Here is a 1,152,494-nt window from a genome sequence, read left to right on the forward strand (position 1 = left end):
CCTTAAAATTATGGTTTTGGTTGTATAGTAGAAGTAAATTTCCAAGGTTCATAGAATGTTTTGGCTCTCATCAGTAAAGACAATGATATCTGTCACATGAACTAGGACACTAATTTCTACTCCAGCCCAGCCATAACCAAGGGGTTCACGGCAAACCCAAGCAAATACATCGCCTTTCTATTCCTTGATAATTTATTCTGGAATAGCTTTATCCTTTTTTATATTTTTATTAATTTCTTGAGAACGACACACAACGTATTTTGATCATATCCACCTTTGACTCTTCCCCTTAACCCCTCCTGCTTTTAGCAGTCATTGCGAGCAACTGAGCATGGCCACTAATGTCCAAAAAAGAAGAGGAAAGGCAGAAAAAAAGCAAGCGATTCAGTTCAAGCCTGATGCCAGCTGTGAGGGGGGGGAAGCCCTTTCTGACGCGAGCTAGCAGGCACAAAAGCACATTATTCCCACAGGAGCTCTGACTTGAAATGTTTGAATGGGCTGGCCACCAGTCTCAGCCGGCAGCCTACTATGCATGCATGCATAGGCATGGGAACTTTTCAAATATTCTATTTCTTCCCAGAACTGAAACCGTTACTTGTCTTTCCACATTAATGGAAACCGAGGTTATTTTTTCATATTTGTTCTCTCCCACTGAACTTATCCTTCTAGCCACCAGAGTATAAAATTATATTCCATTCTCTCCAGACAAGAACTTTCCTTTCTCAAATATAATATGTCATGTAAATGTTTGGCTTCTGTGATTGCCAACACATGAGAAATGGGACTAATGAGTTAAGGTAATTAATGGCCGTCTACATGGAGACAGGAAAGCCAGCATCCCAGCCGTTTTTACACCGGGATGTGTGGATGGACAAGGGCCATTAGCATAGAAGATAGCCTTCCAGGAAGAGACTGCCTCACTGAGAGTGAGATTATCTCACATGACATCAGGCACAGAGGCTTCTAAGGAAAGTCAGTTATTTTATGGCCTTGAATTGAAAAGAATAAAAATAAATGCTAATAAAACGCATTGTTGCTATGTCCTATAATTAAACGTTGCTCGTACATTCAACAGGGCTAGGAAGGGCATGCGAAGCACATAAGAAATCTCCCACAGCGAACAGGAGTGCTGACCCTTACAAGGGGACAAGGGGGAAGTGAAAAAATTAAAATATGCTTTCCCATGTATTTGCTCCCTTTACAAGAGGAAAAGAAGAATTTCTGCAGCGAGTGCTTTGGCGGCATTGTTGAGAAACAGTTCCTCCTTGCATGAAGGTTACCTCTGTGAGGCTGCCAAGGTCAGTGCCCAGGCAGTTATGGGCCAAATAAATGCCAGTCGCGGTTCTCAGCTGAGGCAGCGTGGATGCGAGCCGCACTCTCCCACCCTCCTTCTGGAGCACCCTTCTTTGCTCCTTTGTGCCAGAGCTGTCACTTTCCCCATGCTGGGCCCTCCCTCCTCATTGGTGAGATTCTCCCCTTACATAGGAGCTGAATGTTCTGTTGTTTGCCAGGAAGCTGGACGTGCTGAATGCTGATTTCGTGGAAGTCGCACAAGGAAGGCAACAACAACCTCCAGTTAGTCTACTTAAAAATGACCATACAAAGCACCAGGTAATCAACCTGACCCATGGTATACATATGTCTTTTTGACATGGGTAATGGTGCATAGCATCTACATGATATATGTGATATAGATACATGTATGTAAACACATGCTGTATAGATATGTATATGCATATATTAATACCCACGCTTGTATTGATATACATGTATGATATACATGCATGTATTGATATACATGTATTGATGAACATGCGTGGACATATATCAATACATGTATAGGATATATTAGGTATTCCAAGAGTATATATGTGTATATATACACACATATTAAGACACACACATCACACACAGATTTTACCTTAATATATAAATGTGCACATATATGAATATGTTTTAGCTTCCATTGCTGTTGATATTTCAAAAGTCCTTATCTCAGGACTTATTTTCTCTCATTTTGAAAGAATAACATGAAAACCAAGCACAGATGAACTGCTCCATTTCCGTGATCTCTTCTGTAGTGTGGTCACATCCCTGACAACCTCTCTAGGACCTGGTATAGAGAACATGTGTACTCAATTTCTACTTTGACATACAAGATGATAGGAACCGTTGGAAAGCATATTAAGTGTTCATCAAGACCTTTGCTTTGTACACAAGATAGCTCTATAGTCAGATATTGTAATATCCCCCTCAGTTTTCCTTCAGAAGTCAAATTTCAAGAAGTCAAATTGACCTTGTTTGCATTAATACATGATGAAATTCAAAATTTAGGTAATAACTTGTAGCAAAAATGACCCTTTATTATTCTTAATAAAAATTCTCCATCTAGCATTGTGCTAATATATAAACTATGTCTTAATTCTTTTCCCGCTGATGGCACAGACCTTCTTAGTGGTTCACCAACAAAATAATCACTAAAGTTGTTTTATTTATTATGTGCTTTTACACTTTGACAGTTCCAAAAAGTTCAAAGTTGGTTTCATAAAAATGTATTTGTTGAAAAAGTAAAACAAAACAAACAAGCAAAAAACAAGCTGATAATAAACTGAAAATTGAAACTTGGACAAGTTTTGAGAGCTAAAACCACCACATAAGTAATATGATCCCTCAGTTAACATTGTTCATATGTTCTTATTTATTTTTTTCAACCGATTTCACTAATGAAATCATTTAGAGGTCATGAACATTTTCAATCTGGTATGAAGTTGTAGAACTCAGAATCTGCACTGGAAATACAGACTCCGTGTAAGTCTGTTCACTTCAGCCCAGAGAGCCAAACAACTCAGCGCCACTTGGCACTTGCCTAGCAACTTTGGCAGAGATTTTTTTAAGATTGAATGGAGATGATTTCCCAATGTTTAGGTGGGAGCTTTTTCCAGAAAGGGAATGGAATGCAAGAAATATAACCACTGCATAAGGAAATTGAGTACTATAAACTTCTCCCTGTCAGGAGGAAACTACAGGAAATTGGTTCTTAGCAGTCATGTGATTATATCCTTTGACTTAACTGAAAGCCAAGGAGGGGTGTCAATCTAAATACCTCAATGTAAACTTAGCAGATGACTTTTCTATGAACAAAGATTATTTGTGTTGGCTACCTTATGAGTTCTGCAAATGTTTCAAGACAGCTAAGTTCATTTCCTAAATTTTCTTTGGTCTAGATATAAATGTCCATTTTTAATGGATCTAAGTTGAAAATTACATTGATATTTGGTGGTATTTGATTCTTATGTCGTGAACTGTGACTGTTATTGAGTGATAAAATATCCCTGGGTGTGGTGGCACACACCTTTAATCACACACTGGTAAGTCAGAAGTAAGCGGATCCCTGAGTTTAAGGTCAGCCTGGTCTACTAAAGACTGAGTAGATGAATGTTTATCCTTGCCTTATATGCAAGTAAAACATAGCCAATGATCAGTTTAGCTCAATTCTGAAAGATGTACGCAGTGCTTTTTCCACTTACCAGTTGCAGGCCTAGACTGTAGCATAGCTTTATAGTAGGTGTTACTGTAGTCATCCTACAGATAAGAACACTGGGGCCAGAGCTGTCAATAATCTGCCTGGATCCATAGAGCTTGCAAGAGAGAAGGCCTGTCTCTACCTCTCAAGGACCTCCTAATTTTATCATGTAGCTGCACACCCTCTCAGTGCATGAATTATGTACAGCAGAGCCAGATGGCACATATGGTCTAAATTTGCAAAACATTTCATCGATGTGGGGAAAAGTGTGAACAGGAAGAGGAGGACATGATTCACCTTTCGCTATAAACATGTTGATTGCAGTAAATGTGCCCTTTCCCCCAAATATAGAACAAGAGCTTTGATGGAAATATGTCGTTCAGATAAACATGGCTTTTTAACAGACTAGCAAGCTTAAGAATGAAAGGAACATAGCAAAGTTCCAAAGGACGGATTTACCAGTAAGAGATTCACTTTTAAAAATTCCTCACTATTATAAAAGATTTGGAAAATATGCACTTTTGTCTAAAATACTTCTAAAATATTTACATTTCAGCTACAAAGTCTAATGAGGTAATTTCATGTAAATGTGCTTTTGTTTTTCCTCTGACAGTTCCCACCAAAATTGACTGTAAAATGCAAGAAATTTTCCATTCAGTGATGGAGTCTCCTCCCCCCCCCCGCCCCGTGTGGCTGGGGCTAACAAAGAGAAGTAGTTTTAGGCAGACACTCCATTGGAAATGTTTCAGTAGTTTTTTAAAAAAAAATATTTGCTCTTTTGTGAGCAAATATACCTATATAATAAAGTAACAGCTGGTCAGGGCATGACACAATAAAATCACACATTCTGCCCCAAGCTAACAGATTGTAAAATAGGTACTAAACTAAGATACTGAACATTTACTAATTTTTCAATGCCAGGAGAAAAAAAAATCTCATTTTTTTGGTAAAGATTATAGCAAATGTTCTTTCAAATCAAATAAGATTAAGATTGACATATGGTTTAATATAGCCACATGATAGCCAAATTAAATCTCAAGTTCCTTCTGAATTCCAAATTGCGTTCAGTAGTTCCATGGAGGTTGCCACCATCCTCCACCCACTCCTCCGATCACAAAATTACAAGTGTCTGTAATATACAAACCAAGTCTTTGCATAATGTTAATTGCCTATACTCTGGAAGAATTAATACAAGAACCACTATAAGACATCCAGCACAAATAAATACAAATTCAATATAGACTAAAGCAAATAAGGAAAAGCAGTATAAACCCAACTCAAGGGAAAAGACTTAAATTGGGTTAAATATATTAAGCAGAATATCAACTCATACAACCTATAACATTAAACACTTAGTTTCTTAACCAAGAGGCCTGTTGATTTCTAAGGCCTTCTACAAATACATTTTTATAATCTAGCATCTAAAATACATCAAGCCACTGTGCATTAAAATTTATCCTACTCTGTCATTCTCTGACTTTGGCTTTGGATTTATTTCTTTTTCCCCTTATTTTAGGGTGTTTGCTCCAGAAACCTGACCAAACCTGACTAAGCGTTGGATGAAGTGTCCTGGCTGTCCAGATCTGTGGAAATAGGAAAGCAAGCTTGGTATTCAGTACTGCTCATTACCTTCTCTGTTATGTCTCTACCCTTTATAGATAATAGTGACTTATTAAAGACCCGTGTTTGTTTGAAGATTGGACTTTAGATATGCCTACCTTAGAATTCAGGGCAATTGTGGGTAGAGTGTGTGTGCCCATTGGTAATGGAAGGCACATGGAGGCTCCTTTCACACGAGTAGCACAGGTGAGGATAATGTATCACAGGGAAGACTCCCATCCTGTCTGTGACTGCCCTAGAAGTTGAAAATGGACTTGGAGGACTGGTACTTTGCATTTGTGTTTCCTGTTCTGCAGTCTGTCTTTCTGTGTGTTCACCGTTTTTAATCAAGTTACGTCATCTAGTCATTGAAGTAAATTAACCTAGAGGTGGAAAGTTGTTCTTTGGCTTTCTGCACTAGACGTTCCAGACCGTGCTCTAGAAAGTTCAGTTGCTTTTGGCTTGGGGTGCAATAGCATACCACAGTAGTGAGCAAAATCTCTTACTTGACAGCAGCCAGGAAGCAAAGGCTGGGGAGGAAGAGATGAAGCGGCAGATATTTCTTCTAAGGCACTTGGTCTAACTTCCTTCCACAAGCCGCCACCTCCTTGAGACTCAGCATTCCTATCGCATGGTGCGTTCAGAACCAAGCCTTCGTTACTGGGTCTCTAAGGAACATTTCTCTAAACCATAGAACAAACCTTTGGTCTCAAGGGTTACAGGTTCATTTCTCTGTAGCAGGAAAGAAATTTAGGAAGAATGCTTTAATCTGTGGTGTGAATTGCAGCTATTGCTTGCTATTTGTCTGTTCACACTTTTACTATGATAATGGTCTTCTTTTACATGAAAAAATATGCTTTCAGTTAGTTCCAAAATGTGTGTGCTGGGGGCCTAATATTCATGGGAAACCCTTAAGTTTTCAATTATTAAAACATTTCCTATAGATGTTAGGCAATGCTGATGGTTACATTTAAAAAAATGTTTAAATATCAAATTGACTTACATTTTGTCAAATGTAAATTATGGATTAAAACTTTCAGTTAGTTTAAATGATCCTCCAGCTGTCCCAACATCTTTTAAACATTAAATCATCTTTTAAATAAAACGTTTGATATTTTATATTTATTGTATAGCAAGTTTTTATTGAAGTTAGGTTATCCCTAGACCTTTCCAGTTGTTCCTGCAATTGCTAATGAATTGCTAATGAGTTATTCATTAGTACCAAATTTATAAGTTATTTTAGTTTTTGAGGATTTATTTCTGGTTTTATTTTTATTGGTATTAGTGTTTTACCTGCATGTACATTTGTGTACCATATGCATGCCTAGTCCCACAGAGGAGAGAAGGCATCAGATCCTCTGTTCCAGACTCAGGGGCCACCATGTATGTGTACGGGGAAGGAAAGAACCCTGGTTTTCTGTAAGAGCAATAAGTGTTCTTAAATCTTAAACCATTATACCTCCTGCCCCAATTCATTTTTATTTGTAAGTATGTATATAGATAAATTCTCCTAATGAATAACTCTTAAAAGTTATTTGATGTAACATGAGGGGCTGTTTGTTTGTTGGGGTTTCTGTTCCGCCCCCCCCCCCAGCTGTTTAGTCCCAAAGTAAAATCACATAAGAGATCTTTATAAGTTATAATGCTGATTGGCCTGTTAGGTCAGGCTTTTTACTGGCTAACTCTCATATCTTGATTAACCCATTTTTCTGATCTATGTTAGCCATGTGGCTCAGTACCTTTTTCAGTGGGGCAGCTCACATCCTGCTGCTTTGGTGATCTGGGCAGGAGTGGGAGGAATCAACTTCTTTCTCCCCAGAATTTTCCTACTCTCCTTGTATCATTTTCACTTCCTGTCTTACAGCCCCTCATCATAAAATTGGAATTGTTCATTAAGCCATTCAAGTTTATTTTGAATATCATACTCATTTATGGAAATACCTTGACTAAGTTCAAATTCCTGCTTTATTTTATAATGCCCTGATCTTTCTACCTCTTTCTTTTGTTTCTGTCATTTTTTACCCCTTTATTTCATTTTAAGAAAATGTTATTGAGCATTTGTTTTTATATATAAATCCACAAAGATTAAGATTCTCCTGAGATGTTCCTGCATTTTCAGTATAGCAAATTTTACCTTTCAATTATTTCAGAAAGCAAGGGAGGAGTGAATTCAATATTAACTGAGGAATTGTCACTCCTCCTAGAGGAATAAAAGCTATTATTATTTAGAGTTGTAATAAGATTAATATTAGAAAACTGAACTGCTTTATAATGATGCTTTATTTATTCATCAGTCCAATAATACCAAAAATAAATTTCACCTGTATTTCTTGGCCTATTTTTCATGGTAGGACCATTAGTGGGCTGGCTGGTCTTGTGCCAACTTGACACAGCTAAAGTCATCTGATGAGAGGGAACCTGAACTGAGAAACTACTTCCATAAGAACTTGATATAGGCACACTTGTAAGACATGTTCTTAATTGGTGATATGGAAGTATGCAGCCCATTGTGGGCAGTGCAACTCACAGGCTGTTGTGAGAAAGCAGGCTAAGCAAACCATACGGAGAAAGCCAGTAAGTAGCATTACTTCAGGGCCTCTGCATCATCTCCTGCCTCCAGGTTGCTACCCTGTGGTGTGGGATGTCCTTCTGTACACGGCAAATATGTGTTGCTTTTATTGGTTGATGAATAAAGTTGCTTTGGCCTATGGCAGGATAGAATGTAGCCACGTGGGAAAGCTAAACTGAATATAGGGAGAAATAAGGCAGAGAGGACAGGAATGCCAGCGGACACGGGAGAAGCAAGATGTGAAATAACAAGCCACGAGCCTCGTGGTAAAATACAGAATAATAGAAATAGGTTAATTTAAGTTGTAAGAGTTAGATAATAATAAGCCTGAGCAAAAAGGTCAAACAGTTTATAATTAATACTAAACCTCAGAGTGATTATTAGGGACTGATGGGCGGGAGAGAAACCTCCAGATACAACCCTTTTTGAGTTCCTGCCCTGACTGCCACTGATGACAAACTGTCATATAGAAGAGCAATTGAAAATAAGCCATTTCCTCCCCAACCTGCTTTTGTTCATGGTGTCTCATCATAAAATAACTAAGAATAAGAAAGACTGACTAAGACCTTGAGTTACTGAATTTTCATTGACCACATTGGAAGCTGTGCCATTGTGATTTAGTTCCTGTTACAACTTTATCTTTACTCTAATGCTTCTGATACTCATTTTCCCAGAATGCACTGCTTCAGATGTTAAGTGCAGCCCAAAATACCTTACGAGACAGGAAGTCTTTTGCTTTATCCATGTTTTCAAATGATAATATAGAAAGTTTTCCTCCATTCAGATCATAAATAGTTACTTATTTCACCTTAAATTTTTTAAAAAATTAAGTGTCCATGGCCCATGAAAGTAAGATTTTGTTCCTATAATACCTTTTAGTTTCTAAATCCTTGAGGTTTCAAATTGTTTGTTCATTCAAGCTTCAGCTTCTGCTCCACTTCCAAGACTTGTTGAACGACGTCCATTACATTTCTATTGGTGCCCCTGGTAATTAAATATGGGGTTGTGTTACACTTCATCCTTTATTGATGTTAGCTGCTTAAAATCCACATCATCCTTTTAATTTGCCTTACCATTAGTTCTCTTGAGGAACAGCAATCTTTTATTTTACCCTGCCCAGGATTATCTTTTTTGTAAACAATGACATCGCCTTCCTACAAGAACAGTTAAGTTCAAATTCCTGTGTCCATCAACTCTATTTCATGAGAGATCAGTGCTGCATCTGTGTTGCCCTGTAATGTAACCGTCAGTCATATGTGGTCCTGTAAAACCAAAGCTAAACACCAATGAATTCAACACAAGTTTTGTTGTTCAGATATGCTGACGTCATTATAAGCGTTGCTGGTGGCTACCATGTGGGACATGCAGATGTTTCCAACAGCTTTGGAATTTTACTGGAAAGGGCTGCTGTGGACAAGAGTTAACTTAGTGTACTGGAGACCTCCAGCATAACTCTCACAGGGCAACAAACTTTTTGCAAAGACCCCTACACAAAGCTTCTCTGCCTGAGTATCACAATCAGGTTGACTTCTATTTATATAAATGACCTCATCACTTTCATTAACTCTAAGTAGAAAAGTCAGCGTGCAGCATAGAACTTGTGCCTCTCATCCTACTGCATTTCTGTAATAAAATCAGATCCAACAGTGCACAGAATCAAATGGAACCACACAGAATTTTAGCAGTGGTCCTTTATAAATTAACACTGAGCTACGGAGAATGTGGAAGTGCCTGTCTTTCTGCCTGTTGGAAGTCCCATTACAGTCATCAGATGTTTGGTAGTCATTGAAATATAAAACTTTGGAAAACCTTTTCCAAAACTGTACTCATGATTTTATTCATATTCTAGGATCTCTGGAACATTGCTCTTTGGTTGTTCTTCAGTACTGCATAATTTCTGGCTAGCAATTCTGTCTCTATAAACAAGTTCAAAATAAAAAATCAATGTCTTTGCAAGGTCAAGGGACAAATGTATCTCAAAATCTTTCAAATCTGGAATATCATTCTTAAGTTCTCTGCTTGGTGTCATCAATTTTAATCATTTCTGTTCGGCCTGGATCTTTTTTGGGTGTAGACAACACCTGCTTTACTGGTGTGTGGGAAGGATCCAGCCACAGCATAAGTTTTATATCTACTTCCAATGTTCTAACCCATCATTTTCAAGTATGAAAATGCTTTCTTTCTGCATGTGTGTTGCATTAGCACATTCTTTATGAGCCATTTCACACTATGCTACCCTAATAGTGCTGATTCCAAATAGGAAAACAGGACTTTCATGATCTCAGTAGTACTTGCCTCATTCTCAACACACACGCACACACACATGCACACACACATACATGCACACACACACCATTTCTTCTTATCTATCTACAGACTCACAAGCTACATTGTTTTTCTGTACTCTATATTACAGTGAAAACTTTAAGAGTCTTATATTTATACAATGATAACAAAATATTTTGAATACAAATTTTGTGTTCTGAAGCATAAAACTTGTCAAATTGGGCTAAAGTGCAGCGTAATAACTTAATTTCTGATTTGATGGTATGCTTTGCATAATGACATAGAAGGTATAAAAAAATTTTAAATTACACCCAATCCACACAGAAGAATTGTCACATTCGGGGTGTTCTCCTGTTTCTCTCACAATCAAAGCTAATCAATATGATGCCATAACTGTCAGAAACCTTAGAGTGTGCTTCCAGCAACGAATGCCTCATTTTGTTCATCTCACTTTTAATTCTACATAATTAAAACTGAGATAATAACAAGTCCAAAAATAAATGAGTAACTTAACTTTGGGAACAGTTGGCATGGAAATAATACAATTTCTCTTGACATCAATTATTACATTAGTTCATCACATAGTTTAAAAATAAAGCATGACATGATAAACCCTTTATATTAACTGATATTTAAAATCTCATTATAGTTTTTCAAATGGGGAATTAAATAAATTGAAAGGATACTGCCTGCTATTTTAAAACAAAACAGCCAATTTTCAAGAGACACATTATGAAAAAGCAATGCACATGTTAATGATTTAATCAAGGCATATAGTGCATTGCACTGAGAATGTCCCAAATAAATATTTAAAAAAAAGCTACTCTATAAAAATATAATTTTACCATACGGGGTGTCTCACTATTATTTGTGTTAACTATAGTGACCTAGAGCAGCTGTCCTTGTTAGGGTTTCTATTGTTGTGAAGAGACACCATGTCCACAGCAACTCTTATAAAGAAAAGCATTTAACTAAGGCTGGCTTACAGCTCAGAGGTTTAGTTCATTATCATCATGGAGGGAAGCAAGGCAGAGAGCAAGCAGACATGGTGCTGGAGAAGATCCATGAATTCTACACCTGTATTGACAAGTATCAGAAAGAGAGAGTAACCCAGACCTGGCCTAAGCATTTGAAACCTCAAAGTCCATTCCCAGTGGTATACTTTCTCCAATAAGGCCACACCTACTCCAAAAATGCCACACCTTCTAATAGTGCCACTCCCTATGAAAATGACCTGTTGGGATCATTTTCATTCAAACCACCACAGCAACCAAAATTTTTACCTGTATTACTATTTTTCTCTGTATATGTACAAACCACACACATTTCTTGTTTTGTAAGGATAACATATGTTAAAATATGGATTTATATTAGTTTATGATACTGCTGAGGATATATCAGTATGATTACATAATTTTTGTCACATATCCAAAAACATGTATCTTTTGGGAGAGGGGATAAGTTCTATGTCTTTTCATACTTGTACATATAATACTTGTATTGTATAGTGTTATTTTATGTTACAGTAAAATTAAGCTTAAATATAAGCTGATTTCAATTTATTTAGAATTGGCTGAAGACATTACTTTGAAACACAATTAGTATTGTGAAATTTAGGTTAAAATTATTTTAACAATTATGCCACCTTGCTCACCAACAATGTAGATCTCTGTCATTGTACTTTGGCACTCACTTGTCCTGAAGAGCAGTTTGGAAAAGGTCAGTATGTTAGCTAGAATATGAAAGAGTCAATGATTCACAAAAATGACAAGTAGGGCATGATATCACTAAAGGTATAATAAACAGTAGCGTTTAATTGGACTTAATGCCCACTTTAGATGAAAAGAATCAAGCCTGGTACTGGAGATGTAGTCAACCCTTGTCCTGTGAGGTCATGGATTTTAAAGAAGAATCTACAACTGCCACTAAACCACAGCAATTCCTAACTGCTTATCCTTATACCCACAGAAGGAAGTATCTCACCCCTCACCTCTCATCAAAGTAGTTCTTTGTTGTTGTTGTTGTTGTTTGTTTGTTTGTTTGTTTTTTGCCCCAGAGACAATTATAAAAAAAAACAAAACAACAAGTGGTCAAAAATACTAAAAATAACTGATTTTGGGGAGCATAGTCCCAGCTGATACAACTACAACACAAGCCCTATACCTAAGGCTCAGAGAACATCACAGAAGAGGAGGTAGAAAGATTGTACAAGCCAGAGAAACAGGAACTTTGTTGTGAAATTGTGTCTTCTAGGTATGACAGGGAAACTATTCCCATCAAATCTCAACGATATGAAAGACTAAATAAGACCTAATCAATGTCAACACTACTTGACATCCAGTGTGAGTGGGCGAAATCTCACAGGACTCTACTCCTAAATGAAGAACTTTTGGCAATTGCTGGGAAGAAACCAACTGCTGAGAGGAGAAATAGTCCTCTCCAGAAATAAGTCCCCTAATTGGATTATCCAGTACTAAATGGCAATTCCTAACAAATAGACATACAGACTAGACAGGTTGTATTTGTATATTTATTTATATAAATATGCGACAATAATAGTTAAAGAAAAACAGGTCATGACTGAGAGAGAGAGGGTGGGAAAGGGTTGGGGGATGTGGGTAAGGAGAGAAAGAATGGTGTAATTATATTTTAATCAAAAGTAAAATAAAAATTAAAAATTAGATAATAAAAACTAGGTGGTATTGCCTGTGGGGAACACTTGCCTCATAAAACATGTGAAAGTGTTAGCCTTGCTCCACAGCATTGCCTGGGAATTGAGTTTGCTTTCAGAGAGAGAAAGGAGTTCGTATGTTTTTTAAACGCCTGTGCATTTTTAAATGGATAGTATGTTTTATTAGATTTGTATTATTATTTGAAATCCTGAAATATTTATTTCCCCTTTTTACTCTTTATTCAGATTTCTATTTATAATAAAGTAAAATCTAATGTTATATCTGAATTATAATCTGGTTTTTTTTTCTTAAAAAGTAAAAGACTATGGATCTTAGTAAAAAAAAAAAAAACTCTAAGAGGGGGCCAGGGTGAAACATGATCAAAATATATTGTATGAAGAAATTTTTAATTAAAAAACCCTCAGTTTCATAACAAATAGACAGTGAAATTTAGCTGCTTCCAACAACCACGCAGTTCTTTTAAAAAATATATATTGAACAAAAACTTATGAACATCACCATACTATGTTTGCAAAGAACAAAAATGTGAAAGATACATCTGTCCATCTAGTGTTTCATCTATAGCTCGGCAGGCTAGTATTGATCAGTAGTCATGAAATGAATGGTATTAGGGAAGGACAGACATCACTCACAATTCTTGCTTCCTATTTCTCCCACTCCCATGGTGTCCAGTACAATGCTCAGAACACACGGGTGATGAGTCCTTTCGCCTGAGCTGACAGAGACTGTATGAACACTTCTGAAATTAACAGGCCTTGCCTTCTTGTTTGCTTTTGGTTCTACATCTTCCTTCCAATGGTTAAACTGGGCTGGAGATTATGCAAATTAGTTTATAATTGTCCCTACGTGCGTTTCCAGTCTTAACTATTACCTTAGCTATTTGTCATGCTAAGTAATTTTATGAAAAAAGACTTAAAATGACTCAACAAGAGCGTTTATATGAATAAAGAAAAAGAATAATTTTGGGGGATTTAAAACCCATTGAAATACAGAAGTGCTCTTTAGGTGGATTCTGATATTTGTCTTTTCCAGTGAGAGCGCTCCTAGTCTCAGACACTTTTGAGTAAGGCACTGGATCTTAGGCACACACACAGCCAACCCCACCCTTAAGCTGTGCTCCCAAAGGTTGGGTAGGAGGCACAGCACAATCCTCGGCTTTGTCTTCCTTGCTGGATGGGCCGACAGGTGTTTTGTCACCTTGACATAAGTCTGTGGCTCATTTGGGAAAAGGGAACCTCACTCAAGCCCCACCACATTGGCTTATGGATGTTTTCTTGACTGAGGAATGAAACGGGAGGTCCAGCTCCACTATGAGCGGTACCAACCCTGAGTTGGTCATCCTACGTGCTATAACAAAGCAAGCTTTGCAAACCATAAGAAGCAAATAGTAGGCATAATTTCCTCATGGCTTCTGCTTCAGTACCTGTGTCCAGCCTCCTGCCTTGACCTCCCTTAGTAATGGACTATTGCCTGGAACCATAAGCTGAAAGAAGCTCATTCTCCCCACGTTGCTTTTGGTCGTGCTGTTTTATGACAGCAGTAGCACCCAAAGACGATGGCCTATTGTTTTAAATTACTGTGCCGGAATCTACTGAGAAACTTTTGACATTTAATGGCTAAACATAAGTTTTGTTTTTATTTTTTTTATTTTACATTAAAAGCTTATATTTTTAGTGACAGTGTCTTTCCTTCTTAGGATTTATATATAAGCCAGGTTGAAGTTCCATTCTCTAACTCCAATCAGAGGGAGGAGAGTTCCCCAAATCTCCACCTCCTTCGTTAATATCATCCCACAGGAAGATATCTTAATTTAGAAACCTTTGGAGGAAATTAGAACAGAAACAATTGTTCCTTATTTCAAAAGAAAATTGAAATTTCTACAGTTTATATCTACACCCAGTTGTCTTCCCTCCACACACAAATGGCATTTTTTAGACATCTTCGCACAGCAAAACCCTAAAACCCAGCATAAAATATTTTTTAAAGCACAGCATGGCCTTCAGCTTATAATCGTCTTTCGACTCATTTACCACAAGGAGAAAAATACTTTTAAAGATATCTTTATGCATGTGGATCTCTACTGGAATGTTATTTATAGTATAGTATAATTTAGAAACCTGATTATAATTCTGAAAATGTGTATATATTCTAGAAAAGGCTGGAAAGAAAGGATAGTAAAATATATCACAATGTTTCATTTTTTTGTTAATCAATGCTCTGCTGGTTTTATCACTATCTTCTTGGCAATTTTAGAATAAACTGTTTTTATAATGAAGAGAAATGGATGGAATGAAAGCATACACCTTGTCTTTCTTTTGTTTAAAAGGGAATTAGCCACAATAAATACAGTGATGACTGAACAGAGAGCAGCCTTGCAAGGGTAGCAGAGCTGTCCTGTAATCTACTGGGATGTATAGAAAAAAATCAAGACATACATTTTTGGGGAGGTTTGGGGGAACAAATCTTTAAACATCACTGTGAGGATACAAAAGAATTTAGTCTCTACCAAAAAGACAATGAAAAGTTCTGAAAAATGCTTTGAACTCTAAACACTACCTGATTCAGAAATCACACTTCTGTATATTTATTCCAGAGAATTTAAATGAGATATATGTATTCCCGTGTTTACTCTGTTGTTATTCACAATAAAGGAGGAAACACCATAAATATCCATTAACTATTGTTCTCTAAAAATTTGGGGGCTGGGTGGGGGGCCAGCTCAGGATGTGGATACATGCCTAACATGCACAAGACTGTGGGTTTAATCACCAGCACCAAAAAAATAATAGTATACAAAGAAGAAAATGCAATTAGGCATTCACCCAATGTAGCATAGGTGAAACTTGAAAAATTATACTAAGTGACATAAGTTGGTCACTGACAAATACTACTCAATTCCATCAAAATGAAGTGTCTTTAACAATTAAATAAAACTGTGGTTGTCAGGGAATAAAATTCATTATTTTGCCATAATGGAAAGAAAACAAGTAAGTTCCCGTATCTGTAATTCACAGTATGGCTAAAATCTACCATAACTTTTTTGTAAAACTACAGTAGGAGAGAGCTCATGTTAAGTGTTCTAACCATGTGGAATAAAATTAAAATTAAAGACACATCAGATGGGTTCGAGCCTATTTTAAAAGAAGCTAGACCCCTAGATTTCCCCCAGTTCTGCCAGATGACTACTTATTCCCCAACCCAACTGAGAGGAAAAGTCTCACTCCTTTAGAATAGTAATATATACACATCACTCGTGCATGTAGAATAGGACACTATTTTTAAAGTCCATGGAGAACAGAGGAGCTCTTAAGAGTTAGAATTGTGGTAAGAAGACCCTGATAGAAGTGTGGCAACACAGTTGAGAAAAGCTGTCTTGGGTTTTACTGCTGGGAAGAGACACCATGACCATGGCAACTCTTGTAAAGGAAAACATTTAATTGGGGCTGGCTTATAGCTTCAGAGAATTAGTCCATTATGGTCATGACAGGAGGCTTGCAAGCAGACATGGTGCTGGAGAAGGAGCTGAGAGTTCTACATCTTGATCCTTAAGCAGCAGAAAGAAAATTAAGGGACACTTCCTTCAACAGTGCCACAACTATTCCAACAAAAGCTACACCTTCCAATAGTGCAGCTGCCTATGGACCTATGGGGATCATTTTTATCCACACCATAATAAAAGTCTTCCAGAAAGCAAGAGAAAAAAATGGATAAGAAAAAAAGAAACCAAATCAGAAGATCACAGAAGCCCACTATTCAGAGACTCAGAATACAGTGGAAATGGAAATGAAAAGCAAGAAACTATCAAAGAAATGTTTAAAAGTATTTTACAGACTAAGAATGTACATATGGGAAGATCTCAGTGAAGAAAGAAGGAAAAGAGAGAAGAAGGAGAGAGGGGTATTAGGAACTTCGCTGGCTTTTTCAAGTCTCATTAACAGACTTGACAACCACTTGTGATCGAAAGGTATTTTCAAATTCTAAAATCAATCCCAACCCAAACCAATCCAACACCAAGGTAGTGACACTTTGTATTCTGGTTTTGGTTTGATGCATTGAAACAGGCTCTCGTGATAAAAGCTTTACATCCTCCCATCATAGTCCCCCAGCTCCAAGGCTGTACCACGGTTCAGGCTTAGATATGTTGGTAATAGAGAAAGTAATCAAACATTGAAATGGGAAGAGGAGATGCTTTCCCTTGTAGTGGCTTTAGGAGACAATTCGCATCTTTGACTTTTCTAGCTGTGGGCACCCTTACTTTACATTATATCACCAATCTGACTCATTCTTCTGAATCCTGGTGCGGGAGAATTATCTGTATTCTGTCAATCATGTTTTAAATAAACCTCCTGACCAGGCAGGAGGTGTAGGCGGGGAAACCAGACAGGAAGTGGAAATGATGCAGGGAGAGCAGGAGAATTCTGGGAAGGAGGAAGATGATTTCTCCCACTCCTGCCCAGATCACTGAAGCAGCAGGATGTGATTTGCCAGCTGGAAAAGGTACTGAGTCACATGGCTAACTTAGATCAGAAAAATGGGTTAATCTAGATGAGAGAGTTAGCCAGTAAGAGGCTAGAGATAATGGGCCAATCAGCTTTATAACTTACAGAGCTCTCAGTGTGATTTTTCTCTGGGACTAAATGGCTGGGGAGCCGGGCGGGACAGAGAAACACAAACAGGCTCCCTTCTTATTACAGAATCCCTCCATTACCTTTAAGATACTTATAATTACATGAGCCCACTCAAATAATCAGGACAATTTATGTAATTTCAGGACAGCTGGTCAGCAAACGTTAATTCCTCTTCAACTTTAACCTTTGCCAACATTAACAGGCTAGAAATATGGGAGTGTGGAAATCTTTGATGGGGTCACTTTTATTTGCTCTCAAGAATATGTGACTTGTTCACAAGTGATGAACAAGCCGAAGGTGGTAAGGCCCTGGCCATCTTGCTAGGACTTTACCCAAGTGGGATTCCCATGTGTCAGCTGGAAGGTAGTGTACGACTGTGTCTCTGTGCAGACCAAGTGGTGCTCCATGTGCCTCAGACTATGGAATCTGCACCTTCGCCCATCACTGAAGAGTTAGGCTTGAGTACCACAAAGGTGCAGCCAGCCAGAGAAGTGGCAAGAATGAAGATGACATCATCTCAGACCTCTGTGGTCTACTCCCACCACAGAGGAGTTGGAGTTCTTAATAGACTAGGAAATTCAATTAAGATTAATGGCTCATACCCAAGGTATTTGTTTCTACTGTAAGGATTAGAGAGGGCAGTGTTGGTATAGGGGAACAATCTGTATCATACTGTAGGAGTAAATTGAATTAAATTAAATTCTACTGAATACTAATACCTGGAAAATTTGCCTGCTGACCAAGATGCAATACAGAATAAGAATAGGCATGCACAGTCAAAAATTCATAGCAGAAAAGCTTTTTTCCCTTGAATTTTTACCACTGTGTGCACATATTCTTCAATACCTGTCACGAGCACATAAAAAATTAGGAATTCCAATTCAGTTCAGTTTTATTTCTTTTTCTTCTTTATTGAAAATAGATTTTCTTCATATGATAAACTTGGATTATGGTTCCCCCTCTCCCAACTCCCCAGAGATCTTCCCCATCTCTCCACACATTCAAATGCACATCCTTTCTTGCTCTCTCATTAGGAAACTAAAGGAAATATTTTTAAAAGAATAAAATAAGATAAAATAAAGACAAATCAGAACAGGACAAAACAAACAGAAAAACAAAGAGCCAAAGAAAAACCACAAGAAACACGTATAGACATAGAGACACATACCTTGGTACACAGAGAAATCACCTATAAGTGCAAAATCAGAAACCATGATATATATGAAAAATACCTGTGAGGTAAGGAAGAAACAGAGACAGAGGGAGAGGGGGGTAGGATGAAGGAAGGAGGAAGGAAAGAAGGAGGGAGAAAGGAAGGAAGAAGGGAAGAAAGGAGAAGGAAGAAAATAAATGCCTAGACAAATCATTATGTGACAAAAAAACAAACACAAAATATCACTGAGTTCATCTTATTATGCTGGCCATCTACCGCTGGGCATGAGGCCTGGCCTTAAGAGTGGTTTGTATACCAAGTGAGACCCCATTAGAGAAAACTATTTTTTCTTTTGTGAGTGATTATCAAGCAAGCATAGTTTCTGGGTTGGAGGTGTGGGCTCGTGTTCATTTCCCCTCTCAACACTGGGACCCCGTCAGGTCCAGTCCTGTGTAGAAGACCTTGTGTATACTGCCACAGTCTCTGTGAGTTCATACGCGCATTGGTCTTGCTGTGATTCAAACACCTTGTTTGCTTGGTGCTCGCCACCCCCTCTAGCTCTGACAATCTATTTGCTTCCTCTTCCAAAGGGTTCTGTGAGCTATGATGGGAGAGAATTAATGGAGATATCCCATTTAGGATGGAGTGTTACAAAGTCTTTCTCTCTGCACATTGTCCAGCTGTGAGTCTGTATTCATTCCCATCTGCTGCAGGACGAAGCTTTTCTGATGATGTCTGAGCAAGACGCTGGTCTGTGAGTATAGTAGAATAGGGTGAGTAGTCTTTTTGTTTCTATATTCCTTTAGCAGAACGGTAGTATTTGGCTTTCCTCTGGGTCCTTGGCCTATCTGCTCTCAGGGTTTTGGCCACCGAAGCCGTGTCAGGCCTGGGTTCCATCTCCTGGAGTGGACCTTAGTTCCAATCAGACAGTGCTGGCCTGTGCCCACAAGCTTCACCCTGCCATTGCCTTTGTGTGTCTTGCATGCAGGTCACCATTATAAATGGAAGGGTTCGTAGCTGGGTTGTTGTTTACCTCTCTCCCTTGGGAGCATGTAGAATACCATCTGGTATCAATTCAATTGTAACTCTAGTCTGGATTACATGTAATCTAGTTACAACAAAGAAAAGCATGCCTGTGAGCAGAGTTGAAGAACCGTATTGTTTCTCAGGCTTTTCCACCACTATTTCTTTTTACATCTATCCTCTGTCAGGGGAAAGAAGAAAACGCGGCCCAAATTTAAAATGGTAAAGTTGTTTCATATTAGAAGCACTGGCTGTTGTGAATACAAGCAGAAGAAAGTTCACAACATCACAACTTTAAAGCACATACACCCGTTCGACATTTTTCTTTCCACAGACAGTTGAAGGAAGAAAGACTCAGAAGAGACTTACTCTTGCAATCTGTGATATTGCTGCCCTCTCCCACCACTGGGCTCTTACTTATTCTCTCGCCTCAGCCTCCTGCAGACACGCTCAGAAAGGGAGCAACAGCTCTGAGACCAGTGGCAGACAGAGGTAAATCTTTCCTGTACTGTTGCATCGCTGGCATGAAAATCTTAGAATAACTTGTAGCATGAAAACCCCGAGGTAAGACGGTAGAATAACCAAATCATTACACAACCATAGTACAGTATCCATTGGTGATTCCAGGTTTGTTCGTGTTCTTTCATTTTCTTTTCTCATTCCCCTGTTCCATCCCTTTCTCCTTCCATTTACCCACCCCAAGTGTGGATTACTTTACCACCATTCATATTTGTTTTTCTTCTCCTTATAGACATGCTGAGAAGGGGAAGGTTGAATATATAGATATCTCTTGTCTGTGTGGAGAAAATTAAGTTGTCAGTGCGAGGCTGGGCAGCTCTCTCTTTCCCAGAAACTGTGAAAACGTATGCTGAAAAGAAGCTATCCCTATACTCATATCTCAGCAGACTGCTGACTAACCACCTGCAAGGCAGTTGCTACCCTAGAGACTCAGTCAATTAAATCCACGACAGGCATCGAGTGAAGAAGAAATTGACGTAAATCCAATTTTCCCGATCATTGCAATAGAACCTAGCCCACCCTGATTGACGGGTGCATTATTTCATATTGCCTTTTGTCATTTTAATTTGCTTTATTTGGAGGCATCCCTTCATGCTGTTAAAGAAGCTTGGTTAAGCTTCCAATTATAATTTTCAGGTTGGCCTGTCTGTAAGCTACCTAGGCAGACGTGCTAGGAAGAACCAGTTTCACTGGAAGACAAACTAGCATGAAATGTTAAACCAGCTTGTGTGGCGGGTACTCCTTAGATGATGTTGGCAGACTGAGTACTGGGTAGGAAAGGTGAGTCCCAGTGCTGGCTACCTATGACAAGATGACTTCCTATGGCTGACCAGCTATAACAAGATGATACTATGCAGTCATAGGAATTGAGGGTTGAGTACTAATGTGACCATCACATCTTTGTGTCTAGCAATGCTCAACTCTTGAGTATTGGGGAACTCCTGTAAAATGGGGAAGTGATGCCCCATGTGTAGCATTTGGAAGATACTAGAGTTAGTATGTGAAATGCAGTGAGAGGAGCTAGTAGACATTAAAGAAGAAATGCCACTGTTGCTGTGAGCTGCTTCCCTGCAAGGGTTCAGAAATGTTCAGAAGGGGTTTAGTGACCTTGCACACCTGGGAGGTGAAAGCAAGCTGGGAACACACAGAGTTGACTGGTTCTGCTATCACCATCAGATTCTTTAAAACCTTATCTTAGCATGGGACACTTTATAGGTTTTGTTTCATACGGGTTTTTCAAGTTGTTCTTCCTATTTTTTGCCATTTCTGTGTCTTGTGGATATCATATTTATGCATCTTATTTCTCTTATTGGTTTTTTACTTATTCTTTTAACGTAGTCATATTGTTCAACTTGTTCTTTATAGTTTATTTATAGCATCAATAATATTTTAATGTATTGCTTATCTTTTCAAAAGATTTAATACTATTTTATGTGTACAAGTGTTTTTGCTCCCCATGTATGACTATGTACCTTGTCCAAGTGGCGGTTAGAAGAAAATGTCAAATCCCCTAGAATTTACAGATAGTCATAAGCTGCTATGTGAATGTTGGGAATTGAACACTAGTCCTTTTTGAAAACAAGTGCTCTTAACCACTGAGCCATTTCTTTGCCCTATTTTTCCTATCTTAAAGTGAAAATCCTAAAAGCCCTTTCCTTACAGTTTTTTTTTGTACACTGATGGTGTCACACTTTAATTTTTTATATACCTTTGTTTGTAGCCCTTGTTATTTATCAAGACATGACTCTCTCTGGAGTAATTTTGATTTCATAGTGGGAGACTTCCCAAGACTTGTTCGACTAATCTGACAGAGAGAGTTGATCATGTAGAGGCTGGTCCTTAGTTTTAATACCTATAGGGACTGGAAAGATGCCTCGGTCGTTGACACACCTGATGCTCTTGCAAACAGTCAAGATTTGGTTCCTAGCATCCACGAAAGGTGATTTACAATCACCTCTAACTCCAGTCCCAGGGATCTGATGCCCTTTCCTGTCTTCTGTGGGCAGTCACATACACATGGGCATACAACCCACACACAACATAAATTTTAAAATTTTTGAAGAGAGAACTTTAGGGTCTTTTGGTTTGAAAGGTTAAGGGCATTGTCTTCATTGGAAAAGTAGATTCTGAAACCAAACCCTAACTAGTAATCAGTAGTCCTATTTAGTGCTAAATTGTAGTATAATTAAAACATTCTCTGATTTTTAAGCTCCTCCCAGACAGAAATACATTTTTCTTCCATTGTGAATAGAATCTCTACTACTAGCTAGTACTGAAAAAAATCAATAGAACAAATTGTAAGGCAGGATAATGTTTGACTAGACACTAAGGAGGCAGGCATCAAATTGAATACTCTCCTTGTAAAGCTACAAAAGGCATACCGAAACTGAACATCATGTTCCCGCTTCCTGTCTGCAGTGTGATTCGCTCACAGCCATCCTGAGGTTTGGGTAAACTTTAGAGTCACACAGTCTGATATGCAGTGAAGGCATACAGAAAGAACACTCACTCTTAACTGACTCTGAAGAGGAATAGTCCTCCAAAGCTCTTTAAAGTCACTTGGGTTTCAATGTTTGCTTCCAGCCCAGTGTCAGCCATGAAGCAGAAATTTGATCAATGCCTGTACCATCCCATAATTCCAGGGGGCAGTGGTGCCTCGGCCCTATTCCCTTATATTTTGGATTCTTTCAGGGATTATGCTACAAAATACCTCCAGTTGAATAACCAAATAGAAACACAAGCTGGAAATTCCTCTCGGGGCAATAATCTTCTTATTTGGGCAGAAAGCATATCTGAATGTTTTGAACAATGTTTATTTCTCATATCACACACCATTTATATTACTCATATTTGACTCTGGGCCAACTTTTTTAAGTGCACTATGCACTGGGGAGCAAAGGAGGGAAAATTTCAAGCATAATAGGCACCTGGTTAAAGTTTTAGATGGAATTTGTTAGTGCTGAATCTCACAGATGTCTGCAAATAAGAAATATAGACAAGAAATTATAGTATATGGCTTATGATATACCATTTGCCTCTATTTTCTACTGACATTGGGAAGGTGGCAATGGTACCCACTTCAAAGGTCTCCTGTGAGGATTACACACTCATCGACTCAGTGCTCATCAAATATTTCTCTTGTGATTGAAGGATATAAACTAGAAGGTTTGTAGTGCTTGGGCGCCTTGCTTTATGACAGCATCTCAATAGGACATTTCCTGTTTCTTATGGGAGTGATAAGCGAGTTCCCCAGAGCAGTAGACTTTCTCAGCTTCTCTTCCTATTTTTAGGAACAGGAGAAGCTAGCTAGAAATAATGTAGTAGCAGTTGATACTTAAGGAAAATGGCTAGAGGCAAATGTTAGGGTTTTACAGAGTCCCAGAAATAGAAATGCTTCTGAATGTTAAAAAAAAGTGAGTTTTTAAACAAAAAAGTTTATAAACCTCCTGAAAAATATAAATAAATATGTCCTGATACTTGTACTTGGATCTTCAAAGAAAGTAAGAAAGCTCCAGATTTGATTGGGCCCCTGTGTGCAAAGAGGAGACATATCATCTTACCTTAAAGGTGGATTAGGCCCGCTCATGCAAGTTATGATTTAAGGAACTGTAAACTTGAAACTAAGTTACAAGCCAAGACAAATATATTATGAACAGTTTGTCTACTATCTGCACCAAGGAAAGCAAGTAAACCAAGAGAAGAGAAACGCTCACAGTCTAGGGGTTCAATTAGTGTGCTGAAAGTAACAGAAACATCTAAAATACTGACTTGAATACTGAATAGAAAGTTTCTCTTCTTGGGTAGATGAGTGTAGAGGACCGCAGCCACATGCTCCATTACAAGATGGCGCTGACATCCTGTTTCGCCGCCAGGTGAACGCACATGTGCTCAGTAACTTCCCACTGCTGTCCCCGCCTACTCCCAAGGCATCACCTGGGATTATGGACAGCGGGCCAATCCAAGGGTGACACGTCCGAAGCAGGGACTGTTTCCTTTATAAGGGCTGGGTTCACCTTGTCCTGGGTCTCCGCCATGTTGGCTGATGCTCTCTCTCCCAAGGGGCATTAAAGCTTTTCTGCAGAAGGATCCTGTGTCCCGCATGGTTCTTGCTGGTGAGAGGAAGCGTGGGACAGATGAGTGTATGTATGTGAATATTTACTGAACACTGAGCATAAGTCAGGCCAACTGATTATATAAAAATGATGTTAACGGCAGAATAAAGTTGAGGAGTGATCTGTCAACCTGGCAACTGATGAGCTAGAGGTAATGGGGAAGAGGGCCGATGACTTTCAGGGTTCTGTATCCTTAGAAAATGAGATATATTAGCACAGCACATTCAAACACATTAGGAAGTCATCTTTGTACATTTTGTGGTGGTTTGAATAAGAGTGCACCCCATAGGCTCATACATTTAAACACTTGGTCACCAAAAAGTGGTATATTTGAGAGGATTAGAAGGATTAAGAGGTGTGGCCTTCTTAGAGAAAATGTGTCACTGGGGGTGGGCTTTGATGTTTCAAAATTCCATCCCAGACCTAGGCTCTCTCCCTGCTCACAGATCAGAATGTAACTCTCAGCTACAGAACCAGCACCTGCTTATACATTGCTATCCTTCCTACCATGATAATGGATTAAACCTCTGATTAAATGCTTTCTTCTGTAAGAGTTGCTTTGGCCACGGTGTCTCTTAACAGCAACAGAACAGGGACCAAGACACCTTTTCAAGGTAACTGTAAATAACACGAAGGCAGAGACCCAATTTCAGGGGTTTGAGGAGCATCAGAAACTAAAAAAGTAGACAAAATAATTGCGCTCCAGTATTATAAAAAAAAAACAAACTGTGAAAGCGGGTCCTTCTGTAACCCTAATTATAATGAGACATGATGAAATATAATTATAAGAGAAAAAAATTGAAGTGGTAAAATATTTTAATAATTTGTTGAGAAAAATAAATCGACACAGGAGTGAAAAGGATTGAAAGACTCCTGACGCTACCATAGATGGTTCGGATAAAGAGGAATCAGAATTTAGTGGAAGCAGGAGGACCTCACTGCAGAGCTGAAGGAAAACACAAGTTCTTTCCGAAAATGTATGGAAACTATTTGCCTTGAATCTCTAAGTCAAATAAGTGGGTGGCAGTTGTAAAGTGATAATATTTTGGTTAATATACCAGCTAAGTAATGGTTTAAGTGCAATGAAAAGCATTGTGGATAGCCAGACAAGGCTGTCACACGTTTGTAAGCGCAGAACTTGAGAAGCTAAAGTGGGATGGCAGCCAAGCTGGACTATCTCAAGAACAAAAACCACAAACTCACATATGGACATCTATAGTCATATATAGTGGGGCTATTTATAGTACTTGTAAATTATGTTTAATTAAAATTTGGTTATGTTTTTGGATAGCTATTTGTGAAAAGTTCTTAAATAAGAATACTTTTTCCCAATCTTATGATTATTTGCTGATTCCCAAAACTTATTTTATACTTTCTTTCTATTTTCAGATACCTTGGCCATTTTTCTCAGGCTTATATAGCAAGCAATGTTTAAGTTAAGCTGGTGAGGAGAATATGGTTGCTTCATTATCTCCACATGTCAGATGGAATGAGCAGAAGAGAGCAAGATGTAAAGATGGTCACTAGCTTACAGCCAACACAATATAGAGGAACTGGTCCTCCTCTCTAAATATACAATTATAAAATAATCACCTCGTTACAACCAATGGTTAATACAGCACACTGGAGACTAACCCGAACTTTGCAAAAAAAAAATTCTACTATAAGTAAAATAATTGATATATTTTTGATAATATATCATCTTTGGAAACACTGACTGGTATAGATTCCTATCTACTCATGTGTAGTTGGCACTCGATGCTGACTTTAAGAATTTGCCCTGACACTGAGCATGGGATAAAGTATACAAAAAGAGTAACGGCAGAGCACTGAAAACAGTCAGCAAGAAACAAGGTGAGCGGGGAGTGGGGGTAGAGAGTTAGAGCCGAGAATAAATATGTCACAAAGACAGCATGGCTTATTATTCTTAGAAAGCACAAGATGGCTCTTGGTGACCACCAATTCTTCTCTTAAGTGATCATAAGTTAGGCTTTCAGGTCAATGTTCTACAATGAACAAGAAGTGGCAAAAGCAAAATTTCTCGAAGAGGAGTTGATGTCACAGTTTACACGACTTGTGGGATTTTTACACGGAGATTTTACCTATAAATGTAGAAGAAAAAAGGCAGGAAGAATAAAAAATGTAAAATTACTTGGAAAACCAGGACACTGTGTACACAGGACCTCATTTCACTTTTTCTATTATTTCAGTTTCACGTGCCATTACAAAATTTCAATTGAAACGATGACTAACAACTACTAGCTACCTATTAACATAAGTCCACATCTGGAACGCTGGCACCACCAAGTTCCGGTAAGCATACAGAATAACCAGAACTGTAATTCATTGCTAATGACACCAGAAGGCCATTTTTAGAAGACAATTTGGCAGATTCTTATAAAACTAAACACACTATTAGGTGATCCAGCAACTAATCATTCTCCATGGCATTTTCTCAGATGGGTTGAAAGTTTATATCCACACACAAGCCTGTATCCGGATGCTTACTTGGCTGATAACTGCAAGAAGAGAAACCACAATGCTCTTCGGTGGATAAATGGACAAGCGAACTTTAGCACATACAGACAATATATTATTCAGTACTAGAAGGAAATGGGCTGTCAAGCTATGAAGACTGGAAGTAAACTTAAGAAAAACTGTTAATGGAAAGAAGACAACCTGATACTGTATTATCAATATCTGCATCTCCCCACATATGTATGTGTCCATATATATGTATATGTATACACACACACATACACACACACACACACACACACACACAGTGTCTTTCCACCTACCTATGAATTAATCCATTGCACATAGTTAAAGTTTTGACGAAATCTATAGCAAGTATAAGTCTGAGAGTAAGCCTAATACAAGCTACATATTTGAAATAATGATACGCTTGCGCAAATCCATTACCTGTGCCCCATGAACCACTGTGATGGTGATAATGGGAGGTTGTGCAGCTCTGGGTGTAAGAAATGTGTGTGAACTCTGAACTTTATATTCAGTCACTCAATCTGAACTTAAACTGTTGCCCCCCCAAAAATCTAGTGAAAATAAAAATAAAATAGTTTTCTACGGAAGATTGGTCAAATAAACAAAACTTTAGTTTGTGATAAAGAAAGGCTTTGAAAGAATCTTAATACCTTTAATTTTAAAAACATGCAAAGAATGGGCATATCCATCAGTGATGAATGAGCATCATAACAGATCAAATACTTGAGAGGCCTGTTGTTCCCCGTAAATTTATGTGCTGAGACCCAATTCTCAAGTGGGGATTTTGAAAGTGGGGTCTTTGGGAGGTGATTACATCCTGAGGATGGATCCTTCTCAAATGGGATTAATGACCTTATTGATGAGGTTCTGGAGAGTGCCCCTGCCCCTTGGTATGCAAGGTTTCAGCAAGAAGTCGGATATTAATTGGGCCTCACCTGTCCCTGATCCTGGACCACAGCTTCCAAAAGTGTGGGAAATAGATTTCTGTTGATGACATGTCAGGTTATAGTTCTTTGCTATAGCAGTCAACCCTAACAGATAAAATATAGGATCTATGCTATAACGACTTTTAATATAAGAGAAAAACTGGAAATAAAGTAACTTTCAACCATAAATACATTTGAAAATTTGTGATTATTTTTCTGTAACTCTTTTTGTTTGTTTGTTTTATCTGGACAGGATTTCTCTTTGTAACTGCTCTGGCTGTCCAGGGACTTACTCTGTAGTCAGGCTGGCCTCGAACTCACAGAGATCTGCCTGCCTCTGCCTCCCAAGTACTGGAATTAAAGAGGTACACCAGCATCACCTGACATATTTGCCTGCTACATCCACGGCTGTCTCGCCAGTGTAGCAGAAATGCTGACTGGATGGGCAAGTGTTGCCAGAGGATAGGGATCCGAGCTCCTCGGAGTTGAGTCCCTGGCTGCCCCGTGGCAATCAGTTGTGGTGTAATGCCACCTGAGTCGCAATTAGTACTGACTCGACCTGGCTGTCCTTGGAGTCATACGTCTGTCTTTTCCCTTGTCTGTGTGTTCTTTGTGATTCTTGCATATTGCTAACAGATCAGACTATTCCAGGCAGTTGTGGATACAAACAAGACTGCTGAGGACATTTTTGAATTCTACTCCACTATTAATTAAAACCTTAAAAAAGTAGCCAGTTCTGGGAATTGGCAGAATCATCATTAGGACAATTCCTTGATTATGTGGAACAAAAGGAGTTAATTTTACTAAGAAAAACCTTAGAAGCCTTAGGCATCTGCCTGAGAAATATGTACACTTGTAAATAGAAGGCCTATGAAACCTTTCTTATGGGAAAAAAAAGACCTAACCTAAGCTGACAATATCTGAGCCTGAGAATTGAGAAGGGAGGAGAGTTGAGGTTAGTGATATAAAGTAAACTTCAGAGAAATTCAAGACTATGTATTAGAATTTTCCTAGCAGAAAGCTTTCCCAGGGAGATAGTAGCCTTTTTCTTTCTCACCCAGGCACACAAGGTCACTTAACTCAAACCAACCAGCCACCTGCAAGCTGATAAAGATGGTCTAGCTCAAGGGCAGTGATCTCCATGAAGGCAAGAGGAGAGAGTTTGTTTTGCAAAGTGTGAGAGAGCAGAAGTCCTTGTACCCAAGTCAAAGCATCTTCAAAGATTCTTTTTGTAAACTGTTTTATGCTGTTCTTTTCTGTTCTATGATTTGATGATGTATGCCTTTGCCAAGTTCTTTGATTGTAAAAAAAAATATAATCCTGCACTGAAGTAAGTAAATCACAGCAGCATTTTCAAAAATACATTGAGAGTGACTGTCTGTCAATTTCCTCCGCCGTATCCTGATTTCTCCTGTGCCTTCACCCTGATTCCCTTATGGTCTGAGTGGCACCCCTGAGCCGGTCCGTAGCATTTGCCATGCAACTTTTTTTTGCAAGTTCAAACTATAAAATTGAGTTATCTGAATCCCCTAGAATGTCAAATGTCCCTGACAAGGAAGGAAGGATTTGTGCCATTCTGTGTTCATTGATGCAATGTTATCACTGAATTATATACTTGGAATCTCATAAGTTTAAACTGAATTATTTATTCTGAACCATGACATGATACTAAAATAGCAAGTATGTAACATGTTAGGTCTTCCTCTCAAGCATGATTCTGTCTTCTTCAGATGAACCCAGGGCTAATTACCTCTCACCTTAGAGCTCTCAGGGAGACCCGGAAAGGACTTGGGCTACCTCCTACATTCCCAAGGCCCATGAGAAGTAAAGACACAAAGACCAGGTGGGTCAGAGGGAAAAGAAAGCAATTATTAGGACAAATTCAAACAAAATATCTGACTACCCTGCAGGAAGTAAAATGAGTCTGCATCTGGGAACAAAATTTGTAAAGTGAAAAACTTAAGACAAATCTATTCTCACAATGTAAAATTCTTATTTCCTATAAAATGAGAATTGCTTCTGGAAGTCATCTTAAGTGCAAACACATTCTTCTAAAGAAATGACTGTTACCTTATTAGGTTACCGTCAATACTTGATTCAATTTCCTGGCTTTTCTGGAGTTCAGTTTTCAATGGAAATAATTTGCAGAGTAAAGAAACTTACGAAAACATGGCTATTTCATAATTGCAAATGACCAACCTGCACATCCAACAACTGTAAGATATATCAAGGCAGAGTTTTTGAAATCTAGTAGACAAAAGGCGAAGTGTTACCTTAAATTTGAATTTCAGATGACTGATCTCTAAAAACTATAATTATATGACAAGTATTCAATGAGAGTATTCTAATGATTATTTTGAGGTGAAAGATACTTCATCATACTAAAACACCTCATTAAGTTTAGTACATTGTAGTGCACTAAAATTGTTTTGCATTGTAAAATTATTCATTATTTCATATTTGAATTTAACTATGTCTCATCTACTTTATCTGCTGATTGTGTACAAGGATGTTTTCTAGTGGTGATTGTTTTCTTCTTTTAGACTCTCAGTCTGTGATAGGGATGGTGATATTCCCTCTTAAATAGTACCTGATATGGAATGGACAAAAAGCTGTGGTGTCCAGGGACCAAGTGATTCACTAAGAAGTCTTTTTCCCCTTTGAAAAATTCCAAGTTCTAAAATATTTGGTAGTCTTCAATTGAGCAGTCATTATCTCCCTCCAGAAATATTTCTTAATTGGGTATAATCAGATAGCCAGATCCCTTCTTTTGTCTCAACATTCAGTGGTGGATAATACATACTGAGGGTGATGGTGACGATGCTACCAAGCTTTGGTTTGTACAACTTCCTTGAGGATCATATATATATATGATCATCAAATGGATGGAATTTACTAAGGCTTTGCACAAAGGTATTCTGTCTCTATTTCTGATCAAAGGTATGTATGCTTGTGCATATAGATTACATATAGTTATACATGCATATACCAGCACATATTCAGATTCTAAATGAAGGCATGTGATTTGTGATTTTTTTGTACATGTGTGTATGTGTGTGTGTTTCTAATAAGAGTACTTTTATGTGGCCCTGGCTTCATAGAGCAGACTGTGTAGAGCAGTGTGGGAGAATTGTCTGTATTCTGTCAATCATGTATTTTAATAAAACGCTGATTGGCCAGGCAGGAAGTATAGGCGGGTCAACCAGACAGGAAGTAGAGGCGGGGCAATGAGAATAGGATAAGGCTAGGGAGGAAGAAACTCCCTCGGCCACTCCTGCGCAGATCACTGAAGAGGCAGCATGTAACTTGCCCAGCTGAGAAAGGTACGGAGCCACTATGGCTAACATAGATGAGAATAATGGGTTAATATAAGTTATAAGAGTTAACAAGAAGCCTGACCTAATGAGCCAATCAGTTTATAACCTGATGTAGACTCCGTGTGATTTTCCTTGGGACTTGCTGGCTTGTTGGGGTACTGGGCGGGACAGAAACCCCAACAAGCTGGCCCTCATGTTACAGAGCAGACTGGCCTCAAACTCACAGAGATCTGCCTGCCTCTGCCTTCTGGGCGCTGGTAGTAAAGGCATGCACCATCCTGTTCAGCCTGATGGCATGCGATCGTATCGGTTTAGGATCAACTCACAGAGGCCGATGCACATTCTTGAGGTGATACTTGTCAGAACCTGTGAAAAGTTCGACAGCAGACTCCTGCTGCGCTTGCTTACTTGATGTCTCCTATTCTCCTACGGTTTGACTCTCCCAATGGCTTATTTTCTAAGAACTCCCTCCATAGAACTCTCAAAACCACTTCTGCTGCTTCTCCAGGTCAACTTTTCATTGCTGTTACACTGGACAATTAGTTGATACCCTGTTTCCCTGCAAACCTCAGGACTGAATGATCCCTCTTTATGGTCGCTTTTGTGCCTTCCCAGGTGATTGGCAATATTCTGAACTATGAGAATGGAGTTATCAGGGGTCTTAGATTCACCTATTAGCTCTTTTAGAGAAACTTTGGTTTCTATCTTGGTTATGTTTGGTGAATCAACTCTAATAATGACTACTAAAGTATCTTTCTGATAGGGCCAACTAACGAGGAGCTAACATAATCATTGTTATTGATGGACCGTTCTTCCACGCTAGTGGAAAAGCCTTGATAATCGGGACCTCCTGTATCGCCACACGTTCCCCTGTGTAAACTCAGCTGTTGCTTCTCCTCCTCCCTTCTTCTCCCTCTTTTTCCCTCCTCCTCTATCCTTCTCCTCCTTCTCCTCCTCTTCTTCTTCACCTGTTTATTTACAGAGGTGGTGCATGCCACAGCCTTCGAGCAGAAGACAGAGGACAGTCTATGGAACTCAGTTCTCTCCATCCAGTGTGGGACTAGAGGATCAAACGTGGCTCATCGGGCTTGGTGGCTAGAGCCTTTATCCACTGAGCCATCTGGCTGGTCCAGCTTCTTCTAGGCAACCGAATTTCCTTTGGTTGTTCCCTAAGTGTTTAGATCCAATGAGATGGCTTAGCATTTCAGGTACAGGCTTCTTCACAAGGAAATCTACGCTTGTCATAGTACGAGCATTCTCAGGCTCCAGGAAATCAAAGTGCTTTCGCAGGAACCTGTGGCTTCAGTGTCTTTCAGTTTGGTCTCCACCCCGCCCGCCTTGATAATCAGATTTTCCAGTTCTCCTTTCTGCATAAATACACATCTTTAGGTAAATGTCCCTGTCTACTCCAGTCCATATTCCATAAACATTCTCCCCACCGAACTCTGGGTTTATTGCTAATGAATACACACACCTGTTGTTATGGCAGCAAAACGGCTTGAAATTTTTGTCCCCTATGGAAACTCTCAGTCTTCATTAGAATCTCTGTGGCATTCTTGTTTCTATGCATGGGAAGAATAGGGTCAAGGATCAAATTCTTATACTGATATGTGCTCCTAAACAAACACGCTAGCATGAAGATCGGCTCTTTTGTGACTACAGTGCATTCTCCATTCACAAATTGATAGCAAGATGCATCATTAGCTCTGTACATTGAGCCTGTGTTCAGAGGCGGTGGGAATTCTGTGAGAACTGGTAGTGGCAGCTGAAACAGACCTCGGAACTCCAATTTGTATGCATTAAGCGTCCGTTGAATTTTATAAAGCTACAGCGCTGGCTTTGAGACAATAACAGAACACAAGAGTACATGCTGTACAGATCCCTACATCAAACTGAGTACCAGGGATAATTCCAGAACTTGGTTTTCTGTGCCTTTGGATGTGACTCCTGAAAGGTTCCAAATGGATTCTCTTATCAGGGCAAAATGTACCAATCATATATATTAAGCACATCATATATATGAAAATCTCACGAATACTCAGGACGGCGTATTTAGACGGTTGGCTGACATCACCACCAGCTAACTCATTTCATGTGGACTTCAACTTGAGTCAACAAACATTTCAGGAATATCTATTAAAATCCCCACTCCACCCCCAAGCTGGGAGTTCAGGTTATAGCACTCACGCTCTTACACAAAAAACAAACACTTCCATAGAAACAAGCTCGTATGGGGAGAATGAGATGCCCATCTCCGAGGAAGCACAGGGTGTGTATTAGATATCTATTGTGTACCCTTCAATCATGCAATTAAAAAAAATCTTCCTGCCAGAGGACCCTGTGCAAAGAGACACTTAGGAAGTTAGATCCACCGAGACCACAGTAGTGTTGCGAGTTCCACCACAGCTGTGCACAGCTCGGCAGAGTAAATTGGGGTCTAGGGAAGGGTCAGCCCGGACCAAATGGTCACAACAGTACTGGAGATGATTGGAGTTAACTGCCCTAGTGGTAATGGGGGCTGGAACTACTTTACTTACTTGGAAAATGCAAAGGAAGGGGGAGGAGAACGCAGTTTACCCAGGCTCCCTCACCCCTTCCTGATAGGACCTACTTGGCAACGGCCGAGACAACCAAAACCAAACGAAAGACTTTCCCAAGGGTGAAGCCCAAAGGTCAGTCCCAAGCTGTGCCGGACAATGGGGACCCAGCCTCCTCTTGTATCTTCCTCAGGAGATGAAAGAGTCTTAATGAAGCGAGCTTCCCCCGCCCCTCCGCGAAGATTCTAAGCCCCAGCGGGTTCCACTCCACCTCCATCCGCGGGCGGAGGAGGGGCGCCGGGCTGGGACAGGCAGGGATCGGCCACGCCCCTCTCCTGCCGCTGCGCGACCCCGGCCCCCGCCCGCGCTCCTGCGCCCCCGCCCCTGCTCCCGCGCGCCGCGCGTGCTCAGCCCCGAGCGCGTTCCCGCACTCTCGCGCCGCTGGCTGCGAGCGCTCAGATCCTGGCCGCCGCCGCAGCCCTTTCAGGCAGGGGATAGCGTCCGGCCCTAAGCCCCGCGCCTGGTCCGGGCTCGGTTCCCGCGCCCACGCGCGTCTAGCCCTGCATTCGCCTCTTTATCTTCTCTCTCTCTCTCTCTCTCTCTGTCTCTCTCTCTCTCTGTCTCTCTCTCTCTCTCTGTCCTCTTTCCTCTCTCTCCTCTCTCTCTCTCATCACATGTCCACCTAGACCCTGGTCAGTCATCGGCGCCCCCTGCTTCAGTGTCCCCACCCTCCCCTCCGCATCCTAAGTTGCACCCTGGCGGCCGGCGAGGGGTCGCGGACCAGGCTGGAGATGCGAATCCTGCAGCGCTTCCTCGTGTGTATCCAGCTACTGTGCGTGTGTCGCCTGGGTAAGTGATAGGACCTCCGCGGGGCGGCCGAGCGGGGCTCAGTCCCTGGGACACGGCTGGGGGAGGTTTTCAGAACAGTCGGCAGCACCCTGGAAGTCACCCTGGCCTGGCCTCCTAGATGTCACTCGCGCGGACTGCGCCCCCACCCCCTCAGCCGCGAGGCCGCCACCTGCCGAGTCCCCTTACTGAGGCTCGCGTGGTCAGGACACCTGGACCCCCGAGTCGGCCGAGTCAGGGTCCCCTCTTGCGCACCCTCTCTTCTCCGCGTTGCAAACTGTGGAAACAACCCGGTGGACCTATATACGAGGATGAGTCTGTGACTGGAAATACAATCCAGCGGTGGCCAGGGGCTGCGCCCGGAACGTTCATTTTTATGCTCCTAGTACTGTGGACCTGAACGGAAAGTACACGTGTCTATCTTGAATTACACGCACTCCGCCTGAAAGATACTGAGCTGAACAAGCACCGACCTGACTTCTCGGTGGTTCTAGTACTTTCAATTTAGTCACGTTCAAGTCTAGGCAGCCATTTACAAAAAAAGTTTCAGTCAAATCCCTAGGAGCATTCTGCTCCAGCTTCCAGAGCTGCTGGTAATGGGCTTACCGGAGACCCAACAGCTCTTTCCTGAAGCCCTCCATACCATGAACGTGTTAAATGGACGACGTTGTGCTCTGCGACCAACTGTTTGAATTACCAGTGGTGTGTGTGTGTGTGTGTGTGTGTGTGTGCTGTGTGTTCTAATTTTCTTACTGAAAGCAGCCTTCATGGTGATTAAAGGACTATTTGGAGCCATTAACCTAAAATTTAGGATATATGCCTCGATTTGTGATTTTAACTGTTTAGCGCCCATCAATCCTATAACCCTACTTTTAACTTTTTAGATTGTTTATAATAAATGATATATGCGGCGTGCATTTCCAGCCAGTGGGAGGTGCTGCGTTTGGAGTCCTGGCCTTTGTAAACAGAAGTCGTTTCTGGTTCTGATGAGAATTGTGTCGCCACTAGAGTGATGATTGCCTGTACCTCACTCTGTTTTTTCACCTCCCTTCAGTCCCTAAGGCTTGATGAAGGTGTTCAGAACTGGTGTGCTGGACACCTTGCACACTGCTCGCTCACGTGTAAGACAGCAGGACCCCCCTCCCAGTCCCCTGCCTCCTTCTGACTGCAGGCTTGCAGTTGAATGCCAGTCTGGAAGATTCCCCCAGCATTGGAAAAACTCTTCTAATCCACACCTGTTGAATTTACATTCCCGCCTTCCACTCATAGGCATTTTAGCAACAAAGCCAGGTCCCCAGGTCCTTAAACTATTGTTTAAGGAGATCTCCCAGTATTAGGGAAGCAAATTACAGTGTTGCTCTGCGCTTCAGCAAAACACATGCCCAAGACTACATTAAGAATGGTTTTAGTTAAGAAAAACAACATCAGTTGCCACACAGTTCATCTGTTTGAAGTGTAAGGTTTGGGGGTATTTTGCAGAGTCAGAGTTGTGTGTCATTATTGGCATCTGACCCCAGAGCATGTCATGAGTCCTCCTTGCTCATTAACTGACATTCCCATCCCACCCATCAGCATTCTGTGTCTATTGACCAGCTTGCTCTGCACATTTAATCTGAACAGAATCATGAAACATGCAGCCTTTCGTGCCTGACCACATTCACTCAGCAGAAGGTTTTCAAGGTTTACCTATGTCCTAGGGAGTATCAGCACTCACTGTTTTTTATAACTGAGCTGGATCCCATTATATGCAAATCACACATTTACAAAGTTGATTTTTAGTTTTTTCCTCCATAAGGCATTACCTGTAGCCTGCTTAGGGTTGTATAGACTTTGGTTTTATTGGCCACATGCATCTGAAGACATAAAGCATCAGGGGAAGAACTGAATGCATTGTTCAAGACAGTTACAGGCTCATGTCAAGGCATCAAATCTAAGCCTATCCATTGTAATTGAAATATGAGTTTTCTTTCTTTCTTTCTTTCTTTCTTTCTTTCTTCTTTCCTTCCTTCCTTCCTTTTTTCTTTCTTTTCTCTTTCTCTCTCTTTTCCTTCCTTCCTTCCTCCCTTCCTTCTCCCTCCCTTCCTTTTTCTCTTCTTTCTAATGACTATTACTGTGAGAAGACTATGTTTTTATCCCTCGCCATTTTAAAGTAGCCTTTTGCATTGCTACGAATAATTACTAGTCACCATTCAGGAAATTTATTACTTTTGATTAGCATAATAACACTTTCTTGTATTTGGGATCCCCCCCCCCCTGCTGCTGCCACCTTCAGAGCAGGGCTGCTCTCAAGAGAGAAGTTTGCGGAAGACATTACCTTATCAGTGAATTATTTCTACACTAGAAATGAAGGGTCTCACTTAACATTGTATATTGTGAGAATTTTGCTTCTGGGAAACAGTTTTCTTCTGGAGGCATGATCTGTTTCCCCCGCTCCTCACACTTCAGGGAGGTCTGAGTGGGTCTGTCCTGGGAGCTCAATTTGAAGACCTGTTTGCTAATGTCTGTCTCAGATTGTGTCTGGAAATGGCTCCGTCAGCCAAGACCACAGCACCTAAAAGAAGTAGTTGGTGCTTTAGATCCACTTGCCACCAACTTGAGCGTCCTTCTGGTACCATTCCTGTGAATGTCTATCCATCTTCTCATTTCCTTCTCCTTCTGATATAAATTACAGATGAGACAACATAGACACAGAGAAGTCAAATGACTTTCCTGGCATCACACAGCCTAGTTACTCTTTATTTCTTCCAAACCAGACACTTCCTTTTCTGTGGTTTGTTTTTTGTCTCTTTTGTTTATTTGTTTTGCTTTAGACAGGGTCTCCTGTAGCAGGCTGGCCCGAAAAACTCTGTGTAGCCAAGGATGGCCTTGAACTCCTGATCGTCCTGCCTCCACATTCTAAGAGCTGATGTAGGAGGTGTGTACCACCATGCCTTGATGATGCCTTTTGTGTTCACTCTGAGAATGTGTTTTCCCATTGAGAATTTACAGACTCGAGTCCGGGATAGGATATGGCATTTCAGTCCTGTTTGCTTTCCTGCAAATGCCCTTGGTGACTTTCCTTGTATAGTCCCATGTTGCATTTATTTCCCTTTTAAAAATTGAAGCACAGTCTGTCATATTTAGGCGACCTCAATGTAATCTTGAACACTGTGGCAAATCCATACTGTCTCGTGATGAAGGTAGCCCCACCTAGACACTGTTTCCCTTCCTTTGCTGTTGTCTGCTGCACATAAAGAAACCAGCAGGGCTGAAGAGGTCTTGACACCTGTGCCCTCCACCCACACGTTCTGATTCAACCCCACACCGAAGACCTTTAAATTTCATTTTTAAGCCATTCATGATGGTTTATGCCTATAATCCTAGCACTTGAGAGGCTGAGGTTGGAGGTTCCTGTGAGTTAATGACCAACCTGGGCTACATAGTAAGCTTCAGACCAACAACCTCTTCTACAGAGTAAAATCTGTCTCAAAAACAACAAGAGCCAATAAATAAATCAATACCATCCCCCCAAGAACTGCATCCTAACCTTTCAGATTCTTACTCCATTGACAGCCAGTTGAGAGTAACTGTCTTTTCCAGCAATCTGTGAATGTGTTAAATGTGTTAGTTCTCAAATATTTTAAAATGCTTCCACTCACTCTGTTATGTTAATGGCGAGAGCCAATTTAAGTAAGATACGTATATGCATGTATCTGAAGTCATTAGAATTATCTGGAGTGCTAATACATGGCTTGTGTAATAGGAACCAATTTTTATCTATATCTGCAATTCTTCTGATATATGTATTCCACTCATTAGGCATTAAAGGGAAATATTTTATGCTATTGCACATTCTTAAAAAATAATTCAGTTTTTAAATTATGCTGCTTAGTACCATGGCCACTAGACATATGTGATTGATTCATAGTCTATCAAAATGACATCACTCACTTCCTTTGCTCACACTAGACGTAACAACTGAAGTACATCATAGCCTAGACATCTGTGTGTGTGACTACAATCAAGGGCAATTTTGGCACATTTCCATCACTCAGGAAGTCTACTGACTGGGAGATGCTGATGCACATGGCAAAAGTGCATACCTTGTAAACATGAGGACCAGAATTCAGAGCCCACAGTGAAGCCATGCGGGAGGGTTTCTGGTTGAAGTTCCAGTGATGACAAGCGAACAACACAGGCTTGTCTGTGGAGCCTACTGTTCAAACAGTCCCGCCTACTAGACAAAGCTCTGGGCCAATGGGAGACCCTGTCTCAAACAAAACTGGGTCGCTCCTGAGGAACGACACCTGAGGTTATCCTGTGACTTCTGCATATGTGCACACACATGTGCATGTGTGTCCCTGTGCACACATATAAAGAAAATTCACCATACACTGTTTTATGACAATAATACAAAGTCATAGAGAGCAATAATTAAAATAAAAAAGCAATCGTTAAAATAGTTTGAACTGCTGATGCATGGTGGTTATTTCTAGACTGTGTTCTGTCACCTTACAAAGATCCTGAGACATGTTGGTGGTTATGGGTAATGGGTAAAGATCTTTGTGGCCTTTATAAGCTCAAGTCTACAGGTGGTGATTTATGTGTGAGTGATCTGTCTCATACTATGTTTTCCTAATCTGTTTTTACCATATACCATATTTTCTGGCAGCACATCTGTCTTCCCCACTAGACCAGCTCTTCAAGGGCAAAGACTGTATTGTATTCTTCATTAGTTTCTTAGACCTGGCATCTTGAGGACATGCCTATTAAGTCCTTAAATGTTCAAGGCCTTAGGGTTAGCTTTCTATTATTGAGATCTGCCATTTTCTGTTGATCTCTCTTTGCTTCTGTTTCTCAGTCAAGACTTTGGTCAGCCTTGGCCTGTTCACCATTAATGCCTGTTCAGGCACCAGACCCTCATTTTCAGGGATTCTCTCAGATATACTTCTGAGGATCATCTAGATCCACAGACTATATTATCTATGCATAAATAGTAAAGTGCCCATGCTTAATATTGCAAGGACAGTTGCCATGGTAGTCATAAGTGAGCATTTAGCTGTTGATGAGTTGACGTGCGTGAACATGGTTATGTCCCAGAGTTCAGGGTGAATGTGCTTCTCTGTGTGTATGCTGTTCATGTGTTAGAGATGAGAGGATGGGGGATGTGGTCAGTAATAAGAAACAAAAGATCTTCTCCACAAACACTTTGCTTCCCATCAGCCCAAAGCCATGGGATTGGATAAATTTCATCAGAATGACCATGAGAGGTTGGTGGCCCAAGACAGTTCTGAAAATAAAACAACAGCCAGAGTGAAGAAGATGGGAAGAAAGTACTGTGGCACCTCACGATGTGCATTTCTTAGAGTTCTTCTATCATTTGATTCATCATAGAGATGAAGTACAGGGCATAGTTTATTCCTACACATAGCATGTCTGCAGTATTTTTTTTTAATGGAACTGAATTCAGATGGGTGGGGATTGGGACAGGTGAGATATTGCCAGCTGTGAAGAGGTGAAAAGCAGAAGTTCAGAGATTTGCTCTTTTATTATGATTACCTTCCAGGTGTTCCTCTCGATATTCTCCTCCCTCCCTTTTTACTGTTTTTGATGTTATTTCCTCTTTTATCATTACTTCCTTTGAGCACTGAGTTAAGTAATCAAGTAAACTTGGCACATTTCCTCCCCATCTTGATGATGAGTTGGACAGGGATGAAATTGATGGTATTTGATGCTATTAGTCAACGTATTTTTACTTTGTTAATATAATTTGGAAAACGTGGCGATTAGCATAATTTTAAAAGGATGGGTTAACAGATGCTTCTGCGGAAAATTCCCATGGTTAAAATAGGTTCGATTGTCTTTTATTTCTTCTGATATTTGCTCACAGATATTAAAGTAAACTCAATTATTCAGGGTCTTGGTTGATGTGAACTTGCAGGTCTGATTCATTAAGTGTGAGTCTTTTTGTGTGTTTGCTCATAAGGCATAAATTTTATAAATTTCTTTGGAAATACATTCTTCATATTTTTGGAAAGGATAATTTATTCATGAGTTGGAAAGAAGGAGGTTGGATTAAAGTATTTATGAGTAACGAGGCTACAGGTAGCTTCTCACTCACAGCGAATCATCCCATCTGTCTCTATCTGCCTTTCTTTAAGCATGGGTCTTACTACTAGACCTTTCTCAAACTGACTAACTCAGTATCTTGAATAGGAATACATGGGAAAAAAATGACACCTTTAAAAAGTGACCTTTTAAAGCAGATAGCATGGCTCCTACCCAAATCCTGACCACATCCTTTGAAATGCTGCACAGATATAAATAACCTCCCTGAGGTGCTCATGGTTTTCAATCACACCATCAGCCGATTAAAACTGATTTCTATAACTAAATTGCCATCCACGTTCATCTACAAGTTTTCTTGAAGAGAACATGTAAAGGTGTCCCTTGTGACACAGAGTTGTACAAAGTCAAGAGCTGTTCACGGGAGCCAAGGGCATGGCCTTGAGGAACACATATGCTATCACCCTCAGGTGTGTTTTTCTGCAAAAGTGATCATTGACTTTGACTGAGGTCATGAGCTTCCGATCCTGGCCACACTTTAGACATGGCAGGTGTTATTGTGTGCTTCCCCCACAAATTCCATGTCGAACCCCTGTCAGGATGCTAGTACTTGGAAATGAGACTTCTAAAGGGTAAATAGGTCATGAGGTTCAAGCTGGCATAAAATAAATTAATGCCTTAGAGAAAAAGGACAAGAGCTGTGTCTTTTCCCATCCCATAAAAACCCAGCAAGACGCCAGCCATTTGAAAGCCTCAGAGAATTTTCATCAGAATCAAATCTCTTGACCCCTTGGATATTGGACTTTCTAGCCTCAAAACCTGTAAGAAACAAATGCCTGTTGTTTTAGCCACTTGGTCTAAAGATTTTGCTGTGGTTCTCGGGGCTAGCCAATGCACACACAAATAACGTCTAGCTAAGCATGGTATAGTGTCTGAGTGCTGTGACCAAGACCCTCAGGTGACTGGAGGACACAGCCAGGGTCTGAAAACCGCCGATCTAGGCCAACCTCATGATACTACTAATCTTAGTTCATTTTCCTTCAGGTGGCGACACTGGCAGGCTGTGTGCCTTACTAAAACAAAGCCAGTTCCAGGGGACAAAGGCCTTGGAAAATGGCCCATCCTCTTTTCCTTTTCTTAAGGTAGCTTCAGTTTCAGAGTAATCCTAGAAGAGGAGCGTAGACTACAGCTGCTGACCTCAGAGTCTGCGTGCATGTCAGACTTCAGGAGGGCAAGAGCCTTGGGGCTGTTCCAAAGAGTCAAGTCTATCAGCAGCTGGGAAGACAAATGAACCAGCTTCAGAGATAAGAGTCTCAAGTACCGTTTGTCCAGACCCAAGCATTTATTATCTTTCCATTTGCCACTGATGCATATTCTTGGTGGTACCTAATCATGTTTTCTTATGAAAATTTCAGTAGAACTAGTTAGTGTTTTCTACTAGTTAAGTTAATAAAAGATTTTGCTATGTTTACCATCTATTTTATGCTATCCCTAAGCTAAAAATTTATCAATGTATAAATTATGGATGGTAAAATTTATAGAGAAAATATCAATTATTTATTATGTCCTGGCTCTTTGGATTTTTACTGTGTTTGAAAAGCCTTAATAACACATGCTTAAAAGCCAGTGATGGTCTTCCCTGGGTTGTCAGCTTACCTCTTCAGTACACTAATGCTCAGTAATGATAACATAAACACAAATGGATGCTGCAGATCTTGATTGAGGATCTTCTTTGAGATAAATATTCCTTTAGAAAGGATCTATACCTACTGGTTAATTAAAACCTCCCAATATATATATAAGTAGCTCCATAGCACTGACAACTTTGCAGATGGATTGGGTGGGGATATATGTAGCTTTAACTCATTATCTGGGAAGACAGCTGTTTTAAAACCATTCAGGGAGAATGGATAGGAAGACTTGAATGGTCAATATAGAAGCAAAAGGCATAAGAGCCAGCAAAGACATCCGCAGAAGCATGGAGGAGAGTCAGAGTTTGGTATTTGGAGAGGGGGAACGAGTAGGGTGGATGTATAGTAGTAAAACATTGTCAAATAGTAGGGAAGGTTCCATCAGCTGCTTGAACTAATGGAAACTTTGTAACTGACAGAGGATGACTATGAGGTTTTGAGTAGCAAAATAGAATAAAAAAATCTGTAGTTCTAAAATTTGGACTCTAATTTTTTTAACAATAACTGCTGTATTTGCATGTGCATATAATAGGGAGATAGATTATAGACGATAGATAATAGAGAGAGAAAGAGAGAGAGAGAGAGAGAGAGAGATGATAGATGTGTGTGTGAGAGAGATAGCAAGAGTGAGAGAAAGAGGGGGTTTGTTTGTATCTGGGTCTGCTTGCCTTTGTGGACATGTGTGGAAGGTAGAGGTGGGTGCGAGCATGTTTTCTCCAATTACTTTTCCGTCTTGTGTTTTGAGACCAGGTTTCTCACTGAATCTAGAGCTTACCAGTTTGGTTAGACTGGTTGATCATCAAATCCCAGAGACCCCCCACCTGCCTCTATCTCTCGGTGCTGGGGTTATATGCATACACCCCACACACCTGGCTTTGATGTAGATGTTGGGGTTCTAAAATCAGATCCTGATGCTCCTGCTGCAGGCACCGTATTGACCCATTTCCCCAGCCCAGGTATATAGGTTATGGGACAACACAGGTATCAGAGGAAGGTAACGGGAGCGAAGTAAGACAGGGCATCAGGCTCCTTCAGTGCTGTTGCTGTGGAAATTTGCTGGATACTTGAAGTGTGAGGAGTGTGAAAGCACCACACTATCCTCATGCACGACTTTAAATCCTAGCAAGCACTTTCAGATACATCACTTCAGGTGATTTAAGTCGAATCGGAGTATTTGATAGGATGTGATGGCATTATACGAGAACAAGATATTGATCATCCTCAAGGGAGTGTCCAACCTGGAAAGGTGAAGATGTAGCAAAGAACTTAAGAGCGTCCGAGAAATATCCAAGCAGGGAAAGAATAGGCAGCAAACATGTCCAGTTCTAAAAGGGCTGATGACTTAGAAACAAAGGGAAAGAAAGTGCGGGTGGCAGCGTGAGCTTTCTTATTGATTGAAGAATAAGACTAAGCCTGTTAAAATGAGCCCCAGGCATTGAAGGGAGCCATTCCTCCAAACTGATTAACTCGGTGAGTTGGGCAGCAAGCAGAGCAAGTGGTGCTGCTTATGGAGAAACTTGACGAAAACAAATGTCTTTTTAAGGGTGAAAGGACCTGAGCAGATTCGTAGCATCGGGTTCACCTGCAGCGCCCACATCGACACTGTTCACTTCATTGACTTGGGAACGCCCACATGGTGTGTGTCCTTTTCCCAGTGAGCGCACACACTCCTGTAGCTGCAGCCAGCAGACTATGGGTACCAAAGCTTTCTTAATTATCCGTGAGTTCATATGAACCGAAATATATCATAGTCATCTCTCATAAACTAGTATCTCTGGAGAGCGCTCACAATGGAGGCTTCTCATTAAAAACATTGTGACAGGAAATCATTGAAGCATTAGTCTTCCCTGATTTTGCTTAGAAGTTTATTTTTAATAGGGAGATGAGAGGAAAGAGGAGAGAGAGAGAGGAAGGGAGAGAGGGAAGGAGAGAGGGAGGAAGAAGGAGAGAGAAAGAGAGAGAGCATGAACACCACACCAACTCCTTACTGTGTGTATGGGTTTTTACTTGCCATGGCATGTGTGAGGACAGAGGGAAACCTAGGGTAGCATTCTTTGCCAACCACTTTCTTTAAGATTTAGTTTTCTTTCTTTTTTTTTTTTTTTGGTTATTTGCTGCTGGGTGATCCAGTCTGACTGGTTCACAAGCTTCTAGGAAGTTTCTTGTTCTTATCTTACTGTAAGAGCTCTAGGAATATAGATCTGTTGTTTGTGTTATCATGTATTAACATGCCTAGCCTTTTCATAGACCCTGGGAATTCAAACTCGAGTCTTCATACTTGCACATCAAGGTTGATGTGTTGGGAATTAATGAACAAAAGATTTTGTTACTTACTATTTGTCTCTTTAAGATAAATTTATGATACACAAAGTAGTAAACTGAGAAATCATGTAGCTTAGGAAAGGAAGAAAGTAGCAACAAAGCCAAAATGTAAGTCTATTTTTCCATATGTAATGGAAATATAAGCACAATTTTCCATATATGATTAAAAATACAGTATATTGTACTATGTAGAATTTGATAGCAAGGTTAAAGTATGTTAAAAATGGTTGACTGAATATAAGATATGTTTGGTTGTGGTCAATTTTTGTTTGATGACTTCCGTAATAGGAAAGTAGTACATAATATTAGTATTTACACAGTTATGCTAGTATATTATAAATTTATAGTTACATAGACATATATACTCATGCATAAATTAATGAGGATTTATAAATACATTTATATGAATAGGCATAGACATACATATGTATGTTTCTTGTTTCTAAAAATGGAAATACCTTTTTTAAAGTATTAAAACAGTATCTCTTTTGTGAGAACTATTCAGATTAATTCTAGCACACTTGTTGATTTTTAAAAAGATTTATCTTTATTATTTTTATTTATATGTTTGCATGTTATTATTTTTATTTGTTTGTTTGCATGTGTATCTGTGTGAAATTATGCCTCTTATATTGTGAACTATATTTCATGCCAATGGAAACCAGAGAGTAGTGTTCAGTTTTTTGGACCTAGGTTGAGTTATAGGCAGTTGTGAGCTGCCTGAGGTGGGCCCTCAGAAAGAGCAGCACACATTCTCAACTGCGGAACCGTCTCTCCAGCCCTAGTGTTGACATTTCTGAGTCTGGCTTTCTTTCTGGACCCAAGAAGAAGAAAGACAAGAAAGATGCCCACTGCTCCCTGTGACCCGAGTCAGTGCCATGCTCTCTGCAGGACCTGGGCCCAGTTCGATAAGTGACACTCTGTTTAGGAGGTGCTTCCCGGAGTTACTGTGTGCTCAGCACTACACTTGGGCTTGAATCAACATTTTCCATTCTTGAAGGGGTAAATCTCTTTATAGATACAAAATACAACCTGGTGCAGTAAGGTCATCAAAAGGAGAGAAAATAAAACGTGGAAAACACTTTTGAAAAGTCACACGCGTGGGAGCAGCCCTTCTCTCTTCCTTTCGAACGAGACAATTCGTTTTTTCCTTTCATAAACATAAGCCTCTATGTGTCCAGTGTTTTTTCTGTGGCAGACCGATCTTTATGGATTTGAGACCAGGTTGGTCTACATAGCAAGTTCCAACCAACGCTGTATGTAGATCAAGACCTTGCCTCTTAAATTTTTTTTTCAGACTGTAGATTGTTTGCTCAAATTCTCTGAAATGCGTTTAGCTCTCAGTATTCCTCCCATCGCACTCAAGATAATCACGTAGCTAGGGAAGCATTCAAACAAAGTGAATAAGTTAACACCCTCTTCGTGTACATTCAGTTCACTATCCCGTGCTGGGGACATATCACATGCTTTGTCCAATTAGACCTGTTCTATCATGTAGACAGAGGGAGCTGCCTTTCTATCACAAAGGCCAGCTCTGTGTGCTATAATGTTAAAGAGTCAGTCAGGAAGCCTCTAATTTTAGGCTTTTCTAGACAATTCTGAACGTAGATAGTAATGTCTGCTGAATGGATTTCTTGAAGAGTGAAAACACATTTAATTGGACACGAGTGGCTAGGGCAAGCTGCCCTGAAATCCTATAAGACAGCACAATCCGGACTCCGTCTATCCTACCAGAAAGTGCCCAGAGATGCCTGACTTGACAGTGATCCCAGCATATTTTCTTGCTAATCTCTCCGCACTTTCTGACTGTTCAGTATTCTTGGCAGAATTAATCAAAACACAAAACGCTTGCATGCTCTTCAGTAAATTCTAGATTTTATACGAACCTCTCTCCCACTGGCAAGATGCCTGTAAGACAGCCTTCTGGTTTAGTTTTCGGAAGGAGCTTGTTGCAATATTTAAAAGTTAAAATCCTGCAGAGCAGTGGTGGTGCATGCCTTTAACGCTAGCACTCAGGAAGCAAAGGCAGGTTATCTCTGTGGGTTCGAGACCCGACTGATCTACAGAGTGAGTTCCAGGACAGCCAGAGCTCCACAGAGAAACGCTGTCTCAAAAAAAAAAAAAAATCATCAAACTAACAACAACAGTAACAACAAAAATCCTGCAGCACCTGTAAATTGAAGGGTGGGGGTCTTTTGCTTTTATGAATTTTGAAATTTATTGCAATTTAGGCTAGTAAAGATGAATAATCAAATAGCCTTTCTATTATAGTCATTGCTGTTAAGTCATCTTTCCATGAGGCAGGTCTTCTGCTGCCAAATGTGCCTCTGTGCGGTAAGTTATCACTTATAAATACATGGGGATTGTTGGATTTTGGATGGGAGTCTTTTGGATGAAAGCGCTCTGACTGCTGGAGATCTGCTTGGGTGATTGCACAGCTTGAGAAAACGAATGGAAAACAGGTTATCAAGGAAAGACTGGCCCAGACATTTTGTGAGGAAGTTATTGTGCTTGACTGTTGCCCCCTAAGAGGCGGGACTATGCACTTTCAATACGAAAATATTAGCATGCACATGTAAACTTAGAATTTGTGGACTGGAGTTGAAATCTCCATTAATTATTCCTCACAGGGTTCTGTATGAACTCAATAACTAGAAATGATATGGTTTTGCACGTATTTTGTATGTCTTTCTTCATCCACCCGAAAATCCTAGAAATACACAATAATTAACCAAAACACAGAAGCAAAGGTTCTCTGCCTAGGAACTGCACACCATCCAGTGAACATCATTAGGTTCTGGACATAAATAACTGTTTTTCCAAGGCCGACATTAAAGACTTTTTTTTTTTTTTTTTTTTTGGAAGTGTGTAGCAATGGATGTGGGGGATCCTTGCCGGGGACTCGGGTCCTAAGGGGACTTTGTACTTTCACAGTATTGTTGCTGTAACTCTAAGAGGGAAATCTTTTGCAACTGGCCTCAGAAGTGAAGCATAGTGAGTGAGGTTTGCCAGAGTTTCCGACCGCAGAAACCTTTGAGGAAACAGTGGGTAAGATTCTTGTGTTTACACTTGCCGTCGCTGGGAAGAACACATAGGCTCGTGTGTCTTCCCATGTCCTGTGATGTACTTCTGGGGCATCCAAAGTGCTTTAAAAGCTGAACTCAGATTACTTATCTGATTTTTCTTCAATCCTCATATACTGCTCTTTCCCCTTGACTCTAGACTTTTTGTCATTCAGTGGTGGCTTTTGGCCTCTTTAATCTATAATTGTGTCCTCTCTGTAACCTTCAACATCACGGTGTCCTCAGGCCACTGCCTCCCTCAGGACCCAGCATTCACCCTGCTTTCCAGCTGCCCCACAGTTTGTTTTTTCTTGAGGAAACAAATCTCAAGATTTACATCCACAGGGCTATAAGGCCATCTTGCATATGTAGTAGATACTCAGTACATTCTGCAGTCTTTATGAGTGCAGTTCCTTCCAATCCATTTGTATGGAAGATGGAAAAACTAGTATGATCTAGCTAATGATGGGCCCTCTGCATCAACTCATTCAGGGCACTCTTCGGCAGTCTAAAAAACTTGCAATCCCAGTTCCAGTGTTGGGAATTAGAATTCATGTCACCCTCAAATTCACTCAATTCCTCTCATTTTTCAAAAGGTAAACTCAAACTGGGTCAATCCAATCACATACTAATTTTCACAGGCCCAAGTGTCTATATAGATTTTGAACCGAATTGGCACACAATCACGAACAACTTCCTAAGGGCTTTTGCTCTCGGCATTCAGACTTTTAAGAAAATTAAGCGACTAGAATAGAGTACAATAGTGAATGCAGAAGAAGGGAAGAAAGATGTCTGTGGCCAGAAACATGAAAGAAAGAACACTATAAGTTTCTTTATTCTGCGCAGCGGTGGGAGAATCTACTTTTTGGCCTGCACAGCGGATACACCATTTCTTTGGGTAAGTTTCCCCTACGTTTCCTGTCAAGCCGGGGTTTTAATGAAACAAAACGATACCGGATCCCTCTCACTAACACTTCTTCATCCCCCCAACACCCTAGTCAGCGCCAGCCAAGAGCGTTTCTCTCAGCCTCTTTTATCCCCCTTTTTCCCAAGAACAAGATCAGATATGTGAGATCCTGTTTGATTCAAGCTTGGAGAAAGTGCTGTGTATCTCACCCCCATGGGTTACCTGCAGCTGCCAATAGCAGTATTGTCCTGGGTCCTGGGTCTATACTTTAAATCCTTCAAGCAATAGAAAAGACTTATAGAGCAAAAATTATTTTCCATGGAAGAGAGGGCTGGGCTGTTGACATTTCAAAGTCCTTAAGAAGTGAGGATAGCAAAGCTGTGCCCAACTCCGTTTGGAGGCCCTCAGAGACATTTTAAAACCACACACTTTGTGTCGACTCCGTTCCTTCTCTCGGAGCTGTTGGCATCGTTTCTCTGGTCTAGAGAGGTCTCTATGACTGCAAATAGAAGTCCACCACTAATGCTGCATTAGTTCAAAAGAGTGACGTAGTAGTCATGACGCTAATAGACAAGTGGAAAATATTCTAACACAAATAATCACACTGAGGGGGAAAAAAACCATTATTTTTAACTAGACGTGAATTGAACTGACAATGAATTGCAAGAGATTTAAGAACTTTAGATGTAGGTTTTAATGTGTTTAAATGCAACCAGGACGATCTTTAGGAATATAAATGAAGAGAAAGCAACACATCTGAGGGAAATAATTGCTTTTCTCAGATGTAAACCCCCAAATTGGATTGCCTGATAGAACAGTGATGTTTGATAGAATGTTAAGTAGGCAATTAAAAGTGTAAAAGCCCTCATTTCATTAAATACTAAAATCAGCAGTATTCATGCTAATAAAGAATTGTCAGATATCTATAAGCAATGATTAAGGCTCTTGTGGAACTCCAAGTGGGGAAAACTAGGCTTTAAGACACAGTTACATAGGGAATCAATTAAATTACTCAAGTTTTGAAATCATGAGCACAGGGATGAAATTGGTAGGTTTGACACTACTTTTTAAGGAATACATGTTTCATTCAGCTCTTGGAAGAGTTTAGCTTTTGACTTAAGTAAAATAAAGTCCCACTTAAATATTCAGTATAAGGATGCTCATAGAAAATTTGCCATTTTAGCCACAGCCCTTGAGAGGCCATAAGAATATTAGTTATAAAAGTGCAAACAGTCTGTTTCGAGAAATATTTGAGAGTGAATGATGTTCTCATCAAAAGGAGAAGTAGATATTCAGTGGGAGAGAATATGGCAAGGTTGTCTTGAATTACTGTGAGGGGACCCTGGTATCCTGGAGCAAAATGAACTGAATGCTCTCAGAGGAGAAGCAACTCTCTAGGTACAGGATTCTTTTGTCTGTGCATCATGTCCATTTGTAATCAAAGCATAGATGCTTCCTCTCAGGTTTCTCTCTTAGTATTTGATAATGCTAACGATTGTTTTTTTAAACATGCTGACCTATTCTCATTAAAGCACGTATTTCCTTTTTGGCTGGGGAGATGTTTCTGTAGATAAAGCGTGCACCATGCAAGCAAGAGGACCGGAGTGTGGATTCTAAAATGCCATGTAGAGCCTGATGTGATGGTATGCATCCGCAATTACTGCATTCCTACAGAGCGATGGGAGGGTATAAAAATGAGAACCCCTAGAAGCTCCAGGTCAGCTAGTCCAGTGTTTGCAACAACTAGCAGGCAACACCTGTCTGACACAGGGGAGCAGGTGAGAACTAACATCCAAGGCTGTCCTCCAATCTTCACTCACATGTCATGAAGTGCGCATACCGTAGTGCACGCATGTCCACACATGTGAATATGCACACACACACACACACACACACACACACACACACGAATAAAAATGAAGCCTCTGCCACTTTTCTGGCCTTTCATATATTGCGAACCTCTTAGAATTTTTCACAGTTAGCATTCGTATTTTCTCTCCTGCCCCTTGTTTGAGTCTGCAATAAACAAGAATATTCTCCCATCACTGCAAAAACTTCCCTTGACCTATCTCAGCAGTGCCCTTGAATTTGTTATTTGTAATGGGCAGAGTTCTCTGTCATCACTTATCTGAGCCATGGTTTGTAGTTTGTAATTGTGATTCTGGAGATGCTTGTTGCCTCGACGTCCAGAATGTCTCACGGGCCCACTTTCCTACTTCCTCATCGCCATCTTTCAACCCCTTGATTCCTTCTTATAGCTTCAGTTCTAGCATTAGAGCCCCCCCCCCAAACACTCATGCCTTGAGCTGTACTAATGTTAGGACCCTAACTGACCCCCCACGACTTATATGTTGAAGTCTTGATCCCCAGTATATGCACTGTTGGGAGAGGATAGAACATTGATGGAGTGAGGTGTAATGGAAGGAAATAAGGTCACTGGTGACATTTAGACTATCACCCCTTGTTCTTCCTCTCTTTTCTTTCCCTTTGTCATGGGAAAAGCAATGTGGTCTGCCATGTTTTTCTGTTCATGATCACTGCCTGGCTACAGGACCAGTACAATGGAGCCAGTCACCATGTTCTGAAACCTTTCTAACTATCGGTCAAAATATACCTCCCTCTTTTTTAGGGTGATCGCCTCCGTTACAGTATTGAAAAGGTGCTAATATAGGCCGCTTCTGTCCACACACTCACCTGACTGCCCGACAGTCTCTTTTATACATTTTGTGCATTGGTGTCTCCAGGATTTGTATCTGTAGGCCAGAACTCTTACTTGAACACCAGACGAACAAATCTAACCACCCATTTCACTATTCAGTGGACTTCAGTGGGATCTGCTGACCATTCTGGCTCAAGCTAAGATCCTTGGGGCCATCAGCAAATCTTTCACTGTCCGTATTAACCTGCCTACAAATGTGGGTGCATCTTCTGAACAGTCTTCCCCCCGTCATTCCTCACTTGCTTTCTCAGACTAGCTTCCCAGCTGGTTTTCTTGCCTTGCTTCACCCATCATCCAGGGTGAGCCTGTTGAGCTACATGTCCCTCTCGATTTCCCATTTCCCTCAGACTAGCCATTGTCTCTACAGCTCTCACCAAGCTCGCAGTGGTCCAACCTCTCATTCCTTCTTCAGTTGCTCTTATGCAAAGGATTGGTGATCTGCTGCTTAGATTTAAAGTCAAGTGGAAAATTGTATCATGCCAGTAAACATCATTTTTATTTGTTTTATTAATGAGGTTTAGAATACAGTTTGATTGCATTTGAGGAAATCTCAACTGCATCGTTCAGACACGAAAATTCCCTTTCTTTCTGGTTATTCTGCAAATCCATGCTGATTGGTCATACATATGTTCCTGTAGTCAGTGGAACCCACCCTGAGGAATGTGAAAGCAGGAGAACGGGCCACGCCCCTTGCTTGTTGCTGCAAGGGCTGGACTGGTCAGGGTAGTGCTGAAAAGCCCATCCTGGTGGCAAAGACAAGTGAGAGCAACACGAAGGGCTGCAGGGTCTCCACGGCACAGGGTAGCAACAGGCTGGAGACCCCTGGTCTCTGCTACACGATCAATGCTGGGCCCTCAGTGGAACTCTTTCTGAACATCCTGTTGGTGCCCTGTGTTGTGGAGATCTTTCAGTCCTGGGTGCAGGGTGCACCTTCAGGGCTAGCACTAGTGTGCTGTCCAGGCATGGCGTAGGGGACACTCTCCATAGTCCACAGCTGACAAGGGGACAGGGACTGTTCTCCCTCTATTATGATCTTCAGGCCCAGCTCCTCCACCTGCCTTGGGTGTTGGTAGAGTGAGTGTGGGGGTGTGGGGGTGAGGGAAGATATAATTCTGTAGATTGCTTTCCTGCCAAACAAGACAGGGTATTTTTATGTTCATTGAGAAAAATGCAAAGGGGTAGTATTTTACAGCAATTGGGAATGCTGAGAGAGCAGGTATTTTAGTACTTCGTATGTTGTGGGAGCTTAACATAGACATAGTTTTATTGTATTCTGGTGCTTTTTTACATATCGTCTAGTATTCCATACTCCTGATCTCAAAAATAAAGATTTCTTTGTCTTAAAGGTTAATTCAAAAGCGTTTGAGATAACTTATATTGATCTAGGACTCTTGGGTCCTCAACCTTGCTCATGCTATGACCCTTTAATATAGCTCCTCATGTTGTGGTGACCCTCAACCATAGAGTTATTTTCATTGCTACATCAAAAATGTAATTATGCTACTGTCTTGAATCAAAATGTAAATATCTGTGTTTTCCAGAGGTCTTAGGTGATTGCTCTGAAAGGGTCATTCTATCCCTCCCAAAGAGGTCACGACCCACAGGTTGAGAGCCGCTGCCTGACATGCTAATATATAAAGTTGATGGCAGCCTACAGTCTTTGCACCAGACTAGGAAAACAATTTTTAAAGAATTCAAAATGCCAGATTCTTCCTATAGCCAGGTAAATCACAAAGAAAGCTTGTCTTAGCATCTTTCTGCCCTCCCTGATGTGTTCCTTCCCATCTTCCCTGACACACACTGCTCCAGGTGCCCTTAGAAGGGCAGCATCACCATGGCCTGCACTTTGGGGCCTAGTCACTAGACGATCTCGGCTCTCTAACAGAAGTTCACTGTTCCGCCTTTTTTCTTAATCAAACCTGTCTTTTCCTTTGACTACTTAGTTGTAGATTTCTTTAATGAGTATCAGATCAATATAATTTATAATAGATTTTTGAATAGCCACAATTAATGACACATACATTTGAAGAGTGTTTTAAATCAATAATTATTTGATTGTTATAAAATAGGTTTTTAAAAATGTATTATGTCAAAAACATACAATATAAGGTGTACCTTCTTATAATTCTGATTCTACAGTATAATATAGTTCACTACAAGCATGCTGTACAGATGATGTTTGCGAAGTTTTTTCACCTCGAATTTCAGGAAACTCTCAGTAAATATCAACTCACATGACTTCCTACCCAAAGCCCCAGAAACCACCATGCTGTTCTCTACATCTGAGAGTTTGAGTATGATACTGAGCCATTTTCGCAACAGCCAAGAGATGGAAACAGTCTAAGTGTTCACAGATGATGAATGAACAGAGAAACTACCACACTACCACACGCGCATGCAGTGGAATTTCACTCAACTTTAGAATAGGACAGTTTAACATATGTTGCAGCACTGATAAGTCTTAAGAACATTATATGCAGTCAAATGAGGCCAGTTACAGAAAGATAAGTACTTCCTAATTCTGCTAGTATAGAGTAGATATTTCTTCTGAGCATAGGGAAACAGGTTTTGTGGCATGAGACATTTTTTACTTCTTATGACCTCTGTGCATTTTCTTTCCATTAGCAATATGCTTGAATCTTTAAGTTGACAGGGATTCATTTCGTAATGATGGCTATTTTCTATATGAACAGAGAAACCAGCTTGGTTCATATTATCACATTAGCAATGATCCCTTGAGATATTCAGTTAATATTGTATTTTCATGTGATATTGATAATACTGTATGGACATTATTGTTTTTTTATATTATTCATGCTTTAGTTTCTGTTAATTCGCAACTGAGAAGTAGAAGAATTTAAATTTGTTCTTCATTTGTTCCTTCCCAAGTCCTTTGCTTTTAGTCCCTATCACCTTCAGTGATGATGAGATCTACAGAAAATCGTGGGAGGAATTAGGATTTGAAATTGGTTTGACATAGTTCATTTTAGCATATACATTTCTAAGAACTGATCTCTATAGTAGAATATGTATTTTTTTTCCTGAAAAACCAGAATCTTGAGTTTTTCAAGTTGACATTTGGTCCTTGGGCTGTGCTGTATGGTGTTCTCAGACGTGAGTGAGTGTGTGTGTGTGTGCGCACACGCGCGCGCGCGCGTGTGTGTGTGTGTGTGTGTGTGTGTGTGTGTGTGTGCACGCATGCGCACACGCACACAAGAGCTTCTGTTTGTCCATGGTGAGCTCAGGAGTGTGAGTGTTCAGGAGTGTGGGTGTCCAGGACTGTGGGTGTCCATGATGAACTCAGGAGTGCAGATGTCCCCAGTGAGCTCAGAGGTGTGGGTGTTCACAATTGTGAGTGCCTGTTCTTGTGCATCCCTCTGTACATCCTTTTTTCATGCAGTTTTGGCTTGTGTGTAGCCTTTTGGCCACTATTTGTCTTAACCATCATCACTCACTAAGATGGCGTGGTCTTAGATGTTCTGCTCATCACAGGTCTATGCTCGGCAGCTTCCTCTGGCTCTTTCCCATGGCAACATAAAATCAATGTCCACTGCTTCCTGGGAAAAAGTGTTAGTGATCAAGAATTGCTAAGTGATTGTCTGGTCAGAAGAGAGAGGGACAAGGCCAGTTTTTCTACTCACAACTTTATTACTCTTGCAGTCATTAAACTAGAGATTTTAAGCACCTGCTATTCCCCCTGAAAGCTTATATATTAAAACAGTCCCATTAAATCTGTTTTTTAATATTAAGGAAAAAAACCTCTTCCTAGGAAAGTAACATCTTGTTAGATGTAGCATATACCACTTTGGCGGCACATTTAAGTGCTATAGTACCAGAAAATGATACTGCCAGTATCTACAGAAGTATGAACTTCAACAGAATATAAACCACAGAAGCATGTGGCATGTCAAAGAATATATATAGCTCTTATAAATCTCATTCTGTTGTTGTTTTTTTTTTTTTTTTTTACTTTTTTGGGAGGCCTGCCTCCCAGCTCCTCAATAAATCATACACGAGGCTTATTCGTTGTTATGAATGCCCAGCCTCAGCTTGACTTGTTTCTTGCCATCTCTTCTTAGCTTAAATTACCTCACCTACTTTTGGTCTCTGGGCTTTTTCCTTTTTTTACTTCTGTATATCTTACTCTTTCTCTGGCTGGCTGGCTGGCCCTTGACGTCCCCTTCTTCTCTCATTGTTTGCTCCCTTTCTACACAAATGTCTCCTCCTGGTTAGTCTCTTTGCCTGCTAGCCTCGCCATTCTTTCTCCTGCCTTGCTATTGGCCATTCAGCACTTTATTAGACCTTCAGGTGTTTTAGACAGGCAAAGAATCACAGCTTCACAGACTTAAACAAAGGCAGCATAAATAAAAAAAAAACCCACACTTTTACATCGTTAAACAAGTGTTCCAAAGCATAAACAAAAGTAACACATCTTAAAATTACTTTTCACAGCAAAATCCCCTTCAGGGAGACTTCCTTTAACCATGGAGAAGGGGTTGCTGGGTTTCTCACAGTTTATTCAACTGACCTCTAGAACTCAACAGAAGTGAGATGTGTTTTTACTCAGCCTCAAAGTTCTGTCTCACTATTTTGAGAAGGTAGTTCTCTTGTTTAAAGAATTTCTGGGAAATTTTTTTATCTGCTGTTCTTGGTAGCTGTGATAGAAATAAGTAAGTATTATCTCTGCTGTAATCAAACCATATTTTCTAGAACAGAAGAGGATGAAGTTTGCTTTCAACCCTAACTTTAAAAAATCCTGTTGTCTTTCCTACTAGCATACTGCTAAATTCACTTATAAGGCTGCAATTGCTTCAGGTTGGTAAGGGAATGAATTTGAATATGTTATTTTGAAGAAACTGAGAGATCTGCCCAAGTAATGCTGCTGGGTGCTTTGCTAATCTATGGTAGAACAGGATGGAAACATCTCTGAGAACAAATAATGTCTGTTACAAAGAGAAATTTTCCTACTCACAATCTATTGCAAAGTCCAGGGGAAATTTTAGCAAGTGTTTGATGCTAATTATCCTTAGGCAAAAGAACAATAGAAAGCATATAAGGAAGAAGTGAGTTAGGGGAGCTGGGGAGATGACTCAGATTGGAAAGTGCTTGCCCTGAAAGCATGAGGACCTGGGTGCAGATTCTCTGCCATTATGTAAGAAGCCAGGTCCATCACCTTGCCCTGCAATCCCATTAGCAGAGAGAGGGGGATTTCTGAGGTTCACTAATCAGAGACCACATTTGGAGCCAAGAGAAGTTAAAATATAAGCTAAGTCTGGCAATATCATCTGTTTTGGGGAATTAGTTCTTCAATCATTTAACCATTATGATTTCAGTGGCTGAATAGCGGGAACTGCATTGCTTTGAAGCAAATCGCTGGTCATTTTCTGAAGCATATTCCAGCCCAGTCAGTAACTCCTCTCACGACTAAAGTCTGAGCAGAGGTGCGATGGTCAGTTAGCAGAGCAGAACAGGATACACTGAAACCTGAGAGACAGGTGTCAAGCTCATATTGATTCTCAGGGTGGAGAGGTCAAGTTTGAAAGTTAGAAGAAAATATGGAACATGATTGGGGTAAAAGATAGAATGAGTTGAAACCAAATGCCAAAGATGCAGGGTTACCAGTGTGTACAGGGTCACATTCCTGGTGAAGCAGAATCCAACACCACTCAGGCAAGGCCCGGCACTTGGAACAGGGACAGACTGTTTGTGTGTGACCCTTTTCTCTTTGTCTGAAGACAGCTGCTTCTTTGCTGTGCGATCACATTGTTTCAACGTATCTCTTGATTGGATCAGATAGTGTTGGTGGCTTCCTTTTTACTTGATAGCCATTGCTTGTGCCTGTCTCCTCTTGCTCCATGTGGAGTTCTCCGTGGCACACAGTAGTTCACTACATAGGAACCATGTAGAATTGTGGAACTTGAGAGCTCCCGTAGATCATTTGGATGCCTCTCCGTGCCTGAGTTTGACCTGGCGTTGGCTAAGATGGGCAGAGGGGGATAAGAACTTGCCTGGGGCTAGAGCATGTTCTTTTATAGGAATTGTTAGGAGTGTTTGGGATACAACAAAGAAATGAAATCTCTGCATTTGAGAGTCACCTGAAAGGTATAATGTGTGCTGTTTCTTGTACATGCTGTACTTACCAGTCCCTGCTAAGCATTTGCACTTATCTAGTAATTTAGCTCTGAAAGCTTTGCAAGATGTGTTACATCCATTTGATAAAAGAGATAGAAGCATAGGGAAGTTACACAACTTGCTCAAAATGATGGTAGTAGTTGTAGTTACCTCACAAGAAGCAACTCAAGGGAGGAAGAGTTGATTATGATTTATGGATAAGGGGCGGCATAGTCCAACATGGTGGAGGAGGACTAGAGCTTGGAGCCAGATACAGCTGGTTCTATCTAAGGGAAACAGGAAACAGAGAGGTCCAGTCCAGATTCAGTACTGGCTTACTTCCTATAGTGAGGGCCTCTACCTCCTAAAAGTTCCACAACCTCTAATATAGGGTCATCACTTTGGAAACTAAGAATTTAAACAAGCCTGAGGAAGGTGGTTCTCGTTCAAGCTGTGATAGTGGTATGGGTGGTAACTACAAGCACTGGATTTAAAGGTCCAGACTAAGAAGCAGGGAAGATTTTGCCAGTATTTATCTGCATGTATGTACCTTAACCTGTTTCTCATATTCACTACCAGGAATACCATTACATTAGGAACATCTTTCCCGAGAATGAAAGAAGAGAAATCAGATAAGCAAGAGAAATACTATAGCTTCAGTAATTCAGGGCAAACATTTTTGCCAGAAATCTTAATTTTTTGTATTCACAACATACTTAAAGGGAAAAAAAATTAGAGTTGAAGTAATGTTTTGTAATGCTCACAGAAGTCATAGACCCTATAAAACAACCAACTGCTATCTCTCTACTAAATGAACTTAATATTAAACTGATTTCTAGTTAAATTTTATACCATTAGATTAGTGCATCTTTTAGCCCTCATCAGAGAAGCTTCTATTTGCCATAGATGGTAATTAATGCAGAGACCCACAATTGACCAAGGTATAGACAATAGTGGTATTAGACAATTCTGTATTCTGTCAATTATGTTTTAAATAAATGCTGATTGGCCAGTAGCTAGGCAGGAAGTATAGGCGGGACAACCAGACAGGAAGTAGAGGCAAGGCAATGAGAACAGGAGAATTCTGGGAAGGAAGAAGCCCATTCCTCCCCAGTCCTGTCCAGACATTAATGAAGGAAGATGTGACCTGCCCCACTGAAAAAGGTACCAAGCCATGTGGCTAATATATACTAGAATAATGGGCTAATATAAGTTATAAGAGTTAATAAGAAGCCTGAGCTAATGGGCCAATCAATTTATAGCTTATGTAGACCTCTGTGTGAGTTTCTTTGGGGCAAAATGGCTGTGTAAACTGATGGGAGGAAAGAAACCAGGCAGGACAGAAACCCCAGACAACACAATAGTTAACTGTGGAATGCTCAGAGCTAAATGGAACATGTATACAAATCTCTTCCTCACAACAATTAAGGAGTTACTGCAGAAGAGGAGACATAAAGGGTGTAAGAACCATAGGCAGTGAAGGGATAGAAGGAAACAGTGGAGAATAGCTCCACATAGGATCTCAGAGGTTACGTCTCCATCACAAGCCCCAAGGAAGTTCAAGCCAGGCCAAACAACGTCATGAGAAGGAAGGTGGACATGAAGTCCCACCCCTGGTCAAGGAACTTCTGACAGTTGATAGCTTCTGGGAGAGGAATAGCCGGTTGTTTTTGAGAGTGTTTGTTGTAAATGGCGAGCAGGCTGCTTTTCGTCCCACCTGGCTCCCAGCCACCCAAAATAATTATACAGAAACTGTATTCATTTAAACACTTCCTGGCCCATTAGTTCTAACCTCTTATTGGCTAACTCTCACCTATTAGTTTAACCCATCTCCATTAATGTGTATTGCCACTTGACTGTGGCTTACCGGCATGAGTCTAACCAGCGTCCAATTCGGAGAGGAGAACCGTGGTGTCTGCCACACTGCCTTCTTCCTCCCAGCATTCTGTCTGTCTACTCCACCTGTCTAAACTGCTGTGCTATCAAAAGGCAAAGGCAGTCTCTTTATTTAACCAATGAAAGCAACACATAGAAAGAAGACCCTCCTACACGAAGTGTTGCCATTTTCAGGTCCTCCGTTCCCCAATGGAATACCATATATCCATGACTATATAGGCAATACAAACTGAACTTGATAGGTTAAAAGAAAAAAAAAAGACACAAAATTGAGTGAGTAGGGAATATGGGTGGATCTGGGAGGACTTGGGGGAAGGGGTGAATGTGGTTGAAACTCATGCTACAAAATCCTCAAAGAACCAATAAAAATCTTTATGAGAAAGTTAAATTGAAGTATTATTGTAGAAAAGGTATATTTCATTGAAAATGGTTAATACCAGAAGAAAACATACAGTAACAGGTTGCTTATTATATGTTTGCCTCATAATATAGAATACAGATCACTTTTAAGATAAATGATGCTGCAATACTTAAAGAATTCTCTGGTTGCCAGGCGGTGGTTGTGCACGCCTTTAATCCCAGCACCTGGGAAGCAGAGACAGGCAGGTCTCTGTGAGTTCAAAGCCAGTCTGATCTACCAAGCGAGTTCCAGAATGACAAGGAATGTTTCACAGAGAAACTCTGTCTTAAACAACAACAACAACAACAACAACAAAAAGCAAAAACAAGAACAAGAACAAAAACAAAAAGAATTCTCTGGTTACCAAAAATATCTAGACTAGTTAAAATGTTCTAAAATTTGATGGTGAAAACATTGTATGTCAAGAGAAAATTTAATCAATTAGTTACTTGATAATTTCAAATAATGTGTGCTTAAGTTTTAAGAAAATATCAATTATTTGACTTCTTGATACAATTTGCTGAAATTATTTCCCTAAGAGTTATTTCAGATTGCCCATCAGGTCATTAAAATTCATGTTAATTTGTATCCTTAGTTTTCTTTCACCTATTTTAATCCAGTGTCATAGGAAAGGATTAATTTCTTTTCCCCATCACCAGTCTGACCAACATGATACCTCCTCCACATTGTCTTCCCTCTGTAATACCCACCTGCACCCAGCTAGTTGAGTGGGCTACCCCCAAGTGAGTCTTTCTTCACACGTCTCTTTTCTACCACCCAGAAGGGAGTGGAGCATCAGCATGCCCTCTACCAACAAGCTCATCGACACTCAGAAAGTAATATTATTTGGAAATAAGTGCGAAGGCTTCAAGGTATACCCCATTAGCGTAATGAGCTACTAAAGGTAATTTATATCCAAAGGAGACCATAATCTGTAATTCCTCCCCCCTGCCTCTTTTTGTTAGACTTTTTTTTTAAGTTCAGAGACCTGCAGTGTGACGTGTGTATGTGTGCACACGCGTGCGTGAGTGTGTGATTTGAATACTAGAAGAAAATCATGCAAGCCTTTCAGGTTGACAATTTAAAAGTCTTGAATTTACTTTCTTCTTTTGTATTAATTTAGTCCTTTTCAGCCAGGACTTAGAGAATACCACACCATATCTTATCTTTCTCCATGTGCTCCTTTCATCTTCAATAGGTCACAATCTTACCATAAAATTATTTGGTGTTTGAGAGTTGCATTCTCCTTTCTGGCACCGGGCAGCTCAGCCTTTTGTTCCCCTTTTCGTGAAGCAACAAATGCCCTTTAATTCCCTAATAAAATTTTCAGACTCCTGCAATCAACATATTCAGTTGATTTCATCCAGTGAGAATTGGAATAATAGTCTTTATTGTTTCTTAAAATTTAATGATAGCTTTAGCAATTTCTAGAATTTTTATTTAATTTCTGAAAATAAGGAGAATGTAGCCTTGGGTAGGAACCATGGTATTGCCCGTTACTACTACGTTACCAAATATAAATACTGCTTAGTTGTGTGTCTATAAAGATGATGAGCAAGCAATCTATCATGTTTTACTGTTTATGTAGTCCTAAGAATTATAGATACCGTTTTAGCTTTACTTTGGTAGACTAAAAATAATTCCATTTTTGCTACCCTTGCAAGTTGTTCAAGTTAAAAATATTTTACGTGAGCTATAATTATGTAGATTTATGTCTGTGTAATCACCTTTAAAGCTCGCTGACTGATCTGAGCCTTAGGATGTCTTCTTTATGTTGATTACCCAGAGGAACTATAGGTAATTTCTCCAAGCAAAGAAATATTGAGAAAGACTCTTTCTCTCTTTTTTTTTTTTGGCATTTCTTCTCTCAGTCCTGGGGTGAGGAGGACAGTGCCTCAGTGTTGCATGTTTCAAAGAGTGGCCCAACAATATTTAGAGCAATAGTGTGGAGCGTTAACCAAGAGAACAGTTCAGGCACCAACCAATTTTTACCAATTAACCCTTACTCCACTCTTCAGCATTTGTGGGGAGAGTTCTGGACAGGCAGTCACCAGGGCCAGATTCCTTCAACATGTTACAAGGATGGATGCTGTACCTCATGTCCAAACTAAAGCCTACACCAAAGTCAAATAGATAATGGGATTAAAGCAGGAGACTCATTTAGAAAGACTGGGGAATTCTGCAAGAAATAGTAAATGACATCTTTGATCTAAAATCATTGTGCACAGTGATTCATGTGTTTATATCTTCACACACACACATAGGCACACACACACACAAACAGAAATGGAAATATCTGGGCTTTCATTACGAGAGGGAAAAGAAAAACGGTCAGTGATATGAATTCAAATAATTCAAGGCTGTTTTGCAAATCCACATCTGCTCACCGTGAAAAAGCTACAAGTAAACCTAAACACATATTTGAGATGATACACCTAATCATATCATCACCTTGTTGGACACCTTTCCTAGACAATTGACATGATTTATAAGAGATAATTGTCTATAGTCTTAATATTTCTATCATTTATTTCCACTATACAAAAGGCTAAAGACTTTGCTAACTTCAACTGAGGCTTTTTGTATATGTGGTGGTTTCTAAAATCCCTGTGTAATGTTTCAAGGTAGATTTTTCCTAGACAACCAGTAAACTTACATCTGTTAATGGGTTGATGAAAATAGGGTTTAAAGAACCCTTTCCCCATTTTAAGGGAACAATCATCCCAATAGTTCAAAGTCTATGGTTGACTAAAGATTGTTTCAGAGATGAAAGATCCTGCCAGTAATATTTCCTGCCCGATAAACCTCTCATATTTAGAATGTGAATTTCACATTTGAAGAAGCATATACTAGCCACTTTCCAATGTCCAAAATGGTTGTTTTATTTTTTCATATTATATAACAGGATCTCACAATAAAATTATATAGATTGTTCTAGAGGAAAAATGAAAACTATTAAATTTTGCCCATTTTGTTCAGCTATAGAAATCTGATATGATTCAATAACCAATGTCATCATAGTTCAAATTCAGATTCATGGTTTATGAAGAATGAAAACTAAATTGAAGACTGTTTGCTTGGTACTGAGGCATTTTTTTTTCAAGTAATGTTCGAAGGGATTTCAGGTAATTGAGGTCAGTTTCAGGGAGGCAGTCTGATTTAGACAGGAAAGGACAGAGGTTTCTGACCACACCTATCATGCATGTTAATAGCGTACCCTGACTTGACATCTCTGTTCAGTGGCTTGCTGTGTCTATATTTTTTTGCTTATATTAATGAAAAGATCCTATTTTCAAGTCATTTACAATATTTTGAAAGTGACTTTAATGATTTTGGAAGATAAACTTGGGTTCCATTTAGTATTTTTATGAAATAGTAAACTATTAGATCTTTAAGACCATTGCTCGATAAGGCAAACTCTATCCTTTGTTTGCAGGGAGATGTCTCAGTATGTATTGTATAATGTAGATAGTGAAATTGAAAACATGAAAGTCTCTGTGTGAATATTTTTTGTAACTAAATATCTCATTATCTAAGTAAATGCTATTTACAGAGTTCAGTTCCATCAAGAATTATACCACTAATACATGCTAAAAAATAACCTTTTATAATCTAAATTATACTTTTACTTATAATTATCAAATTAACAAAAGGCCAGAGTTGTATCAGTGGCTATTATTATGAATGGTAACGATTTTAAACTAACTGGAATATTCATGAAAATTCATCTTAGTTTTACTGAACTATGCATTATAACAAACAACTTGAATAAGTTAAAAACAAATTAATTATGGAAGCTAATTTGAAGACAATTAACTTACTTTGTCATGTCTGGATGAACATTAGGTGCAGGGATTTTGTCAACAGAAGCACAGTCTCAGGTTGCTTTATGCCTTTGTATCCATGTGCTGAAATCTTTTTCTGATTTCTTAGTGATATCTAAGACCATGCATTAAAGAGTTATCTAAGCATCTAAACTTTTACATAGATTATTTAATTATAGTAATAGAAGAATATTTTAAATGATTAGAAAATGTCATAATATATTGTAGACTATTTCTTTGTATGTCTGTGGAAAGATTCAAGGTTAAAAATCTTAAGATATAATTTAGCATATTTTAGCAATCTAATTTATTTCAGATATATGTCTACTTATGCATTTCACAAATCATTGTGATTTTTTAAAATAAAATTAACAAAGGTTATTTGAATGTCATGTTTTCCAAATCCCAAAAGTAAATATTAATAAATATGATAAATAAAATTTGTAAACACTAATAAAATGTTGTGATTATTTCCTTTCCGATGTGTTATTTAATGTGATTCTTAATTCTTCCAATCACTTTTTAAGTACTCTTTTTCAAATGAATATAAACTCAACTACCATTTGGAGGCTCTGTGTTCTTTATTGAAGCTGATTTATCTGCAAATATAGCCATTCAATTGTTAAGTGACCACCATAGTTAGACATTCTGTCTTTGTGTTCCGGTCAGGAAGAAGTTCTTTAGCAGTAGTGCTTCTCATCTTTTGAAATAAATATGAGGTCCTCATGGGTAAGGATTAGGAAAGTGCAATTCTAAAACAAATAGAATATTAAAAACAAAAATTAAAATAGCCATGGGTATCTGAAGAATCATTATGAACCTGCACTCCATGTATAGAGGGCATGAAGGTGGCACATGGAGGTTCTGGTTCTGAGATGTTGCTCTCTGTTCTGTGCATTCGGTAATTTTGCTCACGCCATCTTTCAGCTCACTCACTTGCTCTTCTTCTGCCTTTCAGATCCGTGTATATAACAGCTTTAGAATGAGTGATGGGACTACATAAGCACACAGGAATATACTGGAGGTCTGAGGATAATCTGGGGGCCCTTACTCTGCACTTCTGCACCCTAGTCCCAGAATAGCAAACCCCCCACACTCAATAGATGGAGACTGGCAACCCACTATGAACAATTCATCTTAGGTTGCAATTATCCCAAGGCGAGTTGACAAATACCATTCAATTACACCCAAACTGTGTTCATTTGGTGTTTTACTATTAAATAACAGTCAGATGGCTAAATCTAACTAACCTGCATATTATTTTGAATAGTTTTCATTTTGTGTGATGTATATAGTTTTGAACTGAATGGAACTAAACTTTGGGCTAATTAAAAGGTCCATGCTGTCACACAGTTTAACACTGACAACCTAACAACCTATTAATTTGTGCTATAATCAGACAAAAAAACCAAACATTTTACTCTATGATTTGTAATGATGAATAAATAGATGCTGTGGTTTTGCTTCATGTCAACAGCAAATGTTTCTACATTGAGTACATTTAAAATATCTCTTCAAACCTAAATGTTGATAAACATCTTAAGCAGATATGGACAGTGGCCAGCTCAGTGTCTGACACACTTTTCTTTCCTTGTCCTTTTTATTGTCCTTCCCTTTGCCTAGATGGATGGCAAAGGATTGTAGAAAGGTACGATTCTAAGTGTCCAAACTTTCTAGGACATTTTCTAGAGTACCAAGGGTAAGTTTCAAAATGAAAGGAAAAAGTTGCCAAGGAGCAAATTCCTTTAACTAGTTCTTTGTAAGTATATTCAACTTTTCCCCTCTTGTAACTGTTTTTATCTCTTCCTCACGGCTGTAAATTTCAAGGCACAGGATTGCTCATATAAATCACAGAGAAAAGATTATTAGGAGTCCTTTTATATTATATGCTTATATGAAATGCTTTGTGTTTAAATAAGGTACTTGGTACTTCAGTAAGATTTTCAGTACTGTAAGCACTATATAAGGTCAGTCATTACATTTATCTAAATGGCTAACCTGCACAGGAAGAACACAAGGGAGAATTAATTGAAGTCGATTCATGACCTGCGAATCAGAAAGTAAAGCTGTTTCTGAGAAGGGAGATGCGAATTATATTTGAAATGGAAACTTATGGGGAGGGATTTTCTACTGGTCTGAATATTGAGATTTTTCTTTCATCCTAAGAGCTTAATGTATAATTGAAAGTTTCAATAATTGAACAGAAGGAAGTACTGGCTAAGTTCAAGAGAACTTGGTAAATCCCAAGGGAGGTTTGAAGTAATTTTCATATTTTTATGGCTAACGGCAACCATTTCCTATGAAAATGACAGTAAGACAAGGTTTACTTTTTGAAACCAATAAAGGAGCTTTGCACGCTGCTCTCTTTAACGGCAGCTGATATTGGGGACATAAACTACGAGATGCTTATTAAGTTGGAAGTGCATTTTCATCCCTTGCCATTCATTCTGTATTCAATAACCCCTCTTATTGATTTTTGTATTAGCCATTAGACACATTCTTTGCCTGTTACGGTTGATAAATTTGCTGGCTTCCACTGGTAAAGTCATTCCCCAGACCCCCCTCCCCCCCCCAAAAAGGATAGATGTCACAGGAAGATGACAGGTGACATTAGCAGAGTCTTTGGAAGTGCACATGTCTAGTGCATTTGATAAAGAGGGGGACAATGGAAATGAATTTTTAGGGTAATTGGGCTTGATTGTGTTATAGGGTCCAAGGAGATTGGTGAAGAGAGAGATTGAGGCTCAAGTAATCCTAGATTGAGAGGATGGAAACGGTGTGGATATTGTCTCCATGAAATATAGAGGGAAAGTAGTCCCTGAGTGAGGAGCGAAATTAGTTGAGAGATCTCAAAGAGGCGGGAGCTTGCAAATGCCTGAACAATGGCTACACTCTTCTCTGTGATAACACCAGAATGAACGGTCTGGCGCCATCAACAGAATGAAAGACTTAGCACCATCACTCTTCTCTCTAGGAACAGAGAGGATGGACTTGTATGTGGCAGAAAACATTTCTCTGAGATAATCAACCCTCAATCCATGTTTAGTCATTGAATTGGTGGTTTGTAAACACCTTTCAAGCACATAGTTAAATGCCTGGTTAGGTACAGGGAGCAGACAGACACATTTTGAATTCTTAAGGAATTCAGAACTAAGCACACTAAATAAATAATAAAAAATGTGTTAGACAAGTTATGGTTCAGTTCATGAGTCAAAGACTTGTCACTGAAGGGCCACAGGAAGATGAGGGCTGGGGTGTATGGGGTGAGGCTTAGAAGGAAGAAAGGCAAGATAGCCAGCCAAAGAATGGTTGAGCCAGGGCCCTGAGGCAGAAGAGAGTTTGAGAGCAGCAAAGTGTTCTACTCAGTGTTTCCTGGTACCCTGTTGAGTTATCACTTTACCAGCACTTGCTCAGCCATGATAGACTGCCTCAGGGCGCTAGATAATTAGAATTTTCTGACTAGACTGAGATCTGAAATAGTTAAGGAACCCTGAAAACTGACCCAGGGAAGTTTTTCTATGTAAGATCAATAAGGCACATGGAGTAGATGTTTGGAAGGTTTTTTTTTTAAATTACGATTTCTCTGAATATATTTATTTATTTAGCAAATATGAACTTGGTATGATTGTGCTATATTTAACCTGCACTAATTTAATGAGTATTTTCAGTGGTCACACAGATGATTGAACGACCAAAGACCTTGGGATGGGTTTGCTTCCCCAGATGTTGCCATAGTTACCTCTCCTCAGCAAGGACGGTGGAAATGTTCTGTTTTTGTTTATTAATGCCAGTACAATTGGATAACATTGAGTGAAATTTCAAGAATTCAACCCAAAGACCCTAGGCTCGTTTACAATAATTAAAGCATTCCAGAAATCATTTATAATGTTCAGGCTTGCTGGGAAAAACTAGGATCAAGCCTTGGAATTATTCATCCACACTGTCAGACTGATGTTTTAATTGCATCCTTACCCTCTTTCCTTCGGTACATGGTATCCCTTTAAGAGAAGCACAGACCTAGAGTTTCCCCTTGGGCTGCTCCAACTCAAGAGTTCTTACGCCTTTACCACTGCTTTAAATCCCACCATGTGTTTCTGGTCGCTTGGTGCTTTCTGGAGTTTTTCGTGGTCCTCTTTGGTCTGCGTGCATGACAATTGTTTCTTCCATTCTCTGACTTTCCCGTGGTAATTTATAATACAAAGGTGGATATTGTCCAAGGGCCCGGGAATGCTTTAAACGCAGAGAGCGCCACTGCCTTTTCTTCTCGTCCCCAAATATAACCCTGTGGAGATGCAGAGAGTGAAAGGCATCCGAGTGTGTCCATGGCAATCGCTGGCTGTGTGCAGGAAGTTACTGTGGCATTAAACCCTGAAAAGGATTGATTGTTTCTGTGAAAAATCCTCAAGACATGCCTTGAATTCAAAGAGTCAAGTTCATTAAAATCATAAATCATCTGCTGAGTCAGTCCCTCTCTTCCCCTCCCTCTCTCCTTCCGTTCCTCCTTCCCCTCCTCCTCTGAAATACCTTTAGCAGTCAGTGTTGTTTTAAAGAACAAAACTTCTAAATTTTTATGAAAAGAAGAAATTGGTGGAGTAATTTGAGTCACTAGAACTAAACCCCTTCATGTTCTTCTGCCCTGAAAAGCTTCTATTGGACACTTGCTACTTCTCTCCGTTCATGGAACCCGAATGGTAACTTCATTTACTTCCTAGTGCACCGTGCTGGTTATACATATGAAAACATTCCCCAGGGTTTGCTTATTATTTCACAAAGCACTGCCAGTTGGACTTGGGGTGATAGGCAGTGTCTGTGAAAATCTGACAAAATGGCATTAATCCTTGTTGTATATCCATGAAAAAAGGGAATGCCTGTCTCCCAGATTAGCAAAGCCCACCAGTACCCCTGATTACACCACACTGCTTTCCTTCTGGATTACAGCCATTATAAGAGATGAGAAAGCTGTTCATGTGATAACATTACCAGTGATTTCCCCTGGCATGGACCGCCAGCCCCAGTCACTAGCCAGCCTTGTCACTTTATCACCAAGGAATGTCCAAAGTCACAATGTAACCAAAAAGGGTCTCCTAATAAATACCAAATGACTTCTGTTCCTTGCTCGTAGACCAGAGAGGCTTCTGGGAATTCAACCTTACTAGGAAGCAAGTACTTAAGTATAAGACATAAGGCATTTCAGTCAGTTGAAGATGTATAGTATTGTTTAAAATGGAAAAAGCCAGCAGTGTCTGTGTGAACTGTTTCTGAGGATGTAAAGGTGGCTTAAAATACACCATGGTCAAGCCTGTCTTCAAGAAGGAGACTGTGGCAGGAGCACCCATGTTTTAGGGCAAGTAGACAACACAGTGAGATCCCATTGCATGCTGCTAGTTCACGATCTCAAGTACCAAATATTTACTGTGAGACTTCATTTCCAAAGTTGAATCAGTGTGTATTGTGCCTGACGTGGTATATCCTCAACCAAATGCTTTCCATCAAAGCAATTTTGCCTTAGTGAGATTAATGCCAGAAGTATAAACTGCTGGAAAGTATGCTTTTTTAGTCATTTAAAACTATATGAGGGCCAGAGAGAGGTCTCGGAGGGTAAGGGTGGTTGCCACTAAGTCCAGTCCCCTGCATTTGACCTCCAGAACCCACCTGTAGAAGGAGAGAAGAGAGTCCTGAAAGTTATCTTCTGACTTCCTCTCATGTGCTTTGGCACAGGCACCCCCCCCACACACACACACACACTCGCACACAAACAAATGAGTGCTAAAGATATTTTTAAAGCCCTGGACAGAATCATCATTCCGTTTCAATGTCTTGTGTGTTCATGGTATATCATATACAAGATTTAAGGCCTACGTCCTTTCAGGAAACACTTTTTTTTTCTTTACTCTGTCCTGAGCCGCACTTCTTCATTGTCACCCTGCAGGAATATGTTAATTACCTTGAGGTGTCCCAGTGGCCTAATAACTTCAGGGCTAGGTGCCAGCAGAGTCCTGGTTGCAATCCAGGTCCCAAACACTGCGTTAGCTTGTTCCGTCTCTTGACATGCTCACAAATGAAATGGTAAACCTGGAGAGAAAACATGCTTGCGCCAACTAAGTTAGCTAGGCCAAGAAAAATAATACCGAACCCCTAGCCAGCCATTTGTGATTGTGTGCAAATGTAACTAGCGAGATGTATCCTCCTAGGCTGTTAATTACACGCGGAACGGGAGTGCTTTATGCATATTGTTCCTATAAGTGCAATAATCCTGTGTTATCTAGGCCACCTAGTGAGCATTTCTGAGCATCTGCCACTGCAGGGAGCGTCCGTGTTTCAGCCAAAGTTTATGAACAGCCGTTGCAATAGTGAGCCAATAAGAGCCAGTGCTGCTGTTAGTCAAGGCCACCGACCACAAGCTTTGAAGAAGAATGCCACAATTGGAGGTCGAAATGAATAATTCTTCCTAAGGCCAACTTTGCTGGACTCAGGGAATGAGGACTGTAAAGACACCAAGATCCAGAAAGAAGGTACCTATCTATTGGAGGAAGTAGTGTGCCTGGCTGGTATAGAGTAGTGGGGTGGAAAAAGTCTAAATACCAAGCAGAGAAATAGGACACAACTAACACCAGCCCGATGGCCCAGAAGGCCATCAGTAGGATTTGCTCAGTTTCTGGTGCCTTGTGCTTTACAGTGGGCAGAAATAAAGGATGAGTAAGAACTGGCAGCGAAACACCTGACCGTACTAAAAAAGCAGTCTTTTTTTTTTTTTTTATCAGAAACACCAGTGACTAACGTGGATTGGCACTCGACAGCAATTGAAAGCAACTGACTAAGGATGTAATTAAAACATCTTTACATTTAAACTAACAATGTTATTAATCACATAATTTTAAAAAGATTACCCTTGGGGAAAGTCACTGTAAACTGTAAAACGTGTGAAATTTTAACAAACAGTGGCCCTGAGCTATCTTTAACCTCTTCTAATACAAGACAAAGGTCAGTGTTCTAAAAGTCTTACTGTTAAAGTTGTGTTTATTTTGAAAACTGGGTGTGGGATAGTATATTGCTCACCCCAACCCATGAAAGGCTGAGGCAGGAGAGTCAGTACTGGGGACTGCCTTGTGCTACAAGACACTGGCTCAAAAGAGAAAAGAAATCACTTACTTTGAGACACAATGGAACACCTAGATAAGAGTGGTCCCTCTGAGTCTAACTAAAAGTCAGTATTGACCTTCCCAGTGTCCATACTGCTCTTCAGAGGAAGCTGTCTGACATTCACATGTAAGCGTGTCCTCTGTATATGCATCATATGTCTAGTTATAGTAATCCAGAGCTCTCTGGGCTGAGAATCCGGGAACAATAATCAAGCGAATGGTTCTGCGGCTGAGCCAGTGTGGACCATGTGTATTTTATCAGTATCAGAGCTCCTTATGTTACTTTATTATTGAGAAAAATCTAAAAACATTAAACAAAATTTAGAAAATGATATATGTGATATGAGCATTTTTTTTAAACAAAGAGCTCAAGATGACATGTTCTGTCCCTTCACTCCGCCAGTAAAGGCGTGCTGTGTGTTCCTCTCCTGCATTTGTGGAAATAGAAACAAGGGATATGACTTGTCAAGGACATCTCTCAAAGTCCTCCTAAGAATGGAGTGATGAGGCACACAAATATTTCCATATGTATATAATCAAAACTAGGCAAGTCTGCCATGTTGGCCTTGATCTCTTTTTGAAATATATTGACTTGTTTAAGTAGGTTTAATGAGCAATAACATGTACCCTACTCCGTTGGTACAGGACACTGGCAAATAAAAAAGTCAAATCATTAAAAACCCATTGAAAAGGCAACAAGAAGTTAATTATTTTGAAATGCTCCCTATGAATAATTTATTTTTCTGCAAGACCAGTGAAAACAATCTAAATGGCATTAATGACAACAATGGATTTCCAGTCCATACCTTGGAAAGAAGTCAAGAAAACCTCTCTGTTTTGCCCAGATTTAACTGTGATGAATCTTTCAACATACTGGAAGCAGTTTTAAAGGATAATCCACACCTATTTCAGAATAGGTTAGCACATAAAGCTGCCAGGTTCTCCTACTCACAGGGTAGACTTTGGGGTTTTAATTTTTTCTGTTAAGAAATTTACGAGAACTAAGATATAGATGCGGGTGCGGCAGCTTCAAGGGTTTCAAGGGTCCCACACAGTGGACGACACTCACAGTCTGACCAGAGTGTCACGGGGACAGTCTGCCAATTAGCTGTGGCTCTTGGTAGTCTAAGTGCCAAAGCTGCCTATTGAGACTCGGGTGTGTTTCCTTAGTTTAACTTTAACCTGCTCTTCATGTTGCATCTGTGCATACCATTGCCTGTGAATAAAGATAAACTTTTATTGTTAAACCCCAAACGAGAAGTTAAAATGATTTTCAATGCTCTTTAAGCAGTCTTTAGAATATATATTCATTTTTCATTTCTCTGGTTGTAGGTTCCGACATTGCTTCAAAGTATAAATGCACTAAATTAAAAAGAAATTGATACAGTCTCATCAAACATATGCAAGTCATAAGACCATATGAAGTGAAAATCCTAATTGCTGATAATCATTTCTGACCACTACAGTTGCCACAGTATGAGAATTTTGAAAACATAATCTTAATGGCTTCATATTCTTACATAGTATGAACACTACATAATTTAAATGCCCCCATTTTGCACATCAGCATATTTTCCAGTGGCTATCTCTTAATTGCAGTACCGTCAATATCTTGGCATATAATGCTGCATTCTCTCTCCAGTTAGTTTTCTAAAATCTATGATCATAGTGTCTAAAGAACAGAATACCAAAGGTTAAAGGTTTATTATCATGTGTCTGCTTACTAAATGCACACTCTCTCAGTTGTATTTCTTTGTATGTGCACCTGTGCACTTGTAGACAGATGCACAGGTGCACTTCTGTGTACATGCTTGCAGAGTCCAGAGGACAGTGTTGGGCGCTGCCCTTTGGGTATTCTCCAGCATCTTTTTAGGCTGGACCTCACACCAGTCCAGGACTCTCCAGGTAGGCTAGGCCTACCTGTCTTCACCCTCTCAGGACTGGGATTGCAAGTTCACTGTCCCAACTGATGCTGTTTAAAGACGTGAGCTCTGGAGAAGAAACGTGGGTCCATGTACTTACCAACTGAGGTCACATCCCAGCGGCATTTCTTAGTAGAGCTACTGTAGCTTCATGTTCTTTCCTCTGTTCATATTTTATTCTTATTAGAGTGTAGAAAATTACACTTTGAATATGAGTTATAAAAATTAACATCTATATTCCTCAAACTGCCCTCTAAATATGCATTTTTGTGACGCTGCTCATAAGCGTTCATAGCATTAGTCAGAAAAGCTTCTTTTTTGCAGGGGATGATGCTTATTGTGGAGACTGATAACGCACTGAGAGTGAGTGACTAATGAATGCTAAGTCCTAAGTAGACCACCTCTATCATTCTTATTAAGACTCAGGGACCATCAGTTTTGAAGGCATGGAAATAATGTAAGAACCAGTGGGAGAAATGGCAGGAGTCTATGGATGCTGTCCTCCAAGCATGGCATTGTTGCTGCACTCAGGAACGCATCATCACTCTGCTAACTTGTTCAAGACTGAGCCTGTCAAAGTGATACATATCTGTCCCCTTAGCAAAACGGTAGGAGCTTCATTCACTACGGCTTATGACCTTCTTAGCAATGAGCTTTTGATTCAGCTTATACTACTGGGTATATATTCCCTTCTGGGCAGTGTGCCTCGAATCTAGTCAGAGAGCAATTGGCTACCTTAAAGACAGTCATGCCACTATTGCACTACTGGGACACCTTGACCGGTAGGTTAGTGTCCACAGCTTAGGAAGATTCCTGATGACCTTTCTCCTTCATCAGCCTCCACAGAGCCTTCTAGCACCATGGAAATGAACAAGCAATCAGTCCTAGCTTGATTTCCCTAGGCGTTTTATTGGTATTTTGTGCTTTTTATAAGTGCCATTATATTCTGTAGCTGTTCATATTAGTGCGCAAGTTCTTTGGGAAAATCTAAGCAATCCATCATAGAAGGCTCAGCAGATGTTCTTCTACTGTGGGTTTCAGTGCAAACAGGAGAGCAACAGAGTTCCTGGCAGCAGTCTCATTTGTATTACTAAGTAGTGTTGCACTATTACTGTAGAGATGATTTAATGGTACACAACAGCACAGTGATAGATGATACAAATAGCACATTTAATAGTTTATAGTCTGTTTCCTAACCACTTTCATGAATGTTTCCTTACATGTAGGTCTCTCCCTACTTTTCATACTTTCAGCTCACTCTACTTGTCCATTTACACATGTGGTTATTTCTATCTCTAGTCTCGTTATTACCGTGTCATCAAAAATTAGATTTTTCTTTTATGGCAGAACAAATTCACTGTTAATTATGGGTGTAAAATAGATAGCTATGACTGTGTGATAACAATGAGTTGTCCATCTCATTATTTTTTTGTGAAAAGTGATATTAAGCTACAAACTTTATTTTATACATTAACTTATTCTAGGCTGTCATAATAGAATTTATCGTCTCTCATTTAAGTTCATGAAGTATGACTTCCAAACTTAAATAAACTTTTAAAGCATTTTACTATTATTATTTATTATTAATCACTTTAAATTATGTGTATATGTGTAGGTTTGTTCATGTAAATATGGTGTCACAGAGGTCAGATGATGGAGTCAGATCCCCTGGAGCTGCAGGTAGATCTGAGCCATCTCTCCAACCCCAGACTCAATATCCAAAGGTACAGAGAATGCTTTAAATATACTCCTGGGATGCTGTAGATACATATTCATTACCTTGAGATTAGATCAGCGATTTCTTAGTTTGTGAAAAACACCTCTTATCAACTAAATAAAGGATTTAATTCAGTTTATGTAAAATTCAAATTAAATATATATGAATATATAACACTTTTTAAACATATGCATACCCTCATTCCAAGACTCAATGATCATCATGGAAGATGTAGACCGATTGTAAAAGCCAGAGGTAGTGGTTGATTGCAACAAAATGGTGTCCTTTGGACATGGTGGGGCCATTGCACACATCAGCTCACAGCGATGGGACTGCATGCACAAGATAAGCCAGATAAGATCCTGGCATGCATGGGGGTGGGTGGTCATGCAGTTCCAACACCAGCTGAGGAGTGATTGGGAACTGATTGCTGGTGGGGGAGGAAGAGTCAGGTCTCTTCATGGTTGCAGCCCTTCAGCAGCCCATGATCCAGAAGATGAGTCTATACCCATGCACGTACAGGCAGGAATAGGTGGATTCAGTGGGCTTAACATAAAGAGCACATGAACTTGGGAGGGAAAGTGTGTATTGGGGGATGGAGAAGAATTAGAAGGGATGAAATAGGGGATGGACTTGATCATAATATGCATATATGAAATTTTCAAACAATAAATAAATAAAATGAATGCATACGATCATAAACTATAATTGCCTATAAAAAGATTTTAAAAACTATTTTGCATGTCTATATTTTTATAACATATCTAAAACAAGCATGCATGAGTACTTATGTGATAAAGATTATTATGAGCATGTCTTTAAATTTTAAAAATCTTCAGCTTTAGAAATATAGATGTGCCACTGAAGGTGAAAACTGCATGTTTAAGAATATGAAAATACACTACATACTCTCTAAGGAACGTCTGTGACCATTCTGAGCTGATGTTGGAAACTCTGAATAGAGTGGGTAAACACCCTGACTGGGGAAGCACTGTTTGTCCTCGGTGTGTACTGAACAATAACATTTCATTGCTCACCTCTGTCTCTTCCTCAGTCCTAGGAGACACATATACTTCATTGGATGTATCACTACTGAAATTAACATTTGAAAAAATGACTCTCTTTGTTCCTTCACAGTATTCTAAATGTCTCATCTTTCCATATCTTTCGTTAATTTTATCATTTGAGTTTTTCCCCAGAGTTCTTCAAGCATGTACTTATTTTTTTATCTCTTTAATCTTACCATCTAGAAACAGGTTACTTGAACTTAAAACTTAATTTTAATCTAGCATTCCTCATCATTAATAATATAAACTAATGTGCCCTCCTGTTTGGAACTGTATTCTTTCTTAACTTTTGAGACTATCATTACTAATGTTGCTTTGAAGCCCCTGCAGAAGGGAGGAAACCCAGTGACATGCTCCCTCTAACACTGGAAGCCAGCTGAAATGGAACAGCTGGCGTCATGCCTAGTAATGTACACACTTTACAAAGAGTCATGGTTCTAGAGACTTGGGTTACATTAACAGTAAGAAAATGTTTCGGTGATTATTAGATCCTAAGGAAGCTATATTATCTGGCTGACTATAATCAGTCGGGTCACACCCACAAATGTTGTTTGTGTCTACCCTTCATAAAAGCGAGAAAGACAGGCTACATAGCCATTAGAAATGAGTGACAAGAAAATGAACAGAGAAAATCCACCATTGATCGGTTGCCCTTAAGCAGAGAATTGTGTTGGCGTGACTTGCATTGAAATGATGCTGAAAATTCTTTACTCAGAGGCGAATTTAATTTTACATGTAAAGTTTGCATTAGTTGGCTGTTGACATTTGATCACTTGGATAATGAATTGAAGTTTCTTATTAGAAAGAGAAAGACAATCCCAACAGGGAAATCTGAGTACACATTTTGGCCTGAAGATGAACTGATCTCTGTGTCCTGGCTGTTGGTGGGTTCAGTTGGTGGCACTATTTTGGGAGGTTTTGGAAACATTAGAAGGTGAGACCTGACTGGAAAAAAATATGTCACCATCATGACTCTTAGGTGTATAGTCTCCCTGACTCTGCCGGTCTCTCTGTTTCCTGTCTGTCAGGAGGGGAGCTCACTTCCCTCCACAGTCTCCCTCAGTTACAATGTTCTTCCCAAGTCACGGGGCTAAGAAACTGTACACTGAATGTTTTGACGCAGAAAGTAATCTTCTCCCTCTTACGGCGTCTCTGCCAGGTATTTGGACACAGCTCTGTAAACGCGCTGCCTATCACACAGAGAGGCTTTACTCTTGTGTGGTGTCCTCGTAGACGTTCTTTCTTAACAAGTGGAATCTCTGCTGAAACTCTCATTTCAGATTTTACGTTATTGTATTTTCCTCAAAGAGGGATTTGTTTTATTTTCATAACAGGTCGTCATGACATCTGTCACTGTCTGTCCTTTTAAAAATTATTGCTGCATAGTATCTGTACATCAAAACATTCAGTGGATAATTGCTCTGACGATACTAGACTGTCTCCAGGTTTCTGGCCCCTTGTTCAAGCTGTTACAAGTCACCTAACTTTCTTTATGGACTACTCCCAAACCTGTTCACTTCAGATAAAATATTTATCCTGTTGCTCCATAATCTTTTTTGATATACTCCAAAGCGTACTCAGACAGGTAGCAGAGCCACCAGGCTTCCGTCAGCTCAGGAGACTACACCCTTTCCATCAAAACCAGAAGCCCTAGGAAGAAAAGGAAGGAAGCTGAAAATTAAAGGTGGGGAGATTGATTTGACCTTTTATCGTAATGAATGTCCCCAAGTCTCTAATGCTCTGCAGGCTGATGTGAGAGTTTGGCTAATCCTACAAGTTTTGGAAAGCTCCATCTTTTGCCACTCCTGACTGTCAGCCCCTTTCTTCTCTTGGAACACACACTTCCTCTCTTCATGACTTTTCTTGTGAGTCTTTCCCAAGAGCTTCCAAAATTGATCCTATTCTTTGGCTCCTTCCCCACCCTTCTGGGTTCTCATCACCAACCGACTTCTTTCCTCCCTCTGCTGAAGAGTGTGGGGATGTCTTTAAAGGTTTCCAGTGTAGAAGAAGTAGTATCTACTTTGGCAAATTCATCTTCAGAAATTCTGCGGTTGTGTTTTCCCTGGTTTCTTTTTCTGAGAATAACTATTTCTCCCTTCCCTCTTTCATATTCTGGACATTATATGACATTAAATATGTACATATCTTTGTATGCAAAGTCAAAACACTGTTCCTACAGTCTGTAGCAGGAGGCAGATGACAACATATTGATCAGGATGTAACAGAGAGGTTAGTTAGGGTAAACTCTCAATCCAAAGTGATTTTATAAATAAAATATTTATGATTTTTTAGTTGAAAATAAGCACCTCCTTTTTATTTGAAAAAGAATTTAAAACGTGAGAAAAATAGTAATGGTGGTTATCAAAGAAAGTAAAACTCTCCTTTACGTGAGTATAAAGAGAAATAAATATATAATTGTGAGTATGCTTATATGTATATTCCTATTTATTTTTATACAGGTTGTTTGAAAAAAATTTTTTTTTTTTACAATTTTTTTTGGCCTGGAGGGAGTACTTGCTTTTCTTGACCCACGTTCAGAAGTCAGAGGAAAGCGTGTAGGGATTTCTTTCCTTCCACTGTGTGAGTTTCCAGGACTAAATTGAGATTATCATTCTCGGCAGGAAGTGCCTTTATCCCTTGAGCCCCTTATATTGATTCTTAAGGCAAGAGCAAGATGAAATGGGTTGAAAAATGAATGTTTAAAGTTATCTGAGAGAAAAAAAAAAACCCAAAATGAAATAAAAATGGGGCTGGGGATTTAGCTCAGTGGTAGAGCCCTTGCCTAGCAAGCTCAAGGCCCTGGGTCCGGTTCTCACCTGGGGGGCTTTGGGGGGGCAGATAACAAGTTATCTGAAAGAATAAAAGCTGAATCGCTCTCAAGTTTTAAGCAGTTTCAAACATCACTTTATAGAAGAAAATATTTTTTTTGTAACAAATTTCAGAGTAGCCTTTGAAAAGACTCACTCAGATGATGTTCATTTCCATATACTCTCGTGTACAATTCCTTAGAATCTCTCTCCTCCTGTATCATTACAAAACAGACCTGAACAGACTCAGTTAGGGTTGAACCATTTTGACACAAGTCTGAACACAGACTTAGCATGGGTTTTAAATGTAAAGAAATAAAAATCTAAATGCTACAGAAACTAAGATCTACAAAAATGGAACACCACTCTACAGTTTATAATTTCAGTGAATGGCGAATGTTTAAGCACTTTGATGAATCGGACTTTATGTGGGATTTCCTGGCCTTCGGGGCATACAATGCTAGGAAAAAAACTGAGCCTAGTCCTTTTCTCCTTGCTCACTGGAGCTATCACATCCCATCCATCCGACCTCTGAGTGCAGTTCTCAAAGTCGGGTACTCTCTCACGCCCAAGGTCTGTGTGATTAGCATGTGAATGTGTAAGGGGATTGTTTGAAGTAACAATTAAGGGAACAATACATAAAGGCGCTGTAGAGAGCTACCAACACCTGGGAATCTTGTCTTGAAAAGGCTTTCCTAATGTATGTAATTAGAAACCAAGGACAAAATGCTCATTGTGTGGTAATAAAGCCCTATAAGGAAAACCAAAAAGTGGCTCGTGTTTTTCTGTCATTCCCTGTGATGAATCGTTAGTTAAAGCAAGGGTTTATTGTTACACTTACTTCAAAGGAAGCCTGGCTAAGTACAGTTTTTGCATGGTATCTGATCTTGGAAAATCATCCAAAGACTTCTATATGATAAAAAATACCTAACAGCTAAGAATGATACATTTCAGATGCATAAAGGATTAGAGAATGATTCTTGCAAGGTGGGTGCAGAGTTTGAGGAGAAACATCCTGCTGATTGCTGGGGCAAACCACACGTCCAGTTAATCCTCTGTAAAGGATTTCTTTTCAGTTGTGCCAACAGACCTCCGGCCTGCTACATGGTTTTGCTTTGTTTTACTTCTCTTTAAGGTATACAAGGTTCCTGCTCAGGGAACAGCACCTTACCAAAGTCATCAAGAGCTTTTTAATCCTGGAGCAGGATCAGTGATTGGGGAAGCAGGGAATGGGGGTACTAGTGCTTCCATTTTTATTAATGACTGCATGTACAAATTAGTCCTCTGGTATAACTGCCTCATAGTGAAATAGGACATTTTCCCGTAAATTGTTAAAGTTCAAGTTGTATATGTTCCTTTATCCTCAGCATTTAAATTAATCTACATAGCTATCCTTTTAAGAGAACTGGATTTGAACAATTAACAGTGAGCCTCATCTCACCATCAAACAGTGAGACAAATGCAGGCAAAACTGTTCACAGCGCTGTTATTCCATAATATGCCCCAAGGGGAAACTACTGGAGTGTCCATTGGACAATGAATGGGTAAATTAAATAGGGCATGTCTGCTTTCAAAACAGAATTTTCAGGAGACAAATTGTAACAGTCTAGAAACACTGTTTCTAAGGCTGTTGCCAGTAGAAGAGAAAAGCCAGAGCCAATTGGACCTCAGCTCCTGTGAAGTACGGTTTTCTAAGGGCAGCCATGAGCTGGTGGGAAGGAACTGAATGACATCTGGGAAACACAGTAGTCACGTGTGCTTGTTAAGAGATGTTATCCAAAAGAAAAATGAACTCAGGCTCTCAGCCACGTGCAGCAAGTTCTCACTGAGCTTGTGAGACAAGGATGCTGTTTCCCCTTGATGCCTGCATTCTTCCGGTCTGGTGCTCAGTACCTAAGAAGCAAATTGCCGGATTGGCTGTTACAGATTTCTGCATCTTATCGGAAGAAAAACATATTAGAGTTCCAGCATTTCTGCAGGAAAATGGAAGTCTAGGAAAAGAGAAATGAACACCAGGAAATAACGGATCAGCATTTAGTCAACCCCAGGGGAAGTTGATCCTGACTCGGTAACCATATAGTGCAGTACTCTTTGGCGGTTAAAAAGAAAATGGATGATGTTTTGGTGAGTGCGTACCATAAAGGAGCCTTGAAAACATTACATAAAATGAATGAGGTCGATCACAAAGTTATTCATTGTACAATTGTGCTTATGCAAAACATGAGCCATATTCAAATATGTAAAGATAGATAATAAGAGTAAGAAATAATTTTCCCATTAGTGAGAAAAAAGATCAACATATAACCTGTACATATGTGTGAATACTCACAGTAGAGTGGTGGGAAATCCATTTTTGAATGAACATTGTTCCTCAAGGTCATTAGTAAACTGTCTACAGTCTTTTCTGAATAAATAGTTCTGTCAGCTGCACTGGTTGGGTCCCAGACACAGCTTGCAAAAGTTTCCTGAACCCATCCTGAAGCCGAAATAGAGCAGTGGCAATCCTGTAGTTAGGGAGAAAGGGTTTGGGGCACAGGTATTAGTACCGTGAAGCCTGATCCCTGAGTGTTACGATGGATCTAGGCACATTTTGAATTACACAGAATGAAACTCAGGGCTTCCCCCCACCTTCTTCCTGTATGAATTGTCCCACATTCTCCCTAGAACCTCTCTCCTTGGGCCACAAGGCATCTGCCACGTTCATAATAGTGGAAGCTTTCCATGGTCTCACGGTCTTACCTGCCCCAGGTACTTTTATTCCTCCAGGGATGAGTTTCACTTAGAATGAAGGGAGGTGATGTGGGATGTCCTCCTGTATATATGTTGTTTTTATTGGCTAATGAATAAAGCTGTTTTGGCCAATGACTTAGCAGAATATAGCCAGGCTGGGAGAAATAAAGAGAGAGAGTATGTGGAGTCAGGGAGATGCCACGTAGCTGCTGAAGGAGAAGGATATGCCAGAACCTTACCCAGTAGGCCACAATCTTGTGGCAAAACAGATGAATAAAAATTGGTTAATTTAAGATATAAGATTTAGTCAGAAATATGCCTAAGCTATTGGCCAAACAGTATTGTAATTAATATAGTTTCTGTGTTATTATTCGAGTCTGGGTGCTGAGAAATGAACGAGCAGTCTCCTCCTACATTTTCCCCAGTCACAGTCACACATTAAAGATCAATTTCACTCTGTCCTTCTGCAGAGGCAGCTTCTGCCTCTGTCTCTCTTCTCCCCTCTCCTCTTTCCCCTTTCTCTCCTTCCTCCCCCCTCCATCACCCACTAAATAAACTCTATACTGCCCCAAAAAATTTCAATTTCAAGACATCTAATTTCATTTTGTATTAAAAGAAAAACAAGTTTTAAACATAAGATAGCCACTGGGTTCTTTTAAGCGTTTGTAGATGTGTGTTGGATTGTAAACCACAAATATTTTCAAGCAACAGGATTTCAGATATTGAACTCAGAGACAAGCTGTCCTTTCTGGCCATGCCCTTCTTTGTGATGATGCCTCTAATTTGCTGAGAACTCTGCTCCGTCTCTGTTTGAGCTCAGCATTTACTAACTACTCCAGAACAGGGCCATTGATATTGATAATGGTAGAGGTGTAATCGAGTAGAGATGTTGGGAGGGTGACAGAGAAAAGAATATTGAACTAAGCACTCATGGTGTGAAGAATTTGGGCAATTTATAATTCTTAATGCTTTTCTGGAAGTTAATCACTTAATTTTCCTTGGTTCTAGATTGGGCTTATGGATACTACAGACAACAGAGAAAACTTGTTGAAGAGATTGGCTGGTCCTATACAGGTAAGCATATTGCTGACACTGTGAGAATTAACAAAACCTTTTTTTTTTTGTATCTGTTACTGTACATAAAAGGAATTATTGTAACCTAGTGCATTATTTTAGTTTTCCTCCAGGCTGTCCTATTAGTTGGTAGAAAAATGATTTTTAGTGGGCTTTTCATAAGTTTGGTAGTATAGCATATTGAATAGAACTGGGCTTAAATCTCAGGACTTTACTTTTATTCCTTGGGACAATGCATAACCTCCCTGAAGGCAGGCTGGGCATAAAGTGAGTTAATGAAGTGAGAAGCACTTGCTTAGACCTTTCTTTGAATGGAAACGTCCAGTAAGCACTAGTGGCCATTGTTATAATTGTGTTAGTGATTATTTTTCACTCATTTGGCCATCTTTGATAATGTACGTTTTTTGAAAAGGGTCTTCCTTCTGAGTGACTGACTGAGTTTACTGGAATCAAACTCTAAAATTATTCTGTCTGATTACCATACTTGGCTTGGATCATCATAAATATTTGAAGTAGGTTAGAAAGAATCCTGAGCAGAAGTCATGATCAAAGCCCTGGGTAGAAGAGAAGCTGTAGTGTTGATTGGAAGAACAGGAGCGGGATTTGGATAGATCGCACAGTTGGCAACCACTTGAGATATCGCGAGAAGCGCTGCAGTCAGGCACTGATTTTACAGGAGTGGGTTGGTGAGATGAACTCACAACAGAAGGTACAGACCATGTGCCTGGCCAGTCTGGGCTTGATTTTACTGGAAAAGCCCAGCAAAGTGTTAATTTTTTTGTATAGAAGGACATGCATTTCCCTTTTTGCTAATTTATTGTGAATATACAAAATGATGGGTTTCACTACGCTCTTCCCGTGTGTTCATAAACATCGCTTGCTCATACTTGCCCAGGTACATCCTTCTCCAGTTCCTGTTTCACCCTCACTGGTTCACGTCCTCTGCCTAAGTAGTCCCTGTTTTCCTGTGTCCTTTATTTTTGGTCTTACTTTAGAAATCGTTCATATTCATTGTAGAGAATTTAGAGACTAGGTTCAAGTGCACAGAGGAAAATACAAACCACTCTTTAACTTGTTTAATATTATCCACTAATAATAACAACCTGTCCACTAATAATAATAAACATATCCACTAATAATAATAAACACGTTGTGGGCCTTTTTTGGAAGCTTTTATTATCTTAGGTTTGGATGGTTTGTGTATTTCGTCCATCTTAGTTTGGGGAGTATTTTTTGTGCCTTTACAAATTTCAGGAATGACTCCTGCCCATCAGGGGCCTTAATACCTGACTGATACTGTCCTGATTAGAAGTTTGACTATTTAACTACTCCCCTTGTGTTCATACAGCTGTCTTATAAGTAATGTTGTGTGTAGGCAGTTACGTCTTCATCTTCATTTTGTCATGCTTTTATATGCAGCTTCTCACTAGGAGAAAGTATTTTTGAGTGTCCTGGTGTGTGTTCTGAAGTTTGTTCTGGAGAGGTCACAGGAATCATTACTAGGAATAAGTGACCGCTCACTAGGTGTTGCTCAGCATTTGGCTCTACTATATAGTGAGCTCCAGGATGGTCAGGGCTGTGTGGAAGAAACTATATCTCAAAAAAAGAGGAAAGAACAAAGACAAAAGGGGACGAAAGGAAGGAGAAAAGAAAAGAAGCTAAGTTGGAATATGGAAAAAAATTAATGAACAGGAAAAATCAACAAATTAAAATTGATCTCTCTGTCCTATGGGAAACAGGCAGATAGCAATCAAATAGATCCCAATACATGACTGGAAAAGACCTGTCCTTAATGTTCTCATTTATAGTCATGATCTAAAAACCTATGGAAAATAACTGTATATTTTATAAACCTTATAAAACATATAAGAAATAATGTATCTATAATTCTCTCTCATTTCAAATTTGTTTGCTTTTCTTTCTTTCTTTAGTTGCCTCTTCCACCACTGTATAGTGATTTACATTTACACATATTCACTTGAACTTCTTCAAAATGGACTTTGATAAAAATAATTGCTTGATCAAAGGGCCTTTATGGTTTATTATATCACATTTTTATATTCATCACATTAGAGATATTGCCAAACTGTAAAAAAGTTCTTATTTGTTTTCATTCCTACATTTTCAAACTTAAATGAAACAAAATTGTAATTTTAAAACTACAATGAAATTTTTAGTAAAAAGATCTTAATTTTTATATTCATTTGATTTTTTTTATTATTTTAAATTATTTGATTTGTGCAGAAATTTACACAACAAAAGTTAGGTAATGTTGTGGGATATATGATAATGTGAGGTGATAGTCAATTAATAATGAATAACGCCAAGTCTTAAAATCAAAAGTAAAAGACCCTTAGGATAGATCTATGTAATTTTACTTGTGTTTTATGCATATTCATGTGATACTCATCTGAATAAATTTGGGTTTGCATTTGAGTCTAGAACATGGGCAAGTTTTTCTCTACCATGTACATAACTCATACAATGTAAAAATTTTAAAGTAAGCTGACATAAAAGATAAAGGCATCTCATATTTTACAACTGTATTGCAAGCAGTATCTTCAAGTATTTTAACTTAATTTGACTTTTCTAAAATAATATTGAGTTTAAAATAATATAAATAATAAAAGAATCATCACAATAAAAATTTTAAGTTGTGAAAAATAATTGCTTACCTACTTATCAATTTCTGAAACCTTAGAGGTCTTGAGTGTCCAAAAGTCACTTCTGATTAGATGATCTGAATATTTTGATTCTATTAATGGGTTATCTAGGAAATTTTGCAAAATTACACTCTTTTATTGTGACTAACACTATATAATTTCCTGATTTCTACTACTATCATATTATCTGTTTAAAGATGAATATTATTAGAAGCTGATTTTAGGTAGGCGGTATATTTGTATTGCTATAAAATATTTTTCATGTATGATTAATGCTAGTGATTGAGTTATAAGTTTATTAATGAATACAACAAAGTACTATTTTCTCAAAATCTCAATAATTTTGTATATTTTATAACTTTATATCTGATGCCTGTAATCATTTTGGATTTATTTTCATCCAAAAGACAGATCTTGTGTTTTTTATAGAATTGCAACTATTTGTATTCTAATAACTGGGAAAGATTAATGCCCGAGAAATCATTCACCATGGCAAAATCATGACATCTCAATGCACTGTTCTGCACATGTCTGCTGACATCAGAGGCTGGACAATGTCGAGGCAAACTGTCTTCCCAGGGCTTCTAAACTTGACTCTGAGTAGGTTACAAGTGTTGCCTCTGAGATGAACTTTTCTCCAAGAAATTTTCATGAGGCTTAAATTAATAGTTCTGCATGCTTTCACTTTTATAGTTGTATTCTTCTTTTCATTTTCTAGCAAACTTACAAATCATCTTTCAAAAATTTAACCACTTAACTGTTTTAAAAATTTATAAACAAATACTAATATATTGTAGAAGACCCTGCAACACGGAGTTATACCGAGTAACACTCAACCTGGTTTAGTCTGCTTAACAACAAACTTTGTAGTTTCAGAGGTCACAAGAACAGGTTCTTTTGCTCCAGTGAATCTTTAAGCGAAGAAGCCAGGTGATTACCAGGACTGTTAGCCGGCAGCGCAAAGTAAGCTTTTATACAGCCTCCCTTACCCCAAATGTAGAACTAGAAAATGGAGGCTCTCAAGTTTGGGGAGAGTTATCATTCTCAACGTTCCAAGAAACGGCAGCAGATATAAATGGACTGATGGGAAGACAGTGAAGGTGTTGTCCAGCTTCCCCAGGTCCCAGAAAAGCTAGGTGTACCTGGTTATCTAAGAGGAAAGCAGTTCTATCATGAGTTTCAGTAGATAAACTAGAAGCAATGCAATGCCACGCTGCAATATACGATTATCTGGGGAGCTAGCCGCAGAACTACTCCCTTGAATGTCCTAATTGAGCAGTGCTCCATTGACCAGGCGTGGAGTTAATAGGTTTGTGCATACATAATGAGCAGTTCTTTCCTCTCTAATCAGGTTTTATGACCCTGCCCATAACCAAAAGCCTGTTGGTTTTACCTCCCATCAGAAGCAGTCTTGTGATCGAAAGAGCAAAGTTATTAAAATGTGGCATTGCTGTGGAAGAGTAACACGTTTTCAAAGGGATATTCAACAGTCAGGTGATGGTGGAAGATGAATTCTGTTGTTTGTATTAATGCCTTCTATTGGTTTGGGAAATTCTTTCTAGAATAGTTTAAGAGTCTAAGGAAATTTTATAATTGTTTACAGTTCCTGCAGAGTCGGACTTTATTCTTTTGTAGCTGTAATATCAAATAAAATAGCTAAGTATTTTATCCAAATGAATTATCTCTCCTAAGAAAATCCTTATTCACCATAGCATTTACCTCATTTTAAAATTTGAACATTTAAGGCTGACTGGTGCTTCCAATGCTATGCTTACTATTCTTCCTCAAAAATAAAAGTTATGGTTACATATAAAATTTGAAATTAAGTTCATGGTGTGATTCTTAAATGTAACTCACTTTGTAGACAGCAGAAATGAATTAGGTCTGGTTCCATCTACCTGCTTTGTTTTGTGGCGTTTGAATTTGTTGAAGTAGCTTAACTCTTAGAAGATTTCTAAAAGTGTTTGCCCATAGACTATTCTCCTCATAAAAACTGCAAGCTTGGCATTTTTCCGTGAGGGTGATGTCAGGCCACCAGAAGTCATTTTCGACATGGGACACACCAACATGATTCCGGTGGAATCACTTAAGCTGAGATGGTTTATTAAAGATTATGTGCTTGAAGTAGATGAAGTAACCGTACAAATCCCTACTGGCTACCAGATGGGTGGAGAAGCAGAGTGCAGGCAAGAATTACTCTCTTAATTGTGCCTTTTATGTAGATTAAGAACAAACAACTTTTCTCTTCAGGACAGCTGTCATTGTGCTGAGAAATGACAAGGCTGCTCCTTAAAGGCCACAGTCCCAACGTGAAAGTTTTCTGAGGGAGATAAGCAAGGTGTGGTGGGAGGGCGGACTGAAAACTTGGGGATGTCAGCGCTAAGAGCCTGACTCCACCGCTTAACTCTCTGTAAGCTCTTAGAAGACGAGGTTCACGCCGTAGTAGTATAACATTAGGTTTTCTGTGACCGTGTTCAAATCAAGATAACTCAGTGAGGAAAAATGCCTCTCATTTTTGTCTTTCATTTTTAATATTACAAATGCATAGCTCAAGATTATCCTAAGAGATGCTGGCGTCTTCTTTTCACTTGATTACTTAGGTTTTACCTAACAGGCTTGAGCAATGATAAGGTTACTGGAAATACATTTTGACTGTTCCATTCTTAAAAGTTGTCACTACTGAAATATCTTTACCTCCTAGGCTTACGAAGATTTATATTATTTCCCTTGTAGCCTTCTTTAAAGAAACTTGGAATTGCCTTTTTCATAGTGATATGTTCTCAAGTTTTCTTGCCTCCAAGCACCTTTTTAAAGATAGGGTTGCTGTGGGCACAAGGCAGAAAGACCACTGTTGGACTTGCCTGGGTACTGGATGAAGAATATTTTAAATACTAAATGAATCTGTTTCCTGAAGAAGAATATCTTTTCTTGCTTGATAAATATATAGAGCAGAGATGTTACTTAGAGAAAACATAGCATCACATGGGCCGTGCGGTGTTTGACAAGGCATACCCTTACCATACCCAGCACGAAGACTGTCTGAATCTATGCAGAGTAATGACTGGAGTCTGGCTTGTCTGGGTCGTTTCCTGCTTCTGGGATGTCTTTTCAATCTGCTATTTATTCTTCTTTGATCCCTTATATTCGAATTCCTTATAGTAAAGAGATTGTTCATTCTCATTTCAAGTGTAGGAGTGAAAAAAATCAAGTAACAGAATTGCCCCATTTCTGTCTAAAATTGCGCATTCATGTGGGCAGAGAGAAGAGGCCTGGGAAAACACAGCCCAGACCCCTGGTATCATCATCCTGGAGAATGAGTCAATGGGAACAGATGAGAACATAGCAACAGGATTGTCACTTCCTACTGCGCACAGATCACCGAGCTCTCTTTATATTGATAAAGAAAGATTTTGGAAAAAAAATCATTGTTATAAGTTATTTTCAATGCATCTGTCTTGTTTAGCTAAAAAGGAGAAGGTCACTAGGTAAGATCCACAGCTCTGTCTTTACTCACTGTGATATGGGATCTGTGCTTGGCTGAGTCTCAGTTAGTGGATGGTAGATCAAGCACACAGAGCACACAGGGCACTCTGCATCCAATTCCCAGCCTGTGGCTGACCTGTAGGCAGAAGAAGCTGCTAATTGCTCTTCATTTCAGGTTTTTCATCTGTAAAAAGTTCTTAATAACACCCTATTTAATTGAGTATGGATTAGATAAATGCTTCCCATTGTTGCAAAAAAAATAGCTCTTTGAGCAAGGACTATATGCTGCAAATCCAAGTGATTATTATCTGGCAGTGTCTTAGCTTGAGCCTGAACAGACTGAACCAGCCTGGGCACATCTGATAATCTCACAGGAGGATTTAGAAAGAGTAGATCAGCTAAAATGCATCTTATAGACATATATTTCCTATGTTCTGTGTATTATCTGAAGCTTACTTAAGATTTATATTCTTGGTAGATATTTTGCCTGTGGTAAATGCAATGATTCATCATGCTTTATTGTGGAGGCTGAATAAGCTTTGGTGAATGGTATCAGACTCGGAGTTTTCTTGTATTGTATTCTCAAAAATCACAGAAATAGTGTAGGTTACATGTTCTCATTGCCACAAAGTGATAAGGATGTGGGGTAATACGAATGTTAATAAGTTCAATTTCACTATTATACTACACACACACACACACACACACACACACACACACACACACACACACACCATATGTATAGATAACATAAAAGTCCCTGAGGCTAGGTAGAACTACTAGGGTATGGGAAGGGTAAGAAGATGATAATAGGAAGGGATGATGGAATATGTTCAAGATAAATTACATACATGTATAACAGTGCCTTTATATACCCCAGTGTAATCACATGTGTGTGTATGTATGTGTTATATGTATGTCTGTATGATGGTTTATCCCTTTGTCTCTAAATACCATGTTACAGCTTTAATCATGTAGACTATTTTCTTGAGGTCCGAGACCCCCTAGACTAAAGCAGAAGTAGGGTTTGTTCTGGCTGGAATACAAGAGGTATTCTGTTGTGTCCTTTGAACACTAGCATCCAAGTTGCAATTCTTTGTTTAGGAAGCATTCTAATTATCATCGAACAGTCTGATATACCTAGTTGCCATAGGTCATGATCCGTGGCTTCCATAAAAAGAGGAGGAAACTTGAACCCTAGTCAAAGGTAGGCGTTGCAGCTGGGTGTAGCATCTGATGAACTTGACAGTGGTCCTGATGGAAACCAGGATTCAGAGAAAGACGGTAAGTCTAGTAAGTCACCCTAGGGAGACTGCTGTACAGGAAGAAGACTGGCAGTAGAGACTGAGAGCAGAATTATCAATAAGAGCGGGGCTGATCGCCTTATGGCGATCCTAGATGCCTTTCCAACGCCCCCTTTCTCAGAGACTCCCTCCTCTTAAAATGCCTGCCCATTCTGCCCTGCTAATGACATAACCCAAGTGACTCCTACCTGGGGCTCTTTCTGACAGAGGCAGAAGGAACACAGAAACACAGAAAAGCTGAAACACTCAAGGTTCCAAGGTAGACACCAGGGTCAGTCAGAAGAGGCATAGACGGTATTGTGACAGCCAGTAGAACATGCCCACGTAACAACCAATAGTCTCCAGTAAGGAGCAGCAACACATTAAAATCGGACTCTTGTACTCGCAGGCTGCACTTTTTTGCCTAGGGTGTCTTAGTTGGGGTTTCTGCTGCTGTGATGAAACATCATACCAACAATCAGGTTGGGAGGAATGGGTTTATTTGGCTTACCCTTCAGCACTGCTGTTCGTCACTGAAGGAAGTCAAAGGCTGAAACTCAAACAGGGCAGGATCCCAGAGGAAGGAGTTGATGCAGAGGCCATGGAGGGGAGCTGCTTACAGACTTGCTTACCATGACTTGCTCAGCCAACTCCTTTGTAGGACCCAGGACCAGCAAGCCAGGGATAGCATCCACCATAGACTAGGCCCTTCCCCCATTAATCACTAATTGAAAAAAATGCCTTATAGTGGGATCTCATCGAGGCATTTTTTTTTTTGTTCAACTGAGATTCCTTCCTCTGATGACTCCCAGCTTGTATCAAGTTGACACACACAACCAGACAGTACACTAGGGGATGTTCTACAGCTTTCTAATTTAGTAGAGTAAGTTCTGATGATAAATTGAACAACCGATCACACCCAGGTGTCAGAGACCTAGCAGGGATTAAACTGTGTATGCCTTTCTAGTCATCTACCCTCAATGCTGAGGTCTATGAAGTATAAGCATCCAGGTTATTTTCCCTGGTGTGCACTGTAAGTGTCAGTTTGGCATGTATTTGTCCATGAAGAAACATGTTCATTTAAGATAAGAAATTATACATATATGTGTGTATGTATGTGAGCACATTAGTTGGAATTATTCTAACCTCCAGAAGTAACTGCTATTAATGTCTTCTGTTGGAGAAAATACAGCTAAAAATAAAAATTTGTCTTAACTCAGAACTTCTTTCATGAGGATGGAGAGAAGATAGTGGTTTGGTTATGGGGTGATGATGAAGAATATGTGGTAGGCATCAAAGGGAGTCTCCCCAAGAGATTGCGAAGGACTCTGCAGTTCATAATCAATCAAACATAACTTACTAGATCCATGTTTTCAAGATAAACTGTAATTAACCTTCATATAGGAGGACTTGACAGTAATTTTGGTCATTTGCTATTCATCCAGTAGTTAGCTAGCAATTGGAATGACTCCCTGTGTTGACAGATTGGCTTTATCTAGAGAAAAAAACATTACAGGTTGGCATAAATGGCTTATAGAAATTGGGTCCTTGTCTTTCTATGTACATTGAGAGAGTGGTGTTAGACCTGGTACTCTAACTAGGTGTCTGCATATCAGAAAGATGGCTCCAGAGTCCTAAAGGAAGACACACTGGGCCTTAAGCTGACAAAAGGCTAGCCTATCTGATATCTATAAGGTCTTGCATTCATTACAAAGCGCATCCTTATGAAGGACTTACACTGATCCATTTAGGGAGCATTCTCTCTTTGTTTTCTTTTTTCTCTTCCCTATTTTCATCAGCGGTAATTGCGCCTCTTCTTATTGTTTGTGTGGACTTTAGATTGCCCTCCCGGCAGTCCGGGAGCATCTCCCTCTCTGGACCGCTGCTCTCCGTAACTGCTTTGATTTCGCTACCAGTCTGTGGCTGTTGTTCCAGGCAAATGTATTATAATCACGTGTGTGGAGCAACAGAAAGCATGCATGTCTATGGGGCCATTTTCTTCATTGTTTTTCTCTGTCTAAAACAGGACCTCACCTATCACAGGTACCCAAAACATAGTTAGTAATTAGTAGTCTGTTTCTTCTGTGTCACTGGGGACATGGAATTAATTACATCGTGGAAGAACTGTGACTAATAATGTACTGATTTTAGAGGATTATTCCAGATCCTCCTAAAAACAAAAGGTATATGCAATAAATAAATAAGTAAGTAAGTAAATAAAGAAGTAAATAAATAAATATATGTTGTTGAGTGACTGTTGGACTATATACAATTTGCAGAGAAACTGAAAACAAAAAAGTCTGTATTTTGTAGACCTTTGCAACCTGGAAACAGAAAGAGTGACACACACCCCTGAATTAGTTCCAAAGGGAAATCTAAGCGTGGTGTGTGCCGTACTAGACAGCTTATAGCTTGCAGGTTGATGGCTTATGTAGCTTTTAACATGCATGGTCCCATCTTTACATATTTCATGAGTGTCTCTATGATGTATGATCTGCTTGCATCACCTCCTTCTAATAAATTTTGCACGGTTTTCATGTTCAAAGCTCCTGAGTATTTCTTTTTTTTTTTTAATCAACTACATTTTGTGCCTATAACCCACTCAGCTCTCTGTTCCTGACATGTTTAGCTTAATCACCCAGTAGTAGAATGTAAAGGAGTCAGCGTCTTATCCGTTCCCCAGGCTTGTCCCCTACTTTAATGGCATTCCCACTTCATTGACAGGGGAAATGTAAAGTGGTGAGATCCTGAGTTTGATTAGTACGTACCAGGAGCGAGAAACTGCAGGACATCTGGGAGGCAGCCGTGGGCGGGAGCTGTAAGCGGTGTGCAAACAGGGTAACAGTGAGATTTCTACAAGTGTGGTCTGTGCCCCAGTGGTAGACCGTGGCAGCCCTGGGTCCCCATGCTCCAAAATAACCTCAGGAGTTCAGGTGAGACGGCTGGAGAAAGGGAACTTAAATTGAACCGGAGGACAGACCGCAGTCATGTTAGTACCGTAAAGAATGCTCTGGGTAAAGGGAGTAGCTGTCCTGCCCTACAGGGGAGGGAGGAATCTCCTCTCTAGCCCTATGGTGACCTCCCTGCCTTTTGACCCAAACTAGGCACATGAGAGCCAATCTTCTTGAGATATGAATTCTTCCTATAATCCTTATTCTATTTAGAATTCTAGGTAACATTATATTTTTATTGTCAATGACCTAAACTTTTAGTCACTGGCATTTGTGTCTAACAAATGTGCGGATTGATTTTATACCAGCATTTCAGCTGGAAAACTAATGGAGGAAGCAAGTGAGAGCCCTCAGAGGACAGAAGGGAAGACTTCCATGCTCCCAAAGCGGGAGGTTTGCAAGTAGACAGCTCTGATGGGCATCTCCCATATCTCTGCAGGGAGTTCACTCTGAGATGCTCATGACTAGCTTGGGTGTGTTCTAACAGCAGGATTAGTGGACGTCCTTCTACTGGTTCGCCTGGTAGGCAGAGTATGTACTGTGTTGTTGATCTAGTTGTTCAACTTCAAATCTGGTTTCCCCCTTTATCTCTTTTAAATTGGGTTCCACAGTCATCATAAATACCTACTTCAAAGGGACTGACGGGGTTAAGTGAGTCTGTACTCACCAAGTACTTACAAATCGTGCCTGGCATGCATGAAGTGCCCAATAAAGTTAGCAAAATCACATACATCTCTAATACTCAGTAATTGTCTTGGACCAGGTTGTTATTTAAAGTATAGATATTTTTTAAATATTCTGTGAGTTTTCAGGTCCCTTGATGGCTCAGTGGGTAAACTGCTTGTTGTAGAAGAATGAGGACCTGAGTTGGTAATGACAAATAAAAAATAAAGGCGAAGTGGGTACCGTCCGGGAGGCCCTGCCAAGGTATTCCACTGGATAGGGGAGTGTGCTCATGTAACACACTGAGTAAGGGAGTGTGTTCATGTAACACACACTCACATACACATTGGATAGGGGAGTGTGCTCATGTAACACACACTGGGTAAGGGATTGTGCTCACATAACACACACACGCACACTCCCTTTCTTTTTCCCCAGTACTCACAAAATGATAAAAATGGATTCCTCAGTAAAGTGTGTCACATAGTGGTTGTAATAATCTAGTTTGAATGCACCTATATTTCTTCCAGTCCTCACAATTCCTTTTCCCTTTGTCTGCGGTGGTGTCAGCACCTTTGAAAGCAAGATTCCAACTCTAGTTGTTCCCGGATGTCTTGCCTGAGGGCTAGACCTCTCCGGCTCTTCAAGGGCAGATTTCCTGCCTCTCATCCCCTGTCCTGAGAAGATCCTTTCTTTGCTATAACGTACCATAGTTGTGCCCTCTTTGTTGTAACAGTGGCATGGGCTAGAGGTACACTTCATGCCTGTGCCCTCTTCCGAGAGTCGGAAATACAGTGCTCAGCCTAGATGAATACATGCCTTGGCCAGGAGTTACAAAGTAACCAGAGAATCTGACTGGGATCTGGGTCCCGACAACTGGGGGTGGTTGTTGAGCATCCTTGAGCATCCTGTAGCCACAGGGGCTCCTTCTGCTTCCGTGGTTGGGCAGTAAATGGAAGCCATGAAGCTGTGAAGCTCTGAATTCCTGTGTAAATATTGATTATACTGGCTTCTGAGTCACTGCATGCAAAAGCTTTCTGTCTTCCCGGTGCACTGTTTTAAGGAAGGAGTGAAAAGTAGCCACTTCTGGAAAGTGGGATTGTAGCTGCTTCTCATTTTCATCCTTTTATTCCTCTTTCTTCTAGTTTTTTTTTCCAGACATGTATTCATTTTATAACTCAATTGGGAATTAAATTTCTATCTTGTACAATATAAGTGTAATTAATTTCACTCTTAGGATGGCTTAAGAAGACGGAAGGAAAGTCTTCCACGTCTGCGTGGCTCTCCACTCTGACTCTAATTCTCTTGTGTCTCAGTGGCCTGTGCCACTGTGAACTACTTTACTGACCAGTCAAGGCAGAACGGCCATGAATCATGTATGTCTTTAAGAAGTAGGGGAAACTTCCCAAGAGAATATTCTTTTAGACAAACGGCCTTGCTGTGTATTAGCATTTTGCTAAGACTCCGTCTAGCCAGGATTCTACCTTGGGCACTTCCCGTATCTCATGACTTGATTTTCCTCTCTGGTGAGAGGCAGCAACCTCGCTCTGAATTCGTTTCACAATCTGGAATCATTATTCCTGCTCAGCGAGAGCCAATCTCTCATAGTGATTGTCTGAATGGCTGCCAGCTCAGCCACGCTCTGTACATCATCTACCACAGGGGAGAGTCTTTTAAGAAGTGAGAACAATGATGCAGGAAGCCCACAATCAGGATATGCCCTCCAATGTGTCTCAGAGCCATCCCTACCCACCGGGCAACTTAAGGTTCTCTGCAAATTAATGACAGTATTGCTGGGCCATAGATCAGAATACCTATCCCACCCCAGCATTGTTTTTTATTTTTTATTCTGTGGCATTTATTGCCAATGCAAATATTGCCAGATTGCCTAAATCTTCCATAGCAGGTGCAAAACTAATGTAGGAGAAAGCTTGATTCGTGTGTTTAGTTTTGTTTTATGAGACAGATCTCTGCTATGTTTCAGGCTGGCTTTGAGTTCATGGTGATTTTTCTGCCCTGGTCTCTCAAGTGCTAGGATTATAGGCATGTACTCCATGCCCAGCTTGGGAAAGCATTTAAAAAATCCTTTGATAGTTTCATACATGTATGCAGAGTGTTTTGCTCATTTTCACACACACACACACACACACACACACATACACACACACACATACACTCACACACATGCACACATGCACATGCTCCCTGATCTCACTGATTCCCTCCCATTTCCACCGAACCCTATAAGTTCTAACAAATCTTCCTCCCATTTTTATGTCTTCTTTTGTTTGTTTGGGTTTGGTGTGCATGCGACCCACAGAATTTAGTATTGTTTACATGGGTGCTTGCATTCATGGCGTGGGAAACTTAACAGTGGCTATACCGCTGAAGAAAATGACAGCCTCTTCCTCAGCCAACATTCCTGGCTCACTTTTCTCTGCCTCCACCAGGCTCAAAGAGTCTGTTTTCTTTTTCTGGGAAGATTCATGTTGACAGGATAGTCTCTATCGTTTATTGCTTCCCAGAAAAATCACATCTTTAATTTCTACGACTACAAGGAAGAAAAGCAGCTTAGCAAATGCTTATGAGGTTTCAGAGCACAGTTAGGGAGAGAGTCCTATGACTTAGTAAAGATTCCATCCCTGGCCCCTCAGGATGTACATTAGTAGGTAAATTATAATAACCCTTCTATTACTTTCATTCTGATGATTGCCTATTCATGCTTGAGCACAAGAGAGAAGCACTGATTTAAAATCTAAGTCCCACTGATGTGTTTTTATACCACCAACATTTTAAAACGTAAATTGAGTAGAAAATTGAGTTCTGGCATATGATGCAGAGTCCTCTAATGTATCTGGCCTGCCTTTAATCATTTATGAGTTCTCACTGCAAGATGCTGATATAGATTAGATGCCATGGAGATCTAAGGAACTATATTTATTTGATCCTAATTAATACTTGGCCTTAGGTGGATAATCACATTTCTTTCCAATTTTCTAATGTTAAGCAATTAAGCAGACAGCAGCTGTTGGCTTGATAGGTATTAAACTTTGCCAACTATATATATATGTAATTTTCCCATATTTGGAATATATTATAAGATGCAGCAAAATCTATATATGCTAGTATTATATATGTTATCAATGGGCAGTTGTTTATTATGTCTAAAGTGTTAAAATTATGCAAAAGTATTGCAGACAGTTGTACAACAAACACTTGTGCATAGCAAGTAGACACACCAAGTAAAAACTTGGGGCCTGTCTTAGGAAAGTGTTTTGTGTGCACGTGACACACATAGGCCTTAGTGTAAAGTATGGGGTTTCTGAAGGTTTCATTTTCCTAGCAGAAATAGCCGGAAACTTTCATAGCTCGTTCCTTCTCTTCAAAGTGGAGTTTCCCCCAAAGCAATTACAATAGTAAAGGATGAAGGGAAGACTAAATGTAGATACTGCATAATCTAAATCAGGTTTCTGAATTTCAGAATCTATCAGAATTACCTGAAGGGATTACTGAAAAGAAAAGATCGCCAGGCCTGATCTCCATCGTTTCCCATTCAGGAAGAGGAGATAGCAGTCGCCCTTTAACACCTAACAAATTCTCAGGTCTCCCGGTGCTGCTGAAAAGAGATGCCTCACTTTCAGTGTCTAGAAACGGAATCCGTCCTAGCTTATGTTATTTTAATTTGCAAAGTGAAGAAGCGGGAGAGCGAAAAAGAGGAAGAGAATACGCTGTTTATGCGGCGCTGGAAGTGCTTTGGCTCCGCGGATGAGGAGACATAAAAGACAGCGTGGTTGCTTCTGCGCCGTGTGTAGGCATCATCTAACGTCCAGACCTTAATCTGTGTCAGGAAGAGATAGACACTTGGTACTGCAGCTTGCAGTGTGCTCCCAGTATTTTCTGGGTGGGGCCCGTTACCTGGAGAAGTTCCTGGCCTCGCTGGTCTTATAGGCTTCACTCATTTGTGGGTCTGTTAGGAGCCCTTCCGTTGCGCATTCCCTCTGGCCGATTTATGCCCAGTGATTTCAAAGGAAAGCTCCTGTTAGAAGAAGAGTCCTTGGGGCTGGAGAGGTAACTCAGCAGCAGAGAGCACTTGCTACTCTTTAGAGGACTTGAGTTCAGTTCCTAGCACTGACATCTTGGGGTTCACAACTTCCTGTAACTCTAGCTTCAGGGTGTGTGACACCCTTTTCTGTCCTCAGCAGCCAAACACATGTGGGCAGACACATAGGCAGAAGTCTAAACGACAATAAATTCTTGAAAAGATTCTGTAAAGAAAATTGGTACTACCGTCACCAGCAGATATCAACAGGCGGTAGCTTCTCGGCTAGGAGTGGGGGCTTATCAGCTCCTCTCCCTCGGCTGGAATGCTCACTGGCTTGATCTTGGGCCAGCAGCCATAGCTGGTGAGTTCCTGGGTGCTGCTGTCCTGCCAACTCTGCCAGGTGTCCTTTTGCCCCAGTCCTTCTCAGCCTCTGGCTCTTAATGATCTTTTCACTCTATTCAGAGACGGTCCCTGAGCCTTGGACAGAGGGAGTGGATACCAATGTCTCACTTATGACGCAGCAATCTACGGTCACTTATTCTCTGCCAGGTTTGAGCCACTGTCCACTGGACAAAGAAACTTATCTGATGACGTCTGAGAGGGGCACTCGTCTATGGCACAGAGAAACAAATTTAGAAAATAGTTGTAAAGTGTGTTGGCCCTGGTAGGTCAGCCAGGCTCCCTCGGATGGTTCCACACCTGTGAGGATATGGACAGCACAAATTGGAGTCAGTTAAAAAAAAAATCTGACAACTTGGAAAGGGGTGTAGGGGTGCAAGGCAGATCTGGGAGGAGTTCAGGGAAGGAGTGGGGGATGAATATGAATAAATGCATTATATACACTAAGAGTTCTGAAAAGAATGAGAACTATTATATATTGATTTTTTTTAAAAAAAATTTCTCTGACTTCAAGAGATTCTGTGTCTTGTTCATATCAAGATGATATTTTCTGTCTGGGGAGATCATAAATGAAGCGTTTGATATGGAAGCATTAGGACCCAAGTGTGCATTCCAGAACCCATGCAAAGATGGACGCCATCCGAGGTGTATCTGTCATCACAGTACGCCTATCTATGCAGAGGAGACAAGAGCATCCTCTGTTAGTGCCCAGGTCAGCTAGCTAGCGTGTACAGAAGAAATCAAGAGAATCTGGAGATTCCTGACCCTGCTCCCCCCATGTTCCATATGCCAGAGAGAGAGAGAGAGAGACAGAGAGAGACAGAGACACTATTCGTTCCTGTGGGATTTTTTTTGGTTGTTTGTAAATCCCAGTAGTATATGTCTCCTACATTATATTTTTGTTAATACCGACCTTCTAAGAGTTTGCTCTGTGGGTGGCATAATGTAGTGGTGCCTTTAAAGCTCACAATGCATTTCTTGATTTTGTTTTGTGTGGGTGCTTATTCATCCTTTGCTGCCTTAGCAGTTTGGAGTTGAGTAAATCATTTCATCATCGCTTTTCAAGTCAGTGTTGTCAGCGACACAAGACAAATGGCTGACTGCTACACCAACTAATTACACTTTCCATCACTGGCTTGATTTTAGTCTCCAGGCCTTTGGGGTGTATTTGAAATTTTGTAATAATTATCCATTAAAAAAAGCTATGTCACTTCCCAATCCTGTAATAGAGAACGTTTTAGAACGTCTTTGTGAGGTTGGTTTTGGTTCGTTGCTTTGGTTTTGGACACAACATCATACACTGTGAGCCATGTTGGTCTGCGACCCACTATGTTGCCCAACTTGGAATTTATGCAATCCTTCTGCATCAGCTCACAACGTCTCAAGTGTTGGGGTTACAAAGAAGAGCCACCACACCCAGCACAACTGTCTTGTCATGGATATTGGAGCCTGGATTTGATGCATACTAATTTTATTCATTTATTCACTTAATACTTCTTAATTGCGCATGCCTATCTGCCAGCACAGCGACATAGCAACACAAAGGAAAGGAAGAAAAATACTAAGTGTCCCTCATGGTACTCGAATTCTAAAATACCTGTTGGGAAAGAAGTGACTCATGGTGACTGTCTGCCATTCTTGAGTGTCAACGAAAGTCATTTTGGATAATTAGCCTCTGGGGATTTTCCAGAATTATAGAGATTAAAGCCACTGCTCTAAGTAAATAAATAACGGAGGATTTCTAAGACGAAACCAGTTTGTTTCAATTAAATCGTAATTATCTATATACTTTCAAAGTAGAAAGTTTCATAATACTTCCCCACCCTTACCCAATTTGCTCGAAATCAGGTTTTCCCTGGCTTAAAAAGATTCATTGTGTACCACCAGGGAGTTTGCAAAGCTCTGCAGTGCTGAACCTTGTAATGACTTAGGTCATGTAGGAGCACCTCCAAAATCATTGGAGTCAGCCTTCTCTCATTACTCTTCGCAGCCATCCATGATTCCTCATTTGCATTCTGAACTTCCTCCCTTCAGCACCTTGGAGGCAGCATGCTTTGCATCTCAACCCCTGCCCAGTGCAGGGAGGAGTTATTTATTCCTTATAAGCCAGGCAGTAGCCCTTGTAGCCTAAAAGCTGCCTCATCTCCACCACCCCTGAAAGCGTGTTAGACTTACTGACAGGATCATTTTCTTAAGGATGTGTAATAAGCAACTTGTCGGTTTGTTCAGCGGATTGTCATGAAGTGCAGGTAAGCATAGGTGAAGATTCTGAAGGCATCCTGCCCTGATTATGACATCTCCCTTACTCACGGAGAACCCAGCACTCCACCCACCATGTAAATACTATTTGATTTGGGCCAAATTGATGATGACAGAGAAGTCTGACAAACACCTCTTAAAGGAGTAGGCAGAGGTGATTGAAATTTCTGGAGCTAAAACAAAAACTTTCATTCTAAACAAAGAAGTCAGAGGGGGTGAGCCTAGATATTAGTTATACATCTGAGAAAAGCTGTTCAGCTACACGGATGCACTCTTTGCCTGTGTGGCTTATTTTAGCACCTTCTCATGTGTATTTAGTGTTAACTCCAGCCGTGAGGACCTTTTCTGGGCCCTAACACAAAACTACAGTGGTCTTGATGAGGGTGAATATCATTCTGAGAAGGATTTCAAAGTCTCATTAGGAACTATTGATTTCCTATGTTAACCCTAAGAACAGGCATGCGGCTCTTATTCCGTTTTTTGAAAAGAATCAGTCAGGATTAGAAAGAAAGGGGGAAACAAAGATCCTGATTCTGTAGGACTCCAATCAATAACTGTAGCAACTGCGTGTACCTAGTGAATCAAAGAAGAAATGGGCTTTAGCCAATATACACCAAGAACCAAAAAAAGTGAGCTGATGGAGAATTCTCAGGTATCGATGTAGTTTCAAATTATCCGTCCCGCCCCCCACACACATACAAGATACCTTCTAATTAAAAGAGAAGGAGTGTGACATTGTAGTGGAAGAATGCATGCCTCTTTGACATGCCACTTTTATCAGGTGATCAAAGAAAACACCAGCAAAGACGAGCCCCATAGACTCCCCGGGACTAAAGCACAATGATTAAAGGGCACTCCTTCTTGGTGACATTCCTAATAAAAACGCAGTACCTGAGTCTCTCAAGAGGAACCATCAGATACATTCAAATTGAGGGAGACCATAAGAAGCAGCTACAGATGGCCAGAGTGCTGAGATCGTGAGAGTCAGGAAAGAATGCAGGAAATGTTATCCATTGATAGGACAACCAAAAGCGCTGTCACCAAACTCAGTCTTGCCATAAAGGACCTTGTGGGAAAGTCTTGTTCATAACCCCAATCATGATTGGAGAGGACCAATATTTTTATGATGGTTTTGTGATTATATATATATATGTATATATATATATGAATAATACATAATATATATATATATTATATAATAACATATATGGGGAAATCCATGCACTTAGGAAGTGTAACATAAGTATCAACAACAGATTATCAATATTCTCTCAGGTGGCTAAGTTTTTCTTCTCTGCTTGAACTTTAACTGTGAGTTTAAAATTGTTTCAAAAGAGAGGGCTATACAGTCATCCAGTAAATAGGACTTTCATTTTAAATTAGAGGGAAGATGGAGAAGATAAAAAATTGAGGCTTTCAGTATTTCACTCTGGTGATGCTATGTTGCGGAGACTATGCATGAGAATTTTAATTGATTACTAAACAAAGAAAGGGAGGGCTGAGGAGATGGCCCCGGGGGTAAAGCACGTGCCACCAAAGTGTGAGGACATGAGTTCAGGCCGCTGAAGCCATGTAAAGCCAAGTATGCTAGTACACATGGTCTCAGCCCTGATAGGATGAGTGGCAGAGATAGGAACCCCCCCTGGAAGTTCACTGCCCAGCTAGCTTGGAATATGCAGACGTGAGCAAGCGGCACCTGCTTCCAACACGATGGAAGCTAGGGACTGACTCTCGAGGCTGCCCTCTAGCCTCCGCAGGCACGCCATGGCACAGTGGACCTTTGAGAGGGTGCATGCAGTTTATAAAAAGAAAGGCAAGATAACATCGCTGAATTCAGCAACATATGCTGGCCGAAACAGAAACTGGATTGCAGAAATTGAATCACACAAGTTTCCACTATACATAACTCTATAGTTTAATTGACAGCAGATAAATCAATTAGTAATTCCACATTAGGTTACCAAAATTATTTCACCTGAAAGACATCCAAAGGTCTCAGACCTTCATGTGAGCTTTCTTTTATGTCCGCCATATGTATAAAACAAAAGGAAATCAGATGTTACGGTAAGAATACGCTTTGTGGAAACAGCAACAACACATAAATGTGCTTGTAATGTAAGCCAAACAATCAGCATCCAATCCCCATAACCCACCTAAAGATGGAAGAAGTGAGCCAGCTCTACACAGTTGTCCTGTGACCATGACATTCACACCATGGCACAGAAACTCAAACATATACACGTACTCACACACAGTAACATAAATAAATAAAATGTGAAGAGAATATGTTTTGTGTCTCCTGAAGATTTTGTTACTTATCCTATCCGCAGGTCTGTTTCTAAGGCAACATCCAATCCAAGTTGTATCGTTCTTTCGTAGTGCTATTGTATTGATTTCTGACTGTGTTTCTTTTTACTGTGCATGCTGAACTTTTCTGGTATGATAAACTGGCACACCTGGGACACAATTCCGTGTTATAATAGACTAATAGACTGAACTCTCTTCAGTCATTGGGAAATGGCGGGAGAGTTTTAGTGGGCTTGTCCACTTTGGTGGCCATCTGCCCTTGTGAAATGTATCTCTGCATGTTTTTGTTTTTCTGAAGATGCAAGGTTTTTTTTTTTTTTTTTTTTGTCATCTTCAAGTACCACTCCGAGTACTAGGTGCTGACCTCGGGTGCTGGAAGGAGTACTAGGAGCTTCTCAGCTTGTTTCACAGCCCAGAAGACTGCGAAGGCACCTGTTTTAATTAAGCTCAGATTCTGTTATGGAAGAAAGGTGAAAACAAATGTGTAGAGAAGAAACTTGCAGCGGGATGGGTGCTGAGAGAATGGACACGGAAGAGGGAGACAGCAGCGCTAAGACTACATAATAGGAAAAACCGAGTCAGGGAAGAAAGGGAAGGGGTGATGTTCAGCGCACGCGCATGCTCAAGGAAGGAGCAAAGGTGCCAAGACGAGGAAGATTTATAGTTGTATTTTCAGGTCTGGAAGTGATAAGCGTGTCAAAAACTAAAAATCTGTAACTAAGGCAAGTAGCGGACCCCTGCCAGTCTAGAGAACAGGATAAGAAGGCCAAATAAAGTTAAACATAGAAATACGAATATGAATGTGTTGACACATTCAGAGCCAACTTTCGTTTCCCAGAAAAGCATCAAGGTTCTAAATATGAAAATGTTCTCCAAAAAATAACTCATGGAATACAGTTTTGATTGGACGATTGTAAGAGCCAAATGATTCTTTATAAGGCATTATGGGTTATCGCTGAATTGAGTTTTAAAACTAGAGGATTTTTCCATGTTCTGTTCAAGAGTTTTTTCAAAGCAATTGAATCAGAGTAAATTCATATAAAATAAATGTTATTTGCTAAGGCAACTAATTAACTTTTTCAGACCTGCATCAGGGTTGTGGTTTTGGTCAGATGTCTTTTGTGGTGTGGAGTGGGACGATGTCATCTAAGAGTTGAGGTGGCGGTAATCATGTGTCAACTTTAGCCTCTCTACCGTCACTGGAGACGTCCTGTGTGCAATACATTGGCATGTTACTAGTCGAATTTCTATGTTTTACATTGGAGAAGTGAGGATTGACTTCTTGGGAGTTTTTCTGGACCAACTGTCATGAACACCTTTTAGCCATGTGGTGCTGATTGTTTGATAGTGCCAGTCTGAAAGCGTAGGTAGGTCACTGGCCATTCAACGTTTCACAGGTCTGGTTTCTTTTGGTCAGCCTGCCTCTCTCCCTGTTTCAGTTACACTATCGCAGAGGTCCTAATCTTTCCCTAGGGTTTCTGTGATTCCGCACCTTCACTGCTCAGTACCTGCTCTGTACCTTGGCCTGGTTTCCTGACAGTGCATTTGTATGCAATTATGTGGAGGTGAGGTGAGGAAGCTACTTTTTAATTAGATGTAAAAATCTGCTTCATTCTACTGTACTAAATAGAGGAATAGTTAACCAGGCTGAATAATGTATATGTAATTTAAAATACATTTCAGTTTGTGCAAGTGTATCCCTTTGATAGTGATTTTAATACTTTAGGTCTTGTATCTCATGTCTCAACATAATCATTTCTGACATTCTTTCCAAACGACCACAATATCTCTTTTGTGTGGATGCTGTACTCCCTCCTTGGATAGTGTCAACCCAGAGTTCTTTCCTTGTCTCCAGTTGGATATTCGTCCACCTCGTAAGACTTATCCCAAGCATCTTGTCTTATAGGAAGCCCTATTTGTCTTTTGAACCCATCTTGGTTATGTCCTCTTAGTGTCTTTGAAGTTCTCTGCACATATTTCCATTATACTTAGTATATAGCACTGTAACAGTTTGTGATGTTTGCCTGCTCTAGTGTGAGTTCCTTGATAGCACATGCTTTATTCATCTTTGAAACTTCAGTATTAAGCCTCGTTTTCTAGCTAAGGCTAACCTCTCCTAAGTACTTACTGAATGAGTAAACAGAGGAACAATAAAAACAGCATTTAGGAGGCACTTCAATTTGACAGGATCTGAGGATAATCCGATAGGATTCTAAACCATGAATTTGATTGCTGCCACAAGAGAGAGTCACGGATTCTTTTCTGACCTTCACATGTGATCAGTAACCTGCATCGAGGGGCTCTGATACAAGAGAATGTTTCATGATTAATATTTAGCAATTGAATTCAGTTTCTCTACATAGGACTTAAAGAAAGTGCTGACCCTTTAAGCACCATGCTCTTTAAACAATGATGCAGTACTATATAATAAATAGGTCCTGTCATGAATGGAAGATTCTGGGATAGAGCTGTGTCTCAGATTTCAAACTTGAATCTCAAACCATCATGCTAAACTTAGGGATTAGAGCCACGGTTGAGCATTGGATGTATAAACCTATGTGCAATAAGCATGGGAGACAGGCATGATGCTGATGTCATGTCAGAGACCTGTGTTGTTATGTGGCTACATTTTTGTTTTAAGTACCTGGCTACCTATGTGTAATAAGCATGGGAGACTTACAGGATGCTGATGTCATGTCAGAGACCTGTGTTGTTATGTGACTACATTTTTGTTTTAAATTATCTGGCTGATCAATTATGGAAGAAAGAGGAAAGTTGGTGGCCATAGGAGAATTTTCAGTGGCTATCAGGAATCATCATCATCATCATCATCATCATCATCATCATCACCATCATCATCATCATCACCATCATCACCCTCATCAACACCACCACCATCATCATCATCATCATCATCATCACCATCACCATCATCATCACCATCATCATCATCGTCATCATCATCATCACCATCACCATCATCATCATCATTGTTCTTTTAAAAATACCATGGACGAATGTCCCCGGCAGCTCGCGGAGCAGCTGCAAGTGGCAGCGCCATGCGGCGGGGGGAGTCAGGGTCCCCGGGCGAGTGGCAGAGTCAAACGGCTGGATACGGTGGACGACAGAGTAAATAGACATAAGACTATACATAAAGCTAGACATCTATTACTTAAAGAAAGAAAAACATAGACAAACATAGGAAAAAGACACATATACACATATACACACATACACACACACACACACACACACACACACACACGAGAGAGAAGATGGCAGCGGGAGGAGGGTCAAAAGTGGCTGGGATGGGCGTGGTTAGTTCTTAAAGTGTCCCAATGGAATAACATTCCTGGGTCCTTTTTATAATAAAAAGTAGAAGGTTAGACATTACAGGTTGAAGGAATTGGGGTGGTGAATTCTCAAGACTGCTTCCGGCTGATTTGTGGGCATCGTCTTTGGGGGGGTGTGGAGGTGAGGGAGATTCGAGAGAAGCTGGGTGCTGGTCACGTCTTGGCATAGCTGGTCTCTGTTTCTGACAGGACAGGTGTCTGTGGCATGGAAATGTCTGGTGTCTCTTGTACCTGGTTAGGGTGTTGGCAGAACAGAGGACAAAGTTAAATTGAGGAAAAATTTTTAGGACCAGGGAATTGAGAGGTTTGTATCTGACCTGTTTATGATGGGTTTTTTTAATTTGGCTCCCTGGAACTCATAAGAAAAACAGAAGTTTTAGACATATACATTGTATTAAGAACTCCTTGGGTTTATAAAAAAAGAAATTATAATGAAAAGTATTTTTATTTGGTGAGACAACCTGGCAAAACCTCTCAGCTATCAGACTGTCAGAGATCTTTGAGAAGGATAAGATTTTACTTGAGTTACTGATTAAAAAATGACAGAGAACTTACTTGGTTGGCACCCAGAGCTACTCTTTGGTCCTCCCTGGTCGCTGAAGGTTGCATTTGACCTTTGTTGTTTAATGTAGAGCCTGCCAGACTTTTGAAGACTCTGTGGACTAAGAAATCTTTAGGAAGACAGGCCTACCTTGACCCTAGGCAGCTAGGCTATCGATTCCAGTGATTCTGTCCACGTTTGGAGGTCTCCAGTTTAGGTGATAGGCAGTTTTTGCCCAATGGTCAGCGCTTGGCAGTCGAAGCAAACTGCAGATGGACGTTGGTCAGTGACAGTTTGTCTTATGTCTTCTCGGAGGAAAAAGAGTGCTTGCTAGGAGCCAACCTGTCTCTTTTTGTTATGAAAAGTTTTTTAAATAATTAAACAATTAATATCGCATTCCCCAGATCTCTGAGCAGTTGAGGGCTGATTATTAGGTATAGCTGCAGTATAGAATCTGTCTGGAAGATTGGGTTTGAGTTTGACTGTATTGACTCTTAATAGGTAAGATCCACATTTGTAAAAAGACAGACAGAAAGAAAAAAAACTGTTTGTAACATTAAGATTAGTGGCAGAACTGACAATGGTAGAAAATAGCTTAAAAGTACATACCAGTTTATGATTTTGTAGTCTGAAACGAGATGAAATGAACAATCATTATAAACAGAGAACAGGAATGAGGCAAAATGTATGTTTCTGATGGGCCCTATCAGAAAGCATGTCACTATGCAAAACACCTGTAATCACAGCTAAGGAGAGGATTTTAATGAACACTGAGGAGGGAGAGGGGAAAGGCAGGACATACATAAGAATGAGAAAGCTTGGTTGCGTGATCTGGCTCTCAGTGAATCTAGCGATAAAGTCACCTGACCCCAATGAACATGGCGGCGGCCACGTGTTGTGGCTTGAATGGAAAGACCGCGGGAATTTTAAAAGCAGGGGGCCGCCTGGTTGTTATCCAGAGTCTGAATCGTGAAAAACCCATATAAACAGACAATTTAAGGCATATTTAGGCTGGTACGACTTCTTTCCCAGATCAAGACCGTGAAAAACCCACAAAAAACCGTGGCATCTCGAGCCTATGGGGAACGGCTCCCCATTTAGGTGAGATGCAAACGGCCATCCGAGGCGTCCTAGTGCCCATGTGGGATGGTATCGGCTGAACCGGATCAGCCAATTACGTCCGTGAGAAAGGTTGGAAGGAAGAAAAGACTGAAATAAAGAAGAAGAAGCCTGGGAACCCCAGGTCCCCAGGTGTGGGAATGCACGGGCTTAACAGAGGACACAAGCCATAATGGATGCCAGCGACAGGGCGGAGAAGTACCCCCCTGAGCCCAGGGGCTCAGATAAGCTGGCTGGAGTGAGGAAACTTACAATTAGAAGCCGGTGTTGTTTGTAGCAAGGAGTCCAGGCAGTTGGCGGGGTTGAGAAGTCCTCGGTTCCGATTCAGTCCCGGAAGTTGGTGGTCAGGGTCCCAGACGAAAGGTGAAGCTGGAACTCTGGCCTTTGGCGGGTGAATCTCTCGAGTCCGTGGCACCCATTTTGTTCTTTTTTAAAAATAATGATGATGGGATGTCCCGGGCGGCTCGCGGAGTCCGACAAGGATGGCCGTGAGTCCCTGCAGCACTATGTGGCCTGGGGGAGTCAGGCGGGCGGTTACGGCGGATAAAAGGCTCATAGGACATAGTATTATTTAAAGAAGAGGGAGACATTTATTGCTTAAAGAAGAGAAAAATAGAGAGATAGAACAAAGACACACGTACACACGAGACGAGACAAACACACACACGCACCAGAGAGAGAGAGAGAGAGATGGTGGCGAGAGAGGGCCGAAGTGGCTGGGGTGGGTGTGGTTAGTTCTTAAAGTGTCCCAAAGTAATAACAATCATCATCACCCCTTCCCAAACCAGAATAATTTCCAAAGTTGAATCTTCTGCATTTGTTTATTTCATTGACATTAGCCAGACATCAACATCAAAAGTCTTCCTCTCTTTCTTTCAATCTTTCTTCACGTAGTTCACTTGCCTTTCATTGAGAGAAAATAGTTAATTGCAACTGCTACTAGGGAAAAATGGCTACAATGCTCGTCTTTCATTGTCTTCAGTCTAAGCCTGAATATGAAAATGAACTCATGTGGACAATATAGGTAAATATAGAATCTATAACACTAATCAATAGTACTATCTTTGAGTCTCATTTTCCTTTTAAAAATGGTAATTTATCAGAAAGGCCAGAGAAACAAGAACTATATGGAATTTCTTGAGCTGGTTAAATTTACCCTGATTTTTTTTTTCATTCCTGATTTAATGTTTCAAACCAGACTGGTGCAATGGGCTCATTTAAAGATTTGGGTTCAGCACTCTCAGTTTTATATTTAGGGGGATGGGTTGCAGAGGAAGTCTGAGCTGTAATTGTTCAATAGCTCTTTAAAAATTTTGTCTTTTTTTTCTGTTGCAGATTAGAGACCAGAGTAAGGGAGCTTATTGGTTCCTCTTTGGTTTCTGCCATAAAAATACACAGCGAAAAGCAACTTGGGGTGAAGGGGTTGGTATTGGCTCACGGTTCCAGACATGCACAGTCCTTCCTGGAAGGGAAAAATATGGCAATACCACAAAAGTGTGGCAGGAGTCAGAATCTGGCTGAACCCAGTGCACGCTCACACAGAAACCGTAGAGAGAAAACAGGAAACAGGGCCAGGCTATTGGACTTCACCCCCAAGTGACAAACTACTTCCGGGATTTGGAGACACTGAGCTCCATTCAGCACAGGAGCTGACGGGAGACATTTCCCATTCAAACCACAGCAGAGAGCTTCAACACAAAATCGCCAGGACCTCCCATTCTCAAGTCCTCTCTCCTCTCACTGCCCAGTTCTACTGATAGCTGTTTACTCCTGCAACCACATGCCCTCTGGTTGTCCATCAAGACTGTTGGCCTTGCCCCCAAATAAAAAACTTAATAAAGCCAAACACACACTCATGAGGACTAGCTCTATCTCTATGCTTGTCCCTGTCTCTGAGTACCACGGTCTGTCAGTCTGGTCTTCATGGCTAGGTGCTGAATACCCTTTTTGTTCTACATTGCCATCTCTGATTCACTCTGAACATGCAATCTATGGTTGTAAAATTGCTTATTGTAAAAATATTCATTTTGGAGTTAGGAAATAACATCCAAAGACCATTCTTCAGTGTGACACCAAGAGCTCTGTCATCTGTGTATAATATTTAGTTCAGGATAGTCTCTCACTGTTGAATCCATCCTTTTGTAACAATCTTAATACTATTTTCTCTTAGATTTACAGTTCAGGTTTAAGTTCCCTTGGCTTTATCTTTTCTCCTCGTGTTTTCTGTGTCTCTTGTCTTAGATATCCGGTCATAATTGACTTCCCACTCATTTACCAAGTTGTTACACATCTATTAAATGTGTCTTAAATATTTAAGACACATCTATGGTTTTCACCATGTTGATAATCCACCGTATCTACCAATGGCCCAACCCTCACAAGAGCATCAAGAACCATAATTCTAATTTTTAGTGAAGGTCTACAGGCTGCTCAATGACAAGAGATCAGATTCAACCTCTTTCTGTCCACCCACTTCCTTCCCTGTGGCTTCCATCATGCACCTAGGTTTGCAGCATTTAAGGAGAATCCTTTGCCCCTTTCCCCTCCTTACTTCCCTATGAGAATCTTTTCCGTTCACCCCCCCCAAAAGATGACTTTCTGTTTTAGTTCACAATTCTGATTCAAAATTCCTGTTCTTATTATTTCTTATTATTAGTTATCAACGTTTTTTAAATGAAGTTTGTTTATTTTTCTTATTAACCTAATAGAATAATTGTAACCAGCAATCAGATATATAAATCTTGAACCACCAGGAGATCTGGAAAACAGTACACTGATGGTAGCTTAAAAACCATATTTGTTCTCTATCCTGATTTCATTATACCAAAATTATCAGGTTCTGATTACTAATAGCTAAAATAATAATATTTTACTACCTCAATATCATTAGATTCTGTTATGTTGTCTTTCCTCCATGAATCTGTAATAAATTTAAATTTACTGAATTACAAAGCAGAATTTTTAAATTTTTCATATTAATTAATTAATTTTGCCCCTCCCATCTCTCATTCCCATCCCCTCCTCTTCCTTTCTCTTCAGAAGAGGGCAGGCCTCCCATGTATATGAGTCCACCATGGCAGATCAAGTAAGATTAGACACCTCCTCTTTTATTAAAGCTGACCCGTAGGAGCAAAGGGTCCCAGAAGCAGGTAACAGAGTCAGAGACAGACCCTACTTCTTCTTTTAGGAGTCCCACAAGAAGACCAAGCTACACAACTGTCACATATGTGCAGAGTGCCTAGGTCAGTCCCATGCAGGCTCCCTGGTTATTGGTTCAATCTCTGTGAGTCCCTACAAGCCCAGGTTAGTTGATTCTGTGTGCTTTCTTGTGGTGTCCTTGACCCCTCTGGCCCCCATATTCCTTTTCCACCTAATGTTTGGCTGTAGGTCTCTCTCCATCTGATAAAACCGTATTTTTATCACCAAATTTTTAAAGGATTTTGTTGGAGATATTTTCCAAATTGAAAAAATGTATATAATTTTAAGCAGGAAGTTTGAAGAAAGTTTCAGCTGATGATTTCCTGAAGCTTCACCGTGGTGCTGGGACATTTGGCTAGAACTTCTCAGAGAACATAGATAAATACCACTGCTGACACAGCAGTCCCTGTCAGTTAGAAATTTCAACCAACCTTGTAAAGGTTTTCTGCTGGGCTGATGGGAGTGTCCACTGGGGAAGGCACGGAGGGCAAATGTAGCCCTGACTTCAGGCTTTCCTACGGAGCTAGCTCGCGGCTGGTCTGGGTTCAGCTGCTGGGCTTTTCTCTCTCCAAAAGCCTCTCTGGCCAGGACAAGAGCAGAATGCCTGCCACTCTGTGCATGCTTATTATGGAGTGGGGGTGTTGCCTCAGACATCTTCTGCTTAAGTCAGTATATGTGATGCATTTACTAGTGTGACATATATCACTTAATGATCTTTAGGCCGATGATTCTTTTAAGAGATCCCCTTGCTCCTGGGCTAAGGGTTACATCTGGAAGCAAAATGTCTTCTTATATAAATTAGCTTTTTGTTGGAGTTCTAAATTCTATCTTATATTTTTATAGAAACCGTTCTATTCCATTTGTATATGGGAATAATTTAAAATGTGAACCTAAGTCATTTTACTGCCAGCATCTTGATGCTATTCACAGATGTAAATAGCATATGTTGCCTCTTTGCCCACGAGTACAACGGTGGTATGAATGTTAGAGGATTAGCCAGTCACGTCTTGTTGGGATGTAGGGAGCACTCCCTGAGATGGAACCCATACAAGGCATCATCAGCAGGGTCAGAAACCTGTGTCTAGGTAGGTCACAGGCCTTAGAGAGAACCATTTATTCTTCTGCTAAATGGACATAGCATCCAGACATTCATTAATGACATTGCTATGACCATAGACCAGTGCATCTCTCAACCTGCCTCTGAGAAGCTGCTTTTCACAGATGGTAATTAACATAGAGACCCACCACTGGTCGACACATAGAAAAGAAGGGATTGAAGAGTGCTCAGCCCTAAGTCGGGTGTCTGTGTCATACCCCTCCTCTCAAGGTTCAGGGATCGTCTAGAAGAGGGAATGGAAGGATTGTAAGACCCAGAGACAGTGCAGGACAAAGAAACAGTGTTTTCTAGACATAACAGGGTATTACACATGTGAACTCAGAGCAATGTGATCACAGACACGAGACCGAGGCAAGCTCAAGCCGGACAAAAGTCTCAGCATGGAGGGTGGGTGAGCAGGGCATGAAGCCCACCCCTGGCCGAAGCACTATTGACATTCAAGAGCTCCTGGGAGAGGAGAGGAAGAATCAGATATTTTTTACTTTGTTTTTGTTTTTAATGGTGTGATTCTGGTAGACCAACCATGTCCTGGGTCAGGTACCACATCCAAGAGTATTTGGGCAACACAAATTCTATTCTATTGTTTCTATCTTAAAAATTTCTTTTAAAACAGAGAACACAAAAGTTGGGAGGGCAGAGAGATGAAGGTGGAGCTGGAAGAAGTTGTGGGAGGGTGATAAATAAGATCAAAATATATTGCCTAAAATTCTCAAAGAATCAATAAAATATTTTTAAATTTTTATGTTTAGGATACTTGTTAGCATATGAAAAGCTATCCCATGTTCACTTATAAGGCTGTGGCTTAAGTGTATGAATTCTTGAGTGAAGTTTTTTTTTGTGTGTGTGTGTGTGTAGACTAGATTCTGCGAACATTCCTATAATGTTCACCTCAATATCACTTAAATTTTATATATATTGTTATATATTAATATGGAGAGAGACACAAACTTTTTGTGTGACAAAACCTGGGATGCGTGAGAAAAATTTAAGAATAAGAACATCCTGAGTGTTATTCCAGAACATCTCAGCCTTTAATGACCAGTTAGGTATAAGTTGTAAAATTCAGATCTTATTAAGTAATAGCAATTTGAGATTTTTGTCAGATCAATGTTCACCCGATAGTCTGGTAATTTTTGTGCATTATTTGATGTTTCAAGGCAAGATCCAATAAAATAAATAAATCCAATAAAAAAATGAGGAGGATATGTGGTACAGGAGAGGGGAGTCAAAGAGAGAATGTATTTAGGGGATATCCAGGGGAAATGACTTTTCTTGCATTCTTTGGTTTGAATCATTCTCTTACTTTTTTTCTCTGTGTATATTTTCTCCAAACATCCAGAAATTTGCATAGGAATGCTATTTTACTTCTTTCCTCTTTATTTTACATTTATTTTTCTTCATCATTTTAGTGCTAGTGGGTACTGAAGTAGCTCCTGACGTTTTGCATGCTGAGTGCTTTGTAAAATGTATTACACTCTAGAACGGCAGCGGTCCTTCTGCGTCATCGTCACAAATGAACACTAGTGGCGAGGTCACACTGACTTGTGCTTTCATTCTGCAAACAGCTGTTTAATCCTCTGCGTCAGAGTCTAAGAGCGGTGCTACGTAAGAGGCAGATACATGGTCACTCAAATAAGTCCAGGACACTGTCAACTCTTTCCACATGGTGGTAGGAGATGCCTATGAAAATAGCCATTCATTTGTGTAGCCTTTTCCTTCCTGCTGTGCCTGGATTCCTCTGCCACCTGAGTTTGCTCAGGCTTCTCACTCAGGGGAGCAGGATGTGGGTTCCCTCGGTCAGAATCATGTCTATCCATTAACGCCCACACCAGTATACTTTTACCATTCTTGTTCACTTCTCTTCACCGAATCCACTCCTTTCAGACCTATGTGGATTTATTTAACATTCTGCCCACACTTCCCCCTCCAAAAAGTAACAAACAAGCAAGCAAACAACCTTGAACTCCTGCATGTCCCCTACCGAGTTCGGAATTGCTTTCCTTTCCACTTGGAATGGAGAGTACATAGTATACAAATAGTCTCAGGCCCAAAGACTATTTTCCAAATTCCTAATTTGCTTTTTCTGTATGCTAGACTTGGTTTGGCAATAATGTGTACATGAAGTGGACAAGTTAGCGGCAAAAATTACAGCCTGTTAAATCCTCTAGTGACAAGCACAAGAACTCGACGGGAGTGGCACTAACTCAAGTGAGGCAATGAATGGGTGAAAGATTTGATAAAGGAAGAATCTGCCTCCATTGCCTAGAGCTCCCCTTCAGTATTCTGAAGTGCTTGCTACAGGTAAATCATCTAATGGTCTTCTACAACTTGCCCGAACACAACTCAGAGCGACTCGGTTTGATGAATGACACGACCCACCTGCCTTCTCAGATGCGTAAGCCTAGGCTTTAACCACTGCATACTAAAGTCTCCAACCATGCTAATGATGAACTTGAGAACTTACATAATAATGCTTAAGTATAAGAGGAATTTAACCTGTCAATATTAAGACAGGTAAAATGCATTTAACACTTGTTACCTTTTAGTGTGCATATGTGTGTGTGTGTGTAGAACTTTGACATTTATTAGCTAACTTCTTGATTTTTGTACTCCCGGTCATTGAAACAGCCTGTCTTTTAGAGCCCTCTCTATGAGGAGCCTCCTCAGTTGTTACCTTTCTTCTGTGCTTTGTCTTTTTTCTTTATTTTTATTTATTTACTTTTGCTAAAAATAAAATCCTTAACTTTACCCTGGCCTCTTTTCTTTTGCCTTTCCATCATAAAAATTCAGGAGTTATTTGGATCATGTTCTGCTCCAAAAATCCTCACATAGCAAATATTACAGACTAATGCACACTCTGTAATTTGTGTTTATTTAAAACGCAATTTAGCTGCTCAGCCCCCTTGTGCTATAACATAAGAAAACATAGAGTTCAGACTTTGGTTCTTTCCTGGTATCTTTCAGCAGAACTGAGCACAGAGAGTCAGGTGGATATCTGTGAGTTCAAGGCCACCCTGATCTGTATAGTTCCAGGACAGCCTGAGTTAAATATATAGAGAGGCCCTATCTCAAAAAACAAAAACAAAAACAAACAAACAAACAAAAAAGCCATAACAAAAAACAAGTTCCATCTTGGATATGATAAGATCCAAGTCAGAGTGTTGATGAAATGCAATGGACCAGAGTCGGCTTCTATGTTACATGCAATGTTACCAGAGATATAAAATTTCATGCTCTGTGAAGTGTGGCTATGCGACTCTTATTTTTAAATTAAGTCATGAGAAGGATCTTATTGATTCATGCTGCAGCTCTGTATGATTCCTTTACACTGACATTAGTAAAATTAGCAGCATTTACTTGTCCCCATGCCAAAGTTTCTACATACCAAAGTGAAAGCAACATATCATTACCGAAATCAATAAAACTATTTCTAGAAACCAAAATGGGCGTCACTGTACATATTCAAAGCACGTTGTGCTCAACAACTCTCGAGGAATATAGCCAATGTCAGGAGTATGTTTTCATCACCTATTGATTTTGGTGAAATCCTCACTGTGAGGTATTATCTGCTTTCTCCAGGACTTCAGAGGTGGTCTCATGGTGTGACTAATGATTCTTTCTTTCCAGGGATGTTTTGCAAATTAGCTTTGTCAGACTGTTGAGACATGGTCTTTCAATTCAGTTTACACGGACGTTAGCCTGCATCTTCTCTCACATCCTGAGGGGAGTATGGTGTAGGCTGGGGCTGCACCAAACAGAAGTCTTTACTGGGGTTTTCCCAAAATTCTAGTGATATCAGCTAGGCTTCAACCATACTCATTTTTAGAAAGAAAAGCTTTCAAAATTATATCTGCAAAAACTATGTTGCCATTTTCCCTTCCTTGTAATAACTGTAGAAAAGTGAGAAAAGACTGTAATGGCGAATCAATCCCACACCAATTATGTTTTAAGGGGGTATTTATTTTGGGGGGTAAAACTTACATACACCATAAACCGTCAGGAAGGGAGCCTAGTCGCTGGAGCAGGAGCCGGAACCAAGCGCCGGAACCCGATCCGAGAGTTCCGATCCAAGTTCGGATCCAAGAGGCCCGATCAGAGACTTGCGGCTATTTTTAAAAGAGAAATATACCACGCCCCAGTGGGCTGGTATTTCAGCGGCTATTGGCTGAAGGAGCGGAAGGCGATCCGGCAGCAAGATTGAGCCTTGGACTTACACTATCATAAGCATTTGAATGAAACTTTCACTAAAAGTTGCCCATTCTTAGCCCTGCTCTGATTCTGTGAATGCAGGGGATGATGGATGACTCCAGTGGGCGTGAAATAAAGGCAATGTGTGCACTTGGATTCTGAGGGCAGTTTGTTTTGTGGGAGAGATGGAAGTTCTCTCACTGGACACTGAAATACTGATAAGGTGTTTTGGTTTAATGTGGTTATATAATAAGACTTGATTGTATGACCAAGTAGTACAAGGGGAGCCTGAGGGTTGTTTTCAGAAATAAGACTTAAATAGATGGAAATTAAATCAAATCTTTGGGTGGCAGGAGCAACGGAGGGTCTGAAGGAGGCTACCTCATGTGAATTGGTAAAGATGCCAGAACCACTCCTAGTGTCTGACCTTCCCATCTGGATGCTGGTCGGGACTGCCTACCTTACATTACTGCACCTTGATTTTCTGAAGACTCAGAAAAAACTTCAGCCAAAACAAGCTATTGATGAATACTAAATTTGGCAAGTTTATGGGTGGGCCAATAGTTTGCATAATTGGGATTTTAGGAAATTCTAAGTAAACACATCTTTTCGTGCAACCCCAGTCTGTACCATACTCTCTTGTGACGTGGGAGATGATGAAGTATTTAAAAATCTAGCTTCTAATTGAGGCATAATTATTAGATGATTTATTTTAAAGATATGCCATTTTCTATCATTCTAATATATTTTTATGAAATATATTATTTGATAATGTCAAAAATTAGCTTTTACTTGGTAATTTAAGAAATTAATTCTCTTGTTCTTTCTTTTCCCTAGGAGCACTAAATCAAAAAAACTGGGGTAAGAAATATCCAACATGTAATAGCCCAAAGCAGTCTCCTATTAATATTGATGAAGATCTTACACAAGTCAATGTGAATCTTAAGAAACTGAAATTTCAGGGGTGGGAAAAAGCATCATTGGAAAACACGTTTATTCACAACACTGGGAAAACAGGTAACGGACTTGTCTTTTTCCTGTGGCAGATTTTTCAGACAAAGAATACTTTTAGATGAGATGAATTTCCTTTGAATAATATGCTAAGAACTGAAAAGATGCTGATAGTCGAATAAGTGAAATGGAAAACAGACAATTAGACATTTTGCCAAAAAGAAAAGGTTTTGAAAATTTGTACAAAAATGTAGCTAACAATATCATCATGTCGTGTTTTCCATTTGTGTAATGAGAGTGATCTTGCCATTTGATGTGAAAAGGATAATAAAATTGGAACTAGTAAAATTTTGTAGTTCAGTGCACAATCAGACACTTGGTCAGTATTTCTGTATCTTATTGCATTAGAATTTGATCTTGGGTGTTCAGCTGCATGCTATAATAAATATTTGAATATGGTGAGATAATGAATTACATTTAAATTTAAGAAAACAAATTAATACCTTTTTGTTTGAGAAATAAATTTAAAATTATAGTCCATCCTTAAGGAGTTACTGATCAAGCACCTTTTGTAAGATTACTTTTTTTCTCAGAACATGGAAAATGTAATTCTTTAAATTATTATTAATTAAATTAATATTAATATAATAAAATAAATTATTATTACGAAATGTAATTTCTTAAATTAAGAAAATTCTGGTAAGCCATGAGTAGATATAATAGTTTACAAATGTGAAATATTTCCCTTTTGGCAATTTTCTTCATGACACAAAGCAGTTTGTTGGTGAAGTGTATTAATGTGTAAAATTTTGCAAATGTATGTTTTTGCAAAATTAGTAAAATATTCAAAATTATAATAACAGATCTATTAAACTTGTTTTATAATGAATACATTTATTTTTCATTTTATATTTATATAATGTAATTAATAAATGTAATAATTTAACTTCACATTCTTTGAGAATAAGGATTTTTCTCAATCAGTGTCTAACATGTAATAGGCCTTTAATATTATTTAAATGAATAGTTAAGAAAATGTTGGCGGGGCTGGAGAGATGGCTCAGAGGTTAAGAGCACTGGCTGCTCTTCCAGAGTTCCTGTGTTCAATTCCCAGCAACCACATGATGGTTCACAACCATCTGTAATGAGATCTGGTGTCCTCCTCTGGAGTGCAGTATATGCCTCCAGAACACTGTATACATGATAAATGAGGGAAAAAAACGCAAAATTTTGGCATGTTATATTATGTCAAATAATAAAAGTAAGTTGCTTAAAATCTTGAAAATACGATACAATTTTTGCAAATGTTAAAAGCTGTACTTTTAACATGGAATTGCTGCTTCTATCTTTTAGGGTGTAATGGTTAAGTATTGTTCCTTACAGTCACTGTGAGTTTATCAGTGGCCATTGAAATTATAGTGTAAACTTACCTTGTCTATGACTCGGTTACCTTATTTGTAATAGAGATTACAATGGTCTTTGCTTCCTAAGGTTATGTGAGGATCAAGTAGATAGATAAGAGGTATAAAGAATCCATATCATACTAGGTACTTCATAAATGGTAGCTGTTGACTGCCATTGTTTTCATTATTGTCATTGTGCTTGACTTTCTTATTATCGTAATCAATGGAAGCATGTATCACTAGCTGGCTAGCCAGTGTGTGTGATTTAATCAATGATGCCCATACCAACTGATTTCTGCTTAGCTGAACAAGGACAACTTTAATCAGACTTAGGTCTTCTTGAATCTGAATAAGAGACATAATCTTGCACTAGGATCGCCAGAGAGTCATTATCCTTCAGATTAATGGTAAAACTATAGCCAGTAAAATCTGTGGGACTTGGGGGAGTTTGGGGTTCTATTGATGGACACTCCAAATTCAAATGTGGAATGGCAAAATCCTCTCATTTGAATGGGTTTCCAAAATGGCTTGCCTAAGACAATTTGTGGAGCCAGATGAGGTCTGAACTGAAAGTAGGAATTAGATGGAACAAGAAGAGGTAGGAAGGGTAAGAGCTCTCCCAGGGAAGACTTCCTTCTGCCTTTACTAAGTTCATCCCGTCATTGTTATCAAGCCCCTTGAGGCAGCAGAGCTTTGAAGAAAGAGCAGTTTCAGTAGACCAAACAGGCTGTCCTGCGGTGAGAGCCAGACAGGGCTCATGTCTTCAGTGTTCTTGATTTGTGGCAATAAGATGCACTAAGTATGTTAGTATAAGGGCAAAACTGAAATTCAAAAAGCTTTAAAACTCTTAAATTTGTCAAGTGTGTTTTATCATGTATCTTAAGTAGAAGGAAATTCAAGAAAAATTCATAAATTTGATTTTCAGAAACTTAGATGAATTTTTTGTATTTTAGATTTTTTTGGTTTGTTTTGTTTTGTTTTAGTGGAAATAAATCTCACTAATGACTACTATCTCAGTGGAGGACTTTCAGAAAAGGTATTCAAGGCAAGCAAAATAACTTTTCACTGGGGAAAATGCAATGTGTCATCAGAAGGCTCAGAGCACAGTTTGGAAGGGCAGAAGTTCCCTCTTGAGGTAAGGTAGCAGCCTGCTGATTTCTGGCTTACTGTCTACAATCTTTGAGATTTTCTCTAGCATAGAATTTGACTTATTGTTTAGTTTAGGATTTCTAACATACAGTTGTGTTTTGATGATTTGATCAATACATGCTTTCCTTCCAGAAGACTGTAAAGTCAATGAGCATCTTTAGCCTTCTGCTTAGATTGTCTACTTAGATACCTAGATTATTTCTGACTAGCTTAACAATAAATGCAGATGAGAAATTGAATGAATAAAATAATAAAATCGGTGATAGAATCAAAGTACAGCAGAATGCTTGCACTTAAGTTCGTTAATTAAAATGAGAAAAATCTTATGTTTAAAACTAGAAAAGAGTTACAAGTATGATAAATGATGTTTATATTAAAAACCTTCATATGTCTCTAAAGTACTAAGCTTTCTGCAAAATAGTTTGATTTGTATTGAAACTTTAATTGTTTATTTTCAGTATTTTATGATGTGGATTGTAGCAACAATAACTATAAATATACTCAATTTATGTGTAAAGATTTATATATAATATTAAATATTGAAACAAATCGCATGATGAAGAACATGATGATGGAATTTCAGACCTTGTAAAAGTCATGCTTTGAGTGATATACTTACCTGGAAAGTTTCATTCGGAGGGTGGGGAGATGGCTCAGCAGGTGATTCCAGTGCTCCTATAGCAAGGGGAGGGGGAGAGAGCAGACACCCCAGAAGCTCTTGGGCCAGCTATCTTGGAGCAAATACTGGAAAGCAACAGAGACCCAGCTTCAAACAGGTAGATAGCAAGACTCAATATCCAAGACTCTCCTCTCACCTCTATACCCATGCCATGGCATGCCATCACCTCCCCCACCCGGTCTCTGACACACACACACACACACACACACACACACACACACACACACAAAGAGAGAGAGAGAGAGTCCCATCACAAAATATTTTATATTAGTAATACATTGGGAAAAAAAGGATATAAAATGGCCTTACCAGCAAACTTTGCAAAACATGAAAACTAATTACACAGAGACTGGACCAAATGGACCAGACTCTACCCTTAGTGACATGGTGTTGTACAAATCATTCGATTTGCATATTCTTCTATTTCTGTCCTTTGAAACAGACCTACTAGTACCAGCTGTATGGAGTTAATTAAGGGAGGGAATACATTTAATACTCTTTAAAAATCTTTCAGAGAAACCATGTAAAGGTGAACAGTGGGTTTCTTGAAATGATACTATTATAAATGCCTCTTATATTTGCTTCTTTAAAAATTCTCCATTACCTACAATGAAACTACTACTTTTTATAATTCAAAATAGTTATTAGTAATAAAAACAATGCTAGAGTGAATTTTGTCAAAGAACCAAAAGGTCTTTTTTAATGTAAATAAGTACATTTGTGGTTGTATATTAACTATCCAGGAATAAATTTATATGTATTAAATGTTGTCAAAGAAATAAACACCAACAATTTAAATACATAGCATCTCACTTCTATGACTTATGCTTTCGTATAGTTATCTACTTTTTTAAAAAGTCATGAGCAATCAAAATAAATGCAAAAGAATGTTTGATGTTGGGCGGTGGTGGTGCACACCTTTAATCCTAGCACTCAGGAGGTAGAGGCAGGTGGATCTCTGAGTTCAAGGCCAGCTGGTCTACAGAGTGAGTTCCAAAATAGCCAGGACTCTTATATAGAGAAACTCTTTAAAGACTCTTTTAGCAGGGTTGTTTGTTGGCTTGCTTGCTTTTCCTTTTCTGTGCTGCTTTATAAAAATATTTTTCAGGCTAGAGAGATAGCTCAGGGATTAAGAATTGTGTACTTCTCTTGCAAAGTGCCCCAGTTAAGTTCCCAGCACCTATAAGATGACTCACAAATGCCTGCAGCTCCAGCTCCAGGAACCCAACTCCCCATTATGACCTCTGTCAGCAACTATGCCCATATGCACCTACTTCCACATAGACATAAACATAAGGACATCATTAAAAATAAAAATAAATAAAGTTCAAAGAGTTGACTTAGTGGTTAAAAACATTTGCTGTAGTTGCAGAAAATTGAAATTCAGTTCCCAACACCCACATGGTGGCTCAGAACCATCTCTAAGTCTTGTTCCAGAGAACCTGATGTCCTCTTCTGGCCTTCCTGGACACTGGATATACGCATGGTAAACTGAAAAACTTGTAGGCAAAACAATCATAGACACAAAACAAAATTAAATAAATCTTTAAAATAAGTGAATCTTTGGAAGTAGTTTCCATGCTGTTGGGCATGGAAAGGAAGATCTTAGAAACTTTTCTTCTATTCTTTCTTCTTTACTTTGCTCCTTTGTCTCCCACATCCCACAACCAAGTCTTTTGAATTCTTTCTATAAATTGTATGTGTTTTAGAAAGCAAATTCAAACCATGATTATTTCTTCATAGCTTATTGAATGTCAATATATTAGTTTTTCTTTCATCTTAGCCTCCTTCAGTTCTTCCCCATTCTTATCCCTTACCATTTGTAGACAGAAGGTTCTGTCCTGCCTGGTTCCACAGCCATTCTGTCCCAAATAAACACACAGAGGCTTATATTAATTATTAACCAGTTGGCCTGGTGCTCAGGCTTATTACTAACTAGCTCTTACAACTTAAATTAATCCATAATTCTTACCTATGTCTACCCATGTGGCTTTGTACCTTCGCTCAGTAAGGTATACTCATCTTGCTTCCTCTGAGTCTTGGTGGCTACTGACTCTCTGCCTTTCCTCTTCCCAGAATTCTTCTAGTCTGGCTGTCCCACCTAGACTTCCTGTCTGACTAGTGGCCAATCATTGTTTTATTAAACCAATATGAGTGACAAATCTTTACAGTGTGCATGAACATTATCCCACAGCACCCATCCTTATGTCTGTTTCTTCAATGACATTGGTGACTTCCCATAGCTTCATGGTGTGACCACCGCCTGCTTCTCCAGCCTCCTCCCTCACAATGATCCGTTGGTATCACAGAAAATGACTTTCAGTTTTCCAGGCTTGTATTTTTTTGGTGTACACCTTTCTGGGGGCACTTACTTAGAACAATAGAGCATCCACCAATTCCTTCCGATCTTAAAGCTCTTGTCCTTAGTTGGCTTAGATGCCCTCCCTGAAAAGGCGTTGTTGGCGCATCATAGCCACTGCTGTCCTGCTGGACATGGTGCTTCTCCACTCACAGTTCTTGAGAGTTCTCACAGGCTTTCTACTCTTGCCTGAGTTCTACCTTTATATGAGGGGGTCCCTGCAGTTGTCATATGGTGAAGTGAACCACGTGAAGAGATAGCAATGAAAATTCAGTGCAGATTGACTTCACCAACCTGGATCTGTCTGTGGAAAGTCTATGATCAGGCAATTTATTCCCATCGTATTTAAGTTTCATACAATTTTTTAAAAAGGTTTCCAGGTGTAATACAGTCCCTGTTGTACAAAGAAGCATAATTATATTGAAACTCAACTCAGGGTCCATGTCATTTCTTCCATGTTGTGGGTTCTAGAAATAGGCTACCTGTGCTAGCTGAATCCTAAGAATCTGGCTTAGTCATGCACATTGCTTAGACATCATTTGGGCTATTAGCCACCTCTGGTCCTGGGTGAGGGAGCTTTGGGGGAACCTCTGGCTAATAAGGGTCATTTAGATTCCTAACCCCTTCCAGTCCTCAGTGTAGGAGCTTGCTATGGTTTGGCTCAACTGATAATACAGATCACCAGGCCATTAAACATTTCTAATTCTTAGCTTTCTAGATGGAAGAACAGGGTTTTCATTTTCATCTTTGGAGAGACAATTCGAGTGCTTAACATTCCTGGTGTCTTTAGAAATCTGTGAGCACAAGATGTTCTGGCTATGTGCCCAACATTTATATAGCTCAGTTACCTGGGTTTAAGTCCATAAGCAGAGAATACATTAAAAGCTTGAATACAGCCTATCGTGGCTGAGCATCTAGAGAAGACACTCAAGGGGCTAGCTGCACAGCAGAAGTTACAATAGGAAGCTGGAAACACTTAGCGCTTTCTAAATACAAGTAGAATCCTTTAGAATTTCAGTGTAAGATCCGTAAATACCCTGAGATAATACCCAAAATTGTAATAATGGGCCATCAAGAAAGGAATGCTTACTTAAGGAACAGCAAGTTCCAGGTTTGTAGATTCAAGTAAAACAGTTAAAAGAACCTTTGTTAATTTGTTTAGGTTCAATGATTACTTAGTGTATTTTTACTGTCATGTTTTGCTATTCCCTTGGTAATACATGCTGTCCTAGAAAGATTCTGTATTTCCTTCTATTTTAAAAGATATGAATGATAGAAAACTTACTTAAGTATATGTGTAACATAGAAATTATTTGGTGAATGCAGATACTATAGAACTATGTAGTCTGAAAAAATTTTCCAGTAGAATTTGCTGACTTAGTCAGCTTCTCGGTTATGTCTCTGTTGACTTTCGTGCAGTGTTTCTAACAAAACTATCATCGTTACATTTGCAGATGCAAGTCTACTGCTTTGACGCGGATCGATTTTCAAGTTTTGAGGAAGCAGTTAAAGGAAAGGGGAGGCTAAGGGCTTTATCTGTTTTATTTGAGGTAATTATTACACTCAGGTTTACAACTAATCTTTTCAATCGTAGAACTGTCAGGGGTAAATGTTAATATAAATACAAACTGGAGACATCACCACCCTAATGATCATTGGTGGTCATTTCCAGGAAGGGTGACCCCTGGCTGGTATGTTTAATAGAGGATTCATACTCATTGACTGAATAGACTTCTTCTAGCTGAAGTGGACAGGTTAAGTGCACAGATTTGCCCATCTGTCCATGAAGAGTATCCCAACTCAATAGCAAGTAACTAAATCACAACATTTTCCATTTTACTCTTCATAGTGTAAAATAAAAAGTTACCTGATTTTTGTGTTTTGTTTTTGCCTTGCTCTTGAAAACAATGGCTGAGGTGGGTGTGTTCGGAACATACTCTTCTTTATCCTTAAACTGGAATGCTTTGTGGAACAGTCAGTTAATTGCTGGATCCTGCTCCTATAATGTCATTCTTCTTTCACAGGTTGGAATGGAAGAAAATTTGGATTTTAAAGCCATTATTGATGGAATTGAAGGTGTCAGTCGTTTTGGTAAGCTGTTACGATTAAGATATGAGTTTTTCTGAATATCTGCAGTGTGACAAACCACTTGTGAAGGATGGAGAGGAAGATGTCTGAAAAGATGAGCGTATGGCCCTTCCCATACTTGACTGCTTTTTTCTTTCTCCTAAGTAAAGAACCATTTATCAGGGAATATTGTACCTTAAAGACTATGAGTACTTGGCTCTGATGGCGCATGCATTTAATCCAGCACTTAGAAGGCAAAGGCAGGGGACTCTCTCTGAGTCTGAAGCGGTCTTGGTCTATACAACAAGTTCCAGGACAGCCAGCCAGGGCCACACTGTAGGAACTGTCTCAAGTAAATGAATAATTAATTGACTAATTAAAACTTTAAATTATATGTTATCAATGTAAAAAGAAGTCTGACATTGTCTAAATTCTTTCTTAAAAATAATATGATTATACTATGCTTTTAAAACATTCACCTCTTAGACTTTGGTATTATACATCCCCTTAAAAACTATTTGAAACTAATTAATTAAGCAATTATTTTATTATTAATTAATTTTGTTGATTATTTTAAAAAATTAATTAGTAATTAAGCTAATTAATTTTTAAAATATCAAATTGTGAAGTAAGAAGGGAATTTTACTCAAGTGAACATCTATTCCCTGGTGGTTTTCTTGGTAGAAGGGTATTTTAAAGAAGTAAAATACTTACAAAATGTTGCAGGTTTACATAGAACAGGATGGAATGTGCTTTATATTATTCTGTCTGATAGATACCTTGTGAATCTTGTCATACATTGCAGCAAATGTTTTTGACAACCTTGGTGACAGGCTCAAAACCTGTGCCCACACAAACAATATTAATGCACCCTTGGTTATTGATAAAAATGAAAATTATTCCTCCCTGGTAAGCCTAGGAATCTGAAGTCAGAAACAAGGCTCACATGGTCCCCTTCTCTGAAAGCAGAAACCCAGCCTAGGATTCATCCATCTTTGTCACTTACATTTGAAGATCAGAATTGACTGGACTTTTCATGAGTCAGGAATGTGTGGACTCCTGCAGAGGAGACCTCTGCTTCTCCTCTTCATCTATAAGGAAAGGCAAGATCCAGCTGACTGTCCCTCAGTCTACCTAGAAACAAAATTCTAGACTGAATACCATAAGCCGCACTTAACTTTCTCTCAGTAAGTCAGTAAGTAAATTCTCCTTGACTGAAGGAAGGGAACCAGGTTGGCTTTCAACCCTTCTTTAAAAGCATAAGAACCTGATTGTTTCTGTGTTTTACATCAGCTGAAAGGACAAGAGAACCAGACTATTCACCCTAATGTGTGAAGTTATGCAACCTTCTTCATTTTCTTTTGCTCTCTGGAACATCCCCTAGAGTCCACGAAACTGGGGGCTTCTCAGTTTGGTTTGCTGAGCCATTATAGGGAATCTTAAAGACCGACAGTAGTTGTGACCCTTAGAGAAAGAGGACCATGGACTGCATCCAGACTTCCATGTCCTGATTCATGTTCTCCATGTGAGGAGAGTTGCAAACAACTCAGTCCCAGAAACGTCGTTCAGAATATAAAATCGGCTCTCTATGATGTGGGCTGGCTGCTCAGCTTCTGCATTTCTCTCCAAAAGGCTCATTTCGCTTTGAGAACCTACTCTCTCTCCTTTTCCTCTCCCCATAACTATTTGATGTTAGGCATTGTATCTGTAGACTGAGGAGAAGGGTGGTGACTGTGCAGTGATACAGAGATAAAATATTAATAATCTTCAAGCAGAACAGACAGAAGAGAGAGGTATTAGTGAATCTTTTCAGCTGCAAAGATGAAAAACGTGCAGATAATGTTATCAGGGGTTCTCAAACGGACAGTGTCGTGGGGCTACTTAGCTGCTTGCTCAATTGCAGAGTAGGCCCAGCCTTCTGCATACTGAAAAATCCTTGCAAGCAGTTTTGAGGTGGCCCCTTAAATGCAACTGTTGTTAGTAATGGTTGATTTTATGTCTCTGGCAGGATTCCTCTAGTGCTGGGCTGTATTATGGCTCTCAGTCACCTGTCTCCTCCTCCCATTGTCAACCTTTCCAGGAAAGGATTTGGCACATTGGTTGGTTAATCCTCTGTGTTTGAGAGACTGGTGATGGAGTGGAAGGCCTGAGCCCTAGTGGAGAGCTGCTGACCAGGCATGATTCTCTTATGTAGTTATTCAGATGCAAGTCACAATTATTTCACAAGTCACAAAAATATCACCATAGTCCAGTTTTCTCAGTGTATGGTGGCAGGACTGAAAAACAGAGCCAGAGCTGAAAAGTCTAATGTGGTATTTAGGACAGAATTTTAGGCCAAACATAAAAATACCAGCTGTAACAAACAGCATGAACTTTTATCCCCTCAGCAAGAAAATATGCCTCCTAAGATCCAGAAAAGGCAGAATGGATTACATATTAAGGAGAAAAAACAATAAGACCTCCCTTTCTTTTTAACCTCCCTTATCTTTAATTATCTCCATGTCCCAGGAAATTCTGTGCCCCACATCCCCCACAGAGGGCTCAAACCTCTGTCCTCTCTGCCCCGCTTCTAGATCTTGAATTGACCTGGAATCAATTCAGTTTCTTCCGGGTAGCAGGGCATCAATTTCCACCTCTTTATTTAATTAGTATATTTCAAGATCATATTTTCATAAGACACATGTAAAAGAAATTTTATTTTTAGTAGAAAATAAAAACTGTTTTAGTTCATTTATGATTCAAGAGATTATTTAATCACCAAAAAATTCAAGACTTAGAAACAGAAGTCTGAAGCTGGAAAATACCCACCCATTAACAGGAAATACGCCAATCATTTCCTGAGAACTTTAGTTGGAATCTGTACTCTGATAATCATTTTTGAGATTATAATTTAATTGCATTTCTCTCTCCTATTTTCTCCCTCCAAGCTCCCCCAAATACCCATCAACTCTTTGTTAAATACATGGCCTCTTTCCCCACTAATTACTATTGCATGCATATATGTATATGTGTGTATATATTCCAATATATAACTATTCAATACATATAATGCTACATATATGTATGTTTTCAGAGATATTTGGCACAGGAAAACCAATTGGTATGCTTGTCCCCACTTCTCCTGCTCATTGATTTCCTCAGTTACCCATAGTTCTTTGTGTAGGGTTGAGGTCTCATGGGCTTTTCCTTGTCCTAGGAAAACTGAACTCTAGCAACATCATCTTGCTACTGGACATTTCTAAACATCAATAATCCATTAAGCCAAACAACATGTGAACTTCCTAATGAATTAACCAAAGATTTTCATTGATCCAGGAGAAATGTAATTAAGTCAAATAGTATTCCATTTGTAAGATTTAGCCTTTAACTCAAACTGTAGTCAATGAGTTTTTTTTTGAAAGTAATTTTATTAAATTATGAAAGTTTCCATTTATGCCCCTCTTCCCAACACCCTCCCACTCCCCCCCTCCCTCTCCTCCTCCCTCTTTGTCCCTAAGGGCAGTCAGGGCTTCCTGCCCTGTGGGAAGTTCAAGTTCCTTCCCCCTCCCTCCAGGTCCAGGAAGGTGAGCATCCAAACTGACTAGAGTCCCAAAAATCCAGTATATGCAGAGGAAACTAGTCCCAGTGTCATTGTCAATGGCTTCTCAGAAAGACTCCAGGCCAGCCACATTCAGAAAATCCGGCCACATTCAGAGAATCTGGTTGGATCACATGCTTGTTCAGTCACGGTCCATCTGGCCTTGGTAAACTCTCATTAGATCCGACCCCTTGTATCAGTGGGTGATAGCATCCCTCGCAGTCCTTCGTCATTTTCTTCGTCCTTCTGCTCCTCATTTGGATCTTGGGGGGCTCAGTCCGGTGCTCCAATGTGGGTCTCCGTCTGTATCGCCATCCAACGCCAGATGAAGGATCTATGGTGATAAGCAAAATATTCATCAGTATGGTTATGGGCCAAGGCCGGTTCAGGCACCCTCTCCTCTGTCCAGAGAACAATCTAGGGATCTCTCCTTGGACCTGGGATCCCATATATAATCAAGTTTCCTGTAAACCCTAAAATGACTCCCTTAGTTGAAATATATTCCTCCCTGATCCCATATTCATCCTTCCTCCCTTCCCCCCATCCCGGTCAACCGAGCTTTCTCCATTCCTCCCCTACTCCCTTCTCTCTAACCCTCTCCCCTTCCAACAACCCTCCCACCACCCCCCCCATGCACCCGAGGTTACCTGGGACTCTTGTCTATTTCCTACCTCCTGGCGGATAGCTAAATAATCTTCATCAGGTTCGTCTTCTTATTTAGCTTCTCTAGGATCACGAATAATAGGCTCAAAGACCTTTAATTATGGTTAGAATCCACTTATGAGTGAATACATATCGTGTTCCTCTTTTTGGGTCTGGCTTACCTCACTCAGTAAAGCGTTTTCTATGTCCATCCATTTGCATGCAAAATTCAAGATGTCATTATTTTTTACCGCTGAGTAAAACTCTAATGTGTTTATGTTCCACACCTTTTTTTAACCATTCTTCTATTGAGGGGCACCTAGGCTGTTTCCAGGTTCTAGCTATTACAAATAGTGCTGCTATGAACATAGTTGAACAAACGCTTTTGTAGTATGTTCGGGAATCTCTAGGGTATATTCCCAAGAGAGGAATTGCTGGGTCCTGAGGGAGGTTGACTCCCAGTTTCCTGAGAAATCGCCACACTGATTTCCACAGTGGCTGCACAAGTTTGCATTCCCACCAACAATGGATGAGTGTTCCCCTCATTCCACATCCTCTCCAGCATAGGCTATCATTGGTGTTTTTGAGTTTAGCTATTCTGACAGGTGTAAGATGGTATCTCAAAGTGGTTTTGATTTGCATTTCCCTGATCGCTAAGGAGGTTGAGCATGACCTTAAGTGTCTTCTGGCCATTCGAAGTTCATCTGTTGTGAATTCTCTGTTCAGATCAGTACCCCATTTTTTAATTGGGTTAATTAGAGTTTTAGTGTCTAGTTTCTTGAGTTCTTTGTATATTCTGGAGATCAGACCTTTGTCTGATGAGGGGTTGGTGAAGATCTTCTCCCAGTCAGAAGGCAGCTTCAATGAGTTTAAAAAAAAATTTTTTTTTTAAACAGAGCTTCATAAAGTCCAGTCTGACTTCAAACTCATTGTGCCATTTTGGATGACCTTGGCCTTTTGATTCTCTTAACTCTACTTCCCCGGTGCTAGCATTACAAGCATGCTCTGCCACACTTCTTTATTTGGTGCCTGGGATAAAATCTAGGGCCTAGTGTGCTCTAGGCAAGCACTCTAACAAGTGAACTACATCCTCACCCCTAAACAGAAGCTTTCTAATGTTCTCTATCATGGCTTGTTTAAATTTTGTTACATTTCTCCTTGCACTGGTAACTGATGTCAGAAATTTCAAGCTACCTCTGTGAGGATACTTTCGCATGTTTTCTTTTATAAGTGAAGATGATTTTAAATCTCTGATCCGTCTAGAATGGGTTAGCATTTGTACTCTAGAGCAGAGAGCTCAAGGTGTGGGTGTAGCGCAGGGAGAGAGCATAGCTGGTGCGCTGGGAGTGCTGTGTTCAGTTAATACCCAGTGAATGAATGAATAAAACAGTAGGTGGTGGAAATTCACTTGTGTCCTCAAATTCACTTCGTAATGAAAAGCCCATTAATTCTCCACTACTTAATACTATTTCAGCCATAAATCAAGGAATCATGCATGTCTGCAAAATATGTCACTATATGGTTTCCACAGCAGTATATGATCAGCAAGCCTTCCTATCTGCAACTGACCTTTCTGCCGCTTGCTATTGTTCAAGATTATTGGGTTTATAGACGGTGTTTCCTTTAAACTTTACAATCAGCATCCTGGTTAACAGATAAACAACATAGGTAGTGGAGCTGTCTCACTGTCGGTCTCAGCACTGGTCTGTATAGTGAGTTTGGGGATAATCAGAGGTACTGGTAACCATGTTGCTTTTGCAATAGTGGCTTCTGGGAAAGGGATATCAGTTTTCTTCAGTGGATTGGCACTGGGTATATAACCACATTCCAGGGCAGGCCCCATACTCAGGAGGAGTTGGGCAACACAAAACAGATCCCAGTTTTGTTTGTTTGTTGCTTTATGCTTTTTGTTGGTTTTGTTCAGTTTGAGGGTTTTATTTGTTTTTTAAAGAGAATGGACAGAAAGTTGAGTGTACAGGTAAGCGGGAGGAAGGTTCTGGGAGGTATCAGAAGAAAGGAGTGAAAGAAAATGATCAAAATATATTGTTTAAAAAAATCTAAAGAAAGGGAATAGAGGGAAAAACTCATGTTACAGAAAAATTAATTTTCGTTGTTTGAAACTGATGTAGAAATACAGTTATTTTTATTGTATTGGTATTGTGCACAGTGAGTTTGCCAGATTCGTTTACTAAACAGAATAGTCTTTTGAAAATACTTCTCAATATGCATGCTTGATTCAATTTTATTTTGAAGCTTCCAAATGTGATATATAGTTAAATTAATACAGAATTTAAATGAGAAAAGAAATAAACCTCTTCAAACACATTCAGTCAGTTCTCCATTGTCTGTTAACATGACAAGAGCTCTTCACCTCTTTGCTTGCATATGAGCTTGCTTAATTCCCTGCCTTATGAATTCTTCTTTGTATAATTGTGTTTGTGCCTTTAATTTTTCCTTTTTTCCTCTTTTTACCCTTTAAAGCATTTCTTAAAAGACAAGTGTTTATTCCGAATACAACACATACTTATTCCATAATAGTAATGTTTCTATTATTTATCCATTTTCAGAATACTTGAGATCTTTCTCTACTACAACTCAATTTTCCTTATCCATAATTAATAGTATCTTGTTGTGCTTCTGTACACACCAGAATTTTTAAAACATGGAAATTTCCAAATACATGAGGGCAGTGGATCCAAGAAAAAAAGGAGCATCAGTTGGAATTCATTTTAAAATGACAGAGTCCAGAATCCAAAGAATGCTGGCTAGAATACATTTTAACTCTCTTATTCTCCATTTTGCCCCAAATAATCACCCAATTGCTTTTCCAAAAGTTTTCTCAATCTCCTGATTTCTTTTTTTTGTTATTTTATTTTATTATTTAAAAAAATACCAATCCAAATTCCCACTCCCACTCCTCTCCCACTCCCTCCACACAACTTTCCACCCCCCTCTCCAATCCTAAGAGAGGGCAAGTCACCCTGTCCTGTGGAAAGTTCAAGGCCCTGCCTACTATATCTAGATTGAGCAAGGTATACATCCAAAGAGAATAGGATCCCCCAAAACCAGTACATGCATTAGAGACAAATCCCAGTGCCACTGTCAGTGGCCCCTCAGTCTGTCCCAACTGTCAACCACATTCAGAGGGACTAGTTTGATCCCATGCTCTTTCACTCCCAGTTCAGTTGGAGTTGGTGAGCTCCCATTAGCTCAGGCAAATTCTCAGTGTGTGAACCTCTCATGGTCTTGACTTCCTTGATCATTGTTGCAAGGAGATCGCTTGTTTGTCCAGGCAGACCTGCCCCGAAATAATCGCACAGAAACTGTATTCATTAAATCACTTTTTGGCCCATTAGCTCTAGCTTCCTATTGGCTAACTCTTACGTCTTAATTTAACCCATTTCTATTAATCTGTATATCACCACGAGGTCGTGTCAGCACATCTACATCTGGCTGTGGATCCAGGCATCTCTCTCACTCTTTCTTTCTCCCAGCATTCAGTTCTGTCTTCCCCTCCTACCTAAGTTCTGCCCTATCAGCAGGCCAAGGCAGTTTCTTTATTCATTAACCAAGAAAAGAAACACACAGACAGAAGGACCTCCTACATTAGCTTATACTCTCACTCCTTCCACTCTTCAGTCGACCTTGGGAACTCAGTCCAGTGCTCTGATGTGGATCTCTGCCTCTGTTTCTATCTGTTGTTGGACAAAGGTTCTATGGTGATATTTAAGATAATCATCAATCTGACTACAGGGCAAGGCCAGTTCAGGCACCCTCTCCTTAGGGACTTAGCTGAGGTCATCCTTGTGGATTCCTGGGAATTTTTCCAGAGCCAACTTTCTTGCTAACCCCATAATGGCTCCCTCAATCAAAATATCTTTTTCCTTGCTCTCATCTCTGTCCTTCCTCCATCTCAACTATCCCATTCCCTGAAGTTCTCCTCAACCTTCCCCCTTTCCCCTTCCTTCTACCCCACCATGCTCCCAAATTTTTTCAGACAATTTGTCTGTTTCCAATTTCCAGGTGGGTCTACATATGTTTTCCTTTGGGGTCACCTTATTACTTAGCTTCTCTAAAATCATGAACTATAGGCTCAATGTTCTTTGTTTATAGCTAGTATCCACTTCTGAGTGAGTACATACCATATTCGTTTTGGGGGGTCTGGGTTACCTCACTCAGGATAGTGTTTTCTAATTCCATCCATTTGCATGCAAAATTCAAGATGTCAATTTCTTTTTAATCGTTGAGTAGTACTCTAATGTGTAAATGTGCCACACTCTCTTTATCTATTCTTCAGTTGAGGGGCATCTAGGTTGTTTCCAGGTTCTGGCTATTACAAATAATGCTGCTATGAACATAGTTGAACTATTTAGATGATATCCATTGACATAATCATAGATTTCTTTATCTTTTTATATAAAATGATCTTTTTTCAGCATCATGTTACAAAAGACATCGAACAGCCTATAATGATATATTTAAGGTCATTTGTGGTATGCTCAATATATTATATTATCATATCTAACATTCTTAAAATTTTTATTGTAAGTATATAAGTTATGAGTGTGCTCTTGTTTCATAGTAGATTTGATAAGTAAGCTCCTGTGTTGGGACGCCAGCTGAGATGTGTGTTATTACTTCCTAGGGAAACAGACTGCCTTAGATCCGTTCATCTTGCAGAACCTTCTGCCAAACTCCACTGACAAGTATTACATATACAACGGCTCACTGACATCTCCTCCCTGCACGGACACCGTGGAATGGATTGTTTTTAAGGATACAGTTAGCATTTCCGAAAGCCAGGTAATCTCGGAGGTCCACATAATGAAGCCATTTGACGCTATTGTAAAAGCATGGCTTTGTACCTATGCTGCAGACTGTCCCGTTAAAGCATTTGCTGAGGCTCTTGAAGCAGGTGTGTTAAATGATTTGGTCTTCTTTCCAGCTGGCTGTATTTTGTGAAGTTCTCACAATGCAACAGTCTGGCTATGTCATGTTGATGGATTACTTACAAAACAACTTCCGAGAACAACAGTACAAGTTTTCCAGGCAGGTGTTTTCCTCCTACACTGGCAAAGAAGAGATTCATGAAGCAGGTATGTATTGAAATATCCTTTTTCTGTGCCCTTCACAGACTCAGCGTCAATGGTTATTTTGGTGTAGTGAAAAGCACACAAGGCTTATAGTTTTTTGAAAGCCTAAATTAACTTCTCTAGCTTTAGGCAAGCAATTTAGCTTCCTCAAATTGTGGTTCCCACATCAGCAGAGTTTGAAAAATCCATTCTTCCTCTATGAGTTTTTTTTACAGGTGAGAAAAATAAGATCGGATAAATGGAGGCCACTTTCCAAATTACAACAAGCAGAAAAAAAAAAACACATAGACGTTCCAGCTTCCCTTTCCAGCATTTGCTGGCCTGGAAGCTGTAGGAAGGAAAGGCTGTGGTAGTCAGATCTTGGGGTGTCATGTCTGGTTGGTATCATCAGGGACTTGAGCTGGAGATGGTAACATTAACTGAACCTCAACATGAGATTATGGTGCATACACTTGTGTTGCCAGTTCCAAGAAAAAAATAAAGCACCTAATAGTTATTGAAAATATTATAATGAATAGCTAAAATGTCCTCGATTTCTTTCTTGGGGGGAAAATAAGTTTGCCTTAGTCATAACCAACCAGCAGGGGAGAATATGTGGGTGTGTGGGTTCCCTGAATATGTTCTGTGTTTTTTGTGACTGACATGGGAGTCCAAGCCATTACAGATGTCCCAAGGACAGAACCAGAAGCATCTCTGTCTTGTTCCTTTCTGTTTATTCAAGAGAGTAGTCATTCATGAAGAAATCTTTGAAGTAGCCTTCATTTTGGGAAATTAAGACCTTCCAAACTAGATTCTCTTTTATCTCAGGCCTGCACTTAATGTTTTGACATGAATAATATTAATTTAATTTAATACTATTTTTTAAATTAATAGTTAATATTCATACTTTTATTGTTCTAATGGGATATTTAGAAGTGTTTCTATCCAACAATAAAAACCAATAACAACAGTATTAAATAACTCTATCTAGTTTGACATTAGCACTCAAATTAATATTGCCTAAAGTGATATAATTAGTCATATTTCTGCTAGCCATCCCAGTTACTTTAATAGTTTTATAGTGAATAATATGTAATTGATCAGAAAGACAAAATGAACCTGAACCAACTCCTTTTCCAAAATACAGTAGACTACATATCAAAGTTAAAATATGATGGCTTTTTCCATTATACTTTAAATCACGTTTTATTAAAACTCTGGATGGTTCCTTGACTCTTTAACATTAAGGTCAGAGTCTGTGACTAGACGTAGGACATGTTTTGTGCTCACTCGTCTTCAGCAAGGCTTCGTTCCTTGCTCCAAACCTCCCCCGAACCAGGGAAACACAGCCTCACAAGTCCACTGAAGACTTTGTCTCTGTGCAGCGCGCTTCCCCCGCCACTGTTGTCGTCACACTTTTGCCTGTTCCTTGTTCTCTCAAACTCAAGCATGACATTTCTCCTCTCAGAGATCATGTCTTGTGGGACCCTTATTCCCACACTGTCTGAAACTAGTCCACGAACAGGACTACACTCAGGTGGCATCACAGCCCTGGAGTTCAAGGTTAACAATGTTCATCTGAACTCCATACAGTGTATCCAACTAGAAGTTCCTATTGATGACCAGACTATAGCAATTGCCTATGTTCATAGCTCTCTCCTTGCCCTCTAAGCCCAGGATGGCAGTAACTACATCTTTTATCTCTATGCCTTTCTGAGGTAAGCCAAAGCTTCAATTCACGGAATAGTCACTGCACATCCAAAAGCCTAAGCTTCCATATAATAAAATCATGGTGATGCTTGATAGATAAACTCTGCCCTGTTTATGTGTAACCCACCTGGAGCTCTGAATTAGCATGGGACAATATAGTTTCCATAATTAAGTTAAAGGCTTAACTTCATAATAATGCCAATAAGCAATGATAGTTACCAACTTTGCATAACACTACCTTACCTTGCACCAGAGAGCGTTATACTCAAGCCTCATATCACCCAGTTTCTGATGCTGGCCAACATTTTTGTGGTTTGCATTGTGGGAAGCTGATATTGAATGATTTGTTTAGGTTTACATGGCCAGTCAGGGGTAATGTCAGTATTTGAACTCAGATGTCTCTGACTTTAAAGTCATCCAAAGTTCTTTCTACTCTACAGAATACCTTAAAAGAAATATAACTTTAAATTTTTTTTAAATTAATGCCCTTAAAAACATGAAACTTTAAAAAGTATTGACTTTTGAGGGTTTTGTTTATTCTAAGGTCGAACAATGTCACTACACTCTCTGCACTGCTTGGTGTTCTGAGTTACAGTAAGCGTGTTAACAGACTATCAAGGAAGGCAGGCAGTTCTCAGATGGCACATATGGGCATTGATCTTACTCCTCTCAGCTGTGCGTGTAGATTGTTACACTACCCCACAGCTCTTTGGCAGCATCGCTATGACTGTCAGAGTAATAATTATCACAAAATTGCAACTTTGTTCCAAAATAATTAAAATAGCAGAACTCATTACGAAAGGGGGCTGTTGGAGATCCATGTGTTTATTTAATTGGAGGGAGTTACAAATGCAAACTTTAAAATAAATTCTACCACAAAAGCGTTCACCCACAGGCTCTTTGGGCTTCTTTGTAGGCGCCCTTCTCCCAGGAATCCTCCAGAACAGCCAATTAGTGTTTCACACAAACATCTATGTGCAGTTGAGACAATTGCTTAGACACAGTTATTGCTTGACAGTTATTGCTTGACAGTGAGCCAATTCTAATTTTTACTATAGGTTTTTTTTTTTGTCTTTGAGATCCAGGCTTTGGCCCTCTGGTCATTTGACCTTCCCCTTGTCCTGTCTTCCTGGCAGAGTCTCAGCTGCTTCCTTCATCCTCCTGTAGTTCTTGGGTCCTTCTCAATGAACGAATTAACTTGGTCCACATCCTGGAAATCATCCTACCCACTCCCATACCCACCCCTTGGAGTGCTACCTGCTCTAAGGGTCTTTACTTACCAAGATGCCATAGGAATGAGAGAACATCCTTTTTTTTTTTCTTTTTTGGTTACATAGAATTTAATTTTGAAGTTTCGGTTTATATAAGATAGATGCGATTTTGAGGCTGCAAGGAAATCTGCCTATTAGCAAATTCCAGTTCTGCACAGTTGTACCAGTTTCCTCTATAGCTGATATCAGACAAGTATTATTTATTTAATATGAGACATTATCAATAATTAATAATTCATCTGTCTTGCTCAACATGCCTTTTCTCCATCCCTGAAAGTAGTCATTCCTGCTGAACTGCCCTGGTCCTTTGCCTGCAGTGAGCTATGTTTTATTGTCTTGCTTCAGGGCTATTCATGCACCTGCTTCACTTTCTTGGTAGGTTTCCGCCTTATGCATCTCACTGTCACCTGTAGCTCGGGAGAAAGGACAGTCTCTGTCTGCTAGGGGCAAGCTTTCTCCTCGCTTGATAAGTGAGGAAGACAAGAATGAATTAAAGAATATGCTCAGGGGGGCTGGAGAAATGGCTCAATGGTTAAGAGCATTGCCTGCTCTTCCAAAGGTCCTGAGTTCAATTCCCAGCAACCACATGGTGGCTCACAGTCATCTGTAATGAGGTGTGGTGCCCTCTTCTGGCCTGCAGGCATATACACAGACAGAATATTGTATACATAATAAATAAATATTTTTTTTAAAAAAGAATATGCTCCATTCACTTGTTCCCTAGCCTTTGGGGCTACAAAGAACATGTGTTATTGGCACCAGGCCCCAAAGAAATGAGTAACTTTAGATTTCCAAGCAGATCAAAGCCAAGTTCTTCTTTATGTAATGTCATTTAAAATTTTTTAAATGCTCAAAGTCTTCAAAAGAATGTATATCGTACTCTTCAGATTCTCAGTTAAAGGTGGCTTCAAGGAAAGATTCTAATTTTAAAAACAATATCTGTGTCATAATAAAATTAAGAAATCATTTCCTCATGACTGAAAAAAAGATACAGTGAACCAAAAAGATCCAGCCCTTATTTGAACTCTGTCACTATTCAGGTAAAACTATTATTATATTTGACAATGATGTATATTTAGCAGAGAAAGATAATTATATAGTAATCTTTCCGATTCCTACTGTATAATATTTTGCATCTGCTGAACTTATAATAAAAGCTGAGGGGCTCTCTGTTTGCGATTGAGAAGGGGGATTTGTGTTTAGAACTGGAGCATTTGCTTATGAGCTGAAACAACTCTTCTGTTATGACTGACTGTTTGCATATCAGTATTATTATTATTATTTCATTTGTTGTGCATATCCCTGTGGTTTTTTTTTTTTGATAATAAAGCTTTATCTCCCTTCTTTTTGAAACTGAATTTGACAACAATTTAGGGTAGAATTCAGGTTTTAGTTTTTGTTAAATTTAGTCTGACATAAGGTCCTACATTGTTTCTATTGTTAAAGTAGAAAATATGAGCTGGGTGTGGTGGCGCATGCCTTTAATTCCAGCTCTCAGGGAGGAAGAAGAAGGTGGATCTCTGTGAGTTCTAGGCCTGCCTGGGCTACAGAGTGAGTTCCAGGACAGGCATAGATGCACAGAGAAACTCTGTCTCAAAAACATAAAACAAAAAAGAAAATATGTGTAAGCTCACAGAAGACACCAGAAATTCCTTATGATGTCACCACTCAGAGATGACCACTGAGAACTCTGTTGGATATCCTTTCTGACTTTCTTTTTTATACTTTCTCTATTTATAAATATCCAACACCTTAATTTTGACTAAAACAGAAATAAAATGTAAGATAAAATTGTCAGAATCTTGCTATTAATAAATGTATCGCAGGAAATACATATTTTTAACATATGTAGCAAATCGTGACAAACATGTGACTCCCTGTTTCCAAGTGCACTTTGAGATTAAATCCCAGACAATATTCATTTTTACAGTCACAACAGTGTCTAAGTATTCATCTCTCCAGAACATCGATGCTCTACTTTTCCGCTTCCCAGTAAGGCTATCATTTCTTAGCATGGCCCTCCATTTGGGCATCATAAAGGGGACATCATAGATTCTACGAATTGTTGAATTTGATAGACCCACCTGATCTGGAGGGGTTTAATAGAGGTTGCCTTTTAAAAAAAAGCACTATGAACAGCAGTTTAAACATGTAAAAGTATAAAGTAGGCAAAGTTGATATTTATTCCCTGCCTCCCAAGCACAGATCGTACTATGCTGTGCTGTTAGCACCCTAGCAAGTCTCTCTCATTGGAGAGCAGGAGCTATTGAAGCATGCAGGTAAAAGAACTTGGATTTCAAAGACCAGAGAACATTTACTTCCAAACCCAGTACCAGTACTTGGTTATGTAAAAGCCGTGACATTGTGGATATTATAAAACACCATGTCTTCACCTATAAAAAAGAGAAGAATAAAAGTGATCCCTGCAATCCCACATCAGGCAAAGGACTGATCTTCAAAATATACTCAAGAAATGGGACATCAAAATTCCAAATAATCCAATTAAAAATGGGGTACAGAACTAAACAGAGAATTCTCAACAGAAGAATCTCAAATGGTCGAAAGACACTTAAGGAAATGTTCAACATCCTTAGTCATCAGGGAAATGCAAATCAAAACAACTCTGAGGTACTGTCTTACACCAGTCAGAATGGCTAAGATCAAAAACACCAATGATAGCTTATGCTGGAGAGGATGTGGAGTAAGGAGAATATTCCTCCATTCCTGGTGGGAATGCAAGCTTGTAAAATCACTCTGGAAATCAGTATTGTGATTTCTTAGAAAACTGGGAATCAACCTATCTCAGAACCCAGCAATACCACTCTTGGGCATATACTCTAAAGATGCTCAATCATACTACAAGGACATTTGTTCAGCTATGCTCATAGCAGCATTATTTGTAATACCTGGAAACTGATAACAACCTAGATGCCTGAAAAATGGATAAAGAAAATGTGGTACAATTACATGATGGAGTACTACTCGGAAGTTAAAAAAAAAAAATGACATCTTGAAATTTGCATGCAAATGGATGAAACTAGAAAAAATCATCTTGAGTGAGGTGACCCAGACCCAGAAAGATGAACATTGTTCATATGTACTCACTCACAAGTGGATACTAACTGTAAAACAAAGGATAACGAGCCTATAGTACATTACCCTAGAGAAGCTAAGTAACAAGGTGAACTCTAAGAAACATATATAGATCCACCTGAAAAAAAAATAGACAAGATCGCCTGACAAAATTGGGAACATGGGTGTGGGAGGAGAAGGGAGAGTGGAAGGGGAAGAAGAGGGAAGAAGGGGAAGGGGGAGGAGAACTTGAGGGAACGGGATAGTTGAGATGGAAGATGGGCAGAGATGAGAGCAAGGAAAGAGATATTTTGACTGAGGGAACCATTATGAGGCTAGCGAAAAACCTGGCACTGGAGAAATTCCCAGGGATCCACAAGGATGACCCTAGTTAAGACCCTAAGAAATAGAGGAGAGGGTGCCTTAATTGGCTTTGCCCTGTAGTCAGATTGATAAACATCTTAAGTGTCACCATAGAACCTTCATCCAGCAACTGATGGAAACAGAGGCAGAGAGTCAAGTCACAGCAGAGCACTGGGCTGAGCTCCCAAAGTCCAGTGGAAGAGTGGGAGGAGTGAGAATATAAGCAAAGAGGTCAAGACTATGATGGATACACCCACTGAAACAGTCTACCTGAGCTACTGGGAGCTCACTCACTCCAGCCGGACAGGAAAGGAACCAGCATAAGACCAAACTAGTCTTGCTGACAGTGTATGGGTGGGTGACAGTTGTATGGCTGGGGCAGACTGAGGGGCCACTAACAGTGGTACCAGGATTTATCCCTACTGCTTGTACTGGCTTTTTGGAACCCATTCTTTTTGGATGGATACCTTGCTCAGCCTAGATATAGTAGGGAGGGCCTTGGACCTTCCCCACAGCAGTGTGTCTTCACGACTCTGAGGAGTGGATGGGGTGGGGTGAGGGAGAAGGTAGAAGGAATGGGAGGAGGAGAAGGAGTGGGAACTAGGAATATTATGTAAAGTGAAAATAGATAGTTTGTTTTACTTATAAAGAAAATAAAAGAAAACGAAAGGGAAGGAAGGAAGGAAGGAAGGAAGGAAGGAAGGAAGGAAGGAAGGAAGGAAGGAAGAAAGGAAGGAAGGAAGGAAGGAAGGGAAAAAGAAAGGTGGTCCCTGCAGAGGGCTGCTGTGAGACTCATAAAGAGGTAAATTTTGCAATGTACTACAGTGCCTTAGATGAGTAAGCTGCAGACTCCGTGACAATTGTTGCCATTTGTCAGGTGCATAGAGAAATAAGCAATCACAGTGAAGAAGTATAGCTTTGCAAAATTAGCATGGCGTGCATGTAGAATACTTTGTTATAGAGTGTACTTTATACATGAATGGACCTCAAAGGTTAGCTAGCACTGTAAAAAAAAATCAATGTACAAATTTAAAGCAATACAATATAGTGTGCTTTTCAAGAAATACAGCATGTTGGGGGTGTCTTTGTAACATAATGTATTTCAACTCTGTAGCCTAAGGCAATAAACTGCAAGATATTTTCTACTATTTCCTAGAAAATGTCATGAATTATACATTAGCAAATCTACTTTTATAATTAACAGTGATTTCTCATAACCAAAGAATTTTCTTGTATTTCACCTCCATTTCTTTTCTGCTGTCTTTTTCATTTTTTTTTTCCTGATCTTTTTTCTTTTGTTCTCAAAATACTCAGCACTTTGCTTAGTAATCTTCCGATTCTTTCTCTGGGTGGTAATGTTCTTCCATATAATAACTACTGCCCTTTATGTCAGCCAAATGTGAGCGACACACTTTACAACCTTGAATGTTTACGTGGGACTTTTGATGAGCACAACCCCATCTGGTCTAAGTAACAGACTGTTTTGTTTTGCTTTGTTTGGGTTCTTGTTTGTTGTGCATTTCTCTGCAAAGAAAGTCGAGAGGTTAGAAACTAAAGACACCTGCAACTTTGTGACTCTCAGCATTAGAAAGCTATGTAAGGGATGAACTTTCAATGGACAGGAAGAACAGATACCCCAACATGCCATGAGTAACCAGAATTAACCTGAGTGGAAGACTGCAGTTGTTTTTAATCCTGGACACATATGGCTGTTTGATCAAGGAGATCTTTTAGGGAGCCCCTTCGCCCGTGTTTCACACTTAGGCTCAGTTGTCATTGCTTAAGAATGAGTGGCTAGGATCCAGATTGAATGTAACTCGTAGAAATGACTTGAAAGGTAGCATGCTCTCCCAGTAACATTGATGAACCTATATAAGAAAATTGTAACTTTTATTGTTTACATTTTTGTTAACATGTGTTTGATATCAAAAATATATATTGATATCGAAAAGACTTCTTGATTTTTAGTCCAGATAGTTGTTCCTAGTAGAGTTTACATCTTTCTAATAAGATAATTGCGCTAATTTTAGGGAATGAAGAAGGCTCAACAGTTAAGAGCACCTACAGCTAAGAGTGCCTAATAGGCTGGCAGAGGCCTTGGGTTCAGTTCCCAGCCCCAATATACATCTGCTTACAGCCACCTATGTGTAATTCCAGCTCCAGACAAGCAACACTCCTTTCTACACCTCACCCATTCCTGCAATCAGTGTGTACAACCTCACACAGAGACATACCCTACATATTCATGTAATCTAAAATAAAAATAATAACTGATGTCAATAAAACAATAGTAAGGAAAGTAATATTAGGTCATGTTAAATATCTACTCCATGGTCATGGCCTAATTTGATGTCAAAATACCAAACTATATTTACGGAACCAATTAGTTTGCTCCTTAAAAGGTGTAGTCAATGCTTTGGCAAGATCGCAGTGTTCAGACGTAAGTTAGACTTTTCTCTTGAACACATCTAAAGTACATTTATTTTTATCACCTCGTGTCCTTTGTTTCAACAATTAAAGAATAAGACTTACCTAAAGGTTCATATTACTAAACTACTCACTATCAGATGACAAAAGGATGTTTTTTAAAATAGTGTTCTGATTAAAATAAAGCTGAAGATATATGTGTTTCACTTAGAATATCTACAGCAGTGAGTTAGTCAGTAAGGCATGGGGTGGGGGAGATTTTCCAGGGAAGGAAAGATTTTATTTTTAAATAGCTGTATGAAAATCTACTACTATAGAAGTTTACTAATATATATATTATGTATATATAATATATACACATATTATTAAAAAGTTTAAATGGAGTTACCATATTATGGGGGTGGCAATACCCCAATTAGACATTGTATGCTACCAAAGAAAAGTCCATAGAATTAAGAATTGGCTACATATTTTTGAGTTGTTCATTAATAAGGTCTGATAGAAATCCCAACCATTATGGGTAATTGCCATTGTGATTGATTACCCTCCTGCATTTTGACAGTGAGATTCTATTGCTGAAGACACCAGGTGCTTATGTCATAGAACATGGAGAAATCTAGCAGCTCCTCAACTGGAAGCTTCATCCCTTCTGGCTTGCATTCATGTACTTGCAGGTACTCTACATGCTACACGAAGAGAAAAGTGATCATCAATCTCACCCAGCTATGAACCCCAAGAGTTACAATAATGACATACCTGCAAGATGTGCCTGCTGATAGACTAGTAACACAAATGTTATAGGAATTACCATGATTTTTTTAAAAATTTGGAATTAAGGTCCACTGCGCAAGATGGAATCCATATCCTATACCGTCAATGAGACTAAAAACTTGAGGCTAATAGGTCATTGGCCCACTATTATTACTCTGCTAAATGAAATTGCAATAAAATGACTCCTAATGACCTTTCATCATATCCATAGACTAGTGAACGATTCGCCCTGTGTTGGAGAAACATTTTTTTGAAGTATTTGGTAGTTAACACAGAAACACGCACATGGTCAGCATATAGAGCCCAAGAGATGGGATGTCTCTGTCACACTCTCCCCTCAAGGCTCAAAGATCGATGCAGAAAAGGGAAAGGAATGTTTATAAGAGCCCGAGATGGTACATGACCTTAAGGAAACAGTGTCTTCCAGACAGCAGAGCAGACACACTTAGGAACCCACAGAGACGATGACAGTGAACATAGGACTTGTGCAAGCTCACGTCAGGCAAATCCCAGGACAAAGGAGTGAGAGCAGGCATGAAGTCCCACCTCTGGCCAATGAGCTATTGCCAAGAGATAGCTGCTAGGAAAAAGAGAGTCAGTTTTCTTCAGCAGAGCGACACTGGGCATATCAGCTGCACTCCAAGGCAGGTCCTGTGCTCATGAGGAGTCAACACAAGCTGGACTCCACAATTTTTAGAAAGAGAAAACATGAAGTTGGGTTGAGCGGAAGGTAGAGAGGATCTGCCAAGAGTTGAGAAAGGGGAATGAAGAAATAAAGGGGAAATCCATAAGCCCCATCTCTTAAACTAACTAATAGAGTCATATAGAATTATAACTAAGACAGTTAAGAAATGATAACCTGCTAGCAAAGAAATACAACTTTCTTTGGAAAGTCTCACTTCAGATTAACATAGAAGGTTACCATTTGAAATGTCTCAGACAGATATAGACAAGCCAGGGAAGCTGGGTAAGAATGCTTTGGGCAGATCTCAATGCACACTTTTCTGCTTTTCTCAGGCCATTTTTGAAATATAACTTTATATATCTAGAAAATCTAACTAACATGACTCCAAGCTTGACTATTATTGATGATTATCCGTTAACAACCTATATTTCCTAACTATACATTACATTTTTAAATGAACTACACAATCACAATACCTTAATCAAGATCAGAAATAAATTTTACAGAGTACATCTTAAAAAGCATAAAACTTCTATCACTTTAAAGCATTCCCTTTCTCCAAAAAGAGGGGTTTATTTTAGAAGGAAAAAAAAAGTCTACAGATTACTCTGTCAGAAACCCACCTTTGACAGGTCCACTCCCCTAGAAGGAAGAAGGAGGTCGTTTTGGTTTTTCAGTGATAGCTTCTGTGATGCTCTGGGGTTGAGATGGCTTGATGGTCTTCTGCCATCTGCTGGAAAAGTCACAGAAGAGTCACAGGTGTATGGTGTTGTCTAAACATAACCAGGAAACATATTTAAAGTCTGAATTCACATTTTTAACAATGAAAGAATTTCCCTCTTATTCTTGGAGGAACACCTCACTCTAAGCTGTCCTTAAACAAAATAAAACATTACCAGTTTGCAGGAAGGAAGGAAGGAAGGAAGGAAGGAAGGAAGGAAGGAAGGAAGGAAGGAAGGAAGGAAGGAAGGAAGGAAAGGAGAAAAGTCCTATCTCTGACTCGTGTAGACTTACCCAGGTATTTATTCAAAGCATTTGCTTCTATTTTGTGAGTAGCTAATGTACTGTTGCAGCTCCAGAGTTGCTTGCTAATGAGCAATACTGTATGGAAGTCAGGCTGCCTGTGAGGGAATTGTTAGTCGCGGGCGCCCTCATGTGTTTATGAGACAAACTACGAACTAGAAGAGGGAGGAAAAAGAAAGGGAAAGGAAAGGAGAGAAAAGAAAGGGCAAAACCCTTCGGGTCACACTCTGACACGCCTGCTAGCAGTTTCAGAATCACTACAGGTGTCTTACCCACGATGAGTGGCTCATTGAAGACACCCACATGCTTCCATGCCACAGCTTTGTAGCTGGAAATGTCCCTGGAAGAGTGTCCCAGCAGTGAATTTCTTATCTTTGTCCTGAGAGATTTTTCTCTTCCTCTGCTTTGCAAATGTCTGTGGCATCTAACCTTTTCCATGTAAGTTACTCCGAATTTACCCCGTGTACAAACGCTCTCCAGAGCATCAGGACTGTTCCTGATGGGACTGATTTTTTTGGCTTAGTTCCTACGTGGTGTGATCTTTAAGTTACATTAAGAAATTTTGAAAGTTTTTCTTCACAATTTTATTTTCATATGAGACAAATATTCTAATTCTCTGTCTTTACTTATTTAATCTATTAATGATGCCAAAGTGGAATTTCATTGCCAGTTCTCAAAAAGACTGAATTAATGTTTTTAGTTGTGATATGATTTTCATGGGTTTCATGATATTTCAGGGCTTCTCTAATAGCGAAAATGTCCAACTATAGACCATGTTTTATAATTGAAATTTTTCTAGTCCCAATCTAAATCAATTCATCAGGTATCAGACAAGCCATATACAGACACCATGAGTTTGAAAATATCCTATGTTCATTTTTTCTAACAATGATTGTCCATGCCAAATACTCTTAAAACCATGTTCTAGGCAACAGCAAAAGAAAAGGGAGAAAGAAGCTATAGTTCTTATATTTCAGTGGTACTGAGAGGGCAGAAACTAATCAGAACATGGTGGTTTCAAATAGGAACTTTGGTTATAGTTTGGGTTTGTGGAGGGAACCCCTGTGACTGAATGCTGTCAGTGTTTAAGGACAGAGGAACGGAACCTTTAAAGACAGTGAGATTACACATACTCCCATCAAGATGTATCATAGTCAAAGCGCCTACAGCTGGACCTCCACCCTCCAGAGCTGCCAGCCAGAGTAGCCCTCTTTTCTTCTGAAAAGATCCTACCAAATCCAATTTTAGGTACAAAAATTGGAACAAGAGATAATATTTTACTTCATATTGAACTAAGATATAATAATAAAAAAAACCTTTAGGGTATGTTTTATTTAATACAAATTTTTGTGCAAATGACTTCCGTTTTTTTTTTCTCCTGAAGTGTGCAGTTCAGAACCAGAAAATGTGCAGGCTGACCCTGAAAACTACACCAGCCTTCTGGTCACGTGGGAAAGACCTCGAGTTGTTTATGACACCATGATTGAGAAGTTTGCTGTTCTGTACCAGCCACTTGAGGGCAGCGACCAAACCAAGCATGAGTTTTTAACAGATGGCTATCAGGACTTGGTAACTATAAGATGAATTACTTTCTGTCTGATAACATTATAGTTTGGCGTCCAAGGTAAGAATTTACAAATGACTATGTATTTTTGCCTCTGGTCACTGTAGTCATTGAGTGAAGGTGTTCCCAGGGAATATAAGGCATAGTAAATTATGTTAGTAGTTAGAATTAAATACAAGATCAGACACTGTCAGCAACATTTTAAGAGATGCATTCATATGTAAAATGTAAGCACAGAACATTATTAGTGTATTCCTCCTTTATAAATAAGGTAATGTAAGGAATAAGTAAGTATTTCAATTAAAATCTCACAACTGACCTGAGAATCTCACCTTGTACATGTTATGTGTTCTCTATCACAGGAAAAACAAGGTAGGGGACTTAAAAGTCCTTTGCTTTGCTTCAGATTTCTAGGGACAAATATCAAGTGGTAACTATGTCAGAATTTTGAGGACAGAATAACATAAAAGATCCTCCGAGCCATGCACATGAATTATATGAATGAGAGAAAGTACAGCTTGGATTCCTCCTGTGATTTGATAGGAAGGGTTGGCCCAATGGTGGTGAGTTGATAGTCCCTCATCTGGATGCAGGTACAAGAAGTCACCACTGCATCAGAAAGTCTCTGGGCTGTGCATTCAAGCAGCAAAACGGCATGTCCTGGGACCCTACTTAAATAAACCTGCCATTATTAGTTTGTTTGATAGCATATGGGCACAACAGTTAAGTTTTCACTACTTTTACATTCATTTGTCTGGAATGTAGAGAGGAGGATATAGAAGAGGATAAGGATTTTCCGTTTCAAAAAGAAGGGAGATAAAGCTTTATTATCAAAAATCACAATTCATAAAGAAGACGGCACCACTGTGTGAGATGGAAATACACATACATGTGCGCGCACACACAAGCATTTTCATGCAGAACACACATAGTCACGATAAATAGTTGTCCATTTGTCACTGTTAATAATGTCTTAAGAGAATGTTTTGCATAATTTCTAATGTCTTTCTCCTAGGGTGCTATTCTCAATAACTTACTACCCAATATGAGTTACGTTCTCCAAATAGTGGCCATATGCACTAATGGCTTATATGGAAAGTACAGTGACCAGCTGATAGTTGACATGCCTACTGAGGACACTGGTGAGTGCTTTCCTAAATTGCTCCTCTGATTTCTGAGCAAATGAGGCTGTTTTGATTACAGGGGACACATGTGCTTTCTTCTGTCTTTGTTGTTTGCTGGGTGTTTTTATAAAGTTTCTTTTTTATTAGCATTCAAAGTAGTGGGCTTCATTATAACCTTTTCATACATACATACTTGTTTTGGTCTTCCCACGCCTCCCCTTTGCTCCCCTCCCACGGTCCCGCTCCTACCCCCAGAAACCACCCTTCTGCTTTCATGCCATGTTTATTCTATTTTCCCCACACACTTAAGATCTCTATTTTCGCTCTCATGGCCTCCTTTTTAGTTTGATGACCTGTGCCCACCTACCTCTTCACATATATGAATTTACGTATAGAATTCCATGTAAATGATAAAATACAGTATTTGTCTTTCAGGGTCTGACTGTTACTTAGTTCAGTGCAGTACTTTACAGTATCACCAATCTCTACAACAATGCCATGATTTTTTTTGTAGTGACCGATTTTAGTTCTATTGTGTGATATGGGCATTTATTCATCTGCTGATGGACATCTAGGCTGGTCCCATTCGCTGCTGTCACGAATAGTGCCACAGTAAATACGAACGTGTTGCATAGGACAGTCAACTAAAGGAATGGCTCTCAAAGGGAAGGAAGGGAGAAAGGAAGGAGAAAAGAAAGAAATGCAAATGACCAATAACTATTTTAGTAAATGTTCAACATTTTTAGCCATCATGGAAATGCAAATTGAAACCACTTTGAGATTTTTATCTTACCCTAGTCAAAATGGTTCTCTTTAAGACACACACACACACACACACACACACACACACACACACACACGACAATCAATGCTGATGAGAATGTAGGGAAAGAGCTTGTCAGAACTTGTCTTAGGGCTTCTATTTCTGTGAAGAGACACCATGACCACAACAACTCTTATACAGAAAAAAATTTAATTGGGGCTGGCTTACAGTTTCTGAGGTTTAATCCATTATCTTCATGGCAGCAGACAGGCAGATATGGGGCTGGAGGAGCTTGAGAGCTCTATATCTTAATTGATAAACAATAGAAGTGTGTCACACTGAGCATAGCTTGAACAAAAGGAGACCTCAAATCCAACCCCCACAGTGACACACTTCCTCCAACAAGGCCACACCTCCTAATAGGGCCACTCCCTAAGGGGGCCATTTCCCTTCCAACCACAACAGAGTTCTAATCCACTATTGTTGGGAATGAAGACTAGTACAGCCATTATGGAAATCAGTGTGCAGTGTTATCAAAAACATAAGTATAAAACTGATTTCACATCCTTCCGAACACAGGAAAAATTTCCTTTTTTTGTTAGAGGGCAGAACAACAAATCATTTTTCTAATATGAGGTAATCTGTACTTTTGTTATTAATGCCAACATTTTGTACTCATACAACAAGAAAAACAAGATCTATTCAGTTTGTAAAAATCATCAAATAGAAATTGACAAGTAAATATGGAGACTTATTTTAGACTTACTAAAGATGTGGTTTCATTTATATTTACTTCCTTTTCAGCCCCCAAAGCATGTAGTAAGTATATTCCACCCTAGGATCATGCCAGGTATTTTGAAATGTCTGTGTGAAGCATCTCAAAGTATACATTAAATATTTTTCCATTTGTTATAATTGTATTGGGGCATGTTTTTTGCTTCCTTAATACACCAATCTTATTTCACGGAAACAAAAGTGTTTCTCATTGTGTTTATCTGCATGTATCCTTTCTAAACATTAAGGGAAATTCTTTTGATCTTGTACATATGCAATAGACAAATCAAGATATAGGCATAATTTAACAATTTCAGATTTACATAGTTTTCCTTTTATCACTAAAAGTAGTTTTCAAGTGTTGGAATTGAAGTGTGTGCGTGTACATATATGCATGGGTGTACTTCACAATATGCATATTCACATAAATACATATCTACATACATAAACGTGAGTATTCCTTAGCCAACCCTAGCATGATTCTAGTCATTACAGTCTTTTGAAGTTTTTCATGTCAATGAATAGTTGTTGCATAACCATGTTTTATGTACAGAGTGGAAAACACTTTGCTTTAATTGTCTACAGGCTGTTGCAGTTTAAGCCAATGTCAGCCCATATAACAAGCATGCTTCATCACATTGTACGGTCATTCTCACTAGTTGACATTTAACTTTAAGGAATTTGTGCACTCCCTTCTCAATCAAATAATACAAAGCCCTTGCCCATTGATAGTTGACGACTTGTTCATGGGATGTGCTTGTTTTTTAAATGTTAAATGACCTCATGACCGCTATATAACCATTTTTCCTACTACCTTTATTTAGTTTTGTTTTAAAAATCGTGTTGTTGTTTTTTCTTTTTCTTTTAATATTTTTTTTTTCATTTATTTTATATCCTAACCATGGGACCTCAGTTGCCCTTTCTTTTCTCCTGCCATTCCCTCCCTGCCCCTGCCCCCTATACCCCACCTCCTCTCTACTTCCCCACTATCCCCTCCTTCTCCATCTGTGTTCAGATAGGGGCAGGCCTCCCATGGGTGTCAGCAAAGCATGGCATATCAAGTTGATGCAGGACCAAGCTCCTCCCCTGCATCAAGGTTGGGCTAGGCAAACCGGCATGGGAAATAGTTTCCTAAAAGTCAGCTCGAGCACCAGGGATTGGCCCTGATCCCACTGCTAGGAGCCCCAGAAACAGACCAAGCTACACAACTGTGCAGAGGGCCTAGGTCGGTCTCTTGCAGGCTCCCTAGCTGTTGGTCCAAAGACCATGAGCTCCCACAAGCCCAGATCAGCTGTCTCTGTGGGTTGGAAAATTGGTTTGTTTTTAAATGGAGAGTCAATGCTAAATTTTATTTAAAGGTGAGACATGCAAGAATTGACCACAGTTATAGTCTGTGCCATGATATTCCAGGGAACACCTTTCTCTTAAGTTTCCCACATGTGTCTGTCCAAAGAGCGACATTGTCCAGGTTAGCCAGGCACATATAAATAGACCAAAAGAATTATATAATTGATGCATTTAGTATGAATTATATTGGGTATATTCACTTAATTATCTTGTTTTAGTTATATATAGCACTCCCATCTCTGTACATAAAACAGATTCCAAGGCATTTATAAGAAACGAGCTGCTTACTATAACCTGCCCTACACTGCTTGCTATGCCAAATTTTCCAGCTTTTTGAAAATTTTTGTTTTTTCATTTTGAGATGCTTGTTGCATATGAGAACGATCAAATGGATGTCTTCTGTATGAGTTATCTCTGGGTGCTTTGTTTTTAGAGTGAGTCTATCTTGACACCTTGCTAATTGTTCTAGTATTTTCTCATTTGTACAGAATAATAAAGATTATGACTTAATTTCTATTTATTCAAAGGGTCGGGGCACTGTTGAACATTTCTATGACGGGACGCTATGTTGGACCTACCATGTAATCTCCACGGATGTCTTAGATCCCGAAAACACTTTGTATAGTAACGGTGCTTTAGTATACAGTGATATTTGACTGGATAAGAACACAAGATAATGAACATAGCGGATAGATTGTCCCCTAACTATGCCCATCAAAAGTCTCTGTCAAGAATCAGTTTATTTCAAGCTTGGAGGTTTCTTATTAATTATGAAGAAAATATTAATTCTCTTAAACCTTCCCACCTGATTTTAAAGGCTGCTTCTTTATTTGCTTACTTACAATTCTCACTAGCTTAAATATTAATTCTGTGGTAAAGATGGCACATTCTGGACAGTGATGCCCCCTTGTAGTGTAGCAAAGGAGGTCACTTTCTAATTAGTGGATTTTGTTATTTCTGTGGCTAATATTGGAATGTGTTAGCCTGGCGAGTGTCTTGTAGCTCTGATCAGTGCCTTTCCGTGCTGTTCTCTGTGCAGCTCCTTTGCCTTAGTGATGTTATGATACAGACGATTGAATGCATCTGCTATTATTTAAAATAAGCTATTTTCTAAATGCTGTATAGCTTATTGATCTTGTTCAAATGGGAAATGAATAAGGGAATTTATAATCACCCTCATGTGTTCATAGATCTCCAGTACTCACTCAATATCTTAGGAAAATTCCATCTTCTATATTGTTTCTTTAACTTCCTCATTTGACTAAATTCTGCATTTAAATTGATTGTTTTACAACCTTATCGCTTGTGCATCCTAATTTTACTGGTCACTATATACAACAATATTAACATAAACTAACGTCTATTAATTATTATTTCAAGCACTGTTTTAAAATACATGCATAAATTCATGTTAAGTAAATAATTTAAAAGTCTCAAGATTTCCTTCTTAATGTGGAAAAGAAATATTTTAAGATACATTTTCGGAAATTGTATTTACAAATGTAAATTATTCCTAAATTAATAATTCATAAATATATTCATTTCATTGTAAGTAACATAAGCATGTTTAATTCTCTTCTCTGATAAAGATTATGCAGTATAAAAGACACTTTCGCATAAAGATTTTAGGATTTTGGTAACTATATATGTTAAACTTAAACACATGGCGAAACAAATCCACAGATTTTACTACCCACCCACCGTGTGCTTTGCAGTTGGTCTCTGACGTCATTGTTACATCGCCGGAGCTGTCATTACTCCTCATGCATCATGCCATGCTACTAATGCTGTGATTTACTTCTGTTTTAAATTACAGTCTGAAGCGATTGGATTTTTACATTATTTTTACATCCGGCACTGTGAAACTTGCTTTACCTTAAAACAATTAAATAACTTTGCTGTCAAACATTACCAGTGTTGCGTCCTTGTATGATGAAATATTAAGGTTCTCATGTCTGCTAATGTATTCCTTTGAAATACATCTAACATTGTATGTGTCTCTGAGTCTGTCACCCGTGTTGGATCAGCTATTACACTAATGTGAATTTTAAGTAGTCACTCTAAAAAAAAAGAAAGAAAGAGAGAGAGAAAGGAAGAAGGAAAGAAAAAAAGAAAGAATGAGTGAAAGAAAGAAAGAAAGAAAGAAGGAAAGAAAGAAAGAAAGAAAGAAAGAAAGAAAGAAAGAAAGAAAGAAAGAAAGAAAGAAAAGAGACAGACACAGACATTTGCTATCAGATTTTCCCTGGGTCACTTGCAGCCTATTTAACTGAAGTGAGGATATTCAATAAACCAGTATAATTTGTAACTTTTTTTATCAGTAATACCCAAGTCATTCCTAGAATATCATTTACCAGTTTTGAGGAACCATCACAGGGAGACCAATGTGAGACCCTCTGCTGTCCAGCTCTACCTTGGATACTGGTCTTGAACCTTCACACTCAGAAGTATGGCTTCAGGATCTTGCAGGGAAACACAAACGGTTCCTAAAATCGCCCTACTTATGAAACCCCAGAATTTCTATTCAAATGGTCTGAGTCCATTTGGAAACTAGAGTGAAGATCTTTCAAAGAGAGTTTGTGTTTAGCGTTGGAGATGGGGACCTGCTCCTAAGGGTTCAATGGGATCAGGGCTCAGTGGGATCGAGAGAGCCACACAGGCTGCTCAGAACCTCAGGAGGCGCAGAGAAGGGTTGTTCTTCCTGCAATGAGCAGCGAACTCAAGTCCAATCGCAGTAACTCATAGTCTGGGGTGACATGGTTTAGATGGATAAGTATACACATATCATTTGTGAGGGGAACCATGATCCATATAGTTAACTAATGCTGACTAGTGAAAGGTAAAATAAATCAAACGCAATACATACTGAGAATACTGGAATGTAAGGAAGTCAACCTTCACCCCAACCCTGTCAAATAAATAAGAAAATTAGGGGTTTTTTTTTTCATTAAAAATATGTAGTCAGATGAAGTTAAACAGTCTTACAAATCTAAACCGTATCCTGGTGCATGTTGGAAAGAGCACAAAACTGTTGAATTTTTTCATAAAGGTGAAAAATATATAGTATAATATATTCATCATTGAGAAATATTTTATTACGATTTGCTTTTATTATAATTAAAATGGTTGAAAGAGATGAAAAGGCCTGGTTCCTGGGAAGCCCCAGACAGTGTTCCGTGGACAGCGTTTGGAGATGCCCCACCTGGACCTTTCCACTCCAGCCGCAGCTTGCAGAAAAGCAAGTCTCAGCCGCAGTGCATTGTGTCAGTTATGTCCCACATGTCGGTTTTCTTGAAGGTTCCACGGACTCAGGTGTTTGAGAGAATTGATATTACTATAACGTGGAACCATTATGAGCAAAGAACATGAAAACCAGATGTGAGGAAATGATTACATAGGAACAAGAACAGAACAATTGGTCCATAGTAAAATTTCCAAACTCTTTCGTAGTTGATATTCACAAGGAAAAAAGCTTGAGGAGAATTTAATGTAATCCTGGGAATTTTCAGTTTGATAGTACAGAAAATTGGTAAGTGTACATAACTCTGAAATAGCTAAGCTTTTAAGAGTATTAACTTTAAATCATAGGAATTGAGTACATTTATAGAAATCATGTACCCAACTATGGTTTTGCTTTTACATATATTAATACCTTAGCAAGTTTCTGATGATAAAAACAAACTTGTGACAGTTGATACTGAAGGGAAAATCAAAATATGATGAATCTTAAATGTCAGTTCAGCTATGCCATGGAATTGTTTTTAAAATATGCATTTACTGTATGAAGACTTAAACACCGAGCGTTTTTAAAATATGCATTTACTGTATGAAGTCTTAAACACCGAGCGTAAGCTACATCAAGGTGGAGCACAAACTGCCGAAGCAGTGAAGTTTCCTAACAGCCTGGATATTATCAAGACTTCATTGAAACAATGCCTCAAACTCTCTCTGCTGCCATGTTTATCCTCATGTTAATAAGCCCAACAGTTGGCTGAAGACTGAGAAATAGCTATCAACTCCCAGTAATTGGTTTGTGTGCGAGATCCCTTTCTGTACACCAAGAAGCAGGTTTTAATCTTTTCCAGGCAAGCACTCAACCACTGAGCTACATCACTGGACTCGTAGCCTATTCTAGCACTTGCTAACGGGTCATTTTTAGCAACAGTAAAACTGTGTTGATTCTAATTGTTCGGGAAGATAAAAAGCAGACTTGAATGAATCGCTTACTGATTCTCTACAATAGCGTAAATAGTATTAGATGAATTTCCCTGGAGAACGTACGAAGAAATCTTTCTGCCCGGCTCTCCGTCGTACCAGCCTATGCTGAGGCTTGCTCATAAAGAGTTCTCCCTCTTACCTGGTGCAGGAGTCTGCATTCAGTAAGTACAAGTGCAAATAAAAGGAGTAATAAGGAATTATTTGGCCCTTAATCAGAAGAACTACAGGAAATGAATCTCGCCAGAGTCTCTTTCACCCCTCAGTTCTCCTCCTGGAAGCTCCAAAGATGCCCTGGTGACTTGTTTTTACATCAGTTTTGTCACTGTCATGTCCTCTTTCTCCTTCTCAGCATTGGACAGGGCTTCGGGAAGACAAATTGAGGAGAAGATAGAAATCAATGTCATATATCAGTGTTTAGTGCTATGTTATGGGTTGATAACTAGTGTTGGAAACTAAAATTTGGCATTTTTATTTTGAGATATTTTCAAACCTAGTGATTTTTCCCTTTTTTAAAAAACTTTCTCTCTTTCCACCCAAAGATAAGCTTATAAGGTTGCAAGATTTAAATGAACACTGTTAATAATATTGTTTTTAATTTTGTAGAACTTGATCTATTTCCTGAGCTAATTGGATCGGAAGAAATCATCAAGGTATCATAGCCATTTTTATATTCAATTTTTAACGTTTATAAACCTATCTAGAATTATTACTTGGATTTTAGATACTGTTGTATGATTCACTTTTAGAGTAGTTGCTCTGTGCTAATGCCACACACTCAGTATATGTAATTTATGAAAAACCTGGAAGATGTTTTGATTAGTTTAACACCCAAAAATGGTTAAAATGAAAAACTAATCAGCTTTACAAATAATTTTAGCTATAGGTTTCAGCTAGATTGGATCTTTGTAGCTACCTATTTTTTCTTGTAATATTTTTATAGTTTTTAAAATTGCTACAGTTTATAAATAACTAATGACAAACTCATAATAAATGTGGACCAGGTTATAAATAGAATATTTCTTGTATTTGAGCTATTCATATAAAAAGTATATGTTTCTAGCACAATGTCCTCTGAATAAATAATCATTCGAGAATATCAACAAACTTTAACTTTATCTTTTTGACATGAGAGAAAACAATGGTTGCATAAATGTATATTTCAACCTAACCACAAATGTATTGTTCATCATAACTGAAACTATATTTTCAAACCAGGTACTCTGAATGATATAAACATGTGCATATGTACAAATTGTGTAGGAACAGAGAAAATTGTAATTATTACCATTACCTAGTAATGAATTGAAATCAGGTTTTCATTTTACAGAAGTAATTACTTCAATGATTTATACATCTATCATTAACCTTTCTTACAATGGATTGTTTTACCCAAATACTTACTCTACTTTGTAACAAGAATTCACAAAATTCATCTAGGAATAGCTTTTTGTGTGTGACTATATACTCATTTTCACATAATATACAAATAATGGCTAAAATTAACAAAATTAAGTCAAAAGAATGAAAATCCTTTTTTTACTATGCTGCCAAGTTAACTCTTTTTATCTGAGAAACTGAAAAAAAAGACCTTGTTCTAGTAATTTAGCAAATATTATTTGTGTTCCATTTTGTATGAAATGTAGTATACAATTATTTTTCATTATAGTAGCCATGATTACAATTCCCTATTTGTTTTTTATTAGTAATTAATATTGACACAACAGAGGCCTCAGGAGATGCATATGAAGTTGTTTGAAACCTTCCAATGTTAATTACTAGCAAGTTTCTATATAAAACTACTGTGTTTTGTTTATTATAGCATCTAGTTGTGTGACTAGGCTATAAATTCTAGCAGTGTAAGGTTAGAGATGCTAAAGAAGATTGTATATAATGTATATTTCATATGTAGCATGTTATTTAAGTCTCACCAGCTACATGTACTACAAAGAAGCAGATCTCATTAGAGAAGTAAGCTGCAGTGTTTGCAAACTATACCTCCACGGTCTATCATGTTATAGTTAAAGGTTTTTTCTACAGGAAGAAGGAAAATAACCCAGAATATCTGTTCAGGTTTCAACAAGAAACAGATATCACAGACAAGTGTATTCAGTGAGGCTGATTTAATAAAAAAAAAAAAGAAATCCCTATTCATTGGTGTTTGAGAATGTCAATGGATGTCAAGAGGTAGGTTTGTACACTTGGACCTACAGCTACCAGAGACTGTTTGCTATATACCTACACCTGAAGGTCAGGGAGAAGATGTAGAGACTGTCTCCCAGCAGATGCTGGGACCCCTGTGGAAGAACAGGGCCATCCCATCATGGAAACATAATCTACAAAGCTCCTGGATAATATACTCACTCTCCTACTTCCCACTTCCTAGCACAACAGAGTGGAGAATTGTGGGAATCAGGAAATAAAGGGAGAGAATACATAGCTCATAGAGAAACATCTGTGAGAAGGCTCAATAGAACTTTAAAAAAGTCGTCGTTTCCTTGTCAGGAAGGTTTGTGTTCTGTCAGAGAAACAAAGGACATTACAGTATTTCTAGGATTTTCCATGGCAATAGCATCCAAAGTTTGCACTGCTGTGGAAAAGGCTCCACCACATACATGGGACTTTAAGCATTTGGTCCAGGTACCGTGATTAGCCAATTTAACTTTACAAATCAGTATATTTCGGCCTATAGAAATTAACTATCAAAGTATATGGTCAGGTCTGAACAGCTACATTTAATAGTGTGTTTTCCTACAGTACGACTTTGAGATGGGTTGAAAATACTGCTCACCTCACCCACTGTTTGTTTCCCAATACCTTCTAGTCTTGCATTTCATGCAGGAGTGAATGAGAGAGGCTGAGAAGGGTGTGGGTTGTATCCATGATGGTTTTTAAGTCCTGAGTATTGAAATGAGAAGTAGATCCTCTCCAGGTAGAAAAACATCACTGTGAAGAAGACACCTCTGCATGATCAGAGCTTTAAAGCTTCAAATTCAAAAGGGAAAAGTTGAGAGAACAGGTGTGATAACACAGAAGAAAGGGTAGAAACTGTAGTTCTACGAGAACTTACAAGAAGAGCATTGATTAAAAGATTTGCAATTGTATTATATATATACATGTTTATATACAGTATATATACTGTATATAAACATGTATATATATATATGTATGTATATATGCCTCACAGAATCTACAGAATCTAGCAAAGCTTGGAGAATGATCGATCATTTCCCTCAGATTCTAAGAGGTGTTTTATTTGAGAGTCATAAAATTTTTAAATCTGCTAGAAAAGAAATCATGTAAAGTGTGTGTGCATGGTGGGTGTAAAGGTTTCTTCCCAAAATATGCTTTGGGAAAAAATAGGTGAGTCCCACCAGGCTCCATTACATTGTTCTGGAAATCCTCATGGTTTATGTTAGGTTATGATATGATGGATTAATGGAGAGCTTAAGCAAAGATAAATATTAGTGTGGGGCCCATAGAAATTATTAAGCCATGTATAGCAATACATGATTTATCTTTTGGGAGATTCGGTTCAGAAGGGGAAAGAAAGGTAAAATGATAATTGAGGTCAGATTTGAGATTTTCTTTTATGTTCCTTTTCAACAGAAGAAACCTGAATTCACTTAAACTGGTTAGACTAATCTGAGGATTTGAAAAAAATGAAGAAAGCTCAACTGTGTTCAGTTTGTAAGGAGACAATAGAAAGTCCACTGCTACACAGACGTAGGAATGAGCCTTTGGAGGAAAGGCTAGCAATTACCTAGAGACAATAGAACAGTAGGGGTAGGGGTCACTGAGTTGCGGGGTGTTTTCAGCGTTGGTAACATATGTGATTTTTGTCTCCTGGCTTCCTTTTTTCCTGGAAAGTGAACAAGAGTATCATCTGCTAAGAATGAGAGAAAGAGCAGGAAGAGGAAGGCTTCACCAGTGCCCAGTATTGGGCTTAGTCTGAAGTGACATCAGAGTGCTAGGCACATTCTTGGACTTTGAATAGTGAGGGAGAGGGTAGAAATTCGATCCCACTAAGATGAACACTGGTGCTCAGCAAAACTGGCCAAGATTAGAAAGCAAATATTTTTACGATATTATATTGTTCCCTTATTATGCAGCATTAAGATGAAGGCAGTCATAACTAAAGTGGCTTCATTTAGTTTAATTGCTTTCCCTGGTGAATATAAAATAAAAGGAATACAATAAATGTGTGTTAAATAAATCCAAAAGATGAATAGAATAGAAGGATAGGATAGGATAGGATAGGATAGGATAGGATAGAATAGAATAGAATAGAATAGAATAGAATAGAATAGAATAGAATAGAATAGAATAGAATAGAATAGAATAGAATAGAATAGAATAAGAATGGTGTCCTGTGAGGATCAGAAGGTCCTACAAGTGTAGAATCATAGTAGAATGTTGTGTAGGCTATTTAGCTTTCTTCTCTAATGTCTTAATGCTCCTTTAAAATTTGTTCTCCTTTCACAGGAGGGAGAATATGGAAAAGATAATGAAGAAAACACTGGCTTGAATCCTAGTAGAGACAGTGCCACAAATCAAATAAGGAAAAAGGAACCCCAGGTTACTACCACAACTCACTACAATCACATAGGGACTAAATATAATGAAGCGAAGACTAACAGATCTCCAACAAGAGGAAGTGAATTCTCTGCAAAGAGTGATGTTCTCCACACATCTCTGAATTCTACTTCCCAACAAGTTGCTGAATCCGATCCAGAAGAAGAAATGTCCTTGCCTTCTCAGACTGGAACTAAGCTGCCACCGCATAGTGCGGAAGGGACTTCAGCCTCCTTAAATGATGGATCTAAAACTCTCTTTGTCTTCCCGCAGATGAACTTGTCTGGGACTGCAGAATCTTTAAACATGGTTTCCATAACAGAGTACCAAGAGTTATCCACTGACATCGGTGAGGAAGAAAACTTACTGACTGATTTCAGGCTTGATAGGGGAGACGATTCTTCAGGCTCCAGCCCTGCCACCTCCACTGCCCCTTTTTTCTCAGATAACATATCCCATGGATATATATCTTCTTCAGAAATGCCTGATGCAATCACCTACCATGTCCTGAAGCCAGGATCCACGAGAAGTGCTTCAGAGGATTCAGCTTCGTCAGGCTCAGAAGAGTCCCTGAAGGGTCCTTCTCCTGACGGGAGTGTGTGGTTTCCTGGCTCCACAGATCTAACCACTCAGCCTGAGACTGGATCTGGCAGGGAGAGCTTCCTCCAGGGTAACTCCACGGACCTACATATTGATGAATCTGGGGAGACAACTGAATCGTTTTCTCCGGGTGCCGCGGTGTCACAGGGCCTTTCAGTCACAGATACGGAAATGCCGCATTATTCTACCCTTGCCTACCTCCCAACGGAAGTCACACCTCATGCTTTCACGCCGTCCTCCAGACCCCTTGATTTGGTTCCCACTCTCAACGTACTCCACTCACAGACAACTCAGCCCGTGTACAATGGTGAGACACCTCTTCAACCTCCCCACAGTAGTGAAGTCTTTCCTCTAGTCACCCCTTTGTTGCTTGACAATCAGACCCTCAACACTACCCCCGCTGCTTCGAGTAGTGATTCGGCCTTGCATGCTACGCCTGTATTTCCCAGTGTCGGTGTGTCGTTTGAATCCATCCTGTCTTCCTATGGCGGTGCACCTTTGCCCCCATTTTCCTCTGCTTCCTTCAGTAGTGAACTGTTTCGCCATCTGCATATGGTTTCTCACACCCTTCCACAAGTTCCTTCAGCGGCTGAGAGGGCTACGCTGTCCTTGCATGCTTCTCTGCTGGTGGCTGGGGGTGATGTGTTGCTCGAGCCCAGTCTTGTGGTGTCACATCAGGCCACCTCTCACGCGGCTGCTTCAGAGACGCTGGAATTTGGTAGTGAATCCGCTGTCCTTTATAAAGCATCTATGGTTTCTCAAATCGAGTCACTCAGCAGCGATGTCATTATGCATGCATATTCGTCAGGGCCTGAAGCGTCCCATGCCTTTGAGGGCTCCCACCACGTGCTCACTCTTTCTTCCAGTTCTGCAATACCTGTGCATGAGTCTGTCGGTGTAGCCGATCAGGGGCCCTTACTTATCAGTCCTAGCCAGACCCTAATGCCTGGGTCCTCGCTTGTTACTCCAACTGCCACACTACTGCAGTCTCCTACTGCCTTCTCTGGTGATGAGGAGTGGTCTGGAGCATCCTCTGATAGTGAATTGCTTTTACCTGACACAGATGGGCCGAGAACTCTTAACATTTCTTCACCTGTTTCTGTAGCTGAATTTTCACATGCGACATCTGTGTTTGGTGCTGATGTTAAGCCGCTGTCTAGAAGTGAAGTGATGTATGGGAATGAGACTGAACTGAAAATGTCTTCTGTCAGTGAGATGGGGTACCATTCTGAAAGCACAGGCATGTCAAAGATGTCTGCTGTTGTAGTTAAGTGGGATACATCTTTCCAAGACACCTCCGTTCCTACTTCTAGCATAAATGGCGTGCTTCCAGAGTCTCTTGCGTATCCCGTCACTAAGGTTTTTGATCATGAGATTAGTCACGTTCCAGAAAATAGCTTCCCAGTTCCCCCTGCACACACTGCATCTCAAGCACTTGGTGACTCTTGGCTTAAACCGGCGCTTAGCGCAAACTCAGAGCCAGCCTTCTCTGCCCCTGCTCCTAGTGAAGTATTACATCCTTCAACACAGCCCTTGCTCCCTGAGGCCGCGTCTCCTTTTAATACTGAAGCATTGCTGCAACCTTCCTTTCAGGCTTCTGATGTTGACACCTTGCTTAAAACTGCTCTCCCATCTGTGCCTAGTGCTCCGGTGTTGGCTGAAACCCCCAAGGTTGAACAAAGTAGCTCTTCCATGTTGCATCCCATGGCATCAGAGTCTGCTTCGAGCGGAAGCAAGCTGCACCTTGCCTCCGCACCCGTCCTTGATGTGTCGCCTTTTAATAAGCACTCCACTTCACTTCAAGGTTTAACAGTTCCCTACACAAGTGAGAAATATTCTGAGCAAGGTTTGCGTAAGAGCACAAGTCCCCAGCAAGTGCTGCCGTCCTTGTACAGTAACGATGAGCTGTTCCATACTGCACATCCGGACAGTAGCCAGGCCTTTGCTCCGCAAGAGGGGCATGCATTTGCTACTCCTGTTATTTCGATTGATGGGCCACAAAATACACTTCTAAACGAGCTTGTGTATTCTGAGGAAGTGTCCATGATCACTGAAAGTTCTATTACTTATAAGGTACTTGCTGGTCTTCCAACGCTTGTTTCTGACGGACTTGTTTCTACTGACCATTCTGTTCCATTAGAAAGTGGGTCCATTTCCATTTCAGCGGTTTCCCCCAGCAGAGATGTTGCTGTGACCACAGCCAGGTTACATCTTCCTTCTGAATCCAGTTCTAAACTGACTCATAGTCCCAGCTCTGATGCTGATTTAGTGGGAGGTGAAGATGGCCATGACTATGATGATGACTATGACATAGATAGTGATCGCTTTCCCATAAATAAGTGTATGTCATGCTCACCCTATAGAGAATCACAAGAAAAGGTAACGAATGACTCAGACACCCAGGAAAATAGTCCTGTGGATCAGAGTGACCCAATTTCCCATTTGCTATTTGAGAATCCTGAAGAAGAAAATGGAGGTGCAGGTGTAACTAGTGTGGACAAAAGTCCTGATAAATCACCAGCAACAACTATGCTCCCCCAGAAGAACAATGGGGGGAAAGAGGACAGTAACATTTCAATGGGCAGTGCTGTCCTTCCTGTCACCCCAGAATCTAAAGCCTGGAGAGTTTTGACAAGCAATGAAGAGAGTGGGTCAGGGCAAGGCACCTCAGATAGCCTCAGTGATAATGAGACTCCCGCAGATTTCAGTTTTCCAGATGTTAACGAAAAGGATGCTGATGGTGTCCTGGAAGCAGACGACACAGGCGTAGCTCCTGGATCTCCACGGTCCTCCACAGCATCTGTTAATAGTGGGCACTCAGAAGTATCCAACAGTTCAGAGGCAGGTTAGTTATGAGCAGAGGGTTAGAACGAGATGTGCTAATTTTCTTGCTATGAAAGTAAAATAGAAGAATCATGGAAGAAAAGATCACCATCCGATCTTCACTTTTAATCAAAACACTCGACAAATCAATTTAAAGCTCTTAAGGACATCATTATGCTTATATGAATATTCAACATATTTTGGCCCTTGATTTAATTATCTTCAACAATACAATTTTTATGTTTTGTTACTAATTCTTATCCTACAGGATTCGTATTGTGTGTAGCATCAATTATGTATTCATAATACACCATTGGTACATTACAATGCAGTGTGCTGTGTTTAGACAATTTAAATGTTCACATTTGTATCTGAAAATAACTTGTAAACTAATCCTTCTGGATTTAAAAATCTCAGTAATATGCTATAAGCACATGTGCACCAATGGAAAGCAAGGAGACACTTCACATGTCCTCAGTGGCTGGGAGAGCTTCTAAAAAGAATCAAAGGTTTAATAGTTAAGCAAGATCTTTATAAACATATTGTTTTAAAAGTATCTTTCTTTGAGTTTCTTTATGTTGCCTAAAGAGGGCAGTATAAACCAGTGAAATACATTCCACTTTGTGTTTGTTAAAATATTTGTCATTCCTACTTAAATAATAGACATGAATTTGCATAGTACATATAGGTATTATGTGACAAGATGTGAAAAAAAACCTGGAGCATTTTCTGTAGAGATGCATTTCGTTGTTAATATATTTTATGCAAATTGGTTTGTTAGCCAGATGTTTCTTGGAACAGATTGCAATATACAATACAGATGTGTGCTTTAAATGTCAATGGTAACAAAACTCAAGTTTAATTTCATTAAGCATATGAATAACTAGGTGGTTCCATACACTTCATGATAAAAATATAATTTGCTTTGATTAATTGATAAGGTATTTTTTTTTAATTTTCAGTAAAAGCATTTAAATTTTAGCAGGTCAAAAGATAATCTAATGTCATATTGGGTCATAAGTGAACAGAATTTAATGTTCAAAATTTAGAGTATAGAACCAATGTCATTAAAATATGTTTTCTTTTGGTTATTTTCACCATTCAAATTAGTTGTTTATTCTTTAGTGTGGAAGCAATTAAGAATTTGTATATTTACATAGGGAAGTTCCTTTTTCCTGTATTCTGACTCGATGTCCATTTAATATGGCCTTCAACCTCAATCTATGAACTGATGTGTGAAGGGAATGATGAGTCCATGGGTCATTGTAGTCAGTAGTATTGTTATCTAAAGGAAATTGTTATCTTCCCCCCTTATAGTGCTTGTTTTTATTTTTACATCTCTAGGTTTATTTTAACGGGAAAGATCATGAGTCAATCTATTTTTCTTCCTTGCAAGATTATACTGTTATGGACAGGCCACTTAAACACATATATAATAAAGCACTACATCTAGCATTATTGAAGGAAAGCATTTCTCTCGGATGCACTAATAAGATTTATTTAGCTGTTAAGAAGAAGCTTCCCAAATAACAAAGACAAAGCAATATGAATATAACATCCATCTTTATGAAATATCATTAATGAGGAGCTAAGATCAAATAAGACTAGGGGGAAATTGGCGTTTTTAGAACTGTATCTGTAAAACTAATGGAGAGTTTGTCATATCCAATTATTGAATATTCCCTAGTCTGAAACTTATCATTTATGGTACTTAAGATGTAGAAAAATTTATGTAATATTTCTTAATATAAATAGGGCATGTGTATGTGTGTGTTGTATGCAAACACGAACTAAAAGATACTTGATCTAGGTCACATAAAGAGTTGATACAAAACTAACCCTGAAAATGTATTATTAGTGTCTCTCTTAGAAAATGCTTATATGAAAGAGAACAATAAAATATATATTATGCTTAAATTTTCACACGAAAGTTATATTGTTTTATTCTCAGCCCTTTAAAATGTCAATCTTATCTTTATTGTTTAACTGAATTACTGTTATTTAAGTAAGCTATCTAATAAGTTCTATCAAAGCACATATTTTAGTCTCAAATAAATGAAAATAAGACAACTAATTGTTACTCTCAGTAACATACAAAGCTGCTAGCAGACTGTCTGTATTTTTATAACATATGCCATCCTGTACAAAATGCTTAGGTTTCAATAATATGTAAAAACTATAAAATCATTCTAAATCCTCAACTACCGACTTGAATATCAGATCTCCCCAAGAATTTAAGAGGAATGTTTATGGAGAAGATAGATAGATAGATAAATAGATAGATAGACAGACAGACAGACAGACAGATAGATGGTAGATAGTGTGTGTTTATAATGCAAGCATATAAATGTAATTGCATTTGTATTATGTATTTTCAAGATACATATTTTCCATATACATCACACATAAGACCTGACATATTTCATGTGTGTATGTATATATGCTTAGCTATATGATTATCTATATACACATATGCGTATACACACATATATTTATATGTATGTATATGTGTGTGTTTGCAGTATATATTGCAGTGAATCTGTGTGGTCATAGAATTTATGTAAACTTCATTAACTCGCACTTTTTGTTCTTAAACTTGAATATGCATTCTATCCAGACAATATAGTGGGGTTTCAGGGGGACCCCAAATTTACATTCTTAAAACTTTGCAGGTGATGTTGTCGCTTTTATTCTAAGGAGTTACAATTTGGAGATGATGGTGTAAATGAGAATATAACCACCCTTTAGAATCACTGGATACCAAAGATTACAAACAGCTCATTTCATTTATTCCCCACAATCTCTTTCCATTCAGGTAATACTTATAATAGGAAACATGTAAAGATAGCCATGGAAAAAGCAAAATGCTATTTTAAATGTTATAAGGACATTTCAGTACATTGATCATCAGATTACTTATGAGTCTACATGAGTCTCCACAGAGAACATAATGGCCAGTGCATACGGATGACCTAATTAAAATATTCAAAACTTTGGCTTTCTTACAGAAATATTAACCACAATACAAATATTGGTTGATTTATGATATTTTATCATTTATTTATATGGTTTTATAAATTTTTAGGTACATCTTTGAATTTCACATTTTTTTCTAAGATAGTTAATCTAAATGGTTATCAGATCCTGGGAAATGTGGGTATCATTTGTATTCTTTGGTACATTTTCCATAGGAATGGATCCAAGTTCTTAAGCCTATGTTCTCAACTCTAGTTACACAGGAAGCTGTTGTGTTAAGCCAGTTCTCTACAGTTAGACATGTAGTGATGTCATATATGTGCATTTATAGGAGCTTTGATCTTCCCAAAGTTTAAAGGGTATCACATATTTGAAATTAACTCTTCATATGTGTGGCCAGTGAAACATTTGGTATGCACCACGAATTGTATCAAATGCTGGAAGTATGAAGACTTCGATGCGACATTCAAGTTAGCTTTCTCAGCACCCGTTCATGACAGCAACCCGGGTCAGGTAGAGTTGGAGCAGCGCTCATGAATAATTGTCTTGGCTTTCCACTGAATACCCTTCAAACCAGAGACTCGAAGCTCTTTATCAACATCCACGGTTATAGAGTTTATTTATTTATTTATTTTGGTAGCCTAGAAAAAGTAACTTAGAACTTAGTATCAGTAATTTTTTTTTTTCAAAAATTTTGTACCATAGAGTACCAGATTGGACATGAATGTAGTGACTCACTAATTTTTATATTAACTCAAGTTCTGTCTTCAGATGTTTTCAGTCCACAAGCATATTTGAAAACAATTTCTTAAATCCATGTTTTTTAAGTTCACATTAAATAGAAAATTTTCAGTTTTTGATAGAAAAACAGCAGACAAGAATTCAAAAACAAACCCAATCAAAACATATAATATGGATGCATGAAACTCTCAAATAATGAAACATATTTAAAAGAATTTTGAAAATAACACAAAATCAACCTATGTTTAAAATTGAATTTTTGCCTGATTGAAAAGTAATTATATATTTTTCTTAATGGTTTACCAAATTACAAGGTTACTACATACATAAAATTAGTTTTAGAACATCAAGGTCACATACAGTGATTTAGTAACACTGGGATTCCCTAACAATAATTTTCGAATGTTGATACTTCAGATACACATTGAGAAATTTTTTCCAACCAGTATTGGTTCTGGGCCCTCCTGCTATAACTCCTTTACCTCTGATGACTTATTTTTTAATAGCTCTAATATTTTGCCTTAATGTTTAAGCTTTATTTTACATAAACTGATGTCTAAACAACCTTTGCATCATAGAGTCAGAGCTTTAAAGGTAAGTAGAAACAATTCAGGCTGCACATAACCAGCTGGAAAATACCATTATTTTTCCATCTTAAATCTCAACTCTCTCAATTTTCTCCGACTACAGAGGCCAGTAATAGTAGCCATGAGTCTCGTATTGGTCTAGCTGAGGGGTTGGAGTCTGAGAAGAAGGCCGTTATCCCCCTTGTGATCGTGTCAGCACTGACTTTTATCTGTCTAGTGGTTCTTGTTGGTATTCTCATCTACTGGAGGTAAGTTGAGTGTTTTTGGAAATTTACATTATTAGAGCTCATATTTCTGCCTATATTTAATCTGAAAGATCTCCAGATCAATTCAGAATTCCCTTTACATTAAAGCTGTTATTAATGTATTCACTTGTAAAGAAGGCAAACTTATAAATCTAAAGGTTGATGTTTTCTGTGCTGAAAGAATTGAAGGCAAATGGAAGACCCATGACCTTAGTTGATGTCTATTAAGGTGTCTTGAGAGCTGTACTTTTTATATTAACCAATTTAACATTCTAACATCTAACATTTACTATTGAGAATCAGCTTTTTATCAACTGTTATAAATACAAGAGTTATTACTTAGGAAAACAATTTTATAATGAATAAATATTTTATGGGTTTTTATAAAATATATATCACTGTGTATAGTAATGGAAATGACAGCCTATACACAAAAGCAAAACTGAGCAACTAAAATATAAAAATACGACAAATGGCTATGTTAAGAAGCAAAAGCATTTAAAACTTTTTATAATTGGCTTTGAATTTGAAATATGCCTTCGTACTCTTCACTAATCCCTCAAAACCTTTACAGGACTGGGATAGTTACCTGTTAATAAGCTCCTCTCTTGTACCAAGCAGAGCAGACAGCTAATTCATGAATTTACTAAAGACACAACACAAGTCAGTAAAACTCTTTCTCGGAAAAGAAGAACTTGATGATGATGATAGGAGATTTCCTGTCTATAAGCCAAGAAAGGGCTTCACTTAGTAATTTATGCTCTTCTCATATAAGAGAATTGTGTTCAGGAGGCCTTTAATTGACTTCTTTCTGTTAAATAGCAGCACTTCATACATTCAAATCCCTGTTCTTTAATTGCTACTCCAAGATGCTTTTTTCAGTCTATTTATTAACCATTTCCCATGTATCCGGTAAGTAATTGTGTCAACTGTTGTTGGCAAATATAACAACAGTAAATTTTGAATAAGAATCTTTGCTTTTAAGGAACTTATGCTTACTGAGGAAAAAACACTTTTCTATGAAAGACTTTTTTAAATATTACTCAAATGTATATGCATAGAGACCAAAGTCTAATGTAGAGTGATCACAGGACACGAGACCTCAAGAAGCTAGGATGAGCAGAGTTAAGTGTAAAACAAAATACTAAGCTGGACTTGCGTGTGATTCAGAAGGTTGGGATGAAGGCAGAGGCATTCCAGGCAGGGGGTCCAGGAAGGGGCGGGAACTGAGCCGAATGTGCCCACATCAGTGAGGATTCAAGTATGTCATTGTATGGAGCTTGATTGTTGGGCTACAACACAACACTTCTAAGACCAATTGTTTCTCATATCTGCCTTCCTTTATGCAACAGAATAGGGTAGTGTATGCCAACGGCTCACCTTATTAGGAGCCCATTTAGTCAGTATTAAGATGCAGAAGCGCCTTCTTTCTCCCTGTGCCCATGTGGTGACGGTCTCCTTCCATAGATTCTGTAGTATAGAAGATGCTGTGGTTGACTGTCTCTGAGCATCACATGCAGTCCATACATGTTCTTCAACCAGCATTGGTTGGGTTTTTCTGACTTGTTGCTCAAAGTTTTGGACACCTTTTATATTCAATTTGTTTACTTTATTTATTTCTGTCTACTCTAATTTTCCCTCAAAATGAAATATTTGAATGAGTGAGAATTTGTTTTAAATAAATTTAACAAGTATGGAAGACATGACAAGTTATGTTTCTTATTAAATAGTGCTAATGTTAAACTCTAATAAAAGGGTAGGTGATTTATACTTAAATAAAATAATTAGAATAAGTTTCATAATTTCTATTATTTGTTCTAAGATATGTTGTGCAAATTTAAAATTCAGTGTGTTTAATATGGTCTGATATTTCATGAGAAACTAAACTCCAAATGTTTTGAACTTTTGTTAGTATGGATTATCCCATATCCATTGTCAGGAAAATCAGATTAAATTGTTAAAACCAGTTGACCCTCAGCAGTAAGATGTTTCTCTTTTTCTCACAAACACTATTTCATGTACCTTGAATACAGGATGCAGTTGAAAAGATCAACACTTGGATGGTTTTATGCATGAATTTTGTCTAATAAATACATTGACAAAAATTGCCACTCCTTGCTAACCCCCTTCAAAATTTGTTAAACATTGTTAGATATCTGTCTTACATGTGTCTGTATGAAATTAACTCACTAGAAAAAATAACTTGTAGATTGATTTAAAACACTAGGGTTGTAGGTAACTGTGCCTAATCACAATAGTCTCTTGTTCAAAGTTTGTGTGTATTATTCAAATTCCAACGTGAACATATTTATTAATAACGCACTTCATCATCCAAGATGGGTGCATAGTAGGTGTTTGTGACAGCCACAGCCTATGGGAAGGGAGAAAACACTAATGCAGAGGAAGCAGTTCAGGTCGAGGAGAGCATTATAGACGTTCTAACGAAAACTCGGTGCAGTGAAGCAGGAGAGCTCGGGCAGGTGCAGTGCAGACCACATTCACCCGCCTGCTTCTCGACAGTATCCCAGGGCCTTCCTTTTAAGGAAAAGAAGAGCCTTCTAGAGTTGATTTCAAGCTAAATTTCAAGTAATTTGCTTACTAGAATAGAAAGAAAATCTAAGACAACAAAATTATAATATGTGTAGTACTCAGAGTCCTTGTGAGTTTTTCCAAGAGTTTATGTTTAAACTTAAAAAATAATAGCTGCACTTTCATGAGATAAAGCTAATGGATCATAAAAGCCATCTGTTTGACGTGGGCAGTGCAATGCATTTCGCGCTTTGCAGACTTTCCCTGGTGACTAATAGTGCTGATTAGTTATTTTCCTGTGCTTACTCAGCGGTTTCCTATCGTTAGAGAACTGTGTGCTCAAATCCTATTCAGTCTATTTTTAATTAGGTTATTTGCTTTTTGTTTTATTTTACTGAGTGTGTGTGTGTGTGTGTGTGTGTGTGTGCACGCACATGCACACACATGTGTGCATGCGTGCATGCATACATGTGTGTTATACAGGCATGTGTACATGCATATTTGCATGTGTGGGGTGCATTATGTGTCTGGGTATACATACAGGTATCTATGCATGTGTGGGGATATCCAAGATTCATCTTAGGTGTCTTCCTCAATCTCCCTCCATCAAATGTAGAGTCAGAATTGAACCCAGATCTCTCTGAAGCCAGATCTTCCCCTTTCTGCTGGTATAACCTGTCAATTTGCTTTGTGGATTTCCAAGTCTCTGCCTTCCAGTATTCTAGAATGACATACAGTCTGGCATGCCTAAGTGGCTTTTATATGTATTGTAAATGTATAAATTCCAGTCCTCATACTAGTTTGGATGTGCTTTATCAACTAAACCATCTCCACAGTCCACGGTTCTTATATCTGAATTGCAAGCATTTTTTATATGTACTATATACATGTCATTCACCATTATCCAATTTACAATGTTTTCTACTTTGTGTATAGACTTCTTATTTGCAAAGTACTAGCTTTTAACATATTATCGTTTGTATTTTTATGAAGTCCACTTCATTACTTCTTTTTCCTGTCATTGCTTATGAGTTGTTGTTACATCTAAAAAGGCAGCTCCTAACCTGGAGTCATAAGGACTTATCATGCAAATTTTCTTCTAAGAATTTTGCAAAGATGAATGGCTCACACTCCCTGACCTCAAGTTTGTTCCAGAGCTAGAGTAATCAAGAGTCTGGTTCTGGCATTAAAAATAACCACACCGTTCAATGAAGTAGAACTCAGAGCCCAGAAATAATTTCTTATGTTTGTGATCAACAAATAGTAGACAAGAGTTCCAAGTTCTTCTCGTGAACAGAGAATATCATTTCAACAAATGTTATGAGGGTATAAGATTCCACAAGTTGGACCTTTTCCTCATAACACACACACACAACTCAAAAGAAGATCATAGAGGCCAGCAAGATGGCTCACTGAATTCAATCCCTGGGATTCACGTTGGTGGAAAGAACTGACTCCCATAATTTGTCATCTACCCTCTACAAATGTGTGCCCCCTGCATACACACACAAAATAAGGAAATAATGACTGAAAAAAAATGGAAAGGATTATAGACCTAAATGTAGGAGGTAAAGCAATAGAGTTCTTAAAAATATTTAAGTGTTTTACTAATATAGTTTTTAGTAGAAAAATTAACCTGAATGACTCATGAGCCCTGTTCTGTGTCTAATTTACCCAAGTGCTTCCCTGTGCTTTTGTAGAGACACCGAGAGAAAACAGTTTAGCAGAAAGACAGAGCAAACGGTAGATGACAAAAACAGAGTCCCTTCCTCAGGCTCACCTCTAATTTATTAGCTGGCCTTGGTTATGCCACTTCTGACCTATGAATGTGTTTCTTTTGTTTTCCATTGGCGGTACCTGTAAGATCATCTTTAAGTGTACAATGAGGCTTTCTCTAGGTGTCCTGTGAATGAACGAACTTTCTGAATGTTGTTTCATATTTGTATGAGGACTCTATAAAGGGATATAATTACACATTTCCAGCTTTTAATTCTAAATACTGTGAAAGAAAGGTGTAAATTAAATAATCAGATTACCATTGATTGATGGGACCTATCTCTACAAGTTTAAAACAGTCATCACTTTTTTCAGCATGGTGGAGTGATAATTAGCAGGAGACACAGTTATCAACGCTTAGCACATAGACGTGAAGACATTCGCTACTTATTCGGAACAGATGGGATATAGAGACTTAGGCTTGTCATACATTAAGTAATATGTCTTGAAATTGTTTTCCAGATGTTTTAAGGTATAATTTACATGAGCCACACCATAGGTTTTTAAGATGCAAAACTACTTCCACAGGGAAGATTTGTAAATAATCTTTTTTTTTCTTTTTCTTTTTTTTTTTTTGAGAAAGAAAAACTACAAATTTTTTTTAGAGCATTTAAAAGGAGTTAGACCATGAAAAATGCCAACATTATGTGTGGCAGAACAACTCATCACCAAAAGTAGAGTAGAACAGAAAATTCCATAGATACAATTGTTCTCCTTTGGGAATATGGAGCTAGGAAATATAAATTCTCTCTTGATTTTAAATCCATATTTGTGAATTCTTGGAAAGAACTAACAATGCTGAATGTCGGCTTCCCAGTACCATACTACCTTCAAGTAGAATGTCACTCTCCCTGGAGACTACACTGGAAAACATACCTACTGACTAAACAATGTCAATTCTTCCTCATACAAAAGTTTTGATACGACTTATAAGAGTCTTGGGAAAGTGAGTGCCAAGTATCATTATTGGGCCACCTGTCTTCAACATTTCATTATGTATTTGAAACTAGCAGAATTGATATTAACCCAATTGCTCTAACACACATTAGCAATATGGCAAATTACAAAGTCAGTGTTTTCACGTCCATTTTTATATTCTATTATATATTTTATATCATATATTCTATTATATATTTTATTATATTTATTATTTTATATTATATATTCTTCCCATTCTCTCGTAGTTTCCAGCTTATCTTCTATCCATCTATTTAACTATCCATTCAAATTGTTTTTTTATTGCTATTTTTGTTTAGCACTACATTTTTCTCTGCTCCCCTCCCTCCCTCTCTCCTCCCCTTCAACCCTCTCCCAAGGTCCCCATGCTCCTAATTTACTCAGGAGATCTTGTCTTTTTCTACTTTCCATGTAGGTTAGATCTATGTATGTCTCTCTTAGGGTCCTCATTGTTCAAATCGTTTACACATATGTATTCTGCCTGTCCCTTTCAAACATTTTGAAACAGCACGTTGTCTTACTTGAGGCTCAATATGCATCTGAATGACATACAGTCGTTAGGGTCTATTTACTACTACCTATCCATCCAATTCAACCAACGCCAAATACCATTATAGTCTTGTCACTATAGTAAGAGTTGAGTTTCTGTGAATAAAAAGGCATAGCCCTATCTTTTAAAAATGTAATAAGGATATAGTAAAGGACAATTGTATTATAAAACAACTATCATAAAAAACAATTATTTAAAGTAATTAAGATAACATATTTTGATGCCCAGACACTGAAGACCACTTTTGGACTCAATTACGTTTTTTTTTTTTTCCAAAGCAGTCTTTTATAGATTCACAAAAATGAAAATTTGTGGCAAGTGCAGTGGATAGAGAGAAATTGGGGTCTAGAATCTGCTTAGGAGATAAAAGCTATTTCACAGAGCAAATGCTTTGAGCTGTCATGAAGGGAGACAATGCTTGCCTGGCCTATTGACGAGTAAGACATTTGGGTCCCAAAGCAGGTAGGAGAAACACTAATTGGCAAGAACAAGGCAGACTCAATTGCCTGCTATGTAAACAGATTATTAAACTATAAATGTCATATAAAAAGTCAGAAAAAGAAAGGACCACAGATAAGTATGTTTAGGTATTAAAACATTGTGGATTGCATAATCTAAAAACTATATAAAATATGAAGTAGGTCCAGAAGATAAATCTAGCAAGGAGTCGATACCAATAGAAAGGTGTGCACACCATTACTGCAAATAGACCTACTCCCCGTTCCATTTGGCAATACTTATGGGAGAATGGGCTTTAAGTTAGTAGAAGAAAGAAATGTTTAGCAACTAAATGTGAGCTCCTTGTTACTAAAAATCCCAAACTGAACCTTCACTAAGTACCAGGGCTACTACTAAATGATTCGTGTACCAGCTGTGAATTGCAGGAAGTCCCAGGAAGCATGTTCTAAGTCCATCACCTCCGTGTCAGTGACAGAACATGCTTCCCATGGTTGCACAGGCAACAAAGTTGACCTATCGTGTCTGCTCCAGTGTGTGCACTCGTGTGCACTATCATCAGCACAGTTTCTTTATCATGGCCTGGTTGTCTCCAACTTTCCCATTCCTCATCTGACTGCAGACTCTGCTTTTCAAGATGAAATTGGTGTCAGGCCCCTTTGGTACTTGAATCTTTATCACCTTGTCTTCTTATACTACTGCTGTCTCTGGAAGATACTCTACTGTTCTTTCAGGTGTGACTGTCAAGGTCTTAAACTCTTAAGAGTCAAGTGCCATGTCTTGCTATGAACATTGTTGCTTTATATATATTATATTACATATAATATATATTATATATTTATATATTTCTCTTGATGGTAAAGTTACAAAATAAGTTATAAATACACAATTTTATATTACATTCATTGAAAATGTATCGGGGTGCATATAACATGAGGGCAATTATGATTAACATTGTAGTAATTATTTTGCATGATTGGATTATATTTTGGTGGAGAAAACTAGCTATAAATGTAAAAACATAAATGAATGTATAAGTAATAGAAGGTTTCTAGCTTAAGATGGTTCCACTCCTTTTTGTCTTTACCGTACTACCTAAAGGAGTTCACATTCCGTAGAATCTGTACTTTAAGTTTTGAATTTGAGGTATCCTGCTGGACTTGCTAGATAAAGTTCACTATTCTCTGAAGTTGCTGGGCAGTGAAATAACTAAAAATTTCCAGTCACATTATCACAGAAGCAAATAACCAACGCTCTACCTTGTACTATGTTATTTTATGGCATGTGGTATGTTGGGTGTGTATTTAATGCATTTTAAGTTCAAGTTCATTCAGATGTCGTCCCATCCGAAGTAGAAGAGGATTTGGATTTTTCAGAGTGACATGTGCCACAGACTAAGCAAAGGGAGGAGAATAGTGACAGAGATATCCAGGGCCCTCAGAGGATATAGCGTTTGGGATGATGCAAAAGTAACGGGAAGAAGGCATGTGGCCAGAGGAAGGGCCACACCCAAGATGCTAAAGTGGTACAAGTGGGTTTCTCAGAGAGAAAAAGAGCAGGAAAAGCTGAAGCCTGCAGGGTGAAGGGGTCGTTGGCTGTGAGATGACAAAAGATTGGTGGAAGCTAGAGCCTTACCGACCTTGCTAAAATAACAATATGATTCTAATCACAGTCGGAGGCCATGCACAAACTGTATCCAGAGAACTGATTTACTGGGAACATCCTGAGATTTAGGAGGTTACTGAACAAGAACAAATGTCATGTTCAAGCTCATTAGGATACATAACATGTAGACTGAAGCTATCAAATGGAAAGTAAAATTAACATTTTCTTTAGAGAGATATTTCTGTCGAAAATCAACCATTAGTAAATACGTTAAGTAAAATAACGCACATCAGAAAAGAGTCGTTAGCAGTTTTAATTACCTAAATTTCTTAAATGAAGGGAAGGCTTGCTTGATTGTAGTGCAGCAGTTGCATCTCTGCTCTGATCAGTGCTTCGTCATGTGCTCTCACCAGATGTTCCTCTTATTATCTGAATGAATATAGATGCTGGTGACATTGTAGGTCACAATTGTCATTGGTTCTAAATATATTCATTCTCCAAATGCTCATCAGCAAGACGAGCATCTGTCAGGAATAAAACCACCCCTGGTTTTGCTTCTGTGCTCATTATCCACACTTAAGTCTCATCACTGCTGCATTATTGTATAGCAAAGGCTGCCTTCCTTTTTGCTCAAAATGATGCCTCTGTGGAATCTCATTTCTGTATAGACATCGGTTTTTCTACCAGTTGAATATGCTCCAGAGGACAGGGTTTAAAGAATGTTCTGTGGGGACTTTCTTTACATTCAACCCATGTCCTGCCAAGTTGGCAAGACCCCTCAGTATATGCCAATGTAGGAGAGAGTACCTAAGATGCTGATGTTTCCTGCATCTGCAGACTGTCATTTGGTACCCACTGCCCCTTCAAACGCTATTTCTGCTCTTGCCTCATCTGGTATCTGCTCACTCTTTTGCAGCTGGTGAGGGTAAAAGTGAAATAAACTCAGATTACATGAAAATGTTTTAGTATCTCTGCTTTATGAAAACAGATGTAGATCCAGTAGTTATTTTTCTGGTCATGTATCCATGTCGTTGTAGTCTAGAAACTTCCATCATAACTTTCAAGAAGCTTAGATGTCATTCTCTTATGTGTTCTTTCTGTCTTTCCAGAAAATGCTTCCAGACTGCACACTTTTATTTAGAAGACAATACATCCCCTCGAGTAATATCTACGCCACCAACTCCCATCTTTCCAATTTCAGGTAATGACTTAGAGCATGATGGTGAGTAACTGGATTATACTGAAAGAAAAGAATAATGTGGGAAATTTTACCTTTGTTAGAAAAGTTTGGAAGTGTTTAAGTGTTACTAAAATATATGTTATATCATGTGCCAGGTCCCCAGTCTTACATAGTGATATCTTTTATTTCAAATAGATTATATGTCAAAATAATTTATAATTATTCTGGTAAAATATGTAGAAAACATTATTAGTCATTATTATTAGTTGAAAATAATGATCCTAGTTGGATTTCCATTGTTGGGATTAAAAACCATGACAGAATACAGCTTGAGGTGGTATTTTAGCTTGCAGTTTATAGTTCATTGTGGAGGGAAGTCAGTACATTACCCAACTCAGTAACCTGGAGGCAGGAACTAAAACAAAGAACATGAAAGAATGCCAATTACTGACTTGCTCTCCATGGCTTGCTCATTTTGCTTTTTCTTATAACCCAGGACCTTCTCCCTAGGGGTTGTACTGCCCATAGTGGGGTGGGTTCTCTCAGATAAATAGATAGCTTAGAAAATGCGCCATAGACACGCCCAGAGGAGAGTCTGATGGAGGCAATCATCAGTTGAAATTCTCTTCTCCCAGGTGACGCTTCTGTGCCAAGTAGTCAAAAAAACTATCCAGCACAATGATGCTTTCACCCATTTCCATTACTGTAGAGGAAACCTAAGCAACAATGGTCAGGTTAACTCAAAGCAATAAATGTGGACAGGAGAAAAAGAACAAAAGTAAGGCCAAAATTTAGTTCCTATAGTAGTTAGGGAGTCTATTGCTATGACAAAATACCATAACCAAAAGCAACCTGGGAAGGAGAGGGTTTATTTCATTTTACAATGCTCAGGTCATATTCCATCACTGAGGGAAGTCAGGGCAATACCTCATGGCAAGATGTGAAGGCAGGACCTGAACCAGAGGTCACGGAACAGCATCACTCACAGGCTTGCTCCTCATGTCTAACTCAGTCTGCTTTCTTACACAACTCAGACCCACTACGCAAGGTTGGCCCCACCCACAGTAGGCTGGACCTGCCCACATCAGTCATTAATCAAGAAAATAACCAACAGACTTGGCCAATCTTCATAGAGGAATTTTTCTTAGTCTAGAGTCCCATTCCCAAGTCATGCTAGTTTGAATCAAAATACCATAAAACTAACCAAGTCAACTGCCCACTTTTCAACTTGACATACAAACACGTTACTATCAAACCATAACATTTCTTTTCTTGTCATCTCTAAGATGTCATGTTCATATTAATATATGTACATGTATATATGTGCATGTAATATATAATTTATATATATGATAATATTAAAAAGTTCAACTTTTAAAAGTTCCGAGATCTTTAAAAACTCAGAAAACACTTTAAAAATTCAGTCACTCTTTTGTAAGCAAAGTGTTTTATCCTGCCGAATAATTCCCCAATAAGTCTCTGTGTGGACAGCAACTTAATATTAATTGTAAGTGCTCAGAAGATAGCTTGGGCTTATCCTTAGCAAATTAATTTAACTTAATGGGTTAAATTAACCTATTTCTATTAATCTATGTACTACCCCGAGGCTCATTTACCTTATTATGTACTTCCCATCCTGCTCAGTCCGCGTCTCACAGTGTCTGGCTCCTCAGATTCTGTCCTCCTTCCTAGCATCCTCCTAGTCTGGCTTTCCTGCCCAATCTCTTCCTGCCCAGCTATAGGCCAGTCAGCTCTTTATTAACCGATGAGAGTAATACATATTTACAAACATACAGATTATTCCACACCACTCTTTGAAATTGAAAAGTTCAAAACATCTGTAAAATATCTAAAATTCCAAAGTCTTTTAACTGTGAACTCCTGGAAAATGGAAAGTAAGAGTTACATTCTTATTTAAGAAAGGAAAAGTCAGGACACAGAATCAGATCGAGGGAAGACCCGTCTAACAGTATAAAGCTCAGCATCAGATTTCTGAGACTCACGTTCTGGGCTCTGAAGGATCTAGGCAGCTTCATTTCTCTGGCTCTGCTGTTCACAGCACATGCAACTTGTGTTGAAAGCTCAGGCTGGCTCTGCTCCGCACCAAGCGCTGTCCTTAGAGGTTGTCTCATGGTAACGGCGTCTTCAAAGTATTAACCAACATAATTAAAGTAAATTAAATAACATGATTGGCATGCTGTCTAAAATGATTACTATAAGCTGCCAGGAAAGAACATCTTAAGGTTATTCTGACCTCAGGTAACCTTGATGTAAATTTTTTGTGTGTGACTTTTGCCTTAAAAAATTCCCTACATTTGATCTTGACCATTAAGAAACTTTACAGAGTCATGAACCCACTCTTGGTCTGGCCATCAAAATGAATAAATAAATAAATAAGTAAACTGAAAATCTTTTCACTGGCTTCATCAGCATGTTAGTAGCCATCTAACATGGATCATTTTAATATTCCCAATGTTCAAGAGAGCTCTACACCATCAAGCATGAGAATAATGAAGCCTTTGGTCTTAGGGTCACTTAGGTGCATCAAGGTCAAACAGGTAAACAGTGTTAAAGAAAAGAAAATTCGGGTGCCAAAACCCGAGCCATAGGTGAGGTTTCAGTCAGCCCGCTGGTTCTGAGACCTTCCTCCTATGTCAGCTCTCAGGAGCTGATCATCTGTAGACCTTAGCCACCACAACTCATCCTGACGTAGTGCACTTTCTGCACCAAGAAGCCAACAGTGTCTGCTTTTATAATCCAGAGAAATAAATACCACTTATGTGTTTACTTTTGAAAAGTTGGATGAAACATTTTTAAAGATTAAATCTCGTAGGATACAGGAGCCTAGAAACTCCCCTTATCTAGATTCTCTTTTTAAATAGATATGGGCTGTGGGAAGCTCATTAACATAACTGCTTCAATTTAGGAAAAAGCTGAAGTCCTATGACTTCAGGAAGTGTTGTTTTAGAGACAATTTTGACTTCCTTACTGATACTCTGGACTCTTGCAGGCTTCTGTTACCTTCTGGGAAACCTGAATTGACTTTTGTATTGTTTGTCAAATTCATTCCAAACCTTCAGGTTGCCAGAGCCAGGATCTACCAAGGATGCATACAAGTAGAATCCTAAACTAGTAATTCTCTCTAGTACTATTTTCATAATTGTGTTTCTTTAGTTCACAGGACTTTAATTTTAGAAAGAAGAAGAACCTGACGGGCTTTACTGTCAGGGTTTTGAATTTTTTTAGATGTCTGCGCATTTTTTATTTACTCACATTATACTTAGAATTAAACATTCTTTAAGGGACTCTCAAATTTCCCTCTGAACCATCGCAGGCTAGGCCTCCATTCCCACGATACTTCATTAAACTCTGAACACTCAATAGCTTTTCTGGTCCAAAGCCTCCACAAAACATGGTCACATCTGTCACAGCAACCTCATGAAACTGGGACCAATTTCTTTTTTAGTTGGGGTTTCTCTTGTAGTGATGAAACACCATGGCAAAAAGGAAAGGGTTTATTTCATTCTACATTTCCAGGTCAGACAGCAGTGGTACATGCCTTTAATCCTAGCACTCAGTAGGCGGAGCCAGGTGGAACTCCGAGTTATCTAGAATACGCATTATTATAATTTGTTCTTTCTATACATAGGATTGCCTTCTGTTCTCTAGCTGATGGGAAGACCAAATTTACCTCAGTACAGCACTGAGGTAATTCTTTAACACTTCTAGCATCTTGATACTGAAAGATCACAGGTGTTTATGGAATTATGATTTCCTCCACTTCCAAACATCTCATCTGCATACTCCATTATCATGGGCATTCAGATTAGCTCTAGTGTTAACCACAGTTCCAAACAGTATGTTATCATCAATACGAATCAGTAAGTCAAAATCTAGCACTTGTCAAAGAGTCCCCAAGCCACGCCTTGTGAATGTCAGAAGAGCTGTAACCAGAGGAAACTCCTCCCATTTAGGTTCAAAACATTCAGTCTTGATCACCGGAGCATTTACTCTTCACGTGAAATCAGAAAATGAAAATATGCTAGTCTCACTTGCAGACCAAAATACTTGGGTGTGCCTGCAGTGTTGGGCTGGCTGGGCGTGGAGGACCTGGGCATTTGGGTCTGAAGAACATTTATAGGAACTAATGATTTAGGTGTGACAAATCATTTGTTTTCTTACCTAATTATACATGCTACTTGCAAGATCTTTCTATAGGTGTGAAGGAGAAATGGCACCTAGGTGCTTCTCGAGCTTCACTGGCTAATTCAATGTTAGTATTCAGGTCCACTCATCTAAGAGGAAGAACAGATGGATTCTCATTTTTTTTTAATCAAGAAATTCCTAGTAACTGAAGCTTAAAATTTTTAGAAGGCCTAAATATTGAACATCTGTTAATGTAAATAACTATTTCTAGTGAAATATGTTTAATGTTTCCTTGTTAGAGAAAAAAAATGTATACTGTGAACTACTATGTTTAATCTCAGAAAATCTTTCCCAGAAAAAAAAAAATACTGGGCTACTTAAAATAATTTGACTTCTTCACAAATACATTAACAGATCCATGACTTTGTTTACCTGGCATATTTTTAAGTTAAAGTTTCTGAAACTTTACAGATTAAATTTCCAAATATTTTTTAATTATCTGTCACATTATCATTAACGAATACTCCTCAAATAGAAGCTTTCTGTTACATCTAGAGGGAAGAAATATTTTCAAGTGTAAACATATAATTGTTGATTTTAAAGTACTGAACTATGTAACTTTATACAGCTGTAATTGATAATAGATTTAATGTGTAGCTGAGGGTTGTGTTACAATCCTTCAACCCCACACTGGGGACACAGACAGAACAATGGCAAATTCAGATACAACCAGTACAATATAACAAACTTAAAGCCAACTTTTTATTTTTAATATGTTTTTATATATTTTAATATGTTTTTATATTTTTTCCTGAGACCATAAATAAAAATAAATAAGTATAATAATATATTATTTCTACATATCTTTTTTTGCCAGGATTTAATGCCATCTTTACTCATATAAAACGAATTTTCCAAAACAAGATGAATACATTGATAAGAAATATGGTTTTAGTGTTATTTGTGAATTAACATTGAAAAGAAATTAGTTTCTATTTAGAGTGTATAAGGAAAAGAAATGTATAATCAAATCCAATTCTATAATAAATATATCTAAAGTTGGTCATTGCACCTTGCATTTTACTTAGGATTCTCGTGGTTGAATTGTGAAGTTGTTTTAGATGACACCTTATAAACAGAAGAAACCGTAAGTTCTGCTGTTATCCTTTCTAATGTGTTTAGTTTTTTTTTTCTTTTTATTCACTTAGATGATATTGGAGCGATTCCAATAAAGCACTTTCCAAAGCACGTTGCAGACTTACATGCAAGTAATGGGTTCACTGAGGAATTTGAGGTATGATTTAAATATGTCTCTTTTAATAATATCAAATGTAGCAAATTTCAAAGTTTCACTAGGAAGCTACTTCATGATGTAAAGACATTGAAATCATTTTTAGTTCTAGGAAGAATATGAGGAATTGTGTATGTGCTTAGGAAGTGTGTTTTAGTTACTAAAACTTAGAAAATCAACTTTCTGTTTTAAAAGCAAGTGTAGGCTAGGAGAAAAAGCAAACCTAAGTGTGACCCCTTTACCACTAAGTACAGATCGCTAACATTCTTTTCTTAATACCTAAATTAGTATTCACTTAAATGATTCATTTTCATTTTCAAAATTACATAAATAATACTAAACCACTAAACTTGATGGTTCTTAGCAAAACTGAATACCAATCCTCAACTGTACATATGACACCTACACTACACCAACACAAACTCAGAAGTGTTTAAAATAGTGAATTATGCAAAGGAAAATCGCAACCACTTTCCAAGAACATATGTAATCCTAAAATCATTTGCACTTTGAATCCTTGAGAAACTTTCTCAGAACCCTGTTAAATACTCTTAGAGGAGGTGGAGAAACTTACTGCAAGTGTATTGTGCCCGCCGACCTATCTCTTAAGCATACTTCTCAAAATAAGGAGGCTCAAGTCCCAGGTTAAACAATAAGGACTGCACACGGAAGAGGTTACTAACCAGGGGCTTCGTAGTCAACGTTCGTTCAGCTCCAGAAGTCGTGTTTTATTATATGGGATCATATAATCGATGCAATCAAACTTCATAGGAATTAATTAACAACTGATAAACAGCAAAGCTATGATTCAAACCCAGGTTTGTGATTTGAAATCTCATATCCTTGCCATTAACCTTAACATCAAGTAAGCAGCTGTCAGTCTCCCCTCCCCGCCGTCGCCCCGTCAACCCAGCTAGGAAGCAACATACTCTTTATTGCCTCTGTATCTCTTCCTCACACCCCACCTCCTCAGCACCCCCTAGAACTCTATGTCTCTTTAAAGGTATGTCGTCTGGCCCTGATCATAGTTTTCCTTATCCTTTGATCTACTCTGTGCATACCCAACAACTTCTTGCACCCAACAAGAGTTCCCTGAAGTGCTGTCAATCAAGACACAGCTATGGAAGGGAAAGGCAGCATATTAGAAAGTTTTCAAAGGAATAGAAGTAAAATGCGGTGTAGTAGAGCAGCTCATGTTCGCAGCACCAAATTGCTTTCTTACTATAAGCTAGAGGTTAGTGGAGTACAGGATTGCTTTCATATTAACTGTCCTGTTAAAGTCACCTGCTCCATTAACTGGTGGAAACCATCAGGCTACCATGAAATAGAGCTATAATCCATCATGGGAAATGGACGAAAGATGACTCTGACTTTTCAGATAGACAAAAGCAAATCCTAAGCAAAAAAAAATAAATGATTTCCAGTTAAAATTGGTGACAGCGTTTGTCTCAAGGCTAGCCATTGATTGACACTAGTCAAGCTACCCTGAAATTATTTAAACAGTCTGTAATAATTAAATGAATATAATAACCATATTTCTACCCAAATATTTCTCTTAATTCCATTGCTTTTTCACTCGGTCTGATTTAAGAAAATGTGTAACAAACTTAATAATTAACTGAATAACTAGTAATGCTACACCTTTTAAGTGGTTCTTATATCATATTGCTTTCAGTCTTCAGAGAGTCTTGCCAAAGAGGGTGTAAGTGCTTTTATAGAGGGGTTGAAGCATTTGCTGGGGCTAGATTCATATTTGGTCTATATTTTCTCAGAAATTAGAAGACTTTCATTTTATTATCCCGGCTCTATATATTCATAAATTTGAAACTGATATGTTTAGATAGGAAACAATTCTGGAAAGATCTTTAATCCATTTTAATAGAAAGTTACTGAAGCTTTTTCTGTATCCATAGAAATTGTTTTTAATTGATCTACTAATTAAGTCTATAAAAAGTAATGATTTTTAAATTTTATTTAATTATGATAATGTCTATGAGTATTTAATGCTTTAACAAGCCTAAATCTGCTCTAAACCACCTAACAAGAAGCTATTTATTCCATAAAATAACTCAAAAAATATATCATTAATTCAGAGTTTCAAATAGTGCTATTGAGGTCAATTCAAATTTTATTTGTACATTAGCAAATTCAATCACTATGACAGAATGGGTCATGGAATATGTGGTTCTTATTTGCATTTTAAATATTCATCATATTACACCCACATCCCCATTTAAACATGCTGTTTTTTCATTTACATAATCAAGGTTCCAAAATATTAGATGTTTTGATTTGCATGCAACTGTTTGAAACATTCTGTTGTGTTAGTATGTGACAAATGTATTTATTGCATGATCATAGTTTTCCATTGAAACCTAATATGAACACTTTCTTTTCTCATTTGTCGTGTGCTGTGGAATTTGGTTTCTTTACTTTTTTGGCATTCATTTCCTCATTAGACACTGAAAGAGTTTTACCAGGTAAGGCATTATTTCACTGCATTTTCTTTTAGCCAAGCAGTAGTTGTAACATATAAATATGTATATGTATATATATATATATGTATACATTTTTTTGCTAGCCTATTTTCTTTTGTCTTGTCTCCCATATATTTAAAGGCACTTGTTCTAAAAGAGTTTATGTTACAATGCTATGCATGCCATTTTTTTCCAGGAAGTGCAGAGCTGTACTGTTGACTTAGGTATTACAGCAGACAGCTCCAATCATCCAGACAACAAGCACAAGAACAGATACGTCAATATTGTAGCCTGTAAGTATGTTCTTTACTCAGCTGACGCAAGCATCATCCGTGCTGTCCTGTTGACTGATGATTGATGTCCTCACATCGTCTGTCAGTGGACCTCAGTGGGGTTGTTTCAAGGCCGGCATGATCAGGGAGGGAAGTTTCTGCAGCATGCTAATATTAGCGTTAAACTAAGGTCACACATGGTGCCATAAGTGGCTTGGGTTTACTTTTTATCTAGTCCCTTCCTCACCCCTATAGACTGAATCTCTCTCACTAAGGTTTCAGCCATTGTTTATAGTTCACAGTCCTACTTCTTCTTAGGATCCACTTGCTCTTAGTGACATTGCTAGCCTACTGAGCTTCTCTCGACTTCCTTTTTCTGCTCCTACCTGCACTTGCTTTCCTCCTTTCTTAGAATTCTTCCTGGGTTCTGTAGTGGATCTGCTAGAGATCCTCCTTTCATTCCTCCCTCCCTCCCATCTTTTCTTAGCGGCCTTTTTCCTCATCCTGCAGCAGCTTTGGTGCTTCCATCCTTGATGTGGTTTTATTTCTGTCTTCCTCCTAGCTGTATCTTTCTTCACTCTTGTTATCAGTCTTGTTCCTCACACATTTCCTCCCATCTGGATCCTCTCTGTGTCTCATTAGGAAAGAACAGGCTTCTAAAAGGTAACAACAAGACATGACCAAATAAGTTAGCGTAAGATAAAGCAAAATCCATCACCTTGAAGTTAGACAAGGAAAACCAACAGAAGGAAAAGAGCCCTAGAGAAGGCACAAGAGTAAAAACGCACTCACTCATACTTGGGAATCCCGTAAAAACACTAAACTGAATGCTATACTTATATACTCAGAGGACCTGATGCCAATCTGTAAAAGCTCTGTGCTTACTCCTTCAGTTGTGAGTTCAGATGAGCTTTGTTTAGTTGATTCAGAAAGACTGCTTCTCCTGGTGTCCTCCATCCCCTCTGGCTCTTAGACTCTTTCTGTCTCTTCTTCCATGGGATTCCGGGAGCTCTGAAGGGAGACATCCCATTTAGAGCTGAATGTTCCAAGGTCTGTCTCATTTTCCTGTGAATGCAATGTCTAACCCCTAGGCGGGGTGGGCGCTCTCTGTATTTGTTTCCATCTGCTGCAGGAGGAAGTTTCTCTGCAGATAGTTGTGTAGATCTTTAGTCCATCAGTATAGCAGTCATTTTCTCACTACTTTTATTTTTTTTTTAAAGACCAGTAGTATTTGGTTTATCCAGTAGTATCTGGGCTATCTCGCCTCTGATTTTTGATCATCAAAGCAGTGTCTGGTATGGGTGCCATCTCACTGAGTGGGCCTTAGGTCAACTCAGACATTGATTCATTACTTCTGCAAGCTTTGTGCCACCATTACTGTAGCATATTTTGAAAGGGAGGACAGCATTGTAGATCAAAGGCTTTATGACTGGGTTGGTGTATGTGTTTCTCCTTTGGTAGTCTGTAGAATATTTCCTCTACATCTTGAAATCTGGTTTCCTGTTCATTCTTCCCTCTAAGAGGAAAAATGTAAAAACTTCAATCTTTTCACCTGTGATGGTTGGATGGCTTCCTAACCACATGTATTACTACAAGGTCACTTAAATTCTGGATCCAGTCCAGCCTGTAAGACTTCATGTTCCTCCATTTAATTATCATGTTCTCTTCAGCAGTTTGCATAGATACTTCCTTCCTTTCAAACAAGTATTTACTGTTTAGCAGAAGGTTCTACTATGGGTTTGTTTCTTCCCCTGAGACAGTTATCCTGGTTACATTAAGAAGGAACAGAGATTGACATTTGTTAAACACCTGCTATTTCCTTAACACTGAAAATAGTACTATCTTATTTCCCACCTAAATAACCCTGCAAAAACAGGGACTAACAGCTCTATTTTAGAAATGAAGAAAAACAACCCCAATTTTAATAAAATGTGTTAGACTCAGAATCTGGAAACAGGTCAGCCTGGTGTCCAGACCCATTTTTCAGGAGCCACAACTCTCTGTACACATATAGTCTGCTATTGTCGGGGAAGCCTCGGTGTCAGGCATTTTCATAGAACTGCTACAGTTTGATCAGTGTTTACTTACTTGTCCTTGTTTCAAGCCCTTCCCAGAAACTCCAAAGGGTCCCTCTGCTTCCCTCCCTGCTGTTTCTCCCTCTTCCAACTTTCTGTTCAGTATTCACTGCCCGTCTTTACTCTTTGAGATACTCCCATCCCTCTTCTCTCAAGTGGCACACCACTATCCCCTGTTGTGACGTTTCATTTGTATTTTAATAAATAGAGCCTGCCTGAAGATCAGAGAGTAAAACAGCCACCCTGGTCAGCCTTACAGACCAGGCGGTGGTGGCACACACCTTTAATCCCAGCACTACAGAGGAATATAAGATGAGAGGAGACAGTTCTCAGGCTCAATCTCATTCTTAGGATTTCTCGAAATAGGGTCACCATATTCGGACTGAGGTAGAGAAAAGAACCCGTGGCTGGCTGCTTTGCTTTTCTGGTCTTCAGGTTAAACCCCGATATCTGTCTCTGGAGGTTTTTATTAATTATACCATAATTCTGAATCCCTGGACCATTTTTAAAATCCATCTAAGACACCAACGCCAGATTCCAGGTTCTCTGAAAACTTTGGTTATTGCCTTATGCCAGTAGTTCTCAACCTTCCTAATGCTGTGATCCTTCAATAAGGTTTCTCTTGTGGTGGTGACCCTCCCACGATAAAATTATTTGATTGCTACTTCATAACTGTAATTTTGCTACCGTTATGAATCATAATGTAAATACATGCTATGTGACCCAATGGGGACCATGACCCACAGGTTGAGAACCACTTCTTTACACCACTATAGTGTCTACTTCACATTTCTCTTGGTACTACTACCTCCTTCTTGGCACCTGCATGTCACTTTCTGGGTATTCTAGCCTCACTGCATGAAAAACTCTTAAATCTGAGATCTTTGTCCATTTGTCTTGGTTACATTTGTCAAATGACCCAGAATTATGATCATATATTATTTTCTGTTGAATTTAATTTTACAATAAAATTATGTGCAAATATAGAAGATCTTTATTATGGAGAGAAGTCTGTGCTTTAGTGAAATATATTCTTTATTGTTATTGTTGTTCCAGATGATCATAGCAGGGTTAAGCTTGCACAACTAGCTGAAAAAGATGGAAAGCTGACTGACTACATAAATGCCAATTATGTTGATGTAAGTATATTTGACTTACAATTTTATGGAAATTTTGTAAAGCCCTGAATTTTCTTATGCCATATATATGTGTGTGTGTGTGTGTGTGTGTGTGTGTATGTGTGTATGTGTGTATACATATATATTATAATATATATTATATAATAAATGTTATCTGATATAATGAAATTACAAAAGACTGAATAAATTTTAAGAACCTATGGCTATAGGTCTTTGAGTTAACTAATACTATTCTTCTGTTATTTTCTAAGAGAGGGAATGTTGGCAGAGGCTGCTCATTTGTTCCTGCTGCTCAGACCCGAAATAGTCACCCAGAAACTATATTATTTGCAATACTGTTTGGCCAATATCTTAAGCATCTTTCTAGCTAGCTCTTATATCATAAATTAGCTTATTTCTATTAATCTGTGTATTGCCACGTGACTGTGGCTTATCAGGCAAAGTTCTGGCATCTGTCTCCTCTGGCAGTTACATGGCTTCTCCCTGACTCCATCTTCTTTCTCCCAGCATTCAATTTAGGTTTCCCGCCTAGCTCTATTCTGCTAAGCCACTGGCCAAAACAGCTTTATTCATTAACCAATAAAAGCAACACATATACAGAAGGACTTCCCACACCAAGGGAAGAATTCAGGCTGAAAATACACTCCAGATAGAATATGGATATTCAGATAGACTGATAACTCCATAATGAGGGTATAGGCCTTATACTTAGTTTGAATTTTCTCATAGTTCCTGAAACAGGAACTATGTGATATACTGTTACGTATATCACAGATGATCAATAAATCTAAATGAAAAATCTTAATGGTAGTACTAAACAATAGGCAAATGATATTATGAAGCCAGTATTCAGTCTCTGTGGTTTTGGGCAACCTCATGGCATCAGCTTTGTGGCATTCTTCGGAACAGTAGATAATGCCAGAACTTAATTACCCAACGGGATCAACTGGATGTTAGCAGAACTCTGTTATGTTGCTGGCTCTGTTCTCACAGGCCAGCATCTTTATGTTAAGGCTACATTCAACACTGAGTTCAGAGAAGTGAGTTTCTACCTATTCATAATAAGCATCCATTTCTTCCTTCCAGGGGAAGCCATTTGTGTGTCAAAACAATGTAGGCTTGGAAGGTATAAGTGCTTATAATTCCAACTCTGTCACTGACTAGCAATGATACTGGACAGTCATTTAATTTCTCTGAGATTCGGTTTCCACATCACCAAGTCAGGGCTGATGCTTCCGTTTTGTACAATGTTTGCAAAGCTTCAGTACAACACTGCCTGCTTCTTAAGAGACATCTGTTAATGATTAGCTAGGCTCAGTGTCCCCAAGGAGAAGAAAGAGGTCATAATTCTAACACTTTCTTAACTGAGTCTTATTGCCTGAAAAACATCTCAAAATAACACAATTAAGGACCAGACTTTAAGCACAGCAAAAGTTTTGAACCAAATGCCTCTGGAGCAGAGATGTCAGTCTGTAGCTGTCTAAAGAGAACTCATTAACTTTTCCAAAAAGTTAAAGTTGAAGGCAAGTTACTATCTTTATTAGTATCATCAATGTTCTACAGCTTTGCAAGTTATTTATGTAGTTTCCTGATGTTGAAAAGGGGTATTGACCTTAGATTCCACAGTTTAAAACAAGTGTGTAATTTACATAACAAGGCATACTTGCGATTTGTTTCTCCAGGGCTACAACAGGCCAAAGGCCTACATTGCTGCCCAGGGTCCACTGAAGTCCACAGCAGAAGACTTCTGGAGAATGATATGGGAGCACAATGTGGAAGTCATTGTTATGATAACAAACCTTGTGGAGAAAGGAAGAGTATGTAGTCATCTGTCAGTTAGCAGTGCTTTTAAGTAGATAGCTTTATTTTGTTTTATTTTCTAAGACATGGTTTCATGTAACCCAGGCTAACTGCAAACTCTCTACAAAGTTGATCTTGATTTCCTAATCCCCTCTACCTCTACCTCCCTGGAATGGCAGGGCTATGAAATCATTCCCAGCTGCTTCTAATATCTGATATAGTCAATATTAGAAACCAGAAAGAATTATGAAAGATAATTGTATTCTTCCTAATTATTTTTATCTTATATGTATGGGTGTTTTGCCTATGTGTACATCTGCGCACACATGCCCTGTGTTTGTGAAGACCAGAAGAGGGCATTGGATCACCAGGTACTGGAATTGCAGTTTGTGAGTTGCTATGTGGTTGCTAGAAATTGAACCCCAGGTCCTCTGGAAGAGCAACAATTGCTCTTAACTGCTAACCAGTTCTCTAGGCCCACAGTATTCATTCTAGTATCATGACAACTCAAAGGAAATAGTTGCCATTATCAATGAAAATGTTTTCTCATCAGGTCAAGTAATCTACTTCTTCAATGCATTATTCATAATATAAAGAAAAGTAAATTGAACTCACGAAAACCAATGAAGAACAAAGTAGGTTTCAATTCGTGGAACCTAGATTTGAGTGCTGAGCCTATAGTAACCCAGTGCTCCTGTTTTACTTCCCTTGTCTGAAAGGTGGAACATGGTATTAGATCATAGGAGATGTCTTTCAGACCTGAGATTATGTCTCTGAATCATCTAAAACTGATTTGTCATTGCTTAGGAAAAAAGAGAAAATAGTCAAGAAGTGTCGGAGCTCAGTGATAGGGTTGGAGAAATGAATGGACTGGCTCTTCTTCCAGAGGACCCAGGTTGAGTCCCAGCACCCACATGGCAGTTCACAGCCATCTGTAACTTCAGTTCTAGAGCACCCAGTGTCATTTTCTGGCCTCTGTGGGCACAAGACACACGAGTGGTGCATAGCTGTGCATGTATGAAACGTGTATGAAAGCACCCATAGACATAAGAGAATATACAGAAATAATAATGAAGAGTCCATTCATGTCACTGTCCCAGACCTTTACTGTTTTCAAGAGTGATATGCCCAGTGGATGTTTGAAACATGAAAATTACATACTTATGTTTTTCTTTTACAGAGAAAATGTGACCAGTACTGGCCTACTGATGGTAGTGAAGAATATGGAAGCTTCCTAGTCAACCAGAAGAATGTTCAGGTGCTTGCTTACTATACTGTGAGGAATTTCACTCTACGAAACACAAAGATAAAAAAGGTAATTGTTTTAGGGTTTCTGTTGCTGTGATGAAAGCACCATGACCAAAAGCTTGGTGAAGAAAGGGTTCATTTCAGTTTATGACTCCAGGCAACAGTCCATCACTGAGGGAAGTCTGATAAGGAACGAAAGGCAGGGGCCTGATGCAGAGGCCATAGAGGAAAGCTGTATATTATCTTGCTCCTCATGGCTTCCTCAACCTGTTTTCTTATAGTACCCGGGACCACCAGCCCAGGGGTGGTACTGCCCACAGGGAGCTGGGTCCTCCCACATCAATCATCAATAAGGAAAATGCACCATAGGCCATGCCCATAGACCATTGTGGTGAGGCATTTTCTCAATTGATGTTCTCTCTTCCAAAGTGGCTCTGGCTGGTATATACTGTATATCATAAATACACATAATTCTTATTGCTGCTCTCAGCTGTCTGAACTCTTCCAGGGCTCCCAGAAAGGAAGATCCAGTGGGCGCCTAGTCACGCAGTACCATTACACTCAGTGGCCTGACATGGGCGTTCCAGAGTACTCCTTGCCAGTGCTGACCTTTGTGAGAAAGGCTGCCCAGGCCAAGCGCCATGCGGTGGGGCCCGTTGTCGTCCACTGCAGGTGAGCCCCGAAGATGTGCTTCTAAGTGCACAGGATTGCTTATGCTGACACGGGGGGGCTGAATGAGCCACTTTCCCAAACCAGAAGTGATTTCATGCAGTAGGGGAAGTTAAATTATTTTCCCAGCCTCATAAGCACTGACCAGTAAGACCGAGCAGGCTAGACTCACAACTGGAAGGCTGGAAATGTCACAGCAGCAGGTGTTACTCTATCTGAATTGGATTGCAGCTTATTAACTGCGTGAGTTAGGGACAGTGCTGTTTTCCTCCTAAACATCTGTTAGCAGCACACAACACCATAGGATGAAAATGCTTAAAATATCATCCCTGTCCTGACTTAATCTGCTGTAGAATTTATCATGCCAGGTTTCTATATTAGAGAAAGCAAGGCACTCAAACGAGGAGAAATTTAGCAAGATAAACCTGATATTTTTTAAATACTTTGCCCCCCCCCAAATCCCTTTCTTGTTTTCCCAGCTTCTTGAAAGTCACGCTGACTCTATCAGCAATTCATTGTTGCCCGAGAACTAGACTTTCCAAGAGGAGGCTGATAATAGAAATAACACAACTGGGCGGGGGAGAAAAGGAGAACAGTTTGTACTAGAGATGTCACTTTAATGTTTTGCAGTTAAAATAATCAAAGCTAATACTAAACAAGTATGACAAGCTTCATCACTGCCAAAATCACTTTCACTTCTCCATGCAATATTTGTGGAGAAGCAGGGGCTGTGTTTTCACAGAAGCGACTTTGATACACAGCTCATCTGACACATTTTAATCACCTACTTGGTCTTATTCTCAGATGAAGTTGGAGAGGTTGATCCTGGCGGTTTTTAATCTGGTAGCCTGACAATAAACTGAAGAAAACCAGAGAATGCAAGGAAGTGGGCTTCTGAAGGTCAGGGATTGTCTCTCAGCAAAGGGACAAGGGCCTGACTATTGTGCAGAACAGGTGCTAATTCGAACTGTAGTACTTGTGGGGACTTTTGAAAAGAAGCCCTGCCTGGATTCTGTCCCTCAGACAGAAGCTCTGAAGAAGGGGGGGCGATAATGGTTCTTTAGAAATGGCAGGAGCTGAGCTTTATTCTTTGTAGCCTCTCGGAGATGAAATTTTCAGCTGAAAGCCCCATCGAATTCTCTTTTCTCATTAGTGTCAAAACCTTTGCAAACATGTCTGCTTGGCAGCACAGACCCTGGGACCTTTGCCTTTCAGATCTGCTGAAGCTGACGTTTTCACTTCTCTCAAACTTAATGTCTGCTTTACTCCCGTACCCCAATGCATAATATTTCCTTGTAGAGTAGACAGACAACAATAACTCTTGGAACTATTTTTGAAACATCCCACAGGAACAGCCAGGTAGCCTTGCAATGTGACCCACAGCAGAAACAACCAAAAAGTAAACTTATTTATTTTAAAGCATTAGCCCAAACTATCAAACTCTCCAATTTTAGATCACTAAGTTTACATGTGACTTATTTTCTTGGGGAATGGAGCTGTTTTTCTCAACATGACAGCTAATAGTGACCTGCTTTCAGACTCCTGTACTTGCCACTGAAATGTTCCTTTCTTTCCCTCTGATCAGTGCTGGCGTGGGGAGAACGGGCACATATATTGTGCTTGACAGCATGTTGCAACAGATCCAACATGAAGGAACCGTCAACATATTTGGCTTCTTGAAACACATTCGTTCACAAAGAAATTATTTGGTGCAAACAGAGGTATGACTTTTTAAATATACTTTAGTAATCTAAAGTGTGGAGGTGTCACTGAAGTCTAGGTGTGTTAGTCTCTGAGAGTGGCTAGAAGGACGGACTACTTAGAGTAAAGGTGACACTGATAGAAATGTAATTGCTACAGTCTGAATTCAGAAAAAAAAACCTGTCAGTGAAGTTTTCGCAGGGCTTCGGTCCTTCAGAAGCTTGGAGAGGTGTGTGCTTTCTGACCTTGTTTTGGATTCTGGGGGCTGCGTGTATCTTTGATTATAGGAACATTATTCTGATTTCTCCCTCTGTCTCTTCATGGCTTTCTTCCTTCTGTGCCTAAACTTCCCTCCTCTACTATGAATGCCCGTCACCACTCTAAGTTAATTATACCTGTGGTACTGCTATCTGTGAGACTATATGCAGGGGTATTCCTGCACTGAGCTTCTCTTTAGCTTTCAAGGAAATACAATTTGACCTCTAACAGTAAGTTACAAATCAGTCATGACGAGGCCAGCTAAATTCTGCCCATTTTGTGAGAAACTGAGGACTTTCAGATGGCACGAGCTATGGTAAAGCCTCAGAATTAGCAGAACGGTCAACATCCACCCATGTGGGCAAACACCGAAAGCTGCTCAACACGGGCAATTGATGGAGTCGCTTGCTTTTATTTAAAATACATGATCAAATATAAGACAGGGCAGAGTTGAAAGATCTGTGTGTTGTTCTTTCCTATTTTCAAACGAAAATGAGTGTAGATTGAAAGTTATGATTCCTTAAGAATAAGGAGACATGTGGCTAGAAACAAAAATAAAATAAAATAAAATAAAATAAAATAAAACCAAATTCCATCATTGCCATGACTTTCTGCTAGACAGGACCAGAGAGAAGTCTAACTAATGAAATATAGGAGAGTCTTTGAATACGAACTAGACAAACTTGAACCCAATTGCTCCACTTTGTTCCCTGTTCCTGTGACAAAACACTGTGACCAGAACCACTTGGGAGGAAAAGTTTGGTTTGGCTTACAGGTTACAGTCCACCGTCCACAGAAGACAGGGAAGGAACTGAAGTATATTCCCCTAACTCCCATAGCTGCCTTTTTATACCGCCAACACCTACCTGCCCTGGGATAGCATCACCCACAGTGGCGTGGGGTGGACCCTCTTACATCCATTCACAATCAAGAAAATACCCCCACAGACACACCCACAGGCTAATCTGAGGAAAACAATTCCTCGATTGAGAGTTCCTCCTCCCAGGAATGTCTGGATTTGTGTTGCAATGACAGCATACCTAACCCCAGGAGCCTACTTTGCTAGTATGTGACAGGCTACCTGGAGAGCAAAGTGCTTCCCATGAGAAGCACTCCCCCGCCCCCAGAGCTTCTGGTGAGGTTCGAGACTGCAGGAGGGCGAGGGCTTTGCTTTACCCTTGCAAGTTTTCTGTCCTTGTCTCCACAATCGACGTGGGACAAGCAGAGAGGGATGTTGTTTCTCTCTGGAACCCCTCTTCTCCCGTCTGCTTTTTAGCCATTAGCAATCTTCAGCAAGACCTCTCACGGCCATTTTGTTGAACGCTAGCAACTTTCTGCTTTTATACCTAGAAAATCTAAAGCAATGTTCCTGTCACCATTGTTTTCTCAGGAGCAGTATGTCTTCATTCACGATACACTGGTTGAGGCCATACTCAGCAAAGAAACAGAGGTGCCGGACAGCCACATTCATTCCTATGTCAATACACTCCTCATACCTGGACCAACAGGGAAGACAAAATTAGAAAAACAATTCCAGGTGAGTTTGCTTGCTTCAATGCCTCTCTGCTGTTACTACAGAACTGAATGTCTCTGTAGCTCCTCATTTGACTAGACACGGCCCACGTGGAGGAGTTGGGAGTGTTGCTGGAACAATGGCTTTGCGTTTGAATCACCCTTGTTCCTTACAATAGGTTAAGGGGCCTCGAGGTAGATTTTAAAGAGACGCTTAATTCTAGTAGCAAGAAGAAAAGTTGTCAGAAACCGTGGACTAACTTTGATACATGCAGATGTGACCCAGGAAAGAAGGACGCAGAATTACAGAATGAACAGACAGGACTCAGAATACAAACTAGAGAAGTACTCTTTCTGCTTTCAAAAGAACCAGACCACTTCAGCACAAGAGCAGTGGCTCAGGCGTTTCCTGCTACTCTTGGAGACAACCTGTGTCTCACTTGAAACCCTCGGGCTAGAGCAGGTCACCTACCCACAATAGCTGCCTCAACCCCGGTTTCTCTCACTCACCAGTCTCGCAGCGGAAAACCATGAGGGAGGGGGGCGTGCTTTGTTTGTTCCCGTATTTCCAAAATGCTAGTGCTCTGACTTTTGGAAATAACTTTGCAAAGATTTCAGAAAGTGTGTGCTAGCCGACCTGCATCTCGTACCAGAGAAGGTGCTGGCTCAGACTGGGAATGAGGGCTGTACTTTCCCTGCACACAACCCACGCTATCCTTAAGCTTCTCAGGGTTTTAGGAGAAACAGGGTTACTTTCTAAGGAGAGACTATCTGGGGAGAATTGAGAAGACCCTGGGAAAGGCTCAGAAGCCTTAGATTGAGATCTGTTCTGCTTACTCTTTGCCTAGCCCACAACATAGTGTGCCAACCATCAGCCCCTACCTCTACCTTCCTGGAGCTTCACTTTTGTGCTCTGGGAACGGAAGAGAAAGATTGGGATGACTGCTGACCTCAGACTTTGTTTTCAGAATGATGCCGTGTCTTGCTCAGCAGGCCTATGTGGGTCACAAAGGGATGTGTTGGAGAAAGTACACAGTCTGGTTTTTAGAAATAATAAAGAAACATAAAGCATGAAAATTAGCTGGCAAGCATAACCTTTACAGAGATAAAAGGAAATCTCACATCCTAATTTTAAAGTTATACCTGTTGTCAATATAATTTCACTTAAATATGATTAACCCACTGCACAGTCACATAAGAGAATTGATACGACTTAAGATGAATTAGTCAGGGTTGAAACAGAAATAAAACTTAAACATTCTTCAGAAAAGAGATTTGGCTTTTTTGTTCCTGTTCACAATATAAGCATGGAAACGCAGGTGTAAAGGTATACTGTCTTATTAAAAACAGTATTCATTCAAGTTCATACAAAGAAAATGTTCTTTGAAACAAATTGCATGTCTGGTCTATAAATATTTATCAGATAACTATTAGATGGCAGGCTTCAGTGGTTAGTACTGAACTATGAACTTGTGGGCTGAGGCAATGGCTCAGTTGGTTAAGTGCTTGCTGCATGAACATGAGAGTGTGTATTTGCATCCCCAGCCCCATGGGAGAAGCTTCACATAAGTGGTGTGGGCCCTGTAATCCAGGCTGTGGAAGCAGGTTCCTGTGCATCTCTAGGCTCGCTGTCTCATCAGTCTAACTTGATCAGTGAGGTCCAGGTTCAGTTAGAGATCACACAGGAAAGATGAACTTCTGACAAAGATATCTGGTGTCAACCTCCAGCCTCTATATAAACACATACACACACACATACACACACTCACACAGTAAAGAAGCAGCTGGAGAGAAGGCTCAACAGTTGGGAGATCTGAGCTGCTCTAGCTAAGGACCCACATTCGTTCACAGCACAAACCATGGGCAACTTATAAACTGCCTGTGGCTTCAGCTTTAGGGAATCCAGCACCCTCTTTTGGACTCCTCAGATACCTGAACTCACATATGCATGTAACCACACATACACATACACATAATTTAAATTAAAATACATTTTTAAAAATTAAAAGAGCACATTCAACTCTCGCTCTCATGGTGCTTGCATCCTGATGAGAGAGAAAGAGAAGAAAGTAGACAAACCCAGAACTCTGGGAAGTCCCGTTGTGGAAGGAAAGGATTCTGTAGGTGCATAGATGAGGGTGCAACTTAGGGACTGACTGTGTGCATCCAGAAGAGAACTCGTTTGACTTGTAAGACAAGTCAAACATTTACAAAGGAGAAAAGTCAACTATAATAGCTCAGACTCTGTTACGTGGGAGGGGGCGATGGTCTCTGTGACTGAGAATTCAAGAGAGAAGGCATGCAAACACAGGGTGTGGTGGAGGACAAGATGCTCAGATCACCTGTGTGTCTATGTAACTGTGAATTACTAGAGGCACATTAGCAAGATGTGCATTGTTAAATCAAATGACTGAGGTACAGGACTCTACAAACAAAAAGTTTCCTTGGGCTTGTGATTCTATGGACACATGGTACAAGGAGTCACATTTAGTAATGGCTTTTTTGCTAAACGACAAAGTCTCAAGTTCCTCAGAACATCACCTGGCAACATGAAAAGCGCACGCACGTCCGTGTCTCTCTCTCTCTCTCTCTCTCTCTCTCTCTGTGTGTGTGTGTGTGTGTGTGTGTGTGTGTGTGTGTGTGTAAAACTCTCCACATTTTATAAAATAAAGCTACTAGGATTCACTCATGGGAGCTGTAACCTAAAGACTTAATGTAATCCTAGTCACCTCCCCAAATCTCCACCTCTATACACCATAGCTGACCTCAGTTTTCACGCTCTCAATACCTCCCAGCAGGGATTAAATTGAAACACATGAAGCCTTTAGGAGCACATTCAAACCATAACCAAACAATAGTAGAGCATGCTTCAGTTAACATGTGTAGCATATAACTTAATACTGCATTTAAATGGTAAGAGATCAAGCCTGAAGAAAAAGCCTGGACCAACTTGGAGATGCTTATTTGAAGTCTTGGATCTGGGTAAGATGATTACTAAAAATGAGGCATTTAAGAAGGTTTGGGAGAAGGTGTAGAGATACAGCTCAATGAGAGAGCTCTTACCTTGCATGCACCATGCCCTAGGCTCAAACCCCAGTACTTCAAAAAAGCAGGGATGAAAGGTGTTAAGAGGGGTAAATGGAAGGCAAGAGAGAATAAGAAGTAGTGAGAGATAAAAGAATCTAAAGAAAGTAGGATTTCAAGCAGAGAGATATATGAAGAGGTAGCAAATGCTGATAACAAAGGAATTCTTGTGCAGAAGGCAATGGGGCTTAACTTTTGCAAGAGCTATGTCAGAGAAGTGGGGCATTGAAACCAGATAACACAGTTACAAACCAAATGGAGAGGACACAGCAAGAGGCAGGCGAGAGGAAGGAGAAGGCATTAGGGGGGACAATTAGAACAAAATATATTGGCATATGTATATGAAAATGTTCTGATGATGCCGTCTCTTTGTGCACCAAGCTTTAAAAAATCAGCTTTATAAACTAACTATATCGAGGAAGCAGAGAACAGTCACATAACTCTTTTTAAAATGTGGGTTTCTGAAGTCCGTAGAGATGTCTCAGCAGTTAAGATTGATTGTTGCTCTTCCAGAGTACCTAAGTTTGGGTCTCAACTACTACAACTACAGCTCCAACGAATATAATATCGTTTTCTGTTTTTTTTATGGGCTCCTGAACACATTTGGCATGCACACAGAGAAATGCGCACACATGCACATACATATACACATACATGAATAAAAATATCACCTTTTAAAAACTTGGCTCTGAAAGGAATAATAAAGATAGATAGTTATCAGGAAACACAATCTTAGAGGGTAGGACAGATTTTATGTTATTTATTCTTGTGAAGGAAGAAAATTGGAATTTGCAAAGAACCTTAGTAAGTGCAGAGGTAGGATTGAGAACACAGGGGAAGGGCTGGGTAATGAAGTAGAAAGACCTCAGTGGTTTACATAACAGATGTGCTTGTAAAGGAATGTACAGCCTCCCAGGCTGGCAACAGAGAGAAAACACAAGAGCAGGGACAAGTCTGCCCTTGAGGCAGGAAGGGGAAATATTCACAAGCTAAGTAGAAACATGCTGGATGTGATGATCCACACCCGGAATCCTAGCACTCAAGATTCTGAGGCATAAGGATTGTCACAGATTCAACATCAGCCTGGGCTACGGAGTGAAACCCTATTTTAAAAAATGGAAGGGGGTGATAGAACATGATTAAGACTTTAGAAATATTTTTCCCTTTTTAAAATAATTTATCTATTTTTATTTTATGCGCATTGACATTTTGTCTGCATGTATGACCATGTGAGAGTGTCACATCTTGGAGTTACAGAAACTTGTAAGCTGCCATGTGGGTGCTGGGAATTGAACTGTGGTCTTCTGGAAGAGCAGTCAGTGCTCTTTGCCACTGAGCCATCTCTCTAGCCCCCTAGAAGTATTTTCTAACCTTAAGTAAAAACATACTGTAAAGATGGGAGTAGGAAATAAGGCATTGCCAGATTTTTAAGAAACACTGATTTCCAAATATTGGTGGGGGAAAAAAAATCTAGGTGGAGAATCAGCCCATCTACTTTATAGAACACATAATTATTGGTACCAAGAAGGTGTGTGTATAAAGCATTTATAGGGCAGTGTCAATAAAATGGTATTTAAGGTTTCAGTCACCGAAAACCAACAGTATACCCTTTAGCATCCTGATGAAGTAGTTTATAGGATTCATTCCAGAAATTAAGTAACTGGTTAACACCAGTGAAAGTAATTAGTGTAAATGGAGGACACAGGGCCACCATGGATGCCATCCAGAGGACTCTCTCATAATGAAAGTTCTTGAAGTACAGCCTAGATACTTCTGGACTTGACTAGAAAGAGGCTTAATGCAAGCCCTAGGAAACAAGTCAGCCATGTTTGCAGTGTCCTTCTTCTGTCGAGGGGTTGTTGGTGTGTTGTTCGGGCATCTGGTGCCGTGTGTAAAATGACCTGCACTCTTCCTTGCCTCCTATGTCAGCTTCTGAGTCAGTCCAATATTCTTCAGAGCGATTACTCGGCAGCTCTGAAGCAGTGCAACCGGGAGAAGAACAGAGCGTCCTCCATCATTCCGGGTACGTCACACGGAATCCTGAGAAATCCACTCGGGTTTTTATTTCCGTAACAAAAGGCCCGCACGTCTATTGTAATAGACATGTGTACTAATCATAATGATGTGTCTGTTGTTATATTGTTTTAATTATACTCAGTATGTGATTATTTGGCGTCTTATCAAGAATGTAAAACTTGACTTTAACTAGTTGACTTTAACAACTAGTTAGCCAATTAGTTTAACCGTCAAAGACTCTCGTTGAGAAGTGCAACTTTGGTTAACATTTGGGAGTTGTTGGGGGAAAGTGGCTAATCACAGTGAGCATGTTTGTTTACTTGGGAATGTTCTGTGTTCCAGTGGAGAGATCAAGGGTGGGCATTTCATCCCTGAGTGGGGAAGGCACGGACTACATCAATGCATCCTATATCATGGTAAGTCAGAGACATCATGGGAGAGCTTACCAGCAGCCTGCGTGTTACCAGAATTAACAGCAGAGCAGGCTGGCTCCCTTATGCAACAACAGCGCCTATAGGATATCAGTCCAATATAATAATTATGGCACACAGTTTTTAGTGACCAGAGGAATACCAGCATACCTTGAGGTTTTCATGTGTGCTGGGACTGAAGAAATCTCAACCAAAATTAATAAGGAAGCACAGGGTCTCAAATTCACCATTCAAAGCTAATGAACAAATATAAATCATATATGTTCATTCTTCTGCACAAATCTGTGGCAGAGACAGGACACATTAGCAGGACACACGAAGCTCAAATTCACTATAGTTAGCACCTCAGGTTTTCACCATGTCTCTTCCCTATATACTGGATTCACTTGAGCTATTGGATTTCTAATGGTCTTCTACAATGAGGTTGTCTGCTGGGTGCTTTGATGATTTTATGATCCTTTATTAACATCGCAGGATGGTCAGTCACACAGCTTGGTTTCAAATGAAAGAGTCCTAATCTTAATGCCCAAGCCATTGTTCTAGTTAGCCAGCAGAGACATGACTAAAGAATATGCATGTGGGGAACAAGGAGATGTGCAGATACCACTGTCGAACACACCCCACTTCAGATGAGTCCGTGGAAGTAGTGAAAGACCACACAGTACACAGCATGGAAGTCATTTGATCCAGTTACTCCACTTTCCAGGCTTCATAAGTATAATCAGAAAGAAGCCTTTCTGATTCTTCTCATAGGGGAGGCAGCCATGAGGCCAGGACATGGAAGGTAACCTAGGGTGAAGAGGTGTGAGATTTAGTATTCTGATGCCAGGGGCTTGTGGACAATAAAGATTATAAACTCCGTCATGGATTTCCACTCTACCTAGTGCAAGACGCATGTGCACAAGCCATTGGTACTTCTGCTTCTTCTGATCATAGCATTTCTTAAAATAAACTTGTACACAACACTTAATTTTATCCCAGTTTGGTCACTTTTAAAATGGAAATTATGGTTTCTATCTCCATCTCATCAATTCTTTAATATGAAGGAAACTATACCTAGCAAATAGACCAGTACCCAGCAAATGCTAGTTGTAACACAGTATTATTTTAACACTCTATCTACAATTAAATACACGACTTTAACACAAAACATGCTTCTCTGCCTAGTCCTATCAGAGTTCTTTTATCTTGTCTTTGGTTTTGTAGGGTTATTACCAGAGCAATGAATTTATCATCACCCAGCATCCCCTTCTGCACACCATTAAGGACTTCTGGAGAATGATATGGGATCATAATGCCCAGCTGGTGGTGATGATTCCAGATGGTCAAAACATGGTAGGTCACTTTTGGTTCATTTCTTACAAGGAAAACATAATATTGCAATAGCCAGAAGCCCACCATGCACACACACACACACACACACACACACACACACAAAAGGTAATCTTATTTCTACCTAATAGACTAATCTCACTGGAATCATGCTTTGCTGGGCTGGATTGGTTATATAGACCCACTGGACTGAAGTAATGAATGAGAGATCTAATGAAGCAGATTAAAATTGCTAAAGATGCATTGGTGACACTACGTAAGCACATCAGGATTGCAACCACAAATGACACAAGTCTTTACTCTTCTATTTGCATTTTTAAGATAAAATACATAACATTGTGTTGAAAATCCCATTTAAGTTTCTGGTTTTATTTTATTATTTTGTTTAAAATCCCATGAAGACATAGTTGAAGAAGTAGTTGCATTCTCTTAATAATGTCAACCAAGGCTTTTCCATGTCAATTTGGTAGTGTGAGTCTATTTATGAAGAAGAGGGAGATTTAGGAAACTTTCAAATTTATTCTTTGAGAATTTCATACAGTATAAAGTGAAATAGGCTCACCCCCAACTCCTGGATTTTCCCAACATGCACCTCTCCCAACTTGAAGTGTTTTTTTTTAAAGAATTCACTACAAATATTGCTGACCATATATGCATGGATCCATCACTGTCCAATGGAAGATGGGCACCCTACAAGTGCCATAGCCCCAAAGAAGAATAAACCCTCCTCCGCGAGCTGCTCTCACCTCAGCTTCTCAGCTAGAACGGTGCCCCGTGAGCTCCTCTCATGTCCTTACTGGAAAGCTTCATTTTTTTTTAAAAAAAAATGTAAACTTGTAAAGGAAGAGCGTTTTCAGAATCAGAATATCAGTGGCACATTCACTCTTCTCTCTCTGTTTTTCAAACCTAAAGACTTAGTCAACATTAATGTTTGACTCGGCTTTGCATATATACTTAATTAACCATCATACCCAGTTCGCGTATCTAAAGTCACAGAGATTCCAAATCATGCTAGAAACTGATGAGCTCTTGCTTTGCCGGTCCTGCTCAGTTGTCAGTTAGAGAAGCAACAGGCTCACTGATGCTACTGTTGAGTCAAGAGCACAAAACACCTTGGCAATAGTTTGGGTGGTGTGAGGTTTTATTTTACACATAAATCCAAGCTGGATTAATATATCAAGGTCATTTTGATGGTAAATTTTATTATTTAAAGAAAATTTTGATTTGAAACTCATATGCCAACTAAGGATCTTATTTCGCAATCAGACCAATGCGCCAGTCTGAAAGTCTGTGCCCTTCCTTGGTCTCCTTCAGGCAGAAGATGAATTTGTTTACTGGCCAAATAAAGATGAGCCCATCAACTGTGAAAGCTTCAAAGTCACGCTTATGTCTGAGGAACACAAATGCCTGTCGAATGAGGAAAAACTGATAGTTCAAGACTTCATCTTAGAAGCAACACAGGTACGGAGACAGGTTAATGGATGAACACATATCCTGCGAATGTGTGAGACATGTGCTAACTTGGGAATCTTTCTTTTTTGTTTTTAGAATTCTTTTTTAATGGTTTTTATTGAACTGTTTATTTTTCTCTTTTCCCCTCCCTTCCTCCCACTTCCCTTCTACCCTCTCCCATGATCCCCATGTTCCCAATCACTCAGGAAATCTTGTCTTTTTTAGAAGTGGAAAGGATTCCGATTTCTTACAAACTCACAAAATTCCAGAACTAGCCAATGTTCCTTTACTTATCGTTTTAACTTCCAAAATCTTACAGAATCATCAAACCATTAATCTTAGCTAAACTAGACAATTCTTAACTCTGTGTACCCAGAAAAGCAAAGATTTCTCTTTTATTCCAGATTGGTTGCTGACAGAACTTAAGTTGAATTTTTTTTAAAAATGTAATTTTAATTATCTTTACTTTGAGATTTATTTTTTATTTTCTGCAAATGGGTGCCTTATCTACTTATATGTCTATACACCACATGCATGCAGTTCCCATGGAGGCCAAAAGAAGGCATCAAATCCCCTAGAATAGGAGCTGCAGGTGGCTGTGAGTCATCATGTGGGTGCTAGGAATTGTCCTCTGAAGAGCTGCTAGTTTTCTTAACTGCAAACCCCTCTTTCCAGGTCCTTATTCTAATTCTTTTGTTTTAAAATGAGCACACTGTCATACTTTCTTCCTATAGGTCTCCACAGTTAGTAACAAGGCTAGTTTCAAGAAAATATTCATTAGAGATCCATTATCTTGTTCTACTGATTATCCGATCCTTCTCGTTGCCTAGCTCAGCCTTAGGAAATACAGCTTTTTCCTAGTATTACACAGAAAACACACTAAATATAAGCATTCCCGACTGATTCCAGTTCACTGCATCTCAAATATGTAAATCAAATGCCGTTAGTGACCTAATCCCCAGAAAGCCAGTTCAGAAATGACAGGTAGTTCTAAAGCAATGATTGGGAAGACAAGATAAAATAGGCATTTCCATTCACTTCATTCATGGCTACTGTCGCCTAAAAGTCATAGCATTTGAGGTTGGTAAAGAGGTGAAAGATGATGCTGTCTGGATCAGACTCACTTCAACATCCATTAAGTTTGTTAAATGACAAAAGTCAAGATCTGGGTAGCTGTTTATTTTTTAAAAAGACTATTTTTAACATAGTATATATAATATAGTACAGTGATACAGTAAGTGACTACTGGCTACTGAGTTCAGTAAAGGAACCTAACCTTGACCTTGAAGATCCTTCATGTCCCTACTCATCCATGCTGTCTTCCCTTCAGATATAGTAACCTCTTCCCGAATTCTCTTGACTTACTTCGTAATTTCTCCTTTTATCTCTGTTTTCTTTAAGATTCTGTTGTTTCAACTTTATATCTTGACCTTTACATAAATGATGTATATTTTTCCACTATTTGCTTTTTTGCCTCATTATAACATTGATGACATTTATTCCCATAATTGGGTAGGAGTCAATTCTGTTTGCTTCTGCTGTCAACATATCCAGTATGGTTTCTCTTTCTTATATTTAGGCCACTACTTGTTTGAAGTTGGTTTTTTGGTCTTTTTGCTTCATTTTGTTTTGTTCAGATTTTTGTTATTTCAAGTGGTACCTCACCGAATGTGTTTACTCATATGCAAATTTTTCATGGATCCACCCAGGGATCCCTTAGGGTCATGGAGAATCAGCACTTTCAACTTTTCAATGTTGTGATTGTTGGAAAAGTGGGCCTATTGGCCTCCCATTTAGAGCCCACAGGAAACCTGGACTCTTCTCCCCACTGCTTGTGTTGGGGTTGAAATAACATTTTTTGCTCCATTAGTTTGAATTTTCCTTGTTGAAAATGAAGATGAATATCTTTCCAAAAATGTATTGGCCATCACATTGGTAATTAATTTCTAGTGGTAAGTCCTCAGGGATTTTGCCCAAGTTTCCATTAGAGCCTTAACAATTGACTTATTGACTTATGTGGTGTCTTTTTTAGAGTCTAGCTATTAATCTCTTTCCAGCTACATATGTTGCAAATATTCTTTTGTGTAATTTTAAATTTTTATTTCTTTTTTTGTAAATGAAGATTTACAAGCCTAATTCATGTGGATTTTATTACCTCACGCATTTTATTATAAAGAATCTATCACTTAACATTTACTGTTAAGAAAAATCCTATTGGGGGTCGAAGATGCGGTTCAGTGGCAGAATGAAGGTTTAGCATGCAGGCATCCCTGGATTCTATTCTTTGCACCTAAAACAGACTGAAAACCACCACAAGATATGTCTGAAATCAAGACACTCTTTCTTATGTGGCATCGTTTGCTACATGCTTTGTATCTTACCTTTATTTTTTATATTCCTTTTTTCAAGTCAAGAGCACACTTATATTTTCCATACAATATCACTGTCCTAGTGTCCCAGCACTTACAAACCAGTAGGACTAGCTCAGCCACACGTCTAGTATGTATGGACTTGTTCCTACTGTCACCACCTCTTTCCATTGGGCTCCTCATTGCCCCCTCTGTTAACATGGAAATCCCTTCATTTTTTAGTTTATAATAATTATTGATATTTGATGAGTCAATACATGACTTTATTTTCTTCGTTAATAGTATTTTGGTTGTCAGGGAAGTTTACATTTACTGCATAAAACTGATTTTGAGACATTTGTTTTCAAATCTAGCATTTCGTCAAGTTCCCTTTGGGAAACTGGAGGCTGGAGGTTTATTTCATGTGACATAGTCTGGTTAGTCATATAAAATGAAAATGGGACTGGGGTTCAGAGGGGACCTCCACCCCCTTCCCAGATGTTTTACCATTGTGGTGTCTCATCTCATTCTGACGAGTACTGCTGGAGTTTCAAAATCCCTGTGCTGATTCCAAATAAACTTTAACACTGAAGATTTACCTCTCTAACTTAAAATTTAGCAAAGCAGACTTAGCTTTGTGGCATGCCTTCATGGTTTATTAGCATTTTATGATTCACCTACAAGTAAGATTTCTTTTTAGAACAAGGAGGGGTTGGGAAGATAGTCCAATGGTAAAGAGCTCCCCAGGGAAGCATAAGAACCTAAGTTCAATTCCAAGCCAGGCACAGTAGTGAATGCTTGAATTCGCAGCACTGGGGAGGCAGAGATAGGAAGATACCAAGGGTTTGCTGTCCAACCAGTTTAGTCCAAATCAGTAAGCTCCAGATGAAAGATGCTGTTTCAAAGAATAAGGTAGAGAAAAACTGTAGACACTTAATATCAATCTTTTACCTCCATGTGAGCCCACACAAATGTATGCATGCACACTCCCACACACACAAAGGACTAAAATGGAGATAATGATTTTTTTTTTAATTCTGCTGAATAGATAGATCTACTCATGGTTAATGTTCCATTGCAATGATTTTCTCCTTCCACAATGAGAGATGATATTTGCTTTCACCATCTATCTTTAATTCTAATTTTTTTCCAATTGTTCCACTCATGATAAACTCTCACTAGCCAGCATTACTCCTTTAAAAACACTAATTTTCTCTTTCTTCTTGTAGGATGATTATGTTCTGGAAGTAAGGCATTTTCAGTGCCCCAAATGGCCAAACCCAGATGGTCCCATTAGTAAAACATTTGAGCTTATAAGTATTATCAAAGAAGAAGCTGCCAACAGGGATGGGCCCATGATTGTTCACGATGAGTAAGTTTCACAGTCTCTGGGTATATGCATGCTTCTCTTGTCCTCGGACCAGCCTGGTGCTTTGTGCCCATGTGCTGATTCAGCCAGGGTGGATTCGTTTATCATCAAAGGTGACACAGAATATTTTCCCTTTTGTAACTTCTGGTAAAGGCAAAAGACTTAGATATGAACATAGAATCTGCTCTTACACTTTATAGCGGGGGCATTTTTTGAGATGAGACACATTTTCAGCACTGGAAGCTAACCCAGGATATGTCTCAATGTTTACTTCTTGAGAAAGGAGTAAAAATGACTATTGTTTGATGTTTCTTGTTGGTTTTGTTTCTGTTTTTTCTGAAAGAGAACTCTTTATCTAATGATTTTTTTGTTTATGTAACAATGAAAAATGCTATAATTGTATTATATAGCTATTCTATAAGGTATATAGTATATATATTATAACTTCAGTCAAACATGTTTTATATGCCCCTTTAATAGAATAAAAATAACAATGCTTATGCAAACAGTAAAGCTTCTATAAAGGACTTTGCTATTAACTGCATGAGCACTTGGCACTCTGTCCAGTTCAACCTTAATTCTTGCACAATAAAAAGAAGGAAAGACATGCCATTTCATGACTGTGCTCTCTGTCACAAAGGCATTTGATGCATCTGAATGGAGTCTTTGCCTTTTTTCTTTCCTGCAAGGCATGGAGGGGTAACAGCAGGAACTTTCTGTGCTCTGACAACACTTATGCACCAACTAGAAAAAGAAAATTCCATGGATGTTTATCAAGTAGCCAAGATGATCAATTTAATGAGACCAGGAGTCTTCACTGACATCGTAAGTGATGAACCTCATCTTTCATTTTTGAAATATCACTTCCTAGATGGTACTAAAGCCTTTTTATCCTATATAAGGAAAATCACAGTGGTTGGTAACATTCAAGCTAAATTACAAATCTGCACCTTGTAGAAGACTGGCAGATTAAAAAAAAAAAATCTAAGTCACACCATCCCTTTTTACAGGATTCATTGTGAACAGTAATATCTTTAGTAGAATTACCCACAAATTGATTTCTTCAGCCAACTATGGACTTTTATTCCTGGGGCTCAAGTAGGGCCTTCACAGAACATCTCAAAGGCTTAAAGGGTAGAACTATTAACTCTTCTCTAGCCAAATCCAGTTCTTTTTTTGTTTGTTTTATTTTTTTATTGATTTTTTGGGTTTCTTTTGCTTTTTTAATTAATTAACTTTTAAAGTTTCATTTTACATTCTAACCACAGTTCTTGCTCCTGCTCCCCCTTCCCCCAGCCCACCTCCAGTCCAGTCCTTCCAATGGGTAAGGGCTCAACAAAGTCTGGCACGTTAAGTTGGGGCAGGACCAACCCCCTACTCCCTGCATTAAGGCTAAGCATGGCATCCCACTATAGGGAATGGGCTGCATCAAGCTAGGTCATGCACCAGGGATAGATCCTGAACCGGATGCCAGGGACTCCTCAAATAGTCCAAGCTTCACCACTGTCTCCCACATATGGAGGGCTTAGTTTGTGCCATGGAGGCTGCACAGCTGCCAGTTCAGAGTTTTTGTTCTGCTGTCTGTGTGGAGTTCCCCTGCATGATCTTGACCTCCCTTGCTCATATATTCCCTCCTCCCTCTCTTCATTTGGATTCCCAAAACTCGACCTGGTGCTTGGTTGTAGATCTCTGCGTCTGGTTTCATCAGTTACTGAATGAAGACTCTATGATGATAGTTGGGCTGGCTATTCACCAATGTGACTACAGGGGCAGGACAGTTCAGGCACCCTCTCTACTATATGTACTCACTCATAAGTGGATACTAATTAGATGTAAAACAAAGGATAACCAGACTACAGCCCACAGCTCCAGAAAAGCTTAGCCAGGAGGACTTTAAGAGGGATACATGGATTGCCCTGAAATGGAGAATTAAATAAAATCTCTTGGGTAAACTGGGGGCAGGGAAGGACCATGAAGGGGAATGAGAACATGAGGGAACAGGATGGTGGCAGGGGAGGGATGCAGTGGGAGAGCAATGAAAGAGAGAACTTGATAGAGAGAGCCACTGTAGGGTTGGGGAGAATCCTGGTGCTATGGAATTCCCCAAGAATCCACAAGGATGACCCCAGCTAAAACTCCTAGTAAACCCAGGATCTTAAATTGACCAATAACTAATTCCTGGGTGTTTTTAAGAGGAAGGAGCCATGACAATCAAGAAAGAGACACACCACCTCCGGTTCCACTGTTTAGCTTAGAAATAACCTGAAAGTTGTTATTATTGTGGCAAAGTAATGAGAAGCTTGGTGAGAGTCTCAGGAAGATTTCGAAGTACTGGTGTCACTGTCATCTTCTTAGCTGATTACAGATAAGGGACTCATCGAAGGATCATTTGGTAGCATGAAATTCCTTTTCTCAGGGCAGTCCATCACACCAGGCAAAATGATAGAGTGTGAAGCCCATTTGCTGAGCAGTGTGTCCGGTCACGGTGCTACGCTCTGGTGATATACTACAGTCATTGTTGAGCCCTTTCTGTGGACGCACAGAAACATCTGGTTACACAGTGATTAAAGGAATGTAAGATGCGTATCTTTGAGGGTTGGGGTGTATGACTCAGTTAGTAGAATGCTTCCTTAAAGAGCACAAGGAACAAGTTTTGATCCCCACAAAACTTGGATGAATAGTTCTATGACTTGGGAGGCAGGGACAAGAGTCTCAGATCATCCTCAGCTACATGGTGTGTTCAATACCAGTTTCAGGTTTATGAGACTAGGAAAGAAAGATGTTGCTTTTGAAAAGACTATAAATGCTGAGCACCGATGAACTGCATTTGCATCATCTTCCGACCGCAGAAATCAAAGGAATAAGAACTGAGTGCTTATGACTGTCTGATGTGCAGGGGCTTCTCCTCCAAGTACAATGTCCACTTGCTCATTCATTACAAAACTTTTTTAAAAAAATTTTGACATAGCCAAATAGGTAAAAACGAAATGTAAATTGTGCACCTCCATTGAGCACAAACCCTTAATACAGCCCTGTGATCTTCTATGAACAGTGCCAAAATGTATCTGAAATCATTCCTGGCTTAAGCAAATTCATGTCTCTGTGGGGCTTTTTCCTGTCTGTGATTTCCCTCTCTGTGTTTTCTAGGAACATTATCAGTTTCTCTACAAAGTGGTCCTCAGCCTCGTCAGCACAAGGCAGGAAGAAAATCCATCTGCCTCTCTGGATAGTAATGGTGCAGCTTTGCCTGATGGAAATATAGCTGAAAGCCTGGAGTCTTTGGTTTAACACCGAAAGGGTGAAGGACAATCCAGTCTAAGCTTTGTTCTCATCTTTCTAAAGTTAGAAAACATGAGTCAGTTCTGTTGTCTGTTTACTTCCCGTGACGTGATGGTAACTCATTCTGCTGCCAAATTGACACCATTAACAATGTGTGCCTTTTTGAAAGACTTCTTGTAATTCACTTATTATGTTGAAACTAAAATGATTGAATTTTACAGGATTTCTAAGAATTGAATTATGGTATTTTTTTCCATATTGATTTTAACAGAAAAAAAATTCAATTTATAGATGATAGGAATCACCATCCTTGGAAAACGTTTGTTTCTAAGTGTCAAATTTTTAGCTGTATTTGTAGCAATCATCAGGTTTGCTAGAAATATAACTTTTAATATAGTAGATTGTAAGTCAATCACTTCATCCCCGATATCATCCAACATTTTACAACTGCAGTATTCACCTGAAGGAGGAGTGATCTAGAAACTTATGTAAATACTGCTATGATGTCTTCATGGACCAAATTTATATTTATAATTGTAGATTTTTATATTTTACTACTGTGTGAGTTTTCTAGTGGTGTACTTGAGGTTGATGACGTAGTTAATTCTCTGGTCTTACTTACTCCATATGTCTTCTAAAGTTGTACTGTGCTAGCCAAGGCACTAACCTTGTTTCCGCATGTCATTTTAACTCTTGTGAGAAATAGAAACCCACTTGTTTTAAAAGATGTTTTTATGGGAATAACACCTTACCAAACGTTCCTTGAATGGTTTTTATCCAAGGAGTTGCAAAAATAAATATATTGCCATTAACTCGTGTTCACTGGTGGACTGTTGTGCTGACCGATGTGTGGGAGAAAATTGCAAACATGGGTTCCACTGAGGAAAAGTGCAAAGCTCAAAGAAATGAGACAGAGTATCAACGTGTGGTTCCTATCAAAGTCTGAATGTAATTGAACCCACAGTCTCGTAGGGAGTGGCACTAATTGGAGACATGGCTGCAATGGGTGGATATGGCCTTGTTGGAGGAAATATGTCACTGTTGGGGCAGGATTTGAGGTTTCCTGTGTGCAGGATATTGCCCAGTCAGTCAGTCAACTTCCTACTGCCTTCTGGTCAACATGCAGCCAGCAATCCCTCTGCCTACATGCCTCCATCCTCTCCAGCATGATAAGAATAGGCTGAACCTCTGACACTCTAAGTGAACCATCCCAATTAAATGTCTTACCTTATAGAGTTGCCATGGTCCTGGTATCTCTTCACAGCAATAAAAACCCTAACTAAGACAGTTCCCAAACTGTGCTCCCAGTGATACTCAGGGATCTCACAAAATGTTATGATTTTGAGTTCAAGACTGTTGCAGGAGGGCCTGTTTGTTCGTCCCGGCCACCCAGCTAGCTTAGCCCTGAAATAACCACACAGAAACTGTATTAGTTAAATCACTGCTTGGCCCATTAGCTCTTACTTCTTATTGGCTAACTCTTACATATTAGGTTAACCCATTTCTATTAATCTGTATATCACCACGAGGCTGTGGTCTACCAGCAAAGTCTCACAGCATGTCTATCTCCGGCAGTAGGTCCATGGCGTTTCTCTGACTCTGCTTTCTTCCTCACAGAATTCAGTTCTGTCTTCTCCACCTACCTAAGTTCTGCCCTATCAGGCCAAGGCAGTTTCTTTATCCATTAATGCTAATCACAGCACACAAAGGGAAATCCCACATCATAACACACCATTAATTCATTGGAACCTGCTTGCTTAAGCAGAACCATTAGGTATTACTTTTCCCTTATGGGATTTTCATGATACAGATATGCATGACTCCCCTAAACCCATGGGTTAATATTTGCACCCCTAGGCACAATGTCCTTCAACAAAATGGGCCTGAGAATGATCCCTGGAAACTTCTCACAGTGAGAAGATCATAACTGGGGGATGGGGGGAAGAAAGCTCTTGCCAGACCTTGAATCTGCCAGCATTTTGGCCTTGGACTTTCTGACTTCTCAGTTTCAAGAACTGTGTATATACAGACACCCAGAGACTGGTGCTCTGTTCTTTTAGCCCAAGCTGGCTATGAAGAATGTTGCCAAGAAAGTAAGAGCGCCATGTGCCAGGAAATGATGGAGATTTTGATTTAGAGACAAGCTGTGTTTTAGAAGCTGCTAGACTTGCTGCAGACTTCAGTTTAAGCAAAGACCCACCTAGTCAAGAGGGTGGCAACCAGAAAGACAGAAGGCCACATATTCCAGAATAGAAAAAGTAGATAGTGCCTATGTTATCATTAGGATACAAGAGCTGTGTAGATCTGGGAAGCAGGAAAACTGAATCATAAATAAGCCAACTTTGATGCTTGAAGCCATCTCCTGCATTAGCCAAAAGTGTTTAGAGTACTAATACAGAGGACACTGGGCTGGGTGGTGATGGCCCAAGGATTTAATTCCAGCACTCAGGAGGTAGAGACAGAAGAGCTCTGTGAGTTCAAGGCCAGTCTGGTTACAGAGTGAGTTCCAGGATAGGCAGAGCTACACAGAAAAACCAAAAAAATGTCTTGAAAAACCAAAAAAATAAAAGGATACTAGGTGAAAATATTTCCCCTGGGATAGCAATATGTTGAATGTATGATATTCTGATACATTACAAATCTCCCTCCTAAGTAAAATGTTGAAATGTTACAGTAGGCAGCTTTAAATAGTGAGGTAAATAAATGAGCACTACACCAGTGTTAGGAATCGAGACATTATTGGCCTTAAATTGTAATTCACAAGTTTTGTTTTTCTCCCTCTTAACATAATTGTCTTCAAAATGAAAACAGGATTTGGTAGAGTAAGTAAAACATTGCATGAAATAGATATGTTTAATTACATCCATAACAAGAAATTCTAACTAGTCCATCACCAGTGGTAGTTTGTAAACAATTCTCAAGGCACAACCTGGCCTTAGAGAGAAGCTTTTCAGGTAGGCTAATATTAAATACCTCCCTCCGCAATTTTATATAGCCACTCACAATATCTCAGTTTACTGTTATTTTATTTCAGTCCCATAGTTGTTACAATAGTACTGAATTATTCACAAAGAGATGGGTTGATGCAAAGAATTTATTATATTTCTTGCTAACTTAATGATTTTGTATTAAAAAAATTACTAGCATCGAGGATCTAAAAACTAAAGTGCTAAAATAGCAAATGCTGTTATTAACCTTGTCATGTAATTGCTTTTAAGCAACATAGAAAGTTGAAATTATGCATTTCCAGTTTTGTTTTGTTTTGTTTTACGTGTGTGTTGTTGTTTGTTTTTAGGCAATGTTAAATGAGAAACCTTCCCTTGTTTTCCTATGTGGTACTCAAGTTTGAAGTCCAAGAGAACACACAAAAAGGCTCAGGGAACTATCTAGGAAATAAACAAATAATATTGAAGCCAAGAAGAAAGGCTGAACCCCGGGGTTCTCAGTGTTGTTCACGGAATGCACCAACCCGCCGCTGTCATTAGGACTCCAACCTGTGGCAGATTGGTTTTTAAAAGACGATCTTTGTCCCGTATCCCTTGACACTCATGCAGTTTATCAATGGAACAGATGACCCGTGTCATCTAGACAGGTTACAACTACCAAGGTTTGTACCACCTGCCTGTACCATGTGACGGTACGGTACTACTCCTGTACTGTGGCACCTGCACTACAGAACCATTCACGAGCTGGGCAAACGTCTGGAGATTTAAACACACAAAGACACACACAGAGAGACACGGGTCATCCTTGAAACAGGAATGCCCCCTTTATTGTGTCCAGGGCCAGCTTATGTAGGGACCATTAACTGATAGCCACAGCCCAGCCAAACCGACCAGAAACCACTCCCCTGCCATCAGGAACTCCTGAGGGTCTTGTGCTCAGAGCAACTGCAAGCATAACACATTGTTTACAAGAAATTCAGGGTCTGGGGGTTCACAGCTCCCAACAAAGGTTGAGTAACAAAATGCTTGCATCTGATTCCCTTGGGATGTTGTCTTGAACAGTGCCACCAGGCCGTGACACAGAGCCACACAACAGTGGAAAGAATCCAAGGTCCAGCTTCGAGCTGATAACCAGATGGAGGCACTGACTGTCGATGAAGTGAGACACCCTAATAGGTTGCCACCAACATAGCCCAAGTAACACTTTCTGGGACAGATAAGCTGCTCACATTGAGCCAGGCCCTAACTGCATAGCAATGAGCCAGAAAAGCGACTGATGCTTTAAGCCATTGTGGGGGACTGATAAAAAACAGAAGCGCTTCGGCCACTAAGTGATCTTTTTAAAACATTTTTTAGGTTGTCTCCGTGACACATGCCGCTGGAGTAGCTGTTCTCACCCCTTCGTCTTGCTCTCCTCCTGTGTGTTACAACATCGCTTCTGCTTTCTTCCCTGCATGAACTCAATTCCATTCAGCTTCTATCCCTTTTAAGTATTTCTCTCAATCTGAAGAGAATAAATCATTTTTGCAGACAATCTGCTAAACCAACAAGATGTAATTTTCTTTCTTGATTGGGACTGTCCTGTTTCTCTAGGGATTTGTTTTTTAGCCTATGCGAACCTCACCATGAGTCAGGCTCAGAAGAAATGAAATTATCTTACTAGAGTCAAATGCCTGAATAACTGTTCTTGACAGCAGCCTAAAATTCCTGTCACTCAAATCTGACAGCTGTATCCATGCCACCTCACCAAGCTCTTCTAGGCCCTAAGGTTTATGTGTGATCTGTTCCTTTCATATGCATTGCCAATCGACAAAACTGGAAGGTTATCTTACTATCGCAACAACCTAAAGGTAGAAGACAAAGCCTCTTAATTACCTAACAAGTTAGGACTCACTGCTGCATTTTATCATTTGCCTAGCTAATAAAAATTGGGAAAGAGTGCTAAGGCAAATAAATTACGAGGAGGATGAGGGGAAAGGAGGAAACATTTGATAAGTTCTCAGCTATTAGCATTTATTGCTGCAAAACAGTCAGCATTTCCCTGTGAGCCTTTGAAGTCACATTCTGGGCAGAGGTGGCCCATGTGTAATCCCAGCACATGGGAGGCAGAGACAGGAGATCTCAGAGCAAGCTATCTGTCTGGAGTAGAAGAATGAGCGAGCACAGGATTCAAGTAAGAGATGCTGCCTTAGTATCTAAGAAGAGTAATCATGGAAGACATTCAACATCACCCTCAGGCCCCTATGTGCACACACAAGCATCAGCAACATGTCTACATACCCATGAATGTACATGCATATTACACATACATGTGCAAAAAGAAACTGAATTACAAAGACACCCTTAGAGTGTCTTCAGATAGTGATTTTTTTCAGTATAAAGTCTTACCACCCTAAGCAAGTCATTTCACTCAGTGACACACATTTTCTCATTTGGAAAATTAGAAGGCTGAACAGTAACTGTGGTGCCCTCACCCCTACAACCATTTTAAATTCCTCCCTATAAAATATGGAACATATCTTTTTGAACAGCATGAATCTTTGAAGACTCTTCCAAGCTTAGATGATCATTTTTTTTCCACATGACTGAACAAAGTTTCAAAGTTAAAGTTTTAAATTTCAGAAAAATGCTACTGCAGGAAAAGCAGGCGAATACCAATGTTTCGAGCATCTACTGTGTGATCTTCTTTAGCCTGTATAACCTCTCTGAGTATTGCCTATACAGAAGGAAGCAGTGCTATTTACAAAACCAAGTAACAGTGTCATGAGTTTTGAACAAGGAAAACTTGATAATGGTGATACTTTGTTGTATTACCTGGAAGCGACTAAAAGATGGAAATATTAGCCAGGCAATAGTGGCACATACCTTTAATCCCAGCACTCGGGAGGCAGAGGCAGGTGGGTCTCTGTGAGTTCAGGGCCAGCCTGTTCTACAAGAGCTAGTTCCAGGACAGGCTCTAAAGCTACAGAGAAACCCAATCTTAAAGAAAAAACAATGAAAATATGAAAGATATGAGCCTTAAGTTTACCAGAATAATTAGATCAAGAGTCCATATTTGGCTTGCGATCAAGTGTGCCAATCATGCTTTTCTAATAAAGTTTTATTGGGACAGTCACATTCATTGTCTATGGTTCTCTTCACATAACAAAGCAGGGATGGGCAGGTGTTTGTTATCTTGTCCTTTACAGAAAAAAAAAAAAGAAAGACCTTACTGGTCTTAGAAGATCCATATGCTCAGAATGTTTTCATTTATACCTATCCTTCCAACCTCAACCTTTATTGTCAAAAGCTCTGAAGGGAAACTTCATGTTGAGTCGGTTGAGTCTGACTCCTTGTACTCAAGCTCAATGCTTCCTTTCCTATCACCTCCAGCAGACATTAGTCGCTATACAGTAGCTGTGGCAAGTGGGAGCAGGCTTTTCACACTCTTACCCTTTCCAAACAGCACCAGATATTTTCTTGTCATATACCCCATGCATAATAGTAGACTATCTCAGAGGAGGATTCCACTCACATTCCAGAAGGAAAACACATAAGAAAAGTCAGATGGGCACTCAACAGGGTTTTAAAGCCAAAGCTAATTCGACAAAGAAGCAAATAAATTTTACTTGAAATGCAGTCTTTTTATAAGTTGGAGATCATGTCCATATATATATGTATATGCATATAGATGTATACATATACACATCAAAGTGTACAAGACCTTGATTTTTGTATATTCAGAATTATGCCATTGTTAAATGGTTTATTAGCAGTCATTCCATGGTATCCAATCCATTTTATCTCAATTCTCCCAGCACTGGTTAACTATGTATCTTTCTCTATAAAGAGAGGTATTTTATTCTGGATGTGTCACAGAATACTTTCAATATTCATCCATATCATACAGAATGCATACCTTATTTCCTGCTATTGAGCAATAGTCCATGTGTATTTCACATTTAATGTGTTCATTTCTTAACTGATGGGATATTACAAATAATATTGCCATTAATATCCAGTACAGGTTTTTATAATTATTTGCATCCATCACTCTCAGTTATCCTTCAATAATCCTTTAAACATCTTTGCATCTACATTAACATTCCTGCCATTCTCATGGGTAAAAGGCAGTATCTGTAGAATTAATTCTCACTTTCCATACTATTAGACTTTTGTATATCTGTAGGGAACTCCAAACTTCTGAACACTATTAAAATTGGGTTATCATTTTCATGCTGAGTTATCACAGTTCTTTATGTATTTATTCTAGCTACATATTCCTCTCTGAATAAATGACTATAAAATATTCTGATTCTATGGGTTATTTGGAAGTGAGGTGTGTTTTTATTTCTTAGCAGTTTCCTTGGAAACTCAAAAGTTCTGACCTTTTATTACATCAGTTAGTCCATTTTTTTCTTCTGATGCTTGTGATTTTTGTTTCAATTACTTAATAAACCATTGCCTAATTCAAACACATGAAGATTTATGCCTATATTTTATTCTAAGATTTTTACAATGTTAACTCCTTTTTAGATTTTTGTTTTAGATCCATCATTAGTCAGTTCTTATATATGCTGTAAGATAGTTATCCAGCTTCATTGCTTCTGATATCCATGTTTTCAATCATTTGATGAGAAAGCATTTTTCGACACTGAGTTGTCTCAGCACGCTTTTAAAAAGGTGATGGAGCCTAAAAATGCGTTTCACTCTTAACCTCTCAATCTTGTTACCCTTTTTTCTTTTGACGCTATTGATGTTTTTCTAAAACCACTTTTGGTTCATATTATACAGAAAGGCAATTGCTGCAAGTAGTTCCTGAGTCTGAAGTTTTTCTGTATTCATAAATTCAAATGTCTTCTTTTGGATTATTTTTACTATGTCTTTGGATTTCCTATGCAATTCTCGGAGAGTCTATGCAAATAGAGTTTATTTTGTTTCTTTCTGGTACAGATGTTTCATGTTTCTTTTCTATTTATTTATTTATTTATTGCCTCATTGGCATGCCCTAACCCCTCGGTACAGGTTGAATCCGTGTGGCAAGTGACAACATTCCTGTCTTACTTGTATTAGGTAATAATTATTCAACCTTCTGCCATTAAATATGATACAAGTTGTGGGTTTTCCATGGCTATCTTTTATAAGGGCGTCCCTTTCTACTCTTGCTTTGTATGTGTTTTGTGGTGGATTTTTCTGTTTTGTTTTTATCATGGGAGGGTGATAGAGATTTTCAAGCATGTTCTCTGCTTCCAATAAAAGGATAACGAGGACTGGGAATTTATTGTATCAATTCTCTTTTCCAACAATTTCTGAAAAATGATTTTCGAAAAAATTTACTGAATAGATCACAACTTTACAAAAGACATGAAACAATACTTTTGCAATTGTTTGTAGATAAGCCAGTTTAAAGGCATCGAGCAGAATCAATTTGAAAAGTACAAAAATATAACTACATGAAATTTTTCTGGCAAAAGGAATAGTACACAATTGCTGATGACATGTTCTTAAAAGAAAAAAGAAGCACAATAAATTAACAAACTATGATTATCAACCACTTTTCCATACACACAAAATATACAGTAGACTTATTAAAAGTCTCTGTAATGACTGGCATCTTCTGCCTCAAAAGTTTTACTAAAATAGAGATTTGAGTTTCAAAAATACCATTCCATTAACTTACTCAAAGCATACGGTTCAAGTTTTGAGTAAGTTAAGCTCAAAACGTAAAGCTGTATGCTTCAGCCCATCAGCAAGCATGTTCGTCATAAACAAGTTGATCTCTGTGATGCCTAGAAAAATAAAGGCCCATTTATAGTTTGATTGTGCTCTGTGTATGAAATACAATGCCTTCTGCTTTAATCCGCTCCAATATTGGCCCATAGATCTCCTTTGTAAATGGCCCCAGTAGGCCTTTGGCTTCGATTTCACCTAAAAGAAAGCAGATTTTTCATTTTTCAATTATAAGGTAATGTTAAAGGTACATTTCCATGTCAAGAATCCAACACCAGGGCCAAATGGTATTGTATTCCGAAGAAAAGGTGTTCAATCTATACGTGACCATGAAGGGAGAACACGGAAAATTAAAATTTGAAATTATTTACAGAAAGTCCCAGCTTAGTCCCAGAGAAGACAAGTAACATGAAGGGCGCAAGTGGCAGACATGGTCTCCCTGGGAAGGGAAAGTGGAATAGATTTTTTAGGTTGACTGCTGCAGGTGGAGATGGGAACAGGCGGCATAAAGTGGGGAGGGGTGTGGAGGGAGAGATGACTGGGGTGGGGGTGGGCATTTGGAAGACTAAACTCCCTGGAAGGAAATCTATGGCAGTGACCATATCAAGGACTCCTAGTAATGAGGGATGGGGACCCTGAACTAGCCACCTTCTGTAACCAGGCAAGGCTTCCAGTGGTGGCACTGGGACACCAGCCTGGCCACAAAACCTTTGACCTGCCTGAAAGATGTACTGGGGTAAAGGCAGCAGAGAACTTGTGAGAGTAGTCAACCTAAAACTGGTCTAACTTGAGGCCCACACTATGAGAGGGAGCCCATGCCAGCCCTGCCGGGGTGACCAGGGACCAGAGGTTGGGTAACACAGAGACCTAGGATAGAACCAAATACAATTGGCAAGGAAAAGACAATGGAATGATTCCTAATGCTATTCGGCTATACTCATAAATTAGTGCCTAGTTCAGTTGTATCAGAGAAGCTTCATCTAGCAACTGGTGGGGACAGTTGGAAAAATCCACAGCCAAACATTAGGCAGAGCTGTGTAAACCCTGCAGAAGAGAGGAAGGAAGGATCTTAGGAGCCAGAGGAGTTGAGGATACCATAAGAACACAAAATCAACTAGGCAGGACTCATCAGGGCTCACAGAGACTGACAATCAGAGAGCCTGCATGGGTCTGTTCTAGGACCTCTACATGTATGTCATGGTTGTATAGCTTTCTGTTCTTGTGGAACTCCTAACATTAGAAGTAGGGTTGTTCCTGACTGTTTTGCCTGCTCCTGAGACACTTTTCCTCTTCCTTGGTTGCCTTGTCCAGCCTTGATATGAGGGTTTGTGTCTAGTCTTACTGTGTCTTGTTATTCTATGTTCATTTGATATCCTTAGAAGGGCTGCTCCTTTCTGGAAGGAAAAGGAGGATTGGATCTAGGGAAGAGAGGGTGTATGGGGGGAGTGGACCGGAAGGAGTGGAGGTAAGGAAAACTGCAGTCGGGATGTATTGTTTGAGAGAATAAAGAAAGAAAGGATTGGCCTCATAGTTTGTAAATGGTGCAAAAACATAAGTAGAATAAATTCTACTTAATATTTGAGTTCTGTCCAAGCTAGTGATAGGCTTTATGACAGTGTGCCACGGTGCTGGGAAGTAACAAGGAGTCACAGATGCCAATCAACCAGAAGGTCACTAGAGGAGGCAGCTGATACTCTCCAGGGGCCTGTCTTGCTGAACTATGCTTGTCAGTCCTCCAGCTCTATTGAATGTATCTTCCCTTGTCTTTCAACTTCTAATAACTATTCACAATAAAAAAAAAACTCCACTGTAAGTCAAGGAACACACCAGAAATACTTGTTCAGTATGGATAATATGCTAAGATATGAGAATTAATAAACCACAGTCTATAGCCCCAGTGGTCTACAAATGAACACCCTCTGCTAATTCAGAGCAACCAGTCACTAAAAGCACAAATGAAAAGGGAGGATTTTAGGAGCTAGAGGGGTTGAGGACACCAACAGAACAAGCTGACTTTCGACGTTCAATAGGAGGAGACCTTGGCCCACAGGTGTTGAGCTATATCTATTCCATCATTCTGAGGTCCTGTGACTGAGCTGGGTGAAAATTTGTTCTCATGACAGGGCTAAGTTTGTTCCTCACTAGAGTGTGGCCCCCATCCAGGTTCCTCTAAGACTGTTCATTTTCAATAAAGCAAAACATTCACTCTCCAGACACGGGTTGACTTGAAGGTAGAGGAAACAGATTCAGCCCTGATGAAAAAAGGAACTTACCATCAAGCAACATTTTGGCCGCCATGGCCGTTGGCAACCCCACAGTTTTAGCCATTGCTGAAAAGCCATTGAAGTCTCCATAAACCACAAGACTGATGACCTTATTTTCTAAATGTCCAGAAGGATGTCTGATGCCAAAGCTGTCTCTCATCACAATCATATCCTTTTCTTCAGGACCTTGAGATAAATGCAAGCATTCTAAATCTTCATCGCCACTTAACCATTGTTATAGTGTACCTTTCTGCCCTTCTTAGATGTTTCCCATCCAATTACTTATGATCACTCGATGACTACCTATGATGTTTTTACCCAAAAATCAGTAAAAACCTCAAAGAAGTGGAAACTTGGACCATGTTCCTTTCTCAACATCAAGTAGCATGGTTGATGAGACAAGTGAGAGACACTCGCTCCCCAAAATACCGCTTCTGTATTTACCTAATACATTAAATACAAAATTCTTTCACCTTCTTGTAGTTTCTGAATTCATTATTTCCTGATTTTTTTTTTCTCCTATTGCTTCTACCCAGTGCTGTTTCACTCCTCTCAAATCTCTCCCTTTGTATTGCATGGATGCTGCTCTCAAAACCAGTCCTTTGGCCAAACCATTTTGGGGCTCTTCTTCAGCAACATTTAGTGTAAGCCCGTGACCTACCATAGGAGAGCTTTGAGACCAAGTGCTTGGAGAATGCATCCATAATGGACTCTGCCTGAGGGACTTGCTCGTCGCCCAGTAAGCCCAACCTGAAAAACACAAGTGCCGCTGTCAGTTCACAGTCTCCGCATGCTCTTCTCTGGGGAGTAGGAAAGAGAAGTCAGCTCACAACTTCTAAGATTCACCTGAACCAAAACCTGATAACAAAGGGAGCGCCTTAGCATCAGAATCTCCCCGGGTCCCTGAGACACTGTTTCATAGACCAGAGCAGAGAGGATATATTGCAAACTCAATTTTTATGAAATTTTAAGAGTTAATTTACAGATGAGTGGTCTTACAGTAATGAATAATGTACCATAGTCACACGAATGAATATTCTGCCGTCAATGGGGAAATACTCAGAGAAATCTCATGTTATCCACGAATGGAATGAGAAAATACTTCCAAATCAACATTTTCCATTTCATGATTGCTATCAGGTTTCTTCACTTATCTAGTTTTTGTCCCAATATACACAATACGTTATAATCTCTCTAAGGCCAACTAATGAGCATCAGTTAGCTAATAAATAGTTAATTAATCAAAGACAAATACAAAGCGTGTGGTGTGCCATAGCTTTCCTTTGGCCAGAAAGAACTAAGTCATTTATCATTGGTTCAATGTGTTTTGAGCTAAATGAAAAGACGGGTCCATACCATTCAGCAGCCTCAAGCTGGGTGCTATCCCCTCCCAGCTTTGTAAAGACAGCTTCCTTAAGCTTCTCACATGAAGAGGAGCGGGAAATCCCAACCAGATCACACAGGAGCTGTTTCTGATTGGGAAAAGAAACATGGAAGTCTAAGTCCCTGAGAAGTAAGACAACAGTTACCTGAGAAATCAGTCTCTCAAGACATCAGACATCGAGTGTACCCCAAAAAGTTTGTTAGAAATAATTGACGTAGAAAATTCAAACATAAATTATATATGTGTACAAATATATAAATATGCATGTATGCATAGCTATGTATTACAAATGCGTGGAATGCCAGAACCATGTTTAACAATAATTTTTTTAAAAATTCAATGCTAAAAAGGGGAAGCACACAAATACTTCCTGGTCATGTGTCTTCCTCATCACTTTTTCACCCATACCACCCCCCAGACACGCACACCCCTCACACACCCTGTAACAATCAATCTGGAGCAGGTTAAAGTACAAGGGACTGACTGCCGTGGTTGCCAGTGGCAACCAGAGTTCTTTCGTAGCTTCAATAGATGAGAAAGACCTCGCAGGGAATCAAATTTCAAAGGAACACTTAAAAGAGTGGTCATAGAATTTTCTTCTTTCTAAACAAAACCTTTTTCAGGGTCCTTGGAGAAAGCTGCTAGGCTATGTTCACAAGTCAGCCAATTGGTTCCCAGGCCCAGTGTGGCTCACTGCCCGGTTTCTGAAATAGAAGTTGATTGGAAAGGTGTACCCACCCGTGTGCTTGTGCATTGTCTACCGCAGCACTAGATTGTTCTGCAGATACTGCTTGGCTCACAAAGTCTAAAATGTTTCTAATCTGTTGCTGTGCAACAGGTTTGTCATTTGTCACCTGTGCTCTGCATCCTGGGGGAGCTAGGACAACCCCCCCCATCAGCTGGTAATTCAATAACCAGCCACTAGTGGGAGTTCTACTTGACATTCAATGACAAGTCCTAAACTCCAACCCAACTCTGAGAGGCCAGGATGAGGGTGACACAGAAATGCCTAAAACTCAGTAATAAACTTATGACCCACGACCATAAATGGCCCAGTGAGAGGACTGGCAAGACTCACACCAACATCTTCCCAAAAGCACATCAATGGGGCCAAATGACCTAAACAGCTGGGAAAATCCAGACTACAAAAACAAAGTGAGTGCATCTCCTTACAGTGCTGCAGGGGTGATAGGGGTGGTCCTGTGAGTGAGTGAGTGAGTGAGTGCAGGGCATCTCTTTATAGGGCTGCTGGGTTGGTGGGGGATGGGGGTAGGGGTGGATATCCTGGGAGTGAGTGAATGAGTGCAGGAGCAGCCAGGCATTTTAGCCTATCAACTTTTCCATCCTCCCCAAGGGTAAAATGGAGAAGAGATGTTCGCAAGGACTCATCAGTGGACATCAGTTGCAGAAGGGATGCTCTGGAATCCTCTTGAGTTCTGTGTAAAGCAGAGCTCACTGGGCCATCTCAGAAGGCTTGTATACAGCAGACAGCACAATTCAAGCACGATTCTGAAGTTACTCACCCAGGTGAGAGGGCTGGCCTCAGGTAGGAGGGCAGGATATGCTTCTCTGTTGATGAGGCCTAACTTTACAAATCCGTTCAGAGCTTTGGAATATCCCTGAAGCAAGAGATAATAAGCAGCAAATGAATATCTTCCTTTAGATACAAATGAATTTTTAGCTATCTTTTTTAAAGAATGAACTCCCTTTACAATTAATTAAGCTTTTTTAAAAAGAGGGTTTTATGTTTATAACTTCTTTGGAAATAATCTTCATTGCTAATCTGAGGTCAATATTAACAATGTCATAATTCAACTGGTTTACATAAAAGACTTTGTAAATGGGTCACTTTTTATTTTCTCAGTGCTATGTTGGATGGTATTTTCTGGAATCATAATGGCTAATTTCCTAGTGAATCATATAATGCAGGTTAACAGAATATTATTTAATAGGATAGTCACATTTTAATCTTTATTACACTGCTTTGTTTTCTTTTTAAGTGCTAATGATCACAACCAGGGCCTTGGGCATTCCAAGAAAGCGCTCTAATGGCTTAACTTCTATCTATTTTGCTTTCTTGTGATGGAAGGAACAATAATCCATACCCCCTAAAAGAGGGAACTCATCCTATAGTGAAGATCTGGGTACGTATAGAGTATGGAGAAGGATGCCACGCCATTCTGTTACCTGTTTTTTTCATTTTGAACATACTCATAACATTTCAAATGGGATAAATTCAAGCCCGATTTTGTGATTAAGAAAGCATTTCAGATTTGTGTTAAGAAAGTCCATCTAACCCTGTCAATTCTCCCAGCCTCAGTCCATGTGTTTCAAATGTTGCTAACTCATCATAAGCTCTAAAGACATAAAGATACATGAATCACAATCAACAAGAATATCTTTGTGTGTTTAGTTATCAGCAAAAGGGGCAGATTTGTCACTCACAAGGGATTTGAACCTAATAAGCCTTAAATGAAAACTGGAACCAGCTTGGCACTGTGGGGAACCTGAGACCATTGTAATCTTACAAGACCAGGATACAAATCACTCATATCCAGCTATACCTAACGTTGGCCTCCTATGTGTTCCTAATCCCTAAAGAATCAATAAATTCATGCTTTTGAGTTGGGTCTCCTAACACTTTAACAAAAAAGCTTTGTTAGCCCCCCAGTGAACTGAGCTGGAAACAGAATAGTATAGCTGTTTGGGGAGCCGGAAAATTAGCGGGAGTTGAGTGTTCCATCCCAAACAAGACATTTATATTATCCCATGGAACACTGCAGAAGGAAGCAGAAAGACTGTAAAAGCAGAAGGACAGGGAGAGGGGAGAGAAATGCTGTAGTCTAGACTATATACAGGAATTGCAATTATGAATCCTCAACAAATGAATGAGTCTGCAGCATGTAAACATCCGGCAGCCAGGCAAGGGTGAAGAAGAAACGCAGGCGGCTCAGGTGCTCGTTGCTTAACGATTTCCTATGGGTAGAGTCAAGAAAAGGGGAGTCTTTACCTTCAGTTTATACCCAATGGCAAGCCTGCCAGAGTCCCTAAGGGATGGTACCAATTCAATGATCAGACAAATAGCCCTGTTGTATGATTAAACGTCATACAGCAAAGCTAAGTCGTAAACCTTGGAAAGGGACAGGTATAGAAAGGGGTGGAGAGACTGGGGGATCAAGAGGTTACAGGAGAGGTTACAGGAGAAAGTGTAACCAGAATGTGTTATATAAAAGTATGAAACTGTCAAGTAACTAACTTAATAATAACTAACTTATTATCTTAAAAAATAAACCCCAACTTGGTTTCTCATTTTAACTATTAGAAGGAAAATAAGCACATATATTACATCAAAACTAGCAATGTGTTTGGTCAGGATATACACAAATGTGAACCTGTTCCACCTTGTCTGAAGGTCACAGAGTTTGAGCTTATTTTTGCCTTTTTGATGTTGTGGACAGCAGGTGTGACTACAAAACAAGATATCCTGACCTAGGGTGTGGGGCTTGGTGTTTTGGACATTAAAGTGGCCCATAGAGGTGCCTGGGCTCTATCCTGACCAAAGGTCAGAAAATTCAAGCATATTCCTGTGCTCCTTCATTTAAAATAGGAAATTTGACACAAGGAGTGACTGCCTAGGATACTTGGTCAAGGCAAGGGTGTGTTCACCACACATTCCTGCCCAAGACATTAAAGACTTTACTCAGGAAATAATGGCTTGATGTCTCAAGTATTGAAGCCAGTAACTGTACTGCTTATCCTTTGTGTTATGTTAAAGCAGTCTTTTACCTTCTTCCCCCCTTTTGTGTTGGGGTATAAAAGCATGTGAAAAATAAATGCAGGTGAATTTAGCATTTAATATTCACCGACTGTCCCTCCTGATGCCGATCTGTGTTTCTATCTCTTATTTCTCTTATAGTTCTGTTCTTTTTGTTTAATAATTCTAATCCTCACTCATGCTCCTACCCTGGAATGCCTGAGTTATAAAAGCTGGTCTTTGACAGAGTTTGAAATCTAGCACTCACCTTATATCTCAGTGTTCCCCTCAGCAATGTGTGGGCAGATGGAATCCCATAAATTTCCGCATATCTTGTACTGTCTCTGTTAGGATACCCTTCCAAGTTCAGGCCTGGGAAGTAATCCATGGATGTGACAGAGTCAAGAAAAGAGTCTCCCCCTGACACATTCACAACCTGAGGAAGAGTGAAAAAATAGCTGGGGTTAACAACAGTTTGTTCCTTCTGGGTTTATCTGAATTACTTATACAAATAAAACTAACAGAGCTTTGAAAAATGTTATTGAAACCACAATCAATATTTAGCATGCAATTAGCCAAGCTGTTCCTCCTGAAATAACTTGCCAGGCTTTCGCTAAAACTTTCAAACCCTAATCTGTAAGCAGAGACTGCTCTTTTATTTCTCAGCCTCCCAGACCCAAATAATAACACAGAACCTATATTAATTACAGCGCTGTTTGGCCAACAGCATAGACATATTTCTAGCTAACTCTTACATCTAAGTTAACCCATTTCTATTAATCTGTGTATCACCATAAGGTTGTGGCCTACCGGTAAGGTTCTGGCTGGCAGTTGGCATCTTTCTCCTTTGGCAGCTAAATGACCTCTCTGACCTCATGTACTTTCTCTCTGTATTTCTGTTTAGATTTCCCACTGACTTTACTCTACTAAGCCATTGGCTGAAACAGTTTTTTTAATAACCAATGGAAATAAAACATATTCATAGCATACAGAGGGGAATCCCACATCTCTAATACACTTTATTTTCTAAACAAATGTCTTGCTTTCAATTGACTCCTGCCTCTGGTTAAAATAGAATTATGCTGCATTAGGGATTTTTTTTATCTGTTTTGCTTTGCTTTGCTTTTGTGTAAGCTAATAGCATCAAGTAAACATTCAACGGCTTGTATGCTCTGATAGCAATGGCAATATTCCTTTCTTAATTTCATGTCTCTTCTGGTACTAGTCTTGCACTTTTCACTCACCCAACTATCATTTACTGAATACCCATTAAGTATGTGCCACAGATGATATAAATTGTAGAAAGAATAAGAAAAATAATGAATAGAACTCAATTTGTGTCTTCTGTTCACTCTGTGTTTACTATAAAAACATTTGCTGAATGTTCAGCAATCCCCAGCAACTGTGTAGAGGCAGCAGAAGGAAGACCTCCCTTCACAACAGAGACAATGCCAAGACTACACAATGAAGCTCAAATACAACTTCCTTTTACTGAGAAGCAAAGTCCTGGTTCCCTAGAGCCATGTATTTCCAAAAAACACATATTCAAAGTGCAAGGAGGTGTTGCTTTGTGTAACTTTAAGTAAAGTATTACATTTCGCCTTACACAGAGCTTGAAGTCTGTGGTTGTCCTTGAGATAAAGAAAAACATTCTGGAATGATAAAATTAGGGCTGAGGCTGCTGTCAAGTGGGACTTTGTCCTGCTGGAAACAATTTCATCCTGTTTCTAAAGCTGCACAAACCAAAACTGCAGGAGGCAGTTGCCAGAGTTCACAGGGATTTTCCCAAAGAAAATGGGCTAAATGCAATGGTGCTCAGAATACATTTGTGAACAAGCTCACCTGTATTGAGGTGTAAGAGAGAAAATATAAACTAATTTATACACAACCGAGGGTCCCGAAGAAAAGGGCTGCCTTGTACACAGATGGGTGGAGAGAGAGCTTTTCAGTTGAAAAAACAGATCGCTTGCAATATGCCTTCTAGAATCTCTCAGAAAGAATCCAAAGACTGTGAAGGATACTTCCCATTTAATGTGTTGGGAGCCCCTTCTTTAGACAGTACTGAACTTCTTCTAATAGAATTTTAGTTTTCAAAACAACCTAGTATAGACACATGCTAGGTGTCTATACCCATTTCTCTTCTGTAACCTGCAGCAATTCTAAAGTTCTGCTTCTTCAATTGAAGATCAAGACAAGTTTCAAAGAAAAATTCTTGCCAAGCATTATAGTAAAAACCTATAATCCCAGAGTTTAGGGGCCTGAGACCGGAGTATTACTAAACATTGGAGGCTATTCTAGACTACGAACTAAAGCCCTATATAATAAGAAAAATGAAACGAAAATATCAAATTAAAATAGATCAGCAAGTTTCATAAAATCAGATGGTTTAAATCAGTGATTCACTTAGAGAAATTAACAGTCAATGAACCTGATCCAAAGTAGCAGTATGGGTATGGGGAACTAAGAGTTAGATTCTCTAATAGGAAGACAGATAGGGAGAGAGACCACAACCAGGTAATAGCAATTTGAACTTTCAAGACGGCTTCTTTTTTTTCTTATCCGGGATGCTGGCTTCTTTATCACCCTCCTGATCTGAGACAAAATCCTGGAAGCTTAAAACCTGGTAAACTTTTTTCCACTCCTAGGCCCTCTCCTTAAGAAGAGATTGAATTAGAAACTGCTGGGGTCACCCCTCCCCACCACACACACTTTGCAGAAGGCTTTTCTCTGTGCCTTGCTGTGTGTATAGTTCCTTACCAGCAATAAAAGCCTTTATTCACCAGCTGACTTGTCTGGTGTGTTTCAGATTTTCCCTGATGTTATCTATTGCTCCTGAAATTTTGCCTGCCTTTTAATTATCTAACTGGCAAAGAAGATGAACCAACCAAGATCCCTCCAGAGTAACACTTCTCACCATTTGATAAGTAACTGGCAATCCCAGCTACTTTAGGTTTAAAAATAAGCCCCATTTCGTTCTGTGTTCTATTAAGAACTTTAAGGAAGACATTAAAATTCATCTATCCATTTTGCAGAGGAAATGTGCTTCTTTCTGCTCAGACGATGCTTGTGCCCCAGACCAACTCCCAGCAGAAGCACAGCTCATTACATGCTGTGGCTGCAGGATTCTCTGAGGCCAGTTCTTTTTCACACACAGATAATACCCAATCAATGAGAGAATCACAGACATAGATCTTAAAATAAATACTCAAATAGTCAAAATAAGTAATGAACCAGCCTGCCTCCATCTTGGGCTTGAAAGTCATCTAATCATAAAAGCATACTAAGTTCATTCCTGTTTAGGATTAAACCTCTGTTTCTCAAGGATTAGGCTATGCCCCCATCTTTAACCTTAACTACAAATGGCTCTGTACTGCCTGTTCCAAAAAATGACTACCATGCTTTTGGTTCTAAAAATTATAACTATCTTGCAATTCTTTGTTTCAAAAGGTTGTTATGACTTCCTGTTGTTATGATCTCCTTGCAATCATGTCTTTGTTTCATAAGGTTGTTATATCTAACTTGTTATGCTCTGTTCCTGTAACTCTGTCCATTTTACCTGACAAATCCATTTAGAGACCCACTATCCCTGAGCTATAAAAACATTGTCTATCTTATGCCTGTTAGAAATATTCTTAGAAAAGAGGGACCTCTGTGCTGATGCAAATAATTCCAATTAGACCAGATTAGACCAAATCAAAGATGCCCAAGCTTAATAAATGCAGTGCTCCCAGGTGGCTGGGAGATCATGGCAAGGAGAAGGGAGAGAGAGAATGAAAGGAAACATGCAAAATCCAAGACCATGTGTTCCTTTATCTGGCATGAGCCTAAATAGCCAGTGGGAGTGGTTCTGACCCTCCCTGGGGAGGGGTCAGCACTTGGTGGGCATCCCGGAGGTGGAGTCTGGAACAAGGCAACTCCCAGGGAGATGGGGGGCCTAAGATGGATGTCAGGGACTGGGGTGATGCTTCCAATCATCCCAGACTCCTTGGATATAGGGGTATTAGAAGCCTGGGATCTCACTTTCAATCAAACAATGTCCAATGTTGACCTCTTCAGCCTGAACTTAAAGAGAGGTAGCCTATGTACATGAATAAAAAAAAAATCTTACTTTATTTAATTTAACCATGATCATTTCTCCTTAAATCTTTGGGATTAATCAATCAACTAATTAGAAATTTAGCACAGTAAATGTACAGGCTGCCATCTACTAGGAACCCTCAGCCTTTTAATGTTTTATGTGCTTACTTTTAATCCACGTAATTGTACTTTTTTTTCAGAAATATAAACAGGCTGTCTGTCTATCTGACCAATTGCTGATGGACTTTCTACTGTATCATATGAACATCTTTGCTTGACTTATTTCTAGATCACTATTTTCAAAAGGATATTGACCCACTACAGCATCAAGGATCCTGATACAAGAACATCCTACCAAAGCCATGCTATGGTGATTATGGGCACAGGGAGCAATGAGTAACTAAAAGGGATTTTCTGAAAAGGAAAGGCTTGTTTCACACATGCATGGATTTCCCACTTTCCATGTACTTTCCATGGGAAGTGTACCACCACCTATGAAGGATGGAACTAAGAGAAGACTAGTCACTGCCTTCAGACATTTGGGAGGAAGTCAGATTTGCTAGGAGTCAGAACAATACCAATGAACTGACAAGAACACAGAACAATGTGCTGTGTTCTAATTCATTGGCTCCTTTCTAATTACTAGAAGCATTTCAGGCTTCAAATTTAAGCCCAAAGCAGGGAGGTCTTCGTCATTATGGTTCTGTAAATTCTTTAAGGCTGGCTCTGTGGCTGAGGTGACAGTGGCAGAGAGGGTGGTGGCAGAGGGGACAGAAGGGCAAGAATATGAGAGACTTTTTAAAAGAAGCTTAACAATCAAGACTGGAGAAAAGAGTTATAGACTTGAATCACGGAAAATTCTTAGACACAGACAATCCAAGTACCTAAGTGTCAGACACTCTGATTGAGTTCAGACAAAAGAACAGTGCACAAAGCCTGGAGTGGCTAGGAAACTCTACAAGAGGAAATCTGAACAAGACCTTGAAAAAGTATCTTTTTAGCAGAGAAAATAGAAGCATCGTGTTTTTCTCTTCAAATCCCCCAGTGTCAGAAAAATGTAAGAAATACCTCCATTTTAGAAAACAATCTCAGGATGAAAGGGGTAGGGAGGAACTTCACACTCAACAAATACAACTTCTGCTGCCAGAAATGACTTGCTGCTTTTCCTGAGCTCTCAGGAGCACTGAGTTCTTTCCTAAACTAGTATTCGCTAGTAAGTTGGCTGTTAGGCAGATGACAATCTACCTGGCTTCACTAATTCACATAACAAGAAGGCTACAAAGTGTCATACGTTAGTGGTGCACGTCTTTAATCCCAGCACTCGGGAGGCAGAGGCAGGCAGATCTCTGTGAACTTGAGGCCAGCCTGATCTAAACAGTTAGCTCCAGGACAGCCAGAGATATTGCACAGACAAATACATAGATAAACCCAGTATTTGAAAAAAGAAAAAAAAAGAGAGAACAAAAGCTGCAAAGTAGCTATTATCATCCCTTTTTTCCAACAAGGAGCCCGTGATAGCAGGACTAGAGCACAAAGCCAGGCTTCTGATGCCAATACCTTGCTTGTCCCTGAAGATATGTACCACTGACTGACTCCAATTCTCAATTCTTGTCTTCCTCATAGTTTCTATGGCCTCCTGAACACAAACACGTCAAGATCAATGGGAGAAGGCATTTTTCCAGTCTTTGCATATTACTCTATACTAAACAAGAGCCAGAGAGATTGCAAAGGTGAAAGGGGGCTATTGACATACAAAGGGAGACAGGCTGAGGCATGTCAAAGGAAGTGTGATTGGTAGGACTTCAGGCATGGAATGCCTGTGCTCCATCACACAGCAGTGCCTGGTGTCTGGCCTCTGTAGACACTGAAGGATTTCAGCATGGGCACCAGAACTTTCTCATTCTAAAGCAACCCTCTAAAATACCCTGCTAGCTTAGTAGTGTTTGACATAGCTGTGATTCTCTGGTTAGTAAGCCTTTTGTTCTGAAGTTCAGTTGCTCACTGAAATTCTTGGTGAGCTTTGAAAATTCTCTGAAGTCTAGCAAATGAAAATCTTCAGGAATGAGGTTTAGGCATCCATTCTTTTCAAACTCTCATTATGATGCATCCAATGTGCAGCCACATCTGAGTCTCACTGATGTCACAGACATCAGTGACCAAGGCTGATAGAATCATTCACCTTGAATCATAGGAAATCCTGTCAAATACAAATTATGTGATTGCTAACTATCTCACCCTATGTAAATGAACTCCTTCCTTTGCTAGAGGTAATTTTTATATCTCCTAACAAATCTTTTCTCATTCCTCTCTCCCTAAATATTATCTGGAAAAGGAATTTTTAAATGGTCTTACCACAAAAAAAGAAGAATGTTTGAAGTGATCAGTATGCTAATTGTACTGACATAATTCTTGCATAAATAAGTGTGTTACATTGTATGCTATTCTTGCATATATCATTATAAAATTCAAAACTTTAAGAAAAAAACTTTAGTATTAGAAAATATTTAGATTCACAAACAAACTGAAAATATGAATATTAGAAAAAAATCTTTTTCATAATATAACTCTGAATGCATTCCTTATCCTGAAGGACAAGGTAAAAGAGATGCCTAGGATACCTGATTCACAAAGAACTCTCAATCTTAATACATTTTTTTTCCCAAATGTGAGTTTTCCTTATAGTTAGAAGCACATATACACAGATGGTCAGCTGTAATGTTGATACCTCCTCTACCCCTTGCATTCTCTAGCTGCAGGTGTGGCTCACTCCACTTGTCTTCTTCCTTGTAACAATGTTCTTCCCCAGCTGATTCCTTCCAGAGCGCCTCTCCTGCTACACTCTGCTTCTTAGTCTCAATCTCTCCACACAGGGTAGGCAACTGAACTCTGGTCTGCAGTTCTATGATAAATTATATTTTGGAGGAATTCTTCCTTGGTTTACAGTTATTTAATCCAGTTTCTCACTCCCCTAACAACAAAAATGGAATCTGATAAAAGAAATGGCTTTGGAGGAGGTAAGGACATGACTTGGCTAATCAGGACACTTGCTACCAAACTTGAGGATCTGGGTTTGAACCTCCATAGTAGGAGAGAATCAGCTCCTGGAACACTCTCTGTAGACCAGGTTGGCCTTGAACTCACAGAGCTCTATCTGCTTCTGCCTTCTGAATGCTGGGATTGAAGGTGTGCACCATCACCTCTAAATGTGTACCCATGACTCACACAGTTATGGATGTTTGTGCACACATATACATACAATAATAAATTAACATAAAAACAATTTTAATAGCTTTGTAGTTAGTAGAAACCAGGGTTGAGTCTCAGGGGATGGCCTAAGTCATCCTTTCCATGTGTTAATCTTATTATTACAAAATAGTGAAAGTAATACAAGTAACGGTGTTAGATAGCAAATGGGGGAAGAACTATTAGTTTTATTCTCTGAGGTACCAAACCTCCCATGCAAAGGGGCACTCTGTAGCCAAGGATTCTCTGAAATCAGGAAAGTCAGCCAGTCAGTATGACAATCCCTGGTGCCAGTTTCAAAGTCTAACTCAGTTTGTGTCAGACTGAAATTACTTGAACAAATAGCCAGCATTTACATAGGCCAAGAAGATAAGAAACTCATTTGCAGAAGCAGCCAAGAAGGAAGAATGAACACTGGATGGGTTGGAAACAATCAAGGTGACCTCATTAAATGGAACAGAATAGTGAACACTGGGAGACAGCAGAGGAGGCAAGGGAGAGCAGCTGGCATAGCTGCCGTCAGACAGCATTGCTATGGTGTGGAGGGGGGGATGCTCAGAGTCGCCCAGCCACCGCCGCAGGCTTCTCTCTCTAAGGCGTCCCTGATGCTCCTTTACCTTCCCATTGAGCAGATAGCTAGCAGGCTGCATGCTGCTCATCAAGACTCCCACTGGACTCCAGCTGAATTTGTATCTCAATGGATTGTCTGAATATTCAGGGGCCGGAAGGCCGCCGCAGTAGGAAACATAAGACTCAACCTACAAATAAGGAAGAATCAATAATATTAAGAAGAATTACTATTTTTCAGTTAGGGTTAATGATATCAATTATTATGCTTTTATCATGGTTTATGCTTTGAAGTTATTGAGGCTTTTAAATATATATCCTCAAAGACAAATACTTAACAAGAACTACACACACATATATATAAGTGTATATATATATAAAATATATGCAAAAATATGGATTATATATAATATATATAAAGCTCCACTAGAGATAATGGCTAAAATTATGATCATTTAAAAATTCCACTATGAGAACTGGAGAGATGGGTTAGGGGTTAAGAGTGACTGCTGCTCTTGCAGAGGACCAAATTTGGTTTCCAGCACTCATACTGGGCAACTTACAACTTCCTGTAACTCCAGCCAGCCTCAGAGACTCTAACACCCTCTTCTAACCTCTGAGGGCATCCACATATATGTGTATACATACATGCAAACATATGTGTGTGTGTATGTGCATAAATGAAACTAAGACAAAGCTTTAAAATAAATAAAATTCAACCATTAACTCACTTTTTCTTGGTTTGTTCCTATAACTTCTGTATTAAAAACATACATACATATGTGTATATATACATATATATGTATATATGTGTGTGTGCCAAAAAAGTAAAGCACTTAATTTGAGTGACTATATCTACATATATAGTAATTCTGTCATATATAAATGTTTCATTAATCAACAGACTGATATTCCAATTTTTTCCTCACTTTTAAATGTAAAAAAGCATCAAAAATCTATCTTAAGGACAAAAATCTTTATTAAACAAGGATGTTACAATAACATCTATCTCTCTAACAGTCAGTTACAAAAAGGGCTCAAGTTGTTTACTCTACAAATGTTTCTGTAGATGCTGCAGTTTTTGCAGTTCTTAACGACCACTAATGAGAAGCACAGGAAGATCCCATCTCTGCTGAGGAAGCTTGATTTCAATGCTTTCCTAAGTGGAATTCTGCATCAGAATTGGGCTCACCGTGGCTCCCTGCTCTTTGGCTTTATCAATTGTTTCCATAGCCAGCATGTGGTCAAGACCAGGATCTAATCCCAATTCACCAATGACTGTGATGCCAGCGTCATTCACACTGCCACAGGCGGAAAAGAGGAAAATAAAGTCAGACATAAAGAGGAACACGGCCACTAGAGGCACCTTCCTGGAAGTGGAGACTCACCTCTTTTCCAGTTCTTTCATGGCTGGTGTGATGTAGCTTGCGGTGATCATGTTGACTCTTTTTGAGATGCATGCCTTGGCCACAACAGGATGCAACACATAAGGCAACAAGCTTAAAGCAGAGGGAGAAGGGAATCAGAAGCTTTGGATCCCAACCCTCCCTCCCTTCCAGGATGTTTGAACTGTACTATAGCTCAGTCCTGAGAAACTGCCCAAATTTAGCAATTCTCTCAGCAATGACCAAGGTTTTCTGAACTGTAGAACACATTCATCCTGCTATCTACCACATAACAGTCTTTAGTAACCCTTTCTATACTTTTTAATTTTTCTAGTCATTTATTATGGGCATGTATGTATACAGGGACCACATGAACATCACAAATATCTCATGATCCAGATATTTTATTTCTAGCTTTCTAACACAGAGTATGCATACACCTGCCAAAAGACAAACCCTAAGTACACAGCATAATAGCCAAAACCAAGAGCAACTAAATTACAACAAAGTCACAACAGTGTTAATGGTACACTCACACAGTAGGGCATACACAGTCAGTTCTCATACACAGTCAGTTATCAAATAAATGAAGGCTGTCACAAAGAAGGGCATAATGAATGAATCAACTATACAAACTTTGAAAACACGCAAAAACTAATCTAGTTGTTAGAAGAACGGTGATTACTCTAAGGGATAGAGACAATAACAACAAAAGGTTAATAAGAGGTCTTGTGAGATATTATCAATTTTGGGTTTTTTGTGACATGAATAGTGGTTATAAATTTTGTTAACTTTGTAGGCATTCGTTGAGCAAGATAATTATTTTTATTCATGTGTGTGTGTGCGTGTGTGTGTGTGTGAGAGAGAGAGAGAGAGAGGGAGAGAGAGAGAGATTATTAATTAGCCCAAGCTGTCCTCAAATTTTCAATCTTTAGCTTCAAGCAAGTAAACAAGCGCTAGGAATATGGGAATATACCATCATACCCACACACAGATGTACTTTTTATATTTTCATACATATGTTCTTCAGTTAAATGTTTATGAGAAAAGAAAAGACATAAGAGGGAAGGGAAAGGGGGAAAGAAAGTCAGAGAGAATTTATAGAAGGTAAATGCAATAAAGCATACTCGGGACTTTCTTTGGCCAAATACCTGATAACAAGGTCATGCGACGCTACCAAGGATTGCAGCTTCTCTTCTTGCTTACCAATGGTCAAACTAACAGGGTTAATATTGTATTTCTTGCTTAGCTGTTGCATTTGGTTTGTCATGTCAGAGCCTATTTTAAGAACACAAAAGTCCATTTTTTTTTTAGATTTCCTCCCTTTAGACACATTTTCCTATCTTTACAAAATAGCTTTTCAAAACTTAGAGATAAAAGCCAGTTAAAGTTCAAATTCAACATGCAATGAAGTTAGTTATCCTCTTTTTTAAAAAAGGAATTAAAACCTATTTACCTACTGTTATTTCTATATTGTTGTCTCTTGACAGATATTCTAAAACAGGCCCAGACACATAGCCAGACCCAAGCACCAACACCTTCTTCTTGGTATTCATTGAAAGGGATTGAATGCGTTCTCTGTTTAAAAAGACAAAGGATGGGAGTAATTAAAATTTCTTTTAAATAACAGAAGTTTTCTATCCCCAAATTATACACAAACCTAGATGACGAGGCAACGGGATTTCCTTGCATCACTTACAGTAAAATCTCCAACAGGAAGGCCTTCGGCCGATGCTTTTTATTATTTGTTTTAGATCTTGTATGATAGACCCTGACATCTGAGATGCCCAGTGCCTACCAACTTCCATGAATTCCGAGGGCCAGAATGAGAACTGGACTGTTTTCTCCTTCACTACTTATAACTGAGAGGCTGAGTGACTCATTTCATTTTTTATCCTCCCAGACTTGCTTATTCAATACTATGCTGAGTCTGGGTGCTGGAAACCTTATTTCCTCCTCATAGCAGTCCAAGGAAAAACAGCTTCATCGATCAATCTATTAACTACATCATAAACTGTCTTGTCAAGTATCTTTCAACTAATGTAAGAAATTAAGACTAGAAAGGATTTGAATTCTTGAACCATTGATTCTGTTAAAAGTAAACAAGTATGAATATAAGATGCCCCCACTACTCTTGACGCAAGCATATGACTGATAAGATTTCTGTTATGCACTACCACCATCCCATTTAACCTCTGAGAGAACCACTATCTGCTTATTAGACAGTCTTTCCAGTAGTACCTAATATGATTTATATAAATGAGTCATTTTGATGCATAAATATGAAATGTTCAAAGCTTATTTTTTTAGAAATTCACTCAGATTCTACATCAACAATGTCCCTAAATCCCAAATTCCAAGCTACTAATCACTGCACTAAGCAATGAAAAGTATCCAAGAATAAGTTAACAATCAAAATAAAGTAAATTCCCTTCCATAATCTCCATTATCAGATTCCTGGCATAAGAATTCATTAGGGAATGGAAATAGAAAGTTCCAGCAACTGCAGCCAATCAGACCAGGTACCCAGGAAATATGGTGCATAGACTAAAGAAATGGCTGACTGGCTGACACATCATTACTATCACAGTAAGACATCATCAGTAATAATCAAAACAACTTTGAGACACCATCTTACACCTGTCAGAATAGCTAAAATCAAAAACATCAATGATAACCTATGCTGGAGAGGATGTGGAGTAAGGGGAACACTCATCCATTGTTGGTGGGAATGCAAACATGTGCAGCCACTTTGGAAATCAGTGTGGCGGTTTCTCAGGAAACTGGGAGTCAACCTCCCTCAGGACCCAGCAATTCCACTCTTGGGAATATACCCAAGAGATGCTCTATCATACTACAAAAGCATTTGTTCAACTATGTTCATAGCAGCACTATTTGTAATAGTCAGATCCTGGAAACAACCTAGGTAATAAGAATAAACAGAATTGGGAATAACAAGCAAATAAGAAGACTTCTCTATAAGAAACTCTCCTACAGAACTATAGTGGTAATTTGATTTTAGGAAGAAAAATACTCAGGGTTTGATTCCAGAAGATACCGCTGCCACATTAAATTCAGCAGTTCTAAGCAAACCAACACATGCAAGAGAAGCACATGGATGGGGAAATCTGATCCTGGCAATCTCTTTCTCTCTTGTGGTAAGAACCACTGAAAAGAAGGAAAGGCAGCTGCACTATTGTGTTTGTGTCTTCCTTCTGTGGTGTCTCCCAGTTTGTGTGTTACTTTGTAAAATGTGAAGAGACCAGCAAAGTAGATGAGATCAAGTGCAATCTGTGGGAGAAACAAGAATATTTCAAAGAAACATCAGTGTTTTTTGACTCTGGACAGAAATGTCAGCTAAGGAAGTAGAGCGCTGGGTGAGCCATTAGTAGATTCCTGGGCTATTTTAGGCAACTTTCTCCTCTCAGCATTTGCCAACTGCACTGTCTCTATTAATGTCTATTCATGGTCTCACTTTACCAAACATTATATTGAACAAAAGGAAGTCCAAACCTTCAACGGAACCCAAGCAGAAAGTACCACAGGAAGGGTTAATACGCTCATTTCCTTTGAAAAAAAATAATTTAGAAATCACAATGTGTGAACTGAAGAGAAAACACAAAGCAATGCAATAGCACATGGGTCTGCTTCTCCTCAGTTACAGGCCAGACCCCCTCAGATGTTAATGTCTGTGAGGATGTCTACTGTTCTTCAAAGAAAAAGAACTCACATTGGCTTGAGATAGTTGCTTACTTTGGATTTCTAACACTGTCAACCTTCACAGGCTATATAAATCTAGCATTAATAACTATCACTGAATCCTTTACACACAGTCATCAAACCCAAGGTAAGAATAAATTACTTACCTGCTTTCTCGGAGTTTCTGGATATATTTGTATTTGTCAGTCAATATACCATTGGATGTAATCACTGCCTAGACATGTATACATAAGACATTTCTTTAGTATTCAACATTCTAGTCCTAAAAACATGGCTGACAGAAGAGAGAAAACAACAGAAATACGAAAGAGGGAGCAGAAGAGAATGGGAAGGAGGTAGACATAAGAGAGAGGGGTGGGGAAGGGAGGAGCTTTGTGAAACAATCTTTTCGTACACTATGACAATATATTACTCTCATTGGCTAATAAAGAGATGACTTCCTATAGCTGGGTAGAAAGAGGTTAGGCAGAAAAATCAGACCAAGAGGATCCTGGGAGGAAGAAGGGCCGAGTCAGAAGAGTTACCTGTCAGCCAGACACACAAAATGGGATAGAGGTAAATGCCACAAGCCTCAGGACAGCACATAGGTGAATAGAAATGGGTAAAGTTAAAGAAAATTCAATCATACCACAGGGATACTTGTTCAACAATGCTCATAGCAGTATTATTCAGAATAGCCAGAACCTGGAAACAACCTAGATGCCCCTCAACTGAATAATGGATAAAGAAAATGTGGTACGTTTACACAATGGAGGATTACTTAGCTGTGAAAAACAATGACATCATAAAATTTGTAGGCAAATGGATGGAACTAGAAAAAAATTATCCTGAACGAGGTAACCCAGACTCAGAAAGACCAACATGGTATGGACTCACTCCTAAGTGGATATGAGGTGCAAAGCAACGAATAACCAGACTATGGTCCACAGATCCAGACAAGCTAGGGAACAAGGAAACACATGGATAGCTCAGGGAAGGGGAATTAGATGAGATCTCCTGGGTAAATTGGGAGCAAGGAGGGATGGTAAAGGGGAGGGAATGGGAGATGAGAACATGAGGAAATGGGATGACTGAGGGGGAGAAAGGACACAGTAGAAGAGCAACAAAAGAGAGATCTTGATAAAGAGAGCCACTATAGGATTAGGGAGAAAACCGGTGCTAGGAAAATTCCCAAGAATCCACAAGGATGACCCTAGTTAAGACTCCTAGCCATAGTGGAGAGGGAGCCTGATCTGGCTTCCCCCTATAATCAGATTGGTGAATATCCCAACTATCATGATACAGTCTTTATCCAGCAACTGATGGAATCAGATGCAGAGATGCACAACCAAGCACCAGGAGGAAATTCAGGAATCCAAAGAGAGGGAGGAGGAAATTCATGAGCAGGGGAGGTCAAGATCATGCTGGAGAAATCTACAGACAGTTGAACCACACTCTGGGAAACTCAGAACTCTAGACTGACAGCTGTGGAGCCTCCATAGGACTGAACTAGACCCTCCATATACGGGAGACAGTGGTGGAGCTTGGATTATCTGTGAGGCACCTGGCAGTAGGACCAGATCTATCCCTGATGCATGAGCTACCTTGTTGGAGCCCGTTCCCTATGGTAGGATGCCACACTCAGGCTTAATGCAGCAGGAAGGGGCTTGGTTCTGCTCCAACTTAAGGTGCCAGACTTTGTTGACTCCATATGGAAGTCATTACCTGTTGGGAAAAGTGGGTGAGGAGATGGGTTTGGCAGGGAGGCAAGGAGAACGGTGGGAGGAGGGGTAAGGGAGAGGACTGTGGATGGAATGTAAAATGAAATTTAAAAATACATTAAAATAAAAAGGAAATGGGTTAAGTTTTAAGAACCGGTCAGTAATAAGCCTGAGCTATGGCCGAGAATTTATAATTCATATTAAATCTCTGAGTGATTATTTTGGAGCAGGCAGTTGGGACAGGAAAACTCTGCCCACAGAGGAAAAGCGGAGAATGAAAGATGGCAGAAAAGGTTACATTCACAGGAAGTTCTTGTAACTTACATCTCGGACCACTGGAGAGAAGTTCTGGCTTTCGAGGGGCTGCGACGCATCTGATAGTAACTGCAACGACAGAAAATGGGGAGCGATGAACGCAGCTCAGGGACAGATTGGTGGCATTCTATAAACACAGCAAAGTTTTGCTTAAAGAAAAAATTGTCTGAATACTACTAAATATAAATAATTCGTCATAGAAATCTGTAGATACTTCTGTATCCAGGAATAGAGCACTTCAAGGCAAGGTCCAATTTTAAAACTCAGATTTGATTCCAATCATCTCCACTTGTTGAGAACACACAAAATCTCTTTCACAAACAATCAGAGGTATTATATTGAATGCGTTTCAAATTCCTCAAGTATTAAAGCCATAATCTGCTTTCTGAGTACCTCTGTCCTACCCCTAAGTTTAAACTGCTTCATGAGAATAGTCAAGCTCACCAACCTCATAGTAGAAGTCACCCTTTGGTCAAATTTAGCTCTGCGGGACCACACATTTCAAACTCTTCAGGATAACGGCTTGAACAAATACATCTTAAAATAGCACCTGCAAACTCTGTGCATTTTCTTGAAGATTGAGTCAGACAGACGTTGACAGAAATACTTTCTCTCCCTCCCCCTCTCTCTCTGATGCAGGGTCTCCCTGCATAGCCCAGGCTGGCCTTGAACTCCCAGAGATCTGCCTGCCTCTGCCTCGCACATGCTGGAATTAAAGCTGTCATCAGCCTGGGCCACATCTCCCATATTAAAACCTGAGAAGCCTTCTCCTTTTCCCAAGACCCAGAACTCTTATTCCCAAGTAACAGAGTATCAGTCAGGACTGTTACCTTGGATATTCAAAGACAAAACAGTAACTGTCTTTCTCTACCATTACTAGGCTGAGGTCTAGAACAGTTACACAAATAAACAAAACTTTACAGAGGAGATGCTAGAAACAGAATATAAACTTGTTTTCATGTGTCTGAAGCAGATAATCAACAAATATCTATTGAATACCAGGGGGCAAAACTTTCTTATAATTCTAAAGCATTTGCCCTGTAATACCACAGAATCTGTACAGACTTTAAGTAAACAGTGAAAATTAAACAATAGTATAACAATAAAATGAGCCCTAATGACATTCTGCTACACTCATAGATTAGTGCCTTACTTAGTCATCATCAGAGAAGCTTCCTCTTGCAACAAATAGAAACAAATACAGAGAGCCACAACTAGATATTATGCAGAGTGAGAGACCTTGGAGCTTTCAACCCTAACTGGGATGTTTCCATCAAATCCTCCCCCACAAGGTTCAGGGAGTCCTGTAGAAGAGGATGCAGAAAGAGTATAAGAACCAGAAGGGATGAAGGATATCAAGAAAACAAGGCCCTCTACACCAACATGACCAATGCACATATGAACTGGCACAGGGCCTGCATAAGTCTGCACCAGATCCACTGTGTATATATTATGGCTTCCAGTTTAATATTTTTATGGAATTCTTGAGTGTGCAAATGAGTAGGTCTCTCTTCCTTGTGCCTTCTTTTAGGCCCTTTGCTCTATGTTTTTTCATCAAATTCTGATATGTTATTTTATTTTCTCTTATTTCACTATTTTTTTTAATCCCATAGAAGTCTGTTTTCTGATGAGAGACAATGAGGCAATGGAGTCAGATGGAAGGGAGGTGGAGAGGAACTGGAAGGAGTAGAGGGAAGGAAACCATAATTAGAATATATTATGAGAGGGGGAAAAGTCATATATTATGAGAGGGGGAAAAAGTCTACTTTCAAGGAAAAATGATTTTAAAAAGTCAAAATGAGAAGGAAATAGAGTATTATATAAACTTTAAAATAGTTCTTGCTACAGTTTGTAAGTAAAAGTTCCCCATGGCTCATGTGTCTGAGCACTTGGTCCTCAGGTGGGAGTGCTGTTTTGGAAGAGTGTGGAGCTTTGGGGACTGAAGAAAAGCAGGTTACTGAGGGTCGATCTTGAAGTCTGAAGTTCATCTTTGTTTCTTGTCCTCTCTCCACTTCCTGTTCTTCCCAAATATGATCAAGCAGTCCCATGCTCACACCACCACAGCTGAGGGTCGTTATTTCTGCCTTGTTCTGAAATAAACCTTTCTTCTCTTAGTTGCTTCTTGTCAGGTATCTAATCACAGCAATGAGAAAAAGTATCCAGAAAATTGGTACAAAGAAGCGGGGCAATTGCTATAATAAACTGGACCATATGAGCCACAGTCCTTTGAAACAAGTTTATTAGAAAAGCATGGAAGAGTATGGAAAACTGTTAGCTAAAGGAGCCCTCAAATATCCACTAGCAAACATTGTTTTGAGTGAGGTAACCCAGAAACAGAAAGACAATTATCACAGGTACTCACTCATAAGTGGATTTTAAACATAAAACAAAGAAAATCAGCCTACAAATCACAATCGCAGAGAACTTAGACAACAATGAGGACTCTAAGAGAGACATACATAGCTCTATTCTACATGGGAAGTAGAAAAAGACAAGATCTCCTGAGTAATTTGGGAGCAAAGGGATATTGGAGGAGGGTTGAAGGGGAGGGGACAGGCAGGGAGGGGAGCAGAGAAAAATGTAGAGCTCAATAAAAATCGATAAAAAATAAAAAGAATACAATTTTAAAAATATCCACTAGGAAAGCTTAACAGACCATTCTGATGAGAACTGGAAAGACCAAAATGTCAATGGGGAGGCTTTTTGTAATGACTGGGACCAAGGGTATTCAGACAGAAACAGGGCTCTATCAGGAACTAGACTAGAATCCATTTGTGTTACATTTTGGGAAAGAATCCATCTGCTCATGCTCATGTCAAGAAAACTTAACTGAGGCCAGATCCAAACATGGTGGAGTAGGGACTGGAAAGATGGCTCAGCAGTTCAGAGCACTTGTTTCTCTTGCAGAAGACAAAGCTTGGTCCTTAGACCTCACATGAGGGCTCACAATGATCTATAACTCTAGTTCCAGGGGATATGGCATCCTACAGGCACCAGCCAGACATATGATACACATGGACACCTGCTGACACTTATGCACATAAAGTTAAACAAATATTTTTAAAAATTAGTAGACTAATTGGTTGGGTGGAAAAATTTGAAGATGGTGTAACACTCAGAATATGGTAATGGTTATTACTCACCATGTTTGCCATAGTTGTGAGAGGGAACAAATGTGGACAATGGGTTCAAGCGCTAGGACCCACTCAAAAATGAGAGAATGGATTACACACACAGGCAATACCACATGCACATCCACATACCTCCTCTCTCTCTCTCTCTCTCTCTCTCTCTCTCTCTCTCTCTCTCTCTATCTATCTATCTCATATGCACACACACAAACACATCCATAATAAAAATTTAAAATCAATCTATAAAATATACCAATTAAACAGAATAAAAACAAATGTAGTAGCAAGACATGATAAAGTACTAGATTAAGCTCATTCATAAACACAGAATTAAAAATCCCAAATAAGAAAAAGTAATGCATGAACTCAGTAGCAGTTAATGGGTAATATGAACACATGCATGTATGAATGCATACACACATACACACAACACAAAGATATGTCAGAATAACTCTTTTAATATAATTGTTAGGAATATCTACAAACAGAAAACTAAACGTCAACTAACAGTTAAATAAACAGATGTTGACATAGCCACTAGCAACCTAATTTGGTCATAAATAAAAGATTATTGTAGCCAGTTGAGTTTATTCTACGAATGTAAATATGGTTTGATTTGACAGAATTATCACAGTAGCAAAACAAAAATATAATCTTGATGAATGCAAAATATGTAAAATATAACCATTATAATAGTTCAAAATCTTTAATATAAAAAATTCATGAAAACTTCACAGTCAAGTCAGACTTCTTGGTGAAACCATTCTCTGAAGAGGGGTGAAAAGAACGTAAGATTAGAGGGGGAGAGTAAGGCTATAAAATACCATCTTCTATAAAATACAGATAGGACAACCATGAACTCACATTAGCTGACTGTGTCTACTGCCCCCTCTTGACAGTCAGCTACATAGGGGGAGGACTCACAAGACTACAGGATTTACTGTGCTGACAGCCAACCCCTTCTGGCCATTAGGGGAGGCATGGTATCCACGTGTTTCCAACTGGTCAGCAGGCCAAATTCTAATTGTTAGTTCCACCTTATGATCACACAGACAGCTCTGATTAAACTCTGAAGAACACTAAACAAAACCAATGTGAATGAATAGGGAGAAGAGATGGGATGGACTAGTACAGGTAGGAGAGACACGGGAGAAGGCAAGAGGGAGAGTAACCAGAAAGCAGTGGATAAAACTTAAAAAGAACAAAATTTATGCCAGGCGGTGGCGGCACGCCTTTAATCCCAGGCAGAGGCAGGCAGATCTCTGTGAGTTCAAGGCCAGCCTGGTCTACAGGAGCTAGTTCCAGGACAGACTCCAAAGCTACAGAGAAACCCTTTTATTTATGTGTTGCTTTCATTGTTGAATAAAGAAACTGCCTTGGCCTTTTGATAGGGCAGAATTTAGGTAGGCAGTATAGACAGAACTGAAGGCTGGGAAGAAGGTCAGAGTCAGAGAGCTGCCATGGATCTCCTGCCTGAGATGGACGCTGGTTAGAATCTTGCAGGTAAGCTACAGTCATGTGGCAATGCACAAATTAATGGAGATGGGTTAAATTAATATATAAGAGTTAGCCAATAAGAAGTTAGAACTAATGGGCCAGGCTGTGTTTAAATGAATATAGTTTATTCCTGGTGTAAGCTAGCCGGGCGGTCGGGACGACAATCAGCCCACTCCTCCTGTTACAAAACCTTGTCTCAAAAAACCAAATAAATAAATAAAAAGAACAAAATTTACTAACAAAAAAAGAGATTTAAAGATAGAAAGGCACAAAGTTGCTTATTGTTAATTTTCACCAAAAAAAAAAGCAACAATAACTTTCAAAAGATAGCACTGGTATCTTTCAAAAGGGGCTACTGGTAAGGTATCCATGCTTTAGTAGATGGCTCCTTACTCAGTACATATGGAATTACTAAGAGGCTTGAGGATTTTTTTTTAAGGTATTAATTAGGAGGAGAGATATAATGCCGACTTCAGGGCAGTGTTGGAGGTGAGGTAGATAAGATCAAAACGTGTTGTATATATTTTTAAAAGAAATTTAATAGTCACATCTATCCACATAATTAATCAATATTCAACAAGGTAAAAATTGGGCTAAAGTACATATTTTGCATTGAAAAAAATGACAAAGCCAGGGATCTGCCAATACTTCCAGCTATCCCAATGTTCTGCTGGAGCCAAGGTGATTCAATCTACTTGTTAGTACCAGACAGTTTCATGCTAGACAGAGGAATCTTACAAACAATTTCTCCTTTAAATACTAGGTGTGAAACCTAGACAAAGCTTAGGCAATGACAATAACTACCATAACAATAACTGCATGGGGGTTTAGAAAGGGAGGGATAGCAGCTCTGGGGAAGCATCACAATGGAAGAGCATCTACAGGAAGAGCTGTCTCCCATTTTTGCAATTGCTTTAAGGAAAAGCCATGGGTGATGCTCTAATTTCATTCTGCCAATGTCATAAACTACACTGACCAAGGCAACTTACTGGATCTTGCTTACCAGTTATAGTCTGTCATTGAAAGAAGTGCAGATAGGAAATCTAAGAAGAAACCATGGAGGAATGCTACGTGCTGTCTTTCTTACTCATGCTTAACTAGCTTTTACCTATGGCCCAGGACCACCTGACCAAGCAATGATGCTGACAACTGTGTGCTGGGTCCTTTCACATCAAGTAATAATCAAGATGACCTCCCACAGAATCCACAGAAGAGTTTGAGCTATACAATTCAATTAAGGTTGTTCCACTCAGATGCCTCCAGGCTGTATCAAATTGTAGAAAGATAAAGAGGTATTGGCAGCAAAGAAGTGTTGGAAATGTAGCAAGCCTAGAACAACCAAACTCCAGTGTGCTAGGGGTTTAAAAATGGCAGATTCAGAGAAAGTGGGGTCAGCCTTTGTGCAAGTCTCTTTTGTCTCATGACCCCCCAAACTGAGCATGTTCAGGCCAGAGTACATTAAACATTCAAGTAGAGATAAAAGATCAAATTTCCTGTGTAAGCTAACTTGTTTCACAGATGAGATGTAATTTTTAATAAGAATCTAAACAAGTTGAGTCTAAATCTGCTTCGAAAAAGGTTCACCATTTCTCACAGTAACATCACAATCCAGAATCCCTATATGTTATATACAAGATAGCATTCATATCATCAAAACACAGTGAAATCTACAACCTATTCTCAGAGGTAAAGACAATTCCCAAACTTTAATCTTAAATTTTCCCAGAGTGTTGGGAGGAAAAGAGATAGCAGTGTTCCCTTGTTTGCAGTTTTGCTTCCCAAGGTTTTGGTTACTCAGTCAATTATGGTATGAAAACAGTCAATAGAAATTCCTGAAATAAACTGTTCATGAGTTTCAAGTTACATGTCCTTCTGAGTAGCAGCTGCAACTCAGTATTGTCCGCTGTATATTGCTTGACCAGTGTATCCATACTGTATATGCTACCCAATCACATCGCTTAGAAGCCATCTTGGTTCTCAAATTAGCTGTGGTGGTATTTCAGTCCTAGACCCTACATCTTTCACCTCACTTTCTTTCATCACAAAGACTTTTTTTTAATTAAATTATGAAGACAAGAACAAGAAGCGTACGCAATGCACAGAACATTTTGAGGGTGAGAGACTTCATTAACATAAATTTTACAGGATTTTTGACATAAATTTTATAATTTTTCTATTTCATAATCTTGCACCTTGTTTATAAATTAAACTTTGTCATAAATATGCTGGTATAGAGAAGATATACATGTAGGCTCTAATACTACCCATAGTTTCAGACATTAATTGAAGGGGTCTCAAAATGTGTTCCCTGCAGATAAGAGAAACAAACAAACATTACAATACGGCTTTTACAGCTGTTATCCTTGTGATAGAAAAGTACACTCATAATAATGCAAGCATGGGGCTTGGAGGTAGTGGTGGTGTACACCCCCAAATCCCAGCATTTGGGGGACAGAGGTGGGTGAATCCTTGAGTTTAAGTCCAGCATGTACTACAAAGCAACTTCCAAGACAACCAGGGCTACACAGAGAAACTCTGTCTCTAAAAACCAATGAGGGTGGTGATGATGATGATGATGATGATGGTGAAAACATGGAAATTCTCAGCAGGAAAAGAGAAAACTACCAAAAAGGCAAATAACAACAACTCTACCCCCAAAAGTCAACTCTAGGAACATTAAATTAATCTGAAATTAAGAAGTGCAGAGACAGACTTGCTACTAGGACAGAAACTACAAAGACATTTGCAGATCTGAAGCATTCTTCTGAATTCTGCAGGTCATCTGCATTCACACACACGCATATACCCAGGCATGCATAAATACATACAATTGATTATAATGATAATTAATATTGCTTTAAAAAGAAATCTAGAAAAATGACAAGCCAGCAGAGAAAAATGGCAAGGGAAAATGAACACAGAATACAGCTGGAGATATTTACTAACCTTTTTTTTTCCCTAGACACATGCTATGCAGGCACTGAGAGACATTTACATCTCTAGAACGCTTGGGAAACCATTAAAATTAAATACTACAACCACTCAGTTTTACAAACAAGATATCTGAGTCTCCAATCTAGCTGATGCCTAGTCCCGCCTGCCATTAGTACTCTCCTAATGTTACTTCCTCCCCTCAGAGCCAACTTCAAACCCACTGCGGACTCAGAACTGCATTGGCACATGATAGAAAGTGAGAACCATCTCCCCTAAGCTGTCCTCTGACCTCCACAGGCGCATCATGGCATAAGCATCCTGCTGGATGCACATATACACATGCAAACACATCAACAATTAAATAATAACTTTCCACAGTATTTTCTAATGTGCTCATCTTCTTAAAAGTCCTTGTTAACCCATTGGTTACACATAGAAGACAACTTCAGATTAGACGCTTTGTTTCCATTTCACAGTGGGAGAGAGGTGGGGAATGAAGGCACAGAGCTGCTGTTCAGGAGTTTGGAATCTATGCCAGAGGTCAACTGCTGTTAGCAATAAAAAACAAATAGCAGGGCAAGTCTAAACCCAAGATAAATACTGACAGAAGGAAGAGTTTCTTTGGTTAAGGGAAGGGGATCTAGATTGCACCGAACTTCAGAATCAATTGTAGGAGAAAAACACTATCTTACCATAAGCTGTCACTGGACAAAACCCTAGTGGCTTGCATCCAGTAATATTATCTGGAATTCTGATTGTTCAGATCTATTAATTGCAGCACTCTAAAAATTTCCCCAGCATAAGTTAGTCTAGATAGCAAGGAACTGGATGATAAAGTAACTTTACCTTCCCTCCTCTAAATCACAAACATCCTTAATAAAATGATATAATGCGATGAACGTATAATTGTGACCCTGAGCATGAAGTCAGTGATATCACAATCCCCACGAGACAAGTAACAGATTTTGTAGAACAAAATGGACCTGTAAGTATATTTGGGGAAGGGCTGCCATCTCATTTGACAACAGATTTCTTAGACACAGGAGACCAGAACATTTTTAAACTCACTCTACATTTCTACTTAGAGTCACAGAGCTGCCGTGGAAGCTACCAGTCCCCTTACCATTTCTTCAACATAAGGGTAAAGCATGTCTCCAAAATATTCCGTCGCCTCAATTGGAAGCTGTGCTGGCAAATTGTCGATGGAACACATCAGAATCCCGGAGCCTTCAACACTAGGAGAAGCAACAGCTTTACTCAGATGCACAAAAGCTTACTAGAATCTTGTACATTTGCCCAGGCTTTATCTCATCACAACATTGGTTTCCTTGTTATTTGAATATTTGTAGTCTTGAAAAATAAAGCATGTCACTATAAATAAGACTGCTTTCCAAACAAAGTCTTTTTTTACTTGGCTACTCATCTCCCATTTAAATATGGCTATATGTATTTAAGCATTCAAATTTTAATGTTTTTTCACTTTTTTACTGTGTTTGAGTATATACCTGCAAATTTTCACATCTTCATAAAGAAGTGAAATGCTGAGTACTTTAAACTAGCTCATCAAGATAAGGAAGTTCTGGCAAACTCACCTGTCGTGAATAATATGCTGGTCTGCATCATACATGCAAAAGGGTCGCTCTATTGTAGTGCACTCAGTCATAAAGTCTATGGAGCCTCCTGTGTCTGCAGAAATGTCACATATTGCCACAAGTCTGAAAAAACACCAACATTCAGATGAGAGGGTGGATTTCTCAGGCCTTCAGGAAGACTAACAATGAATAAAAATAAAATGTGCTTGAAACAAATTGCACTACGGATGCCAAATATTTTCTGGGAACTTAGAATCTTTGTTCTACAATTCGGTCTTTGGAACATTGGGTTGTCCTAAGACACAGGGTTCTTTATTTTCTAGGAGAATAATGAAAAACAGAAGGGAAGGAAGCAGAAAAGAAAGGTGGGGGAGAATCCCTTCCCTACAGAAACAAACATTTGACAGCAGACAGAATAATGAGGCCTGGTACACCGTCTGCAAATCACTGTTCTAGACAGTACAATTGCCTCTTCATGTTCAGGTTCCATACCCTTGGATTCTCCTGAGAGCTGAAAGCACTTGAAAAAGAATGTTGCATCAATATTCTACACACACAAAAATTTTCTTCTCATTATTATTATCTAAATAATATAGTACAATCATTTGTCCAGGACTCCTGAGAAGCAATTTTATTAGCATATGTCCACTGTACAAATAGGTTTTACTTTAACTTTTCCATACATGTATATGACTTAACTAGTAATACACATGTATTTCTCTTTTCTTTCTAATCTCTTTTCCATTGGTGGGCACTGAACCTAGAACTTTAAGCTCTTTAGCCTATCATTTTCTCCTTTTTTTTGAAATCAAGGTACCACTAAGTTGCACAGTTTGGCCATGAAGTCGCTCTATCCAAGACAGACCTTACACTTACAATCTTCCTTCTTCACACTCATGCATATCTATCGATTTCACAGACCAGCACCAACAGAGCCAACTGACTGTACTGATGTGCTAGGCATCATAAGCACCACAGAACTGACAGAAAATATACAGTATATGAGGAAATTGAATTTCTGTAGATATAGATATTTTCAGTAGATATAATATTATTTAATCCACATATATATTATCTATAGATATTACTCTCTACCAGGGCTTAGAAACCATTCCTCACAGACAGGAAGAGTTGAAAGTGCTACATAATTCTCCATGGAATTATTATTTATGTGGAAATCTCTAGAATTATGAATGACAGTCAGTCTTTTAAAAAAAGACTAGTCACAATGCCCGTGACTTGTCTCCAATCAAAGCATGCCCACTTAGGGTTGCATAATAGAGCTAGCCTTGCCCACTATTGTGTTTTAGTGGTTCTGAACTTACCAAGTAACAGTCCTGCACTGAAACACTCATCCTCCCCCTCCTTTTATGAAGGGTTTTGTGGAGCCCAGAGTTAACCACTTATCAGATACTTTAAGAACAATTACTAAGCTTGGGGCAAGGGTACTGCTTTATCTTTAAAAATCCATTAACTGGCCTTTGAGTTGTTTTGTGTCTAACAGACCCTTTAAAGAAACTCACAGAGACAAACACAGTAGGACACTCTGTCCCATCTTTTTAAGGGAGATGAAGTTTGCTGTGTCAATAGCAAATGCTCCGCCAAGAGGGGTGCATATTCCTCATTTTCTAAGTACGCAATGCATAGAAAATCATTACTTTGAACTGAGTGTATCCAGGAGTGTGTCCACCTCCACATGTCACAAGCAGTGATCTATATATGAAAATGTAGAGGAGTTTCTCCAACAAAAGACCCTCGCTTTCTTTGCAGTTGGGTCAGGTCAGACTATTGCTATGTCTCTGGCATGCAGGAACACTATATTCTTTGGTCCCCTGATAATGGTGATGCAGCAAAAACCAACAAACAAAACCACCACCACCGAAACTTAATTTTAATGGCATATAGTCCTTACTTGTGTGGTAATTCAGGGCATCCTTCTACAGGAGCAGCTGAAGACTTCACAGGGGCCAGGAGACTTTTAGCATCCTGGCGAGTTAGCAGACGAGGGGTGTTTTGCTCCCAGTAGATCCCATTAATTAAACAAGTTGTATACGGTGCAATCTGTGAAGTAAGTACCATGTTCAAGAACACAGGATGGAGCCCATTTTAATATTATGCACTGAAAGAAAACTACATTAGAGCAAAGCCCAGGGCAGATCATCAGTGGCGCCTTCGTGGAACATTTTGTTGCCCAGGTCACCTGACATCTCCTGAGCAAAAAGATAATATCCACCCACCATTCGCTGTAGAATTACTCCATGATAAAAATGAATTAATTAATACATTTATATTTTATTCTATAATATGTTGCATAGCTAGGGAAAATAAAATAGCAAAGAACCAAGTGAACCAGAACTCTCTTTCCATTTCAAATCCCATAGAGCATAACGCCAATCACACCCAACTTCTCTGAACGCTATTGCTCTTACCTGCCAGATGGGGATAACAGTCCTCCAAAGAATGCACTGGGGATTAATCAGAGAGCCTCTCTAGGGAACTGCTTACACAAACACATGTACACGCACATGTGGCAAGTGGGTCATGGTCAGTTTCAGTACATATCTGCATCTAGTCACTAATACTTATGGTTCAGGATAAAACTAGAGGCAGAAAATCAACTAGGGGGCTCATTATTAGGAAGACTATCTCCCACTGTTAATATAGTATTCCTTATTGTCTAGCAGAGTGATCAGCCCAGAATCATATACATACAAGTAACACTACATGGACTGAGCAGTTTATATTTACATATTTAGGCCCATACACACTTTTATATATGAATATATATATATATACATATATAAATACATAAACAGAATGAGAGAGACAGATACATAAAGAGACAGACATGGAAAAGAGGCTAGGAATTTAATCAAATCACAGTACATGGCGGGGAGTGAGAGAAAAGGGGGCACTAAACAAATATGTGTGAATCTAAAAAGAATGGATGGCTCTTTCCCGTCAATACCAAGAGATAAGCATCTCTTGGGACAACCCAAGCGCCATAAGACAATGAGTAAGAGAAAATCCTACCCCAAGAAGAAGTATTAGCTGGGACATCCTGCTGCCAATACTAAGGTTGGCCCTCATAGTATACACACAGTCTGAGTGCAAGGAGGCAGTTAGAAGTGCCGTGCCCTACGATTGGCTGTAGAGAACTTTTCCTGGGGCTCTGAGTGAGTCATTGATGTTGTCTACAGTGAATGCAATCACTGTAGGGTCAACAAGACCCTAGTGAAGAACTGCATTGTGATTGTTGACAGCACACCATACTGACATTGTATGAGTCCCCCTACCACAAGAAAAAGGGTGAGCTGAATCCCGAGGATAAAAAATTATTTTTAAAAAAAATCACAGAAAATTCAAAAGAAATATGATAAAAGGAAAAGGAGCACCAAAATCAGCCATCCTCTAGAGGACCTGCTCCAGCAGGGCAAGCATCTTGCCTGGCGTTTGACCTCAAGACCAGGCCGGTGTGGCAGAGCAGATGGCTATGTGCTAAAAGGCAAGACTCTGGAGTTCTATCTAAGGGAGATCAAATCACAGAAAGGCAAGTAAACCATCATTCATAGCTCATGGAATAAAGGTGTTTATTGTTCTATTAAATAAATAAATAAATTTTTTAAAAGAAGGGATGAAATGTACTTCAACCTAACTTGTTTTTATATACTTTTTGTGCCTTAAGAATCACAAGGCATTCCCACGTGAAAGGGAAGAAGTTCCTCTGTAACACACGATCTATACATGCTAAAATAGCAAAATTTCATACCATAACCTAAAGGGGCTACATTTGCAAACACATTTAAAATTATTCAAAGCATTTCTTTTCATAATATGTATATTCATTTTGAGTTGAGCTTGGTTTCTAGCTTGTCAGCTTATTTTGAGGAGAGCTGCTACCTGACAGACTGTGTGTCTTAGCAGATGAAGCTTCTGCTTCCCTACCATGGGAATTTGGTGTATATGTCATGTTTTGGACAATTAAGACAGGCCTGGTACTTATAGAGCTGTTCCATTTCTCCTTTCCCGCTGAAAACAACCACAAACATTTGGACATAGCTGTCTGCTGCGGTTGAGATATTGAGTGTCCTTGGCACTACTTAAATGAAGTGGAACTTTAGAACATTAGCCCCTGGTGCAGTCTTCAAATCATTGGGGACATATACCTTTAAGGGAATATTAGAATGCCAGCCTGTCCACTATCTCTCTTTTCTCTCTGATCTGAGAGACTTACTCCAAACAGCTGACACTACTACTGCCATCCCCAAACCTCAAGCAGACACCAAAGCAGTGTAGTTGCCTGATCTTTGACTTAAACCTTTTCCAAAACTGTGCACTTGATTAAAAGTTTTCTTTTTAAAAAACTTGCTTTGGGTATTTTGCTGTAAACATGCAAAGCTAGCTAATTAGAAAAAATTATTGGTGCTAAGAGAAGGAATTGTTACTGTTACTATGTTGGAAAATGTTTAGGCACTTTGGAGATGGCTGGCTGGCGGAAGTTGAAACTGGAAGAACAGGCAAAAACAAAATCCTAGGACAGACTGGGGGTGTCACTTAGTGGACAAGTACTTGCCTAGCATACACAAAGTCCTAGCTTCCATCCCTGGCACCATAAATAAACTTACAAGGAGTCTGTGGCCGGACATAGTGGTGGTTTGTGCCTATGTGTCCAGGACTCAGAAGACAGAGACAGAAAGATTGAGAGTTTGAGGACAGTGTGAAATGCGAGTGAGTTTTGAACAAATGTAGGCCACAGACAAGGGCCCTATCTCAAAAAAAAAAAAAAAAAAAGACAAATGAAGAGAACAAAAGAAAGGAGGGATCGATGAAGTGGGGGATAAAAGAAGGAAGAAGAGAGATACAGAAAAGGAAAGCAAAGAGGAAAAAGAAAAAGAACATAGACTGAATGAAAATATTTCAAAAGAAAGCCTGAGGAGCCAGGCAAGCATTTCCTATACAGAGTCTGTCTGTCTACAATGCAGTCCAAATGAGGCAATGCACAGTGGAGCCATGAGAATGGAGACAAAAGAAAGAACTCAGAAAGCTTAAGGCAACCAGAAACATAAAACACATACTGGGAGGAACATCAGGCAGCATGCTTCCAGGGTAAGAAAAACTTTAGACGCCAATGTCTGGCCTGTTATCGCAGCCACAGGATAGACAGGTAGAACTTCCCACATCTGCAGTTGGTCTGGCGCACCGAGCACAAGATGTAACATGGAGTTTTAGGAAATAATGTCTGTCCATATGGGCTTGGGTCTTGCCTTAGGCTGATGACTCCTTTCTTCTAGTCTGGTCCTGACTTTTAGAATGGAATGGATCCCGTGTGGCAAACCTGCTACTGTATCTTAGAAACACCCAGCTTGGCTTTTGTTTTATATGATTTTGCATCCAATGATGTTAGACTTGAGTTCCAAGTGAGACTCTGGAGTTTGAAGTTTACTTGACTTAAGACTTTGGAACTACTAGAAGTGAAATGTACATATATTAAATGTGAGGGCATAAGTTTTATAGGTCCAGTGACATAATACCATGATTGAAATACAGTTGGCCCTTGAACTCATGCGAAGACTAACCAGCAACTCCTAGTGTTCATGGTATTTAGAGTAGAAGTTGAATACAACCATAGTTTTTAAAGTGATTAAATTATAATTATTAAATTTAATCACTTTCTAAAGTGATTAAATTATATTAGAGAGGAGAAGAGCATCCATGATGATCCTTCATGGTTTAATTGGGAAAAGGAAGAGGTTACATGGATAGATACACATGACCTCCCACCATAATGTGATGCAGCCAATAAGAATCTATGAAAGAACCTGAACCATGCTTTGTTCAGGCCTACAAAATAATAAACTAATAACCTCTTTTCTTTCAAGTCTTAGGCCTTTAAAACCAGCTACGATGCTCAATGGGATTATGGTTATAATTTTTGGCAACAGAAAGAATAAACCTCTGAGGATACTGTTCAGTGGTAGAGCACTTGTTGAAATGTGAGAAACACTAGTTTAACTCCCTAGTACTGAAAAAAATTAAAAGATAGGACACATATTAAGATCAAGTCTCAAAGATGCATTTTTGGCAATTGTGCTAACTAGTATTGGCTAACACAGAAACAGAGCTCTCCAGAAACTGGCTTAGAACTAATGAGCACATGCATTGTGAAATCGAGAAAGACTGTGAAGCAATGAACATCTCCACAGAAACAACCAAGACTAAGCAGAGACCACCAGAGATCCCAGGTATCAGCGGGAGCCAACTACTAAGTCCAATGCATTAGAACCAAAGGACTCACAGTCAGTCTACACAAGGAGTCAACAGATTAAGCTATACATTCACAATTTTTCCCTCGGAAAACTGCTTAACTACCATGTGGCAAAGCAACCAACTCAAAGCCAGATACTCACATCTGTATTAAAACGACTGATGTAGCGCTCGGGGTATTTCTCATATTCTACAGGATCATACACACCATCTGTTTTCCTGACAAGATGATGATGGCGACTTAACACCGTCCCATACACTTTCCTGTGGTCTTACAAAGAAAGAAGGCGTTAGTAACGGGACAAATGATAGTGATGTGTGGTGGTAAAATATTAACACAAAGACTCTTACAAAACAGTAAAAGATAAGGTCCTCCCTCACCCCTTACCTCCAGTTTTGGAAACTTCTTTTAATTCATGGGGCTCCACATACTCACAAGGCAGCTCGTTAAAGACTGCCTGGGCTCCCTGTAATTAGTGCATGAGCAAAAGAATCAAACCTCAGTAGGGACGTGGCCAACAGCCTTCTTGCAAGGATTCACAGCTGCAGAGTTCCCCTTGCCCTCTCCTCTAACCAGAATCACAACACAGAAGCACAGAGTGTGTACGCTGGAAGTTTACAAACTGGCTTTGGTTTCAGTTGCATGAGAAGGAATCAGCATTTTAACTGCTTCTTTAGAATAGCAGCAAGAGTTTAGAAACATGGGTGTAATGCAATGTGCCTATTTACTTTTTGATTCACTATGGAAATTATATTAAGTGGGCAAACAGTCTACCACAGAAGGAAAGGATCAGATGCATGCTTTACAATTTAGCACTCAGAGAGTTTCTATTCATAAAACTTCTGCACTGCCGACCTATTTTTTTCAATTACAAGTTTCTCCAGGGGATTACAAATGCAGCCTCAACACCCCTCCAGAAGGAAGCGTTCATTCCAGTCTTAATCTTCCTTAGTGTGCTGGCTGGTCTTATGGCAACCTGACACACAACTGGAGTTATCTGAAAGGAGGGAACCTCAGTTGAGAAGATGCCCCCTTAAAATCTGGCTATAAAGAAATTTTCATAATTAGTGCTTAATGGAGGAGCGCCCAGCCCATGGTGGTATTATAGTCCTAGGTTCTATAAGAAAGCCGGCTGAGCAAGGCAGGGAAAGTCAGGCAGTAAGTCGCTCCCCTCCATGGATGGTTACTGCATCAGTTCCTGTTGCCAGGTTCCTGCCCTGTTTGATTTCATGTCTTGATTTTCTCTGATGATGAGCAGTGATGTGGAAGTGTAAGTCAAACAAATCCTTCTCTCGCCAACTTGCTTTGGCCCATGGGGAGGAAAGGGTTTGTTTATTCTGTACTTCCACAGCACTGTTCATCACTGAAGAAAGTAAGCCTGCTTTTATAAAGAATTCAGGACTGCTAGCCCAGGAATGTAAACACACACACAATGGACCACCCCCCTTTAACAATAATTAAGAAAATGCCTTACTTTCACAGCAACAGAAACCCTAACCGAGATACTTAGTTACTAGCAAGATTCCAAGCAGTTAATGAAGGAACAACTCATCTCTTGAAGGGTGGTGCTTTATTTCATTAACAAGGAGTTAACAAGGGAAGGGAACAGAGAAGCAAGGAGGGAAGGAAGGAAGATAGAAGGGTGAAGGGACACTTCAAGCCTCTAAGACAGTGGTTCTTAACCTTCCTAATGTTGTGATCATTTACTATAGTTCTTCAGCATGTGGTGGCCCCCAATCTTAAAACTATATTTTTGGTACTATCATAAATTGCAATGTAAATATCTGAAATGCAGGATGCCTGATATATGAACTCTGTGAAAAGGTTGTTTAACTCCCAAAGGAATCAAACCCCACAGGCTGAGAACCACTGCTCTAGTAGATGATATCAGCTAAAAGCAAAGAAAGTGCTTGGGCTACTACTGTTCTTTGTTATAGTAAAAACATAAGAAATATTCCAAGTTGAATGGCCAGTCATTTGGTTTGAAACGCCCACAAAATATTGAGCATTTCAGATTGCTTGACTTGACAGAGAGGAGGGGTGAGGCTACCTTTGACACGTTGCCAGTCCCCGTGAACACAAAGGTTAAGGGTCCTATTGACCTTGGCATTAAACCCAGAGATATTTCATAACCTGCATCGCGGACAGCTTGCACAGCCTGGCTGCTGTTCCTGTAGTTGTGAGCCATGCCAAGGTGCTGGAAGCAAGCACACACACAATCCACGTCAGTGCACTATCTCAAAGGCGTTTCTATGCTGAAAATGTGACACATTTCCAATAAAAAAATAAAATCTCTCACCATAAAAGGTGTATGATGTCCCAACGCAAGCAGCCTTAAACCCATTCCATGTAAAATATTGATCATTCCTGTCACAGAACCAGACCGACAAAAGGACCATTAATTGAGTGGAGTTGAATAATAGTCTTACTTATCTTCACTAATAGTAACTCTCACCCCTCATCAAAGAAGCTCCTTTTTTTTTTTTTAGCAGATAGAGATGACTATGGAGATTCACAGTTGGTCAAACTTCAGAAAATAAGTGAGCCAGCTTTGAATGATACATCTGTAGTGTAAACCCTACACCTACAAGGCTCAAGGAAAACTGTGGAAGAATGACAGAAAACTTCTAAGTACAGACAGTAAGGACAGGTTGTCTGCTGCTAAATAGTGTCTTCTAGACCCGTGACAGGAAAGCTGTACTCATGAAGTATCAATCATATAGTTGCTGAGACACGGCCTGTACAGTGACATGCACCAGGTGACATGCCAGTACGTATGAGAAAAGTTTCATAAGGCCCCGCTCCTAGATGAAGAAGTACAGGGAACCAATGAATTCTGAGAGAAGTAGAATGAGTTTTCTCCAGGAATAAGCTCCCAGATGGTTACCCAATTCCAGTGTGTGTGTGTGTGTGGGGGGGGAAGGTCAGCCCTAAATGCATGTACATACACGCCATGCTAAATTGACTCAGCAAGGTGTGTGCACATGTGTAGTAATAATAATAATTTAAGAAGAGGTCATGAAATTGAGAGGGAGGGTGGGGAAAATAAAAAGGGGTAGGTGAAAGAGGGAGAGGTAGAAATTATGTAAATATAGCACTCATGAATGAAATTCACAAAAAAATTTAAAAAGTAATTTTTTTTTTACTTTTGCTATGTAGTCCACATTGGCCTCATATTCATGACAATCCTCCTACCTCAAGCTTCTAAATGCCAGTCTGTCACAAGAACTATTGCAGTAAAAATAAAATTCCTTTTATAAAATGTTTTCCTTTTCTTATGAGTTGAATTTACTTAATACTGTAAAGCCAATCTTTTCTTGCAGTGGTTTCAGCCATTTGTGTCTTCTACAGGTTTGTCTAATTCATAAGTTTGTCAAGCTCACTAGCCTTAGTACAGCTTTTGCTGTTCTTTCAATGCTTGCAGAGGAGATTGCTGTGTTCTCTCTTATGTTTCTTCCCTCTGCATTGTGCCATCTCCTTTTTCTACTTTGTCTACCTAGATTTTTTTTAACTTTATTGTATAGCAGGTCTTTATATGTGCCTAACATTCCTTCCTCCTTACTTACTCTAAAACATTAAAATAGGTTTTATTTGGCCATCAAGTCCCAGCTTCAGATGCACTGTCTCAAGGCCAACCCTCCCAACAGCTATTTCCAGCTCAGTATTCTTCCTCTAACAAGCAGTACTGACACTATACTTGTGTATTACCTTGCCTTCATGATTTTTTAAGTCTACTTTTTTAAAAAGACTTTTATACACACACACACACACACACACACACACACACACACACACACACATACACACAGAGTTTTCTACTTGCATGTATGCCTGCAGGCCAGAAGGCACCAGATCTCATTACAGATGGTTGTGAGCCATCATGTGGTTGCTGGGAATTGAACTCAGGACCTTTGGAAGAACAGTCAATGCTCTTAACCAAGTCACACCCTATTCACAGACATGGTGTTACTCCTGAATCAATTAGCATATTTCTGGTGTGTTCATTTTCTCTAGAGGAAAAGAACAGTCACCTGGGTGAGTCCAAAATAACCTGGAAGAGTACTTCCATGGCTCACCCCTCACTTGGTAAAGAAGATCATTCCCCCAGATTTTCTACTTATGGTGTCCCATTATCAAACATAACTTTGTTTCTTCACAGGATCATCTAGAAAACTGAAACCTATTCATGGGTATTAACCATTTGCCTGCTTCCTTTTTTTTTCTTTGTGTTTTTGTTTTAGCAGTAAACATAGAAAAGAGAAAACACACTTGTACTGCTAAGACACACTTAGGAGGTTACATGAGCCCTGACATACCTACCTGCCACACCTGCCCACTGTCCAAATGCAACTATCCGCGACCCTCTGTGATCCACCATTTTCTCATAATCAATTAGTCGAATTTCCTGAAGAAAAGAAAAAAAGAAACTGTTGTAAGCAGATAAATTCAGCTCAAATTCAATATATTAGTAAGCCACATATAAAGAAATAAAAATTTTATATTTTCCCTCTTAGGAAATGCATGTTGACTAGCCCATTACCAGGAGGTGCACCATTAAATGTTTTGAAAGTGCTTGATCTCAGATCAGCTGTCATTAGAATTAAAAAGAATGAACTTGGTGTTAAACATATCCTTTAAAGTGAGCCAAGGAAATAACTGAGGCAAAGGTCCCCCAACCTGCCCAAAATTATTTGAAATATGCCTATGTCCCTACTTATCATCAATCATCTGGTACCAAAGAAAACATATCCTTCCTAAGATGAATCCCTGTGTGCAAGCAAATCCTGCTTCATTCCAAATCCTTTCTGGTCAGTTCCTGAACTAATACCTCTTTTTTGGCATATTCTTCCTGTTCCTCAGTCATTTAAAACACCTTTTTTTACCTAACAATATATCCCAACATTCTCTCTTTCCCTCTCTCTCCCTCTTCCTTCCCTTTCTCTTCCTCTTTTCTTTATCTTTGACAAATATAAATTATTTCTTTTTCTTCAAAGACCTTCCCTCTCTCAAGAAAGCCCCTTTAATGTAGGATGTGGGATGTCCTTCTGAATATGCATTGCTTTTATTGGTTAATGAATAAAATTTATTTGGCCTATGTCAGGGCAAAAAATAGCCAGGCTGGAAGGAATATAGAGAGAGAGTAGGCACAGTGAAGGAGACACCACATAGCTGCTGAAGGACACAGATGCTGGATCCTTACCAGTAAGCCACAGACTCATGTTGATTGACAGATTAATAGAAAAGGGTTAATTTAAGATGTAAGAGTTAATTAATAAGAAGCCTGAGCTAATTAATAGGTCAAGTATTGTTGTAATTAATATAGTTTCTGTGTAATTATTCAGGTCTGGGTGGCCAGGAAATGAAAGAGCAGCCTCCGCTTACACATTGGTGCCCAATGTGGGACAATCACATCCACATAAAACCCTCCTCATCTCCCTCTCTACCGACATCATGCTCCAGTTCCTGCTTGGATTTGCTTTGAGCAGTGTGGTTGGAATGTATCTGGCTCACAATTATGATATGCCAAACCTGGCCAAAAAACTTGAAGAGATTAAAAAGGACCTGGAAGCCAAGAAGAAACCCCCTAGTTCCTGATGCCTGCCCAGCACTGTGCTCTGAACCCAAGTTCCCTCCCGAGGGGCCTGACTCCTTCATAGCCGCACCCCAAAGCTGTGTTCCTCCTCAGCCTCAGACCTTGCCTGTTGCCTTAGAACCAACTTGGGGCCAGAAGTCAAGGTTACCAGCAGCTTCCCTTCAGCTTAGTTTCCATCCAGCTGCCTCTGAGTCCTAAGACTGGAACATGGTGCTAGGTTAGCAAACACAATTTTTATTAGTGATCGCTCACCTGTCATCTGGGAGCTACAACCTGTTGTCAAGAGAAGACTGAATGGATTTAGATAGCTGATTTCACTAGCAGTTATAATAGCAGCGTGTTAAATGTTTGTTACTAAATTTTGTTGTGAAAGTAATTAAAATCAATACGTTCAAGCCAAAAAAAAATAATCTTGGGAAGTAATTCAAGACACAAAAGAACACACAAAAAAAAATGTTAAGCACAGTTTCCCAAGTGGGCTCTGTTTACTAAGGGCAAACACATTTCATTTAAGAGAGGTTTCCTGACTCAGTTAGCTACAAAACCTTTCAGATCTTTGAACAGGTTCCTCCACCAAACACTTAAATGGTGTTTATGAATCACCAACAGCATGCTTCTTGTTGGTGGCAGGGACCTTGAAACGCCATAGAGTTGTAGCAATAAACATGGCTCCCACCAATACCTCTGCCATGAAGTTGAATCTCAGAAAGCTAAGGAATGGGGTGCATTCAGTCATCAAAGCCACAGCTTTAATCCCAGCCACATCACTTAGCAACTTAAAGATTCATGAGGTCAGAAAAAGAGATATACAGTAAAGATAGATTCAAACCAAAAAAAACCCTCTCTAAATGGTTTACAGTGTGTTAAAAAAAATATATGTAGGCTTGGGAGAAAAAAGAAAAAGGATAAAGTCATTAAAAAAAGAGAGTAGTTGGGTGTCGTGGCATGTACCTTTAATCCCAGCACTTGGAAGGCAGAGGCAGGTGGATCTCTATGAGTTCAAGGACAGCCTGGTCTACAGAGTGAATTCAAGGACAGCCAAAGATAAACAGAGAAACCCTGTCTCAAAAAAACCAAAAATTAAAAAGAAAAAGAAAAACTAGAGTTTAAAATAAAGGCACATATAGACGGAAATACACAGAGAATCTGGATACTGTATGTTGTTGTGTTGTATTTGAATTGTTTGGTGGCTGAGGAAGGAGCAACAGCTGCTAAAAGACATTTGATTATACATGCTGCTAGATTAACGCAACAAAAATATTTTGAAAATGCCTTGACTTTAAAATTTAAATCAAAAGATACGTTACTTTGGAGACTTTGGTTTTGTTTCCACAGGAAATGAGAGGCTGTAGATTCATTCTTAGCTAAGAAAATAAGTTTTGGTCAAGGAAGACTCTCTGAAAAATCTCTGACAGGATGAATGGCCCAGATGATCCAACATTTCAGAGAACCTCTCTTGGAGTTTCCTCTGAGTTCTACATCCAGAACAGCCTCAGAACTGCTGGCAGAGATGATCAAGCCTCACAGAATACTCCAGTCAGGACTTGACCATAATCCTAAATTTTCTTTAGGTCCCCATAAGATTATCAGTGCCCCCCAAAACTGGATTATGTATGTTGGGCTTTGTTTAGAGTATTGGTTACAAGTTGTTATGAATAATGGTCAGGAAGAAAGCTAAACAAAGGAGATTAGATTTAGAGTTTTTGCTTTGAAAATAAAGGGGGAGACGCACTGTGGGACAATGGTCTTGTACTACCCTGTAAAGATTTGTCACTTGTATTGGTTTAATAAAAACACTGATTGGCCAGTAGCCAGGCAGGAAATATAGGTGGGGCAACCAGAGAAGGAGAATTCTGGGAAGAGGAAAGGCTCAGTCTGCAGTTGTTATCCAGACACAGAGGACACAAACTGAGAATGTCTCACTGATATAAGGTACCAAGCCATATGGTAATGGCAGACAAAAATTATGGGTTAATTTAAGATGTAAAGGTTAGTTAATAAGAAGCCTGAGATAATAAGCCAACCAGTTGATAATTAATGTAGACCTCTATGTGTTTCTTTGGGACTGAATGACTATGGGACTGGGTGGGACAGCAACCTCTATCAACAATTGGGTTCTTAAAAGCTATGTTAAAATTACACAATACTTTTATCTCTTCAAAGAATGTAAAAGTTAAAGGTCTTGAGTACATTACTAAGTATAATATAGTACTTTCTTTGCATGTGCAAGGTCATGGGTTGCAAACCCAGTACTGGGGGGGGGACTGTACAATTTAAAATTAAGTTTACAAATTTAATTATCTTTAATGTATAACCAACTCTGAATGTGGACTTGTTAGAGGACTGCCCAAGAGCCATCCTGCTAGGTCTGTTTTTATTAATTTTTCTGATGAGGACCAAAAATTCATATAACAAAATATCTCTGAAGTTCTTCATAAAAGAGTTTATTTGCTTCAAAGTGGTTTTGAAATTAAAAGGAACATATCCTATTGCCCTAAATAAAATCCATTTTTTCCACTGCTTGTATTGTTGGTAAACGTAACCCTCTGTTCTATTCTCAGATTCCATATCAAGTGCTCTATCATCCTTACTGTAGGCCATGGGCCAAGGCTCTGGTCTGTATCTCCACTCACAACCCACACTCATCTAGCCCCCCAAGTATACACACCACCTGGTCTCTCACAGTGCTGGACAGGCGAAGCTGCTCTCCTAGGCTACAAACTCATATCCAACACACTATCAGCTTTTTTGACTACTGTCAAAATGTCGATATCTGACAAGCTAAACTCCTCTGTTCCTAATAGGGCTAACTCTGCACATACACAACGTGGCCACCCTAGCTTACTCTCCTCATAGACAACATTGGCCATCCTCAAATTCTACCTTCCTGTCATCAAGGAATTTTGTAGAATTCACCTCTAAAATGCAATTAAGGTTCCACAAATATCACAGTATCTACTCTACCACCCAGGACCTAGCCACATTCATCAGTTGCCTGTAGTCTAGACTGGCCATAGACTACGTCGTCTGATTAGTGCTGCTTTCTTCCTTACACCTCCAACCACTACCATATAACAGGAAGATTAAGCACATTAGTACACGGCCCATTCTACCCACCCAGTCACAGAAACATTTTGGATCTTTACATGCCTACCTGTTTAGAAGGCTCAACATCATCAGACAAGACTTGGTTCTTTGTCTCCTTCAAATATCTACTCAAATGCCACCTTTGCGATGAGGCCCTATTGACAGTTGCATTGTCCCCTCTTGGTGTTCATGTTCCTTTCTCCTTCAGTACTGTATCTCTTTTACTGATTATTTTCTGGTGACATAGGCTGCCTTCTTTGCTTATCTCTGTCTCCTCCCACTGAATGTGGCATCAAAACCACAAGGATAGCAGCTATTTTGCATTTTCACCGAGGTGAATTGTGTACGACACATTGTAGGCACTCAATACTGATTTCATTCGGTGGGCATTCCCATTTTAAGTAGCTATTAATATTTTCACAGTATTTAAAACTTCAAAATAGACTTCATATCTTATGAATAGTAATGAATATAAAAGCATTTCTAGTTCTGTTACTGTGCCATAGAGCTGTGTAACCTCAGTTAAGTTACTGTACCCCTCTGAGTCTCCTGTGAAAAACAAGTCAGTAGATTACATGATCTTTGAGGTTCTTTTTAGCTTTTGAATTCTACATGGTGGGATATACCCACTTAACTTGATAAATTAGTAACTGCTTGAGGGGGAAAACAACTTTATCCTCTTATTTCAGAATACATAAAATAATGTGATGCATATTCCAAACCTGTGTAGCCGAGGATAGCTCTTCATTGGGCACCCTGCCATGGATCACATCTCCTACTAACATGAGTGACAGATCTACTGTCCAATGCTGCATTACTGCTCATGAATACTGATCACAATTACCTGTTTCAGGACCTCATCCAGCAAGCTCATATTGGCTTCCTGGGCCTTTATTGTGTGGGAAAAGAAGGCGTAAGTCTTCTTGGACATCAGTTTTTCCTCTGGAGGTCTTTTCACTCCCAAAATTAGACAAGCTTCTGTGATGTCCTCCTGAAGAATGCCACCAGCCCTGGCATACTCCTGGAGATTGCAATTTGGACCAAAGGTTACTCTCCCAGATTGTAATACTCGTGCTATGCTAATAAAAAATACAAAGGTAAAGCAGCCTTGAGAAGGATGGGGTTTGGTGAATTAGCACAAATAACAGTGTAGCTTCTTCAATTAAGATGTATCTATCCTGTCTGACTTTTATGGGAGAAAATTTGGAAAATCCAGTATTCACTCATAGTTAAGAGCAGATTATACTTTGATTACAAATGAAGATAAGAGGAACACATGTTCAAGGTCATCATTGGCTATCTAGTAAGTTCCAGGTTAGATGTGAGCTACAGGAGACCTTTGTCACATGTACTGATAGCATGCTGAAACACTCCACGTCAAGTGGTGATTTGCAACCCTTTTGTATTAAGAGATAGGATATATGTCCACCAGTGTTTTGTTTTGCTTTGTTGTTTTGGTTCCGTTAACATCTATTACTTCTCTAATGTGAAGATTCGTGGGATAAATAGCAGAGTGAAAGACAGGAAAGGTGTCTCCACGAAGGAGCTCTTGCAATATGCCAGGAGCACAGCATAAAGTCATACTCAAGAACATTACAATCAGGAGGATATGTGAAACGTTCTAGGCTAGTGGATATTAGGATAAGAAATACAGAAAGTCAAGTTCATCAAAAAGGCTGGGTGGGCTGTGAGAGGAGGAGATGAGGCCTGCAGCAGTAGCAGCAAGACACCTGAAGACAGGTGCACACATACAGACATGAAAGTGATAGGACGTGTTGATGATGCCGTGTGAAAGATGCCATCATGGCTAATATGAGATCTAACAGATAACAACAACACCAGTTGACTTTTATTAATGTATTATTGTATTTTTGATGGGCTTTTTGCATGAGTTGCCTCATTTAATTCTCATGTAATTCCCATGAGGTAGAACTACCCCAGTTTTATCATTAGGATCTGAAAATTACCCATGTAACCAAGATAATCTAGCTAGCACATAGAAGTAAGAGATAGTCATTAAGATTTTTTTAAGTAAAGGAGTGATATGAACTGAGGAAATTTTAAGAACATCTACAGAAGCAGTTAAACGAAATCAAGACACAGTAATGTAATTCATACAAAGTGTAGATGGCTAGGAGAGAAAGATAAAAAACATTTTTTATCTGGTTTCTTTAAAAACAGCACATTTATAGTAAATTGATTACATATACCATGGTAAAATCATGCAATGCAATAGCACACAGCAATCAATGGAATAAGACATGGTACAATGCCAAAGATATGCTGTTGACTAAATAAAACAAAATGTGAGTATTTACATATAGATACTATATAATATATTTATACACTCATATATATGCACTATATATAGGCACAAAATAATATGTATGACATATGACCTTTTATAAATGAACAAGCATAAAATAAGAACACAAAAACACAGATGCTAATGGAAGAAACAACAGAAACTGAAGGGTGTTTTGAGGTAAGTAGGAATGGGCAGTAGATCAGGATGAGGGCTAGACTGCATCTCTAAAATCTATAAATATCACACGTATTTGAAAAATTAAATTCAAAGAAATTTAAAAGCAAATATTACAGTTGAGTAAAAATTATAATATGTGTATATATATAAATAACCACACATAAAACATATGAAAATTAAAACAGCATTCAGAATAAGCTTTGTGGGTGTAAAGGCCATAAAAACACTTGGAAGTAAGTAACATCAGGTTTTGTTTAATGAGCTGTAAATTGAAATATTAGTATTATGGTCCCAAAATCACTTTTTAAACTTTAAAAATACCTTCCAAGATCAATTTTTAATGTAGAATATTATTAGCTCATGACAAAAACAGTGTGTGTTTGTGTTTGTGTGTCTGTGTGTGTGCGCGCACGCGAGAGAGAGAGAGAGAGAGAGAGAGAGAGAGCAGTCTTGTATAGGCACGTGCATTTAGGCTTCTAAACTCTGTCTCCTTAAAGAACCTAAGGGCAACAATACCTTAGTAAAAATGTCAGACACCAAATCTTAATTTCTATATACTAAAAATAATCAAAGTTTCTTAATAAAATAGTAAATCCCAGGTGCAAGTAGAGGAAGTGCATGGCAAGGGTGGGATAATACGCTATTCTAGGAAAAGAGACCATTCAAAGAAGGGAATTAGCTATGCCAGAAACACTTGAACCTCCTTGAATGAACTCCCATGACCAAATTTGGGATAGTTACAATACTCAAAAAAATGAGTTGAATAAAAAGGTTCATAATTCCAAATAATAATTGAAAAGCAAAAGAGAACAAAGAGAAACAAGCGAACTAGCAAGAGTGCTAACGTCAGAAACAAACAGTTTTGTAAGCTTTTGTGCAAACCGTCATTCAGGGGAAGAGTCCCAAAGAGTGCTGATACAGCCGGCTGAGGAGCCAAAGAACAAGAATTTCACAGATCCCAAAATACACAGTACTTACTGATTACACAGTAAGGACAAAGGAGGAGATACATTTCCACACTGGAGAGATTATCTGGGAACCACCTCACCCAAGTGGTCAAACATAGCTGATGGTGGGCCATCTTGGTCTCTTGGGACTTTGGTGCAGCGCTATGGGAAGATGGTATATGACTGACATTTATGCCCTAGTTGTCTAGCCTAAATCTAATCCTGAGGGTGCAATCATACCATTCTTCTCAGAAGCAGAACATGCAACAGTTCAGCTCATTGGAGTCTTCAAAAAAGAAATCAATGATACTAAAATAAAATCGGTAAAGGAGGAGATGCCCCAGATCATAACTAAAGGTACAGAACAATAGTCTGTAGGAATCTTAGGTAAGCTTTAATTGAGCCAGCGAAGAGCTGGAACACAGACTAGATGAGAAGCAGGGTAGGCTGCCTAATGTCTGTCACCCCAGTACTTGCGAGGTAGAGGAAAAAGGGGTCAGAAGGCCAAGATCATTCTTGGCTACACAGAAAATTCAAAGACAGTCTTGGCTACATGAGAACCTGTCTAAAACACAACGAAAGCATAGACTATGGGGTGCTATTTCTCGTGTGGAAATAATACAGTGGTTATGTAAGAAAGCCCTGTCTATGAAATGCACAGCAAAGCATTAAGTGCTAGTGTGTTAGAATGTCTGCAACTACTTTCAAATGATCCAGCAAAAAAGAAATGTGCATATATATTTCTAAAATTGGAAGAAGACTATGACTTCTGTAATGATTATTTCAAAAAAGGAAACAGAAAGATGAATGCAAAGGGCTATCACAATGGCTGTTGAGGAACACCCTCACGAAGAATAAACTCTACCTGAAGGAGCATTCCCTGGGTGCCAGAATGGCAACTTAGTCTTTGTCTTTCTAGTCCCGGAAGTGGAGCTGCACCTGAAGGAGAAGGGGTTGTGCCTAATGGAGAGAAAGACTGAGACTCCGAAACATCTAAAAACAGACCCTCATACACCCAGCGGGAAAGCATGTGGAATGGGGTAAAAATAATACTTTTAGCAAAATAATGAAATCAAAGTGAAATGAACATATTTTGTTTTCCTTAAAATGCTTCTGAATTACCACTGTTGTGTTCACAGATATTTCTAGAGTTAAACGTAGTCACCTTGTCATGAATGGCCCGTCGATTGGAAGGCTGTATCAAGACCTTGTATCCCAGTTTGGTGAGGCCCTTGATGTGCTTGGGAGCCAGAGGTGCCCTGCGCTCCCAGGCATTCACATCCTCTCTCCGGAGTGCCATCACTGGCTTGTGGTGGAGACCTCTGAAGAGGCAAGCTCTCAGCCTGGCCACTCCTGGCCTCTGCACTCGCAGCATCTTCAAGTCTGGTAGCTGTAAAGGCAAGTTTCAACAGTAGCACAGAAAAGGACGGAGGGCTCACAGATGAGTTCTGGTCTCCTTAGAAATCTGTTGCAAAAGAGAACCAACCCACTGGATAGACATGAATAATATAAATCTCTGGTAGTAAATGTGCCTTTAACGAACCAAACTAAAGGCTTCAAAAATTGGTTAATTTAACTTCTTAAAAGTTGTATTAAATATGTTTTTTAGCACAAAAGCTTAAAAGTGCTAGTCTATTACACAAAGGTAAGAAAACAACAGATACCAGTCTTTACAAACTCATCCCCATTTTGATGGTTTAAAACTTAAGATTCTTTTAAGGATATACAGGCGTCTTCAAGGTTCTTCCTGAGATTTCTCCATACAAGCTTCCTGAATAGGAGTCACCAGTGTGCTCTGACCCCTAGTGGCCTCAAGTGAGGTTTTTTTTAAAGTCCACAATAAGAAGTGTCAGCAGAAAGAATAATAAAAAATAAAAACATGTATAAGCTTGCTACCACACGATCAGCTGACTTTAGTGTTGCATGCCTATAATCCCAGTACTCAGGAGGCTGAAGCAAGAGGGTCGCCATAAGTTCAAAGTGATGTCTCAAAAACGAGAAAACTAAACAGAACACCTCATGATCATTTTTTTAGACCACTCAATCACATGGATTTCTTTACCACAGATTCTGATTTCCCTCACACAGACCTATAAGGCTGCCTCTCCATACTCAGCCCTCTGCCCATTGCATAGAAGTCCTGCTGGTCTCAGCCAGTTCTCTCCCTACTATTCACGCATACACAATTCCACCCATTTAGTTAGTCAGGACAAACATATTTACGAAATAAATATTCTGTATCCTATACAAATAAGCTTTATATAGGTTTTCTATATAAATATTCATATCTAAAAGTATTTTCTTTACCCTTTTCAAATGTTTGTATACACCTTGAAGTCAAATATTGCTAATAATTTTCTAGATCGTTCAGATGCTATTATTTTTCTATGGAAGGTTGCCAGCAAATTATGGGAATTATATATTCTCAAAAATATAAAACTACCCATGACTTTATAGTTCTAGAAATTTCCTGCTCCTTACAGACAGCACATAGTAAAACTTATGTTTAGAAGTAACCCATTTTGTTTACTGGAGAATTTAAGCTCTAAGGAACACCTTTCTCATAGATGGGGACGGTGGCCAAACACTCACAAGTACTTCTATAAATGTAGAGAGCACTTCACGACAGAACCGGAGGAGAAAGCAAGAAGGAAGGCATCCAGAAAGACACAGCTGCACACAGCTGAAATCACACAGCAGGAGACCAGTGCAGGCTTTGGTGGGGACAAACTGTATGATGAGAACAAGAGAGAGAAACTGGTTGGGTAGGTAGGGACCCCAAGATAGTAGTTCTGAGAATGCTTTTGCTGAAGATCAGGAATTTCAGGAGAGACACTACAGAATAAGAGGAGTTGAGACAAGTACCTGAACTGTCTGTGGGTAACCCAACTGGATTGACCAGCCCTTCCCCCTCCCCATGCCTCACCCTAGTCTCTAACATAAGTCCTTTTAAAGTTCCCAGAGTAGCAGCTAGGAGTATGCTATTTCCTGGGCCCGTTCTTGCTGTGGAGAAACAAGCCCTCTCCATGACTCGTAAGCTCCCACCTATGAACTGTAATAAACTTTCTGTCTAAAGCTCATTCAGAACACAAGAGCCTGAAATTCAATGGCTCAGGGCAGCTTTCATGGCCAATACATTTTGTAGGATTTTTTTTCTCCACACATTAAGCTCATAAAAACCCAAGAAAGGTACAGCTGAACAACATTTAACTTATCATACAGGTGAGCAAATGGGTGTTTAACATTTCAGTACAGGATTGTTAACATTACATGTATTTGGGGGCTTATTTATATAATTTTGTTACTCAAAAAAATGCATTAAACTCGAGCCTACGTCCATACACTTACTATTCCCCAACCAAAGGATCACATGCAATGTCTCATGCACGTGAACCTCTTTGTTCCTAAATACCAACTCCAAAGACAGCGTTTCCTTTGAACATGAACACAAACGCACACACGCATGCACACACACACAAGCATTCACGCACACACTGCACTTCTTGAATTCACAGGTGAACACATTATGAGTTTCCCTTTGGGACCCTAAATGAAGGCATGTGCACACATTCCCATTAGTTAGTGTCCCTTCTTCCAAGCTTGATTATTAACCAGAGTCACCTTCCCAATCTTAATGACATCCTCTCCACTTCTGGGGTGGGTGTGGGCTTGCAGAAGCAGGGGACACAAATATCTTGCCAAATCATACAATATAAGGGAACTGGAAGACAAAATCATCAGAAACTAGGATTTTCTTAAGAAGCCACATTCACTTTTTGTAAGGAATCCCAAAATTATCAAATTGCTGTAATTTACATTTAAAATAAATGAAATAGTTACCATTGATTAAATATTATAAACCCGACACTGTGGTGTACCCTTTACAGATACTAACTCATATCCTTCTTGCAAAAAAGTATTAAGTAGATGATAGTATTGTTGTCCCTTTCTCACAGATAAAGAATTAGGACACTCTAGTTTTACTAGGTGGTTCACGTTTGAACAGAGGCAGAATTCCTAGAATGAAGCTTAAAACCTGCAATTTTCTCTGCTTTGCCGAAGGCCAGGGATTTCACCAGACAATGAGGTGTGACCCACTGCTACTCTCACCAGCTCTGGCTTCAAAAAGAAATCTGGCATCCAACTTCAGTCAATTATCAAAGCTCCCCTCTTGACCCCTATTCCTCTGTCGACTGAAACATCTTTCCTGAGTCCCTGCCAAGGTAAATTCTAGACCTCTCGGTGTTTGGGGAACAAAAGGAACTGAGATTATAGGAGCTATTACCGGTCACTTGTAACTGGGTGAACTTTGAAATCTGGTCTCAGCACAGAGCTTCACGGTCACCTAAGGTCATCAAGAAATAGGAAATGGACAGAGGATGAAGCTCAAAGAAAGAGCATGTGCCTTGCATGAAAGCAGGTTCCACTTCCCAGCACTGTGAAAATAGGGAGGAGAAAGTAAAGCAACAATGGAGACTTCAGAATTGTACGGAGAGAAGGAAGCATTTACCAGCAATGACTACGAGAGCCACTCTGAATTTCCTGGCCCAGGATTTTGTGACTTTTGCAAAAATATTAGGAAGTGAGTGTGAATGCCATGTTTATTTTTTAGACAAGGTGCAATGATTCTGGCTTACCACTGACTCTAGCAAAATCAGTTGACATTACTGAGTGCCCATAAGAGGGGACAGCATAATGTAGAGGATGTAAGAGCAGGAGGGGAAAGAGCTAGGGAAACACAAGGAAGAGTGAAAAGAGAGAAAGGAGTTATAGGGGGAGAACTTCATCCTGTAATTCTAATAATTTTTCCTCCAAAACATTGAAGGTCAACATTTCAAATACAAAAATGTAAGATTAAAAGTATTCTCCTCTGTGTCTTTGTGGAAAAAAAAAACAAGAAAAATAAATAGCTCTATGGTACATTCCTACTAACATAGGATTCACTGGGAGCTTAAAGTGCCTCTAACAATCTCCAGAGTATAACCGTGAGTTGCACAGAGATACACCGATAGCAATAAAACACTCCAGAACTCTAGAACTTGCTATATAACAGCATCTCCAGATGCTCTTTTTCAGGCCCTCACAGTTGCATAGCAAGTAAATTACCACGTGATGGTAAACATAATCCTAAAAGACAATGTCCCCTTTCCCAACAAAGTTTGTACTCAGGGTTAGGGACATCTATTAGGGGTTGGTTATAAATGGTTCAGGGATCTCTTTTGAAAAATAAAAGGGGGATTGGATTGGCAAATATATAGATTAGTGTGAGCTTACTCCCATTAATAATAATAGTAAGTAATAGTGAGAATATTTGTCAGCTATTATTTATAAACAGTTTATATTGGTATAGATTCTGGTATATTGATACAAATTCAAATTGTATTTGTTATACTGAATATGCTATTTTGTGTACAATATTTGTGTACCCACACAAAGTTATTTTGTCTTATTGTATGCATGCATGTTTCTACCTCTGCTTAAGATATGTTGTATATTGATGCACTTTTAGGATATATTTATTGTATTGCACTATACATTCCTACCTCTGATCAAGATACTTATACATTGTTTAAATTTTAAGGTAATTGTCCTCACTTGCTACACAGTTGTTTAAAGATTGTTTAATATTTTAATATGAAGCCTTAGTCTTGAAGCTATATAGGTATTAAAAATTATAAGTTAATAGTCATCCATGTTTGTCATACCTATAGTTAGTCTAATCAAGTTCTTTAGATGCATAGAGATTATATTCTATATAGATAGGTAACCTATAACTACTTCAAAGAATTGTAAGGATATGGCATTTAAATAACTTAGGATTCTATTTATGTGAGACATGATAGTTACTGGCAGCACAAATCTATTCCTGAGAGAATGTTGGGCACTAAAGATTGTTTTCTTCTCGGCAAAACTGGCCTTTGGGCAAAGAACTGTTCCTGCCTCAACCACTTGCAAAATACAGGGTGTCCATACTGGACAAGCAGTATACAAGCAAAAAGACTGTCAAACCTTGCCACGACAGGGTAAGATGGTTTTGAAAATTTTCCTGTCTCAAAATATGGTCTGTCAGATGCCCTGGACCTTAGCCAAAGTTGGTTGCCCCAATATTGCAAATGAGACTTTGGATGATTGCCCAGGTAGCCAGTTTTCTCTGTCATTTCTTGCACTTTCTGGAAGTTGCTTGATTTCACTTCCTATTTACTCAAGTAATATTATTTCCCATCTCATATCTTTGATGGGGTTAAAGACTAGGTAGTCATAGTTACTTTACTTTTCTCTCATGACTTTGCCAAGCCATTTCTAATATGAGACTTAGACTCCTTAGGGTAGGATAATTATTAAAACATGTAGCGTATGTTTTTTGCTTGATGTTGTTTATGCTGGTTGCAATTCTAATTCTTATACTTGATATTTGTTCTTATTGTGTATCGTTTTGTATTGGACTTGAAACTCTCTTATTTAGAATAAAGAGGGAAGTGCTATGGGAACTCCTTCAGCCAATGGCCTTTAGGATGCTTGCCCAGTTTGGGCGTGGTCTTCTGTACTATAAATACAGATGTAGGGGCATGTGCGAGCCCCTTGACCACTGTATTCAGTTCCAGCTCCCCACACACTTAGAAGACTGAGGATCTCTATTCTTTCTGTGAGTTTTCCCAAATAAATCAACCTTTGTTATACTCTATTCTGGACTAGTGTTGAAGCATTTTATATTGCAATATCCCCAGACATTTCATGGATATTTTAATTATTCTATCAAATATCAAAAATCCCTTTAAATTCTCCCAATCCTTTGCATAACATCTACTCATGAGAAAACACTCTGAAAAGTTAGGAATCACTAGACCAACAGTTCTCAACCTGTGGGTCATGACTCCTTTGGCATAATATATCAGATAGCCTCCATACCAGATATTTACATTATGATTCAGAAAAATAGCAAAATTACAGTGATGATGTTGCAACAAATGTATTTTATGGTTGTTATCATCACATGAGGAACTGTATTAAAGGGCTGAAGCATTAAAAAGGTTGAGAATCACTACACTAGGTCAACATACAATCACAAAATATAAAGACCTAAGCAAGCCTTCTCTTAACTTCTACCACTTCCACTGATACATGAATAAGCTTAGGAATGCAAATTCATTATTGAAGAAATTAAGAACAAATGTTCTATCTCTGGTCTCGAAACAGGCTTGTCTTAGGGACCACTTATTTTAAATCATTAGAACAATCCACTCCCCATCACTCAGTGACTGAACTATTAAATCACATGGAGAGGTTTTTCGATGCCAACTTATTTGCAGCAAATGAATACACACCTGAATTAAATATAAAGAGACTATGAGAGAGTTAACATAGATCTCAGATGAAGAAATAAGATAATATGTAAGACATGCAAGTTGTTTTTGTCTTTTTATTTCATTCAAAACCTACAGATGCCTTTTAAAATACACTTGGTTTTTTTTAAGGTTTATTTTAGCGTGTGTGTGTGTGTGTGTGTGTGTGTGTGTGTGTGTGTGTGTGTGTGGTGTTAGTACAGCCACTGAATCTAGAAGAGGAAATCCAAGCCCTCAGAGTACAGTTCCAGGTATTTATGGGCTGCCTGACATAGGAGAGAGATACCAAACTCCATTTCTCTGCAAGAACAGCCCAGTGTTTTTATTCACTGGGCCATTTCCCCAGCTACACACATTAGTATTTTAAAACAAAATGCATACTGGTTTATTTCCATATACCATATCTTCCTAGCATATGTAAGCTACCATAGTGGCTCCATACCTATCCTTCTTACCCATTTCCCAGACCATAGTGTTCCTGGGAACTTCAAGAGTTCCAGTGCCAACAGAGCATCTGACAATGGCTTAGTTGTAACTAAGCCAAATCCCTCCCAACTCCAAGGCTTGTTGGAACCAAGCCTGGAACTGCAAAGGCACGGGCACCAGATATTCACTTCCTCTTCCCCAGTCAAATGCTTCCGTGTTGAACCTTGCATAAACACGCTAGCCAAACGGTTAAAATATAAAATAAAATAAAAATAAAATTTAAAACCACCTGGACTATGTTGGTTAACCTTTCCTGTCAACTTGATAGATTTAGAATGCCCTAGAAGACACGGCATCTCCAGAGAGGTTTAAGGGAGGAAGGAAGACCTTTCCCCGATGTCAGTGGTGCCATCCCACAGACTGGGATCCCGTGATGAATAAAGGAATAGGGGGATAACATGAGCTCCAGTGTTTATCTCTTTCTACATCTTGACCATAGACCACATGTGGTCAGCAACCTCACACTCACACTCATGGCTTTCCTCCATGATGAACCTCATCCCTTCTTCAAATGTGAGCCAAGAAATCTTTTCCCCCTCAAATTGCTTCTATCAGGTGTGTGTGTGTGTGTGTGTGTGTGTGTGTGTGTGTTGTATGTGTGTGCGCGCGCACAGCAACAGTAATACAGACAATAAAACTACAGAGAGACTCTGTTGACAGGTCTCTTACTGTTAATTTACCTGGTCTGAAAATATTCATATTGTCTCAATCCTCCAGCTGCTATCATTCAATGATAGAAAAATCTGATTCTCAAAGTCAAGTGTGATGGCGGTGCATGCCTCTAATCCCAGCACTTGGAGGCAGAGGTAGGTGGACTTCTGTGAACTGGAGGCTAGCCTGGTCCTTAGTGAGTTCCAGGACAGCCAGGACTACATAGTGGGAGCCTGTCTCAAAAATAAAACAAAACAAACAAATAATCAAAAACTTGACTCCCCTAGCTCACAGATTTAGACTCGGTGAAATATAAAACAGTGTTCTGAACTAAATGGTTTTCTACTGCATTCATGTTTCCTTGATAAATTTTCTAGTCCAGTAAAAAAAGAATAAATTTATTGAACAATTAGATAGCTGTAATACTAATGTACTATGTGTTTTGAAAAGCTAGAAGGGAATTTTACAGAATTCTTAGTAAAGAAATTGCAATTGTTTGAGATGATGATACATTTTTCCTGATTCAAACAAACAGTACATCATATATATATACACACACATATATATACATATACATATATTGTGAGGCAGGTAAAAATTTTAAATTATTTATCTTAAAATAAATAATGAGAAATTTTAAGTATACATTGCAAAAACCTATGCAATAGAGGATGCATGATAGATAAATAAGAACTAAATTGTCAACGCATCTTCCGCACCCCATTACAAACATGTGGGGTCAGGGGGACACAAAAGTTTAAACATAGTTTTTTTAAAAATAAAAGAAAAGGTCCCATTTGCAATATTATTTTGATGCATTAAGCTGAGTAGAGAGTGGACAATGTGTACTACTTATGTATTGACGTTTAGAATATAAATCAGCCTGTACACATCCCGCTGAAGTGCACTAAACAGAGAAACAAAGCATTAAGACAACAAAGAGGAAGGCTGGGCACCTACCTCAGCCTCTAGCAGTGTATCATTAACTACCCTAACCAGAAGCCAGAGTTTTTAGCAGGAGACGGATGCCAAGGAGTTCAGGTTCACCTTCTTGAAATGGTCCTGACACCTGAACTTACTCTGTAAACCTGAGCACACCTTTCTTCTCTGTGAATCATCTACAAAATCCAACTAACGCTCAAGGCTGTTGTGAATGAACCTTCACTAGCGACCTGAACCAGTCTCATATGCTATAAACAATAAATGTGAAGAAAGGCAAATGGTTCAAGCCTCCCGATTCCTCCAATGTGAGCATAGTCAAGTCCCTAGTCGAAGACACTGCTTGCCCTTACTCTTTGTCACACTATCGTAAATTATGCTTCCCAAGAAGAGAAAGAGAACCCAAACTGAAAGAATCTGTCCTGAACGCCCACTCTTCAGACACAGTGAACACATAAGATCCGTTACCATTCTAGCTCTGCCTCGACCAGCTTGAGACACGTTTTCACATTTTAGCATTTTAACATAGGGATGCGCCTTAAGTTGACGACACTTTAGATTCAATGAAAACAGCGACTGTGGTAAGAATAGGATTTTCTAGAAGATTGGGGACATACCTCCAATAAGCAAACTCAACTTTTGTCTTCCTAAGGCATTTCGCAGAATGACAATCAGATTACGTATCCAACAAGTTTATGCAGCCCACCTTCATGGAGCAGAGGAGTGGGGTGGCAAAATACACACGCGCGCGTGCACACACACATGCATACGCACACACACCATGCCATGCCATGCCATTTGTGTTTTGTACAAAGAACTGGAAGAACTCTGTGTACATCATAGACCATTCAATGTGGTGTACCGAGCCTCATAACTCTGGTCATAGCTACACATTGCCCACATTCTCACAATTCGTGACCCACAATATCCAAGAAACATCAATCTCCCCTGATTTAGAAACTAATTCATTTATTCAGCTTCTTTTTCTCCATTCCTCCCTCTTTCTTCATTCAACCAGGCAGTGTTAACAAAGTGTGTGTGTTCACAGAGTCATCTTCTTGTGCATCGGCCTGGCTGGCACAGTCCCCCAGGATATCGAGGGTTTTGAAGACCAGAAACGCAACTTGCCCAACTTTCTCTCTCATGCCTATCTCAATTAGAGTACAGACTGACCCCGCCATGCCTCTATCTCAGACACAGTGGCCAGCCCTAAAACTGCAGCAGGGCGTGGGAAATTCCATGTCACAGTTCACAGTTCCGCGGAGCCAAGGGGGGAACGCGGCTCAGGAAGACTCTTGCTTCTCTCCATCTGCCACCACCGGCAAAGAAGCTTACAGTCCAAGAATACATAAGTTATCCACTCTGCAACTTTAATTTCAGCATCAACCCAAAATCCCCAGCAGCAGCACCACAGTCGCCAGCGCCCACCCTCGAAAAAGTGTATCGCCCTCCTCCCCTTCCTATTCAGACGCGGAGGAGCTGAGCCCACCGCCCTCCCTCCCTTCAGGAAAGCTGGGCGGTGAGGCCTAAAGTTTGTCCCCCTCCCTAGCTCTGTCACCGTGGGGCCCTAGGCTGCGGGCCGGAGGCGGACCTCCAGGCCAACAGCTGGAGTCCGGCGGTTGAGCCGGGAGCTGCAAGTGCATCCTGCAGGCAGGGATCACGCCTGCATCAGCGTTGCCCTCCCGGCCCTCTTCTCACCTTGTGGCTTCTGAATAGTCCTTCGCCGCCAAGAGCTCCTGAATCTGGACCCTGAGTCTCAGATTTCCGTGGGGGAAAAAAAATTGGCTTGGGGGGCGGGGGGGCGAGAAGGAGGAGGAGGTGTTTGCTCAACTTTTAAGTACGTCACGAGTCTTCCCTCCTGCAGCCAATCAGCAGCAGCCTCGAAGGAACAGCCTTCTCTTCCGCCAATCGGAGGCGCTGCCAGGTACTAGGTCATGCCCTGCCCCGATCTACTCCAAGGTTCATCTGCCTGAAAGATCTCTGACCCTAGAGCTTAGCTCGGGACCTCCCTAGATGGTTATTGACCAGGTTTGTAACGGCCTGTGGCAGAAAGCAGGCGAAGACGGAAAAAGAACGAAAGAAACGTCTGGGCAGTAACTACGTAGATGAGCGTACCACCTGGAAAAGTCGCAAGCGCAGGTGTCATGTTTGTTTTATGAAACGCACCTTTTCACACCCTGTAACAGGAGGAGGAAGCCCCGTCCGACGAGAATTCCAGCGGGTTTTTAGAATCCCGATAGCTGAGAACGGAGGTACACCACATCGAAGGAACAGAAGTTTGTGGATGACGAATGCATCACAGAGTTCAGGGTTGTGAAAAACGTGTTGCATAAAGACCAGCCTCAGCAACCCTGGATTCTCGGGGTAACAGCCAGAAGGGCATCATCCCTCCTGTTTTCACAAATTTCTCCTCCCTTTAGACTTGTGAGGCAAGTTTCTGGGAAAAAAGCCTAAAGTGCTGGATAGTTTGTGTCAAGTTCTCCATATGATCTGACTGCAGGCAAGCCCGTGGGACATTTTCTTAATTAGTGATTCACTGGGAAAGCCCATTGTGGTCGGTGCCATCTCTTGGCTGGTGATCCTGGGTTCTGTAAAACAGCAGTCTGAGCCAGACATGGAAAGCAAGCCAGGAAGCACCATTTCTCCATGGTTTCTGCATCAGCGCCTGCCTCTAGGTTCCTGCCCTCACTGCTTTTGATGACAAACTGTTGTATGGAAATAGGAGTGAAATAAGCCCTTTCCTCCTCATATTGTTTTTGTTTGTTTGTTTGCCATGGTGTTTCATCACAACAATAGAAGCTCTAAGACAAGCTGGAACCAGGATAGTGGGGTATTGCTGTGAGAGACCTGACCATGTGTTTTCAAGAGGATTGTGGAGGGCTTTGTAACTTTGGAATAGAAAAACCATTGAGTCTTGACATCTCAGTGAGCTTCTCTATAGGAGTTTGGAAGATAGAAACGTTGAGGGCAATGCAGACAATGGAGGCCTGGATTGTGAAGTTTCAGAGAGAAGTTTAGAGTCTCTAGTTGGGTCATTTGGTATTTTGAATTAAGATCCTGTGATACTTACTGGTTAACTGGGACTGAAGTGTCAGCCGTGATTAACGAGATCTCACAAGTGCTAAAGTGAAACCTTGCGTTGCTGGGATAATCAGTGTTGTCAGCTGGAACTGAGAAATTAGCAGTGACGAAGAAGGGACCAACATCATTGTGTGTTTCCTGGAAGTCGGCACACAGAAGTTGTGTTCCAGTCATGGCCTAACTTGTCCCTTGTGCTGGCAGTGAGGGCATCACCCAGGGAGTGCTGGTTTTGAAGGTGTGAAGGGATCGTGGAAAGAAGCTGAGGCTTGGTACTGTGTGACAGGGCTGGAGCTCCCGAGGAGAGCCCAGGAGAGGTTACCTGTGAAAGGGATGTCCAGTCAGAGCAAAAGTCCCTAGGCTTTTGGGGATGCCACCACCATGGGGTGACCCCCAAGAAAAGCAGCAGCAGTGGGGTGGCAGGCACAGCCTAGAAGAAGAGCTGCGTGTACTGAAGCGGACAAAGCTGGAGAAGTGACCTTTGGAGGAGTCCAGAATCTAGTGACTGAATCCCAGATAACTGGACATTGAGTTATTTACACCATTGGGAATTCGGGATCACTTTGATCATATTGTGACTGTGCCCTGGTTCTTCCCTCTTGAAGACAGTATTTAAAGTAATTTTGATTTTTACAGGAGCTCATAGATGAAATATTTAGAAATTTTAAAAAAAGATTTTCGACTTTTAGAGAGACTGGCTATTCTGAAGAGATTGAACTTTCGACGTGTTTGAATTAGTAAAGACTGGATTTTTAAGTTATTTCTGTTTTCAATGTGAGATCTTTGGGAAGAGTGAGAAAGGAAGGATTATGGCTTAACGGTGATGTGTGTGTCAGGTTGACAAGGGGTCAATTGTGCTGCACAATTTATATCAACTTGACACAAGGTAAAATCACAAGAGAGGAGGGCGCCCCAATCAAAGAACTATCTCCTTAAGATTGGGCTATAGGCAAGTTTGTAGGGCAGTTTCTCAATTAGTGATTCATGGGGGAGGGCCCCTGGGTTGGTAGGTCCTGGATTCTATAAGAAAACAGGCTAAGCAAGCCAGTAAGAAGCACTCTTCCTTGGTCTCTGCATCAGTTCCTGCTGTTAGGTTCTTGCTCTGCTTGAGTTTCTATCCTCACAGCTTTTGATGATCAACTGCTCTGGGGAACTCTGAACAAAATAACCCTTTTCACCCTTTTGGTCGTTGTGTCTCATCAGTTGGAAAAGCATATGGATGCATGCTTTTTGTTATTGCCCTTGTTCTGCTAATATAACACTGTAAGAAACTGCTGCCCTGCTGGAGCCTGGAATTTGTGATAAGCTGAATCTGTGTTCTTGGGTCATGGTCACACATCTGGTTCTAACAGAAACTTGCCCTTGCTCCCATTGAGGTGAGAGCTGTTTCTTGTTTTTCTCACATCTGCGGGTCTGTGTGGCTATTGAATTTTCCTGTCAACACTTTAATGTAGTGGTTTTTATTCTCAATCTTCCTAATGCCATGACCCATTAATACAGTTCCTCATGTTGTGGTGGCCCCCCAACCATAAAGTAGTTTTGTTGCTACTTCATAACTGTAATTTTGCTGCTGTTATGGGTTGTAATGTAAACGTTTGATATGCAAGATATCTGATATGCAACCTCCTGAAAGAGTCTCAGCCCACAGATTGAGAACTGCTGCTTTAGAGCAGAGAACATTTGAAATTCCATCCATATCTTGAGAAAATGTGAATTGTATTCTCTCTTTATCTTTATCTGCCATCTAGGTTAAGAGACAGTAATATGTGCTGTTCTAATATTTGGAAGACATCAGAATGGTATGTCTCTACCCAAGGCCACAGGTAGACATCATTCTTTTGACAAGGAGAAAAATAGCTTACTATTGATGACCTTCAACAAAGCCACGGCAATTCAAGTCTTAAGGAGTGGCAAAGATGATGTTTACCTATCTAGTATTATCAGAGAAACAGGAGGTTGGGTTGATACAAAGCAGACTATGAGGAAAGGGTCCATCCAAGCTTGCTATTCTATGTAAAGTACTCCCCTTAGTAGTTAAGACCCATTTAGGATATGGGCTGAAATTCAGACATGGAACTCTTGTTTATATCTTAAGACTTGGAGGGCAACTAATGGGTCTCATAGCTTGAACTGGAGTGCACAGGACTATCTGAGTGCTGATCAACTATAAATAAGAGGAGACATAATGAAGACAAGACAGGCCTTAAATACGCAAGAGCCAAAAATTGATAACATCACTCTTAAGAATATAGTGGATATGCCCCCATTTCTACTTTTAAAAATGCAGAGATCTCCTCACCAGAAGGAATGGGTGTCTGATCTGGAGTCTCAGTTGTCACACTGCCACAGACAGCTTAAAATCAGAAGTGCTCATTGAGAAGAGAGAGAAATCTAGAATCAAGAGATCTATTCTGACATTCCTGACCAGGGGCCAAAAGCAAAGGCTAGTTTCTGGCCAAGAACAAGAATTTAAAAAACTGTTCCTTCACCAGCTAGGTCCTTGGGCAGCAGAGAAGAGGGTGCCTGAACTGGCCTTATCCCGTAGCCATACTGATGAATATCTTGCATATCACCATAGATCCTTCATCCAGTGATGGATGGAGATAGAGACAGAGACCCACACTGGAGCACTGGACTGAGCTCCCAAGGTCCAGATGAAGAGCAGAAGGAGGGAGAGCATGAGAAAGGAAGTCAGGATCGCGACGGGTGCTTCCACCCACTGAAACAGTGAAACTGATCTAATGGAAGCTCACCAAGGCCAGTTGGACTGGGACTGAACGAGCATGTGATCAGACCAGACTCTCTGAATGTGGTTGACAATGAGGGCTGACTGAGAAGCCAATGATAATGGCACTGGATGTTGATTCTACTGCATGTACTGGCTTTTTGGGAGCCTAGTCTGCTTGGATGCATAGCTTCCTAGACCTGGATGGAGGGGGGAGGGCCTTGGACTTCCCACAGGGCAGGGTACTCTGACTTCTCTTAGGACTGGATAGGGAGGGGGGAGGGGGAGAGTGAAAGGGAAATGGGAGGAGGGGAGGAGATGGAAATTTTTAATAAATAAATGAATTTAAAAATAAAAATAAAAAACTGTTCCTTTTCAGGGTTCCTGTCCATAAAACTTCATGACCAGTTTTCCTCCCCTGTTCTTATCAATTTGCCTGAATATTTTAAAAGGAAAAAATGTACTAATGTTTTAAAAAGTCTTACCAGAAGCCTTGATAGCTGTTGACGGTCAGCTGTGCAAAGAAAGCCACTCACAACATTTCAGATCACGTCCATCTGCTTAGGAAGTGCACTCACACGAACAAGGTACATATCGATTTCAATTTTAAATGTCTACCGGCGTATTAAATGAGCTGTGTGAAAATCATGTATTATCAGACAAAACATGGCGAAACTAGTTTTGCATATAATCTCACCAATATATAATGGATCTAGTATATTCAAATCAATGAAGAAAAACCAGTGTTTCTCCCCTAAGCCACGCATGAGGACCAAGGTCACGGAAAGGAAAATACCTTGAAGTCGTGGGCAAAGTGTAAAGTGGAAGGAGGGTTAACACGTGTGATTTTTTTCAGAGCTTAAACTAGGAAGAGTCAACAAAACAGATTTTGGAGGAAAGAGTCAAGCTTTCTCCCTCAAACGTCATAAAGTTTGCAAGAGGGGATTAAAATATACCGTTTACTGTTAGTGGTGTTTTCCTGTGAGATTCATATAAAAGTGCAGTTTTACAGCTGCTATAGTAAGATGATCATACCAAAGGTCATATATCCTTAGATCTTAAGGATAATTCACTGGTATTTTTACATACTTACTTGAAATAATCTCTATCTAAGACAAATACCTTCTCCGTGTAAGCAACTTGTAGAGCAAATATGGCTAGTTATGCTGGAATCCCTGACTTATCAAAAACTTCATCCAGACTCAGGCTCAGCTAAGGAGAGCCTTCGCTTCCTGTGCCTCCTTCACTTTCTATGTCTTTCTATTCTAGTTGGTGTCTCCTTCTGAGACTTCAAACCCTTGTGTTTAAGGGTTGATGAACCTTACAAGCAAAGACCCATTGAGTTCCTTCTGTCTTCGTAGGCATTGCACCCTGCCTAGCCAGAGATCTAACATATCAGCCTTCCTGATATAAGGGAAATGTGAGAGGGCCCAAGGGGGCAGAAAACCAGAGGATCACCAAATAATATTTGATCTCATGCATGGACAAGATGTGATGCTTGGCCAACCAGAGGAACAGTGAACAAAAGTTCATGGAGAGACTCTGAGACTGCAAATGCTTACTGACTGATCAGAGCTTCAGTGGAGTGGAGAGGCTGCACTATTGAGAGTCCGGATCCACATTATCTAAGGTCATATTTAACCCCCTTAGCAGCCACTTATTGTCCACTTCTGAATGTGCCATAATGCTCTTGTGAGTGTTAGGTAAATCCTTTGGAATATACAAATAGACCCTAGCTTCCACCAATCCAAAAATTCAGAGTGACATCATCCGAAAGTATCTGAGGCCTTGATCTGAGGTTATCCCATTTTGCTGAAACTCACCTACCTAATGTATATACTCATGTATTTGAAAACTGTGGTGACTTATGAACTTCTTTGTAACTGTAAAAACTTTATAAAATTGATACCATATTGAAATATGAAATTTGAGGTTAACTTCAATCTCCCTGGGCCATGATCACAAATATTTGAGCCCTGAAAAAAACAACACAACCCCTTTGATCTGTATTTTGCATCAACGGCTTGTCTTCTCTACTTTTCCCAGTGAGTGAGATGCTAATAGTAAGTGTGAGGTGTTGCAATGGTAGGCTATGTTTAATGTTTGTGTAATATCTTAGGTTAGTTTAGAAATAAAGGAAGGCCTATTGTCACCTTGGAGATATCCTGGGAGACCAATTAGGAATGACTTCATGTATTAGAGTCTTGAGTAACTTCTGAGCCTTTTCAATCTTGGCATCCTAGGTTTCTATTCAATCCATGAACATTGGAAAGCATTTTTCCTCAGGAAGGAGGCACGTGGGTAAATGCTAACTTCCTAGCTTCTCCTACACATGTCCCTCTCCTGGGTATGGGGTAGTGACTTGACTCCACCTCCTGGGTTACCATAGAGACAGAGGACACAAGCCCTGGTTGTACTACTCTTTTACTCTCGGAGCACAAGTGGGTAGAGTAGCTTGTGTTTCTCTTTCCAAGTTGCACAAGTGATAAAGTCTCTTAATAATTGTCCACTTTTGTGTTTGAGACAGCAGAATCTTATCAATCATTTCTAGATAGTCTGTCTCTTTGTTGGGAGGCCCATTCCTTCCTTGCTTCTGTGTAAGATCAACTTAAGTTTAACTTTGGTGCAAGAATTATCAGAGCCACCTCTGTTGCCCCCTGGAATGCTGCTGTTTGGCCCATGCACTATTGGTTTGCTTCTCTGTGTAAGAGTGGAATTGCATTTCCGACATCCTTTATACTGCATAATTGCTACCTGTCTGCATTATCAGACAACTTTGGAAAAGATACAGTTTCCAAGATCATATTTAATCAGAGAATTTGCTCCTATTAAAAGTCCTCCACTTGTGTGAGCATGGAAAACTATTCAAGCATATGGACAGTCAGGCACTGATTTATCTTTTCCCATTTGTAAAGCTCAACTTTCTGAGATGAGATATTAGAAGAAGTTTAGCCACTATTGTCTTGTGAAGGCTGAGAAGCACATATCCTGCCCTTCAAACCCTTTGTCCAAGTAACAATTTCCATCTGTAAACTAATATACATGAGGATTCGCTAAGGACTTATCCTCAAGGCAAGCTTGCTAGAACAGACTTTCTCTATGGCCCACACAGAAATGAGTTAATTTGTTTGCCTCAGACACAAGAGCACAGTTGCTGCATTTAGTGTGTGGCAACTTAAGTACAATTTTGGTGATTCCAGGAAGAGGACATAGAATCACGATAGGTGTCCCCTAGTTAACCATTGGTGCCCTTTGATTGCAAGGACACTTTGAACTTAGTGAGGGGTTAGGACCTCGAACCAGTGTCCCAGAGTGAGTTTAGTTGCCTCATCCACTAGCATTGCTATAATTGTGACAGCTTATAAACAGTCTGGTCAACCACATAGTACAGAGTCCAGCAGTTTGGAAAAATAGGCTATAAGTCTGGGGATGCCCCCACAGTTTTGAATGAGGATCCTCAATGACATGCCTTCTCTTCCTGCAACTTAGCAAAAAGGTTATTCTAAAACAGGAATTATCAAGGCTGACACTTGGAAAGCAAAGGCATCTCTGTGACTTAAGGCCAGCCTGATAGTGATACCCAGTCTCTAAAAAACAAAACTAAATTAAACTAAAATTTCATTGGATTTGAGTAAATGCCAAGTCCACTGAAAATGTCCTTATAAAGACATTGAAAGAAAGGAATTGGGAGAGGTAATGAAGGATTCTGCCATGGTGTCTTTGGAAGGAATGTAGGCCTATCTATACTTTGACTTTAGATTTCTGGTGTTTGGAACCTTGAGACACAAATGTTTATTGTTTCAAGTCACCTAGTCATGTGGGTTTTCCCTCTTCATGCTGTGGATACGATTGGTTCATAAAGAAAGCTGGCTTGAGCCTATAGCAGAGCAAAACAGAAGTATGTGGGGAAAACTAAACTGAATGCTGGGAGAAAGAAGGTGGCATCAAGAGAAGCCATGTAGCCCCGCAGGAGACAGGTGCTGGAACTTTACCCAGTAAGCCACAGCTTTGTGGCAATACACAGATGAATGGAAATGTGTTAAATTAATATGTAAGAGCTGACCAAAAAGAAGCTAGAGCTAATAGGCCAATCAATGATTTAAATAATATAGTTTCTGTGTGATTGTTTCGGGTCTGAGTTGCCAGACAGCCAGGAAACAAACAAGTGATCTCCCTACAACAACCTAGTTATTGCAACATTGTCGAGAAACTAATACCACCTTTCAGCACCCAGTAACCAGGAGCTGTAATTCATGTTTTATTATCTGAATACCAAATAAAAACCTTCAGTAAATAAAGGAGAGGAGCACATACATAGACAGACAGGAATTCAAAGTCAAGAGCACTGTGCTAGATTGATCTTCAAAACCTGCTTGCTTTCAACAACCAGAAAAAACAAAACTGAAATACAGCTTCGCTGTGAGCTCCAAATATCAATTGGAAATTAAGGCAAACATCGGCTGTCAGAGTCTACTTTTCAGGACCTTTATACTGACCTGTGACTTCTCATAACTATGTCTATAGTTTTCGAGAAATAGCCTGTAATGTCTGAAGATCTACTTAGCAAGAATAGCTCACTGACAAAAACTTATGAGGGAAACTTAACACGTTTAAGTTACCCTGATCCCTAAAGAGCCGGCAATTCCTGGCTGTCATTACGTAGAATGACAAAAACTATAGAGAGTTGAAGTATTCTGCCTTGGAAAAGACATCATTGTTTCTATTATGCAGAGCACACAGGGCATAGTGACTAATAAGAGGTAAGGAAAAGTCAGGAAAATGCCATGGTCAAATGACATATGGTCAACCATATGTAGTAAGGAATAAACAATTTGAGAAGCACTTTTTAAAGTAATTTTATTAAATTATAAAAGTTTCCATTTCCGCCCCTCCTCCCACCACCCTCCCACTCCCCCCACTCCCTCTCCTCCTCCCTCTCCATCCCTAAGAGCAGTCAGGGTTTCCTGCCCAGTGGGAAGTTCAAGTTCCTCCCCCCTCCCTCCAGGTCCAGGAAGGTGAGTGTCCAGATGGACTGGATGAACTATGGAAGATACTAAGGAATTTCTCTGTTCTCTGAGAGACCACAGTTGTCTTCCCAAAGAGTGACCTAAGGGATTTATTAACATAAAGAACTGCAATTTCTTTTCCTATTGTTTTTATTGAGTTATATATTTTCTCCACTCCCTTCCATTCCTCTTGCCTCCTCTTCTGCCCTCTCCCATGGTCCCCATGTTCCGAATTTACTCAGGAGATCTTGTCTTTTTTCACTTCCCATGTACATTAGATCCATGTATGTCTCTCATAGTGTCCTCATTGTTGTCTAGATTCTCTGGGATTGTGAATTGTCAGCTGGTTTTCTTTGGTTTATGTCTAAAAGCCACTTATGAGTGAGTATATATTATATTTGTCTTTCAGTGTCCATGTTACCTCATTCATTCAATATGATATTTTTCTAGATCCATCCATTTGCCCGCAAATTTCAAGATACCATTTTTTTCTGCTGTGTAGTATTCCACTGTGTAAATGCACCACATCTTCCTTATTCATTCTTTGGTCGAGGGGCATTTAGGTTGTTTCCAGGTTCTGGATATGACAAACAATGTTGCTGTGAACATAGATGATCATATGTCCTTGTGGTACAATTGAGTATCCATAGGGTATATACCCAAAAGTGGTATTGTTGGGTCTTGAGGTAGGTTGTTTCCTAATTTTCTGAGGAATCATGATACTGATATCCAAAGGGGCTGTACCAATTTGCATTCCCACCAACAATGGAGGAGTGTTCCTTTTACCCCACATCCTTTCCAGTATAAGTTGTCATCACTGTTTTTGGTCTTGGCCATTTTGACAGGTGTAAGAAGGAATCTCAGAGTTGTTTTGATTTACATTTCTCTGATGACTAAGGATGTTGAGCATTTCTTTAAGTGTTTTTCAGCCATTTTAGATTTCTCTGTTGAGAGTTCTCTGTTTAGGTCTGTATCCCATTATTTTATTGGATTATTTGTTCTTTTAATGACCAATTTTTGAGGTCTTTGTATATTTTGGAGATCGGCCCTCTGTCTGATGTGGGGTTGGTGAATATCTTTTCCCAACCTGTAGTCTGCTGTTTTGTCTTGTTGACTGCATCCTTTGTATAATAAACGTCTCAGAGAGAACAGGAATACAAGGAACATACTTAAACATAATAAAGGCAATATACAACAAACCAATAGCCAACATCAAAATAAATAGAGAGAAACTCAAAGCAATCCCATTGAACTCAGTAACAAGTTAAAGTTTTACACTCTCTCCATATCTATTAAATATAGTTTAAGGCTCTAGCTAGAGCAATAAGACAACAAAAGGAGATCAAGAGAATACTAATCAGAAAAGAACTCAAACTCTCACTATTTGCTGATGACATGATAGCTTACATAAGCAACCAAAAAAAATTCTATCAAAAAACTTCTACAACTCATAAACACCTTCAGTAATGTAGCAAGATAGAAGATTAACTCAAAAAAATCATTAACCCTCCTGTACACAGATAATAAGTGGGCTGAGAAAGAAATCAGAGAAACATCACCCTTCACAATAGCCACAAATAGCATAAAATATCTTGGAATAACTCTAATAAAACAAGTGGAAGACCTGAATGAAAAGAACTTTAAATCTTTGAAGAAAGAAATTGAGGAAGACACCAGAAAATGGAAAGATCTCACATGCTCTTGGGTAGGTAGAATTAGCATAGTTAAAATGGCAAACTTACCAAAACCAATCAACAGATTCAATTCAATGCCCAGCAAAATCCTAGAAAAATTCTTTACAGACCTTGAAAGAACAATACTCAACATCTATGGAAAAGCAAAAAATCCAGCATAGCCGAAACAACCCTATACAATAAAGGAACTTCTGGAGGAATCACAATTCCTGACATCAAACTCTGCTACAGAGTTACAGTACTGAAAACAGCCTGGTATTGGCCTAAAAACAGACAGGAGGACCAATGGAACCAAATCAAAGACCAGATATCTATCCACACATCTACAAACACCTGATTTTTTTTACAAAGAAGTAAAAAATTTTTAAAAAATGGAAAAATGAAAGTATATTCAACAAATGGTTCTGGCGTAACTGGATATCAACCTGTAGCAAAATGAAAATAGATCCATATCTATCACCATGCATAAAACTCAAGTCCAAATGGATCAAAGACCTCAACATAAAGCCAGACACACTGAACCTCATAGAAGAGAAAGTGGAAAGTACACTTGAATGCATTGGCACAGGAGACCACTTTCTAAATATAACCCCAGTAGCACAGATGCTGAGAGAAATAATTAATAAATGGGACCGCTTGAAACTGAGAAGCTTCTGTAAAGAACTACAATTACATTGCTTGTTTTCTGTCTGAAACAATGATATGGTAAGGAAATAATAGTGAGGTGCATGTTGTCTTTCAAAAGATATAAAAGGACCCTTCCCAGAAAATGAAGTCCTTGGCCAGGTCAGTAGAGTTTTCATTTCCTCACATAGAAATACAGGCTTAGATCCAGATCTGAAGGGCCTGAAATATTCTCTCAACTCTGGGCAATTATCTTTAGTAAAATAGTCAAAACTTAATTTCAAATTAACTACAAAAGTAAATAAAAATTACTTGTTACAGATTTTAAATTTTATACCCCTTCCCCCCATATTTTTAGACAATTAACTTGAAATTCTTACATAGAAATGCTTCTTGGTTGTAATTCTGACTTTATTTAACTATCTAGACTATTCCATGCGTTCTAATTATGCTAAGGACTTACAGGGCTCGTGCAAAATATATGTAATGATAGTAATTAAAAAGTCACAGGAGAAGATGGGGAAGAGGGTTGAAAATGGTGCAAAAGGAGTGCTAATGTACCAACTCCTCAAATAATTTAAATTTAAAGAAGTAGGGCTAAAGTTGAAGCTTTTTTCTTCATTTCTGTGTATAGAGAAGAGGGTTGATATGCTACAACAGAGACATCTGCACAGGATGCACTGTACGCAGTACTGTGTAGCGCTTATTACAAGGTAATAGGCTGACATTTAATACGGTCAGTCTCTCTGTGTCTTTCTCTCTTCTCTCTGTCTATCTCCATTTCTATCTACGTCTGAACAATTTGTTTTGAGCTGATGCTACATGAAATCAAATTATCAGCTCTTAAGTTTTTTAGAGACTGACCATGTAACACTCCAAGAACCCTGAGTTATTCAGCCAGTCATGTTGTGCCTTTGACATGTCCAATAAGAAGCACCTGGCTCCAAATCCATACATGTGTATGTTTGTGAGGAAATGCTTGATTCTCCTTTCTTTCCATACACACAGATCACCATCACCAGCAGAGATAAGTCACTGTTATATACAAATCAATTATGACCTGAAATTAGGAGGAATTTATACTGAATACAGTACACCCTAGTCTACACTATAAAGAAGTTCAATAAACATGATGAAGTAAATGTATGGAAGATATAAATTTGTATTTGGTGTCCATGTATACTTAACCACATGAACTGATGCTTATCCTTCTACATTTCAAATCTCAACGAGGAACAAGAGTTGTGATACCTGAAGTTCTGGCAGCTGGAAAACCCTTTATCTTGTCACGTACCTGGCTGCCAGGATCTTTCAAACATGGAGCTCTGGCTCCCTAACTCAATAGGCAGTGTTGCCCCTTCCTATTACCCTGCAATGCTCATCTAGAATCATAAATTGCTTTCTGTGCCTATATTTGATGAATTTTATGTTTGTCCTACCTACATGACTCTTTGTTAATTTTTAAAAAGATTGCTTTTATGTGTGTGAGTGTTTTGTCTAAATCAAGTATACCATGTGAGAGCAGGGTCATCAGAGGTCAGAAGATTGTCAGATTGCCTAAACGTGAAGTTGCAGGCAGTTGTAAGCCACCGTGTGCTTCTTCAACCAAACCCAGATTCTTTTCAAGAATAGCTGATTCTTTTGCACCACTTCAACTATGGTCACTGTTAATGGCTGCCCTAACCTGGTCCCACCTAATTTCTTTCTACATAGTGTACCAATTAATGAAATAGCAAGAAACAGCAAACACAGAGTCTCTTTCCATGTTTAAAGAAGCATTATCCAAAAAGTTATAGGCAAGATTAAGGGAACAAAAATGACTTGCTGATATACCCAGTTACAATGGAAATCCTTGCCATCCTAGAACTGAAGGGAGAAACAATGAACAACGGTTTCTCCGAACCTTGAAAGATATTTGGATCTATGAATGCATAATTGTTGAGCAGAAACTGTAAATATACAATGTCGCCCTTGCCAATATCGTCCCCAGTCAAAGAGAAGAAAGAAGGGAAATGGCCAAAAATCCTTCTTCCCCCAACTTACTAGGCTTGTAGCTGATTCTCTTTCAACCCACCTGGAAGGCAAAGGACAAGAGAAGTAAAGTCGTTGGAAGCATAGAGGTGACAGGGTAAAGGGCATGGTATGGATCAAAGCAAGGGAACTGGGCAGCAAACAGACTCAACAGTACAGTCACCTCTTTGGCCAATCCGCATCCCTTTAACCTTTGCCTGGATAAACTTTCAGCCTCAATACAGAATTGCAGTCTCTGCAGTCACTGTATCATAACTGAGCCGTGACTGTTCTGTCGTACAGCCCACTGAAGCACAAATTATTCTACCCACCGTTACTCGATGCAAAGTGGGGACAGTTAGGTACCTTAAAACTATCTGTTCTGTAACTTCTCACAAAGGCTGAATTAGTTAACAGTAATTCCTTTTCAACTTCACTTTTATTACTATCTACCAGCACTTTGGCTGGACAGAAATCTGTGGACAAGTTTCTTTTCTTTGAAATATTGATCCTTGGGGTCTTCAACTTTCTAAAACCTTAGTCTTTTCCGTTCAGTAGTGCTTTGAGCTTACAGTTCAGGACTTTGAATTTGCTCTATTCTTTAGGTATCTTCCTCACAATAACCTGAACTGTCCAGTCAATCTCACAGTCTCTCTCATTGTTGCCATCACCGCAAAGCGCCCCAGCTGATTCAGCTCAGCACTTCAATCTCTCCATGCACATAACTGCATGTTACCCTCCATAGTAACCTAATCAGTGTGAAGCCATTTCCAAACATGTGGGATCCTATTTCCTCCTCCCAGGGAGGTTAACCATATATTCAAGTATGCAAGCATCACAATCTCATAATCTCATTTTGAGGAGTGGCCTTCCAAAGCCTCTTCAAGGACCATTATGAGTCAGAGTCTCAGTGGACCAAAGATGAGTCATTCACTGGGTCCTGTAACAATTTTTCTTCTCCTAATCCAAACTTTAACCAGATTATCTCACTGATACCCAGCAGGAAATCCTACTGATCCATTGATTTCTCAATTCAGAATTTTTATTGATCCATTGACATCTCAACTCAAGAAAAACTTCTAAAGATATGATTCATGGAGGTCAGCCATGGGAACATAAAACCAAAAACAAAGGTAGATATTAATCAGTACACGTGGTCATACTTCCATTTTTAACTTTTTTTAAACTTGTGACTTTAAAATTACATAATATAAAGTTGAGAAAACTTAAATGTTCTTTACAGAGTAAATATATCGACATCTAACTCTTAAAACAAATTAAAAGACTATATGAACACGTATGTTCTCTCTGATGTAGAGTTATGAGACCTCACTAACGAAAATTCTCCTCCAAATGGAAAAATTACTCGGTCAATATTAATATGCTTTTCAGTTTTTCCTTTGGTTTTTTTTCTTGTTGGGATTTAATGAGTTCAAATAGTTTGTGAAAACAGCTCTGTTAAAGTTGAATTTATCAGCTTTCAAATATAATTTATTAGAACTTATGTTTTATAAAAATAATGTTCGACAATACTATATTTTTTGCTAATGTCTTTTGGAAAGAGCAAAATTACTGGATTGCATGTGGACTTAGAAATTTCCTGACTTTAATAAGTACTTACATCTTAGTCCTACACTGAATAATTTATCTTGTTCTTTTAAAAATTTGCTACTCATTATGCTTTTTATTTCTCTCTGTGTGTTACATATGTGTGTGCATGTGTGTGCGGGTACACTCACCCATGTGTGCAAATGTAACAATCAGAGGTCCATTCTATGTATCTTCTTTTACTGCTGGAAGCCTGCATCAGCCTGGGTTCAGGTGCTGAAACAGGGAAGAGGCATAGACACAAAGAACCGAACTGTCTGACTACCAGATGAGTTTCACACAAGTGACTGGCCTCAGAAGCTCTAGCTGTCTTTCTTTTTACCTCAAAAACAAGCATATTTTGCTATACTAACAAGCAAGTATTTTCCATCCTTCAACATTAACCTCTGGCAAAAAGAAGCACGTCAAATATGTTTTCGCCCCTACTTTGACATCAAAACATCTTTAAACAAAAACAAGACATCATTTGCTAGCTTGGCCAAATATAGAGTCAGGTGCATCCTGTCTTTACACAGCTAAATAGTAATTGACATAGGCAGACATTTTCAAAAGCAACAATCTCATTCAAAACATATTTACAGAAATAGGGGTGATCTGTTTCCAGTCCTGTCAGAACTGAATCAGAACAGCCTCCAGTGTCCTAAGTGCAGCTGGTATCTAAGACAAGAAACCTAAGAAGCATCAGCTCCCAAGAATTTTAGGGGAAAATATTTGAGAAAAATGGGGTTCCCAAGAATGATAGTATTCGTCCCATGTGTGATTGACAGCTTGACACTAAAATTTTTCAAAACAAATCATTGGTATCATCAGAGAAAAGAGAGTGTGCAAGTCTTGCAGTCCCAGCAATATTCTGTACTATCCTGTAATATGCGATGTCCTTCTGTACACTGTGACTACATGTTGCTTTTATTGGTAGATGAGTAAAGTTGCTTTGGCTTATGGCAAAGCTTTAAAAAGGGTTCTAATGCCCCAAAATGGAGCCACACTTGGTTTCCTAGTCTCACAGTCTCATTCCAGCAGCAGGACAGAGACAGGTCTCCCAACAGCTGCCTGAAAGATGGAGCAAGATCATCAGTCCCCAGGAGCTAAGCAGCATGGTGGGTTTCCACAATCTCACACAGGCCTTGGTACAGAGAGGCTAATCAGCCTGTGCTGTGTGGCTTTTAGCTTTCGCTTAAACAGACAAAAAAGTCTGTGGGCCAGCTGCATGCTACCTGATGTCAGCAGTGGCGGGGGTGGGGGAAGAGTAAGAGTGACCCTTATTGCCATACCCACCATGTTCAAAAGCTGAGAGGAGACTGCGACCACAGAGAGTAGACCAAAAGGTGAGTGCTCAGCCTCCCAGATAGATAGCCCAGTCTCTAGGCCCTAGGCCCTGGGGGCAAAACCCAAGGTCCCTTCCCCATCTACATCAGCCACAAGTTCAAGCCTCCTATAGGCACACTGTTCCAGCACCCCTCCAGCAGACCCTGTAATCTACAAGATCCTCTCCACCCCCAAACCTACCCAACCAAAGACTTCAGTGGCTCCTAAAAACATAAAGAGTGACTGCATAGAGTAGGCCAAGAGTGGCTCCCTGAGACACAGACAGTGACTGCACCAATCAGTCCTGGAAAGCAATCCTGACTCACAGACACAGACTACAATAATTGAAGCAAGAGGCAAAGATACTGCCTACAGCAGTTGGAAGAAGACATGGTAGACACTAATGCAAGAATACATTCAACAACCCAAAGAGCAGTATGGCACAACCAGGACCTACTAGTGCTACAACAGGAAGACCTGAAAGCCCCAACCCAGAAGAAGCAGAAGAAAACAACCTTAAATATAACTTCATGAAGATGATAGACATCTTAAAGAGGAAATAAAAAATTCTCTTAAGGAAATGGAGGAAAAGATAAATAAAAAGTAAAGGAAATCAATAAGTCTCTTAAAGAAAGCCAAGAAAAAAATGATGGATCAGTGAAGGAAACAGTCCAAAACTTAGAAATTCAAACAGAGGCAATAAAGAAAACACAAACCACGGACATCCGAAAAACAAAAAGTTTGGATAAATGAACAGGAACTACAGATACAAGTATAACCAACAGAATGCAAGAGATGGAAGAGAGAATCTCAGGCACTGAAAATACAATAGAAGAAATAAATTCATTGGTCAAAACATTAGAGCCAACAAATTCAGAATACAAAATGTCCAGAAAATCTGGGACACCATGAAAAAAAAAACAAAGCTAAGAAAAATAGTGATAGAAGAAGGAGAAGAATACCAGTTCAAAGACACAGAAAATATATTCAACAAAATCATAGAATAGTTTCTTAATCTAAGAAGGAAATGCCTATGAAGATACAAAAAGCTTACAGAACAAAAATAGATGAGATGCCCAAAACAGTCCCCTCACTCCATAATAATTAAAACATAAAATATACAGAATAAAGAAAGAATTTTAAGCACTGCAAATGAAAAAGGTCAAGTAACATATAAAGGCAGACCCATCACAATAACACCCAACTTCTCAATGGAGACTCTGAAAACTAAAACGTCCTGGACAGACATTATTCAGACATGAAAAGACCATGGATACCAACCCAGGCTACTATACCCAGAAAAACTTTCAGTTACTGTAGAAGGATAAAACAAGCTATTCCATGACAAAACCAGATTCAAACAATACCTATCTAAAAATCCACACCTAATGAAAGCACTAGAAAGAAAACTCCAACCTAAAGAGGTTAACTGTACCAACTAAAGTACAGGCAATAGATAATCCTAGACAAAAAAAAATCCTAAAGAAGGGAAACACACAACCTACAAAAAAAAAAAGGAATTAACAATCACTGGTCATTAATAGCCCTTGATATCAATGGACTCAATTTACCTATAAGAAGACACAGGCTAACAGAATAGATACAAAAACAAATACAAGAAGCACATCTAAACTTCAAAGACAGGCATTTCCTTAGAGTAAAAGACTGGGAAAAGACATTCCAATCAAATGGACATAAGAAGCAAGCTGGTGTAGCTATCCTAATATCTAACAAAATAGATTTCAAACTAAAGGTAATCAAGAGAGATGAAGATGGGTATTTCATATTCATCACAGGAAAATATCCATCAAGATGAAGTCTCAATCCTGAACATTTATGCCCCAAATATAAGGACTCCCACATTTATAAAAGAAATATTACTAAAGCTTAAATTATATATCACACCCTACACACTAATAGTGGGATATTTCAACACCTCACTCTCACCACTGGACAGGTCTACCAGAGAGAAAATTAGCAGAAAAAAAAGGGAACTATCACATGTTATGACTTAAATAGACTTAATAGACATCTATAGAACATTTCATCTAAATATAAATGAATATGCCTTCTTCTCAGGACCTCATGGAAACTTCTCTGAAATTGATGGCATACTTAGTCACAAATAAATCTCAACAGATAAAAAATAATTGGAATAAACCACTGTATCTTACTCTATCACCATGACTTAAAGTTAGAATTCAACAACACAATTTCAAGAAAGCTTACAAACTCATGGAAACTGAATAATATGCTATTGAATCACCCCTGGGTCAAGGAATAAATGAAAAAAAGAATTTAAAGACTTCCTAGAATTCAATGAAAATGAAAGTACAACATATCCACACTTATGGGACACTATGAAAGCAGAGCTAAGAGGAAAGTTTATGGCACTAAATGCCTACATAAAGAAGTTGGAGAACTCCCACATTAGTGGATTAACAGAATACCTGAAAGCTCTAGAACAAAAAGAAGCAAACTCACCCAGGAGGAAAAGATGTCAGGAAATAAAAAAATTGAGGGTTGAAATCAATAAAACAGAAACAAAGAAAACAAAACAACTTTCTGAAACAAAGAGTTGGTTCTCTGAGAAAAATCAAGATAGACAAACCCTTATTTAAACTCACCAAAAGGCAGAGAGAATATCCAAATTGACTAAATCAGAAAAGAAAAAAGGAACATAACAACAGACACTGAGGAAAACCAGATAATCATCAGATCATACTTTTAAAAACCTGTCTTTCACAAAATTGGAAAATGTAAAAGAAATGGGCAACTTTCTTGGTAGGTTCCATATACCAAAATTAAATCAAGACTAGAAAAACAATTTAAATAGACCTAAAACCCCTAAGGAAATAGAAGCAGTCATTAACAGTCTCCCAACCAAAAAATGCCCTGAACCAGATGACATCAGTACAGAATTCTTCCAGAATTTCAAAGAGGAGCTAATTCCAATACTTCTCAAATTGTTCCACACAATAGAAACAAAAGGAACATTGTCAAACTCCGTTTACAAGGCTACAGTTACCCTGTTGCCCAAACTACATAAAGCTACAACAAAGAAAGAGAATTGCAGGGCAATCTCCCTCACTAACACTGATGCAAAAATACTCAATAAAATACTGGCAAACCATCATGGGGCTAGCAAAAAAAAAAAAGAAAAAAAAAGTGACATTAGAAAAAAAATCCCAGGAAATCACAAGGATAACCCCACCTAAGACCCTTCATCCAGCAACTGATGGAAACAGAGACAGAGACCCACAAAGGAGCACTGGGCTGAACTCCCAAAGTGCAATTGAAGAGTGGGAGGATGAGAATATGAACAAAGATGTCAAGATCATGATGGGGACACCCACTGAAACAATTTACCTGGGATTTAATTTAATGAGAGTTTACCAACTCCAGCCAGACAGGGAAATAACCAGTATAGGACCAAACTAGTCCCTTTGAATGTGGGTTACAGGTGTATGGCTGGGGCAGATTGCTCGGCCACTGGTATTGTGACCAGGATTTATCCCCACTGCTTCTACTGGGTTTTTGGAAACCTATTCTCTTTGGATGTATAACTTGCTCAGCCTAGGTATAGTAGGGAGGGCCTTGGACCTTTCCCAAAGCAATATGCCTTACCCTGTTTGAGGAGTGGATGGGGGAGGGAAGGTGGAAGAAATGGAAAGAGGGGAGGGAGTGGGAACTGGGATTGGTATGTAAAATGAAAAAAGGTATTTTTTTTTCTTTTAAAAAATAAAATAAAAACATGAAAAAGAGAAAAAAATGCTGGCAAGCTTGTCAGGTAGTGGTGACACATGTCTTATTCCCAGCACTCGGGAGGCAGAAACAAGTGGGTCTCTGTTGAGTTTGAGACCAGTCTGGCCTACAGAACAAGTTCCAGGACAGGCTTCAAAGCTACAGAGAAACACTGTCTCAAAAAAAACAAAAACAAAAACAAAAACAAAAATACCTGGCCAAAACAAAATCTTGCACTGTGACAAGTAGGCATCATCCCAGCGACGCAGGGTTGGGTCAATATATGGAAATCTGTCAATGTAATCCATCATACATACAACCTGAAAGAAAAAAAAAAACACACATGATCATATCATTAGAAGCTGACAAGTCTGTGACAAAAGTCCAACACCCCTTCATGATAAAGGTCTTTCTTGGAGAGATCAGGGATATAAGGAACATATCTAGACATAATAAAAGCAATTTACAGCAGACTGACCGCAACATCAAATTAAATGGAGAAAAACTCAAATTGATTCTACTAAAATCAGGAACAAGGCAAGACTGTCTAATCTCTCCATCTATTCACTATAGTACTTGGAGTTTATATAAGCTTAATACTTATAGCTAGAGAAATAAGACAACAAAAGGAGAAAGGAAGAAGTCAGACTATTGCTATTTGCAGATGCTATGATAGTATACATAAGTGAACCCAAAAACTCTATCCCAGAACTCCTATAGCTAATAAACATCTTCAATTATATGGCAGCATACAAAATTAACTAAAAAAAGAATCAGTAGCCCTCCTACATACAAATGGTAACAGCCCAAGAAAGAAATCAGAGAAACCCCACCATTTACAATAGCTACAAATATAAAATATCTTGGACTAACTCTAACTAAACAAGTGAAAGACCTGTATGACAAGAACTTTAAGTCTATGAAGAAAGGAACTGAAGAAGATATCAGAAAATAGAAAGATCTCCCACACTCTTGGATAGGTAGGATCAGCATAACAAACAAGACAATCCTACCAAAAGCAATCTAGAGATTTAATGCAATTCCCATTATAATCCCAACACAATTCTTCACAGGCCTTAAAGGAACAATACTCAACTTCATATGGAAAAACAAAACAAAGCAGAACAGCTAAAACAATCCTGTGCAATAAAGGAACTTCCAAAGGCATCACCCTTCCTGACTTTAAACTCTACAACAAAGCTATAGCAACTTAAAAAAGAAAAACAGCTTATTACTGGCATGAAAACAGACGCAAGGACCAATGGAATCAAATCAAAGACCCTGACATTAATCCACACACCTATGAACATCTGATTTTTGGCAAAGAAGCCAAAATGGTACAAAGGAAAAAGGAAAGCATTGTAGTGGCGTTTCATTTGTATTTTAATAAATAAAGCTTACCTGAAGATCAGAGAGTAAAACAGCCCCCTCTGGCCAGCCTTACAGACCAGGCAGTGGTAACACATACCTTTAATCCCAGTAGCCACACTAGTTGCCATAGAAACAGAGTGGTGCATGTCTTTAATCCCAGCCCTAGAGAGGATTATAAAACAGGAGGAGACAGCTCTCAGTCTCAGTCTCATTCTGATATTCCTGGAGGTAGGATCACCATTTGGAGTGAGGTTGAGGTAAGAGCCAGTGGCTGACTGATTTGCTTTTCAGATATTCAGGTTGAACCCCAATATCTATCCCATCCCGAGTTTGCATTAACCGTGCTCTAAAGCACCTTTAACAAATGGTGCTGGCATAACCAGATGTCAACATGTAGGAGATTGCAAATAGATCCATATTTATTGCCATGCACAAAACTCAAGTCCAAATGGATAAAGAATAGCAACATAAATACAGTTACATTGAATCCATTAGTAGAGAAAGTGGGAAGTAGCCTTGAACGCATTGACAAAGACCATTTCCTAAATATAATGCCAGTAGCACAGACACTGAGAGCGACAATCAATAAATGGGACTTCTAAAACTGAAAAGCCTTCTGTAAGGCAAAGGACATGGTACATGAGACTGAACAACAGCATACAGAATGGGGAAAGATCTGCACCAACCCCACATCCGCAAAAATGTGACTTTCCAGCTGTAACAAGTGATCAACAAACTCAGAATAAGGTTTTGAAGGTCCTTGAAGGAGCTTAGACAGTTGTTTCCCTGCTCCTTTATTAGGTAAAGCTTTTCACGCTTTACAGTAGCTGAGCATAAACAGCAGGGTCATAAGTAATCTGTTCTGCTAAGCCCAGGCACCTTCTCGTGCCAGCCAACATGCCAAGGTCATGCTGCATAGGCGCAATCCTCCTGTATTTTATCTCTTCACAACAAATAATCCCCTCCCAAAAAACAGGTTCTGTAAAACTGTCTTTTTTTAAACTTTTTTTATTAGTGTAATCTCTATTTTTAATTTTTTTCCCTTTTATATATTTTTTAGTACTCTTAACTTTTCGCTCCTTAAAACTCTTAATAGAACTCACAGATTTTACATCCTGAATCTTTTCAAAAGTTTTGGTCAAATACTCTAATTTTTCTTCTACTTTTACTTGCTCCCAATCAGAAATATTAAAGTCCCCTGCTTGTAGAAACCAGGGACTAAATTCTCTCAAAAAATTAGGCAATAAACTACCTTACACAAAAGAAAACTGTCTTAAAGAACTCTTGTGCTGTCTAGTTTTAATGCAGGTGCCTTTCTTGCCTTGCTTCTCTAAAAGAACTATTAATTGACCATTAATTAGTTGGCCTGTCATTACTGAATTACTAGCACCTCTTTTTAATTTACCCTCACCAATTAAGTTTTAACTGCCCAGCATCCGAGGGCTATCTCTCAGGGGTCCCCTACTTTCTGATCTTGCTGATGGTCCTCCAACTGTAATGGCTGACATCCCAGCAGGGGCCTTCAACTGTAATGCCTGTGACTGCCATATAGCTAATCACCAGGTGGGGCAGAGAGAGCACAGAAACAAACAGAAAATGCTGACTGGCCAGAAACTGTCCTCAAAATGAACGCTAGCAGCAGGGATAGACCCATGGGCCTTACACATAACTATGGTGTATAGAACAACAGTAGCGGAAGACATATTGTGGACCTCTGAAATAAAGGGAAAGACAAAGAGGCACTAGGTTGGGGAAGTTTGTGCACACAAAGACAGGACTTCAGAGAACTCAGCATTCTGTCTATTGGTAACTGTTTCAAATAGAGGGCTTTAATATTTATGTTTTTTCCTGTGTGTTTATCTATATACATGGTTTGTACCTGGTACCCATTGAGGGTGCATCAGATACATGGGTGGAGACCCCTTAAGAAATTGCATATCCAATATACTACTTATTAGATATTTACATTATGATTTATAACAGTAGAAAATTGTAGCTATGAAGTGTCAAAGAGCTAATTTCATTGTTGAGGATCACAACAACTTGTGGAACCATATTAAAGGGTCTCAGTATTTGGAAGGTTACGAACCACTAATCTAGTTACAGATAGTTGGTTGGAAAAACATTTCCAATCAAATGTACCTAAGAATCAAGTGGGGTAGCTATTCTAATATCTAACTAAATAGGCTTCCAACCAAAATTAATCAAAAGAGATGGAGAAGGGCATTTCATATTCATCAAAAAAAAATCCACCAAGATCTAAATATCTATGCCTCAAATGTAAGGGCATCCACATTTGTAAAAGAAACATTACTGGGGCTGGAGAGATGGTTCAGAGATTAAGAGCATTGCCTGCTCTTCCAAAGGTCCTGAGTTCAATTCCCAGCAACCACATGGTGGCTCACAACCATCTGTAATGGAGTCTGGTGCCCTCTTCTGGCCTGTAGGCATACACACAGACAGAATATTATATACATAATAAAATAAATAAATATTTTTAAAAAGAGCATTTATTAAAAACAGAAACGTTACTAAAGCTTAAAACACACAAATAATAATAATAATAATAATAATAGATTTTAACACCCTACTCTCAGCAATGAACAGGTCATACAGACAGAAACTAAATGGAGAAATAACAGAACAAACAGATATTATGACTCTAAAGGACATAACAGGTGTCTACAGAACATTTCACCCAAACACAAAAGAATAAAGCTTCTTCTCAGCATTGCATGAAACATTCTCCAAAATTGACCATTTACTCAGCCAAAAAGCAAGTCTCAATGGATACAAAAAAAATGGAAACAACCCCTGCTGTGGGAACTCCTTCAGCCAATACCCTTTAACATACCAGCCCACATTGGGCATGGTCTCATGTACTATAAATGCAAACAAAAACCTTGAGTGGACCTCTTGGCTGCTGGATTCAATTCCAGATCCCAGTGCTCACAGAGGACTACTCTTTCTGTGTGCTTATCCCCAGATAAACAAACCTTTGTTATACTCCATTCATGGTTATTGTGGAACTCTTTTGTATGCCAACAAATTGGCACCAACATGGTCTGAATCTATACTACTGCTGGTCTCTGACCAGGCCCCCAAAGCCTTCTCCCACCCACGCAGCTGAACTATCCCTCCACAGCTGAACTACTCCTCTGGGCAAATGTGCAAGGTTTGGCTAGCTGGCCCCAATGTCTCACCTGTCCATGCCCACATGGCTTGGTCCTGCTTAATGCCACCTGCAGCACATGCCCATACAGCTTGGTATGGCCTGCTATTTTCACCCCACTACTGCCACAACTCCTCTGTGACTTCTCTGGCTTCTACCAAGCCTGCTCTGATCAGGCCAAGCTGTGACTCCAGGAGCAGGGGCTCTAATCTGCACCTGAAACACAGACTTTCATTCGGTTTTTGGATCTGTAAATTCCTGTCCCAAGCTCTGGTCAGTAACCTCGAGGCTCGCAACTGCCTACAAGCTCTGGGATCCATGATATTCTGCCCAACTCAAACCTCCATATGTGGATGCTGCTCTTAAGTAATTAATTTGTTAGTATTTCTATATCTCAGGTAGTTCAGGTACTGATCTAGGACCTGCCTTACTGCCCCAACTGTGATACCTGCTGACCAATCAAGATTATTACACCTATGATAACTTTTGAAAATTACAATGGAGGTAAGATAATTTGGTTAATAAATAAATACAAAAATTTGTAAACCAACCCCAAGGTAATTGTAGACAATATCACCATCCAGAAATTTAACAACCTTTTTTTTTTGTTTCTACTATGGATGGAATTCTACAAGAGCTATATGATTTACCCTGTACATATATTTTTATGATTATGGTGGCTATTAGATTTGTTCTTTATATTATATTCTTAAAGAAATGGTTTGGTAACAGAGTCAAGGATGAGAAACTTTTAAGAGGGATATAGTCTTTAGCTAAAAGGATTTATACTATTGTAAATGATAACCTTAATTTGACAGGTAAAATTCAATCCATGTCAATGGTTTCTGAAACCTTACAAAAGGATACTGAGAGCTTATCTGAAAGTATTTATATTGTTGAAATTAACAATAAAAATATGCTTAAAAGTTATGATAAGATAGCAGATAGATTATCTCTCCAGGAAGGTAATCTACATGCCATCCAAATAATATCTAAGGATGAGACATTATCATTATTGTAAAACTTAAAACCTTGGAATCACATGTGCAGAATGAGAACCAGAAATTAACTAATTTGATGAAATCATTAGAAATATTCACAGGTCAAGAGATTTGGGCTTTAAAAAAGACAGTGATAAAAAAGATTTGAATCTATTGAGGAACTTGTCAGAACTGATAAGCAAGGACAAGAGGTACAGGAAAGGATTTAGCATCACCAATACCTCTCAGAGTCAAAGATGACATACCAAGAGTTTTAGCTACTTATTCTGGTATTACCTTTGAAAAACCACCAAATGTTCAATACCCAAATAAATACAAAGAATGTAAATGGAAACCTTTAAGTATGAAAGACCTCAAAGAAATTAAGCAAGCAGTAGTATCTTACAACATGCATTCACCATTTGTAAGGGAGATGATAAAGATATGGGCTTCAAGCAATGGGGTTACTGCACATGATTGGGTTCAATTACTCTCCTTGGTGCTAGAAGATGGGCTTCAGTTACAGTAGAAGTGCTATTGGAGACAGGAGGCTAAAGCCTTAGAACAGCAAGGTAGCATCAAAGGATTTGAGGCTTCTCAAGATTAAATTCTTGGCAAGGGCCATTATGCTGATCCACAGACTTAAGTTATTTACATCTTGTCCCTAAACCACAGCAGCCTTGAATGCTTGGAACAGGATTCAAGAATCAGAAAGAAGAATTGAATCAATAAACTGACTGAGGTCATACAAGGCCCAAGAGAACCCTTTAGTGACTTTTTACAAAGATTAACTAAAGCTGTACAAATGGAGTAACAGATCTAGAAACTAGACGAGTACTTATGGAATTTCTGGCTTTTGAAACACCAACTTAGAATGTTAAAAGATACTTGGGCCTTTAAAGGTCAGAGCAGCACTAATGGATGAGTGGATCCTACACACAATTAATTTTGAGTCATTTGACTACTGAGACTTGTGTAGGAGAAAAAAATGAATGATATACGAGTCAACACCCCAGAATAACTACAGTACCAAGCATTGCTAAAGATGTGGAACTGTTGTTACTCTTACTTTTGGACATTCCTGGCCAGAATCCATGGGGTAACACTTTAGAAAACAGTACTGTGATCTCTGATAAAAATGAAACACTTGTTCTCATACATGTTAGAAATCCCACGCCCAAGTACCCAAGAAAAATAATGACCTGTGTTCATCAGAAAACTCGGAAGTAAACGTCCCTATGAAACTCCTAAGAGCCAAAACTTAGACACAACCTGTATATACTTATCAGTGAATTAGTTGACAGACTGTGGCGTATGATCTAAAAATGCAAACAGAGGAAATACAAGGGTGAGGGATGCTGGAACATAAAGCACTGCAAATCCCAAAAGCACTATACAAAGTGAAAGAAGAGACACCTAAAAAGCCACATATGATAAAATTCTACTAATATGAGTTCTATGGAAGGAAAATCTACAGAGACAGTAAGCCAATTGGTGTGTTCTGGGGCCCTGGGTGAAGGGTGATTGACTAGTCACAGCATCAGAAAGCACTATGAGGTGATGGAACTAGTTTATATTTTGATTTGGGTTGTGGTTCCATAACCACAAACTTTGAAGGAAATTTTACTAAGATTCAGCCTTATAATCTATTTTTTTCTTGTGTGCATGTGTGTGCACGCACGCACGTGCTTGTGTGTTGTTTGTTTGAGAATTGACTATGAGTATACATGTGCCACAGCCCACATGTAGTGGTTAAAGGGTAACCTCAGGTGTCAACACTTGCCTTTCACCTTGTTTGAGATCAAGTGTCTTGTTTGACAGCTTAGATGGCAGGCAAGCCTTGGGGGATTGCTGGCTTTGTCTCTCATCTAGTGATGGGAATGCTGAGTTTATCGCAGTCAGTTCTATGTGGGTCCTGGGATCCAAACAGGTTCTCATACTTAGACCCTGAACCATTCTCCTAGCTTCTTATAATCATTTTTAAATTACATTGCAATTAACAATAACTTCCAAACAAAAGATCAGAAGCTCTTTCTTAGTTGTGGTCTGATGTTGGGGTGTCATAGACCACAAGTTTATGTTTCCTTAAGAGTCATACCCTGAGTAAATTGGAAGCATGTTGAGGGAGAGAGTTGAAGGGGAGGGGAGAGGCAGGAAGGGGAGCAAAGAAAAATGTATAACTCAATAAAATCAATTTTAAAAAAAAGAGTTCTCACGATGTATTTGGAAATACAGTCTGAGGTGTGATTGGCTTTATTTGACGTTGGTGCCCTTACGAAAGAGAGTGAGTCTGTGAACCACAAGCTCATGGAGAAGAGGCCCTGCAGACAAATAGAAAACAGAGACCGCTAGCTCAGAAGAGACTTCAGCATGCCAGTACCTTGACCATGCCTTCAGAACCCTTAAGAAATGAACTTTTGCTGTTTACTCGGTCTGTAGCATTTTGTATAACTGCCTGACTGATGAATACTGGTTCCGTCACAGAAGCTTGGTAGTGCTGTACAAGAGTTCTCTCTCAGGAAGCCCCACAGTGAGCAGACATGTGAACGAAGATGGATGGTAGCTGGTTAAAGGGATTGATTGACACAGGGAGAGGGGCTGGGTCCTGCCTCAACTTGGTATACCGGATGTGGTTGACTCCCTAAAGGAGTAGATGGAGAGTGTGATGGGGGAATGTGGGGGGTTGCAGGAGAAGGGGACGGAGGGGCAACTGGGACTAGTATGTAAAATTTTTAAAAATTCTTAAATTAAAAGAGAAAGAGAAAGAAACCCGATTGAGCTGATCTGGGATTTTTTTTTTCCTCATTAAAACCATTAACTCCTCTTGTAACAGACTTTCTGGATAAACCAATTTGGGAACTTTTGGTGTCCAGTATTTATTTGAGAAGCTTGACGTCAAGGGGAAGGAGATCAATGTATCTGACCTGTCAGCTGAGTTAATTTTTTCCCATAATTTTATTCTTAAAATCACATTCAATACATTTTCACTTCTCTTATTTCAGCTCTATGAATTATAAGACATGCATAGTTTGTGTCATCTACACAATAATTTTAAAAAATGTGAAATAGTTATGTGTCTCCCAAAACTTTCCCCTGAATAATATCCTATTCACGTTCCTAACCCCCCACAACTGATGATTTGTTGTCAGTCACTTCAGTCATTTCTATTTTTGTGAAAAAAGTCACTGATACTCAACTTAAAAATAGGGAAGGAGTTTTAATTTTTAAAAGCTATATTTTTTAAATTTATTTTTATGAGTGTTTTGCCTGCATGTATTACTGTGCACCATATGCATGCCTGGTTTCTGTGGGAGTCAGAAGTGCCGGGTCCCCTAGTTTCCCTGGAACTGGAGTTAAGGGTAGCTGTGAGCCATGTGGGAATCGAACGAAGGTCCTCAGTGTAAGAGCAGCAAATACTTTTAGCTATTGATTGGTCTCTCTAGCCTTGTAATGTTGCTGTTGTTGTTTTTAATAAGAATTTTTCAACTGTTCTTGTATGTTTTGCCTATGTGTCTTGGTCAAAAATAAATTAACAACACTTAGATAGACTTGTTTTTGTTTTAATTGCTTCTAGCGATCCATAGATCTATTTATCAATACTTGTTTTTATTGGTATAGTTTTATAATGTCTTTAAGTCAAGTTTTGAAATTTTCCCAACCATATTGTTCCTTTTCAAAATGTTTTTCACTGTTCTAATCCTCTAACCTTGGCCACAAATGTTAACATCTAGAAAAATTCTGCCCTTCTTATGACTGGAATTGTATCAAGGACACAATAATTGTATCCATCGTAGATCAAGGTTTGGGATTATTGATATATCTATCATTATGTGTCCTACTTTATGAACATATCTCTTTACATTTAGTTCTTTTTTAAAATTTCTTTTTATTTGCATCCTTCTACATGCAGACATCCAGTTTGGCCAGTACCATTTGTTAAAGATGCTGTCTTTTTTCCAGTATGTATTTCTGTCTTTTTAGAGGTGCATCGGTGTGTAGATTTGTGTTTGGGTCTTCAATTCAATTCCATTGATTAACATGTCTGTTTTTATGCCAATACCATGCTGGTTTTACTACTGTAGCTTTGTAGTACAGCTTAAAATGAGGAATGGTGAGACCTCCAGCCGTTCTCCTATTGTTCAGGACTCTATTTTCAAGAACCAGAGACTAGATAACCTAGAGACCTATGATAAAACAAAATAATACCAAAAAAGTAACAATAAAATGGCTCCTAATGATACTCTGCTACACTCATAGATCAGTGCCTTATTCAACCATCAATAGAGAAGGTTTCTCCTGCAGTAGATGGGCATAAATACAGAGACCCATAGCCAGACATTACTCAGAGTGAGAGAACTTGGAACACAGCTCTAAATGTAATAGCTCCATCAAATTCCACCCCCTCAGAGCTAAAGGAACACAAACCAAAGAGGAGGCAGAAAGAGTCAGAGAACCAGAGAAGATGGAGTACATGAGGAGAACAAGGCCCTATACGCAGCAAACACAGGGCCTGCCCAGACCTGCAGCAGGTCCTCTGCTTATATATCACAGTTTTCAGTTAAATATTTTTATGGGACTCATGGGTGTGTAAATTCATGGACCTTTTATTTTTTTTTAATGTCTTTCCTTGGGGCTCTTTTCCTTCTGTTGATTTGTCTTTTCCAACTTTGATGTCATAATTTTGTTTTATCTTACTCTATTTCATTGAATTGTTTTGTTCTTACCTCTAAGAAGCCTGTTATTTTTTAAAGAGAGACATAAAGGAAGTGGATCTGAATGGGAAATGATGTGGGGAGGAACTGGGAAGAGTAGAAGGAGGGGAAACTGTAATCAGGATATATTGTATGAGAAAAAAATCTATTCTTAAAAAGTAAATTTTAAGAAATATTTAAGAGTTTTAAATATAACAAAAAATAAGTTTCATTTTTCAGCATTTATAGATTTTGGTGATCTTATAAATAATTTGTTACCTTTAGAATTAAGAAAAATTAGAAAGCTACTAAAGAGTTTTTTTTTTCAATTTTATTGATAGTAACAAAAAAGAAGTAAAAATGCCTGTCAGTAAGCAGACATTGGCATTATAAGGCTCTAGAAATGTTGAATGCAGTTCCTGGTCACACACCTCTGACTGAACAGGAAGCTTTAAGCGTAGCTTTCACAACAGACCCGAGAGTGGGCAGACCAGCTGCTCGTTGGAGGAGACTGAGCTGAAATAATCACACAGGAACTGTATTAATTAAATCACTGCTTGGCCCATTAGCCCCAGCTTCTCATTGGCTAAATATAACATATGAATTTAACCCGTTTCTATTAATCTGTGTATTGCCATATAGCTGTGGCTTACTGGCTAAAGTTCTAGTGTCTGTCTCCATCAGGGTTACATGGACTCAGCCACCTTGCTCCCAGCATTCAGCTTAATTTTCCCTGCCTAGTTAAGTTCTGCCTTACTATAGGCTCAAGCCAGCTTTCTTTATTCATTAATGGTAATCATAGAACATACAAAGGGGAAATCCCACAACACCTGCTAGAGAACACAGGGGATCCAGGTGTAGCTAAATAGTCTAAAGTTTGCTTGTGCAGTCAAAACAAATACTAAATATACACAGTAAAAGAGGTCAAGACAGAAAAAAACAAACAAATTCTTATATTTTGTTACAAAGTGTATAGGCTTAAGAAAGAAAGCAAAAAGGTATGGAAACAGTATTAGAAAGAAAGAAATACTTTAAAAATAATAAAGTCTTTAAAGAGAGATATAAAATAGTAAAATAGAATAGCCACATAAAGATGGGAAATACACAGTGAGTCTGGATCCTATATAGCATTGTGGTGATTTTGAATTTTTTAAATGTTGATGATCAAACAGTAGCTGTAAGAAGACCTGGAGTTGAAAGAGGGACTGTTGAAATGAGCTAGCATATATACATAGGAATACCTTAACTTTTAAAAAAAGTCAAAAAATGAGTCGGGCGGTGGTGGCGCACACCTTTAATCCCAGCACTTGGGAGGCAGAGGCAGGTGGATCTCTGTGAGTTCGAGACCAGCCTGGTTTACAAAAGCTACAGAGAAACCCTGTCTCGAAAAACAAACAAACAAACAAAAAGTCAAAAAATGTATTGGTAAAATGGAAATTAAAAATGCTTTGTAGAAGTGGTTTTGCTTTGGTTTCCACAGGAACCAAGAGGCTATGAATCCATTCCAGGTTGATATTGATCTGGTTTGGTCAATGAAGACCTCCTAAAACTTGACAGGTGATATCTATCAACAAAGGTTATAACTGATCTTCCCAGAACTTGGTCATTACTTCAATTTTTTTCGGGGACTTTAAAAATGTTTCACCCACAGACAGCAGGAAGAAGTTTTTAGGGAACAGCATTCACATTCTCAAGAGTTGGGGTGTGTGGATGGTCTTTGGTTATTTTGATGTTTGTTGTATTTAGTGGAATATAGGCAAATGATTAAAAGGCAACTATTAACCTCAGATATTTTGCACTGGAATGGATTTTGGATGATACAAATTTAAAGTGAATTTTGTTATTCTTTATATATGTTTCTACTATTGTTTGGGGCTTTGTGCTTATGTAGCTCATTTAAAAATGCAAGGTATAATTAAGAAATGAGATTAGTAATCAATCACATTAGGTATGTTTTCAAGATTAAGTAAGTATAGTTTAGTTAGATAGATGGTTTTCAAACACTTCAAAGACCTACAGAATATGGCATTTAAAATGTTTTGCTAAGATAAGGTTTTTCATGATAATGAGACAATGATAGCATCAATTTACTTCAGAGATGATGGGTGTTTGAAGAAATTCCTTATGGATTTTTATTTCACTGTGGCAATATTAGCCACTATGCAAAAAACAAAACAAAACAAAACAAAAACTACTCAATGTGCTCTGCAGACTAGACATACACCACATACAGGACACACAGGAAAAAGACTGTTGAACTTTGCCAAAACAAGGCAGGAAGTCCTTCAAAATTCTTGTTTCAGAGAAGAGTCTATCAGACATTTTGCAGGACACAGAAAAGTGACTGATGAACTTTGCCAATACAAGACAGGACAGTTCTTGCTTCACAGTAAAGTCTGCCAGATACTCTAGGCCTGGATGCTGAGAATGGATGCCCCAAAGTTGTAGAGGAACTTTGGGTGACTGTCCAGACAGTCAGATGTCTCTGTCATTTCTAGCGTTTTTGAAAGTTGTTTTGTAATGCGCTTCTTGTTTACTTAAATAATATTTATCCTTCTGGTGCCTTTGATAGAGTTGAAGACTAGATAGTTACAGTTCAGTTTTCCTTAGATATGATAGAAAGTAGGTTAGGTATGAAATTTTGGATTTACTCAGGTAGAAAAGATTATGGAGTCTTTTCTTTAAATTTACCCAACACTAATGAATTGGAATGCAGTACATTGTGTATGTAATCTTTATTTGATAATGATTCTTATTGTATATAATCTTACTGTATTAATGTTAAAACTTTTTATTTTCATTTAGAAAACAGGGGGGATGTTGAGGAATATTATTTTAAAGTGTGTTGCATTTTTTCATACTTCTTTTATTAACACCTCAAAGATGCATTTGATTAAATAAAATTAACCTGTGAACAGGAGGTTAAGTCAGCAAGTAGCTGCCAGAAAATGGTAAGGAGAAATCACATGTAACAAGGATTTTTAAGAGGGAGTGGAGAAAAGGATGCTGAGGGTTTTTTTTTTTTGGAAGACACTAGCAAAGGGAGAAGATTAGCGACTTAATATTCAGCCTCTCTGAGAGAGCTGAATTCCATTTTAAACCTTGAGTTGTAAGTTCTTTAGATTTAGATAGTTAGTTTCCCTCAGTAGCTTTGAAAGAGTTGGTGCCTGAAGGAAAGAGTCCTCTCAGGTTGTGGTCCTTGAAGCCAAAGCTGTTGCTTAAGGGGCAGCTATGGTAGATAATAAAAGACTTCTAACCACAAGGCAGTAACACTATTTGAAAGGATTAAAAGGATTAGGAGGTATTTAGGTGTGGCCTTATTAGAGTAAGTGTGTGGGCTTTGAGATTTCAAAAGCCCACACAAGGTCTAGAGTTTCTCTCTCTGTCTATCTGTGTCTCTCTGTCTCTCTGTCTCTCTGTCTCTCTGTCTCTCTGTCTCTCTCTCTCTCTCTCCCTCTCTTCCTCCCTCTCTCTCTTGCTCTGCTCTCAACTACTTCTATGACTCTTGTACACCATACTCACTGCAGATAATGGACTGACCTCTGAAACTGTGAGCAAGCTCCCAGTTATATACTTTCTTTGAAAATAGTTGGCCTGGTCATGGTGTCTCTTCACAGCAGTAGAGCGATGACCAAGACACTGGGCTATGAGTTTCTTTGAGCTTTTCTGTTTGGGTTCATTCAGTTTCTGTCTTGATTCCGGATGTTTATCCATCCTCTCAAGTTGAGAATGTTGTGGACATTATTTCCTCAAGTCTTCTTCTGTACCTCACACTTTCCCTTTTTCCCTCTACAACAGTGACCGTGCAACATGAGACATTTGGCGTTGTTCCACAGACTCCATCAGCTTTGTTATCGTGATGGACTTCTTAGCTGCTGTCCAGAAATGATTAGTCTAATGAACCTTGTATCTGGAGTATTCATTCCTTCAACTGTACTGGATTCTTTTTTCTATGTTGTTTCTTTTGAGTTCATCTTTGCAGCACCTGTCATTTTGTAGACATTCCACCATCTCACTCTGTTTTAAGACACGTTGCCTACCTCCTCTTAAAACATTTTTATAATAGCTATTTAACAGTCTTGTCAGGTGATTTCAATATCTGGATCGTCTTAGCATTAACATTAGTTGATTGTGTTTGTTGTGTTTTATTCTATAATTTGACACTTTCCTAGTTCTTTGTATGACAAATATTTTCATATTATAACACAAAGATTTAAGTACTAACCCATGACAACCTGGGTCTAGTCTAACTCCTAGGAGAGTGTGTTTTCTTTTCTCTGTCAAATGAACCCTACGGTTTAAACTGCCAGTTTAGACTTGTGTTTGTATTGTGGTTTCAGTGGTGATTCTGCTTTCAAAGTCACATGTGTGCCACCCAGTGGACGTCTTGATGTGGATTTAGCCCAACTGACAAGGTCTGGCATGCTACTTCAAATCAGATTTACTCGTGTGCACGTCAGATCTGAGCCCAGTAATTCATAATCCCTTCTCTGTGACTCTGTTATCAAAATTCCTCTTTCAATGACATACTTTGTATTTTTCACCTCCCTGGGGCCATACTTTTCATTCAAGTGAGAAAGTATGGGTTGTAGTCAGCCCTCTCTGACACACATTTCCTGCAACTGTGCAGGACTAAGTCATGACAGAATGGATGGAGAAAGGAAAAGAGGCCTCCCCCACCTCCTACCAGTATCTTTCTTTTATCTCTTGTTGATTCAGTTGAGTTTCTACACAACTGACTGGAGATGTCTTTACATAAAATCTGTGCTCAATCACTCTGTTCCAATCCCAGACAAGATTATTATGATGAATAGTAAACCATGCTCAGGTTAAAACAAACAAACAAACGAACAAATATGTTTTACCTTATTCATGTGACTTATATGTAGAAAAGTTAGTTTGATTTTTAAATTTTTTTGTCTTAATTATATTTTTCTTTATATGTAGCATACTCAGTTCCTTCAAAAGTCACCTTATGATTACATTTATTTAATAAAAATCTTTTAATACTGAAATGAATATACCAGAATATTTTTGCTCTCCTTCCTCAACATTAGCTATAAATTGAAGACTTCCTTTAAACATTTTAACTCTAAAAACCCACCACCATTTACATAGCCAGTTCCTTCCTAACACACCCTTGGTTATCCTCACATGCCTCTGTCCTCTCCTCTGAGGAAAATCCTTTGCTTCAAAGTGACTCTTGCCATAATTTCCTTTTGCCGCTATGTCAGGAACCTCAGCTCCTGCTATATAGATAACAGTCAGAAACTGTAAACAGCCTAGATGTTCACCAACTAATAGGTGGATGATGAGAATGTGGTACATTTATGCAATCGAATACTACTCAGCTGCTAAGAAATGAAATTACAAAATTTGCAAGCAAGTGAATGGAGCTGAAAATAATTATCCAGAGTGGGATAACACAGACCAGGTTTTTTTTTGTTTTGTTTTGTTTTCCCTTTTTTTTCAAAGTTTATTAAATTATGAAAGTTTCCATTTCCGCCCCTCCTCCCAACACCCTCCCACTTCCCCCCTCCCCCTCCTCCTCCCTCTCCATCCCTAAGAGCAGTCAGGGTTTCCAGCCCTGTGGGAAGTTCAAGTTCCTCCCCCCTCCCTCCAGGTCCAGGATTTGTGTATCTGTTATAAATAATTTAAATTAAATTTAACTAGTAGCCACTGGATCATTAGAAAAGGGAAATGACACACACTGGTTTATACATTAAAAATAGTCATTCTGGACAATTACAGGTATGAGTTGAAGCAGGGGATTAAGTATGGCTATAATCTGAGTCAGACCAGGCGGCAAGAATGGATTTGGTTAGAAGGGAATACATGAGGGCCCGTGCTTGCTTTTCTACTTACCCCTCCCCGCAAGCTAATCTTCATTCAGTCTGTGTGTCAGGGAACCCAGGTGGCTGTTCTGCGAGTGGCTGAATGATCTTGAGAATTGGGCTGTAGTCATTAGTCTATTTGACTAGGCTGAACTACATGTTCCACAATTCTACTTCACATAAGTTTCGACATGAATGGCTCAGAAAAGAGTCTTGTAAAAGATTAGGAAGGTAAAATATATATTTATACATCTGTCTGTAAATAGAAGCAACAAATAGATGATACATATTAGAAGGATTGATCTCTGAGTGTGTGTATGTGGTGTGTGTGTGTGTGTGGTGTGTGTGTGTGTGTGTGTGTGTGCGTATGTGGTGTGTGTGGTGTGGAGTGTGTGGTGTGGTGTGTGTGTGGTGTGGTGTGTGTGTGTGTGTGTGGTGTGGTATGTGTGGTGTGGTGTGGTGTGGTGTGTGTGTGTGTGTGTGTGTGTGGTGTGGTGTGTGTGGTATGGTGTGTGTGTGTGTGTGTGTGTGTGGTGTGGTGTGTGTGGTGTGGTGTGGTGTGGTGTGTGTGTGTGTGTGTGTGTGTGTGTGTGTGGTGTGGTGTGTGTGGTGTGTGTGTGTGTGTGTGCGTATGTGGTGTGTGTGGTGTGGTGTGTGTGTGTGTGTATGTATTCTTTGCCTAACCACCTGGTCATTGGACTTTATGATCCGGCACCAACCGGCTCATAAACACTGCTTTAGCTAGTTCCCACAATCATTGTGTCAGGCCCAATCATGACAACAAACCCTTCAAATGCTAGTAGATTTCCTAGAGATTCTCTTCTTCAGTGAATATTGATAAAATGTATTTCCATACGAAAACAACCCATTTTTTTTAACATGTTAAATGTAGGGTGCAAGGAAAAGGGAAGGTAGTGGGTACAACATGAGAACCAGTTTGGAAAGGTAGGAAATGAGTCTACCCGGAGAAAAAGAGCATCAGAGAGCAGAAAATGAGAAAAGTAAGCCAAATTGGAAAAACAGCAGGACTCACCAAGAGGTTGAAAGGGAGCATTCAGTGACGCACAGAACAGGGTATCCAACTGTGCTAAGGGCTTCTAAGGAGGAGTTAGAAAAGGGGAACAAACTAGTTAAGTGGTAAATGTTTTATTTAAACTGAAGGAACATAAGGGACTAGAGAGGTGTCTCAGCACGTAAGAACCTTTGCTGCTCTTGTCCCCAGCACCCTAATGGCAGCTCACAACCATTTGTAACTCAAGCTTCAGAGGATTCAATGTCCTCCTCTGACCTCCTCTGGAACCAAACACACATGTGGTGTGCATATATGCTTGCAAGCAAAACGCTCATACACATAAGATAAAAATGAATGGTTGTTTTAAAAGATAAACTGGAGGAGTAAGCTTTAGTGGCCTGTTGCACGTCTCTTGATTGATTGATGATTGATATGGGACGGCCTAGCTCACTGTGGGCACCTCAAATGGTGATCCTGAATGCTAAAAGAAGGTAGTTTGAGTAAGCCATAAGTAACCCAGTAAAACGTCATTCTTCCATAGTCTCTGCTTTGGTCCCTGCATCCAGGTTCTTGCTCTGACCTCCCTTCTTGCTGAACTATAACAGTAAATTGAAATAAACCCTTTCCTGTCCAAGTTGCTTTTGGTCATGGTGTTTTATCACAGCAATAGAAATACAAACTAAGACAACTAGTTTGACAGAGTCTTTGGATAATATCTGGATAAATCAAAATATCCCATTAAATTGGGCATGTTGGCACACACCTACAATACAGGAGCATCGTGAGTTTTGCCATACAGCAAGATATTACCATCAATCACTTAATTTACCAATTAATGAAAAATATTTCTTAAAACAGAGGTTAATGTTTGGAACATAGCATTTGATTTAAGAGTAGAGATGCTGTTTTGAGGGCAATTTTGACTTTGATGAGGGAGATAAAAGCCTGGCAAAGCAGATTGATGAAAACATAGGAATAAATAAGCAGAAACTCATACCACCATCAATTTTTTTATATAGAAATCTTATTGTCAAAAAGAGAAGAACAGAAAAGTGGGAGACCTGGGATAAATAGTGTTTTCGTAAGATGGGAGTAGTACAGCACATATTTGGATATGTATACAAATCTACATATTCGTGTGAATGATCAAATAGATCAATAAGAATGGAGGATTTACAGAAAAATGCCCTTGGGGAAGAGAAAAAGAAAGCAGACCCTGGCTATAAGGAGCAAGGTTGACTTGTATTAAATATAAGCTTTTAAATTAGTCTTTAAGCAAAAGGAAGGTGGCATGTAGGCTGTGACATGGGTGTGCTTGTAGATGAGCTAATACCCGCCTATAGATGTTCTTTGTGTGCACTTCTATTTTCTCAGTAACATTAGAATCAAGATTGTAAGTCAATAATGTAGTTCTGGGAAGAAGAGTTAGAAATTTGATGGGAGAAGAGAAGGTAAACAAAGTATTTATCTAGGAGAAGAGAAGTTTAAGTGAACTAGGAGAAATGCAATGCCATCCTGGAAAGGCCTTGAGCTTGGTAAACATTGAAGGACAATCTGCAGTTAATATATTAGAGGTGTTCTGTGTGAAAGAGGACCAGGGCAGAGCTCTCACAGTCATAGTCAGACATGGAAATAAGAGAACATGAAGGGCTGGAGCTGAGCATATTCAATTCAATACTCCAAATTGGAGCAATTCAATACTCCAAAACACACCAGTTAGACAATCCAGGGCTCCTCTACGTAGAGAGGCAGGGAGATGCTGGTAGCACCCCATTTCTTCTTGAGAGAAAGAGAAATTTCCTTCCTTCTAAGACAGTATGAAGCATGAAGAGCTGCCACAAGGGAGGGGGGACAGTGTCTGAGTAACACACACAAACCACACAGTGTAACACAGGACCTCACACATACAACCCACACAACATAACACGGGATAATGCACACATACAAGCCACAGAATGTAACATAGGACCTCACACACACACACAAGCCACACAATGTAACACAGGACCTCACACATACAACCCACACAACATAACACGGGATAATGTACACATACAAGCCACACAATGTAACATAGGACCTCACACACACACAAGCCACACAATGTAACACAGGACCCCACACACAAGTCACACAATGTAAACATGACCCCACACATACACAAATACAAGCCACACAATGTAACACAGGACCCACACACACACAAGCCACACAATGTAAGACAGTACTCCCCTCCACAAGTCACACAATGTAATACAGGACCCCACACCCACACAAGCCACACAATGTAACACAGGACCACACACACAGAAGCCACACAATGTAACACAAGACCCCACAAACACAAGCCATACAATGTAACACAGGACCCCACAAACACAAGCCATACAATGTAACACAGGACCCCACACACCCATTTTTCTTAATCTTTAGAGAAACTGTTCAATTCTGTACACACATCCAACAATGTCTAATGGGACGTATTTTATTTACTGTAAAGGAAAAAAATGACACCTTCCCACATAAATCTACAACACAAAGAAATTTTGGGCTCTTAAGGACCAAATACATTTATAATACAAATATAAATATAAATATATTTATAAATTTCAGGAGTTTTTTTATAAATCATTCATTAGAACAGTTACTAAAAATCAAAATCAGTTGAGTTCTCCTACAGAAATTTCATAAGTGTGATTTATGTTATACTATATGTGATTATAACATATACTATATGTGATTACTGTTATAATATAACAGTAAAATTTTCAAATCAGAATTTCATTTTTAAATGTAGCTATGTGATCAAGAATGTACTGCTAAGAGAAGAATTGCAGATCAAAGGTCCAGAAAATATATTCATCAAAATTATAGAAGAAAACTTTCCCAACCTAAAGAACGATGTTCCTATGAAAGTTCAAGAAGCATACAGAACACCGAATAGACTGGATCAAAAAAAAAAATCCCCTCGCCATATAATAATCAAAAAACAAAGCATTCAGATTAAAGAAAGAGTATTAAGAGCTGCAAAGGAAAAAGGTCAAGTAACTTATAAAGGTAAACCTATCAGACTTACACCGGACTTCTCTATGGAAACCATGAAAGCCAGAAGATCCTGGATAGAGGTACTGCAGAAACTAAGAGACAATGGATGCAAGCCCAGACTACTCTACCCAGCCAAGCTATCGTTCACTATCAACGGAGAAAACAAAATAATCCAGGATAAAAACAAATTTAAACAATATGTAGCTACAAATCCAGCCTTACAGAAAGTATTAGAAGGAAAATCACAACCCAAGGAATCCAACATTCCCAACACTGCCTACAATAACTCAGACAGCTAGGGACAAACACAACTCAAAGAAGGGAAACAAATACACTCTACTACCCCCCCCCCAAATAACTGGAGTCAACAACCACTGGACATTAATATCACTTAATATCAATGGACTCAATTCACCTATTAAAAAGGCACAGACTTAGAGATTGGATACGAAAACAGGATCCAACATTCTGCTGTTTACAAGAAACACACCTCAACTACAAAGACAGACACCTACTCAGGGTGAAGGGCTGGGAAAAGGTTTTCCAAGCAAACGGACCTAAGAAACAAGCGGGTGTGGCCATTCTAATATCTAACAAAATCGACTTCAAACTAAAATCAATCAGAAGAGACGGAGATGGACATTTCATACTCATAACAGGAACAATCCATCAGGAAGAAGTCTCAATCCTGAATATCTATTCCCCTAATATAAAGCCACCCACTTATGTAAAAGAAACACTTCTAGAACTCAAGGCAATCATCAAACCACACACACTAATGGTAGGAGACTTCAACATACCTCTCTCACCAATGGACAGGTCAATCAGACAGAAACCTAACAGAGAAATAAGAGAATTATTGGAGGTATTGAATCAAATGAACTTAACAGACATCTATAGAACATTCCACCCAAATAGGAAAGAATATACCTTCTTCTCTGCAGCTCATGGAACCTTCTCGAAAATTGACCACATACTCGGTAAAGAAGTAAACTTCCACAGATACAAAAAAATATTAGTAACCACCTGTGTCTTGTCAGATCGCCATGGATTAAACTTAGAATTCAACAACAATGCTACCCCCAGAAAGTCAACAAATTCATGGAAGTTGAACAGTCAACTACTAAATCACCCCTGGGTCAAGGAAGAAATAAAGAAAGAAATTAAAGTCTTCCTTGAATTTGATGAAAATGAAGACACAACATACTCAAACCTATGGGACACTATGAAAGCAGTGCTAAGAGGAAAGTTCATAGCACTAAGTGCCCAATTAAAGAAAATGGAGAAAGCACATGTTGGAGACTTAACAGCACACTTGAAAGCTCTAGAAAAAAAAGAAACTGATTCACTCAGGAGAAGTAGAAGACTGGAAATAATCAAACGGAGGGCTGAAATCAACAAAATAGAAATACAGAAAACAATCCAAAGAATCAATGAAACAAGAAGCTGGTTCTTGGAGAAAATCAACAAGATTGACAAACCCCTCTCCAAACTAATCAAACGACAGAGAGAGAACATGCAAATTAATAAGATCAGAAATGAAAAGGGGGACATAACCACAGACACAGAGGAAATTCAGAGAATCATTAGATCTTACTACAAAAGCCTGTATGCCACAAAATTGGAAAATGTAAAAGAAATGGACATTTTTTTAGATAAGTACCATATACCAAAGTTTAACCAAGACCAGGTGAACAATCTAAATAGACCTGTCAGTCGTGAATAATTAGAAGCTGTTATCAAAAACCTCCCTACCAAAAAAAGCCCAGGACCAGATGGTTTCAATGCAGAATTCTACCAGAACTTCCAGGAAGAGCTAATACCTACACTCCTTAATGTATTCCACAATATAGAAACAGAAGAGTCATTGCCAAACTCTTTTTATGAAGCTACAGTTACATTGATACCAAAACCACACAAAGACGCAACCAAGAAAGAGAATTACAGGCCAATCTCACTCATGAACATTGACGCAAAAATTCTCAATAAAATACTGGCAAACCGAATCCAAGAACACATTAGAAAAATTATCCATTATGATCAAGTGGGCTTCATCCCAGAGATGCAGGGTTGGTTCAACATATGCAAGTCTATCAATGTAATCCATCATATAAATAAACTGAAAGAAAAAAACCATATGATCATTTCATTGGATGTTGAAAAAGCATTTGACAAAATTCAACACCCCTTTATGATAAAGGTGTTGGAGAGATTGGGGATACGAGGATCATACATAAATATAATAAAAGCAATATATAGCAAGCCGACAACTAACATCAAATTGAATGGAGAGAAACTCAAAGCCATTCCACTAAAATCAGGAACAGGACAAGGCTATCCACTCTCTCCATACCTCTTCAATATAGTGCTTGAAGTTCTAGCAATAGCAATAAGACAACATAAGGGGATCAAAGGGATTCGAATTGGAAAGGATGAAGTTAAACTTTTGTTATTTGCTGACGATATGATAGTGTACATAAGCGACCCCAAAAACTCTCCCAAAGAACTCCTACAGCTGATAAACACCTTTAGTAATGTGGCAGGATACAAGATCAACTCCAAAAAATAGGTTGCCCTCCTATACACAAAGGATAAAGAAACGGAGAGGGAAATCAGAGAAACATCACCTTTCACGGTAGCCACAAATAGCATAAAATATCTTGGGGTAACTCTAACCAAGGAAGTGAAAGACCTATTTGACAAGAACTTTAAGTCTTTGAAGAAAGAAATTGAGGAGGATACCAGAAAATGGAAAGACCTCCCCTGCTCTTGGATTGGGAGAGTCAACATAGTAAAAATGGCAATTCTACCAAAAGCAATCTATAGATTCAATGCAATCCCCATCAAAATCCCATCAAACTTCTTCACAGACCTTGAGAGAAAAATAATCAAGTTTATATGGCAAAATACAAGACCCAGGATGGCCAAAATAATCTTATACAATAAAGGAACTTCTGGAGGCATTATCATCTCTGACTTCAAACTCTATTATAGAGCGACAGAATTGAAAACAGCTTAGTATTGGCATAACAACAGAGAAGTCGACCTGTGGAATCGAATAGAAGACCCGGGTATTAACCCACAAACTTATGAACACCTGATTTTCGACAAGGGAGCTAAAGGTATACAATGGAAGAAGGAAAGCGTCTTTAACAAATGGTGCTGGCATAACTGGATGTCAACCTGTAGAAGAATGAAAGTAGATCCATATCTACCACCATGCACAAAACTCAAGTCCAAATGGATTAAAGACATCAACATTAATCCGACCACTTTGAACCTGATAGAAGAGAAAGTGGGAAGTAGTCTACAAGATATAGGCACAGGAGACCACTTCCTAAGTAGAATCTCAGTACACAGACAATAAGAGAATCAATGAATAAATGGGACCTCCTGAAACTGAGAAGCTTCTGTAAAGCAAAGGACACTGTCAGTAAGACAAAAAGGCTACCTTCTGACTGGGAGAAGATCTTCACCAACCCCTCATCAGACAAAGGTCTGATCTCCATAATATACAAACAACTCAAGAAACTAGACACTAAAACTCTAATTAACCCAATTAAAAATGGGGTACTGAACTGAACAGAGAATTCACAACAGATGACGGCCAAAAGACACTTAAGGTCAGGCTCAACCTCCTTAGCGATCAGGGAAATGCAAATCAATACCACTTTGAGATACCATCTTACACCTGTCAGAATAGCCAAACTCAAAAACACCAATGATAGCCTATGCTGGAGAGGATGTGGAGTGAGGGGAACACTCATCCATTGTTGGTGGGAATGCAAACTTGTGCAGCCACTGTGGAAATCAGTGTGGCGGTTTCTCAGGAAACTGGGAGTCGACCACCCTCAGGACTCAGCAATTCCACTCTTGGGAATATACCCAAGAGATGCCCTACCATACTACAAAAGCATTTGTTCAACTATGTTCATAGCAGCACTATTTGTAACAGCCAGAACATGGAAACAACCTAGGTGCCTCTCAATAGAAGAACGGTTTAAAAAGGTGTGGAACATATACACATTAGAGTTTTACTCAGCGGTAAAAAACAATGGCATCTTGAATTTTGCATGCAAATGGATGGAAATAGAAAATGCTTTACTGAGTGAGGTAACCCAGACCCAAAAAGAGGAATATGGTATGTACTCACTCATAAGTGGATTCTAGCCATAGTTAAAGGTCTTTGAGCCTATAATTTGTGATCCTAGAGAAGCTAAATAAGAAGGTGAACTTGAAGAAAATGATATAGTTATCCTCCTGGATATTGGAAGTAGACAAGATTGCCAGGCAAACTTGGGTGCACGGGGGGTGGGGGGTGGAAGTAAGGGGAGATGGTTAGAGAGAAGGGAGGGGGGAGGATTGGGGATGGCTTCGGGGAATGGGAAGATGGGGGAGGGAGAAAGGATGGATATGGGAGCAGGGAAGTTTATATCTCAACTAAGGGAGCCATTTTAGGGTTTTCAAGAGACTTGATTCTGGAGGGGTTCCCAGGCCCAAGGAGAGGTCCCCAGATTATTCCCCTGGGCAGCAGAGAAGAGGGTGCCTGAACTGGCCTTGGCCCATAACCATACTGATGAATATTTTGCATATCACCATAGAACCTTCATCTGGTGATGGATGGAGATAGAGACAGAGACCCACATTGGAACACTGGACTTAACTCCCTAGGTCCAAATGAGAAGCAGAAGGAGGGAGAACGTGATCAAGAAAGGCAGGACCAGAGGGAACCTTCATCTGACGATAGATGGAGATAGAGACGGAAACCCATATTGGAGCACTGGACTGAGCCCCCAAGGTCCAAATGAGGAGCAGAAGGAGGGAGAACATGAAAAAGAAATCAAGACCATGATGGGTGCGTTCACCCTCTGATAGAAGGGGACTGATCGAATGAGAGCTCACCAAGGCCAGCTGGACTGGGACTGAACGAGCATGTGATCAAACCGGATTCTCTGAATGTGGCTGACATGGGGGCTGACTGAGAAGCCATGGACAATGGCACTGGGTCTTGTTTTGTCTGCATGTACTGGCTTTTTGGGATCCTAGTCTGTTTGGATGCTCACCTTCCTAGACCTGGAGGGAGAGGGGAGGAACTTGAACTTCCCACAGGGCGTCAAACCCTGACTGCTCTTAGGACTGGAAAGGGAGGAGGAGAGGGAGTCGGGGGGGGGGGGGAGGAAGAGAGGGAATGGTGGAAATGGGAGGGTATGGGGAGGAGGGGAGGAAGTGGAAATTTTTATAAAGAAATAAATTAATTAATTTTTTAAAAAAAAGAATGTACTGCTAAGAGAGCCTCTCCTGGGGGCTCGGTCTTGACTTGCCCTGTAGTCAGACTGTTGGGTATCTTAAATATCACCATAAAACCACCGTCCAGCAACTGATGGAAACAGAGGCAGAGACCCGCATCGGAGCACTGGACTGAGCTCCCAAAGTCCAGTTGAAGAGTGGGAGGAATGAGAATATTAGCAAAGAGGTCAAGACCATGATATGTTCACCCACTGAAACAGTTTACCTGAGCTAATGGGCACTCACAAACTCCAGCTGGACTGGGAAGGAACAAGTTTAGAACCAAACTAGTCCCTTTGAATGTGGGTTACAGTTGGACAGCTTGGGCAGTGGGCCAAGATTTATTCCTATTGTTTGTACTGACTTTTGGGGATCCTATTCTCTTTGGATGAATACCTTGCCCAGTCTAAATACAGTAGGGAGGGCTGTGAACCTTCCAAAAAGCAATGTGCCTTAACCACTCTGAGGATCAGATGGGGTGGAGTGGGAGGGTATGTGGAGCTAATGGAAGGAGGGGAGAGAGTTGGAACTTGTGTAGTAAAAGGAGTGGGCCTGCTTTTGGTCCTGGCTGCCCGACTAGCTTAACCCCTGAAATAATCACACAGAAATTATATTAATTAAATTACTGCCTGGCCCATTATCTCTAGTCTCTTATTGAATAACTCTTACATCTTGATTTAACCCATTTCTAATAATCTGTATGTCACCACGGGGTCATGGCTTAAGGGAAATATTCAGCATGTCTGACCTGGCATCTTTATGATGGCTCTCTCTGGCTCTGCTATCTTCCTCCCAGAATTCAGTTCTGTCTTCCCGCCTAGCTAAGTACTATCCTATCAAAAGACCAAGGCAGTTTCTTTATTTAACCAATGACAGCAACACAAATACAGAAGGACCTCCTGCACCAAACTTGGATTGGTATTTTTTTAAAAATCTACTAAATTAAAAGAAATAAAAATAAATAAAGAAAGAGCCATTCCAATAGCACTTCATTTCACTTATGCCAGGCTTCCACTAAAATTTTATCTGACCTTGGAAATTCCCATCACACCTTGAAAATTACCTGCAACTTTTTAAAGCAAGTTAAAACTCTTGTTGGAAAGTCTAAAGCCAAAAATAAAGCAAAAAAACATACAAATGAATTACAAATATCAATTTTTCTTATTGTAGTCATCCAAATGAAAAACAATTCATTGCGAAGGTGTCAGTGAAAATACTCCAAAATTACTGAAAATTTCTTTGCTGTCATACTGGTGTGGAGAAAAGGCAGAGCAGAGCAGAATCTTATGATGAGATCAGCAGGACTTGCTGGGATTTAAGTCAAATGTCTGTTACCCACTATGCAGTTACTAACCATCTTGATACCCAGCTACATAGGACATTTCCAGAATCATTTCTTTCCTTTACTTATTCCTGGACTACTTGGTTTGGAAAGACACAATTTTATTTCCCATATGGACTTTATGATAGGAATCTTTACAGTGAAATATGAAAAAGATCAACTGAAAGACTTCACACCAATGATGATTTTTCTAAACTCCTTGCTCAAGCCATCAACAGTGGGCTTATCCCTGTGGCCCCGTCAGTTCCCCGATTTCTGTCCTCATGTAATCTGTCACCCTCCCTCCTCCATACGATGTTGCCACCTACAGCTGGAACTGGGGTGAATCTGTGATTAAATGTCTCTAAATCAAAAGTGTCCCAACTGGGCTGGAGAGATGGTTCAATCATTAATGGCTAGATTCACAACAAAAAATATAAAAATATCCTGAATAATCCGTGAAACAACATGCTTATATGATTGAAAAGTACAACCCTGTTGGGGAAAAATCCCATATTAACTACAAAAAGGACACTGATGACTTCATAGATAAACTCCTGTTGGGTCAAATCATGAAGTTTCCAGTGGCTTTGTAATAGTCAAATAACACTAGGCTGTCAGGGACACATCACTGTATGTAGAAGGGGATGAGAGGTTTAAAAAGAAAATAGAATAAAGTCCCAGATTAGCTCAGAATCTGTAAGTATGGAGATAGCCTTGGCTTCTAAGAGCCTGTCCTCTGATAAAATTGTCTCTAAGACCTTCAAATAACAAAATGACAAATATTTACCAATCAAAGGTAAACAAGTTGTTCAAACATACTTAACAATTGAAAACATTGGGAAACTACATCCAAACATGATATGCAATATGATAATTTTTAAAGAATTAATGGTAATTTTAGCTTTGAAGCTATCATTGCCTCTCAAGTTGGAGGAAATTTAAGATATTAAAAGAGATGCCCATGTGGGCAGGGTTAAACTTTGATATATATGCAATAGAATTGCCAATTCCTATGTCAGAATTTTCATTTATACATCAGAATAGTTGTATATATTCAAGTATGACTCAATACATGTACAATGACCAGAAAAATCACAGAAAAAAATCTTTTTTAAAATATAGCTGTTCTCAATCACAATTAGAATCATTCAAGGTGTGTGTGTGTGTGTGTGTGTGTGTGTGTGTGTGTGTGTGTGTGTAGCACGGGTGGAATGAGAACAAGAGAGTCACACTTCACTGCAGGGTTCCTGTGTTATAATGAAACGGTGAAGAGTGAGCTCTGCTGTACTTTTAAAAGTTTCCTGGGTGGTGCTGATATCTAAAAAAAAACCTAAGATGATGATTCCAAATCTTGCTGCATCTAGAATCACTTGAGAAGGAACTAAAGTCTAAACTACAGCTTAGATCAAATAAGGCAGAGTGTTGTATTGTGGGATTCTCTTCCCGCTCCTTGGTAAATCTTTAGTTTGCAACCACCACTTTCTAGACCACTGCTTATATGAGAGAGATCGTCTTAGCTTTTTTCATCAACATATTAGTATAAATAAATTAGACAATATAAATATACTGTCTGTGATGTATATGAGTGGTGTTTTTATGCCATTGGAAGCAGCAGCTTTTATAGAAAGAGGCAAAAACGTGGGGCAGAGTAAGGCATAAGAATTAATAGTCACATCTGGCCCCCTCTTTACCCATTTGACTCACACAGTATGAGGAGTGAATGTGTTAAAGGTGGCCACGGTGGCACATTTAATCCAGCACTTGGTAGCCAGAGGCAGATCTCCAAGTTTAAAGCCAACCTGGTCTACAGATTGTTCCAGCATAGCCAAGGTTATACAAACAAACCATGTCACAGAAAAACAAAATTGGATATGTATGGAGAAATCTGGATGATGAGGAACTGGGCAGCCACAATGCACCGTAAGGGACAGCTTCATGTTTACGCCACCAAGTCACAGACAGAGGATCCCAGATGCCAGATGCAGACCTGGATGGCTTGCCCAGACTTCAACGTAAGATAGACCATCTCTCCACTGTACTGAAACCATAGCTATTCCATATATATATAGTGTATACAAGAGGGTGCCAGATCTCATTACAGATGGTTGTGAGCCACCATGTGGTTGCTGGGAATTGAACTCAAGACCTCTGGAGGAACAGTCAGTGTTAATCTCTGAGCCATCTCTCCAGCCCAACCATAGCTATTCTTTATCTGTCTCTCTCAACAACCAAGCATCATTCTCAAAAACTTCAAGTCCTGAGTGGGAAATCTTAATAAAGGAATACTTGTTCAAAAAGGGGTGTTCCCTAATACATATGGTCATTGCTTTCCCTGGGAGATAAATACTTTCTGGTATTAGATAGAATGTTCCTGTGGGGAGGATACATTTCAATGTACATGCACACCAATATCTTCACTCTATTTACCAGAGATTTTCACTTCTATCTTGGGAACCTAGGGATATGCTCCATACTTAGCCCTCGAAGTGACTAAACATTCACCACGTTCTGTACATGGAGACAAATATTTAATTTAGTGTGAAAATATTACTTGTCTACTGTAGAAGTTTCCAAATTATTGTATTTGGTGTTTCGATCTTAAAATAATAAAAATTCTCCCTCTTTCTGCTCAGCATGTGGACAGCATCATCGTTCTTTTGTGATTTATTTTACTTAAATGTGTGTGTGTGTGTTTGCCTACATGCACAACCTGGCAGAAGCTAGCAGAAGACTTGAAATCTTTTGGAGTTCTGGAGTCAAAGTTGTGAGTTGTCTGATGCCGGTGCTGGATCAGAACCCAGGTTCTCTGCAAGAGCAGCAAGCATTCTCAGCTTCCGAGCCGTCTCTCTGGCCTCTCCGTCTCTTACTTCCATCTTTTAATTAATTTTATAATTCCTCATTTCGGTTAAGTATGATTCCAAATTACTTATTGTGTCTGTGGATTGTAATTCGTCTCTATTTGAAATTCTTTTTCCCTCGCACTGTGCCTATTCTGCAATTTACAAATTTGCCACAAGGTGGCACCAAATTTTACCTTTTTGTTTTTCCTTTGAACTTTGTACGCAGTTGTAAAGTAAATATTTAAGTTGAAGTTGGTAAAGAATTAAATACCTTAATCGGGTAAAGCTGTACCCTAATCCCTATGTCAATGCCAAAAACCAATACTTGCACCATGTTTTGTAACTGAAGAAACAGCTGACGTGTATAAGTGATTATTACAGTTCAAAAGGGCTCACTTAAGTTGTGTGCGACATTGATGAATACTTAGACCTGAAATTCGACTAATCCAAAGAAAACTGTTTAAATATATTAAGTCACAACAAACACTAAGAAGCTCATGGCGCAGATACAAAACGTAATGCGGCTGGGTTCGGATTACACGCATTCCGCTTGGAGAATATCTAAAGCTTTTGAAAACCACCTGCTTTCTTGGATGGTCTGCGCAGGGTGTTCACACTGACGATCTGAGCTCTTGATGGTTTTTGCAGGCTTTCCCAGGTCTATGAAGCTATCTTTTGATCTTCATATCAAAGGTAAGAAACATCTAAGATGCAGTTGTTTTGGGCTCAGACTTCCTCTTTTCTCTTCCCTCTGATGGCAATTTACGCATTCAATCCAAAATTGTATTTTATAAACTGGCTGTTTGTGAATCACTCATACACTAGACAAGTAAGTGCATAGGAGACAGAGGAACGTGAGAAACATATGGGCAAGAGAAGAGAGCTTGTTAGACAGCTACCCTGCCTATTGCACGGACCGAAGATATTTGGGATTATCTTTGTTACTTCTGCTTTACTAACACTGAAAATTTGTCAGACATCATTGACTTTACCTTGAGCAGAAAAGAAGTCTCAGGTCCCTTGCTTTCCATTTCCTGCTGCGACTCTGCATAAGCCTCCATCATTTCTTCAATGGCCTAGTAACTGCCATCTTGTTGCCTTCAATCTACTCTCCGCAGAGTTGAACAGCAATCTTATTAAGTGCGGTACATCACTGCTATTAGAAGGCCTCCATTACTGGGAAAACTTGGAACATTTTAACTTAAATCTATATTGTTCCTTATTGCAAAGTGTATCCTTGCCGATAATAATGAATTCTTTTCCAGTCTAAAATGGGTACATTGGTAGGATTCCTAACCAACTTCTTCTTTACAGTGACAACTGTACTGAGAGCTATGTTGTGAACATGCCGTTTCCATGATGCCCTCACAGTATCACAGTCTTCTGCAACTTATTTGATGTAGGAGAGTCTTCTTTTTATCTGTTGCTTTCATTGATTAATTAATAAAGAAAACTGCCTGGCCTGATAGGTCAGAACATAGGTAGGTGGGGAAGACAGAACTGAATGCTGGGAGGAAGAAGGCAGTGAGGCAGTCACCATGACTCTCCTCTTTGAGACAGATGCAGGTTAGGATCTTTCTTGATAAGCCACCACCTCACGGTGCTACACAGATTACTAAATATGGGTTAAAGCAAGATATAAGAATTAGCCAATAAGAGGCTGAAACTAACGGGCCAGGCAGTGTTTAAAAGAATACAGTTTCCGTGTAATTATTTCGGGTAAAGCTAGCCCGGGATCTGGGCGGTGGAACACAGCCCGCCGCTCCCTTTTACTACACTTATTTACTGGCTAAACCTCTACTTTTTAGCATTTCTCTGTGTCACTATACATGGGCTTTATCTCCCTTTCAAAATGAGCCTCAACTCAGAGGTCCTCGGGACAATTCTATAAATACCCAAGATAAGCTCCTAGGATTTGCGATAGAAAATTTAAAAATAAAGCTGCAGTGATCATCACTATATGTTTGCCTGCATGTGGGTATACACAGGTAGCTGACGTTCTTGAGGTAGAATTCCTAGACACTACAGGATGTATGAGGCATGCATTGGTTGTCTGCCTTGGGTTTTCTAGTGGTCTTGTCTGGGCTCTGCTATCATGTGAGAAACACCATTGTGCCCCAGTTCTCCTTCGATGTCACAGCTAAGTGCTTTGACCTCATCTAAGTGTCCCCTGGTCACAGCAGAGATAATCACCATTTTATAGATCAGGCAAGTTTATCTCCAAAGCTGTGGCAACCTGACAGATTTCACATACTTAGTAAGCACACGACCGTCAAACTGAAGCCCATGTGACTCCAAATGCTGCAGTAATTATCCTGCACTCTCGGTTCTCATGTCTGTAAATTATGTAAATATAAATTGCTTCTGTTGAGGACTGTGTGACAATGCAAGCTAATGGACTTCTGTGTGACTCTGGATCTCGATTCTGGTTGGTCAGCTGATTTAGTCACAACTGACGTTATTATGGACCTTCCTAAGGAGAATGCTGAGCTCCTAGCAACTTGGAAGGTAAACATAGGGTCGTGATTAATTCTAAGTGCCTTCCTGTCGTCACGGAGAAGCCAGAGTCCACCATGGCTTGCCCTTCTGTATACATTTCATGTCTTATTCCCTTCCATTGCACCTCAGCCAGCCTGACAACATCATCTCTCTAGACTTGGAAGTTTTATTGGCTGGTCTCTTGGATATATATATATATATGTGCATTATTTTCTTTTACTCTTGAGGATAACTTTATTAGAGTTTCAGAAAAAAAAATAGACCCGAGGGCAGGCAATCTGTAAGTCTCCGCAAGCACCCAGGAAAGGTGAATGGAGGAGAAAAGGAAAAGAGCCGTGCCATTTGAGTTGCCAGCGTGGAGGTCCACCACATATTGACGGGCAGCCACGTGATAAGGAGGCAAGCTTCAGAAAAAGGTTAAGGAAGCCCATGCTATCAGGAAAATGTTTAGGTTCTGGCCACCATCTGAAAAAAGGGAGACAGAAAGGAGCTGTGTTCAGGCAGGTGGGCCCACCTAGCTGAAGCTCAGAGTGGCTCGTCTTCTTTTCCCAATGCATGCTCATGTTTATCTTAAGCACAGTTTTAAGTGCTTAATATTATCCTATTAGTGTAAAGATGTAATGACTCAAAGGAAATGCGGCCCTGAGCTGACTTTCAGCTGTATGGGGGAGCTATGCTGGGCAGGCAGAGATTCTCAGTGCTTCGTGGCTTTCTGAGGGACAAGATGGGAAACACTGGATAGAAGAAGGACGTCTTTGTAAGAAAACCAGCTCTCTTGCTCAGTCCCTGCTTCAGTCTCATCTCTGCATGTTCCTCAAGGAATGGATTTAAAGTATTCAGGAAAGAAGCTGAAACAGCTCAGATGCAGGCAGATCCCACTGCCGCATGGAATCTTAGGGCTGAAGAGAAATGTAACTTCCGTCTTTCAGGGAGTTCTTTATTCTTTTCCCAGGGCATAATGGAAGAATGGTTTCATCATGGCATCACCATGCAGATATGCTGTCGGACTTTGTTTCCACTTGTTCCCTTCCTCTTTCCCTCCCCATCTGGATTTCTCTTTGCACAGTTAGTCCCCCTTTCTGCTTAATTGGTATATGTATTCCATTAGCCTCTATTTCCTACCTCTCTGAGGATTCCTTCCCCCCCCCATCGTGGTCTCTTTTATAGTTTCATGGCCCAAATTTGTACAAATGAACACACATGCACATACACACACACATGCATATTCCAGATTCATGACATAAATGCCTGCCTCTGGGTGAACTCCAATCCTACAGAAGAACTGAGAACGGAGAGCTTAAATATTCAAAAACAAGAAGAGAAGGATATCTTATATTCTATAATATCTATTTTTATCAGATCACACAATTATCAGAAATCAGAACATCTAATAATTAGTTGCATTTTCCAAATATACCTCATATATAGCAGTGCTATACATGAATGTTTATAAACAAATTTGTATTTACAAGTTTTCTAACTACTTGTGCTGTGGGACAATGATCTTGCACCCTGTAAAGATTCATCAGTTGTATTGATTTAATAAAATGCTGATTGGCCAGTAGCCAGGCAGGAAGAATGGGCAGGGTAACCTGGCAGGAAGTAGAGGCAGAGCAATGAGAACAGGAGAATTCTGGGAAGAGGAAAGACTCAGTCTACAATGGTAACCCAGACACAGAGAAAGCTAGCCATAGATGAGAATGCCTAGCTGATAAAAGGTACCAAGCCACATGGCTAACGTAGACAAGAATAATGGGTTAATTTAAGATGTAAATTAATAAGAAAGCCTGAGCTACTAGCCAACTAGTTTATAATTAATGTGGACTTCTGTGTGTTTCTTTGGGACTGAATGGCTGCGGAACCAGGCAGGACAGAAATCTCTGTCAACATACTTGGAAGTAGTGTGTTCTGTAAGTGATCATTATCTAGATCAAAAGATATGCTTCTCTCCCTTATTAAATCACTTCTTTAAAATTCACTAGCAAGGCCCAGAATTGTGGCATATGCTTTTAATCCTAGCACACACATATCTATGTGAGTTTGAAGCAAGCCTGTGGTCTACATACTGAGTTCCAGAACAGTCAGGGCTATGAAGAAAGACCCTGCCCTCCCCCCAAAACATAATAACTAACATCCAACAAGTAAAAGGTACAAATAAGATACATGTGTAGTATTTTATGTGGATTATTTCATGTAATAATTAGTTCAACTTAGCAGGTAAATGCCATGTCTTTCTTAGAATACAGAAACCAATTGAAGAAACTTAAGTAATTTCTCAAAGCCTCATAGTACATGATGACGCATGTAGAAGTTCTTGAAAAATCCTTTTTACTTGACAACATTTGATGGCATAGATGTTTTGGGGCAGAAAGGTGTGTTGAAACCCCAAAGAAAACACCTTCCGGAAAGGCGTGTACTCACCTCTTCGTGGGACAATCCACCAACTTACAACATATTTCTAATACCTTCCCAATAGTCAGAGGCTCTTCCATGAGGGTCTTACACAGGAGCATGCCGAACTTTGGGAGAGGGGATGCTATTTATGCTTAGCGAGATTAAACCAATGTTTTCTCAATGTTACAATATTTACGTAGTTTTAAAATTTACATCTAAATTCCATAATCTTGGCCATATGGTCAGAAAGAAACTAAAAGGAAGACAGAATAAAATATAGTGAACAACCAAATGAAAGTACATGACAACATGGCATTCTGATCAATAGGGAAGGGCTACCTGTTCATGAGTAGTTAGTTACCTCAGTAACTGAACGTTTAGAAGGCAGGGGAAATAGTACATTAGAATCTGTCTCACCAGATAAAGAAACTTATATTCCAAAAGAAACAGATACTAGGAGAAAATATCAAAAGATTTTAATGACTTAAGTATGGGAAAATCTTTGCACGTATATCATGAAGGTCGTATATATTTATATTTTACATATATAAATATATACATATATAGGCAAACTGAAACACTTGGCTAGATAAAATTAGTAGCTTCCATTTGCAGGAATGATTATGAACCTTTCACAGGCTACGGGACACAGAGTGCTTGTAAAAGTGGCTTAATCAAATAAGCATGGATGTACTGCTGCCCATTTCCTGGTTTCCACTGTGTGCTACAACTGCACTTGGTGGTATTATTGATAGGATCCAGGTCAAGGACAGGTCCTTTACTGCAGCGCCTCATTATCTACTTTAGATGGGACAACTTTTTGCTTATCTATAATTACTTCCCCCCAAAGATTAAACAATAAAATAAATGTATACATGAATAAAGCAATAAAACATGTGCGTTTAATTGTGGGAAGCAATACATTTGTGGATATATATAAATAAATAACAAAAGGTAAGAAATTAGCCAACATCACCAACAGCCCAGGCTCTGTGATCTAAAGAACTGGGTCAAAGATGTGGTTCCTCATCTTGTTTCTCATCTGCAAAATGGAGTTCAGGATACCTACCTGTGCCATAATGAGGATGGGATGAACTAATCCCAGTAAAGCCCTAAACTTTTTTTTTAATTTATTTATTCATTTATTAAAAATTTCCACCCCCTCCCTGCCTCCCTTTTCCCTCCCCTTCCCCATCTTTCCCTCCCTCTCTAGTCCTAAGAGCAGTCAGGTTTCCATGCCCCATGGGAAGTCCAAGGTCTTCCCCCCTCTATCCAGGTCTATAAAGGTGAGCATCTAAACAAACCAGGTTCCCACAAAGTCAGTCCATGCAGTACAATCGAAACCCAGTGCCATTGTCCTTGGCTTCTCAGTCAGCCTTCATTGCCAGCCACATTCAGAGTGTCCAATTTGATCACATGCTTCATCACTCCCAGTCCAGCCGGCCTAGGTGAGCTCCCATTAGATACGTCCCACTGTCTCAGTGGGTGGACCCCTTGTGGTCCTGACTTCCTTGCTCACGTTTTCCCTCCTTCTGCTCCTCATTTGGACCTTGGGAGCTCAGTCCTGTGTTCCAATGTGGGTCTCTGTCTCTTTCTCCATCCATCGCCAGATGAAGGTTCTATGGTGATATACAAGATATTCATCAGTGTGGCTATGGGACAAGGCCAGTTCAGGCATCCGACTCTGCTGTCCAAGGAACAATCTGGGGACCTCTCCTTGAACCTGGGAACCCCTCTAGAATCAAGTCTCTTGAAAACCCTAAAATGGCTCCTTAATTAAGATATTTACTTCCCTGCTCCCATATGCACCCTTCCTCCATCCCACCCATCCCATTCCCCCAAGCTTTCCCCAATCCTCCCCTTCTCCCCTCTCTCTACCCATCTACCCTTACATCCACCCCCCACCCTCCCACCCCCGTGCACCCAAGTTTTGCCTGGAAATCTTGTCTACTTCCAATATCCAGGAGGATAACTATATTGTTTTCTTTAGGTTCACCTTCTTATTTAGCTTCTCTAGGATCAAAAATTATAGGCTCGAAGTTCTTTAACTATGGCTAGAATCACTTATGAGTGAGTACATACCATATTCCTCTTTTTGGGTCTGGGTTACCTCAGTCAGTAAAGCGTTTTCTATTTCCATCCATTTCCATGCAAAATTCAAGATGTCATTGTTTTTTTACCACTGAGTAAAACTCCAATGTGTATATGTTCCACACCTTCTTTAACCATTCTTCTATTGAGGGGCACCTAGGCTGTTTCCATGTTCTGGCTATTACAAATAGTGCTGCTATGAACATAGTAGAACAAATGCTTTTGTAGTATGATAGAAGCACTAAACTTTGTGCCTAGAGAAGAGTCACTACTGTTTCCAAGGGGGAACATCGTGGCGCATGCCTATAAATTACAGTGCTTGAGAAGCTGAGCCAGGGGAATCATGAATTCAAGAATAGCCTGGGTTACATAGTGAGTATCAGGGTCAAAAAACAAACTATGCTATATACACATATACATATATCTTCAGGCACACTGAGGCTATACCGTCAGTGTAAAGAACTTAGCTTTGGATGTTTGTCCTGGTCTAAATGTGGTAAAGGAATTTTTTAAAGTCATAACAGCTGCTTTCAACTTCAGTTTTGTTCCAAGAAATAATTTATTAAATATTTCGTAGGAAACCATCAGTGCTTTAATTTGCTTCGCTCGCTAGTTCTCAGCATGCTGGAAAGTGTATTATAGCACTGACTACTTAGTCTTGGAATTTTGTTCACACTGTTCTCAGGAAGGGTTGCCAAGGAGAACAGGTGAAAAATCAGAAGCGCAGGTCTTTTCCATTCAGATCTCACCGCCAGCTCCATCTTCGATGGCTGGTCGCATTAAAGACTAAACTGAGTCGTTATAATGTGACCTTTAAATCGCCCAACCTTTTTATTTTTGAAAAAGCATTATTTACTCAAATGGCAGCAGGTAGCACAGAACCCACTGCTCCTTGTAGCATTTTTTTAATATAGGCAGTTTTCTATCACGGAGAGAGGAAAAACCATGAATGGACCCGATATTCGAATGACCAATGACCCTGCACGGGTGTGACTGCAGCAGAAAACTCGTTAAAGAACAAAATCACAACTACTAAATGTCACCCTCCAGGTTTATCACGGGGAGAGGGTTTTCTGGAAGTGCAGTTCTCAGAATCAAGACCTGAGCACTGAGATTAGATGGTGGTGATCCATCCAGGAAAAAAAAATGTAAGAAAATGTGTGAAGACTCAAAATTCTTCAAGTACGTCAGTCGGTCAAACTGTGTTACCACTGCCTCAGCAGCCTGTCATTAGAATTTACAGTTTTAACCCTTAAACTTGGAAATAAAAAGATAACATGAAAATGAAATAAAATCCAAATAATGACCCTAGTTCATTGTGAAGCAGAATTGTAAAGGCTTTTTTGAGGAACGCTGGGCAACTCCAAATAAAACGATGATTCTGTGATGGATAAGAAGCCACTTTCTGTAACCCTGTGCCTGGCAGCAAGAGCAGAGTGGGAAGAGCAGCTTTCTTCCAATGAAACAAAAAAATAGTGCTGTCCACCCTCTGTAAGCAATCAGCTTCACCTCCTCACTTTTGAGATTTGCTACATCAGAAAATTTAATTTAAAAATTGGGAAACCCCTAAAGAAAATGCGGTTGGTTCTGATCTGAACCACACACACTCATCAGCATGTCATGGGTTTTATTCAAGTTCCACATCTAGATGGGAGTCGTAGACCATGCCTATGAGCTAAGGCCTGCCTGAGTTCTTATATAGTGGGACTTCGTCTCAAAAAAAACAGTCAGAATGGAGAGGGCTTACCTAGAGTTGGCCACCTCAGTCACTTGCTCAACCAAAATGGGAATGGACATGATTTATGCAGAAAAGGAAACAAAATAACATTCAGATGCCCAAGAAAAACTAGATCCTTCTTGCTTAACCAGAGAGCAGTGCGGAACTCAGAGAACAGAAGGGGAGTAAGATAGGAGGAGACCTCTGAGCAACACTTTCAGCGGGGGTGGAAAGTCAATGGCAGGTTCAGAGTACATCTCCTTTTCTGATTGGATTGTCTGTTGAGAGCATCCGTTTGAGAGCTGAGCGTATTTATCCCCACACACACCGTTGCCCATGCAACATCAGCGATACTGCTCACGTTCCGCAAGGCTAATCGGCTCTTGTCTTCTTCTTAAGTTCTCTGAGCTCCCCCCAATGCATGGCTGCTGGAAGTGGAGCCTACAGACTGAAAACAGCACGCATTTGAGGAATCAAAGAGAAGCTGGGGACATCATAAATAATACAAGGAGAGGAGAAAAAGTGTTGGAAAATTGCTTGTTCTCAAATATTGATCATAACCCTGAAAAATAATCTCTGAGATGATATGTGATGACTTTCCACAAAATCATCGAATTTTTCCTTTGGTTATTTCTTATATTAACTCATTCTAAATTATTATTCCAGAGAAAGTAGCATATTTTATTAAAACTTATATGGAAGCATAAATATTATCCAAGGTATATGCATAGTAAGGTGATGAACGAGTTCTTCAGAAGTCCATGCAAATTAAATTAACATTGAGAGTGAAGTCTTTCTTTGACAAAAGAGTCCCCACAATCTGTGGCTGTCCCCCTGCTGAGAGTGCTAATTTATTTTTTCTTAACTAGAAAACGGCCTAAGAGTGAGTTTTCTGTTTATTAATTCTTTCCATTGATTTGAAGATACTTTAATAACAACTATGCATCAATGGTTACAGTATTTTCAAGCTACTTAATATAATGTCAGACAATATGTTTCATAGTAGAAAGAGAACGGGTTTGGAGTGTTAGGCAGTTTGCCTCTCTGCATAAGGCATCAAAAGACACAGTGGCAACAATTTATCACAGCCTCAGTGGCCCAGTTAGCAGATGGAATTCTTTGGTCAACAATAGATATAGAGAGAACAATTAATTTCCAAAGCATTTTATTCAAAAAGCAAATCAAGTAGATTCATTTGTATAAAATATTTGGTGCTGGCAATGGTTTATGATTTTCTTCATCATAGACCAAAGCGCAAAAAATGGAGGGGGAGACGACACTTCACTCTGCTCACCAAGGTAATTTTTGATATAGTTAGTAAGCCCCCAACAAAAGGAACTCATCTCGGACTTGGCGCCCATCAGCTTGATTTGTGACCAGCGTTTTTCTCTTTTATTTCATCCTAAATGGCACAAGCAAAGCTCGAGAATCCTGGTTGGTTCAGTTCTAAAAATTAATTGGGAACTTTAAATATTGTCAGGGCAGAATACCATAATTATGTGTGACCCAGAAAAAGTAACTTCCTTCCTCTACCCTTAATCTGTGATGTGCACAACTGACCCAACTTCTGCCTTCCCTGAAAATTTTAAATGTGAGACAGTAAACACAACACAGTGTTTTACTTGGTAAGCATGTTAGATGAACATAACACATAAACCAACTTGGACCCTATTAAAATTGGAAATGAATTTCAAGTATCTTAATTTTAAGCTTTGTATTGAAGTGCATATGTGCATAGCACACAAACAATATAGCTAACAGCTCAATAAATTTCACACATGCAAAAATATATACCTATGCAGAAAAATCAAGAAATAGAACATTACCAGTGTTCCAGAAAGTACAGTCACTCCTTCTCAAAGGTAATCTATATTCTAATTTCTAGTATTATGGAATATTTGTGTTCATTTTAAACTTAATACAAATGGAATTCCTAGTATTTCGTATTTCGTTGGGGTTCTATCCCTTAAACATTATATCCTGTGGATTGTGTCCTTTGCTTTACAGAAGTTTTTCAGTTTCGGGAGGTTCCATTTATTATTTGTTTCTCTCAGTGTCTGTGCTACTGGGGTTATATTTAGGAAGTGGTCTCCTGTGCCAATGTGTTCAAGGCTACTTCCCACTTTCTCTTCTGTAAGGTTCAGAGTGTTTGGCTTTATGTTGAGATCTTTGATCCATTTGGACTTTGAGTTGTGTGCATGGTGATAGACATGGATCTCTTTTCCTTCTTCTACATGTTGATATCCAGTTATGCCAGCACCATTTGTTAAATATGCATTATTTTTTCCATTTTATATTCTTTGCTTCTTTGTTAAAAATCAGATATTCGTAGGTGTGTGGATTAATATCTGGGTCTTTGGCTTGGTTTCATTGGTCCTCTTATCTGTTTTTATGCCAATACCAGGCCATTTTCGGAACTATAGCTCTGTAGTAGAGTTTGAAGTCAGGGATTGTGATGCCTCCAGAAGTTCTTTTATTGTATAGGATTGTTTTTTTGGCTATCCTGGTGTTTTGCTTTTTCATATGAAGTTGAGTACTGTTCTTCAAGGTCTGTGAAGAATTTTGGTGGGATTTTGATGAGCACTGCATTGATTCTATAGATTGCTTCTAGTAAGATTGCAGATTTTACTCTGTTAATTCTACCTACCCAAAAGCATTGGAGATCTTTCCATTTTCTGGTGTCTTCTTCAATTTCTTTCCAACCCCACAACAGACAGAGGACTTATTTCCAAAATACACAAAGAACTCAAGAATTTGGTCATCAAAAGTACAAATAATCCAATTATAAAAAATGGAGTACAGACCTAAACAGAGAACTCTCAACAGAGAAATATAAAATGGCTGAAGGACACTTAAGTAGATGTTCAACATCCTTAGCCATCAGAGAAGTGCAAATAAAAACAACTCTTAGATTCCATCTTGCATCTGTAAGAATGGCCATGATCAAAAACGCTGATGACAACTTATGCTGGAAAGGATGTGGGGGAAAAGTGAACATTCCTCCATTGTTGATGGGAGTGTAAATTGGTACAGCACCTTTGAATATCAGTATGGCAATTTCTTAGAAAATTAGGAAACAACCTGCCTCAGGATCCAGCAATACCACTTTTGGGTATATATCCAAAGGATGCTCAATAGTACCATAAGGGCATATGCTCAACTATGTTCATAGCAGCATTGTTTGTCATAGCCATAACTTGGAAACAACCTAACTGTCCCTTAACCGAAGAATGAATAAGGAAAATGTGGTATATTTACACAGTGGAGTACTACACAGCAGAAAAAAATGACATCTTGAAATTTGCAGGCAGATGGATGGAGCTAGAAAATATCATATTGAGTGAGGTAACCAAGAACCAGAAAGGCAAATACTATATGTACTCACTCATGAGTGACTTTTAAACATAAAGCAAAGAAAAACCAGTCTACAATTTATAATCCCAGAGAACCTAGACAACAATGAGAACCCTAAAAGAGACATATATGAATCTAATCTACATGGGAAGTAGAAAAGACAAGATCTCCTGAGTAAACTTGGAGCATGGGAAGCATGGGAGAGGGTTGAAGGAGATGGGGGGAGGAGGGAGGAAGGGGAACAGAGAAAATATATAGCTCAATAAAATCAATTTATAAAGCATTATATTCTGAGATTAATATGAATCATTTTTCTCATTGCTCTTGCTTTTCTTACTTCACTGTGTGACTAAACCATGACTAATTTTTTCTGTTTTTAATGTTGATGGGTTATTGGAGCTATCACATGGTAATTGTACTGTAAAAAGTGGTAACATAACAGTAATGTGGAATAATGGTACCATGATGAATCTTTATACATGTTTAGTGTATGTGCATGCATGTATGTTGGGGTGGGATTGCAGGGTCATAAGGTAAGCATAAGTTTGTTTCAGTTAATGTGACCAATGTTTTCACAGGCGTGATGCCATCTTACATTCTTGAAAGAACCCTAATACTTACAATTAAATGATACATCTTTGGATCCATTTATTACTTCTATTATTATTGTTGTTGTTATTGTTATTATTATTATTATTTAGTTTTGCAAGACAGGATTTCTTGGTAGTTTTGGAGCCTGTCTTGATACTCACTCTGTAGACCAAGCTGGCCTTGAACTCACAGAGATCCACTTGCTCTGCCTCCTGAGTTCTGGGATTAAAGGTGTGTGCCCCCACCACCCAACAAAGATTCATTTATTTTAGTAAACATATTTGACAAGGATTATAAAACAAAGGGGAAATATAGAAAATTACCAAAATATAATACAAAAAGACATGGATATGAAAAACACAAAAATAACTTTAATAAATAAGGAAGTTCAAGCAATAGTGTACTGAGCCTTCATATGTGTGTGTGTACGTACATATATGTATACATGATTTACAAATAAGTGTGAGAAATATGATCACAGAGGAGGAAGACTGAACACTGGCTCAATTAAGAACCAAACATCAAAGCAAATTTTCAGAAAGAAAATGAAACAAATATTGCTTCTACAGTTTCAATAGCTTTCCCAGCAAACAACACAATAGTTGTTGTGATAACCAGGATTTATGTATGGGAAAAATAACAAAGGAGCTATAGAGAGAGATTGAAGATAAGAATGTAATTAACACAGGGTGAGGAGGGGTGGGGAATGGCTCATTTGGTAAAGTGTCTGCTGCACAAGCATAAGAAGCTGAATTTTAATCTCTAGACTCCATGTGAAAGTTGGACCTGATGGCACACCTCAGCATTGGGGATCCCTGTAGTTCATTAGCCAGTTAATCTAGTCAAATTGGTGGGCTCTGGGTTCAGTGAGAGACCTTGCCTCAAAGAGAGAGAGAGAGAGAAATAAAAAATGTCAAAGGAGATACTTGACATCTGGTCACCATACACAGGTACCTGCACACATGCATTCACACATGAGCATATACATACAGCATACAGATTCATTCACACACCACACATAAAAATAATGTAGCTAACATTAGGAAGGTGAAAGATAAGGAAAGTACAAGACAAGGTATGAATTGCTGATTATCTTCTTTTCTTCTAAAGGAAATAGCTTTGGGAAAGTTCCAAATTTAAAATTAGAAAAGTAAGAAATTAGAAATATAACTTATAACAATAAATATAAATGGCATAAATTCATCTGCTAAAGAAAAAACTCTCATATTGGGTAATTTTTTTAATTTTTCTAGTTCTGTGTAAGATGCATAAAACAAAGTTGATTCAGAAGGAGTTTAAAAATTAAACTAGAGACTGAGTAGATGGCTCAAGAGCTAAGAACTTTTGTTGCTCTTGCAGAGGACTTAAGTCCAGTTCTCAGCACCTACATGAAGTAACTAACAGCTGCCTATAGCTCCAACTCCTGGGAGCCTGAAACCCTCTTCTGGTCTGTACAGGTTCCCACACATACATGTGCATATATACACAAATGCACATTCATTCACATAAATAAAAATTTATTTATTTATTTATTAAAAATTTCCACCTCCTCCCCACCTCCCATTTCCCTCCCATTCTCCCCCTCCCCCTCCCTCTCCAGTTCTAAGAGCAGTCAGGGTTCCCTGCCCCATGGGAAGTCCAAGGTCCTTCTCCCTCCATCCAGGTCTATGAAGGTGAGCATCCAAACAAACCAGGCTCCCACAAAGTCAGTTCATGCAGTAGAATCAAAACCCAGTGCCATTGTCCTTGGCTTCTCAGTCAGCCCTCATTGACAGCCACATTCAGAGAGTCTGGTTTGATCACTTGCTCCATCAGTCCCAGTCCAGCTGGCCTTGGTGAGCTCCCATTAGATCAGTCCCACCATCTCAGTGGGTGGACACACTACTCGTGGTCCTAACTTCCTTGCTCATGTTCTCTCTCCTTCTGCTCCTCATTTGGACCTTGGGAGCTCAATCCAGTGCTCCAATGTGGGTCTCTGTCTCTATCTTTATCCATCGCCGGATGAAGTATCTATGGTGATATGCAAGATATTCATCAGTGTGGCTATAGGATAGGGCCAGTTCAGGCACTCTCTCTTCTGCTGCCCAAGGAACAAGCTGGGGACATCTCCTTGGACCTAGAGAAGCTAAATAAGAAGGTGAACCCAAAGAAAATCATATAGTTATCCTTCTGGATATTAGAAGTAGACAAGATTGCCAGGCAAAAGTTGGATGCACGGGTGTGGGGGTGGGGTGGGTGTAAGGGAAGATGGTTAGGGAGAGGGGAGAGGGGGAGGATTGGGGAAAGCTTGGGGGAATGGGATGGGTGGGATGGAGGAAGTGTAGATATGGGAGCAGGGAAGTAGATATCTTAATTAAGGGAGCCATTTTAGGGTTGGCAAGAGACTTGACTCTAGAGGGGTTCCCAGGTCCAATGAGATGTCCCCAGCTTGTTCCTCAAAAATATATTTTTTAAAAACGAAACTATGTAAGACTATAATACAAAACTAACTGAAATGGGAACAATAAAGCTTATTTTCATAAATAATAATTATAGTTCGTATTTACTGAGTGATACAGGCCTTTTGCATAAAAGACAATCATATAAATAACATCCTGTGACTGATTATAGATAAAGCAATGGAGGATCAGATAGATTTTTCAATTAATCTGAAATTGTATAAGTAGCCATCTGAGGAAAATAAATTCCAACCAGGTTTCTAGGTAGTGCTTGACTGATAACAGCCTTATGCTTTCCTTATAGTTTAGACAGGAATATAGATGATTATAGAATTAATATAAATTTAAAATATATACTTGTATCATAGAACATTTTCCATGAAGGATAGATTAGAAGCTATTAAATATCAGTGACCTTTGGGAGAGTATACATAAATGAGAAAAAGGCCTTTGCCTTCTATTTCCATATTTCTTTTAATTTCTAGTTATTTATTTGGTATGGGAGAATCTAATAATAGCTGCTCATGTGATGTTAGATCCACACAAAGAATTTATGCAATACCAAGTGTATTTTAACAACAAAACAAGACAATAAACCCTATAGGTCACTTAGCTTGGTGACATGTCCATTTCAAAGACAGCAACAGTTTTTCTAAACTAAAATTTTCATTTAACTGTTACAACTTGTGGTAGTTTGAATAAAAATGGCCCCCAATGTCCCAGAGGGAATGGCACTATTAGGAGATGTGACCTTGGAGGAAGTGTGTCACTGGGCATGGGCTATAAGGTCACAGATGCTCAAATTAGGCCCAATGTGACAGATTTTTTCGGCTGCCTTCAGATCCAGATGTGTGACTCTCAGTTACCTCCTCAGTGCCATATCTGCCTGAATGCCAGCATGCTTTCCACCATGATGATAATGGACTAAACATCTGAACTGTAAGCCAGCCCCAACTAGGTGTTTTCCTTTATTAGAGTTGCCATGGTTAAGGTGCCTCATCACAGCAATAGAAACCCTTACTAAGACACAATTGTACCATTTTTGTCTTTTTGCATTTCTAATAAAAGAATTAAAAATAAGGCGTGGCATGGTGGCACATGTCTTTAACACTAGAGAAGCAGAGGCAGGCCTCTGAGTTCGAAACTCCTCTACATAGTAAACTTCAGTTCAACTAGAACTTCATAAAAGAGAGACCCTGTCTCAAAAATCAAAATGTTTGAAAAGAAGTAAGGAATAGACTGAAATATTACTTTCTGAAAACAATAATGATCCTGCAAAAAACATGACAACATATTAGGTGAAGTGATGTCCTTGATTAAACCCACAGCCACCTCAGGAAGCGTGAGATGCTATTGAAATGTTCATTGTAAGTCTATATAACAGGCTGTTTCAAAGCTTCAAGAGAGTACATTCATTCTAAAAGGATAAGAGGAACTTTGTGCAAATGTTCTGCTTAAGAATGAAGAATATAAAAAAAAATTGCCACGGCTAGAGGCTCCTCTAGCTGCTCGCTAACAGAGGAACTCGCAGGTACCATCTGTGTTATCGCTCTACCTTTGTCCTTGCCCACATCATTTTCAGTTTAAGAACAAGAAAGGCACCCGAAAGCCTTGACACACAACAATCTTTCCTATTCGATTCTGAGATGCACAAAAAAGTATTGTTCGACTGCTCCACAAAAAGGTTAAGGACCTTTAATAACGAAGTCAGCACATTCGCAATGTCCTCCAAAGCTGTATTCTAATTGAACACAAAGGTGGAGTGGGCCCTGTTCACCAACACTTTTAGGTATCCTTTCAAAGCCCATTTTTCAATAATCCGGTACCATGCAGAATCTTTCAGCACTTAACAGAGAAGTTTTCATCCAGAGACAGCTATTTACTTGAAATAATGTTTTGTTGGCTTATTTTAACAGAATTTTTAAAATAAACTCATGTTCTTTAGAAATGCAATTTTGTATAATAGATTCTCTTCAAGTGATAGTTTACTTCCTTTACTGCAAACAGTTTAAATGACAATTCAGAAGATTGGGTGTGAAGATGTTGTTGGAAACACTACAGAAACAAAGAATAAAAAATAAAATGAAATACTTCAGTCCTTTAGCATGATCTTGGCACTGCCTGTATAGACGTGGCTTCGGCTGAAGGACCTCAAAAGCCAGAGCCATGACACACGTGAGTTCTGGAGTTATTCATATATTCTTCCTTCAGAATTGGGAGACTTCTTAAATGTGCATGGGAACTGTAGGAAATAACTTATCATTATATTTCCAGATAGTGTAAATACTGCTGATTATGTTGCCATTGTATAAATAGGCAGACTATGTGAGTCAAACATACTAAGTGCCTTCTACATTAGTCTTATCCACACAAAGACCTATTATTGTTCGGTGAGAAAATGGAAAGTCAGAACTGTGGAACCTTCCTGAGGCCACAAAATAGCTGCACTGGCTTCTGAACCTGACCCTGGCTGCCACCATCTTGACTTTTTAAATAACCCCTACATCTGTTCTTGCGTAAATCTTGTCTTACATCTGGGTTGTAAGTCAACCTAAAACTTCGTTTTATATCATTTAAAGAGAAATTATTATTTCGTGCCACCAATTATATTTGTTAAGACATGAGTTTTTGTTTCTATTTCTGTGCATGCTTCTGGAACTCTGTGCATGGGATCCTGCAGACCAGAAGAGCACATTGGATCTTCTGGAGCAAGAGGCCCAGGTGGCTGTGAGCTGCACAGATGTGGGCACTGGAAGTGAAATTCCTACAAGCACAGCAGATGCTCTAACCACTGAGCGGCCTCGCCAGCACCACCAGCAGCATTTCTGTAGCTGAGGCACCTGATGTAGGTTTAGCAAAGGGGAATTTTTCATCCTGTTCAGCGTATTATCCAGGACCCGTTTCCTCTCTTTTCTCCTCTTCTCATGCGGCATCTCGAAGCCGTTTCCTCTCTTTTCTCCTCTTCTCATGCGGCATCTCGAAGCCTTGATGATACAGTTAAGTACAGTTAATTTGATTCAAGATAATGTAGATAGCAAGATCTGGGACCAATACTGTCAGCAATTTACAATGGAAAATAATCAGAAAAGTAACAGCAAAAAAAAAGTGCCCATGACCCAAACTGGCTGTGTTTCGATAATTGTTCATAACAAGATAGGATTCCTCATAAAAGCTATGGTTTACAGATTGGAAGCTGACTCTGGGACAGAATGGACTCACTAAAACTTTCCTGGGGGAATGCTCGTAGAAACAATACCTGTGGGAAGAAGGCTGCTTAGGCAAGGGCAGGAAGAGAGGGGCTGTGCTGATCCAGTACCAATAAAAGCTCGCTTCCCTACACAGGAAGCCTTGTTCCTTGGGTGGTCCTTCCAAGTTAACTCAAGCTGGGACAAAAGGGCCAGGAACTTGTGCTCACCGGTTGGCTTAACTACGGAAGGACTTCAGAGTTTGAGGGAGGCTATTTTCTCCAGCTGAGGCAATCCCAAAGAGGCGACTGTTGCAATGTCCACTCAGCACTATTCATGGGATCTCAAGGAGCCTAGACAGCATGTCAGTGCTCCTCACATGTTATGCATTTGGTTATGTCCCCCACAAATTAGTACATTAAGGTCTCAATTCTCAGTCCCTCAGAATATGATTCATTTAGGAATAGAGTCAATGCAGATGTGAATTAGAATTACGTATTCTCGTGTTGAAATAAGATGATCATTAAATTCTAGATATTTTGCATCCTTATTAAAATAGGAACCTTTAAAAATTATAATAGAACTGTTGAGTTAATATTTCTTGAGGTAGTGTGTGTGTTGTATGTGTTTGAGTGTGTATCCCTGTGTGCACATAGGTACATGTGCATCTATATAAGCATGTGTGTGATGGGTGTTTTCTTCTATAGCGCCTCACCTTATTTTTGAGGCAAGATTTCTCCCTGAACCTGGAGCTTGAAGTTTTGGTTAGACTGGCTGGCTATCAACCCTTGGAATTGACGTTTTTCTGTCCCACTGACCCTGGGGTTTTAAGCACTGTGCCATCATGCCTGACTTTATCTTCTTGTTTGCTCAGCAACCGCTTTACCCACCACACCATCTCCTCAGCCCTGAGCTGGATGTTTGGCTTGTTGACAGCAATGAAAGAATCCACACTGTTTTTAAAAGACCTCAGAGTGGAAAAGGCAAGGTATGATAATGGCCATGAAAAAAAACATAATTGCATACACAGTCTGGGATTAAAGGTGGGGTTCTGAAAATTAGGACAGTATGGGCTGAGGTATAGGAGACAAGAAAAAAATATAGCATTGTATGAGAATTTTACAGAATATCGTTCCATAATTTAGTTTATATAGAGTATAGGTGTAGACCAAATTATACATAGTATTTAAGCTAGTAGGTTTTAGACACTGGTAGCTTCTTGAGACTTGATATCGGGCTAGCTATTCAGATTTAGATCTGTGATAGAAATACAATGTACTCTAAACCTGATGACTTAATATTAAAATGGTCATGCAAGCTATCTCAATAATATTTACAGTAGTTATATATGGAACTGATCATATTTTTATGTGGAGTAACTAGTATAATATTAAAGTTAGTTTCTCACCCTATATCCTGACTGGCCTCAGATTCATGGCAATTCTCTGGTTTCAACCTCACAAGTGTTGAAATTACAGTAGCCATGCTTGGTTTACATATTCTTTTAAAAGTGTCAACTAGAAATTTTCAAATTATCAACAGAGCTTACATCTATGGAAAGTACTTCTGATGAATGAAAGTACCTCAGGGTCAAGGATTAGGCCCTGCCCTGTCTTTTCAGCATTTGCTCTATGAATGTAGGAGAAGGCGTAGATGTCAGGTTGACTAGTATTTGACTGAAGTCCAGGTTGGAGGAATGTGACAAGATCAGTATTCAAACCAGATTGAAGAATGGTCTAACCCCTGAAGGTTGAAATACTCAACACAGAATGTAATGTCATGCATGCCCTTGATTTAAAAGAAGATCAAGTATAGTTGAGAAAGGCATGGATAAATGTGACCCATGGATTTTCAGTGACTTCACGCTCACTCTGAGACCACTGCACAGACAGAGCTGCTCTGGAAGTGATGCATTCTCAGGCTCCATTTATACAGTTTAAATGAGAAGAGGTGATGGTCTTGCTCTGTCCTGCCTGAGTTGAACCACATCTAATAAACCAAGTGCAATTTAGGGGTTGCATTTCTAAGGTTCCTGAAAGCTAGAAGTTACTGAGAAGAAAATTGTCACCATATCAAAGACCTTACACAGTTTACATGGGGAGGAAGGCTGATGAAGCTGGCAAGACTTTACCAGAAGAAACAGGAGAAGCTGAAAATTCTGGTGTGGAAAGGTGATGTGGGATCCCCCTCTGTATGCTGTGAATATCGTTAGTTAATAAAAGAACTGCTTTGGGCCTATAGCAGAGCTATAGGGGAACAGAGCTAGGTGGAGAAAACTAAACGGAATGCTGGGAGAAAGGAGGTGGAGCCAGAGAGAAGCCATGTAGCCCCACCTAAACTGGACAGAACTTTAGCTTGTAAGCCACAGCCACATGGCAATACACAGATTAATAGAAATGAATTAAATTAAGATGTAAGAGAGAGTCAATAAGAAGCTAGAGCTAATGGACCAAGCAGTGTTTTAAATAATATAGTTTCTGTGTGATTATTTTGGTTCTGGGTGGCTGGGACAAGCAAGCAGCCTCATATAACAGAAAACTGATTTTACTTGTTCTGAATAAACTTAGGCAACACAATCCAATGCTGAAAGGCTTCAGAGACAGCATAAGGAATCTGAGTAACCCAAAAGCTATGAGCATCCTCTGAAGTTGTTGATTTCTGAGTGTGTGTGTGTGTGTGTGTGTGTGTGTGTGTGTCTGTCTGTCTGTGTATGAATTTGTCTGCCTATGTGTGTGTTATATGTATCTGGTGTGGGAGGTCCTTCTGTCTGTGTGTTGTTTTTCTTGGTTAATGAATAAAGAAACTACCTTGGCCTGTTGATAGGGTAGAACTTACGTAGGCAGAGAAGATGGAACAAAATGCTGGGAGAAATAAGGGTGGAGTCAGGGAGACACCATGGATCCATGACTGAAGTCATGCTGGAAGTTTGCTGGTAGCCTACAACCTTGTGGTGATACACAGATTAATACAAATGGGTTAAATTAAGATGTAAGAGATAGCCAATAAGAAGCTAGATCTAATGGGCCAAGCAGTGTTTTAATTAATACAGTTCCTTATTTTGGTTTTGGGTGGCCGGGACCAACAAGCAGTTCCTTGAAACATATATCCATGTATATTGGTGTAGGAGGTTCTTCTGTCTATGTGTTGCTTTCATTGGTTGAATAAAGAGACTTCCTTGGCCTTTTGATAGGGTGGAACTTAGACAGGTGGAGTAGACCAAACTAGATGCTGGGAAGAAAGGCAGAATGGCAGGCGTCATGGTTCTTCTGTGCGAGAGGGACACTGATTAAACTCATGTCAGTAAGCCACAGTCAAGTGGCGATACACATTAACGGAGATGTGTTACACTAATATGTGAGAGTTAGTCAATAAGAAGCTAGAGATAATGGGCCAGGTAGTGTTTAAATGAATACAGTTTCTGTGTGGTTATTTCGGGTGTAAGCTAGCCAGGTGGGATGAACAAAGGGCCGGCTCTCCTTGTAACAGCCAGGTGGCTGAAACAAACAAGAGGCCCTGCTAACTACTACAGCATATGACAGATATGTAGACCTGTATGCATACACAGAGCATGGAGGAAGATGCAGGGTGTCCTGCTTTATCCCTCTCCACCTTGTTCCCTTGAAACAGAGTCTCTCATTGACCCTGGAGTTAAGCTGGTGGCAGGAAATCCCAGTCATCACCCTATCTCCACTTCCCTGTAGTGCTAGAATTACAGGCTCCTATATAGTTATACCCAACATTCATGTGGATGTTGCAAACCTAAAGGCAGGTGCTTATAGTTACACAGCAAGTACACACACAGCAATCTTCCCAGCCCTTCAGTGTGGTCTCTTAACCCCTTATCTGGGGTGGTTATTCAATGTCAGGAGATCCTCTTATGGACATAAACCCTGACTCATTTACTCCTGGTGAAAATATATTGATGTGTCCTATGCATGCTTCCCACCAACCCCTCTTCACTTTTTATTTCTATCCACTTTCATTTGCCTGTGTTCCATTTCTCCTTCCCTGATCCAAAATTAGGTCAAAGAACTTTACACTCAGAAGGAGTCTAGATGCCCTTGATGCAGTTTCTCTATGATACCCTTGAGAAATGACACCTATCCCTCTCTATGGGTTCCTTTCTGATGACACATCCTCATTGCTTCCTGCCAGGATAGGGTCGCTTCCCCCCACATCTGTACCTTGCTGCTGCATTGCAGAGTGATGGAATGACCATGAAAATGGCTGGGGAACCTAGTTCCCTGCATCCTAATCCTCACTCCTCATCACTATGGGTTGTGAGATCTTTGACAGTTATTGACTTTCTCTGCACCCATTTTGGTGTTCAGGCAATGACAATCACCTATGTCTAACCTACTGTATTTTACAGGGAATTGTTACTTTTTAAGATGTCAGTAAGTAGCTTGTTACTACTTAGTGAACATTAGGAATTATTATTCAGTGTTCACACTCCCTTCTCTAACTTATGTCTCTAATCTTTTCGGTAATGCCTGTCTACTTTTACTTTCTTCTCTTTTTCCAACAATACACCTACACAGTCTTATCTGAGGCATCACTGAGGGTGGATACATGACAGGGAGACTCACAATGTGTTCAAGATTGTCTACTCTCATTTGAATCACAGGCCCTGCACCACCACCGTATTTACTAGTTCTTCCAATATATACCATATTCACCAAGGGAACCTTGCAATAACTGAACTTGCCTGATCACTATTTTTAAATTGCTACTCAAACCACACCCTAATTCTACATCTAACTAGTGCCTGTATGGGTAACCAAGCTTTCTCTCTCTCTCTCTCTCTCTCTCTCTCTCTCTCTCTCTCTCTCTCTCTCTCTCTCAGCAATTCCAGGAAAGAAAAGGTCTTTTAGTACAATGATTCCAATTCACCATGTTTCATTAAGACAATGAAGAGTGGTAGAATTTTTTTTTAACTCCTTACAAATTCTAAACACCTACTTCTAAAATAAAATGATGTGGGATTGAGAAGATGACTTAGTAGATGATGTGTTTGCCACATAAGCATGAGGATCTGCTCTGATTTTCAGTACTCACAGGAGGAACTGTAGACAGAAGTTTCTGTCTCGCCATGTCCCATAGCCATTCAGTCCCACATAAACACACAGAGGCTTATATTAAATATAAACTGGCTGGCCTATTGCTCAGGCTTATTACTAACTAGCTCTTACAACTTAAATTAACCCATGATTTCCTTTCTGTTTTGCCATGTGGTTTGATACCTTTTCTCAGTCAGGCATTTTCATCTTGCTTTCTCTGTGTCTGGGTGGTGACTGTGTCTCTGTCTTTCCTCTTCCCAGAATTCTCTTAGTCTGGTTTCCCAGCCTATACTTCTTGCCTGGCTACTGGCTAATCAGTGTTTTATTAAACCACTATGAGTGACAAATCTTTACAGTGTACAAAAGCATTATTTCACAGCAAAGAGTCTACAAGTGGTAGAGAACAGTGGTAATTCCAGCACTCAGGGGATGGTCGCAGGCAGATTACTGAGACTTACTGGCCAGGGGATCTAGCTAAATCAGTGAGCCCTAGGCTCAGTGAGATACTCTGCCTCAAAAAAATAAGGTAGAGAGGAATGGAGAAAGATGCCCAATGTGGATCTCTGGTTTCCACACATGTGTACACACATGTGCACCTGTACCAGTACACATACTTGCATATTCATGCTCATGAATATGTACATGTGTTCATATTTTACACATAATTACACACAGAGAGAAGCAATGACTGGGGATGTAGCTCACTGGTAGAGAATTTGCCAAGCATGTGAAAAATTCCGGAACTGCAAAAAAAGTAAACAATTAAATAAAAATAAAGAGATTGGAGAGATAGCTCAGTGGTTAAGAGTACCTGCTATTCCTGTAGAGGACCTGAATTCATTTTCCAGCACCCACATCACTCAGGCAGTTCACAACTGCTTTTAACTCCAGGGGATCTAATGTTCCCTGCTGGCCTTTGAAGGCATCTATGGTCATGTGTACATGCCTACTCACAGACACAGACACACACACACACACACTCACACTTATACATAATTAAAAAAAAGTCCTTAAAAAAACCAAAACTAAGACTTCTTAAATAACAAATATCCCAAACTATGAAATGTAGGAAATTAACAATTTAATAATAGGAAAAACCTTGTAAATCCTCAACATCTTACAATAATATATGCAAGATCATTTGTATGTGTACATAAAATTATATATAAGTTACAAGTAGGACTCCATATAGTATTTGCTTTATGTTTATTGAAAAAAATAATAAGACACCAGAGAGACCTGGGCAGGGTGGGTGCCCCTGGGACAAACAAGTATGTGGTGGAGAGACTGGAAGAAAGGAAAGCAGAAGGTATGGGCACTATGAAGAAAAAACTGGAGACGAGAGGACAGTGAGTAGCTTGCACTGCCTTATGAAGCCACCGTGATATCCCAGTCCATGTTTCTACCAAGGACCATGTCTGGGTCCATGGTCCTATAGTAGCAGGGGTCTGGGTTATGTCCACATAGCTAATGTGACCACCAAAGGTCATTCAGCCTTCCCAGGTCTCAGCTTCTGCCTGAGGCCATGTAAAAGTTCAAGGACTGCATAGAGCTGGTGCTGCTGTTTCTCCTGAGCAAAGTGGATAAGCCAACCCAGGGTGTCACCTCGGGAGAGCTGGCCCTGACTCTCATTGGCCTTGTGATGGTGTGGGTGCTGGAGAGATGTGGTCCTGTCACTTGTTGCCCAAGTCAGGCAGAGAGCTGACCCTGAAAGACGAGAGCAGGAGAGCTGCCCCTGAACCTTGCCTACCCAAGGGGGTGAGTGTGAGATTGCTTGTCCTGCCCCTTGCCAGCTACCACAGGCGGGAGAACTGGCCCCATCCCTAGCCTAGGCAAAGCAGGAGAGTTGACCCTGGTGATGCAGGTGCAGGAGAGTGGATGGCTTGACAAACTCAGCTACCACCCAGGTCGAGATCCAGGGCTTTGAGATTGCCCACCCCAACATCTACTCCATCTATGAACTGCTGGAGCACAGTGATGTGGCTGGTCCTGAAGACCCAAAGCTGCGGGATCTCCATGACACAGACAAAACAGGAGGTTCCTGAGGTGAAATTCATGAAGACTCAATACAAAGTTTAAAACAAAATAAGAATGAGAAAAACACACAATTAGGGATACAATTAAACTAAAATTCCAAATACTAGATGCTTATTACATCTCAGCAAACGCCTGGTATGACTAGAACACAGTCAGCAAACCTGCTTTTCATAACGCCTATTAAACAGGAAATATGCTGAAGAGAGAAAGTTAAATTCCAATACAACCTTATACTCTTGTAAATATGTAATTTTTTAAATGACAGGGAAGCCAGAAGCCCTAACAGCAGACAAAATGCTAGATAGTTTTAAAACTCAGACTGATTCCTTTTAAAGTGTGAAAGATGAAAGCAGGACATCTTAATTCTAGATTCTTATGACAAAATACAAGGACAAAGAGTTGACCGACTGAATATTTTCTTAATGGGTTTCTTTGATCAAATGAACAACCCAGTCTTCCACAAAACGGAGATAGCCAAGGCGTTCTATTTTTTTTTTTTCTCTTGTGAACCGAAGTTACCTTTTAACACCTTTTGAGTTGTTTTTTTGTTCCTTCTAGCACCATAGTAAACAACACTGGCAGACCAAACAATGCCATGATGCTTTTTCTGCAGAGTTCAAACTGGCATTTGAAACAAACACTGCCTTCCTTACAGAAGAAGCCATTCCCAACCGCAGCAGAGCTCTGATCTAAAGTCCAATTAGGTAAGCCACAGTGCCTGATACACTGTCCCCCTCGGCTAAATCTAATTGCTAACAATTAAATTCCACCAGTATGTCCGTTCCATATTGTTTTAGACGTATCATCCCAACTTATTCGCAGGTAATAGCCGCGGTTCTGCAAAGGACTCTCAGAGGCAAGGCCACTTTGCAATTACAGGACAGCATGAGATTTCCATCTGTCTGCCTTTCTGTGTTCAACAGCACAGCCCTTGGGTTTCCGCCAGCTGACAAAAGACAATGCATTGCCATCTCTCTTATTAGATTATGCTGTTGACGGTATGATAATCCATGTGCGCCGGCAAAGCTGGAAGGAAGGTGAGCAAGCAGACTTCTCTGCCGCTCAGCAAGCCTGTGGAGAATGTCATTTGGGTTTTGGCAAAAGGCGCTACCCTGCCAGCGTCCCTGGTTGTACCCCCGCCTCAGCACTGCTCGGAAGTCCTCCTCCAGACAGCTGCCCTCCTCGTCTGTGCGTTCCTCCTGGCCCCATCTCGCGTTGTCAGCTTCTGAGAGGAAGGAAATCCAGTGTGTATTTGCCTGGTCCCTGGGGGGCTAGTGATCTTCTCTGAGTAGTAGGTAATCAATAAGGACGTGTTAGGCTAATTTGTTTGCCACTCCTGTTTGCCAACAGTTCACAGCAATGCTGCATTGCTTGAGCTGGTGCTTCGGGAATCCTGTATAAGTCCTTGTAATGGTGTCACATGAAGGAAAATCATGGGACAAAAAGTTCTGATGTGTCTGGATTTTGGTCTCTGTTTGCTGCTTGGATGTTAAAGGAGATGCTCACTGTTACCTTGTTGATGTTAGCTTCTTTGCTCCATTATATAAAATAACCACTCTATCTCTAATTCAGATCTCCCCATCCTCAATTCCATAGAACTTACCATTGGCTGTCTTACAGGTGTGTTTGCCTATTGACTGTCTCCCTTTACCAGCATGCAGACCTCCATGACAGCCTAGACCAAATTAATTTGAACAAAACTATCTCAGCTCTTAGAGTTATACCTGGGTGACTAGACTCTCAATGGATGTTTGTTCATCAGTAAATGCCTTCTGAAAAGCACATAGCTATGATGCCTCTTGTTTGGAGAGGGAATTGATAGTTTGGATCAGTACAAAGATCAATTGCTCTGAGATTTGTCGGCTCTTTGCCCAGAAGACACGCTAAGTGTTGCTACAAAAGAAGAAACATATAACCATGGTGAAATTCTTATTACGGGGCCTTTGTACGTAGAGCTTTTTGCAAACCTAATCTTTTGGCTTCTTCTGCGAAATATTGATAAGCTCACTCCATCATCATGATTAACAGGTATTATCTGTAGTCATTGTTACAGAAATCATTTGTTGAAAAAAAGAAGTCAACGAACAGGACCATAAGTATTCTCCACATTAAGTGATAGCACTTCAATTCATCAGAGACCGAGATGGCGAATTCAAGAATCTCAGGTGTGTGTGTGTAGTCATTCCCAGAACCTGAGAAAGGAACACCACCTTATAACCCAATACCTAAGGAGTCCTACCTCAGGAGAGAGTTGCAATCAATGTGGCCTATTGTTCTATTTGATGAGGAGATGCATTGATTTACCGCCTCGTTAGCATATTCTGTTCCTGGGTTTGCTTCCTGTTTCCATTCCTCACAACTGAAGGGTCAAAGAACAAGGCAGACTGAAAAAAGTCGTTCCGATTCTGTAAATGAAGAACATAGCAATGATACTGACCTGAAGGAGACAGTCACTGGCCACTTATGCCTTGGCAAACAGATACGCCATTTTATTTTGTTGTTGTTCATGGTTTTATGACATCTCGGGCCCTTCGTGAAAATGGACACATACAAAAATGAAATCACAAGTGTTCTTTCCTGGTGTTGACTCATCATGAGTTCGCTTTGTTCAGGGACCTACCCCTGTTTACTTTTCTAATCCCTGAATGCATACATTCAGCACATAACATAACCACTGCCCCCATTACTTGGAAGAAAATAAGTGTTGTTGGGCTAAGGAAGCCCAAGTGGAAACGTCCAGGCCTTACTTCCCTAGCCTGAGAAGGTGAATAAAGGTAGGATTCCTTCTTCCATTCACGTCATAAAGAGTGGCAACAGCCCACCACTGCCATCCTAATTTCAAGACAAGCTAAAGAACACTTTCTTCAATTTATGGTTTTACTAGGCCCAATTACATCCTTATAATCCCAGCCCTAGAGAGGTAGAGTCAGGAGGCTCCTAGGTACAAGGCCCGCCTGGGTTGCAAATCTGCCTGGGCTTCTTGACAAGACTCTTTCACAAAACATGAAAATAAATAAAAAGAAAAGAAAACATGGCTTTGACGAAGTCATCAGAAAGCCTATAGAAGGCTTTAAGCAGCTTCCAACACTGATGAGCTCTGAATATTGCCCTTGCCTGTGGCAGGGGATCATCAGTGCTTTAGCGTAAGTTTGGCAGTACATGTGGACTGGAGTCCTGAGGAGTTGAGAGCAAGTACAGGCTCTGGAGAGATGGCTCGGGGGTTAAGAGCACTGACTGCCCCTGAAGAGGACCTCAGTTCATTAGGTTCACTCCCCAGCATCTACCTGGCAGCTTACAGCCCCCTGCAACTCCAGGGGGATCTGTGACTCTCTTCTGACCTCTGAAGACACCAGGCACAGGCACAGACTTGCTGCATTTAAATACATACAGATACAACACTCACATGCGTAAAATAAAAATATATAATGCTGTGGAATAACCCTTCTGTACACTAGGAATATGTATTACTCTCATTGGTTAATAAAAAGCTGACAAGCCAATAGCCAGGCAGGAAGTATAGGAGGGACAGCCAGACACAGACAACTCTGGAAGGAGGGCTGAGTCAGGAGATGCCAGTCAGAGGCAGAAGGAGCAGGATATGAATGTGCCATGCTAATGAAGGCAATTAAGGTACTCCCACATGGCACAGCATAAACAAGAAACATGGGTTAACCTAAAATGTCTAAGACCTAGTTAATAATAAGCCTGAACTATTGGCTGAGAATTTTTAAGTCTCTGTGTGATAATTTGGAAGGGGCTCCCAGGACAGAAAACACTTAAAATGAAACTCATAAAAAGAGAGAGTATGGATTCCCAGACCTAACATTTTCCCACACACTTCTACCAAATTTATGGAGGAGGTACACCAAAGAAACGGCAGCAATAGTACCGGATAACAGGAAATGTTCCCCATTCTGCAACGATCGCTGTCCACGTCCCCCAAACTGGCAACTGGGATAAAAAGCACAGACACACCAAAAGTCTTGGTCCAGCTCCGTACCAAGGGCTGCTCAAAGCCTGATGTTGATATAAAACTGCCAGAAGCCGGAGATGAGTTGAATTTAACCAATGCTGCAAAAAGTCCAAGTAGTGGTGGTGGCTCAAACCTTTGATCCCAGTACTCAGGAGGCAGAGGCAGGCAGATCTCTGTGAGTTCGAGGTCAGCCTGGTCTATAGAATTTGCTCCAGGAGAGCCAGAGCTACACACAAAAGAAACAAACAAACAAAAGCCCAAGTAGAGTTCAATTAATATTAGAGTACCTAGTGCTGGTGTTAGTCTGATAGAAGCACATTGTCTGCTATAGTAAACACTAGTTATCCTTAATGCTTAGTAATCTCCGACATGTAATGTCTGGGCATACAACCATTGTAAGACATAGGAGAAACACAGGGATATGTGGTGCCTGGCTGCGGAGAACAGTAAAGATTATAAAATACCTCACAACAGAGTCTAGTATGGGAGGTGGAGGCAGGAGGGTCAGGAGTTCCAGGTCATCCTCGGTTACATATGGAGTTCTATCTCCAGACTGAGCTACAGAAGACTCTGTTTCCACTCCCCTTACCTAGCCCTAAAGATCTCATAGCTAAAAGATAGAAATTTTGAAGTAAGTATGATAAATATGTTAAAAAGGGATAGTAAGAAAGAGACATGGACAGATATATGAAGGATTTTAGAAGAGATATGAAAAGTATATATAAGTAAAATGAAAAATACGTCAAAATTAAGAAGGAAATCAGTAAGCTTGACAAAGAAATGTATGTTACAGAGGGAAAAAAGTCAATACAGTGAAAGGCATGACCACAAGCCAATCTGATCAAAAAATTAAAAAAAAAATCTTTCAGTTGAGAACTGCTCCTCCCAGGCACCTCTAGGTTTGTGTCATGTTCATGGCTGAAGCTGCTTGTGACAGCTGGAGTCCACATGTTTAACACTCAAGTCCTTCAAGAACATTCTATATCTACAACTAGTAGGTTACCATACCAGTGAGAATGTGATAATTAGGACAGAGGAGCAAAAGTGTCTAGTATGTTGGAAGCTTTTCTGGAAAAACATGTTCTAGAGGACTTGAGATCAATACAAAGATTCAAAGGTTGACAGTATTAGCAAGGTTTTGGGGTTTTGGTTTTGACTGGGGAGAGAGAGCTGTTATTTTGTTGTTTTTCATTTTGTCTTTTGGATTTCAGTGGTCTGGAATATTCCAGAATTATTAATATAATGTTCTGGCAGCAGGATATGATTTCCAGTTATAAGAAGAAACCCATTCACTACATGACGTGGATTCCAGGAGACGAGAGAAAGGAAAGGACTGCAACAGGCTTAGGCGGTAATGCAGGCAGCCCTGATACTCGGGCCCCTTAATCCAAACAGATCTATGGAATATTTAAGGAACCTACACTGAGAGGTGATGGCTATGTTAATATCACAAGAGGAGAAGCAAAGCATTAGAAGCTTAGAGATCCAGAACAAGGTCATGCACTAGCATTAAAGAATTATCTCTAAGATGGAAGTGGTACAGCCGGTGCAATATGCAAGGAAAGGGCAGACGCAGGTGAGCGGAATGAGAAGATGATACAGTCAAAGCTTCAGAGACAACCCTTTCCCGTTTCCACCCATGGTCAGTGGTACTTTATGCCCAGGTCACAAAGGTGAAGAGAGGTCAGGCTGACTTCATATATGAACTCTCTCAGGATCTGAGACATCATACCCTCACTCTTGAGGACAACAGGGGAATGGAACAAAAATGAGTACAGAAAATCATCTGCAAAAGCCCTGTGGATAAAAAGCCCAGCCCCCTTGCTTCAGTTCAAGACACCACTGAAGAAATATCTGTTATGTCTCCCTGTCACATACTGGGAAGTGGGCAGAGGCCTCTGTTGGTGCTGCATGGCAGTTGGACATCTCTTCTGTCCAGGACTGTTTCTCTCCCATCCTGGTAGACAATATTATCCTGTGCATATCTTAGGATCCTAACTGGACAGAGCTCTCTACTTCACTGTTCCTTGGGAAATACAATCTGCAATGATTAATAAAAAAAATAGAAATTTTAAGAAAGCAATGAATTGAGTCAAGATTTAGAATTCTGCAGTTTATGGGCTGGAGAGATGGTTCATGCGTTAAGAGGACTAGCTGCTCTTCTAGAGGACCTACATGGCAGCTGACAACCTTTCACAACTCCAGTTACAGGGGACTCAGTGCCCTCCCCTGGCACTAGACACACACATAGTTCACAGACTTACATACAGGCTAAACACCCATACACATAAAAGAAAATAAAAACAAAATCTATTTGCAGAAAAGGTCCTGAATTTTCTAAAGTTTGTGAGGGAAGTATGTAGTCTTTCTTGGAAATACAAGCTACAACACACCTTTAATCCCATCACTCAAGAGACAGAGGCAGGCAGATATCTGTGAGTTTGAGGCCAGCCTGATCCACACTGATCTACAGAGCTACAGAGTGAGTTCCAGGACAGCAGGGGAGTTACACAAAGAAGCCCTGTCTGAAAAAAATCAAACAAACAAACCAACAAACAACAGACAAAAATAGAAATGCAAGCTAACCATCTTAGCATATTTACTCCCTGAAAATGGAGAGACATTCAACTTAAGTTCTAGATGGGGCCGTTTTATTGGGACAGCCACTCCACTGTCTGAAAGCAGAGGGCCAGAGGACACTTCCACCTGGAACATGGGAGAACAAATGACTTTCCAAGGTTCCCCACACACACACATATACACACTTCCCGTAGGCAGGCATAGCTCCCAAAAGGCTAATGCTTGCTGGAGCAACTGTGAGTTCCCAAGAGATCTACTTAGCATACATATATCTATACTTAAGGCAAGGAGGGTAATTAGCATTGAATGCTGAAGGAAAGAGCCACACACAATATAGGAACAGTCTTTCTACAAGGCAGTTCTCAAAGGGCCAGTATTTCTTTCTCTTTTCTTTATCAGAAATTTTATTCGACCCCAGGTACACGGGAGAGCAGTAACTGTAACCCTAAATTCAGGTCAGAACTTTCATCAGTTATGAGAAAAGGCTCCTTTTTAAAATTGTTCCCTGTGTACGTTCTGATTTTTTTGTGTTTTTTTAAACCGTTTTATTCTTTTTTATTAATTTTATTGAGTTATACATTTTTCTCTGCTCCCTTCCCTCCCTTTCTCATCCCCTTCAATCCTCTCCCATGCTCCCCCTGCTCCCAGTTTACTCAGGAGATCTTGTCTTTTTCTACTTCCCATGCAGATTAGATCCATGTATGTCTCTCTTAGGGCCTCCTTGTTGTCTAGGTTCTCTGGGATTGTGACTTGTAGGCTGGTTTTCTTTGCTTTATGTTTAAAAACCACTATGAGTGAGTACATGTGATAATGGTCTTTCTGGGTCCGGGTTAACTCACTCAATATGACATTTTCTAGCTCCATCCATTTGCCTGCAAATTTCAAGATGTCATTATTTTTTTCTCCATTGCGTAAATGAACCACATTTTCCTTATCCATTCTTTGGTCGAGGGGCTTTCAGGTTGTTTCCAGATTCTGGCTATGACAAACAAAGCTGCTATCAACATAGTTGAGCACATGTCAGCCCCTTTGGATGTGAGTGCGGCGGTTTCACAGAAAATTAGGAAACAACGTTCCTCAAGACCCAGCAAGACCACTGTTGGATATATATCCAAAGGAATCTCAACTGTACTTTCTGACTTTAATGTTAAAATAAATCACTTCCCAATTTGCAATTAAAACAATGACTAGCTTTCGTCATCGAGAAAGACAGAAAAGGCTTTATTTTATTGCTTGCTATGCACTCATTTGTTGGTTTAGTGTGCTAGTGCCCCACAGTGTTCTCTCCATGGCCTGGAACTTGCACTGCAGGCCTTTGAACTTACAGATTCGTCTGTGTCTGCCTCTGCATCTCGAGTGCCGGGATTTTAGGTGTGCGCCATCATAACTGGCTGCTTGTTGGTTTTAGTACTAAAATAAACAATTGTGAAATCACATTGTTTCATTGTTGCCTTGATTTCATTTAGATACAATTCTCTTCTACTTGTGTATATTTATTAACAGTTGCTTTTACGTTTATAGGTTTTTTTTTTTTTCTTTCCCTGTATTGCATTTTCTACTAAAATGGATTATGGGTAGAGTTCATGCAGGATGTAATCTCTAGGGACTTTTAAACTTAAAATCCTAAGACTTACTGATTTTGTCCTATGCTGCCGTGTTCACTTCATTTGCTTATTTATTTTTCATATTTTAAAGATAATGTATTAACTCTAAGCAATACAAAAATTCAATGCACTTCTGGAAATGTATGTACAGACACCATTTTCTTATCTGTTCCTCAATTTAAAATTCATCTTTCCTCCCTCTGTAATTCCACAACGTCTTTATGTACTTTCCTCAGTCTTGTGAATGTACATGCCTTGCCTTTTCTTTTCCCAGCAGTTTCAGGGAACCATGGAATCATGTGTTTAATCACAGGAGGAGGAGTACTTGTTTTTCTAGAAAACCAGAAGAGGGAAATCAAAATGCTTTTGATACAATGCCACATTTGAATAACCCCTGTGCCTACACATAAACCTTGTTCTTGTATCTTCCCTTCAGCCCACCTGAGGCCTTACACCAGTTGAGCTGTTTGTAAAGATTCATTCGGTCGGGCATAAAGAACTCTCCTGTGGTATTGAAAACACATCCCTCAGAGAATAAAGGACCAAGCTGTCGGGCATAATGAAAAGCAGGAGTTAAACCTTAGCCGCACAGGCACTTCACACACCTGGAACAACAGCCTGATGCTTCCGAAAGACAATGGCAGAAAATGAATCTCATGTGTATTCCAGATGGTTCTGAAGGATCATAGACAAAAAAGCATCCCCTTCTCAAAGCAACTCTGATTAAAATTTCCTATGACTTCCCACTAAATACTGAAAGTTAAGCAGGGAATGTCCCTGCCATATGTCATGGTGTTCTTATCACCAAAGTTGCATGTGAACATGAATGCATCTTTGGGGAGGAGATAAAACCACTCTGAAAGATTACAATTGCACTGACACCCAGGTGAAGGTAACGACTGCTAGGATTCTCAGGCTGCACACTGAGATTAGTGACGATGGAAGTGTGAAACAAATGAGCCGAAGCCCATGGTACTGGGGAGTCTGAGGGACAGGAACCCCAGCTCTGGGGAGCAGAAACAAGTGGGTGGTACAGCCACATCTCCACAGAGACAGAGAGAACACAGTTCATCATTCACAGCAGCTTTTAAAAGAGCAAATATTTTCTATTCACTCTACAGAAAATTATGTTTGTGAGACTAGGAAATTGTGTGGATGCAAATTCTCCAACCTAGTAATTATCTCTGATCCATTTCAATAAGCAAAGGTTTGGGGGAATTATTCATGGATGAATCATTTTCACTGCTTTTTATTTGCAGACTAGATTGGAACTGAATGAATAAAAGACCTTCAACTCCTATTAACATTTTGCATGCAATAGAGGCGCTCTAGAAATTAAAAGACAAACAGTGGTAAATCAATAAAGGAAAACATTATTTTACTTCACCTTGAGCTCAACCACCCACTGCCTCTCTTTCCTTCATCCTTGGAAGTTTTTCTGTTGAGCTGACCCAGCCAGAATGAAGACAGTTGAAAAAGATGTGGGGGTGGGCAATGCCACTGGAGGATGTTGCTTCGGTAAAGGTTAGATTTGTATGGAAAGTGGAAAGACAAAAGGGGTTTTCTTGTCTAGATTTAGAGATCCATGTAGGGAAATGGTTATAGAGGAAGAGGTAGATTATGGAAGCATTTGAATGTCTGGAAAAGGGAAAGATGTACAAGCCACATCGTGTGTGTGTGTGTGTGTGTGCGTGTGTGCGTGTGTGGGCGAGTGTGTGTGTGTATGTGTGTGTGTGTGTGTGTGTGTGCGTGCACACAGGATGGGTGCTGTTCAAGGATTTAAGATAACCAAGCATTACCAGAAAGAGGCAATAACTGAAGATCTGGTTTCAAGAAACTGGCTCTGCTACCACCAGGAAATCTTGTATAAAACAACACTATTTCTCTCTAAAACGAGAATACTAACAATTTCTACGACTGTGTATATCGGCACTTTCCTATAATTCTCAGGAGACAGAGGCAGGAGAATTTCCAAGAGTTCAAGTCCAAGATCAGTCTGGTTTACATAGATTGCTCTAGAGTCATTCTCTGTATTTCTTTCATCCATCTTGGATTTCATGGTCTAAAGTTGATGGGGACATTCTCTGAATTAGATTAATAAAAATATCCATTACTCTTGCACGAGGCTGTAATAGAAGAACCTAGTCATAGGGTGAGGTTGAAGCTCAGTGACAAAGTACTTACCAAACACAAAAGGTCCTGGGCTTGATCCTTAGCACTACAGAAAAAATGTATATCAGTAATAACACAACAGAGCAGAACACATGCACTGTTTTAATTTTAAACAGCATTCAAAGTTGTGCCCTTCCTGGAGTAAGCCTTACAGTTTAGACGATCCCTGGGGCAAAGTGAACTTTATCTGCTGAAATTGCCAAGAACAAACACAGGTGAACTTCAACTTCAGTTTCTCTGCAAAATTTCTGTGGGAGGCAAAAAGATTGGCTCAGGTCTAGAGACAAAGGTTTAGCTTACATGTGAAAGGCAAGTCTGCACAGAGAACACAGAGTAATGGCTGTATCAGCCGGGAATTGCCTCCCCCAGGGAGGAGCAGGGCAGCTACAGACTGTAGCAGATGGGGATTAAGTTTTCTTTGTTTGCCTTTACAGACCCCAAGCAGGAGAACAGGATGGAGTTACTCAGCTGCAGAATTAGGCAACCCCATACCCACCTTGTGCAGCACTTTTGTCTCTCTATTGAAGGAATGAGGAAATCCAATGAAAAGGGCGTGCTCCTTTTCTAAATAAGAAACTTAAAAGTCAGGTAAGGCAAACGTGTGTTACCTAGCTGAGCCGGTGACGGTGTGAAGTGGGAGTTAAGCATACGACAAGACGGTGATAATGTAGTGAAGAACAAACCCTAGCTCTTTGTTTATAGAAAGGAAAAGAATAAACTTAAAATATTATTTTAAAAATAAAGAGGGGAAAGATGTAATTAGATGTTTCAGTTGCTTTCAAGATCTCGAAGTCTTACCCACATATTTTGTCTATATATTTTAGCTCTTCTCAGCAACATATGATCTTCTCTTTCATTGGAAAACCAGTGGATGCCGTCCTACTTTACAACAACTGCTATGCTCTCATTTAAAGTTATGTATAAGGGTCCTTTGAGGTATTTTTGTTTATATATGTTTATATTTCTATCTCTAAAAACATTTAATAATTCATTGTGATGCAAAAAATATATAAAAACAATAGCAAGTCATATCCAATTGGGATTCATCCTAAGTATTCAAAGATGGATGAATAATCAAAAATAATCAAGATGGTCACCATTTTTATAAATTACAAAGGAATTTCATTTGATTCTATCAAGTGATTCAGTAAAGCATTCAACAATATCTAACATCCATTCATGAGAAGATCTCAGCAAACAGAAGAAAGAACTTCTTCACCCTGATAAGTGTCATCTACAAAAAAAATAAATATTGCACCCAACATCAAACTTCACGTTGAGATTTCTGAAGATCAGGAACAAAACTGAAATGTTCTTTTTATCACTCCTATTCAACATGATAGTATTAGCTTAGCTAGTTTGATAAGACAAAAAAGCAATTTTAAAAAAGATGGAAAAGAAGAAATAAAATCATCACTCAGGGTTCCCTGCCCTGTGGGAAGTTCAAGGTCCTCCTCCTCCATCCAGGTCTATGAAGGTAAGCTTCCAAACAGACTAGGCTCCCACAAAGTCAGTCCATGCAGTAGAATCAAAACCCAATGCCATTGTCCTTGACTTCTCAGTCAGCTCTCATTATCAACCATGTTCAGAGAGTCCGGTTTGATCACATGCTCCATCAGTCCCAGTCCAGCTGGCCTTGGTGATCTCCCATTAGATCAGCCCCACCATCAGAGTGGGTGGGTGCATCCCTAGCATCCTGACTTCCTTGCTCACGTTCTCCCTCCTTCTGCTCTTCATTTGGACCTTTGGAACTCAGTCCAGTGCTCCAATGTGGGTCTCTGTCACTATCTCCATCCATCACCAGATGAAGACTCTATGGTGATATGCAAGATATTAATCAGTGTAGCTATAGGATCGGGCCAGTTCAGGTGTCCTTTCCTCAGCAGCCCAAGAAACAATCTGGGGACATCTCCTTGGACACCTGGGAACCCCTCTAGAGTCAAGTCTCTTGCCAACCCTAAAAGAGCTCCCTTAATTATGATATCTACTTCCCTGCTCCCATATCCACCCTTCCTCCATCCCAACTGTTCCATTCCCCCAAGCTCTTCCCATCCTCCCCTTCTCACTTCTCTCTCCCCCCTCCTCTTACCCCCACCCCACCCCCACCCCCAATCTCCCAATTTTTGCCTGGCAATCTTATCTATTTCCAGTATCTAGGAGGATAACTAGATGTTTTTCGTTGAGTTCACCTTCTTATTTAGCTTCTCTAGGATGGAGAGGGGGGGTGGGGAGGGGAAATGGAAGGAGGTGGAAATTTTTAATTAAAAATAAAAATTTGCTGAGCAGACGCCATCATCATTCACAGATGACATGAGATACCTACTGAGAAAACTCTAAAGGATCAACTGGAACTGAAGAAAAATCAAAACCAGAAAGCTTTCTGGCAAAATCCCAGATACAAGATCCGTTTACTAAAGCGAAATTACTTTTAACAGAACAACAACATGGCAGAACGACCTGAAAGATTTAAAAAAGTATATAGCATACAACTTACAGTGTCCCCAGGATTTAAATTTTTGATTAAAAACACACCATAATACATATAGGACAGTGTTTCTCAACCTTCCTCATGCTTTAACAGTTTAATACAGGCCTCAGGCTGTGGCAGCCCCCAACCAGGAAATTATTTTCCTTGCTACTTCATAACTGTAAGTTTGCCATAGTTAAAAACTGTAAGGTAAATATTTGTAGAGATAAAGGTTTGTTAAAGGGTTTGTGATCCTCAGATTGAAGGCTACTGATATAGAGTCGCATGTGTAAAATTTTAAAGCATTAATGAATAAAATTAAGGAAGCCTAACATTATTAAAGGAGAAATTGAGTTCATTGGTTAGGAACTGACCCATGGCTTCTATATGTCAGTGAACAGACACATTTGTATATTTTGTCTCTCTAGGTTTCAAGGATTAGAAGCAGGCCCAAGCCACTAACAACATTACTTAAAAAGGAATAGATAAGTGCTTCTAGAAAAATAGTGGCTGAATCTAGGAATGTTCTAGTTACATTTCCATAGCTGTGAGAAACAACATGACCCCAAAGCCACCTGAGAGGGAAGAATTTATTTCATCTTACAGCTTACATTCATCGTGAATGGAAGTCAGGAACTGAAGCAGAGTCGTGGAGTATCAATGCTTACTGGCTTGATCAGTTTGTTTTGACTTTTTAAATACAAAGCAGGACCACATGCCCAGAGTTGGCACTGCCCACAGTGGGTTGGGCTCTCCCATATCAATCATTAATCAAGAGAATGGACGTAGGGGCTGGAGAGATTGCTCAGAGGTTAAGAGCACTGACTGCTCTTCCAGAGGTCCTGAGTTCAATTCCCAGCAACCACATGGTGGCTCACAGCCATCTATAATGAGATCTGGTGCCCTCTTCTGGCATGCAAACATCCACGGAAGGAATGCTGAATACATAATAAATAAATCTTAAAAAGAAAAAAAGAAATAGAAAATGGACCCAATCTGTGGACAGGCAATCTGATGAAGGTATTTTCTCAGTTGAGGTTCCCTCTTTCCAGATGAATCTAGCTTGTGTAAAGCTGACAGGACCTAGCCAGCACAAAAAGTAAGGAAGAAAATATGCAAAATATACTTGGGACAGCTGACAGTGTTGGTATGTAAGGAATCACTCAAATGTATGCACATATGCAAACCCATGTACAGACAGCACACAGCCATGAGCATGTGCCAAAGAGATACCGAAAGAATTGAAACAGTACCCAGTGGCTAAAGCTACAATCATCTAAAAAAAAGTTAATATTTTGATAAATCCAAGAAAATTATCAGATGATAACTCAAGCTATAAAAATTTGCACGTCTATAGTGTCATAAATAATGATTGAATAAAGAAAGGAATGATGGCAGTGAGGTAAAGTTCTCAGGCAGAAGAATTACAAGTAATTTATGTAGATACTCTTTCTTTGTAAAGGTGGAATTACTTAGCTAAGGTTGGAAAGTAGGCACCAATATTCTATTCTGTGGTTCCTTAACATCGCTTTAACAATCGGTGTATAGAAAGAAAGCAAGAGAATACATTAGTCCAAGATCGAAGTTTGAGCTGACGATACAGTTGAACTAGGAAGGGCTTAAGATGCTGAACCTGCAAAACTGTGGCTGACAAATACTCTAGGCTAACTAGGGAATCTGGATACCAGGCAAAGCACAGAAACTTAGATAAAGAAAAGTTGGGTTGTTCCCAAAGAAGGGAATTCAAAAGAAGCTGAAAAGGAAACTCAAAAGCAGAGAGGGTGACTTGGTGAAGGAGTAAAATGACCAGGGGACACTGACATTTTCACTGCATTGGGGATAGAGAGGTAAGACTGCACAACTGTGTGGTTTTTGAGTCTCCGATTTCCAGAAAGTTTACTGGAGTCTGTTAAGACCATCAGGCACTGTGCCTTCCTCAGCCTGGATCCCAAGCAGATGGCCTCTGACGTTTGGTGGTGAGGGAGAATTGCCTGTATTCTGTCAATCATGTTTTAAATAAACGCTGATTGGCTAGGCAGGAGGCATAGGCGGGAAACCCAGACAGGAAGTGGAAATGATGCAAGGAGAGCAGGAGAATTCTGGGGAGGAGGAAGCTGATTCCTCCTACTCCTGCCCAGAGCACCGAAGCAGAAGGATGTGAGTTGCCCCACTGAAAAAGGTACTGAGCCACATGGCTAAAATAGATCAGAAAAATGGGTTAATCAAGATGTGAGAGTTAGCCAGTAAGAAGCCTGACCTAATGAGCCAATCCGCTTTATAACTTACAGAGTTCTTTGTGTGATTTTTCTCTGGGACTAAACAGCTGGGGGGCCAGGCAGGACAGAAAAACACCCAACAAACAGGCCCACCCATGTTACAGTTTAGGATGGCAAATTAAATGATGGCAAAGAACAACATGTCTGTTCTTGAGGCTAAAGTTGGAGGTGCTCAAGTTGGATGTGCTCCTCACCTCATTCATTCATTCATTCATTAATTCATTCACTTGTTGAGGTAGGGTCTCACTAAATTGTCCTGGCTGCTGTTGATATACAGACTGCCCTACAGTCTGTATTTCACAGCTGTGTTTCACAAATACTGGAGTGACAGATGGGCGCTACCACATCTGCCGAGGCTGCCCACAGTCATCTCACTATGAAAAACTGTTCTGTTGTCATTTGTTTGTTTGTGTTGTTTATTTCTCAGACACACCAGCACCACTGAGCACTCCTTGTGGGTCTGAGGTTTCATTTTAAGAGGGTCCTCTTTTCAGTGGTTCCTCCTTGAAGTCTTCACCTTGGACGACAACTTGCCATGACCAGCTAAGTACAGTTCAGTCTACAGATTCAACAGCATTCTACTTGTTCTATGATAGCATCCCTTCCTTTGCTACATTATGGTCTGAATTTCATCAATGGGAACCTCACTTCAGGTGGGTGATAGAGGGATAGAAAGGTCGATGGAAAATAAGGCTTCTGTATCTTATTCCTATTCTATCTCTTATATTTTCCTCATCCTCCATCTTCTAGTCTCTAAACTTGAATCCAATTGAAAATCAGATTTTTTTTGCTTCTTTCATGTGTGTGTGTGTGTGTTTATGTGTGTGTGTGAACATTCTCATCCTGTTCAGTTCTATGCTTGCTTTTAGTTCCCTTTCCTGAAATGATGTCATGACTGTGTAAACACATCTAACGTTATCTTTAATAGACCCTTGAATTCACCTCTTCAGGAACAGTTCTTCTGAAAATGCATGTCTCCTCCCCCTTGCTCTTATTTATGGACAAAACATTTTTTCATTTAAATTTTTTAATTTTTGAGGATTTGGTATATGAGTATTGTTGGGGAGGCAGAAGTTTCAAATTGTTTATTCGCAATACGATCGATACCCTGTGGTAAGGAACCAATAATATTAGTTGAGTTAATGAATGGAACCTCTAACTTCGATCAGACAACAGCTCAGAGTCTACATTCTTCTTCCCTTTTTCCCTCTGTGATTCTGAGGACTAAATCCAAGGCCTTGAACATACTGGCCAACGGCTGCTTCAATGATCTGCTTTACTAACCCTTGACTTCTTGGAACACATTTTCCTTATGCAGGTTAGGCCAGCCTTGCACTCACAGTCTCCTGTCTTTGGGTCCCACATGCTGGGATTGCAAGTGTGACCCACCATTCCCGACTGTGAAGGATTTTGTAGCTGCTGCTTTGCTATTGCTTGGGGGTGTATGCAGTGTGTGCAGGTGTTTATGCATACGTCCTCATGTGTTTGCTGAGTGCATTGCTTAGGCACACTCACACAGATGCAAGAGAATGCCATGCTATTTCTTCATCTGACACTGTCCAATTGATTTTTTTTTAACAAGTATCTCTCATTGAATGTGAAGTTTGCCATTTGGCTGTGCCTGCTGGCCAGTGAGCTCCTGAAATCCTTGGCTCTCTGCCCTCCACTGTTGGAGTTCCAGGCATGTGCGGCCAGGTCCAGGTTTTCTGTGAGTGATGGAGATTTTCTTTCTTTCATAGCTCTCGCCTTCATGGCAATCATTCTTACCCACTAAGTCATCTCCTTGGCCCTCAAGACCAGGCAGGAAGTATAGGTGGGTCAACCAGACAGGAAGTAGAGGTGGGTCATTGAGAACAGGAATATTCTGGGAAGCAGGAAGCTCCCTCCGCAGTTCTGCCCAGACCACCAAAGAGGCAAGATGTAAGCTGCCCCGCTGTGAAAAGTACTGAGCCATGTGGCTAACATAGATAAAAATAATGGGTTAATATATGCTACAAGAGCTAGTAAGTAGCCTGAGCTAATGGGCCAATCAGTTTATAATCTTATGGAGTCCTCTGTGTGATTTTCTTTGGGACTTGCCAGCTGGGGGTATCGAGCAGCACAGATACCCCAACAAGTTGGCCCTCATGTTACACAAGGATACTGGTTAGCCATGTTCATTGTAACTTTATTCATGAGGGCCAGTAACTGGAAACAATCAGGATGTCCCTTAACAGAATATTGGATAAAGAAAATATGGTACATATGGAGCATTATGGAGCATTACTCAGCTTTTAAAGCAATGATATCATGAAATTTGTAGGCAAATGGATGGAACTAGAAAGAATCACCTTGACTGAGGTAATCCAGACTCAGAAAGACAAACATAGTATGGACTCACTTAGAAGTGGACATTAGCTGTAAACAAAAGGATAACCAGGCTACAACTCATAGACACAGAGAGGCTAAGTAACAAGAAGGACTTAAGAGGGAGACACATGGATCTCCCTGGGAAGGGGAAACAGAAAACATTTTGTGGATGGACTGCGGGCAGGTGGAAATGGGAACAGGACAAAATAGGTGAGGAGTGAGAGAAAGGAAGGAAGAGAGTACTAGGAGAAATGACTGGAATTGGGAGGGGACATTTAGTGGGCAATGTAGAAATCTAGTTCAGTAGAAACTCCCTAGAATCTACAAGAGTGACCCTAGTGAAGAATCTTAGTAATTGGGGATATGGAGTCTGAACTGGCCATCTCCTATACCAGGTAAGGTTCCTAGCAGTGGGGTTGAGACATCAACCCAGCCACAAAACCTTCGACCTGCGGTCTGTCCTGCCTGAAAGGCTAGGGCAATAGTGGTAAAGAGCAACCAACCCATAACTGGTCCAACTTGAAGCCCATGACATGAGAAGGAATCTATGCCTGACATTGCCTGGATAGCCAGGAACTAGCGGTTAGGTAGCTCAGAGACCCAGAATAGAACGAAACTAGAAAAAAGAAAAAGTAAACGAAATGATCCCTAATGATATTCTGTTATGTTCAAAGGATCAGTGCCTAGCCCAGTTGTCATCAGAGGGGCATCATCCAGCAACTGATGGGAGCAGATACAGAGACCCACAAACAAACATGATGTAGAACTCTAGGAACCCCTCAGAAGAAGGAGAGGAAGGATTATAGAAGCCAGAGGGGTCAAAGACAACATGAAAACACACCCCACAAAATCAACTCAGCAGGGCTCATAGGGGCTTACAGAGACTGAAGTGGCAATCATTGAGCTTGTATGGTTCTGAGTTAGGTCCTGTGCATATATACCTTATGTTTGTATAACTTGATATTCTTGTGGGACTCCTAACAATGGGAGTATGAGGGGAGGGGTCCCTCTGACTCTTTTGCCTTTTCCTTCTACTAGTTGCCTCATCTGGCCTTAATATAGGGGTTTGTGACTAGCCTTATTGTATCTTGTTAGGCCATGTCTGGCAGATAATCCTGGGAGGCCTCCTGTTTCTTTCTTTCTTTCTTCCTTCCTTCCTTCCTTCCTTCCTTCTTTCCGTCCATCCGTCCGTCCGCCCTTCCTTCCTTTCTTTCTTTCTGAAAGAAAACCGAAGAGTAGTTGATCTGGGGAGAGAGAAGGGACTGAGGGGAGTAAGCGGAGAGGAAACGGTTGTCAAAATATCAAAAAAAGAAAGACTTGAGATCATTACTAGTCATAATAAAAACTAGTTAAGGATCATAGTTCAAAGAGAAATCAGGATAACCTAATCCAATGTAGCAAAGTTTCAACTTGTTGATTGCAGTCTTATCTACCATTTTAATTATCTGTAGATAATTAAATTTCTACTGAAAATTAAAAGAAATTAAAAAAAAAGAGCCTGCAGGCTGGGAGAGAGTAAAATCAGTAAAGTGCTTGCCATGCAAGTACGAGGGCCTGAGCTAAACTCCCCAGAATGCACATAAAAAGATTTGGTGTGGTGAAAGGAGCTCTTGATGCAGCAGTGGAGAGATAGACAGGAGAGTCCCTGGGATTTGCTGGCCAATGATGAGTTCCAGGTTCAGCGCAGACCATGTCTCAAATAATAAGGTAGGGAACATTTGAAGAAGACACCCAGGCCTCTGGTCTCTATACATGCATAACTACATGTGCAGTTCCAACTCACCCCGCACAAATGCACACTTGAAAGTGGGCCTGACAGGGGCTGAAGAGATGGCTTAGCAGTTAAGAGCACTAGGTTCTCTTCCAGAAGACCCAGGCTCAATTCTCAATTCTCAACACCCTCATCACAATTTACAATGTTTTTCACTCAGTTCCAAAGGTATCAGACACCCTCTTCTGGACACCATGGGCATCAGGCATGCAAATGACGAGCAAACATTCATGCAGGCAAAACACCCACATACATAAAATATTATTAAAACTAAAATAAAAAAATAAAAGTGCCAGACAGTCACAAACAATCCAAAATATCCTTTTAACTCATTAGTAATTTTTGCCCTGAGCCTATGTGAGACCATTCTAATAGGATTGATATTGATTGGCATTAATCAGATAGTCAGATTAATGTTAAGCAAACCAAATAAAACTTTTTATTTATTTCTCTTAGTTTTGAGATCAAGTGCATCATTTCACCCTTTCCTTTTCTCCCTTCAAGCACTCCCATAAACCCATCCTTTCTCTCTTTCAAATTCATGTTTTTCTTTTTTTAGTTACACGCATATGTGTGTGTATGTATAGGCACACACACACACACACACACACACACAAACGATTACTCTTGGCTCTGATACACCAAGAATTCTATATTTGGCTCTTCCTTTCTTGTGGAATTCACTATGGAACTCCATTATGATGTAGTGTTATTTCCTCTGGTATGGACTTGGAAATCCCTTTCCTTTGGAAAGGGATTGAGAAGTTGTGGAGAAGAACAGACCATGAGCAACCAGTTTAATAAAGACACAGAAGTTAGAGATACCAACAGCCACCAAGAAATTAGCAAACTCCAGAATTCTGCAAATATCCAGAAAGCAATAAACACAAGATTTGAAGCTTGCAGAAAACCATATAAAGGTTAGTATTTAGGAGGCAGAGGCAGGAGGATCTGGTCTACAGATGGAGTTCTAAGACAACCAGGAATTCAGAGCAATTCTGACTAGAAAGAGAGAGGGGTGGTTAAAAAGAAAAAGCAAAAAGCAATAACAAAAACACAATCACAAAGCCAGAACAAGATAATAAAGCAAAAAAAAAAGTCCTAACCCTTGATTGATGTCAACAGACTGCCCTTTCTTGACTTCTTGCTTATCTATGGAAGCATCTCATCTAAATACACTGCCTGGATGGCTGTGGCTATCACAGCTAGTTGGAGAGGGAGGTCAGCAGCAAATGCCCCACTCTCTGGAAGAGGCAGTTTCTCAGATATTCAACGGAACAAATGCAAAAATGACAAAGAACAGACAAAATAGAGAGGAAAAGACAATGCAAATGAGCATGAAATAGCACTCAAGTTCCTTCTCAATCAGAGAAAAGTACGTCAAACATTTTTAAGCATTGGTGCCAATCTATATAAGGATGATGCTTCATGTAAGACAAAATGCAGATGTGCACACTATCATAGGACTCTGGTCAGAGTACAAAGGGAAATCTTCTCGAAAAGTTGTGAGTGTGTGCGTGTGTGTTTGTGTGTGTGTGTGTGTGTGTGTGTGTGTGTGTGTACACCACATAAAACGCTCTCCAGTCATTTATTCCATGGGGGTTTATTGGAGTTTCGGTGGTATTAGCATCGGCACTGTCCTTACCATCCGTCACTTAAACGGTAGCAGGATTGAGGGGAGCAGCTAAAATCCCACCGGATTTGCTTTACTTTGTGATAGTATGTGCTATGAAGTGAAATCATAAGGGGTTATGAAACCATAAAGAAGTAGCTGTTACAGTGTTAATAAGCCAAAACATTCCATTCATTGAGGTATTGATATTTATTCAGAGGTTCAAAAGATAAAACTCAAGAAGTAGTTTGAAAGTGCTTAAAGGTGATTATTTCAGTCTGAACAGACAGCACAGGCAGAGTTTGATAAGAGGGAGGGGTTTGGTATGGATTGTGTGTGTCTTCATGGTCAAGGGGCCAAGAGGATGCCACAAAAGGATTGTGAAGAAAGATTTTTCCATCTTAAACCTGGTGTAGGATAGCTAAAGTGATAATAAGCAAAACTGGGGGAAGTGGGCTTCACAGTAATAGTAAGGTCAGCAGCATCAGGTCCTCAGAAATCCAACGATTTAACTGGTAAAAACTGGATGGTTGCAAGTTATAGAAAATTGTATGTGTAAAGGCATATTAAACTAATATATATCCTTTTGAAAGTTTCTAGAAGTTGTCCTTAAAGTCTTAGGAAGGAAAACTTGCTATAGAAAGCTATGCAGTTCCTACTGGCAACAGAGAATCTGGGGCATGAGAGCTATGACTAGCAAACTAGCTACCACTATTACATAATCTGGGCTTTTACAGATCTATCCTCATATTTTAAATTCATGAATGCCGTCAAGTTTAGGACAAACTACACACACACTCACATTCACCTCATTCAGATCTAAACCCCAGGATCAGCCCGATGACAGCAGATACCAACTGCAAGATCAAAGGTGTTGTGGAAAGAATATTTCTCTCGCCCTTACACTGTAATGATTTGTTTCATAATTTGAGAAAAAAAAGTTATCTACAGAAAAATAATGACAAAAAAATACAAAATCAAAAGCCGGACATGGTAGCTCATGCCTGTAAGCCTATCACTTGGGAAGTTAATACAGAAGGATTTTCACTAGTTCAAAGCCAGCCTGATCTACAGAGTGAGTCCCAGACTAGTCTGGGCTCCAATGTAAGACTATTTCAGACAAAACACAACACAACACAACTATTGTGCATTCGAGTCACGTTTCTATCAAAGTCAGTTGTCTACTTACAGGCTTATTATGGAAATACTCGATATTGCGCCTAGGTCTTTTCTCGTCTAGTTGGTCTAAAGATTTGTTACAAGCCCCATCATAATTCTAGAGGGATTTTGATTATGAATTAACAGGCTAAATAAGTATAGAAATCTAACAGTGCTAGAGTGTTCCTAGTGATTTCCAGGAAGGAAGAAGCAAAGGTTTACTGTAATGCTACCACAATCAGAACAGTTCACCGTTAGAATGAAGGCAGCCAATAGCAGCAACAGAGCAGCACCCTGGGCCTGGAACACTGTACAGGCTCTTTCTTTTGGGCCACTAACCAGTTCCCAAATCATGACATGAAGACTTATTAGTTATGAATGCTCTGCTTGGCTTAGGTTCATTTCTCGCTAGCTCTTTTAGCTTAACTTAACCTGTTTCTGTTCATCTACCTTTTGCCCTTTATTTTTCTTTTCTTCTGTGTATGTTACTATCACTGCTTCTTGTGTCTGGCTGATGGATGCCTGGCTTCTGGCCCCAGGTGTGTCCTTCTCTTTCTCCCTGGTTCTCTCTTCCTCCTTCTTTTCTCATTCCTAGATTTCTCCTGCTGTTTATTCTCTCTGCCTGCCAGTTCCGGCTAGTTATTGGCCATTCGGCTTTTTATAAGACCAATCAGGAGTGTTAGACAGGCAAAGTAAAACAGACGTGATACATCTTCACAAAACTGAGCAAACACAGTATAAACAAAAGCAACACACCTTTACACAAAGTAATATTATGCTGGAAAATAAACAAATGTAACATGCCGTTGCCAATTAAAATAATATTCCGCAACAGAACACTCCCACAATTATTTGTTATTTGATTCTCAACAGAAGTACCAAAGCAATCTGCTGAAGACAAAGAAGATTTTCATAGAGAGATGGGGGGAAAACTAGATATCCGTATGAGAAAAAAATTAGTCTCAGCCCCTACCTCACATCATATTCCAGAATTAAGCAAGATGAATTATAGACACAATTATGAAGTCAAAGTATATTCCTTTTGAAGCAATAAAAACAGAGTACTCAGAAAGGAGAATAAAAGAGCAAATATTAACAAACAATAAGTATTGAGAGCTGCTTATCAAACTGTAGCAAGAAGAAAATGAATTGGAGAAGTATAGAGAGAAGATAATATCAAAAGTAAAACAACAGATTTGTAACACGAGACTGGATATATATATATAATAATATATATATAATATATATATATATTATTTCTTTGGTAGTTATATATATTCTCTCTTGGGTAATATATTATATGGATGATAGATGGCTAGTATTATACCTAAATATAAAGATGAGCAATGTAACATGAATAATAAAAACCCAAAGACAGAAATTGGGGTTCAACCCAAAAACCAGTAAAGCAAAGCAGTCAAACCACTAGAAAAGTCTCACCTCTACCAAGGTTGGGTGACTGTAAACTAGAGCCAACTAAACCTCTCTCTCCTCTCATTTTATGTTCCCTTTAGTGCTGAGATTAAAGGTGTGAGCCACACCACCAGGATTTGTTTCTGCACTGATCTTGTGTAGCCCAGGGTGATCTTGAACTCATAGAGATCCAACTGACTCTGTCTCCGAAATCCTGGGATTAAAAGTGTGGGTCACCATGACCTGACCTCTAGTGATTTTAACTTTGCCTCTGGTCTTCAGGCAAGATTCATTTATTAAAATACAAGTAATATACCACTTATTTATTAAAATACAAATAACATGTTCCTATAGTGCAATCCAGCAAAAATAGGTTAAATATTTGAACAAACACTTCATTTAAAATAACACATGAATGAGCAATAGTCAAGAAAAACGGCCCGTCATTGCGAGTCATCATTTCCATCACAGAGCTAAGGTCAAAATCACTAGAAGCACAAATCCTAACCAACTGGAGTGTGTGTGTGTGTGTGTGTGTGTGTGTGTGTGTGTGTGTCTACAAAAAGTCTCACTATATGCTTCAGGCTAACCTTGAGTTTGAAATTTGTCTCAGTCTCTTGAGAACTAGGATTACAGCATGCCTGGCTTTAGGACTTGATTAACTTTTTAGTGGATGGTAAAATGTTTTAGTCATATTGTAATTCTTTTTTATAAAATTAATTATATATCTTTCTTATGTCCTGGGAGTTCCAGTTCTAGGTGGAAGAGAAATTTGTATGCAAAAAAGATGTAATAAATTCTTATATTAGCTTTATTCAAAATAGTTGAAACTGGTGGAGAAAACCCAGGTGTCTACTGACAGAAGAAGGTAAACAGGCACTGCACGCCAGGCAGTTGTAGCACATGTCATTAATCCTTGCACTCAGAAGACAGAGGCAGGCAGATCTCTGTGAGTTTGAAAACAAACAGCAAACAAAGGAACAAAAACCCAAGTGCAGGATATTTACGCAATGCAATGCTACTTTGTGCAATCAAATGCTTTTTTGTGAAATCAAAAAGTGATTATAGATACATGCACTAAGGCAGGTAAATCTCAAAAATGCATGCTGATAAAAAGGGGGTTTTATATAACAGTAAATAATTTATGATTCCATATTTCTGTTGCAAGAAAAGTTAAATCTATATTGTATAAGTAGAACCACTGGTGTTTCTTGGGTAATAATATGATTTAATTTAGAAGGTAAATGAGGAAATTTTTGTGGTAAGTGCAATGTTCTATTCTTGGAGGTTGTCAACATGGCACACCTAGCTTCATCTGGAAAGTGGGAACCCCAATTGAGAAAAAATGCCTCCATCAGATTGGCCTGTGGGAAGTCCTGTGGGGCATTTTTTTGGTTAATAATTGATGTGGGAGGACCCAGCTTACCTGGAGCAGTGCCAACCCTGGATTGTAAGACATTGGACTAAGCCAGTCATGGGGGGGCAAACCAGTAAGCAGTTTTCCCCCATGGTCTTTACTTAAGTTCCTACCTCCAGGTTTTTGCTTTAAATTCCTTAGTGACTTGGGAATTGGAAAATGATTAAGCCCTCTATTCCTTCAAAATGTTTTTGGTCATGGCATTTATCAAAGCAATCGAAAGCAAATAAAGACAATGGGAATTTGGGCATATGGCTGTTAAAACTTTTATGGTTGATTTACAAATTTTAGTTCAAAGGGTTCTAAACATTGAGTGAATCCTACCTAATGCTACACATGGCGTATTCTACCTAACAGAAAGAATACTGACGTCTGAAATTTACTTTGTAGTACATTGTGGAATAAGATGGATTATTAGCTGAATGAATTGATTGTTATGTATTCTGCTACTATGCAGAATTGAACAATAATAGTTAAGTGTGGGTGATGAGTGTATGCATTTACCATAAAATACTTTCAAATAGGTTTAATATTTTGTAATAAAATGTTGAAGAGGACAGAAGATTTGGTTCACTGTTCTGGGTTTCTGTTGATGAGTAATGAATCTTTTCTCCAAGAACACTGGCCTCATTTCACAGTCGCAGGGACTCCAACAGATGTCCACTCTCAAACTGGCTAGCAAAAGCCAATTATAAAATTTCAAGGAATTCTGTGAGCCAGTTGGTGTCATATTGGTAGCTTGAATTGGCCACAGTGGGATTATTTACACCAGGGTATTGCTAAATGCTGCCCATCAGGGCTCCTTGGTTTTTGTTTTTTGAGAGCCTGTTGTTAAACATTTATCAACACACACACACACACACACACACACACACACACACACACACACACCACTGCCCACTCTCTATCGCCCTCTGGCAAGGAAAATGAAACACAATAATATTAATTAAGTAAGATACATCTGAGTTAAAGTGGAATATGAACACCTTGTCCACATCAAGCCTTTCTAAACATAAAAGAAAAAGCAAATGACTAAGGACTGGCAAACAACTTTGTCACACATATATTTTGAAAGTAAGTTGTATGTGTTGGTTAAGGCACTTAATTCTTATAACCAAGTATAATTATATATTTATAAATATCATGAAACATGAAGCAAAAGTTTTGATGAGTTATTTAAAATGTTTAATTTAACATTTGCAATTACTTGTATTTGTGAAAACATAATTTGCAATAACTATTAACTTTCACAGTGAATTAAAGGTCTAATTTTTAAACCTGTTTGTAAAGTTAAGTGGCAACACATTTTACCTCTCCACATGTTGCCTTTGCAATAAAGACAAAGATAGGAGCTGTTGTCTAAAACATGGAAACAATTGGTTTAAATGGGCTGGAGGAGAGAAAGCCTCATTTCCTCACTAGCAGTGAACTCCTTTTTCTTTTACTGTGATGAGATCAGAGGCTGAGGCAGGGCCTCCCTGTTTCCTATGACTGACCTAAGTATTCAGAAGGATAGAGAAGAAAGGATTGGTCAGTCCTAGCAGTACCATAAAATCACCTGGGAAGCTTTCTTTGTAAGAAAGGAGAAAGACTTTTTCTTCAAGCAATTATGAACAAACTTGATACAGAAATACTCTACCACAAATCAGAGAAATTAGAAAAAAATATGTTTCAAGTCCGTTTGGATCCAAAAACTCAAGGCAGTGAGAATCTTCAGAATCAAGATTGAGAAATTAAAAAAAAAGAAAGAAAGCTCAAAGGGTAAACAAAGAATGAACCCCTATTCATCCCTTGCCCAAGATATTCGAACTATGAGAAGTTTCTCCCAGTCTTACGTCATCTCTGATACAGGCGTGCCAACAAATCTTGCCTTGGAAGAACATAGCTTTCATAGCCAGTTTTTGCACAGTTTTTGTTGGAAGACACAAAGATCATTTCAAAGCCCCAAGTGTCAAAGGCTGTTTTAGATGTGAGGGTTCATAGATTGGTTGGCCATACAATATTCTAAAATGCTTAGGAAACTTCTGGAATGTTTGAAAATTCCCAGGGCATTTAGCCATAACTCAAGCTTTGTATTTGATTAAATGATTGGACCCATGCGTCTCACTATACCTTGATTCAATGATGAATAACATAGATATTGATGCCTATACGCTTGTTCTTTAGGGTTTATGTGTCCTTACCACATTGGCATTAATCCAAAGGATTTCTGGATTCCTCTTAGCTTATATAAACTCTTAGAATACATTCGTAGAGCAAGAAGAAAAAAAACAACATCTATTATCTTCTGAGTCTATAAGCAAGTGGGTTGCCTGTCATCTAATGTGCTACAGAGGCAGTTCTACTGAATGTTTTTCCAATTGCGAAAGAAAATATTTCTAACTCTATGGCCATAGATGTTGGTTTTTTACCATCCATTGTTTAATCTAAATCACCTGTGCACATTTCACAGTTGTGTCATAGCAATATCTACTCCTATGTTTGTTGGCAGAGGCTGCTTATTCGCTCCTGGCCACCCAGACCTGAAATAACCACACAGAAACTGCATTGTTACCACACTGCTTGGCCTATTAGCCCACACTTCCTATTGGATAGCTCTTATTTCTTAAATCAACCCATTTTGATTAAACTGTGTCTTGCCGTGTGTCCGTGGCCCACCTGGTAAGGTGGCATCTGTCTTCTGCAGCAGCTACTTGGCCTCTCTTTGACCCCACCTTCTTTCTCCCAGCATTCAGTTTAGTTTTCCCTGCCTAGCTCTATTCTGCCCTGCCTCAGGCCAAATGTTAGTTTCAATTTCTTTACTAGTTGAAGTAGACAAATATGATTAATAAATGTTACCCCTAAATCTGTAATAACTCCAATGTAACAAGCTCATTTGAAACATAAAACATAAACAAATCAAAAGTCCCAGCAAAGGTTCCTCATAAGGTTGGTAGCTTAAACCCACATGGTGAATGAAGGAGTTCTCTCTGCATGGCAAAGGTCCCACTGCCATCTGCTCAAATAAGCACATGGCTGTTTGATGAAATAATTGCTTATCAAAACTACTGGGTAGGAATCCAACACAGAGTTTCACTTTAGCTTTTGCTGGTCTTCTTCTTCTATTGCTGAAGACAGCACCTACACATCTTATTGAATACAGAGAGGTTAGCGGGTGCCTGATAGAGCCTTCAGCTCTACTGAATGGTTTTCTCAGTACTGGAATGTTTGCTGCATGCTGCAAGAGGAGAAAGGGGATATCAGTCCAGCTATAACCCTTACCTCTATAATGGTGAGCTGCCTACATGACATACTGGTGCAATAGTGGTACAAAACTTGTGGAAATAGCCATCTACTATGTGCTTGGATTTAAGGTCAACTCTATGAGATGGAAATCACATCTGACACTGCTTGCATGGCCAATATCCTGGGACTAGGTAGACAGGGATCCAGAGGAAAATCAAGTACTATTGTTCTACTAAAGAAATGGGACAAAGTAATGACTCCAAATGATATTTTGCTAAACTCAGAGATCAGTATCTTCCTCAGCTGTCAAAGAAGAGTCCTCATGCAATAGATGGGAACAAATAAAGAGACCCACAACTGACCATGTGCAGAGAGTGAGGGACCTTGGAGCATTTGGTTCTAATAGAATTTATCCATAAAATTCCTCACCTCAGTGTCCAGGGCATTTTGAGGAAGTGGGACAGAAGATTGTAAGAGCCAGCGGAGATGGAGGACACCAAGGAAACAATGCCTTCCAGATATACATATGAGCTCACATAGACTACAGTAGCATCACATGGTCTTCACAGGTCTGCATTGGTCTCAACCGGATGTGGGGTCCTAGCTCCCAGCACTGAGGGGGGAAGTGGATATGATCTCTCTCTTGTCTCCTAGTAACCAGTTCTCACAAAGGAAAAATTAGTTTTCTCCAATGAAGTCTCACTCAGGTATACAAACCATACTTATGTGCATGCCCCATGCACAGCAGTACATGACCAACCCAACAAACAAACAAACAAAAACTCAATGATATTTGGGGAGGTTTTTCGCATAATGTCTTATCTGTTTTTAATTATTTAACATTACTTGTCGTTTGTTTATATATTTGCTTTCTGGGTGAGCATGTGTTTCTGACTGTCGACGTGCTTCTTATACTTTCTTTTTCTTTTTCTCTTTTTGCTTTATTCTATTCTGGCTAGTTTCTTTTTAAATTTGACTTTTTTTTTGAGTTAAGTGTTTGGAAACCTCTTCCTAAGGAAGTGATTTTTAAGAGAGGTATTTTAATTTACCCTCTTTATCTTCCTTGTCGGCAAACTATTTTCTCCATCCAAAATGAAATGTAATATTACAAAGAGAGGAATATAAAATTCTTGACCAAGAGGACTATCACTGAGTCTCAGGGTTGGCTCCAGAGTGATGTCTTAAAATCTAGGCTTACATTATTGTCTATCAAAAAGCAAATAACTCTTTCCTGAATTCATAAGGTATTTTGTCTTTCTAGAAATCTTTTTTAAAAATTATATATAACTATAAAACATTTAAGTAAAAAAAAGTAAAAATCTAATTATTTTGTGAATTTATTAACTGAGTTTAGAGAATAACACTTAAGTCATGAAACTTAGTCAAGGGATTAATTTAATTATAACTATTACCATAGTAAGGATTTTTAAAATATAGTCCTTGGGCTGAACATGCTATACTATCTTGGAAATGTTATTTTCTCCTGTGATGATGAGCAAAGACAGCCTGAAGCCATTTGCCTTCACTTGGCAAGGTCAACAGAACACTTCCTCTTCTTCTTTCCAAGCTGAGTGAGTTCTCATGTTCCCTTACTGATCTAAATCACGGGAAGTCATGTAGACCTACTAAACTGGTTACTATCTACTTGAAATATCTAAAAAGTACTTCACTTGGAAACAGTACAATGCTAGAATGAGAATAGACAAAAATGGAACAGAAAATTATTCCATTAGCAAAACATTTTTTAAAAAGTGTAATAGCATTAATTAAGCCAAGGAATAAAGAGCAAAATTTTATTTTTGGTTGTTTTAATTGAAAAAATGTATTTTTGATACAATATATTCTTATCAGGGTTTCTTCATCTCCTTCCAGATCCTCCTTACCTCTCCATCCGTCAAACTCCACACATTCGTTCTCTCTTTCTCTTTAAAAAAAAAAATATGTACCAGGTGGTGGTGGCTCATACCATTAATCCCAGCACTTGGAGGCAAAGGCAGGTGGATCTCTGTAAGTCTGAGGCCAGCCTGGTCTACAGAGCAAGTTCCTGGACAGCCAGATCTGTTACACAAAGAAACCTTGTCTCAAAAAACCAAAACTAAGCAAACAAACAACAAAAGAAGACAAAGATAAAACTAACAACCCAGAATAAAATAAAAGACACAGAGATTTTTTTTTCTACTGAAGAAAAAGGTACAAGAAAAACACGCTCACCCAGAAACAAACACACGTTCACCCAGAAAACCCACAAAAAGACAAACTCCGGAAACAAATGTGTAAACAAGCGATGAGTAAAGTTAAAATATTAAAAATAGATCAGACATTATGAGAAAAAAAACTTCCCCAAATACCACTGAGTTGTTTGTTTGTTTGCTTGGTTGGTTTTGGTTTTGGTTTTCTTCCTTCTTTTCCTTTTAGAGTTGGCCATCTAAGTTGTGCATGGAGCTTGCCATTAGTGTAAAGTGAGACTTTGTTACACTTCCTGCCAGAGGCTTGATTCCCTTTAACAATGGTTTTGTACTTACAATTATTAAATATTTATGAGTACACATATCACAACTCACATCTACCAAAGCTTGGGCAATGTCCCCCTTTCCTCACCATTGCCACTGCAGATCTGTGCTAAATTAAGCATACAAAAAATATTTTGTTGATCAACTAATTCAGTACACATAGTATTTCCTCTCTTTTCTAATCTAGAAGTTATATCAGATTTAGGAAGAAATCTGAAAGAACCCTTGACTGCTCTAAATTTATTTAATTTGTTATATTTTATTTTTTGTTTGGTTGGTTTTTGTTTTGTTTTGTTTTTCCTGGGTAAATTTATAAGCAATTTCTTATATTTTAAACTCTCTCTCTGAACAAAGTATTTGTGCTTAGTTGAATAGCAATAAATGTGTCTATGTTACAGACATATGCATCAAGATGGACCATGAATTGTCTAGCAGGATGTAGCATTTTGATATTAGCATGCCAAATTTCTGATCTCCTTATTTTTACTCATAACACATTTCTGACTTTTTGTACCATATTAAATCTATTTATTAAGGTAGCCCTCTCTTCATGTTTCAAGGTCCTCCTCTGGGATCCTGAAACAGGAGGCAGTGCCAAACTCTACATACGCCATAAGTTTTCTTCTCAACATGACCATGCATTTCTATTTCTCTTTTATACATCTTTAAATAAACTCCATTTATATATGCTTCTTTCTCTTTTAAAATAGCCTAGACAATTTAAATTGTCTCTCATCATTGATTCTTAACTTTCTCTTCTCAGGAGAGTGTCGAATCCACCGGTTCTCTCCCGTTTTATCATTCATTGACAGCTACTGAAAGCCCTCCAAAAGACCACCGGACAGAAAAAGAGTGAACACAGGTGTCCTGCATGGTTTACTCAGAAAACACGGACTATCAAGTTCAAATATCAGTGCCAAGTGAGCGATACCCCTACAAGTTATTGGTCGGGGCAGGGGGCAAAAGTACCCCTCCCCATGCCAAACAGCATACACTATTGCCATTCTTCTTGATTGCTCATCATAAGTAGGTGGTACGGTTCTATTTCTAAAGACATAACACCCTTCTATTATAGGACATAGAAAAATAGAACTGGGCTAAAAACGTCATCTGTGTTGGCTAGTTTTCATAGTGCCAGATCGGGTAGGGGGAAAGTCCTCAATGGTACTTCTCAGCAATGGACCCTGAATGCTATAATACTGACCTGCCAGGCAACATGTATTCATTGGTACAATACAGTTTGAAGGTTATGGGGGTAACCAGCCACTTTCTGACTGCATTTGAGGCCTGGTCCACCAGAGGGAATTCATACCATAAACCTGGTCAGCACATGGCTCAGAGGCTCTGGCCCTGAGGGTTGAGGGGGGTGGGGGAATCACTACAGTTGTTTACTAAATAGACATGTTACCAAACTCCCTTCTAAATGTTTATGCTTCTATCCATGGCTTAGTACTGCTTTCATCTTTGGCCTGAGATGCTTCTTTGGCCCCGAGCTGCACTTACTACAGAGACTCATAATTCTAGTAAGTGACTTCTGAGGGCTGCACCCCAAATGAGCCGCCTGTATCACCCCCTCAAGACTCAGAGCAGGTTGAGGAAGAGGGGGAGGGGAAGAACGTAAGAAGCAAGTGCTGTGAAATGCTGTCCTTTAGACATGTTGTGATTATTGCACTCATGAATTCTCTGAACGTATGGTTGGTCACCTATGCAAGGTCTGTATAAGATCAAACTAGCAGTGTAAGGTCAGTCAACATTACAACAGGCAACATTAATTGGATTCAATCAGTTACAAAATAAAATAAGAACCATGAAGTGGGGGAGGGAGTGTTAAGAATGTCTCACATATTAGGGGAGGGAATTTGGGATGGATACAATCAAGATACTTTGTACACAAGTACGAATCCTCAAAAAGTAACTAAATATTATTCTTTCTTCTACTGAAGTCTATCTACAATCTTCATTACCATCGAATGCAGTATTAGTTTCTTATGGCTGCTGTGACAATTTACTGTCACATCTCCAAACAATGCAAACAAAAATATTCTTTTTTTAAAAAAAGACTCTTTCTCTTTCCATATCAAGTCCTTTTACATCACTTATTTTACTGACATTTGTGTGAATGTTTAAATGTCTAGATTGGAATGACAGCAATTCTTGAATCATGTTTGTAAGGTAATGTAAAATTGCAAGGAAAGTTTCAAGGTGATAGACTTACAAGTATTTAGGGCAAACTTTTTGTGACACACTTGCTTACTGTATGGTCATTTAAAAATCTTGCTATGTGAAATTTCAAATGAAAGCAATTTAGTGTGTATAATATGATTTTGTTTACTGTTACCCAACTTATTACCCACTCATGGCCAGTCTTATGTGTCTTGTACTGATATTCATGTTCCTTTTCTAATATAATTTTTAAGTAAATTCTAGACATATCACCTTTAAGTACTAAATTCAGATCTCTAAGTGATATATACTTCTGGGAGGGCCATGACACTTTCCTCACACTTGAAATGGTAAAAACAACTCTTTGGTTTTATTAAATATTCAGTTAGAACTCAGTCCCATGTAGTCTCCAATACCACAAATTACTTCTACTGTACAGTGTATTGATGGAATTAGAAGTGAGAGAAGAGTCACACATCACAATTATCCTGTTTTTTTAAAACCCCTTAACTGTTAGGGCCTCTCTTTCCACCAGTTTTCACCCCCATCTTTCTCCCTCTCTTGATCCTCCTCCCTCCTTCTCTCTCTTTCTACCTCCTTACAGTTTACTTGTTGAATAAACTGGGTTGCTGTATTGTTTATATTATTCTCTAAATTCTATTTTGCAAGTTTTTTTAATTGTTCATGTTTCCTGAAAGCATAGTTTTGAATGTTTCATCCACTTATATGGACACAGAGATTGTGTCCCCTCAAAACCTATGTTGAAGTCCTAATCTATGAAGGTACTTGGAGATGGGGCCTTTGGAGACTAAGTACTAATGGATAAGGTCATGAGAAGAGAACTCTGTTCTGATGCGATTCATATTCCCATGATAAGAAACCTAGCAGCACTTGCTCTTTTTCTCCTGACTCTGACCTTACTCCTGAGAGGCTCAAAGAGGGGCTTGTGATCATATTCGTTATTGTCAAAATGTATTGTATGAAAAACATTTAGAAATAAATAAAATAAGAAGACACAGAGTTGAAAGGGGTGGAGAGGTAGGAGGTGGCTCTGAAAGGAGTAGGATGTGAACATGATTAAAACACCGTGTATAAAATCCTCAGAATTTCAGGATGATAAATTTTAAAAGAAAGTTTTAAGTTAAAAGTTAAAAGCAAGTAAAGAGTCAGTTCTAGGCCCACCAGAGAGAAAGCCTTTGAGCTGTAGAGTTGGCTTAGATGCTAAAGTGTTGACTCCCGAGCACAAGGACCTAAGTTAAATCCTCAAAATCCCTTGTGCTGGAAAGACAGTTCAGTGGTTAAGAACACTTAGCGTTTGTGCAGAGGACCCAGATTCGGTTCATATGTTGGCTCACCATCATTCCCAACTCCAGTTCTAGGAGATTCGATACTCTCCTCATCCACTTTTCTGTTCAAATCATTTTTTATCCTTTCCTGCGACAAAAAATGTGGGTTCAACACCACCACCATGTGTAGCATGAGGGCTGGCTTGTTGGGGTTTCTGTCCCGCCCGGTACCCCACAACCTGCAAGACCCAAAGAAAATCACACATGGGACTTCATAAGATTATAAACTGATTGGCCCATTAGGTTAGGCTACTTATTAGCTCTTATAACTTATGTAACCCCATTATCCTTATCGACGTTAGCCATATGGCTTGGTATCTTTCTCAGCGTGGCAGCTCACGTGTTGCCTCTTCGGTGATCTGGGCAGGAATGGTGGAGGGAGCTTTCTGCGTCCCAGAATTCTCCTGTTCTCATTGCATCACCCCTACTTCCTGTCTGGTTTTCCCGCTTATACTTCCTGCCTGGCCAATCAGCATTTATTTAAAACATGATTGACAGAATACAGACAATTCTCCCACACCAACCAAGCTCTCTGGAAAAAAAGAAACGTCTCACTTCTTTGGCTCTGCTGGAGGGTGGGAGTGTCAGTCAGCCATAGAATTCTAGCAGTTTTCCTTTCTCTGTATATTGGATTCAGACATCACATGGAGTTTCTGTGTGAATCGACAGTTAGCATTTGCAACCATAACCACCAAAACAAACAATCAAACAAATAAGCACATACATAAAATCCCAGAACTGGGGAGGTAGAAGCAGGAAGTCCTTGATGTTCATTTGATAGTCAACCAATTTCACTTGGTAAACTCCAGGATAATGAGGGACACTAGAGAGAGAGGGAGAGAGAGAAGAGAGAGACAGAGAGAGGGTCTCCAAAAAGTGTGATGACATACTTACCAAAGACTTTAGTCTCCAGAACGATGAGAAAATAAATTTCAGGTGTCTAAGCCACACACACTGTTTTTCTTTTTTTTTAATTCTTTGACAGTTTTAAACATGTGTATAATGAATTTTTGTAATTCTAACCATTCCACTTCCTTCTGCCCCCACTCCCCTGGCAAGTCCTCCTCCTCTTTTCATGTCCTGTGTCTATATGTGACCAGCTGAGTTTAATTAGGGTTGCTTGAATGGTAGCAACCTATTCAAGAGAGGTAGTAAGAGCTTATTTACTGAAATATAGGAAACTAACCAGCGGCTACTGTAGCATTGAAGACAATGATACCCTCTACATCAGCAAATATTAACTGACAGTTGGCCCTAAAAGACGGTTGGGAGCTCATGGGCCCCTCCTCTGTCCATGATGTAATAGTGATGAGCCCAGTCACCTACTTTTCTTCCACAGATAACCATAGCTATCCTGAGTTCATGACTATAACAGCCATCACGTCTAGAAGACATATTTTTGCTACACATTTTCCCATCTTCTGGCTCTTATATTCTGTCGGCTTCCTCTTCTAGGGTGCTCCCTAAGCCTGAGTTGGGTTGATAGAAATGTCCCATTGTCCTGCTGCACTTTGTGTTGCTGTGATAAACCCATGACCAAAGGCACCTTGCAGAGGAAATGCTTCATTTTATCTAATACCTTCACATCACAGCCTATCATTGAAGAAAGTCAAGGCAGAAATTCAAGGCAGGAAGCAGAACACTTGAAGGAGTGCTGCCTACTGGCTTGCTTCCTGGTTTCATGTTGTGCTACCTTGCTGATACCTCCTGGGACCACTTGTTCAGGGGTGGCACCATCCCCAATAATCCCTAATCCAGAAAACGCCACATGCTTACCTGTAAGCCAATCTGATGGAAGGATTTTATCAGTTGAGGTTCTCTCTTCCCAGACAAACTTAGTTTCTGTGAAGTGGACAGTCATCATCATTAGCATCATTCGCTGCAGCGGCACAACTCATTTAGTGGCAAATACTCCTCCTTCTGTTTGTTTGTTTTATGGTAGCTCAGGCTGACTACTGCATACACTCTTTATTTGGTTCCCATTTGACTAAGAAACGTCATTTCAATTTTGAGCTATCAAAAGATGTCACTTTGCTTGTTATTATGACTAGAGGGCCATACGTTGGACTGAACCTTCAAATTTCTAGGAGAAAACAGCCTATTATTCCTATGAAGAACAGACGTAGACCACATGGCTCCTCCTCACTCTGGGACAGAAGTCCAGCTCCTGTCAGGAGCTTGCTGTGCACCCTTCCTGCTCCCACAGTGTAGCACCCACCCGTGAACAACATTTGTTTATAGGACAGCAAAGTATTAAGCCAGGAGACGTGTATCAGAAGAATCTTGTTCCATTTACTTAGTAATTTAGCCTCACTAAGATAAAAATAATTGAGTTTCTATTTAATGCAAATGCTACCTCAGTCTTAAACAGAGACTGTACCCGGTCATTTGAGATTACTTTTTTTCCTGTGCTGTGGCATGGTGAATTTTGACTTTTCCTCAGATCCCATTATAACATGTCATAAAAGTGCAGACAAAGATAACAATAGAGGGATTTTTTTCCAGCAACATCATATAGATATTGGGCTTTTTCCTCTTCTTCGCTATTGAAAGGAGTGAGATACCCTACACTGGCTAAAACTGGCAATTTTGGAGTAATCACAAGTTCATTTGACAGGTGTGTCATTAGCGTGCTATTATTGGTTTCTGCTTTGCTCTGGAGCTGCATTAATTCCTAAAAGATGTGAAATTTATAGCAATATATCCTCTACTTACAAATAGCTTGCTCTTCAGTTTTTAATTAATCTAATAAGATCAAATAACTTCTTATGGCACAGTGATTTAGTTAGGGTTTCTATTGCTGTAACAAAACACTAGAACCAAAAAGCAAGTTGGAGGGTGGATGAGTTTATTTGGCTTACACTTCCACATTGTAGACCATTATTTGAAGTCAGAATAGAAACTCAAATAGGGCAGGAACCTGGAACCAGGAGCTGATGCAGAAACCACGGAAGGGTGCTCCTTACTGGCTTGCTCCCCATGATTTGCTCAGCCTGCTTTCTTATAGAACCCAGGACCACCAGCCTAGGGATGCCACCACCCATAATGGGCTGGGTCCTCCATCCCCATCAATCACTAATTAGGAAAATGCCCTGCAGACTTGCCTGTATCTTCTTATGGAAGCATTTTCTTAATTGAGGATCCCTCCTCTCAGATGACTTCAGCTTGTGTCAAGTTGACATAAACTATCCAGCATAAAAAGTAATTTCATTTCAGCAAAGCACAGCAAAAAAGAAAAAATGATATTTTATCAGGTTCAACAATTACTTCTTTTGAGATTCAGCAGCTTCACACTCTTACCCGATTAGGATTCAGGTTGAGTTCCAAGCTCTTTACAATGCTCTCTGGTAACAGAACAGGCAATTGTGCCTTAAAGCAAACCTCACAAACAAAAATAAGGAAATAAAGATTATCCAATAGAAGAGCTTATAAAGTGAGAAAGAAAACTGTATTTTTTTTTTTTTTTTGCTGTCTGCCTCAGTTTTGGATTTGAGATAATTTATAACTTGTAATTGTATGTTTTGTAGTACTTTTACAAGCACAAAACAGGCCCATTACAGTTATATATAAGTCAGGTCTTTAAGCTGTTGCCAGTCTTAGCGAAATTATATAACTTACATAAAGGTGAACTCTATCAAGCAAGATGCACAGATTCTAGAAATGAAGACTTTGCTGTATGGTCGGTTAGGTTTGGTTTTTTTTTTTTACCTTTTTGTTGTTTGTTTGTTTGCTTATTTGCTTGAGACAGGGTCGTCATCTGTATCCCTGACCAACCTTGAACTCTTTACGTAGACCAAGCTAGACAAGAACTCAGGCAGAAAAGCCCTACCTACTTCTGCCTGCCTAGTGCTGGAATTAAGGGTGTGCATCATCGTGTCTGTGTTCTGTAAGAAGTGAAACTTCAGACATCACTAACAAGCAGCAAGCAATGGCTTCACCAGTATTCAATCCCAGTTTTGCAGAGAAACTTGTTCATAAGTTATACTTTTGGAAATCTGGAGAAATTATTATATTTAATAAGACATTGTTAGAAATCTCAGTTTGGGTTCTACATTAAGCAGGTAGGGTTTAATTACTTACATTGTTAATTCTGTTTTCTAATATCTTGATTTTCAAAAACTAAGCAAAAACATATAATCTCAGTGGATCCCAAATTTCAAAAGTTCATCCCAGCATCTGCCTAAAGTATCTTTCTCTGGACCAAGTTGAAGAGAAGCCATTTTTCTACTTTAAAGTCTGAACACTGTCCTTACCCTGCAGGAACTATGAAAGAATTTACTGGCTAATATGAAACCTAACGAAGATGGGTTTTGAAAAGGTCACATTCTGCGGCATATATGTTTTAGGGTTTGTGTTCCATAAGCAAGCAGTAAAATCTATGTAAGTTCAAATGAATAGAGGTTAGATAGTCAAGCGAGGGCATCACTTTTCAGTATTTACCAGAAAGAAGAACTGTGAGGTCTTCCATTGATGATCTGTTAAGTGTCCCACTTTACCCTTCACCCCCAGAAACTGAATCCCCGAGCTCATATTATCTTTAAGGGGTACTCCTTGATGATAGCACTCCTGGAGAGCTTTGTCAAAAATCAAAGTTCACTGATCTCTTGACAAGTGCTTCTCTTGAGTGCTTAGTTTTACAGAATTTCCTTTGGACCTCCTCTGTGTAATCACCAACACTCCAGGCTGCTGTTAGCAAATGACCACCATTTCCCCTGTCAACCTCACTGGAAATACGGCAGCATCCACACCCAACCTTAGACAAAGTCATTTCATGCTATGGACCCGCTATAGCACCTGTACTCTATTTGCTCTCCTTCGGTCCCTACCTCCCCCTCCCCTCTCCTTTCCCCATGCCTTCTCCCCTCCCCTATCTCTCTCCCTCCCCCATCTTTCTCGCTTTTCTTCTTTCAACATCACAAACCAATTCATTTCTTTGGTGAGGCACGTCTTTATTTAGTATATCAAAGCATTCTGGCATGGGTTAAGAGATGGGAATGCCCATATAAATGCCTCCTAACAAGTATTCTGTGGTGTCGGTACTTCCCTCAACAATGTTCATTTGCTTTTCCACCTCACGACAATGGCATCGCCTTGCATGTCTAAAGGACATTTCACCCTAAGTTTGGAGACTAAGTCTGAATGCTAATTGAGGATAAGTTCAAGAAGCAAAGGCTCCTTTCTGCCCTTGAACTTAAGATATATACATTGCAAGTTATAACGACCTCTGAACTCATTCTTCATCCTCAAAGGAACAAATGATTTCAGGAGTCAAGGAAGTCACTTTGTAAAGGCGGTTGCCTGTCACCTAGGAGACATTTCTCAACACACTCTCTACCGTTGCACTGGCAACTGTAAGGGAATGTGGTCAGCGTTGGGAACGAGGAGAACAATGTCAGATTCATAAAGACACGGAATCTAACTGGAGTTCTCATGCTTTCCGAAGTCAAATCTAACATGGGTCGAAAGTCTGTTGACAAGGAACAAAGTGGGGGTGTGAAGAAATGGGGCAGATAAAAGTGCGGATTTGATCTCATGATGTTAACTTGTTCACACTTGCATTTGGATGTGCCCACTGGCTCAAGCCCCATGAACGCGAACCAAACCTTAAATCCGTGCTGCCCTTCTCTGGAACCCTGCGGCTGCAGCTCGCTCCAGCACTTCCCCCTCCCATCTCTCTTCCAGGACAAGCAACGTTAGGGAGTCCCGGTGGGATTCTCACACCCCCTTCCGCTAAGAAGACCCGCAGGCGCCTTTGTCATCTTCCAGCTCCTTCCTAGATCATTCTGGGCACCCAGAACAGTGTACCCTTCACGGCCTTGATTGAAGTAAGAATTCTCGTAACCTAGAAAGTTGATGCTGTGCCTTGCAGTGGGCCTCTGCTCATCTTCCACCCGCTCGTGGCCTGTTGCCCCACCGACCCATCCTTTTCTAGTGGGCTACGTGATGATCAAAAGTGAAGACGAATGCTACCCAGCAGCTGTCGGATGATTCCGGACTGGCAAGGTCATCCTGCTCCAGGCAGGAGAAGAAAGTCCTTGGCTCTCAGGAGACTGAGTCTGCCGTGTGGAAACTGGGTGGATTTTCTGGACACACAGCCTGGGCCGCAACTCCGGGGTGGGGGAGATACTCGGTACAAGGCGGCAGGGGCTGTGTTTGGGGAGGGGGAGACTAATGCCCGGCGGGAATCCTGCAGTTATCCTACCTTCCCGCCCCCAGCAGCCTCACCCCCAGGACGTGGCTTGCTACCGCAGGACTTCTATGCAGGGCTGTGAGTTTGTCTGGCAGCTTCTACTGAGCAGCTAATAGTATAACAACCCGGCTTTGATAAATCTGAACTAATTACCCCTCTTAATTAAAGTCTTTAGCAGTTGTTTCACTGTTTTGGCAAGAAAACAGGAGAGACTTGCAGTTAGAAAACACCAGAGCTCCAGCGCACAGCAGAGCTGCCGATTAACACTTGAAGCGTTTCAAGGACCTGGCACCCGCCACGGTTTGGTTTCCGTCCATGTCTTCTCTTTGAATGGAAGGATACTCGGCTATAAACATGTGCACACATCTAAAAACACGGAGGCTCTCTTTGCCAGCTGTGTACCAGTCAGTATGAGTCTTCAGAATGCTGGAGATGCACACAACACTTCCTCTAGATGCAAGGTCCCCACCTTTTGTACCACAAATCTATCAGGCACACATCTTCGGTCTCAGAGTTTAACCATATTTCATAACCTTGCCCAAAACATAGAGGCAGACTGCCTGCATATGGTAAATATTCAGATCAAATTAGTAGGCATTATTAATCATAAAAAACAGTATGGGCGAGAAAGTCGGAGCCTTGAAGTTTGTTGATTAAATAAGCATGTTCCAAGTATTTATTTCCAACAGTCAATGAATCAACTTTGACGTGCAAGAATCAAAATCAAAATTCCAATTCATTCATAATGAACCACTCTTATCTAATGTGTATGTGTGTGTGTATGTGTATGTGCTCACAAACATTGGACGTGCCTTCACGGGCACACACATCTGTGCGTATATAGAACATACACACTGTGTTTCGTTGCTTCAGGGAAGGAGAAAATTATGAACAACCAGCAGGCATTTTGAGACAGCAGAATCGACACAATGGAAATATATACAATAATAAAATTAAAAGGGTGCAGCATTCCCGGGTAGAATAATACAGATCTCAATAAATACAGCAGGTATTTGTTTAAAAACAAAACAAAACAAACATCATCTCTCCACCCGAGATGAAAAGTCATTTCAACTTAAAAAAAATTGAAATAAGCCCCTCCAAATGTATCGTAATTGTTAGTGCCTATATCGAATATAATACACAAAACCATTTAGCAGGTGCATGCAAGAGGCGAAAGGCCAAGGAATGTAGAGGCTTCTGGTCTGCCCGAAAGTGAGGGGCTCAATGTACCCCGATTTTTGCACGAGTGCCTAGACCAAGCAGTCCGCCCTGGTCTGCCGACCTCCGCAGTGGGGGCCTTGCCGCTGGGGTTGTGAAGGATCTTTGGCCTCCATCACTGGTGGCCTTGGTGAAGCCCGGGTTGCAGGGGCCCGGGAGGCGGCAACGTCGGCTGCAGGGGCGGCAGAGGTGCAGAAGGCGGCTGTTGCATCTGGGACGGCGGCGGTTCGCTGCCTGGCTCCCCAGTAGGAGTGCGGGTCAGCCCCAGGCTGCTGTCGTGCAGCTTGCGAACGTGCTTCTTGAGGTCAAAGTTCCTGCAGAAGCCCTTGCCGCACGTGGGGCAGGTGAAAGGCTTCTTGTCGTTGTGAGTGTGCATATGGAAGGTGAGGTTATACACCTGGTGGAAAGCCTTGTTGCAGATATTGCATTTGAACTGCTTCTCCCCGCTGTGGGTCAACTTGTGGTTTTTGTAGTTCCCTGAAAGAGAAAAACAGCCGGGATAAGGTTCAGGACAGGTCTTGACAAGAAGACAGAAGATGTATACAAGGTAAGGAGACAGGTTGAAGAGCTAACACAGCTCTGACCCAGGGTGCAGGGCGCTTATTTTTGAGCACACTGAGTTTATTTCTTCTAATACACATTCATTTATCCAATTATACTAAACGAAAACTGGAGGTTACAAAGTGTCAAATGTGCATTTTCTAACTCTGGTCAGACCCGAGGGTAGGGAGCCAGAACGCGGCCTTCCTCAGGTAAGCACTTACAGGTCATTTTCTAAAATATCCTGAGAAGATTCAATCCCGCTTTCCGAAGACCCAATATGAGAAGACATCTCCTGGGTTCAATACCTTTTTGATGAAATCCTTTGCCACAGAATTCACACACGAAGGGTTTGTAGCCCGCGTGGATCCGGGTATGCGTGTTTAACGTGGAACTTCTATTAAATGCTTTACCGCACTGGTTGCATTTGTGAGGTTTTTCCTAAGCAGCAGAGAGAAAGGAAAGAATAGAGCATTTAATTTGAGGTACTTTGTTATTTTGATGCGGAGTCCTACCAGCATGGTACACTAACATCCCGAAGCTTTTAAACAGAACAAAGGCAACAATACAAAACATCTCCCCAGTCCAGCCAACATGGTTCAACAGATCTTCTGCTAAAGAGCAGGCTCTACCAACTGCTTTTTTTTTTGGGGGGGGGAGTAAACAGTTCCGAACTCTACCGGGTAAAATTATACAGAGGAACATACTTGCGTGTGAATGATCTTATGCCTGCAAAGGGTGCTGGCTTGCCGGAAACCTTTGCCACACACTTTGCAAACGAAGGGTCTGGCTCCTGTGTGCACCGGCATGTGACGGGTTAAATTATAGTGCGCGTTAAAGACCTTAAAAATAAACACATGGAAACAGGTTAGAAGACCAAGAGCTCTGAATTCGAAGTATACAGAGGAAGAAAGGGGAGCAAAAAGAGTTTTACCCCCATTCTCAAAATATTAAAATGGGATCGAGAGAGGAAGAAAGGAAAGGGAAAAGGGAAAAGGGAAAAGGGAAAAGGGAAAAGGGAAGGGAAGGGAAGGGAAGGGAAGGGAAGGGAAGGGAAAGGAAGGGAAGGAACTCGTTTTTGCATAATACCTTTCCACAGACTTCACAAGTGAAAACTTTGGGTTTGGCATTAGGAGAGCCGCGACTGAAATCCGAGGTTTTGAATGCGATTTTTTCAGACAAAAGTTGGGCGCTTTCTTTCATGTAATGCTGCAGCTGAGCCTGGGACAGGTCTTTGAAAGCTACACCCGAAGGGAGCTTCTCCACCGCCGGGACAACCAGTTTATTTCTTTCGGCTAAATATGTTTTTGGCTGTGGGTGCAATGGGGAACTGAGAAAGTAGGAGGCCACCGGGTGGATGTTCACGCCCGCAGCCGGGTGGCACGGGCCATCACCTCGATTCAGGTAGCACAGGGCGCCCATGGCGTGGAAGGACGAGTGGTTGACCACACGCGGCCTTACCAGCTTGTACTGCTGCAGTGGCAGCGCGTCGCGGGCCAGGTCGCCCTTGAGACTTAACGCGCAGTTGAGCAGGTCGCTGCAGCTGAACGCGGGTGCGGAGGGCGCCACCGCGGGCGGCGCCGGAGCCTCCAGACTCGCCTTGCGAGGTTCGGAGCCAGTCACTCCGGCTTTGGAGCTCGTGTCGTACGCCACGGGGACGAAAGGGATCATGCAGGGGATCGTCGAGCTGAGATGCAGGGAGTGCTTGGGGTCTCCTTTGGGCACGGCCCCGTGCAGGAAGTGGGGTACCGGCAGGGCCTTAGGCTCGGGGGTGCGCGCCATGATTCGTTCGATGGAGAAAGCCAAGGGTTTGGATGTGTTCATCACGTTGCCCCGAGCTGGAGCAGTCGCTAGCATTTTGGTGGTCGCGTTGAGGCAGCTACTGTCCATGACTGAGTCGCCAGCTTCCGTCCTCCGAGGTTGGGTTGCACGGTCGTTGCCTTGTCCCCTGCTTGTCACAGACCTGCGGAGAGGACAGGCACCGTCACCACCAGCAGCCTCCTCCTCCTCCTCCCCAGCATCACCAGTCGAACCTGCCTGCCCAGCCCAATGGACTCCTGCCAGCCCATCGCAGAGTTCTTGGCGCACCAATGACTCGGGGACAATCACTACTTATTGCTATCAATAGAAAGTGTTGTGTCAATAACGCAGCCAAGATCTCGCCAATCGTTAACTTCCAAGAGGAGAAGGTAAACTAGATAATTGCTCAATTCGCTTCCAACAGTCAACAGGAAAACTTTTTTTTCTCTGCAGTCGGCGACTACTTTTCATTGGTGAGAGAGGTTCCCCCGCCCAGAAGAGGCGGGGGCGCTCTCCGCAATGCGCAGTGCCCTCCCCCTACACGCAAGCTCTAGCCCGCACACACTTCTCAATCCCTTCAGTTACCCCTCCCCCTTGCTTCCTCTGTCTTTTTAATTCTCAATCTGCTTAACCAGGCTTTAGAGGCCAAGCAAATCTGAGATCAATTTTCTCGTTTAGCTCTAAGTGACATCATCTAAAATCATTGTGCTAGGGCTAAATAAGGAAACAGCGTCTAATTCAGGGGCAAAAGCCAGGCTATATTTATCAAACGTCAGGCTCTAGAAAGCCATGACCAGGAAGCCTCTGCCGGCAAAAGCCGAGTTTTCTTTGCTTGGTTCGGCTGAGCCCAGATCCGCCACGCTACCTCCTACGCAACCCACTTTCGCCCTCCGGGACCCAGGGGTGGGGGCTGCTCGTTCCCTGAATTCTGGAGTCTCTACGGCTCGGACTGCGTTTGGACCCTTTGGAAGACACCAGCAGGTAACTGGCCTCCCAAAATGCCCCTGAGATTTAAAGGCCTTGGGAGGCTTGTTATGTGTTTGTGGTTTTGTAAAAGCTACGCCCATGGCAATAGTCCTGGCAAAGACGCACTAGCACCACAAAGTTGAGTTGCATGGAATGAGCGGGTATCACACCACAAGAAACCTAGACGCAGATCGGACTCACACACAAACACACGCGAGAACGCCCTTCCTTGAGTTTCCAGAGAGAACCCCGAAAAAGCATTTCTTCAAAGAACTTGCGCCCACAGCTCTTTCGGAGTAGAGCTTTCTAAATGTTGAGTCAAGAGGGGAAATAGAATCTAAGGATCCCCACGAGGGCTACCAGTGTCTGCACGCCTCAATAGCAGTCGGTGTCCGCCACACCTAGTGTGTCTGGGCGTAAAGACGAACTAAGAGAACCGTCCGCCCCAAGTGGTGACCACAGCCACATTTGTGGCCCCCAAAGAGGGCTCGGCGACCCTGAGCGCACCCCACCCCCATCCCCGGGGCGTCTGGCTCCCTTCTGTTTGTTACGCTTGGGCCCGAATTCCTGGGGTTGAGCTTCGGGAGCTGAGCGAGGCTTCCGTGAAGATGCCAGAGGCTGAAGCTCCCAGCGAGCGGGTTCCCGGGGCTCCAGTCCGAGTAGAGAGCAGAGCAGCGCGTGCCTTCCCCTGCGCTGTCGGAGCGGAGACTGCTGTCGCGAGGGGCAGAGTCCCGGGGCTAGGCGTGCAGGTTGCAGGAAAACCCCGCGCTTCTCAAGCTAGTGTCCCCAGGAGCGCTGACCTGTGAGCCCGGAGCCTCGCCACTTGGAGGCAAACCCCAAGCACCACCCGCCTGGTGAGTTACTCTAATGTGTGTGGGTTGGGTGCCCAGGTATCTGACCAAGAGTGTGACGTGCTGTCCTCCCGGTGAGAGCCCTGGAAAGGACCAGAGATTGGAGGTGGATGTGGGAGCCTTGGACGGTTGAGCCCCAGGGCAATTTACTTAAAGGCGCCAAGTTGGGGTTCAAATGGAGGCAACTGGCTTTCAAGTATTTCTCCTGCTACACCCCTTTTCTAGCCCATGCCAATCCAGGGACCTAGGCTCCTCCGCCCCACCTGACCTTGCGTGAGCCCGTTTATCCACTGCCAGGAAAAACCAAAGGGCTGGAAACCAAGAGAGCGAGTCGTTGAGACCTGACAGCGAGGCGGGACCGCGGAGTGGAAGCTGGAGAAATAATCGGTGAAAAAAATAAGGGCCGGCAGAAGTCTTTTTGAATGTTGCGGCGGCTAAGAAGCCAGATGGTGGGAAAATCTGGCTGTTGGAGGCCCGCCTCAGTGGCTAGGCCAGGCAGTGTCTCATTTCAGGTATCCAGGCAGCTACTGGAAGACTAGTGAAGCAGAGAGGAGAAGGAGTCCAGGGCAAGACACCCGGGACAGAGAGAAAGAGGCTACACAAACCCCGGGAGGTGTTGTGGAGGCCTTTTTGGCCTCAGTTTCCCTCAACCGGAAATGTTCGTTCGATCTGTTTTTGGGGCCTCAGAACCTCGGTCCTTCACCCTGATCAGACAAAGGGTGCGAAACCCAAATTGCTTAAGGAAAGGCCTCAGGGCGGAGGTGTCCCTGTCCCACGACAGATGGGTAGAGGTTAAGACTTTAACTGTTGCCTTTGGGGGCAGATCAGATTCCCTTTCCTACCTGCCTTTCTCAACAGCGAAAACTCTCCCTCCTGCCGCGCTCCTCGCTCGCCGGCACAAGTTTAAGGAAGAAAGGAAAGAGGCAAGAAACCGCTCCCACGCGGAAAGCTTTGGAGCGCCCACCGGCCTCTGCAGCGTTACCTGCCTTCTGGACGGAATGCCACCAGTTTCTTTTACGTTTGTCGCGTGTCCCTCCCTCTTCTCTTCCCCCCCTCCCCCTCCCTTCTCCTCAACGGGGGCAAAAAGCCTTCGATAAATTTCCTCTTCGGTGGATATTAGCTTTTAAAAGAGGAAAAGGGTTCTATATAGTTAACATTTCAATAGTTCGCTTTTCGTTGGTCTTTCGGGATTTGCCTTTTATGCCAAGTGTTTGAAAATGTCATTTGAGTAAATAAAGTCAGGCACAAGTTATTTCCTTTCTTTTGAGATAGCCCTGATCTTGCTAACCCCAAAGACCGAAGATGTGTTTTACAAATCCAAGTCTTAATATGTCGATATTTGTTAATATTTTCCACTCAGTAAATAACCAAGACATGCATTAACGTTAAATATGTGTTCCATAAGGTAAAAGATTCTCTTAAAATACAAAATTAATTTAGGGACAGTTTTTTTAATGTCAGAAATGAATACTTTGTTTTATTTACAAACACTTGAAATTACAGAAAAAGTAACAGGTGCAGAGCATAAATTTGGAAGATTTAGAAGCTTCTCTGAGATTCCACCAGTTTAAATTGTTTGATTTACTTAAAGGAACATAAAGGAGCTTTGTTCATTCAGTTACTAGCAACATAGAAACTTATGGATCTTTAGAATTTCTTGGAGAATCCTATAGTCACCCTGTTTGTTTAGAGCTGATTTTATGTGCCCTACCCATCAACTTTAAACGCAGATGCAAATTGGGTTTAAATATTTTGGTTGGCAAACATGAGACATCTCAAGAAAACGGAACAGTCCTTGATGTAAGGAGGCCTAATAACAAAGTGGAATTGATACCTGAACAATAAGAAAAATCTTCCTACTACATAACAACTGAACGCTACATTTTCTGTGGACATCTAATCTTCTATTTCAGTGCTTTCTCAACTGTGTTCTTTATAATTCTTAAAAACTTGTAAAATTTCCATCAAACTTTTTACTTGGCCACTGTCATAAGCTGGTAGTTTTAGGATAAAGATTATTGCCATCTAAATTTTTTTAAAAATAGAAGATAGCCATGAATTGTTCTGTATTTTTTTTACTGTTTCCTTAATAACTCAGAAATACTGGTGAGTTTTTCTTTAATTGAAACATGAATTGGGAAGCGTGGTAACATAGCAGATCTTCAACCAAGGGCATTGATTTGCCACTACCCATATTTTTAGGGTTCTCAGACCCAACAAACACCCCTGACTTGCAACCCTCTGCTGCTAACAGTCCTTACTGTTACTTACTGTTCCTTACTGTTGTTATAATCATTGTGGCATCCTAGATGTTTGGGTACATCCACACTGTTTTCTGTCTAATAAAATAACACCACCAGCGACCCAGATCACTTCTACAAGAGAAAAGGCATCCCTAAATTCCTCTACAGTCATTGCCAGGCATTGGTGTTTTGTTGTTTCTTCTGGTGTGCGATAGAGATGTGGTGTTGTGGTCGGACACAAACAAGGTCTGCTTGGTTCAAAGAATGCCATTTGGATACTTGAGACTAGTGACTGTCTACACAGTGGGACTCACTTTGCAGCCCATTAACAAGCACAAGGAGAACAGCTTCAGATGTAAGATTTCTAGATTACTCCTTTTAGTTGATTTGGTGAATGATGCTGAACTCTTGAGCTGGGTGCCAGCAGAGAGGACTGGGAGGTGAATATCAAATTGCATTGCAATAAATTCTCATAAAATGAATACAAATATTGTGTTAAAAAAAGAATCCTTGACAATTTTGTGTAACCTGTCACCAGTTGTTAGGACTCTGTACTGAAGAGTCGCCACACACCCCCCCCCTCGCGCCCGCGTTGGGGGAGTTTGAGAGCATTCTATTATTTTCTTTAGACCTCAGTTGTTAATATTTCTTTTATACTAGGATTTTCCTTAAATTCAATGATATCATTCCTCTCAAAGCAGCATTTGCATATTAAATCAGTTTGTAAAGGGAAGTGGAACGTTCTAACTTAGGAATGTGCAAAAAGGCGGCAAGTAGCCCTGTCAGCCGCCTCTAGGGCTGGTCGATGTCTACCCCTACCCTAATACTGAATTTCTCTCACCCGTTCCTACAGGCCCGTGAGGCGTGTCCCTCTCGGCTGCAAGGCTACGTGCGTCTCAGGCCTGGACTCGGTGAATAAAGAAGTTCACAAACAAGGAGCTCAACTCTTCCGCGGAGCAACTTGAAAGTCAAGCAATCAAAACCAGCAGTTTTGCTTGTAATTTGCAACGGTGCCATTGAAAGTTGAGAGGCAAACACATAAAGAAGGACGTCCCTAAAGTAATTTTTCCTTCCACACGGACAGCGTGTCTACAATGATGGAAAAGCTGATTAATGCACTTGACTGATTAGCATTGCGCAGAAGTTACCAGATAATTTCTAAAAAGTCCTTTAGTGGCTAATAAAAACCATATTCCACATAAAGCGCGACTCTTCCTTGATTTTGGCCAGGGTTTTAAAGCAGTTTCGGTGTTAAGTTCAAACTTTTTTTTCCATAAGTGATTCCGTGAAATGAAAGGCGATAATAGAAATTGAAATAACACAGTGAAGAATGAGATTATAGCAATAGAGAAGCAATATAGGCAAATCAACATCCGTGAGCCAGAAATCTCTAGAGCCTTTTACGAATTCAGTTACCTGCTGGATTCCCGTCCACAGCTTGGGCCCGGGAACGCCCAGCGCTGACCCGCAGCCCCTGGCTATTTCAGCCTCCATCCGCCAGCCTTCGGCCTGGAAGCCCCGGGCCCCAGTTGCTCAGGGAACCTGTGTTCCCAGTCGCTTGAGGTGGAGGATAGAGGCGATCTGCCTCGGTTACGCTTCAGTCGTCAGAGCCCAGCCCGAAGTAAAATCCGAAAGCTGAAATTAGGTCCCTGTCGGTGCTCTCTGCTCTGCTTAGTTCTCGCTTACAAAATCAGCTAAAACGACGTCTCCAGGGCTGAAAGAGGTGGAGCTGCTGCAACTGCTTAGAAGCTGGGACTTTGGTGGGGGCTGGAGAGCTGGGGCGAGTCTCCAGCGGCGGCTGCCAGACCTCTCGCTCGCCCGCAGCACCTTGCGTGTCCCGCCCAGCTCTGTACCTCCGCGGCGCCTCCCCAGGGCACGGCCCCCACCTTCGGTCAGGCCTGCGTGACTGCGGCCGATCTGGTCCCGAACTCTGGCCCCAGGACGGTCGCTGGCCCTACAGCCCCTCCCCGGCTCCATCGTGCTCCTCCCTCCCCGCTCCGCTAGCAAAAGACGAAGAAGGAGGGGGAGGCTTGTAAGTTTCAGAAGGGGGCGCGGGTTTGTATTTCTGAGACCAAGAAACAGTTGAGAAGTCGTCTGAAAAGTTTTTGAAAAGGACGCTCTTTAATAGCCAGGCTTTGATGACTCAGGGTGTAAGTGAAGGGTCAGTCAATCTACAGGTCAGGTGGACGGAAACAGACCTGGCTGTAGGGCAGGCCTCAGGAGGAACGAAAGATTTGCTGTTATTTTTGTTATTATTACTGGTTTTATGGGTCACTTTCTTAAACTATTTCAAAGTACCTGTAGCACTTCTCAGTATATCCTGGAAACGTTTTACAGCGTGTGTGTGTGTGTGTGTGTGTGTGTGTGTGTGTGTGTGTGTGTGTTCTCTCCACTCTTGTCTGAGTTCCTGGAGATTCCTTACTTTGAAACCGGCTGGTTGGTAGTTAGAAGTAATTGGCCTGACTTTGGTCCTTAGGGTCCAGGGACAAGGAGAAATTTTCCTAACAAGAGATCTCTTTTACATCTTACTATTTAAGTTACACTTTCTGAATCCTGATTTCCCTCGGCCAAACCCCAGACTTCCAGGAACACTGAAATGAGTTGGCAGTGGTACCAGGCATCCTCCGGTGGCCACTTCCAGCTGTCTTCCACCGCCTTCAGGGGCAGAAGGAGCGGTGGACGCTCTTTGATAACCCATCTTCGCTCGCCCCACCCTCCTAAGGAGTGGGTTTGTTACCGAGGTTTAACATAACCCACTCTAGGGAAATCCCTAGAAGAGAGAAACTTGACTGCTGATTAAGTTCTCTTACTACATTTTCGAATATCAATTTGGGTTGTTGCCTTCTTGCTGGATAAACATGTTTGTTGCCTGTAACCCCGAGTTTAGAGAGCCCGAGGCAGGAGGATTGCTGTAAGCTCGAGGTCAGCCTGGCCTACAGAGATCCAGTTTGAAAAACCTCAAAACAAACAAACAAACAAACAATTTTACACCTTTAGTCTGAACTGATTTAGAAGTTTTCCCGTTGTTTTTCTAGAAATCTCTCTTAACTCCTTCCGTTTAATTCTGGCCACTAGTCTCACAGAGGACCAGGGTTCTGGAAACACCTAGAACCTCCAGCAACTTGTCGGCCCTAACCTGGAGGGAGGGAGGCTGGCTGCTAGATTTCAGGAAAGCCTGTGCGGGCAGGCGGCCCAGCTGGCCCCCGTGAAGCTACAGGGCAGCAGCTTCAGAAGGCTGTCTGGGTCGAGAGTGGAAGGGAAGTGCCTGTAGAGAAAAAAGCTGGAAGAATCGGGCAAGGCTGTGTGAATCATTCAAAGACTGAAAGAGGTCGGTTCCTGTAGCTTGTGAAGGAGGAGAGTGTGTACGTGCGCGCGCGCGCGCGCGCGCGCGTGTGTGTGTGTGTGTGTGTGTGTGGGGTGGGGGGGCTCTCCCTAACCCTGTGATTCACAGCTTCTCAGAAATTTACATAATACAAGGGCGTAGATGTAAACCTAAAGGACAAAAATAATAATTCAATGGCACATATTTTATTTTCGCACCGCGGACCTGGATGTGTTCCCGGTGTTGGCACGTTATTCCTTCTTAAAGGAGCTCCTTACTCAGACGCAGGGTAGCTGAACTTTCACACCACTGCCTAAGCGGAGGAAATAGGAGAGAGAAGAGGAAGAGAATTTGCCTTTCCTAGCGCCACCGGTCTACATTTCTCAACTGCAAAAGACCTTTTTTTGTCTTCCTTCAATTAAGAGCATTTATTTCGTACAAAAGGCAGCGAGCGCGGTAATAATTGGAGTCTTTTCATTCCTAGGGACCCAGTGTCATTTTATTTGGCTGATGTTTTATTTTAAGCAGCGTAGTTAGCCTTTAATATGAATAGAAAGTTCTAATTTATCGTTACCTGAAGAAAATTCATATCTCAACTCCTGCCAAGAGAACCGACTGTCAAAAGGGCTCAGACTTAAGTTGAATACAGGATAGAGAACCAGTGAGCAGGGTAGCTACAAAACACATGGGCTGCATAAGTTCCCCCATGCATATATTCTCTCTCTCTCTCTCTCTCTCTCTCTCTGTGTGTGTGTGTGTGTGTGTGTGTGTGTGTGTGTGTGTGTGTGTTTGACTTAGATGCCATTGGGAAGTTAAATTTCAGCACCCTATTGAGGCACCTCCCTAATGGTTCCCCATAGAATATCTAAAAGGAAAAGCTGGACCAGAGTTGGTGGGATCCCAGTATTCCTGTATTTCAGAGAGGAAGGCACTGCCCTATGCCTTCCAACTGTGTCTGGGATCCATAGTCACTTGGAAAGCGCAAGACCTCACAGCCTTGGCTGAAGTATTGAGTTTCCCTCTCTCTGTTTAGATGTGGGAGATGTGATCATGGGGCCTGAAAGTTGGTTTCCTTCTCTCTTCCCTGTCTCCTGTACTTCACTGCTTTGCTTTTCTCTGAAAAGTACATCTACAGAATTGGCAACTTTCTTTAGCATCCAATCCAAGAAGAGTTGTCAGTGATTTTAATTTCCAAAATTTTGTTTAAAATTGTAGGACTCGGAATTTTGTCTGAAAAACCACGATTTTTTCCCCCTTCCTGGGCATCTACTTAGCAGAATAGACTCTTTCTCCTCTTAGCAGCTTAGACTCTTCCATTATCCAGGATAGATAAAAGTAACATTTCCTTTTAAGAATGTTCTTCATAAATATCCATAACACCAATGTGGGACACACAGAGAGAGACACACACACACACACGTGTGCACAAACACATTCACATCCTTTTTGGAGTCCTACCCTAAGTGCTCCTGTTGGGTAAGGCCACACAGAACACAGTGAACTCCTGGTTCGAATGGAGATTAGTGGTTTTCCTTTACCTTGAACACTCCCCCTGTAAAATGGGACTACAATGGAAAGTCCTTTTCGTCCCTGAACGATGGGAAGATTAAGAAAAGAACTTAAACTGAGATGATCGTATGCATGAAAAGCCACCACACTGCTTTAAAAATTAGAAACTTTTCTGAATTGACAATGAACTTTAAAATAACCCCACCTTTCCAATGCAGATTTCAGGCCAAATATATGAAAATGTTAAAAAAAAAAACAAATGCAAGGTTTACACTTATAAATTCTATTTGACCATCTCAAGGACTTTTCTCGCCTTTGGGGGCCTACTCTCCCACATCCAGCTCTGTAGTCCCCAGGGTACACTATTCTGCAGACTCAGGAATTAACTGTTCACAAAAGCCTTTTTAAAAAAAGATGCCAATTTGGTTCCAGCAGATTTCATTCTTATGAAGCAGTTACACATTTCTGAAGTCAATCAACTTTCTACGGACTACTCTCATTTATCAAAGAACACACCCTGTAATCCCACAGTGTAACAGCAACAAACCTATAATGTTTGAATGAATGACAATGAATGAATTTCTTCCATACATTAACTTTGAAGCAGCTCAAAAAAATTACTAGCAGCTCCAGCTAGGAGGACATAGCTAAAGCCCCGTTCTCATAGGATTCACCTGGCTACTTCCAGTTTCACTTTCTACTTTTTGAGATATATTCAAACTCGCTTTTTTAAAAAACTCTTTTTGCTATATGATATTCTTTACAATAACTTTCCCTTCTTTCTCTACCACACTCTCCTGCAATGACACAGCATTGTCTAATGCCTTGCAAAAGACAAGCACAGAAAAATAAACTTTGGGGTTACAACAATTTTTTTTCTTTTAGTTGTACCTGAGAGAGTTACTGTGGGGCAAGGGGTAGAGGGGCTAGTGCTAAAAGACACACCAGATGCCATGTGAATGGATGCTAAAATAGCTTGATGCATCACTTTTAATTTTTACACAGGAGTGTATTGGTTGCATCTATGTTTATGGGCTCTGTAAACAAACAGGGCAGGCTACACTTTGGGAGGAATAGCTGTTGTATCTGAGGATGTTTGAGATCAACTATTCAGTTGGAATAACTCTCCATTTCTTCTTGGTAGTGAGAATCCCTGATCTGGGGATTTGTAATGTAGATTGAAATTGGAGACAAGTCTAAAAGACTTTTGTTGTTGTTGTTGATATTATCCTTCTGTTACTCACAAATAAATACACAAATACAAGACCTCTCATTGTAAAGTTGCAAAGTACAGGGAGACTGAGGGCATCAAGGTGTTCAGTCCCCAGTTCTGGGATTCAGAAAGTTATAGGTTGGCTTCTTAAAAAGTAATGGCTGGGTTGGGGAACAGCCCACAGGTTAAACAGCCCTAGCCCAAAACTCACTTTTCTCTTTGGTGAGTATGATTCCTCAGGACCACTCAGTGTCTGTGTCCCAGCCTCACCAGGGCAAAAAGATTCTCAGAGGGTATACCCTCTGCTCTTTGCTGGACAGCAATGGTGCTTGAGTTTTCCCCAGTCCTAAAATGTTTTGTTTAGCAACTCATTGGGGCTAGATGCTGGCTCACCCTGACACTACCTGTTGTTCTTCCAAAGTTTCTATGTTTGCACTGTGCCTTGGTCCACAGTGTGTGTTGTTGTTGGTGAATACTGCAGAGGATCTCTGTCTCTCTCGCCCTCCCTCCCTCTCTCTCTCTCTCTCTCTCTCTCTCTCTCTCTCTCTCTCTCTCTCTCTCTCTCCTGTTGCTTCTCAGTTTGCAAATGGTTGCTTCTATTGCAACCTTGTTCTAGGACTCAGAATACCTCCTTCCACTTACAAAATATTAACGTACCTTCTTGCCTTCTGAATTTAATTGCATTGGTCACAAGCTGGGATTTCCCGTTTATTGTCTAGCACGAAACAGATTGGATCATCCTTCCCCCCACTTACCACCATTCCCACAAAGATTCAGAGTATCTCCAGTTGCCTCCCCTAGCAGCCTCAGCTTCAGGGGCTGCTGTGGCAGTGCCTGGCCTCTTAGGTGATGGGAGTCCTCCTTTCCCCCCTTTACAAAGCTGAACAGGACAATCCTAGGCAGTTCACAAACATCACAGGTGTGGGGCTGGAGATTCAGAGCTGAATGTGAGCCAAAAGGAACCTGTGCCAGCCTCAGGCAGAATGACTAGCGAAACTGGTGGTACCTGCTGGTCTATGATGGATTCCCACCATTTTTTTTTTTAAATCCATCACTCCACCTAGAACTAGTTAATAACACCCAGAACTGTATAACATGATTCTAATCCTTAGAAGAATCTTCCTTATTTAGTGCCTGAAACAGAACTCAGATATGAGGAAAAGGTGTTTTCCACTGTATTCAGTTCAAACTGATTTTTCTGACTGGTAAGCTGGGCTTTTTGCTGGGGGCTATGTTACTGCCAGGCGAACTTTTCCATAACCCTTTAAGTTAGTAAATCCTTAATCCCAGCTCTTGGGTGGCAGAGGCAGGCTGATTTCTTTGAGCTCAAGGTCAGTCTGGCCTACTGAGTTCCAGGGTAGTCAAAGCTACAGTAGTGAGATCCTGTGGGGGGCAGGGAAGGGGAAATAACACGGGGGGGGGGGGATGGGCCCGGCCCGAGGACATGGACAGGGAGATGGAACCTCCCTCTACCTTATAAAGGATAGAACTTTATACCTTATAAAGGCTTCAAACACGCTAAGATAATGCCCTGACACTGAGATATACGTTTAGACCTCAGCACTCTTCCAGTTTCTACTTAGAGACAGGGTTTTGCTAAGTAGTTAGGGCTGGGCCTCAACTTCTGCTCCTTCTGAGTCTGCTGGGAACACAAGTATACACCTTAAGTATTTCATGGACTCTAGGTGTAACTGCACATTCTCCCTGAAAGTCAGTATTGTAAAGCCCATGCTTGACAGACTTTTCTGACTTGTGAACCCCATTCTCAAAGTCTGCAACGGCCCTGTTTGAACGGCCTCTGCTTCCTTCAATATTCGGAGGATTAGTTTAAGCAGAACCACGTTCCATCCTCAGCTAATAGTGGGATAGCCTAATCCCTGAGGTGGGGCAGGAAACCTGCCTTCGTCCAAAAGTTTTGGAGTAGGGGGAGAGGTATCTGCTCTCGGGTCATGGGTGCTTGCTTGGAGTAGCTGCGAGGCTCCAGAGCGCAAGACCTGCTGGGCACCTCCCAGGATCACAGATCTGTGACTTCCCTTCAGGAACCCTGATTGGCAAACTTCCATTTTCTGTGTTAAGACTAAAAAAATAAAGGTGACTAAGGTCCTCCTCTCATCTTCTCCTCAATAAGGCACTTTTCCCAGATTCTGGGCCATGGGGTAAGGAAAGCTGGGGCGGCGACTTCCAAGAGCACTCTGCCACAGTTATTGTGCCAGCCTGGGGTCCCCGCAAGCGTTCGCCTGCCCCGAGCGCCACTTCGGAAAGAAAAGCAAGTGAGGGAAGCGACTTCATGGGCTTTTTGCTGTTCCAGGAACCTGGAAGGAGGGGTAAACCCTGTTACTTGGGGTGGGGTGGGGGTGGGGGTCATCGAGTGCGAAGGAGGACCGCTCCAGGTCACGCCGCCGTGACCCGTGAGGGGAGTAATGGGGAGGGGGGGCAAAACCCCTTTGCACGGGGCATTAGAAAACTAGCAGGAAATCTCTTCTCCTGAGCTAGGGACAATGAGAACTGGCTAAAGGGAATTCAAGCGGAAAAATACGTGAATACACCGACTACCCACAGCCGGTGACGCACAGAGGCTGTGTGGCACTGTTTCCTGTCGGAGCATGACGTCGTTATGATCTTTCTTCAATAAACGTTTAAACAACCGTTCTTTTTGCGGATGTGTTCATAACTTCTCTCAGATTGCTCTCACTTAAACACACCCAAACGCCAGAGCAGCGTTTTACTCTTCCCTAAATATATTCACGAAGAGTGATCCCACTTCAAAAGATCTGCAAGACTTGTTAGGTTTTTAAACTCTTCGTTTTACCTCCTAAAAGTACTTTGCAGAGAATAAAACCATCTAAAAGCGATCTTGCTTTAATAGCTGCTTGGGTGTCCAACACAGGGACCCCCTACATCAATGAACAATTAAGGCAAGCAAGAAAATTTTCATTAGGTTAAAGAGAATTTCTGGGCAAAAGTCACTGAAGCATTTTTCTCTTCTTTTTGATTATTTCTTTAAAATGACGCTTTCCACACCGGTTTGTGACTCAAAGGTCACTGTGACCGGAGCTGGCAAAAACATGAGCAGATCCATAGCTTGGTTTGCTGTTGTCCTAGCTGTGGGCGAAATGGGTAGGACGAAGGAAATTACACATTTAAAAAGGAGTAAAAAGTGTCGCCCTCTATAGAAAACCCGCGCTTAGGTACCACGGGCAAGGCTGTAACACTCATGTCTGCCCTAATGCTGTCCCTAAGTCACTTTCCCCCACTCTTGCTTGGGAGTCCTGCCAACTAGACATTTTCTTTGCACACAAAGTAACTGTTTTAAAGAGTTCTGGTAGAATTAAGAGGACAGGGTCATCAGGGCATTTTAGAACAACTTGCGTCAATTACCTTGATACCAACACTACCAAGAAAATGGACAGTTCCCTGCAAATGGGGGCTCTGGAGTAGGTCAGCTGTAGAAGTATGCCATTAGGATGCCTAAGGCCAAGGGTGTAACTCCCTTGTTGTGCAACAAGCACACACATGTGCATGCATACACTGCTTTCCAGGTAGAGAGCAATTTTGTGTTTTGAAGGTGCCATTGGGGAGTCAAGGGTCACATGACAGGATACTCAGGACTTAAGGCAAAGGGCATGGATGGTGGAGGAAAGGAGGGAAGTATCTGTGGACAAATTGCTTTCAAAAACAGCGAGTCCTTACTTGTTCTTTCATCAAGGAAAAGGGAGGAAGCTGTCGTCTTTCACTTTTCTCATGTCATCTTACTTTCAGGACCTAAACATCAGGACCCAGTGTTGCTATGTGATAATTGTGGATAAAGCAGATGTTTGTGGACCAGTCTGATCACCCTAGCCACTATGTATGAGACATGACAGGAGAAACAAATTTGGAAGTTCAAGGCATCTCTGGTATTTTATCACATAACTGTTGATAAACTCAGTAGTATTTTCATTTCGACATTGAAGAAATTATTTGTCAGTATAGTTAGGTGCGGCTGGTATATGTCTACCGCTACTTAGGAGGCCAAGGGAGGAGGGTGATGGGAACCTTAGACTTCGAGACCAGTTTGGAATCAAAATCCCACTTCAAACAAAACATTAGTTGTGAGTGTGTGCAGTAGCATGGTATGCCAGTGTGAATGTATTAGGAAAAGCCCCAAAATAAAGATGGAGGGAAATTACAAATCTTAACACTATATCCTTTAAAATAATATCAAGAAAACAGAGAATCACTACCAATCATGCCAATTGTTAATTAATATTAGTATCATTATTAATACTACTAGCTATTAATTGTTATTATTACTAATATAGAGTAGTTGAGTAGGCACTTAACATTTTCTTTGCTGTGAATGTGTGTTCTAGAAACAACTCTTCTATCAGATTGTAGGCCTACCAGGTACAGAGGATGATGTCTGTAACTTTTGCTTATTTGGTTGAAAACGAAACATCACAGAATAAAACAAAAACACAGAGCCAGAGAAGAGGATGTCTGAGATACTGCAAATACCTTTTACTGCATTTAATCTATTTAATTTTAATGAAACCTAGAAGTTGCTATGACCGAATGGATCTTTATTGCCTGCAAGCAGTTACACTTCGAAGTAGAGTATGGGATGTGGATGGAGCACACCTAGCCATGTCTCATACATGAAAGGACATTCAGAAAGGAACAGGACATAAGCCTGGGGACAGTCTATTCTATATTTGGGCATGGCACTCTTGGAAGTTCAGGATTACACCTGCAGACAAATTCAGAGTTATGAAAACCAAGGCTAAAGCTTTGTATACATCACAACACTGGAAAATCAACTACAGAACAAACATTGTACCTAAATTATAACTGGGGCCCACACTATTTTGACAGAGGTACAATAGCGCCGTTGCTGTGACCAGGGATGGCTTCTCACAATGTTGTTTCAGAGGAGACACGTATCTCCTATGACACACAGGACATTATTTTGATAGGACTGTTAAAAAGGAAAGTCAAATATACTAACAGCAACAAAGAAAGAAAGCAACATGAAAAGACAGAAGAACTTCAAGTCCCAGTCACGAGCAAAGCCAATTTTAGGTCAAGCTATACATCTGAATATGGTTTTCTTTCAAAAAAATACTTGGCATTTCTCTCTTTATCTCCAAGTTCACTTTCTAAAAAAAAAAGCAGAGCATTTTTATTTGGTCAAGACAGTAAGTACAATTACAAGGACAAGGCGCACCAAGCAATGCTAAGGCCTTCAGTCTATGGAGCTGCACACCATCAGCCTTCTTCTTCTTCATCGCTGTCTTTCATGGTGATGCCCTGAAGTCCCCCTCCTTCTGAAACAGAGGCTGTGGCTTCCTCCACAGTTAAACGTCTGTGCAGAGTGTCGTACGTCTTACTGTTCAGTGTCCCCTCCAACACACCTTGCAACCGGAAATCCCTATAGGTTTTCTAGAAGAAAAACAGAGTATTTGCTTTGAATAGATGTGTGCATATACATACATGCCTGTATGTGCAGACATATGTCTGTGTGCTCACACAGCCTTTTAGAAATATGGGAAAAACCCACTAATGGATTCCAACTGTGGGTGTCCATGTCAATCATCTTGCTGGTGTATTTCTGGGGAGGAGACAGGATGAGTGACTTCGGGTAGTGCTACTTAGGCTACAGCCCTTATGGATAGATCAAAATGTTGTGACTACCACATGACAAATGAATCCCCCTTCTCCAAACACTACTAATTGCACAGGGTTTAGTACGGAAGAGTCTGTAACAAGGATAACATAATATGCTTATGGGCATTTTTAATAGGAAGGACTTCTTAGGTTTTCAATTTTCCTTCTATACTGAAAAATATACATAATTTTATCAAACATATTAGTTTGGGGGGCAGGTGCTGAAGGATAAAATCATCATAATATGATTGTAAAAGAAGTTTACATTTTATGCACTCATGAATTACGAACTTCATTTATTTCTGTTATGCTACTGGAGAGTTTTATTATATATGCATTATATTATGTATAAATAATATATAGTATATGTATATAAAATGCCTATAAGGTTTTTTACCTTTTTTCTTTGAAATGCTCATAGAACAGTGAGTTTCATGATTCTGAGAAAAACCTTCAATAATTAAGAGGTAAAATGAGCATTGATACATTTTTGGCAAAATAATAAGTCGCTATATTATACATTAGAACAGTGATCTACAGACTGCATACAAAATAGAATTTAATGTTATTTTTTTCTATGGTGATTCTTTTTAAAAAAATTAAAAATACATGCATTTGTTTCATGTGTGTGCATATCTGTGTGCATGTGTGCATACATCAGAGGAAAACTAGTTGGAGTTAGTTTTCCTACTATATGGATCTTGGGGAATCAATTCAGGTTGTCAGGCTGGAGAGAAAGAACCTTTCTTTCTTTTTTTTTTTTAAACCATCTCATTGCCCAATCTGTAGTGATTCTTCAATTTTTTCTTCCTGTGGGAAAGATGTGCAACCTATAGCACTTCCCTTATATTTAAAGTGTGATTATTTTCACACATTTTTATGACTCAACAAGACTGTTATATTAATAGTAGCAATAGTAGTATTGATTTTGAAAGTGAGCGGAAGGAGTCTAGTTATTGAAATGGAGAATCCAAGAACTCATGAAGAAAACCCATGCTATGGAGGAATTTTGAAATGCATTTTTAATGATAAGCATCTTTTACAATCCTGCTACTTATTAGATTTGGACCAGGAACAGACTTCAATGTGTCAGTTGATACCATTGTTTTAAGTGATAACTAGCTAGCAGCCAGTTTTTTAACAATACTTAACAGATGAAAGAAAGCCGAATCAGGAGGGATATTGTATCTCATTGTCCAATATCATATGACTAGAAATACAAAAGAGAGACATGATCTTGATGAATCCAGCCTAACAGCATACATGATCCAAATACTTCCATCGGAATACCCAGAGGATCCCAGAGGACTCAAGCATTTGCACTAAACACACTTAGTGCAAAATTCACCTGGGTCAGGAAGTGCATACTTATCCCCTCATTCAGCACACCTGGCCACTTCCCACAGTTTTTCAGGAAAAACAGCAGTACCATAAGGTAGTGGAAGCTCCGGAGTGGTCTCAGTTTACCCTCCTGCCCACTTTCCCTGACTTGTGCCTGGGGTGTCATGTAGTTTCAGAAATGATATGTAAATGATAGCGGTGGAGGGCAATGTAATCTTACTGATCTGATCGCCTGACAGAAATAAATTCATGTTGAAAGAAAAACCCACACCAATGTATAAAGTTAAGTTAAAGCCGGAGAGCCCCTGCACAACATCAGGGGTCAGTGTCTCCGCAGCAAGTAATGATTTAGATCCAGAGAGTGGGTTTTCTTAGATGATTAAGTCTATTCCCACTTTTAAGTTGGAATTACTGAAATTTATCTCAGTAGGTTCTTTTAAGGCACACACAGTCTGCCACCCTCATATTCTCTAGGTGGGGATAGACTTACTGTGAGGTGGTCATAAACTGACCTCGGATTCGTAAATACCACCAAGAGAGCATATTTCAAACCAGAGAAGTAACTCTACAATATGGATGTTGCCTAGAAAATATGGTCACTACTACACATGGCATTATTACCACAAAAGCATTTATGTTAGAGCTGACTGTTGTTTTCTAATTAGACTAAAATTTCATGAAGCACACAACGAGCTATTCACTTACAGATGACCGACACACTGCATTGTACCACAGACCACTGTTTATTAAACTTCTAAGTTTGTCTTTCCGGTTTTATTGGAATACTTTCCTTTGGACTTCGTTTAAGTATTAGCAAATTGGCCCAGGCAGACTTAAATTAAGGATGTGGAGACCCAAAGGTTTTCTAATTTCAACATGGTAAAGAGCATTCCTTTATTCTGTTAAAAAGGTAAAAACCAGGGGATGAGGTGCAGTGTGGAAACTTGAAAGCTCTAACTCACAACATGTTGCCAACACTGGACTCTGTCAGGCTTCCACACTGGCACGGTTGGCTCTTCCTTAAGACAAGGGCCTGTCACAGGGGGCTACCTTTTTCCTTTCTCCTGGTAAAACAAGCCCCCGATTGATATTAATTGCTTTAAAATGTTTTATGGCCAGTAGGGAGAACATAAACCCACAGCCATTTCGATTATTTGGAGATTTTACTTTTCCCCATCTCAAAGAAATCATTCTGATGTTAAATCTTCACACATAATTTCAGACCTTAGTTTTTTTATGCCAGTCTTACTGAGATTTTCATTTTATTTATTTATTTTTACAAATGAACCAATTGTGAAAGAGGACACAGTTGACTCTTGTACATATCATTTTCAGATCTTCCTTGGCCTAGAATACTGGCAATGCCTATGAGGAACAATAAGAGGAAGGACAGCTGAGTCTAGTCTACTTCATCCTGGTTAGGACACAGGGATGTGTTGTCACCCGCAGGCCAAATCCAAATGATCTAGAGAGAAGGGCCACTTAGCAGCCTTCACAATTCTACATGAATGTTGCTTAGTCCTTCTTAGAAACGCTTTGAACAATGATTGTTCTAAACAAAACCCACTATTATGAACAAAACTGAAATCAGTTCCAAGGAACTGATAAATCCATGTATGAAACTGGTTTAAGTTCATTTTTATTTGAAGTAGGGAAATGGTTAGAATGCTAAATTATTACTTCACCTTCCTCTTCATCATGAAAATAATCATTTTAATTATTTTTTAACTGACTTTTACTGAGCTCTACATTTTTCTCTGCTCCCTCCCTGCCTCTCCCCTCCTCCTTTTAACCCTCCCCCAAGGTTCCCACGCTCCCAATTAACTCAGGAGATCTTGTCTTTTTCTACTTCCTGTGCAGATTAGATCTAAATAGCCAAAACCTGGAAACAACCTAAAGGCCCCTCGACCGAAAAATGGATAAGGAAAATGTGGTACATTTACACAATGGAGTACTACACAGAAGAAAAAAATAATGACATCTTGAATTTTGCAGGAAAATGGATGAAGCTAGAAAACATTATTTTGAGTGAGGTAACCCAGACCCAGAAAGACAATTATCACATGTACTCACTCATAAGTGGTTTTTAAACATCAAGCAAAGAAAATCAGCCCACAAATCACAACCCCAAAGAAATTGGACAACAATGAGAACAATAATTTTAATCATTAAATAAAACCATATGACCTGGTTCAATGTATAAGCCAAGAAAGCTTTGCTTGAGCTTATTGGGAGCTAAATATGAGCTGGGACTGGTGACAAAGATCCCTGTATTTGGGAAGCTGAGATACAACGATCCCAAGGTGTTCAAGATCTTCCTGGGTTACAGAGAGAGTGGGAAGTCACCCTAGGCAACTTAGTGAGACAGTGTCTCAAAATAAGGAACACAAGAAATGAATTGGCAAGACAGCTCAGTTATAGAGTGCTTGCCTGGCATGAAGGAGGTCCTAGACTCAATCTCAAGCACAGAAAAAAGTAAAAATAAAATAAAATCAAACATTTATGAAACTTAACTACACATAATTAGTTTTCATTATTGATAGCCACAAATGGAGATTATCCTGACATAACACTGGTTTAGAGCACAATGAAAATGCTGCTGTAATACTTGCAAAGTTATTAACTGTTCTTTCAGATTAAAGTAGTCACTGATAAGATGTATTCTCTCAGCAAATTTTACGTGTATGCTATTAACTATCCTTATGTTGTACACTTTGATTATAGACATTTTGGTCAACTACATCTCAATAAGCTGAAAGTGGTACATTCTCTTTACCTATAAAGATGTATTAACATAAGACAAGAGATAACTTTGAAAAAAAACAAATGATGGGCAAGTAAAAAAAAATTGAACATTTTAATTCCCCAAAGGGATTAGCTAGCCATCAACTGATGTTTGGCAGGATATATGACTCCCGGAATCCTGAACATGACAGACAGAAGCTTGTGAAGATAGCCAGTTGGCCCCATTTAAGTAACAGTATAGACTTTGGCATCAACAGATACACGCATATGTAAGATAAACACAGAGTTCTGATTGTCTTTTATGCAAAGCCAACCAGTTGAAAGTGTCCAAGTTACATTCATAAAAACAAGGAAAAAAATGATGGTGAAGTAAGCCACATCTGCACGTGTCAGAATGTGCACTCAGCTCTTTGTAAATAAGTAATACCTGCTAAGAGGAACTGAGGATGTTTTGTTTGTTACATGAAATATGTGGCTGGAATATGAAAATGTCATGGGTAGCAATAATTTTACTTGTTATTGATGACTGATCATATTACTATGCTTACGTTCTACCTTTCATTCAAATAGTCCAGGTCTGATTTTGGCACAGAATTCAGGTGCGATAATGATTTGTGGTAACTGTGGGTCAGTAGTACAAAGTAATTTGTATTTGAATTAGACTGTAGGAACCAAAAGAATGGTGGTGAATTTTTAATGTGCCTCGAAACTTCTTTTAAAGCTGTAACGTAGTGGTACTTTGCAAACTTCAGTTTGGAATTAGTTTTCTGGGATCTATGGATCTTGTCTTATCACTGGTTCCTGATTCCACAGGTCTAGGCTGTTACCAAAAGACCTTTAGTTCTGGCAAATCCTCAGGGGACTAAGAGTTTTAGGTCAAAATGGCACACTGAGAAGCACTGTGAGTGTATTGAGTGTATTCATACATCCACGACACATTACATATTACATCTACATAGGCATCACTAATAAACAGCACCAAAATGGATACACAGGCCTTCTGTATGAAAAACCCTTGATTATCAGTTTGTTTTCAGCTATACTACTAAAATACTGTTTCAATTTGAAGACAAGTTAATCTTGAAGTAAATTTTGGCCTCCACTAAAATGTACAAAGTGAAAAAATTATATTGAATAGATGTATTATTTTAAATCTTCCACTTGTTATAGACAACATATATAGGCTAGTACCTATAGGCGACAGTGCAAGTGTTCTGTTGAATGCATGTAAGATCGGTGTTAACCATTTTAGATGATTTCTTACACTCAAAATGGCCATTTTTTACATATAAGGAGAGGCAGATTTCCAAAAAGAGTCAGGCAGTGACAGTGTGTAATGTCTTAATAGGGCATGGTAAAAAATCACACATTCTCCTAATTTCATTGGAAAGTACAAATCAAAAGTCCCCATGATTAATACATGACCCCAATAAACATGAGGAATGCACTTTATTTTTGTACCAATGAATGTAAAATCATTATGAACCTCCCACATCCAAATACATGTGCTAGAGGGATGGATGTACATTGTTTTGCACTATAATTACTTACGTCCACCACTCAGTTAAAGCAACCTTGTCATCCCCCCCTCTTTTGGTGGGATGGTAACTTACCACTGTTCTTTACAGCGTGGTGGGCAATTCAAATTTCAACCCTTCTCATTTACCTTTACGATCTTGATGAGCGTCTTCAGTTGGTAAATATGAAGCTGGAGGTCTAGTCTGTCAGCCAGCCACACACAAATGACTTTCATGGAATTGCTGTACCATTGCTGGAGAGAAGGATGGGGTGGAGGGGAGGGGAACAAAAAAAAAAGAAAAAAAGAAAACAATCTCTGCGGTATTCATTTAACGGATTCAGTAATGAGAGGGTAATGAAGCACTCCGAAATGACCACAGATCAGCACTTGAAGTCAATAATGCTATAATTTCCTGTTAACAGAATTGTATGTTATGGTGGCATATCTGCTGAGCTGACCCAGGCTGTTCTTTACATGAATTAGCATTATAGTGTTTAGCTGTAACATATTCATGGGAAACTGTGTTTTTGCACTTTGCAGCCTAGTGGATTGCTTTGCAATTTGTAAGTAACAATGGGCACTAAATACATATTGTGGGACTGAATGGATGGCCAAGCTGCAGGGGAAAACACACACACACACACACACACACACACACACACACACACACACACCAGGTAAATCATTTTCAAAGGGAAATTTCCTATTGGTCTTCATGCTATGAAAAATTCAGACAGTCGGAGTGTTAGAACAAAAGTCATGATGTCAATGCCTAGAAATAACATTTTGAAGGATGAGAAGAAGTACCCACAGTTTATTTAATGGCAATCCCTGATTATCCGTTTGTATAAATCAAACGAGGCAATTGCCAAGATGTTTTAACAGTACTTAAATCCAGATTTACTCAGCTCACAGGAAGAAGCCTTGTCGGGACAGAATTCTTGTACTGTAAGAATCACAAAACATTACATCATTACCCAGATTATGAAAGGAAAGGTCTGCGTCGCTTTGCAAATATTTTTGGAGGCTTCATATTTTTTTTCTTTTATTATACCCTGTTGAGGGGAAAAATTGAAATTCTTTGGAGGCAATTTCTTGCTTCAGTACAATATAATGTACAATGATCAGAAAAAAAATCATAGAAGAATGGTTTGGTCTCCCATTTTCCAAAAAGGCATCTGATATGAACTGTGACTTTAAGGGGCTCAGTGATTCCATGAGAGAGCCCGGTGTTGGTAATGGTATATGAATGCTGCCGCTCATTGAGGTAACAGAGAAATATCTACATCAATAAGGCATTCACAAAATGAAAGGAGTGTTTTGAGAGAGATTTCTGTGTGTTGCTTGTATACCTAAACATAGTGGCACACCATATTTGTATCTGTTTAAAAGAATCCAAGCACAGATGCTAAAAAATCTTAAATATTTTTCTCCATATATTAACACACAATAAAATCTAACTTCTGTAAATCTTTAGTTCTGCAAGTTTAAAATTCATCCAGGCTTGGACTTATTGACAATTTAACGGCAAGACAATATAACAGAGCAAGAAATCATAGGTTAAGTACAAGTAAAAAATGAGTTAGTCACACATTTCATTTGTTTCTATGAACTTGTTACTCTACCGAAGCTGCATGCATAAAATGTGATAAGCAAATTAAAAAGAGTCGATTTACTAAATATGACCAAACAGATTACTGATTTCCAAGTTTTACATTTCAGACTAGTCTGAGACTTAGTCACTGTTCTTTCCTAACAAAAATTTGTTTCCTCTTAAGCACATGTCAAAATATATTAAAAAGTTTTATAAGATTCAGATACCTACCCTCATAAATTTTTATAAAACCTATAGCTAGTAGATGGAGCACTTCAACTGATATGTGAAATCTCAAAAATCTTTTATGGATACATACTACCTTTTATTTTTGACATTAATTTTACATTTACTTATTTGCACTTAGTACCTAGCCTTGGTGGCTTCTATTTTGATGTAGCTGAACACTCGCCTATGACTGACAGTATTGAATTAGCATACAGGACCAACACACTTACTCTGGGGCCACTACACTCAAGAGATAATTTGGAACCTAAAATGCTGTCAAAATGGATTAGACTTATTCGACTTTTAGATATCCTAGTTTCTTCGTATGGGATAGAAATTTTCTCCTTTCTGTTGGAGGAGAGAAAATATACACTGTTTAAAGACTTGTCCAAGGCAGCAGCCAATACGTTAGTCTACACAGGTATATGGTGCGTTGTACAAGTCTGAGCGAAATGAAACACTCCCAGAAAACCACTCAACACCTCTATGCTCTTAAAAATCCTCATTTCAAATGATTTTAATTTCATTTCCCATCTTGTATAAATGATGCCTATGCTAAGCCTAGAATGAAAAAAATACTTAGGAGAACACGGACATTATTAATCCAAGATTTCTAACATAATACCCAAATTATAAAGGAAGAGAGCATGAACTTGAGAATAACAATCTAAATGCAACTATAGAAACAGAGATGAATCGGCGAGAGGTAAGGGAAGTGTTTAAGCTGCTTCCTTCCTTGTCATCTGACTTTGAAGGCAAATATCTCGATCCAGAGGCAAAAGCTTTTAGGAAACATGATCCTATCAGTGCAGAACGCGCGCTTCTGATTTAAGTCAAGGCCGTCTGGAGAAGAACTGTGGCTAAGTTGAGGAAATGATTAGGGAGAAGAGTGGCTTAGAGCTCAGGGCTCAACCTAGCCTGCACTAGGAGCAGGCTAAGGACAACCCCACCCCACTCCACTGCAGCTTTCCTGCCTGTGATGAGACTGGACCCCTCATCCCACCCCAACAAAGCCACCAGCCAGAAACTTCTTGCAGTTTGATATTTCTGATGCTGGAGTTAATACATCTTTTCTCAGGGGTGAAAATACAGTAGCTCCCCCTTTTTTTCATCTTGAGAAGAGTCAAAATTGGGTTAGTTTCACTTGCCCTACCAAGTCAAAGCAAAGCAAGCCTTTGCATGAAACAAAGGGGGAAAAAAAAACATGAGACGGTGACTATGCAGTGAAGCCAAGACATTAGGAAATGTCTTTTTCATTCTGAGAAGCTAATTTTATAAGGTAACTTATGTGACCGCTTGCTTTCCTTTCAGGAACTGACAAGAAGGGCCCAACCTGGCTGAAGCCCAGGAAATGGCGTTTACGTTTTACTCCTTGCTTTGGTTCTACTCAGGAATAAAGCAGCAACTGTATATTTTATATCATTTTTTTCTCTATAGAAATACATGATAGCAGCCTACCACTTCAACTAAAAAAAAAAAAAAAAAAAAAAGAGCTCCTTTTTTCCTTTTGTGGTTCATTCAGCTCCTGTAAGGGCATGCATCCCTCACTTCATTTTCTTGAGATATCTCTTTTAAAGCAAAACTAAAAGAAAAGGAAAGGCCAGGGTTGACTCTGTGAGACCTCTGTATTTATTCACACTTATTGTGCATGACTGTAGACTGGTAAATCATATTAGCAGCCCGTCTCCCCATCAAGCTGCTACTTGCTTTCCAGCCCTGGGAAGGTTCAACAAATCAACAGGAGCACGGAAAACAGAACATCAGTCTAATCTAGTGTTTAAGGTGAAGTTTTCAAACCCAATCTAAGAAGATCTTTAGAGCAAGCAACAAGCTGAAGGGCCCAGAAGGTGGTATTGACAATGAAAGACTGTGGAAATATTGAGGAGCGCAGCCCTCGTGCATTTTTAATAACAAGAGGGTCAACAAGGGCACAGCTCCCTCAGTGCCAGGAGTTGCCACTGACTATGGAAATTGCCACACCAGGGCCATAAACGCTCGCAGTTCATCAGCTTTCTTAAACACCCTGAACCCCCTCCGTGGACCTTTAGTCTTGAATTAACAAACCAAAGCAACGAAAGAGGGTGCAGGCTGAATGGCTGGCATTGATCCCCAACTGTGTCAGCACCGCTACAGGCCCTGAAAATCTCTCTCCATTGTCAATAGAAATTGACAAACCTCTGCTCCTAAATAGTGCAGCTGAGCCGGGCGGGATCCACGCAGCTGTAAAGGGCTCTGCTCTTGGGGCCCGGGAGCGCGAACAATGGAACAGGCATGAGCTCTTTGTCAGCCTCAGACTCGGCAATTTTCTAACAAGGATTAAAGTTGTTTCTCTGCAGAGCCGGTGAAAAGAGATTTAGCAACATACCGCGCTTTCTTCATGCAAGTTAAAGAGAAGTAGTTAAGGAATGTCATTATTCTGTTGACTAGAGGAGATACAAAACAAATATATTAAATATGCACAACTCCCCTTTTTGCCTCATTTATAACATTTGGAGGATGATTCCATTAAGTATAACACTTATCGCCTGGGAACAAGCACTTCACATTTATTTTGGAAGTTTTATTTTTCGTAAGTCCAGCTGCTTGCCACCTGGAACGAGGTCTCAATACATACTAATGCACAATGCCTTTAGACCCTCTGTGGCTGATATTCCTAAATCTGAATCACAAGACCCCATAGGGTTTATATATGGAGGCTGCTTCAAGCAAATGATTTCTGGCAGAATGCAGCTTCTGATGAGGATAGCAAAGGAAAAATAGCTGCCTCACCATGGCACAGATCTGTGATATGTTTTCCGCTGAAGTGTTTAGATTTTTTATTGATTATGAACTGGCACAGCTACTTGGTATATTTTCATCCTTCTCTAGTTATGCTTGACTCAGTAGGTAAAAAACAGAAAGGAAGAAAGGAGAAAAGGAGGAAGAAAGGGAGGAAGAAGAAAAGGAGGAAGGAGGGAAGGAGAGAGAAAGGAAGGAAGGGAGGAAGGAAGAAAGAAGGGAGGAAGGAGAAAGGAAAGAGGGAAAAAGGAGAGAAAGAGCAAGGACCAATATTTTCCAGGGCACTACAATGTGGTGGAATGGCTATTTTAAAGAGCCAAATCACTGCTGAAATGGAATAAAAATTCAAAAAAATCTTATTTTAGTAAATGTGATCTTTAAAATCCAATAGTTCAATTGAATTAAAGAACAAACAAAAAAATCTTAAAACATTGAAGGCTTTGGTATGAGTGAGAACTATGAGCCACCCTCTGGGACCACTTCGTAGCTCTAGAGGGAAACAAAAATTTAGAAATACTGGTGCCCTACAGTTTAGCAGCACATGGAAAACACGCACACTTTATTTGGGTATCTGTCCTTCCTCTGCCAGCAGCACATGTAACAATATCTGTGGCTCTATTTCATTCACTTCCCACTTCTAAACACTCAAATGCAAATTTGATATTAATGTCAATTTGATACAATAATGCTACCCCACCCCCAAATTTCAGGCATCACACTGAAGCTATCCAGATTCATCGAATAGCCCCAAAACACAATTTTAAGTCTCAAGCAGAGCCCTTTATGGCTGTGTGCTTTAGCTTCGAAAAAGATGAAGGGTTGTGTTTAAGGAAAACTGAAACCAACTTACTGCAACTAAAAACAGAGGGCATGTTCTACACAGCTGACACTCTGTCAGCTAGGCACAAAGGTGGCTGTGGAGGATGTGGTGGGGTCCAGGACATTGCTGCTGAGGATGGGCAACCACACACCGGGGAGCCCCTGGGAAGGAGAGTAGAAGGAAGACCAGTACAAGCCTCCAAATCTACTATTTGCTGAAGTGACTTGTTCAAATGACTGGTCTGTGCCTCAGTTTCCTCACCTGTCCGAGGAGGTGCAGCTCATGTAAGCTAGTTGTAACACAACAGCTCTGCACAGTTCAAGGTAGAACACATGCTTAGCGCGTGTGGAGCTCTGTACTCTGCTCCCAACAGTGGGACAAACACTGTGAAATTAAATTAAATTTGATTCAATTCAACAAAAAAGGCACAATGAACTTGTGAGCCACATAAAACTAAACTGAAAGAAAAAGTCAACTTTTCATTCTTTCAATTTGTATATGCTGCTTGGATATAGCTTCATTCTTTCAGAATAAAGAAACATGAAAGTTTTGACTTCTAGAGCTTTCTATTGTCTGTCATTTTGCTTTTAATTCAATCCATCTTTTCTCTCTTAATGAAATATATATATTATAAGGATTAAACAATGGAGTGTAGTGAGGAATGAATGAGACTTATAGAACTGTGGCTTAGCGCTTGTATTGCTTTTGTTTTATATTAGTACTAATTATTTTGAGACAGTGCTGCATGCATGTTAGGCAATTAATTTACTATCTGAGCTACTTCTCCAGCCTTTTGTCAATACTATAATTCTGATTATAAAGGCATCGGACACTTTTTATGTGAAGCTCAAATAAAATAAACTAAATCTAACAATTAATTTCAACGAAGTAAATGTTATTTTACAAGTATTTTTGCATACTTGTATATTCATTAAGTCGAACATTGGATTTAAATCAAATAATTTACTAATCCAGATCTACATAGCATATAAGATTTTTAATTTATATTTTGGCTCCAAAGTCTAAGTCTATAATTATGCTATTGTATTTCCTTTCTGGAAACAAGCTAGATTTCTGTTCTGTCACCAAAAATTTCTTTGAGGTAATTTGAAGCTTCTAGCATAAAAACAAGAAAACAACCCTTTAAATTCCTGGTGGTTGCTGACTGAACACGACATAGGACTTTGACAAATCCAAGGGATTTCTTTCAACCATTCCAAAGATGCTCACCAAAGTTTCTTGCAACTTGAAGTAATCTAAACTGTCAGACACCAAACATACCTATAAATCTGCTAACGCAGTGAGAAATATAAGTAAATTCTTTGAAGAACCATATTTCTTGTTAGAATAGTCAAACAACTATTTTATGAATTTCTTGTATAATCCCCCCACAAAGTTTATTTGCTCTATTGTGTAATGTTTTTTTTCTAAAAAAATACTCAAAAGAGTTTGTTTCAGCAACACATATACTAAAGCTGGAATGATACAAAGAAGTTTAGCATGGCCACTGTGCAAGAAGAAAATAAAAAACGCAAAAAACAATTTTTTAAAACTATAACAAAACACTGAGCTATAGAGAAGAGACCATTGGCTCGTGTATTGGAGAACTCTGTCCATGTGGCTTTCTTCATACTCTGTTTGTTCCTTACACACAGAATAGATGATACATGTTTTAGTTGATGTTTTATGATTAGGGGGATTTGTTTTGTTTTTAGGTATAACAAAACACCTTGATGTTTTTGCAAATTATGAACTTCTCCTCTGTTCACGTATTTATTTATTTTGGGAAAGATCTTCATGAGGCTTAAGATGACCTTGAACTCCATATACACTTGAAGGTGACCTTGAGCTGACCTTCCTGTCTCTCCCTCCCATAGGCAGGTTTATTTCACTAAAGGAAAAAGAGGTGGGATGTGACAACAAGGGAGTGCTGGCATCTAGTAGACACTTGCTGAATGCAGAAACAAACTTCACTGTCATTGGCGTTCCAGATTTCCTCTTTTTAAATATCCATGATTACTGTAGGCGAGGAAGTTCTGAATTAGGTCCTCTTCAGCCCCAGGGCAGAATAGCTTATAGGATAGCACCAGCTCCACACACTGCAAGGTGCAGAGGCTCTGATTAGCTCACTGCTTATTAATTAGCCCCAAAGCTTCTTCATTTTAATACATTTTCCTCCCTATATTTAGGGTGTCAACATCGATACTGTTTTCAAATATTTACTATCAAGTAGGTATCTACCTCTAAGTTCATTGTACAGCTCTTCCGATGCTACAAGGCTAGGACCAGACAGTAAACCTTAGTTATTCCCCTCTTCCCTGCTATGGACTAATCATGGGTGAATATTAGTTTGGTTACTCTTTGAATACCAAAAAATGGTTTATCAGAAATCAGTATGGCTTCCTGTCATAACAGTGTCTGTAAATGTCTAGGACACACTGAAATAATTTAAGAGTGATTTCTTTGGGTACTATGATCATTTTTTTTTTTGGTTGGATGGCAATTTACATACTGTATATAAAGTTTTGGTCAACAATATATTTTAAATCAATAACATAAGACCCTAAAGAGAGATACAGCAAATTTTAGGAATTGATACTAAATGGTACAATTTAACTTCAAGATATGATCTAGGCTTGAGAATTTACTGTTTGAGGGCCTTTCTACTTGATTTTTTTTTAAATAGAGAATGGGAAGCATTCCAAAAATCGTGTATTGAAAGTATACGGGAAATGAAGTAAGTGGCTACCTTTCTGTATTCCCATAGTGGATGTGTAGCAACCACAGAACTAATGGCTTTGCCTTAGGTTGGGCTTCTCTGTGCCTTTGGTTTCTCAGCTACCCCACTGGTTTGTAATTTTATCACCAACCCGATCACCCTAGATATTCGTTCATATTAGTACTATCATATTATTGACATCATAATTATTATTAACTCAATATTGTTTGCTATGAAAGAAATACTATTTCTAACAAGGGAGACTTGGGTGCTCTCATGCGTCATGGTGCTTCTATCCTAGCCAGGTGTTGATAATAATACCGCACAATGTGTTTATCGGTCCACCACAAGGTGTGAGTAGCCACAGTGCAGTCATAGAACCTTACTCTGATCACTATCTTTAACCCTTGGCAGAGTGTTTGGGCCACAACATACATTACAAATTTGTTGATGGACTTTAAAAAAAATCTATTTGGAAATACGAAATGCTATTTGTATAGATATAAAATAATAGTAAGACTTTTTCTACAGGAAAAGGACAGAATTGTGTTAGGGCCAGAGTCACTGCTGTCTTGAACCACATTTTATCAATAGAAAAAGTATTTAATAGGTATTTAATAAATGGCTCCACTGCTAGAGTGACTTCCTGCATGCATGAGTTTGAACCTTAGCACTGCAAAAAGACAATAGATAGTAAAGTGTTTGAAATTATCAAGGAGACCATTGTATTTATAAAGAAATGGAACATAGGACTAAATTGGAGCTTAAGATGTGGCAGTCATTTCCTTTTAGGTGATGATCGATGAGTAGAAGGGAGAATCACGGATAAAAAGATTTCCATGTCCATATATGTGCATTCAGACATGAAGCTACATTAGCGATGCAGGGTAGGGTCCTGTCTGCTCTGGACTGGCTTCCAGACTGTCACCCAGGTATCAAGCTGCCTCTCTAGAATGTCCTGTCACCTGCTCTTCTGGCTATCTCAGGCTCTGGGACATCTCTGGAGATGAGGCTGGCTCTACTACAGGAGGATTTCCACTACTGAGTCTCATATCTGGGAAATCTCTATACCTGCTGACTTTGTGAGTCGTTTCTATTGCTGTGGAAGTGTGGCCATCTCTTTGAAGATGCATGAGACTCTCTTGGAGCTTAAGAACCCAAGGAAGGTAGAGAAGGGAGACCGTCTTGCTATGACCTTTCAGTCTCTGAACTTGGCAGGCAGTGAAACCCTGAGACTGGGTACGAATTGCACTGGTGCTAAATCTCTGGCAGCTTTCTAATCATCTATCTGAAACACAGAGAAATAAAGAAATAACCACTAACTAGTGATCTGAAAGGGTCCTCAGTGTAGTCCTGCATTCTGTTCTGATCTGTAAATCCATCTGTGACTACTCTGTAGGTGAAACAGTGGAATGTTCTATGTGAAAGTTAATTATTTCTTATGAAGGCCTGTGTGCTCTTAGAATATAAACTCCTTTAGGGCAGGCACTGGATAGCAACAGGCTTCCAGCTGTTTGCACAGTATAATTTTTAGAGGTGATCAATAAATGCATGAAAACAATGAGAGTAGTAAGAGGGGCTGGAGTCTCTTCTAGTTAGAATCCAACTACATGTGCTAAAGTTAACACCTAACATTGGTGTTCCAGTGTTCACCACTATTATTTACACAAGGCAGTTGAATAGGGCAGTAGGTTTGTCTTTTACATTCTCGATAGGCACAATAGCCACCTTAAAGGCCATTCTATAACAAGAAAACAAACGCAGACAGGAGTGGCTAAAGGGAAAGTCGGCAGAAAGAACTACAGTAGTGGAGACAAACTCAGGGAGATGGCAGAGCATCCATGTGGGAGAGCTATGAATCCGTGCGTTGGTAGGAACACGGTTTGAAAGAATCTTGTCCAGCCACATTCAGACGCTGCATCTTATCCGTACTCTGAGCGCGTCAGTGAACACCTTGAGAAATTTCAAAGCACAGCCATGGCCATGATTAAAGGGTTAGGGAAGGGGCCTATGATGAGAAGTTAAACAAATAGGGATTATTTATCCGGGAGGAGACAGATATGACAGGCGCTGTAATAACAGTCTTCATGCCTAGGAAGGATTATTGCCTTGGAGGACACTAGAATCTGTGTTTTGTTCTCCAGTGAGAGGAAAGGGGGAAGTAAGCTCAAAATGCAGCCTGAAGAATTTAGATGAGGCGGCGCTAGAACTTTTCGTTTTCATAAATCAAATAGCCTGCCCACATGAAGACGGCAAAATTCAGATTTCTATCTTTTGTAGGCAAGAACTGAGATGAGGAAATAGAGGCTCTCGTTAGGTTAGCTGTTTTATAAGCCTCTTTAGGAGTCATTCTTCAACTTAGCTCTCTGTCAGATCATTCGGGAACTACCCTGAATAATGATTCTGCCAAAAGGCTTCTTTGCCATGTAGATTTTTTTAAAAAAAAAAAAAAAAACTGAGGATTTAGCCAATATTGGCAACCTAGCTAACACTGCTGTGCTCACCAGCAAATGGTGCCAAACCTGCAGAGGGGGCCGCATGGAGGAGCTGCTAGGGAGGTGACTCACAGAAGCAGCATCCCAAAAGCTACCGCGGAAATTGGCATGGAAGCCATGTGTGCGATTTGCTTATGGAGTTTGGATTGAAAGGAAGGAGAGTAGCTATCAGTTCTGCACAAATATTGCACTGGTCAAGTGGTAGAGATGTTGGCCTCAGGGGAACCTGGGCATTTTTCAGTAATAAGCCACCAGTGGCCAGATGCTGTGCAGGCATGCCAGGTCAGCCGTCGCCAGACTCTCCATGTGAGACTGTACATGTTCCAGACTCTACACGTGAGAGTTAGAACCCTCAGACAAGCACAGGCGAAAGAAGTAGGAAGCCGCGTCCCTTCTTGGTTCCACATACTGCTTACTACCCATCCAACACCAGTGCATAAACTCAACACTGTTTTAATATCTCCAGTGGCCCTCCCTCAAGGCACTGGTAGTGGCTTCAGTGTGTGACAGAGAGATGTAAGATTCTGCAAGCAGTGGTTCAGCAACATGTTTCCCACATGAAAATCTTGTCACCTTCTGTGGGGCCAAGACACCTTCAGCATCACCGAGACATCTTAAGGGTATCAAGCCACATTTCTTTTTCTCTTAGGCAAGCAAAAATCTCCCAACCGTTCTGCAAGGGTCTCCCCCTCCCCCTCAATTCCGAGCACAATTAAAGGTGAGTTACGGCTCTGGTGGAAATCTAAAGAGCATCAGCAAAGCCGAGCACTGCTCAGCTTTTGAATTGCTTTTCTCCTCCTCGGTTCTTTTAAATGGTTTTCTATGGCGGGGGCATTTTTCTTAATTAGTCACAGCTAATTAGTGTTCTGGCATAGACGAGTAATCAGAAATGTCAGAACTGCAAGGCTACATCGCCCTAATCCTTTGATAATAATTTAGCCTCCTGGGAGGGCCCCAAGCCGCGGTAAGTAGTGACTGACAATAAGGCAAAATTAGGCGGGCGGCAGACCATTAGGATAGAAAAATAAAAAAGCACTACCAAACCCTGCTGAGCACCATCAGGCAACTAACTGCACTGCCAGATGAGGTGCCTGTTTAAGCCTATGTTGTTAATTAGCTGATTCTACCAGTGCTGCCACAGATGTCCAGGTGCCTCATGCAAAGATGTGTGTTTCTGGGCATGTGCCAAGTCACAATTGTGGACCATGATCACATTTCAAGAATTGAAGTTTAAGGAGTCCACGTATGTCTTGAAGATTCTTTTGAATTATCAAAGAAATAAGATCAACAAGCTACATTCTTTTTTTTTCCCCCTCCTTGTTGAGTTTCTCTTTAGGCAATTAGGCACGCTTATCTCAAGTTTCTCGAGTTTTAATTCAGCTGCCGCTTAGATTCAAATGAGGGCCTTTGGCCTCTCTGAACGGCGCCCGGACTTGCCAAAGCTATTTTGGCACACAGCGTACATCAAAAGTAGATGCTTTTAAAATAAATTCTTACACTTACAAAGAATAACATTAAAAGGAGGGTTAGTCATGCAAATGAGCAAGACAACCAGGATGCTGTAATGTGAGAATACCTTTTTAAAGCAAAACAAAGTCTGAGGGGGAGGCAGTCAAGAGCAAGCTCCGAGTCACATCCACAGAGGCTGAGGAGACCATTTCTACCCAGAAGGTTTGGCTGTGAGTACCTCAGCAGAGGTCAAACAATGTCAGTGCTCAAGTACAGCAGGTAAAACAATACAGGAATAGACGCAAGTAAAAACACAATAGCCCACACCCCCGCCCCGGGAAACAAAGCACTGACCTAGCTGCAAGAGGATGGAAGCAAGTGATGGGGAGATGGGCAGGAGACTGCTTCCAGCATCCAGAGAACCAACTTTGAAAATCTATCTTTAGCGTACAGGGAGACAGAAAAGGCGTACAGCATTAAGGAGAGAAAGAAATCTCTTCAGAGAGCCTCAAAGACCTCGCTGAACGTGCATTATCCACTCTTTCTGCTGATGGTGAAGGGAAAAGGTGTCACGGGAGTGCTTAATTTCTGGTGGTTGCTAGAAAAGTCCTGCTTGGACATAACTGGCCAAGATAGAGTGTTTTACACTGGTCTGCTTTCTACACAGAGAACGAAACACCAAAGATAATCTTTGTCAGTAGACAGCTATGTTAATTTAAGGAGACTTTAGAGGAACTGCGGAGTAATTTGAAAGGGAAAGATGGTGGAAAGAGGATAGCTGCCCTTCTCCAGTAGGCGTTCACACGGAAGATATCTTTAATAAGAGAACAGAAGTGTGGGAGGACAAAGACCTCCTCCCATAAGTTTCATATAGGCTGATTATAAGGAGAAGGGAATCTTTCACCCAGTGATAATGGTTTAACACATATACTGTCAATTCTAAATATATCTGATCAAAGGCGTTATGGAACGGAAGATTTATCTAGTGGGTAATGTTTTTCTCTCCCCCCGCCCTTTTTTTAGAGCGAAGGTCTTGCCATATAGCCCAGAGTAGCCGTGAACATGGTCCTCCTGCTTCAGTCCTGTGAGTGTGGAAATTACAGGTGTGTAACATCCACCGAGTTCAGCGATCACTCTGACTCTTTGATTTAAATTATTCTTGGGACATTTGCAGAGTAACAAATTGATTCTTTAACTGGGTTAGGAGCAGTGCTACTGAACTGTTACAAGTTGGATAAAAACATCCTAAACACATATCTCTCTCCTTCTCTAGGAATACAGAGGCAAGGGACTATAAGAACAAAATTAATTTGATTTTGAAATCATAACTCATTGTATTGCTTTCATGTTTTGCTTTTTATGATAGCACAAATAAGTGACTAAACCGAATTCTACAGTAAAGGCTAGTTTGGCCCAAAATGTTTAATTTAGCTGTTTTCTTTTTTTTTGTTAACTAGGAAGAATTCTTTGCAGGCAATATCTTTAGAAATTAATCCTTTATAAAACTGTTTGGATGAATGTAACTGATTAGCTATCATTTAAAGAATTACATTTAATTTCATAAGACATCACAACAATGTCTTTAAAAAATCTCATAAAGATGAAACTCCTCAACAATTAAGTATTTAATCAGTTTATAACACAAGAGAATGCTTAATCTGCATGATTTTCCAATTAGACACTGCACCCTGGTGTGCCTTCAGCAACATGAAAACTAAAACGGGATTGTTTTAAGGGGATTCCAGTAGAGCAAGCCCAGTAAATGTACAAAGTTTAGAGAACTGGATAGTGTGGACATCCTGATGGCGAGTTTTCTGTCTCAAGTCTTAAGTTCTCAGATTTTAGGAAGCTATTGCAGAGAGGATCCTAGTGGCTTTGCTGGGAGATTTCGGTTTTGACTTCGGAACTGTCACCTTTCAGTTGAGAGAACTGATACACTCTAGGAATGTCCCCAGACTCTCTCATGACACCGAGACACCTGTGGCTGTGTTCCTGAAGCCTGAGAAAGTAAAGTAGACAGGCTACCTAAGAGACACCAAAGGCAGCAGAAACTGTGGGTCTGCAGAGATGTGTGTGTGTGTGTGTGTGTGTGTGTGTGTGTGTGTGTGCGTGCGCGCACACACGCATGTATGCATGCATGTGTACCACAGCCAACACGTGGAGATCAAGTACAATTTGTGGAAGTCAGTTCTCTCCATCCATGGCTCCCAGAAATTGAATTCTGATTGCCATGCTTGGAGGCACGCACCTTTACCCATGAGCCACCTTGCTGACCCACAGATATCCTTTAATATAGGCTGTCTTTTTTTTTAAAGATTTATTTATTATATATACAGTATTGCCAGTATTCTGTCTGCATGTGTGCCTTCAGGCCAGAAGAGGGTATCAGATCTCTTTACAGATGGTTGTGAACCACCATGCGATCGCTGGGAACTAAATTCAGGACCTTTGGAAGAGCAGGCAATGCTCTTAACCTCTGAGCCATCTCTCCAGCCCCTAGACTGTCTTTTCTACTGACCCCCTGCACCTGCTGTTGCTTTTTAGCTAAGACACTTTGGTTTCACCCAACAAACACAGAAGAATAAAAATTGTTACCCTGCTGTGCACGACTCCGGATGCAACCAACCCCACGATTTCTACTACCATCGCCAAATTAAAAACAGACATGGGGGGCTAGAGAGATGGCTCAGAGGTTAAGAGCATTGCCTGCTCTTCCAAAGGTCCTGAGTTCAATTCCCGGCAACCACATGGTGGCTCACAACCATCTGTAATGAGGTCTGGTGCCCTCTTCTGGCCTGCAGACATACACACAGAATACTGTATACAAAATAAATAAATAAATAAATAAACTTAAAAAAATATAAAAAAAAAAGACACGGTCATTGGATTAAAAATCTGGATTTCAGAAATGATTTGAAATTTGTTGAGATGAAGAGGTTCAGTCTTTATGCAGTAAACTGAATATTAGACAGATGTTTGAAAGTCACCTATACAATTAATTGCAGAATTAACAGGAATTCTGATATCTGGAATCCCAGTGCAGTGTTCCTCACAGAACATGACTTTATTATTTTAAATGTTGTCAAGTCTGAGACATGGTTGAGGCATGAGATTTTATGGAAGAATTTTGAAAAGAGATACAGGTTCAGAGTTTGAGGACACCAAACAAGTCATTTATTTTCTCTGAAGAGAAGATCCTTTAGTCCCCAAATAAAGATGGAATAGGATGATGGCATATCATCCACAAGGCTGGAAGCACCTAGGGAGAGGAACAGAAATGCTAACACTATTAGGAATGCTTGAAGAGATAAGCAGGGTGTGTGTGTGTGTGTGTGTGTGTGTGTGTGTGTGTGTGTGTGTGTGTGTCTATCTGTATGTGTGATGAGCATGTGGAAGTTGAAGGACAACTTGCTGGAAACAATTCTACCTTTCTACATGTGGGCTCCACGGACTGAATTCAATTTGTCATGCTTGTGACCAAGTGCTCTGACTGACTGAGCCATCTCACCAGTGCGCCACCTTATTTTTTGAGACAGTTTTTCACCGAGCCTTGAGTTCGCCAATTCAGCTACCTGGCTAGCAGACTGGCCAGCCTCAGAAACTGTCTTGTCTCCACGTCTATGGCACTGGGGTTAGAGGTGCTCACCACTGTGCTGGGCTTTAAACTTAGGTCCTCATGTTTGCCAAGCACTTTACCAACTCAACTGCTTCGCCAGCTCTTAACCAAAGATGTGTCTTAAACTCAGTTTTGTTTTTTAGTCGCACGGTTGCCAGTTATACTTTATAGAAGCGATTTCTGTCCCAAACACAAAGGGGACAAATAAGTTTAAGCACGTACAGGATAAAGAGGACAGCACATTTGTACTAATAATTTGACTTTTAGCAGGTACTTAGGATTTTGATACCTCCAGATTCAACAGAAAAAAAATCTAAATTGACAATACTTACACCGTTAGGGATAATACAGATTTAATCATTTCCATTTTTCTTATGTTGAGGTCAAGAAACAAAATCACTTCTCTGTGGATGTTGGAACAAAAATAACAGTGCAGGATGGACAGGCCACGAGTTTCATGCAACATGGTATGTGGCCATGTGGGAATAGTGGGGAATGCGTCTGTTCTCATCCCTAGATGTCCCAAAACAATAAGCACAAACCCAGGGCGATGACCATCCTTATACCTTAGTCAGTAGTACCATTATTTCACCATAAAACTAGGAGTAATTAAGATGCTTAATTGATGAAAAAGTATTAGAGGCCAAGGGTATCTTAAGAAGTGTGGCAAATTTCACAAATACTTTGACAGCCCTTCTCAAGGTTAGGGTATCAGCTGGAAAGAAGACTATGCAGTACAGCACACGGGCTTCTTTTTAACGTGACAGAGACACTTTAAAATCAATGTGTGTCTTGCAGACTAATAGCTTTTACGTAAAACAGCGTTGGCATTTTTCTAAACAAGGGAATTTCACCTGGGTAAAAGGCATAGTACTCTTTAGGAGTTAATCCCTTATACTGTGTGATCAGAAATCGAGCCCTGGGCATTTTGCCCAATTGGATACAAACAACTCCAAGCTAACACTTCCTAATGTGTGTGTGTTGGTCCGCACCTGAACTTCGGAGGCTCCACTTCCTTACTTGTGTAGGAAGGCATCTAATTGGAAGAGGGAAAGTTTATCACTACATTCAGCACTATTGTTCTCTTCAATCTTTTATCCGTAATAGGCTATGATTGCTAACAGAGCACTTAGGGTCATTATTTTCAACTATTTCTTGACACCTAACAATATTATTTTAAGCTCCAGCCCAGTAGATTTCCAATAATTATATAATATCTCTCAGTAATGATCCGTTGCTTGAGCTACACATTCTACTTTACCTTTCAACACATACTTGATAACCTCTCATTTACTAACTGTAATTGAGGCAAATTCAGCCTTGGCTAATTAGGGGCTCTTAGTAGCCCCTCATCTATGCTATTCTTGATGACATACCAATAGAGTCAGGGTTCATTTTCATTTTTAATTAAAGCAATAAATATGTGCAACTTTAAAAAATAGAATGTTTGAGGACATTACAATTATTTTACAAATAACAAGTCCAGAGCTCTGCTGGGGGTGTACAAAAAATGTGGAAAGCTTCTTGACTAAAACCCAGTGCTTTGGATGCAAACCTGCAACCGAGCCAGATGCTTAGGTATCAGAAGGATGCGTGCCTAATACCGCAATGAAATGAACGCCCTATGTGAATGCTGATCCCCTTAGATCTGCTTTAGTTAGATCTAAACAGTACTGCAAAGTGTTCTGAAGTTCAGCAAATGAAGAAGAGTTAAAGTGGAGAATATCTTAGAGGTGAAAAAAAAATTCTACCTTTGCTTACTAACTGGCATAATAGTGGTTAAGCTTTGTCACAAGTATGTCACCAAGACATAAACATTGAAGGTCTCCAGACAAACAGTCCTCCCTTCCAACAGTGACTCTCTAGAGAGGACTGTTTTCAGGATGGCTTCACCTTATTTCCTCCATCAAAGATGTATGTGCTCTACCGAGGAAGAAGCATAACAGACTTAGCATCAGCTCACCGTTCTTTTTCTGTTCAGCATTTCTGAAAATCACCTCATAAGCAAAAAAGTAAAAGGAATTGGAAATGAAACATACGCCCGTCAACGCACGGCAATTCCAAATGGAAGCAGAAGTTGCTAATATGGTTTCAGTATTTTGTAAAAGAGCCAGCTGGATAGATGATAATTTTCCTACCCCTGCAGGGCATCAAAGCGTTTCAGGAAATCCTCCTTTTCACGCATATTAACACATATCTTATTAAAACAGATGATACTTTTATTGTAAAATGGCCGGGAAACGTAAAGTCAGAAAGGTAAGGTTCACTGTGACCACCCAGTTGCGCAGACGGCACACACGGTCACGACAGAGCATGGCGAAGATGATGACGTAGTGGGACCTTCAGCAACTGCCACAGCTGACGTGTCACCGCGAAGCCCGTGAATTGCCGTTATGAAAACATTTGCGGTAACTTGCATAATTAAATGAAACTGCCAGAAAAGCATTTCTAAAATGCAGAGAAGAGGCATGTAAATACACTTCAAAGAAGATACCTAGATTCAGAACCAGCACCGGGGCAAGCTGTGCAGTTATGGCGCCAGCTCGGTACCATTTTCTTGGATTTGAGTGATCACAGTCACAAGTGAATATCACTCTTATTTGAGTACTTTCTTAGTTACTTAGTACTTTCTTAGTACTTTCTTAGTACTTTCTTTATAGAAACTTGATCAAGTATCTAAAACTAATCCCATGCCTAGTTGTTATGCTTAAATGAAGATCTTAGTATTGACAAAATGTATTTTCCATGCACATCAATATTTTAAATCAAGATAAAGACGTTCAAAGTCCCGTGACGATGGCAGCTACTTACATCAAACAGCTTTTCTATATACATCTCTTCATTGACTTTTTCCCGAAGAATATCCTGGTTTTGCCGAACAAACATAATGTAGGTGTCTGCCAGGTCCATTCCTGGTTTCTGTTGTGTGGTAAAAACATGGAGGGTAAAAAAGTGTTAGTTCTCATTTCTAAAGCTATTATTTAATCATAGTTTGGAAAACAATTTTTAATGGCTGTTGAAATTGCTCACCCCTGTGACTTTTGCTTATACCAAATCAACAATGACTACCATGTGTAAATGGTTAGCACTGACCTTTACTACGTACGGTCACACCCATTATTGTTGAGATGATTAGGAATACAGGGCTGTAAGCTTATGCATAGTTTTAATTAATGGTATGGGTGTGTATTATGTGGATATGTGTATGTTATCACATACATACACAGCACCCAAAGTGTTGAACTATCCTGCTGCTGGAGATGACAGGCAATTGTGAGCTTCCCAACATGAGTGTTGGCAACCACACTCAGGTTCTGAAGGGTAGCATGCCACTCAACTGCAGAGCCCTCTTTCCAACCTCCCATATGTGTCTTTTTTTAAAAAATGACTATCTTGAGAAGTCAATGTGCCAAGAAGTATGAGAGGGGATTAAGAGAAAATTCCTCAATGGAAAGATTGTGTCCTAATTGTAAGTGTTATACAACTGACTTTTCATCCCCTGCTATTTGCTTGCCAATGGTGTGAAGCCATAAACCGTCTTGATTCCCCTCTTTAGAACACTGTGAGTATTAAAGGAACACAAACCAGTGGTCTTATTCAGATTAGCAAAATACTAGGAAACTTGGGAAAACATTTAATGCAAAGTAAAACAAAATACTTTTTGATTTTCTATTGCTTTTATTTATTGCTTACTGACACTATCTTAGGGATTTGTTATATTATAGAAGTGCAGTGAGAACATCAATAAACTCATTTCTCATGTAGAGCCAAAGTGGTGAACTAGTGAACTTGCTAAATTATCATTTAGCTTTTGGTATTTTCTTCTGTTTGGGAGGCTGGGTAGTTAGCATTATTCCTTCTTGCTATAGGCCAGCAGTTCTTAACCTTCTTAATGTTGTGACCCTTTATTACAGTTTCTCGCATTGTGGTGACCCCAATTATAAATTACTGCACTGTTACTTCATGGCTGTACTTTTGCTTCCGTTGTGAATCTTGACGTAAATACCTGATAAGTGACCCTATAAAGTTCATAATCCATAGGTTGAGAACTACTGCTGTAGAGTTTAAAAGAAAAAGAAGAAAAATCAGTATGGGGGTCAAAAGCCTTCGCGGCTGCCAAAGAGATTTCCTTCTCAACTTATCATTAGCTCTTTCTCAAGTTTCATATGCATGCTAGGCTGACTGATGGAAAGAATTATTTACATTACTTACATCTGGGGTTGACTCATAACCTGCAATGAGTTATTTGATTATAGAGTATAACATTAGTAAGAACTTAACAGTAGAACTGATAGCCAAGTGAGATAGTCAAGCTTCTACCATCTCACAGTCGTAGGATGTGCTTACAGCCTTGACCAATAGACTGACTGGCAAAAGTGAGTAGCGAGAGACAATCAAAGAGGACATGAGCTACCTAACTATTGCTACTTCTACAAAAGCAGCATGAGGTGTAGATTGGCTGATGGCAACATGGCGGAGTATCTTCTTGTGAGGGACAGAAAGTCTTTGCCATTTTAGGCTCTTTTTGCAGAGGGTGGATTGGTATTTTATTTGCCACAGTGAGTGTCTATTTCCTAACCACTGCATTTATAAGCACCAGAATATTTTATTTCAGTGATAAACATCAGGATTTTTGTTAAAAACTTATTTTTCTGTTCAGTAGAAATAACGGCATTTTTTTGAGACAGGGTATCTGGTGACCTAGGTGGCCTTGAACTTGTAATGTTGATGAGAATGACTTTTGATTCTGATCCTCTTTGCCTCCATTTTCCAAGTGTGTGGATTACTAGTGTGCACAACCATGCCAGTTTCTGAGGTGCTGGGAGTAGACACATGTTTTTGTGCATGCCAGGAAGATATCTATTAATTGGGCTATACTTCTGGTCTTGATCATTTAAATTCACCTTAAAGCACAGATAACAAAAACTCAGGAATTTTTACAATGTAACCATGATATAACCAAATTACATTAAAATATAAAATAACTATTTGTACAAATGTTCTCTCATAAGTGTCTCCTTTAACAGCATCCATACATAATATAGGCAATACATTGCCAACCTGGTGGAGGCAATTGAACAAATGCATTCCTTGGTTTTCTGCATAATCCTCATAACCAGTGTTTGAAAGTTTAAGTAACCACAAGGATAATAAACAAAAACTTAAGTTGGTTTTATTTTGGGGAAGTGAAGTTTGTCCATCAATTTTTCAAGTGAAGAGGTAGAGTCATTTGTACAACCATCACCAGTTCTGATTCTGCTCAGGCGAACGACCCATATGATAAGGATTTTTCTCTGTGCCTTTCAAACTTAGTCAAAACACTGAAAATGAGAGCGTCCACAAAGCACGATGCCCTGGAATGAAAATGGCACGAGGCCAGTTTTCTTTGCTCATTCCCGAGGCAGCTCAGCATCTGAGTTCCACGTAGGTGCCTGCAAATAAGACTCTTTGACACCCATAACAGCAAGGCAGCGAGCCCAGTCTGGTTACACCGAAGCTGAAAGGGAGGCTTGTCTTCCCATCGTTTCTCCCTACCCAAATCTTTCTTATTTCCACCCCTCAAAACAAAACTATGCTTAAAAGTTTAATCCACTCAATCACTTCCCCCAACAGAGTCAGTGGAAAGCCAGTCACTTCCAGGACCAGTGGGAGAGCAGTGGCCGGCCGATTCCTTTGACGGACACCCCTGCGCTCTTGATCACTTCCAAGCTAACAACGGACTCCAGAAGACTCCATAAGACCCTGACCAGGAATTGTTACTTTTAACCATCTAAAACCAACAAACACTTTGCAACTTAAACATAAAAGAAACTAAATCCAGTTCCCTATTGGCAGACTCCAGGGCAGTAAAGGTCCAAGCTGAATGCTGAACCGAGTTCTGCAACTTTGTAAGTGTGTGGGCTGAAGCTCAAAGGAGTTTGCAGTTTCAAAGTCGCTTTTCTTCTCTTTCCGCAAATTATGATGTTCTGGCTTGGAAACTGAAGCCTACCTAGACTTCTTACCAGTCCTCATTAGCATTATTTCTTCCTTTATCGTGTGCTGTTTACCTATTCTTGAAACTGTGACATATGGGAATTTCACACCTAGTGAATATATTTTCATGCCGTTTGTGGCATGAGACTGTAATCATTAAAAGAATATACACAAGTAAGAGTAACTGCAACACCTGGTGACACGTTCCAATTAGAGTTAGAGTTCTTTAAAACACTTTATCCTTCATTTGGCGTACGAAAGGGTAATTATCGATGATAAATTGCTGGAAAAGATGCAATTTTCCTTTTAAGCAGTTTCTACCTTCAGCGCAGACGTGTTTGGACCGAAGACATTATCACTGGCTCAGTGCTCCTTTGTGCCAGGGCTGCTGGGACGTGGCAGTGGAATTTACACACTTGACCAGCCACTGCTTCTGGTTGCAATATTAACCGTTACCTTATGCACTGATGCTTCAACGGCCCTGCAAGCTGAGCACTCTGATGCTAGCTTCCCGCACACGTTTTGGAGTGTAGGTGAGAAGAATGTTTGCGACTGCACTGTGGAAGGGGAAGCGGCTCCCTACTCTGGTCAAAGCAGGCATGCTTTCCTGTTCCTCCGGAGGAGCACCCTGTGAAACTTCAGTAACCATGCGTTGCCATGCCTCTTTATCAAGAAGACTGTATCCTACAGAGCCATGTTTAGAAATCTTTTCTGCATTGTTAATTAAATTATAGTCTCTTAATGAATATGTGAAAATAACAAGTAGAAACCACATGGCGAGCACTCTATTAAGTACAATTTAGGAACATAAAATCATTTTTTTTTCTATCTTCAATTTAAGCCTCTGAAACTCTCATCTCACTACATAAACTTTTCCAACTTGCTAGTTAGGCTAGTTGTCTCCAAACATAAAGAATTCCTAAATTACTTTTAATCTTCTGTCCAGGAAAGGCAAATTTTGGCCAACAAAGCTATAGTAAAGGGACAAAAAGATATATAAAAAAAATTCCCCCAATGAGCATAAAGAAATCAGTAGCCATGGAAGGAAAATGAATTATTCTAAGGTGAGTTCTTCTGACGGTGGTCGTAAATGCAACTGAATCCATCAGGGAGTGGATGAGCAAGATGCAGATTCCAGCATAGCTCCCCCCACCCTCCTAAGCATTAATTACTAGTTAACCCAGCAAGATGAACATACCACTTAAAAAGACAGAAAAAAAAATTCCTTGCTAATTATATGCTGCAAACGTTCTTACTTCCTGCTGCTCTACCTAATCACACAGGTGTGAGTTTTCGCTTCCCCATGAATGGGGAGGTGGGTATGGCGTGGCCGTCATTTTTCACAGTGACAGATTAAGATACAGAAGACGCTGCTTAACCTTCCACTGGAGGTTAACACGACACTACACAAACACTGTCATGGTGTCTGTTTAATAAGGAGGCACATTTAAAAATATGCCATTCCTGTCTCAAAGATTAACTAGAAGCTACAGTGTAAATTGACTTAATTTAAAAGTGTACATCTTAGATTCAAAAGAAAAAAAAGAAAGGAAAAGGAAGGAAGGAAGGAGGGAGGTAGGGAGGGAGAAAGGAAGGAAGGAGGAAGAAAGGATGGAAGGAAGGAAGGAAAGAAGGAAAACTTGCATTGGAGAATCAGCCAAGTGTGAAACTATTTTGTCTGTCCTCTCCTCCTGCATGTTCTGTACGCTCTGTAAAGGAAATACCACATTTGGCTGTATAGCAATCACTGACAAAGTGAAAGGCAGGAGATAAGAGCAGGGCTTTGGAATCTGAAAGCGTGGCAGAAACCCAGGAACCCTTTGTAGCCTTGCTCCAGCACATAAGGCTCAGTAATAACTTAAAAACTGATTATTAGGGAACACATAATTGGTCTTCGTGATTGTTAAAAAAACAGCATGCTTTTTCACCCCCTAATGTATATATTTCATTATATTGGCATTTACACGTTAGACAATAATGATTAAATATTACTGTGATATTGTAAAAAAATACACTTGATTTACTTCATTAGTTTTTTAATGAAGTATCAAAATTATATTACACCTATGTAGAAAGTCAAAAGGAGATAGAGTCAAAACCTTCAAACTAGATTGATACCAATGTGAGTATGTTATGTATTACTCTCTCTGGAGAAAGGACTAGTTTATGGAAAGGGGTAGAGGGAAGGAATTTAAATAACAAAATATACAAAGATGCCTTTTAAAAAAGACTTTAAAGTAGATTTTCTATTTTTTAAAATAGTGAAACAATTGTTATCTATTAATTAAGATATATGATGCCCTAGGTTAGGTCTCTAGCGACACACACACACACACACACACACACACACACAGAGCGAGAAAGAGAGAGAGAGAAAGAGAGAGAGAGAAAGGGAGAGAGGAAAGATTGATTTTATTAAATGTGAGTCAGGCGGTGCACACCTTTAGCACTTGGGAGACAGAGGCAGGTAGATCTCTGTAAGTTTGAAGGCAGCCTGGTCTGTAGTGTCTACAAAGTTCCAGGACTGTCAGAATTGTAACTTAGAGAAACCCTGTCTTGAAATACCCCCCCCCAAAAAGAACAAAACAACCAACCTACCCCCCCCCAAAATCCAACCCACCAACCAACCAACCAAACAAAAGAAACCCAAAACATTATTATGGTTTTCCTGACCCAAGTGAGAAGTAGGGAAGTAGGGTTGTGGAGATGTCACAATGGATCAAGCACTTGCTGTGAGTGCATGAGGAATTGAGTTCAGATCCCCACTGTCCCCCATCCCCAGCTGCACATGCCTACATTTTCAGTACTGGGGGGAAGGGGTGGAGGCAGGTGGAGCCCAGTGGCTTCCTCGACAGTCAGTTTTTGATCAGCCACTCTAGCCAAAATGGCAAGGTTCAGTGAGAGACCTTGTCTCAGCAATTACGGTGAAGTGATTGAGGAAAACAGAGGGACACCAATCTCTGGCCTCTACACATGTTTGCCCATATTCCTAACTACACACAAATGCACACGCACACACACACGCATAACACAGCCACATGAGTGGGAAAATTGAAGTTACAGATGGTACAACCTTTAAAAAATATCTTTCAGGTTCGAAGCAAAATGTTCCATGTGTATGCATACCGATCAGTCTTAGACTTCCGAGGGGGTGTGCTCTACTACTGCGGAGTTTCTATACGGAAGAGTCAGACTCCTCCCACAAAGTCCAGGAACACCTGACACCAGAATGGGCTACAGCCCTGTAACATAAGAAGTCACATCGCTTTCTGTATCATTTCCTTTAAGGAGTGATATACTTTATATTCCAACATGTCTAGAAATGGTTGCTATAAGCATGTGTGTGCTCCAACATTTTTGGTTTATTACTGGAGAAAAATCTTTTCAAGGACGACATTATTTAATTACTGGGGCAGAGGCCTCATGAGCATCTCCCCTTCAACGTTAGCATGTTTATTTGTGTGCTCCTTGTTCAGGTCTTCTTTAGGCAGTCATGTTGATGGGTCAGAGAACTGCACACAACCAAGGAATGCTGATGGCAGGAGAAACTGTCTTCCTCTGGGAAGGGCCCAGCCATTGACTATCCAATACCAAGCACTAATACATGAATCAGATGGAAGTTCCACACAATTACATTCACGCTGAATGCTTTTGATACAAAGTAGCACGTCTCTGCTTCCCTACGGTGTCTGCTAACTTTCCCTCTTCTATCCACAGATGTTACAGTATCATTGACTAAAATGCCATGAGGCTTGGAAGAGGTCAAGCTAAGAATCTCTGTGTATCACTTCACGTTTAGTTTTTATGATTGAGAGGAACTGGGAATAAATTTAGGTAAAGGAGGTCTGAAAATACTAGGCTGCTCCTGGCCAGGGACAGGCCACTGACTGATTGAGCGTATAAAAGAAGGAAAAGCTAAGTGGGGAACAACAAAATTAAACAGAGCAAAGCAAAATGACAGTAAGGTTGTGCGGGTGAGGGAAGCCAAGCTTTCTGTGAGAGGCATATCACTTCTGCCTGCTTCCCGTCCTGGTGAGCACACAGATCCTTCCAGGGATGCGTGTTCCCAAGTCCTGCCTGGCGTTCCCTCTTATGTATGCCCCGAATGTCAACGTGACCTTATCTAAACAACAAACAGTATCAGAGGCACATATGTGAATGGAAAAGGAGCAAAATGCTAGTGCCACTGAACTTCTGTGTTGACCGGAGACACAATTACCGATACCTGCAAGGTGCTTATTATTCCAAAATAAAAGATAACAAAAATAAATCTGCTTTTCACTTTGTCAAACACACCTGCGTTTTCTTTCCAAAGATGGGGTCAAAGCCAGCAGGGGAAATCATGGAGGCAGGCAGGCAGCAGTGTCAGTTCTGGATATATATTTGTACATGTGTGTGTATGCATATGTATGTGGATACGAAATGATAGCCTCTGGTATGTTCCTTTTCAGGAACTAGCTTTCTTCTTTCTTTCTTTCTTTCTTTCTTTCTTTCTTTCTTTCTTTCTTTCTTTCTTTCTTCTTCGAGTCAGGGGGAGTCACTGTCACTATACATGGGTTTTTCATGTGGACTCTGGGGAAGAAAACTCAGGAATTTATACTTGCATGGCAAGGAGTTTACTAAGGTCTCACCCCTACCTCTGATCTTAGGTATTTCAAAATATGCCTTACATGACAAAACATACTAATAATATATACTTGGATCTTCATGATGACCCTGTGATGCTAATATCCTCAATGTGAAAAAAGAAAGGAAGGAAGGAAGGAAGGAAGGAAGGAAGGAAGGAAGGAAGGAAGGAAGGAAGCTGGAAGCCACAGCTGAAGTTGATTAAAAAGGACCTGAACTTGGATATTGGACTTTATGTCCTTTGTGTAATATGGAGCTAAGTTTAAGTCACATTTGTGGAGCTTTAGGATTTTACATATTTTTGGTAATAAGCATAAGATAGAATGTTTGAAAGGATTGCTACTGAAAAGAACACTGATACTGAACTGGCCATCTTGTCTTTCTTTTTTATTGATTTTACTGAGCTATACATTTTCCTCTGTTCCCCTCCCTTCCTTTCCCCCCTCCTTCAACCCATCTTGTCTCTTAAGTTAGGTTCCTTTCAGAATAAACACCAAATTCCTCTCCCTCCTCTGCTTATCTCCTCACAAGCTACTATTTCCAAGTTTCTTGGATGGGACCCTTAACTAGTCTGGCAGCTTTCTACAGGAGAAGTTGAAAGGATGTGTTGTTTTTAAATGTTTGATGTGACTTGTCCACAGTACTACAGATACAATCAATAAATGCTGGTTTTGTAGAATGTAGCCATTAAATTTTATTTTATAATCAGTAGACATGTATGATAATAACTAACATTTACTGAGTACTAATTGCACTCCAGGTGGCCTGGAAAGTGCTTACTCACAATAAATCTGTGAGAGGTATAATTATATCTTCATTTAATAGACAAGGAAATTGGTGCCCAAGGTCACACTGATATTATAAGCAAAGTGATGGAGGGAGAATTCAAGCACAGGTGTCCTGGTTCCCCAAAGGAACCATACTACCTGCGTAAAAAAAATATGCCACAATGTTGTCTCAAATGATACTTTACAGACGTTTGTGTTCGTTTATCTTAGCTTTGTGTGTATGATGTGTGTGCATGTTCCAAAGTATTAGTAGAGCCTGTGTGCTACTGTGTGCGACCAGCCTCCTGTGCTGGTGTAGGAGACAGAGAGCAATGATGGGCACTGGCTTTCATTTTCCATCTTATTTGAGGCAGGCTCTCTCTTTTGGTACTCACTGCTGCCTACACACTAGCTAGCCAACATTCTCCTGGGGATTCTAATCTCTCTGTCTCCCATCTCATTGAAGGAAGGCTGAGATTTCAGACACGAGTGATGGTATCTAGATTTATGTGGGTTCTGGAGATCTGAACCAAACCCAAGTCCTCACACTTGAGACATAAGTGCTTTTATCTACCGAGCCATCTCCCCAGCCTCTCATGCCCTTTCAGTTTTGTTTTTTTTTTTAAATTACATCTTAGTTTATTTATTTTGTGGGTGGAGTGTGTGTGTGCATGTGTAGAGGTCAGAGGACAACTTTTGGGAATTGATTCTCTCCTATCATCTGGGTTCTGAGGATTGTGTGGGAGCCCAGAGAATTAGATCCATTTCACCCCGAGCAAAGGTCAAAGAATTCATGCCCATTCCTTCTCCTTCAAGATTATGATGGAGATTTGACCCAAGAAATGGCTGCCTACTGGATGCTTGGTCTAAGGTGTGGTCATTGCATGTTCTGCCTAAACAACAGAATGTTTAACTCAGGATATAGTTACTTGGGTTTCAGGTATTGAAGAGGTAATTGCTCTATTTGTTCTTTGTATCATGTTAAAATAGCCTTTTGTCTTCTTTCTCCCTTTTGGAGAAAGGTAGATAAGCCTATGGAAAATAAGTATGGACAAATTCAGTATTCAATGGATTACCCTTTGGGTTCGGTTCTATTCTGCATCTCTGTTCCTTTTCTTTCATATCTCTGTTCCTCTTTCTGATATTTCTTTTTTAAATTTATTTATTTATTATGTATACAGTATCTGTCTGCGTGTATGCCTGCACACCAGAAGAGGGCACTAGATCTCATTACAGATGGTTGTGAGCCACCATGTGGTTGCTGGGAATTGAACTCAGGACCTTTGGAAGAGCAGGCAGTGCTCTTAACCGCTGAGCCATCTCTCCAGCCCTCTTCCTGATATTTCGAATCCTCATGCCATGACCCTGGAACATGACAACCCTGTCGAGGCTGAATCCTGACAGGCCTGAACTCAAGTCAACAGGCTTGGCACCAGCTGCCTTTAGCCACCAAGTCACCTTGTTGCCCTTTGCCATGTATTGACACACTTTTTATTTTTAAATATTTTATTTTTATCTTTTAATGTGTGTGTGTGTGGGGGGGGTGTAGAGGCCATTGGAGGACAGAAGTGTCAGACCCCCTGAAGCTGGGGTTACAGACAGTGGGGGAAGTGACAAATCTGCTGGAAAGTGATCTTGAATTCTCTACAGAAGTAATACACGCTCTCAACTGCTGCAGCATCTCTCCTACAGAGATGGGTTGATTTTTTTTAATCACATATAGTACTTAATTCAGTGCTACCAAGCTTATGGTTTTGACCTAGTGCTCCTGGTTTATAAGGCCAGTGTGAACTGTCTCCTCTTGCTCCAGCATTTGATACGCTAGTTGTCACTCTCACATCTGTCTTCCTGTCTTGTAGGTATTGTCACGACAGAGTCACCCTATCCAGGTCTGTAGGTTTTTTTTTTTTTTTTTTTTTTAAATGAAACCAACTGGGCATGATGCAACATGCCTGTAATCCTAGAACTTGGAACGTAGAGGCATGAAGATCAAGATTTTAAGGACAAGTACAAACATAGTGAGTTCTAGACCATCCTGGTCTACATAAGACCCAGTCTAATAGCCCCTCCAAATTTCAAACCACCTCATTAACATGAACACTGTAAAGCTCTCTGATGGAACGGTGAGCTGTGTCTACTAAGTTTATGCTCATAAATGATACACTTTGGTCACTCAATTTGAACACTCTACCTCTCTCCTCCTCTTCACCCACGCCTTTCATCCAGGGTTTTACTATGTAGGTTTGGCTGTCCTGGACCTTACCAGACTGGCTTTGAGTTCACAGAGATCTGATCCACCCGCCTCTACCTCTGAGTGCTGGGATTAAAGGCATGCATCACCATGCCTGGCCAAACAATTTCTTATTAGCTCTCATACCTCAATTGTGTGGTAATTTCACGTGATCAGGTCTTGGGAACATGAATCTCCCTCCCTTTTAGAAAATAGATATTTAATTATTTCATAGGTAATTTAAAATTTTATAGTGGGTCAGTGTTTCTACTTTTTGTCAAAATAATGTCCAGTAAGTGACAGTATTGTGAGAAGGTATTATTCCTGTCACAGATTGCTCCCCTAGCACTTCACTTCTCATCATCCTATGGGGGACATCTTGGGACCGGCTTTCTCTTGGTGGTGTGGGAGAATTGTCTGTATTCTGTCAATCATATTTTAATAAAATGCTGATTGGTGAGGCAGGCAGTATAGGCGGGGAAGCCAGACAGGAAGTAGGGGTGGAGCAAAGAGACTAAGAGTATTCTGGGAAGCAGGAAGCTTCCAGTTCTGCCCAGACCACCAGAGAGGAAAGATGTAAGCTGCCCCAAGGAAAAGTTACTGAGCCATGTGCTAACGTAGATAAGGATAATGGGGTAACATATGTTATAAGAGCTAATAAGTAGCCTGACCTAATGGACCAATCAGTTTTATAATCTTATGGAGTCTTGTGTGTGATTTTCCTTGGAGTATGCCGGTTGTGGGGTGTCGGGCGGGACAGAAACCCCAACAAGCCGACCCTCATGTTACATCTTGGACTTTAACAGATATTTAGAATTCAAAGCATAGAAGCTTGTCATAGGACTGCTGCAAGTCACATAACTCCTTTGCTCATTTTATAGGAGACTAAACTGAGGTCACCTAAGGAAAAGCTCCAGGCTATACCGTTAATTCAATTGTCCAAGACCACATAAAAAGAATGAAAACTCAGCCATTTCTAAGTCCCAGACCAGTGAACCTCTGTGTGAAAAGAATTAATTAATATTAATCAACTGTGTATGTGCCCTTAGGGGTGTGTGTGTGTGTGTGTGTGTGTGTGTATGTGTGTGTGTGTGTGTGTGTGCGCGCGCGCGTGTGCGCACGCACATGTGTGTGCGTGTGTATAGGACAGATAGCTCTGCTCCAGGGAATACCTTGGTTGAGCAGTGGTCATGGCAGTTACAATTCATCTAAGCCGTGATAGGTATGATGAAGAGCCTAGGAATGGCCAACTCAGCATTGCTCATGCTGGCATGTCCGTGTACTATTGCACTCCCAGACGCTCAGCTGCTGGAGGTATGGGGTGCACAGTTCCATTAAGAATGCCCACGGTCTGGAACACGTCCAACACAGGTGGGGCAGTGAAGACTTAAGGTGTCTAAGCTAAAGAAAAAGAGTTGCTCTGATAATAGAGGCATCTTAAAAGCCACCGCAGCTCCTGGGGAGAGGAATCACGACAAAGATCATCCTAGAGTTGAAGGATTATACTGCTGAAGAAAGAACAGAACTAGGATTAGCAGGCGGAACTCACAGATGTGCAGAAGGTCAGCTTATCATACTTAAGAGCAGGCTGCCTAGAGGCCACTTTGCGACCACTGAAATAACGAAACAGAGCTGAGAGCATCTTTGAGAAGGATGTCAAGGGATGATCTTTCTGTGTTGAGGGGAGAGGATGAAGCACTTTCTGCTTCTCCCAACTTACATTTTATGGCATATAGAGGACCTAGTTCATAGTCACATTGCGGGCTTCAAAAGTTCGAGAGATATCAGTAATTAGGATACCCCATTCTATTAAAATTCAAGAAAAAAACCTATTACTTTCCAAGGAAGTAATGTGTACATGGTAGCTTGTCTTTCGAAATACATAAAATATAAAAACCTTTAGTTCTCCACTCCTGTCTTCCATGCATGTATGTAAACCCACGTATTTCCCCGCTCTGATCCTAAGCACATGACAGACAGGGTGCAGAGGCTTCTTTGGGGTCGTTATTTAAGTAAAATGTTCCAAAGAAATCCCAATGAATGACAAAAATACCCTTCTAGTTTATAATGTCCACTTGAGGCTACATCGGTCATGCTGGTGACAGAATGCAGGTAAGCATTCGACAAATAAGAACCACCTGCAACTGTCGCCCAGGGATTTTCAGCAGTCACACTGCTCACACGCACAGTAACGCTTCTGAGCTGATGCTCAGGCACAGAGAGCTACATTGAGGTAGAATCCAGCAATGTGCTGTGTTTAAGGTTAGCCACCATGATCTAATCGTGTGGAAATCGATCACGTAACGCTCAAGTACATAATTAGATCAGTTTAGACTTGGATCATCTATAAACCATATATTTGAAAGTGATACTAATAGAATTTAAAGCCCAAATTAGTTCAGTACAGCTTCAAAATAGTATACTAAATTGGTTTATGCATTTATCCTATTCCATGATTTCCAGTCTTGGTATCTTAATTTTTGAACAAATTCATGTATTAGTTCATGTATTAGTTCCAAAGAAGTCCTTGAAAAACAAAATGTTTAAACAAGTGATTATTATTTGTCACTGTAGTATTTGGGTTCATTGACTTACCTGGTGAACTTTTGTTGCTATTTTAATTCTGACTAGAAACTAGTTAGAGCCTTCCTATAATGAGTAAGGAGTGTGCTGTTTTATATGATGTAAGGCATTCTCTGTCCCACCCTGGAGGTCTGTAAGTTCTTTTTGGAGCTCTAATGCCAGCAAAACAGAATAACTTTTTGACAGCTCCCAAGTTATAGGGAAAAAAATTAAAATCTGCTGAAAAGGTGTTGCCGAGCTTTTACTATGAGGGTTAGGACTGGCTTAAGGAAAGGAAACTGCTCCCCAAGGGATGGTACTGGTTTAAAGAACTGAAGTTGGCCAGTATTGAACAAAAATTATGAAGGGCTGGGGAGAGAAGGAAGGGAAGGGTGGATGGATAAAAGGAGAGAGGGAGGGAGGAAGGGAATAAACACATATTTATAAATACTTACAGGGACATCAACGTATTTTGCTGCTGCTTTCACCTAAAATAGGAAAGAAAAGGATAGCCATGAGGATTCTTAACGGATACACAAGCACTGTGGTAACTGTTAAAAGGCAACACAAGAGAACTCATTGAGATACTTACAGTGAATGACAGAATGGATGAGAAGAAAGTGCCTTCATCATACCTGGACAGCTTGGACAGTACCCCTTCCAGCACCGCAACAAACTGCAACAGAGTTCAAGGCGAGTGGTGAGACCGGTTCTGTGCATATAGTACAAGATCAGTGCACACAACCCATAAACAACTCTTCTAAGACAAAAAAGCCCCACAACAAATAAACTGAGAGCTGAGTTCAGGCAAACTTGTAATGTTTGTTCTGTTACTCAGAACACAAGCTCCAAGATCCCTTTCTACTGCTGGAAGCAATACATTGCTTTCTAAAAATAGAAAGTGTGAAATAAAAATAGTATAGTTGACCTGGGATATCGATGAATGGAGCCTTAAATTATAAACTTACTTAAAACATTGCTTTCTTTGTTCCAATTGAGCCGTTCCTGATCATCAGTTTCATAGATCACAATGTCAGGTCACAGTATCACTTTCTCTCCCCATCACCACTTCATATCTTTAACAATCATTTACCAGACAGTTCTAACTGGGACAGCCAAGGAACACACACACACACACACACACACACACACACACACACACACACACGTTTTTGTAAACCATGGATTGTGAGTTGAACACCTCTACACGTGGCTCAAGAAAGTCCTTCATCCAGTGTGGTCCAGAGAAACGATAGTTTCTCTGATTTAAACTATAGTTTAAAATAGTTTAAATCTCTGATTTAAACTATTAATAAGTTGGAATCATTTTTAAACATTACAGACACTTGCAAAGAATGATAACTAAACTTAAATATCTATTATGTATGACTTGTCTAGAGATCCACTTTTTTGACATATAAAGTGGGAACTTATCAGTGAAGACTAGGCAATAGAAGAGAACTGCGACATTCAGAGTTTTTACAACATTGGGAAAAGCTTGTCACTCTTTGATAAGCATTTATTAGATAGTTCTAATTGTGATCCTCAAGGATCATCCTTGGTTTCTGAGGATCAGTACAATGAAGACTTCATTTGTTTTACACAGGCGGGTGTTGGGGGAAGGAGAAGGAGTGAAATTCAAATTACTTCAGAAATGTTTCAGATACAGAAAACTTTCCTTTTCCATCTCCTCTTCCCCCTTTTCTTTTCCCTCTTCCAAACCCCTCCACTCCCTCCTTCCCAATCTCTGTTTCTGTGCCAGGGTGTTATGTGTCCCCTTCTGGCCTTGGACGTCCATGTCTTCAAGAGTGACTGAACTTCTGATGCACCTTCTTTCACCTTTTGAGTGCATGCATTACGATGCCTACTTTATTTGATGCTAAGGATCAAAATTCAGGCTTTGTGTATGCTAGGTAAGCAAGCATTCTATCAATATAGGCTACATCCCTAGCCTGCCTGCCACCCCCCTCTCTCAATATATATATTGCTTTTTTTTTGAGACAGGAACCCACTATGTAGCTCTCACTGGCCTGGAACTCACTATGTAGATCAGGCTAGCCCTAAGTTCAGGGATTCAGCTGTCTCTGCCTCCCAAGTGCTGGGATTAAAGGCATGTGCCACCACACCTAGCCCTAAAAATAATACATATATTTCCATGCAAATAACTGCATTATTTATTGATGTGTGTGTATGTGTGTGTATGACACAGTATGAGCATAAAGGTCAGAGGACAAATAGGTCTCTCTATTTACCACAAGGGTACCATCAAGGAAGCCAACTGAGGTCATTAGACTTAGCTGCGAGTACCCTAATTTGTTGAGCCATCTCACTGGACAATTTTATATTTCTATAATATAAAAAAGGATTCAGCAATATAAATTTGGAAAAATCTCATTTTACTGAGTGGGAACATATATCTGACATGAAGATCAGTGAAAAAAATAAATTAATAAGGACATATTACCCTGCTTCTCTTTTCTGTACATCGAAAATAATATGTACTGTTGACAAATTGCATACTCCCAAAGGGAAAATGCTGACAAGGTTTTTTAAATATGAAAAGGGAAATTAACGAAGGCCCGTTTTTGTTCACATAGCAGCTTCTTCAACAAAGTGATAATAGTTCCAGGGACGTGTCTTATTAGTCTCTGGTGGCCACAGAACTCACTTTGAGTGCACAGGAGATGATCGTCTCTCTATGGCTGGTCAATTACTGCAAAATAGTTTATGCAAAAGAAACAAAAACTTCCCTGTAGGCTTCTTCACTACATCATTTGCGATATGATGTAAGAACATAGAAATACAATCATGCAAACTGCAGACCAAAGTTGTATTTCTCAAGGAGAATTACATTCCTTGGGTAACTAGCTTCAGGGTTCTAAACAGTGAAAACCTCAAAATTACAGGACTCAGTGTCTACTTACTCCGTATTTTCCTGCCCACTAAGCTTTCTTACCAAGCACGGCTGGCTGCCTAGCTCAACTTAATGTGGTTTGTCAAGACCCAGAAGACCAACTCTCCAGAGCTCTGTCAGACCAGGGGAAGGGAATTCCAGACTTAATGGCCCTCTGTGGAAAAGGCCTCATCTCTTATAGTTCACATCTTGAGAGGCAGTGTGTGCCAGGTGATCTTATTTGCCTGGAGGAGAGACAACTACTATGGTTACCTGACAACCTGAGGCGTCAAAGGCACAGCCCGTGTTCAGTCACTCTGCTAATACGGGTGAATACAGCAGAGGCAGAAATCCTACAGGTGGATGTAGAAGATGAGGAGACAGACTCTGTTGCTGTCTGGATAGATTGGGTCTTTCTCTTTCTCTTGCCTCATGGGGAAGTTGAAGTTACTCAGGTCACCTGACTACGATGCTATGAGGTCATGAATAGGAAAAAGATTGAAAACAGCCAATACTATAGACATAGAAAGAAGGAGCATCTCTGCTGTGATTAAATTATGGTCAGGATTTTTTGGAATATCTAAATATGTTGAGAAACAAGTAGGACCATTCGGTGACAAGGAGTTGCTAATGAGCGTGGCTCACAGCCAGTAGGTCTGAGTCAGAGCAATCTATGGAGGTGTCTAGAGGTGGGTGGGGTTGAGGCTGCCGACCACTTGAACTCTGCTTTCTTTGAGCACACTGGGTGGATAGCTTGGGAGAGAGGCTTTGAAGACAGGCGGTCTGCCCCACTGCCCTGGTTCTTCACCACAGTGCCACTGGACTGAGAAAACTGAGATGATCCAGTAAGAAAAATGCATGTGCCCAAGCACCTAAGAAGTGCTTGATGAATGTTCTTTTGTTATGATTATCATTAAGTAACCAAGACAGACAGGACAAGCATGGAAGAGATCTAGATCTCCTTTTTCAGAGACATACAAAGTTGAGGAAGGAGAAGACATGAATATAAATGGGCACAGCACGAGCCGGATGTGGCTTATGTATTTGGACACAAGGTAAACCACAACTTGAGGAGAGAAAGAATGATTCTGAAAGGTTTAAAGTTTTTTTTTAAAAAAGTAGATAACCCCAAGAAGGTTTGGATTGCAGAATGGCAGGAGGCAGGAACCGGTGAAATGACAATTGGGAAGCCTCCTGGATAGGAATTGAGGGAAGAAATTTCTCTGTTGAGGCACCTGATCATCTGTCTTGTTGTCTCCAGATATATAACACTGCTGGACTATAACGGAGTAAATCCTGTGTGTAGACCACAGTTACACCATGCACAGTGTTCTTTGCTACGAGTTCAACAATAGTAGGAAGTCTCTGTTTGGGTTCCTCCCTGTCCCAAATGGTCCCCAGGGAGGCACAAACACAAGAGGGACTCTAAAGGCTTACCGAGATTGCACCCCTGGGATCAACCAAGTGAGCCCCAGTTCCTACAGGAGGGTTTCCTTTGTAGGATTGTTGTTGCGGCACTCGCGATGGAAAAGCTACTTTTCAAGCCAGACTTTATTAAAATCAAGAGTAGTGACGGCACATTTTCCATTTGGCTTTTAATTGCAGAAAACAGCAAGAACCCAAAGAAATCCAGCTAAACGCTGCGCTTCCTTGCTGCATCTTTAACTGTTTCCTGTGAACTTTCTCCATACAGCTCTGGGAGATGATAAATACTTACGTCTTCGCCTTGTGCTTTCTGCTCTCTTGAGCGTGTTGGGTTGGAATGAAACACTGCAATTTCTTTGTTTCCCTGTTCTTTATTGTGGATGTCACGCACTGGGTTTGTTTGAGCAACATTTAACACTCGGAGTCTGGGTAATTACTGCCTTTGCCTCATGATACATCCTCTCAAGGAAATGCAAAGATGAGGGCACTCCGAAACAACTGGTGGGACGAAACATGAGGAGTGCCACAAGGCGTGATGCTTTCAATACCCTGCTGGATCTTAAGAGGATAGAGGAATCGTTGCAACAGGCTGTGTGATTCATATATCCAGAGCAGGATATAAAACCCACAAATTCCGAGAAGCCGTGGGGACGACAGGCTGCTGGGCTCTTCACACGGCTGCTGCCTCTTCAGCCAGAAAGTAAACAAGGGCCACTGGCAGCATTTCATTTCCACTGCAAAGTTTAATTTTTTTGACAGAAAGGGCAGTCATTCATAGTAAGGCTGATCACACACAAAAAAAGGCATGTTATCGTGAGTAAAAACAAGGGAGACTCAGGCTAGTGACCAGCAGATGCTTTTGTTAAGATCAGGACGAACTAGTATTAAAATTTCACACACAACCAGATAATCAGAGCCTATGAGACAGGTTTCCTTCCCTCAACAGAATGTCACTAATACGATGGCTCTTCCTCTGTTCTTTCTCCAATCGTGAGCCAGTGCCTTGATGTTTCTGTTGTCACCCTGAAAACATCTCTCTAGACCACGGACATCGATATGAAGGACGGGGTAGTGCTTGTGTTTATTTGTAAAGTGTCTTGTCCTGCAAACAGTCTCTAAGACGGTGTCCAAAGCACCACACCTAGCCCAGATGTTACCCAATCCCTGTTTCCCTTCATTGTTTCTTCTTCTTTTGTTCTCCCTAGAGCAGTGGCCTGTCTTATTTCCCACCTCCCTGGGAAGAATCCTTAACCGCGTTTGCCATACCTTTGAAGCACATACTTGGATTTAATCAGGTACCTTCTGCATATATGGCCCTGATCCAAAGAAGTAAATTTGATCAAAATAATTTTGCCATGCTGAATTGGCAAGATATTATTATTATATCAAGGTAGTTAAGTGATGTTTACTCTCTGTCCACCTTATTCCTCAGAGGAATTCGGGATAAAGCATTCTATGTTCTTAGAAAGAGCATGTGTACCCACACATCACTTTGTGAATCTACATATCTATATCTATATACTCAGTGAAAAGGTATTGCCTTCCAATATTCCTTTTTTCCTTATACCAAGAAAAACAGTGCCTCAGTGATGGGAATACATCCTGAGAGGTGTTCACTTTTGTATTCTTAATTCTTGACAAAGAATCAATTTCCCAAGTTTTTCTTTGGTATCCTCACCACTGTAGAAGGAACGGCAGGCTGTGTTCCTGCCCGGATCCTGGCTAGCTTAACCCTGAAATAATTACATGGAAACTGTATTCTTTTAAACACTGCCTGGCCCATTAGTTCTAGCTCTTAGTGGTGTGGGAGAATTGTCTGTATTCACCAATCATGTTTTAAATAAATGCTGATTGACCAGGCAGGAAGTACAGGTAGGTAAACCAGATAGGAAATAGAACAGGAGAATGCTGGGAAAGAGGAAGCCCATTCCTCAGAATCCAGCCCAGAACACCAAAGAAGCAACATGTGAGCTGCAACGCTGAGAAAGGTACTGAGCCGTGTGGGTAACATAGATAAGGATAATGGGGTAATATATGTTATAAGAGTTAATACAAAGACTGAGCTAATGGGCCAATCAGTTTTATAACTTATGGAGATCTCTGTGATTTTCTTTGGAACTTACTGGCTGTGGGGTACTGGGGTGGGACAGAAACCCCAACAAGCAGGTCCCCTCATTTTACACACCACTACATGCAATGATTTCCATTTTCATCTTCCTGATTTACAGATGGCCTCCTTGCCACCTCCAGCTACCTGTCCAAACCAGTCTTGTGATGTGCATGCCTGTGATGTGATGAGAATGTCTTTGGGCTGGATTGTACAACTCATACACAAGGAAGACTAGAGGGTGGTGTTGCCACTCTTTCCCTCTGTGACTTTCTTGAGTTCTGTAGGGAGTTGTAGAAATGATAAAGGTTTAGGGGCCAGAAGGATTCTCCTAGTATGACCTCAATTGTCTCTTTTCTCATTTGTAAATGGGGGAACTGTAATGTGGGCACCAGTTCCACCCTGCGGAGATGGGGGCCACAAAGATGGGGCTCCAGACCTTTCTCTCAGTCAAAACAGCTTAACTTCAGTGAGTGTTACGTGTTGTTTTTCTTATTATCCCAAATTTTGAGCGACTTAACTAATTTTTAACACAAGGTAGCAATAACTATAACATTTAGCATTAGATTTAGATTTAGTGTTCCATCTACCATTTTTTCCCCTTGGTAAAAATGTTCTCAGTTCCCTTCTGCTTTCCACTTCTCCTCTGGGGGCTGCACTTACAGCACCTCAGGGCTGGGAGTAACAGCTACTGAGGGTGCATCATTTCAAATTATCACATTGATAATTTCAGCCCATCCACTTCCCCTCCCCCCTCCATGTCTAAGGATCTCTACTGGCATCTCCCTTGGATATCTCAAACTCAATCATACTGTGACCTATAATGTCATCAGGACCGTTCTCTCCAAATCTGTTTCTCTTTGCAGGGCACCCGAATCACCGGATGACACTTGATTCTTTGCTGTGAGTCACATCATAAACCTAAGGGTAGCCCTCAGTGTTTGCTGCCACGGCACTGTGGTAAATCCTGCTCGTGATACATCTTAAATGCTTGGGATTAGTTTCCAAGAGGTCAAAGTAGAAACCTTCTGTGAAGTCTGTTTGCTATAGGCCATCCGCCACATCTTCTAATACAGTGCTGGTTAATTCTTCACCCCACCTTGCGCCTCTCCCATCTTTTCAGTGACTTCCCACTGCTCTTGGGATCAAGGCTCAAAACTCCTTAGCACATCCTATCAGCTTCTCCTCACCTCTTTCAGCTTCATTTTACACCAGGCCCCGGTGCCTGCAGCGTCATCCGCCTAACCGCTATGTCCCTCTTTTTTTCTGGTTGACTCTTTCATTGTTTAGAACACAGCTTCTGTTTGAGAAAACCTGCACTGTCCTCCAACTACATGAGTCACCGTGCCATGCGGTTTGTGATACACCATGCACCCGTCTGGATGGAATGTTTGTTAGCTCGTTCCTCCCAGGGGTTCAGATGGCTCCCCAAAGAGCAGGACCTTGACTGTTTAGCTAGCACTGTATCCCTGGCGTTGAGTACACTGCCTGGCATACGGTTATATCCTGAAAATCTTGGATGCCTCAGGACCATGAGAGTCAATGCTTTTTTTATCTTGTCCTTTCCATTTAAATCTTTTAAAACAATGAGTACTCCCATGAAAAGTGATTTATTCAATGTTCCATGTAACAGACAGAACTGACCCAGGGCACTGGCACTGAAGCAGGTTTGTTTAGTATTTTCCAGATGGAACTTCCATATTCTTTTCTACTAGTCACTCAACAAACACCGTTGCACGAGAAGCCCTCCACATAGTATAGAGTTAAAATGGAGAAAGAGAATGAGATTCTTGACCGCAAGAGACAGAGAGACTCACGTGTGGACACATGGTAGGTGATGAAGAAAGGTGTGGGTAAACAAATTAAACTTGGCTAGGAGGGTTCGATGGCTTCTAGGAAGGAAATCGGAGACTATTTCAATGGAACTACAAGAATAAAGGGAGAAAGAGCTTCTGAGCAGGGAGTTAGGTTGTGAAAATGTACAGAGCTTAAACAAGCAATGGAGAAGTCACTAGAATGCTGGAAACACTAGAGCCTGGGACGTGAGTAGGAGTGTCTGAGGGACAAAGGGGATGAGATTGAAAATGACATGGAGGTGACACCTGGTGTGTGCGTGAGCCCTTTCCAAACTACTCTGAGGATTCTTAATCTTCTGTGTGGCATTACTCTGAATTATTACGATAGGTAGGAAAGGATACTAGGGCAGGTTAAGGTAAGAAAAAGGTCCTCTCAAACACTGTGTCACCAAATGCGACAACCACTTCTCATGGGACATTAACAATACTCAAGTGAAAGGTATAACTGAGAAACCGATGGCAAAGCCGTAAGGCAAAGGTGACCACAGGGAACACCTCGAAGACCTGGCCTCCCTTGTGTTCTGAGAGGCACTCCAGATGCATTGTAGAGGCCTGACTAGCGGAAGGGAAGCATGGTGGCAATCTTCGAGGTATGGGTTTAAACAAAGATTGATAAAAGGGTACCAGTCTGAATGGGATGGGGACAGAAAAGGGCATGTCCAATTGACTCAATTGGCTCTGGTACCCTCTCTTGTGAGGAGCTTCAGAGGACTCTAAGAAGACAAGCATCCTAGGATGAAGATGCTTTTACAATATGGAGACAATGAACATCAGTCAATGGACTCAGGGAATGCCAACGAACAGCACTGAGGTTGAAGTTGATGTTCACATTCTCACAAAAACTGACTTGTGGAGGTAGAGAGGAGGCCACTGGAAATATGGGCTTGTAGGCAAAAATAATAGCAACAATAATAGCATGGATTCACATTTAAATAGTACTTAAAGTATACAAGCTTCTGCCATAAGATTATCTACATTAGCCTGGTTGCGACAATGCATGCTTTGATCCCAGCACACAGGAGGCAGAGACAGGCTGACCGCTACAGAGTTCAAGATCATCCTGGTTTACAGAGCAAGTTCCCAGTCCTCATGTCAGGTAGTTCACCACACCAGAACATGGGCATCTGATGCTTCTGGCTCTGTGGTCTCCTACAAGTGTGTGTGCATACCCCGACACAGACATGTATATTTAGAAACACTAATAAAAATCTGAAAACCACAAAAACAGAAACCCAACTACCAGAAACTGTGAGCTACACCAATGCAGGAAGGCACTGAGTGACTATGTTAACGGACACAAATAATAAATTAACAATGCAGCGCAAGGTCTCAGATATAAATAAAAACCAGAGAAGCAAACAATACTGACATAAAAGAGTAAAATGGAGAGTTGTTCTTACAAAAAATAAAATCAATGAACCCTTAGCCAAACTAACTAAAAGAGAGACAAGACCCAGATAGATAAACAGGAAAGCAAGTGAATGAGAGACTCACACACACACACACACACACACACACACACACAGATAGATTGGGGGGTGGGGAGAGAGACTAAACACAAGTAGGTTCATTAAGGAGTGTATTTTTAAATTTTTACTATGCATTATATGTGTACAGGAGTTTTGCCTATAGATACATATGTATCTGTACCCACGGGAGTGCCTAGTGCCTGAGGAAGTTGGCAGAGGGCATCATATCCCTGGGACTGAAGTTACAGACAGTTGTGAGCTGCCAGGTGGGTACTGGAAATCAAACCTGAGTTGTCTGGAAGAGCAGCCAGTATTCTTACTGCTGAGCCATCTTTCCAGCCCATCATTTAAGAGTATTTGAAAACTTAAACTGCAGTAAATTGAAAGATATGTAACACATAGCCAAATTCCAAATTGAAGCAAAAAGGTATAACATATCAACAATAAATAATGAGTTGAAACTGTCATAGAAGAAAAACTAAGCTAAACAAAGACAAGCCCAGGGCTAAACAAATTCACAGTCTAATTCTATCAGACATTTAAAGTGAAACAAACCCTAGGACATCTCCAACTATTTCTTGGAATAGAAAGGAAAGGATGTTTATATTAAAGATAGACCCTTCTCCTCTTCCCAGATGTCTCATTTAGAGACAACAAAGACTAAGGTATTGTACAATGCATTTTAACAGCTCACATGTAATTTTCTAGCATGTTGACATCTAAGAACTGTTTCATAAAAATATTTTCTTTCCTTAATGAATAAACCCTTCATTTATCCACTCCTCAGACCCTGGCAGCTGGCCCACTTGGAGACCATGTCAGTTGGCTCAAACAAAATTTCTTCCCATGGTGACTGATGAAAGGTGTTTCTTTCTAAAGATAATTTGTAAATATTGGACAAAGCAATTGCTTGTTCGAATGGATGGCCACCAACACATGGATGATGAAATCAGAGAAGGATGATACCACCAGAGAAATAAAATAAACCTCTATTCAGTCTAAATAAGTGGAATGCACAAAGTGTCTGATACAGAATCCGAAGCAATCATTTTCAAGAAGCTTACTGAGACCCCATAGCTGAAGACACCACACACTTTGGTCAGAGGACATGAAGACATCAAGGTGGTACTGACCAGGGAGCTTCCTCCCTGCTGGTGATTGGCTTTCAGACTAGAAGGTGCTATTCAGGCCAAAGAGAGGGGACACAGCTATGAACCCTGTGAACTACAATGGCAACCAATGTGGCAAGGTATGCCCAAGAACTCGATAGCGGCAGAAATGCCATGGGAGTACCCAACTCTTTCAGAGTAGATTTAAGACCAGTTCCACAGGAGGAAATACATGCTTAGTGCTGTAAATACGTGGTTGTAGAGTTCATAGGCTCCGGGGGTGAATCTACTACTATTATTTTGCTAAATGGGCGTAGTGTCAACCTGCCCTCTAAATTGACATTCTTCTGCCCATAGATTAGTGCAGCGTCTAGGTCACAATAGACAGTTTGGGTTTTTATTTTTGGACAGTGATTGTCCGTTAATGCAGAAGTTCAATACTAGTCAAAGGGTATTGAATAACTAACTGTAGAGTACTCAGCCACAAATGGGACCATCTTGGAAGAGGAGGATAAAGAGCCAGGGATTGAGGGCTGCAGCAGACAACTCTCCTGGATATAATGGGACTACACATGGTGAGCTCACAGAAGCTGTGCTTGTCTGCTCAGGAGCAACCAAGTTAAAGTCAGTCAGGGTTCAAGCTTGGAGTGGGCGGGACACATGAGCCCATACCCCTTGGTGAGGACCTATTGACAGTTGATGGCATCTAGGGGAGTGAGAGTCAGTTTTCTTTAAGGGTATGGCTCCTGGTAGGTCTACTGTGTTCCGCTGGATGGCCTCATACCCATAAATATATAGGCAGCACAAACTGAACTTGGTGGATTATTAAAATTAAAAAGGACACAAAGTTGTATGAATGAGGAGTGGATCTGGGGTGGGCGTGGGAGGAGTTCTGGGGAGGAATTTGAGGTGAACATGACCAAAATACAGAGTATACATGTATAGCATTCTGAGATAATTAATAAAGTATCATATTAACAACGCAGCTTACTATACGACATGAGAACATAGGAGCTGGGGGAATCAGGAAAAGCAATAAACAATAAGTTTAATAAGGAGACAAAGAATAAAAAGAAACTCTATGATAGAAGTCTATAAAGGCTGAATTGAAAAAAAAAAATCCAACAGTGAGCTTTATCACCTAACACAGGACAGAAAGAAACATTAAATCACAACAAAAAGCCGAAGTCATCTGAGACTAGTATGCAGTCAGAAGAGAGAAAAAGAACAGCCTGAAAGAGTGAAGGGAATTCAAGGATTTCTTGCTCTGTTTTCTGACTGCAGACACAGGGTGACCAGCCCTGTCTCTGCCCTGAACAAGATAAACTGCAGTTTCTGAAACTGCAGTTCAGGGAGGCCCTTCTTCCCTTGAGTTCTCTTCCTCATGGATATGATCAGAGCAACAAGAAAAGGAATGGGTACAGGCAGCAGTATTCTAGAACCATTTTCCTTCATGGTTATCTCCTATCCCAAGGTCTTTTACCAGACAATTTGGAACATACGCGCAAAAGAAAAAAAAAAAAGACATCAACTATAATCTCACCACCCAGCATAACCTCGGTGAGCCTTGGGGTGCAAACCCAGATCATAATCTCACTACCCAGCACAACCTCTGTGAGCCTTGGGGTGTGAACCCAGACCATATGTCACCCTTTCAAGGACTCATCTTTTATCCACTTGCTACTATATTTTAAAATATACTTTATCATTATGACTCCCCAAACCATAGATTAATATAGACGGCTGACACAACAAAAGTCAAAACAGATATAATTTGTACATATCTGAGTACTCTGAAATATGCAAAAAGGCAAAGGGACATTAACACATTTGATATTTCTGAAATCCCTTCTAGACAGGCTCTAACAATTTAGGTCCAGTACACACGAAACTTGAGTGATTCAGTTCATGCTTTTCAAGAGTGTTAACTGAAAATCATCTAAGTTCATTTATTGGAAAAGCTGGTATCTGCACTCCTTAAATTATTAATGAAGATTGATCTTTTTTGTTTTTTTTTCAAGGCAGGGTTCTTTGGTAAAACAGCTTTGGCTGTCCTGGAACTTACCAGGATGGCCTTGAACTCACAGAGATCTGCCTGCCTCTGCCTCCAGAGTGCTGGGACGAAAGGCGTGCACCACCATGCCCAGAGAAGATTAATATTTTTATATTGTTAGCTAAACAACTTATGTATTACTTATAAAACTGCTGTTGGTTTTTCTCTGCAGTGGATGTATTCTTTCAGTTGCTTTATGAAACCTCTTCTGAACATCTTTGAGATAAAGCCTTGAAGGGCTAGAAGCAACTGCTCATGTCAAAGTTCTACTTAGAGAATATCCATTTTCTTTCTACAGCATTTAAAAGTCAATTAATAATTGTACATCTTTACAGAGTATATAATGTTTTGGTACATTTATACACTGTGTGCTTCAACACAGGATACTTAATTTTCCCATCATCTCTTCTTCCCCATGAGATCATTATAAGCTCACCTCTTCGAGGTGGTTTGGATTAGATGATTCAATAATCAGAAACACAATTGCTCTCAGTGTAAAGTCCTTATCTATATCATTTGGCTGAGACCTTGAACCTGTTAGCCAATGACTTCTCAACCTCTTTAGGTTCTTGGTGCTGTCAGCATCACTTCCTTAGTAAGGTTTGATTTCAAATAATACCTATGTTTGTGGTTATGCCTCTCTGAACATGCCCAGTCTTTGCAAATGTTACGCATTACCATCTGTTATGCCTTAGTGGCATCTAAGTAACATAATTGCTAAATGACAAAGCCATTTATTCCTGACTTTCATGTATACAATGAAATACCGTTGCATGTATCAAAGGCATTCCAAGCACCAAGCAGAAAATTTTTGTAGTGAAGTTCTGATACAGTCCTGCCAGTTTTGTCTGTGCTTAAGGCTGGAACTCCAGCCCTAGGGAGATCTACAACAAACAGGCTAAATTCATAGACTGAGGATACTCAGATTTGCTCTGAAAGGAAAACAGTGAGCATGAATATGATATAACAAAGAATTCTTGGAAAGAACTGTTTTTCACAGGAAACCCCCCCAAGAAATGACAAAATTTTTCACACAAACAACCAAACAAATCAATCCCCACAGTGCTGAAACAGTGTTCATTTTCTTGCTTGGAGCTTTTCTCAAAACTGACACAACTTTACTTCGTGTGTTTGTGTCTGTGTCTATGTGTGTGTATTCACACATGTACTTACTTATTTTGTATTGCTAGTGATCGAATCCTGGGCCTTGTGCATGCCAGGTAGGCACTCTGGCACTAAGCTATACCTCAGTCACATTTATTTCTTAAACTACCATTTCACACTTAGATATTTAGAAACGTAAGCGATATCAAAAAGTTCTCATTCGACGATTATTTCTTAATTTTATTTGCAAAGGAGAAAAATGATACATTACCTTTGAAACCAGCAGTGCAATGATTTCTTTCACAGTGTTGTCAATCAAATCATCTATTTTTGAATGGTACTGTTGCTAGGTTTGAAAAGACAAAATGCATTAGTGGATACAGACATGAATTCTTTGCTGTAAGTCATGACGGCTATAAAGCGACTAGTTATGACATATCAAATTTACTTAAAATGATCGTTTTGAACATTAAAAGGACAAAGCTGTGACAACGATCCATCCAGTCAACACTTTTTACGTTGCGGTTGGGAAATTTTCCCATGTGCGCTGTTGAGTTAAGCAGCTAATGGGGTTATTACGGCGGCTGAATTGAGTCCTTATCTGTATTCAGGCAGAGGAATGTGAAGGGTGCTTTTTGTCGTCTCCTCTGTAATGAAGGTGGCCCTGTATTTTTCTAAAGGGTTGGTTTAGCCAGAGAAACAAGGGGACTCAAAAGAGATTTAATTAATACAGCATTTCATGTCTGGCAACTCTCATTCATAAGTTATTTTAAATGTGCTCAAGAAATAAAATGCGCTGCCAATTGTTCTCCCTAAAAGGAGACTTTTTGTCAGCCCAGGAGCAGCAGTGTATACAATTCTTACAACATGTTCAAGCAAAGGCAAAATTAAAATTTCGTCAACAAAAGGGAATAGATGGTAACAAATTAATAGGCCATAAAAGGTATAATGAAACGACACACTACTCCCTATAGCTTTGTTACTGCGTCCTCACGAACAAGATGTCTTTAAATAAATACAAAAAAAAAAAGATGTATTTAAAATAAACCTGAAAGACTCCTGCTTTTACTTTCTTCTCTAAAGATTACTAGAAGGTTCCTTTATTAAATTAGCAGAAGCTTGGGCTTCCTGGCATATGTAGGCACCTCTATTTAAACAGTAAGTCTTTGGAAGCATTTATCTGACAGCAGATTGTCCCCAATGGCCACTTCACAGAAAATGCGACTTGTAAAGACTAACCCTATCCTGATGATCAAGGCTTCCAGGAACAGAGCGCATAATGCACAGACTAAAAGTACTCATGTCAGGATAAACATTAGACCAGCTTCACAGCTGCCAGCTGAATGGTTCCCTAAGTTCGATGTATTTGAAAGCCATTTTTCTTCCTTCGGAAAACATGTCTCAAAGTTTTCACACAGAACAAAACATCAACTCAGGCTTGCTTTGGAATACGAGGGAATGATCCCCACACCCTCAAGGGCTCTAATAGCTAGAGAGGTCATCATCTACTTGTGTAAATAATGAAGCATAATGTTGGAGCTTCCAAGTTATTTTCTTTCTTTTTCTCTCTCCTCCCCCTCCGTGTGTGTGTATTTGTGTGTGTGTGTGTGTGTGTGTGTGTGTGTGTGTGTGTGTGTGTGTGTATTGACATTGATCTCAAATTAACCACATGCACTTGATCACTGAGATTTCTGGTATGTAGTACTTGTCTGGTTCACTTAAAACCTTGCTGACTCCCAAAGCTTTGGTCCCCAGAGGACAAAGAGAACAGGCATTTGGACATAGTGGGTGAACTCACACTACAGGAGAGTTGGAATGTTTAATGTTGACATAGGAAATGAGACAATTTTTAGAAAAAAACAAACAATTTTGAAGCAAAAGAGTGACGTTCAGTCAAACAAGCTGACTGGTAGGTTGTCGAGATTTACTTAAACAGTTAATGCCCTGGATCATAAGCACACATCAGGGCCAGTGCAACGGTTTCAGTACTTGGACTAAGTGATTTGTAGGGTGAGACCCAACAGACACCCTTGCAGAAGGGCCTCTCAGCCCCAGTCAAAAGCTGCACAAGGAACTGGGTGATGAAAGAGCTTATGCAAATGAGTTCTGCCTCTCCCCTTTCATGTTCCTGCTCCAGACCTGTGTCTGTGCAGCGCAAAGAAACGAAATAGCAGTCATGGCCCCTCTGTGGGGAGGAACTGGAAAGAGATACAGGAGACAGGCCAAAATGGAAAACACTCCCCAACAGGGAGGTGCTACGGAGGTCCGCGGCCTCTCAAACGTGTTCTTAACCATGCCTGGGCCTCAATGCTCTACTTGCCATTTACTTCATATTTTCACTCTTTAAATATTTAAAAAATATTTTTATTGCATTTATTCTTCATGTGTATATGGATGTCTTGCCTGTCTGGTGCCGCAGGAGGCCAGTAGAAGGCATGGATTTTCTGGGTCTGGAGTTATCGATGGTGTGAACCAACCTGTGGGGGCTAAGAGTTGAACTCAGATCCTCTAGACGTACAGCCACTGCTTTTAACTACTGAGTCATCTCTCCAGCTTCCATATTTTAATTCTCAAGAAACAAAATGTCTCAGAATGCTAGTGCATATAAAATAATAGAGGTTACACATTAAATTGTTGCATTGGATTAATTCCGGCCATTCTTAAAATCAGTCATGAGCCACTTAAGAAGCCATTTATATTCCTTTTACTGAAAGGCTTAGAAAGTCAATGAACCTTGGGGGTCAAGAAATCCTGATAATGTACAACCTATTGATATACTGTCTGATTCCTGATATAGACATAGAGCATGAGAAGAAAAGAAAGAACGAGAGAGAGAAATGAACGTATAAGAATGAGTGAAGTTAAAACAAAAAAACAAAAGGATCAAAACCTTTAATCTATTATTTCAGAGGTCAATAAGTATGGGGTCACTAGATTTAAACACTATGGGAGTCAGCTGCTATAGATTCATCCCATCATTTTGGAACACCAGCCAAAATGTAGTATGAACATCCATATTTTAGGTATCCATTCTGCAAAGACAGCAAACCATATGGGTTATAGGGGTATGCCAATACAGGTATAAGAAAGCTAGTAAATTATTCAATAGACCTGGTAGCGTCCCAAGATAAAAGGTAACACTCTAAATCACAAGATAGCAACAAACAGTATTTTTCTGCAAAGCTATCTTTATTGCCTAAGCTAAAACCAACATACTGTTTTCCACTTCAACGAACAGATAACATTGTTGATAGAAATTTAGAAAGTTTTTGTCCCTGACTACTAAAACTTCTGTAAATGATGTATATATGTGTGTGTGATGTGTTTTCACATGTGTGTACGAGTGTGTATATATATGCATGTTAGAGGTCAACCTTAGGTCATTCTTTGGCAGTTGTTCATCTTGTTTGTTGAAACAGGGTCTCTCAATGGTCTTGGGGATTTCCGGCTAGACATGCAAACCCACACATCCTTCTGTTTCTGCCTCCATGATCTCAGAGTGCAATCCTGTATCCCAAGCATTTGCAGGTGGCTTCAAGGGACTGAATTCAGGTCCTTATGCTCATATAGCAAGCACTTTGCTGATTAAGCAATCTCCCCAGCTTCAAAACCTTTGTAAATTCTTGTAAAAACATTTACATTTATTTAAAAATATTCTTTTTCATTTTAATATTTATTTATTTGTGTATACAATATTCTGTGTATGTGTATGCCTGCAGTCCAGAAGAGGGCACCAGACCCCATTACAGATGGTTGTGAGCCACCATGTGGTTGCTAGGAATTGAACTCAGGCCCTTTGGAGGAGCAGGCAATGCTCTTAACCTCTGAGCCATCTCTCCAGCCTCCTAAAAATATTCTTATTGGGCTATTTCAAGTCCAACTGCTAGTCCTAAGTACCACAGTGTTGGCAGAGTGTAGCTCAGTTGCAAGCTGATTTTTGCCATGTCTGCCCTCAAAAGCAAACAGGTTATATCTTTCTTCTTCTGAGACTGGATCTCAATTTGCCTTTGGGCAATCATTTAGAAATCCTTGCTTCACAGCTCAGGCACGTTTAAAATCCTGGCATTGCTCCACTCAGTTGGACAGCATCATTTCACTGTACTGTTCACATGCAAATATGTTAGAAACTGAGACTGACCAAATAGTGCAGCCTAGACTTTGGCCCTTGTTTTGGGTTGCATTTTAGGAGGATTGGTCTGCTTCTTCTGGGAATGGGAAAACTCCCCTTTAATTGATAACCAATCCTGTCCAAGTAGGACCACTGGTTCACCTGAGCTACTCACTGATTTGTTCACATTCTCACTTCTTCATTCTCTGGCAATGAGACCAGGGTGAAGTGGCTGAGAAGGCAGATGGAGGTCTATAACATAGGTAGTCATCTGTTTTTCTACAGTAATGGATACTAAGGATTTAAAACAATGTGGTGGTTTCATGATCTCAACATCAGTGCTGCAGGACTGGCCTAAGTCTGCTGACTCATTATAAACACCTGTCATGTGAGTAGATCATTCAGTCACTAATCACTTCATTAACCTCTATTCTGGGCCTCAGAGAGCACCTTTACATCATTGCGTATCACAAAAAAAAAAAAATAGAATTGCGATCTGGGAACACAGGCAGGTCTTTGGTGTGGTCAGGAATGGAGGAATTTTTAATTTCATCAATGACAATATATTCATAAAATTACCAGAGTTCAGTGACTTAGTACATTTCTGCTTCATTCATAACTCCACTCATAAGACATGTTTTACATGGTTCTGAACTGTCCATTAATCTAGTTCTGTCAATAACTCTGTTTCTCTCTGGAACAATTTCAAATCCTGGCAGAGAGGAGAGAGACAGAGAAAGAGACAATGAGAGGCAGAGGGAGACACAGACAGAGAGACAAAGGGAGGGAGAGAGAGACACAGAAAGACAGACACACAGAGAGAAACAGAGAGACAGGGAGGCCTACGGAAGGTGGAACTGAACAATTCTGTAAGTGTATCTATTGGAGATTAAAAGCAACATACACGATCCTTTTCTTTTGTAGTGTTTACCACTTTTCAGGGTTGCTAATAGGTTTTACACCTGCACATTTTGAACTACATTAATTGTGTGAAAGTTGTAGGGAACTAATTGTCTCTGGTGAGAAGGTACAGGTGCAGACAGAATGAATAGTAGCAGATTACTCTTCAAAACGACTCACTTCTTAATGTAAAGAATCACTTGGCTTGCCATTTGTGTATGCAGTGGCTACTTCTCTTTTAAATACTAGAATAAATCGTTTCTTGTAGAGGAAGAATTTTAGAGCAGTAATAATACATCAGCCTGTTCATTTGTTCAACATGTATTTAACAAGAGCCTGGTACATTGTAGGTACTGTGTACATATTAGAACGAATATAGTCGCTCAGTATTTGTGGGAAGATGATTCCATAATCTAGATGAGAGAACAATGAGCTTATGAAGCCACTTAAGATAATATTCTCGGATTGACAGCAAAGGTTTACATCTGGGTGTTGAAAAACATGAAGAAGTGATTAGGGGTCATTAGCATCCAAGCGAGCGGCTTACTCGTTTGGATAATAAGAGGCAATAAATCACGTTGTGTGTGATCAGACAATAACTGGTGAACATTCTGTAACACTGGCAGATCAGTTAGTTATATATTTGTATGACTGTATGATATGGTATTAGAAATATATTTTCTCCCTAAATTGCACACAGAAAAATATGAGCATATGCACATGACTATAAATGAAATCCAAATAGCTAATATCTACACCTGGGTTAAATAAGAAAGAAGTTCACATAGTAGGTATCCTTAGCTTCTTTTGTACTTAGCCAAGTCTATAAAATTGCTAGCTAAGTAAGTAAGGTCCTGATATTTGGCTTTCAGGTTTCAGCAGAATGACTTATAAGAATGAATATGGTAACAGAAGAAAAAAAAATACTAAATAATGACAAGAACAGAATGCAATCTGGTCAATCACGTATGCATGAAAATTCGAGGGCGTTAACCTCCAAAGGTCAGGTACCACTTTAGGGCAATCTTTTAGGGGTTAGGATGGGTTTCATAGTGCATACTGATTTCTCCCTACCAGTGGAGGCTGATACTTACATCCCAGGTTATTGAGGGTTATTGAAATCCACATTTGTATTCTTCAGTATGAAGTGACCTTGCACATGGGTGTAGCCCCCTGATACCAGTACTTAGGAGTTACCCTGACATAGGGTTCATGGTTACCTAAAGCTCCAACTCTATATTCTACAGGAAATATAAACTGTATCTACATACTTGAAAATAATAAGTCACTCTCCCTGCATATTTATTTGGACTTTGGTTTAAAGGATGCTGAATTCACATAGCTTTAAGTAATTTTATCTTTTCAAAACGTAAGAATAGTTTATAGATTCTGTAGCCCGAGAGAAAAAGTTCCTGTCTGACATCTTTTAAAGTATAAGCATTTACATGTTGTTAATTTTGTAGATACACTAGAAGTCTTAAAAAACTTAAAAACAGAATATTATTTTAATTTGAAAAAGATGAAAGCAAAGATTACATAATTCTAAAATGGAAGATAGACTTTTCCAAAAACAAACAACACTCTCCCCAACCCACGAATGTAGAAAACTCCAAACCAAACCGAAACAAAACAGGAGACTTACCCATTGGCTCCTAAACTGGATCATGTGATGGAGGAAAAATGAGGTAATGATGAAGGAGAACATGGGGAAGAACAGAGAAACGATGAAAAAAGTAATGACAACAGGAAGGGACACAAAATGTCAATGTAAAAATGTAAACACACAGTCTACAAATACGGATCCATTTTTACCCAATCAACACTTTCAACAAAAACAAATCATGAGGTAAGATGATGTTGCTGTTTTGAGTTTAAAATAAACAAACAAAACTTAAAAGTGAAATAATGAAATTTTTATTAGCGAGAACTAGTATGTTTATTGAAATTTAGAGTGCATTTTAATTTATTCTGTGTTTAATTTATTCATGTTTATGGAGGTAGAGGTGGGGTGGGTCCTTGGCATTATGTAGAGGGCAATTTCAGTCCCACTATGTGGGTCCCAAGGATGGAACTTAGATCATTGGGTTTGGAGGCAAGTTCGGAGACCTTTACCCACGGAGCAATCTCACTTGGCCCAGTAAGAACTAGTGTTTACTTGATCCTTAAAAAAGGAAACTTCTGTATAAATAAAGTTTTTCATATGCTATAATTTTTGTGCCTTGCTTTTATGGATGCAAACTCTGAGTCTTCTAAATTTGTATAAACAAAGTAGGCATGATTTTAGTTTTCTTATTTGCTTGGAACAAGCAATGTTTATGTAAATCATCAACACCAAAATGGTATATGGGAAATTCAAGACCACTTGGGAAGTTTCAGCAGGCTTATAAACAAAAGGAGAGGCTGTCCAGAGCAGAGGATCCTCCCTGTTGACTACCGTCCCCTAGGACTTACCTCCTGCCCTCCATCCAGGGCACAAAGCTTGGTGCTTTGCTTTTTAGCATCCACTAATACATTAAACATGGTGCACACGGAAGCTGGGATGCGCAAGTCGGTTGTTTTGTTTGCCTTTTGCAGCTTGAGTTCAAACGCAGCTCTTGTTCTAGTTTTTAAAACATGAATTAGAGTAAGAGATCCTGACATACATCCTACCCATGTGTAAAAGTGAAATCAGTTCTACAAGCTGGTAAGATAAGCCAAGCAGAAATGGAGTAAGTAGCATGTTGGAGCTAGGGAGTAGGGAACTAGGACCAGCTGGGCTGGTCTATGTAGGTTTCTCAAATAAGGCTTAGACTGTGATGTGTCTGTAGAAGAATAGAATTTGTGTTCTTTCCCAAGTGGTATTTTGAGTGCTACTTTATGCAGGCATTCAAGGCAGTACAAACATCCAAATGAAGCTTTCCGTTATATCTAATGTACCATATTTAATGGCAATGTTACTTATTGCCTAAGTTGATATCCAAGTAGAAAAGCTAAATGTTCTTTTTGCATTTAAGCAGAAGACATCCTGTGTGTTCATACAGAACGAAAGAAAAAGGTACCAGTCTGGAAAGCTGGAAAACTAACAAACCACAGAAAACAACAATCCTTTTATGTCATTTAAATTGTCTCTTAAATGCCTGAAGTTACAGGTAAAAACTAGCAAAACAGGTAATTTAGATCGGCTTTTGTTAAAGATCCCCCCACCACAATAATCTGACCTACAGATTTGAGACTTGAAACTCACAGCTGAGTGAGTTTTAAAAATTAAATAATCCAAATCACAGTCTTGTCTTAGGAGGGCATTCACATTACTCTAAGAACGGGACTTTCTTGGCTCAATGTGTTTAGATACTTGGTAGGGGTATTCAGTTGTTCCAACTATTTGAGTGTTACTCATGTGCACCTCCCTTCCAAAATCAAAGACACAAGTAAACACATCATAAGTAGAGGCACAGGACTTATCAGCATGCTACACAAACATTGCAAGAACTGTTTACAAATAAAAGGATATTCGCAAGTCTCTGAAGTCTTTGACTTATTTCTGGTTAAGTGACGAGGAATGCATACGGCTATATTCTCTGATGTAACTGGTGAATTCCAGAAAGCAATGAGTAACCTTGGAATGGGAATGGTGCTAGTTGTATTTTGAATTTATCTGGCCACTTTACGGCACACAGACACAATACATAAGGCATAAGAACTCAGCAGACCCTTTCTGGATGTCTGAGGAGACGCTGCTTTTGGGATATAAATCACAGTACTCCCAGAGAGACACGTACGGTTGATGTGATTAATATGGTGTAGGTGCTACTGATTAGAGAAATGGGTGGGAGACCTGAAAAACAGTATCGTCAGACTGAGTTCATCAATGACATGGGTTCTCAGAATTAAGGTCAGAGGACGCAATATATCCAGGACATTTTGAAACAGTGGTTCATACTCATTTCTTCCCCGTGGTAATTAATAAAGGGTATTTGGTAAAGTGTGGCAGGATGGATGCTAGTATACCAAGCAGCAACTTGAAACATACATCTACCTTTTGACACAGGCCTCTATCATATCACTGGCCATAAGTTTCAGTCTTTGCTCTAAGTGGTGGGCAAATTCTTGTTCTGGCCAATGCAGGTCATAGACAAACATTTGCAGTGCATCAAGTTTCCAGAACAGGTCTTCAGATGTTCCTGAGCCATTGCTAGAAGAAAGAGGAAGAACGAAGAACACGATGAACTTGCAGTGTTAACAACAACATGGACCACCCATCCGCTGGTTTTCCTTTCTCTGCTACTGCCATCAGTGAAGAATAGACCACAGACAATCTCTCAAGATCCAGGGTTCTCTTGGGTGGGCTTTCTAAGTCCTCCTTTCAACTTCTTAATGGGGTAAGGCAAAAAGAACATGAGAGAAATAGATGCAGTAGTGAGTTTTTGCAAAAGGGACTAAACTGGGTACAAAGACAAAAGATAAGAAATCAAGCTGTGGAGCCAGGCATTGGGGGCACAAGCCTTTAGGAGGCATAGGCATAGGCAGAGGCAGAAGCAGAGGCAGATGAATCTTTATCAGTTCGAGGCCAGCCTGGTCTACAAGAGCTAGTTCCAGGACATCTAGGACTGTTACACAGAGAAATCCTGTCTCAAAAAACCAAACAACAACAAAAAAATCAAGCTGTGCATAGGACAGATATTTCAAGCATTCTTAACCAATTTCTAAGATAATGATGACTACATAAAATTATCTTCTCTTCTAGATTTGGAAAAGTGTTTTGTGCAAGAAAACTTGTATGGTCACACCTATTAATACCTTACTGCCATCCATGTACCTACACCTCTGTCATCACTGTGGCTTTTCTCTACAAGAACGGAGCACACAGGAAATAACACGATAAGTAGGAAGGAAAACCTTTGCTTTTAGTTTGAACTGCTTTATGTTGCTTCTAGCTTATGACTAAAATCTGACATCACAGAAATGGTATTTGCGCTGCTCTGAAGTTCAAGCACAACCATGCATTTCCAGTCTTTATGGATGACTTAACCAGCATTCATTACAGTGAGAAAGCTACTGTAGGAAACGGTATTTTCACACCATGTATGAAGGTAATCTGCAGCAGAGTTTGTATGTTATTTGAGCAAGTGATACCCTCACTACTTTCCATGAGCCAAATATCCAGTCGATAGGATGACAGATGTTTGAAAGTAAAATACGCCTGCATTAGAACATATTGAGACTCAATTGCAAAATCAGAGCAAAGCAGAAGTAAAAAGAAAAAAAAATCTGATTTATTTGTTCTCAGTGTCCTAATAACTGTTTCACATATATTACACTAAATTTATATTCTTACTTCACAAAACAAAATGAAAGAAATAAACCCATGTATTACAAGGGCACATTGAAAACTTTAAAACAAATTATTTTAAACGACCACAATGTTTAGCTAAATATAACTTAATTAGCGAGCTTTGGAAAAGTCACCCTTGCCCTGGCTAATTAAAAGCTTGGTTTCTGCCCTGCACCCTGGCCTCAGTGTCTCAGTTCTATCTCCAATTTAAGTTGCTATCTCTAGCCATTCTGCCAGGAATTTCTCAGGATCTCCTGGTCTAGCCAAGTTGTCTTCGGAGTGAAGTTCTCAAGGGACCAATCATGACAAACCTGAATAGCACACACTGAATTTTCCAGACTGATTGTCTCTGCACCTTAGCGTGTGCCGCAAGCAGCATCAGTAAATACCTGACAAGACCACACTGACACTGCCGTGAAGAATGTGTAAAACAATGCCCTCTTCACATGGGTCACATGTGCAAGAAAGACATGAGAAGAACAACAGGGCAGGCAATCTTCCCTCATGTATCCAGTGGGTATGGTTAGAAGATCTGTACTTTAATTGGATGTACTCCGCAAGAGGCAAAGCCGGTTTATAAATGTTGGAGGAATGTAACTTTAGAAATGTGCACGCTTTAGCAATACACCACCACCGCCAATTATCATCAAAATAAAACAAGATCTCATGGTCAAGATAATTCTGTTAATTTTTTTTTACACAAAATGTGAATTAGACTTGATAAAGACATGAATGTGGTTTTCTTCTGCTGAATGCTCTGTTAAAATTAGAGACAATCAATGTGTTTAACTGGAAATTTAATTGGTCTAATAAGTGTCTGTTATAATTAAATAGATGAAAAAATATAAATAGGTTTTCTCTGGATTTGGTACAGATAACCTGCAATTTATTCAGAGACTTCACATTTAAGATTATTTCTAATCAGTGACCTAGTCCTAAAAATATTACTTACAGATTAAAGAACTCAAGTGTGAATATTGGATGCTGATAAATTCTCTAAGTCAGTAGAAATTTAGCTCAGTGACATTTATCTGCAGGGATAATGACAATCATCTGTACTGCCACCCCTTCCCAAATGATGACTCTATCTAGAGAGATGGGAAAAGGTCATCTGGATCTTTCTTTTTTAAAAACATTAGGTGCCTTCTTTCCTGGGAAAGCATCAAATGGCAGATGATGCTGGTGCAGCAGCATCCAGGGCCCAGGATTAGGAGGATGTAGCAGCTTCTGTGGAGGATTTCTGGTCATTGTAGAGGCTGTGGTCATGGTCAAGGCTGCGAGGCTCATGGAGGTAAAGGTGAAGACAAAGAGTGTATCCAATCACCAAGCTGGACCACCACACTGAATTTTTCCTAGGAACATCCCCGAAGGATGAGGTTCTAAGGATCATGCCAGTGCAGAAGCAGACTCGGGCTACAGAGACCAGGTTCAAGGCTTTTGTCACTATTGAGGACTATCATGGACATGTTGGTCTTGGTGTTAAGTGCCCCAATGGGGTAGCCACTGCCCATCTGAGGGGCATCACCTTGAGCAAGCTTTCCATCATCCCTGTGTGGAGAGGCTACTTGGGGGAAAAGATTGACAAGCCCTACACAGTTCCATGCAAGGTGAGAGGTTGCTGTGGATCTGTGTTGTATGGCTTATCCCTGCCCAAGAGGCACTGGCATCATCTCTGCTTCTAAGCCCAAGAAGCTAACAATGATGGCCGGTATGATGTCTGCTACACATCAGCCAGAGGCTGTAATGCCAGCCTGGGGCAACTTTGTCAGAGCCACCTTTTTATTTGTTTGTTTGTTTGTTTGTTTGTTTATTGGTGTTGGGGTCAAACCTAGGGCCTCCATTAGAGGCTTGCTTTCTTACTGATTTTACCTTAGTCGACTTGGGATCAAGCCCAAGGCCTGATCTATTACCTTAGTTGAGTTGCTCAATGCATTTTTTTTCATTCTACTGGTAGTAAAATCTTAAATTTTAACACAAAATGGAATGTTTCTTATTCCTCAATGTTTTAGAACAAAACATCAAAAACCGATTTACACAGTAGGAAAATGAATATAAAAATGCCAGGCTCAGAAAGACAAATGTTACATGGTGTTGCCAATACTCTGGACTTAGACCTAAAAAAAAAAAAAAGATCAGGTCTTCAGAGGTAGAAGTGGGAAACTATTTGGGAAGAGAACAGGAAACACTGGGAGAGGTGGGAAACATGAAGGCTAGGCCATGATGTATCAGAGTAAAGTATGATCCATATGTGTAAGACTTTCAGAATGAAACTCCTCATCTTATACAATAAACATATACCAATGTAAAACGAGAATTGCAATAACATCATAACATTATGAATAATCACGGTCACTATGACAACAAAGAACCTAATATTCTTGGTAAATATCGTGGAGATCAACTTTTTACATTTTTTATTTGCCTAGGACAATGAAGGTATCATTACGCACTTGCTCCGATTCCTGTCTTAAGACTTATGTCACTTGGCTAAGGCTTCCAACAACAATAAAAGGGCTCAGGTTTCACATACATCTCCAAGCTAACAGAATAACAATAAGAAACTAAATTATACAGGATAATGTCCACAACACTGTCCTAGTAAAATGTAGATGGAGAAGGAGGAGAAAAAGTAAAATTATTCTCTTTCTTGGTCTCTTTCTCTTTGTTTTCTTGATTGGATATATACAAGATAGACTAGATTTGATGGTGGGTGGCGGGTGCAGAGAAAACTAGTTAAGTTTCTGAGCAGTCTATTCTGTTGAAGCAGAATAAAAAGTGAAGCATGTGAAGGGTTTGGAGGTCCAATGACTGTGGGTTCAAACTCTTGCCTATCACTTACAATTTGCCTATCAATTTTAGCCTTTTTTTCCCTCTTGTTTTTACTCGGGAATGACACTGTTTAAATTGTGAAATGGAGATAGTGACACTTACCTTACGGAGTTGTTATAATGATAAAATGAGATAAAGAACTTGGCACTGTATCTAGAACACAGCAAATTCTGAATACATGGATAAATTCTCTGTAATTTTTATCTTATAGTTATGCTAAGTGAATTAGTATGAGATCACGGGCAAAAGATGTACTGTCTTTTTACAACTGTAAACTAAGTGTATAAATTCATTAGGTTGCTTTAAAGCTCTGCCTTTCCAAAAGAGGAAAACCGTAAATAATAACAATGGGATTGCCAGAGACAATGGTAATACAGCGAAGTAATTACCATTTCTTGGACACCAAGCATGTTTTAATAGCAGTAATTATTTATAAAGCTTAGTTGTATGCCAGACACTTTTATACAGTGTTCCTGCTTTCCCCCCACCAAGTATCTATAAATTAGGAATCAATCATTTTCAAACCAAGGAAAGTGAGGCTAAGAAAGATTGATGATTCAGAAGTTAAGGTTTAAGGTGAGACATATTCAATTTTAGAGCCCTTTCCCATAATAACTCTTAGTCTGTAGTAGGTAGGCTCACCACAGTGTGGAGTACATAAACATGGCTTTTAAAGGTAACAAAAATACCTTAAAATTGCAAGTTTTTCAATTTAATCAGGAAAGGAATGGCAGAAGAACATCCTGGCACTGGGAGCACTTATTTCCCTGCAAGGTCTAATTCTGCTTCTTTGTTGTTAACACAAAGATAAAAAATCACTCAATATGATGCAATTGAAACCCTCCCCTGATGGTTTTCTTCATGTACAAAGTCAAGGACGTGGACAGTAAGGAAGCTGAATGAAAGCATCCTTGAATTTACCACAGTTATCAATATAGGAAATTCAGGGTTGGACTACTTAGGAGAGATTCTACAACGTGAGATTTAAAAAAAATGACACCTGCCACACAGACTAGACACGAACAACATAAAACCAGTGTGCCTTCTTTCTTTCAACCTCTATCACATATCATGAATATGCTAAGCTCAACTTAATAGCTTAAAACACTCAAACGCATAAAGCCAAAGACAGTACTCCTCAACCAACAATGATAAACGCCATGCACTCGGAACACATCGGCACGGAAGGCAGCCCAGGCCATGCACTAGCTAACACAACACCAGGAAGTAAGTGAGGGATACACACGTGGACTCATATAAAGAAGCCATCCACGGAGGAGTAGAAAAGCTAGGAATCTGTGGAAGATTAAGAGGCAGACTTGGAACTTTTGGAAGAGCTACATTGGGAAGACTGTTGGCGATATTCCTGTAAAGAAACAAACAACGTGGGAAGGGGGCACCATAAGCAATAACCACAGACGGCTGTATGTAAAGTCCTAAGGTCAAGACCAGGACCGGCGCGCTGTGGCCACCGGAGTACCTACTTGACGGGCTGCCATGTCTCCTGCTCAAAACCTCTGTGGATTGACTGGGCGATGGCAGACTCCATCAGGTCCACGTAGCGCACCACCAAGGGCACAAAGAGCTCTTGCAAATGCTTGTGAAATTTCCCGTTACACAAAAGTGCTGGAAGAGGCAAGAAGAAACAGTATTTGTCAGAGAGAGACTGTATGCTACCCAGGAATAAAAATAGGCGAAATTATTATATTTTTCTTAAAAAGTCTCACAGGGGAAAACGGACAGAATACAGATAGATGATAATGGATTTTTGTTCTTTATATTGCATATCATATCCTGGAAATTATCTCAGAATTATAATTAGCCCTACATAGATGGCTGTCAAAACAAAAATAGATTATATTTCTGTAAAATGTTCTAAGCAGGTGGTATGTTTGTACTTCCTAAGAGATTTAACACATAGGCACATGACCACTTACTGTAAATTCAAGGGAGCTGCTGCCTCCACAGAAGGTCCTGACACATGTAAATGCAGCAATTAAGCAGAGTCAGAATACCCTTGCTAGGCTGTGTATTGTGGACGCAGAAGCTAAACCTGTTCAATTATGTGAGGTAAGCTTGATTACATCTAAGAACTATACTTTTGCATTCACTTGGGAGGATGGCTGTGGCCCCAGGAATATCTATTCTGAGTCACGAGTTTTTTAGGTACTTGGAGGTTTGTTTCTGATTATTCAATTTAGTTCATTACTTTTTGTGTTTTTGGTGGTTCTACGGGCTGAACCTAGGGTTTTTGTATATTAGGTAAACGCTCTACCACTGACCTACATGTTCATTTGCGATACCTCTGTATTTAAAAATAGCACATTTTATCTTTCAGTTTCCCATTAGTCTGAAGAATTAAGGTTTGGAACGCTTTCTGTAGAAGAACTGCAGAAGTCTTACATTTTGTTCTACTTGCTTAAGACTGTTGGACAGGGTGCACCTATTACTTCCTGGAGATTGATGTTTTCCATGCAAAAGTCACAATTTCATTAAAACAGGTCACAGGATGCGGCTAAGCTGCACCTGGAAAGAACAGACTCTGGAGGAAAGTAGTAAGCAGTGCTAACTGAGATGGAAGGAATTTTAATGTTTTGATTAGTATTAGTATGCATTGTAAATGTTTCTCAAATGAATATATCCTAAACACATTTATGAAAGCTTTATATCTTCAAACTGAAAATATACTCATTAAAAATACATAGTTACTAAATCAGCACTTGAGAAGCAGAGGCAGGTTGATCTCTGTGAGTTCAAGGCCAGTCTGATTTGCAGAGCGAGATTCAGGACAGCCAGAGCTACACAGAGAAACTCTGTCTCAAAACACAGATGCACACACACATATGTACAAACTCACACACACGCAGTCCTTGGTCAGGAGAGGCATATGTGAAGAGATGAGCTGGGATTTAAATTTAGTCTGAATATCAGAAGTTTCCCATGGAGCTCTGTAGCAGGGGGGAAGGGGGAGTTTACTGGGTGGAAGAAACAGCTACCATAAAACTTCAAGGGGGTTGAGCTGGCATCCTACAAAGATAAGGAACACTGTCAGGAAAGGGAGGAGTAGTTTTAGGGGGGGAATCTAGGTTCTAGGACACTGTGGGAGTTTTCTGGACACAATGGCACTTGCCAGTAAAGGAATGACATGACCTGGTCTTTCTGGCCACTGTATGGCAAATGGAGGTCATCAAAAAAAAGAGAAGAGGTGGCCAGTGAGAAGCTCTGAGTAAAGGGTGGTGAAGGAAGCTTTGACGAAGGTGTCAGGAGTGGAAGATGTTAAAAAATAATCTCTCATCAATTTCCTTCACTTTAGTAGACCTGAACAGCTGCACATGTTGAGCCATACCAAGTCTGCTCTCTAGAAACTCCAACAGCCTGGTCTTACAGCCAATATGACATCTTCTCATGCTATTTTCTTTATATAAAAATGAACAGACAGACACCTGAGAACCCCTCTAGAGTCAAGCCAGGTGTCCTAGGAGAGGTCCCCAGCTTGCTCCCTGGGCAGCAGAGGAAAGGGTGCCTGAACTGGCCTTGTCCTATAGCCACACTGATGAATATCATGCATATCACCATAGAACCTTCATCTGGCAATGGATGGAGATAGAGACAGAGACCCACATTGGAGCATTGGACTGAGCTCCCAAGGTCCAAATGAGGAGCAGAAGGAGGGAGAACATGTGCAAGGAAGTTAGGACTGTGAGGGGTGTGTCCACCCACTGAAACGGTGGAACTGATCTAATGGGAGATTACCAAGGCCAGCTGGACTGGGAATGATGGAGCATGTGATCAAACCAGACTCTCTGAATATGGCTGACAATGAGGGCTGACTGAGAAGCCAAGGACAATGGCACTGGGTTCTGATTCTACTGCATGGACTAGCTTTGTGGGAGCCTAGTCTGTTTGGATGCTCACCTTTATAGACCTGGATGGAGGGGGGAGGACCTTGGACATCCTACGGGGCAGGGAACCCTGACTGCTCTTTGGACTGGAGAGCGAGGGGGAGGGGCAGGGAGAGGGGGAAGGAAATGGGAGGCGGAGGCGGGAAGGAGGTGGAAATTTTTAATAATAATAATAATAAAAGAATATAGATAAGAGACCCATGAAGGAAAGAAAAACGAACAGATGGTCTTAAGACCTTGACAAAGCACATGCCATTTACTAACATAGCATGTTTAGGGAATGCTCTACGTGTACTTCTGTGGCTTATAATTTTGTCAGAGGGTAGAGAAAAATGGGCTTGTGAGAGTGAAGTAGATCCAGGATGCACAATACTGATTTTGTTCTGTCATGTGGCTTAGTTTTTCCTTGTAGTTAAAAAACAAACCAAATGACAAACAAATAAATCTACTTTTTTTTTTCTTTTTCGAAAAAGTGCTTGTTGCATACAAAGGAGGACCTGAGTTTGGATCTTCAGTATCTATGTAAGAAGCTGGGCATAGTGATGCACATCTGTAAACTCAGTGCTGGGAATCAGGAAAAGGGGTATGTCATGGCTTGCCTGGATGGTCCATCTAGTTGAATCCAGGAGATCCAGGTTTACTGGGAGATACTATCTCCAAAAAATAAGGTATAAGCAATTAAAGAATACACATAACTTGGACCTCTGATCTCTGTGGGTATACAGGCATACCACTAAAGAAATCTTTTCTTGCTTATTGGTATGCAAAAGGTCTCTTATTCAAGTAGAGAAATTATATTTAGTGATAAATGTATTATTGAGAAGACTAATGTAATCTTATCATGTTTTCATTAGTACACAGAAGGAAAGCATTTCATTTATTCCCAGAGATGCAAGTCACAGAACTAGAAGACACAGTCCAACGTGTAATTCAGTTACCCTTTAACCAGATGTCACCTAAATAAAGATACCAAGCTTTAAGGATAATATGTTTCTCACCTGAAATATCAAAATCATTATGACAGCCCAATTAAGAAATATAATGAAATCTTATGGACTGTATCTTTGCTTAAGATCTCTTCTCCTCCTCTATTTAAGTATTTCTGGAGAGTCAAACACTGTGTTAAGTTGTATTGTACATTCTGCCACTTAACTGTCACAAACTCTCTAAGAAGAAAGGAAGATTTTAAAGAAAGCTGAAGTTTAGAGAGAATTACCTAAGGTCATTCAGTTACTAGGCAATAGAACCAGGATTTGACACCAAAACCACATGTTATGTTAATCTCTCTATGTCATAAAAGTCACAATTCTTTTATTTAGGTTACCATAAAATATTGCCTGACTGACTACCTGTCCGTCTGTCCACCTAGTATCAGCGGATTAATAGCTTAAGACCTACAAATATAGTGAATTGCTTTTGTAAGACAATCTGTAGGCTGACAATATCGTCTTTATTAAAACCAGACAGTTTTACACTGCTGTCCACCACGACTGTGACTACACTTTATTCTTACAGTGCAGCATTGACAAGCAAACAAACAAGGAGCAAGAAATCCACAGCATCTCCTTTCTGAGCATACTGCTAACCACTGTTACCGTTCTACTACTCCAAGACCTGTAAACAATTCTGACAAATTATTACAATTACAAATGAGCCTGCAAGTCTTCAAGTCAAAAGCTACTTTACAGAGAGAGCAGGTGATTTGGCAGTGAGTTCACAGTTTAATAAAAGGCAGAAGTCTAAAATAATACTAGTCAATGATGTTATTAAATGTTGCGATAATTCTAAAATGAAGTGGCAGTTGACTCACAGGTACTTCTAGCAAGTGTTGTCTTTAAGTATATTTGGAAAGTACTGGCTTCATTGTCGTGTATGTTTTGACTTTCTTTTTTGTTGTTATTTTGTCATTGTTTGTCTTACTTATTTAGGTTTTTTTTTTTAGGTGAAAGAAATAGCTTGGAGTGCCTAGGGAGATAAAGAAGAGCTGGGAGGATGTGGGGGAGGGGCAAGATATGATCAAAAACATTGTGTGGAAAAGAATTAATAAATTAAATAGATTATAATGAATAAAAGCATTACATTTCCCAATTTCTGCATTCCTACCCCTGAGTCAAGGTGGAGATTTCCAATCTCATCTGTACACAAGCATCGCAGAGTTGAGTATCAGTCTTTCCTTCACTGCCTACATCCAGTCAGTAAACAAGACCTGTGTGTCTTCTGGCCCCAGCACTTTGCACCGGCTTGGCTCTCTGCTTATCTCTGCTACTCTGTCTGTTCTTCTGGTCTGCAAGGACTCGCGCAGTCATTTCCTAGTTGACCTTTGGGTTCCGATTTTTCCTTTGGTCAGCTCATCCGCTCACAGCATCAAGCAAAAGGGTTTACAAAAAAATTGTAAAACTATGCCCCATTCCCAACAGTACAGTCCTTCCATGTGGCCTTCCCAACAATCCTGAAAGCGTCAGCAAGACATGAGGCCCTCAATGATACCCTACCATGGCCTCTCCAGTCACATTCTGGTGCCTGTGGCCCATATTTCCTGTGGCATAAACTTAATTTTCTTGAGTCACTCAAATCCTCATATTATTTTACAAATACTTTATTCTGTCCCCTCTTCCTTGACCGGTTATTGGCTTTTCCATGTTTATTTTTTAAGCCCTGTTAGTTGATGTCTTTTTCTCGCTCTACAGTTATCTTCTCTCTTTCCTCCTTATACCAGCACTAGTCCTTGAGGTAGCGATCATACGTTTTCTCAGTATTGAGCTCAGGCCTGGCTTACAGTAGTGTTTAGGTGTTTGATGAATGAATAAATATTTTGGATACAAGAACAAGCTACTATATCTTTTTGTGGAATACTGCATCAAATGACAGCTATATAGCTAATTGAGGTCTGTATATTCTTCATATTTTATTTAAGATATGTTATTAGATGATACCGTCATGATAAATTCTATTATGATCCATAGATCTGGCTGCTAAAATTTCTACTGGATAAGAAGACTTCTTATTTTAATGGATATGGCACAAATAGAATTTTTTGGTCAGTTATTACTACTAGCAATGTTATTATTGCGTGCATGACCTGGAGAAAATGAAGATTAGCCATACTTCTTGTGAATTTCTATAACAAATAATGAATTGTGGCTAGAAGTTTGCTCCAATTTCAGCTGACACTTGTCTTTAATTTTTGGTAGTGCTGGGACTGAACTCAGGTTCTAGGTAATTGTTCTAGCAATGTGATATATCTCCTGCCTTTCTTTTTGATTTTTTAAAAGCCACATTTTTTCCTGTTTTTTTATTTATTTATTAAAAATTTCCACCTCCCCCTCCCTCTTTAGTCCTAAGAGCAGTCAGGGTTCCCTGCCCCGTGGGAAGTCCAAGGTCCTTCCCCCTCCATCCAGGTCTATAAAGGTGAGCATCCAAACAAACCAGGCTCCCACAAAGTCAGTCCATGCAGTAGAATCAAAACCCAGTGCCACTGTCCTTGGCTTCTCAGTCAGCCTTCATTGCCAGCCACATGCTCCATCACTCCCAGTTCAGCTGGCCTTGGTGAGCTCCCATTAGATCAGTCCCACCGTCTCAGTGGGTGGACACACCTGCCATGGTCCTGACTTTCTGGCTCATGTTCTCCCTCCTTCTGCTCCTCATTTGGACCTTGGGAGCTAAGTCCAATGCTCCAATGTGGATCTCTGTCTCTATCTCCATCCATCGACAGATGAAGGTTCTATGGTGATATGCAAGATATTCATCAGTGTGGATACGGGGACAAGACCAGTTCAGGTACCCGACTCTGCTGCCCAAGCCACATTTGAAAAAAAATTAAGAAAAACTGACAGCATTAGTTTGTAATTAGAGAGAAGTAAAAGCAGAGAGAGATGGGGGGAACGGGCACAGTGAAACAGATGAGGGAAGACGGGAAGGGAAGGAGAGGCAGGGGAGAAAGAGCACATAGAGAGTGGGGAGGAAAGAGCAGGAAGAAGGGAGAGGCAGGTGAGAAGCAGGGAGAGCACACTAGTGTGGGACAGCACGGCTACAGAAATTCACACCTGTCAGTCACCATGTGCTCTTCCCTGCCTGCCCATCTGCCAGCTCTCACCCTCCTGCCATCACACAGAAGCCCCTCTCAGAGGTAGCCTGAGGCATCAGGAATCTTCTCCCTTGGTAAGGATTTGCTGCCGTCATCTGTCTAACTTATGGCTTTACAAGCCACCATTGCAACAATGCACTGGAAAGGGTAGGTTTTCAACCTGGCTTCATCCAAGGAGGTTTCTTTCTTCCTCATTTTTTTTGCTGTGCGGTCCTGGCTTGTTGGTCTACTACCCTCGATGTTGACCAGACTAGCTTCAAACTCGCAGTGGCCCAACTCAGGCACTTTCTCCCAGTGTCAAGATTATTTCTGACATTGTACTGCAGATGTGGAAGAGCCATGGATTGACTTGGAATCTTAAAAAAAAATGGCTACAGCAACTTAAATGGAGGTTCAGTACCTAACTGACCAAAATAATCATTTCTTTCCAAAGATTCCATGTACTGAAATATCACCTTGTTAGAGAGTGAAGGAACATGCCCGATATGATATCTTATGGTACTTGTCAAAGTAACAGGAAAGGAAGAAAAAGGCTTAAATAAAGCAAAACTCAGGATGCAGAGGGCCTAATTAGTTTGAACATCTCCAATAATTAATAAATAAAAAGTGCTTGACAGAGGCTTTTAATAGCAATATTTCAACATACTTTAAACTATGATCTAATTAATAAAAATTACTGAGACAATGATTACTGAGTAAAATGAATAGTCAAATGAAGTGTTCATGTATTGTTTTCAGGGTAAATATATGCTCCCTCTTGAACTATATAATCTACTTTTATGTTGCTGTTCTGCCTTCCAATTAGTTGGCATTAGTGAACTACTGGTAAGAATGATTATTCTCCCTTAAACTCTAATTGAGTATTTCATAAGTAAAAGTATAATTCATGGATCGCAAAACAAAGTAAAGACCACCAACCAGAAGACAAACCAAGAGACGTTGCTATGAGATAATTATTGAAGGGAATACAAATTCTACCAACATGTAGGAAGACTTAGACAATGGATTAAGGTAGAAAATTAATAGTCACTCTTCAGGTTTACATATGCACAGAACAAAGACAAGCTGTACAGGAAACCTGAGTCGGCATTTCAGGAGGGAAGTGAGGAGACTTGTGGCTGACAGCAGTGTCGTGCACCCAGCCGAGAGCCTGGCATATTAAATGCACACTCAATAAGTGTGATTCCTGCATACACCTTCTAATAGAAGTTACGGTAGCTTCCCACTCAGCTTAAGTAGAAAGCACAGTGGATTTCATTAACCATTCACTTACATTTTAGCACACTTATTTACTTACTTTTGTGTATAGAGTGGTGTGTGTGTGTGTGTGTGTGTGTGTGTGTGTGTGTGTGTAAATAAGAGAACAGCTTACTGGAATCAATTCTCCACTTCCACCATGCGGGTTCTGAGAATTGAGCTAAGGTTACTCACTGAGTTTTGCTAGCTTCAATCAGTTAAAATTTTTGAAAAGCAATTTTATATGGTTTACCAATATTTAACTAATATGCTAACCACCAGAGTAAATTCCTAAAACCATATTCGATTCTTCCTTTCCTCTCAAGACACTTGCTAGAAGACATAAAAAGATACAAGTATTACATAATATACCTAAAGAGAGGTGGCAACGGAAAGCTCAGATGTTACAATGTTTCTTACTTTGGGGGTAAGAAAGGTAAATATACCTATTGAATGGATACAATCAATATAAGAAATGTAATTTTGTAACTATAATGAAAACTTTCAGGTGCTATAACAGACTGAGCTGTATATTTTTATAATCATTTATTATTTTATATTTAGTAACATAGAAATGTTCCTCTTGACCACAAGTTTTCATGCTTCTTAGAGACAGGAATCATGTCTTACTTTATCCACATATTTTCTTTTATATGAGTTTTATTCAGGCACAACTCAGTAGGAATTTTTAGCCAAAGCTCAGGATGACAATGCCTTCATCTCCAGCAGTCCCTGGGCTGACTTTGTGAGATTCTTTAACATCAGCGCCAGAGGTGAAAGTCTGATTTTATTTCATGTGCCACAGCTTTCTGATGCTTGCAGGCAGGTTCCACAAGACCTTCTCCCGTAGCGGAAGCAAGTGTGTGTGGCTGTAGCAGGCTCATTGTTAGGCAAGCCTTGGGTTTTTGAGGTTGAGAAGCAGAATTCATAAATGTTTCTGTACATCTTCTGTGACGGACACAGGCACCTGTTAGAACAGGTTGTTACCTTGAAGCAAGCAAACCCTAAGTAAAGCAAATGTAGATTTGAAATTGTTTCAGAAATGTCTACATGAGACATAGAAACTGGAGTTGTCCCGTGGAATTCCAAGGATGAATGATGCTACTGTCTGCTGCTTTTATAACTCTTTTCATATTCTGTTCAGGAGAATAAATTCTGTTGTACAATTTAAAATTCAATCATCTCTAGGGATTAGACTTTAATACATTTTCCTGCTGGGTGGTCATCCCATCCTTTGAGAGGAGCTATCCCTAAAACTGCTGGCATACAACCAAGGTGTAAAGCAAAATTTATAGCCTTTCTGCATTGTTCCCTGTGTATGTATATACAGATAACTCTATACACACCGTTTCGTGGACTTCAGACACACAGCTCATTTAAGCACTGGGGGTGGAATGACACGCAGGTGTCAGTCCTTCATATTTCAAAGCTTGAAGATTAACCTAATATACAATATGGTGACCTAACAGTTCTTCATTTGAAAGAAATTTGAAAAATAATCTCTGATACCGCCTAAGTGTGAGAATAACCCAGCGGGATTTCCACCTCTTCATTTCTTAATGAGTTTTTTGATAATGAGAGGTGACTTTGCCAGTCACTCTGGGCTCTATTATGGCTAATTTGACTCCTCTTCACTCTCCTTGTTAATTATTAACACTAGCCTTTTTATCCTCATGAGACCAAATTCCAATTTTTCCCTTTTTCGATTTTTATGAGCCCATCTTTATGGAGGTGAAAGTCTTGGGGAACAGGTTTTCACTTAGCGCCGAGCCCGAACATTTATTATTCCTTTAGGCAGAGACGCTGTGACATTGATTACATAAGCACGGGTGTTCTTCGGGCTGGCTTTAATGTGCTAGCAATGTGAAAAGGCTGTTAATTAAGGAAGAAGCACCGTGGTATTTTTCGCTTGGGAATCAGTTCCCAGTAGAATGGTCATTTGCCACTTGCTAGCATATCCACAGATTAAAAGGTGACTCTCTGCAAGGGCCTGCCTTTCAGGAGTGCTGAAAGAAGCGAACGGTGCCATTTGTGGATGCCTTTCATTCGTCAGGAGTGGTCACTGCTGGGTCTATTCTCCCCGGGACAATTGGGGAGAAGACTATGCCAGGGTAGACTCTATTTGTAGTTGCCTTGTAGTCATTTAGCTATCATTTAACTATCACAGTAATTGCTTCATTAGGAGGACATTTGTTTTCCCTTCAACTTTTCCTTCACCTCTCTTCCAAATGTGCTTCCCTGGATCCCTCTTAAAATGACTGCCTATCTCATTATCTCTAGTTGGGGGAGCAGATGGGGTACACAGAGGCGGCCTGGAAGGCAAGCAGAAGCTCCGTCTTTTTTGGCCAGGAAGGGAACCCAAGTTTGTTTACCTCACCAGCTCTGCTCTGGGAATCCGTGGGTGAGGCTGTGAGGGTGGGAGGTTGGGGAGAGTTGTTAAAAGCGGGATGCAGCTGGTACCTTCCCCCTGAGGAAAAGCACATTTCATCTCCGAGTGTTCTCAAAGCGCCAATGTGCTCTCGACATTGTTAGCTGCAAGGGATGTCACACACCTCAGACAGAACGTCTTTCTCCTCCTTCTACAACGGAAGTCACACACCTCAGACAGAACATCTTTCTCCTCCTTCAAAGAGACGCTGAAGTTGAGGTCTTTGTTCCCTTTCTCCACTAATTTCCCCTGGAAATCTTGTCGCAGATGTTCCTAACCTGTATGCTCAGATAATCCATTCCTTTACCTGACCCTTTCTGTACTTGATAACCTTCTGTCCGCATTACCCAGTGCCCTAAAAGTATTTTCTAAGTTAAAATTAAAAGCTCAAGGAATTCTTTAAAAGATAATACTGTTATATACATGCCCCCAGAATATGATTAGGTACTGAGGAATGAAGCTGAGCTGGTGACAAAGTGATCTTGCCGCAGCCCCACTTCTGTCCCTAACTCCCTGTATGCTAAGGCCCTGCTCGGGCTCACTGCCTTCACCAGCCTCAGCTTCCTCAGCTGGAAAACCAAGAGTCCTTCCTTAGGACCCCCTCCTCCAAAGGTCAAAAGATAAAACAGCTCATTTTAAATAACAAGCAGAAAGATTTTAATACAAAATGATGGAAAATAACTTATGGGGACAGTAAAAGCGGTTCACCTATAAGGCACAAAGAATAATTGCTATCTCATTTTGAATGGTCTTAGTCATTTTACATTTTGGAAAAGCAAATATAAGATGAATTATTTATTGGTAACACGCCATCATCATTTAAAATCCTCTGTAAGTAGCAGGTCACCCTCTGCAGCACACACCTCCCCCGCACACAATCATCTGTATAAGGAAGCACCATTTATTCAGCAAATTACCTCCCATCCCAACATTGAATACTCAGAGTCTCTGCTGCTCCTGTTCCTGGCTAGTTTAAGTTGTAATTAATTGGGATTTGGACAATAACTCTAATTGGGTCAATGTGGTAAAGACTGCAATAGCATGTCCGTTATGTAAATCTCCCTTTCAAGGGGACTAAGGGAAAGACAATGTTTTCCCATGGATTTCAAAATGGATGATTTCAGGGCACTTTAAGTTGACACTAACTATTTAAATAGATTTCACCAAATCGCTATCAAAGGAACGTAATAAAACAAGCACACGATTATTTACAATTGTCTTAATTATCGTCAAAAGTGATAGTAACAGCCAGGGGGGGAAAAATTATGTTTTAGCAACTACAGAGAATTATTTAGTGACTTTGCTTTTGAAACAAAACTTGTGAGTTTGGGATGAAAATTGTTCATCTTCCTTCAATTCCCTAGGCTGCACCAATCTCCCAGTACCAAAAGGCAATTATGGCACTGGGGAACTTTTTATTTACCTCACTACATGAAGGAGCTGTTTTTCTCAGAAATAATTGATGTTTTCTAAAATCTGTTAATCACCGCAAAATCCAAGCCAAGACACAGGCACCCTCAATTTTGACAGGGCCCCAAAGAGGTCTCTAATAAATACTTCTCTGTGGATCTATGACTGCACAGCAAAATAACCCAAATAGTACCATATGTGCGAAACTGTAGTTAATTTTAAGGAAACATTACAAAATAGAAGTGGAATTTAAAAAACCATGAATTTGATATTTATGAATCTACCCCCAAATTAAAATCTTGTGGTTTTCTTGGGTCTTGAGAGAATGTTCAATGGTTAAAAGCCCTTATTGTTCTTACAAAGGACTCATATTTGGTTCTCAGGTCCCACAACTCCTATAGCTCCAATTCTCGGAGATCTGATGCCCTTTTCTGACCTATGTGGCCTCATGCATACTTGTGGTATACATACACATACCGGGGCACACATATATACATATACAATAAAATGGAAATTAAAGAATGCTGAGATTCTCATTCTGATATTTCAAACACTTATACTTGAAAATGCATGAATATTTCTCAAAAATAAATAAAAACAATATTAAAACATTGATGGACTTGTAAGTATTCAAGAAAAAAATTCAAGAAATCTATATACTATTTTACTTTCCTATATGAAAAATCGTTATTTTACATAACTTATATGCTTTATCATCTTTACTGTTTGAATGTGAACATTAACTAACTACTCTTTTTGAATAAACACCAACAGAGATAATTAATACGGTTACTTCTTTGTGTGTATATGCACATTTGTTCATGTGCACATAAGGGTGGGGGACAGGGGCCATTCCAGTGTCCTTCCTCAGGAACTGCTTTTTGAGACAGTGTTACTTGTTGGTCTGGATTTTGCAGCTTATGCTAGGCAGTCAGCCAGTGATGCTCACTGATATACCCGTTTCCACTTCTATAACACTGGAATTACTCAGTTCCTCATAACCCCAAGTCCCGCTTATTCTTGTGTTTTTGTTCAAATGGAGGAAGCAGCCTCAAAAAGATGTCTATACTTATTTAGCCCTGCCCTAATACATAATTCATGTGCCTAATGTTATACATAAAAGATAAAGTGTGTGTGTGTGTGTTTTTTAAAGCAGATCTCCATTTTGTCAGCAGACTGTCAATGAATACAGGCAACAAGAAATGGGAGGTTTCCAGAGCCTCTGTCTGTTAGAAAGAAACAGAGCTGGCTTTTCAGAGCTGGCTGAGGCTGACATGCAAAATGAATGATTCAATGTGGACAATTAAATATATTAGGCACTCCTGAGCACAGACGTTGTGGCTAAATCGGAAGTAGAAATTGTCTCTTAGTTCTTTGTGTTCACAATAAACACTTTCTGGAAATTTAATGAAACAGAATAGAATGGATAAGTTGACAGTAATACTCAGTACTGAAATTACAGACAGAAAGCCCACAGTATCCATGATACCTCCTTAGCATCTATTGCATGTGAGTCATAATCCTATTCATCCTCACCACCAATGACCCTGTGAGTGTAATTACCCTGGTCCTTCTGTAAATAAAGACCGGCTAGCCTAGAGAGATTAACTGCTGTCAAAGGTCAAGTGGCGGAGATATGAGTCTATGGAACTGAAGCCCATGCTGTTAAGGACCATATAACATGATGCCTTTCTCACTATTGCAGGGTTCTTGGTCTGGCTGATGCTAAAATTTGGGATGCACCTGGGGAGTACAGCATCATGCTTTCATATCCACATGAGTTTCTCAGTTTGAGAGGAGTAGCCTCAAAGGGATGAATAACCATAGAAAGATAGATATCAGCTCCTAACAATGAACCAAACCAAAGAATAATTTTAAAAAATTGAAGCCAAAACTGTGAAGACTAAGATTCAACTTTTAAAGGGAAAGAATGCAATAATGCTTTTCAAAGAGAGAACAAACTGACTTGGAGTTTGAAGATCCAGAAAGTTCTGTCTGTACAGAAAGCATGGATGGAGAGAGACCAGCCTTTGGCAATGGAGAGGCAAGGAGTCTGTGTAACCCAGGGGATAGAATGACCAGAGTTCTGAGGACCAAACTTTAAAGTTACCTACAGAAATGGAGTGAGGTACACTCAGAAAGGTTAAAGGTCTGTTGTGTGAAGGAAATTTAAATGATCTAGGATAACAGAAAACTCAAGCAAAAAGATTTCCGTAAGATCAAGGACAATCACAACCAGATTCTAGGAGGCAGAATTCAGCAGGCATATAACAGCAAGCACTGTACTAAGTAGGGAATGAGCGTCCTCACCTCCACACAGAGGGTAAGAGCAGCTACTGGTAACTAAACTAAACTGGGTCTGGGGATCATGGAAAAGCCCATCATAGAAATGGTTTAGGAATCTATATACTACTACTTGAATAAAAGCCAAGTTCACACTGGTCCTAGACCACCTACTGGAATAACTACGGAAGTTATTATTATACTGGGAAACAGTCTCAATAGAGGACCCTTATTTTCTCTTTGATTTCTAAATATGAATGAACAAGTAATACACGTAACAATATTTTACAGTCACCTGAGGAGATAAATTCACTCTCAGGAAAACATTTCAATCATGGTGCTTGTTAAAAGGGAATCTTGACACCCGAAGCGTCTCTCTGAGACGCATGCAGCTTTAAGTACTTGGTCAGTGCCAGACTATATGGGCTTTTCTGATCCTCAAGGTGCCCTGAGGAAGCTGTCTATTCCAGAGAGCAGTTGTTCTGAAGTTCGAGGAAGGATGCGATGTGTCATTCCCCACAGACTCTGGCCCGAGAGACTCAAGCAAGGTCAATAAGCACTCTGTTATCCATGTTGACTCTAATTGAGATCCAACTTGGACTATGTACATACATACTCACATGGTGTGGGAAAATTATCTGTACTCTGTCAATCATGTATTTTAATAAAGCGCTGATTGGCCAGGCAGGAAGTATAGGCGGGTCAACCAGACAGGAAGTAGAGGCGGGGCAATGAGAACAGGAGAAGACTAGGGAGGAGGAAGCTCACTCCGCCACTCCTGCACAGATCACAGAAGCAGCAGCATGTGAGCTGACAACTGAAAAAGGTACCAAGCCATATGGCTAACATAGATAAGGATAATGGGGTAACATAAGTTTTAAGAGCTAATAAGTAGCCTGACCTAACGGGCCAATCAGTTTATAACCTAATGTAGACTATGTGTGATTTTCTTTGGGATTTGTTGGTTGTGGGGTACAGGGAGGGACAGAAACCCCAACAAACTAGCCGGTCCTCATGTTACACTCACAGATAATATGTAGCCACCCCTTGCCATTTCATATAGGAAGGGGAATGCAAGTACTCACTGTCATTTCTGAGGAAGTTGTTAAGTAGCTGGAAAAGAGGGAAGCTATCCCAGGAGTCTTGAGGTTGGGCCTCCAGTGCGGTATCCATATCCACCGTGAATAAAGCCCAAAACTTCTCTGCGTGCTCAGCCAATAAGTCTGGCCACCAGGCAAATGCCTGCAAGAGGATGGGGAAGTAAAGGAGAAATGGATGACTTCCTAGAAACATGTACACATACTATGCCCCTGAAAAATGTACCACGTGTCTCAGTTTTATAAAAAAAAAAGGAGTAGGGTAAATAAAATAAATTTTTAAGATAAGAAATTTTATAGGTATCACATATATATCATATATATATGAATAATTCTGCCATTGATAAATGAAACCTAAAACAGACATTTATTACTCCAGAAACCAGACACTGAACTAAACCATAGGAAAACTTATAAAACAAAAAGAAAAATTCTTCATAAATAAAAATTTTGCCTGACTAATGTGAATGTTTCTAATATTTCCTTTGTAATGAATTATCATATTTAGCATCATACTGTATGATAGTTTCCTTTGATTTTTGTCTTTAACAAAAGCATGGTATTCTATGAGATGATACTCTCCTTATTTTTGAGATTCCTAAAGACAGTGTGGTAAGATCTTTGCAAATAAATTCTCAACTGAAATATGATTATTCTTATTTTGGTTTGGAGATGAAGTGTCTCTCCAAACAATGTGAATTGGAGGCTTACTGCTGAGCTGGTGGCACTATTTTAGAAGGTTCTAGAAACTTTGGACTGGCTGGAATCTGTCTACTTCTTGATTTGACCTGCTCTGCTAGGCATGCCTTCTCAGCCATGACAGAAAGAACCACCACCTGAAACCATGACCCCAGAAAGATCCATTTTCTCTTACATCATTCCTGTCGGGTATTCTGGTCACAGTGAGGAACAGTAGGTTTCCTTAGGATACGCTTCTAAATATGAAGGGGTTAAAGGGTGTCTCAAAGCCTGTACACATTGCAAACTGCTCTCAGAACAGTCTTTACTCCGGTCCATGCGCCCAACAGCAACAAGTCGGTTTTACTGTTTAAGACCATAAAGAGGTCACACATGGAAAATCCAAAAGCCTTAACTAAGCTTGCAACGCCCTGGGGCCTCCTGTGCCAGTTCGGAATCTTCCTGTCCTAGAGAGGAAGGGCATCTGGGGTACCAGTGTGAACAAGATCCCCTCGACAGTTCTGAGGCCCAGCAGCTTCAGCTCATGGGGTACAGCGATTGTCCCATGTGACTACATGTCTGCTTCTCAGACTTTAATCGCTGGTAGAGACAGCTCAGGTCTGGCTTATTTTTCACTCTGTACTTGACCAGGTCTGTTCATAACTGGAAATGAAAACGATCACTTTAAAAATGTATGCTTTCTTAGGAGGGAAAAAAAATAATACTTCACTTTTAGACAGTTCTTGAAAATAATGGGGATGCCTCTATTCTCAGTTTTGTTTTACTTTGCTTATCTATAATTGTAAAAAAATCTTAAATAAGTTTTCATACACTTGTAGAATTTTAAAATCATCATTTTGTGTGTTGTCTTTTAGATCTTGCCTTTGTTTCTTTTTTATTAAATATTAAATATCAGACACTATTAAATATTTTGTGTGTGTGGTGTACATGTATGTGCGTTGTTGCACATATGTGTGCATGTGTAGGCTAAAGGTCTTCTTTGATCACTCTCTGCCACACATATTGAGACAGGGTCTCCCACCTGAACTCAGAGTTCCCCTATATGGCTGGCTAGTATAACCAGTGAGCTTGTTTTCGGGACCCCTGTCTCTGCTTTCTAAGCATGGGAATTACAGGTAGACTGTGGATTTGCCAGATGTTTGTGCAGCCTTGGAGGAACTGACCTGGTCATCACAATTGCATAGCAAGTACTTTTCCCACAGAGCCATCTCCCAGCCCACTGTCATAATCTTTTAACCGATACAAAACATGAAAAGTTCTCTGATACACTTTTATAATTCTCCCTGTTAAAATAATTCATTAATACTATTTAAATCCGGTTCAAGTGCAGGCCACACCAGCCAGACACACAGGTAGGTGAACTCAAGAGGAGACTCCATACTGGATTAGAGATCACACTAGCAGAACTCCAGATAGGCTGCTAGCCCTTGAACCCTATCTATTCGCTCTGCACCCTCCCCCACTATCCCCAATGTCCCCTCTCCTTCTTGTCACCATGTCACAACCCCCAACTTGGGCGGAGATCCCCTGCTCCACCAAAGTCCACACAAGGGAGCCAATGTGTGTAGAAGATAGATTCCTAAGGGTTAAACCACACTTCAATCCTCACACATTGGTAATGGAAGACTTCAATACCCCGCTCTCACCAACAGACAGTTTATCCAGACAACAACTAAATGTTATGAAGCAAATGGTCCTAACAGATATCTACAGAACATTTCACTGAAACACAAAAGAATATACCTTCTTCTCAGCACCTCACACAACGTTCTCCAAAATCAGTAACAAAGCAAGTCTCAACAGATACAAGAAAACTGAAATGACCTCTTGCATATATGAGAACCCCCCTGATTAAAGCTGGATTTCAACAAAAGAAACATCAGCAATCCTAAAAACTCAGAGAAGCTGAAAACCTCTCTACGGAATGACTACTGGGTCAAGGCAGAAATAAGAAAGAAATCAAAGAAAGCCTAGAATTCAGTGAAAATGAAGGTGTGCCATACGCAGACTTACGGGACACAATGGGAGTAGTGCTAAAAGGAAAAGATCACAGCACTAAGTGTCTACATAAAGAAATCGGAGAGAGCTCATACTAGCAACTTAACAGCACACCTGAAAGTCTAGAACAAAAGAAGCAAGCAAACCCAAGGAGAGTAGATGGCTGGAAATAATCAAACTCAGGGCTAAAATCAGTGATTTAGAAACAAAGAGAACAATACAAATACAAAGAATCTATGAAACAAAGAGTTGGTTCATAGACAAACTCCTATTCAAACTAACTAAAAGACAGAGAAAGAATATCAAAACTAACAAAATGGTTCGACTTTTCCTAGCCAGCCAGTAGGGAGTTTCCTGTTGGTACGCTCCGCCAAAATCCAACCCCATCCAGAGGCCACTCCAAGCTACTGGAACCACCCTGCCGCCAAACCTGCCTATCCTCTTGCAACCTCAGTGGAACTCTGAAACACAGCTTGCTCCAATACTGAGGGGACTTAAGAGGTGAGTGAACAGCTACATGGAGGGACACCCCAATCTCTAGGACCTCCACAGTGGGACAAAACCCCAGGCCCCTTTCCCAACTCCCTTGACTTTTCTAGTCAGTCAGCAGGGAGTTTCTTGTGGGTAGGCTCCCCCAAACCCAAACCTATCCACTGGACTCCCGAAGCTACTAACCACATCCCATCTAAGAGCTGAGAGCTGGCTATAATACTGAGGGGACCAAGAGACAGCACCAGGAGAGCAGGAGAGAAGACTTATAGAGACTTATAGAGAGAAGGCTTATAGAGACCTCAAAGACTTTCAGAGACAGATATTGACAATATAGAACAGATCAAGAAGAACTCAACCTAAAGAAGGATATCCCTATGAAGGTACAAGAAGCTTACAGAACACCAAGTAGACTGGATAAAAAAAAAATCCCCTACCCATATAATAATCAAAACACAAAATATACAGAATAAAGAAAAAATATCAAGTCAGGTGGTGGTGGCTCACACCTTTAATCCCAGCACTTGGGAGGCAGAGGAAGGTGAATTTTTGTGAGTTTGAGGCCAGACTGGTCTACAAGAGCTAGTTGCAGGACAGGCTCCAAAGCTACAAAGAAACCCTGTCTCGAAAAACCAAAAAAAAAAATATTAAGAGCTACAAAGAAAAAAGTCAAGTAACATATAAAGGTAAACCTATAAGAATTACACCCTACTTCTCAATGGAAACCATGAAAGTCAGAAGGTTCTGGATAGATGTGCTGCAGACATTAAGAGACAATAGATGCAAGCCCAGACTACTATAACCAGCAAAGCTTTCAATCACCATCAATGGAGAAAACAAGATATTCCATGGCAAAAATGGATTTAAAGAACACGTATCCACAAACCCAGCCCAACATAAAGTACTAGAAGGAAAACTCCAACCCAAGGACGCTAACTATACCCACAATAACACAGACATCTGATAACCCCCCACCAGCATAACCCAAAGAAGGGAAACACACAAACACTACTACTGAAAAATAATCAGAGTGAACACTCACTGGTCATTAATATCATTTAATATCAATGAACTCAATGTATTTATAAAAAGACACAGGCTAAGAGAATGGATAGGAAAACAGAATCCAGACTTCTACTGTTTACAAGAAGCACACCTCAACTTCAAGAACAGACACTACCTCAGAGTAAAGGGTTGGTACAAGGTTTTCCAATCAAATGGACCTAAGAAACAAGTGGGTGTAGCTATCCTAGTATCTAACAAAATAGATTTCAAACTAAAATCAATCAGAAGAGATGGAGAAGGACACTTTATACTCATAACAGAAATAATCCATCAAGATGTAGTCTCAGTCTTGAACATATATGCCCCTAATACAAGAGCACCCATATATGTAAAAGAAACATTACTAAAACTTAAATCGCACATCAAATCCCATATATGAATAGTATGAGACTTCAACACTCCACTCTCGCCAATGGATAGGTCAACTAGACAGAAAATTAACAGAAAAATAAGAGAACTAACAGATGTAATGAATCAAATTGACTTAGCAGATATCTATAGAACATTCCAGCAAAACACAAAATATGTACTTTTTTCTCAGCACCTCATGAAACCTTATCTAAAATCAATCACTTACTTGGTAACAAAGCAAACCTCCACAGATTTTAAAAAAACTGGAGTAACCCCCTGTGTCTTATCTGATTACCATAGATTAAAGTTAGAATTTAACAACAATACTACTCTCAGAAATCCTACAAACTCATGGAAATTGAACAGTGAGCTACTGAACCACCCCTGGGTTAAGGAAGAAATAAAGAAAGAAATTAAAGACTTCCTATAATTAAATGAAAATTAAGACACAATGTATTCAAACCTATGGGACACTATGAAAGCAGTGCTAAGAGGAAAATTCATAGCACTAAGTGCCCACATAAAGAAAACGGAGAAAGCTCACATTAGTGCCTTAACAGCACACCTGAAAGCTCTAGAAAAAAAAAGAAACAGACTCACTCAGGAGGAGTAGAAGACAGGAAATAATCAAACTGAGGGATGAAATCAACAAAATGAAAACACAGAAAACAATCAAAGATTCAATGAGACAAAGAGTTGGTTCTTTGAGAAAATCAACAAGATAGACAAACCCTTATCCAAACAAATCAAAAGACAGAGAGAGAGCATCCAAATTAACAAAACCAGAAATGAAAAGGGAGACATAACAACAGACACTGAGTAAATTCAGAGAATCATTAGGTCTTACTACAAAAATCTGTACTCCACAAAATTGGAAAATGTAAAAGAAATGAACAATTTTTTTGGATAGATACTATATACCAAAATTAAATCAAGAGCAGGTTAGCAATTTAAATAGACCTATAAACTACAAGGAAATAGAAGCTCTCATCAAAAAACTCCCAAAGGAAAAAAGTCTGGGCCAGATGATTTTAAAGCAGAATTCTACCAGAACTTCCAAGAAGAGCTAATACCAATATGCCTCAAAGTGTGCCACATAATAAAAACAGAAGAAGCATTGCCAAACTTTTTTTATGAAGCTACAGTTACCCTGATACCAAAACCACACAAAGACTCAATCAAGAAAGCGAATTACAGACCAATTCCACTCATGAGCATGGATAATAAAATACTGACAAACCGAATCCAAGAACACATCAAAAAAATATGATCAAGTCAGCTTCATCCCAGAGATGTAGGGCTGGTTCTACATACAAAAATCTATCAATGTAATCTATCATATAAATAAATTGAAAGAAAAACATCATATGATCATTTCATTAGATGCTGTAAAAGCATTCAACAAAATCCAGCACCTCTTACATGATAAAGGCCTTGGAGAGATCAGGGATACAAGGAACATATCTAAATATAATAAAAGCAATGTGCAGCAAGCAGACAGCCAACATCAAATTAAATGGAGAGAAATTCAAAGTTATTCCACTAAAATCAGGAACAAGACAAGGCTATCCACTCTCTCTACACCTCTTCAACATAGTTCTTGAAGTTTTAGCAACAGCAATAAGACAACAAAAGGAGACCAAGGCATTCAAATTGGAAAGAAAGAAGTCAAACTTCTGTTATTTGCAGATGATATGATAGTATATATAAGTGACCCCAAAAACTCTACTAGTGAACTCCTAAAGCTGGTAAATACCTTTAATTATGTGACAGAATACAAGATCAACTAAAAAATCAGTAGCCCTCCTATATACAAATGATACAGAAGCTGAGAGGGAAATCAGCAAAACATCACCTTTCACAATAGTCAAAAATAACTAAGTATCTTGGGGTAACACTAACCAAAGAAGTGAAAGATCTATTTGAATAGAAGTTTAAGACTTTGAAGAAAGAAATTAAAAAGGACACCAGAAAATGGAGAGATCGCCCATGCTCTTTGGTAGGTAGATCAACATAGTAAAAATGGCAATCCTACCAAAAGCAATTTATAGATTCGATGCAATCACCCTTAAAATTCCAACACAATTCTTCACAGAGCTTGAAAGAACAACAATTAACTTCTTATGAAAAAAACAAAAAACAAGGCCAGCCAAATTAGTCCTGTACAATAAAGGAACTTCCGGAGGCATCACCATCCCTGACATCAACTCTATTACAAAGCTACAGTAATGAAAACACTTTGATATTGGCATAAAAACAGAGAGGTTGACCAATGGAATAGAATCGAAGACCCGGATATTAACCCACAAACCTATGAACACTTGATTTTTGTCAAAGGAGCTAAAATTACACAACGGAAAAAAGAAAGCACCTTCAACAATTGGTGCTGGCATAACTGGATCTCAAAATGTAGACGAATGAAAGTAGATCCATTATCTATCCCCATGAACAAAACTGAAGTCCAAATGGATTAAAGACCTCAATATAAATCTAACCACACTGAACCTCATAGAAGAGAAAGTGAGAAGAAGTCCTCAATGCACGGGTACAGGACCCCACTTCCTAAATACAATCCCAGTAGCACAGACACTTAGAGCAACAATAAATGGGACCTCCTGAAACTGAGAAGCTTCTGTAAAGCAAAGGACACAGTCAATAAGACAAAAAGGCAGCCTACTGAATGGGGAAAGGCTGGTTTTAGTGCAGAATTCTACCAGATTTTCAAAAAGCCAATGCCAAGGCTGTTCAAATTATTCCACAAAATAGAAACAGAAGGAACATTGCCAAACTCATTTCTTGAGATCATAGTCACCCTGGTACCTAAACCACACAAAGTTTCTACACTAAGGGTTGTCATAAAGAAGGTTTAAAGATAAATAGTATGACATTAAATGAAGAGAAGCTGAAAGCAATTCCACTAAACTCAGAAACAAGAAAAGGTTGTGCACTCTCTCCATATCTATTCAAGATAAAAACAATTGAAGAAGATCAAGGGGATACAAATTGGAAAGGAAAAAGTCAAACTTTCACTGTTTGCAGATGATATGATAGTATATATATAAGTGACCCAAAAAATTCTACTACAAAACTCTTACAGTTGATAAACACCTTCATCAACATATCTGGATACCAGATTAACTAAAAAAAATTCAATAGCCCTCCTATATATAAATGGCAAATGGAATGAGAAATAAATCAGGGAAACAACACCCTTCACAATAGCTACAAATAATATAAAATATCTTGGTGTATCTCTAATCAAGTAAGTGAAAGACCTATATGACAAAAACTATAAGTCTTTGAAGAAGGAAATCGAAGAACATATGGGAAAATGGAAAGATTGCCTATGCTCATGGGTTGGTACAATTTTGTACCAACATAGTAAAAATGGCCATCCTACCAAAAGTAATCTACAAATTCAACACAACCCCATCAAATTTCCAACACAAATCTTTACAGACCTTAAAACAATAATACTGAACTTCACATGGAAAAAAAACAACAACCAAAAAAACCCCACAATTCTCTACAATAAAAGAACTTTTGGATGAATCACCATCCCTGATTTCATTCTCTACGATGAGGTATAGTAATAGAAATTGCATGGTAATGAAATAAAACACTTGTTGATTAATGGAATCAAATTAAAGTCCTGTATGTAAATCCACACACCTTTACTTCTTTTTTATAAAGAAGCCAGAAATACACAATGGAAAAAAGAAAGCATCTTTAATAAATATTGCTGATGTAACTAGACATATGCATGTAGAAAAATGCAAATAGATCCATAACTATCACCCTTAAAAAAACTCAAGTCCAAGTGGATCAAAGACCTCTGGTTAATACCAGATACACTGAACCAGACAGAAGAGAAACTGAGTGTTTTGAATTTATTGGCACTGTAGACAACTTCCTGAACAGAACATTGATAGTGAAGACACTAAGATCAACAATTAATAAATTAGACCTCATAAAGCTGAAAAGCTTCTGTAAGGCAAAACACATAGTCCATAGGATAAAATGGCAGCCTATAGAGGGGAAAAGGGTTTTCACCAACTCCATATGCAAAGGAAGACTAATATCCAAAATATATAAAGCACTCAAGAAAGTAGACATCAACAAACCAAACAATCCAATTAAAAATGGGGTACAGATATACAAAGAGGAAATTCTCAATAGAGGAATCTCAAGTATCTGAAAATCAAAGAAATTTTCAACAGTCATAGCCATCAGAGAAATGCAAATCAAAATTCCTTTAATCTTACACCTGTCAGAATGGTTAGGATCAAAACACAAGTGACATACTATGCTACTGAGGATGTGCAGCAAGGGAAGATATTATAATATACCAATATGGTGGTTTCTCAGAAAATTGAGAATCAATGTATTTCAAGACCCAGCTATACCACACTGTGCATATATAAAAAGAACACTCCATCCTACCCCAAGGACACTTATTTAATTATGTTCATAGCAGCTTTATTCATAATAGCCAGAAAGTATAAACAACTTGACGTCTCTCAACTAAAAAAAGGAGGAAGAAAAAGTGGTTTATTTACACAATGGAGTATTACTCAACTATTTTTTAAATGACATCATAAAATTTTATTCAAATGGATGGAACCAGAAAAAAAATCATGCCAAGTAACATAATCCAGACTGAGAAAGACAGACATGCTATGTACTCACTCACAAGTAGATTTTAGCTGCTAAGTCAAGGATAATGAAAAATGCTACAACCCACATACACAGAGAGGCTAAGCAATAATGAGGGCTCAAGGATATCAATGGATAGCCCTGGGAAGGGGAAATAGAATAGATTTTTCAGTGGCCTGGGGAGTGGGTGGGTATAGGAATAGTAGGAATCAGGTTATGGGGGAGAGTATACAAGGAGAGATGGTTGGAATTGGGGGCCATTTGGGGGTGTGATGTGAAGGCCTAGTGAGGTAGAAACTCCCTGGAATGTATGAGAATGACCCTGGAGAAGAGCAGGAACCAGAACCTGAACCAACCATCTTCTGTAACTCAGAATGGCTTCCATTGGTAGGACTGGGACACCAACCCAGCCACAGAGCCTTAATCTCCAATCATCCTGCCAGCAATATGTGTTGGGGTAAAGGTGGCACAGAATTTGTGGGAGTGGTCAACCAATGACTGATATAACTTGAGGCCCTTGCCTTGAGAGGGAGCTCATGCCCAACACTGCCTGGATGGTCAGAAACTGGAGGCTGGATAGCCCAGAGACCTAGGATAGAGCCAAACACGACTGGCAAAAGCAAAAGTCAATGAAATGATTCCTAATATTATGCTGAACTCATAGATCAGTGCCTAAGCATTCATCAGAGAGGCTTCATCCAGCAAATTTTGGGAGCAGATGCTGAGACCCAAAGCCAAACATTAGACAGAACTCAGGGAAGCCCAGGAAAGAAGGGAAGGAAGGAACGAAGGAACCAGAGGGGCTAAGGACACCACAAGAAGATGGTTCACAGAATCAACTGAGCAGGGTTTACAGGAGCCCATAGAGAGGGAAGTGACAATCACTGAGGTTGCATGGGTCTTCACTAGGTCCTCTGCACAAGTTATGGTTGGAGTAGGGAGTGTTGCACACTATTTTTGCCTGTTTTTAGGACCCTTTTTCTCCTACCGATTTGTCCAGCTTTGGTATGAGGGTTTGTGTCTAGTATTTTTTTTTAATTTAAAAACATATTTTCATTTATTTTACATACAAACCAGTTTCTCCTCCCTCCTCTCTGCCTGTCCCCTCCCCTTTCCTACCTACCCCTCTCCCCATCCATTCCTCCTTCATCTCCACTCAGAAAGGGACAGGACTTCCATGGAATTGTACAAAGCATGGCATATCAATTTGAGGCAGGACCGAGCTCCTCCTGTTATGTCAAGGTGGGATCTAGTTTTATTGTAACTTATTACGCTGTGTTCTGGTGAAATCTCTGGGAGGTCTGCTCCTTTCTGAAGAGAAACAGAGAAGTGGATCTGGGCAAGAGGGGAGGTGGGAGCGAGAACTGGGAGGAGTGGGAGGAGGGGAGACTATGGTTGAGATGCAATGTATGAGATAATAATAATAATAATAATGATAATAATAATAATAATAACAATAATAAATCTAAACCCTGCAGTCCAAGAAGCACCTACTTGCTTCTGAACTGTACTTAAGTATGGAGGAGGTTTTATCAGGAGAAGATAAAAGACAAAACTAAAGAAGTGGATTGCAAAATTCTGAAACTAGATTTTAAAATCTTTTATAGTAAATATGGACTTAAAATAATAGATGTTAGAATAATGATATATTAAACGTTATGCATAACTAACTGCCATAAAATAAGTAGAAACAAAAGTTGAATTAAACCAGAAAATGCAGCACAAATAGACCTCTTAGTTATAGGCATTTTAATGTTTTCCTCAATACTCTGATAAATGTACAAATGAGAAACTTGTTTAGGGATGTTAGCCTTCATAAACTGAGCATAATGTAATATGCAGTGGTTGTTTCTAAATGTTTTGCTGAAATCCATACCATAACAGGGATCTATAATAATATATAAAATCTAATAATATGATAACTAATGACAATAAAATTAGCATGAAATAAATCATGTACAATAATAGTATTGCTGTATTTTGCACGTCTTGCCCCTGAACTTTTAGTTACAATGGAGACAAAGTAAAGTAGAATCTGAGAGTCCTCACTGAGCAGAGCAGGGTAGAAATGCTAGTCAGAATCCAGTCCTGTGAGGACAGATGCTTGCAAAATCTCACATTCTGTTCACAACCAATACCGTCACAGAAGGCTAAAATTTAGACCCTACCAGGCATAGCATTGTTTCAGGACTATCAAGTTCCTAAAGCTCACTTTAAAGTTAATTTGGAAGAGAGAGCCAGGCTGGAAATTAAAAGCAATAGAATACAAGTTTTTTTTTTAAACAAGCTTATGATTTTGCTATCAATCAACCACACACTTCATTATGTTTTGCAGAAGTTTTATTTAGGTCTCAAATTGTACTTTTGATAAAGTTAGTCCCGTGACTGTAGGTCAAGACATGGTGAATACCTTAGTGATGACTTGAGAAAGTTTTAAGTAGACATTCGTTTAATTAATTGATTAGTTAATTTTAAGTGTATGTGTGTGTCTGGGTGAATGTACAGCATGTGTGTGGTATATGTGGTGCCCATGAAAATTAGAGGAGGGCATCAGATCCCCTGTGACTGGACTTACAGGCTGTTGTGAGTTACCTAACATGGATGCTAGGAATTGAACTTTGGTTCTTCGGAGGAGCAGCAAGTACTTTAAACCACGGAGCCATCTCTCCAGGCCGCCAACCAGTGTTTGACAATCTAAGCAAAGGTCAGAGTTACTTTAGAACATAAAATCAGCCCCATTACCTGCCCCCTCATCTTTCTTGACATCCCACTGGAGGCAGCTGTTCTAACCTGGATTGGAGGGAATAGGGGCACTGTACAGTTTCCTCCTTGGGGTTTCATTTATGAAGGCGGCAGAGGTTCAAGAGCAATAGAGTCTCCATGGGGGTGGAGGAAACCTTTCTCAGAAAATCGCTTATTTGGGAGCACCTATGGAATGTCATGATAGGAGTTCTCTAAATCTGTCTTGCCTCCAATGTTGAGCCACAACTTAGTGTAAGCGATTTGACAGAGGCAGATGGCAATAGTTTATCACAATAAATTTTGAATGATTTATAAATAAATATATCTCTATTTCCATCAATTTGCATGCAAAATTCAAGATGTCATTGTTTTTTACCGCTGAGTAAAACTCTAATATGTATATGTTCCACACCTTCTTTAACCATTCTTTTATTGAGGGGCAACTAGGTTGTTTCCAGGTTCTGGCTATTACAAATAGTGCTGCTATGAACATAGTTGAACAAATGCTTTTGTAGTATGATAGGGCATCTCTTGGGTATATTCCCAAAAGTGGAATTGCTGGGTCCTGAGGTAGGTTGATCCCCAAATTCCTGTGAGGTAACCCAGACCCAAAAAGAGGAATATGGTATGTACTCACTCATAAGTGGATTCTAGCCACAATTAAAGGACATTGAGCCTATAATTTGTGACCCTAGAGAAGCTAAATAAGAAAGAGAACCCAAAGAATAACATATGGTTATACTCATGGATATTGGAAGTAGACAAGATTGCCAGGCAAAAGTTGGGTGCACGGGGGTTGGGGAGTAGATGTAAGGGGAGATGGGTAGAGAGAAGAGAGAAGGGGAGAATTTGGGAGAGCTTGGGTGAATCGGATGGGTGGGATAGAGGAAGGGTGGATATGGGAGCAGGCAAGTAAATATCTTAATTAAGGAAGCCATTTTTGGGTTTTCAAGAGACTTGACTCTAAAAGGGTTCCCAGGTCCAAGGAGAGATCCCCAGATTGTTCCCTGGGCAGCAGAGGAGAAGGTGCCTGAACTGGCTTGTCCCATAGCCACACTGATGAATATCTTGCATATCACCATAGAACCTTCATCTGGCAATCGATGGAGATAGAGACAGAGACCCACACTGGAGCACTGAACTGAGCTCCCAAAGTCCAAATGAGGAACAAAAGGAGGGAGAACATGAGCAAGGAAGTCAGGACCATGGGGAGTGCATCCACCCACTGAGACAGTGGGACTAATCTAATGGGAGATCACCAAGTCCAGCTGGGCTGGGAGTGATGGAGCATGTGATCAAACTGGACACTCTGAATGTGGCTGGCAATGAAGACTGACTGAGAAGCCAAGGACAATGGCACTGGGTTTTGATTCTGCTGCATGGACTGACTTTGTGGGAGCCTGGTTTGTTTGGATGCTCACCTTTATAGACCTGGATGGAGTGGGGAGGACCTTGGACTTCCCACAGGGCAGGGAACCCTGACTGCTCTTAGGACTAGAAATGGAGGGGGAGGTTGGGAGGGAGAGGGAAAAGGAAGGCAGGGAGAAGGTGGAAATTTTTAATAAATAAATAAATAAATAAATAAATAATAAATATATCTTTATCCATATAAACAATATAAATATAATATAAAGAGAAAAATATAAATAAATATTGAATGATAAATATATGTGATAGTTATCAACTATAGGTTGATAATACTTTGAAAGTCTTATTGGTTTTACTCAAAGTAGTTGAAGATGGAGACAGATAAGCATGAATGCTGTAAAGCCTTGAGCTTCTGAACTTAGAAACAAAACTTGAGTTATCAGAAGCCCATTCCGTCTCTGCCTGGATTTTCATTTCCTTGTCTATAACAATAATAATATCTTTAACCTCTAGATTATAGTGAAAATAAACCAACATAGAAATTTCTTTCTGTAAAAATGTTAGTGAATGTTATTGTAAGTAATTATAAAGATACATTGAAAATCACATATAGATAATGAGTTAATGTGCTTTAAAAATAATGTTTAAGTCATACATGGTAGAACATGCCTGTAATCCATTACTGGGGAGGCTGAAGAAGAAGAATTCACATTTAGGGACAGGGTGGGCTACACAGTGAGATCCTACCTTAAAAACAAACAAGTTAAAATGAGAAGAAATGTCCAATATGGATTTAAAATGCTTTGTGTGTCAAGTACTGTTCTAAAAGTTTTATAAATGTTATCTTATATTTGATCTTATATCTTATAAGAGCAAAAAAATGTTGCTCTTTTGAGCAGATGGCATAAGTATTCTTATTTTATATGTAGAGCTAGTAACTGGGAGAACAATTATACAGTTTTCTTAAGAAATAAGGTACACTAGATGTTCATACATACCCATCCATCCATCCATCCATCCATCCATCCATCCATCCATCCATCCATCGTCTACTTTGCCGATCAGAACACTGCTACTGTCCCTTGATTTTTCTTACCATAAACACATGATTTATTTATATATTTTCTAATTTATCTGAGGTCTTAAGTTTTTAATTCCTTTTAAAATTTTAATATATAATATATAATTTAATATAAAAATGGAAGATTGCTCTATATTGAGCGAAAACAGAAAACTAGGCTTTGGCATGCTTATTTCATTTCACAAAACAACATTAGTGCCTTGTGCTATAATTTGTGAGTAACTATAATAGCTTTAGAGACAATTTAATAACTAGTATATCTCTTGGCCCTACAATATACATACACAAATACACACAGACCAATATGAAAGGTCATCTTCTAGAAGGGACCAATAGAATGGACCATAATATTAAAAGATGACATCTGACTAAAACCTCTGATTGGAAGATTCTTGCAGTTCTTCTGATTTATAATTTTGACAATCTTTATTCAATATAGACAAATATTGAAATAATAAAAAGAAATGAGGTGAAGACACTTCAGAATATATCATTTTAAAATGTTACCTTTGTTCTTATAAGTTTAAAAATCAAATATATAAGAATAAACTTAAAGAGTTAAAAAAAACTCTTTAGTACAAATTGAGCCAGGTGGTGGTGGCACACAACTTTAATCCCAGCACTTGGGAGGCAGAAGCAGGTGAATCTCTGTGAGTTCAAGGCAAACCTGGTCAAAAGAGTGAGTGCCAAGACAGCCAGGACTGTTATACAGAGAAATCCTGTCTTGAAAAATTATAAATACATACAAACATACATACACAAATGAAGAAGAAAAGTTGAAATACAAATGGCAGAAAAAGAAGAGGACATAAGCAGAAAGATATCATATATTGGGAGAAACAACATTAAAATGCCCACATCACGGAAAGCTAGCTACATATTTAATGCCATTAAATATGTCTCAGAATGTCTATGACTTTCTTCATTAAACTATGAAAAAAATTCTAAAATTCATATGGAACCACAAAAATTTCCAAGTATCCAAAGAAATTGCAAACGAAAAGGACAAAGCATAAGGCATTACACTGCTTGAATTCAAAATATACCCAGTTATAGTGATGAGCTGTAAAGAGACAAAGGGGCAGGTGAGGTGGCTCAGTAGGTAAAGGTGTCACCCACTCAGATGACCTGTGATCCTGGGACGGACATAGTGGGAGGACACCAGCAACTTCTGGCAGTCGTCCTTTGATCTCCACTTGTACGCACTGGTGTGCACACATAGAATCAGTCAATCAACCAATAAGCAAACAGGCAGTAAAGAGACATGCATCAGTAGAACAGAAGAGACGGCTTGGAAGAAAACTTGCACTCCCGGTCAAATGACCTTCAACAAAGGTATGCTGTGGAATAATCTGTCTGTGCACTGTAAAGATTTGTCACTCCAATTGGTTTAATAAGAAGTTGGCTGACTGGTAGCCAGGCAGGAAGTATAGGTGGGACAACCAAACTAAGAATATTGGGATGAAGAAGGGCATAGTTGAGGGAGTCCTGAGCAGACACAGAGAGAAGCAACATGGGCATGCTGTACTGAGAAAAGGTACGAAGCTAGATGGCAAAGAACAGCTAAGAAATATTCATTAATTTAAATGTAAGAATTATTTAGTAACAAGCCTGAGCTATTGGCCAAGCATTTTTAATTAATGCGAAGTTTCCTTGTCAATCATTTGGGAACTGGGGGGTGGGAAAGAAAAGTCCACCAACAAAGGTACTAAAAACTATATTGGAGAAAAAACAAAAACAAAGCAAAACAAAAACCAGAAAATAAATGGCACTGAAAAAGTCAGATATTCATGTGAAGAAGCTAGATTCCTGTGTTGTCCTCAGCACCAAAAATCAACTCAAAGGATTAAACACACACACACACACACACACACACACACACACACACTCAGCCACTGTGAAATGATGGAGAGAAACTATGCAAACACTACAAGAAAACTAGGGAAGCAGATTTGGATGTTGGAAGGGGCAAGGATTTAGGTCAGACTTGAAAATCATAAAAAGCAAAAGCAAAAACAGACTAATGGAATTATGTCAAACAAAAGATCACATGAACAGTAAAATACCAGTTAACAGAGTAAAGAGATAACCCAAGGGTATGAGAAAATAAATTGTTTGTCTGTTGGGTATCTGCAAAGGGGTTAATGTCAGAATATTTAAGAAAAACAACACTAAAATTCATATGGAACAGCAAAAACATCAACAAATAACAACAAAACAAACCACAAGACTCCAACAAGATTTTGGAACCAATAACCAAAGCATATTGACCTAAAAACCTCCAAAGCACAAAGCATTACACCACCTGAAAAATATACTGTCAGAACTATAGTAATTAAAATGATGTAAGTGGCTAGCGATGTAGTTCAGTTGGTAGAGTGCTTACCTAGCTAATATGTATGAAGCCCTGGGTTCTGTTACCATCACCATATAAAGCTGGCATGCTGGAGTCTGCCTGCAATTCTTGAAGTAGGGGGATTAGAAGTTCAAGGTCATTCTCTGTTACATAGCCAATTAGATACCTCATGTTGTAGGAGGCTGCTTGTTTGTTTCTGGCTGCTTAGCCCCAAAATAATCACACAGAAACCATATTCTTTGCAATACTGTTTGGCCAATAGCTTAAGCATATTTCTGGCTAGCTCATATCCTAAATTAACCCATCTCCATTAATTTGTGTATTGCTACGAGGCTGTGGCTTACTGGGTAAAGTTCTGGCATCTGTCTCTGGTGGGACTACATGGCTTTTCCCTGACTCTGCCTTCTTTTTTCCCAGCATTCAGTTTAGTTTTTCCCTGCCTAGCTCTACTCTGTCCTATCAGGCCAAGCCAGTTTTTTTTTCATTAGCCAATAAAAGCAACACATAGACAGAAGGACTTGCCACACCAACCTCATTTCAAAGTGAAACACATATACATAAACTCAAAAACTAATTGTATAGATACAGTAGCATAGATTTGGAATCTGGAGACTGGGTAAAGTGGTTATGAGTAGAAGGTCAGTCTCGACTATATAGCAAGACCCTGTCTCCATAAAACCAAATAAATAACCATAAAAAGAATAACTAACCCAAACCAAAAATAATAACAAAGGCTACATTGGAAGCTCTGTTGCTAAGTCTGTGCTTGCTGCACAGGCATGCAAACCTAAGACTGGATTGCTAGCACCCACATAAAGAGCCAAGGGCAGGGAGGCAGAGACATGTAGCTCACTGGACATTGCTGTCCAGCCAGCTTAGCTTGAATATGTGAGCTCTAGGTTCAGTGAGAGTCCTCGTATCAAAGAATAATGTGGGGGGATGACAGAGGAAGACAGACACCCAATGTCAACCTCTGGTCTGTACACACATGTGCACATATGCGTGCACATGTAGCTGATTAGAGCTAATGACTTTTCGAGTAGGCACCTGGACTTTCTACCTCGGTTAAAGGGAATGGTTTTTGGACGAAGAGCTGCTAGATCCGTTTGTCTGAAATCTCTGATCCAACATCTTCTCCGTAAAATGTGGAGAAAGTCTTAAAGATTTTGCTGGAAAAGAGCTAAAAATCTTCTTTCTAGGGGAGGAAACACAGTATCTTAAAGAAAAACCTGAGAGGTCAAGAGGTCACCAGAGGAGGACGGACTGCCTTAAAAGCAAGTTCCTGTCAAGGAGATGAATGTCTCACTGAGGAATTGTGGGAGGACAGAAATGGCCACTTAGTCCTGTCGAGTGAACTGCACTGTAGAGGGAGGCAGAGTGGAAAGAAGAGCAGGAACCAGAGCCACCTGAAGGTAGCCTTGAGACAAACACATTAACCTCCCCAGAGGAGGTGAAGTACAGAGGGAACTAGGCACAGTTCAGAGTAAAGAAACGGGCCCTAGAAGCCAGCAAAATGAACCTCAGTGGAGATTGCCATCCACCAACGCACTCAGTCTGGAGATGACTTTGAAATCAGACCAATTTTTTTTCTCTAGTACTGCTCAGAGGGAATATCTGATATTACAAAGGTGGAAAGAAAGATCTAAAAAAAACAAAATCAATGAAAGGCAAAACAAAACGCCACTGTTTCCAAATTCCTTGCATTGTGTTTTGCTTGGGCTTTAAGTTATTAATTATGCATGTGATTATTAACGAAACACCATCACCTAACAGTGTAGCAAAGGCGAGTCCACTCAGAGGAAAGTCTTGCATTCCAAGGAAAGGCCTAAGTTGACTTTAAAGTGACAACCACCAAAATGGGTCCTGCTTCACAGTCACAGTGAAACACTGTCTTATGATAGAAAAAGAGAAAAACAGTTCTACTCACCTCTCTTCCCTGTGGGATTCCAAGAATTTGGAGCATAAGCAGAACAGAAAAATGCCACTATGTTACACAATATTTATAAAGAAGTCAGCAGTATAGTTCCTATGTCATTGCAGCACAGAGGAAGGTGATGCTTCTGTGCTGGGAATGTTTCAAGGAAGTCAACTGTATGTTATGGATCAAAAAACAATAGCATCTATACTTGAACTGTGTTTGACTCATTATACTTTAACAAGCACTTTTAGTGACCACATTGACTCTGTTAAAACCATGACATTTTAATTTCTATTAAATGCCTGTGAATATTAGCTGCCTTAGCTGAAACGCATACTGAAATAGAATATCTGTTCAGATTAAAACAATTTAGAAATGCCTTGGACTCCGATGACAACCCCTTTCAGAACAAGACAAAGACGATGAAACATACCTATATTTTATCATATGATCATTTTCTTTGTAGGATGGCGGTGATGCTAGCCCAGAAAACATCCCCCTGGGAATTCATTTTAAATTATTGAAGCAGCTGTTTCTTCAGTTTAAAATAAAATATCCATAACAAGTTCACACATGACAGATGCAAGCTAAAAACTAGATTCCACAGTGTGAGCTAAAAGCAGATGTTTTGAATGATCATATTTATAAGTAGATACAATAAATCTTAGTTGCCTGTAGTAAGGCTCCATGAATACTCTTTTCTAAGAATTTGCTTAAAATATAGACCCTGTAGTTTTTCAAATCTTTTGAAATCTAGATTCTATTAAAAATAAATATTATATATATATATATATATATATATATATATATATATATATATATATATATATATGCTCTGTTTTCTTTTGGTTCATTGCATCTGCGTCCTCAAAAATAACAGCACTGCCAGGACACTAAAGTTTATTGTATTTATTCAATTCTGCATATTTCTTCCATTTAACTCAAAACCAGGAAATTGTTTTAGTAGATAAACTCACAACTATAGGAAAGAGAAGTTTAAGTCTCAGAATAAGCAGGTTGGTGTGAGAATACTCCAGATCTGTAGTAAATGGTAATGTGCAGTTAGGACATTGGCTGGCAATGGGCTCAGGGCCAGAGCGTTGGGGAACACATAGAAGGGTCCAGGTTCCTCCCAAGCATGGTGAACATCAATAGCAGCCACAGCAAAACAACCAAGGATTTAGTGAAAACATATAGAAAGTTTGATATGAGGGGGAAGATTACAGTCAGCAGTCACACAACTGTGAATGTTTTCTAATGTAAAGTCCATCACAAATCTCCCATTTAATGCTTACCAGAACACATTTTCAAACAGAACGATCATATCATAGGGACAAGAAAGCAACTGGTTTGTCATCCCAAGATGGGTGTGTTCCAGCTCTGCCAACTATTGTCTATGTTTCTCAGGGCCCGATCTCCCAAGCTTTCTCATGTCCTTATTATTGGTATGAAATCACACACACACACACACACACACACACACACACACACACACACACACACTTCGTAACATACAGGAGTCACATTTCCAGGAACGGGTACACAGTGAGACTCCAGTCAGGCTGTCTTTTCAGTGCTGTCCCCGCTATGGCAAAGCTCCTGGGGAAACTTTATGCTCTGGCTCTGAGTCATCACCTCAGCATGATGCTCCTCGTTCTGTTGTAGGACTTCTATGCAGAGCTCCGCGAGATGAAGAACCTCTTCCAGCTTCCTGGCAGGAGTTGCCTGGTTCATGGTCTCTGTATTAAAAAAAAAAAAAACAAAACAATCATAATGTTACCTTGAAAACATAAAGCCAGGCATGTCCTACGACGTAGGGATGACTGGAGTCATGAAGCAGCACAAGGAAGCACACTTTTGAGAGACAAGGGATGCGGGGAACACAATTGAATGCATTGTCTTTAAAAAGCCGGTTCACCAGATTGCAGAAAATATTTCACCCACAAAGCAATCACAGATCTGCAAGTGCTTTGCCATTTCGTATACAAGAACGAACAGGTGCAACAGCACATTAGATGCTCAACTTCCGCGAAAAACCAGTTATAGTTCTGCTCAAGGTCAGAAGCACAAAGAGAGCAGATAGCGGTCTTTTCCTTCTGTCTGCATTGTATTATCAATACAATACAGTTCTCACCAGATGAGTCATTCCTGGCATTAGCAGACCGCTGGGTTTTTGTTGCTATGTGAATTCTCAGTTCATGGTGATCTTAAACCCGAGGACAAAGTCAGCTAAAACAGCTCTGACAGCCGCAATTAACTGATTTTCTCCCCTGTGTGTCTGCTGCCATCTCAGTCCACTTCCAACTGTGGGGGTAGCAGGTTAGGGAAGGGCAGAAGCCTTCTTTGATTTGAAGGTTCCTTTAGCATTAAGCCAAATTGGCACAAAGGGAGAGAACACATTCGGTTAAGTGCAACTACCAAAAATTCAGTAAAAGAGAAGGCAAAGTAGCTTTTTTTTTCAAAGACACAATGAACTAGCAGAAATCAGAGATGCTCTGCATGACACAACTGTCTCAAAACCATATGAAGCACAGTTTTCACTGGGAACATTAAGGACAACCTGCCTCAGTTCACTTTGTGTTGCTATAACAGAATACACGACACTGGGTGCTTCATAAAGAAAAGAGATACATTTTGTTCAGTTGGGGCAGCTTTAGCCCGAGTTTGGGTGGCTCCATCTGCTTGGACTCTTAGCATATTACAACATGGCAGGGAACTGGGCAGGAAAATGGCCATAAGCGCAGAGGACCATGTATGTGAGTTCACTGTACTGTGCAACAACCCATTCTTTCGAGAGCAAACTCTTGCAAACCACATCTGAGAGGACAGCATTCACCCCTCTAAGAGAGGTAGCCCCATGGTCCAGTCACTTCTTTCGAGGTATCACACCTTAAAAGTTCCCCATAACTCTGAAGATCAAGGTTCCTGTAGTTGAGTTTGTGGTGAAAATACTCAAGCTAACCCAAAGTAAATCACAGCAACTCTGCCTTCCATTCATGGATCTCTCTGTTCCATCGAGAAGCAAAGGCTAGTGGCACATGTCTGTTGCAAGGGAGGCTGTAAGGAAGGGAAATCGAGGTTTTTAGAAGAATGAAGTTCCTCCCTTCCTCCTACTTCAGTATCTACTATGTTTTCCAGAAACAAATCTTTGCTTTCAACTTCTCCCCAAATCTCAGCTTTAAATTTGGAAGAGATTCTTAATGTTTTCTTCTCTTAGTTCATTCTCAAACGGCAGGGAACAATGCCTTCTGGTTGGCACTTGCTCATTAAGGTTTTAATATGCTTGTAAGTCAGTCAGACATGGTATGAAGTGCACAGAGTTTATACCGTAGTTCCCCTATGGAGGAGAGGCATTGCTTATCTCTTGACAGTAATCAAGAGCACAGTGATTCTGTAGGAACATCTGCCTGTCAACACAGAGATGTTTTCATCTATGGAAAGTAAAGGGATTGAAGCAAGTATATCAGAATGGTAATTACAATGAATGTTTTTGTTTGCATTTTGAGATGGGCTCTTGTTAGAAAGCTCAGAATTGCATGGGATGCTTGTGTAGCCTAGGCTGACCTCAAACTCAGAATCTTCTTGCTTTACTGTCTCATGTGCTGGGATTATAGACATAAGCCACCATGCTTTGTTTCCCAAAGAAATGTTCCTTTCATTGACTTTCTGGTATGTTTTGCTTTCTCTCTCTCTCTCTCTCTCTCTCTCTCTCTCTCTCTCTCCCTCTCTCTCTCAGATAACATGTTCTGATTACAAACAATTCAACATCCCAAATCACATCATAAAGAATGTCCAGACAAAACAACTCTGAGATTCCATCTTAGACCTGTAAGAATAGCCAAGATCAAAAACACTGATGACAACTTATGCTGGAAAGGATGTGGGGAAAAGGGAACACTCCTGCATGGCTGGTGGGAGTCCAAACTGGTATAGCCCCTTTGGTTATCAGTATGATGATTTCTCAGAAAATTAGGAAACAACCTTTCTCAAGACCCAGTAATACCACTTTTGGGTATATATCCAAAGGATGCTCAATCATACCACAAGGACATATGCTCAACTATGTTTATAGAAGCTTTGGTTGTCATAGCCAGAACCTGGAAACAACCTAGATGCCCCTCAACCAAAGAATGGATAAGGAAGATGTGGTACATTTACACAAGGGAGTACTACACAGCAGATAAAAAAGAATGACATCTTGAAATTTGCGGGAAAATGGATAGATCTAGAAAAAAACATATCGAGAGAGGTAACCCAGACCCAGAAAGGCAAATATTGCATGTACTCACTCATAAGTGGCTTTTAGACATAAAACAAAGAAAAACCAGCCTATAATTCATAATCCCAAAGAACCTAGACAACAATGAGGACCCTAAGAGAGACATACATGGATCCAAACTAGATAGGACGTAGAAAAAGACAAGAGTAAATTGGGAGCATGGGGACCATGGGAGAGGCTAGAAGGGGAGGAAAGAAGAAGGGAGGAAAGTGAATAAAAATATATAGCTTAATAAAAACAATAAAAACCCAAACATACAGGCAAAATAAAAACAGAATGTTCATTCAGCAACTATCAATTCATCCACCTATTTCAAGATCATTTTAAAATTCTTCAACAAAAGTGAAGTTAAGGTAATTCATTACTGAACATGGCAGCCTGTTCCATATGGAGGCACTTCAAGCCATTTAATGAAGAAAGAAGAACCTTAAAAAGTTTGAAAACAAACACATATGTGTTATAGGAGAGAGGAAGAGACTTGGGGAAGCATGGCCATAGAGGAAAAGCACGTAGTAAGAAGAGAAGTTCCCAGAGAGGAGAACTGAGGGCAAGACATGGTTTGCGTGAGAGGAGGGTTGGAGAGAATGTGTACAAATGAGGATGTTCTCTGACAAGGTAGGCACCATCAAGCGTTTACCAAGTTTCATCATGTCAATTTTCCTAACACTCATAAGTCAGGTTTATTGTTTGTTTGTTAATTTTTAATGTATATAACTCACAAGGTGAAAGAGATAAAATGCAACAGCAAAAAAAAAAAAAAAAAGACAAACAAAAAACCCAACCACCCACCCACCCAATCAACCAACCAACCAACAAACAAACAAATCGATGAAGAAAAGACTTGGACCTTGTGTGCTCTTACCTGGCTAGAGAATGTGCCAGAGAATTATGCTTCATCACTGCAGGCCTTAAGTGAGATGGGCAACTATTGACAGATGGTACAGTGCAAGCATGTTGTAGCACCTCGGAAAAGACTGAGCTTTAGGAAAATGTGTTTAGTGGTTGTGTGTAAGAGACTCTGTGAAGTCTGTGTACTAGGATGATGGACTCTGGGGAGATAACAGTGGAATGAAAGGGGAGGATACAAGGGATCCTTCCAAACAGTAATCCAAGCCCTAACTATGCCCACAGACGCCGCGAATCACTGAATCAGACAGTCTTTAGGCTTCCTTGTAATTTAGAAAGTATCTGTTGACTAAAACTTTCGAGTTTTAAACTGGGGAGGGGGTAGAAGACGCCTTTAAGCCCAACACTTGGGGAGGCGGAGGCAGATGAATTTCTGAATTTGAGACCAGCCTGGTCAACAGATCGAGTTACAGGAAACTTTTGGGTTTTGTTTTGAAATGTACGATTTTAATGTATGTAGGTGTGTCTGTGTACACACACAAAATACAGTTTTTAAAAGATTAAAAAATAATATATGATGCCGCAGGGCGATTGGTAATGAAAAATCCCCAGACTATCTTAATACAAAATATACAGCTTTAATAAACAGAAGTAAGACTTACAACAGCTTACACCAGAATTCAAACTATTTGTCCAGGCGCAGGAGCCAGGCGAAAGAGAGAGCTAGCGGAGCGGGCTTGCTAGGTTTATAGGTGGGCTTTAGCCTGAGGGCGGCACGCCCCCAAAACAGAATGTGATTGGCTGAACTCCCCTATCAAATATAAAATTCAACCACAGACAAAGAACTTTTATTTCCTTACATACTTTAGGATATTGTTTATTGAACCCTCAAAGCCATCCTATAAGCTAGGGAATCACGACGTCTGTTGTTGGATTCAGAGGGGTTGAAGCCACTTTTCAAGGCCATATGGCTACTAAATAAGAAAGAATTAAGTCTTACCAAGTGATCAGTCCTAGACACACAAGCAACATTAAATGGACTCAGAAGGTTGTATATACATATGTGTAAACACATGTGTTTATATAATGATAAGAATCAAGGAGGATGATATGAATGTGGGGGTTGGGGAGGATATGAAAGGGATGTGGGGGAGAGTAGAAGAGATGTGGGTGCAGGGCTCATGCAAGAAATGGGAGAGAGACAGACAGACAGGTAGAGGTAAAGAAGCAGAGACAGACACAGAGAGACAGAGAATATAACTATATCTCACTTTCTGTACAGTCACGGAGGTTCCTGCCTCCAATGACTTTGTTTGGAAGGGAGAGGCAGTATGCTTTTTTGAATTCCAAGGAAGCCAGAACTCAACATTAAGACTGTGTTTGAACCACCAACAAACCAACTAATGAGTAACAACAAAGAAAATTTACTGAAAAACAATTTGATTCCTTTTCACTATAAATTCTCTGAGTAGAAATCACATACCAATATACAGCTTTAGCTACCAGTATGCAAGAATGGAAAAGAAATGAAAGACAACGTATTTTTATTTAAGTGTGAATGTGTTAAATCAGCTTTTACAGTTGATACTGTACTAAACAAAAAAAAAAAAAACACTGAAAGCATCCTGTGTCCTAGGTGAAACTCAAAAACTGTTTAAACATTTTATTCTTTCAAGATAAAGTTTACTGAGAGGAAGGAAACTTTGTCCTTGAACATAACGGCCACTCTTAATACTTTAAATAAATAGCATTTTTTATCAAGCACAATAAGTACACATCCTTGGTTTTCACCCATTTTTTACTCCAGTGCAGAAGTTTAATGCACTCCACAGCTGGAACTCTGTTAGATAACAAGGTTATCAACAGCTCCATTAAAGTCTACACTGAATATTTGAGGCTAGAATTCCTCTTTAAGAAGCTTTCTTCCACTCTCTTTGTAATGTTTCTCCCACATTACAAATGTTGATATTCCTCAAGCTTCATGGTAAGTTGTCAGTTGTTGTAATACATCTCAGAGAGTGACATTTAAAGCAGGTATGCCTGAAGCAGAGATGTTCCTTCATGAATTTCAATGCACTTCTCTCGGCTGGGATTATTCTTCATTCTGGAACATTTTTCATTTTCTATGATAGCACTCCTTGACTCCCTAAAGCTTATTCTTTTAATTATTCCTCTGTATATTTAAGAAGAGCTCCCACTGGGGAAAGGTAGGGAGATGGGAAGCTGTGAGCAGACAGACTGACTGCTTTGCTATGGTATGCTTTAATTAGGAGTCGAGACCTCAAGGAGCACGTGGACTCCTAGGATGTGCTCCCTGACTGTTTCCTTGCTGCCATTTCTTGTCAGAGTCCCAAGAGGTGGATGACAAATGATGTTCATGGGGAAGGTTGCAAGGGCACCTGGGAAAATGACTACGCACATCACTTCTTTTTCCCATATCTGATATGTTGATTTATCATGCTTTTGATGTAAATTTCACTTTAAAATATTTGATAAAATAATAAATATCCCAGGTAAACTTTACGATTTGATCTCATCATAGCTTGATGAGATTGTTAAGTATTGTGAACACACATGTACCTATGAGCTATTTGTTCCACATCATTAACTCCTTTGTAGGCTCAGGACATTTCTCCCGGGCAATGAAGCAGTTGGAAAGTCAAGGTTGTTATTTGTTTTCTGGCACCTCGTCTTGACAGCCCAACCTTTAGTGAGTGACCTGGTGTCAGACCTAGGGCAGTCAGACTCCAGAGACTCTCAAAATGGGCCAATACTCATGGGTCTTCTAACCTCCAGAGGGAAAGAAGATGGGAAATTAGATACCTTCTTTCCCATTAACCCAAAGACCCCCTCCCGCACCTGCCTGACACCGTAGAACTTGTGCGTAGGTTGGATGGTTCTGGGGTAGCCTCTGAGATGGGTGCTCTAGAGCAGACAGATTGGAAGACAACGTCACAAAAGCGTGGGAGAGGTTCCGAAAACTCAATGCCACGTATTTTTGTAAAATAGTGCTTCCCAGATAACTAAGCAGAGAGAACGCAGCACCCATGACATCCTCTCTGCAGTTGAAATGGTGTTATGGTTCCAGGATTGCCGACACCCACAGGTGGAGCGTCTTCAGTAGATGTGCTGTGCATCAGAACTACCTGAAGGCCTTTCTGAAACACAATTTCTTGGCATCACCCCCAGAGTGTCCGATTCCACTGTCTTGGGTGAGGCCTGAGAATTTGCATTTTGAAATGGTGGTCAGGTGATGCTCCTGATGTCAGTCTCAGGAACACACTGTCAGAACTATCAGCACTCACGAAAGATGGAGTTATATTCAAAGGTGCTCTGTATAAAGTCTATTTCCTCCCTTGTTCGAAGTTAAGCTGTATCCTTTCATCCTTGCAAGTGTGTGTCTCTGTGTGTGAGTATGGACAGGAGTGTGATATGTATGTGAGCAAAAGTCAGAGAAGAACCTCGCTTCTGACCTTGTTGAGGTGGGGCTCTTGTTCACTGCTGCATACACCAGGCTAACCACCCTGGGAAGGCCTGGGGATTCTCTAGTTTCTACTTCTCATGTTGCTATAGGAACACTGGGATTACAGGTGTACACTACCATCGGCATTCTCTGGGTTCTGGGTCCTGAACTCAATCACTTATGCTTGCAGAGAAAGCATTTTACCCCACTGAGCCACCTTCCCAAGACCTCAGGCTCCATCTTTATCTAGACATCATTTAGGTCAAAGGTGACTTCTTTTTCTTGCAAACTCTGAATAAGGTTTGCATTTCTGCATGTTTATCATAAAATGGCATTCATATCTGGGCAGTTCTGTCTGTGGATGAAAATGATCTGCAGTGGTATGACTTCCCTACAGTTGCTTAGAATCTGCAAGTGTGTGATGCTTTAATTGTTTGAAAACAGGAAGCCTTTGGCCTCCTACTTTCATGACTCCCTTTGGGATCAACTCATTTAATGACTGTCATTAAAGCACAGTTACAAGCAATATTGCTTTAGAATTAGTACTAATAATATGGTGCCTTGGACAGATTCTTCTACAGTTATTGTCACATGAAATACTTTATTTGAATTGGCTTTAACATGAATAAATTCCTTTTTTAGGTTAACAGCAGACCATAGTGAAGAAGGCAACTAGGGTATAAGTCTTAGGCAGCTGCAGATGATTTAAAAAGAGGGACTGCCATATGAGGGACTCATAAAAAGAGGGACTCGTGTGGCGGTCCATGAGTGACAGGCCATAACAGATGAGGAAAAGTCACTGATTTGATGTGATACTTCCTTACGTAGAAATTTTGAGACATATCGACACCCTCCCCTTGGCTTAAAATTCTTCAAATAGGGCTGAAGAGATGGCTCAGGGGTTAAGAGCGTTTGGTCTTGCAGAGGACCTGGGTTCAATTCCTAGTATTCCCATGGCGGCTCACAGTCATCCGCCACCCCTGTTCCTGGGGATTCAACAAGGCGTGCAGTTGACGCACACACAGACATGCAGGCAATACATTCATATACATAAAGTAAAATAAACAAAAAGCAAGGGGTTGTGATGATGGACTATGACAAACAGAAACAAATGTTTTACCATGTTAGAAGATGTTATAGTGTACGCTTATCAGAACATTACTAAAATTGTGTGTGAATTACTAAAATTGAGCATGTGTGAATCTGTTTCCAGAGCGAAACAGTCAAAGGCTTCCTAAAAAGCACACATCTCCAGCAGAGCTGCTGGCTGTGTAAGTTTCCTATAGTACAGAGGTTTCCCCTTTCATGTAATACATATGTGCATATATATCACATCACATTACCAATTAGTCCGTTTTGTTTCGTGTTGGCTTTCTGGCTACTTGGCCATCCTCTGTCAGTAAGGAATCCTTCTTAATTTCCCATACCATGATATTTGCGCAGGCTTTGAGCACTTACCGACTCTGCTCAGAGAGAAGAGGAGAAACCTGTCAGCTTGCATTACTCCGATTTGGAAAGAGCCTTCCTAATGCATCTCAGCTGCTCATGTTAACAAGGTGATGCCGGAGCCACAGTGCTACATGTCACTTGGTTTACCTGTTGACACGCCGCTAGTAAATAAACAGGGGGTTACCAATCAGGTGCTTTCAAGTTGTGACCTTGGAGAATGACAGGCTACAGAACTGCTTGTGAAAGTGGAGATGCTTGTTATTTGCAAGGCAGTATTTATCTGTGAATCACATTCCATATGGAAGTTAAAAAAAAAAGCCAGAAAGAACCAACAACAAACCCGTGACATACTGTCAAGTGAGCTGAGCAAACCGACCTATTTTTTGAGACCTTTTAGGAAGCAGGTGTTGAATGCCTGTAATGAGATTTTCATGCATCTTCAGAGGAATGGGGGAAAATTCTAGCCAGAGCATTCAGAGTGTCATGCATTATATCCCCCCCCCATCCCTCCCAGCCCGAGCCAAGGGACAGTTCCTGCTGGGGAGTACACGGAAGGGGCTCTACAGGGAAGTTTCTTGTCTGTGTGGTGCTCGTGTTCTCGGTCAGAACTTTTTCAGTAGGCTCCTCTTTATCAGAGGTTAATTGTTAGAAGAATGAAAAATTTTCTAGTTATAAGAGACTCTACAAATGCTCAGTATCCTGATTTATTATCTAGCAGCTTCATCCATTTCTATGTAAAAAAAAATGAAGGGACTAAAATGGAATATGCCATTTTTTAAAAAAACGTTAAAACAGTTTGTTTCAAGCTTAGTTATAAAATAAATGGAGAGGACTGACTGAAAGGGTGAAAATCATAGCCTGAGATAGTTAAAAGGAACGACACTTACGAGGTCGGCATTTCCCTTGTTACACAGGCACACTAATCTCTCTGGAGACTAAGGTTTCATTCAGGAAGCCCATTTTTCAGTCATCGCATTGTAAGCATCCAATCTTTCCCTAGGGATGTGTATTCCAAATTTCTTTCAGATCCCAGGCTCGCACACAGACTGACATTTCTGTTCATTGACCATAGGCTCTCATACTAATTGTACAGAAGTAACAGGAGAAAAAACTGCTGTCACCTTAGTGTGATTCATAACCATGCTACTAAATTTAACTCTTCACCACCAGAAACTTAAGAAAAAGGGAACAGAGTCTTCCAGATACAACAGGGCAGCTGTATGCATGAACTGAGAGGGTTTGCGACCACATGAGTAAGACTTGTGCAAGTTCAAGTCAGAGAAATTCCAACATGGGGAGGGGAGGTGGGCATGAAGTCAAGAAAGCTACTGGCCACTGAAAGCCAGTAGGAAACCGAGCGTTACTTTTCATTAACAGCCCCAAAGGTCACCTGAGAACATATGGGCCGCAAAAATTGAAAATTATGGGTGTAATTTAAAAAAAAAAGAGGGTATAGAGTTGGGTGGGTAGGAGAGAGGGGGTGTATCTGAGAGGAGTTGGGGGGAGGGGTGAATATGGTCAACACATCTCGTATGATGTTCTTGAGGAACAAGCCATGAAGTATAATACACGGTATTTGCCAATATTAGAAAGATAATTCACTGAATATGTTTCTCCCCTAGAATCATTATGTGAGGCGAATATTTACATCATCAGTTCTAATGGCACTGTTTCATTTGATATCTTTTATGCACTCCTCAGGAGTCTCCTTATTGTGGCATAGGAGCCCAGCTCTTTGGAAGGCACTGAGAATGGAATACGGGACAGTCCATGGCAAAATCTCTTTTGGGGAGTCTAAGAAGGGAGGAATTTGAGCTTTTTGGCAGATCTACCAAACAATATATCACCAGATACTGCAGTAGATTATTAGGAGTCCACTGCAATCCCTTGGGGACCAGGAATCACCTTTAATCTGTTATGTTTAAAACCAGTCGTACTTGAAAAATAATCTCCTTGGCTTGTAACCATCTAAACTTGGGAATTTGGATAGCACAGAAGTGCAGGGGTAGCTCACCCAGTCGGTTCTTGTTTTTATTAACTTCACACTTTAACAGAAGTAGAAATGTCTTACCACCAGGCACAATGCACACTTGAAAGCCACCCCTTGGGGAGGTAAGAAGTAAAGGCAAGGGAAATCAGAGGAAGACTTTACTCTCTGACAGCAGCTGAAGAGGTATAGAGTTCAGGATGCACATTTTGAACCGTGATATCATGTTTAAAAACAGAAGGGGAAGGCCTAGAAAAAAGATACAGGTACCATTCACAGGAAGAAGAAGAGATACACAATGAAGTAACAATAATCCGAAAAGATATGGGTGGAGTTGGTATCAGCATCACAGGACACTGAACTGGCTCTGAAGTGGATGATTACTTGGGTTTTCATCAAGAACAATTTTCCCCTTCCAGGAATAGACTGACAGAGGAACTCTCTTTGATATTTAAATGTTATGTGCCTTAGGATGATTGAGAACACCCGCCTCCTCTCATACTTGTCAGCCAGCATGGTGGGCTTCAGCTTTCTGATTTCTTACAAATATCCACACCCTGGCCACTTTAGTTCTTTAGCACCAGAGGATAGTGTTGGTGTGTTTCATTCCAATTTGTGGGTAGATCCCTAAAACCAAAGGGAACATGAGGTATTTCGAGTAGTCCTACAAGGAGAAACATATCCCACCACTGTTCTGAACCTACACTTGGAAAAGCAAGGAAAGATGCTGAGGGAACGCAGACTTGGAACCAATGGAATCAATTTCTGAGTGCAGAAGCCTCATTCTCCTACCATCCCTGACCCTGTGCATATGTACTGCAGAGGTTCTAAGAGCGTAGCAAACCTTATTTCATGTTTCTGCAGTGGACAAGTGCACATTCCTTTTCCTCATTTGACTTCTCACAGTTACCTGAATCTGCAAAAAGCAACTGGTCCACTGTGTACCAAAGACTTTCCTTTGTATTGGGAAAACTGAATCTACATACAGACACTAAAACCTTGTTAGGAATGAGCGAGTGATACATTTATTTGCCATTTCTGGTTAGTAATACTTGCAGCCCTTGCTTATAATGCCTCCAAACATCTTTTCATCCGTAGGAACTAATCTGCCTATGCTGGAATAAGCTAATTAGTGGGAACATAAATTACATAGAATGGGGTATTTTCTTCTGTTGTTAATGAGTAGGTAGAGAAAAGTTGAAGCAAACAAACAGAATCCTTGTTCTTTCTAAATCAGAGAAAGAAAAGATAAAATGAATTAGTATTATGCTTAAGTATAAACTTAATAGGAAATAATAATCTGGCAGGATCAATGATGTTCAATTCAGTATAAGGATAAAAGCACATTAAGAATAATAGTTTTATTGGATTATATTACTGGATGGAATCAAAGCAATATATGGCTATTAGGAAAAATGTATCTTCTTAGGTAATTTAAACATGTCATTACCATGTGAAAGATAGCCAAATCTTTAAAAATATAGTACAGAAATAAAGCTTGGTGTGACCCTTTGGCTAGTGGTAACAACAGGTAGACCAGTGTATCCACCAGATCGTTATAGTGTGTTCATAAATTTCTTTTGCTAAAAGCTTTGGGGCACTAAGAACTCAGACTTTAATGGTTTCCTCAAATACATTATAAAATACCATTTCTTCCTTTCGTTCTATTATCAGAGATATCTATTGGTGTACCACTAATTAGCAGGTAGTTTAGAAACAGAGATTTTACTGTGTGAAAGATCCCATTATTTCTAACACACAATTCAAAAAGTCAAATGGGAATTCTTCAATTATGTGTTGGTTTCTACTGGGTCAAGACTCAGTAGTCTTCAGTTTATAGATGATTTTCTCCAAAGTCATGCTTTAAAACATAAGTTCCAAACATCAGTTCATGCTGACACCTATTTTTAAATTTTAAATTAAATTTTAAAATCTTGTGGATATGCATGTGTTTGTATGTATGTGTAGTGACATCCATCTAACACTAACAAATTTAAGTTTTTAAGCCAGCACATCTAAGTTCTATGAGAAAATGGTCATTATGTTAGAAATATTGGCAAGAAGCTACTCACTGCTGACAAGACACTTTCAACAACAGCGCTATTTTGAATATCCTTCTGTTTCTTGGCACAAAGACCTTAAGCAAAGTCTACTTATTTATTATTTATCACCCTCGCCCAACAACGTAGTGTAGTGCTAAATTAAAATGCCACCCAGATGGCACACACATCCTCATGACGTAAGGACTGCCACAGTGCGACTTCTTTTCTCAAAGAGAGTAAGCACAGAGTCGCCTGGGAAAGCATTTCTGTGCCATTCAACTGGTCCTCTGGAGATGAGTCCACTGGGGATTAGATCTGGGAACCTAGCAACGTGAGGACCAAAATGGGTCTTCACAGCACAAAGTCCTCTCCTGTTCCATCCGTGCCAGGCACCTCCAAAGGCCTAAATTCAAAAGCAGCCTATTTAATAAAAATCTATACCAAAGAACCATGTCAAGGCTAGCTCTGAGAAGCATGCGTACATTGTAAGTCACAATACAAAGCATGGTTCCTAGAGCATCACCGGGATTGATGGCATACGTATTACTGCTGTTCTTGTCTATAAGAGACACCTTGAACTAGATAATCCAAAGGGATTTTTCATCCAAAACAACACCTTGTTTGTATTATCAAGCCTTTCAACTTAAGAAAAATAAGTGATTAGGAAAATAAGGTTTAAGGGTCATGATGAATTCTAGATTATAACAAGCTAATCTCACTGTTACAAAACTAGCAATAAAAGTGAACAGATTTTTAAAAACATTGGTTTTGGTACAATGGAAATCAAAGATTATTCATGAAGTACTAAAAAATAATAAACCCAATCCACTAGTATTTCATAATCCCCAAATTAAATAAGAATTACATTTCCAAAACTTCAAATGCTCCAAGTGAAATAACAGCTCAAAGGAAACATGCTATGCCCAACAAGGAAAAACATCAAATGAGGCCATTTGTTTTCATCAATTTATCTCCAGATTTTAAAATCCCTTTATTCGACACACTTGTGCCTCCAATGGACAACAAGAAATCCCAGGGGATAGATGAAACCGTGAATCACAACTGAGCAGCACAGTGGATCATGGAACAGTGGAAATGACGGATTGCTCCATACTGTCTATGCAGCCGTAACCTGTGCCTTCTCCGATCCTGCATTGGGGCCATGCTGCCTCTCTCTCCTGTAATAAGAGCATGCGACTCTGGTTTATTTTCCAATCCTGTGATTTTTAAGTGGCTAGTTTTCGCCCTATATTTTAATTATTCAGTGATTGGTTTGAATGACCTTTTACAAGGCAGCTTGCCAGCTTATGGATGTTCTTTCTGCTGTAAGTAGCCAGACAACTGTCTGTGTTGTAAGCTCATTTGTTCATTCAATAAATATTTACTGGGTTCCATGCATGTGCTGTGCCTGGCACTTCACTCTAAACTGGGGATGAATCCGCTACTGAAATACATACCCCTCTCCTCATGACGCTAACACTACATGGTGGTAAATAAGATGAAGGAAGAATATTGTCCCCTCTGGTTTTACAAACAGCAAGAATTTTTAACATGACAACTGAGATATACGGGGAAAAATTAAACTAAGTGAAAATGTAATGATACCAACTGTTCAAGAGGGAGACCATGAAGAAGGAAAGCACACGATGGAAGCCCAAAGTTTTAATGGCCTATTTACAAGATATATGACTCCAGATAAATTGTTTAGCCACTCAATCGATTTCCTCAAATAATAATACGCACCCCAAAGTTTCACTGTAAGTGGTAAATGAGGTGACGTCTATAAACTCCTTAGAAAGAGCCTATCACAAAAACGTTGTCTCATATTGGTGAGTGACTTTATTTTGGGGGAAAACAGTGATGAAAGAGTGTTCACCATTAGCTTTTGTAAGATGGCTGAGGAAGGTGACATAGAATGTTATCATCTTCAATCTGAAAGTCTTAGAGGCCCAGCAGTCAGTGGAGAAAACACAGAATGCATTTCTGGGTCTCAGATACTTCCCACAGAGGCAGAATTTTGATAATGGTAGCACAACTTGTTTTCTGAAAGTCTCAGTGACTTCTATAAAATACCCAATTTTTGTAAACTTCCAGGACATGCAGTCTGACAGATGACAAAATCATAAGAAATCTTGGGCAGATTTTTCTTCTTTCCTAGGTAGTTCAAGAGATTTTTTTTTTTTCCCGAAGGATACATAAATAGTTCACTTTTAAAATCACCCTGGTTCACGTATCAGAAAACCCCCTTGGTCTGGCCTACTACAAAATGGAACTAAAGGAATATACATTTCTTAAAATCTTTCATTGATTTAGAACATTCCTCAGGTTTCTGTCAATCCACCTACAACAAAGAATATACTTATTTTTATTTTTTATATATATAAGCACTTAACTTTAACAAAATTATTTCTCTTAATGGTGCTCAGTTGTCTAGGTAAATGGATTGTAAATAGGAGTGAAGGGAAGTTGTCCTATCAGGGTCAGAGAGGTATATGGCAAGGATTGTTCCTTCTCCCCCTCTCTTTAGCCACATAGTACAAGTGCCTCTGCTCATATGTCCAAACGGTGCATTGAGATCTCTCCTTATTTCACAGAAGAAACAAAGCACCAAAGGCTAGGGATAAGGACAGAGTCTAGTCTGGGATGGATGACATCCATCTACAAAAGTGGGAAAGGCCTGAAACTGAGAATCTTCTGTAAAGCAAAGGACACGGTCAATAGAACAATGAGGCAGCATACTGAATGGGAAAAGATCTTCACCAGTTCCACATCAGAGAGAGGAATGATTGCCAAAATATATAAAGAAGTCAAGAAATTGGTCATCAAAATACCAAATAATCCAATAAAAATGGGGTATAGAACTAAACAGAGAATTCTTAACAGAAGAATCTCAAATGGTCAAAAGACAATTAAAGAAATATTCAACATTCTTAGCCATCACAAAAATAAAAACAACACTGAGATACCATCTTACACCTGTCAGAATGGCTAAGATCAAGTCCACCAATGATAACTTATGCTAGAAAAGATGTGCAGTAAGCGGAACACTCCTTCATTGCTGGTGGGAAAACAAACTTGTGTAACCACTTTGGAAATCAGTATGGCGGTTTCTCAGAAAATTGAATTTGGGATTGTCTGCATAGCTAAAAAGCTTTCTCTATTTTGCTCATTTATCCCTCCCAGATCTGTCGAAGGGCATTTGACAACGTAAGGTGCTGCTCCTTAACAGGTTTCATAGTCCAGGATTGACAGGTTTCAGGTTTAGAGTTCCCAATTTCCATTAATTGTATTCTATAATGTTCACACCTTTTAACTTAAAGCAATAGCCTCTTGCTATGATGTAAATCTGTTCCAGTTCTCTTACAGGTTCCTGGAAAAGTTCTACTGCTATATCAAAATCAGGTCTGGTAAAAAAAAAACCTAACAGTCTCCAGAGCCTTTTGCTAACCCCAGCCAGTTTTAAGCATATTTTACAGGTCATTCCTACTGCTTAGGCCAAGACCAAGTCACAAAGCGTTCTCCGGATAATGCAAAACACCTACAACAGCTCCTGGGACTTCACCCTTGGTACCAGCTCTCCCAGATGAAGGGCACCTACCAACTAAAATCTGGGTATATCTGATACACCCGAGCCTCATCTGTCCAACCAGGGCACTTCCCTGTTCCATTCTTTCTGGCAGTTAATGCATAGGACAAATAATAACATTTTTTTTTCTCCTAGCCACCTGCCTTCCCTTCTTCCTCAAAAAGCAGCTGCCTAAGGACTCCAGGATGACAGCAAACTGGCTGCCACCCCAGACACTCCTCTTGCTGAGCATGAGTATGCCAACTCTCAGCTCTCCCCTCTCCCACGTCGCCCCATGCCCACAGGAAGTAGCCAGACTTGAGCCAACACCCATTTATCCAGAGAGCCTAAAATATTAGTCATAAATATCATCTAAGATCCTTGTCACACCCCTATATCCAAAGAGTCTGGAATGTTAGTCCAGACTCCAATTCCCAGCCTGCCAAGTGCTGGCCCCCCCTCCCCCTTGGGGAGGGTCAGGACCACTCACACAGGGTATTTAGGGTTGCACCAGAACAAGGAACATGTGGTTTTGGGTTTGTGTGCGTGCTTCCTCTGTCTTTCCCCTGCCATGCTCCTGGCCACCCGGGAGTGTGCCGTTTATTAAACATGGGCATTTGATTTGGCTTAATCTGGTTTGATTGGAGTTCTTTGCAACTGGTGGAGAGGCTTTTCTTAACAGGGATATTTTAACATATGTTTAATAATTTATTTATTTACTTACTTATTTTCTAGTGTGCACATGACATGTGTGAGAAAACCTGTGAACAACCCGAGGGAGTCTGTTCTTTCCTTCAACCATATGTGTTCTGGGGACTGGACTCAAATTGTCAGGCATGGTGTAAAGTATCTTTATCTGCTGAGCCATGCTGCTGGTGGCTTCACAAAATATTTTGAGAGAGTTTGTTAAAAAAAAACACAGGACTGCTGATATTGTGTGGTCTGTCATGTGTTGAGATGATAAAAATCGCATTTTATTCTAATTATCTATTTTTTCACAAGTGCAATCGGTAACTGCCGTAGGTTGTCTTTCTTACCCCCTTTTGCGTCTCAGTGTTTTGTACCTGTCACATTTCAGGACTCAGAGTCTAGAAAGCAATAGAAAAAGCTTCCTGCTCCTCACCAAGAAATAGAGCCCTTAGTAGAAGATGTGTGCTTTAAAATGCAAGGAGAATTTGTCTATAACATTGCAAGTGGATGTGATATGAGTATGGTTTACCCACTTGTCTCATGCACCATTGTTTCCCGATGGAAACTAATTAGCAAAAGTTCAGAACACTGACTCTATCACCAGGTTAGGTGCCCAGACACAAGAGGAAGAAGGCAATCAGCATTCTGCTTGAAAGAGTCTGAAGAGGGGACAGGAAGAAAGTACAGAAAATGATATACACAGTTAAATTGATTACAGTTGTGGTAAGGAGTTTAAAAAAAAAAGAAGAAGACCGTTAACATTTCAGAGATTCAGAAACATCTATACCCATACATATACCTACCTGCAGACACAGACACACATACATACACAATTTCCTAAGACAGGGATCTGACAGTCTCTGCTCATTTGTTCAGAGTTAAGAACATCTTCTTTTTGCTTAATAGTGGTTTTGCTTTTTATCCCCATGCCAGCTTTCAAAAGTGAGCAAGGAAGACGATTCTCACTTCTGTTTGTGAGAACCCTTCAGATATTCGTAACCACTTCCAAATAAGACGAGGGTCCATGCTTAGTACATAATGTATAACATGTACGGCATCTAGTTTCTTATTTTGAATTCATATAAAACTACCGATGATCTTTCAGAGACAAATAGCATATATTTCCTCTATAAAGCATTAGCAATAGTTGTAAAAAATAAAAAAAGTATTTTTATTATCCTAGTGAAAGTGATCAGACAATTGATCTGACTGGGGAGTTACTTATAAATGTCAGAGCATACAGCCAAGAGGAAGGAAGACAACATACACAGCCAAAAGGAAGGAAGACAACACACACAGCCAGTAGGAAGGAAGACAACACAATGAAAAGGCAGCTTATGGATGAGACAAAATATATCCAAAAGAGGGCTAACATTTGAAATATATAACACACAATCCAATTAATAGCAGAAACCCCAAATAACCCAATGAAAATGGACAAAAGAACAAAATTAGACATTTATCAAATGAGGACCTACAAATGGCCAATGGGTCTCTTGCTTAGAAGAAAAATGTTCAATGCTATTAATCTTCACTAGAATGCATGTAAAATCAAAATGAAATATTACCTGCTCTTGAACAACAATGGTCACAAAAACCCTACTGCCTGATATAACAAGCGGTGGGCAAGGACATGAAGGGAGGAGCTTAGATACCGTGGGTACCAATGGAAATGGGTACACATGCTGTGGAAAACATGCTATGGAGGAGCATGAAAAAATAAAAATATAGAACTATCATAGGGTCTGCTATACATTCAAAAGAACAGAAATGAAAATCTTCAGATATCTGCACTTCCATCTCACTGCAACTTTATGCACAATAACCAAACCACAGAAACAGTGTCTACTGACAGAGAAAGGCTTTTGGCAAATTTGGTCTATGCAGACACAAGGAAGTCCCATCCTTACCCTTTGTGATCCACACGTACATGACGAGCATCACGGTAACAAAGCAAACCGGCTATGGTAAGACAAATACTACGTGATAGCACTGAGTGCTCTGTAACATTGGGGAAGATGGGGAGTAGACCGGTTTGGAGGTAGGTAGAGCAGGAAAGCATCACCTCTGTTGTGTGAAGTTTCCGGCCACAAGATCAGTAAACCATACAGACACACCATGTATCAGAGTGAGCTCTGGCCAGCAATGCTGTTTTGCATACTTAAGTAGTGCTATGAGCACATACAGTTCCTTCTTTTCCCCCTCTTCCCAAGCTGGTTATAATAATAAGGAAGAGGGTGGGAGGAAACTTCTGGAAGTGGTAGACAGGTTTATAATATATACTGTGAAAGGTTCCATGGCTGCATTTTTATATACATTAAATATATGCTAGGTTTTATGACAGCGGAACTTCAAAGATGTTTCTCAAAAGTCATATGCCACCACATTAGAAATAACAGCACGTGCATGCAGAAACACATTACCTGTGTCCTTTTCTGCGGGCCCTAAAACATAAGAAAAGAGAATTTAAGGCTAAGCAAGCAAAGAAAACTAGCCTGTCTTCCTAAATCTAAATCATTTTATATGTTCTTGCTCTGGCCTGAACATTAAAAATAAACTAAAATAAAAATAGGAAAGTTGCAAGTAGGAACTAAAAAAGCATACAAGTTTTCCTCAGTGAATGAGCAAACATTTTATATTTTTGAAGTAAGACAGCTTAGCAGTCCTCCTTGAGTAGACTGTTGGATCCATTTCCTAGAATATTGTCATCTTAAACTCAAGATGACTCCAGGAAAGGGCACAATGGGAGGATCCCTCCTTCCTCTCTATGTGGTCTTAGGACAGACTTCTCTATGGACAAATAAAAGAAGATCTTCCATTTCTTTTACAATGGACTCTACAACTATAAACTACTGAGCAGCTCTGAGAAATGCAGTCTATTATCCTGTCTGGATTCTTGCATAGCAGTAAAACACTATTGCCAGAGGAGCTCAGAAAGAAAAGTTGCCTTCAGTGAGTTTTAGATCGGAAACATAGTTGTACAAAATGATACTTTAATGGTTGAAGGTCCCCACCAACTTTCCCTCTGAGATAGTTGAAAGGTTTTAACGTCAGTTTGTATATCAGTTCTTTTAATCATGTTTGGAACACTCCAAAGTCCTAAATGTGAAAACTACATGAACGAGCATTCAAGAGTGAAAGCCGAAGTGTTCATCTTCCATTTCTTTCAAATGACCGAGTGTTCACTGCGTTTGCTTTAACACAACATGATATCATAATTAATGATGTTAAGCTGGTAACTAAGGAGGTTTCATGTTGTTACTCTCGTGATATAATATTGGTTGCTATGGTGATGAGATGGCTTTTTTGTTAATCACTCAGGAGGTTGGTTATCACATGCTTGTTAGTGAGCTTGTCTAGATTTGGAGAAAAAAAAGGAAAGACAGAACAACATTTATCTTTCTCATTGACTGAAAACTAATGAAAAGTATTCTAATACCAATTAGTTCACAAATTAACCATTCACTAAGCAGAATTTTAAAAGATTAAAAGTTACCAAACTTTATCTACAGGATGACTACGTTCTTATTTTAGGATATAAACATTCAATAAACATTTAGCAAGACACAAATTTTTCCTTTCTCTTTGGTAATGATACATGTATGCTCTAAGTCTGTTTTATGATTATTTGAACAAACAACTTAAAATCCTCTTCAATACTTTAGATTTTAAAAGAGTGGAAAATAAAATCTGATCTTGTGACTGTCACAACTTCCCATCTATTTATCTCTAAACATTTAAGACATCAGTGTCCTTAATGAATAAAACTCAAAGAGGAGAAAAAAGTGCACAGCTCTCTCAAGAGGTTCCATCTTCGAAACGCATCAATATAGAGCAATCAATTAGAAGCGGCAGGAAGTTCTATCGGCTTATGTCAGCCCTCCCAACAATCCACAAGTTTCTTCCTCTTCTGAACGACACTGTAGATCAGAAAATAAAATTCCATAATGCTACGCTGACCCCGATCAGGAAAGAACCCACAGCCCGTAGTTTAAATGTTAGGCATACTTACAGTAATGTCAAAAAAATACAACCCATGAAAACACCTTTTGGTTTCTTGAAAACTCAAAATAAGAACAAAGGACAACTTGAGCACGGATCCTAGGTCTTTCATTCAAGCCGAGTCCCAGGAGGCATATTAAAGCAATGAATAGGAAAAGCGCTTCAGTTCGCCAGCTGAGATTTTAATGAGACATTTCCCTTTGCCACGGCACAGGATTGTTCGGGGAGGGAAAGGACTTCTCAGAGAAAATTCAGTTAATAGGCACTGTTGGCTCTCACAGCCACTTCGGCAATTGCTCGGGGCACTGACCTTCAATTTTGGCATACTCCGTGAGCCTAGTGTAATTGATCAAGGCAGCTTTCTCCAGACATTTTCTGACCACTTTCTTCACCTCCTCTGCGGGGATAGGAGTGGCAATGTCTTTCATTAAAACCTACAGAGAGAAGAGAAGGGTGGGGTGGGCGGAAAAAAAGTAGAGAGAAGGGACGCTGCATAAAATAAGGTCTAAAAACAAATTAAACAAATTGCCCCAGACTTGAGTGTTCCTGGGAAGGGGGAGGGGTCTCAGTAACTTGTGGGAAGTAATGAGTCGGCACTTCACAACTGGGACCTAATCCTTCAGTATTGGTTCCTCCTGTCTAAGCCTCATTTGTGCACATCAAAACCTCCCATAGGCCAGGTCACCAGGATTCAGTGTGACTGTCACTTTTCCTCCAGGGATCCACGACACCATTACAGCAGCTGTTTCAGATCAGGATTTCAGTCTTTGGCACTAGTGATAAACAAAGTTTGCCTTGTGTAGTCCTAAGGTAAAAGCCCCAGGTCTCCTGAATATATGTGAAAAATCATAAGAAAAACTCCACCATGAACAGGTATAATTTTGGAGGTCTGTAAAAATCGCTAATTAAACTTCAATAATTGTGACCTGCTGAACATGAAGTGGTAAACTACACAAAGATGAAGGAAACTTCTTTGCCTTAGTGGAATGAACACTTTATGGGAGATCAAGTGCTAAGGCACATGGAAACTTCCTTCTGTTTTGGACAAAGAGAAGACGCAGGCCATTCTTTGCTGAGGTCCTAAAATGTGTTCTTGGATCTTTTCCCATGACATGTTTCATTATTGACAAGAAGCAAATACAGTTATATAAAAAGTTCAAAAGGTAATTTTAAATACTTTCTAATGAGGCAATCATGCCTTTCATTACCCCTTCTGTTGTAAGCTGTAAGTCGCTGTTAGACTATTTTTCCATGTAGTGAAAGTAATTGTCATGCTTTGTTTATATCCAAACAATGATACAGATACATATGATAAAATGGTAATATAAAGTGCTTTTTATGTGTGGTAAGCATTCTATTAGTCTCTTACACTGAAATAAATACTAATGGAGACTGAGAATATTCACATTTTATTCTCTTTGCACCAGTGTTTGTACACCCTTGAATATATTCTAGCATGCGAGCATCAATAACCACTGACAGTATTTTCAAGTGTATCTAGGCAAGATTTTCTTTCTTGAAAACAGTTAACTTGATCATTTAGCATTTCTTTTATTATCACATTCAATTAGGAAATAAGTATTTGGCACTTCAGAAAGACATAATAGATCTTTGTAGCCTAAACATACCTTCTGTGCATAGGTAAATAAATATAGGTATCAAATGTGAACTATTATACTTAATGAGATCTTTGTCAAAATTTATCTCAAGATGATGTTGTTCCATACACGGACTTATGAATTTTACTTAGGGTTCCCATTCTGAGAAACATCAAATAGTAAAAAGAGTAACTAGAAATTAGAATGTCTATGTTTACCTCAGAGGTAAGGCTAGGGTTTGAATTCATTTTCTCTAGGAGCCTGAGCACTTCATGTGGGACTCCTAGGTGTTAAAAATTCACTTACAGATTTTATTGTGGTTTTGTAAGTTGCTAATAAGTAAAGAGAGAATTAAAGATAAAATGAAGAAATGGTCCTTAGCATTTCTCTTTCAATTCAGTAAGAGATGTGATTAGGGACTGCCACCGTCAAACAAGGCACAGGGCATCTCTGGATTACTACCTCTTCCCTGCTGGGAGGAAAAGCAAGGCTCTGCCATGGAAACCAGGACACAGAGAGGTTGTGTGAGGCACCCAACATGGTATTCTGTTACCAAAAGTAGAGCAACTTTAAAAGAATTGACTTACTTGTAATTGCCCTAAGAAACAGAGCAGAATAAATATCTTAAAAAGCCTAGGCTTCATGCAGCTTTTAACAACATAAAAACTTGAATAAATTTAACTTCACACTATTTCATTCAATGCACACAAAACAGGAGGCAAAGTATAATACGAACTCAACCTATAATCTGAAGATTTCATTTTAATCACCCAGTCTAGACCTTATCTCTCAAGTTATGAACAACGTTCCTGCTACCTCTTTCTAATAGATATGCTAGGAGGTAGCATCGATTCTAAAGCTAGTTAAGCAGAAAAATAGACAAGATGAAGTCAATAAATTAGGATCAGCATAATAAAAACAAGTTACAGAGAATAAATAAAATTGTTTATATTTCTGATATTAAAACGTTGCTAAGACCATATTACTTAGCTGGCAGCATTTCACCAACATTTGGAGATCAATAAACATGAAAAAAATTACTTTCCTTAACACCCACAGAAACAGCACACATTATGCCTTAAAAATGTTTTTAAGGATGGCTTTTAAAAGCTTAGTTGTTATGTATTTTTGTAGGAGAAATGTATTTCTATGATTTGTGAATTATTTGATGACAACACACCAAATATAGAGCCTAAAAGGAACTGAAAGGAATGATATGTCCATCATTTTACACAGAAAATGCTGACATGCACGAAGGCTATAACTGTTGGAAAAATAGAGAATCTAAGAGGATAATAAAGGCGAGTGTGAAGTGGTTTGGGAAGTAGCAACAGCTAACAGCAAGCAAACAAACAATAATGGCAACAACAACAAAGCATTTCATGAGATGATAAGTGGAGGAAAAGATGGAAAGATAGACATCATCAAAATAAAATGATAACACAATATCAGGGTAGTATGGTGGCAGGAAGGTGTCAAAGGAAGAAGGAGTGGGGGAGACAGACAGTAGTAACCACAGGTACACCATTCTTGCAGTGCTGTGGGTTCAGCAAAAAGCTCCAACTCATGGGGGCTGCTCAGTTCAACAGGTGAAACTCAGCCCTCAAGACCATAAACAACATTTATAAACCCTTATACATACCCTTTCAAGTAACGAAAGCGTCGCTTTTAGAGCACCCTCAGGTCGTCCAAAAGGAAAACAGTATCTTTAAAAACAAAAAAAGGAACAAAAAAACATCAAACATCTAATATTAACCCAAGAGCTAAATGACAACTTTGATGACTTGACATTAGTGGAGAACCTTCAAGAGAAATGAAAGAGTGAGTCGGTTTGGAAGTTACTTTAACTGTAAAATTTTACCAAGTCTAGGAATCCTAGATTTTGAACTAGCTAGGTATCAATTATGATGAAAAGGATTATTAAGTCTTTCTGATACATGCACTAAAAGAACATACATTAAAGACGAGTCATTGTAGAAAAATTATTGCATAACATCTAAAAATTTCTTATTTAAGATTTGATATATTAGCTCCAGGAAAAAAGGAAATGGTTTTCTCATGTCTTTCTATATTCATATATGGAAGAACATATATACATCCATTGTATACCAAACTTCTAAGATCAACAATGTTTCAAGACCCTTTTTAGGGACACTACACAGTCGCTGCTGCTTAATTCTTTCACCTCCCTAGGACACATGCAAACCCTGTCCAGACCTTTCTCAGAAGAGCCAATATTCCAGTGTTTCTTGTCTGATGTATTCTAACTGCAGAGCAACAACTGGAAGGCAGGTAATGGGACTATTCTAAAACTAAGACCAGATACATCTGTTCAAAGAGAAAGCGAACTCCTTCAAAAGTTAATGACCACAGGGTGCTAACATGTATATTTTCATTTCATGTCCCTCTCCACTTAGCACTGAGAACCAAGATCCCTCTCCCTCTGAGGCTGTAGCGCCCTCCCCAGGATGCAGACTGCAGGCAGCTAGCTAGCTGGCTGTCCATATGCTGCTACCCCATTTTGACCTAGAAATCTGCAAATTAATGAGCTGGAAAGAAGTTTGCTTATCTCCATGTCCTACTCAATTATCTAGTGGCCTCAGAATGAAATTATCCCTTCCTGTACTGTAATTTGAATGGATTTATCTAGAAAGCACATAAGTTTCAAGTAAAAATTTGTTTACAAAACTAAATTTTAAAAGAATAAAAGATGCACTTCTTCCTTTAAAGAAAGTATCTGAATTTGTTTGGGGGTTTATTTGTTAGTTTTATAAAAGTTTCTCCAGCATAGATAAATGTAAATGAACATTTTCCAGATGTAGCCACATAGTGTTTCTTTCAGAGTATTAATCATTTATTTACTGTTAGACCATGTATTTGCTTAGTTTTGCCTCTCTGTGCCCGTTCTCCCACATCCAGACAATTTATTTTAATAGACTTTTCTGTGCCGTGCTGCTTCTTATGCGTTAGCAAATTAGCAAAGTAGCTTTAATCATTCTGTGTACTCTAAAGCTTAATCCACATTTAAATAAAGCACCACTTGGGTTCTTGTAGTTCCCTCCCCTGCTTAATCTTTTCAGTGTATTTGCATAATCCACCCGTTGTCTTTCCTATTGTTTATTTCCATTAACCTGCAGGGGAAACATTTTATGAATGGAACGTTACTGATCCTCAGATTACATTTAGCATTTCAGGGCTCTGAGGTCCCAATGGGTATGTTCTGAATTAGCATTGGCTGTGCAGGATGTGTAAATAATTCAGCACATTTAGAGTAATCCTGAATCAATAACATATAGAAAATAACTACACAGAAGCTTAATTAATCTTTATAAGGCAAGAGTTTTAAAAGAAGGCAATCATTTTGCTCTGCCACCTTTCAGGATAAATATTTTGGGTTTTTGCCTCTCTTGACAGCTATGCACCAGCAAAGCAAAGTGGAAAACATTCAATTATTGAATAAAATTCAACCACATTTAATACCTAGTCTGAGAAAACTGAAGGCAACCTCATTCCCACTCTGCTAAATGAGTTTCACAGACAAATGAGCCAGGCTACACCCACCATATGATTAGTCACCACCCTTTTCCTTATTTAAATGCATCATTAATGGTTACTGAAATTCTATGTGTATGGCGCACACTTCCTCCAACAAGCTGTTTTGAAAAAGAGACCTTGCATCCTTCATGTTTGTTCTGCCTTGCCCCAAACAATTTCTGTTTTAGAAAATTTAAAATAAAAAGAGCAAGTCTTAGCTGCTTCAAAATTTGAACTTTACATCCTCACACTGTGCACCTGTGATTTTGCTTCCCAACTTTACTACCAACTTCCTGCTATGAAAGAGAATTCCTTGGCATTTATATTTTGGGTGCTGGAGACCTTGCATATAACAGAGAAGGGCCATCTGCTGAACTATTCTCAACCTCAGTGTTATCTAGTGGGATGTCACAGAATAAATTGCATGTATTTCAACTATAAAATTTTAAAAATTTAAGTTGTGACATATGTATCTTTTTTTTCCTTTGAATTCTCACCGTGAGCAAGGAAATTTATGTCCTTGCTCTTACCAGTGATAAACTTTCTATCTTTGGAATGAGATTACATGTCTAGAATCTTATATAAAAAGACATAGGTAGTTTGTACTTTTTTGTGTGAGTGCTCAGTTCGTATTTCATCCCTTTGAATTGGGAGGCAACTATACAATTCTATAAGGATACTGTTTATCTAGTCCTTAAAGGCCACTTAGATGGCTAATTTTCATTTTACTATTAACAATTTTGGTATGCACATCCATTAAATCTTTGGTCTACATGGACTTTACTTTCATTTGAGAAAATTGCTAGGCATGAAATAGGTCCTATCTGCGGCAGGTGTTGACAATTCTAAGAGTCCACTAAAGCAATAGTATTTAAAAGTTCAGATTTGCTGTTCTGAATTGTAAATACATTAAGAGGTCTGTTGGGTTTTTGTTTGTTTCTGGTTGGCCATTCTCCTGCTTCAGCCTCTCTAGCATTAGAATTCCAGACTCTGAATGCCATCTTGGACCTAACTTCAGGTTTAAGTTGAATTTCTCTCATGAATGTTTCCTTTAGTAATTCTTATCCCTTCTACTTAATGAAGTTCACCATTTGGGGTTACCATTTAGTTGTCACACTACATTAATTGAGGTAGAATGAAAACAAAAAAAAATATGGGGACATGGGAAAAGAAAAGAGCCATCAACTTCAGAATCCAGTTGAAGCCTCTGGCCGAGTCAGGAGAAATCAAAAATTCCAACGCAATTAACATTTGTTGCTGGGAGAATATTTCTTCTTTTTAGAGATATTTTCAAACAAGAATAAAAGATGTGTTTTAATTCTCTTTCGAAGTTCTACTATTGTGGTTTGAATTTATCAGTTGTAATCCCATCCATGGCTCATGAGCAGTCACTCTAGAATCTCCTCCATTGAAAAATGAGACTAAAAAAGAACATTCTTCTTACCAACCTTTCAGAGGCCACCTAAGACCCACCAGAAGTATACATATGGCTAGAGTTAGGACATTCCAGGGGACTCTGCTTTGAGAAGTCCATACCCACACTCTCAGGAGTGCCTTTTATTCTATTTTCAATAAAGCCTAACTCTGCTTTACACTGTTCCATCTTTAAATTCTTTTCTGTGGTGAAGTTAAAGATCAGTTTTACCTGATTGGAGGTCCTTAAACCATGAGGGGAATAGCTGCACCTTCTGGAAGTTTTCATAAACTCTGTCTCACAATAGTGTATTTTTAGGTTGTATGTGTCATGTTTCTACATCATCTCTAGAGTTCTTATTCATTCTCTGAAGTTTCATTTTAACTTTTCAATCTCATTTTTCATTGAGAGAAGCTGTCTCTTTAAACGTCTCTAAAGACTTCAAAAGAATCCCTGCACTTTCCCTTTCCCCACACAATCTTCGCTCTTCCCAAATCACCACCTCCCTTGTCACTCCTTGTCACTCACATGCATTAGGTTCTTTCCTCCACATGAAATACTTTTTCTCACATATCTGAGGACCTGCATGTATGACCATTTTTCAAAAGTATATTAATTGAAAGTGAAAAGAAGCTGTCTGGATGTAGACAGTTCTTAAGGATGACAATCTTTGTGGAAGGTGCCTCTTGCTGAGATCTTAGGGAAGTCTATACCATGTACAGCTGTGGAGTTTTGGTTGTTTTTGTTTGTTTATGTCTTAGGTTAGTGAAAAGCTCAGGAGAAGATAACATGCCCCCCTGCCTAACTGGCTGCTAGCTTTGGGAGAGTCACGTGTATGAGCTGGAAGGAGTATGTAATTCTCAGTTTCATAATAAAGGTTTAAACTACCTTCCTATTGGAACTTTTGACCACAGGTGATGTTTCCTGTGTCGTTCACTTCTGTACAGGTACCTTCATCTCCCCTGTTATGTAGAATGATATTACTGGTATAAGAGAGCTGTGCAGGGAAAGACATCTGGGGATTTAAGTACTTCTCAGCAGGTTTATAAATCTTGTAGTTAATGAGAGACAGAATGATTTAAGTTAGAAAAGCTGGCTAGAAACAAGTCAAGCTAAGGCCGGGCATTCATAAGTAAGAATAAGTCTCTGTGTATTTATCTGGGAACTGGGTGGTGGGTCCCCAAAGCAGGGGGGGGGGAGGAATCAAAAAACAAACAAAAAACCCTACAGACTCATAAAATACATTTAAAGGACTCTCTATACCAGAGGCAGCATTTTTAACAACAGTGAATGCAGAAGCAAATCTTCACAAACACAAAATACAAAATGCCATCTTTAGGACTGTGTTTGATTTGCAAATTGAAAATGGATGTAGAGAACTGAATCTAAAGTTTGCAAGTTGAATTCCATTGTGCTATTGGGATGCCGTGATTTTCCACTGTGGGTCTAGCACTAGTGACCGTGTATGACTGAGTTCCTTGTCTGTACGTGTGGGGGTGAAGGCGTCAGCCTCTAGTGTAAACCAACAGATGCCACATTTGCTCCTTGAGGATTTACTGCTCAGTATCGTTCTTACAATCACAATCTCTGAGCTCTTCATATTGCAGATACGGGATAAGACATAGAGTGGACAGTTCAAATGCAAGTGACAATTTGGTAGAAATGTATATTCGTAGAATTTGTTGATTTTTAAAATGATTTAAACCATATAAGCATAACATGATAGCCATTCTATAAAACAAAATTAACTGATATAAAAATACTTCGTAGAGTCTAATAAGACTGGTAGTAGAAGAAAATATATTCACATATTTATATTTATGTCTCTAACGATTGGGTTCTTTGAGACTAACTAAAACCAGGACAAGAATAATAACATTTTGCAAATGATTCTTAGTATTGCTATCTAATCTTTCCAAACAAGGAGCACTAGGTGCTCTAGCTTATGTTGTGAATACAAAGATAATCAATGGCTTAAGCAATGAATTTATTGACCATGTTATACAGGGACAAGTGATAAGTACAAAAATTGTTACAAGACTTGAGACTATTCTTTGATAGAGAAATTTAGAATGCCTCCATCATGGAGGTGAGAATCTCCTTGCCTGGTAGTAAAAGATGAAAAAAACCACTAGAGCTGGATGGACAAAAAAAGACACATGAAGACGAAAATGCAAAGGAGAAGTACAGGAAGAGCAGACGGACATTACAGCAGGAAGGGCTCAGGTATAAAAGCAGTGGAAACAAACAACCATCTGGGATACAGACCGCAGAACGAATCCTGGATCATACATTGCGAACAATTGGGACCTATTGGCAATTCTTGAGTGGTGGCAGGGAGACTTACGAACAACAACAACAAAAAAGTATACAGGGGCGGGGATGCAGGATAAAGCATGACTGGAAAAGCAGGTACTTGGATCAAATACAATGTATACCTGAAGTGGCTTATCTGGTTTTCTAAAAGGGCAGATAGTCTCTCCTTTATCTCCTCAAACCTTTCCTTTTCTTCCACTGAAACAGTTCCAATTCCATCCGGTCTGAAAAAAATGGGAGTCATCAATTTGTATTAATAGATTATTTACCTTGAAAGATTTTATACATACAAATGTATTCCTAAATCATTCAAACAATAAAGTAAAAGCCATATGAGTCTTATCTGTGTTTACACTGGAAATTTAATAGCAGTATTTGCAGCCATTTGCTTCAGAGTTTTGACCCAGAATGAATGGAATGGGCTTATTCTTTTAGGCAGCCTTCAAGGTGAATGATAACAATGAATCGTTTCCAGACACACAGAGAACAACAACTAGTCCTTGAAAATGGCAGGGAAAATGTTCTCTAGTGGAATTAAACATCTGACCAATTAAATGACTATCCCCTGAATGGACCGATTATAAAAATAGACTGAATGCAAATGGAAATATCTTAACTGCTTCTCTTCCAAATAAAAATAAGCAAAACATGAGCCTGGAGATACTAATTTTTTTAAGAAACAGAAAATTTGGATAAATATGTGAGCATGTAACTAGTATATAAGAAATATTTAATAAGTAATACTTAGAAAATTCTCAAAAAATTCTATATCAATTTAAATCTCTGCTTGTATAGCTGTTTTGGGAAATTTGAGAACATAAGCTATCCATGCTAATACAGCGTGGAAAACACATTAATCTTCTATTTACTTTAAACCTGATGTACATCAAGAACATCTTTGACATTTGGTAATGGGCAACAGGCATTTTTCTCATTAGTTTATTTTTAACTGATTACATTTTCTCAAAGATGTGCACTCATTATTCTAGAGTCTTAATATTACTGCTTGTGTATAAAATAGGTAGAAAAAGATTATTAAATGCAAAGAGAAATGGTTAGAATTACTTTGCAAACAAGGTTTTAATTTGATGTTTCCCATTTGTGTGTGTGTGTGTATGTGTGCTCATGAATATATATTTCACGCTTGTTAACTAGTCAATTAGGACAAAAGCAATTAACTTGAAAGTTGTACCTTAACCTTGCTGACATAACGATCTTCCAGTCACATCTAAGCATCACTTAAGTATGAGGACTTTGTCCTTATAGGCAATAAATAATTTGTGACTTCAGAAATTTGCATGCTGTTGGGATTTAGTCTTTGAAAACATTTCTTGCAATTATAATTAGTTTCTAAACAAAGAAATATTTAATTTTATATTGATAATAACACACCACATACATTTGTCATATAAGAATGCATTTTCAGCGTTAAATAAGGAAAGACCAATGAGAAATTAGTGGTACTGGGTTTTCAAGTACTTTTAGGAGGGAGAAAATGCCAATGTGTGGAGTTATCCGCATACAACTACACTTAATGAAGAATTTTCACATAGTGTTTCAAAACCAAAGTGCAGATAATTGTATTAGTTATTACTAATCATTTGTGGCAATGAACACAAAATATCATCTGACTAAAAAAACTAGTGTTTTTTTATTTATTTTTTAAAGACAAGGTTGCACATATCCCAGGCTAGCCTCAGGTGGCCTATACAGCCAAAAATGACTTTGAATTCCTGATCCATCTCCCAAGTGCTGGATTACAGGCTGGTACCAATGTGCTGGTGATGTGGCTCTCCTAAACTGAACCTAGAGCTTTGTGTATGTTAGGCAAACACTCTATCAACTGAGTTATACTCCCAGTACTATTCAATTATAGTGGCATTTCATTTATATTTTAATAAATAAAAGCTTGCCTAAAGATCAGAGAGTAAAACAGTCCCACTGGTCAGCCTTACAGACCAGGCAGTGGCGACACACACCTTTAATCCCAGTAGCCACACTGGCTTGCCATAGAAACCAGGTGGTAGTGGTGAACGCCTTTGATCCCAGCACTAGAGAGAAATACAAGATGTGAGGAGACAACTCTCACATAGTCTCATTCTAAGATTCCTGGAGGTAGGGTCGCCATCTTGGACTGAGGTAGAGGGAAGACCCAGTGGCTGGCTGCTTTGCTTTTCTGACCTTCAGGTTGAGCCCCAATTTCTGTCTCTGGATTTTTATTAGTCGTGCTACACCTGACAGTCTCATGTAAAGCATTAGCCTCAGACTTTAGGCATTCAGGTACAAACTAGTCTTAAATTATTCTGTTATACAGACAGCAATAAAAATCCATTCCATATAGTTGGTGACAGTGGTCTATTTCAGCAAGCCATGACAATTTGGTAAAAGATCAAGGCATTTCCCACACTGGTGATGAGTATGGTGATAGGACAGATGCTGTATCGTGAGGCTTGAGTGACTAGTCTTGTTTCAACTGACTGATGAGATCATGCTCTGCAATCACGGAGCACTGTTTACCTGGCAGGACAGAATACAGTTTCTGGCAATGAATAGTGAGAAAGATGAGTCGGGTGGGGGGATCTCATCAACTATTTATCAAGATGATAAATGCCACCACGTGCATAAAAGCACTGTTAGTTCACCAAATTTATAATAACAAGTATAACTTCAAGACATAAAATACTCTGGATGAATTTGCCTTTATCCACCCCCCCTTCTTAAAATAAGTACACTGTATAAGAAAAACTACTGGATATTAGGAATATGTAGTAGCCTTCTAATCTAGAATATCAGGATAAATGACAACTTGGCTGTGATCAAGTTTCAGGGGAGTAGCTTAAGAGGGTTTAATAATAAAGACAAATAATTCTTACATTATCAACAGTGTTCTGCTCACTATTATTGTCAAAAGAAACATTGTAATGATTAATTACAGAATTAAAACTATGCACCCTGCACCCAGCATTGGATAGGTAGTGTTTTTTTGTTTGTTTTTTTTGTTGTTGTTTGCTTGCAGAGTTACATGATGTTCCTAATAGTCTTGTCTGTAGTTTCCAAGATAGAAGGATGATGAGGTTCATGAAGGTGAGGTTTCGTCTCCAAAAATAGAGGGAGCAGAAGACTGGAATTGAAGTTGGGTCTCCTACAGTCTGAAGCTAGTGTTCTCAATGTTCATACCTTACTTGATTTCTCTTAAAAGTAATGAAGAAAAGCATATTAGACAACAACAAGGACCCTGAAAGAGACATACATGGATCTAATCTACATGGGAAGCTGAAAAAGACAAGATCTCCTGAGTAAATTGGGAGAGGGTTGAAGGGGAGGAGAGAGGCAGGGACGGGAGCAGAGAAAAATATAGAGCTCAATAAAAATCAATTAAAAAATAATGAAAAACAGAAAACAAAATCTTATTTATCCTGTATGATTGGAGTTGTATATGAGAAGCAATAACACAGGAAACATTTTTTAAATTCTTATCAATGTCACACATTTTCTACATTACTTGTGTAAGGTGTAAAACTTAAAATCTAGAAGTTTAAAAACAATGCCTCTTATCTACCTAGCTGAGGATGTTAACAACGGAAGCTGTAAAACCTTGCTCTTTTACATACCATAAATGATATGTTCACTGAAGCCCTGAGAGAAATCTTAAAGTAGTTACTGCAATTTCTGAATGGGTTTTAGTAGCATTAGAATAATATGAATTTTATTCATATAATTTCTTACTTCTTTTATGCATATGAACGCTTTGCCTGCATGCCCAGTGCCCACAGAGGATCAAAGAGGGCATCAGACACCCCGGATTTGGAGTTAAGAGACAGTTGTAAGGTGCCTTGTGAGTACTTGGAATGGAACCTGTGTCTTCTGGTCAGTGGATAAGAGGAGTGCTTTTATCCACTGCTCTAACTCTCAAGTCACCATAATAGATAGTTTTCTTGAACAAAATAATAGATCCATTAGAACTCAACCATCCGCTCGCTTCTTTCTTCACTTCCCTTGTAAGGCTAGCCATGACCAGTTCTCCTTGACCATTGCACTAACCCTTCTAGTTTTGCTCATCCAACCCCATCTTTGTCAAGTATGAGCAGCATATTACTGTGAGTGCCTTCAAAAGTGGATCTGATCACATCTCTCTTGGCTTAATACGCTGTAAACGATGACATGGTTCACAAGTCAAGGCCTTTCTATTCGTCTGCAACACGTTCACTGCTCCCCTCCCTTACTGGCCAGTCCTCCCACTCCATCCTCTTAACTAGTCTCACCATCCGCTGTGATGAGTCACTTCCCGTTTTCACAGCCTGCTTTTTCCTCCTCTCCATTCTTTATCGCTGTCCACTGTGCGGAAGGCCAGTTGGTATTGTGAAATAATTACAAATTATTTATTCTTTGCCTCTTTCTTGCTCTACCTTTGGTATCTGACATGCTGGTTGCGACAGTGTGGATGTTCCAAGCAAACATAGTAATGAAACAAAGGAATATCACTCAGGAAGTGAGAACAGGTACTGTCTAAGGAAAGACAGCACAGAAACCGTGTTTCCCATCTAAAGACAGGTAAATGCTTACCATTCCTCAGTAGTATTAACGGAGTTAAAGTTACCTGGCATGTATGTATCACAGAGCAGTATAAAGGATGGGAAGTTTGGGAAAAGGCAAACAGGAGTCCGGGTTGTAGCTTAAGTATTTGGGTAGAAAAACGCTCTCTAACAGAGGAAACATCTGTTTAGACGTAGCAGAAAATCCCTACTGTTAACTTGTCATTTTAGTTAGCCTCAAACTGATTTACTTTAAAATCTCAAGAAGATAATTCTTCTCCTGAGGTATAAAAGAAAAAAAATATTAACATGCCTTTCACATTGATTAAAAAAAAGATTGGCAATATGTGGTTATTTAAAATTCTAACATAAATGAACAATATCCTCAACCTGAATGTTAACTGGGGTTTAACTCTATGGCTGACAAACAGTGAAGCAGTTCTATTGAGAAGAAAATGTGCCATCACGGATTGAGACTGAATATTCCCATTTTGTTCTTTTCGGATTTGTAGCGATTGAAGTAACGAGATTTCCATAAAAACAGGGTGCTCTGTGAAAGAAGCTCGAGTCGCCAAGTCCTAAACATCGATTGAAAACGGAAATCTTTTTACTTACAGATGAAGTCAAACTATTTATAACAGTGAGGCCCTTCTTGTATCAAGCAGCTAAATAATGAATACAGTAGTATATGTTCATATTTCAAAGATTATTAAAAGACATAACTCATATGCAAAACCTTTTGTCACTGATGCCCTAGTGATTATACATCATGTTCTATTTTTAGAGAGACTATCATATATACATATGAATCTACATATACACATACTTATTTGCATATGGTATCTGCACACATGCAGGGAAAGTGCATTTTATTTGCGATGAAGATCCACTGAAATAACTCATGAGGGCTGTATTGGGTAGTTGGTTTTATGTTTTTTTTTGTGTGTGTGTCAACTTGACATAAAGTAGGAAGGATACTCAGTTGAGGAAAGGCCTTCATGAGATCCAACTGCAAGGCATTTTCTCATTTAATGGTCAGTGGGGGAGGACCCAATCCATGGTGGGTGGTGCCATCCTTAGGCTACTGGTCCTTGCTTTTATAAGAAGGTGGGCTGAGCAAGCCATGGGAAGCAAGCCAGTTAGAAGCTCCCCTCCATGTCTTTGGCAGCAATTCCTGCCTCCGGAACCTTGCCCTGCTTTAGTTCCTGTCCTGACCTCCTACAATGACGAACAGCAATTCTGAAATGTAAGTCCAGTAAACTCTTTCCTTCTCAACTTGCTTTTTGGCCATTTTGTTTTGTAGCAGCAATAGAAACCATAACTAAGACAAGGCCTATACAGTAATGGTGCTAATTCTTCTATGGATTACGGTATTTTTAACTTGTAGTATTAGTCCAAGATGGCAGATTGAGGTGTTCTGTGACACTGTCCTTGATGAGTGATAAACAAACATCTAGTCACCTGAAACACAGAACTAACAACAGGCCAAAGTAAGGATATCACTGAAGTCCATCTTGGTGAACCAGTGAGTTTTATGTGGTTACTTACTAATAAGGAGCTAATTGGCCTATAACAAGGCAGGAGAAAGGATAGGCAGGGCTGTCAGACAGAATAAATAGGAGGAGAAATCTAGGAGAAGATTGAGAATTGGGAAAAGGAGAGAGGAAGAGGCCAGTGGTCAGCCACCTAGCCATAAAGCCAGATGGAAAAAAAAGAGGGAAATAAGAGATATGGAGAAATAGGGAATGGTAAAAGCCAAAAGGCAAAAGATAGATGGGACAATATAAGAAAAGCTGGCTAGAAATAAGCGAAGCTAAGCCTGGGCATTCATAAGAAAGAATAAGCCTCAGTGTAACTATTGGGGAGCTAGGTGGTGGGCCTTCAAAGAGTCAAAAGAGAAAACAACAGGTCTCCCCTACTTTATCCTTAAATGTCACCACCTAGAGTCCATGAGCTCATGCTGTCTCTGAAAACTACTGTATCTGTTATAGTGACTTTCTGGCTTTTATCAGCTGGACAGTCTCTAGACACTTGGGGGCTAACTGAGCCCCAAATCTCTAGGCATGTACGGAGACAGAATGCTCTGGAAGCATGGATGAACGAGCCAAAAGTGACACTGTATAGAAACAGAGAGATTTTATCAATGTTATAGACTTCTTTCAAATTCCCTCTACTTATTGGGTCAGTCTGTCTGTCTTGGTTTTTACTGAACTGGAGGCACAGGACTGGGAGCAAAGAAGGAAGTGAAACTGTGGCTAGGATGTAAAATAAGTATTTTTTATTTGTTTATTAAAAACAAATCTGAAAAGAGCTTATTTGCAAGCAATGAGAAGGCAAATGCTACAGGGTAGGGAGGTCTGAGTTTCTTCCTGGCTTCTTGACTCCTTTCTTCTCCTCTGAGGAATGTCTGACATCCTCGCTTCCCCTAGAGAGCCTGACAAGGGGAGAGACACCTGGAGGGTGGTACTTCTGATTGTCAATTCTGCCTGCAGCACAGCAGGCAAAGCCACTTTGCACGTCGTGTATTTCCCACCAATATCCATTTGTGAACAGAATGGAAAGGAGAGGAAGTCACGGTGCGAGAATAGAAATGGCGGGAGATGATGAAGGGAAAACAAGAGTCCCTCTTTGTTTCCCAGCCCGTGTCACTACCTCTGTTTCAGTCAGAATAAGCTAATACCTGGGTGAGTACACGCTACAGAAAGAGTACTCTTCCCTCTTCTCTAGTTGTAAATATATGGAGAAAATTACTTATATTCACGCCTTCTCATTAGGAGAAACAGATATTCTATGAAAAAAAATTTTGAAAAGATGAGATTTTGAAATGATATTCACTCTTTTTTTAAAAACTTTTTTTATTTTTGAAATCAAAATATAATCACATTATTTTCACCTTCTCTTTCCCCTCTCTAACCCTTCTTAATACCCCACCCCACTCTTTTATGGTTTATGATACCCTCTCTTATGATCCTTTCTTTGCATGTTGTGGTACATTTTGATTTCGTGGAGATTTTGCACATGAGTAGACACTTCCACAGTATATGCAGAAGGTTCAGTTTATAAGGTCACAAAACTTGCTGGTGTTGTTTCTAGGCTGTGCCAAATACAAAGAGGAATTTGATAGCTAGTTTCTCTTGGGAACACAGAAAGAAACAAAATTTTTTAGAGCAATTCAAACTAAGATGACTGTTGTAAACAACTCTGGAATGCAAGGGAAACAAAATGTCAAAAGAAATATAAATTAAAAATAGAATTAAGATCTCCACATAGAGTTTTTCAATATTTATTTATAATCTATCACCTATCTATATAGCTATATATCACTGGTTCCCTCATATTTAATATTATATTTTAAAATATGTGTTTTAAACAAAGAACTTTATAGACATTAGAGACAAGGAATTCAGAAAAATAATACCAAATAAAAATTTCTTATAAAATGCCAACCAGAAACAACTGGAAGTACCATTCTAGTTTTCTTTCTATAAATCAATAAATATATATGATTCAATTTTATTATTTTAATGAGCTTAGTAGATCACTTAAATATTCTAATATATCTTTCTATTGGAAGACTATTTCATCAGATGGCATATTCACATAATTTTTTCTAGCATTAATTTTGAAGTTTTCCCCCTAAATTAGCTACCATAAATCATACTTTAATAGCTAGTTTTGTGCTGTATGTTCTTAAATCATGTATTTTTTTTCACTTGGGAAAAGTCTCTGGTGTATGTATATTGCTAAGTTAAACATATGACATACTTGAGTATTTGATACATTGTAAAATTTCTTTCTTTATTACTTTCTTTCTCTATTCTCCTTCCCCTCTCTCCTCCCTCCCTCCCTCCCTCCCTCCCTCTCCCTCTCTCCCTCTCCTTCTCCCTCTCCTTTTCTCCCCCTCCCTCTTCCTCCCCTCCTTTTTCTTTCTTCTTTGGTTTTTGAGGCAGGGTTTCTTTGTGTGTATTCCTGGCTGTCCTGGTACTTGCTCTGTAGACCAGGCTGGCCTCAAACTCACCAAGATCCACTTGCCTCTGCTTCCCAATGACTGGGATTAAAAGCATGCACCATCACCACTTAAAGTTAATTTTTCAAAAGAAAGTACTTGCCTTGCAATCTGACCTGTAGTGCTTGAAATCATCAATTTTAATGTAATAGCATTAACAGTGGTCTTTATAATTTGTTATGATTATTTTTAATTTTATATGTAATAGCCATATTCTTTTTAATATAAAATTCTACACTTAAAATGACAGCCACCTTGCTATGTAGTTTGGGTCATTTTCATGTGCCATAAAGTCACTCTAATGAATCAATTAAAGTATTTAGCTATTATTTTCATTCAGTGTTGTTAAAAAGAAAAATGGTTTGGGACATGCCAAACTGTCCAAACATGGTCCATGAAAGAAAGCTGTATGAGATTTCTGAGACCTTGTGAGAAAAGTTCAAGTAGAGAAGAGTCTGGTAACCTCTGTTTATCGATAACATGGATTGCTCCTAGACTGTGCTTCCGCGCTCCTCCCAGGTGTAGTGAACAGGAGTGGGGTTGCTTCAGATTACACATCATCTGCTCCTATGCATGGTTTGTCCTCAAGACTGCATGCAAGCTAAACTCGTGTGGACCTTGCTCATGTGATCTTCTTTAATCCCAAGAATATAAACTGTCTGATACTCCGAATAAAGCTGGCTACTGCATGAGGATTTAGTCTGCCTCATTTTTAGGACCCTCGCTCCCAGATTCACACAGCCAATCTGAATCTCACACCACACTCAACCAGACGATGTCAACAATCAAGGAAGACAGTGAAGACCTAAGGGGAATTGAGCTGGTTTTGTATGCAGCTTTAAATGTTCAGCCGTGTACCTGGTAAATATTCAAATACAACTGTCGTAAAATATAAACAGAGATCATACTGATCTCTGTATGATCAACAGAGATCAGATCATAACCTCAGTGAACCAAAGGAAGAAGGTGTTCCAAAGTGTGACCTAAAAAAGAAAACCTAAAACCAAACAGTAAAAGTCAATTTATTTCCTAGTATGCATGTTAATAGTAAAGGGACTGAATTGACTAAAATATTAACCACACTAAAAAGCTAAATTAGAACTTATTTTAGTATTAAGTTGCACACTAAAATTCAAGACTAGTAAAATTCAAAAGGTATGAACAAACACATATGAGACAAATACAAAAAGAAAGTGACAATAATAGTCTAAATACACTTCGTAAAATCAACACTCGATATGATACGGGTCGCCAAGTAATAATGTTCACAGGAAGACTGAAGAATTTCAAGCCTGACTGTATCTAATAAAATAGCTTCAAAATATGCAAAGCAAAATGAACAGAAATGAAAGAAAGTGTAGCAGCAATAGCAGGTTACATGCCATGGTCCTAACTCCGCAGATCTAACAGGCAGAATCTGGTAAGGGTTAGAAGACATGAACTACTGCTTGTCCTAAGTCTCAAGGATTTCAATGATTAAAATTTCTTGAAAGGAATCTTAGTATTTCCTACATAGAAGATTTATAATATGTTGTAAAAACACATTTAGGAGGGTATATTGTCTCAAACTTCTCACTAAGGTAGAATATACGTTCTACTATGAATTAGGAAGGTATGGGGAAAAATTCCTCAAAATCAAGGATGGAAAGAAATTAAGGGAAAGAAAACAATCCATGACAGGAAGGGAGCTTTCAGGGTGGCAGGAAGAAAACCATGCTTGTTAAAACCAACAACTGTAAGAACTAGAGTCGCAAACAGTGGCCTTTACCCCATGCGAATTTGAAAATGCAAACCAACAACCAAACAACCAACAACGCATTAAACAGGATGCCCAGGGATTTCTAGACAGACTATATTGTCACAAGTGCATGATGTCACCTCACCGAAGATGATGGGAGATAAGCTGCTGATACTGGAGAGCTCTTCACTAGAACCAGAGGACTAATAGGCTAAAGAGATGGTGCACAGTGCTGGACTCTAGTTGGCAAATTCTGAGTAGGCTGCTACCTATGTTGGGTTGTACTCCTTAGGAGATGGATAGTGAGTGGTGGTGGTTCAGCAGCTTCCGTGCTGGGGACAGAAGTGGCAGATAAGGATGAAGGAAAAGTTAAAAACCAGTGCTCTTGTACTGGGTTAGCAATATACATCTTTCTGTCCGTGGCTCACCAGATATATTCCCATATATACTAAAACACCCTTTCCTTGCCTCTTTTCCTCTGTGGATCCTTATCTGGTGTTTTAGAAAAATCCTAAAGTTGCTTAATAAGACCAGAAAACAGAGGAAACTGATCATGTGACCTCAGTAACTGTTTTTTAAGATGTAATCAGTCTCCCGGCCTACTTGACAACAGGATTCCTTCCTCCAGCTTTAGCCTGTGCTTCTGTAAGTCTTCCGTTAGGCCTACAATGGTTCCAAGCAACATGGTGAAAAGGCACTACAAGATTCCAGAAAATGATTCCGGCTGGAAACTTGTTTATACTCCAGGAATACTCCACCCACTATGGAGCTCAGCATTCACCTGATCACTCGGTGCTTCTAAAACAAGATCAGCAGAAGCCCATGCACCTAATTCAGGTTGAGCCTCCTTGGTGAAAAGGCATCCGAAATCTAAAACTTTTCCATCAGCATTGCTCAGTCACAGCTGGGGTGTCCAAGCAGTAAAATTTATACAAAACACTTCCAAATTCAAAAACATTTGAAACCAGAAACACTTGCTGTCCCAGTTGTTTTGTATAAGGGGTAGTAAACTTACACAGACTATACAAAAAGGTCATGACATGATACTTCGACAGTATCTGACTATGAACAAATTGTTCACATAGTTTTATTTGCTCTATTTAGGAACCAAAGGAGGTAGGTAGCATTAATGTTCTTAGTCATAGGTAAAGGAACAGGCAAAGAGTTGTGGCTCGTAACGATTAGGACTAGTTGTTCAAAGTCAAACAGCTAGTAGGTAGAAAAGTGGGAAACAAGAACACAAATGTTTTGTTTCCCATGTCAGTGCTGTTAGGTCATATCAAGTCTCTCCTCTCCCAGTGTCAGTTTTCTCTTATGTTATGAGTGCATATTTACCCTGTATCATGTTGAGCTAAGTTGGACAGGTAACGATAATATTTAGAATGTGTGACCAAAGCAGATTTAGGGATGTTCTATATTTTATCAAAATATAGAAAAGACATCACGTGATTCATATCCGAAAGGCACTCACTCACATTACTCTTCAGCTCTGTGTATTTAACACACTGGCTGCAATCAGCCACTGATGGTAGTTTATTTGGCTTACACTCCCTGGAAATGAGCCTCTGCACTTAAAATTTGGTGATATTTACATCTGAATTTCTTTTGACAAGGTCTCATGTAGACTTGGCTGGCATCAAGCTAGTCATATTAATATAAGATGATCTTGAATTTCTAGTCTTCCTACCTCCTCCTCTAACATGCTGGGATTACAGTATTAAAATATCATTTCTTTAAGCTGTACACCTAAGCCTAGAGTAAGAGGTGGTAGTGAAAACCCTTAAGACCCTCCTTGATTCATTATCTGTTTTTACTAAAATATGTATTCCTATCTCTAAAATAAGAGTGGAGAGGTATAAACAAGGGGACTGTTAGCATCCATACAGATAGAAGTGCCAAAATATGATGATCTGACAGGTGCCCAGTAAGGTTTGTCTCCCATCCTGTGCTATGATCTGGAAACCACAGGATAAAGAGGGTGATTTTTATACATGCTACAGTCACATTGTATACTTTTGCCTCCTACTTGCAAGCCAGTACATCAGAACTCTCCTTTGATAATCACGTAGCAGATCCCAGGTGGCTTTACCAAAGGGAGAAGAATGGGGGACTATATTGCAGGTCTTACATTAAACTGGGACATAAAAGCCATTTTACGTGGCGGCTTTCATTTCTCCACCCCTGATGTGCCTTACAAAATCAAGCCTTATAAGCACACATATCAGCCTCGAACTTTGCCCTTAGGATGCATTGTTTCTCGCATCTCTTTTCACCTAGCTGCCAGCCCTCCGTGGAACCGTCATTGTGAGAGGCTGTGTTATTCATGGGTGTGTGTGGTTATCTTCCTGCCGGAGTGGGTCCCTTTCTGTCCTTGACTCACTTTTTCTTTCTTCTTTTCTTCTTTCTGTTTTCCTCTGTGTTGGTACCAGCCAAGCCTTTTCTGTTTACCGCTATTCTTTCAGATTTCAGAGAGCTATTCAGAGAGGAGGCAGCACACAGAATGCGCACACCCAGTAGCTCAGCACCGCTTGATGGGATGTGCTTCCCTGAACAAACTCACTCCAGACGCTGCTGCGGCTGCCGTCCTTCACTTCAGCTAACAACAAAAGGCGAGCCTCCTGCCCTTTCAAATTTTTTGTCAGAGGTGGTTTTCAGGCAATGAACAAAACGACTCCTCAGTGGATCTTGACAGATGGAAAAAGAATCAGACAAATGAATGATGGTAGATGGCAGGAAAGCAGGGATCTGACACTGGCATCGCTCTTCACGGAAAGTCGATGTAGACAAACATCAGACATGGGAGACGGGCAGCACAGGGGCACATTCTCAACAAGGAAGTGGGTACACTAGAGCACTCTGTTAGCAAAGATATTAGAAGTATAAGGACATGTGCACGGCAATATTTCTACTTAGCAGAAGGGAGAACGGCTGGACTACAGGCTCTCGGCATTTTCTCCTTCCTCGTGGCTTACATCTTCCTGGGCTGGGAGGCGGGTGTTAGGGACACACACTGGAAAAATAGCAGTTGAGACTGGTAAAGAGTCCCTATATTCATTCATCCAGTGTCTTGATATTACCGTCCCCTCCTTCCATACCTAAGAACTCCAGAATTCCAGAAGGTTAAGTACTTTTCCAACCTAGTTGAGTCTGCAAATTTCAGAGCCAGGATTCCAGGAGACATGTCTGGGCCCTTTTATTCTTTGATCATGGAGTAAGGATGTTCCCGAACGGTAGTTCTTGGACTACAAACACCACAGGAAATGCCACAAGTTTTCCTGTATTTTCGATGACATCTGTCCTAAACTGAAGTTGAATTTCCTTCAAACTCCATTTCTTTTTTTCTCTTTTTTAAGTTGCATGCACTGACACGTTGAATCAGAGACCAACTTACTGTGAATATTTTAACTTTTTAAAAAGTGGATTTAATGGGAAAATGATGTAAAATATGCAGAGACATTTAAACACACTTAAAAGCCACTTATCGCCTAGCTGTTGCAATGCCTCCTGGGTCCTGGGCTTTCAATGACAAACATCTTAGTGCGGGGCAGCAATCCCACATGAAGAGAGAAGGGGAAAGACTTCCTTGAAACAAACCCAGTGACAAAGTCACAGGACCCTAGAAGACCACATCCACTCTAGGGGGTGTGCTACTGTTCTCTTACATGCCTCTCTCTCCTCTCCTGACAACTCAACCCCACCCTGCTTAAATATATACTAAATCTGTTTCTTAATAAATGCCAACTTCGCTACATAAAATTACATTATCATTATGAAGAAAACAATATTTTGAAGGCTAAAGGTAACTACAGCAACCTAGAATTCCAATCAGGTCTCCTCTCAGGCAGTGGCAAGGACTCCTGGGTGCTTCAGGAGCGCTACACTAAAATATGTCTCAAACACACAAAATTTGGGGGCTCATTCGTTGAATTTCTCAGTCAGTGTTTGCAATTTAACTCTACCTTTTAGCATCAATGACTAAAGCAATCTGATCATGTAATTGTCACTGGGTTCATTTCAAGGAAATCTTTCCGGCTCCCTATGCATCTGCCCCACACTGGGATGTTTCTCATTCAAAGCCCAGGACCCAGGAGCACTGCAACGGCTAGGATGGAAGTGGCTCCAGTTAAAGAGAGCTCTTGACACTTGCTCTCCAAGAAGAGCCCTCCGTGTCCCCGAACCAGCTCCCTAACCCCAAATGTACTGAACAGAGGGTTCCATTTGGGGAAATGTGAGAATCTAAAACAACCACAAAAAGTAACTACAATTGGCAACATTTTCCTACTACTCAAGCAAGCGTGGGCCCCATGAACATGAAAACATGCCAAGACTGAGATCAACTTGATTTTATTGTGGACTGTGGAATGGCAGCAGCAGTGATTTCAACAAAGTTTCCCTGTGTCCATTTTACCTTACAAGAGTTTTAGGACCAGAAAAAAGCAAAATATCACATGAAAATGACCAGGTTATATGGGATACGACTATACGTTAAGTAAAATTTGTAAGACAGAATGTGGCAATGATGAGAAAACATTGATAGGATGGCTCAGAATCTATTTTCAATTTAATAACAGAATGGAGATTACTAAGAGCTTTGGGGTCATATAAGGTGACTAGATGGATCACTAATGGAAGAAAAACACAGAGATGTATCTATGAAGGCTAAGAGAGAGAGAGAGAGAGAAAAAAGGCTGGGATTAGGACAGATAATTGCAAATTAAAAATGGAGAAACTTGTGCAGTAATATTACAAGATATTGACAGTGACAACAAATTGGGTCTAAGGGAGAAAATAAAAATGCTAAGTTAGATGTCAAGAGTCCATTAATAGAAGAGATATTGAGACAAACAATGAATTCATTCATGCACTGAATTTTTATTAAACATTTATTTTGTATCGGGAGTATTACTAGCTCCTATAAAAACTACACGAGTTTGTCCAAAAGCTGATTTGATGAAATCCTAGATTTAATTTTAGATTTGGAAGATTGACAGTATTACTAGAACATTCCAGATGCTAAATGTCTGTAGAATCCCATAGCTTTGTAGAATAAATAGGTGGGGATTACCCAACATATAGAGAGGTCACAGTGGAAGCAGCAGAAGTGGGAAAGATGTGGGCTAACAACCATAGGAATCTTCAAAAGAAGAGACCAGGCTTGGGAACCACACTTAGGAATCTGCAGGACCTGGAAGTATTAGCGAAAGGATGGTCGAAATGAACAAATGAAGGCATGAATGAATGAATGAATGAGTGGATGCCTGAAAGCACAAATAACTGGAGAACCAAGTAAGGTGAGGCCAGAGAAGAAGAAACAAACCAGAGTAATGGTGAGAGAGGTTTGTTGAAATCCTAGAGTTTACTTTCCATATCGGAGGTTGAAGGTATTAGGAGAACATTTCAGGTGTCAACTGTTAGTAACAAAGAACCTCATAGCTAACATAACAATGCGTCAGAAAATGTAAGTCAATTTTTTAAAATACTAATCTAACAGTTTTTAATGCTCTGAATTTACTAATATGCTTCATTTCTAGCTATGATTTATGACTTTGCTTCTCTGAAGGTGGGAACTCTGGTAAACATGATGAAATTCACCCAAGTCACTTGGTTATTAATTATCTATTTGAACAAGGATGCTCTGACTTTTGAATTCCTTGGCCATTAGATCATGTTGTAAATAACCTGAAACATAGCCAGGTCTTTGCAAAGAAAGAAAAGGAAACTGCAGAGACATAGATAGAAAATAATTAAAATCAGAAGGGTTAGACTGTATGGACCCCAGTTATAGGGGGAGCCTTAACAAAGGTAATCTGTAGATAATCTTCGGAGGACAGAGACATAGGTGAGTTTTCAAACCCAGAGGTACTGAACTATAGAGGGTTACACTAGGTAATACTTTCTTCTGTCTTAGAAAAAGAAGAGGTGAGTTCACTGGCTCAGAATCCTAATGCAAAATACTAGCTCCAGAAATGTAAGCTAGTGAAGGGGTTGGACGGAATCTTAGCCTGAGTATGGTATCGGATCCTGCGTTAGCATTGAAAGTTTATTCCATTACGGCTAAGAAAAGGTCTTTAGGCCTGCATCATGCTATAGGAAACCCTCTCCAGGCATGCACAGGCACTACAATAGGAATCATCCGGACAGTTGAGCTATACAGACCCAGGTGGCCCTGGAGAAGAAAAGGCAACTTGCACTCTCATGGATATGTTCTCTGTCTCTCTCTCTTTCAAGTGGTTTCGCCAGCAAAAAGAAACATAAAGTGCAGCTCACCTAAATCAACAGCACACTGATGTACATTTTTCCTTTGTGTGAATTTTTTTCCCTAAGAAGTACCTGCTATTTACAGTCTGTTACTAGGTGATAATGGCAGAGCACATTCTCCCCACCTTTCAGGCAACCCTATAGATTTCGCTGAGTATTTGCAAGTCAAAATACCTGTTGCCGTGCACATGAGAGGCACAGAATGCAAAGCTGTAATGGAGCAGGGTGGGGTCAATGACAGCACCGTTTTCTGAATGTTCCATCAGTTCTGTAAGGTAGCAGAGATGCCTGTGACAGCCTCTCACACCATAGCGGGCACAGTATTCATCTAACACAAACACTTGGCCAGGGCTAAACCACCCCTGCAAGAGAAAAGAAAAAAGACACTTTTTTTTGCTTGTTTGTTTGTTTTTTTTTTCCCCTCTAAGATTTGCTTTTCTGTATGCACACTTAGACACTGTAAGCAGCAGCAGCAGCAGGAGAGTGTCTCTTAGCGTTTGCTGTGTTAATCATCAGTTTTGGAAGTGACTCGAGGCACTGGCAATCTAATATCTTGTTGACAACGTGTGGCACACTGCCCCTCTCTGCTGCCACTCAAAAGTAGTCAAATTCTATTCAGAGGATTTGTTTACATTCGTCAATCACAGTGAGTGATGTTCCCTAAACTCTGATTTCTCTATGAGTCAGTTAAAAAGAGAACAAGGCGGGGGTGGGGTGGGGAGGAAAGGAAGTGGGGAAAATGTATAGCTCAATTAAAAACAACACACACACACACACACACACACACACACACATATGTATAAAGAGAATAACAAGGTAGATACTAGCACCAGAACTGACCATTCACTGAAAGCATTTTATAACATGAATTAGAAAGAAAATTTCAGTAAGTCCACCAGTGACACACATTTGCATGCTAATGCCTGGAATATTTTTCTCAGTCTGTCCTTCTGTGACCCTAAGAGTTAAGATTTTCCAGTATTGGTTTCTTGTTTTTCTGAACTAAGATGCTCGTTGTAAGAGTAGGGCAGAAAGCAAGCAACCAGTTAGGTTAGTGCTGGAGGGTAGGACTGGGTGGAACAGCTTCATAGAACACCATAACAAACTCATTTACAGAAATTAGATTAAAATGATATATAGAAGAAAGGAGTTTTGAAAGGAAACAGAGTAGCGATTAAGAAAGAGCGGACAGGGATATTATAGGAAAATGTATTAACAAAGGTAAATAAGGGATATCAACCCAACCCCACATGGAGGCAGGAAAATCACAGTGGACCAGTCCCAAACAGTCACTGGTTTCTAGTATTTAGAACTGTCTTATGTAAGGAACTTGCATCAGAAATGGGAATAGAATTGTCCAAGACCACAGAGAAAATCACTTAGTGAGTCTTGTTGACAACTAGGTCCATTCTATCCCACGCAATGTTCCTAATCACACCATATTTCGCTTTCAGTCTATACAAGACAGGGGGTAAGATTTTTCCTCCCTTCATCCTTTGCTCCCTCCCTCCATTCCTCTGTCCCTCCCTACCTCTCGAACTTACTTCCTCCTTTATTTTTTAAGACCAAGCCTCATTATTTAGCCCTGGCTAGCCTGAAACTCTTTGTATAGACAAGGATGGTCTTGAACTCATAGAGACCTGACACATCTGCCTGCTTCTGCTTTTCAAGTGCTGCAATTAAAGATGTTTGCCACCAATCCCAGCTCTATCTATTCTTAGACTCTTAGACAAATTAACGAATTGCCAGTGTAGGTATAGCTGTTGATTTATTTCTTCATGTCTACTAGATATCTCCAAAGACTTGAGAACAAACTGTCTGAGTTAGGACTTCAAAGAGAATATAATTTATTCTAAGAAGTTATTAGGTTCGGTATCCATGAGAGTCAATTAGTGATAGAAAATACCATTTCCAATAATAAACTGTAGTTAGGCTATAACTTTAATCCCCAGACTCTGTGGTATCAGGGAAACTATAAATTACAACATCAAAATTTATGTTCATCACAAACCAGGTAGCAGTTAGCTAAATCATCTCCCTGTTCATAGCCCTCTGTCCCTTTGCTCCTCAATGCCTCTGCCTCTCTCACAATTCAAATTATCTTTGGAGGGCTAGATGAAATTAAAGCTGTCCTGTTTTGTATATCCCATCATATTGTTACTTTTTCCATTTCTTTCTCTGCCACTTATGTTATCCTAGGAATCAAAGAAACAAGAGCAAGATAGCAATATCTGCTGAACAGAACACAAGCTTTAAAGTGTCTGTGCAGGGATTGGTGACTCCGATGACAGAGGCTTTCCGTCTATCTTTATTTAAAGCATTCTCCTTTCCAGTCTGCATTGTCCGGGGCCACTAGAGTTCAGCATCTATTCCAGGCTATTCTCCCGTCTATTGAGTGGCACAGCAGTGGTCTTCAAGTGTATAATTTTCAAATTGAGAAGCAATCGATTGGAATTCTTTATTCCCTAACCCCAACTACAGTGACTAAATGAGTCAGGAATAAAATGCTGTTTTACAGCAACTATTTCTCACTTCTGTAAATCTTTTATTCTAACCTATAGGTGACCAGATAGACAGATTTGTACCCACCAAACAGGAATAGGAATCATTCAGTCTGTGATCCAAAGTCTGTCTCTGGAGAATTCTGAAGAGGAAGGCATGGTCAAGTTTGCAAGGACTAGCAGAAATAAACTCATCCATCCCATGCTTCTGAAAACGGTCTGCATCTGTAAATTCAAAAGGTCACTTACAGTACATTCATGTTTCTGATTTAATAATTAACAATATAGTTTATGAGGAACACAAAATTTAGGCCTCATGATAATAGTGGTCCACACTTTTGCCCTTCAACTCACTGTTTATGATGCAAAGAATACATCATATTAATATGAATTGCAAAGTCTGAAACCCCCAAATGACATGAGGAAAATCCACAAACCATTTAGTATGAGCACATTCAAAGAAAAGCGTTCAACTGCATGTATTTATTATGTGTATGAGTGTATGCATGCCATGGCACACATATGGTTGCCAGAGAACAACTTGCAGTACTTGGTTCTTTTGGTTCTGCTACCGTGTGGGTTTCAAATAAAGGTCATCAGGCTTGTTTGCCAATGACTTTATCTGTTGAGCCATCACCTGGACTCAGAATCCAACTTTCATTCAAAGTGGATTCTTATACTTACTGGAAGAACAATTGCTATTCCTCAATTTTAAAGAACGTTGGGCTAGACATGGTGGTGCACACCATTATAGTACTTGGGAGTCAGAGGCTAGTGGGTCTCTATGAGTTTGAGGCCAGCCTGAACTACATAGACAAGCCCAGGCCAGTCTTGACTATATAGTATGATGATGTCCAAAAACAGGGGTCAAGGATGGAAGAGTTGTTGTATTTTATGAATATCCGTGCAAAGAGAAGTAACCGGAAAACAACCCAGGTCTATTCATAAAGGAAATGGCAATGATGGCCAGAAGCCTGCTTTCCAAATGGCAAACTAGGGCAGAGATAAGCACACAGCTTCAGCTGGATCACTTCCAGTCTGCTTTTTGTATGGAGCTTTTAATGGGACCGACTTCAATGCAGAAATGGCATTGAATGCTCTCAGGCTTCAAGTTTAAGAGACACGAAAAAGGGAGCATCGTGTCTGTGCAGATATGCAGACAATGCCCCCCGTCCCAAATGGCACTTCAATCAAAGGTTCAAACTTATTGTTCTTTACAGATTGCATCTTTTAATGCCTGTGGACCCTGCGGGTTTATCAAAAGGCACGCTTTTATGATTGCTTTCATTAATGGTATGTTTTGTCAAAGTCTTCAATGTGATTTACTAAATATAGACAGAAAAAGCCCTACACATCCCCAAAGGAGTGCTGGGGTGTTACCACATTAGCTCTGCACTAAGCAGTCAGTGACTGGAGTGGACTCTTTCACAACTGTAAACATGATGCCCATTGTTCCTTCAAATTTACACATAAATCCCTTTCTGGTCATCACAAGAAACGAGTCCTAAATGCGAGCTAAGTGTAGTTTCTAAAACCTATGTGGAACAACCCTAAATCTGCAAAGGAAAAGAGACAAAAGTTTATTGATCAAACCCAATTATAGAGTCAGGCTCATAATAAAACTCAATATTGATCTGTGGACATGATGCTAACATAATCAGTCACATTTAGATATTTAGTCCAGATCATATTGATCCATGTCAAGTTCAAGTTTCAGCCATATTTGTGGATGGAAGGACTGTATAATTCAAGCTGAAGGGTCTTGAGACACATTAAAAATAAAAGACACGAAGATGGATGTACACCTCACGTCCACGTAACATGAGAAACCAAATGCAGCAGCAAAGCAATGGAAAACAAAGCAGTGAGTATGCAAGGTATACCATGGTCCTTTCTAAATAAAACACCAGTTGTGTTCTGTTACATTTAACGACCACCCAAATGATGAACTATTCCCTACGCTAAGTTGTATTAAATGGATAAGCACTAAACTTTTTTCCTTAGGTGGAGATGTAAGACAGTTCAGCTTCTCTTACATTCTGTCTATAGTCTTGTAAAAGTTGAATATGTTGCAATATGAAACAGCATCAAATGAGTAGGAGGCAGAACACCAAGGAAGGCAAAACACATGCATCTTCCAGCTGAAGGAACTGATCTATTTTAGCATCTTCAATTCTCTAAGTACAAAATTTGCTTGGTGTCACCTTTATGAGATGATTATTTCTATAAAATAACTGATGATTTTTATTCATTATTTCTTTCAGCGGAGGTCATAAGAAGCAGTTAAAAATAACGACCATTAATGGTTTATCTGTGGAGAACGGGATATGTAATAAATTTCAGAGGAAAAATTCTCATAATTCTGATTTTATTATAAAGGTTTAAAGAATCACGTTTAAAAGCAACAGGAAAAATAGTCTTAAAACGTATAGTTCTGAAAACAAGTCTATAGTTAATTTTTACAATTAAACATTTTTTGAACTAATAAAATGATATTTTATGAGATACAGTTTCAAATAATTTTTACTAATGTGACAAAGCACAAATGAATGAAAAATTATTTTTGACAACTAGATAAATGCTAACATTATACTCACAAATATTAAGTCACAAATGAATATTCTCTTTCAACTTAGAAAATACAGGCAAATCAACTCACTAGAATTTTAAGGTAAAAAACAAAATGATAGCCAGGAAATGGTGGCACACACCTTTAATCACAGCACTCCAGAGGCAGAGGCAGGTGGTTCTCTGAGTTAAGGCCAGACTGACCTACAGAGTGAATTACAGGACAGCCAGGTCTACCTAGAGAAACTCTGTCTCAAAGGGAAAAAAAAAGAAAGAGAAAAAGAAAAACAAGGGCTGGTAAGCCGGTTCAGTGGGTAAAGGTACTTGCTAACAAGCTTGTTGGCTTGAGTTGGATACCTAGAATCTGTATAATAGGAGAGAATTGACTGCCTCAAATTGTTCTCTGAATATCATACATTTTCTAAGGTACATGGCTGCTACCCAACAGATAAGAATTAAACAATATAATAATAATGATGAAGAAAATAATAATGAAAACAACCAACAACAACCTGGAGTCTCTCAGAGCTACAGCTTTGTCAAACACATTCTGTAAAGAACCAGCATCTCTGCTTCTGTGTCAGAGAAGCAGAATGCAAAAGACTGTCTGAAAAGATATGTCACCATTAGCTTCTATGAACACAAAAAGAATAAAAATTAACTCCAATGACATTTGAACCTCCCTCTGTGACAAATGCTTTTAGTTCTAGCTTTTTCTTTTCCATTCCATTTTCATGTTGTTCGAAACTAAAGTTGGTTTACTTGTCTGGCCTTTATTTTAAACAAAGAATGGCAATGTATATATGAGTGCTTATGGCACATTAAAAAAGATGGTATCAGCATACAAACAAGGGAGTAAGTTCAATGCATGCTATTGAATGCTCGTTATTGTTAACAGAGATTTCATTTTCCATATTAGGATATAGTGTCATAGAATATACAAAGAGTAGAAGAGAGAGTAACGAGAAGCAGATCGACAGGTCACATGGCACAGCTAATGACTATGATAAAAGCAGCTACAATCTACTTATTTAACAAAACCAGTAATGCACTGAAGTCTTAATTATACTTTTCATCAAACCTACACCCTACAAAGCTGTTACTTTATATCTTTTGTGTATCTCTACATTTCTTCATTCACATTTTTGTCTCATGAACTAAAACAAAAATTAGCTATAATATTGTCTAATTTTTCATTTTTAGAACATATTTTCACGTAGTTTTCCTTTGGCATAACTTATCTACATTTTCTTAAAAGACACAGTTGTGACCTCTGAATCAGTTAGAAAATGTGTTTCCAATGACCCGTACAGCCAGTTATCTGTTGTTTAAAATTGGGTTTTATCAGTTTACCTTCAATTAATGTTTACTGTAAGAAAAAAATTATTCAATATTTTTTTAAAAAATAAAAAAATGTATAGGACTATTCAAATGTTCCCTGCTATGATGCTAGCCCATTTCAGTTTAGTTTGTCTTCTGAAACAGTGTAAGAAGATTATCAAAATCAGCCAGCAAGGAATGATCTTCAATGATGCCTGTGATAGTGCTATAAATTGTGATGATTAACCTATGGACTAACTACAGATGTGGGGCATGGTAATTGAGAGTGCTGGTGGAGTTTCTATGGTAACAGCTGGATATCTATGCTCTACTATCTTTAGGTGGTATTGTCACCAAGAGTGCTAATAGTAGATGGAATAAAATCTAAATTGGGCAATATTGCACTTGCTAGAAATTCAAGAAGTGACCGAGGTTTCAATCAAGTGGAATCTGAAAACTCGAATGCTTCACTGGGATAATAGCTGTGTGGACTCATTAGAAAAGAATAGCAGGTCAACAGTTTCCATTTATACAGATAATACTGACTTAAAATTAACCAAGAGAACAAACAGAGAAGGACCACCAAAGACCTGGCTGACCTCTCAGCTATGAGAGAGGATATTATATTGGGTGGGCACTGACCCTCACTAGCTTTATGTGCCAAAGGACCCACATCTCCAGAAGGGCATCGAAGTCAGAGTTCAGACTGTGCAAAGGAGAAATTACTTTGTGTCCGCACTACCCAGTAATGACTCTGCTGCTTTCGCTGCTCTCAGTGTGGCGAGCTGTTGTGTACAGACAACAGGAAAGGCGTGAAGACAGAAGGGGACAACTGAATTAGGAAACTCTGAACAGCAGCTGCAAGTTACTGAGGAGTCTGGGATCAGGACTCAGTATCAAACGACTCTGATGACAGGGATCGCTAGCTGAGACCATTTCTCCTCTGGAAAACACAGAACCACCTTAGATGAAACTGTTGACATAAAATCCACTTTGCTATGCTGAAAACTAACATATGCGTAAGGGGCTTGCCCACAGCTCCATATACCTTCCACAAACCTGTCTGTACATTTCTTGTAGGTAAAAGTTTACAGGAAGTTACCATGGAAGTGACTTGCATGAGCTGGCACTGCCATGTTTTGTTAACACATATATGACCTTCAATAAGTTATGTATGTAACAATAAGTGTATGTAACAAAACATATACTTAGACAATAGTATTATAGTGTTTTAAGTTTCTATGCAGTTAAGTCTGGTAAGTATGGTTTTATATACGTAGGTTTTTGTTTAAGACTAGAAGAACAGTTAATACAAACATCATTTAGGAGTTAATTCATATATCAATTATTGATCAAGTAATTTATTAGCTTCTTTTTGTTATGTTAGTTGACATGTAATGTCATGTAATGTCATGTAAGTTGACATGTCATGTGCCTTGCTTTTTTGTAGTAAATAATACAAAATTATTTCACACAATGAAAGTTTTCATTAACAATGGAGACTGAGAAATACAAATTAGGAAAGTAAACAAGTTCTGAACATTTACCAGAAATAATATGTTCAAGGGGAAATAAACTAATGCTTTACCTATGAAGTGTAAAATTTAACATGGAAATGAGAAAAATAAGGTGTTGCTAACACAGCAACATACTAGCAACGTGGAAAGCAAGTTCACAAAATTAAACGCAAACTCTGCTCTCTAAAAACATATTAGGCAAAAATAAAATTGATGGTAGTGTTTCTGGATCATGTTTACAAAAAATTATCTTATTTGTAATTATGTAATATATGTGCAAGTGTGATTATGTAATTGTGCTACCATGAGTCCAGAAGAGTGGATTTGGGTCCCCTAGAGCTGGGGTTACAGGTGGTTGTGAGCTGTCTGACATGGGTGCTGGGAATCAGATTCACATCTTCTGCTGAAGAGTAAGTGCTCTCACCTCCTGAGCCATCTCTCCATCCCCCTGGCTCACATTTGACAATTATTATTGAAGGCTAACTGTTTTGTCATGTGGCACTAAGATCAAAAATAGATCATGCTATATATGTAATTAACAAAAAATGAAAAGCAAGGTGGAAGGTGGTTTTGGATTGAGAGAGCAAATCAAGGGTAGGTAAAATCCTGCTCCTCTGTCCAAGGCAGCTTGCTACATTTGAAAGAGAAAATTTATTAGCAGCACGTGTCTCCCGTTCTGTTCACTCTGTCTAAAGGGTTTCTACAAATGCTCAGATAAGATTTACCTGCTGGAGAGATCTATAAATATGTACTGTTGTTGACATCCTAAATGATAAGGCGATCTTCTACTAAGTTAAATTTTATAAACATTATTTTGACCATCCTTAAATACTCATTATGCTTAGTTTTTTTTAAAAAGCCTTTTCTTTAAGAAAAAAAGAAGTAAAGGAATATACAGGCAAGATAAAAATGAGAATATTAGAAGAAGAAAATAACTGGCCCTTCAATTCAATTCATTAATTATGAATGTTTTAGGTATGAGTATGCCTACCTTTTCTTATTACAAGTAGGTTCCTAACAAGGTGGAAATGACAACATACATAATCTATAATGTTTTGCTTCACATATTCTGGACATTTTTGGATGTTATTACAACATTATCTTTACATCTACACGAATAATAGGTATTAGATTGTTTCTACCTTTGTTGTGGTTAAATAATAAATGTGAGAGCTAATGAAAAATTTCCGAGTTTAGCTAGAAAGTTGGAGGCTGATATTGTAAAAGAGATGACAGTCTTCCAAGTTCTTATCAATACAAAATTATACTTAAGCAGAAAGAAAGAAAAAAAGAAAGGAAGCTTACCTTTACCAACCACAGGTCAGCAAAGAAATTAGAAGAGAAACGAGAGAAGGAATTAAATACAATTATGCAATGAGTCGCTTGAACTTTGTTATCTACTTGTATTGATGATTATTAAAGTGTTCCAAGAGATGACCAGGAGGAAAGAGAAAGGAACAATGAGGAACCATGGAAGGCAGTGAGGGATTGAGAGCAATCTGAAGAAGGTCAGAATTCTCGTTCTGATGAGGTGGGAATGTACCCATCTTCCTCCCGCTTCTTCCCTCAAGATTTGTATTGAATTGTTTATTTATCAAAAACTGATTAAAAATAAGAGGTCTGCTCTGATTAAGAATACAGGTAGCAGCTTGCCAACAGAGGGAGGCATCATTAGCCGTGACAACAGTCTGTTTAAGTCAGAACAAGTACACCCAGTGCCACCCAGCCTGACTGGCACTGCCTTAACCATAGAGCGACACCAGACAGAAAAAAAAAAAACCAAGATGTCAGAAAATGTCCTAGGGCAGTCTTTTCAACTCGCCAAATGCCTCTATGATTCTATGAACACTGACGAGCACTATCAACCAGTATAAAAACTGAGTCAAATAGATGCAAAATTTATAAGGCACATTATATAAATTTTAGGTGAAGATTTTTTTGATATTTCAACTGTAATGTTTTTTTCCCTTTTTGATTTCTTAATTTCATTTAACATTCCATCCAAAGTTCTCCCCACCCAGTGACAGTTTCTTATTCACGACATTAATGATGCTGTAATGATTGATCTCAACTGTCAACTTGAGCTGGGAGATGGGCCTCTGAGGATTCCTGTGGGAGTTATTCCAATTAAGTTAACTGAGGTGAGGGGATCTGCCCACCATGGGTGGTACTATTCCCTAGGGTGTAATCCTGGATGACAGAAGGAAAAGAAAGTGAGCTGAGCTCAGATGCTCGTTGATTTCTTCTTCCTGACTCTGTGTGGCATGTGGCTGGCTGCTTCCAGCTCCTGGTCTCTTAGCTCCCCCTGCATGATCGAGTGTATTTTGAACTGTGAGCCAAAAAATTCTTTATTCCTTAAGCTATATTTGTCTGGTTATCTTAGCATAGTAATAGAAAGGTAACTAAGACAGGTATACCTATTTAAAGAAATGAGAAACCAAGCCTCTAATTCCAGCATTTTAGATGCTGATGCAGGAAGATTACAGATCACGAGTTCCATCATGAAACATTGTCTTAAAAACAAAAGCCAACTAACAGCAAGAAAGAAAACAGACTTCATCAAAAATTGATATACATTTCTTTTGAAGAGAACTGTTATAATTTATGGTAAATCAAGCCACAGATGAGAAAATATTTGTCAAGTAACAAGTTTGACAAATATCTTGCATCCAGAATATAGAAACATCTCCCAAAACTCAACAAGAAAGTAATTCGAACTAAATATTGTAGAGGTCAACTAACAAAGAAGATAAATGGACAGTAAATGGCCAAAACGGAAGAGCATCTGCGGAAACCATAGGTTATTAATGAAAACCAGGGGTGGGTTAACTACAAGATTTTGGTTAGAATCCCCTGAGGCCCCTAAAACAATACAGACATTTACTATGTCTGAAGATTGCTTACCAGAACTAGATGGGCAGAGTCTACTACTGAAGAGACCACATGTTTTGGTTGCAGCACATATAGAAATCTAGCTAGAATCAAGCTGAAAGCTTTCTTCCTGCTACCAAGCTGCCATAATGCCCAAAGATACTATGCAGGCTGTTTGGGGGAAGGGCCGGGGCAGTGTTTTTAATAAGAGTCTCACTCAGTTGTGGACCTTGTGTGCTCTACTACTGACTAGCCAGACAGAAAGATGCCCTGTGCTGCAATAGTGGCAAGCCAGGAATGGGAGCGACCACCGTCGTTTTGATTGGATGGGAGGCCCACGTCATAGGAAAGAATTTACCTCTGATGCTGTGAGCCTGGGCAAAAGCCATGGCTGAGGAGGTCATAGGCCATAGTTTTGAAGCTGTTCTCATTGCTGTTAAAACGGACACAGCATACTTCTCAATAATTATGTTCATATGCATTAGTTGTGGTCAGAGACGTTTCCTTTTACAGTGGGTAATAGAATAGCTGCGGAGACTCGGAAATGGTAAAATGCAGAGGAGCCGAAAGGACTGCTAAATATTTTTCCTTAAATAGAAGACAACTTTCCTCCCTCTAAAGTTCAGAGAATACCATAAAAGAGGGACTGAAAAGCATCTAAGAGTGAAAGAGAAGAGAATGAGGAAGAGAGTGAGAAGGACTGCTGTGTGCAGAGACACACAAGGCCCCAATCTTCCTGAGTCTAGACGGTTAATGTTATGGGAAGATGGAGATTTTCTTCACTGTGGAATCACCAGTAAGAAATTCATACTTATATATAAAAAAAAACCCTCACCCAGGATCCTTCAAGAAACCCAAAAAACCTCAATGCATCACACACAAAGGTAAACAGAAAAATTGAAAAATCATGAATACAGAAAGGAGACTGGTTGGGAAGAGGAAAGATGCCTATAGAAGTGGGAGGGGAGCAAGAGAGGACAATGAATGGTGAAAACAATAAAAATACATCATGGACAGGTGTGAAAATGGTCTAATAAATCCCATTAGTATGTATAATTCAAAGGTATGCTACTTCAAAGTAAAAAATATGTTCATCTATAGGCAACAATACACTAGAAAAGTAAGAAATATAGACACAACAACAATCTAAGCAGCACATGCTTAGAAACTAGCCAGGCTAGGAATAAAGGCGAGCTCTACAGATAAGAGGTTAGTGCTAAAAACGGTTTAGGAGATTTGAGTGAGTAAGATTTACTTCGTAGGTGCAGCTGAAACAAGTTAGTATTAATCAGGAAAGAGTTTGGAAACATTCTAAGTATTTTTTTTCTCTCTAAGAGGAAACAGGAAAAATATAAAGTGAATATAGTGATATCTTATTTATGTTGTAATAAATAGAGTTTGCCTGAATATCAGAGTACAAAGCAAGCCACACTAGATAGCCATAGAGGCAGGGCAGTGGTGGTGTCTGCCTTTAATCCCAGCACTAGAGAGGAAGATAAGACAGGAGGAGAGAGAAGAAATGAAATCTGTGGTTCGGTCGAGAACACTGTAGTCGACAGTCATTTCTGAAGACAGGATGGCCCCTTTGTCTGAGTCTTGGTAGAGGTAAGAACTCTCTAGTGGTTGGCTGCTTTGCTTTTCTGATCTTCAGTTTGAACCCCAATATCTATCCTTGAGTGTTTATTATTTGTGCTACAAGAGATCATAACAGTAGGCAGATGCACTTCATTATCACAAAGTAAACAGCAAGAGGAAGGGGATTAGGTTCACACATGGAAACAGGAACAAGAATTTCAAACAGAGAGGAACAAGAAACTAATACTACAATATTACTCGTAAGACACTGACTGCTCACATATTAAATGCAGATTTTCAAGAAGACAAAGAGGTTCACGTTAAGTACCGTGGAACGGTATCCCATGAGCAAAAGAACAGAGTATGGTCTATGGAGAATCCAAGCCAAGAGAAGCAAGAGTATAGATCATCCAGAAGGGGCAAAATAATTCAGGGACAACGTCTGATTAGAGCAATAAAAATACACAGAGGAGGGCTGGAGAGATGGCTCAGAGATTAAGAGCACTGACTGCTTTTCCAGAGATCCTGAGTTCAATTCCCAGCAACTACATGGTGACTCACAGCCATCTATAATGAGAAAGGAAAGCATTCTGGGGTGTGTGAGTGTGTGTGCTTACACAAGTATGCATGTTTGTGAGCTGACAGAGCGTTACATCTCATGATTTAATATGATAGCCCATGGCATCATTACTAACCTGACATTTTCAATGGAAAAGATGCCATTGATGTGGCCAGGCTGACTGAAATGTCTAAACGAGCCCCAGAACAAGCTCTTTGCACTCCACGCGGAGCGTAGAATAGTTACCAAGTGACTATGCACTACTGTGGCAACAGCCTGCTGAAAGGTGAAGCAAAGCATTCAAAGGTGGCAAAGGAGTTGAAATGAAGGCACAAATCCCACCTTTAATTGTTTGTCCTCTTTAGAGCCTTTAAAGATGCTCAGATGCAATCTATTGAAGAGTGTCTGAGAAGGAGAGGGTAATTATTTGATGCATGAGAAGGAAAAGAAGAAAATAATGCATGTCAAGATGTTACTATCCCGCAGAAGGATCTTGACAATAAAAAGCCACAACTTGAGCTGAAAGATAGAGACAGAAGGCTTTATGTAGAAGCAAGGGAAGGTTTCTAAAGGAGTGTAACAAGATAAAGCATTGGGTGCAGGGATCACTGCCAATGTGTTGGAAACTGCTCCTCATGCTGTTACACCGCACACATCAGTCACTACTGAATCAACAGGAAAGATGCACTAGATCTGAATGTTTCAAATCAGCATACAGAAACTGAGAGAACATTAAAGTGTTTGGAGATAAGAAAAGCTGTCTTTTTTTCTTTTTTACTATATGTTCTTCTTATCATTCTACAACACAGAAGGAACTAGCCCAATTTTCCTTGCAGTTACCAAAACCAAATGGACAGTGTGATTCTTCTACATTCAGTGGAATTTCATCAAATTTGACTTCACAATATTTTTCTCCTAACAAGAAAACTAGGCTAAAGATACAAAAAACAAAATAAAATTTGCTTTTGGAAAGTTTGCAGAATTTTAAAAAATGTTTTGAGATTATAATATAACTGCAACATTTTCCCCTTCCCTTTCCTTGCTCCCAAATCTCCCAGGTCTTCTTCATATTCTTGGCCTCTTTATTATTATTATTAATTGCTATTACATGCATTTATGTATACATATATATTCCTAAATATAAGCTGCTCAGCCTATCAACACACAGGTATCACTCCAGATTTATGTGAAAAATTAGATAACTAATTCTATGTCTAATAGAAACTTCTTTTATTTAATTAGTTAATTAATAATGCAAACCATAAGACTGAACAAATTTCCCTCAGTTTTATATTTTATTAAGGTTATTAATTGATAATCAAATTAATTTTCACAAAACTTACAAAGCTGAGCATCTGCATGGAGAGTTCCTCCTTTAGGATTTAGCTTCTGGCTTTGACCCACAGGGACTGGTTTATAAGACTGGCCCGTGGCCCTGTACATGGCTTGGACCCATAATATTCTGTCTTGTTCATCGTCACTGGCGAATATTACAGTATCCCCTTCTTTTACAGCGTTAAAAAACACCTGACCACCCTGAAGGCCTGTGGAAGAAGAGAGACACCATTAACATTTAAATGATTGGCAAATTTTATTTACCCAGCCTCATCCATCTGAGTGCAAAGCTTTAAATGGCCTTAGTTGAGAATCATATCCCTAGTCCACCATTTAAAGGGACACAGCAAAAACATTTCCACGTATAGATCAGGGAGACACTCAGCTCTCGACAAGAGAGCATTAGGCAGTATAACACACATACCCCATAGAAACGCAGAGTGAAATCTGGTATTCTGTACCAGAGGAGTAAACACTTTGTGTTGGCAATTTTACCATTCTACATGAAAGTGAAATATGAATTTAGGGGAAATAAAAACACAGGTAAGGCAGAAGTGATACTTCAGTTTGGACTGTAGGTTATCCTTTGGTATTTCTATTTCTGAGTGAACAATTAGAGAATATGGCCACCAATTTATACTTCATCTCAGTACGTTATATAAAAATGTATTTAAGTCTTATTACCTGTGCTTTTTAACATTGCTGATTAATTTCACTATCTTCCTGTAACAATGAGGAGCCTTGCTTGTGTGTGTTTTCTGTCCCCGCCTGGTACCCCACAACCGGCAGGCCCCAGAGAAAATCAACCACACAAGAGATCTCTATAAATTATAATGCTGATTGGCCCATTAGGTCAGGCTACTTATTAGCTAACTCTCACGTCTTGATTAACCCATTTTTCTGATCTATTTTAGCCATGTGGCTCAGTACCTTTCTCAGTGGGGCAGCTTACATCCTGCTGCTTTGGTGGTCTGGGAAGGAGTGGGAGAAATCAACTTCCTCCTCCCCAGAATTCTCCTGCTCTCTTTGCATCATTTCCACTTCCTGTCTGGTTTTTCCACCTACACCTCCTGCCTGGCCAATCAGCGTTTATTTAAAACATGATTGACAGAATACAGACAATTCGCCCACACCACTGGTCTAGGCAGGAGTGGGAGGAATCAGCTTCCTCCTCCCCAGAATTCTCCTGCTCTCTTTGCATCATTTCCACTTCCTGTCTGGTTTTCCCACCTACACCTCCTGCCTGGCCAATCAGCGTTTATTTAAAACATGATTGACAGAATACAGACAATTCTCCCACACCACCTTCCATATATCCAATTATTCACTCATTTCCAAGCACCATGTGTTCAGTCATAGAGCCACCATAGCTTGAGGAGCCAAAACATTTGGAATGCTTGTCCTTAGAATATTTGGAGTTTGGACTTGAGTTCATTACAAGCAATGAGTTATGTGAAGGATGAGATCCCAGTCTTAACACCAATTTCACAAACCCTTATACCCAGAACATGAAAGTATTCTTATTGTCCATGGATTTTTAACTCCAACTTGTCAAATAAGACCAGATATAAGTTTTTCTAGCTGTGGCATCATATAAATATTCAAAAAACATTTCAGACTTTGATTTTACATTTATCATTAGGTCATGTTCAAACTACTTTAACATACATGAAGGGACAGAAATATAACTGTTTTGTGGAGAAAATTAGAATATAATATATATGTTGAAGCAGTGGTATCAACTTTAACTGGGAGGCAGGGAGCTGAAGATCTTTGTGAATCTGAGGTCAGCCTGTTCTACATAGCGAGTTTCAGGCTAGTTAGAGATATATGGACTCTGTCTCAAAATTTGTCGGTCTGTCTATATATTTACATCGATCATTTATTGCCATTTCATTATCTTCTCTGTAATTTTGCTTTCCAGTGATGTTTCTGCATGTATCTCATCTAATTTTTCTATCAGCAAAATTTAAGTATTTTATTATTGTACAAAAATTAAAGAGATAAGAATAGATTCATATCTATCTCCATGCACAAAACTTAAGTCCAAATGGATCAAAAACCTCAACATAAATCCAGCCACACTGAACCTCAATGAAGAGAAAGTGGAAAGTAGCCTTGAACACATGGGCACAGGAGACCACTTCTGAAATATAACACCAGTAGCACAGACTCTGAGAGCAACATTTAATAAATGGGACCTCCTGAAATTGAGAATCTTCTATAAGGCAAAGAACATAATCACTAAGACAAAATGGCATCTGACTGAATGGGAAAAGATATTCACCAACCCCACATTGAACAGAGGACTAATCTCCAAAATATATAAAAAACTCAAGAAACTAGACATCAAATTACCAAATAATTCAATCAAAAAATGGGGTACAGATCTAAAGAGAAAATTTGCAAAAGAAGAATTGCAAATGGCCAAAAATCACTTAAGGAATTGCTCAATATCCTTAACCATCAGGGAAATGCAAATCAACACAACTTTGAGATACCATCTTACACCTGTCAGAATGGATAAGATCAAAAACACCAATGATAGCTTATGCTGGAGAGGATGTGGAGTAAGGAGAACACTCCTCCATTGCTGGTGGGATTGCAAACTTGTACAGCCGCTTTGGAAATCAGTATGGTGGTTTCTCAGAAAACTGGGAGTCAATCTACCTCAGGACCCAGAAATACCACTCTTGGGCATATACCCAAAAGATGCTCAATCATACTACAAAGCCATTTGTTCAACTATGTTCATAGCAGCATTATTCATAATAGGTAGACCCTGGAAAGAACCTAGATGCCCCCAACTGAAGAATGGATACAGAAAATGTGGTACAATTACACAATGGAGTACTACTTAATGGTTAAAAACAAAACAAAACAACAACAACAACAAAAAAACAAAGACATCCTGAGATTTGCATGCAAATAGATGGAATTAGAAAAAAAAAACATCCAGAGTGAGGTAACCCAGACCCAGAAACATGAGTATGGTATGTACTCACTCATAAGTAGATACTAGTTGTAAAGCAAAGGATAACGAGTTTATAGTCCACAACCCCAGAGAAGCTAAGTAACAAGGAGAACCCTAAGAGAGACATTCATGGATTCCCCCTGGGAAGGAGAAACAGACAAGATCTCCTGAAAACATTAGAAGTGGGAAGAAGGGAGGGTGGAAAGGAAGGGAGGAGGAAAACATGAGGAAATGGGATGCTCAGGAAGGGGTAAGGACAGTGAGGGAGAAAGAAAGAGATATCTTGATAGAGGGGTCCATTAAAGGGTTAGTGAGAAACATGGTACTAGGGAACTTTTCATGAATCCACAAGGATGACCCCAGCTAAGATTTTAAGCAACAGTGGAGAGGATGCCTAAATTGGCCTTCCCCTGTAATCAGACTGATGACTACCTTAATTGTCATCGGAGAACCTTCATCCAGCAACTGATGGAAGCAGATACAGAGATCTACAGTGAAGCCCTGGGCCGAGCGACCTGAGACCAGCCCAAAAGAAGGAGGAGCAATGATATGAGCAAAGGGGTCAAAACCATGATGGTGATACCCACAAGAAACAGCTGACCTGAGATAGTGAGAGCTCACTAACTCTGGACTGAAAGCTGTGGAACCTGCATAGGACCCAATTAGGTCTACTGAATGTGGGGGACAATTGTGAGGCTTGGACAGTCGCCGGGACCACTGGCAGTGGGACAAGGATTTAACCCTAGTGCTTGAACTAGCATCTAGGAGCACATTCTTTTTGAGAGATACCTTGCTCAGCCAAGATATGGGGGGAGAGCCATGGTCTTGCCTTAAAGTGAAGTGTCAGACTTTGTTGACTCCCCATGGAAGCCTTACACTTTCTGAGGAGTGGATAGGGAGGTGGAGTGGGGGGAAGCTGAGGGAAGGAGGAGGAGGGGAGGAAGTGGGAATGGGGATAGCTATGTAAAATGAGAAAATATATTAAAAAATATTAATCAAAAAATTATAGAGACGCAGATGACGGTAAAAGACATAATTTGAACCTTAAAGCCTTGTCCATTTGCATGAGCTTCAGATAAGCCTCCTATTCATCAAGGGGCATTTTAAGTGGAGAACAAATACAGAAGCTTACGAAGCTGCGGATATCCACATACGACTGGAAAAGTGGTTCATGTAGCATTACCTGGGTGGGGGTCTGTGTAATCCACAGTGTATCCTTCAAGTTGCATTAATTCCTGTGGCTCAGACTTCTTTTCTCTGTAACTGCACATAGCGAAGGTGTACTGGCTAACCTGCTCAGTGGAAGCAGAAAGGTGGGGAGAGAGAAAATAAATTGTTTTCAGTTAAAAAAAAAGAAAATAATAATAATCAAATTTAACTTTTAGGTTTTTTTTTTTACCCCAGACTTCTCTCCAAGCAGAAATATGTAATTTGCATGTAAATTATTCTATATTAACATTCCTTGACACCCAGCTCTGAGTCTGAAACACCTTTTGTAGGTCAGCTGGCAGTTAGAGCTCACATGATGAGGATGGTGACCTAGTGTTTCCCTGCCAGGTATATTTACGTAGGAGATGGAAAACCAGCCAGCCAGACATGATACTACTCTACAATCATTTTTTCCGTATATTCACAAATCTGTACACAATTCTTTTTGGTCCCTAACCAAGAATGAACAGCATACAGATCTCTAGCATGCTACAGTTACATAGGCGCTATGTATCACATCTGTCTTAGTAAGAGAACTCTCAAACATTATCTTGTTTTATCCTAATCTGGACTTGATTACAGCAAACTGATTACTCCTAATCCACTATCAACTCCAGAGTTCATCCTTATCTGTATTTCCACTTCATTCTGGTGCTACTATTATGTTAGCATTTAGTAACAGAATACTTCACTGTTAAAATATATAATCATATACATTAAATATCAATTTATATTTTATTAATATTACATTTCTTTAATACTAATGTATTTTCTGTTTATTTGTTTTATTGTTGTCCACTGCTTCTTGAATCTCATTTCATCACTTTGAATTTAGTTCCTTCCTTTAATAGAAGCTTTATGTTCTTATCCATAAATGACAGTCTGCTTTCTACTCTGGCAATCCCATCAGCATTTTGAAGGTGATATTCCATTTTTAAAGGGTTACGTGTCCACGCTGAAAACTTTGGCAAAACTTCAATTGTCTTCTCCTTATACTCAACCCTCCTCCTTTGTGGCTGTTCTTAAATGTTCTCTCCATCTTTGGTGCTGTCATGATGCTCAGTTGGTAATGCTCTTGGCATCAAGCCTAACATGACTTGAGTGACCCCTAAGACTCACACAGTCCTAGAGAGCAGACTCATACAGGCTGTCCCTTATTTCTATGCAGACTCAGTGACACCCATACACATACGTATGCAAATAGACAGACAATGTAACAAAAAGGTTGTTTTCCTCTCCACTCACTATAGTTTCCCTTCATTCTTCAGGAGTGACAAGCATATCATAGTTAGGATCCTGTGTGTCTTCTCTTGGATAATTTCTGGCAATATCAATTTTAGATCTGATCATTTCTAAACATTGATTTTGTCCCATTTTTGTTCTATTTTTCTTCCTTTCAATTACATAGAAAGTATACTGGAGCTTACATTCTTTCCTATATACCCTTTAACCATTATGTATTTCCTTTTTCTCCATCTGTCCATGTTGGGTTGTAATTAATTTCTTTAGAGTCTAAATAACATTCTGTAAATAGCTGCATTTGTGATCTTTATTGTAGTTTATTTTAATTTTTATTATAGATTCCTTCAATTTACTGTTTAACCTCCTCTTCTCAGGGTCCGTATTTTTAAGCTATTAAGTTCCACCTTTGGAAAGTGCCTGATTTAAATACCTTGTTTGGTTTCCACAGTGTGATGATCTGTTCTTACGCTGTGGGTTCTTTTATTAAGTTTGTGAGATGGTTCAGAAATAAAAACAGCTTAAATAAAACTGTTCTATAGTTTATGTATGTGATAGTTTAATGGCTGAAGTCCTTAAGGATAAAAACAATCAGTTCAGTTTCATAATGTTAGATCATTAGCTATTATTCAATATAACTTTCTCTGTGGATATTCTATGAGGCCTGAGTAAATAACTGATATCTCCATGTTCTTTTTATTTTTATCATTTTCATTTTGATTTATTATGTATCCAATACAATGTGCTGCCTCCACGGCATGCCAGAAGAGGGCAACAGATCTCACTGTAGATGGTTGTGAGTCACCATGTGGTTGCTGGGAATTGAACTCAGGACCTCTGGAAGAACAGTCAGTGTCCTTAACCTCTGAGCCATCTCTCTAGCCCCTCTTCATGTTCTTTATTCTAGACGTCCCAGGGTTAAGACCAGGCCAGAAGTATTTTATATAATTTTTTCATTTATTTTATTTTTAGTTATATGCCGCCCTCCCCTCGCTCTTTCTCTCTCTCTTTGTATGACTGTATGTGAGTTATATGTACATAACATGAATGCAGGTGCCTGTGGCAGCCAGGAGGTAAGGAGCGTTCCATGGAGCTGGAGTTATAGGTGACTGTGAGTCACCTGACTCAGGCGCTGGGAGACGAGAACCTGGGCCCTCTGCAGTGAAATATGAGCTTTTCAAACCCGAGCCAGCTCTTCACAGCCTCTGCATTTCTTACCTTTGGTATTTCATTTATATTTAATAAAACAAAGACATTGACTGTAAGTTAGTAAAAATTTTGAAGGAAAATTTTTGTACACATTTAGATACTAAGTACAAACTCAAGTATATAAGGCTGGGGTAGATTATTTTCTTTGTCCATCATTTCATTGGATTTTTTTCTAATTTACTTATGATCTATATTTTAAATTCTGTCTCTGGGTATATCTCAATTATGACTTCCACTGATTAGACAATAAATATCATGCATACCAGCTTAATCCCACACTCTAGCTGCCACAGTCGTCAGAGACCTAATTCATATGGAAGCTTACATATTGTGTTTTTGATCTCTGGCCCCTTTTCTTGTAATTTAGCTTAGCATATAAGAAGATGTATAATATATACAATCCAGTACTTCCAGGTGTTGAACAAGAAAATATTTATCTCCTAGAACTGGAGACTGAACCCAGGGTCTTCAATATGTTAGGCACACATTCTGCCACCGGGTTTCACTCTAACCCTTGTTTCTATGACAAAAGATCATAACATAGCCTGGTAGTGAATTTAATAATCCTCCTGCTTCAGCCTCCCCAGTTATTGAATAATAGGAATGTGCCATGTTCATCTCAAAAAAGAACTGTCAGTATTACAACTAGACCACACTACCAAATTAAATACCTTAGCCAGGACTGTAATTACCCCCACCCCATTGACTTGCTAATTAAGAGATCTAATTTCTGTCCTTGAGATTTGAACCTAAGAGACATCAAATGCCAACTTGACATTGCAGACATAAAAGCAATTACAATGCTGGGTCCAGCATATAAAACAGAGCAAAATGTGTCCAACTTGTCTTAGGGGTAAGTTATTGTAATTAGATGGTAAGGGCTTTGGCAATCGATGCTTTCACAATAAACTAGTAACAAAACAAAAGATTAGTTTGAGCATATAATTAATAAGCCTTGAATCTCCATCTCTTATGTGGGAGACTTTAAAACTATAATAAGAGGAGTTCCCTGGCACATCACTGCCGTAATAATCCGAAACCTGCTGAGAGAGAGATGAAGAACACAGGAGGGTCTGACTTCTCTACACAGCTGGCAAATACCTCCAGCAGTTACGAACAGAATATCACTGGGTGAAGTACTCCAGACACACTATTCATCTTGCCCACTTCAATCATTCCTTCACCCGAACTCCCATGTAGGAGAACATTAACTTTATCTTAAAAAATTCTTTCTATTTCTCAATCTAAACCCCTTACATTTCCCCCTAAGATCTTTAATACAGGTCTCCATTGCTTTTCTAACTGGATGACCTTGCCTTTTGTTTCCTTCTCAACGACACAACTTCTCCAGACTGTGCATAGTCCAACGTCAGAAGTGTGCAGCTGACATCTCTGCCTATGTCTACATGGAAGTTATATTTAATTTAAATTAGAAAAATGTTCTAGTCTACCATATTTGAAAGTGCAATACTTCAGAGAGTATAAACTATAATTTTTATCTTGTTCTAAAAACAAGTAGCACAAATAGTTCTTCCAACCATATGGCATTAACTTCTTCCCCTCCTGTCTTCCGTCTAACTTCTTCCATGTCCTCCTTAGTCCTTCTAAAATCCATAGCATCTTATTCTTTATTATTATTGTTTCACATTCTCCCACAATGTATAAAAACAACCTGTTAACTTTGTTCAGTATTATACATACATGTATAATACTATACATATAGACATAGATGGTTGGCTATCTAACCAATCAGGGCTTGTTCCTGGAGAAGACAAACTCTCCCTCTCAGTAACCATTAATTGCTTTAGCTGTTCACCTATGGGGAGAACCTTTTGAGAATTGCCCAACCCAGATTGGCATGCCCATTGGTGTTGCCATTTTTTAGGTCTTGGTTAAGTAAGTTTCTCAGCTAAGCTGTACCATTTTCAAAAGCTAGCACTATGAAGATTTAGGAAACAAACTCAGATTTAGGAGACAGAATAAAACCCCAACTTGGAAAACAGCTAGCTAATGTGTGATTACTAACACAACAAAACAAATGTGTGTTAAACTGCTCCTAACTGTTAAGCTTTCTCTTCAACCCTGAAAAGATATTTTTAATGTCTTAAAAACATATGTATTCTATGAGAAATAAACCATTTCTATAAAATTTACCATGTAGAAAAAAAGAAAAATTCAAAACATTGGAAGGCAGTGTGAACTAAAAATAGGGTAGAAAAGGATAGTATGTTTAATTATAAAGGACTATAATATATAGAAAAATATACTCTATTGAGTCTGACATATACATTTTCTCTTGTAGTAAAATTGGAGCTATTAGTATTACACATTTATTTTTATGGTCATGCTATCTTAACATTCTACTGAGCCAATAATCAGCAAAAATTAATCCAATGAATAAAAAGTTATCTTAGCATTGAAGACTTAACACATTTTGATGATATAGTAAGAATTTGAAGAGAATACGCTTGCAACTCAGATATTAGGATATTCTGAGGATTTGTAGCTCACCAAATATGAAAGAGTTGATCTGAGAGCTAGAATTTATTGAAAAAAATATAGTAATTTTCTAAAACAATATGTATACCTATAATTCATACTCTTGTGAGGGTGCGGTAGGAGAATTATGAGTTCTAGGCCAACTTGAACAAAACAGTAAGACATTTGCTCAATAAAACACAACAATGCAAAAACAAAATAGGAATATGCTGTAACATAGTAGTTCTAAGAAATGTTTGACGAAGTCATTATGTAAGACAGCCCCGGACTACTATCAAAGACGAACAAGAGTACTGAAGAGAAAAGTGAATTAAGTAATAAGTCAAGGTTACTGATCTCTTTATTATTCATTTCTTCTCAAGTATGTATGTAATTCCAATATCCAGAGGGCTAAAGTACAGGATTGCCTGAGTTACAGATTAAGATCTAGTCTTAAAATCAATTAAAGCCAAATACCGTCACTTCCATCACCAACAAATATGTCCCTCACCCCATGAAAAAGACAATGAAGTAACTTTGGGTAGTGAATTCTTCAGCAGAAAACAAAGAATAGTAATAAAAGGTAGAGGATTAGGTGCTATGAACTCACAGGGATTGGATGCTATGAACACAGAGGGTTGGATGCTGTGAACACACAGGGATTGGGTGCTGTGAACACACAGGGATTGGATGCTGTGAACACACAGGGATTGGGTGCTGTGAACACACAGGGACTGGATGCTGTGAACACACAGGGATTGGATGCTGTGAACACACAGGGTTGGATGCTGTGAACACACAGGGATTGGATGTTGTGAACACACAGGGATTGGATGCTGTGAACACACAGGGATTGGATGCTGTGAACACACAAGGATTGGATGCTGTGAACACACAGGGATTGGATGCTGTGAACACACAGGGTTGGATGCTGTGAACACACCAGGGATTGTTGACTCTCCTCTGCTTCTGCCTCCTTACTTGTTACTTCTCTTCTCTATTTTGGTCTTTCCCCCATTTTTGGGCTGATTCTGACCCTATCATTATGGGTAAAGCAAGAGCATATGACTTTGGTGTTGAGGATGTTAACTGAAAGTCCTTACAAATGAATAATGTATTGACAGAGACATGAAAAAGTGGCCATGCACCAAAATGCAGTTTTAAATACTATGTTGCTCTATTTCTAGTAAAATTATTCTGAGTAATTGTACTATAAATTATAAGACATTGTCTTATTACAAATCAAAACATTGTTCCTCCAAAGAATTTTTACAAATATTGTAGATATGTTTATATTGTTATCTGTTAAAGTATATAGACTTGATATACATAAACCGCCAAAAGAGTGAAAATTTTGTCATTTAAGAACTAGATCTTAAAAACTGTCAGTAGGTATCTAAAGGGGGAAAAAAAAACCAACCAGTGATGCTGTTTATTCTTTATGTAAATTGGAAAATAGTCCCAGGTCCTGTTGACATTTATGTTAAAAATTTCATTTCTAGCTGGATTCAAATAATAAATCACTCTTTACCAGCAGGTCATACAAAGTCTCAAGTACCAATCAAAGAATCTTTAAAGAAACTAAAAGCATAAAACAAACTACAACTTTAGAGGAATGAGTCCATTTCTAGAACATGGTCACAAAATGATGAAATCTTAAAAGGCTTGCTTAATTTATGTTTTACCTAAACATCTCAAAAACTACCCAATAGATGCAAAATCCCTTCTAGTCACCGGGCCCGCAGGTACGAGGAAGAGTACAGATGGGAGAGTAACAGAATACCACCGGTGAACAGAGTTGTCACTAACAGTGCGGAAACCTGACCCACGGAACAACTGAGAGCCTGCAATTAGCCTTCGGGAAGATCCCGGCTTTAGCAGTAACGAACCTGCTAGTAGTAGACTCTGAGTCACAATTTACTTCTTTGGTTCAATAATGGGATGCACACTTCTCAATCCATTTGCTTACTCTAGAATTCCAAGAGCTCCGACTTTACCGGTTAATTTTACAAGGTCATGCTATGTCACATACATAAGGCCGAGTCAAGAGGCCATCTATCGTGGGCATTCAGGTGGTAACACTATGGAGCTACTGTTTACCAATGAGGGCCCAGAACACGTGGGACTCTGCTGAAAGGTCATCTGCAGGAGCCAGAGGTTGCCCTGCTCCATTCTCAGCCGGAAGCAACCCAACAGCATCTACTTGCTCTGCACTGTAGCAATGAGGCAGGGAATTATTTACACAGAAACATGGAAGTCTGAACCACTCTGGTCAAGTATTTGTTTTTCTCATAAGCTTCCTGGTGTATTACTGGACAAAGCTTACCTAATTTACTATATTAAAATAGAAAAAATCCTGCAGCAATCATAAACATTTAATATTCTTTACTCAGTCCACTTGTAATAACTCCAAAAACAATAGATTTGTTGGGAATTGGGAGAGATAGACAGACTTTAATCTGAGGACAGCATTAAGTCTGGTTTTAGCATCATTACTTTTGACAGGGCACTTTAAACTGATGGTTGTGGCCCCACATGGTATTCATGTCTGGGATAGGAAACCTCCTATTTTGTTCTTAATTGCCAACCTGCTTGCCACCTGCCCATATGCACACATGTAGGTGCTAACGAAGAGATTTGAGAGACCACAGCATCTAGGTTTATATGTGTATTTCTACTGTAGGGATCGTGTTAACGGCTGGCAGCTTAGCAACTGCCACCATCTCATTTCAGTAAGATTAAGGCTTTTAAAATCCTTAGCTGGATATATTCTTGGCAGAGGGCAAAGGTGCTCCAGGAGTTATTTAAAAAAATAAAAAAAACAGAGCTTAATTTAATCAAGGAAAATGAATGTATCTTCAAGATACTGACAGATTTGAGTTGAATATATATTATTATTATCTGTCTTGGCCAAATGGCATAGAGAGATCTAACAATCATGTGTAAATTCCTTAAAAAAAAAATAGAAGGGCAGTCTTGTTGCCCAAATGCTCAGTGTGATCTGCATATACTCACTTACTTAACAAATATTTAGTCTCTTTCTACCTATGTTTGATTGAGTGCTAAGTAGATACTCTAGAAAAGGTAAACATTAAAAATTAAATGAACCCATAAAATATTTTAACTGGAGACAAATGTTCCAGAAAAATTAAAACAGAGAGCTGTGACAGAGAGTTGTTGGGATTTTAAATTGCGTGAGTGGATAAGACACATTTGAATAGGCAACATTTGAAGTGAAAACTAAATTAGTTGGTAAAGAGAACAAGCCCGGGGGAAGAGAAACCAAGTGCATTATGTTTGCAGGGAGGTATAGGAGTGGTAAAACCATCTGAGGGAAAGCAGCGGACTTACTCTAAAGTTGCATAGGCACAGAAATCCCACAAAACTCATACTTTTAGGTAGCACTGGAAAGGGAACTGGAGACACGGAAGATGCCAAGCCTTTGGTTCCACAGCAGTGATGCTGGATTTTAGAATGGTAGGTGCTGATTCGTGATTGGAAGCTAAGGACCAGAAGGATCTTTGTTAGGCCATGGAAATTTATTATTCTAAGAGCCATGGGAGTCACTAGAAGGATTTAGGCAGAAGGGTGTCTTTTTAAAAATTTTCTAATAAGGCTAATTTTTTTAATACCCTAGAGTAAAAGTTTTGATTATAAGCACTCAATAGTATAAAAAGTACAAAACAGATCTGTAGATTTCTAATATATTAATACAAAGTACATCACTACATAGAGTACATCCCTGAGACAGAGTGTAGAGGGGGAGAAGACAGTGGTTGAGGTCTAGTAGTAAATACATAAACACAAAATGGAGATGATCTATCAAAGTATATTCTACCACCCACACTGCAGTCATAATGTACAAAAAATTCCCATGTCAAAATAACATAGGAGAATAGTAATGGCTGGACTCTGTGCCACTCAAGGGCTGTGGAGAATCAACCCATTCACTGAGCAGTCTGTGTATGTGGTGGTTTGTACTAGGTAGGTTTTTCCCAAAAGGAAGAAACATACAATGTGTCTTAATGTGAGTTATGTGTCAAAAGGTTATTTAGGTACCATGAAGAAAAGGTTATAAAGAAAATGGGGACATGGAAGAGAAAGAGCAGGATGCTACTGTTGGGGCCCATTGCAGGTGATGGTGGTCTCAGCTAGTCTGGCGACAGAGCAGATGAATGTAAATAGACGTAAGTGGAACACTAGTTTTCATAATAAAAGAAGCAATACTTTATCATTGACATGGAAGTAAGAAAAAGAGAGGGATCAAAGACAGTCCCTATAACATTTCAGGGTATATCCTACAAACGTTTATGGCCACTGTAACTTTTTTTAGATATTCTTCGGAAAGTTCTAATTATCAAATATGAAAGTTAGTTTGAAAATAAACTCACAATATTATTTTCCCCTGATATTTTGATCAAAATAAACTCCATAACAAATAATTCTTTTTTTATTCAATAATGAAAATGTATGTTTTGAAATATTGAGATTAAAATAAGGGCAACTTAACAAAATGTTTGACTGTAAAAAAAGTGACAAGAAAAATAATAGTCAACATTTGGAAGGTCATTCAAAAATCATGAGTTCTTTAAATGCTTATAGTTATATTTAGCATTATAAGTATTGAGTCCTTAGACACAGAGTATTTTCACACACATACACATACACACATAAAAGATAATATATGAGAATTATATTTTTACTTTATAACTGCCTAGTCTTCAGCCCCATCAAAGACATGAGAAAAAAAATATTATCCGAGTAAGCAGGAAGTGCATAGCAAGTTACTTTAAAAAATATGAGAAATGACAGAAACAGCTGTCTGTCTGGACAGTTCCCAACAGTACCCAACATTGGGGCATTCATCTTTGCCATATAGGTCTAGAATATCTGACAGACATTTTTCAGAAGCAGGAAATTTTGAGGGACATCCTACCCTGTCTTGGCATTTTGATAGTCACTTTCCTTTGTGTTCTTCTTGTCCAGTTTGAACAGCATACTGTCAGCAATTGAGGCAAGGGCAGTTTCTTGCCCACATGGAGGGCTTTTGCCACAAAGAAAGTAAACTCCATATGGAGATTCTTCAATGCCCACCATCCCATTTTTGAAGTAGATTGGTGCCTCCAGGAGCAAATGTGTCTCATATCAAGAAAAATTCAAGTTATTAAAATATTTTAAGTGTCATTTTCTGTATGTTTTGAAGTGTTTGAAGATTACCTATCTATCTAAAATATATCTCTGTATGCGCTTGAAAACATAACCAACATAACTATAAGTTTGATAGTTATGGGTGACTATTAACCTATATTTCTTAATTAGGTTAAATACTTCGTAAAGGTAACTTTCAAGGATTAGAAATTTACATTATATTGTTAAATGAACTGCATAGGTACAATAACTTAAAATTAGAAACAAATGTACAGTGTGTTATAACAAAAATAACCTTAAATTTGTATTAATATACAAAAATCCATATAAATATAAAATATTAAGGATTAGTATTTGCCTATTTGTTTAAAAGTAGATTCAATAATTTACTCTTTTATCCTGCCACTTCTATCCTCCCTTTTTTTCAAAATGGGAACTCTGAATTTAATCTCTTTTGTTCAGTCTTTTTTTCCAACTATATCCAATATCAGCTTGTAACCAAGCCCCCTATATGATGGCAAACATCCACGACAAAGTGAAAGACCAAAAACCATCCACTCAACCTCTTGCAAGTGTGGGTATTGTGTTATTAAAATTACTTCCTGAAGTCTGGGAGCAATGGCATTTCTAGGGGTCCCTGAGGAAACAGAAGCAATGGTCAGTTTGCAGAAGGGTTACCCTATATCATTTGTTCCCAGTCTCTGAGTAATGGGAAAATGTAGGGCTTATCTGAAGTCCTGGCTGGAGTAGTGTATGAGGGTGCACCATCTCAGTTAGTTACTTGGGAATTGTCTTGAGCAGTTTGTAGTCCAAATCCAATCTTTGGGTGATGGTTATTAGTTTAGTAGCATTAGGACAATCTAGGTGGAATCATTGTTGTAGGGCCCCACCATCCTTTTGGCGACCATACAGGTTGATGTTAGGAGTTTACTGTACTCTGTGGAGAGTTTAAACATATTAAATGTCATAGGTTGTAAATCTTGGGGAGATTAAAGGACCATGATCTACTAAATATATCTAGGATACATAGGCTAGGTAATATTTACACTTCTGGGGTCTTTGAAGGAGTTAATGATTAAGTAATTAGACTTAAAGTTTTCCTTAGTTATAATAAAAGGCATATTAGGTCTAAAACTTTAGGCTCACAAAGTTAGATAGATAACAGAATATTTTCTCTTATTTTGCCAAATATAAGTGGACTGTATATTGTAAGTATCATTCTTATTTAATAACTGTTTTGTTGTACATAATTTTACTATGTTAAAGTTAAAACTTTTAATTAGACATAAGGGGGAAATGCTATGAAATAATCCTTTTGTACACTGTGAAGATTTGTCATTTGGACTGGTTTAATAAAAACCTGACTGGCTGGTAGCAAGACAGGAAGTATAGGTATGACAGCCAGACAGAGAGGAGGCTGGGAAGAAAGAGGGCAGAGTAGGAGGAGTCACCAGCAAGACACAGAGAGGAAACAGGAGGTGCAAGATGAAAGAGAGGTAATGCCACATGGCAGAATATAGATTCATAGAAATGGGTTGATTTAAGTTGTAAGAGCTAGTTAGTAATAAGCCTGAACTATCGGTTGAGCATTTATAATTATTATAAGACTCCATGTTGGTCATTTGGGAACTGACCGGTGGTTCAGAGAAAAACTCTGCCTACAAGGTCTTTCATTTTCTACCACAAAAACCTTGTGTTCGTATATTAAGTATGCCCAACTTAAATAGTTAGCAACAGAGCCACCATCCTGATCATTGTTGATGTGACAGCCATGCCTTTATGACTTCAAACTGTCTTGTTGTATAAGCAATCAAATGCTACTCTAAACTCAAACTGCAACCACCTTCATGTTCTATGTGCATTAGTGTCATCTCAAATGCCTGTGAGGAGTTAATTTCAGTAGGTCCTCCAAATATGCTGAGTCCTTCAAAAATCATTAGGCAAAGAGAGCCACTTATTTAGGTTTAAATAGAATATCAACATGTTCCTGAGAAGCGGTACTTCTCATGTGCTTTCGGCATGTTCTGATCATTGCCTGTTTACATCCTGTGCCAACTCAGCTGATATGTAATTAACATTATGTCTTGAGAGCCTGCTGTTGTTTGCAGCAACTTCAAGTCATGATTCTGACACATCGACAACAAGCAGTGAACACTTGACACGGGGCCAGCACAACAGCCTACTTCAGTTTCCAGTGACGTCACACAGTCAGTCATTTTCCTAACCCCGGGTCTCTTCAGGCTACCACACTACGGTTACTTCTTTGATGCAGCAACACTGTTTTGTACCTCATGGCACTAATAGTCCCCAGTGATTTTTAAGATCTCTGTTTATCTTCAGATGAACGGTGGTTGTATGCATTAATTTAATCACAGCCATATGGAACAGGAAATATGAGTTTTGCCTCTACTGTCTAACGGAACAGGATTTGGTTGACTTCATCTCATGCTAGACTAATCCTTAGAACATTACCTAATGCCCCTATACACACTTTATCTTATCTGTCCTGTGAGGGAAATAGTAACACATTCTCTGGCAGGCTTATTCTAAAGAGAAAAGAAGATCATACATTAAAAGTGTATTAGGCAAATGTGTGCCATTGGGTAATCACTTAGTAACAATCAGATTAAACACATAAAAGATATGTTAATGTGTAAGTGCCTCAGGAGAAATTGAAGTTATCATAGAAATATACAATGTCTTGTATATACAGCTATTTGAATAGATGTTAGAAAATTGTAGGACAAATAATTCCACTTATTAAAATAAAAAAACTGTTTCAAATCAATGATGATTTACATCCTGAAGCAGAGTACCTGAAGAAAAATTGTTTCAAAGAAATTCAATTCTTATTATAATATGAGTTACAATATAATATCAGAAGTAGTTTATATCAGTCATGCTTTACTAAATCATAATAAATGTTAAGACATTGGAGAAACACAAAAATATGTAAGAAAATTTAATTTTGGTAAGATTTCAAATATTTTCTTTGTAATTGTTCTTTTAATTTAACATGAACAAAAATTTACCTTCATTTTTAAAATTCAGTCTCTTAGTTATTAAAATGGATTTTTTACTGAAAATATACCAGTGTTAGAATATAAATGGGATTGCAACCTAAGTAGTAAGCTAAACAAATACCCAACATTAACAGATAATTTGCTTTCTGATTTTCTAACTCTAATTTAAATTGACATTTTTGCCTCCAATTTTCATGTTTGTATGAGTCTTTGAAAAAGTCTTTTCACCTCAGTGGCTCCTCAAGTGTTCACTTGGAACAATGACTTTTCAGCTGGCCAAACCTGACTCTCAATCAATTTTTATGAGGACAAATTCTTGGGCTGATGGCCGGGTCTCCAGCTATATCACTCACACAATCCACACTCGCACGTGGTGATGAGATTCACATTATCACTAGAGCACCATTGTGCCGATGGCAGCAGCAGAAACAGCAGGGTATACTGTCCTCCCTATGAAAAGCGACTCCTTCACCTTTCAATAATGCAGACTGCAGGTATGGACCTACAAGCTGTGTGCAGATAGAATGAGAGATGTCTTTAAAAACACTAATAAAAACTACCCAGTTCCTCCCAATGGGTCATTCTCATCGAATCTCCATACATATCCATCTTGATTTTGAAGTGAGAGCATTCAATTTGTCTTCCCATTACATTTGGAATTGGAAGGAAGATTCAATTGTGTTTCAAACTTCAAAAAGTTATTGGAGAACTGGCATATATATTTCAACACACAACACATTTAGGCATCGGATTCTCTCAGTGTGTCTATCTATCTATCTATCTATCTATCTATCTATCTATCTATCTATCATCTATCTATCTATCTATCTATCTATCTATCTATCTTCCATCTGATATATCACAAATATAATAAATTCTAATTCAAGCTTGGCAGATTTTTTCTTAAATTTATATTAAGGAGCATGTGAGTTTAACAACTATTTTGATTCAAGTTGAATTTTATCTTTTAAAATAAAATACATATTTGAATTATCTGGAAAAGTTAATGTCCCACAAAAACATACTGCTTTATAATTTTGAAATGTTTCTATTCCTTCTTATATTCCTAAATTCTCTAATAAGTGATATTCAAAGTGTATACATTTGTGTTAAAATTTTTGTCTCATGTGACTATTTACTAGAAAATAAGATAGAAAGCAAATGATGATCTTAAGCCTTCCCAGGATTCAAAGCATTAGGTCAGCCTTTAACTTTTCAAAGCCAATCTCTCGTTGCTTAATTTTCATATTGAACCAATAGATACATTGGAGACTTTTAGGCACTGCCTTAACAAATGCAACCTGCTCACCCTCTAAAGCACACTTTCATGTTTCTCACACACATTTCCATCAGAGAAACAAGAGCCGGCTTAGTTTGTACAAAAGTACCTTATCCCCCAAATCATCAATTGAGATTAAGGAATTATCTGAGATTCTCTACAGATTCATGAAACATAACTAAAAAAGCAGCTTTGTTCCCATGAAAACTCAGTACAATCTTCCAAAAGACATGGCAAAGATGAATCACACTGATAAGCATGTCCAATTAGGTGCAGAGGAGACATCTATGATTGGAATAAGATTAACATATCCAGAAAGATTTATATTCAGATTTATTCACAAGCATATTTAGAATTCTGTGCCACTGTAAACTTGAAAACTGCAGAAGATGGTCTGGGGGGGGGGGGAGGGAAGAATAGACTACTGAGAACCGTGAGCAGAAAACCCTTCCACAAAGCAATTAACTGTCCTTTGGATCAAAAGATTGTGTGTGTGTGTGTGTGTGTGTGCGCGCATGCGTGTACATGCGCTGTATAAATGTGCACACACACATGCATAACTTTTATTATTACTGTAAGCCATACAAGAAAAGCTTACACTTTAGCTAAGAATAGAATGGACTGGTGATCTGCCTTGTAGACACAACTACTTTTGACTGAATTTTAATACTTTTCATGGAGACACCATGCTACCAGGGAACATCAATAAACTATATTTTCCCCCAGGAACTGATGGATGACTATATTGCTAAAAAACAGCAAATAATATTTTTCCTCCATTGGCATGTCCCCATATCATTCTGATCTATCCCAGTTAAGCTTGGCTAATGTGGTAGCAATCAATGGGATTTTACAGGCTATTCTGTGTTAGGATTCCAAGAGTGATTCTCTTTTCAGATATTTCCACTGAGAATAAAATAGTGTGAATTTATTCTGGAATGGAATGACTATTTTGAAATCTATTCTTTAATGTAACTAGAATTTAATGATTATATTCTATGAACAAAGGCTACTTATGATTTTGAAAGGTAAAATGAGCACATATACCAATAATGCATATTCAGAATGCAATTACTAGCAGTGGACTATTTGATTTATAAGCACATTTATATGAACACACACAGACATATTCAAAGAAAAAGAGAGAGTTGGTGGACCACAATTTATATGCACACTACCTGGAAGATGCAGTTTTTTTTCAAGGAGTGTCTTAGCATCCTTTAGGTCCTTTTAGGAAGCCTTGATTGCCAACACAATTTCTATAATATTATTTTCTTGTTGCCTTTTCCACACAGACTTCACAGTGGCCCTTTGCAATGCTATTGAATTTGATACCATAACTAGTTGAACACAGAAGCTGACAAAGAAAATCAGTTGCATTCTAATATACCAGACAACAAAGAAATGCACAGAACAGGACATTCGTCATTTCATTATAAGTTGCTTGACTTGATGTTTGAAATAAAAATATAAAAATACTGACATACAACGAATTCATTACTTGTCTATTTTCACATGAACTACTTAAAAAATTCTCAGTTTAATTTCAAATACAGGAATTATTATGATATAAGAGATATGACATGAACAGGGAACAGTGTGAGTCCCTGTCAGAATGCAATTACTTAACAGCAAAATAAATGACTGACCTGAACAAGAACAAAGTAACGCTTTTTCCATCTTTTCCAAACCTTCTGTCCAAGGGCATACAGGTACCTGGTAAGAAAAACAAAAGAGTACATGAATAATGGTGCCGTTCCACATAGCCACAGGTCTTCCCTGGGTATTTAGGAGACCAGCCTGCTAAAGGCAAAGTTTAGTTTCTCTGAAATCGGAGGCAACAAGCAGCTTCTGTGTTACTAGATGACTGCACTGGTTCTCCATGCCTGAAAGGAAATTGATTTATGTGGCTTACAATTTGTCAGTCCTTACAGCAAATTGAACGAAGTGGGAGTTAGAGAGGATAATCAAAGAACCAGTTGGAATTTTATTTTCACACATCTTTCTTAGGCGATACAGAGGCTCTGAGCGAAGGAACTTGTACTGAGTTCTTCAGCGCTCAGCTGACTGGTGCTGATGAGCGTGACCTGAGAAGGAGGTAAATACAGAACCAAGAATCCAGGGTGAAAGGTCATTGTCCAGCTGGGTGACCTCGCAATATGCCTGCACCAATATCCATTCCCCTTTCTTTGCCTATTAGAGGACAACACTGGGTATCCTGATTGCCAAGTGCTTTGGCAGCTCTGTCATTTTGAGATTTATGTGGCTGATGTAAGTTTTTCACTGAACTTTATTTTTCACTATGTAACTCAGCAAATAAAAAAGGTGACATAATTTAGTTTAACACCATTTCAGTTTAACTTTGCATGGTGTCTGTAATCTGAACTGAAATGATTAACCTGGACATTCATTTGGAGAGAAACCCTTTGTTGTATGTGTTCATATGTGTATGCAAGTGAATGTCCATGCTCTTGTGTGTGCATGTTCATGTGGAGTTCAGAGGTTGTTCCCAGGAGCTATTCCTTCTTGGTTTTTTTTTTTTTTTGAGTCAGGGTCTCTCGCTAGCCTGATGCTTGTTAAGTAGGCTAGGCAGGCTGGTCAATGAGCTCAAGGGAATCTACCGGTCTCTGCCTTCTCAATTCTGGAATTAAAATCATGTGAAATTATGCTTAGCTTCTTTACATGGGTTCTAGCCACTTTACCACTGAGCGATTTCCCCAGCCCTGAGAATAGAACTTCTGTTCTTACCAATATAAAGGTTATTCAAATGAACTTAATGTGTGTACAGTGCTAAGTAATACAGAATGACACCTCTAAGAGTTTGAGGGCTCAGAGGACTGACCTCTCACAATTTCACACTAGAAATTTTAGCTTCTGTCTTACAACTCACTTTTATAAAACAAAGCAAACATATCTTCTTTCTTTCTTAAAAATTACTAATTTGAGATGCTTGGGAATGTATAGTGGATATATGGACATTGTCTTTAATACCAGGGGTAGTATTAACAGGAAACCTTTCTTCTGAGAAATAGCAAGGCAAGATGCAGAAACGCCTAACTTTTTATTATGGAGTTACTCAGGTCCCACATGACGTTGTATGTTTACAAGGGCACATGGGGTACTACAATCTGCATTTCTGAAAATTGGTAACGAATGTTCAAGGGTAAGGGAATTTACTAAATTTACCAAACGCTAACATGGTATATTCATAGAAAGAAATAATGTCTTGTCGCTGAAATTATGACTTTGATAAACTTAATAAAATGCAGGAAAAATTTACAAAATATCATATGAAAGGGTCAGGGTTCATATTATTTCCATATTTCCATACTTAATGATTTGGAATTTCTAAGAACAAACATGAAGTAAGTATTCTAAATATTAATAGCAAAATTAGGATAAAGAACTAAGGAGTTATTAAAGTTCAAAACAACTGGGTTCTTGCATTGGAAGTATCACTCAAATGACCCAATCAATTATTCATTTGCTTAGACACATCAGCTAAGTGTGGGGAGTTCCTCTCTGGCAATCATAATGTACCCAAAGCCACTGTCTGGTTTTGTGGATGCAACGTGGACTCATTTAAACATTGGTGAAGATGTTGGCTCTTCTTCTTCTCGCCTGTTCACTGTTTCTTTCCAAGGTCCCCTAAACGCCCTTTCTTTTCGCCTCTAATTTCTCTTGTGGTTGTGGTTATAGGTGTTCAGCTGCTCTCTTTCTGTCTTTTCTATATAATTTCCCTCTCCTGAAATGCACACACCCATGTTCCTATGACAGGGTTAACAACAGCGACCTAAGGAGCTCGCTACTGTGGACGTGACGGATGCTCTCTATAAAAGGGCACTAGCAGAATGTTCACTTAATAGCTGCTCAGGAGCCACAGAGGGCACTGGAATAACCTCTGCCTGTGACCACAGCCTGCTTCTCAGCTCTCTCAAAGCATCTCACTTTGCAGTGTGCTGGGCAGATGGGTCACACACAAGTGAGAGTGATCCACGAACCATCATTACCACATGCAAATTAGTTACGAGTGTTCTAAGCGTGTAGGTTATCTGCAAGGAGTACTAGCCAGATGAACATCATTCAAAAGGATGCGCCAATGAATTTAGAATAACAACCTCTAGTGTCTCTACAAATGGACAGTAGAGGGATATGTGTACGGTGTGTGGGAATAAATACATTTGGAGAATAGTGGATGGTTTATAAGGAAGAAGAATGAAAGAAAAATTGGTACTGGAAGCAGGATATCTGGAAGTAGGATCTTGAGATGGGTGAGCTATTGCACTATGAGAAAGAATTTGTTTGAATACACATGAATGACAATTGTCCAAATACATCCAGAAATGAACTGGTCGTAAGAATTTTATGGGCTCTACACATAAAAATGAAATGGCAGTCAACGAAAGGTTATCAAAAAGGAAGCATTGTAAACACTATGTGAAAAACACACACTATTTATTCCTTGTAAAAATTTTATCAGAGTGGTGTTGGCACACACCTTTAAGCCCAGCACTTTAAAGGCGAAGGCAGCTGGATCTCTGTGAGTTCAAGGCCAGCCTGGTCTACAGAGTGAATTCCATGACAGCAAATGTTACACAGAGGAACCATGTGTGGAAAAATATTCATCTTGGTCAAATACAATTTTTACCTAAAAACAGAAGTGGAATCTACAAGAAAACATATACACACTGAAAAAGAAACGTTGAAGTTTACATGGGCCTTGTTCTCACCATAAGTATGAGCTTCGTGATTGAGTCCCAAGGTCTAGCTGCCTTCCTCTATAGGAACCAATTCTTTTCATAAGGAGAGCATTTAAATTTAGTGAATGCATGAAGAAAAATGGTTTGCCAATGTTGTTTTAAAATGAAAACTTTAAACTCACATGGTAAGAAACGATTAGGCTACCATTAAAAGAAATGCTAAAAATAATAATTAAAAATAATGCTCTTGTAGTCACTACTACAATCAACTTGTGGAATGCCAGGTTTCTGCACATCATGCACAGTCTTTTCCTTCTATATGTAGATATATACATATCTACATATATATGTTCTGTGTATGATTCTGCATCTGACCTCACTGTCCATTCTGTTTTCTACAATGTCGTTGGGATTATATAGCACACAGCATCTTGGGTCTGAGCTCCTTCTTTGAGAACAATACTTCTGGGATTCATCCTTCACATTATGTGCTCCAGAGTCTGTGCCCATTAATTGCTAAGCAGCACATTCCACTGTACAAATGTATTCCCATGTTGGCACGTGTGTGAGTTGTTGCCACACCTTTGCTTATGAAAAACTGAGTTCCCACGAACATTTGTGTGTAAGCCTTTAGTGTTTTCATGCTTTTCTCTCATTCGAGCGTTTAGAAAGTAGATTGCTGTATCATGTTAAAAGTGTGTGTTTAACTGTGTCTGAAACTGCCAGGCTGTTTTTCCAAAGTGATGGTGGTTTGCTGCATTACCTCTGGAAGTGCGTGAGAGTGCATCTTGCTTTTGTAATGAAAAAAAAAATCGCTGTTAAGAAGTACTCTGGGTATGTGGTCATTCTGACTCCACAGCTGTTTCTCATATGATTAAATTGAATACTTTGAACAAAGGCAAGGGCCTTTATCTCTGTCTTGAGTATAGTGGAGAACTCCTCAAACACTTTCCCTCTTAAATGAGTTCTTCAGTTTTCAAGACCCTTGCAATGTTTAAAATTCAGAAGCGTTTAAATTCATTACAGATGGGTGTTAGGATTATTGGGAAGGGTTGAAAGAGAGAGGACCGAAGAAAATGAGCACACATTATTATTATATAAATACCAGGCAGTCCACTGATCAGAACACATCTTCCAAAAATTAAAACATATTCTCTCTCAACTCATCTGAAGACCTAGTGTGGCTACTGAATCACAAACCTGACAAACTTACTCATTTTTTGAAATGTTCAATGCGAGGTTGCACATTATTTCTCTTATGGTATCTACATCCCAGAATTTTTTTTTAATTTTAGAAAAATATGAAAATCTACTCTGAAATTATGTTTCACTAGTTAACATGTTGTTATTTCATTCATATTAATGTTGGGATACTCATTAATTACTAAAAAAATGAGTTATTCTCTCTAGAGAGACTATACAATATTTATACTAATTTTTAGAGAACTTGTATAAAATAAATGACTTCGAATAGTGATAAAAGACAATTCCACATCTCTTTAACAATTTAGAAAGGGCCTCAGGACATCTTAGGGCCACTAATAAAAACACTAATTATAATTACCTAATGATCAACAAAAAATTTAGCTATTTAACTTTTTGGTATAAAATGGCAATATCATTAGGCATACCCTTAAAAGCTATTTACTTGTTATTTGTGTTTTAAAACAGTATTATATTTTAGAAGTCACGCTTACGTTTCCTCTTGCCATTTAAATTCTGAACAAAGTGGTGCCTCATTGATTTCTAAAATAGGGTTCTACCAAACAAAGGTGGGGTATGGTGGGGTTATAAGTAGAATTATTCCTCATCTTAGATGGGACAGAACTTGCTTAGAGCCCTAAGGATCTGCTGCTAGGTTGTCTCTGATGCTGGCCTCTTTCTTAGCATTTTGAAACTTGCCAAGTCATTGCTGGCTTTCTTTTGATTGCATGATCAACTCAATAATAAAGTTGTTGTTAAAGAGTAGGAAAATGAGATCTGCTAAATGAATGCATGTTTTTACCTTGGTGGCAATTTATAATGTTGCTCAATAAACAAGTGTCACCAAGCATGGCACAAGCATCCTCTGATGAACACTGTAGATTTTTTTTCTACTTTGTTTTTAAAAGGAGAGCAGATGCATTTATTTATATTGTTGGGGGGGCTCACATTACTTATTTTCAACACCTATAGAATTTGCCCATAAACAAAACATTTTAAAAATCTTTAAAAAAATTTTCAATGAAACACAAATAAAAGTCGTTTCCATGCTCCATTCTCTACTTCCCTCAGAATACGGTCTTAGGAAAAAGGTTCCTTAGCTAGAGTCACATTTGGTCCAAGAATTATTGAAGGGAGTTCAAGGGAGATACTGTACTGCACATCTTCTTACACACTGCCAGTACTGATAGCAAAATACGCAGCTTCCCCCAGCTGAAATGTTTCCAGAGCACCACAGGGCTCGAGTACCAGAGTATTCTGAATTATCTGGAACTAACTGCTCGGATACTATTTAAAAGTATTTGCTTCCATCAATACACCCAACTTAAGAGTTAAGAAGTTGTTCTCTTTGAATAAAAATTTATCTGCTTAATTTTAAAATCTTCTCTTCTTACACTGGATTAGGTAACAAAGAAATAAGCAGTTCTGACACAATGCTGGAGTTTAAAAAGAGGTGACAGCCTAAGTCCTTGGATACTGGGTTTCAGAAGTCAGTCCAAACACTGCGAAGGTCTTAAAGTCCTACTGTTTCAGCCAGGGAGGGTTTTGTTGGAAAGTATGATTTTTTTTTCTCCCCAAAGAAACATTAATCACTGTAAAGAGGCAAGACAAAAAACTACCTAAATTATTCCTGTGTCCTGGCCTATGATGTTTACTTTTATGTACACAACAACCCCATGGGGGTCATATGGTATCTTCAAGTATCAGAGACATAGGAAGCCAGACTCCAAGAGTTTTCAGTCTATATTTAAAATATGCTGATAGGGGAAATTTAAAAAGAAAATTAAATGCAATGGTATTTGCCTACTTGATCTTTCTCTTGCTCTCCATTCTCTCTCTCTTTCTCCTCATCTCTCTCTAATGGTCAACCCTAAAGACACAAAAGCTTCTACCCATAAGGTATACAGCATATTTTCAGCCGTTTTTAGTCAACAGTTTCACCTTGTCACTAGGGTATCTCATTTAAAAATGCACAACCTCTTTGGAAGCAACAGTGTTCTTAAAAAAATCTGTTAACAAATCAGGATGAAAGATGTACCATGGCTACTTGTCAAGGTTTTCCTTTAGGAATCCACCTAGTCTTTCCAAAATCTCTCAGAAGGTTCTAGGGCAACAGGAATAAACAATTCTTTAGACTTATGGTGATCATTAACTGTAGATATTCTAGTACCAAAATGATACAATAGCAGATTTACATAATAATGTAAAGTTTAGTAGAAAGTAAACTTTAAACTAGACAAACATTGGTATAACTGCTAAGATTGCTTTTTTTCTGTCATCATTGTCACTTACAAAAGTATTTAAAATGCTGTTATGGGCAATATTTCTTTGAATACACACTTAAAAGATAAATTAAAATACAACATTCTGGGAATTATCTTTCTTTAAGCCAGTACCCTCATAGGTACATTTTACTAATAAAGTAGATATGTCCTTTAAATACAATATATTCCATGCTGATACACACACACACACACACACACACACACACACACAATCAAAAGAGTTAATGAAATTTGAAGAATTGTTTTTCTAGTCAGTCTTAAAAATTGAGATTAAACCCATCCTCTCACACAATATGAACTGTAGCATGTATTTTCCTAGTCTTTTTTCCTAGTAAAGTTGTAGCTAATACTGTACATGCCATGTTTGGGACAGGAAATGGTTATAAGGAAAAAAAAGGTCCCATTTAACCAAACACTTCAAAAACATTTTATACAATCTCTCTAACTTGAAGATTATTCAAAGAATGCTTCCAACACAAAAATTCTCCAAACATTTTACTAAATATTGTAGTTTAGTTTCAATTAGAATGGTGGCATACAATTCTAATAGAAAAGAGAATACGACAATTTATTTGCATAGAGTCCATGCTGTGAGAGTTCATAGTTTACTTTACAAGGAAAAATCATCACTAATGAATATTTGAAAAACATAATTGTATACAGAAGATGGGAATTATTCAGTGCTTTGGGAATAAAAAGGACTATTACTTTAGGTGGATCACTTATGAGTCCCGGTTTCTATTCAAAGAAATAGAACAATCAATCTACATGTTGAATAATAAAGGCTTTTCTTCTCCCAGGCTGCATTTTTCAAGGAAAAATACAGAAAGAAAAAAATCAATATATAGAGTACTTTAGTCCTGGAAAGGGCTTTCTTAAAGGGAAACCTCAGTCAAGGTTGAAAGAGCAATTAATGCAGGCTCAAAGAGCTGGGCCATTCTGATAGAGTTCAGTTAACATGTGGCAGAAGTAATCACCCACTTGTGAAAATGATTTTCGGTTCATTCTCAAACACCTTTCAGACACTCATGATCCCATTTAACTGACAACAATACAGGCTATCTGTGGGCACCATTGCATTGGATGTGAAAACCAAGAGGGACCAAATGGCCTCAGGCATTTTCAGTCACCCAGCACCGCAATCTCTGCTGCTTGCATAAAAGGAATCTTCCTTTCACTACATTCTTGCTTTTATTTAACTCCACAAGATTAAGCCTTTACCTTTCCTTTTTTGCTCTTTTTTCCTTTTTTTTTCTTTTTTTGGTTTTGTTTTTCGCTGAAGACGAGAAAAGAAACGGAATCACGACAACACTGTGACCTGAGCATTAGGAAACCCAGAAATAAATACTTTCTAGTTGGTTTTTATACATCCTGTACTTGGACAGGAAAGAATACAAAAGAATGGGTCTTCACCACACAAAGTACCTGATAGTTGGACAGAAGTTAAGGCCAAGAAAATCTGATAACTCTTAACGTTGAATAAAATGTTAGGCTTCCATGATGTGGAAACAGGAGACACAGCGACAGGCTTGAAGGACAGATCCCCTCATTCTACTTTGGGAATACTCTAGATAGAATCAAGAGTTCAAAGCTATTGCATCTCTTTGTAAGAGTTTTACCTTCTTAAATATAACCTTAGCTGGCACTAGCATTTTAAGAGCTGAATGTGGAAAAGGACCTTTATGAATCCAAACACGAGGCAAACAATCTCAATCAAATTGTTTAGAAAAATCTTCCTCATTATGGAATGTCGCAGATATAATGTAAAGGGTTGAGGCTATGGGCAATCCTAGCCTTCCCTACCTAAGCCAAGAAAACATGTCTACACCATCAGGAAGCATCATGGATCTGAAAAATTAGAATGTCCCTGGGGCCCAGCTTGACATCTTCCAGAGGGAACAACATTCTGTAGCACATGGCAAAAAGGATCGCAGACACCTGAGACATCAGAGAAATGATTTACTGTTATGCACTACTAAGGGTAACTTCTCTTTAGGGCACAATATCCCCTTAAAGAAAAATGATCAGACATGGCTGAGCATTATATACAATATAGGTCATCAACCTTTTAGGTTTCCATTTCTATAAATGGAGCTGCTGATTTGCCCTCTTCATACATAGAAGTTTAAGTGAAATAGATACATGAATTGCTCATTTTCACAATCATCCTTTAGCAATAAAATCAACAAGAACACAGCCCAAGATTCAGAGTGTCCCACAGAGTACACACTGGATCACTGCATTATAGGAAGCATTATAAAAAGGAAGAGGTTTAATGGGCAAATAAAAATGATACTGAGTTTTAGAAAACTGAACACTTTCAGTGAGACATGGAAAAGGGGTTGGGAGACAAGAGTATGCACTGTGTCTGAGAATCTCAGTGTCAAAAAATTCTAGAAAAAGATTCTGTTGGAGCCCTGCTCTCTAATGCAGTCTTGTGTGAATAAGCTGGACAATAACCACGAATAAATCCTCACTCATACAAGTAGGCAACTGAGCTTTTATATTTTGTTTAGAATGAACTACTGGGTCAGAAGAAAATCCCTTTTCACTTTCAATATGGCTAGGAATCTATTGATCTGTATCTGAAAAAGAAGAAAGGTCGCTTTAAAATTTGGTCATATGCTCTATGATGGCAGTCATCCATTTACATGATTCCTGGAAGGTCTTTCACCCTTTAAATATTTTTTTTTGTTGGCTCAGTTAACAATGACACGGATTGAGAACTCTGAAATTCTCATAGGCTGACTCTGTTCACTCATATTTTCATGACTTAGTTTACAAAGTCATTTATTTGAATCCCTCCTTCTCAGCATGTTTCAGATTTTTCTTCCCAACACCTTGTTCTAGATAAACTACGTCACTGAACCTTGCTTTAATTTGTGGGCCAATCTAAGCAGTTAAGGACTGTGGAGTTCTGGTTCAAGTCTTAGGGGACAGAACAGCAAGATGCCCTGTCTATTTTTCCAGACCTGATATTCTATCTCGGCTTCAGTGTACCAATCTCTGCCCTGCTTCCCTGTACTTAAGCTGTTTTGATCAGTTGTCTGCAGGCCTAGCGTTGCTTGGGTTTCTGTTAAGCCTGCTCTGGCACTCTTTCCAGGAGTTCTGAACAATGTTACTTTTTATAAGCATTACCCATGCCTACATCCTTGGAGTACTGCCTGTGCCTGCATCCTTGGATGCTTCCGATTACTTATGCCCACACTGAGGGCCTCTTTGTTCAAATACTCTGGGTTATCACCGCTCTTCAAATTGTTTGTTTGTAGTCTTCCCTACCCTAGAGGTCTGGTCCTTCTTAAAATTTCATCTACTTTCAACATTTATTTAAGATGAGTTATTGTCTAGACCTCACAAATGCCTACTCATTCTCATCCCATTGACTGAAGTATAATTTCTGTAGGGCAGACCACCATCATATACTCAATAAAATCATACACATTTATTTTCTATATTAGGTGACATGAAGATGTTTTTCTGATAGCCAGCCTATATGTAATCTAATGTCCATTACCTGTACAAAATGAACCAACTTCTCACTGCTGTACCAGGGTTCGGTCTTTATGTGGTACATGTGCTGTAACTATTTATGAGTTACTGAGGATCTTCCTACCTTGGTCATTAGGAATAATTTTAATGTAGAAATAGTGTAGAAATAATGTAGAAGAGAACTCTGGGTAAAACCACATCAAAAGAAACTAAAATACCTTTGCATTTACCACAAAATTGGTATTTATTTGGATTGAGAATAACCACATGACTTTAGCAGTATAAAGTTATCCTAAAACTGAGTTAACACAGGAGAGCTAAGCAAAAAAGAAAGCAAGTGAAAGCTGCTGTGGACACAGGGATAGAGACCTTCAGGGATGCACTGAGCCTCATATACCCCAAGGAGACTCCTAGTGCTTCTAAACCCCTGATGAAGACTGCCTCAATCCAAAGTATCGCAGATGCCTTCCCCATCAGAATCAGTGTTGGTCACTGTCTGCAGACCTCAAAGTGGCATCAGAAATTTAACCTCTACAATAAAGCTTTTTAAAAAATGCTGTTATATACAAGCTTTGGGATCTGTTTGGTAGCAATACAAGGCTCTTTTCCCAAGTACTGAACAAATGAGTCAGCTAGCAGATACATGATAACGTAACTGCCAATGCTGATAAAGATGATGCTGGGAAATGTACCTTGTTTCTACTATGGTGTGGGAGAATTGTCTGTATTCTGTAAATCATTTTTTAAATAAATGCTGATTGGCTAGGCAGGAAGTATAGGTGGGAAAACCATAAATGTAACATGAGGGCCGGCTTGTTGGGGTTTCTGTCCCGCCAGGTACCCCATAGCCAGCAACTCCCAACGAAAATCACACACACAGGACTCCATAAGGTTATAAACTGATTGGCCCATTAGGTCAGGCTTCTTGTTAACTCTTATAACTTATGTTACCCCATTATCATTATCTACATTAGCCACATGGCTCCGTACCTTTCTCAGCTGGGCAAGTTACATGCTGCCTCTTTAGTGGTCTGCGCAGGAGTGGCTGAGGGAGCTTCTGCTTCCAGAATACTCCCAGTCTCTTTGCTCCACCCCTACTTCCTGTCTGGCTTTCCCGCCTATACTGCCTGCCTGACCAATCAGTGTTTTATTAAAATATGATTGACAGAATACAGACAATTCTCCCACACCACAGACAGGAAGTAGAGTGGATGCAATGAGAACAGGAGAATTCTGGGAAGGAGGAAGCTAATTTGTCCCAGTCCTGCACAGACCACCAAGGAAGCAGGATGTGACCTGCCAGTTGAAAAAGGCACTGAGCTCATATGGCTAAAATAGATCAGAATAATGGGTTAATATAAGCTACAAGAGTTGACAGGAAGCCTGAGCTAGTGGGCCAATCAGTTTTATAACTTATGGAGTCCTCTGTGTGATTTTCTTTGGTGCTTGCCGGCTGTGGGTACCGGGCAGAACATAAACCTCAACAAGCCAGCCCATCAGGTTACACTACTAGAAATGGGCTTAAAAACTTCAGAGTTATTAGATGGACTGTCGTGGACAATAATGTACAGAGCCATGCATAAGAAGATTTGACCCATGAAACATATGCAGGGCCAGGCGGAGTATAAAGGGCTCCTGTATTAAAGCTCACCTTCACTCTGTAGCTAAGATGTTAGGTAAGTAAATTAAAAAGTCTGGGGAGAGAAGTGGGTCCATGTGATCAGAGGGCAGGGAGCCAGCAGGCATATCATAGGAGTGCAGAAAACTGGGCCTGGAAACAAGCAGATGCAATTGGGTTTGGCTTGTTGATTTGCAGTCATTTTTATTTTTGGAAAATAGAGGTGAATGTGTGAAAAGAGGTGGGGACGGTGCGCATGGGTGGGACGAAAGGGAGAGGTAAATAGAGCATGTGAACGATTTTCTTAGGTCTTATATCCCATAAGTGGGTACATTCCTGGTATGAATTTTATTCTTGTCAATGCCAGAAAGGCATCAGAAATATTTGTCTTGACTATAGCAGACAGGCCTTCCAAGCTAGAGAATAAACCAAAGGATTGCTATTGATATTAGACAAATAACAGAACACAACGATATTTAGACTGGAGGCAAATAAAGATGGCTCTCGGGTAAAGACTACTTGCTGCTCTTGAAGAAGACACAGGTGTAGTTCTAAGAACCGATAAGGAAGCACCTACGTTTGTAACTCCAGTTCTCAGGAATCCAATGCCCTCTCCTGGCTTCCTTGGGCATCAGGCACACATATATGCTCGCAAAACATCTATACACACGACCTTCTAAAAATTACTCTTGTCTGGTGAATAAGAGGAGATATCCTGGGGTAGTAGTATCTAGTTAGCACTTAGACGGCTGAAGCAGAAAGGTCAAGGGTTCAAAGTTAACTTGAGCTAACTGACTTCCAGGCATACCTGAGATATACTTATCCCCCAAACAAACAAACAAACAAACAACAAACAAACAGAATAAAATGGGTGTAGTGGTGAAATCTTTTCACCCTAGCACTTGGAGACCATCCTGGTCTACTTACCTAGTTCTAGGCCAGCCAGGGCTACATAATGAGAATCTGTCTTAAAAAGGGGACGAAGAAAAGAATAACTAGATTGCTTTAATGCTGTACGTTGTGAGCTAAAATAGGTACATCTCAGAAGTAGATAGACTCAAGCTCCCATTCCCACTCAATATCTCAAAGGTATTTGCTTGGGCTGGCAAGACAATAAATAAAGGCCCTTCCTGCCAGCCTCACAGACTAGAACCACATGGTACGAGAGAACCAGCATCCTATGCTGTTCCCTGTTCTCCACATATGTGCTGGATATACTCATTTGTACACACAATGCCAAAATAAAGTGGGAAGTACACTTGAACGCATTGGCACTGGAGACCAAAATCCTTTCTTAAATAAAGAACAAAGTTGAAAAGTTCTTGCTGCTCAGCTCTATTTCACCAAGTCGACCACAAGCTATGCTAAATATCTTTGAAATCCTTTATAAGTACAGGCGATTTTCTTATACGCATGTCTGTGTGCCACACATGTTCCTAGTACCTGCGGAGGTCAGAAGATGGTGCCAGATTTCTAGGGACTGGAGTTATACACAGTTGTGAAGTGCCATGTGGGTGCTAGGGATGGAACCAGGGTCCTGGAGAAGAGGAACCAATACTCTGACCCACCAAACCATCTCTCCAATCTCTGCAGAAGAATTTGCTGTAGAAGACCACCTTTAAATTTCTAAGCTGCTAAATTTCTTATGCTCTATTTATTAACACCCCCAACACCACCACCACCCAAAGAATTCCACAGACTACTACAGGAAACTTTACTTTGAGGTTCACGTTTTTTTCTCTCTTCATGTGGAGGATAATGGCTAGCAAAAACAATAGTAACAATAAGTGTAGGTCCAAAGGGTTTGAGTTCACTGCACTGAGTTTGTATAAAGCTTCTTCTTTTCTCCTTTAGCTTCAGGCTCAATAATGCCATGTTTATAATTTCTGACCTACAGACCTGTATTCATATTCTGCCTGTGGATATGAAATAAAATGCAAAACAAAACCCAAGTAGTCAACAGAGAAAAAGAGAAACAACCTCTGACCACTGGCATTTCAATGTCCCCCAGTTGTGGTTGAAAGCGACCTTGTGGCAGTTGTGATTACCCCATACCACCATATATTAGAGCTCTCCTATATGAATTCAGTAAAGTGTCCTGTCAAGGTTCATATGTCCAAAATGAACTGCCACTTCTCCTTCTTCTAACATGTTATTTTTACATTTTAGCAAAGAAAATGCACTGATGTCTCTAGTCTGTAAACAGAGCTTCTTCCCCCAAGCCTGCAGTCATGAGAAGTTTTCTATTTGTGGGGAGCGCTTGCGCCATCTACTGGGCACATCTCACTCCTTTTATCAAATGTCTACGGGGATGCTTTCAAAGATGCCCTCAAAGTCCTTCCTCTCAAAACTCAACTGTGGCACAAAAGCCGCCTTCTCCTCCTTTTGTTTTGAGGAACATGTATATAAGGAAGCAGCGTTCTCTTCCACAAATGCTAACATGCAGCAGTTCAGGTAGTCCAGCATTTGCATCTCAATGGAGCCATATATCCCGACGTCAAAATGGATAGAAGGAGAAAGAAACACACAATTCTTTGACTGAGTGCATAGCTCATTGGCTTGAGTGAGCCTCGCACTACCACACAAGAAACGTAGGTGCCGGTACAAAGTTAAGTAAACATTTATTTCACTATTTACTAAAAGGTATACTGGATGCTAACTTAAAAACGGAACCTGAGCAAACCACTTCCTCTTTTCTATGGAGCCAGGGATAAATGCTGGAGCTATATCACATGAATTTGTGGAGGATCAAGATGATTTCACAGAAAAGAACTTAAGCTAATATGATGGTAACTACAGATTTGTCTTAATTAATACCAATTGAAGATAGTGTGTGTGTGAGAGAGAGTCAGTTTTTGGCAGATGTTGACTCCATCTTCTCTTCATGGAATCACAGTCGAAATAGTGTCATTAGTTACTTTAGTTTCTATTAAAGAACACATATTATTCTTGCCTTACGAAACAGAATGGCAAGTCTCCTTAAAGATTAGTGTCAAAAGTGCCTCCCCAAGTACAGCTGTTGTCCCACTTCATCTGCTTTTCAGTGGGATGCGGGAGATAACAATGTTGACATTGTTTTGTTGTTGATATTCACCAAAAGCCAAGTAATCCTCAATTAATTGAGGATGTCTACGGGGATGCTTTCAAAGATGCATCTCTTTGAAATGAGAGAGAAAGCATCTCTCTCTCTCTCTCTCTCTCTCTGTGTGTGTGTGTGTGTGTGTGTGTGTGTGTGTTTTCTGCAGAACTGAAAGAAAATGTGATATAAACAATTTAACATTTGTACTGTGTTAGAACAGAAGATACAGTAATCATTAACACCAACATAAAGCAGAAGATAATATGAAAGGCTGTGATAAATTAGCATGGAGGTTCCTACGAAGGAGGTTTCCAGACAATGCTTAACAATCAAATAAAAAAATTCATGAACTCTTTAAAAAAGCAATAAGGAATTATAGTAAAATGAAAACCAAAAAGGTTACAGACAATCTTTCACCTCTACAGAGGTGGTTCAGGTGTTAGAGTTCTTATTGTTCTTGCAGAGGTCCCTGAGTTCGGTTTCCAGCCACCACTATCAAGAGGTTTATGAGTTTAGTTACAGGGGACCTGATGCCCTCTGGCCTCCTTTGATCCCTTCATTTTATGACGCATCTAGGCACACAAACACATACAGATTAAAAAAAATGAAATTTTAAAGTTTTCGGTTATACCCAAGTTAACTTTATTCCACGTGAACACAAGGAAACCAGACTTTACTCTCCCTGAAAGTCAAAATCTGATGAGGGAAGTTAAGTAAAACAACAAGGACATTATAGTAGAGTCTATTCTGCAGTCTGAGGGCTGTCCTGATATGTCAAGGGACTCTTCTCAATGCATTTCATCATTGCTCTTCTCATAATTCACTCAACTTTCGACAAACTGATTTACTGACTATCTAACTCCAGGGTCTGTGTTTTTACATGCCACATGTCTTCTTTTAGTTATTACATTAATTTCATAAGGTAGGTACACTTTATTCCTCCAGATGATACAATCAACTTCTACTTTTAATATTATAAAACCTGTGCTGAGGACTGCCCTTAAGTATTAATTAGCACATAAGAATACAACTTGATGTTTTGCTTAAGAATCACTTTAGGGTCATAGTTAAAGGGGAAGGCACAGATGCTGGCTTCTGGATCTAACTCGGTATTTATCTTCATGTAAACTTTTACCTTTTACACATGCAGAATCTGACAATGTTTGATCAGAATGTTCTGATGTCTGAACAGGAACAAGCCCATCCTTTGTACTCTGGAGTAATATGCAACCTGTGCTGGATGGATTGGTCCTTTGAGAAAAGTGCATATGAAGACCGGTGGCTGTCAAGGTGAAAGACCTGGATAAATCCAGATCCCCCTAGCAGGAAAATAGAGCCAAAAATCTAGCAGGAAGAGAAGAACCAGGAATCTAGGATTAGCCAGTTTCAGGGTTTCAGGAACTAGCTGAAGATAACGGTAGATTGTAATCTTGAGAATAATCTTGAGAAACAGGGAGATTCCCCTTAGTAATTATCACCCCTTAGTATAGGAATTAGCTGATTATGACCTTGAGAATGATCTTGAGAGGCAGGGAGTTGCCCCCTTGTAATCATCACTGGAATTTTAGGAATTTTCTGTGACACTCTCCCTGCCCTCTTTCGGATTACTGGGCTGTGTGGTTTCTTCCTATAAAAACTACTTCTCCTGGTCACTGGAGGTCGAACTCTTCCCCGGCGTGGGTTATGAGTCTCGTCCCCAGTGCACTGGTTCCAGTCTTGTCGTCTTGTCATTAAACCTCGTGTGATTGCAGCAAGGACAGTCTCTCGTGAGTTACTGGGGGGGTCGCGTTATCCCGAGGCTTGAGTGAGAGTCTTCCAATGTCAGGGGTCTTTCAGAGGCAGAGAACTATACTCAGACAAAGCAATACAAAAGGGAAAATCCTCCCAAGATGCTTCTAAAGTCAGCCCTCTCCAGTGAAGCACCCAGCACCACAAGACACAGAACAGCTCAGAATCTTCTGAAAATATAGCAAGCTTAGCTGATACTTTGTTAAATTATCTGCAGGACCACTTCCTCAATTGTATCCTCTCCCCATGAAGACTCAACAGGAATTTTGTACTTTAACTTCCTCAAAGAGAATCCACAATGGAAGATAGGAGATAGCAAAGAGGCTCATCCAATGTCCCAGGAAATGTGAAGAAGACTGTAAAACAATTCATTGGGAGGAAGGAGTGTAGAATTCAAGTTACAGCTCTGTGGTCTAGGCTTCTAGATGGTTCTCCCTCCTCAAACTAGAAGCATGGAGTTTTTCCTCTAAGCAATGGGATTCTCTTCCAGCAGTTCAGATGGTCTCTTTCGAACAGAGCCAACAGAATCACTGCTTATTAGAGAGAGTGAGTGTCGTGGTTCTGCTTTAGTATCGTCATCCCAGACGAGAAACATCAGATTCTGCTAGCTCACTACTTCGCTAGTGTTTTCTAATAGTAAATGGAAGTTCTGAATGGTTTTCCAAAGGTTTTCTGAACCTTTATCAATTTACTAGCACACACAGTATGTCTTTCAATGAGTGTAAATTTAGTCCGGAGATGTTAGGAAACATTGTTAGAAGCATTATCATGGACTCTAGATAATGTCTCTGACATTATCACAAAAAGAATCGATGAACAGACAAATGGCTTCAGATTCTACATATTAAAACTAACATGATTTGTCTCTAAAAACAGCGATTTTCCACACTATTTAAAACTTATATTATAGGCTAAATACTAGAAAGTTTTTCAGAATTTGTTCCAATGTGCTGGCTGCCAAATGTCAGTAAGCAAGCCATCTTTCAAGGAGGGCTTATGGAAAGTCGGGCTGCCAGGCACCAGGAGCCTTGGATTCCAACAGGCCAGAGAAGGGGTCTGAGAATGTGCACCGCCAAGGCTTCACAGGAGGCTGGTGCTACAGCTCTGCGGAGTGCAATGTGAAAAACACTTTTTTAATTTATACCTAATCAAGAAATTTTAAAACCTCAGCTACCTCGATATATTTAAAAGGCATTTTATCTAAAAGTACATAATTAGATTTACAGATAGAACAATGGGTAATTTTTCTAACTGAAATAAATCAAACAGATTTTTTTTTCCTCCCTTAAATTTGATCACAGTGCCCCCAAGTGGATGTAAACATTTCCAACCAGAAAGAAAACAATGCTTGCAGACTTAGGCAGATTGTTAATTCTATGTGCCACAATGCTTGACTTGGGGCTTTGCCCAGGATATATTTGCCTAGTAAAAATTAAATAATTGAATTTAGTTCTCCACAAATAATTTTAAAAGTTTTACCACCTTTGCCCTCACTATTTTATTTATAAAACACGAACACTAGGTTAATTGATACCCAAATCTCGTTTAACTTTTAAATTTTATGAGGTATGCGGTGGCCACAGAGTATGTACAATACAGTAGAATTATAAGAAAGTAAACAGACAAACCAATGTTATTCTACATTCCTCTATTTTCTCCACCAAAAAGCTCTAGCAGTTAGGATGCTTTAGTAGTATAACTACCTGGGGGTTCAAAAAGAAAATGATGTCCACTTAAATAATGGATAGAGTGTGAGGAAGTTTGATGTATTGTGGCTAAGCACCCACTTCCAATGCAGGGAACTGATAGTTGTCCATTCGTGCCAAATTCTAGAAGAATTCTTTGAGACAAAACACAATTTATTCCTAGGTATAATCAATATCTTCATTGATACATAAAAAGTAATTTTTAACATAAAACAATGATAGAGACTTTGATTAGTATTATGTGGTGGCAGGCACATAATCTCAGTTTTAGGGAGGTGAGGGAGGGAGGAAAAGGAGTTAAAGGCCAACCTGAAACACAAAGAGCTAAACTGTGAATGAATCTGAGACCAGACTGAGATACAAACCAAGACCCTATCTCAAGAAACAATCAATCAATCAAACAAACAAACAACATTTTAAACATTTTAAACAGTATGAGCAGTGCAGCACCAGCAAGAGACACCGGACACTTATAGGTCTGATATTGACTAGGCCCTTTAAAACATAATTGCTTGGCTAAATATTTATATTCTTGTGTCTATCTGACTTCAGCGAGCATTGATTTATCTGTCTCTTCACTTTCACCAGGCTCTACTGATTAGAAAAGCTCTTGTATACTAAATGTGTAACCATGGTCTGGAAATTTCCAGTCCCTCACACCAAGAAACCCATCCTGGATAATACAGTGATAGAAATCCAAAAGGCACCAGGCAGTGGTCCCGGCAAATCCTAGGAGGTGGCTAAATGACACATTTACCATCCTGTGTTTTCACGAGCTTGCTTATACACATGCACTTCTCATGTAAAGCATAAGAAAGTCTCATGTTATTTTATGCCAATTAACAAATTGCTAACATGTCATGTTAATAAAAAAAGCAATTGACCTAAGTAGAGGGGCTAATTAAATGGAGTAAGATAATTAAACGATTCTCAATATGTAATCAAAAATTATGGCTGGAAGTGTTTCACAATGTTGTCTTTTTGTTTTCAAGTACCTGTCTATCTGCAAAATTCTAATCACTGCATCCATATGCATAAAACACAGATCCGGTGCAAATGTTAATTTGTTGCATGATAGAAATCAGGTGTTCAATTACAAATAATGGGGTGTATGAGAGAGCGCCCAAGATTTCCATTTAGCCGAACACATGCATCTCGGCCGACAAACGACTGCAAAGCGTTCTTACTTGAATTAGCTACTAGCATGCGGCAGAGGCACATCACATTCAACTCCTTTATTATCCTCATTATGTAATACCCACATCTCCAGCCCTTGGGTGTTACCTAATTTGCCACTGATTTAGGAGTTTGAACATTCACTGATCTAAATTTTATTTATTGTCCTTGAATTTGCTTCAGCGGATGCTTTTTTGATTTTTATCTAAACTCTAGAGCACTTGAACAGAAGGGTTTTGTTTCCTAATCATACATTTAAACAATCAAAAGCATTTGCTTTTGTAGCAAGGCAAATATTCCTCCTAGTTTTCAACACGCCAAACCAAACTCAACAATACCTCCTGACACAAGGTAAACTGATGTTTTGACAAAGTAACTATTGCAAAGAGGCCAAGCAGATACTTTTGCCTAAAAGACATTGTGTCAATTTTCTTTTATACACTACTCTCCAAATCACAATCTTAACATGCAAATAATAATTAAGATATTCAACATGTTAAAAAATGACACAACCTGAGATAAAGAATAAATGTTAGACTCATGCAAAAATGATTTTATCTTAAATCAAGACAGTACCATTTAGAGCTTGTAGTCTGTTACTGGATATTTAACATAGTCATGTCTCAGAAACCTTAATGTCAGAAACCGACAGAAGAGATAACAGAAAGATCATCTGATTGCTTAGCTGTGAACATCACTGGGGGGCTTCATTATTTTAATAAAGAGGGGTTTTTCAAGAGCATCTTACTTTTAATTCCTTTCATTCTCTTATTTCAACGAAAGCAATTTCAAAATGCATGACTAGCTTAGCATCCTTATTCATTAAAAATAAATGCTGCTCGTCAGTCTGTGGGAACCAGTCGAGCTTCCCAGGGATTCTCAGCTAATGTAGAGGCCCTATTTTTGTAAACTAAGCTCTGCAGACCGAGGACCACATGGGCCAGATTCAGCCTCAGATGTGCTTTGAAATCAGACTATTTAGAAATAATATTTTGTGGAATTTTATTTTCAGGGCAAATTCTCTTGTTTCCTGGGATTCTCACGGTTCCACCTTTCACAAAATGTCACCAGGTTACTTCACATGTGTATTTGGCTGGCTCGGCCTTAGGCAGTATATGAGTGCTGTGAATTCCTGTACTGGAAATCACTGCAGAAGAAAATCTCTGCATAGGACTAGGAGTGCAGCCTGCTGGTTCAGACCACAAACTCTACAATCAGACACTCAGATCAAATCGTGGCCACTTACTAGCTAGATAAGATGCAATCCCTCTCTGCTTCAGTAATCTCACCTGTAAGCTGCTATGATAACACTTGTCTCCCAGAGATGAATAATCTGAACACGAATATAAAGTTCTTCGTACTTCAGCATGTTTTATATGATGGTTCTGCTTTGTTCTGATGTCCTAGATATAGTCACATACTGCAGCATTTTGCTAGTAAATAACAATGTAATGTAATATAAGATTACTGTAAAATTGCGGTTGTCTACCAGGTAATTAAATACATGCTTTATTTTTGTAAATAGTCGCATTAAAGTAGCTTTTCAATGTGTCCACATGAGTTTAACAGGAAATAAAGCAAAGTTGTTCCAAATATTTTGTTACTATCTACTACATGTTCTTATATTCAAAGGAAATACCTTCTTGTTAATGAAGACAACACTTAAATGCATTTGAAACCTAGCAAAGGTTTCATGGCAATTTAAAAATCTCATTTTAAAGGCTGTTTCATGCTAGTGAAAACAACTCTGGCTTCCCAAGACCTATCGGAATGTTTGTAAAAATTGTACTGTAGGTTGTACTTCCATTTCCCAGAGCACGCTTGAGAGCAAAACAGATAACAAGACGGAGGAAATCCTAGACTATTTGCACCATGCTTCAGTGCACATGCACTTGCCCGGATGTTTAAGAAAAAACAACCACGGGATCCAAATACTCAATGTGTCGGGAAAGGAAAGTTCAATATCTATAGCATAACATATCTCAATTTGAAGCACACACTGTAGCAAAATAAAGGGCTGCTTATTTTATACAGATATATGACATTCAAAGGTGCCCTGTCCACTACAGCCTGGAAGACTGGATAGCTACATGAGCAGAGCAGACCCTGAGAGGAGGCATGCAATGTCTAAGTCAAATAAAGGGAAATCTAGTAACCGTACACTATGAAATGAGGGCTGTGATTTCTTTTCTCCTCTGCAGCATGAATAATAAAAACCTAGAGACAGATAAAGGGGTTAAAGTTGAAGATCAGAGGATCAGAACAGCAAGCTATTTTACCTCCATCAATGCTCAGACTGAAGGGGTGATCCTCAGACGGTCTAGACTGTACTGTCTCCCCAAAACCTCAGACTCTACACCCCAGTAAATTCCTCTTTTTTTCCCCTTTATATTCCTCTCTCTGCCCAGCCACATCGCTCCTGCCTCCATTTCCCTAGAGCTGGGATTAAAGGTGTATGATTCCCAAACACAGGGATTAAAAGTGTGAGCCACCTCCACTTGGATTTGTTTCTTATGCAGTTTAGGGTAGCCTTGAACTCACAGAGATCCATCTGCAGCTGTCTCCTGAGTCCTAGGATCGAAGGTGCCTACCACCACTGCCTGGCCTCTAGTGGCTTAGTTTTACACTCTGATCTTCAGGCAAACTTAATTTATTACATACACATAAATATCACGACACCCCTCTTCTTAAGAAAACAAGTTAAGGCAAGCAGGACAAAGCTATCGGTCTCCTCTATAATAAATACAGTAGTAACAGCTGAGTAGTCACAGTTTTGTAGCTTTTAATTTTAAACCTTATCTGTGAGACATGACCACATTTTTATGTAGTAACCATGTGAAAGAAAATGGTTTTGTTCATTTTTATGTTTTTACTTTTCCTAGTATATCTTTAATTTTTTTAAAAAAATGTATTCACTTTTGCTTGATGCATGTGGGTGGTGTTTAGTCAACATGCATGTCTGTGTAGGACAGGTATGCTTGATGCATACAGAAGCTAGAAGAGGGCATTGAATCTACTGGAACTGGAGTTACAGACAGCTTTGAACTGCCATGTGGGTGTTCATAATGGAACCTGGGTCCTCTAGAAGAATAGCCAGTGTTCTTAACTGTTGACCCATCTTCTCATTTTTTTTAATGAAACTTCAGCTGATTGTGCTAAGTAACCACATGTCCAAATGTGTCAAGTAACATTCGACACCTGATTTCTTATTTTTTTTCCAATTTTACTATTTTAAACCTTTTTTTTTTTGAGTATGTGGGATTTAATTAGCTTTAGAATAATTGGGAATTTTGGTTAGATTGTTTAAAGTTCACTGAACATCAAGACATTTGTAAAAGTTGCTGTGTATTGCTGAAACAACTTGGAATCCATATAATATGTTATAACTATGTTGATGTGCTTATTTCTAGGGAAGCATATTTCCCAGTTGTAATAAATGTTGAAATAAGTAAGGAAAAATTAACTGCATCCCAGAAATCGCAATGCATTTTAGGAATTTAACTTATTTATAGCAATTGAATAAGAATATACCAAGTTTTAAAATACTGTGAACTCCATTCTTTCAAGTTCAATAATCCAATGAAATTTAAATTGTACAAAATTAAAGAGACATTTAAAATTTCATGATTGTTAACCTTTCTTAACCATAAATCATTTTAACAAAGTCTGTTGTGGGTATGTTCCTGAATTTGGAACTAAATTTATATCTCAGCTCCTACAAATATTCAAACTAATTATTTCAGCCTGAATATAGAGTGACACTTTAATTAGTAATGCATCTCCAAGCAATTAAGATTCCTTTGCTTCTCTTAGCAATTAAAATGGCAAGGCATATTATTGAGGTCCCATGATTCTTCATACCTCTTCCTGACAATTACCACAGGAAACATTAAAGGCATGATCACAGTTCTAATCCATTCACTGGGTATTTGGTCGCAGAATAAACACTTTCTACTCCTTGTCTAATAATTTTTTCATTTGACACTTATTACCTATCAATCATTAATGCAATTTGTGCTCTGTTTCACAGAGTTCAATTTTCATATTATATGATTTATTACAACCAATGGATTTAGTAGAAATGTAAGATGTAGGAATAATTTTAATTAGGAAATAATTTTTAACCATTTACTCACAGGACCATAATAGAACAATAAATATACAGAGAATGCTTAGTGCTGGCAGAAATAGCCCTTCTTGAAAAAAAAAGTGTAAAATTACTGCAAGAAAAAATGAGGTAAAATAACAGATACATGCAAAGATAGAAGAAAAAAGAATATATTTTTAATTCTTCTATACCTAAGTGTATTTTTGAAGTGATATGTTAATGTGATTTGAATTATCCTTTCATGTTTCTCTGATAATTTTAGATTTATGTGTAAGGACTACACATATGTATATGTATATATGTATATACATACACACATATACACATATAACTTATATCCTGGCATATATGGACTGCCCATGTATGCTTCAGCTAAATATGTATTACTACTGTAATAAAGAAATATCACAGAGTAACAAAGGACCCACAGCCAAATATTGGGTAGAGAGAGAGTCCAAATGAAATCTCCATTGTGTCCCTCCCCTTGGAGCTCAGGGAACCAAGCTGAGGAGAGAGAGAGGAAGAATGGTAAGAGCCAGAGAGGTCAAGCACACCAGGAGAATGGGGCCACAGAATCACCAAAACAGGGCTCAGAGGAGCTCACAGAGACTGAGGTGGCAATCACAGAGCCTGCATGGGTCTATGCTGGTTCTCTGCGTACATGTTATGATTGCTTAGCGTGGTGTTGTTGTGGGACTCCTGTCACTGGGAGTTGGGGGGAGGGGTCTGTGACTCTTTTGCCTGTTCTCCTACTGGGTTGCCTCTTCCAGTCTTGATATGATGGTTTGTGCCTAGTCTTAGTGTATCTTGTTAGGCCATACTCAGCCGATATCCCTAAAAGGTTATTAAAATACAAGGCTCAGCTGGATATATTTGCAGGTAAGGTATTTGCTATGCAAGCATAAAAACCTGAATCTGAATCTGGAAACTCAATCAAATGTGAAAGAGGAGAATAACTACTGTGGGAGAATTGTCTGTATTCTGTCAATCATATTTTAAATAAACGCTGATTGGCCAGGCAGGAAGTATAGGCAGGTCAACGAGAACAGGAGAATGCTGGGAAGGAGGAAGACCATTCCCCCCACTCCTGCCCAGACTACCATGTGATATGCCGTGTGTGCCCCACTACCACATCACATAACTTCACTACCTTCACATAGATAACAATAAAATCTTAAGAGGATTTTAATTTCTAAAATATTTAGATGTCTGTTTCAGGTTGATAATAGGAAAAATGAATTATTATGTGCCAGAGAAAATAATAAACATTTAAGTGATAATAACTCATTTAGCACATAGCGACCTTTGGAAATAAGGGATTATAGATGTAATTTTGAATATGAACAAGTGAATTCAGGAAGGTCAAGGAACTTTTGGTGAGATAATTTAGTGATGGGTGTCCTAGGAGGCACATGGGTCTCCCATCCAGGGACACTAATGAGCGTGCACTGCTATGGTAGCACACGATCCTCCAGGAAGTTTTCATTTTGTCTCAACACAATCTATTATTCATGTATGCGATACAAACAAACCAAACCCTCCATTTCTTTCAGATATATTAGTAAACTGATAGCTAAATTTTTGAGGAAATAACACATATTTGTTTCTAACTCAGGAGAAGTTTTAAAAATGTAATGAGGTTCTATTCTATGACTGTAACAATCTTGTTTATTAAAGTCAATCAAAAGCTAAACATATAACAGTTTGTGTCTTTTAGAAAAAAGGGGCATATCCTGCCCAATGGGAGGGAGTGGCCATTGATTGTGATAACTTCATCCATATTCTTTGATGTTTTTTCAACCTCAGTATGCCCTCTGCTATACTGTGGCTTGCTGGTGGATTTCAGTGTTTTGTTCATCTCTTATTCTTTATTTTCTTTATCCAGGGAGCTCTTTATTGGGTATATAATCTGATCACTTTGGCTGATGTTAAAGTTTTGGCTAAAGGAAAATCTTTTCACTACAAACAAAAAAGTAAAAGGCAGAAAGAACATTTGAAAGTTCATAACAGTAGGAACCACATACCAACAAACAGAACAGAACTTAATACAGATGGCATTCTCTCGTCATTTTTATAATGTATTATAGATGACAGACGATTATTTGGTAGACTTTAAGGTTAGTATCCTTAGTACGTCACACAATACAACATGATATCTCAAAGAAGCAGGTCCTGCAAGTAGGCAAGCTAGTTCCATTTGCTTTTAAATATAACTAATCTAGAGCTACCAACTCCACTCTTGGCACCATTTGTTTTTTGGGGAGGGACCTATCATCCTTTAAAGGACGAGGACAGAGGGAAGAATATGCAGAAGTCCTGACTTTCCAGGCTGGAAAAATCTGCAGCACAGTGATTTGCTCCTTCACAGTGCAAATTGTATTGTGCAGCATGTCTTTAATGTTCTGCTCTGTTACTCAGATACTGAACAGCTATGCTTCCCATCCGAGGTTTCTCAGGGTTATAGTCTTTGCTAAACATGAACAGACATCAAAATCCTTGAAATAATCAAAGCAAAACTCCAGCTGTCTTTAAGAATGACTAGGTAGATGACTCCTTGGCTGTTGATACCACAGTGATAGATTTTTGGTTTGGAAGGTAACCTTTGCTTCCTTACATGAATCATTTGATGGAAACATGATAGAAGGAAAAAAAAAAAGAACAGAGTCGTCTTCTACCCAGAACTGGCAGAACTGGGTGGGCCAAATGTAGTATTATTGACAGAGGTTTCTGTTCTGCCCACTCACGCAGCTGTTCATCCCAAAGAAAAGCACAGAGGCTTATATTAATTATGAACTGGTTGGTCTATTAGCTCAGACTTTTTAATAACTCTTACATCTTAAATTAGCCCATAATTCTTGTCTGTGTTAGCCACGTGGCTCGGCACCTTTTATCAGTGAGGCGTTCTCATCTTGGTTCCTCTATGTCTGGCTTCCTGTGTTGACTGCTGACTGGACCTTTCCTCTTCCCAGAGTTCTCCTGTTCTGGTCACCCTGCCTATACTTCCTGCCTAGCTACTGGTCAATCAGAATTTTATTAAAATACAAGTAGCAAATCTTTACAGGGTACAATACTATTGTCCCACAGCATAGTATAAAGAAAATATTTAAAAAGTTAACACTAAAAAGACATCTGCTTTTCTAAAAATGGAAAACATTGTTTTTTAAAACAGAGAACAACTTGTACTTTCCTTTTCTGACTAACTGGTGATGCACTGATTAATACAATGATTATTAATGTCACACCCTTAAGGATATAAATAATTCTAGGAGGAATGTTAAGATATGCTATCTATCTATCTATCTATCTATCTATCTATCTATCTCTCTATCATCTATCTATCTGTCATCTCTCTCTATCATCTATCTATCTATCTATCTATCTATCTATCTATCTATCTATCTATCTATCATCTATTGTGTGTGTTTGTTTAGGTATGTAAAGGTGGATGCTGGATGTCTTGCATTGTAGCTCTCAACCTCATTTTCTGAGATAGAGTCTCTCGTCTCTCATTGAACATGGAGCTTATCAATTTGGCTAAGGTGACTGGATAGGGACTCCACGAATCTGTGTCTCCCTAGTGCTAGGATAACAGAAACATACTACCTCGCCTACTATTTTAATGCAAATGTTGAGGACCTGAACTCAAGTCCTCATGCTTTCACAGCATTGAGCCATCTTCCCTGTGCCTAGAAATCTAAAATACTATTTATTTAATTATATGTATATGTAATTTTTACTTTTTAAATTTCCTATATGTACATTAAGTACCACATCAGACAGCTTAAAAAAAAAAACAACAAAGCTAGTTCAATGAGAGCAAGCTGTGAGAAAAGGGATACACTGTACTGGAGTTGGGATGGGGCAGGACTCTGTGAACATGGCTATTTTTAGGGACCTCGTAGAAAACAATGGGGGTCAGCACTACAGCACCAGCCATGGCAAAGGGTTTTGCAGATCTAATCACAACAGCTCTAATCTCTCCCAGTGATTATTTTCATAAAATATTTACATTATAAAATTAGAATATTCAATTACATGAATGTCTTGGGTACCATGGTAACAATAAAATAAAAGTCACTTTGCCATTAAGTGTTGGGTAAGCTGTTCGGGCTTATGGATACCTTCTTAAATGAAGAACTTTATAAAAACTACCAGATAAAATAGAAAACATAATGGAGATGAAGTTAAAACTAGCATCCTGGGCATGAAAAGCAGGTGAGGATCATGCAACTGGAAAAGTTTTAAACTTTTAAAAATTTAGAGTCAATAATAAAGTTTTTAAGAAAATGGCTGAGAATTTAAATGTTCTTATCACAAAAATGTTATGGATATTAAAACACATGTGAAGTACCACGACAGTCATCTAATAGTGCATACACATTTTAAGATTGTATTTAATCAACACATAAATTTTGTACCATTAAATGAATGAGTGAGTGAATGTAGGTAGAATTTAAAAAAGAAATGGGGCAGGCTGCTGGGGGGGGGTGGGGGATAAATTTCCCAGATTGAAGGAGCTTATGGATGAGTTAGTAAGCCCAGGACATTGCTTAAAAGACGGAAAAAGAAGGAGCATATGACTAGAGGCCCAGTAGCTGGCAGCACAGGCCTCCCAGATTATAGTTACCATGCTTAAGAGGAATTGAGGGAGAAAGGGGTCAGAGGCTGGAGGAAGATATAAAATGGCTTTTATAACTTGATATTTTAATGTCTCCACTTTCTTTTACTTGTATATCTACTGAAACTCCCATCCTTGGGGTCTAGCATTAGCTGTGATGTATGGAACACTGTGAGCTTGCCCAGCACCCCCTGCATACATTTCACACATTAGCTCCTGCTTGTCCTCTAGTGAGGTTGCTTCATCCACCATTTCCATTTTACTTTTGAGAAAACGGAGTTAGGGAGAGGTTTATACATTTCCCAGAATCCTTAGGTTAATTCTAAGATTCATGTTCCCGGGCCCAGAAACCACCTTAAACAATAAATGTCTAGGTACTCCAGGTGTACATCCAAGCATACTCTCAAACAGATTTGTTTTAATAAATCTTTAATGAATTTTAATTAAAATAAAAACATTTTTTTTAGTTTGACACTATATTTTCACAGGTATATCACAGAAAATCTGCAAAAGTAAGAAGAGAAAATTTCACCAGCAGTTTTGTTGGATGGTTCTGATATGTTTAGTGTATTATATTTCCAAAGTTAAAAGGTATCGGTTTTTAATTCCAAGAGTACAGTTAATTGAATATCATGTACTTTCAAAGTTATAATAACAACCTTTCTGTTGACAGAGGTTTCTGTCCCACCCAGTCCCACACTCTTTCAGTCCCAAAGAAACACACAGAGATGTACGTTAATTATAAACTGGTTGGCCTATTATCTCAGGTTCCTTATTATCTCTTATAACTTACATTAGCCCATAATTCTTGTCTGTGTTAACCAAGTAGCTTGGTACTTTTTAATCAGTGAGGCATTATCTTCTTGATTCCTCTGGGTCTGGATGATGACTGCCAACTGACTTTTCCTCTTCCCAGAATTTTCCTGCTCTCGTTGCCAACCTATACTTCCTGCCTGGCTACTGGCCAATCAGCGTTTTATTAAAATACAATTGATAAATCTTTTAGGGTACAAGATCATTGTCCCATAGCAATTCCTTCTTTTCTAAAACAAGAACTCTGAATCTAATCTCCTTTATTTAACTTTCTTCCTGACCATTATTCATAACAACTTGTAACCAACATTCTAAACAAAGAAAAATATCCATTCCCCTTTGTACGCTGTGAACAGCATTAGTTAATAAACAGTCTTAGGCCTGCACGAGGCAGGACTTAGGTAGGCAGGGAAAACTAAACTGAATGCTGGGAGAAAGATGGCCGAGTCAGTGAGAAGCCTTGTAGTCCTACCAGAGACAGATGCCGGAACATTACCTGATAAGCCACAGCCTTGTAGCGATACACAGATTAATAGAGATGGGTTAAATTAAGATGTAAGAGTTAGCCAATAAGAAGCAAGCAGTGAATTAATTAGTACAGTTTCTGAGTAATTATTTTGGGGCTGAGTGGCCGGGAACAAACAAGCAGACTCCTACTACAAATTGGCGCTCCAATATGTGATAGCTAAATCCACATAAAACCTGAGAGGGCTTGGAAAGGAATTCTAGAAACTGAAAAACAAAGAAACAAAGGTTAGCCACATTTTTTTTCCAGATGGACTTGGCTTGCTGGCAGCATGCTATAGCTCCTTTAAGAGACATCTTCCTGATTCAGTGGTAGCACAAAAAAAAAACAAAACAAAAAAAAAACAAACAAACAAAAAAAACACCCAAAAAACTCAAGCAGTTTCAAAAGGGGGGCATCTCGGTTCGTTAGCACAAAAGTCTCTGACTCTTTCAGGTGATCTGGCTATGGAGCATTTAAATGGGTTCAGTGAGAAGAGTGCTACAACTTGCTTAATGGCAACACAGACCAGCTGTGTGCCTAAATATGGGGTAAAGTACACGGCTCTCAGAGGCAGCAAACACGCCTCCGCCATTTTGGACTGGGTGGAGCAAGCAGGCAGGGCAGTGTTGGCTTTAGCCATGCCCACTTAGCATTAAAAAAATGGCACTTCTGGTCAGGAAATAATTACAGATATACAATAAAGACAGTTTCAGATTAAAAAAGACTTCTAAATGGGTCACAATTTTGAATAAATGTACATAGGCTTGGGAGAGAGAAGAAAAAAGTATAGAGAGTTATAAAAAATAAAACATTTAAAAATTAAAACAAAGTCTATAAAGAGACAGAGTACAAATAATGATAGATTAAAAAAATTAAGAAAAATAAGCCACGTAAAGATGGAATCTACACAGAGAGTCTGGATTATGTATATTATTGTTTTCTTTGAATTTTTTTTCAAAGTTTATTAAATTATGAAAGTTTTCATTTCTGCCCCTCCTCCCAACACCCTTTCTTTGAATTTATTTTGACTGTGAAGGAGCAAAGTACAGTGAGATATTTCATCATACAGACTGCTAAGCAAAAACAACATATATATCTTAAAGGTGTCTTGACTTCAAAATATGGGTCTAAGGAGATGTTGCTTTGGAAAAGAGGTTCTTTTGTTTCCACAGAAAATGAGAACCTGTGGATTCCTTCAAGATTAATGCAGCTTGATGGACTAAGACCCCCAAAAGGTGGCTATGAGCACCCCCAGAAATACTTTACTAACAAAAAGCAGGTAGAGAACTCTGCCCAAATCCCCAAATATTGTTTATAAATGTTTCTTTACATTTAAAGGGGAATATGCTACAGAGATTTGCATTAGTATGGATCTTGGTTCATTGATACAAATTGGAAGTCAATTTTGTTATATGTATATTTCTTCTCTTGATTAACGTACTATGTTTGTACAGCTCATTTAAAAATGTAATGTATAATTAAGAAATATATGTTAATATATAATCATCTATATCATTCAAACTTCTAGTCATGTTAGTTAGGTATTTTAGATATACAGAGATATATTTCAGTTAGATAGATATTCTTCAAATTGTTCAGAGACCTTCAGAATATGGCATTTAAAATGTTTTAAGAAATTAGGACTTTTCATGACATGAGACACATATGCTCCTGGCAGCACCAATAACTTTAGGAGGAAGATGGGCATCGAAGAACCTCCTTATAGAGTTTGCTAGCCATTTGGGCAAGAAACTGCTCTTGTCTGGACTGCTTGATGTTATGCTATATGAACTGACCCACAGAAAAATGACTACTGAACTTGCCTAAAGGTGATACAGTCCTTCGGGGTTCCTGCTTCATGAAAGACATTCTGCAGGACACAGAAGAAAGTGACTGACAAACTGCCAATATGGACAGAACTGTTTTGAAAATTTTCTGCTTTATGGAAAAATTTGCTAGATGCTATGGGCCTGCAGGCTGAAGATTGAATGCCCCAGTGATATAGAAGAACTTTGGGTGACTTCCAGGAAGCAAGATGTCCCTGTCAATTCTAGAGTTTTGGAAGTTGCTTACAATGCACTTCCTGTTTACTTAGGTAATATTATATCCTTCTGGAGTCTTTGATGGAGTTGAAGAATAGATAGTTATAATTTTCTTTAGTTATGATAAAAGATAAAGTAGATATAAATATTGTAACTGAAATTCTTGCTTGACACCTGTTTTTTTGTATGTAATCTTGCTATGTTAAAGCTAAAACCTTCCTTTTTATTTAAAAAGAAAATGGGAGGTGATACGGGATTCCCTCTGTATGCTGAGAATATCATTGAATAATAAACTGTTTTAGGCCTGTGCAAGGTAGAACTTAGGTAGGTGGGAAAACTAAACTCAATGCTGGGAGAAAGAAGGCAAAGTCAGTGAGAGGCCATATAGCTCTGCTGGAGATAGAAGCCAGAACTTTACCCAGTAAGCAAGAGCCTCGTGGTGATACACAGATTAATAGAGATGTATTAAATTAAGATGTCAGAGATATGCAAATCAAAACATCTCTGAGATTCCACCTTACAACTGTAAGAACGGCCAAGATCAAAAATACTAGTGACAACTTATGCTGGATAGGTTGTGGGGAAAAGGAACACTTTTGCATTGCTTGTGGGAATGCAAGCTGGTATAGCCCCTTTGGATATCAGTGTGGTGATTTCTCAGAAAATTAGGAAATAACCTTCCTCAAGAACCAGTAATACCACTTTTGGGTATATATCCAAATGATGTTCAATTGTGCCACAAGGATATGTGCTCAACTATGTTCATAGCATCATTGTTTGTCATAGCCAAAACCTGGAAACAACCTAAATGCCCCTCAACTGAAGAATGGATAAGGAAAATGTGGTACATTTACACAATGGAGTACTATACAGCAGAAAAAAAATGATATCTTGAATTTTGCAAAACAAAAATGGATGGAGCTAGTGTTATTCCTTTGCAGTGCCTTTAAGGACTAACCATGCCCACTCCCACCCACTTCTGACCTCCTGGTCGCCATCTTAGCCTCTCTCTTCTGTCTGTCTCTTGGCGTGTATACATGTGTCTTTGTCTCTCTCTATGTTTGTCTTTATGTCTCTGTTTTCCTCTTCTTTAAGTAATAAATGTCTCCCTCTTCTCTAAGTAATAAATGTTTAGCTTTATATATAGCCTGATGTCCATTTACTCTGCCGTCCACTGCATCCAACCGCCTGACTCTGCTACTCGCCCAGGGACCCTGCACTGCTCTGGCGGCAGCCTCTGCCTGGCTCACAGGCCGCTTGGGGCATCCCAACCTATCTGTTTTTTAAAGAACAAAAGCTAGAAAACATTATTTTGAGTGAAGTAACACAGACACAGAAAGACAATTATCACATGTACTCACTCATGAATGATTTTTAAATATAAAGCAAAGAAAACCAGCCTACAAATCACAATCCCAGAAAACTCAGATAACAATGAAGACACTAAGAGAGACTTACATAGATCTAATCTATGTCAGAAGTAGAAAAAGACAAGATCTCCTGAGTAAATTGGGAGCATGGGGACCTTGGAGGAAGGGTTGAATGGGGGAGGGGAGAGGCAGAAAGGAGTGCAGAGAAAAATGTAGCGCTCAATAAAAATCAAAATAAATGAATGAATAAATAAATAAATAAGCGCACATACACACACAAAGTTAGCCAGTAAGAAGCTAGAGTTAATGGGCCAATCAGTGATGTAATTAATACAGCTTCTGTGTGATTATTTTCAGGCTGAGCAGCCGGGAACAATAAGCAGCCTCCTACTACACTTTCCATAGCCTTATGGAAGTTAATCTTCATGCTTCCTGTCTTTGCCTTCCAAGGACTCAGATTTCCAAGCTGTTCCTCTTTTCCCAATGTGCCACATTTAGCTCACTCCACCAGAGCCCTCTGTATCACTGTACATGACATGGCATGGAATAAGTGGATCATGTGCTTGCCAAGGACAAAGAAAGGACTTACCACATCATACATCTCTGGGCCCAAAAAATCTTCCAGCTTTTCTAGTCCACTGTCCCCATTTGAAAACAATGAAACTAAAGCAAAAGACTGAGGCCCAAGCTTACCCACATTAGTGACATCACTGAGATATGAGCCCCAAGGGTCTTGGACCTGGACCTAGCTTGGATCCTACATAAATAGTATTGCATTGTAATCCTTCTGCTCTCACATAAACCAGATACATGCAAAACACAAATGCTTAAAAAGTCTAAAGGCTTTCAATCTTTCACACAATGCTTTGGCATTAAATAAACACAAGACATTTTTACTTTATTGACGATTACTCACACTTGCAAACTTCCAAATGCCATGCCACTCTATGCCTCAAACTTCTTTTTCTTCTTTTCTTGTTTCAGTTTTCCAGACAGGGTTTCTCTGTGTAGCTTTAGAGACTGTACTGGAACTCACTCTGTAGATCAGGCCAGCCTGTAACTTATGGAAATCCACCTGCTTCTGCCTCCTGAGTGTTGGGATTAAAAAGAGCCACCACCCGGCTCACCACAAACATTTTTTTTTAACAGTAATACTTCAATTTAAAAAATGAAACCAGCAGGGTGTAGTGCCACATACCTTTAATCCCAGCACTCTGGAGGCAGAGGCAGAGGCAGGCAGATCTCTGTGAATCTGAGACCAGCCTGGTCTACAAAGTGAGTTTCAGGAAGCCAGGGTTACACAGAGAAACCCTGTCTCCAAAAACAAAAAATTATCCAAACAAACAAAAAAAAGAAAGCAATTTCACTATAATTCTGTTTGTTAGCTGCTTATAAAATTTAATACACAGTATTTCTAAATAAATTCACTTAAAACATCTCACATTAATTAAAATGATTTATAACTGTTATGCCTGAGACACAAGTTGTCCAGTGAGAGCGCCACAGAGCCGACTTTCTGATGCAATCACACAAGGTTTCTTTATTCTTTTACAAGCTCGCTAGCAGGAGCTTCATTCTACACACTGATGCAGTCATGACGGAGGAAGGCCCCTAGCTCACAGTGCAAGGGGTCTTTAAAGGAATAAACCACAAGCAGGGAGTTATATGCCTTGTTGCTACTGGATTGGGTAGGGGGATATGCTTATGTTTCAGTTGGCTCTAAGTCAAGAGGGGATTTTTGTAACTTTCTACAAAAGCACCTGGTAATTATAAAAACTTGTTTGTCTAGTTTCTGATTGGCTGTCCTCAGGTGTCTAGGCAGTCGGGTAGTTTTTGCGCCGTTTGTGGCTTTTCTCGGAGTTTTCAGGTACATGGGGTGGGGTGCCTGAGGTGGGGTGCCTCCTAGGTTAACACAAAATGGGGCCTGGCTTGAAAATGGCGTTAGTCTTGTCTCTTCATAACTGCCTTTTAAGTGCCATATAAGTGCCTTTTAAGAGAAGTTAAAGAAAAAATATGAGATTATATTCTAACTTAATTCTCTTTCTTGAAAAGCAGTTAATATGTTCCTATATCTATAGAAAGGGCATCTGAAGATGTTGGGATATTTATTTGACACATACAGCGGAATATGCTGCATGTCAAGGTGTTCCTTCTCCTGGGAAAGAACCTTAAATAGAATAATGAAAAGATGAACTTTGAGTCTAAGAGTAAACATTTTATAAGGAAAAACCAGGAGAGCATAACAAACTAAAACAATGTACTGAGTGACAACAGGAAGGTTTCTACCATGACCAAATATTTGCTACTAAATCCTAAAAAGTGAAAATACTGTTCTAAATGATTTAGTATATAGACGCCGCTATGAAAATTGAAAGGATTTCGAAAAAGAAACTGGCCATTTGGCATATCCCCTTTATCATATTAAATGTGATGGCTCTGCTATTTATGGAGGGCCACACACATCTCTTATGAGACTGTATATGGACAAGGAAGTCAGTCTATGCTTGGAAGCCTACCAAACACTTGGCCAGAAGTTCCAGCAATATGGCAAGCAGTAAGATATGCATGGAGTCAGAATAAACCCAGACTAAGGCGTTTGATCAGGGAAGGCAAATAGAACTATATAGAAATGTAGGTGAAGGTAAGAAGGCACATATGGCTATGCTCTAAAGGAAAATTCATACTAAACGTAGGTTTATAGTGAGAAATCACTTCCTCTGGCAAATCAAAGACAGAAGACCAATACTGTCTTAAAGGTTGGGCCCACAAGCAAACCTAGTCATGGTGTTGTTCCTCTAACCAGCTGAGGGTCGGACACCTAAGTTAGAAACAGGTAACATGACTTTACCAGAAGGCATCCACTTCACTTGGAGCAAATGTGATGCTTCCGTGTTAAATGCTCACTGAGAGTTGCACACTACGACATCCTGGTCTGAGGGCCTAACTGCTCTTCCTCCGGACAAGCATGGGGTGCTGGGCAGGCTGGAGTCCTGGGAGGTCAGAGGAGGGAAGGCTTTTACCCTGTTTTTCTGTCAGAATCTGAGCTTCCTCCTCTGGCTAGAAATAAGCCTCGTGGCAGGTATAAATTTATAGTGTAAATTAAAGTGGACAATATTATTTGTGACTTCAAACTATTACAAATTGTCTATGCATTCAATAAATACATACGAAATCAATTAGGACTCCACACAAAGAGAAACCCGAGAACATATGGCTGAGATGTTTATCTGGCTGGTTATCTGGGATAAAAATCATCTACAGTTATATAAACAAGAGACTTCCATTCATTTATATTAGAGAAGCAATCAGCTTTATATAGACTTCTGTTTTCTGATGGATCATTGTTACAATGATTCTACACAGATGTGACAGGCACTTTACTATCCTTCTGTCTCCTTTGGGGGTCATAGTTTCAGCTTTTGTAATAGTTGGTCATGTATTTCATTAGTCTCATCCTATCTTACCTTTCTTTTCCTGAAGGAAAAAGATCCTGTGAACTAGGAAGGCACTGTACATAAACAAGTTTAGAATTTTTGAGTTTCTGGTTAATGCTGCTGCTTAGCCACTAGGCTATGCTAAAGTATCATCTATTTGTTCCAGAACACTTATATTCTCCAGCAATGCACAGAAGCGAAGAGGCCAGAGTGAATGCCAATGAGCTGGGGGGGGGGGAAGAAAAAAAGAAAATTTCACTGATGATCCACCCAAGGGTTTGTCTTAGAGTAGTTTCTACAGTCTAGAAAATAGTTCAAAAGAATGGATGAATCCGTGTTTTTTTTCTAATAATTTTTATGGTAATATCCAGTGTGGTTTTAAAAGAATGGCATCATGATTAGGCTTATTTTCTCTAAATCAAAACCTTTTTTCTTTCATTTTCACATAGTTACACCTGCTCTAAAAAACAACAAAAAAAGTATCGTTACAGAGTGATCAGCCATCAGTAGCAGGAGCTTGGGATAAGATATATTTTATTTTCCATATAAAAATCCTACATAGTTTTAAATACAAAATTTGAAAACCAAACACCACTTACTATTTGTAACTTTTTCCATAAAACTCTACGGAGTATTGAAATCTCATTTTCATTACCAGTATTCATATTCATGTATGCCCTTGACTGCACATAGTAGGGAGACTCAAGCAAGACTAAAAAATGTACAATAAACTTGGGAATCCACTGACGATATGGAGTGAGGACTGCTGACAAAATCTCACGTGGGGACTTGAGAGATGGCTCAGTGAGCAAACTGCTTGTGATAGTGTACTTGTAACCCTGGTGCCAGGGTCGGGTGTGGACAGCTAGACCCCCAGAGCTCAATGGCTAGCTAGTCTAGCTGAAACAGAGAGTTCTAGGTCTCTTAAAAAAATATAAGGTGGAAAGCAGAGAAAAACACTCCGACCTGACTTGCAGCCTCCACAGGTGCCTACCCTGTCATGTGCGCTTATGAAAAAGAGCGCACCCTCTAACTAGGGTCAATCCATGGGCCATCTAAAGCGGATAAGCAAAACAGAATGCATGCTAAGAGTCCTCACAAAAGAGATTACTTGTTTCCTATGGGAGTGAAAAAGAGACGAGGTTTATAGAATCAACACATTAGAGAATCAGTGTCAAAACCTGACATGCTCTGAAGGCGTATGCCTAGAACTCTCCCCACACATTGTTTAATTCACTGAACTAACACCAACAACTGTGCCATATTTTAAAGATGAATTAATTTCTCTTTTAAGGTTGGCTTATCTTTTAGTTGTATTATTCATTACTCATCTGTTAATTATTCATTTTTGAATAAATTATTGATAGAAAGTAATCCAGTCCCAAAGAAATGCTGTGAACCCCACTCCTCCGTGTGTATTATTGTCGTCGTGTACGATAAAAGCTGGGAGGCAAAGGGTTCCCAATTCCTTTTCCAAATGTAATTGAGTGGGCTAAAATCTATTTAGGAAGTACCTCAGAAGATAATCACTGTAGTTAAGCTTTGGGTAAAATCAGGTTTTATTGTATAAAGCTAGGTGGATGGCAGACATTTGGGATATTTAAATCTTTTACCAAACAGTCATTGAAGAGCTGCTGTAATGGGTGCCTGGTAAAATGTCTCCAACTGTTCCTGCTCACAGGGACCAATCAGTTTCACAACAGTGACGAAACCTTAAAGGCTGCTAGCCGTTACTTCTGATATATTCATAGTAACCGATTTTACTGACTCACTATTGACTCACTAATAATGACTCACTATTATGGAATATAATATTGCGAATGCTTTAGCTACACAACTCTTAAGTGTGGTAGATGAACAGCACAAATATTTTCATTTCTAGAATTCAGCAGTTTTGCTTGCTAGGAACTAGAGAGATATCCAAGTGCCCAGAAATGACTCCTAGTACCTTCTCACAGTGAGAGGCACTGATTCACATGACCAGGACATGGAACGTTCTTGGTTCTTTGGGTGAATCCTTGGGATTTATGAATTAAACTGCTGGACTATGATATTATCCTATTTATTCTCCCACCAGCTCCAGCTTGGGGGAGAGTCAAGTGCAGAACCATTATGAAAATCTTGATTTAGTCAAATGAGTGTAATAAAAAGCAAATTCTCATTTGATACAAGGAAAGACAGTCCTAATCCCCAGCTTCCTTATAAGGCAGTTAGGCTGATCCAGCTGCTCTGACCAGTTCTTCACTAGAAGTTGGTAGGTCAAAGCAGGGATTTCTTCCCACAGGAGTTTGGGCCGCAGAAGGTGCTTGTGTCTTACTTCATGTTCAATCTTTGTTCCTGGCACTATCTGGGGGCTCCAGGATTATTCAATTTGCTCTTGGCCACTCTTAGTTCTTATTAAAACATCCATAAAGAGAAAAGAGGTACAGAGCAAACAACAGAGAAATGTCCTAGTTCCTGGAACATGCAGTATACTTTTATGCCTAATTAGAAACTCTGCTAGCGTCTAAGCACTTTACATAACTAGCGACCCCTAGTCTCAAAGCTCTTCAGGCAAACCGGTCAACTTGTCACCACTAGACAAAGCCCTCTCAGAGCTCCTGCCTTTTGTAAACGCTTGTCATATGACAGAGATACCTTTCCTTCCCACTGGCCACTGGCTGAGTTTTTCCTTGACTTCAAATGTCAGAAGTAGTGAGTATGAGACCTTAACTAACCAGCCCCAGATAAAACTGCGTGTTATTTCCAACAGGTTCCCATTTCTACCTCAATGCATTTGTCACTTGTTACTACAATTGTTTACATACAAGCCAAAGTCCTTTACTCGACTTTCAGGGCAGCTTGTGGTTGTATCTTCTGGATGGAAGAGAAGGAGTTCCAAAGTTCATCTATGGCACAAACTGACAAGGAACAGGTAGGTAGAAAAAAAAAAACCCTTTAAGTAGTCAGTTCTAGGATCTTTATCTGTATTGAGTTGAATCATAGCTAGAATTTCCTTCACATTAACACATTAAAGATACTACACTGTAGCCTCCTTGAAACATGATTAATAAAAGTTCAGGATCAGAAATTGGGGTTCAATCGAAAGATACAAAAAGCACAATAGCCAGTCACTGACTCTCACTTCGTCCTCAGTTTGAAATGATGATCCTGCCTCCTGGAATCTCAGAATGAGACTGAGAACTGTCTTCCCCACATCATACATTCTTCTCTAGGGCTGGGATTAAAGGTGTGCACCACTGGGATTAAAGGCATGCACCACTCAATTTTTATGGCAACTAGGGTGATTACTAGGATGAAAGGTGTGTGTCACTGTGGCTATTGGAATTAAAGGTGTGTGTCATTGTCGCTACTGGGATTATAGGTGTGTGTTGTCATCATCTGGTCTGTAAGGCTGACCAGTGGGACTGCTTTACTCTCAGATCCTCAGGTAGCCCGTATTTATTCAAATACAAACGAAATGCCACTACCCCTCCTGAATTCCAGTTCTCTAAGAGACATACATAGGTGGATAAATCCCTACCCAACACCCAAATTTGTTTTCCTTGACATAACCAACAAGTCCTACCTTGCTTTTGAAGATTAGGCTTAAAAGTCCCAGACCCTCTTGCAGGAACGCACTTTTTCCACTGCTAAGTTTGTTGCAAAGCTTAGGTGAGTCACTTCAGCAATTCTTTCTCCTCACGGTAATAAAAATGGTCACGTCTGGGAGCAAGAGGGATCAGGTTGGAGAAGGATGGAGGGACAGAGTACATGGAAAGACAACTGGAATTGGAGCGGGGCATCTTGGAGACAAGCTAGAAACCTAGTTTAAGAAAAACTCTCAGAAATCTATGAGAGTGACCCTAGCTAAGACTCCTGGCAATGGTGGATATGGATCCTGAAGTGGTCATTTCCCATAACCAGGAAGTCGTACAGTGGAGAAATTGGGACACCAATCCAGCCTCAAAATCTTTTATCTACAATTTGTTCTGTCTACAAGACATGCCGGGGGTAAAGTTGGCACAGAAATTGTAGGAGTGGCCAATCAATGACTGGTCAGCTTGAGACCCATGCCACTGAGAGGAAGTTCACTGCTGATACTTCCTGGGAGGCCAGGACCCAGAGAAAGGATAGCCCAGAGAACTAGAATAGACCAAACAGAACCAAACTTGACTGGAGAAACAGAGAGAAAAAGGGGGGGCAGAATGAAAAGATTCCTAATGATATTCTGTTGTATGCATAGATTGGTGCCCAGCTCAGTTGTTATCAGAGAGGCCTTATTCAGCAACTGAAGAAAACAAATGTAGGCATCCACAGCCAATTATTAAGTGGAACTTGAGGAATCCTGCAGGGGAATCCGGCAAAAGAGGGAGGAAGATGGTTTATAGGAGCCAGAGGGGTCATGGGCACCCTAAGGAAACCCACAGAATCAACTAACCTGGGCTCATAGAAGCTCACATATGGTTGATATCCACGGGAGGCCTGCCTTTTTCTAGAGAAAAATGGAGGATGAGTAGATGGGGTGGGACAGAGGGGAGCTGTGGGGAGGGACTGAGAGGAGAGGAGGGAGGTCAAACTTCAGTTGAAACATAAAAAAATAACAAAAAATGGTCACATTCTTCCTAAACAAATAGTATTTGAAGGCCAAAGTTTGTCTTAACATGTTAACAGGAGAAATCTATAAACCTTTGAAAATTCATTTTCTGTAAGAGAGAACCTGGCATAATGGCACATATCCTAAATCCCAGCCCTTGGCAGGCAGAGGCAGGTAGATCTCTGTGGGTTCAAGGCCAGCCTGGTGGGTAGTGAGTTCTAGGACAGCCAGAGCTACCAGAGCTACTTAGTGAGATTCCATCTTGAAAACAAAAACAACAACAACAACAAAACAAAACAAAACAAAACAACAACAGCTGAAAGAGTTCCAACTTAGTTCAGGCCTGGTTCCTCTCCAATTAGCAATGACGACAGTTGTGTTAGACCCTGGCAATCCCCAGATGAGAAGTTCTTCACCTCCTGGGTTTCCATCAACAGTCTCCGTTGGGAATGACTTAGCTTTCACTCTAATAGTGGGTGAATACTGACATCACTCCTACCAAAATGTGCATGGCCTTCTGGGTCATTTCTGACCCTCTCTTTAGCCTTCATACATTCTATGACAGTTTAATCATTTCTAGAGCCCTGAACATCAGGTGTGAGTCTACTATTACCCTGTCACTGTTACCCTGCACCAGCTGTGAGTCCACTATTACCCTAAACACTACTGTACCTGGAATGTGAAGACTATTTCCTAAAAAGTATGTATAACTCATGTGTTGTTTATCACTGTATATCTGTGTAACCCATATGTTGTGCCCGGACAAGATAGCTCAGGGGTTCCTTTATCTTTTATTCCTGTAGAGGCCATTTCAGGTTTAACCAGAATTTGACGTTCTTGATGGAGAACCCCATGGAAAACTATCCAACTCTATTCTGGGACCCGAGGCCAAGATGCCTCAGTTAATTTATCTTAGCTTCTGCAAAAGTGCCTGCTTGTGCAGACCTCCCCCTGCAGCCGCAGAGTAAGATACCAGGATGTGGTTTTCCCCTGGAAAAGTATGGAGGACGAAAGATAAGCACTGGAGAAGCCAGGAAAGTTAAACACACAACTTACCTCTCTTCAGTGGAATGAGGGGTATAGTTGTTCTTCCTGGAAGGTTAGGAATGATGTAGTTTTACAACCTGGTGATCCTTTGCTGTCTGATGAGACAGACTCTGCCTGCATCTCCCAGAATTTATGATTTTTACTTCTCCAAGACCCTCTTCCCTAAAACCCACTCTTATGAATGAGGTCAAGGTCACTGTGTTCTACAACAATCCAAGTGACTTCTATACTATCTTATGGCCAGGTCAATCCTGAAACCACACCCAGAGGCACTATATTATCTCAGTCAAGAACCCTAGACTCTAAATCTTGGGTACTCTGAGTCAACAGTACCCATTCTTGTGAAAGAAGCCAGATACACTTTGCGAAGAATCTCAATAAAAACATGTCTGAAACTGTTGTGCACTTGGGACTGAGTTATTGTTATCTGAATACTTTTTCCCCAAAATTTTGCTGCACTTCAATATGACTAAAGTCTAGAAATCTTGGTCCAGTGCCGCTTAAAGTAAAATTGGCTAAACTGAGTTTCATTCTTGTCTCTTCATGGATCATTTTCCCCATCTGCTGTAAAGTCTGCAGGAGAGCCACACCACATAAAAGCATGCCCATGGCTACACTCAGGTCCTTAGTACCAGAGTGCAGTGTCTGAGTGATCATCTCTGGTGAACTCCCCATAACAAAGGGATATCAACACAATCAATAAGCAACATTCTTCAGCGCTAATACAGTTACATTAACAGAATACCTATTTATCTCTAGAGATATGACTGGATTTGCTATATAAACAACTTACTTATGTAGATTTGTTGAGAAAATTACACACAAATGCCTGATATAATGGTTTCTTCCCCAGACAGACGAAAGTGATACACTGAAAGCAAGTCCAGTGATTTGCAGGCGGAACATTTAAACACTCACCCACTATGCTTCATGTGTGGTGGTTTATCCATGCGCACTGCCAATTTGATCTTTAAGTCCGAGTCCTGACTGTTCTTGGGAACTATCATTCGGTGTAATTCTGCTGACTTGGAGCTATTAGAAGTTGGGTATAGTATCACCTGTAAGCAACAAAAGAGAAAAGCTCTGAGTACATGATACAGAACTGGAACGAAAACCTTCTGTAAACATTTTCCTATGCGAAAGGAAGGTGTCAATATTCAAGTATGTCTGATAGACCACTGGACTCACCCCTCACAGATGATTTTCCATACAGATTTATTTGTTTTGACAAGTATATGTTTTCCTATTATCACACAATGAGTTTTCTTTCTCTTCATAATAATTTAATAGCTCAATATGTGGCATTTGAGCTGGCAGTTGAAAAATACTAAATGGACACCTATACTTTCAACACGATTCCAAACAACTCAGGGCATAGAAGTTCAGGGAAAAAAGCTGAAATTACAGAAGCAAACACCATAAAGCAAAACCAATTATTGAAGTCATACAAATACGTCTTGTATTTTAGTATCTTCCTTGTAAAATGGCATTAAAGGAAAGCAACTCAATTACAGTTGGCAAAGAATGTTCATAACACGCTTCCAGTTTTAGATCAATATCAAAGACTATCTTCTGGCAAGTGTCTATTGTCAGAATTATCAAAATGACATTATAACAGAAACAAGATCATATTTTAATCAAAATATCAAATTAACAGTTGACTATCTGACAGCACCTCACTTTGCCAAGCCACCTTAGGAAAGAGTAGTCTGCGCCTCTGATGCTACCTGCCATATCAGTGAAATCACCCTTCTTACCCTTTCCCCTTCACACAATCTTGACTCCTTTGAAACACAACCATATCCAACCTTTAGGAGGCATGATACAATAGAAGGACTACAGTCTGAACGACAAAACAGACACAAGGAACATCACACCATGAGAATCATCTGTACCCTAAGACATCAGGAAAAGCATATGAATCTGATACCCAGACATGAACTAGACTCATAAACATGATCAGGCATGGAAAATACTTTCTTTTCTTCTCTTCTCTCTATCTCTCTCTCTCTTCTGGGAAAATAGACACTGTAAATTATTTAGTATCTGCAGTGTTTATTTGGAGAAAATTTGGCTACAGGAGCTGGATGGTTGAATGCAGAAGGAGTTCCAACAATGGCCTCAATTTCTTTCATTGTAGTAGCTTGGTCAAAACATTCAGTTGTTGGTGGGGTCAATCCCAAGGTCACATGTGGCATCATCGTGACACGTCCTAGAGGAACTGGGGTACCAGTTAGCACAGCAGCAGGGGGCATGGTGCCTCTATTATTTATGCCCATAGCACCTCCCACAGTCACTTGGCCCATCGGTATCTCTTGTTATCCCACATCAGGGAAGGTTCCCTTGAATCCTTCTGACTGCTGTCACATCATTTCTTCTATTGCCGCTGAATTTCTTCCTCAGGGCACCTGTGCACCTGTGTGCCTGAGCGCTAGCCGCTTTTGTTTTTGAACCTCTTGGCTATGCAGCTCCTCCATTCTCCCAAGCTCCTTTGACACATCATCAACTCCTGCCTCATTAGAATAGCCTGATGTTCGTGGTGTGCTGCCTCCAACTCCATCTCATTTCTCATGAGCCTCCTGGATGTTGCATTCGACTTGATCTGCTGTTGCTTCTCCATTTCAATGAGTGCCTTCCAGCGCATGACATACTCATACTCAAAGGACCCAGGCTCTGCAAATCTGGGTGGCTGTTCTTGCTCCTCATGAAATTGCTGGTTATTTTTTTATGACAATCTTCTCCGGAAGTCTCTCCTCATCATCTAGCTAATCCATAGGCTCCACAGTCACAAGCTGAGGAAATGTGGTTAGCAAGACGTAGCCTTCACTGCATCTGTCCAGAACTTTCCCAGTGGTTGCCTTCTCTGAGAACTCAACAATGCCTTTCCCTTAGGGCCCTCCTTGGTCATCCACAATGGCCACAGCCCTCTCTACCTGGCCAAACACAGAAAAGGCTTCTTGGAGCTGTTTGTTGGGCACATACTGAGGAAGGCTGTGGAATGTAAGGGATGCACTATGACAGGCAAAGCACACGCACGGTTGCTTTCCACAGGGTGGTACATTATCCAACTCCACTTTGGCAATTTCTACTAGGGTTCATGTTTTCAAGCGAGTAACTCCAAAGCCTTTATCATATGAATAAAAACTTCAATTGCTATCCCATAGTTCTCAGAAAGTTTCCTCATTCCTCCTCAGTGATGTCAGGGGGAGATTGCCCACAAAGAGACGGCTTCGTCGGGTAATGTCTTCTCTCTTGGTTTCCTAAAGTTCTTGAGGTCAATGGTTAAACCGTCATTGTGGCTGCTGACCTGCTGTTCATTTGCAGGTATTGGTTCGGGTGGCTTCTGCTGCAGGTGCTGCTGTGGATGTTGCTGCTGCTTCCTTGGAGTATAACTCTGCTTCTCCAAGTTAAAGGTTTTATTGCTCTGCATGTTGTTTCCCTGGACTTCGATTTGGGCACAGCAAAGTGCCTGTCTTCCAGTCCACTCTAACCTCAACTTCCTCTGCTCTTTGCTCAGAGTAACAGTTCTGCTGCATGGCCTCCATCCTCCTGAGCATGAAAATATTGTTGAAGCAAGGCAAAAGGGTCTCTTCTGCTCCCCAAAGATATTTTTATCCTACATATAAATGGGCACATTCAGGAAAAATCTGCAAGCAAGGTTTTCTTTTCTTCTAGCAAACATAGCAAAGCCATAAAATGTCTCAAGCAAGTCTCAGCTTGTAATTTTCTAATTGTACACACTATGCCGAGTCTCTGCTCAAAGTTATCGTAAAAGCCCCATTAAGTTCAGAATATCTAGACTCCAGCATATAAACTGCATCCACGAAGAAGCTAAATGTCATTCTAAATGTTTTCAGAATTATGACTATACTCTAGAAGTTGTTCATTTTGACTGTTATAATAGCCAGTGAGATACTCAACAGTTTGTTTTTAAAATAGCACTAGTGTTTAAAAAATGTGGGTGGTTTTTTGTCCAAACCAGTAGACAAAAAAAATCACTGTCAACTAAAAGGATATTAAAAAACCCAAAGATTAAGGTCAAGCATCATTGTAATATTCCTACCAAGTGTGGAAAAGTTTTTTTTTCTAGATTCCCATTCTTCCTTCCTTAAAATATTAATTTGGCACAGGCTATCTATAAACTTTATTCATTTTTAATTATACCTTCTCTATTTACTGAAAAAAAATCCCAATTTAAAAATGTTCATAAAAGAAGTAGATATCTTAAGAATTTGCAAGATTCTTATTCTCTCAAAGTTCCATGCATTATAAAACAAGGCCTCAAAATAACTACTTACAGTGAAACCATGGATTAAAGATCATCCATAAATTGAGTATCATCATTTGAGGAACATTTTTTTTTTGGTGGGCACTTCCAACTGAAATCACCAGAAAGATTACTGTTCAGCTTGATCTTCAATGAATAACTTTTATTCCATTCAGGAGGACTCAGAGACATGTAAGAAAGGAGGTGGCCCAGGCACATCAAGAAGCTGGGGCCTTTGAGCCTCGGAATTCCCATCACCCTTATCGTTACCTTCCCTTACTGCTTCTCTGTCGCTGCACCAGACATTCAGATACTGAGTTTGTTAACCTTGTGACATATTTGTCACCATCAGTTTGATTTCTTTGTTCTGTTGTTAAAAAAAAGAACTTGCTTGTGTTATAACTCCTCTAGACTCTGTTAACCATGCTGTCCTTTTCTTACTGCCTTAGCTCCTTTGTCAAAAATCAGCCGTGCCTAGTGCTGGTGGTGTAACTCAGCAGAGGAGCTCCTGCAACACACGAATAAAGCCTCATATTTTATTCCCAGTTCAATAAAAAGTACTGATGAAAGGTAAACCTATGTTGGCTCATGCCTGCAGCATCAGTCTTTACAAGGCAGAGGCAGGAGGGTCATACATAAGTTGGAGGTCAGCTAGGACGACACAGTGAATTCCAGGCCAGATATACCGACAAAGCAAGGCCTTTTCTCAAAAAAAAAAAAATACAAATGAAAACAAAAAGACATAAATGACCAAAAATAAAGGACTTCACTCTGGACCGACAGTTCTGCTGTCATTCTATTTCCTTTCCTTTAGCGGCACCTACCCTTTTCATTTCAAAGTCCAGGTATGGTGCTTGGTTTTCTGAACAAGTGATCAGGTAATGGCATAACCATTGTCATGCATGAAACATACAGTAATAGACATAGGGAATACGTGTTTCCTAAGTGAACTACCCTGGCAAATTGGCTCTGAACTGTCAAGATGTCTGCAAAAATAGTTTTATATTTGAAATATTGAATGAGAAAAAAGGTGTTTCTTTGTGGGACTTGATCAGAGATATTTGCAAGGAAGAGGCTCCCAAGGTGCAGAGAACTCTGTGGCCATGAGGAATACAGGGCAGAGTAGTTCTTTTCAATCCACAGCACTGGTCTAATCGAGACGTTTCTTTGTGGGACTTGATCAGAGATATTTGCAAGGAAGAGGCTCCCAAGGTGCAGAGAACTCTGTGGCCATGAGGAATACAGGGCAGAGTAGTTCTTTTCAATCCACAGCACTGGTCTAATCGAGACGTCGTGACCACTTCCAGTAGAAGCAGTCCTCACAGAGCCTGCTGGCTAGATTCTGTTACTGTTCCTAGAAAGGAACACTTTATTTTTCCATCTTTCAAAGAGCAATCTATGGCTCTCCTTTTGTTGTTCTTGTGACAGACTGAATTAGTGCTAGGGCAGGATGGAAAGACTGGGTACAGTAGCAGCAAGGACCTCTTCATAGGTTAATAGGCTTCCAAAATTCCAAGTGAACACTATGCAGTGTTGGACAGCATGTAATGAAGAGACAGGACTCTATATAGTTCCCCTGAGTGAAAATGAATGCTCCCTGCATGGGGTAGGGGTGGAGAGGAGTGGTGGTAATGGAATATTTCAGGTAGAGGCTGAAGCATTGCTGATCTGATAACTCCATTGGAATTCATGATTTCACGAGCAAAGAGCTACTGTTAAAGAGCATTGAGTCAGCCAAGAGCCATGTTTCCCAGTTTCTTTTACATCTGAGTATGTTGCACTCTGGACAAAGAGTGCAACATGTCACACTGATGACTAGGGTAGAGATAGACTTTCCTTATTCTTTGCTCACCAAATGCAAAGAAGCACTGATGGCTATGGGGAGTGAGAGAGACCAAAATGGGAGAAACCAGAGCCTTGAATGACCATGTGGGAGGAAAACACACAACTGTGAGAATACTGAAATGTTTCACTGGCTTGTTACAGTTGCCTAGCTATCTTATCTTAAATATTAAGACAATGGTTTGTTTCACAAAACTTTCACTATAAATGGGTACTTAAAGAACTGCGTTTCATAATAAGCTATATCAAATTCAACAGTGTTTAGTTTATACACAAGAAGGCACGTCTTATATTGGTCACCATAATAACCAAACTATTTCCGATATAAAAATTCTAAATACACACCTAAACTAAATTGTAGCTCTGTATAAAAAATTAACTACATTTACTATTTATTTCTTTTAACTTCTTTTATATATATTTTACTGCTTCCAGGGTATTTCTTTTTGCCACTAACACTTTAAATGTCTTGTCACTTAGCACGACACAAAAATGTTATGATGTCTTATCTTGAAGGCAACACAAAAAAGGCAAAATGCCTTGCAATTTTGCTAAAAATATAATTAAGAATACAAGATTTTTAAAGCTTAAAAACTGTCAAGTTTAATGCATGAGACAGAAACCAAATGTCATAAACATGCATTGCAGTAATATAGGACTCATAAGGATGTTTCTCTCAGGAGCTACTAACATGGTATTTCAGAACCTTTCTTTTTTATTCAGATATTTTTTTGAAAGACTCAGCCAAGCCATGTGCGTCTGTCTATCTCACTAATTAAACTCTGTGACTAGAACACACACACACACACACACACACACACACACACACCTGAATGAAAAAAAGCTAGAAGACAGAGGCGTTAGTTAAACAATTTCTGTCATTTCCCAGCATTTATTCATAGACATTTCTGTTTTATTTGGGAGTTTGAAAGTACATAAGATAGACAAAGAAGACACGGGTGAGAGATGAGAGGTATAAGTGGAAATAAAGAGTTGGAATTCAACACTTTAGCGGTAAGGCCTTGGCACAGGCTCACAATTCTAATGCTGACATTCTCACCATGGCCACAGGGTCTGTGTTTTTCCTTAAGTGCTGTGGGACAATGGTCATTTATCCTTTCACTTGCAGTATTTTTGATAAAATGCTGATTGGCCAGTAGCCAGGCAGGAAAGATAGGCAGGAAGTAGAGGTGGGGCAATGAGAACAGGAGAGTTCTGGGAAGAGGGAAGCTCAGTCTCCAGTCGTGACCCAGCTGCAGAGGAAGCAAGGTGTGACTGCCTCACTGAAAAAGGTACCAAGCCACGTGGTCAACACAGACAAGAATTATGGGCTAATATAAGAATTAGTTAAGAAGAAGAGCCTGAGATACTGGGCCAATCAGCTTATAATTGATGTAGACCTCTGTGTGTTTCTTTGGGACTGAATGACTACAGGACTGGGCAGTCCAGAAACCTCAGTCAACACTAAAGACGGTTGTTCAGCTGTTCCCTTGTTAGCCTCCACAAATAGTCGTGAAGATAATTTCAACCGGAGTGTAGATACTCATTGCTTCTTATGCCATGCTAAATCACCTTATATTCTCAAAGGTCAAGGAGAAGCCCAATATGGAACTCCACTACTTATGAGACAGAGTCTCCTGAATCCCAGGCTGGCCTCAAACTAATAATCACAACACTGAAGTTCTTCTCTTCCTTCCTCCACTCTCCAGTGCTTGGATCACAGGCATGCCCGCTGTAAGTCACACTGGAGATCTTTTACATGTTACACAATCACGCTATCAGGTGAGCTACAACCCAGGCATCATCAATTTTTAAGATTTAGGAAAAGTAGGACTTAATAATTGAAGTCTGAAGACAAGCACTTATAAGAAAATCAAGAGTGTGGGGCTGGAGTGTTGGTTCAGTGGTTAAGATCACTTATTACTCTTGAGAGGATATGAGTCTCCACATGGAGACTCACAACCAGCTGTAACCTCAGTTCCAGTGAATTACTCACCCTATTCTGCACTTTTTGGATGTCAAACAATAATGTACTGTACACAAATCCATGCAAGAAAATATACACATAAAAATAATAAAAAAGAAATCAAGATTGTGATATACCATATCACAATTACCAGAAATACTACTATTACCAGAAATAGTAATTAGTAATATTAGTGTCAAATGGACATTAAGTTGCCAAGTGTGATAGGCCCAAGAAGCATGTGGCCCGCTCAAGAAGTAGAGAGGCCACAGTCACTGGGAAGCTCAGTCTGAGAAAGATCAGGCACTGTCAGCAATGCCTGTGGGGAAACGTAATCTCTGAGGTATGGAGAAAGCCTTCATTTAAGTCTTAAGTCAGCAAGATCAGGTAAGTAGGATATGATTACTTTCACTAAAAGATGCTGTTACAAAGGCGGAATGTGAGGACATAGCCAATTAGCAATGTTGACTAGACAAGAGAAAGTTGGTCTCTACTGATAGAGCCAGAAAGAAGATTGGTATTGCACTAAGGTTTCTATGCTATGCACATTCGGTACATAAGAGGCAAACCAACGATGTTTCTAAGCAAGGGGATGAGAAAATCAGATTCTCATACTTTTGAATCATGAAAAATGCGCCATTTTCCAGCTCCCTGTAGCCTAGAGAGGAATCAGGTGCAGTCAAGGAGTCTCATATGCAACTATGGATAGAAGGGTGTTAAGAATGCATGTTACATGCAGACTTAGAAGTAACTAAACATGATATCAACAGATATAACAGAGGTCCTGTTAGCTTTTGCTTGATATTTTCCCCCTGTAACAGCTTTGTTTGAAAAAAGGGGAATCAGAGAAAAAGTCTGAGAGATCTTCTCTTCAGATAAGTGGGGTCCGTATCTGTAACAGTTTAGGTTCAGCATCAGGCGCTTTATACTTCAGTAAAGATTCATAGTCACTGTTGCTTGTAAACCTTTCAAGTACCTTGCTACGAGTTTAGGACCTGGAGACACACACACACACACACACACACACACACACACACACACACACAGTGGAAGAACTACCTGAATTTCCTTCAGTTCATAAATAACATTTCTCAGATACTAGTTATGAGCATATCTCTGCTCTATCAGGGCTCCTTACAATGTGGAGTAGAGGAAGCTGATGGTTTTTCTGAGAAAAATTAGTATCCTGCAGAGGTAACATTTTCAAGTCTTTAATGAACTCGAGGTTGCTTAGTCTAAATGATTTCTCCTTTGATTTAATATCATTGCTCCCCGACCTGCTCAGTTGAAACAAACAAATAAACAAACCAACCCCCAGCTCCCCGAACAAACAAACAACAGCTGCAACAGAAAATATTCGCTCACTCTGGCTAACAGAATGCTCATTTGTATCCTGAAAGATTAGCCCAAAGTCTCTGCCAACCTTATTCTTTAAGGGCTAAATCTAGTTTCTTTCATTTTAAAGGCTAGAAAGAATCGTGGAGGTTAGAATAAGGAACTGATCAAACTCCCAACTCCTTACCAGAGGTGTACTTTGAATAACAGGGAATTTCATAGTCCCCTCCACCGATACAGTTCATTTATTACCTTTTTACAAGAACAATCTGTTTCGGAAAGAACAAAAGAGAACTTTTAAACAGTGCTGGGACTGGAGGCGTGGTTCAATGGCAGAGAAGGCACAAGGCTCTGGTGCAGTGCCCAGTATAGGAAATCTGGAAAATAAGTCAAAAAGAAAAGTAGTATTGTTCTAATGATATACTCTTTCTTGCCATTAGCTTGTCAAATAATGGAATGAAGAGCTTTGTTATTTCCACAATAGGATATGAAGAATTGAGCAAGAAAAGTAAAATGAGGTGTGAAAGCCTATCCCTTCTTATTTTCTTATATCCGTGTACTAAATAATGTTCTGCAGTAGGATCAGGCATTTAGCAGGTGGGCAGCACAGGATCTACTGTGTGGTAGATGTAGCAACAGGTCTGTAGTATATAGGATGGTTAAGACAACATCCTTAAGACATGTTATTTTTTTCATTTTAACTGATATTATATTTGAGGTTGCAGTGTGATATTTTGATATGTTGAGGCTAATTATCAATCTCTTCACACTACTATTTTTGTTATTTGAAAAACTGAGAAATAATAAATGTGCATATTAGTGGACTTTCCAAGTCAAATACTAAATATCCTTAAAAAGAAAGAAGTGTTGGCATTTGTAACATAGGTGAGGGTAGAAGGTGCTGTGGGACAATGGTCTTGCACCCTGTAAAGATTTGTCACTTGTATTGGTTTAATAAATTGCTGATTGGCCAGTAGCCAAGCAGGAAGTATAGGTGGGGCTACCAGAACAGGAGAATTCTGGGAAGAGGAAAAGCTCAGTCTGCAGTTGTCACCCAGATACAGAGAACAATAGATGAGAATGCCTCACTTATAAAAGGTACTAAGCCATGTGGCTAAAACAGACAAGAATTATGGGTTTGTTATATGTAAGAGATAAGAGTTACTTAATAAGAAAGCCTGAGCTAGTAGGCCAACCAGTTTATAATTAATGGAGACCTCTGTGTGTTTCTTTGGGACTGAACAGCTGCAGGACCAGGTGGGACAGAAACATCTATCTATAGGAAAGTATTATACTAAGTGAAATCAGTGAGGAGGAGAAAGCCAAAAATTAGATGATCTCACTTATATGTGAATCTAAATCTGATTCATGGATATAGGCTAGAAAGGGTTTCATTAGAGGCTTGGGAGAAAGAGGAAGGGAGAGGGCAGGGTAGGGAACGGAAGAGGAGGGGAGGGAAGGGGAGAGTAGGGTAGGCAAAGGATGGAAAAGGGAGCACAGGAAAGGGAAGGAGAGGGGAAAACATCAGCTTTGTTAAAATGCCCACATCCTGCCCTCTAAACTGCTATGTTCCACAGAAAAAAAGAGAGTTAAAGTTTCCAAAATTAAGAATGAGATGGGGACATTGTATTTACCAAAGGGATTGTGTATATGCCAGTGTGTGTAATGTATTCATATATGTGCACATCTATTTTTAGGTACACTGTACATTTGTGTTCCTGTATGTAAAGGTCAGTTTATGGAGTCTTCCATAGTCATTCACCTTGATTTTCTTTTTCTGAACAGGGTTTTGCACCAAATCTGCATCTCAATGATGGAACTAGACTGGTTGAACAGCAGTCTAGGGACCTTCTAACCTACCACTGCAGTGCAGGGATTCTGTGCCTACTGCCCCACCCAGGGCTGGGTGTAAAAACTCAGGGCCTCATGTTTTGCAGAAAAAGCACCATACCAACCAAGCATTTCTGCAGTACTTCACAGGGAGTTTGACATGTGAAAGGGGAAAGATGGAGTGTAGTGTAGGAGTGTAGTGTAGGAGATGGGGCATGGTAGAGGCTTGGCCATCCACTGCTGGCTTTGGAAATGGGAGAAGGCCTTGAGCGGGAAGATACTGACAGCTTCCAGAAACTGGAGAAGTAGAGGGTTAACATTTCTCATCAAAAGAATGCAAGCCAGACTTGCCCAGGCAAGAGGCCCTGATTCCAGCCCACAGAAGTGCATTTTGGGCTTATGATCTTTGCGGCTGTGATAAACACCATGACCCAAACCAACCTGGGGAGGAAAGGATTTACATGGCTTACGCTTCCTCATCATACGCTGTCATTTAGTTCAAGTATGAGCAGATGTGGGGCCACAGAGGACAGGTGCTTCTCTCCATGGCTCCCTGGGCTTGCTTTCAACCCAGCACCACCTGCTCAGTGGTGACCTCCCCATTGGCTCAGTGGCCAAAGGGTTGGCCCCTCCCACATCAATCAGTAGTCAAGAAAATGACCTGCAGTCTTGCCTGCAGGACAATCCGGTGGAGGAAATTTCCCAGTTGACGTTTCCACTTCCCAGACGACTGGTTTGTATCAAGTTGATAAAACTAACCAATTCAACCTTCAAGCTTACTAGGTAAAGAATGCATGTTATTAAAAGACTACGTTTTTGATCATTTGTTACAGCAAAATAGGAAACTAACATAGACAATGAAAGCTGAGATTTCATTGGGAAAAGAAACCCTCACCAATTCAAAGATATTCTTGAATGTAAATTTCTACCACCTGCTTTATCTGACATATTATTTTACTTGTAGAAAGATTTAAGTACAGAATATGTGCATGTATGTGGGCCTGGGTGAGTTTATGGGATCACATGTGGGCAGGGGCATGCAGAGGCCAAGAAAGGGCAATGGATGCCTTGGAACTGGAGTTACAGGCAGTTGCAAACCAACACGAGGCTGCTGAGAGCTAAACCTAGGCCCTTTCCAAGAGCTGTGAGTGCTCTTAACTGCTGGCTTTATCTCCAGACCCATCTGTCACATTCTTAAAGAATTGTACCTGTATTGAATGTTCTGGATATAATGTTTTATCTCATATTTTAGCTATACTTGTAATTAAAGCAAAATTTAAACTTTTTCTTTAATAAATGTAAACATTAACAATAAGAAGTGGAAAGATCAAGGGGCATCACATTTACTTCTAACAAATTTCAAGTTCCATAACCCAAATGATTAAGGACCATTTCTTCAATTTAAAGCCTTTTAAAGATTCTGAAGGACATAATCAAGCTTGTCAGTTGCCTTGTTTCTCATGCCTCAATTAAGAATATTGGCCTTTTCCTTTTTCATACGTTATTTTTATTCCCTGAAAACTATTGATTTCATATTTCTCTTTGGAAGGAATATTATATCCCCTCATAGACACATCTGTGTCTTAAAAGCAATCTAGACAGGAGAGCATCCTGATTATTCTTGATCTATGCCACTCAGCCATAAATTATGAATGGCCATGACCTTTTCATTTACTTACTGATACAGTTCCCATCATGGACACCACACAAGCAGCTTTATTATGCTTTTTTTCTTAAAGCTTAGCCTGGTTACAACAATGTCTGTCATTTATAGGACCCGTTCAGAGTGCTGCAGAGTGCTTTATGAAATTTAAATTAATTTTCACATTACCCCAAAATGCCAGGCATCACCCTGTTATGTAAATAACTTGACACTGAAGTTAAATGAAGAGCTAAGAAAGGTTAGTTCAAGACAACAACACAGTCTTTCAACTTCACATCTCCTCCTCAGCCCGACACATTATCACTTTAATTATCTCACATTGTATGAATGTGCTTAGCTTTCTTCTCACCATTTGGATATCATCTATGATGAGAATTCTTAGAGTCAAGTTGATTCCTGTGTATCGGAAACATGATGCTACATGTAGCAACAGGTAGTGTCAAACATGGATAACACCACGAGTATCCTTAAACTCTAGAATGTGGGTCATATAATGCAGCAGAGTGTTCTGGGTTTGACTCACTCCTTCAGACATCATACGTCACTGTCAGTATTTGTATCAAAAACTATCCGTTACTGAAAGTGGTCAGAGAACATTTATTGTTCAGTCAAACTCCATGCAGGGGCTAAAAGAGTCACAGCTTACATATGCTAAAATGAGACTAATGGAAACCTTCCCAGTTCGTCATTTTAAAGAAGGGGTAAAAGAGTCAGAAATCATGTAAACGATGGGGAGGGAAGAGAGAGGACTTCGAGGTCAAGAAAACCGTAGGAATGCAGAGTGGCATGAGATAAGTCACTAAGATAGAGGGGAGAACGGGAACAAGGCCCAGGGAAGAAGCGAAGACCAGGGCACCCTTGAAGCTACTGTGGAAGACTGATTTGCAGACATTTTTAAAAACTTTATTCCTGACTCTTGAAATTTACATAGTAATGTGAACTAGCTGCAAATCAAAGGATACAGCTCTTACTAACACTCAAAGCATCAAGCAGGAGGCTCTACCCACCCAACTTCACGGAGGTAGAGATGTCAAAGAAAAATCACGTCTATTTTTGTAACATGAGGGCCGGCTTGTTGGGGTATCTGTTCCCGCCCAGTACCCCACAGCCGGAAAACCCCAAAGAAAATCACAGACGGGACTCCATAAGATTATAAACTGATTGGTCCATTAGGTCAGGCTACTTATTAGTTCTTATAACTTATGTTACCCCATTATCCTTATCTACATTAGCCACATGGCTCAGTACCTTTCTCAGCTGGGCAGCTTACATCTTTCCTCTCCGGTGGTCTGGGCAGAACTGTGGAGGGAGCTTCCTGCTTCCCAGAATACTCCCAGTCTCTTTGTTCCACCTCTACTTCCTGTCTGGCTTTCCTGCCTATACTGCCTGCCTGGCCAATCAGCGTTTTATTAAAATATGATTGACAGAATACAGACAATTCTCACCATATTTGAAGATACAATATTTTCATATAAACTTAACATTTACTGTGTGTCCCTGTGGTGAGATAATTTAGGGTTTATCATATAAGAAACCTTTAAAGTATATTATTATTATCATCTACAATCATTAAGATGAAATTGGGTTGCCAGATGTTATTCATCCTGCACAACTAAAAATCTGAGCCATTTGCCTTACATCTCTCCATTTGATACAAAAATCAAGCCACCATTCTGTTCTGTTATTCAAGTCTGACTGGGGATAAGATACTGTATTTGCCTTTCTTGCTTGGCATATTTCACTTAGTAAAATATTATCTAGAGCCACTCCTGTTGCTGAGGATGATAAGATTTCCTTCTCTCCAGGCTGAATAATACTTAGTAGATAAAAATCTGCAAACCACAGTAAGCAATCATTTCACATCTATTATAATTGCTTTTATACAAAGAAGGTCTGTGCCTTGCTCAACTATCATCAGAGAAATTTTTTCTTTCAGTGAACGGAAACTAACACAGAGGACTCTAACGACAATATATGGAGAGTGAGAGACCTTGGAACACTCACTTCTAAATAGGAGGTCTTCAAAAAACCCCTCACGGTAGGACTCAGAGAGCTCTGTGGAGGAGAAGGTGAAATGAATATAATTGACAGAGATGGTGGAGGATGCCAGGGAAACAGTGTTCTTCAGAAATGACAGAAATGATGCAATATAAATTCACAGAGATGTTGCCAACACACACAAGACCCGCACAGTTGAAGCCAGACAGCCCTAGCATTGAGAGGGGGAAGTAGACACGAGCTCCCTGCCCCTAGCCAAGAAATCTATCCATGAATGATACCCACTTGCAAAGGAAAATTTAGTTTTCTCCAATAGAGTCTCACTGGGTTTATATGACTTCACTGTTAGGTCCAAGTCATGCATTGTTCTTCAACAGATGCTCCAATGTACCACTAGTATCTCAGGCCTTTAAGCAAAAGTTATCCATTTGCTCATAGCTGTAACTTTGTATAAGAGAAACAAGACTGAATGTGGCAAACTACCAGAAGTATGTTCATTTTCAACATTTGTTGAATGTGCTGTGAGGCAGAAATTTCTAGAAACACATAATGCTACAATATGATCTTAGATGAATTACAATCCTCTAGACACCACTATGTCTTTTAATTTTGATATTTATCTGGAAAATGAAGTAACTTAAATAAAGGGCTATACTACCCCTTTAATTTCAAATTATACACACAAAACAGAAACTATTTGATAAAACAACTAGTCTTGCTTGTTAAGCAATACAAATCAATTTCATAATAAAAGAACTATACAGCCACAGATTTTCTTAGAAATGAGGTTGAACATAAAACTTGAGTTTCATTTCACTTCACTGGACCTATTTGAAGTAAATTAACCACAGGTTTCTATTATTTCACCCTTATATCACAAATTTTTAAGACAGCCACTGGCTTTGGTGACTAGGTTGGTCATTTTTTTTGTGCTCCTAAGAAATACAAAGAATTAACTTCAGTCTTACCCATATACATAATATGTAACTGTCTATTTACTTAGTATACTTTTTCTTCCTAAACATCCCGATTTTGTTCATACTAACAATGAAACCTTTAAAACTACAGTTTCCTAAGAGTGCTAAGGGTGTCTTGAACTCAAAGATACTAAAAGGATATGAAAAAAATCATTGTATAAACTTACTAGAAGACATAAGTTATATAGTCCAAATCTATACAATACATCTTTGAAATTTTAAACAAAACCCAAACAAGTGGAAGAATATACCATGTCTACCTTAGTTCCCATTAGTGTTGTCAGACTAGTCATTCCTCTATAATTGGTTCTCTTAGACAGAAATGTACGGTCTGATTCTAAAATTCATAAATTCAAATTACCTGAAATAACCATAGCACAGGCAAGAGAATGGAGGGGGATAGGAGGGCATATTTAAAACGGGAAGATGCTAATTATATGGTTTTGTCATTAATTAATTACAAAGCTAATGTCATCATAACAGCATGTTATTGATATCAATATAGAGAAACAGTAAAATAGAATAAAAAAATACAGAAAAAGATGCCCAGAAATGGATACAATTGATTTTTCAGTACAGGTATTAAGTAAATTCAACGGAGGATGCTTTTCCTCACATTTATGCAGAACATTGGTAATTTTTATGAAATGAACATGGCTCTTTACTAAATATTGTTTATGTGCCTCTTGACTACATACTAATTATGAATGAAGCAAAACCACAAAAGTTAATACTGAAAACAAAACTTTTAGAAGAAATTAAGAAATCTGACTTTGAGTTTGGCAAAATGCCTTTGATACAGCATTATGAACCTGAGTCATAAAGAAGAAAATTTAGACACTGGACTTAAGAAAAGGTAAAACTTCTTTCTAACACAGTATAAAAATAAGACACAAGCAAAAACTAGAAGAAAATATTTATGTTCTATAATCCATTAGTATATATAGGAACAATATATCAACTTTGCAGGCTCAAAATAAATAAACATGCAGCATAAACTTGGAATAAAAGTTAGAAAACTAGAAAAGGTCCAGTAGGTGTGTGTACATGTGTGGGAGGGGATAAAGGCCTTCAGAATGAATAGATAGCAGAACTAGGTGGTATGGAGCTGGAAGGGAAATTATTGGGAGAGGGATGGGAATACAGGGCAGAGGAACGGGTGGATAAAGAGCTAAAATGGAAGATGTATGAAAAAGTCATATAGAAATATCTTATATGCTCCCTTAAAACTAACAAAAAACTGCTTGAACAGAGGTTCCCTACATGGGGCCTGAGAGGGAAGAAAAGGGAGGATTAACACTTCACCAGAAACCATAGGTTATTGAACAATATTGAACACTGTCAAGCATGGGATACCTCCTAGAAGTTGTTGATCATGGAGGTTGAAGTGGCCCCTAAGCAATGCAGGCCATTGCTGCTGTTCTTGGTCGCCCAAATAGAGCTCCATCAGAAGACCCTGTTGCTGAAGACACCACAGGCTTTGGTCACAGAAGGTGGAGAGATAAAGCTGGAAGTTTCTCCCATGCTGGTGTGCTTTCTTAATGCTTGAAGATGGTATGTAAGTTACTGGCAGGAAAAAGTCAGTCTTATATAGTTGTGAACTCTGAAGTAAAATAATGACTGTCAAAATATAAGGTCTGTCAAGGTGTGCCCATTGGCACAATGGTGGGATGAATGTTATGGGAGCAACTGATTGCTTACTGATTGGATTGGAGGCCTACCACACAAGAAGGAACTCATAGTACATAGCAAGAACATGAGGGTTCGCTGTAGGGAACCTACTACTACTATTGCTTTGATAACTGGGTGTGGTGTCAAACTGACCTCTAAGTACTTATCTTCACAGCCAAAGGTTAGTGCGGTTCTTCACCTTGGTTGGAAAAGCATTATTTTTGTAGAGGATGGTATTTAATACAGAGATTCACAATGGCTCACACTGCAGAGAATAAGAGACTGAGGAGCTCTTGATGCTAAACAGGCCAATTATATCACCATCCCCAACCCAAGGCTCTCATAGAAGAGAGGACAGTAAACTATGTGAGAGCCATTTGGGGAACAGTACTGTGCAACAGTGTCTTCTAGAAATTATCTGACTGATGTACTCATGAACACTCTGTAAACTTCCTAAAAGCTGCACAAGACAGGTTCATCAACATTGTGCAGTGAAGGTGGGAAGGGGTCATGGGGCCCCAGGCCTCTCTTTGGTACTACTGACAGTTAATGGGTACTGGTAAAGGCATGGCACTTTTTTCAATATGTTGGCATAGATAACATTGTCCATGCTTCAGTAAATGTCTCTGCTTGTCGTCTCTACCACAGAGGTTAAGATTTGACTGATTCTCTTGAGAGATATTGCGAGAAAGATTGAAGAAGGAAGAGGTATTTTTTGTGTGTTATTTTTCATTTTCAGGAAAATTGTAGCACACTCGAAAATAACAAAAATGAAAGGTCTCCTGTGTACAGCGAGTGGAGTTAGACAGATATAACAGAATCTGCATTTCATTTTGCAGCAAATGATATAAATCCAATATCTAAGACAGCAGTCACCAAGCACTGGCTATTTCAATAAAATTGGATATTAAACTTTGCTTTCAAATTGGAGAAAATGCCTACGATTATGATTTCCCTAGCAGCTCTCTGCAGCTTCCTGAATTCATACACTGTGCTGGCCCTTTAAAAAATTCGTTTGTCTGAAGTAAGAAAAGGCCTGAAGTAATTTTTATCAATTTAACTGTGTGACTATTTATTAAAAATATTACAGTGATTAATTACACAATCAGCATTTAAAATCTATTCCTGGTCTTGTATGTTGAAAGGAGAAAGTCCACAATGACTCTGTATAACTAGATAATCGGGGAGGTATTTTAATCACTTTGTTCTAAGACTATGTACGGGACTTAAGCTAGCCATGCTACCTTTGGCTTAATGAGTTACTAAGTCTTTTAAATAATGAAGGAGGAACTAATTACAAATAATACAGGAAAAAAAAGGAAAACAGAACAGAACCCTGAAGAGCGTAGTAGTCTTTGTAATACAGTCCTCCAGTCAGTTGCTTGGCTGTGCCATAATGTACTTTCTCTCTCATCAAGACTAAAAACAAAGCTTACACAGCCTCGAATAACTCCCTAGAGAGTTTATTTTGATATTCAAGAAACGCAAACAAAAGAAACATTTGAAAAAAGAGACAGTATAAAAGCTAGCTTAAATTTGAGAAGTAAAGATGTTGTGAAGGTTTTGAAAGACAACAGTTTGCTTCCACAGAGTAACCAATTTATGAGGCTAATTTACCTTAAGACATAAAAGTATTTGAAATCAGCATTAGTAGATTCCACACTGTATTTCTATCGATAAAACAAGCACACTTAACAGCACTTTCATACACAGGATATGAGTACTTCTACTTTAAGAAATATTACAGTAGTGTGTAAATAATGGGGGGAATGAAATTTATAAAATAAAGGCTTAATTCCAAGAATATATTCAAAACCTGTATCCAAGAAATGTGTAAAATTTCAGTTTATTTTACAATGGTGAGATTTATTTTAAAACACATGTTCTAAATCTGCTGACAAAAAAGGAAAATAGACTGATCTGAATGCTTCCCCATCCTTCTGGGACAGAGGATACGCAGTGGTACGCAGTGTACAAATGACACCAAAGCTGGGAACTCAGCCCAACAGCTTGTGGTGACCTGTCCTACAATCCCAGCGCATGGTAGACTGAGGCAGGAAGAGCTCAAATTCAGGGCCAGCCTGGAATATGCAGCTACGTAGCTAAATGCTAATAAAAACAACATCAAAAAAGTTCTTGGTAATACTTCTAAAACTAAAATATTTGGTGAATTCTTCATTTTTTTCTGTACTTAAGCAAAGCACTTGGCAAATGAGTGGCATTTAGCCTTTATATATTATATAAGTGTGATACATACTATGAAAGGCTCAATGGAAGCTACATTGTTCAGAAATAGATGGGACTAGTTTGACTTTTTTAGACATTAATGTAAGGTAAGCCTCACTGTTTAGAAATTTCAGGGCAAATCCACTTTGTAATGAACTATATATTCAGTTGGCTAGTTATCAGCTAGAACACACATTCAGAATTGTTTCCTTAGAAAAATCCCAATCCTGCCTCCAGGTATCCCCTTCACACTCGGTAAAGAGTTGGACATCAGTTCAGATGACAAATGTCCATACTCCATTTCCACTTCCATAAATAGGCATTTGCATATGGCATCCACAAACAAATCCACACGCTGAGCCCCTCCAAGTAAGGGAACCTCCGACTGCTGAGTGCCCCCCTTAGTTTTGAGCCTTCATTTCCCCACTCACATGTATGAGAATGTTTTCCACTGTCCCTCTCAGTCACTAGGGCTCAACCCTGGCTGCAATTCAGAATCAGAAGTAGGCAAGCTTATTAACAATATCTGCACACCCGCATGGCCTGGGAGTACTTGAAAGGCTTTCCTGAGACCACCTCAGAGGTCTGGTCTTAGAAGTTACGTTCTTCTAAATATTCAAGGAGGTGTTTATTTTTTGTTGTGGCTGCTTTGTTTTATTTTTGTTTTGGGGTTTTTATCGGGGGCGTTTTCAAGAGTTGTTTTAGATCAGCAATTTTTTTTTTAGTTAAAATATATGTGTATGGGTGTTTTGCTTGCATGTATGTATGTATGCATGTATATATATATATATATATATATATATATGTATGTATGTATGTTTGTTTGTGCACCACATGCAGGCAGTGCCTGCAGAGGCTACAAGAGGGCATTGGATCTCCCAGAACTAGAGTTATGGACAGAATGAACTATGTGGGTGCTGGGACTTGAACCTGAGTCCCAAGGAACAGCCACCAATGTTCATAACTGCTGAGCCTTCGCTCGAACCCCAGATATCAATTTTTCTAAAACTAAAAACTTATTGTAATAGAATTTTCAAAATATATCTTACCAAAGAATAGCATTCAACAAATGAAACAGTTTAATTTTAGTTTAATATATTCGAGAATATAATTCATTCACAAATAGACAGACAGTACCTAATGTGATTCATACCATACATAGAAATAACAAAAAGACTAAAATGTGTATCACATATAATATGATTTCACCTTAAGTAATTTTTGATTCCTGATTTCTAAATCGTAAGATTTTAAGGCATCCTATACTTTGATTCATAAAACACAATCAAATATATTCACCCTCTCAGTCATAGCTACTTCATGTTTGGTATGAAGAACACACTATGCAGTCATAAATCCAAATTTTGATACTTACCACTCTTTGTCGACTTCTTAGGCTATTTTTATGTGTGTATCAGTATACTTTGTTCATAAGCACACAATCACCACCCTCCCACATTCCTCTTCTCCCTCTCACTAGTCTTTCTTTTCCTCCAAACACTCCTGCTTTGCTTTCATATCACGTGTGTATGTGTGATTTTGTATCTTACATGTGACAAAAATCTGCAGTATCTATCCCCCTTCATGACCCTTCTCCTGACAACCCTTTTCTTTCTAGAGACATTCTTCTTCTTCATAGTGTTTCTTGTGTTTCACATCATCCATCTATCCAACCATCCATCCATCCATCCATCCATCCATCCATCCATCCATCCATCTATCCATCCATCCATGTATCTAGCTATATGTGTTATATATAAAACAAATAAATCTAGATTCTTAATTTTCTTATTTAAAAAGAGAATGTTTCCACTACGCTCTGAGAGGATTAAATGGAATCGTGTTTGTAAAATAAGTAGCAATTATAGATATTAATTAAAATAAGAGAGTACTAGAACAAGAAAAGATGCATTTCTATTTTCGCTTCAGTCAGATTACAGATAAGGCATCAAAAGTCTGGAAACTGAAGATCTTTACATCCTAATGCTGTTTCAAAGCTATCAATGGGCTATGCACACCCTCCTCCAACTGCTGAAAGGAAACAATGAATTCAAATGATTCAGTTTTTCATAAAAGAACAATTGTATCACAGACTTGCTGACAATAATCTGTATAAGGATAGAACACACATTTTCTCAAAGGTTTTCACCTTTCAGTTACTTGTGAACATAGTCGTCAAGTGCAAAACTACTGGGACAGACACCAAAACAAAAGAGATAAATATGACATAGAACACTGTCTTTACTTTCCACCACCACTGCTAGTCTCCTTAGTGACACTAGAACTCAGAAACCAAATTCATATGCAGGATTAGTTTCTAGTTAAGAAATGTATTTATATATACTCAAAAGGATGAGTTTATGGGATCCCTACACTATTCATTTACATTCTCAGTTTCTTCCTGGGAAAAACACCAAACAGGTTCATAAATAACATATCAAAAGCCCTTACCAACAAATACTGAATAATATTATTATAGGTCTTCCCGTAACTAATGTTTGTGTTACAGAATAATTTAATAATGTCATGAGTTGCTAAGTTAGTACAGAAAAGTTTTGGATACACCTGAGCCAGTTTTCTAAAAAGCTAAGAGTTTGTATTACTATGGGATATTTATCAAAAGCAAGATGTTTAAAACAGTCCATTACTACAACTAAACAACAGATGCTACTGGATATCAGCTGTTTTTCAATTAGTATCATTTCTACTTTAAGAGCTAATCAAACACACTTAAATTGCATTTACTGTTCATGAATCTTTATTCTTCTCTAACCTTTTATGAGCATTTTTTAAAGATTTATTTATTTATTATGTATACAATGTTCTGTCTGTATGCTTGCTGGCCAGAAGAGGGCACCAGATCTCATTACAGATGTCTGTGAACCACCATATGGTTGCTGGGAATTGAACTCAGGACCTCTGGAAGAGCAGTCAGTGCTCTTAACCTCTGAGCCATCGCTCCAGCCCGAGCATTGTTTTTTATAACCTTGAGAATCCTGAAGAGTCCTGGACAGTCTTTCTGTGCACTGTCCCCAGTGTGGCACTGCCTGACAACTTTCTCATGTGCAGGTTGGGCTTAAGTTGGGGTTTGAGGAAAGAATGGCACGGATATTGAACACGGCCTTCATGTTCACTGTGTGAGTGGGATTCAGGAGAAGTACTGATACCACAGTGGCCAGACTTCTGGGCACGTGAGAGTTCTGTTGTTTTTCTTGTCTTAGCGACTTAGAGTCTTTTCTCATAAATATTTTAAGTGAATTATTTTTTTTACATTTTAAATACAATTAATTTTATTTACCACAATTTCTATTCCACATGGGGATCCTTTTGATACAATGGGTTGATGTGGTATATGTGTATCTGTCTGTCTGTCTGTCTGTCTGTCTGTCTCTCTCTGTGTGTGTGTGCGTGTATACAGGGACGAATGTATATGCATTAAACTACATTCTGCATAATGCAGAATTTTATCAAATATATAATTCATTAATCCAGCCCTTCGCACCATACAGAACTGCTCCATCACTCTAAAAGTGTCCTAGGTACCCCTGATAGCAACCACTTTCCAATTAGTCTCTAGCAAACACTTTGGCTTTCATTCTTTTAGATTTCTGTCTTATTTTTCTAGAGTCAGTAGACCATATACTTCCTCATCCTTTGGGATATAATCTTTATGAATTAATGTTTGCATGAATTAATAACTTGCTTTGTCTTTTAGCACAAAATAATATAGATGCATAGATGTGCTACAAGTTATCAATCCACCTTTTTACTGACTTGTGAGAATGTAAAATACATAAGCCTTGTGTACGTGTCTATAAGTGGAAGTCATATGATATGTTTATGTTTAATACATAAGAGACAACAAGATCTTCGAACATAGCTTCTCAATTTTGCATTACCTCCATAAGTTTCTGCTCTAGATTTTTACCAGCAATTGCTATGGTCACCTTTTCTATATTTTAGCAATTATAGTAGATGTACAGTGGTATCTTGTGATATAAATCTATTCTCCATCATTGTTTTTTGTTTTTGAAGTTAAATATTATACACATATAAGTAAATTTTATGTATAAAAACAAGCTTTTCTTAGCTGGCCATGGTGGCACATATTTTTATTCCCAGCATTTAAGAGGCAGGCAGATCTCTCAGAACTTGAGTTCCAGAACAGCTAGGGCTACACAGAAAAACTCCGTCTCCAAAAAAAAAAAAAAAAAAAAAAACCAGACCAAATCAAATCAAACCAAACAACAACAACAAGAGAACAAGCTTTTTCCTAGATAGATTGTTAATAATGTACACAACAAATCTCACATCATATAAGTTAAGGTCTTTGTCTGAAAAGAGTTTTCTTTTTTTTTTCTCAAAGTTTATTAAAATACAAAAGTCTCCATTTCTGCCCCTCCTCCCAACACCGCCCCACCTCCCCCACTCCCTCTCCTCCTCCCTCTCCATCCCCAATAGCAGTCAGGGTCTCCCACCTTGTGGGTAGTTCAAGCTCCTCCCCCCTCCCTCCAGGTCCAGGAAGGTGAGTATCCAAACAAACTGGATCCCAAAAATCCAGTATATGCAGAGGAAACAAGTCCCAGTGTCATTGTCAATGGCTTTTCAGAAAGACTCCGGGCCAGCCACATTCAGAGAATCCGACCTCAATCAGAGAATCTGGCTGGATTATGTGCTCGCTCAGTCCCAGACAGCTGGCCTTGGTGAACTCTCATTAGATCAGTCCCCTTGTATCAGTGGGTGATCGCACCCCTCGCGGTCCTGATTTCCTTGAAAAGAGTTTTCTAAACCTAGATCAGTGTATAGATGCTATCAGCATTGTCCTACAATACAATGATTACCTTCCATTGGCATCTCATGTGTGCTCAGAACATGACACATCTGAAGGCCTCAAGTCTAAAACAGGAATGAGGTGTAGATATTTGAACAGAAAGCAAGCAAGCCAGATGTGAAGGCAGATAGACAACAGCAAGAGGGTTATCACGTACAGAAGAAGAATCCGGAACCAGAGGACAGCTCACCGAGCACGGTTTCTTTAGATTGGGTGTGTGTGCAAGTCACCAAGAAAGACAGCCAAAGTGCACTGCAGTCACCACTTCCCAGGTTGTGAATCTAAAGCAGGACCTGACAACCAGCATTTTAAACTAATATCCAGGGCCTGCTGATATGGTTCCTCCCAGGCCACTGGGAAGCTTTATTAGGCTAACTAAGATGAAGAGTTGGTTTCTTCCTCCAAAATAGGTGGGATATTAGGATGAGGGAAGAAGAAACAGACCGAGCTCTAGCTCACTGACTGACAACGCCTATACGGAATACTTCTTTATGATAGTGTGAGTCATTTATTCTCTTGGTAGGCAGTTTCAGCCTGCAAATCTGAAGCTCCAAGGAAGGAAAGTAACTCTGGCAGTCAGAGACTCACAAATAATATCTGAAGTCTTCAAATCTACTTAGATCATTAGTAAAGACCAGAGGTTTTCCAACATGGACGCATGACTTGAAAAGGGCCTCTTGGGTCATCTAGCAATGTCTTGAGACATTTCTGATTATTTTATTCTGGAATTTATTGACTAGGGGACAGCTAGGACATTAAATATCACAAAATGAACAGGGCAGCACCCAATACTAAGTATTTTGCTTAAAATACTAGAATACTAAAGTTGAGTAACTGAGAAAAATTATCTTGTCTTTGAAGGGTGTGAAAGTGCGATCTCACATTTAAAACCATATAGGAAAATATATTACATATGTGTTCAACTTAAAAATTGACAAAATATGTTATTTAATTATCTAAAAATGAATTAAAGTACCCAGTGAATGACTTACAAAGTTAGGTTTCAAAAAACTGCTGCTTAATACTGAAAAGCAGTTACAGTAAGGAGATACGGTAAATGAATATAACTGCAGTTGAAGTGAACAACTCTGATTCATAAATCCCTAAGATCAGATTACTCTCTGCGGATCACCTGGTACATTATGCGACAGGCACCTTTACTCTATGATTGCATGAAGAAAACGTTCACCTTAGCTGTCCAAAGAATGGAAAGAAGAAGCAATCTGGAACTGCAAAAATTCCAAGTGTGAGTGAGGTAGAAGAGGAATTAATAAAACATGACACTGAGAGGGAAAATCCCCAAACAGAGACGGCTGCTGCTGTTTGTCTATATCTATAGCTGCAAAAGTCATTCATAGTACCCCCCCCCCCCCAAATAAGTAAGAGTTCTAAAGGCTTATGTTCTTGAAAATACCTATGATGGCTGTTTTCAGATCTGGGTTCATACAGCAGAAAACAGTGCCATGCCTCAGAACATAGCCTCCTCATCAGACTGCAAATCACCTTCCATACTGGACTACGGTAAGCACTAGACTACTTAGCCCTTTAACGCCCCGTGGAGAACACAGGGGTTATAAATCTGTATTCCGAATAGAAGGCAGTGAGTGTAGGAAAATACACTGATGCCGTGTTAAAAGCAATGTGAGGAAGACCACATCCGTGGGAAAGCAGCAGAGAGGAAAGAGAAATGCCCTATAGGAACGCCCTATAGAGGGATTCTAATTTGGTTAAGTGCTCCATATATAAACAGCAGGTAGCCTTGTTTGTTAAAAACGGTCCTTCAACCCTTGAACAGAATCATTAATGAGACTGACATTTCATCAGGAGGGACAAGGGGACTGCTGTAGACGATATTCAGCGGCCAGAGATGGAGTTGGTGACTCTGAGCTCATGAGTACCTCTTAGGCATCCAAAACTGATCACAATATTTTCTAACGTATACACAGTCATGATTAGTAGATTATAGCTGTAACATGGATTTATGGGAAATTATAAATAAGTAGTCTGATATACTTTCAATTTGTTAAATTATTTTGTGTGTGCCTGGGTATGTGTATGCATGTGTGTGCATGAGGACAAACACATGCAATGGTGAGCCTTTGGATGTTCTAGAACCAATCATGCTTTGTGTGGAGATTCACCATAGGGGTTACAGGGATTGAACTCAGGCCATGAGGCTTGGTTTAGGTACTTTCACCTACCGAGTCATCTTGCTGGTCAGATTTTAAATACTTTATCAACACAAATTTTACCGGAGAAACACTTGTCTTTGTTCCTGTGAATCATGCTAATGCCATGATACCCTGGACAAGCAGGAACGAGAAAAACTCACCCTTCCCAGTTCCTTGTCTTCCAGGGCCAAGACCCCTGTGCTTTCTGTGAAGAGTTTCACTTTGACCACAGGCCGAGGATGGGTAGTGCTGAAATCGCCTTGAGTTCCCCATCTGCAATAAAGGAAGAAAAAAATGTCTTTAATATGCAGCATTAATTCCCCCTCCTAGATAGACATGTCTCTATAAAAGGCACATTAAGCAATGGAGACCCTTTTATGACTCAATGAGATTTTCATCTTTGTTTTTGTTTCTGACAGATGGCACCATCCAAAGGAAAGTAACAGCAAGCTTTATAGCTTGTAATAGCCATTCAGCTGCTCAAAAATTAGCACACGGATCTACAAAATATGGGATGCTGTATGAATTTAGGTTAAGAAAAGGCACTATGGAAGTTTCTAGTGAAATCTATTATTTTATCAATTATAATGAACAACACAACACCATTCTTATGAATGGGAAAATGACTATGGATGTCTATGTGGGAAATGGCTTTACAGAAAGCTGTTTGTACATACCATGGAGCTTTACTACCCTCACCTTTGGGAAGTCTTCACTAAATACTGCCTATCTTTATTGTTTGAAAAGTGAGGACAATTATTTTAGACTATTTCTTTACATGACTTTTTATAGCATCTTTCAAAAAGAATGAAATATGTTTCATAAAAATTTGAACAGTCTGCAGCTAATTTCCCAATACATTCTCTAAAGGATGGAAATAAGTCTGTTGACATCTGGCTTTTCAAATCATCATAACAAAATAACATGTTTTCTTGGCTTATCTTTTAATTAATGTCATCTTATCTTTATCACGCACCAATTCATCTGAGCTTATTGACAAACTCAACTGGCACACAGCTGATATTAAAAAAATCATATCAGATTTCTTGAAATTCTGAGAGATACCAGGTATGGAGGCTTGGCACAGCATGAACAAAACACCATTGAACAAAATGCCGCAAAAGAGAGAAAAAATTAAGGGCTTAACAAAATACAGATTCTGGTTAAAAATAAAACACCAAACCTTGCCAATTTTCTTGTAATGTGTCAAAAACAACAAATTTGTCATTTTTATGAAGCTTAATATGTTTATCTTATAACTCTCATTCAGAAACTTAGTTAACTCTTAAAAACAATCATGATAAAAATTGAATAAATGTTATGTGTTTGCCTTCTATCATAGCATTGAAAATACTGCAAAAATGCGTCCAACAATAAAGGCTATGACGATGACTGAAGAAATCAGCATTTATATGAAAGCTGTTCTATTGAGACTAAAGTCACAGGCCAGAGAGAAGGGTTCAATTAGAGTGGAAAATTTGCCTGCACTTTATTTCAGACTTCTATATAAAGGACATCAAGTTCTTATTTTATTTGTATTTTTTTTGTCATTTCACTGAATTAAGTTGGTCTCTGGTAGAACAAAGGCAAAAAAGAATAAAATAAAGTTAGAATAGAAATGGATTCTCACTGTATTGTGTGGAAGTCCAAGTCTTGAGTTTACCTGGAAAGTCTGGTTGGAAAATCTGGATTCTTATAACATATCTTCCTCAATTCTTTATCAGATACAATTTCAAGGCTATCCTTGGATAATTTTGCATATGCAGGCATGCACACACACACACACACACACACACACACACACACACACACACAGGTATATGTTGATCTTATCCCAATACCATGGTTACCTTTCAAACATTAAAACTACAGATATAACACTAGGCTAGTAACGGTGATGAGGGAGAGGATCTTTGGGGAGTCAGAAAAATGCCCATAAATTCAATATATTTCAGAATAAGCAATGATTCATATAAATACAAAGTGATACAACATATAAAAAGAAATTATTAATAAAGATCATAGAACCTCATACGAGTGATCTCAATCTGGTCTGATAACTAAGTTAGAGTCTGGTAGGCAATAAACATTATATTATAGGTCCCTGTAGTAATGTAAAAGAATAACCCACACAAGTGACTTCTGAGTAAAGGAAAGGGAATATTAAAGACCATTTAAGTGAAATGAGAAATGCAAAAATAATGTGCTTTCAGGTTGGGAGGAGCTGAGAAGCAAGAATACCATGAGTTCTAATGATAACAGACCAGAAGACTGACGTTTTAATTCCATTGAAAATGTAGTTTTAAGGTCAATGATATGGCTCAGGCAGTTAAAATGTTGCTACCTGAGCCTGAGGACCCAAGTTTAAGCCTTGAAACCGACATAAAGGTGTAAAGAGAGAACCAATTTCGGAAAGCTGTCCTCTGAGCTCAATATATGTGCCATGGCAAGCATTATCCTCTCTCACATGAAATAAAATAAAAAATAAGATTTACTAACAATGTGCAATCGTAAAGAGGTGAGCAAATAGTTTGGTAGAATTCTATAGTACTTAATGCTAGCAACTCATTATGTAAACAAATGATACCATATTAATAACTTCTTCCATGAAAAATAAGAACAGGGTCCTCGAGATATAGCTCCATAGCTAAAGACATGGTTTGCCTTTCCAGAGGACTCAGGTTTGATTCCCAGCACCCACATTCAGGGTCACAGCTATGCATAATTACAGTTTCAGAGGATCTTAGGCTTTCTTCGGTCTCTGTAGGTACCAGGGACTCCTGTAGTGCACAGATACACATGCAAGCAAGACAGTCATAAACATAAAATGCAATATAAAAATTAAAAATAAAAGTTAAGAATATATGTGCAATAAGAATATACTTATGATTTTAGAATAATGAATGAATTAAAAATCCCATGTCCCCCACATCCCCTTGAAAAAGGATTAGGAAAAGCCAAGAAGATAGTAAGTCTATCTTCAGTTTTCACTGATTAATTTCCCTATTTCTTACTTAACTGACACTTTCCAACAGTTTCAGCAATTAATATCAAGCTTTCTACTACTTTTTCAGTATTAAGTGATACAAGAATACGTTGCACTTGAAATCAGGTTGCTTGACTCAAAATACACTGCCCCTCTGTATTGTATGGCTACCTTACTTATTTACTTGAGTGTCAATCTTCAAATGAATTAAACATGAACAAAGCACCTTTACAAAGACAGCAGGACTTCACGACTATGAAAACACAGTTTAGTTCACACGCCAACTGAAATAACTAACTTTAATTATGCATTGGCTAGTGAAGTATACTGGAATGTCTATCTGGAGCCAAGATACATATTGCCACGTTTTCATTTAGTATTTATTCAATCAAATAACGCTACATATTAAATCTACTATACCATCCCATATAACAGCAAAGACTTGAGCACACTTTCATTGTTATTACTTCTACTATTATAAAGAGGTTATGTAAAATATGGGTATATTATGGAATAATTTGTTACCAACTAATGATAGCTTTGCAGATGATATAAAAACCTGGAAAATATGAAAAATTTAAGAAATAGGTTGTAAAGGCAAATGTGTATCTCTTAATTCATGCAAAATAGCACAAAGTACCGATATGTAGCAACTAATACTGCAATGCCAACAACCAAAGTTCCTATCCTCTTGGCACTTAGAGGCTAGTAGACAACACATGATAAACAGCTTGTTGACTATCTATTAGAACATCTATTCCTCACCATCCCTGTCCTTTGCTCTTAAGATCTGGCAATTTCCCGTGACCTCCAAATTGCTGCAGAACTAATTTACACCTGGAATCTGAAAGGTCCTCAAATACCACTAACCTCTGCGTTTGAAGTATGTTCAAAAATCATGAGCAGTAAAATGGTTGCATCGGAGTCATTCAAATTTCTTAATTAGAATTCTCATGTTATAAATATATAACAAATGCTTGATTAAAAAACTATCAATCAAATGGTCTTCTATATATTTATGTTGATAATTTTAAACTAGTGCTGCTCCCATCATTGGTCAGAGAAGCTTCCTCTAGCAATGAAAAGTAGTTAATGCAGAGACTCATAACTGCTCAAAGTGCTAAGAGTGACTATTGAAAGCCCTAAACAGGACTTCTATATCACTCCCTCCAAGCTCAATGCATGTCACTTAAAAAAAAAAAAAGAGTGGGCATCTTGTAAGGGCTGGGAGATGCAGAGGAGTGCCTTTCAATGCTATTTCTCAGATATGGCATGAATAATATCAGAAACACGCTACAGCAGTGGCAACAGACAAAAGAATAAAAAACAAAGTGTGGATGAGCTGGGAAGAAAAAGGCAGAATGTCTGCAGGAGTAGATGAAGAGAGAATAATGGGAATAGATATGTTCACAGTGCATTGTGCATGTCGGAAATTGTCAAAAATAAAAATGAATTTACAATGTTTAAAAAGAGAAAGGGAGGAGGAAAAACACAGTATTTAAATGTATGTGCAACGAACACCCCAGGTCTACTAGCAGCACTACAGAATCTCATGAAATCATTCCACACACTGTTTTCTATGTACTTCCTGTTTATGCCTTTTAAAACAACTAGTCTGAAAATACTAGACTACCAGTCCTGTCATTTTGATTAAGAACTTTATCATTTGGATGGCCTTCCTTTATTAGAGATTCTATAAACATGGCTCTGTATTTCTTTTGGAGGTTTTAAAATTTCAAGGTGTCTGTAATTTAACTGTGATATCAAAAAGAAGTTGAAATTTTATTGTTCAGTCTCATTTGGTTAAAAGGTTAAATGTATTTATAGGCTGGAGGAATGACTCATGGGTTGAGGGGACTTGTTTCTCTAGCAGAGAACCCAGTGTGGGTATACTGGTTTAAAGAAGAATGGTCTTTATAGATGCATACATTTGAATAGTTGGGCCCCAATTAGTGAAACTGTTTGGGAAGGATTAGGAGGTCTGCCCATGTTAGAGGAAGCATATCACAAGAAGTGGATTTGAGGTTTCAAAAGGCTTATGCCATTTTCAATTTCTCTTCTCTCTCTGTCTTTATGACAAATTTCAAAAATATTCCTGTATTCATGACTTCACTAATACAAATAAAAAGCATTAACACTTTACCTGAATAAATGTAATAACCTCTAAAAATTGGAATTAAGTTTACTATGAGAATTCTCTTTCTGAAAATTATGAGTAGGAATTGAACACTAAATCACATCGTGTTTATAAATAAGGATAAACATAATGCTTTCATAAAATGTTAAAAATAACTATTTTATAACATGTCATCTGTTGTACTTTGGATATGAAATCTTCCCAAAATGTTTACTTTGGAAGGCTTGGTCTCCAGTTGGTGGCTTCACTGAGAAGTGGCTAGGTCATAAGGGTGAGAACTTCTTTGACTTGGTCTATTTTCAGTCCACACTGAATGGGATATTAAGAGATAGGACCTGGAGGGCACTGGGGATGTTCATGACAACTCAGACTCTTCTCTGCTTCCCAGATGCCAAGAATTGGACAGCTCAACTCCACTGTGCCATCACTGCTGTGATCCTCTGCCCCTCCAGCATACCCACACAGCAATGGAGCCAGCAGACCATGGACTATCACTTCTAAAATCATAATCTGAATTTAAAAACTGTCTAGTGCAGGACCCTTGATTAACACAAGTAACTAAGGCAGTTTTATGAAAATCTGTAAGAAAATGGGCACTTATAGAAGGGAAGTTTTATTTAAGTTAAAAATTAAACATTTTTTCTTTTAATTTTTTTATTGTTTTTATTGAGTTATTTTTTTCTCTGCTCCCTTCCTTCCTCTCCCCTCCCTTATACCCTCTCCCATGGTCCATATGCTTCCAATTTACTCAGGATATCTTATTTTTCTATTTCCCATGTAGATTAGATAGATGTATGTCTCTCTTAGGGTTCTCATTGTTGTCTCAGTTCTCTGGGATTGTGATTTGTAGGATGATTTTTCTTTGCTTTATGTCTAAAAACCACTTATGAATGAGTATATATAATATTTATCTTTCTGGGTCTGAGTTACCTCACTCAATATATTTATCTTTCTGGGTCTGAGTTACCTCACTCAATATAATGTTTACAAAATTCATTCATTTCCCCACAAATTTCAAGATGCAATTATTTTTTTTCTGTTGTGTGGTACTCCATTGTGTAAATGTACTACATTTTCCTTATCTAGTCTTCAGTCTAGGGGCAATTAGGTTGTTTCCAGGTTTTGGATATGACAAGCAATGCTTTTATGAACATATCTGAGTCCATGTCCTCATGGTATGATTGAGCATCCTTTGGGCATATACCCAAAAGTGGTATTGCTGGGTTTTGAGGTAGGTTGTTTCCTAATTTTCTGAGAAATCACCATACTGATATCCAAAGCAGCTGTACCAGCTTGCACTCCCAATGCAATGGCAGCAATGGAGGAATGTTCCCTTTACTCCATATCCTCTCCAGCATAAGTTGTCATCAGTATTTTGGATCTTAACCATTCTTACAAGTGTAAGATGGAATCTCAGAGTTGTTTTAATTTGCATTTCTCTGGTGGCTAAGTATGTTGATCATTTCCTTTCAGCCATTTTAGATTCCTTTGTTGAGAGTTCTCTGCTTAGGTCTATACTCCATTTAAATTGTATTATTTGTTCTTTTGATCACCAATTTTTTGATTTCTTTGTATATTTTGGAGATCATTTCTCTGTCCGATGTGGGGTTGGTTAAGATCTTTTCCCATTCTCTAGGCTGCCATTTTGTCTTGTTGACTGTGCCCTTTGCTTTACAGAAACTTCTCAGTTTCAGGAGGTCTCCCATTTACACTAACTGTTTCTCTCAGTTTCTGTGCTACTGGGGTTATATTTAGGAAGTGGTCTCCTGTGCCAATGCACTCAAGTGTACTTCCCACTTTCTCTTCTATGAGGTTCATTGTGGTTGGTTTTATGTTGAGGTCTTTGATCCATTTGGACTTGAGTTTTGTGCATGGTAATGATATGCATCTATTTGCATTCTTTTACATGCTGATTCCAGTTATGTCAGAACCATTTTTTTGAATATGATTTCTTTTTTCCATCTTATATTTTTTGCTTCTTTGTCAAAAATCAGTTGTTCATAGGTGTATAGATCGATATCTGGGTTTTTGATTCGGTTCCAATGGTCCTCCTGTCTGTTTTTATGCCAATACCAGACTGTTTTCAGTTTTGTAGCTGTGTAGTAGAGTTTGAAGTCAGGGACTGTGATGCCTCCACAAGTTCCTTTATTGTACAGGATTGTTTTGGCTATCCTGGGTTTTTTGCTTTTCCATATGAAGTTGAGTACTGTTCTTTTGAGGCCTGTGAAAAATTTTGCTGGGATTTTCGTGGGCATTGCATTGAATCTGTAGATTGTTCTTTTAGTAAGATTACCATTTTTATTATGTTAATTCTACCTACCCAAGAGTATGGGAAATCTTCCCATTTTCTGGTGTCCTCTTCAGTTTCTTTCTTCAAAGATTTAAAGTTCTTGTCATACAGGTCTTCCACTTGTTTGGTTAGAGTTACTCCGAGATATGTTATGCTATATGTGGCTATTGTGAAGGGTGCTGTTTCTTTGATTTCTTTCTCAGCCCATTTATCATCTGTGTAAAAGAGGGATACTGATTTTTTTCGAGTTAATCTTGTATCCTGCTACATTACTGAAGATGTTTATGAGTTGTAGAAGTTCCTTGGTAGAATTTTTGGGGTCACTTATGTAAACTATCATATCATCAGCAAACAGTAAGAGTCTGATTTCTTCTTTTCCCATCTGTAGCCCCTTGATCTCCTTTTGTTGTCTTATTGCTCTAGCTAGAACCTCAAGATCTTGAATAGATATGGAGAGAGTGGACAACCTTGTCTTGTTTCTGATTTCAGTGGGATTGCTTTGAGTTTCTCTCCATTTATTTTGATGTTGGCTGTTGGGTTTCTGTATATTGCCCTTATTATGTTTAGGGATGTTCCTTGTATCCCTACTCTCTCTAAGACTTTTATCATGAAGGGATGTTGTATTTTGTTGAAGACTTTTTCAGCATTTAATCAGATGATCATGTTTTTTTCTTTCCAGTTTGTTTCTATGGTGAATTACATTGACAGATTTTCATATATTGAACCACTTCTGCATCTCTGGGATTGAAAAATGAAATATTTCTAAGTTATTTCACAAATGCTATGCATATCAAAATTTTCTATAATACTGAAGCACTTGATCCAAAGATTAAAGAAGAATGATAGAATAATTAAGTTTAACTAGGACATGGTGGCCATTCTGTAGTACCTTGGTTTTTAATGTAATACTATTTGCACATTTATCTGGTAAATGGTCTTATACAATTATTATTAAGATTATAAAACGTTCCATTCATAAGGCTAAAGCAACCAATTTTCTTAAGGTGGATCTTATGTTTCTTTCCGGTTTTAATGTTATAAGCCAGCTTGTTGCAGATGCCTTACATACTATATCAACATTTTTGCACAAACATTAGAAAGTAGAAAAGACAAAGTTGTAATTCTTAGGGAAACTAAATTTTAAGCTATTTATAAGTACATAAATGATACCCTAAGAAAGCTGGTTGACTTATACAAAAATTCCTATAGTTGCAACAATTAAAACAGAATTTGCTTGGCAAAATGCCATGATGAAACCTAATTCCTTATATGCTATTAATTTTTAAAATTTACATAGGTAAAATTTTAATAGAGGCTATTTTGTTTAATTACATAGTTTCCTCATTTTATTAGTTCTTTGAGATTATTAATACTATGCATTTTGACTCCTTCCATTCTTTCCATATTCATTTCCCCTTCCCTACTATCTTAGTTAAGGTTTCTACTGCTGTGATAAAACACCAGGACCAACAACAACTTGAGAAGAAAGAATTTATTTCATCTTACAATTCTCAGTCACCTCCATCACTGAAGAAAGTCAGGGAAGAAACTAGAAGCAGAAACAGGGAGGCAGGAACAGAGCAGCAACCATGGAAGAATGCAGTTTACTGCCTTGCACAGCCCACTGAACTCTTAGTTCTCCAGGCTTTTTCAGTCCGAAGTTCAAAGGCCACCCTAACACCTTCCACAGACCCTGGACATGGTAAGGTTTCTTACAGCAAAGAAACTGTAACTAAGACACCTACCTACCCAATTTTGTGTCTTAAAAGCAATACTCATCACATAGAGCTGTGCTACTCTTATACCCTTGGAGCTTAGCCTTTCTGCAGAATAGTCAACCCACCAGGGTCCATATCCTTAAAGAGAACGGATTCTCCCTTTACTAGGAGCTATCAATTTACAGTAACGTCTTGGTTAGTGGTGGAATTCTGTGCCCATCTCCTCTCTCTAGGCTGGTATTTTGTGTGGTCTGAGGCTTCAGAAGTCTTGTGCATGCTGTCTCAAATGCTTGAATTCATTTGTGCAAATGCCTTGCTGTTTCCTTAATAGTCATCACCCATGACTTTTATAATCTTTCTGCCTTCTCTTCCTCAATAATTCCTGAGCCTTGGGAGGACAAGGTGTGATATACATGCCCCATTTAGGGTTGAGCATTCTGCAATATCTTATTTTTTGCACCCAATCAGATGTGAGTGTCTGTATTAAGTACAATCAACTGAAAAGTACTGATGAGGACTGAGCACTCATTCACGTATTTAACAATAAGTCACTAGGAATTGCCTTAATAATATGTCTTAAATAATAATATTACTTAAAGTAATAGTAATAGGTTCTCCTCTAGCACATACTATTATTCAGCCACAAGTTCTTGGTCCTGATAACAATGCCAAGAATAAGTTAATCGTATTTTTAAACTAATGATAATAAGAAAGTATTTCAATATCTTATTATAAACAACCATTTTCCAATTAAGTTTAATAGTTCACTTATAGAATTCATTTTTAAACTTGAAAATGTATACTGACTTCATTTTTATATATTAAATATAGTTTTGGACAAAAACTATATGGTTAAATTAATTCAAACTAGTTTTCTTCTGTTTGGAAATGGAATAGCATCCCCCTAAAAGGTATCCATCTTGAAACTTTTGTGCCTGAATGGTGACTTGGTTAAGAGGTGACTGGATTCTGAGGAGTCTAACAGAATCAGAGTAATTCCCTGAGAGAATAATAACATGGTATTATTGTGATGTGAGGACCGTAAGAGAAAACAGTTCGTAGAAGGCTCGACCTTGTCCAGGCCCTTTGTGCTCTCTGCTTCCTGCTAAGAGTCAAATGGCTCTTTCCTCTACCAGGCTACCTTGCTGTGGTGTTCTCCCTTGCCACAGGCCTGAAGCCAGAGGAAGCAGCAACTGGACTGACCACTCTGAACCATGAACACAAATAAAATCTTTTCCCTTTGAGCTGTTTATTTTTTTTCAGGAATTTTGTTACAGTGATGAAAATTCTGAAACAATGATAGACAGAGTTTACAAAAATGTCTTATCTCAATATATATTATTAAATACTATAAGCAAATTTGAAAATTCCCTTTAGTGATATGAGGGTCAATAAATACACAAAGCCAAACAGTTTTGGCAATAAATGAAATCATGGCAGAATTTTGTAGGCTACAAGACTTTTATTCTTCATATCACTTTGTCAGGTGAATCACTAAACTACATACTACCCTATCTTTTCAAGGAAATAAAAAATATTATTGATGTACATATATCAAAATAACAACCTCAATAAAATTAAGGACGCAAACATCACAATATTGTTCTGGACAGTTTTACATAAGCTTGTGTGTGGGAAAAGTTAAATTGATTTTGTTAATAAAAATAATAGCTGTTATATTAATCTCTACCCACACAAGAGCACAGTAGTTTGAGGCAGGGCTAAACAGGGAAGAATTCAGAAACAGAATTTAGGCTTGGATGTAAACTCTCACTTGCAAAAGGACAACCACTCTATACTAATTCAATAATGTTCCATAGAATTTCACTGAGGCAGTCATGAAAGTAACTCATTTTAATACTCATTTAACACATTAACCCTTGTTTAATTAATACAAGGGCACAGCACTTTTCACATAGAAAACATGGAATGTGGACCAAAGCTATTAGTATGTTTATGGTAATGCTATGATTTTATCTCTACTGCATGTACAAAATGGTATCTACTAAAAAAAAGTTTAAAACATTGTAATTTTAATAAGTCTCATTAAATGTTGATAATACAATCAAAAGTAAACACAACAATGGGAGAGACTGGCTGCCAGCAAGGTATGAAACAAAGACAGGAAGAGGAAGGAAGGCATGACAAAGAGAGGAGAATCATAAGAGACAGAAAGAGGAAGAGCAGAAAAGAGAGAAGACCAATAAAAGCATAATCTGGAAACAAAGAGAATTATAAGCTGAGTATTATTTTTAATTTTAATGCTCATTTGCATCCAATTAAAAAACCTTCTTTGTCTGGAAAGGGACTGGTTCTATAGAGTGATAACTTTAGGATCTCCATGACTTTGAGCAACAGCAGGATGTCTGAGGGGAGTTTTGGTGGGGATTCAGTGAAGATGAGGTGCCAGAGGCCTTGAACTAGACCAATGACTCTGTGGAATGAACATTTGGAGGTGGACAAAGGGGGTGTGGTGGTTTGAAAAAATGGCCCCCAAAAGGAGTGGCACTATTAGGAGGTACGGCTTTGTTGGAGGAAGTGTGTCAGTGCAGGGGTAGGCTTGAGGTCTCCTTTGCTCAAACGTCCCTCAGTGTGTCAGTTGGTTAACTTCCTGTTGCCTGTGATATGTAGTACTCTCAGCTCTAGCACCGCATCTGCCTGCATGCCATTATGCTCCCATTATGATGACCCTGTGACACTGTAAGCAAGCCACACAATTAAATGTTGTTCCTTTTTAAGAGTTGCTGTGGTCATGGTGTCTTTTCAAGCAATAGAAACCCTAACTAAAAAAGACACTGGGCTGCATGAATTTTTGCATTATAATATGGCTATAAGCCTTTGTGGGCCAGTGACTGAAATGTGGTGGTTTGAAAGAAAATGGCACCCAAAGTGAGTTGGCACTATTAGTAGGTGTGGTCTTGTTGGAGGAAGTGTGTCGTTGTGGGGGTGAGCTTTGAGGTCTCTTTTGCTCAGGCTTCTCACAAGTGTGACTTCCTGTTACCTACACGATGTAGGACTCTCAGCTATTTCTTCAGTGCCATGTCTGCCTGCATGCCACCATGCTCCCCACCATGATGATAACAGAATGAACTGAAACAGTAAGCAAGCCACCACCATTAAAGGGGTGCTGTGTTCATGGTGTATCTTCACAGCAAAAACCCTAATTAAGACATGGGTGTACTGTGTGGCACAGTGCAACGCCCAATGTCACCAGTATAAGTAAAGAGGAACCTGAGGGAGGGAGGAGAAAGGCGTTTTTTGTTATTGTTGTTGTTTGTTTGTTTGTTTGTTTGCCTTTTGGTTTTGATTAATTTGGGAAGGCTCTTTGGGGAGATGCTGCAGGGGTGAGGGGAGGATGTGGAGGAACTGGCAGGTGAGTGGGATTGGGGTACACAATGTGGAGTTTGTAGATATTCAATAAAGAATTATGTTATGATAATCTAAAAAAGAAATATAAGGGAAAAGGTCTACAAAAATAAAAAAGCTTTCCTTTAAAAACAATTATCAGTTCAAAAACATCAATATGATAAAAGTGTTTAATAGAATTAGAAAATGTTTAAGTAATGAATTATCATCATCACTCTAGGCTTTTGACATGTCTTGAAAAACAGATGAAAACTTTATATAAGGGTAGACAGAAAATACAAAGTTATTTCTTCAAACAGGACAGAGTTTAAAAAAATCAGAATTCTATCTCCTATTTGGGAAGCAGAAAACTTTTGGGGGATGGTCAGGGCGGGTAACAATTACTTTCAGGAGAAAGAAAAGTCCTACAGGCTTCATTCTCTCCTTATTGTCTCTTAGATATTTTCCTTCCCCTTAAAGGAGATAGCTTTTATTCGGTTGCTCTCAAAATTGCAAAAGCCTCAGAATAATAGGATAAAATTGCCCTCTAATGTCTGTATTTCTCTTCAGAAGTATTCATGCCATTAAACCCCCACATCCAGCATGGAGACATCATTTACACTTGTATCATTTTCTTCTGGGAAAGACTAGCAAGTGCGTTAGCATAACACTGGGAAAGATAGAAGACACAATCTCTTATAAGCATTTTCTGTTCTCTTTCTCATAGCAGGGTAGTTCAAAACATTAGCTTGAAGCATCTAATTTTAAAGAGACTTTTTGTCACATCCTATATTACAGTTTTACGTGGCCAAGAAAATATCAGAAAAGTATAACTTCTTGTAAGAAGAAAACTAGGGTTTTTAGGAGTTTACATATAGGATGATAGTTTAAAGACTTGGTATCTAAGAGGAAACAATTTAAATGTACATTTCATATATATATATATATATATATACATATATATATATATATATTCCAGAATGAGACAAACAAAAAGTATCACAGAAACAAACAAAATCCCATATATAGTGAGAGTGAGCCACCTACATAACTTTAACAGTATATTTATATTATTACCAAACCTTCAACTTGCAGGTTTATTTAAAAGAATCATCTTGGTTACTTCTAATTTTGAGTGTTTGTAAAAGCTAGTTATAATATATGGATTGGAGAGAAAAATCCCTACAAATGCAATTTAATGTATACAGTATCTTTATCCCTTTAAAATTTATTTTATTTTTGATATTGTGATATGATTATAATATTGTTGCCTTCCATTTCCTCTTTCCAAACCCTCCCATATATCCCTACCCACGTTCCTTCAAATCCACAGCCCTTTTTCACTAATTGTTATTGTATCTACATATGTACATACATTTCTAAATATAGTTCGAAAGATATAAAATTCTACAAAACAAAATAGATTCTATAATTCTTAGGCTATAACTATCTCTAAGTAATCACTATAGTCCATGCCACTAACAGGTTGGAGTGTCTACAAGCTACTAATTCCTTTTATCAGTTGCTCTCCAGCAATTCAAATCTGAACTGAGAGGGGTAAAGTGGGCAAATATTGCTTGGGACAAGCCGTAGGAGAATATCAAATACCTTGCTTAGTATTTCCTTAACTTCAAGGACTTAAAGTCATATCTTCTTGTCGAAGGCTAACAGTAAAAACAGACACCCCCGAGCTCTCTAGTTGCTTCAAATATAACCAGCTGTTCCATCCAGCTCTGGAGTAACAACATCGAAGCTTTAAAGGGGGCACACTTGGATGAACCACCTACACATTTCCTTTCCAATTGTCTTCTGAGTGTCTTCCCAGAGACAAGACAACGTTTACTTTTGTTTTCTTTCTTAAGTGATAGTATCTTTGGATGCAATGATGAGAAGTTCCTAATGTACAGTGGGAGCTGAGAGCAACATAGGTCCCTGAGTTCCATGAACATCCTGGCCTCCAGAAAGAGCCAAATTGCCTAGTATTATTTGTAAAGGATTCAAAGGGGGAAGACAGATAGAAATGTCTAGCAATCTGCCAGGCGAGATAACAAACCCACTGAGGGTCAGCTGAGAGGGCTACTTGCACAGCTGCTGTTACACAGTTGCTGAGTGTGCTGCAGATGCTGCAGCGTGGGTCACTAATGCAGAGGCAAAGGGATGGGACCAGGTCCAGACAGAATAGGTGGATGGATGGACAGCGGACAAAAGACAGGCAGATAGCAATTTGGGTGGCCTGTGTCAATAGCAGGGACCAATTTGAGATAAGGAAGCCCCTAGAACAACTGGGGGTTCCTTGCTTATGAGTCTCCTGGTACAAATAGAGGGAGAGACAGAAGGTAGTAGGTAGGTCAAGGCTGCCATAGTGGTACTAGGGATTCACCTCTTTATGGATTCCAGATAATGGAGTCAAATGCTTTGCTTCATCTGGTATATCTGACAAGTACTTACTGGTAAGATTTTAATATCTCAGCATGCTCTTACACTTCCATATCAGTTTGAAAAATTTACAAGGTGGTACCTTTTTGACTTCAGAGAACATGTCATTTATCTGTCTATTCATATGGGTCGTACCAGCAGGAAATCAAGAGTTACATTTTGGTATTTTCAGATTCCCAATTCAGGCCATCCTGAATTCTTCCTCTTTTGGCTGGTATACTCAGAGGTGAGGTTTTATTTCTTTATTCATCTCTCTTTGGGTTGGGCTACTTAAACAATAAAAATAAAAGGGCTTAGTTTTAGTAAGGTGGAGATGACGTTAAAATCCACAGCATGAGTGCAGGGCCAAGACAAGTAGCACAACCACAGCCTAACAAAAAGGCAAATTCACACAGGGAAAATGTGTCACTAAGCCCAGAACAAAGCACAGACTGCAGTGGGCAAGCAATCAGAAAGGGGAGACCTAAGTAAGGCATCTAAGGAATTAAAGCTCCACAGAGATAAACCAGGGCCAAGTCACACAGGAATACAGAGCCAAGTTAATGGGAGAAGCAGATGAGACAGCTCTATGATGGTCTTTCTTTAACCTTAAACTGGGATAACCAGTCCCTAACAATCAGTTTCCATCCTATAGTGAGGGAGTAGAGGACCTGCTGCTTTGGGCATGAACTACCTTCATGGGTGGTTCTTTGTCATCAAACCCAGCAGCTCTTTTCTTTCCCTCAGAGTTTACAGTACTGAGAAATCCTAAGGAAATCTGTATTTATTAAAAACAAGCAAAAAACATCACCCCCCCATTTACTTACTAGAGTCTGTGGAAAAAGGAAAAAGGGAAGCAAGGTAGTAAGATGCAAATCTCTTTCTTGGCATGATGTACTTCTACCACCATGCTCAGTTGCCCACAAACACCTCCCTCACAAGGCTCTCGCGACAGAACATCTACTCTTGCCTCTTCTTCACCAACAGTGCTCATTCCCTACCCCGCCAACTGCTGGCTAAATACTAGTCCTTCTGCTCAGGGCTCCAAGGTTACTTTCTCTTTTAGAAAGATTTCAACCATCTCCACCTGCTCCACAGGATAAAACCCTGAATGCGTTATTTTCTTAGATATTTGCATAAGAATATTTCCAAAGTAGTTCCCCAGTTTGTAATTATATGTTACTGGTATTTAGTTTTGTTGGCTATTTCATACTGTATGTAGGAAGCTATATCTATATCTATATCTATCTATCTATCTATCTATCTATCGATCTATCTATCTATCTATCTATTTTACAATCCAACATTAGTGAACATTTCAAACCCAGTAGGGTACATGATACAGAGTAGATCTCAACTATTTGATGAATGAAAACATAACAAATGACAACATACATCTTATTTCTAATCTATTCATAAAGAGACTATGAGTCAATATACAAAAAAATGGCAGAGTATAACCTAGCATTATAAATAATGCTAAAGAACAGCACCCAAATTGGCCAAATTTATAGCAAGCTTTCAATATAGCCAGTCCAGTGACTGCCTCTCCCTAAGAGTTTTGAGGGGATTTGAGAGGCCAGCCCCAAACACAGGAGAAGTGGGCTTTTATACATCCCCAAACTGCAAACCTAGGGGGTTTCCAAGGGTTGAGAATTTCCAAGGGAAATTTTGGTTACATAGGAACTTGGTAGAACATCTTATCTTATGAGGATGGAGATCAGGATATGGCTGGAGTATACGGTGTGGAACATCTAAAATTTCAGACACTTAATTTTTACAGTAAGCAGAAACAAACCTACTTTGACCATGCAACAAGATAGCCACCGATCTTAAAATGGAGTCTGGCTGATTCATTACTAAGCCGAGTGCATATGAGAACTTTATTAAGCAGAATTATCGTAGTCAATGGCAAAAGGTATTATTGTGTAACTATTAGAAAAAAGTACCATAACCATAAGTGTGTATCATTACAGAGGGTAGAAGAAGACAGTGTAATGAGGGCTGTAACTCAAGGAAGTCTGAGTTTTCTTGACAGTGTACTCAACTGTGCTAAACACAGAACAGGAATTGTGTCAAGTCAGGAACTGTTCTCATTAAATAACTACCATGCTGGAAAACTGCACAGACTCTCCGAATGAGACTATCACTGATAAACACCAATAAACAAAAAAGCATGCAAAATAATTCAGATTCACATTTCCTTGTGGATAATGTAAACAGCTCAAGGGAGGGAAGGCTTTTAATAGGAGAAAATAGTTTGTTCCAAACTAGTCTACATTTTAAAACACGTACTTAGATTTAAATGAAATCCAATATATTAGCATATATACAGCAGTTTATAAAGACTTCATGACTTAAGTGAATATCTACACATCAAAACTGTCACAGTTGACAAATAAAAAGGGATTTTGAAAGTTTAAAAAGCATTTACCGAAGACCATTTACTTCTGGCCCAGTCTCTCTGTCCAAGGTCAACTATAAAGAAGGCTAATTTTCTCTAAGCCATTTTTTTCCTAGGTACTTTTTTCAGTGGGTAATATGTTTTTAAAATAAACTAGCATTTTTTTTTAAAAAATACTTGGAATGCTTAAACTTATTTTTTAAGGTTTTCTGGGAGTGTTTTAGAAATTGGTTTGATTTTTTCACTAGCCTTTTGGGGTTCACTTTTTAGTATCCGTTTCATTTGTCAGGGATTATTATAGAATACATCACATGAATTAAATGGTCTGTCAGTTTAAGCAGCAGCCATGGTTTTCTCTAGAGATGAATTTCTTCCAGTTTACTGATGTATTCACTAAGAAATCCTACTCAAAGTTAAAAACAAATAAGGATACCCAAATTGGGAGACACAGATTGGAACAGCACATAACAGACCAAGAGGTGAGTGATTAGCCCCACAGCTAGACAGCCCAATGAGGCCCTAGACCACAGGGCAAAAGCCCAGACCCCTCCCCCGCCTGCCTCAGTCATCAGGCAAACCTTCCTTAGGCAGGCTGTCCCAACATCCTCCCATAGAACCCTGTAATCTACAAGTTCCACTCAGACCCCAAACCCACCCATCCCTGGAGATCTCCGCAGCTCCCCGAGATGCAGACAGCAACCCAATGATTTGTCCAACACAGGATTCCCTGAGACAGAGACACTGACTGCAAGGATCAGACCAAGAGACAAAGACAGTGCCTGCACCAATAGGAGGAAGAGACAGGTAGGCAAGAATACATTCAACAATCTAAAGAGGAATATGGCAACACAAGAACTAGTAGTCCTACAACAGGAAGACCTGGACATCAAGCACAGAAGAAGCAGAGCAGAAAAAAATGATCTTAAATACAACTTTATGAAGATGATGGAGACCCTCAAAGAGGAAATAAAAGACCCTTAAAGAAAACACAAACAAAAAAAAATGGAAGAAGTCAATAAATCTCTTAACGAAAGCCAAAAATAAAATTAAAAAAAATTAAACAGTAGAGTAAACATTTCAAGACTTGAAAACTTAAATAGAGGCAATAAAGAAAACACAAACTGAGGGAATTCTGGAAAAGGAAAAGCTGGATAAATGAATAGGAACTATAGATACAAGCATAATGAACAGAATACAAGAGATGAAAGAAAGAATCTCAGGAATTGAAGATACAATAAACACAGGAAATAGATTCATCAGTCACAGAAAATGAAAAAATCAAAAAAAAAAATCTTAACACAAAACATCCAGGAAATCTGGGACCACGAAAAAAAAAAACCAAACCTAAGAATAATAGGGATAGAAAAAGGAGAACTTCAGCTGAAAGGCACAGAAAATATATTCAATAAAATCATAGAAGAAAACTTTTCCAGCCTAAAGAAGACATGCCTATGAATGTACAAGAAGCTTACAGAACACCAAATAGACTGAACCAAAAATAAGTCCTTTTACCACATAATAATCAAAATACTAAGCATATAGAATAAAGAAAGAATATTAAGAGCTACAAAGGAAAAAGGCCAAGAAACCTATAAAGGCAGACCTATCAGAATTATACCTGACTTCTCAATGGAAACTCTGATACTAAGAGACCACAGATACAAGCCCAAACTACTAAATCCAGCAAAGCTTTTAATCAACATAGAGAGAGAAAACAAGATATTCTATGATAAAATCACATTTAAACAGCACCTATACACAAATCTAGCCTTATAGAAAGTACTAGGTCAATGGATTCAATCCACCTATAAAAACACATAGGCTAACAGAATGGATACAAAAACAGGATCTATCTTTCTGCTACATACAAGAAATACACCTCAACCTCAAAGTCAGGCATTACCTTAGAAAAGGGGTTGGCAAAAAATTTTCCAATCAAATGGATCTAAGAAACAAGAGGGTATAGCTATCCTAATATCTAACAAAATAGATTTCAAACTATAATCAATCAAAAGGAATGAAGAAGGACACCTGACACTCATCACGGGAAAAAATCCTTCAAAATGATGTCTCAATTCTGAATATCTATGCCCCAAATACAAGAGTACCCACATATGTAAAAGAAACATTACTAAGGCTGAAATCGTACATCAAACTCCACACACGAATAGTATGAGACTTCAACACCCCACTCTCACTAATGGACAGGTCTGCCAGAGAGAAACTTATCAGAGAAATAAGAGAACTAATATTTGTCATGACTCAAGTGGACTTAACAGATCTCTATAGAACATTTCATTCAAGCACAAAAGAATAAACCTTCTTCTCGGTACCTCATGAAAGCTTCTTTAAAATCAACCACATACTAGGTAACAAAGCAAACCTCAACAGATACAAAAAAATTAGAATAACCTCCTAAATCTTATCAGATCACCATGGCTTAAAGTTAGAACTCAAGAACTATACTAATTGTAGAAAGTCTACAAACTCATAGAAATTGAATAATGCTCAACTGAATCACCCCTGGGTAAAGGAAGAAATAAGGAGAGAAATAAAGACTTTCTAGAAGTCAATGAAAACTGAATGAACAACATACCTAAACCTATGGGGCACTACGAAAGCAGAGCTAAGAGGAAACTTCATAGCACTAAGTGCCTACAAAAAAATAAACGTAGAGAAATTTCACACTAGAGACTTAATAGCACGCCTGAAAGCTCTAGAACAAAAAGAATCAGACTCAACCAGGAGGAGTAGATGACAGGAAATTTTCCAACTGAGAACTGTAATCAATAAAATGGAAACAAAGAAAATAATACAAAGAATCAATGAAACAAAAAGCAGGTTCATTGAGAATATCAACAAAATAGACAAACCCTTCTCCAAACTAACCAAAAGGCAGAGAGAAAATATCAAAATAAATAAAATCATAACATAACAACATAACAATAGACACTAAAGAAATCCAGACAATCACTAGGTTATACTTTGAAAACCTGTACTCTACAAAGTTGTAAAACCTAAAAGAAATGCACAATTTTCTGGATAGGTACCACATACCAAAATTAAAACAAGACCAGAGGAACAACTTAAACAGATCTATAATTCCTAAGGAAAAACGAGCAGTCATCAAAAGTCTCCCAATCAGAAAAATCCCAAGACTTTTGTGATGGTTTCAGCAGATAATTCTACCAGAACTTCAAAGAAGAACTAACACCAATACTCCTCAAATTGTTCCGCACAATAAAAACAGAAGAAAAATGCCAAACTCTTTTGATAAGGCTACAATTACTGATACTCAGACCACACAAAGATTCAACTAAGAAAGAAAATTACAGACTAATCCCCCTCATGAACATTGATGTAAAAATACTCAATAAAATACAAGCAAATTGAATCCAAGAACACAGGAATATATATATATATATATATATATATATATATATTTATGTGTGTGTGTGTATATACACACACACACACACACACACACACACACACATATATATATATATATATATATATATATATATATATATATATCGTACAACATGATCAAGTTGGCTTCATCCCAGAGATACAGGGATGGTTCAACAAACAAAAATCTATCCATGTAAACCACCATATAAAAAACTGAAAGAAAAAAATATGATCATATCATCAGATCCTGAAAAAGTATTCATCAAAATTCAATACCCATTTATGATAAAAGTCTTGGAAAGATCAGGGATGAAATGAATGTGTTTAAACATAATAAAAGCAATATACAGCTAACTGAGAGCCAACATCAAGTTAAATGGAGAGAAACTCAAGGAGATTCCATTAAAATCAGGAACAAGACAATGCATCCCACTTTCTCTAGATCTTCTATACAATATAGTACTTCAGTTCTAGCTAGAACAATAAGACAACAAAAGGAGATCAAGGGAATACAAATTGGAAAAGAAGAAACCAAGCTTTCACTATTTGCAAATGATATGATAGTTTACATTAGTGACCCAAAAATTCTACCAGAGCACTCCTAAAATTGATAAACACTTTCAGTAATGTAATAGAATACAAGATCAACTAAAAAAATCAGTAGCCTTCCTATATATAAACGATAACAGAGCTGAGAAAGAAATCAGAGAAACATCACTCTTTACAATAGCCATAAATCACATCTTGGTATAACACTAATCAAAAATTGAAAGACCTGTATGACAAGAATATTAACCCTTTGAAGAAAGAAATTGAAGACGGTATCTGAAAATGGAAAGATCTTCTATACTTTTGGATAGGTAGGATCCACATAAAAAATGGCAATCCTACCCAAAGTAATCTACAGATTCAATGTAATCACCATCAAAATCAAAACTCAAAACTCAAGTCCAAGTGGATTAAAGACCTCAACATAAATCCAGCCAAAATGAACCTCATAGAAGAGAAGAGAAATTGGGAAGTACCCTTAAATGCACTGGCACAGGAGACTACTTCATAAATATAACACCTGTAGCACATACACTGAAAGCATAAATACACATAAATACATGGGACCTCCTGAAACTGAGAAGCTTTGTAAGGAAAAGGACGCAATCAATAAGACAAAACAGCAGCCTACTGAATGGGAAAAGATTTTCACCAACCCCACATCCTATTGATATTCTGCTACACTCATATATCAATTTCTAGCCCAATTGTCATCAGAGGGGCATCATCCAGTAACCAATGAAGGCAGTTGCAGAGACCCACAGTCAAACACTAGGGAGAGCCAGGAGAACCCCACAGGAGAGGGTAAGGAAGGATTGTAGGAACCAGAGGAATCAAGAACATCACAAGAACATGGACCACTGAATCAACTAAGCAGTGCTCTAGGGGCTCACAGAAACTAAAGCAACAAACATGGCCCCTGTATGGATATGAGCTAGGCCTGCCGCATGAATGTTTGGTTGCATAGCTGGGGGTTCTTGCAGGACTCCCAATAGTGGGAGTGGGAGGTATGTCTGACTCTTTTGCCTGCCCTTGGGATACTTTTCCTCTGACTGGGTTGCCATATACAACTATGATACGACAGTTTGTGCCCATTCTTATTGTATCTTGTTAAGCCATGTTTGGTGGATATCCCTGGGAGACCTGCTTTTTTTTTTTCTTCCTGATGGGAATACAGGGGAGAGAGCTGAGACAGGACTGTGAGAAGTGGAGGGAGAAAAAACACAAAGTTTTAGTTAGGGTTTCAACTGTTGTAATTCACACCATGACTAAAAGCAACTTCGGGAAGAAAGGGTTGATTTGATCTTACAGCTGGTAGTCTATCATTCAGGGAACTCAGGGTAGGATCTCAAGTCGGGAACCTGGAGGAACTGGTACAGGTGCCATGGAGGAGCACAGCTGTCTACTATGGCTTGCTCAGCCTGTTTTTTTATTCCACTCACGACCACCATGCAAGAGCGGCAACCACTCACAGAGGCCGGCCCCATCATATCAATCACTAATTAAGAAGATGCCCCACAAGCTTGCCTACAGGCCAAGCTGGTGGTCTCTACTGTTCCCTTAATTGACTTTCCCTCTTCTTGGATGACTCTGGCTTGTGTGAAGGTGAGAAAATAAAGCAACAAAACCAAGCTAAACTTTAAAAACTAGCCAGAACAGGTATAATGTGTAAATAACACATTTTTCAAAGAAAACTCCATTTGTGCCCTTTGATCATGAAAATTGCATGTTTGCAGAGTTTCAGCTATTGCTTGTTAGTACTTATTTACATAAACCACATTGAAAAGCAGGCCATGTAGGTGGAAATATTTTAAGTGTAGACACACACAGTTGTGTCTTTGGTTAAATAAAAAAAATCCTAAGTATGTTTCAAAGATGTCTGTTTGGGACAATGTACCCTATTAAAACAGTACTATAATAGCTTTAGCAATGTTAAAATTCCATCTTACATTTAGGAAGTGTTTCCCACGCACATCAAAAATCTCCATGTGAATTCAGAGGAGTTTGTATAATCTACACTGCTTCTGCTGCTCTAACAATGGTCCACATGGGTAAGATAGGATATAGTTTTGCATTATTTAGAATTTGTGGAAGAAAATTTATGCCATAGAAAGTGACGGTATGATGCAACTTAGACTATGTTTAGCTAGGTGGTGGGTTGATAGGGTAAGAATGAGCTACTGGCTGCTATCAAGCACATTTAGAATACTCCAGCTTACTTCTCTCACACACGAATGATGGAAAGTCACAAGTGTAAGACAATGGTTTTATGTGCATATCTATTTTTATTCATCAGTATTCTCCTTATAACGGAATGCTCTAATGGATATTTCATTAATAGACTCAAGATGGTACTACAGTCAGCCACTGGAGGGGTCAAGTGATACATCCACATGAGACCGCTCAGTGACCCAGATACTGAGTGTAACTCTAGCCAAGAGCTCACAGGCTTTGAGGAGAAGGGAAGGGAGACACCAGTCACAGACAGTGAGAATTTCAGGCACTGAGACCATAACACTGCTACAGGATCAAGGGGCTTAAAAAACTTCACAGGAAGAACATCTCACACTGTACCTTTGAGGGTGCGTAAGACATGACAAGCAGACAGCCCTGGTTGAGGACAGGGAATCTTCTTTTCAGTCCCCTATTGTGGGCATGTAAAAGTGAGGGTAGACCAGAGACCAGGAGAGCTAACAGGCCGCCATGCAGGGGACCACTGTGACTGACAAGAATTATTATCATCAAAAAGAAACCATACACCTGCTGACAAGGGGATAAGAACCTAAGACGGGAAAGAACAGGTAGGTTGGAGGGAAGCAGAAGTCAGGCCGGGGAGTGGGGGTTAAGGCTTTTGTGAGACTTCACTCAGGAGATGGAGCCATATCAGTGTTGAGGAGGGTGAATCTTTCTGCAAAACTTCACCCAGGAGGCAGAGTCACATCAGTGCTGAGGAGGAAAGTGTGTTACATAAGCATCTGTGTGCTTCAGAACCTGGACTGAAAGGCAAGAAGGATGGAGGATGGTGTCAAACAGATTTTGGCAGAATAAACCTAGGAAGGTCCAAAGCACGGTGCAAGGTGCCAGCCACAGTAAACACAGCAAGAGACAGATTTGCTTGCTAGCTACATGCTGGAATCCCCATGCTTCAGACCTGGGATCAGGGAGAAGAAATGAGAATCACCAAAGTTTCTAGCTGGGACACTTGTCCAGGTAGAAACACCACATGTCCATACAGTAGAGAAAAAAGGAAGGTTGTCCTTAGGGTTTTTAAGTGTAACAACATTGAATGTGATGAAGGAAAGGGTTTGAAGGTATCAAGAGAGAAGGCATGCTCTCTAATACTCATCTAGATTTTCAAGAAGTAGATTTTGTGGATCACAGAGTTTCCTTCTACACCCGAAGGCTATTCCTTTGTATTCTTTTATGGGAATTGGTTCTTTGCAAAAATTTCTTTCAAAATAGACATGCTGCATACAAGACAAAATACATGTTAAAGTAATGTAGAACAAGCTATAACCATTTCTTATTAAATAGAAGGTAATAATTAGATTTTACGATGAAATTATTGCTCATCTATGCCATATGGATAAGCATTCCTAGACGATATTAATCATTGTCCTTGTAATACATCTTAATTTACATGTGATTTAAAGAAAAAAAAAACTCTGGGCTGTTTGATCAGGGTAAAAGAATATGCTATTTAAAGATGTTTATTATGTTGACCAATTTTAAGAAAATGATCACTAAAAAATGTACAGATACTGTTTGTTCAGACTACCAGGAAGCTACACGATAGAGCAGGGGGGCACCAAGCCACAACAACACATGCAGTAGCTAAGTAAAGAACTAGCCTCGTTGTGAACAGAATAGCAGCCCCATGGTGTCAAAGCAGCAGAGCCAAGCTCAGCTTGGTATAAACAAGCCTTTTCTCTCTAAAGAGCTCACCACCTGCAGGAACACAGCAAAGGTCACTAGCTAGGTTGGGGATCTTCTCTGAAAAAGGGGAGCCATGAAATGTCCGCAGAGATGCCCAAGCAAAGACTAATAATGAAATTTTAATGTAATCACCCATCTGATGATGGAGGAACAAGCCCATCTGTTAGCATGCCTCATCACAAAAGTGACTAATCGCTTGAGGTCCACACACTTGCTCGAGGCTTTCCAAAAATAATGTTGCTTCTGCAATTTTAATGAGTTCGTGGCAGCAGAAATCAGGGCCCCCAACTCTAAATCTGATTATGTATTAATCCCAGTCTCAGGGTTAGTGGAGTAGGTGATTCGCCTGAAACTCATTAGCAGCAGAGTGTAATAGAGCCACATGATGATACCAGGTTGCTGAAAGCTGAATTTGGAAAAATATCTGGTCTGCCTGCTTTGGTCCTCCTTACCAGAGTTCTAACTCACTGTCTAGATGCTAGTTTACTGAGCTTTCTTAGAACCAGTATTTGTACAGCGAGAACTGGAGAGTCACATGACTCAAAACCTTGCCCAACTAGATACCTCCTTTTGAGTGCTCTGAAGGAACCTTAAGTACAGCTGTTTAATGTGGATGGTGGAGTAGACCCTTGGGGACTGAGCACGAAAATACTGGCTGCTCCCCTTCAGAATGTACTTCTTGGCTGTTCAGTGACAGGCTAAGATTTTAGGACCTTAAAATTACACTCGTGGTTTGTAAATTTTATTTCATATTTTTCTCCTAGATGCCTCATTTGAAACTGAAACAATAAGGGGAGTGAGATTAGAAAAATCTAGAAGATTTCATCTCTGCCACTTTGGCAGACTGAGAGAAAAATCTGTAATATATTCACAAGCAAATATTAAAAAATTTGAGGATTCTTATGAGAATTTGCCAAGTTCAATAAAATCAAAATGTTGCCATCTGCCACCAAAGTTATATTATGGCAAAAAAAGGAATACTAAACATCAGAACACAGTGAGGATCTCACAGACTTGCTTCAGGTAAAACTGTGCTAGTTTATAAGCCAAAAGATTTCAAGTTGTTGCCAGCCAAAGCCATCTTGCACTTTATATAACAAGGAAGTCTGAGCCAGAAATGTGAAATTGATACTCATGTAAGTATTGACTAACTCTTCATTTCTATTTCTTTTGCCACACTTAATACCAGGGCAGTTTCTTTGGTGGTTTGCAGCCAATGTAAATTCTTTTAGAAATCAAGATAAATGAAGAAGTGTGTCTTTCCAAACTGTTAAATTATGCCAGTTATGCCCAGAGTTTTGCAGTTTGTCTTTAGAGTGAACATTCTAAAGAACACACATATAGGGAAAAAGAGGATGTGTTTGTGCAAAAACAATTCCTTAGAACCTACATAAACAGTCTTTCCTTAAACCAATAGAAAATTCCATAATCCAGGTAATTGGGTTCTTGCATTTAATATTTTCTTTGTCAAATTTCAAAGAGAAAGAAAAAGTACATGTATATTACATTACAAAAGTTACCTGATAAGATGGCCTGCCTCAGATGGTGCATCTGAAAACTCCCAGACAGGAATACTTATAAGTTATTGTTATTTTTAAAAATTATTTTTAAAAGAAAACAAACAGTCTTTTTTTTTTGCATTTTACATACCAATCCCAGTTTCCACTCCCTCCCCTCTTCCCCTTCCCTCCACCTAACCCTCTCACTTTACTCGCCATCCACTCCTCATAGAGGATAAGACACATTGATTTGGGGAAGGTCCAAGGCCCTCCCTACTACATCTAGGCTGAGCAAGGTATCCATCAAAAGAGAACAGGTTCCAAAACAGTCAGTACAAGCAGTAGGGATGAATCCAGGTGCCACTGCCAGTGGCCCCACAGTATGTCCAAGCCATACAACTGTCACCTACATTCAGAGGAACTAGTTTGTACCTATGCTGTTTCCTTCCCAGTCAGGATGGAGTTGGTGAGCTTCCATTAACTCAGGTAAACTGTTTAGTGAGTGTCCCCATCACGGTCTTGAGCATTTTGCTCATATTTTAACGCCCCCACTCTTCAACTGGACTTTGGGAGCACAGTCCAGTGCTCTGATGCAGGTCTCTGCCTCTGTTTCCATCAGTTGCTGAATGAAGGTTTTATGGTGATATTTAAGATATTCATCATTTTAACTACAGGGCAAGGCCAATTTGGGCATCCTCTCCTCTGCTGCTTATGGTCTTAGCTGGGGTCATCCTTGTGGACTCCTAGGAATTTCTCTAGTACCAGGATTCTTGCTAGCCTCATAATGGCTCCCTCAGTCAATTCCTTCCTCAACTATCCAGTTCCTTCAAGTACTCCTATCCCTCCCTTTCTCCCCTTGTCTTCCCCTTCTGTCCTCCCTACTCCCCCTACCCCCATGCTTCCAATTTTGTCAGGAGATCTTGTCTGTTTCCCCTTTCCAGGTGGATCTATGTATATTTTTCTTAGGGTTCACCTTGTTACTTAGCTTCTCTAGGATCATAAACTATGGGCTCATTTGCTTATGAGTGAGTACAGAAAATCGAAAGATCTCCCATGCTTGAAAAGGTAGGATCAACATAATAAAAATGGCAATCTTACCAAAAGCAATCTAAGATGGTAGATTCAATGCAAACCCCATCAACTCCCAACACAATAATTCACAGACCTTGAAAGAACAATACTCAACTTCAAATGGATAAACAAAAAAAACCTGAGATAGCCAAAATAATCTTGTACAATAAAGGAACTTTGGGAGGCATCACCATCCCTGACATTAAGCTCTGTTATAAAGCTACAGTAATGAAAACAGCTTGGTACTGGCATAAAAACAGACAGGTGGACTAATGGAATCAAATCAAAGACCCTGATCGTAATCCACACTTAATCTTAAGTGTGAATTTTTGACAAAGAAGCTAAAAATATACAACAGAAGAAAGAAAGTATCTTCAACAAATGGTGCTGGCATAACTGGATGTTAACATGTAGAAGAATAAAAATAGATCCATATCTATCCCCATGCACAAAACTCAAGTCCAAATGGATTAAAGACCTCAATATAAATCCAACCACACTGAACTTTATGGAAGAGAAAGTGGAAAGTAGTCTTCAATGCATGGGCATAGTAGACCACTTCCTAAATATAACCCCAGTAGCACAAACACTGAGAGCAACAATAAATAAAGGGAACCTCCTGAAACTGAGAAGCTTCTGTAAAGTAAAGGACACAGTCAATAAGACAAAAAGGCAGCCTACTGAATGGGAAAAGACCTTCACCAACCCCACATCGGAAAGAGGACTGATTTCCAAAATATGTAATGGACTCAAGAAATTAGACATCAAAATTCCAAATAAATTTTGTGGTTATTTTTAACACACTGACTTAAAAAAAAAAACGACTTTCATTTAACTTTATTCAGTGACAGATGTCAAAAATAACATAGAAAATACAAGGAAAAAATAATGAAACATATATTTGCAAAAATTCTTCAGCAAGGCAAAGGTGTCATTAAGGTGGTTTGAGCTGAATGTTTCTGCATATAATTAGACAATGCACAGATCTGAATTATGATCAAAGTAAGGGCAAGAAAAGTAAGTCTAGATTTTTCAAATGTCAATTACCCATTTGGATGAATGAGATAAACAGTAGAGAGCAAACATGTAAAATTAAGCTTCATTTGCAAAGATTCGTGTTTGTTTTAAATTATGTGTATGTGTGTGTTTTGTGGGGGGTATGTACATGTGACTGCAGTACCTGCAGAGGCCTGAAGATGGAGTTCCAAGGCTATGGGGCTGCCTGATGAGCGAGCTAGAAAACAAGCTGGGGTCTTCTGCGAGAATGGTATGCTCTCTTAAGTGCTGGTCATTTCTTCAGCCCTTTAACTTTATCACAAACACTATAATTATATGCCATATAATATACTAAATGTAAAACACTATATAAAGTGTATATGTATGCATATATGGGCATTAAAACACAAATTTTCTATAAAGTCACACATGTCTCTAGACTGAATATAAAAACTGAAAGGTAAAATGCTAAGTATTAAAGACAATTCTTTTTATTATTATTATTATTAATATATAAAAATTTCCACTTCCTCCCCTCCTCCCCCTACCCTCCCAGTCCCCCCACTTTCTCTCCAGTCCTAAGAGCAGTTAGGGTTTCCTGCCCTGTGGGAAGTTCAAGTTCCTCCCCCTCCCTCCAGGTCTAGGAAGGTGAGCATCCAAACAGACTAGGATCCCAAAAAGCCAGTACATGCAGACGAAACAAGTCCCAGTGCCATTATCAGTGGCTTCTCAGACAGCCCCCATGTCAGCCACATTCAGAGAATCCGGTTTGATCACATGCTCGTTCAGTCCCAGTCCAGCTGGCCTTGGTGAGCTCTCATTAGATCAGTCCTTTTGTATCAGTGGGTGAACGCACGCCTCGCGGTCCTGACTTCCTTGTTCATGTTTTCCCTCCTTCTGCTCCTCATTTGGACCTTGGGGGCTCAGTCCAGTTCTCCAATGTGGGTCTCCGTCTCTATCTCCATCTATAGTCGGGTGAAGGTTCCCTCTGATCCTGATTCCCTTGCTCACGCTCTCCCTCCTTCTGCTTCTCATTTGGACCAAGGGAGTTAAGTCCTGTGTTCCAATGTGGGTCTCTGTTTAAAGACAATTCTTAATAAAAAGGAGTATTCTAGGAATGGGGATAGGTCTCAGTTGATAAGGTACTTGTCTTGTAATCATGAAGATCTGTGCCTGATCCTGAGAACCAACTCACACACACACACACACACACACACACACACACACACACACACACACACACAAAGCTGGGCATGGTGGTGCAGGTAGAATCTCAGTTCTGAGGAGGCAGAGACTGGCTGATCTCCAGAACTCCAGAACTTACTGGCCAAAACAACTTAACCTACTTGGTGAACTCCAGCACAGTGAGAGATTCTGTCTCAAAAAAACAAAAACAAAATCAAAAACATAACAACAACAACAAAAAGGATGGTTCCTGAGGAAGGACATCTGACTTCTACAGACACACAACAAGCATGTCTATCTACATATATGCCCCTATACACATAGACATATGCAAAGTAAAAAAATCCAAAACATAAGAGTGTGTTCTTAGAACAGCCTCTTTGAAGTCAATAGGTCTTAAAGCATTGATCAGAGCTTGAAACTGGAGAGGGCCTAGGGAAAGGTTGCACACTCAAGTTCAAGTACAGCTGAATGAGAAAACATAGCATTTTAGGATCCTGTCTCCCTTGACTCCACAGCTCACCAGTGCTATTTGAATTCCATGAATTATTTAAATAATGTCCTGTGTCTCCTCACCATGAGTAGACTGTGAGCAGCTACCTTTGATGTGAAAATGGACTACCCCCAGTCTCCAGCTGCTTCAGGGGTTAGTGTTAAGCGTGGTCCTCTGTGTAGTGGAAGTCATCAAGATGAAGGCAGTGGTGCCACTCTGAAGAGATCCTGGGTAAACTACACTAGTGGTTGGTTACAAAGAAGCAAACTTGGTCCTTCCTCAGTCCTTCTCTGACTTCCTGCTTCATCAGGTGACCTCTCCATCTCACAGGTGATTCTGCCATGATGGTATACACCAATGTATAATGCACTTATGGGAAAGGGGCCTCAGAACTAAAATCATGCTGTTTGAACGTCGAGCCTCCAAAAATTGAGCTCAATGAATCTCTTTCCTTTAAACATTATTGCATCTCTGGTACATCTTTGCATCAGGAAAAGGGGTAGGAAGATTCCAAGGGGTTCTACAAACTTCTTTAGATTTTCTTGAGTCTCAAAGGATCCCAATAATACAAAGTTGCATTTGCTATCAGTCCAGTCTTTCTTCTGCTGATCTATGTCCCCTGGGTCAGTCCCCAGCTGCATTTCAAGTCCACAGCTCCAAAATATGCAACAGTTGAGTACCCTGGACATAATATATTAACACAACGCCAAGATGGGAGATACGGCTGCAAGATTTCTGCCAACATTTACAGCAGAGCACTGGAGATCTTTTGACAGCTGAATCTTACCAGAACAGATATAAATCTTCTATGACATCAACTGAGAAACAGAACTAGTGTTGATAGCGAATACATGACAACCAAAGGATGTTTTCCCATCATGACTGACACAGTGGCATTATTCATGCTGAAAACCACATCCACTTGATGGAAATTAACTCTCAGATCTTAAAAAAAAATGAAAGGTGCTTGCTGAATAAATAGCAGATAACAATACAAGTATACAAGCCAAAAATCCCAGACAGGACTCAAAAAACAAAAGCACATTTTACGTCCTAAAATAATTCTTGATGCTCTCAAGAGCACTCAGTAGTTCCTCAAGGTTAGTTCATCCTCCTCCCCCAGAAATCTTAAAGTCCAGGATGCCAGAAGGAAAGTTTAAAGATAGCAGAAACATGAACACCTGAGTGGAAGAAAACACCATGGAACAAATCAAACACAGGTTAACAGAAAAAAGAGCAAGAACACATGCAGAGGTAAAGGCAGAGGAGTGGAACTGAGAATTGCTACACTTGTATATTGATCTACAAAACATTCCTTCCAACAGGTACCACTGTCTCAAAACAGACTCAAAGAGCCTTAAGTATCTATGATACCACAGCAAATCGGAGTCAATGCTAGGATGTACACTCTGGTATATTTCCTGATTCATCTGAGGCCCATGTTATTCTGATATACATCCACCACAATAACCCTGAAATCAGTATCTCGAGATCACGAGACAATTCTCTTGCTGTATGGTTTCCTGTACATGGAAAAAATGTACAAAAGAGCAAAAGCAACTAAGAGTCAACACTGGTGGCCAAAAGCAGTTTCGGGATGGAGCATGGAGGACAAGGGGCAGGGCTAACTAAGGGACATTAAAAGATGCAAAATGCTCAGATAGAAGATGATCAAGTTCTGGAGACGCAATAGCATTGATGACAAGAGACCAAACTAAACCAGCTGTAAGATTCATTACACAATTATGCGTGTACCACTGAGGACATGGTGGAAACACACACTGCAAATTACCACCATTGACAACTGAATTCCCCCCCCCTTTTTTTTTAAATCAGGGTTTTTCGTCTTAGAACTCACTTTGCAGACCTTGAACTCAAAGAGATCGACCTGCCTTTGTCTTCCAAGTGCTGGAACTAAAGAAATGTACTACCACTGCCTGACTTTTCTTGTGCGTGTTTGTGTGAATTATTTTAAAGATTACTTACTTTCTTAACTGTTATCCCATTGTATTTATACTTTCATAATTACAGCCTTTGACATCTCTTCAAATCATATACTTATTTAACAAACCACAAAAATGGTATTCAACACGATTTCTTCAAATGGCTTTTATGCTTCCTCTTCACTTTCTGCATTCCTGGATTCTTCAGAGGACGCCGGCAAAGGTGGTAAGAACTGTACTTTTCTGCCTGGGGTGCTCTAAGCACTACTTTTTTGTGTAACACTAGGTATATTTTTTCATGGCCCGCAGATTGTTCTGATCAGTACCCCTGCACTAGAGGAGTCCAGGCAGCTTCCTGGGGCTGTGGAATTGTGCTGAGAGTGAAGACAACTCTCTGACTCTGTGTGATTTTTCATGTGCATCACAGCTACAAGTCTCCTGACCTGAAGGCTTGCTTCTGACTCCAGGATCCGGCAGCTCTAAGACAAGCCGCCTTCAAATCTGCAAAGCGACATAACCTCTTCACACATTTGTAGGTAGACATTTAGAAATTTTGCTGTCAATCTGAACAGTTGCAAAGGGTGATGATTTGTGGTGTATTTTAAACACTGGCATTTAACATAAAAACCAAGATGTTCCCTTTAAGAACATCTATGCTATCTAATGCTCACAGCACTGTGTCTGCCGCACCTTCCACTTAAAATGGGCCAGTACAGTGATTATCAGGACACATAGTATCCCCCTTTTCTGGAACTGCTTCTTTGATTTTACTTCTCAAGAGACTTAGAACTTGATCATAATGTATATTAATGAGTGAGCAAGCTTTGATGGGGATCTATTTTATCTATATTCAATTTTTGTCTGAGAAAATGATTATTTGCTCTAACTAGAATGGCCCTTTCGTAAAACACCTGAATTTAGTTATTCTTAGGATTAGGAGTACTTGAGGACTTCAGTGTAAGTGATAAAGTGTAAATTAATTTCTTAAATGTACAACTCAAAGAGGCAGCCTATGCTTTGCTTCCTGAACAGCTGTGTCCATGGGTCCCCAGTGTTTAATGCTACAGTGAGTCAGGGTTCAGCCTGGATTTCAATCCAGGTTTTCATTTTTCTGTTATAAGAGCTAAGAAAATGAGTGTATGGGACTATTACGATAATGATTCCCATCCATTTGCTTACTTTCTATTTAAATGTCTCCAAGGCATGCAGTGATTAACAGACAAAATCTAGCTTTCAATTATTTAGCAGGTAAAGGCTTGAATAAATCCATCAGCTCGATTGAAAACAAAGTAGTGGAAGACATCTAATTTGCAAAAGGATTGATTGACTCATACGCCAATCGCTTTCTCAAAATCAACAGTAATATTTCCCTTTTGAGTACTGCCCTGGAGGGCCTTCCATTCTGGGGAAGAATCAACACAGAAGGAAGGAGTTGCCTGAGAGGGATAGCTTTCTCTTGGAAAACAGGCAAAGAATAATTGTGAAAGGAGGAGGAAGACGGGCTTTGCAGGTAACAGGCCCTTTCCTAGACAGGAAAGGGGTAGGAAGGAGTTCTCGTGGAGCCAGAGAAGTCATTTGTTAGTTCTGCTAACACCAGCAGCCTTGGGCTGAATTATTCCTGGGAAGCAAACTGTCTTGTTTATCCAGGAGGCCTCAAAGCTCAGTTTAGAAAATACTGTCTCAGCCAGAGAGGCAAATGTACGAAAGTGATTATGTAACTCCAGCCTAATTGAACGCTCACAAGAAAAGAACTGATCTTTTGAAGAGAATGTTTTCTATGGAATATCTAGAAATATAGGAATCTGGGGTAGGAAAGAAGACAGGGACCAACTGGTAGACGTGTACACATGGTTTCAGGGCTGACCACTTGGCACTGGACAACTCAATGGGTGTGCTCTTCTCTGGGGAAGACTATTTCTCCAGCTCTCAGCTTTCCTAAGTTTGCTACAGTTCTTGGTGGTGACTGGGTGGGGTTTATGAGCTGAACATTCTCCTGGCTACTTCAGCCCTTCTATTGGCGTTGTACTTCTTCATTTCATATTTAGGCAGTCATACTGGTGAGACTTTATGGGTGTAGCTTTTATCATTCCTAGGAGGCACAGTCTCACAGGAAGTTCCCTGCTCCTCTGGCTCTACAAATGCTTGTCTGCAGATACTGGAGCACCTGCGACATCTCTTACTGTGCCAGTGCCAGGGCAGGACCCAGTGGTATCATATACAGACCTTGTCTTCAGGGAGTCTCCCATCTCTTGTCCCTCTGCTATGTAAAGGAAGTTTAAACATAAACAGAGTACATGAATTATATATTTAGTTCACTAGCCCAGTGGGGCAGTGATGAGGACAGCCCTGTACTGCATCATTCTCTGAGAGATCTAACAACAGCAGAAGACCTAGGTGAAGAAACAGAAGAGCATCAAAGATCTGCTCTACCCTGCAGCAGCCATGTCTATGACTCCTGTTATTACCGAGGACTGTGTGGATACCCAGGGTCTGGTCAGCTTCCTGAGACCATGTTGGTGTCCAAGGACCTCACTGCCACCAAGATGGCACTGACCTGGGTGGTCTGTGCTGTCACTGGGGCCATGGTGACTCTTGACATTGGGGCCCAAGCTGCTGCAAAGGGCCATGCCTGGGTCTGTGTCCTGGGTCTGCTGTAGCTGGGGTCTGTGATGGATGACCAAGGCCTGTATTGCCACAGGATCATAGGAACCATGCGTGCTGAAATCCAAGGGGCAAATCTGAAGAGCATATACAAAGAAAGTCGTTTCCCTGTTTCTTTTCGAACCAAACCCCAATAAAACCTTGCGGAACGAGTGGATAAACAGGAAAAGGAAGCAGAATGAGGGTGGGGTGCCGCTCAGTTGATACAACTCTGACCTACACCATAGAAGTCCCCAGCACCACATAAGCTGAGTGTGGAGGAGCAAGCCTGTAACTTCAGCACTTAGGAGGTGGAGGCAGGACGACAGACAAGAAGTTCCGTCTCAGTCTGGGCTACACAGTGAGTACAAGGATAGCTTAGAATGTGTGAATTAAGCAAGCAAGCAAGCAGGAAGGCAATCTCTTCTAATGTTCTCTAATGTTCCCCCTTTCTCTTCCCTCTCCTCTTTCTTTTTTGCTCCTTAAAGGATAGAATGAGAAGACCAAATTATATTATCTTTTCCCTATTGCAAGCTTCTGGTTAGATTGGAAGGAAGAGAGAGAGAGAGAGAGAGAGAGAGAGAGAGAGAGAGAGAGAGGGAGGGGGAGGGGGAGGGGGAGGGGGAGGGGAAGGGAGAGGGAGAGGGAGGGAGAGGGGAGAGGGAGGGGGGGGGGGAGAGAGAGAGAGAGAGAGAGAGAGAGAGAGAGAGAGAGAGAGAGAGAAAGGGAAAATGAGTGGATTTTAACTTGAACTGGCATGAAAATTCTGATACAGCTACAGACACCTTTGAAAGAGGCGAAGAAAGACATGCTATCTGTGAAGATGCCTTCTGAAGGAGATTCCTAATCTCAAGGGACAGCTGGGTAACAACTGTTGACAAGCCATGACCTACCCACTCATGCCTTCTCACACTTAGTAGTTGATATAATGAAGGGTTGCCCAAATGAAATGAAACAGTAACAACTTCAAGAGATAGCTGTAAAAGAGGCAAGCTGTACACCTAATGCAGAAACGTAAGTAACTCTAAAGAGATGCTGGTCTCCAAATGTCACTGTTGTTCTCCACTGTAACTTGGGTTTTGTCTTTGACTACAGTCTGGAACATTAACTAGTCAAAGTTCACATTAGATCATGTCTTCAATTATGAAATCCCCAGATTAATTTTCTTTACTTACAAATATATTCTCAATGCATTTAATGCCTGTTTTGGGCTTGTGTCTGCCTCCTTCGGGTCCACTTTGCTCTGTGTCACCAGCATTAAGTTTACATAAATGTCAAACAGAAGTAAACTATACTTCTCATCATTCTGCCTAGCAATCATAAATAGATTTCTATAATGATGTGACATCAATTTATCTCACTCCTCTAAGGATATGGGAAGCAGAGAATCAGTAGTCTAATCGTATAGCACCATAGGACGAAAAAGATACAGAGGCTGTGGTAGCAATGTGCTGTTGCTTACTAGGGGTTGGGTTCTGAAGGTCTTGAGATATCCCTCTCTGGCTTCAAAATTGCTATCCTTCTGCCTCAACTTTCCTAATACTGAAATTTCAAGTGTTTAACCTCTATCTATTTGATTGTTTTGTCTTAACAAATCAATGTACCAATATTTAATTCATTGTTCTGATTAATAATGTATTCTTTATTATTATACTAAATTATACATTTAAAATTTATGAGGTTAGATTTTTTGTGTTTAGTTGAAATAATTTCATTGCCTTTATTTACAGAGAACCAAGACTTATCTAGATCCTGCCAGTGAGATCATAAGCTCCTGAGGGTGTGCATGCCCTCAAGGGATGATTGGCACCAGACGGAATAGGTCTTACAAGGTACACAGACACATCAGGAAATCTGTGTCCACTATATGAGCATAACAAATCCTGTCCTCACTTGTCATTACTTACAATCCCTCCATTTTCTTTAGGTGCTTTCATGGTCTGGGGAAAACCTCAGATGAAGGAGATAAGGGAAAATGGTTAAATGCTACAACACTGTATCAAAAACATTCTTATGTCTCATTCCTGGGTAAAACTTGCCTTGGCAAAATAGTTTCTTACCATTCTTGTCTTCCCTTCCATATATCAAAACATTGACATAAAGGAAATACTTTACCGAAATAGATTATACCTTCACCAATCCTTTAAACTTATCTGTCAATATTATTTTCATTGGACTTCAAGTTTCATATTCTGAGTAATAACCAAACTTCCTTGCTATTTCTGCCTAATTACTGGCAAGAATTCTGAACTACAGGAATGAAATAGTCAATGGCTAAAACTCTTGATTATGTTTATTGGAAATATGGACTAAATAAGGCACCTTAATTAGTATTAGACAGAAGGACGAATTTATCTCCAACAAAGCACAAACTGTTGAAGCAATAAAAAATTTAGAAAACGTGTCTGAGGCATAATTCAGAATGATGATGGAAGAGATGAATCTCTTTCCTGTTGTGCAAGACGAGTTTGGGATTAAAGCGACCGCACCGGGAAGCTGTAGTTGGTTAGCACTCAGGCGGTATGTTCAAGACTATCTGCCCCCAGGAAACGGCTATACATTCAAAACTTTTATTCATTTTAAAAGTCACTCAGTATTCGCAGCAAATCAGAAAGGTTAGGTGTTTTTTTTTTTGTGAAGAACAGTCTAAAGGAGTACTACATTACTGCTACTGTAATACTTTCTCTGCAACAATAAAGAATTTTAATTGACTAAAATATTCATTAATAAATTTCCGATGAGAATATTTTATAACTATACTATATCTTAGAGATTTAATGGGTAACTAATAAAACCTTTTATTTTGTGAAAAATTTTAGTGTTAAAGAAATATGTAAATAAGCTGAATATAAGATTTTGTAGAAGCTATGCTAACTAAATAAAAGCCAACTATACAGAATAAACATTTCATGATTCCATTCTTTTATCTTCTGCCCTGTTGTGTTCTTTCCTGGAACTATGAGTAGAGGCAAGAACAGACTAAAAGTGGGTGTGGCAAATCTTTTCAAACTATCTTTTAAGATACAGTATTGATGTAATTGAAAATTTTAGGTCCTGTCATTTAACTTGTGAAACAATACACTTATAACACACATATTACAACCAAATAAAAAATTGCTTAAAAAGATTATATAAACAAGGCATGCCAATGAGAACTCTTAGGCCAGTTGACCCTCACAGAGTAGTAGAGAAGTTTAAATAAACAAATGTTAAGTGCCACAAAAGAGCTGAAGAATTCAACTGGTACTAGTGTGGTTTTGATTCTTCTGTGTTGACTAGACTTCAGTTATATCACCAATTGGGGGGAATGGGGGACACCTGGGGCTTTCATTTCCTGTTCCTAAGAAGCTTCTGCCATTTTTACTGACCAAAGGCACCATAGTGAATGAAGCTGAAGGCACACTATAGAGATAAACACAAACAGTGCTAAAATAATGCATAAATTGACAGTCTTAACTGCACGAATTAATAAGAATGTAAACCAAACCCAAACTTGGCACGTAAAGATACTGTGAAGACAAACAATACAATTAAATAAATTTAAAAAAGAACAAAATCATATAGAAAAAGTTAATTTATAAGATTTCTGATGCGGGAGAATTGTCTGTATTCTGTCAATCATATATTTTAATAAAACGCTGACTGGCCAGGCAGGAAGTATAGGTGGGTGAACCAGACAGGAAGTAGAGGCGGGTGATAAGAACAGGAATATTCTGGGAAGCAGGAAGCTCCCTTCGCCATTCCTGCCCAGACCACCGAAGAGGCAACATGTGAGCTGACAGCTGAAAAAGGTACCAAGCCACGTGGCTAACATAGATCAGAATAATGTGTTAATATAAGATATAAGAGTTAACAAGAAGCCTGAGCTAAAGGGCCAATCAGTTTATAATCTTATGGAGTCCTCTGTGTGATTTTTTTGGGGGGGTTGCCAATTGTGGGGTACTGGGCGGGACAGAAGCTCCCTCTGCCATTCCTGCCCAGATCACTGAAAAGCAACATGTGAGCTGTCACACTGAGAAAGGTACTGAGCCGTGTGACTAACATAGATAATGATAATGGATTAATATAAGTTACAAGGACTAATAAGAAGCCTGACCTAATGGGCCAATCAGTTTATAATCTTATGGAGTCCTGTGTGTAATCTTCTTTGGGGCTTCCGTGCTGTGGGGTACCGGGTGGGACAGAAACCCCAACAAGCCGGCCCCTCATGCTACAGATTTCTAAAATTATGTATTAAAAAAGTTTAATTGGAGTTATCCTCCATGGGAGGTGAGAGAAGGGGCGAGAATGATGATTCCTCTGGCCACCAGGTCATGAGATAAAGACCACTGCCAGGCTTAGGATATCAGTCTTGGTCCCAGAGACTTCCAAAGCAATACAGGCTAGTGGCATTTCTCTTGGTTTCTTCTAGAACACTATGGTAACACCCTATTGCTGTAGATATCACGTACTGTGACCACAGGTCATAGAGCCGCAGTTCCTAATCTGCAGATCACAACCCATTTTGGGGTCACAAACCAGATACCCTACATATCAGATATTTACACTACAATTTGTAACAGCAACAAGACTACAGGTATAAAGTAGGATCAAAAATAATTTTAAGTTTGGGGGGGTCACCACAACATGAGGAACTGTATTAAAGGGTTGCAGCATTAGGAAGGTTGAGAACCAGTGCCATAGAGCAATGCAGTTGATACCTGGATACTTCCTTCCTATTGGTCAGCTTCATTGTGCCAGGAGGTATGTATGTGTTATATAGCTTGATGTGAGAGAAGAGTCATTTCTTAATTATGAATCTTGAGTGCTACAATAATGATCAGACTGGCAATTTATAGTTATCAGAACAATAGTGGCATAAATTTTACCAACTACTTTCTGTAGGTTTCCCATACTCCACACCCAACAAGTCAAGCAGTAACAATAATGAGTCGGTAAGAGAACATGCTAGGACCTAGAACTGTATTTAATTGTTTACATATATGAAATGGAGGAGCAGTGGATTGGGTCCCAGGGAAAAGGAACTGCTGCTTCAAGACACCACAAGACACTGTTTGCTACCTCTGATTATAACACTTAGCCCTCTGGATCTTGCCCAAGTTCCCACTTGAAATCAATGTGATGTTTACTCATTTCATCTTCAGTGTCTAGCCAGTGATGGCCAGGATTACTACAGAACTTTCCTGAATGATCAATGTGTACATTGTCAGAATGCAAGAAAGAAAACAGATAAGTTTTAAAAACAAGGTTCCAATGAACATTTGACTCCCTCAGGCCAGAGAGGCATTTTTGGATGCTTCTTTCTTTTCTTTTTTTAGAAAGATTAATTTATTTATTTCACATTATGACAGTTTCCCTTTCCTCCTTTCCTCCCATTTGCCACTTCCTCGACCCCCCAACCCACTCCCCCTCTGTTTCTGTTTAGAAAGGGGCAGGCCTCCCAAGGGTCCAACAAAGCATGGCACATTAAGTTACTCTAAGACTAAGCATCTCCCCTTGTGTTTAGGCAGGGAAAGGCAATCTAATATGAGAAATAGGTTCCCAAGAGTCAGACAAAGCATTAGAGACACCCCCTGCCTCCACTGTGTCCCCAAATAGACCAAGCTACATAACTGTCACATATATGTACAGGACCTAGGTTGTTTTCATGCAGGCTCCCTGGTTGCTGGTTCAGACTCTGAGTTCCTATGATCCAGGTTAGCTGTTTCTGTGGGTTTTCTTGTGATGTCCTTGACCCCTCTGACTGCTACAATCCTTTCTCCTTCTTTTCAGCAGAGTTCCCAGAGTTCAGCCTAATGTCTGGGTGTGGGTCCCTGCAACTGTTTCCATCAGTAACTGAATGAAGGTTCTCTGATCACAATTGGGGTAGCTATCAATCTGATTACAGGAGATGGCCAGTTCAAGTTACATACTATTGCTAGGAGTCTTAGCTGGAATCATCTTTGTAGATTCAAGGGAGTTTCCCTTGCATCGGGTTTCTACCTGACCCTGAAATGCCTTCCCCTTCCAGTCATCTCGTTTAGTACTTTCCATTTCCACGCATCCCAATCCCTCAAGTTCCCATCCCTATTGGTCCCTAGGCCTCTTGGAGGATCTTTACTATTCCCCCTTCCCAGGGAGATCCATGCATTCCCCACGCATCACCTAGCCCAGAGAAGCAATTTCTATTAGAGATGGTGAAGCTTCCCAAAGGTAAATCAGGTAAAGACAATATCTTTTCAGCTTCATTAATCATTTTCAAAGTTTGAATCATGGTAAGTCAGCACAAGACAGTTGCATCATTTCTGATTTTTGTGTGGTATTATTCCTTTATGGCTTACTGAACGGATCGTTCCAAGCCTCGGTGCAGGACATCTACACTATAGAACTATAGAAAGGGGGAAGCTACCATAGCACAATCTCAGGAATCGACACAGTTTCCCAAATAACCCCTGTACCAGAAACAAATGTTCTGTTGCACAGTAATCAGCTTCACATCTCTATCAGTTTGAGAGGTAGTGGTGGTGGGGACATGGAAAGAGCGGAAGAGAGGAGACATGGAGGATTTGGAGGGGGGAAAGGGAAGGGAGAATGATATAATTATGTTTTAATTAAAAATATGTAATGTAAAAAAAGAAACGTGCATAGTGATTCTATACAGTTGACACAAAGCTAGCCAAATGGTTTCAGTTCCTAGGTAAAATACTGTAGAAGATATATTTATTTGGATGAAATAAAATGTCTTTTTTTTTTCTGTGAGCTTACTGTGGCCTTGAAGCTTCAGCCTGGTCCGTCTGGAGTTTTTCTCCACCTTCCACTTCCATTGTACAGTAGACAATTCGATTAGGAGCAACTGACTTCAAACCTTGCACTTCCATTATGACAATCTAAAGATAAAACAATTTAAAATTAATATGCAAAGTGGATACTGGTAAGTAACACAGAGAAGTATCAGGATGGACAGTTGGGTAAGGATCTCACAAGACTCCATTCCTACTCTTAGCTGAGGATCTACGGCAATTGATGGCTTCTGGGAAGGGGGAAGCCAGTTTCCTTTAGAGGTGTAACGTGGCATATTGACTGTGGTACAGAGGGTGGCTGCAACTCATGCCCATTTAGGTCACACTAACTTTGGACTGTGTGGAATGTGTGTGTGTGTGTGTATGTGTGTGTGTGTGTGTGTGTGTGTGTGTGTGTGTATGTGTATGTGTGTGTGTGTGTGAGAGAGACATATATATGACACACATATGATCAAAATACTTTATACACATGGTATGAAGCTTGCAAAGAATAAGTAACACATTAAAAGGACTAGCAGGATTTACAGTTGGAAGTAGAAAGAACAATTGGGCTTTAATCTAGTGTTATCACTAGTATGTCTGGTACGTATAAATAAAAAAAAATACAACCCTATAGGTCTAATTTCCAAAGAGGGGGACAAAACAAGCCCCAAACATTAGTGAGACAGAGCCAATAGTCACAGACCATCAGCTAATGGAAGTGTAGCTGTTTCAGTTGATTCTCGACAAAATCTAATCATGATAGCACAGAAAATAAAACTGAGCTGTACTGTACGCTGCATTGTCTCTCCTCGGTCTCTCTGTGGCTAATGCAATGAGAAGAAATAGACAAGGCTGTCCTGCCATAAAAGGAAATGGGCATGTGTACCGCAGCTGTGTGAACAATAAGGCTCCATGACAAGCAAGCAGCTCAGCAGAATGGTGGGATGTGATCATGTATCAGGAGACCCACAGGCAGGCACAAGGGCTGCTAGCCTACTGGTCATGTAAAAGTTCAATGTGAAATTAACCAGATCAACCCTTGTGTAGTTAACGGACTCCTAGACTATCAACCATGTGCTTTTCTTATTTTGCTTGATTTTGATGTACCTTTACATGGCTTGTTCTGTGTGTTCTCCTTTACCCTTCCTTCTAAATGCTTTGTGCGGGCACTGGTTAGGTGTTTCCCACACACCAGTAAACAAAAAGTGGGTTGGCTGTCTTTTCTACAGCCAACAGGTCTATAGCAGAAGTCAGATTCTAATGGAGATAATAAGCCACTGAGCCACAACCTGGCGGTGCGGCTGTGCCAAAAGGGAGCTCTGTAAGCAACACGAACGGTTAGGAAAAGGGGGCAGGAGCCATTCACTCAAGGGAAGGGCGTATGAGCAAAGCTTTGCAAGTCTGTATTTTACTTCCTGAATCCTGGACTCCCATCTTAGTTTAGATGCATTCTACTCCCAGCACTTTGGAGGCAGAACCAGACAGATCTCTGAGTCAGTGAGTTTGAGGCCAGCCTGGTCTACTAGTTCCAGAACAGGCACCAAAGTTACACAGAGAAACCCAGTCACGAAACAAACAAACAAACAAACAAAACAACAACAACAACAACAAAAAGATACATTCCATACTGGACCTGTTTGAAGCCTAAAAACTGTTATGTTAGTGTTTTGCCTAAAGGGCCTGGCTGTTGGAAGGTTAGCCACTCATCCCTCAGGTATTCTAACCGTCCTTGCTTAGCATGGTTTTATTGGGATGCTGGTCACATAACTCATCCCTGAAACGCTGTGGGCACAGAAGACAGATTTGTATTCCTCTGTGGGCACAAAATATCTGCCTTAGACAGATACGACAATAAAGACTGTCAAAACAATTTTATAAATACGCAAGTTTCTCAGACCTCACAAAAGGAAGTTTCAGCTTGCATTCTTTTCTTTAGTGATTACATTGCTACCTCAATAGCTCAATCTAATATATTAGTAATAAAACACAGAATAACAATTCAGTCACATGGCATCACCAGATAAGCCCAATCTTGACTTTGAAAGGGAAAAAGAACTCCTAAGTTACTCTAAGTTACTGATAATCTTTGAAGCCTTTTAAACAATAAAGGGGAAATGTTCAGAACTGTATTTTTACTTCTGAATATTTATTAAGATGCAAAATTAGATATCATTATAATTATTTTCTCTATATTTTCTTCCCATAAATTTAAAATGCAAAGTCTTATGAGAATGAAATTACACTGCAATTACATGATTTAGGAGGAAAAAAAATTAAAAACGGTAGCATTTCTTTTTCTGTCAGTCAAATATCTATGGTAGGAGATGATGAGAAAATTCAAAGTATAATCCACTATGTAGTTCCAAATTAAACACTCAAGCTGTAGATACAGAAAAAAAAAACACCTGGAGGCAAAGCAATTTGGCAAACCCAGTAGGTAAACCCAGGATGAGCTGAGTTATAAGACAGTCACATATTTTCACTCTGACACCAGATTTAACACATTTACCTACAAAGCAATCCTGGAAGTAAAGGAAGATAGGCAGCTGTCACATCCTTAAGTCCGTTAAGTAAAGGAAAAATGAACAAAGGCAGACATTTGTTGTTCATTTTTTTTTTTCCTGCTACCACTTAGAAAGTTGAACATCCTGGAAGAATGTAAAATCCCAAGATGGGATGTCCTCATCGTGGCCAGTCAGCAAACACCAACAGTGGCATGGGGAGTAACACAAAGCGAGAATCACAGTCCAAGGAAAAGCTATAACACTCCAGCGAAAGCTTTGGGAGAAAGGCTGGGCAGATGGCTCAGTGAGTAAGGAACATGCTCTACAATCATGAGGACCTGAGTTCAGATCCCCAGCACGCATGTGTGGCAGCAACGCCTATAGCCCTAGCACTGTGTGCTGGGATGGGATTGCATTAGAGACAGCAGCTCATGAGGGCTCATTGGTTAGCCAGGGAGGCTGAAATGGAGAATCCAGGGCTTCCGGTGAGAGACCCAATCTCAAAAGGTAAGAAGGTAAATGATTGAGGAAGACACTCTGATGTTAACCTCTGGCTTTTGCATGGGCCCACGAGTGTAAGCACAAATATGCACACACACACACACACACACACACACCATTTCAGAAACTATAAATTTAGGTTTCACACTGCTGACATTTTGTACACAGAACAATATCATGAGGTGAAAAAACTGAAATAAAAGCTAAATGGTGACCTGACTCTGTGATAACACAGCCTTTTATCATCATTTACTTTACATAAGGTCTTTTTCCAAGGACTTTCGTGGGAATGGGTGTGTAAATCCACAGATACATTCCCCAAGTCTAGACTAGACACTGACACAGATTAACACACTCTCTTGAGAGACAGGAGTGAGTAGCCTGGCATCAGTAGTTTCTCTGGATTAGTAGAAAATGGGTATAATTCGGAAGCTTTGCAGACACATTTCTAAACCTGGGCTATTTGTTCATGTTCTGTCCGATCTCTATAACACAAGTAGAATTCCTGAAAAAGAATCTTTTCATTACTACAGCTCCTAACACTGTGCTTTACAGCTCTGTGCTTGATTAAGGTCCAGAAAGCTAACCCCACAGGAGAAATAAACTAAAACCCAAGTTAATCAAAAGCCAGATTAGACAGAGTCACTTGTATGTTAAATTCTATTTGAACCCCTGTGTATTTGATGCTTTGTCACTGTACTTACACTGGCTTAAAGGACACATACCCTTGGCTGTTTCATTCATTCTAACATGGGTGCTACATTGAAAACAACTTGAATTCATCTGGATATAGAACCTATCGGTTCAGACAACGAGGACCGCTTTAATATTTCCTAAACACACTACCCTGCTTTAAATTCTAAACCTTACCAGGAAAGTCAAAGACATTTCAGCACAGCCCATGTGTGTGTGGGAAGGGGGAGGCAAAGCCACTCACCTCTAAGGTGAAAGACAGCACCACGTCAGACTTGGACAGCTGGATCTCGTTCTCATCTCCCAGGTCCAAAAAGGCAGAATTCTGGGAACGCTTTAACTTTTGTAATTTAAATTCTGGGCCACCTTTTGAAACAGGAAGACTTTCTAAATTGGCCATGAGCAAATTCACGGAGGCCCGCAACTCTTCTATGTACATATTCTCCATTTCTTTTGAGATAAATCTGGGGAATCTTCTTTCCTTAAAAACAGTTAAAAAGAAAATAATATTAGGGCAGTCCCATTACAGGTATACCAGAAGAGACTACATGATGCAATGCCTCACCTGTGCGGTTCTATGACACTTTCCACGGAGTGCATCTGGGGGTTTAAAAGCCCCAGGTTTTGACAGTCTTGACAATATCTAAAAGTACATTGTATATTCTATGGAGAACCATTGTGGTATGGAATGAATAACATTGTATATATTCATTCATAGTGCTCATTATAATAAGAGGTGCACAGTTGAAAACAAATGGTGAAACAGCTTAGTGTATAAAGACATCTTAGTGAGCGCCATCTTTGAAGGACTTGGAGTAAGTAAGTTGTGTGCAAGGAAACATTCAGGATACGCTGCTCTGCCAATCAGAGGAACATCATCTTCCTAGTACCATTCTCACCGTACATGCACACGAGTACTCACACTAAGCCCCCCCTTAGTGCAAATATTACGGATATAATTCTAGAACTGGAAATGTTCACATTGCACAAACATGCAGATTCCTTATGGTTGTAAGTCAGTCTTTCATTAAGGTTTAGAAAAAAAAATTGAGTTCAAAGCCAAAGGCGAATTTATGATAGAAATCTGTTAAGTGAAAAAGAGATAACATATCCTCAATTAAAAGGGACATCCTGGGGGCTGGAAACATGCCTCAAACAGAAGAGAGCACTTGTTTCTTCAGCAGACCTGGGTTTGGTTCCCAGCACCCATGGTACCTGGCACCCATCTGGAACTTCAGTTCCCGGGGCTCCAACTGGCCTCTATTGACCTCCACAGGCAAACCTGCAGGTAAAGCGCTCATACTCACAAAATAAATAAATTGAAATCTAAAACATAACATCCAAAACACATTTAGAGCTAAGTTGTTCTCTGAGAAGGGGACAATTTATATTTCAAAATTTATATTTATATTTCATATTTTATACTTATATTTCATAAAACAGCAAAACAGAACATGTTTTTCATCTTTACCCCTTGCTAACTTGGCACTTGACTCTCTTCTGCAATATCAAGGGGATGCATCTATTACATTAGGTCCAGAGTTCCGTCACTCTTAGTGTGAACTAAAGGCTTGAGGGTGAAGGCTTCATAAGGTCCTATTTCAAATGATTTTTGAACGTTCCAGAAAATCTCAGCCTTTATTGTTGTTTCCATTTGTATCACTGAGAATCTCATCTTTAACAACCCCCTCACAGCAGCTAGATGCCTCCAGCATGCTCCTAACGAATGCACCAGACTCACTATCACCGGGTTGTTAACTGCAAGGACTAGGGCGTCTAGCATCAGGTCAGGAATCAACCTAGGAGCCCAGCTGCCTGCGTGCTCTCCTCCAATTTAACCTTCAGATACTTCTCTTAAAATCATTTACATACAATCAATATTAAAATATATATTTTTACAAACATCACATTTCTGCATTAATAATTAATTTTCCTCAAGATCCTTAAGTTGGATGCCTCATCACTAAATCGAAATTTTGCATATCCAGCAGGACAATTTCTTAGTTTTCTCAGAAAATAATCAAGGTGATTCAATGTTTTTTCAACGAAAGCAAAAAAAGGAAAAAGAAATTAAACCACAGCTATGTATTTTTTTACGATTTAATTAATTTTGTGTATTTGAGTCTATCTGATACCTGCAGATGTCAATAGAGGGCGCTAGGTTCCGCCTAGAACTGGAGTTAGGGATGATTTTGTAAGTGGTCTGCTAGAAACTGAATCCATGTCTTCTCTTGAGAGTAACATGTGCTCTTGAACATTAAGCCATCTCTCCAGCCCCAGTTATATATTTTTGGACAAGCTTTAAAAGCTTTGTCGGGGACAGGGAAGAATCATGTGAAGGTCAGAAATGAGCAGAAGGATTTGGTACCAGATCTGTTTGGAGATAAAAGGGTAATGCTCATCTTTAACCACCAGGGGGCCAGGTACTGCGTTACACTTCCAGTTTACCAGCGATTAATCCTTCCAGAGAAACTACGAGTTAGCTTCTGTGATTTTGTCTGGAAAAGATGTAAATGTTTGTCTCCTATTTAAAATAGCCCATGGCTACAATATAATTCTGCATTTTAAATTAACCACTTTATAACAAATTCACGAAAGTTAACCCAGAAACCTTTTTTCTCAGATTCTCTTTGGATTTTTTTTTTTTTTACTCATCCACTGCTTGCCCACTGATAATGCATTGAATAAAATACTACGTTTTCATTTTCTAATTGTATGAATTTCATAATTTTGCCTTTTAAAATTCTATGTTCACAGAGGAGCAAAAAAGAAAAAAAAAGGAAAAAGAAAACTTGAGACATATTTGAAAGCTCAAATACATCATTTATTTTTCAAATGTCTAAGGTGTTGCTTTAGGAAACCTAGTGTTAGCACATGCCAAAAACCTATTTGTATTTAAGTATTGCTAAAAACACTTCACCATTATCTGTCAAATAGGAAACTGATTGGCATCACGAAAATCAATTTATTATTTCAGTTTTGTGGGAAATTGACTATATTACATTTTTACTTATTTTGTGGAAAAAATCCTCATAAACCTTCTTTTAAAGATTTGGTATTGATCGGAAATATTCCGCCAACTTCATTTAACCCTGCTTTTGTTGACTCTCGTAAACAAAAGTGGCGATCATAGATCAGGACACAAGTTAAATATCATTTAAGTGAATGGGACTAGACAGTATTTTCAAGTTGTTTAACTGTGAGTTTTCACCATCAATGAAATTCTAATTTGGCCCCATCTGATATGATGACACATGTTATAACAGTTGGTCCCATCTGGTATGGTGATACACGTTATAACATTTGGCCCATCACATATGGTGATACATGTTATAACATTTGGCCCTATCTGATATGGTGATACATATTATAACATGAACGTTCGTCTTCTGCAAAGGTCTCTATTATTGTTGCTCATTGCCTCATGTTCTCTGTACTTTTCTCCTGTCTTTCTTGTCAGGCCCATTGGTGAGTCTCCCTAAGATGATAAACTTTTTCTTTGTCTTTCATAACTGCTCAGATGGGGTTCCTTTAATCCAAAAATATGAAATGCTCCAAAATCTGAAACTTTTTGAGCACTTTGATGCCACATACCTAATGTGTGATAAATAGAGTCAAAACTTAGCAGTACCAAGTAAACTACTGTACAAAGTCACCTTCAGCCTATTCAATTAAGGGATGAAATATCAGGGTAATAGACTTTTTGAGACAAAGGTCCTACTGCTGAGACTACTTACACATCCAAAAATATGCTAAAAGCTGAAGAATTTCAAATCAGGAGTACTTCTGTTCCCAACTAATCTGTATTAATTTTACTATTACAGTATCATTTGAACTAATGAATGTAGACTTAGTACCAAAGCAATGGAAGTATTTGCAAATGTGAGCAAGTTTCAGTTATCTCAGCCACACTGAAAGTCTCTCTTCCTTCTTATTTAAGTAGGCTCCTGCATGGGGGAAGTCAAGAGTCTCACAGATATGTCAGGAATTCAGTCCTGCCCTGGCTTTCTGATGATAATGTGTAGGTAAAGAAAGATTCCACCATTCAGAAGACATTCGCTGGGCTGCAGAGATGCCTGGGAGAGCAACGGTACTTTCTGCTCCTGCAGAGGACAGAGGTTCGAGTCCCAGCACCCGTGTGGCATCTTACAACTGTCCTAAACTGCAGTTCTGCTGGATCTAGCGCCCTCTTCTGGTCTCCACGGGCATCTAGGCATGCACACAGTATACATACATACTATACGCACATACATGTAGGCAATCATGTTCCTGTCAGTAACATTTTACCCATGCTCCTATGAAAGTAAAAACAAAACAAAACAAACAACAACCAAAAAAAAAAAAAAACACTCACTGGTTCACTAAGCTGGACTTGAGTGGAGTATTTCTTTTAGTGTGACACCAATTCCCTGTGTGAGGTGACTAAATGTTTATTCACAACTTCCCAGTTAAAGGGATGCAATGACTGTATGGGTGTGCCTCATTCAGAAAGCTTTTAAAGACTGTTAAGAAAAGAGACTAATTTGTCCTGAAGAGCAGCGATTCTGCTCAACCCAGAAGCCCTGCTTGAATCTTCCTTCCATAGGCCTGCTCTGCAGCTGAAGACATAAGGCCCCACTGCCTCCTGAGTTTCCAAGCCATATAGATAGATATATAGACAGACGCAGGGAAAGAATAACATTTCTTCTTATCCATCTATCTAACTTCCTGTGGGTTCTGTCTCTGTAGAAAGCCTACTTAATACAGGGAAGAAGTCCGAGTGTCCAAAAATGACGTTTGTGAGAAGGACATGGGGTCTGGACAAAAACCTTGAAGCAAGAAAGAAAAGGTCATGATAGATGAAATGAACTGATCCAGATTCAGAACTCAGGTATTTAAGGTCAGTAGAGTATGGAACAACGATTCACACTCATGGGCATAGCACCTTCAAAGGCTTTTGCAGAGACTCACTGGCTGTCCTGTTGCTGGTGAGGGGTGGAGGGTGTAAGACCAGTTGAAGGGACAGAACAAATGCTTTGATGTAAAGCAGAGATGAATGAACCCAAATAGAAGAGGAAAAATGGTAACAACTGTCAGGTGGAACTATTTCACAAGTAGAAGCAAGCAGAAAGTGTGGTGGCTTGTGTCTATAATCTCAGCACCCAAGAAGCTGAGGCAGAGGGGTCAGGTTACTCTCTGAGGTTATTTACCCTTGGCTGTAGGGAGATTGTGTCTGAAAACATAATTAGAAGTAAAAGGGTTTCATAACAAGTTTTGCATGAGGCATGAGAAAATGAAAGAAATCAATTATGATGCCAAGTATTTTGTTGTTGTTGTTGTTTTGTTTTGCTTTTTTTTCTTTCTTTTGGCTTGAGTAACAGAAAAAATGGTGCTGCCCAGAGCTGGCCTAGCCTGGTCACCTGACCATTCATCTTCCTTTCTGCATAACCAACCTCATGGATCTATTTCCTTGATAGTAGCAATAACCTTCCATAGTTTAGTAATACAGCATCTTATCACTTCTCATGGGCCTTTCCAAACAAAATATGAGCTGTATTTGGCATGTAGGATTGTTTCTGTCTTGTTTTAGTCCAAGGCAATTATATTTGTCTGGCTCTATCTTAAGCACTCAGGATAGTGCTTGCATAGTAGTGGATGCCCAGCAAATATTATGAAAAAATTAAATAATCTGCATACTGCTGCATATCTAAAAGGAACACATGGACTTAGCTCCAGGTTTTCCTAGCCTTGTTAACATTCCCTAACTTCTTCCTTGGCTAAAATAATAAAAATGGATATCCCTATTACTCGACACAATATCTGTTCTGTGATTTTACTGTTATTATATGGTTTATACTGCTTTATGAAGTATGGAAGGGGTCTACACTTATCAGACTAAGAAATTCACAAATGTAGACAGTAACCAGCCCCTGGAGGCCAGGGCAAGGCCAGCGACCTAATCTGTTTATGCAGTAGCTTTGTGGTATGGGCAAAGTGAGTAACCTTCCAAAACCTCAGCATCATCTATGCAACCCATACTATCACCTGTCCTTGTGGCTCATGGGGCAATGAAAGAGGCATCAATCCACAAGGGCACTGTGGTGCCAAACTAGGCTGAGAGCTTCCACGTGGCGTATTCGACATGGAGAACAGTGAAACTTGTTCTATATGCTACACTGGAATTTCTACAGAAGTGTTTTGTGGTTTTGAAGCATTTCACAGTTCTAATCCCATGTTTCACTTATTTCTCACTATTTTCCCCAATTAGTAACATCTCTATTGAGACCAATGGGCTGTCTCAAAGGGAAAGCCTTCTTGCTCATTGCTGATCCAGTCGCGTGACTCAGGCCAGGCCATGTAAAATGCATTCTCTGTAGACATGAACTTGAGAATACATTTGAGACTTTCCTTTATATCTATAACCATCCAGAACCTCATTCAAACTGTATTGGAAAACAATCACATATATCCAGGCCTCTGTAGTAACAAGTCCCGTTCATAACGAGGCAGCAGTAAAGTACATCTAGACATGTCTCTGGATTCTTTCCTAGCCTTTGACCTATAAGAAAGGCAACGAGCCTACTAGGCGGGATCAAAGAGGCTAGAATTTCATGTAAGACTGCTTCATCTCTACAGTTTCCAGGAGCTTTCAATTGCTGGATTTCTGTGCTGTGAATTGCACAGTGCACATTCTGGAATGGTTCAGTGCTTCTGTCAATTTCCAGAGGCCAGCAGGAAGGCAAGTCTCTTCAACCCTGCTCTCCGTATGCATATTCAGCCTCTCAGTCACAGCATCCCACATGGTAGGTCATCTGGAGAGTCTCCCTCCAGAAATCTGCCTTGTTTCACACAACCTACCACCAACTCAATTACCCAATTTCTGTTTGTCTTTCTCTTTTTTCTGTGCAATATCTCAATCTGTTCTCTAGCATTAAATTTAGACAGGCAAAGTATTAGCACTCTGAAAATATCATATAATCACAAATATATTTTTTTCTTGGCAGAAGCACACAATGTAACTTTGGAATCAGAATATGAAACAAATTTTCAGTGCTGGAGAAATTCACTGTCTTGGCTTAGGTGGATAGACATATACTCATTCAGTAGTAAATGCTTATGAATGTTGATATACATGTTAGATAAGAGAGAGGTGGGGGGAAAGAGGGAGAACATGGGAGAGAGGAGAAAGATAAAGAAAGGAAAAGATAGAGAGAAGGGAAGGAACAGAGAGAGGAGAGAGAGGGAAGGAGGGAGGCAGGAAGGGCCACACAGGACAGAGGGAAGGAGGGAGGGAAGGAGGGAAAAAAGAGAGGGAGAGAGAGAGAGAGAGAGAGAGAGAGAGAGAGAGGATAAAGGAGGAGGAGAAGGGCATTCTATTTACCAACTACTTAGTTTTTGTTCAGCAGAAGGAAAAAGAAGTCTTAAGTCATTGAACTAAATCAATCTACCAATTCACACCGAAGGATAGTTTTAATATCCTGCTAATTCATACCAAAGAATAGTTTTGATGGTTAAGATGCATCTCTCTAAATATTCAAATTATTAAAAAGGAACTAAGCTTTTGTTTTAAGTATATTTCTGTTCTCAGAAACCGTGATTATGCAAGTAAAAAATCTCTAGGATTATTAAAGAAAACACATTTCATCTGTCATATTCTGTACTATAAATCTCAAATTATACTTTAGACAGTCAATCACTCCATCAAGTTGGCACCACTATTTGCCAAACACTGTGCTTGGAATTTTGGCCTATGATGTTATAAGGAAACCTTTCTCCCTGAATATATATATATTTTTTCTGGTGCAATATTAAAACTTTTTCTCAGATCTTGTAAGCAGTTAGACAAAAAAATCAGATTCTTTTAAATTACTACAGAAGTTAACATTGAATTTGGACAACTCACATAATAAGCATGGAAACTCCAGGTAGGTGGCATACTCCATTTAGAAAATATGAATCCAGATATTTGGGATTAAGAAGTTATTAATATAGAAGAACAAACCATAACTCATGTTGGGCATGTCTGTCTGGGTCAAGCATGCTTTTGACGGACAGACATTCAGACAAGGGAAAATATGTGGTACAGCATGTTACCCCGCATAACAAACATACCTTTGCCATTTTGTCCGCCAGTTGCAGGCGGCCATCAAGTTCTCTTCTGATCTGGGCTGCTTGCTCATCAGCATTATCCAGCTTAAAATGAAAAGAAATGCACGTGGGTATTAAAATGGGACCTCACTGGCATAAAAACAAAGTCTAAATGACTAAGAAATACTCAGTAAATTCCCTCAGCTACCTAGTCAGAAGTCTGCATGGTTCCACTGTAGCCCAATTATAATACTTTTCATTGGGCTTTAGTCATAAATTTTAAATTTGGAAGATCCAATAGTTCCTTTTAGTAGGTTGTGGAGGGCCGGACCACATTCTCCATTGCTTCTAGGAACAAAGGTAGAGATTGACCTCTGTGACCCCAAGGTGTGGCGGCACACGCCTTTAGTCCTGATGCCTGGGCGGCAGAGGCAGATTGACCTCTGTGACCTCAAGGCGTGGTAGTATACGCCTTTGGTCCCAATGCCTGGGAGGCAGAGACAAGCAGATCTCTGTGAGTTCAAGGTGATGTAGCACACGCCTTTAATCCCAGCGCACGTGCTTTGTAACTCTCTACCGCTGCGTCCCTGCCTACTCCCGAGGCATCATCTGGGATAATGGGCAGTGGACCGATTCAAGAGTGACACGTCAGAAGCGAGGACTGTTTCCTTTATAAGGGCTGGGTTCCCCTCATTCTGGGTCTCCGCTTTGGAAGCTGATGCTCTCCCTCTCAAGAGGCATTAAAGCTTTACTGCAGAAGTATCCTAAGTGCCCCGCGTCGTTCTTCCTGGCGAGACCGTAGCGCGGGACAGTAGGTAATCTAATTACTGGAATAACCCTGTGCCGAATGTGTTTGCAATGATCCTAAAACAAGAAATCCTTGTTTCCTTGAGGTTGACACGATTCATCATCAAATTTCTTTATCACGTTCTCCTCTCTTCCAGGTCATCCCTGAGCACTTATATTGATGAGTTTCTTACTTTGTTCTCTTTTGGATGACAGGACCTCGATTAACATTTCATTTCTTACCTACTTTTAAAAGTATCTCTTCATTTTTTTGGTCTCTCCTAATGCTAGACAGTTAAAGCACGGCTTGACTGTCAACTTTCTGCCGCTGAAGTCTTCATGCATTGCTCATCCTAGTGAAGGCACACATGCGGCCAAGACATGTCCGCACATTTCTACAGACAGGCATTGATTTAGAGCTCTACTTCAGGGTTTGAAATTCAATAGAAAGCAAATAAAAATGTAATCATTATCTTTCAGAAATCCCGCACATATAGGGAAAATTATTCTCACTTGCTAATTAAAATTATTCTTAAGTTTTATTACAATCTCCTCATGCTTATTCCCCTTCTCAATTACTCAATTTTAGTTCATCGTAAGATGTTAAACTTGTGATGTTCAGTGGCAAATTCCTTCCCACTTCAATCCATTCTCCTTTTCTATCCTAATTATCAGAAGCTAGACCAAAGGATGTAGCCATATTTTATTAAAGATAATTTAAACATTTATGTGTACGTATGTGAGTGTGACTGCATGCCACATGTGTGTAGATGTTCTTGGAGGACAGAAGGGCGTGTTGAAGCTCACAGATCTAGAGAAACAGGTGGTTCTGAGTGCTGTTATTTATTTTTTCCACTGGAGAAAAATCAATAAAAAGGCGATTTTTATCTAGAGGAGTCATAGATTTTCCTCTCAGAACATTAGTATTTGAAGAAGTCACAAAACCCTTCAAATTTCACCAGAGCAATGTTTACCTCATTAAAGATATACTCTTTAGATTAACAGTTTTACTTATTTATTTTTCAAGACAGGGTTTCTCTGTGTAGCCTGAGCTGTCTGTTCCTTATACCAGGGATTAATGGCATGTGCCCCCATAATCTAGCTGTTTTACTTAATTTTAAACTCATTTCTGAATTTCATGGGGTTCGTTTTGCAAGAGACACTGAACGACGTTAAAAATGCCATGTCTTCAGTGCATCTGCCTGAGGATGTAGGCAAAGGAAAGCATTGCTGCTCTACACCTCTTTGCAAAGGTAGCACTTCAGCGATCAGGAGTCCTAACTTCAGTGAGCCGAGACACTGAGCAGTGCTGATCCCTCGTGGTATCCTATAATAACCACAGCCTTTTACCCAGCCCCCAACTGGTTGGTTTTGATAATGATGAACTTCCTCTTACACGATGCTTAAAAATACATTCTGCTACAGAAAAGAAGATTTTAATTTATATGACAAAATAAAGGATGCTCCCCAGAGAAGGCAGCATTGATAAACATTGAGGAGCTTAGAGTCTGAAGCCTGAGACCTCTTTGCAATTTCAAAGGTCCGAGTGTCCTTCTGAATACTCATGTTCAAAACTAGCGTCACTGATTGAAAAATCTGAAGTGCCTGTGTCTCTAGCTACAACACACCATGGGAGATCCAGACTTACCTTTAACTGTCTACTTAAACGTTCAACTTACTCAAAGAAAAGGCACATTGAATTTAATGGTCCCAGAAGAGATGAATCTTATATTTTGACTGATTATGCTGAGCACATAATGCCATGTTCTAAGTGATGTGTTATCTACCCCATTCCTTAAGCCCTAAATACAGGGGTCGTCTTTGCCCTCTCTTTCCTAAACAGCTCAAGCCCAATCTACCTACAGTCATATAGAGCAAGACCTAGAGCTACATAGTTGAAGACATGTGTACTTGTAATACTTTACCAGATCTCTTTTGGTACATGAATAGTATGTATACCTGCACATGTGTATATGTACACATATGACCTTCAAGCTACAATAAATACGTCCCATTTTGCAAACAGCTACAAATACTTCTAATATGAAGTAATTAAGAATAAAGGTGATGGGATGGGGGAGGTAGCCCAGCTTGTGAAGTGCTGTGTGATGATCTAAGTCCAGGTACTTAGCATATCTAGAAAAAGCCAGGTGTGGGATGTGGTGACACACATCTGTATTCTTGGACTTGGGCAGGCAGCAAGAGAATTCCTCACCTTGGCTGGAGAGCTACCTTAGCTAATCAAAACGCATCTGGTTCCATAAGAGATCACATTTCAAAAATAGGCAGAGATTGACTGAAGAGAACTGAGAACTGGCACCAACCTCTGGCCTCCACATGTACACACACACACACACACACACACACACACACACTACATATACAAGGGAACACACATACACACCTGTACACATAAATGCATTCTCAAAAAGGGAGTCAAGAAGAAAACAATTTCTTTGTTCTTTAAACCCTCAGTGCAACCTAAATACGTGATTTTTGCACACGCGCGAGGGAGTATGGTGTTCAGGAGAAAGCAAAGCCCGAGTAAATCAGAGTGAGCTTGTGAAGATGCTGCTGACACAGCAGAAGCCATCGCGAGGCATACAGCTATGTGGCCTCAAAGTCTGCAGCCGAGGATCACAGGCAAGCCTCCACTTGAGCAGTACACCCTCTATTGCAATTTCATCTCCTCCAAGTACATGATTTCAATGTTTTATGTGACAAAGGATTACTTACTGCACAGATGTCTTCCACCGCACTGGGGACAGGACTTTTAAAGAGTGTCACTCAACCCTGACCATGACAGATGTGCAAAAGCCCCTCTCATCTCAGCAAGGCCTCTAGTTTATATCACACAGACATTTTGACTTCAAGTTTCAAAGTATTTCACTAGCTTGACACATGTTGTCAAGAAACGTACTTTGGTTTTCCTCACCTTCATAGCTACAGACATAGTATTTCCCCATTCAGAATTCTCTAGCTGAGAACTCTGATCTTGATACATAGGGGAGTTGAGACTGTTTAAACTTCTGAGCAGGATTTCATAGAGAAATACGTTTTCCTTCCCAGAACTGCTTGGGTTTGATAGCTTAGCTACAGTACAATTACTACAAGAAACAGAACGAGTATTGGAGAAATTTCTGCCATGAAAAACTTACTGGGCTCAGAAAGAATTTGTGAGTGTGGAAATACTCAAAATGGAGAACTTTGGCAGGCTGATCTCAAATCCTAAACTATCATTGCTCATTTTTTTTTCTCCTGATTTGCAGAGAAAAAAAAAAAGCCCCAGAGAACAGAAATACTTTTGAAGAGTACTGGGTAGGCCTGTACATGTTGAACATTATCTTAAAGAAATTTTTAAAAGAATTTATTTATTTTACATCCTGACCACAGTTTCCCATCCATTCTCTCCACCCACCTCCCCTCTGCCCCGTCTCGTCCACTTCTCTGTTTCTATTCAGAAAATTGCAGGTCTCCCATGAGTATCAACCAAACATGGCATATCAAGTTGCAGTAAGACTAATCACCTCTCCATGTATTAAGGCTGGGAAAGGCAAACCAGTATGAGAAATAGGGTCCCCAAAAATAGTGTCACAGACAGCATCTGCTCCCACTGTTAGAAGCCCCACAGAAAGAAAGGGCTATACAACAGTATCATATGTGCAGGGGGCCTAGTTCAGTCCCATGCAGGCTCCTGGGTTGTTGGTCCAGTCTCTGTGAGCCCCTATGAGCCCAGGTTAGCTGATTGTGTGAGCTTTCTAGTGGTGTCCTGGACCCCTTTGGCTCCTACAATTCTTCCTCCCTCTCTTCAGCAGGATTCCCCAAGCTCTGCCTAATGTTTGACTGTGAGTCTCTACATCTGTTTCCACCAGTTGCTAAATGAAGCCTCTCTGGTGATTACTGAGGTGGGTACCAATCAATGAGTATAGCAGAATATGATTGGGCATCATTGCATTGACATTTTTTTTCTCTCCCGTTATGTTTGGTTCTATCCTAGGGTTCTGGGCCATCCATCCTCTGGGTCTTGGCATTTCAGGCAATGTCAGGAGTGGGCTCGCTCTCATGACATGGGTCTCAGGCTGGACCAGTTGTTGTTTGGCAACTCCTACAATCTCTATGCCACCCTTACCGCAGCATATCTCATAGACAGGACGACTGTAGGTCAAAGGTTTTGTGGCTGGATTGGTGTTTCCATCCCTTAACTGATAGTCTTGCCTAGTCACAGGAGATGGCTGGTTCAGGCTACATAATTCCTTATTTCTAGGAGTCTTAGCTGGGGCCATCCCTGTAGATTACTGGAGGTTTCCCTTGCACCAGGTTTCTACTTGACCCTGAAATGACCTCTATTCCAGTTGTCTCTATCAGTACTCTCCCCCCCAACCCCAATCCACCTAATGGCTCAGGTTACTATCCTCACCTACCCTCAGGACACCCACTAAATCTCTTCTACTTACCCTTCCCAGGGAGAGACGAGAAGAAAGTTGTTTTTAATTCATTTTTAATTATGTGCATGTATGTCTTTGTGTGGCCATGTGCATATGTGAGTGCTTGTGCCCACAGAGGACACTGGATCCTCTGTAGCTGGAGTTACAGGCAGCTGACAACCACTTAATGTGGGTGGGTGCTAAGAAATGAACTCAGGTCCTTTTCAAGAGCAGCATGCACTCTTAAACAATGAACCATCTCTTCAGCTTAAGAAAACTAGTGCATTCAATATGAAGATAACTGTACCAAGTTTCACCCAATAGATTCTTTACATAGACCGTGACTGTGCCTTCTAATGCTCCAAAAACTACCACCAAATTCTTGAATTCATTAAATCTAATCACAGATTAATAGATTGTTCTAAAAATGTCCTTCGTGGCATTATTCAGTATGAAAGTCCTATGTGATTAAACTGCTCTTGCCAACCAGGCTGACTGCCCTTTATTAATCTTTTTGACCACAAAGGAAAGATTAATAGTTCTGTTTTCCGTAATGGCATCTTTGTATATGCTAAGTTGAGCAATGTGGACCTCTCTTCCTCCCACTGGAAAAAAAAAATCAACTACATTTTTCTCTGAATTTCCACTCCAATTATGGAATATTTTTGCAATTCGCGTATCTGGTTAATTTTCTTACCAGTATGAAAAATACAAATTGATTTATATTTGATTTATGATTTATACTGTTTATATAGCTTTGTATTTCCCTTGAGGTTAATGCATAATGGTATACTGCAGAAGTTTTATCTATAAATCTGTTTGTTTACATATGTCCATCAGAAATAACTGATGCAAACAAAATGCTTCTCTAAAACCAGTTTACAGAGTACTTTGGGATTTATCATATAGTTTTACAATACCCATTACATACTTGGATGATGTCCACTATACAAATGAATTCTCTAACATGGCCTCAAAACAGTGATCAAAATATTATTATCAGATTACTGTACCTCACTTGTTAATTCTCTGTCACAACTTAAATCACAAATGGAAACAGAGCATTTCTCTACCCAGATGACTTTAGTTAATATGTTCCTAAGTGTCCCAGTCCCTCATTGTCTCAGGCTGTGCATTTCTGTCTTCGTTATTAGCTGCTGAGGTTCAGATCGTCTACTGCAGCTATTTCTCAATGAGGTGTCATAAGTCAGGGCACAGGGCTTCTCCATCTCTCACGTTCCAGATCTAGGAGTCCACACAAAGTTCTTTCTTTATAGTCACCCTAACATTAATTCAAATTAAAAACTAGAGTTATCTTTAGAACCAACTCCTTAAAGGTTGTCCATAATTGTATATGAATCTTACTACAGTTGATCATACTGAAATCTCAGAAGTGGAAGGGAAAGCCCCAGGGGATTAGGAGAGGAAGGAAATGGATGAAATAAAAACTAAGTAACAGAGAATGACGCCCTAACACGTTAGCCTAGCATTTAGACTCTCAAATGCTTTGTAACAAGCCGCCATCCTAACCCATTGTACAGTTGCGTTATCTACAGAAATTTATCTATATTTTGTATCAATCATGAATGTTCAGACATTTTCCAAACTATGTGCAGTAGGCTCACTTCTCCTGGGGGAATCCTTTTCTTCCAACTTTATTTTGTTTTCCCCATTGATCTTTAAACATCTGAGAAAAGTATTTGAACCAAATATTTAGCAACACAAATACATTATCCAAAGATCTACTTTTCACAACTGTCTTGAATTTCTCAGATTTTTATGATCTCTTCCACCAAATGCAGTGCACATGCTTTGTTTTCACTTTACCTCATCCTACTGACAGGAATGAAACACATCCATCTTTAATAGTGAGATTCAAGGAACTCAATTTTAAAGCAAATACAGAGAATAATTCCACTTGTATTTGGAAGTTTCTTGAATCCTAATTTATTCTTCACATTGATTCATTTCCTATGAAGCAACCCCATGAGAACAAAACTAAAAATCTGCTCCTTGCCTTTTGATCATTAAAAATGCGCTAACAACTACAAAATAACTATTTTTTTAGTAATTTCATACAACAAAAGAACATAAGGAAATGAAGCTATTCCCTGACTCTTGAGAGCAATGTGTTCCCTGTATGATGTTATCTATGAAAGAATCAGATAACATCCTGTCTGCTTGATACAAACCTTTAAAAGAACTCCCTTATATCTACCTCTTAAATTATGCATAAAAATCTGACTCAGAAATAGAAGTTCTGCCACAGATTCTTGTAGAACAGTTCTAAGAGTCTTAAAAATTCATTTCCCAAATCACAGTTTCCTTTGAATACGTAAAACAGGGAAAAGATGAATGAGTTAATTAGATAGAAAATTACCCTATGTGAACTGAATTAAACTATATTAAATAATGGATCAAAATGTTCAAAGGCAGGAACGTAAGAAATTTAACCTCAAACGTTAAAGTCATGCAATTTCTGTAGCCTGGAGGATATACACACTGTTCTATAGGTACACAGGCATTGATGTATACATAGCCATGCACACATAACCTTAAAATGTCAGATGCAACTTTGTAAAATCTTATACATCACAAAGTTTTTCTTCGGAATCTATATTAATATTTAATATTTTAGGACTGGATAGAAGGATCAGGGGTTAAATGTAATTGCTCCTCTTCCAGACGATTTGCGTTCAGTTCCCAGCACCCACACCAGGCTACTCACAAATGCCTGTAACTCCAGTTCTAAGAGATCCAATGCCTTTGAGTCTCCATAGGCACCAGGCATACACGTGGTACCCATATACACAGGGAAGTACTCACACATGCATGAAAAGTACAAGTTAATAAGGTATTAAAAATTCATCTTTGTAAAGAATTAATTAACATTTCCAAGCAACAATTTGCTATAATATTTACTTGCTAAAATGGTTTAATCTATATTCACATTAACCATCCTGGGGTTGAAATTTTACCACTAAATAAAATAATGCACATAAACTCACTTTTCCATATAGCAACTGTAACTTCATCATGACTAATAAAAACTACATACAACCATCACTTATTTGATATCATTAACTGTTCTAACTTTTATAAACATTTACCTCGGTGAGCCTTAGAGCATTCATATACAGTGGGTCTCATTACTGCCCCCTTAAGTCAAGAAAATCTGAATCACAGGTGGTTTAAGCCACTTTCCCACAGTCACACAACTGATAAAGGGTTGGACAAGGGTGTTGATCTTACTGGTGAGCACAACTGTTTCACAGTCCTAAGGTCAGTGTAACATATACCTTCTGTTCTTTGTTTTTCATTATATATGAATAAATGCACACAACAGGAAACACATTATATATTACTACACAGTTAATAGGAAAAATAACATTTACCCTGTTTAGGTTGTTAAAATACAGTAAAGGAGGCATTTCACACACACACACACACACACACACATACACACACAGATCAATAACAGAAAATGACAGGTGGACAGAGTATGACAGAAAATTGTAATTTCTCATATTTTTTTAGTCTGTCTCAACATTTAGCAAAAAGAAATGAAGGTAGGAGGAGGGAGGCCTTTGTAGAGGAAATGGAATTTCCTTTGGTCTTGAAGAATAGAGAGACATGAGAGCTAAGTGGTGAGTATCATGCAAGGTAAAACCAAAATGTAAGGAGATGAAGAATGACAGCTATTTATGCAGTAGTTACACAGTTAAGTGTTACATGACAATTAAACGTGCTACAGATGTAGGACTGTATACGTTTCATGCAAATTCTGTACCACTTTATTTTAGAAATAGAAGGAACATCCACATATTCTCATGTCTGAAGGGGGTTCTGGAACCTTACCTCCACAACTACAGTACAAATGATTCAGAGATGGAGAGAGAAGTCTTAATTATCAGAAATTGCTTATATAAGAATCATAACATCACATGAACATAAGAAATAATGTCGTTTTAAGTCTTTAACAACAACAGAAGTATTTCATTTACTCTGTACTAAGACTTAGGAATTGATCATAGCTATTAATTGTATAAGATCTTTCTTACTAAAGTAATAACCAGACTGCACTATACTAAGGTGATTGGGACAAAAAAATTATATTTTTTTCTAGTTTAAAGCAAGGAATTTTTAAGATAAGGCTTAAAATATTAAAATTCTCTCAATGACGGCTAAATCTCTATTCCAAAATCTTATGTCAAATTATAATTATAAATTTGCATATCAAATTACATGTATAACGTTTATATAGACAAATAATATTTTGATTTTAATACACGTAGTACCAAACTGATTCCAGGAACACCAGTGAGAAGCCCTGCTTCTGGATAATTGCTACCATACAATGGAAGGCTGGAACAATGCTTGAGCAGAGAAAGCACTGCATTGGAACAAAAGCCAGAGACCACGTTTTATAGAAAAGCTGTAACAGACAAATATAAGCAATTCCCACCACTGCTGGAATTTACATTTATATTCTGTTCCTTCCGAGAAAAGTTGATGATTCAGTGTTTTCCTCTAGGCAGATATGCAGGAATTCTGAAATAGAATCCAGAACACAGAAACAGAAGAATATATGGATAGACTTTAGTGAGACCCAGCTGTTTAAGAGTTTTATATGCAGGAGAGAAGTAAATACAGATCTCTGTTTTGGTTTCAAGTTGCAATGTTACCCACAGCCTCATGTTATAAACACTTGTCTCCCAGTTGGAGACACTGCTTTGGGAGGATGCACAATCTTTTGGCGGTGGGACTTAGCCAGAAGTCATAGAGCCCTTGATGTGTCTTGTCTAGGGCCCTTTCCATACACTCTGCTTCCAAAGTGCCATGAAATGAGCAACTCTACTGAACCAACCATGATGTTCTGTCAAACAAAGTATATAGGGCTATGTGACTATAGGTTTGGGTTGTTTTTCACAAGAATTTGGCTTTGGAATTTTGTAGTGAAACTCAAGAAATCACTACAGAAAAGTTGTACCAGAAGTATGGTCTTTGGACAAGGGTTGTAGGAGGAATTTGGAAGAATCAGAGACCTGGGCTAGAGAAGCTCAAAATACTGTAAGCAGAGCTGTACAGATGGTTTTGGAGGAAACTCAAAAATCTCCTGGAAACAGAAGTGACCATGAATTTCTTGTAGGAATAGGGGCTCTCTTGGAGACTGGACTAAAAGTTACTTTTTTTTTTTACCTTCTGGCAAAGAATCTGTCTTCATTTGCTGCTGTCCTGAAACTTGATGGGAAGCTGAGTTTAAAGGTAAAAAATGAATTACATGGTGGAGGGAATTTTCCTTGTAGCCTCTGGACTGTAGCATGGTTATGGATAGCGGATTTTTGATTACTAAAATTTCTGAGAGTTAAAAAGGCCTGAGAATATAAGGGGAGAAAAGTATTGCAGTAGATTTAAATATATACAGTATGGCTAAAGAAGGAATAAGCAAAAGGTTGTGAACCATGAAAGTATAGTGTTACATTATGGAATGTTATTTTAACGAGGCAAAGACGTGTCACATTTGTTTATGCTGTGGAATATTACTTTATCTATGTAGAAGAGTGTTGCATTTGTTTTTGCTGCATTTGTTAATGATTTAAAGATGTGTTACTTTTGTTTGCGTTGCATTTGTTTAATTATATAAGGAGGTATTGCATTTGTTCCACCTTGCCTGCCCAAGATACCTGATGTAATAAAGAACTGACTGGCCAGAAGCTAGGCAGAAGAGGAATAGGCGGGGCTGGTGGGCAGAGAGAATAAGAATAATCTAGGCTGAGGAAAGAAGAAAATTAGGGAGGCATATGGGGCCAGACAGGCACAAAAGAAGCAGGAAACATAGGACATACAGAAAGAAAGAAAGGAAGGTAAAAAGTCCCAAGGCGAAAACATAGATGAAGAGAAATAGGTAAAGTTATAAATGCTAAGCTATCTCCAAGCATTCATAACTAATAAGAAGTCTCCATGTCATGATTTGGGAGCTTGTTGGAGACCCAAGAGAAATTTTGATACAATGTTACAGATATTGGTGTTACCTTTAAAAATTTGAGTTACTTTCTAGTGGGGCACTTAGAAAAATGTTCCTTTAAGGCTAGGCCCTAACCATCACAAACCCTGGAACATAAAATTACATAAAATTGTTCATTTTAAGAACTTTCATTGAGAAGAGAGATCCCTGGTACATCTTGTTTACACAGGGAAGTCTAAGAGTTCAGCCACTCAGGCCTTCAAAAGCCACACCAGCAACTACCCAACGAGACTTGGTAGCAACTCAGGTGGCAGCAGACCTCAGTATCATCCATGTAACGCCGCATTTCCAGGCATGTAGAATGTGTGACAAGACCATGGGGACATCTACTGACATTTCAAAGGAAGGCTCTGGATGTTAGACAATGTCTAGCAGAATTAGATTTCCTGCAAAGACCCTTGGGTGAGAGGGAGGATGATACGTAAAACTGTGAAGGTGAAGCCTAGGCTGCAGTGGAGACCATAGTGGACTAGGGATGCCATGATGTGGGAAGTCACAGATAATACATGGAGTGATCCTGAGAGAGAACACAGAAGGCTGGCAGGCTGGAGACCACCTGCATGGGATTGAAGGGAACTACAACATTCAGTGGGTACTCTAATGGGCTTAGTCTTGTTCTGATCTGATCCTTACTTCTGATCCCTCTTATCCCAATTAAAATATTCCTCAGCAGTGCTTCCTACCATAACAAGGTAAATCCTAAACTCTTTCATCAAATTGTTTGATTCTTTAAGCCCATCTCTCATTTATCTAGAAATTCATACAATATGCCTTCTAGCTTACTGCAATCTGTGCATAGTTAGATTTTCATCACTCTGATCAAATACCTAAGAGAAAATAATTGAGAAGCAGAATTTATTTGCTTCATAGTTATAGAGGCTTGTCAGTCCTTGTAGGAGAATAGATTCTTTTCCTCATGGTGGATGGGGAACAGAGAGAGGCGGAGGTTTCTAAGAAGAATTATGCCTTGTAACATAAAGGGGCCTGCTTGTTGGGGTGTCCATCCTGCCCAGAACCCCACAGCTGGTAAGCCCCAAAGAACATCACGCACAGGACTCCATAAGATTATAAACTGATTGGCCCATTAGCTCTGGCTTCTTGCTAACTAATTCTTACATCTTATAGTAACCCATAATTCTTGTCTGTGTTAGCCATATGGCTTGGTACCTTTTTCAGCTGTCAGCTCACATGTTCCTTCTTCTGTGGTCTGGGCAGGAATGGAGAGGGAACTTCCTGCTTCCCAGAATACTCCTGTTCTCTTTGCTCCACTTCTACTTCCTGTCTGGTTGACCCGCCTATACTTCCTGCCTGACCAATCAGCATTTTATTTAAAAAACATGATTGACAGAATACAGATAATTCTCCTGCACCAACATCTCTCAGGGATATACCCTCAGTGACCTAATTCTTCCAGTGAGGTGCTGGAGTTGTTAGAACCTCCTTAAATAGGTGTGACTAGCTGGGTACCAAGCACTCAACACATGAGCCTGCAGAGGGCATTTGATATTCAAATCATAACATGAGCCATCTAATCCCTTATACATTTGTCAATGGTATTTCTTCCAGGAGTTAAATTTATGTGCATCTTCTAAAACTCGGGAATTGCCATCTTTTAAGAGCAATCTTTACAGAGGTGATTCAGGAATATAGAACAACCACTGTTCTCAGTGTGCATCCCAGCACCAAGTTGAGAGACTCACATCTACCTGTAACTTCAGTTTCTGGGAAGTTCACCCTCTTATGGACCTTATGGGCACCCATAAACTCGTGCAGACCCACATACACATAAAAGTGAGATTTAAAACAATCTTTAAAAAATCCTGTTACACTGAGCAAGACTCCAAAATAGAAGCTGACTTTTTCACATTGTCATATCATCTCCCCTTTGTGGACACACTTCCCTTATCCCCTGACAGATCTAGCCATAGGGAAGAGTCCTATAATGGGACCTTCGAAGAAAGTTCCTCAGTAGTCAATTTGCATCAGCATCACCAAGGAACAACAGACATTAAATTCTCTTGTACAATCTGCTGGACTTAAAGGTCTGAGGGTACCTAGTAGTTCTAAAAGATCTTTTATTTTGCTATTGTGCATGTAGAGTTGAAAAATCATAAAGAAATCATGAGTGTAATCCAACACCAAATTATGACATTGGTATTAATGTATTCATGTGAGGTCCACAGGCACATACCCTCAGAAGTGTACTGATGAACTCTACTAATATCTGTCTTCTGATATCATGAAAACACCTCGAGGGAAATAACCAAATCTGGGTCATGTATCATGGTTTTGCAAGATACAAATTCTCCATTAAAAAATAACAATAGCCCACGGGCTGCAGAGGTGGCTCAGCATTTAGAAGTATGTACTGCTCTTGAAGAGAACCAGGGTTTGGTTCCAAAAAAACATACTGTGGCTTACAAATACCTATAATTCTAGTTCCAGGACATACGATCCCTTCCTCTAGTCTCTATGGCAGCACATACATGTGGTATACATATCTGTGCTCAGCATATATGTATAAATTTATATACATAAAATAAAAACAGATAATTAAAAAAATCCCAGTACTCTTCATATATACTAAAAATGTACTTTCAGAGAAGATATTATTAAAAATATGATCTTTTTAATAGCTCAAAAAAAGTACCTAGTATTAAGCCTAATAAAAAAAACTGAAAGAACTCTATGGTAAGAAATCGCTAGATGATGGAAAGATCTTTTTGGCTCTGGATTGTCAGAATTAATATCATGAAAATGGTTGTACTACTAAAATTTATATAGAGAGTTAATACAATAACCATTACAATTCTGATGTCATATTTCACACATTTAGAAAAGACAATCATATACAACCACAAAAACCACAATTGGAGGTATGAAAATACAATACCTCAAGTCATACTACAGAACTACAATGGCAACTTTGATTGAATATTTTCATTAACAATCAACCATGAAGGACATCATTCCTAACTATGTTTGAAACAGCAGCTTCATTAGTAGTTGAGAAAAGTAACAAGTAGATCAGCAAAACTACACCATTCCTAGTACTATTATGAGAAATTCTCATCGGTCTGTAAATGTGTTCTCAGTTTTAAAAGTGGAAAAGTTGGAAACATTGTCTAACACCGACAGGCTAGACCTAGAAAAACAAAACAAGCAAAAGCAGAAGCCAGAGGGCCTGAAAATTTTTAAATGAAAAGCACAATTAACACAACATTTTGGAGAATTTTTATTAAGGAATATTCTCTATTTTACATTTTTATGACAAGATTATCACTTAGTAGCTTACAACCACCCTGTTTTAGCTGGGATTGTAGGTGTGAGTCAACACATTTAGCCAAAAAGACAAAGCAAGCACACAAACAAAAAGCAAAACCACTAGAACAAGACAAGGACAGACTCTTGTTATACAGCCTATAAGAGCTGGCTGACTTCCAACTCAAGATCCTGTCTCGGGTTCTCTGGTGTAGGTGTTATAAGAGTACACCACTAAGCCCAACAGCAATAACCTTTTGTGTGGCCATACATAAACCCAAACTAAAAAATAAAATGTATAGTGAAGTGATGCACACTAATAAAAATGTATAATTTGATTTATTTACAATGCTAAAAAAATCTAATTTTTAGAGGGGAAATTTACTGAATATTACTAACCAGAGACTCAAATTCACTTAACTTGAACTCATCTAATTTATAGTACCAGGCAATTGCATGAAAAAGAAATAAACATATTTATAAGTATTTATAGTTATTTCAAACATCAATTTTAGTATTTCAAATTCACTTAAATCAAACTCATCTAAATTACAGTATGAGGAAATTCTGTAGAAGAGAATTAAACATATTTATAAGTACTTATAGATATTTCAATCATCAATTATAATATCTTAAAAATGGGAAATAATAAGATTTATTTATTTTCAAGGTCTTAATCATACTTGAATGTTTTAAGTATTTTTGACATTTCAAATTACATATACACGCAAATATCCCTAAGTAATTATAATTTCCTCATTTATTGCTTTATTTTGAAGGTTATCAAATGTAACTCTACATAAAATGTGCATTTATTTCCTCTGAAACACAATAACTTTCTAGCATAAGTCTTGTATGAAAATAAGTGAAAAAGAAGATGGTGGCAAAGAAGGTCAGTTTTAGTCTTGGGAACATTTTTCTTCTAGGTCATGTACTTTTGCAGGCTTTGAATTAAAGTATTCAGAACATTTAACGCCTCATGGTTTCTGGGTTTGGGGGGGGCATCCCTTTCATACGGAAAGAGCCAAGAAAAAAAAAGCAATTACTTTTTTATTTAAGTAAGCCTAAATCTAAACTCCAAATTCATTTCCACACCTTAATGTTAAATGGTTGGAAAGCTTCTAGAGAAATGGAATCATAAACACTAAATTCAGTTCACAAATATTTCTGATGGCCACTTTTGAAACATTCTGGCAGTTCTGCGATATTCTTAACTGCCCTTCAAGTTCTCAGAGTACAAGGAATTTAGGTGAGGGATATTTAGAGATCAAGTTCTTAATTAACATTGCTTTGACTTTTGAGTAAATCTAGGTGAGTCATTTTATTTCAGTTAATGGAATGCGATTATAAAACATTGATGAAGGTTGCTTCAGGCAGAAAAGATCAGGATCTAGATAGTGATAAAATTGAGTTACTTAATCCTCTTAAAACCTAAATACAGAGGCAGAAGGATAAGCATTCCCATGAGTATATACGGTACTATGCATATACTATTCAGGTTCTGGTCATGGAGTTATGCTTATGTCTTTACACTTTGGAAGACCCTTACCTTCTTATGTGAATGTCATTGTGAGCCACGACCCCACCTCTTGTTCTACAGTCTGTGCATGTGGGTCTCTCTGGCCCAGAGAATTTTGGCAATTAACCAAAATTCTCATTTTGGTAATGTGTTTATGATCATATACTATCCTGCCTTCCTCAGACTCTGCAGGAAGAACCCATGCAGTAGTGATTACATCACTGTGGCATTTACAAAGGCATGCTTTGAAAAATTAAGGCTAGCAAATACCTAGATGTTATCTGTCACTGTATTCTGCTCATTTCACACAATTCATGGAGCATATTACCTATTTCCATGCATTACTATGGGTAATGAATGAGCTTATTAATGCACGCTGTATTCACCTTATGCCATATTTTAAAAAAATCTTTAATAAAAATTTAATTTCTGATTAAAGAAAATAAGCCTACTGACCCAATTTAATGTCATTTTAAGTTATACAAAATAAAATTGTTTAGTAATTTAGGCTATAAATGCCCATCTTTTATATCCAGTATTATCCCTGTCACTGCATTTTGGATATTCTCCTGAAATTAGAATTTCGGCTGACAGTTTATTCTTTGTCCTTACTTACAGCACTTTTAATATTCTGGGCTAAATCGTGGCTAATGATCTGTAGAGCTATGATGAACACTCTGGATGAGTTCTTCATGATATGTCCCTCTAGTTTCTTATCTATATTTCTTCCTATTTTGTTCCACACATGTGCACCAGTACAAACATACTGTCCTCAAACCAAATGACAACAAATTTTAATATCATAAGACCTAATTTATGGTAATGCTAAGATTATTATTTCTTAGAATATATTGTTATAATTTTATAACAAGTATATATCATAGATGTATTTAAAAAAATATAACAGCTAAACAGCTATTTTTCTTTCAATCATCCCAGACTTCATAGCTTTAGCATGGCATGGTATACCTCCTAACTTGAACTTTTAGGAGATTCCTTAATTCCATAATTCTGCTAATTGTAGCAAAAATAATAAAAACTCAGAGATGGATACTGGGGTTCAACCCAAAAATCATAAGCAAAGCAGTCAAAACACTAGAAAGCTCTTACCTTTATGAAACCTTCAGACTGAACAAGAGTAAGTTTCTGTCTCATCCTGTCTTATATTCCTCTCTAGTGCTGGGGTAAAGGCATGCACAAACACTGCTTGGCCCCTATGGCTAATTAGTGCAGCTGCTGGGATTAAAGGTATGTGCCACTACTGCCTGGCTTGTATGGATGACTAGTGTGGTTGTTTTGCGTTCTGATCTTCAGAAAGCTTTATTTATTAAAACACATGTGAAATATCACTACACCCCCTCTTTTTTGTCTAAAATAAAAAAGAAGGCTATAACTAATATAAGAAAAATTATATACAATAAGTACAATAACTATATAAAATATATAAGACAATAAATTGATATGGGATTTCCCTCTGTGTGCTGTGATTAACATAAATGAATAAAGAACTGCTTTGAGCCTATAGCAGAGCAGGGCGGGGCAGAGCAGAGCTAGGCTGGGAGGGCTGGATTGAATGCTGGGAGAAAGAAGGGCAGAGTCAGAGAGACACCATGTAGACACCTATCAGAGACAGACACCAGAACTTTAGCTGGTAAGTCACAGTCACATGGTCATACACAGATTAATAAAATGGGTTAAATTATGTAAGAGTAAGCCAATAAGAAGCTAGAGATAATGGGCCAAGCAGTGATTTAATTAATATAGTTTCTGTGTGGTTATTTTGGGTCTAAGCAAGCTGGGCAGCCAGGAAGGAACAAGCAGCCTCCCACTACAATAAATACATCAACAATGTCTAGTCCATTTGCACTTGACAAATTTGGAGAAAATGATCCATTAGCTCTACTATCTTGGTGAGTCTAAAGTCTCGTACCTAATTTACTCAATCATAACTTGTTTTCTGCATCTGGTAAATGAGGGAAACTATAACTGTAACTATCTAGTCTTCAACTCCCTCTGAGACGCAAGAAGGAAACAGCACTGACTGAGTTAGCATGAAGTGTGAATAAGCTCCTTCAAAAAAATGTGAGAAATGACATAAACAGCCGGCAGCCTAGGCAGTCACCCAATATTCCTTTGCAACATAGGGACATCCATCTTCAGCCTCCAGGCCTAGTATATCCAACAGACATTTCCGGGAAGCAGGATATTTGGAAAGGCTGTTCCTCCTTGTTTTGACAATGTTTGGCAGTCACTTTCATTTGTGTCCTGTTTGTCCAATTAGGACAGCATACTATCAGCAGTTGAGACAAGGGTATTTTTTGCCCAGTGCTTACTTTTGTCACAAACATTGTTTCTAGGAATGCCCTCTCTACAATCCCTTTTAAGGTGACCTTATTTGCTACAATTATAACAACTGACATTTTGATTTTTCCACAGATCTCTGGAAATCACCTCTCCTATCCATGCATCATCATGGTCATGAGATTCAATATTAATTGTATCTCAAATCCATTACTCCAAAGGTGCTGGCCTTGCCATTAATGTCATAATTATCATTTTGCATGAAGAATTGGCATTTTCAAGAACAAGAGATTCAATTATTATTTGTCTAGCTTCTGAATTTGGTATCATTTTATTTACTGCTGAAGTCAATCTCGGTAAGAAATCCTTTATAAAGGCCTCCTTTGGGCCCTGTATAACTTTAGTAAATTACTCGATTTTCTTTCCTATTTCTCCAATTCTGTACCAAGCATTCAAAGCTGCTGTGTATCAAAAAAACAGGGTCAAGTCTATGCACTTCAAAACCCGATTTGCAATTTCTATCTCCAGAATATTCCCTTCCAATAAAACACAAAGTGTTTTCTGACTCTCTTTACTTTTCATATTTTGTTGGAAGAAAACAACAACAACAAATTAAAACCAACATGTATACACACACACACACACACACACACACACAGGAGTTATGTGTGCATGTACTTCACTTGCAGAAAAGAGAATATCATTCTTTCTTTATTTAATACTTTCTGCAAAACCACCATTTTTCTTCAGGAAAACTTCCCCCATAAGAGTAGGTTTTTATGATTTTTGTTTTCCACTTATTTTTAATGAAAGATCTCTAAACATTTTCAATCAGGAACTAAAATGAGTTCCATTTTCAGCTCAGATATATGAAGAGCTTGAGCCCTCATCACTCCCATTCTTAAAAGCAAAGGCTGAACAAATAGAAAAATAAAAAAACCTTTCTTAGACTTACAGGCCCCATACTTGAGAAAACCTTAATCAAAATGTAAAAAGACACAGATTTGAAAGGTATAATATTGAAATAATCAGGTACTAGATGCCATGCTGGTAGAGCACTTGCTTACCCAGTGCTTTTGACAAGGTGCTAAGCTGAATACAGTTCCCTGTATCACTGACTTCCCTTCTAGTGATAAAGAGCCAAGAAAGTATTCCAAGTAGCCATGGAAGAAAGAGTGGAAGGTTTTTTTCTAAATTTATCAGACCCTTCTCCCAAAATAAAAGATTTTTCAATGAGAAAACCCAAGGCTTCTTCCAGTTTCAGTGAAACAATACCACCACACCTGTGGTTTTCCTGTCTCATCTCTTGGAGACACAAAACCCAAAGCACAAAAACTCAGTGATCAGGGTACAGAGAGCTTAAGAAAATACATTGTGACATCTGTCGTAAAGAAGGAAATAGGGGCTTGAAGGTAGAAAGGAATGAGTCCCCTGGACAAGAAACAGAAACACAAAGGTTCTACCATAGTGACCTAGGTTCATACAAAGATTTATTCAGACCAAAAGGCAGCCCTTCCATTGTCCAGCACATTGCTATGGACACATCTCCAACACTGCAGTAGACAACAGCCAAAATAGATGTGAGATACAGACTCTCTGTGGAGTGAATAGAGAAGCTCAGAGTCAAAGAACATGGGAACAAAACAAAGCATAGATGGTGGAAAAGTTATAGAACTCTAACCCTCACTACTGAACTATTTCCTGCTGATAGACTCAGAGAGGAAGCAAACCTTGCTTTCGATTATGTACCCACTGATGATTCCACCAGGCATAATGACACAGTGAAAATTAGCATGGTGAGTGCATGAATTGTCTGCAGTATTATTGACACACTACTTTATTATAAATTAATTCTTTATTCATCTAAATTATTCACAATAACATTAGTGGTACAATAAGATAAGAAATACAAATAGGATCGCAAAATGGTTAAAGATAAACACAGATACATTATAGAAAAAGTCACTTCCAATCTAATGGTCACACAATGGCCCTGGTTAAACTAAGCGTATCATAAACAAAACCAAAATTCATGAATCTAGGAAAGGGACTAGTTGAGATTGAGGAGGTTGCTAGAGACAGATACAGAGTGTGGGGAAGAGACTGAATACATTAGAAACACATATGAGGTCATTAAATACAACTAGTCAATAGAAAAGAAAAACAGAACAAAAACACAAGCATATTGAGATTTTGAAGCTTCTTGTTTGTATGGCCACAAGTAAGAGGCACAACCCAATCTATGGTCAGATTAGAACAATTCTCACATAACAGCCTTATTAGCTCAGATCCTATCATCTGATACAATATACCCGACTTTCTAGAATAAATCAGGATGTATATAAAGAGATGAATAAAAGACTCAGAAAGAACAGAGCAAACATTTGAACCAGAAACACTGTCAAACAAGGAGATTTAATTACAACTATTAATACACCGCCAGTCTCAAAGGAAAACGTTTAAAACTCAATAGAAAGTGCTAATGCTAATAAAAAAGCACTCAACAGTAATGAAGAACATCGTCTTCATAACAGAAAAGTTAACTGTTTAAAACAACATACTGATTGACTATAGCATATCATAGTCAAGATGAATTATATCAATAAAGCGTAAGAAAGGAGGAAGAACACTGAATTGTAGGGAAGCTGAACTGGACTTGAAAGACCTCTAGTGTCACATGAGGAAGGAATTAGGTGATTTTAGGATCTACAATATATAACTTAGGAAACCTAGTAAATATGCCTAAAAACAGAATGTGTGCTACATCCAAAGAAGACATAAAATAAAAGCATAGAAAGTATTAAAGACAAAATGATATAGGGACAAAGGAAAGCAGCAAGGAAATAACAACAGATTGCACTATTTAAGTCAACTATAGTAATCACTTTAATTATGAGTGGTCTAAACACAGGCATTGAAAGACAAAACTATCTGAGTGGGTGTAAACAAACAAACCCTCAAGACCCAATTACACGTATAAAAATAAAATCATGTTAAAAGTCAACACATGGGAAAATATCCACCATGCTAACTCTAATCATAGGAAAGCTCCAGCTAGCTCCACCAGGTTAAGACAAAGGAGGCTTTGGAGAAACAACAAAGGACATCACGATAAAGGATGTAATTCAACAAGAAGACAGAACAGGTCTTAATAGGCATGTCTACATGAGGCAAATTCTGATAGAACTGAATGCAAATATAAACCCACCATTATATCAGTGACTTGAATGGGAAGTATTGTGTGCTGCAAGTCACAGGAGAGAGAAATTATAAGGTCCAAACCTCATATGTAAGAACAGTTTTAAAAAGAAGACAAAAGATTTTGCGTTAATAACCATGAACCTGTAATATGTAGGAAGGTATTTTATAGGCAGTATAAATTGGAATGTGTAGCTAATTGTTTGGGAGGTTCTACCACCTCACTGCATTTGGAACAAGGAAGCAGTTGGTTCAGCTTGTGTTCTTTAATTTGGTGAGACTTTTGATAAATTCACACTAAATAGCTACTAAATGACTGAATCTCAATTTTATTACTTAGTGTTGCTCATCAACATTAACTTTACAAAAGGACCACTATGGACAGTAAGGGAGGCAATGTTTTAGCTGTATACATTTGTTAATACATAAGCTTGTGATTTGCTGTTATCTTCCACTATCAAAACACCACCTGGCTTAATGATACAGCGAAAACAATGACAGTGAGCACACGAATTGTTTGTACGGTTAAGGTGACATACTAATTTATTATTAATGAATTCTTAATTTATTAATTTAAATTATTCACAAATTAGTGATGAAAAGTAAGGAACATGATAGGATACAGAAATTAAGAGAAACAAACTTGCAAAAAGATTAAAATAAATATGTGTACAATATAGAAGTGCAATTCTTAATGCATTTTAAAATGGTAGAATTTGGGTAATTTGAATTGTATATTAGGGCTGAGTTAAATAATACATACACCCAAAAAAGCAAAAATGCAAATACCTAAGGAATATATTATTAGACAAATCAGCCTAGAAATGAAAACCATATGAGATTTTATTCAATTTTCATATGCATGACTTGAATAACAACTTAAGAGAAAACATATTATTAGCTGTCATTGCTTTAAATTAGCCAGTTTAACAATCATCCTCAATTCATTTCTTCCTCTCTGAGGTTAAGAAAAAAATTTGAAATTTCAATTACTTTGATAACACTCTGAAAACTAGCATCATACTTTAATGACAAATTATTTTGCACTGAGGAGCACTGGCTCATTATATGTTGGAGACATTGTTGAGGCTGCAGATGACTGTCATTTTTATATTCACAGCCCACCCTGTGTATGCCTAGTAGCCACAAATGTGCTGTCCTTAAATAGGGCACATGGGACCAATCATGACTGGCTAATGATACTGACATTCTCCCTCCACCCAACTTCTTCCAAAACTTCTTTCAAATATCACTCTTGATTTATTAAAATTCAGTCTCACTCAGCTATTCAAGAGAAATGTTTGTAGAATGAAAAATACTTATTCATAGGATGATAAACAATGCTCCTGCCATGCATCAGACATGGAAAGGACAGGCATCGCAGCACTTACCTGGCATGCGTTATAAAGGAGCTGGTGCTCCAATTTCTTAATACCCAGGATCTGCTGGAACATTTCATAGAGCTGCTCCTTGCTCAGAATAAGCTCAGACACGGCACTCAGGGTCATCCTGTTTGGCTGTTTACACAAGTCTTCTTCTCCCCTGTAAATGGCATCATATTTGGCTATCCATGAGCTCAGCACAGTCTCTTTGCTCAGGCCATCTATTTCCGGCAAGCTGCGTACACGTTTTTCTATGTTCTTCTTAAACACCTCTCTGAAATCATTAGCAGAACACCCTCCACTCTGAACCATTCTGGCCACTCGGTCACTCTTTAGAAAAACCTGAAAAACAGAATCAAACACATCTGTAATTAGGCAGGATCACTAATATCTATGCTTTCAGCAACCTAGCCTGGACACAAAATGTTCTGCCATGGCTCAAAATGCATAATCCAAGTATAATACAATACACAACAACATATGAAAGGAGTCGCAAATCTCTTGAAACTCTCGAGAAAACTGAGATAACCTACAATTGTGTCCCACCTGAAGGTCAAGGATGCACACACAAAAGTGGAGTCTCAGTGTTTGTTAACAAAAGGCCTTTCAAGGAGACTATAGTTCCATCTCATTCCTCTGCTGCCTGAGAACACAGTGCTAAAACAATGGCCTAAGAAGCAAGAGTTATTCGGTGAACACAACATCCTCTGGCACTTTGACTTAGGGCAGTGGTTCTCGACCTTCCTAATGCTGTGACCCTTTCATACAGTTCCTCATGCTGTGGTGACCCCCAACCAGAAAATTATTTTCATTGCTACCTCAAAACTGAAGTTTTGCTACTGTTATGAATTATAATGCAAATATCTATGTATTCTGGTTGTCTTGGAGGACCCTTTCACAGGGGTATGAAGATATGACACACAGATTAAGAACTACAGACTTTGAACTTCCCAATCTCAGAAACTAAAAGGACTAAACTTATGTTGTTTATAATTCTCTCATCAAACTACTCATCTAACTCATTCTCATTCAAATGGTTAAAAAAAATAACCAGAAACACATGGCCAACTTCCATACTTATATTTGGTAGGCTGGGTAACTACTAAGTAAAAGAAGGTTTAGAGGCCAATAGTTTTGTAAAAATACACTGAAGTCAATAAACAATCTATGTAGCTGTTAACCCAAACTACTTCATGACACAGAGGTTGGAGATATTTGACTGTCAATGTACATGGATGGGGGGGTCCCTTCCACCTTGATTAAAGGTCAGGGAGTTCAGGCCTATTCTTACTTCTTCAAGGTTATAACAGGAGATTTGACCCAGGGTGTGGCTATCTACAGGATGCTGGGCCTGGGGTGTGGTCACTGTATGTCCTGCCTAAAGGACAAAATACTTTAACTCAGAATGTAGTTACTTGATGTTTTAGGTATTGAAGTGGTAATTACTTTGTTTGTTCCTTGTTTGTATCATGGTAAAGAAGTCTTGCCTTCTCCCTGTTTTGGATTGGAGTATACAAAGCATATGAAAAATAACCCTGGGTAAATTCAGTACTCACTGGATTGCCCTCCTGACTCTATTTTATGTCTCTGTCCTTTGCTTTTGTGTATGTTCTTTTCTGTCTAACCTTTCTAATCCACACGCTCCTACCCTAGAACGCATGAGCCCATTGGTCCTGGATCCCGACAGATGGCCCTCAATGAAGGGCTCACAATGTATGTTGCCCAATGTGGGACCCCAACAGATGCTGCCCGGATGTGTGGCCAGTACAGGTAGAGAACGTGGTGAATACCACAGATGAATAAGGTATCACAAGTATAGAAGTAAAAGGTGAGCACTCAAATTAATAATAAATGTGGAAAGGAGTAAAAATTGTATATAACTGTAGATATGAGATAAGGAAATAGTATTCAGCTGTGTGGACATTTACTTGTGTATATTTTTTAAAGCCAAGAGAACTGCAGCAGTGAAAAGTACAGAAATGTTTAGAGTGTGCAAAGAGTTTAAACTTCTCCCTCCCTCCCAACACTAGTGGCACAGCCACCACAGTTTTGGGTCTAGGCAAGGGAAAGCAGCAAGGCCCTGCACATCTGCTTCAGAGCTGGGGAAGAGAAAGCTTGCAATCCCTCCTGACAGACCAAGCCTGTGGCCACCACAATGCATCCAGCACATCCTCCTAAGTTTACAAGCAGCTGCGGTCTCTGCCACTGCTGCTCAGCAGGCAAAGGAGTGAGTGATTGTGCCATCCTGCCCCCCTTGGGGTTTGCTGTCCCCACAGCCCCAGCTGTATCCAACCTGCACCATGCTGTGTGTAGCCAGGAAATGCAGGAGACAGGACATTTTGGAGGTCTGTGCCTCCCGTGGCTGGCATCCAGAGCTGGTTGGTGGGGAATGGCTAGAGGCTACATGGCCCAGGAGCCAAGGAACCTGTATGGGGGAGTCAAGAGCCTTTAGCAGAAGAGAAAATGTAGGAATTCTCCTAATTTTGTGTTTAAAAAGAAATCTGGAAAATGGAAATTGATACAAGATTTAAGAAAGGAAAACAGGAATAGTGAAAACAGCATGGTTCCACCTGCCTAAGCATCCAGCCAGCCAAGCCTGTGCTGCAGTTAAGTTTGCCATCCTCCGCTGGCCTCCAGTGGGACCCACCCAGGCCCGAGGCCTCCCAGTGCCAGTTCCCGGCAGAATGGCAGACCCGCAGAGAGCACAGCTCTAGGTCCCCCCATCCAGGAGTCTGTACAATTGCAAATGATACCTGTCACCCAGTGAGACTCCTGCAGCTTGGACGATAGCTTACAAACTTTGAATGACTTTCAGAAGTTATTAGGAGATATCCAATGGCTACACTCCTACTTAAAGCTGTCGACAGGAGACCTTGGGCCCCTCAATGAGATTCAACGGGGAATAGTGATCCCAGTCCCTGCAGACATATTATAGGCGCTGCCAGACAAGTAGACTACGCAGTGCAAAATCAGCAGGTACATTAGATTAATTGTGATCTTGGCAAGCATACATTTTACCAACAAAACTTACTTCTACAGAAATATCATGGCACAATGGTCCTCTTTTATGGCTACACCTTCCTGTTTTACCAGTCAAGATAATAAACCCCTATTATGCAGCAGTAGCTTTTTTAGTTCAAAAAAGTCAGATGGAATCTAGGTGATATTTTGGGAGGTAACCTAATGTGATCAATGTTCCTTATACTAAACAACAGGTTGATTTGTTATTTGAAAATAATAATTCTTGGGTAATTGCATTTGCTCATTTTTTTCATCCAAATTGATAATCAGTTTCCAGCTGATTGAGTGCTACAACTTGCACAACTACATTCCTTTATTTTTCCTAAAATTATAATTAAAGATCACTTAAAGGATGCCATGTTAATTTTTACAGATGGGTCTTTTAATGAAAGAGCAGCATATGTTGTTGAGGGTAAAAGATATATAGCGTAAACAGGTAAGGCCTCAGCTCAGATAGTTGAGCTGCGAGCTGTTGCTGTGATATTCCATCTTGTTGCAAATAATACATTTAATTTATATACTGACAGTCATTACATATTTAAAGCCCTTCAGGTAAAAGAAACTGGACCCTGCATTGGAATTAGTAATAGTCAAGTTAAAATACTGTTTCAGAAAATTCAAGATGCCATTCATCAAAGAGAATTGTCATGCTTCGTGAATCATATTAGAGCACATTCAAATCTTCCTGGCCCATTGGCTGAGTGTAATGCTTTAGCTGATAAATTTACTCTTCATCTCAACTTGAGCTTGCTCAGCGATCACATTCTTTACATTACCAAAATAAAAGTTTAAGACAACAATTTGGATTAACAAGAGAAATTGCTCATCAGATTGTTAAGCAATGTGACATATGCCCACAATATTTACCTGTATTTTATATGGGAATAAATTCTCAAGGCCTGCTTCCTAATCATTTATGGCAAATTAATACTAGTCATATTGCAGAATGTGATAAATTAAGATATATGCATGTGACAATCAATACATATTCAGGATTCTTAATGGCTACTGCACAAACTGGGCATGCCACTAAACATGTGATAACAGATTGCTTAATGTGTTTTTCATATATGGGAATTCCTAAAATTATAAAGATGAATAATGGCAGTCGTGTTCCCAATGGAATGTTGGTTATAAACCAGGCATTGTTTATAATCCTCAAGGACAAAGAATTGTGGATCGTGCCCATGGTTTCTGGAAAACAACTTCAAAAGAAAGGGGGGAATTATATCCCCAGTCACGTTCTTTTTATTCTAAATTTCTTGAATGTGGATGCCTGCGAGCAATCTGCTGCAGACAGATTTTGGTATGATGGCACTAGAGTGACCTTCACTAAAGCAAAATGGAAAGGCCCTTGCACTGGATTGTGGAAAGGACCTGAGCCTGTTTGAATATGGGGTCAAGGGAAGGCTTGTTTTTCACAGGAGGAGAATGAAGCTCGGAGGCTTCCTGAGCACTTGGTGGGCTGTCCAGAACAAAGCAGTACAGCCCAGATGGCAGAGTAGCTGCTGATGCCTTCCCAGAGGAGTTGGAGTGCAAGATTGCTGAACCTTGTTCCTGACCTGCTGATGACATCATGCTGCAGTCTGAGAAGGAAAGGAAACCGTGGTGATGGTTGGTGGTTCCCACTTTTCTGACAGACCTGCTACACAGATTTCCATACCTTAGTGAGCTCTATTTACTCTGGAGCCAGCCCAAGATCGCTGACTGAATGTTTGACTGTTTATCTACAAAATATCTTGGGACAAGAAGTTAACTTTGACAGTATGGGGTCCAATCTGTTAGAGAAACAGAGGATTTGAGAACTGGGAGCTCGGGAACTTCCCCTCTGGGTAAAGAGACTTGTTAAACACTATTATGGAGGCACTGTGTGACTGAAACCTTCTTCAGAAAATGACGAGGAATGGCAAGAAAGTTTTCCTGCTACTGAGAGACAGGGACAGTTCAAACTTATCTTTGGAAGTTAGAAGCAGCAATGCAACTGGACTATAGGAGAGGAAAAAGACTTATAGTTCATCCATTACAGAAATCTTTTCTTGTTTTTTGATCAGAATGAAGTTAAGAGAACTATAATTTGATAAATTGTGCATTTATTCTTAATTTTCATACAAGTAGTGATATGTTAATGTCTGTAACTACTGTGGCTCACTGTGAAGACATCAATTAGCAAAAGGTTAGATCTTATCTGAGAAAAACTTGACATGATGCCAATGAGTCTTTAGGTTTGCAATGTTTGATTAGACAAATTTGGGTTTTGATGCAGCTAAAAGTGCTAATGAGATGCTAGACCAACTTTAAAAGGCCATCCCAATTTGGTCATCCTCTGCTCCTTTATTAGGAGATTTTTATGGCCATAGCAGCATGCACATCGCAAAGCATTACCTACTTCCTTATTATTATTATTATCTAGTTATTTGTGAACTCTCTTGAGGGAATGTTGGCTCAGAAGTGCATGGCGTCTAGCTATGTGTTCTCCCTTAACCCTTTATACACAGATGCTGGTAGTCAATGAAGGATAAGATCTTTTTCCCTCCAGACAATCGAAGAAGGGATATGCATGATGGAATGTATGTATTGATAACAGGTTTAAGTCTGGAAGGTGGAAGCCAGACACTGTAATCTGTCCTGCAGCAGAAGCACAAGCTTTAACAAATAAATTAGAAGGGGGAGTAATATGTTGGGGTTCATGGATGTGGATTTGTTCCACCCTGACCAAAGGTCAGAGAGCTCAGGGCCTATTTTTGCTCTTTCAGAGTTATGATAGGAGATTTGACCCAGGGTTTGGATACCTACAGGATGCTTGGTCTAGGGTGTGGTTGCTGCAAGTCCTGCCTACATAACAGAATACTTAATTCAGAATATAGTTACTTAATGTTCCATGTATTGAAGAGATAATTACTTTGTTTGTTCCTTGTTTGTACCATGGTAAAGAAGTCTTCTTTTGTTTTGGATTGGGGTATATAAAGCATATGGAAAATAAACGTGGGTGAATTCATTATTCACTGGGTTGCCCTCCCAACTCTTCTATGAGTTTCTGTCTTTTTCTTTTGTGTCTGTTTTTTTCTGGCTAATAATTCTAACCCACACGCCCCTACCCTGGAATGTGCGAACCCATCGATGCTGAACCCTGCCAGATGGCCTTCAACGTGGTGCTCATGACATTTGATTCTTTCTCTGATTTCAACAGCTCCCCACGTTCTTAATAGGTGTCCCATAACTAGAAGAAATACATGTGATGAGAGAAGTATCTGTAGAATAGTTGTGAATTTCTACTAAAAATGGGTAAGAATATAGCACATCTACTATTCCTTCTTACCAGGTAACACAACTAAAAAGAAAAACAATAACAATTACAGAGAAATAAACTAATAAAATACATAGGGGGAGATGGGTAGCAACAATGTTTTGAAGAGATACAACAGATTCATTAAACAACTGTTTTGTCAATGATATGCCCATGAATCCAACAACTATTTTGTTACCAATACTTATCACATGATACTGCTATTTTTGTTTTCTTCTTCTATGACATAGATTTTTACAGAAGAGACTGAAAAAGTAATGCCACTACCATGCTGCTACTACTATGCTGATGGGATAAAAAATGTCAATTAAAAGTTATTTTGTTTGTTGGTGTGTGTCTGTGCATGTGTCAATGCATACATATAATGCGTGAGTTGTGAGCATCTATGCATATCTAGAGAACAGAAGAACATATCACATATCTTTATCACTCTTCACCTAGTCCTCTTTGTGCCAGGTCTTTTTGCACTTGTGGTTTGTTTTCTTAGGAGGAAAACCAGTCAGCTCCAGCTCTGAGGCCTGGTCTCTCCATGAACCTGTGCCTTTAACTTCTTTAGCTGGTCTGGAAGCTGGACAGCCTCAGTCATCCAGTCTCTGCTGCACCTGAGCATTTGAGTTAAAGGCATGTAGGGAATACCTGGCTTATTACATGGGTGTGGGGTCCTTATGACTGTGCTGCATGCAATCTTGACTGCTGAGCTCTATCTCCAGCTCCCCTAAGGGCAAGTTTGTTTCTAAGAACTGACTCAGAATGATTAAATACTCTTAAGTTAAGATTGCACCACCTGATTACCCCACTACAGCGGTATATGTGTAAACCAGTTACAAACATGTACCACAAATATCAGGTGACTCCCTTTCTGTGGGATGTCTTTCTGTGTACTGGGAATATGTGTTGTTCTCATTCATTGATAAATGAAGCTGATTTGTCTTATGGAAAGGCAGGATAGAGATGTATGGGAAATCCAAGCAAAGATATAGGAGAAGAAGTGTAGAGTTTGGGAGATGCCATTGAGCCACCCAAGAAACAACATGCCAGTGGACTGGTAAACACCACAGTCATGTGGTAATACTTAGATTAATAGAAATGAGTTAATTTAAATGTAAGGGGTAGCCAGTAGTAAGCCTGAGCCATCGTCTAAACATTTATAATTAATATAAAGCTTCTGATGGCTATTTTCAAAGTGGGTGCAGGACCGGGTAAGAAAAAACCCTCCATCTACATCATTTGTCCACTATCTGGCATGTGTGGCCTCTTGACTCCAAAATTTTCCAATTGCTTTTAGTTTTCTTTTGGGTCATTTGAAAAAGCTGCTTAGTTTTCTATCTCAGCCAATGACACTTAGATATTTTGGACCCTTGATTCAATGCTACATTAGTAACTTCTACCTGAGGCAATCCCATACATAATATATACAAAAAATGTATGCTATCTCTTTACAGCTATGAATCACTTATGATTAGAAAGTCTCTATATCTTACTTTTTGTTTGTTTGTTTGTTTCCAAGACAAACAAATTATATCTTGACAGGTATAAGAACAGTCGTGGCTTGTACCTATAATCCCAGGACATGAAAAACTGATGAAGCAGGATTCCAAGTTCAAGGCCAGTCATATAATTAATTTAAGGGTGCCCTTGGTTGTAAAGTAATACCTTTCTGTTTAAAAAGGAGTAAGACTAGTAGTGTTTTTTAATAATTCTAAATTAGGGAGAAAGGAATTAAGATATTTAATACTATGCTTTTTCTGAAAATGATTTACCTGAGAACTCATAGGGATGGAACTATTTCTCTTCTTTTTCTCATCTAATACTGATTTTCCCATGCAGCATTAGCGGTTAATAAAAAGAAATTTTATATTTTTACATTATACATAAAATCACATAACTATCTAACGATACCTATCAATTACATATAATAATTACATTGTGATTAAATACACTAAATTGTATACATATGTAAATAGAGTTTTGTTATAAATATTTCTTAAGTTGGAGATACAGAAGACAAAGAGTCAAAGGGGCACATCCAGGTGGCACTATTTCATATCATTTTAAGCAGTATCAATAGACTGAGGTGAGCCAGAGGTGGCACATCGGTTGAACAAGGGCTTGTTATTACTTGTAGTCAGGTAACACTTATGGATGGGTATTTATTAGATATTAGATACTCCAAGAGTGCCTTTTCAGAGCATCATCTACACTGGAAGATTCCCGGTATGTTCCAGAGTCTAGCATCTTCCTGTGGACTTTACCTCAGAACTCATAAGAAACAGCTCCCCTACAGCCACCACTGTGCCAATATAATAACTTCACTGTTACACCATGAAATATATGTATGCCTACTGAGATCTGAGGTTGGTAGAATGGGATTCTCTTTTAGATTTCTTCCTTCTATCCTCAGATGTTCTGCCTCCGATTTCTTTTATTTCCCTTATTGTGTTTTTTTTTGCCAATAGTAGTCATCCACTCTCATTTATGTATTGCCTCTTGCTTGTGTATTCCCTGTTCAATTATATGTAGCTTTTCAGCTGACTCAAGAAAAGGACTACCAGTACCTTATGTAATGTTGCTTCTCTAGAAAGTACCTAAAGTTGCATCTTTTAAAAACTATGCAACGTGTAGAAACCCTGACCAGCAAAAAAAAAAAAACATTTATATATAAATAGCTCAAGTCTCACTACAGGAAAAGTATTGATTTCTTATACTCTACAAGAGCAGTTATTTTGTTTCTTTACCCTACTATCTAACATACAATCAAGGTGTAGAGTCCCCTTAAGTGACCCCAGTTTTGAAGCAAAACCATGAATGAACATTGTTTCTAGATTGTTTTCCCCATAAAACCATAACCAAGGCTGTACTGACTTCCTCCAGCTTCATAATTGATACTTTCTAAATGATAACAAAATCCTAAAATTGGGTGAAGTGTTTGTGTTGTACAGATGAATCCATCAAAGACCAAGGCCTGACAAGCTCATGATCCCTGAGGGAAAAAGATCAACAATTAAAAAAAAATAGAGCAAGAACAATAATAGATGCTCATGTAAAAGGAGGGAAAGCAAAAGAAATGTGGGAAGTGTCGGTGAGACAGGGGAGAGCCCAGAACAGAGACAAGGACCTGTATCTTTAACAGCTTGTGAGCTGTGTAAAGACAAAAGGGAGAATAAACACAGGTTTTAAAAAGTAAATGAATGGGAACGAAAGAAATAGAGTATAAACATTAGAATCTTCAAAGGGAAATTTGAAAACTTTCCTATTATATACTGATATTAAATATGAGTGTTAGTAGTCAAAAAAATTGTAGCTAGGAAGGCCACTAGACATAAGATTGGAAAACGACATGGGTGCAGGAGAGAAGTCCAAATTCTAGCTGATGATGCTGTAATGGTTAACCTTGCTCACCCATTGGATTAGATGTGGAATCAACTAAGAGACTTGCCTCTGGATGGGTCTGGAGATTGTTGCCTAGAAACACGAAATGAGAGGGGAACATCCTACTGGGTGGGAAGCACGTCCCCAAGGAAGCATTCAACACATCAAGAGGTCAGAGGGAAAACCAGTACTGCCTTTTCCTGCAGGCCTTCACCCTTTCCTGGTGTTACTCTTAATGAATTTCACTGACATTCAAACCTACCTTCTTCAGCCTCCCAACAAAGGCTAGACCAGCAGCTCCCTGACAATGTCCCAGGCTTTCAGTGTGAAATTAGAAGTGCCGAGTGACCCGGGCTCATAGCCTGAGCAGCTACCAGGTTCTCAATCCCTCCAGGATATGGCCTGTCTGATTACCCATTCTACAGCATGTAGGTCAATCTATTAAATCCCCATTGTGAAACACATTCACTTTATCAGTTGTGTTCCTCAATGACAGTGGTTTTCAACCTTTCCAATGCTGCACACTTTAATACAGCTCCCAGTGTTGTGGTAACCCCCAATCATAATATTATTTTCATTGTTACTTCATAATTATAATTTGTCACTGTTATGAATTGTCATATAAATATATAATATACAAGATACCTGCTATGTGAGCCCCAAAGGTGTCCTGACCCACAGGTTGAGAAACACTGCTCTGACGAATCCTTCTAATCCAAGGGCCTATGATGGCTGGATGACCTAGTGTTAACACACTGAGAGGAATGTTTCAAACAGTGGTGCCGGCAACAAGGCTAGATGGAAAAGTACTGGAGCTGAGATAGAGACCTATGATCAAAAGGAGAAAACCGCCTGGTAGAACTAGTACAGCTACAGTAGGGCTGGGAGAAGGTGAGGCAGGAAGGAGCAAAGATAGAATGAGGAAGGGTTTTGATGAGCTGCAAGATACGGAAACTAATTCGGAAAATAAGATTTTCATTCTTTTTGTAACTATAATTAATAATAAAGGTGGGAAAGTGTATATATTTACACACATTTTTTAAACAAAGTAATGATGTTGTGAGTGTTAGAGATAATTAATTTAGTTTTGATAGTGGTCAGGGGAAAAAAAGCACAGTGAAGATAAAACGATAAAAGTACAGGGAAAAACAAAAGCCTAAAAATCTATATTTGAATGATTCTAAATTAAATGAAATGAAACCAACAAAAAAATGTATCCAGGAGCGGTGAGGAGAATCAGGGAAACAAAAAGCAAAATATATACATACTAGCTGCAAAGGCAGGAGATGCTTCCAAAGAAAGCACAAGAAAGAACCAGAGGCCTCTAGAACAAACAGATAAAATGAAAACAGATCTGTTTCCTGTTCTCATGTCACCTTGGGCAGAGGACATAAGATGAAGAGCCAGCTGCAAGAGGGAGCAAAGGAGACAAGGCACAATAAAGTTAAGATGGCAGGGAGGGAAGCCAAGAGAAGTCGGGCTGGGAAATCACACTGAAGCAGCAGGAATGGCGACTCAGTAGCACAGAGGACCCAGCAAAACCAACACCGGGCCACTTCTGAGACGAGACTGTCACAGGCTGTGGCACTCTTTCTTGCTCTTGGTCCTTAGCATGTGCCCTGCAGGAAGGAAACTGTGGTGGAACAAGGACCCAAGGTCCTCAGTCTAATAACCCTTAATGAACAGAAGTCTGTTCAGAACCACATCAGTGAACCGGGAAGCTAATGCTTCAGTCCCCATTGATTCTCAAGGTCCCCCTCAGTAATAGCTGACAACTTGACATTACCTTTGCAGAAACGTAAAGCACAAACACCCAGCTAGGCTGCCTCCTAGATTCTGAACTGAGAAAAGACGAGACAGTTACTTATAGTTTTTACGTAGGTATTTTTGAAACGACTTGTTAGAAAGGAAGATATACCTACTCATGCATCCACAATAGGTATCCTCCTACCTCACTTGGGTCTCACTATCATCATCTCTTAAGATGTTATGCCATGTTTGATTGATATTACGAGTACGCCTGATATTTTCTGAGAGGAAACAGAGGAGTGGATCTGGGAGAGAGGAGAGATCTAGGAGATTGACTTGGAGGGAAGGAGGGAGGGGAATCTGTAGTTGGGATGTAACAGATGAGGAAAGAAAAAGAAAGAATAAAAGAGCAAGCCCTGTCCTCGCTCTGTCTCCCATTCATCATACTTTACCTTCTTATACGGTTTTTCTCTTTGGCACAAATATCTCATTAGCACAAAATACTATTTGACATTTATTGACTATGTCTCCCCAAAGTAAAGTAGCTGCCAATGGGGTTGATTCCACTTTGTTTGCTGATGAGTCTAAAAGTCTAGAAAGAGACTGTCACTTATTAGGAGTCAAAGAAGGATTTGTTGAAAAAGTAATGACAGCCTAAAGAAGATGGACGCTTCAGTGATGAAGAAGACCAGATACAAATCTAGCTACAGGCATCCTAAGGTATGGAAGGCTGCAGGAGACACAGGGGTCACAAAAGTCTGTAACTGAAAGCAGAGGGAAAGCTATGATCAAAAGGCACAAGCTCCAGAATACAAGAGCTTTGTGGAGAACAGTTCTCTTGGTTCTGTGCACACAAGGAAGTACCTGCCACCCTAGCGGCACACATCCTTCTGAGGTATCACAGGTATCACGCAGATCAAAACCTGGTGGTTCTGTGGCACTCCACTTTGCTTCCAGCACCTTCACAAAGTGTGACCCACTTAACCTGGTCACATTTACTGTAAGCTACAGACGGCGACCTCTGACAGCACTGAGCCCTCTTCTTACAAGTTCTAACAGCATTTAGCTTCACAAGTCCCAAGTCAGCTTAAGACACTGCCCCACACTCGTTGTGCCTCCTGCCCTAGTGTAAGATAACAGTTTCTATCCATGAGACTTAGAAAACATTCCTGACTTTCCCATTTTCCTCGTGCGACTTGGGCTCATACACAGCTTGTCACTACACTCTACCCATCCTGCCCCGGGGGTCCTTCAATCCCTTGTCACCTCTTCATCTCCCTACAACAGTTTTTCATGTCTTTTCCTACCACTAAATTGTCAGCTGACTCTCCACTGGTTTCCCTGCCTTAGGAGATTCCTGGCAGAGAGCAAGCCCCATTGTTACTTTACCCAACATATTTTCTTCACTGACACAAAAAATAATATTAAAGCAACAACAACAGAAACCTCAGGTCATGCCAACTCAACAGTTTAAGGATAAAATTGGTACCAAGGTATCCATGGCCTTACCAAAAAAAATTTTTTTCTGTCTTCCTGGAGCTCACTCTCTGTGGATCTGTCTCAATGTTCTAGTTACCCTAGAACATCTAAAAGTTTTACACTGTCTATTTTATCACCATCTAATTATCCTCAGATCTTGGAGATTCCTCCCCAGGCACCCTAGCATGACCAGATCTTGGTTTATACATAAGCTTCCTTTTTCCTGTAAAGTACTTTTCACATCGCAACTATAATATTTAATTAATAATTAAATATTAACTAGTGGATTCATGTGGTTTAATCAATAAACCCCACAAAGTCAGAAACTGTTTCATCTCACTGTCAGTAACACCTAAGCATCAAGCCAAAGACACAGCAAGCACTTGTAAAATATCTATTGGATAAGCAAGTAAGCTTCAAGTAAGTTGCTTGCAAGAAAAACTGACTGGTGATCTAATTATTTTACTCATTCTGTTACATGGTCAAATATGTATAGAGTCATGAAAGAATACTGATTTAGTTTTGCATGCTTATATACAATGGGAATAACATGGCAGAAGGAAAGAATCATGAGAAAAGACATCACAAAAAATAAGAGAAGCCTAGTATTGAGAGGAGGAGCCACTGCTTGTGGTGCCAAGCCGAATGACAAGTGGAAGACAGATCAGATGCAACTCAATGTCACAGGCACCACAAAAACACTGGAAAGGGGAATTAAGTGAGACAACGAAAGAACTTTGAAATAAGGCAGATGTTAAAGTTGTGAACTCCAGTCATTTTCATAATTCATCCACTAACACATCAATGAGATTTTCTATACTATGTTAGAAGAAGAAAGTAGAAGTCACAAAACATAGCCATTTGAATGGGAGACAAGAAAACATTCCAGAGGAAGGGCAGCAAAATGAGTATGTGTAATGTGATTTCTAATTGGCCTTAATAAAAGACTGGAGTTAGATATTAGGAGGTGAAAGCAAAAGATCAGAAATGAAGCACAGCCAACCACTAGTTCTTACCTCTACGAAATCCTCAGACTGAACGGGATATCCTGTTTCTACAAGTTTTCATAGTGAATGCCGTGAGTTCTTGTCTCCTTCTGCCTCATATTCCTCTCTTCACCCAGCCATATCCCTGCCTGTTTCCACCTCCCTAGTGTTGGTCCTTTGTGATTCCCAAGTACTGGAATTAAATGTATGGGACCCCACTGCCCGGCTCTGTTTCTCTTTGAGACTGGATCAATCTCGTGTAGCCCAGTGTGGCCTTGAACTCACAAAATCCATCTGCCTCTGCCTCTCCAGTGCTTGGCAGGTGTGTGCCACCACTGCCTGGCCTCTATGGCTAATTAGTGGTTCGCTCCACACTCCGATCCTCATGCAAGCTTTATTTGTTACAGCACAAACAAAATATCACTATAATATTGTTCAAAGGGAGGAGTGAGATTCAAATTCTCTAGTAATTCCCATTGTTTGTTGTGTTTTACAGAAAGAGGAACACGTAATTTTTATAATCAGCTTTTCATACACGATAAGCCACACAGCTAAGAATCTGTGTGACATTGATATGTCAAGTCTCATTAAATATCACATATTTTAATCCAATGTCATTTCACCACAAGAGCTATTATTATAGGCAGGCAAACTATGGCTATAGTCAAGGCTGTAGCTGATCTCTAACCTTGGGGTTTCCAGAAAATAATACTCTGCTCTGCAACAGAAGATCATTTGTGAAATTCTGTCTGAGAAAGCTCAAAGGTACCCAGATGTACACTGCATGGGAACTAATCATATTTTAAAAATGCACTGATGGACAGGTATTGTCTCTCTAGAGATCTCTGACATGATTTCATTTAATTGGAATAATCACTCTTTGTTTTCTGTTGTAGAAGGGAGCTGCACATTGGTCCTGGCCACCCAGCCATGAAATAATCACACAGAAACTGTATTAATTAAATCACTGCGTGGCCCATTAGTTCTAGCCTCTTATTGGCTAACTCTTACATACTAATTTAACCCATTTCTATTAATCTGTGTATCGTCACGTGACAGTGGCTTACCAGCTAAAATTCCTACTCGCATCTGTCTCTAGTGGCTCCATGGCTTCTCTCTGACTTGGCCTTCTTCCTCCCAGCATTCAGCTTAGTCTTCCCGCCTACCTAAGTTCTACCCTATCAGGCAAAGACAATTTCTTAAATTAATGGTAATCATTTACACAGAGGGGACTCCCACATCAGCTTTCTGGATTAGAATTTTGTCTTTGAGGCTGAGTGGTGTAAACCACGAGGTGGCTAAACTAAGGACATAGCTCCTTTGTGAAAAAAGAACGAGAAATTTGGCCTATGGATTTAACGATAATTCTGTTTTACTTATTATTCTTACACACCTCCATTGTGTGTACCCCAAGATGTTCTGCTGGGTATTGAATAACACCTGTGGAATTATCAATCAGTGATCTTCATGTAAAAATTCCACATAATCAGTTCAGCACGGGTGTTATCAATCTACCACCAGAGAGCTTTTCCATATACTTTGCATGTTATTTTCCTCCACATTTTGGTGAAAACTTAATTTTACATGATCCTCTTGGAATGCCACTCTTCCCATTTATCTGCCTGGCTCACATACCAAAAAGATAATTGAAATCTTGACAAAGTCACAGGGAACTAATAACAAAATTGAATGTGATGAGTATAAGAAACAATATCTTCAAAGGCCAAGTCTGCCTAGCTGTCCAAATAAGACTTTAAATACCCTTTTCTATAGAAGCGCTTAATATGCACAGAGCTGCTGATCTGAACTGCACACTGCCTCTTTTATTCAAAAAGATTTCATAATGACTAGAAAAACATTATCTTCTTGCCAAATCATTGTGGCTATCTATGAGATGTTTCCTGGGAAGACTGCCAGCATGTCTTCAGGAAGGAGGATGTTGAGAAAGTACAAGAGTCCCACTTATAAGAGATGCCTCTTCTCCTCAATAATGCCAAAGAAAACATTGTCTCGTGAGTGTTGGAATTTGTAATGTCCTTGAAGAATTCAATTTAGAATGCTTTTTCCTTAAAAAACTATTTTTTCAAATGTCATCAATTTGTGAATGCTGAAACAATGGTGAATTGAGTATCGCTAAAAATTAAACAATTCCTATTCTTGTAGAATACAAATTATATTTGCATTGGGTCACTCTGAATAACCAAAGCCAGCCAGAGGTTTCTCTGTTAGCACTGTATGACTTCATTTTTTCCATTTACCAAGTTATCCTAACCTCCTCTTCCCAGTTCTCTCTTCATTGTCCTAAAGAAGGTATTTTCTGTTCTAAGCAAGGGAAGCACTTGTTTGGTCCTCAATATTCTCTGTATGTTCCTTCTCAAAAAATATGTATCAAAGGAAATCATGTTCTGGGTATGATCAATACTGCCATGACAATGACATGTATTTGCTTATCCTATGTATCCTATATATAGTTAGAAAAACAGGCACACAAGCTGATTTACCTTGATAAACACTGTGACAGTTGTCCCAAGGGAGTCTGTAGTCAAACCTCAATGCTAGCTTAGGGAGAAGACAGAGGCTTCTCTTCAGCAGTGAGAGTACTTTTTCATAAAAGTTGATTCTATTATTATGGCAGCTGTTAATGGTACACAAATAACTTTTTCCTTTAAACCCACTAGCAGTGAATGCTTGTTATAGTACCTAGTGGGGAGTAAATGCTATCTATAGTTATATAATATATATATATATACATACATATGTATATATATTCCCCTCTTTCTAATAAATAAATACATAAATATATATATAATTTCTCTCTGTTTATATATATTTCTGTCGTGTGTGTGTATGTGTGTGTGTGTGTGTGTGTGTGTGTGTGTGTGTGTGTGTAAAAGAGGAAGTCATTAGATATTAGCAGAGAATTTTACTGATCTGTGAATCCTAAAGGCCTGGAAACCACTGACCACCAATCTCATTCCTTATTAAAGATGAAGAAACTCTCTTAAAACTGACCACACATAATCTCCTGACTAAACAATGTTACTGTAAGTAAGTGATACATCTAGACATTTATTAGGGACCTAGAGAAGAGTTCATCTCAACGGAGCCTTTTCCCAGAACTAACCTAAATCTGACATAGCAAATCCACAGCCCTTGGAACAAAACTAAAGACAAAACTTGCCAAAAGCTTTTCAAGTTCTGCTAATAGTGACTGAGATGAGTCTCCACCCATACAAAGGAAGACACTACTTGAAAAATATAAAGATTAAAAAAATAAATTGAACACTCTCTGCTGTAGGAATTCCTACAGCTTTAAGTTACCCGATCACTTGGGTGTAGCCTCTTATACTATTTATGCCAAGGTAAAGCGAGCGTCCGGCCTCTTTTCCGGCTGTGGGATTCAGTTGCTGTTCTCCGTTCCAGCAGAGGTTATTGATTTGTGAGTCTACCCCTAAATAAGTAACCCTCTATTATTCTTAATTCCGAGCTAGTGTGGGATTTCTTTTAAGTGACCTTCTTCAACTGTCATCATGTTACAGATGCTAGGGAGTTGCTCTAAAGCTTTCTTATAGTATCAGCTGATACTAAGTCCTTCAGTTTGCCATTTTAGGTATTTTTCAACTTACTGATCAGCCTAAGTCTTGCTTGGGCTAATGACAAAGTTTCCTTGACCCACTAACTACTAAGCCTGAAACAAAGAAATATGACCATGGCCAGGCGGTGGTAGCACATACCTTTAATCCCAGCACTTGGGAGGCAGAGGCAGCAGATCTTTGTGAATTTGAGGCCAGCCTGGTCTATAGAGTTCCAGGACAGGCTCCAAAGCTACAGAGAAATCCTGTCTCAAATAACAATAACAAAAAAAAAGAAAAAAGAAAAAGGAAGGAAGGGAGGGAGGGAAAGACGGAGGGAGGGAGGGAGGAAGGAAGGAAGGAAGGAAAAATTATATTGCGGCACCTGTTAGATGCACAAACAAAAAAGAATAGGTCACTGGACACTACCTGGTTTTCCAATTCATGTGACAGCATACAAGAATGGGATCCTTAAAGGAGGAAAAGCCATGTGAACTCTGGAATGTGAGGAGCAATAGTCTGTATTTTCCCCATATTTAATCTAATGTCTCATGGCTTGACAGAAATATTGAGCCATCTGAGCTGGGCTAAATTCTTCTGCATACTCTATCAAGGAAAGACTTTCTTTTGTTGTCTTCATTGTAATGGTATGGATTATTTTAAAAATATTATTGTTTTATAAGTTTTAAATAAGTTCCTAAGTAATTTCTATTACACACAGTTAAATATGTCACCCCTTCTTCCATGTTAAACCTGCAGAGTGTTCCATATCCAACCGTGTCATTCTGTTCTCCTCATTCTCACTTGCAGTCTGAGCCACTCTACTTCTCCCACCATTTGGGAAGTAAAATCTTCCCAACTAGAAGACCTGAGATTTCAAGATGTGGCATGAACCATAAGGGAGTACAAAATCACTGTGGCTCTGCTTTCTCACTGCTGGAGTAGGGTGATTTAAATTCTTTTCAGAATTATTGTTTAATATTAGGTAAGATAAACAGATAAAAATAGTCGTCCCTGAGTATTCATAGAGCTCCTCCTGGGATCCATGAGCAATGCTCACATCTGCTGCACTACTTGAACACTTGAACATAACAAATACATATTCACTTCTATACTACAAATCCTAATACAATGTCCACACTATGTAAATAGCCACTGCTCCGTAGAAAGGGATATAGATAAAAACTCTTCATAGATTCAAAACAAGTGTGGTCCCCCATTTTCACACCAAGGTTGTTTGAATCCAGGTGTGCAAATGCACAGATGTGGAAGGACAACTCCTCAGTGGTGTAAGTTCTCATCTGTGGTGACACTCCAAACGTGATCTGTGGTCCATACAGTCACCTGGGCCTCCATAACTAGATAGTCTGAAAACTTTACAGGTGATACGGATCACCACGACAACCAAATTCCGCCAATATTTTATTATAAGAATGTTGAAATATATATATATACCCACAATCTAGATTCTGCAAGTCACATTTCACCCTGCTTATTGCGTTATCCAACATCATTAGCTAAACTTTTTAGTAGGGTAAGTCAAATACATGATCATTTATTATAATATATTCCATAATTAATTGGAAAGTCAATAAATATTGACCGTTTACCTGAGATTCAATGTCTCAAGAGATTCCCCTTTTGGAAGATTAGAAGACGATATTGTGGCAATGTTGACAGCAAAGCAGGAGACGACAGTGTATAAGTCAAATCATTGCATTTCCACACCACTACCAGGACACGGGAAAGCATGTTACTACTCTCTCAGGTCCAAGGGTTTTTAAAGAATGAATTGTGAAGGTGGCAAGTTATTTACACTTCATAACCTAAGGATCTGTAGCTGAGGAATGAAGACCCAAAGTTCAAAATGAAAAAGGCTGGTAAAGTAAATTGATCTTAAAGGAAAACAGTCTGTTAAGTTCAAGAGAAATGAACTCTAGACTCACTGAATAAAGTTCCAGAGTATGTTGCGCCTTTCAATCAATATTTGTTGAATGGCTTTTCAGGCTTAAATCTTGTAGTTATTTGTTTTTCCACCAGATGGCAACTATGTATGAAAAACAATATTTTTGTTTTTTAATCCTAGAATCTGATTCTCAAAATTGTGAAGGACTTGGAAGTTGTATATTCAATCACCTTTATAAAATTGTATTTCCTTCTCCATGCCTCCACACACCTCCACCACCATCAGCACACAACCACCCTCCCCCACCACTATCCCACCCCATGCCCACATACATCACCACCACACCACCCCCAACCACCCCACTCCACCACCACCCCACCACTCAATCACCAAAACCACCACCACCATGGTGTTAATTTTGAAACATTTATCAGGCTCCTTAGAGAAAGTCAGACTGTGCATGGTGAATAACCAGTGGTCAGGATTAACTTTTCAAACCTGTTTCCAGGTGGCAACACTCTCCCCATAGTCAATATTTTCCCAACTAGTTCTTGCCTCCAGAGTAACAAAGAAACTGTACATTTGTCCCATGGCCATGCTACAAGTAGTTAGTGGCAATTAACACACTCCTCTGGCTTTCAGGCTAAACATGCTTCAGGTGTTTCTGAGGGGACAAGAACATCTCCTCACCCTTCTGGCTCACTTCACGGCACACAGCTGGTTTTGTGTGAATCAGATCATTTCTTTCAGGTCTGTTCTAGTTTGCTTTCTGCTGCTATGGTAATCACCATGACTGAAAGCAATTTAGGGAGGTATGGGTTTATTTGGCTTAGATTTCTAGGTCACAACCCATCACTGAAGAAAGTTATGGCAGGGACTCAAGGAGGAACAGACACATGAATTACGGATCAAGACTATTTATTGGCTTGTTCCCACGGCTCAGGCTCAGCCAGCTTTGTCCCATCCAAGCGCTAAGCAGACCAAACCTGCTCAGCTACCAAGATCAGACGAGATCAGAATACTATGGGTACAGATTCTGCCATTAGCATTCTTAAAAAATCCAAGACCATCAGTCCATTTTGTCACCCACACTGGGCAAGGTAGGTCATGCCATACCAATAAAAAAGTCAAGAAAATGGGGCTGGAGAGTTGGCTCAGCAGTTAAGAGCACTGACTATTCTTACAGAGGACCTGAAGTTTAATTTCTGGCATCTACATGGCAGCTTACAACCTGACTGCTGGACTGGCAGCAGAGAACTCTCAATGAACCAGTATTGGCTGAATGGACCCATGAGCCACCAACAACAGAGGGAAAATCTCACAATCAAGGGAAGAGTAGTGATTAATTCCTACTAGAGAAACAGTGCTGTTACTCATGCAGGAGAAGACACCACACACCTTCATCAGGTGATTTACACTCCCAATGGTTCATTTTGCACTTATTTGAACTGAACACCAGTCAGTATGTATGAAGCTAGGACCAGGGGAAAGTTTGCATGATTCCCTTCTGAATGTCATCTTCGGGCCACTGTTTAAGTATTCAAGTATCTGTACAAGAGAGGGTTCAGTTGCTTTAACATTCATGCAATCATGGAAAGGTTCATTTCAGCTCACAGTTTCTTAAGTCTCAGTCTATGGTCTCTTGACTGTTGTGCTTTGAGCCTGTAGCAGAGCGAGAGAGAGAGGAGTGGGAGAAGGAGGGAGAGGGTGGGGGTGAAGGAGAGGGGGAGGAAAAGGCTAGAGTCCCAGGATTCCCTCCATGGACATACCTACCTGGCCCCTCTGGCCTCTCCTTAAGAGTCCTGAAAGTGACAGCACCCTCCAACAATGTCATCAACTGGGGACAACACCTACACATGAGTCTTTAGTGAGACATTTAAGATCCAAACCATGAACCTTTTGGTTTTGTTTGTTTTTTGAGAAACTGTTTCTTTTTGTAGCCCTAGTTGTCCTAGAACTTGCTCTGTAGACCAGGCTGACCCCAAACTTAGAGATCTGCCTGGCTCTCCTCCCCCAAGTGCTGGGATTAGAGGCGTGCACACCGCACCTGGCTCCAAAGCATAACATATTAAGAACCCAGTACAAAGGAACTGGAAAGCATCCTCTTCTTTGGGTGGCTGCAGAATTGAGTGTAATGCTCCATTTGTTGTTGCGTTATTTTCTACCATTCTGATTTGGAAATTTCAATCTGTCTAAAATCCATTAATTTTCCTCACAACTTCCTCAGCAGATGTGAGAGTGGCGGTGAATAAAGGAAGCAGCAATGTGAGCTGGAAGAAGCATTAATATGCATAAATCAGACCAATTGCATACTTGAAATGTGCTGAAAGTTATCTCAGAACTTACGGCACTGATAGCAACTGCTTTAATATTCATAATTGCTTTCACTTAATATTAGTTCTGATTACAAGTGTATGATGAGTTCTAGCTAAAAGGAACAGGTCCTTTGATTAGATGAGATTCTTAAACTCGAACGTGCATCAGAGCCAGTGGAGGACTCCCTGAAAACATCCAATGGATCCCCAAGATTTCGGACTGCATTTACCTAAGTGAAACCGAAGATGGCGGCGGGGGGGGGCGGGGAGTGGGGTGCAGGTGATGTTGATTGCTGTTGCCCCAGTGAGACTCACCATGGCTCTGAGGTCTTCACTGGGGACAGAAAATAAATTCAGGTGACTTCATAGAGATGACACATATTCTTTTAGAAAAGAAGATCTGTGTTTTATGCCTGAACTTAAAACAGCCAATATCAAACAGCAAGGGAATTATGAAAATTGCTAGTCTTTCGAGCTTCATTGAGAAAGGCACCTCATATCAAAAGCCTCTGAGTAAATAAGTGCTTTGCACAGAAGAGCTGCCAGCTCCTCGGTCAGTCCCGCCAATGTCTTTAGCTGGGGTTTCTCTTACATGGTTCTATCCTTTCAGTTTTCAAAACTGCACTCATTCTAATAGTTTCTCCTTTGCTTAAAAGCTGAAGTGTCAAGCTAATTGCTGGGTACCGGTTAAAACAATGAGCTATGGAATTATTCTAAATACAAATAGAGGGCTACCATGAAACTGGCAGCATCATTTGGGTGCTTTTGACATCCTGATCATGAGAACAGAGACACGAGCAGACTGTCACACGGGACTGCGGTGCAGCTGCTCAGGGTGGATCCGCTTCAAGACCTTCCCACGTTACATGGATAGAACACCTGTCTAACATGCATCAAGGTCTAGGTTCGATCCCTAGAAATATGAAAATTAAAGAAAGAAAAGAATAGGGTACTTAGTGTTGAAGCCAATCGTGCAGTTTTTGTGACAACGACATGAGTTCCTACCTAAGAAATGCACAATGAATTCACTGTACCCTGCAACACTGGAGCTCTAGCTATTCCTCCACCAGCCCTAGATTACTTGCCAGTGGCATCCAGGCTACAACAGAGGTTTGAAGCGTTGGAAGTCAGGGACCATAACAAACAGGAATACTATGTGGAAAGGCAGCCAAAATAATATAAAACAGGAAAATCATCACAATATAAGTAAAATTTGAGTGAAAATTTGTGAGTTAATCACAACTTACTACTTGCCATGTATCATTCTTTGGCTGTTTAATTTTAATTAAAGTGAATTTAATGGGGCTAGAACTACATTTCCAGCTCTTTATTATCACTTAGAAGTTCTATTGCTTCCTCGATTTGGCATTCTCTGAGTTTCAATACATATTTTTTTTAACCACACGTTGCGTCATCTGTTAGTTTCCATTTTGCTGAATGTTACCGTTATAACCCAGAGGCACACACCAGAAGAGGGACATCATCCCTGACTCTTCACCTTTCCTCAACTACTCCTGACCCATCTCCACCTCTTCTATTTGAGTGGTGTATTGTTACATGGAAAATGAAGAAAGCTTTTAAATCAGTGTTGCCTTGGTCATCAAAAAGGAATATGGAAAAATTTGTACCAGCAAATAAGAGCATGGTATCTTGAAGGTAACTCACTCATTTGCCTATTATTGTGTTGGCGCACACTTGAATACCATTGCTTATGCCAATAACCAACAGCATTTTGAATGTCCTGTCTTATCAAGTCCTCAGTCAAAACTGTATTGGCCACTTGAACTTCTTTATGAAACAATTGTTCCTACTGCTCCCTCCTGCAGAACGATGTTATCACATTTTCAGTGTGTGTGCACGCACAAACCACCACAGTGTTTGTGTGCACACAAACCATCGCAGTGTGTGTGTGTGTATGCATGACAGGAGAGGAGAGGAGAGGAGAGAGGAGAGGAGAGGAGAAGGGAAGGGAGGAGAGAGGAGGGAAGGGGAGGGGGGGGAGAGAGAGAGAGAGAGAGAGAGAGAGAGAGAGAGAGAGAGAGAGAGAGAGAGAGAGAGAGAGAATGTGTAAGCTATAGGCTACCTTTGTAGAGTGGGTTCTCTCCTTCCACTGGGGTCCCAGGGAACAAACTCAGAGTGTCAAGCTTGATGGTATGAGCCTTTAACTACTGAATCATCTTGCTGGTGCTGAGAATTGCTTTTCTAAACCCAAAGGTATTTATGCTTCAAATATTTTCACAAGGCATTTTTCGTTTCTCCAGGTGAAACCCATCTCTAATTTTCAGAAGCCTATTTTAACTCATTTCAGTGAAACTTAAGTCTTTCTAAATTGATACTTTGATTTCTACATAAATATATTTCATAAATTGAAATCAAGTAATCTCGAAGGAAATTAAATATCTGAAGCTCTTTGTCATAGCCCTATGCCTAGTTCCCAATCTAGAGTGCAGCTTAATTCCCCTGAACCACTTTGTAGAGACTGGAGCTGCGTCTAAGTCTAGAGATGTTTAAGTAGGAGCATTGAGCCTTTGAACGCTTCACCAGGTTATTCGGATAATGAGCCTAGGTTTAGAAATACTGCACTGCAGAAAATGGAGAGGGGGATTAAATGGTTATGAATTTTTAAGAGGAGCAAAGATGTTGTGAAAAATAGATAATAAAGATCCACTACAACTCAAATAATAAGTGACTGCTGTGGAACAGAAGTATTAAAAGCAGGTACTTTCATTAAGAGTAAATGATACTATGAAAACGGGTAAGGGGAAGCAAGACATGGTACCTGGATGGTAAAACAACTTGAAATCCGAGTCTGTATCGTGCTGAAAAAAAAAAAAAACAGGAGAAAGGGAAGCACTGGCGGCTGAGAGAAACCGTCGTTACAATGAGTGTCAGAAACAAGGCTGACGGAAAGGTGGGGATGGGGCCAAACAGATTTCAAGTGGAAATTCTGTGACCGGTGCTCTAACTTGGCAAGCTTTCAAAGACAACAGAACTCGATATGTGGCAAAAACAATGTTAATGGGAGCTGGCAAGATGAACCAGTCAGTAAAGCAATTGTCATACCAACATGAGGACCTATGTTCGACCCTAGCACCTGGGGAAAAAAAAAAGCAAAAAACTGAACCATCGTCTACCCTTCTAATTCCAGCTGGGGAGGAAGAGACAGCAGAATCTTTGGAGCTTGATGGATGACCAGTCAAGCCAAATCAATGACCTCCTAGGTTCAGTGAGAGACCTTGTCTCACAAAGTAAAGGGGAAAGCGATTGAGAAAGGCACCTGACATTAACTTCTGGCTTCTCCATGCAGGTGCACATATATGTAGCCACCTATCCCCAAGCACCCCTCCCCCCACCTCACACAGAGCAGACAATTGCTGAAATAGAGATGAAATAACAAAAGCAGGTAAGTTATTAAATCTGTGATCGACATGACGCACCTAAGCTGATCAGGCAGGCATACAGTGACCTGGGGAGAGAGGTGTAATAAGTTGGTTAGAACTATGCAAATGACATGTCTATGAAGACATATTGGAGCAACAGTTTCAACAATTTTGGGTTGAAAGATCATATAACACCCACCCACCCCCAAATAAACCCATCTTTTGCTGAAAGCCAGGTATGTCTTAAGATATTCCTATGATAGCAATGCAATAATTTCTAAACAGCTAAAACCTAAACACTGTAAATCACAGCAATTACAAAAGAAACAAAAGCATTTTTAAAATTTCAGGTGGCGCTTATTGGTGAACAATGAATTAGAAGACTGAAATCTCTATTATAATGATTGCTACTCAGACACAACATGGGACGACATCCCCTTTGCCTCTCACAGTTCCCCAGACTTTGATGGCCCTCTTCTTGGTTCCTGTCTGTTGTTTCAATAACCAGATGTCTGGAAAGAGGCCACGTGAAGTACACAGTGTGCTCATCAGGCCAGCCAGGTCCCTGGCTCACTAGACCTTATGAAAGGCTCACACTACTTCAAAGTCATTGACCAGCATTTCTTTCTAGGATCATTACAACCATTCTACAGTAAGACACAAAGATGTTACCATTGCAGCTTATGTTTAATGAGTGCTATTCAGTAATGCAATCACAGGAAAAACTTGTCCCTCTAATGACGAGAAAAGAGATTTTATTTTCATTAAAAAACAATCAACACCCTACCCATCATGGGACATGGGGACAGGAAACCACACACTGACCACTGAAGAACACTAAAACCTATAAAAAAGAGAAGAGTATCAAAAGGATATTCATAATGTTGGCATTGTGCCAAAATACTATACCTTTCAGTTCCAAATCATCAAGCAAAATATATTTGCGTTACTGGATCCAATACAAAATTCCATCGCCTATAGTGCAGGTAAAAATTCAACTACAACAAATACTTAATATCATATAAATATCTAATAGAGTGGCACTAATTTCAGGTCTAGGTTACTAAGCCCACAAATAAAATAAGCCTGGAATAAAAGTGCTTTATTGATTTATTTATAGGAACTCACTAGAAGGGCAGGGCCAAAGCTGCTGTTTTGTTTTGACTTAGAAAGCCGCTCTACAGAGCACCTGGTATCATTGTCAGGAACACAGAGGCACTCAGTGCCCCCAGGTCCCAAGTTCACAGACCTGACCCTCCTTTCCTGTCTCATGTATTGTTAAATGTTCACTGTGCATACTAGCAAAAGACACTTTTTATGAAAGTATAAATGCCAGGTACCAAGCAGAGCAGGAAATGCCATAGTACCAGACATTTTGTACATTTTACGTTTTTTTCTTTTCTTTTTTCTTTCTTTTTTTTTTTGTGGTAGTGTTTGTGGTGATGGAAATGGAATCCAAGGCCTTCAAGGCCCTGTACAAATATTCTGCAATGTACCAAACCCAACATTTCCACAGCTTCACTGAAAACCACTGGAGCTAACCCATCAGCCCCAGGTCCCAGTGGCCAACATATAGTCTACAGATGGCGGCTCATCTATTCCTCATCCAGTGATCCAAGAAGAGTTCCTGTAGAGCCCTCTGGGTCCGTTTCTCTCATATGACACCAAGTACTACAAGGAACAACTTTACTGTCCTAGGAAAAACCTGGAGACACTGAAAATTCAGTTCTTGCTAAATTCGCCAGTAAGCCTGTATTATATGTGAACAGTTGTCAAACTTTCCCAGGGTCAGGAACACAAAGGCCTGTATGGAACAGGAAGATGTGGCCTCCTGGCATCTGTCCAAGCTCTGATGTATCTTGGCTCTCCTGGCCCGGTAGGAATGCCCTTCCCCTTTAATACTTTCCACTGGGTTGTGTCTGCATTCAAGCACCGCCCTTCTGCATGGAACAACTCACAAAATTCATACCCACTAGTCCTACCCAATAATTCAAACTCCAGCATTGGCCTCATACAGTTCAAAGGCTCATCGAAATTATGCTAACCTACTCTGGGAGTCAATATAAATTGTAATAAATTCTACACTAAAATCAAAATTTGCTATTTTTGTCAATGTGATCTTGGAAGTAAAATTTCAGAATCAGTTTTCCATTATTTCTTACAATGGGAATAAATAGCTTAGTTTATCAGATTAAAATGTAACATATTATGAAAAAAAATACCTATAGTTTCATCTGCCTAAACTTACTTATCAAAAAACTCAGGAGTGTCACACACTGTGCAGGACCACATACAGAGAGCACACCTGACAGCAACCCGCCATGTCAGAACTGTCACCCCACAGGGTGCTACTTCCTCCAAAATAAGCTGGCATGGTTTAAACATTTTTCTTGAGCACAAAAATGAATAAAAAAAAAACTAATTGGAGTTTAGATTGAATCTCCTGGAAATTAAATATAACAGGACAAAAGAACACAGAAATTATATATTCAACAAATTGTGATGAGATACTACCTTTAAGTAATATTGGCCACTGGTATATTTACTTTTCATAGACTTTTAGTACTTTACTTCTGAAGTTTTTTGTTATGCAGACACCTGCTATATAAAACTTACTGTTAAAAGAGAATTCTCAATCAAGAATAAATAAAAAATTCTATATAACAAATTTTCATTTGAAAGAATTAAAAAACACTGCAACATAATGATTTCAAATTATTATAGTATAATTAATTTTTACTATTGCTAAAACACAAAAGTTAACTGATGATTTCTTAGAAGAAAATGCAAAAATATATTAACAATTTTCTTACCAAAATTAAGCCATGTATAAACGCATAAATATAATTTAGGGGGGAAGTTTGACCCTGGTTTTAACACAGGTTAATTAGAAATAAACACAGGGACACTCACAAGAATAACACATTCACAAAAAGTTAAAGTTAGCAGAGGTAAAACGCCATAAAATCCTGTCAGGTTTTCTTTCCCCTGTATTTGAGGCTTGACAGTGAATTTGGGAAATTAGCAGACAGCAAATGACACACACACACACACAAAAAAGCACACTTCAGACAAACTGCTTGTCGGTGTGAGGACCTGATTTGACAAACAGGTTTAATCCACTTGCTCAAAGGTCAAGCTGTCCAAGTGAAGGATGACCAGTTTCCTCTGCTGCAGGAGGCTGGCTGCCAGAGTTTGGAGAAGTTGGGTGTTCCTGTACATGGGTCACTTTTCCTGAAGTTCTTGCAGGTGGAAGTTCATTATTTGCCTCTTCTTCCACAGGTAAAAAGGTTCCAGGCAGTTCATTGGCCATCAGAACTTGCAGAGAATCTGTTCCCTCCTCAATGTCGATTTGAATCCCCAGAGCTTTGAGAATATCACATTTGCACATGGGGCATGTGCCGTGGGCTAGAATCCAGGGGTCGATGCAGTTCTTGTGGAAAAAATGGTTACAAGTGAGAATACGAACCGTATCGTTAGGCTTATAGGGCTCAAAGCAGATGACACAGCTGTCCGCGTTTGGATGGACTTCCTCATCGCCCTCTTTTAACACTCGAACTTGCAGCTGGCCAAAAGCTTTCTTGAGTTCTCTTGTTAACCGCTTCCATCTCCTGTCCTCGATCCTTGCAACCCAAAGTCTCCGAATATGATAAAAGGTGAAATATGCCAGAGTAGCAGTTGTGACGATCATAAAAGAGACAAAATAGTGATTGAGCCAGATGATATGTTTCCTCCCCACCTCGACCATGACTGTGATGTGAACTCCCTTCCGGAGCAAATTCAAAATTTCCACGCCTTTCAGGTTACCAATCATAACCACAACGGTGTTATCAAACGCCTGGTGAGACATGGGGAAAACCTGGTTGCCAGTCCCTGGAAAGTTATAGATGATCACTCCCCTGGCTCCGTTCTCAGACGCCACCTTAATTTTCTGCGTGAAAGTACAGCCTCCTCGTTCAATGAGTGCGAGCCACGGCTCATTGTTCCGCGGCCGGTTGAAACTGGTATTGGGATCACAAGCATTTTGAGTTTTTCCCTCGGGTGGCACCACCACTCCTGCTACTCTCCTCAAGCTGGAACTTCTGCCGAAGACCCCAGTCTCCCCCAGCTCTGACAGCATACGGTTCCCCACATGGAATGAGATGTTCATGTAAGCGGTCCAAACCGCACTTGCTGCGCAACAGTTCTGACTCAGGAGCCAAATGAAGCCGAATTTCAGAAGCCAGAAGGAGGCAGCGCTGTGTGGCCAAGTGCCAGTGTAAAGGAGAGTCATCTCTGCCTTTCGCGAATGACTGTGAGAGACCACCCAAACAGAGGGTGTGGCTTCCACATCTGCTGACAATCAATTCCAAACGAGGAAGGAAAAAGTATCTTCTGGGTGAAAACAAGATCCGCTGTCTCCCAACATGGTTCAGAAAGAGATTTCCAAAGATGTCTTGAGTTTCAGATGTTTGATTGGAGAGAAAAACTTTAGATAGTAAAGAAATCCCTGCCTCACTACTGTAACTTTGGAAACTGCATACTGCGGTTGCATGAGGTGATTGTGACATAAAAGACCAAGCAGCCAATTAGGGAAGAGCTCAGAGCACACTGTAAATGTATTGGCTTAGATGTTTCCAATGTGGCCATAGGTAGTTTGGGTATGCCTATAAGACGATTTCAATCATTGAGCCATTTAAAATGGTAACAGGTAGCACATTAAATTCTTTTTAAAAAAAATCTCTGCAACTGACTCTTTTTAAAAACTCAATACATATTTAAGAATACTGTACAACTATCACATTTCCTAATATGACAAAATGGCTTGAAATATACAAAGAGTCATAAATTAGGACTGTGACCAAATGAGAATGAAAGGCAATGAGATCTATAACACTAATTTTACATATTTGGTCTCTGTGAATTTCTTATTACCATGCAAAGAAATAAATGGCATACAATTTCTGAGACATTTATTGACTTTGTCTTATTTTGATCTTTTAAAGCAGTGGGTTCTCAACCTGTTGGTCTTGACCCCCTTTGGCAACTTTTAGCTCCAAAATATTTATATTACAATTCCTAACAGTAGCAAAGTTACAGTTATAAAGTAGCAATGAAAGTAATTTTATGGCTGGGTGGGGGGTGGGAGGGGTAGGGTGTCACCACAGCATGAGGAACTGTATTAAAGGGCTGCAACATTAGGAAGGTTGAAAACCAATGCTAAAGTACAGAATCCAGCTCAATTTCCTTGTCTCATTCTTACACAGACAGTCTCGACCCTACAGTTTGGGAACCACTGCCCCAGAAGCTCACAGAGCAATATAGGTTCTTGCCATTCCTCTTGGTTGCCGGCTAGAATTAGATGATAAGACCTTATTGTTAAAGGCAGCATACACATTGGATTCATGGTACAGGAGAAATCAGGTTGGAATAGAGCTAGAAGTTGGCTCCCTGAGGCTAGCTCTCTGAACTCTGGAAGATGCTATGCAGGCTGCTGACAGAGAAAGGACATCAAAGATCTTACACAGTTGTGACTCCTATGGTCTACAAAACAAACCTGCCAGGCACAATGCACTCACTCGTGCAATAGTAGCATTACTGTTGGTGAGCATCAGCTATGATTTGATTTGACACCCACTACGTGGTAGGTAATCTGTAAACCTGGTCAAAAACACACGGCTAAGGAGATCACAGGTCCTATGGAAGGAACCTAGGGCAAGGTGATAGTGTTAAATTGTGATCCAAGTATTGTTTATATCCACAGACATTGACTCCCCTTGGTCTTCATTAGAGAAGCCTCTCTTAGTCGTGAACAGTGGTAAATACAAGACTCCTGACTACACAGAGTGTTGAACTAAGTGTCCATCTTCAATCAAGACATTTATGCCAGTCCAGAAGAAGATGCAGAAAGAATACAAAAGCTAGAGAACTAGAAGAAAGGACTTCAGAATACTATCTCCTGGAAAAGCCATGCGATTGAAATTATGAACTCACTAGAAGCTGTGGACATCAGACTGATTCTGTACAAGAATGGTCACATCAACAGCCAGGCATAGTTGCAGGAGAGGCTCATAAGAGTCTACTCCCAACTGCAGAACTATTTCTTCCTGATGGACTCGGTGTGAGGGGGAGCCATTGCTACAGTTGTAACCCATTGATGACTGCATCAGACCCCAGTGGGTGGTTCTGATTTAACAGTCACCCAGATAGTCCTGCTTAAACTGTAGAGGTCCTGACTTAGAAGGGATTAGTGGCGGTGAGGGGTGGACACTGATAGGATGAGAAGGGGATGCGGGTGTCTGGGGTAGATGAATCAGAATACATTGCATATGTGCACAAAACTGTCAATTAACAAAATAAATCAATGAAAAGTTCAAATAAGTAGCACAGCTCAAAAAATATTAGTGTGGAACTTTTTGTCCACCATGGTTGATTTTCTCTTGCTGAGGCAATGGCTGACTCATTTCCAAACAGCTCCTTGGGATAAGCGCAGTAAACAGTGTGTAGACTTGCGAAGACCCTACCACATGCCATCTGCATTGAACATTAAAAGCTAAGAGAGATTTTCACCCAAACCACAAACCTTTGTCTTTCAGCTTTTTAATACTACATAGGTGCCTACCCACTCACCAGAAAGGAGAGTGAAAATGAGTCAAATGTAATATTGGAATTGAAACTGAAGAAAACATTTAGATCTGCCGTAGTGTCAAAGGCCATATAGATTCTCACTACCAACTGAGAAGAGAAGCCAATGACAGCCCCTAAGGGATATTTCTAGAAGAAACTCTTGTAACCGTGGCTGTTTCACTATGGTAGGATTTAAAGACCCATAACAAACAGGTGAAATTTTGCAATACTGCTCTAAACAAATGCCTAAAATACTTTAAAACTTTTATGTATGTAACAAATTCTATCCTATAAAATAATGAGAATAAAGAACATTCAACCCATAACTTTGGAAAACAGAATTTCATGGATATTATTAAAATTAATTAACCATGACAATTTAAATCCAAATCTAAATCTATAGTGGTTAGGATGTAAACTGTTCAGTGAAGTATTAAAACAAAGCCCCCAAATAAATATCTTAAAAATGAAATGGTGTAATAGCCTGGCCATTCCCTACTACATCAGAGCCATCACACAGAAATCTGAAGATCAGAATGGGTATTACTTTTAAAATATACTTTCTTCCTTATTTGGCGAAGCATAACAATGTCTGACAATTAAACTGAACAAAAAGACAACAGTTCATGAGTATGATATGGAGTTTTATTTTCAAAGCACACGAATTTCATCTTCTGTGGCTGGAGAGAGGAACCAAGGGTCAAGTTTTGTCTGTGTGTATGGTGCAGTGAAAGGCTTCATTTAATTTTAATCTGTGCAAAGATCTTGAGCTTCTTACGGGTTCAGAATGTCACCCTTGCACATGGGGCATGTCCGATGGGCTAAAAGCCAGGGGTCAATGCACGTCTTGTGGAAAAAATGCCTGCAAGTTAAAATACGTATTACATCGTGTGCTTTGTACATATCGAAACAAACGACACAGTTGTCTTCATTTGGGTCTAGTTCCTTGTCCCCTTCCTTGAGCACTCGAAGTGGCAGCTGACCAATGGCTTTCTTCACATCGGCCTTTATCCGTCTTTGCCTCCTGGTAGAAGAGTTGGGCACGCGAGGTCTCCAGGCACAGTACAGGAAGAGGTAAGCAACTGTGGCTGCCAGGAAGGTGAATAGAGACATGGCATAGTGACTCAGCCATGGTATATGCAGTCTCCCCACTTCAATGATGATTGTCACGTAGACACCTTTCTGGACCAAGTGCAAGAGCTCCATGCCTTTGAGGTTGCCTATCATCACAGCAACAATATTGTCTGTTCCCTGGTGAGACATGGGAAACACCTTGTTGCCTGTACCTGGATAGTTGTAGATGATCACACCATTTGCTCCCTTCTCTGCTGCCACGTTGATTTTATGAGTAAAAGTACAGCCTCCTCGTTCAATGAGGGCCAGCCAGGAGTCTGCCTGATCTGGCCTGCTGAAGTTGGTCATGGGGTTACAAGCATTTTGATTCCACCCTTCAGGAAGTACCACGGCACCAGATGCCCTTTCCAGAGGAGAATGATTCCCAAACACTCCACTCTCTTCCAGTTCTGATATGATCCGGTTTCCCACCTGGAATGTTATATTCAGATGAGCCGTCCATATTGCTTTTCCTTTGGAGTCTGGGAGGCTAAGCAGTAGAAAGATGCTAAGCCTCAACAGTCGAGATGACGCAGACCTAGGAGCTGAAGGAGTAAGTCCAAGTGGGTTCATTCCTCCAGGAACTGATAGACATGAAAAACAAACAAACAGCTGCTTTAAAGGAGGTAAAGGAGCTGGCTTGAGCTGCCGAGAACAGATTGCTAAAGCACAGAAATGAAGAAGGTCTGCCTGGATGGAAGACGCCTTGCTCCTTCCAGCATTTTTACTCCTGGTACTTTATCTTTCTTATAGTGAAAATTCAAGAGATATTATTAGTTCAGTGTGATTTCAAGAAACTTATGACTTCCTAATGGGTAAATTGTGACATCAGAGGTAGTTAAGCCAATCCAGTAGTTTATAGTAATGCAATGTATACTGAAATCCCATTGGTCAAAAGGGCTACTCAGCAATAAGTCAAGAGGTGTGTATTCATACATATGTCTATGTTTTAGTGTATGATTGAGATTACATGTTATTATTTTATATTACACACACACACACACACACACACACCACCACCACCACCACCACCACCACCACCACCACTTAGAACACACAATTACTGAAAAAGAATGGTAAGCATTAGAAAGAACACAACTTGAGTTTTGCTTTTATATATGGATATACTGAAATATATCATAAACCTTTCCGAAACCCTTCACTCGCATTAGTGAATGCTTCGCTGGTCAGGGGTCAGCTCTCATTTTGATCTACACTGCCCAGTTGGCCATTCTGGACAGTAGGAGTAAATCACCCCACATTCTGCTGCCACTAAATGCTAACACCAAGATCAAAGATCTAGCCCAGGAATGAAGAAGGAAAAAAATGTATTTTTTTCCTGATATAGACCCATCCCACAAGGCAAACACATTTTTGTTCATTGAGTCTGTTACTGAAAGACCTATGATGTGCTAAAAAAAAATGAAAATAGATACTGGGACAAAAACATGATACATGATACAATGAGTAGATTTGAGACAAATAAATACAGATATGAATAACTGTAAGAACTTTGAACAGAGAGCACCAAGTACAGAGACAAAGATAACACGGACTGGGGACTTCTCTTAGCGCCTCGAGGTAAACTTGCCTAAGAAATGATAACCTGATACATCCAAAAGAAATCCAAATTCCCAAAGCAAAGAGACAAGCCTGGAGGTAGAGGAAAGGGTAACTTTGTCCTCTGCGATGGAAAGCCACATACCATGATAAAGGATCTGAAGGAAAGCAGACTCATCAGGAGGCAGTGAAGGAGAAAAGACAAAGGGTCATTGGTGTGATTGGTGGCACATATGCTAGCCCAAGGTCTCGGGAGTTATGTCCCAGGGCATGAGAAACATACTGCCAGCTTTGTGCCTTGAGGATGGTTTAAGCACTTTTCAGACCCTTTGCTTTTTCTTTGAATCTCTGTTAGAAATCTTTGCACAGAGATAGGTAAGCTGACAATACTCATTCAAACATGTATTGCCTGGGTATAGGACAGCCTCTGTGACGGGTGGGTTGCAAAGCTTTGGGGACACAGAAAGAAAAGACCTTGCTTGTTTATGAGGCTCATGTGCAGACTGGGCCCTTCCACTGAAAATGCAAGTGTTAAGAGAGGGTATGATTTTGACAAAAGCATTCCTTGTACTATTGAGCAACAACACTAGACGATATTTGTTTGCAAGGTGGATATTGATCAAATTCTCAATTCGTACAATTTTATTCATGTGTGATTCAGTTTGCCTCTGAACTGCCTTCAAAGGTGGAATTTTCCGTGTTCAGAGTGTGAACTACTGTTTGGGTCTGTTAAAAGTGAAAATGTGAGAACCAGTTAAGTTTGATGTTACTTAGGAGGTACTTGTTGAATTGGTGATTGCTTTTGGAAGGTGATTTAGTTCAGGAAAGTTTATTTATTTTGTCTGCGCACAATGTGTGTCCAGTGTCTTTAGAGGGCAGAAGAAGGCATCAGACTGGAGTTACAGACCGTTGTGAACTGTGATGTGGATGCTAGGAATTGAACCTGGATCTCTGGAAGAGCAGCAGCAAGGGCTCTTACCCCCTGAGCCATCTCTCTAGGCCCTGTAAGATGATTTAAAAACAATCTTGTTCTGACATGGCCTTTATATTTCAGTGGGTTTGTTTGTTGTTTTCAGATAGGTTACTACAATGGACTCAAACTTGATAGTAGTATAGGACAACCTTGAACTTCTGGTCCTCCTGCCTCTGTCTTTCTAGTGCTGGAAATACTGTCTTGTTCCATCACATCCCAAATTTTTTATTGAGTTTGGAAGGGCAAAAAGTTTGCATAGCAAAATATGTATAGCTCAAACCATATCTCAAGTCAAGAGTTTCCTTTTCTGGTTGGAAGGAGCAGCTTACAAAAAATCTATACATCTATTGACTTTTTCTTGCTATAATATGAAGAGGCTAAGGCCATGGTAGTTAATTTTTTTTCTCTTCTGCCATAGTCCTAATACAAAATGCTCCCTACATCTAACACAGGCTCTCTGAAGCAGATGTAATTTTGCCTTCTGATGGGTATTTTCTATTTTCAGAGACTTTTTTTTATTATTATCAAAACTGGGAAATGTGCCTGGCATATTGTGTCTAAAAGCCAAGGATGCAACTAAACATTCCGAAATGCTGAGTGTGGCCTCTTAGATACTCCTAGCTCAAAAAGTCACAAATAAGGTTAGGAAAGCCTGTGATAATGGTACAGTCTTAGGAGAGAGGCACTACCCCCAAAGTCCCTCATCCCTGAGAGACAACAAATGCTGAGCTCTGGCTGTACAGTCAGCTTTTGTACCAATGTCTGTCAAGTAAGATGCTCTCAGAATGTGCCTCCATTTCCCCAGCTTGTCCTAGCACAGAAACAGAACAGCTCTCTTTAGGAATACTTATTATCCCATCAGGAATGGTTGCCAGTTGCATCCATTTTAACAGAACTAGAGCAGAGTCTTCAATCCTGGGGCTGGCATTGTTAAACGGGGCAGAAAGAGGGAATGGGTAATTGATGCCACTGTAATCCGTTCCTTTAAAAATAGTTATTCAATGTATGGGCTCTTAGCACCTGAAGATTTTGTTCTTTATTCTATTGATGCTTGCAGGTAGATTAAGGGAAACAGAACATACAACTAGGGTTTGGAAGATCCAATAGTCCAAAAGTTGCCGATTTTTACATCTTTCCATTCTGCCTTTAAATTATGTTGGTTTTCCCCTTAAGTTGGCTCCCCCGATGAGTTCCCAGGATGGTTACTGTTCTAATTATCCATATGCACACAGCATCCTGAGGTACAATACAACATTTCTACTCCTACATTTCCCTTTAAGAAAAAGGGAAAAGATTCCCCCAGATATTTATCAACCTTCTCTGAATGTCTGTGGCTAGAACTACTTTTCAAATTCATATTTAGTGGATACATGAAGTGAGTTTGGTTATTATGATTGACACAGGCAAATCACAATTTGTCTTCTGGAGAAGCCCATGCCTGCCTGAGTACATGAGTGGTGAGAAGGTAAAGGTATCCATTCTTAGCTACCAATGGAGCAAACTAAGAAGCAAAAGGCAAACACTCAGAGAAGTGGCAGTTGCAGGAACCAAATCCCTGATATACACTCAAGGAAATACTTAAATAACCACTAACCAGAGCAAACACAATGTACAATCCACACACGGTACCACCATAAGACAGGGTTCTTGTTGAGGTGACAGACTAAACACAGTCCTTAGGAGGGCATGACTATAAGAGAAACACAGAGAAATTGCAAGTATATAACAGTTGGACTCTAGGGAAACTTTGAGGATTATAATCATCACTGAGTAATGTGATGAGATCAACTCATCTCCACTCCTATTTGTTTTTGTCCATTATCATGCCTCCCAAAATCCCAACTGTGATAAAGAAAAGCGACCAAGAACATTCTGCTCTTAACAGCATCTTTAAGACATAGAGAAAACAGAAGAAACATCATCAAAGTAACCCACAAGTTCTAGTACACAGATTATGGGTCACAAAAATTCTCTGGGTTTCATAAAGCACACTTACTTTGCATGTAAACTAAAGAAATGACAATTTAATGTTCATTTGTTTTTGAAGAGAAACATCATAAAGGGATTTGAGGGTAAGAGAATGCTGATTCAAAGTAGCTTGCTAAATGAAACAAAAGAATTTTCTGAAAGCAAAACATTTCTTTTTACAATAAAATTTTACTTTATATTATATTTGGCTTTTTATATATTATAAAATTATATAAGTTTGTAATTCTTATACCTAACAATGTTGTCTTTTTCCTCGAACTTATATTAAGTTAATCATTATACTCATATGTTCAAGAAAACATACATGTGATAGAAAAAAGAACATGTTTTAAACATACTAAACCACTCTCAATCTAAGACAATGAGTTCTAAACATGCTAAACATGGAATACAGTAATTTTAAAAAAATTACATGTGGACTTCTGGATTGTTTCCATGTTCACACATGGGACCCGGGAAAGCACAAAAATCAGGAAGAATTGGGCAGCACTTTTTGAAGGCATGTAAGGCCTGTCCCATGAGATGGAACCCATACTTGACACTGCTAAAGGGGCCAAGAACCAGACACAAGATAGCTCTTCAGCCTAGGGGAAACACTACAATATTTCTCAAATATGTAACATTGCCCTGGCTCAAAAGGATCTATTTGGGTGGCAGATAACCATGGTCACTCTACTCCATGAGTTGAAAACTTCCCATGCATCTACCTGTATTCATATCCATTCTATCAGTCCCTTCTATCCATCAGATTTTGGTTCCTCTTAACTTTTCTTTCTTCCCCAGGAAAAAAAGCAATCAAATTTACAATGGTGCTCTTGTTTATTGAAAAGCTCAGGTGTCTGTCCCTACAGCCTCTAGGGATGACTTACAAGTCTCTACGCTGCCTGTTCTTCTTTCTTCCCATTCAGGATCATTTTATATTATCGACCCTTATATTTTTACTTCTTCAATTAAATCAGCTTCACATTTCCTGTGCGCCTTTCAAAACAATCAGTGCACTGTCCTTTGCATGGGCTTTGACTATTCTGCAAATCTTAATGTGTCTCTTCTCTGCAGGACATATTATGAAATGGCCACACTGACTTCCCTCTCTGTACAGATACCCTCTTGTGGTGTGGCTTAGAAGTTCTTCCATTAAAGGGTGACATTTGTTTCCATGTCCCCTTAGATCTGTGTGCACTGAAAACTGACTGGCCAATAGACTTGGGCAGAAGTGACAGTATGCCAGCTTCATCCCTCAGCTTTGGTAGGCCTTGCATTCTTTCCTTACTCTCTAGAATTCCTGCTACCTTGAAGTGAACAAGGCTATTCTGAGATGAGGATGTGAATTAGAATACTCTGGGAAAGTCTAGCTCTCCTAGCAGAGGGTATTTGACATTAACCTCCACATGGGCAGGCGTATGAAAGCTGAGGCAGAGCAGAGCTACCTGGATGACTCAACGGTGACCAGACCTTGACTCTCCAGAAAGAACTAGAGGCAACAAAAAAACACGGAGTGGGAGAAAATAGTCTTCTCCGGGGAAGATCACACCAATATGTTGCCAACCAAATGGACAACCCTGAAAACATACACACAAGTAACATAATACAGACTGAGCAGGTTACTGTTAAGGATATATGTGTGTTGGAGGAGGGACCGCTTGTTTGTCCTGGCCACCCAGAACCAAAATAAACTATTTTAATTAAAGCATTGCTTGGACCCATAACTCTAGCTTCTTATTGGCTAATCTCTTACATATTAATTTAACTCATTTTTATGAATTTGTGTATTGCCACATGACAGTGGTTTACTGGTTAAAGTTTTTCACATCTATCTCTGGCGGCTCCATGGCTTTTCTTTAACTCTGCTTTCTTTCTCCCAGCATTTAGTTTAGTTCTCCCCACAAAACTCTGTTCTACCCTACCATAGGCTCAAAGCAGTTCTTTATTCATTAAAACAATAAAAACAACACATAGACAAAAGGTCCTCCCACACTGTATGTGTAAATACATATGTACACATTAAAACAATAAAAACAAAGACCATTAATTTGAAGTAAAAGAGAGATATGCTTTGGTCTGAGAGAAGAAAGTAGGAGGAAAAAAGATGTTAGTGTATTAAAATCCCAAAAAGTAAAATAATTTTTATAAAGATGATCAGAGACCAGTGCTCCAATGTGGGTCTCTGTCTCTATCTCCATTTATCGCCAGATGAAGGTTCTATGGTGATATGCAAGATATTGATCAGTGTGGCTATGGGCCTAGGCCAGTTCAGGCACCCTCTCCTCTGCTGCCCAAGGAAGCACTGGACTTAGCTCCCAAGGTCCAAATGAAGAGCAGAAGGAGGGAAAACATGAGCAAGGAAGTCCGGACCACGTGGGAACCTTCATCTGGCAATGGATGAAGATAGAGACAGAGACCCACATTGGAGCATTGGACTTAGCTCCCAAGGTCCAAATGAGGAGCAGAAGGAGGGAGAACATGAGCAAGGAAGTCAGGACTGAGAAGGGTGCGTCCACCCACTGAGATGGTGGGACTGATCTACTGGGAGCTCACCAAGGCCAGCTGGACTGGGACTGATGGAGCATGTGATCAAACCGGACTCTCTGAATGTGGCTCATGGTGGAGGCTGACTGAGAAGCCAAGGACAGTGGTGTTGGACTTTGATTCTACTGCATGGACGGGCTTTGTGGGAGCCTGGTCTGTTTGGATGCCCACCTTCCTGGACCTCGGGGGAGTGGGGAAGACCTTGGACTTCCCATAGGGCAGGGAACCCTGACTGCTCTTTGGCCTGGATAAGGAGGGGGAGTGGGAGTGGGGGAAGGGGAGGGAAGGAGGAGGAGGGGAGGAGGTAAAAAATTTTAATAATAAAAAAAATTAAAAAAAATAAAAGTCGAAAAAAAATTTAAGAGAAAAAAAAAAGATGAGCAGAGACATGAATAAGCCTTGACATAAGCTGGGGAATTTTAATCAAGCCACAGATTTCTGAACAATAAGATGCATTCTCTCTTGAAGAGCCATAAAGTGGTGGGTGACACAGGACTACTTATTAAGTCTTCTTACAATGTTTAAGATCTCATTACAATTTGCAGAGCAGAGAGAGCAGAGAATAATCTTATTCTTACTTCAGTTGACCAAGATTCTAGTACCACACATACACCATCACAAGTTATAAGGAAATAATGAATTACATCAATAATCCTCTGTGTTCTGACCTATAATATTCCTCACAAAATAAACTTTTCTAATTAGTGAGTCTTCATAATAGCTAGACTATGAATAATGTAACCATATTTAATTTTGTAGATCTGTTACTCACACAACTTGATTTTTATAGTCTTACCTGGATGAAAAGATAGATGAACACTTATAGTAAAATGCCTTGATATTTTAATAAGAATAAAGGTACATTTTAAATTGTGAATTGATTTATATATAAACATTAGTTTCACATTAAACTGGAAGCATTTCCTTCTCCTTCAACCTAGCAAGCAGAAGGCAGTGCTGTAGTCAACAGGAGAAACATTATGACACCTACCAGGTACTTAGGGAGAATTTAAAATTGTACTTTTTTTCATTAAAGACATAGGAGTTATTGAGTAATCTAAAACAAATACAAGGTTATTATCTCTGTTTGAAGTTAGATCAAAATCATCTTCGTATTAACCATTTAGATCAAATCTTCATTTCAGGAGTGAAAAAGAAGAAACATACAGAAATATTAAATATACCCAAGCAAAATCTTTTGAATTATGAAGAGAACTCCTCCCATTCACTTGATAATCTATTTTGTCCTTTTCTCACTGAGGTCTGGTGGTGCCAAGACCTAATGGGTATGGGTACTATTCTGGGGCTGTAACACATCTAAGATATTCTAGAACCTAAAGTGGGTCCTGAACCTTCCTAAGCCACCATTAACCACTGAAGCTCTTCACAATCTCTGCCTTCCTAAAATATTTAAATTCTATGAAGGGGCACGAATTCCAAGTGAACCTGTCACCAACTGGAATTGCAGCAGAAGAGATTAAGGGGATTTTCCCATTTAGAATCCTTATATTTTTTTCTCAATTTACAGGTCAAAAATCTCATTCTCATTTTTAGCTAATGTAATCCCACCAAGGATGCATGAGGGAAGGGAACAATATAGACCCCACACATTCACAGAAACTGTACTGGGTGTCACACAAGGCTGTATGACAACTATATAGGAATCCCATCTCTGGTACCTTTGGGATGAGAGAGGGCCATATTTTCAGTATTTGTTCCTGTAGGGTGTAGAAGCAATGCCTGCTTCTAGATGTCCTGGGGAATATCAGATGGCAGGTGTCATACCTATTTATAAATCCCCGAGAATACTGCTAGCTTGGCAGATGCTCACTAAGTGGGTCTTCACAATCCCTTGTCCCATATAATTTCCTATTTTCTATTTCCCACCTAATCGAATTCATCTCATTCCCCCAACATCCATCTATCTCAGTCTGTCTGGTCAAAACAGTCTGTTCCTGTGACATCATAATTTTGCACTCATTCTGTCTCACATTATGTATAATGAGATGCTGATACATTTGTCTGCGCTGTTGCATCCTGTAGAACATCTTGTGAATAGTATGGTTATTGTCTTAGTTTTTAAAATTTATGTTTTCTTCATTTCATCCCTGTACTACCACAAGAAAAGCTATTCAAGAATTCTGACACATGCTTGCCTTTCTAAATTTCTACTCGTTAAAACATTAAGATACAGCAGCAGTGTTCACAACCTTTGCTTTACATGACCACCAATTAAAAACAAAAGAGGCAACCATTTGATAACTCTTCCCTCAGTTAAGAATTACAATGACAACAGTTGTCCAGAAAAGAGGCTATTTAATATCAAAGGATCAGGGGCCATCTGTCTAATAGCTTCACTCTCAAATCTAAGAGCAGATTTCTTCACATCTGTTTCTGAAATAGGTACTCAACATACAAATGCAACCAAAACTACCAAGGATTTCTAATATACAGCAATCCACCTTTACTGATGAAAATGCACACTTTAACATGAATATATCCATTCATATGCACTCATTTGTCTTTACCAATTGATCATAAAACATGCAGAAATAGATCTATGGGCACAGATACTTATATAGGTCTATATAGCTGTATGTTGTCATAAACCCCAATGAGTCATAATCAGAAGTCTGTATTACATTAATAATGGATGCCTACAACTTAGTACCCTGAGAAAGGCTCAAATATTGTATTAGCAGTAAAAGTTAGAGAAGATATTTCTATGAGCTATAAACTTCTCCAACACAGAATGCTTCCTGTCCAGATATAGTCAAATTTAGCTTTCTCCACGCATTCCTTTGTGTATCCATATATATGTATATAAATTTGTATTAATAATATAGCAAAAATACATACTATTTATGTACATATTTTTATTATCTTCTTTGACACAGGATTTTGTGTAGCCCACTGGCTTTCAACGGGAGGCTGGCCTTGAACTCCTATGCTCCTGTTCCCAGCATAATAAGCCTGATCCACAATATTCAACTAATATTTGTCCACATTTTAAAAATTAGTGTTCGAGTATTTCTGGAAATAGAAATTATTTCATTTTTATATGTTTCTCAGTAAACGGTTTGCATAGTTCCTTGTGATTTTTTACAGGTACAAAAACTGTTTATCTTCTTACTCTCTTACAAAGGTTTTGTTTTATTTCTAATTGAAAGGTTTTGATATATTCCTTTGCATTCCTGTTGGGGCCTAGCAGACTAGAATATATAAATTCATTTATTTATTTTTTGATATATTTGTGGAATTCATTTAATTTACATTATTTCCTGTTCTTTTCTGTTATATAATCCAAAGCTAACCCCCAATTAAATGCCTACACAACTGATTCTATCATTCGCTTATTCACGTCATTAATCAAGAATCTAACACAGACCTAGGTCTAGGTATTGGAAATAGAATTTTAAAAAAATCCTGTTTTCATGATCTTTTCATGTACCCAGGACTTCAAAGGCAAGGTCAAGATTGTATCTTATTCAAGAGGCTGACATTCTGATGTGATAAATGATAACCAAGCTTCCAAGTGCCAGAAAAACAATTACTTGGTGATTTAAAAATAAAACTTAACTCATACAGATCTGGAGTCTGGTAAACCAGATATAAAGAAAGTCATAGAGTCTAGAGGGAAGTACTTTTCTGGCTCACGGATGGTGTCTTCCTACTGTGACGTCACTTGATAGAAGGAATGAGGAATGTGCCTAGGTTACTGTGATGTCACGTGATAGAAGGAATGAGGAAGGTGCCTAGGTCACTTTCATAAAGGCACATGCCTTGTTCTCGTGGCTTTTGTCCCTTGTCCCTATCACCTCCTGTTTCAATTATTTTGGTTGTGATTTCAGCATCCCAAAAGGGACATAAAATTTAATATTTAGTTTTAGAGAAATAAAAAATGATCACACTTTTTCCTGCTGCATATCACATAAATGAAAACAAAACAACAAAATGATCATAGTCAGTGGTTCCTTCATTCAAGTATGTCAAAGTTTATATTTAATGACAAATATTTATTTCATATCTCATCAATAATTCCTTAAGTTGTTTTCTTGTTTTCCATACAGGGTCTCTTCTAGTCCTAGCTGGCTTAGAACTCATGATCTTCTTGTCCCCACCTTCCAATTTCTGGAATTACAGTCATAAAACGCCACACACTCCTGAGGCTTGCAAGGAAAAGAAGGTGTCACATCTCATTAATACTTAGGTCAGACTGGCTCTTCCTGTTTTTGTTTTGTCTTTTGTTTTTGTTTATCTCTACTAGCTCTGCGGCCCTTGCAGGTTGCCTAAAGATACCTGTCTTAGTTTTCTTTTATACACATGGAGTGTAATAATAGCCCCAAACTTTTAAGACATTTATGAAGACTAAATGAGATGAAGTACAACATTTCAAGTACACAGAACATTGGTTAGCTCATCCAGCATGCCATCTGTTCCCTAGTATCCGTACCATCCCTGTGCATCCAACAGTATTAGCTATTCCACCAGATGATAATGACTCCAAGATCTTCAAGACATTTCCTTATCTTACAGTTCTGAAGAAGTCTCTGTACGGCCACTTATCACTTTTACATATCTACTCTTGAGGACTAGACATCTGTTTACATGACATTCTTTAGTAGCTACAGAGCCAATGTTTGTCAGAGACAAAGTACTCCGAGCTTCGTAAAGAATGCATGAAAATAGTTGGAACACTGTTACTATGAAGGTCTAGGCCAAGTTTTAAAAAAGATTGCTTTTTGAGTCCATACGCCCACAAACCTCCCATTACAAACTAATAAGTAAGTAAAACTTTGGTGAAATATTTTGGCACAATAATGTTGAATTTAATGACAACAGCTTTGCTTTACTAATTGTTACATTACAAATCCATATAAAATTGCAATAATTACTCAGACCACCAATGATACAAAAGTTGATTTGAAATTTAAGGAACAGACAAGGCTATAGTTCTGTGAGAAGCCAAAAAATAAGTTTATAATTCACACATAGAAATTACTTCTGGGTAACTCCTGTGTTGCTTGTCTATTTAATGCAGAATGTTAAAATAACAGAGATGAAGCAGGTGCCAGAATTCAATGATTGATAGGCCATGCAAATCAACAGAAAAGGAAAACAGCTAGTTTGAAAATCTACATGTGGTAGACACCACATAAATGTATAGAAAGTAGACATAGTACTTTTCATTTCTACAGGCTTTACAATTTTTAAGTTGTTTTACCATGGTTTTAAGTTTAAACTTCTATGGACACTTGACCTACATTTGCATTGAAGGTATTTGGCATTCTTATCAACAATTCAATAAAATTAAATAAGAATCAGCATCATAGAAGAAACTGTAGAAGGAATCCACAGTAAGCTTGAGAATGGGTTACACAGAATTTTAATTTTCGTGTTTATGGTTCAATTGAAGCACACCACACACATGAAATGTGTTACTGGAGTGATGAATAAACAGAGAAGACAGGAAAACAAGTTCACCACCCAATATATGAATAAGTCTGTTCACGTTCAAGGTGGTTGTATGCTTATGAACCTCTCTTGTTTCACTCCAACTATTATAGTCTTATCATTGTTAGCTAAGAGTAAAATCAAAAATGTCATTGCAATCATGACTCAGCCTTTCCCAAATGATTGTTGCCTAGTACTCTTATCCCATCTACTTCTTTCCTATGAGCTTGGCCTTAATGGCTGAGCCACCTTTCCAGACCAATGTCCTATCTACTTTTAAATTCACCATAATGCATGCAATGGCATGTATCCTATAAGAAGTTTACACAGAAATGAAGAAATACTTGAACAGAGTAATCTGTTAACATCATACAATATTTATCTATCTGTATCTCTCTCATATATATATATATGATATAATAAATTTAAATGTATATATATAATATATATAAATTATATATATAATTTATTATATATTATGTATACCATGATTGTGGTATAAATAAATACTTGCATGTGGGTAGGTGTACTTGACATATGTGTGGAGGCTGCAGGTTGACAATGGCTGTCTTCCTTAATCACTCTCCATGGATAAGACTAGACTGGATATCCAGCAAACCCCAAAGATAATCCCACCCTCACCTCCCCAGTGCTGGGATTACAGGTGTGAGCCCCCATGCTCAGATTTAACATGGACACTGAGATGAAGCTTGGGGTTTCATGTTTTCTCACAAGGACTTTACTAACAGAACTATCTCCTCAGCACCTCACAGGCATTTATAAGGGGTGCAACCACTATTTGAATCCAGTAATTATCTGAATGTCTTAAATCACAATTAAAAGTCTTAAAACAACTATGTCCAGTTAGGTAAGTGATTACATTCTACACAGAACTCTGGCCAAGAACATTTTAGATGCCGAGTAAATCTACCCCCTTTTGAAAAATAAAATTAAGTCCCTTAACTCATTACACTAAACTTAATGTTGGAGCTTTCCAACAAATACTAGCTATATTCTTTACCCAATATTGGTGATTCTTAAACATGTTAAATAGAAATCATTTCCCGAGGCTTCTGCAACAAAATACCACAAAATACATGGCTTGATAGGAGAGTTAAATGTCCTTCAGTTACAGAGGGTGGAAGAGCAAAGTTGGCAGAGCTGGCTCCTACTGCAAGCCCCAAGCAAGCATCTTCCCGCTTCACTCCCAGCCTTTGTTATTGTCAGCAGCTTCCGGGGTCCCTTGGTCTACAGACATATCACTAATTCCCAAAGGTCAAGACAGCCAGAGAAATCACCATCTGGAAGAGTCTGAGAGTTCCCCATGAAAATGGAATCTTCCTGACATGAATCTGGGTTTCTCCCATGGCACTCAGAACACGTTTCTGCTGCTGTAAGCGGCTCAGTTCATTGCTCTTGTCACAGATTGGCATGAACGCCATGCACTAGGCTATGCTTGGAATTCTTATTCAGATCCTTGTTCACTTTGTTCAGGGGTCATTTGCCTTTTCACACTGAGGCATGGGACTTGTGCATGCATCTTAGATGTGAAGCCTATGTTGTGTACAGACATTTTAGCATCTTTCTAGTCTTGGCTGACTCCTCTCTAGGTGAGTTGTTTGGGCCAAGGTCTCTGCATCCTTGAGGAGTCTCCTTTCCCAGATGAAGCTTGTACAGTTGTAAGGAATCTATGGTCATAGGATTTCTGAGTCTTATAGTTTAAAAGCAACAAATTACACCAAAAACTTTCTTTAAATCCCAGCTATGGTCTCATTCCTTTGAATAAGAACTAGAGTGCACAGCTCTGCCTTAAAAACAAAGCCCAGATTGCTTGACCTGGCAGAGAGGGATCCTCAGGTACTAAAACACTTGTTTAGATCTGGGTTAGATCCTAATATGTACAAAATCAAACGGAATCAAAGCAAATCAAATCAAAACACAATGAAAAGAAAACAAAACTGTTTAACGTTTTATCTTTCACAGTTAAGCTTCTAACTGGCATCTGGCTCAAATCCTTTCTCTCATAAAATCCAAAGTCAAAACCAAATAAACAAATAAAAACACAAGAAAATAAAAATCCCCTACAAATTGTGCAACTATAAAATGAACTGTGCACATTGCTTTAAAACCCCAGTTTAATAATAATAATTAGAAAAAAACTTGTCTGCTTTTATTTAGGTATGATTGAAATTTCAAATCACCCCCTAAGGCCCTAATAGAAATCGCAATTGCACATTTTGTTCTCCAAGATTTCATTTCCAAGGATCACGGTCCTTACATACATGGTTCACTATAAATTCGAAAGTATTTGTCTGTCACGTTTCTAGTAATCTCATTGAAAGGAGAGATGAAACTTAACACTCTGAAATTGCTGAAAGAGTGCATGTCATATGTTCTCATCACACACAGCTAAGTATGTAGGCGAAGGATACACAAATTAAAATGGCTGAATCTTTCTACCTGGTGAGTCTATGTCGTAACAGAACTTACAAGCAACAAACAACGATAAAATGTGGAGGCCCTAAGTTCAGTTTCTAGAACCTACAGCAGATTTCTCACCAGTTCTTAAAACTCCAGATCTAAGAAATGAGGAGTCCTCTTCTGGTTGCTGCAGGTACACACACACATATCACACATCACCACAGCCCCCCTCCACACACACACATACACACAAATAAAAACAAATCTTTCTAGATTTGTGTGAAAGATATCTTATGTGAAACAAATACATTCATAGTTTATATACTCACTCAGTACAGCTACTAACAAATGTTGCTACAGAGACATTATTGATCTTATTAAGGTACCTAATATGCTACTTTTTGTCTCCAATAACTTAACTCCAAGACTGCAAAAAAAAAAATAGTAGACTATGACCTTTACCTGTAATGCTCTAGTTGACATATATCCAAACTGCAGACAATCACAAATATGGGGTCTACATTCCATGGCCAGTGACTGCCCCAGTCCCTACCATATATGCAGATATCTTAGTTAGGGTTACTATTGCTATGATAAAACTTCACTGAGGGAAGCTAAACTCAAAAAGGACAGGAACATAGAAGGAGGGGTTGATGTAGAAGTCATGAAGAAGTACTGCTGCCCAGCTTACTCCTCATAGTCTGCTTTCTTATTAAATCCAGGCATGGCATCATATACACTCATCTGGGCCCTCTTCTGTCAATCACTAATTAAGAAAATACCCAACAACTTCATGAAACCAAAAAGCTTCTGTAAGTCAAAGGACACCATCATTTGGATAAAGCAGCTGTCTACATAATGGGAAAGATTTCTACCAACTCCACATCAGATAGTGGGCTAATATCAAAAAATAGATAATGAACTCAAAAAACCATACCTCAACAAACCAAACAATCCAATTTAAAAATAGGGTACATATCTGAACAGAGAATTACTTCTTTTGTTTAATTTTTTTTAAATTTTACATACCAACCCCAGTTTCCCCTCCTCCCCTTCTCCCGCTCCCTACCTTCCCCCATTCCAACCCCCATTCACACCCTTTAGAGGGGTTAAGGCCTCCCTTGGGGAGTCATCAAAGTCTGGTATGCCAAGTTGAGATAGGACAGGCTCCTCACCTCTGCATCAAGGCTGAGCAAGGTATCCCACCATAGGAAATAAGCTCCAAAGAGACAGTTCATGCACTGAGGATAAGCCTTGGTCTCACTGACAGTGGCCCCACAAATAGATCAAGCCACACAACTGTCACCAACATTCAGAGGGACTAATTCAGTCCTATGCAGGCTGCCCAGTTGTCAGTCCAGACTCAGGTCAGCTATCTCTGTGGTTTTCCCTATCGTGACCTTGACCCCCTCCCCTTCCTTCTCCCTCTCTTCAACTGAGTTCCAGGAGCTCAGCCTAGTGTTTGGCTGAGGATCACTGCATCTTCATGCAGATTTCATCAGTTACTGGATGTAGGTTCTATGATGACAATTAAGGTAGGCACTAATCTGATTACAGGGGCAAGGCCAGCTCAGGTACCCTCTCCACTATTGGCTAGAAATCTTAGCTGGGGTCACCCTTCTTAAATCCTGGTAATTTTCCTAGCTTCAGGTTTCTCCCTAACTACATAATAGCTTCCTCTATGAAGATATCTCTTTCCTTGCTCTCCCTCTCCATCTCTCCCCAACTCAGCAATCTTGACCCCTCATGTTCCCATTCACATCCCCTCTCTTCTAATCCCCTCCTAGTTTACTCAGGAGACATTAGCTATTTCCCATTCCTGGGATCCTCCATGTGTGTCCCTCTTAGAGTCCTCCTTTTCACCTAGCTTCTCTGGGATTATGGATTATAGCCTGGATATCCTTTGCTTTGCACCTAATATTCACTTATGAGTGAGTATATACCGTGTTTGTCTTTCTGAGTCTGGATTACCTCACTCAGGATTTTTTTTCTAGTTCCATCCACTTGCCTACAAATTTCATGATGTCATTCTTTTTTTACTGCTGAGAAATAGTCCATTGTGTAAATGTACCACATTTTCTTTATCCATTCTTTGGTTGAGAGCAATCTCAGTTGTTTCCTGTTTCTGGCTATTACTAATAATGCTGATATGAACATAGTTGAGCAAGTGTACTTGGGGTAGAACTGATCATCTTTTGGGTATATACTCAATAGTGTATCACTGGGTGTTGAGGCAGATTGATTCCCAATTCTCTGATAAACTAACATACTGATTTCCACAGTGGCTGTACAAGTTTGTACTTCCACCAGCAGGGGAGGAGTGTTACCCTTATTCCACATCCTTTCCAACATAAGCTATCATCAGTATTGTTGGTCTTAGTCATTCTGACAGGTATACGATGGTATCTCAGTGTCATTTCTATTTGCATTTTCCTAATGGCTAAAAATACTGAGCAATTCTTTAAATGTCTTCTGACCATTTGGGATTCTTCTGTCATGAATTCTCTGTTTAGATCTGTATCCCATTTTTAACTGGATTATTTGGTAGTTTGATATCTAGTTTTTTGAATTCTTTATATATTTTGCAGATCAGCTATCTATCAGATGTGGGGTTGGTGAAGATCTTTTCCCATTCTGCAGGCTGCCATTTTGTCTTATTGACCATGTATTTTGCCTTACAGAAGCTTCTCAGTTTCCAAAGGTCCCATTTATTTATTATTGCTCTCAGTGTCTGTGCTACTGGTGTTAAATTTAGAAAGTATTCTCCTGTGCCAATGCATTCAAGGATACTTCCCATTTTCTCTTCTATCAGGTTGAGTGTAACCAGATTTATGTTGAGGTTTTTGATTCATTTGTAGCTGAGTTTTGTGCATGGTGATAGACATGGATCTATTTTCATTCTTCTACATGTCCACATTCTGTTATGCAGCACGATTTTTTGAAAGTGCTTTCTTTTTTTCCATTGTATAATTTTAGCTTCTTTGTCAAAAATCAGGTGTTCATAGCTGTGTGGATTAATGTCAGGGTTTTCAATTCGATTCCATTAATCCACTTGTTTGCTAATCAGAGAATTCTTAATAGAGAAATCTCCAACGGCTGAGAAACACTTAAATGTTTAACATCCTTAGCCACTGATGAAATGCAAATCAGAATGGCTCTGAGATTCCGTGTTACACCTGGAAGATTGGTAAGATCTATAACACAAGTGACAGCTCAGCAATTGCCAGCTTCATAGGGAAACACAACCCCAGAATAGCTAAAACAATTCCAAATAACAGAAGAACGGCTGGAGGTATCATCACCATCGATTGCAAGTTGTACTTCTTTCATGTGTTCGGAGACAATTTTGACATGCAAAGGCTATACCACATTGATTGCATTCATAGGGTTTCTCTCCAGTATGTGTTCTTTTATGTATCGGAAGATCACTCATACATGCAAAGGCTTTACCACACTGATTACATTCAAGTTGTACTTGAAATAGGGCTACAGTAATAGAAACTGCATGGTGTTGGCACAAACACGGGCATGATCAGTGGAATCAAATTGGAGACCCACACATAAATCCACATACCTACAGATGCGAGTTTTTTTTTTTAAGACTAAGATACCAGAAATAAACATTGAAAAAAAAAGGGTAGCATCTTTAAGAAATGATGCTGGTCAAACTGGACGGCTACATATAGAAGAACCCAAATAGATCTAAACTGATCACTGGAAGGAGTACAAACTTGTACAACCACTATGAAAATCACTAGTTCCTCAAGAATAGGGGAATCAATGTACCTCAAGGTCCAGCTATACCACTCTTGGGCATATGCCCAAAGATCATTTCATCTTTACACAGTAATATTTGCTCAGTCATGTTCATTGCTATAAAGAATAGCCACAAACTGGAAATAACCGAGATGACCCTCAACAAATGAATGGATAAAGAAAATGTAGTACATTTACACAATGGAGCATTACTTAGCTGTTAAAAATAATGAAATCATGAAATTTGCAGGTAAATTGGATGGAACTAGAAAAAAATCACCCGTAGTGAGGTAACTCAGATAGACAAATATTGTATTTATTCACTTAAATGTGGAAAATAGATGTTAAGTCAATGAATGATAACCAACCTACTATCCATAGAACCACAGAGTTTAGATACAGAGTGAGGGTGTAGATAGCTCTCACTAGGAAAGGGAAATAGAATTGATAGTTATGAATGGATGTGGAGGAGAGTGAACAGGAGGGTCAAGAGGACAGATGGTGGGAAGAGGGGGATGAGGGAAGGAATATAAAGAGTGACAATTAAAATTAAGGGCCGTTTAAGGGGAATTACAGAAACCCAATACAGTAGAAACTTCCTAAACATACACATATATGAACATTATTGCCAAATAAGAGGGGAGACAGAGCCTGAAGTGGCCATCTCCTGTCACCAAATGAAGCTTCCACTACCAGGACTGGGTTACATCTAATTGAGCGGTTGGACAAAGGGTTCCCATGAGAACTCCAAACAATCTGGGCTGCTGCCAAGACTATAGCTTGCTCTCCACAAAGTCTTTTCCAGCCAGCAGAAAGTGCTGTGGGAAAATAAGACACACCTGACTTTTCTTCCCAACTGCATACCCCAGGCAACATACTGGAGGAAGGGCACAAGGCGAGAGGCAGGACCAAGGCTCTTGGTTATCCCAAAGCAGTGCTCCTTGGGAGCAACAGTGAAAAAGAATAGGACCAGAAAGGGAAAAAATCATCTATTAGAAAACAATAGACAAAGTATCCACTGAGAATATACATATTATTATTAGAAAACAGAAAACATATATATTATTATTAAAGTTCTGTTAGAACACAATAAAATCTCTACAGCATTTAAATGTATTGTTTTCCTGTTTGTAACATGCCACGAAAATCTGTCACCTTAATGGGGCTTTATAACAAGTGAAATGATAAAACCAAGACTTTTGTGTAGCATGAAGGAGACTTGCTAAAACACGTGCTGTGGACAGTCCCACTTTCAAACTCAGGAAACATCCGATCCTACAACTTATTCACAGCATATCTGACAGTTTCTATCACTTTTTTATCATCTTGAATTAATTTTTCAAATAGACTGTCGAAACCCAATTAGAAAGTTACCTTCTCCTCTCAGTTTGGTCAGACTTAGCAAGGAAAGGTGACAGATATTTAGTAGCAAAGCTTGAGTTGTCTGGCAACTTCAGAAATGTGTAAATTGAAGGTACAAACACATAAACAGACTATAAATAATTCTTGAGGTGTAAAACAAAGAGAATAAAAAGATAAAACCATGCAAAACTTTCACAGTGTGTAAGACACACTGGCATTATAAAAAGCAGAATCTTTTTTAATCTAAATGAGTACGGACTACAAATGACATATATGGTATTGCTTGAATGGATCTTTGACGTCTTCTTGGAATTGGAAAGGTAACAATCAACTTCCGCAAACCAAAGTAATAGCAAAAGTAAAGTCGCCTCACTACGAGGAGAGCACAAAATTCTCCTGCACAGAAAATACTGTATGACATTCAGCAACTGAAATCTATCTTCCTTATCTTTAAGCTAATGGGTCTTAAAATTAGGAACCTGTCTTGTGACAGGCAAAATTATTTCCTCCATGTAGTAAAGTTACTGGGCAGAAAATACTGAAGCAGATTATTGTAGCAGAACAGCAAATTCTCTACACATGGCTTATTATTTATCATGCAAGGAACTGAACTCAGGGTCTCTTCATTCTTGGAATGTACTCTACCACTGAGCTATGTATTCAGCCCACACCCTTTATTCTGTCTTAAGAATGTGTGATCTGTATTCTTCATGTATATTTCTAGATCTCTTTCTGTCTCTCTGTCTCTCTCTGTCTCTGTCTCTCTGTCTCTCTGTCTCCCTCCCTCTCTCTCTCTCTCTCTCTCTCTCTCTCTCTCTCTCTCTGTGTGTGTGTGTGTGTGTGTGTGTACATGAGTGGGTGCTTAAAGAGGCCAGAAAATGTCAATGGTTTCCCTGCAGCTGAAGCTGCAAGTGGTTGTATCACCGTGGAAGGTTCTAAGAACCAAACTCCTGTCCTCTGTAAGAGCAGCAAATGATCGTAACTTCTGGGCTTTCTCTCTGTCTCCAACTCTTTATTCCGAAAGTCCACACATTTAGAGTTCGCTAAGGTAGAAATGTCCTACATGTCATTGTTATTATACAATTTAACCATTTTATCTTCGCCACTTAAAGCCTTCTGTTTTTATTATTCTCTATTTATGTTTATATAGCTAGAAGTTTCCCTGACATAGAAAATATTATAGGAAGAGGAAATGAGGGGGAGGAAAATAAATAGTGGGAACAAAAATGGGAGCGAGGCAGACTAGAATGAGAAAAATTATGGGGATGAGAGAGGAAGATAAGAGACCCAGAACACCTAGATCACTTTCCCATGGGCTATCACCAGAAACCAAGGGCTCAGAGGACAGGTGGAAAATGTGAGGTAGATCTTAAGAGCATTCTGACCTTCTAAATGAGAAAGAATAATAAAAAGTAGGTTGCTTTTGCATATTTAGGAAATATCTTTTTCCCATTGCCAAACAGCCAATCATTCATAAAAACACTTAGTGAAATGACAATATAAAAACGCTGGAAGGGAGCTGATCAAAAGGGTCATACAGAGGCCTCTACAGTCCAAGCATTTCAATAAAACATGCAAATAACCAGACACTGTGACACAGAGAAGCTGAATCCCTGAGCACTGAGCAAGTCTGGCTGTTAGTTAGAAATCTGTGGGTCCAGACCTGACCATCAGCTTTAAGAAAAGCAAATACAAAGAATGAACCTATTTTCATTCACGGAGAATCTGCCAAAATTAGCACTCAGGATGGACTTTATCCTTTCTTGTCCTACCCACATGCTGTGTTTTGTGTTTTGGACATGTCCTGAGTGTAACCTCCAAAAGAAAGTCTAGTGGGAGGTTATTAGCTCATAGGGACCACTAATCTTTCAGAGATTAGAGTTACTCTTATGAGACCCCCTGAATAGTTCTCAAGAATAGGTTGTGTTAAAGGAGCAATCCTGGCTCTTCCTGATATGAGAATTCCCCTCTGTATGCTGTAAATACAATTGGTTAATGAATAAAGAAACTGGCTTAGACTGATAGGGTAGCGTAGAGCTAGGTACGGAAAACTAAACTGAATGCCGGGAATGAAAGAGGGTGGATGTAGGTACACAGGTTCCCCATTTTTCCTGAGGCGCTATGCAGGGCTGTTCTGCTTCCTGGTTCCACTGCATCAGCTTGAAGGCGTGGCATAGAACTGCCTTCTCCTGTTTTGTCAGTTTTGCCTATGGCCCAAAGGTGTAGCTTAGAAAGAACTCTCCCTTAACCGTTGTGGTAGTTCCACCTGCAAGCAAGGTTCTCGCCGCAGGCAAGGTTCCCGGGTCAGCTTTTCCCTGAACCTGAGCACGCCCACCTGGCTTCCTCTTTTCTCTGTTCAGCTGCTCTCCGACCTTGGGTGTGGATCCCTGACTTCTCCCTTTCCTTGATCCTGGTGGGGGCTGGTGTCCTTTTGCCCCACAGTATATATATCCGACTGATGCTTAATAAAGCTGCCATCTGCCACTGCTCCTCGGCAGATGAGCCAGGTCTCTTTGTGTGTGTGTCGTCTCTGTTCAAACCCCTAGGACAATTGTCCGTTCTCGTGGGCTCGGGTCAGGAAAGCACGCGCCTGTTTCGAGGTTCGGGTGTCCACAGAAAAGTGCGGAAGACAACAGGTGGAGTCAGGAGAAGCCCATGGAGATGCCTCCAGAGACAGACATGCTAAAACTTTGCCAGTAGGCCTCAAGCTTCATGGTAAAATATAATATAATGGAGATGGGTTAATTCTAGATGTAAGACCTAGCTAGCAACACACTTAAGTAACTGACCAAGCAGTTACTTAATACAATTTCCGTGTGGTTATTTCAGGAGTCTGAGCGATTGGGAAAAAAAAACAAAAACAAATGGAGGGTGGTAGGAAAGTCAAGCAGCCTCCTACAATATCTTCCCATTTCCTGTTTACTGTGATATGCTCGCTTTCTCCCATCATGTTGATATTTACCACACAGACTTTTCCTCAGTTGATACTGATACCATACCTTTGAACATCCAGAATTACAATTTAAATAAACCTCTCTTTTCATATGGATAAAGCAGAAGTAACTTTTGCAGAACTTCATCAAGGACACTAATCATTTGTCACTATATTTCCATGAAACCTCTTTCAAGGACTGCTATGCCATGCCTTGCAATTAGATAGATTGTAGGAGACAGAAGAAAGAGAAAGTCAAAGTGTCAATTCCTTCACACTATAAAATCCTGGCCATTATTCAGTATTTACTGATAAGCGAGGGCAAAACAGGTTTTTCAGGTGTGTAAGGAGGTACACACAACCACCAGTTATTGTAGAGTGCTCCTAGATGATGTAGATAAATCTGCAACAAGGAAAAAAGATGGGAAGCATTAAGGGAGAAAATAGGAGAGGGGAACAGAGGAGGATGGAGAAGGAGGAAGATGAGGAATGGTATGTTTTCAAGAGGAGACAGAGAGACTGAAAAGAGGAAGAGGGAAGAGGTGAAAGAGGAAGCAGGCAAGGAAGGATGGGGAGGAGAGGAAATGGAAGAAGGGAGAAAAAGAAGAGGAGGAAAGATGAGGAGAATGGAAGAGGAAGGAGGGGAGGAGAAAAAGAAACAGAGGAGAAAAATGGAGGATAGACAAGGAAGAGGGGTAAGAGAGTCAGTTGCCCTGGTGTTAGAAATCCTGAGCCCAGGGAGACAGCTGACCTAAGACAGCTCTTAGGAGCTCTTGGACTCTGGACCAATTCTTATGGAGTTTCCATGGTACCCCATGCACATGTGTGACAGTTTAATAATCTGGTCTCTTTATAACTCTACTAGCAGTGAGATCATAACCAGCCCTGGTGCTTAGATGACTTTTGCAAATGTGTTCCCCATGACGGATTACTTGCCCTGCTCTAATGCAAGGGGGAGGACCTAGGTCCTGCCTCAACTTGATGTGCCATGCTTTTTGCTGAAGCCCATGGGAGGTCTGATCCTTTCTGAATGGAGGAGAAGAAGGAGTGGAAGAGGAGGGGTTAGTTGGGAAACAGGGTGGGGCTTAGAGGACAAGAGGGAAATAGACTGTGGTCAGAGATAAAACAGAAAAAAAAATAATAAAAAGAAAGAAAAAAAGAAAAGAAAAAATAAACCATGAATGGGAAAGGGAAGCTGAAGGTATCCTTTCTCTATGTTATGATCTTGCTCAAATCATCTGTTTTCTTTCTCCTAAAAGATGAGTTAGAGAACCAAGTTCATACCAGGAGCCACCACTTGTGAGTACATTAAACCATGCATGAAGCCAGTTCATATTAAATATCACCAAATGCACACAAAACAACCAGAGCCACAGAGGACTAGGAATAGGGAGCTGGTCTTTTTCTTTTCACATACATGAAGAGAAGCTAAGTATATTTAATGTCTTTCCTCTGAAAGGTCTTCTACATCTCTCTACTTTAACTCCTTCTATACATGCAACACTATTGGATCTGTATATGACTTTGTAAGGAAAAACTAGACTACCTAGGATGCTAATTAAACTCCTCTACTAAATACACAAATTTTAAAACAGAGAATTCAACAGTTATGCTGCAAATTCATACTTTCATAAATAATAATACATATTATAAAGTTGGTGAAAGAAAAAAATCATAAAAATAGAAAAATCACTGACTACTTCCTCAAAATCTTGCACACACTGATGGTCATTAGAGAAAGAAAACTGACCTCTCTACAAATATGTTATAATTGAGAAATAAAAGAAGGGCTAGAACTTGATCAAATCAGGGGTGTTCCTGAACAGAAAGCTAGAATTATTCAATATTTGTTTGCCAGATATTATGATTGACTTAAACACTCTGTGGGTGCCCTGTTAATTTGGAGCAATAAGTTGTTTTCAATTGCTGGTAAATAGACACTCAAATATTGGCTGTGAAGAAGTAAACCAAGTTTGAATATGATAGTAGGGTATCAATCAAACCTATGAGTCACTTTAAAAATTAAAAGACAAATGTATGTGATAATGAAAATATAGGATTGGTCAATTTCTGACATTTGCTCGAGAGGACATTACAAATGCCAGGTTGATTTCCTTCTTTTGTAATTTTTTTTCCAGTGACTTTGGAATGTACTTAATTAACCCTTTAGACATTGTTGAGATTATAGTGTGACCGCTGAGCTTTGGGGGTTTCTATGTTTGAAAGACAAATTTAATGCCCAGCCCAGATAATCTTCTACTATGTATATAATTATATGTACATCTGATAGTGTTGTCATGGCAAAGGTGTTAAACTAGTGACACAAACAGATACAAAATTAAATACATACAAAATACACCATAATGTAGGTATATAAATGTAATAAATGTACATTCTTAAATATATCATAACAGTAAAGATTCAAACACTGTAAAAGTACGAACAATGACTTCTTAGAGGTATATGCCCAGGGCTTTAAGGATCTTCATCTGTAAACAACAACAACAACAACAAAAAAAACCCAATAACATACCATCTACAGTGTTCCAGCAAGGCAACCAGCTACTGACTGAAAACTCACAAGATTACCACCACATACCAAGATACCTGGGCGAGAATCAAATCGAATTCAAGGTAGCTGCTTCAAGCACTATTGGGTTTACTGATGAGAAGCAGACATTTTCAGTACATCAAAATGGCAAAAGATCAGCACTTTCACAGAGTTATATGAAACATAGTGTGAGGCTTAATCCAATTTAATTTTCACAACTTCATAAAAAAAATCACATATTAGGGCAAGATAACTCTGCAGTTAAGAGCACTTGCTGCTCATCTAGGGTATCCGAGTTCAGTTCCCAGGACAAATAATAGGTGCCTGGAAATTGCATGTAACTCTAGCTCCAGAGGATCTAATACCTTAATTTGGCCACCTCAGCATTCATGTGCTGTGGAAAACACATGTGGAAAACACACATGGGAAAATACATGTACATTTAAATAAAATAAGTAGATAAACCTGAAAAATTTATACATTTGTGCAACATACAATAAAAACTTTAGAAAGGGAAATGGGCTCAGTCGGTACACACCCCAGACGGGCAGAGAGGATCACAACAATTTTAATGAGCAATTACATGCACGGCTGTCAGTTCCATTAGACTACATCATTTTCTTATTCATCTTTATAATTCCAGGACACAAGGCAGTATTTGACTAGTTCTTAGATAAGTACTCATTTGCAGGCAAATGGACGCAACTAGAAAAAAAAAATTCCTGAATGAGATAACCCAGACCCAGAAAGACAAATATGATATTCATTCACTTATAAGTGAATATTAGCTGTGAGGTAAAGGTTAAACTACAATCCACAGACCCAGGAGAGGCTAGGTAATGAGGAGGGATCTAGAGAGTAATGCACAAATCTTGTTTGGAAGGGGAGGGAAATAGGATAAATTTTGCAGGTGGACTGGGGTCAGGTGAAGACTAGAACTGGTAGGATTAGGTGGTAGGGGTAGAGGAAGAGAATACAAGAAGAAACAGCTGGAACTGGGGAGCACTGGGGTAGGCGTGTAGTGGAAACTTCCTGGAATCTGTGAGGGTGACCCTAGACAGGACTCCTAGTAATAGAGGATGAAGTCTGAACTGGACATCCTTTGTAGTCAGGCAAATCTTCCAGTGGTGGGACTGGGTTACCTGTTAGAGTGCCCTGAGGAGACTTCTAAATAAACTAGGCTGATGCTAAGGCAGAGGCTCTCTGAAAACAGCAACATGAATGGGGAAAAGTCCATTAGGCCTCAGTCTATATAAATAATTACAGGAAAAATCCAAAATTACATTCTTTAATCCAAATAAAGTTCAAAGTAGAGGGATTGTGTCCTTAAAATGTTTTATGCTGTGTCATATCAAAACAGGACCTTTGGTCAATATTTTGATGGTAATCTATATAAAAAGATAAACTCTGTAGTGAAATCAATTATGTTATAAGAGACAGATGATCAGTGACTATCTTAAATATTCAGTGTTGAAGATTTTATTTTATCCTTTTCATGAGAACTCTGTCTTTAGTTTAAGGAAGAGGGAATAGAAAAGATTTAAAAATAGTAAGGAGAGATCACGTCCTCTTTTGATTGCTAATTGGGGCACACATGATTTCTTTCAGACTAAATAAATGATATATGTCAACAGAAGATGTGTCTTGAAAGAAAGAGTAAAGCAATTTCCTCATTTTACAACAACAGTGAAAAAAATCTGACCTATGAAACTAAAGAACAAAGATGTCTTTTAAAACAGATCTCTAATGATTTAAGGCACCACTGAATAAATGCCATAGAAGATGAACACTAGAAATCATTGAATAGGCCCAGGAGTAACAGCTGAGCAAGTACAAAACATCATGACATTTTGGGGATCAAGAAAATGGGATTATTTGCTATTGGAACTCAATACTTGGAAATTCTACCTCTAAATTTAGGCAGAAGAAAACTACTCCCCTAAGACAATGTTAGATGTGGAAGACAACTAAGCTCCGAAGTTAAAACACAAAACACAACTTGTGAAGGAAAAATACAAAGTTATAGAGCATTTTCCAGAAAAATGAAGGAGTACCCTGAATCAATGAAACCTGTGTCCAAATAGGCTCCCTCGAAAAATTTACAGCAGCTTAGAAGAGATCTACAGCATAGAGATCCTCCGAACAATGGTGTGAAGTTTCTATTCAAGAGGGATTATGGCTTTGCTGGTACCGAGTTGAGTTAAGGATTAAGACAATCTGAGAACCCAGTGGTTACAAACTCTCTTGAAAGGATTATACATTTAAGTGGGAAAAAAATCTTCACTTTGTTGCAATGCCAATGCATGAAAAGTATGATATTACAAAACAATCAGCAAACATTAAATGTACCAATGTGTTGAACATGGGAATTAGGGAAGTATGTACCTCTGCTCCTCACTGCTACTTGGCTTAAATGTCTATCCTAGAGAGTAAATGAAGGGTTGAGCAGCCTACTTCTCTCTTACAAAAATAAGCCAAGAAAGAGATGAATTAGATAAAGACTTACCCTTTCTGTCTGTCGCAAATCTGCTAGATGAACATGGAATACTCATAAGCTCAGTTTTTCTAAAATTGCTTGGAGAACAATTGTGAAAATATTGGTTTTCTCAATTATTCTCAAATATTATTCTTTAAACGCACACTAGTTGGTCTCTATATAATAAAAGCCGGTGTCATAGAGAATGCAAGTGACTGGACATAGCCCACTGAGAGGTAACATTGACCCAGATGCTCTGAACAACAATAGAAATCTCAGACAGAAAAACATTCTCCGCATTCTTACAGAATGCTTAATTTCAAATGTCACTCTTAGCCTATACAAAAAGATGTGAACTCAAATAGTTAATATCAAAAATAACAAATACAAAGTGATTTGCAGAGCTCAGTGCAAATCTGAAACCTCACTTCTTATTACTGGCTGTGGATTTCATCTATTAGTGTGCTGACCTTTCTTCTATCCCGTCCTGCCAGAGCTGCCAATCTTCATTTACTTAGCGATTATCAGTTCTCTACGAATGCCTCTTCCATCGCATGATTTCAAAGTTCAAAAAGATTTTGACAGGTCGAACACTTTCTAGAATATGCAAAGCAAACCTTTCTATGTCAATAAAACAACAGAATTCCCATTAAAACATTTAAATGTTATCTTACAGCGACTAGTGCCCCTCTGGCTTTGCATATGAAGACTATGAAATAAAAGCTATATAGTCTGCAAAAGGTAAGGAAATCACATAAGCAAAACAAAACAAAAAAGTCTTTAAGAGCACCTACTTTTCTTGCACTACAGTGCTAAGGGTGACAGCGATGGAGAAGAGCTGGGTCGTACATTTGTTTCCTTAGAAAAAGCATCAGCGGCTAAAGTCAAGTCCTTTGCTATCTGAATTAGGAGTGTGTATATGGAAGCAACCATCCTGGCTTGGACATCCACTCTGGAGGTAGAGAATTGAGCCACAGTACTATTTTGTTCTTCGTTTTTTAGAGACACAAGGTCATTCAACAAAAAAATGGATAAATGCACAGAAGTCGTATTTAGTGTCTAGAGTCCTAGACAACTGGAGGGAGCTTTTGAGATCATCTTTCTTCTGCCCTAGGTAGAGCAACAAGTCCGTGGCAATGACATGAGCTACATCAGTGCTCATACGGCTTGTAGCATGAGGGCCGGCATATGTAACATGAGGGCCAGCTTGTTGGGATATCTGTTCCCGTCCAGTACCCCACAGCTGGCAAGTCCCAGAGAAAATCAATCACACAGAGATCTCTATAAGTTATAAAGCTGATTGGCCCATTAGGTCAAGCTACTTATTAGCTCTTATAACTTACGTTACCCCATTATCCTTATCTACATTAGCCACACGGCTCAGTACCTTTTTCAGCTGGGCAGGTTACATCCTGCCTCTTCGATGGTCTGCGCAGGAGTGGCGGAGGAAATTTCCTCATCTCTAGCCTTCTCCTATTCTCATTGCCCCACCTCTACTTCCTGTCTGTTTGACCCGCCTATACTTCCTGCCGGGCCAATCAGCGTTTTATTAAAATATATGATTGACAGAATACAGATAATTCTCCCGCACCAGACGGCTGCAGAGTGGAACTTGAATCCTACAGAGCTACCAATCCAATGGGGAGGGGGACTGAAATTAAGAGGACTAAAGGAGGATAGGAAAAGAGCTACTGTCATCATCGACTCATGGACAAGAAAATAGAGTCCAAAGGAAACCAAATGGAGTGTAGTACCAACTTGAGATGTGAACAGGGTTTTCATTCTTACTGGACTAAGAAAGAGTAATATTAGAGGCAAAAAGGCCTCATCAAACAAGGATGCAAAATGCAAACAGTAACAAGAAACTTTTGGCTTTGGCTTTAAACTATTAATAGTCTAACAAGGGTATAATAGTCTGATAAGTATAAAAAAGTTTATAAATCAGTGTTTAAATTAGCAACATTGAAGTGGAGAAAAAGACAAAGTATTTAAAAAAAATATGAACAGCTGGGGAGAAGTGAAACTTAACTAGTAGTAAAAAAATGTAAGTAAAATGAGTAGTTGTCATTTTTTAACAATACCAAAAAAGGAGGAGCATTGTTATACGTTATTGTGATAGAACAAATTGCCACTGCTTTTCTCAAGGAAATTTGCAGTCTGCATTAAAAGCTTAAACAAGAATCTTTACCCGTATCACTTATCCCATTTGTTGTGATTTACCAAAGATGGCAAATTTAGGAATATATGCAATCCTTTCAGACTTTTTGAAGCATGTTTTAAAAGTAGGATTTGAAGTAGGATTACATCACTTTTCTTTTTTCCTCCCCCTCCAGCCCCTCCCAGCTTCCACATCCTTCCAACTTCTCTTATGTTCTCATGATTCTCAAGTTGATAATTTATATATATATATATGTATATATGTGTGTGTGTTTATAATAATGTATATAAATACAATTTATTGGGTTCTTTTTTTGGTGTTGTAGTATGGGATGACCAATAAGGGGGCTTATTTCCCAATTAGCTTTTTGGGAAAAGCTAATTTTTGACCACTACCAGGAGTCATTAGACACCTGTGGCTGTCTTACAGCAAATAGAGACTACTGTAGAAAGCCCCAACTGGACACAACGTACAGATCAACTGATTGTGGGAAGTCCAGATCCAACAGATACATTTATATTGCAGTTCCTGCATATATGAAGCAAGGAACAATCCAGAAGAAACAAAGATTTTAAGAATCAGAACACCAGGAAGTCTGATATCAAACAATTTTTCCTAGAAGTAGTAACATAAACAAGAGAAGAACAATGGACATGCTCACAGGAAGAGGGCCAATTTTGCAGGGTCTTGCCCCTAGAGAAAGATCTTTGAAGGTCTTTCAAAATTTTTAAGTAAAAATGCACGCAACATAAATACTTAACAATTAGGATATGAAGTGATATTTATATTTAGTCACTTAATGGATTATTGTCCCGTAATTTAAAATTATGTACATAAAATATTTGCTATTAAAGGATGCTCTTATTGTAGTATATAAAAACTTGTAATGATTCCATTTCATACATATGTAAAAGAAGCAAGAAATTGTTGTTAGTTCCTGTTGGAATTGCACATAAAATATCAATATTTTTCTTCCTTTTATTAATTGATGATTTTGTTTTAGGTAATTTTACTATTACAGAAAATTTGATTTTACTAAATATTTCTTTATTTATAAAAAATGTTTATTATGCTATGTTTAATCGTAGCTTCAGTTATCGTTGCTATGATTAAACACCATGACCAAATAAACTTGGAGAAGAAAGGGTTTGTTTGGCTTATATTTCCATATCACTGTTCATCATCAAAGGAAGTCAGGACAGGAACCCAAACAGGACAGAAACCTCCACAGGTGCTGATGCTGAGGCCACAAATGGGGTGTTGTTTGCTGGCTTGCTCCTCATGACTGGTTCAACCTTCTTTCTTATAGACCCAGGACCACCAGCCCAGATGTGACACCACCCATAAGCCCTCCCCTACTAATCACTAATTAAGAAAATACCTTACAGCTAAATCTTATGGATGCATTTTATCAACTGATTTCCCTCTTTTCAGATAACTCTACCATGTGTTAAGTGGACATAAAACTAGCCAGAGCGATTATCTCACAAACATATTCTTTTTGTTTGTTTGTTTGTTTTGTTTTTTGAGACAGGGTTTCACTGTAGCTATCAAGCCTATCCTGGAACTAGCTTTTGTAGAACAGGCTGGCCTCAAACTCACAGGGATCTACCTGCCTCTGCCTCCCGAGTGCTGGGATTAAAGGCATGCACCACTACCGCCCGGCTTAATAATTCTTTTTAAAGCTGTCATTAAAGACACATCTAAGCAGAAATTTTCTGAGTTTCAAATTTTGACTGCATGGTGCATATAAAATAATGAGTAAAAATTAGAGCTAAACTGTTGAGGTGTGAATGTTTATTTATGAGTTTCATATTAACAAGACCTTGAAATTATTTTTAATTTGTTGCTGAGTTTTCCTTTTTCTCCCTATACAAACAGGAAAACTGAATGGCTAGTAGTCATGGTCACAATGGTAGTGAATATGTTCAGTACTCTGTACTGGTTACCTTTTGTTGATTAAACTTTTGGAAGGAAGAGTTCATTGTAGCACCCATAACGATGATGTTTTCTTCTAAAACTGCAGATATTAAAGGGAAATATTTGCAGAGTAAATATCTGCACACACAACAAACACAACAGACACATAACTGTCTGCTGTGTAGACTAACAATATGAAAAAGGCTATTTTATTCAATGAAATGGAATTTCTGAAGATGACAGAGGAAATCTTCTCCATGTCAGTTTTGACCTTTACTCTAGTTTTACTTTGTTGACCACATAGAACACAAGCACAATCTGTTGCCAAACTAAGCATCTCCAGTTTTAACACGTGAACAACAGAAGATACATTTAATAGCCCAAAACCTTGGTTTTGTCCATGTCTTCTGATTTATTATGCTTTGAAGAAAATACAGTTCTCTGAAGACAAAGGCTGCAGTCTCTACCTCACTACAGTTAATTTTATCAGCACAACTTAAGCACACCGTTCACTAAGCTTTACTTCCTTCATATTGTGCATATTAAACTCAACTTATGTTAGTGCCACTGCCAGTGGCCCCCAGTCTTCCCCAGCTATACAACTGTCACCCACATTTAGAAGGACTAGTTTGGTCCTATGCTGGTTCCTTCCCTGTCTGGCTAGAGTTGGTGAGCTCCCGTTAGCTCATGTAAACTGTTTCAGTGTTTGACTCCATCATGGCCTTGACCTCTTTGCTCATACTCTCAGTCCTCCCATTCTTCAACTGGACTTTGGAAGCTCAGCCCAGTGCTTCTCTGTGAGTCTCTGTCTCTGCTTCCATCAGCTGCTTGATGAAGGGTCTATGGTGACATTTAAGATATTCATTAATCTGACAACAGGGTACCAGTTCAAACTCCCTCTCCACTATTGCTTCGGGTTTTAGCTGGGCTCATTCTTGTGGATTCCTGAGAATTTCTATAGTGCCAGGTTTCTTGCTAGCCCCATAATGGCTCCCTCAATCAAAATATCTCTTTCCTTGCTCTCCGTCTCTGTCTTTCCCCATCTCAACTATCCCATTTCCTCAAATTCTCCTCCCCCACTCCCTTTTTTCCTCTCTTCCTCCCTTTCTACCCTCCCTTCTCCCCCACCACCATGCTCCCATTTTCGTCAGGAGATCTTGTCTGTTTCCCTGTCCCAGGGGAATCTATATATGTTTCTCTTAAGGTTCACCTTGTTACTTAGCTTCTCTAGGGTCATGGACTGTAGGCTCACTATCCGCTGCTTTACAGCTAGTATTCACTTATAAGTTAAGTATCATGTTCATCTTTCTGGGCCTGGGTTACCTCATTCAGGATGTTTTTTCTAGTTCCATCCATCTGCATGCAAATTTCAAGATGTTGGGTATTTATTTTTACTGCTGAGTAGTACTCCATTATGTAAATATGCCACATTTTCTTCATCCATTCTTCAGTTGAGGGGCATCTAGGTTGTTTCTAGGTTCTGGATACCACAAATCATGCTGCCATCAACACAGTTAAACAAATATCCTTGCAGTATGATTGAGCGTCCTTTGGATATATGCCCAAGAGTGGTATTGCTAGGTCCAGGGGTAGGTTGATTCCCAATTTTCTGGGAAACCACTACTCTGATTTCCAGAGTAGTTGTACAAGTTTCCATTTCCACCAGCAAAGGAGGAGTGCTCCCCTTATTCCACAATTTCTCCAACATAAGCTATCATTAGTGTTTTTGATCTTAGCCATTCTGACTGGTGTCTCAGAGTTTTGATTTATCCCTACTGCTTGCACTGGCTTTTTGGAATCCATTCTCTTTATATGGATAGCTTGCTCAGCTTAAATATAGTAGGAAGGGCCTTGGTCCTTCCTCAAAGCAATGTGCCTTACCCTCTCTAAGGAGTGGAGGGTGAGAGGAATAGAGGAAGGAATGGGAGGAGGGGAGGGAGTGCGAACTGGTATTGGTTTGCAAAACAAAAAAAAATGTGTAACATGTGGGGCCGGCTTGTTGGGGTTTCTGTCTGGCCCAGTACCCCAATAAGTCAGCAAGTCCCAAGGAAAATCACGCACAAGACTCCATAAGATTATAAACTGATTGGCCCATTAGGTCAGGCTTCTTGTTAACTCTTATAACTTATATTAACCCATTATTCTTATCTATGTTAGCCATAATGGCTCCGTACCTTTCTCAGCTGGGCAAGTTACATGCTGCCTCTTTGGTGGTCTGCGCAGGAGTGGCTGAGGGCTTCCTGTGTCCCAGAATACTCCCAGTCTCTTTGCTCCATCCCTACGTCCTGTCTGGCTTTCCCACCTATACTGCCTGCCTGACCAATCAGCATTTTATTAAAATATGATTGACAGAATACAGACAATTCTCCCGCACCAAAAATGCAGTTTGTTTCCTTTTTTAAAAAAAATAAAATAAAAATGTGTCCTTTATTAATGTCTAGAATCCATTAATGAGTGAGAACATACCATATTCATCTTTTGGGGTCTGGGTTACCTCACTCAGGATAGTGTTTTCTATTTCCATCCCTTTCCATGCAAAATTCAAGGTGTCATTGTTTTTTACCGCTGAGTAGTACTCTAATGCATATATATTCCACACTTTCTTTAACAATTTTTCCATTAAGGGGCATCTAGGTTTTTTCCAGGTTCTGACTATTACAAATAATGCTGCTATGAACATAGTTGAACAAATGCTTTTGTAGTATGATAGGGTATCTCTTGGGTATATTCCCAAGAGTGGTATTGCTGGACACTGGGGTCGGTTGATCCCGAATTTCCTGAGAAACTGCCACACTGATTTCCAAAGTGGTTGCACAAGTTTGCATTCCCACCAGCAATGGATGAGTGTTCCCCTTACTCCACATCCTCTCAGCAAAGGCTATCATTGGTGTTTTTGATTTAAGAAAGGACATTGAGCCTATAATTCGTGATCCTAGAGAAGCTAAATAGAAAGGTAAATCCAAAAACAAAAAAAACCATGCAGTTATCCTCCTGGATATTGGGAGTAGACAAGATTGCTAGTCAAAAATTGAAAGCCTTGGGGGTGGAGGATGGGGGTAAGGGGAGATGGGTAGAGAGAAGTGAGAAGAGGAGGATAGGGAGAGCTTGGGGGAATGGGATGGTTGGGATGGAGGAAGAGTGGATATGGGAGCAGGGGAGTATAGATCTTAATTAAGGCGGCCATTTTAGGGTTGGCAAGAGACTGGTCTCTAGAGGGGTTCCCGGGTGTTCAAGGAGATGTTCCCAATTTGTTTTTTGAGCAGCTGAGGAGAGGGCACCTGAACTGGCCCTATCCCATAGCCACACTGACCAATATCTTGCATATCACCATAGAACCCTCATCTGGCGATGGATGGAGATAGAAACAGAGACCCACATTGGTGCACTGGACTGAGCTCCCAAGGTCCAAATGAGGAGCAGAAGGAGAGAGAACATGAGCAAGGAAGTCAGGACAGTGAGGGGTGCGCCCACCCACTGTGATGGTGGGGCTGATCTAATGGGAGCTCACCAAGGCCAGCTGGACTGGGAGTGATGGAGCATGTGATCAAACCGGACTCTCTAAACATGGCTGACATGGAGGGCTGACTGAGAAGCCAAGGACAATGGCAGTGAGTTTTGATTCTACTGCATGTACTGGCTTTGTGGGAGCCTAGTCTGTTTGGATGCTCACCTTCCTAGACCTGGATGGAGAGGGGAGGACCTTGGACTTCCCAAGGGGCAGGGAACCCTGACTGCTCTTTGGACTGGAGAGGGAGAGGGCGGGGGAATGGAGGGAGGAGGAGGGAACTGGGAGAAGGGGAGGAGGTGAAAATTTTTAATAATAATAGTAACAAACCTGAAAAAAAGAAAAAAAAGGAAAAAAGTGAAAAGAAAAGCAAAACAGCTTATGCTAAATGGACATAATAATAAATTGCTCCCTAAGTTCTTATTTTATACCCAATGATTAGAGCATTCCTCATTTCCCATCAGAGAAGTTCCATTTTGTAGGAGATGGTGATTAATAGAGAGATCCACAACTAAATGTGAAATATAGATCATGACTCCTGACCCTGAAGCTCAGAATGAGAGGTGAAAGATGCTAAAATCCAGAGAGAGTGGATGTTTGTCAAAAACAGTTTACCAGATATGATAATGTTGTTGCACACATGAGTTCACAGTGACTGTGACTACATGCACAGCGCCTGTAAAAGAACAAACTAATCAAATCCCTGTATGGGTTGGGTAGGGGCTCACGAAAGCCCACCTAGTTACTGAAAATGGATGGCTACTTGGGGGAGGGAGAATCTATTTTCTTCTGAGGGACTAACCATATTCCAGTTGATAGACAGGCCTATAGCCATGCAAATACAGGTAGCGTTAAGTAGATTCAGTGAATTTCTTTGAAAAAGAGCGCATAAAGTTGAGAGGGAAGTGTTGAAAAGGATAGGAGAGAAATTGGAGGGAAATGGATAAGCAGTAGATTGATAAATATGCATTAAGTGCATGTATAGAATTCTCAAGCAATGAAAAAAGTCTTTTAAAAGAAAACCATTATTATCAGTTTATAACAGAAAAGTCTTCCCATAGCTCCAACTTCACACCAGTCTTTGGTGCTATCAATTCTGCATCATGGTCTTTTGAACAGAGATATTTCACTATTGCTTTAATTTACAAATCTCTGTCAATAATTTATATCCTTTATACTTCTCTAATCCATAAGAGTAGTGTCAAATTTTTGGTGAACTTTTTTTTAAGATATATGTATTTTTATATTATGGGTAAGAGCTTTCCTCAAAGTACATTTGTGCATTGCCTGTGTGCCTGGTGTCAGTAGGGGCTAAAAGAGGGCACTGGGTGCTTTGGAACAGGAGTTAAAGATGATTGTTGGCCACCATATGGGTGCTGGAAATTGAACCTGGGTCCTCTGGAGGAGCCAGAACTCATAACTGCAAAGCACCTCTTCTAGCCCCTCATTTAGATTTTTAAAAATTTATTCTCTTGTATTTATATTATTCTCTCCTTTTTTCTTTTTGTTAAGTTAATTTTTTTTCATTTTACATATCAATCCCTGTTCCATCTCCCTCTCCTTCTCCCACCCATCCCACTTCCATTCACTCTTCAGAGGGGATAAGGACTCCTTTGGCATTTTCTAGGAGCTTTATAGTGTTGTATTTAAATCTATGATTCAATTATTTTACTTGGAAAAGGTGTTAATTCCAAGTACAGATCAGTGTTTTGTGGCCCCATCACATATTTTGAATTGAAATGATTTATCTTTTTTCCATTCTATTGGGGCTGCTCTTTGAGCAAAAATTATTTTACTGTAGTAGTGTATTTCCAGGTGCCCTATTATGTTTCCTTAATCCATTTGTGTTTTACAAATATCCACAGTCTTGACCATTGCAGATTTTACAATAAATTTTCAAGTGATTTAGAAAAAGAAAATACTTATTTTATAATAACTTTAGATTTATACAGAAGTTATAAAGATACTTTAAAAAACCTCACCCATCCAAGAACATCAATTAATCCTTTTCTCTTAGTGTGCCATGCTATGTTTGTCAAAACTCAACTGAGCTCACTGATTTATTTTTTTAAAAAATTGACACCTTTGTAGACAGCTCTCCTTTGAATCCATGTTTATTTTGTTTCACTATGTACTATTGTATGCATGTATGTACATGTATGCTCATCTTCTAAGATTCAGGGAAAGAGTTTATCATGTAAGATTCTGACTTTCCAGGTAAGGTATATTAAGATAGTCTAGGTTGAGATCAAGTTAGACAATGTATCCACTATAGCTCCCAGATCTGTGTCATGAATACTTGTTAAGCAAGTCTTCGGTAACTGCCAGATGTTCCTTCAATTCAATATATACTTGTGCAGTGGAATACAAAATAGCATATCATTCATGAATCACCAATATTTTGTTTTGCACATGACAGTACTCCCTGCCTCAGGGAAGTTAAGAATATTATGCCTCCAAGCTTTCCATTTTGCTCCAGCTTATTTATGTTGTATGTCATGTTTCTTCAGATAAAATGTCTAAAACATTTGCACAATGAAAGAAACCCAATCCAAATGACTCTGAGATGCTTAGGACATAAGTGAACTATCCAATTTAACATCTATTGGCAATTCACTGAAACAAACTCATGATCATATGAGAAAGCTATTCACAGGAAACACACAGAGAGTTCCCATTTGAGTCGCGAGCTGAAATCAGAAGTAACAGCAAGATGGACTAGCTGGTATTATTCATTCAATTAGAAAAGAAAATGCATTCTCTTGAAATTAATTAGTGACCTTAATCATTATAATGCTTAGAGAACAAACTGGCATAAGATAGTAATTTACTATTGAAATCCTGATTAAGAAGGATCATTTATGAGTGTGAACAGGAAGATAGCTAAACCCAGCTGTATCAGTCACTGCCAGAAGATGATTCTAAACAGTTTTCTTCACAAACAATGCAATTTCCAATTTTATTTATCTCCCAAAACCAGGCTGTGGAATTAGAGTTTTTCAATTGCAAAGTAGAAGTGACAATCCTTTGGAGAAAGTCAAAAGCTCAAAGATTCTTTGCCATACCAGTGACAGCCTTTAAATGGTCCCAGAAAGTGTCACAGTTCCTGAAACAGCTCTGCAAACTCACCTCATAGTAACTTCGGACTGCATTGCAAAAGGCTTCATCGGCTACTATCTGAGTCTCCCCATTGAGGAAGGCCTGGAACCGTTCCTTCAGTAGCTGCAACTGTTGTTTGTTGAGCTACAAGAAAAATAAATAAGTAGATAAATAAATACATAAATAAATAAGCTGTACATCAGCCAATCTGTGCAACAGAACAGTCATTAAAAGTTACATTTGCTGTAGGCAGGTGAGTTAGACATAGATTTGGCTTCAGAGTAAAGGAAAAAAAAACCTGAAAAATCTTACTCTATGTACTTATGAACATTTTCCCCAAGTGACTTCCCTACACTTCTCAGAATCCAGATGTGGACCTGGGCTACAAATGTCTACCCTAGACAGAGTTTCCCGTGTTAACTTCCAGGCCCTTTGCAGAGACAGGAAAATCTAAAATTTTGCTGAGAGACTGATGTACAAAATTGTGCTGAATAAATAAAGCCACGAGGGTAAGAACTCTTAGAGACAAGTAGACACCTTTTGGGGAAAGAGGCAAATAAGCAGGAATATTACAGAAGACAAGAGCAAAAGGAACCCGGGACAGAATCTTCTGGAAGGAATGAGTGCTGGCTTCAAAACGTTCAAATTCCAGGAACAAACATGCTTTAAATGCCTGAACTGAAATAAATGGAGACATGAGCAGATGACAGATCTGGAAGATGAGCGACCCACAGATAAACCGGGAACACCCACTCAAGCCCTCCTGGGGAGAGATGAGAGGCTGAGGGGGAACACAAATTTACAACCCAACTTCATCAGCACTGTAATGCGGCTGCCGTCACTACCAGCTGTCATAACAAGGCAGGCTGGCTCAGACACAGGCTGTGACTCACCAACCATGTCCTCTAGTCAACTACAAGCAGCATCAGTCTCTTCAGTTTTAAGCTGCGCTGCAAAATAAAGACCAGGTGTCTCTTGTTAAAAAATTATAAATAATTCCATGATAGCAGGAACAGAGATTTAAACCCAGTGTTTAAATCAGGCCTAACCCTGAAAACACTGTCTCGGGGTTCTGTGCTCATCCATGCCATGAACCTCATCTTTATAACACACACACACACACACACACACACACACACACACACACACACACACACTCCCTTAAGACAGGCAATAGGTCTAGACGTAGAGAAAGGCTGTGTTCATGCTCAACTAGACCAAGGCAGTTCTGGAAATAGTGTTCACTGGAACACATAACAAATAGCAGAGGAGTGATGTTTCTGTCTCATCCCATCATGATGAGACTTCACTGAAGAACCTAGTCCGGTTGTGGAGTCTATAGAGGCGGAACCATGCTGGGGGGAAATGATTAAAGGCTTAGAAAGCTAAACAAAACCGGTATGATTTGGCTTCAAAAAGAGAGCTGGTGTGAAATAAGTTTAAATCTGTTCAAAAGGCTTATTAAAATGCCATTCAAATATCAGGGAGACAAGCTCTTTCAAAACGGGGATTTTATTTAGGAGTCTAACAAACAAGGAATGAAATGAAACTGTTGCGGTTGCTCCCAGGCTGATAAAAAAAAGTGTCCTATTGTGGGCCTAGGTGTTAGAAGAGTAAACAAAAGCGTTTGCTCTGAGGACTGAAAGATGAAAACGGTCCATTCCTTCAGTAAGGTTGCATCCTTCATTTTAAAAGGAGTTAACCTGGATGGAGTTCAGCAACAAGAAACATAACCATGTTACAACCTACATCTCTATAGGAAGAAGAAAATAAAAGCAGGCACCTTTTGTACGCATGTGTACAAGCAAGGCAAAGTTAAGTCCACAACTTCAGTCCTCTAAGCATTGCTCACAAAGAGGACTTCACGGAACTGGGACAGCAACTGTTTAGTGTAAGGCAGCTGAGAGGTTTTAGTTCCAGAGCCATGGGAGTCACAGCAAAAAGCTTTACCTCACAAATCCAGCGTCGGGTGGCGTTTGTGATAGAATGGAAAGGTTTATAGGGAAACCGAGGGGACTTTTATGATCATTTGTCCAAGCTCCTTCACTGGATGAAACATCATTCAAAATAAATAACTTGTTTCTCCTCCAACTTTCTTCTATCCAAGGTATTTTGTTATTCATTTTAAAAACTACTCTGAAATATTACCTCTGTGATTTCTAGTTTATCGGTATTTAAGTTTAGTTGTTAGAATTACTTTCCAGTGATTATGACATGGCAAATTCAAAGACATTAATCAAAGAAAGGAGATTGGAACAAGCTATTGTCTCAGACAAAACCAGTATGGTATCAAAAACATGCATAAGCATGTTCCTGCCTATCAGGATCCAACTTCTATAAATAAAAGAATTTTAATTCTGTCACTTGTTTGTTTCTTTTTTCTGTGGTGGATAAGTGGATAAAATACATTCAGTACTGAAAGTGTAAAGTTTAATATAAAGCTCCATAGCTTCAGTTCGAATCCTACTCTACCTGTATAGAAGTTAGATTTTGGATCTTGCTTATTTTTGTGTGTGCTGCTTTTATTTGTAAGTTTTGCATAAAAAGTTTATAAACTTAAAATATGAAAATGAATATATATATATATATATAAGATAGATCACTAGATAGAAACAGATAGATAGATAGATAGATAGATAAAAATACTGCTGTTACATTTAAGAAATAAAACAGCATCAAATATTTGATAAGGAGTCAATAAGTCTCTTAATTAGCAACAAGTATTTACATTTTCATACAGATAAAATGGGAAAGAAAAATGAAATCAATCCTCAAATACAGCACTGATGACTGCTCTCAGAAAGTAGTTCCCTAAAATGTTTTGACCTATACAATATCTATTATCTACTAAGAGACATACCACTTGATTGGCACACAGATAGAAGAAATCAACACAAGAACAATCAGAATTGAGTACGTACATAGTATTGCAAAATACTAGTCAAATGTGATTTACATTTTGCTATGGTGCACTTTTTATTACAGAATAATACCAAAAGTGGCTTAAGAATAACTGGTTATCTCCGCAGAAAAATATAGATTACACTATAACTCACAATGATATGGATTAAATGGATTAAATCATTTAATATATAAAGGTTGAACCATAATGAAACTAGAAGAAAACATGGGAGAATTCCTTTATACATCAGTGTGAGAAAAACCTCTCTAATTATGACTCAAAACCCACAATTCCATTAAATGAAAGGAAACCTTCAGGTCCGTATTTCTCATGAATATAAATGGAAAATCCTCAAGAAAATGTTAGAAAGCTGAATTCAATAGGTATAAAATCGATTACTCAACCAAAACCAAACATGATTCGTCATAGGTGTGTGGTTCAACACTCAAAAATCTATTAGTAGAACTCATCCCATAAACAAGGTAAAATGGAAAAGAAACACATGATCATATCAGTAGCTATAGCGAAAACATTTAGGAAAGTCAAAAGTCATTCATTATTTTTTAAAAAGAAACTTCCATGAACCACAAACGGAGAGTAACTCCCTAAATGTATATGTTAATAAAAACTCCTACAAAACCACACAATAATTGTTACATAGGACAGGAGCAGCTTTCTCCCTGAGGTTATGGCAAAGGCAGGGTGCTCAGCTGACCACTGCTCATCAAGAGAATAATGAAAGACATCCTAGATAAAGCAGTAAGGCAAAAGGCAGAGGAAAAGGAAGAAGAAATAAAACTCTTCCTTCATAGATCATTAAAAATATCTATGAAAAAGCCCCCCCCAAAAAAAAAAAACAATGACAAAATGTCTCTGGCATAATAATCAATTACAATGTGGCAACAATGTGTAGGGTTAATGTACAAATGTTAACTGCTTTTCTATATAACAACAATGAATAAGTTGAAGTTTTAATTAGAGTTACAAGGTAACTTTATTATCTTCTAAGTGCAAAACCTGATCATCAATCTAACAAATGTATAAGACTGTAAAAGACAGCCATGTAGTAAAAAGCACAAAACCAATGAAGAAATCAAAGCAAACAAATTGGAAAGATATTCCCCGTCATGAGTAGGCAGATCAATATTGTTAGGATATCAGTTCTTCCTTACTTGATATGATTGACTAAAACCATCCTCACACAAAATTCTGACATGTCATTTTCTGGAAATCAACAAACCAATTTTACTATCCAGAAAGACAAAAGAACAAAAAGTAGTCATTATGTTACTGACGGAAAAGGATAAAGTTGGAGGGCTGATATTACTCACCTTCAATGTTTATGGCTATGGTAATCAAGAAACTGAAATTAGCAGAAGTGGAGGCAAGCAGATCAATGTAGTAGGAAAGGAAGCCCAGAAAGAGACCTAGAGAACTAGTATCAACTGGTCTTTAACAAAGAAACAAAGTCAACTTACGAAGAACAGACAGTATTTAGAGCAAATGGCACTGGAATAGTTAGACAGTCCCAAGAAAAACATATGGGTCTAGGCAAATACCTTACTTTCATTACAAATACTAACTTAAAAAAGATTACAGTCTAAATGTAAAACTATGAATGCCTTAATCTAGGAAAAATTTTATATGGCCTTGTATTTGGTGATTTTGGATACAAGGGCAAAGACATAAAATGAAAACATAATTGAGACAGTAGCATTAGAATTTATTTAAATTAAAATTTCCTCCTCTCCTCCAAATCCAACCCCCTAGTCTCAGCCCCATCTTGGTATCAGAATGCCAACTACGTTCACCCCTCACCCTCAGTCCACAACCCCAACCCTAAAGGATCAGCAGACCTTCCCTTCCAACCTTCCTCCCTAAACATCCTGCTATCCCAGTCCCAGTTCCAGGAAACATTCAACCTGACAGAGAAGCAAGTAGGCCAATGAAGCAGGTACTCACTCAAGCTTTAGGTCTTTGCTGCCCTACGTTCATCTGTGACCAATCCACAGGAATAGCCCTGGCTCTGCAGTAGACTGTTGTGGCCTCCCCTTCCTTTCTGCCCAATTCCTGGGGAAACACCCTACTTTCTTCCTTCCTGAGGACCTTTTCACCTCTTTTAGCCCATCTCCATTCCTAAATGTCAGCTCCTAATACACAAGAACATGCTTTACCTGGACTCTCTATTGGCCACATCTATCAGAATCCCAGAAGAATTTCCTACCAGACAACACATAGCTACCATGCTGCCCTATGAACAAGAGAGGACAACAGGAATCAAAAAGCAAACGCCCACCCAACAAAGACAAGAGCAGATCTGAGCACTTACAACTGCAGTCTTCCCAATCCCAGATGCCTAGATATTAGTGTAAAATCAGAATCAATAACAGCCAGAACAATACGCCTCCACTAAAGTCCAGAAACCAAGGCAATAGGCCCTGAGTTTTGTGACACAGTTGTAGCGAAAGACAAAGACCTTAAAACAGAATAAATTTTACATGCAAAAATACCCTAGGAGACTATGAAAAGACTAACCGGAAAATTGATAGTAGCAAATCATATCCTAAAAAACTAATATCTAAAGACATGGAAACTTCCTGAAAACTGACATAAACCTAACTAACGAGCCAGAAAGAAAATGAACAAAAGACGCATTGCAGGGCAGTGACCCTCGGACTAAGAAAACATGCCTAGCTCCACATAACTCCAATGAGCTATTTGAAGTGTTTGGAAGCACACAAACTAATACTTCAAAAACAGTCGAAAATTTTGTAATAAATACATGTGTCCCTGGTATCGATAATTGTACTTGGTGATTATCAATACTTAAACACATGTAAAATGAAAGCATTTACTTCATTAAAATTGCTAATAATAAGTGGGAATGATGTAATAAGAGGAGACAAATTTAAGACATACTACACTCAAATAATATAGTATATTAAACGCACAATAAAAATATAAGAATTCTCTGTGTTCTAATATGAAAAAAATTCCGAAAGAAAGCAATTTAGAATGATACATAAGATAGAGTTTGATTGACATGGGAAATGGGCAAAATGAGAATAAGTATGAGAATTTGCCTTTATATGCTGAAAAAAACTAAGGAAGATAATGATTTCTGAACTTGACAGGTAGAAAATAAGAGAGACAGTCTTTTCAACTTACAGTGCTTTATTAATTTGGAGATTTTAAATCACACATTATTATATACTCAAACTTTATACTAATATAGATTTAATATAGGCTATAAGTCTTAGTTTATATTGCCTTGGTATAATACTGTGATCAAAATAGCATGGGGAGGAAAGTGTTTATTTCATATTACAACTCTCAGGACATACTCCATCAATAAGGGAAGTCAGGGCAGGAACTCAAGCAGAGCAGGAACCTGGAGGTAGGAACTGAAGCAAGGACCAAAGGGGAGTGCTGTTTACTGGTTTGCTCTTCATGGCTACTTCATTGTGCTGTCTTGTAGTCAGTGCCTAGGAATACCAGTCCACAGGTTGTCACACAATGAGCTAGTTAGGCCCTTCCACATCAATTAGTAATCAAGAAAATGCTTCACAGGCCAATCTTGTAAGGGCAACCTCAGCTAAGTTTTTTTGTTCCAATGACTCTACCTGTGTCAAATTGACATAAAACTAGACAACACACTATGATACCAGTTTTGCACAACTTTAAACTCAGAACAATTACAATCAATTGCAAATGCTCAAGTCTACACAGCATGAGATATGGACACAAATGAACTGACTTTAAGTTATCCTGTCAGGAGGATAAATTGGATAATGTAGGATTCACCTCTGTATGCTATGAACATTTTTAATTACCATTTGCTAATAAAAGAAGCTGCTCTGGCCTGTAACAGGGTAGAATATAGCCAGATATGTATAGAGAAAGTAGGTAGATCAAGGAGACGCCATGTAGCTGCCAAAAGACATGCCGGAACCTTACCAGTAAGCCATAGCCTTATGCTGGTACACAGATTAATAGAAATGGATTAATTTAAGATATAAGAGTTAATAAGAAGCCTGGGCTAACAGGCCAAGCAGTGTTGTAATTAATAGTTTCTTTGTGACTATTCAGGTCTGAGCAGTGAGGAAATGAAAAATCAGTCTCCACTTAGAAAATGGCACCAGCATGGGGCAACTACATCACATAAAAACTGAGGGAGCATTGGGAGAAATTCTAGACACAAAAGAACAGAGTTTAAGCATGGTTCCTTGGTAGCAGCATTTTCTTCTGGGGGCTCTGTTTGTTGTTAGCAAGCAGGGGCATGGTTCTTTTAAGAAGGCTTCCTGGTTCATACCAGCAGCACTAACAGCTCTGCCTCTTTTGGGAGGTCTGGCTACAGAACACTTAAGTGGAGTTTGTGGGCAGAGTGCTACAAGTTGCTTAGTGGTAATATAGACCTGCTGTGTGCCTGCAGCTGGGGCAATGAGCATGGCTCGCAGAGTTGGCAGTAAGTGTACCTGCTATACTGAAAGACCAAGAGATATTTGATTCTGGGGTCTTTTAAGCTAAGCCAACATAAAGGTATCTTGACTTCAAAATTTGGGACTAATGACATATTGTTTTGAAAAAGAGGTTTTGCTTTTGTTTCCACAGAGAATGGGAACCTGTGGATTTCGTCCATACAAATGTGGTTTGATGGAACAAGACTCCAAGAAAGGTCTCCATGAACATGAAAACTACTTCATCCAACAAATAGCAGGAAACAGTTTGGAGAAAACTATGCCCAAGTTTCAAAAATGATTGTTTGTAGATGTTTGCTTTCATTTAAAGGGGAATATGATATAGAGATGAATACTTTGTACTGGTAAAAATTTTGATCTGTTGACACAAATTTAAGGGTGATTTTGTTACACTGTGTATATGTATTTCTGCTCTTGTTTAAGGTATTGTGTTTGTGTAGCTCATTTAAAACTGCAATGTACAGTTAAGCAATACACACAAATAGAGAGTCATCTGTAAGAAGCAAACTTTAAATTATGTTAGTTAGGTTTTCTAGACATAGATATATATATTTCAGTTTGGTAAGCAATCTTCAACACTCCAAAGATTTACAGAATATGGCATTTAAATGTTTTTAAAATTTAGACTTTTCTTGACAGTGAGACATATCTGCTCTGGCAGCACCAATTACATCAGAGAGGTTGATGGCATCGAAGAAAATTGTTATGGAATTTGTCTTCAATGTGATAAGGCTAGCCATTTGGGCAAGAAACTGCTCTTGCCTGGCCTGTTTGATGGTATGCTGTATGAACTGGACATGCAGGACCCACAGAAATGTGAGTGCTCAATTTGCTTAAGGAAGGTGAGACAGTCCTTCAGGGTTCCTGCTTCACAGAAGAAACTGCCAGAAATTCTACAGGACACAGATGAAAGCAACTGATTGATGAACTTTGCTACTACAAGGCAGAAAGATCTTCATATTTCCTGCTTCATGAAAAAGTCTTCCAGATACTACAGGCCTGTAGGCTGAAGATGGGTGCCCTAATGTTAGAGAAGAACTTTGGACAACTGTCCAGTCAGTGAGATGTCTCTGTCATTTCTAGAAGTTTTTAAGTTGCTTACAATGCATTTTCTTTTCATTTAAGTAATACTACATCTCTCTGGAGTCTTTGATGGAGTTGAAGACAGAAGTTGAAGGACAAGCCAGAATCTTATCAGTAAGCCACAGCTTCATGTCAATACAAAGATAAATAGAAATGGTTCATTTAAGAAATAAGAGTTAGTTAATAAGAAGTCTGAGCTAAGCCAAGCAGTGTTGTAATTAATATAGTTTCTGTGTGATTATTAGGGTCTGAGCAGTCAGAAAATGAACAAGCAGTCTCGGCTTACACATTGTATTATTTTTTTGTTTTATTTTTTAAACATTTAAAGTATGATGATTTCACCGAAAGGTAGTTAAAGAGAATGAAATAAAAACCATGCTAATCTTATGCCCATATCATTCTAAACAATTTATTCATTTTAGATGATTGGATTTTAATATTGTTTGGCTTTGAAATGATCTATTGCAACATGCTATGTGGCCTAGGTTGGCTTCAAAATGTCTTGAATCCCACATTTTTCTGCCTCTGTCATCCAAGTACGTGGATTATAAACATGTACCACTACACCTGGGTCAATGTATAAATATCATAAAATCTCTAACAATTGACTTCTCAGAATTCATTTGAGCCCATTGTACCCACACGCAGAGGTTGGAGAAAGAATCTATTAACTTAATGAAACCTATTCACAATTTGGGCAGCAATAAAATGTTGCAGGGAGCACTACTTGTTTGGTTCCTGGTCGCCCAGCTAATTTAAAATCAAAATAATCACACAGAAACTGTATTATTTAAATCACTGCTTGGCCCATTAGCTCTAGCTTCTTATTGGCTAAATCTTACATCTTAATTTAACCTATCTCCATTAATCAGTACATCATCACGAGGTCACGGCCTAGCAGCAAAGTTTCAGCACGTCTAACTCTGGTGGCTCCATGGCATCTCTCCGACTCTGCCTTCCTTCTCCCAACATTCAGTCCAGTTTCCCCCACCTACCTAAGTTCTGCCCTATCAACAGGCCAAGACAGTTTCTTTATTCATTAACCAATAAAAACAACACATAGACAGAAGGACCTCCCACATTAATAAAACATTAAAATATTTATCCTATGACTTTGTAGTACAACCCATTCCTTATTCAGTACTTTCTAGGGCAACACAGACTAGAAACTAGGTTCTTCAACACAGCAATTTAAGAATCTAAGCACAAGCATTTGCTCAGGAGTCTTCTCTTCTAGAACAAAATTTCTGGTTTTCCAAACCCCTGGACACTCTTCACAGTAGTTTCTCATAAAATGAACATGCTAAATCAAACTAAATCCACAAAAATTCCTGGAAAGCTGTAAGATAGGCAAATGAAATGAATTACAATAGCAACGTTCCCTCTTAATATAGACTGGTAGAGTGTGTATATCTCTCCCAGGATAGAGCGACCAGCACAGAAAGAGTGGTGGGAAGACAGCTTCCCACACCGTGAGCACTCCATGTCTATTAATTCAACCCAAGAGATAATTAGCTCTTGGCAGACACACCAGCTGACTCACAGCACACTTCTTGTCAACAAAAACTTCTAAGACTTTCTTCCATGCTCTTCATCAAGCCCTGTTTCATCTTTCTAAATCCATTCAGTTCATTGTTACAGTTGATTAAGACTTTTGCTTTTACTTCTGATTCCCTTTCCCCCAGGTCTGTAAAGCTCTGCCCATTTGCAATAGTCATTACTGTAATAAGACATTATTCATAGTCTTTGTTGCAGTAGTACAAAGTCCTTACTAACTCATGATTAAGAATTCTGATATATCCATTATTGGTGCTGATATACAACAACAAACAATATTTTGTGGGGCCAGCTGACTTACTGTTCAACCGTGTTTGAAAACCATGTTTGAAAACCGTATTTTCCCCATATTTTAATGTCAGGCATTGCTTTCACCACCAATGAATAAAACATTTCTTACAAATATAAATAAAAAACTAACAATCTAGTGGGGATTTAAAACAAACTTTTATATAAAAATAAATTACAGAAGCTTAAAAAGAACACACATATCCTTGAAAATATGTAAACACAGTCAAGACACCATGCTTACAAAAATACATCAAATATTGACAGTAAAGGCTGCATTTTATAGATCCAGTCCGGCTGTGCTAATAGTGTAGCTGCAATAAGAACTGCAATGGGAAAACAAAACCCTGTGTTTAAAGATGTTCTGTATATCGTTGGCATTTTGTTTTCCAGTTCAAATTAGATCAGAGACTTTTCATGCTAAATCATGAACTAACCAAAGACATATTCCAGGATTCTTCTAGACAAGAGACAAACCAATATGCCTCCAAGAACCCAGCACCCACTACTGTACTGTGTGGATCCTGCCTTGGACTGCAGCTCTCGTCACAAGGCTCACCACCAGGCTCACCACTTACAGTAGCAGCTTCAAGATAACAGATTTCATAGCAAAGCAGCTATGGACTGCAGGGCAGAATATCTTTGGGACTGGGATCAGAGTTTTCTAGGTTAAGCTTCTTTACTCCAGGCACCAGTGTTCATGAAAATGCACAAAGGCACACTACTAATTAGACACAGCAAAGGACACAGTAAAGATTAAAAGACAGGAGGGAAAAAGGAGTAGTGTGTATCAGCAGTTGACAAATAAAATGTACAATACTGGCACCTTCCATAGTCTAAAACACAAAGGCCCTCCAACGGGCAGAGCAAAGTAGCTCCTGAGAGACTGTGGCTAGGCCTCTTACATGGGAAACATTAGCACTAATCATATCCAATTCTATAAGGTTTTGTGTCCTCTTGCATGCAAACAGATGCAGGATAAGCTTTGGCTTTGGATAATTTTGGTCCTCATAGCCTTCAGTTCAAGATTCTTTAACCATAGAACTTATGTAACATTCCAAAAATGGGAAAGAAAATATGAGAGCTGAATCATTTCTGATCCCAAGGCTTTCAAAACAGGGATATGCAACCTGTTCTTGGGATAGTGACTATGCCCACCAGAGACTACAAAGACCAGGTTTATTATGTGACCAATGAGATATAAGACAGGAGATATGTATGAATTTTTCCAGGAAGGATGCTGCAGTGAACGGTTCCTTCCCTCTTTCTCTGCTGGCTGACATTTTATATGACAACTGAAGGTGTCACATTGACTGTGAAGACAGAGGAAAAGCAACATAAGCAGAGCTGGCGCCCACAACAGCAATGCCACCCTGGACCTCTCACCTCTCAACTTTCACTAAGAGAGAATTGACCATCACATACAGACAACTTTCATTTTGGCTTTATTGACAATATATAGCTACTGGCACTTAATCCTAATGAATTAAAAAGAAAAATCAATGGAGTACAGAACCAGGAGAGAAACAGCATAGTACCCAGCTAGCCTAATATTTTCTGCAAGGTTACTCTAACATATTTTCCATATTTTTTGCAATGGAAGATCATCATTCAATAGGTCTGCCCCAATAAACAGTGAACATCTAAATATAAGTGCCTGCGGCAGACTGAAAATAATACTATTTTGGAAAATTGAAATGTTAGTATCTCACAATATTATGAGGGAGATTAAAAAGTCCCAAAGGAACAATAGCAATTTAATATATCTTATAATAAAAGGCATGCTAACTAATGAGTATAGAATCACAAAAAAAACTGCATTATAGAGAAATGGACCCTAGGCGAAGCTAACTCAGCTATGCCCTTGTCAGAATGCAAACCAGAGAAAGAGCACACACCATTATGATGCTGTCTTTGGTGTGCACGTGGGAGACAGGTGAAAAATGAAACTAAAATGTGCAGTCCCATAATTTCACTAATTTACCTGCCAAGGGGCATAGGCAGCATACTCCCAAACGCCTAGTTTTTCTTTCTTTTTCTCCTTGTGGAATTGTCATCAACAAATAAAAATCATACATAAGCCAGGGTATTTATAATGAGATGTTTTGTCATCATTTGACCTATTCTGGACAGGTTTATACACTGTAAATTAGTTGCTATAAATAATCTAATTAATATATTCATTTCTTTCTAGTTAACTTGTGTGTGTGAGTGTGCCTATATGTGTAAGAGTAGGGAAGATGTACTTGCATAACGGACTTCATATATATAATATGATATTATTAATTGTAGTTATCAAGATTAAAAAGATATCTCTAGAACTTTCCATTCTGTATAAGTGAAACTTTGTATTAGACGTAGGTTTCTGCTATAACTCTGACTAAAACAATGCTTATCACATAACAAGTTCTCAATATTTCCTTTTTAATGAATGTGCTTAGAAACAGAAATAGCGTGGTAATAAAATTATTCCTTTGTAGGATGGCCATATCCTTTAGTCTCATATTTGAGTCTCCACACCCTCCCTACCTAGGAAGAAAATAAAATGTACTCAGCAACCACAATGGATCAGAAAATAATTCATCCAAGATAGTGCTATTTCATCAATTAGTCAGTCAGTTTACATAGTAGTAAAAGGCAATGGAGTCTTCGACTGAGGTTATTTCATTTCTTTTTATAACTTGATCCCCCAAATTTATAGGGCAATAAGAAGGGTCATTAATCTCATTACCTCACATTCTTCATCTACATAACAAGAACAGTGACAACATTTAACAAGATTGCTATACTAAACAAGCTACTCAAACAGAAGAGATTAACATATTAGATGGTTTGTAACTGCTATTACTTCAGAAACATATGGTTGTTTTACTTTAACAAATCCAAGAACCACAGGAAAATAAGTGAATCTTAGAATAGATGTCAAAGAACAATTAATAATAGATGGATCCAGTGCTGTGCTCCTCAGCCCAATAACTATAAACCATGGTTATTTGGCACTTGAACTATGCTGCTCCAAGTTCATATGTGTTTCGTTTCTAATCCATTCTGAATTCCAATACCACAAAAAAAAAAAGAAATACAAGAACACATTACCAAAGTCTTCATTAGTTATATGAAGAAAAAATGGATATAAAGGTTAAAATAGTTAAGATAACCTTCACCTGTTTCTTTGGATGTGTTTTTAAAAGGATCCCAGAAAGTCTAAATTACATCTCTGGCTCACATTTTTCAGTTGTTCATATCAGTATGTAGAAACACATATGATATTTAAATGTCTCTAGAAGAAAAGATGAATGGCATCATGATATCCCATGCAAAGCAGATATGGCCTGGATCCCAAAAGGAGACAGCACAGTATATAAGCTGAGGACAAAGTTCTGAGATATGGCCCTCCGTAGAAATTGAGTGTGGACCAAATGCAGTGCTTCAGAGTCTGCCCACCTTATCTGCAAGTTCCACTTCTATAGCCATCCACCTGCAGACAGAGAATACCCCAGAAATACAATGTCCCTGGACTGGATACAGGCAAATTTTTCGTAACATTAGTACCTACCTAAACAAAGGAGTATAACAACTATTCTCATAGCAATTGTATTGTATTTGGTACAATGAGCAAATATGGATGACTTAAAGCATACAAGAGATGTATAAACTACATGCAAATACTAAGGTGTTTGAAATAAAACAATCATGTTCTTTGTATATTTTGGAGCTCAATCCTCTGTCTGTGGTGGGGTTGGTGAAAATCTTTTCCCAATCTGTAGGCTGCCGTTTTGTCTGGTTGACCGTGTCTTTTGCATTACAGAAACTTCTCAGTTTCAGTAGGTCCCATATATTAAATGCTATTCTTTGTGTCTGTGCTATTGTAGTTATATTTAGGAAGTGGTCTCCTGTGCCAGTGCGTTCAACTTTACTCCCAACTTTCTCTTCTATGAGGTTCATTGTGGTTGCTTTTACACTGAGATCTTTGATCCATTGGAACTTGAGTTTTTTGCGTGCTAATATATATGGACCTATTTGCCGCTGTTGGGTATATAACCAAAAGACACTCAGTCATACCACAAGGACATGTGCTCAACTATGTTCATAACAGCATTATTTGTAATAGCAAGAATGTGGAAACAATCTAGATGCCCCTCAACTGAAGAATGAATAAAAAATAATGACATTTTGAAATTTTCAGGTAAATGGATGGATCTAGAAAAAGTCATATTGAGTGAGGTAACCCAGAGCTAGAAAAACAAATATAGTATAAATTAATTCATAAGTGATGTTTAGACATAAAGCAAATAAAACCCGCCTACAGGTCACAAGCACAGAGAAACTATATAACAAAGAGGACCCTAAGAGAAACATACATGGATCTACACAGGAAGGTAAAAAGGACAAGATCTCCTGAGTAAACTGGGAACATGGGGGTCATGGGAGAGTATAGAAGGGGAGAGGGGAGGAAGAGAGGAAAGTGGAGAAAAAGCTCAATAAAAACAATTTGAAAAAAAAGACAATAAAGCATCTGTGCATGTTGGTATCCATATGGGGAGCCTCAGTCATACATACCTCTGAGATACAGAGGAAAAAACTATGTTTACCTAGTCTTCATCTTTCACTGTTAGACAGTAAGGTAGGTATTATTGCCCACCTACACTGCCCCAAGTGTTGTGAAGTATAAGACCCAGTGGCAGACTAAAATAGAAATGCAGATTTCAGAACTGCGACTCTAATCTTGGTCTCTGCATTCAAAATACACAATCATTACTCTATTGCTACATCCTCCTCATACTTCTGGCAGTTCTAATTTGACTCTGTGTCTTCATTCAGCGGCATCTTTTAAAAAGATAATCAAGTTAAATGCAAAGGGATTATTCAACAAGGCTCTCTTATGTCCCTGAAGGAGATGATAAGTAGATAAGAAAGAAAGCTGGCCAAGCTTATTGGTCATTATCTTCCAAACATCTGCTTTAGAACAGTCTTATTCATTGACAGCATCTATTTAACTGCCCCCAGCCAGAGTGAAAAGGATGATAAAAATAGCCTTCAATCATCCCCACCAATAACATAAGCTCATCAAAAGCAAATCAAACCAATTATCATAAAGAGTATCCTGAATATTTTTTTTCTGCTGCAACCAGCAGTTCAAAGATGACCGCAGTAATAAGAAACACAAGTCTCCAAAGCTATCACAAGAAGTTCTTACAGCAATTAAGTCACATTTACTCCTTGCCCAGTCATGCAATAAGATTTAACTGAAGCAAAGAGGCTATATAAGCTGTTCTTTCTGAAATCTGCCATGAAGGAGGCAGAGAACAGGAAGAACAGCGTATGATGGGCCATCTTTCTACCCTATAACATGAACACAGCATGTTCCAAGTCAGTAGGCAATTTAGAGACAATGTTTCTAATGGACTATGTCAAGGGTGGGGACTACACTTTTAAAAAAATTGACTTCCCTGCCTACCCTCACCAGATGTATAACTTACCTGAAAACAGCAGCAGCTAACACTTACCGAACGTGTACTATATCCTAAACACACTTCTGACTAATTTTTGTGGGCTATTTTAATACCAGGGTCTCCTCCTGGGATAAATTCCTTCTTTTACAAATGAGGAAGTTAAGATTACACAACAGTGGTCCAGTTTGAAGATTCTATGGGTTTAGCCTGACATATCTAACATATTTGTACCCACTGACTATACCTAAGGTTTCCTATGGAACCCCTTAAACAACACTCTCTATAGCTTAATGTATATGAACACCTGAGTATAGCAAAGCTTACCCTATGATTAAATTAGGATGTGAATGTGAGCGATTTTCCCTTAACCCTCAAAACACCGCCTTTCATGATAATTCGCACCATCCTGGCTTTGCACAAACTGTTTATTACGTCTTACTGGAATTACCTTTTACCCTTTAGAACCTAACTTCAATAAAGCCTTCAAGAAATTTACTTTCTCCTGATGTCCCCAAGATTAAGACATCTTGTCTCTTGTGTCAAGTACACATGCATCACTTGCCTATGTCTCTTTTTCCTGTCTAGGGTGCAGATGCTCTACATGCAGATACCACTCATCTCTAAGCTCCCACACTAAGTCTGGTGTTTGCTATTAGCAGTTCCTCTGCCATAGAAGAAGAAAACCCACTATTTGCTATTACTTGTCAGGACAGTAGAGTGTAGTATATAAGTGAGTGGGATGGACAGTACAGGCAAAGCCTTGGAAAAGAATTCTAAGATAACTCTGTGTTGTTCAAATATACTCATGTCCATACTCTACAAGTAGGAAGAAACAGCGAAGGATTTCTCTGTGGAGTTGCAGCTGAGAAGCTCTGTTGTGCAATGATGTTGTTCTCAGGCAGGAAGAACTTTGTGCCTCAATACCATCTGCTGCTTCATGGCAAGGCTCCCTATGATGAATCTTATTTGCAAGACACAAATTTTACAGTCATCACAAATCACTCAAGAGATGGACACTCCTTAGCAGCGGCAGACAATTGTTTGCCCATCTAAAAGCTTAGCCTCCTCCTGTAGGTAACAAGCGCTTTCCCGGGGTGGATTTAGAAACAAAACTCATTAGAAATTAACCTTCCTCAGAATTGATGACAGTTGTTGCTCTTTCTAAATTGAGTAGATATCACAGATGGGCAATTATCTTCTGCAAAGCAAAGAAAGGGGATAAAGGGAAAGGCTCCAAATCACCTTATTTCTGACCATTCCAGTGACAGAAACAGCAGCAGAATATCAATGCGACCATTAGGTTATACCCCACTCTAAACTTTGACTGAGCGTAAGAGAACTCCAACTTAAAATGGCCCAGTTTAATGAGAAAGACATTATTACATATCTGAAGAAGACCCAGAACTAAAGGGCCACCGAGACAGTTTATTCAGATGCAACAGAACGTCATCAAGGAACAGGGCTTTCCCTCTCATCCTCCCTGCACTGGCTTTTGTCCTTCTAGGAAATCTACATTAAATTTACATAAAGAATCCTCACAGAAAACACCAAAGGATGAAGAAAACCTTTTATATATTTATATATGAATATATGCACATGTGTGTATATCTATGTATGAATACATGCACATGTGTGTGTATCTGTGTATGAAGAGAGAGAGAGGAGCAAGAGAGTAAGAGACAGTGAAGCCAAAGAAAAAGAAAGAGATGAAGCATTTCCAAATGAGTCTTGCTTCTCTCACACTAGGCCTGACATATCACTGTCCATAAATTGGAATGTTTCCTAATGAAATCAATGGGGTAATGGAAAGGGAGTATCATTACTGACCAATCAACTGGCCTGCGTACTTAAGAGAAACCCAGTCTTCCCTCCCAACAAATAATAACAGGACCTGATCTCTAAATGACACCCAGATCTGATAAGAATGGAAGGTAGCTAGAGACATACCTGGTGGTGACCAGCATTGTTACTCAGATGTGCCTTTCCTACCAAGATGCTTGAACTGGCAAACCATATACCAACAGGAGGACTGTCAAGGCCTGGGTGAATGAATATTTCTCTAACAGATAATAAAATCCTGATTGGTGCCTAAAGGAGAAAGCTTAGCTGCAAAACTTTTAAAATAACTTATTCAAATTAATTTAAATTTTACTGACGAATTACCACATTTATATCCATAAATTCATGGGTAAAATGCAAGCACATCATTCCCTTAATGAAAAATTTTACATTTGCTTCTTTCTTCTATCAATATTTTAGTTGGCAAGCATGCTATATTCCCCAAGACCTCACTGCAAACACATTTAAAATATTAGCAAACTTCAGGGTTTGTAAAGAATAAATGGATAAAAACTCTCCTCAAGATTATCATTGAAAGAACTGAACACCTAGACTGGATGACATAAATATTCACATATGGTTTTTCAGATTCCAAAAGCAATTCAGAATTTACATACAGCACATTGCTGATGATATGCAAATTTTTAGCATATCTAGTCACCAAAGAAGGTTTAAAAATAAAAAGAATATATAACTATTTTCCCATAATGAGGCACTGAAAACTTGGAATTGATAGTGTCAATTACAAAGCAAATATTTAAATAATCAACAAAGAAACAGTAAATGAAAAGTGAACATATTTTAAAGCAAAGCCTCCTCATTTAGGAGCTAGTTTAACTGAATAGCTATTCTACAGTTTACAAGTGGTCTGAATTGTAAGCCATACATCCATCCTATCCTATATGGGGTGGGGAATCATCATTAGATGTAGAAGTTCCAAACAAATTTGAGTTTTTATTAAATAACAGTTAAAGTATGAATATTCACACTCACTGAAATGAAATAATGAGTATATTTCAGACAATATTTATTATAGACATTAAGATACATCCACTAGTTATTTAAAATGCAGGCCATATTTGTATTGTATCTTCTGTATATGCCCTTCGTTTTATCAATATTTTCTTTTTGTTCTTCAAACTGCCTTGCATTTCTGCCTAGACACTTTGATAGAAGTTGATCTGGTCACCTTAAACTCCTTCATCTCTCCAGTGCTATATGAAAAAGAAATCTCAAAGAAAACTTCTACAGCAGATCTCACCATGCTGGAAAAATGTGAAAGCAGAAAACAGATGAGATGCTACCAAGAAGCAGGTAGGTGTGACCATTTCTAAAGAAGTAAAGAAGAAATGGCCGAAGACTAAACCCAGGTGACTACATGTTCTGAGAAAGCAGCACGTCCCTACTATGTCAAGATTAATCCTTCAGTGGCCTTAGAAGGCCTGGTGTAAAGTTCCAAAAGGTTTCTGATGTTCAGTTAGGTTTGGAAATTGATGGAGAACATAATTACAAGTAAAGAACGTCAGCCAACTAAATCAAATAGAGAGAGAGGTCAGGGAATAGCTTGGACTGATTCAAACAGCAAACCCCTGGCTATAACTTTGGATGATTGATTGCTTTTTTCAAATGATATAGATGGTGACAGATACATTTGATTCAGAGTATAAAACTAAATCCAAATTTATTTATGTATTTGTTTAGTGTGTGCTCATGCACTCTAAGAGGCTAGGGGTGTCTCAATGGCTTTTGACACCAATTTTTGAGATAACCTTCACTAAACCTGGAACTTGCTGGTGCCACTAGCCAGGTTGGGCTGGCCTGCAAGCCTCAGGGATCCCCTTGTCCCTACCTTCCCACCTCTGAGGTTACAGGTGGGTCTGTGGGATTGACCTCAAGTCTTCATGCTTGCAAGGCAAGCACTCTTGCAAGGCAAGCACTCTTGCAAGGCAAGCATTCTTGCAAGGCAAGAATGTCAATAATCATTCTCCCAGTACGAAATCTAATTTTTAAATCAAGCTTCCTTTCCCCACCAAAAGTCCTCCTTTAAATTCCGATGAAATTTCTTGAAAAACATACAGACCTAAAAATCAGCTATTATCTACAGGAAATTTCTCATGAGAAATAATTATACGCGACATTTTTTCAGGGATTAGGGAACTGCAATTGGGAGTCCCTAAAGTCCCTAAATAGGTGGTAACCTATTCCACCAAAGGGGGAATGAGCACAGCCAGACACAACCAGAAGCTTGTCACTCATGCCTCCTCCACAACTCAGCTTTCCTGAATCTTGCAGGAGGTGGGGGGCTTTTAGTATGTCTTTTCACCACACCTAATAGAAAAAAAAAAACACGTAATACAATGGTGACCACACCATAAATTTAAAATAATTAAAGTAACCACTGGAAAGACTCTCACAACCCAAGACTCTGAGGAAAACAGATTACCTCCAGGATGCAGAGAGGTAACCGCTCTTGTGGAGAACACATCGTCGCTGATGCTGGCCTATAGAGAAAGCCAACACTACATCACCCACAGCCATCTGGTGACTGAACAGTGAAGAGCTGTGTACTCGTAGCCTTAGGATATCTACTTTGCTCCTACACCTTGGCTGGTAGGTAAAAAGTCTGCCTGACTCTATCTCAGCCGCTCTCCACCTACTAACAGACATAGGGCCAAAGCAATTTGCAGAGGGAAGAGCCCTCAGTCACCCTCCACTAGCATTTAGATATTATCATCAGCTCCACTTCACAGAAGCTTGGATGCTCAAAACAGATGTCCAAGAAAACCCAAAAGGGATTCAAGAAGCTAAAAACTAAAAGATTGTCTAGGATGTAAATAAATAAAAACGTCTTATTTTCCATTCAAGTGGATCTGAAATTTTTCATATTAGAACACATTGTTGTAGCATTCGTTTATGTGTTAATTCCTTGTATACAAAGTTCAATGAAGAAACTTCATTACACACTAAAGATAGTTATGAGTCAGGTATGCAGGCTCAGGTCTGTAATCAAAGCATATGAAAACCTGAGTTTGGAGGGCTGCTGTGAGATGAAAACAAGCCTGGGATACTCGGTGAGTACCAGGTAAGCCTGGAATACAGCGTCAGATGTTAGACCCCATCTCACACACACACACACACAAAAACAAAAGGTCAACACTTATATTTATAAATTATGGGATTATTCTGCTATTTACATGGTAAGGAATAAATAGCACCTTGATACTTAATGAAAAATCCTAACTGTCATAAACTCCTGAAATATCTGTCTAGATATAGAAATTTGGATGTAAATTAAGGTAGAGAAATGTGCAATAGAGAAAAGCGATATATTAATGGTAATAAAGATAATTTAACATCAAAATGAATACTGTAAGGAATTATGTTAAAGATTATAAAGTGTCCAAATTTAGGAAAACTTTGTATGATCAAAAGACATCTGAATTGCTTATGGCATCTCCCTGGTGCACATACTGAACATTACCCACCACCCCACCACAATGACTAGTATTCGACAACACAATGACAAATTCAGCAGGATGTTGGTGGTAAGGTTCTTCCTCATGAACATCCTTCCCTAGGTAAATATATAAACTCTTCATCCCCTTCAACTGTACAGTAATACAACATTAAGTTCATAGCCTATTCCCACAATAGGACATCTCAAATAATAACTCCTTCCATTGCTATGAATTGAGTATGACAAATACAAAGTAAGTGAAAAAAAAAGTACCTCACATGCCCAAATGGTCGAGGAATGGAGAGAAGCAAGAAAGAAGATGACCAGGCATATGAGATATAATGTTATACTCAAATTTCAATCTCTAAGAGGAGATATATCAGGAGAGTTGCAGTAAGGAGGCCACTTATTGGTTCCCAGCTGCTCAGCCTCAAAATAATTACACAGAAACTGTATTAATTAAATCACTTCATGGCCCATTAGCTCTAGCTTCTTATTGGCTAACACTTACATATGAATTTAACCCATCTCCATTAATCTGTGTATCACCACGTGGCAGTGGCTTACCGGCAAAGTTTCAGCATGTCTGACTCTGGCTGCAGCTCCATGGCATCTCTCTGACTCAGCCATCTGTCTCCCAGCATACAGTCTAGCTTTTCCCCACCTAGTTCTGTTCTGCCCTTGCCATAGGCTCAAAGCAGTTCTTTATTCATTAACCAATAAAAGCAACACATAGACAGAAGGACTTCCTACATCAAAGAGTGGCCAATGATGCTCTGGAAGTAGATCTAGGCAATCAGTACTTCCTTGGGTCTGCACAAGGCCCCACCATTGATTCCAGCACCACAAGCAAAAATACAGAAAAACTAACAAAGCCACCTTAGTCCTGTGGTAAAAAGATTTAATGATGCTCACATATTACAAAAACATTTTTTTCACTGAAATGCAATATGACATAATTAAATCACAGCTAACTTTTGTAGGAAAAAATCATTATCATTACATCCTTTAAACACATACAAGCACAGAAATTCTATAATGCATAAAGTATAACATCTCTCTCACATGGTTTAAAAATATTACTACATCAACCAATGGCATTCTAACTATACACAAACAGGAAAATTTTAAAGCAATAGCCGACTCATATTTTAAGAACTGTGTCACATTTTAATGTGAATTCAAGCACCTAATAATTCAATAGTTCAGCAAATATTTATTGTAAACTTGTTATAAGCTCAGAACTCTTGCAAAAAGACAAAAAGAAACTCATCTAGCCTTTAATATCTGTTGAAACATATTTTGGGAAAATACATCTCATTTTCTAATATCTTAACAAATGAATTGAGATATTTCAAAACAAGTGATCAAACACAGTTATGACTAAAAAAAGCAGATTTTTTTTTCTTCCTGTGATCTTGGTTTTTAAAGTGGGACACTTTAGCCAACTATCATGGTTGTCAAAAAATCAGATGTCTAATTTAAAGCCAGCTAAGCTTTCTGTGTGTGTTTACACACACACACACACACACACACACACACACACACACACACACACAAACAAACACACAAATGCTTGCATGGACTTAGGAGATGTGGATAAGCTTCCCTGCCCACCTAACAAGGTGTATATGTTCACTGGGGCACATGTCCTCAAACTGTGCCACAAATCAACACAAAGATAATAATTCTTATAAATTAATCATTACAAAAATGTAACAAAGTTAAATTGTGCCTGAATGTTACCTGTCTTCATAAACTTTACTACGTAGTTGTCATTTTGGAAAGAAAGAAAAAGATGAAGGAAGGAAGAAAGGAGGGAGGGCACAAGAAAAGGATGTGTAACCCGACACAAAATCACCGCTCTAATGGCCTCCTCCAGCACCTCATTCAGTCAGTAGATTAATTCTGTCATGATATATTATCAAACTTTGATTTTGCAGACACAGTTTCTAACACAATTGATTTGTTGTTGCTTTTTGCATATTTCTTGTTTATACAGACTATGGCATTGGTTACCACTACTGTTACTCTTATCATGTTTTGTTTTGTTTTTAAGATTCTGATAACCCTGTCACCTGCTTTATTTCTGGAGAATGGTAAAAGAAAAAGAAAAAAGAATTCACTTGAATTTGAGGACAGCATTAGTGGAGCAACCATTTTAAACCTCTAGGTTCCTCTGATCCAGAAGGGAAAACGTCCTTACATGAAGAGGAAGAGTGTAATTTTTCCCTAGTGAAAGATCATCCATCCATTTTTGAAGCGATAAAAGAATTAAAAACATATTATTTATTGTCATTGCCATTTTGCCAGCACTGGGATTCAACCCAGTGCCTCTTGCATATTAGGCTAATTGTCTGCCACTGGCCTCTAATCTGAACCCTCTTTTTATAATTACTTTTCATTTTAAGATATCATATTAGCAAGTATTCTAGTATGGCCAAAGAGTTGTGATCCTTTTGCCTCAGCCTTCTTACTAGCTAGAATTACAAGTTTGTACTGAAGACCAGCTGCTACTATTACTTTCTTCTTAATATTCAAAATATCTTACATGTATATGTGTTTTGCCTGCACATATGTCTATGCATCACATGTGTGCAGTGTCCTCAGAGGCAAGAAGAAGGCATCCAATCGACTGGAACTGGAGTTGCAGACAGTTGTGAGCAGCCATGTTGGTGATGGGAGTCAAACCAGTGTTCTCTGGAAAACTAGACAGTGTTCTTAAATCATTGAGCCTTCTCTCTGATCCTACTTCTACATTTTTAAATTAATACTTTTACACTGTACTGAATTTGTATGAATTTTATCAACTGGTACTTCTTAATTTACCTACTCCTGAAAGAATCTGATATTGTTAGAAAAATGTAATTTAAAGCATGTATTAAAGGGAATGAAAGCTTTAATAAACCTTATTTCATTATTATATCTATGTGATACAAATTTACAAAATTTAATTAGCGAAATAAAAATTAAGTGTCTCCTAATTTCATGAATAGACCTTTTTCTACTACCTTGTTTTAAAGTATATTAATCAAAATAAAATTAATTAGATTTTTTTTGTAAATCGAGTTTCTGAATTCACAATTTTTCCAGTCTCCTTTAGAACTTTATATCTAAATTGATTTAACTTTTTCGGATTTTTTTCCACAAAAAAAGCAACTTAGTACAGATTTTTCTCAGATAATGGTCACAAACAAGGCTTACATTAAATCCAACTCTGTGTAATCTATTGATGCTTTCCTGTCCCCGAAACCTTCCTTCCATGGGAGATATGTCAAGCTGGACACAGGTGCCATGGGAACTGCACTACTGTCATCCCACCATCCATCTCCATTAGATTCTAAACTCTCTGAAATTTAAGGCCTTTACTATTTTTATGAATTTATTATGATTGTACTAGACGGAAATCAAAGTCTTAGGTCATGCAATAACTATATTCAACCAAAGCATCTCATATGGTATTGGGAATCAATGAAATAAAGGATGCTGAAAAGTATCAGGGCTCAAAATTTTCCATAACCGTGAACTTGCCAGACGACGGAGATAAAACTAGTTCGAAAGATCGGGAGAATTTCTATTACACAGTAACGAATCTCCAGATGTTGAAAGCCAATTTTATTTCGAATTAAAATTTAAATACCTGGAGATGAAGGCCTTTAGTGTTTCTCAACATGGTATTTTTGCAGGAAAATAAATTACTGGTGACAATGGTTCAAGAAAACTTGGGAACATCACTAGGACATTATAGAGAACATATTGTGTCCTGACTGAATATAGAAAGACAGTAATGTGAAAAACTTGTTCAGAAAATATTGTAATTAAAGTAGCACATGGTTCTGTTACCAAAGAAGCCTTCCTATGGGGAAGACTGAGTCAATTCCATATTAAATTATGATAAAATAATGAATATACTAAAATCCAAGATGTTACTGCCCCATCTGTTTTCAGCTTTTATGTGAAGAAATGAGATAAAGGGTCACTTATCCTTCTTCCGACCACAGCTTATCAAGGATACAGAAAAGAGATTAAGAGATTGAAGAGTTGATGCAGAAGCTAAGAAGGAGTGCTTGATACCCTTGCAGAAGATCCAGGATCTCAGGACCCCATGGCGGCTTACACTGGCTCCTAACTCCAGTGCCAGGGGATCTGATACTCTCTTCTGAACTCCTCAGGCACCAGGCAAGCACATGGGGCACGTAACAAACATGCATGCAAAACATCCATCTACACAAAATAAAACAAATTAAATAAGATTTTTAAAAGAGAAAGAAAAAAGCCAAAATTTATGAAAGGGTATAGAAATTACTTTTTCTAAAAAGGTGATATTTTAGAATATTTAAAGAACCTTATTTGCGTCTTTCAGATTGATGGCTAAGTTACTAACTTCAAAAAGAGCTTAATGAGTCAGAAATGGTGACACATGTCTATAACCCTAACCTTATAAGAGAATATAAGGACTCAAGAGAATCAGGACTTCAGTCAGCCTTGGTTACGTTTTGAATTCAAGTCCAACCTAGACTTGAAATCTTGTCTCAATGAAATAAAACAAACCCAAAAGTTGACTGAAGGACTGACAATAACCAGCACTTTAAAGTGAACTAACCCAACACCATAGGAGATTTATGAGTACATGGTAACATGTAAACACAAGAGTCATGGATTTCAAAGGATAATCCAACACCACAAAAATTCTAAAACAAAGGGAAATATTTTTTTTTACTACAGTACTGTGAAACATCTAAAAATGCAATTATTTTTAATCTGGAAAAGTTCAGTTAGAAAAGATTTGTGTTATGAAATGAAATACATACATATTTGTTACAAAGGTATAAAATGTTAGATTGAAGCAAGTTAAAAAAAATAAAGATAGGTTAAATTGATAAACATTTGTAATCTTAATGTATGAACAAGTTTCGACACACTTCACCATGCCAGGATCCTATACAGAAAATGGCTTGAATTCTTTCCTAAAACTCCCTACAAACACCAGCTCCTTTCAGATTAAGCCCTAAAAGGAGCAGCAAGGTTTTGCCCTATTGTACAACCCTAGGAACATTGTTGCTATTGCATTCTTGGCATCACATTCCCTAGGAAGTGCCCTGTGTACTCTCTATCTGAGAGAGTCCTAATGGTGGCCAAAAGGTAACATTTTGAACACCTTTCCTCCAGCAGTCCTGCATGACAACAGGGTGAGGTAATGGCCCTCAATGGGATACGCTGGGCACAGTTCAGCACTCAGGACCAGGTCTAGTGTTTCTGGATAATTTCTGCCATATGTCTTGCTATAACATGAGGGAACATCATGAAGACCCGAGTTCCATCCTCAGTACTATGCAAAAAAACGGGGGGGGGGGGAGGTGTATGGTAACCAGCACTTTATCCCCGTGCTTTACGCCAGTGCAAAGGAAGCACAGAGGGATATGGCCAGCCTAGCTCAATCATCAAGCCCAGTGGGAGACCTTGTCTGGAAAAGAATAGAGTATTGGTCTCATGAGGAATGAGGACCTCTGCCCTCATCATGTGTGAGCATCCATACGCATGTACAGTTACACACAGACACACACACAGACACACACACACACACGCATAGATACACAAATTAACTTTAAAACTATAGAACTGTAAAAGGCTGGCTGTTTTCCTGGGTATATTCCCATGGTTCAAAGCAAACAATAGCCAGATGATACATGAGTCTACCATGCAAGCACAGCTAGTTAGAATTTCCAAAATAATTTCATTTTTCCTACCTAAAATAAGAAATATCTTTTAAAAACCAACATTATTTGACAAAATGACCTTTGCTATCTAATATTTTCCTAGAAAAATATCAAATCCATTATTAGAAACAAACAGAACCAAGAAAAGCTGCCCCCTTCATGCTTCGTTAATAACTTTCTGTAAATTACAGATATAATGGTGATTAAAATTTTAATTTTTCATACACACATAAACACACACACACATATCATTACATTCCCATGAAAATTATGTTCCTTTTGCTGAAAATTGTCAAGCCTTACTCATTTTTATATTGCCTGCAGGTTTCAAATAAGTGAGTTTCTTGGCTCCTTTGGGTGTCACGTGCCCAACTTGCAGAACAAGGAAGCGGTCAGGCTAAACACAAAGTAAACATCTGAAAAGTTGAGGCAAAAATAAAATAGATGTATTGCAATCATTCATATTAGGACAATAATAGCATTTCAACCCAAATCCTGAAACCAGGGTTAAACCAAAGCAGAGAGGACTCATGACTGCTGTAGAGCAAAGCAGTGTGGCCTCACGGTTGCTGGGAAGCACCGGGAAGGGCTCTAAGATAAAACAACGTTATGGATGTATTCTAAATGATAAAATTAAAAGTCTCATTCAGGTATAATCAACATGAACCCTAGCATTTGTGCCCCTTAGAATACAAACTGTCGGGGCTTAAATTATCTGTACTGCACTTAAAGTAGTCAATGAGACACACAGCAATGTGGGCCAAGGCCACTGGAACCCAGAGGAAAAGGGGGCTTGTTAACGGACCTTTCCCTAAGCAGTTTCCAGAGCTGATGCTAAGCACTAGTGAAGGTCATTCAAATATTGGGACCAAAGAGATAGGCCCACAGCATCACTGCGTCAGAAACAAATGTCAATCAACAGCATGCGTGTTGGAAGGGGAGGGACCGCAACAAATATAAAAACACCAGGATTATTACATCTTTAAGATATTTATTTATTTATTATGGATACAATATTCTGTCTGTGTGTCTGTCTGCAGGCCAGAAGAGGGCACTAGACCTCATTACAGATGGTTGTGAGCCATCATGTGGCTGCCAGGAATTGAAATCAGGACCTTTGGGAGAACAGGCAACGCTCTTAACCACTGAGTCATCTCTCCAACCCCCGGATTATTACATTTTAAAAGTGTGTTTGTTTAGAACAGTCTCTGTGTCTCTCTGTCCATCTTCTCCATCCCCCTATGTCGACCCCCACCCCTCAGCAGAACCTAAAGATACTGGGGAAATTTGTTTCCGGAAAAAAAAAAAAAAAAGAAATCCATAGGCCCTTAAGGGAAAATAACCTTAAGGTAGATAGTTACAGAGCAGGGACATTTGTTTCCAAGAAGCTGAATACAACATGCATTCATGCATTCATACATACATCCAAATATACACACATGCATGCATGAATGTAAACATACATGCACGCAGACATATACACACACATATATACATACATACACACATAATGAAATTTGTCAGGCTTCCTTCTAAATGGAGACATCTATAGTCTAAGGAGCCTTGACAAAAACCACATGGGTCTTGTTCCATTTGTTCATTGGCAATTTAGGCAACAGCCAGAAAACTAGAAGTCAGTGGCAGCATAAAGTTACCATGGCCCATGTTATTAAAAAGAGCAGACTCTTAAAAGGAGTGAATGACTTGTCAGGTCAGCAGGCAGAAGCAGGACGGAGGACATAACGGAAAGTATCCAAGTGTCAAGACGCAGATGAGAGAAGAACTGGAATACTATTGTAATAAAGATACATTTATTTTCGAACTTCTCAAAAGTGCAAATATAAAAGGCTGCCAACTTTTTACATTTTATTGAGAAAATAAATAATCTTGGGATACAGCATGGACGGGTTTCTGAATTTTCTGAAACCATTCACAGTTTCAAGAAAAAAAAATGTTTTGAAAACTTCTGAAGAATATGTGGAAGAGCTAAAGTTCATTAGATTACACGGTGATCACAGTGATTTATGAAAGACGTAATGATTTTTAACAGATTAACTAAGGAGCATGAAGAAAGGGAATGGCAGGGATAGAGAGATCTTTCTGGCCCAGGCCTCTATTAATCCAATTGTCGCTGTTTCTGAAGAAAGCCACTTATCATTATAATTTGATTTTGATATTACATGACCTAATTCTATTCAAATCATATGGTAAATGCTGAAACTTTGCTAGCAAGGGAAGGATCAAAATATAAATAAGATTAATACCTTAAAATAGAAATCAAACTACAGCTCATAAAAGTCTTCATTAATTCAGTCACGATTTTGCATTTATCTGATTATATATACACTTATGTATACAGTAAATATAATGAATATTCCTATACTTTTATACACATATCTACATAAGCTTTATGTACTGCATAATTAGTAAAGTACACAGTTATCTATAACCAACCGGGTATATAAAGCAAATTATTAAAACTGTATAATTTACTAAGCAAACATATAAATACCATGAGCTTTAGGAAATATAAGAAAATATAATTACATCACCCCACAATGTTGCTACAGTTACAAATGCATAAATGTATATGTTCACACACATACTTAATGCAATTATTTGTAGATATTAGGTTAGTAGTTGAGTTTTCACTTTTAGTAGACTGTACTAAAAGTGTACACAGTAAACTGTACTCACTTATCATAGCTCAGATGTTTTAAAAGAAACTAGCGAGAGACTAATGAGACCTAGTAACATTGTCAAGCATGCATACACAAGCCTTGGAGTCCAGTTCAACCACTACAGAGAGAAAGAATTTTCAAAAAGCCATGTGTAATGGCACACTCCTGTAATCTCTAGTTCTAGAACCCAGAAGGCTGAACCAGCAGAATCATCTTGAGTTGAAGGTCAGTCTGGGCTATACAGCAAGACTGTTTCAAAAGGGAGAAAAAAAAGGAAGAGAAGGTGGGGTAGGGGAAAGTAGGTTGAAAGGGAGGGGGGATAAAAGTAAAAGAATAGCAATAAGACTTCGAAAACTGGAGAGAAATGGACAACTGTTATCAACGCCATGATTTTTCCAAAAACCAGATCCTAATCTGATAAATAAATACCAATACTGATCAGCACCAAAGTATCATTAAACCTCAGAAACTGCCAGCTTCAACAATCTGTGATACCATGTGGCACGGAAATGAATAAAACAAGGAAGTACTACTGAGAGGTGTTATGCAACACATGTTCATACACTTACCCCTACCGATCTCTACATTGCAGGGTGCCTACTATTCCCTGCTCAAGCAAAGACAAAGATTTCCTCTCCGGGAAAGATAAACTCTCACCTATGGGGCCTAGACACAACAGGCGCAGGACACTATACAGGAAATACAAGGACCAAATAAATAGGTGGAATCAATTGCAAGTATGAAGTGTCTCCACCATTCACTCCCGGAACACCACTACCGGAGAAACACTACCCATCTCTAAGGAACCATATCAAGCCAATGTAAATACACTTAAATAAACCTAATGGTGGATTCCCTAGAACAGCTTGACTGGATTTGTAATCAATAAGTCCATCTGTGTGTTGAGTATCCTGAATAGTGTTTAAGCCCCTGATTCTTACAAACGTACATAGAATCAGTATGGCCCGAGAAGTGAGAACAGCGTCTAATATAAAAGTTCAAAAACAAAACAAACGGAAAAGGGCAAACTAGAATAAACAGAAGAAGCAGGGAGACACGAACAATGATTTCTACCACACTGCCCTTGAGAGCATCCACAAGCAAACCTTGTGTAACATGAAAAACACGAAGCATATCACAAGACAAGAATTCAGAGAATTAAAACAAATGCTACTGAATATAAAGTTAGGGCAACAGAAATAAAGCACACAATGACACATGTTAAAAAACTAGAAAAATTCTCCCAAAGTAGAGAAAAATAGGTAAGAAAAGTAAAAGTATAAAAAAAAAAGTCAAAAGACTGATTGGGAAACCAGCTGACAATGGCTTGAGGGGAATCACTAATTCAATTAGAACACTAGTTGGATAACATTGAGAAATATGAGCCACCTGCAATTAGAGTAACAAAAATAGTTTTCTTGAGCTGGAGAGATGGCCAAGAGCACATAATGTTCTTCCAAGTGACCCAAGGTCAAGTTTCTCCAAGGAGCTTCCTTTGGGGGTCCTCCTATTTGGTATTTGTCACCTGGCCAACCCTGCACACAAATGTCTGCCTTAATCCAGCTGTTCCCACTACACAGCTCAGACAGCATATTCCTCAAGATGCCATCTCTGGTCTCTAAAGTTGAAGGTCCCAGTGTTCCCACATATTCGTGTACCACTCACAGAAGACAGCACCCTGAACTCCCTGCCTTGTCTCTTTCATTTGGAAACAGGATCTTGATTAGAATGACTCTCGCCTACTTATAACTGTATCCTTGGCAACCAGTACAGTAATCATCATTACATAAACATTTCACTAATAAGTGTATTTGTTCATTAATTTGAGTAGCATTTATTTAGCACCTGCAGGGCACAAGGCATCTTTCTGGGCATCAAAAAAACATGATGAGAAAGAGAACAGACAGTTTGCTTTTATAGAGTTTGCATTTATAGAGGAAGGGATCGGACAGCACAAGGAAATCAGACTGCAATCAAAACTGTTGCCCTGGTTTTCTCTTCAGTTGCTGTAATAAATACCATAACCAAAAGAAGTTGGGGAACAGGAAGGGATTTACTTGGTTTACATTGCCACATTTCCAGGTCACAATCCATAGTCGAAATTTAAGGTAGGAATCTGGAGGCTGGAACGAAAGCAGAAAACCACGGAGGAATGCTGCTTTTTGGCTTGCTGCCTCTGCCTTGTTAAGTTACCTTTCTTCTACACCCTAGGCCCATCTACCTAGACATAGCACCATCCACAGTGGGATGGAGTATCCTATATCAATTAGCAAGCAAGAAAACGACTCACACACACAGCCATCAGACAACCTTCTCTGAGCAACTCCTACATTCGAGATCTGTCTTTACAGACGAACCTAGGCTTCTGTCAAGTGACATCTGAGGCTAAGTGTGACAATGCTGCTTAGTGTCATAAAGCAGCACAGATCAGAGCAAAGACATAAGTGAGGGGACAGGACAGACTGCTGGTTTGGACAGAGAAAACTCTTAAGGAATGTAAGACTGGAGATGTGACTGAGCGACAGAATACGTCATGCAAACAATGTGGATGAGAAGCACAGAGGACACAATTTTCCCCTGTTTCTAAAGCATGGCATGTGTGTTCCACCCTACCTTCATGCTCTCAGCAGTTGACGTAGCCCAAGTACCTGCATGCCTGCATGCAAAATGATGACAGTGATAGTCCACCACGGTAAATCAGGAAGTCCTTCTTCACCTTCCGTCATGCAGCAGGCTGCTCTATGTGGTCAATAAAGACGCTACCTGCTGGCCAGCCCAAGCCCCAACAAAATTTCACATCTCCAGGAAACTGGCCCATCTTAGTGCCACGCTCACTCTACTGAAGATTCTCTCTCAGGAATGTCTAAAATATGGCTGGAATCTCAAGACATACCTGACGAGAACATGGATGTCTGACTGGCCACTGGGAGATAGCAGAAGCATTAGGAACTCGGGAATCACAAAACATCTAGGCTGTCTGCAGAGGGACAAGGTAACTGAACTTCAGACTTATTGAATCATTGAAACTCACTGCTAGGGTATTTTATTCGTCTTTGTTCATAGTTGAGTAGACAAAGTCCAGCCAGATGTGTGACAAGGTCACACAGAGCTTGGTGGTCCTCCAGTAGGCAAATCTCAGGTCTTTTTGATTTCTAGTCAGTTCTTCTATCTATTGAGTCTGCAAAGAGACTATATATATATATATATATATATATATATAGTATTCTTTATATATATGATATATATAATATAATATATAATATATATATTTCTTTACATTGATTTTTTAAATTTCTACATCTCTAAGGCCAGTGAGATGGTCCATTGGGTAGTAGCATTTGTCACTAAGCCTGATGACCCGAGTATTACTCTTGGAACCAAAGAAATGACTCCTGCAAATTATCTACTTATCTCCACAATGTGTCCTGCCTTCCCTAACAAAGCAAATAAATGTAATAAAAATTTTAAAAACATTTTCTAAAACTCTTAATCATTTTCCAATATGCCATTGAGTTCATTCCCTTCAGGAGAAAAACAAACAAACAATAAAACGTAATACTGTTACAGAGCCCTAAAGACCATGTTCTCTGGACCAGTGGGTAGGAAACAGACAATTGTTTACTCTGCCTCCCTGTCAACACTTGAAGGGTTCCATGCAGGAGAGCATGCCATTTCATGCCAAAATTACTTTGAAATGTCATTGTGCTAACAGCTAAGAAAAGGTGTTAGTAAGGGTTTATACCATTGGGACAGACAATAAAGCTCACTCAAGGACTATTCCCAAAGCTTTTAACAAATCTACAGAACACAGAGATGTGGGAAAATGTGCATCAGCACACGACAACACCCTAGCTGTCAGCATGAGGAGAGGCAGGCAACCGTTCATGCCCCGTGGCAGAACTGACTCCAGATCCTCCATCCATTTGTTCCTGGGAAAATAATGCAAATTCTCCAAATCTCTCCAGCTTAGATTCCCAGGTGTAAAATAGTATGGCACTGATTCTACAGGACTGATATGAGAATGAAATTAATTAATCCTTGTAAGATGACAGATTTTTTAAAGACTGCCACCGAATTAGCTTCTTAATTTTTAAAAAGTCATTAGTCATGTTTACTTTAAGAAGCATCAGGAGGACACTGCCTACCAAAGCTAAATGTTAGCACAAATACACATTGTTTGTAATAGACACTTCCAGACATTTTACCTGAGTTTGCAAATACGTATTGTGACATTTTAAGCCATTCCCCACCAGAGAATTAAGAAATAGTCCTTTCAGAAAACTTCCTAGCGTGCAGACACAAAGCTGAGAGGTACTTTTTCTTATACAATCCTTGAAATTCTCTAAAGTTTTTTTTAGCAGTATCAGGCATGGGTTCCATCTTACAGAGTAGGCCTTAAATCCAATCACAAAGTGGCCAGGAACCTGAGATTAGATAGGTCATGGACTCCAGGGGAAAACCTACTACTGTTCTTCTGCTAAAGAAGCATAGCAACGAAATGACTCTCAAGGAATTGTTAGACCCGTAGATCAGTGCATCACTTAACCTTCATCAGAGAAGCCTCTTCTTTCAATGGATGGCAATTAATAAACAGGTCCATAAGTGGACAATGTGCAGAGAGTGGGAGAATTGGAACACTCAACCTGAAATGGGACGTCTTTATCAAACCTGTCCCCTCAAGGCTCAGGGATCTTGGCAAGAAGCAGAGAGACCAACTATAAGAACCAGAGGTGGTGAATGAGTCCAAGGAAATATTGTCTGCTTGACACAAGACTGATAAACATGCGACTCACAAAATCTGTGACACTAAATCCTACCCTAACCAGGAAGCTATGTCCAAGTGATGCCCGCTGGGAGAGGGAAAATCAACCTTCTTCTCCAGATGAAGGACTCTCGCTGTATCAACCATCCTCCAGGGCAGGGCCTCATGTCCCACAGCAGTTGGCCAACACAACATGGACTCCATGGTAGTTCTGCACTTTTTGTTTGGTACTTTTGTCTTAATGTATTCTTTTGATTTGGGGGTTGTTTGGTGGAGGGAAGAGAGAGAATGTGACCTTGAACGGGTACGGAGGTAGGAAGAGGAAAGAATATGATCAAAATAAATTATATAAAACAATTTTAAATACCAAAAGAATCTATGATATCGGTGTTATGGTCCATAGTCCATTAACAACGTAGCATGAAGGCAAGAGTCAAGGCAAGTGACCATGTAGATGAAAGACGGCTCTAGGTCCAATCTCAAAGCGTATGTTTAGAAATGCGATGCTAACCTAACCCCTTATTTCCTTGGAGACCATAGTTGCGCCAACCACAGTGCCTTTCAGGAAAGTTAAGCTTCACAGTGGGGAAGGGATTATCGTTCTATTATTTCTAAAAGAAAAAGTCAATAGTGGAGAGTGGCTTTGGAGAACCTGCAGCTAGCCCAACAAAGGCTCTCATTCCACACAGCTGGCACACGCACTGTGACTTTCTCTTATTCCCCCTGACCTAGGCCTAGACAGTGTGCAAATACTTTTAGAAACTCGAAACGAACCGTTTACTGATATTCCAAACACCCTAATTCCAAGAAGCAGAACCCATTACTGATGTGAGGCGCTCTTAGATTGTGAGTCTTTTCGTCATGTTGAAATTTTAAAGGGTAAAGAAAGCCACTCCTCAGAAGAACTCAAATGATATGGAAAAAAAAAGATCGAAATTATGAAATCTCCATATGTCTTACCTGCAGAGACTTATTTGTCATTTCACTAGGGAGACAACAAGCCTACAGACCTTTTTGTTTGCCATTCTGGAAAAATAGGATCAGGTGGCAGAGATGGATAAAATCAATTTCTGTTCTTAGATACAACTTCTGTTACAGTCTGCAGCCAGGTGTCAGTCACAAATTAACAAAGGGAAATGTGGTCGCTAAAGCCAAGCCTCTCCCCAGCGAAAAGATGATTTAAATGTGACACCTTCAAGATTCTGTAACCACTTATTTGACTCAGTCAGACTAGCATTGACAGGAAAAAAAAAGCTGATCTCATCAAGCCCAAATCCAGGGTTATTATAAGTCCATTTCCTAGTTATTGCTGTAGTATAACAGGACAAATAGGGTGAAAAAAAAAGACTAACATTCAGTGGTACCTATATCAGAAATAAAAACAAAGCCAGAAAATCTTAGTAAGATCTTTCTGTTAGGGAAATAACAATTAAAAATTCCCAATTGAGCAAACATATTTTTAAAAAAAAATAAGAAAATAAAAGAAAGGAAGAAGGGAGGGAGAGAGAGGGAGGGAGAGAGAGGGAGGGAGAGAGGGAGGGAGGGAGAAAGAGAAGGAGGGAGGAAAGGAGAGAGAGGGAGGAAGAGAGAGGGAGGGAGAGAGGGAGGGAAGGAGAGAGGGAAGAAGGAAGGAAGGGAAGGGAAGGGAAGGAAGGAAGGAAAGAAAAGAAAAGAAAAGAAAAGAAAAGAAAAGAAAAGAAAAGAAAAGAAAAGAAAAGAAGCAAATCAAAAATCAATGATTGCTTACTGTTAGGTCGGGTAACAAGAGGAACCTGAGAAGGTTTTAAAAATATCAGAGAGCCTTAGCACTGAGCCTCTAGATTACTTTTAAAGTGCTTCTGGGCACAGTAGATTCTGATTTGAAATGATATTGAGGAAAACGTGCCTAATGTGGATGCAAAGTAATTATTCCAATTTATGCTATTCTAAAATTTTCTTCTTCTATCTGGAGAAAATAATATTGTAGATAGCTGCATGGTAACAGTTCCTCGGGAAGCCATATGTTTGCGCTTATAGGCAAATATTCTCCTTCTTCTGTTACATTTCAATGCTGAGAAGCCCAAAGAGCTCAAACATATAACGTTGCAAGAGAGTACATGCTGTTTGTTCTAAACAGAAAACCCAGATGAAGAACGACTATAGAGTTGCAGAGCGCACATTGGGAATCACTGCTGACCGAAAGGCAGCAAATGTCGCTAAGTATCACTGTTAGAAGAAATTGTGGTAGCAAAGAAGCATTTCCAGGTCACTACAAGGCTGTCACTCAAACAGCTCTGGCCAATTACACCGGTGTACTCTCCATGTGAGATGCACACCTCAAGGGTTTCAGAGAGCTGAGAGAGTGACACGCTAATGTGACTTTCTGCTGATCCGTCAGCACAGCCCTCAGGACAGTTCAGCCAGTTTACTGGACAAGGAGACACTTCATTCTTACTCCCTTACCATACAGAAGAGCATGTTTAAAAACAAACAAACAAACAATAACAACAATAACAAAAAACTAAACGAAAAATTAGATCCTGAATTTCATCTTTAAGCACAATAAGGGTCTTCGACAACATTCTGTTCACTTTAATTTCCTGGCAGGGCAGAGCTGTGTGTGCCTTGGGAAGGCACAATTTTGAGGAAGCCCTGAATCATCCAGGCCAAAGGACTAGTGATATTTCTTGACTCATCTTTTAGTTCATCTGAACTCATCACTTCACATTATTTTATTCTTTACCCTATCTCCCTCTAAAAACGTTATTCAATAAAGGAAACACAATTTTCTCAAAAATGACATTCACATACCTGCCAGTCAGTATTCTCAATGCATTTTTGAAATAAAAGGAAAACCAAAACCTCCCTATAGTGCAGATTTCAAAATATGTATTAGAAGCTTAAATACTTTCCCCCTTTTTCCAGAGGCAAAAAAAGGGTTTGTGTTTTTGTTTGTTTGGTTGGTTGGTTAGTTAGTTAGTTTTGTTTTTTTCTTTGTTTGTTTTGCCATGTAGAACTGCAAAGAAAGAGGTATTAGTTCCTTATGTGACAGGCATGGATTATGAACTTTTTCTAGTCCTTAACTGCATATCTTAGACAAGGGATTCAACGTCTCTGAGACTCTTTCTACTTCCTTTAAAAATGATGGTATAATAGTAAATCTTAAACGACTAACCTGAGGCTTGAACTGTCTAAATTACCATGATCATAATTATAGTTAATATTTATTAATTTATGATGCACTATATATTAAATCTTTAGGCATATATATGAACATTTGGTCTACTTAAAATAGTTTACACATGAAATGTCTCCCCAAAAGACTTGTGTGTTGGATACGAGCAATGAATGCCCCTATTGATGAATAGAGCCTATCTGGATAAAGCAGACCTGTCTTAGGGTGTAAGACATGGAGGGTACTTCTTGTCCCCAGGCTTTTCCCTGTCCTCTTGGATTCTTAGTAGCCACAAGCAGCTCTGCTTTACTAGTTTCTCAAGCATGTTACACTGCCTCACAGTGGCCCGGGAACAATACAGCCATGTGACCATTACCTGAAAGTATGAAGCAAAACAGATCCTCCCTTAGGTACTTGTCTCAGGCATTTCTTCACAGCAAAGAAAAACAGGCTAACACAGAAACTACCCACGCAACCAGGAGATGAGAATTAGAATTTGCAGATTGCCAAGACAGAAACTGAGACTCGGAGAGATTTAGGAACTAGGGGGAACAAAAACTGGGACTGTGTCTGGGAGAAGAATTCAACTTTCCTTCCATCCTTCCAGGCTCATAGACATAAGGATGCTGTGTGGAAGAGTCTATTCCTGCAGAGTCATCTCATGCCTTTCCCGTTCTACTGATCCACATCCCCATCCAACTCGGCAGCATGCAGATCATGAAATCAACTTAACAACTACTGGGAAAGCAATATAACACTTTCATTACAGATAAAGGCTTATAAAATATGGCAGGCCAAATTAAAAAAAAATACTAAAGACACAGACAGGAGGACTATTCTCCAAGTTAGCCAGCTACCAAGTAATCTCGTCTAAGGAAATTCTGTACAGAACACAATATGCCACTCATAACAGTCACCAGCCCCACCCCTTTAAAAGTAATATATATTGCTTCGTTTGATGTTCATTTAACAAAACATGACAGAAAGGAACCGACTGGGGAGATAACCTCTCCTCTTCAACTTAGCATCTAGCATAGATTGTGCAGAGCCAACGCTACAATCAAAGACAGTGTCCAACATCTGGAGGACACTGTATTCAATTTCTACACACTGAGTCCAAAAATATATGGATTCATATATTTTTACCTTCACTTATACAACACCAATGTCACCTGAAGCAACAGTTGGTCCCTACATGAGTAGGAATAGGTAATGTGAGCAGATTCACAGACAACTAGAGTGGCAGGGCCTTGAGGAGCTGATCTTAGAGTGAGGAGACCATTCTTAGCAACATGAAGAAATGCTCAATAAGCTTTCTTGGAATCTTTCAGATTGACAGGTTAGAGGTTCCTGGGAAGAGTGGCACTAAGGATTAGACAGGTTTCATCTTGTATATTAGGCTCCAGGGATATTTAGACATGATGCTGAGGCTCTAACTGGTCTGCAACAGGTCCTCAATGTCCTGGAATTTTCAGAGCTTCATAAGTATGCCAATATGTCACATGGAACATGCACAGCCTCCTGTCATTAAAGTCTGAGAAAACACTGCTGAGAGCTCTTTATCAGGAATATATTGTGAATCATTAAAGAGTTTACAATGCTGTTGTAAAAGGATTACGGGTATCTTTTATCAATAACAGGACAGTAGCAGTCAGGAGGAAGAAGAAGGGGTTACCATGAACTTAACAATTAGACTATATAGATAGGCTGTTCATGCATGCACCCACTTACCCAAGTAATACTTGTCTCAGAGGGTAAGATGAAAAGACACACAACATTTGCTTTAAAGATTTATCTTTTTTCCACAGATAAAAGGGAAAAACGAATAAAAATACTACCCAGTGAGTAAAGATAGATATGCAGGATGTAGTGGGTATTGGAAAGATGCCTGATACCTAAGATCAGTATGAACAGTGAAATTATAAAATATGATGTAGGTTGTGAGCCACAGAGAGGAGTTTAAAGAGTGTCAGAGCAAGAAAGCAATGGATGACTGAAGGCTGTAAGAACCTTGGGTCATGTTTCTGTACCATCAAGTTATATCATGAAGCTGGAACAAGGGCAGGAGAAAGGACCTAAAGGCTGTCAAAATCAGAAGTGACTAGTGGAAGACTCTCAGTTTCACAGTGAAGGCAACTGTGTGCCACCGATTAACTCTAAAACCTGAAATGCCGTGGTCAAGTCTGGGGTGGGGGGTGGGGATCAGCTTTACAGAATACAAGGATGAAACTGTAGCACATGGGAGAGCACTTTGGAGGACATCTAGTAGCCTGGTGCGGAACAGTGAGGAACAGTGGGGAGTTGGCTGGAGAAGTTAGATCCTTAGCCACAAGAAATGGGTTTGCTACTCTGGTTTCTCTCTAGGTCATATTAATCCTTTATATTTTTAGAATGGTTTTGCGCTTGTGCATGAAGGAAAGTAATGAAAGAAAGAAAGAAAAGGGTTGGAATTAAACTAGAACAGCAAGGTGAAACCAGGGAGAGGAGAGATGAAAAAAATAGGTGAGGCGGCCACTGCCTAACTCGGACGGCGAGAAAATACTAGAGAGAGAAAAATGAATCAATTTCAGTTGTTTATTAGAAGAATGAGCCTTCAAATATAGATCTTATTTCTTCAAGAATGTTTTACAAGCTTCATTAATGCATCACTTCAAAATTTCAAACTTTCGGAGCCGTTAAATGGTTGTAAGACTTGCCAAAAAGTATCTGTGAAATTCAATATATATTCCAGATTTCATAAATGAATAAATGTTGAGAATATCATTACAAGATAAATTTGAAAAAAATAAGGCATTTTAGTGGGTAAAGAAATTAATGCACACACCATTAAAAGCCATACCAAATTAAAATATCATTTTACTTTTATGTATTACTTTCAATCTAGCATATCAGAATGAATTAAATGAATAGTCACTGGTTGAAATGTGAGTCTTCTGAATACAAAGGATACACTAAAAATTTACCATAAAGGATACAAATAAGGCTTTCCTACTGATTAAAAACAATAGTATAGTAGAAAAATCTACTGATGCAGAAAAGTATACTGACACACACACTACCAAATAAAATGAAATTTTGCAAAGGGTTGGTGAGATGTCTCAGCAAGGTAGTAGTGCTTTCTGTACAAGCTGAATAACCTGAATTCAATGCCCAGATCCCATATCAGAAGGAACTGATCTGCAAAAGTTGCCCTTTGACCTCCTCACATGATCTAGAGTATGCACACAGAAACACACACACACACACACACACGCACATGCACACACACACACACGCATGCACACACACACGAATACATATTCTCTCTCATACACACACAGGCACTCACAATAATAAATAAGACTTAAATGTTTAGAAAATCCACTGCAAAAAGCAATCATAAATTAATCATCTTAAAGGCTCTATAATCCTATTTAAAGAAAACAAATCTTTAATGAAAGAGCTAAAGAAGACTTGAAAACTGGAGGAAAAATATACAGTCCAAGATGAAAAACTAGGAGACAATTCTTGCCAGACTTACATGTACACTTACTGCAAATCCAGTAACTACAATCACTCCCTATACCTACACAAGCCACGTGAACCTTGTCATGCGTCGAGAAAACAGAGGAAAATCTGAAGTTCTTGGCAGTGAAGAATGTTTTAGACAGAGCAAAATGACAGTCTACCAGGTGTTTTAAATGTATGAAGCATTTGAAAAACCAAATAGATCCCAAAAGAAAAAATGCAAACAAACTAGAAGCAAATAACACCAATGAAGTGGGCTAAAATTGCTTTTAATGGAGTGAGGTTTTAATAAAGGGCAGACGACAGGAATAATCCATAAGTCTGAACTGTCAAGCGAGGAGGAGGCAGAAAGCCCCCTAAGACAATAAGCTTACATTTATTACTTAAAATTCATGTTTTTAGAATTATTATGCTCAATGATTGGTAGGCATAAGAACTGGGAAGGTATTTCTGAAGGGTTAGTGGCCTAAAGCCTCAACATCATCTGCACTACTAAAAAGCAAACACTTTCTATTCGTAATAAATCAATCCCAATAAAATAAATGATTCAAAAAAATCAATGTTCATTTACTTAGGGCCTTAATTACAGTACTAAACGATCTGTACTACATTGCTGGCAATATAAAAGAAGACATCTGAGCCACGTTCAGATTAATGGGAGAGATAAGCACAGCTGTGACAAAAATCTGAGGCGTGTCTCTGAAGGACCAGCCCCCAGGTCAGAAGGTCGAGAAAGGTTTCCTCTAGGAAATGCTGGATTTATTTAGAAAATGTCCATATTCGCACGCATCTCCCATTTTGCTCTCCAATGAGCAAGTATTAGTTTTTCAAGAATTGCCTGACTACCAAACTAGAATTAGCATATAAAATACTGTGTTCTGTTTGCAGCAAATGCTTCACATTCTCACCTCGCTCTCATCGCAAGGCTTCCCTGTACGCCGCCTTCCACATTCTACAGCAACAAGGACACCTGCATCTTCGGTAGTTGCGCTTCTGCCTAACACCCTGATTTTCCTTCTGCATTTGCCCGGACACTAGGCAGGTCACAGATGTACACCCGCTTAGTTTTCAACTTGTGCAGACCTGGTATATGATGGATAAAATATGTTGCCTTTATTTTTTAACCTCCCTTTCTTGTTTAAAATGTCATACATGTATATAATTAAATATGATCCTATCTAATCATAGCTAGTCCCACTCCCTGACACCGACTCCCACCATGTTCTCCCAACACTCTCCATGACCGAGCTCACATTTCTTTTTGGCCTTTAACCCACCGTTCCAGTCAGTTGTCCACATGCACAGGTTTCTGGCACCATGTACTGAAGCAGAGGACCCTAGCACAGCCATATCCTCAAGAAAGAAACAATTCTTTCTACCCTAGCAACTATCCTGATAATAGCTCCTTGGTTATGGGTGAGGCTTGGAGACTATCTACCCCATCTTTGCTGAGGGCTGTGATGCCTTGACCTTCTGTAGGCATTCTCAGCTACTATGAATTCATGAGCGTGAACCCATGTCATGTGTGGGAAACACCATTTCCTAGGTCTCCTTTCCATTTTCCTGCACTTATATCCATTTGGTCCTCTTGTCCACGATGTTTCCTGAGCCTTGCCGTTGCTGGTGTTAGTAAAGATGCCCCACTTAGGGCTGAGCACCGAGGCTCCCATTCTCAGCACTGGATCAGTTCTCTCCTCACTGGTGACATGGCAAACAAGCCTCTATCACACTAGGTCTATGGATACAAGTATTGAGAAGACAATTTGACATGTTAAAAGTTTTATTAAAAGGCTGCAAAAGATGAGATAGCTAGAAAAGTCACTGTACCCCACCACTATCGAAAGTCTTATAATCATTTTAAATTTTAAAAAAGACAAACAAAATGACTTTTTGATTTCAAGTAGTATTAATCTATTAATCTCCAACACAGGTACAAATTATTCAAACCTGGTTTTGTTTTCTTTTTAGTTCAAACAAGCAATTTTCTGAAATGTATTCAAGTCTTTGTTACCAAAAACAAAAGTCATATATCGTCTGGAAACATACTAACTGCCAAAAAAGTCATCTTCAACAAAATTTTTTGAAGTGTAAAAAAGTTATATTTTTTTCTTTTCTAAAAATGGAGTGATGTGTTAAGACAGCTTATATTTAGCAGTAAGAACCCAAATCACTCCAAGCAAAGTTGGCTATGCCTGTCTAGCTTCTGCCCTGAAATCTTTGCTCATTTGTCTTGGCATCCTTTTACTCAACGTGTGAGGTTTCAGATTGTTTACCAATTTTGAATTGCCTATTTCCCATAAGCTTTTTACAAAGAGTACCTTGAAGAATCCATCTTAAAAGTCAATCAAAACTCACATGTGATCTCAACGTTATTTAGAAAAATGTTTAATTTCTCTTAGAGTGAGTGTTCATTTCAAATTTTCATGTTAAGTGGATTTATGTAAGGAAATAAAGATAATGATCTCTCCTTGCATTCACTGAACTTTGCTTTCCATCCTACAGTATATTTTATTTATGTATGTCAAAGGCACAATACTTTGTATTTCTAGTTTTAGTACACATAGTATTTATATTACACTTTAATTAATGATAACCCTCTGTGTGTATATAGATGAACAGTTATTCAACATGTACTTATTCAAGGTCTTCTAAATAACTGATATTTTCCCACTTGATCTACTAAACTCTAAAAGAGATGTATTAAAAAAAAACCTCTTGATAATGATGTTAAAACCTCAAAATAACACACAGTTTTAGATTTTATAAGTTTGGTAGTTATGTCAACCTGCATTATAAAAGTTTTATGGCAATTCTCCTAATTGCAGTTATACTGCATCTTTTACCTTGAGTGAATTTCTAAAACATTTCCAAAATAAAACAAAAACAGCACGAGGCAGCACTGGATTCGTGCACACAGCACGAGGCAGCACTGGATTCGTGCACACAGCACGAGGCAGCACTGGATTTGTGCACACAGCACGAGGCAGCACCGGATTTGTGCACACAGCACAAGGCAGCACTGGATTTGTGCACACAGCACAAGGCAGCACCAGATTCGTGCACACACTGACTCTTGCCCTCAAGTCTGTTAGTAGTGGTGTGAGTTTCCCCACAGGAGTCAATCAGACGGTTACTTTGTGTCACATCTTATAATCTTGGAGCTCAGGAATCAGCAACATTTCCAAAGGGAAAAAGGACAAATCTGCCCAAATTCTGTCCATGCAAAATATCACACCATCCTTATTAGAAGAGAAATCCAGCTCTTTGTACTTTCTTTTTAAAAATATTATGCATCATTTTTTTTTTTCTAGTGGGTACCTTGTAACATGAGGGCCGGCTTGCTGGGGTTTCTGTCCCGCCCAGTACCCCATACCTGGCATACCCCAAGGAAAATCAATCACAAGACTCCATAAGATTATAAACTGATTGGCCCATTGGATCAGGCTTCTTATTAGTTCTTGTAACTTATATTAATCCATTATCATTATCTACGTTAGCCACATGGCTCAGTACCTTTCTCAGCTGGGCAGCTTACATCTTTCCTCTCCGGTGGTCTGGGCAGAACTGGGAGGAACCTCCCTACTTCCCAGAATTCTCCTGTTCTCATTGCATCACCTCTACTTCCTGTCTGATTTTCCCACCTATACTTCCTGCCTGGCCAATCAGCGTTTTATTAAAATACATGATTGACAGAATAGAGATAATTCTCCCGCACCAGTACCTTCTTTTTCTACACATGTAAAAACTTTTTATTTATTGTTCTCTCCAAGAGTCGAAGACCATCTAACAAATAACCTCAATATCAGACACAAGATACTCTGCTTGGGGTTGTCCAAGAGACTCCCAAGCATTACTGACTATGGCTACTGCTGCTGGTTTCCCCAGAGGAGGTGTAAGGTAAGCTCTTACAGAAGAAGACATCATGCAATTTGGTCACAGAGCCCAAAGGCCCATGATCTGGAACTGATTTGAAAGCCACCTCCTTCCTGAGGACTAGCTTCCATGATACCAGAAGGTGGTACACAAGTTTCCAAAAGATGGGAGAAACCAACAGTCCTAACAGATGTAACGCATCTGAACCACAATAGCCAACGTGTCATCAGAACCCTGAGAGTGTTAGTATCATGCATACTTAGTGGTAACCAACAGCTCCCTAACAGCATGTAAGACCCTCTTGACGAGAGGGAGACCAACGTGCTGTTAGAAACCTGCTGCTAGCCAGGGCAGATGAAGCGAACTCATGAATCTTGAAGGAGAGCCTACAATTACCACTTCACTAAGCCAGCAGAATCTCCCAACAACAATCTAAACATGTGTCTTTATACCCACAGATAAGTGTAGTTCTCGGCCCTCATCGAGGAAACTTCTCTTCACAGCAGAGACCTTCGAGAAAACCACTGCCAGTCAAAACACAGAGCTGTGGCGATCTGTCTCAATGGTTACACCTACAAAACAACTCTGGCAGCTTGGGGTCAAGGAACACTCCAGGAAAGGCAGCAGAAAAGTCTGAGACCCAGAGGGTCAGGCAGCTTGCTGTGAGACTGTCTCTCCTAGGAATGCCAGGAACGGCACCCATAAAGTCTCGCTAACATGACTGCTTATACATGAGCCAAACAAGGGCAACAAGAGACATGATAATGTGGATAGGGAAAGCCCATGAGGCCTCAACGCTGCATTAAGAACTTACAGATGACTAAGGATTGCCAAGAGTGGGAAAAACAGTCTTTCCCAGGAAGAACACACCAACTGGTCATTCAGTACGAAATGGTCAGCCCTGAAAAGATAAATGCAAGGAACATAATACAGATTGAGCAGGATCTATCTAGGAATGTATATGTATATGCATATTCAAGTAAGCATGTCACAACAATTAATGAACAAAGAAGCCAAGCATTTGAATGAGAGGGCCCTATGGAAAGGCTTAGACGGAAGAAAGATAAGGGGGAAATGATGCGATCATATTATAATCTCAAAAATAAAACAATTAAAAACAAATCATATGTGGACCTGTGTGATTTTATGCCCTATGTGAGTGATTGCTTGTGGAAGCCAGGGTGGACATCAGATCTCCTAGAGCTGGAATTACAGGCGATTGTGAGACACCTACCATTAGCCTGGGAACTGAACTTAGAGTTCTACCCCACATTTTATTTAGTACTTCCATGTTTTTATTATTTTTTGAGAAGTTAGAACATTGTTTTTAATGACAACCCCACCAACTCTTCCCATATCCATACCCAAATTAGTCTATCTATATCTGTATCTTTATACAGCTATGGAAACAGAGACAGAGACAATCACAAGGCCAATTTGTACTGCCCAAATATTCTTAGATGTGTGACCTTCCAGTCAATCACAGCCACACTTATTAGAGCTATACTGTAAGAGAAAACCAAGTCACCCTTTCCCAGCAGCTAAAAGTTGCCAAGCATTCTATGGCCAGGGGTAGGATTATGTTCCCAATTTCCCTCTCCATGGTGAGATTATGCCTGGGTTGGACTTACACAGATCTTGTGCAAGGTCTCGTTACAACAGCCGTGAGTTCACGTGTACAGTTGCCCTGGCTGTGTGCTGAAGACACAATTGCTATGTAGTCAACTCCCACCTCTGGCTGTTTAACTTTCTCTCCCCTCTTCCGCAATTATTCCTGAGCCTTTGGGTGGAGGTGGGGTATAAGTGTTCCTTACAGGAATACGAATTCTTTAGTCTCTTATTTTCTGCACCTTGACCAGTTTTAGGTATTAGAAACTTCTCTGATGAAGGTTGAGGGATATATTAATATTTTCATACAACTATGAGGAGTCAGTTTAATGCAGTCGAATATGCTATTTAGCAGAAAATAGGATCTCCATTGCAAGACCTGTGACCTGTCTAACCATGGACATTTGACCCAAAAATGGTGCAGATATGTTTATTTATCTTGGGGAGCCAGACTTAAATCCAACCATAAAATGATTGGCTAGTTCCATGATGTTCTTGCCAGTATTGCACCAGTGGGCATGTCTTTGCAAACCAGCATTACTATACCTCACAGGGTTCACAGGTAAAACTGATGAGTCCTTTTCTCCTTTGGTAGTATGTATGGCACCTCCTAGCACTATAAAAGCTAGCCAGTAGAGATGACACCTCCATTCAGTACCAGCTTGATTTCCTCATGTTCTGTGCCTCAAGTATGTGGTATTTTTGGCAACTGGGTCTTACCACCAAGTTCAGGAGGATAATCAAGTACATCGGCAATATAGCCCAGTAATCCATATTTTAACTGATCTTCAAAACAAATTTGTCCTTTACTTGTCGTCAATATCATTCTTCATCCCATTTCTGCATTGTATTGAAATGGCTCCAATGACTCATTTTGAATTCCTTTGTATTGACTCAGTGTTCCTCTCTATTTCAACATAATAAACATTAATAAACAATTAATCAATAAAGAAGAAAGAAGAAACAGTTAAGCTTATTTTTCTGACTTTTAATATCTGGCTTTGATTTTTGTAATTCACTCTGTTCTGTTTTAAAAGATGACTCTAGTGGTTGAGGTTATATCTTCCATCTAATTTTGTAATCTATTAGTCATTGTTTAAACTCATGTGTAAATGTGTGTGCCTGTAGGTAAGAATGTCATGTGTGTACAGTTGCCTCAGAGGCTAGAAGAGGGCTGCAGGTTGCATGGAACTGGAGTTACAGACAACTTTAGGCCCACAAAAATGGGTGCTGAAAAACAACCTTGTGTCCTCTGGCAAAGCGGTGAGTGTCCTTAGACACCGAGCCATTTCTCCAGTCCGTTCTACTCGTCATTTTTAAAAATGACTTGCTTTGTTCCCTGTTTTAAAGAGCATGATCAATTTATTTTCCTCTCATTCACTTGAGAATTTCGCTGTACTATTCTCTCCAATTGGAAGCTAACTGCCCTTGCTTTATCTCTAGTCTAAGACAGATGACTCATTAAAAACAAATTTCCACCTTTGACAATTTTATTTTGCAAAATTATGCTCTATTTACCATTGATTTTCTCTAATAGGCTAGGGGTTATTTTTGATTGCTTTAAAATATTCATTTCCACCCTCTCCTTGTTGCTTAGACTTTAAGGCTACATGATACATCTTACTTTTAAATTTTATGTACAAGTTTAATACAACCTTATTTATACTGAAGTAACAAATTACTGGAAAGTGATCTCCTTTCATCCAATTTCTAAATATCTATCTGCTAATCACTTTCTAGTTAGAAGAGTCTGTTCGGGTTAATGTACTGTTTGGTTAGCATATGCCCTCAGATACGCAGCCGATACTCTGATATATCACACAGCTTAGATCCCTGTCCTATCGCCCTTTCCCCCTCTTCTTTCCTCTTTACATGTTGAAGCTAGACTCTTCCATCTCCTTTCCTGACTTATAAATGAAAAAGCAAAAGAAACACTGGTTCACACAGCCAACTCTTTCTCAAAGTAATTTGGAGTTTTTCACCTGAAATCTTCTATGTCATTAGAGAACTTGGAAATTTTACAAGATGTCTAGACATGGGTCTTTTCAAGTCCACTGATCCTAGACATTGCCTAGCCCTTCCAATTTACAGGCCCTGGACTTTCTCTAGCTCAGGTCAGGAACATTTTTGTGTTATGTAATTACCACCTTTTATATTTGTGCTCCTTTTTCCCACTTCATTCAACTCCAATTATTTTCATTTCACGTCTCAGAGACAAGTTCTCCAAGGCTCCACTCTCCTATTATGGCTTCTATCTCTTAATCTTCCGTTCACAGTTTACTCTGATTTTATTTTTGTGCTTGATCTTCCAAGACAACAAATCACAAAATTCAGAAATAACCAACAACTTCCATTTTATCCATAATTGTATTATTTAATTAGGAATTGTGCTTAATACTCAGGCACTACAACCGAACCTCCCTAGGTGACTTTACTTTTCCATCATTTTTCTGTCTTGCCACTTCACACTTGGTTTGCTTTTAGTTCCCCTTTCTTTGCATGTTGGTCTTATTATATAGATTATCATCTTTGCTCAGATCTCATGGGCTCTTCAATTTGGCTGTGTATTAGATCCACCTTTTAAATTTTGTTTCATTTTCAAACTTTTCGTGCAGTACTAATTCATTAAGAATTTCTTACAGAGACACGGGGCTTCAGTTTATACATCAATATCCCCAGGAACTGGTAGATGTTCAACTTGAGAATCAGAGTGCTAAGAAATCTGAGTTTCACTTTATAAAGATTTGGCTATTATTATGCCACCCATTAATTGGTCTTGTTGTTTTGTTGGTGGTGGTGGTGTTGTTTGTTTTGTTTTGTTTCTTTCAAAGGGATCTCTGCTTGAAGACTACTTGATCATGAAGTTTAGTTGGCAAGAAAGGGCTAAGAGTCATAACTTGAAGTTGCCCACCATGATCATCTGAACATATTTTCTGGCCCCTGCAGGGAAAGCAGGGGAACACTCTTTCACTCTTAGGCCTTTTCACCTGAATTCATGTACTTCATGCATCTAGCTCTCTCCTGGATTTCCAGGAGTCAGTGAGATCCAGAATATTCACATGCATCTACTCTAAGAATCTGCAGTGCTCTACAGGCTGGATTCTTCCTTCTAGATCTGTATCTTTAAAAACTTTTATCCTGGGTCAAACACTATTCTTTCAACAACAACAACAAACAAACAAACAAGAAAAACCAGATGATTTCAAGTAGGTCCCACACTATGCTATGCTATGATTTCTTCCCTGAAATCCCATAGATTTCAAGTTATTCCTCAAATTGGTTGCCACCAGGTCCCCCAGATCAATATACCCTGGTAACAGAGTTATAAGAGTAAAAATAAAAAATATCTAGCTCTTCAAATTTACCTCCTAGACTATGACATCATATGGACTTTCACTGTTTTACAGTTTTCAATGTTGTTGGTATCTAGTTTTTTCCCTATTGGGAAATTATCAATATCAGGAGATTAGAGGGAAGGCAAGAGAATGGTAGAACTGCCTATAATAAATATTAGCATATCAACAGCCTTTCAAAGGAGAAGCAAGGATATTAATCTGTCAAGACAGTGACCAAAACTGATCCATATTGCCTGAAGAAAAATCAAAATGATTTATAAACATAAGCAAATAGATAAATAGTATACTAATAAACTAATAGCTTTTATAACACATAGGTGTAGAGTGTTAGAGTATGAAATTCACCCTTCTGCTTAGGCAGTGGTTCTCAACCTACGGGTCAGGAGCCCTTTGTGAATCAAACAACCCTTTCTTAGGGATGGTTTGAGATCACTACTAAGCATCGATATTTATATTACAATCAATAAAAGTATTAAAATTACAGTTATGATGTGACAACAAAGATAATTTTATGGGTCTGGGTCACCACAATATGAGGAACTGTATTAAACGCCTTGCAGCATTAGGGAGTTAAGAGCCACTCTGCTAAGGCACATCTGTTAACTTTAGGAGACTGTTTCTAAGAATTCATCAAAATTTTCTTTTGATATTTATGGATTTAACAGTGTACAGCACTCACCTATGAGACAAATATGCAGTACACACTTTGGGGATAATTGTGCTTCCAATTTTAAGACAGCGATGTTTTCACTAATACTGTGAATTTCAAATTTAAGACAAGATTGCAAGAACTACTTTTGGCACTCTGTCCTTATATAAGCATTGAGTAAAGGGCACAAAAGCATCACCATGTGCCTGCTGTTCTCTCCTCTTCTTCTTCTTTTTCTTCCTCTTCTTCTTTTTCTTCCTCTTCTTCTTCTTCTTCCTCTTCTTCTTCTTCTTCTTCTTCTTCTTCTTCTTCTTCTTCTTCTTCTTCTTCTTCTTCTTCTTCTTCTTCTTCTCTCTTTCCTTTCTCGTCCCTTCCCCCATTCCCCCTTTCCCATTTCTTCTTTTTCCCTAAAAGTCATTTTTAAACTCACAACGTACCTGGGTCAAAAGAAGATAAATTAAATTTTTTACACTGGGGAACTGGAGAGATAACTCGGCAGTTAAGAGCATGTACTGCTTTTGCAGAAGATACAAGTTTAGTTCCCAGAATTCCCATAGGGTATCTCACAATCCTCTGCAACTCCAGCTCCAGGGATTCTGGCCTCCATAGGCACCTGTAAATATGAGCACATACCAAAAGACACACACACACACACACACACACACACACACACACACACACACACACACACACACATAATTGAAATTAATAAAATAAACATATAAAATAAAAAATTCACAGTAGAAAACAGATGAGTGTGGAGTTCATCATGTATGTTCCCAGGGCTAGGAAATTTGAGGCACACAGGCCTTGCTAGATAATCTCTAAGCTATGACAAAGCTGTTTCAAATCATTGCTCTTGATTCTTCAGAGGCAACAGTCTCTAGGGCGTCAATCCAGACTGAATGAAATGTTGCATGTCAGAAGCAGCAGTACCCTTCTGCTGAACAGTTAGGAGTAGGTATCTTAACCTGCTATAACTAATGAGACTTTAATAAGATGCCACCCCACCTAGAGAAAAAGTTGAATCTCTTGTGTTAACGCCATTTAACAGCAATTTGACATGAGCCTGGCAAAAGCTTTTGGCAACATTGGAGGAAAGCTCAGAGGAGTCAGTGACCCAGCAAAGGGTTGGCTGTTAACAACTACTGAAACTGTTGGGCATGTGGCTCAGTTGATCAAAGAGCTGGGTAGCAATCAGGAAGCCCTGCCTGTTGACATGACACCCAACACGACATACATAGGCATGATAGCACACGCCTGCTATCGTAGCACTTGGGAAGCAGAGGTAAGAAAGTCAGAAAGCCAGCATCATCCTCAACTACACAGGGAGTTTGAAGCTAGTCTAAAATACACAAGGCCTCGTGTCAAACAAACAAAAATTACTTTCTGGAGGATGTTCTCATTCTTCCTCTCGCTACAAATACACAACGTAATTCTAGCACTGAGTCTACCCACAGTCCAGAGCAAGCCTCAAATTTCACATAACTTCAGACTTTGTGAGGTTTCAAGGTAAGTTAGGAGGCTGGAGTTGGTCATCACCAGCTTTGTGTCCCCGGTAGAGGGAACTTTCCCTAGTTCCAATGCTACGAGACACGACAACAGTTCACTTTAATGCTCATGCCCCAGGATATATGAGGCTCCTCGAGGATGTGTAATTAATGGAGCTCACTGAGTGTGAGTCATGAAAGACTGCCGATTCCCAGCTACCCATCTGAAGAAGGAAATAACAGTAATTGCACTCCAGGATATTCACCATTTGCATACTAGGTAACCTTCAGAACACTACTATTCATGTAACAGTGCCCCTCACTCAGTAAGAGAAGCTGGGCAGTTCTCAAACGCCTGATCCTTGCCAACAGACATTTTCCTGCCTTGGAAAGCAAGCTTAGAAAGGTGCACTTGCCTGGACCAAATAGAGAGAAGAGGGTTTTGCACATTGTTTTCAAATATTATATGCTCTTTTAAGACTGAAAAAGCGACAGGACCCTGAAAGTGTAAAATTTAACTCAGACAAGTAAAGTAGTATTTGTCTTGGATACTGCTCATGTTGGCATTTGATAGAACCTGCTTCCAAGGAAAAGGAAATAATGGCCTTCTATGGACATGTTGCCACCTTGGAGCATCATAGTGACACCCTGGTGTGTTTCCTGTTCTTTTCCTCAGAAACTCTCTGCTGTAAGATCATAGAATACCAAAAAACTTTCTGGTGAAAATTACAGTAGTCAGGAGGAGGCAGTCTACACTTACTAGTAGATTGCAGTAGCCTTTACAGCCAGAGTAGAGTTTCAAAAAAGATATATACATGATATTACATTGTTCCCACAGCACATTTCTGTAAGGCCCAGGCCTTCCCTTGCTCCCTGGGATGCAAATCAAGGACTGTTTTGGCAACCAGCTAAAGCTTCCTGCTAAGTTCCCTACTTGTTCTGCTCTAGCCTGGTAAAATAGCCTAGGGCTTTATATTACTTTAAAATGGTAATTTCTCAACCTGCCCAGGGAGAGCCCAGGCACCAAGGTACCTCTCACCTGTCTGACACTGCCCTGCACCCCTTGCCCACCTACCTGCGGAGAAGCTCACTCGGCACCAGCTTCCCCATCCCCCTCTGGCTGGGAGGGGGTTCTCCTCTTCTGGGACAAAAGTATTTAACCCTGGATTAAGCTGAATAAATTGGCATTCGGTGATCTCTTATAGGATGACCCAGACTATGTGTGTGTGTCTCTGTTCTTAACCCCTAGGACCTTACCCAGCTCGTGGAAGGTATGGAATCACGGTCCATACCGGGTGGGTGGTGATGCTGACCTCGGGTGGAATGTATTCCACACATTTCCAAAGAAACAGGATCTGGGTTCATTTTGCAGTGATGTTGGCCCATTCATACATGGCCATGCTTTGTTCTGAATCTATCAAGAACGTTGTTTTACTTTGGATTTCACCTAAACAGTACTCTTCCTCAAAATTCTGTCATGTGTGGAAGTACATACTGCATTTCTAGCGCTAGAAGCTGAGGCAGAAGGGTCATGAGTTCAAGTCCACTCTACTCTACATAGCAAGACTGTGTTTAACAAACAAACAAACACGCAAATCCTAAGTCAAGAGTCTTTCCCTTCTTGGTTGAGAGGCTGTGAGAGTTTCCTCTTCTGTGTGGTTGCTGTCACTGTAGGAAGTCAGTAAGTCCATCTCTTGGGGCTGTAGCTTCACCTCTGATAGTTTCCAGTTGATGAAGCTATGACTAAACTTTAAGAAAAACTTCTTGGGAAACACATTTTCATTTTTGTTTATACTCAAGCAAAGGTTTAGAGCATTAAAAGTGTTCTTCCAGAGGAAATATAGGACCCTACTTTTTCCTTTGTGCTTAGTTGGGCTTAAGCGACTTGCTGTTTTCAGAGAATAAGATGAGTCAATCACCAGGATTAAAGATAACCATGCTCTGAAGCAGGACATGCGCTTAAGGTCCTGTCCCCAAAGCTTCTTATCAGCACTCAGAATGTCTGGTCTTGCTGGATGCTGACTAGCAAAGGAGGCAGGAGTAGCCTGTTTGCTCTTGTTCCCAAGGTTTCAAAGGTTTACAGCTCAGGCATTCTCAGCAATAGAAAGTACCAGGTGGCAGAGATCATAATGGTTCTTCCTGTCCTTTAGCTTGGCTGCACTGGTTTCCCATCAAATGGAGAAAGCAAGGGTGAAGACACTCAACTTAGGAGCAGATTTTTGTTATCAAGGGATCGTTCAAACTGGACAGTTGAGGGATACCAAATAGAGCAGGCTAGTACACTTAGGTCAGGATATTTCTGTCATATCTTTATTTAATCTGTCAGAAAGGTAGGCCATGTTGGACTAACCCAGCTTCCCCCAAAGCAGTGCATTTTAGAGAAGGGTTAACTTCTGATAGGTTCATTCTTCCAAAGATCCAGTAATTAGTAGTGCAAGCTTCTACTTAATTGCCTCAACCACTTTATGTTACTTTGGAAAGCATTCAAAAGAAAAAGGGTCTCACAGAGGATATCTGGGAAGGAGTACAAAGCAAACCGCTATTTACTATAAATATCACCCTGTACCTCCCAAACACCTGTAGTCCCTAAACTAGAAAGCATTTCTTTTTATCCACAGAAAAATAGCAAAATAATCACAATAATATGTTTAATAGAAATTTACATGCCGATAAAAATATCTACATTCAGCCTGTAATTATAAAACAAGTAGTAGAATTATAACTCTTTTCAAAAGTTATTTGTGGGCAATATCCAAATGCAAAATAACCAAACAATGAAAAATCTTATTAATTTGATGATGTAAAATTATAAAGCTGCCTTATTTAAGCCAAAATGTAAAACCCCAACCAGAAACCAAAGATATATATGGGTGACAGAGTCTAAAAAATTAAAAAGGAAACAAAGATAAAGACTGTGGAAATATCTCTTTTGGAGAGAGATAACTGCTAGTTTCCTGTGCATAGAAACAGAACCCACTGTGGGCATGAAGACACAGTGAATACAAAATGAAATAGAAAATGGCACTCACCCATTCTCCTGGGAAATCAAGCTGTAAATGCTCAGTGCTAAAGAAAAAATATAAGAAACTCGGCATGTGCTCACAAGTATGAATAATTGATCACTAAACAAGGTCTGTGAGGTGGAAAACAAAGGGTCTCGTAAGAAAAAAATTTAATGGGAGCATGGGGACTGCGGGGAAGGATCGAAGGTGGGAGGAAAGAGGCAGGGAGGGGAGCAGAGAAAAATGCAGAATTTAATAAAAGTCAATTTAAAAAAAGAAAAAATTGAAAGATAATATTGTATATTTAAAATTCGAAGACCCAGATCTGGTGACATGGGCCTGTAATACCAGCTACTCCTAAAGCTGAAGCAGGAGAAACACAATTTCAGATCTAACCTGAACCAAAAAATAATTCCAAGGACAAACTAGGATAATTAGTGAGAACAGTGCTCCAAAAAAAATTTTGAAGTTAAAAAGAGATCTAAGGAGCCGGACAGTGGTGGTGCACACCTTTAATCCCAGCATTGGGGAGGCAGAGGCAGGTGGATCTCTGTGAGCTCAAGACCAGCCTGGTCTACAAGAGCTAATTCCAGGACAGGCTCCAAAGCTACAGAGAAACCCTGTCTTGAAAAACCAATAAATAAATAAATAATGGGAGAGAGAGAGAGAGAGAGAGGGGGGGGGGAGAAGGATATAGCTATTGATCAAGGTTTCTGTCCCACTCGGTCCTGCAGCCATTAAGTCCCAAATAAACACAGAAATCTACATTAATTATAAACTGGTTGGCCTAGTAGCTCAGGCTTCTTATTGATTAATTCTTACATCTTAACTTAAACTAGCCCATTATTCTTATCTATGTTAGTCATGTGGCTTGGTACCGTTTTCAGTAAAGCAGTCACATCTTGCTTCCTGTGTGTCTGGATCACAACTGCAGACTGAGCTTTCTTCTTCCCATAATTCTCGTTACCACACCTCTACTTCCTGCCTGGTCACTGTTGCCCCACCTATACTTCCTGTCTGGCTACTGGCCAATCAGCATTTTATTAAAAATATTACAAGTGACAGGATAAAAGCTCATTGTCCCACAGAATATAGCTTCATGATAAAGTACTGCATAATCCCGAGTACTAAACATTTTATTAATTAATTAGTTAGATTAATTACCAGTTAAAATATAAAGAATCAAACTTTCTGAATGGGTGAGATTTTACCAACGTGAGATTTACTAAAAAATAATCTTGTAACTCAAGAATATGCTCCTACCCACCACCTAGCCAATATAATTGAAAATAAAGGTATCTTATGGTAACTAATGGAAAATACAAGACCTGTATATCTTAAAATAAAAGCAAATGAAGATTTAGCTAGCTCTTATGAGTAAAACATTCTATTTAATCTATATAAAACTGTTTTTCATGAAATGTGGTATCCAGATCCCTCAGCCACTCTGGAATGTCACAGCTCACGAAGAGCACTAGGTCTGAAATCTGTTTTGGAACAGCATTTAAAGACCCTTAGATGCAGGACCAGTTCCACCGAATTCATCTCCTACTTCCAGATACACAGGCATAAAGATCCAGGCCTTCCTCAGAGCCAAGCTCACCATAGGCCTCTCTTTACAACTGTTTCTAGACATCAGTTCTTAACACTAGAGTATTTAGGTTTATACAAACTGGGGGCAACAAAAATAAGAAGAAAATGATATTTTGGATTCAGTATACAATTCTCTCAGATCAGGTCCTTCAGGCTCTTCTGTAGCTGTTTGAGTGTCTGTTTAATACACTGACCAGACCAAAGTAAATTCTTTTAAACATTGCCAATGGGATAATAAAATAGGAGCTGGCCATGCTTGAGGTTCAGGTGTTGGGGTTCTTTTAACTTCACAGTTTTATGATGGAACTGTTCCTCCTCTCATGTATAAAGAAGGCTTAACTTTCATATTTTATGCTACAGATAAAACAATAGGGAAATCATGGATGGAATGAGGTGGGATTATTTTCTGAGAAAGACACACACAAGTAAATTCTCAAACAATGTAATTCCTAATTTTTCTTTAGAACATTCTTATTTTTCTTGAGTCATTTCCTTAACTCTCAATGGAAAATCAATCTACAGTTTGCCCCAAATGGAGCAAAGGATCAAACAGTCAAGCACACAGTAAGATGTTCCCAGCATTGCAATATCTACAATGTCAACAGCAGCTTTTCCTAGTAAGATACTGCACAGAATTCTCCTAGCAAATACACTGAGGTTTAAGGACTCTCCCAAGGCACTGACTACACTGTTATTTCACATAATTTCTACTGTTTTCATGTTTTTAAGATTATTATTTGTGTGTGAGTATGCATGAGAGAGACAGACAGAAACAGAGAGGAATGAGAGAGAAAGAGAGAGAGAGAGAGAGAGAGAGAGAAAGAGAGAGAGAGAGAGAAAATGCCACCATGTGTGAACATGCCAACCAAGGCCAGAAGTTGCTGAAGCTTCTGAAGCTGGCATTAGAGGAGGTTGTGAAGACTTACATGTGGGTGCTGGGATTTAGGCTCTAGTCCTTGGCAAGAAAGCAAGTGTTATTAACTGGTGAGTCATTTCTCTAGTTCCTTAGTTAATAATTTCAAATAAAGCAGCACAGGATAGAATAATCTTTAGAAAACATCCTACCTTCGGAATTTTGTTTTTTCAATTTCAGAGAAAAGTTTTAAGTACAAAAGAGGAATTCTAACTGTATGGCCCAGATTTTAGATGTCTGATCAGAACTCAAGACCAGAGCATCTCAAATTCCCAATCAAAAAGGCTAAGTCACAAACTTTTTTTATTTCAATTATGCCATTTATATAGGGACTAAAATAAATTAGGATATATCTATTTTCTTAAATCACCACTGGCAAATAAAATACAATTTCTATTAATATCTCAACTTAAGGAATCTAAAATCCTATGGTTAATTCAGTATAAACAAAAAAGGCAGCAGTCTTGCATTCTTCCCTGGAATACTGAAAAGAAAAGAATCTCAAAAAGCATAGGTAAATTCAGTCTGTCAATCAAACTATAACTTTGTACCAAGTACATCCTGTGGTGCTCATACTAAGCAAAATGTATTATGAAGCACTCCCTATAGGGAAGAGATTAATTAGACCACATCCTTGGTAACATACTGTGAGGAAAAAGAAATCTACCCAGCAAGCACTCCCTTTAGCTATCGACAATGGTCTGAACGTCTGTGCTCCCCCTAAATTCCTACAGTGAAATTACACCCTCCTCAGGTAATAACATTTGAATATGGAGTCACAGGAGATAATTGGGTCTCTGGGTTGAGTAGGAGATGAAGCTCAGCTGTGTGAGCCCCCTCTGGCCCCTTTAAAATGCATGCATTTAAAGAGGCCCCAGAAAACCACCTCACCCCTCAGTCATGTGAGATTGCAGGGAAACAGCAACTATGACTCTGAAGCGGATCCTCACCAGTCACCAAATCTTCCAGACTTAAGCTTGGACTTCCAAGTTTACTTTATGGAGCTGTTAGAAATAAATTTCAGTAGATGGCATTTCGCAGTTGCAGCATGAATTACCCCCAACAGCAGGTCTTAGAAGGTGCAACAGATTTGAAGAAGCACCAGTAAGATCCTCAAACATCTTCAGAAGGATGCACCATGGATTTCAAGAAAATTTCATGGAATAGTCTTTTAAGCAGCTTTTGTTCTTTACACAGCAAGGACATTAAATCAGTCATATAATGTTCACTTTGAACCATGAAGAAAGTGAACCAACAAAGGTAAATGGCTCGCCTCATGCCAAGAAACAATAATCAGCAAAACATGTGGTCTCTCCAGATGAAACATTGCCTGAGAACTTTCCTGCAGCTTCTCATCCAGAGCTCCAGATGTTATCTGTACAATCCTAAGTGGATGTAGCAATTAAATATTCTGTATACTTGAACAAATTAAAAGTCAGATTGGATCTCTGTGCAAGGAATGTTAAATGTAAATGAGGAAATACTGAAGCTAAGCCTTTTAGCTATCTCCTGATCTGCACTAGAAGCCGTTATAAGAGAAGTACTAATTCATCGTAGTGTAAAAATGTGTGCTCTGGGCCCTCTTTCACTTGAAGATCTCACTACTTTCCTCTCTCCTTTCTTTTTACCTCTAATAAACTCTTCAGTCCAAGTCCCTAACCGCTACCATTGCAGAGAATTCCTTTTCTGAGGCCTAAGCTCAGAATTTTCATCTTTACAGTAAATGATGGCTCATCACCATTGTCAACTTGACAGGATTCGGCATCACCTAAGAAATAAACTTCTAGGCATGTCAGTGAGATATTTTCAGAAAAGACCAAGTAAGGAAGACCCTCTGAATACAGAAAGTGCCTGGACTGAATTAAAAAAAAAAAAGGTGAACACAACAAAACAAGCATTTCTCTAATTCCCTGCTGCAATTGCAAAGCACCCAGCATCCAATTCCCATACTCCTCTAACTGTGAGGCAAAATAAACCCCTTCTCCCTTAAGATGCTTCTCGTTATGTATGGTAACACAAATGATACACAACTCCTTTAAAAATGTCAACAATCTTAGATGGCTACCAAATTAGCAGTCTTAGCAGTCTAGCATCATGATAGACTTCTGGTGAGGCTTTCTTCTTTCCTTCACTAACCCTTCCCAGGAAGAGTATTTCAACTCTGAAGAACAAAAATCAGGAGACAGAAAGGCTCCAAGGCCCTCACACATACCATACTGTTTGACATAACAATCAATGTTCACCCTGTTCCTGGGTCCAGAAAAAAATGTTCCTGTCAAATTAACCACATGAATTTCACCCTGTATTAGCTAGGTTATCTGAAGGGATAACTGTTTTCCAAAAGTGTGTTGAGCTCTTTATTACAAATGAAACTCTGATTCCCCAGCCAGTATGTGTTTATAGTCCCTGTGTTTATACTACATGAATGAAATATCAGAATACAGCATCCTTTCCCCTTTCACAGATACTGACATGCACCCTATGGAGACATGGTCTGTGAGGCCCTAGCTAATAGAGTACAAGATGCCAGGATCTCTTAGCTGGAGAGCTGAGTTTGCATCAATGGTGATATTGGTGGCCACACACCCTGCTATCTTTCCCTTCACTCCTGCCTGGAAATCAGTATTGGGCTGAGGGAAGAGACGCTCATACCATGCCCCACACTCATTCTTACAAAGGTATTAAGAGACTACCTGAATGAGCTATGACAATAACTTCTGTCACCCAGGCCCTGATTTCTGCTCTTCAGAACTTCTCCTATGTTGCTACTTATGCTGGGATCTAAATTCTCTTCAGAGCATCCGCATCACACTGGTGTCTGTCTGTCTGTCCATGGAATTCAATAAACCCTGTGGCTTCAAAGAACAATGTGTCTAGGTGTCTACTCTTGTGTCTGAGATCTTTCACGTGTCACTGAACAGACTGAAGAAATCAGACAGAGTTGTTCAGCTCACTTTTCTTCAAGATCAGGAATACAGAAGGAATCTAGAGGGGGGCTTGTTAAGTAACATACATTTCGACAGTTGCATGACACTTAGTGAAGTCAGTTGATCCCTTGGTACGGACAAATATAGCCACCTAATCTGGAACAAATCACACTGACAGAAATGGTCTCCCTGTAAACATGCTCTTACCTTTCTCACAGTTCCTGGATAAAGTAATCATAAGTTGCTTTATAAGCAAAGCCCTAAATGGAGTCAAGTTTGTAATGTTTCTGCTATTCAATAATGCAATAGGAGCTCCTGGGTAGAATTTTTGGGGCTGCTTATGTAAACAATCACATCATCTGCAAATGGCAATACTTTGACTTCTTCTTTCCCAATTTATATCACCTTGATCTCCTTTTGTTGTATTATTGCTCTAGCTAGAACTTTGAGTACTATATTGAATAGACACATAAAGAGTGGACCATCTTGTCTTGTTCCTGATTTTAGAGTAACTGCTTTGAGTTTCTCTCTATTTACTTTGATGTTGGCTGTCAGTTTGCTTTTATAGATTATGTAAAAAGATATTACAAAATATGCATTTTATAATTATATATTACATTTGTATAGTGATTTTATTATATTTAGGTATGTTCCTTATATCTCTGATCTCTATAAGACTTTTATCATGCAGTGGTGCTGGATTTTCTCAAAGGGTTTTACAACATCTAATGAGACAATCACGTAGTTTTTTTTTCTTTCAGTTTGTTTATATGGTGATTTATACTGATAGATTTTCCTATGGTGAACCAACCCCGAATCTCTAGAATGAAGACCACTTACTCATGGTAGATGATCTTTTTTATGTTTCCTTGGATTCAGTTTGCCAGTATTTTATTAACTATTTTTACATCAATGTTCATGAGGGATATTAGTCTATAATTTTCCTTCTTTGTTTAGTTTTTGTGTGGTTTGGGTATCAGGTGGAATAATTCAAGGAGTACTGGTATTAGCTCTTCTTTGAAAGCCTGGCAGAATTCTGTTCTAAAACCATCTGGCCCTATTTTTTTTTTTTTTGGTTGGGAGACTTTTACTGACTGCTTCTATTTCCTTTAGGGTTATAGGTCTATTTAAATTGTTTATCTTATCTTGATTTAATTACTGTATGTAATATATATCAAAAATTTTGTACTTATTTTCCAATTTTGTGGAGTACAGGTTTTGAAATAGGACTTAAATGATTTCCTGAATTTCTTCAGTGTCTACTGTTATGGCCCACTCTTTATTTCTGATTTTCTTGAGATATTTTCTCTCTGTGTTTTAGTTAGTTTGAATAAGGTTTGTCTTTCTTGCTGATTTTCTCAAAGAACCAACTCTGAGTGAGGTAACCCAGACCAGGAAAGACAAACATGGTATTTACTCACTCATGAGTGGATATTATCTGTAAATTAAAGGATAACCATGCTATAAGTCGCAGACTCAGAGAGGTTAGGTAACAAGGAGGGCCCAAGGAGGGATGCATGGATCTCCCTGGGAAAGGGAAATAGAAGAGATTTTCTGGGTAGACTAGGGTGGGTGGTAATGTGAGCTTGAGGAGTCAGGCTGTGGGGTAGATGAGGCGGGGTAATGAAAGAGATGACAGGAGGGAGGGTGCATTTCGGGTCAAGTAGGAACCCGGTACAAAGGAAACTCCCACAAATTCACAAGGATGACCCCAGCTAAGACTCATAACAATAGTGGCTAGATAGCCTGAACTGACCATCTCCTGTGATCAGATTGGCAGCTACCCCAATTGTTATCAGAGAGCCTTCATCCAGTAACTGATGGAAACAGATGCAGAGACCCACAGCCAAACATTAAGCTGAGCTCAGAGAATCCTGCTGAAAAGAGCAAGGAAGGATTGTTGGAGCCAGAGGGTACAAGAACATCACAAGAAAATCCACAGAAACAACTAACCTGGCTCATAGGAACTCATAAAGCCTGAACCAAGAACCAGAAAATCTGCGTGGAACTGACCTAGGCACTCTACATATATGTGACAGTTGTGTAGCTTGATCTACTGGTGGGACTCCTAACAAAGGGAGCCGGGACTGTCTCCAATGCTTTGGCTGGCTCTTGGGATCCTATTCCTCGTACTCATCTGCCTTGCCCAGTCTTAAGAGAAGGGGAGGTACTTAGTCTTTCTGCAACTTGGTATGTCATGTTTTGTTGATACACATGGGAGGCAGGACCCTTTCTGAACAGAAACATAGGAAGGAGTGAGTGTATGGGGGGTATGAAGGAGAACTGGAGGAGGGGAGTGAGGCGAAACTATGGTCTATAAATAAAATAAATAAATAAAAAGAATGCAATAGTTCCTGTTGGGCAATAGCCTTAGGTCAGGTGGAATTGAGTCACTAGCCTGACCATTTTGCACCTCCTGTAGAAACAATATGCCTGAGCATCACAGACAACCCACCCTGTCCTACTCAAGTCCCATCAAATATCTGTAACTTCCTTTAGTTAGAGAAGTAAATGTGTGTTTATACATGTGTGTACATGTGTATATACGTATCTGTGTTTGTGTGTGTGTGTGTGTGTGTGTGTTATACCTGTCCCTAAATGCACTCAATGTCCTTCTAAATGCACTCAATCTTCATTCTGTGGAAAGGATGAGGTCCCTTTCCGTTCCAATAAAGCAGTCTCAGCCTGTTGAGATCAAGCATGTCTGCAACAGTTTTCTTATAATTCCCTTAGCATGCTAGTTTTGGATAATGCCAATTTATTTTAAAATAAAACCTAAAAACTTGTTTGCCTAAATAGTGCAAAACCCCCCAGCAAAATACAAATATGATTTTGTTCACTTTGACTCAGAGAAGGAACAGTCTCTATTTAGTATGACCACAGGGAATAAATATGTAGTATACAATTAACTTGAATCATATGAATGGCACCAAAAGAAAGTCTGGACCATGTAAGTGATGAAGGTAATCTGAGCAGGTTAGTGTATAGCACTGGCACTCACATTAGTCTACATATACTTACCAGTGAACACTCTAAGTGTTCAGTTACTGATTCCGGTGGAGAAAATGCCCAGTGGCTGATTTATATTCATTTAGTCAACATAATTATTAGTGAAGTGAAAAGTCATTCAACCTCAAAGCAGGGGATGGGAATTTACATGGTGGTTCTGCATTGAACGAGCCTTTAGAGAACATATCTTTCTGTTCTTCCTCCTTGGGGAAAGAGTGTTATCCTTGGAAGCAAATGACACCAAATCCATATAGGACTCAACAAAAACCATTTTTTGGTATCTGCACATACAAGATTATTTCACTACCACATATCCAGTTTGGTGTTTGAAATATTACACATTTAATATAACAAAGGGAAAAAAATACATCCAGGGTTATAATAACCCTACTTTTATTCTTACAACACATATATTGATAAATAATATCACTATTTTACAACAAATGTTTTGGTTAATGTAGTATTTTGGAAATTTAACCTCTTTCTTAGAATTCTCAGAAGAAGCACAAAGTGTTTAATATAATTTGTCCAAACAAGTTACTGAAGATAACTTCTTACCTTAAAGACAGGTGTGAGTTGTAGAAACCACATAATCTTTATAAAGCCAAATTAAATTTCAGACCAGATAATTTTAAATATTACATGTATAGAGTTCATGTGGGAGTTTTCTTCAAAGGCAGATTCAGGCCTAGAGATGAAGGGTGGGGCCTCAGAGTCTGTATTTCAAGAAAGTTACCAGATAATTGCTTGTCCAAGAAACGTTAATCAATGGCATGATTCAAGACTAGGAAGAAAAAATTCCAAGAAACTATCATCATATACTTAGTACAATAAAGTAGTATCATATTTATTTATTTATTTATTTATTTATTTATTAAAAATTTCCACCTCCTCCCATTTCCCTTCCACTCCTCCCTCTTCCCCTCCCCCTTGCCCTCAAGTCCTAAGAGAAGTCAGGGTGCCCTGCCCTGTGGAAAGTCCAAGGCCCTTCCACTTCCATCCAGGTCTAGGAAGGTGTGCATCCAAACAGATTAGGCTCCCAAAAAGCTAGTAAATGCAGTAGAACCCAAATCCGGTGTCATTATCATTGGCTTCTCAGTCCGCTTTCATTGTCAGCCACATTCAGAGTCTGATTTGATCATATGCTTGTTCAGTCCCATTCCAACTGGCCTTGGTGAGCTCCCATTAGATCAGTCACACCGTCTCTGTGGGTGGACGCACCCCTCATGGTCCTGACTTCCTTGATCATGTTCTCCCTCCTTCTGCTCTTCATCTGGGCATTAGAAGCTCAATTCAATGCTCCCATATGGGTCTCTATCTCTATCTCCATCCATCGCCAGGTTCTTTATCAATAGCTTCTCAATCAGCCCCCCATTTCAGCCACATTCAGAGAGTCCCATTTGGTCGCATGCTCATTCAGTCCCGGTCCAGCTGCATTTGGGGTGCTCCCATTAGAACAGGCACACTGTCTCCGTGGGTGGACCAAGCCCTCGTGGTCTAGACTTCCTTTCTCATCTTCTCCCTTCTTCTGCTCTTCAATTGGACCTTGGGAGCTCAGTCTGTTACTCTGATGAGGGACTTTGTCTCTTATCTTCATCCGTTGCCTGACTAAGATTATATGGTGATATTCGAGATAATCATCAGTGTGTTAGTGGGGTAAGGCCAATTCAGGCACCCTCTACTCTGCTGCCCAAGGACCTAGCTGGGGACATCCCTGTGGACACCTGGGAACCTCCTTAGTGATCAGGGAAATGCAAATCAAAACAACTTTGAGATACCATCTTACACCTTTCAGAATAACTAAAATCAAAAACACCAATGATAGCCTATGCTGGAGAGGATGTGGAGTAAGGGGAACACTCTTCCATTGCTGGTGGGAATGCAAACTTGTGCAACCACTTTTGAAATCAGTGTGGCGGTTTCTCAGGAAATTGGGAATCAGTCTACCTCGGGATCCAGCAATACCACTCTTGGGAATATACCCAAGAGATGCCCAATCATACTACAAAAGTATTTGTTCAACCATGTTCATAGCCGCATTATTTGTAATAGCCAGATCCTGGAAACAACCTAGATGTCCCTCAATGGGAGAATGGATAAATAAAGTGTGGAATATATACACATTAGAGTACTACTCAGCAGTAAAAAAAATGACATTTTGAATTTTGCAATGGATAGAAATAGAAAACACTATCCTGAGTGAGATAACCCAGACCCAAAAAGATGAATATGGTATGTACTCACACATTAGTGGACTCTAGCCATAAACAAAGGACATTAAGCCTAGAGAAGCCAAATAACAAGGTGAACCCAAAGAAAAACCATATATAGATCTTCTTGGATATTGAAAGCAAACAAGACAGCTGAGCAAAAGTTGGAAGCATGGGAGTGGGAGTAGGGGTGGGGGTGGGCTTGGGGGAAGGGGAGACGGGGAGAGGGAAGGGAGAAGGGAAAGACTGGAGAGAACTTGGGGGAGTGGGAGGGTGGAGATGGGGGAAGGGCGGATATAGGAGCAGGGAAGAAGCTATCTACATTAAGGGAGTCATTTTAGGGTTGGCAAGAGTAGTATCATATTTAAAAAGAAGAAAATAATCAAGCAAATGTCTAAGATTTGTAATTAAGAAAAAAATCACTATTAAGTTAATGAGACAAACTAAATGGAAATTACATATAAAGCATACAGACAAAGAAAGGCAGACATTTCAAAGGAGGAACGTTGTTGGACAACACAGAACTGAGATGAAAATGCATAGGTTTATAAAAGGCACTAAAAAGGAACAAATAAATATTCAGCTTTGAGACAAGCATATCCTAGTGCACAAACCCAGGCAGAGAAACACCACAGTAGTTATAAATAATGCTACAAAAATTCTAAAGCAATTAAGGCTCATAAGAGGAATGCATATGAAGTCAAACATGTCCTAGATAAATCTGTTGGCTTAGGAGATTAAAGGACAAAAGCCATATGATCAGATCAGCAAATGATCTGAAAGGCTTTATCTAAGTAATCCATCAGTGTTTGCTAACAAAATGCATTAGTGGAAGAATTACTTCAAGGAGCTGGGCAGTGGTGGTGCATACCTTTAGTCCCAGCACTCAGGAAGCAGCAGTGGATCTCCATAAGTTCCAGGCCGGCCTGGTCTACAGAGCTACTTTCAGAACAGTCTCCAAAGATACACAGAGAAACCCTGTCTCAAAAAAGAATGATTTCAAAGTTCATTTGATAAAAGATAAAAAAGCATAATCAGCATAAATCTCCACATATGATAAAGAAACCTATATAAAATATTAGATATGTTCCTAAGTGCTCAAAAAGTGGCAAGGATGCCTAGTATTGGTGTCACTATTATGTATAGTTTACAAAGAATGTTATGCTAACCCACAAGGACAAAGAAGAATTTTCTTAATTATCTTTACTGAATATTAGTGTTTAAATGCAAAAGAGGAATCACTTTTTGAAATATTATTAGAATTAATGACTCTTGTGTAGATTGAAATATAAAATCAATATGCAAATATTTTTTAAATACTCTACCATCTTCCAAAAAGAACCTTAAATATCTAGAGTTTCATATGCATAGAATCTTTTTCCCCCTTAATCTCCTATTTCACGTTTGTGGTATATGCTTATAATTCTAACACTTAGGAGGCTGAGGCAGGAGGATTGTGGATTTCTGGTCACCTTAGACACATACTAGGCTCTGAGAACAACCTGACTTTATAGAAGACTGTCTCTCGCATGAAGAGAAGAGGGAAGGAGGGAGGGAGGACAGGCTTACAAGCAAACTTAAGTAAGAAAACTATATATTTCTACTGTAGAGAATAGTAAGTAAGTCACTACTTGCTCTATAAATGATAACAACAGACTAATATTCTCTTTCAATAGTAGCAAAACTCTTTCCTTGTTTCAGGCTCTATCCTTTCCCTTTTCCTCAAATGCTGTACACCTAAGTGAGCAGTATTGGTTGGCCAGACTCACTCACTGAATCTCTGATGTGGGATGTCCCTCTGTATACTTTGATTACCATTAATGAATAAAAGAAACTGCCTTGGTCTGTTGATAGGGCAGAATTTAGGAAGGTGGAGAAAACTAAACTGAATGCTGGGAAAAGGAGGCAGAGTCAGAGGGAAGCCATGTAGCCCTGCTGGAGCCAGACAGAACTTTAGCCAGTAAGCCACAGCCATATGGCAATACACAGATTAATAGAAATGGGTTAAATTAATATGTAAGAGTTAGCCAATAAGAAGCTAGAGCTAATGGGCCAAGCAGTGATTGAAATAATACAGTTTCTGCGTGATTATTTCGGGTCTAAGTGGCCAGGAACAAACAAGTGGCCTCCTCCTACAAATTGGCACCAACATGGTGGACTAAATCCATGTGAAACCTGAGAGGGCTTGAAAAAGAATTCCAGACACTAAAAAAAACAAAGTTTAGCCGCATCTTCCCAACCCCCATGGGGTTTACTTGCTGGTGGCACAGTGCAGCTTCCTTAAGAGAGGTTTTCCTGATTCAGCACTAGCACAAAAAAAAAAAAAAAAAAAAAAAAAAAAAAAAGTGGCCATTTTGAAATGCCAGGTTTCTGGGCCATGCTGCTGGCATGAACTCTCTTTCTGGAGGTCTGACTATCGAGCACTTGAATGGGGTTTGTGGGCCCGGACGCTTGTATGCCTGCTTGGAAAAGTAGCTGAGCATGTCCGCAGCTCAGCCCCTCCCAAACCTGGGCAGGAAGCAGGATTGGGGCTGCTAGGAGTGCACAGGCAGAGGAGCATGGTGGATTCCTGCTGCCATACAGAAATATTTCTAGGCCGCACTGTGCTCTGCATGGCATATCTAGCTATTACTCAGATAAAAAGGGTTTATGTGTTGCATGCTCATTCTCAAGAGTTAAGGTTCTGATCCTGGGTCCTACTTAGCAGGCCCAGAGCTGGCAGTAATGGTACCTCCACCATTTTAAAACTGGAGAGAGGCAGAGTCCAGCATCCAGAGCCTCTGCAACCAAGCTGCTTACTATTTTAAAAGCTCTTCAAGACAGTAAGGAATTACAGATACACAATAGGACAGATTCAGACATAAAAGACCTCTAAATGGGCCACAGTGTTGGATAAATGTGCATAGACTTGGGAGAGAGAAGAAATAGAGTACAGAGAGTTATAAAAAATAAATGTTTTTTTAAAAGTCTATAAAGAGACAGAGTACAGACAGTCATAGATTAAAAGATTAAAGATAATAAAATAAATATTAAACTTGTAGAAAAAGTAATAGAGTAAAAACAAACCACATAAACATGAAAAATTCACAGAAAGTCTGAAGTATGTATATTATTGTGTTATCTTTGAATTTTTTGATAACAGAGAGACATTTGATCCTGGGGACTACTAAATTAAGCCAACATATATATTTTAAAGGTATGGTGAATTTAAAATATGAGTTCAAGGATTATATTGCTTTGAAAAGGAGGTTCTTTTGTTTCCACAGAGGATGAGAACCTGTGCATTCATTCCTGACTAATATAGTTTGATGGACCAAGACACCCTAAAAGGTTTCCTTGAACACCCCTCAAAAAATTACTTCACCCAATAATACCTGGAGGAAGTTTGGAGAACTATGCCCATATTCCCAAATATTGCTTGAAATTAAAGGGGTGATATGCTATAGAGATTTGCTTTAGTATGGATTTTGGTTTATTAATACAAATTTAAGGTCAATTTTGTTGAATGTATATTTCTGCTCTTGATTAAGATATTGTGTTTGTGCAGCTCATTTAAAAATGTAATGTATAATTAAGGTTAATAGATAACCATCTATAATAGTAAAGCTTATATTCATGTTAGTTAGGTTTTCTAGATGTATAGAAATACATTTCAGATGAATAGGCATTCTTCAAACCTTTCAAAGACTACAGAATATGACATTTAAAATGTATAAAAACTTAGGACTTTTCATGATTGTGAGACACATCTGTTCCTGGCAGCGCCAATTACTTCAAGAGGAAGAGGGGCAGTGAAGAGGCTCCTCATAACGTTTCTTAGCCATTTGGGCAAGAAACTGCTCTTGCCTGTACTGCTTGATGATATGCTGTATAAACTGAACATGCAGGAATGAATATAGAGAAATGACTGCTAAACTTGCCTAAAGTTGCGATGATTCTTTGGAGTTCCTGCTTCATGAAGAAGACATTCCTCAAGACACAGAAAAAAAGTGATGGGCAGAATGACCTTTGAAGGTTCCTGCTTCATGGAATAGTCTGCTGGATACTATGGGCCTGTACGCTGAAGATGGATGCCCTAATGTTACAGAAGAACTTTGGGTGACTTTCCAGGCAAAGAAATGTCTCTGTTAATTCTAGAGTTTTGGAAGTTGCTTACAATGAACTTATTGTTTACATAGGTAATATTATATCCTTCTGGAGTCTCTGATAGAGCTGAAGAATTTATACTTATAGTTTTCCTTAGTTATGATAAAAGATATAGTAGATATAAATATTAACTCTAATTCTTGCTTGATACCTGTTTTTATATGTGATTCTACTACATTAAAGTTAAAACTTTCCTTTTTATTTAAACAGAAAAGGGGAGGTGATGTGGTAGTTCCCTCTGTATCCTTTGATTACCATTAATGAATAAAGAAACTGCCTTGGTCTGTTGATAGGGAAGAACTTAGGAAGGTGGGGAAAACTAAACTGAATGCTGGGAGAAAGGAGACAGAGTCAGAGAGAAGCCATGTAGCCCCACTGGAACCAGATGGAACTTTAGCCATTAAGCCACAGCCACGTGGCACTACACAGATTAATAGAAATGGGTTAAATTAATAGGTAAGAGTTAGCTAATAAGAAGCTAGAGCTAATGGGCCAAGCAGTGATTGAAATAATACAGTTTCTGTGTGATTATTTTGGGGCTAAGTGGCCAGGAACAAACAATCAACAGAAGCATCTCCTTCTGCAACTTCCATGACTAAAGCAGAGCTGCATACTTGCCCCCTGTATGTCTAAACTTCACCCCCCCAACTAAGACCTTCCCTGCCTGTGTTTACCTGCTTCTCCTTGAACATTCCATAGGCTTGGACTCCATCAGTTTCTGTAACATATTTTTCATCATTACCGACAGACCCAGAGTATGCCTGATTTGCAGTTCTCAGGTACTTAACTATGTTTTAAACACATCACTATTCCCAACAATCTAAAGGTCTATATGGTTGGTTAGTTACACACAAACAAAATGAAATATTCAGGCATTAAAATGTTGCTGACTAATTAAGAAGAGCTGGTCGAGTCCACACCTGAACACAGACCACAGTCCTCTCTTTTTTTTTTTTAAATATTTTTTATGGTTTATTTAACTTTATTTTTTTTTATGTGCATTGGTGTGAAGGTGTCAGATCCCCTGCAACTGGATCTTCAGACAGTTGTGAGCTGCTATGTGGGTGCTGGGAATTGAACCCGGGTCCTCTGGAAGAGCAGTCAGTGCTCTTAACCACTGAGCCATCTCTCCAGCCCCCCACAGTCCTCTCTTGAGAGGCAGTTATCTCTGAACAAAAGATCCAAGTAAGCAGGCACATAACTGATGACTCCAGTCATACTCATAATACATGTTAAGTGGTTTTTACTTACGTTTATTTCATTTTTACCCTTCCTAAAAACAACTGAACTATTTTCAAAGTTAAAAATCTCAATAGGGTTGTGTTTATTGTAATTATGTGTGTATCTCTAGTGTGTAAAGGAAATTAACTTCTGTATTTCCTCCAACTCCCCTTGTTTTTTTTTTTTATCCCAGTGTTCATAAATGTTGGTAGAAAAAAATCACCAACAAATAAACTATTAAATTCAGCAAAAATATATTCCTGGAAGAAAAAAAGTCAAAAATACCACAGAAATTCACTCAATTACTTAGTTTCCTGCTTCTAAAAACACAGGAAATCTTGGGCTTTATGTCCTTCAGTCATAGGGAACTTGCCTAGCATGTGCAGACCTCTGGAGTCAGTGCTCAGTACCACCACATACACGTGCATGCACACACACAGGTGTCTGCTTGCATGCACATCTATGTAAACACAATGAATGACAATTCAGAAAGACTACTTCATTTTCAAAGTAAGAGAAATGAGATAGAATCCCCCTTAAATTCTCACGTCGGTGGTGTACAAGAAACAAACAAGCGATGCCCTGTTTATCACAGAATCTCATTCTAGAGTTTGAGGAAACTTTCTATTGCTGTCACTGTGACAGGGAGCTTGCTATTTCCTAGGGTATTTTCTATCAGTATCAGGTGTGAAAAGGTGACACGCCATAAATCACAGTAGTATTCACCACTAGATGGCGACCTTGTGACTTAGCAGCTCTGGCCTCTGGGGTCACTAGCCTTTCAAAAAGAAAAACAACCTAAGAAAGCAGACCTGCTCCATTCATCTTTAAATGCTAATGGTTTACATAAGAAACTAAGTACTTTGCAACTAAGCATTAGGCAGTTAACAAACAAGTATCAGAACATAGCTTTTGCTTTTCAAACAGCAAACCAAAACACTTACATATTACTTTTTTAGTACACATATTTTAATCTCAAATTAACAGGGGTGGGGGGTGTTAGTGCAGACTGCTTGTTGATTCCTGGCTGCCCAGACCTGAAATAATCACACAGAAACAATTAATTACAACACTGCTTGGCCTATTAGCTCATGCCTCTTATTGGTTAGTTCTTATATCTTAAATTAATCCATTTCTATTAATCTGTGTATTGTCATGTGGTTGCGGCCTACTGATAAGGTTTCACCCAGTGTCCAGTGTCTGTCTCCTGAAGAAGCTACATGGTTTCTCTTTCACGCCAACATGGGGCTGAATAAATCCACGTAAAACCTGAAAAAGCTTGGAAAGGAATTCTAGACACAAAAGAACACAGTTAAGCATGGCTTCTTGGTAGTTAGCAATTTTTTTTTTTTTTGCAGGGGGGGATGGACTCTGTTTGCTGGTGGTGCCACAGCTCCTTTAAGAAAAGGCTTACTGACTCAGCATAAGAAATGGTGGCTTCCTGGTTTGGGTAGCATGAACTCTGGCTCTTTCAGGATGCTGAGCACTTGAATGGGGTTTGTGGGCAGCATGCTGCAAGTTACTTGGTGGACTGGGCAGAGTGAAAAGACAAAGCAGCCTGTCATGCACCTTAGCATTTTAAGAAGTGCTCCTGGACAGAAAAGGATTTCAGATTCATAACAGGACAAATTCAGACATAAAAGACCTCTAAACCAGACACAGTGTGTTTAAATAAATGTATATAGGCTTGGGAGAGAGGAGAAAAAGGGTAAAGAGACAGTAAAAGTAATATAAAAGCATACTGACAGTCATAGATTAAAGGAGTAAAGATAATAAAATAAATATTAAACTTGTAGGAGAAAGTAATAGAGTGAGAAATATAAGCCATGTAAAGATGGAATATGCACAGAGAGACTGGATTATGTATATTATTATGTTTTCTTTGAATTTTTGGGCTGTGAATAAGCTAAGTACAGAGAGACATTTCATTGTACATGCTGCTAAGCTAAACCAACATATATATTTAAAGCTATCTTGACTTCAAAATTTGTGTCTAAAGGTGTGTTACTTTGGAAAAGAGGTTCTGCTTTTATTTCCACAGAGGATAAGAACCTTTGGATTCCTCCAACACTAATGGTGTTCCATGGAACAAGACCCCCTGAAAGGTCTCCATAAACCCCTAAAAGTATTTTGTCCAACACAAAGCAGGAAGCAGTTTGAAGAGAAGTAAGCCCAAATTTCCAATATTGTTTATAAATGTTTATTTACATTTAAAGGGGGCTATACTATAGAGATGAATACTTTGCATTGGTATGGATCTTGGTCTATATAAATTTAAGGTCTATTTTGGTATATGTACATTTCTGCTCTTCATTAAGGTATTGTGTTGTGCAGCTCATTTAAAAATGTAATATATAATTAAGAATTACAGGTTATAAGATAGTCATCTATAATAGTCAAGCTTGTAGTCATGTTACTTAGGTTTTCTTGATGTACAGAGCTATATTTCAAAGACTAAGAGAATATGGCATTTAAAATGTTTTAAGAACTTATGAATTTTTATAACACATCTGCTCCTGGCACCATCAATTACTTCAAGAGGAAGATGGGCATCCAAGAATCACCTTAAAGTGTATGCTAGCCATTTGGGCAAGAAACTGCTCTTGCCTGCACTGCTTGATGGAATGCTGTGTAAACTGGACATGCAGGACCCACAGACTGTTGAACTTGCCTAAGGGTGAGACAGTCTTTTGGGGTTCCTGTTTCATGAAAGAACAAAAAGAGTTTGCTAGACATTCTGCAGGACACAGAAGAAAATGACAGACAAACTGACAATATAGGCAGAACTGTCTTTGAAATTTCCTGCTTCATGGAAAAGTATGCCAGATAATATGGGCCAGTAGGCAGAAGATGGGTGTCCAATGTCACAGAAGAACTTTGGATGACTGTCTAAGCAGAGAGATGTCTCCGTCAATTCTAGAGTTTTAGAGTTGCTTATAATGCACTTCCTGTTTACTTAGGCAATATTATATCCTTCTGCAGTCTTTGATGGAGTTGAAGAACAGATAATTATAGTTTTCCTTAGTTATGATAAAAGATAAAATAGATATAAAGATTGTATCTGTAATTCTTGCTTGATACGTGTTTAGTTATATGCAACAAAGCAGAAAAGGGGAGGTGATGTGGGATTCCCCTCTGTATGGTATGAATATGTTTTATTGCCATTGGTTAATAAAGAAACTGGTTTTGGCCAGTGTCTTAACAGAATATAGCCAGGCTGGAAGAGATCTCTATAGAGAGAGTAGGCAGAGTCAAAGAGAAGCAGTGTAGCCACCTCAGAGACAGACACTTTGAAAGTCAGATATAACCTTACCAGGTAGGTCACAACCACATGGCAATACACAGATTAATGGAAATGGGTCAATTTAAGATATAAGAGCTAACCAATAAGAAGCATGAGCTAACAGGCCAAGCGGTGCTGTAATTAATAGTTTCTGTGTGATTATTTGAGGACCAGGCAGCCGGGAAACAAAAGAGAAGTCTCTTCCAACACAGAGGTATGGGGCAGAGCACTTTACTTACTAAAATAAGAAACATTGACTTCGGAACATCTAGTTCTGAGGCCTCACTTGCCTGTCTTCTATTGAGTCTTGAAAATCCCTGCACAAGATTCAGACCGGCTTTCTTAAAATGACAGCTATGCTGCAAGCAGTCACTATTCCCAGCTCAGTAGAAATGACTGTGCACACAGAGTTGAGCTCTAGTTTATCCGGTCAAGTCTAGAGTTGAAACATTGGCTCTGACCTTTGGGGCTGCCCTTCTCCACATCAGGACCAAGAGATCCATAGAACCAGCACTTTTCTACAGGGCAAATTATACATTTGTTTCTGAAGTTACTTCTTATGAGGCAAAAACAAGGCTTATCTATAACATCCATTTAAAATACATATTCACAAATACTAAAGACTAACTCATAGCATTTTTACAACCATGAGTTTAAACTGCATTATGGTTATCTTTTGTTTTCAGAAAGAGAGTTTCAATATAATTAAGCATCTGCTGCTGAAAACCCAAGATGAATAGCTGACAATTTTAGAATCACTCATAGCCTAGTTTAAAGACAAAAGCTCATTTAATTTACTGTTTTTATAGAATATTTCTAAAATACACTGTAAAGAAATAGGAGAGATTTTGGTAGAGCTAGAAGATGTATTATTGAGGAATGAAAGGAGACTATTTAAGATTTTCTTCAAGTGTTTACCTCTCATTGAAAGGTCAGTTACTGGTCTAGGTTATAATTCACAATGCCATGCCTTCACAATGGGTCAGTTTCCTGCATTAAATGATTTAAAGATTGTTGTATTTTCAAATACTTTAGTATGTACAATATTTCCTAGGTTTGTCTTGAAGTTAGCCAATATTCCTCATTTATTTCACTATGCTTATATATAAGCTTGTGCCCATATCTACTGGCTATCTCTAAGGAGACTTAAAAATAAGATATTCTGGGGCTAAAAGGGTTAAGCGTACTTGTCATTCTTGCACAGAGTTCAGTTCCAAGCATCTACATAGCAGCTCAGAACTTCAGTCTCATGAGATCTAACACTTCTTTTGGTATCCAAGGGTACCAGACGTGCACATGTCCCACAGAGATATATGCACAAGAGTTGCGGGAGATAAACACAAAAGAAAAAAATAGTAAGGATAGTTAGGAAAGTCATAAGGAATCATACTATTAACTATTTGCCTAAAAATACTTACAATGCAATATATATACACTTACAATTCAATATATATACTATATACGTGTATTATATATACTTAAACACACACACATATATATATATACATATATATCCTTTTAAAATAGGATACTAAGCCTTTTCAAACTGTATGAAGGTGTCAATCCACCACAGAGATTAGCAGAATGAAGTTGTTGCTGCTTCAGTTCTATGGACTCAATTCTGTGGCCTTATTTATTCTGGGCAAGACCTGCACCACTGAACTACATTCCTAGCCCTGGCAAACAATCTTATTAATCACACACACAAAAAGTTTGTGACTTGAAATAGGGTAAGTTTGTTTTCTCTCAACATATTTTGTCTTGTCTTCTTTTGTAAACTATAAATTTTGTTTTTATCTCTGGGGATTTCAGCTTCAATAGAGCCTCATGTGTCCAGACTGGCCTCAAACTTGCTACAGATAGCTGAAGCTGTACCACCCCAGTAACTGGGGTTACCCAGCCTAGCTAAGCTACATGTTCCTTGAAGACAGAAGCCACATGAATGTACTACTAAAACCACCTAGCTGACTCCCAGTAGAGCACCACAACTGATTATGAAATTATCCCATGTACTTTGCTGTTTAACACCTTTCGTTGAGGATGGATTTGCTCAAATAAATAATGCTTCACCAACAGGAACAGCGAAAGAAAAGACTGAAACTCTTTATAATCATTAGTTTATAACCTAAGTCATAGTTCTTCCAAAGTCATTGTCTCTTTTACACTGATACATTACATAATCCCTTTTCCTGGGTATCATTCAAGCAACAAGGGAAGCTACAGCAAAGGTCTCTGAAGCGTGATGCACTGAGGGTAGCTAGCAGCTGAGAGCAGTGCCACGGCATAAGCAGACGTCACTAAGATCTGAGTCCTCTGTAATTCACTGGAGACTCCTTCCCCAACAAAGGTAGAATGTACCTGGATACTCTTGGGCTGTGACTGCCTTCAATGTGGATAAAGTTTAGGGCCATACAGTAAAGAATACTGACTTATAACACTTAGGCTGCACAGTGGTGGTTTACATTATCAATGATTGACCCAAAAAGAAAATAGTATTTTCTCTTAACTAAATATATTAAGCTTATCCTTTTATCTGCATTTAGGCCTCTGTTTGAGATCATCTTTGTTGTGTGCTTATTTCTAAAGGTAGAGATAAATCATACTAAGTCCGTTTTACTGCAAATGTTTGAGAAAGTTTTTTGTGTCAAAATCACACTGCGCTGAGACATGTTTTCTCAGAAGCTATTTAGCAGGTAAAAGCTTCACAAACTATGAACTAAAATTACAGGGGTGAGATATGAATAAATCAATTTTGTGATTACCTGGCTTCTATGCTGAAACAAAAGCACTTGGCAATGGTAATAAAAATAATTTGACTTACACCAATTTGTTTACTACTAGTGAGCTCACAGAATGAAAAAAAGTACCTAAAAAAGTTTTGATTAGGAAATACAGGCTAGTTTTAGAATTTATTGTCCCATTAATCTTCCTTTTCTATGGCCACTAAATTACCAAGGTTGACTTAAACACCTTGAGATGTCTAGATAGAGAAACTGATCACCTGGAGTCTTACAGCTGTGAATAGCAACCCCGGTACTTTTACCTTTCTGCTAGAGCTCAACATTAATGATATTTGTGAAGCATTCTGCTACAATAATCTCAATCCAGATGACTTAAACCAAAAGTTAAGTTGATGTTAAGAATTTGTTAGAACAATCACTTATATATACGCAGTTCCTATAAGGCTTTTTAAAATTCGAGTCTGAAACTCGTTGGTTTCTCAAGCTTTTCTCTCGCAGATACAATTTTATCATTTCTTGACTGCTCTTAGGTGAGAGAGATGAACACAGAAAGCAAACAGCATGCCTTCTGTTGTGAAGATGATGTATTCAGCTTAGAAAATACTGGAGGGATGTGGCTAGGAGTTTTCTTTCCTAGGTCTAATGCTTCTTCCTTGGCGTCCTCTTAGTCCTATCACTGAACTACAAGCAGAACTCTCAGGCAACATACAGTGGTGATCCACCCCAGATGAATGCCTCAACCAAGACTTGGTGAGTTCATAGTCCCACCCTTCCCCCATTAAAAGCTCCAATAGGGCCACCCTAACATGGACACGCATATTTTACTTGAACACTGATAGAATATGGAGATGTTCATGTTCCCACTGTTCAAATCACTCTATAAATATGCCACCGAGGCCCATCCAACCTTCCAAGATGTGACCTCGCCTACTGCTACCAAATTGTCTGATACGTCAGGTTTTCTACTTACCTGCCTACTTTGGATAAGACTAGAATTCAATGAGGTCTCGATGACGCTGAATTCAGGCCTTCCCTTCTATGTGTATCCCTTTCTAATAGTTGTCTACTGCTGCTGTAACCAAATACCAAACACTGAGTAGTCTCAACATTAGAGTTATTTCTGCCTAGTCCAGGATCATGGGGTCACTATGGTCAGTTTATTTTATAGAAGGCCACCCTTGGCTTCACATATTCTTGGGTGTATGTTTTGCCAATTTTCCTCTTCTCAAAATGTGAGCAGAGGGCAAAGTCAACCAAAAGTAAGAGTGGATGAAAATGCCATAAGGAAACCTGCTATTCTGTAATTAATCAAAACGCATTTAGCTGCTGTAGAGAAAACCAGTGACACCAGACAAACTAGATAACAGCCTATCCTAATGGCTCATTTTAACCTAATCACATTATTTAGAAACATCTCAACGTACAGTTATATTGAGAGGTACTGGGAATTAGGAATTGAACATATGAACTTTGGCAGAAGAACACAATTCCGCCCAAACCATCATAACACTAAGCTTACAGGAAGAACACTAATGTTCTTTTTGCTTTTATTTTTAATCCCTTGCTATGGTTAATGGCTTTTTAAATTAAACGTTTTTTGTTCAAATTACCATGATTTGTGTTTTCTAATCAAATACTTTCTAATACATGAGTGGTGCATTCTCGTTGTTTAAATCCTACCTCTCCCGTTAGCTCTCTCTCTCTCTTCTCTTCTCTTCTCTCTCTCTCTCTCTCTCTCTCTCTCTCCCCTCCCTCCCTCCGTGTGTGTGTCTCTGCGTGTGTGTGTGTCTGCGTGTGTGTATGTGTGTCTGCATGTGTGTGTGTGTGTGTGTGTGTGTGCGTGTGTGTATGTGTGTGTTTTCACATGGGAGTACAGGTGCTTGTGGATTCCAGAAGAGGGTGTCTGACATGCCAAAATGAGCTGGAATTGCAGGCAGTTGGGATGTGTCTGAGTTAAGAGCTAAGCACCATATTCTGGTTCTTTGCAAGAGCCATCACAAACACTTTACTGCCGAGCTATCTCTTCAGCCCCAGGTCACATTTTAATAACCTCAAAATTCCTAGAACTTCAATTTCATAATTCTTTCACTTAGACTTTTAAATAATACGTGGAGTTTCTTTTTTCTCTTATTTCTTTCTTTTAGTGCTAAAGCACAGCATTGTTGAATGCTCTAATCCCTAGGAATTATTCTTAACCACCATGATAACTTCAGAGATCAAGAATATAAGGCCCCAAGGTAGAGCTTTAAGAACTAAATTCAAGTGGCTTTGCCAACTGCTAAAATGATGAATCATATATTGCTACATGCTTCATATGAAAGAAGACCCAGGCCAAGGCAAGTATTGTTGTCAGGCATATGGGAAGTCAAATGTCAAACCATCTACTTCTTACATTCATGCTAAAGTTTTCATTCCAATGTAAAGCAAAACAAATTCAGATAGCTCTGAAAGGAAGCATGCTGTCCATCTATCTGCCATTTTTCAAAATTTGCCACAGTAATCCACTGCTTCAGTGAAACCTCATGTGAGATAAAATTATGGGAAACTGCATTTTTGGAGCTCAGTATTGGTTCTAGGACTACTTACTACTGCCGGACTATTTTCTGTGATTTTAAATAGAACTGGGAGAGAGTTAGGGAAAACAGACTTACTATTTTTTAAATACACATGGCACGTGTTCCAACGTACGTTACATACATATGGTACATACGTCCACATATATGGTACATGTGTATTTTATGTATATATGTATACACATACATACATTAACAATAATACTCAAAGAAAAAAGGTTTTATTGATTTGGGGAAACAAGGAAGGAATTAGGGAGATGAGACTTGGTAGGAACTGGAGACAGAAAAGAGAAAGGGGAAAACCACGTAATTATAATTTGAATTAAAAATGTGCAAAAATGCCAAAAAAGGCTAATACCATCTGCAGGATAAATTTACCAAAAAATTCTTTTTTAAACTTCTTTTGGAAGATCAATTAGAGAAATGAGTGTTTGGGTTATAATAAACAGGGTTCCTTTGTGTATGAAGGGCCTCTCCACAGTGCTGGATGTATCCATTTGCCAAGTCTTTCAGTCCCTACCATCTTTCAAGTATTATCAACAACAGAAACCTAATGATAAAACTTGGTCCTATAACTCTCAGACTGGCATCTCTGATGTATACATAACATCCTGCTATGTTCAGAAACCTACTCTGCCCATCACCCTAACCGCAGCACTCTCATTTCCTTGGTGCACAAAGAAAGCACTCATGTTTTTGCCAGTGCTCTGTGCTATTCTGGCTGAGTTTCCCTGTGATCCCAGCATGCTTTTGGTGTTAAAGTCAATATGGAACACAGCAGGAAAAGCTACCATCAATAAACTCTAGGCCCTAAGTCTTCCTATTCTTCCTCCATCAGATTCCAAAGTAGTATTAGGCAGTAAAAATTGAAGCCAATGTTCTTGTCAAAGGAAAAGTGTAAACTAAGTATGTCTTCCTCATGACTAAGCATCTTCGACCCTCTCACTGAGATGTAAATCAACACCTGCACCTATGCATTTTCTTCTCTTTCCATTTCCAATAAAAAACATACTTAAAGCAAAATTACAACAAGGAACAAACACTTTAATTTTCTATACAAGTTTAATTTTAGGTTTAATTATATGAACAACCTACCATAATTATATTGTTTAATTGTGCTAATTTATAATAATTACATTTAAGCCTTTTGGATAAAATGTTATTTTGAAATCGCATAACTGATCATTTCAAAGTGCTGATTACCATAAATGCAATGTTTATTGTTCCCTAGTCAAAGCCATTCAAAACCACTGTCACTTGTAAATTACCTTGCTTATTTATGCGGAGTCCCTCTAGTACAAAAATGTTTATGAAAACTGAACTTTATCAAGATGGATTGAGAGAAACTATCTGCAAATGTGGAGAGGTTGTAGAATAGCATCTCACCATCTCACTCTAAGGGAACGAATACGTCTAAAGAACGGCCCCATTGGCGCCACTGTTCTCTGCAGTGTTGGTTCCTAGCATCAGCCTGAGCACAGACAGTAGGAAACAGAAATTTTCCTGATCAATGCGTTAGTTTAAACACTGCATATGGAAGAGGACATAAAGGCTCACCCCTAAACATGAAGCTGTTTGCAATTGATATCTGTCAAGAAAGGGTAAATCAGTTTTCTCCAATGGACTGACAACAGGTATGTTAAACCTGCTCCAGGAAGACCCAAGGCCCTAGAGTAGCTGATCAACACAAAATGGACTCCATGTTCTATGTGTTCTTTTTTTTCCTCGGGTATTTTGACATTTTTTTTTGTAGTTTGCTTGTTTTGATTTTTGTTTCTTGTGTTTTAGAGAGAGAGAGAGAGACAGAGACAGAGACAGAGAGAGACAGAGAGACAGAGAGAGAGACAGAGAGAATATAAAGTTGAGTTAGTGAGGTAAAAACGGTCTATCTGGGAGGAGTTATGAAAAGGAAAAGAATATGATCAAAATACTTTAGATGAAAAGATTTATTAGACTAAAAGAAGCAAGCCAGTTCACATTCTCTAAAAACTCGAAGAGAGGAATCATATCACAGAAAGGCAAGGTTCACTCAGAAATCTGCCCCATTCATAAAGATGGGGATTGACCCCAAGAGAATAAATGATGTAAAGTGGCTTAACAAATGAATGAAATACACAAACCAAGGATGTTTATCCCCCCAAAACATGAATACAGCAAAATTAACATCAGTTTAAAAATACTTTCCCTTAAATTTAATATATCCCATCAAAACAGAAAAAGCAAACTCTCAGTTGAATGTTTAAATACAGTATTTGCTCTTCATGCTTGCTTTGATGATTTCCTGAAAAGTACTTTCTCAGTACATTTATAGGAACCTAAAGGCCAGTCATATTATACTCACTTCATAGCCAAATAGGTTGAGGCTGAGGAAAAATTTAATGGCTTGACCAGTATATGAACTCTGACTCTTTAACTATACCATGCTATTCTCTTCTGATCTCTAGATAAGTTTGCTCAGCTATGTTCAGAGCCGCATTATTCATAATAGCCACAACCTGAAAACAACCTAGATGCCCCTCCACTGAAGAATGGATAAAGAAAATGTGGTACATTTACACAAGGGAGTACCAATCAGTGGTTAAAAAAAAATGATATCTTGAAATTTGCATGCAAATGGGTGGAACTAGAAAAAAAATCGTCCTGAGTGAGGTAACTCAGACCCAGATAGACAAATATAGTAGTACTCAAAAGTGGATATTACATGGGATAACCAGCCTATAGCCCATGATCCCAGAGAAGCTAGGTAACAGGAAAACCCTAAGAAAAACGTACATGGAACACCCTGGGAAGGAGAAACAGACAAGAGCTCCTGAGAAAAATTGGGGGGGGGGGGAGGAGAACATGAGGGAATGGGATGCTTAGGAAGGAAAAAAAAAAGACAGTAAAGGAGAGAAAGGAAAAAGATATCTTCGTTGATGGAGTCATTAAAAGGCTATCAAGAAATATAGCACTAAGGAAATTCCTACGAACCTCAAAGAAGACCCCAACAAAGACTCTAAGCAACAGTGGAGAAGATACCTAAATTTGCCTTCTCCTGTAATCAGATTGATAACTAACTTAATTGTCACCATAGAACCTTGAACCAGCAACTGAAGGAAGCAGAATCAAAGACCTACAAGAAGCACTGGGCCAAGCTACCTGAGACCAGCCCATGAGAGGTAGGATCAAGACCATGATAGTGATACCCACAGAGACAGCTGGCCTGAGCTTGTGAGAGCTCACTGACTCTGGACTGATAGTGGGTGAACCTGAATAGGACCAAATTAGGCCCACTGAATGTGGGGAACAGTTGTGAGGCTTGGACAGGATGTGGGGCCACTGGCCATGGGACCAGGAATAATCCCTAGTGCTTGAACTGGCATCAAGGAGCACATTCTTCTTGGAGGGATACCTTGTTCAGCCAAGATAAACGGGGAGAGGGTATTGCCTCAAAGTGAAGTGTCAGACTTTGTTGACTCCCCACAGGAAGCCTTATCCTTTCTGAGATGTGGATGGGGAGGTGGGGTAGGAGAAGGCGGAGGAAGCAGGAGGAAGGGAAGGAGTGGGAACGGGGATAGCTACATAAAATAAGACGATATTGTATATGTAAAAGATAGAGAGGACAGTATTTGTCATAACTAATTTTAAATCAACTTGATGTTAGCTAGACTCATCTAAGAGGAAGCAACCTCAATTAAGAGAATGTCTCCATAAGATCCAGGTTTAGGGCATGTTCTTAACAAGTGATTAATGGGTGATAGCCCGTCGCATTTTGGATGGTGTTATCCTCGGGGTGGTGGTCCTCCATTCTGTAAGAGGCAGCCTGATCCTCAGAGAGAGAGAGTTCTGGGACAGCCAAACTTATGCGGAGAAACCTTATCTCGAAAAGCCAAAAACCAAAACCAAAATAATAACAAAAACAAAAACCAATTAGAAAGAAAAAGGGAAAGAAAGCAGGCTGAGCAAAGCCATCGAAACAAGCCAGTAAGCAGTGCTCAACAGCACCACTATGGTCTCGGCATCAGCTCCTGCCTCCAGATTCCTGCCTTCACTGCTTTCAATGGTGAGCTGTTATATGGGAGTGTGAAAGACCCATTCCTTCCAAGTTTCTTTTGGTCATGGTGTTTCATTACAGCGAAATTAACTCTAACTAAGACACTGCTGTGGAAAGATGTCTTTTATGAATACATGAAATCTTTGCTTTTTAGTTTTGACTTTGGAATCAATTTGCTCTTTTAATTCTTTTACTGACTCTTCACTAAATTTCTTTACTGAGAGAGTTGCATTCCCATGCAGATATGCGACAGAGACAATGCTAGTTTGCTCCAGTGTCAACACTTTGCAAAACTATAATAGTGACGTAATCTACCTGTTTTACTCCCACTCACCATCCGCCATCGCCACTAGGAGAAGCATCCCTGTAATATCACTGGGTGCTAATGAAGTCCTTCCTTCCGGTCAGTGAGCACAAAGGGAACTTGAATCAACCTCTACGCAGCACTGGCACAATTCCAGTCCCACCCAGGTGGTGACAGCGGTGGCCTGAAGGAGGCTGTGGCTTCCACCATGCCCCTTTGTGAACACCATACCTGTAGAGAACATATTACCACCCAGCAGCCACACAGAGCCCTGTCTACTTGTCAAGGGATTCGGACTGGGAATCCTGGACTTGTACCTGGCAGAATAAGACAATGGTTTTCTTTCTCCTGAACACTCAGAATCACAGACTCAGGATCCAAACATAACAAGAAAATATCTGAGTTTCAAAAAGGACAATACCAACATGGATATTAGACCTGCCTTATATTTTAAAACACCTGATCATAAAAGTATGCTTGAAATACCAGTTAGTAATACGCCTAAAGTTAATGAAAAAGAATATAAAGGAAAAAATAGACTAAAAATTCGTAATAAAGTATATAATAAAAAATTAAAAATTTCACTCTTTGAAGCTCACTGGTAGAATGGCTGATACTAAAAGAGAAGAATATCAATAAACTAAAAAGTGAAAGAGTAGTGGTGGCAGTGACTGAGAAATATGAGCGCAGTCTTGGAGACCCAAGGGATTATCACAAATAACCTACATTTGTGTCACTGGAGCCACAGTGGTTGAACTGTACAAATCAGCCAAGTGACATAAACCTATTTATTGATTCAAGAAGCAAGATAATTCAAAGTTCAAGTTAGTCTATTTCTAGCACATCATCATTAAATCTCTGAATTGTAAAGACAAGAAATATTCAGAGTACATGAGAAAAAAATGGTTAAAAAAAATAGAGTAGTGGTCCAGTCTTCTCAGAAGCCATCAGGGCTAGAAGTTAAGTGGCAAATGTAATTTAAGAGTGGTCAATCTACTATCCTCTATCTATCAAAACAGCCTTCAGGAAATAAGGAGGAAATCAATACATCCTCAGATAAAAAGAAAGCGCAGAGATTTTTTTTTTTTGTCAGTAAATTCACTCTAAAAGGAGGCTTGAGTGAGTTTCCCAATAAGAAAGATGATTTAAAAGAAAAAGAAAAGGAAATTGAAGCAGTAGCAACCAGGGACATCAGGAAGAAAGAAAGATCCAAATAAGCCACAGTCTGCCCACAAATAATAAAGGGCGACACACCTGCCTGCTCTGCTTTAGTTTGTGAATTATGTCAGCAGCCAAACAAAATAGATCACGATCATGTGCTGATCTAAAAGGGGGAGAGGGGAGAGATCTCAAGCGAGGGAATGTTTCTATACTCCAGGCCAACTGCTAAAGATGGGAGCCAATAGCAAACAGTGATAATCCGTGTATATTCTGGAGATGATAGAGTGACCTCTGAAAGATATATACCAACTATAGGTGAAGTAAAATGAAATGCAAAAATACATCTGAGCAACCTACAGAAAGGCAAGAGAAAGAACGCAGAAATGAAAGAAAATGTCAAACACAAAATAAATCAGTAACTTAAATCTTAACATACAGTCATATGGAAGGTAAATGGTTAAATATGCTGATTAAAGAGACTGGTAGAGTGAATTTAAAAGAACAGTTCAATAATATGCTGCTTACAGAAACTCATCTCAGATCCGTAATGACACGGGCAAACTGAAAGTAAATGTGAAAAAAGAGATACACTATGCAAACATTAAGCAGGAATGACAATGTGCCAGATAAATCAGACTTCAGAGCCAGGAGTGTTAGCCGAGATAGCACTGACATTACATAATGTGAGTCGATTCACCCACAGAGAGACACCTAAACGTATAGGTACGCAAACAAAGCTGAAAATTCAAGAATCCAAAACTCCTCAAACTGAAAACATAATACATAATTAAAGCCAGAGCTTGAACACAGCCTGAAAAGCTATCAGATTAAGACAGAGGAGGAAAAAAAGCTGCAATTATCATGATAGCAATGTCAAAAAAAAAAAGAAAAAAGAAAAAAGAAAGAAACAGCACCAAGAAAAATCTATACACAACTATCTTTCACAAAATATTAACAGATAGAATTGAGCAGTACATAAGAATTCTGTGCTGTGATCAAGAGGGGATGGAGTTGCCAGTCTGTCCAATGCAGTATGAGATGTTGGCCTATACTATTAGTTGAGGATAGTCAGTAAGAAAAAGAGGGATCAGTGGCCTCTGCCATATCTGCAAATCTGCTTTTCCTTTTCGGTTCCACTCATTTTTGCTTCATCTGGAGGCACGGTGGTCTGGCATGCAGACAAATGTCCAGAACCCTCTTCTCTCTGGTGCACTTACCCGGCCATCATCATGAACTGTCCTTGTTTCTAATAACTCCCCTTGCTCAAACTCTAAATGGTCAAATATTGATACAGCCATTACTGTTTCTGATTAATGTTTGTGTGGCATAATTTCTCCCAACCTTTTACTTTGAACTTACCTATGTCATTACATTCGAAATGAGTTTCTCAAAGCAGTTATAATTGGTAGCTGTATTTTTGATGTGCTCTGCAGTCTCTGTATTTTGTGTGGAACATTTAGAACTTTTATTTTCAAGGTGGTTATTGCATGCTACTATTTAAATGTGTCTTAATATTATTATTTGTCTACTATTTCCTCTGGAGCCTATTCCTCAATTTCTCTTTCACTTCTTTTCTTCAGGTTATCTGACCATTTTTACAGAACTGCATCTTAGTTTCTTCAATGTTTTAAAGAATCTTTCTATATAGGTTTCATAATAAATACTCTAATTTCTCAAGGTATCTTATATGTGTGTATATATGAACACATCGACGATTGGTGTACAGTAGTCTGCTAATACCAGTACAGTGTCACCTTCAGGGGAGCACGGAAACATTATTTTCACTTAGCTCTTTTGCCCCCTTGGCTTTTAAGTATAGTTTTAAAGTTTTATGTGGCATCGTAATTTTTTTACAATCAGTCAACACGATTTATAAAGGTCATGAAGAGATGTTTAGTCTAGTCTGTGTGCTCTTCTTTGAGTTCTACTGTCATTCCTCATTGCCTACAAACTTCTTTTACCATTTCCTTATTGTTTCAGAACTTTATCGTACCTATGAACAAAAGTCTATCTGTAACAAGTTGGCTTATTTGTTTATTTTTCTCCAGTTAGGAAAGTTTTTTTCCTTTTGTTTTCCTGAGTGACAATATTACTGAACTACAGCTTTCAGTGGATAATTCTGTTCTTTTAGTAACTGAAAATATTCTAGGCTGTAAACTACTGGTAGACCTGGCTGGGCTTTTGTTGAGTGAATGGAGAACACAAGACACCTTTGCTACTATGTTGTCCCTGAAGACCTTGAGACTTTCTTACTTTATTGAAGGTTTCACTTGGGAGTCATATGCCACTGGTCTTGAAACACAATGGACCAATGTCAAATAATTCAAATTTTTATTTTTAAAGTTTCTTCATCCTTTAAACCAACAATGTAGAAAATTAAGTCAGACATTGAAGACGTGATGCCACTGCTTCTTCCTCAGGAAGGAAGGAAGGGTCAGCATGGGTGAGGAGAACGGCACCCATCTCCTCAGCCATGAGAGAGCACTGACTTCTCCCAGCAGCATTGCTCCTACTCACATTTTATGATAATGCGTGGCATTAGTACTATTGATTCAAGTCAGTTCTAAAGTGATCTATTTCTCCATCAACACAGGAGTAGAGAATACAAGACTCTACCTTATAAAAGATCGCTCCTTCACACTAAGAAATATGAAACAATACATCAATTTTGTTTATATTCTGTGCTTGACAATGAGAAAGAAATGTGAACAGCATTATTAGACTGTCTGCCATATTTCTACCCTTAAAAGAAACAACTATATATTGTTTCATAGGAAAAAAAAAAAGACAGAGAGATGAATGCTAGAAGGCACTGGCAATAGATTCTTTTTAAAACATCTTATTTAAAACAAGCATGACATAATTTTTTGTAGGAAAATATTACAATATAGTTCTACAGTTACGTAGTCTACCTCAGGATCAAATGACTTTAGGTCATCAGTTTTCATCATTCTATAAACTAAATGCACTATAAAAAAATCACTGTGAAAATGAACTGAAATCAGTTTCAAGATAACTATGAACCCCAAGTTAAAGGTGAAACCTGTACATTTTTAAAATTGTTTTTTGTAGAAGTTAGCTCTATTTGGGAAATAACCAGGCTAGCTAAAAGATAAATAATTATATTTTTCATTTATTATAAGGGGAAAAACTTATGAAACAGGAACAAGAAGTCCAAGCTTAGCTGTGCCTCGAGGGAACCACACAGAGAGAGCACCTGGGCCATGGACCCATTTTTCTCCAGGTCCCAGATAGTCACACCTTAACTTGGTCCCACCTCTTGAAGATAATTGGTTAACAAAGCTTCCCCATCAGGTGGCTCTCTCTGTGATAGTTCCAGGCCAGCCAGGACCTTTGAGGGATTCTTGTCTCAAAAAATACCCAACAAAGCAAAAATCTCCTCATAACCCTTCGACAGAGTCCAATTAATACATTCAACAGTAAGAATTCTTTCAGAATTCTTAAGCACCCTCTGCATTGACTGGGTTTTGTTTGTCATATTGGTTGTATCCTTCTCCAGCATGCTGAGTTTCCCTTTTAGTTGATCATTATCAGTCTGTAAACACTGTATCATTTTTTAAAGTGCCTCATTCTTGGTCCTAATATCAATCCATGTTTTTAAGGAGAAAATATGAAGGACAAAGCTAATCCCCAGAATCAAATAGAGATTTAAGGTAAACAAACAGTAAGGATATAAGTAAACCAAGAAGTAATATCATTGCTCCATTCCCAGTAAAGAGTAAGCAGGCTCAATAGATAATGTTCAAAAATTTGCCTTTTCAAATTTAATAACTGAAAGAAGTGTATCTTGGCCCTGGAATATCTTCAATCTTCCATAAAGTACTTTATTCAGAAAACAAACAAGAAAATAAAAACATTAATTAGAAAGAAAAAATTAGTCAGGCCATAAAAATAAAAAGCTAACCCCATTGTATTTGAATTTTTAAAAGTCATTTGACATCTTTCATTTGTAGATCCCAGCTACAAATCATGAAACCTCAATGAAGATCCTCATAAACACATCACCATTAAGGAAAGCAAGCAGCTTTTCACTCGACAAAACTTATGAATAAAATAAGCATAAGTAGAGGACATAAGTATTTAATTGGCAACAGCAGAGCAGTTCAATCCCATGAAGCTCTCTATATAATGGAGGGAGGAATTAAAGTTTAAGCACTGCAATTTAGGACAGTCAAAAAGAAACTGTGAAGATGTGTTAAGAGAAACGCCTCTGTGCAAGGGCAGACCAGATGACTCAATAAGTAAAGTACCTAGGACATGAGCAAGAAAACCAAAGTGCAGATTCCAACACGTACGCAAAAGTCAGGTGGCAGCAAACATCTATAATACCAGGACTGGGGAGGCAGAGAAAGGTGGATCCCTGGAGTTCGCTGACCAGCCATAGTAGCACACTGTCGAACTCCTAATTTAGTGAGAGACTTATTTTTTGAAAAATAAGGAACAGAGTCATAGAGGTAAACACCATCTCTGTCGGCAGAGAGAAGCAGCGTGAGAGAGGGAGGGAAGGAGGGAGGGAGGGAGGGAGGGAGGGAGGGAGGGAGGGAGGGAGGGAGGAAAAGAGAGAAAGAGAGAACGGGATAAAGAGAAACAGCCCTAACTATATAAATCTTCTTTTCCTCCCAACTCTAAATACCAAGTGTATTCTTTGTCGTGTAAAAAACAGACAGACAAAAAACAGGCTGAGTTGCCTTGTGGAATGCTTTGCCTGGCCTTGATGTAGAGCGAGGAGCTTAGTCCTACCTCAGCTAGACTGGGCAGTGCTTTGTTGGCACCTACTAGAGCTCTGATCATTCCTCTACAGAGGAGGAGGGGATGGGGAGGCGGGTAGATGGGAGGTGTGTGGGGAGGAACAGAAGGAGAAGAAGGAGGGGAAACTGTGGTGGGCACGGAAAATAAATTAAAAATTTTAATAAATAATAAATAAAAAGGAAGGAAGGAAGGAAGGAAGGAAGGAAGGAAGGAAGGAAGGAAGGAAGGAAGGAAAATTCAACACCATATGCTTAAGTAAACTCTCAGTTCTGTATTAAACCCTTAATTCATGGCATATACTTTTTTTAAAAACCTTTTTGAGACTTGGTTTCCCCTTTCTCCTAATAAATATTTAACTCTATGTCATCTGTATCATGTGAAAGAGAAACACCCAGTCTTTGAAAACAGTGTCTACCTTTGAAAAGACTTCCATCAGGACTTTTATTGCCTCAATTGTACTACAATGGCAGACAAACAGCATTTAGGTTTGAAGTAAGAAAGACTTGAGAGGGACAAAGAGATGGCTCAGCCACTAAGAGGGCTTAGTGCTCTCCTGAACTTGGTTCCAGCACCCACATTAGGTGCCTCACAACCTTCTGAGGCTCCAGCTCCAGTGGATGCAATGCCCTCTCCTGTCTCTGCAGGAACTGCAACCATGTCCCCAACACCTCTCACCCCCACACAGATGATTTCATAAAAATTAAAAACTAAAAAGTTTTTAAAGGGCCCAAGAGATTTTAAAAATGGGGTAAAAATTTGATAATTCATCAGGGAAAAAGGTAATGTGGCTGTTTTACATTAAATCACTATAATTACTGCCACAAAAATCTCAAAGACGTGAAACTCATTTTTGACTTTTCATCTCAGCAGAGCCAAACCCTGAACTTGCAGAGAATCTTCTCGCTCTCACACTGAAACAATTTCACAGAAGGCCACAGATCCGTTTATTCTGTGCATGCCAGAAGAGGTTAACAGAGGGCACCCGGGGGAGAAAGGCACACATGCTGATTGCTCCTGGAGAGCCACTCTCAAATATAATAATAAGGGACCGGAATTTCTAATAAGTTATGTCGGCTTTCTTCTGTCAAAATTAATGAAAATCTAAGAAAAGAGAAATACCAATTTACTATAAAAGAGAAACCATTTGACTCCAGAAAAGGGAAGCAGTGAACGGTCACATTCTCTTTAGAAAATACAAATGCAAAATCAGGCTATAAGAGACAGTCTCGCTTCTGTGAGCATAGGTACATTTAAATACATATATACAGATATTATTTGCTCAAAAATAATTCAAAGCTTCTTAGTAAGTATGTCTCAAGCACATACAAACAGAAAAAAAATCAGCTTAACATAATTCTAAGACCTATAGAAAATAGCACTTGAGCAAATAATGTAACTTCTTCAAAACATCAAAAAGTTATTTTCCTAATCAATGATACTTTGATTTGAAAAACCAGTTTTAAAGATTGAAGCCACTTATAAAATACAAAAATAATGAAGGTATATTAAAAAGAGTATAAAAGAATCATACAGAGTTCTACATAATGGTTATTATAATTCCTAAATGTATAAACTTACAAAAAGTACAGAGGGATCAGCATTTAGAAATGTGACCTTGTAGGTGGACTTGTGTGAACTCCTGAAAAAGAATCTTATAGTATAAAAAGAATTTAAAACTATTCATCTCATGCAACCATCCTGTCCAGAAGTCAATAGAAACGACAGGGCAGTCTTACAATTGCAGCAAGCAGAGGTATAATATCAATAGGCTGTCACCCCCCCACATGTGCTAGGAGAGATCCCCCATGAACCTATGTGGAGAGACGGCAGAACTGCCATTTAAAGGCAACTGAAGCAAACATCACTGAGGAAAAATGAACACATACTAAAATATTTCTTAGAAATCAAAATAAATTTTCATTGGAAAAAACTGTGATAATCAAAGCACACCACCATAACATAGTGAAAGCTGGAAACAAACAAAAAAATACTTTATGGCAATCCCCATTTCTATGAAATAATTTTCCCACTAAGAATATTATCATTGGCTTTTTCAAAAGACAGTTACAGAAGAACTGAAGTCCAGTCCATGAAGGAAGACTGTTTACTGGTTTGTCCCCCACCCCAACCCCACTGCTTGATCCTAATACTTTCTTTCAGCCCAGGGCTGTTACTGCCAATAGTAGACAAAACCCTCCTACACCAATTAGCAATCACCCCCACAGACATGCTAATAAGGCAATTCCTAAACAAATGCTCCCTCTTCTCAGATGAGTCTAGCTTGTGTCAAGTTGAGAAAAAAGTACAATCAGTAAATAAACTTGCTTGATCTAGATATAGTTTCTTTCTATATGAATTGTTATAAAGCTGTTTTAAATATTACCTTACTGGAGACTTATAAACAAGAAGACCAGAGAATAAATTAATAAGCAGACTTGGCTAAGGTGAACTTACAAGGTACAGGAAGTTGTATGCCTTGGAAGACAACCACCAGGGAGACTGTGGAGAAACACCAAGAGCAAACACAGTGGCAGGAGGCAAGGTACTCAACACAGAAAAGAACTAAAAAAACAAAGCTTAACCATTGGTGGAATGTTCTAGAAATAACTGACAAACTGTGACATTCTACAGGAAAAACACAAAACAACAACAAAAACAGGGGCATTATCAAATCAATAAGAATTTAAGAAGCACTGGAATTTACAAAAAGGACAGTTTCAAGAGCCTAAGAGTATGGCACGGTCTGTAGGAGCTGAAGAATGCCATTGGCTATGGTGGTGAGGCCATTCAATGCTTCTCCTTCAACTGAACAGGACAGTTAGAGCTTGCAGAGTAAGCAATTAATCTTTTCCACAAAATACTGGTACAAAGCTGAATTCTCCCAGAGAGAACATGGCAATGGACAAAGCAAAAGAAAACAAATCACATTATGAGTATTCAGGGTTGATGTCTGACAGAATGTTCTATCAAAGCTGAACTCTCTGGGTGGTAAAGAAAGGAACCATGTGTCTGCTGGGGAGGTAGTCCCAGACCGAGAAAGGGGTCTGAGTCACTCAGAAAAGTGGTGAGTGACAGACACAAAGATATGACGTGAATGGAAAACTAGCTAGAAGTTTGAGCAGATGAATGAAAGCCTACCAGGGCAGAGAGCCTACCCACAGAAGAACTTACTTTAATGATCAAAGCTGCCCCTACAGAGCTTTCTGTTTAGCAGCCACAGTGTTGAAGAACTCGGTCAACACTGTTGGCTCGCTTTGTCATGAACTCCACAGTGGAATTTAAATGTTCCAACAGTTGGGCTCATAGGAATACATACAAAATCAAAAGGAACAGCCAGCTTCTTATTCACCTGAGTGTCTACATCATGCTCTAACTGTTCTATGGCATGACAGCATTGGGCAGCACGTCTAGAGGCAGGAAAGCCTTGGTCATCTAGAACAGACACTCCAGCTATAATCACAACAACTATAAAACTTATTTTATTATATGTTTTTAGTGTCAGAATACAAATTAATTTTGGTTTTCTATTTCTATAAAAGAGACATGATAAAAATGAACTAAAAACATACTTTTTCACTGTCTTACACATGATTATAAAAAATGGCCTTCAACTTTTCCTTATCTGTTCAATTACCATAACTTTCACCAAAACCATATATGTGGAGCAGTGTATGTAAAATAGAGTTGTATGTGTACCTTTATAATAGTCTACTGTCTATGAAAAATATAAGTCATTTTATTTCAGTGATGGGCAAAGATTATTTAAAAATTCAACAGTTTATAAAAGGCTAATAAAAACTTATTGAAACTCATATTTGGCTTTCTATTTGATTTAAAGTAAAGATGAAAAGATCTCACTTTGTCAGCTAAGAGACTAAACATATACACATGCACCTAGGTATACCTGTGATAAATACCATGCATGCTTACGTTCCAAATACAATTACAGAACCTCTTGATTATAGTAAAGGACTGCTACATGGACTCTCCAATCATCACCAAATACGGTTAAATAATACCAAGGCAAACATTCTAGGGCATTTCTTATTCTTACTTTTATGTTGGAAAAGAGTCATTGATCATTGTGTACACAGACTATGAAATTCTACAAAACAACACTGAAAAGGATGACAGCTCAAGAAAACGAGGGGAAATCTAGCATCAGCTTCGGAGACCTGTTGGTTTTCTTTCTCCGGTTCCTTTGTGCCATTGTGTATAAGAATGTGAATAAGCCACTAATGGGAGATACTACTAAATGACATATATGTGCAGCACCGCTTCTGTAGACTATCAAACTCTAATTAAAAGTTACCTAGAATAGTCACACACAAAATTAAACAAACCGTGGCAGCCTCCAATTAACATGAAAGTTACTACTGTACCCATTATCTGAAAAACATAAAACATTTCTCATCATTTTTATTGCATTGTTCTCATTTTGATTACTTCTTTGAGAATTTCACACAGCATATGCTCATATTCACCTCTCCCCAATTCACTCCCCATTCCGTAGATATACAACTTCTTGACTTCATATAAAAAGAAAATAAAATAAACCACGAAGGCCAACTTGTGGCACCCCTATATTCTTGGATATGTGGCCTTCCAGACATGGTTGACCTACCAGGCGATGCACCCTTAAAAAAACTGACACTCTCTCTCCCCAAGTAGTTACCAATTTCTAATGGCTACTTAGCTTGGCATAGGCTTTGTGCCCACCTCCTCTCTCCATGCTGGAATTTTTGTTAAACTTGAGCATAGTTTGCTTATGGGCTGTCTCAACTTCCAGGAATACATAAGTATAACTGCCCTGCTGTATTCAGAAAACACTGTTTTCTTACATCCGTCAGCTACCTCTGGCTCTTACTCCCTCTCCTTCAGTGATCCATGACCCTTGGCAGAGGGAGCAAGTAATACAAATGTCCTGTTTAGGTCTAAGAGGGCATTCTGTAATTTCTTATTTTCTGCAAAGAGCCAATTGTGAGTTTCTATATTAATCATCATCTACTGCAAAAGGAAGCTTCTCTGCTGAGTTGAGAGATACACTAATCAATGGGTTTAGCAATAAATCATTTCTAATCTGTTTACTGATAGGCCTATTTTGTAGAGTAATAGTAGACTCTCCCACATAGTCTATTATCTGTCAAGCCACATGATATTGGTCCCCACATTGGTGCCAGATAAGAGTTTAAACTTATAGAACAAGCCTTAAATCCAATCAGAAAGTAGTTGGCTACTCCCCCGACATTCAGTGCCATTACTGCACCTCCCAGGCATGGCTTCCAAAGCTAATCATTGTCGTAGCTTACAGAGATCACAGCTAGCCATAATTATTACTTTTTCCTCCAGGTGCCAGCATAGCAGTTTGCAGCAATATGAGAGATGGCAAGGAAAATATCAGATTTATTCCTCAGTGTTCAATGATTTATATGTGGTATCTTAAATAACAAGGTCTTATTGTCAAATTTTGGAGGGTTGCCGAGAGCACTGGTAATAGCAAGGAATGTTTTGGGGGTTTCTAAGTGACCTCATTGGTCAACAACTACAAAAGAAGTCACCCATTTCTGTCTCTGGGATTTTTATATATTAACTTCTGGAATCTAATAGAGGTAATGTTGCTTTATTATAGGGTCACTCCATTTTAATTAGTGTGTGTGTGTGTGTGTGTGTGTGTGTGTGTATGTATGAATGTATGTATGTTTTAGGAAGCTGATATAGTAAGTTTCCATGTGACTTTTAAATCATATCTTTATGTGCATTATCCTTCAAATACTTATACCCTTCTCTACTCTCCCTCCCAACTTCCACCTCCTGTAACCCTTCCTATTCATTCAACTCTTTATACTACTGTGTTCTATCTTTTCTCCCTTGGAATTCCCCCAACTATTTTTTAAATAAAAATCACTTTGAAATGAAAGTAGGAATTAGATAAATATAATAAATCATTCAAACACACTTGAATCATGGAAAACTACAGACCTTCTCTCCAAATACATGAACCCCCAAAGAGGCTCACAACCACTATAATTGACAGTAATAAAATCCATAATGGACTATTATTTTAACATAACACCTACAGAAGTATACTGATAATATTTAGTAAAGCATAAGGATAATATAATTTTCATATTTTAATATTATCAAGTAGGTAGAAGGTAATATAATAAACCACTAAACCTAAAATGTTTATAAAATGCTAAAACTGAATGAGAGTATACGTACTGAAGTTGAACACAATTGTTTAACAGTGCTATAACATATACTGATGGGAAGAATACATGTTCCTCAATAAAAAGGATATGACAAATACATCAATTCTCTTTAGTTAATTCTTACATTCTTTCTATAATATTCCTCTAACTCTCAAAGAAAACTCACTGAGACAGCAAATCAGATTTTTTTTACTTGAAAAAGTTTATGCTGTCAAGTGCCTTAAATGATAAACAGGAAAGAGATCATCTGAGACCTTATCTGGTAAATTTATGATGCAGTAACAATCACAAAAGCCCCTGTATACTGCCCAGAATTAGAAAAGCAGATGGATATGAAAACTAGAAGTCCAGGAAGGATCTAATTACAGACATTTAATACATGGTAAATTAGGCATCATGAAGCCAAAGGAAATGAGAAATTACTTGATAAACAACTAGATAGTCTATCACCACAGAAAACTGATATAAATATATGCCTTATATCATAAAATATTTATGCCATAATAAATAAATTGTAGGTACAATTTATCAAATAGAGGTAGAAATAAAGAACGGGTATTCATTTTCTGTGGAGATAGCTTTCCCAAAGCTCTGCTTTAAGAACAGAAGAAAACACAGAGCTGAAAAATAGATGATCCAACGATCTGATATGCAGGGAATGTAAAAAGCATCTAGCACCATTATAACCAAACGGGGGGAAAGCTGACTTATATTCTCAGCTCTTCCCTCCAAAAGAGTCGGAAAGAACTGAAGAACTGATTTCAGGCTGAGTCAAAATCATTCACATTTAACAGTACAGCTTGGAATCCAAATATGCAACATTTCTTCTGGGTGATATGAAACATCTCCGGTTTGCAGCAATGTGTTTGGCTTGATGTGTCCAAGTCTCAAAAACAAAGCAGATAGGACACTTGAATGGGACAGAGTAGAGGGTTTCTTTGTATGAAAGCTATGGAGTGAATCACTAGAGAAGTGGTCTGGGATCCCATCAGCTAAGCTGTTCCACCCTAGGATAAAAAGGGCAGTGAAGCACAACCACTGAAACCTTGAGAAACAACCACAGCTAGACTGTTCATGGGGACCAAGAGTTCCAGTTCAGATGCTACCCAGGCTGCCCTTGCAAGGTAGGAACCATAGGCACCAATATTTGACTTCTCTTTCCTGCCTCCCTCCAAAAGAAAAAAAAAAATCAACGGAAAGAGAGTTTGAGGCCACACTGTCAGCATCTGGGGTAAATGGTAGGATGACTAAAGGAGCAGACATGTCTAGAGTAGCCAAAGGTCACCCTCATAACCACTCATCCACCCAAGCTCTCGTTTGCATCTTTGTCCTTTGTTGACAGAGGTTTCTGTCCAGCCAGGTCCTGCAGCTGTTTTGTATCAAAAAACAAACAAACAAACAAACAAAAAAACCACAAAGAGGTCTACATTAATTATAAACTGGTTGGCTCAGGCTTCTTATTAACTCTTACATCCTACATTAACCCATAATTCTTGCCTGTTTTAGCCACGTGGCTTGGTACCTTTTATCAGCGAGGCCTTCTCATCTTGCTTCCTCTGTGACTGGGTGATGACTGCAGGCTGAACTTTTCCTCTAGTCAGAATTCTCCTATTCTGGTCACCCTGCCTATACTTCCTGCCTGGCTACGGGCCAATCAGCATTTCATTAAAACATTACAAGTGACAAATCTTTACAAAGTACAAGGCCATTGTCCCACGGCAGTCCTTGCTAGTTTCAGTCTTGTATTACACCTCAGGGGAGGATCCTTGACAACCTGGGGCTATCCTATCCTCTTTTCCTCTCTAGTCACTAAAAAGCCCTTGATGCTGAACATCAAAAAGCAAAACTTCAGATCAAGCTATATGGTAACTAGCATAACAAAGAAATGAGCAATAGGTTCATTATTATGAAGCCGAATATAAACAGGAATTCACTACACTGTATGGAAAAGGCTATGTTCTTTAAGTTTAACATTAAAAGCATGCAAACCACATATGAATTAAAGTAGGAAGAAATAAGTTAAAAATTCGAAAATAATTATGCCACTAAGTATGACTGGGACACAGAAAGAGGTAGAAAAAAGTGAGAAAGGGAGAGAAATATCTGTCTATATTATCCAATAAGGACATAAATAACACTTGAGGACAATTGTAAATCTGTCATAATGAAAATTAAAGGAAATAAGTTAGGGATCCTGGTAAAACTTTACCCACAGTACTAGGAAAATGCTTGGTTTTTGTTATTGTTGTTTTAAATTAGAAGCAGAAAACAAAACATAACTATATGTAAATGGGAAGAATGAATAAGGGAAAAGCACATTTTAACCTCATAAGATTATGAAATTTGAGACTGTATTTCTTTTCAAATTAGTTAAGACTAATTTCAAGGTGGGACAACAAGAGACTCCATTAAAGAAATGTTTCCTGTGAATACTAACTAATCCTCACTGTGGGAACAATGTTAAACAGAAGCGTGTTACTATATAGACAAACTCTGGTTATTACATGGGTTAGTTTTCTTTCCTATCATACAAAAATAAAAGAAATTTCTTTTCAAAGGTGTATATTCTGGCTAGTTGTTTTATGTCAACTTAACATAAGCTGGAGTCATCAGAGAGGAGAGAAAACGCCTCCATAAGATCAGGTAGGTACACCTGTGGAAATCTTTTCTTAATTAGTGACTGATGGGGCAGGGCTCGTGGTTCTGGGCTCTATAAGAAAGCACCTGAGCAAGCTATGATTAGCGAGCCAGTAACCATCATTCTTCCATCAGCTCCTGCCTCCACGTTCCCGCTCTGTTTGAGTTCCTGTCCTGACTTCCTTCAATGATGGACAGTGATACGGAAGTCTCAGTAAATAAGCCCTTTCCTCTCCAAGTTGCTTTGGTCATGGCGTTTCATCACAGCAATAGTGTCCCTAACTAGGACAGCATACAAAAATGAAAATCCAAAGAAAGTCACAGAAATGTATTAACATATATCTTGCTATGGAGAAAAAAAACACTATCAAAGTGGTAAATTTTGAAGGAACTTATCATTACCTTGACCTGTGAGTTATCTCTGTATCAAAAAAGCTCTAGCTGGAATGAGGGATACTTGACACAAAGAGTACAATCATGACTTCAGAAGCACTAGTACTTAGTGGTGATGTCTAGCAGCCAGAAATGGAGGCCACCAAATGTACCTGCTACTCAAAATGACTCAAATCTAGAGAGTTGCTGTGTCTATAAATATACTGGATAGTGTCATGTTCAAAAGAAATCAACTATAACAACTCCCTTTACAGCCCTAATCCGCCATACTATCAGACCTCTGACACTTCCTGGAGACTCAGTCTGAATTACCTCTAGTCTTTCTTCAAAGATGTCAAAATCACAGTTCACTTCAAATGCAACTACTACCCATTCTACATTCTCAATCTTAGGAAAAAACTACCAAAATTTACTCAGTCATTGGAATGCAAAGTTGGGAATCATAAATCACTACCTTTCTCTAAATCTCATCCAATTCATGACAAAAAAAACTCACTGAGTCTTTCCATAGGTGATTCTAATGTACAATCACTGTCCAGAATCATTGAACCAAAACAAATATTTCCCATCCCTGCCCTTCAATCTGAGACAAAAAATGCTACCATTCATTTTTCAATGTTGCATGAACTGTTCCCATGGAAAGATACAAACAAGTATCTGAATCCCCCAAATATGGCACAGATAACAAAACAAAATAGAATTCCACCAAGTCTGCCTTGAGAAACCAATGAGTTGATTGGCTGAATTTCAAAGCATGGGTGAGGGGTTGTTTAGAGAAATGTAATTCCAAGCAACCACACCATCAAAAAGCCTCACCCTCAAATGGATGATAACTTCCCCATCGTGGCGTACACAGAATCTTCTCTTTAGTTAACTTTCTATACACTATGTATTCCAGTACCTTCCACAAAAACTAGGTCACAGGAAATTAGGGTAAAATCATATAAAGTTGGGAAGTGCAGAAGGTAGTATTAGTTGAGGGTCCAATGACCCCTACTCTTATGAGTCTTATCTTGGTCTGTTGCAAGTGGTTACAACTGCTGTGATGAAGATGATGGCTATTATGCTCAGAATACATTGTGCTCTAGAACATTAACCTTGACTGTATTTTAGCATTCAAGATACAATTTATGTAAAAAAGAGGGTGACTGAAAAAACAAGCATCCTCTACATGATTTCTTGACTGAAGTTCATCAGACACTATTCTTACAAGGACAGCTTCCATAACTATATTCTTGCAACCCCCTAACTCTACATCCCCTGTATACATGAACATTAACATAGATCAAAATAGTATGGATGTCTAGCCAAAAATGAACGTTATTTGACAGGTTGGTTACTGTCAAATAAAAACAAAGGCTAAGGGGAGACAATAAGCAAACAGTCTCTCCACACCCACAAGCACTGTAGAGTTCACTAACTTTGGCATCACCAATTAAGAACAAAGGAGCAGAAAATGTTGTTTATAATTTTTAAAACAAGCACATACAGGGTGCCTGCCTGGACACAAAAGTTCCTTTTGAGTATTTCTCACTTATGCTCATGACTGAGCTCTCACCTCTGAGCTAGATCAGAGTTTTCTTCCCTGGCAGGAACCAGGAATAACTTGGGGTAGCAGTGTGTTGACACGGAAAGCGATAACAAAAGTTCAAGGCTGTTTACTTGTCATGCGCATGAAGAGTAGAGCAAGAAAGACCTCAGTACCAAGACTAGAACATCTAGAGAGGAAACGGAAGCCCAACTACCTTTGTTCAAGTGTTTCTGGTTCCAGGGTTAAGCAGCTTCTGAGGTTTGGTTGCTCACCCCACCCTTGAAACTATGAGACAATTTCTTTGTTACAAATCCCCACTAGTTCTCTGGTATCCTCGGGTAGGTTTTCCTACTTAACAACTACAAAGAATTGTGAGTAGCAGAGGTTTAGCCTAGTTCTATCTATCAAGTGTTGTACAGACAGCATGAAAGAGGGGTTTCAATGGTCACAGGCTTGGGTGTGATAAGGACTTCAAACGGGAATATAAGCTACATCTAACAATCTCAGATTCACAGCTAAAAAGAAACAGAAGCCAAAAGTGCCCAGGTTTTTAAATGCCATAGCATTTTGAAAATGAGAATACAGCCAAATATTGAAATAGCAAATGAACTCAAATGTGAAAAGGCAAGAACTAAAGCAGTGCATTTTGAAGAAGTTGAGAAAAACCCAAGGTCTCATAGCTAATAATTAGCATAAAGAGAGCTTGTACTCCACTATTCTGATTTCATATCTAGTACTCCCATCACACATGGCATTTGCCACACTTAAACATGGAGTCTCTACAAGCAAATTGTTATTCCTTTTTCATTTAACCTACACATTTCCACAAAACAAAATAGTAACCTAGATTATCTTGAATTAAACCCAACTACTAAAAGTGAAAGTCAATCATTAAACTTCATCTTTAAGCACTGTCAAATATTGTATTTGAGAAAAAAATGTACTATTTCAAAGAAAACAATAGTTATGTCACATAAGTAGGCATGTACAAGTATTGGGTCCTTAGAGTTACCCTATTGCAGGGCTGGTCTTGCCATGGGAATTATGAGGGTTAGCACCAAACTACCAAGCCTAGCAGCAGGTGATGGTGATGATGTCACTGTCCCTGCCCTCCCTGAGTAGGGCAGGACAGCTCCTCCACATGCAAGCACTGCCAGCCCTCTAAGAGAGAAGGTCCCAAATCAGACCCGCCCTCACCCAACAGCACTCTGAAGGTCTCTGGATCTAGCCACAGTTTCCAAATAAAGGAGGGTACAGCTGGCACTAACTGAGCAAAAGCCAACAGGACTGGGTGATCCTGGACCTGCTCAAGACATTGACATAAATGGAAACCCACTTACGATTAGTTCCTAAACTAACTCCAACCTACTATTTTGTAATAGAAGCATATTGCAAAATTTTAATAGACACATGATGTTTTCAAAAAATACTTTTAAAAGCAATCAGAGCATTAATCAATGGAGGACTGTTTTGCTAGGAAACTGACCAATAGCCATTTTGTGGTTTATAAAGGCACACTGTTGTCCCATCATGGGATTCATCCTCCCATTGTAATATACTTGTATCAATCTGCACCCGTGACTCATACAACCTGATTTTATATAACTATGCACAGATGCATCTCAGTTTTTACCTTCTAAATTGGTTTTGAATAATGACTTACATAGGGTTAAGATTAGCATTATTAAGTTTAGCTTTACTTCTTTATGTCTCTGTAAGACATTGCACCATTTAATTATGTTACATTGTCTATGAATTCCGTTTTAGTACGGAGACATGGTATTAAAATGATTTGTTGTTTTAACAGGAAGCCCTGTGCTAATGGAATTAAGGGTAAGTGATAGTCACTGTTCTGATTTTATATGCTTGTTTAAAACCTAGTTAGGCTTTTACCTTAGATCACTAACACTGCAGTTTCCTGTTACTTTCTGGGTGATACAGGATTTACATAAGTGAAAGCGATCTCCTTCTTTTTTCACAGTGAAAAGAAGTCTTTATAGTTTCTCAGTATCCGAGGGCCATTAAATCTATACCACCTCAGTGGCTTCCCAGACATGGAGGAAACCGACACAGGGAAATCAAGTCACAGCTTATTGAGGTACAGTGATAGCATCCTAGGAGCAAAGTAAGAAGACAGTCTCTCGCAAATCCTAAAATGGCTCCCTTAATTAAGATATTTACTTCCCTGCTCCCATATGCACCCATCCTCCATCCCACACATCCCATTCCCCCAAGCTCTTCCCAATCCTCCCCTTCTCCCCTCTCTCTACCCATCTCCCGTTACATCCACACCCCCATCCCCGTGCACCCAACTTTTGCCTGGCAATCTTGTCTACTTCCAATATCCAAAAGGATAACTATATGATTTTCTAGAGAGGTTCCCGGGTCCAAGGAGAGGTCCCCAAATTGTTCCTTGGGCAGCAGCGGAAAGGGTGCCTGAACTGGCCTTGTCCCATACAAGGGACACTGATGAATATCTTGCATATCACCATAGAACCTTCATCTGGCGATGGATGGAGATAGAGACAGAGACTCACATTGGAGCACTGGACTGAGCTCCCAAGGTCCAAATGAGGAGCAGAAAGAGGGAGAACATGAGCAAGGAAGTCAGGACAACGAGGGGTGCATCCACCCACTGAGACGGTGGGATTGATCTAATAGGAGCTCACCAAGGCCAGCTGGACTGGGAGTGATGGAGCATGTGATCAAACTGGACACTCTGAATGTGGCTGGCAATGAAAGCTGACTGAGAAGTCAAGGACAATGACACACGGGTTTTGATTCTACTGCATGGACTGACTTTGTGGGAGCCTGGTTTGTTTGGATGTTCACCATTATAGACCTGGATGGAGGGGGGAGGACCTTGGACTTCCCAAGGGGCAGGGAACCCTGACTGCCTTTAGGATTAGAGAGGGAGGGGGAGGTGGGGAGGGGAAGAGAAAAGGGAGGCAGGGAGGAGGTGGAAATTTTTAATACATAAAAAAAAAGTAAGAAGACAGAGAATCAGGGGTGACTTAATCTCTGTCCAGCATTAATGAATTAAAATCTAGTGAATGCATTAACTGACAGATTAATTTACAGGTTGATTTAATGAGCTAATTTTACAGATTATTTTTGTGGATTAATTTATTGGCATGGATTAATTACTGGATTAATACCCACAAAGTCAAGTACATGAAATTATCAAAATTTGTTTTTTTAAGAGCTTGTTTATAGAAATATTCTTCCAGGAGAGGGCAAAATGAATCAAAGATAAGCAAGAAGAAAACTTAAAGTCATGATTTCATCCAGGGTTTTCCTGCATGTCCTTGGATAAACTATGAAAACACATAAGCCTTTTTAAAATTCTTCAATTGTATGTCTGCCACATGTAAATAAACCTAGACCAGAAATTATATAACAGACACTATCATCATAATAAAGTAAGACTACTTGAAGGTGGCAACAGAAGGAGACAGAATATAGGCAATTTGACACAGAGAGCAACTTTTTTTTTAATGCAGAATAAGTAATTTATGTGTAATTAGCTCTAAGCCACAGTTCAGTTCCTTGCGATGCGATGATGCCAGATTATAACACCGGACAGAAGAAAGTTAGCATCACCAGAGAACGGAGCAGTCCTACATGACAGACTAAGAAAGGCTTGACTCAGAATTTCACTGATCAGAATACAATAGAAAGAGACAAAGAACACGAGCTAATGAAGAGGTGGTAAAGAGGGTCATGCATCTACCAGCAGAGCTGAAGCACCAGATGAGTCTGCAAGATGAAAAGGCAGGTACGGGTATCATCATGAGGAAAAAGTTCAAAGTGAAAATAGGATCCAGGCGAAGACCAGTCCGCTTGGAAATCATTTTGAGCAGAGAAGCCTGACAAAGAAGGCGAGCAAAGAATTCAAGATGAGTATAGTGTGTCTGAAAGGAAAATGGGATGCCCAGCAGAGAAGAGTTTATGGATGAGCAATCCAGTTTCCTGGCAACTGGGTGCCAAGAAGAATGTGGACTTGAACACAATCCAACCCAAAGCTGCTGGCTCCCTCAGGATAGCACTATCTCTACCTGGGGAAGAAGCCGAGTACAGGTTGGCATCAGACGTCACAAAAGAAAAAAAATCAGGCGGAACGACAGCATAATTAGATGTAACCAGGCTGGATGTCAGATGTGCATCAGCTTATTCTCTAAAACTAATGGTAAACACTTCCTTTTATGAATTCAAAATTACAATAAATGGCCAATATATTGTTGGTCCCGAAAGGAATACATGATGATCTATTAAGAATCAGGGCTCTTTATTAACAAACTCCTTGTGTGTGTGTGTGTGTGTGTGCGCGCGCACGCGCGTGTGCGTGCATGTGCATGCATACACACACGCACACACACATGCTTTATTTCTAAGAGTTTCCTGTCCAAGAATATGTCATAATTATGTGGAAGAACTAGAACTTTCACTGAGTATTCTAAATTGTCACATTACCCACAGGAAACATTTAAGAAGATGGTGTTCTAATATGGACATAGAAAGCAGTAATGGTTAACAAAACAATTCTCATTTTCTATCTATATTAATGCATCCTGTTACACAGCCTGATGCCAAGAACTCAGGTCTAATGTATGTACCAAGAGTTTATCCAATGTCATATTAGATAAAGGAAAGGAAACTTAAGAACTCTGCCATGACAGCTGCTCAAGTTTGAGAGGCAAGGCGAGGGAGCACAATTCAGGATGAAGGGACTTAGCAAAGCTCAGAGGTACACAGACAAGAGGTCAAAAGCAACATCGCAATGTCAAGATGTTAGTGCCATTCAATTCAAAGACTTTGGTCTTGCATTATATTTTTTCTAGCTTTTCAGTTCATCCAATGATTCAGAGTAGGGGCATAAACAAGATGCTTTTGAGGGATTTAAATTTTCAAATAGGGCTCCTCGGTCATTGCTTCTAACTGAGGAAATATGAGCTAAGTAACCCCACTATATCTTCTCTGGCACAAGCCACAATAAAAAGGGGCAATGGGAATTATGAACATTGGCTAGAAACAGGATAACAAATTCAAGGAACTTTGGGGCCATAAATGCCTTTATGTGACCTTGCATTGGCAGCTGTGTACTCCTCGGTCCAAGGCCAAAGTCATCTGCACAGACTGTCACACTGGAGAGCTCAGATCTCCTGAAGTTGGGTACCATCATAATTCCAGCATCACCTCCATTTCTCTTTGTAATAGCCCTTACTATCCAGAAACGCATCCTGTGGACCAGGATGGCCTTGAACTCGCAGAGATCCACCTGTTTCCACCTCCCAAGAACTGGGATTAAAGGTGTGTGCCCCCACTGCCCAGCTAGATTTTCCAAGTTTAATCCCCCTTAACAATACATACTTGTATACATACAATACATACAATACATACCAAAATCTTACCATGATGCACAGTCCTACTACCTGTCACTCCTGTAGCATGTCTTTCTCACCATTATCTCGCTTGCTCACTGTAAGCCATCTCCTTTGTTAAAAAAAATTTTATTCATGAACTCCATCAAATGTCCCCATATTCTTGGTCATTGTAATCACCCAGTGAAAATCAACTCTCTGGTACAAACATGACACACTTTGTTATTCAACTTTTATATAATTTACAATTTATTTATGACTTATGGTTAAACGCATAGTGTCCATCATGATTTTACAAGCAGAAACAAATTAAATCAATCATGTTACCCTAATGCCTACCATGTAATCAAGGGGAAAAAAAAGCCAACTACAGTCAATTTTCTTATAAATGATATACAGTCCTCTATCAGTGCTCAATTACTAGTGAATGACTATGTCTGCTCTGACTATGCTTGCTTCTGCTAGTTGTAGCACAGGACAACTGGTTAAGATATTGAAGCAAAGCATGCACAGGGCTGCTCACACATGCATGCACTAATAACACGCATAGACAATTAAAGATGGTTTGTTTTGTCTTGTATGACTTCACATAAGAAAGTCTCTTGGCTGGTGTGGAATAAACATGAAACCTGAATTGTATGAAGTCATGCCAACCAGAAAAAAAAAAAGAGCCATTGCCACCAACGAAGGCCAGAGCTCAGACCTTCTCAGGAAGGAAAACAAACAAACAAATGGGAATAGTATCAGAAAATACTCATCATGCCATTAACTTTCATTTCTTGCCTCTACTCTCTAGGACATGAGTAAACACACAGCTGTCTTTATTGACCTGAACTGCTTTTCTTCCACTCTCCTCAACAGTGCCCCACTGGGAGACAGATACAAGATACTGAATGCACTAATAATTAGCCTAGCACACCAATACCTTCCATCTGCCCTGTAACCCCTGCACATGCACACACACACACACACACACACACACACACACACACACACACACGGTCTTCCTCCTCCACCAGCCCTCCACAGGATACTATCAATGTGGAGTTCACCTGGAGATAAAAGAATCTTTAATTGCTTCCTGGAGTTTTGATTATTATAAAAGATTAGATATTAACTGTTGAGATAACACTATGAAATTAATCACAAAAGGACATTTTCCTTAAAGGACATTATCATTATAGAGCATCCATGTTTTAATTCAAATAAAGTTATGGCATCTACCTGAGATTGTATCTAAAGAGATTCAATCTTCATAAACAAAACACATTTGAAGAACACAAAGTCAGTTTTGACTGACATCATGTGTTCCTTCATTCAATGCAATAGTTAGAAAGGAAATGCTGGAGTCAGTGTAAAAATTCAAAAATAAGGAAATGCAATGCATTCCAGCTATTTATCTATAAGGGTTTTCACAGTTCCCAAACATTTATTGTAATGCAAGGCATTAAATGCAAAGTGTTGCATCTTACAAATTCCATTTAGCCATATTAAAATTAAAGTGCTGAGAATGCTCAAATATTAAGTGGTAAAGGTACCATCACATCTAGTACCACAGTTTATTCATCTCTACTCCAAGAAATAAAAAGACGTAAGACAAGACTGAACAACCCTGCTTAAGAAAAATGACGTCGTATGTGAGAATATGCTGTATAAGAAAATGCAGCCTAAAGAAAAACCTATAAATCTCTAAGATATGAAAAACATCATTGTACATATTTAACAAATACTGAGCCTCTTGACAGGGATGCTTTGTAAATCTCCAAAGTAAACTTAGGTTAGATTTAGTAATATACAAAAATAGTCAAAGGAAGAATAAAACCAAGAACAAAGTGCTTCAAATACCATCTCAGACATATGCATAAACTATATAGATTCATATTTAGAATGAGAACATGTGAAGAAATCCATAAACTATGAGACTGACAAGCATGTTGGTATCTCTCCAAATACAGGAGCCAATAATTTTAAGAACAGGACAGACTGGTTATTTATATCTTGATAAGAACAAACTGCCAGGAACAGACCAAAGTGGAGTCAAAAACAGGATTCGAAGAAACAAACACAAGATGCAAAAGCTCTTCCAACTCCCCAAGCATCACAGGGGTATCTCTTCCATTGGAGGAGCATGCTAGGCTCTGCAAGACCTCACAGCAAACTTCTGCCATCTTAGTGAGGCCACTAGCCAAAACCCCAGTGCTAATGAAGTGTACCTGAGTCTCTTATCAAACCCGCTGACCCAGTGACTGGCAGCAGGCCCCAAAGGCTCTTCAGGTGATCGCAATGTACACAAGAGCTCAAGAACCACTGCTTTCAGTGTGGGAACTAGGTCTCTTCGTTACTCCTCATGTTCGACACTTCAAATCTAGTTCAATGTGCTCCCATCAGAAGCCTTCAAAGGTTAAATTTTCAACCATTTAGGGAGTTTTATAATTAGCTGTGCAGTTCTATAACCTTCCCAATTTACAGCTATTGCTCTTTCATTGTTCTACTTGTTGAATAAAAAAAATGGGCAAAACTTACATCCTTTGTTATACATACTTAATTCATAGTTTTAAATTTAATCATTAATAATATCCTCACAGAAAAGACAGGACTTGTGTATCCTTTAACATTTAGGAAAAGATACCTTCCAAAAGTTTGCTTCAGTTAGTGCTGCCTGGAAAGAATAAAGTCATGATGGACACCCAGACCACCTCATCGGTTGCTACTACAAACCATTATTTATATGGATTATAATCTCCTATCATCATATTTTGTTTTGCAAGATGGAAAGGAAGCAAGGGAAAATGTATCTGCTACAGGAATAGCCATAGTAGGGGTGTTAAGTAAAGGTCATGCAGTATTCACCTATACTTATAATCAAAGACATCTAGCAAATTCAATGAAAGGAAATTTGATCCCCAAGTAAAATGCTCTCTTAGGGAAATGCAGAAGGAAAGTATTGCTCTAGAGCAACTGCATGGTGAGCTGTTAGGACAGACCATTCTGTGTTGATCCCATCAGAATAGGCAGGACTTTCCTCATAGTAAAGGTCTCACAGCTTTTATAAACATCCCCCAAAAAGCAATACCCCTCCCTCAAATAACCAGCATGGTGTAAACAAGATGGTATGCACAAGACAGATGCAGCCACTGGGGCAATGCATCAAGATGATTACCTGTTGCTCAGAAACTTGGTACCCAGAGACTACTACCAGAACACATGGAGGTCACAGCCACAAATGCCCATGTTTTTCTCTGCACCGTGCTCTCTTTCAATCTTTCATTCAGAGGTATCGCAAGTTAAAATACACACTTCCAAGCAGCAGACTATATTAACATTTTGCATCTGTGTGCAAAATGCAGGGATCTAGCTGAGCTTTACCCCTAAGAGTTTCAGACACCAAAGCAATGAGAAGTTTTAAGGAATTCCCAGGAGATAAGGATGGTGGGCGAAGGAAACCTGGAGATTTAGATGCAAAAGTCATCTCTTTAAAAACTTTACAAAGGAAAAAAAAATCCCTCTGAGGCAGCTTTCTGTGCTTTTTCATGTTCTTCTAAAAGTTCTGATACATGAGCATGAAACCTGCTTTCCAAAGTCTCAGACAGGTTTACAAATAATTACTAAACATTTCAACCCTGAATGACTAGAGTTCTCATTTGAAGCGTAATCGAGAAAGTCAAGTCCTCAGACTCCTTACACATCTAGACAGTTCAGACAAATCAATGGTGCAATAAGCATGCTCATACCTCAGATCCAATTTACTCATGTTTATTTTATTTTGAACCCCTCTTTAAAAATAATATGGGAACATTCAGTAAAATATCATAAAGAAAACATGACTTTTGACGAATCAGATTACTACAAAAAAAAATTTTTGCTTTTATTTTGTCAAACTCTTGCTTTAAAATATTTATTTTATTGTGCGTATATGAGAGTGTGTCTGTCCTCTATGTGTGTGCCTTGGGCAAAAGAGTCCATATGAGAACAGTGGATTCTCTGAAGCTGGAATTACAAACAGTTGTGAAACACCATATGGGTACTAGGAACCAAACGTAAGGTTTTTTTTTCATCAGTAGCAGCAAGTGCTCAGTTAAATCTCTATAGAAATGCCTTCAATCACAGAGCCAGAGGTACATCTCCAAGGTGATTTCAAAGCTAATCAATCAAGACTGACCACCATAAGGCCACCTCTTGCCAATGCCAACACTTAACCACTGAAATCATAACAGCGGTGCTCATTGTAAACCAGGAGAAAGTTAAAGCTGGAGGTGAGACTGAAGAAGCTTTTAAACAGAGGAGAGAGTCTGACTGAATGAATAGATGTACCAAGGTGAAGAAGGCACCTAAGGAAAACACAATCGAGGAACGGAGAACAACAGCGCGAGTTGGCAGCTCCACAAACATCAGGGGTGTGAGTTAACTTAGCACGCGGAGAGTACGGAGAGAGCAAATGAAGCTGTAGATATGAAGCAAGCAACCTGGTAGGGCCTGAAAGGCCACTCCAGGTTTTCACTTTCACGGGCAATACAACACAAAATTTCGGAAAGGCCCCAAGCCAAGAAAGCAATCTGACTTCTGATACAAAGAAATCGCTCCGCCTTCTATGGAGACTAAGTAACAGAAGATGAAAGCAGGAAAGGAAATTGAGGAGCAGCTGCAGAATCTTGCATCGGGAACTGGAAGTTAGCTCCAAGCCAAAGATCTCAACGCAAAGAATTTAAAGTGGAAATGGTGGAAAGTGTACTTGGGATGTAGCTGACACTCAGAGAATAATCCTTTGAAACCTACTTAAGGAAAAGATCTGGGCCTTTTCCGTACCAGGGCTTTTCCTGAGGGTCTTCATTTATTCCTCAGCCTTCTTCTATACATAACCAAACCCTGCAAACGGCAGGCCCCAGGCTTCCTTTAGAGCTGAGTTTTAATTTAATAAGATGATGAGAAACCAATAGGAGATTGAATAGCTATGAGGAAAGACCAGGACACTTCTGTCCCTACCTCCTCTGCTCTATATAACATTTACAAAAGCAGCAATAACTTGGATTTAATTATTATTATTTGTGTGTCTCTTCCATGGTACCAATTGCTCCTGGGAGTGGGGAGCTGAATCCTAGGTTCTGTTTCCAGTGGGGTGGTTCTCTATCTCTCTCAGGAAACTCACTCCTTGGGTCTGATATCAACTCCCGATTTTGTCCATTTGCTCACAAGTAGTGAGAGTCTTCCTGCCGTGGGTAAACTCCATATTACACACCGATAGCTATTGTTACTGCATTTTTTCAAATACTTCTCCACTGCAAGCATTAAATCAATTCTGTGAAATGATCCAGCAATTATTGTGTTCCCAACTATCTAACATACCTCCATAGCAAAAGAATATGCATTTATATACCTGTGTTTAGTTTTAAAGGTATACATTCATAATTCTATATGATCTGTATGAGTTATGATAAACTCCTCCTAGGGCAATTAGCCTGGAGCAGAGAGAACCAGAGAGAGAAGGCAAGAAGGAAACGGAGAAGAGTATGGAAAGAGGTGAGGGCGCCTGAACAATACAGTGTGCCATGGTTTCTGGGCTCTCTGCAAACATTTCTCTTCTGAAGGCAAAGCCCCTCCCCCCCCTTATGCTCTCCAAAATCAATGGTAGAGAACTCCAGAGTTTACCGAAATGACTTAACACCAGCAGGACCCCCATGGCAATGACAAAGCTCTGGTCTTACTTTCATCCACCTTCTTATCATAAATAAATAAATGAATAAATAAACAAATAAATAAATAAAGCCTCACACACACATCTTTGTGTGTGTATCTTTGGTATACATCTTTCCCAGGGATGATCACAGCAAAAATCATCTTAAATTTCTTTATGATTTAATAAAGTGTGAGTTGTTATTCTCACACAAAATAAAGTCAGAAGAGTGTGTGAACAAAATATGCAGCGGAGGAAAACAAGTCGCCATGGCATCAAGATGGAAGTATCATCCATGTTTGCTCTAATACATCAGCAAGTGGGACACCAGGCCCTGTGTTGCTTAGGTGTGCCAGAGCAAAGTGTGCCACACACACACACACACACACACACACACAGAGAGAGAGAGAGAGAGAGAGAGAGAGAGAGAGAAGAGAGACTACCATGACCATCCCTGAAGCCATACCTAATTATCATTGCAGATAAATAAACAACAATGAACAATTTAATGTCACGTGTGTACAGAGAACAAAAGGTTCTATAGAAAAACACTTCAGATTATACTCTGTGGTATAAGTGTGTGGTACAAGGGAATGCGGATGTGACCTCAGGAATAGCTACTCTCGCTGACATGAAAACACTGCTTTAGCACAACAGCTGTTAGACACCACTTAGTTTAATTCAAAAAGAAACCTGTATCCTTGAAACTCATAGTATAAAGAAACATCATTATATTTGTGCACAGCGAAAAAAATTAGATTATGTTTACTGAGTTGTTAAATATGAAAAATACACATACAAATATAACCTGTGAAAACCTTCAAATTACTTAAAAGCCTTTCTGCCCGGGTAGGAAGTAGTGTATAGTGGAGCGTGAAAGCCTTTTAGGTATAACTTTGATCCCATCTGCTACAGGCAGAGCAAGAGGGAAACACTGATGGGAGAGAAAAGAAGACCTCCCCAGAGAAAGAGGTTGCTAATTTGTGGGAGAGATTGTTCCCCTCGTGTTAGTAGTAATATCCCACAGCAGTGTTATGTCTGGGAGCCAGCTCTCCCAACGTCTGTGTTGGGAAGAAAGAAAACAAAGGAAGCCGCTCTTTCCAGCGCCAGCAACTACTCAAACACCAATTTATTCCATTCCTCAAGTATGGGAAGATGTTAAGAGAAAGGGAACGAAGAATTTGACTACAGCCCTACTTCTGACACACTGTAGATCAAAATTCAGTTCTACACATGGAAAAATGAACCCTCCCATTTACACAAGAATATCCAAGAGAATCCCGAAAGTAACTGATTAAATAAAGACAGGGGTGACTTAGACCATGATGATAGGACGCCAAGGTTAGTTTAAGTGCAGGGTATGACCCCAGTGCAAGAAAGTGACATAAGACCTACACAACTGAACACAATGTAGAGAAAAGAAAGACGTGGATTCAAGCAGTAACCAGAGAAATGGGAATTTGTTAATTCTTTAGAAGCAAATCTATTTTTTTTGTATATATATTTAAAAACACTCATGACTTCTGGACCCTTTTCAACTTTTTCTGTTTTTTTAAAAAAAATTTGTATGTGTATATATTTATATGTGATACATGTTCATATGTGTGTATGTATGTATGTATGTACCATACAACACATGGAGGTCATAATATAATCTGAAGTGATCAATCCTTAGTGCCACCTTATTTGAGATAGGGTCTCTTTTGTTGTTCACTGTTGTTCAGGCTAGGGTACCCTGCCAGAGAGCTTCTGGGGACTCTCCCCTTCTCACTGCCTCCCATTATTCAGTAAGAGCACTGGCGTTATAGACGCATGCTACTGTCGCTGTTTTTGGTGGTTTTTGTTTGATCGTTCATTTGTTTCTTTTACCGAGGTTATGCGTATTTGAACTCAGATCATTACACATACCCAACAAACACTTTTCTCACTCAGCTATTTTCTCCAGACATTTTTTCTTGTGAGATGGAGTATTATATATGCCAGGCTGGCCTCAAACTCCTAAGAAGCAGAGGATGATCTTGACCTTATAATTATTATATTTCTACTTCTGTAGGTCTAAGATTAGAGGAATTTCCCCACCATACCTAGTTTTATATAGTACTGGGTTTCAAACCCAGGAAGCTTCTTTTATTCTTTTAAAAAAAAAAAGCACTCTTTCTTATATTTCCTTATATAATACACATTTTTACTTGTTTTTCATTGCATAAAAATATCAAGAACAAGAAAAGTCAAAATTATGAGATCCTGACATATATAAGGTTTCTGACTTAAGCAGTTTTGCAAACATGCTTCATAAGTCCCTTTACAAAGCTACTGCTGACAATGATGGAAGTTCTCACGGCCTTGCATCAGTCTCTAACTACATACAGCAATGCTTTAGGGGGCACACTACTTGTTCTGCAAGAGAAAATTATCTTATATTTATTGTAAATTAAGGAATGAGTTTCTAAATAACACTTCTTATGCAAGAAACAAAACAGCTCTTAATTTTTAAGGAAAAGAAAGATATCTTGGAAAACCCTCAAAGAAAAGACCCCAGGTTTTAGAGACACAGAAATGTAAGTTCAAACCTAAACACTGCCATTAACAAACTGGGTGACCTTGAAAAGACTATGCCCTCTGAGCAAATGGAAAACCAGAAATAAGATTATATCAAACGTCTAAGACTTAAAAGTACCATTTAATCCTATTCGTTTCTTTAAGAAGCCATGCATGCTTTATCACTTGCTTTTTAACTTTCCTTCTCTGCCGAATCACATCTTAGAAGCTGATAAACATTAATATTTCAGGCACATTATGTATGGCTGACATTTAAAGACTATATATTTTACCGACAATATTGATACTAGTCTGCGGCAAGGACTCTGGACAGCAATATGTAATTTTAAAATGAATGAAAATACTGACAACCTAGTGAGGTCTCAGCTGAAAAAAAAAAGCAAGAAAAATGTGTATTATATAAGCAAATAAGATAAAGAGAGTTATTTTTAAAAGAATAAAAGAAGCTTCTTTGTAAAAAAAGGGAAGAGAAAGAGCTCCCATTGTCAGGTACTTGGCTCCTGTGTGGACAGCTCACAGATGGTGCTACATCCAGAAGCTATTATATACTGATACGGTCAGGGAGCAGGGCCTGACGGCCAGGTACATAAAATGAATGGGCAATGTTTGTCCATGGAATTTAGGTCTCCTGACCTTAGTACAAACTTTAGAAATCTCTTGAACGTATCACTGATTAACACAAGATTTTTAGTTTGATCATATTTTCATTATTTGGAAGTTTACAGGACTTTACATTAACAAAAGATACTTTCAAAAACCCAGTTCTTAAATAGTTGAACACTGGAGTCGCATGTAATTTAATAATTAGGTAGACAAGGCGATTTCAGTTCTTGCTCTTATCTTGATGCATGCAACAATGCTTCCTGGTGAAAACAAACTGCCAGAACGCACACAAAACTTCTTCGGTCATTTCTTTCCTAAGGCAAGCGTTTGTGTTTGATCACATCAAGGTCATTTTGGTCATCTGTGGGTCTTATTATTCTACTATCAGTTAATAGCTCCATTGATAGACAGGGATGTCAAAGATAAATCTAATAAATGCACATACACACATCAAAAACATATGATAAATGGGAAATGTTCTAATTATGTCCATATGAACAAGCTACTACAATGTTTTTTTATTCTCTGGAGCAAACTATATTCCTTGTTATACGCAAAAGAAAGCCAAAGGGCATGTGAAAACATCAGCTAATGATAATCTTTAGAGTATGACTAGAAAAACCACCCAAGCAGAACATTCCAGGATTCGTAAGTATACTAATAAAGACAGAAAGGCCTGCGGGAGGTGGTTCACCCTACAGAACAGTCAACCCCCTGCTCCTCCTTCTGGCTGCCCCCATCCTGAATTCCTCAGAACAAAGAAAATATCCTAAAACTCCGGGAATATTCCTAGCCCAAGGTTGTAACCAGCAAGTGTGGTATACAATAATTTGTTTGTAGAAATCTAAAAGGATTAGTTGAACATTTTAGAACACCCAAAGGAAAGGACAAAAGCATTTAAAACACCAAGAAAGGAAGAAACAGTTCACCTAAAAAATGAATAAAATCATACTTCAGACTCTTCCTTAGCAACACTGGCTTGCAGAGGACAGTGGACCAATGCCTGTACAATTAGCTTCAGAAGGAGGCCAGTCCAGAATTCAATACCAAGTCAATTTCCCCCAACAAAATAAGATATGCATGAGATCAGAAATTTTATTACATGCTCTTTCTTAGAAAGGTACATGTAAAGAGGTTCAAACAATGAGAGAATCAGGCAACAATACCTCACACTCAAAATAATTATACAAGGGAAGGACAGTGATTCTGCTCTGTCCAAACACTGGCTCAGACCAGAGCAAGCCAGAAGTCAAGGGCATGTCTAAAGGAAAGACAAAAACAGATTACAATTGTCCTCTAAACCAGTGACTCGCAAGCACAACTGGACACAATGCTCCCAAACCAAATGTATGTGCCCCTTCCTTTCTGTCCTGATTTCTTTTGCCCTGCTCAGTCATCTCGACCTGTGCCTTGGAAGGGGAAGCCATAGGTGTTTGTGCTTATCAGCATCTCTTTGTGTGTTCCTTTGTACCCAGACAAAGCTGAGGAAGGAAAGCAAAGGATGAAAGGAGTTATTTACTTGACTTGTACACGGATGCTCAGGGTGTGACGCTGACTGCAGTCTTCACAGGAGCCCAGCTCTCACCCTGTTCTAGAGCGGCAGTCCCAACCCTGTTATGACCATAGCTCCCAGGTTTCCCATTTCACCTCTAAGACTAGTAAAGACCCCTTCCACAAGGAATCCCTAAACCACCGTACCATCTTTCGTGTTTCCCTAAATCCTACCTAACTATATCATCTACGAACTATTACTTTGAGTATAATCTTACCCTAAAAGGTAAGACTTCCCTAAAAATAACTAGTAATTAATGTTTATAGTTAGAAATCAAATTTATAGGGAGGATATATCATCTACACTGACATTTTAAAATATAAATGAACAACCGTAAGTAAAATAGAAATAAGCAATAAAAATCAGATGGATTTCAGTATTTAAATCCTCAGCCAAAATGGTCTAGAAGACAAAATAAACAAGGTGCATACACCTAGGTAAATAATGAAGAAGTCTGGTTCAGAAATGTTAGGCAATATTTTACTAAATGTTGTCAACACTATTCTTTATTTTTGACATTTTGAAATAAAGGCTAAATAGGTTTTATATATACCCATAAAATCAAGGGGAGGCTGACAGGTGAAAATGAAGGCTGACACATGCATCCTGCATTGGGAAAACAAATAACACAGACATCACTGCTGTTGGAGACATTGTTTTCCAAAATAGGGAGCAATTCCGAAAAAAAAAAAAAAACTGACAAAACCAAATTCAGTGTTCTCTCAATTTCCTTAGGAATATTTTTGCAAGCCTAAGAACGTTGCTATTTATTAAAATATATAAAAGACATCTTGTAATTATTACATAAATATTCTAAATATTCTAGGGCCAAGGAATTATAAGGAAGCTTTGACATAAATATTAAATAAGACTATTGAAACTCCATACAGGATAACATACAAATCTTTGTTGAGTTTTACAGTTTTTAGCAAACCTTCCTACCAATTAGTAACTGAGAACAATAATCACTGAGGAAGAGACATTGCCACTATTTACATCTCTCTCTCTCTCTCTCTCTCTCTGTGTGTGTGTGTGCGTGTGTGTGTGTGTGTGTGTGTGTGTGTGTGAGAGAGAGAGAGAGAGAGAGAGAGAGAGAGAGAGAGAGAGACTTAACATTTACAGTAGCATAAGGAGGCATGGAAGAAGATCAGCTAAGTGGAGAAGAAAAAAGAACAATAAAATCTATAATAAATGTGTACAAAACGATAACAGAAATCAACTTCAACACATTAAGCAGTTACTTAAATCCACTTAGACATGACAGTCCTCTCTCACACTGAAATTTAGGCTAAGAGGTGTCTTTCCTTTGCAAAGTTGTCAGATACCCAGGCTCGCTCTTTCTAAATTGTTTCTTGGGAACTCTTATGGTCTCTAGGTGCAGCTACTAAACACCATGACAAAAACAACCTGGGGAGGAAAGGGTGTATGTGGCTTACACTTCCACATCATAGCCAATGACTAAAGGAAGTGAGGACAGGAACATTAAACAGGGCAGGAACTTGGAGGCAGGAGCTGATGCAGAGGCTGTGAATGGGTAGTGCTTACCGGCTTGCTCCCCACAGCTAGCTCAGCCTACTTTCTCATAGAACCCAGGACCAGCAATAGTCCAGGAAACACCATGGAAGAAACATCATTCTGATTCAGGGAACTGGTATACATCACTCTCACAAATGTATTCGTTGTCATGTTTGTTATGGCCTCCTCTTCCTCCTACTCCTCCACATACTTTTTATTCTCTTCTCCCCTCTTCCTCTCTTCTCTCCTCCTCGTCCTCCTTCTTTCTTCTTCTTCCTACGTCTAAGAGTAGCAGCAAATATGATATATCAGTGAAGTCACCTTTGGTATGACAATCTTTCTTAAGAGAAATCTCAGTAGTCTCTAACCTATCTCCTGAATTCTATCAAAGCTAAAGTATTGCCCCTGTGATTTCTTATCGATACTAATCATCTCCAGGTTCCATTTTCATGTAGTAAAAATAATAAAGCCATGTTGTGTTCTCAAGCTGGGTTTTCGTATCTTCTATAGACAACCATGCTTGGTCTCATTGCACTAAAAGGAAGAAACGGGAAGATGGAAAATACAGTCTTCTTTCAAACTGCCTAATGCTCAACTAAAACTAAAGTGCTCAGAAGAAGGGACCAACCTTTTTGAAGTCCACCAGCAAAAAGCAAAAGAATTAGGCAATATCCTAAAAGGAAGAAAGGGAGCCAGATGTTGGTATCAGCAAACTAAAGCTTCACCATGATCCCTCTATAGGAAATAATGAAAACAAGAAACAGCTTGTTTAGATTTTGGAAGAGTTTTCTTGAAGAACTTAAAAACAATAAGGGCTGGAAAACAGCTGTCTATAAAGTGCTTGCCTAGTAAGCGTGAAGACCTGAATTTAGCTTTCAAACTCATGTTTAAAAGCCAAGGGCACTTGCACACATTTATAATCCTAGCATTGGGGAGGTGGAGATAGGAGAATATGGCTTGGGAGCCAGCCAGCCTAGCTAATTCATCAAGCTCCAGGCTAATGAGAGATCCTCATCCAAACAACCAGGGGAATGGGTGCTGAGAAACAATAGCCAAGGTAGATCTGACTTCCACACACATGTGTAAACTCATATGAATACATGAACACACAACAATGGGGTGAGGGTCAGAGGGAAGGAAGGAAGGGTGAATTAATTGTTAAACATTAAAATGAAAGGAGCAGGACAGGGGACTGTTTTACGAGTTTTACAGGGCTCAGATTTCCAAGACTATGTGTGTGTGTGTGTGTGTGTGTGCGTAACATTTTCCCAAGGATCATAGCACAATTTTGTCCCATCACTCATGGAATTTATGAACTTACATAATATTTAGTAACTACTCTGACATCCTATATCTCTTCTTAAAGCAAACTGGTTTACCCACTTCTATTCTTACCAACTAGAAACAGGTAACTAAACTTTCAGGTACACTGTACATGTGCCTAGATCTGGCCCCAAATTATTCCATGGAATGACACTATTCATTCTCGGACTAGACCAGTTTAGAATCTGAATCAGGTCATTTCCTAGTCCTAAAATCCAATCATTTGCCACAGCCACATTCCACTCTAGTCCTCCCGGATCTCTCTGCAGTTTCTCAGAAAGAAAAAAAAAAGCATATTTACTCTACTGTAAGACATTTTGTACTTGCTTTTAGTGCAGTCATAACTACTCTCCTCGCCTTCTCTAAGTAGACCAATTTTTCACGTAATTCAAGTCCTGTTCAGCAGCTACTAGCTTCCCCAAGAGGTTCTTCCTGGCAATCCCTCTCCACATAGTAACAGGTGGCAAACTCTCTCACATCCCTGTCTTGTTAATGTGCATGCACATGTATGTGTGTTAATCCTTCATTACCTGTGCTAGAATATCGGCTGCCAAGAACCTAGCTTGTGCACATCTATACAACAGTACCTAACATGATTCTTACCATAGAAAAGCTGTTCAAATAGTGCCTTGATAATTTTAGTTAAAATCAAAATACCTTGGGAATGTGGAGACGGCTTTGTGGGCAAATCATTTGTCACACAAGACAAGGCCGAGAGTTCAGATCCCCAGAGCCCACAGGAATGCCAGCAGAGTGTGTTAACCCCTTGAACTCCAGTGCTCGGAGGAAGAGACAAGCTGAGCTATTAGACTAGCTGTCATCCGTGAGCACTAGGTTTAAGTGAGAGACCCTGCTTTAATATCTAAGGTGAAAAGCAACAGATGAAGACCCCTAACATCAACCTCTGGCCATTGAACATGCACACACATATGCAACCAATTTTTTTTCCTGAATGCAACCACAATAAAAATTTAAAGCAGAAACTCTTTAAAGGTTTGCTTTATGCTAATTACTGAAACCATTTCATGTACTCTTCACAGCATCCCACTAACTAAAATATATTACAACCTGGTTTGCTCAGGTTGATACATATTTGAACATTTGCATAACATCTAATCTGTGTTTGCTTTTGAAACTCACAGCTGAAAGGAAAACAGCTAAACTTGGTGACTTTACATTAACATCCAAGATTTACTCTTGATTTACATCAAGGATCCTTGATGGCCTTCGTCTGGATTAAATCACAATTGAAATCTATGATATAGCTAATTTTTAATTCACTACTACAAAACAAATCAAAAATATACACAGATAGTTATACACAGTTATACTTATATATCTTCCCCCTGAAAATAATTCTTTACAAAGCCGAAACTTAGCAGTTAGGTGGCAGAACTCCTCTCTGAAACCCTAAGCTGTTACCAACTAAAAGCAAGAAAGGCTGAATCAGTGTATAAAATAGACTATTTCAGAATGTCAGCATACAAAAGGGTGAGTTATTTATGAAGACTAAATTGAGTTGCTTGGGTCAATATTGGTAGGGTCATATTCACATCCATAAATCCAGCTACTATTTTCAATGTCTCGCTCACCTGATTTCTCTACAGCTCCTGGCTCTGACTTAACTTCCTCTGTCAAACAGATCTTTCATTTCTATGACACAGAACATCTTCATTTTCTTCTTCTGTACCTGGCTATTCTTATTTCAATTCCCTTTGTCATTCCAGCCTCTTAGTCTACTCTAAAACATTTAAGGCTAGTCATTAAAATGTTATTCCTGCTAGGCTACCTTGCCTCAGGCTATCTCATCCCAGTGCCTACTGCCAATTACAAAACACCTGACACTACACACCTGACTTCTTGACATCTTCCTATTTGAAGGGCCATAAACTCAGAAACTTACCAAATGTGCATCAGCTTCTTATAATAATAATTAGCATATCAAATATAATTTCTCCCTTTAATAGATTAGAACATTAAAATGTAAAGGCAAAAAGAATCAAGTTTGAGCACAGGATTCTAAGATTTGATGACAGACGTGAATGGGAATTCTTTTGGTATTAAACACTTAAGATACATAACTTTAATTTTGCATAATTCCTTAAGCATTTGAAACTATCTCTCTGTCATTTCATAAGTATATTGCTATAAAACAATGTTGTCATGTTTAAATAAATGGAGAACTCATTTCCTAGGAAGAAACTTTTAAAAATTCTTTTATTTTTTTGTGATTATGAAATATTACATCATTCCTCCATTGCTTTCCTTGCTCGAAAACCTCCCATATACCCCTCCTTGCTCTCTTCCAAATACATGGTCTCTTTTTTCACTAATTGATGATATAGATATATAGATATATTCATAAATACGACTTTCTCAGTCTATATAATGCTACTTGTATGTATGTTTTTAGGGTTCACCATTTAGTATCAGATAACAAACTGGTGTTTTCTTCCCGCTCTTCCCAGCAATCCACAGCTGCCTGCAGCTTTTGTGTAAGGCTGAGGCATCAAAGGCTTTCACCATCCACGTGGGCATGGCCACTGTTGTCCTCGTTCAGCTCAGAGACTTTATGGGTGTAGCTTCTGAAAGTCAAGGAAACAAAGTCTCCCAGCAAACTCCTTGTTCTTCTGACTCTGAGGAAGCCTCCAACAGAAACTCCTTACTCGAAACATGTGAAGAAAACCTAGATCTTGTGAAACCAAAGACAAGAGATTATGGGCTGTCATCTCAACGTTCCTCCTCCTTCCAGTCCAGAACACATGTAGTCCTCCTGATGAATAACACAAGGGAAGCCATGTTGTAGGCTATGGTTGCCTTGTTGCATCTGGAATTCTTTCCCATAATATTCAGCATTTTTTAAAACCTTTTTAACTGGAGCAGTACTTTGAGCTTTAGTCTTTTTTTTTTTTCTGCAGAGACCCAAATTAAGACTCATGTCTTTAAATAAAATTTTGAATCTGTTTCCCTAAAATTGAAGTAGTAAGAATATAGGTTTTGTGGTAGCAGAAGGTCTTTTTTATCCACCTTCCATATAAAATAATTCCAAGTTGATACAGAAATACTCCCCCCTCTCGTGTGTGTGTGTGTGTGTGTGTGTGTGTGTGTGTGTGTGTGTGTGTTTAAAAAAGAGCAGCATTTTGGAGAATAGACTACCTGATAAAACAGAACACCCAATTTCAAAGGAACATTCACTAACTTTGTAACTGAAAAACAAAACTGGAGAGTTAGGCAGGCATGGTGTCTTGAACTAGCAATCCCAGCACTAGAGTGAAAGAAACGGGGAGATTCCTGGGGTTCCATGGCCAACCAGCTCCATGCACTCACAAGCCTCAAGGCAATAAAAGACTGTGTCTCGAAAAACCAACATTCAAGTCCTCTTCATATATGTTAAGGTTGTGTAACTTAGTTCTTGTGGGACTCTTGAGTGTGTATGTGATAGCCAATGTTGTCTTCTAGCCTGCCCCCTCATACTCAGGCATATGTGTATGCATGTCAGTAACACAAACCCACACATATATGCACACACACAGAAATTATGCATAGCAAACCTTCTGGAGCCAGGACCAGACATAAAGTACTTGCTGTGTAAATTTAAGGACCTGAGTTCAGATCTTCAAATCCCACATAAAAAGCTAAGTGTGCTGGAAGGTGTCTCTAACACCAGTAGCCCCACAGCCATAGAGGTGGCAGAGACAGGGATCAGCAGACTCGAAGAACTCACTGCCCAATCAGTCTAGATAAATGGGAGAGTGACAGATTCAGCAAAGAGACCTTATTTCAAAAAGTAAGCTGAAGAGCAAGGCCACCGTGTTTCTCTCTGGCCGCCACATAAATGTCCATGTACATGTACATACACACACACACACACACACACACACACACACACACACACACCAATAATACACTATTATATAAAGGTAACTTAAAGTTATCTATACACAAAAAACCAAACTGCTCATATAATCACATTCTCTTGCAACATAGCATTAAAAACCTAACACCAAAGAGAAAACAAAATTTCTGCAACCACCGCAATGCTTAATTTATCCCTCTATCTAGTTCAAGGAAAATGAAAAGATCTGAAATAAGATTAAATATTTAAATTTAAAATAAGCTTTGCAATGTAACATGTAGATTGATGCAAGACTATACATAGGGGTTGCTGCGGTATGAATGTGAAATGCACTCCAGATTCATGGGTTTGAACACATGGTCCCCAGATGGTGGTGGAAGAGCATCACTGGAGGCAGGCTTTAGCATCACCACTGGAGGCAGGCTTTAAATCACTGGAGGCAGGCTTTAGCATCACTGGAGGCAGGCTTTAGGTTTGAGAGTCTAGTCCACTTCCTGTCCAATCTCCTTCATTGTTGGAGACACAATGTGACTAGCAATCTGATGCTCCTTACTGCTATGCCTTCTTCCTACCAAATGTCCTGCCACCCCACCAAAATATTTCCTAAACTGCAAGCCAAGATAAGCTTTTCCTTCAGCTTCCTTTAGCTAAAGTATTTTGATACAGCAACGAACAAATATCTAACAAAGAGGTAAATTCATAACTTTGTTTTCATTATCTTATAACAAAGCAGAAAAAAATCATACTTTCATATCTCACCTTCGGTCAGTCCCTACCAAAAAACAAAACAAAACAAAAAACAGCAACAAACAAAACAAGAACAGAACTATGAGAAACAAGAATAGAAACTACAGAATGGATAGAACCAGCTCTCTGTGGGTAACAAAGGGAAAGGACTCCCAACAAAAACTGTAAATTGTTCAGTACATCACTGTGAGAACAGATGCCGAGGTTAAAAAGAAGATTAAGGGTTACCATGGTAAGGTCTAGAACACTGATGAAGATGAAGAAGAGAACTCAGAATTCTACATTATATAACAAACTAGACTGAGAACAGGTGGAGGGTAGCACACCGGTTGCTCCCTCTCCCCACCAAGTACTTTGGTCCTTTCTTATTCTTATACTTCTGATTGTAACAAACTACACTGTATGTGAGGGTGACTTCCACCATGAATGTCCTGCTTTGGAGACCACATCAGACAACCCCACAGACAAAAAAACTAAATATGGTATATGAGAAACACTGTAGCTACATTTTGGCGGCGGGGACTGAGTTAACTGTTAAGACAAAGATAATCACATAAATCTGAAAATAAAGAAAGCTCAATGAACAGAACCCAGGCCAACTGCAAGCGTGGAGAGTAATAACACTGACCAAGAGATTAACCTTGGCAGACAGTTATGGTCCATAACTAACAAAGCTATAGTAAGAGATGGACAGAAGTAGAGCTTCAGCTGCCCAGCACAACCACCTGGCTACCGGAACCAGGGGGACATGCATACAGCCTTCCAATGGCTACAAAAATGAGAGCTCAAGGAATTAACCAATATCACTAGAGATTCCCTCAGCTTCCGTCCAGTTTCTGCCACGGCCCTATGAAAACTCCAGACAATGGCCTTTTCTTTTATCAACACCTCTTCCATTATCCAGATTTCTCTTATCTTTCTTAATTTCTCTTTTTTCCTCAACTACTCACTACTCTATAACTCTTCATCAGCCCTACTTCTGCTTTGCATACTGCCATGAGAGTCCAGATTCACCATCCCAGGCCTGTCTTTGGGTTGCTGATTATCAGTATCCGACATCCTACGTCCCTGAGTCATAGACAACTGGGCTGTGAAAGGTCTAGTCACTCTCAAACCCTTCATCAAGGTTTATTTTCATTTTGCATATGCATGTGCTGTGTATAAGTTCATATATGTGTATGTATATCTGCAGTTACATGTGGAGGCTACAGCTGATGCCAGTGCCCCCACTTATTTCTTGAGACAGGGTCTTTCATCAAACCTTAAGCTTAGCAATTTGGCTGGAATGAGACTAGAAATCCCACTGATCTTCCTGACTTTACCTCCGAAGCAATGGAATTATGGGTGGGTGCCATCACCGACCACATCCGGTTTTAACATGGATACCAAGGATCATGAATCATGTCCTCATGCTTGTGTAGCAAACAATTTACCAATGGAGACGATTCCACCGCTCAATTAGCATTTTAAAAGGGGAAACATGGGTTTTTAACTAGTGGGACTGCAGAGATGCTGCAGTGTTTAAGAGCACTGGTTGCTCTTACAGATTCAATTCCCAGCACCCACACGGGCAGCTCACAGCAGTCTGTAAATCCAATGACCTTTACTGACCTAAGCAGACAAAATTTCCATATCCAAAAAATAAATTTAAAAATAATAAATAAAGCCCATCTGGCAGTGCACATCTACAACCTTCGCAACCCAGCACTAGATGTAGAAGTAGGCCAATCTCTGTGAGTTCAAGACAAACCTAAGTTTCCTGTTAGTCACAGCTACATATTGAGAGTCTGCCAGAAGAAGGAGAGAAGGAGGCAGAGGAAAGAAAGCAAGTGAAAAACAAGTTCAACTCTATGGTAACACACTTTGAAATTCTAGAAATGGCCAATTTTATAAAAACGGGCAATTACCATATTTGAATCTGGAACTGAGAATAAATCTAATTAGGAAAAAAGAAAGACAAAAATCTTCAATGGGTTCTGGATGTGGATAATGCAATTATTAGAGCATTTTTACCCTAACAGACAGTACTTGAGAACACACATACAATGAAATGTGTCTCATTTCCCATCGCTATTTCTCCAAAACCTATGACTGTAAAATAGAAAATGATAGACCGTTCTCTTAAGAACATAAGTACAAAAACAAAAAATAAAAGTATACCAAACTCAAAATCAAATCCTCTACAGGTATAAATTACCCAGGAATTGAAGATTTGATTTCATGGAAAATATGTAATCTGACACACATAAACCAAACAGAAGCAATCCATAGTCTCTATGTATATGAAAAAAAGAAATTTTATAGCATTCAAAATCAATTTTGGATGTTTTGTCTTATTAATGTAATAAAAATGAAAGGATAATTATTTAGAATAAAGAGTATCTATCCTAAAATTTTAGCCAGCAGTACACTCACTGGTAAACTACACGAAGCCCTCCCTAGTAGAGCCACAGAGAGTAGCTGGTAATTAGTCCTACTACTCTAGCCAGTGAAATGTAAAATGGAAGAGGGCCAGCTACTGCACATGGCAAGCGCACCCCCATCAGCACCATTTTGCCCTGCCAGACAGAAGCCCAGAAAGATCAATATTAAAGGAATCAACTGTGTGCCGTCAATATGTACAATCAATATGACTAGTTAGAGCATTAAAAATTAAAGAGCTCCCCTCTTCCCCATAATTAGATAAATAAATTATGGAGAATTACAGGCTACAATAATAACAACAAAGTATAAAATACTCAAAATATCACCATAATTATAAATGTGAGGGTTCTATAAAATCAAAAGTTCAAAAGATTACAAAAACATGAAGATTGAGGAAAATGGCGTAGACTGAGCTCCTAGGAGACTGGATAGAACACAAGCATTCTTACCAAAAAGGCTTAATTAGACTGAGTTTAAAATGACAGCACTTCAAATGGAACATATACGAGCTGGCAATACCTAAATATGCTACACCCAGCATTTCATTTAATCACAGGAGCAAATGAAGCAGCCAGGGCCCACTGAGATGAAATGTGTTTATGCAGAGACTAGCAACTAGTGAAGTCAGGAAGGAAGGAGGAACATGGAACAAAGAAGGAAAAACATTACCAGAAATTAAAATACATAGCAACTTTTCATCAAAATTAGTTGGCACTGTGAACAGGAAAAGCTACATTAATATACTGAAATAATTAACATGGAAAGAGAAATACATAAATTGTATATATTTTTATCATTAACTGAAGAAAGGATTTCCATTTATTTTATATTTTATAATGTACTCAGAGCACTACATAATGTAAAACTCACACTGTAAGAACTAAATAAATTGTTGACAAAAAAATTAAAAAAACAATTAGTATGATTAACTAGTCCTTAAGGTTTTAGTGATCAAAGAAGGGCTTAATCAAAATTAAGCCTGTTCAGACGGCATAGCTGTTTTCTGAAAAAAGAAAAAAAAAGAAATCTAACTTACCTTCAACTTTTATTTCAGTGAGTAACTGAGCATGACTGAGGAATGAGCTATTAAGGAAAATATCAATGCAAATCTACCTCAAAACAAAGTGAGAGGCAGATGATATGGACATCCCACATGGAGGAATGCCATCTCTTGTGCATATCTTAACTAGGCAAAATCAAAACTCAGTAGAAAAAGAAGAGTATTAGACCACAGGGGGTGGGGAGTCATCACCACACATAATCAGAAAAGATCAAATTAAATCTCTTCACAGCAATATGATGATCTGATTGACCAAAATAGTCTTTAAGTCATTTAGACTTTTGCCCCAGTAATAGTTCCTTTGTAGAAACTCATCACCAACTTGAAGGTTACATAATGAAAGCATATTTAAACCAAAGAGTTTACAAAGCTTTGCCATAACATTCACATAACCAAAGTAGACAATTGTGATGTTTTTGGTTTCTTCTGTTGTGTGTGGAAATTTTCTCTCCCCCTATATCTTTCTTTCTTGCCCTCTCTGCTGGGAATTGAACCTACAGTCTTATGCATGCAAAGCAGCAGGTTCACCTAGAGCTGTAACTTCAGCCCCCATGATGTCTTACAGCATTAAGTTTTCCAAACGCAAATCAATGGTTACCCAACTACTACACTCAAGGAAAAACAGGGGCTTCTGATTAATGTCTACCTTAAAAGTCAGAAGCTAGGATATGGTAGGAAGACACGAATTCACTCTTAAAGCTTTCTCTAAATGTTTCTAATGATTTTATTTCACAAGAATTACTTGAGAATATCTTCTATAATATACTTTTCTGAGTATAGAAGAGAGGCAAATTTTATTTTATTATTTTTATTTTTGAGATTCTAATGTAATTACAATCTCCCATATACACCTCCTGCTCTCCTTCAAATGCATGGCCTCTTTTTTACTAATTGATATTTAATGCATATATAATGTATATACATACATGTTCCTCAATATAACCCGATTAATCCACATAATGTTACTTGCATGTATGTTTCCAGGACTGGCCACTTGGCTCTAGACAACCAATTGATGATCCCCTGCCCTCAGCTTTCCTGTTATCTAAAGGTGAGAGCTCCTGGGCTTAACATCCACTTTGGCACGTGCACTGGTACTATTCTTATTCAAGTCATTTTTAGGCAGTCATGTTGGTGAGATATCATGTAGCAAGTGTCTTTACCTATTGGTATATTACTAGAAAACAATCATACAGCAAACTACCTGGTTATTTGGCTCTTACAGGCTTTCTGTCCCTCTTCCACAATGTTCCCTGAGCCTTAGGTATGGGAGTGCTTTGTAGATGTATCCATTGGGACTAGGCCCTCGACCATGCATTTTGATTGGTTGTGGTTTTCTGTAGGGGTCTCTGCCTGATGCAAATAGAAGATTTCTTGATGAGGGGAGAGGACAACACTTATCTGTGGGTATGAAGACAAATGCTGAGAGAATGTTGTTAAGACTTATTCTGCTTTAGTAAATTAGTGGTAGTAGAATCTACTCACATAGCCATGACTTCACTGGGTAGTTAGCCAAGTTTCTGGCAGGAGGCACTGTCACGCTCTTTATGAGCAGGTCTTAAGTCCAATTTGAGAGCTGTTGGTTATCACCAACGTGAGTAAAGTCACTACTTCAACCTTGGGGTTATTGTGCTGTGCAGGTTGTTGATATGACTCACTTGAGTCAGTTAGGGACAACTGTTTTGAGAAACATATATGCATGACTGAAACCCACTATACTGTTTTATAGAAGACTTCTGTGAAGTTTACTCTTTTAGGCATTACTTGATATCAACTCCTCCATTGAGATTTCATGACAATCTTCCCAATGTCGTTGGGTAAGGAAAACAACAATTAAGCTTACTTCACACCTCTCAGTTTCCACTATTCATTTTATGTTGTTGATAGTGATCTCTCTATAGTTCTGTAATAAATTATAGCCGCTAATACAATTTATCATCCATAATAAAACCTATTTAAAGACTTCAAAAGTCTAAATTACTGTACCATCTTTCCCAGTGAACTAACTCAAAGAATTCCATATTATTTAGATGCCCTTTTTATTGGTGTTGTCTTTTACTTAATACAGAATGTAGGAGGAGAGCGTGAACTGCTTATTGGTTCCTGGCTGCTCAGCCCTGAAATAATCACACAGAAACTGTATTATTTAAAGCACTGCTTGGCCCATTAGCTCTAGGTTCTTATTGGCTAACTCTTACATATTATTTTAACCCATCTCCAATAATCTGTGTATCACATGTAAGCAGTGGCTTACCAGCAAAGTTTCGGCATGTCTGACTCTGGCTGTGGCTCCATGGCTTCTCCCTGACTCTGCCTTCCTTCTACCTTGGTATAGGCCAAGCCAGTTTCTTTATTCATTAATCAATAAAAGCAACATATAGACAGAAGGACCTCCCACTCCAACATTATACCCACTTTCATACTGTATTCTGATTAATTACAAATACTTTCACCTTGACTAAGTAAAAATAAACCATTTTTCCTGTAGCTCTCTTTAGGACAGTAGATCTCAACCTTGGCTGCACACTGAATTCACCAGGGAAGCCTAAAGATACCTTCCCAATCTCTGAGACTAATTTAATTAGTCTGCAGTAGCACCTGGATAATGGGATTTTTTTAAAGCTCTCAAGGTGATTATAATATGCAGTCAGAGAGGAGAATTATAGATATTCCTTAAGGAGATAATAAATAAATCTCTAACCAACATGCAGGGGCTATAAGAAAAATGTTAATTATTTTGGACAACTCCACCATTTGATACTTGGCTAGTCTTCACTCTAAAGAATGCATCACCTGTGCCACCAATGCGCCTATGACTTGCAATCGTGAGGTCCTCCCTGATGATTACAACACCATGTGAGTACAATACCTTGATATATCCCACTGGGGAAAAAGTCTCAATCGATTTGAACTCCATAAAAAAAACATGTACAAGAATTCAAGTGGCCTACCCCAAAGTGTGATTCCCCTTTCCATATTTCATAACCTGAGAGTCACCTTCCTCAACCTTTAAAGTTCATTCTTATTTACTTAGTTTGGATTGGAATGGGGACATGCACACACGTGTGCACACATGTCAAGTTGCATGTGTAGAGATGCAAGGACAACCTGCAAGGGTCACTTATCCATGTGGGTCCCAGGGAGTTAACTCAGATTGTCAGGCTCACTGACAGGTATCTTTACCTGTTGACCTATCCAGAGGGCCCAGCTTTCTTAATTTTCTTTTGAAATACTTCAATGACCTTATAGTAAGACTTGGCTGCTTATCTTCTGAGCGCACAAATAAATGAAACTCTTAAAAGAAAAAGAAGACAGACGAGGTAAAACACAATCCCAATACTTTATTTCACTTTACAAGCAGTCTTTCAAACAGCAAAATAAAGGATGATTGCATTTTTGAAAGAAAGGGACTCCAATACCACTTAATCTGTTTGAGTTCTCATTAGCACAACTCATTCTACCAAATTAAGCGCTGCTGCTGTGGTACCCGGACACCCTGTGGAGGATTAGATGAATCAGCTAAAGCAATAAGCATTTTTCTCTGAGATACCATTTCAAGTCCAGCCTGAGGTTTTTCTTTAATGTGTGGTTTCCCACTGGATCCCCAGAGGACAAGGTATTCCCTATTATTAAAAGCAGCAAACAGTGTAACCCATTCCTTTGGTATTTGCCCCACACTGTACTAAAACCAAAGGAGCACAAAGGATGAATTCGGGCTCTGTTAGAACAGCACCAGATCTACTGGAAACTACAGGCAAAAGAGAAAGCCAGATTGCAAGGGTTCGCCACAGCTTTCTTGTTCCTCGGATTTGGTAACGGCATTGAGAAGGTTTCTATGAAGTCATTTGTTCTGTGTCAATAGAGATTTTTGTTTTCAGAGCTTTCTTCGGGACACTTAACAGGAGTCAAATCATGTTGAAGGGCACGAGTTCCACAGAAAACTAGAAGATCTTCATACTTCCCCTTTATGGTATCTTTCCTGAATTCTAGATCTCACAAATTATTTGGGACATACACTAAATCTGAGGCTTTCACCTGCCAAACATTTACTAGATTCTGAATGCCAGGCACTGTGTATGTTAAGTATGCAGTATACTTATATACAGTATCAGGCCACAACTGTATTTCAAGCTCCAACAGAAAGGCAACCCCATCACTCAGCCACAAGGTGCCATGCAAGTGAAAGATGCCCTCTCGACACTTGCAAACTTATTATTCATTTCTAACAAAGCTGGCTTCCCTGAGCATGTAACCAGAAGACCGAAAATATATAAATACAGAAAGGCCACCTGTTTCCAAAGGAGATAAAAGTGGTCATTTTGAATAAGCAGAATATGCCTATCTGAAGAGCATGGAACGAAAAGGGTTGCAGATTTGGGATTTTGAAAAATTTGCATACATATTACATCGTGTCTTGGGGATGGGACTCAAGCGTAAACACAAAATGCATTCATGTTTTCTGCTTGCTTTAGACACATGGGCCAGAAGTGATTATTGACAACCTCTTTAGTCTGTAACCATGATTTATCAAATGAAGCAAGATATGAAAGGATTCACTTATAAATCACTAAAAAAGTTTAAGATTTCTGAGCATTTAGGCTTATGGATTATCAGATTAAGGATGGTTTTTTTTCTGAACTACAAAATTCAAATGAAAGATAGGCAAATAATCTCACCCAATATTGTATTCCCTGAACACAGTCCTGCAAATCAGTGTTAACGAAGAAAATTCTGCAGCTTATTTATATAAATTTCTCAAACTTAGAACTATCAAGGGCTATGCAAAAGGCTGAGAAATGATTGTACGAAAGGTTCATTTCAAAATGCACTGTGCATCATTTCAGTGGCAATGCAATTAGCAATGCATGAACATAGCACAGAAGTCATGCGAAAAGTTATCAGGTACACTCTCATCTTTGAAAGCCTTTCCTTATTTCTAGTTAAAATCAAGAGTTGGCCATTTTCTCAACATGTTATATTCAATAATAAAAACAAAAATAACCATGAAATGGCTGAGTACAATCTTCCAGGTCCTGCTTAATCCACGCTACCATGTCTTTAAACAGTGTTCCCTGTAAATAGTTGTGAATACAGACTTAACAGCAAAGTCTGTTAAAGTGGATAGCCTTCTATGTTGACCAAAGGGCTTGTCTTAGTCTCCCCAACTTCTAACCATGAAGGACCCCACTTGCTACTTTCCCCTCTAGGTTCCAACATTTTCTACATGTATGACAGGTGAAGACAGAGCTTATTAAATATATGTGATTTGCTTGAGGATTTTTTGTTTGTTTTGTTTATTTTCTTTCTAGCCATAACATTGATCTCTCCTTCAACCATCTAGAATTACTCAATGGTCGTGATTATTGATAGTTCTATAACAGAACAAATACAATCACGTCAATAAACACGAGGAGGTGTCAAGCGGTGTTTACTGCCGAAGCCATTTCATGATGGCTGTTCATCACCACACATGCCCGTCATGCATATGTCCATTGAGGCAGTGAGACCACCTCGGACAGTGCTCGGTCACAGAAACGAACCAAAATCTACTCCAAGATTTCCTGTAAAAGCAGCAATAGTCACTGGCAGTCCTGAAAAGCATCAGCTGTTACTCCTCAGTGTTGATGTGTGCTAGTCAAAACCACAGCGCCCAGGTTTCCACTGAACTGAGTTTACTACTATTTAACATTCTCAAATAGCTCACGCACACAGCCTTTTACGGGTTCTGTGGGACATTTTCGACACGTGAAAAAAAATGGGGGAACCAAACAAACCCTGTAGCTCAGCTCTGCTCCTAAAACCCAAATAGCCCTAGCAGTGAGAGGCTTTGACTACAAACCTAAGTCGTGGCCTCCAGGGTAAGGTTCTTATCTCTGTAATTCATTTTCTTCAGTCACAGAATGAGGACCCTCTCAGACCTCAATTTCTGATCCTCTCAGTTCTCAAAGTTGGGAGAAGAGAGAGAGCAGTGAAAACCGTTTTATTGCCTGTCTGACTACAAAGAAGAAGAAAAGTATACAATGGATTAGTGGCTGTGCGATCTTCATGTTACTTCTTTTATAAAAACCCAACAGTATAATTCAAGACTTAAAGTAAGTTTTGGCATTAATTGTTGGCTTGTGCATCAAATTCACATGAACACAGTTAAATTCCCATTTTATTTTTCCTAGGAGGAAACCTGACTGCCAAGAATTGCTCCAGCTCCCTTCAGCAATCAGCATGTCTTAAAAAAAGAAAGAAAGAAAAGGGGAAGCTTCTGAATAAGGTAAATGTTTAGGTTGTTTGTTACAGGACCTCCCCCATTAAAATATAAATACTAAAGTTCATCTGATTATGCTTGAGGTTCTCAATATTTAAAAACAAAAAGTCTAGGCACTCCAAATATTTTGCATAGAATGTAAGGAGCGCTTTTCTCCTTTCATGAAACTAGGTTTATTTTAGTAATGACTGAGTAACATTCCATCAACAGTTTCCTCAGTAGCATTGTGAGTACACCTGTCTGCCAATTCAAATAACTGCTAGAGAAACATTCTGTTCAAACAGGAAGCGCCAGGAGAGCTGCATTATTTGACCAAACAAGGGAGAGTCCCTTCCTTAACAAACTGCAACAAGTATCCAACATTGAAATGAGCCAGTGGCAAATGACTTTCCTCATAAGGAGTCTAAAGGAAACCACTCCAAATACAAATGGCCTCTTGATTTTTACCAGATAATAATTTGTACATATGACCACACTAACGCTAAGCTAAATGGCATGTGAAAGGTGAAACTAGACACTGGGTGATGCTCATACACTCTGTATGGACTCCGACCACAACGGAGAAAACCCATGCTTAGTTTAAGATGACTTTGGAGGTTGGCACTTGCAGAACCTACACAGATAATACAGACTCAACCCAAGCAGCACATGAGGAGAGATGGCCTCATGTAGGAGTGGAGCAGCAGGCTTGCCACACTGCAGGGCATTCACTCTTCCACTGAGGAATGGCAGCTTTCATCATGCCAAGTGGCTTGGTGCTAGAAAATGCTCCTCTGACCTACTTCTCTCTGTCACATGAGGAGACAGCCTAGAGCTGGTTAGGTCTCTATCAATCTGACGTTCTGTGAACTCCCTAGAGTGTTGGACTACCTGAAGAAGGGCTGCTAGGATTAGCCTTCAACAGTAAAGGAATGAGCCAAAAGTACTCAAGAGAATGATAGTTTCAACATAGCTCATTTGCTTCTCTTTTTTCAAAGTTAGGAAGAATGCTTTGTAAATATGTAGTACAGTATTGTTAACCTCAGGCAAATTCATAGCTGTCCACCTATCCCCAAACTCAACGAGTCGTACCCAGTAACCATGCACAGCATTTAACATGTCAAGCAGACTTCAATAATAATAATAATATAAACACAAGGATTGGACAATGTGGACAGGAGGGTTGCGGTCAGAGGCAAGGGTGAGTGGGACTTTCTCTGGACTACGGTTTTATTTTAAAAGTCAATTCAAAAGGTTCTGAAAGAAAAGGTTCACGTGCTTGAAGTTACTATTTCAGGAAAACAAAAAAGGACTGTGCATGTAGGTATACTTTCTGCAAGCGCTGATGTCGCCGGGTCCCCATGCCATGTCACAAGCTAAAGGGGACGCTTACAGATTCTTCAGAACCTTCCAAGTTCAACATTCCATTAAAAGGTTTCCGAGACAGTTTCTATCGCACACATGTATCCAGTGAAGGCGATTTCAGTCTCTTTGTGTATGGTACAGAACATCAGACTCCTAGGGTCCTGTTTTCAAACTAATCATGGTAGCCATTTCATGTGACAGAACTTCCTTAAATGTGGGGAGAAAGAGCCATTCGCTAAGCATTTGCTCTAGTCCGTTAGCTAGCATCACCAGTGGACTTCATTAACCGTGCCACGGTCTGGAATTACTTACCCACAGTCATTCTGGGTGACTACCTTCCAAGATGCTTGAATGCTACACCTTGCTTGTTTGGCAACACAGGAAACTGAGCAATGTAACTTTGCTTTTAATTCACCAAAGAACATGCATAGTCCTTTGCCTGCGAGGAGATTTCTCTGTAATGGGAAAGAGTCCATGCTCCACCTGCTTCACCTAGCTACATGCTCCAGGCAAAACCCTGCTCCATGCACCCCACAGCAACCCAAATTAAAGTTGTTGGGAGTTGCGTCTAACCCTGTCCCAACCTAACCTGCCCAGGTGCAATTACTGCAGGGCCTGCAAGGTGCGGTCAGCTGTTCCGTCCACGTCTTGCGGATGGTGAGGTGAACCTGACAGCTCCTGCCGGCCCCTGCCAGTTCAGGCCAGCTCTGACCAGCTCCCACCGAGGTTAAAGACCAAAGCGCTCCCTCCTGCCCTAGACACCCCTCAAAGACTGCCTAAAATAATGTCCGGCCCCTCGCAGAAGGGTGGCGGCAGGTGCCCGAGAGCTCTCCCAGGAAAAAAACCTGGGGGGAGAAGTAGCCGCAGGAAGCTCCCGGTCCCGCCACTCACCTTCTGCTGCCTCCGGGCCATGTCGGTGGGCTGCTTGGCATTGAATGGGTACGCGATGCACCTCACCACGAAGACGTACAGCTGCAGGCGGATGCGCCGCTCCTGCTCCTCGTCCAGCTGCCGCTCGGACTCATCTCGCCCCTCGCTGAGCACCGAGGGACTCGGGCTCACCGGTCTAGCCGCTCCGCCGCCGCTGCCACCTCCGGAGCGCCCCGGCGCGTCCCGCCGCCCTTCCCGAGCCGTGGCCGGCGGTGCTCGCTGGGAGCCACCCGGCGCCACCAGCACCTCGCGGCTCTCCTCCTCCAGCCCCTCGTCCGACTCCTCCTCGCTGGAAGACGGGTCGAGCATGGTGCTGGCTGGGGCTCCTGGGCTCCTCGCCGAGCGCAGCTGTCCCCGCTGGTGCGCGGGAGCTTGGGTCCGTGCGCGGCGGCCGCAGAACGAAAGGGAAAGTGGCCCGGGCTTTCCGGACACGTCGAGTTCGGCGCCCGAGTGTTTGCCGCGGCCAGGACGCGGGGCGGGCGAGCGGAGCCGCGGGAGGCGAGAGGCGGAGTTAGCGCGGGGCCGCTCGGGGCGCCCGGGGAGCGCTCGCCCAACCCAGGTCCGCCAGCCCGCGCGGGCCCCCCAGCCCCGCCGCCGACCCCCCGCAGCCCGCGCAGGTGAGGAACCTGTGGCGCCTCCAAAGCAACACGTGGAATGGAATGTCGAGGAGCGGCCGCGGGGCCGCGGAGTGCGCGTGCGCGCGCCGCCGCCACCGCCTGGGCCAGGCGGGTGTGCCTGGTGCCCCGGAGTGCGCAGTTTGCAAGGGGTGGGAGGTTCAGAGCCCTTACGACCCCTACCCCCCGAATATCCGTCATCCTGCAGTCTTTCTGTGGACCTGGTGGTGGGATAGGGGTAGGGAACACAGTAACCCAGGAAGAGGGAAGGGAGAGACGTCCGGGAGTTGATGGGACCCGGTTCTGATACCCTTCGTGAAAGAGGAGTGCTGAAAAGTGAGTCCCTGCCCTCCACCTCAAAGTATTCTTACCAAGAGACTCGAAATAAGTCTCTTGCCCTTCTCCACTGCCGTGGGACACTCTTCGAGAAGTTCAAATTGTAAACATCACAGCACATGCATTAAAAGAAAAGTTGGGGGTGGGGTCTTTTAAACTGGTATATATTCTTGTTTCTTGCAAACCCATGAGCATGTTGAATTTTATATTTGCGAACTGATACTCGGATTTAGAACAAAAACAGCTCAGTTGTTTCCTAGGTTGAGATAGGATTGACCCAAAACAGGGTGTATTGGGTGGACAGACATTCAACAAAAATCTGAGAGCCGACCAGGTGTCCAGCTTTGTCCATGAGGCAGACACAAGCTGCAGAACACCACACACAACCTCTCTGCTTCCTGACCTCAAGTGGGCGTCTCGTAGTTGTAGCTGCACCTGAAGCCTATATCTGTGCAGAATTCTCGGTGCCAAAACTGCCTAGCAGTTTCTTTTTGTCTTTCTGTAACTTGTGTCCTGAACCCAGACAGAAGCAATATGCAAAACAGGCATTCAACACAAGGAACAGTGTGCAATGACCACTCTGGCCAGGAGGGTGCAGAACTCAGGGGAAGTAACAAAAGAGAAATTAAGCAGCCACCACCAGCTTTGAGCTTCTCTGTCCAGTGGCCAAGAAGCAGTTTTGGGTTTCCCAGGCCATTTGGTAGTTAGATACACAGATGTTCCTTCTGCATCTGAGGATGTTGTCCCTCGATGAAGGAAAAAGGGAGCTTTTACTCCTTGGGAGCCTTCTCTGTTTGTTAACCCTTAACTGGTCCCTTAGTAATAGAAGATCTTTACCAAAGGCTTGCCTGCTAGCTGGTGGTCGATGCTAAGGAAAACTATAGCTTAAAATTGATGAATTTAAAGACTTTTGTCTTGGGCAAGGTAGACAATTAGTGGAAATCTTAAGCATTTTATTTAGGTCCTGATCTCCTGCAGTTTGCAAAATTCTGTGAGGCCATTTATCAAAGTAACCCCCTTAGGCAGGTAGGTGACAGTATTCTGATGATTGTACCAGATTTTGCTTTAAGCTACATGCATTATCTCAGTTATTTATCTTTTCCTCTATAGTGCAACTACGGAAGCTGAGACTACAGCACTAGCGATAAAGACTCAACATGGGCTGAATTTCTAGCTGTGGGTCTTTTCTATTGTAATTTCTCTTGATTGTCAATCGGCATATTAAAATTTGATGCTTATTAAAATAGGGATACAATTCCTAAAGATATACAGCTTTAATAGAGTCATTTCTTCCTTTACTTTCTATTCAAAGTGTATATTTCAATTTTATTAGTTACTACTATGTTTTGGTTTGATAACTTATTGTTTTCCTTCTACTTGATGAAATAGGATTTCTTCCTATTAAAAACATTAGAAGTTAAAGATCTCCAAGCTTTGGAGATCCCAAAACTTGTAATATTTTTTTTTTAAAAAAAAACTATGTACAGTGTTTTCTCCATGAAGACGAAGAGAAAAGGCATAATTTGAATATTCAAATACAATAAAAAGGAAAGAAAGAAGGATAAAGAGCAAATAAAGGAATAGAGGGTGCATGTATAAGTTCATAGGGTGTAAAACATAGAACAGGTAGAATCTAAATATAGGCAGTTATGTGTTAGGATTTGGGGATAAGAAAAATCTGGAGATAGATTGTGTGGTGGTTTGAATGAGAGCAGCCCCCATGGGCTCGTATGTTTGCATCCAGGTTCCCCAGTTGGTGGAGCTGTTTGGGGGAGGATTAGGAGTTGTGGTCTTGTTGGAGGTGGTGCCCCTGAATGTGGACACTGAGGTTTCAAAAGCCCATTCCCAATGTATCACTCCCTGTCTCCTGCTAATGGATCAGGATGTAAGCTCTCAGCTACTGCTCCTATGCCTGCCTGCAGCCATGCTCCCTGCCATGATGGTCATGGGTTCGCCCTCTGAACTGTAAGTCCCCAGTATGGTGTCTCCTCACAGCAATAGAAAAATAACTAAAACAGATCAGTAGTTATATGTTGGTGCTTTAGTTGATATTTTGAGAAGCCACAGAAGTAGGGTGGAGGCAGTGCAGCTTAATGGGCTCTTGGTCTGTGTTTGGGAGGCATGCCCTTGGGTTCCAGGGAAGGAGATGATGAATGTCTACCTGAGAAAATAAATAGCTAGGTAAACAAATTACAAATTGGGTGGATACATGGCTGAGGGAAGCCGGCATATTCCTATGTTTTGTTTTCAGTTTAATTGCTATCGTATTACAATTGGCAAAATACAAGCAAAGCTCAGGTGGCAGACTCCAGGTGGTGAGGCTGCATGATTGGCCACCAGAGTAGGCTGTGCTCAGAGGCCCCTGGTGTTTGGACCCACACTGATGGCAGCACGGATGATACCAAATTCTGTGGCCACGTCCTCAATTCTTTCCTCGCGCTACTATTACAAAAACAAACATGACGAGCTCAAGACTTCAGTCTCTTTAACTTGCTCAATCATTTCCTTTGTTTCTGCTGGGTATAGTATGGTCTTCCTTCTTCCCGTCGTACAGTCTGGTGTTGAGCATTACAGCAAACCTCCCCTGGACTATGCTGAATATCCATTCTGAAGCTTCAGAAATAAGAAAGAGGGAGGGCAGAGGAAGTCCTGAGTGAGTGAAGCCCTGAGCGACTGTGATGTTAACATGGGCACAGCCATGTCAAGGACCCTAATGCCTCAACCCCATTTCAGAGGTATTGCAGCCTTGTGTCCACGTGTGAATGTTGATCATGTGTGCACAATATGTCTTCTGTAGATTCCCCCTGCCCCCATCCCAGGATGTTTATAGCCTGAGTACTGCTTCCCTGCAGAGACTGCTCTTGCCTCCTTCATCTTGCTGTATCCTGTAAGCCCTGCTTCCTTAGCCAGGTGTATGCAATAACACCCCCAGGCCCATTCAATGGTATATAGTAATACACCGAGCCTCCAGGGATCTGCAGCTTCTCAATCAAATAGTCCAGTTAATCAGATCTCAGGACTTCTGTGTTTGTCTTTTTTCTCACCCCAACAACAATTCTAGGACCCAAGCCATACAAGGGCTTGACAGGACAAGGCTTCAGTGAAAAATTGATTGCCTAGCATACACAAAGCCCTGGGGTTGATCTCTAGTACCACATCATTAGAAATAATATTTTATGAATGTGATTCCAGCACTCCAAAGATGGAGGCTTACAAGTTCAAGATCACACTTGTCTGAATAGGGAGCTTGAAGCCAATATGGGCTACAGGAGACCTTGTCTATCTAAATAAGTAAATAAGTTGTTTTATTTTATTTTTTCAAGACTTAATATCAAGTAATGTGGTGGCACTGAAACCAGAAACAAGTCGCCATGAGAAGATAACTTTTAAAAGTCTAGCAGAGATGATGAGTGCTCGAATTTAAGAGGGGAGGAGAAGGAAACCCTACGAGATACTAAAAGATGATCATCAAGTTAATAAAGTAAGACAAGACCCCCCCCCAAAAAAAATCAAATAGTGCACGTTTGCTCTAGTATGATTTCAGATTCTGTGAAGAAAACGACTTGAAAATAGACGGGATCCTATTTGGGAACAGAAAGAGGGAAGGGGGGGGATAAAGAGGCAGATAAGTTAATGGGGAATGAATTAGAGGAAAGCACATGAGTTATGTGTAAGAGAACGGCATGATGAGACACACTGTAATGTACAAGGAATGTACACTAATTGAACTGGCAAAAGAGAGACACGGAGAAATCAATGAACTACTTATGAGGCACTCAAGAAGAGGAGGACCATGGATAGAATACATATCCCAGAAGAGAGTAACTCCATTAATAGTAGGTATTGAAGTATGGATTTTCAGAAGACTAGTAAAATTGAAGAACCATCAACTCTTTGACGGTTTTGTGTTACATATCAGAGAAATCCTAGGCATCGTTACAACTGTAAAGTGTTAAATCCAGATAAGCAGATCTTCAGCATGTGGGTGGTAGTTGAAGTCACAGATGTGAAAAGTAAGGTCCAGCAGAAGTGAGTTCAGGAGGAAATGAGAGATGAACATGTGAACATTCCTGGCTGCCCTCTACTTACAGGGTGGTGTGAATAAAAAGGTATCCGAAATTAATTTCCAGTCATTATTAGTTAATTTACTGTTAATGATTTTAATTAATTTTTTCTATTTTTGCTTTTAATTGAGCTGTTGGCATAGTCCCCCTAACATATTACCTTTTCAGGTCAATAGCATGCTATTTGATGCTCTGAAGAATTGATTATGTGGTGCACAATATAAAACTATGATTGGTTTGTACCGTTTCACAAATGCATGCAATATACTTGGGTTATTTGGTGATTTATTTTTACTTTGGTAAAGGTGAGCATAAAAACAAATTGAAGTTATACAGCTTTTTAATGAAACACCTCAAATGCTAAGGAAAGATGGATGAACAGTAATAAAACATAAAATGTGTTTTGGCAATGATATTTAAGTAGGTATGTGATCTGAATACCTGTAGGTGGGCAGTTCTGTGCTAAACTGACTGGTGCTTGATATAAAATGAAAGACTTAACTCTTTCAGTCACAGATAAAAAACAGTTTTTTCCTTGAATAGAATATGTACCATTCTGAGGACACTGAATTTAGTCTCTAAGAAGATTTATATGAAACAGATATGAGAACAGAAGAAATAATTATGTTATCTGTGGTGTTAGAGAAAAAAATTATCAAATTTTTCTTAAGCAATTTTGAAGTGAATGTTTTATTGTGTTATGTCATGTACCTGGAATTAAAATTATTTTACATTAAAAAAGCAACATTTTTCATGCTGAATGGAAGACTCATTTTGTAATATTTATAAGGAAGCTGTCAAAGTACAACCAAACTAATAAAAAGAACACACTTACAAAGGCAAAATGAAAATTATCAACAGTTTTTAAACTTTGAGGTGACCATTTATGAGGCAATAATCCTCCTGAAAGATTCATTTTAATCTTAATATTTTTCTCTTTCTTCCCTTCAGTTAGAATTTAAATTCTAGAAGAAATTGTTCAGAGATACAGCAACTTACAGATAACTGTTGAAAATATGTACAAATGATTAGCATAAAATGACTGTCAATGAGCAACACATGCATAACAGACACACACACACACACAAACATACACACACACACACACACACACACACACACACACACCTAAAGAAAAGTTGTGAAGATTAACATAAGGAAAAATACTTGAAAAACTATCTAGCATATATAAAATCTAGTATTTCACAGCTATTCGGGTCACTTTCTTATTAGCTTTGCTTTCAGACATAGAACTAGACAAACAAAAAACTAAAGTAACAAAGAATTGTATACATTTATTTGTTGAGTTTTACACAGCTCAGGTTTCATATTCCCGGACTGTTAGCCTTCAAGCAATCAGACCAACTCACAATTATTCATTGTTATATTTTATTATGATTTTAGAAGTTTTATAAGTATTGTAAGAAGGTATGGCTTAGAAAAAAAGTTAGCATGGGTCTGCTCCCAGCACATCTGGGAGCATTCACTGGTAATTGTTAGCCATTTGGTTGGTGTCTAATTTTTCCATGCTATGAGAAATTTGAAGGAAACAAATAAGAGTAAATTGGATTGGAAAATGCAGGAAAGAATAAGAAGGTAGAGATGTACTGTGCTGAGCAACCAAAACTGTCCTAAGGAGAGGTCATATAGTTGAAGATTCATATATATGAATAATCATGGTCTCTAGGGAAACTGATAGCAACCTTTGGGACTCATATTTTAAATGTTAGAATACCCACAGACAATGTAAGATGTTTGTAACAATGGATGAAGTTCAGGAAGTATGCTCTAAAATGAACAAAGAAATAAGTAGGCAGAATCTATTTTTTTCCCTCCAGCTTCATGGGTGTTTCTTTTTTTTTCCTTTTTCTTTTGACTTATATTGACTTTGATGTTAAATGCATTTTCTGCCAGTCAATATCATGTATTGAGTGCCTATTTTATATTAAGCACTACGACAGGACACTGTAAAGAGAAAATTGCATTGATTGACTAGAAACTCAAGCAAGTCTCATTTCTAAGATGAGAATGTAACTATCATAAACAACTTGTAATATGTCAACAATAGCTCTCACAAAAATAACTGCAGTGGAGAGTTTTCTCCAAAGATTCTTGTAAAATGGCAACAAATGGGAAAATAAAGATGCTTGGTTATTAAATATATATTTACTATATTTACTTTCATCTGTAGAATTTATTAATGAACTCAGGCAGGCAGTGGTGGTGCTTACCTTTAATCCCAGCACTTGAGAGGCAGAGGAGGCAGACCCATCTCTGTGAGTTTGAGACCAGCCTGGTCTACACCAGCTAGAACTAATTCCAGGGCGGGCACCAAATCTACACAAAGAAATGCTGTCTTGAAAAAAATAATATTACTAAATTCAATTTCAGGATACATTTTTACTGCTAAAAGTTATTAATGGCCCAAATAAAATTTATTTCTATGGATTGTATTAATTTTCAGTCTTGCTCATATTAGGAAACAGCTATTCATCTAAAAGTAATTGTCTTTGTTGCTTTTCTAGTTGTGATAAGACACCATGAGCAAGGCAACTTATAAAAGAAAGTGTTTAATTTGGGAACTTATGGTTTCAGAGGGTGAGCCGTAATGGGGAGAAGGCATGGTTGCACAAACGGTTGAGGGCTAACATCTTGGTCTACAAGCATGAGGCAGAGAGAGCAAACTGAGAATGGCATGGGCTTTTGAAACCTCCAAGATGTGACACCTTCCTACAAAAAGGTCACATTTCCTAATCCTTCCCAAATAATTCCATCAACTTGGGACCAAGTATTCAAACATATGAGCCTGTGGGAGCCATTCCCATATAACCCATCACAATAACCAACTTCCATATAACATCAATTGCATATTTTCATTTAAAATACTGTATTTACAAAATAGGTTTCATGAAAAGAGTGGAATTATTTTACACAATACAGAGTCCTTTAATTTCTTGTTTAACAGAATCATCTGAAATCTCATATCAATTTTTCAGTTCATATGTTACTATACATTATTTTGGTTCAAATGGATTAAAAACCATGCCACACATAAATATTTGATCTAAAGGTACTATCTAATAGCTTTTCAATTTTGTTCTTGCTGGAGGAAGGATGTCTCTAGGGGCAGACTTTGGGATATAAAAGCCTTGTACCATCCCTAGTGTTCTCTGTCTCTCTCGGCTTTATGCTTACAGTACCAGATGTGAAGTTCCTTTTCCTGCTGCATTGCTTGCTGCATGTCACCATGCTTCTGCACTGCCATCATGAATTTTATCCCTGTGGAAACATAAACCAAATAAACTCTCTCCCTAAAGTCGCTTTGGTCAAGGTATTTTATCAGCAACAAAAAGTTAACAAATATAGGATGAATATTTGTCTTGGATATCACACCAATGCTCATCACGTAGTAATGTAGTAGTTTATTTAGGTTCAGATGCAATAAAATCATATTGATACATTTGTTTTAATATATACTACTTAACAAGTGATCTGTAAGTGCAGGTTTCTCTCCCACTTACCAGTTCCCAAATAAACACTCTGAGGCTTGATGTTAATTACAAACTATTTGTCCTATTTAGCTCGTGTTTATTATTAACTAGTTCTTACAGCTTAAATTAACCCATTTCTACTATCGGTATTTTACCACATGGCTGTGGCATTAATTCACATCTTGCTTCTCTGGCAGCTGCTGGCATCTCCCAGACTCCCCCTTCTTTTTCCCTTTATCTTTTCTTAGAGCTCCTGCCTGGATCTACTCTGCCTGGCTATCAGCCAAATCAGCTTCTTTATTAACCAATGGTAATAAAACATATTCACACCATACAGAAGGGCATCTCACATCACTTACCACGGTATCTTCGACTTCGATGGATCCTTTTTCTATGCACAATTTTATAACCACATCCATGTTCTATTTGGAAAATTTTTGTTTGTTGAATTATAGATCTTCCAAATAATAGTTCCAAACATAATTCATTATATAACATCAAGAATTACATTTATCACTAACTATCAACCTCAAAAGAAGAATTTGTTTTAGTTATTCTGCTGTTACTGTGACAAAACACTGTGACCAAAGGCAGCTACAAAAGCAAGGTTCTTTTTGATTTTATGGCGTCAGAGGAAGCGTCCATCAGGGCAGGGAGACAAGGCAACAGAGCACTGCAACAGGAAGCTGAGAGATCACATCTTCAACCACAAACAAAAATAAGGGAGGAAGAACTGGAGGAGGCAAGGTTATGAACTCTCAAGCCTGCCCCTAGTGATGAACTTTCCCCAGCAAGGCTGCGTCACTTCCCCAAATAGCACCACTGAGTTGTAGAATACCGGAGCCTATGAGGGACATTTCTCATTCAAACCATTACAGTACTGGGGAACTGTCCAACGCGGTGGAAGATAAAAGTTTTCCAAGACTGGAACTTTCGCTTGAAAACTTGAGTTTTCTGTTTGGCAGCAATGTCATCAGTGTTTTCACTAAGTGGCAGCTCGCGCTGGTCACTTCAGAGGAAATGTCTGTTGGAAACCCAAGCCTCAAGGCTGTCATCTGCTTGTCACTTCCCTCAAAGGAAGCCTAAGCCCCAGGGCTCGAGAGAAGGCTCAGCTGCTAAAGTGCTCGCTGTACAAGCATGAAAATCTGAGTTCAATCCTGAGCACACATGTAAAATAACAAGCATAATAGCGTATTTGTGAGTTGGTCTGATTCTTTGAAGGCTAACAATCCAGGAATATAAAATCTGAGCTGTGTAAAAGCCAACAAACAGGCTCATAATCTCAGGACTCTGAAGTCAGAGACAGTAGACAACTAGGAACTAACAAATTGGCACATCTGGCTGAATTAGTGAACTCCAGGTTTAGTAGATATTACACTACATTGAACAGACATATATAGTAGATTCTGTTATACTTAGATGTACAGAATCTAAAATGTTTTCTTTCATAGTGTAAATGTTCAGATATCTAATTTTTCATTAACTTTTTTTTATTCAGTCTGATCCTTGAAAAGCATCATGTTAAATAGTGAGGCTATTCTATAATATAGATAAATACAATTAATATTTAAATAAAAATAATTCTATATCTTATATGGCTAAAGCTATAATTTAACTTTTGAATGGTGTTTGAACATTATATTATAAATCTAAAATTTATGAATTTTCTGATATTAAACTACAAAAGGGTCTGCTGACCTCAAAGACATGAAAATGAAAATATGCACATGACATAATTACAGCTCTTCAATAATTTTTTATTAGTGTGCTCATCTAAGAGGATTGCATGATCGTACTCAAAAACGTCAAAGATTAAACTTAATTGTCTTTAAAGCAGTCTAGACTCCCTGGGAAGGGAACTGCAACGAAGGGTTCTCTAGATTAAGTTGACCTCCTGGCATGTCTATGGGTGGATTGCCTTTATCACGTTAAGTGAGGTGGGATGACCAGTCTAGTGTGAGCGGCTCCATTTCATACTCAGGAGTTTTTTCTTCAAAAGCAAGCTGAGCACTAGCATATACCCATTCGTTTCTCTCTCCTAACTGCAGACGTGATGTGGCCAGCTGCTCCAAACTCATACTACAGGGATCTCCTCACCATGATGGATTGCGCCTCGAACTATGCACTGAGAAATAAACCCTTCCTTCCCTCACACGCCCAAGCCAGACTATTTCATCACAGCAAGAGGAGAGAGACTAAGACAGGTGCAAATGTTATATCTGAAGCAAAATTTAGAAATTTAGAACAAAGAATCTACTTGTATAGAGCATGAGTTCTAATGAGGCTTTAGAACCCTCACAAAGCTGAGAGGATAAAGACAATGGTTCTACATTGTTCCTTTGTACTCAACACTATAGTTTCACATCTTCCATTTAGGCAAGTACCATAAAGACGACTTACATACAATAAACATATAAAAAGTCATTTTGATATGGCTTCTATATAATGTGTTTGGGGGATGACTGAAAACTAAATAGGAGAGTGATTGTGTGTGTGTGTGTGTGTGTGTGTGTGTGTGTGTCTGTGTGTGTCTGTGTGTGTTTATGTATGAGGCTCTGCATGGTTATCATGTGCTTCTGGAGAGAATCCTGTGTGTGTAATTGGGAGGGAGAGAAGGAATAAGATGGAGGAAAGACAGAGATAGAGAGGAGAGAGAGGCTGAATGTATCAAAGTTACAATCATTGCATCACAAGAGGATTGTTTATACTTTGTTCACTGCTCAGAAGTATGAGCAAATATAAATAAAATAATGTCAAAAATACTATTTAAAACTATACTCTAGGAAATTTAGGGAATCTAGAAACCTCACGCTTCATACAAACTAAACTATACCCATGGGCTTTATCTAAGGAAATAATTCAACATTTGTATCATGAAATATAAGATACTCCAAAACTAAGAACCACTGTATCTAGGTGCTTATTTTTAATTAGAATTGTAGACGTGCCTCAGGTCTGTATTTGGTAACTGGAGTAAACTAGCGAATAATGGTTTAAGCCATATATAAGTAGCCACTCCTTAACAATTCACTAGGGAGTTCTAGTCACCATATTCCCTATAACATCCTTAAACTGGTAAGAGATTTACATTCAAATAACAAGAAAGACGCTTGGGAAAGGTTTATTGGTAAATGTCTGTGCTAAAACCTGAACAATAGGGATGGGTGTAAATCACTTATGAAGGTGAGTAAATACTTGTTAGGTATAAGGAGACTTTGTCATTGGTTACACGGTTTTTGCAGATAATTGAATAGTTTTATGATCACATCTCAATTTCTCAGCGCTCTGTCAAACTGTGGTTCATGACCGTGAAAACATTACTACTCTTACATCGTCCTCTACTTTTACAGCATCCTAGAAAGGTGACAGCAAGTAACATACCAGTGTCCTTTAGAGGCTGGCAGTATTCCGGGCCAGTGATTGCATAAATTTATCAATGTGTATTGTAATAACCATTGTTTATTTCACTTCTTAGTATAATGCTTAATTTTCAACCATGAACATACCAGAGCAGCAGAATGGTGTGTATGGATGACATGTCCACACGCATACCAGCACAAGCATTACTCACTGTGTCATTTTACCTCCTTACATCAAGGGAGCTCCTAGCACACTTCCCCTGCCACGAGCCTCTTTCTATTTCCAAGTACAAAACGATTTTTTTTATTTCCAATTTTCACAAATATAGAACTATCCATAAGATGGTGCTGTATCTTTAATTTAATTTTGTCACAGACTTGCACACTGAAATGCCTCTATTACAAATAAGGTTAAAAGCTTGGACTAGACTTTCTCCCTTAATAAAAATCTTAAGCTGTGTAGCTGACAATGTAGAGATAATCAGAATCTTGAAAGCAACTTCTCACATTTCATATAATTGCTAAAGTTTCTTTGTTCCAGATCTAGCTGCCAACAACACATTAAAAAGTAATCGAAATTCTCATTTCAACTGGCATTTTCTGAATTGTAGGCACTGTTCACATACCATATTAAACAAGGAATGTGCTTGAATTATATACAGCATCAATTTCTACCATGCTCAATAGTAGTCTTGAAAATCCCTTTGAAATACCCAGTTTGACTGGGAATTAGAAATGACACTGTATGCAAATTTTTTCTTTCAAATGTTGAAGACTTCTATAATTATTAACTCAGTAAAATGTAATAACTAGTAAAATTGCTTTTTCAGCTAAGGAAATATAACTTAATATGCTAATTGTAGTCTGACATAGAGTGATGCCATCATAAATAATCCTTAATTTCCTATTACTGCAAACAGATTTGGTAAGTAGAATATTTAAGATGGCTATTATTCTGTTATTTTTAAGATAAATACTTTTATGTCAAAGGAATAAAAAGCTTTGTCAAGATGTGACAAGGGTAAGCTTGTTCATAAAAGACTGAATTAGAGGTCATGACAGACAATGACAGCCACAGAGACATATGCAAAGGAAAAGCCTAGTCCTATCAGTAAATACACGGAAATTTCAATTCAGTCATTTACTATTGTGAGGTCCTTTTTCCACTTATCTTCTCATTTCTCTCTTTGGACATTGCCTGCTTCTCAGTGATGCCATCATTACGTTTCTTGTGCATAATAATTCTATAATTGTGTAAGAAATTGGATAGATATTTGTAGGCACGCTAAAGTATACTTTACAAAAAAAATCTTGTACACCATATTTCAAAGTAGGAAAACCTAATGAATATTTATTGTGAGTAAGCTCTGTATTTATTCTAGCTTTTCTGTCAGCAATATGCTTACCTTTTAAAAATTATAAAATAATTCTAAGAAACATTTCCTAGGATTAGTCTTTTCTGAATGTTAACATACATCTTATTGTTCAAATGGCAATGGAATGTTTAAATAGTGTTTAAATAAATGAAAAACAAATTATATTAATTTGATAAAAATAAATCATTGAAATAAAGAAACGAGAACCTGGGATTTGGGGTGTAACTCAGTAGTGGAGCACCTGCCTAACTTGTGCACAGCTCTGGGCTTAATTGTCAGCAGAAAAACTAAAGAAGAAGGAAGGAAGGAAACTAAAGTCAAGTAATTTTATTGTCAACCATTTTCATTAAGATAATCCATCAGTCTTTTAGCAGCTTATTTTCCACTCACTTGACAACATTGTTGATAGCACAATAAATATTTTCATCTACAATACCTTCCCAAGGCCGCTTTCAATAGCAATTTTGTATATCCAGTGGTGAATTAGTTTCATAAGACATATATTATATATAATAAAACGAAGAGCAATTACTCACGAACTGCTTTTGTGCATTCATTTTTTTAAATGCAGAGCTATTCCACCGACAGAAAGATATAAGATGGCTATTCAGGAAGAGAAACGGGATCAGCCTAAAGGTTAAAGGCCCCCACAGCACAGGGTTTAACGGCATAAAATCTGATGTCAATCAAAAGATCATAAAGAATGATTTTTTAAATTGCAACAAGAGACATGGGGTATTTTTTATAGAAATTTCCTTTGCTTAATTGATTCAGTAGCTATTTATGAGACATTCACTTAGAGTCAAGCATTCTGGCATATGTAAGGAATTGAGTAATGAGCAAAATACACACACACACACACACACACACCCATGAGACATAAAGTTTAGAGGAGAAAATATATGTTATAGCTAAACCCACTCAAAGCCATAACACATGCTAAGACAATTGTAAAGTAAAAATTTCTGGGTGTAATGCAGTCTGGCAGAGAGATGAAGAAAGTAAGAGGCCCCTAACAGACATCTCACTGGGGTAAACTTTATAGTATGCCTTGGATTTGCTTCAAAATTATGGAGCGGGGTGGCGTGGGTGGTGCTTTGGATGAAATAAGATTAGTCATATGTTGTAATGAGTGTGATGGTTTCAACAATATAAAAGCATATGTACAAACGTACACACACATACACACAAACACATACACACACACACACACACACACACACACATACACACAAAGTAGGGGTGGCGGTTATGCAGAAGGCAGAACAAGTCTGAAATCCCCTGAGTGAGAAGGAGCTAGATGTGTTCTCAGTTCCTGAATGACAGCAGGAGAAGACTGAGAATTGAGAAATAAAGGCATTCAGGGACTGTATGTGCCTAGTAAAACTAAGCCCTTTATCCTAAGATCAATGGTGACTATTAAACATCAGAGACGTACTTTTTAAATTTTATGATAAAATCACTCAGGTCATATGGTAGAGTTAAAGCAACAAAATGGGGCAGGTAAACAAGATGAAAGTGATATAGGTGGGCCTTCTGTCTATGTGTTATTTTCTTTGGTTAATAAAGAGACTGCCTTGGCCCTTTGATAGGACAGAAAATTAGGTAGGCGGAGTAAACAGAACAGAATGCTGGGAAGAGGGCCATGAGGCAGACGCCATGGAGCCAGCCACCAGGTCAGACACGCTGAATCTTTCCTAGTAAGCCACCACCTTGTGGTGCTACACAGATTATTAGAAATGGGTTAACCAAGATGTGAGAGTTAGCCAGTAACTAACTCTCTAGAGATAATGGGCCAGGCAGTATTTAAATGAATACAATGTGTGTGTTGTTATTTCCGGGGCTAAGCTAGCTGTTCGAGAGCCAGGTGGGATGAAAAGCAGGCCTGCCCGCAGCCCCTCACTACATGGAAGAAATAAAATGATTGAAGAATAATAACACACTGTGTAAATTAAACACACCAATGAAGAAGTGTATTGTACCTGTACACACAGAAGCACACATATTACACACACACGCACACACACACACACACACACACACACAAAATGACATTAGGCAAAAGTTAGAAAAAAAATGTTAAGATTATAACCAGCATTCCAAATCTGTAAAACTTGGTACTTGAACTGTTCCTAATTAGAAACAAATAAAACTCTGTTTACAAATCATTTCAAAAATAACACATTTTGGTCTTGGCATCTCACTACCACCATGAAATTTTAAGCAGCACATGATTGTCTCTTTTAAACACTAAGTGCCTCTGATGGCAGGAGATTCTTTCCATTAGCTGTGCTCTCCTCTGCAGTGTGGCGACCACAGCACCAGCAAAACTTTGGTGAGGAAGATGAAACAGCAGCAATTCCCTCATTCTACTAAGAAATCCAGGGTAAGAATTACACTTGTATAATCTCACTAATTAGTTATCTTTTGTGATCATACAGATTTTCCAAGTCAGGAACCATAAATATACAGACAAATACAATAGATATTCAAAAGGTAAAGTTGAGAAATTGTTAAAATAAAAATCTATACCAAAACTAGTTAAAACTGAACATTTTTGGTAGTTCTATAATTTGTCTTTAAGTATTTTAAAATTGTTGATTTTTTATTTCATGTGTATGAGTGTTCTGCTTGTGTGTGTGTGTGTGTGTGTGTGTGTGTGTAGGTAAGTATGCCATCTGCATACTTAGTACCCTTGGAGCTCAGAAGAGGGCACCAGAATACCTAGAGCTGAAAATATGGATAGATTTGAGCTGCCTGCAGATGTCGGAAATTAAACGTGATTGTGCGTCAAAGGTAGCAAATGTTCTTAACTGCTAAGTCGCTTCTCCAACCCCTTGTTTATAGATTTTAATATACTAGTGGCAGTGCTAGATTAAACTACATTACCAATGGATATTAATAAGAGGAGCATCACTGGTTCAGGATTATGAAAGGCTACTGAAGGATTTTAGTTCAGACAAGGAATTTCCCTCAGAATCCTCAAGAGACTACCAAATAAGGCATTCACTACAAAGAAAAATACTTCAGTGAAATATATTGTTTATCTTTTCTTTTAGTGTGTTTAGTGCTGGTGATGCAAGACTGTTCAGATATTCTAATTTAATATTTAAACAAGAAAATACAGAAGTGAAGTAAGTCTTTAATTATACTACCATTGTATTTCTCTAGAAATCAGCACACAAAATTTTTTCTTTTGAAACAGAGTCACTCTGCATAGCCCTGTCTGTCCTGGAACTCATTATGTAGATTAAGCTGACCTTGAACTCAGTTATCTTGTCTCTCCCTCCCAAGAACTGGCAATAAAGACTTGTGCCTCCAAGCCCAGCTTAGAATTTCTGAGATTATAAAGGCAACCTAAGATTTAATAGAAGATAGAACAAGTTAAATCCATGACTAGTCTGAATTTTACTGCAATTTGATATGTGGAACCAAAGGCCCACATAATCCAAAGTTCAAAGACTCAATAGAACCCTGAACTGACTGATGTCTAGGTAATCAAATGCAAATACCTCAGAAGAGAGCCACTGGGGCTAGAGAGATGGCTCAGATGCTAGGAGGTTGTAGAGTTCTTAGTGAGGACTCCTATTCAGCTCCCATCTCTCAGTGACTCCGGCTGCAGGAAGTCCAATGTCTACTTCTGGACTCTGCAGTTGCCTCTGCTCATTTGTGTACATATATGAGGTGAGGGGATAGCTTAAAATAAAACAAAACAAAACCCTTTGAAATTGAGACAATACTAGGCAGTGTTCTGGTGTATGGTTAATAAGGGAGGAGAAAGAATAAATGGAATTTATTCCAAACACAGTGCTTGCAGTTTTTAGTCTAGAGGTTCATTTGATTGCTTTCTGAACTGTGCTGTATTTTTTTTTAAATTGGTTGATTGATTTGACAGCTGTGGATCTCAACCTAGAGTCTCATATATAATAATTGAATGAGCTCTCTGCCATTAAAGTATATCCTAACCCCATTCTAACTTTTCATTACTTTGAATCATGGTCTCACTAAATTGCCCAGACTGAGTTTGGATTCACTCTGTAGCCCTTGCATGCCTTGGTCTGTACTCTTCCTCTGCCCGTCTCCCTAATACTTAGAAACTACATATCTGGCCTCTCAGACACGAGACAGTATATATTCTATAATTAAGGCTCCCTTTTTCAAACTACAGAATACTTTAAATTCAAATAAGCTTCCAACTAATAAAACACTCAATGAACCAAAGAGGCTTATACTAAAAGACTTGCGCAGCACTCACCTAATCTTGGGATTCACAGAGCATTACTTTGGGTGTCATTAATTAGGTAGTCGGGGAAGACAACAGCACAAACACCCTCTGGGTGGTGACTGTAAGTCTACTGTTGAAAAGGGATGTGATTTCCCTCGCTATGTTCCTCATTTTTGTCAAGAATAGAAATGAATTGCTTACATAATTCAAAACATACTCGGTGCTCTTTAAAATTTCTAAGCAGAAGGAATTGTTTTCAAAAAGTTTTCATTCACTCCAAGGTGGCAAATAGTTTCAAAGCACCTACTGACTACACACTCGTTACTAAAGAGACAATATGGGCATTTGTGTTTAAATTGTAATTTCACCATGTATATTTGGAAACGCTTTCGTAGCTGCTGTTTTGTGGCAGTTTTGTAGTGGAAGTTTGTAGGGAGCCGCCTGGATGTGGCCTTGGCCAGATAGTGCCAGCACTCCTACAGCCTGGAGGTATACATATCCTTTGATGTTGCCGCCTTAGGCCGGTGTGCTGGAGCCTTGTTTTGCATTTCAAGAGACTCGGTCTCCTGACCTGTCCCGTGGCCTTGGATCCTAGTAGAATGGCATCAACCAATCAGCATTCGAGCCTCTCACCCTAGAAAAGCGGCTGTCTTTGGATTTTTCGCTCTCTCTCGTCATCCCTGTTCCCCATTCCCCCTTTCAAGCAAGGAGCTCTAATAAATTGTGATTGAGAAGGATTCTTGATTTTGTGACCGTCCATTCCTGCTGGTCAGGGAGCGCGTCGCATTTTGGTGCTGAAAACCGGGACGCCGGATTTGAACAAGCCAAGGAGGGAGCAGAATTCAGAACTCAACACAAAGAGCGGTGACTGACGTCAGGAAATCCTCCAGATGTAAGCTGATTGCTAAGGCTGGTCCAGAGTGGTAATGTGTGCATTTGTTCTTCTCTGTTGCTTTGGGTTGCGCTGTGATTAACCAGGTGGTGAGTGCCTTTGCTGCTGTGACTGCAGCTCTAGTCAAAAGTAAAACTAAGTCCGCAGTAGATCGAGCGGCATTTTTCTAAAAGGACTTCCTTGTAAGTAAAAAGGAGGTTTTTTTCTTTAGCCCAGGGGGTAAGTGCGCACCATGGGCAATTCTTATGGAGCCAGTTCGAACCCCAGGGAGATTTATCGCTCAATCCAGGCACTTTTGCGACAGCGTGATTTAAAGATCTCTTCTAGCACTGTCGCTAACATCGTAAAAGACATTGTTGATGTCTCACCTTGGTTTGCAGCTTCAGGTGACCTAACTTTACCATCTTGGAATAAGCTAGGCAGGGATTTGGAACAAGCAGAAGGAAATATTGGGAGAGGCACACTTCCTTTTTGGAGGATGGTGCGGGACTGCTTGAAGGAAGAACGTAATATAGAGATATTAAAACAGGGTCGCAAGGCATTACAGAAACATCAGGACAGCTTTTCAGAATCAGATCAGAAGGAGGAACAAGAGTGTAGGCCTAGAAAGAAAAAGGAAAAATTAAAAGATAAGGATCCGGAAATAAAAAAAGGAGAAAAGGGGAAGAGAAGCCCCATAGCTTTAGTAGTGAAAGAATTTGTAGATTTAGATTTATCAGAGGAGGAAGAACAACTAGAGGGAACGGCTGCTAAATCCGAGAAAGAGCAGCAAGGTAGCCGGAGGCGGGGCGATGTTGATGTGTTTACTACAAAGGGCAGAAGAGACGAGGCGCCAGTTCCTGCTGCCCTCCCCCCATCCGCCCCTCCACCCATGTACCAGCAGGTAGCTACAGAAGGTCACAGCTTCATAGGAAGGCAAACTTGGTCGCAACTGGCTGCTGCCTTTCCTGTTTTTGAGGAGCCACAGAATTACAATAGGTGGTATGAACCAATCCCATACAGACAGCTGAAGGATTTGGTTGAAGCTGCGAGAAATTATGGAGCAAATGCCAGTTATACAATCGCATTATTGAGAAGGATTGTTACAGTAGCGCTGACTCCTACAGACTGGCAGGAGATTGCAAGAGCAGCTCTTCCAGCAGGGCAGTTCCTGGATTTTAAATCTATAGTCCAGGACAAGGCTCAGACCCAAGAGCGCATTAACATACAAAGTGGCCACCCAGAGTGGACGGCTGATATGCTTCTTGGACAGGGGGCATTTGCTGGAAATCAGAATCATTATCCTTGGGAGGTTTATAGGCAGGTTAGTGAGATTCATTATAGAGCATGGAAATCACTCCCTAATAAAGGTGAAACAGCTGGTAACCTAACCAAGATTATTCAAGGTGCTGCAGAGCCATTCTCTGATTATGTGGCTAGGATGACAGAGGCAGCTGAAAGAATGTTTGGGAATTTAGATATTTCATTGCCTTTTGTCCAGCAAATAATATTTGAGCAGAGCACCAAGGAATGTCAAAGAGCAATAGGTCCAGTAAAGGGAAAGGGATTAGAAGCCTGGATCAAAGCCTGCCGTGAAGTTGGGGGGCCTCTAACCAATGCAGGGCTGGCGGCTGCTGTGCTTGCTGCTGCCAGAGGTGTCAGAGGAGATAAGGGAAAGGCATGCTTTAAATGTGGACAGTTGGGGCATTTCAAAAAACAATGTCCCAATAGTCATAATGCCTCAGATTCTTCAGGGCTCTCAGCTGCAACATCGCAGAGGCAGCCAGACATTTGTCCCAGATGCAAGAAAGGGAAACATTGGGCTAATGAGTGCAGATCAGCTAGGGATATAAATGGACAACTTATTCCTATGCCTATTCAGTCATTGTCAAAAAACGGATTGAGGGGCCCATGCACCCAGGGCCCAAAAATATTTGGGGCAATTCAGAACACGATGGCAGTCCCCGAGATGACTCCATCGTCCCAACAAGAAGGACAGCCAAAGGCTCCGGAGGGCTGGACCTCTGTGCCACCTCCAAACTGCTATTAACTCAGGATATGGGAGTTCAGGTCATAGAAACTGACGTGTTTGGGCCATTAGAAAAAGATACTGTTGGCATAGTCTTGGGACATTCATCCTCAATTATGAAAGGCCTGATAGTCCATCCTGGAGTCATAGACCCTGCCTATGAAGGCTGCATTAAAATTCTTTGCCATTCTCCATACGGGGTAGTTTCCATCGCCCCAGGAGACAGAATAGCTCAACTCTTAGTTCTGCCTTCAGGGCGTAATAAGCTTCCAGCGGAGGGGCTTGTCTTAAAGGACAAAAGCCTTGCTCCCATGGGAGTAGATTTGGCTTGTTTATCCTTGGAGCTTGATCAGCGACCAATCTTAAATTTAGAAATAGAAGGAAAGATTTTTTCAGGCCTAGTGGATACTGGAGCAGATAAAAGTATCATCAGATCCCAAGCATGGCCAAAACGCTGGCCCTTACAACAGGCCTCCCAGTCCCTTCAAGGGCTGGGGTATGCACAAACACCGCATATAAGTGCTAAGGAGTTAGTCTGGAGAACAGAAGATCAGAGAGGGACTTTTCAGCCTTTTGTGGTTGATTTGCCCATCAACCTATGGGGCAGGGATGTGCAGTCTCAAATGAGATTGAGACTTACAAATGATTATTCTGATACCAGTAAGCAAATGATGGCACGTCAGGGCTATGTTCCCAATAAGGGACTTGGTAAATGTCTCCAAGGTAGACAGAATCCTATTGAGACTGTCTCCAAGTTAGATAGAAAAGGCTTGGGTTTTTCATAGGGGTCACTGAAGCTGTAGCTTCCACACAAAAGACAATGCCCATCCCTTGGCTAGTAGATAAGCCGGTATGGGTCCCTCAGTGGTCCCTTTCCTTGGAAAAGCTGGAAGCTGCAAGACAATTAGTACAAGAACAGTTAGAACTAGGACATTTAGAACATTCTGTATCGCGTTGGAATACGCCTATTTTTGTGATTAAAAAGGCTTCTGGAGGTTGGAGGTTACTGCATGACCTTAGGGCAGTCAATGCTCAGATGCAGGTCATGGGCCCAGCCCAGCAGGGTCTTCCATTGCTTTCAGCAATACCAAAGAATTGGCCTGTAATTTCCTTGGACATCAAGGACTGTTTCTTTTCAATTCCCGTGTGTCCCCAGGACCGGGAAAGGTTTGCATTTACTCTTCCATCTGTTAACAATGAGCAACCCAATGCTCGGTTTCAATGGAAAACTTTGCCTCAGGGAATGGCCAATAGCGCCCTCATATGTCAGTTATATGTAGATGCAGCATTGAGTCCTGTTAGGAGACAATTTCCTACGGTAAAAATTGTTCACTACATGGATGATTTATTATTATCTGCCCCACATCAGGAAACCCTGAAGGAAGTTTTCCAAAAGGTTACATCCCTTTTGGAGGAGCAAGGACTCCACATAGCCTCAAATAAAGTACAAACATCTTCGATGGTGAAATTTTTGGGGACTATAATCACCCCTGAAAGCATCAGGCCTCAGAAAGTGCTTATTCGCACCCATCACCTTAAAACTCTTAATGATTTCCAGCAGTTGCTGGGAGATATAAATTGGATTAGAGGATATTTAAATATACCTCGATCTGAGCTCTTGCCTCTGTTTTCCATCTTAGAAGGCAATCCTGATATCTGTTCACCTAGAGCCATGACCCCGGCTGCAATGCAGACCCTTAAGAGGGTAGAATCTGCTATTACTACAGCTCAATTACAGCGAGTGAATCCATCCTTACCAATTTTGCTATGCATTCTCAAAACAAAAAATTATCCCACTGGAGTGTTATGGCAAGATGGACCCCTCTGGTGGATGCATGGAAATTCCATAGGAGCAAGATCTGTTCAATATTATCCAGAATTGGTGGCTGGCCAAGCATTAATGGGAATAAAGCTTTGCTTAGCCCACTTTGCGAGAATGCCTGACAAGTTGATAATTCCCTATACGAGGGAACAGGTAGAAGTTTTGACAGCCACAGTAGATGGCTGGGCTATCCTGCCTTGTGCATTCCCTAATGTTATTGACAATCATGTGCCAAGGCACCCCTTAATAAATTTTGTGGAGAAAAATTTGGTGTATTTTCCCAGGATTACCTCACCCCACCCATTAGAAGGAGCCTTAACTATCTATACAGATGGCTCAAAGACCGGAAAAGGGGCTCTGGTGGCAGGAAATGCTAAACCTGTGGTCTTTCAATTTCGGCCTGATTCCCCCCAAGTCACTGAGTGCTTGGTGGTTTTGGAGGTGTTTCAGAGATTTCTTGAGCCATTTAATTTAATTTCAGATTCACAATATGTGGTCAATGCTGTGGCCTCTCTTGAGGTTGCAGCCTCAATTCGCAGCTCAAGTACAGTGTCTAATATTCTTTTACAAATACAAAAACATATTTTAAAAAGAGAAAATCCCTTTTATGTTGCTCATATTCGAGCCCATTCTCTCTTGCCAGGACCTATGGCAGAGGCTAATGCTCAAGCTGATGGTGCTACTCGAGCACTCGCCCTTGTGGCTACAGATTCACTCCAGCTAGCTAGAGATTTCCATCAGCTTTATCATGTTCCAGCGAATACACTTCGCTTAAAGTTTAAGATCTCTAGGGAAAATGCCAGGAGGATAGTAAAAGCCTGTCCCTCCTGCGTGACCATGTTACATCCCCCACATATTGGGGTAAATCCCAGGGGGTTAAAGCCAAACTCACTCTGGCAAATGGATGTGACTCACATCTCGGAGTTTGGCAGACAAAAGTATGTTCATGTGTCGGTGGACACATGCTCTGGAATAATTCATGCCACCCCACTGGCAGGGGAAAAGGTAACTCATGTAAAAATGCATTGCTTAGAGGCCTGGGCAGCTTGGGGAAAGCCAAGTCGTTTAAAAACCGACAATGGCCCAGCATATGCCTCACAGGGCTTTAAAGCCTTTTGCAAGCAATTACAAGTTGAACATACCACTGGCCTACCATACAATCCTCAAAGCCAGGGTATCGTAGAAAGAGCAAATAGAAATTTAAAGGAAATTTTGCGAAAGCAAAAAGGGGGAATAGCTATAGCAGCTTCCCCCAGAGAAAGGATTTCTCTTGCACTCTTTACACTTAATTTTTTAATCCAAAATATTGCTGGAAAAACAGCAGCAGACAGGCATGCCCTGTTTGAAAGCTCTACAGAGCGAGATTTGGTCATGTGGAAGGATGTATTGATTAATAAATGGTGTGGACCGGATCAGGTAATTACCAGATCCAGGGGAGCAATTTGCATTTTCCCTCAGAATCGTGAAGATCCAATCTGGGTGCCAATGAGACTGACAAGAGAAATAAAGAAGAAAGATGATCCAGTGGATGCTGAGTGTCCTGCTGTGGAAGATTCGTGCGGAGGCAGCAGTGATGACCCTCTGGGCGGTGTCAAGAGCAACTGTTTCACGTTATCACCTTGAGCAGCACCCTGTGCAACCTCTTATCTCTTAACAATTTTCTGACTGACTCTATTCTGCCTTTCTCCCTCCTTGGGGATGGGTGGGAGCAGAGATATCCTTGGCATGCTGTGTCTAGGTGGAAGTGCTGTATGTCTTTGATTGGTGTGCTACCTGCTAGCCCAAGTGAGGAGGGACAAGGTCTTTGTGGCACAAGCCTTGGCAGTCTTGGAATGTGTATCCTCACCCCAGGTTTGGCTCTCAGCCTCAAAAGAGCTCACAGGCAATTAGCCATGCATAGCCTTTGCACCCTCTAGGGACCAGATAGTCCCACGGCACAGAGGAAGGTATGCATAGGCGGAGGGTGTGCAGACACAGCCCTAGCACTCCCAGGGAAGTAATTGTCCCATTGCACGGGAAGGGTGTGTCTTGCTTTTCTTTTCTTTAATCAGTCCACACATCATGAGGTGGGGACCAGATTGGAAAATAGTTTTGCCTTATTGCTCTAAAAGACAATAAAAGGAGGAGCTGTAGGGAGCCGCCTGGATGTGGCCTTGGCCAGATAGTGCCAGCACTCCTACAGCCTGGAGGTATACATATCCTTTGATGTTGCCGCCTTAGGCCGGTGTGCTGGAGCCTTGTTTTGCATTTCAAGAGACTCGGTCTCCTGACCTGTCCCGTGGCCTTGGATCCTAGTAGAATGGCATCAACCAATCAGCATTCGAGCCTCTCACCCTAGAAAAGCGGCTGTCTTTGGATTTTTCGCTCTCTCTCGTCATCCCTGTTCCCCATTCCCCCTTTCAAGCAAGGAGCTCTAATAAATTGTGATTGAGAAGGATTCTTGATTTTGTGACCGTCCATTCCTGCTGGTCAGGGAGCGCGTCACAGAAGTTCAGAGAGATTTAAAGAGGCGCAGCTAGTTTCCAGTGATTGCCCTGGCTTAAGTCTCTTTAGTCAATACTCAAAGCTTTCTCCCAAAGTAGAGATCTTTACCTCCAGCCCTTGGTTTGTTCAATGTATTTGCATGTATGAGAAATTGGTCATTATTTCCCCTGTGAGTAGCACCATGCATTGTCTGACATCTATATTTTCTGATCTTTTCTGTCATTTAGGCAGCTGAATAGCAATAGCCTCCCTAAAACACAGTGGTGTCGGTACAATCAACAACTCCCTCACCTGTGGATCACCTGCTCCAGGAAAGCCTGGGCTGTTACAGGTTGGTTTTACAGGTATAGCACCTTTTCCCGTCCTCTTTGAAACTGTCTAGAGGAATGTTTTCACTGTGATGCCATAGGCATAGGAAGAAAAGATGGGACCCAAAAGGTCACAAGAAACAGTCTCAGGTTTTAAAAACAGCAGTATTGATTGTGCAATTTTCAGAATTGCAAACATCTGTAGAAACTCAGCCAACTGCGTAATTTATATGTATGCAGTTTGCCATTTGTAAATTATAGCTCAATAATTAGTTACAAATTAAAAGGAATTCCAAAAAGCATTGAATTAATCAAAATGACCTGTAGCAAACTAACATTTTATTGGCAGATATATTTATTATGCTAATAGAGAAAAGTGGTATTATTGAATATTAAAATCTTCAGTTAGTTCTTATAAACCAACATTGTACAAAAAATAGGGGCAACCAAATAAAATGCATTTTTTTTAAAAAAATCTTCGGTTTCTAATTCAATGAAATTCTGATATCTCACTTTGCTGTCCTCTATCCTTTGGTAAAACAGGCATTGCTTTCCTTTCCTCTCTTCATCTCCTTTCTTTATTCTCCTCCCTCCCACATACTGTAAAAATCTATTCGTTTGGCACTAATGATTGTACAAAAAGGTTGATGTTTCTCTCTGTTTATAATCTTAAACATTTTTTCAGATAGAAAATTAAAATACTGAAATTGTATATGTAATTCCATTAATGCACATGAGCATGCTGACAACGACAAGACTCTTCCTGTACCATCTTCAGAATTTCAGAGGGGTTCCCAAGGTTATGGTAACATGCTGGTGCTTATAAAAGCTTGTGAAATTCAGTCCTCATTTAGCACCTCTCTAAGGAGCCCATTGCTGGTTTCTCTTGCCATTCCTCACAATTGACTTCCTCGAGTCTGCAAATCGATCTTACATTTGTTTTTCTTTCTTTCCTCCTGAGAAAATTAAAGACAATGGAGTAGATGGTAGGATCTGCTTCTAAAATAAAACCGTTTCCTTGGTATTTCAACCCGAGTCATGGGTAATTTTCAACAGAACAGTCTCATTAGTTGGAACCAATCAACCCTTTTCTGCTTCAGTATTCCAAAGGAGTAATATTAAAGACATTAAACAAAGATAACATAAAATTGTGTGGAACTGTAATACTTGCAGGTTTTTCTAGGAATATTGTTGTGGACAAACCGAGTCACTACTAGTATACATGTATCTACACACATGCCTGCCCAAGCCACACTATTCCATGAGGTAGACTTGAGAAGAAAAAAAGAAAGGAGTGGTTTGAGAGGAGAGTACTAAACAGTCAGCATTTTAAATACATGACTATAGCAGTGGATTGTCCAAAATTTTCGTAATCCAGTCTTATCCACAGTGACACACCATGTAGGAGACTTGAAGGACCCTGGAAATGTTCTGAATGCAGAATGAACCATTCATAATATTAATGCCCGCCCCATCATTGAATTGTGAGTTGTAGCATTTGTGGAGGAATATATCCATATGCCAGCACTCCAGAGATGACCACTGATGAATTTCAGTGACGAGTGGTAGAAACCAGCCCAGGAAATGTAGAAGTCTCATGTGACCGCTTCTTGCTGTACCTCTAATCTTCAGCAGGAAGTTTACCTGGAGCCCTCCTGAAGTTAGCCCAAATTCACTGCCTTCTTTTTCATAATCCAATTTCATTAGTCTTTGGAACTTGGTGTCTAATCACCCTGAAAGTCAAATATTTCCGTAACTCCTAGTAACAATAGTCACAACAGTTGCCGTTAAACCCTGAGACGCTGCCATCTAGAAAGAGAAAGGGAATGGGTCTCACATGCCAGCTGCACTTCTAAAATCTTGACAGGAAAACTTGCACTGGATTCTCGCAAAATACCCATATTAAGTAGAATCATTTATTCTACCAATTTGGAGGCCAAGCAAGCAGAGACTTGGGGAGGCGTTGCATAATGTTTTCAAAGTTGTTCAACCAGTGAAAAGTAGAGCCGGGGCTGGGAATGTATACAGTCTAGACTGCAGTGCCTACTCTTCCAACGGACAGAAGAGATCCTAGCTTTAAGTGAAGAGTGACAGTTAGGAGAACATTCCTTAGAGGGCCCTAACTTAAGAAGTATCACAGCAGGCTCCTGGGGGCAGCACCTGTACAGGCTTTCAGATCTACAAGGCTTGGGCACCTGGCTGGGGAGCCCACAGGCTGTGAACGGGAGTTTCACAAATACAAGGAAGGTGCTGTAAAGCAGAGTATAGGGAGTTGAAGAGAGAGCTTGGGAAGCAGAGGGGAGAGGACTGGGGGAACCCACAGAATCCGTGCAGCCTTTCCTAAGAAGGCATTGTCTAAACTCAACAAATTATTTTCTTGGAAAAAATCTATTTTAAAACGTCACCGGATCCGGGGAAACAAGAGGTAAGATAACAAGATTACCAGTCAAGGGGGCTGCAAATCAAATACCAAGACCCCGAGACCAGACAGACACTGAATAAATTCTCAACAGCTTAAAATCTGTCATTATGTTTCCTCTGAAGCTTGTTTCTAGAGAACAGTTTAATGAAGAGAAGCAAATAGCAAGGGGATGACAGATAAAATAAACAGAAGGGGAACATCATTCACACAGATAGGAAAATACAGGCATTGAAGCTGTGTGACTAGGCAGATACTGATCTAAAGGACAAAGGACTCCTGGCAAGGACTGACACCATCTCCTGGCTTTGCACAGCATTCAACTCCTTCTTCCTTTAGCAAATAGCAGCATGAGAAAGGAATCCAAGCTTTTGTTTATTTTCTTGAAACACAAGGGGAAACAAGTGCAAACAAGTGGAGATGTTTTTCTAAAAGCGCTTCTGTGACATCTTCAGTTCCTTGACCTATTACTTAACCCACCACAATGGGTCTGTACTCTTACCGGACACCTCTCTTCTATGGTTAATCATCCCTCTGACTAAAGGTCACAATTTTTTGTTTGTTTGTTTTGCTTAGGCCAAGCAGACCATATCAGGGTAATCTCAGAGAATGCACCATCTCTTTCTTGATGCGTGAGTTCAAGGAGCAGATGGTTCTTAAACTTTTAAATTGGCTTAAACAGTGAAATCATTTATTGGTGAAGAGGCCTGACTGACTTTAGGTCCTTTTAATTTAATAACTTCAGCTTCTTATCTTGGGCCTTGAGTGTTGTCTTTCCCCAGGCTGCTCCTTTGATTACGGCAACGCTTCTCCATCTCCACACTAGAGAAAGCCGACTAATTTGGAGATCCATCTAAAAGGTGGGGGATTTTTTTTTTCCTCAAGGGCATTCAGCAAGCCTGGACTTCTTCAGATTCTGGTTGAACGATGTACTAGAAACATGTTGTGTGATGACTGGGTTAAAGTTGGATCTCTAAACTAATTTCCAATGTCTACCCTCCATCTAAACACACAAACAAAATCTCCAGTGGTGAGAAGAACCAGCTTCTCTTGAGGTACTTGGATTGTGAGAAGAAAAGAATAATGATCAAGATATCCAAAACAGGGGTTTGGGGAGACAGTGAGAAATGGCTAGGTGCTGGGGACAAACCAACTCGGGGACAAAACTTTCAGTGTGCTAAATCTTTCCCAGTACTGTAAATGAACTAGAAGGAAAGGAAACTGAAGGAGACAAAGTATTAAATTAAATGAATAAAACCTCAAAAGGGCTTCCTCTCAAAGCAGATATAAAAGACATAGTGCATTGTCGTTTGTACTGTTTGTAAAAAGTATTCATTCTCTTCCATCACTCCCATGATGGATTGGCAGGCAGACTCCTCTGAACTTTATTTCTGGACTTCTCTTTCCTCTCATCAATGTTTATCTTAAGGAAACATTGCAATGACTCCATCCATACAGTCATGGATGGAGAGCAGAGCCTCAACCTGCTCTCATGGTTCATCTCCTTACACTCAGGAAGCAGCTTGTTGGGTAAAACAGGTGCATATCCAGTAAGGACTCTGTGCTGTGGGACAGTACTCTTCTACCCTGTAAAGATTTGTCACTCATATTGGTTTAATAAAATGCTGAATGGTCAATAGCCAGGCAGGAAGTATGGGCACAGCAAACAGGCTAGGAGTATTCTGGAAAGAGGAAAGGCTCAGTCGCAACCCAGATGCCGAGGAAGCGAAGCAAGAAGAGAATGTCTCATTGATAAAAGGTACCAAGCCACTTGGCTAAATGTAGGTAAGAATTATGGGTTAAGTTGTAGAGTTAGCTAATAATAAGCCTGAGCTAATAAGCCAACCAGTTTATAATTAATATAAGCTTCTGTGTGATAATTTGGGTCTAGGTGGCCAGGAAACAAATGTGCAGTCTCCATTTACAACTCTGAGCAAATTGTTATTTTGCAGAAGTACGGTAGACAACTGATCTGAGAAGTCAGCACTGTGAGACAGTCATTCAATGTCTTCCTAAGGCTGAAAATGGGGAGCAGGAACATTTCTTATATATATCTATCAAAGAAAGTTCAGATTTTAAACACCTTTTTCGGTGTTTATTCAAGGCTTGTGCAAGCTTCCCTGCATCTGATCTTTTCACTAAATAAATAAGAAATATGGTAACATATTGAGTAAGTAAATAAATAAGAAATATGGTAACATATTGAGTAAGTAAATAAATAAGAAATATGGTAACATATTGAGTAAGCAAACTTCCTATCAGTTCAACATTTGTGTTTAAAATTTGTCCAGTTTTTTTTTTCTAGAATTCACATTTAATGTCTCCTGCTGACTAAAACATGGATTGGTTTCTTGATGTAACCGTAATGAATTTTCACAAGCTTCAAGGCTTAAAGCACATGCTTATTTTATTAGTTATTTTGTTTGGTGTGTCAATGAACGAACACCAAGCCAGGAAGAGGTGGTTTTCCTTCCTGGAGGCCTTAGCTGTTTGCTTTGCCTGTACCCCTGATCCTCTATTTTAAAATCATCTATTTTAAAATTTAAAAATTACTGTGGCATGTAATGTTTCTCACACATTGCTCCCTGTTCTGATTTCCCTTGCTACATTTTCCTACATTTCTCATTACATTGAACCTACCTCCATAAAGTTGGGAGATCTCCCTATTTTATTTTACCAGCATCTTTAATTTTCTCTGCCTCCTTAAATTTTCTTTTTCATATAATAACATACACCACACACACATGCATAAACACACACACACACACATTCTAAGGGTTATGATGTAGATATCTGAGGGAAAACATTGTTTTGTACACCACACTTTTAACTAATTTTCTGCATCTATTCTGTTTCTGTATATCTCAAATTTTACCTCTATCCACCTTTCTGGACTACTGTGCTTAGTTTAGGAACTCCCATTCTCTATCTTCCCGCCTTTCCTTTTGTTCTAATTTTGGAGTTCACTCTGCTGTCATTTTTATTCTCCTTATCTTACAGAGAGATTCCAAAAGGTCTCTTAACAACAGGATGTTTTCACTGGTTTTATGTTTTTCAAGGTGTTTCCCATGCCTACGTTTAGTCTTCCATAAGAAGGGCCTATAACAGTTCTTCCCGTAATTGTCTTGTTTGGGGACTTACAATATGTAAACTGTATCTTTCAGATATTTTCTAAACCAGAGAATGTGTGGTAAGTATGAACTCAACTTTCTTTCTTAGCTTTATATTAACCTCCTGTTCTTGAGTCAATGTTACTTGTTACAATTACAATTACATCAACAGCTACTCTGTAATAATCACAAGGTGAGTACACCACAATTATGTGTTCATACTTTTGTTTTCACATTATTTCTTACATTAATGCAATTTGTGTCATTGTGTTCTGTTTAATATCATCATATGCAAAGTTCCTGGCCATATTTTTAAAAGAAACTAAAATTAGAGACAGACATAGGGAAGATTCAGTAATAAATTCATTGGAGATGTACTCGAATTTTTACTATAAAAGCTATGCTTTACAGAATCCTTGGTGTGGGAGATCCTTCTATGTCTTGGTTTTATTGGTTAATGAATAAAGAACTGCTTTGAGCCTATAGCAGAGAAGAACAGAACCAGACAGGGAAAGTTAGGCTATATGCTGGAAGAAGGGTGAAGTTAGGGAGAAGCCACGGAGCCGCTAAAGATAGATGCTGTGAACTTTACCCAGTAAGCCACAGCCACGTGGTGAAATACAGATAAGTAGAGATGGGTTAAATTAATATAAGAGTTAACCAATAAGAAGCTAGAGATAATGGTCCTAGCAGTGATTTAATTAATGTGGTCCTGAGAGATTATTTCGGATCTAAGCTAGCTGAGCAGCCAGGAACAAACAAGCTCCCTCCTCCAACAAATTGGAGCCCAACATGGTGAACTAAATCATTGTAAAACCTGAGAGGGCTTGAAAAGAAATTCTAGACACAAAAGTGCAGAATTTAACACAGCTGTTTGCTGTTTGTGGGTGGCATGGCACAGCTCCTTTAAGAGAGGTCTTACTGATTCAGCAGTAGTAGCCATGGTTTCAAAATTGTAGCTTCCTGGCCTTGAGCTGTGCTACTAGCACGAACTCTGACTCTTTTGGGAAACCGAATATTTGGATGGGGTTTGTGAGCAATGTGCTGTGGCTTGCTTGATGGCAACGTGGTCTGGCTGTGTTCCTGTAGTGGGGTGGTATATGTGACTCTCCAAAGCAGTGCGCAGCTCTGCCACGTTGAAATGGGCAAGGCAAGCAGAAAATACTGTATTTCCCCTAGCAATGGTGCAGCTTCGATTCTTAAATGCTTAGCATTTTAAGAAGTGCTTCTGGTCAGAAAATAATTACAGATATGCAATTAAGACAAATCCAGAAGAATGATAGTGTTGGATAAATATATGTAGGATTGGAAGAGAGAAGAAAAAGTGTAGAGTCATAAAATAAAGTTAATGCTTTAAAAAAGGGGGGGGGTAAAATCTTTAAAGCGACAGAGTAGAGATAGTCATAGATTAAAGGAGTAAAGAAAAATAAGCCACATAAAAATGGCTAATTCACAGAGGGTCTGTATTATGCATATTATTGTGTTTCTTTGAATTTTTTTGATTGTGAAGGAGCTAAGTAGCCAATGTATATACTTTAAAGGTATCTTGACTTCAGAATTTGGGTCTAAGGATATGTTGCTTTGAAAAAGAGTTTCTTCTTTTGTTTTCACAGAAGATGAAAACTTTCCAGACCAATATGGTTTGATGGAAAAAGACCCTCCAAAAGGTTGATGTGAACACCCCCACAAGGAAAATACTTCACCCAATAAATAGGAAGAAGTTTGGAGAAACTATGCCTATATTTCCAAATATTGTTTATAATTTTTTTTACATTTAAAGCATGATATGATATAGATTTGAATAATTTGCTTTGGTATGAATCTTGGTTTATTGATACAAATTTAAGGTCAATTTTCTTATATGTATATGTATTTCTGATCTTGATTAAGGTATTGTGTTTGTGTAGCTTATTTTAAAATATAATGTATAAATAAGAACTATAAGCTAATAGATACTCATCTATAATAGTCAAGCTTGTAGTCATGTTACTTAGATTTTCTAGCTGTATAGCGGTATATTTCAGTTAGATACATATTCTTCAAATCTTTCAGAGACCTTTAGAATATGGCATTTAAAATGTTTTAATAACTTAGGACTTTTTATGAAAATGAGACACATCTGCTCCTTGCAGCACCAATTACTTCAAGAGGAAGATGGGCATTGAAGAGGCTCCTTCTGAAGTTGTTTAGTTATTTGGGTAAAAAACTGGTCTTGACTGGACTGCTTAACTGGACATGCAGGACCTATAGAGAAATGACTTCTGAACTTGCCTAAAGGTGAGACAGTCTTTCAGGGTTCCTGCTAAATGAAAGCATCTGCTAGACATTCTGCAGGACACAGAAGAAAACGACTTACAAACTGTCAATATAAGCAGAACTATCTTTGAAATTTCCTGCTGGATACTATGAGATTGTAGACTGAAGATGAATGCCCCAATGGTACAGAAGAACTTTGGGTGACTATCCAGGCAGTGAAATGTGTTTGTCAATTCCAGAATTTTGAAAGTTGCTTACAATGTACTTCCTGTTTACTTAGGTAATATATCCTTCTAGAGTCTTTGATGCATTTGAAGAGCAGATAGTAATAATATAATTTTCCTTAGTTATAATAGAAGATAAAATAGATATAATTGTAATTCTTGTTTGATTACCATTTTGTTTTATGTAATTTTACTATGTTAAAGTTAAAGCCTTCCTTTTTGTTTAAACAGAAAAGTGGAAATGGTGTGGGATGACCTTCTGTCTGTGTGTTGATTTTATTGGTTAATGAATGAAGAACAGCTTTGAGCCTATGGCAGGAAAGAACAGAACTAGGCAGGGAAAGTTATGTTGTATGCTGGAAGAAAGAAGGGTGAAGTTAGGGAGAAGCCATGGAGCCGCTAAAGATAGATGTTGTGAACTTTACCCAGTAAGCCACAGCCACATGGTGATATACAGATTAATAGAAATGGGTTAAATTAATATAAGAGTTAGCCAATAAGAAGCTAGAGATAATGGCTCAAGCAGTGATTTAATGAATACAGTTTCTGTGTGATTATTTTGGGTCTAAGCTAGCTGGGCAGTCAGGAACTAACAACCTCCCTCATTCAACAAATCCTCATTGATAAGATTACATGGGATAGGAGTTCAGGATAAAGCTCTGATTTAATCAAATATTTCAGGGTTTGTACCAGCATCTTTCAGTGTGTGTCTGGAATCAAGATCTGGCACTCCTTTGGCTGTAAGGGTGTTTTTAACTATATTAGGAAATAATCTTGTCTTCTGCAAGACACTGATACCTGATAGACTTGAGAGCAACAGGTACACAATGACAAGGCCACTTTGAATGTATAGCTAGTCATAACTAGCCATGTGTCTCTGACATGATAAAGACTGAACATATTTCACATCATTCCAGTGATCTTTTTCCTGACTTTACTAAACAAGCACAGGGACTGTTGAAATAATTAGATATGATCATTGGGATACTGTGTAACTAAACCCCAGGTATACTAAGATTAAACAGTAATTTGATCTATTACTTTTTATGGCATGCTGGCAAGTGTCATTGAATCTTAATATTTATCAGAATTCAATTTAATCTTAAATTTCCCTCTTGTCTTGTAGATTGAAGGAAACTTTCTAACACTCTAGAACAATATGAGTTGAAATGACATGTTACCTAGTAAACATAATTTAGTTATTCAATTCACAAAATTTTATATTTTTTAATAAATCACATTTTGTGATGTAAGAATGTGAATAGCATATTGCAATTATAACAACCAAATTATGCATAATTTGATTAATTAGTACTAAAAATGGTAAGATGAAATTGATGATTAAGGACAGTATTAAAAGTCACTGCAATTAAAGAGTAGTTAAAAATTATGTGAGTTTGTTTGAAAATGAAGATGAGGCTCCAGTTGTTTTTGTTGTTCAAGTTCCAAGTGAAATTTCTAACACAAAAAAGAGAAATTCTTCTCTGTGTGTAATCTTGCTGCATAGATGGATCGATACTGTGAAGTTTCAAAAATAGTTTAACTTAAGCCTTCGAATATTGATTGATTTTTAAAAACAATCTCCATTCTTCTTCATTCTGTCCTTTTTTGTCAAATTTCCATTTTAAAAATATAGAGAAGTCTACAAATCTAAATATTCTTCCCATTAGTGAATGATCTCTTGTCCCTCTATATCTGTGTTCCAGCTTTGTTGACATACTGGGCAATGACCTTTGGGGATTGATGTCAGGGGAAACCATAAAGTTATTGCCGTATTCATCTATTACCCTTTCCCTATAAAACATGGCAAAGGAGTAAAACGTAATATTCCTTCAATTTCTAGGTTATGTTGATATAGGTAATCATTTTGAAAATTTAAGTTATTCTAGGATATGTTACCAAATTATTTCATAATCAAAATCAACATAATATCAATACCTAGACTTCACAAACTAAAGAATTTGTTATTATGCAAGTGACTAAAAGATGGGGAAATAAAATATTTTTCAGTCAAAAAAAAAGAACCTTAATACTCAAAAAGGTAAGCAGTTTGGGTGTAACTTGACTGATACTGGATGACTTCCAGGAAAAAACCAATAAGGATAATGAGACATGGGCTTTGCAATTTAGGGTAATTGCCACCCCCTACCCCCCAAAAAATCCACTTTTCTTTTTTTCCTTCGCTGAAACTGAAAATATCTTTGGTCACGTTGGCAGTTTCCTCCTTCTTAGAGGCCAGAGATGTCAGAAATATTTAAATCAAAATGACTTTGGTTTTGCACTGGCCAGAGACCAAGGTGCCAGAAGGGAGGCTTGGATTTTCCTAAACTCCTTCCCCCTGAATGAGTACTGTGTTCCCAGAAACTATGCATGAGGATGTCACTGAAACTGAGAGGCATAGGGACTCCTGGGAATGGGCCAACTGCACCAACCAGTTCATCTGCAATGGTGCCTCCACCCAGGAAAACCTTATTTACTCCAAGGCCTTCAACAAAATCTTAGTTCCAGGGATCTGTTCCCACTACACAGGAACTTTCTGCCTTTCTCGTTCACACCTACATATGAATGTGTAACAAACTACTTTGTAAAACTCACCCTCTGTGATCTGTGCATTTCTGCTTTCAAATCTGGGAGATGAGAATCCAAAAGCCAAAGGCTCAGAGTGGCTTTGGTTCACGTGAACTTTTTGGAATCCTAACTACTCCAATATAAACTCACAAAGAGCCAAGAAAGGCTTTATTATTTTCACAGAAACACCAGTTCTAATATTATATTGCTGCTTCAGGCCAGAAAATCAAAGGAGGTTGTACAGGTGCTGTAGGAAACCCTTCAACCAGCAGCTTTTAAGTTACATGCCCACTTGGGTGTGGCCTTTTATACTATAAAAGCCATTGTAAAGCACATGATCCTTTTCTCTTCCAGCTGCTGGATTCCCCATTCAAACAGAGGACTGTGATCTGTGAGTCTACCCCTAAATAAATAACCCTTTATTATATTCAATTCTGAGCTGGTGTGGGATTTCTTTTTAGTGTCCCTCTTTATCTGATACCTCATGTGGATCCTGACTCCACACCTACCAGTTGGACCGGTCCAAAAAGCCCGAACAGTCCACCTGGCTTTCTTTCACCTACTCCCCTGCCACAGTGGTGTGACAACTTGGAAATTTTCTAAGCTTGTGCACATTTCACTCCAGTAAGGCTGCATTCCCTATCATGTAGCAACTTGGGCAGCTTCCAGTTTATGCTCCCTGTTCATGAGTCCGGGGCTCCTTGCTCCATATATGGAGTTGATTTGACCAGCACCAAGGCAGAAGGCTGAATGTGCACAGGGCTGTTTGTTCCATCACCAGTTGTGCCGCTGGTCTCACCTCTGCTACTTTGACACCTGCTGGACAATAAACATTATTACACCTAAAACAATTTACCAGATCTCATAACAAGGTAACTATTTGATTAATTAATATATCAAGCCTTGAAAGTTATATAATAGCAGACAACATTAGCATGCACAATTTCAATAACATTTTTGCTGATACTATGGATTGTATTGTGCAAGGCTTATATGGTTTTTGTGATACATCTATTTATTGGATTTTAGGACTCAGATTTTTTCTTCATATTATATCCTTAAGAAAATGGTTTGATAATAGGACTAAGAATGAGGTACTTTTAGAAATGATACAGTCTTTGCAGACGAATAATGGACCGCTAGCTGACAGGACTAATACCAACAAAAATCAATAGTTACCTGAAAAGAATTAATACTATTGAAAAGGATAACATTAATTTTACAGACAAAATTGAATCAATGTCAAAGAGTTTTGAGGAAATTATTGGAGCTGATGAGCAGGCACAGAAGTTACGAGGACAGGATTTAACATCGCCAGTACATGTCAGAGATGACTTACGCAGAGTTTTAGCTTCCTACCCTGTAATCTACTCTAACAAAGCATCAAGTTTTAAATGCCCCAAAGGATCCAAAGAAGGTAGATGGATACCTAGAAGAATGAATGATCTTAAAGAAATTAAGCAAGAAGTAGTATTTTTATGGCTTGCATTCACCATTTGTTAGGAGGGATGATATAAACATGGGTTTCTAGCTTTAAGGCTACCTCACAACTACTTTCAGCAGTCCTGGATGATGGGTCCCAACTGCTGTGGAAATATTATTTGTGAGAAGAGGCAAACATTTTAGAACAATAGGGAAAAGCAAAAGGACTTGAGTTTTCCAAGAACAAATTCTTGGCAAGGGCACTTATGCTGACCCACAGACTCAAGCTCTTCATGATGAACAAATCTTGTCCCTATGCCACAAAGCAGTCTTACATGCTTGAGACAGGATTTAAGAACTAAAAAATATTTTATCTAAAAAATATTTAGATATTTAAGAATCATATACCATGGTTAAACAAGACCAGAGAGAGCCCTTTAGTGACTTTTTACAGAGATTAACTAAGGTTGTACAAATAAGAGTAATAGACCCAGATGCTAGATGTGTACTTATTGAATCTTTGGCTTTTGAAAAGGACAACTGAGAATGCAAAAAGATACTTGGGCCTTTAAAGTTTAGGTCAGCACCAATGGATGAATGGACCCTGCATACAATGAACATTAAAATATGACTATAATACTGAATCTTGGGTAGAAGAAGCAATTTCCAAAGGTATAAGGAGACATCAAAATGCCAAATGTTTTAATTGTGGTAGAATAGGACATCTGAGAAAAGATTGTAGACAAGAAATTTCTAGAAATAACATCTCCTCTGGGAATGGCAAAAATGAAAGGTATCAACTTTCTAGATTATGTAGAAGGCATGGCAAAGGCCGATATTGGACCAATGAATGCAGATCAACAAATGACAGACAAGACAATGCGATACCATCAGGAAACTCCTTGGGGGGCCTCTTGCAGGCCCCCAAGTTAAAAGTCTGTATATGGCCAGTCATTTCCAGTTACTGCCTTCTGAAAAAAAAACCCACACTGTTATGGATGATGGAATAAAGAGGGAATCAAAAATTCAAATAGGAAATAGGAAACGTATATTCTGGCAGACTTTTATAAATGATCAATGACCAAAGCTAAGACTGTGTATAAAAGGCATTGTAATTGTGTGTTTGATAGACATGGGTGCAGCTGTGAGTATAATTAAAACAGAATCTTGGCATTCAAATTGGTCTCTTCAAAGGCAGATGTTCAATTCCTAGGAGTTGGAACCCTATCTCAAGTGAAACAAAGCACAAGATGGGTTGACTACATAGGGCCAGAAAGACAGAGAAGAAGGCTGAGGTCATACGTGACTAATAATGCAGTGAATTTATGGGGTTATGACCTTGAGAAAGAGAAATGACAGCTCATCCACAAAGTGACAACCATATAGCTGATAAGGAAACCATATAGGGTGGGGCAAGCTTCTGTTCTTGTCTTTACAGGAAGATACACATCTTCAAAAATCAAGAGACCCTGGATGTTTGGATGGTGACAGAAGGAAAAATAACTATCCAATAAGGATCATCAAGAAAACAGAATATGACTTGTAAGGACAGGTGATCATAACATCAAAACACATATATAATGAATATATAGAGCTGGTTTTGGTGTTGGACAATGGCTCTGTCCTTCCCTAAATCCAATCATGTTGTTAAAAGAAAAATTCAGAGTTTCTGTCTCATGTCAAGAGCCATCTGACATGGGACAGAAAGAAGAAAGAATTTAGAAAAAAAAATTACTTTTCTTTATACCTATTTTTGTCTGTATTGTACCTTTCATTGAATATATATGTCTGTATATGTCTATATAAATAATGTTTAAGTTTTCCACAATGAACAGTGAATTTTCCTTCAGTAATCTTTTTAAATTTCCAGGAAGAAGATGGGACCTCACAACAACAACTCTACCTAATTGATATGATGTCATGATTCTGATAACACTATTATAAGGCCTGTTTTGGGTACCAGCTGCTCAAGATTGTTCCAACTTGGTTAGCTGAAATGGTGCATCTTTTTACAACATTCTGACCAGAACTCCAAATAGGAACCTTAGAAAAACCCTACCAAATACACAGAGACTATTTGCAATTATACCAGACAGTAATCTTGAAACTTAACCACCATTTTACTTTCACAAGATCCCATAGAAAGAATATCACCCTCACGACAACTGGAAGTAATACTAGAAGACAATATCCCCTCTTCAAATAAAGTTTGTCCTCAGTGTTAGGGACATCAATTAGGGATTGATTACAACTGGTATAGGGTTGGTGGTTGGGGGAAAATTATGTAGACTCAGAGATCTCTTTGAAAAAAAAAAGGGAAATTGAAAGGGATGATAGATTAGTGTGAGCTTACTCACACTAATAATAGTGAGTAATAGAGTGAATACTTGTGAGGTGTTATTTATAGGCAATGTACATTGGTATAGATTCTTATATATTGATACAAACTTAAATTATATTAAATATGTTACTTATTTTTGTCTAAAATATTTGTATACCTATGCAAAGTTATTTTGCTATATTGTAGGCATGCATGCTTCTACTTCTGCTTAAGACATTTTGTAAATTGAAACATTTTGAGGTTATTGTCCTCTTTTTAATTTAATTAAAATTAATATTTTAATATGAAGTCTTAGTCTTTAAGTTATATATGTATTAAGAATTATAGATCAATAGTCATCCATGTTTGTCATATTTATATTTAGACTAATCAGGTTCTTTAGATACATAGAGATTGTATTCTGCATAGATAGGTAATCTTCAACCATTTCAAAGAGCTGTAGAATTTGGCATTTAAATAACTTAGGGTTCTGTTGTCATGAGACACGATTATTTCTAGCAGCACTGATCTATTTTCAAGAGACTGTTGAACACTGAAGACACTCCACTGGGAGTTTGTTTTCTTGTTGGCAAAACTGGCCTTTGGACATGGAACTGTCCATGTATGGACCACTGACAAAATACGTGATGTCTGAACAGGACAAGCAGGATACAAGAAATAAGACTTTCAAATCCTGCCAAGACAGGGTAAGATGGTTTTGAAAAATTTCCTGCCTTTGAAAATTGTCCATCAGTTACCTTAGACCTTAGCCAATGTTGCAAATGAGACTTTGGGTGATTGCCCAGGTAGCCAGTTGTCTCTGTCATTTGTTGCACATTTTGGAAGCTGCTTGATTGCACTTGCTACTTACTCAATTAATATTATTTCCCTTCTTAGGTCTTTGATGGGGTTTAAGACCAGATAGTCACAGTTATTTTCCTTTCATAAACTGGCCAAGTTATTTATAATACAAGACTTAGACTCTTTAGATAGGATAATTATTGAAACATTTATCATGTTTCTTGCTTGATATTGTTTATGTTGGTTGTAATTCTAATTTTTATAGCTGATATTTGCTCTTATTGTATATAATTTTGTATTAGGCTTATAACTCTCTTATTTAAACAAAAGGGGAGGTGCTGTAGGAAATCCTTCAGTCAGTAGCCTTTAAGTTACCCACCGACTTGGATGTGGTCTCTGATACTACAAATGCCAATGTAAAGCTCACGGTCCCTCTCTCTTCCAGCTGCTGGATTCCTCTGTTCAAGCAAAGGACTGTGATCTGTGAGCCTACCCCTAAATAAATAACCCTTTATCATTTTCAATTCTGAGCCAATGTGGGATTTCTTTTTGGTGTCCATCTTTATACAGGATCAACACTCTTTCACTATTTTAATTTTACCTTATTCACCCTTCCTATTGTCATCCTTGCTTGCAAGCAGGAGGAATGATCTTTTCTCTCTTATTTCTTTTTTCTGCTTTGAACCTCCTTTTCAATTGGTAACTGTATGCATTTGAAATTAGGCAGATTTCTTTGTCAGACCCGAATCCAGCTCCTTCTGTTTTCTCTTTCAACTGCTTGGGAGGCACCAGGAGCTAGGAGCATGCCTGAATAGCCTTCCTGCACTATAGGACATTAACTGTGTTTGTACCTGGCAAGGAAAGTATGCAGTGGCAAACTTCCAAAGAGGGCTAATGCTTGGAGATAGCTGGACTTGTGAGGCCCATGGAAATTTTTAGGAGCCTAGGGTAGAGTCTGGGAGAAGCACAGATCTCACCTGAGATGGAGCAATAAATTGCCTTGTGTTAGACAACCCACTGCCAGCAGGAAGTCAGCAGAATGAGCTGCAGCAGGAACAGCCTAAAGATGCCTCTGCTGTGTAGTTTGACACCTTTTTCCTGCATCCAAAACGCCTGGGTTCTCTTCTGTTTTCACTTCCACTTTCCCATTGCTGTGGCATGATCAGTCTAAACCTAAAACTTCTGCAATATTGTCTGAATTGCCTCTCTATATACTGAGAGTTCAGAAACTCCATGGAGGAATGGAGACCGATATAAGACTTCTGTTCTGTTAATAAGGCTACGTTATCTGTCTCTACTGTAGCCCCCAATCCATGTACCTTACTGACTCAAGTTTCTGAAGGTGCTGAACGATTGGTAGTTCTCAACTTAAAAGATGCTTTCTTTTGCATCACATTCAACCCTGATTTCTGATATCCTTCAGAGCTGGTTGCTCACTTAACTTGGCCAATGTGACACTGAGGGCTCTTACATATAACCCCTGCCTACTTGGGCAAACATTGGAAGAACTTACCCAGATTCTCTCATCCCAGGCTCAGGTTCTTCCAGAAAAGAACCATCTCTGTGCCCTGTAGAGGTTACTTTACCACCTGGAGAGAGAGGCTGTTGAAGTTTCAAAATCTAAAGTGCAATTGTGTCCGGACATTAAAATATTAAATATTTTGAACTAATTTTATGACAGAGGACTAGAGCATAAAGTAAATAGTGGATAAAACTCATTGTTTTCTATTCCCTAAAAGTCTCAAGCAACTTAGAGGGCTCTTGGGAACTACAAGTTCCTACTGGTTATAGATCTTTGGATGTGAGAAGATACCTTGCCTCCTATGTCAGTTAATAAAAAAGATATGAAAACATCAAGACCTCCGCTCCTGACCTGGGAACCAGAGATACAGCATTTCTTTAGCCGAGTCTAATTGAGTCCCCAGTCTTTAGACTTCCAACTAGAAAAGTGCATAATACTTACGTGTCAGAAGAAAAGGAGATAATTTAGTGAGTTCTGACTCAGGTCCAGAAGCCTACCTAAAAGACTATTTGGATACTTGAGTAAAGAATTGGACTAGTTGCCAAGAGATGGTCAGTTTGCCTTATGGCCATAGAAGCTCTAGCTATTTCAGAGGCTACCAAATCAGCTTCGGGAAATGACCTGACCTTGTCCACTTATCCTCATGTGTCAGGCCTGTTTTCCTCTTGTGGAAGCTTCTGGCTGACTGATAATCTCATCCTAAGAGACTGGTTAGGCCTCCTGGAGGCCAGCGATTTGGTTAAGGGCTTGGTTGTTACTAAAGTGACCTCCTTCCTCCTAGACGAGGCAGGAGGCCCAGAACACAGGAAATGAGGAAAGAAGTAGTTCTCTGAGTCCATGGCTTGAGAGGACCCCCTTAAACTCAGCTCACCAAGAATCCTGTAAAGCCCCATTGTTCTCAGAGACACCCAATGTTCCCATATTGTGTGGAAAATAACTATTGCAAAAGCAGTAAAAGCAATGAAATATGCACCAGAGGTAACACACTGGTGAGTTTGCCGAGATTAAAGGAGATCTTGCCTTTTACAGCCAAGTAAGTAATATGTTCTTACAGAATCTTAAGATGAATAGATCCCTTCCAAGAAGACTGCACACCTTTTCATCACACCTAGTTCATCGACATTTCACTTACTAATTGAGGTAGCCATCAGTGTCAGCTAATTGGTCTTATCAGAAGAAAATTAAGCTCTCACAGTTGTATCGCGGGATACTTTTGCAACTTGGAGAAAGACTTCTACTGGCATTGTTGCCCTCCATCTGCACTGTACTGTATCCTTCCATAAAGAGTGAGAACTAACAGCTCCATCTTTCCTGGTGATTACTTTTCATCTGGGGCACAGTAAGCTGACAAGAGGCTTATTTAACTATTAAAAGGATTTACATGGATTTCAAAAAGAAGATTAAGAATTTGTGAACTTTCGAGTGAATGTTTTAAGGGGAAAAAAGGGAGTGGTCTCCTCCCTAATTTTAAGAGCAAAAATTAAATCTCTTATCTTTAATTTTTGTTTGCCCTTAGAGTTGAAACATTTCAGTGTTTAATTTGTATCAGGCTTCCTTGTGAGAATATCCTTCTAGAAGCTTGTGCTTCACCTCACCACCCCATAAAACTCATGTTTCTATTCATTAACACTCTTATCCTTTAAATGCATTGCTGTTTCATTCAATCAGTTTACAATTAGCCAGGAAAGCTATCCAATCTCCAAGGCAAATTTGTTTACTGGTTGTTTATACATCAATTACAAAGTTTGTCTCTTAAGACAAACCCATTTCTCCCCCTTTTCCTAAGTTCTAAAGAGGCATTCCTTGTTCTGCACTAAAAGAAAACAAATCTAACAATAGAGTTTACCTGGGTTTGTGCATTGCTGCAACAGGCACTCAGGAACTGTTGCCGATTGATTGAGAAACCTTATTAACTGAAAGCTAGGTGTAACCTTCATTCCCGTTCAACTGGCTTCAGTGTAAGGCTGCATATTGGCAATTACAGGAATGGTTTCCATTTCCCTTTGCTGTTAAAGAAACTAGCAGAATTAAGCAATCAATGGCATTACCAAAATAATGGCTATGTCTAAAACGGAAACATTGCGATTGGTGTGTGAATCATTATCCAGCCTCTTGAGATTTACCTGAGTTTGTGAAATCACTTTGCCGTGAAATTTTAGACTATAAAGAAATCTTGAGGTTGAACTATAGCTAATGACATATTCAGTTCTCTCTCTCTGAACCTACATGGAGTCACTGTATTAGCGGCTCATTGTTGAGAATTCTGAAGCAGCCTTTGTCACTGTGAAACACTCAAATTAGCATGCACATAGGAAACCTTTGCATGGATCCCTTAGAGCTCGATTCATCTAAAATGACCTCCAGAGGCAGCTCAACTGATCTATGACCACCCCTCTAAATAGGGAATGATGCCTTATCACCATTTCTTAGAGTAAGAAACCTTAGCTGGTAAATTGCTTCTGCTGCCAGATAAAGTGGCTGAGAGTAACATGAAAAACAAAGGTAAATTAAGACTGCTATTTTAAAAGAGATCCTAAATGAATCACTCAATATGTTTCAGCCATGTATCTAGTACAAATTTCTCTAAGGTCTCTACCAAATGAATTTGTGGTTTTATATATATATATATATATATATATATATATATATATATATATATACACACACACACACACACACATATACGTATATATGTATATATACGTATATATGTATATATGTATATATATAAATTCTTTGGCAATTTCATACACACACACACACACACACACACACACACATACATACATGTGTACCTTGGTTGTATGCATCCCCCACTGTTTCCTGCTAACCCTCCTGCATCCCGTATCCCTTCTGATTTTATGTATTTTCCCTTCTTTTTCATTTTTTAAAAAAGTAATGCACTAAGTCCAATTAGTGTTGCCTATATATTCACAAATGTGGGACCATTCACTGAACATGAGCAGCCTACCAACCTATCAAGCTCTGCCCTTGCCCTTGCCCTTGCCCTTGCCTGAAAACCAACTCTTCCCTTTCAACAGATACCTACTGCCATTAGCTCCTCAACTAAGCTTGTGTGTGGCGAGAATACATGCCACATGTTTTAATTCCTTTGACCTTGTGGAGTTCAAATGTAGGTGACCCCAGCTGCTAAGAGTTCACATGTATAACAGTCATGTTGTGTCCAGACACCATCCTGAAGCTCTTCTGTTGTTTCTCTCGTAAAAAGCTCTTGTTCAGCAAAGGAAACTGGTGAAGAAGAAGACAGTCAGTAATTTAAGTTAGGTTTCACATGTGAGAGAAAATGTGATGTCTGTCTGATTGTCTGATCTGGCTTAGCATACTATAGTTCCTTCCACTGTTCCTGAAAATGCCATGATTTCTGATTTTCTGTATAGTTGAATACAATTCTACCAAATATATGCACCACATTTTCTTTATCCATTTACCTGTTGGCCATATATAGACTGAGTTGTGTACCAATAAGCATGGGCAAGCAAGTAACTCTGTGGCATATTGACTTAGAATCTTTTGGGCATATAGTAAGGAGTGGGGTAGCTGGATAAAAAGTTCTATTGAAAACTTCTTGAGTAACTTGTGTACTGATTTCCACAATGGCTGCACTGCCTTTAGTGCACAGGAGTTCAGCTTTCCCTCACCAGCATTGCTGTCCTTTGTTTCCAGGTGAAATAAAATGTAGAACACTTTTTCTAACACTTTCTGGCCTTTTGTGATCCTCCTTTTGAGAACTATCTGTTATTTATTAGCCCATTTACTGATTGGATGGCTTATGTGTATTTAATTTTTGCAGCCGTTATTTATTCTGGGTATCAATCTCCTGTCTCAAGTAGAATTGGTGTGCCAATTGGTGTATGTAAACTTAACACAGACTAGAATCCCCTTGGAGGTGGGAATCTCCACTGAGGGACTGGTGGGGGACGATTCTGTATTCTGTCAATTGCGTTTTAAATAAACACTGATTGGCCAGTAGCAGGCAGAAAATATAGGCGGGACAACCAGACAGGAAGTTGAGGCAGGACAATGAGAACAGAAGTATTCTGGGAAGAAGGAAGCTTCCTCGCCAGTCCTGTCCAGACACTGAAGAAGACAGGATGTGACCTGCCCCGCTGAAAAAGGTGACAAGCCATGTGGCTAACATATACTAGAGTAATGGGCTAATATAAGTTATAAGAGGTAATAAGAAGCCTGAGCTTGGCAACCAATCACTTTATAACTTAAGGAGACTTCTATGTAATTTCTTTGAAATTTGCCAGCTGTGGGAACTGGGCAGGACAGAAACCCCAGCAAGCAGGACCTTATGGTACAAAGGACTGTCTCTGTCAGATTACCTTTAGATGAGTCTGTGGGACATTGTCTTTATTATTGATTGACGTAGGTAGATTCAGCACACTGTGCGTGGTGTTATTCTAGACAGGTGATCCTGAAGTATACAAAAAAGCAACCCAAGGAAGCCTTAGGGGGCAAGTCTGAAAGCAGCATTTTCTCTTTCTCATACTTGATCCTTTGCCATGCACAAAATTTTCAATTTCTTGCAGTTCTGTTTGCCAATTTTTGTTTTCTATGATATTAGAATAATTTTTAGAGTGTCTTTGCCAATAACTACATAATTGGTTTTTTAAAATCCATTTTCTCTACCAATTACAACTTTTGAGATCTTTCACTAAGTTTTTAAAATTTTATTTTGAACTGATTTTTGTCTAAGTTAAGAGATGTAGATCTAGTTTCATTTTTTTACATCCAATTTTGTTTGTACTATTTGTTGAATAGGCTCTTTTGTTCAATGGATGTTTCCTCATCTTTTTGAAAAAACATGACACTGTGTGAGTTTATTTCTAGGTACTATTCTATTGATCTGCATATATCTTTATGTGCCAGTAACATGTACCAGACTTTTTCTTTGGGCCACGAACAAGCTCGCAAATCATGACACAAAGACTTATTATTATTCGTGAATGCTCGGTTTTAGCTTAACGTGTTTCTCTTTATCTATGTGCCTCAGGAATTTTTTTTAATCTCTTCTTATTTTCTTACTGTCTCTATGTCAGGCTGGCTGATGACCACCTGGCTTCTGGCTTGGGCCTTGTCTCTCATTCTCTCATCCTTCTTCTCTCCTTCTTGCTCCCAAGACTAGATTTCTGCTCCTACTTCTTCTCTCTCCCTACCAGTCCCATCCTTTCTCCTGCCTAACTATTAGCTGTTCAGATCTTTGTAAGATCAATCAGGTGCCTTAGACAGGCAAGATGAAACAGATGCAAAGTTCCGTCTTGACATAATTAAACACAATTCTTACATCGTTGAATAAATGCATCATAAACAAATGCAACACACCCTTTCACTTTTAAAGTAATATTCCAGAAGAGTCTTATGCAATTTTAGTAGTGTTGTTTGAAATTTGAGAATACATATAGGGATAACTTCAACATTGTTCTTTAAAAAAATGTTTGTTTTAGCTACACAGGTAAGTTTGTGTTTCCATATGACGATTAGGATCTCTCTGGGTTTTTTAAAGAATGTATTTTGTTTTTAATTTTGTGTGTGTTTGTGCGTTGTGTGTGTGTGTGTGTGTGTGTGTATGTATGTATGTATGTGTGTCTAAGTACCCCTGGAGATCAGAAGAGGGCATCAGATCCCCTACAGCTGGACATGGGTGCCAAGAATACAACTAGGGCACTCTACAAGAAGAGTATGCACTGCTGAGATATCTCTTTAATCCCTCTCTTTGATTTTATTCTTAATGTAAGAATTCATAGCCAAAAACTTTCTTCTTAGAACTTAGCTTTATCTCAAGGGCTCTGATAAGTTATGTTTTTATTTTCATTTGATTCTATGATTTAAAACAATTCTTCCCTGATTTCTTCAGAGAGTCCCAGTGATCATTCAAAAATATATTATTCGGTCTCCAATATTTGTGTAGTTTATGAAGTTTCTCTTACTATTGCTTTCTATTTTATCTTGTTATGATCTGACAAAGTTCCAGAAATAATTTCAATTCCTTTTTATTTAAGACTTGTCCCAGGAGGCTATCCCCAAACTCTCAAGCATCGATCCTGCCCTAGCCTCCTGAGCTGCTGGTATTATAGGTGTGAGCCACTATGCCTGGCCTGAGAGGATGTAAGGTAAAGGAAACATTCCTCAATTGCTGGTGGGAGAGCAAATGGTACAGCCCCTTTGGATTTCAGTATGGCTATTTCTCAGAAAATTAGAAAACAACTTACCTGAAGACACAGCAATACCACTTTTGGGTATATACCCAAAAAGATGCTCAATCTCACCACAAGGACATGTACCCAACTATCTATGTTCATAGCAGCATTGTTTGTCATATCTAGAACCTGAAAACAATTTAAATGCCCCTCAACTGAAGAATGGATAAGGAAAATGTGGTACATTTACACAATGGAGTATACAAAGCCAAAAAAGACAAAGACATCTTGAATTTTGTGGGCAGATGGATGGATCTAGACAATATCATACTGAGTGAGGTAACACAGATGCAGAAAGACAAATACCATATGTACTCACTTGCAAGTGGCTTTTAGTCATATAACAAAGAAAAACCAGCCTACAATTTACAATCCCAGAGAACCTAGACAACAATGAGGGCCCTAAGAGATACATACATGGATCAAGTATGCATGGATGCATGGGAAGTAGAAAAAAGACAAGATCTCCTGAGTAAACTGGGAACATGGGGCCTATGGGAGAGGACAGAAGGGGAGGAGAGAGGTAGGGAGGGAAGCAGAGAAAAATATATAGCTCAATAAAATCAATTTAAAAAAAACCTAAAATGGAAAAAAAAAGCCTTGTAACCTGGAATTGTCCATTTTAGAGAAGACCCTGTGAACTCATGTGAAGACTGTATTTTGTTTCTCTGTCAATAACTGTTAAGTCTTTTCAATTTATAATATAGTTTGATTGATCCTTTTTTTTGATGACCTGTCTAACATTGTCAGTAGGTTCTAAAGTCCCCCACTGTCATTATATCAGGTCTCCTGTGACATTTTGTGCTTGTTAGTGTTTACTTTCTGAAACTGAGAATCCCAAACTCTCATATTACAAGAGATTCATAAAGTCTTCTGCAAGATTGAGCTGGTTGAAGTTCACACCTTTCTCATATTCTCATGTGGAAGAGTTCAAGGTTAAATTCCAATATAGCTGTTCTCATCGGTGGGGAGCCTCTGGTGGCAAATTCATGACTTTGGCCCCTTTCCATCATGAATTGATGCAGTCTATGATTCATCATGGATTTAGATTAGCCTTCCTTGCCCATCAGATGCCTGTCAGCAGCATTATACATTGATTTCCAAACTTTAAGAAAGCATTGATTTCTTGCAATGACTTGTGATGATCTAAAATGATATGTAAAATATTTACTCCTTATTTCCTGAGGGTTCCTGTAAACTTGGCAGTGTTTCTTTCTTAAATATTCACAAGTTTTCACCTCCAAAACCACTGATGAATATGGCCTTCATTTCTATTAGTTATTGAGGGATTTTGTATATATATAGGAGTGTATGTACACATGAATACATATGCATAAATGAGCTTATGCACATGGGAGTGCAGAGGTTGATGCTAATGTTTTCCTTAGTTGTTTGCCACTTTATTTATTTATTTATTTTTGAGTCATGGTCTCTCACTGAACATGTAGCTCACACATGTTGCTGTGCTAAAGAGCAAGACCCAGGGAGGTATTCTCCTGCAACTTCTCCTGCTGGAACTATTGATTTATGCCTGGCTTTTATTTGGGTGGTGTCATATGGGCCAAACTCAGGTCCGTTAACGAACGTGGCAAGAACTTTACTAATTGAGCCATCTCCTCAGCCCTAATTTATTTATTTAGGTTGTTTATTTTGCTGTTTGTTTTGATACAGGGTTTGACGTTGCAGTCTAAGCTGGCCTTTAATTCATTGAAGTTGTCTTCCCAAGAGTTAGGATTATGGGCTTGTGCCACTACTTCCAGTTTGGTTTTCTTTTTAAAAGAAATCAGTGTCTTCAATGTTTATAAGTTATTTATGCTATGTCTTATATTAGTTTTAATATATTGCACTTTTGTCATTTATCAATAACATTTAATTGACACACCTAATAATTTAAAATTAATTTTACATTGTTTTAAATATTTTTCTATATTTTAAATTTCAGAAAGACTGTTCTACTTATCATACTTTATAGGAACATTTAAATTTTTAAATATTGATAAATCCTTCACTCTTCCTCATCCTTATCTTCCTCCTCTTTTTCTTTCTTTTCTTTTTTTCTCATTATTTTTCTTTTTTGATAAACAGGGTCTTGCCTCAACATTATAAGGTATTAAGTTAGCTAAATATCTTTATATTGAAGTCTCAGGTTATTATCATAAGGAAAAAGACTTTTTACTTCTTGGGCTCTGTCTTAGATAAGGTTTCATTGCTGTGAAGTGACCCTATGACCTCAGCAACACTTATAAAGGAAAACATTTAACTAAAGCTGGCTTATAGTTTCAGAGGTTTAGTTCATATTCTCATGGTGGGAAACAGAGGTGTGCAGGCAGACATGGTGCTGGAAAAGGAGCTGAGAGTTCTACATCTTGATCCACAGGCAACAAATGTGAACTGTGACACTGAGCATAGCTTGAGAATATATGAGACCTCAAAACCTGCCTCTACAGTGACACACTTTCTCCAACAAGGCCCCACCTACTCCATCTAGTCCACACCTCCTAATAGTGCCACTCCCTATGGGCCAAGCATTCAAACACATGAGTCTATGGGGCCATTCCTATTCAAATCACCACAGGCTCCAAAACTCACAGTTTTGCTTCTGTCAAAACTATCAGCTGAAGTAAATTGCAAAACAGTCATGCAATCTAAGGATGGATATGAGTACTCTACCTCTTCAAGAAGGCAATGTAATGCTTCATTGTGAATGGCATGCATATGTGAATAATATGCAGATTCATGACTGTCCTTACAACACAGTTGTAGTTCATTTTCAAAACTGGCAAATGTCTTTAAGGGAATGAAATGTGTAGTGAATATCAGTTTACCAAAGAAGGCAATTATTTTTATTTCATATTTTAATTCACTAGTTATCCATTGATTCTATGATGTGTTTCAAAGATTTTTTAAAAATAATTTTCAATCCATTAAGTATATGTCTTAATGAAAAGCATGAAACGTGATTTTGGTAATTTACTTGTACTTTAGAAGTTTTAGTGGCTTTTGACCTATTACAGCAGCAAAATTGTTTTCAAAACTGCAAATCTGTAATACTAAGTAAGTGGTATTGTCACATTTAATAAAAGGATAAAATATATTAATTTATGTAAGTCTAGTAAAAAGATTAACACATAAACTGTCAAAAATTCAAAATGTTTGAAGATTGTTGAATCCTGTTATTTTTTGTTATTGTTATTGACTGTGTGTTTCCCATCTTTTGATTTTGATGGTGTGATATTATTTATTCTATGTGTTTTTATGGGGGTAGTGAACCTCCTTTGGTTGAAGTTTTACTTTTAGCATCTTCTGTAGGGCTGGATTTGTACTTTATCATGGAATATCTTGTTTTCTTCATCTACGGTGATTAAAAGTTTTACTGGGCATAGTAGTCTCTATTTGTATCTGTGGTCTCTTAAAGATTGTAGCACATTTGTCTGTGACTTTCTGACTTTTAGAGTCTCCACTGAGAAATCAGACGTGTTTCTAATAGGTCTGCCTTTGTGTGATATTTGTTCTTTTTTCCTTTGTAGTTTTTATTTTTCATTCTTTGCTATATATGTTTAATGTTTTGATTATCATGTGCCCAGGGTTTTTCTTTTCTGTTCTTATCTATTTGGTGCCCTGTGTGCTTCTTGTACATTTTTAGTTATCTCCATCTTTAGGTGAGGAAAATTTTCTTCTATAATTTTGTTGAAAATATTATCTAGGCTGTGGAGCTGGTTTTTTTCTCATTCTTCTAGTCTTATCATTCTTAGATTTAGTATTTTTATAGTGTTTCCAATTTAAAAAAATATACACTAACACTATTTTTTATTTTTGTTCAAGTAAAGCATAAAATTGCTTCTAAATTTATAGTTAATTAAACAAGATTAAATGAAATAATTGAAGGAATTTTTTAGTACAATTTAGCCTGCCAAAATGCAAAATTCCCTTGAATTTGTTAAGCAATCTATTTAATGGTTTCTAAGGCTTCACTAACCCGAAATTCATTCATTTTACAAATATTTTTATAATATGTGTTTGTCATAAGATGAAATTAATGAGTAAAATAAAATTCTTTTATCGTATGTGCTGGAGATTAGCCACTTTTCTGTTTCATACCTACTTTTTTGTGTTCTGCCTTATTTTACAAGGACTGGAATTCTGAATCCAAGTTTCTGCTCTGCCGGTTGCCTCTAAATTAAACTTTGACAATAGAGCTTTCTACAGGTCATGAAAAGGTCAGAGGTCATGAAGAGACATGTTCTTTTTCCTGTTTTTCTACTTGTGACTGCATCACCAGATCAATGACTTTTGCCCTAGAAATTTCAGTGGGCATTGATAGCATTTGTTTCCAACTACTGCTTCTTGTTGTGGAATAATAATTAAAGATGTGTTATATTTGTTTATGCTGTGGAATATTTGTTTAATGTTGCAAAGATCTGTTGCATTCTTTTATGTTGCATTTATTTAATTCAGTGTAGCAGTGTTAATTTGCTTGTCTAAAACACCTGATTGGTCTAATAAAGAGCTGAATGATCAATAGCTAGGCAGGAGAAAGGATAGGTGGGGCTGGCAGGCAGAGAGAATAAACAGAAGGAAAAATCTGGGAGAAAATTGAGGAGTGAGAAAAGGAGAAGGGGAGAGGACACCAGGAGCAAGCCACTCAGTTATACAGCAAGCCTTGGAGTAATAAAGAATAGAGAAAGACAAAAGCCCCAGACAAAAGGTAGATGGGATAATTTTAGTTAAGAAAAACTGATTAGCATAAGTTGTCATCAGTGTTTTCTATCTTGGCCATACTTAAAGGTGTAAGTTGAAATCTCAGAGTTGTTTAGTTTTGCGTTTCTCTGATGGCCAAGAATGTTGATCATTTCCTTAAGTGTCTTTCAGATATTGCAGATTCCTCTGTTGAGAGTTCTCTGTTTAGGTCTGTACCTCATTTTTTTTAATTGGATTATTTGTTCTTTTAATGACCAATTAAAACTCAATTTCTTGAGTTCTTTATGTATTTTGGAGATCAGTCCTCTGTTTATTGTTGGGTTGGTGAAGATCTTTTCCCATTCTTTAGGCTGCCGTTTTGTGCATTGCTAGTGTGAGTGCAAGCTGGTACAGCCCCTTTGGATATCAGTGTGGTGATTTCTCAGAAAATTAGGAAAATTAGGAAACAACCTACCTAATACTAATAAAGACTCAGTAATACCACTTTTGGTTATATACCCAAAGGATACTCAATCATACCACAAGGACTTGTGCTCAACTATGTTCATAGCAGCATTGTTTGTCATAGCCAGAACATGGAAATAACCTAAATACTTCTCGACTGAAGAATGGATAAGGAAAATGTGGTGCAGTTACACAATGGAGTGCTACACAGCAGAAAAAAATAATGACATATTAAATTTTGCAGAAAAATGGATGCTAGAAAACATTATTTTAAGTGAGGTAACCCAGACACAGAAAGACAATTATCACAGGTACTCACTCATAGGTGGTCTTTAAACATAAAGCAAAGAAAGCCAGCCTACAAACCACAATCCCAGAGAACTTAGACAACAATGAGGACCCTAAGAGAGACTTTCATAGATCTAATCTACATGGGAAGTAGAAAAAGACAAGATCTCCTGAGTATATTGGGAGCATTGGGACCATGGGGGAGGGTTGAAGCGGGGAAGGTAGAGGCAGGGAGAAAAGCAGAGAAAAATGTAGAGCTCAATAAAAATCAGTAAAAAGAAATTTTATCTACTAAATCTCATTGAACTATGAATATGAAATAGATTTATTAAATTATTCACGGGTGATAATCCCTTATATACTATTTTTCCCAAGTACCACATTTGTATTTTTAACGAAAAATTTCCAGCAATTAAATATTTAAAGAATAGAAAGTTTCTTCACATAAGATACACTTTGGGCACTTGTATTTTCTCCATAATTTAAATGGTATTGGTGGTTTCCTGGAGGGGAGAATTTAGAAGGGAACAGGCCGATCCTTAAACACAGAGTATGAAGCAGATATAGGCAAAGTCTCACAGACCAGCGAATGCTGAAATCAGTTTCAATTCATTAATTCAGAAGTGCAAGGAAAACATTTAAGTCTATGCAATTCCAGAAAACAGACTGAAAATATTTAGTGTAACTAGTTTAATCTTTGCACTCTGCATTTAAGCTTTTAAACTCACATTGCAGGATTTCAAATAATTATAACTGTTTTTTCCCAAGGGCATCAGGCAGAGGTGTTTTAAGTGATTTAGAAAAAAAAATATACAATGCTTCTTAGGAAAATACCAACCCCAAACTCTGATTGTATTTTGTTATAAGTCCTCCAATTTTGTTTTGTGAGAAACAACAAAAGATTCATGTATGCTAATGTCTGATGTGTAAAACATTCTGTAGCTACTTGAAAGGAAGAATTCTGTTTGTGTTGTAAAAGGCTCTGACATTGCTTACAGGGATTGATATATTTTGCTGAAATAACTTGGGGTCTGGCAAATCCTGAGAATGGGGTATTCATTGGTGTGAATTATAAATTATTTGAACTATCAGCTCCATAATTAACAGCTGAAGACTATTTATCAAGTGTTTCACCAAAAATCCTGTGCTTGTGGCCTCCTTCTAGTCTAGGCCTATATATTTTTTTTTAAATTTCACTATTGAAATCCTGGGAAATATAGGCAACAAAAGGAGGAAATGTCTGTTATCCCTATTTAATACTTATTGTGTATGTGTCATGTGTATGGTTTTACTTTTATTTTCTTTATTTTTTTAAAACAATCTTTTCTCATTTACACACCAAGCCCTGTTGCCTCTCCTTGTCCTCCTTCCACTTCCCCCACCTCCTCCCACCTGACAAACTCCTCAGAGACCTTAAGGCTTCCCATGGTAGTCAACAAAGTCTGGCAGATCATTTTGAGGCAGGAACAAGGTCCTTCCCCCTATTTCTAGGCTGAGCAAGTTATCCATTCCTCCAGTGAGAATGAGCTCCAAAAGGTCAGTTCAAGCACTAGGGATAAATCCTGGTCCCATTACCTATGAAGGTACAAGAATCTTACTGAACACCAAATAGACTGGACCAATAAAAAAATCCCCTTGCCACATAATAATCATAATGATAAGCATACAGAATAAAGAAAGAATATTAAGAGCTGCAAAGAAAAAAAAGGCCAAGTACCATATGAAGGCAAATCTATCAGAATTACACCTGACTTCTCAATGGAAACTCTGAAAATCAAAAGGTCCTGGACAGATGTGCTGCAAACCCTAAGAGATACAAGCCCAGATTACTATACCCGTCAAAGTTTTCAGTAACCATAGACAGAGAATACAAGATATTCCATCACAAAACCAGATTTAAACAATGCCTATCCACAAATGTAGGAGCCAGCCATGATAAGCTAAAAATATGAATAGATCACCCAAAGGAAGTTCTTTACTTCTAACCATTATCACCTGCCAGAGTAGGACTCAGCCATCCATAAGTTTAATGGAGGCCCGAGTCTCAGTAGTTTACCCTGAAGCAGTACCTGGTTGCAGAAAGGACCATAAACTAAGATTACCTGAGCACCACCCAAGAACAGACCATCCAAAGGAAATGCCTACCATTCCAAACGCTGTAGATAGGATCACCTGCCAGCACACACTCACCAGGACACCAGGACAAATGTGAGCCAATCAGGGGTCCTGAACCTCAGAAACCCCTCACCCCCACATTTACTACTATAAAAACCCAACTCTAACTGAGCTCAGGGCTCTCCATTTATTCCAATATTTTGGATATGCTGAGAGACCGAGTTTGCAAACTTGCATAAAATAAAGGCTCTTTGCTTTTACATATGAGACTCTGTCTCTTTGTTGGCTGTTGGGGGACTTCGTGGATTTGGGCATACCACAAATCCAGCCTTAAGAAAGTACTAGAAGGAAAACTCCAACACAAGGAATTTAGCTCCACCCACAAAAACATAGGTAACAGATAACCACACACCAGCAAACCCCAAAGAAGGGAAACACACAAACATTACCATCGAAAACTAACAAGAATTAACAATCACCAGTCATTAATATCTCTTAATATCAATAGACTCAATCCACCTATAAAAAGACACAGGCTAAAAGAGTAGATTCAAAAGCTGCATCCATGAAACAAACCTCAACCACAAAAAACATTACATCAGAGTAAAGGATGGGGAACAGCTTTTCCAATCAAATGTACCAATGAAATAAGCAAGTGTAGCTATCCTAATAGCTAACAAAATAGACTTCAAACTAAAGTAAAATAAAAGAAATGAGGAAGGACACTTCATATTCGTCACAGGAAAAATCCATCAAGATAAAGTATCAATTCTAACCATCTATGCACCAAATACAAGAGTGTCTGCATATGTAAACATTACTGAAGCTTAAATTGCACATTGTAGCCCACACACTGATAGTAGATGACTTTAACACCCCATTCTCCACACTGGACAGGTCTACCAGACAGAAACTTAACAAAAAAATAAGAGAACTGACAGATGTCATGACTCAACTGGACTTAACAGACATCTATAGAACATTTCACCCAAACACAAAAGAATATACCTTTTCTCAGCACCTCATGGAACGTTCTCTAAAATCAACCACATACTAGGTAACAAAGCAAACCTCAACAGGTACAAAAAAAAATGAAATAATCCCTATATCTGACAAGATCAACATGGTTTTAAGTTAGAATTCATCAACAACACTACTTGCAGAATGCTTTCCAACTCATTAAAATTGAATAATGTTCAATTGAATTGCCCCTGGATCAGGGAAGAAATGAAAGAAATTAAAGACTTCCGAAATTTTAACCAAAATGAAATGCGCAACATACCCAAGCCTATGGTACACTATGAAAGCTGTGCTAAGAGGAAAGTCCTTAGCACTAAAGGCCTGCATAAAGAAAGTGGAGAAATGTTACACTGAAGACTTAGCAGCACTCCTGAAAGTTCTAGAACAAAGAGAAATAGACTCACCTGGGAGGATTAGACAACAGAAAATAATCAAATTTAGGGCTAAAATCAATAAAAATAGAAACCAAGAAAACAGTACAAAGAATCAACGAATCAAAGAGCTGGTTCTTTGAGAAAATCAATAAGATAGACAAACCCTTATCCAAGCTAACCAAAAGGCAGAGAGAGAACATTAAAATGAACAAAATCAGAAATGAAAAAGGGGGGACATAACACCAGATACTGAGCAAAACCAGAGACTCATTAGGTTATACCTCAGAAACCTGCACTACACAAAATTTGAAAATCTAAAAGAAAAGGGCAATTTTTCTGAATAGGTACCACATACCAAAATTAAATCAAGACCACATGAACTACTTAAATAGACCTATAACCCCTAAGGAAATAGAAACAGTTATCAAAAGCCTCCCTACCAAAAAACGTCCAGACCCAGATGGTTTCAGCACAGAATTCTAGCAGAACTTCAAAGAAGAACCAATACCAATACTCCTCAAATTGTTCCACACAACAGAAACAAAAGAAACATTGCCAAACTCTTTTTACCCTGATACCCAAACTACACAAAGACTCAACTAAGAAAGAGAATTATAGACCAAGCTCCCTCATGAATCTTGATGCACAAATTCTCAATAAAATACTGGCAAGCCTAATATTACTTTTAGGCTTGCCAGTAACATATTACTTTTGTTTTTAATGACAATTTTGATAGGTTTTCCATTTGTTAACTTCATACTATATACATATATGTCCTAGGCACCGTGACAAGAATTTTATAAACATTATTTCTCTTAATCTTTAAAGGTATCCTTGTGCAACTATTATTATCCTTACTCATAGATGATGGAACTAAAAATCAAAGAAATTAAGTGTATTACTGTCATTTGGGATTCCCTGAAGTTGGATAAGGCACATGTATGATTTACTGGGAAGAATTTTATGGAAAATAGAGACTGAGGAGAAGGTAGAAAGCCTTTTCAGACTTCCGTGAATGAAGACAATGCCTGTCACTGTTATATTCACTAAACATACTCAGAAATCACTTTCTTAATTTCGAGTTTCCCAGTTAGTTTTAACAGGTAGAATGTTTACTGTATTTAATAAGAATCCAAATATATGTAGGTGCCTCCTTCACTTTCAAGGTACTCTGTAATTGCAACTACTTGGGTGGCAGAATCAGGAAAAGGGCACGTGTGGGCTACATAGGCAGTTTGTAGTGATTTGAATGAGAATGGCCTCCATAGGCTCATATTTGAATATTTATTTCAAGGTAGTTAGAATTGTTTGGGAAGGATTAGGGGATGTGACTTTTTGGAGGAAGTATGTCACTGAGGGTGAGTTTTGATGTTTAAAAGACCCATGACATTCCCATTAGCTCTCTCTAACTTCAGCTTGCAGATCAGTTTGTCAGCTCTGAGTTCCCGCTCCAGCTCCAAGCCTGCCTGCTTGCCTGCTGCTATGCATCCCTACAATTATGGTCATGGCCTCTGAAACTGTAACCAAGTGCTCAACTAAGCGTTTTCTTTCCTAAGTTGCTTTAGTTATGGTGTCTCTTCACAGCTATAGTACAGTACCCAAGAGAGAATATGTCCAGCAAGGGCAATTTAGTAAGACTACCACCTCCAAGTAAAAGTAAGGCAGGATTGTTTGCATAACTCAATGACAGAGTACCTGCCTAGCATATACAAAGTTCTGAATTTAATCTTCAATACAGAAAGAAGAAAGGAAGGAAGGAAGGGAGAAAGGGAGAGGAGAAAGAAAGAAAGTTAAACCAAGGTTAAGTCTAAATGAGCTATAAAAGCTAGTTGACATTTAAAACAAATACTCCAATAGCCAGAATTTTACTGATTTAACAAATTAGGCCTTTTCCTAACTTTTGATTTTAGCATCAAAGTGGAACAATAAGTAGTTGTAAGGCACTCTCTTGCCTGCCAGCAGTTTTTCAGGCTGTGAATCTAAGGATGGCTTATAAGACTTTAAAGCACTTTGATTTGGAGTAACTTTGGGGTGGCATTGATTGTCTCCTTCCTGCCATTACTTTGTGAAATTAGATTGGGACATACTTTTCCCTGAAGGGCTCTACATCCACAAATGTTTCCCATCATTTGAAATCAGTCAGCGTGTGAAGGGCCCTCTTGCAGAGAGGAGTGTCCTACTGTTCCCTATTGCCCTGGATGGCAGAATAACAGCATAAGCCCTGAAATTGAAAGAGAAGAAAGAATCTGGCCTTTTTGTAAAGCACTTATTACTAAGCCCATCTTTCTTAGGGTATCCTGGGTCTCCTATAGCTAACTTTGTGGAAAATACTGTGTGTTGGGCACTGTCTTAAACATTTTCCTAGAGTTAACTCGTTGATGCTTCACAGAGTCCTGTGAAACAAGAATTATTATCCCAACTTTATGGTTAGGCCAGACAAGGTACTAAAAATTGTCCTAAAACATCACCCTTCAGGAGACAGAGAGTGTCCTTGAGATTAGATTACAGGAATTAATTTCTTATTGGGTAAAGATTGTCCCATGCTCCCCCACAATACACACACTCTCTTGTTTCTGGCTTCATTGGGTTGTGCTTTGCTTCAGCTTCCCTGTACCATCTGCCACTGGGCTATGATCTCATCAGGCTTCCAAGCCCTGAGTTGAGTCTTTTAATGGCTTCCATTCTAATAGAATCTGACAGCACAGAAGTGAGTGACTGTGAGTTAGAGCTGCCTTGTGCTGTTTTTCTCTTTCTGTTTGTTTTGTTTTTGTGTGTGTGTGTGACATATAACATCCAAAACTATCTTTTATCTATGATTAGTTATCATTTTATGGATGTCTTGGTCCTACACGTAAATAGACTCTAAATAACATTTGTGCAAAGTTGTTGCATGGTTAATTATTGCTCTTGCCAGTTTCAAGTCATTCTGAACAACACAGATCCCAGTGAGAAAACATCAATTTTAAAATTTTCTCTGTCCCACTCTTCTCAGAGGCACAATCCTTTACCACTTCATTATAACATGGAAGGTAGTGTTCAAAGTTTAGTTACTGATATCCTCATCTCTCACTCAAGATATCTAGGTACTGTGGATTTAAATCTGTATTTTAAACAATCATCACAAGCTAGACTCAGGAACTCACAGTTCAGAACTCATATTTTATTGTTTAGGCAATACCTTCCATCACAAGAAGCGACAACCAGAGAAGAAGTTAACAAGAACGTGACTCGGTCAGGGTATGGAGACAAACGCTTGTAATCCCAGAACTGCCTGTGGCAGGTGGATCGTGAGAATTTGATGCTAGCCTGGGGAACACAATGAGTTGCAGGCTAGCCTGCACTCGTAAGAAGACCCTGTTTCAAAAATAAAAAAATAAAAAAAGAAAGGAAAAGATTCAAAAGATCTCTATATAAATGAGCATACGCTTTGAAATTTTAAGTTTATTCTAGGTGGAAATAATCGAACAATAGCAACCCAAGATCCTGATATGGATAGGATAGTTGTGCTATATAAAGAAAACTGGTATGGTGGGCATAAAGTATGCCATTTGAAAATGGTATAACTTGCTACCAAACTTAGTCAGGAGGGTTGGCTGAGTGTGCTGAGGCGTTGTTGCCAAGCCTGACCCCCCTGGGCTTAATCCCACCTGACAGAAGAGGAGAATCAGAACAGAGTCTTAGAACTTGTTCTCTGACCTCCATATGCCCACCATGGCACACATGTGTATATGCACACACACACACACACACACACACATCTCCCTCAGGATAAATAATTAAATAGAATAAAAATTATAAATGTTATGGGGCAACCAATCACTATCTTGTGGACTCTAAGGCCCGTTCCACAAGAGGACACACACCTGGTATTGTAAAACTGGTCGTAAGATTCTATGATTCATAGGCTCCAGTGGTGAGCCTGCTATTATTATTCTGCTAGGTGGACATAGTACTAAACTTCCCTCTTTGTTCTGCTAAATGGGCCTAGTAATAAACGTCCTTCTATATTTATACTTCTTTCTCTACTTGTAGTGCAGCCCTTGGAGTTCATCAGCGAAGTTCCTTTGTGCAGAAGCTCATCACTGGCCAGTGTCCAGAGAGTATATGCCAGTAGAGCGTTAAGCTATGAACAGGACACATACATCATCCCCACCTCTATATTCAGGAGGAGATGGAACTATTATAAGTCAATACTGTAAGAGCCAGCAGTCAGGAAGGGAGGACTGGGACAAAACAATGTCTTCTGGACATGGCAGAGACATTGCACTTAAGAAGTCACAGAGGCTGGGCTTGCCTCTACAAGACCTGCATGAGATCAATACAATCATCGTTCTAGTATGCAAGAGTAGGAGGAGGGGGGCACTTGTTCTTCCCAGTAGCCTGGCTGCTTAGGACTGAAATAAACATACAGAAACCATATTATTTAAATCACTGCGTGGCCCATTAGCTCTAACTTCTTATTGGCTAACTCCTACATCTTAATTTAATTCATTTTTATTCATCTGTATATCACCACAAGGTCATGGCCTACCAGCAAAGTTTCAGCATGTGTATCTCTAGTGGTGGATTCAGGGCATCCCTCCAACTCCGCCTTCTTCCTCTTAGCATTCTGTTTAGTTTTCTCTGTCTTTCTCTGTTCCCCTACAGCTCTGCTATATACCCAAAGCAGTTCCTTTGTTAACCAATGAAAGCAACACATAGATAGAAGGACTTCCTACACCATTGCAAGAGAAAGGGGTTCGTGAGCTTCTACCCTTACTGAGAAGTTATTGATAGTTGATGCTTCTTGGGGAGAGTCAGTTTTTCAAGGTTATGGTGATTGGTAGATTGACCATGCTATATTGGATGGCCTCACACCCAGGAGTATATATATATTTATATTCATGGAATATTAATAATAAAAAAAGAAAAAAAGATAGATGGGACATGTGATTTGGGGTAAGGAGATGGGGATGGATCTGGAAGGAGTTAGTTGAGGATTAGAGTGGGTGAATATGATCAAAATGCACTGTATGAACTGCTCAAAGTATTATTAAAATATTTTTAAGGATAACAGAAGAAAACCTTGAGCTGAATTTGGAAGTTTCATATTAGATGTTCTCTTCAGTGTGAAACTGCCATTAAGAGTATTGTGCTGAGCTTGAGTTCAGAATATCCTGCTGTGGTTTTGGTCCTTGGGGGAGCTTGATGCCCCCTCAGCTCTGGAGGGGGTAGACCTATGGACCCATGGCCATGAATATGGCTACAAAGATTGGTCTCTGCATTTTTCTGCCCTCTAGAGCATCTTTAAAATAACCCAGTGTCTCCTCTCTCTCTCTCTCTTTCTCTCTCTCTCTCTCTCTCCTTGATTTTGTCCTTTCATCTTCAGAGAATTTAGAGAATTAGCTTGAAAACTCAGCTAGTAATAGCAAGTAACACAAACTATTTCATTTTATATAAAATAGTCCAAGCCTCCAATGACTGCTTACATTCACTTTTGCTCTCATTTAATATTAAAAGAGAAAATTGCAAAACCAGAATCCCAAGACTGATATGAAAAAAAAGAAAGTTTCTAAAACTGACATTTGAGCATCTTGTACTAAGCATTCTCATGGAACATCTCTTTTAATAATTTGAGGCTCTTTCTGTCTCTGCCTCTGTCTGTTTCTCTCTCTCTCTCTCTCTCTCTCTCTCTCTCTCTCTCTCTCTCTCTGTCAAGTGCAATGTAGGATTTTGGTCTTAAGTAGCTGAATGTGATTCAATAAATGCTGTGCTAATATTGAGATTTGAAAAATACTGTTGCTTTCTAGTTCTCCAAGAAAAAGTGAAATTACCTAGGGGTGAGTGAAATTAATAAACAAACTCAAGTATGTTGAGGTTATCTTAAATATTTAAATTGCTTAAAGAATGAGGAAGGAGAAAGCTTTCAAAAAAGATTTGTATCACACCAGTGGGAAAGGTCTCGAATTTTACTGAATCTCGTAACACTCAATAGGAAAGAGAAAATAGCACTTCTTAAACCTTACCCTGTCTTCCAAACTAAAAACTGATTTTTATGTTTAAATTTATGGGTTATATGTATTTATTTTCCTTTGAAGACTGTTAATATGTATGTACCTTGACTTTGAGCCAGAATATGGAAACATATGTTTCATAATTCAGGTTACAACATATACAGAATAATTTAGTATTAAAGTCATGATAGAATTTACAGTTACATCTTCACTCCTCCAAAATGCATGGCCACATGATCAAGTGCACTACTGCTTGCTCCTAAAGCAATTAAAATGAAGCTTATGAAATTCAGAGGGCAAATCAAGATGAAGAAGCCTATACTGGTCTACCATCTTTAGCTCCTTTTTTTAATCTTCCTTTCTTTATCTTTCTTTATCTATGAAAACAATTTTGAAAAATCAGTAACCTTCTCCACTATATAGTATTCTCATGGGAAAGTGTCTATGATTGTGACATCTACTCTCCCCTCTCCTCCCACTGTTTATTTTTTAATGGCATAATCATAATCCTGTAGGTAGAGTTTTGCTGCCTGGAAGTGCTACCAAGTAACCACTCAGAAAGTTATTATTAATTGTAAATGCTTGACCTATCAGTCAAGCTCAGGTTTGTTACTAGCTAACTCTTACATTTAAATAAACCCATATATCTTATCTACGCTTTGCTGCACAACTTGGTGTCTTTTCTCAGTACGGTATGGCCATCTTGCTTCTCTCTGCATCTGCTGGTGACTCTGGACTCTGCCCTTCTCCTCTCAGCATTCTCTGTTTGGCTCTCCTGCTTAACCTTATTCTGTTCTGCTATTGGTCAGTCAACTTCTTTATTAGTGCAATCACAGTGACATATAGTCACACAGAATATAGGAATATGAAATGTGATCCAGTTTGCAGACCCACCCATTCTTCATCAGTCACCTGCCTCTAATCTTGTGACTTGCTTTCTCTCTCATTGGTCTTGTTTTCTCTCTCATTCTTCTATTTCCATTGCTTTTGGAGCTGATGTATTCATCAGCATAAAACTCATGCTCCACTGGATGAACACCCACACTCTAAGTCTTCACTTTCTCTGCTTCATCTCCATGAGATTGAAGATCTATCCCTGCTGTTTTTTTCTATCTTATTCAAGTGTATTGCTTTGTGCTGTGGTCCCATTTACTGAAATCTTTTAAATTAAGAAGTGACCAGAGGAACCTAAGTCAAACATTTTTTTTGTATTCTTTCCTCTTCTCTGTGTTTGAAAGAACAACTATGCTTGTTTCTTCATACATCATTGTGTTTGTTTTTTGATTTTTTTCTATGTTTGTTCCTTATAATTGACCTCCTATAAGTTTATTATGATCCTACTAGAGGGATTTCTCTGTCCTTGGCAGAACTCCCCACTTCCCGATACATTGCATTTCTCTGACCCCACTGAAAAACCCATTCACAACCTCTACTAAAAGTCTAGTTTCAGTAACTGTAAAAGCAGAGTCCTTGTTTGTATACTATCCATGGTTCTAGATACTTCTTTTTGCTTCACTTCTAAAATCTCTGGACAGCGTTGAGATGTTTATTTCCCCCCCATAATTCTTTCCTTCTATCTTAATTTAGCCTATCAGTTTCAGTGGTACGTTGTTGTGTGGACTATAGTCCACAATAGCATTAGTCTGATTCAGTGAAAGTCTATTGTACTTGTTAGGAATTATTCTTAACATTACAGAAAAAGAAATAGCTGGTTGTTTCTGACTTCAGGGTTTTGCAAGTAGCAAGGAAACCAAAAGAACTTTAATCATGTGTGTGGTGTATGTGAGAGAGAAACAGAGAAAAAGTTCATTGTTTGATTACATAAATATACTTACCTTGATGGAATGTTATATCATGTCCACATGTAAAATGTCACACATAAATAAAATTTTATCAATTTTAAAAATCAGCTTTCAAAACAAAGCAATAAAAAAACTAGAACTATCAGGTACTTCTGTTTATGTGTAGGCATGCTTGGAGCCAACTTTATTTGCCCTGGAAGGAATACTTCCTTCCAGAAAGTAATCAGAAAACTGTACTGATGCATTGATGTAACACAGTATTCATTCCTTACTCTAGAAAGAAATGACAATAGCAGCTAAACATAGTCACCCTCTCCCAGAACCCATGACTTCAGAGAACAGGACATTTGAGAATAGATGGGAAATTATTAGGAGCTAAATGTGTCTCACATGCACAAAGAAACCAACACACATATTTTGTGAATTTGACATTATTACAATTGTTCTGATTGACTGATAAAATTTCAGTTCAGCTTTGTGAGAGAAGACCACTACAGAACAGACTACAGCCACTTTAATTTGCTTAAGCCTGAGAACTTTCTAGGTTATGCAAAGCCGGATGATCGTAGGCAAACCAGGATGAACCGGCAGCTTTGTCATGGACTCCTCATGAGGTATCAGGGTAGGTCAGTACTTCTGATCTAAGTTCCTTTCTGTGATCAGGCCCAGCAGGTAACAGGAGAAAAGGTCATAGAGAAATCTATGGAAAGTATAGATCCAGTCTATGAGTTTGCCAGGACCTTTGCAAAATACCATTAGCTGTATTGCTTGAAAAATATACACTCATTGTCTCATGGTTCTGGAGTCTCGATACACACAAATAAAAGTTTCTGTAGGTTTGGATTCTTCTGAGAGCTTAGAGCAGAGAGTCTGTTCCCAGTCTTTCCCTATCTTTGAGATGGTTATCTTCCCCCCATTTTCAATGCATCTTTGTTATATTCTAATCTCTGTGTTCAAGTTTTCTGTTAATGAAACATCAGGCTTAGGTGTGAATCCAAGAACATCAATTTAACTTGATTATCTCTTTAAGACAATATTGTCAAATCAGATCACATTCTAGGGCATTGAGAGCTGGGACTTCAAAAATAATTTTGGAAGGGTCTGATTCAAAGCCTGCCATTCATCTTGAACAATATCTAAATGCGCTGACAAACAATATTCTGTACCTTTCTTTTGAGTAGTCTACTATGAAGGAAGTCAGATTCCCTCACAGTAATGGCAAAAGCAAGATACCTTCGTAGATTACCTTAATACTGTTTTAAACCATAGAAACAGTCAGTGAACTATTGCATAAACCTAATCTTTACCTGGGACACATTAATTGTAAGCTTTGGAATCCAGGCTTCCCTTAGGAATGACATCAGTATTCTGATCTGGGCATAGCATATCCCTTATCCCTCTGGTGGGCAACGTTGTATTTGCCAAGGAAGATGTGTTGTTTCTAATAGCAACAGTGAAAATACTTGAGAGTATTAATTGTAGAAGAAAAGTCTGTAACATGTATGGAGGAAAATATGGAACTCGTTTGTCGCTTTCGTAATTGCTCGTTCTGCTCCTAGTACTGGAAGCAGTAATGGATCTTATGTTATTTTTGCATTTATGTTTAGCACGTCACTATAAATTTAGAAGATTCTGATACTGTTCATTAATTAGCCTATAGTTCTATATGTTCAGAGGCTGGGCACAACATTCATGGAGTCTCTGTTCAGAGTTGTATGAGGCCTGAAATCAAGATGCTGAACAGGGTAGGATTTTTTTTTAACCCGAGGGCTCTCAAGAAAAATATGAATTTAACCTCATGGAGGCTATTGGTATAACTAAGAGTGTTGTAGCTGTAGGACAGAGTTTATGGATTTCTTCCTTGCTTTTGGCAAGAAGATCTCTTTCATTCCTTAACCTCCCTGTTTTGTGCTGTGGTTCTCAACTTCAAGCTAAAAATAAAATGGCGTTTCTCAAGCTTCAAACTCTGACTTTTTTCCTGCTTTTTCTTATGCTGTTAAAGAGACAGTGTGATTAACTCTAATATGTACCTGGATGACCCTGAATGATCTCTTTGTCTTAAGGTCAACCAATTAAGGTAAACTCATTAGCAATTTTAATCACACGGTAATGTCCACTTTGCTATGTAATATGATATATTAATAGACATTGTATTTCATCATAGCCATAGCTCCTCCTGCATGTAAGGTAGGAAATCTCAAAGGCTGAATTTTAGAATCTATGTGCTACAGTCCTTTTGGAATAGGCATATTTATTAAATTCTTTGAAAATCTTGGGACACAAAGGCAGGGGAACTTGTCAATATGGATTGGTAGTCACTTGAACGATTAGTTTCAATGCTAATCAAAAGAAATACTTGAGCCTGGGAAGAGTGCTCAGTGGGCAAGAACTCTTGCAGCACAAGTGGAGAGATCTGAGTTCAAGTCCCCAGATTCTATTTTAAAGTTGTGATCACACATGCACCTATAACCCCTATGCTGTGAGAACTGGAGACAGATATGAAGCTCGCTGGGGGCTTTTTACTTGTCAGTTTAGCTTCAGGTGCATCGAGAGACCTTGCCAGAAAGTAATAAAATAGAGAGTGGCAGGACAGGATATTTTCTCTGGTTTTTTTTTCATATTCATGGGCATACACTTCTGCATGCACATGTGCATATGCACACACACACACACACACACACACACACACACACACACAAACATACACACACCCCAAAATGTGTTACTTTAATTCATAATATTAGAGAAAAGATTTGATTGCAGATCTTAAAGGTACTACAGATAGAGTAATGAGAAAAACACCAGATAGAGAAGTAGCCACTTACTGACTATTGTCTGGCCCATTTTTTTTTTCTCAGTACAAGTCACTGGAGAGATGAATGCATGCAATTTCATGGCTAGAGTCTAAAAGGAAACAAGCTGGACTTAATCTTCCAGTAGGATGTAACAGTTATTCCTCCCCCCAAAAGTCATGGGCTATACAAGGGCAGAGTCTCTGGCCTCCAAATAATATGCACTTTCTAAGATAGACACGAAAAACCTCATTGGAGTCTTGTTCCACATTCAGAAGCTTTGTTTCCCTGTGTCTTTGGGCAAGTAGAAGACAAGAAGAGCCATTACCTTTTCAGAGGTAATTTTCTCCACTCAAAGTCAGCAGGAGGAAATAGTGCTGTTCTTTAGAGGGTAGAGAAGGGTAAAAATCGTTGTGGGGTGCAGTTGATTCATGTAGATACTTCTTGCCTAATGAATGCGCAACTGGAGCAATGCTCAAAATTTATAGTGACTGGTGGATCAGACCCGTCGGGATCGAGGGCATGAGTTACAAAACTAGGCAAGTCAGGAAGAGCTACAGTGATGATGGGTGATGGTAAAAGGAATTTGTTAAGGCTCAGTGACCAGTGACAGTAAAATAAATACCAAGGAATTCAAAACAACCAAGTGGCACTCATTGTTTCCAGTTTAATAGGACAGCTGTGCCACCTTGTGACAATATTTATGTTTTGGGAACTAACCACTATACCAACAAAATTCAAAGTTGTGGTAACCATAAGAAAACTTTTGCTATAGGATTATTAGGGATAACCGTGAGAAGAATCACTTTTATTTTCACCCACTAACCTCTGGTCCCAGGAACCACGGCTAATAGAAAATTGTTGTCGTATATAAGTTTCCAACTGAGAACATACAACCCACTTGGAAGAGAGCAATCATCTCCACAGTAAGTTGTCATCCAGCTGGCATTGCAATTCAGTCCTCATCAAGTCATCATTTCCATATTACATATAGTAGATTCTACTGGAATAAGCCCACTAGGGAATTGTTCTTTGAACTGAGTTCCTTATTCGGAAGCAATGCAGATTGGAATAGCTTAATGATGGATGTTTTTTCTATAAAGCCAATGATGGTGATTTAGTCAAAAGGATTGCATGCAGGAAAAGCAAATGCATGGCTAAAATTGTTTTTTCTTTCTAAGAGCATAGAAAGGTTCCTTTACTTGTATAAGTGTTAACTTTTGCTGTTCGAAAACCGAACACTTAAAAGAAAGATATACCTGGTGAGTAAAAGGCCATGATACTAAATAAAACCAAAAGTATTCTCCCTATTAACATAATCCACTGTGTAGGGGCAAGGGCCACCAATGGGGCAGATATAAAGAGGTGACTGCCATCTACAGAGTATCGTTACTACAGACTTCATGTGATCACGAGTCCTCTTCTGCTGAGATTACTCAACAATGAGGATCTGCATATGTCATAAACGTACTCAAATTCTGTATCCTTTCCGAGAGGTCGCATATCTCATCCATACTCCTTCTTGTCGTCAGTTTTCTAGGTGTGTACCTTGGACGTTTTTGACATGTAGCCAAAACATTATCATTGCTCATGAGTCCGTGTAGACCCATATTTGGGAACAAGTTTTCCCCAGCCAAATGAGAATCGGGGGCACTGTTCTACATTCTGCCTATTGGGAGGGTATGGTGGTTTGAATAACAATGGCCCCCATAGGCTAATATATTGAAATGTTTAGTCACCAGGGAGAGGAACTTTTAGAAAGGTTTAGGAAATATGGTCTTGTTGGAGGAACTATGTCACTGGAGGTGGGCTTTGGGTTTGCAAAAATGCATGCAAGACACAGTCTCTCTCTCTCTCTCTCTCTCTCCCTCCCTCCCTCTCTCCCTCCCCCTCTTTCTCCCTTCTCTGTGCTTGTGGACCAGGATGTAGCTCTTAGCTACTTCTCCAGAACTATGCCTATTTACTTCCATGTTCCCTGCCATGAAGATAATGAGCAAAACCTCTCAAATGGTAAATAAGCCCCTAATTAAATGTTTTCTTTTGCAAGAGTTGCCTTGGTCATGGTGTTCATTGCATTTGAACACTAAGACAGAGAGTATCTTACTTGACCATCCATAGCGGTCACCCCTGATATAGAGACATTGTATTGTAAATATTAATGTTCTGGTAGTGACAAAATGTTGTGTAGAATGCTTTTACTATTTCTTTTTTTAAATTTTCCTTAGCTGGTCTATGTGACTTTCTCATAACATTATTGATATAACTCCACTCTAGAAACCAAAACTTTGCCCTTTGAACTATTAGGGATGACTCAACAATAAAAACACAACACAACAAAACACTTTAGAAATGACAGATGGAGAGCAGAAAACAACAATCCCCAGTGATCGACATTAGCTAGTAATCAAACACCACTTAAACACACTGCATGCTTAGTACTAAGTACTATCATGTTAACACTAGTCAATAAACTGTGTAGACCGTCCAGGAAGATAGCTCAGCAGGTAAGTGCTAGGCACACAAATCACCATGACCTGAATGGGATCACAGGAATCCATGGGAAAAACCAGATGTGCTGGCACACATCTGTAATGTCAACATTCCTTCAACAAGTGAAAGGGAGGCACAGGAGAATGTCCCACAAGTTTTCAGAGCAGTCAACCTGGAACACTGAGTTTCTGAGTTTGTTTCTGAGTATGTTTCCTATAGGCCGGGTTAAGCACAAGGTCTGGGAGATTTAGTGGTGTTTGAATACACCTTTGACATAGTGATATTTTCATATTATAATAGGTTCATGAGGGTGTCATCTACACCAAATCCAGAAGCAACCATACTTGTAAGCAAGCACCAGCCCCATAGTGCTCCTACACTTGACGCCTAGGGACAAAGGTAAACTAATTGTTCTCTCCATTCAAATATCAGGAGCAACAGAGAGTGAGAAGTGAATTACCAGTGTAATAAGTGGGCATGGGGTCTCTAGAGAATACCATATAATCCAAAATATCTTAGCGGGGCAAAAGTTTATCCTTCAGAAGGGTGCATCCCCATGCCAAATTAAGCAGGCAAGCCCATATGGTGGGGTCCATTTTTATCCCTAATGCAAAGGGGTCTTGTGCCTCTGTCTGAGTGCTCTGAGCTCAGCCTCACGTTCTTGCAGGACTGGATGATTTAAAGTGACAGAGATAAGAAGAATGCAAGTTTGAACACCAAGTATAACTTGGAGCACATGTTTTGATTTCAAGAAGTGCTGACCCTGCTTGTTTACTTTTTAATCATTTTTAATGCAGCTTTAGTTTATTTAACCCCTTGATAGAATATATATACACACACACACACACTATATATATATATATATATATATAGTGTGTGTGTATGTGTGTGTGTGTGTGTGTGTGTGTATGTGTGTGTGTCTGTGTGCGTTCATGTACTTACATTCTCCACACCAGACATTCTGTCTGTTCATGACAGTGGATGGGAATGAAAATACAAAAGGTAGCCATCTGTCAATAGTCAGTTGTTTGTCTTTCAAGTGTGAAATACAAAATTCACCATCACCACCACCTGTAAGATGCTTCCTGAGAACGGGACCAGAATGGGGAGGTTAGAGGCTAGGGCAGGGAAGGGGCGGGAGGACAGGCGGGAAGAGATGACAAGGAGCCAGAGAGCTGAATGGCTGGGAAAAGATGCGGACAAGATGGAATAGCTGAACCCCTGCAGTGGAGTGAAAGCCGAGACTGTAACTTTGTTCACAGCTACACCTCATAAGGACTCGGCTGATTTCACATGGCCAGCTTGTTTAAAGGGTCTCTGTGCACAGTCCTGGCTATCCTGGAACTCACTCTGTAGTTCCAGATGCAGATGTAGTTCAGGCTGGCTGCAAACACACAGAGATCCACCTGCCTCTGCTTCCTGAGTAATGGGAGAAAAGGCGTGTGTCATCGTGTCTGGCTTCAGCATTAGTTTTTAAAAACAAGTTTTCATATTTAAAAAATACTATTCTAAAATTCGAAGAAACTATGGTGTTCAGTAAGATTCATTTAAATATGAACTTGTTCTGCCCTGAAATTAATAAATTCTTATATTATGATACAGTTTGAGTAATTGTACCATGTTGCCCTGTTTTAGGAGTTATTTACTCCTTCATTTTTATATCGGAATGGGATCTATGTTAATTTCTGGGCAGGATCCCACTTTCTGTCTGTCACGAGTTACATTTTTTTTCTGAGATATGAGTAATGAAGCAATTTTAACATTTCCAATATCCATATAAATGAAACATAAAACATTTAAAATAGATTTCCCAGGATTCTCATAGCTCAGGAACTCAGGTTAGATGATCTGGGAGCATCCTAGAAAAAGGTCCAGCTTTGGAAACTCCAGGCAGACCTCCTGTTCCCAATACCTTGAATCGTTGCTGTGAAATATCAGAAAAGAACTTAGATTGAATGAGCTGACCAACAGCAACATCTGGCTTTAACTTCTGCTTTTCTGAAATTTTACCAGAGGGATTTTTATAATGATTCCATTTAACCTCATTGTCATTTGTCAGTGCCAGCCTCTTCTGTGGGAGTCTCCAGCTTACTTTCTGTGGCTGGCTGGTCATTAAGCAGCGCTAAGGATGGGAATATCTTCCTGGGCTCTAGTGTCAGTTAAGCTCTCTAAGCCACGAAGCTTAAATACTGCTCTTAATTGCTCAGATTCCCTCCCATCTGCTTGCCTATAAGATGTGCCCAGATCAATTCAGTCCCATGCATGGTTTTGAAAAGACCCATCTCAAACACGTTGTCATTTCAAAATATCTTTGCAGCATCATGCCGTGCTCTTATGGGGCAGACAACTGTGAAGGAACCTGGATGTTACAAACCCGGGAGGTTTGCATTTAATCTACTATGCAACAGAACAGCAAGGTGCCTTACAGGCTGCAGTAATGAAATTACACCTAATACAATTTTACCGTTTCTGTGGCATCCTTGGATTTTTAAAAAATGACTGGTGCTTTTTGCCTAACAGATTCTACTCTCTGTCCTATAGTAAGGGAGTATTTTGATAAACCATGTGACAACCAGCCCCTCTATTCTGAGTCCTCACCAAGTGACAACATTCTTTAAATGGACAGAAATGTCTTTGGGATTTCCCCCTCCTTGCTATATGTGGACAGCATGATATTGAATGTTAACCTACACTTACATCAGGATGTGAGAGGAGCAACAGGAGAAATACAAACCTTGGACCACCTGGACTGTTATAGGAGAGAGAAATAAACGCTATCACACTTCTATAATTTGCATCTGGAGCGCCCTTGAGAGACTCACATGTCAAAGGCTCAGTTGACAGCGAGGCAGGTGTAGCACGGTGGGTTCTTCTTTGGTCGCACTGCATTCCTGAGAGAGGAAAGTGCAGCTCTAGCCATTAATCCTTTTTATTTCTTTTCTCCTGTCCATTAGTTGAAGATTTTACATTACAAAGCAGAAACTACCTATATTGATGAGCTGTCGTTCCATAGGTAATAGACTGTGGTTTCAGACCTGGGAATGAAATATATAGATTTGGTTTATCTCAGACAAGCTTTATTTGTTTATGGGTGTAGCATGCTATTCTTAATTTTATGTGCTTACTACAATAGGAAAAGCTAATGCACATACCTGAGCCATTCTAGTCAGTTAAATCTGGTGTTATACGTGTAAATAACGTCCCCTTAAATTGGGATTGAAGAGCAAGACAAAGTATGAACAAACCATGTTAGCACAAGAAAAATTACCGCAGAGGGTGCTGAAGATTCTGTGTGCAAGAGCAGCCACAGATTTGATGGATGGGTCTACAGTGCATCATTTTCTCACATAGCGTTTCTCAAAGCTCAAAGTTCTTCTCTCTTCATACTGCTTGGTATAGCCATATCTACCTCCAACATTACTTGTTCAATCTTTTCTGTGTAGAAGGAGCAGTGGGCCGCTTCCCGCCGCCCGCCTCCCAGCTAGCTTTACCCCTGAAATAATTACACGGAAACTGTATTCATTTAAGCACTGCCTGGCCCATTATCTGTAGCCTCTTTTTGGCTAACTCTTACATATTGATCTAACCCATTTTAATAATGTATGTAGCACCACGAGGTGGTGGCTTACCAGGAGGATTCTAACCTGTGTCTCTCTCAGAGAAGAGAGTCATGGCGACTGCCTCATTGCCTTCTTCCTCCCAGTATTCTGTTCTGTCTTCTCCACCTATCTAAGCTGCTGTCCTATCAAAAGCCAAGGCAGTTTCTTTATTAACCAATGAAAGTAACATGACCTTTCTCCATCATTTCTGTAAGTTGATTTTATAGCATTTATTTAAGAAGGTGTTGCTACGACTTGGAGTAATACCATTTGCAAAAGTAAATGCATTGAAAGGATAACACACTAATCAAGAGTGAGGTTTTCCTTTGAGTTTTCCTTTTAATTTTCCTTTTAGCATCATTTGAGTGACAATTAAAGGGAAAAGTCCTTATTTTTATTGTGATTAAATTTTGCACAACATTTCCTTAAACCTAAAATCACTCAGCAATTGCCATCATGTGCTGTAGGAAAAGCTGCTGGGTTTTTCTCCATTAAGAAGAGATGGTAATGAGCAGAGAAAATGTTGGAGGGGTAGTAGAGGAGCAGTCAAGCTCCTGCCTGCTTTGTGAGTTTCACTTCTGCTGCTCCTGTGTAAGGCAACCCTCTAAAAGAAGATGGAAAAGAGTCAGCTCCTTCAGTGGGAGCATTCCTTGCTGCATTTCTTAGCTTTGTCTTTCAACATTTTATTTCTCAATTAGACTTGAAATAATTTTAAAAAAAAAACCTAACCAATTGGTGATCTTGAGAGTAAAATCACATCACTGTGTTATGAGTGAAATGAATGTCAGGGGCAAACTGGTTAGGCTTGGAAGACATTTAACCTTAGACGTGAGAATAATACACATCGATAAAGAGCTAAAGAAGAAGTGACTGGGTCATTTTGCAAACAAATACAGCTTTGCTTAATTTGAATGGCTTCTGATTTCAGGGTACCCTCCTAACCTCTTGACTAATTCTTACTTGGAAACTGCAATCACACAATGTTTCTCTTGAAAAGGTGTGCCAATGTTGACTACGAAAGTCCAGGCCTCCGTGCTGCCTGTGAAAATGAACACGGCGTGGGCAAACGTTGCAGGAACTTCTCCATAGGGCTTCTCTGCCACATTGGAACATCAGGAAGGAGGCTAATTCGTGGTACAAATGAGCCATTAGTGGGTTCTTTAGCGTGTTCTGAGTGCTTTCACATCCACAGTACACCATAGGAAATTTTCTACTTGTGTTCGAAAGGTCTGTACTCACACACAGAAAGGCTTTTCCATTATGTTTATCAAATAAGTGGAAGTTTTGTTCGTTCAGGTTCTCCATTTAGCACTTGATGTTATGCATCCCCCACACAGGAAATTAAAAATAATTTTTTCCTCTGTTTTCCTTCTCAAATTCATCTGGACTTGTGAAAACCCAGGACGTTTTCCAGCTTTAAAGAACAAAGAATGTGCTAGACAGCTGCATATTCACCGCAATCTATTTCCTTTATGCCTGGCTGACTGACAGGTCTTAACACCCAACCCAAGACTCCCTTGTGTGACCTAGCTCGCTAAACAGAATGATGTCTAGGGCTACCCAGCTCCTCTATGATAATCCCTAAATGGCAACCCAATGATCTTTCCTTCTTTCTCTGCCAGCTAAGTGGGCTTAGGGAATTCAGACAATGGTGACGAGTTCCCAGGCAATGGTGAAACTGAAGAATAAGTATCCCTTTCCAGTCTCAGAATGGCTTTGCCGAGCAAAGCCTCATTTTGCTGCTACTTGTTGGGCAATATTGTCAAGAAATCAAAAAGTAAACTTACACTGCGTTAAGGCACTATTTTGAATGTTTTTGCCTAAACAGATTCAACTTTATATGATAAAAGGTGTCTGGTGACCATTGAGAATTATGGAAATGAAACAGAACTGGAGAGTATCTAAGCCCAGAGTCTGAGGGGAGCTTCATGGAGCCAGCGCAACACAAACACATTCAAGCTATACACATCATACCTGCTGAAGGAGAACCCCACTCCTAAAATCTGCTTCCAAACTTTAGGTCCACATCTCTCCAAGTGACAATCTAAGTTCTTCCAGAAAAAAAGATGAATGTTTTCTAAGGAGAGAATCTGCCCTTCAGTTTACAAGTGGGAAGATGGAGACTAAGAGAGTTCAAGCGATTTGTTCACCCTCATTGATTTATTTAATCATTAGAAGAGAACCCAGCCAAGCAGGTTCCATAGTTCATTCCTAAGTCATTAGCAGCAGCTGTATTCTCAAGTACATCAGAATAGCAATGAGGCATAAGCTTTAGTTAGTATTTATTGATGCAATGTATGAAGGTTGAAAGTGGTGCTGCATTCTTGGCTCTTCCTCCATTAAGGAGAAAAACTCCTCTTACTGATGTGGGATAACCTTCTGTGAGCTCTTTAACTCTAACAAGAACACTCCTGAGACAAGGTTATAAAGGTTCTTAGAGTGTTTGTGGCTTTCCTTTGGAACAACGCCATGAGATGCAATCACCATTTAAATTGTTTAACTACAGTGACTAGTCTTGCCCTCTCTCCTCTAGCCGAACACTAATCACGTGTGCCCAGAGGAACCAGCTTCCTGGCTGGTATTTTTGAATATGTGAGCAGACCCGTCTTGACTCTCCACACCAACTCATTGGGTCAGTTGTCAACCAAATATAACCTTAGCCGATAATCAGACAGAGCAGATGTCCCCGGATTGAGTCTTGCCGGAAGCTCTAGCCTGTGAAATCTTCATATAGGAGAAAAGCAGTGGTTTCAAGTGCAGGCTCGTGGTAATTGCTTCATACCATAGTGCTACACTGGCAGAAACACCCCGAACTACACCGGCAGAACACCCTGCATTGAAATAGCTTCTGCTTCACACTTAATGACTGAAAGATGTGCTTGCCTGTACCTGGAAGAGGCTCCTGTACGAATCTCCTCCTTATCGTCAGCTTCAGAGGCTCGCAGTTCCACTCAGCACGGAAGCCACGATATTCTCGTCAGCGAAAGGCAGGCGCTGTTTATGTTCTCCATGCTCTCCACCTCCAGTGTTGGCTTAAAATAAACCAACTCTGTGGTTGGACAACTTCAACATCATAGGCCCTACTATTAGAAACACAGAACTTAGGCTGCCATAGATTCCAATGCTACAGACCAGATATCACACATGATAATTTTTAGAAGATAGATATTAATTTTGAAATATCCAAGTGGTACAGAGGAAAACAAAGAAAAGATCAGAAAGATTACTAGAAGAATCGTTTCAACATTTTACCTTTAGGTGAATGTTACTGCACATAATAATGAGGTAACTTAGACATACTTAAACTAAATAAATGGGAGAATCAACCGGGTGGCGTGTGATTCATACCTGTGGTCTCAGAATTTGGGAGGCAGAGGCATACTGATCTCTGCAAGATCAAGGCCAGCCTGGTCTGCAGAGTGAAGTTCAGGCCATCCAGGGCTACACAGTGAGACTCAGTCTTAAAACAAATAAGGGAATAAATAAATAAACTTCCACCGAAGTGTAGTAATTTAACTGGAATACATGAACGTAATAACACACTTGATGTTGGTGTTTTTTACACTCATTTTTTGCTGTGGTGGTGGTGCTGTGGTTTCCAGTGTTTCCATTTCATCTAAATATTCCCATCTTTATTTCAGAGAAATTATTCTTCTAATTATATACAAGTTGGTTTACCATCACCCAATATGTAAACTGTGTTTAGCTAATTGTTTTACTCCCTTTCTTCTAATTGTCTCAGTTTCTTTCCCATGTACATATTACTACATTTTCAGCGAAACAAGCTTTCAGTCAGTTCTGATTCCACTATTTTTAATTAACTCTAGAATAATGGTATACTGATATTCCCTTTAAGGAATTGTTTATATAAATGTTTTATCATCTTTTTTGGGGCTCCTATTATATGACTTCTTGTTCATAGTCTGTTCTTTCATGACTCAATATAGTACTGGTCACTTCAACTTGTATATTTTATTCTTTAAAATATTTTTAAATTTTTGCATTCTTTATGCATGTCTTCCTCCCTTCTCCTTCTAACCTGTATACCCATTCTTGTTGGTTGCATTTCCACCTTCCTCCGTCTCTAGCTTGCTCTCGTCTAATGTGCTTAATTGCATCAGGTAGTCTTGGCATGTAGTCCAGGCTGGTCTCAAACTCCGGATCCTCCTGCCATAGCTTACCATCCTATGCCTGTGTCACACTCAATTCAGAGGTTTAGCATAAGGTGGTTGAACAGATTTTGGCACACTTAACAATTACCTAAGACTGCTTGATTTTTGAACACGGGCGATGGTATTGTCCTCCTTTCTGTGTGAGGAAATTTAGCAGCCTTCTTCATGGAATTTCAGTGTCAAGTTATTTTAATATTTTGTTACTGTTTCCTCCTGTTTCTTCAATTGGTGTATTATTTTGTCATGTATTAAAGAATCAATGATGGTTTCAGGTTTTAATTTTTTTCTCTAACTTGTAATTAAGCCCCGAGCAATGTCATCTTTAACATCTGCCTCTATTACACCTTTCAGCGCCTGTAATAAATCTACTGCTTTGTCTGGGCTCTTGTCCTCAGCTTTCCCCTTTATGCCTACTTCCCTTACAAAAGCCTTCTCTCTACAGTGACAGCATTCGTGAGAATTGTGAGAATTTAGTCAGTGTACTTTTCCCGCAGTAACAGTCTTAGGATTTCTATATCATGTACAAAAGTCCCAGAACTATCTTTCTGTTTCTTTCTTTCTTTCTTTCTTTCTTTCTTTCTTTCTTTCTTTCTTTCTTTCTTTCTTTCTTTCTTTCTTTTTTGTTACAATAGATGTATCACTTTAAAATTGTTGCTTATGTAATTGCCTTTTGGGAGTAGGAGACCTTGTAATTCCATTGCGCTTTGGCATCTTTAAAAGGACTTGTAAAGGGGAAAAAGAAAAAAACACCAAAAACAAAAAAACCCAAATCACCACCTTTGAATAGTGTGATCAATCTGTAACTGATTTAGAAGGAAACAATAGAAATAACAAAGTGATTGGAAACGCTGACAGTTAAGTAACACTTTCAATTGTAATTTAAGAAGGAGCAGAGAAATCTATCTGTGCTCAGGAAAGATTCAGTCAATAATTATTAAGCCCTCCCCCTCTTTCTTTTGTTTTTTATTTTTTGAGACAGGATTTCTCAGTAGCTATGGAACATGTCCTGGAACTCACTCTGTAGACCAGACTGACCTCGAACTCACAGAGATCCACCTGCCTCTGCCTCTTGAGGGCTGGGATTAAAGGAGTGTACCACCACTGCTGAGTTATTAAGCCTTTTTTATGAAGCAGTGAACAGCTTTAGCATGTCTGGTCATAGCTCATCGGATCAAGGTTGGAGCTCAGTGGAGAGTAAGTTCAGATTGGTACTGAGAACAATCTTGTGAATGAGGAGGGAGCCTGTGACCCTGTTCTTCTCTAAGCCTCCTTGACAACTCTTCTCTTACCCTGGGAAGTCTTCGTTCTTGTTTCTTCAGACAAATTTTCCAAAGAGTTTTATTAATATTTCAGTCTTTCCCACACTTTATATCTCATTATTCTGTTCACTCATTAATGCCAATGTGAAAGTAGACGTGGTTTGTGATCTTGTTTTGTTTTTTTCTGTTTTTCACTTGTTGTATTTGATCTATTTTGGTAGCCATTTGACTCAGTTAGTGACTACATTTTAAAACTATTTAAATTCACTGTTTTCAAACATTGGATTAGTTTTCTTTTCCACTAAGAAAACTAATTAAGTTTATGGGTAGTCTATGTATATTTTATTTCAGAAAAAAATTATCCAAACATATTCCTAGCTTTCTAAAACTTTATTCTTTAATAATTTCACAAAACTGGGTGAATAAATATGTAATAATTACAACTTGAGAGATATAATCATACAAGTTTCCCTTTCAAAAATGTAAAGCCTGGAGGTCCGGTATTCTCCCAGTTGGAATAAATGTTTGGTAGCATTAGGATCCTATGTTTTCCATGTTGTAAAAGTTAAATTTCCTATTCCCTTAAATAATTTTAATATCCAATATAAGAACATACAAGAAAAAAAAACAACTTTACATATCTCCCTTCTAGCCTACTTCCAACCTTTATAATTAATGAGGCTTTTCATTATTTAAATAATTATGCTGAGGCAATTTATCTGAATAAGCAGCTACATATTAACCTAAATTATTAAAAGTTGTGAGTGTGGAAGATTTAAGAAAGTATATATGTCACATAACTTTAACTGTTCTGAACATTTTTCCAGAGCGATGCACTTAGCTGTAGTAAGTGTGTTGTTTGATAGCATTGGGAAAGAAGCATCTATAAAAGATTCTTATTCTCTGGGGACTAGAGAGACAGCTCAGCAGGTAAAGGCATTTACTGCTAAGACTGACAATCTGTATTGGGACGCAGATAATGGAGGAATAGAACGGGATACTGCAGGCTGTCCACACAAAGGCTGTGACATGCAAATGTGTGTGTGCATGTGTGTGAGTGCGCGCGCTCTCTCTCTCCCTATATATGTGTGTGTGAATGTATATATATATATATTCATATAAATTTGCATAAATGTGTATGTAAATTTAAAAAAAGATCTCCTAACTTTGATTTTAGAGTAAAATCCCAGGGCACATATTCCCAGCAGCTCTTTCTCTCACCTTCTTCACATCCTCCCAATCTCTTTCTCCTTTACCTAATGTTTTCTTTCCTTTTCCAACTCCTCTCATTTTCTCCCTCCTCTTTGGCCCTGTCTTTAGAGAGGACAGGAAGAGCAGAATGTCCAGAGACATCTCTGCCAAATGCCCCCATCTCACGTAAAAACAATGTCTTTCATTGGTCTGTGCTCTGTGTTTTTCTTATCAGGAAAGGAGAAGGAGGAACTAAATGGGAAGAAAGAAAGGAAGTAAAAGTAAAAAAAAAGAGTAGAAAGATTAAATATCGTAGTCAGAAGGAAGAGAAGGGATTGGGAGGAAAAGATGGTGGTTGAGTAGTGAATGAGACCCTAGGAATCTGATGAAATCCAAGGAAAGCATGAGAATGGAGGATGGTGATCAGCCTCCCTACCCCACCCTGGTCTTTGTGGCTTCTCTTTTACTATCTTTGTCTTCATTGCATTCATTTATTAAACTTGATTTCTTCCTGCCCTTCTCTCCCCTTCTCCATCCTCACTTTTTTCCCATTTATCTTTATTTTTGTTTGTTGCTGTGCTACAAAACTGAGTCACAGCCCTATATATAATTTCTTTATTTTTAAAACTAATTTTTAAAATACATTCTGCAAATGTAGAATATAAATTATGAATATTATTAAAGAAAGAAGGCCAATCAGGTGCTGGAGGTGCACAACTTTAATCCCAGCACTTGGTAGGCAGAGGCAGGCGGATCTCTGTGAGTTCAAGGTCAGCCTGATCTATAGAGCTAGTTCCAGAAAAAGCTCCAAAGCTACACAGAGAGACCCTTTATAGGAAAATCCAAACAAACAAACAAACAAGAAAGCACACACCCCAACCTGTGAATAGTCCCAAACCAGATCACCCTACTCCAGATACAAATCTTGCCTCAGGATCCCAATGCTAAACACTGTGCAGTCTTTCCTGTGCCACTGAAGATGATGTAATGCTCACTTGTAGGTTTTTTTTCTTCAGTCTTGTTCTTTCTTTTCAATCTTAAAAATAAAGCTGAGGATATTTTTAATTTTTACAACTTAAGTAAATAGAACTTAGAACTTAAAATTTCTTTTAGATGCAATGAGATTCCTAATAATTGTATTTCCACACTCTGAGAAAGCTGAAATTATTTTCTTATTTTTTTTTCATATTTTTAAAAAATTTCCTTGTGGTTCAGCATGGGTTAATCCAGTCTAAACTAATAGTTTCTCTATCTTCCTCCTCCTTGCCTCTTCCCTTTCCTGTGGTGATTGTTTCCTTAACACTAGAGACCCTTTGTAATCCCTCAGCACAAAAGAAGTAGGTGTTATTTCCTGAGGAAGAGACCGAATTATTTCTAGTGTTTAAACTCCAAGACCTGTCTTCTATAAATATGAGCTGTGACCAGGTAACTACAAGGCCTTCCCCCATGCTTTTAGAGTTGTTTAACCAAGCAATTGACTGAAATGGAGATTTTCAGATGACAATGCATGAAGTCCTCATGACTTTTACCCCAGTTTGTAATCCGTGTCTCACTCTTCTGGCCATCCTGCTCCTCCTCCACGGAGATGGAGAGGGAGGGCTAAGGATTCTTTTGTTCTACTAGGAATACAAATATGGGAAATAATTTTTATAGCATATGACTGAAATATTAATGGTGAAGTGTGTGTGTGTGTGTGTGTGTGTGAGAGAGAGAGAGAGAGAGAGAGAGAGAGAGAGAGAGAGAGAGAAAGAGACTATTGTTCTATAGAAATGAACCGCGATAGTTGAAAGGTGTGTGACATTAGGAAATGCAGTTGTATTAATAATACCCGTGCTACAATTTGAAAAAGCAAATTCTAGCTGGAGAATAAAATCCAAACATCCAAAGCTCATCCCAGTTTTCGCATATAAAATATTTATGTTTCAGCAAAAAGCAAATCTTTACCTGACCTTTCCGCCTGGCCTTCTCCGCTTTTGCTTCCACAAGACTGTGTTTGGGAAATTTTTCTAGCTTGGAAAGCGGAAAGAACTAATGCTCTTCAAATATCTTACACATTTCACGTGTTTTCTCTCCTGAAATGATTGGCTGCGCAGGGCAGCCGCTCAGGCTCCTGGAGATCAGGAGCCTCAGGCAGACCTGCTTGTAACCCACTACAAGGAAGGCTGTGGTGTTACAGGACAAACAATGAGGTGTTCTTTGTCACACCTCCCCCTCTGCAGAAACAGTGAAACTGCTCTTGCCCCTCTTTCCAATATCAGCACAGCCAGCAAGGTTAGCTGCCAGATAAGAGCGGATTTGTAATTCTAGACAATACATTGAGTCACTGTTTCCCCTTCTTGTAAAATCATGAACATTGAGAATCTGAGCTTTGTAAGTCTTGGTTGAGAAGGAGAGTAGATATGGCAGGCAGAGTCTGGCGGCCTTAGGAGTTAGAAGAGGGCAAAGAGTTACAGAGCAATACAGAAGATTCCTGCAAATCAACACAAGCTGAAATATACAGACCAGCTTATTTTCCAAAGTAGTCTGTGTTTTGGAAGCAGCAACAATGTGCGAGGAATGGCCCTGTTGTAGAGGAGCAGACTCCATCAGATGTAACTGAGGAGGGAAACGAAGACACAGAAACAATTGAAGATAAATGGGAAAGGATGCAGGCCTGAGGGACCCTGAGAATTAGACTTGGTCAAGAAAACTTCCTTTCCGCTTTTATTCATTTTTCTCTTTCTCCTAAGCTGTCCCTGAAACTCTTCAGATGATGTGAGTAACATGTGTTCATTATCAGACCCATAGAAAATGCAGAAATGTCCAACAGGAAAAATGAAAATCATTTGCAACCTACAATTGAGACAATACCGTTATCTGAATACATTTTCTTCTTAATCTTTTCTCCTTGGCTTTTATCCCTCAACATATAGTTTTAGTTTTTATCCAACTTCTACATGTGTAAGACACTAAGAGAACAATATTTTTGTGAAGTCTGTGAGGAAAAATGATTCTTGACAACTTTAATGAGTTCTTTTGATATCAGCCCACGTGGCTCTAAGAAACATGATCATTTTGTCTTTTCAAACTTCTTCTGTTTTACCCATTATCTGTTGAGAGAAAGCGACAGTTACTCAGCTATGGTTCTTTAAATGAGACTACCAAGACTTTTATGCAACCTTAAAGCTAACATTTGTCAAACTTAGTGATTTAAGGTCACAATTTAGTTTCCTATTTCTCTTGTTTCTGTGAATTGCCTGAGCAACTTCTTGGGTCTAAGAGGACAAGGCCTGAGGGCAGCAGGTTGATGCACATGTCTTACATCATTGCTGTCTGTTGATCAGCCAGCTCAGGTCCTAGAGAGTGGTGCACTATAGCTCTTCACGGACACACAGAACCATAATCTATTAGGAGATTGACTACCACAGAGATCCTTTTATGGTTTTGTTTTGATTTTTAAATATTTCTTGTGATCTCCTTCTTTTCATTTCCAGTTAGAACTTTGTTTAAATACCTGGAAACTGTGCATCCAGTTCTCCTAGGATATAGGGCTAGGAGGCAGACTGGAAGCTCATGGGTTATATAGAGTTTAGTGAACCAAAGAGTCACTGCAAGAAGGCCTGGCTAGGCATGGGTCTAATGGTCAACGTGTCCCGGAAAGCAATACTACTTGCATTGTCTGAAAGATAGGAACTTGACTGACGGGACTCTTTCTGTGGGTCTTGATAAGAGGCAGTTTTCCTATGATTATCTCAGTCATGCCAGACTCCCTCATTCAGGCATCCTCGAGATTCTGCAGACAGCAGCATAACTGGATTCCTTCACTTCAGCATACTTCATCAAAATCTCATGCGGGGTCACCCCCTTGGCTGCTTAGCTTTACATATTGCAAATTTATGGTCCAGCTTTCCAGGAAGGCTGCATCCACTACCACATATTGCCTCCCAGCTTCCCACATGTTGTTTCATTGGCCATTTTCTTTTTACCTTTGCTTTTATGCATGATTCTCCACCCTCTTTATAAGGTAAATGTGGTTTCAAAAGGAAACAGTGACTTTGGGTATTGCAGTTTTAAACAGAATTCTCTGTTTTAAGCTCATTGCATATATGTGTTAGATTATTAGCTTACTATGTACATTTTGTTCCTTTTTAGTATGTAATTCTTGTCACTACAAAGACTCTTCTGGGTGCTGTAGTGTCACTTTATGGATTGCCTCTATTATAGGCCGAAGAGGTCATGATGCTGTGCTTTACGACAGTATTCTGGCCTCTGCTAGTGAAAAGCAAGCAAGGATGAGTGCTTCATCCAAAGAAATCATGTGTGTGGTTTATGTCGTAGCATTTGAGATGGTGTTGATTGAGGTTTCTGTCCCACCTGATCCCACAGTCATTCAGTCCCAAAGAAATACACAGAGGTCCACATTAATTATAAACTGGTTGGCCTATTAGCTCAGGCTTCTTATTAACTCTTAAAACTTATATTAGCCCATAATTCTTGTCTGTGTTAACTAACCGGGTGACTTGGCACCTTTTTCAGCGAGGCTGTCACATCCTATTTTCTCTGTGTCTGGGTGACAACTGCAGATTGACCTTTCCTCTTCCCAGCATTCTTCTCTTCTTGTCGCCCCACCTCTACTTCCTGCCTGGCTACTGGCCAATCATCATTTTATTAAAAGTAATACAAGTGACAGGATAAAAGACCGATGTCCCACAGCAAGATGGTCACATAAAAGTGTTCTTTATGTATTAGCAGCTCCATGTTGAATGTGGCTCCTATTTTCCCGGGTTGATGTTAGACACTGGACATGGTCATTTGTTTTAATTCTCAACTTGGATACTGTCTGAGTTAGGGCTTCTATTGCTGTAAAAAGGCACCATGACCACAACAGTTCTGATAAAGGAAAACATTTAACAGGGGCTAGCTTACAGTTTCAGAGGCTTAGTCCATTATCATCATGGCAGGACATAATACTGAAGAAGGAGCTGAAACTTCTACTTCTTGATCCACAGGCAGCAGAAGAAGATTGTGTACCACACTGATTATACCCTGATCATATGAGACCTCAAAGTCTGCCTCCACAGGGACATACTTCCCCCAACAAGGCCACACCTACTCCAACAAGGTCACACCTCCATATAGTGCCATTCCCCATGGGTCACTCATTCAAACATATGACTCTGGGGTCATTATTATTCAAATGACCACAAATACAATGTAGACTTACCTACTAAGAGAGTTCTAGTGAGGGATTGTATAGATGAGGCTGGCCCATGGGCATGGCTTTGGAGTATTCTCTTGATTACTTTAAGTGAATCGACAAGACCATCTTTTGTGGGTAGCACTATTCCCTGGGTTTGGGTTCATAGCAATTTTAATGTAGAGAGGAGACTGAGCACAAATAATTATACAAGCATTAATTTCTTTTTGTCCTTGATATTGACTGTAATGTGATTAGATACTTGAAGTTCTTGCCTTTACTTTCCTAATTTCATGGGCTGTAACCTGAAACTCTAAGCTGAAATAAATCCTTTTTCCTTAATTTATTTCTTCTTCAGATATATCAACATACCAATAGAAATGAAACTTGAACACACATGCACAGAAAAAGTTAAGATTCTGTCATTATGTTACTAAGGAACCATAGAGTTACATATTTTGGGTTTTTAGTCTTTTCCATTAAAAAATATTTAGAAATTCACACAGAAGAAAGCTCAAAGACAACTTTTTCAGAGTTTGGAAGAAAATCAACAGGATAGGCTGTTAGGTATCATAGAAATCCAGACAAATGCCTAACTGAGGTGCTATTAACATACCAAACTGGACATTGGCCAGTTCCCTCAGCACCACTCAGTACCTGTGGCTCCTCCCAGCACTTCTCAACCTACCCCTACCTTAAACTTCTCCAGCTCAAGGACTCGGCTTTGCTTCCCCTTCCTGAACTTCTGATGTCTATATAACTCAATTGTTTTGACTATGCCCCTCTTGGCTCTCCTGGTTTCATACATTTTTTTGGTTCTCTTGACCCTCTCTCTCCTCTTTCTTCTCTCTCTGTCTCTCTGTCTCTGTATCTCTCTGTCTCTCTCTGTCTCTCTCTCTCTCCCCTCAAGATCCAGTTTATTCTGGAAACTTCCAGATGCCTCATATCTACAATAAAACCCTTCTCTTCAACCATACCTAGGAGGCATTATGCCTTCATCTTCATTCCCAGGCAAGGGGAAAACTTAGTCGATGCTCATAGAAGAGAAGAGAGATGGAGAAGAGGAAGAGGGAATGCCATGCCTTTTACAGCAGAAGTCAATAAGCAGCTAAATTATGTAGGGAGAAAGGCTTCAGAGAATGAGTGACAAAAGGACTAGGGTGTCTAGGAAAGCATGGTCAGCCTTTTAGTCAGTGTCCAAAAGGAAAAAGGTAGAAGAAAAAGGAGAAGTTCTATTTTTCAGAGTTCTACAGTGTTGTCTGGTGAAACCACTGCAAGCATTTACCCCAAGGGAGGGACTTCTGGGATAGACAAGCATACTATCTCATTAAGGGAATAATTAGTCTTTCCTTCTGTTAAGCAAGTCTTTAGGCAAATAAGATTTCCTATGACCCTGAGGAAGGGGGGAATGGGGGTAAACTTCTGTTTAGGTGATTGACAAACACTGCTGGATTAACTCTTAAAAGGAGGAGGCAATAATGTGAAATATTTTGGGAAGTTAGGGATGTCAGATTTTTCTCCCATGGTCAAAGATAGAACTTAGATTTATTCTTTAGTAAGCAAAGTAAAAGGCAGTATGAGAGAGTGAGACTTGTGGAGGAAGTAGCCTCAACCAAAGGGTCTGCCTTTTCATATGTTAATTTAAAATGTAAATGTGAGGTAAGGCTTGCAGGCTTAGCTTATCAGAAAAACAGGAGGTGGGGCCCAAAGTTGACTTTGAAGGAGGAGTTCATTCTGGATGGCTACATGTACCCACTAATATATACCTAGCTACCTAGGAATGGAAAAATAAGAGCAGTAAGGAAATTAACCAAATCTACATTATACTGGGATTTGGCAGTAGGATAGGCATGGCTGTTGCTGTTTGAAAATAAATATTTGCACCAGAATTTCTTTCTACTTATATTTCAGGACTCTGTGTCAGTGATTTGTGACTATTCCTTTATACTATGTGCATCTGTGTCATTGTGATTGGTTTAACAAAGAAGCTGACTGGCCTATAGCTAGACAGGATAGGGTTAGGCAGGAGAACCAGACTAGGGATGCTGGGAAGAAGTATGGAGTCAGAAGGGTGGATTGAGAGGACATGCAGAAGAGGTAGTAAGCTATGAGCCATGTGGTAACATGTAAATTAATAGAAATGGGCTAATTTAAAGTAAAAGAGCCAGTTAGTAACAAGCCCAAAACTATCAGCCAAGATTTTTGTAATTAATAAGAAGTCTCCATGTGGTTATTTGGGTAGGATAGAAAAACCTGCCTACAGTCATTCCTGCTATTTCAATTATTTCTCTTCAGGTCCATCCAACAATTCTAGATTGATTAGCATAAGCTGAACACAGTTCTATTTTCAGTACAAACTGAATATAACAGGGTTTCCGTTTTCTAACAATGGTGAATGCTGGACCTTAATGTTGTAGTGATGGTGATCATGGAAGAGAAATTCTGAAAATGTCTGCCTTGTGCTTCATGCAGTATGGTAAAAAAACTCTGTTAAGGCTGTGTGCATGGGGGAAAGAGGGATAGTATCTCAGTTAAATACGAAAAACATAAGCTCTCATCCTAGACTTATCACCAACTACCTGAGTTCTTAGAGCAGGTATCCTAATCTCTGGTACTGCCTGTTACTTTGTCTGCTCCCTAAAACTTCAGACTCAGAGGATTCAGAGATCTTCACTTGTTCTCAAATTCTCTGTCTATAGAGCCACTCATCTTCCAAGATCACGAAGATCAGGATGTGTGGGCAGCTTCCCTTTATCTTCATACGACTCTCAACACTTTCTCCATTATTTTCTGTCTCCTCATTCTGTCTATTACGATAAATGAAACTTTTCTCCATGTAAATACGAGATTCGTAAGGAGGTAAAGCTTAAGGTGAGATATTTGTGGTGTCTAGAAAGGGAGAAAATGTACAGGATGCTGGCCTGTAAATGCACATACTTGCAGTGTGACTGAAGGGTAGGAATGCAGGATGCTAGCATGTTTGAATGTGTGTACCTGCGGTGTGATTGGAGGTTGGGAACGGTAAAGATGGGAAGAAAATACATGGTAACTAGACCTGTGTTAGGGCTCAGAGATGGAAGCAAGCCTTTGGGAATGTCTGTGAAGAGTTTCTAGACTGGATTAATTGAGAAAACAAGAACCCCCATAAATGTTACTTCCATGGACTGAGGACTGAATAGAAGGGAGAAGGATTTGAGGGCTGTCTTAATAGCTCTCTTGCACTGAGCACAGAGGATGGGTGGCAAGACACCTCAAACTCCTACTGGCAGAACTCCCCTCCCAGGCTGATCAGACCCTCCAACTGTGACCCTAAATAACCCCTTCCTACATTAGTTGTTTAATCACATATTTTTATCACAGGAATGAGAAAGGCACCCGATACAGAAAATTGGCACTAAAAGCTAGGGCTGTTGCTCTAATAAACCTGACCACGTGGTTCTTAGGCTTTGGCAATTAGTTTGTGGGAGAAAGTGGAAGAGTTTGGAATTCTGGGCTAGAGAAATACTACAGTATTTAAACAGAGCCTAGCATGTTGCTCTGGTGAGAGCTTGGAAGGCCAGAGCGCTGAGAGAAATTGTATACATTGAAGACAGCGCTCATAAGGTTTCTGAAGAAAGTAAGGACTCTGTTGGGAACTAAGCTAGAGCAACCTAGGTTATATTCTGACAAGTAATTTGACTGCATTCTGCCTGTGCCTTGAGAACATGTGTTATCATTTATAAGCAAGTGGTGGGGGACTGGTCCCAGGAGAAGCAGCAGTGGGTCTCCTGAGGCCTCAGTGGGTCCCCTTTGTGGTGGGACACCATGGTGGGTAAGATATAGACAGATATACCATACAGAGAGAGTTTGGGTATAGAATTTATTTAGTGGGTTATGGAGGGGGAAGGGAAGGGGGAAGGGGAGAAGAGGAGAAGAAGAGAGAGAGAGAGAGAGAGGAGAGAGAGAGAAGCAGACAAAGAGAGAGATAGAGAGGGGAGGTGAGAGCCAGTAGCCTCTTCAGAAGAGGGACAGGAAGAGAAACAGCAGCCTGGAGAGGGGCAGGAGATCCATTTGCCTAGGCAGAAGGGGTAGGGTGGAAGTGTGTGGGGCTTGTTTCTTAAAGGAACAGGGTACCGAGGTGACAGACCAGGCCAGCAGATTATAACAACTTGATATGGTTGAGTTTGAAAATACGGAACTAAAGTGTTTGGTGGAGGAACTTTGAAGGTACAATAGTATTCGGATTGCTGCATAATTACTGATCATCACGTTCCAGGAGGGAAAGGAGGACATAAAAATGTGCAGTTTGTCAAAGAGCAAGAACAAGTTTAAAATTGCATTCAAGGTGAGTATCAAGGGAAAAAAAACCCTATAATTGTTAAAGAGAAGCAATGGAAAAGGTGCCTGAGGTAAGATGTATCCATCAAAGGCTCCAACTTATAAAAATGCAAAATAATTTGCAAGGATTGAGCCCAATTGGAGAGCACAAGTGAAGACATTCCCTGTTTAATAACAACTGCCTAAAAACTAATTTTGCAGATTTTGCCCATAGAGCTTCTAAAGGCCCTATAGTCATGATCAAAGGGGCCCAGGCACCACCAAGAGCTGAAAGAACCATCCACGTGGTACTAGTTTTGCCAGCATGAAAGATGCAAATTGAGGGGTGCGGTAGTTTGAAAGAGAATGCCCCCCTCATAGGCTCATACGTTTGAATGCTCTGTCCCCATTAGAAAAAACTGTTTGGGAAGGATCAGGAGATGTGGCCTTGTGAGGAGCTTTGTCACTGGTCCATAACATAACATAAGGTTTCAAAACCCAAACCATTCCCACTTAACTTTCTCTGGCTTCTGCTTGCTGCAAAGGACCTAAGATTTCAGATACTGTTCCAGAGCCTTGTCTTCCTGTCTGTTGGCATGCTTCCTGCCATGATGAGCATGGAACTCTCTCTCTGTCTCTCTCTGTGTGTGTCTGTCTCTCTCTCTCCCCTTCCAGCCCCCTCCCTCTCTGTCTCTCTGTCTCTCTCTGTCTCTCTCTCTGTCTCCTTCTCTGTCTTGGACTCTGTCTCTGTCTCCCTCCCTTTCCCCTCCCTCTCTGTCTCTGACTCTTTCCCTCTCAGCATTGGGACACTGGGTATCTTCTCCAATCTTCTGGCCAACAAGATGTAAGTTTCCTCCTGCTCCTTCTCTCTAGCCCTGAGTTTACATGAACGTGGGAGATATCAACCTAGGTCGGGTGGATTGTAGTGCAAACTCTTTTCTGATTGACCCATGTTCCCAGTCCCTAAAGTCAAATTCTTTAACCCACATAGTGGGACCTTATAGTCTTTGTCCTTAAACTTGATTATATTAGTGGAAGGAGTGGTTACCAGGATAGTCCCATTTTTTACAATAGCAATCAGAAAAAAACCCAAAAAATCCATTATTTTAATGGTCCAGAAAATGTTCATAATATTATGAAAAATACAAGCACCCTCAACTCTAAAACTTTGTATTTGTCATGAAATAAAAAAATTCAAAAAGGAGCGTACATGTGCTTTTCCCCCACATAATAACTTGAAAGCATAAGGTGAAACATTAGGCCAAAAGGTGCTGTATGGTGTTAATGGGGAATATTATAATTTGTCAGCAGAGCATTAAACGTCACAGCCATTTTCTAAATCAACTAAAAATAAGCACTTAATTATAACTAGAATTTCTAAGTGAGTTTTCTTATTAAAATGTAATCAGAGTAATTAAGATTTGCTTTTCTTTTAAAGTACACAATACAAAATGTTTGAGGTAAGAGTAGGGTCCTGTTTATCCCTCTAGCTAAATGCATTTAAAAAGTACATTCTCTTTCTTTACCTGTAAAAGCAAGCCAAAAAAATTAAACCACTCCAACAATGTCTCACCGGCCCTCTTGAACTTTCTCAGAGATTCCAAAGGTATTAACAGTTAAGAGTTAGCAACATACAAAAAGGTATCGGCTATGTTGAAGTTGAAGTGAGTAGAAAGTTGGCTATTGTGACTATGTGTGTGACAAGCCAAAGGAAAACCTATTGCAGAGCTAAGTCTTTGGTATTCTCAAGTAGGCAATGGGCCCACCACTCTTCTGATTCTGGAGGAGAGGAGCACCCCTAGATGTGTAGAAGGTGACCCAGGTACTGGACTAGGAGGCTTGTAGCTCATTGACTACAGGGGGAAGGGTATTTTGAATGCCACTCTGTTCCCACCTCACAGAGTAAACACCCGTTAGTCTTGATGAGCAGGGGTTACGCCATAGTGTTCTCTAAGAAAGTAGGATTGCCTGGTGGCCAACATCCTTCAAGTTTGGGTTTTATTCTGATAGTCTTATAAGGTTATTTTTAACTATGAGAAAAGTGAAGTCATGCAAATTTCTATGGTACTATTTTTAAAAATTAAGATGTTATATGCACATTTACCAAGTGTGTACTCCCCACTCACATACACACGTTAAATAGACAAAACTCTGATAGACTGCCTATGGTTCAGTTTCATAGAAAGCCAGTTTTAAAGACTTAGTAAACATAACAAAACCTTACAATATGCCATATTTTTAAAATAAAGGTTATATTTACCATATTACATATTATAATAACTATAAATTTCTGACTATAGACGAAGTGTCATATATTGTTGAGTATCATTGTATATCTGTATGGTATACATTATGATAATGTCGTACATTTATATAATATATAATAATCAAATTAGGGTAATGAACATTTGTGTCTGCTCAATCACCAATCAGTTTTATGTGTTGGAAACACACAGTAGTTGTAATTAAATAATAGTAATATCAAATTTCACACTTTTGTTCAGTTTCCACTGTGGTGGTTTGAATAGGAATAGCCCCCATAGACTCATGTGTTTGAATGCTTGACTCATAGGGAGTGGCACTAATTGGGAGGTGTGGACTTTTTGAAGAGAGTGTGTTACTTTCCTTCAACTGGGGGCGAGATTCGGGGGGGGGATAGACTTGAGTTCTCATATGCTCAAGCGACATCCAGTGTATCACACAGCCTCCATCTGCTGCCTGCAGATCGAGATGTAGAACTCTCAGTTCCTTCTCCAGCACCATGTCTGCCTGCACACTGCTGTGTTTCCCACGGTAATGATAATGGACTAAGCCTCTGAAGTGTAAGTCAGCCCCAACTAAATATTTTCCTTTATAAGAATTGTTGTGGTCCCGGTTGTGTCTTCACTTGGCTGAGATAACCATCTAGAGCTTCCTTTTATTTCCCCTCTCATTTCTGCTCTTCTCTTTCCTGTTTACCATGTAGAGATGTATGCTTTCAATGACCTTCTCTTCCTGTCTCTTTGGTTCATTCATTTACATCTAATAAATGTTGCATACGAATTGTACATCAAGAAGAAAACAAAGAGAAGCAAATGAAAATTTTATATTCAGTGTAACTCTGGGTATTAGGATAGTAATTAATTTTGTTTGAATTTTTGAACTTTTAAAATTTTCAGACTTTTTAAAAAGTGAGTATGTATAATTTTAATTTTTAAAAATTAAGATTGAAAATAATCATAGCATAAAATGAAAAGAAACAAAATATATAATGAAAAAGTAAATTTCCTAAACCTTAATTTTAAATTTTCTTTCCAAAAAGCAATCTGTTAATTCCTGGATGATTTATGATAGAATTATAGTCTTATTTTTTTCAGATACTTAAAATAATTCAATTAGGATTTTAGATTTAAATGATCTTAAAGTTCATTATTTACTTTCTGTCACATTTAGATTTTATGATATTATTTGATTATATTATGCATATTTTTAGATTTATACGATTTTTATTTTCTGTGCTGGGTACCGAACTCATGTCCCTACACATGTCAGGCAATGCTTGGCCATTGTGCTATGTCCCTAACCCTGTGATGGGTTTTCTTATCTCAGGAGTTATTTCCTCTTATGATCTTCCTTATCCTGTGTTAGAGTTTTCACTTGATATACAGATTAACAATATAATCATTCACACATAATACTTCCTCTTCCTTCTAGTTTTCTGCACCTCTCATTTATATATTGAAAAACTTTTGGTCAAATTTACTTGTACAAACTATTTGTATTTGGAGAATCACTAATTTATGTTCTATTTCCTTTAAATTAAAAATGACTATCTTTTTTTGAGAGTTTTGTACATTTATGCATGTATATTTTGATTATACCTTCCAATCATTAAGCTCCTCAATCTGTCTCATGTCTTCCTATTAACCTAATGTCTTTACCTATCATCTATCATCTGTCTGTCTGTCTATCTATCTATCTATCTATCTATCTATCTATCTATCTATCTATCTATCTAGAAACTGTTTCTCTATGTAACAGTCCTGGATGTCCTGGAACTCGCTTTATAGAGCATGTTAGCATCAAACTTACTGAGATCTGCCTGTCTCTGTCTCCCAAGTTCTGGGATTAAAGGTATGAGCCACCACCACCTGGCATGTCATCTTTTTTTTATTAATTGTTTATAAAGATTAATCTATGTGGTCTTTCTAGTTTCAGTAATGTAAAATTTCTAAGAAAAAACATTTTTGCTGAAATTTTAACTACTTCTCTAAAAAATAGTAGCTTGATTGTTCATTAAATATTTTCTCTGATATTGGTGATAATTTCCTTCTTTTATTTAAACATAGGTACCTTATTTATTTTTCTATTTCTATAATAATAACAATAGGTATACTGTATATTAATGCTATTCCTGCTTGTAATTATACTTATTTAGATCATTGATTCACACACTTTTTAACACTTTATAATTATCATTTTTCTCCATGTGGAGTTTTAGTTTGCCTTTCTCCTTGTAATTAAGAATTGTTAAAAATATAAACAATTGGTTGATCATTTGACGGCACTCTTTCTCTTTTGGCTTTGATATTAATTGCTATCATTGTGATATGTAGTAGGACAGTATGTTTGTTATTTGTTTTTGAAATTTGAAGATTTTTTGTTACTTAATATGTAATCATGTTTTTCCTTGTTTGAAGGGTATGTGAAAGTGGTGTGCATATGAGTACATATGTGCCTTGGGTGCCTTTGTGTGTGCGCATGTGTTGAGTTCAGAGGTTGATACTGGGTATCTTTCCTGATTCCTCCACCTTATGTGTTAAGTTTAGGATCCTCGTTTGAGCTCTGAGTTTGCTGACAGGCTAATCTAGCCAGCTACCTGGTCTGAATAGTCCTGTCTCTGATTCCAACACACTAGAAGTACACGTATGCCGTCACACCTACCGTTTTTATGTGGGTCGTAGGGGTCCGAATTCCAGTCCTCAAGTTTGTGTGGCAAACATTTTACTCATTTAGCAATCTCCCCTGACCCTGTAATCCATTTTTATAAAGGATGCAAGAACTTGAAAATGTTTTGTTTGTTTTCTGGGTACAGACTTAGACTTGAAACAATAAGCTTTATTTTGTATTATTTAGTCACTCTAAGCTTTTACTAACCTTTTCGTTTACTTAACATTTCATTACTGAATTATAGATTACTACAAAAGACTTCTTTCTCTTTTTTACCTTTAACCTTTATTATTTACTTAAATTTGAATGTTTGTTTCTCTTAATATTATCTCATAATTATATTTTGGTATGGGTCCAAAATGAGAAAAGTTTTATTTTGGTATTATTTATTTAAATTTAACAAATCAATTAATATAGTTGAATATATTTCTACATATTTTGCTCAAATATTATATTTTAATATTTCTCTTGCGTTTCATTTTTGGTTATATGATTGTGCTTGATTTTGTAAATGTATTTTATAAACAATTTTTGGAACATTGACAATATATATATACAGTTATTGTAGTGACTACTTTTGTAATGACTTTATGTAGTATGTGTGTGTGTGTGTGTGTGTGCATGCATGTAATCTTACTTTTATTCTATTATATCTAGATCTGCATTGGCTGTGATTTCATTTTTATATTGTCAGAGTTTAACACGCATGCCACTGTTAACCCATTATTCTCAAGATTGTTTTGTTGAGATAGACACTTTTAGGAATGTAATACCCTCTTCCAGCAAATTTCTTTTTATACGAAATTCACATTTTTTTGTAGGAATATACCCCACTGCTGAGAAATTTGTGCTTATTTCCTTTCAAGTCTTGGTAGATTTTTATTCTGTGGTTTTAGATTTCTCTAATTTTAGGAAAAGTTTCTCTTTTTTATTATTTTTGTAAGTTTTTAAAATATATACAATGTTATGTGATTATATTCACATTCTCTTAAGCTCTAGTGTCCCCCTTACTTTCTCTGAACCTCTTCTTTTTCCTCCCTAGTCCCCCAGCGGCTACACCATTTGAGAAAATGATGCCTCCTCTCCCAGCAACCATTAACAGTCGTTGTCTCTTACTCTATCCATGGTGGAAGATTAAAAGGCTCAGTGTGGTACAGGATTCATTTTAATGTTTCCAGAACCTTATAGGCAGGATGATAATAATGTCTCATTACAGTCTATGTACTTATCAGTCACTTATTCTCAACACTTTCAGAATTATGAGTCTTTGTTTTCACGGTCAACCTTTATGAAATGAACTCTGCAGGAGACTGAAGCCGCGTTGCTCAGTGGGTATAAATGTCAATATTTCGAAGGCAGTTTGACAACATTTCATTTTGGGACACAAAGAGAGTATATTCTACTTGGGCCCATACTTCCCTATCCATAGGTTTTTAATCAGGTCAAGTGTGTAATAAGGTATACATTCTCTTTCTGTGCAGTGATCCTCAGATCCTGTCACACAGCAGTGACTATTCTTAAAATAATCATAATCACTAATACAGACATGGGCATATAGTGCCTAGTGAATTGTTATTATAGGACATGTAGTGCATATGTTTAGCTGGGTGAGACTATTGATGCCTTTTCTCCCTTAGAAGTTTGCATAGTACCTTTTGATAATAGTTGAGAGAGAGAGAGAGAGAGAGAGAGAGAGAGAGAGAGAGAGAGATTCCTACTCAATCCTGTCTTTATTTCTCTGTGTTCAGGAAAGTTATCTTATATTAAATTTTGAATGCTTTTCCTGTGAATCTTCTATATCTTCCCCAAAAAGCACCATCAGTATGCACAGTTAGTATGCACCAGTAATATATAGGTTAGAATGCCATTCATTTCTGTTATGCTATCTGCATTCCATTTTCATTTGTTTTGAAATATAGCATAAACCCATAGAAGAAAAATAAAACTGTAAATGAAGTATGCTCAATATGTAACATATAGACCATCTATTTCAAGAGACAGACAACTACTAACACCCCTAAACCTTCCAAAAGCAAACTCTTATCCTAATTTAAGTCTTTTATATTTTTAATTTCATTTTACTCCCTTAACTCACATCTGGTTGGCACATTTCTTAGTTTGACTTTTGGATTCTTAAAATTTATTTCATTTTAATTTTTGGTATTTCAAGACAGGGTTTCTCTGTGTAACATTTCTGGTTGTCCTGGAACTCACTTTATAGACTAGGCTGGCCTCAAATTCACTGAGATCTGCCTGCCTCTGTCTCCCAAGTGCTGGGATTAAGGGTGTGTGTCACCATCCAGATCATTAATTTTCTTCTTAGCTGCTTCTTTCATGAAAAAATGTGATCATTTAATTGTCTCCTTTCACATTCAGGCCTACTTTCATCTTACTCTATGATATTTTTCATATATTTTCATTGCATTTTTATTTTTCAGTTTTTAGAGGTCTCACATAGCCTAGTGTGGCATCAAACTTACTGTGCGGCCAAAACCTCTGCCTTTACTTCCCTAGTGCTAAGATTATGAGTACAACCAGCTTGGATTTTTAATCTGGTAGAGCATGTTTTTGTGATTTAATTTAAGGTTTAGTAAATACTTAATCATCATCATAATCTTCTGTATTGAGATCTTTGCTGTAATGTCCTCTTTAACAACATTACTTTTATTTTGATTTTCTCTGTTTCTTATATGTTTTATATTGGTTTCTATGAATGGCCTTTCATTGTTGATTACTCTGGATTCTACCTGGACTTTCTATTTACAGAAAGATCTATGTATGACAGAAGCAGGCATAATGCTCTGAGTTTTTAAGTTTCATTACTTTCTGTATGAGTTTGTTTGCACTTAGACTTTTAAGCTAAAAGTGGTCAGATATTTAGGGCTAATTTTTAGGGAGACTCCTAGTGGCAGCTAATAAACTCCGGTTTTATTCCGTCTATATTGATTTTGAAATACACTGCGTTCTGAACTCCATGAGCCTTTGCAGAGACATGTGTAGTATTTCTTGACATTCCGTTTTACCTTACCTGAGTTTTTATTACTTTTCTGAATCTGTTGTTTTCAGGTGTGTGTGTGTGTGTGTGTGTGTGTGTGTGTGTGTGTGTGTGTATGCGTGCATGTGTGCACACGTGTGAGCATGTGTAGGCCAGAGGTGGTAGACATCCAGTGCCTGCCTCTATAGTTCTTCACCTAATTTATTGATACAAAGTCTCTCATTGGTTATACTGGCTGCTACCAAGAGGGAGGGATCTTCCAGTCTCTGTTCCTATCACACGCAAAGGACTAGGGTTCTGTAACCCTAGTTATGTATGCTGCCACACAAACTTGTACATGGTTGTACAAACTTGTACATGGTTGCTGGTGACCTAAACTCAGGGCCTTATGGTTGTTCAATAAAAATTTTACTGACTGAGCTCCTCTGAACCTCCTAATTATATATATAAAGAGTCATATGACTGTACTCTAACTTCAGTTTGTCATTCTCCCTGATGTTTTGTGATAATTTAGTATCTACTGAAAAATGTGAAATTGCTTTTAGTTTTCCTTTCAATAAAACAGACATCATAATAATTGTATGTGTTATCATAATTTGCATCTCGAAACTTTCATTTTTAAACTTTAAACTTTTATTGTATATATTCACTGTTCATAATGCTTTGTTAAAGGTATTTTCTACAAGGATTTATTGTATGCTGAAAATATTCTCACTGCTATAGCTTTCTTTCGTATTTCTCGCCTTCCCATTGCTCCCCGTTATTCTCCCACAGTTTCACTTCTCCTTGCATGCCATATGTTTACATTATTTTTTGATATTTATAAAAATTCAGATCATACAATGAGAAAAAACAATATGTAATATTTTTTAGCTATTATTTTAATTAGCTTAATATTATTTTCCACCTGTACCCACTTTTGCGCAAATGACATAACTTCATTTTTCTTCAGGGCTGAAAACAATTTCATTATGGAAACGTACATTTTCTTTTTCCAATCCTCAGTTTTTGAATACCTAGGTTGGTTCTATAATTTAGCTCCTGTGGAAGTGAGGGTGCTTTATATCTAATTCTTCTACCTTCAGATATTTGATACTTACTTTTTGGAAAGATAGGCAGTGAGATTTCAGAATTCTGCTGCTGGTTGCTTTTTAACTAAAAAGATAACTAAGTTGCATCTAGTTGTGTCATGACCATGATCCCATTTTCTGAATAGCCACAGCACAGACAGCATTCTAGGTTACCAGCAAAGGACAATTTGTGGTTCCTATTCCATTTCCTCCAACTCTTCAGTAGCATGCAGGGGTGCATCTTTCCTTCTTATGAAACTTTGGTGTGGCTGGTAGTTTGAATGAGAAGTATTCCTCATAGTCTCAAGCCTTTGACTCCTTGGCCCCCAGTTGTTGGCCGTGTTTGGGAAGGTTTGGGAGGTATGGCCTTGCTGGAGAAGGTGTGTCCCTGGAGGCTGGCTTTGAAAGCATTGATTCCCTGCCTTCTGCTGTGGTTAAGATGTGAATTCTCAGCATCCTGCTCTAGCCACCACGGCTTCCTGCTGCCACTGTCCTGACACTATGATGTCTAACCCTCTGCAACATCAATCAGAATAAACTATTCCTTCTATAAGTTGCCTTGGTCCTGAAGTCTTCGCCAATAGAAAAGTGACAGGTGAAAATGAACACAAATGTTACAGTTTTGGGAAGGAGTTGCCAAATTGCAGCCAATGGAGTGAATCTGGCTCGTTGCTGGAGTTTTGAAACATTTCAGATGAATACAGCCATTTATATTATTAGACATTGTTGATGGCTGCTTTTGTATCATAGCATTAGATTTTAGTCTCTAGACTTATGTTCAGGGAGGCTACAATAAGCACCCTTTTTCAGAAAAAGTTTTAGGATATCCTACTGCTTCAGTGTTCATTTAAACCCTGTGAAAAACTTAAAAATTATGGCATCTTGGGTTCCACTTGAGCTATTAATTTCAGAATATCTATGGAAATTAGAATTATCATTTTTAAACACTTTAAGTAATTCTTAAATTCTCAGATAATCTTGAGGTAAACACTGAGGAATACTACCTCAAAGCCATCAGTAAAATAAAAAGAAAGGATTAGACTATTCAAAGAGTTGGTTTTGGTATTTTTATCATCTTCTCTTCAATTAAGACCAAACCTCTGTCTTTCATTTTTCCACAAAACAATGTTTATATTAAAAAAGAAAATCTAAATATATCTAAAGAAAATATACATCACTGAAGTAGAAAAGGGAATCTCAAACTCGAAGTAACTTGAGGTGTATATTAAGAGATTTGGAATAGTGAGTGCACTGTGCACCAGTCATGTGATCATGAGTGTGTTTGCTTGTTTCTGCTCATATAATAACACATGCACTAGAATAATTTGTTTTTAAAGGAACACTGTTAATCCCTGAATAATTTTCTTGGGAACATTACTGTAACAAAAATAAATAAAGCACTTAATTTTTTTCTCATCTTCTTCCTAAAATTTACTTACTTTAAAGTTAATTTAATAAGTTCTTTTGTTTATACCTTTAAAGAAATTACAGCATAAGAAAGCACATACGGGGTTCCAGGTGTTTAGTATCTATGTGTTAAGTATCAGAATTATTGTGACTTCATCATCATAAATGATTAATTAATAATATGAAAGCTGTGCCTGAAGAGACTATATATATAAAAAAAAACCATTCTAAAGCTTTTCCCCAGACATTCTAACCAACAGAATTTTATAAGCTTTACTAAAAAATTCACATTCCCTGAACCAGGAAAATGGTTCAGTGGGTAAAGTTGCTTTCAGAATTAGTCACCTATTTGCTAAGTTCAGATCTCTAGCACCAATACTAAACATTGGAAACATTGGATTCTGTCGTGAATCCTAGCCCAGCTCCTGGGAGAAGGATATTGAGACAGAAAAATACCCAGCAGGTCACAAGTTATCTAGCCTAGAGTGCAGAGAGCGCAGAAACAGCTAGGGAAACTGTTTTACCCCGTGTTCTGTTTGTCTCTTTTGTCTGATTTTAGTTTGAAGTCTATTTTTTTTTGATGGTTCCGTGTTGCTCTTTGTGCTGTTGAGTGTGTTCTTACCTAGTTGTCTACCCATCTTTTCCTCAAAATGGTTGTAGTTTAGGCTCTTTCTCTAGTGATCACACCTCCCACTGTCAGTGGGTCCAAGGCTTAGATGGTTGCTCCTAAAAGTGGAATTGGGGCCACGCTTCCAGTTGCTTGGAGCTACCAGAGGTGTTTTAGACCTTCTTACCTGCTCCAGGAGGTCTCTCAGGCCTTGCTTGCCTTCTCCTGGAGGTCACTTGGGCACTGTTTGCCTGTTCCAGGAGGTCACATAGGTCTTCCGGCCTGTATCCAGAGGTTGCTAGGGCCTTGCTTGCTTGCTCCTGGAGGTTGCTTCATCAGATAATTCTTCCAACAAGGGAAATTCAGGGAGTATTGTGACCTGGCCAGATTTCACTGTTAGTGGAGCTCATGGTAGGCCTGTTTTTCTTTGGCATTTAAAAGTTATAGAAATCAAGTGGGCTTTACTCTCTAAACCTCTTTTTGTAGATACTTTTTATTCTTCTTCACGTGGGTTTTGCTTCTCATAAAAAAGTAGAAGTATGGGGTGGAGAGATGGCTCAGAGGTTAAGAGCACTGACTGCTCTTCCAGAGGTCCTGAGTTCAATTCCCAGCAACCACATGGTGGCTGACAGCCATCTATAATAAGATCTGGTGCCTTCTTCTGGCATGTAAGCATACATGGAAGGAATGTTGTATACATAATAATAAATAAATAAATCTTGAAAAAAAAGAAAAATAAAGAAAGTAAAAGTATATGATTTATACTTGAACCATCATATAAACTGTTTATCTATCTGGTGTTGGAATCTTCAGCTTAGGTATCCTGAATCGTTATAGGCCCAGTTCTGTTTTATACAATTCATATTTCAACCTTCTTGTTATCGAAGAAGTTTAGGTCATATCTTTGAGTCTGTCATTTTTTTATCTTCTTGCAATTATGACTAATCCGTTAACTTTCAATGTTGATAAGAATTTGTAGGTTCTCTATATAATTTGATGTATAATATTTTTCCCTCTATATACATACAGGCAAAAAATTTGACTACTTGTTGGATGTTTGGGGGGGGTATATGAAATACATTCAGTCTAGGGAAGGCAGTGATTTTATATGGCGCTTCATTACTTTTATATGTGTGTGTGGTATGTGTTTGTGTTCACACGTGTATGGTTGCACATATTTTCAGGTGCCTTTGCACTTGTGTACACCTACTGTGGAGGCCTGAAGTTGACAACATGTGTCTTTTATAATCCTCCACATTTTTTTTTTTATTGATGCAGAGTATTCCGTTGAAGCTGGAGCTCGTCAGTTCTAGCTGGTCTACCTAGGTGTCCTTCCCCAGCAGCCCCTGCTTCTGTCTCCCCAGTACTGGGATTACAGAGACCTGCCATGTCTTTCCAGGTCTTATAAAGGTTTTGGGAATCTGAAATCCAGTATTTATGCTTGAACAGCAAATACTTCATTCCATGAGACATTTCCCCTGTGTCCATATGGTGTTATAACAAGAATAAGAAGAGGATATATAATTTGCAAACATTTTCAGTATCATAGTGTTTATTTATTCAATGAGAAAAACTACATATGTACTTTTTATGATTGCAGAAAATAAACCTTTGATTGGTGGGGCATTGCAGAAGTCATTGTCATTTTAGCTGGAAGCATTTTCCCCAGGAAGGAACATGAGGACTGAAGTTTAATTTTAGCAAAAGAGGACAGAGTTTGAAGATCTTAAGACTAAGATAGATGTCTTTTGATATTTCCTCTGAGATTAAGATTCTGCGAGTTTTCACACACTCAGAAATTCATATTCTAAAATATCTTCGTCTAATCACTTCCCTCTCTACTGCATGTGTTAGGGGCTTAACTATGCGGAATTAAGGAAAAAAAACACGCTGATGTAGGTGCTTACTCCTAAAATGTAGAATGCTAATAAGTATGTACTTTTATTTCTCAATGATAAAGACTTGAATAAATCAAAAAAGGTTACAACTTTCCTGAACTCACCACAGAGTCCAGGACTCAGCCTGGCATACAGAAGGGAGCAAACTCTTCCAAGGAAAGGAAAGTTATGAGAACTGATTGTTTATGGCTGGACAGATGAGAAGGAGGTGTCACCCTGATAGGAAAATATGCACCCATGTTTAGGCACAATATTGTTTGTCTCATCCTCTACTCTTCTATATAAAATGTCTGACATTTAGCCAACAATTACAAAACATAAGAAAAAATACACTTACTCTTATGAGACAAAATTTCCCCTATGTTGGAATAATTAAGGAAATAATTATAAAATATACTTTAAATTTTAAAATCACTTGGATTAATAGAAAAGCTGCAAAGAAAACACAAAATCAGCAACTTGTACCATCAAACTTTCCATAGTATACATGTTCACGTAGTAGCCTTGAAATTAGTAGATTTTAGAACCTTAATTGCAATAAGTTCTAAGACAGCCATATTTGATTGTCTTTGTCTTCTTTATGTTTTTCCCATGGCTTATAAATTGTTTTAGAATTGTCATGATTTATTTTAATGAACATTTTACGTATATAAATATTATATGCCTGTGATTAATGAACAATAATGACAGATATGTGAAGTACCTGCGTATCTAAACAACAGGCCATATATTTGTATAAGAAAGTCATGGGGAGGTTTCTACTTATTTTAGTCTATACCCCTTTTTTCCCATTTCACATGACCCCTTTCTGGAGGCCAGAAAGCTAATCAACACATTGCCCAGGCACATAGAGCGGCTGTAAGTCTGCATGACTCTGTGTGACTCAGGATAAGCACAACAGAGGTACCCACAAGAGGTACAGAAGCAGTGGGGATGTGGAATGACATGGAGGCAACAATCTCAAGACAAAGGCATTAGATGCTCCCGCACATGTGCCGTGTGAGCTCTGCTTTCTGGCCCCTAACATCATGAATGTGGATTGACAGGCATGGCTGCTATAGCAACCTGCGGTGCGGTTAATCATTCCTTTTCGATACATTGCTTCTGTATCATCTACTCTCCTAACATTCCCTGAAACCTTATACACTATCAAAAGTATTGTTTTAATTCCTCCTGCACCGCGGACAAAGAATTTTATTGCCTATAACTAAGAACAGTGACCTCGACAATAAAAGTATCAGTTTAAACCACTACCAAGATTATTTCCTAAATAATATCTTAATGATATAGACATACTCTGCCACATTTTAAGCTCTGATCCTGACCTTTAGGAAGAAAATGACCATCCTATAAATTATCTAGGGTAGTCAGATTGAGATAAACTTGCCCTATACTGAAAAGGAAGCTGAAGAAAATGAGAATGAGATCCATTGCAGAATGGACCCATTGCAGAATGAAAAATACCAGGGAAGCTTCTATTTAACTTCAATCCTTGTGATTGAAAGTTCATGTCATGAAAATTCATTGAGTGTGAGGAGGGCAGAAAATGATACTATATAACAATCTATCAAAGTTTCTTAAGCATCAGAACAAGCTACCTCACAGAGGTAGTGAGTGGTACTACTTTTCTGGCTTTTAGTCATAGTTGCTGTTGAGAGGTAGTAGACCAATCTGTGAGTAACAAACATCACTCCCAGTGTCCTAAGCCTAGGCACAGTCTTGCTGTGCTATACTGACATCTCATGCTATCCATCTTGTACTTACTAGTTATAGGGTATGGAATTCTCCACTCACAGCGGTCTATGTGCCTGGACGTGGCCATCACAACACGGAATGGAGAGCAGAGTGGGAGGATGAGCAGGCAGAGTAAAAGCCAAGGAAACTGATGTGACCCAAGTTTGGTGGGCAATAGCATGGAACAATTGTCAGTACGAATAGAAGGCTTCACGTGAGCTGACCACACGTTGCCCTTCCCTAGGCGTAACTGATCAAACACGAACCTAGTTTTGATGTGTGTTACCTTTTTATTTCGTTGTGAATTTAAATTTTTTTTTCTCTTTTTAGGACCCACTCACTTATTTTTCTATGTAGTATGGACTCTGCTTTGACATACATCCTGAACTTGACTGAAGAACCCTTGACCCATCCATTTTCTGGATAAGTCTTAGATTGTTGCATTTAAGGACGAGGTAGGGAGGAAAGCTGATTTCTTGATTTACACCAGGAGACCACCTTATTTCCAAGTTCTTGAAATGAGCCTCATTCAAACCCTCAAGTACTGACAACACTGATCTGCCAACGTCCTCAAAATAACTACCTACACAGCCTATCTTTAGCCTTAAGAATGAAAGCTTGTGAAATGTATCTTTCTTCTCATTTTAAACTCAAATCTGAAGTTGCTTTCTCCCGAAAATATGTGATTATTCTCAGTCATTTTGACTACCTTGGCTGTAATTCAGCTCCATCTAACATAGTTTTAAAATAGACACTCATTTGCTTATTTATTTTGAAAAAGAATCCAGCATTTAAGTTAAAATGTAAAGAAAAAGAATGGATTCATAAAGAATTTCTACTTTCCAGTGAATGGGTAACCTGCCATTTTTATATACATATTATCAAAAATATCAACTTAGGGGAAATATCAGCTTAGAAGCATTGAAATTGTTTATCCAATCTTTGCCATTAAAGCTAGTCAATTCACATTTAGAATCAATTTTTGAAAGTTTTACTAAAATAGAAGAAACTGTTTCAGAGATACAGTTGAGATCTGTATCTGAGAGTTGGAGGCTTGGCCAGTGGATGGTAAATGAGTCCCATGTTTTAGTCGCAGTTCTAAGCACAGAGTCCACAATATACTTCTCCTCCTGTCTGGAAGCTTCTGTCTTTATTCTGAGTCCCTGAAATGTGTTATACCTTACTGATATAGTCTTCTAGAGTCTAGGAGAGAAAGGTCCCTTAGACTCTCTTTCTTAGTATACATTTCTAAAGTAAAAGCAGTACTGTAAAATATTTCAAAATGGTTTACAGTTGCAATTATATTATAAATATTTTGTTGCTAAAATGTTTTTGCTACCACCTTCTTTGATGATATCAGGCCTATATCTGTCTGTCTGTCTATCTATCTATCTATCTATCATCTATCTATCTATCTATCTATCCATCTATCTATCTATCATCTATCTATCTATCCATCTATCATCTATCATCTGTCTCTCTTTATCTCCTTTTAAAGCAACAAGACCAATTTTAAAAATAATTCACCATAATTTACAATAAAAATGCAAAAACACAAGGTAAAACATAAAAATATAAATATGAACAGAATAAAATTGGAAACCTAGGTTCAGAATTTTCTGTTGTAAAGCTTTAGATTCCATGATGTTCCGTCAGGATTCATATGTAGAGAGCCATGGCGGCTACGGTGATAGGAAACTAAAATCTTTGGCTGAGCTTTCTGAGAAATGATAATATCTTGGGATAATTCAAAGTAGGCTCTAAGTCCAATGCACAGACTTTTAATATCTTACTGACTTTTATACTTCTTGTAACAAATGTAGTACTTAAGCCAAGCTCAAGAAAGAGAAGAAAAAAAATACTCAAAATATTCAGGCTAAAATTTCCTAAAATCAGTCTATCTCAGCCACATATAATAGTATAAGTCTTATGAACCTAAAAAAATGTTTTCATCTTAAGGTTTTTAAATTGGCAATCTAAACATTATTCTCATACTCCATTAGAAATTAATTTCATCACCTATTTTTTGGTCTGATTAAGAAGTTGAGAGCTAACTGGGGAGTTGGGGCATAGTGTCTCAGTTGCCTATGACACCTTTTCCTTTTTCTTGTTTCTGTGGGATCATCATATTAAGGGAAGGACGAGAAAGTAGAGGGATGTCTCTCCTGGTGGTGCATTCTGGAGCCCTCCATAGGGGAGGGCATTGAAATGAAGGCTGTTTCCTGTTCTTTAGAACATGAGAGGCTCTGCTGCTTTTACCATTCTTTTATAAAGAAGAGAGAGGCAGCTGTCCTCTAAGCATTGTCTACTGTAGTCTTTCTGTGAAACACCCAAGTCGCGGCCCAGGGCTTCTCAAAAGCAAAAATGGTCAGAGATATTCTCCTAAGTCTACCTTGAGTACCATCGTCATTATAAACAACTCATTTTTGTAAGAGAACACATGCTGATCTGAACACTGCCATTTATCTTTGCATTCCCAGTAGAGTACAGTAAATTGACACTATGAGAAGTCATAATATTACATCATATTTATTTAATCCTAAATTCCCAAATTCAGCCTTGTAACTCATCACCTCATTGGCATCAATTAACATTAATTTAATTTCTTGTGTAGAGAAAACCATTACAAAGATACAATTTCAAAGAGCAGAATTTTAGAATGGAACAAATCTCTCATTGATATCATATTGATGTGTAGTAGAAAGAGGAATAATTTCAGAGGGCAAAAGACTGGTAGATTTGGCATTCATGCCTTAGTGTAGGCCTAGAAAGTCAATGCCTTAAAGAAAGGGAATACTGGATAGGAAAGGTAAATGACAGCGAACATGAGGAGTACATTTTCTATGCATAGAGACAGACTATGCAAATATCCTATGCAAGGATATTGACATTCATAAAACAGTGACGAGATATGTCTCATGCAAACACTCATGTTTACAATGTAGATTATTGGAAGTTAAGACTTGGCAGGTGTTTCTGAGGCTGTAGATGGAATCTCTTGACTACCAGATTCAGAAAGAAGCCAAAAGGTGAATTGGAAGTTTCTGTACTTGTACAATCTGCCTGTTAAGAATATGGATAAAGGGCAAAGACTTTCTCTCGCAAATAATATCTGAGTGTGTCTAATTATGAATAGACTCCATGACAGGTGTTATTAGGAATTCGTCATTGTTTCCAGTCTCCACATTATTGCAATTCACCAAGATCATGGGGTCCTGTAGCTACTAATTGATATATATATATATATATATATATATATATATATATATAGTATGTCTTTTCAGGTGCCATCCTGCATGGCTCACAGTGTTTTTCCTAACTTCATGGATGCTACTACTTGGCTTCTGAACCTGGACACATAACTTTCATAATTCCAGTATTCAAAATGCACTAACTGCTAAGTATAGTGAGCCTATGATGTAAGATACAATATTGACAATTGAACAACATAAACACATTAGTCCCTCGGTAACTAAAACTCTCAGAATAATTTCATTGTTCTTGGACACATTCTCTCTATAATTTTTCTACAGCATTTCCCTTTTTGTCTTTTCTTTTTCTTTTTTTTTTTTTTTTGGATTGAAACACTCTGCTCCCTGAAAAAACATCCCTTCCTCTCCCATCCATTTTCATTGGCTTTAGGGTGAGAATGAATCATCAGTGTGGATTTATCTTTTGAAGGTCTGTTTTCTTCTGTAGGTTGGTTGGGTGATCTTGACTTGTCCTTCCAGCTCGAAATGAGATAATGTATGTAAAATCTCTTTGGGAACTGGTGGGTGTCACAAATATGTAGGACAAGCACCATTTCTGTTTCTATTTTTTTTTCAGACTTCCTCATCCCTTCATTTGCTTTTAACACTCCAACCTCATATATATCATGGATAAGTTTTCCATTGCACTTTATTCAAAGGAAGATAGTGAGAAAACTAAAAATACTCCCCAGTTCCTGGAATAGCATTTCTGTGTGTGATAGTGGAGACAAGTGGGCTCTTTTGCTTTTTCTCTATTTATATTCATGTAAAGAGAACAGTTCTTATTTCTTCCAGCTATCTGATATTTTGGAACATACAAGGACCCTTCTGGATATAGATACAAATAACAAAGGTATAATCCAAGTTTCACTGGCTCTTGCTCAACCCATTCTGAACGGATCCCAAACTCTTACAGGCCAAGTCCCTAAAATCTTACAAACCCTTCCTAAGAGGCTGTAGTCACACTGTTAGCATTTACTCTGTTCGGTATCTCTGCAGGTAAGACTCTGCTCAGTAGATGTCACCAAATCCACCAGTGTCCATCCCACCTTCAGTTGCAGTTGAACCACAGTAGTTCTGGAGGTATCCAGATTGCTTGGAACACTTCCTTCTTCAAGTGGGGCAATGTTATTTCTCACTTATTCATGCAGTATCAATGATGTTGTGGGAAAAGGCTGAGTGGCAGTTTTGGAAGTAGTCTTCAAGGGTTTCTTACGTTCATGTCCTCATTTCAAATTTTATTCACCATGGAAGACATAGAGTGACAGACTCAAGAGAAAGAGGATCCATTTCTTTCCAGACACCGAGCTTTGCTTTCACAACCAAGCATGAGTTACCCATCTCTCTTTCTCCATCAGATGGTTTGTTTCAGGAGTAGTTTCAGTCTTCTAAAGAAAGAGCCAGAAGTTCAAATCACCAAATGTGTCCACCATGTATAAAAATGGGAAAGTTATGTTCTCTACCTTGGTGCCAGAATGCTGGAAGACATGTGACTTCGTTTAGGAGAAATACAATGAAAGTGCCAGGGATAGAGAGATGCCAAGGCATACAGGGCCCAAACTTAGTTGCTACTGAGATATTTGGTTCCTAGTGAGTCAGTATGAAAAGCAAAGCAATGAAGAGAAAAATATGGTGAAGTAAGACCAGAACCCGTAAAGGAAAAGGGTATGATATTTGTTAGATGAGAAAGTTAAAAAAAATTTATATGGAACAATGAATGATATCTTGTGGGTGATTTGAAAACTGTTTACTCTGTGGTTCCTATATTTTGACCGATTTGGGGAGGACTTTGGATTATTAGAATCATAGAATAGTACAGTACAGAAAATATCAGCTGGCATCTCTCAGGTGTTGCAAAATAAGAGGGCTTCTGAGCTCTGTGTTAAATAGAGCAATCCATAAACAAATTAAAATAACTAATTACAAACCAATGCAGGAAGTTTTCCATGTGCTCACTCTAAGCTACAGTACAGCTGAAACAAGAAGAATCAAGGCAATAAAAATTATGAGTTGTTAACCAACTGAAACCATTGATATTTAGAGATATTAAGGATGAGACTAAACTGCGATAAATGGCCCACCATTCTCATGAAGAATACAGTGCCTTGATCGATGAAACAAAATAAGAATTAAATTGTTAGATCTGTAAAGGAATAAAGGAATGGTATTTGGAGAGAGGAGAAGGGGAGTATAAATCTCTGCATGAAGGACTAGAAGCAGTGTAAAAAGGTTTGGGCAATGGTGAGACATTTTCCTTTTCTAGACTGAAGTTAGGAAGGTGAATTAATGGCTTAGTCTGGTGAACATTAAGTGCACAGACAATAAGCTCCTTTCAGGGAGGGGGATTCATATGTGAAGCCGTCAGCAACTATGAGAATGATATTGACTGTAATATATAGAACATCCCATCTTTAATATTTCAGAGATGGCAAAAACTAAGGGGAGACAGGGTAATCAGGAGAAAAGTCAAAACGAACCCAGGAGTATGACTAGGACAGGAAAGGAGTGAGTCAGAATACAGGCAAAACAGGTGAGGATTTACAGATTCAAGCATCTGTGGATATGATAGCGAATGAAGCTTGCATGAAAGGCATTTCATTATCAGATAAGGATCGCGACAAAGCAAAGGTTTCTTACCCTAGAGTCTTTACTGTATTTCATGCCTCAGAAAGGTTCTGCTCTGCAGAACTGCATCGACAGTACTTTTTTCAGTGTAGGATTGCTCATCATCAGTGAAGTATAATGAATACAGACTAAGCCATAGATGACAGCTTCACAGACCCAGAACCAGGATTGTTTATCAAATACGGTGCCAATAAAGGAGACTACTATAGTCAGAAAATAGGAGGTGAAGAAGATGAAGAAGGTAGCAAGAGACTTCAGAACAGTGGACTGAGCTTTCATGCTGGAGTCGTTGGTGTTAAACTCTTTCATCTGCTCCCAGTGCCGGACAAGAGAGACGGTGAGTAAGATAATAGAAACCAGGAACACGAGGAAGGGCGCACCAAAACCAATCATTTTGAGAGGATTAGAAAAATATTGTTCAAACATTTTAAGTCTTATAATCAAAGAACTGTTTCTAGGTAAATGATCCAGGGTAATTAATTCAATCTGAATGTGATATTTAACAACGGAAGGGATGATTGACAAACAAGAAGCTATCAGCGTACCCAATATCAACCAGGGAACCAATTCCAAAATTTTCCACCTCAGCCAGTGGAAGATGGGGTGGGTGAAGGAAGAGACCTTGGCACAGTAGAAGACGGAGAGCAAACTGGTTAGCCAGAATGTCAAAAAGTTCATAAACTCCCAGATGACAGAAATCTTCCAAAATACAAGGGCAGGTCTAGAAATGGTGCCAAAGTTGTACAGCATTGATGCCCACTGGAGACAGAAATGTGAGATGCCCAGGCTAATGAGAATCATTTCCACCGGTGACAGTCTTTGAAAGTTCATCCACTCTCTGCACAGCACTACAACAGTTGTACCACTTTGTATAAGTATTATCAAGGACTCAAGCACATACATGACGATGGAGAAGGTAGTGACTTGATTCGGCACCATGCTTCTATTCTGAAGGATCTTCCTGGACAGCGACTCAGAAGTTCTGTACCAATTTCCAAATCTGCAACAAGGGCTTCCCACTCGTGTTCTCACTCTCTTGGTATAAGTGAACACCTCCTTATGGATGCAAATTCTCTGAAGTCTCTTTTGACCTAGTCATTTCCCTATGTACAGGATTTGTCTTGGTTTGCATGTTGGGTTGAATTTACATAGAAATGCATGAAAATATTATTTGGTTGTGGATTCTTGACCCTAAGATGATTTGATTATGTTTATAAAGAGAAATCTATTACATACCCATGCTGTTTTTTTTCTCTTTTACCACTTTATCTGCTCAAGGTACTCTTTGTTGATCTTTCCATCTTCTTTAAATGATGTCTTTAAAATTTATGAATGTAAAACTTGAGCAGTAGAAAAGATGAATCCTTTATCGCGCAATGATGTCCTGGGTAATGTTTTCATTCGGTCAAAAGCCATATTAGTGGAATCCTCAGAGTCTCTGTCTTTCCAGCACCTTCAACAGCTGGGGATGTGAACACTAACAACAAAATGTGAGGAGAAACAAAAAGGGTACCTGAAATCCCACTCATAATTACTAGAAGTTAGGGCCCTTCAGTGTCCCCATCTGTTGAAAGTCAATCTCAAAACTGTCTACTGAATGTCCCAACTCAGAGATGACATTGCAGGGAAGCCATCACTCATTCCTCTTTGACCTGCCAATGGAGATGAAGTATTCTTGTTTTTACTCTTCTACTAGTTCTAATGCCTTCAGTACACATCTTACATAGTTTTGGAAATTGTTCTTGTTTCATTAATATCACTTTTGTCTCTCCTTTCTTGGCTAGGTCCTTTAGGTCCCTTTCCCCAGATGAATTGGAAAAGAACCATCAAAATACTAGTAAAACATATCACCTCTAAATATGTATGACATTCTTTTACAGTTATACAAGAAAGCTTGAGAAGGAATACATTTTCCCTTGGTACTAGACAATTCTCCAAATAGAAACCAACTATTTAATTAGTGGCTTCAAAAATGAGCCAGATTCTAGTAATTGGTAGCTAGTGAGAGGAAGAAGTGAAAGTTGTTGGCTCTATAAATTCCAAACCTGGATATTCATTTAATTATTTAAGAATGACAAAGCAGAAGTAGTCTAACATGAAACTTAGAATTGTTTCACATAAACCTTCAAAGTCCACTGAGCTCAATGGTGCAAAGGAAAGCAATAATTTTTCAAAACTTACAGCAGCACATAGAATTAAAATTAGAAAACATCTCCTTTGCATGTTCAATAAAATACAAAAGTAAGAAATGAAACAATGAAACGAGAGCTTGTAATTAAAGGAGGGATTAATTGAGATATAGCCTTCCCACACACATAAGAGGAGAGAGAATATGAAGTGCTTTTAGAGAAATATACCACGTCAACAATGACATCTGTTTTATCTACTGGTCTGCTGAGCATGCTCCTTCCTACACACAGTGACCTTAGAAAGATTGTGATGTTGTATGTCTCTCTCTCAGAAGTTGCTCAGTTTGCGACATCATGTCATAGCCTTTAGGACTGATGATAGCTACAAGAGTTTAACCAGAAATGAATCTCTGTCCAAACCAAAATTTTATAGCTATCCTTCATGTGAAGCAACACCTGATACTCTGTTCCCTCACAGGGATGTCTGTTATGTGGCTGTGAAGACTAAATTTCCAAGATATTCCCTTTGGAAGAGTTTGACTGAGACACAGGACGAGTTGATATTCTCTGGGATTCAAACTTCGAAAACTGGCTCTTGTGTTGTGTGGGCGCCTCTCTTCACTCTGCTGTAGTGATACCAACTCAGGCTTACTCTCTTTCTCCTGTCACACCCATCTGTATCCTTTTCCCATATCCCCGAGAATTGTTATCCATTATCCAATGCTGACAAATTGGCAGGGCTCAGTGTGTGTGTCTATGTCTGTGTGTATAGCATTCATGCCACAACTTACATGTAGAGAGGTCAGAGGGCGATTTGTGGGAATCAAGAGTTTCTCTGTTTACCATGGGGATTCTGTGCATCAAACTTAGTTGGTCAAGCTTACCTCTACCTATTGAGCTTTCTAGCCTCCCAAGTTCATGGATGGGAATGCAAGATCTCCAGACTGCATGCTCATTCTGGTTCTGTTTCCACTTCTTAGACACAGCAATGACCCACAAGATTGATTCCTAATTGTTTCTTCTCTTTCCTTATGAGAAATATAATATACACAGCTAGGGGTTTTGTAGCTGTCCCTCCTGGTTTCCCAGGGTACAACCTAGTCTCATCTTATGCAACTTAATGTTACTTATTTGTAAGTATTGTATAATTATTTTACTCAGTTGTGGAATTTGCTATTGTTAAACAAGACTCACGCAGTCCTAGGCACTAACCTCTTTTTAATCAAAAATTGTGATTTTTTTATAATATATTTTGATTATGGTTTCACCTCCCCCAACTCCTCCTAGATCCTCCATACCTCCCACAAACCCACACCCTTTCTTGCTTTCTCTCTTTCTCTCATTAGAAAACTAATCTCTTTTTTTATATATGTGTGCTTGTGTGCACATACTCATTTTGTAAAATACCAAAAATGGGAAAATTGAAAAGAATGTTCAGTTAACAGAAGGCAACCAATATAACCAAGAATATTTCAAAAAAAAGAACACTTTTTAACCTTCCCATTCCCAAAACAAAGTAGACAATTTTGGTAATAGCAACTTCAGTTGGAAGGAATGTAAATTATAGTTATACACTCAAAAGCAATTTGATCCCACCAATAAGATATTAATTGTTGGGTACATGCTGTATGTTATAGAGAAACTCTTGCATATTTGGGACAAGGGAGATGTTCACAATGGACTAGAAATTGCATAAGCGGCCAGCAGCTGAGAAAGAGATCAAGCGTGGTGCATTCATGTGATGCTGTAAAACCACACAGACATTTATTTGCCAAACTAGTTTACTACACTTGATTCTTGCTGGCAGAAGTTGCCTCTTACTGGAGAGCTTTTAAATGCCAGACTTAGTTTAATGTCTCCTTTGCATATTCCGCCTGGGCATGAAAATCAATTCTGGGGATAGAGCCCAGAAGAGAAGCCTGTTGATGTTCTTTGGGAATATTCCTCTTTGAAAATACAGAGATCCTTCTTTTCATCCTGTGTTATTCTAAATTACATGTGATGCTGAGGACAGCATTGGTGTTGAGGGGAAATCAGTGGAAGTACACAAACCAATCACATCTGCACACCACACACACACAGAGCCATGGACAGACAGACAGACAGACAGACAGACAGACAGACACACACACACACACACACACACACACACACACACACACAGATGCACTCACTATGAAAACAATATAAAAACCTAGTTAGCCAAATTGTACTATTACTTAGTTGTTAGCTTTTTGTTTTTCGCCTTTTTTTCGTTAGTCTATGAATTATCTTTTATTTTCGATCTTTAAAACTGGAATTTATGTAACTGTCTGCTAAATTATTCTTCCCAGCTGTGAGTTTTTATAAAAGTAATTTATAAAAGTAATTTTTGGTCAAGAGAGGGTTAAGAAGCAGAAGCTGCTGTCATGCATCCATGCTTCTCCTGGTGATTTGTTGTTGTAGTTGTAGTTGGAAAGCTGTTTTCTTTAATTTGTTTTACATACCAATCATAGTTCCCTCTCCATCCCCTCTTGCTCCCCATTCCCCCCCCCCAACCCACCCCATTCACTCCTCAGAAAGTATAAGGCCTCCCATGGGGAGTCATCAAAGACTGGCACATTCGCTTTCATTTGTAGATATTTACGTTTAGTAACCTTTGTTAACAGCAGCACTACCAATCAGAAGTCATTGTTTTCATGTGGCCTTCCAAAAGGTTTGCTACTGAAAAGAAGATCTTGAAGGAAGTGAAAGACAAATAGGTACAAAGACAGCAAGGGGAACAGTCTCCCTTCCTTTCCTAATTCTGCTACCTACCTGCAAAGCCCCAAAGGAGTCAGCTTTCATTTTGCTTCCTATCTCATCCTTTAAATAAAAATCCACATTACTAATTTGTTTAGTCTCCAACATATTGAGTGGATGCATTCCTGTAACTCTGGGAGCATGTACACAGTCAACTGGAAAATTGAAAATTATAGGAAATACAGGAACAAGAATTTAATGCTAACATTACACCTTTCAGTGGACCTAGATAGGGTTTGGACCAAGAGAGTTAAGGATTGCTTCTACCATCAATAAAGAAACAACCACATTCAGGCTACACGCCACATTGGCAGAAACTTAGTTTACAAAGTCTAGATACCAGAGATTCGGTTTTCAAGTTTCTTGTTTTATTGTTTTTATTGAACTATGTATTTTTCTCTGCTCCCCCCTCTTCCTCTCCCTCTCCTTCTACCTGCTCTCATGATTCCTACATTGCCAATTTATTCATGTTTCTTCTTTAAAAGACTGAACTTTAGGTTTAATTAGAGAAATCATATAAGCAATTTTGCTGGGAACAAAGGATTGCACTCTCTTCTTTTATCCTGTTTGATAGAGTAGTAGTGCAAACAAAATCAATTTAGCAGGCCATGGTCCAAGTCACATTTGAGAAAATTTCCTCCATGAAGATCAACTACGCAGGTTGTAACTATGATCACTTATTCATTTAGCAAATATTTACGATAATTCTTTTAAAAGTCAGACTGTCATAATAAATGCCTGGAGAGAAAGGAGGGATCTGTACAAACTAAGCAAGGAACGTCTCCTTTAAACATCATCTTAGAGAAATGTGTGGTAACTGGATACACATATCAAGAATTCAAGAATTTAAGAGTCTGGGTTTTCGTATAAATTTAAGACTATTAATCACTTAATAGATGTTACCTAAAATTTACAGCTCCATGACTAAAGAATGAGTATGAAGAAGTTCTGAGGCCTAAGTACAGTAATACTCCAACCCTTAGAGGTCACATTGAGGAGGAACTGGCAAAGGAAATCAGAGAAGCAGGTAGCAGAAAGACCAAACTGAAGAAAGTATTTTGGAGAAGTCACAGTTATCAGTTGTATCCAATGTGATGGATTGATACACTCTTGTATTCACTGAAAATTAACTGTTAGATTTTAGCAATGTAGAGTTTATTGGTAAGCATGCATTACAGATTTAGACTTCCTTTTAAAGATTTTATGTTGGAGTCTTACCCATTCACTACATAGACTCTTTGAAAATAATATATTAAGTTAAAATAAATCACTTTGATTAAGCCCAGAATAAATATGACTAATATCTTCATAAAAAGAGAAAATCCAGACAAAGACACACTCCTGTAGAGAGACTAGATCCCAGAAAATGGCTCTCAGGGAGAAGAAGGTCTTAAGAACGCCACTTTGTTTATACTTTATCTTGTAATTCCAACCTTCAGCACTGAGAAGAATAAACTTCTGTTGTGTAATCTACAGAATCTCTGGCACTTTGTTGGGTCAGTTATAACAAATTAACATGACGTGTTAAAAACTGTCTTAGAAGAGCTGTCAGAAACAATGATAGACAAAATAATCACGTGGGAAGTACCAAAGAAAAAAGTTGAAGTGGAAACAGCTACAAGGAAACAGATATATTAATTACTTACTGAAAGGGGAGGGAGTCATTTTTAAACATGTAAATAAAAGTAGATTTGATAAAATGGGGATAATCTAGTTGGGGGGGGGCAGTTAAAGGCTAAGGTTAAGTAAGAGACAGAACTACTTTGAGTACCTTGTAATTAGACCTTTATCTCAGGGTAGAAGAGCCACTGGGCAGCAAAAGAGAGATTTGATGACTAGCCAAGCAGAGACCCTGAGTATTTCTATGCTACCCATTGAAATTGTGTGAAGCCGTGACCATGGCTGGATAACTTTTGATAGTCACAACTGGAGGACAGCTGAGTGTCTGCTCCCATGATTTTGCCTACATAGACCCTGTGAGCACACAGAGCTTTTTGAGTTGCCCAACCATTTTCTGTAACAGACAAAGCACCTCCTGTGCTAGAAGATACCGATGTGTTTACCTTGTAAAACAACCAACGTAGCCCTCGTAGATGGGCTAATGACAGCAGTCGTATCCCAGCAGGATCTACCTGAGGACATGTTGGGCTTTATGAAGGAGGAAAAGGATAAAACAGGAACTGCACAGATTGGTTAGATAAAATAACAAGTAAATTAAATCTGTGAACAAAAGGATTACTAAACTTGAACAAGTATCAATAAAAACTATCTGAGACAAAGACCAGACTGCATGAAAACGTCAATATAAAAAGATAGAGCAGAGTTGTGGCTTCAAGTAGGTAATATATGCATAATTAGAATCCCTGAAAGAGATGAGAAGAGGGGAGAGACAAGAAATACCTTTAAGATCTTTTAAAATTGTATGTTCATTAAGTAAGTGTGTATATAAACTGTGCTAAACTGACAAGGGGTTATAATTTAGTGCTCTAGGGATCCAGAAATCCTAGGTCTTGAAAAGACAAGGCAGGATCCTAAGAGTATATTTCTAAGTCCAAGAAGCTAATTTGAAAGACCACACACTATGTAATGCAACTGGGTGACTTCATGAAAAAGGATACCTATGAAAATAGGAAAGCAATTATTAGTGGTCATGAGGGACTAGCAGAGCACAGAACACTGTTTGGGGCAATTAAACTGTGTGATACAGTATTGGTTGATAAATGTTACTATTCATTGTCAAAACCCAGAGAATGTATAACATCATTTGAATGTAATGTAATATATGGACTTAGGGGCACAAGAGTGTGACAGATAATATTAATCAAGTGTGACAATACTTCACCATGACAGAGGTTCCTGACAACGGCAGCTGCATCTCGGAAATGCACACATTCTAGATAATTTCTATTCAACCTCACTACAAACCTAGAACTGTTCTAACTAACCAAAATATATTTGTTCATTTTGTGTGTTTGTGTGATATGTGTAAATGCATGTGGTGTGCACATTTATTTATTTATGTGTATGTTTGTGGAGGTCAGAGGTCAATATTGGGTGTCACCTATAGCTTTTCCTCTTACTCTTTGAGATAGGATCTCTTCACTGAACACCGAGATAGTTGATTCACCTAGAGTGTATGGCCAGTGAGATCCAGTGGCAGTCTTGCTTGTGTACCACTCCCTCAAATGCTGGGATTACAGACATTCACTACTATTTCTTACATTATAAAAATGTTTATAAGTGTATGGGTGTTTTACTTGCATGAATTTTTGTGAGCCATATATGTCCAGAAGAAGGTGTTGGATCCCCTGGAACTGGAATTATTGTATAGGATTATTTTGGCTATCCTGGGTTTTTTGTTTTTCCATATGGAGTTGATTACTGTTCTTTCAAGTTTTGTGAAGAATTGTGTTGGGATTTTGATGGGGATTTCATTGAGTCTATAGATTGCTTTTGGTAGGATTGCCATTTTTTATTATGTTGATCCTACCAATCCAAGAGCATGGGCGATCTTTCCATTTTCTGGTATCTTCCTCAACTTCTTTCTTCTAGACTTAAAGTTCTTATCAACTAGGCCTTTCACTTCCTTGGTTCATGTTAACCCAAGAAATTTTATGTTATTTGTGGCTATTGTGAAAGGTGATGTTTTTCTTATTCCATCTCAGCTTCTTTATCATTTGTGTATAGGACGGCTACTGCTTTTTTTTTTGAGTTGATCTTGTATCCTGCCACTTCACTGAAGGTATTTATCAGCTGTAGTAGATCACTGGTAGAGTTTTGGGGGACACTTATGTATACTATTATATCATCTGCAAATAACAAAAATTTGACTTCTTCCTTTCCAATCTGAACAGCCTCGATCTCCTTCTGTTATCTTCATATTATTGCTAAAACTTCAAGAACTATGTTGAAGAGATATGGAGAGAGTGGACAGCCTTGTTTTGTTCCTGACTTTAGTGAAATCGCTTTGAGTTTCTCTCTATTTAATTTGATGTTAGCTTTCAGCTTGCTGTATATTGCTTTTATTATATTTACATATGTTCTTTGTATCCCTGATCTCTCCAAGACCTTTATCGTGACGGGGTGTTAGATTTTGTCAAATGCCTTTCCAGCTTCTAATGAAAGGATTATATAGTTTTTTTTCTTTCAGTTTTTTTATATGATGGATTACATTGATAGATTTTTGCTGCATCTCTGAGATAAAGCCTACTTGATCATGATGGATAAATTTTTGATGTGTTTTTGGATTTGGTTTGCCAGTATTTTATTTAGAATGTTTGCATCCATGTTCATGAATGAGATTGGTCTGTAATTCTCTTTCTTGGTTGAGTCTTTGTGTGGTTTCGGTGTTAGAATAACTGTAGCTGCATAAAAAGAGTTTGACAATGCTCCTTCTGTTTCTAATATGTGGAAAACTTTGAGGAGATTTAGCTCTTTTTGGAAGTTCTGGTAGAATTATGCACTAAAACCACCCAACCCTGGGCTTTTTTTGGTTGGGAGGTTTTTGATGACAGCTTCTATTTCTTCTCAGCTTATAGGTCTATTTAAATTGCTCACCTGGTCTTTATTTAATTTTGGTACATGGTATTTATCTAAAAACTATTTATTAATTTTACATTTTCTAATTTTGTGAAATACAGGCTTTTGTAATAAGACCTAATGATTCTATGAATTTCCTCAGTGTCTGTTGTTATGTCCTCCTTTTCACTTATAAGTTTATTAATTTGAATGTTTTATTTCACCTTCTTATTTAGCTTCTCTAGGATCACGAATAATAGGCTCAAAGACCTTTAATTATGGTTAGAATCCACTTATGAGTGAATACATACCATATTCCTCTTTTTGGGTCTGGCTTACCTCACTCAGTAAAGCGTTTTCTATTTCCATCCATTTGCATGCAAAATTCAAGATGTCATTGTTTTTTACCACTGAGTAAAACTCTAATGTGTGTTTTATTTCTGCCTTTTGATTAATTTGGATAAGGGCTTGTCAATCTTGTTGATTTCCTCAAAGAACCAGCTCTTTGTCTTATTGATTTTTTTGTATTGTTTTCTTTGCTTCTATTTTGTTGATTTCAGCCCTCAATTGGATTATTTCCTGTCTTCTACACTTCCTGGGTGCATCTGCATCTTTTTGTTCTAGAGCTTTCAGGTGTGCTGTTAAATCACTAATGTGAGCTTTCTCCATTTTCTTTATGTGGGCACTTAGTACTATGAATTTTCTCTTTAGCACTGCTTTCATGGTGTCCCATAGTTTTGGGTATGTTGTGCCTTCATTTTTGTTGAATTCAAGGAAGACTTTATTTCTGTCTTTATTTCTTCCTTTATTTCTTCATTGACCCAGGGGTGGTTCATTAGTTGACTGTTTAATTTCCGTGAGTTTGTAGGCTTTCTGAAAGTAGTATTGTTGTTAAATTCTAATTTTAGTCCTTGGTGATCTGATAAATCACAGGGGATTATTCCAAATTCTTTTTGTATATGTGGAGGTTTGCTTTGTTGCTGAGTATGTGATCAATTCCAAGAAGGTTCCATGAGATGCTGAGAAGGTGTATTCTTTTGTGTTTGGGTAGAATGTTCTATAGATGTCTGTTAAGTTCATTTGATTCATGACATCTGTTAGTTCTTTTATTTTTCTGTTAAGTTTCTGTCTGATTGATCAGTCCATTGGCAAGAGTGGAGTGTTGAAGTCTCCTACTATTAGTATGTGGGGTTTGATGTATGATTTAAGCTTTAGTAATGTTTCTTTACATATGGAGGTGCTCTTGTATTTGGGGCATAGATTCAGGATTGAGACTTCATCTTGATTAATTGTTAATGTTATGAGTATAAAGTGTCCTTCATCTCTTCTGATATATTTCTAGTTTGAAATCAATTTTGTTAGATACTAGGATAGTTACACTTGCTTGTTTCTTAGGTCCATTTGATTGGAAAACCTTGTCCCAACCCTTTACTCTGAGGTAGTGTCTGTCCTTGAGGTTGAGATGTGTTTCTTGTAAACAGTAGAAGGCAAGATTCTGTTTTCATATCCATTCTCTTAGCCTGTGTCTTTTTATAGGTGCATTGAGTCCATTGATATTAAATGATATTAATGATCAGTGGTTGTTCACTCTGATTATTTTTCAATAGTAGTGTTTGTGTGTTTTCCTTATTTGGGTTATGCTGGTGGGGGGGTTATCAGAAGTCTGTGTTTTTGTGGGTGTAGTTTAGCTTCCTTGGATTCGGGTTTTCCTTCTAGTACTTTCTGTAAGGCTGGGTTTGTGGATATGTATTGTTTAGATCTGTTTTTTTTTCATGAAATATCTTGTTTTCTCCATCGATGGTGAATGCCAGCTTTGCTGGGTATAGTAGTCTGGGATTGCATCTGTGGTCTCTTAGTGTCTGCAGAACATTTATCCGGGACCTTTTGGCTTTCATGGTTTTCATTAAGAAGTTGGGTGTAATTCTGATAGATTTACTTTATATATTACTTGACCATTTTCCTTTGTAGTTCTTAATATTCTTTCTTTATTCTATATGCTTTGTGTTTTGATTATTATATAGCTAGGGAATTTTTTTTTAATCCAGTCTATTTGGTGTTCTGTAAGCCTCTTGTACCTTCATAAGGATATCCTTCTTTAGGTTGGGAAAGTTTTCTTCTATAATTTTGTTGAATATATTTTCTGTGCCTTTGAGCTGGAGTTCTCCTTCTTCTACCCCTATTATTCTTAGGTTTGGTCTTTTCCTGAATGTTTTGTGTTAAGAATTTGTTGGATTTAAAGGATTTTTTTTTGACCAATGTGTCTAATGAGTCTATTTTCTCTATAGTATCTTCAGCACCTGAGATTCTTTCTTCTATCTCTTGTATTCTGTTGGTTATACTTGTCTCTGCAGTTTTTATTCATTTATCCAAATTTTCCATGTCCAGAATTCCCTTAGTTTGTGGGGGTTTTTTATTACTTCTATTTCAGTCTTCAAGTCTGGAACTGTTTTCTTCACTGGTTTGATTGTTTTCTCTTGGTTTTCTTGAGTTTCTTTGAAAGATTTATTAATTTTTTCCAATTTTTTGTTTGTTTTCTCTTTCATTTCTTTAAGGGAGTTTTTCACCTCCTCTTTAAAGTTCTCCATAATTTTCATAAAGTTATACTTAAAGTCGTTTTCTTCTACTTTTTCTGGTTTAGGATGATCAAGTCTTCCTGATGTGTCATCAATGAGTCTGGTGTTACCATTTTGCTTTTTAGGTTGTTGAAAAAATTCTTGCATTGGCACCTACCCATTTCTTCCTTCAAATGAATCTGACAATGTCTTTGCGTCTTGGTCCAATCCTTGCTATGGCTGTCTGAGTATTTGGGAGTTTTTTTTTATTTGCTATGCACTGTCAATGTCTGTCTCAGAAAACCTCTTGAGGTCTCTATATGCCTGGTCTTTTGGTCTTCTCTCCTGGTTTTTTCTCTTGGTCCTCTCTCTAAATTCCTTCAGTGTTTAAGCCCACTCTTGGTCCCCTCACTAGTATAACCAGCTCTCAGCTCTTAGGTGTGGTGTGGTTAGTAACTTGGGGAGTCCAGTGGATGGATTTGGGTTTGGGGGGAGCCTAGCTGCAGGAAACTCCCTTCTGGCTGGCCAGAAACGTTTCGAGAGCTGGGGAAGGGGCCTGGAGTTTTATTCTGTTGCGGAGGTCCTAAAGAGTTGGGCATCCTACCATGTGGCTGTTCATTCATCTCTTAGGTCCCCTCAGTATTTGAGCCCCTACACCTGTCTTTTCAGTAGATGGTGCGTAACTGATGCCAGGGCTTTACACTTGCTCACATGCATTTTAGCACATCACTGATTGACCACATCTCCAGCCCTCAGACAAAATTTAAAAATGAGAGTAAGATTAATTTTGAATACTAAAAGAATCAAAAATAGTTTCCAAATGCCATGAAAGCTATAAGTCCATGGATAGAGAAGTGGGCTCAGTGTTTGCCCTCTTATACCAGTGAAGAAGTTGGCTACAGTTCAGGCAGGACATGCTGGAGTCTGACTTTTTCTTCTTTAAAATTCCCTTGTTCCAAATGGATGTAGGAATATGATGGAAAGTTACAAAAGTCATTGATAAACTTATTCTGACAGGAATATAGAATTTTAAAAAATGAGTATAAATGTAATGAAAGGGATATAGCAGTATTTAAAAATCTAAAAATCTGAAATAATCCTGCCAATATTTGGGCACTCTAAGTATGGTGTGGGAGGTCCTTCTGTCTATGTGATGCTTACATTGGTTAATGAATAAAGAAACTGCCCTGGCCTGTTGGTAGGGCAGAAATTAGGTAGGTAGGGAGGATGGAACTGAATGCTGGGAGAAAGAAGGGCAGTCATAGGGAAGCCATGGATCCTCCGCCTGAGATGGACACTGGTTAAAATCTTGCCAGTAAGCCATAGCCATGTGGCAATACACAGATTAATAGAAATGGGTTAAATTAATGTAAGAGTTAGTCAATTAGAAGCTAGAGCTAATGAACCAAGCAGTGTTTTAATTAATATAGTTTCTGTATGTTTTTGGTTTTGGGTGACCAGGATGAACAAGCTGTTCCTTGCAACACAAAGTATAAGAATATTTCTTTTCTATGCAAAAAGAATTATCAGAAAATATACAACATAAAAACAGCAAAAATGTGATTTTTAATCAATTAACAAATCCACAACTTAAAAGAAAATACTGATAAAATACATTCCCAACTTTAGTTTGCATGTAAATAAAATATTGAGCAAGTATTATACTGGCAAAGAGACAATGAGCAAGTAGAAAAAATACAGATGTAGAAACACTATATTAAGTCAATAACATATTCTTACTATGACTCAGTGTCGCATAAATATTCATTGATTTTTATATCCCTTCCTGTTTTCATATAGATATATGCTTGCAATTTCATCTCTTCTACCCTTCTTTAATATATATTAGGAGAAAGATATTAAGTGCAAAAGACTGAAATTAATTCAGTTACTCTTATACAGATGTGATATCATGGCATCAGTACATTACACAAGTGTAGCACTTTTAATATCTTCTCCCAGGTTTTTATGGTGTGGCTGTAGGTTTAGCAAGATTCACGCTTGTTTGTCTTCTCTGTGTTAGATAGCAGGAAAAAGTTCAGTCTTCAATATGGAAGAATAAGGTGGTGTGGACAGAGAGGTTAGCTAGCCACTTAGTGTTTTGTAAAAATGAAATCTTTATTCCCATGCTAGTTGTCTTAGGATTTTTATTTCTGTGAAGAGATGCCAAGACCACAGCAACTCTTATAAAGGAAAATATTTAACTGGGGCTGACGTACAGTTCAGAGGTTGAGTCCATTATTGCCATGGCGGGAAAAATGGAGGCATGCAGGTAGACACAGTGCTGAAGAGGTAGCTTAGGTTCTACATTCAGATCTGCAGGAAACAGGAAGAGAGAGTGACACTGGGCCTGACTGACTATCTGAACCATCAAACCAACTTGCAGGGATATACTCCTCTAACAAGGCCACACCTTTTAATAGTGCCATTTCCTATGAACCTATGGGGATCATTTTCTTTCAATCCACCACACTAGCATTCCCAGAATTTTTGAAGACTCCCGATTAATTTTAGGGTGGGTTTTTAAAATTTCTGCAGAAAAGGGCTTTAGAATTTTGATAGAGATTGCGACGATGTTAGGGTATCTTGGGAAGAATCACCACAGATACGATTCTACATCTTTGTATCAAATTTGCTTCTTACTTTTCTCTTGCTGTTGCAAAACACCTGACAAGACGCAGCTTAATGAAGGAGTTCATTCTGGCTAATCGTGTGAGTGGATACATTCCATCAAGCTGGGGAAGGTATGGTGGCAGGGGTCGGAGGGAGTCTGGCCACCTTATCTCTGAAGGTCAACCCTGGTAACCCTCTTCCTACAGTGAAGCTCTGTCTCCAAAAGGTTCCACAACTCAATCAGGGCCTCCAGTTAAGAATCAGGTGTTCAGGCACATGAACCTGTAGGGTAAATTTACGTTCAAACCAAGAAAGGGTGGTTTTATCATGAAAGCAAATGATTTCTATCAAATAAAATTTCCAAATCAGAGCGGATCATGTGCTTCTTTTTCTTCATCTATCCCTTTGCAATAGTTAATCTTCAGTGGTGAAACCAACATGGACTTTTAGTAACAAATATCAACAACAGGTATTCTATACTTCCTTTGGCTTTGCTGCTAAAGTTGTCTTGATAGTACTTAGCTGGAGTTTTGTTTCAGTGTCTACAAAGGTTGTCAATGTGAAGCCTTCTAAACCACTCTCTTTCTCTCTTTCTCCTTTCCCCCCTCTTCTCTCAGAGACGGGGTCTCACTTTGTACACCACACTGACATTAAGCTCTTAATAGCCTTGTTTTTACCTCTCAAGTGCCAGGACTAGAGAGGTGTGCTATCACATAAACACACATACACACACACACGCAAGCACACACGCCTGCATGCATGTACACACAAGTGTTATATGTATCTAATATAAGTGTGTAGAGATGCAAGTTTCTCTCTCGCTGCTATCACTTTCTCTGGAATTTTGACATGCTGTATTTTCATTGTCATTTATTTCCAAATATTTTCTAATTTAGTTTGAGAATTTTGTCTTTGATATATTAGCTATTTAAAAGCCCATTATTGAATTTCCAAAGATTAATGAATCTTCCAGTTTCACTTCTGTTGTTGATTTCTAATTGAATCCCATTGCGATCAGAAATGATACTTTGTAAAACGATTGCTTTTTAAAAAGCCATTGGGACTTAATTTCTGACCTAAAATACAATCTATTATGTAAAACTCATACCTTAAAAATGTATGATGACACTGTTGTGGATGTTATGTTTGAAAATTAAATGTCCCCAACAGGCTCTTGGTTTAAATGATGATTTCTCAACTACAGGCATTATTTTTAGAGAAAGTATGATTTGTGGGAGGTGGGACCTATAGGGAAGAAACATGACAATGGAGGTAGACCCTTTGTGATATATGATCCATAGCTCTTTCCTGTGGTTAGAACACATTTTCCAATAATAATAATAATAGCTTTTATAATTGTTCATCTAGTTACCTTTATTAAGACCTTTTAAAATATATACTGTTTTAAGTTACTCTTCAGGTTCCTCTTATCTCACCTTGCAGGACTTTCCACATTTCTTGTAGGAAATGTTTAATATCAAACTGCCTTGAGTTTTCTCTACCTGGAGTTGTCTATACTGTCCACTTTTTAGTGATAGTAGGAAGGATATGAGATTTTTGGTTGACACTTGTTACTATTTCTGGTGACAAATCTCCTGGTGGTATGAATAAAAACCTCCCATGTGATCATTTGTAATCCTTCTTTCAAGAGTCATCTTGGTCGGGACTTTTGAGTATCCTGAGTATCACATCTTTCCCAACATTTAGGAAGTTTTGACCATCGTTGTTTCTCCTTTTAGAAGCCCACATCATGCTCTGGTCTACTCACTGGTGCTCTATTGGTCTCTTAGGCTCTGCATGTTTCTCTTCAACTTTGCTTCTCTTTCTATTTCTCAGACATAGGAATTTTTATTATGTTGCTTTCAAGTTCACTAATGCTTTCTCATATCTGCTTAAATCTATATTTGAATAATTTGATTGAATTTTAAATTTTCAATTCAACTTTTCAACTCCAAAAGTTTCTATACATTCTTTTTTTTTTTTACAAATTCCTTCTCCCTACTGTTTCTAGTTTGTTTGTACGTTGTTTTCTTGTCTTTCATTTTAGCTTTATCTTGTTCTTGAAGCATTTTAGACAGTTATTTGTTTTAAAGTCTTTTTTAAAATTTATCTAAGATCACTCCTTTTACAGAGACAGTTTAATTATTATTATTTCTGCCTATGACTAGAAAATACTTTTATGTTTCTTTATTTTTTAAATAATTATTTTATATTTTGAGATTATAATTGCCATTAACACTTTCTTCCTTCAAAATCCTCTAGGTACCCCCTTACTCTCTTAGAAGTCTATTTTTCTTTAATTATTGCTAAAAATAAATGTATGTGTACATACAAATGTGTATGGTGAAGGACACTTAAAAGATATCCCACACTAGCTCAGAATTGAGAAAAATAGACGATTATTTATTTAGGGGTAGATTCACAAATCAGAATCTTCTGCTAAAATGAAGAACAGAAACTGAATCCTCAGTCAGAAAAGAGGCTGGACACATGCTCTACATTGGCAAACATAATATAAGAGGTCACGCCCCAGTGGGCAGGTAACTACTGGCTGTAGGACTTCCTACAGCATGTGTATAAAGATAAGTATATATATTTATATATATTCTTAAATAATGAGAAACTATTTGCTCAGTACATATGAGTGTATATATATATTTATATACACACATAGATACAAATAACACACTTATATATACATACAAGTAGCACATATATATGCAAAATTTAGAGCTGGCCATTTTCTATTTCTTTGCATTGGTTTCTACTTTTTTATGCATTAAAATGTGGGAAAAACTATGATATATGAGATGATCAAGGTCTAAGAAGGTAAAGAGACATTGGGGAACTCAGATTTCTAAAGCAAAAATGTTGCGGAACAAGGCTCTTGTACACTGTAAAGCTTTGACACTTGTATTAGTTTAATGAAACACTGATTGGCCAGTAGCCAGTCAGGAAGTATAAGGGGGGCAACCAGACTAGCAGAATTCTGGGAAGAGAAAAGACAGAGACAGAGCCATCACCAGGCACAGAGAAAGCAAGATGAGAGAGATGCACAGAGAAGAGGAACCAAGCCATGTGGCTAAGCATAGATAAGAATTTGGGGCTAACTTAAGATGTAAGAGCTAGTTAAAAATAAGCCTGAGCCAACAGGCTGAACAGTTTATAACTAATACAAGCCTCTGTGTGTTTCTTTGGAACTGAATGACTGTGGGACCAGACCAGACAGAAACTTCTGTCTACACATAAACCATAAAAGGTCAAGGTTAGGAGAACCTTGTTGGGTTTTGGTTCTTGTAAGGTTTTCAGGGAGCTACCAAGCATTGAAAGCTGGGAGTCCTTTGTCCAGATTCTTGAGTGACAACACTAGATAGTGCTGACTGATGCCAGTGCTGGCTGTTGTTCAGTTAGGAGTCAAGGACCCTGACTCCCAAACTCGGGGACTGCAACCAAGTCAATCCTTGCTGCTGTCAACATTTCCAGGAAACCACTAAATATTGGCCTGCTGGTGAGCTAGGGTTCTTCCTAGAACTGAATTGAGCTCCAGAGTTAATAAGTCTCTCACTGTAAGAGCTGGAAGACATAAATCTCTAGTTCTCAGCTTAAGTCTTGGAATCCATCAAATCATAGGCCCTTAAACTCTTGGGAATATGGAGTTAGTAACATCTTTCTAGTCATACATTTCCATCTACACAGAGCAAAAAATCCACGCAGCCTGTCATTTATGACATAAACATGTTGACGTAGGAGAGGGAAAATATTATTTAAAGCCCCAAATTTACATGGAGATGTTGATTTATTGAAACTTGAGTTCCAATTTAAGTTTTTGTTGGCTCACAATTTAACTTGACCTTGAAAATATTATTGAACTTAATCAAAACCAAAGCCCTCTAAAAAAGGAAGCTCTAATTGCACACCTATTGCCCCTTTTGGAGTCTTGGATAAGGGAGCCTTCTAACCCACAAGTGATAGTCAAGGATTGAAAGCCAAGTCATCTCTCTTCTACTTTGTACTTTGGGAGAAAATGAATTGATTTTTGCCTCGAATATTTGCATTTGAAATGAAATTTAATGAATATTCTACTATATTTTAGAATATTATTCAACAACTTATTCTTCTAGGTAACATATGTCATCTATTAAAATTGTGGGACTTTTTTACATTCAATTCATTGTCACAGATATATTAATGATATATTTTTCTATCATTAGGAAATCATTAGCCTTACCCACCTCCTTCAGTAACCTTCAGTTCTTTCTTTCATATTCCTCATCCCACTCCTTCCAGATAGAGATGTTTAAAATACACAAGTAACTTCTGACTGTCCTGGAACAAACTCCTAGCACCTCTGATCTCAAAACCCAGTGTTATTCCTTCACACAAACCTCTCCAGTGGTTTACCAAGGCAAATTGCTAATGAGGCCTTCTAATACCTTTCTTTCCTAAACCTACTCATAATATCTCTGGCTCGACAAGTTAACAATCTCAGGATTTCCCACTTAAGCAATGCCTATTTTATTGTGTTAATTCATAATCTTTGCACACTCTTATCATCATAAGGAGGCTTCTACTTTCATCCCATTTTAGATTTCTCCCATTTATACCCACTCCACCTCCTATATACCTACTGTTCCTCTCTTATCAAGAGAAATTACTCCCTCTTTAAACCTACTCCACCCTGCCTATTCTCCTTCATTTTTGCTCATGGGATTCATTGCCATTTGCCATCTCACAGACTAAATTATTCATTTCATGTTCTACTTTCTGTACCAGAATATATGTGACACAAGGGGAGGAATTTCACTTTGAGTACCAGTATAGCCCTGCTGCTTATAAAAGTTTCTCAACTATAAGGAATCTGGCAAGTATTTATTGAATTTTGCAAAGAAGTAGCATCAGATTATTAGATATATTTACAAATTTTGAAGAGTAATGATTCACAATAAAAGGGGGCCACACAAGACAAGGTGGGTAGGTGATGAGAATTAAGGAAGTGATCAATATGCAGACAGTGATAGGATTAAAGAACAGGGATTTGTTCATGGAAAATTCCTCCATCTATCTATGTTAGCAAAGCTAAACGTTGGATATTTTGGCAGGGTGGTATTTTGTCTAGAGTATATGTAGTTCATTCATATGTCCTAGAGGAAGGTTTAATTCAATCAAAGCTATGTGCTTGTGGAAGTGTGGCACAAGTAACATATAATGGTGGTGAGGAAAATAGAAGCACTTGAGGAAAATGTCAGTTGGGTATAATGACTCTGTGATTATGAAATATGATAATAAACAATATGCTGTTGCTTTGAATATGACCAAAGATTAAATTTGCACAGGATGTTCTTCTTTCTCTTTCTGTTGTCATGTGCTAAAATAGCACATTTTAAAAAGTTACCTTGGAATGCTGTGGCCTGAATAGAGACTGCGTCTCAAAGGAGGATGCTACCTCTCATCTCCCGCACTCATCAAGTCTCCTTTTGATGTCAAGACCCTGTTTCTGGTACACATCCAGCTTCCTCATGTCATATGTTCCTTTTCACATTAGCAGTCTTTTGTCCACCCGTGATTCCTGATTGCCCCCATCTCGACTTATTCCTTTCCCCCTCAATATTGTTTTTTCTTCTGTGCCTGATATCACATAACAAGTCCATAATCATAGGTCATTTCTTGCTGTACACAAACCTATTTCTACTTTTATTCCCTTTCAGCCATGCATGTTTACCTACCCTCAATTCCTCAACTATGAGGCGAGGTTAACCAGGTTTAAAAGGGAGTTTAGGCATTAATAATTCCTATCTCTCTTTCTCTCCATAAAGCTCTGAAATATTGAGCTCTCATTGCTATGACCCTGTTCTTTGTGCTCTTCCCCCATCACATCCTTTCCATTGCTTCTGAGATTATTTTTAAATTTTGTTTTCTTCTCGACAAACACCATTTCTCTCATTTCTTCAGGCATTTTTATATTCTCACTTGTTCTCATATTCCCAGATGATAAAATCAGAACAAAGAAAACTAAACAATCAGAAACAAAATTGCACAGAACCTTGTTAATACTTACAGCCCTTATTTAACCTTCAAGATTATAATGAAAGACCCAGGAGTACAAACTCAACCAAAGTTTATACTGTTTATTTCTGCTTACACTTCAGGAATGATATCTTCTGCCATTGGCCTGAAACTACTCAGCAGAACCACCAGGCAGTGTACCAACAAATACATTCTTTTATTCTCCCCATACCTATCAGTTATCTATTTATACAAAGCAGTATGAAAGATCATAAAATACTTAACACGCCAGTTCTAGACTTCTTCTGAATAGGAAGGCTACATTATTTACCTAGTGCTGGTTGAAAAACTAGTGAGGAAAATGAAGTTAGGTATAAAAAGCTTATGTTAAGGGGATTATGCCTTATATATAAAAATAGTACAACAGACCAAAAAAAAAATAAAACAGTAAAGAGAGCTGAGAATTGACTCTTTAGTGAGAATTGGACTCAAAATGTTACCATTCATGACTTTAGTCAAGGTGAATTTTGTCCATTTTTAGTTATAATGGAATATCTAGGGCTATATAATTTATAAAGAAAAGAGGCTTTTAGCTCACATCTTGGGCACTGAACATCCCCACAGCACAGTCTTGATTTGATGAGAACCTTTCTTAGCTAAATGACATGACATATGTCATCATAATACTAGTGTGACATGCAAACCAAGCCATCTCAGGACAAGCAGAAGGCAAGAACACAGCAAAGGGCATCTTACCATTACTTATTCTCCCAGTAACTATTTAGCACCCCATGGAGTCAACCTTAGTCCCTTAGGACATCAGTTTCTCCTCTTAAGTTTCCCTCCTTGAAGAGCTTGTTATAAAGGAACAAAGATTTGAACTTGTGATTTCTGGGGACATAAACTATATCCAAGCAATTTAATTTGTTCTCTGTAAATGGGAATATAACTTATATTCAAAATATAGTTAAGCTTCAAAAATTTAGCTTTAAGAATAAAATAAAAAAATATTTAAATAAGTCATCTGGTTGCTTAAACCTTAATAACCTTATCAAATTACTTACAGAAAATACCATTGGTATTATGAGAAATGAGGACTATGTCAAATGAGAAATTTGACACACAGAGATTAGCTTTATCTGTGTCAAATGCCTTTTAAGACAAGTGGATATTTGAAACAGATCTTTTTGTGGGTGTATTGCAGCACTTATTCCAGTATGACTGAGTCTGTTTTGCCTACTGTCTATCCGTTCTTCAACTTATTTGTTTGGGGATTTGTGATAGAAATGGATAGTTGATCAGAGTATCTGTATTCTTCTTCTATAGCAACAACAAGGTGAACTATAGCTACTTACCTGGTAGATCAATAAAGAGACTACCTATTCCAGACTATTTGTAACAATATGGGAGCCTATAACTGTATTATGGCCAATGAGAAGCAAGCACAGTCCATGAATAATTTAAAGGACTATTCCTTTTTATTTTTTTCCTCTTGTGGCCTGAAATGTGGATGTGTGAACTGATCCTTGAGTGACCATACTTGATCACAAATCAGACCACTGAAGATTCTGTGTTCCTAAGGTCCTGACACTGATGACACCATAGCTGCATCTTTTTATGAACTGCCTGCTTTTAAATTCCTTTTGAGAAAAATGAACTCTTTCTCTTAGAACCATTATCTTTACTGCTATTGTTATTGCTAGTTCTACATGCAGCTATGTTCAATTCTATCTGACAATGTTTTTCAATTACATTCCTCAGCAATTTGTTCAATTCTCTCATTTTATTTATAGACCAGTCTAAGATTTCCAAATTTCACTCACAGAAGGCAAAAGGCTAGTTATTTGAATTATATTCTTCATTTTCAAAATATTTTTCTTTTGATTCATATCATGCTATGTTTATTTTCTAGTAAAATCTCTTGCTTTATTTATTATTCTCTTTATTTACTGTTGTGGTACCAAAATTCCCCAAAGAAATAATTGCTTTTCTAGATGAAAAGGTAGAAAGTAGAGATTGATCACAGGCTGGATACAATAAAGAGAAAAACTTGACAAGAGAGAAGTTTTTAAAAAAAAATGTTGCTTCTACAAAGAGTAACCATGAAAAAGGGCCAGTTATTTTAGGATGGACTTTAACATGAGGGCAAAAAACATTGGAAAAGTAGTGTTTGTGTTCCAAAGCTTCAATTACAACGTAAGAAGAATGCCTGCTTTCTAAGTGATTGTGGTGTGTAAGGAGAAGGCCAGCACCAATGGAACATAGTAATCAGGATTTAATAAGCATAGGTCACAAAGGCAGGGCAAGTCATTGAGGCTGAATTAGGAAGATGAACAACATAAACCTGTAACTATGGAAACACAATAAGCCAAGGACAATTTTAAACCCCCGATCAGTTTTTGTTTTGCATTAAATGCCACCTGGAAAAGAAGGAAAGTGAAGTGTGGAAAATACTCAGATATGACTACACAGAGTTTCCTAAATACAAATTAGCAGAGCCGTATTGAATGTTTGCTACAACTAAGAGCAAAACAAACACACATGCTTGTCCAACGAGATACAGGAGTGACTTCCCATAGAGGATGCTGCATGACAAGCAAGATCTTATGTGCTTCTTTTGTATAGAAAGTAGAAATGAAAACTATGAAAACACATGACCACATATGTGCAGTGTTACAACCAGGTATACACAGTGATTGGAATAAAATAAATGGCTAAATATTGACAGACCAAAATAGGAGGAACCTCAGCGTTATGTGAGCTCAATTTATTGCATATAATTATATACAGCATATATAATTAGAAGCCATTCATTACCATCTTATACATGCACAGGGCTGTAGTTAGCAATTGTGACCAAGCTCTCTGTGTGTAGTGAGGAAGAAGGTGTGAAGATTCAGTAGCATAAAATGCATCTCTTGGAAGTTTGACGCTGCAGTCTATCCATTTGAATAAGAAAATTCTCTCAAACTCTCACCCCTCAGGTGTTTATTGTTTTTTTTATATATCAACAGCCCAGAATTGAATAGCTATCAAGAATTTAGCCAATTAAAGGCTAAGTCTAAGACAAGAGGACTGAAAACACTCCAAAGTTGTAAAATGTGGTTATTAGTAGAACTATGTTTAAAATCTTGAAACTTGAAAACTCTAGGAATGTCTGGGAAGAATGTCTTATTTGTACACAAATCTCCAAGAGCAGCAGGCCAGTAATGTGAAAACATTGAGAAACTTCTTTTTTTTTAACTCTATGTTACAATTCTGTTATATCATTATTGATTAATAAATGCACATTGTTCTTTAAAAAAAAAGGTGTGGACGATGAATGTCATTGCGAGGAGAATGAGTACCTGGGTGATGAGTGGTAAACAAAGAGACTAGAAACTAAATAACATACACTGGAAAAGGATGATGGAAATTTTGTGGATAATGAGTCCTAGATATTTTCATGAGGAATAAAGTATAATAATGAACTCTCCAGACATGAAGGGACATACTTGTGATAGAAAACAAATGATAATAACTAATAGATACTATGTGCTTAGGATTTGCCTACTGCATGCTCAGTGTGGGATATGCTTATTGCAATCATTCAACTTTGAAAACAACTGTATAATAGAAGTATTATGTTTTTAAAAGTAAGAGAAGTGTCAAATAGCTTAATTTACAGGACATCATCAAGAATCCATATCATAAACTGTGATTCCAGCTCTTAGAGAAAGAATTGTAGTCTATGGTTTTTCAGACATCTATACTACACTATACCACATCTTAAGACAGAAATAATTATTTTTAATTCACTTTTTAACTCATAGGGAAGTGACATAATCAAATTATGTTTATAGTAATTTTATGTTTTGAGATATAAACGTTTACTAAATACTTAACAGAACTTACAGGCATTGTTTTATTCTGTAGCTTAGATATAAAAGAGAAATTCCATTAATACCCCATTCGTATCCTAAAACTTTTAAGTGGCAGAGTATAGCCTGCTTTCAGAAGTGGCATTTTTATTTCTAGAGCACAACATCATGGGCAGATTGGAATATGTTTTTGAATATCCCTAAACAGTTCCTTCAGTAAGCCTCAAAACACTCTTGGATATTTACCACATGATGAAGTTTTTTTCACTTTCCCTTGGGGAAAAGTTAGCAATTAATAAATTATGTTGATTAATTTAGCTGTTCCAAGGTCTATGCTTGTTTCTGAGAGTGATAAATTATAACACATTGTTTAGGGAGTGACGGAGCTTTCCTCAAACTCCTCTGAGAAGCCCCGCCTTTCAGCGAGTGTTTCCTCTCTTGCTATCCAATACTAACATCCAGGAGACAAAAGCAGAACTTCCCTATCCACTAAAACATCCCTCCGCATACCAAGTAATAGATCAGGACTCTGATGGGCTACTATGACTGCCTATAAACATTCTCTAAGTGAAAATTATATTTTCCACTTTGAAGCAATTGTATGATTGTGCAAAAGTGACTCACTGATATTCTAACACAGGAAGAAATGTCTCTGACGTCTCAGATATTGTGGCACATTAGGTATATATCCTTATATCTGTTCAGAAGCCTGTCTCTCAAGAAATGTTTCCCAAAAATGATACGTGAAATGGGCATACCACTGGATATATTTAGGAAGAAAGGCATACATTTGACTCTTTTTCAATTGGCCAACCTTGGCCTTAGTCAAAATTGCAGCGTTTTTTTCTAGTCTTCAGGTTCGTATCTGATGGCTGTCTCCTTCTTCTGCTATCCTTCTGTGTCCTCTCACATAGGTTTCCCCCCTTGTAACTCGTTTGCATATCTAATCCTGCCTTAACACATATTTCTTGAGGATTTCAGGTTGGCAAAAGTGTGATGAAGAGCAGTCTAAGAATATAGACAGCAAACATCAGCTGGTGAAGAGGGTGATGCACTGATTGACAGGTGGTATGTGCAATGTGTGCTATGAGTGGGTGGTTCAGTTCCTGAGTTTTCATTGGTGGTGACCTTGATTACTGCTGGAAAACTGGCAACTCTGATGATTCTGACATTTCAGAAACATGAGGAAATTATGGTTAGTTGGGAGATTGCCACTCTGTTGTATTTATATCAATGTAAGGAATGGAGACCTGCTAACCAGCAGTTGAATAACTAAGTGTTAGAACCAGAAAGCCTTGTTAGTAATGTACGAAGAGACATTCGTTAAGATGGAGATGGAGACTGAATTTTGAGGTTAGCAGAACTCCAGAGATGTTCGACTATATGTAAAACTTGGGGACCCAGTAGGAAAATCCTGTAGCTTGATAACTGGGACAAAGACCAAATGGATAATGTTGAGTATCACATCTCTCTAAAATTCCCTGTATCCTCTAGGTTTCTTGAGGTGGACCTCAAGATCTCTAGTAAGGGTTAGGGTCTCTGCTTTGTTACAAAATCCTGCAGAAAACCTCTTCCTTTTTCCCTTCATGCAAATCAGCAGGTGTTCCTCAAAAGTTCTATTCACCTTCTTTTGGAGTTGTAGACTCTGAATATCAGGGCTGAATCCCAGCATAATCTTGCTGGTCATGCTAAATCTGAATAGGAAAGAAGAAGACCAGGGGCAGAATGATCAAGCATTGACTGACTGGCATCATTTTAAAAAATGTGTGTAGTTTTCTGTCTACATGTACACCTGTGAATCATAATGCCTGGCACCTGCAGAGGAAAGAGGAGGGCCTTGGCTCTCCTGGCACTGGGGTTACAGATGGTGGTGAGTCACCATCTGGATACTGGGAATCAAACTTCACTTCTCTGGAAAAGAAGCCAGTGCTCTTAACCAGTGAGATATCATTGCAGCCCTGTGGCTGACATTCTTTGAGTTCACATGGAACAGATTCATACATGTGTGAGAGCACAGATCTATGTATTATAGAAAGTCTCTACCAGCATCTTAGGTCTCAATCCAGGAAAGACCATGATCTATGCATTATAGAAAGTCTCTACCATCATCTTAGATCTCTATACAGGAAAGACTATGAGCTATGTATTATATAAATTCTCTACCATCATCTTAGATATCAATCCAGGAAAGACCATGATCAATGTATTATAGAAAGTCTCTACCATTATCTTAGATCTCTATCCAGGAGAGACCAGGAGTATGTGCCTTAGTTATATTAAAATTATTTCTGGACACTGTCAAAAGTCCTTTGGGGAAAATGTTTTCATTGAAAAGAACTAATTTAAAGACTAATAAGACTAGTATGTTTGTCTTGGAGGAGATGGGGAGGAAGTGAATATAATCAAAATATGTTGTATGAAACTCTTCCCAAGAATTCCTTGTTTTCTGAACAGAGAAAGTTTCTGCTAGAAACACTGGTTGCTGCTTCATCTCAATCGTTTGCTTACTTTTTGTGTATTTGTTCATTTATTAAGAGACAATAATAATTTCAAGAGTTTGCTTCCAAGTGGGTGCAAAAGTAGTGTATTTTGAATGAAGATAAGCAGAGTTGGTTATAATTTATTCATTTTTATTTATAGAATTAAGGTTTGGAAAGGTTACTCAATAAAGTTTTTCAAGGTAAGTCCTTTAAAATTTTGTTGGACTTTTCTGGTGGACCTTGAACATCCTTAATTCCAGAACTTGGGAAGCAGAGGTTGGTGGCTCTCTCTGTGATAGTTCCAGGCCAGTCAGGACTTCTTAGGGATTCTTGTCTCAAAAAAACCACTGAACAATGCAAAAATCTCTTCAGTCAAAATTAGTACATTTTAGCTGTCTTTTACAAGAGTTTGCTGTTGCGTGAAACTAGACTAGAAACATATATAAAGACTTTTGCACTATTTAAAAGTCTAGACAATCACATATTTTTTGATCACTGTTTCTACTATAAACTACTATATTGATCCTACCATAGACACTTCCTCTACTGCCATTTCTACTCTAAAAGAATTACTTATCCATCATTATTTCTAGTTAAATTATTAGTCATAGCTAAATCTGGAATAGGACACAGTTTTTTCTCAGCACAGAAGAGAATGCTCTATTTTCAGGTAGAGGAGACTTTGGTACGAGCTTCTTCATTTCAACTTTTTGTACTTGAAATTTCCTCTCAAGGTTACAGGTGTCTGATGAGTAATTCGATGAGTAAATCCACAGAAACCAAAAAATGACAGAAAGAAGTAATGAGGCTGAAACAGACGAATAATTCACAGGCAGGGAGTATTTGTAAATTGCACAAGATGAGACAGCTCTCTAGTAATCCAGACTGAGTGCACTAACTTACTTGATGAGTGATTATAGGGTGGGGGAGGAGATCATTTAATTTGACATAGATTTCCATCATACTTTAACCTGCCTCTCAGTGTGTCTCTCAGAAAGGTCATATTTTCAATTTCCCCAGTAGGTGAAGGAAAAATTGCCTTTCATTAAGTGCAGATACTTTTTACTTTGTGTGAAAGACTGAAAGTTTGAGAATGAAAGTAAAAGACACATTCTATATTTCCTGGCTCTTGAAAGCCAGAGGAAAAAATAGAAGGTAGAAGGAACAGATAAGTCCCACAAAAAAAATGATCTAAGTCTTGCCAGAAAAAGAAATAACATATGTAAGTAACCTGAACTGCCACGAGCATCTGACACTTCATAAAGGAGCCATCATTATACAGAACCATAGGATGACCAAGGATTCGACCCACTCAACTGACCAATGAAATGAGGCCAACTCAGACAGGCTGAGTCACGTCTAAACAAAAGTATACACACAAAGCAAACAACTCTGCTATGTTTTTTGTTTTTATTGTTGTTGTTTTTGTTTTTGGTTGGTAAATTACCTTTTACAAGAAACAAAACAGCTCTTACGAGGGTATTAATGAAAGATAAAGTTCTTTGAAGTTTTTCTGGGGGATTATTTGCATAACATTGTTGTAGAACTTACATTTTCACTAAGTATTAATTTACAAGGTAAATAGAATGGTAATTGAAGAGGAAATGAATGAGTCACAATAGAAAGAAATGATGAAAAGGATGGGGAGATTGGTGGGAGTGATGCTTTTAAACCAGGAATGTCAAAAGTTAATCTCATTATATAATATTCAGAATCATGACAAACTGCTTTTATAGAATGGACAAAGGTTAAGAAGAAGGTTGTCTGAAGTTAGATACAATATTTGGAATATATTGTTACTGCATGAACATTTAGAAGTAAGGAAAGTCAAAGTTCAACCCAAGATAATTTACTTAAGAAGCATATTTTCAGAAATAAATACCTAAAATAAGAAAATACAACCTGAGGATCACGAAAAGAGGTTGAACCTATTAGTTGTCACTGTGTTTCACAAAAATAAATAAATAAACTAAAACTTCAATTAACAAAAGCTCTTTATATATTTTATGACCCTGAAAAGAAACCTAGAAAACCTTGGAGCATTAATCAGATGGAGACAGTGTATAATGTTTATGGTTTTATTTCATTTTGTTAATCCTTAGGTTGTAATCAGCTCAAGTCACATTTTTAAAAATAAATATAGCTATACCAAGATATTTAGATTAACTGTCACCAAAAAAAGGTATCTAATCTAATCTAAGAGGTAGCATGAAAATATGTCTATAAGCTTAGGCCTGAAGGCTAACACTGCTTATGTGTGATGAGCCAAAACCAAACCTGATCTTGGAGCCTGGAAAGAGGGCAAGACACTTTAGGTTCTTTTCGTGTCCATTTTTCAAGTAAAGCATGTTCTTTAAAAGCTTTCCATCTGTTTGTATGTATGTATATATGTAGTTTTAGCAACATTTGCGTTATTTTATAAAGCATAGTACTACCAAAAAAGAGGCATTGGTAAATATTGATGACAATTGGTACAAATTTCGTGATTTCAATCGTATTTGTAGGGTATCTTTAAAAATTTGTTGTTTTGTTTTGATTGATAATTTTTTTCTTCATCATAACACTTAGAAATGTATTTTATTTTATTATGAGAAAAAATTCACAAGTCGCTGATTCAAATGTAAATAGAACTCTATGAGTGACTGAAACCTTGCTTTTTAAATCAAGTTGCTTCTCTGTGAAGTAGCGTCAGTTGCTATAAGACATCTCATTTCTCTAGTCTCCTGATGTCCCTTTGTGTTCTCCAGTGTGACGACATCATTTGTAGAAGACAGCTCAATTCTAGAGACAAGTTTCAAGGCCCTTGATGTACTGGTGATTGACAGCAGTCAATCACCAGTCCAGTTCCATTGTGATGTTGTTACTAGCAGTCAAAGTAAGAGATTTCCTTCTAGCCATTGGAGAATGGATTTTCTTAACATCTCCTTTCAGTTTACATCTTATGACAATGTATTATAAAGTAAAACAAAAAAAATGCCCATGTCTTACCAAAGATTGCTCTCCTCTCTAGGGAACATGTGGATGTATAGAATAATGAAAGAGAGGGCCTGCATAACCACCTATTCTGATCTCTCCTTAACCCAAAACACATTTTATCACCATCTGTTTGTAGAGATTTGGAGACTCATAGCAATATTGGCTTTTGAATAATTTGGGCATATTGTAGATTCTTTTCTGATACTGATTTGCAAATAAGCTGGTCTAATTTTCTGCACTTTTTTTAGGGCGGAAAAACAGCCTATATGAAATTAAAAATATTCTGCCGGTTCAGAGAAAATGTAATCAGCTTTACTGTTTGTAACTATGATAAAGCCTTGATCTTACCAAGTTTGTTTCTGAATAGTATTTTTAGTGTGCAGTGTTCTTTTCACTGGTGTTGCTTCTTCTATGAGCTCACTGGATTTCTGTGAAAACCAAATCAGCTAATAGAGAAAAGTAGGCTTTGAAAGCTGTAAACATTTATGGAATTGAGGAATAATAAGCTTTCAAATGAATCCCACCTTTATTTACACATTTTGAATACCAAAGAGACTAATCATATCTCCAGTGTTCACTCTTCTTCCTCTGTCAAAGTTCTGGGTTAGTCAGGATGGCAGTATGAGGAGAAACAAAAACAGATGAATAAGTCTAAATCATCTTAGCCTCCTCTGTGAGAAAGTGCATAAAAGAAGGAATAAGGACAGTCAGTGTGTCTGTGCTGTCCCTCCTTCCTTACTCCTCATCCTTTATTCCTTGAATGTGTGCTTTGACTAGGATGACAACAGTCATCACATGGTCTGGAAGTGACCTTAAGATTGGAAAGTGCCAGCCAGGTTAATAGAGTAGAAAGGCAGGGATGCTGGGAGCATCATATCCTGGAGCTGATTCATCAGGTCCTGGAATATCTAACTCCAGACTGGGTGTGTTCATAGAGAAAGATCCCCATCTTTCCAGTCCACACTGGTACACATTTTATTTCTCAGTCAGAGCAGCTTCTAACGGAACTAGGATAATTATAGTATCTATACCTTCTGCTACTTAATTTAAAGTAGCTCTGCATCCAATGGTAATATTTGATATTTACTCTAGTGTTTCAAATGTGTCAGGTAAGTCTCACTGGCATTCACAGGAACTCAAAACTCAACTCATCCCCTTCAGAATTCCCCTTATTAAACTCTGCAAAGCTGTTATTATTCTCTTAGTCAATAAAGCAAAACTGTAGATGCTGAACTTTTACTTCCTGGCTATCAGCCCTGACCTTTGCATCTGGCCTTTAAACCTTTAATATCTTCTGTGCAAACTTCTGCAAAATGTTTTGTTCTCAGTGATCCTTCTAAACTGATTATAATTCACTAGCTTAAAAGGCTTAAAACCCTCCCTACTGTATAGAGTAGTATGCCCTTACTTTCCCTGTACGATACACATAGACTTTTATGTGTTTATTGGGAGTAATAGGTGAGACTGATCATTGGGAGTGACCTGGTCAGTGCCTTTTATAGTCTTCCTAGTCACTGCAAATATGTGTGTTCATGGACTATGCACCTGTATCAGATGCTGATGGCCATTTTGACCCAGATTGTTATTTAGTACATTTTGACGTGGGAAGATATAAAATCCTATTAAGCTCTTCCAGGATCTAATCAATGACTCTCATTTCAAGTTTATCTCAGGCTTCATCCCTTCATTTCCCTGTTCCTCACCATTTCCAATGAATGATTTTATTTGCGTAGTCAGGGACCACATGAATACAATGCATGAAATGCATAAAGATGTGTTTAATGTGTGTAGCTTGAGTACCTATAAGATTATGTCCTCTTTTTAGTCAAACAACTTAATTCTAAAAGTAAAATGATAAATGTGCAAAAATACTAATCACAATTTTTATACTAGCAAAATTTGGAAAATATTAAACATCTTTTAATAGGTTACTGATTAAATATATATCACATCTACTTTTCTGTAGAGTGACATAGAAATACCTTTAATAAAATCTTCAGTGAGTAAAACAGTATGCAGAGGTATGTATTCTGTGATGATAGTCATATTCAGAAACCAAATCAGTATATATGCATACATACACAAACACATACATACACATATGTGTAAAGTACAATGTGTCTCTAGAAAGATGTATGAGAAACTAGCAAAAGCACTGGCCCAGAGGAGACAGACTTGTGATGTGAGAGGAAAGGGTTTAGATTTACTTTCCATTTTTTGCATATTTTACCTTTGAATAAACTACTGAATATATTACCTGTTAAACAAACTCATTCATGGAAACCATGTTCAAAGGGAATGAAATTCATATACTAATGACAGGATTGGAACTAGTCAATTTCCCAAACTATGTATAGTCTTTATGACAAAAGAACTAGCCAACAAAGTTGACATCTGAACAACTGTTAGAGGCTTATACATGCATGCATATACTCTGTATTTTATCAACCATATTAACTTAGATCATAGCTATGTTTTTTGAAATATAAATATGTTGAGATTTTCATTCTCTCTCTCTCTCTCATACACACACACACACACACACACACACACACACACACACAAACACACGATTTTCTCCCAAACTAGATGTTAACTATCTTTATGTCAATTTTTCACTTTTTAATGCATCTAGTTTAAGGGAGACATGATCTTAATCTTCCTTTTAGCTTTGTATGCTTGTCATCCTTAGCATCCTGTCATTATGTTTCCTCCATTTTAGCTATTTTTAATGATGTAGTGGAAAATATGAAGGTCTCAATAGATGTTGACTGAAGGAATGAGTGTGTAGGGACAATTACTGTGGCAAGACTTAAATAAATCCTTTGTTGTACACCTTAAATGAATTCCTTTGCGTAAGTGGCCTCACATTCATCCTTTCTTCTCTGACAATGGAAGAAGGGGAAGGAAGTGTCAGAGAAGCTGAAATTGGAGGAGAAACTGAGGAAGTGAAAAGAATAGCGTGGTGAGTCTCCAGCCACCATTCTTCTGTGACAGCAATGAGTGCACGTAGAAGATGATCTATCTCAGGAAGTACATGTGGCATGGAGCATCCACGGCACTCTGAAATGATTAGGATCACAGAGTTCTAGTGGGAAACTCTTGGAAAGACCTTCCAGGGAACAGTGATGACTCCTTGCAAAACAGGATTCTTTGAGCACATAATAGAGTTTCATAGGAGTCAGAAACCACTGATAGGAAGCCACAGGAACTAAAATTCTAGTTTGTCAATAGGATTAGGATCACTATACCCAGAGATCAATGTATCACTCAACCCTCATCAGAGAAGACTCTTCTTGTAGTAGAGAGTAATTAACAAAGAGACTCACAAGTGTACAATGTGCAAGTACTGAGAAAGTTTGGAACACTCAGCGTAAATGACATGTTTTGATCAAAACCCTCCTCTCAAGGCTCAGGGATCTATGTGGGAAAAAAGAAACATTGTAACATGTATGTGCTGAATGTTTATAAGAGTTGGTGTGCCATACACAAACCCCCATGGATAAATTCAATAAAGAAATACAACCAGGCCCATATTTTCAGATCATGTGCATTAACATATTTTCTAGTTCAAGAATTTAGCCTGCTGTTTGCATTAGATCGGCATAGCTCCTCTATTATTTGATGAAATGTTAAAAAAATGAATAAATTTCATCTTTGCAACTAACTTTCTGGTATTTCCCATTGAGAAGGTTCTTACAAGAATAGGCCCAGTGATGAGGAAATAGTGGGAATTTTTTTCTATCAAAGAATTCTAAACCCACATCAGAAATATGAACACTTAAATTTAAGTGTGTATGTATTCCTTCATTTTCCAAGTTGGAACATGTAGATTTCCTGATAAATAAAAATTTCTTGGTTAAAATCCCCTCTCCACCCCTCTCTTTTTTCATATATATATATATATATACATATATATATATATATATACAGTCTCTACAATATACAAATTATTCTCACTATATATGCTCTCAAATATATACATTGATATATATGTATAGTGTATATGTATGTTATTTGTATATATTTGCATTCTCTTATTAACCATCAAGAATTAAATAGTTAAATGGATCATCAGAAAACTTTATTTCAGATGGCAGCTGACATTTTCTTACATTAAGGAATAACCCTTGAGCTGACAGTCATCCAACTGAAGGAGGTAAGGTTTGATCTGACAGTTCCTTCCCTTCACAGGGTTTTAAACACAGCCAGCATGCAAACTTCAGAAAGTCTCAGGAGACTTTCAGTAGCTAATGCTGACTGGTATACAGTTCATTGCTAGAGTAATAGCAAGAAGACATGTGGCAATTAAATTTGAGATTCCCTGGGAACCCAGAAACGTGTATCTGATTTAAGACTATGAGATTTTGTTTCTTATAGAGAAAGGAAAAAACCCGCCTCACCTACTTACTTTATCAGAACAAAGGAACTGCTGCCAATAATTGTACTTTTATAATAATTAAGACAGAGTTTATCCACTAAGGTGTTTGAGCCATTTAATTGTTTAAGCTATATCTCTTTAAAATATGTCAGATGCTTTCCTGTATTTTAGTTATATTATTCTGAGACACATATAAACTTTGAATGTATTATTCTGAATAAGATATAAAGTTTTCTGACATTGGCTTTTGAAACAGAACTACTTGAATCTTTCTAAGTTGATGCTATATATTTTCAGTTTATCCAGATGACCAAAGTGACCAAATTAAATTCTTCTTTTCTCATTTTAAAGCAGTCAGTTTTTTATATAATTTTTTCCTAGATAAGGCTTCTTTTCCTTGAACTCAAGCATTGTTTTACAATTGAGTTCCAAAATATTTGCAGAGTATCTATTTTCTGCCAGGCAAGGAGGAGGTTGTGAGAAATGTGTCTTTTGGATGCACAAAGTACTATTGAGCTCAAATGCTTTGGAAAGCAGAAACAGTTGGTGTGGTAGTTACGCTTCTGCTGCTGTGATAAAACATCATGATCAGAAGGAACTCAACGCAGAAAAGAGTTTATGATGGTTCTAGAGGGGATGTCCATAAATGATGTGGGTGACAGTGGTAATGGGAGCTAGAGCAGGAAGCTGAGTGATCTCATCCTCAACTGCAAGAATGAAGCATAGAGAAGATACTGGAAATAGTGGGAGGTCATAAACTCTCAAAGACTGCTTAGAGACATGCTTTCTCTAGAAGGCTCTTATAGATTCTGTAAACTCCCCCAAACAGTGCTTCTGACCAGACACAAAATATTCTAAGACATTCAAACCACCATGGTGGGGTTCAGTATTTCCCTCTAGGTTGTCTACATACCAAAGCAAGTTCAAGAACTCTTCTTTACAAAGGAGGAAGATCTCATAAGACTCTCCTCATAACTTAAGAACTACTGGGGTAGAGGGTGATTCTTCTTTAGGCTGTGGTCACTGGTGGGAATGCCTCCATAGCCACGCAGATATGAGCAACACATAGTGAACTCGGTGTTTTTAATGAGAAATGTCCCTCATAGGCTCCTGTATGTGAATATTTAGTCTCCACGTGGTTGTACTCTGTGGAAAGGTTGACTTGGTGGAAGTATGTCCCGGAGGGTGGGCTTTGAGAGTTTAAAGCCTCACCCTATTTTCAGTTTAGACCCTCTGTGCTAGAGGCAAATGTGTCTCATTTAAGAAAGGCTTCCTGACTCAGCTTTAGCTGTAAATCCTTGCAGTTCTTTTAAGAGGTCCTGCCATGAAACACTTAAATGATGTTGATAAAAACTGACCACACACTTTTTGGTTTTCATCCGTAGCAGGTCCAGAGTCATGCCATTTTAAAATGATGGCTTTCTGGGCCGTCCTACAAGCACAAACTCTGACTCTTTGAGGCAGTAGGTCCGCCTACAGAGGTTTTGACAGTCGTTTATGAGCAGCTTGCTGCAGCTTACTTGCTGTCAGGAACCATGAAACACCATAGAGTTGGGGCAATATACATGGCTATAGCCAGTACCTCTGTCATGAGGCTGGAATCTCAGAAAGCTAAGGAATGGACTGGATCCAGCTGTCAAAGCCGCAGTTTTAATTCTACCAATATTGCTTAGCAAACTAAAGACTCAGGTGGGGCTGGAGAGATGGCTCAGAGGTTAAGAACATTGCCTGCTCTTCCAAAGGTCTTGAGTTCAATTCCCAGCAACCACATGGTGGCTCACAACCATCTATAATGGGTTCTAGTGCCCTCTTCTGGCCTATAGGCATACACGCAGACAGAATATTTTATACATAATAAATATTTTTTTTTTAAAAAAAAGACTATGTGGTCAGAAAAAGAGAGAGAGAGATAGTAAGGATACATTCAAAGATGAAAAAAACCTCTAAATGGTTTACTGTGTGTTTAAAAATATATGCAAGCTTGGGAGAGTAAAGAAAGAGATTAAAAACCTTAAAATAAAAAAAGAAAGAGAGTAGTTGGGTTTGGTGGTACACACCTTAATCCCAACACTTGGGAAACAGAGGCAGACAGACCTCTGTGAGTTCAAGGTGTGGTGACACAGGACTTTAAATGCAACAAAAACAAAAGCAAACAGAACTTTGTGATTTCAAGGTGTGGTGGCATACACCTTTAATCCTAACACTTTGGAGGCAGAGGTAGACTGACCTCTGTGAATTCAAGGTGTGGTAGCACACACCTTTAATCACAGCACTTGGGAGGCAGAGGCAAGAGGATCTCTGAGAGTTCAAGGACAGCTGAGTCTATGGAGAGAGTTCCAGAACAGCCAAAGATATACAGAGAACCTGTCTCAAAAATTAAAAGTCAAAAATTGAAAGTAAAAATCAAAAATTAAAAGTAAAAATAAAAGAAATAGAGATTAAAATAAAGCCATATAAATATGAAAAATACACAGAGAGTCTGGATGCTGTATGTTATTATGCTCTCTTTGAATTGTTTGAATCCTGAGGAAGCAACACCTGCTAAAAGGTATTTGTTTATAAATGCTGCTGAATTAATCCAAGATAGATATTTTGAAAATGGTTATGTTGGAGAAGAAGATTCGCTTTTGTTTCCACAGGAAGTTAGAAGCTGTGGATTCATTCTGAGTTAAGAAATATCAGGTTTGATTAAGGAAGACCACCTGAGAAATCTCCAGTAGGAATAGATGGCCCAGATGTCTGAGTTCTACATCTGGAACAGATTCAAGATGCTGCCTGAGACAATCAAGCCTCAGAGGATACTCCAGTCAGGACTTGATCATAATTCTAAATTTTCTTTAGGTCCCCATAGGATTATCAATGCCCCAAACCAGCAGGAAGTAGTCTGAAAAACTATGCCCACATTCGCAAAAAATGAACTATGGATATTTTCCTTTGTTTTTTTAAAAAAGAGGGTGAAGTGGTGTGGGATAATGATCTGTATTGTGTCAATTATATTTTAAATAAGCACTGATTGACCAGTAGCCAAGCAGGAAGTAAAGGCGGGACAACCAGACAGGAAGTAGAGGTGGGTCAATGAGACAGAAGATTTCTGGGAAGGAAAAAGTCCATTCCTCTGTAGTCCTGACCCAACCACAGATGAAGCAAGATGTGACAGTCCCACTGAATAAGGTACTGAGTCACATGGCTAACACAGATAAGACTAATGGGCTAATAGTGGGCTTTATAAGTTATTAGAGTTAATAAGAAGCCTGAGCTAATGGGCCAATTAGTTTATAACTAACGTAGACCTCTGTGTGATTTCTTTGAGACTTAATGACAGTGGAAAGCAGGCAGGACAGAAAACCCCGACAACAACTCTGCTTTGTGCTTGTGGCTCAAAATGTGAGCTCTTAGAATCTAGCTTCTGTTGTCACTGCTGTTGTCAGTTGCTCTACTGTTCCCTATCATGATGGACCCTCTGAAATAATAAGTGCCCCCAAAGTTACTTCACTCAACTTCTGACTGAAATGAACACACAGGATATACCATGAAGGACCTGACTAACAGTGCCTCCAAACAGCAGAAAGAAATTTGGAGAGAAATAACTATGTCCATATTCCCAAATATTGTTTATAAATCTTTGTTTACATTTAAAGGGGGATATGATATAGATATGAATAATTTGCATTGGTATTGATTTTACTTTATTGATATAAATTTAAGGTCAATCTTGTTATGTGTATATTTCTGATCCTGATAAAGGTATTGTGATTGTATAGTTCATTTAAAAATGTGATAGATGATTAAGAAATATAGACTAATAGATAATCATCTATAATAGTCAAGTTTGTAGTCATGTTAGATCTTCTACATGTGCATAGACATATTTCAGATAAGAATTCTTCATATTTTTCAAAGACTACAAAATATGGCATTTAAAATGTTTTAATAACTTAGGACTTTTCATGAAAATGAGACACATCTTCTCCTGGCAACAACAAGCTACTTCCTGAATAAGATGGGAATCAGAGAGGCTCCCTATGGAGTTGGTTAGCCATTTGGATAAGCAACTGTTCTTGCATGGACTGATGCATAAACTGGACATGAAGAACTTGCAGAGAGATGAGTGATGACCTGCCTAAAGGTGAGATGATCTTTCAAGGTTCCTATTTCATAAAAGAGTCTACAAGACATTCTGCAGGACACAAAAAAAGTGACTGAACTGTCTTTAAAATGTCCTGCTTCATGGAAATGCCTGCTGAATACTATGGGCCTGTAGACTAAAGATGAATGCCCCAACAGTACAAAAGAACTTTGGGTGACTGTACAGACAGCGAGATATCACCGTCATTTTTAGAGTTTTGGAAGTTGCTTACTTCTCGTTTACTTAGGTAATATAAATATCCTTCTGGAGTCTTTGATGAAGTTAAAGAATAGATAGATAGTTATAGTTATAGTTTTCCTTTCTTATGATAAAAGATAAAATAGATATAAATATTGTAACTGTAATTCATGCTTGATAACTGTTTTATTATATGTAATTTTACTATGTTAAAATGAAAGCCTTTTTTGTTTAAACAGAAAAGGGGAAATGGTGTAGGAAGTTCTTCTGTCTATGTGTTGCTTTCATTGGTTGAATAGAGAAACTGCCTTGGTCTTTTGATAGTACAGAACTTAGGTAGGCGGAGGAGAAAGAACTGAATTCTGGGAGAAAGAAAGCAGAAAGAGAGAACCACTATGGAGCTTCCAGAATCAGACATGCTAAATCTTTCTCGGTAAGCCACGACCTCGTGGTGAACACAGATTTAATAAAAATGGGCTAAACCAAGATGTGAGAGTTAACCAATAAGAGACTAGAGATAATGGGCCAGACAGTGTTTAAATGAATGCAGTTTCTGTGTGATTATTTCGGGTGTAAGCTAGCCAGGCAGTTCGGACAAACCAGGGGCTCTGCTCCCTTCAACATTAAGGTAGCAATTAATCCTCTCCACATGAGTCTCATATGCAGCTGGGTTTTCATTCTTTAATTAATTGATTTAAAATTTTAAATTAGAAATATTTTTATTGCTATGTTCAGAATAATAGTAGTATGGGTCATCCTAGGCCCATCGAGTCACATGATCAAAATATGAAGGGGATATAAATAGGATAGCCACATAAACTGGGAAGACAGAACCCTAACTAGATATCTCTTATCACTAAATGAAGTCTCTGGTTCTGGGAATGGGCGACATCAAATTAAGTTGTTGGCCAAAGGGCTCCCATGGGAACTGCCAAACAATCCTGGGGGTTATTATGACTATTGGTTGTTATTCACAAATAGATGGTAAGGCCCTATTGATGAAGACAGCACCTACACCACCAACTGAACATGGAGAAGTTGAATTTGTGCCTACCCTACTGACTTGTGTTCATAGTACTGAAGTTCTATGAGTGTTACCAAAGGATAAGTAGCAGACACCAAACCAGATACAAACCCTTTGATCTACATTGATGACCTGCCTGAAATGTGAGAATGCAATAGCTGCACAAAGCCTGTGGGACTAATCAATCAGTATCTGGTTTTACTTAAGGCCCACTCTGAGGTGAAACCCAATCCTGGCACTGCTCAGGTGGCTAAGAACCTGAGACTAGCTAGTCCAGGGACTTAGGAAAAAACCAAATACTACTGCTCTGTTAAGGAACATAGCAAAAAAGGGGAACCCCTAAGAGCATCCTGCTATACTTATTTATCAGTGAGTTGCTCAGTTATCAGCAGAGAAGCTTCCTCCTAGAGTGGAGGGAATAAATACCGAGTCCTTCAGCCAGAGTGAGAGAGCTCAGAATACTCAGTCCTAAATGGAATGTCTCTATCAAGATGCTCCCCACAGGGCTCTGGGAACTCTGCAAAAGTGAAGGCCAAAAGATTGCAAGAGTAAGAGGGAATGGAGGACACCGAGGAAGCAAGGTCCTGTAATTCAGCATGATCAACGCTCATATGTACTGACAGAGACTGGCAGCATTGACAGGACACCTGTGGAGGTTTGCATCAAATGGCATCCCAGCCCTGAGAGGGAAGGGGACACAAGGCCCCACTTCTAACCCAGAAGTTGTCTTCAATTAATAACTGCTCAAAAATGAAAAATAAGTTTTCTCCAAAAGAATACACAAGGTAGACAAGCCACTCTTAAAGCCGGGCTCCATGACCAGCAGTAGATGGCAACACAAAATAAACTCAGTGGCATTTTCGGAGGTCTTTGTCTCATGTTTTGTCAGGATATTATTTTTCTGTTTTTCTTTATAGGCCTCTGTGTATACATTATGGTTTCTGGTTTTGTGTTTTTATGTGATTTCTGTGTTTGTGAATGTGTGTGTGTGTCTCTGCATGTACCTGAGTTTCTTGTGCTTTCTCTTAGGATTTGGTGCTTCTGTTTGTTTTGTCCTAGTCTGGTTTGTTGGATTTATTTTAATCTAATTTATTATTATTATTATTATTATTATTATTATTATTATTGTTATTGATGCTTCCTTATATCCTAATGAGGGAAAAAATAAAGGGTGTGTAGTTGGATGGCTGGAGAAGTATGGAGGACCTGGGAGGAGTTGGGAAATAATCAGAATATACTGTAGGAAAAGTGTATTTTCAAAAAAAACAGCATTAAAATTTCAAAATAAAAGAAACAAAAATGTTTTTAATAAAATAAATAACTTTTAATTTTTTCTTTTATTTTTGACATTTTAATATCAAAATTACACCATTTCTTCTCCTCCTTTCTTTCCTATAACACATTTTTATTTTCAAATTCATGACTTCTCTTCATTAATTGTTAAAAGACATAATGACTACAGTACATTTTCATAGACCTATTCCAAATACACATTTGCTATCTTGTTTCTGAGATAATTGAAGATAATTTAATTTAAAATAATTTAATTTCTGAGATAATTTAACAAAATACTAGAATAAATCTGATTCCAAATAATTCAAATTTTTAAATCAAAGACAGTGTACCAAAATACATTCTCCCCTCTAAGTCAGCTTACTATACACTATAGATTGTAAAACATTTCATATTTTGACATTTTGGTAACATCTTTTAATCATAATCTTATATTTTACTTTTGAAATTTTCAATATAATTTGTGAATGAATGACAATGTTTTTGGACATATGAACAGTTTGTTCATATTCAATCTAGGGATAGAATTGTTTATAAGCCTATCTTAAATTATAGGTCAAATGAAGAAAATTTTGCTAGAAATAATTTAGTAAAGACATTTTACAGGCACTAAAAATGTGTGTTCCGGAGAAACAGGTGAGCTAGTTTCTGCCTATTTTGACTTCTTTTTCTGCAAGGTTCATATAATAAAAGGGGTAAACTATAAAAACTCAACTCAGGAAATATGATTGTTATATTAGTTCTCCTTGATGAGGATAAAAACTATAAATGAAGGTCTGACAAGTTTATCCTAAGGGCACCTAGATCTCACAGAATTTTAAAACTGGAAGAGTTGAAGGAAAATAAAATGGTATAGGTGTTGCAGAGAAGTCTCAGCTGTGTTATTTTTTCAAGCAATCATATTATGAAACCTTAATATTGAATATAGTTTGTTGACATTTTATATTTAAAAAACATTTCTGGATAAAATTAAAGTGGCTACATACAAAAAAAAAGGCAGCTGGAGACTGAGTGCTCCAGATTTCTTCAAGGGAACAGTAATTAGAATTGTTCAGAGAAACAGACACCACACACACACAGACACAGACACACAGACACACACACACACACACACACACACACACACACACACGCATGGAGAGAGGTCCTCAGGTGAACTTGGCTGTGAGGCTCTAATTTACATACAAATATGTTGTGGGTTTTCCCTCTGTATGCTGTGAATACCATCGGTTAACAAAGAAACTGGCTTGACCTGATAAGGTAGAACAGAGCTAGGTGGGGAAAACTAAACTGAATGCTGGGAGAAAGAAGGCGGAGTTAGGAAGAAGCAATGTAGCCCTGCCAGAGACCAATGCTGGAAACTTCTTACAACACAAATGGGGAACTGTCGGGTCTTAGGACATCCTCTTAGAGCTTAGTAGCTATCCTGTTCCCCATTCCTGCACAGGTCGTCCACCCACCAGGACACCGAAATGGGACTCTGAACAGCTAATGACCTGTCCCTGGTTGCAGAGTGTGGAGTCTCAAAATTTATACTTTGACTACTGAGCATTTGTTTCTCAGAAGGCCAGAATCAGATGCCAGAACCTACAATACTTAAAAGCCTGTCAGAGCTGGGTGGTGGTGGCCCACGCCCTTAATCTCAGCACTTGGGAAGCAGAGGAAGGAGGGTCTCTGTGAGTTGGAGGCCAGCCTGGTCTACAGAGCAAGTTCTAGGACAGGTTCCAAAGCTACCCAGAGAAACCCTGTATTGAAAAGCAATAACAAAAACAAATAAACAAAAAAGGTCTGTCAGGTATGGGGCTTTGGTATTTAGCTTAAGGAAAGAGGACTCCAACTTCGACACGTTAGAATTATTTTTGTAGGAAACATAGCTTGCTCCAATACTGAGGGGACTTAAGAAGTGAGTGAATAAGCATGCAGCAGGACACTCCACTCTCTAGGACCTACACAGTGGGATAAAACCACAGGTCCATTCCCCAACTCCCTTGAATTTTCTTGCCAGCCATCAGGAGACCTTCCTGCAGGTAGGCTCCCCCAAAACCCAAACACAGCAGCCTGACCCTCCAAACTACTAGCCCCACCATGAACCCAAACTTGCCTCTCCTCCTGCAACTGTGGAGAAACACTGAGTGAGGTAACCCAGACCCAAAAAGATGAATATGGTATGTACTTACTCATAAGTGGATACAAGCTATAAACAATAGATATTGAGCCTATAGTTCATGATCCTGGAGAAGCTAAGTAATAAGGTGAACCCAAAGAAAAACATATATATTTTCACCTTAAAATTGGAAACAGACATGATCACCTGACAAAATTGGGAGTATATGAGTGGGAGGAGAAGGGAGGGTGGAAGGGAAAGAGGAGGGCAGAAGGGAAGGGATGAGGAAAACTTGAGGGAATGGAATTGTTGAGAAGGAGGAAGGGCAGAGATGAGAGCAAGGAAAGCGATATCTTGATTGAGGGAATCATTATAGGGTTAGCAAGAAATCTGGCTTTAGAGAAATTCCCAGGAACCCACGATGACCCCAGCTAAAACCCTAAGCACTAGAGGAGAGGGTTCCAATCTTGACTTTCCCTGTAGTCAGACTGATGAATATCTTAAATGTCACCGTAGAACCTTCATCCACAAACTGATGGAAACAGAGGCAGAGACCCACATTGGAGCACTGACCTGAGCTCCCAAAGTCCAATTGAGAGTTGAAAGAATGAGAATATGGGTAAAGAGGTCAAGACCACGATGGGTACACAGACTGGAAGAGTCTACCTGAGCTAATAGGAGCTCACGAACTCCAGTCAGACTGGGAAGAAACAAGCACAGGATCAAACTAGTGCCTCCTAATGTGGTTGACAGTTGCATGGCTGGGGCAGATTGGGGGCCACTGGCAGTGGCACTAGGATTTATCTCTACTGTATATACTGGCTTTTTGGGAACCTATTCTCTTTGGATGATACCTTGCCAGACTATATATCGTAGGGAGTGCCTTGGACCTTCCCTAAAGCAATGTGCTTTACTCGTTCTGAGAATTGGATGGGGTAGGGTGAGAGGGTGTGTGAAGGGAATGGGGGAAAGGGAAGGTGTGGATTGGTCGGTATAATGAAAAAAGATAATTTTTTAAAATATAAATAAAAAGGTAAAAAAGAATTATTTCTATATGTTTGGCCTTTTATTTATTCACTTAAAAATAAAAAGTAAAGAGAAAGAGAGAGAGAGAGAGAGAGAGAAAGAGAGAGAGAGAGAGAGAAGACCAAATAAATGCTTATATTGCAAAGATATGGTAGCAGGTTAGAATGAGTTAAAAATGCTCCCAGGTAAAGTAATCAAAGCACTTTGGGGCCAATGGAGGGAATGGGTTTCTGACCAGCACTACTGCAGTGAGCAAGAAGAGCCTTTGCAATTGACTTGGTTGCTACATCCTCACTGGGCAACTTCAAGGAGGTTGCTAGTTCTTAAATCACTCTTTTATTCATTTGTTTGTTCATTTATTCATTTGTTCATTAGCTTATCCCTTCTTTTCTATCTCCCTTTGTGATACATTTCTTTCAAGTAAATCAGTACAATTTTGTGCATCCCGGAAATTTTTAAAGAGAAACAACTGTTCTAGCAGATCAGTTCTGTGTGCCTCTGTACATCTCTAATTCTTCACCCTTTTGATCTTCACTCTGATCTCACTAAGATCTCATAAGCAGATGAGTCACCTTCCTGAAGTTCCCATGGTGTTGGTACCATGTAACAGCACACTTACCAGAAAGTTTTATCTATCATTGTAATTGGTGTGGGATTCCCCTCCATATGCTCTAAATATGTTTTATTACCACCGTCCAATAGAGACGCTCCTTTGCCCTATGGCAGGCAGAATATAGCAAGGCAGGAAATCCAAGCAAAGATAGAGGACTAAAAAAGGTGAAGTCACGCAGTCGCCATGTAGCTACCAAAGAAAAAAGTGCCAGAACCTTATCTTTAAACCATGAGACTTTTGATAAAATATAAAATAATAGAAATGGGCTAATTTAAGATGTAAGAGATATCTAGGAATATGCCTGAGCCATTGGTCAAGCAGAGTTGAAATTAATATAGGTTCTGTGGGATTATTCAGGTCTGGATATCCAGGAAATAAAAGTATAGTCTCTGTTTACAGTAGTCACACAAGTTGGAATAAAGAACCATTAATTGGTCTTAAAATAGGAGCTACAAGCACTGTGAGAATGTATCACATGGGACTCTATTCCATTCTACATATTAGGGAACGAAGTAAGAAATCACCCCTTTTAAAGTCAGGAGAATAGTGCCACACTCTAAGAGCTAAAAACCCAATGGAAAATCATTCTTAATGGTGTACATGTTTGAATAATCATTAAATCCTCATCATGGACCTTCACTTTATTCTGGTTGTTTTATTGACGATCTTTGAAACATGTTTGAATCTCCTCTGTAATACATTTTCCTTATTATGTTGGTTTTATTTTTTTAAATCATCTAGAACGTTCAAAAGGTACCTCCCCTGTGAATCCTGAAGCAATCCTAGGAATTTATGTGAAGGAAGGTAGTATTGAGTTTCGGCAGTTCTTCTCTGCTGATGATCTCACTCCTTCCAAAATACATACAAAAACATTCCAAACTTTCCAGTCTGTTTTTATTAATATTTTCCCCACACGGCTGAATTAGTTTTAGGCAGGCTTTTATGAGATACGCAGATGGAAACTCTGAAATGAACTGCTTTAAACTTGGAGGCTAGAAATGAGGTTTATCTTGTCTCTTCAGACACCCCGTGCACTCAGGAGTCGGAATGCTCTCTGTAGAAGGAGTAAGGCTCGTGACATACATAATTAGGTTCCACCTTATCACAACTGAGAGCAGGTCCTAGGCGGGCTGCAGTGCCTCTGTAGCATTGCTGTAAGCTGCTTGCCAGGAAGAATCTCACAAGTGTCTTTGTATTAGGAAGGAGAGAGGAAAACATTTTTTTTTTTGTGGATAGAAAATGTATTGAATTATATGAGGGTTTAATGAGCTTTGTGGGGACAGACAAACAGGGATTCACATTACAGTCCAAGTTTTGAAAAATATTATTAGTGCCCTCTATGTTTGTCGAATGCCCACGATCATAAAAAGTAGATAAAACAAGTTGTATAATGTACCAGCCTTTTTCTTTTGGGCCTCCAACCAGCTTCCAAATCATGGCAGGGAGACTTACTATTTGTTATGAATGCTTGGCCTAATTTTATGCTTATTTCAGGCTAGTTTTTTTTGGGGGGGGGGAGGTGAGGAAAGGATTTATTTCTTTTTTAATTTATTAGATTTTTAAAAAGTACCAATCCAAGATCCCACTCCCTCTTCTCCCATTCCCTCCACACACCTTCGTACGCTACCCCCATCCAATCCTCAGTGAGGGTAAGGGACATTGCTTTGTGGAAGGTCCACGGAACTCCCTACTATATATAGCCTGAGCAAGGTATACATCCAAAGAGAACAGGATCCCAAAAAGCCAGCAGATGCAGTAGGGATGAAAGCTGATGCCACTGACAGTGGCCCCAGTCTGCCCCAGCTATGCAACTATTAACCACATTCAGAGGAACTAGTTTGGTCCCATGCTTGTTCCTTTCCAGTCTGGTTGGAGTTGGTGAGTTCCCATTAGCTCAGGTAAACTATTTCAGTGGGTGAACCCATCATGGTCTTGACCTCTTTGCTCATATTCTCACTCCTTCCATTCTTCAACTGGACTTTGGGAGCTAGTTCAATGCTCCGATGTGGGTCTCTGTCTCTGTTTCCATCAGTTGCTGGATGAAGGTTCTATGGTGATATTGAAGATATTCATCTGTCTGACTAAGATTGGGCCTCCTCTCTTGTATTGCTTAGTCTTCGCTGGGGTCATACTTGTGGATTCCTGGGAATTTTTCTAGAGTCAGGGTTTTTGCTAACCCTATAATGGCTCCCTCCATCAGGATCTCTCTTTCCTTGCTCCCATCTCTGTCCTTTCTCCATCTCAAATATCCCATTCCCCCTAGTTCTCTTCAGCCCTCATCTTTCCCTCTTCTCTACACCTTCTACCCTGCCTTCTCCCCCCACCCCAATGTTCCCAATTTTGTCAGGGAATATGTCTGTTTCCAATTTCAAGGTGGAGCTATATATGTTTTTCTTTGGGTTTACCTTATTACTTAGCTTCTCTAGGATCATAAACTATAGGCTCAGTGTCATTTTGTTTATAGCTAATTTCCACTTTTGAGTGAGTACATACCACATTCATCTTTTTGGGCCTGGATTACCTCACCCAGAATAGTGTTTTCTAATTCCATCCATTTAATGGAAAATTCAAGATGTCCTTGTTTTTTTTTTTTTTTTAGCATTGAGTAGTTCTCTAATGTGTAAATATGCTACATTTTCTTTATCCATTCTTCAGTACAGGGGCATCTAGGTTCTTTCCAGGTTCTGGCTATTATAAATAATGCTGTTATGAACATAGTTGAACAAATGCTTCTGTAGTATGATTGAGCATCTTTTGGGTATATTCCCAAGAGTGGTATTCCTGGATCCTGAGGTAGGTTGAGTCTTAGTTTTCAGAGAAACTGGTATACTGATTTCCAAAGTGGTTGTGCAAGTTTGCATTCCCACCAGAAAAGGATGAGTGTTCCTCTCAGTCTGCGTCTTCTCCAGTATAAGTTTTGATTGGTGTTTTTGATCTTCGTCGTTCTGACAGATGTAAGATGGTATTTCAGAGTTGATTTGCATTTCCCTGATGGTTAAGGATATTGAACATTACCTTAAGTATCTTTTGGCAATTTGAGATTCTTCTGTTGAGAATTGTCTATTTTGTTCTGTACCCTATTTTTCAATTGAGTTATCTAGAATTTTGATGTCTAGTTTCTTGTTTTTTTTTTATATTTTTGAGATCAGTTCTTTATCTTATGTGGGGTTGGCAAAGATCTTTTCCCATTCAGTAGGCAGCCTTTTTGTCTTATTAACTGTGTCCTTTGCCTTACAGAAGCATTTCAGTTTCAGGAGGTTCCATTTATTTATTGTTGCTCTCAGTTTCTGTGCTACTGGGGTTATATTTAGGAAGTGGTCTCCTGTGCTTATGCATTGAAGACTACTTCCCACTTTCTCTTCTATTGGGTTCAGTGTTTGGATTTATATTGAGGTCTTTAATCCATTTGGACTTGAGTTTTGTGCATGGGGATAGATATGTATCTATTTTCATTCTTCTATATGTTGACATCCACTTATCCAGCACGATTTGTTGCACATACTTTCTTTTTTCCATTGTATAATTTGAGCTTTTTTTGTCAAAATCAGGTGTTCATAAGTGTGTGGATTAATATCCGGGTCTTTGATTTGATTTCATTGGTCAACCTCTCTGTTTTTATGTCAGTACTAAGCTGCTTTCATTATTGTAACTCTGTAATAGAGCTTGATGTCAGGGATGGTAATGCCTCCAGAAGTTCCTTTATTGTACAATATTATTTTGGCTCTTCTGGGTTTTTTTTGTTTTTTCATATGAAGTTGATTACTGTTCTTTGAAGGCCTGTGAAGAACTGTGTTGGAATTTGGATGGTGATTGCATTGAATCTATTGATTGCTTTTAGTAGGAATGCCATTTTTACTATGTTGATCCTGCCTATTCAAGAGCATGGGAGATCTTTCCATTTTCTGGTATCTTCTTCAATTTCTTTCTTCAAATACTTTAAGGTCTTGTCAAATAGGTCTTTCACTTCTTTGGTTAGTGTTTTCCCAAGATATTTTCCTATTTGTGGCTATTTTGAAAGGTGATGGTTCTCTGATTTCCCTCTCTGCTCCTTTGTCATTTGTATATAGGAGGGCTACTGACTTTTTTGAGTTGATCTTGTATTCTGCCACATCACTAAAGGTATTTATTAGCTGTAGGAGTTCTCTGGTCAAGTTTTGAGGTCACTTATATATACTGTCATATGATCTGCAAATAACGAAATTTTGATTTTTTCCTTTCCAATTTGAATCCCCTTGATCTTTAGTTGTCTTATTGCTATTGCTAAAACTTCAAGAACTATGTTGAAGAGATATGGAGAGAGTGGACAGTCTTGTCTTGTTCCTGATTTTAGTGAAATCGCTTTGAGTTTCTCTCTATTTAATTTGATGTTGGGTGTTGGCTTGCTGTATATTGCTTTCATTATATTTAGATATATTCCTTGTATCCTTGATCTCTCTAAGAACTTTATTATAAAGGGAAGTTGGATTTTGTCAAATGCTTTTTCAGAATCTAATAAAATGATCATATGTTTTTTCTTTCAGTTTATTTATATGATGAATTATATTGATAGATTTTTTTGTATGTTGAACCAGTCCTGCATCTCTGGGATGAAGTTGACTTGATCATGATGGACATTTTTTTTAGCATATTATTGGATTTGGTTTGCGAGTATTTTATTGAGTATTTTTGCATCCATGTTTGTGAGATTGGTCTGCAATTTTCTTTTTTAGTTGAGTCTTTGTGTAGTTTTGGTATCAGCATGACTGTAGCCTTATAAAAAGAGTTTGACAATGTTTCTTCTATTTCTATTACGTGGAACACTTTGAGGAGTATAGGTATTATCTCTTCTTGGAAGTTCTGGTAGAATTCTACAGTGAAACCATTCAGCCCTGGGCTTTTTTTGGTAGGGATGTTTTTGATGACAGCTTCTATTTCCTTTCAGTTTATAGGTCTATTTAAATTGCTTACCTGGTATTGATTTAATTTTTGGTATATGGTATCTATCTAAAAAATTGTCCATTTCTTTCATATTTTCCAATTTTGTGTAGTACAGGGTTTTGCAGTATGACCTAATGATTCTCTGAATTTCTTCCGTGTCAGTTGTTATGTCCCCCTTTGCATTTCTTTCTGTATGTCCTAATTTTCATGCTGCTTCTGTATCTGTCTGTCTGGAGGCTGCCTGGCTAGTTAGCCCTGAGCATGTCCTCTCTTTCTCTCTTGTTTTCTCCTCTCTTCTTTCTTCTTTTTGAGCCGAGTTATCTCTGCCTGTTTATTTTCTCTGCCTTCAAGCCCTGCCTATACTTTTCCTGCCTTTTATTGTCTGCTCAAATTTTTTAATAGAACAATCAAGTATCTTTGGTAGTCAAGGTGAATCAGGAACACATATTTTCATAATTCAACAAATGCAACATAAATAAATGTAACACACTTTTACACATTTAAAGTGGCATTCTGTATCATAAGAAACATAATATGTCTTTACCTACTTAAAATAATATTTTACAACAGTACAATTCCTGGTTCTACATGTTAAAATCATGCCAGAATGTTGAGAGACCAGCGTTCACTCAGCTTTTGTATGCTTCTGAGGCTTAGGGCATATTGTGAGGCCCTATCAGTCAGCTGTTGTACAGTTGAGTGAAACAAAATATTTGCATTAAGTTGATACAAGTCTCAAAGCTAACCAGGAATTCCTCCCTAACATGGACAATCCCTAGAATCTTTGCTGTTCCTGAAGCTGTACAAGCAATGTAAAGTTAAAACAAAACTGTTTCAGAATAAATAGGAACTCTTAATTAGACAACAAGTTATACCTGCAGACCAAAAGGTAGGATGGGTACAGGTTAACACCAGACTCCCGAGCCATCACATTTTTCAGGGAAAATCGAACTTGACCCAGAGTCAGCATTTCCCTTTCTTCAGATATCCTCATCAAAGCAAGTATTCTTATTTTTTCCTATTGGTAGGACTTTTCCTAAATAAGCACTAGCACTTTTAGCAAGAGCTTGGAGCTTTGTATCTTTGAGATTTTCTGAAAAAAAATCCAGGAAAAGAAAGAATCCTAAAAAAGGCAGAAATCATTCACCTGTACCTAATTTGGTTGAATTTCAGTGAGGAAGGAAAACTGATGACAAATTTAATATTAGGATAACAGCAACAATGGCACTCTTCTGTGATCCATTGAAAGGATGCAGTGGAGATCAGTCAAGACTGATGTGGTTGTGATGACCCACCCCTGAATAGTTACTCGCTTCTCAAGATGGTCTTGTTTCTATACTGGTTCTCAATGCACATGTGCACGTGTGCCAATATAGATGTTTACTTGTTCTGTGCACTAATTCTGTGACATACACACACTTTTATATAGAAAAATTGTATATTGCAATCTGAAGTATGAGTAATATTAAAGTAAAATCATAAGGTAATTCTTTTTTAAAAGCAAATACTAAGTACTGCATTAATTCAGACACTATTTTAAGAATTAGAGAGCTAAGTTAAAAGAAGTGCTCCCTCTCATTGTTCTTATATTCAAATTTGTGGAAACATAAAATAAATGTATAAATTCCAGGAACCAATAACCGCTATTAAGAAATTGGGGCGGAATTCTTGGAGTGATCTTGAGCCATTTAGCTCCATCTATGAAGTCAGTATCTTAGGTGAAATCTGAAGAGACCCAATCGTATAATCTTTATGGGCACAATATATGTGAAGAAAGTCTAAAGTATCAGTGAACTTGGCAGTTTTGAAAAGAAGATTAAAAAACGCCTTAGGGAGACAGAAATGAATGAAAACTGAGGTGCTGAGATCAAAGATAAAAGAGGACTCCAATGTGTCAAAGCAAGTAGGGCATAATAAAGGTCGACTATTACTGGTCAGAAATTCCTGGGGTTGATATTTTAAAGATTTTGAAGAGATTGTTTTTCAGATTTCAGGTTATTTTCATAGACTTTACTGATTTAGTATCTTTATCTAAAAACTCTCCATACTGAAATCCTCCCAAACCTGACAGTTTTTGGTGCATCTGGGAGTATGTTGGGTTGGGGATACCCCAACAGCACAAGGTCTTTATTATCTCAGCCATTAGGAGATACTGAGTGATGCGATCTCGCTTGAGATTTACTAATGTTTAGTTGCTGAATGAAAGAAATTTGTAAGGTAGAAACAGTGAAATCACAAAAATAGCCGTTGGAGTTTTAGACCCATTAAATTAAAGAAACTTTGGAAACACTCAATCAATTTTACATTCATGCCACACAAAATGTAAAAGCAAACTTTGAATTCATCATTCTACTAGGGCAAACTTAATACAATTCACAGAACAATAACATAATCTAGAGTAATTGTAATATCCTTATAGGCCACTCCAGAATAAAACAGAAAAACCTGACACATTTCCAAGTAAAACAGCTATAAACTCTCCCTTTTATGTCCCCCAAAAGACATAAATACATATTTGATTATGAAAAATACATAAAATTGATATTAAAATGTGTTTGACTATGTATAATTGATATTAAAATCTATTTAAATATATATTAAATTAATTAACTTTTTCCTAGTAAAAGAGAAATAAAAACTCAACAAGCAAGGCCGTGAAATAGTACCCTAAGGCCCAGAAATATTTGTGGAAGAGGGTGCAAAAAGACTGAGCCAGAGGTTGTGGGAACTTTCAAGGGAACAATATCTTCCAGACATTGCGGCATAGGTGCAAATATGAACTCACAATAATAGAAACAGCATGAATAAGATCCATGCAGGTTCCAGCCAGACAAAATCCCAGTGTGTGCATTTGGGGGGAGAATGTATTCCTACCATTGGCTAAGGAGCTATAGACATATTGACATTTGATAGGTTCCGGGAGAGGGAGAGTCAGGTTTGTAAAATGATACAACTCATGCTAGGATGACCATAACCAGAGAAAGGTCCAACTTCAAACTAGCTGTGCAATACAAAATGAACACAATAGGGGAAAAGACAAGATAACAGTATTTCAAAGCTCAGTGGGAAGGGACAGGAGGATTGAGAAGGAGGAGTTGAGGTAGACAGACATATTCAAAATACATTGCATAGAATTCTCAAAAAATTAATTTTAAGAGCTATTTAAAATTCAAATTCTAGAAAGAATAATATGATAAGTGAAATGAAAATTTTACTGCATAAAGTTAACATGAGATTGAGAGGGTTAAACAGAGTCCGAGACACTTTCTATCAGAAAAATACAGAGAGATAAAAGTGGAGCTAGGTCTTTTACAGCTTCCAGAACATAATGCATGTTGAGTCTTTCTTGACAGAAAAGCTTCAAACTAGAAGGTTCTTAAGAAGGGTTGGGACGTGTACAAGAATATCGAACCATCTGACATATAAGTTATTTAAAGTCCCCAGATAAATAAAGAAGGAAAGTTTGTAGAAAATACTAGTTAAAAAAATCCTCAAACGTAGTGGAGGCCTAAATACTCAAGAAGGCCAATGAGCAGAAGTGGGGTATTCTATTAGCTACTGATACAGAGTTCTTCTTGTGTAGGAGTTCTGCTAGACAAGAAGGAATGCACATTTAAATATGTCATAGGCTCTGTCATACTTAATAGCCTAGGTCTGCACTAAGCAAAGGGTAGCCACTAGTCATCTGTAGCTTTTGCGTTCTCTGAAGGCTTTGCATATGCACCAAAGATCCTTCAGACTGGTTGGAAATAGAAGAGCACATCGTGATTGTGGAGAAAAGGAGTATTGAAGTCTAAGGGACAAAACCTCTGGTCCTATCTATCTCTAGGTTCCTTAAAAATGTATTCACAACCTTTATGCCTGGCTCAACACCTGACACTTAAGTAAAATCCTTAGACTTTGTTACCATAGCTGACTACTCACTTTGACCAACTCTGCCACTAATGACATAAGAGAGCACGTCAAACCCATAGATGAGATTTCCCTGCTTTGTTCTAAACTGCCTACTTAATGTTCCCACTAAAGAATATGGTAAGTGCCTTGGTTTATAACTTTCTGTTGTTCTGTGCCTGTTCGTACAACTTCTTCCACAATAGAAAGAAACCAAAAGTCAAGTTCCTGCTGTTGGTCAAAATGAATTATTCTTATTCTCCTTAGCACGTGGGCTGTATTTAAATCAATACTGAAAACAGGACTGATACATGATGACATTATACAGCATTTTGGATTAAATAAAGCATGTTATTAGAAATAATTTTGGCCATTTCTTTTTTGTTTCCTTACATTATGGTAGCAGAAAGTTTTATATTATATTAGGAACTCATGCTATTCCTTTATTGAAATTGTTTGGCGAGAGCATTGTGAAGCTGATCAAATAGTTGTCTCAAATCAGACAAATTGAAACTACACTTTCAGTTGTTTCATTTTGCTAGCATTAATTTAGTTTTATTTTCCTTTGAATCATTTGCAATTGTTTTAATTTGTGTTTCTGGGGAGTAACCAGAAACACAGTGTATATCAGAAAATGTCATTAATAATTAACGATAGACGATCCTGAACTGAACATATAACACTTGAGATTTTGAGTTTAGCAGTGTGGGTTACATCAGCTCTCTAGCTCATAGTTCACAGTAGGGAAGACTGGTTTGAATCATTCTGCTTATTTTCATATTTCTCTGAATACATAATGAGGAATATTAAAATGTTTTAAAAATTCAAGTGCTGTGTATAATGGAGACTCCAGAGCAAATCACTTAAAATAGAATAGAATTTTTAAATTTTCTTCCCTTTAAAGACCTTCATTTAATTTTCATTTAATAGCCAGTCACTTAAAAGAAAAACATTGCTAGTAGTCATTAAATAACCTGTTCAATAACACATTTTCCTGTTAGTTTCTACAGGCTGAATGCGAACCTCTAAAAGAAAACATCGAAGTGATTCATGCCTATTTGCCTACCTGCTATGTATCAAGGACTATCCTGGGGCACAGCGGTTTGTGTGATGTACGCAATTCTTCCCCTCAAGGAACTCACAGTCTTGTGTCTGGCCTTTTCCCCTGCAGAGTTTGGTGTGGCCATTTCTCCTGTTGAGTTTTTATTATTATTTTTATTATTTCTCCAGTAAATAGTATGCTCAAGCTTTGTCTTCCGTCCTATCATTTCCCTTCCCAGAGAAAGGGAATCACCTGACTTTCTGTTCTTAGAGTCTTGTTGCCACTCTCAGACTCGCCTGTGAATGTCTAAGTTAGAGAAAAGGATAAGGATGTTTGTGAAGCTACAGGATAGGGAAATGGCTCACAGACATCTGTGGGAAGTGAGGGTTGCTCAAGGGTCCATGGTCATTGCTAAACTGGGATATTCAAGAAATCGCCACTGCAGGTCTTACTGCCCTGAGAAAAACACCAAAGTTGCAATTTTACTGGGATGCACTCTGTATAAAAATTGTTTTTCCAAGAGTATTTTTCTAAAAAAAGATTTCTGTTTTCGTCTCTTCAGTGTGATCTAAGGCTGAACAATGTCTGTTTCTAATGGTACACAAATTAAAAGGACATTGAAAATGTGCTTGCTGCTATACAGTGCTAAGAAATATGAAAGGTGCCCCACAAAAGCCAAGCGTTAACAATAATCACTAATAACTAAATACTGCTTCGTCCAAGTTTCTATAGGATAGGTGTGGGAATGCATCTCTCTCTCTCTCTCTCTCTCTCTCTCTCTCTCTCTCTCTCTCTCTCTTTCTCTCTTTCTCTGTCTGTGTGTGTGTGTGTGTGTGTGTATGTGTAGTTTACTTTTATAAAACAATCAAAGGTGTTTCATTGTGGGTGTTCAAATTATGTTCAAACAAAAAGAAAGTAAAAATATTGAGAAAATAAGGTATAATGCACCCACTTAAGTTGGAATAGAAGTGAGCAAATTCAGGTTTTTTATGTTTTCCAGATTCTCTTTGGAAAGACCAAGAGAAAAAGACTATGTATTAAAATGTGTAACTATGTTAGAGGCATAATTGATGTATCAAAACATCAATGAAACATACACACAAATATAGATACACATACACAAACACACATGAATCCCCTAGGAAGCCCCACACATATTCACTTGAGAAGGAGTTAGCAGCTGGTCTCTATTGCCAACATCCAACATTGAAAACTCAGAACTCAGCACTAATATCCATCTAAGGGTATAGGTTTAATTATTTAAGACAGGAAGTCTGAGTTCTAATAATACTAATTGTTAAATGCTAGCTAGCACAGATAAGACGTGGAAAATAACTGTCAGCCTTCCTCTGCTGGGGAAACTACCCAAGGAAACAACTTGAAGAATGACACATTTACTTTGGCTCATGGTTTCAGAGGTTTTGTGCTGTGATCACTGGCTCCATTGCTTTTAGGCTATGGGAGGCAGAGCATCACAGAGGTGTGGATGTGTTGGAGAAGAGCTGCTCAACTCACAGCAGTTGGAAGCATAGAGAGGGAGAAACATTATGTACTCTTCATAGGCATGACCTTGATGACTACTTTTCTCTCCTGAGCCTACCACCTAATAACACACTGAGCCAGGACCTTTATAACCAAATCACTTCTCAATATTGTCACAATCTGGGCACTATGCCTCAACACATGAGCTTGCGGGTATTTAATATCCAAATGGTACCACTAACTGATGAAAAGTCTGTTGAAAAGTCCTAAGAACATAAGAGCAAGGGCCACATTTTACCTTTACACACAGGGCAAAATGTTCTCAGGGAGAAAGATAATTTATACAAAAGAGACCAAAGGAAACAAAGAATCTTCATTATATTGTTAAAGAAAAGAAAGAAACTCTTTATAAACCTTTTGATGATCTTCCCTGAGCCTAAGATTCAGGAGCTGTGAAGTAGATGTATTCTCTGGTGCTGGAATCCAACAATCTGTTCTCCATGTTGTGCACAGTTGTGGTTTTCTAGGGTGGTCTCCATTTACTATAAAGAGAGGTTTCTTTGGTAGAGGTAGTGCCAAGAAGTCCACTGTGGAACAACTTCTCCTAGAAATGGCTGCACAAACAATACTATAACAATGGCAATAGGAATAAATTCACAGGGTCTCATTTTTATACAATGAACTGGAGTCAATTAATGACTACTGGGAGGAGACTTAGCTGCCCCCAAGGATGAGCTGGCTTATTGGTTCTTCAATTTAGGTGGCCAGCCCTTTAAATCATATGCACACAAGCAACAAAGTTGACCCAGCAGGTTGTATTTATATACACTTGTGCACGTGCACACACACACACACACACACACACACACACACACAGACAGACTTATGTAAAAATAATGATCAATGGCAAAGAAGCTATTAGCTTAATAGTTTGGAAGACATGAGAGGGATTCTAACTAGAAGAGCCTTGAGGGAGGAGGAAAAGTGGTTTAATTCTGCTTGGATAGGAAAGTATACCATAAAAAGAATTTTTAAAAACCACCATAAGTTTTATAATTGTTAAAAGTCATGAGAATGAAATGAGAAAACCTGAAATGACAATGTTCCATGAGAAGCAAATAATAATAATAATAATAATACTCGCACTCTGCAGGTGGAATTCAAACAGCCCCTAGCACATGCCTTGCCAAAATCAAACCCAATTACTATTTTCTTCTGCTTCGATTCCCATGTTTATCATTCATGTAGAAACATCTAGATTGTATTAATGGAAAATATGGGCAATTGGAGCTTTTATAAAGTTGAAGTCTGTGATCATGAATTCAGGTAGGTAGACATTCACAACTTCCAGAAAAGAATTTCTTCTTCAGAGGATACATGGGAGAGCCAAGAAACCATGCCTCTTAGGGACAAAAAAAAATGGCCTTTACGTATTTTCCATTGAGAAAGATATAGAGAATAGTAAGTAGGTAGCATTTTAGCACAGTGTTTGAGTAATGTTGGTGACTGTCAGTACAACCAAAACTACTAAGAGGAACAATAGGTACACCACCCAACTGAGGAACAGTGGATAAGTGACAAGAAATAAAGATCACAGTCTCGCAAAAGGAACACCCCTCTAATTAATTCACTTTTTATAAGATGTTGAATTGGATCAGAAAGATACTGAGGGATTTGTACACAGAAAATTGTCCTTCAAAGAATCCCCATTTGTCATGACAGGTGTTACAATTGCAGGGATGGAATGTGGTTTTCATTCAGTTTCCACTAATGAGCGTGGAGCCTGGTTTAAGACACAGCAATTTTACCTACTATAGCTTGTAGTTTACAGCTCATCATCAAGGGAAGCGAGGCAGGAACTCCAAGCAGGGCCTGAAGTAGAGACCATGGAGGAGAGCTGCTTACTGGCTATGCGTGGTAAGCATCCTGCGGTCCTGACATCTCCAGTGTTCTGGGTCATCTGCTTCAACGGAAACTTTGTCTTCCCCAATCCTCTCCAGGAACGTGGGCCATTGCTCTGATGAACATTACCATGTTTTGTGTAAGGAAGGTGGAGGACTTTAGAGTTCTGTTAAGGAAAGCCCATTGTATCCTTGGAGCAGATGTGAGAACTTAGAAAACAATATTGAGAGAAATGCAGATAAGGGAGGGTTGACTTGCGAAGCTTCAGAGGGAAGTTTGAAAGTTTGCAAGTCCCTCAACAACTCTATCAGAGCCATTCATGTGATACTGGAAACTAATAATTTGTGGTTTCTGGTTAGCTAGGTCTAGAAAACTAGCTGTGATTAAAAATAGACCAGCACCACTAAGATTAACTCTTCTGGTATTCAGAATCAATACACAGAAGTAGGGGTCTGGAGAGGATCAAGGCTACATCTCAACTTGTCAGTCAAACTTAGAAATGTGTGAAGATCTCCCAAGTTTTACTAGTTGGGCAGCAAAAAGTCTGCAGAATTGAGAGGGTTATGGAGAGAAGCTAAGGCTTGACAACATAAGAGTTCAAAAGAGGCCAATGGTGAAGATGAAGTTTCAGTTGAAGATGCTCCAGGATAATGGAGATGTCAGGACCACTTTCTGTCCTAGTTTGGTTTCTGTTGCTTTGATAAATGTGACCAAAAGCAATCTGAGAAGGAAAGCGTTTGTTTCAACTTATGTACTACGGTTCACCATCAAGAAAGCCAGGGCAGGACTCCATACAGAAGCCTGGAAACAGGAACTGAGGCAGAGACGAATAAAGCTATCTTTCACATACAAAGAAGGCCCCTTTCTCAGGGACGTCACTGCCCACAGTGGACTAGGCTTTTCTATATCAATTAGCAATCAAGGAAAAACTCCATAGACCAATCTGATGGAAGCAATTACGCAATTGCTGTTCCTTCCTATCAGGTGTGTCAAGTTAACCACCAAGATTAGCCACCACATTCATAATCTTAAAGAAATCCACCAAATAAAACTATGAATGACGTTTAAAAATGTGTTATTTTATCCCAAATACTTTGATAAACTTTGATATTTTCTGGTGTTAGTGATGTCTTCTGTTCATTGGCTTTCAGGACCATTACCTACTCAGGAATAAGACCAGATCCTTCTTGGTGTTAGACTTACCGAGATTGAGCAAAAATTCCCTGCCCTTAATTTTTTTGAAACATCTTTGGATGTAGGAAAGATCACAATTATTTGTAGACTTCCTTTAATGAACTGCCCAGGGGCTATTACAATTCTAGATCTCTACAACTGCTATTAAAACTACCAATATTAGTCAGGGTTCTTTAGGGGAACAGAAATGGTAGAAAGAATGTATATGTTAAAAGGAGATACATTAGATTGGCCTACATGATACAGGCTGGGTAGTCCAATAATAGCTTTCTTCATACCGAAAGTGCTGTTTAAAAAAAAAAAAACTACTCCAGTCCACAAGGCTGTATGCTTCAGTAACCACTGTAAGGCACTCAAGCAGTGATGATTAAAGTGGGCCTCTAGTCTTCACCCCACATTGGAAGGCTCAAAAAGCTGGACTCCAGTATCAATAAGAAGTATTATTAGTGGCAGCAATTGATTTGATGTGCAATTGATTCATCTAAGGGAGAAGGAAGCAGACAAAAAGTGAATGTGTTGATGTCTGGCCCTCTTGATGTCTGGGCCAGCTGCAGAAGGTACACTCACCCTGCAGGGAAGGTCTTTTCCACTGGGCACATCTTTCTGGGAGATGCTCTAGCCAATTTACTCAGAGTCTTCCCTCTCAAATTCAAACAAGTTAACAATCAAGACTAACTAAAATGCGGCCTGAAAAAGGCATTGAAATATATAATTAAACAATTTTAATTGAAACAGTTTAAAATGATCTTCATTTTACAAAACATCACAAAAATGCCCCTCCTTTTTTTAAAAAAAAAACAAATGATGCAGATGTTAGACGTGAGGGTGGAGGTGGGTGTTCAGAGGAGTAATTTGCAGTTTGGAACAGCAGCAAGCAAAATAAATAAAACATTGAAGAAGTGGTAGTGTTTTAATAACTAGTCATTATCCAACTGGATTGTTTCCTTTTCTTAGAGATGAAAAGAGTTTTAATTTAATAGCTGCAGATCAGTTTCACAAATAACAGTAAATTTCCAATTGCATCTAAAGTTATGAGAATATTAAAATCAGTCACAATGATAAAGTGCTTTGGGATTCTGGGAGAACAGGGGAGGCTGGGGTTGGATTTGAGGTGTGGGCAGAGAGCCACTCTTTGGAGGTCTGATTTGAAGTCATGTTTGTAAGGTTTAGACATTACAGTGATAACAGTACCCTTGGCTATACCACATCCTAAACAGCCCTTGTGCCACTATAGGGTGAAAAGTTGTTAACATGTATGCGTAGTGTTGAGAAGAATCTGCCTCTGGAGCTCCACTGGGGAGTGGATATTCTGCTGGCAGCCTGCTCCATGACAGGTGAGTGCAGAAAGGTGAAGTCTAAATATAGCCTCCTAATTCTTCTTAAAGGACAGCCAAACATCTTCTGTTATCTCCCTAACGCAGAGCCTCGCTTTGTTAGGAAGTCCAAGCATGCTGTAAGCAAGCTTTTCCCAGGACACTGTGAAGCAGAGAGTAGGAGCCACTGTTCCTCTCTTGTTCAGAAAAGGATCCACTTTTGGGTAGTCTACGGTATGCTGACAGGGCTCATATGGATTCTTCTGTGTCGTCAACTCAAATTCTGAGCATATATCTAGCACAATTATTATGCTTCTGACTGGAAGATGTTTTAGCCAGTAAAGTGCTTGCTGTATCATCTAAACCAGAAGGAAGAAGGGTCCCTAATGGCAGGGTGTTACGAGGGAGGACCAGGGATGAGAAATAAAGAAAATAAACAAAAGAAATACCTGGGATCAGGAGGCCTTGCTTTGCACCGCTTTGCGCCCCCGTCTGCGCTCTATGCGCTACAATACAGTTCACGAGCTTCGGGCAAGGGGCTGGAGGTTGAAATACACATACACACACAAAGACAGACAGACACACGGACGTCTAATTACTGGTAAGAAGCCCTTTATTCAATAGAACCATGGAGGCTTATATACCCAACAGTCAAGTGGGCCAACAGCTGAAAACCTTATTCTCTGATCCTCAAGGCAAGGCACAGCTTTTAGTAACTCTAATCAGAAGGCTCTAGTAGGGAAGAGCAGCTGAAGGCCAGGACTCCAGATGGTCCCAACATCTCTTCACTAATTTTTTTATAAAACAGAAGACCCTCCTGTTTTGGTCATCTCAGAAGAGTAAACCCTTACTTGTCTTTGGGAGGCCCCTTCCCTGTCTTAGGCGGGCCCTCTTCTGTAGAAGTTGCCCATCTATGGAGAGTCTTCATTGTTTGTGCAGTATTTGCAACCAAACCTGGGGATGTTCGAGTTACTGGTTAAGTCTCAGAAGGACTTGCTAAGTTACTATATGCTGCATTCTCATGGGTTGTCTAATCTTAAACAGAATTCAGAGGCGAATGCCCATGGCAACAGGTGTTAAGATTGCCAGCAATAGGGTCCCCAATCACCACTGGACCCAGCCTCCCATTTGGACTATGGCATTCTACCAACCCTTTGGCTAAAACAGGGCACACAGGTATCAACAATCTGGTGTGCTAACTGTAACATTTCAAGGGCTATTCAAGTAACCATTGAGCTGTTTCACCACATAAAAGGCATTAGCAATATTTACAGATATCACACAAACGGAATGATAAAAGTGTGAACAAGACATTTGTTGTACTAGCCATAAGCCCACCTGCTCCTACATAGGGCAGTCTGTTGATATACATTTGAAAATCCAAATTTAATGTGGACACTCAGGGCATTCTGAGTCTGGAGAGCATCGTTGACTTGTCTCGCCAGTTTATCCACGGTGTCCGACACCAGTGATGTTTGTGCTATTGCCAGTCCTGCCACCATGGCTGCAGCAGCAGACACAGCAATGACAGCCACCACTGCAGCTGTCTCTCCAAAAGCTCGTTTCTCTCGATACAGGGTCATCTCAGTCTGCTTAGCCTTTTTGGTGACTGGCAGTGGTATGATGGCTGGTACCCGAACCAACAAGGCAGCACTGGAGTGGGCATCTCAGCAGTCATTCAGGCCACAGTTTCTAAAAGAACAACCAAGAATATCTTTTCCCCCAAAGGTGCTATTCCATACTACAAAAAGGAAAAGAAAAAAGAAAGAAAACTAAGACAAACACAGGATTTAATAGTGCCTGGGCTCTCAGAGAAATATTCCAAAAAAGAAAGATATGAACTACACTCACTTGTATAGGATTCCTTTAAAGTAATATTCGTATCCTAAAAAAATGTAACAAAGCATAAAGCATTCACAAAGGAAAAGGTCTGATTAAAAGAAGCCTGTTCTATCACCATATTGCTTAAAACAGTTCCAGCAGTATAGTTTGAGGAATAAAAGGATGAATACAAAGAACTAGCTTGTTTCACTAATCAATACAAGGGGGTTCCTTACCAGGCTTCACACAGTGCTTTCTGCTAGATTGGGACTCACCAGGAGGCTCATTAAGAGAATGACAGGTGTCATTCTCAGGCTCATCACAGGATCCTTTCCCATCATTTTTCATAGCCCAAACATATTGCTCTGGTACCCAAATGGGCTTGTCCATTCCTGGAGGAAAAGCACAAACAGCTCCTCTCACTGTAGCCAACAGGGGCGTGGGCTCCTTCCAGTGTCCTGTAATACGGTCTTTCCGTAGTACCCATCCTGAGGACTGAGAACTTTTATTCCAATGTCTTTCTGTGGCCGAGTGTCCCTCACAATCCACGGTAAAAAAAAAAAAATTGAATAAATAAAATAGAAACCAATTGTGTATTGGGAGAGAGAATATACTCCCCCCCCCTATTTATTTTTGTGAAATACTGCTTTATAACCATATGCATTCTTTCTACTATAGCTTGTCCAGTAGGGTTATATGGAATACCTGTAATATGTTTAATATCATTGTTTACACAAAAAGTTTGAAATTTTCCACTAGTATATACAGGATCATTATCTGTTTTAATAACATTAGGTAAGCCTGTATAAGCTAAAGCCAGCAGGCAATGAGCTATCACATCCTTCATTTTCTCTTAAATTCGAAGTGGCCCCTAACGGAAGTAAAAAATGGGATGGCTGGCTTGCCATCCCATAGTTTTCATCACTGAGGTGGCTTTCTTGGGGGACACCTTTGTAGGTTATGTTGTTAAGACTGCCCCCATCTCTGCTAAGAAATCACGTCCCCATAGATTGACAGGCAGGCCAGGAAGAATATACGGCTGGAAGAAACCCTCATGTCCTTCTTCATCATGCCATTTCAGTATTTTTTAACGTTTTTGAGGAGTTGTTTGACCTATTCCCTGCAGCCGCACAGTACCTTCTTCCAAAGGCCATGCCTTTGGCCAATTTTTAAGGACAAAACTGATACATCTGCACCAGAATCTAATATATCATCAAAGCCCTTTCCCTCTATAGTTATTCTACATTGGGGCCGTTCATTTAACTGTGCAACCCAAAAAGCTGCTGTTCCAGGGGATCCAAACCCTTGATTGCCACGGGCTCATTTATTATTGGTAACCTTGTAGGGAATCAACACTATTTGTGCTATCTGCTCTCCTTGAGGGATTACCACCACCCCTTGTTGGACAGACGTCATAACCTTAATCTCCTCTTGATAGTCTACATCTACTATCCCAGGATTTATCTGGATCCCCTTTAAAAGGGTATTGCTTCTGCCTAATATTAATCCCATGGTACCCGGCGGTAAGGGCCCATATGCTCCTGTAGAGAGTGCTTGCATTCCCATTTGTGGAGTTAAAACTGCTCTGGCAGAAGCACAGAGGTCCAATCCTGCACTCCCTGGTGTGGCTCCAACAAGGTCTGCAATGCAAAAAGATTGCTCTGTGGAAGTAGTGTGGGAGAATTGTCTGTATTCTGTCAATCATGTATTTTAATAAAACGCTGATTGGCCAGGCAGGAAGTATAGGTGGGTCAACCAGACAGGAAGTAGAGACGGGGCGATGAGAACAGGAATATTCTGGAAAGCAAGAAGCTCCCTCTGCCATTCCTGCCCAGGCCACCGAAGAGGCAACATGTGAGCTGCCACGCTGAGAAAGGTACTGAGCCGTGTGGCTAACATAGATATCGATAATGGATTAATATAAGTTACAAGGACTAATAAGAAGACTGACCTAATGGGCCAATCAGTTTATAATCTTATGGAGTTCCGTGTGTGATTTTTCTTTGGGGTTTGCTGGCTGTGGGGTACTGGGCGGGACAGAAACCCCAACAAGCCAGCCGTCATTCTACATATGGTGCCCAGCGTGGATAACTGCATCCACATAAAGCCTGAGACAGCTTGGGAAATAATTGTAGAACAAAATGACAGCATTTTGCATGGTTTCTTGGTAGCAGCAATTTCTCAAGTCTGCTCTGCTTGCTAGAGGCAAGCAGGTGCTCTCATCTAAGAAAGAATTCCTGACTCAGCTTTAGCTGCAAAACCCTGCAGCTCATTAAGAGGTCCTGCCACGAAACACTTAAACGGTGTTGGTGAAAAGCTGAATGCATGCTTTTTGGTTTTCAGCTGTAGCAGGAAAAAAGCCACGCTGTTTGAAAATGCTGGCTTTCTAGGCCGTCCTGCCAGGGCAAACTCTGACTCTTTCAAGCAAGCAGTACTGACTACAGAGGTTTTGAGTGTTGCTTAACAATGCTGCAGCTTGCTTGTTGGCAGGGACCTTGAAAGGCCACAGAGTTGTGGCAATAAACATGGCTCCAGTGGTCCTCTGCCATGAGGCTGGAAAGCTAAGGAATGGGCTGGAGCTAGCCATCAAAGCCACGGCTCTCCATATTGCTTAGTAAATTAAAGGCTCATGTGGTCAGAAAAAGAGAGATATACAGTAAAAAGAAATTCAAAGACAAAGAAAACCTTTAAATGGTTTAGTGTGTTAAAATATATGCAGGCTAAAGGTTAAACTTCTTAAAGTAAAGAAAAGAAAGAAAGAAAGAGAGTAGTTGGGTGTGGTGGTACACACCTTTAATCCCTATGCCTGGGAGGCAGAGGCATATTGACCTCTGTGACTTCAAGGGGTAGAGGTAGATTGACCTCTGTGACTTCAAGGTGTGGTAGCTTGCACCTTTAATACCAATGCCTGGGAGGCAGAGACAGACAGATCTCTGAGAGTTCAAGGTGTTGTAGCACACACCTTTAATCCCAGCACTGGTGAGGCAGAGACAGTGGATCTCTGTGAGTTCAAGGACAGCCTGGTCTACAGAGTTATTCCAGGACAAAGATATATACAGAGAACTGGTCTCAAAAAGCCAAGAGTTAAAAGTAAAAATAAAAGAAATAGAAGTTAAAATAAAGCCACATAAAGATGGAAAATACACAGAGAATCTTGATACTGTATGCTATTATGCACTCTTTGAATTGTTTGATTGCTGAGGAAGGAGCAACAGCTGCTAAAAGACTTTTGTTTATAAATGCTGCTGAACTAACCCAAGATAGGTATTTTGAAAATACCTTGGCTTCAAAACTGAAGTCAAAAGGTATGTTACTTTGGAGAAGAGATTTTGCTTCTGTTTCCACAGAAAATGAGAGGCTGTGGATTCATCCTGAGCTAAGAAAAATCAGGTTCGAAAAAGGAAGACCACCTGAGAAATCTCTGATAGGAACAGATGGCCTGGATGTCTGAGTTCTACATCCAGAACAGATTCAGGACTGCTGCCTGAGATGATCGAGACTCACAGGATACTCCAGTCAGGACTTGATTATAACTCTGAATTTTCTTTAGGCCCCATAAGATTACCAACACCCCCAACCAGCAGGAAGTAGCCTGGAATACTACGTCCACATTCCCAACAAATGAACTGTGGGTATTTTCCTTTGTTTAAAAAAAAAAAGAGGGAAATGGTGTGGGAGAATTGTCTATATTCTGTCAATCATGTATTTTAATAAAACGCTGATTGGCCAGGCAGGAAGTATAGGTGGGTCAACCAGACAGGAAGTAGAGGCAGGGCGATGAGAACAGGAATATTCTGGAAAGCAGGAAGCTCCCTTTGCCACTCCTGCACAGACCACCGAAGCAGCAACATGTAAGCTGACAACTGAAAAAGGTACCAAGCCATGTGGCTAATGTAGATAAGGATAATGGGGTAAGATAAGTCATAAGAACTAATAAGTAGCCTGACCTGTCACTGCTGGGGTACCATCCCTGCGGTCCCACAGTCATTGCTCAATACGCTGAGGTTTTGGGGCCCTGGAGCAGGGCCCTCTGCCAGTTTCCCTGCTGTTAACTAATAGTAGGTGGCAAGGGTTTCCCATCTAAATCTGTTTTGGAAAGGCAATCATTAGCTCAATGTGCTCCCCTTCTGCACATTGCCAGGCACATGCCAGGTTTCCTCCTTCCCTTCATTATCAGCTGTGGGCATTCCTTTTGAAAATGACCAGGAGTTCCGCAGTTAAAACAATTATGGCCTCTGGCCCCCTCTCCCTGTCCTCGTATGCTTCTCCGAGGTTGAATAGCTGCGCTATAACCTGGCCTTGAATGAAATGCTCATCTATATCTCTGCATATTCTGGTATATTCATTTAAACTCTTTGCTTTATGAGGGCGTAAGGCTTCCTTACAATATTTGTTGGCATTTTCAAATACAAGTTGCTTTATTATAGGCTTGGCTGTTGTCACATCTCCAACCAATCTACCTACTAATTGCAACAGTCTATCTACATAATCTTGGAATGGTTCAGATGGTCCTTGTAAAACTTTTGATAATTGATCCCCAGCTGCTTTGTTAGGTAGGGCCTTCCAAGCTTTAGTGGCAGCTTTAGCTATTTGGGTGAATACTCCTGGATCATACAGAATTTGTTGCTGCAAATCAACATAAGCCCCAGCCCCAGTTAACATATCTAGATTACGTTGAGCTTGACCTGCTAGAGCATTTAATTGAGCTGTTTGCATACAATTTTCCTGATAGTCCCCTGTCACAGGAGATAAACTCCCCCAGATAAGACAGCACAGCATTCATTTAGTGTTAAATTCAGAGTGGGGAAAGATTCTACCATGGCCAATGTGAAGGGTGCTTGAACCCCATAAGCAGCAACAACTTCCTTCAATTGCTTCATTTCTTTAAATTGTATTGCAATTTAAATTATTTGCACTGGGTTGTTGGTGTCTGGCACCTCCATTACTGGTGCAACCATGTGTGTAGGATGGAAGCAAACTCCTTTGTTTTGTTCAGTGTTATAGCCCCTACTTAACTGCAACCACCAACCTTCATCATTATAAGTTGGTGGGACCGAGGGAGTTGGGTGTGAATCTTTTTTTACTTTACATTTTCTCAGTTTTCTATGGAGATTTCTTGTTTCCCTATGTATAATTTCCTCCTCATCTTCTGATGATTCTTCAGTATCCTTTACAAACTCTAAATCATCAAACTTCTCCCTAGCAACTGACTGTTTTCTAAACAAGGCAGAAAAAATACTGCCAACAATTCCCATCTTAATTCCTCAATATGTCCCCACTGGCTGGGAACGACTCTGTCAGCTTACCTCTCTATATCGGTGGTACCTCCAATTGCTGTGCACTGCACACACACACACACCCACTCTATGCGCTACAATACAGTTCGTGAGCTTCAGGCAAGGGGCTGAAGGTTGAAATACACATACACACACAGAGACAGACAGACACACGGACGTCTAATTACTGGTAAGAAGCCTTTTATTCAATAGCACCATGGAGGCTTATATAACCAACAGTCAAGTGGACCAACAGGTGAAAACCTTATCCTTTGATCCTCAAAGCAAGGCACAGCTTTTAGTAACTCTAATCAGAAGGTTCTAGCAGGGAAGATCAGCTGAAGGCCAGGACTCCAAATGGTCCCAACATCACTTAAGCAGATGAATTATGCCAATCAAGTTTGTGATACTATTTGTACGGGGCAGAATGGCTAAGGTCAGCAGGGAACTAAGTCAGACAGTGTTGACAAAGAGAACACAGGATCCCTCAGACACAGATGCATAAGTCTTAAAAATAAACAGTTTGGCAGCCTGGTCCTGGGATAAAAACAGACAGAACAGACAAGAGGACCAATGGAACCAAATTAAAGACTCAGATATCTATCTACTCACCTATGAACACCTGATTTTTTACAAAGAAGCAAAAATATCAATGGAAAGAAAGCATATTCAACAAATGGTGATGGCATAACTGGATATCAACATGTAGAAAAATGAAAATAGACCAATATATATCACCATGCACAAAACCCAAGTCCAAATGGGTCAAAAACCTCAACATAAAACCAACCACACTGAACCTCATAGAAAAGAAAGTGAGAAATACACATGAATATGTTGAAGACCCCTTCCTAAATATAACCCAAGTAATACAGACACTGAGAGAAACAATTAATAAATGGAACCTCCTAAAACTGAAAAGCTTCTGTAAAGCAAAGGACACGGTCAACAAGACAAAACAATAGCCTACTAAATGGGAGAAATTCTTCATCAACCCTACATCAGACAGAGGGCTGACCTTCAAAATATACAAAGAACTTGAGATATTGGTCATCAAATGAACAATAATCCAATAAAAATGGGGTACAGTCCTAAACAAAGAACTTTCAACAGAGGAATCTAAAATGGCTGAAAGACACTTAAGGAAATGTTCAATATCTTTAGTCATCAGAGAAATGCAAATCAAAACAACTCTGAGATTCCACCTTACACCTGTCAGAATAGACAAGATCAATATCACTAAAGACAACTTATGCTGGAGAGGTTGTGGGGAAAAGGGAACACTCTTCCATTGCTGGTGGGATTGCAAAATGGTACAGCCTCTTTGAATTTCAGTATGGTGATTTCTCAGAAAATTACGAAACAACCTTCCTCAAGACCCAGAAATACCACTTTTGGGTATATACCCAAAGAATACTCAATCGTACCACAAAGACTTGTGATCAACTATGTTCAGACCAGCATTGTTTATCATAGCCTGAACCTGGAAACAACCTAAATGACCCTTGACCAAAAAATGAATAAGGAAATTTTGCTACATTTACACAATGGGATAATATACATCAGAAAAATAATGGCATCTTAAAATTTGTGGGCAAATGGATGGATCTAGAAAACATCATATCGAGTGAGATAACCCTGACCCAGAAAGACAAATATAATTTGTACTCACACATAATTGGCTTTAAAAAAAAACAGCCTACAATTCACAATCCCAGAGAACGTAGACAACAATGAGGACCCTAAAAGAGACATACATTTGTCTAATCTACAGGGGAAGTAGAAAAAGACAAGATCTCCTGAGTTAATTGGGAGCTTGGGGGCCATTGGAGAGGTAGAAGGGGAGGGGAGAGAAAGGAAGGGAGGGGAAGGGAGAAACATATATAGCTCAATAAAAACAATAAAAACATTAAATTAAAAAGTAAAGAAAAAATAAGTTTGGGTGGTACAAACTTTGAATATTAGTACTCAGAGGCAGAAGCAAGTTACTCTCTATGAGTTTAGGGCTATCTTGGTCTTTATAATGCATTCCAAACCAGCCAGGGCTACATAGTGAGTCCTTGCTTACAAACAATCAATGAACCAGCAACAAAACAACAACCTAAATAGACAGCTGCTAAGGAATAACACCTAAGCTTGACCTCATGGACATTCACCTGCGTAAACACGTGCCAGCACAAATATTCACACACCCCCACACAAATGTGCAAACATGCATGCACGCACGCTCTCTCTCTCTCTCTCTCTCTCTCTCTCTCTCTCTCTCTCTCACACACACACACACACACACACACACACACAATGCTTTTAAATATTTTATTTGTTCAACTGAGCAAGGCCCATACAAATCCACAGAGCTGGAAACTGCATGCACAGGGCCCACATGTGTACCAGTTCCTCTGCCTATGTTCTATTGATTTCAGCTGTGTACTTTTATGGGATCCTGAATGTGTAAACAAGAGGATCTCTGGTTGTTGGACCTTCTCTTAGGGCTCTTTTGTTTTCCTGTTGGCTTGTCTTATCCATCTTTAATAGGATGGTTTTCATGTTATTGTGTTATATTTTATTTCGTTATATTTTGTGGTTGTCTCCTAGAAGTCTGTTCTTTCCTAATAAGACACAGAAAGGGAGTATGTAGTAGGAGAGCCACTTGTTTGTTCCTGGCTGCCCAGATCCAAAATAATCACTCAGAAACGATATTATTTGAAATACTGTTTGTCCAATAGCTTAAGCATATTTCTGCCTACCTCCTATCTTAAATTAACCAATCTCCATTAATATGTATATTGCCACGAGGCTCTGTCTTACTAGCTAAAGTTCTGGTGTCGGTCTACGGTAGGGTTGCATGGCTTCACCTTATTCTACCCTATCACAGGGTCAATACAGTGTTTTTTTGTTAACCAAAGGTATTCACAGAATACAGAGGGAATCCCACATCAGGGGTAGATCTGGATGGGAGAAGAGGTGGGGAGGAACTGGGGGGAGTACAGGGAGGGAAAACTATATTCTGATTATAATCATATGAGAAAGAAATCTATTTGTAATAAAAAAATAAAATTTATAAAAGAAAAACATTCCATTTGTTGATAATATTTTTATCTTTGTATCAGTTATCTATTTAGAAGACAATTTTTCATCAACACTATTTTTATCTAAACTCATATTTGCTATCTAACCGTCTATTTTTGTATCTATTTAATTAAGTAATTTTGAGTAACTAAATAGCACAGAACTCTTTAGTTAAATACATACAAGTGCACTTCCTGTTGAGAATATTGATGGTAAAGAAGATTCAGTGATTTGTTCAGCATAGCAAGCTGGTACTTTTAAAGATCTGGAGCTGCTCTCAGCAGGAAGACAAATCCCTTCTCATCGGAGATTTGGAAGAGGGATTACTCAGGCTGTGCAAATGACTGAGTTCTGGTCCCTGTTAATGCCAGAGTTTTGGAAATATGAAGAGTTTTTAATGCAAATAAAATGTAAAGTTTAAAATGGAAAACTTTCTCCCCTGAAATGTAGGCAAGATGTCTAGCCAGAAACTACAGAAATCATGGGTAGTTCTATATTTCATCATTGACAGGGAATGAAGTTGAAAACCCAGATTAGGTACACAATGTCAATTCATATAACATTATGCTCATTCTCACATCCAAGGCTATATAACTGGCATTGCTTGGATGTATGTGTCCTCGACAATCTGATGAAATCTGGATTGTGTTTAAATATTCAATAAGCTCACTGTCTTGTAAACAGTCATCATTCCTAATTGCTTTTCCTTTTTTTAGTTAAAAATAGATTCTTCTTTCATACAATATATCCCAACCACAATTTCCCCTCCTTCTACTCCTCCTAGGTGCCTCCTACCTCTCCTAGTCCCCATATACACTCTTCCTCCATTTTCTCTTCAGAAAAAAACAGGTCTCCAAGAGATGGCAGCCAAATAAGACAAAACAAGATACAATAAGACAGGGCGAAAGCTCTCATATTGAGACTGGACAAGACAACTCAATAAGAGGAAAAGAATCTCAAGAGCAGGCAAAATAGTCCAGAGATACCTGCTTGCACTAATTAGAGTCTCAAAAGAACACCAAGCTAACAACCGTAGTATAAATACAGAGGTCCTGATGCAGACCCATGCAGGCCCCATGCTTGCCATTTCAGTTTATGTGAGCCCATGTGAGCCCTGTGATGTAGGAGGGTCATCTGTCTATGTGTTACTTTCATTGGTTAATAAAAGAGACTGTCTTGGCTTTTGATAGGACAGCAGCTTAAATAGGCAGAGTAGACAGAACAGAATGCTGGGAAGAAGGCAATGAGGCCGCTGCCATGGAGCCAGCCACCAGGTCAGACATGCTAAATCTTTTCTGGTAAGCCACAAGCTCATGGTGAGACACAGATTATTAGAAATAGGTTAAATCAATATGAGAGAGTTAGCCAATAAGATGCTACAGATAATGGGTCAGACAATGTTTAAAAGAATACAGTTTCCATGTAATTATTTTGGGGGTAAGCTAGCCAGGAGCCAGGTGGTGGGATGCATCCCCCTGCTCCTTTTGCAATAGCCCTGCTTCATTGATTTGGTTGATGAACATTTGGTGCCATGTTCTCTTGGTGTTTTGCATCCCTTCTGACTCCAAAAATCTTTCTTCCCCATCTTCCTTGGAGTTCCCAGATCTCTGAAGGACAGGACCTGATGAGACCTCCTATTTAGACTCCCTCTCTTCATAATTTCTAGTTGTGGGTCTCTGCATCTGTACCCATTTGAGGCTGGAGGAAGCCTCTCTGATGATGAATTGACAAAGTATCATTCTATGAGTACAGAAGAATATCATTAGGTACCATTTCTTTGATGTTTTTTCCATTTGTGATTGGTTCTACTGTAGGTCTCTGGGCTATCCAGGCACTGGTGCCTAGACATCCAGACAGTGTAGGGGCATGGGCTCCCTTTTGTTAGTATGGGCCTCAAGTTAAACCAAACATTAGTTGGCTATTCCCACATATTCTGTGTTCTCATTGCCCTAACACATCTTGTAGGTAGGACAGATTTAGGCTGAGGGTTTTATGGCTGTATCGGTGACCAAGTTTTGTTTTCCATACCCTACAGAGTACCATCTATTGTCAAAGAGACTAGAATGTAGGGGTGAAGGATTCAAACCTGGACCAGCTCAATCTCTCAGTGTTCAGTGAGCTGAGGTAAGGATATTCTTGGCAATAGGGTACTACTGTCAGTTTTCTGTCCTAGCATCAGCCTGGGTTGATAACGGACCTCTATGGGATGTCCTTGACTAATGTAAACCAGTCCTAGCACTGGAAGTCTGGCCTGGCTACAAAAAAATGGATGGTTCAGACCGCATATAATCATTCCTAATTTCTATAAACTATAGCAGTAAGAAAACAAATGACTTGGATAATATATGCATATACAAACTGACTTAAAATACATTTTGATCCATCCAGAGTATCAGAAAATAATGGCAGTCTTAATGGTAAAATTTATATGCATTAATTATGAATTCCAATTATTAATTTTACAGTGAAAGGTTCTGCTTCATAAAAATAGAGTTACAATCGACATTTCTTTTCTTCCAGCACCAGCAAGGAAGCATTGTATTACATATTAGTCAGATAAACAAAGTTATGCTGTGGTAGTGACATTAACATGAATTTCAGCATTGCATTATAGGCTTGTTTAAGTAACATATTTTATGCACACAGTGGGACATGTCAGAGTCACTCAAGGGTCTTGGTTAAGGGAGGAACTGATGCTACACACAAGGCAGTAGGGAGGGAGGAAAGGACTGGGGAATTATATAGACTTCTTTTCCTGTTCAAGTCTAGAGGACACACATGCTATTTCCACTCGAATTTCTGTCACCAAGACTTTTCATATGGGCCTGCCTCACTCTGGCTTGCCACCTTGAAGATGCGTTGGTAGAATTTACCTCTGCACACTTATGGTATTCACAGAACAGACAAGAGATCTGTGAGTAGGGACAATGACAAAGGAAAGCCAACCAGCTTCTTGGAACGGCATAATAATCACTCTTAAAGGAGGGTATGTCAGTCTGTCTGCCTTTCTGAATATTGTTGACTGTAGTATGAGGGGCCGGCTTGTTGGGGTTTCTGTCCCACCCGGTACCCCACAGCCGGCAAACCCCAAAGAAAATCACAGACGGGACTCCACAAGATTATAAACTGATTGGCCCATTAGGTCAGGCTACTTATTAGTTCTTATAACTTATGTTACCCCATTATCCTTATCTACGTTAGCCACACGGCTCAGTACCTTTCTCAGCTGGGCAGCTTACATCTTTCCTCTTCGGTGGTTTGGGCAGAACTGGCAGAGGGAGCTTCCTGTTTTCCCAGAATACTCCCAGTCTCTTTCTCCACCTCTACTTCCTGTCTGGCTTTCCTGCCTATACTGCCTGCCTGGCCAATCAGTGTTTTATTAAAATATGATTGACAGAATACAGACAATTCTCCCACAGTTGACACATGATAAATAAATCATTTATTTACATACTCAAGCACAACCACTAGGTCTGACCAAAGAGGCTGGATTTGCCTTTGTGCCTTCAGTATGTGATGCAAGCCATAATCTGCTTTGTAATTCCTTAAAAAAAAAAAAACCAGTGATTTTACTAGAAAAAAAAAGAGAAGTACTGTAGAACTGTTCACTGCTAGATAGTGAGTCTAAGACCTAATGACATCCTGTTGTGACTGGCAAATTCCTCCCGAAAAATGAGTTGTCAGGTGGTTCTACATCATTAAGCCGTTACAGTGTGTTATAAGGCTTTCCTTATTTTCTATTTCTAGCAGGGAAGAACTTCCATCTCCCAATCAACAGTTAAAATGAATATCAAGGTGAATTCTTCTCTATGTTTTAGAATTGGGTGCTTAGAAATCAGTAATATGTTATAAAGGAGAAAGTGCATTGCCGTCTAGAAAAAGTTATTCATGACTTATAAGCGAAAGAAAACAACAACAACAAAACCTGTCAACCATTACATAATTGTTGAAGCAAAAACTTTGAGAAAGAACCTTCCCTCACAAGTACCCCACAAAGAATACTTTGGGGTTCTAAATGGCTTAACAATTTAGTCATATTGTTGTCTATTTCTAGGGCACAAGGCTAAGATCAAAATTATAATGCTAGTCAGTAGCTATTAAAACCCCAAGTGGGATCAGGATTTATCCCTGATGCATGAATTGGCTTTTTTAGCACATTCCCTATGGTGGGATACCTTGGTCAGCACCGATGCAAGGAGGAGGGGCTTGGTGCTGCCTTAAATGAATGTACTAGGTTTTGTAGACTCCTCATAGGAGAACTTACATTTTGGAGGAATTGATGAGGATGGGGGGAGGGGAGGAAGGAGGAGGGATGGGAGAGGGAACTGTGACTGGTATGTAAAATTAATAAAAATATTTTTTAAAAAATCTCAGGTTAAGTGATAGGAAGTAGCTAGCTTGACAGTGACGACTATTTAGTCATGAACATACAGGTACTCATGTGAACACATACATCAATGGGATGTGCATTTCCAAGCACTGTGGTAAGGTGCATGGCTCCTCACCTTCAACTTTTGAGGTCAGTAATGTTCTTGTGGGCTGTCTTGTGCACTATAAGATGCCCAGTAGCATTTCCTGGTCTCTTTCCCTGCTTGAGGCATCTTTCCTTCCAGATATGACAATAAAAATGTCTCTAGATAAAATCAGATGCTACATACATAGACAAAACACCTCTTTTCTAGAGCCACTAAATTAGAGGGATTCCAACCACCAGAAGGAACACCTACAGGTTAGGTAAAGGAAAATATTAAAAGAAAATGAAGAATTCTTTTTTTTTTAAAGTGATTGATTATTTTAAAATAGATAGGCTGAAAAAAGTTATAAGGGAGGGGAAAAAGACAAGAATAAATACTTTTGAATGAAACTGGTAGAAAAAAAGGGTTTCTGTAATTGGTTTTTATATTAACTAAGGCAGTGGAATGCAGATACAGGAATGGGAAACCAGAGCAGTGAAAAAGGACAGGGAACTTATCAGTACACTAAACACAACAGCCCTAACATTTGACAGCTCTGATAAGGAAGCAAATGTGCGTAAGTGTGTTAGGGCACATAGAAATCAAACCAGCAGTCTCCATTTGTGGATTTGGCCCAAAGGCATTGCTTTCTCATTCCCAGAGTTCTCGTGAGCAGGCATGTGTGACATCTGTTTACATAGCCATGTCTTCATTGCTTTCTTTTAGTCCTTGTGCTTAGAAAATATCCTGATACAAACAAGTCATGGGACACTTATTACCTAGTCACCAGATCGTCCAAATGAGAAAAATATCGACTCCCTCAAAGAATGAGAGTGATAGACTTTTAAATCTTCAGTGCTTGGTTTCTATTCATTAGATAATCTTCTTGCATTAGAGTGTCACAGAAGCCTACAACTGGACATGCAGAGTGAGAGACTTCGGAGCAATCGGCCCCACATGGAATGTGAACCTCTCCTGGGGGCTCAGGGATCTATACAGAAGAGGAAGAGGAAAGATTTTATGAGTCAGGAGTGGTAGATGACTGCCAAGAAACTCCATCTTTTAGATACAACAGGACTGGTACACACAGAAATTTACAGGGACTACGATAGCACATGTGAGACCTGCACAAGTTCAAACCAGACAAAATCCCAGCAAAAAAGAGGGGAACTGAATACAAAGCCTTAGTCCTAGTCAAGAACCTATTAGCAATTAATGTCTTTTGAAAAAGGGGAAAATAAGTTTTCTCTAATGAGTATATGACTATATTAATCACACTCTAGTGCAGGCCCCATGCTTAGAAGTACTTGACCAACACAAAATAGACTCCATGTTTTCGTTTGTTTGTTTGTTTGTGGGCATGCGCATACGTGCATACACACACATGCAAACACACACATTTTTACTTTGTTTTAGTGTTTTTAAATCTACTGGTTTTGGAGACTTGGATTTTTCATTGTTTGTTGTTATTCTGAGAGGGGGCATATGTACTTAGGTTGGTAGGGTGGAAGGGGGAGGATCTGAGAGGAATTAGGAGAAAGATTATCATTAAAATACATTGAGTGAAAAATAGTGATATTAAAAATAATAATATCAATTAAAGAAGAACACCTTCAAAAAACATAAAAATAATTGAACATAGTTAAAAAAACTGTGGTCTAAAATATCTAACCAGACCATTTAAAATAATTGTGTTTGAATAAAAAAATGTCAGAGGGGATGGTTGTTCTTTGTCTTTTGGTATATTGCAGTTTTCTTTTATTGACCATAACAAAACCAGAAATCCACTGTATGTTGTCATGAATCCTTAGAATATTTTTTGGGACAGGATGAGCTCAAAATCATATAAATTTCACTTTTTTGGGGAAATATGCAAAAGTAAGGAGTAGTTCAGCAAAATAATGTAAGCTGTTTTTCCTGCTGTGATTATATTCTTAAACTTGACGAAGTTTGTATGTTCAGGAAAACTATTTGTTGTGCATTTTGCCTGAAGACAGTATTGTATGTTTTTTTGTGTGTCTGTTGCTTGGTGCAATCTCTAGAACCTAATAATCATTTCAGAATTGCTGAATAAGATAATAGTGCATTTCAGCTGTAAAATAAAAAGGCCTAACAGGAAGCTACTGTGCCCAGGTGGCTATGATGATATATTCAGGTCCTGTTAACATTATTTCCATGTTAGAATTATTTATTTTTACAAGTCTGATCAATATTTGAAAATACACTATTCAATTAAAATGTAAACTTCAAACATTTTATTATATTATCACCATCTTTCTGTATTTTCGGTATATTGGATCAGTTGGAGATATAAATATAATTAGATGCATTATATATTCAATTAAATATGGCACATATCAGTTTTTCCAATCTGGAAATTATTTTGGTCCTTGAGGAGACAACTGGGGTCTCAGGTCTATTTTTGTTGTCAGAATTAGAGGGAGTTACTACTGGCATTGAGAAGGTAGAGGACAGGTATGTTGCTAAGTATCCTACTGCGTGCAGAACAAACCCATTACAAACAAATGTACCACTCTGTCAAGAAGGTCACTTCTACACACCCTTTTCTGAGCTGAAGAGACAGAGGAAAGGAAGCTTTCCAATAATAACAAACATGACACAAAAATCAAAATCTCCAGCACACAGAATTTCAATACACATTGAGTGCTCTATCCCTTGTTGATTTCCTTTTCTGCCCAAATAACAGTTGTAAGAAATGATCCTGCATTCACCACTGTAAGCTAAGAGACTGAAAATCAGGTAAACACTTATGTGTATGTATAGAGTGATTAGGAAAAAAAATTGCTCATCAGAGAAGAACAAGGACAGGCTAAAGCAGTTTGGGTCAAAAGAGCATGAGAAGCTGAATGAATGGGTCCTGTGACCTACGGCTACATCACAGAGCCACAGAAGAAAGCTTGAGTGAACAGTTGCCAACGTCTGTAAACAACAGCCTATTGAAAATCCCATTTGGCAATAAAACGTAATAAAAATTCTGTTTCCATAGACTGCATAAAAACTGTGTGTGTGCTTTCCTCTAAGCTATTTAAACATTAGAAAAACTCGCCAATAAATATGCAAAAGCAGCGAATATAACTTTTATAAATGCCACCAAGTGAACAAAGAAGGAAAATAACAAAATAAACTGCAAAGATCATCTAAGAATTTATAGGGTCAATAGAAAAAGTTTAAGTGTATTAAAAGCCAAATTATAAATTACATTCAGATATCTTTGCATATTTTCCATAGACTATGCAAATAGTAACTGAAATTATGCAAATTTAATGTATTGTAGCAATCCTAATTTAATCTTAACATCGAGGGCAAGAGAACCTGTTTGTTATTAACCTTGCTAATGTTAAATCTAAACTAAATTAATTTTTTCACTTTAAACACATCATTGAGACAAACTTCAAGTGTATATGAAGAAGGAAGGTTAAAATATTACTTTGAAGTAAAATATACAATCTGTGTAATTAAATACACATAAATCTCCCTGAAACATATTTGTAAATATTGCAAGTAATAAAATGAAGAAATTGTAAGTACAGCATTGGGTAGTGCTGTCCCCAATGGGAATGACATGAACATTAATCTTTTGAACTATTAATGTCTCTTCCTTTGCCACAAGGACCCACAGAAGACTGGACTAAACTTGTTGACACTCATTAAGGAGTTGAGGGAGTCTTATTTGGCCCTATCCCTTTCCAGAGATTTAGAGGCCGTAAATAGTTACTAAGGAGAAGACACAATGTATATGGACTAAAGAAGAGTTTAAAGTTGTGGATAGAGAGGTTTTTTTCAGTGTAACAGCAGCTAATAATTTGCCCAAACTCCTGTAAATAACCCTTCACCTACTCCCTTTTCATAACTACAGTTAAACTTATTGTTTTCATGAAGTTTGCCTTCAGTGGAATCATATTTTTTTTGTGCTGTTGTTTGTGCCCTTTCTGATATAGGTGCATTTTTGTCTTCAGGAAAATCAAATAGTATGCAGTGTTCTCGGGGCACAAGTCTTTACATTACTGGTTCTGAATAGCAGGGGAAATGACCTAGAGAAAAACTCATCTAGTGAGGGACGGAAAGTTTCTGCAGTGCAGACATACAGTATAGAAATGCAAAGCCATCAGCCTGAGTGGCCAGTTGCTGAAACACCACTCTTGAGAGTCAGGACCATAAGGAGAAATCTGGGAAGGAACAAGTCCAAGTCATGAAAATCAGTGACACTCAGCGATTCACAGCAAGAACAGATGGGTGGCAGTTTTTAGACATGATGAAACAAGTGAGGGAAGACATATTGAGTATAGTGATCTCATTGACATCTATGTGGAATTCCACAGCGGGAGAGGTTGGTAGGAAAGCATTGTTCTCTTGGGGATAACATCAGTCACATGCTGATAGGACCAGCATGGCACCCATGGGAATAATACTGTAGCATAGTGTAAAAAGACATAAAGTGACGGTTGGATTAACATAATATAATATAAAAGTATGTACTGCATATACTCAAATACTCAAATGTTATGAACACAGATAAAATTAGTAGCAAGTAACTGATAAAACATGAACCAAGAAATAATCATAACTAAACACATGCAGATTAAAGTTTACTATTAATGCTTTTAATCTCTAAACATGTAAGCATATGTTGAAATATCTTTCTGCCATTAACTGGTAGTATCTTAGACACTGATTCATTGTTGTGAAGAGGCTCCATGATCATGACAATTCTTATAAAGGAAAATTTTAACTAGGGCTTGCTTATAGTTTCAGAGTTTTAGTCCATTGTCGCCATGGTGGAGGGCATGGCAACATGTAGCAGCCATGGTGATGTAGAAGTAGCTGAGAGTTCTACTTTCAGATACATAGGCATCAGAAAAAGAGAGACACTGGGCCTGGCATGGACTTTTGAAACCTCAAAGCCCACCCCCATTGACAGTTTCCTCTAACAAGGCCACACCTAACCCATTTATGCCATACCTACTCTAACAAGGCCACACATTCTAATCCTTTTAAATAGTGCCACCCCCTAAGTATTCAAATATATGAGCCTATGGAGACCATTCTTATTCAAATCATCCCTTTTCATTTCTGGTCCCCATAGACTTATAGACATATCAAAATGCAAATCTGCATTCAGTCCACCTTCAAAGGTTTCAGTAGTGTGTGCCAGTTTTGAACACTGTTTTGAAGCCCAAAGTTTAAAGTCTCATCTGATACTCATGGCAATTTCTTAATTTTGACACCTTATAAAATCAAAATGAAACAGCAGCTCAGATACATCCAACATACAATGTCACAGACTTTATATTACTATTCCATAAAAGAGGAAACAGTTCATAATGAGGAAATACTACACCAAAGTAAGACTGAAAACCACCTGGACAAACTCCAATCTCTGCATCTGTACATCTGATGTAAAAGCCCTCTTTGGATCTTCAACCCCTTTCAACTTTGTTGACTGCAACAAACTTCTCTTTCTTGGGCCGATTCCATACCCTGACTGCAACTTTTCTTGACAGGTGTACTCATGATTCTGGCAACTTCAACATCTTGGGGTCTCCAAGAAAATCCAGGTTTCTCTGTTACAGTTTCATGAAATGGCTCTCTGATTTTTTTGTCCAGTGACACCCCTGACACAATATTGCCTCAGTAGCTTTCTTTAATCTAAGAAGTTGATATCATAACCCATTTCTTGTACCCTTTATTCTAAAGCCAGTAGCATGCGATCAAAGCTGCCAAGTTTTTCTGCTTGGTAGAGCGAAACTGGGCCCCTCCTTCAATTATATTTGTATCAGTTTTCTGTTGTTGATAGTTTCTTTCACTGTTCAAGCTTTGCTTTAGTTTCTTTCCACAATTGGAAACTTAGCTGAATAGGGTCTTACCTTGAGGTCACTCCTCCCATTATCTTGTTTAGCATCAACATTTTCTTTAGACTATTAACCTCTTTAACACTAGACTGAGTTCCATTTAACTTTCTGGTGACTTTTTCTCCTCAAATTGTACATTTTGTATTTTTCTTTGTTCAGCTTGCTTCTTTTCATTATGGATCTGCATAAGAGAGTCCACTAAGAACTACACTATTAAGTCAATACTAGGCTGGGTTGAAATTTCCTCTGCTAATGACACTAATCTAAAGCTTGTCAATTTAGCTTTAGACATATTTTTTTTTTGACATGGGCAGAAAGCAGCCACATTCCTTGCCAAATTTGCACAAGAACAGTCTGTCTACCACTCTAAAAGCTCTTGAGCCAGGCTGTCATAATCTACATTGCTCTCAGCACCACTGTCTTCTATGTTCCTACTACTATGGTCCATTAAGCCCCACATACAGCATCAATTGCTTTCCTAATCCAAAGTCCCACAGTTTATATTCTGCCAACCAGAAGCATAAATAGGCCTGTCATAGCACTTTCCCACTCCTTGTGCCAACTTCTGTCTTAGTCAACGTTAGTTTATTTCACCTCAGTTAGAAGGCATGTCTAACCTTGGTTTGTGGTTATTTGATGCAACTGGGTTTGTGAACTAGACCATGGTCAATCTATTTCTGTAAAATTGAAGATATGAGACAAGAACATGGTAGCTCTCTAGTATGGCAAATATAATCATCACAACTTTTCTGGAAAACTAAAACTAAGGTAAAAAATAATTAAAAAATGAAAAAAAAAGATTTATAACATTTATGATAAGAATTTAGATTTAATAACATCTTACTAGATATTAGACAATGAACAAATGACCATATATGTGGAAAATCAAACAGAATAAAATGTTAATAGAGTAGTAGAGTAGGTGTGGATATAGGAATGTGTCATAAAGTTTCCCTAGTGTTGTTTATGATTAAGAATGTGTATTAGAAAATGCTTAAGGGAAAAAACTCTATTTATTCAATCAGTTTATATAAAGCCTTAGATGAAAGACAATTGATCCAATATAATAATCTGAGAAAACAGAAAAAGGTAGGAACAGAGGTCTAATATCACTTTTGTATGTTTGTTTTCCTCTTTACAAAAATAGGAAAACACTTGGCATATAATAATGCTATAGTCTTTACAATGAAACTGAACAGAAGCAAGAAAAAGAAAAAGTACATTCTAATTTCATATATAAACATTTTTAGGAAATATTAAAACAGCTTTACGCCTATGGGGAAAGAAGATATATTCAAAGTTCATTCATAGGGTTTAAGAGGGTGCATTCTTAATAAAAAGAAAAATGAATATTAAAATATTGTCTCAAATAAATCTACCTTAAAAATGTAGAGAACCCCCTCTTGACAGACAGTAGAATAAAATTCATCTAGGGAATCAACACAAAGAAATAAAACAAATAGTATAAAAGTAGGGAAATACATGTGTTTGTATTCACAATCCAAAATATATTAAACTCTGAAAAGCTAATGATTATATGGAAAATGTTCAGTCTTAGGAAAATCAAGGAAATGTTAAAGCATTATCATTTTCTAGGAGAACACCAAGAATTCAAATGCCTAACAATAAAGGATGGCAAGGACAGAGGCAAATAGAAATGTCTGTGCATTACTGTTCACAGTATGTAGATAAGAACTCTACTAGTTAACCAGGGGATATCTTGTGATATTTATATATATTTACAATGGTGAGAAAAGTGGTAAAATATGGAAAGATGGAAATAGTATATTCAAAATTTAAAATAGTGTTTACTTCTACCAAAAGAGTTGATCATAATAAATTGGGGGATTTCAATTGCTATATGCATATTTATTGGGAAGAGATTTGAAACACATTTTATGCATGGTGGGCTCATAGGACAGTAGGTAGCTTGACATTGCTATTTCCCACAATTTTGAGGTATTTTGTAATTTTAACTTCTAAATATCAAAAGAATTCATATTTAGTGGATGGTTTTAAAATACTAGTAAGTGAAATTTTTTTCTAGATACAGTGTTTAAAATCAAGTCAGTTAGATGCCAGACCCCTGAGCTAAATCATTATGTTTTAATGTCTTTACTCTATGGCTTTGGCTTCATTGTTTCTATCATACCTCTACCCTGGGTCATTGCAATACTTGCTTTACTTTATTGGCACTTTCATTATTTTGTGGGTTTTAATCATAAGGTATTAGAAGGTATAACTCTGGTCATTGTATCAATGTAATCAAGGACGTACATTGAAGACACCTGTGACAATATGGAAGCACACTGAGTGCACTGTATTACATTTAATGTCAATTGCTTTTCCTGTCCTTGCTTCCCCACATTTTCAAAGTCAACGTTTATTTATGAGCTGCCAGTTAGAGTGAACAAAATCTATCTGGATGATTTTAAAAGCTGCCCTTGTGGAGCACTCCATAGTGAGATGGCATATCTCACTTGTCACACTGGAAATGGAGACATTACTATCCATATCACATCTTCCTACTTCTGTGGTTGGGACAGGACTGGGGAGAAATGGGTTTCCTCTTTCCCAGAATTCTCCTGTTCTCATTGACCTGCCTTTACTTCCTATCTGGTTGTCCCGTCTATACTTCCTGCCTGGCTACTGGCCAATCGTGTTTATTTTAAACATAATTGACAGAATATAGACAATTGTCCAGCACCAGTGGGGAGCTTAGTCCCTGTTGATACATCTAAAACACAATTCTTTCACCCTGTGCTGAGGGAACACCATGGAAGAGGGAGAGGAAAGATTAAAAGTGTCAGGAAGTTTGCTGTGAGATCATGTTATCTAACTCTACCTATAAAAGCTCAACTTCATGGCTTCCTAGACAGGATCTGAACAATTCTCACAACAGTTGTCATTGTAACCTATTCAGCTCTGGGTGAGCTACTGGCAATTAGCAACCTCTGAGAGAGAAATCACTGATTGGTTATCCTATCCCATGTGGTCAGTTCTAGAAACATGCAGCAACAATGAATGGACTCATCAGATTATGTAATTTATCTGGTGTGTGTGTGTGTGTGTGTGTGTGTGTGTGTGTGTGTACAAATGCATTTGTGTGTAAAATAATAGTGGTTAAATAAGGGGAGATCATGGTATTTGGAGTGGTAGTGGACATGTGAGGGGTAGCAAAGAGGAGATCGAGAAAGGAATAATGTGGTGGTTGCATTTTTAAAGGAAAATAATAATAATAAAAAGAAGAAATGTATGGGGTAAGTTTTTAAAAATGAAATGAGTTGGCATACTTTCAAGAAGTCTATACAAATGGCCTACAGGTAAATGAAAAGAAACTCAATATTATTGGTTATCTGAGACATGAAAATTGGAACCTCAGTGACGTCTCACTTTCTCTCTGTTAGGATGCCCCACTATCAGAAAGACAAAAGTAGCAAGTGGTGAGTCTACAGGGGCAATGAAAGAGTTCTCCTCTAGTGGACATGTACAGTATACAGAAAGATCACTGAAGTTCTTTAAAAAAAAGTAGACTGTTCATGTAATTTAGCAATTCAATTTCTGTGTATCTAAAGAACATGAAGTTGGAATCTCAATAAGAAATGTCTGCATGTTTATATTTTTGACAACATAATTTATGATAGCTATTATATAGAAATAACCTATATATCTACTGATAAGAAATATCATTTGTATATGAAAAGGAAGGAAATTGAGGCATTTTGAAACAACACAGATGAAACTAGAGAACATCATGCTGGGATAAATCAGTAAGATGCAAGAAGACATTAACAGTAGGCTCTACATTCAGATATAATCTGAAACAGTTGGCTTCACAGGAACAGTGAGTAAAACCACCATCAAAACAGTGACTAGTGGTGGATGAGCCCAGAAGAGGTGGAGACACTCAACACAAACTTTCAGTCAACAATAAATAATTCTGGGAACCTAACTTCTGCACGGATGTTGATGAATATGTTTATTAACTTGAAACCAATGTAGAATATACAATGAAACCGTGTGATGAATAAAAAATAAACACCTTAATGAAAATGATGTTTGACCAGCAAACAAGACAAAATAAAACCAAAAACCTGAAAAAGTAAGTCACCAGGAGGATTAAAGAAGGTGCTGAACCCTCAATCCTCCTTAACATACAAAAATATGTTCCATGTAGGCAAAAACACATCTTCTAAATCTTAATGAGCCCTCTTCGGAATTAAAATTTTAAATGAAAAATTGGACACATGAATTAGGATTAAATCAGGAGTCATAATGAGCTGTGCACTAGCCTTACAACATTTTCCAGAGTGGGAAATAAGGTTTTAAAAATTAAATAACTGAACCAAAGTTAATGCAGCAGAAATACTCAGACCTGAGCATTTTTTACACCAAACCTAGGCTCTTAGCACTTTAAAATTTCCCCCTACTATTAAATTAGATAACCATACTCTAGCAAATTACCTAATGTAGTATAATGTTAGATAATATTGCACTAAAGTCTTCATCCTACATAATTTTAAGACTTTTCTCACCACCATCACTTCCATTCTGAGGTACTCTTAACTTCACTTAAGCCTTACAAACAGTGTCTGACTCATACTTTCTTTAAAATCAGCTGAGCATAAGTTTTCATAATGAACTCATATTAACAAAACCACAGGACCGCTTTCCTCCCCCAAATACCACTGTCAATTTTCATATACTCTTTCCTTAATGCAATAGGAATATTTATTATGCAGGTACATTTTCATGAAGAAATAAAACAAGGATTATCAGAGAAAACTTACAGCCCATTACGGACTTTTGATTTTTAATAATGCTTTGCATAGTGAATTGAATCAGTCCCTGAGTGACTGGAAATTTCTGAGTCTTCCAATTTTCTTGAAGTCTTGAACATACACTCACAAGAATCTGGAGCATGACTGAAAGAATGACAGTACTATTAACTATTAATAATTATTAATATTTTAACTATTAAAACTATTATCAGTTTTCCCTGAGAGAATAGAGAGGGATTAGCAAATGTCAACAAATATTTTTTGAAAAACAATCCTAATATACAGATTGATATCTCTTCATAAAAAAAGACATGGAAATATACCGGGAGTGTTTACTTTTATGTCTCAAATGCTGCCACTTTATCTCTTAGAGAGTACTTCATCAGACTGTAATAAAATTGAACAGTGTGAACGTTCTCTGAGAAGGTGCAATTACGGCGCAATGCATCTATCAATTAACACACTGATGTGCTGAGTATGTTAAAGAGGTACTCCATCAGCCGTTCTGACAATAGGGATGAAAAACAGATGGATTGAGCAGCCTGGAAGTCGGAGAAGAAAAAAGGAGGACCAGGGTCATTTCTACATGCTCAGTGTATCAAGTCTGTTCTTCCAACTAACACAAGTTTCAACAATGGCTGGGAAGTCCCTCTATAAGCCTGTTTGCCAGCTGGGTTCTCCACCTAAAACATCACATTTTCTTTTCTGACCTCCATCTTCAGGCTTTTATTTTTTTGAGCATTTGCAATTGTAGTGAGAGACATTATAATTGTTATGCCCAAATCCGCGAAGTGTCCCAAAAAATCAGTGAGGAGACTGAGTCCCATATGTAGAAGCAAAGAATCTTTAGTTTATGCAAGTGTGGAAACTCGGTCTCTCCGCATGTCCAACATATTGGAATGAGCAGAGAGCCCCGAGCTCTGTTATAGTTGGGTTTTTATAGTAGTAAAGGTGGGGGTGAGGGGTTTCTGATGTTCAGGACCCCTGATTGCAGCCAGGGGTGTCCTGATAAGTGTGTGCTGGTAGGTGATCCTATCTACAGAGGTTGGAATGTTAGACATTTCCTTTCGATGGTTTGTTCTTGAGTGGTGCTCACATAATCTTATTTTATGGTCCTTCCTGCAACCAGGTATTGCTTCAGGGTAAACTACTGAGACTCAGGCCTCCTTTAAACTTATCCATGGCTGAGTCCTACTCTGGCAGGTGATAATGGTTGTAAATAAAGAACTTTCTTTGGGTGGTCTGTTCATATTTAGCTTATCATGGCTGGCTCCTACAATACTGATACAAGAATATTCATAGTTCCTCCACTAAACATTATTCCATCAATAACACAAATAGTAAAATCACTGAAGATACTTTAGACAATCCCTGTCAATGTTGTGGACAGAAACACTTTGTGAGGTCAGCTACACCTGATATAGTAGGAGAACTTGGTGAGAACACAGGGATGTGGCCTATAATTTATGATTGACTTGAAATGTTTTGAGAATCTAGACTTCTGATTTTTGTATATTTACTAATAAGTATCTACAAAAATTCAAATGTAGGTTTTTGGTTGAGAATAAATTTTCCTTTCTGAGACTATAATTCCATGTCCTATGCCAGTTTTGCTTTAAGAATGCTCTGTTTCCCACTCTGGCTGTAGCTATTACATTCTCAACAGTGTTGTCTGAATGATTGAGTTTCTCCTCATCTGCCCATGATGTTTCCATTCTTCTTTCTGGTAGCTATTGCAGCAAATGTGTAACAACAGCTCACAATTTTAATTCATTATGGTTGATGGCATGATATATATTTTAAATTCTTTGAATTGCTTTGCAGGGTTGGGGTCAAACTCAGGGCCTATACACATCAGGCAGGAGACCTGTCATTAAACAGAGTGTCCTGGCTCCTATGTTGAGTGTCTTTTTGTGAGTTTATGTGACATCTGTATTTCCTCCTCTGTGAGATGTCTGTTCACAGCTTTTGCTCATTTTAAGTTGCATTAATTACTTATTGAGTTTTAAGACTTTGTTAAGTATTTTAGACAAAGACCTTTGTCAAACATATGCTTTGAAAATAGTTTTTTCACTTTTATATTTTTATTTTTTCCAATGAAGTCTTTTGATGAGGGCAACTTTTTCATTTTGATGAAGTCAATTTAATGATTTGCGGATGGAAGAATAGCATTTAACATAAAGCCTATAAGGTCCTCAGTAATCACAGTTCCTGATGACTTTCTTCTGAGATTTTCTCATAGTTGTGATCTTCTACTTTCCATTTAGACACATGATACATTTTGAGTCATTTTTGCCTAAGATATGAGACATGAAGTTTTCTTTTTCTTTTATTTTTGTAGCATATAAATACTTACTTGTTCTGGCACTATGTGATGAAAAAGATCATTATTCCTGCATTGAATTACACTCAGAACTTCATAAAAAAACACACACACATCAGTGAGGCCTAGGCAGGCCTCTGCATGTATGTTATAACTGTGAGCTTGGTGTTCTTTTGGGCCTCCTAACAGTAATAGCGTGTGTGTCCCTGACTCTTTTGCCTGCTCCTAGGACTTTTTTTTTCTCCTATTGGGTTTCCATGTCAGCCTTGATAAGAGGGCTTTTGCTTTGTATTATTGTATCTTGTTTTGTTATCTTTGGCTGCTGTCTCTTGGAGGCCTGCTCCTTTCTTAAGGGAAACAAGAAGAAGGGATCTGGGAACAAGGGAAGGTGGGAGATACTGGGAGGAATGAAGGGAAGGGAAACTGTGTTCTGGATGTATTGTGTGTAAATAGAATTTATTTTCAAAAGAATCAGCAAGACTCATTTTTGTGTGACTGTTTCTGAAACTTCTATTATCTGCACACACATATGCATGCATGTATGTATATGTATGTGTGTATATATATATAAATGCATATAGTCTTGATCATTGTACATATGTAGCTATGCACTCCTGAAGTTTATATACTATTAATTTATGGCTATCTGTTGACATTCAAGAACCTAAAGTTTATTTCTGCTTGTGTGTAAGTTGCTACTGAGTTACTCTTTCACTATGTGTAGTATTTGTAACCTAGATTTAGAGCATGCTGCAGAAAGTGTTAACAGAATAATATAGCAACAAGCGCTTGCATGTACACTTATCACCTCTGCTTTCTACATATTTCCTTAAGATCTACACACTATTTTTATGAGTGTTGTAGTAAAAACAATACTCCTTCTTGACCCCTGGCTTATGTTTACCAAGTACTTGGTTAATGTTTTCTGTATGTGTTGGGTGCATGCTTGTATATATATGTGTGGAGGTATATATGATATGTAAGTGTATGTGGAAGTCAGAGATAGATTTTAGACATGTTCATTTCTTGTTTCAACATTACCTTTTTATTTTATCCACTCAAAATTAGAACATAACCATTTTGCCTTCCGTTTTCTTCCTCCAGTTTCTCCCACACAACTCTCTCCCTTGTTCTACACCTTCTCTTGTTGTGACAGGTTGTCTCAGTGAATTTGTATCTCATCAAGTTGGTTATTCTGGTTAGACAATGAGTTTTAATGACCTATCAAGCTCTGCCTGCCAGGTGTTGAGTTACAGGTACATGTCTCATTGCTCAACAAGTACTTTACTGATGATGTTGTGCATTATACATATATGCATCATATGAAACCTGTGGTTGATGAGGTCATAGATCCTAGAGGAGAACCTACTAATGCTACGTTTCAAAACAAGTTTTATCTCTGCATGCATTCTAAATGTTTATCTTTGTATCCATAGATAAGCATATCTCTCACTCCTCATCAAAGAAGTTCTTTTTTCACCAGATGGACGCCACTACAGAAAAACACAATTGGTCAAACTGCATAGAAGAACTAAATGTCAGGTCTTCAATACCAATTGATACATGAAAAAAGCCAAAGCTCTTGAATTAGGGAAAATAAGAAGTAAACATAAGTGGTACTAGCTTTTGTAAATATTAACTTTTAATATGACTTTAACCCACAATAAACACTATCTGGCATGAGACTTGACATGTAATTCTGAGTATAGTTGTAATATAATGAGGATGACTCCATAGGCTTGTATATTTGAATGTTTAGTCTAGAGTTATTGGAAATGTTTGGGAAGGATTAAGAGGTGTGACTTGGTAGAGGAGGTGAGTCACTGGGGTGGAATTTGAGGATCTTATAGCCCTTGACAGGTCAAGTGCCTTTCTCTCTCTTTCTGATACCTGGTAATGAAAATATAAGCCTCTCAGGTATTGCTCCAGTGCTATGACTATCTGGTTCCTACCATAATAATCATAGACTAACTTATAAAACTGTAACCAAATGCCAAATTAAATGCTTTCTTTTGTTAGAGTTGCTTTGGTCGTGTTTTGTCACAGCAACAGAATTATAACAAAGACAGTCAAGTCCTAGAATTGCTGTAGATTCTAGCCCTGTTCTAAGTATGAAGATAAGCCATGAGTCAGTTCAAACTGAAGGAGGACGAAAACATCCCTGAGAAATCTAGAAGTTTCCCCTGAGGTCAAGATCCACACCTCTCAGTATCCTCTAATGCTGTGCTGTCCAGAAACAATTCCTCTCCTATTTGAGATCAGGATATAGAAAGCAGCATAAACAACACCAGCAGCAATAGATAATTGGGACACAAGAAGACTTAGATATGATGGCTGTGGTTATTACCTGGATTATAGTGATGGTGATACAATTGAATGTGTGTGCCCAACCTTATCACATTCCACATGTAGCTTCTTATGTACTGTGTACTTTAATAAATATGGATAATTAATAAATAAAATACACAAGCATAAAAATACTAAGTAACTGTAATGAATAATGCTGTTGAGAAAATACAAACAGCATATTCACTCCACCCTATAGAAACGCTGTATTTGGAATTTAAAATGTTTATGTGGTCACTGTTTGTTGACACAGGTTTCTGTCCTCCTTGGTCTCACAGCAGTTTAGTTCCAAAGAAACACACAGGGGCCTATGTTAGTTATAAACTGGTTGGCCTATTAGCACAGGACTTTTATTAACTCTTATATCTCACATTAATCCATAATTTTTTGTCTCTGTTAACCATGTGGCTTGGTAGCTTTTATCAGTGAGGCATGCTCATCTTGCTTCCACTTGGTCTGCCTGACAACTACAGACTGAGCCTTTCCTCTTTCCAAAATTCTGTTCTGGTTGCCCTGCCTATACTTCCTGCCTGGCTACTGGCCAATCAGCATTTTATTAAACCAATAGAAGCGACAAATTTTTACAGGGTATAAGACCATTGGCCCACAGCAACTGTTCTCATTCCACATTTAAGGATTTATACATAGTCCCTCCTAAATTTTGCTGATAGGTGTTAAACACATCTAAGCCTGAAGAAGGTTCACATTTCAACTCACAAAGTCATCTTTCCCACTTCCCATTACCACCATAAAGATTTTCAGCAGAGTTTATTCTCTTATTTAAGGGCTTTATTACACAGTAGCAATTATAATAAGAGATTCCATAATTATCCCATTAACTCAGTTTGTCCCAATTCCAAGCTTCCTAGGAAAAGCAAAAAGAGTCATAATTAAATTGAACTGTTCTAGGAACTTCATTCTGTGTTTGCCAGGATATAACATTAGGAACAAAATTTACTCTTCTGTCTGAAACAACTAGGAAGCAAAACAGATTATATGAAATAATATTTTCAGAGTTTAAACTTCAGGCAACACAAAACAGCAGCTTTTGATACATAGGAATAAATAAGTGTTATAATGGTTCTAGATTATTCTATGGAGATAGGTTTTAGGAATAAGTTTATCTAAGGGAACTCAACCTGATCCCACTGATCAATGTGGAGATGTCAGCTTGAGGTGATGAAAGATTGCAGAACAGAGAATCACAAAGGAGAAAAATGCATAGACCCACCAGAAATATTTCACCAGAAATATTAAGCATCCCATCCTCATAAAATCTACTGAACAATGATCACCATTAAAAAAAATCCAGATGAGGCAAATTCTCAGGGCTCATGCAGGACTGAAAATAGCTTGCCATCCAGAGTGGAGAACTTCTAAGCTCATAGAGCATTAGACACAATACTCAGTTGCAATGCTTATGCATTGCATCAGAAGAGAATCTATTCAAGCTTAAATCAAGCTTCCTTGTTGAATATAAATTATTACCAAACTAATGATCTGAACTCCCGATATCTAACAGAAGGTTATAGTTTGAGATGAAATGGAAATGTAAGGATGTGGGACCCAGTTGAAGGAAGGAGGTCACTAGGGGTTGGTTCTCGAGGGTATGATGTTCCTTGCTTCTCTAAGTTCTCAAGGATTTCTGGTTGGGGTGGTCATGAAGTGAGTAGCTCTATTCCAGCAAACACTCATATCAGGGATGTTCAGCTGAAGTACACTGGGCCGATATTCATGATATGAATTCTTTGAAATTGAGCCAAAATGCATCTTTAATCCTGTAAGCTGTTTATGTCAGGAATGTTGGCTGCAGTGATTCAAATTTTCATGTAAGTGTCATGTCACTCTCAACCCCCAACAAAGGAGCTTCTTTCTGTAGCAGGTGAGTTACAGCACAGATCTGCAGCTAGGAAAAATTCAGAGAATATAGGGCTGTGGGGTACACAACCAATTTGGTACAACTGCAGGACAAGTCCTACACCTCAAACTCAGGGAATAGTAAGAAGAGCCAGGGGACCAAGATATTTGCCATAACATAGTCCGTTCTAGATAATACAGGGAATCTTTGTTCATGAACTCACAACAAATGTGGTTGTCTCACAATATTTCATCCCTAGTTAAAGAATTACAGGCAATCAATGACTGGTAAGAGAGGGATAATCAGTTTTCTCCAGAAAAGAGAACCCTAATAGGTTATTCAAGAATCTTAAGTGGTCAGTCCCAAGTATATATGAGCATACTAAATACACTTAGTAAGGTGTGTGTGTGTGTGTGTGTGTGTGTGTGTGTGTGTCTATATCAGTGTTTCTCAACTTGTGGGTCATGACCCCTTTGGGGATAGAACAACTCTTTTATAGGGGTAACCTAAGAATACCAGAACACACAGATATTTACATTATGATTCCCAATAGTAGCAAAATTATAGTTATGAAGCAGCAAAACATAATTTTATGATTGGGGGTCATGAGGAACTGTATTAAGGGGTCACAGCCTTCAGAAGGTTGAGCACCACTGCTCTAGGTAGTTTGACATTAATGCTAAAAAGCTCAGGAATCTCAGTGGGAGGCAGGAGGCGTAAGAGATGGGAAAGCGAAGGGGTGAAAATCATGTAAATATCATGAGCTCAAGTATGAAGTTTGAAAAAAATAAAGGAACTATTAAACCAACAAATCTTAGAAACAAATCTCAGAAAGAGATTTGATTGAGAAAGAAGATCAGACTTTCTCAAATAACATTAAAAGGTCAAGAACGATAACCAAGAACATTAAAGGCATAAAAATGTACAGTACTAAAGATAACATAGAATTAACAATGCCTAGGGTTCAATCATAAAACTAATATCAAGGCAGAAAACAAAAACATGTGACTCAAATCAGAGGAAAAAAAACATTAGAAAGGGTTGTGCTGAGATGACACAGATTCTTGACAAGACATGGAGCAATCATATATCCGATTTATACATAGAGAAGAAGGCAGAGTACAGAAGAGTTTGATGAGTACCTGGGAAATATGGAGTAAAAGCCAAACATAATTTTTCTTTCCTTTTTGTTTCCTTTAAGACATTGTCCCCTTTACCTTAGGCAGGCTTTAAATTCATTATTTATCCACGGACAACTCTGACTTCTGATCCTCCTACCTCCATCTCGTTAGTGCTAGTGTTGGAAGTGTGTATCATCACATCTGTTTTATCCAGTGCTTGGGGTGGAACCCAGAGCTCCATGCATATTGGGCAAACACTGTATAATCTGAGCTATACTCTAAGGCCAAATCAACTTCCTAGAGATTAATGTGAAATTAATTAGACTCTATGTGAAATTAAATAGAGTTAGCATCAGATAAGGCAGAACCAAAACAATCATTGATTCTAAAGAAAAACATTGGAAATTGTTTAAAATAAATATTTGAATAATTTTGATAGAGAGAAAATGACTGAGGAATAAACAAACAAACAGATTTGTCTTAATAAACTCCTCACAGAAAAACAAAGAAAATAACATTCCAATTCCTTCTCAAAGAAATTTTTTAAAATAAGCAATGATGAAAAAGTTTTGAAACAACCTGACTAGCACAAAGGGAACACAAAATATAATAGAAAAAGCAAGAGATGAAAATACTTCTGATAGGAAAAATATATTTGAATGCTAAGGAAGAATGCCTTACCAGCACCGAGAGAGGAAAAGGAACATTGGTTCCCACCCCTAATCAAGAAGTTATCTTTCCCATCAGTGTGGCGGTTTCTCAGGAAACTGGGAGTCA

General features: G+C 39.1%; 8 protein-coding genes, 2 long non-coding RNA genes, 1 other non-coding gene and 2 pseudogenes across 27 annotated transcripts; 6 read left to right on the forward strand and 7 right to left on the reverse strand.

Moving 5' to 3' along the window:
* The first annotated feature begins 19,803 nt into the window (after positions 1-19,803).
* LOC146889702 (uncharacterized) lies at positions 19,804-28,898 on the forward strand. 2 transcript variants are annotated; one of them, XR_014999904.2, is made up of 3 exons: positions 19,804-19,966; positions 25,495-26,418; positions 26,565-28,898. It is a non-coding gene; the product is annotated as an uncharacterized LOC146889702 (long non-coding RNA). The 2 variants fall into 2 exon arrangements; XR_014999903.2 differs by having other exon boundaries at positions 25,495-28,898.
* A 4,941-nt stretch (positions 28,899-33,839) lies between these two features.
* Ptprz1 (protein tyrosine phosphatase receptor type Z1) lies at positions 33,840-210,551 on the forward strand. Of its 4 annotated transcripts, none has more exons than XM_087901872.1 (30): positions 33,840-34,239; positions 81,604-81,669; positions 116,073-116,252; positions 118,573-118,724; positions 123,231-123,326; positions 123,801-123,867; positions 132,708-132,865; positions 133,008-133,158; positions 145,841-146,025; positions 147,036-147,162; positions 154,847-154,893; positions 158,726-162,260; positions 166,646-166,790; positions 175,770-175,861; positions 181,195-181,280; positions 183,737-183,757; positions 183,951-184,047; positions 187,158-187,240; positions 188,923-189,057; positions 190,221-190,355; positions 190,797-190,960; positions 192,543-192,678; positions 194,307-194,453; positions 199,442-199,535; positions 199,871-199,944; positions 201,166-201,294; positions 202,606-202,752; positions 206,321-206,463; positions 207,150-207,285; positions 209,608-210,551. In XM_087901872.1, the coding sequence occupies exons 1-30, from the start codon at positions 34,182-34,184 to the stop codon at positions 209,746-209,748; spliced, it is 6,927 nt and encodes a 2,308-aa protein (XP_087757998.1). In that variant the 5' UTR covers positions 33,840-34,181; the 3' UTR covers positions 209,749-210,551. The 4 variants fall into 4 exon arrangements, with proteins under 4 accessions (XP_087757998.1, XP_087757999.1, XP_087758000.1 ...); XM_087901874.1 differs by having other exon boundaries at positions 33,849-34,239; positions 158,726-159,722; XM_087901873.1 differs by lacking the exon at positions 183,737-183,757.
* A 7,373-nt stretch (positions 210,552-217,924) lies between these two features.
* On the reverse strand, positions 217,925-279,597 carry Aass (aminoadipate-semialdehyde synthase). Of its 4 annotated transcripts, XM_048450967.3 has the most exons (25): positions 279,448-279,548; positions 270,926-271,063; positions 269,499-269,723; positions 265,746-265,922; positions 260,542-260,626; positions 258,521-258,588; positions 258,272-258,418; positions 256,609-256,687; positions 256,364-256,491; positions 251,869-252,017; positions 249,957-250,079; positions 249,488-249,599; positions 240,812-240,871; positions 238,934-239,001; positions 236,524-236,645; positions 236,219-236,345; positions 235,071-235,181; positions 234,875-234,983; positions 233,733-233,873; positions 226,064-226,231; positions 223,565-223,660; positions 222,014-222,129; positions 221,319-221,407; positions 220,667-220,843; positions 217,925-218,591 (listed from the first exon to the last, which is right to left on the reverse strand). In XM_048450967.3, exons 3-25 carry the CDS (start codon positions 269,706-269,708, stop codon positions 218,473-218,475), a joined length of 2,781 nt encoding a protein of 926 aa, XP_048306924.2. In that variant the 5' UTR covers positions 269,709-269,723; positions 270,926-271,063; positions 279,448-279,548; the 3' UTR covers positions 217,925-218,472. The 4 variants fall into 4 exon arrangements, with proteins under 4 accessions (XP_048306924.2, XP_048306923.2, XP_048306922.2 ...); XM_048450966.3 differs by lacking the exon at positions 270,926-271,063 and having other exon boundaries at positions 279,448-279,597; XM_048450965.3 differs by lacking the exon at positions 270,926-271,063 and having other exon boundaries at positions 269,499-269,798; positions 279,448-279,564.
* LOC125411086 (small ribosomal subunit protein eS8 pseudogene) lies at positions 252,843-253,514 on the forward strand (annotated as a pseudogene).
* LOC125411098 (short transmembrane mitochondrial protein 1) lies at positions 261,672-261,971 on the forward strand. Its single transcript, XM_048450969.3, has one exon. The coding sequence runs from the start codon at positions 261,673-261,675 to the stop codon at positions 261,814-261,816; it is 144 nt and encodes a 47-aa protein (XP_048306926.2). The 5' UTR covers position 261,672; the 3' UTR covers positions 261,817-261,971.
* An 88-nt stretch (positions 279,598-279,685) lies between the features above and the next one.
* Positions 279,686-288,363, forward strand: LOC125411071 (uncharacterized). Its single transcript, XR_007235239.3, has 3 exons — positions 279,686-282,626; positions 283,932-284,139; positions 284,914-288,363. It is a non-coding gene; the product is annotated as an uncharacterized LOC125411071 (long non-coding RNA).
* Positions 288,364-395,923: 107,560 nt separating this feature from the next.
* On the reverse strand, positions 395,924-398,404 carry Fezf1 (FEZ family zinc finger 1). Of its 2 annotated transcripts, XM_087901715.1 has the most exons (5): positions 397,913-398,404; positions 397,541-397,762; positions 397,159-397,293; positions 396,760-396,892; positions 395,924-396,388 (listed from the first exon to the last, which is right to left on the reverse strand). In XM_087901715.1, the coding sequence occupies exons 1-5, from the start codon at positions 398,339-398,341 to the stop codon at positions 396,027-396,029; spliced, it is 1,281 nt and encodes a 426-aa protein (XP_087757841.1). In that variant the 5' UTR covers positions 398,342-398,404; the 3' UTR covers positions 395,924-396,026. The 2 variants fall into 2 exon arrangements, with proteins under 2 accessions (XP_087757841.1, XP_087757840.1); XM_087901714.1 differs by having other exon boundaries at positions 397,541-398,404.
* A 14,431-nt stretch (positions 398,405-412,835) lies between these two features.
* On the reverse strand, positions 412,836-948,808 carry Cadps2 (calcium dependent secretion activator 2). 9 transcript variants are annotated; one of them, XM_048450971.3, is made up of 30 exons: positions 948,272-948,804; positions 812,607-812,720; positions 741,104-741,436; positions 718,223-718,303; positions 710,376-710,612; positions 706,417-706,538; positions 664,813-664,924; positions 638,793-638,932; positions 595,964-596,030; positions 579,913-580,021; positions 575,764-575,964; positions 564,099-564,235; positions 561,684-561,871; positions 545,098-545,199; positions 539,354-539,417; positions 536,424-536,547; positions 534,535-534,555; positions 515,426-515,529; positions 495,056-495,212; positions 480,112-480,253; positions 479,874-479,993; positions 474,503-474,658; positions 472,939-473,086; positions 472,130-472,144; positions 465,751-465,825; positions 452,056-452,139; positions 451,919-451,951; positions 438,117-438,224; positions 419,754-419,858; positions 412,836-413,776 (listed from the first exon to the last, which is right to left on the reverse strand). In XM_048450971.3, the coding sequence occupies exons 1-30, from the start codon at positions 948,617-948,619 to the stop codon at positions 413,603-413,605; spliced, it is 3,921 nt and encodes a 1,306-aa protein (XP_048306928.3). In that variant the 5' UTR covers positions 948,620-948,804; the 3' UTR covers positions 412,836-413,602. The 9 variants fall into 9 exon arrangements, with proteins under 9 accessions (XP_048306928.3, XP_085539707.2, XP_085539708.2 ...); XM_085683581.2 differs by lacking the exon at positions 534,535-534,555; XM_085683582.2 differs by lacking the exon at positions 479,874-479,993 and having other exon boundaries at positions 948,272-948,803.
* On the forward strand, positions 426,472-426,574 carry LOC125411155 (U6 spliceosomal RNA). Its single transcript, XR_015000011.2, has one exon. It is a non-coding gene; the product is annotated as a U6 spliceosomal RNA (small nuclear RNA).
* On the reverse strand, positions 639,914-641,304 carry LOC125411100 (non-POU domain-containing octamer-binding protein pseudogene; annotated as a pseudogene).
* Rnf133 (ring finger protein 133) lies at positions 769,256-770,709 on the reverse strand. Its single transcript, XM_048450984.3, has one exon. The coding sequence runs from the start codon at positions 770,446-770,448 to the stop codon at positions 769,303-769,305; it is 1,146 nt and encodes a 381-aa protein (XP_048306941.2). The 5' UTR covers positions 770,449-770,709; the 3' UTR covers positions 769,256-769,302.
* Rnf148 (ring finger protein 148) lies at positions 773,409-774,682 on the reverse strand. The gene has a single exon (XM_048450985.3). The coding sequence runs from the start codon at positions 774,465-774,467 to the stop codon at positions 773,556-773,558; it is 912 nt and encodes a 303-aa protein (XP_048306942.1). The 5' UTR covers positions 774,468-774,682; the 3' UTR covers positions 773,409-773,555.
* A 109,611-nt stretch (positions 948,809-1,058,419) lies between the features above and the next one.
* Tas2r16 (taste 2 receptor member 16) lies at positions 1,058,420-1,059,319 on the reverse strand. The gene has a single exon (XM_048450935.3). The coding sequence runs from the start codon at positions 1,059,317-1,059,319 to the stop codon at positions 1,058,420-1,058,422; it is 900 nt and encodes a 299-aa protein (XP_048306892.3).
* Positions 1,059,320-1,152,494: the final 93,175 nt, after the last annotated feature.

The sequence above is a fragment of the Myodes glareolus genome, chromosome 25 (assembly GCF_982192425.1).
Source record: "Myodes glareolus chromosome 25, mMyoGla1.1, whole genome shotgun sequence".
In the NCBI taxonomy this organism is placed as follows: domain Eukaryota; kingdom Metazoa; phylum Chordata; class Mammalia; order Rodentia; family Cricetidae; genus Myodes; species Myodes glareolus.

What these genes read in the sequence shown, in the direction of transcription:
- Ptprz1 (XM_087901872.1), top strand. Translation starts at nt 34,182, where the DNA reads ATGCGAATCCTGCAGCGCTTCCTCGTGTGTATCCAGCTACTGTGCGTG. An exon ending in CCCGTTGTCGTCCACTGCAG is followed by an intron (nt 190,961 to 192,542) that starts GTGAGCCCCGAA and finishes CCCTCTGATCAG; the next exon opens with TGCTGGCGTGGGGAGAACGG. An exon ending in ATTATTTGGTGCAAACAGAG is followed by an intron (nt 192,679 to 194,306) that starts GTATGACTTTTT and finishes TTGTTTTCTCAG; the next exon opens with GAGCAGTATGTCTTCATTCA.
- Tas2r16 (XM_048450935.3), bottom strand. Translation starts at nt 1,059,319, where the DNA reads ATGGTGCCGAATCAAGTCACTACCTTCTCCATCGTCATGTATGTGCTT.
- Rnf133 (XM_048450984.3), bottom strand. Translation starts at nt 770,448, where the DNA reads ATGACTCTCCTTTACACTGGCACTTGGCCACACAGCGCTGCCTCCTTC.
- LOC125411098 (XM_048450969.3), top strand. Translation starts at nt 261,673, where the DNA reads ATGCTCCAGTTCCTGCTTGGATTTGCTTTGAGCAGTGTGGTTGGAATG.
- Fezf1 (XM_087901714.1), bottom strand. Translation starts at nt 398,341, where the DNA reads ATGGACAGTAGCTGCCTCAACGCGACCACCAAAATGCTAGCGACTGCT. An exon ending in CTTGTGAAGTCTGTGGAAAG is followed by an intron (nt 397,294 to 397,540) that starts GTATTATGCAAA and finishes TTTATTTTTAAG; the next exon opens with GTCTTTAACGCGCACTATAA. An exon ending in ATAAGATCATTCACACGCAA is followed by an intron (nt 396,893 to 397,158) that starts GTATGTTCCTCT and finishes TCTGCTGCTTAG; the next exon opens with GAAAAACCTCACAAATGCAA.
- Rnf148 (XM_048450985.3), bottom strand. Translation starts at nt 774,467, where the DNA reads ATGAACCCACTTGGACTTACTCCTTCAGCTCCTAGGTCTGCGTCATCT.
- Cadps2 (XM_048450971.3), bottom strand. Translation starts at nt 948,619, where the DNA reads ATGCTCGACCCGTCTTCCAGCGAGGAGGAGTCGGACGAGGGGCTGGAG. An exon ending in TGGCGGACAAAATGGCAAAG is followed by an intron (nt 710,613 to 718,222) that starts GTATGTTTGTTA and finishes ACTGTTTTTAAG; the next exon opens with GAAAGAAGATTCCCCAGATT. An exon ending in CCACACATGAAGCATAGTGG is followed by an intron (nt 596,031 to 638,792) that starts GTGAGTGTTTAA and finishes TTTTCTTACCAG; the next exon opens with GTACCTGTATGCCCTTGGAC.
- Aass (XM_048450966.3), bottom strand. Translation starts at nt 269,708, where the DNA reads ATGCTGCGAGTGCAGAGGCCAGGAGTGGCCAGGCTGAGAGCTTGCCTC. An exon ending in AGAAGTTTCCAAAACTGGAG is followed by an intron (nt 256,492 to 256,608) that starts GTAAGGGGTGAG and finishes TTTCTTTGTAAG; the next exon opens with ACCACAGGAAAGTGTATGGG. An exon ending in TCTCTCCAGTGGTCCGAGAT is followed by an intron (nt 239,002 to 240,811) that starts GTAAGTTACAAG and finishes ATACATGTCTAG; the next exon opens with GCAGTGATTACATCCAATGG.